The sequence below is a fragment of the Passer domesticus genome, chromosome 2 (genome assembly GCF_036417665.1).
Source record: "Passer domesticus isolate bPasDom1 chromosome 2, bPasDom1.hap1, whole genome shotgun sequence".
NCBI lineage: Eukaryota > Metazoa > Chordata > Aves > Passeriformes > Passeridae > Passer > Passer domesticus.
Genome location: NC_087475.1, coordinates 118,551,845 through 119,705,277, shown reverse-complemented (window position 1 = coordinate 119,705,277; position 1,153,433 = coordinate 118,551,845). Strand labels below are relative to the sequence as shown.

The 1,153,433-nt window shown below is 37.2% G+C and overlaps 3 protein-coding genes and 11 long non-coding RNA genes across 45 annotated transcripts; 6 read left to right on the top strand and 8 right to left on the bottom strand.

Moving 5' to 3' along the window:
- Positions 1-10,326: 10,326 nt before the first annotated feature.
- LOC135295635 (inner centromere protein-like) lies at positions 10,327-19,981 on the top strand. Its single transcript, XM_064411342.1, has 4 exons — positions 10,327-11,044; positions 12,644-12,671; positions 14,506-14,613; positions 18,773-19,981. The coding sequence occupies exons 1-4, from the start codon at positions 10,968-10,970 to the stop codon at positions 18,947-18,949; spliced, it is 390 nt and encodes a 129-aa protein (XP_064267412.1). The 5' UTR covers positions 10,327-10,967; the 3' UTR covers positions 18,950-19,981.
- Positions 19,982-37,845: 17,864 nt separating this feature from the next.
- On the bottom strand, positions 37,846-44,506 carry LOC135294969 (uncharacterized). Its single transcript, XR_010357002.1, has 2 exons — positions 38,881-44,506; positions 37,846-38,134 (listed from the first exon to the last, which is right to left on the bottom strand). It is a non-coding gene; the product is annotated as an uncharacterized LOC135294969 (long non-coding RNA).
- A 79,825-nt stretch (positions 44,507-124,331) lies between these two features.
- LOC135295634 (uncharacterized) lies at positions 124,332-128,211 on the bottom strand. The gene is made up of 3 exons (XR_010357768.1): positions 127,914-128,211; positions 127,000-127,045; positions 124,332-124,632 (listed from the first exon to the last, which is right to left on the bottom strand). It is a non-coding gene; the product is annotated as an uncharacterized LOC135295634 (long non-coding RNA).
- A 124,268-nt stretch (positions 128,212-252,479) lies between these two features.
- On the bottom strand, positions 252,480-259,107 carry LOC135295633 (uncharacterized). Its single transcript, XR_010357767.1, has 3 exons — positions 259,007-259,107; positions 255,600-255,717; positions 252,480-252,898 (listed from the first exon to the last, which is right to left on the bottom strand). It is a non-coding gene; the product is annotated as an uncharacterized LOC135295633 (long non-coding RNA).
- A 10,782-nt stretch (positions 259,108-269,889) lies between these two features.
- LOC135295632 (uncharacterized) lies at positions 269,890-272,719 on the bottom strand. Its single transcript, XR_010357766.1, has 3 exons — positions 272,559-272,719; positions 271,474-271,883; positions 269,890-270,836 (listed from the first exon to the last, which is right to left on the bottom strand). It is a non-coding gene; the product is annotated as an uncharacterized LOC135295632 (long non-coding RNA).
- A 1,562-nt stretch (positions 272,720-274,281) lies between these two features.
- Positions 274,282-325,447, bottom strand: LOC135294968 (uncharacterized). 20 transcript variants are annotated; one of them, XR_010357000.1, is made up of 13 exons: positions 325,386-325,433; positions 322,322-322,618; positions 322,179-322,223; positions 307,208-307,285; positions 303,711-303,949; positions 302,198-302,360; positions 300,905-301,030; positions 299,622-299,726; positions 289,099-289,122; positions 285,536-285,734; positions 284,240-284,334; positions 283,619-283,797; positions 274,282-276,413 (listed from the first exon to the last, which is right to left on the bottom strand). It is a non-coding gene; the product is annotated as an uncharacterized LOC135294968 (long non-coding RNA). The 20 variants fall into 20 exon arrangements; XR_010356983.1 differs by lacking the exon at positions 284,240-284,334 and adding an exon at positions 284,141-284,205; XR_010356985.1 differs by lacking the exon at positions 284,240-284,334 and having other exon boundaries at positions 274,282-276,082; positions 276,177-276,413.
- A 6,667-nt stretch (positions 325,448-332,114) lies between these two features.
- On the top strand, positions 332,115-1,006,576 carry ROBO1 (roundabout guidance receptor 1). 9 transcript variants are annotated; one of them, XM_064410935.1, is made up of 31 exons: positions 332,115-332,576; positions 421,193-421,333; positions 654,016-654,120; positions 756,555-756,881; positions 894,691-894,848; positions 921,269-921,389; positions 924,573-924,711; positions 925,954-926,081; positions 944,050-944,174; positions 946,020-946,191; positions 948,613-948,818; positions 950,202-950,283; positions 950,438-950,606; positions 950,703-950,869; positions 953,911-954,032; positions 956,204-956,435; positions 957,684-957,805; positions 961,341-961,512; positions 968,595-968,792; positions 972,178-972,204; positions 974,871-974,913; positions 978,494-978,648; positions 982,007-982,342; positions 984,640-984,747; positions 987,394-987,538; positions 987,825-988,076; positions 991,850-992,259; positions 994,050-994,202; positions 1,002,532-1,002,840; positions 1,004,070-1,004,269; positions 1,004,881-1,006,576. In XM_064410935.1, exons 2-31 carry the CDS (start codon positions 421,246-421,248, stop codon positions 1,004,893-1,004,895), a joined length of 4,986 nt encoding a protein of 1,661 aa, XP_064267005.1. In that variant the 5' UTR covers positions 332,115-332,576; positions 421,193-421,245; the 3' UTR covers positions 1,004,896-1,006,576. The 9 variants fall into 9 exon arrangements, with proteins under 9 accessions (XP_064267005.1, XP_064267007.1, XP_064267009.1 ...); XM_064410937.1 differs by lacking the exon at positions 332,115-332,576 and adding an exon at positions 377,514-377,668 and having other exon boundaries at positions 654,037-654,120; XM_064410936.1 differs by lacking the exons at positions 332,115-332,576; positions 421,193-421,333 and adding an exon at positions 523,929-524,052 and having other exon boundaries at positions 654,037-654,120.
- On the bottom strand, positions 477,534-481,302 carry LOC135294967 (uncharacterized). Its single transcript, XR_010356981.1, has 3 exons — positions 481,111-481,302; positions 480,866-480,989; positions 477,534-477,651 (listed from the first exon to the last, which is right to left on the bottom strand). It is a non-coding gene; the product is annotated as an uncharacterized LOC135294967 (long non-coding RNA).
- On the bottom strand, positions 716,279-717,037 carry LOC135295631 (uncharacterized). The gene is made up of 3 exons (XR_010357765.1): positions 716,724-717,037; positions 716,504-716,553; positions 716,279-716,375 (listed from the first exon to the last, which is right to left on the bottom strand). It is a non-coding gene; the product is annotated as an uncharacterized LOC135295631 (long non-coding RNA).
- Positions 1,006,577-1,032,418: 25,842 nt separating the features above from the next.
- On the top strand, positions 1,032,419-1,056,531 carry LOC135295630 (uncharacterized). The gene is made up of 5 exons (XR_010357764.1): positions 1,032,419-1,032,575; positions 1,047,768-1,047,842; positions 1,047,949-1,048,036; positions 1,048,396-1,048,525; positions 1,054,630-1,056,531. It is a non-coding gene; the product is annotated as an uncharacterized LOC135295630 (long non-coding RNA).
- Positions 1,056,532-1,068,140: 11,609 nt separating this feature from the next.
- On the top strand, positions 1,068,141-1,116,085 carry LOC135294965 (uncharacterized). Of its 3 annotated transcripts, XR_010356979.1 has the most exons (10): positions 1,068,141-1,068,277; positions 1,088,865-1,089,825; positions 1,093,221-1,093,296; positions 1,094,744-1,094,782; positions 1,096,048-1,096,125; positions 1,097,045-1,097,086; positions 1,108,978-1,109,198; positions 1,109,310-1,109,467; positions 1,114,319-1,114,481; positions 1,115,997-1,116,085. It is a non-coding gene; the product is annotated as an uncharacterized LOC135294965 (long non-coding RNA). The 3 variants fall into 3 exon arrangements; XR_010356980.1 differs by lacking the exon at positions 1,096,048-1,096,125; XR_010356978.1 differs by lacking the exons at positions 1,093,221-1,093,296; positions 1,094,744-1,094,782; positions 1,096,048-1,096,125; ... (3 more) ...; positions 1,114,319-1,114,481; positions 1,115,997-1,116,085 and having other exon boundaries at positions 1,088,865-1,090,759.
- LOC135294964 (uncharacterized) lies at positions 1,098,457-1,104,786 on the top strand. Of its 2 annotated transcripts, none has more exons than XR_010356977.1 (2): positions 1,098,457-1,099,238; positions 1,101,732-1,104,786. XR_010356977.1 is itself a non-coding variant. In XM_064410934.1 (2 exons), the coding sequence occupies exons 1-2, from the start codon at positions 1,099,251-1,099,253 to the stop codon at positions 1,101,807-1,101,809; spliced, it is 2,289 nt and encodes a 762-aa protein (XP_064267004.1). In that variant the 5' UTR covers positions 1,098,457-1,099,250; the 3' UTR covers positions 1,101,810-1,104,786. The 2 variants fall into 2 exon arrangements, 1 of the variants encoding a protein (XP_064267004.1); XM_064410934.1 differs by having other exon boundaries at positions 1,098,457-1,101,461.
- A 12,770-nt stretch (positions 1,116,086-1,128,855) lies between the features above and the next one.
- On the bottom strand, positions 1,128,856-1,129,529 carry LOC135295629 (uncharacterized). Its single transcript, XR_010357763.1, has 2 exons — positions 1,129,389-1,129,529; positions 1,128,856-1,129,315 (listed from the first exon to the last, which is right to left on the bottom strand). It is a non-coding gene; the product is annotated as an uncharacterized LOC135295629 (long non-coding RNA).
- Positions 1,129,530-1,129,540: 11 nt separating this feature from the next.
- On the top strand, positions 1,129,541-1,149,447 carry LOC135295628 (uncharacterized). 2 transcript variants are annotated; one of them, XR_010357762.1, is made up of 7 exons: positions 1,129,541-1,129,694; positions 1,136,691-1,136,774; positions 1,138,037-1,138,168; positions 1,144,347-1,144,389; positions 1,145,750-1,145,889; positions 1,148,287-1,148,329; positions 1,149,260-1,149,447. It is a non-coding gene; the product is annotated as an uncharacterized LOC135295628 (long non-coding RNA). The 2 variants fall into 2 exon arrangements; XR_010357761.1 differs by lacking the exon at positions 1,145,750-1,145,889.
- The last annotated feature ends 3,986 nt before the right edge of the window (positions 1,149,448-1,153,433 follow it).

Sequence of the window (1,153,433 nt, the reverse complement as noted above, 5' to 3'; positions counted from 1 at the left end):
ATGCTTTAAGCTTCTGGAGCAGGAAATATCACACCTGAGAAAACATTTTCAGCCAGCCCAACAAGTGTTACAGCCATTTTTGAATGGTTGCCTGTTCTGATACTGGCAGGAAATTAGATTGAAGTCCCGGGAATGGCAAATCCTGAAGTAAACAGCAATTTTGGGGTGATTTAAGACCTCACAAAAAGGTGAACACTAAGAAAAGTAGGCAGCTGTGCTCCAGACTAGAATACATAAAGCTTTGTAGCTCTTAGTGTGAATACCTAAGCAGCTTTGGCTATTATGCAGGGGGATCTCAGTAGTAATTTTCTGAGGCACCAAAGGTACCAATGTGTTGCACAAAAACAACACCTCCTGTCTCTTGAGGATCCATACCAGGGGCATCTGCTTGGCCATTTGTTAAGTGTGCCACAGTGCCTGTGCCTCCAGGCAGTAGATTCGCAGCTGCTTTGTTATATTAGGAAATTTAAATTAGTTTTGTTGAGGCACGAGGATGGTTTTATTTAGTTTGGCCTTTATGTCGTGCATTTTGAATTCAATATCCTTGCCTCTTTGTATGGAGAAACAAATTACAGGTGTTTGCAGTCTGCAGAAAAAAATGGGGATTCTGAGGTAAGGTGGTTAAAGGTAGAAGCTCTGTCTTGAATAGACTATGCTTTCTAATCATAAATATATTAAAATACAAATGGAATGAAGTATGAAGGACAACAAGAACACTGAATTTAGTTGAAAAGAAAACATATCTCAGGATATATATGAACTTAGAAAAGATTTTAAGTGCTATTTCAAAAGAAATGTATAAAAAATGCTCAAAAATTTAAAAAGTCTGTTTATGTATTTGCTATTTCTTTCATTTGCCTCTAGTTATGCAAAAGGTCCAGTTTGTTCTTCTTTGAGACAAATAAAAAATAACTGTCTCAAAAAGAGTTGCATATATTCATGACTTAAGAAGTTCCTCCTTTTTAATTTTTTTCCCTGTAGACTGTGAATATATTCTGAAAGCCAGAACCCTCAGTGCCTCTGACATGCTGTTCCTGGTCAATGGTCCTTATTTCTAGTCAAACAAAGGATGGGAGAACTCCACCCAGTAAAAAGGAAGTAATACAATCTCTCATTTCAATAATACAGTTTTGCATTTCTTAGGGGCCCAATCTCCTCTGTTAATCTCTTCCATTAAAAAAAAAAAATTAAATCTCCATTTAATATGCAGCTGGGCTAAAACTTAAATCTTCACTTCTGGACTGAGATCATCCTGCTGATTCTCACCCTCCTGCATAATTCTCAAGAGTGGAATTAGACCTGAAGACGCTTTCAGATCTTTAAGAAACTCAGTGCCTCAGACAAGCAGCCGTGGTGCACATCACATAGTAGGTGTACCCTACTGCATTCACAACAGCAGCAAAACTTTTGTGCCTATTTCTTAAGTCTTCATAACTTGCTGATCATGGGACCTGAGTATATATTCCTTGACACATCCATCATCATCATGTCTGAGCACCAGGTACAAATCAGCTTTGTTATCAGAGAAAAGCTGTTACAGAAGTGGCAGCTGTGGCCTGCAGCCACCTCTGCCTTTTGGATGTGGGAGTTCGCTTAAATTTCCTCTTAAAGACTACTGGATAAAGCTGGCCATTGCTATGCACATCTTTCCTCCCAAGGAGTTATACAGCATCAGGGCTGCAGTGAGATTTGACAGCTTTTAGTTTTAAACATAGGTGTGCAAATATATAGATTGCAGGACAGGACAGCAGTGGCTTTTGAGGCAGCTGCAGGGCATGTTAATGTCATTAAAAATGCTTTTATGCTATTGGGAATGCAGACTGAGAAGGTTTTGAACAGGATGCCAACTAATTTCTTAGGCTGCAGAGAAACCTCAGGACACACAGAAAAACTCCAGACTGTATGTTCAGCTATTTGCTGTGTGTGGATGCAATGCTCCATAACACAAAGGGCAGATAAATTATGAAAGTGTTTGTTTGGAACAATTTATTTTTTTTTTTATGAAAGCAGCACACAAACTGAAAGGGAAAAATAAACCCCCTTATTTTTACATATGCACTATAACTTCCAAGTGTAACTGAGAAACACTAACAGCACTTTGGAAACAATTTGAGTGGGACTGGAAGTGAACCCGTGATACTCGGCAGAGTGACAGCAGAGGGCACCAGTGGCCTGCACTGGAGGAAAATGGCCTTTTCTTCCCCTTGTAAATTGCCCAATAAATCCTTGTTTGCTCTCACCAGCTTAATGCAACAAAGCCAAGCAATATGTCAATTTTAACAGATTTTAGGGCTGACTCTTTGGGGTATTCCAGATATGTGCTTGTGACAGAAAGGCAGCTTCCACCATCTGATGGCAGAGAGAAACAAGAAAAAACAGTCCAAACTGTTGTTTATCAAAATCTATTGCTCACACATTTGCTGAAGGTAATCTATTCATAAAAGCTTGTTACTTGGGAATTTTTAGCCTTTCACCTCCCAAGAAAAGTATTTATTCCTAATAGAAAATATTCTGTTCCCCATATATCAGTAATTTAAAATTTTAGAGACACAGTAATTTGTGATTTATGTGACAAATTATTATCATCTAAACTAGTAGAAACAGAAGACAAAATATTAGGCTGTGGAAATCTATGCATAAGTTCCTGAACTTATAATTTATAAGTTTATATCCATAAACTGAAGTTGACATGTTTACCAACAGTAAAATCCACACAGATTATTCATTGCATTCATTTTGTATTAATATGCTTGTTTGAACAAACAGCACCTACCACAGGTATTTTAGTTTGCTGTTGAGACCTCATGCACCTGAGACTTTCAACTTCTGTAAGGTACAAGGGGTGAGTGGGATGGGGGGATGGAAGCCATGTAAGCATGTGAATATTTTTAATTTTACTATGTAAATATTATATTGTATCCTTTCATGATATTAAATGCTACTTATAGGTGTATGCATATTTATTTTAAATACTTTAAAAATATTGTATTATGTTATCTGGATGATGGTGACCTCAATATCTCTAATGGGGTGAGAGTAGGGGCAAAATCTTTGCAAATAACTCTGATGCAGGTTAGTATTTAGACATGTTCAGAGAATAACGAAATCATCAGCTTCTGCCAGAGCAGGGATTGAGAGAGGAATAAGTAAACCTTGAATGGCTATTCATTGGCTTAATATTATTACATTTATTATTTATTATTACATTTTCATATTTGTTTATTGGAAATAGCCATGTGAAGGTAATTATTTGATGACCAGTCTTCATTTCCTGGCACTCTCAAGCACCCTGTCTCCAAGGATTTTGAAGCTGGCGTGCTCTAAATTTGTAATAAAATACCCCTTTAATTGGTAAGCACAGAAAATATTACTTTTATAAATATTTGATGAACAGAGATGTTTTATCTATTCATTAGACTCCAGAGTAATATATGTTCATTAGCAGAAGATGAATAACAGCATTTAATATTCTTTGTTTACAACTGAAGGTCACATGGAAGAATATATTAATATATATGTTGTGACCTTCACATTTTGTCTGTTTTAACAAGAATGGGCTTGTTTGCCTTTATGGTCAGATCTGTGTTTGATTTTCAGCTTTAATTAGCACAATTAAATTCACTCTCTGTGACAGGCAAAATGCACTATGATTGGCAAGACTGGTTTGGTGACTTACAGTTCTTGTTCAAAAAAGAGAAAAAAACTATAATTATTAAGAAGATAAATTTTTTTCCACATGCTAGAGAATAGTATTATAAAACACTATTGCATAAAAGAGTTACTATTGTCAGAAGTAATCAGAAATAGGTATCAGAAATAACATCAAAATTAGTTTTCTTTTCTTATAGGTACCTTAATAGGAAATAACAGTCATATAAAGATAAGAGCACAGTTTAGGTCTCTTACTCTTTGTATCTCAGGAGTCATGGACACACTCCAAGCTCACAAAGCTGTTAGATAGCACAACTCTGTTTAAAATTGTATGACTGGTAAGTGTATTACACTTACAGCTTTCAGGCATGATTTCACAGAACAGACAGCAGGGAGGAACAAAGAAAGACTAGGCTAAGAAGAAATGGCGCTTAGAGCTCATCAAAAGCTGAGTTTGTCAGATTGGCTTTTGAAGGGAACTGTGATTTCCAGAAAATCATAATTTTCTTGAGAAAATTATTTTGCGGTTTATCTTGGGAACTGGAGTTAAGTCACACTATAGCCTAGAAAAGATCCAAGGAATCCCTGGTTCATTTAAAAAACCCTCTCTATTTTTCTTACTGATTTTAAAACTAAAAGAAAGTGAAAATATCAGATTCCTCCAGCATGCACACTTAAATGTTTGATCAACAGCAACTGGAGAAAAGTCTTTCCAATAAGATATTTAACTTTGTGGAATGTAAAGTTGGGGCCTACCTGCTGCATGTGATATATTTTGGTAATGATATAAAGATCTTGTCAATGTGATATTCTGCCTTTTTTAATTTATTTTTTAATTTATTTTTTTTACTACTTAGGCTGTGTTGTTAATTTCCCTGTTTCCGTAAAGGATGGTCTAAAGAGAATTCCTGTGTCATAAAGAGGTCAGACTACATAATGGATTTAAAAGGAAGTTTCTCCCTCCCAAAAACCCCAGAGTTACTTTAGCATGAGAGGCCATGGCCTCAAGTTATACCACAGGAGGTTTAGATTGGATATTAGGAAAAAATTCTTCCCTGAAAGGGTGCCCAAGGAAGTGGTGGAATCCCCATCCCTGGAGGCGTTTGAAAGATGTGTAGATGTGCTGCTTAGGGACAGGGTTTAGTGCTAGGCTTGGCAGTGCTGGCTTTGCAGCTGGACTCGATGACCCTAAAGTCTTTTCCAACCTGAATAATTCTTTGATTATCTGGTTGTCACATATCATCTGTAAGCTTCTCCCTCCCCACTCCCAATCTCTGGTGTCATATCACCATCCTTCTTATTCAAAAGCAGAGCAGGAGAAACTCATCAAATCTTCATCCTGATGATAAACTACTTGATTTTACCCCCTCATTTTCATGTACTCTAAATTCAAACAGTGAATGTAGAATTCTTTGCACTAATCCTCATGTTACAACAATAAGGTGTTGCCCCCAGAGAAAATAACAGCAATAAAGCCTGGGATCATTCTGCCATCAGTATTTCTGCAGTGAGACTTGAACTGTGCCTTGCCTTTGTGGGTTTGATTTACATTTCATTAAGTCTACTTTCTTCTGTGAAAAAGCACTTTCTTCTTATTTGCATAAACATATACATTGCATAAATAGCATTGACTATGAAGGAGTCATCCTGATGGAGGCAAGCAAGAATTATGCATATTCGAAGCAAGAAATTAATAGATAAGGTGTATTGTATCTCTTGAAGGGGAAGTTTGCAAAAAATATTTGCTGAAAACCTTGAGTTTGTAGATTTGTGCTGCCTAGGAAGGTCACAATGAAAAATGGCAACCAAGATGCTGAGGGAGAACTGTCATTACATCAAGAAAAATTTTTTGGGAATAGTGCAGATCCACTAATTAATCTGTTCTTCCCTATTCTGAGGAAGCTGTATTTCCTCACCTGTGGAGAGGAACCAGTGTGCTTTGTTCCAGTGCTGTGCTCTGCTCCCCTTGGATTTCATGTCTGTCCCAGAAGCACCAGAGCTTGTTGATATCTCTGCCCCCACCTCCACAAGAAACATCAAAAGCACTGAAAGCAAACCACCTCTCTCCTTCCCTTCCAGCATCATGAAGTTGTCTGGTGGGTGTTATCCAATCATGTTTTTGTTTTGATTAAGAAAAGTCTTTCGACAGAATTACAGAGCTGTGTAAATCTTGCCTTGTGGTGGCACAGCCAATATGAGACGCTTTTATTGGAGAAGCTTCAGGGGAGCAGGGCTTGACTGAGGTGAGGATGGAGATGATGGTGAATTTTCTCTTTCTTTTATAAGATGACTCAGCTTTCTTTTTATTCTCAGGGCACATGCCTTCATTAGCACATGTGTGAAAGCCAGTAATTTCTAGAGCACTTACAACAAATTAGGGATTAAATTCTTTGCATAGGAAAATCCCCCTCCATTATTAGAAGATGAGGATGTATTCCCCAGTGGGCAGATATTCAGAATATTTTCAATAACAGCTGTGCCCCTGGAGCATGGCCATCTGTCCCAGGTGTGGGAAAGTTCAGTAGAGGGAACAAGACCGCAGAATCTTGGAATGGTTTGGGTTAGGATAAAGTCCATCTCCCTCCAACTTCTCTGCTATTTTGAAATCTGCATCAAGTTCTATTCAAAATTAATTCATATTGCTTAAAGTAGTTAATGGACTTCATTAAATTGCTTCATGGTATATTTAAGAGAAACCTTAACTAACATAAATTAACAAAAATAAATTCTTCTATTAAAAACCAGAGGTCAACTTCCATTGCCTTTTTTTCATTCTTCTCACCATTCCTCTACTCAGAACTGATTTTTTTTTAACCAAAAATAAGAACAGATATGTACTTTTAGACTACAGACAGCAATATATGTTGTGATGATAGAGGAGAAGAGAATGGCTGTTGGACTGCCTGATTTTGTTAGATAGTCGGTGGATTTCTTAAAAGGAAGAGAACTTTCCCAGTTATCTGTGGGGAAAATTGGTAAGTCTAATGAGCAATATACAATAGCTAATTTTTGGACTTGGGAGAGTTTACAAGAAGTATTAAAGCAAGTTTCTGGGAGAAATAGAAGAGCTAAATCAGCAAAGTTGACAAATTGACACCATTTAGTTCACTTTTATTATCTTAAAAAATTATCCTTCAAGCACAAAGCCTTCTACAGATGACTCTATTAATTAAAACATTATACCCTAGAATTATTATTTATTATTGGAAAAGAAATTTCTTTTATGATTTTGGTTTCAAGAAGGACTAAGCATTTGTTGGTGTGCGAATGTACTAGTTTTTGCATTAGACACATTTGTCAGATTCAGCCAGACAAAGCCTATGAAAGAATTTAATTAAAAAATCCTTTACAACAATCAAGACTTATGAGTCATCCTTTAGAAGATACCTGACATTCAGAGGAAACTGATACCATCCTAAAATGGCTAAGATTTTCAGTTTGCTGTAGATGAAGGAGACAGAAAATCATGAGTTTGACAACATAAACTTTTGTATTTTTGTCACTGTTTTAAACAGATCTCTGAAATGACAATCTGTTACTACACTGACAACTTTTTAACATTCAGTAAAGAGAGAAGATGTTAGATTTTTTTTAAGGATCTCTAAGGAAGGATGTACTATTACTACTGGCAGCAGTTTTAAATACATAGTCAAAACACAAAAAGAATGAAAGCTTAAATAAATATCAAGTTGAAAAGGTAATTTTCAAAAGAAACAACAAAACAGCAACAACAACAGGAAAAAGCCCTCTGGAGATTAGTTTGCATTTGGAGCAAAATAATTCTGTTGTATGAAGGCATTTAGTTCAAAACATTATTTGTTATTTTAAAAGACTTGTCTAAATGTCCTTCTCTTGTATTCATTTTTATTCCCATTTAGATTTGTCTTGAGTTTAAACTTTCAATAGAATCCATTTATGCTCAGTGTATTTAAGACACAGAGTATATAGCAATGATTTAAAAAACCCAACCAAAACAACAATTCTTGACATCCTTAGGCCACAGGAAAAATATCAACTGAGACAGAGAACCAAGAGGGGTTTAAAAAAATAAAAGGGAGATATTTACAGTGATATACAACAGGAACTTCATCTTACAGACTTTTCATCAGAAGCAGTGTCACTGTGTGCAAAACCTCCATCACCACTCCAGAGCATTCAGGGGATTTTTTTTTTATTATTTTTTTTTCTTTTCCTCATTACTAACATGTAGGACAGTAAAGTCTCCATAACTATGACATAGATCAGGCTTAAATTGCTCACTGAATAAATGCTTCATTTTTTACAATAGTGATTAATACCAGATTTGGGATATTGCCTCAGTTTTAAGACACTGTCACTCCATTGGAAAGAATATATAAAGGGGCAAATCCTGTTCTCAACTATTGCCAAATTTTCCCAAAATTGTGCATTTCCATCATGTGGAAAGGATACATGAAAGAGCACATGTTTTCTGCTGAGGAAATTTTGGCTGAGCTTCATGGAGGCACAGGAGGTGTGTCTTGTTTGGGCACAGCAGAGCCAGTTTTTCAAAGGCTGATCCTTATACAAAGGAACTGAGCATTTTAGTTTAAATTTCTGCCATAAAGGCAGAAAAAAAATCAGAGCATCTGGTTTTTGTGTACTAGACCTGGCAGGTGTCTGTTCTACTGTGGGCCATGGTCTGAATGGGACTGGGACAAGGAAAAATTATGGTGGAGGAGCTGTGTAGTGGCTTTAGTAACACTCTGGCAAACCAAGGGATAAATGTACACCCTCAGTAAGGGCCAAGAAAGTACAATAAATGACAAGATTTTAGGATGTAAATGAATAAGTAGCAAATTAGGACATGCTTAGTAAACTATATAAATCAGTGCTGTTCTGCATTTTGACCTTGCTGCATAGCTCAGATTTCCTCATTCAGGGGGCAAAAGGGAATGTCAGAGATAGGGAACAGCTTCTCCAGGAGGACTGACTACTTTGACTAGGATGGTGTTGTCGGGAAAAAAGAAAATTACATATAATGTGATAAAAGTCCATAGAAATCCTATGAAGGCAGCTATTTGACATCTTTGTTTATAAAACCATGAGACGGATGGTGAAGGCATCTTTCTTGTCTAGCATGAGGATAGAGATAGTTTTTTGTCCATATTATCAGGAATAACAAATAATATGGAAGAAATTTTCTGCAATAATACCAGAAATACTCTCATGACATAGCTCTGTACATGTCTAGTCAGAAAAATAGTATAGAACATAAGCTTCCAGTGTGCAAGGAAATAAAAAGGACCACAAACCTAGGATTGCAAAATACTGCTATATTAAAACATTTTAGGAGTTAATATTCTTGAAAATGTATAAAATTAAACAAGTTTTGAAGGGTTATCAGTCAATAATGAAAATGAACAACAGACTGAAAAAAAATTTAATCAAATTTTCATTTCATAAACTTTTTAATTTAAAAGTATATGACAAGATTCATTAACAATTCTCTCTGAGAAAAGAGAAATGCTTAAAACAACTAAAGGGTGTAAAATTATCCTTGTGTGAAATTTCAGATTAATTTTAAAAGTGTCTGAAGTCTTTTAAGATGCATAAGAATATTCAATAATTATATGTAAGGCAATTTATCAAAGTCATTTGCTTTGCTGGAATGCAGGTTTTAATATGCAAATGTGAAGTAAAATCACTACTACAGCTGCATATAAATACTATAGCTTGCTTCCCTCAAGTTAATTTCTATGTTGCCAATAGAGAAATAAGGGTGCTTTTTATTTAATACAGTTCATTTCATTACGGATATTATTCAGCTATACATTCTGAAATGACAGTTTGATTTGGTTACACTTGAATATTTTAAAACTGTTTTGAGCTATAAAGCTCTAGTAGGCACCAGAACAATGTTTTAGCTTCATGTTAATATTCAATATTATGCTCACAAATTGAATTAGTTGAGGAGCTGCTACTCCTATAGTGAAAACACTTGGTATGAAATGTACAGCTTAGTGCAGATTTTATGGTCTCAAACAGAAGCGCTGTGGCTTTCTTTAGCAGTTGTTCTATATACAATATGTTCTTTAAGATGGCATGTCAAAGGCATTTCTGCTGGAACAGCTTTAGTAGAAGAAACTGCTGTATCTCTTTTGAAAGTATGAAAACCATTAGTATTGGAGAAAATGTATTAAGAGAGCCTGAAATTCAGTGTTGAAGTGGAACTTCTCACTTCTGAGGAAATGTTCAGTTTGTGTCAGATGAACTTAGATCCAGCTTTCAAAATAGTGAATAATAATTCAACAAGCTGCTGATGAATAAGACTGCTGTAAACCACAAATAGAGGCTGAGCTTTTATTAATTCTAGAGAGCAGCCTGTTTCTGCTGAAATTCCTCTACAAGTTTAATTCAGTGCAGGTTGTGCTTCCAGAAACCCTTCACAGCGATGGTGTCTTGCAGTGACTGGAGTGTGCTTGTTTTAATATTTACAGGAAAGTGAAAAAAACCCCAAAACAACAACAACAAAAAAAACCAAACAAAAAAACCCACAAAAAAACCCAAAAAACCCCCCAAAAACCAAACCAAAACAAACAAAAAAACCCAAACCAAACAAACAAACAAAAAACCCCCAAACAACAACAACAACAACAAACAAAACAAAACAAAAAAACCCCACAAACCTCTGGTGCAATTAATCAATGAGAAAAAAATCCATAAGAACTATGTCAGGCATGCTTATTAAGTTAAAGGCAGAAAATGGTAAAATTTCGTTTGTTGTTCATTTTTTAATTTGTTTTTCATGGTTTTTTCAGGAATAAAACTGAGGAAGACATGAAAAAGGTATTTGTGATAGTAAGTCTATATTTGCTTGGAGACAAGTTGTTAAAGTGATATAATTAATCCACTTCCTAGTCATTGCTTAAGTAGTTTAGAAATCAAATTTTAAGGGAAGAGAGATGACTCTGTTTCGTGGCTCTTAATGCATTTCTCACAGCAAATGAGGATGTGGAAGGGGACAGGGTGTAACCCACTTCTGAAGCAAGGTTTTAGATGAAAGAGCTGCCTCCTTTCTCCATCACTCCTTTCAGCAGTTTTCTGAGGTTTCCAGGCACTCCTAAAAGACTCAAGTCCTTCTAAAGGGCTTTGCAGAATTAATCCTCACAAACCCCTGTCACCTTTATCAATATTCTTTTTTTCACCTTTGCACGTTCTAGTTGGAGACCTCCCCAGACTCCCTATGGGACCCCTAATTCAGAACTTCAGTGTAGTCCTACATGTATAATCAATCTCTCTTCATTCTCTTTCCATGAGCCTCAATCCCTGTCCTCTGTGGCCTGCTTTCTGCAGGGATGACAATGGAAAGCAGCTTTTCTGCCCTTCTCCTCCAAAAGAGTTCCACAAAGACTACAAAATCAAGTCATTCAAGGTAAGAGGTTTTGTGGGGGGCTGATTTTGAGCTGTGAACCTACAGCTGTTAAGTTTTTACTCAGCACCTTCAGTCTCAGTCTCTCACAGCTCATGAATTCCTAATTTTTCTGGAAGAAGAGGTGCACAGGTTGTGCGCAGGGGACTCTGGTTTCAAACCATTGCTTCTTTCTGGTCCTCTATGGCCAGGCCAGGGCAGTGATTCTCAAATCCATCTGCTCTTGTCTATGGCTGTCTTCAAGAAGATAAGCAGTTGTACTACGAATAGGGACAGAAAGATGATGATGATTTTTGAGGACCCAATAATTTTTGAGCAGTCCTGAGAATCCAGAGAGGTCCCACCTGAGTGGAAGCTGTTTAAAGTCATCCTGAAGAAAGAGGACCCCAAAAACTACAGGTCTGTCAGTCTCACTTAATCTTATCTCCCTAAATCAAGATTTAAGCATTTAACAGAACAACAAGAAGAAATAAAGCCCGCCAAGCAAGTAAAAATAATAAAGAAGCTTTAAAGGATAGAGGATAACTTTCAGGAACATTTAGCTACTACCAACTGTTACTGCAAAGAGCAATTCTAAATTTTTATTTCTATTTATTTATTTCTGGGCTAGTTTTAACTTGCATGCATCAAGACACTTCTGCTGACATAAGAAGGAGGATAAAAAGGTCATGAGAGAAAATAGCAGCAACTAAAAGATGTCAGGAACTGTTTCTCTTGGGTTTCAGTCCTCTTGTATCATGTAAAGGAAATTAGCCTTCATAGAGTGCACCTAGTCAGAAAAAATACCTCTCAGAAATGTGTGCTTTATATAAATTCCAAATGGTCTGGTTTCCCCGGTGGCTGTTTTAATATTTATCTTTAAGAAAATGTTTTTAAAATACTTCTATTTCACTAAACTGATGTAAGTACTGAATCAATTACAGAGCTGCTGACCTCTTCATGTCTTATTTTAGGTATCCTTTATATTAAAAGTTTTTAATCTGTAAACTTGTTTATATAGTAATAAATGTTTCCTATTAATTTTCTTTTCCCTTGTTTGTGGAATAGGAAGAACATGTAATTTGTGGAGAACTTAGGCCATTTCAAGACCTCAACATTTCCACAGATGTTCATTGATTGAAAACTCTTACTAAATATTTATTGTGATAATTGCTTAAAAATACAATTCCATTGTGTGCAGTTCAGTGTCAGTTCTTTTTGTTTGTTTATTTGGGTTTGGGGTTTTTTTTTTAATGTTTATTTTTTCTGTTGCAATTCATGTGTAAGTTGTGGAAGCTGAAGATATAATCAGATTAACATCTACATTACCTCTACAGTTTTCTGTCGTATATCCATACAAATTAGCAAACAAAACTTAATCCTCCAGTTGTGATGGGAATTAGTGAACAAGAGTTATTTCTATCCATGGTAAACAAATCTCTACTGATAAGTGAGATCTAAAAAAGTAGTCATTAAATGGAGGTGTGACATGGAGCATTATTGCAGTTTCTAATGGATATGTGTAGCATGGGCAACATTTGCAGAGCAAATGATGTTTTGAGCTGTGCAAATACATTAAAGGTTAATCAAAATCAACTGTCTCCTATGCTTAATTCCCTTCAGCAAGAAGAACTCAAAATCTGTAAAAGAGGTAAGAATATATGTTTTCTGTATACTTGCACACAAGCTCAAACTGTGTATATATAAGAGCGAAATGTAAGATAAACTCTATAATCAGTTAATTAATTTTAACTGGATTAATATTGAAGACTTTGATTCCTCATAGCTCTTTCAGTATAGAATTGAGCATATAATTTCATAAATTAAGAATTCACTGGCATTATTTATTCTATCATATAACCTAAACAGTTAATTTCAACTGTAATGAAGTGAAGCTATATCTAATTTTGGATTTTGAGTATGTGTTATTCTTGCAACACATGAATCATTTCTCAATTAATTTTTAATATAACAGATATTATGTGATATACTATTATGCGATTATGGTTTCTTAGTAATAATTTTCATCTCAAAAGGTAATTTGCCATTTTAGATTTTCTTTATTGGGGTATGCTTGACAGTTTGAATTGTCTACAAATGACATGAAAAGTTATAAAACTGATTAAAATCACCGGTGTCTTCATCTTTCTGATTTTTAATGCAATTTAATTCTCCTCATTTTTATATGATAATGATTTGTTACAAGTGTAATGAAGCAGAATGTCCATTGCATTCTCTTTAATTAATATTATTTATTTTGTTGAGTTTTGCATGGATAACTTTGCTTTTACAGAAAGAAATATGAAAAGTAAGTCACAGCAATTTTATCTTTCTGTAGAAAATACTGGAAGACCAAAACACTGGAATATAGATTTTATGAAACAGGGTAAACCAAAACAGAAATATAATTACCATGTTCAGGGGTAGAATTCAGAAAATTTTGTATGTCAAGAAAATAGGTTAATTTTTGTTGTCATTTCATTTAATTCCAGAAGTACGTGGAACTGCAGTCTAAATGTTATGGTCTTCCCCTGAGATTCTCTTCCGTAACATATTTTTGTTTACTGCTGATGGCATTACCATTGAAGAAAGTGGGTGTAGCTGACCATTAATGCAAAAAGGAAGATGAGCAGCAATGTGATATTGAAGAAATTTTATTTTCAGGTTTTCTACTATTGCCATTTTAAAGTTCTTCAGTAAATCCCACAGAGATTCCAGTGTAAGATGTTCTGTCCTTTCAACCAGAATAATTTATTCATAGTTGGTATATAAAATACTCCTGCATGTAAAGATCTAAATGTGTGCTTTAATAGTTCTTTTACTTTAATCTGTTGTGGTTCCTTCCAAGAGTTGATCACGTTGTCGCAGCTATTTCTTAATACCCATTCCTTTCCTTGAAACTATTTAAAAAAATATAATCAATCCACAAAAAGCCAAAACAAAACAAACAAAAAAACAAACCAGAAAAAATCCCAAAAAAAAACCTGCAGAAAACATACCATAAAGTTAGTTTAGAGTCAATGAAACATTTTTACGTAAGGTTAGAGTGTCCTTCTACACCCACAATATCCATTAGCAATTGAGACTGAAAGAAAGTCCATGGAATCATCTGATTTTTTTTAATGTTACCTTGTTTTGCTTTTTAGACTGTCGTTCATTAATATATGACAATAAGATCAATTGCAGCTGAAATGCCTTTTGGTTTTTTGCAAAATTTTTTTGACAATTTTTGGTACTGCAAATAAAATTTAGGCTTTATTTTCTTAGGTCAACAGTAATCAATGGTTAATTCAAAATTTAGGATAATCTCAGGGGGTAGGATGTTATGTTGGCAGAAATGGAAGCAAAATGTAGTTTGAGAAAGGGAAAGTCGTGGTATTTGTTTACTTGAAGGTTTTGAAAGTCCCCAAAGCATCATCTCTCCTTTTTCTTTTGTTCAAATGCCCTGAAAGTTTCCACACTCTCAGATTGTGGGTTTTTTTCAGTGGGACTTGGTGCCACCTGAGATCTGCAGGGGGCAAGAAGGTGAGGAGGTTTGGAAGGAACACAGAATATATTCCCTGGTCCAATTTGCCAACAATGCACTACCCCAGGTAAGAGAAAATCTCCAAACCCACACCCAGTAATGAGAAAATCCAGAGTGCTCATAAAATGGTTTGCTGCAAATTCAAGTTCCACTGACAGGATTCACAAAATAAAGTGATTCAAGGTAGCTGGACAAAACACACGCAACCAGCAAGAAATATTTGATTTCCCTAGTGCACCTTTGAAAGATAAGATAAATTTATAATATTATACTGAATATTTCCCAAGCAGACCTTAGGTTTCTGTTTGTTTATTTGTTTTTATGCTTTTGATATGCCTGTTTTTTACCATTTTTCTTCTCTACGTTGGCTTATGGAAGACTTCAGGGCTCTGCTGTGCTAAAGCAAAGTCCAGAAGCAGAAAAAGCCCTGTGCTGCACAGGGGTGAATAATCCCTGTCCCAGAGTGCTCCCAGAGGAAGACTGGAGTGTGCAGTAGGATGAAAAGGAGCAGGACTTACTTTGGTGTGGTGGGGCTAAATTGAGATAGTGATAAACCTGAGAAAGTGCAGCAGAATTCTTGCTTTTCAATGTTTTTATGCTGAACTCTATGTAAGTAATTGGCATGACAATATCTAATCATACCAACAGCACTTCAAGCTCTTTGTCTGAAAATCAGACCCTGAGATGTGCTGCTGGATGAATTCAGTGCATGGAAATGTCTTTTTTCTTTCCTTACAAGCAGATAGTTCTCTGATAAAAATACAATAAGGTGTTTAAAACAGACTAAAGATTGCTTGCTGAATGCAATAAAGTTTTCTTGGAACTCCTGTGAATAAACTAATTTGCTTGAGTGTTCAAGCAAAACAACTATAAGGAGAAAACAACCACTGAATGACTATTTTATTGACATGAAAATCTGTGAAAATTCTTATTGGAACATCACTTTATTGTTTTTATTTTTTTTTTTTTGGTTGCCTGAAGGTTTATCTAAGCAGTTTCTCTTTAAAAGTGATTTCTGGTGTACTCACTATTTAAAAATACTTGGTTGCTTTGCTGTTTTTCATTTGTATAAACTTAATTTGGCTTTTTTCTCTCAAAATCCAGTTTAGATTTTTTTTTTGTTTTTATTTTTAATATGACAACAGATTCAATGTCTCTTATACTCTAGTCCAGGTTTCAAATTATTTCAATTAAATATAAAGGTGGAAAATATAATTTTCTTGTTATCATGCAGTTAATATCTTCCTGCCTGATAAATTAAAATCTTGTTTTCCCTAAAACAAAAAATGTCTCTGCTGTCTGCAGTACATATGACTTGTCACCAAAAGCATGACCAGAGCACATGCACTTTGTGCCTCCATCAGGGCAATGCTCCAAGAACCCTTTTTTTTCTTTTTTGTTAGTGAGCACTATGAAAATACTGCTAATTATTGCTGACCCAGTCTGTGACACCGTGAATTCAGTCATACAATTTGAAGAATAAACCAAGCAAACAAGCTAATCCCTTTCTATATCATTATACATCCCTCACCCTCCTCCTCAGGACACTGGGGAAGAGGATTAAAGCCATGACACATTTGGAAGCAATTGAAATGACCTATGAACCTTGTAGTTAATCTCTGATGTCTGAGGATAATGGAAAACCTCTCATAATTGGGATTTTTTAGCTAATTTCATTTGTGCTAGCACACTATACACAATATTTTCTGTTCTTTGACTCAGAAGAAAAAGGTTGATGAGGAAAAAGAGGCAAGAGAAGACAGTATTGTAAAACCAAAGGGTCAAATAATTGTGACTTTGGTTGCCCTGGCAAGCAGTGGGTGTCATCAATAGTAAATGCTGCTGATCATTAATTTTCTTTGTCAGAAGAATATATATTGGATTTTTCATTGGTCTTTCCACAGCTATTGTGTAAACAATACAAAGCACTCTTGTTTTTTTACCCCCTGGTTTTAAAAGAGAGCTGCTAATTAGATAATTTGTGTCATTAGGGCAAGTCTGGGGATTTTTCTTTCCTTAAGGAAAAAAAGCCACAGCTCTTTTGCAATCTCTGCATCCTTGGAGGCTCTTCAGGTTATTCCTTATCAATTTAGCTTTTCAAATGCTTAGAGCAGGGTTTGGATTTTTTTAAAAAATTACCATTCAATTCTAATCTTCTGTCATCATGTTGTTGCAAAATGACCTGTCATAGCATTGAGTAGGAAGTCCTGAATGAAAATATAAAGCTTACTTTCTTCTTCTTTGAAAGGTATTTTGAGCCCCTGTGAACCCCGGCTGATGTCTGGTAGCACTCTTTCTGTTCAGAAATTCTTAATTTCACTAGAGGCACTTAAAAGAAACTCCAAACTCTTATTTTACTGCACACTTAAATACACACAATTTTACTTTTCTCATTTGGACTAATTTGTCCCTAAGATGAGGGATTAACCTCTTCCTGCTTCCTCTTTACTTCAGCGATTTTCTGCACCCTCTTCAACAATTTTCTACTTGTCTGAAAACCTCACAACTTTAGTAGGAACAGGAAATCTTAATCAAATGCCTAAACAAGACTGCTTAGCACAATGTCTAGCAAATTCCTATCAATATTTTGCTTCTTTTGTCATGAAATAAGAATAAAGTATAGCAAAGCCTTGATGGAACCTTCTGAAGCTACCAGTGCTGTGATCACCATTTATTAAAATATTTATTAAAAAAAAACAAAAAAACCAAAAAAACAAAAAAAAAACCAAACAAAAAAAACCAAAACAACGACAAAAAAAAAAAACCAAAAAAAAACCAACCTATAAATTAAAAGACAAAAGACATTGATTATATTTAAAGTAGAGTTTTTTCATCAGAAATATTCTCCCCTGCTGTTTCATTCCTCTGCAGCTCTTTGTGTATTATCCAGCATTACTCTTGGTTCAAAACCAGGGCTTATTGACTTTATGGTAACAAATTAAATGACTGGCCTTCTGTGTTATACAGCTACAAAAAGGAAAATCAATTCTCCCTCACACTTCATAATACACCTTCTCACTCCTTAGCTGATTTTAGTGTGGATATGTCTTTTAGCCCTTTGAAATATGTTCTTGGACAGTTGGGTTTGTTCTTCCCTAAGAATATCTATTTATATGTTATAGTGATTGTTTCAGATCCCATGATGGTGTATCTCTTAGGCAAATATATTAAGAGAGCATTAAAGCACTGTCTCATCTCAAGGCTGTTATTGAACAAAAGGTTCTAATAGTCAAACCTCCCCAGTTACAGGAAAAAAAACCCCATAAAACAGTTCTTCTATTTAAGAAATTATTTTAAAAAAAAGCATTAGACAAAGGGGCATCCACATTCTCTTGTTTTGGATTTTTTTTACAACTTCATGACTCACTTATATTGGTTTTTTTTGATTGATTTGCTATTTATTGGTAGCTGAAGTATAGTTTCAGGTCTTTTGCATAGGTTTAATCTCATGATGGAAATAATATGTTTGAAATGAATAATCATTGCTCTTTCAAAAACAGCTTTAACCTTTTCAGTTTCGAATAAGTTTTGTTATTATTTTAATTTACAATAAATTTAAGTGGGTTTTTCACGAAGACACTACCAAAATTAATGTATATAATAAGATATTCCTTAGAAGCATAATGATTTAAATATGTTGCATTCAATATATTGGACAAAAATGCATTAAAAAATTCCATTTCTATCCTTTACAAATAAAAGCATCAATTCAAATATGATGAATATAAATATGCATGATATTTGAAAAATTTTACTAAAACAAAAACCTGATAATGAAGGTAGATTTTCTTCCTAAACCAGATGAAGTTGCAGTTCCTTGATCTCACAAATGACTAATAAATAAACAATTGCATTTTAAATTTTCCACATCAGCTACACAATCTGAAAATAATTACCTATTCTCTTCAGGGCTTGGCTAGAATTGGAATACATATTATATTAATCTGTTTTCTTTCATTTTTATTATATTTTCTATAACTCTGGTGTTCAGTAAAATTACTATTCACTTCCTATGGAAAGAATAAAGGTTTATTTGTTTTCCTCTTACTTATTAAAAAATAACCTTTTGTTTTTAATGCAGCAGCCTCATCCATGATGGGAAATGAGCACAGATATTTATAACCCTAAACACTGAACACCAGTCCTAGCACAGAGCTGACAGAAGGGGTTTTCTAAATATTTTTTGATAGTGACATGCCTGAAATTATATTTATACACTTTTCAAGAGAGAAAAAAGAGAAGAGAAGAGAAGAGAAGAGAAGAGAAGAGAAGAGAAGAGAAGAGAAGAGAAGAGAAGAGAAGAGAAGAGAAGAGAAGAGAAGAGAAGAGAAGAGAAGAGAAGAGTATATGTGGAATATTTATTTGTTCTGTTGTCACAACTTTTGTGGTTACTTATTCTGTAGCTTGGGAAAATGAAGAAAAATGTTTTATCATAGGCAGCTTTTACAGCATCTTTTAAACCACCTGGTGATCTGAAGACTCTTTAATCCAAATAAACTATAAGTGTGGATTTTGCAACTGTGGGACATGTTTGTACTATGTATTTGTAGGGAATTAATGTCTCCTTTCTATACAACCTCTGTAGAGAGGTGAAATCTAATTATCTCAGTTGCTTTCAATGGCTCTGTCTCCCTTAACCTCACAAAGCTTCTCTCTACATCTTGTACAAATAATATAAATATCTTTTGTCACATTTGCTGGGGAACAGAAGTACCTATTTCTCAGTAGAAACCAGCCATTTTGTAGCCTCTGTCAGATTTTGTCCAAGCTCTTTACAACATACAGACATACACAAACACAAAATTTTAACATTGAATTCTGTGTTAAGGTGTTTTTTGCTTTTTTATCTGTCTCATTCTTAGCATTAAAGTCCTGGGTAACACAAATATTTGCAGATTTATTGCAAGTGGTAAAGAAGAGTTGTGCACAAGCCCTTTATGTTTTCTCTGGCTTTTTAACTGCCTTTCTTTAGTTTGCTTTCCCTGTGCTCTTTATTAACACTGACAATAAAAGGAGGCAGAATCTTGTAATCAGTTTTTGCAATCCAACACAGTTAAAAAATGGGATTTGTTGCATACCTGTTGTAGGTTGGGACTTCAAAAAAGCAAACAATTCTAAGTTCTTCTTCACTGCACTTTAACAGGGTGAGATTTTCTTTAATTAGTCAGAAGTCAACATGGATGGAAAAATATTGTTTGATGTATACAGACTTAATAGATGAAGTGTGCTCAGTGTGTCACTAAATGGTTTTTATCTGAGTCCAAGAATTTTTCACCTTTATTGCTTAAACCTTATCAGCTCCAGAGGTGAGCACTGAGGAAATGTGATACAGTGAATGAACCAGGGTGAGATACAGGCAAACTTGCAATTTTTATAATTTTGTTGGCTGCTAAAACTTGGAAGGTGGACCTTGAGTTTTCCTCCCTCAGATAATATCCAGGGAGCATCTCAGCAATTACATTTTGTGCTTTGTTTTAGTTTTTGTGGGATTTGGTTTGGGTTTTTTGGGCGGGGCGGGGTTGGTGTTTTATTTTTAATATTAAACCCTTTACAGAATTAGAAAAACCTCTAAACATTCAATATCAGAAAAAAATTAATTTGTATGGATGTAGAGTTAATTGAATATTCTTACCATGCTTTGCTTTAATAAGTATTTTTCTGGTAATACATCAAGGAATATATAATGCACTTTACAGCTCAGCATGGATTTCCAACGTAATGACTTTCCTCTGGTTACGAGACTGTCTACTTCAAAATGATTTGTTTAGAAATACAGTAATTCCTTGGGTTTAGCTCATTTTTGAATTACTATAGGGGTCCAAAGCACTATGAGATGCTTAAATTAAATATGTAAGATGGGACTGAATGCTCCTCATGCTGTTTCCAGGTTATTCAGAGGAATTTACCATGTAAGTCTTTTTATTGAGGCTGTTTTCAGAACAGAAATGTAACAACTGCTTTTCCTGGAACAACAATCTTCATATTGAGTTGGATAATCTTCTGCAGAAACTCATGTGGGATGAGACAGGAGCAGAAGTCTGCAGAGCACATCTGACTCCTGAACAAACACAAACCATAAAAGTGCTGGAGGCTCAAGTTCAACGCCAATGAAATGGTGCCCACTTGAAAAAAAAAATACAGCACTCCTTGTTCAATCAGTTTCTAAGACATAAAGCTTCAATGGATGAAGTGTCAAATGTATCTTCAAAATGAGTACAGGCACGGAAAGGAGGGTTTGTGTACCAGCTCTGTGTTCCACATCTGTATCTGAGCATCCATTGGGTGCCCCCAGGAGATCTGTCTGTTCTTCTTGCAGCTTGGCAGACTGGCCAACGTTCTGCAGCTGTCCCTGGATGATCTCAAAAGAGACTGGGGTTCCCTAGAGTGTGTGTGTTTAAGGGGAAAGCAATTCAACTTCCAGCTATCAAATTTTGAAGTTCAAATATGAGATTGTATCAGTACGACTAAACTTTGCTTTCTGTACCTTTATCTTTTGAAAAGAAAAAAAAACGCAAAACTTTGAATGTTGTGCTTCCTGGCAGAGAAAGCAGGAGAACTACCTTTGGTATAGAAAGAACAGGATAAACAGTTCCATTAAGCCCAGTTTTAGTGCTAATTCAGATGTGAAACATGCAGCTAAGTCTGACTTGATTACTGAAACATCCACTAATAAAGCAATGTCTTTAGCTCAAACTCAACCAGGTAGGAAGTATTTGCAGACCCCAACCAGTTCTTCAGCTGGGAGCCACTCTTGCTACGTGCAGAACTCCCCGGGTAGGGGATCTGAAGAGCACAGTGTGTTTTATGGGATTATCTATCTGCAGGAGATGGCATCGTTAAACACTTGGAGCTTTCTTGCTGAAAGTACTAAGTGCATGCAGGGACCAAGATGTATCAACTCCTTCCACGAGATTTTAGTCAGAACAGTTGTGTGTAATTAATACCCAGTGCCTGATACATTTAAGAGCTCTGCTTTCAGAAGTACATACCTAAGAGAAATTTGAGAATTTGTGGTTAAGGTTTTCTTCAGTTTGTCTTTAGCCTCCTTTTTTAGCATCCTTAAAATAGTTATCAGCTTTTATTTTCACATAGCAGTAGCTATTCATTTTTTGGTTGCTAGTTTTCTTACTATATATTTAAAAAGTGAGATGATTAAAAACAGTTGTTCCTTTCCTGTGGATAGCAGCAGGAGCAATCCTCCATCATCATTACATGTGGATTCCCTTTTTATGTGCTTAAAGCTTTCTCTGGCACTACTGTCATGCATTTCATAGACTGATCCAGCCTTCCACGTTTGCCAAAAATGAGGCAATTAAAATGTTCTTGTGAACCAGTGGCATAATCTTTCAGAGTCTGGAGCATTTGTGGCCTAGAAACCAGGGAGATAAGTTATTAATGAAATGAATCATTACATAATAGTCTCCCATGAATTTTAAATGAAGTTTTCCAAAGTTCTCATGGGTAATAGGATGTGAAGTGACTTGTATTGACATATAAAGAAAAATGCAAGGTGCTTTAGCAGAGAATTAGCTTAATAAGTGAATTAATTTTCTAAATACACCTCTTCAGAGTTAGTTTGCAATAACATTCTAGTCTAATTTCTGTTCTCACAATTGATGCTGCTCTACAGAGCTGACACTCCTACCCTCATGACACTCTTATCGTCACACTGCAGCCTGAGTAGTGGTGCTGCAATTCACCAAAGTACATTTTCCCTCAGCTTCGAAGTGGGGATCAAGCATTGCTCATCTTAGTTCAATTACAGCAATTACTGAAACAAGTGGGCTGACTGCTGAGGCTTCTGATCTTGCCTTCACATATGAAAAGTCTTGCATTCTGAAACAAAAATAAAAAGAGTCATGGATCTCCTGAGGTTCCATCCTCAGGAGAAAAATAAGCAGGATTTACCTCTTGTGTAAAAATCACCTTCACCCCTCTTGTCTGGCAGGTAGCATTACTTTTTGTTGGTGAAATTCATGTTTCATATGATGCAGCAATTTCAGAATGCTACCAATAATAAACTTCAACACTTGAGGCAAGTTTATTAGTAACAAGCCAAAATTTATTTGATAGTGTTACAGAACTGTACTACAGAGATGCTTTAGAGGAAGCAAGACTAAATGTGTCCTTTATTCTGAAAGCCTAGGTATATTTTTTTGATAGCATAAACTTATTTCCATTCCACTGAATTTTGACATCATATTGCACAGAATTTCCCAGGAACATTTTCCCTACTCTTTTCTAAGAGTGTGCATGTAGCATAGTACTGTATAATGAACAAAATTTTCTGAAAGAAAATGTCCACGCTTTGATTTTCTTTTCTGTTCAATTCAATTTCTTCTCATAGGACTCAATCTTTTGAGGCAAAGTATTGTTCTCCATGGCTGATAAAGCAGTGCATATTAAATGAATAAGACTATAAGGTCTTTATCTGGAAAACTGAGTTGTTCTAACCTGTAGAATCTCCTTTATGTTTCAGTTTCCTAACTCAGCTTTAGTTTCTACAGTGTCATTCATAATGGAGATGAATGATTGACTTTAAAAGGCTAAGTTAATGATTTGTTGATGGAAAAATTTATTTTGGGGATTTATGGAATATCATTGGGCTTTACATTTAAGCTGCACCTTAGGAGAATAAATGTAGTTTGTGATCACAGGTAATTAAAGAAGCCAGCAGAACACCAGAAACTGCCTTTTGCCCTCTCAGCTCTGAGAATCAAAATTTCCAACTCAAGGCAATGTACGAAAAATGGTTTTGCTGATGAATTTGAACAGAACTAGAGCAGAGTCCTGCAGCCAGTTAGGTTAATAAGAAAAAATGTTATTACCTTTTTCCCCAAGGATGCCATTAATTTAACACTGGCAAGCTATCATTAGAGCTGTGTGCAATGACTAATTCTCCCTCAGGAGCTGCTCACATACGAGGCAAGGGGTTTCCCCTAAGTGTTCACAAGCCTGCCTGAATCATGGGTTAGACTTTCACTGCAAGTGCTAGGAAAAAGCTGCATGTGGATTGCTGCTTTTGCTTTCAGTGTTGCCACCTTTGAAACACTTCAGAATTAAACCTTCAAGACTGACTTGAAAGAAAGAATCAAGCACCTTTACATTTCCAAAAATGCTTACTCTTTCTTACTCCTCTTACTTACTTGCACTTGTCTACCTCTTAGAAAACCCTTTCCACTTTCCACTTTATTTATTTTTCTTAGCCCAAAGACTAAAATTTTGTTTTTCAGCTGTATTACACTGCTGCTTTTCCACATATTGTCTATGAAATACATGCATACATGCAAAACTGATTTTTTAAATATTCATCACAATAAAACCCCAAGTGCTGCATTTAGTAGACTAATGCCACTGGAGAAATCCAGAAAAGATTCAAGATATTTATTTTCAGAGGAAGGTCAAAAGAATCCAACGCTAACTGCCATACCCCAAATTTCTTTAAAAGAAATTTTAAAAAAAAGAAAAACAAAGAAAAAACGCCTAAGTTGCATAATTCAGCTTGCATATCAGCAGCAAATAGTTGGAGGAGAAGAAAGAAAAAATGAGCCTGTGGTTGCCTGAAAAAATGTATGATTTATTGTTTACCCATTGTAAACAATCTGGTTTGTTGATGTTAAACTGGTAATTATACAGCAATGTATTGGCAAAGTGGTTGAGGGAGAAAAAGATATTTGAAAGAACTATTTACTTTTCGGCTGGGAGTTGCTTTTTGGTGTGGGGCTTGTTGCTGGTTTGGGGTTTTGTTTGTTTGGGGGAGTTTGGTTTTCTGTTAGTATTTCGCTCTGTTGGGATGGTTTCGCAATGCTGTTCTGTCTTCTTCTGCATGCAGGTAGTGTCAAGGATGTGCCATAATAATCTGGGGGGCAAGGTGTCAGATGTTAGTAGGAATGACTTTACCTTCCCTTGCTACTTTTCTATATCTCTTAGCAGTAAAAACAGCCACTATGCTTCCAGTCTCCAAATCATCTGACATTATTTTTTAGACTCTGATTGACAAAAAGTACATAATTTTTGTACATCAGTACAAAAAAGTACATAAGTACAGTATTTGAAGTCTTTCAGTAGCCCTGATGCTGCGTTCCCTACTCATAATTCTGTGCTGTGCTCTAGTCCTATTAATGCCTTTTAGATTTTCAGTGTGTGTAGAGGACACTGTTAATCATATATTAAGAATAGTCTAGATTACATCCAACTCTTCTTGAAAGAACAAGAGTAACAAATTCAGTGAGAAACTACCAACACCAGAACAATTGAGGAAATAAAGCAAAACACAGTTAGAGGAAGTGGAGAATTGCCAGTAGTTTTTGTACAGCCAGAACACACCTCTGATCATCAGAAAAAGTTTAGGCAATCTTTAACTCCTCACCATGCTGGAGACAACAATAATTACTGAAAAGGCTAGCAAAAGAGGAATTATTATTGATTTAACTGACACTAGTTGATTTTTAATGCAACATTCCAAAATTACCATTAATGACAGTATTCATCAACTTAAAAAAACCCCCAAAAATCCACTTTTAAAATATTCCTTTGAGTTTAGGTTACATTGAAAACTTGTTTTACAAACCTTTTTAGAACTTCTAACTTTTGATAGCATTTGATATTTATATTGCATTTCAGTTCTTCTGTCCCTACAGGTTTCTTGCTTCTATGAAGATGTAACTTCAAAAATTTGCATTTTTAAAGCTATTTTTTGTAATTAAAAAAAAAAAACAAAAAACAACGGTAACTACAGGAACAGGATAGTAGAATAATTACATTATTAATATAAAAAGATTTTTTCTTCAGTCCTACTAAGTTCATAAAATTATAAAGTCACTTCCTACTGTTAAATAGAGTGAGAAAGAAATCAGGTGTATATAAATGAATAATTGTAAGTGCATCTTTAATCTGCTGAATTATGTCTTCAAAGGGCAGCTTATCAAACAGTGATCTTTAATGTTTGGAGGGGAAATAAAAAAAATATCTCTCATTAATCTCTTCCTTTCTCTCTTTACTTTTACACAAAATCCATTGCCACTTGCTTATAGAGTAGGTCAGGGACTACCATAAAAATTTTCATACCCAATATACAATTTACTAATAAACTTTATTATTTTCTTTTGTGGAACCTCCTACTTCTTCCATTCATTTCAACAACAAGCATTTATGAATCTTGGATTCTTCACTCCCCCTTAAGGGTGGGATGTCACAAGCAGAAATATTTTTGTCTTTATATGAGAATACACATTACAGCAAATATGCCATTGTAAGAGCTGTGATCATAATGAAATAATATTTTTCAAAAATCTAATACATAAAAACAAAATTCTGTCCCCATCTAAGTATAACTGAGGTACATAAAAACAATTGCAAAACTAAGCCAGGACTACTCAATCATGGCATTGAGTAATTAAAATTGCGCAGATTCTGAGTTTCAGGTTTCCAGCACCAAGGGACAGACAGTCATTTCTCCTGAAAAATTTATCCTACATCGAGTGGCAGTGCTGGACCATTTAATGTGGATATGGTACTCCTGAGAAAGTGGAAAAATGGAGTTTAACAAAGTTCCAGAAATTCTGGATATGAAAGTAAAAATCGTGTAAAATCTTGTGAAAAGCTTCTGGCAAATCTGTTGAAATACATAACATGTTTTATCTCTGTAAGTAGGAATTAGGAGCCAAGACTTGAAAAGCAATAATAGGAAGCATCATAAATCCAATCAAGAAAGGAGATAACACCATAACAAGCTGCTGAGGGAGCCAAAGAAGAGCTTTACTTGAACACTGTGCTAACATTTAGTCATTAATACATGAATGAAATCCCCACCTGTAGAGCTCCTCATGTCACACAAACTCCTTTCCCATAGAGAATGCACAGCAAAATACTTGAGGATTTTCATAATCAGTATAATGAAATGGAAACAAAGGAAGCTGTACCCATTGCTTAGAGCTTTAGCTTGTTGCATGTGTGGGAAATGTTGATCCTTCCTGCTGGAAGTGTACAAAAGCAAGCAGCTGGCGCACTGAGGCTGTGCTAGATGTGTGGATTTGCCATCTAGCACCCAGCTCAATACAGACTTGAAATAAATATCTCGAATCTGAGGGTAGATTGGCTTCTTGAACACCAGGCAAAACAGCCCATTCTTGGGACAACAAATCCAGGTTGTGCTCTTGCCAGGGTAACAGAGATGGATTTCTTTCTACTGTCAGAGAAGAAAGCACGGGCATCATTTAAACTAATATATGTCAAGGGGGACCCTTCCTCACCCCCGCCCCTCCAAGCAAATTTCTCAAAGGAAACAAGTTCCAATTGCAAGTCACTTTGAATAATTTCACATTATTCAAGTCTTTTGTATATTGTTATTCAAGTCAACCCTTCTGTTGCTTGCATATCTTTCTGTACAGTGACAGCTGCTTCTTGCAATTATGTGATTTTTTTTTTCCCTGAAAATAATCCAGGATGAAACAGCAAACCTTTTAATTAAAGCCCTGTTTAGCATAGTGAAAGAGAAATGGCACATGTGAGAGCTGATTACCTGGGGGACTAAGAGCTCCAAAAGCAGTACAAAATATGCCTGAAAAGAGACTGGAGATCACTTGCTCTTTCCTCTGGAAAGTGCAGAAAGATGAGAGAAATGGGAGTTCCCCATTTGAGAGATTTGGGATTTGAAGAGCTTGTGCACAGCCGAATTCTGGAGGGGGCTGATCTGCTCTCTCTCAGCTCTGTACATTCTGGGCAGCTGGTGCTGCTGCTTGTGTGCAGCCCTGTTCAAAAGAGGGAGGGGAGATGCTGGAGTTGTGCTGCTTCAACCTCTTCTCCCTCCTCCCACCTCCAGGCAGCGAAAAGGGGAAATCTGCCTCCTGCCTGCCCCCAGGGCAATTCCCACAGGTGGTTCCAGGCCCCAGAAGTTCCAAAGGATCACACTGATGACTGGTGTCCTCACAGACCATGCTACTGCATTTCATCAGGACAATACCCATTTCCTTCCACCTATCTGGAAGCAAAAATGTTTTCATATTTATTTTCATGAATTGGAAATAGATTTTTATGGAAGGTTGACTTTGGGATGGTTTCAGCTAGTATGCATATGATCAAAGCTGAGTGTAGGATTGTGTGGTGGATCATAAATACAAGTGAAAAAGGCAAAGAACACAGAAGTAATAGATCAGATTTTTTTAATCATCTGCTTTTTCCTGTGACAACATTGCTTTCTGTTGTGTCATGTTGCTTGCTACCTCATTTATTAGGAGATTTCAACTAGCATGAAGGATTTTGGTATGCTGAGCTGTTGTTAATAAAGGATCCTATAATCTATCTCTGTGTGTATTTAAAATACCTCTATAATTACATTTGATGAGAGAGATTGCTAAACATCTTTGTTCTGTAGAACTTTGGTAATTTGTCTTGAAAATACAAATTGACTCCCAGGGTACAGTATTGAAATGTAAGCACTCTAGGGAGCAAACTGAAATACTTAAGCTTCTTTGTTTAAAGCAATTCTTCAGAAAGCAAAAAAAGATTTTCCTAGTCAAGTCACAGATCAGTAATGGCATCTTTCTGTATTTTTAGAATCATGTACCTCTTGCCTGCAGTAGTTAATGTGGTTCATTATCTTGCTACCTTCTGAACCTCTCTAACTTTGCATACTAAGATAATACTGGAATTCTAGTAAAGGAGGGGTTTTTTGGTTTTTTTTTTGTTTTTTGTTTTTTGTTTTTTTTGTTTTTTTGTTTTGTTTTGTTTTTTGGTTTTTTTTCCTGAGGGAGGATGATGATGTGGGTAACTGTGCGTTAAAAAGTTTATCATAAGAAAACTAACTGCCTGTGAAATATTACTGAGAGCATACTAACCAAACTGGGTTTTTTATAGATAATACCTTGTGAAAACCTTGGTTCTAATGTGATCTGTAATTCCCCTATAGCCTGCCAATTTCCAGTCACAGGCAATGAAAGTGAACTGCTTGGTTCAGAGACAAACACTGCAAACCCAAAAATATTTTGTCTTCATTTTAACCTTAATCCATTTAAATGGAATCTGCACTGTAATAGTAGCATTAAATCACACAAACAGGAATAGTGTTAACAACAGGACATTATCTTTTATTGAGGGCAAGCAGCAGGGTTGCTGCTAATGAGGACATGACCAATTTATCAGCTAAAGGTCAATCTAAAAGGATTCCTGCCCTCTGCCTGTCCCCCGCCCCAATGTTTTTTTCACTCTGTGCTCTTCTGTTTGGATCCTCAATCATTTTTATCAATCATACTGTGCTAGGACAGGAGACACCTTAATGCAAAATCTGCATAATATTTACAAGAAGCACATATTTGCTTAACTGGGAAATCCTGTTTTCCTCCTCCTATTTTAATATCCTGCCAATTTACTTAAAGTTTCTGGTAAATCTTAATACAAAATAAACCTTTGATGGTATGAATTCCTTGGTGACTGGTAGGTTTTACTGGAATAAAACTTGGAAAAAGATTCACTTTCCTTTATTTATTAGGTAGCTATCAAAGACAAGAGATTCTTAATTCAATATTGAAAATTATTGAATTTGAATATGAAGGTGCATATCTTCAAAAGGCTTCTTGATTGCAAAAATATGAAATAGGATATAATCATTCCTTACAGTGGCATTTTAAAGCCTGGATCTATTATATCACAACCTATCCCACAGTAAAATCAAATTTAGTTTTTATCATAGGAATATAATTACTTTTCCCCTTCCCAAATTGTGCCATATATTGGCTATGACATGGTACCCAGAAAGACATTTTCTCTTTCTTTAGTGAAGCTGTCAAACTCACATGGTTCCTTTCCACAGGATCTGTCTGCTGTGGTGTGGTCTCATCCCACTTGCCAAGGGATGAGACCTTGAGAATCAACTGAAAGAAACAGCGTGTTTTCCTGTGCCTCACTGGGAAGATGCTAGTCTGTTTGAAGCTGTGTATCAGCTACTTAGCTATAATTTCATTATCTCTACATATGAGGCATGTTATTGGTGATATTTGTACTTTTCCTAATTTTGTGGTTTGTTTTAATCCATCAAAAGCTCAAGTCTTCATCTTAATTCTTGTATCACATTTTTTTTTTTTCCTTTGTCATTTCACCTTACATGGATTAGTACCTTAGGGACAACTTAAAAATAATTTTGACAAGAATTTGCCCAAGCTAAATCTCCCCTTGTGTAGCTTGAGCCTGTTTCCTCTCATCCTATTGCTGATTACCTGGGAGAAGAGACCAATTCTATCTGGCTACAATCTCCTTTCAGGTAGAGAACAGTAGTCTTCCCTCCCTCCCTCCCTCCTTGTCCTGAGGCAATGCTTTTACTGCTCCTGTTTGAAAACAGTGTTTGATCTAAATGGACCTTTTTTAATGAAAAATGGAATTTTAGCATTTACACACAGAAAATCCCAAATGCTGGCAATCTACTATTTAGGACTGTTAATTCAAAGTAAGGCCACACTTTCATGCAGACTTGCACTGTTCTAGTGTTAAAATCCCTGTGCCTCAATACCAGCACACCCACTATGCCAGATTGGGTACAAGATATGAGTTCCCAGCTTCAAAGGAAACAAGAAAACAATAGCGATCATCATGACAAACACTAGTCTCAGCATGTGTTGTTAAATTATTAGGTTTTTAAACTAATTTACTTAGTGGATACCACTAAACAGGTTAAAAATGAATGATATATTGATTTTGTTAATCTTGTGAGGAATCAATTTAACCTAGGCTGATGCTTTAGGTTTAAAACAATTTAAGAGTGTCTACATGGGAGTTTCACACCACTTTAACTAAATCAATCTTAAACCAATCCAATTTGGCTTGGTATAATGTTTTGGACAGGAAACACTGAATAAAATGCTTAAATGTAGGAATAAAGTGCTTTTAATCCCAAATTAATGATCAGACTCTGCCTTTGGTTATTTGTCACACTCCATTACAATTAGTAGGATTGTGCTCCATGTGGGAAAACAATCTTTAGCCAAAGCTTTGCCTATTTGAAAAGCACAGCTCTCTTTGAGGTGTTACTTCATCCAGATGACAGGTGATGGGTCAAGGCTTTAATTTTTTTTTCATGCAGATAGTTCTTCAATCTAATGCTCCCAGACTTCTAGGTGGATGTGAGTAAATTCCACATGATGGCAAGGAAGGGGAGGAAGAGGAAAATAAAATATAATGATGTTGAAATGTTTAAATTCTGATTGGGGCTGATTTCTTGGCTCTCCCTTTAATAACTTATTAGATAATCCATTTGGTTTCTCAAAAGTACTACAGTGATCCTGAATGTCCTTTATTTCTATGATCTATCCTGAAGAATGCATCCATGCACAGACAGCTGCTATACAGCCTCTGCTTCAGTGCAGCTCGTGTGCTGTGTCATCAGCTGGATGCAGCTCTGAGGTAACAACCCAGCACTGTGTGCTCTGCCATTCAGTGAGCACCCTCCTCTTGGGATGAATTCACTGAAGCTTCTTCTCATTTTCTCTAGAAGAGACCTGAGGTCTAAGCCATCCTGGCTTACAGCAGAGCCCTTCAAATTCTGTTATTCTCTTCTAGCCACAAGAGTAGAAGGGGAATCTTTCTTGCTTGCTCCTGCATAAGGGAAGGGCACTTCACAGTAGTCTGGTGTCTAATCTGAAAAGATGCGTACGTAGAACCCTATAATAATAGAATAGTTTGTGTTGGAAAGGACATTAAAAGTCATCTAGCCCCAATATCCTAGCTATGGGCAGGGACACCTTCCTCTAGACCAGGCTGTCCAGAGCCCCATCCAACCCAGCCTTGAACACTGCCAGGGATGGGGTAACCACAGCTTCTTCCCCATTCCAGTGCCTCGCCACCCTCATGGTAATAATTTTTTCCTAATATCTAATCTAATCTGCTCTTTGTCAATTTGAATCCACTCCCCCTTGCCCTGTCACTCCAGGCCCTTGTAAATAATCTCCCTCTGTCTTTCTTGTAGGCTCCCTTCAGGTACTGGAAGGCCACACGTGTGTGTGATGGATGAAGGCAGCTTCCAAAGAGTGAAGTAAAAAGCATCCTTTAGGATTTTTGGCACTAGGGAAATGTGTAATGTGGTACTCACTGCTGAATTTGTCCTCAGACATACTCCTGCCAATGAACAGAAGCATAGTTGGATACATACTTGCTCAAAAGCAGGACTCCCACATCTTAAACATGTTGGTGGTATTGTAGAAACTGCACGTAGGGGATTCATAGTTTTTTTTCTTGTTCTTCCTTTAGTGCAAGACCAGGAGCACAACTGCTGCTTGATAAATCTTAACGATAATAAAGATCAATAGACATTACTATATTTATTGCTGTTTATGAACAAAAAATATGAAATGCTATCTCAGCTGCTGTAAAAAGTGTTGATGAGACCCATTTAATTCATAGATATTGCTGATATTTTAATTCAGCGGTAGCACTGGGATGAGAGAAACATATATCTCTCTGAATTTACATCTGCAGCAAAATGAGAGCTACTGGAAATATGGTTTGAGAGCAAGTTTGCTGCTAGTTTACAATAGCAGAATCCTACCTTCACTAGATTAATAATGGGAAATATCTCCGTTTAAAAATTCAGTCCTGTAGTTTATGGTTTGTCACAAATGCCAGAAAAATAATATTGCAGATAAAACTCTATGCCACTGTCCCTATAGGCACAATGTTACAGAATACATATGAGTGTAGGAAGCCTGGTTTTAACTTAACAGTTTTAGAAAATTTACTGTGGCAGGTCTAGTTGGGCATATTTCTCCTCTGAACCACCCAAAAATTGAAAAGGGCAAAAATCCTCAGTACTAGGGTGAGAAGGATGTGTTTCTTTTTTACTCTTTTTCAGTTCCCTCACAAAAACGTATTTTCTTTGTTAAGAAATAACTGAAATTATTTGATATCACATCATTACATCAGCCATTACATATTTTTTCTGGTATGTTTCTATATCTTGAAACTAAGTGTCATGCATTTTCTCAAACTGAAGAAAATAACAACTTAAATCTTATCTTTCAAAAATGAAGGCCCAGTGAGAAGGGAGAGAAATTTGCTGAAGTATTAGCAAGTATTCCAAACTTTTCAAGTTGCTTTGGTGGCACCAAAATGTTAACACATCCGGGCAAATTGCCACTGTCAAAAACACACATGCTGCTCTCTTAAAATCAATTTAAAGTACATATTTTATGGGCCAGACTGTCAAACTGATTCTCTACTGGCTTTTATCCACATTCTGAAATATACTTTTTTCCAGATCTCCACTCTTGCTGCAGATGGTCAAGCCTCAAAAGAGGCTTGGTTTGGCCAACAAGTGGCTTTACAATTTGTTTCTCCTTGCCTGAAGAGGCATGAAATTCAGCTCTGAAATGAATTTCTACTGATCACCATGTAAACCTATTTCATTTATTTGATTGGTTTCTTGAGTTGTTTTTTTTTTTTGTTACCTCACACCATGAGCTGATGCATCTGGGATATGCCATGGGGGAAGTTTCTGTAGCTATTGATGCTGTTAAAACTGAGTTTAAAATTACTTCTGCAAATTTGAGGTGCCCTAAGCAAGGCCAGGAAGTTCAGCTGAGAATCAGACTCCTGGTTTGAGGCAGTTTGAGGCAGTCCCTCCTGGTTTGAGGGAGTCTGCTTTCACTTTACCAGCTATGCTGGTTCTTTCATGAATGATAGAAGGCATTTTAAACCCCTTTTCTTGCAGCCAGACAAGCTAAGTTCACAGAAGACGATTTCCAGTACTTAAACTCCCTAGTGTAAGATTTTTACAACCATGCCTAGCTTCCTTAGGGACCTTATGCATGTCACATTCAGCAGCAGTAAGAACAGCTTTTTTGGTTTATTGCATTTGATCTCCCACTACTTTATAGTTCTGTTTGTCGTGCTAAAAGCTATAGATTACAGTTTGTCAGATTTACACCCTTTTTCATTATTTAGTCAGGTGTATGTTCTGTTCTCATCAAGTATCAGTAGCTGTTTTGAAACATTTGTGGCTGTGCTATAAAAGTCAAAGCTGCAATATTCCATGCTGCTGATGGAATGATTTCATGTCCTGTTTTCACACAGTTTCTTTAGTCCTAAGTCTAATTAGGTGGCAACTGAAATCAGATGCTGGAAAAACATTCCAGTATGGTTTAACATAAATAGATTTTATCTCTTCTTCTCCCCCTAAACAAAAACCTGAAGTGTTGTTTTTTGGTTTTTTTTTCTACTTAGAAAAGAGTAATTTTAGACCTTTTCTGAGGAACAGAAATTCCTGATGTCTTTCTTTTCCTTCCCTCCCACTGGACTCTAAAGCACAAGAGAGACAAAAAGGACTATGGCCTCTCCACACCTGCCCTGAAAGTGAAAGTATCTTCCATCTCCTGCCTGAGAAGTTTTAAACGCATCTCTTCTCCCACCCCTGCCTGAGGCTGCTCCCTTAGCCACTGACATCCCAGCTACTCTCAGCCAGCCAACATAAATTTCTCCAGCTGACACTGGTTTGCTCTGTAGCACAAGTGCCCACAGAAAACATAAACTGGAATCCCCTGCAACTTGTAATTTTAACTTCTCAAGTGAATATCCTACTCATTGGAATAAGTGACGGAGTAATTTATGCAGCACAAAGCAGCTCTGGCTGGGGACTGTGCAGGGTATCAATTTCAGCCTCCTGTTGAAAAGCAAAGCCCTTTCATTGGGAATAAAAGCCTTCATCCCCTTACATTCATGCTATCATTCCACTGTCTTTGGGGAAAAAAATACCCATTTTAGGCAAAGTTCATCTCTCTGCAGCTCTACATCCTGCACGTAATCCATTAGAAAAACGCAATTAAAAAATATAGCAGACTGGATGAAAGGATTGTCTCTGCCCTCCTTTCCAATACAAGACTGCAGGGCAAAGGGGTTTTCCTGGAAACTGAATATATACGAGTTTAATCTACTGAGGGAAAAGAAGGAATGTAATTGATATTTTCCATATTTTTCTACTGAATTCAGTGTGCTAATGCATTGTCTGATCCGTTCCAAACACATCAGGGCTGTAGCTCATGTGCAAGTCAGCTGTGTGGTACATGTGCAATTTGCTCATAGTTTCCCAGATAGATTAGAGCCACTGCACAAGAGCAAAAGCCTAGGGAACAGATCTGCACTTGCACAGCCATATGATCTTTACATGCCTGTTGAGTATTGGACTGAGATTTCTGGAGCTAACTCCATCAGGATTACAGCCTGTATATATAAACCCAGAGGAAAAGTCTGGAACTCAAATAAAACTCCCAAAGGGAAAATAAATCAGCAAGCAAAAAAACCCAGCAAAACAACAACAACAAAAAGCCCCAAACCCCAAAACTAAGGAAGAAAATCAGATCTGCTGACCATGTTGTTTAAGGAAATTTGCACCTCGTAGACAGGCTTCTTTGAGTCCAATAGCTACATCCTGACCCTCTGCATTTCCTAAATTACTTGTCTCAGGTCTGTGTCTCCAGCTAATGAGTGTGGCATGAAAGGAGATGACAGAAGGGAGACAAAACTGAAAATAACCTCTATGTATCATTGAAATAGGGTTGCTGTTCCATTTGAGCAAAAGTTTGAAAGTATTATTTTGGATAGAGTTTAGCAATGAAGGGGAAAAAGACCTCTTTCTTTAGTGAACTAAAATTCTATGGTATTGTAAGAATTCTCATTCATGCCTAACAAGACTAAATGAAGGGAATCAGAAAAGAACTGGAGAACCAGAGCAGTAGGAATATTTAAAATAATTTAATTTATTTCCAGCATATGCAGCCTTTCATGTTTCAAACATATCACACATTTTAGGGTATTTTATTCTTCCATTAGAGAGCAACTGAACTGATATGTTCTGTTCTGTTCATTTCTGGAACTGTAGTTATTTGGAACTAATACATTTCAACTGTATGACAACCTCTAAATGAGATGAAAAATAAATCAAATTTTGAAGGGTTGCCTTGGACACCTACAGAGGCTGGATGATTAAGTGAAACTGGGTGAATAACAGGTAGGGAAAAATACACTTTAAAAGTTTTTATCTTTTTTTATGTTATGGAAAGTTCCCTATCTGACCATGCAGGAGCCACTCTGGCAGTCACACCCACACCACCTGAGCTGGGTGACACACAAAAGGGCCCTTGAACAAAGGAAGGAACCTCTGGGATTTTATACCCTCACAATCTAAGTGTGCAAAAGTTTGGGAGTAGTTGGTTTCAGCTGTGCCTCTCAGTGTCCCTCTGTCCCCCTACCCTGGACCTTTTCCTATACAAAGGGTTGGCAGTTCACAGCCTCTTTTCTCAGGCTCCCACCCAGAGCCTGACCTGCAGCTTTCCCAGCCACCTGCACCAAATATGTTCCTTACAGTTCTCCCTTTATTTTAACTGAGCACACCTGCTAGCAGTTGTATTATTACAAATAACTATTACAGAATGAAGGATAACAGGATGGTCATGGGGTGGAAATTATTATCAATGTAAAATCAAAAAAGATTCTCAAATCAATAACTATGAACTGATTGATTATTCACTACTTATCAAGCATTCAACTCCATCCAACACACTGGGATATAAGCTCCTGGTAGGTGCCTCCTAAAGTGCCTCTCTGTCCCCAAAAACCGATACACTTAACCAATTATATTCACTCTAAAATGAGCACCTCTGTTTGACTCACTTGACTCTGGAACCACGTATCTAGGTATAAATTCCTTTAGCAAGGCCTTTACTACTGCTCCTGTGTCAGCCCTCCTTGTCAGAAAGGCTTCAGTCAGTCTGACAGCTGCTCTGCTATCACCAGTAAATGTCTGTACCCAGCCATAGATGGCACGTCTGCAGAGTTTGTGAGCAGCTGCTGAAAACAAAAATAGGTTCATGGCCATCCTCCTAACTCTGAGACCAGTCTGATATTTGGGAACTTCTAGCATGTCAGGTAACAGTTAATGATTACTTTTTTGGTGGCATAAACTGTTAAATACCCTTGGCAGAATTGGCTTTCCCCCAGTTGTTAATATTCCATCACTATTTTGAGTTGCCTCCCACTCTTCCCATTGTCTCTCTACCTCTGCTGAGCAGTCCTTCTCACACAGGCTCTTGGGATCTGCCCAAGTTGATCTTTCACTCTGGCCAACCCTCAGGGCCACAGCAGCCCTCTCTCTAATTTGTCAAGGTCTCTCTGACTCATTCCCTGCTCCCCAGATGTGCTGCACACATCAGATACTCATTCTGCTCCTTGTGCACTCAGACTTGCTGAGTGCTCGTGCCTCTGCTACCTGTCCTTGACTCACCACAGAATTAAATCAGACCAGACCAGTTCAGACCAGTTCTGACTGGTTCAAAGCAGTTCTAGCCAGCAGATCAGCTCAAGCTGGGAGTCTCTTGAGGGAGACCCAGGACAAAGAAATCCCTGGCAAATTATATCCTTACAACTTCTGCACCTGCCCCCCACACGCTCTTCATATGTCTTGCATGTGCCTCTTGGCACAGTGGTAATTTTTGGCCTCAGGTCTTCTAACACCTTACTGGGGTCTTTATCTGTATCCATGCAGGGTGGCCATTAATTGTAATTGATTAATTATCTCATCAAGTTGAAGCTTCTGCTGACAACTGTATCCTCCTTATATTCTGCTTTGTGGCTGTGGTGCACTTGCCTGCTGGCAGAGCACGGGAAACTAAAGGAGCCCTAGACTTAGGATGAATGTTACCTAGCAACAACAAAAACATCAGTGTGTTGTCAGTATTCTTCTCATACTAAAGACAAAACACAGCTGCTAGAAAAACTACTAAGAAAATTATTCTATCTAAAAATGTATCTAGGTCTAAGTTCTCAGCTTGCAGCCTGAGGTTTCAGCAAGCATAGCTATTATATTCTGTATCACACAGTATTATAATGATGTAACTTGTTCAACTTAAAACTGATTTATTCTAAACAACTGATTTCTCTCAGCAATGTAATGAGACAGTCCTCAAGATCCAAATTCTCATGTAATTTCTTAGTTCTCTCTGCATTAAAATGTGTACCTCCATATTCTGTTATCCCTCTAATTTTTTTGTAACATATCAGGGTATAACTTCTTAAAAAAACTATAGCACAATAGGATTTCTGCTCCAAAATGTAGCCTGGTTTATTTCACTTACTTTTATTCCTGCAAGAACAGCAGGAGAGGTGAAGGGAGAAAAAGATCAGATGGGGTAAAAAAAGAAGAATTGTGCTAAAATTAACCTTTTTCACTCAAATTCCACTCTCCCTGGGACACACCAGCTGAATATTATGTCTGGAGGTAAGTATGCTTGGGAGCATAAAAATATTCCTGCAAAGAATACATTTAATGTTTCAGAGACCACAAGGAGCTTTACTTAAATCACTTGTCAGAGACATACATCTGCAGATTTGACTGTTGAATTTTCCCCTTAGAATTTTGGTATTTATTTATGACACTTGCTAGGTGGGTGCTGACTCTTACAGTTTAATATTTCCCTCCAATGATGTGTTGCTTCTATAATTAGAGCTCTTCTTTTGATGACTCCAAGCTTAATCTTCTTTTGTATCTTGTGTTTGTTTTCATTAGGTTTCCATGGAAATCTTGGGTTTGTAATTGATTTCTTTTAAGTTCAGCAGCTCTGTAAGTGGATGTGAAGCATTCTAGTTAGGATAGCTTTCACTGCTCTATACAATGCTACCCTCTAGTTCTTTTACAGTACAATAGCACCTTCCTTTAAATCTTTGTGTAGGTATAACAGACTAAAAACATCTAATACATCTGTAACAACCTTTTTTTGCGTGTATATTCTGGCTGTTGGCTCAGGGGAGGAAAAAAAAATATCACCCTACTTTGGTACACATACTTTTGGAAGAAATAGGGCTTTCCAAGAGGGCTTGTCATCAAAATTAGAATAAGAGTTGTTGAAAATATTTGTTGTTCTTGCTGTGGGTAGATGACATTTGCTGCTTATCTTTCACTGCTGTAAGCTGTGTGGGGTAAAACAGTTAAACACTGTTCAAATTCAGCCCCGGTTTTTGGGGTGCTGAGCTGACCTGGCTATGTTGCTTCCAGCCTGATAAGCCTTCAGCTCTCAGATCTAAATCAGGAATAGCAACAGGAACTAAAATAAGACAGACAAAGCCACTTTTTTATCCAGTTACAAAGTGTTTAACTTGAAAATACAGTACACTGTTGACCTAATAAACTACCTATATGGGAGTGAGTTGTTAAGACAGTGATTTCACCTGACTAATATCCAGGCATTTTAGCATATCACATTGTTTCTCCTTTTGTTCTTCAGATATTGAAAGCAATGACTGGAATCACCCTATATACCCTTTGGCCAAGATTCCCTAAAAACAAGGTTGTCACTGATTCTTTTACCTGTTTGTCTCCCTGCTCTGGACGTACCAACACAGTGCAGATGCTGTGTGACATGTAAGTGCATAACCCCCTTTGTCAGAAAGTGCTTGTTCCTTTGTAGATCAGAAAACTGAATGAGTGGAGAGAATGTCAGATAAAATATCTGGGCTTTTTCAAGTTTCAAGAATAACACACTGGGGTTAATATGGGATTTCTGCAGTTTCTTACCTTCATTCCACAGTCCAGGACCCTCTCTGTTGTCATACAAAGCATTTAAAATGCATGGTCACCCTTTACCACAAGCATTGAAGACATCTCTTGTTCAAATTATTTCATAACAACAACAGTGAAACACAGTCTGACTACCTTTCACATGACAGAAGTTACCTGGAATATTAATTACTTGCAGAAATGTAGTAAAGTGGAATGAGATGGAAATTTGTTATTTAATTTTTGAGAACATCTGCATAACATCAATAATTGAGATTTCAAATTTTTTAAGCTTGGGAAAAGTCTAATTCTGTGATCTGAAATGCCATTGTTTAATAGTTGAGTCAGTTTTAAATAGCAATGCTTACTACTTTTTTCTTCTATATGTATTTCCATGTTAATCACAACATTCCCCAAAAACAAAGTAATTTGGGGTATTTTTCATTATAAAAACACAAAATAATTTAACTGTGTTATGAAATGTATTAATAACAATGTCACTGAAATAATTAATAATAGCATACAGGTAATCCTCTAAAGATGCAAAATTTGGTTCAAATGTTTACCTGAAGCCTATGTAATCTATGTAAATCTCCTGGGACATACAGCATTTTATAGGAATCTGTTCAGGTGGATTCTATATATCCCGCTGCCCAGAAAAACAAAAAGAACATTTTCTTAATGGTATTTCAGTGTTCAGGCTCCAGTGGCATCAGGAGCTTTAAGCTACAGAACAGTGCAAAACTAGTATGAATGAAATGAATAAAGGGTGAGCATTTAAAACAAAACAAAACAAAACAAAACAAAACAACAAAACAAAAAAAAAAAGAAAGAAAAAAAGAGCTTTAAATTCAGGTGAGAGTTTGGTGTGCATTGGTCTTCTGGTCTTCTCAGTTCTAAGGGAGAATTAATCTAGTACTTGGGAATGAATTTTTAGAATGAATGGACTGTCTCAGATGTCCATTTTGATAATTTATCAAAAATGACAAAGTCTGTTTTTTTCTTCTCATTTTTTAGTCCTAATGTTCAGAAATCTGGCCTTATTGAAGATAAAGCATGTAAAAAATATGAATGCTGTGGATCCATCTATCCTTGGTTGTCATTTCAGCATGGGAGGATTGTATTGGAAAGCATCAATCAGTTCATGAAAAGAAAGATCTCAAATTATAAATGGCAAAAAAAAAGAATAATAATATTTGGAATTTGTTTTCTTTTTTTTTTTTTTCTTTTTTTAAACATAGAATGGACATCTGTAAACTAAAAACCTTGTTTATCTGCTGTCTTTATATGCCTCTTGTCTTTTGACAGACAGCAGTGCAGGATATATGAACAAGTGCTAATGATGGCAGGGCCACCTTCAGGAGCTGCAATGTGTCTTGGGTTTGACTCTCCAACATTTCCAGGATGATTGAAGTTCACAAATGTCTAAGTAAAACTTTCAAGAGGTCAGTCTGAGACGTGTGTTGGTGTGATTTCAGATTTATCTGACAAGTCATTGTTTTGAATGCCTGCTGCCTTGTTTTTCACAAAGTCAATACAAAACAGCACCTCCTGAAACAGGAAAAAGAGAAACTGGACTACCAAGCAAAACTTGTGTTTTTCAGCTACTGATACCTGACTTGGTGAGTGAAGGCAGATCTTAATGTCGTTTTACAGGAAAGTAATTTTTGTCTAGTATACCAAAGGATTAAGTGATATGTTTGCAAAGCTGACAAATTTTAAAATCAATTTTTAAAATATGCCAACCCAATGAAGAGTAGAGGAGTGAGGAAGATGATGGAGCATGGTCTCTGGACAGCATGGGCAGCATAATAGCTCCTCCTCCCTGGAAGAGGAGGCTCTCTCACTTCATTTTATATCTTGCTCTCAATTCCATTTTACGTCTTTCTTTAAACTTTTAGTAGCAGTCTTGTCCCATTTTTTCCTCTGATGCACCCTTCACCCTTACTATAGACTGATCTATTAATTCTGCATTAGTGAATTGAAACAGTCTAATTTTCAAACAATTTTTTGCAATCTTATGTGGTACAAATCAGCTTGGGAAAAACTCTGGCAAGGGATGTGGATGAGCAGTAGCCAGAGCAAGAACAAAAGAGGGGAGGAGCCAGTAGCAGCAGTGAGCCATCAAATGGCTCCCCATTGCCTTGTGTCCTTTACTATTAGGCCAGGTAAATGCCACATTTTTAGAGAACTCTTTTTGAAATTATTTGTAAGATTCAGACATCAGTGGCTTTTGCAGCAAAAGCAGCTCAAGAACCTCTGTGACCTCCAAAAAGATGCACATTTCTCCTTCTCAGTAATTCTCCTCATCAGTAATCCAGCTCCACAGCTCAGCTTACAGGGGGCTCCAGAGGTGGAAATGTGTTGCAAACTGCTCATGTCTGAGTCTGGAAATGCCTACAGCTGGTCCCACAAAAAGTGATCTTACTGATACACCTCATCTTGCTGAAAAGATTATTAAATTTTTTTTTGATTTTGATTTACCATCTCTGAAATATTTTGGAGCACTTTCTATTGAGAAATGCCGAGTCCAGCAGCCAGCAGGGTGACACCTCAGGGAATGTGTGAGGACAGAAAGTCAAAATGCTGTGTGGCAACAAGGGGAAAAGTTGAGAAACATCCCTGTGGGCCTCAAGAGAAGGAGGGGGAGCAGAGGAGGAGGTGATCCAGGTCCCAGAGCAGGGGTTATCTGGCAGCCCCTCCAGAGACCATGGCTGAGCAGGTGTCCCCACTGCATCCATGCTGGAGCAGGGTGTGAAGAGGAAGGAGCGGCAGAGAGGAGCTGCCATGGACTGAGCACAGCCCCCATTCCCCATGCTCCCAACAGCAGTCACATGAGACAGGCTGAGGAATCAGCAATGAAGGAGTGAAGGTGAGGCTGGGAGAAAGCGGTGGAGGAGTTTTAATTTTGTCTTTGTTTCTCACCATCCAAATCTGTTTTAACCACCAATAAAGTAAATAATTTTTCCTCAAGCTAAGTCTGCCTTGTTTGTGACAGTGATGTCCCTGCCTTCACCTTGACCCATGAGCTTGTCAGCATTATTTTCCTTTGCCTTGTCCTGTTGAGGACTGGGGTGAGAAAGTGACTGGGTGGGTATCGGGCAGCTGGCCAAGGTCAACCCACCACCACCAGGGAAATAATTTAAGTCTAATTACATGAAAGGATAGTGCTTAGCTATAGGAAAGAGCTAGAACAACTTGCAGGTGTGAGGAAGAGCACCAAGCACCACCATCACAAGCTCTAAAGGCAGCTTGCAGAGCCCAGAGAGAACAGCAATATGAAATAGTGCTGCTCTCACAAACCCTCTGAATTTGGATTGTAAATAGATGTCTTTGGTGTTCAGACACTGAGCTTTCTCCTACAGCCCTAAAAGGGACAAACATTGTCCTGACTGGCCTGGGATGCTTTTCCTTGTCTGAGTGCCCTGCTTTAGGAAACAACCACGTATAACAATACTTCCAACATTTGTTGGGCACTTGTTTTTTATGTTCTTCCTCATGAGTGCTTTTCACAGCTCTGCTTTCTCGTACACCTAATGGACTCTTACAGTGTCTGTTGACCCCGTAACCCTAACAACTTCTGAAAATCATTAGATTTGAAAGGAAAATACATAAAGTAGAAAATAATGGAGCTCTTTCTTACTGGATTGCTTGTGTTTCTAAAAGATGCTGAATGTCCCTTGGAACTAAAGAGCACTGCATCCTCACCTGTAGTATCACACAGATTAACACACGTAGAAAATTACATCTCACTGCAGCAATTCTTCTGTTAAAATACAATTTGTATAGTCAATAGCATTTTCTTCAGTATCTGTTAAAGATTTTGGGTTTTTTAAAAGCTAATGGTTCTACATTAAAATTTATGAGAATTGAGGTAGTATATCTTACTACCTCAATTCTTTTCTACAACTGAAGTAGTGTTTTCAGAGACAAACAGTCTAGTTTGACTCACAACTGTGCCTTTAACAGTAGGTGTTTGCAGGGCAGTCCACTTTTTAAAAAAGCTTTTTCTCTTGGCTTAAATTTTTATTTGGACCAAAAAAATCATGGCTATAATAAAGTACTAATTGATGGTTCAGAGCCTCAGGACAAAATCTAAGTAGTAGATAATTTGCTAGGTAGGCATGTAAGAACAGAAGACCAAGACTAACATCTATGCAAGGAGTTAAATTACTTCACAGAATATTAAACCTCTACAAGCAAAGTAGACAGAAAGAACACCCTGGCTGTGCAGACTGGTCATAAGTGATGATTCCTGCACTCGTGGAGCTTTGGTGAAATCAACAGTTTGGGAGCTGGTGGCAGTGGATTTTATTTCAGTCACATCCCGAGAAATGATTGAGAAATTGTCTGAGACTAGTTATTGTACTAAAATATGTTGATGTTGTGCTCTTTGGCAGAAGAGAAACTAATTAGAGAGTTACAAAGCACCAGGAGCATCATCTTTCCCAGTCCCATGGCAGAATTTTAATACTCGTGCCAGTGGCAAAACCCTGATTTCCTACAGACAGATGGAGCTGGGAGTTGCTGAAACCCTTTAAGACCTCCAAAGAAAGAGCAATACAGCCTCTCTCTGGTCTTCTCTTGTTCTCTTTGCTTTCGACTGTTTACTTTGCTAATTTGCCTGAAGCTGTTTGTTCTGGTTGGTTTGTATTTGCTTTAGAGGATGCTGCTTATCACAGATTGTATCTTGTGTTTGCTTTTTAAACTCAAACACCGTGCTACTTTCATAGTTAAAAGCTGTCTGCAGTACCAAAAGCTCAGGCAATCCACCTTGATTTAAAAAAAAAAAAAAAAAAAAATCCTTTGATTATGCTTGAAATGGAATGCAACAATTTGCAGAGTTTAACGTTGACAGGTGAGCTCTAATGATGCTGGATGTTTGTCTGTGGTCTCTCTAGGCAGCATTAACATAGAGGTAAGGTGATGTACAGCAAAGGGAACACGGTATTTCCACTGTTTCAGAAGCTGAGCTGAGGGGGCAAATCCTGCTCATCACCCAGGGATGGAGCTGCTCCTTGCTCCTGCTTTTAGGAGCACACACAAAAAAAATAAAAAATAAAAAATAAAAAAAAAAAAAAACAAAACAAAACAAAAAAAAAACCTCCCAGAGCTTTTAGGCACACAAAATCATTTTATGTGAACTTGAGGCCCTTTTGACTTCTTTAAATTTCCTAAGAGAGCAGAAGAGGCAGGCAGTGAGCCTTCCTTCAGTGATACACGGACAAAACTCCAGGAAGCAAATCGCTCCTTTCGACGGCTTTGCTGGCACAGACACCTATCACACATAAAAAGCAGGGGAAAAAACAAACAAACAAACAAACAACTGCGGCATCTCTAAAAGCAGAAACATCCCTCAGACGGGCATTTTAAATGAAATAATTCTCCCGAAGGACAACAATTCCCGGCGGGGCGGGCCTGAGGGGCTCAGCGGGCCCGCCAGGTGGCGCTGTGCGCTCGCGCCGGCGGCGCCGCGGGAGAGGAAGGAAAACCCGGGATGGATCCGGGCGGGAATCACGGAATGGATCCCAAAGGGAATCCCGGGATGGATCCGGGCGGGAATACCGGGATGGATCCAGGCGGGAATCCCGGGGTGGATCCCAGTGGGAAACCCGATTTAGATCCGGGCGGGAAACCCGCGATAGATCTGGGCGGGAATCCCGGAATAGATCCGGGCAGGGATCCTGGCGCGGGTCCACGTGGGAACGGGTGGGAATGTCGGGACGGATTCACCCTCTGGAGCCTTTCTTGGATGCTGTTTGTAACTCCCACCTTGCTAGGAAAGTGTGTGGAATTCCTCCTTTAGTTTCCATTGGAGCTGTCCCGTGCTTCCTTCTCTTACCCTGGGAAGTAAGCCTTTACCTGGCAGATCACTTATTGCTTTTTCTTACAAATACAGTGTATATCTATACATATACACATATATACACGTATATAAATATGTGTATATATTATGTATATGTGTATGTATATACTCATATGTATATATATGTGTGTGTGTGTACATATATATATATATACACACACACATATGCACACGCACAGTTTATGTATCTGTTCTTTGATTTATCTCCTTCTGCAGATGTGCCTGTACAAATCAAAGAAATATTTCTATATGTAATTATAAGCACACTCACACATAACTAATTGGTTTTTTTACCGTGAAATAAATGGCGAATGACAGGTGAAACAGCTTTTGGCATCTGAAGAACATGTGTAAACTTCCTTATTTCTGTATTTCAGTTCAGTGTTGGAGTAAACCTGACTTAGCACAGACCAGCTGCCCACAATAAAAGGCCTTCTCATCTGGAATGGGTTGTGGAAGGTGTCTCATACAGCCAAAACTGGTAGATAGACTTGAAGCACAGTGGTTGGTTATACAGTTTTATTCTGTTCAAACTTTCATCTCCCAGTAACCTTGTCCAGCTAAGCAGTACCAGAAATGTGTTTCTTGCATAAGGAATAATATTATTGCTTTTTTACCTAATTTAATACCGCCCAAATGAATTGGGCGGATGTCATAGCAAGTAATGAAGATGGGAAAATGGATTGGCCCACAAATCAAGTGAAAAGAAAAGGTAATGAAAGATTAATTTAACCTGAGATATTGTATGAGTGTGGTTGTGAGGATAGAAAGCACAGTTCAGAAACACAGCTAGAAAACTGGTGTTCAAAAGGGACTCTGTTCATACTTAAGACAAAGTTTAATCTCTTAACAAGACACTTGAAAATATTTCTAAGAAATAGATAATCAAATATAAAAACTAAAAACATGTTGTGTTTTCAGTGAGAAACAGAATGGGCATTATTCATCATTGAAAATAAAATTAGGCTTTCTACAGAGGGTAGATGATGCACAGGACAGATTTTGTTATGTTTGCTTTTAAATATTGAGATAAAGTTTATTGTGTGTGAGAAACAGTAAAGTTTCTGAAAATACAAATTTTGTTCCTTATCTCCCTCATCCCTTGGCTCCTAAAATCAATGGAATGTGAAAAAAGAAGAAAGAAAGTAGTGCACTTTTTCTCATTCTTCTTTTCTTACCTCTACCTCTGTTACATGCTCAGTCAGAATTTCTTACAGAAATCCCACCCAGAATGAAGCTGTGAAAGTAAATTTATATCATGGAATTTTGATCATAAAAAGTGATGGTCTATATTATATAATTTTAATCAAGGAACTTTTAAACTTCAAATTCCATGCTATCACATCCCTTTTGTAAGGCAGTAAGGAGACTTTGAGTTCAGAGAAGTTTCAATGAGTGAGCTACTACTACTACTACTCCTCCTTGTACTATACTACTACTACATGGAAACCAGTTACTGACTGAAATAATATCCAGAAATCATTTGAGAGGCAATTGCAAAGTTCTGTAGGATACTTGTGGTATTCTTATCATGTTCTGGTATTGAAAAATGCTGGGGAAAAATCAACATCGAGTGCATGAAATATGAATTAGTGGTTATTGAATAGTCAGTCATGTCAGCTTTGTGCTGTGGTTTGATCAGCATAAAGCAAGGAAATCTTGCAGAATATCATGGAGATCTGATAAGGACTATAATTTTAGATTTACATCCTTATTTTTAAAATAAAACTGGATAACATCCCAATATGTTCTTATATATGTATTTTATAGAACATAGGTTGGTGTTTCAACCCTTTCAGTGTCTGTCTTTTAGCCATGATGTATTTTTGTATAGAATTATATTTGGCAAATCAGTTTTACACAGAACAAAATCTGATTGTATGATGAGGAAGCTGTCCTGAGTTCAATCCTGTAAGTGGTTTCAACAGGCTTGCCTAATTTCAGCTCCATCTCAATTTATCTTTTTCATTTTTCTCAGCAAACATCTTTCAACCTTTAGTTTCAAGAGGCACCTTTGAATGACAAGGCAAGAAGTCTGACAAAAAGTGGGAAAAAATGGTGAATATATATTTTTTAACAAGAGCAGAAAACTATTCTGGAAAAAATGGTGTTCAAAGACTGGTTATATTATACCTTTGTATTACTTTTGGAGAATTCATACTATTATATAAAATGCCTTGCTGAAAAAAAAATCTTAGCTATTTTCAATCTTCATTCCTTTAAATGGGAAAAAAAATAAAGTGAGAAAATTGCACGTCTCTGTTAAGCAGAAGGAAGGGTTATCCCAGAACTTTGCATTTATCATCTGATCATGTGAACACCTTGTTTAGTGCAGGAATAAACAGAGTCACGTTAAATTTGCTGTGAGCTTGAGCCTCTGACAGTGCTCATTTTATCAACAAAGACAAATGAAGGAGCAGAAATTGTAGCACGGCCTCTACTATTCCATCATTGTCAACCTTAAATACAATCATTCACTGCTGATAGATTTTTCTTCTTCCTTCTCCCACTAATACTAAGCTGTCAGAATCCCTCTTGATATGGTCCAGAGTCCCAGTAACAGTGATTACAAATGAAGGAATTAAATTAAATTTTTTAATCTCTCTCAATAAATATCATATTTTCAGTGAAGGAGCTCTGAAGTATCCTCTTTCTTGTTGCACATCCCATTTCATTAGAAAGAGGTGCAAGTAAATAGTAGAGTGGTTTGACATTAAGTTTGTTTGGAAACCAGTGATTAGTGGTATCATACACGCATGCTCTTGAAAGACTGAATACTGAAAAGAGAGGAAACTTATTTATCAGTGGAGGTTGATTTTTTGCAGAGAGATCCACAAAATTGCCCTGTAGAAAGGTAGACACACATAGATAGTGCCAATAATTCATTTTACTGGTCATAACTGCTTTAACATATTGGTCTAATGACCCCAAGGAGCTACCTAAGGTGCAGAAGAGCTCCTTACCATAAAGGGTCATAATCTGACCTGACACTCTAATGCTTAAATGTTATTATTTTTAATTTTTTTCCTATGAAATAACTATTTGGATTATATTTTTAATTAATTATTTGCTAAAGGGAAAAGTTTATTGAAAAATCTTGTGGATAAAATGTTCACAGCTTGCCAGATCAAAATATGTCAGTTCAAAATTTCATGATCCAAAAAGGTGTTAAATATTAGTATTTAGTTGCATAGGGTGAGATCACATTCAAAATGAGACAAATTAAATTAGAGAAGGCAAATTTCAAAAATATTTGTTTACCCTTACAAAACAGGATATGAGTACCCATCAGACTGCTCATGTCTTGTATGAAATAAGGAAGGCAGAATCCAAGGATAATACGTATTTAAACAAAAAAGAACTTAGAAAAATAATATGTAATTAAACAAAAAAGAATGTAAAATATGAAAAGCATGATAAAATGAGTTTGAAAGATTGCAGCCTTTGCAAATGTAAAGGAAGGATGAAATGATCATCCACTGGCAAAGACTGCATAAGATACTATGTTTCACAAATTCTGACTAAACAGTACAAGAAGCATGATGGTGTACAATCTAATTATCCATATTAAAAATATTTAGAATAATTTTTTTCTTTGGAAGCTGAAGAGCATGGTAGTAAAAGTACCCACAAATTACATTTTCTTCATAGTCTGTTTAACTAAGTTAAAAAATGACCTGTAGCTCTTTTTGGTCTTAATTTTTATAAAGCTTTATATTCATAAAGCTTAAACTCTTGTTTCATGGCAAACTCTAGAAATATGGCCAAGCATAGACTGGAGCACAAGAGTCCTGCCAACTTTGCTGAACCTGTTTCAAGGAAGACAACAACTGAAGTTACTGAAACTTTGCTGTAAGCACTTGCAGAGGTGAAGCACATTAGTGGTGCTATTCACCTGCCAGCCTGGAAGGCTCATGAGGCTGCACACCTCATAAATCCTTTTAAAGCCCCGTTTTGGGAGTTTAAGTGGGACTTAAGTAATGTGTAGGCCAAGAGCAGGGGTGTGAATTTTGCTTTAATGACTTACATGTCATTAGAGTTAGACTGGTATGAGTAGAGTAGAGAATAGCTCAGAAGACCCTGTGCCACTGAAGCTCTGTGTTATTTAACCATGTTATTTTGCTGAGCACCTATATTAAAATAAATTGATTTCCTCTCCACAGGATGTAACAGCTATATAAAAATATCTAAAGGGTACTTATAACATCAGAAGACTCTTCAGATTTTGGATTTCATTATTAACTCAGAGCATAAATTGACTTTGAGTGTGAATAAAATTTCCATTTTCAATAGCCTTTATGGATTTTCATAATTTAAAAATTAGTGCTCTTACATACTTCTTGCATGTTAGTGCAACCTTTTGTTAAACTTCCAGACCAGCAGCAGCCTCACCTCAGAAAGCTGGATCCTCAGCTTCTGAAATTCCTTAATAACAGAATTTATTGTGCATTTTACTAATTGACATCAGCCTAGGATTTCCAAGGTGCAATAACAGGGATTAAAAAAAGCATATATACTTTCATTATATACCTTTTTTTTAAGTCTATAGAAGAGAAGATTGAGAGGGGATCTCACCAATGCATATGAATGTCTCTCAATGGTGGCTGTCAAGAGTATGGTGCCAGACTCTTTTCAGTCATGTCCAAAAACAGGATGAGAGGCAATGGCATGAAATAAAACACAAGAAGTTCCACCACAACAAGAGGAAGAAATTTTACATAAAGGGTGCCAGAGGGAACAAACTGGGGCTCTGGAAGAGGCAGCCCAGGGAGGTCATGGATTCTCCCTCTCTGCAGACATTTAAACCCACCTGGACACATTCCTCTGTCACCTCCTCAGGGTGACCCTACCTTGGCAGAGGGGTTGGACCAGATGACCTCCAAAGACTCCTCTCAACCATATAAACTCCATGATCCATGCAAAGCAATTTTGTTAAAGAAGCAGGAGTAGAAACAGGAGGTACCTTAGGTCACAGAAACAATGAAGTGGAACAGGTGAATTTACTAGACCCCAAGCCCGAGCATGATATTCCTTTAATTGTGGCTGAGAATTTTGTCTAATGCTATGCTGGTCATTACTACAATGGGAAAGTATTCTCTTAATCTTTCTGTGGCAAGCCTTGGGGAATAAGGGATGAAAGCCTGAGTGTCAAACTGAATAAGGAATCAAAGATATCGCTTCTTCTGAAAAAAATAGTGAAGTGTTTCAAGATGCAAGTTTATCAGGTTTTGTTGAAATGTAAAGGGACAGAACTGTCTTTTCTCATCTGGGATAGGCTGCTTAAAGACATGGGTTGTTTTTATTCCCCATTTTTATTAATCCAGGGACTTCTCTAAAAAGATATTTAATTCTGTTGAATCATTATTCAGATGGACCTACCAGTAGGGTACATGAAACAGTTTAGCTAATTGAAATATTCTGAAAATAAGGATGGATTGTTTTATATGCTAACTCTACTTCACAGCTATCTCTGTGGACTTAGATAAGCATTAAAAGAAAAGGAGAGACAGTTTTGATCCATGTCATGTGAAAAGGGAGATTTCTCCAAACCTTCTGTGTTTGATCAGTCTGTCAGCACCCCAGGTAAGCCAAGTTCCTGGTGCCCAGCCAGCCTGTCATCATCTCCTTTTGGGGACCCTTCAGTGAGCAGCCCCCTGAATAGGAGAGCAGTTCGACTGACTTGTTCAGAGACACACACAGAATATAAGAGACTCCCCCTCCCTGGGTCTCCATGCCTTTATTTGAGTTTGTTCTCTCTGCCAACAACTGCTAACTCCCTTGAAGGACTCACACTGGAGTAGAAGTGCTCATGGAATGCTCATTATTAATAACACTGTCACAGTCTGAGGTCTGAGGATTGCTGGTGACAGTATCTGACTGCAAAAACGTATTCAAAGCAATACACAGCTTTGAATAGCTCTAATCCCTAACAAAAGCTCACTCCAGGTAATCATTCAGTGCTCCTAGAGGATGGCTTTTACCCAGCAGGCAACCCAACGAGGGAGAAGATGAATTCAGCTTGATCCCAGAAATTATGTTGGAGTCTAGTCTGACTTCCACCCATTCCTAAGTTACTTTTATACTGTTTCTTTATGATCACATGCAGTTTGAGTGACTCTAGTCTCACATAATGGTCAGTGAGGTATGGTTGTACGATGAAGGTAACCTTGGGATGAAGAAGTGCAGTGTTACATCCCAGGAGAGGGATTTTGCCAATTTCTGGTCTTCTTTTATCTCCTTTGGGTCACAGCTGCTCTGTGGCTTATCAGCTGAAAGGTAGCATGGAGTTTGCTCCTCTGCAAGGATTCCAACAGAGCCTGGCCACGGTGTCTCCACTCTGCTCCAACCCCTCTGCTTCATCCCCCCCTCAGCATGTGTTGTGTGGGGGAAGTTGGGCATGCTGGCCACTTTACATCCAGGGAGTAGCAGCCAGATTTCCCACTACAATTTCTCTACTGTTATAACTGTGTCTATAACTTTCCATTTTTGATTAGTTTTACCCCCAGTCTTTATTTTTTTTTCCACAATCCATTTAAGGTATTTGTTTATGATAAAGACAAAAGCGAATGCATGTGAGGAGTGAGAACTTTTCTGAATGAGTAGGTTTCAAAATAATTGTGTGAAACTATTGCCTTTCGATCATTAAAGTTCACTAGATATAACTAGAGATAACTAACACTGATAATTTGTTTTGCATGTTTGTACAGCAGAAAGCAGGAAGAGATCAGTGTTTGGAGTGATCCATTCACTCATGGTGATACGCCCAGTTAGAAAGGTTGTTGGGACGTAAATTCACGGAGTGTAACTGGAGGAGGAAAGTAGTTGTCAGAATTACAAGATACTCATCCTTCTGTCTGTTGTCAAAGGGGAAAAATGAGTTGCTGAGCATGTAACAAAATTTGTTATGAGAGGGAAGAAAAGAGAAGTTAGAGGTATTACAGCACTTGAGAATAGCCAGGCTGTTTTCCTTCATCGGGAAAAATACACCCTATCACAGCTTTATGCACATTACTCATCATTTACAACATCACAATAAATGTGTCCAACAGAGCCTGATTTCAAAATATTACACATCAACTGAAAAAATTGCAAAATAAATCGGTTTTCTTTAAATGACTGTGGTGTTTAACAGAGTTTTCCTCTCCACAAATGTGATTTATAAGATTTTTTTTCATATACATTAGTCTTGTTACCTGTAAAATTGATGTGTGTCCTATGATGCTATAAATGGATAAAGAAAGGGAGTTTTGTAGCACAGATATTGTGAGGAGAAAACATGACAAAGAGATGAAGTGTCAGAAAAATCCAATTTTGATTTAGAGAGATCGGTCTGACTTTATATTGCAGATGGGGAACTAGAAGGTGTTCTGGGAATGTGAGATGTTTCTGAACTACGAATTTACATCTATGTTTTATAAGCCATAAATTTATAAGGATTTTGACATGCCAATGTTCAATAAGTAAGATAGATTTTCTTTGGATTGTTGGGTGGAGGGTGGAAAATTTTATCAAAACCATAACTTTGCACAGTAAAAATGGGAATGATGTTGTATTGTGTCAGGAATAAACAAAATCCACTTGGCTGTGAGCTTTCATAAATATTCTGGTCTTATTCCTGCCCATCCATATCACATTGCCATTGGTTCTGCTGAGGTGATTTTTTGTTTTCTTTCCCCCAGAGCTGCGAGGCTGCAATGTTCATGCCTATTGATCATCTTGCTGGAGCATTCCAGAGACATTTTCCACAACAAGAGCATTCCAGATAAATTTTCTGTATGTAGTTCTGCTGGATGCTAAGCATCCTTGCCACCCGTAAACACCTACAAAAGAAAACTACATTTTGCCTTTTAAGAAAAGGTACCTTAAAGCTTCTATGTTTCCACCCCTGCTTAGCCTTTGAAATGTAGGAGACTGTTGATTTTGAGTGACATGGTTGTTGGAATGTTTGGAATTGATTGGTTGTTTGGGCGGGTTTTGTTTGTTTGTTTGTTAGTTTTTCTTTTTTTGAGGGAAAGCAGAGTTTTAAAAAATAATATGTTGTCTTAAACTCTTGTCTCCAATGTACTTAACTTTTTAAAATCTCTTTTTTTGTAGTATATTCTGGGTAGAGACATGAAGCCAGTATTTCCTAAGTTATTTCTCTGATTTCTTGAAATAAACAACAAATAAGTGAAAAAAAAAATTCCCATCCATATTTCACTGCTGTCCCTGAGTTTTTAGTTGAGCATTTCACAGGTTCAAGGATGCAAGCAGAAACCTTGCTGAAATCTCTTTTCCTTATTTCTGAAGCCCTCCTCCCCTGGAGCGCATGAATGCAGCTGCTGTAACTTAGATCAGGAAAATTATCCCACAAAAAAGATTTTCATCCAAGTCATCTATTATTTTCCCTCATGTCCCATCAAAATTTCATTCTGGATGAGAAGATGAACACATTTTCTTCAATACTGAGTGCAAGAAAACTGTTTGTCATCGTTTGAATGTGACAGAGGTTTTGTTGAGTAGGGCTTCACACAAAAGACAAAGCATAAAGCAGAAAAGAACTATACTCACAGTTGTACATAAAGAGAGGCCAGTTAATGACAGTATTGCACTTTTCTTTGTTTTCTTTTTGTTTTCTTTTTGTATCAAGTCCTGCAAATCTAATTAATTACAAATGCTATAGTGTTAAAGCTTGTGTGCCACTGGTTCCTTATGGCTTTCGAGGAGTTTACCAGTGCGAGAGGGTTGAACAGCAAATAGGTTTTCTTATCAACAGAAAATAAATATATTTTATATATATTTATTTTGTTATATATTTTCATTGTGTCTTTTTTTCTGAAAGAAACTACTTGAATTAAAAACAACAGTTAAATGAAACCTATGGAACGTTAACACATTCTGTTGCTGCCTAAGAAAATAATACATAAAACATAATTGATTGCTGCTAAAAAGTCTGTTTCCTATGAAAAAATGCTGGAAAATAATTTATTTGACTTTTCCCCTACACAGAACTCAGGTGGGCTCACAATTTTTCTTGCATTCAAATACTGGAGTAGTTCTCTAAATGGCATAAATCCTCCTAGGTCCCTGGCTGTCAACAGATCTACAACTGTTGATAGCAGCTGATCTAAACAGTGCATTGTGGAAGTCAGGGGAATTCACACCTCCTCACTCACTCTCAGTCACTAATAGTTGATTAATCTAGTTATAATTTTCTCAGATTATTTGTTTGGGTTTTTTTTTTAAATACCCAACAGAAACATTGAAAGAGTTTAAAGAAGAAAAAGTGTGATGGAAATATAATGGAATCTAATGGAAAAGGGCACTTTTCTCTCCATTGAGATAGATATTTAGTTTGTAGGAATATGTCTATCTTCTTGGAGAGGATCTTCAGGGATTATTTTCATTAGGTAGTGCTGAGGTTATTTTCACCTCTCAGTCATAAGCAGCAAGGAGAAAAGGAAGAGTAGAGGTGGAAGAGAGGGGAAAAGAGACTTGAGAGACAAGGCATGAGAGAAGGGTCATGAAACAGACCTGAGGGATTAGTCAGGGAAGGAGATTTAATGGTGAAGCCAGAAGAGAGGCATCACTAAAGGAGGCAGAAACAGAATTGTGAGATATACTAAAGTGTTATAAAGTGGAATGGAAGTAAGAAGAAGGGGCTGTAGAAGGTATGGATGTACCAAAATCAGAAGGATTTCTGGATAGATGGTAGTAGCTTAAGGGGATCTTAAAAGAAAATATTTTTCAAAGAACAGAAAGTTAAAGAATATTGCCTTTATTTGCACATTTATGTATTGGGAGTTATTTGCAATAACATTTTCAGATGCTGTTTTCCTTTCCATCTGCCTTCTTTCAGTTCCACTGAGAAACATTTGAATTTCATGTCCTTGACATTCTGGTTCCTGTGTTTACAGAAGATGGAAAGTAACATTGTTTGGACTGCTATTATTTCTTGAACATTACGACAAAGAAAAGTTAACTTCACTGTGAAACTTTTCAAAGTGACACAGGTTAGCACATTCCTTTCTAATATTTGTTATTCCTAATGATTCCTATTATATGGGGCTATTTGTGCCTGCTTTATTTATTGTACTAGGAATTATTTCAGCTTTAAAGAGACCAGCACTCTATTCAGCTGACTCTGGCTTTTACCTAATGATCCAATAAGTTGGTGAGTGTTTGATGGGGACATATTGTGCTTCAGGTCTCAGTGGGAAGTTGCCAAGACTTTTATTGAGTGGTAATATTTTCCTGTTTCTGGTTTTGGATTTCTCTGAGGATCAGCAGTTAACACAGCCTTTTCTCTTACAATCAGATTAAAGTGCCAGTGATTTGTTTTTCCTTCATTCAATTTTTTTAATTAGGTAATTCCTTAAAAGGTTATCTTAATATAGTAAATGCACTACTTCTATGAACGAGGCAAGCCAAATGATGCATGGGTTTTTGCTGTTAGGGCTCTGTACAAAAGACTTTTAGGAAATTCCCATCCTGGCAGAAATAATGATAAACTGCAAGTTACAGATTTTTCCTCATAAGTGCTAAGCTTGCTTGTAAGCAGTGCCAAAAATCACAGATATAGAAAGAAAATCACTAATCTTTTGAGCTCAGAGGCTGATCTCTAGCAGCCTTGCTCCTGTTTTGGTGAGCAGTTTTATGTTGGTTTACATTAAGGATCTAGCCTAGGAGGCTGTGCAAGTAACCACTTCACATTTAGCTTTCATTGTTTTCATTCAATCTATGAACCACAGTCATAAACAGCAAGAAAATTTTGGTTGGTATATTTTTATACTCTAGTAATGGATTTTGAATTATTTGGATGGGTGGTTGTGGCTCAGTGGGGTTTGTTTAAAAAAAAGTTAGTGAAAGCTTGAAAACATTTTTAGGCTCAGCTTAACTTGCAATTTGTTATTGGTTTGTTTGTTTGCAGATCCTCTTCAATCTCAAAATATTCTCTCCCTAACAATTTAAAGATATAACTGCAGATTGGAAAAATAAACACTCAGCCTTCAACAAACAGCCCTTAATAAGCATCATGGATTATGTCCTAATTCACAGAATCGTGGAAGCAGCAGTTTATATACAGTTTATCTTCTGTAAAACTGAATTACTACAGAACTTTAATTATATTGTAACATTAAGTTATCTTTTTAAAAAAGCTTCATGAAAGATTAATTATTTAAATGCATTTTTATATGGGTGTCTATAGTATCAAAAACTATCTAACAGAGAAACTGTAAAACAGACAATATTTTAAATTTTGTCTTGTAATGTGCCTTTAAAAACTAGGCTAGGAATTCATACACTAATCCCTGTAGTCTTTGTTAGCCCAGTCATCCAGTAGACCTGAGCAGCAGATTCATGGAGAGCTAAAACACAGAGAATGAAAAGTTCAAATACAATAAACTACTAATTGATCAAATAGAAAAAAAAAAAAAAAGATAAAATTTGTGATGGTAAACCCTTTAGTGCATACTGAAGATTTCCTAATTTTTGACTATAACAGATCTAATTTTGAGACTATTATCTGCATTAAGTTGTTCTTGTTTACCTCCATGACAGCAGTGAGCAGTGGAACAAGAGAGGAGACTGGAATATTTTCCCAGAGTAGCAAGGATCAAAGCCAGAATTACTCTAGTTTCCTCTACATCTGCCCCTGGATTTCAAGGCTACACTGCTCTTGAGAGATGTTTCATTCTCATATTTCATTCTGGTGTACTTTGACACATGTAGACATATGCATGGAAACCTTGACACTGGGTGAAAATTTCAGCCTTCTACTGGGTGGAATTTTAAGGGATATTTCAAAGCTTGGTCTCTTGTCTTGGATTTTTTTTCGGTAGGATTTGATTTGCCTTTTTTATTCAAACCATTCCGTATTCGTAATGCTCTGAGTAACTTGCATACAGGCACATAGACATAATGTGATTGTCTACTCAGCAAAATTTTCATTGGTGAGAAAGAGTGGTGAAAACTAAATACATGAAAAAAATGTTATTTTTTTAATCTGTATGCTAGTACAGAAATACTTTGTACTGTTTTGTTTAATAATGAATTTACTATATCAGTCTTAAATTAATTTCTTCCCTAAGTACTTTCAGATCTGAAGACAAGGAAAAGTGTTGTCAGTCTTGACAAAGTGAAAACATGTGAAGTAAAAACCTCACTTGCCCATCGTCCATCCAGTGTGACCAATTAAAGCATTTTATCCATCTACTTAGCATACCAAATTCAATCAAGCTATTTAATTAGTTGATGTTGCTATTAATTACATAGCAAGCACTGATAGGGTGTTAAATGCTGTATAAAAATGGAAAGGAAAGACAGGATTCCTTCCTTAAGAGAATCTAAGAGTCACAGAGACTTCACAAGCACATACAGGCAGCTCCAGAGGAAGGTTCACTTGAACAACAGCCAGAGAATTCCATTTATTTTATTTATGTGATGCGTGTTGTGGTGACACAGAATTGATGCTTGATCCTGTTGGAGCCTGGATATGCAACCGTACAAGTGTGGATGAGACAGGCTGTAGAGCTGATATGCAAAGGTGTCTGAAGGGAAGAGGGAAGCAGAGAAGAATTTTGACTCTCAGACAGAATCCATTAGAAAGTCACAGCTTCTTAGACTATTTCTTGTTTTTATGTGACAATGTTTGCGTGAAGTAGCCAGGAGGGTCTCCTTTCTGTAGGAGAGAACAGAAATATTTGAAACTTGTAACTGATTTTACTTGAGTGTATTACAGTACAAGTGCAATTGTTTCCTGGGAATGTCAGAGAGCCACTTCATGGATGCTTTCAGTTGTGGGTGTCAGAAATTAGAGTTTAACCTAATGATATTTCTTTAACTGGCCTTCCCTTAGATTCTCTGTAAACACTGATGTGTGTATATTTGCAGAGATTTTTCAGCCACGTGTGTACCCAAACTCAAATAAAACCCCCAAAAGCAAAGAAACCCTAAAAAAATTTAAAGAAAAATAAACAAAAAGAAACCAAGAAGAAAAGTTGCCAAGAAATAAAAGGTTTGAGTTTGTGAGAATGTTGGATTCAAAATAAGCAGTCTTGACTTTGCTACAAGGCAAATTTGTCTGCAATATTTTTTTAATTTTTGCATTTACTGCAGAGACAGCAGATCAGTAATTAAAAGAAGCTACAGGATATAGAAATTAACAACAGGAAGCAACAGTCTTAAATCCTGATGAAGAACCAAGGGCCAGAAATATCTCTTGGTTTTAACTGGTTTGTTTAAATCAGTGAGCAGATAGATCCAAGTGAAGAAAACCATTTGTGTTAATTTAGTTCTGAGCTGTACTGATGGTTTGTCTTTATAGCAGCAAGATGTATCAGACCAGCTGGGAGGTCAGAGTGAGGTTTAATGCATGGTGGAGAGTACCACAGGATTTATGACTGTTACCAGGTAAACAACTGTGAACAGCATAGGTGAATAACATAACTTTTTAATTATAATTATATCTGGGATTCTTATTTCTAAGCAAAAAGTTGAAATCTGGAAAAAAGAGCTTTCAAAAGATTAAATAAGGTGACTACACCACAGAGAAAATGGAAAGTTCCTCAAAAATCCTACAAATCATCTGAGTCTTTCTAGTTCATCAAGGGAAATTGATGAGATAGTGCCACAGGGAGAGAAGTTGGAGATGGAGATAAGCTCTTTTTATCATCAGTTTCATTTCTGAGGAGTGAAGTTTAGAAAGAAAATCTCTCTTCTGTGATGAAAAGGCAAGATCTGTGTTCTCAAAGATGCTAAGTTTTTCCCTTCCACAGGGTGTAATACATGAAAGCCACCAGCCTCAATTTAGAAGCTCAGTAACCTGCATGTGGGATCACTGACTTCTGTTCACACAGGAGGGGCAGAGGGGTCAGTGGCATTTTTCTTGAATAAGCTGTTGAGCATCTGATACTAAACATAAGTGTTTGGTGATGGGTCAGCCCTCCTCTTGGACTAACAAAGGGCAGGGGTACACCAAATAAAAAAATCTCTTGATAATTTAGGTAAGGTGAGATGCACAGGACCATTAAAAATTAATTAGAAATCTTCCATTTAGGAAGCTTGAGTCAGCCAGCTCAGGTCTGTTGCCAGTCCTGTGGGACTGAGCATGCTGAGCAGGACCACATTCTGAGCAGTTATCTCTGAGCCATGGCACAGCCAGTGAGTGACACAACCAAAGCACCTATGAATGACTGAGGTGTAGGTAAAATATGAGAATAAAGCTGAAAACATACTTTATCGATTTCCTCATAACCTCTGGCTTTCATGGTCAACACTGTGGTGCTTGGTTAATAGTTGGACTTGAGGATCTCAGAGGTCTCTTCCAACCTTAATGATTCTACTTTCCCTGGCTTCCACTTCCTGTATTCTCCTCCAGTCTCTAGCATTTTTCCTTTTATCATGATTCACTATTACCCCAGGTATCTAAAATGAGGTTACACAAAGCAAACACCTTCACTCTCCAATAAGCTATCGTCTATCCTACTTTGCTTTCTGATCCAGAACGGTCATTTAGAGAACGAAATGTTGTTTAATTCCGTTCTAGGAACTTGAGGAGAGATGTATTAAATTTCCTCATGAACAGGACCTGGTCCCTAGACCATCCCCTTTGCCAGTGGTTACAAACCCTTCCAAATTGTAATTGAAGGCTGGGTTATGTGGAAAATACAATAAGGAACTATAAATATAAAAAGAAAGTCTAATAATGTTTGAGCATGAGGAGAGTGAAGCAAAGCTATATATGGTACATATATATACCATATCTATATGAGATATGGTTATGAGATATGGTATCACATAACTTTGACTCATTTTGACCCCTTCATGGTAATATGCATTTTTTATGGTGCTATTCATATTAGCTTAAGTGAATAAGTGTGTTTACCTTCTTAATAAATGATATTTTTTGTGCTTTTTAATGAATTTTTAGATATATTTCTCTATGTCTGGAAAATATTTAGAAAAAAGTAAATTGTAGCAATCTCATTTCTTTACTGTATGTTTTTACTGCCATATATCACAGCAGAGTTTTGTCACAAAAGAATATTTTGTAAACAAAAATTTAAAATAATTACATGTAAATCATAAAATATATTTTGAAAAATTCTGTAGCTTGATTTTGTTTCTGGTTTAAGATATGTCACTGTCTTCTTTTTGTAACACTGAAAATTCTTCTCTGTGGAGAAAAGGAAGAAGGAGGAGCACCAAATCAAACAATTGAATCTTTTTACTTTGCACAGCGTGTTGTACTTCATTCAGAAGGATCCACTTGAAATTCAAAATAGCACTTCACACTTAATCACCTCCCACACTGCACAGGGTGTGCTAAACATTTGTGCTTATGTAAGGAGCAGTTATAGAGATGGGAATTAAGTATCTGGTGTTTATAAATACAAGCTAATGCCCACGTGAGTCACACAAGAATACAAATAAAAAGCTTCTGGCATTCTTTAAGGTTATGTTCTGCCCAAAGGGACACCAAATTTCTACAATACATGAGTGCTTCTGAAGACTGATCTTGGCTCCATATTTCACAGAAATTATGCTGACTGGCAAGATATGAAAATATGGACATATCGAACTGTGTGCAGCGAGACTGATGTGTTTAAGACCGTCTTAATATACACTAGGGAGAGGGAAATTAGTCTGAGAACACAATGAAGACAGAGTTGTTGCTTAATTTTACCAATTTAGTCATGATATGGGATCAAATAGGATCAAACAACTCAAAGGGTCAAAGTCCACCTTCAAAGGGAAGTCCTAATTGGTAATATGAATTCCCTGGATGAAATTAATTTGGACTTGGTTTGTGAAGTGTTTCCCCAGTATATAAAAGTGCTCTGATACAATTATTTGGCATAGTTAAAAAAAAAAAAAACAAAACAAACCTCTTAGATTCAAAACAATTATCCTTATCTTTTTGTACATAATATTGGATTCTATAAAAAGAAACATATTAATACATCTCTTTCCCAGTGGAAGATCAATTTAAGCCAAATACTTAGCAGCATTTAATCCAATCTGGATTAGAGCTCCAAGTGATGAAATAACAGGTAATTCTGTCTCTTCAAATATCTGGACAATGAGCAAAATGTCTAACAGGACTTCATAATTTCTTGTTCTTCGTAGAAGGTATCCCTTTTACACTGTGCCTTATTGAAAGGCAAATATTATCTTGGTCTTCTTACAGAAATCATGTCTGCAGTCTTTGGGATTATTGGTAACTCATTGCAGATAAGAGTATTAGGGACTACTAGACTCTGTACATTTTTAATAGAAAATATAAATGTTAATTCCTTATAAAAATGTAATTCATAACATTTATAATTAATTTCTATGTCAATTAATTTTGTTATTTGGAAAAATTTCATAGTAGCAGTTATAATTTTCAGTCTGGATTGTAATCATGCTAAGCATAGAGTAAAAAGACATTTAGCTGGGTTTTCATCTGTACATCTCTTTCTTCCTCTGTGTGCATGTTGCAGGTCCTGGGTGGATTCAAGGTGATAAGCCCTTGAGAGAACCATAATGTGATTATCTTGCAGAGAGGTGGTAGAATAAATGAGATTATCCATAACAGGCTTAGCTGCTGATGAGTTCAAGCTGTGCTGATACACAAAGTCCTGACACAATTGTGAGGTAATAACAGAAAAAAATACACGTTTGCAAAGAAGAGAGTGCTGCTTGAGCTGCGAAATCTTCCATCGTTAATGCAAACTCACCTACAACCTTTCACATGGAAGCTTCATTGCATTTTCCATGTTTCTTTCATAGACTATTCCAGGGCAAGATTGAAGTCTCTTTATGCGTATAAAAATTGGTATTCATTAAAGTGAAATTATTTCTAAATTTACTTTTGTTTTGTTTGTTTGATGTGAAGAGCGGCACAACATTTCTTTGAGTTTGGAGTTATTTGTGATCTGTATTTGCAAAATGAATTATTTTGATAAATTATGTTTATATGATCATGTAGGTCATAAAAATAGATCAGGCTGTTCTCCTAAATTATGAAGACACTAACTAAATCTCATGCACTCATGTTACATGAGGGATAGAGGACATGATTTTGAATTCATTTGCATTTTTAAGGTAATATCTGTTTCTGGCTCTTTCTTGCATCATCTGTCTTTGAATCCAACAGTTCAGACACCTATTGCTCTTCTTTTCTCTTAATTACCCCAGCTGGACAGAAATGAATGGAAAAAATTGTTGCTGTGAACACTAATGTAATCTGCAGTACTTAAACTTTTGGATATAAAGGAACATATGTAATTGTTCTCTCACACATACTATTATTTAATAGCAAGAACATTTATTATGGTTAGTTTTCTAATAAGACTGTTGTGAAAAAAACTCCAACATATACAGAAATTAAAAGGTTTTTAAGTAAAAATTGTACCATTTGAACATAAAAAAAAAAAAAAATGAATCTAAGCCAATGTTTTCAAGCAGTTATAACAGACCCATCATGCAACACCTTGATTTTCAGAAGCACAGTTTGTAGATTTATTAAGAACATTGGTTATTTTGTCATGTCATAGGTGCAGGAACTCCAAGGCAGGAGGCACTTTTGGCTAAAGAATATAGTTTAAGGTAGCCAGTTTAGAGACAAAATGCTTCAGGCCATGATAAAATTTATATTTTCTAAATGATATCTAGGGTGAGAGATATCTTCGGAGATGGCAATGCCTTTGGCTATTCAATGCCTTGTGCCAAGGGAAAAAAGTATTTTGATTAAAAGAAATAGTGGCTTTAAGGCTCAATTAGGAGCAGAAAACCACCACCAGATAGATGTATATTATTAATATGAAACAGGTAAAATGCATACATTTTCTAACTTTGCAGTTGAATTGTCTGAAATAAATTCCTGGCAAGAAAGTAAAACATGCAGGCAAGAAAAAAAAAATCACATTAAATAAATGGATCAATTATTCTGTAGAATTTATTTCTTAAAAAAAGAGAAACTATAAAGAAGTCAACATCTATCTGGACAGAAGGAGGAGAACCTAATGATACCTCATTACAGGTTTTATCTCCTAGAGTTTCTTTCTGTTAAGAAACAGCAGAAGAAATTTCTAAACGTTACAGGTATTTCATCACAGGTTGTTGGATATTGCAGAGCTGTTAGACAGCATCTAGAACTTTGTCACTAATGATGTATAATTTAAATAGGAATCATTTTGATTTCAGGCATCTGGAAGCCAGAACTCTTAAACAGCCTCAACAACAGGATGGAACAATCATTTTATTGCAGAAATAAAAAGAAGAGGTTTCTTTGTAGGTTAGTTTTGGTGTTTTTTTTTTTTTCTGTAGTGTATGCTTTTATAAGGAAGTTTCTAATCTGCATTTATTAAAAAGTGCTCATCCTACAGAGATGAACCTTTTTTTACAGCTAAGGAGTTAAGTTTGCAATGTTATGTTTCTTTCTAAACCAAAGCTAGATTTCTTGGTCTTGGTTTCTTTTGGTTTGTTTTTTTTTTTCCTCAGTAAATAACAGCATACGAATTCCTCTAGCAGTCAACAGACACATAGGAATCTGGTTTTATTGCTTTTTTATAACATTTAAAATTCTCTCTTCTGTCCACATGAGAAATTGACTCTTTTTGAAAATGGTCATTAATAATTAATAACTTTAATAAAAACTTCTTATAGAAGGAAGGAAAGTGTAGAGGAATATTCCTTTTTTTTTCTATATTGCTGTGTGAATAGGGAAGATAGATGATTCTCTTTGTTTCTAAAGTGGTAAGCAAAAGCCCTTAAACAGCTCACAGCAGAAGCAGAACTTAATATATTTGCATGTGTGTACATTATTTGTGGTTGTTTTTAAAAAAGGTGTGCTGGAAGCTGTATGAAGCTGTGATATCCTTGCAGTTAATTTTAGTGCGAGTGAGGTCAGAGCCAGACTCCTTGTTCACAGGAACAGGAAAATTGCTGTGAGTAGACCACTACAGAGGCTGTGGCCATGTCTGTTCATTAGTGTCTGCAGAGAAATATGTGGCCATGTAGACAATCAGCATCCATGGTGGGGTTACATTGCTGCCACCTGGTACACTAATGAGATGGAAGGCAATTAAAAATAATTACCACTGCAAACTCATTAAAATTCCGTAGGTTTGTTCAACTCTGGCCCCTCATAATTGCTGCAGAACATTTTAGTGTGTCTCAAAAATTACTGTGAAACTCAATGATATTTTAAATCAGGGATTGAGAAGGAGTATGAATCTCAAAGGTTAATTCCAGGGAAGATATTTAATAGTTACAAACCACCATGGTATAGTATTGAGAAAGTTATCATTTCAATATTGTAGGATTATCAGGAGTCTCACCATCAAACCAGAACTGAAAGTCTTTCTGTGTAGTGTTCTGCGGTTTAAATTTGTGGATTTTCATGTACATTTGTTTGGATTGAGAGACTTGAGTAGTAAAATTGTCAGGAAGTTTTTAAGTTTTCAAGGCAACATCACAGAAGACACACTGAAAATGTTAAAAACGTAAGAAAAAGCATGGAAGTTGCCACCAAATGGTTTCTGTAGTTACTCACTAGTGATGTCATAAGAGAACTTGCTGACTTTGAGGCATCTGTAGGTCTCTGATTCCAGTGACAATGGGAAAAGGATGTTCCTTCCAGTGAGGAACTTGCTTTAAGCAGTAAGTGAAGACACAAGGCAGGAACTCTTCAAGATCAGTGCACCTCCTTTGGGGGATTGGTTTGAGGACCTTGTGCCAATAATGCACTGGAAAAATCATGAGGCTGTTGCTGATGGAATATAAACATATTATGCAGTTCCACTTCTGGCATTCATACTCAGTGCCATAGCTTCTGTTAAAATAAAGAGATCTCCAAGCTTAGAGGAATTAAGTTGGGTGTCATGAACCAGGTCTCATAAAAATGGATATTAATTATTTGTTTTGATTTTTTTCTGTATTTTTATTCTAAATAGTTTATCTAGACAGGAAATAAAGAGTACATTACACTTTGTACAATATATGTATACCATAGTCTGCATATAGTCTGAGACAGATGTGAGAATTTAACTTAAAGGTACAAATTTATAATGTTTTCAGAGATGAAATTTTGAAAATTAGTCATTTATGAAGATTTTTAAAAAGGAACAACCAATTCCTCCCCACAGTTAGTAATGAAATGAGCTTTAATAATTACAACATTTTGGTGCTGCACAGTATCTGGAATTTTGTGATGACTTCTGGAAGTCATCTCTCTCCTCGGATACCTCTTTCCAGAGAGCTGTCAAGTGTCTGGTATGATAAGAACCATTTGAGCAAGCAAGGAAAAGAAGCAAGATCAGAGAGGTTAGAGGGGCTGGAATGGGAGTTCTGCCAACACAGAAGAAGGAGGAGGTCTGGGGTTTTGGATTTTACTGAAATCTAGCTGCACACTTCTTGCATCCCCTCACACAAGATGTTGAACTTCTGGCCTTTGGTTTTCTAAAGATAAAATGCAAATTAAGTAACTACCCAGCTGGAATGTGACATAAACTGAGAAAGCTGCAGCTACAGTTCACATAATTCACCCTCTACTCTGGTAGAGTTCACTACTCCAAAGTTTCTGGCGGTGCAATCAATTGTGATTGGGATGATATGGGGTTCTGTAAGAAATGTCATATTTTTAACAGAAATTCAATCTAGAATTGACATATTTTCACTTCACATTATTTGAGAAATACTGCACCACTGCATGAAGAAATGCCATATCTTAAACCAGAAGTGTTATAGGCTAATATTCAATAGTACAATTTTTCAGATTATGATTCCTCATTGTCTTAGTCATAATTTTCTTTCATATCTCTTTTTTCTTATGAAAGAAGTAAAGGTAAAACATATACTAGGGGATTGATGATTTTTTGTAAAGGCTCTAATGTAATTTTCTGCCTATTTCAGACTCAACTATTAGTGATGGCACTATTATTTTTGCTTTTCTCTCATAAATGTGTTAGTTTCTCTATTAGCAGAGACAAGCCACCATACTGCAAAAGTGTGCTGTCATTTGTCATTACAGAGGACAATAGTTACATACTGTAACAACTGTGTGTTTTGTCATAGTTTTATAGGCATCAGGTATATAATCATATGCTATATTGTGGCAGCCAGGAAGGCAGTGCAACACATCAGCAGGAGAACTGAAATGGCCTTCAGCAATATGTGCAAATTCAAACAGTGAAATACTGCTTTCTGTGGGCCTTTTGTATTTATATTCAAAATGTTGCAGCACAATAACAATAGTTGAACACAGTCAGCGGTCTAATGAATTAGATTTTTCCTTGGCTCTGCTGAAAACACATTTAGCAGTTTCAGCAATGGCAAGCCCATCTCATTAAATTAAGTGCCTCAGCCACCAGTGCCAGCAACACTTCATAAGGCTTATGTACCTAAGTTTTTGGGATATTGCTAGTCTGGCACATGTCCCAAAGAGATGATCATCTGCTTTTTAGAGAACCACTATCAGATACAATAAATATTTGAGGATCACCAAAGGTAGACAGGAGATTTGTTCATTGAAGTGAGGGAGGATGAAAAATGTGAAGTGTTTTCTAGATTTGTCCCTATAATATTTTAAAAATTTTATCCAAGAGAATTTTTCATTTAATATAGGGCCACATTTCATTGTTTTTGTTCATCTTAAGATATAATCACATTGGCTTAAGCTGTATTTATCTTGCAGCAAAATACTTTTCTCTGTTGCTCTAAAGGAATGAATTCATCTTTATATTGTCTCCAGTATAAATATATTTGGAAATACAGACCCAAACCCATTTCACAAGTATTCCCATGGTTTTCAATCAGATGAACTGTTAAGACAGGGCATCACTGGACTGCAGAGTGCTGGATGAGGGTGCTCAGGGTCTGGTTGGGGCTGCTGGGCAGTGTCTGAGAAGTGGACAGAGCTGACCTGAGCTGGACACAGAGGAGGACAGGGTGCAGGTACCAGAGTAAGAGTTCCCTTGCCATTCCTGGAAAAGACCATGGTGGAGTTCTGTCAGGTTGCAAGTGCAAGATGTGGCCAGGGGTGTGCATTCCATTGCCATCTGTGAGAGGTGGGGCAGTTTTCTCCTGTTAATTGGGCCAGCTGCTAAAACCAGGTGGGGCAGTTTTCCTTTATCTCTTCCACAGCCCATCCTCCCTCTGGGAAATATCTTCTGTTAATGGGCCATTGAATGTCACTGCATGATTGATAAAATTACAGCATCCCATTGGGAGATGCTCCACCCAGGGGGAGGAGCCAACCATTCCTACCTGGATATAATCTGAGATTTGGAACATCATAGGCAGCCTTTTCCCACTGGATTCCCAGAGGAAGACCAGGCCCATCTATATGACCATTGGACCTTCAGAGGAAAACTCCACACTTCTACAGAACCACATCTGTCACTCCAGCAGGACTGCAGCCACCATTTAATGGGACTGCTGCCAACACCCTGACCAACAGGGTGTCACATTGTATGTTTTGTATTACTGCACTTTTATTTTATTTTGTTTTTTAAATAAAGAACTGTTATTCCTGCTGTCATATCTTTGCCTGAGAACCCCTTAATTTAAAAGTTATAACAATTCAGAGGAAGAGGGTTTACATTTTCCATTTCAAGGGAGGCTTCTGCCTTCCTTAGCAAACACTTATCATTTCAAACCAAAACAAGTTGGCATTTCCCTTCGGTCCATTGAGAACAACAGAGGAGCATATATCCATACAGCAGCCTTTGGAGGATCCCACACCAGAGCAGGGGGATCTGAAGGAAGTGCAGGTGCAATGAAGGAGGCTTCAGGCTGAGGGGGACCCCACGGAGAGGAGCACACACAGGAGCAAGTTGTCTGGCAGGAAAATTGGAGACCCATGCTGGAGCAGTGTGTTCATTAAGGACTGGGGCCCAAGGAAAAGGATCTATACCAGAGCAGTTTGTGAAGAACTGTAGCTTGTGAAAAGGACTCAGGTTGGAGAAGTTTGGAGGAAAAAACAGACAAAATCAAGCTTGAATATCATCCTTTTCAGTATCCTGCTTTTGCCAGTGCCTTATACTAAATTGTACCAGAAGAAATAAATATGAAACACATATTTTTCTTCTCCTACTTTCCAGTCACCACATCATCATGATTAACTAGAAGTTAGACTGTCCTCAAACTTAACTTCGAATCATATAACTAAACTTGCATCATGAATCCTTTAAAGACTATTTTTAAAGATTTAGGCAAACAAGTAGGAATTTCTAAAATACAACCTGAAGCAGGTGAAAATATCCTCCTGGTTTCCAACATAAAATTTGAAATGGGCAGGTTTACTTATTTTTTCCCTGCTCTGTGGACTTGTAATTAAATTGTAGCAAGACATTTCCCTCCATTCCCAACCCCCAGCCCTGCTGTTGTATTATGTTCCCAACCAGTCCTCACTCATGTGACAAATAGCTTATTTACTCACATCAGGAGGTGAGATATCTCAGCCATCATTTCTCCTTGCTCGAGGATAATCTTTGTATCCAGGAAAGTACTGCAAACATTCATTTATGGATGTTGCAGTTTGAGGGGACTGTCTACATCCTGCTGAAGCTGTCACACACTGAATGATAAATAGCTGCAGAAAAAGACAGAAAAATGACTGTTTCCCTGCAGCCTGGCAGTTATCTTCTCATTCTTGGATAGGATCATCTTTTTCCATAGAACATTTTGCTCTTTCATAGCAAATATTCAGGGTTTGTTAATGAAAACAGGACTAGTCTGTGTTTATACAGACTAGGAAATTGAAAGGCAGAGAGATTAGAAGTATGCTATAGGTACAAGTCCTAGATGCAGATGGTTGAACTGTTTTTGTCCACTCCCTGAGCTGGTTGAAGTTGAAATACCTTTGATCCAAACATAATTTACAGTGTGTGGTGGTGCTCAGCAGTAATTTGCCTACCAGCTTTGCAGAAGGTGAAAGGCATTTCTCATGTTCTTAGCCTCTGTCTCCCTAACTATATCAGCTTTTTGTTCATAATATTTAAAACCTCCTTTAATTTCTGGTATACTTACACAACATCCTCTGCATACAATGTAAATATAGAACAGACCAACACCTAAGGGTTGCAGGTGCCTCCTGTGATAGTTGACCATTATCAGTTAATTTGAAAATTTGATCCACACTTAAGCATAATAGAGGAAGTTTCACTGTGAGTACAGTACAGAAAGGAGATGAAAAACATGAGAAGAAAAACTGTTTAACCAAAGGGATTTTTGCTGAATTCTCTTTTATTGTCATGGGATCACAGAATTACAGAATAGTTTGGGAAGGAACATTAAATATCCTCTAGTTCCAAGTCCCTCTGCCGTGGACAAGGACACCTTTCTCTCTCCCAGGTTGCTCAGGGCCCCAAACAATTCCAGGGATGTGGCATCCACAGCATCTCTGGGCAACATGTGCCAGTGCCTCCCCACTCTCAAACTAAGAATTTCTTCCTCATAACTAATCTGTTCTTTCAGATTAAAGCCATTATCCCTTTTCCTGTGACCACCTGCCCTTGGAGTTATTCCCTCTCCAGCTCTCTTGTAGGTCTGTTTTAGGTGCTGGAAGATTCCAGGTGTCTCCAGAACCTTGTTCTCTCCAGGCTTCACAATCCCAACTCTCTCAGCCTGTCCTCACAGCAGAGGTGCTCCAGCTCTCTGAGCCATCTTGATGGCCTCCTACAAACAAAATTACATTGTCCCACATTGTAGAATTTTTCTATAGAATTGTCTGTCTGATCTTTTCATTAAGAATGAGTTTACATGATGGCAAGAAAGGCAACAACTGCCCTATTTTTATACTTCAGGGGGCTACAGCTTCAAGAGCATGTTTAAAAGGAGTTGCTGTGTAGTGCTGAGCGCACTTTTGCTCCAAGTAAAATCATTGGCACGTTTCTATCAATTTCCAGGAAGGAAAATTTGCTATTTTATACAATTCCATTAATTGCACTTATACATCTAATTTTACTTAAGTGTCAAAAGTGATGTCTGTGGTTTTGTTTTTGTTTTTCTTATGTTTGCTTGGCCATGTAAGAACTATTCTGGCTCCAGTTAAAAAACTAACAATACCCACCACAAACAACTCTTCTCCAAAACTCTTTTTCTTCCCATCTAATATATTTGTCCTAATATTTCACACTAAGATAATAATGACTTCATAGACTACCTGGATACTTGAGTTCTGCAATATCAGAGTTACAGATTTCCATCCTGATTGTTCCCTGATTTCACACGAGTCATACTGACAAAAGAATTGCTTTCATAAATACAGCATCTGATCTACAGCAACTGTCCACTGTGAATTCTTTTAGCCCATGGCAAATGTAAAATAAATTGAGTTTGCCTAGCCTTCTTTCATGCTAACTTAAATTACACTGCATTTGCCACAGGCTAAGAGCATTCAAATAGATATTTATTGTGGATTTGCCAGCACGTGGTAACTTCTTACCCCACAGCAATGTGGCTGCTTGAGGTCTCAGGCAGAGAAGTTTTAATGTTGCAAGTTCTCCCATTAGGCAATAAAATTAATAGACACATAACATTTCAGCATTATTTTGTGGAAAGTGGATACAGAAACTAAGCTGGCCTGAGATCAAACACAAGACCATTTAATTAATGAATAAAGGTAGACAGACAAGAGTAGGTCTTGATTTAGAAATCTTTTAAAAGATGAAGTTGCCTTATTTAGATTGTCAAAATCAATTTTGAATGATTGTCCAAAACTCCCAATGACATGCTTTTAGAAAATTGTCTTATATTGCCCTTACAGAGAGTACAAGTTCCATGACTGTTTTCTGACTTCACAAAAGTAATCTGACACCTTACAGCTTATCTTTATGCATTATTCTCCTACAGTAATAACTTCTCTGAAACTCTTAGATATTGCTTGACCTTGATGCCTTTGAGAAGACAACAATCTTAATTTTATAATTTAAAAATCCAGTAGTATAATTGGAAACTCTTAACAGCAGTTTACGAATCATAGGAATACTTTTTTTAGAAAAGATTTGCAATCAGGAGATTTTATGTAGACTTGTGAAAATCCACCATACCTTTTATGTGAGATGATAAGGTAGGATAGGATAGGATAGGATATTTTGGCTGGACAAGACCTCAAGTGATGATCTAATCTAATCCAATCTAATCTATTTGACCAATTCAGGGATGAACAAAGCAAATATTTTTCCCCTTTGCACGTTAATGACATTACTTTTGTTTTATATCTTTCTTGAGTGTGCAGTTTAATTAGCTTTAAGCATGACCAAATGTCTGGAGATCTGTATCAAAATTCTTGTTTATTTAACCACCTTTAAAAACAGCTTTCCAAAATTTGAAGTGTTCTAAAGCAAGACAATAAATCTTTACCAATACTGCTATTGTAACATGCTACCCTTTGGCTAATCTCTGAAATTGGGAAAGTGAGAGTAGATAAGGAAAAAAAAATCTCAGAGTCTCCCCTAAATGCCTGGTAAATTGTGTGGTGAAGTTCAATCCAGTTAATATGTTTTTTGCTGCAAGTGCTCACATTAGTTTTTTCCAAGTTATGACAGACCAAAGATTTATGTTCACCTACAGAGAAGTGGAGGCTTTTACACAGTGTTTCCTGGGCTATTCCTGGTTTTAATCAGCAGCATGTCTGATGATGAAACAAGCAGTCTACTTGCACAGGTCTTTTCTTAAGAGTGAAATAGTGAGACTTAAATCCTAATCAGTGTGCCTTGAAGATTTCTTCTTTTAATACTGAAAATTAAGTGGTGTTTTTACCATACATAATTTTAAATTCATTTTTTGATAAATCTTAAAGCAGACAGAATTTTTCTATCTTTTTTCATAATGCTTACATTTGGCATTTAGCACAGCTTATCTGCAATACACAAGACTCATTTCACAGCTATTTTTACTGGGGAAAACTCATTAAAAAGTAAATTTTTGAATGTTGGGTTTGAGAGTGATCACTGTTTTTAACTCTGACAGAAGTCAGCAGTGACTTGGAGTCAATCATCTAATTTGCCCATGAGGCTTGTTATCACACAGAGGTGGAGTTTTTTTCTCATGAAATACAAGACTGAAGCTCTCATTTTTTGCCAATACAAGTGACCTAATTAGGTTTGAGGTTATAACTCCTGTATCTTAAGTTGACTGGTATAAAATAGCTCAAAAACCACCAAAATATTCTTAATCTATAGGTGCTTACTTCAATTTCTTACTAATTACACAAAGTTCTATACAACTCTTGGTCACTTTTAAGGGACATTCCCCAGCTGCAAGACTAAAGTCTTCACAATTTAAAACATGTATATAAGACAGTTATGATCAACCATTAGATGGTTCATAAGCAACACATATAGTCTTTTCAGGCTTTACAATTTTGTTGTATTCAGAGTTTATCTTGGATTTTGCTTCAATAAGAAAATTTCTTCATTTACATATGGCATAGACCAGCACATGTCAAATAACAGGAGCTGATCCGGTGTTCATGCTAAGAAATGTGTGTCCTTTCCTGCAAAATCTTGTCCACTTCTGCCACCAGCCAGTCAGCCAGGAGCTCTCCTTGCAGCTGAATCAGATCCTTATTTCATTGGCCAACCAGCAAAACCCTTTTATTTTTTTTTTAATTCCAGCTGACCAGCCAGGGGCTCAAATCCCCACACAGTCCCGTCCTAGAAATCTAAACCCTGAGGAGGCCACACACTTCTTGCTGGATTGACTGCAAATTGCTCAGGTTGTGAAAAACTCCTTTGTAAACCCAAAATATCATACTGTTAAACATGTAAAGTTTGTATTTTAAAGAGAACAGTGACACAAGTGGGAAATCGAGGAGTTTCAGGCATTAAAACCTGCGGTGGCTCCTGTGTTTGGGGATGTGGTGTGCTTATACCTGCTGCCCTTACAGCCCCTTAACCGAATGACAGATACCTATCAGCTTTCCTTTACAATTAAAAGCCACTTGGCTAGTACAGCAGACATGCAAAACTCAGACATTTAAACATTCTGGAAACTGAGGAGGTAGTCAGGGAATTTTCAGTATTTACTTAGTTTTCACCTTTGAAGCTGGAAGAAAGTCTAATCTCACAATCAATTTTGGAAACTCCTTTTCTGTGACTTCCTGTTTACAAATTCTAGTAGCAACTCTCAAATCTACCTAAGCTTTCTTGTACAGTTTTCAGACACTTTTTTCTCATCAGATCTCAGTTTTTCCATCAACTATAAATTTAGGTGTCTCCAGAAATGTCATTTACTCTAATCAGATCTGTATACTTCTGAGCTGTGGTGTCTTGATTTAGTTGTCTGCCAGAGACTCTTTCACCCTCTCACCAGCAAGATGGGGAGAAAATATAATGGAAAATCTCAAGGATTAAAGTAAGGACAGGGAGATCACTTAGCAATTACCATCACAGGCAAAACAGGTTCCACTTGGGAAAATTAAATCATTGCCAAATTATAAGAGTGCAATAGTGAGAAATAAAAATAAAACTAAAAACACTTTCTCCCCAGCCTTCCTTCTCAGTCTCAAATTCACTTATGACTCTTCTTCCTTCTCTCCCCAAGAGGCACAGAGTTGTGAGGAATGGGGCTGGAGCTCAGTTAATGATGCTTTGTCTCTGCCACTCCTTCCTACTGCCCCAGTCTGGGGTCCTTCCCATGGCAGACAGTCCTCCCATGTACCTGAATAGGAAATATAGCTAAAATGCAATTTCCAAGTAGAAGCCCATCTGTTCTGAGGAGCAAAAGTGGTATGGAGTAGTACTTGGATAGCCTGATGCTACCCTAGAAATAAAAACTGGAAATTTTTGAGTAAATTGACAAACTACCAAATATTTTCTTTTAATGCTGCTGCAGTGAAGACTCAACTCTATTTAAAAAAGAGGCAAAGATTACACTAAGTTTATGTGACTGAGAAAAGTATGGGTGTATAGTGGCAGGTAGTAGGGAAGTCCATCACTGCCTTTGTAAATATGTCCTGAAGAAATTGCTAAAATGGCAAAATCTCTGCTTTGCACAGATGAGAGAGAAAAGACAGATGGATCTGAAATGATCAATGGAACACAAAAAATAAAGCCAGTCCTCAGAATTAATTCTCTATGTGAGTCAGAGGTGAAACCAGGATTTCTAGCTCATATGATATGGGATATACTTCTGCCAAGTGTTGCTATACCACTTACTTAAAATCAGTTGGTTTTGGGTTTTGTTATTTTTTTAGTGGGGGGTAACCAGACACAGTTTCATCCTTTTTCTTGTTCCTTCATGTTCCTCATTTTCATCGTATTATTTTCATACATTTTCCCTTCTGGAATCACAGACCTAAAAGCAACTTCCAGTTACATATGTATGTTTTCATATATTCCTTAAGTTCTCTCAGCAGTGAACATTAAATTTTTCACTTCTTCTGTGGAGATATTCTGTGCAGAGCACATTGTCACAGCTCTGCTGGTCACATAACTTTTTCCAGTCACCTATATTGAAATGAAAGTGGACTTTTGGATTTCTGTGCTAATATTATCCAGTCTGCACCTGGACAGTAGATGGAGAGGGAAGGAGAAGGACTTTCCTTAGTAAAGATTCACTGTAGAAGCTTCTCACATTGCTGTGTCTATTCAGATGGACCTGTTAAGGTCTTGCTTCCTTTTTTCCTTCCAAACTTCGCTCTGAACTTTGTCCCCCCAAATAAGACAGGCATATCTGTATTTTATACTGCAATTCAAGAGACAAGTTAATTTTCTCATTATTGTTAACCATTGTAATGTTGGAAGGGTTTTTTTTCTGACAGAAGAGCCAAGGTCAATTTTTAATTGTGTTAAGCAGGCAATGTACAAATAAAGATTGCAAAAATTATCACTTGAATAACAGATAAGGCAACTGCAAAACCAGGAAATACAGCTAAATATCTGTAGGGAAAATATTTAATATTTTCTACAAAGATAAAATATATATTTCTTCTAATTGAGTAGTGCCAGTTTGGCCTCTGTCACTGTTTAGGCCATATCCAATGTGGTAGATAGAAGAGCACCCAGTATTTTAATGGAAAAGAAAAAGCTAAATCTCACCACATCACCTGTCCAAACATTTGGGGATTCGAGTACTGGGACACATAGGGAAGTATATTTAATGACCTCAGTGCAGCCTTGGAACACAAATTAAGACTTCAGAACAAAATAAAATATAAATCTTGACATTCTTTCTTTCAGAAGTCTACCTTAATTAGAGGTTAATTTTGTTCCTCTTTTTTCTATGCAGATTTTCACATGAATCCAGCTTAATTTTTAATTCATGCTATAACAAGAGTTACAAAAAAATAGGTCTGAGTAGCTGATAATTACAAATTAGTTAATCATCATTCCTAACAATGGATAGAATTAGTTGCAATAAGCTACCTAGAGTATTAAGGTATTAGTGGATAGATATGTATGCTGAACTGTACACATTAAAATGATGTATTGTATAGTATTGCTAAGAAAAACTCTTCCTGAAAAAGGCTGTATGTCATGTTTCTATAAATCAGACCTAACTATTATCCTGATGCTAGTCTAATGTAGTGATAACATTTAAATAAATGTTGTTGACATATCTTTGATCATATGAAAAGTTATGTGTTTCCAGTCTGAGAAATATTATGATGGAAGTGTCAGAAGAACAATACCCTTGTTTGCTTTCAAAGATAAGGTAAGATTTGCGTTCAATTCACAATCCTCCAATATATGGTAAAAAATAAAAAGAAAAGATAAAAAGAAAAGAAAAAAAGAAAAGAGAAAAAGAAAAGATAAGAAAAGAGAAAAAGAAAAGAGAAAAAGAAAATAAAAGAGAAAAGAAATTGTGGAGTGTTAATATAAGTATATATATGAATGAGAGAAAAAGTTATAAAATCAGTGGTGTATATGTGGAAGCTAAGTACTAATACTGACCTTGAAAGCCATTTTTTATATGTAAATACATTATGAATTTTATGTGTATATATATATCTATATACAGATTTTTTTTTCAGATATTCAACTGTTGCTTCATGAAAAAGCCTGTACTTACATGCATGTGTGGTGGGTTTAAGAAAGTAAAAGTCCAAACCACATCTGTCCCACAATGCACTGTATTGGTTACAGTTTTCAGTCACTGTACTACTTGTGTTCCTCATGGCTCGTGCACATAGTCAGTGAGCTCAATATTCTGCAGAAATCTGCACTTAAGAGAGAAATTAATTTCCATTATTTATTTAATTATTTTGGTTTTTAGGTTTGAAGGGTAAGTGAAATAGCATCTGACAGCAGACGTGCCCAAAATCTTCACCAAAAAGGAAAAGTTCTGTAATGCCTGAGAAAGATTGAAATGCTGAGTGTCTTTATCACCCCAGAAAAGTGATAAGGTAGCAAGACTGTGTCACTTGAAAATAGCTTGTCCTCAGGACCCCTCCACTTAATATTTCATTTAGTTGCTGGTACTTGACCAAGCCATTATTTTAATTTAAATAGCTCATTTAGAAAAATTATTTATTTTTTTTTTTTTTTCAGAGCCAAAATTTCACTAATGGTATCAAGAAAATTAAAATGTATTTCCTGGCAATTGCATTTCTCTTCTCACTGTCTCTTTTGGCTTAGTTGTCTAAATCATCCTGGCTCATATTTTTTTTTCTGTTTTGTGCAAGATTAGAGAGCTTGATAGCTAATTAATTGCTACAGATTCCAGTAGCCTGACAAAATATTTATTTTAAATCTATTTTCACATAGGTGGTTCTGTATACATAACCATATATATACATGCAAGTATGGATACCTGTAAACATGTAGGTGCATGTGGTGTGTTTTTTATTTTTTTTTCTTTGTTTGATTGGTTGATTGGTTTGGAGGTTTTGTTTTGGTCTCTACAGATGTTTGAGTTACTCCCTAACCACAGCCAGTCAAAAAATAATGAAATGTTATGTTAAATTTCAGTAGGTTCCTCATACAAGTCACACTTGAAGTGACTGATAAAATGAAAAGCAGATTCATCTTACTCTGCATACTAAGCACAACACAATGAATATCATGCTAATCAGGTTACTGTAGCTTTCCTCAAGATCATAGATTTTTTGCTTCCAGACCTTGATATTCTTTTGAACCTCTGGACAAAATATACTGGAGGAAAGTCAAGATGTAGGTCAGTGCTCCAGAGTATGCTGAGAGCATTGCTAGCATGCTAGTCCTTGTTATGAATTTATACCCTCATGATGGACCATATTTATTGAAGATTTGAGGGGCTTTTTTTCTCTTTCAATCAATTTTCTTCCTTTTTTCTTCTGGTCTTGGGAATGCTGATTCCCTTTGTCAGAGAATACATAGTGGAAGTTTTGTAAGGACATTTCTGTTCAATTTATCAACCTGTCATGATGGTGAACTTTCTGTTTCTCTTCCTGGCCACAAAAACAGCCTAACCCATTTTGGCATACTGAGTAGCACCAGTTGCTTTTGATAATCAAAGATGACTGAAGTCTCCCATTCACCTGATTTCAGTCAGTCTTCCCAAAGTCTTAAACAAGCATTAGTCCAGACCCTCATGGGTATCAAGGAGGAATGCAGGGATGTGGAGAGGTAATGTTCTGGCATTGCTCAGGCAGGGAAAATCCAGAGATAGGATTTTGGGCAGGCAGCAGGGACAGAGCTGTCATGATCACATTCTCCTAGTCATGGCTGCAGAACCTGTTCAAGCAGAGTGAGCAGCTGCTGCCACAGCAGGATCCACAGGCAGAACACTGAAACATTCCAGATGATGCCAGTGATTACAGATGCGTCTCCAGCAACTTGGGAGTCCCACCCCATTTAAGATCATGTCTTAGCAAACTTCAGGATGTAGAACACACTCTTAGGAATTTTTCTACTTCCAAACCAGCAATTGCTGCCCTTAAACATCCATGCTTTTCAGACCGAAGTCCTTCCAGAGGCTTCTCTATTTTCCTCTGAGACACAGGAGTTTTTCAGATAGGGCGTGTTCATGCATTTCTGTGGAGGAAGGAAATTGACTTTGTTTAGGAGGATATAATGACATCAGACACTGATAGAAGAACACCCTGAGAATCATGCGTGATCACTGCAAGTGATCACAGTCTGGAACAGATATGAAAATTGGAGAGAAAACCAATATTCTTCCAAAGATTGTGGAATTTAGGTGTATATATATCTACTTTTATAAAAAAAAAAAAAAATGAGTGAAATATTTGGGCACTGGAACAGGCTCCCTAGAGAAGTAATAACAGCACCAAGCCTGACAGAATTCAAGATGAATTTGGACAATACTCCCAGGTCCTGTGCAGGGCCAGAAGCTGAATTCAGTGATCCTTGTGGGTCCCTTCCAACTCAGCATATTCTGTGATCCTGTGACTGCCTATAATGGATCAGGAGCAAATTCATCCCTTTGATATACTACAAAAGTGTAAGTTGATTTTAAATGGATAAACTTAGGAATTAAACCAGACTGTTTAATTCAAGGCAGCTTTGTGTAGTAATGACAATAACAACAACAACAATAACAACAACAACAACAACAATAATAATAATAATAATGACAACAAAATAATCATAAGAATAATATACTGTGAGTCTTTGCTCCTAATGTTCATAGTCAGATGTGGGACCAAAATTTGGAAATGATCAAGTAATTCAGGAAATGGAAATTCTGTGTAGAAATGTGACGCCATTGTGTATAATGTTACCCTCTGGATCCATGGTTGCAAACAAGGAACCCATCTGCAAACAATTTGTACACCCCTGGTTAGGCAAAATTAAGAGATGATTTGTTTTGGCTGCAGTGTAATCTTTCCTTGCAGAAATCATATGCTTTAAACATAATCTGATAATGGGTTACTTCTAAAAATCAAAATAGATAAAATAATATGTATGTGGACAGTGGGAAGATAAGCATTCAAACTAATCTATTTTTCATGGTCGTGTTTATTCAATGTAGTTGAAGAGAGAAACTCTTCTGTTTCTGCAGAGGCAGCAAGAACCAGATTTCATTCAGTTCTTGGTATATTTGAAATGAAATATTTCTAGAATCTCTGCTAATTTCTTAACAGTCTGCTCAGCAGAAATTATTTTTGCTGATGCTATATGCCATTTTGATGGTTTATGGAGTCACTAAATTTAGTCTAAAATTAATTCCCACAATTTTTAATTCATTTTTTTCAGAACAAAAATTACTAGTCCTACCAACCTGATCTATACCTTCTCTCCTTTTCTAAATATAAAATGAGACAAAATCCCTCACAGATACTTTGATTTTATGTGTCATATTGCTCAACATGAATATAAAATATGATTGAAAACTATTTGAAATTGAAAAGTCAGCACTTACTAGAGCCAACACAGGCATCTATTGTACTGGTACACCTATAGAACATATTCATCACAACTTAGAATATCTATAAGAGTGTAATCACTGGAGTATTTGTATCTCTGACCAGGTTTACTTCAGTGGACACCTGTTTTACAGCAGGTGAGGCTGCCTGTGTAGACAAGCTGTGTAATCATAAAGTGCATTCAGGATTTGGACTTACATGGTGAACAAAATCATTATCTGCCAAGGTTTCTGTAGCCATCCATCACTGTCGCAGACTATTTCTTCTTGCCATGCTAAGCTTCAACTCCCTGCAACTGTGAACTGAAAATCCTACTTGGGAAAGACCAGAAATTTCCCACTGAATTGTGCAGAGTCCAGTTTACTTCGTTAGGAAAATACAACAGATGTTATTTCTTCACTATTAATTGCATATTGAAAAGCTTTTTATCCAGCACACACGTACCATCTAGCAAATGTCTAACTCATTCTATAATATTGGAATATTTTAGAAGTCACATGGAGATTGCTTGCATAGAGCTCAATTAATGTAGATCTTAGTGGAAAACTTTGCCAATTACTTTTACGCTTACTGACTTCAGTACATGTTTTGTAATTCAATATTCAAAGTTATTTTTTGAGACAATGCTGTATTTAGAAAGAAGTGAGTCATTGGTATGGTGTTCGTTGGAAAGCAGGATGAATTAATTTGATTAAGATGTAGCAATTTAATTAGAAAATTACTCCAAGAACAGAAATAGAACTGTTTTAAAATCCCCTTCTCATTCATAGTCCATTGGGACTGATAACACATTCTAACAAAAGGCATAGAATGCTCTAGAAAGTGTCGCTAGGTCTGCCTGTTGTTCATATATCACCTGTGTCAGTGAATGACTACTGGCTGGTTTTGCATGTCTCAATATATTTTCTCACTGAATTAGTGAAGACACATCAGTGTATTTACAAAATATGTCAGGTTTAATGTAGTTCAGTGCTCCTGACAGATCTGAATTCTTTTCTATGCCACTATGCTGTTGCCAATATGAAATAATATGAGAGTATTTAATCTTTGGGCATTCAGATCCAAGTACAATTAATTAATAAGTATAAATTAATGCAGCTATTACCTTAGCCCATAATCTTTTGGCAATGCAGACCAGTGCCAGGGCTCTGTATGTGCAGTGCTGTCACATTTCAGGATTCCAGTGTTTTCAGTCTTAGAGACAATGCATTGCCTGCACAGTCCCTATTGGTGTCTTTTGTTCAGTTGCAAGACCTTTTTTAGCAATAGGGAGGAGGCTGTAGCTTGAATATTCCCTGTGCAGGACTCTCCATGGAATACTGACTGTAGGAGGGGAAATTTACTTTGCTAAACTACATTAGTCTTCTGAACACAGCCTTTCTGCCCTCTGTCCTTCATCAGATCACGACATGTAACCCAAGCTGAATAAAGTGAATGCAAAATATCATTTTTTTCTTTCTGAAGTGATGAATGCTTACCGAGGCACTACTCTCTGTTTTCATCAGGGTTGTAAGAGTAACTGCCCCCCTAAGAGCCATGAGCTGAAATGTCTCAATCCCTTTAAGACTGTCTTTCCATTTAAGAGCACCTGAGAGTCCCGGTCAAAGTATATTAGCAACTTGATTAAATTCCTCTCCGTTCCTCTCAGACAATGCCCTTAACTGCTCCTGTTGGTTTACTGTATTAAAGGCTCATCAGAGTTATGGCTCCTGACTCAGTATTAATCACCCCTGGAGGGCTCTCGCGGGGTTCGCTCCGACGCCAGCGCGCTTCTGCTGACGCGGTTTATGCGGAAGGTCAGGGTTACCTTTACTGCCTCGCCACTCGTAGGACAGCAGCCCTACCCCAAGATTCTTGAAGTGCCAAAGATGTGACAGGACTGATTTGGTCATGAGAACTGTCTCATTTGAAGATATCTACATGTTTTTAAAGCACCTACATCTTCAAAGATCTGTTACACTGTTAAAAGAGTGAAATCATTATTCACTTGATACATTTTATATTTTTATTTCATTAATATTTAAATTGATCATCATATCCACTGATACATTGCTAGAGAAAAAAGTGGGTATGCTTACCTGTTTGATATTCACACCAGTGAAAAATTGGTTATCATCCAGATTAGATATGCATAAACTCTATTTACTTACATTTAGGCTGGATGAACCTTTAGCTGCAGCAATACAAAATGAATGTGAGAGCAGACCCATTAGTTATAATCATAAATTAAATAGGTGCACATAAATAAATATACATGATATACTATCCCTGATGAGAGAGTAGATGTACTTCTACATTTTATGAAAGATGTATTTCTTTTTGATAAGCATTATTTTCAATTCCTGATTTGGGCTGCAAATATATCTATGCTATTCAAAATATTTTTTCCATACAAGTCTTCAGAAAAGATGTATGGTAAGCAAGTTTATAGTTGCTGTATTTCTTGGAAAATGGTTTGGTCTTTCTTGCACTTTAAGTTTTTAAGAACCAAGTGTTTTCCCCCTATCTTTTCCAAACTTTCCTTTGTTGCTTATCTTTTTGCTGTCATATAATTGTATTTAATGATTAATCATTTGATATAAGCCAAAGTGATTTTTTTAATGAGCAGTAGCATTATTGCACATTGTTTTATGCTTTAGAATGGTCGGTCATTTTTTATTTATTATTTGCTTTCATAATAAAAGGTTCAGAAGAGATGTTTATCAGGACAATTAGTGACCCTGGGGTTCTTTTTGGCTAGGAAAGCAAGCCAAACCAGGATTATAGCAACCCAGCATGGCTTCAATCGACTGTAGGCTCAAAGAACATGCTCCTTTGCCAGGAACCTCTGGCTTTTGAAAAGCTGGTAGAAAGTTTGGGATTTCTGTAACAAAACACAGAAATTAATAACAAACCCAGGAGTAACTTCAATAGTTTTTTTGAAGTGGAAACAGTTTCATTTTCCTTAGGGATGAAGAGAAGGACTTGCCAGTAAAGCTGGTCTAAACAAATTATTCAGTAGATACACATTGCTGCAGCTCAGAAAAAAATTGATTCCACATCCTTGTCCATTATTCTGTTTCATAACATTAACAAAGGCACAAAACACTTGGTAAATAGAGGTAAACATAGTTCTGCAAACACCAGGAGTTTAGGTTTTAATCTCAATTTACTAAATATGTTGTCATCTTTACAGTACAATCATGAAGAAAGGAAAGAGACTTTTTAAACATTTCCTTTCTAGAAAGAATTTACTCCTATTCTGTAAGGGCAATAATTCCATAAGAAAAGCAGTCATGAAAGGAAGCTCTTTTTTTTTTTTTATTCTCTTGGGAGATTCAGCTAGCAGTTTAAATATATGTCTAATTTCAAAGTTATGATTAGTTTCATAGAGGGTTTATTCATATGGTTTAGCTCTGTAGGTACTGAACAAATTTGCTGAATCAAGGTCAATATCCTGTGCATACAAGAACATCCATACTGATTTTTTCTCTGGTACAGACATTATTACCTGCACATTAGAGGTAAGACATCTTTTGAATTACTCCACAGTGCATTAGGTCACCACTGAATTTTCATACTTTCATGTGTTTTCAAAAAGATTTTCAGACAATTTTCAAGTGCAGAATAGGCTTCTTGGTAAAAAAAAAAAAAAAAAAAAAAAAAAAACGACTTAATAAATAATCTTTGCATACAAATGAGTGATTCTGCAGTGCAAAGTTGTGTGGCAAGTAGCAGTAAAAGCTCCATCAAGTCCTCAGCACAAGGGAAAACTGTTCTTTCCTCTGTGGCTGTGTAGGTTTGTCCTTGCTGGAAGCTGCATCCTTCTCCTATGTACTGTACAGTTATTTGGTAACTGTTAGAAAGCTGGCTGGAATTACGTCTTCCATGTGCAGCTGGAAAGCTACAATTTTGGCTTTCTACCCCAGAAGGATGTTAGGACACATTGGGCATGGGAGGGGGGACAAACAACATGAGGAAGACCAAGGTAAGTATAATTAAACACATCATTGCTTGAAAGTGGAGACTCCAACTCCTGATTGTGCAGGGGTAAGATCTCAAAGCCCTGAGTGAAATATGTAATCATATAGTTTGTATATTAGCAGTAGCTTGTGAGTATGGATCTGAATTTTGTTTGTTGTGTTTGTACTCTATAAGCATGTTCACATATTAGCTGTTAGCTGTTTGCAGAAATCAGGTGCATCTTGCAGTTGGATGAATGTTTAAGTCTGTTAGTTTTTTTCTCTAACTAATAAAAGTGTTAAGAAGAATTATTTAGTACCAGAGGTATTTTCCCTGCTGGGTTTTTTTGCTTATTTCTTTGCTTACCGTCTTTTCCATATACAACATTATTATTTGGGGTTTTTATTTCCCCACAGACTCACAGAATGAAAGTCAGTAAGCTGCCTCCTTGCTGAAAATCTGTATATCCTTAATTTGCATAACAGTGAAGAGGGTTTGTGGCATTTCAGTAGGAAAAGACCTTATAAAATATTAACATTTGGAGAGATTTGAAGAATTACAAATCAACCTCTAATTAAGTCTCATAAGAAATGCTACATTCTGTGATGAGCATAACTTCAAATTTCTTAATGGCACATTCCAAGCATAATTGTTGTCTTTCACTGTTTTTATCCTGTTACCCTTTTTCTGGTATTCATTTCCCCTCCGATCATTCAAGCTGACTGGCCAAAGTCTCAGTTCAGCACAGCACTGGATTATCTCTACAGCCAGTTGCACTTCAACTCAAGGTAACTGCCCCAGGTTTAGGACTCTACATAAATATGCCACAATTTCCTAATCCTGATGGAATGAATGGCTCAATAACCCTTAACATGACATAACCCTGATCTAACCAGGTTTAGAGTTTCAAGTACTGACCTGGACCATCAAAAGCCCATGGGAAAGTGGAATTTATGATAGACTTTGATAATAAAACCACGCATCCAGAAAAAGTAATGCAAAAAAACCCCCAGAAAAGCAAAACCCCTAGTAAAATATAAAATATGGGGAGATTCTCCAAGACAGTGGAATAGTGAAGTAATGATCTTTTTTAAGGTAATAGTACCCATTTTAATAATTGAGGGATTGTTTCCTGTATCATCTTAGCAGTACTTACCCGTGTCTCGAACATATATTGGAACCTAACTTATATAATAAGAATGGATCTAGTCCAATATTAATAATAATAATACAGGATTCATACACAATAGAACAATAAGTGGAACAGGTAGTGATATTTAATAGCAATATAACATGGAATAAACCAATTCCAGGCTTTCTCTTGACACTGGCACTCAGTTCAGATTTTTGAATCTCTGGAGAGGAAAGAATTATTTTTCCTAGGCTATACTAGTGATTGTTGGAGGAAATGACTGATGATAGCACTGTGTGGAATCATGCATAAATTGAGTAACTGTGGTACAAGCTGCCACACAGAGTACCAGTCTGTGGTTGTGAGCTCTCATGCTGTCTTGCAGCCATTTAATGGTGTAATACACACCATTTGAGTGAAGAGAACAGTGTGTTATTTGATGCACATGCTCTGACACAGGGCCTTTTTCTACTTAAGGCAATATTAGAGGGCTGTTCCTGTGGCAAAGGGCATCGTGAATGGAGATATATCCAGCTCCAAAATTGTCCACTGGAAAAAATAACCTACCTCTGAGCATGCTCAGAGCTCAAAGCTTTTTCTTTCATTAGGTCCTTGGCAGTTTGGTGATGTTGAGTTAAAGAGTTGAAGCTTTTCCATGGGGACACTTCAGGGATCCCAGGAGAAGAGTAAACAGACAAGCCTTTAGTGTCTTTTCTCCAAGAGTCCAGGATGAGAATCTACAACTAAAAGTCCCATACTGAGCACACCCAAGGGGTCCTGGACACCCTTGGTGGCACCCTCAGGTTAGTAGATAATCCATAGCACCCAAACAGCCCTTGTTTAAGGAAAAAACCTCTGTCTGACTCAAATTTCTTGATATGTCTTTTTAAAAAAAATCATAACATTTCTTCTGCAGATCCAGTGCTGGAAGTGACAGATGTCACAATGGAAGGACTGCTGATCTGAGATTGCAGTGTAGGCCATTTAAAGCAATAGGCTGGATTCTACAGTACTTCTATATTTCTTTGTGAACCCTTCTGTGCTTTTTCTGGCATGCACTGAATCCTATGGCTGGACTTAGCAGATCAAGAAGATTTATAGACAATCCAGAATAAGACTGCAAAGTTTCACCACATATTTGCACAACTTTCTGCTAAATTGTATTTTGTCTCGGGAACTGGGCAGTAGGTTACTCTTTTGTTTGTTTTCTCTGCAAAGCTCTGGTTCCAGCAGGTGATTGGCCTCCAATTCCAGGAGGTTTCCAAGGGAATATTTTCTATTTGTGTTTACATATATTGAACCTGTGCTTTCAAAATCGTTTTTTCACTGGAGTATTTCCTGCTACAGGTTGAATTTCTTCCTTTGTAATGACATACTTTGACAACAGAGCCCAAAGGGACATGTACAGCTAAAAAGTAATTTTCAGAGAGAGAATAGAAAGCAAACAGTAACTCGCTAAAGCAAATCTTGTTTTATATATTGCTTGAACTACTGCTGAAATCAAAGGGGGAAGAAGCATGTTTTAGGTCTTTCCTCTTCATATTAAATTACTTGAAGGTCTGTCTATGTGACCAGCCCAGAATCTTGCTAGCAAATGAGCAAATCATGTTCTATTTAGTATCTTTCTGAAGATAAATTCTTTTCTTCTTTCCTTCTCCTTGAAATGGAGCATTTGAAAGAGCAGTACTAAACACAGAAAACACTGGCATGTGATTATGAATCATTTAGTAAGTTGTGTGCGCTGTACTTGTCTTACCTTCTCTCATACACCATAAATCAGATGCAGCAAAAATAAGCCAGAAAAATAAAGGCATGCAATATGCAAACATGGTACTGAGGGGATGAACCTAAAGCAGCTGAGCATCTAGTGAGTGCGGAAATCCAAGTATGATTTATATGCAGAACAAGTATCAAGAAGAAATAGTTGTACCAATCAAAAAAAAATTTTTTCAACACCATTTACTTCTTCAGAGGTAGGAATATTTGCTGCTCTATAGGACCTGAGTGATGAACCTAATTATGCATGGGCACACTATTCTTTGTGAACTCGTAGATCAGGTAGTATCACATACACTTAATTGCTGCCAAATTAAACCCCACTCTCCTACAGAGATCCACACAGTCTATACATGGTACTTTTCGTAGTATTTTTTGAGTTGGCAGGGGAAAAAGAAATCTGTTAGACCAGATAACTGACTAGAAGCTTATAACTGATGCATAAATCAAGAAGTTTTGGTAGTGTGGCCTATATTGTTCTGAATAGTCTGATGAACTGTAACTTGAAAACAAGCTTGAGGGGGAAAAAAGCCTGAAAAAAAGAAACGTGGTTTTATAAAGGGGATTTTTTTCCTAAAGGAAATGGTTGTACTTAAGACAAACATCAAGATAACAATGGAATTTCTATATCGAGAAACTATGGAAACAAATTTAACAGTTTTGCAATAAGAAACAAGTAGTCATATTTTTCTGTCTGTATCTTGAATACACACATAATACCAAATGCTTTAGCAGCCTTTGCTTATAGAACCTAGGACAGAGCTGCTGAAGAAATAATTGCTTAATTTAGTTAGAAAAAATAGCCGACAAATATTGTTTCTATGGATCTGGAGACTACAGTTCAAAAAATAGCTTAACTATAGAGAATTGAATCTGTGGAACTGTCAGGTCATTTTATATTGACCTTTTTCGCTTTCCAAAGTCATCATTGAAGGCTTCTTTTTGTTTTACATAGCATAAATGTTAATTGCTGGAGTTTTTTCATAAGCATATGTTTTTGTTTTTTTCATTATACATAGAAGAAGGCCCATTGTGTCCCATGTATCCTTGCTATCTGGGTGTGTCACACCTGAAAAATTCTCACATTATCATGGCTGTGTGCTCCAGTATAGGCACAAAATTTGCCTTTTCTCATGAGCTGAAAGCTGATCAAAGCATAAAACTTTCCAAGACAGGGAAATGGAACTGGGAACTCTGAGCAGTGGGTGATGTATCCATTTACTCAAGACACAAACACCAGTATTTCACTTGAAAGCATTTAGCAGGAACAGTCAAAACACAAGTGACCCAAGCTAATATTTATCTTTCCAGGTATCAATGGGCTCTTAAGGCATTATTCCTGGCTACAGTCTTAAAACACTCCAAGTGGTCCTCAGATTTCTTCTTTGGCTACAGCATGACCTCTTCAATCTTACTGGGCTCTTTTGTTACCCTGGCCGTAAGTTTGGTTTTCTACTCAGATCTCTGTTCAACACTACGTGTTCTTAATTGTCCATAAAGTTAAATAAACTCCATGTCCTTCATTTCCACATTAATTTAGCGTATTGCTTTTGGATTTTCTTTCAGTTATTCTAAGCTTGACGTATCCTCATAATTACCACTGCTCTGTCAAGGGATAGTAGCAATAAAATATCCACTTGTCTGTAGACGGATGAAGTCCTCAGGATTCTATTTTCAGAGACAGAAGACATGAAAGTGAAAACACCGAGGCACAGACAACCCCTGCCCTGAAGAGTGGCACAAACCCCCAGTGCCGCGCGAAGCAATGGGGGTCTCTGTGGTGACAGCTTCCACCCTGCACACCTGGGAGATATTGGCATGAAGAGACATACCAGAACTGTGCAGGGCAAGCAGCCAGCACAAACAGAGCGCATCTGACATGTCCTGGTGGTGGATTGACTCTACAAATAATCTTGTGTGGAGCTCAAGGGGCTCCGTCACACACAGAGCAGCTCCGCACTGCCCAAGGCGCGCACGGCGGGGCGGGAGCGCTCTGGCACGACATCTCTGTGCACACACTGGGCACTTAAACTCTGCCATCTGTGCAGCACAGAAGGGCTTTCAGCTGCCTGACAGGCTTTCTGAACATCTGGAAATTTTGGACTAAAGGGCTGAAGTGTTATGTTAATAACTAAGAACTACAGGACCCTTAGTCATTGCCCAGATCTGCAAAATTCTGTGCCTCCACACAGGCTCAAAATGCTCTGTTTATAAATTATTCCTGAAGTGTGAGTTTGATTGGTTTAGTTTTATTGTTTGTTTGTTTGTTTTTGTTTTTTGGGTTTTTTTGCTTGTAAATGAATAGAATTAGGAGGGGTTTTTGACAGCTTAAAAGCATTTCAGAAGTCACGTCGCTTCAAAATCTGTGTTTGTTTTATAATTTATGAGGCATTACATCTCCTTATTTCCTGATAAGATTCATGAAGAGACCAAATTCTCTGAATAAATACTTCAGTTGTAGCTGAAATATTCTCTTTTTTTTTTTTTTCCAGGGGTAACCTGACTTTAGAAATTCCTTAGAAAATTCCCTAGAAAATAAGTATCTGTATTCCTCAGCAGAAACTTTTCAAGGCTATTTGGGTTTTTTTCACTTACCATCCTCAAAATCTACAGATTTGTGCCAGTTTTTTTTTTATGTTTTCTTGTGTTCCTATCTAAATACTTTAAAAAACACATCCAGTGATTTTAAATCTTATTTTGCATGATGTTGAGCGAGCCCCTATTTAGTAATGATAGGCTTAAATATCTCAGGTCTGTAATGTGCCCTTTGACAAAGTTTTCTGTCTGCATCTTAGGCAACATGGAAAATTTGTGCAATAGAGAAAGAAGTTCAGGATAGAGGGATGAATGCCTGTAAATGCCAGGTAGTAGTGGGATAGCCTAACCTTGGATGACAGAGCATCAGCCCACATTTTTTGACTTGTATGAATTGTTTATAATAAGAATTTACTTGAGTATGGGTATGAGTCAACAACTCAACAACTCTGGTCAAGTTGGCCATGAAATCTTGAATAAAAAGTGATCTGCAGCTTCTAGGTATTCAATTTATGTGCTTATTCCAGTTTTTAAAAATGTAATTTTTTTTAATTTGCATTATGAAAGTTGTTTATTTGTTATTTCCAAATCTGTTTTCTTGGATGATTCTATACTCAGGAATATAGAGAATAGGATTGCAAGCACCTTTTTGAGCAGCATTTTCCAGAATTTAATAGATCAGTTACAGATCTTAACTTTTCTTCTCCTTCTTTTCTATTGAAAGTTACTCTGAATTTTGGTATTTTTAAAGGATTATAAATATAGAATTTCATTGGAAGTGTGTTTATTTCTGTTATCAGCTCCAACTAGATACTTGAATTAAGCCAAACAGTGCTAGATGAAGATCTGACAGTTTCTTTACATTATGCATTTCAGATTTTTTTTCTCTAGTTACTTAAAAACTGATATTTGATTAATATCTTACCTGAGAGTGGGGTCAGAAACTGCAATGCTAAACCTAAAGGACAAGGTCCTTTCCATTGGATTCAGCAATAGTCCATCCTGCATATGGGAAGATGTGACTAAAATCTGCCTATGTCTGTTATCCACTTATTGGCTAAACAGTAATGAAGGAAATTAGTAAAGAAACAACATTATTTTTTCTCTTTTTCATTTACATGGAATTATGCATAAGCTGTCGCTCTGAGGAAAGTAGAATAACAGAAATTGGTCCATGTGGAGTAGCTGCTCTTTGAGGTTTGTTTCAGATTCTCAGTCCAAAAAACATCCCTAAATTCAGTTAAAATCTGGCAGAACACACTGATTTGCCAGAAGTGCTGTGCAGTCTCTGCTCGCTGGTTTCATATCCAGGGATGAGCCACAAAAGTTGCCTGAATTTTCATGTGGAAAAATTGGCTTGAACTTCTCTCCTGAGATCTTGCTGGCAGCCAAGTGGATGCAGCTCCCCTCCCTCCAGCCAGCTGGCCCACCTGGCAGTAAAGTGCTAAGATGTTCCCAGGGATTTTCTGGAAATGCTTGTTAGAAATTTACCCTGTAAGTGAGGAGGGGATGATGGTGACATTTTTTTTTTTAATAGCACATATTGGATGGTCTCTTCAGGAGAGAATGTTTCCCAAGGTCAGAAATACAATTTGGCATATATATTCAAAAATATAAGAAACTCCAAGACTTGACAGTGATAAGGAGGTTTTTATAGCACTGCACACATGGAGCCTTTTAAAGAAAAAAGCACCATCACCAGAAATAGTTGTAAGGTCAAAACTTATTACTGATGAGCTGGAGGCAAGAAGGATGAATGTCTAACATTTCTCTAGACTTGAATATGACACTAAATATGTTTGATTATGAAGCAGTGGAATAAGACTTAAATTTCTGCCTGAAAAATAGGATTCAGCAAAGTCAATTATTCTGTGGGGAAAAACAGGCTAATCACAGATTGTAAATTACATAATTATCTCTCAGATAATTGGTCTGTTAACAGAGAAACAAAACAAAAGAAAACAAAAAAATAGCCACTTAAAAGATTTCTCTCTATAAACAGATACATTTAAACTCAATTGAGACAGATAAAGAATCTCTGAAGCCCTGAAATGTATTTAATCAATTTTCTGTCTCCTGCTGGCTGTTCTAAAGAGAGAGGACTGAAAGGTAGATCAGGCCTTTCAAAGACTAGAATAAAATCTTTTTTATCCATATATTTCAACATTCTCAGGCACATAGCTGTATCATTAGAATAATTTGATTAATTTGCTTAAGATAAAAGTCTTCTTGATTGTTGTAGGAAAGAAAGAAAGAAAGAAAGAAAGAAAGAAAGAAAGAAAGAAAGAAAGAAAGAAAGAAAGAAAGAAAGAAAGAAAGAAAGAAAGAAAGAAAGAAAGAAAGAAAGAAAGAAAGAAAGAAAGAAAGAAAGAAAGAAAGAAAGAAAGAAAGAAAGAAAGAAAGAAAGAAAGAAAGAAAGAAAGAAAGAAAGAAAGAAAGAAAGATCCTGATATACTAATGAGATTTGCATTTATATGCTAGGCACTAATTTTTTTACCAGGCTCATTTAATTCTTTGCATCTAACTATTCCTTTTACCTTTTTTTTTTAATGCAGGCAGTATTTTGGATTGCGAAACCTTGGAAGGTAAATTATTGGTAGTATTCTTCCAGTACCAGCAACACAGCTTTCCTTTTAATTGTTTGCCTTGTTTTGTTTATAAAAGTTCGTATCAGGAAGAAATCCTCAGTACCGGAAGAAACCTACCACAGAATACTTCAGATATTTAAAATGGAAATTAAGTAATGTATACTTCAAACTATATCAAAATGCAATGCATACACATAAATACAGTAGAAGAAAAAAGCTATTTGGTTCAAATATTTAAATATTTATGCAAAATCTGAGATCTGGCCTTTTGTTTTCCTTCTAAGTGTATATAAACTAGTCATATAATAGCCTAACCTCTCTCTGAAATTTTGCATATCTGGAACAGCTTTTTATCATTACAAAGTTCTCTCTAAAATAACAGGAAGCAGAGTAGTAAAAAATTATTACCAGTATGACGGTAAGGTCTTTCAGTGGAGATCCTAAACTCTGTTCAAAATAATAAAATAATATTACATCTAAAAAAACATGCTGTATGATATTTCGTGCACATATTGACAGAAAAGAGGAGGTTTTTGTTTGTTTGGGGTTTTTTTGTTTTTTATTGTTGTTTTGTTCTTGTTGTTGTTGTTTTGTTTTGTTTGGGCTTTTTAGGGTTTTATTGCAATTTCTGGTCTCTATTGTTTCCATTTCTTAAGGTATGAGAAAGCGAACAGCACTCTTAGTGTGTATAAATAAAATTTGGTAATGTCTTCAGCCTGAATTTCTCTGTTCCACCTGAACTGATAGATCTATAGACCTAAAGTCATGGAGGTGAAATTACTTTCGTAATGAGGAAGTGATGATGAATATTTTAGATATAGTAACACAGCACATAGTAATGCTACATTTTCCTTAAAATGCTTTGCTTTTCTAGCAAAACACTTCGCCAAATTTGTTGGCATCCCAATGTTTTTAATGTTAAAAACATTTTAGTGTCTGGTGGACCAGGAGAAAATTTATATTGTATTAGAGAAAGTGTAATTAGGTTGTTAAACTCCAATGAATAAAAATAAGTCAAAAAGACATTAAAAAAATTATTACTGAAAAAATTAAATGGATTCACATGTCTTTAAAAATATTAGTTAACTTCATCATGAAGACTTTCTTGAAGTTTTTATTCACCCATTCTTTGGACTCCTCTCAGATTAATGTGAAGGATTTCTACTAAATGATTTTGAGCTTTACGCTGAAGCAAAGGATATTGTGAACATTTTCCATGCAACAAACAGGATCTATGGTATGGCCTAAAATGGGAAACTATAAAGATTAAATGAGTACTTTAATCTATAAGATTATGTTAGCATTCACAAGTAATGTTTGCATATGATAGAAAAAATGAGATAATTAGAACTATCCATTTAGCAAATATAGTCCCATGGAGCTAAAATGAATAAGGCAGTGAAATTCCCATCCCTGTTTATTGCCTTGATGTTTGCCTATATGTGCATGAAAACACACATGGAAATATTCTTTCTAAACATTTGTGATTAAAATACGTATTGATATAAATTATTTTTAGTATTGGTTTGGTGTTTTTTTCAAATGCTAGCTTTGTAGGTGTAGAAATTATTCAGAATACTTCTACTCATAAAAGTCATCAAGTTGATTTGGCTCCAGAGCACTTGGATGGATTTGATAAGCAATTGTGTATGACAGTTATACTGAAAAGATTTTAAAAATGGAACAAGAATACATTGACTTAGAAAAAAGCAGCTCATAACCCAATTAAAATAAATAGCATTTTGAAATAATAAAGTACTGATATTAAAAAAAAAGAATGTGGGAAAAGACAGGGACCACAATTCACAATTTTGTCTTGGAAAATGATGTGTTAAACACTGTCAGAGCTAACCTTGCCAGGTATAAATCCAGCTAACTCCACAGGCAGTAATGGAACTGTTCCAGTCTGTCACAGCTAAAGAGCTATCTCTAAATCTTTTTAAGCAAATTTTCCTCTTTAAAACTTGTGCTGTCTAAGCACTTTTAAATATGGCTATCTGAATAAAGAAATTTCTCAAACACAATAGGTTTTAATCAGGACAGCTCAAATTAATTGCTCAGATAAATTAAAGACTTTGCTTTATTGCAGATGGTTTTCTGACTCAGAACTATTTCTACATTATGTGAAAAATTCTGTGCACAGTGCTTGGGTGACATTTTGGGTTTTGTTTGCCATCAGCAGCCAGTTCTCCAGAACATTGCAGTATAACACTCCCCCTTGTTATACACAGGAGCCCAAAATATAAATCTTGTGCTTTTCATCTAGAACTGGACTCTGACGAATTAATTCCAGGGCATCTTGCTCCAGCAGGTTAGGGTGAATATCCATCAGTCTGCTCCACTAGAGATTACCATGCTGGTGGCAGAACTGGTAGGAGAGACCTTCTGCCCACAGCTCACTTGCTCCTGTGAGTGGTCTGTGAACCTCCTATAATTTATTGAAATCCAATATAACTAAGTTACAATAAATTATGATGCACACAGTGCATAACTGCAAACTACATGCAGGCTTCCACGGGAAAAAAAATGGGGCTAGGAGGGTGAAGGAACTTTTAAATCCAGTGTTTGAAGGGACTTAACACAAATGGAAGGAGAGACTGTTTTGTGAATGAATTGAGAGCATAAACAGCAGAGGAAAGGAGGATTTATGAAAATACATAAAATTTAGAGTGAAAGTCTATGGAGCCTGTGGAATAGTCATAAAAAAGGAGAAAGTATAAAAGTTACTGCATCAGATGTTTTAAAATTTGATTTTAGAAGATAATAGGGAAGGAAGAAGAGGCAAAGTGCTGAAAGGAGCAGTCTGATTCCTTAATCCTGGGGCTGGCTGAGTTTCATATATGCATCGTAACAGCAGTCACCTAGGCTGATCTAAATTACATTGGTTGCAACAGCTCCCCAAAGACAAGAGTTATGCTCCCTGTGTTGCAAGGCTGACAAGAGGAGGAACAAAAGGTTTTGAAATGAATGTTAAGTTCACCTAATTTAATTCAAATAGATTGGCCATTTGAGAAATGTTCCACTCTCTCAAGGAGACTGGAAGTACTGGAACAAATTTCTGCTTTAATGCTTCTGCCCTCAGTAGAGTTGTATCAAGTTTAAATTTAGGCTGCACCAGAGAGAGGGAGAGGCAGAGTTCTTGTATTTTTCTCTGTGGAGCATCAGTGCTGAGTTTATTCAGGCTTTTGCTGGAAAAGGTTATTTCCTATTCCTATTCATGTGAAAATATTTTATAATATCTTTTTTTTAATATTTTCCAATCTGTTTTTTCTGAAGAATTACCTCAGGACGTTTTATCAGAGTGTGGAAAAGTTTACAGTAATCCAAAGCAAAAAAATAAACAGCTCAATTTGCATGCCTGTTACTTCTCAGAGAGCCACCCCTGCTCTGCAGCAGCTTTGTAGCATGTGCAGTGTCGGTGTATCTTTCCAAAGGTTCAGAAGAAATAGAGGCAAGTTGCCATGTTTCACTGCTAGAATAACTTGTAGAAGACATAAAATATAAATGTGATTGCTGTGGGAAGAAAGAGAATACAATTTGGCACATATAAATTTTCAAAAGACACACTACAAGTAGCAGGGCAGGGAGGGGATTCTGCCCCTCTGCCCCGCTCTGCTGAGACCCCACCTGCAGGGCTGCATCCAGCTCTGGGCTCCCAGCACAGCAAGGACAGGGACCTGCTGGAGCCAGACCACAGGAGGCACCAAGGTGATTGAGGTGATGGAGCATGTCTCCTACAAAAAAGCAGGCTGAGAAAAATGAGATTGTTCATCCTGGAAAAGAGAAGGCTTTAGGATGACCTATTTGCAGGGTCCCAGTACCTGAAGGGGGCTCACAAGAGAGATGGAGAGACTATTTATGAGAGCCTGGAGTGACAGGACAAGGGGGAATGGCTTCAGACTGTGAGTAGGTTTGTATCAGACATTAGGAAAAAATTCTTTACTGTGAAGATGCCAAGGCATCCCAGAGAAGCTGTGGATGCCCCACCCCTGGAAGTGTTCAAGGCCAGGTTGAATGGGGCTTGGAGCCACCTGGGATAGTGGAAGGTGTTCCTGGCCATGACAGAGGGGTTGGAACTGGATGGAACTGGCTTCATGGTCACTTCCAATCCAGGCCATTCTATGGTTAGAATGAAAAGTTAAGCCAAATATATCAAATGGTCTTTACTAGACTGAAAACTATTTTTACCAAAACTAGAGCACCTTTTCTTTTGGAGGACAGCTTCTTGAATACCTGTGGGATCAGTGAGTTCATGCAAAGTTACCAGAAGTTTTTAAATTGTTTTTATCAAGGATGGAGAAATGAGAAGATAAGAGAAAGCTGATAAGACACTCAAAAAAGAGGGTAAATTGAATAATAAAGTATTTTCTGGTGAAACTGTAGAACTGGGAAAAAAACAAAACCAGTTTTAAATCATGTTTTATTGTTTGCAAATTTCATGTGGTGCTTGAATAAAAATTATGTAAAATTCTCCACTTAATCTTGGTTAGTAGTAGCAGCCAAAGCAGAGGCAGAATATTTTAATCAGATAAGAGGCCTGGTGTGATTCTTCTTGCTGGAGGTTTAATAAAATATATTAAGACCATATTAAATGCAGATAAGTGGAGAATACCTTTCCATATCCCTTGGAACTCAAAACCAGTTGCTAAGTAACCAAAGATCATATCCAAAATCTATTTTAAACATTAATCTGTTTTGAAGTAATACTAACAATTGCGTTTGTCCAAAAAGTGTGATTTTCTTCATTCATTAAGTTTAAATTCTGATATATTAAGTAGCAAAAATTGACATTAAATCATGCCATATGTAGAGTGACCTTGTTTATTTAAATCAGTAAAATTTGTGGCTCAAAGTTCTAATCAACAACCTCGTAAACACATTTTTTTATCTAGCAAATATGAATTAAAAATTAGATTATCAATCAGGGATGAATCACACTTTTTCAGAGGTCAACTCTGTATCATTCATAATATCAACACCAACAAAGGGAAAAAGAATGAGGTGTGTAAATAGATAGAAAAAGTATAGGTACAATGCATTTAGATATATTAGATATTTTGGATCTTTTTCAAAAGATAATATTTAATTTGACAGGTGTAATAGAAATGGTAAATTATCTTAAGCAGGAATATATAAGAACTCTTAGGAATTCCAAAAGACTGGAAAATTGTGACTGTAGGCTACTATATTTTAGAGAAAGAAAGCAAGATAATCAGAACTAGATTTTCCTCATGTTCAATTTTTAGGAAAACATTGGAAAAAATATTCAAGTACACCAATCACATAGATGGTACATAGGACATGAATATGTACCAATACAGATTTATCAAGAACAAATGATGTTAAATCAAGGTATTTTCTATCTGTAGGAAAGAAGCGCATGCTCTGTACCCTACGTACCTTGATTTCAGAAAGGTTTTTGATTCTGTTGCAGATTGTATACTTTTAGCAAGATAAGAAAATAATCCCAAGATAAAATTATTAAAATAAGGAGCTGGAAAAGAATATTCAAGGGTACTTAATATTGTGCATTTTAAAACTGGAATAATACATCTATAATACCTGAAAATTTTGTTCTGAGTTTTGTACTATATTTTATTGAGCCAACCGATAGAAGAAAGTAGGAATATTCACTTTAGGGATGCCACCCATTCTGGGAAGCTGGCAGGCCATTAGAAGATGGGCTCAAATGTCATTCTGACAGTCTGGAGAAAGCAGTCAAAAAGAAAACCAGAACAACAACCAGCAAAACATCGCTCAATTTAAAAAAGTTTCCCCTTGTATTGGCACATAATGAATTGTGAATGGGCACCACCTCAAAATTCCTGGCTGTGCACAAAAGACCTGTAAAGGAAAGTGTTGGAAACTCAGTGGGACAATGTCATGTTGTTTTCAGAAAGACTGCACACTACTGAGATGTGAAATGTGAGTTTGTCAGTAAAACATGGAGCATAACTTTTCCACCACACCTAGTATAAAATGTATGCCCAGCTCTGGAATACACCGGAATAAAAGTTTGGACCTGCCAGTCAGTGAAAGAATAGAAAATCTGATCACTGATCGAGAGAACATGTCTTAAAATTAAATACTGGAACTTTGGAGTTTTCTGAGAGAAAAATGAGACCTGAGGGAGGTCTTTATCTCCTTTATATAAATGTTAGTTAGAGAGAAGGAAAAAGTTGTTCTGTAGATCTCTGTACATATTATTATTGCATGTATGAATTGGTAATAGTCCCAGTGCTGTTAGTCCTATTTCTGAAATTTGTCAGAAAGTGGCATTTGTCCTTACAAAGGTCCTAAAAGATGACTATATTGGAAAGCTAGTACTCATCATACAAAATAAAGTACTTATCTGTTCTTAAAATCTTTAAAATTATTAAATTAGAGTCTTCTTTTTAGCACCTGCAGTAATGAGGGAAATGTAAAAAGAAATTTAGAATAACAGATTCCATCAAATAGTCATAAGGTGCAATTGAATTAGTTTCATTGAACTACACAAATTAACACAACCTAAAAAAAAAAAGTTAATTTAGAATTTTTCTGCTGGAATAGTCTTATATTAATGAGTACAAGTGCATGCTTGTTAATCTATTGCATTCCAAGAGATTCATGCTATCAGAACTTGGACAGCAGCTTAGTAAAGTGCCTGCTCACAAAATCTAATCATGTGCAAGACCTCCAAACTGAGCCGCTAGATTAGTAATGAAAATGAAAATGGCGCTGAGCAGGAAAAGTGAAGATGTTAATCCTATGAGGAAAAAATGGAAATAAACAATAAAAATCCAGAAGAAAGGCAGAGCAGATGACTGTGGGTGAGGAAGACTAGAAGAAAGTCACAGGGGAAGAAGGAACCACTGAAGTTTCTCTGTTAAGGAAAGAAACTTGCTCTGCTGAAACCAGCAGTTCTGTAACTCTTTGGAACCTCAGAAAATTGGAGAGCTGTGAATTTGGCCCAATTTTCCCCAAACTGAGGAATTACACTGGTCAAGAAAAACCCACTTCCTTTCTAGAAACACAATTCCTGTTCATGCAAACAGAGCAGCTGGTCTTTGCAGAGCTGGAAGAATGTGGCTTGAGAATCCACTGAACGACAAAATTAACTTTTGTGGGATTATGTGGGACATCTACCCCTGCAAAAGATAATAGTACACACACACATGGTTAGACAGGCAGAGATGCCATTTCTCAAAGACTAAATTATGTAGATTGATACACAAGTGAGAATTTCCAGGATGAGTACACAGTAATTCCAGCACAGAAAGCATGGAAACCTGCTGAAATAGATACTACCTCAGTTAATTAAAATGCTCTGACCCTAATTTGCAATTCTGAAAACCTTCATTCTGAACATTTAAAAAATCTTTTGTCTATTCTAATTTAAAGATCTCTTGGTGAATGATATTTAAAAAGCATTTGTATTTAGAAAGAAAACATAGATATTATTTTAAGCATGCTTATATCTTCCAAAAAAAAAAGAGAGAGAGTACATACTTAATGTTCTCATAAACTTAAATATTTTACTATATCTTTAGAGTACAATTTGAAAATGAAAAATATATGGTAAGAATAACTAGAAGATAATTGGTATTAGAGACATAAACAAAAACCTTGCCAAAAATGTTGAAACCTGATTTTGATTACTTCCTTCATAGGAGCATAGATCAGGATCTACTTCACTCAAGTCAGTGAGATTAGATTCAAGTGTAAAATCAGGAAAAATTATATTTGATTATGCCTCAAGTTATTAACTATTCTGCAAAATTAGAGCAAATAGGATGGGAAGAGTCGTTCACACCTGCTGATAGAAGAATTCCGCTATCTCAGTGCCTTCTTGAAAACCATTGACAGTAATTATAATCTTGCCAAGAGCTTTCGTGCACCTGGAATGATGTTTTCAGGAAGGAGATGCCAGCAAGATTAAGAATATGCACAAAAGTCAGAGTACTCCTACTGTGAGGGGAACATGGCTCTCACACATTTTTCCGGACTCTCTCCCTTGCATTTGCATTCTAATGCATGTATTTCATCAATGTGCAATTGTAAACATACCCTTCAGAAAAATGACCTATTGATGGGTTCCCCAAAAAGCCTCTACTGCCTATAATGTGTAATTTAATTTCAATTTCTACCTGAAATTAATTATAAACACTGTGAGACATCATAGAAAATTGCATTTTCTGTTTTGCTTTTTTTTATTAGTGGCAATAAATTCCTGATTATTATTTTTGAATTATGTTTATGGTTTTGCTGATATGAAACTTCAACTGATAACAGGAGTGAGGCAGCAATAAGCAATGTGAAATATACATGAATGCACTTATTCATGGTTTATGATTAACCATAAAAAACACCAGGATTTTGAACAGCTTATCTTTCTCTAACATCCTTTATAGTGTCTCCAAGTCTTGGTATTTTATATTTTAGTTAAAATATATGCTGCTCTTACCATGAATAGAAATTAAAACTACAATTTATTTACAAGACACTTTTATAGCCATATATATGTGTACTGCTGGTCATAACCCTGTATGAAGCTGAATGAAAAAGATTTGACTGTAAAATATGTTACCCCTGATATCATATGTTTTGCTACAGTACTGCTTAGCATGCATAAAAAACCCAGTCACTTCCAATGCCCATGATATTTCTAATATATAGAGGAATATATTTATCATTTGTATAACTTCTTTCTTACTGCATCTTTTTCAAGCTCTATGTTAAGAACTTGGCTTTCAGAATATCAAATATAATATTTTGTCAGGGTGGAGGGTTTTGGGGTTTTTTGGTTTTTTTTTTTGTTTGTTTGTTTTGTTGTTGTTGTTTTTTGTTTTGGGGTTTTTTTGGGTTTTTTTTTGGTTGGTTGGTTAGTATTTTTAAGTGGCTTTTGTTGCAGCTCCACCTACTCTCAGGACTTTCTTTTCCACTTTCAGACTTTTCCACTTTCACTAGGCTGAAAGAAAAATCTAAGGCCAGACTTTTCTCTCATATTGGGTAGCTTGACTTGGCTTCCAGTATCTGATATACTTCAACACTAGAGAAGATTCAAACTCCTAAGCTTTGAAGTTCAGTAATACTTGAAAGAAAGCCCTAAGGCAAATACCAGACTCAAAGAAGTTAAATCTGTTCTGGATAGGTGAAGCTATACCCCATAGCTACCAAGGGAGATTTAATTAATGAAAACATGTTAGCTCCCTATTCTGCACCAGAATATCTTCTCATTATCTTTATTAAGAAATTTAATGTATTAACAGTTCAAATTAAATCCTTTATTCAAGACATAACTTCTGTTTAATATAACAGTTTGGGTATTTTTTTGAATTTAAAAAAAGAGAGTTATTCAATGCAGAAAGAAAAGAGTTGCAGCTGGATGCCTAAAAAGCCCCTCAGATGCTGGGAGAAGTGATATAAATCAGAAAAAGAAGGAAAACCATACCTGTCAAAGTGCTCTGTCCTTTACAAAGCATATTGTTACTCAGTTGAGCCTCTTCAAGTCAATGATCCATGAAGTCTAATGTAGTTTCCAATTTTTTGTAGATATTGCTGAATTTCTGGTTGTCCATGACAGAACACCACTCTTGGGAGAAAATAAATAAATAAATAACATATTAAATTTATCCACATGGATAATGTTGGAATAGAGTCAGTCATCCAAAAAGAAACTTCATCTGAAATACATCCATTAGGCAATTCTACCTCTTAGTGTTAGAGTAGCTCTGGTTTTGCACACAAATCTACAGAGAAAACGATCGAAATGTGAAAACAGATTTAATTTTTTCTTGTTCTCCAACTTTTTTGCTGCCTATAATTTATTCTTCTCCGGATTCTTTTTTCTTCTGCCTTTCTGTCCTCAGTTTATCAGTCAGCTTTAAAATCCATTTAGTTTTTCTTGTTTGTTCTCTTCCCTCAGAAAAGTTTATTAGTCTTTTCTGTGTCATGTTAGTAGATTCTTCCTAGAACTGCATAATCAAATATATTTTATCCTAGTGTACCAAGGACTGAAGTTTCTGGAATATGATGAACAGTCACCAAGAATATTAATGTAATTATAATGGCATCATTTACTTGGTTTGTTGAAGATATTTTCACATGTAGAAATATAAATTCCAAATATTCTGCCTGCCCCATTCCTTTCTGCACACACTTTCAGCTCCTATCAAGAACAACTTCAGCACTGGACATTTCTTTGGGGTTTAATGACCCTTTCCAGGGTTCTGGATCATTGGCTCCCAGGAGGTTTTTAATTCTCAGAAAAAGCCCTGTTCCTCTGCTTTTATTGCTTAAATATATTGTTTCTGTAAATATAATGTAAATACTGAAGAGCAAAGCAAGTTACCAGCTGAGCAGAAACAGATATGCCTCAAATTGACTTTATTTTATGTTTGATGGCTGGGTATTAGCAATCACATCCACTGCTTAGCCTTAATTTATTAAAATTTCAGGGTAAAAGACTGCATTTTACTTTTCCTTTATAAAGGACCTAAAGATGAATTATCTTGAGTGCATCAGTTGTACTTTTGCATCATAAATTGAATAAAACCCATGAAAATTCACATTTTTAACAAATGCAGTTTTGAAGTAAGGTGTGATTCTGGCCTTTGTTGCAATATTAAAAGGCATTAATCCTTTTGATAAATTGAATCATGACAATGGAGTCAAAAATTTGGGTTTTTCACATATAAAAAGGATTTCCAGAAAAGTACAAAATATATTTTTTTCAATCTCTGCTAAAAACAAAGAAAGATTGTACTCAGCAACAACAAATATTTCTGACCCAAAGATTCTTGACTTTTTCAGTTTATTACAGTCTTACTGATTTTGCCAGTATTCTTTCCTCACTAATATTTTTCATTCTTTTAAAAAAGTAAATCTGATTCCTCTCAGAGAAGTTTCCTAATTAAAAGTAATCTTTAGTACAAACACAAAAAGATTTTCTTTAGCTACCCTTTCTCTTTGTGCAGAGGAGAATAAATGCGATGATGCACATCCTCCATCTACCTCATATGTCTAGTGACAGAAACATTAATTCCAAGCACATTTCTATTTCAGCCACTTATTTACACCCTGTTAGTGCATGAAGAGCAATATTCCTGTGGAGTTATGGTGACATCAAGTGGCTGGCTACATGATCCCGGCAAATATATGGATATATGCTCCAGAGATTGGAGAAGAAACCAATACAGGGAACTACCATTAAGTAGTTTTACCTTTCTGAAATATGAGTGAACTTCCAGTCAGTTCCATGTGATGGATTGAAATCTTAATTTCAGGTGTATCATCTGGGTGTGTACCATTAAATGCCATTGATGAAAATTAAACCTTTGTATTTCATCCTTGAGATAGAGTTCAAAGGCAAGAGACTGACAGTGTGATGAAAAGTGGTGCTCAACACCACATCATCCAAACTGTTCTCTTTTCTCTTTTACCTTGTGTTAAAACATTTCTCTGTGACTCAGTCAGTGGCTGTACCCTTGTTGGAAAAATAGAGCAGCTCAGAATGATCTTCTGATAGGATTTTTGTGATTGAGTTAACAAGTTAATATCCACTGCTTTAATTGCATCTTCTGGTTTAATGAACAGAACCTCATAAAGGTAACAAATTAAGTTCAGTTGTACTACAGGTCTCTTTAAAATTCTCTCTTGTCAAAATTTCCATTTTCAACCCTTTCCGTGCCATGACTGGTTCATGAGTAATGAGTATGAAGACATACATTTTAAGAGTCTTCTCTTAAGAGTGAGTGCATTTTCTTCACCAGCTTGTTTTTAAACTCACTTTCCTAATGGGATGACTCCTCCATCTTCTTTCCTAAATCTCTTCCTTCTATTTGCTATCCTCAGCTTCTCAAAACTCACCATCCTTTTCCCATGTCACATCAGAGCTTATTCCCTGCTTCAAGGCTTGTGTCCACTTGTTTGGATGGCCTCCAACAAAGATCAGCTGGGCAATATGAAATCAACAAAAGATTACTGTTGACCAAAGAGTAACTACAGAATTCCAAATAATCACAGCATTGCCAAAATTGTGGCTGAGAAGCACAGAGAAAATAGTGAATGGAATCTGTTTGAATTTAAATATACAGATACAAAAATTACAATTAAAGTCACTATTTAATACAGGTGCAGTTTATTGCAGTGGCTGCAAAATACTGACCTAAGTTGTAGAAAATATGTAATCTCCTTCCTTCGGTTAGATGAAAGCCTTTGACATCTTACTTGACGAGGTCACATTTTCCCATGTATTATAATGACTTAATGACTTCACATTTGTGAGTGAAATAGATTTACCTGAAAGGAATATATATATATATATATATATATATATATATATATATATACACACATATGTGCACACCTATATACTTCTTTGTTGTTGTTGTTGTTGTTGTTGTTGATCTTCTTCTTGTGTGATCTTCAGAAAGTAAATTATTAGCTCCAGTACATCAAACCTTATTTGCAAGATTAAGATGAAAATTTAATTTTAGTAACTAGAGAAAAATTCTGACTTGAAGTTCATATTCTTTAGTGGGGGCTCTCATAAAAATATTACGTATGAGAAGCTATTTGGGAGAAAAATCACATGGCTTCATTGCTCTGGAAGAAACACAAAATAAAATGCATTAATCAGTCTGCTCACAGGACTATTTAAAGGAGAAATCCCATTAAGTGCTTAAATTGATTTACTCTTCCCTCCCCCAAAATAATAAAATAAAATTCCTCAAGTGTCTATTAAATCAGACAATAAATAAGGATAGGTAGGTAAAATCCTTGGGGAAAGGAAGGACCTTAAGGCCATCTGATTCATATTTCATACCTCTTCTATTTCTCCATTTTTTTTCATCCTTGTTGAAATTCATACATATACAATGTCATAAGCTAGTGTTGGTTTGGATTCAATTTATTTCACAAAAGCAAAAAAAAAAATATAGAGAAAAAATTATGTGGACTGATGCCAAAATAGTCCAGTGAAATAATTTTTATTTTCATTTATATTCACTGCCATGTCTCTCCACTGAAGTTAATGCATTTTCCCTGAAAGGTAATTCATTTCAATTTAAATCAATACAGTATCTTTGAGCTAATGCCTTCCAGAGATGCCATATTTGAACAAACAGTGGTATATTTGTGTAAAATGCAAATTTTATTAGTGATTGCACCAAAAAAAGGTGCTCAGAAAAATATTTTTTGCTTCTGAACAATATAGTCTGTGAACAAAAATAATCCATATTTTGGTTGCAATTCTGTTTTGATATTCAGGATTATTATAGGCTTTGATATAGAGGAGGGAAGGGAAAAGCTATTTATATATCAAAATACGATTGGGTATAGTTCTTGCCTAAGAAATGAATCAGTACTTTTGTGAAAGGAATGCCTACTTTTTGAGGTGTTTATATATTCTTTTTTTAATCCACATCGTTCAACATAGCAGGGAAGACTATTTCAGGGTGGTACCAGGAACATAAAAATCCACCTTGTTTTAAAAACCCACCTTGCATTTCTTAACTTGCAGAACATAACCTCCCAAATATCACTTAACTGAGGGGATGCACATCTGAGAAGAGAGTGGTTTTTTTTCAGCACAAGCCAGTAATATGTGGAGTCAAAAAAGAGGCAGATGAGCCCTGATTTATAAAATATTTGACTGTCATTCTCAAGTTCCTCTTGCAAACAATCTGCAAAACTTTTCTTTCAAGCAGTGTTTTTAAGTTTGAAAATTACCATCCCCTCTGAGGGATCAAAGGGATTATAAAAGGCTGGAAAATGTCACATCTGTTGCCAGTTGTTCTGTTCTTTCAAAGGAGCTGAGGAAAGCAGTGACTGTGTTTGCTGCCTGAAAATGCCTTCACGGGTAACAGCCTTGGATTGCTGGAAGTAGTTTGGCCTCTTTATGGCAGGAGGTAGAGGTGGTTGGCTTTTCTGGATGGTTTGGGGTTCTTTTGCTTCCCAGTTTTGGAGGTCATCAAGTTGGGTAGTTGGAACCAGTTTAGTCAAGTTTAACATGGCTTGAGTTGAATGGAACTGGTTTTATCTGGTTTGATCCTGTTAAAATTGGTTGGAAGCAGTTGAAACCAGTTTAGTCTGGTTTAAATTGGTTCAAACCAGGTTGAGCTGGTTTAAAGCAGTTAGAATTGGTTTGACCTGGTTGGAACCAGTGTACTCTAATTTAAAATATTTATGACAGTTTGGATCTGGTTTGAACTGGTTTTATCTTGTTTAAACTGTTTGGAACCTGTTTGATCTGGTTGGAAGCAGATTAGTCCAGTATCATCTGGTTTAAAGTGATTTAAAACAGTTTGAACTGTTTATCTGCTTTGATCCAATTTGAACAGTCAGGAACCAGTTAGAACCAGTTGAATCCAGTTTAAGCCAATTAGGACTGAACTGGCTTGATCCAGTTGAAACAGGTTGGATTTGGTTAAGATTGATGGAAACTGGTTTATACAACTGGAATGAGTTTAGTTCCATTTAAACTGGTTTGATCTGGTTGGAACCAGTTTCAAATGGTTTGAACTGGTTTTAATTGGTTTTCCATGAGGCTAAAAGAACCAGGACAGACACATGACCTGCCTAAGGGAGATTTCTACCACCTTTTTGGTGCTGATTGTCATACAACATTCTTATGCCAGTCATGTTTGAAATGATGGAATGACCCAACTTCATTTTCCTCAGATGTTTTGAAAGATCACACAGACCAACCTTTAAGAAGCTGGTCAGCTCCTCACACAGGGCAGTCACCCAAATTCTCAGGTATGTCCTTCCTCCACCTTTCTTTTCATCCTGTTATCTCCTTTAACCCACACTAGAGCTGTCATCCTTTCTTGAGAAAAACTGCAGGGATGCCAATGGAGATACATTAAACATTTTACTGTAATTAATTTTTCCCAGTACTCTATTTTTCCAATTGCTCTGTATTTCTGTGTCCAGTTCATTGTATGAATGGGTATTGATCTTTAAATATAATACCTCTAAATCTTTCTGTATGCTTTTGTCAGCTTCCTTATTTATTAATTTTACTCTTTTTTTTAGAAGCCAGGAGCACTTAACACAGTTCTTCCTTGAGATATCATTAAAATATGCTAACTAAGTTAAATGTGTAAGAAAGAATGCAGACATTTCTAAAGGTTATGATCTATGACAACACTTCTTAGCTTTAAAGTTACTCTAATTGAATTAATTGTAGCACTGAAGAAACTGAAGAACAAAGAGAGCTCTGATTCTGAATGTATTAAAGGGAAATATCTGACCTTTTCAATATGTTATATTTTGATTGGCAGTCCTTTCTGTTGGAGCTCTCTTAATAATAACTTTTTAATTATTTTCTCCATGAAAAGTAAGATAGGTGTGTCAAAAAGCTGAAGTACAGCTGAGATAATTGGAAATATCCAAGATTAGAAGTGTGCAAGTATATGTGTACACTACCTAACATAATTCAGAGGATGTCAGCAATGGAGGGGTTCATTTTGTGGGCAAAGCTTCTGACAAACAGAAAAAAGCTAAAGCAAGATCAACTTAATTTTTTATATCAGAATCATAGAGTGGTTTGGTTTGGAAGGGGCCTTAAATAAAGAACATCTCACCCCAAGCCCCTGCTATGGGCAGAGACACCTTTCACTAGCCCAGGTTGCCCAAAGCCCAATCCAACCTGGCCTTGAACACTTCTAAGGGATGGGGCAGCCACAACCTCCTTGGGCAACCTGGTCTAGTACCTCACTAGTCACAGTAAATAATTTTCTCCTATTATCCAATCTAAACCTACACCACAGCCTAAGAGAGTTAGTCCTTTCTCTATTATAATTTACATAAGACCTCAAGAATAGCTCTGACAGCATGCTACAGCTGCTAAGGAAAAAAAAACCCAAGTGGCAAACTGTCTTTTGAGCCCTTACATTGCTTTCCTTATTTAGCTTTTACTGAAAAACTTTACTGCTGAAAATTTTTCAATTTCAATCTATCAAAATCAAAACTAATCAAAAGCAGCCACTGTGAGAGTTCCTGATCTTTACTGATTTATTCAAACAACCACATTTCACTTTACCTGCAAATTTTCCCTAAATCCTCAGAGGTTAGGATAGGTGTGTTTATACACAGGCAATATCTCTTTGCATAGTGCTGTAATTCTATGCAACTAAACTAAAGCAAAAATTATTTTCCTTGTACAGATTAAAACATGCTTGAGGCAAAAATCTGGGTTTATTTAGAGTACGTAAGTACCACATTTCTGGCCTACTGCTGCATCTCTAACATCCCTGTAAATTGTTTATAACAAATACTCTGATTTTCAGCTCTGATATCTGATCTGTACTTACCCCATGAAAAGTTAAATGGTCAGTAAGTTTTGAACTAGCTTAGCTTAATTTACTGATACTTCATTTCACATTGTCAAAACATTCACAAAAAGCCTCAAAACATGTCTTTGACCATATAGGAAGAACAAATACATTGTAAATAATTTCCTCAGTTTAAATTGCTGCTTTCTGGACTTTGGTTTTCTAAGTAGAAAAAACACTTCAAATTCAGCACATCACCAGATTACTTTAACCTCTTTGAAAATGCATTTCAGGAGCCTTGATAGATCTCTTGCTCAGCAATTGGCCTTGGGAAAGTATACACTTCATGGTAAGCCAAGTGCCACGTTCTGTAATCTGTCAGAAAAGGAACAGCAAGTGTAATGGGAGGTTGAAACAAATCATTTAGCATTGTGACATTATTTGTGAATTTGGCTTTATGAGAGAGATTTTTGTCATGCATATGGTTGATATTAATGTGAGGTTATGAATGTGGCTGGCTGTATCCCCAGTTTCTGAGTAGTTATGAAGTATAACTTAACTTGGGTCTCTCTCTGCAACCTTTTACAAGTGGGACTGATAACACCTCCTGCATAAGATGCTCCACCGGAGTGAAGCTGAACTGTTCTGATGCCTTCCCAATTGTCTACAAAGCAATTTGGGAGGAACCTATCTTCACTTTTATTAACCCCAGAGGTCTCCCCCTTTCTTTGATTTTCCAGTCTATATCTTTCTTCATCTGTCCAGCTAAATTGACAAAGCACAGAGTCCTGTTCCATGTAGCAAGAGTCTTTGTAGGAATCTCTTTAAAAGCTTTAGCACTTAAGAAAAATCAATAGCGCTTATGATGTCTTGCAGGTCTCCCCTCTCCTGCACGCTAAATTCTCATCAGCCTGTTATTAACTGTTGGAAGAAGACAGTAAACATTGCATTTTAAAAGCACTCATGTGGCATTTCACTTGAATAACGTTGCCCATCCTTCCTTAATGAATTTAGTGGAACTGTGTTGTTGGTATATTTAGAAAGAGAAATAAGAGCTGTGCAAAATGCATTGCAGGTATGGAGCCAAGTATATCTATTATATACAAGTCCTCCATGTTCATTGAAATAAAATGAGCTCATAGAAATACTGATATTTTAAATACCACTTTAGAGTATAAATGGCCATAAAGATAATCAATTATACATTTGTCCAAATATATTCAGAGGAAAAAAAAGAGAAAAAAATTTTAAAATGCCCTGGAAGGTCAACCTGTGATTTATCACAGGATAGAAATGTAAACATAAAGAAACCCAGTGAAAAACTAAAGCAAAAATTTTATTAATGTACTATATTAAGAAAGGTATTTAGGAAGCAAAACTGGTGAAGGCAAAAACACATATGTTACGAATATTTACTTCCCAAGTTTTATCCTTATGGTTTCTAGACCTTTGGAGTTACTGTGTCATGGAAAGGATCTGGAAGAATTGGATTTGGACCATAACAGGAATTAAAAAACAGTTCCTCATAACAGGAATTAAAAACAAAGGGTTCTACATCAGGATAGTGAGTAGGTTTACCTGCTATTCACAGTTTGTAGTCTCTGCTTGTTTGCCCTGTACGTCCTTTGCATTTCTATATGGATTATAAGCATTTTTTAAAGACAGAGAAAGTATGATCTTTTCCCTTTTTTCCCCCTTATTATTGTCTCCCAGTGGTTATAACAACAATACAGACTGCAAGGATCCTAACTGCAATACCCCAATTAATTGAAGCTTAATAGCTTCAAATGTTCATCACTGCAGAGACTGGCCTAATTACCAGGGTACTGGCCACTTCAGTAGTGCTCATGCACCTGTGAAAGGAGTAGAGAGGGGGAGATTTCCCATGCTGCATGTCAGTCTTTTTCCTTAAATAAAATGAATTCAAGATTCTTTTATTCTGGAATGAGAGTGCAGACATAAGTGTGATTCTGTAGTGATGGTGACATTTCATGGAAAGGGACAGGTTTTGATCATGCAACATTTCTTCATGTTTTTAATCATCCATAATGATTAAACAGTCCTTGGAGATAAGCCTGTAAGCTGAGACCACATTTTCCAGACTTAGCCTTGCACATCATTCTGGAGACAATCACTTAATTAATCTTGATCTTCTTGATAGATTTGCTTTTTAATTTAGTGAGATGGGAGTTGTCCTTCCCATGGTGCTCAGCTCATGTTTTGCCAGTATGAATGGGGGAAGGTTTAAATTCCTTGGGCATGAATACAAGGCTCCTGCAAGGGGATTTCTCTGTCCTCACCTGGTAGTGGAAAGTCCAGTCTGCCTCTATTGAGTTTTAAATAAAAACTTTTTTATGAGGCCCTATTCTAGCAAAAACATCAGTCAGAGTAACATGCATATCCTCAGAGGAGACAAGGAAGGGAACAGCCCAATTTTCTGATCCATACTGGTCTTTCACTTGCAGCCCCAGGCCCTGGATGATGTATACAGCCAAAGTACATTGGGAGTCCTGTCTCTTCGATACCTACAGCACCATTGCACTTTATCATTTCACCTGCTGTCATGCTGCTGCAAGAGATATTCTGTACTTTAAATCTGGTAAGGACATGAAAAAAAAAAAAAAAAAGGAGTCCTTTAAAACAGATTACAAATATTTACATTGGCATAAGTGAGAAATTTGAAGAAATGGCCCTCTATATGACAGAGAAAAAACATATTGAGCAGGCTTCACAACTGAAGAAGCTGTAAAATGGAATGACATCTTTCAGTTTATTTATAGCTCGAATCTAGCATGTTTACTATCAGATCGGGTGAGTTCTTCTGAATCTGCTTGCTATGGTGCAACATGTCTTTTCTCTGGCTCATATTACTTTTATTATCAACATCAGCAATCTTTTACCCTTTCCTAAGCAGAAAAATTAGTAGCATTTCACATTTACTCTAGAAAACCAGAGTTTTTTGGCATTGACTATACTAAAGAATGTAATGTGAAGCAAGTTCAAGAGAATTCTGGGCTTGTAAGTACAAAGGGTTTTGATCTTTCTGTTTCTGGTCACCTTAGCTGCTCTACAAAGAAGACTTCAGTTTGACCTCAGTAACCTGAGGTTCTGTCTCTAGTTCCATCCTATGTCATCTCATTCTTTCCTATGTAATGTGTAAACTAAATCACCTCACATCAGTTTTCATATATTCCATATTACCTTCCCAAGTAAGTGTGCCCACACTGCTCCTTTTCATTGCTCCAAGTCACACAACCCTCTGACATTTCTGACCATCTCAGTTTCCATTTCAGATCATTTTACAACAGTACCTTAAAAGAAATCCAAAACATTGACTTGTTCTTCTTTATAGAAGTAATTTAAATTATAGGTACTCTAGACAAATCTGTCCTGTGACAAAATATAAACATTAACAATTCTGAACCTGTAAATTAAATATAACCACTCAGCTTGTAGGACAGAACTGGGGATAAGGAAAGCCTTGGCCTTAATTACTGGTATTCAACAGCCACAAAGTCACCAAAAGGTTATTCTTGTGACTTAGAAGAAAATTAAAAAACCCAATTTTATTTAATATACAAAGCAGCACTCTGGGGGGAGAATTCTAAACTAAAAAAAAAAAAAAAAGAAAAAGAAAAAGTGGATTGTAATATCTTAAACCATAGTTCACTGTGACCAATTAAAAAAATGTTTTATTTGCAGTTGTATATTATACTTCAGGAACTTCAACTTATCTCCCAGAGCCGGACACTGCATTTCCTTTACAAATACTCAGGTTAAACATTCACCTTTACTCATCCACGAATCTTCTAATCAGATCAAGAGCTGAAGAAAAAAAAAAAACAAAAAAAACCACTCAAAACCAACCAAAACCAAAAGAGGAAAAGCTCCAAAAAACCACGCAGTGGACAGAGAAATCAAATCCATTGGGAAAAACTTGTTTGTCATCATCTGCCACTGTTCTGCCCTCTCGGATGGGTAATCATTTTGCACAGTTTCTCCAGCTATCTTTTGCCCTGTGGGAGAGATGACAGTGCTTTTCATCCGGTCTCCAAACTAGGAAAAACCGTGGTCAAATATTCACAACTGCCAACTTCAAAGCAATTTTTCCATGGCAACCATACCTCAAAAGCCTGGAGTTGCAGAACTTGCCAATTAGCAACTCCAAAGGGGGCCATTAGCTCCTTCAAAAACATAACGGACACTGTTTTTAATCACCATTTGTTTCCAGCCTTACAGCAAGCACCTCATGAACACGAACCATGCAAGTGCAAGGCTGCTAGTTAAAAAGGAGTTGATGTTGCATGAAAAGAACACACATCAAGCTGCATTTTTTAATAAATAAAGAACAATTATCCTCAGTAAATCGTTGCTTCTAATTTATTGTTGTTTAATTAAAGCAAATGGTATTTTCTCATTATTGCCAGTGGTAAACCATGCATTACAGCCATGGAATTTGCAGTCATTTTGCAGTAGGAGTCCTTAGTTATTACTGCTGCTTGGGAGTGAACAAGTACTATAAAGCAAGGAACATCTGCATAAATATGAACCTGTAGAATAGCCTGCCTAGCTGTCTAAGACTTCTATCATAAATAGAGGACATACTGGAGAAAATAAAAATATTACATAAGAAAAGTACAGAAATAAGAATTTGCCTTGTTAGCTTGTAAAGTCTTTCTGACTCCACTGAAGTCTCTGGGAAGTTGTGTCATTATCTGTCATGAAGCCTGGATCTGTATTGATTTAAGATTATCCTATACGTAAAAAGGAAAACAGACCTTTTAAATAAAAAAAATTAAAAAAAAAAAAAAACCAAACCCAAAACTCTCCCATATTTTCACTAACTCTTTTGAAGTAATTATTTTTTTATTCTCATAAATGATGTGCCATGTCCTTTAGAGGTCACGTATTTCAGCAAGAAAAGTAAGGGAAACATGAACTTCACCCGTTCATTTCGAAAGGATGTCATTTGTGAAACCAAATTATACCCTTTACTACCATTAACACTCTATCACAGCTAACTAATTTATCACTTACCATTCTGTCATAAAACCCCAGTTATCCAGCTCATCTTGTGTTGCTGGAGGTGTTCATGTCACTTTGGCATCTGGTGCATTTGAGAGGGATAGCTGTGCAAATTTTGAACATGTAACCAACTTAGGGACCTCTCCACACAGCAGAAAGACATTTTCTTTGACGCAAAATTGGGATCATTTTGGAAGAAATGAGGCACACAGGATGTTACATGAAACCTGCCTGAACGTCTCTCTCATAACACGACGTAGTCAGGGCATTGCAGGCTGTGATGTTGTGCAGTGCCTGTGCTGGTACTGCCACATGAGCCTCTAAAAAGCAGCCCAGACTCCTTGACAAGAGCAGGAGACATGGCAGGGCCAGCTGAGCAAGCCCCTGAATGAGAACAGGAGTCTTGACAGGTCAGGACAGAAACAAGAGCAAAGTAAGATCATGTTCAATTTAAAGATGATTTTCACACACACGTATTGTTGTCTGTCCAGTAAAAGCCTAATAAATTCATAGCTGGTTTGTCAGAAATGGTGCCAATTGAAGTTTCTAGTAGTCCTACTTGAATAATTCCAGTCTCTTAAAAAGAGTTTCAGTGGTTCTGAAATACTGAAGACCAAGCCCAAATAAATAATGCTCCTTTTATTATCGCCTCTAAGTAAGGCAGGGATTTCCATTGTGGTCTCCTTGAAGATGTTATTCTGTTTGCATGTGCTTGTTTAGAGTCCATATTAAAATGAGCTACATGCTTGTTGCTGACACACTAGGAAAGAAAGCTAATGAAATTTCATGGCACTTCAGTTGGAGAGACAATACAAATTGCCTTGTGCATTCCCAATTAGCATATTTCTTATGGGCAAAGCCTCATGATGTGCCCCATCTCCAAAGCTGACATCTGGCGCTGGAGTCAACAGCTATGAGTAGGGAAATGGTGGAATCATAGCAACACACTAGCTGGACATTAAAGTCTAGGAAAAAAAACAACCAAAAAAACCAAAAAAACCCACAGAAAAAAACAACAAAAAAAACCCAACCCCCCCCCCCAAAAAAAAAAACTCACCAAAAAAAACCAAAAAACCCCGAATGTTTTCCTCCACTCAAGGTATAGAAAATATTTTACTGCTAAATGAATGCTTTTCACAGTGCCCTAGCTTAACTGCACTTTGTGTTAGTATGTTAATGGGGCCTTGTCCATATAAAAGTAGGATGACGACTAACTTGAGAGAAAGGTAGAAATTGCCACACAAAGGCTTCCTCTAAAATGAAGTTCTTAAGTTATGTGAGCTACTGCCTCTGAGAGAAGATTAAATAAATGCTTAATAAAGAGAAGAAATAGATCAATAAGCTCTTTTTTGAAAGACCATGTTGAAAAAGATAGAACAATGAAATTTTTAAACAGAAAAAAAATACTATGTCATCTCTTTTTTTGACACACATAAGATGTTTTTAAAAGCAGCAGTAGGGAAAAAACCCGATCAATTCCTTGCAAAACCGACAATAAGAAATTCATAAAAGATAGGATATTTACGTGGTTTTGGTGTTTTTTTTTTTTTTTTTTTTTGTTCCTTTCTTAGCACGATGTGAAAATCCATTGCAAAGTTATTTTTACAAAGGTGTGCTGTTGACCTAACCAGTGATGGTTATGGATGCCTTCACAGCCCAGGTCTGTGTTGCTTTTATATGTGTTTAATATATGATGTTGCTTGCTTTTCTTCTGCTGTGGGAGTCCTTCATATCCCAAGAGAGCACTGCGAATATGAGTCCTGACTAACTGTGCACCAGCTACCTCATAGATCAACAATATATTGGTAGAGAAGAAGAAATCTCTATTTCCCACAACACCATCCTCTGCTGAGGTTTCTGCTCCAGAGACAACCCTATCTTCCCTCACTAGGATACAGCAAAAAACAAAAAGAGATACAAGTGTATTTTGTTAGTTGTAATTTTGCCATGTACCCCATTCTCTCCCCAAAAAATTAGATCAAACTATTAACAATGGCATGGCTTGATGTGAGCTTTCTTCAGCTGTTCCTAGGAAAACAACTCCTGCCTTGAAATTCTGTCAATTCTTCCACTCTGTGGCTGAACCTTGGTTAATGTGCCCTAACAGATTCAAGGTGCTTTCCCATTAAACATTTAAAGATTTTCTGGAACAGGACTAACAGTTAAGTGTGTTAAGTATCTCAAAGGAATGACCTAGCTCCAATCTGATGCATGTCCTTGTGTTTCCTTTCACAATGTCTGTTCAAGACTTTTGCACACACTGAAAGAGTTTCCCCCAGTGAAACAGAGATCACGCCCTGCTTGGTGGGTAGGACATGCATCTGTAACCTGGTCCCAGCTGAACCACTTATATTTTACTCACATAGCCTTGGTAAAGATAATTACAATCCACTGGAGACCTCTCACAGGGTCTTTCTATCACCACACCCACTGCTCTATATTCAGAGAATATTCATTTGATACCTGTGATATGGTATTACACAGCACCACTGCTTAACATCTATCACCACTAGTTCTTTGAAAAAGAAACTGAACAGAAACAAAATTAGCATGGTCTTATTCTGTATTTTAGTCAAGACAAATGCATCCCAGGGCTCATGTTATAGCCCTCTAGCCCCAATACATATGCAACAATCACCCAGCTCTACAGTATTCCAGGTATCCCTTTGCCTGATCCTAACAAATGAGTACATATGTGTCATATTTAGCAGTGTGCTGTCTTCTTTTCTACTTGTGCTCTTACATCTTTTTTCTTTTAACATGTGCTTCATTTATAGCATAACTTTATAGCAGATAGAACACGAGCCAAATATTTCTAAACTATTCACATCACAAGGAATTCACACTGAATTCCTTTACTATGAATCAATATCAGATTAAATCCCAGGCCATTCTGAGCTCCCTCATATCCTTTTATATCTCTTCAGACACAGTGCCAACAATTCTATTACCCTTCTTGCAAGAGCTGTATGAATTCACTATCACAGTCAGTATCCCTTGCACCAAAAATTTGAATTTCCACATTACAATGTCATTAATACTCTCTCAGAAATACCCTTGCTAGTGACATTTTTACCCACCAGAATTAAGACAAAAACACTTCCTGTAGGTGTATCCTTGATGTGGGGTCTCTCAGAACAGCTTTTTATTGGTTGTTTTTTCTGTTTTTTTTTCCCTTGCTTCTTTTTCCACTTGCCATTGTGCTCATTTACTGAGTCACATTACAAAGCTAATGCAGTTAAGTCCCTCCATAGTGCTCTTCTATGAGACCTCCAAAGCTGAGGCTTAGCTTTCCTGGAGCACTGTCACTGGAGCTTAGAGCATGAATGTTCCAGGTTCTTGGAGTGGGGAAAGATGATCTATCTTCAGGTTGTTTTGGGCTCACAGGCTCCACCTAACTCACAATGCACAACTTTTCTCCCTTGGCAGCCTGTTTGTGCCTTAAAAGGAGCTTTTAGTCTGAGGATCATAGCTTTAAGATATCCATTTTTCTTTTAGCACTTCAAACTCAAACTCCTGTGTATCATCTACAAGGATTTAGTTGGGTTCTTTCTTGCTTTCTGAATGCTCTAAAATTTCTGCTGAAAGCTTTCTCTCTATAGTCCTTCTCCTGCTTTGCCTCTAACTTCAAGTCTTCAATAGCCATTCCATGCCTTGATTCCTTTCATGAGATAAATGGAGATTTCTAGCTTGTAAATCATCTGTCACTCAATTCCTTCTACCTTAAAATCACGTCTTCACAAAGCCCTTCTTCCACTCTCTGTGCTAGTATTGTCTCTTCAAATTCACTTGATGCTGATGTCTCTTCTTAAAATTGAGTTTCTATACATTTTTCCCTTTTTTTTTGATAATTACTTTTTTGTCTTCTCAATGCCACACAGTTTTGTCTTGCCAATACTCATAATCACTGCATACACATGCATAATCCTGTATGGACTGACAGTTTGCTAACCTCCCCTTTTTGGACTGTTACTTTTGAAAAAGACAGGTATTTAAAATATTTCTTTGAGTAATTTCCTCTTTTAGCATAGCTATTATGCACACAGTTACATCTGTATGGAACTGCAAAGGTCTGTACCAAATGTTTTTTAAGTGAGTAGTGTTTTTATCTCACTTATCTATCTTATCTGTACTACACATATCTCACTTCTTCCATGTGATATGGATAAAAATGTGAAAAATGCATGTGGTGTCAGTAATAATAAACTCAGCTCCACAGGGTAAATTGTATCATACATCCTTCACACCTGGATGATACAATAGTAGAATGCAGCCTCAACTATTCATAACGTTGATATTGAAGAATAAGCTGTATTTTCCTAGTTCTCTATTTTTTTAAACACAATTTCTATTTTTTATAATATCACTGTCATTTGAACATGTATTTTTCAAAGACCAGCAGGTGATTCTAAGCTAAAAGTATTTCTCCTTCACCATTTGTCACACATTATCCCAGCACTTGTAATTTCACACACCTTAATCGCACACCTTAAAGCAAAAATTCCATCTTCACTGTGTCAGAGCTCATTATCAACTGCTTTCTGATGGCCTTATACAGTGCTACAGTCAATACTTGCTCTTGAATCCGTGTCAATTGAACAAGATCAGAAAATCCTACATTGAAATTATTGTGTGCAGCTGTGAAAAAAAAATACTTGTTTCCAAGTAAATGTTCTAGCACAGATTTCTAAGGTGTCTGCTGTGACTTCTATTTATTAATGACATTTTTTATTGTCACTATCTGCTGTTGAGAAATATTTAAATAGAAATATAAGAAGAAATATACAAATACAATATATAAATACACTGCTGATACACTATCTAATTCCTGAGAGTGGATTTTAAATATCTCAATGACAGCAGCACTACAATGAGAGTCACAGAATCACAGAATATTGTGAGTTGGAAGGGATCCACAGGGATCACCAAGTCCAAGTCTTAAGAAAATGGCCCACACAGGGATTGAACCCCACAGTCTTGACCTTTTCAGCACCAAGCTCTGACCATCTGAATTAAAGTGGCACTTCAGCTCCCTAAATTAAAACTGGAAGAAATAGAAATGAAATTGGGATTACCTGAAACATATTCATGTCACCACATTGTATAGAAAAGCCAAAGGTATACAACTGCAAGAAAATCTGCACATCAATAAAGTGTTATATGATATTTCCACAGGATTATTGCAACATTTTGTTCCCGGGTTGTTTTTTGTTGTTTTTATTTTTATATAGCTATCAGTATCATATCCCAAGCAGCTAAGCATTTCTGGAGTGGAGTTTCCACTGATTTTCTTTATAAAAATGTCACAAAGGATTTGCAGTAAATGAAAATTTCATCATATACCCTTCACCATCTGTGATAGCAATAGCAGCCCTGCATCATTACTATGGATTACAAGTACAGACAAAGAGAAATAAAACAAGTTTGGAGGAAATACAGGCTAAACTATAGTTTTAGATTTATTTTGAGAATGGTACTAAAACTCCAAATGGCCATGCTGATTGTATCACATTGCTTCTCATGGCTTTTCTCCCTCCCCTGGCGAGGATTTCACGGGTGCAAAGCAGAATTACTTTAGTTGCATTCACTCCAGTATGACTGGATGCATTCAGAAGGAAGGATTGAGTCTATTTTGTAGAATTTCTCTGGAATTCTATAGAACCATATAATAATTTAGGTTGCAGGAATCATGTGACCACCTTCTGGTCAAGCCTTCCCTGATGGTTAGAAAGGTAAGGACATGCACACCTTCCAGGCTGTGGGACTGGAATGGAATGGGAGCAGTGAAATGTTCCAGTGTTCAACAGCTGTCCATTGGAGCTGAACTGTGGAAATTTTTACACTGTTAGAAAAGGTCTGCTGGAGATGTGGAGAACAGAAATGCTTTTAGCCAGCATCTTTTGGGGAAGAAAAAAAAATAAACAGGAACATTGCACTATTCATTCAAACGACACCTGGCACATGCTATTGTTCTGCTGGCTTGATTTGCCACTACAGGCTGAAAGATTCATCAGTCATCTTGCAGAGATATCACATCAGGTTTAACTCTGATTGTGACAGCTTAATTTTAGTTTGCAAAGACGATGACATCCTTTTTTGCCTGATTATTTTTTCAGACTGATTTAGAATCAGTTTCTTTCACTACTTGGAGAAAGGAAAAGTACAATGACTGGATTTTAATTTTTTTTTTCTTCCAGGTTTAAATTTATTCTTTGTTTAAGAATGTAAAAGATATAGATATATACATATATAGATCGATATAGCCCCATATTCTTTGACTTTAACAAAACTCTTAGCTACTCAATGAACCTCAAATCCTTACCTACTTTTCTTTTTTCACAATTATAGGTGTTCCTGACCACTTTTTGCAGTGGATTTGTTGACTCTGAACAGGACAGGCTGTGTAGATCTTTTCAATTCATCAGATGCCCAAACCCTAAAAATTCATGTGTATTAATGTCTAGGGGGCAAATGTGGAGTGAGAAGATGAGGGTGTTGGACTACTGATGACCCAAAACCTTCCAGGATTCTTTTTATGACGTGGAAACAGGATTTGTCTATGTTCACCTGCCTCTTCTGATGTGTGACTTTCCATACCCTCAGGGACTTGTTGTAAGCATGAGATAGTAATAGTTTTCTTGGGAGGAAAAAAAAAAAAAAAAAAGGAAAAAAAAATCCAAATTTAAAGAAATAGATTAATTCTGTCTTCTTAAACCCCTAAAGACTAGGTCTAATCTGCTGTGATTTTGTTTGGTTGGTTTTCTGAACCTTAATGTAATAATTTAGACTAATTTCAAAAGGAAGAAACAGCTAAAAGAAGGGATATTGTGGAAGACATAGCATCAGAAAGAAAGGGAAAAAAGTCAACCCCCAGAGTTAGTAGCTAGCAAAATCCTTTCTATTTGAAAAATTATGAACTATAAATTGTATCATATTTGTTAGGAACCAGCTCAATTCATTCACTATTTTTCTTTTCTTACATTGTTCGCCCTCTCACTGCTGTGCTGCAGAATCAGCTGTCCCTGATTTTCCCACCTCCATGTTATGCCCTTCTAGTGAAACTGCACTAGGCTGAAACACATTTTTTCCTTCACTTGCTATTCCTCCTGGAAATCCCTGCACCTGCAGGCAGGGGTATTCGCAGGTACAAGGCAGTTCTTTCCCTGACACATGCTGAACCTGAAGGATGTGTAATGAAAAGCGTTAATATTCTGCTTATGACAGAGAGTCCCTGGGAATGACCTTCAGAAGGCGCAAACATGTAACTCCCTGGTATTACACAGCTCCCCCGGGACTTGCTGAGCAGGGAAATTGCAACAGAGCTCACAAAGCTGCTCAACTTCAAACTGCAGCCTTGCAGGATCCTAAATCTGAAGAGATGCTGCTTCCTTCCCAGGAAAACAAATGGTTGCTGTGCAAACCTCATGGGATGTGGCTGAAATGTCACTCTGCACCCAAGTGTTGCTGTGGTACTCACTGCTTTCTTTCTGCCCCCTGCAAAATTCTGGATTGCCTAAAAATGCTGAGGATCACTGCAACTCCAGCTCTCCATGCTGTGAGATCTGCATTTTTTTTAGGGCTGGCAGGCCCCTTTCATGGACCAAACCTTGACCTGAGGTCTCATACTTTGCTGAGGATCTGGCTGTGTCCTGTAAACTGTATTGTGCTAATGCAAATACAAATCTCTGGGAAGTTCACTCCATGTTATATGACCTATAAATTGTTACAGTAGAGATTCTTATCTGCCTTAAAACCATTAAGTCTTTACCTTGTAAACTACACTTAACATTTCCCAGAGATTCCCTGGACTGGTTAGGTCAGGAATGAATTTGATGTGTAACATTCTACTTATGTGACACAATTTTTTAAATTAAAATAGTTGCTTTAGACAGAGATATTTATTCACTTTGTGTGCTTAAAATTATTTTTAGGATGGAATACAAATGCTTTAATCCATTTGCTTTTGGAATGCAAACTTACTGAACATAATTCATTTATTAATGAAGCTACAATTGTACAGTAAGTGTTCTACTGAATTGAAACAGATGGAACCAACAGATTTAATATAATTGGCAATATAAGAGTTTCTGATTTAAAATGAGCTAACACATAAAGGCAAATCCTTAATTTAAGTTTCCAACATTCCACCTTCTGTCTTATGTAATAAACTCTTTTGGAGGCCAGTGTGATTTTGGGTCAGAAGTACAAAGTCCACATACAACCATGGCTTTTGCACTTTGTAAACTTGAACAAGTAGCTTCACACACATTTTCAGTCCTCTGTGGGACTAGTGCTGTGCTCCATGCAATAACAGACAGCTTCAGGAGAGAACAGGACAGACAAAAAACTAATTATAACTTTGAAGACTGAAATTTGCTTTGGAAATGTTCAGCCACAGAATAAACTATCATCTATATCTCTATATAACTATAATAGAGCATGCAATAGTTCCAAGAGAGAGACAGCATGCAGTACAGTACAAAAGCAATTTTTCATTTAGATGTATGCACTTAAAAGACCCAGAATAAAAAAAGTGAGAGCCAAAATCTGAGTGGAGGAAAATTGTTCCAGGAAGCCCCAGGGTTCAAAATATGACTGTGGAAGACAGCCAGTGAAACCTCATTTCAAATATGTGCAGATACAGGAAGGAGGTTGGCCAAGGTCTCACTGAAAAATAGAAGAAAGAGGAAGAAAAAATCAGAGAAAGAGCATTTTCAAATGCAGATTTGGGAGTTTCAGCACTGCCTACATTTTGAAGAACAAAGGAGTCACAAGGAGATTCACAAAAAAGGCCATGATGTCCTCAGGGAAATTTCAGTGAAGGAAAACCATAGCACCTGGTAATGAAGCTTATTCTGCATATTAAATGAGGTCATGAAAAAGCAATTTTTTTCAGTGATCAAAGCCTCTCTGGAGAACTCATGAAAAAGCATCAAAATGACAGAGCAGAGACTAACTGTCCAGACTAACTATAATGTTAATAAAAATACTTCAGCATTCCACAGCAGAGGTCAAATGAACTGTAGATGAAAATTAAAGAAAAGTCCTAGGACAACAGGTAACCAGCAACTGATTCCTCTTTGTAGAAATGAATAATGACATTAAAAAGTTTCCAGCTAACTTCAGCCTTAAAAAGAGATGATCATAGGAGTAAAAAAAAAAAAAAAAAAACAACAAACTAGTGGTGTTCACTGACACAGTGATTCAGAATTTATGTAGTTTGGAAAATGCAATTTAAAAAGTCCAGCAAGTCAGAATCTTCAATCCAGATTATGAGACAAAATATATGTCCTGTGACTGGTACTTTTTGCAGATAGGCCAACTCTCTTAATTGGATATGAGTATGTAAAGGTATATTTCTTTTTACACATATTTGTATAAGTGCATGTATACATATATATGATATTTATAGGAAGAATTTCTTGAAAATAAAGTAAAAAATACTATTGAACTGATTACATAATGGCAAGTACATGCTGTCTCAAGGAGACCTGTTACTTTTAAGCTTTGAAGTGTAGTGTACATAACCAATGTTGCAGGACAGTGGAGGCATACCAGATGTAATTAAAAAAAAAAAAAAAAAAATTTTGCATTACAGTGGGAAACCAGAAGGTAATTCTAAGAATGGAAGCATGGCCATAGAGCATAATTGAATTTTTTTATCACAGTGGAAGATTTTAAAGAAGTTACTGTGACAAGGTCCTAAGCATGTATATTTAAAGTTTTCAAATATAATTAAAATTTGATAAATATTCAGTACATCCTTCAGAAAGAAGAGGTAGTTACTGTTTTAGTGAATTGATGGGTTATTGTTCAGGAAGTCTGAGATCATCCTGTCTATCTCCATTTCTGTGCCAATTAAAGTGATTGGCCACTGCAATGAGGTTAGACACACCTATGATTCTGAGGATAACAGGGAAATTTTGGAATGCTAATCACAGACTAGGAAGTTCTATTTATCACCTTTTGCCTTAGTTTAAATAAATAAATAATATTTTTTTAACTTATCTTCATAAGGCTTTTACTGAATAATGAAAAAAAATAATGTGACTAATGAGACCATATCTCATTAGCTGTAAGTTCACCACTCAGAGAAAAACCCTAAAATAATTGTTGCAGCATAAAATACATAAGATGTAAGAGAGGTATTTCTGCATCCTTCCCTCTTTCTCTGGAATTATGCATAATTTCTTTTTTATTTGTGAAAAAATTGAAATGGAGAATCTACACTATCTTTCAGAGAACATTTCAGCAGTGAGCCAGAGGAATTCAGCTTTCTCAGGAATTTAACACAGCCCTTCTCTACAAGTGTTCTGAACATCCTATTATAGCATTATTTCTATTGCTCTGTCAGATGAGAAAATTGAAAGACTCCTTTGAAACCAAGACCAGAGACAAGAGAAGATAAAAAGGGAACAAAGCCATAAGGACAAGTCAGGACAGGATCCTGACTACACAGTGAGATTTGGAGCAGATTTGGCTGCCTCCCTTTAAGAGCATCTTCCTGACAGAGGTCTCCTCCCAGATGAGAGAGTGGCCCTGCAGCTGGAGTCACTCCAGGTAGCACATGAGGTGCAGAGAAAAGCAAATATCCAAATCCCTCCAACATTAACCAAATCTCACTGCCTTCAGGTCATAAAAGTGATATTCAAGATTGTCAAGATATTCTAGGTATTCACGATGAACCATTGATACTGTGCTCCATGTGAGCTTATCATTATTAACAAGATAATGTTAATAATGATAATGCAGGTTAGATGTGTGCCCAACGCCAGCCAGTCATGGCACTATCCTGGGAAAAAAGGATTTTAATAGTACTGGGCATAAATTCTGACTGACACAGGGGGCAGTTTTGCCTGTAACAAACAACCTTCCTGCATCCCACAGAGACAGCCACACTGGAAGGGCTCTTTTTTGGAGAGTGTTTTATACTCTCATACTGAGAAGAGAACACCAGCAGGTTTCAAATAAGCCTAGCAACATGCAGCATTTGAGCTCCTTATTAGAACTCCTACAGAAGAAACACCCTTTTGGATCCCCAGCGATGTTTTATTTATGAATTGTTTGTGCTCATATGGATTGAGAGCTGGAAAAAGTTTCAGTGATGAAAACTACATTAGTAGCAGTGGATGCTATTTTTAATTAGGAAAACATTACATCCAAAACACTGCAGAACTATTTTTTGCTTACTTCTTGCTATTTTTTAGGTTTGGGGGTTTATCAGTCTCAGACCACAGTATGACAGAAAATCTAAAAAGCTTCCCTCTCTCCATATTTCACTTAAATGAACATCTAATTGGAGAAATAGATGATGACAAGTTTGAACAAGTCATGATCAGCTCTGAACACGGTATCATGACTATTTGAATTATGTTTAGTTTGATGATTCTTTCTTCCTGCTAATTTTGTCTTTGGCAAAATAACAATAATGTTAACAATCTAGTGCTCATTAACAGACACAACCTGTGAGCTCTGAATAAATTATTAATTATGAAGTTTTGCCACGACACTATATCTTGAAGTTCTAGTTTTACACTACATCATATTATAAATGTATTAAGTTCTTGGAGCCAGAGTTTTCTATCTGGTTTATTTTGTTCTTTCTACAGAGCATAAGTGTAATTACTGGAATAGTTTAATAGAATTGCATCCTAAATGTATAATATTAGGCTTCATTCACACTATTTTAGCTCCTGGGATCCTCTTAATTAATTGAATAAAAACAAGTAGAGATATTATTCCATAGTAAATACCCAACAGAACAGTTTCCTAATAGTGGAGAAATCACACATTCTTTCTTAATACAATAGTTCCATTATTCCAAAGGACATCAGTTTAGATCTCTGACACACCATTTCCACATTTTCACCATATGTGATTATCCTGTTAGTTTATTGCATACGAAAGATAACAAAAAGCACTTATTATGTTTCCCACACACAAAGAGATCATAATTGACAAAAAACAGATAATTCATAGGTTCAAAGTCCTACCAAAGCTGTGAGAGAATAAGTTAAAAAAGGCAAATTAAATAAACTGTGCAGCTGTTGCTGTTGGACCAAGAATTCCTTTTTCTCACATGAGTGGCTTTGTCACAGACTCTGGAGACATGTAGCTCTCTCTGACTCTCTGGGATATTTTCTACTTCATCTGACCTATTTAAATCATAAGGATACATCCCCCTCAATAAACAAAATAATAATTTTTTTTTTCCTGTAAAAATGTTTTATAAAACATGGAAAAACACCAAAAGGAAAGATGAAGAATGGGATTTTACAATCCTTAATAGCCTGACCATTAAAGTACTTTGATGAGAACAATGCATTCAAGATTCATCAAGAAGGGGAAGATACTGAACCACAGTATTCCAGATCCAAGATGAGCAAATTAAACAGACTTCAGAATTCCCTTCGCCTGCATTGTATGCCAAAGTTGAAAATAACATCAAAATACTTAGTTTCAAAACCAAAAAATAAAAATTCTGAATTTAAACTACAGGAAAAATCTCACCATTTTAAATTTTAATTAAATTCAACTGGATGCTAATATCAACAGATTTTTTCTTTTACACTGTTTGGACATCTCTCCCCATTAGATGCACAGATCTGAGTACAATCCTACAGTGTCACCCTGTGATATCCTCCATAAAGAATGAATATAACACAGCAAGAGAAATATTTTTACCTTTACTGTGTGAGCTCTAGAATTATATTTAACTGTAAAGAATGTTAACTGAAAATTAACTGTAAAATCTTAATTTTAAAGTAATACTTCTTTTATGTTTGTAAATGTGCCATTCTGAAGATACATTGGCTTGCAATTCGGGGTGAAACAGCCACTTACACCTCTTCTTGTGTTGAATATTCAATTTCTTTATTGCAGCAGCATATTATTACAGGGGTTTTCCTATTATGGCAAGTCAACATGTGTATAATTATGGGCATGAGCTTGAAGATATGTTTTTGTTAGCTCTGTTTATAATTTTTGTGTCAAGATAACTTACCTTGACAGTCATGCTACTGAAAGGAGGGCACAAATAAACATTATGATCACAGTCTATATTGTAAAAGTTACTTTTACAATTAATACTTCTACAATACTTTTGTATTGTAAGTATTTGTACAACTTATACAATACTTTTACTTTTGCAATACTTTCACATTGTAAAAGTTACATTTTCACCCGTACTAGCTTCTGCCTTAGCAAGAAAAATGTCCTTCTCCTTGTCCAGGTGATGACACCTGGTGTCTTATTAAACAACTCACAAAGAGTGAAAATTAACTCTTTAAGCCGTAATAACAAGTATATGAATATGGTTGTTGTGTCCAGTTCAGTCAGAACAGACTGGACCCTTTTATAAAAACATAACTTGTATGTTTATTCTTCAGCCTTAGCTAGTGCATTTATGTATTTCTTTCATAGTTATCAATAAATGCAAGAAGTCAGGACAGTCTTTGGTTTGTATCAAACCATGAAGTGAATCTATAGCAGAAGAAAAATCAGCAGGTGTGATATCAAGGCAGGAGTCAGACTAAGACCTGACATTCACATCTCCAGGAGCAGTGGCAGTGAGTCTGTAACACCCTTTCAGACACAAAATGTGTTGTGCAGCTATATTCTGTCACTTCACTTCAGCTTTCAGGATATTATCCTATCAGGTTTATCACTCTTCTTGCAAACATGTTATCTGCAAGTCAGCGTGGCTTTTTCAACAGCCTGTCTGTGGCAGGAAACAAAATTATTTGCCAGTCCACTGTCATTGAGGATGCAAATAAAAGGACATGCAAACTGTGTCTATTCCCTCATGACAAAAGGTCTTTGAAGCAGACAGGCAGTACAACGAATATTACTAAAGAGTATGAATCAACAGGTTGTTGTAGAGACTGCTTGGCATCCAAAGCTGAGTGACAGTGTCCTCTTAATAAGCAAATATTGACCATGGACTTGACATGACTCTGGCCCTGCAGACAGTGTTTATTTTGTTGTTTCTTCTTAATAATTGTGATTAACAGTTCTAATGCCTGAACAGAAACTGAAATTTTGCTGGATCTTGCTTACTTTTAGATCAGAACTCCCTGCACTGATTCTAATTTGTTTTATTTTATTTTTCTTTTTTCATAATTTTTATATAATCAGCAATGTTAAGACCACTGAAGAAAGAATCTTTAAAAAATCACATCATTAAGACTATTCAGGTATTCACGAAGTACTGAAATATGGATAATGACTTGAGCATGTCAGTAAAATGATCATCTGTCCCAATTAATATTGATATATTACAGTTGTGAAGGCTTTTAATGATCACATTACTAGGAAATTATTGCTGCTCATATAATTTGTCCTTATAATCATGTATTTATCATAGATACAAAAGACAAGTTCCCCAAGAGGACAATTAAAGCCCATATTCTGCTGATTCTTAATTGGTAGAGAAGACAGTCTTTACACTTATGTGGGAACAACTGTCTTTTTGTCAACACAAGTGTCTCTTTTTAATTACAGCCTATATATGCTACACATACCGTATGTTTTATGGGCCTGGAATGTAACAGCACTTCTGAAAAATATCTGCATGGGGTGGAATAGATAACCAGTTAGGCAAGAATCAGCCTGAATAACTTTCTGAAATTGTCTTTAGAGAGGGAAAAGTGATGAACTAAAAATATTAATAGCTTTTTTTCTCAGCCTAATTTGGTGACCAGTTCTGTATGAGGCTATTCAATCACAGGTTAGTTCTGTAGATCATAGCTGCAGTGACTGCATCCCAAAATAATGCCACAGGTATTTGAATAGTGTGTTCAGTAGATTTCAGAGCACTGAGTTTTATAGGCTTAAAGATTAAATGAAGGCACTGCTGTTAATCACTAAATCTCACTCTGCAAAATTAGTTCCCTTGTTTCATATAATTGCCTGACTGTCTACATAAATAGATTGGAACTGAGTGTTGTATATTCCATCTAGTTATGTCTGTAAACTAATCATATACATGGCCACTTGGTATACTTTTTATTATGATTAAAAATTCTGGAGTCCTGGTGTTACAGTTTGTTGACCATGTAATTTAGAGAGTTATCCGAGGGATCCATTTCCCCTGCAATTACAAAATGTGTCAGACTTGAAGCCCACTAAACATGAAACTCACTGTGTGTGTTCCTGCACTCCTAGGGCAGGCCTAGCCATTAATCTCAGAAGGTATTTTATTTATCAGAACTACAGTGTCACCCACAGCCATAAACCAAGAACTTTGAATTGTGAAGCCATTGTTGCAGCAGCCCTTTTCTCTTGGCTGACTGGTGTAAGAATATTTACTGGTTAAATTCTGCTCAGACAGGCCCAGTGACATTGATGGTTGCTCTAATTATTAAATTAACATGAAGAGAATGCAGTTCTCAATTAAATTTTCTAACTCTGAAACTCCCCTTGAACACACACTCACCGTGGCACACTGGGATTCTTCTTAGAGAGGAGGCAGCAAATTCTTTCATTGTGAACCTGCAAAGTGGATTAAGGCTGCTGTTTGCAGAGAGATACACACACATAGGAGGGAGATGCAGAGAGAAATTTGGCAGGGCTCAGCAAGGGATGCTCCTCTTTGGCACAGTGGGTCAGCCCCACAGCTCTGCAGCTTGGAAAGCCAGGACAAGTCACACCCCTCCCAGCTCTGCCTGGGATTATTGGCAGGTGCCTGTAGTCAGCAGTTGCCAGAAATTGGCCCCACATGAAGCAGCAGAGGCAAGAAGTCTCAAGTTCTGCTTTATTAGCTATGTATGACAAGCCAAATGATGGTCTTTGTGTCTGCCTGTCCCTACCCCTGATATTAGTGTCCAGGCAGTGCTGGATAATGAGACTGTACATACCTCGCTCCTCGAGGTCTCTCGTGAAATCACCAACTCTCCCTTTACTCTCATAAAGATCATTTGGAAGATTGACTGGATCTTTTTTGCCTTGGGTTCTGTGCTTTTATTATACAATGCACAACTTTCTTTTTTTTAATTTTATTTTTAATATAGTTCTTTATTATAAAAAATACTTTTTTATTATTATGTTTTTCCTTGGGGATGTTTTTTGTGTTTACGTCTAATTGTGTGTTTAGATTCCCTCAGGGAACTTGAGAGGGCTCTCTAATACAACATGTGTCCAGCTTTATAAACTAAGATTACAGGTCTGTTCTCTATTTCACTTCCTCTTAGAATAAGTTACCTATATGCAATTTTATACACATATCTAGAATAATTGCCAACTATCATCTTTTCTCTCCCTCAAAAATTGTCAGGATTTTTTTTGAGATTTTTTGTTTGATTTTTTTCTTCTTTTTTTTTTCATAAAGATAAAATATATACGTCCTGACAGAAACTGCAGACATTCTTTTCAGGAGAAGCAAAATAGCCAATTGCCCAGTAAACCCCAATGAAATCACTTAAAGCTCAGCAGAAACCTAGCCCAATTATCATTCCAAGGCAAGTTATAATTTCAAGGTAAAATGCTTACAGGATGCCTGAACTGGAGAATGGATTTTACCTTCCGAATGGAAGTATGAAAATATTCCTGCATATTTTAAAGTACATTTTGTTGACTAAAATCAGTAAGTGGACTGATATATTTTCCCCCTTTTTCTCAAAACTAACCAACCAACCAAACAGGAATCAATTGAAACTAAACAACTCCGCTGCTAAAATCCAAGCCAAATCTGTACTGAAAATCTATACCTTTTGACTAAAAATTAAACTTTTAGTCCCCAGAAAATTTTCAATAAAATAAATAAGACAAAAAAATAGATTTATGAAATGGAGGGGAAACATGGCATCCCATTTCTCTGCAGAGTACGACAATCAGAATGTTTCACTAGAAGGATTCTAATTTTGAGGATCTGAAACCAAGAACATTGTTCCCAGACTTATCAAAACCACGTTCTTACCCTCTAGTCACAGCACCCAGATCATCTGCTCCCAACCTTTCCTGCTGACATAATCATCCCATATAAATACTTAAACTCCCAGCTGAGGATCTCGGTTGCAAGGTTAAGGAGTCATGCTAACCCATTTGCTCATGGGCTCAATTAACACTAGGGGTATTGTATGTTATGACCCATCTCCAGTAGGAAATGTTGCAGCTGTTTGAATTGTAAATACTCTGAAGTCAGCTTCTTATGATGGTTTTCTGGGGGCAAGAGATCTTGGGTCAAATCCTTGTTCTGAAGTAAGTTTTGCTTGTCTCCCTTTGCATGTTTTTTTCCAGAGATTTTGCTTCTGCTGCACAGTCTGGGATGGAGTTTTCCTGTTGCTTTTTGTTGCAAGCACTGAGTTAGAAGGGAAGCTTGAGGATAACTTGTGTCAAAGGCTGGTGCACTTTCTGTACAGCAAGAGTCTGATATTCTCTCCTGGAAAGGCAAAATCAGAAGAGTAGTAGAGAAAAAGAAATAATATCCTTTCCCACCCTACCTGATCGTATCTCATTCTTGTGGGAGCTGTAAATTCAGATGACTTTAGGCAGTTGGTGCTCCAGCTGTAAATTTCACTTTTTTTTTTTTTTAATGTGTCAGGAGATGCAGGGCTCTCACAGTCAACATTCACTCAGTACCTGTCTCCTCTATGTGCCTCACCACTGTATTCTGCACAGTTTTTTTTTCCAAGAGGTGAAAGATGGACTACATAGCCGAGAGGTTGTAAAGACTTTCTGAATTCACCTCTGATGTAGCAAAGAAACCTGAATTCATCACAGAGAGAAGTGGAGGCAGTGTAAAGATGGGTGTGAGGACACAATCCTCTCCTTGCTACCCATAAGATGCCATGGAAGAGGAGCCATGTGTGAAGAGGCTGTGTCAGCTTCAAGTCACCTCAGAAGAGTATTTCAAATGCACTTAAGTGAGCTGATGTTTGGGGCAGAACCATCAGAAAGGAGCAAAGAAGTATTCACTGGTAACAGTGTCTGTACATGGGAGTTGTAACATTAATTGCAATTTTCATGTCCTTCTTCCTTTAGGAACGCCTGGAATAAATTTGGCTTATTAGCAACATTTAATGAAAACTGTGTTTCTTCCCTTTTTCTTTCTTTTTTTTTTCTTTTATTCCCCTTGCCCTTCTCTTCTCTTGCCATGTGTTGCATCTGTGTTCTCAGCAATCTATGAAAAGAATACAGTCATCTCTTGTTTTTTCCCTGTGGCACAGCAATGCAGGGATCTGAGTTCTACTGATCTCAGCACTAAAGACATCACTATGCTTCTTGAGTCAGGTGGCTCTCTAGCTGGATTTCACATCAGAGACAAATTGAGAGAAAAAACAGTAGTGAAAAATGTTTTCTCATCTGTGTGTCTGGAGACATAGCTTGACATCGCTTTAACAACTGCAGAGTTGACTTGAGCTGCAAAATTTGAATTCATAGCCTCTGTTTTCCTATGGTCCAGGATACACTTCATTAAAAGTTTCTCCCTTAAAAGTATTTCCTTTGTCTTAGAACCTTTCTGTTCCCCTGAAGTGTCTCTAGTTACTAAGTAGCTTTTAACTGCCTTAGAAACGCAAATGAGTTAAATTATGTAAGTATTTAATTTCTTTTTTTAATGAAAGAAATGAGAAAATATCTCCTAGAGCTGTCCTGACAGGTTGCATGCCAGTCTCAGCCAGATGTGATTTAAGGCAGACAAGTTATAAACCCTGAAAAATGGGGTCTGTAATGGAAACAACTGACCCTGAACCTCAATGTCATGTGCACAATGCTATAATAGCTGCTACTTGGCACTCACTTTCATCTCTCACTTCAGTCAACAGATAAAAAAAAAATGCTGCTCATTTATTAGCTTTTAGGTTAGACTGCCCATGCATGGGCATTCAATTTCTCCTCTTCCTCTGGCTGCTGCAAAATCTGCCTCTGAGACTCAGATCAGAAAGATGTTAAGCTTGACTTTGCTTCTTCTAGAGTCAAGGTGGCTGCATGCAAGACACTCAATCTGCATATAAAGTTTTGTGGGCTTGGGAGTCTTCCAAAGATTTGGTCAATATTAAGCAAGTTGTTTCCCAGACCTTATTCAACATTTCTTAAATAAGAAGGCACTCTGTCAAGATATATTGTGGCAATATTACTCAATACCCCAGTGGAGTAAGGACCAAAATGCTTCAGTGGGAAACAACAACCTTCCAGAAGGATTTTCCTAGCTGGAATAACCTGGGGGAAAATCCCTATGATTATCTGTTTGTCCTGCTTTTCCGGCTCTTGAATAAAGAGCCAACCTAATAAGAGACAACTGTTTTTCTATTACATCAGGATATTGAAACAGATGTGGAAAAATATCTTACAACAAAACAACTTTTTCCTTTGATTTGGCAAAACAAGTATTTGGAAGTTTTGAGATTTTATCATATGGAAATAATTTTAAGGTAGTCTAAATTATAACAAAGAAGACATTAATTGGTTCAGAGGAACAAAGAAATTCAACCAGACAACAAATTAGGCAAGAAATATTTTTATTTGAAAGCTGGCTTTAAGACAGTAGTTTTTCTGCCAGAGAAATAAAATCTTTGGGACTGAGTGTCCAAAAAAAAAAAAAAAAAAAAAAACCAACCCAAGAAAACAAACCCCTAAAACATTTTCACTTTCAATGGGACAAATTAGAGCTGGGCTAGAAATGTTGCCAATTTGAGCAATGCCAAGCATCATGTGTAATGCCAATACACTATTAGGATTTTACAGAATTTCTGCTTTTTGAGAAGCCAGCAGGTTTCAGACTTCTGGGGAAGTCACATCAGGTCACACCTATTCCCTGGTGCAGTTTTATTGGCTTCATCTGGTTCAGGCCATCAACAGGATCCTATGGGAGCATTTGATGATGATCTGAGGAACCAAACTGCAAATATTCTGATAAACCACATATTTTGATCTTATACTTTTGTTTAAGAAAGGTTACTTGGCACAGGAATCCACAAGTATTGATATGAAAGATACCAAAGTATTAAAAGAGTAATCTGTAGTGCTGTGCATTTAGAGAATGTCTGTTTTTAATCAGAGAGGCAATGTTAATTTCCAAATAATATGTCATAGTAGTCCTTCTCGATAGGGGGTTAACCTTTTCCCAACTGATATTAGAAAAACTCTGTCATCTCCATACATTTAAATAAATATTCTGAAAATGTATTGGCCTCTGTAGTTGTTAAGTGTATGTGATCTTCTCATATCTGGAGTCTATATCTGACCCAAATGATACTGAATAAAGAAAAAAAGAAAAAAGCCTATGTCTCAGCATCAACAGCCTAACTTTAAACATTTATCTCTGGTGCACCTTTGAATAATTAAATGTTCCTTTCTGTAAAGCAGAGGAAAATAGCAGTTATGTTTAAATGCTGCTTATGTTGTTTAGCAGGCAGTCTTTTCTAATGTCAAGTTAATGAGAATGCCAATCAAGGAGGAATACTGCATGTTAAGACATGCAAATGAGACATTAGCGTGCTGAAATTGCTGTCATCTTTACATCCTGTGATGCTGTGCCAGTCTGTGAGGACTTTCTCAGGAAATGGCCAGATTTCAATGGAGAAGATAAACTTAAGTAGTTACTAATTCACAATGTTTGTTGCTTCCATGACAGCTGAAGAAAAAAAAACAAAACCAGAACATGCTCAAGCATAACTTTATTTTGTCTAATCTGCACCAAAAGCACAGTTCATGACATCTTGAACTGACTGTGATTGTAACCAAGTAATAATTAAATTAGAAAAAACTACCCAGTGATATCTGCAAGCTATGAATTACAGAAATAGCTCTGGTGGAGCCCTGGACTTGACGGACATGGGGCAAACAGTTTTAACTCAAAAATTCTTTCTCCAGGCTCTGCACCGAGGCATTCATAGTACTGTCATTTAATAATTAACTGCCAAAGGAAAGTTTGCCTCGGTGGACAGTGATTGGGATGCCTCCTCTGCATCCTGCTGCACTGAAACTGTGGGGTTTTTTTATGTCAAGACTTATTCCGGTCAGATTTTTTAGGGGAATGGAAGCTCCTGACAGGAAGGGATGGGAAGTGTTTGACTTCTGAAGACCTCTGTGTCTTTATGCTTTATAGAAAAATACCTTTTGCTCCAAAGAGGCTGATGTACATCAGTTGGAAAGCTGCCTTTTCCCAAAAAGTCAACACTTGTTGAGGGTCTGGTTTACATCTCCACAGCACCAGTATCCACAATAGATCTGTGAAATCCTACACAGCTATTTTCTACTTGACCTGACCTAATACCTTTCTTGGGAAAATATTTTACATTCCAGAAAATTCAAATTTACTTAGTTGGTGTGGGGATTTTGTCTGGGTGTTTGTTATATTCTGGATTGAAAACTCAGAAGTTACTGTCTTTTTAATTTGCATTTTCACCTTGAAAATCAGTTTCTGTCTCTGCTCTATTTACAATTGTTTAAGGAGAATGATTTATTTTAATGCCACCTGAGTTCAGAATTATTCATGCTCTAATTATCAAAATGTATCCTGATGGCTGTCTTATTACTTTAGAGTTTCATTATTATAAAAATTATTATTTTAGTATGGTCTCAAATGTAAGATGCCTAAGGCATATGCCATGTACACATTGTATGCATTTAATTTTTTGACATAAATTTTAATTTAACAGCATTATACCATTCCCTGCCTTGCCCACACACTGTTCTCCTACACTTCCTTTTTAACATAATAGAAATTTTAGGAGCAATTTCATTTTCCTACAATATTGATAAAGAAAGAACACTAAATCCCTCAGTGAATTCCTTTCTTTACCTGTGGAAAATAATTTTTAAGAAGCCACATTATATATTTTATGACTCTGTTTGCATTTCTGATCTCATAAATGTGGAAAAGGAGGTTTCTTCTGTGCTTTTAAAAACATTTGAGTCAGTAACATAAAACATGGCAAGAATGAGAATCATTGCAGAGCCTCTTCTGTAGAGAGAGGGAGAATGTCCTTGGAATTTACTTTCTCTTAGCACAGTAAAAATTTAGTTTATTTACAATAATGGTGAATATATTTTGGTAACTTGTAATATTTTTTTCAGTATAACCTGAGTTAATGTAAGTTCTTCCCCCTTCATCATATTGACCTTATCATAACATTTTAGTAGGATGTCATTTGGGTTTTTGTGGTTTGCTTTTTAGAGGTTTTTTGTTTTGTTTTGTTTGTTTGTTTGTTTGTTTTTTAATATTGAAAACAAGCAAAGCTTTGCTCATGCTGCAATTCTTCAAAAACCAATAAGGAATGTGCCAAATAAATGCACAATGGAGAGAGAGGCTGAAAATCTCAGCCTCCCTCCTTGTGCTGCAGCACTGAGAAGTTTTCCATTCCAGAAAATTCAAGGTTGCCCTTGGCTTTGCTGCTCTGTCCTGTGCTCTTGCCCACATGGGGACTCTCCCCAGGCCATGGCAGCCCTTTGTCCCTAGATCCATCCAGCCCCTCACCCCCAGCCCCCACAGAAGTTCAGCTGAGGTGTATTTCCCCAGCACTGGGAATCTCACGGATTGCCTGCTCTGAAACACTAAAAGCCAGTTATTCCCACTGGCTGCAGCAAAAGTTCCTCCTCTGCTTTAAAACAAAGCGAGGCCCTGCTGAATTAAAGAAAACCAAAGTTCAGCATCCCTCCATTGAGGTGAACTGTAAGAGGTGGCACAACTCCAGCACATATTAACAGCGAAATTGCAGACCCATGGAGATAGAAAACCCCACCTTTGTTGGACATTTTGGTTTCCACAGAAATGTCTCCCACTTTATTGCCTGGATTCCCTCAGACTGTATGGGTGATGCCTTGCTGTAGATCATTGTCCTTGTGCCTGTAGAAGTACCTGTTAAAGCACCAGTGAGTGAGACAGTGCTTTTGTATTAACCTCATTATGTGTCAAATTAATACACTCAGATCTTAAAACTCATTCTCTAACTTGTCTTCTATCCCACTATGCTTCCTGAGCAGTCCAAACCCTGTTTCAAATCCTCTCAGCATCTCACTGCCAGTAGACTTCCTCCTGATGCTAAAACTGCTCATTTCCATAAATCAGTGGTGGCATAGAAAGCCACAGAGGTCATCACAGAGATTATTTGCAGCATATTTCCTGGCATAAAATATCTATTTTATGTTATCTCTTTGGATGTTTTTCTAACATAGTACTTATTTATTATCTTTGGGGTTTGGTTGTCTTTGGTCTTGTTTGGAATGTTTTTTGGTGTTGTTTCTTGGTTTTAACTGATGTTTCTGAGGTGATTTGAAGGATGATTCTGCTTATGCTGTTTGTACCTGTAATAGGAAACAGATTTTTAATAGAAAAATATTCTGTGTTCTGAGCTTTGTTAGAGATGCATGAAGCTTATGGGACCCTGTGTCAGTCTCTGTCAGAGTTAAAATTTTGACTCAGCCACACCAAAACTCCAGGGACAGATCCCAGGGAAGGACTTTAGGAGCAGGTACTAATTTTGGCATTGCAGATTTGTTTGTTTAGGCTGCACTACAGACAGAAGAGAAAAATGAAGCTCTGAAGAGAGAAATTCAACATTAAGAATACAAAAAAAAAAACTCAGGAAATTTTCTGTAAAATAAAATTAACTTCATGAGGAAGGGTCTGCATCTGCAGAGGTAAGTTCAGAGACAAGATATATGGGAAGAAAAAAACTGAGGTGAACAGAATCCCCTGAGCCTGACAGTTTTTAAGAGGCATTTGGACAATGTCCTTAATAACATGCTTTAAGGTTTTGTCAGCTTTGAAGTGTCAAGCAGTTGGACTGGATGATCATCAGATGACAATTGTAGGTCACTTTCAGCTGAAATAGTCTTCTTTTATGTTCTGTGCTGCTCTACAGCAGACGGGAGAAAAGGAGAAAAGACAGTTCTTTTGATCCTGATGGAAATATTGTAGGCACAATTTTCTTTCTATTGCTTCATTTAACCAAGAAAAACTCATCCTTCCTGCTTGGGAGGAGCTGGGGACATGGCAGAACCCAGTGTCCCAGGGAAGGTTGTGTCAGCTCTTTACCAGTGCCTGCTGAGCTGAGGTAAACTGGGGGTTGCCAGCAGCAGAGCTCTCCACCATCCTGAATGCTGAAACAAAACCTGTGTCTGAATGTTCACAGGCTTTCCAAAATAGCTGGAATGATCTGAAATTGCCATTAACAAGGGTGGGGATAGTCATTTATGCAATACAGGAAGAAAATCACTAAAGCATTAATCCATTAATTTTTGTACTCTGGGAACCAGAGAATGAACATTGGTCATAAGTTACTTAGCAGCTATTTCCATCCACTAATCATTTATGTATATCTATATACAGACTGGATTTTTGTAGAAATTTCTGCAGCCTTTTCAATTTTATTCAAGAGTTTAATATTGTTCTTGTCTCATTCAGAAATTGCTTCTTTGATAATTTGATTAATTAATGTTCTGTTGATTTCAATCACTCCTTGCCTAATGGTTCAGTTTTCAAAATAGTTCCAGCTATTTTCAGTGATCTTTGAACTAATCTGACGTAGGATAAAAATTTTAAAAAGTGAAGAATTTCACTGATAAAAAAAAACTAAAAATGATGGTTTTAAAAGATGAAGAAATGATAACAGACTTTTTTCCTTTGATTTCCATCACTGTGGGAAAGAAAAAAAAAAAAAGAATGTTTTGAGCCCATAGGAATTTAAATATTAAGGTGATGGTGGCCTGCTATGGGAAATGAAAAGCATGCCTAGGGTGTTGTTCTTAATTCCACAGTCTACAGTGGATACACACAGTTTGTGATGCATTAGTAAAGTAAATATATATTCTTTAACTTATACATGATTCTTCAGCAAATGAAAGATAATTTCTATAATAAAAGATGAGCACTTGAATCTGATTCAAGCAACCACAAGCACAGCAGAGGGAAGGAGGAGAAGCTTGATTCCACTGACAGTTTTTGGAAGCTTTCTGTCTTTGGAGCACATGGGAAGACAGAAAACCTTTGCAGCATCCCCAGAACAGATGGATAGTCTCTGATTAAACTTCAACTATATGAGTGTTAGTTTTCAGGGATTTCAGGGAGTCCCTTTTTAAGTGTTTCTAGTTTTGTCTTTGGGTGGGGTGTTGGCCTTTGTTTTGTTTCACAGAAGAAATAATTAACTTTTTTTTCATAACATTTTGGAGTTCTACTTCTACCCACATGAATCCACATGAATCAAATATTTTCTTTGCATTTTCTGCATGCAGAAGAAGAAACTACACATGACTGGAGAAGTACAGGACCATCTCATAATTTCCATTTGTGTTTTTTTTTTAATGTGCATAAATGCAGTTTTGAGATAGTCCTTTTGAAAAACACAAATTGAGAGTGAGATTTTGGCAATTATGCTTTCCCAAAACTTCCTTCTCAGTTATCTTCTTCATTCTTTCTTCTACCTATAATCTGGCGGGGTTTACCAATAAAAAGTAAATATAGAAAATAAATATAGAATTTAAAGGCAAACAACCATCTTTGGAGCAGCTTTTTTAGTACAAGACCCTCCACCCTGTGCAGCAATATTGACAAATACCAAGAACTTTCACACAAAATGGTCAGATAGATTATGTTTATTTTCTTTATGTCCCTTCATCTAATTTCAGCAGTCTGCGTGCCTTCTCAATGGCAGCTATGTCCAAGTATCTGTAAAAACAGCACCAGGATGAAGAAAGGGAAAATAAAATTCAGAACTGAGAAAATACTAGGTTTCAGTTTTCCAGCACAAACTCACATTAAGTCATTTTGTGAGCTTTAAGAGGCAATTTTTAGTCATTATTCCCTGGTTTTCCCCACGCCTCCACACAAGACAAACCTGTGCTGAGGACTGGAGGTTCTGCATGGTTGTCTAGTTCCTTGCTGACAGCAGAAGAATGAGTGCAGTTCCTACCCAGTCAGGAGACTTCACCCTCACAGCTGAAAAATTTCAAATACACTTTTCAATTTCTTATCCCATAAATACCAGGTCATGACTGTCCCAGTCATCCTTTCCTATCCTTCTCTTGCCTTCTTTTCACAAACCCTACAGCTTTTTGCATTCTCACTTCCAGTTAACTGCTATTTTCTTCCTTTCTGTGAACTATCTACCTCCTCTCTCTTTTGTTCTTTTTAATAATCACTCTCCATCATCCTGCAGTCACTTTCCTGCTTGCCACAAGGAAAGGACCACTCAGAGGACAGAAAATAAAAATGGGAACCTAAACTAGAGCCTTCCATAACTCCAAATGCCCTTGACTGGGCCAGAAAATTACAGTTTGGACAATGAATCTCTGTATGAGACAGTGGAGAATATTTGTTCTTCTATCTCACCATTCAGCATTTTTTGTGGTACTGATAACATGGAAAGGAATGCTTGGGCAATATTTCTAAAGGCAAGGAAAAATGTGAGTGCTGAAATCCTGCTGCACCACACCTGCTGATCCATCCTGCATTTAATTTTCTTTCTATTCATGCTCTCCCTGCCAGCAGGGAAAGCTAAATAATGTCAATGTCTTCTCAGTCATCCTTATCACAAATGATCATTCTGTGTGGCCTATGTTAATCATTCTCACCCGTCTCCCTCTCTCACTATTAGATTAATAGTTGCCAATTATGCATACTCTCCCCTGCACAGCTATTGTTTACACATTCCCTAATTCTCTTCATTAGACCAGTGAGTGGGCATAATTATGGTTATAAGTTATCCATCCATTTTCTCAAGGACAGTGAGAAATGCACTACAGCCAGAGCTTGGTTTCATGATAGCATCTAGGACTAATAAAAAAGAAACTTAGGCTTCACAGAGCCTCATCACATCCAGTGGGAGCATTCATCTCATGCTTGTGGTGTGTGTTCAATATGCAAATTCACTGCAGTTGTAGAATTGTAGACACACAGAAAGAGAAGAGGTGCCTGCTGCTGCCTTCATCCTCACCACTTGCCTTTTTAATGAGGAAAAAATGTGAATGATAATAACTTCGCTTTTGAGGATGTAATAGCTAAGGCAGATAATGAGTGGTGCTCAATATTTCTCCCAGCATTTTTGAGGAAATCTAGAGGCCAAAGGTGACAGAAAGGACACAAAAGGGGCACATTGTTTATTTACTGAGATGAGCAAACTGAAAACTCAATTGGAGTTTAGCTAAAATCCTAGTGAATTTTAAGAAGTGCTTATTTTAAAAAAAATTAAATAATGACTTCTGTTTTCTTGCTGGTCCTTTAAATAAATCACTGTGGTGGCCTGCTCCTAAAATTTGACTTTTAAAGGTGTCTAACATATTTTGCTTTTTTCTCTTGACTTAAGAAAATAGTAATTTTATTATTCCTAAAAATATACAAATGGAGCTTGTCAAAGACAGGGAATAAGCAATGCTCTTCTTTCTAAAAGAGAAGCTTTCATAAGGGATCTTTTCCAATAAATAAAAGCCAAAAATTTTGTTCAGTATCTCATTTATTAAAAAGACAGTAGCAACAAACATTTGGTTTATATTTCTAATTAGCAGATTTCCTCAAATAAAAATAATGAGGCATATTGAACAATTAGTTAGAAGTGCAAATCTCTCCATAATTAAAATCCAAAATTTATTTACAAATAAGATGGCTTGCCCAGTTCAGAAAAAAAAAGGGTAAATACTTTGTAATTAATTATGTTTCATCTGAAGCTCTCATTTGACCAGCATATACAATCATATTCCATTTGGTAAATGAAACAACATGTAATAATCATTTTCCAAAATGGGCAGAAAATTAACTTTTCATGGTACTAAATTAGTAGCTTTTAAAAGTCATATTCTATATTTCAGAAGAATACTGATCTATTAACCCTACAATCTATCCAGTTTCTATTCCTTAAAGAGTTTCAAGAGTCTGCTTCCATTTCCAATCCAAATAACAGCAGTGGCCCATATGCTTCCCCAGTGAGCCAACTCCACCATGGAGCATTTGTGTGGTTTGACTCCTGCGAGGCTCTGCAGAACAGACACTAATCCTGGAGTTTTGAGTTACTGGCAATTTTAGCAGCAACTTGTGCATGAAGCAGAAGAATGATGGTGCAGTGGACAAAACACATGGAAAATGTTGTTGGGAAACCACTATTCTAGAGAAATTATTTAGACAGAACGTAACTAGTCTTCCAGACAGGGTCATATAGAGAGTGGCCAGCTGTGTGCTTGAGACCTGAAATATGCATACCTGACCAATTATTTCTTGAATTTCTGCTGTTCTAGGCTATCTTAGCCTCTTTCATTGGTAATTCACACACATTTTTTTACTCCTGTGCCTCATTACCCTCCATATACAGACTTACAGTCTGTATTTCTGTGCCACTTTGTCTCTCCGTGTGAGGGTTTCCATGTTTATCTTCCCTGACCGCAAATGCTTCATTTGGCACTTCTCAGCAAGTGCAAAACCCTGAATGATTTACTGAAGCTGGACTACCTGGAGGAAGAGAAAGAAATTCAAATCAAATGACAAAAGAATTAATTGGTTAGGATACCTCCTGTGCCACCTATAGCAATTAAAATCTCTTCTGTACAAAGTGGTTCATTACTTCTCCTGTGATCTGTGGTCTAGACTTTCATTTAGACAAGGTACACAAGGGTGGATCCCCACCAAATCTCAGCCTGCAGATCACTTCTATTCATGGAAGCAAAGACAGCTGAAGGACAAAGTAAAATGCAGAACACTAAACAAGTAATCAATCTGAAGCAGCAGACCACTCTTGTTTTCATTGAAATGAAAGCAGAATACACAAACAAATTCACACTTATAGACTGGCCTAATGCCAAACATATTTGACAGGTTTGACATAAGACTGCTGCATTCTGTGATCAAATAGTTTGGATTGAATCTGAGATATGTGCAAAAACATGTGCTGGAGACAAAGGATTCAAAAGTCATGGAGGCAAAATAGCTCATAAATTACTTTCTAATTCAAGAAGCAATAAGTACTGACCAATTAAAGATGCTGCCTGGGGTAGAATTGTGAATTAATATATCTGATAATATTTTGATAAATATGCTCTTACCCTTTTCAGTTTATTTGGGTTAGAAGAAACTCAAATAATTTGAAGCTGAATAAAGATGGCATTCAAAAAAGGAATGCTGTCTTGACAATAAATCCAGTCCTTCTGTTATGAAATGACAAACTGTATTGTAATTGTCTCAAAACTATCTTGTGGCCTTTTAGCATTTACCTCTGAAATTATGTATTCCATCCAAGCAAATCCAGTGGAAATCCATATCAAGATATTACTGCTACAGGCTCCCATTCAAATGTTATTTGGGGCAACGAGATCCACAGGGTTAATTAAGAAAGCATTATATAGTCCTCTACTAAGGGATGGCCTAATGACTCCAGGCCGTAGGGGACAGAACCAGTTACACAAATATAGGACCTGAGAGGATGGTTTAATGGGGGCAGCAATAAAGTGAGAGCAGAAAAATTTTACTACCCACTGTTGGTCAATAGTTTTTTTAACACAACATCTGTGACAGCCTGGATGGTTTTATCCTCAGCAGTCACCCTGAGTTCAGAATCTGATTGAATAAAAGTCCCAGAAATATTTTTACTCGAAAGCAAATAAGTCACTGTGAACTTCTGTGCATGAAAAAATTTCCTCTCTTCTGTAAAAATTGTTGAATCAAACAATTCAGTTCAAATTATTCTCCACAGAGGGAATGGGGTTAATGAAATTGTGGTGATTTAATAACCTATATGATTTATTAATGTAACCCTGGAGTGGAAGCAGGTTTTAAGAACATTCTTAGCACTTGAGCAGTAGATGTTGAACTCTAATAAAACCACCTAAGAACTAATCTTAAAAAAAAAATGTGAAAAGCATGGGTACTCAAAAATGGAAGACTTAACTTTGATGCAAAATGAACAGGCAGTGATTTCACAAAAAACCATCCTGACAATATGAAAATAGAAAATACTAAGCCCAGGAAGCATTGAAAATATGTTTTCATCTGAAAAAATTACAAACTGTGGCTTTTTACTCCCATAAGAACCGAAATTTATCAGGATTATATTTCTTACATTCAAGAAGTTAGGGGTGTTCTAATGCTTCTCCTTACCTACTCCCTTCTCCATCCCCTTATTTTTTTTTTATGTACTACCACTAAAAAATAAAACTGTTTGGGAGGCTGATTTATTATTTATATTAGCTATACTTTATCGTCTTCCAGGCAGAATTCAGATGTCTGCAATATTGTCAATGTCAAATGAGTGGGATTTCCCTTTCCAGTATGCCCCTATTAAAGTTGTGACCCTTGTGATCTCTCTGCAGCTCAGCTTTTGGGATTAGCTTGTGAAGAATGGAAAGGTTAAAACAAGCCTTTGCCTTTTACATTTCACATCTGCAAAGTTCAGTGAAAAGCAAACAGAACTTGCCAGGAAAAAAGGTTCAGATTCTACCAGCAGTCCTGGTAAATTCCCAAGATGTGGTAAAGGATGTAAACCTTTTCACATCACTAGAAATAACAATGAAGCACTCATCTTGCTTTTAAAATAATGGAGTAAAGGATTTGACAGTCCTAGAAGGGTCTAGATGACATCTAAATTTGCCATGATCTTCTATACTGATAACACTTGCTGGCTGCCACAGTGACATTGTCATGGGAACCTCTTACAGAAGTAACTGGAGTAAAAATATCTGAACCTAAGTCAAAATATCTGAATCAAGAACCTGATCTTACACCTACTGAAATTAGAAAGAATATTGTAGTTTATTTTTGGGAGCTGAGTATTACTTTTGGTAGTCTAAAGATAGTTAAATGAGGTAGACATTCTTTATACCTATCTCCTAACAAGTGAAGCAAAAAATGAAAAATGAAGTTGGAAAGATCAAAATAAGCCAATTTCTTTCAGTTAATTCCAATACAATATTATGCTTCCCAGGATAGAAGGTTATCTAATTTATGTGAGAAAATTCCCCAATTCATTTATTTTTTGGCTTCCATGATTCTCCTGTAATACATGTAGGGAAATCTTAAAAATTCCTACACTTTCACTGCCAATATAATGGGAATCTTTTCTGTGTGTTAAATACATGGAAAGTGGATTAAACTATTTGTGTCATCTGTATAGCCACCATGGCCACTGCAGCCAACCCATGGAGCATATTACTGAAACATGTGATCAAGTCTGTATCACTGGATTTTATTTTTGCTCCATAAATTCTTCTAGTAAGGTGAAATTCAACAGAAATTTCAAAATCCCAAAGCCCAGACATGAAGTGAAGCTCACAAATAGTACACATCCCCTTGAAATCAGTGAAAGACCCTTTCAGAGGGATCAAGTGGTCCCAAATAACAGACTCATTTAAGGAATTCCTTAGCCAGAGATGTCCTCAGTTGGCTGGGAGCAGCACAGTTTCATTAATGCAGTGCTCTACCCCAGATAATTACATCTATTTTCCCTGGCCACCTAATTCTGCCTGCTCAGGCAAAGATTCAAGTAATCCTGTCCTGCTGCCTTCCAGCCTCTGGGCTGGCTTATTCACAGGTCACTTCAGTAGCCCCGGCTTGCATGAAAACCTTCTTGGAGCAGCAGCTCAAAAATTCTTCCACTGGCTCATTCACAACAATTCAGCATCAAGGTAACAGCAGTAAAATCCAAATGTACCAATTTCCTTAGACAAGACTTGCAAACTCTGTAGCTGAAAAGTAGGAGGATTTGATGTATATATGTTTGGCCTTCCATGTTCTACTCCAAGTGCTAGCAAAGAAATCTCTTGGATGTTTTATAAAGAAAACTGCAATTCAAGGGCACCACGGTGGTGGGAACAATTAATTCCTGGCCCTGGCTGTATTTCTTGTCCTTACAACATTTTGGTGGGTGCAGCTGTTGAAGTTCTTGCACCAGAGGCACATTCTGCCTTCTGTACTCAGGATTTGTGTTCATGGCACAGCTGTTGGCAGCCTGGAAGGATGGCACACCCAGGGTTTGCACACAGATGATCCAGCCAATATGTAAGGAAGAAAGACAGACAGATATATTGCACCAAGGAGAAATAACATAAACATTCAGTAGCTGTGAGTTTGCCATACCCCTTCTAGTTGAAGAGAAACCATCTATAATTTTATATGTTTGTACAGCTCCTAGAAAAATTTGATGCTGTGCCATTTGGCCTCTAGATGGTACCAGAATATAGAGGTTTAATAATACATATTTTTTTGTCTCTAGAGTCAAAGCTTTATTTTGCAATCTCTTAAAGTCCAAAATTCTACAAGTCTGTGCCTCTTTTTTTTTTTCAGTGATCACCATCCCTCATTAATTCCTATTTTTCTACCAGTGTATTTCTTGCTTCAATTAAATTTGTTGGCTTGCTTTTTACATGTGAACATATTTTGGTTGCATAAAACCAGCTCCTGATAGCCACATTTATGTGTAAAAGAACTCAATTATCACAGTCAAAATTAATTGAATGTTAACATCTTAATATTCTTAAACTAATCTGCATTCTTCATTTTATAGACTTTCTCACTGTAAGAAACTCCCTAAAGCTCACACAGTAGAAACTAAACAAAGCCCCAAATTAGATGTCATGGGATTCTGGGATAAATGTTTTCATGGTATCCTTATTCTTGTTTCATTTAACTCTTAAAAGATCCTCAGATTTTTATGTTATCATCTCTGTCACACAGAGGCCATCTTAAAATCCTCAGTATCTAGTCCAACTCACACCACTTCTGGTTTTGTTTCCTTTGCTTTTATCTGGCTCAGTATGAAGCCTTTGTTTCCACCAGTAGCTTTCGGCAGCACTTTTGGATCAGGCACATTGCACTTTTCATATGTTGATAGAAACTGCCTTAAAGTGCATCTCTGAGGCCAGAATTTGCTTTCAGAGTCCACCAGCCCATGTCAATGTTTAAAGAGAGTGAGACTAAATAAAAGGGAAGCAGTCAGTTTGAAGTGTTAACTTTGTTTCAATCAGATAATCGTCAAATAAATAGATGTTGTTTCAACTGCAATAGTGACTGAGTGCCGTACAGGATTATTTTGTTTTAACAGGACATCATACAGGTTAGGTGTTTTAATACATTTCATTTCCTCAAGTGGGTAGTTTGATAATATTTTTCCTCAGGGACATAAAGAAACTTGATCATCCTGGTAAATCTGAGCTGACATACTAAGTTATCTACTTTGAGCAAAGTAGGAAATTCACTGGAACTAAAATGAAGTTAAAGGCAAAAATATTAAATCTCCTGAGATTTAAAGGCTGTATATTTGAACAGAAAAAAAAAAAGGGTTTTGGTGTTAAAATGTTTTTCCTCTGTTGTTCAGCTGTGAACCAGAAGGAATGCTGCTGTCTTTAGAGCAATCATTCCATGTTTATACCCTTGTAAATATGTAGAGCACCTAGGCTTTTTGTCGAGCTCTAATGACAGGTATGGATCTCCATCTCCCTCAGTGTTTCCCTGCCTTGAACAGGGCAGCCTGATAAGACTCTCATATTGAACAGGCACATCATGGCTCGTGCAAGTCTCCACTACAGCACCCATTCACTACATAAAAATCAGCACCTTTTGTTTTTCCTTTCTTTCTCTTTGGAGTGGAAAATTTCTCTCACTGTCAGTCAGAACTCTTTCAAAATTCTGCATTTCAACATATCTCTGCTCATCCTTTAGAAAATCTGGATTGAAAAGTTGACAAATTTTCTTTAATTTGAAAAGTAGTTTTCCCTTAACAAAAAAGCTCTAGGATGTTACATTAATTTGAAGAGAATTATTGTTTGCACAGAAATACTTAGATTTTTATATCAACCGCCTATTTTGAAGTCCAGTAGTGCTTTAAAATAACAGTAATTTGAGCTAAAATAGTTCTGTGTATATTATCCTGGAAAAAAAAAAAAAGGCAAAAACTGCTCAGCTGGTTCTTAATTACGGGATGGTAAAAAGGCTGCTGGATGAAAGCTAAAGATGGCAGAGATCCTAGTTATCCTAGAGATGCTGTCTTGTTGTCATAAAACTAAATCCTGATGGGGAAAAAAACCAAGAGAGCCTTTATATGGGATGCCACAGCCCAGTTAGAGCTGTGACCATGGTAGGTGTTGAGCAAGGAAGGATCTGGGCAGAGCTGGCCCTGTGCACACAAAGTCCAGGCACACCCAGCTGGCTGGGACACTTGGGAGCAGTGACCTGCAAGGTGGGCAGTGACCCAGCCCCTGGCACTGTGGGTGTGTGCCAGCACTCTGTGCAACACTCACACCAGTTTGCCTGCCCAAACTGAAGGAAGTGTGGCTATCCTGCCACAGAGACACTCAGGCAAACTGCAAACATTCAACAGTCTGTGAGAAAAGTTTACAAAAGAGTCTGAACCTGCAATCTCATTGAGAAGAGCTCATTTGTTAATTGTTGATTTTACAGCAGATTTACTCTCTCTCTCTCTCTCTCTCTGAGGCTCTAAGAATATAAAATCAAATTAGTGAAGGAATTCAGGTGCCTCAAATTGCCAGTGCATAGATAGGTGTAGATTTTTTACATCTAAATATTTGAAAAATTATAGTCATAGCACATTGCTGTTATTACATCCCACAACAAGTAGAATGATTTAAGGTATTATTAGCTTTGTTCTACTGTGCAAGCAGTTTCATATTGATACTTTCATTAAATTTACCACCAGGACCAAAAAAAATATTTTACTAATAACCTTTTTTTTTACCCGTTCCTTTTACCTGTACCTTTTTCCCTGTGCAATGAAGCAGCTACCTTCTCACCTTTTCAGGTGAAGCACAAAGAGCAAGCTTGCTTAAGATTGCAACACCTAAAACTGAGAAGACATTGAAAAAAAGCTTTCAAAGAGACAAAGGAGCAGTAGAACACTTCTGTTAGGTAGGCACAAGGAAGCATATCTGACAAATGTGGGGAGTGTACAGCACGTGCTTTATCAGTGTCACTCTTTAGCACATGCTGGTGGCTGCAGAAAGGATCTGTAAGAAGTATTTTGCCATGAAAAGGCAGCAATGCACAAGCAAAAGCAGATGTAGACATCACTTTGTTGCTATTGTACTATCCTTTTTTTTTTTCCATTGTAATTTAAAGTGCTGTCTTTGGTTTCACATGTAAGATATTGATTGCACAAGAATACTGCACTGCTTTTGTCACTTAATAGTCATCCAAACACAGCCACTGCAGGTTCATTTCAGCGTTACATTTATAGACTGAGTAAACTATACAATCCCTGCCACTACTAAAAAGCCCAGGGCATTTCCTCCCTCCCCTCTCTGATGGGTAGTGTATTATGGATTTCTGAGAAAGGAACAAACAGCCCAGGCAGGAATATAATTGGGCCAAGGAAATACTCCGAGGGTGCAGAAGAGCGATCGCTCAGCAGATACGTGCGATGGCTAGGATGATTGATTCCGTGTCTAAAATCAGGAACAGGAGACACCAGAAAGGAAAACCTTTGGGTACTGTCACACCACAAAGAAAAAAGATATGTTTTGGATTGATTGTGGATGGTTATCAAAGGTAAGAGGGAGCTATGGTTTGGAAAGTGACAGAGCAGGGAGAGCGATCGGAAACCCGCATAGGTATAATAGGTTTAGTTACAGGAAAGACAGAAAAATTCTTTTAATGGTTTCCCCTTTTTATGCTTGATTGTATATATGAAGTTCTTGTGCCACATTTACCATTCAGAGGAATAGTCAATATTGACCTACAACAAATTTTAAAAAATCAGATCTCAGTCATGCATATGATTGTATTACTTCATTCAGAACATAATTTATGTCTCTGTAAAATCAGGATTTCCTAATTAGAAAACTAAGATGTGAAATTAAACATGGGGGGAAAGGGCTGAAAGTGCACATTTGTATTTATAGACAACTCCAGTGTTGAAAGGTAGATGGCTTTGGCTTTTTATTAGGTTACTTAAGACATTGTCAATTTATCTGAAGGTTCACTGGTCTCTTCAGGGGAAAAAAGCTCCAAAAAATAAATAACAGAAAGTTGAATCACATCTCACAATTTATTTTTCATCTATATAAGTTCATTTGATTTTCTCACTCTCTTGAAACCATGCTGTATTCTTTTCTTCTCTGATCAAACAGCTTCCAAACATAATGAATAACACCTCTCAGCTGCAAGCAACACTTCATCAGCAGATCAATATGGACACACAATAGAAGAGAAAAGATTTACTTTAGAAGTTTCTAAAGGATTAGTCATAAAATACATATATTAAACTCCATGAAAAATACAATGGCGCTGTCAATATATCTAGCATTATTTTCACAGCTGTTTTTTGCCTTTGGACTGGTAGTAAAGACTTTCATTTATCAATTTGCATTTAATATGGCAGTTCTGATCGCCTGGGTCCCAGTCATAACAAGGCAATTGACACAAACTGTCTGCTAAGGGCCAATACTCTCTTCCCACTCAGAATCCCTGTGAAGAATGCCTGAAGTGCAGCCAGTCCCCAGGAGTCAATTTTTCTGAGAAATCTGTGTGTTTTAACTTAATGCTAGAAATAAACCTCTCCTAACTCCTCATTTATACCAATGCAGTTGTTCATATTAATGTATTTTTTTTTTTGTATGCTGCCTTTTAAGAACCTCAAGTTAAATGGTGAAACAGAAATACCTCACCCGTATGGAAGATTTTTTTCCTCTCTGTTGGACAGTAAATCATGGAAAAAGTCACACAATATATACTTTTGTACCTTTTGTTGTTTTTCATATACTGTTCTGACAGACATAACTTCATAGACTTCAGCTGCTTTAAAATGCACATTCACTCTTGAAATAAATCAAAGGAAATTAAACTACAAAGCTGATATTGAAAGGTCTGTCAGCATGTTATAGATGACTGTATGTATTAAGACTATTTAAAATACACTGACAGTTCCAGTGATAACATTCCTGGATGGGAAGACACCCAGATGCCACTTTAAGAAAATTAGAATGTTTCCATCAAGTTCTGCTTCTGTTCACCTTTTGAAAGTTCATGCTTAACAGCTTTATTTATGCAAAATATGGTAGGTATTAATTGATCTTAAATAAATAAAACTCCCTGTTTCATTAAGAGCTCCTCAGGTTACTTACATGAAGTGAGTGAGAATTGTGCATATAAGAAAGACTTGAGGAGCTCAGGCTCTTAAATATAAGTTAAAGTCCTGAAAAACATCTTAACCAATCCTTCCTGGTACTGATCACAGAGCAGGATTATAGCATCTTCACTTCCCAAATGAAAATCTACTTCAGAGGCCTAGTCAGGATGAACAGTTCACTTGTCACAATAACCTGTACAACCACCAAAAAAAAGGAAAAAAAAAAAGAAAAATGAGTGATGGGAAAGATGTGGCAATTAATAAAAATACATTTTTATTAGGCAAAAAAGACAACAATATTTGTGTCCAAAACAAAAGGAAAATAATTGCATCCTCATTAGTAAAAACTCAAAAATATACTAGAAAGCATAGAATTTTACTCTTCTATCACTCTCTGTGTGGTTGGCATGACAGTAGATGGAAAGGGGAGGAAGAAGGGCGCTAATATACATATTTCTTTTTGTATTCCACAATGGTAAATCCCTGAATTTTGGTTTTGGAGACCTCATTGAAAAGTGGAGTCTCCCTGACCCCTTCACTCTGGGTGAAAACACCTCTCCTCTGATGCAGAATGGCAACCAACTGTGTACATGGGAAGTAGTGAGAATAAGTCCTACAATATCATTTTAACTGGTTTTTGTAAAAGAGCATGGAAGTGGAGAGCATATTTTTTCACAGAACCCCTTTTATTGCTAAAAATTGATCTAAGGCATCACAGATATTAACACAGCCTTTAGTAAGCACCAGTATTAGGACTGTGTTCAAGGTAGTAGCAGGCAAATCTCTGTGGGTCTAAGAATTATGGTGCTGAAATACATGTATCGGGCACAATTTTTTATTGGCTCAAAGGGAATCCAATTTCCAGGTTCATTACCCAAAACAACACAGAAATTTGAAACAAGAAAACATTTTAGTGCTTGAACTATAGATCAAACTATAATTCATAGTCCACATTCCCTCATGGATTGTGAGGATAAGAAGGGGAAGGAAAAAAGCAATTTTTCTGCCCACTTGATCGATGTTCTATTTGACCTCTGAAATGCCCTCTTGCCATAACCTTTTAAATACCATCTGCTCTTTTTGTGAAGAGTGTGATGGGAAGGAGTCACTTCCAGACAGCAATTGATTATAAAAGCATTAATCAAGCACATGGATTATCTGTAGCATGACATTGTGTGCTGTAGTTAAGCAATTTCACCTTAAATGTGATTGGAAAGGTTAATCCTGTTTCTCAAGACTAATTTAGACTTTGTATCAAACAATTCAGTACATGGTGAAAACAGCTGCAGCAAACAGGAACTGAGGAATTGTCTGCTTCCATTAGGAAGTCTGGTAAACTTTGGCTCTGAGAACAGACAAACAGTGGGTCTATAGGCATGTCCCTCAATTTTTCCAAATTGAGTGAATGGTGACAGCCTTCCCTCTCAAGTCACTGGAATCTGTGTCCCTCTTTCTGCAAGTCAAGAGAAATTTCTTTTTCACTATTTAATATTCTCAGATAACATCATCCATTGAGTCAATGTCTACCACTAAAGGATTGCAAAGTCCTTTTCTGTCGTGCATTTCCCCTCAGGATGTTTAACACAGAATTCTCCCTGGGCCTGGGTGAGCAGGCAGTGTCCAGAGGTGGTGGCATGCAACAACTGGAATCCAAACCCAGGGCAGCCCTGCTTTGATTGCTCTTTCTCATTAACACTCCCCTCCACGTTTTAGGGTAATGTGAGAGAAGCTTGCTCATGTAGGTATGGCACTTGCTGATAGAGAATGCTGCAATAAATACATGTCAAGTGTATTGTAAGGTTAAGGTAATTTATTTTTATCTAGGGCTCCAAACAGGCTGATTATGCTATGAAAAATTAGGATATTCTGTTCCTTTCTCCATATCTGTTGTCACCATCTTCAGATAGTGCAATTTGCAATTAATAAAGGGATCTGTCATTGCTATTACAGTTAAAGCAATCACTAGGGAGCTTGGCAATGGTCACTTCAGAAAGCTTGGGGAGAGGAGGTTGAATGTGACAAAGGGCTTCAGCCACATCACACAGATTCAGGACAGGTAGATAAGGAAAAAACATGGAAGCTCAGACTTCCATTTAATTCTGAATTCATATTCTGCCTGGTTTATTCCCTTTCAGGAGTGCTTAACCATTTTCTCATATCCATCTGTGGAAAACCACCTTGGTTCCCCCAAAGTCATTGGGTTTTTCAGCCATCAGTGGCTTTCAGCCTCTTCTGACCAATGGACAATATTGAAAAATAAATGTACTGAGGGGAGTACTTTGTTTTACTCTTCACATCTGCCTCCTGTTTAATTGTTTAATTTCCTGTTTCTGCAGACAACATCAAGGCACCATGCAGCCTGTAAATTATGAGCATGTACCACAGATGAAAGTCCTCACCTCAGAGACATAAATACCACAGATCAGAAGCAATAAAATCCAAAGAATAAATGCCAACACAGCACCAAGAGTGTCAATAACCTTTCTAAACGGAAGCCCTGCATCCCCATTACATTATCCTGTATATAAACAAAAGCAATATAAAACTTCTTGTTGAGCAAGACTAAATGTTATAATGCTGCTCCCAAAGAGAAATGTGGAGCGTGGTGCCATTTACTGTTTCTTTTGATTGATTTTTTTCTAAATTGAAAGCACTCTGGTACAATAAAAACTAGAAGCTTTGTGCTCGAACACATAAAGTAGATCAGTTACTAGCACTTAGGGTTTCTCAGATGTGACAAGAAATCACAGTCCCAAAATACCTATTGCTGGAATTTCTCTGTTTCTGGTCTCTTTTACAACTTAAAAATAATCTATGTGCATGTTCAGCCAGCACAAATAAAGTATAATTTGACGATCTCATCAGTGTCACTGCAATCCTCCTCTGGCAGACAAACCCCCTGGAAGGGGTAGTGGTGGGACTGGCAGATATTTTACATCTGTGCATGTCCTTGAAGTTGCCCTGTAAGATGCAGTCTTCTTGTCCTTATCCTGGCACCATCGTGGAGGCAGTGCCTGCTCTTCTTCTGCAGAGCTTCCTTTGCAGCCCCGTGTTGTGCTTGGACGTAAGAGAATGTGAGAAAAGACAAGGGCTGCTGGACACCCAAGCTGGAAACAGAAAGGTTACCTGTACTTATTTGTTCCTTTCTTTGTTATGCATTTTGTGCTCTACTTAGTAAAAAAAGCTCAATAGATCCAAAACCAGGGAACATCTCTGAAGATTTGAATTATGGTTTGTTGTGGTACAAATCACTACATAGCATTCAGGGTACAATAGTAGGACAACTTGGCTCTCCCATTGAAGTGGAAGATCCTGAAGTAATAAAGCCAAGAAGGTGACAAGGGAAGTTCAATGCCTTTGTGCCCTGACTAGGCCTGTCTGCTGACTGAAACATGCCCTGAATTCATCTGACTGACGTTTGGGCTATAAATCAAGGGGCCTAAGACAGAGTGTCATCACAGGAGTGCAAAGCTGTCTAACCTTGCATGCTCCATGAGGTGTGGTACACTGTTCCAGCACCCATTCATTGCACTAGAAAATCCATCTCAATACACCTCCCAATGTTTTTTAATCCTTGAACTGTCTTGTATCAAGTACAGTTTCTCAGTTTGACCTTTCTAATTGCTTATAAAGCAGCCTAATGATGATGATTAATGACCATGGGTGGAATAATTGTTTTTAAGGATATCAAAATGGAAGCATTAACTGCAAATCCAGATACTGTCTTCCCCATAATTCCATGTCTTTAAATGTAATTAATCAAGACTTTAAATAGAAATCATACATTTATTATCACAACCATTATCTTTTAATTTAAATATTTAAAATAATGGATTCAATTGAAATATAAAACATCATATGAACCCCTGCCTGTGATCACTGTCTGCTCACAGGTACTGGCAGAGGACAGCAGACAGTCTATAAGTACATCTGTTAGCAAGTGCTAACAGGGATCTGGCAACTATAAGGGAAAGTGTGTGTGAGGATTTTCTTCCTTTTTCTCCTTTTTTCAGACCACTTTCTTATGTCTGTCAGAACTGACACAAGGAATATCAGAAAACAATGCTTTATAATATTTTCCCCCTCTTTCAATACACTGTTCCTGCAGAAAATATTTTCTTCAAATCCTCAGCACGAGCTAATTATATTGGAAAGATTTGTAATTAGATCTCAGACAATAGCAGGGAAAGAGAGCCAGCAGATCTGCAGAAATACCTCTACAAAGGAACATAATCAGAAACTTAAACTAAGGAGCAATGAACAGCTGCATGAGATAACTACAGACTCATTCAAACAGTTTTCTACTGCTCATTTAACATCTATTACTGAAAATTGAAATGTGCAGGTCTCCGTCGCCAAAATTACCATTCTTCACTATTTATGTTGATGACATGAGGAGCTTAAAAATGTTCTCTTACTGGCTCAGTCTACTCTGTGGAGACTGCATATGAGGGGACACAGCTAAAAATCAGAGAATAGCTGACAAAGAGCTCTAAGAAAATTATTGCCTCATATTTCTAGGGGTGGGTAACTTTGATCCTTTAAAGTTTGAGTATTAATCTATAGAGAGGTAAAATGAGAGAATGGGAGAATGATGCCAGATTGTGATAATATGAGGGGGGAAAAAAGAGCCAACAAATGTTGGTATCCCTTGCAAACATAGGGATACCAAACATAACTTTAGATCTTATGCCAAAAATAATGCATTTAAATAAGTGCCTGTCAAGGCACCAATGTTTATTCAGCCATTTGAGATTAATGACTCTCAGAGGCTTGCCATAAAATATAAAGCTGGTAATATGAAAGAATACATAAAGTAGAGGAAAATGATCCTGCAATAATGTTTTAGATTTACCTAACATGAGGGAGAATTTACTAAGAGGGAAAAATATTAAACCAAGACCAATAAGCCCACTTCTTCCTTCACTGTAGTGTAAGTGTTAATTTTAGGGTATCTGCCACTTTAATGGACAGGAATCTGGGGAGAATCTTGTGTCTGTGCCAAGTCTGTCGTGTGGCCAAATCGACACTCAGTGAATAACAGGGGTGACTCTTTGGGCTGAATTAATTTGGGTCAATATTTAAAACTATTTTATAACCTTGCTGTAAATCTTTTGACTGCTGATACAGTGACAACCTGCAATAATTCTCTTTCTTTGTACCATGAGAATTTCTAGTCCCCGCACTTGGTTAGGACATTTTTGCATCATTTTTTGGCTACCTGTGGTAAGGTCTTGACTGAAACATTGCCTGGAAAAACATATTAGTAGTTGAGCCTAAAAACAAGCCTTTTTGCTCATATAACATGTAGTTGTTACCCAAAAGCCTAATAAGCTTTTTGCTTTCCATTTAAAATGTACAAATACAAGTTAATACTGTGGTACATTGAAATGCTGGTTAGCCTCACCTCTGCTGTCCAACACAATCTCATCCAAGACTCCTCCCCTGGATGTGAAGAAACGTATATATACAGTTATCAAAGGTGTAGCTGTAATTTCTGGGGTTAATTTGCATTCTAACATAGCAATTTCAGCTGACATGACGTGGCAGGATTGGGATGCCACCAAGCTACACTGCTCAGTGAAGCATGTGTCAGCTGGAACACCCACTATTTAGGAGGTGAGTGACAGCAAGCTTGGGAGGGGAGGGGGTATTTCACAGGCAATCACAACAGGCCAAACCTCTCCTCCAGCTTTTCAGCAGGGTTGCCATCATACTGGTACTAATATTTTAGTAGAGAAGGTGCTTTTTTTTTTTTTTAATTTGTATCTCAACTAAAAAGTAATACAGAGGGAGATTTTGGGGCTTTTCTTTTTCTTTTTCCTTTTCTCTCTCTTTTTTTTTTTTTTTTTTTTACCTAACCAAAAGAGCTTTGAGATTGATACAATGTAGGAGAAATGAAATGGAGAGCATGCCAGATAAAAATGCCCGAGGCCAAATCAAACAAATGTCTGCACTTGGCGCATAGATATTACAGCAATAGAAATATTATAGATTTTTTTCCAGCTCCAGGGACAGCTTATACATTTGCATTAAATCTTTGGATATGATACATAACAGCACACAGAGCAGAGAGGTGCAGCTTTTCTGCTTGCAGGAGAGGATCCTGCTGGTTTTTTTTTCCCAAGTCCCTGTGATATTTGCAGCCTCTCCCATGCAGAGATCCCCAAGATGGCACCAAGGGGAACAAGGTTTTTCTCTGAGGGGTGTTGGGAACACCCCAGCTTAGGATGCAGCCCCTGCTCACTGCCAGATGTGAGCTGACTCACGGGGACGAGATAAACAATCAAACTAAACAGGATTTGCTCTCCTTTCTCCCCACGTCCTAACCCCAGCCACTGAACCTCTGTACAGCAGCTGGGCAGCATAACCATCATCATATTTAAAGGAAAAGGATTGGGTTTGTGGGGAATTTTATTGTGTTGGGGCAGGCTAGCCATGCTTCAGGAGAATTAAAAATGCAACATGCAGGTTGTGCATCCCCAGACAATTTTATACTGCAAGGTATGTCTTTAATGGTGCACACTTAGAGAAAGGCAGCTGCCCAAATATATTTTGTGAGCTAAAGTGGATTAGCATTTAAGTAAGATCTTCTGACTGGCATTTTTAAAAGCACCTAGAATCAAAAAGTTTCTGCATACTGAGAGACTGTATCCCTTGAGAACAGAGTAGACTTGAGGGTTTGGAAGTTTTAAGCTAAAAATTTCCCATTCCTTTCTATAGGCACTTATCAGGCTTAATTGCAATTCTGAGCACATTTTTCTTTCACTTACAAATCTATTCCAGTAAATTGCATTCATAGCACCTTATTAAGATTGGTTTAAAAAGCCCCACACACCAAAATGAAAATGAATTTCAAACAAGCTCCCACCCCAAGTGTTTTGCTGAAAAAAAAAAAATGGAGGGGAATGAAAGATTGAGGTCATCAGCCAGAATAAAAATCAGTTGTTAGTGTAGAAAATTATATGCTCTTGTGGCTTAATGAAATAAAAAGTAACATATCTGAATATCTGAAAAAGACGACTCTGAGCTTTTCTTAAGCTGCCTATTAGTCAGACTTTCCTTGCTAACAGTACCTTCTTTTTACAGGGACTAAAATGTTATTTAAACAATTATATGCTATTAAGTAAAAGATGAATTACAGAGAAAATTGCACCATTAGTAAAATTTAAGTTCTTAACTTCATGTAATAAAAGATGGTAACCTTTTTGTAATGGCATTTCAATTTACCATTTATTATAAAAGTCTAATTTAGAATGTAAAATGAATTCTGGTTCCAGACTTATTACTCTGGCTGTTACAGTTCTATGAAAGATACAATTCATAACACAGCTCCAGAAAAAAAATAATGAAGAATATTTCAAAACAATGTAAGATCTTGGCTTAAGCATTGAAGTATATTAGAGATGATATGTTGTTTTAAAAGGCAAGGAAATATATATGTTTAAAAATTAAAAAAAAAAAATCAAACCCAGATCAATTCAGATATTTAAAATATATCATCTAGCAGTCTTGTTTTAGTAGAATCCTGGAATGGTTTGGCTCCCTTGGACTTGTTCTAATGGGTGCATGCTTTATGTTGGGCACCCCAGAGCTGGGTGCAGCATTCCAGCTGGGGTCTCACAAGAGCAGAGTAGAAGGGTGGGATCACATTCCTTGACCCGCTGCCCACAGAGCTTTGATAAAGATGTTAAACAGCTGAGGGCTCAATACTGACCCCTGAGAAATACCACTCATCACTGGCCCCTTATAAGCCTTTCAATACATCCTAATGTTTCAGTTAATTGCTATAGTAACTGCTAACAATTTGCTTCCCTCATTCCTTCTATGAAATGCTGTTTCTAGTTAATTAGGTATTGTAAGTAATTTATTTTTTATCTTAAAGCAGAGAAAATAAACTTTAGATTAAATTTTGGAGAAAACTTAGCAAGTAATTGTTTTTATTTTGAAATTATTGTTATTACAAACAGCCTAAAAATTAACTATAGCAATGAGCACACCAGATCTGTATTGCACACAGTTCTCCATCCCTGGCTCACATTTTATACTTCCTGCTGTCATTAAGACAGTGTAAAGAGGGAAGAAAAGTCTTTAAACTGACCTAAAATAACTACTTTTTTATAGTTCTATCAGAACACATTATTTCTGAATCCAGTGTGTTACTGGGTTTCAGTAGATTTTCAGAAATGGAAATATATTTCGTAAATGGTCTTTATTTTCACTGTTGCTATCCTGTCTTGATAGTGCCCTTCCTGCGTGACTTATAATTGTCATGTCAATAGCACTGAATTAACAAGAAGACACCCTTCATTTTAAAAATAGCTGAAACTTCCAAGTAAAAAGCCTGAAAATCTTTCTTGGTCAGAGAGAAGGGACAATGCCTGAAACACCTCATTCCAGCAGTCATTTCTCTGTGAAGCTGTCACCACTAAAAAGCTAACATGAGCACACAGAGGTACCTGAGACACCCCAGCATGTTACAGGAGTTCTGGTACTAGAGCAGGTAATGACCTTTGGTATTTCAAAGCAATTTGATGGAGGGAGAGCACACACCTACATGCTGTACCAGCTTAAAAGGCTGAATTCTAAATGCTGACAGGTATTCCTTAGTGAGATCTCACAAAACAAGGCATGGTATTTTAAAATCCAGCCAAAGAGCATTTTAGAATGAAAGACAGAAATGCAGTTTCTGTCTGCTGGGGAACCCTCTGTTTCTCACATTCTGCTTTGCTTCAGGGTTCATATGAGCTCAAATTGTAACAGAAATGAAATGTTACTTATGTCTTTGTAATATTTTAAGCTGACTGGAATTGAGCTCTCACTCTATCCTGCCCATTATTGAAGAGAGGTTAGCATCTGTCTTCTCTTTCCACTTAAGTGTTTATAACACCTAACAAACCTGCAAACAGTAGTGTATTACTGAAACATTATTGTGTTACCCCAAATTATTTGGTGGGGTTTTTTTTGGGTTTTTTTGAGTTTTGTTTTTGGTTTTGGTTTTGTTTTTTTTTTTTTTTTTGGTTGGTTGGTTTGGGAGCTGTAGGTTTTTTTGGGGTTGGGGCTGTTTTTGAGTTTTGTGGATGGTTTCTTCATTTATTAAACACCTTGGACCAGTACCTCAGGAATTACAATGTGTTCTGGACAGGAGAATTCCATCCATTGGTTGGACAGGTTATATGACTGTAGCAAACAGCTGTACAGGATCTCCTTTAACAGTCTCTGAAATTTAAGGGGAAGGTCTTCAGCTTTGCACAATGAAAAGCAATGATCTCTGCAATTAGAGGTTATAAAATCACTGGCTATATTTTATAGAATAATTTTCCTTTCCATGAACAGAATGAAATTTCTGATAATGGTGTGTCTATGATTTTTTTTTATAAGATACATATTCATCAGGTATCACCCTGATATTACTACAATTTTTTACAAGGGCAAATAAATGGTGCTAGCACCATTATTCTTTTCTGGACAGTCCTCACGAGTGCTATATTCTTGTGCAAACAGTGATTAGAAGCAACAAAACTAACTTAGTCCTCAGAGTAACAGAAGACATATAAGAATGTAAAATAGAATATGTCTGATCAATTGTTGAGACTCGGCTTTTTTTTTGGAGTGTTTTTAAATATTTTTAAGTCTGTATTTAATGTGGGTAGGGATACTCTGGAATCTTATACACAGAGAACCTGATAGACTTGCTCATCAGTCCTTCTCACCCTTATAGTAAAGCAAAAATCTCTCTTACACAGATGTTGGTAGAACAGTCACACTCTAAAGGAAAACATTATTAATGAAAACCTGACTGAAAAATATTGCTAGCTTAAACCATGGCCTATTTATCATTTTTCAGTGTGTGATAAACTCTTGTGTTTTCAAACCTTTACTTCGTTACTCTCTTAAAACTGCTGATAAATTAACAAGCATTTGACTGCAAAGAGAGAAAGGATATTCACCCTCAAAGGATATTGTAATAATTTTGTGGATTTAATATGCTTAATATTAATAGAACTGGCAACATTAGGCAGAGATAAAAGCATGTTTATTTAGTTAGTTATACGTGAACAAAGAGATTAAAAAATATTGACATGTTTTGTAATAGCTGTGTATCTTTACAAAAGAAAGCAAAACCCAGTTGTACCAATATTCTGTCATACTGGAAGATAATCTGATTTCTAGCAGTTTAAGGAATACAGATTAAGTAAAGTTATAGACTGGCTGGAGTATTTTTAGCTATTTGTGTTCTCAGGACAGGTTACAAAATGATAGGTTTGGAAAAGATGCCAGTTTCTTCACTGACTGCTGGTACCACTCTAGATTAGGAGTACAAAGTACTGTGCAGTCACACTCCAGTGACCAGATGCTCTGTTGATACCAGACATTTCAGACCACCTGTTTTCACATCCCTACACACACCTTATTCTGCCATTCAAAATAGGCTTGTGCTGCAGTTTGGCACTGGAAATCACTATTGCTCTGGCACTGAGCCAGACCACAGCACAACGCACACTTATCTTTCAGTAAAATCCAAGCAAAACCATGAAAAGTACCTAAAACTACACTTCCATTTTTATAAGAAAATGTTTGGAGACAAACAGAGAGAAAAAGGAGGAATATGGTAGGAAATGAGTGAAATAGTTAAATCTCTGCATAATAAATTTGTGTTAAGATTTTAAATTTTCCAGTTCCTAAACATCTCAGCCACTCTGTCTCAAAATTATCCAGATGACCCACAGAACACATGCTCATCACAATGCCATGAGCATGCTACAAACTGGGACAATCCCAAGGGAGATACCAGCAATCTCACTCTTTCATTATACAATTCCTAGAGACAAGAAAATAGATTACCACCGCCCCCTTCATCTTTAATACCAGAACATATTAAGGAAAATCTTTGTAATATTCTAACTGTAGGAGTGTGCCCCCTAATGACAGAGTGGCAAAACTAGCCTTTGTCCCCCAAAAAAGGAAAGAAGCCCAGAAGTTTCTCTCAACAATTAGGTGAAAAGCCACCTCATAGGACCTCAGGGACTTCACCAAAAACTAGAAGACATCTAATTGGATAACAGCCAAAAAGTCCTGCCTGGCCCGTCAGGTAGAAAAGAAGAGAACAAAAGAGCTAAAAGGCTTTTGTGAGGTGTTTTACCAGGAGCAGACCTCTGCACCTGGCTCCAGTTTGTCTGTTTTTTTGCCTTTTATCAAACCTTTTTTGTTTCTAACACTGCAGCAGAAGTCATCCTGCTTATTTTATGCTCCCAAAGTAATAGTTGAGCTGTCCTTGGGTGTATTGTATTTCTTTTGAGGGTTTAGGAGACCTGGACCAAGAAAAAAAAAACATAATATCTAACTTCCTGCAATAAGGTCAAAGTTTCTACTTCTGTCTTTGAAATTTCAGATAATTGGATGGATGGATGGATGGATGGATGGATGGATGGATGGATGGATGGATGGATAGTACAGAAGGCAGGGCTCTTATGTCTAGGACTTCTGCATCTCAGCAGAGGAGAAATTCCATCAACCGAGCAGTTCAGTTGCAACAGGGACATGGAGCACCTAGAAATCCTGGAGAAACTGAGAAATTATTTTCTGTTTCTAAGTTATCCAACTCCATACTGCTTCTAAGAAAATATAGGGTCTTAACACAGTCTTAACACTTCCTTTGGGAAGAACAGTGGGGTTAGGTTAAGACACTGGCATGGCCTAATTGGTCTGGCTTTAAATTCTCTTATGAAGCTGTAGTATAAAAGTCAGAGCTGTGTAGAATGGTTGCACTTGCTGAAAATTCACGAGCTACTATAGGCAGACAATTTTTAGCAGACACATCTACACCCAGAAGAGGATATATAACCTTTTACAAAACCTTGTTTCTCCTGGCATCTTCTGCTCTCATTATTTTGTGACAGTAAGGTCACTGCACAGTGCAGTGTCCTCATGTTCCTGGCAGTTTCCCTCCCTGGAGCTGGTGCTGGGGACATGGTCCAGCTGGACAACAAGAACGGTCTCCTTGCCTCGCCTGAAGCTGAGTGACCTGGCTCTGGCTGGCAGGGGACACCAGCACTTTCCCAGAAGGAATGTCCCGAGACAAGCAAGTCAGTGGAAGTGTGTGCCTGGACAAACCCTCAGAAGCAGTGGGCACTGGGAGGGAATGACTGGGAGGGAAGGACACTGGGTGTCCTGTAAGTTGATGGGCACCTTTCATGTCCTGAATATTCAATATTTGCCTTGTGAAAACCCTTTCTCAGTTCATCTGAGAGATCAACTCCTGAGAATTTCTGGCTTTAACACAAAGCATCTTCCTTAGCCTCAGAATACTGAAACCACTGATTGCCCCAAGTACAGAACCATTTTATTTTTCCTTTTATTTACTTTACTCTATTTTTTTTAACCCTGCATATTTCTGTTTATCCAGTAGATCAGTAAATGGAAGAAACACTGAAAGAAAAAAGAGAACACATTAATATAGGAAACTGCTGCAATAATTTTTTCCCCCTGATTCCTTTTTATTTAAGTATTTGGTTTACCAACTCTAAACTGTAATGGGGCTGTAATCCCCATTCCCATCTCCCTGTGCTGCTGGATAGGAGGAGGTAGCACAGGGAATGAATGGGAGGGGAGTCAGGGGATAAGTGATTTTAAGGTCTTATTTTTTTCCTGCTCTAATTTTTCTAGCAATAAATTCAATTAATATCTCTAATTTGAGTCTGGTTTGCCCATGACAGTATTTGGTGAATGATCTTTCTCTGTCCTTATCTCAACCCATGAACATTTTGTGATAATTTCTCTCCCATGTCCAGCTGTGGAGGGAAGTGATGGAGAGGCTTTGGTGGATGCCTGGCATCCAGCCAGGGTCAATCCACCACAATTTGCATTGAACAGGTTTAACTGCAGCATTTAATATGCCCTTTGTGGAGTCTGGGAGCTTTCTGCTTCTTCTCTTCACAGAAATAAGTGTTACCTTCTCTGAGGCATCATGGGTATTTTCCTCAAAAATAATTAATCATTAAAGAATATGGGAAAAGAAAAGAAAATTACAAAAATAATGTAATTTTATTCAGCAAAGCAAAAACCTGTGCTTACTTTTGGGAACAGTTTGCAAAATACATTATGAAGAATATATTACACAGCTAACTTAAGACAGCTACTAAGGTTATTATAGAACTTCTCATATATCCTCACTTCTCCAGCAGGAACTGGCAGTCCCCTGAGGGAATGTCACTTGGAACACAAGGCTTCAAAGCTTCCTCTGTGACTTCATGTGAATCCTCTTACTGTGGCTCATACACAGGAATACTGAACATACTCCTAAGATACATTGACTCCTTGGTTTTGGTTTTGGGATTTTTTTGTTCTTTTTGATTTTGTTTTTGTTTGGTTTTTTTATTTTTTTTCCTAAAGGAATCAATTACCATTTTAACAAAGACTTTGCTTTACTCTAGTCAATATTCTAGCACCTTATTAAAAGCACCACTTTATATGAAAATTTAAGATTTTTTTAATGGATAAAATGTTATATATACTGCTCAGGAACAAAATAATAATATATTTTTGGGATCATTTTTTCTCTCTTGGTTTTGTGAGTGAGAAGAAATCTGTATCCCCCTGCTCATCAGTTTATCATCAGGATCCAGTATATCAAATTGTGCTCAGAGACAATCACTCCTTGAGATTTGCAAGTTCAGTCTTTCATTGTTTAGAGCTGCCTTAAGTGAATGTGCTCAAATTGTAATGCATTCACAGCTTTATGCTGAAGAAATGTCTATTAAATCGCTTAAACATCCAATATTTTTTTTACTTGGTATTTTAGGTGACTCATGGCACTGTTTTCACATCTAAGCCTCAGCAAGCCTCGAAGGTTTGCTTGCAAATCACTCTCCTACCAGGCCACATCGTAAAACTGAAACAAAAGAAAAAGAAAAAGAAAAAGAAAAAAAAAGACAGTCAAGCTTAGAGCTTCAAGGGACTGCTTTCATTTCCCTCTTCCCTTTCCAGCTGGGGGGGTGGACTCAAGGCTTCTTGCAGGGGTGAAGCCAACCAGCAGGTGAGTGCTGCCAGCGCTGCTCTGTGAATCTGTTTCCCTTTGAATAAAACAATTGCTGTTTGCTGGGGGAAGACAGGCTCTGATCTGGTAGCTCTCAGCAGGCAGAAGTGAGAGATTAAGGGATCCCAGCCCCTGCTCTCATCCATCTCTATTCAGCATGCTGAAGAGACAGATTCACTTTCTGAATGTAAATTCAGGGCTGTATTCTGAAGCGAGCCCCTCCCAGGCATTCACATCATGATCAGTGGCCATGCCATTCAGCTTTAGGGGCCACAGTTCCTAATCTTCATGGTTTTCCTTAATTTCTGCCATTCAAATCTTTATTCCAAACAAAAGGGAGGGAGAAGACACTTGCCCTTTTTCAAATGTTTTCCTCATCTTGCCAAAAATTGTGGGGAAAAGACTACTTTTATAATCTTTTCATACTTTTCAATATTTTATTTTTACTGCTATTGCTAATATACTTTTAATTTGATGATGGTTTTTATAAACTTTAGTCTTGTGAAAAAATGTTGCTTTAAAAGATTTTTTTTTTACTTTTTTTTTTTTTCTTACAAACAAAGCTTTTTTAGGATTTTAGAGGTAAATATGCAGCTTTTCTAAGAACTGAGTGTTCCTGCATCCTGGCCAATGCCATTCACATTAATCAAAGCTGCATTCAATAATGAGAAAAATAGAGATGCTAAAATTGGTGCCACACTCCCAAGGTGAGGCAATCACGACATCAAACAGGGAACTGAGAGTCAGGCTTTTGAAGACTGCATGTTGCTAATACTTAAACAATTACAGTTGCAATCACAAGTAAATAATGTTATTCAATTTCATCTTAACGCTTGTTTTGCAATTTCTCATGTTGTAATTCCCATGAAGCAGTCACAGACCATAAAACTAATAGGTGGGGAAGAAAATGTTGTGGATTTTCTAATAGGACTGGCTATCAAACTAATTATGAGTCGTTAGACAAGCTCTCTCAAGGCTTGTGCACAACATGCTTAACTGTAATCAGGGGGTAATAAAGTTCAGAAGCATTTCTATCAAAGAAGATGGCCTTCAAAATAGAGATGTGGGAGATTCTATTGAATACTTTAAATTAGATATAGATTAGTCACAAATCACTGGGAGGGCTTAACAAGAAATCAAAATCAACACCTTGAGTATGGAAGCTGTTTGTCAATAGGCAGCTCACTAATGTGTGACATGATCAACATTTCAATATATTCCACCCCACTCAGCCAACAATACTTTGGATGAGCTGAGGCAATGTGATGACTCTCTTATGCAGCACTCAAACATCACTAAGTACTCCAGCAAATATTATGGTACTAAAATTATTTTTTTAATCACTTCTGTCACTCTGGACTACTACCAGTTAAAATATTTGCTGTAGGACTGTTTACATTTTCTCCTGTCAGAGAAAAACCAATCACAAATGTTGTCTAATCTAAGGTTTATTTTAATCACCATGAGATTTCCAATTCTCTTGAGAGAACCTTGGATGAAACTACTCCTGCAGCTAAATATGTATTGTCATTTAGATGGTATTGTCATTCAAAATAAATTTTCCCCTCAGTTTACTTTAGTCAACTTTCCTATATTCCTTTTGCTTTCCAGCTGGGTGATAAAGTTATTCAGACCTTCTAAAGATGGAATAATTACCTCCATTCCCTTAAGCTTGCAAGACAAGGTTCATTTGTGTTAGAGACTTTCTCTGATGAGCTGAATTTATATGACATCTTAGAACTTTTTTTGTATTGTTTTATTTTTTTTTCCTTGGGCTAGAGAAAAAAAATAGAGTAACATCACATGCTATGAAATCTGAATCTCCAGTGCCAGATTTTTATGTCTTCAGTATATCCTGCCTTAAAAAGAAGCAAGCAATAAGGCTGTGTTTCAGCAAAGCATTTGAACAAATATTTTGCACAAAATAGCCAAAAGGAACCATTTAATATTGATGGAGTTAAGGTGAGTTTATTGACAAAGGCTTTGCCTTATGTCACCCTCAGTCCTCCAACTTCTCCTTCTGTGTAACATATTTTCCAAATGGTTTTCCAGCAGCTCTACCTGAAGCCAGATTCACAGAAAGAGCAAGAGTGTTCAGCAGCAGGGCTGAACACTGGGAAGGTCACTGCTGCATCAATCACATTTGATTACATAACGTCCCACACAGGTTTCTCAGGCCTGATGTCCACTTTTTCCTTGAACACTCACCTAAACTCTTGTGTACTGCACCCTCTACAGGATAAATTACACAACATGTCAGACGGAAAGGGGGAAAAAGGAAATCTTGTACGGATATTAGAGATTATTTTCTGCCATTGAAAATCTAATTGCCAATTTAGGCCGTTAATTTTCAATGATGTATTTCTTAAAGAATAAAGTAGGTTCATTCCATTAGAATGGAAAATGTCAGATTGAAATATTGCTGAATGAATGGATTTGTGCTTTATTCTGTGCAAAAGCAGGAGTCAGGCTGGCAGGATGCTGAAGCAAAAATGAGAGCTCTTCCTCTGTATGTAATCAGTGTGCTGTCAATACATCACTAATCCAAACTGCAAAATGCTAATTAAACTTTTTCCTCGCATGGCATACAAGTGACAAGTGTATTTTAAAAAGACTCACTGTCTTTTTGCTCTTATTCTGACAGTTTTTGAGTGCTTCATGACTGACGGATTTCTGTAAGTATAAAGTTGTGTATCAAAGGGGAATAGTAAGTAAAAGTAGAATTTCAAAGTTAATAAAATGTTCTTAACAGTCATTAGTTTAGCAAACAGAGTAACACAACCCCGGACATGATTTTTTAGACCTTTCTTATGCTAAGTATTTATTATCAATAAAAGCAGCCTTAATTTAGAGACGTACACAATTTAAAAGTATTTCAAAATGTGACATAGACCTATACTAAGTCTACTGAAGGACTTCTTTGATTATTAGCACTGTCTTATACTTCAGAGCAGTCTTTCCCCCTCTGTCCGTTTTATTTTTCACTGTTATTACTAAGAACAGGGTAAATAGGAACCAATTGTTTTTCTCCTACTCACCATGAAGAATTTCACCCTGAGTTTAGGTTCTGGCTAACTTTGTTTGTGCAAGGAATGAAAAACTCTGTTATGACTTGCCCATTCCAAGATGACAATCAAGCTATCAGAAACATAATTCAAAAGTTGCATCTTTTTGGCAAAAATACTTTTCTTTTAAGTGGGATGATTAGATGACTATCTCAGCTTGCAGTGTTCTTCAAATCTGTTATATTACTGGTACAGGTACAGTAATTTTCCCTCATTGAGCATGACATTTTGAGGAATAGTTATTTATGAGCACTTCAGCTACATGAGTAACAGAACTGCTGCAGAAATGTAGTTTCTATTAAATGAGTGGGAGCACTTTCCTAAACTAATATTTTTGTAAAGTTTTGCTTTCATTCCCTTATCTTACAGTCTCTAAGGGAAAGTTTAGACTTCATCTCATGAGTCAATTAGAGCAGAATGCTCAGGGCTATATTCCTTTGCATAAGATCTTCTCCATAAATGAAGTAGGTGTCAAATATTCAACTTTATCTTTACGATTCATATTACCTCCTCAGTGACTGAAATATATAAGTAGCAGAGCAACAAAGAGGAAAATAACTTTTATGAAAGGCATCCTTCTGTAGAGTAATGGATAAATGGAGTGGGACTTTTTTTTTTTTTTCCTAAGACAGTTCCAATAATGTTGGATGATTTATAGCAGGGATGAATTTGGTTCACTGTCTTCCATGCACTGATGAATTCTTTCAATGAGAGTTCCTCTTAGCAACTGTAGCCAGTCTCATGGCAGTGAATTGAATCTATGATAAACTTACTGTAGAATATAGTTGAAATGAAGCATTATACCTTTCCATACTAGTCTGTTATTATGGAGGTGCTTATCTGAAATCATCATGATGAGGCAGAGAGTTTAGAAAAAACCAATCTCATTTTTGGATGAGGAGAAGAAATCAATGAGGTAGTGCTTTTCATTTCTATTTCTATTAAGAGGCATCTGACCTTACTTGCCAAGTCTTTAAAGGGAGAGGCTTAAAAAGGAAAATATTCACTATACAATACGGAAACACATTATGGAATAATAGTATCAGTTTTTCATAATTAAAAAATGGCAATGTGTTTAATTCTGAGAACGTACCTGCAACTTATTTATCAATCCTTTCTTGCGGAAAAAAAAATCCCCCAATGACATCTTTTGAAGACTACCATTGATCACTGAAATTTGCATAGAAAAAAAGCTATAGCAATCACATCCTAATCACATCCCGTCTTTGTCCTTGTATCCCATTCAGCTTTGGATTTTTTTGTTTTTGTTTTATTTTCGTTTTAAGAGCTCTGTTCTTCATCTTTTGTCAATCTTAATATGCTTCCTTAGGAGTTGGGATTTTCCCTGTCAATGCTATAGTCTGTCACAGTGTCTTGAGAAAGTGTCACTGTGCTGAACAGCTTTGTAACCAAGTAAAGAGTGGGAGAGCCGGGAAATAAAGTGTGTCTGTAGTAATTAATATTGGATTCATAAGAGAGCTCAAATATTTAGATATTTGAAGACATTAATAATGAACAAACTTAGGTACATGTGTGTCTGTGTGTAACAACATACAATATGAAAAGAATGCAAACATTCAAAAGGTTATTTGACCTTTCAGAAGAATCATTCAGTGGAAGGGATGAAAACTAGGGGGGTAATATTCCCACAACTATTATCTACTTTTTCAGCTTACCACATCAATTATTTAATCTCCATAAAATCCCGATCAAGAGAGGGAAAAAAACCCCAAACCATCACAACATCCTCTGCTGGAGAGTTCAGAGGAGGTTTTGACTCTACTGAGTATAGAAAGCCTGAGGAAAACTGGACAGCTATTTCACTTACCTGGTGACACAAGTATTCCTTCTGAAAGGGAAAAAAATTTTAAATAGGCTTATAATATAAATGGGCATAAGTATTCATGCATGCCAACTATTCTGAAAAAAAACCCCAACAATTGTCAAAAAGTAAAGTCAGTTACAATTCTAGTGGCTTTATCTCCACAATAACAATTATTGGGCACAGGTTCATGCTTAAATCATATAAATATGTTTGTGTGTGTATAACTAAGTATGCGATTTGTTGAGGCAGGAAGATTTATGTTTCTGGAAAACAATATTGTAACTTCTTTCAGTTGTTCCAGGCACTCAGTTTTCATGACCCTGTCACACAATTTCAGGTGTAAAATTCATGCCTCCTGTGATATTTAGATTATAAATATGGGCTGTGAAGGTCCAGGATGCCCTCACACATTCTTTTCAGCAAAGCAGGATGGGAGCACCCTGAGCAGCTCTCAGATATTAATATTACCCAAAAGGTGCATAGATCATTTGTGTATAATGTAGGATGGCTGAATAATGGAGAATGCCACCACTTTAAAGAGCAGTATTATTATTCCAGAATTTTCTCATGTGTGAAGCTTTGCCAGGGTCATGTGTGTCAATTCTCCTTTTAGCAGCTCAAGTAGGTGAGCATTTGCCTGCTTTCTCATTTTTTTTCAATATATACTTAACATTTTGAACTATAAGAAAATGAAAATCTCTTTCATATTGCATAACATCTTCTTAAACTTGGTCCTGTTAAAAACCAAGTTTTTTGCAGAACAATCACTATTACTCACACTTTATTGACTTTTGCCATACCCGTCACAACAAAACGGAAAGGACGTCCATATATTCCCAGATACTCTGTCATATGGCAGATGTAAGGGAAATTATAAGACAACTATGATTGTTTTTCTTCCTTTCCTTTCTCCCCATACTGAAGACTGGTCATTGATGTTTCACATTAATGCAACACTTTACTGTTTTATAAAAAAGGGATTCAAACAAATAGTTATCAAATTACACTCACTGCCGCGTAATCTGCAGTTGATTCGTCTGGATTGTGGCTCCTACAAGAACCAGATAAGGTCTAAGAAAGTCAAGGCTAAGCTAAAGCAAACTAGTCCTGCTGAGGCTCAGCAGGCTCTGCTAGAAGAATTTGGTGAACGCTCAATCTCTTTCTGCAGTGGTGTCCTTTACGATCCATATCTTGCAAAATCCCTTTTCCATGAGCTCAGATGTTCTGTTCAGACAACTTTTCAGTTTCATCAAGCCAACACACATTAATTTCCCATCCAGCTTCCCATTTGGCAAACTGCTTTTGGTCATTTTTATGCCAATATTAGTATTCCACAGCTATTAAATGTTTTGATTAATAAAGAAAAAGGAAAGATGCCCACCAACAACCCTACCAGCACCACCACTGAATGAAAAGTCCAATATTGTGCCATACATACATTTTCAATAGTGAATGACATTGCAACACTAACATAACATCATATAGATGAAAATGAGCAGCCCTAATGTGGTGCTTACAAAGGCTGCTGTAGGGACTCCCAAAAGCTTTAAACAGCCCATGACTATGAGGCATTATTGGGAACCCTCAAAGGGAAATAATATATCTCTTCCTCTCTACCCATGACTAAAAAATGCTAAATGGCCAATAAGAAACACAGCTGCTTGTGTAAATTCACAAGGGTGGCTTTACCTGTTGTGTAAAAATGGCAGCACAAAATGAGGTTATCTGAACTATGTGCATTTCACACAGGTTTGCTCAGCAGCAGATCTGTTCTCAGGATGTGAAGTGTCAGGCACCTGTACTGTGGGTTATTTCTCAATGTCTGAACAGAATTTCAGAGATATCACTATCATATCTGGATTTAGTGCTCAGGTTGTTCTAGTATGACTTTCAAATATCAGTTTTAACCATTAAACCAGTTTTACCTCCTTCTACAGATAAGTAGAGTAAAGAAAAAAAAGATAAGTTTCATATGGAAAAAAAATGACTGAAAGTCTTTAAAACAAATAATTTTCCATGCTTTCAGCCTTTGAAGCAAAGCAGACTGTAAGCTTATTTTGTAAAAAATACTCCAAAATCCTTTCCCTGTTATCAGCTACAATAATTTAGAATACATTTGGTTTGGGGTTTTTTTTTCTTATGTGGAAATTTGTACTTACAAATAAAAAGAAATATTTACTTTACGCCTAGAAGCCTGATGATAGTGTATCTGAAGCCAGAAGGAATTTTTGTTGTTGTTTTTGGGGTTTTTTTTTGGTTTTTGGGTTTTGTTTGTTTGTTTCTTTGAGAAAAAGATAATAGGATAAAGCCAGAAGAAAAGTGAGGGAATACAATTTGCTTTTGTGCTACATAAGCAAACTTACTCACTGGGTCTTGTACCCTTTTAAAACCATGGAAAAGGTGGTTCAGTTAATAATGTAATGAGCCCCCCAAAAAAATCACAGCTAATTCAAATTCTGATAGAATGGACTCATAACTGTAGAAAAATCTGGTTTGTGTATCCAAGAAAAATAATATTCATAATTTAAAAAGCTGGTGATATTTCTAAATTTCACTTATCATGCAATATGAGTATTCATTTACTTTCAGTCTATATTAGAAGAAGAGTTTTAAGGAGCCTAGATTTTCTAAAGTGAAGATCAAAGATAATATTAAAAATAATTTTTATTGATATATTAAATTAAGATAACGGATACAAAAATCTCAGTACCTTTGACATAATTTCATAAAATAATTAAAAGAGTCTTTCATCAGCGCTAAAAAAAAAAAAGACAAATCAACAGACAAATGGAATTTAAATGACTCTTCACTTTCACATACCAGCCTTTCTACTCTTTCACAAAAGATTAGGTTAAAAGAAAGAAATGGCAGTAAGAGTCTATTGATTTGAATTATTTTGGGGCAGGGGAGAAAAAGAGATTCCATCCACGAAATTCCCATTCAGTGAAAAGCCAGTAATCTCTTGTCTTCTTTAATGATGAGCTCCAGCTTCAGCTTTTGAGACCAAAGCATTAATGAAGAAGGAATGAGGCCATCTCTGAGACAAATAAGATTCAAATCATTTAGGCCCAAAATGTTAAAGAATTAAATGTCACAAGGAAACGAACATACAACCAGAGAAAATTTTGCCACTCTGCTACTATAAACTCTGAAAATACACTGGCAAGGTGTAGTAGTTATTCAAAATACATTTTGTTTCCAGAGGTGATCTTAGATCCACAGAAGAGGGAGGATGATTTCGGGTATTCGCAGTATTGCCTGAAACATAAGTGTCAGAAATCAAAACTCACACTCTAACTGTTGGAGCTTTTCTACCAAAATAAAAATTAAAAAATCAAAATTGCAGCATCTTCTATCTCTATAAACCAAGCTAGTCAGTAGAGCTGCACAATTTGCAAAATATGGTCTGTCCCAGCAGTTTCAAACATATGGATAAAAAGGAAAATTAAGACTAACTACATTGACAAAATTGATGTAGTTTGTAGACTGAAATGTTTGAGATTTTCTCCTGTCCCCTCCACGTCCCCATTTCTGCAGAGCTGTTCTCTAATCTTATACTGTTATTGATCATATTACAGGCTTTGTCCCCCTAGACAGTTTTAAAATATACACATCTTGATGGCTGAGATGCTAAATTTGGAAATTGGTACAGGAGACTCTTAGCCCCTCTCCAATTATATCTTGTGAAGCAGGTTCTCTGGAGATTTTCAATAAAATGTTCTTTCATTATCACTCAAATTACATCTTCACGTTTATTGACAATAATCCTGAAGAGGCTGAGTTCCTGCTGTAAATCAGCTTTCACCATCAGGAGCCAGGATTTCAGGAAAACAGGCATTAAAAATGGACTGCAGAAAGTGTAGGATCCTATTACTGCAGAATGCTATGGGGTAAATGACTGTTCTATTGCACAGTATCACAGTTATAATATTGGGGAAAAAAGAGCCTCAATTACAACGAAACAGCATCCACGAGCTGAAATTATAAGTTTGTGGATTTAATGATGGGTTATTAGCTAAGCATTGATTTAGAAATTCATTTAGGGAATAAAGAAAACAAGCAGATTAAAAAACCAACCTGACTGTGAGACAGATTTCAGCAGGTATTTCTGGTGTTTGCTGTGATGGATGAGTATTCCTGAATTTGCATTGCTTCAGTGATAATATCCTGTTAAATCTGGGCTCTTGGGGAAAGAGCTACATAGAGGCACATTCATTTAAGTGTTTTTGTACAATGATTTTCATTTCCTACTTCCAAACTCAAAGCACTTTTAGGATGTGGTAGACAAGCTTCTACAGTCTGCACAGCTTCACCCAAACTCAGAGTAATTTGAATTTATGAAGTTAAAAATTTACAACTCAGCCGAAATTTAGGGGATTTTTAGTTATCACTTAGCATTTAAATGAAAACATTTAGGATAAGTAAGTGGCAATCTAGAAAATACTTATTTTTTAAAAAATGAAGAAAAAATTACTACAGAAAGCAAAACATTTAGCTATGTAGGAAATAAATTTATTTCATATTCTGAAATCAAATGTGGCTAATTTTTGCATAAGAAATCTGAAAAATCCAAAGATTTTATCTGACTCAAAGTGGAAGACATACATATATTTTTTAACTCAACCTAAGATTTCTTTTTGCTTTAAATTTTTGATCCTAAACCATCTCATTAGAATCCCACTCACATGGTTCTCAATGTAGTGTCATGATTTTAAACAAGCTAATTCCATATTGCTGCAATAATTCAAGTTGGAGAAGAACTGGTCTTGAATTCAACATATAGTTATTCGTTACTCATTGTTATATAAAATAACCCTGTTATTTATCTTGTCTAAGGAAAGATTTTTTATTAAAGTGAGAATTGCAAAGATACATTCAGGTTTGGTCATGCCCAGTGCCAGGTATTTCCTACTACAAAATATGGATGCTGCAAAGTTTCTCCTCCTGCTCCCAGGGCAGACCCCACATTACCTTTCAGTTTTATTGTTGCTATTGATCAGACCCTCTCAGCAATGCTTGGTGCCCAGCAAAATCACCCAGTCCAAATTCAACCCAACTCTCTGCCTCCTCTAGCTCCATCCTTTCTATTTTGCTCTAATTAGTTATGGCTACTTTAAATTCCAACTTAAACAACAGCTCCCAGGGTTGTGTCGCTTTTCAAGATGGGCAGCACCAAAAAAACAGCTTGTATATGGAAGAAGGAGGCAGGGAGCACCTGGCCCCAGCTGCAGCCCCTTTGAAAAGGTGCAGCCTCCACAGCCCTGCTGCTGCTCTTCCATCTGGCCTTTCCATGTGGTGAGGAACTTCTGCTGAAGAAGAAGAGGTAAGAGAGAAGACACAGATAATATTAAGCACCACCCAAGGAATAACTGGAAATGTCCAAGAATGTATTTCTTACAAAAACGGTGCAATATAAAACATGACTAGCTTATCATTTATGAAACTTATGACATGTATCAACCTTACAATTTATGTTAAGTCTCTTTGTGATTTCAGCAGATTGGGTGCATGAATAAAGAAGGAATTATTGTATAGGAAACTGTTGTAACCTCCAATATGCTGGTGCATGGCAGCTGGTGGCCAGTTGTTTTCTCAGTGGTCCCTTGGGGAGTTTTCATCTCTACTAAGCTGACAAAAAGCTGTTTTTCTCTAAATTCACCTGGTCATCTTGTTGTTTTCATTATAACTGACATGCCTTCCTCTCAACTGTATATAAAGAATAATGAGGAATCTTCTCTAATTTTACTAGGAATCTTACAGTGATTTTTTTAATGTTATTAATTTTCACAAATTCAGATTTTGCAATCAGCAAAAGCCTTGTATTTTGGTTTGAGTTCTTTTCCTTTTGTAAAAATGAGCTGGATACATGCTAGAAGATCAGGAGTCAGAAAGAAAATTAAGAAGCAACAAAATCCATTTAATTAATAATTTAAATAATTATCAATAAATTTAATAATTTGAGCTTTCAGGGCAGTCCCACTTGGCTATACTGCTCAAGTCCTGAATTCCAGATTCCTGAGACTGGAAAAAGAAGATTAGAAAGCTGCAGCCTCTTTTATCCTCAGGCCCAGTAATAAGCAGACAATAGCTAGGAGCAGGCTGCCTGTCCTTTATGTTAGTTCACAAAGCACAGATGTATCCTGGACTTTTTATAATTTCTTGAGGTTTACCTGCATTCAACTGGCTGGAATATTTTTTTAAATATGCACAAGTATATTAAAGATCCCTCTCCCTTTTCTCTTAGCTAGATTTTCTCTAACCATATTTTATGCTAATTTCAGCCTGATTTACAGTGAGTTTCCCTCTCTTTTATTCTTACCACTCACAGCAGCACATGAATCCCTAAGTTTAACAGAGAAATAGAGGAAAGGAGGGAGAATTTATGTTAATAGGGAGGTAGGTGTTCACTTACTGTTATGAAAATTTGTCTTATCACCACTGTTTGGCCAGACCCTCAAATTCCAGCCCTCCATTCTGCTAGGAAAGAAACTGTAGAGGGTGTACCTCTCTGAACCCACCTGTACTGGTGGTGATGGTGTTTATCACAACAGAATCCAGAAAATCCGTGGCCTAAACAGGGAAACAGCATCATTTACATCTCTCTGAACACATGAAGATGAACTAGCAGGAGGAGAAAGAATATTGGGTGAGCTCTCTCATCTCATGAACATATGGACTGAAAAGATGGAAATGTCCTTAGGTAACATCTGGCCACTTTTTCAAAGTCCAACAAGAGCTGTGAGGTTCCAAAGCCAGGGAGAACATCTGGCCCCAGAAGGCAGAGCACTCATAAATAACTTTATGTTCCATAAAATAAGTCAATGAATAGGCTACAGGAAATCACACCCATCAGCAGGAAGATGAGGTGAAAGGCTGTTGGGAGGAATTTGGGGACAAAGAATCTAGGAGAGGAATCAATCCTCAGGTTTGGAAAAGGAGCTGTCAGTTCCTTCACACTGCTGCTCATCACTTAAACATTTTGAATATTGACTGATTCTATTATTTCATCTCCCTTCCTCTAAATATGGGTGTGACCCAGGCCATCAGGTTTCCAAGAGCAGTTATTCATCTGTCTGAGAAAACCAGGTTTTGGGAAGTTTCTGGTGCATATATTGAAGCATAACTTTGTCTTTCTTGGCTTTTCTTAAAGGAGAATATAGGAATATCTCAGCAGGTTATGATGTCTGTGATCAAGAGACCACAAACTCAAAAAGTAGCTATAAATTGTTTGTTTGGATTGGCCTAAACAATCTGTTTTTTCTACAATCTGCTCTGCACAGAATAATTCTCAGCTGTGCCTGAAGCCAAAAAACATCAGTCCTTAGCATACAGCCTTTACATCTCCATTCACATTCAAAAGTCATTTCTAGCATAAAAATCCACTCACACTGACTAAAACCCAAGATGCATGCAAGTAAAAAATTGATAATCAATTTATTTATCTTTAAAAGACTTCACTGAGGAAAAGAAAATGAGATGAAGAAGGTTAACATTGGAGCAGCAAGATAATAAGCTTCTGACACCTTTTGTTGTTGACATAATGGGATAATGTGGTGATTACATTAGTTCAAACACATGATACCTGAGTTGGGCTGGCATAATCTGACCCCTCAGGCTGAGCTACACAAATGTTGCTGACCCTTCTTCCCACACATATCTGTGTCCCTAGATATGTGCTAAAAAATCTCTATGAGAAACAGAGTTGTGCTGGGACACAATTTCTTAATCAGATGTCATCCACACAGAAGCAGGCTGGGAAAGACATGCAATTGATAAAATAACTAGATTTTCAACACTTTAACCACTAGAGGTTTGAAGCTAGATGTTAAAAGCACTCTGAGCTGATGAATTTATCACGGCTTGCTGGTTAATTTCTTAATTAACTGGCTATTAAAATCCTTTTTCCTAAACTTGGGGAGGTGGGGGGGGAGGGCGGGGGGGAAGAAACAAAAAAACCCTCAGAACAGACTGCTCCATGTGCAAGAAGCAAATAAGGGTCCTGAGGTAAGACAGAATGCACTCTCATAATCATAAACTTTTATTCAACGTGATTCACAAAGTATGAAAAGAATACATAAAAAATAGGTAAAGCACTGGACTGTGGGTCCAATATTATTTCATTGGACTGCGCTAAATGCACCAGTTGAAACATGCCTTTTTATAGTTCTTTAAAGTATTTCAATCTATGTTAGAGAACTCCATTAATAAAACACCTACATGAACTTAATTGGAGAACACTGAAATACTCAGGGTTATAGTGTATGGTTCCTAGAAACTCTAATTTTAAAAGGATTTGCATAAATTGAGCTGAACGGAGAGGTTATTGCACTAATGTGACTGTGACTAAGCAAAGTACCCTTACTTTGTGTTGAGATTTAAATGTGATTTTAATTTCATGCCTGATTTCAAAAAAATATTACATGCTTTCATATATATATATATATATATATATATATATATATATATATATATGGAATTATGCTATTGTTCAGCTCCTTTTTCTCTTATCTACTTGTTTTGTAACCTTGTGAATTAGAAGAGACAAACATTTATTTAGATTAACTCTGGATGGGCTAGATTGGCTATGTGAGGCCAGAAATAACACTCAGATTTGCTAAGCCAATCAGAAAGCAACTGATCAATAATGATATATTGATCAATTTTCCTTCTCTTGCAACAACATCAGATTGAATGATTACATCAACCCTTTAGTATATCAGAAACAAAGTAGTAGTAAAAGGGAATCATTGCAGAATCAATTTTTTCCTACTTTGAGGCCAGTCTCAGAAAATGCTGCACTTTCCCGAAGGAAAATTCAAGATTAACATTCCAGGCTGTTTCATACAAAGTTAAAGTTTTAACAGCATTAAAGTAAAGCTTCCTAAAGGTCTCCCTTAAAATAAAATTTTCATGCAGTCTCCACAAAAAGAACAGAATTAAATTCTATCACCTTTCAAAAGTAGTCATATACAAGACCATTCTATAGTTGAGAAGGCTGAATATTGCTATGATTTTTTCTCCTTTCTCACTTTTTGTCGCAGGTTTTTCTAAACTGAGATTACATTTTCCTGCTATTCAGAGACCTAAGAATAGTTTAGAATTTGAAACAAAACCCCACAAACTTCTTAATGAATTTTTATTTTTCATAGGGGCTCCTAAGCCACACTACCTAAAATCCATTGATGAATGTTAGGATTTACTACCTGCTCTTCAGTTTGGATATATATTAGGAAATTAGTGACTAGAATTATCAGACACAATTGTTTGCTCCATTGTTCCCACATTTTTATACAGACCTTTATTTCCTCTTTTTGTTCTTTTTCTTTTTACTCCTCATGTGTGTATCAGTTGGAAGCAACCACATTTTCCTGTCAAGCTCTCAGGCTGAAAAGAAGGGAGTGACTCTCTCCACTGATAGATATCAGCACAGTCATTAAGAGGTCAGCAGGCAAATGAATGATTAATCATGCTTTGTTTGATTCAGACTATAATTTTCTAATCATATTCTTCAATTTGAGGATATTCCTAGTCTGTAGTTTTATGCATCTACCTAATGCAACATAATTTTAATGGCAAAGCTACTCTGTTATAAAAAAAAAATTATAAAAATAAAAAATTATAAATGTTAAATATGGAGAACAAAGTCTTCAGTGGTTTCTGGAGAATAATCTTTTTTCCTTTCTTGTCTTTATTTGTTGTGCCTTTATAGAATGAAAAGCTCAGTTCAATTTTGCTTAAAAATCAGAGAAGGCTACTAAATCTGAAGATCAGACTACAGCAATTAAAATTAGTCATGGAGATAGTAACAGACCTACAAAAAGAGAATAAGTGGTTGTTAGGGATTTAACTAGGATTAAGCAGAATACAATCACAAAATTTCCCTAATTTTCACAACATATTAAGTATGTTATTATTTCGTGATGGCTGATACTTAAGATGCTTTATATTTTCTAGCAAAATGGGTTATTTTTTACTTCTTTGTAAAACACAATAAAATGTATGGTAAGAATCTCTCCTTGCCTTTCAGAAGTGTTCCCCAGGAAAGAGCAAGAAACATATTTCAAGCCAACAATATTTTTGCAGAGAAAGCAGAACAAAAATCTAGAAAACCATGCAGTACACGCAGTGCTCATGTGCCATAGTGTGCTTTTGTGTCTTGTTCCCAGCCTGTGATGCTGCAGCCAGCAACATTTGTGGATTTGCCTTTGACAAAAAAAAACAAACCCGTGTTATGCTTATTCTCCAATTTAATGTTCTTCACTTTTGCCCCAGTTTTAGAATTTGTTCTGAGCTGGCTGGCCCCACTGCAGTCTGAATGAATGCAGCAATCCAGACATGTGCAGAGCACTGCAGAGCTGGAGCCAAACAGGGCATGGCACAACTCAGTGTAAAATAAAATGTGGAAGTCGATGTCTCTATGCATCAGAGCAATTGCTCTCCACATGTAAGGGCTAGAATTCAGCTATACCTGCTGAATACTAATAGATTTAGTTTTTTTTCCCCTCATGCACCTCTGCTCTCCTAAACATAACAGTTTATTCTTTGGGGACGTTATACTTGTTTAATTTCCTTGGCAGAATATAAAGAACACAATGTACTATTGAGCAAAAAATACAGATTGTCCTTGTGAATCATATACATTCCAATTAAAAATTAATTTTGCTAATTTTCTTCTTAAAAAACCCCAGCATGAGTCTGTGTTCTGCCAAAAGATTTGTAGAGAGAAGTGTTTCTATCTAATACTGATTTCCACTGGTGCCCCTGAACACACCTCTCTCTTCTTTTTCATTTAATTCTCTGCCTTTCCCTATGACAAAAAGCAACACCTTACTCTTTATAGCTATGGTTATGTTTCTCTTTCTTTTATAATGTACATTATCCCTAACAATTTGCAATGTTTTGTGACCTCTGTCAGGTGGTGGGAAAGGTGAATAAAACATCTGAGTCACTGTTGGGTTTGGTTGTGCAGCAGGCCCCAAATTCTTCCCTCAACCCCGGTGCATATGAAGCTGTAATAAATTAAAATGTTTTTATTCTCAACAAGGTGACTTTAATGCCAACATACTCTTTCCCAAGTTGTAATGGAGGAATAATCTAGTACATTTTTAGTTCTTAAAGCATCTTCCTCCTACTTAAACATGGAGATTAGCTAACACTGCCTTCTGGTACTTTCTTTCTGAGATGAGCAAACAAAAGTCACTGCTGTTGTCACTTCATCCCATGCTCCCATGATTCCCCCAGGCTGTCAGAAGAGGACAGTAGCAATCTGGATTTATATTATAGAGCTCTTAGGAGAGAGATGCTAAAAAACCCCCACCAAACCAAAACAGAATTGCATAGAACTGTTTGTTGTGCCAGCTGTTATTAGGAAAAAAAAAATCAATCCACTTCACAATGTAAGATCCTAATAATAAGGAATTAAGAAAAATCTTTTTATGAGGATTCTGTTCACAGATTTTTTGTCATTTCAAAAATCTATGATCTACACATGCAGTATTTGTTTTTCTCCCGTATTTGTTCAAATTGAAAATTGAAATCGGGTCAAAAACTTGCCTGGAAAGTTCCTTGGATTATAATTCCCTGCTCAGCTACAGATTATGAGAATTTTAGTATGTCCTGTGACAGACCTGCACTTTGTTATTTCTCCCCAAGAATCCAAGTTACTTTTAGATTCCTCCCAGAGTCTGGACAGCCTTCTGCACTCATAAAATACCCAGAAGTAGGCAGGGCTTTTTGTGGAGTCTGGGTACTGAGGAACAGCAGGAAATTTGCCAGCAGCAGGTGAAAGAAACATAAGATATCTACAAGCAAAAGTTACCCACAGATTTAATGTCAGCTGAGAAATGAGTACAGCAGATGCACTGAGGTGTCTCTCCTTCAAAATTCAGTATTCTCACCCACAATTTCAGCATCCACAACTGGATGGTCTGGCTGTCTTGGAAAAGAATTCTTCTTAAATTACAGCCTGAAAATGAGCAGATTACACTCTTTTGTCTGCATGTCCTACCTATGTATTAAAATAAAAAAAAAATAAATTAATAAATAAATTATTTTCAAACACACATTGTTCCTTTAATTCCTGATGCACCCCATCAATTTTCATATCTAAGAGTCTGGCTTTGAGTTTTTAGAATCTACCAGTTTCAAGTAGATATAAATGTTAAACACTTGTGGAAAATCCCCTATCAAAAATATAGGGGTTCTCATGTATTTAATTAAGTATGGCTTTACAATCTAGGAAATACTACTGGAAAAGAAAATTAAGTAAATTTAATCTTCTTCTAGCTATAATTTTTTCTTCATCTCATGGCAATGGATGTGAACCATCATAATTTTTATTAATGATCTGTTTAAGATTGTCAGGGTCTATGAGTAGTCACAGGTATCAAAAGTTCACAGAGTTTCAGATTTTTCCGTGTTGTATTTTATAGCTGCATTTGTTAGTGTATAAGCTCATTAAAATTCTCTGCACATCTCATGAACTGCATGTAGACAGTGTAAAAAAGAATAAATAAATCTATGAGAATTGAATAAGACCTAGGAAATGGAAGCACTGTTATTCTGTAGTGATAGAAAATTTATAAGTACTTCATATACAAATGTTTCCTATATTACTTAAAAAAAAAACAACAACAACAAAACTCAAAAAGCCATAAAGATTGGTGCTCATATTTGCTGGTAAGTCAATCTTTCTTTCAGACATCAAGAGATGACCTCTTAAGACCCAAAGATTTATCAAGTCAGCAGTTTATTCCCTTAGGCCACCATCTTCAGCCTCTTCCTCTTCCAGTCACGTCTATTGAAGGACTTTGCAAAGCCCCATGAGGAAATGGACTAATCTACTGCTTTCTAAAGGACAGGAATGATGCCTATCCTGACTGCACTTTATGGGATGAGAAAGCTAATAAAGGGAAGGAGACTACATCTATTCGTGAAAGATTCAGTGTGATGTTTGTGTTATAACAGACAGAGTTGGAGTGCTCCAGCTGTCAATCAGAAAAGGAGCATTGTTGCCCAGCTTCAGCAGACACTACTCAGGAATTTTACAGAAAATTCATTCATCATTTTACTTTATGGGCATAAAACATCTATACATTGATGTAAAAAATATAGGCAAAATTATCTTTCTCCTCTTTTTTCTCTGTTGTATCAGTTGATATATTAACAGATATACACACATGAAAATTTAAAGTTGTGAAAAAAATAATAGGAAACACCCAATATCTTTTTAATAAAATAACTCATTCCTTTGCACTGTAGAACTGTGCATCAGCCTTTTTTTTTTTTTTTGCTGTCTGCTTTGAAAGATTCACATATTCAATACATATTGTTATTTGAAAATGTTTTCTCTGCAAAAAGGAAATGGCAACACAAGCACTGCAATACCTTTGTCAATGTATATACAAAATAATTTCTTGCCTGCTCAGATAACCTGGTTCAGGAATTACATGAAAGGAGAAAAGAGTTTCTGTCTTTTTTAGCTAATCACTAATTTCCAATAAGTAAATCACACCAAAGTTTTTACTTATTTAATAAAGTATGAAGGTCTGTGTTGCTCTTTTCAGGCAGTTGAATAGGTAGGTCTGTTGGTGGTGTCCCCTAAGTTCGTGCAGATAGCTCTCAAATAAGTTTTTAATTCCTTTATCTTTCCTTCTGCCATTTTTAAATAAAATACAAATAAAAATTAACTTCAATCACCTTTCTTCATATTCTTCCACTCTGGGATTTTTCTTTTTTAGTCATGGCAGAGAGCATCTAATTTTCAGGTTCAGAAATGCCCCATTATCTACTCTGCTGGCTGCTACTGTGCTGAAAAAGTGTTACCATGGGAAAGGGTAGAGATCAACCTGCAGGGCTCTGATAAGCACTCCTTTCTGTTTATTTTTGAAAATTCTATGTACTCTGTTAGTTTAGGAATCTGAAATGTGAAAATTCATAAATGAAACCAACTGGAATTTAAGAGAAGAAAAAGAAAGGGTAGTAATATTTGCCTCACCCTGTTCAGATTAATAAGTAGAGGATCTTGAAATAAATAATAGTAATATTACAAAAAAAAACAAACCAAAAACTACCTAATAGTCTGTTGACAACTCTAAAAAGAATATATGACTAAGATAGCTTAAATTAAAGATTTTTGAGATGTGTTTTAGGAAAAGTGGAGAAATATCAGATTTCTCACTGCCAAGGGTGGACATCTTGAGTGCAGCAATTGAAATAAAGTGTCAGTGATAGGCAAAAAACCTTAACTGTGGCAGAGAAATCCTTTTCTAAGGGTACAGAAATACTTTAGCAACTGAGTTGTATTTCATGAATCATAAGGGGATAAACTAACAAAGGTGCTGTGTGAATATCCACACTTTCTTTCAGTTTTGGGATTTTAGGCCCTTTAAAGTCACAGTTGCTTGGTAAACTGTGTGGCAGGAAGCAATCATTCTTGAAGCTTTCCATGAATCCAGAGTATTTTGAAAGTCCCAGTAGAACCCAGTAGACACTCCATGGACTGCACAGCAGGCTCTTGCATCCCCCAGAAGTGCTGAGGAAATCCAAAGGCTTTAAAAGCAGTGGCAGCACCTTAAACACAACTGAGTGAAGTCACCCTGTCTCTCTAACAGCCTTGCTGTAAAATGCTCAAGTTCCTGTTTCTCTGAAATTACAGAGAGCCCTGGAAAACATGTTCACAGCTTTGTCAATTAAAGACAAGCAGCTTAAATTAGAATGGTCAAAATGAAGTCTTACCAGACTGCTAAAAGCAGCATAGTGGCTTGATGAGAAGTAAAAATATCTGAGCATTGTGACAAGCATTCCTACAGGCTGCATTCCAATTTCCCTACTGAAGTACTAGACATAGCAGAAGATGCTTATAAAAATACAATATGCATATTAAAACCATAACAACCATCTGTAAGTCATTTTAATTAATTTTCTGGGTACATGGAGAATCTGGAAATCTGACAGAAGTGCTTGGGTCAGTCAAGTTAAAATTCAAGATTCTCTCACAGACACCTGAAATAGAATTACTTGATAATAGGAACACAAGGTTTATTGCAATGTTGCTTTGCATGCTGAGGAGTTTTTCTAAGAAAATTACTGTATATGAAGTTCATTAAGCATGAATTCTGGTCTTTGCAGTCTCAAACACTGGAACAAAATGTATATTTTAGTTTAAACATCTGACCAAAACAGCTGTTACCTGTTATATTTTGGACCTTGAAATCTGCCTCTTTTCCAACAGATTCCCATTATGTGTTTTACAGTCTACAAGTAACTTAAAACTTCATAGCAGATGCTACTTAGTATTGAACTGCATGACTTCCCATTGTCCAAGACAGCAAATCTTTTTTAAAATTCATCACAGAACACAAGGATGCTTCCATAATCCAGCCTTTAGCACAACTAAACCTTCTAATGAGACAGTCATGCCTTACAAATGACTTACAAAAATCCTCTTCTATGTTTTGTTCCATGAGAGCAACAGTCAATAAAAGAGCTGTCTTTGCAATCCTCCCACTAAATAACTCTCCCAAGCCCATTTCTGCATATCCACTATTGACTATAATGAAATTGGCTGGATTAACATTTTGAATGCATTTTTGTCTTCATCACCTTTGAAAGAACTGTGTTTTACTCTGGTTTGCTGTAATGTGTGTTCTCAGTACAAGGTAGAGTGAGAAGATGGCATTATCATTAACAAAATTCTGCCTCCATATGCTGATTTTGTAAAGGAAACTAAAAATTTATATTCAGGTAATGAAATCCCTGTGTCTCATTAGGAAACCAAGAAAAATATTTGAAGTCTTACACTGGTCCAGAAAGATTAAATAAACATTCCTACAGTCACTTTCTGGGCTTTCAAAGGACTGACAACCACTAGATGAGAGGTAAATGGAAGCAGCCTCCTAAACCACATCAGCTGTTTCTTCCCATGTTCTGGTGTATTTATGTTAAAATTACTGTTTTTCAGACTAATTTCTATTCTGAATCTCCCTACAATACCTACAAATATGAAGTTTATTTTGTTTTGGTTTGGTTTTTTATGGTGACAGAGAAACATTTGAGAACATTAAAAAACAGCTGCAATACCCCGTAAATGTACCAGAAACACACAAAAAATCCACTGGAAACCAGATCCCAAGTCATGCAGGGAAGGATTTGTTCTCACCAATCAGTGTTCTCTGAGAAGTCCCGCCAAGTCCCACCAGTGTCTGTCTCACCCCAAAGTCACACCAAAGTCTCACTCTCTCCATTGACTTCATCATGTCTTGAGAACAGAAATTTTAAATCCAGCTGAGGAGCTGTGCATTGACTTCAGGAATTCTTTTCCAGAAGGCTAAAGGAAAATAATACAGGAAAGAGACCTACAATTCTGGTCCTTCATTTGCATTACACTTCCCCCTAAGTATTTGACTTAAGGACTGAGTCTGGAAGGGATTTTTTTTTAGTAAAATATATGTATTACCCACTTATGAAAGAAAAGATGACAAAAGATGGGAAAAAAAAAAGCCTGACAATCAGCCTGAATGCTAGAAATTGCTTTCAACTGCTTTTCTCTTTGTAAAGTGTTCATATAATTTAGAATGAAAATTAGTTCTGACTCTTTTAATGTGAATATGTAGACATTCAAAGGCCTATAAGCCTGATGAATTCTCAGAATTTCAGACTTTAAATGCTTGTTGCCACTTTCTTAACAGATTTCTCCAGTGCTTTTCAGCTAAAACAGGCCCAGATAATATATCTGTCTGTCACTAAGCCAAGGAAAGCTGGTTTAGCACCAGAATTTGAAATGGAAGCCACTGTGCTTCCTTCATCCATCTAAATTGTGTCTGACCAGGCAACACTTCCTCTTCTACTCTGTCCCAGTATAAAATTAAATAAATAGCTTATCCTGCCAACTTAGGCAGAAGATAAAAGCACTGAAAAACAGCAATATAGTGGCAATATGAAAGTGTTCCTGTTTCTGATGCAAGACTGGTAACTGCTGACCTTTTCTAATGCTAAGCTGAACTGACTATCTTAAACCACTGGCACTTTGCACAGTAGAGGTCAAGAGGATGACTTTTTTTTAATTTTTTTTTTTGGTTGGTTGGTTGGTTTGATTTGTTTTTTGTGGGCTTTTTAATTTTTGTTTTTGTTTTTTGTTTTAATTTTTGCTTTGATTTGTTGGTTTCTTCATTGGTTCTTTTATTTTTACCCCTGTAAATGCAGCAGGTCTTTCCAAATGCCAACCACTTCATCAGTCTGGTTTGCTTCCACATCTCCCCTACACTTCCATTTTCATCTTGCTAATTCATCCTTTGCAGTTACTTTCAGGCTTGAGCCTGTTCCTGTGTTTATTGTGGATTACTGATCCTCTCTACCATGGTCTACCTTTCCAATGAAAATATAAGGCTTGTTGTCGTTTTTTTTTTTGCAACCTTATAAGCAGAAACTCTCTTTTTTGCGACATTTAAGTTCACACTGGAAGCAGGATCCTCAGCTTTGGCTCGTTTCTGACTGCAGTCTTACGGAAGTGTTTTCAGAAAGGTTCTGGAATTCCATACTTGTTGCAAGTCACCTTAACATTTCATAGTTGGCAGTCAAAGGTTTGGGGTTTATTCAAACAGTGTTTGCATTCCCTACAGGTATGGACCAGCCTACCAAAATTTTTCTGTCTTTCAACTGCAGCTTGTCTGACAAATGGCTCAACATATCAGCACCAGGGTAAAGAAATGCTAATTTCTATCAATGCCATTTCCATTTGCTTTTGTGAGGGTTTTCTTATGGGAGGTATCCTTCCATCACCTCACCCCATCTCCTCCTAAGTACTGTACATTCCACAGAGTTTGTCTTCTACTCTGCAGACCTTTTCTCTGTGATCTCCACTATTTTCATTCATAAACCCTCTGCTCCTCTAAACAGCAAGTTATCATTTATTGTGGGTGGCTGGTTTCTATAACACTCCACCTAGGAAATGGAGTGGCCTCTCTGTCTCGGTTGAGGGCAAGGATTCATGATGAACTCTTCAGCTTTGGCTGGAACACAGCTGCACAGAAGCACCTCTTGTATTATTGGAAACACCCAAGAGATGGTTTAGGAAGTAATTTCTCCCTATTATTTGCTGTCTTTCAAGTGAAATGAATGTCTCTTCCTAAAAGTGTGGATTGACAACATAAGTGAATACACCTATGGTATTCACAAGGCACACTCAGGGCCTTGACAAGTGCATTTTGAAAGAGATAAGGAGTTAAATGACATTACTGCAAAACACTGTCTTACACAAAGGACAAAAATACTTATATTATAAAAATACTACAAATTTTTAGCAGGTTATAAGTTATTTAGGATAAAAACCCCATTGTCTTTTCATATGATTTGCATTCTTTGTGACTTCACCTTTGCAAGCATTCAGGTCCCCAGTCGCAAATAAAATCAAGAGACCATTTCAAGCTTTGAAAAAGACATGATTTGAAATGTTAAGTACTTATCACTAATTTTAGATGGTTTAATTTTTAATGAATATGTGTACATTTTCTGCGCAAATAAAGAAGGGCATGATAACTTTTAAAGTAAAACATATCTTTTCATCCGAAGTATTCTGATAATGCCAATTAATTTATCAAATGCTAGTACAATAACAATTCCTGAAATACCTTTGTTCTAAGAGTACAGAGGGTGCTGTCATATTTCCCTGCTACCTGAAATTAGGTTGTTTTGCTTTGGGAAGGCAGCTTTTCAGCATCTAGATCTACATTATATTTGAGCTGAAATTGTTCTGAATGCTTTTATAAGGAAAGTTTTACTCTCACATCAGAGTGTGGGAGTTTCAGGTTCCAATAGCCTATCATGGGATCTCAGCCCTCTGACTAAAATAGCTTTCCATGAAAGCTTTCCCTTTAAATTGTAAACAGGAGAAAATTCCTTGTATATCCAACCTTTCATTTTTATTCAGGTGGCTGATTGGCTTTTTCTTCTTAAAACTAACAACTTTTACAATCTGATAGAGACAGTCAGAAATGCAAGGTCTTTAGGCATTTCTGACCATTTGCATTGGTTAACTGACAAAACATTAAGCTTTTCTTCAGGGTTCCAAAATGCCAATAAAGATGTCCTATACCAGAAGGAGTACTGCTGAAATGGGTTACAGCTGGCATTCTGGTCAGAGACAGTTTTCCTTGGGGGCCTTTTCATTGCTTTAACACTAATCTGTGACAAAAAGGCCTTGTCAGATTCTTATTGCATTTAAGAAGCTTTTGGTAAGATTTGTATTGATTTAGAATAAGGCAACTGACAACATTGCAATAAATTTTTACTACTTAGTACTGATCAATATTGATTTTTTCAACCTTTCTCAAGAAAATTGCTTTCTATTGCTTCAGATATGGCCAAGCTGTTCCTAACTTAATTATATCTCATGCAACAGGTCATGCACTTTTTCTACTTCTAGTTTCTGTCATGAAACAATTTTTAACAGTCCAGCCACATTTTAGTTTCTATTACTAAAAAAAATTAAAACCTGCTGCCCTAACAAGACTATGCCAGTAGCAGTATCTCATTAACAAAGGTAACTAAAGTAAATGGCCTTTGCTGTATCAAAAAGGGAACATTTCTACCACTACACCTTAAAATTCCAAGATCTTCAAAACAAACTGAAGACATTTTGATCTCATCTGCCCATGTTCCAGATGCCTCACACAACTCTCAGATTTAAGCCATCCATTGTGAAAATTATCTAAATGGATATTTTTTTCTTCCTGAATTCTACTTTAAATCCGGTTATGCTCTTTGGGGACAAAAGGGAGTGTAAAAAATATGCAACCGAATTAGAAACCACTAGCAGAAGCGTTTGTAAGAAGTTCACCCAGCACAGCAAAATAAATATGATTTCTTCTCCTCATGTGTGAAGAAAACAGGAAAAGATAATTTTAAACTAACTCAGGGCTTTGATATGCTCAACAGGAATTGCCAATATTGACTCATGAGAGAATGTTAGGCGGACGAATATTTGCAGGAAAGCATAGGAAAACCCATTCACATGCAGCATTTCAGCAAAACTCATATTTGTTGATTAATGGAAAACGTATTTTCATTTGTCCTTCTTCAGTCACCTGTTCTTATGTCTGACTAGACTGATTTTGGCGAGTAAATTGAGCTTCTTGCCTTGTCTCAGCATCAGAGAATACCTGATCAGAGAACTCATTCAGTACTGGAGTTAATAAAAACATGCAGCAAATATTATTTAGTATGTTTTGTGGCTTAAAGGCATATACGTATTAATTCCTATTTAGAAAAAGCCATGAATATTATTCCTTTAGAAAACAGTATTTTTATTGAAAACATTGTTAACATTGTTAAAATATCTCCCTTGCATGGGAAATAACTGTCCCACGTACCAATTCTAATTACTAAAATTACAGTGGCTGTGGTTGTGTCACTGGGTTTTTATCCTACTGTTTTCTGAAAAATCCAGTTGAATCTATTTTAACTAATAATTTTAACTTAGATTGAAATTGTACCCTCCAGACCTATTTTCTCATCAGAGAGATTTGGATGTTTGCTTTGGCATGAATGTAACCTATCCACTTGTGAAATAAAAGTGTTATTTATATTACTTTTGTTAGATTTAAATAATCACAGTGGCACTTGGGGCAAGTGTAACTCTAGCTACAACTCAATAACCTTTAAAGTGTCTGTCACTTGAGGAGTAGAGCATGGCAGAGTTACCAGGCTGTCATGAGGACCTCTTCTCTTGTTAACCTAGTAAAATCTATGAAAATTATTTGTGACATCAAACAAAAATTAGTGCTTGAGATATGGTTTGTACATGCACTCTATTATAGCTCTATTTCAGAGCTACAGAAGTCAAATAATTGAATTCGTAAAAGAAGTTTAATTTCAGTGGTAAATGAGATTGAAATTAAAATTAACTTTTGAGCAGTTCTTGGTGGAAAAGAGTAGCCTTTACTAAAAATCAGAAAAGACACCCATGTTATTTTCATTTCTCTAGGTGAATAAACTTAATCCTTGGCAAAAAATTTTAGGATATCTTTCTTCAACTACAAATGCTTTAATACATCTTGTAGGGGTACATGTAACAGCATGCATATTACAGGTCACATAGTTTTGGTAAAAATCAGTATCTAACTAAAACCAAATTCATGTGATTATACCAAGTGAAATGTGCCTCCTGGAGTGAAAGCATTAATGAGAAAAGAGTGAGGATTAAATTCATTATGTTGCTACTGTGTTAGCCATGAATTAAATATGAAAGTTAGAAATAAAGAGAAACAGAAAGAGAAAAAAAAAAGAGATGGGAAATAGAAGATGGTAAATGAGAGCAGCTGTTTTAATCTCCCCCAATCTCTCTGTATTACTGAATGAAACAGGCAGGCAAGCCAAGTTCATCACAGTGAGATGCTGTCCCTGATATTCAGCCCTTTTGCTATTAAAGAAAAAACCTGACTGGTGTTGCTGTAATCAGGAAAGATGAGGAAGCTGGAACTGCCTCAGCCAACAGGGATTTTTCCAAATTATTCTGATTGTTATAAATAACAACCTGGTGGCTTCTGATGGCATTTACCAACTCTAAAGAAGCATGGATAAGGGAAAGCAGAAAGACAATTCAAAAACCATAATCACAAGGATACAAGTTATCAAGCACAACCATTTCTCCCTGCAAAAACAACCTCTGGTTGAATGTCTATTTATAGTATTTCTCTTCTACAAAAAATACATAATAATTTAATTTTAAATAATATTTAAAACTCAGTGAAAATGAAAACTTAGTGACTCGAAAATAGCTTTTTCTTCAATGTTTTGGTTCACTTACAGGCTTCTTGGAACTAAGAAAAAGTGTTCTTTCTCTTAGAATTTTATACCAAGAAAGGTATCTTGAGTTAGCTTGTGTTGTAGAGCAACGTCTCTCTTGTTTTAGAAAAGCAACCTTGTACAACATAGATACAATTTTAAAATATTTTCAAATATTTTTTCATGGTGGTCTATAAAGGTTAAAAACCACCAAGAAAAGGTTCTGGGGCTCTTCCAACTTTCATAAGAGAGTTTGTTTTTTTTTTCAATAGAAGTCTGTCAACAATGGATATGACATGTGATTGGGAGGTTAAGCAGGATAAACAACACTTGGAACACTATCATCAGAAACTGGATTTATCAAGTCTTTATAATATCATAAATCTGTGCCAAACCAAATGAGATACCATCCTAAAGATATAAATGTAAGCCTATATTTCTTCATATAAGTTGTTAAATAACTCTCGAAGACTCTAATCATAATGAAAAGAAAATATATTAACAGTCTGCCATTTTACCCACAGGCAAATCATAATGATACCCCCACTAATTAAACCAAGACTTCATTAAAGTGTTTCTCATTATCATTTGCAATATTTTATGATAATTATCTGCCTTTTATATAACAAATTAAATTAATGTTTTTAATAACACCTTTAACCTTAGCTTAGGTAATTTTGAATGACAATGTAAGGAGTACACTTTAATGCATATTTTAATTGCCCATGACATTAATTATTTTCTAATGAAATAATTTGGGTATCTTATTCTCATTATTTGTTCCTTTTACATTACAATTAAACACTTGATATGCTTCATAAGCAACGTTAACACAGGCTTAAATTAGTTCAGCTGCATTAGTGTATCGATAAAATACCAGCACTGAAGGATCTTTCAGTCACACTTGGTATTTCTCTTTCCACTTATGCTCTTTTGATTAAATCAGATAATGCTGGTGGAGTAAAACAAAGGTTCGGCCCCATTTTACCATCACAATATAAACCACGTTATCATCATCACAGATCAATAATGACATTGAAAACCACAAGACTTGAGCAAAAGAAAATGACCTGGAGGTGCCAAGCAATGGAACAAGACACAATGGGCAGAAACTGATGCACAGGAAGTTCCACCTGAACATGAGGAAGAACTTCTTTACTCTGGACACCACACTGCACTGGAACAGATTTCCCAGAGAGGATGTGGAATCTCCTTTGGAGATATTCAAAATCTGTCTGGATTATCCTGAATAATATGCTCTGGGATGGTCCTGCTTGAGGAGGGGGAGCTGAACCAGCTGTTCCACGGTGATGTCTTCCAACCTGACCCACTCTGTTATTTTGAGGTCCTTTACTGTACAAATACCTCTTGGCATCTCTTTGGGTCACCTACAGCTGAGTCATTACATTCCAAACCTCAAAAGCTCTTGTGCCAAACTGAGGTTTGATGAGCTCACCGGTCACAAACTGGCATTAATTCGCTGATAGTGTAAAGTTCCTTTATTTCATCTAATCAAATATTTATTTGCTAATAGACAATGAGAAATAATGCATTTTGTGTAATCATATTTACATCTTAACTTTTTAAAAGATAGTTTGGGAATGTAAGTGAAAGAGAAAGTAAAGGAAATAATTTTCTTCCTGACAGGTAACAAAAATGCTGTCACTTTGGCAGAAGTAGAACAAGGCTCAAAGAAAGGCAGCTGGAAGCTGATACACATAGATGGGGAACCACATGGAGCAAGGAAACTTTATTAGAATTTGAATCTAATAACAATAATAACAATAATTCTATTTATCAAAGGTGCATTTCATTCTTTGTTGCATGAGCCCAGTTGAGATCCTTGGAACTGCAAAACTGATACACTAATACACATATTTTCCATAACAAATCAAAACAATCCTCATTTGAACTGGCTTAACAAAAAAAAAAAACAAACAAACAAACAAACAAAAAAAAAACCCTGATGATTTTATAAATTAATTTAGGTTGAGTGTCAGATATCTGACTCACTAATTTTAGAAGTGGGAAAATCAGTACATTTCCATAGGCATAAATGCATTCTAAATTTCAAAGGAGTTGGGTAACTGGGATAACATAAATTCTCATGAGACCCAGCTATTTCACTTTTTTTAATTTACTCTAAAAGGCTTTCCCTTGCTGGGGCAACACTTTTATTGAATAGTTGTTTCACTAATATAGAAGCAGTGTAGATGAATTTTGCTTTGACTTTGCCTCTTTAATATGGGTAGGTGACAAATGGCTTCTGCTTGGCAGCATCCATAATGTGCCTGCTGCAGCAAGTGTCACCAAGATATTTCCTATTTTCTTAGCATTTTCAAATCCCAAAATATTTGCTTCAGAATGTTCTCAAAGCTGATTTATTACATACATAATGCATAATTTCACATAAAAAGAAATTTCAGAAGAGAAGAAGGTGTGCTTGCAACTTTCTGTGGATATTGCTCAGGTGATCAAAGGACTGTACTTTCTGGAGGTATAATAGTTTCTCAATCACTGTAAAATGCATTTTGCAGCATTTCCAGAGTCTTACACCATGGCCAAACATTTGACTGATGCTGGTATCTAAATGTGTCTAGACATAAGATATAAGTATCTGGACAGACTTGACCATAACATATACTGATCTTCAATTCACATAAAACTGTCAGTTTTATGGAAAAACTCCATCCTCTTGTTCATAACAGAGAACAGAGACAGAAATAGGAGAGGTCTTACAGAGAGCATAGATAATATATGTGTGATGACTGCACAGAAAAGCAAAATGCTTTCCCTTTCCCCCTTCATGGAGTTAGACAGAATGGCACATTGACAAAGCATTTCCTGAGTGAGGGATTGCTTCACCACGATCTAGACTGAAATGGGATCTTATTTTAGAAACATTTACTGGGGTTGTGGATACCTTTCATTTCAGGGGTGTCCTGCCACCTGGAAATGGATGCAGCGGAGGTGGAAAAAACACTTATCAGTGCTGAAGTAAGATTTTTGCCTGCAGTTCCACACTGGACAGGTTGGGAAATCACTTGGGCAGGATACTATACAATTTGCTAACACAAAAAGGATGGGATTTATCTCACACATCTTCCAGCAACTTTGTAGGACAACTCCACCGGAGCTGAGGAACAGAATCCCTTTCAATGAAAATGGAGAAGACTGGTTTCAGACATGGATCTTTTGGTCTACTTAAGATATTTATTCTAGTGTCAAAGATCACAAGTCTTCTGTGGTCCCACCATGTCCGTTCACCTCCGATTTTATCTTCCTCTGTGTATCATTAAAAATGTCAGACTTGAGACTTTTTCTATTCTATCTCCTTTGGCATAAAACATGGGATAAACTGCTCCCAAAAATACAAACAGCAAGTAAAACTATCAGTATCATTTTCTTCTCTCACTTTTTGTAAAATGAAACCTGAAGCAAGATTTTTGAAAGAGATGTATAAATTCATTCAATGCCATTTAAACTCTTAATATGTAAAAATAACTCACCTGAAATCTTAATAATATTTTAAAATTCTGAGAATCTTGGTGTTTCTTGAAAGAGAAAAATGTTAAAATCAGAATTATGTTTCCTTTAGATTGGAGTTAACTTTGATCAGGTATTGTTATAAATATATATGATATTTAGTATTTAGCATGATTTGTGAGTGTGATTTATGATTCTAAGCATTGCTGTATTATACAAAATTGATTTTCAGAAAAAATACACAAGCTTCTGTTTTAAATTGACATTTTCAATATCTAAACTAAGAAACCAGGAGAAAATATGACACATTATGACCTTTCAGCAAGATGCCATATATTATAGACTGATGAGGACATCCACAACTTCAAGTATTTTGTCCCAAAGAGAAAAAGAAGTGAGTATATGTATTTTCATCTTTATATGTGTGTATATAGATATATACATATACAGATGTTGTCATAAATTTCAGCATCATAATATTTTATTAAAATTAGCAATAAATTCCATTTGCTTCATGGAGAGAAAATGAGAATATTGACATTTTTGAAGTATGATTGAAAGCATAAACTCCTGATGCTGCTCTATAAGGATGAATAAATAAATGTAATTGGTATATGTACATCAAATGCAAAAGAACTTTACATCAAAGGTAAATGAACTTTCAAAAAATACAGAAAACTAAAACCATTATATATATTTGGATACGTATAAATATGAAAAATAAAAGAATAAAACAAAAATAAAATAGAGAGTAAAACAAAGAAAAAAAGAATAAAACAAAGCGTCTTGCCTGAAAACTACTTTAATATTACATGGACAGTTAAACCTTTTATCCTGAAAAAATTTTTTACTGCTTGTGTTCAGATATCAGCATTTGTCAAATGATGTGTCATAGATAGCTGTACCTCAAGTTGAATAAGGCACAGATTATGTACTTTTTGCGGTTTTCAGGGTGCCTTTGATGCAAGATTGTTGGATATTAACATCAAAGTAGTGTATTTACATGCAAGGTGATCTGCTTGTAAGTATAAACTGCCTTGTAAACTATTCAGTGAAACCATTAAATATTTGCAAAGACTGTGAATCAATGTGCCTAAATCCTGACTCTTAAACTTCAGGAATTGCCCACCATTACAGACAGAACATTGGGCCTGAAGGACTTTTGATAAAATCTAGAATTATTCATCTGTTTTTAGGCACAGCCACCTCATTATTATTTACCATGCGCTCCAAGGAGTGGAACTTATGGACCATCTAATGGAGTAAGCCTTCCCCAAGCCAAAATGATAAAGAAAGCTGAATTTTGGTTACATTTTATTCAGCTTCCTGTCACCTTCCTAACATCTTTTAAAAAATTAGTTGGACTGCTTATGAAAAATTATGAAGAAAAATAAAAAGAAGCTGAAGTAAAAGCTTTTTAATGCTGCCTGATGATACACCTCCACCAAAATTACAAGCATCATGGTGCTAAAAGGGCAGGGACAGTAGGAGACCCTGATTACTGGGATCTGAGAATCCATGTATTTTCCACAATTCAAATCTAATATCAATGTCTCCAGCACTCTAGCAGCAGGTTTCATTGTGAGCTGATATATGACAGTCAGTTATGGAATGTGCCAAATTCAAACATATTGTAACACCTTGCAACATTTGCTGATAGGCAGCAACTGGTGCTCTTTCAAGTGCGTTGAGCAATTTATTTTAAAATAATTTCCATATACTCTGTCAGCTAAATGGGAAAAATACCTTTTTGGATAAACTGGGTGGACTCAGTTAAATCTGGGGCATAATTTAAATCCTGGTTTTATGGTAGTGTTTGTAATAAACTGTTGATAAACATGATCATTTGAGGAAACTTCCTGTATAAAACAACTTTCAAAATTACATTTTATCTGAAATTCTTGAATTCTTGAAATTCTTGTGCTCCAACAAAAGTTATCACTGGGAGAATTGAGGAGTACTTTTTGGAATGCAAGTTCCATCTTGTAGATGACAAAACCAAGACAAAACTAATATAAAGACTGAGATCTTCTGTGAAAATATTTACTACTCTGAAAATATACTTTTAACTTTCTTGTCTTTCTATTGTTGTCATGATGACACATTTTTTTGATATTCATGAATACTAAATAAAAACAGAAACCTGGAATAATTCAAACTATTTAAAGGGTTTGCAAAAGGATTATAAGACTATGAACAGAAAGTTGTGCTGCTTATAAGTGTTAATGTCAATATTATACACATCATGTAATTATCTAAGGTATATTATTTGTATTATATCATTAGATTGTTTACTTATTTATTTTGTTGTTTTCTATGAATTGCACATTCATTGAAATACTCACAAAACTCAACTCAGAAGTTATGAGAATCTTCACATAAAATTATTGGGTGCACTGACATATAATTCTTGGTTTTCTTGCTGTTTTTAATCTTACATCTACAGCAAACTCTACTGTCTTTTCAGGCAATTGATCACCTCTAATCCATTGTGACATCTAATAAAAAAAGCCTAATGAAGATATTCCAGCTGGTAGATGTGGTTGTATCCACCGTGTGGAAAAAAGGTAAATTCAGTACAAGACTCCAGTGGTGGAAAGAGAAAAATACTGACACAGAAAATAATCAAAGAAGGAAAAGCTTATCTGTGAATATTAAATATTATTAGCAAGTATCATGAGAAGAGATATTAGCCATTTTCTGCGTAATACAATCTTTATCTACATACCAAGTGCATTTTATGCTGCCCTGTGAGTCTCACCTTCTGAAAAGTGAGTGGCAAAATTCCCCTTTAAGGGTTTGAAGTACGGTGCTTAGAAGCATCCCACAAGCTGTAAATTGTACTGCTTCTTGCATTCTGTTCCACAAAAATCTGCTCCACCTTGGCTCCTTTCCCCTTGGATTGTTAGTTCAAAGAACATGAACCAGGTTTACTTTTCTTGCATATATGAGATTTCCCAGGGAAATTATGAAACTTCATTACAAAAGGGGGCTGTATGGAATGCTAATAAAACATCTGCAGGGGTGCAGCATCTGAGGCTGAAGACCTCAAAGTTCTATTTGTATTTCCCCTTTTGTAGGAGTCAAGACATCCACAATCTTGCTTATCACTCATGCAGAAATTTAGGAATAAAGATATGTATATAACCTCGCCCACAGTTCACCCAGAAAGAAAAAAATTGTTTTCCTGCATCGTTCTCAGAGGAAGAATGATTGCACTTTTGAACCACATCAGGATAAAAAGATTTAATCTAATTAACATTTTCCTTTAATCCTAAATCTCCTTTCTCTTGGAGATTTCATCAAGAGCTATTTTTACTTAGAACAGATTCATTACTTGTACTCTAGTAATATTTTCTTTTCAAATTTGTATGCTTGAACCATTAACAAAAAGCACAGAGCAATTATTTTCCTGTGTCTCAAACACTGGGATGTCATTTGAGAGGTCTCAATATACCCATAGATTCCCATTTTCCTGCTCCAGGTTTTGCTGCAAAATATGTAAAACTGGTATTGGCTATAAGTGTCCCAAGCTCAAATTGCATTGATTTGTGACTCCTCCATTTAAAAAAAAAAAAAAAAAAAAAAAAAAGGAAAAAAAAAAGAAAATAAAAAACACAAACAAACAAACAAAGAGTAACCAAACCAAAACCCCAAAAAGTCATACACAGATCTTTATGTACCATTAACACCATGAATGAATCCTTTCCAAAAATTCTAAAAGTGGATAGTCCTTCATTCCTTTATACTTCTGTAGCAGGTTCTCTTATAATATAACAACATTTTAGAATATTTGCATAGTTTATCGGGTGTCCTTAGAGGGTCTGTTCTCCAGTGTCCAGATCTCCCTCTAGTCTAAATTGGTTCTCCAGTCTTATTTTTTTAATTGACCACTCTTTTTTAAGCTTTGAAACACTCCCAATAACTCTATTAGATTATCTGTATATAAATAGGATCCATAAAACTCTGGTTGCTTAGTCTGGGGACCTTTCTAACAACTTTTAAAATTCTGTGTGGGTATTACTGGGAGTTTTCATTATTATATTTCTTTCTTAAGAAAAATATATTTCCTGTCAGAAAAAAATATTTTACACCAAATATATAAATAAATTCCCTCATATTTAAATGTGAAAGCATTATCATTAATTTAAAATTTGGATTTAAATGGTGGGGGCTCTTACTTTGAGCAGAGAAGGCTCACAGTGTGATCCATAATATCTGATGGGGGAAGTAAAGAAGAGGCACTCAGGCTCTTGCCAGCAGTGCCCAGTAAGAGGAAAACTGGCAATGGGCATTATCTGGAGCCTGAGAAACATGACTTAAACATTTGAAAATAATTTTCTGCTCTGAGGGTAGTTGAACACTGGAACAGAGAGGTTTTTGGGTGTCCATCTCTAGAGATATTCAAAACCCAAATGGACGCAACCCTGAAAAATCTGCTCTGGCTGACACCTGAGAAGATGCTGGGACCAGAGCAACTTCAGAGATCCCTTCTAAACTCAGTTATTCTGTGGCTCTGTAATTATTGCAAAATAAGAGAGTGAGGGTGAAAAAAAAGGTTTTGCACCTTTAATATTACTGAAGAAAACAAAAGCAGTCACAGCTAGGGTGGGTGACAACTAAGCCTCTCATGAGCTAATATACGTGCTTGAAAACACTGCATTTTGGTCTCAAAATTGTTTACCCTGCAATAATTTCCACAAAATACTTTAATTTACTTTTAAACTGAGACTCTGCAGCAGGTGCATGTATTCAATTTAGATATAATGAAAATATATTCCACTTCATCTCAAAAAAATAAAGAATATTCTCTGATGCTGTTTTTCAGACTTCACCACACTGAATCCTTTCTACTGAGATAATCTGGTCAGGCTGAGAGATAAGGATGGAACATTAATATATTCCATTTCTTTTCTGTGCATCATTTGCAAATGTTGATTTATTAAAATGTCCCTGTAAAACATGAACAGTTATTTGAGGAGGTTTTATTAGAAGTTACAAATTTCAAAAATTCCTCTCTGTGTCCAATATTATTCTGTATTCTAATCACAATAAGAAAAAATTCAAGCTGAATAGGGAAAAGCAGCTGCAGCATCACCTTTGGTAGTTTTACACTTTAAAAATTCCTTAGGCATGCTGCATTTTTCATGAAGCCAATACTTTCATTAATAACAGTAATCTTCTATTACTATTTGAAGAGACCCAATTTAAAGCACTTGTTATTTCTGACAGCAAGACTTTTCAAGCAGCATCTCTACCTGCTGAAAATGACTAGCCATGCCACATATAAGAAGGAATTGTCATTAGAAGTGTCCTTTGGAAAAATAAAAAAAAAAAATTAAAAAATCAAGCAAGCCTGCCTTTCATTCTCAATAAGTTAAATATAGCAATTAACTTGCTATCTGGCAGATCAGCAATCATCATCATCTTTTCCAAATAGGTAAACTCACCACCATGCATTTCAAGCCTCAAGATTAATGTATTCCAAGAATGCACTGAAGAATAAAGGTGCTTTGTGGCTGTCTGATTTTAGGCATCCTCCCATCATCCTAAAGTGTAATCCCCTGGAGTGATTATGTGTGAATAATTTGGAAAAGTGCACAATGCCTGACTATTACAGGCATAATGTAATCCAATATTTGTTCAGTGGCATGGCCATGGCAGACAGACTGTAATGATTTTGATGAGGGCATGGCAGAGAGTTCACATGTATATGGACCAATTTTTCACCCCAGAGACTTGTCTTTTCTTCATAAAACAAGGAGTGCCCAGTAGTGGCTAATAAACTTCTTTCCTAGCATGCATTAAAAAAAGCTGCAAAAATAAAACAACAGCAAAACATAATCTAATTTAAAAATTATGAACTGTGAAAGGGAAGCTCAGAAAACCCTACTAATAAGAAACCATATAATGTCTGAATTTCAATGTCTCTAGCACTAAGAAGTTTAAATGTTATTGACTTTTAGAAAGAGGGTTCAAGTGCTCAAGAGTCTTTTGAAAATGATGTGTGACCTCCTGTGTCACATAGGTGACACATTATGTATTTATTATTGCTCATTCCTGCACCATGATGTTGTATTATCACTGTGCCACTAAAAATAGCTCAATTTTTATCCTTTCTCTCCTAGATCCCTCTTTCTTGGAACACGATCTTTTTCCATATAAAATACATTTCCATCAAAAACACCATTGAGAATTTAATCTCTACAGATGCTGGAAACATTAAATGTGAGTTGTTTATGGATCTTTGGGAAATTAACATAAAATGGGGACAGCAAAATCAAAAAGTAAATTTATGCTTGTAAGGTTACAATCCAGAATTTTTCCAGCTCAATTTAATGTCTACATCAAATTTTCTTCATGTTATTTTTAAAATAAGTCTTTTGCAATGACTTCATTTTAAAATAAAGCCTTATGTCAAAATACTTCACAGATGTTTAGTTGTTTTGTTTTGCTTTTCCTGTTGCTTCACTGTGCTCACTCCTCATGACATTCTCATCATTTAGTTTAGCTGGAATGATCAATTTTTCTTATAAATCTAAATAAAATGAGCTAAATTGAAATTCTGTAATCAAGGTTAAAGCTGAGGAAAGAGGAAGAAAAGTAAATCTCTTAAAATAAGTGTCTATAGTCCTGGTTTACCAGACACACAAAAGTTACCCCCATAATGGTATAAAGGTTTTTCTGTTAAGGCCAGGGAGTCAGATCTCATCACGTGGAAGAACTCTAATGAAAGCAAGTGAAATATAGAAGTGTAAGCCAGATTTCACATCCATGGCCTTCATGTGCTAAAGGAAATTTAGATCTGAACGTTGTTTCTAAGTAGCACTTGCAATTTTAGTCGAGGCTGGCTATTGTTCATGTTGGAGGATTCTGAGGTTTAGGATCATTTGCTTTCCAGAGTCAGCTTCCATACTCCAAGGTACAGTAATATTCAAAGAAAATGAATATTGACAAGATTTTACCAGGATGGCTGGTATTTGCTTTACATAATTATTTTGGAATTTTGTTTATTTATGAAGCTCCATTATGACAATGTGCTTAAATTTAGGTTTTCTCTATTGCAGAATACTTTCTGCATTCATCTTAATAAAACTTTAGAAATGTTAATAGAGGCTAATACATTTACAGATGTTCCCAAGTTGCCATTTACATGCTAACAATGACATATTGATTGTGCTGGTTTAGTTCTATGTATAGAGTACAGATTCATCACAGTAAAATACTTAACACTATATCAAAGACATAATTTGACTTAATATACATCCTGTTAGCATGACTTTAATGACGTAGATTGCAGCCTGCATTGAGGTGCATTTTCTACTGCTTTATTTGCCTGCTCTGAATTAGGAAAAGTCTATTTCTAATGATATTAAATTTGTTATTTATCAAGCTACTACATCTGTTATGGCATATTCTGTATTTTTCAACCAGTGGAAAAAAGAGTAATATCACACACACAGAAAAAAGAAAGTTTGTTGTTTAGGGAAATACACTGTCATATTTCAAGTAATTATTTCGAAATAAGTAAATGTTTCCTTCATAATTTTGTATTTTATTTATGGATTTTTTATATTTATTCAATTTCTGTAAAAGATGAGTGATTAAAAAAAGTGAACAAGATGTTATTTTTGAAAAATAAAAATTTATTATTATGAAATGCATCTCTAAGTTTTGCAATTCCACTTCACCTATTTTCAAATATATTACTTGTAATATTTAAATTCTATCTGTATGATTTTTACTATTTTTTCTTTTTGCTTTATTTATCTAAGCAAACAGATGATAGCATATGCTCTTTTCTCCTGCACATCAATTTAGTTTTTCTTTCTCTTCCTTTGATGGCCTTAAGCCATATTCTATTAAAAAAATAATTTTTGAGCTGTCATCAGCTCATTTTCCTTCTCTTCTTTTAAGAGATTTTAATCAATACACACAATTCCTTGTGCAACAATGGCATATGCAGTTATAAAGGGAATCTCATGCTGGATTATCTTTTTTTTTTTTTTCTTTAGAATCTGACCAGGGAAGAATAATTCCAGCCAAACAATGTTGGCTGCTGAATGCTTTATTAACCTTGTGCACTATCACTGTGCTCGGAGAGTCACCAGGTTCAATCCACCACACAGCTGAGCCTTGTGCAGCACAGAGACAGACAGAATCAGCCCGTTCCCCTGCTTTGGCCCTACTTCCAAACCCCACACCAGCTCCCAGAAGCTGCCAGCAGCCCAAAGGGGCAGACCCCCAGGTGAGGGGGGGTCCACATCTTCCATCCACAGCTCCTCTCCAGCAGAGAGGATGAAGGAGGGCTCCAAAGGCAGCTGCACCACGAAGGCAGCTGCAGGTCAAACTGGCAATTTCCCCTGGCTTTGACATGCCAAGAGACCAGGCTTTCCCCAAAGAACACTTAGAAGAGGACAGAGCTCCAGAGATTTGCCCCAGCCCATTATTTCTCAGTGGTGCTGAATCCAAAGCTCAGATCCCAGTCTGACCTCCTGACTGTGGAGATTAGTGAGCTGCAGGTTAATGCCAGAGTGCTGGTTGGATTTGTAGGAGCTCTTTTAACATCCTACTGTCTTCAAAAGGAAGCCGTGACCCTGAAAACCAGATACGTTAAAATGTCAGTACTTTAAGAAGAAAGTAGACATGAGGTATAAAAATTCCTTGGAAAATACTTCCAAACCTTCTGATGAAGTTCACCCTGGAGCAGCTGTAAATGGACTGGATAAGATTTATAAAGACAGGAGCTGTGTACCCCAGTCCTTTTGGATACAGTTCCTGAGAGTGCTTCACAATAATTACTCCTTTTTCAAAGGTATGACTAATATCTTACTAATAAGTTTTGAGCATGGATTTATGAAATTATAGGTTGATCCTTCCCCTGAGAAATGTTTGCCTAAGAAAGTGTTTTTAAAGACCATGTGGCAACACTTCAATCATTTCCTTATGAAAAGCACCTTGAGTTCAGAAAGCTAATAACCCCATTGTTTGGCTTACTTTTTAAAGCCCCTGTTATAGTCTAAATACAAAACTTGGATTCAAGCCAATTTACACCTTCTGGGCTTTGAATTACAAAACATCAAACTCTAGCTTCTCTCAGAGGTCAGTTTATAATTCTGATTTTTCAAGCAATGAAAAAGAACACAGTACACTTCAGAAAGATGAAATTTAAAGAAAAAGTAAAGGAAAAAAGGAGACAAAAAAGCAACCAAACAGAACGCAGGAAAAAAAAACCACAACAAACAAGCAACACAACCCTTTGATTGATATCAAGCAGAAACAGCATTTTAATATTCTGCCATACAACATAACATTTGAAGAACCAGCAGCCTATTTTGAATTTTAATTTTGTCTTCTTCTTTTCTTTAAAGCTGCTTTATCTGTATGTCATAGTAGCAGATAGAGAACTCTTAAGAGTGTCATCCCATCACTCTCAGGGAAGCAAAACCCTGGAAAAAATTTCAGAAAGTTTTGTTGTCTTGGATGTAGGAAACACAAATCCATCAGCTATAATGTGACTTGAGTAGCACGCAGTAGGATAACACTTTGTGTGCTTGTGGTTAAATCTGTGAATGACTGAAATGCATTTCTGTGTCTGCTTGTGTGTATATATGAACAATCTGTCTCACAAACATAAGAAATGGAAGGGGAAAGCTATACTTGACAAGAGCAACTCTTTTTTTTCCCCCCAGAGGCTTTCAGCAATATCTCAAATCTGTTTAGATAAAGTAATTAATTAATGACATTTTAAAACTTCAAAGTAAAATTGAGAATTAAATTGGTTTCAAGAGGAGTGTAGTAATTATCATTACAACCACAAGGAGTGCTAAAATGTGCACTTACTATTCTGTGCACCTACACAACTTCTTTCTTTGTACAACACATTTTATTAAATCCTTGATTCAACCTTCTGATCTTTAGCATTATAAATCTTGCAACAAGCTACAGGAGAAACTCAGACAGAATTTAATTAGCCAAGATGTTTAAGCAAAAAAACACAGTAGAATAGCTCAAAATCTGTAGCAGCTTCAAACTGAAAGGGTAGAGCTCAGCAAAGACTGATTCTCAGTTTTCACTGATTTTGACAGAAAGCTAGCTGAAGTCTTGTTTATTTTATTCAATGATAGCATAATAACATTTCTTTTGTTTTTTTTAAAAAAAGGGCATCTGAAATGAACAAAATACAAAGTTGTAATGAAAGAGAATTAAGGATAGATCAGTGTGAAGAGGATCCAGGACAATTTATATTGTGTGTATAGAGTAAATGAGCTGTAAACACACACACCCTCACAAAGTACTCCAGTCCAGTGAATGAACTTGGTGATTTCTCTGTGTCCAGCCCCTTCAGTTCTATGTTCTCATTCTTCCAGCATGGGTCTCACCTCTCACAGTCCTACAAACTGTCCTGCACTGGACAAGGATCTGTCCCATCTTGGAATTGTCAGCACTGGAGTCCCACGATGTCACCTGCAGTACAGACATCCTGCCCTCCCCAGACATCCCAGTGCCAGACTGGGCCCAGCAAGGAGGAAGAGCTTGGCTCACCTAACAGACTAACAGACATAAAACAGACTTTGATACCTGTCTTGAACCCCACAACACAGGTTTTATTTTTTGGGAAGATGAGGCATGTAGGAAGCGGTGAGCATCATATTTACCATCCTTCCCCCATCAGTAAGAAAACAGATTTTATGGTTTGCTGCCTTATCAAATTACTCGTTTTCCCTTTTTTTTTTTTTTTTTTAGAAGGGGGATAAAAAAATGAAAGAAAAAAAATAGAGATCATGACAATAGAAACAGAGGCAGATATAAAACCAGAATCTTTGACACACACATACTAGACCCCATGGAGCTCTGTAATAGCAATTTTCTCATTTCTGATTGTTCCCCTTTCCCTTGGTACTCAATCTGAAAGTCCAATTTGCCAGAATAATGTATCTGGCGTGAGAGACAATTTCTACGACTGAAGTAACTGTTCCTTAGCAACCAGAAATGCTCTAGGAACAGGTTTCATTTTCCCCCATACCCACTGAGATGCAGAATAATTGTTGAGATAATTATATCACATTTGTGAGGATTTACATTTCTTTTATACAATTATTTATAGCACTAATCACTGAAATGAAAGAGTTAATTGACCACAGCCAGGACCCACACTTAATGTATAGATAGCCCCTAGAAATCTGAATGAATTACAGTCAGCCAGGTTACAGATTTCAATCCAAATAAACAGATTGCTATTTCTCATTTGTATCACTGTAATAGTGAGAGATATCTCTGACTTCTGCCTCTCCCCTGCTTGCCTGAGGTCACAGTGCTGTTGCACCAGCCACTCCAGAAGGACATCACTCCACCTGGAAACGTGGCTGTCCAAATACAGAAACCATACAAAACACAAGAAAAGGAGAGTGATCCTTCCCAGATTTACAGAGGGGGAAACCAAGCAAAGAGAGCTGAAATAGCACAGGTTGGACAAAGGTTTAACAGGTAGTTCTAGCTCTGAAGGATACTGAAGGCATCCCTTGCTCTATCCTCAGTCTCTTGCTATAGCCAGGGTCATGCAGGTGAGGCTGCGTCTCCAGGACACTCTAAGGTTGTTTTAGCCAGGCTGGAATCTCCTCCTTTGATCCTGTGGAAGGTATGTTTCCTCCCCCATCCCTTGCAACCCAGTGGCTGCCTGGCAAGCTGGTTTGGAGGCCTGATCTGTTAGGAAATTACAGCCAAAGAGAGCAAATTCACTGCCAGACTGGCAAGGGGATCTAATGCCCTGCATAACTAATGCTGGCACAGAGGTGAGCCTGGAGTGCCTCATGGAAGGGAAGGAGAATACAGGCAGTTCCACCCCTTTACATAACATCACAATTTCATCCTTTGGGCAGGTTATTAAGTAGTAACTTTGTAAAGGAGATCTTGCATTCCAAGTTCTGCAATGCCAAATATGGAAAATCTCCTGAGCAAAGCCACAAAATTTCCAAGGTGCATCAACAGCCATTAGCAATAGCCACAGAGAAGCTGCTATTAACAGATGAGAAACAAAAATGCTTTTCCTATGATTGAAACACTGAAGAGATGTTTTCCATTACTCTCCACAGTAGTGGAGAGTTGCTAAAATCCAAGAAATGCAGGCACAGAAAGCTGTTTTATTGTCAATAGAGTGGGATGCCCCTAGTCTGATAGGAATTGCTCCTGATGCCAATGTTTGCCTTCTTTTTTTAGCCAGTGCAAATCTCCAGGCTTAAACCAACATAAAGAATCCTCACCCTCATTCTGCAGGATATTTGCTTTTTCAGGTGGATGTGACAGCCTGTCATTCCACTGTCTGTGGAAGAGGAAAACCTCTGATAGTGTCATTCCATCAGTGCTATTTACTTAAAATTAGCTGACTTTCACGTGTTGACCATTTTTGCCACCTCCTGCCTTCCCAAAACCTCTGTTATGATTGGATCCCAAAACACTGCATTACTGCATTACAGTTTCCCACTAGTCTGTGTGCCAAAATGGCCCTAGGCTCTGGTCTCCCAGGTAGCTGTAATATCCTTTTGTAAACCTTCCATGAATGATTATGGTAAATCTTGCTTGCAGCGATTTCTGTTCCCTCTAGCATTTTTTCCACCCACCTGTCTGTGCTTTTTTTTCTTTTCTTTTCTTTCTGATTTTCAATTCCCTATTTTACCCTCTACCCTACAGCCTAACAGGCTGTCATAATACACTTTTTTTTCCCTGCTGTCTCTTTCTTTATGTCAGAAAAACAGCGTGATTTTCAAACCTCTCAAGATAAGTAATTTTTGTACTAAAAAATACCAATACTAATCATCTACAAAAATCAAAATTGCAAAGGTAAAATGATTTTAGAAACACCTTAGGTGTTGCTATTTATCTGAATTGCACTTACAAAATATAACTATTGTTCTTCCTTTCTTTGAACTGCTACAACAAAGCCAGTGCCTCAAATGTTGAATTATAAGTTAATACTAGCTATAAAGACATCACACTTTATAAGGCTAATAGTGTTAACTCATAATTGCTTACTTTAAATTGACAAAAATCTAAATTATTTCACTTAGCATAAATAGATCCAAACCTAATACATTTTTGCCAGCTGAAAGCTGTCATGCAACTTCAGTTTTAAAAGCAAATATCCAAGAGCTTGGGAGATGATCAGGGAGAGATAGTGACTTGAGTAACTCCTAATGAAGTGTAGGATATTTCTGACCTCACTCAGGTTTGTCATAGCAGCAGACACATCTCCATGTAACAGCCAGAGGTACTGTTCTCACTCCTAAGAGAAGTGCTGCTAAAATTGGTCCCAGATCCTGAAATAGCTCAAACTTTTAATGTTCAGGTTCAGTAAAGAAATAAAGGATACTGGCTGCTTACTCCGTCACTAGCTGAATATTGTCCTCTGTATTCTCAAACAATTTTATGTGTCATGCATGTACTGGAATTATTTTAATTATATGTGAAAGCCATAATTTCTATAACAAAATCCAGCAACTTTTTAACACCAAGTCTAGTGTCACTCCAAAACATTTTCCGTTGCAAAAGTGAAAATTATCATCCACTCTAAATTATATGGATATTTTTTGGGTGGGTAGTGATTGGATTTTAGCTGGGAGTCCCAGGTTAAACTTTGTCTTCTAAAACCACACACAGGAAAACAAGAATGACTCTCAAAGCAAGAATTTAAGTAGTAAATAAATAAGACAGTTATTAGTTACATACCTTAAAAATCCAAAATAATACTGGCAGTGGATTTTTGACTTTTGAAATCAGGACTTAATCTGATTTACCCTCCATTTCAAAGCTTAGTTCTATAATACATGTATGAATCTGTAACATGAGTAGCTGAAATTGTTGCTTCTTAGGCTTCTGAGGCCTATTTTAGTTAGTCAAATTGACTGCTGACTTCTCTTAATTTCCTCTGGTGACATGTACTGCATGCTGTTATTATAAGCAAGGGGACCATCATTGAAAACCTCATCTAAGCAAAACCCCACTTTAAACCAACCATATTTTTTTCTTTCTAAAATAATTTTTTCCCTATGGAACTAGTTCTGCCAACTTGCCAAAATTGAATTGCTGAAGATTTTCCGTGGTCTTTTAAAATGTGAGTGATATGGTAAGCAGTTAACTAAATTCAGTTCACTGGAAACTTCACCTATGTATAGACTTCAGAACTGACTTTTGCTTTCCTCCATTGGGCAAATGTCCATTTGCCTTTCAAGAAAAAGCAATTTGAATATCTGTATCTGGATTATCTGGATTATCTGATATCTGGATTTACCAGTATAAAACTGTATATTTCCCTTTCCTGGGCTTTCTACAGAAGCAAGTAGACAATTATTTTAACTACTGTTTCATCAGAGAATAAGATTTGTAAAACCTGTTCTTGAACATTTTGTCCCTGTGCAGCATGTGGATACATTTACTATTCTATCCACTGGATTAGGAACACACTGCTGAAATATCATCAGGTAAAACTTTTTCTACCAAGTTTTTACTCCAGAGGCTTGAACACATGAATGGAAAGTAGTCTTCACCTCCTGATTATTATTAGGAAGGTGATTTGCTTGGGTTGATTTTTTTCCCTGTCCCTAGAAAGAATAGATTTTGCATGATTTCTCTTGAGCTGCACTTTTTTTTTTTTTTTTTTTTTTTTTTTTTTTTTTTTTTTTTTTTTTTTTTTTTTTAGGTTTGCAGCCACAATCCATTCTTGTTCTTTAATAGTGTTGCATGTGGGTCTTTGGGGTTTTTTTGGTTATCCTTTGGGAGTTTTTTCTCTCCCACAAGAAGAAGTCTTTCTCCGGGCTTCTGAAGCTCTCTTCCTGCCTCTGCATCCCTATATCAACAAAATTGCTCCATGAAAAAACTTATTTGCCTGCTTCAGTTATTATTGCCAGACCACAATTTTTTTTTTTTCACATGAACCTAAGTATTATTAAAATATGAGACACTAATAGTTTCAGGGTAGAATGAAACATGCCATTCATCACTGCTAACTCACAAGCATTAACCAGCCAGCATAAAGCTACTGACTTTAACAGAAGTGAGACATAAAATGCTAATTTTCTTCTTCTTTCTAATTCTTAGTGTTTTTTAAGGTGTATAAGACCCAGTCTTATGAACACACAAGTCTAACCTCCCTGTGAAAAAAACAAAACAAAAAATATCTTACGAGCTTACAAATAAAAAGTCAAATGTCTGCAAAATTAGTACATGAAAGTTCTCATGGTTCACTGGAAATGAGAGGTCATAACAACAAAAATTTAAACACAAGTGCTTGCTTGCTTTCCATTCTGCTGTAAGCTTCATGGTTTCTAAGGTTAGTGGAACTTACCTTAATGAGATGATGTGTGGTCTTATTGCTGTATTCAAACAAAATATTTTGAGAAATCAGCATGAAACAGAAATTACAATAATTTTAAAGCTGCAGTAAAATTGTCTTTACATACATACAGTTTATTTTTATAATAATAATAAAAATACTCTTGATCTTTAAAGGAGTTTTTTTTTACTTCATGACTTTATGTAAATTCTCATTTCCTTCTCTTAGTGGTTCATGGTGGTGGTAGAGGGCTCCTTACAGAGACCCAAGCTGGTAAGGCTTAAACTAATATAATCCTCTGTGTAGTTTATCTCCTTGAGCAACACCAAAAAAAAAAAAAAGCAGCGAAGTATCAACAAGTATGAAAAAAAGGAGTAGAGTAGACATCTGTCATAAAATTACTCCTAGTATCAAGAAAAGACATTTTTCTGAAAAGGTATAATTCTGAACAGGTACCTCATCTTCCAGAACTATAGGAACAGAAATATGAGGCTATGAAAGGGGTCCTTTCATGGAAAGACCTCATTACTCCAAAGTAGCTGAAAATTTCCAGTCTCCAGAGGTGAAACACTACTTGTGAGTATCAGTGATATGGAAAATACCATGAATCCATGTTTCAAGTCTTTTTTTCCTGGTAAGATATATTGAATTTTTCTACCTAATAGGTAGATGGTAGCAGGACATGCCCTGAAGGAACAGTGCCCAGTGAGAAGCCCATGCAGGAGCGGGTTTATCCTGCAGGATTGTCGTCCATGGGAAGTCCACTCCACATGGGAGCAGGAGAAAACTATGAGGAAGGAGGAGCAATGGAGACATATTATCCATCCCCCTGTGACAGTCATGAGGCAGGGGAGGAGAAAGAGAAACTGAGGAGCAAGGAGTGAAGTTGACCCTGAGAAAAAAGGGAAGTGAGAGAAGGTGCAGAAGGTGCTGGTTTAATCTTCCTTTGTTTCACACTATCTAATTGTCTTTTCACTGACAATAAATTGAAGTAATTTTTTCCTAAGTCAGTTTTGCCATGACAATTGGTAAGTGGCCTTCTTGTCTTTACCTTCACCTGAGCTTTTTCTTATTTTCTTCCCCTGCCTGTTCAGGAAGAATGAGTCCAGCTGGAAGAGCAGCTGGCATCCAGACTTGATCAATCTAACATAGCTCCATTACTGTTTAGGTACTTGTTTTGTAGGCCAACTTTGATTCCATTTTCTAAAGTGGGCTATTTTTGTAAGCTTTCTGTCTTTCCCTAAGTTAAATCATTGCCCTGGCTGTGTGTGAGTCAGAGCTTCATGCAACTGAAGCTCCTCATTTCCTCCTCATTTTTGCACTGCATGCTGTTACCATCAGCAAAGTCTGGGACTTTTTGTGCTCCTTAAAAAGCATGCAGAAGATTGATGTCTAAATGAGAAGAGCAGTTCAACAGAATTATTGAATCATAAGCTAGGTTTAATAAAATGACAATTTCATTTAGTTGTAGTATTGGTTTCAAATGTTTCACTTATAAAGGCAGAAGAAAAGCCATCAATTTATGTGATGGAGACTTAATTTAGCACATCTTCTATAAAGCTGCAGTTTATAAAGTTAGCTACATAAATCATTAGTGCTGGAAATCTGCTGAAATATCACATTGAAAATTGTCAGTACCTTAAAAGGTCTGCATCAAATACCAAATTGGATGGGATATAAATTTTTCTTCCATGCAGTCAAACTTAAGCCTGAAAACATCAACTATATATTCTACAGGTGCAAGCTGTTCCCAACAGTGTGCATTAAGGAAATAATTAAGGAAATGTCTCATAAGACTGGGATGCCAAAGCCAGGGGAGTGCAGTTTATGCAATAAAAACTCAGATAACTCAGCAGAGACAAAAAGTAAAATCTCTGAGAATACTTTCTAAGTTACAAAACCTGGCTACTCAGACTATTCCTAAACATTGGCACTTCATAGCTATATGATTTAATGTCTACATCGATTGGTCTAAGTGCATTCTCTTCTGCCAAAGATAAGCCACTTCTCTTTCATACACAGCTTTGATTTTCCTCTGTTGCCACTCTGCCAACAACTATCCATTTACTATAAACATTGAGGCACTCACCAGTATGCTGTGGCAATTTTTACTTTTCACTCAATAATTTCCAGTGACATAAATATTCAGTTGGGGTTTCTTTCATTCAACCCAGCGTTTGTAATGAGGTTTCTGTTATTCTTTCAGCCACTAATTAATAGGGGAGAAAAAAGAAAACCCTCACCTCTTATCTATGATAGAATATTTTTTAAGACATAAAAGACATAATTTAAGTTTAATTTTGCCTAATTCAATTATACTGCCTACTGATATGCTATCCTAATGCTGCTTGACTCCTTCTAAGAACTGAGACAGCTGTGTGATTCATGGTTTCCCTTTACAGAAGCTGTGTTGACTCAAGCAATATTACTCACCCTTATTGGCCTCCTCTCAAAGTCTGAGCCCACACTGTGAATGCTCTGGCTGCTTTCTAACAAGCCCCTCCACGGAGTCTCCCTCTCAGCCTGGCTGCTTTCTTTCAGCCCAGCAGTTTCAGTGCTCACTCTGGAAAGGGTGCTCCTCACTGGAGTTCTGGTGAGGCTGCTGCAATCAGAGTGCCCCAGGGAACAGCCCTCAGAGGTTTGTCTTCCCATCTTCTTCAAGAGAGGCCTTCCAAGCTCACTGATGCAGCAGCATTCATTCTGCACGTTCCCTTCTCCTCTAGAACTCACCACACAAGAATTCAAGAATTCATAACAGCACTTGAAGCAATGACAGCAATAAAGTTTTATATAAAAAATTAAAGTAAGAAGTTTCAGAGAGACCATGAGTGAGTGTGAGTGACGCGATGTCTCATGTTCCAGTTCTGTAAGACCTTCAAGCAGCCTTAGAACTCTGAGTACAAATCTCACTTGGCATTCAGGAAATACTGATTCTTTCTAAAATTCTTTCTAAAATGTCTCAAACCATGTTGGACGTCATTGGATTTCTCCAGTTTATAAAGACCTGCCTGCTACATGAAAGAAAATGTTCATGCAAATGAAAAATTTAAATAACAAGAAGAAAAACAGGTGTCCTTTTGAAAAAATTCAAAATAACACAGGAAAATTAGTGTTTTAGAACAATTCAAGGAAAGCTTTTGAATTATTATAAAAATCAGTTCTTAAAATTGAGATCAGTTTGGTTTTGTTTTTTTTTTTTTTTTAATCTACAGGGTTCTCTAGTGTTCTGTCCTTGTTTTCTTTATAAACTAATTTTTATTACTTTAATATGTTTATTTAATAAATGCCTCCTAGGAGTTGTGCTTCTTTTTATTCTGAGGTACTCTGGTTGTCTTTTATTCATAAACATGCGTAAGGATATGTGCAATTAGCAGAACTATTAGCACTGAATCTATTTTATGCCTCTGTGAATAATGAGTAGAAAATAACATTGATTTTGTTTCATAAGCACGTTTGCATATAATTATCTCTATATTCCTCTTAGAATGCTCATCAATAAATATTGCATATTTCACAATTATACCATTATACGCTTCTGAAAACTGTAGTTTTTGAACTTATGTCAGAACAGAAGATATTAATTGATTCACACCACACCCTGGAAGCAATTTGGAAGTGATGCTCATCAGATTTCAAATGCACTTTAGTTTCCAAATGTCATTAATGGTAAGAAAGAGCTCATGCATGAAAAATGCTCACAGAAAACTCCACATGAAACATGAAGCTATAATTATATGTGCTGCATTCTGCAACAAGCTCTTGTCTATCCATACAGCACATATTGCACTGATATTTTCCAATTATTCTTGTAATTTTTTTACTACTTGCACAGGGATTTTGCATCAGCCTAGCTGTATCTAAATGATGATACATCAAATCTGTTCTTAGTTCCTAAGCAAACTATTTTCTGATTTCAGTTCAAGGCTAGTACTTTTGCAAGAAGCAGCATAGAGACCTAAATGTTGTACTTTTCTTGATGACCATTACAAGTTTGCTGTGGTTCCTAAAGATCAGTTGGAGAATGTGGTATAATAAAGAATAAAATTCCTATGCCTGTTTTGTTTTTGGTTTTTTTTTTTTTGTTTTTTTTTTCATCTTTCTGATCAACACTTTGCTGTATTCCAGTTCACCTAAGTTCCTGTAGCAAAAATGGCTACAAGTGAGCTGGACTACGAGAGTCTGAGAAGGACCCCCAGACATCCTTCAGTCATCCTCAGCCTTAAGAGAAATATATAGACTTGTCAGCTACTACTTTGGTTTAGGCAAGGCAATTAATTCCTGGTAGAAATAATTAAAAAATAGGTTAGAAAATAATTAAAGCTTTAGGGTTTGTTTGTTTGAATGCAATTCTGAGGAGGAAAGGATTTCTTCTTTTACCTGTGCATTAATTCTTAAGCACAGTAACTCATACAAGCCAGGGTTTCACATTCCTGAATGTTCCCCAGACCTAGAGCATTCAGCAGAGTTCATTAACAGATATGCAACTTCAGTATCAGTTAGTGGATAGGAGTTATTTCTGTCTCCCTTATTAGCAGTAGTGTTGTTATTCCTCTTCATTTTGTTCCATCTTTATGCAGTTATTCACAGATACTAAGGTTGTAAGGTGGCATATAACAAGTTGCAATTAAATAATTCCTAATTTGCTGCTTTTTTGCCACTGGAGTGGATTGCCCTTTATTCTTTATATTCCAAATGATGTACTATGCAGTAGATTTCTGGCTGGATCCAAAACTGTAATGGGATTTGACTTTTTTTTGAGGGTTTTTCTGCTTGACAACTGCATTCAGGTTGGAAAAATGAGGCAACTTAAATAAATGAGATAATGACAGTCCTTTCCCTCACCATAGCCAAAACTCCAACTATGCTGATTAAATTAAGTCCATGGTTAAAAATAGACCACTCTCACTGTATTAAAAGAGATGGCAGCCAGTCAACACATTTCTGGAGTCAACTGCACAGAATTTAGATTCAGCCTGCTGTGGAACTGGAAAATCCCAACACCATTATCTCAAGGTCTAAGATATCAAGCATTTCCAATACTAGTATTTCCTGATGATTGCTTGTAGGGAACAGCAACATTCTGAAATTGACCTTTTTCAAAAATGTGAAGGACAAAATATCTGCTTAATAAATCCCAAAGGTGGAAACCATCATTTTACGAAGACCATACAGGATAAGATAAAGGCCTGAGGTTATAACAAAGGCACCTTAATAGCTGTAGATGTGAATCACACAGTCCACTTGCTATGGTCATAAAGACATAATTGAAAGATGTATCACTCCCATCATCCTCCTTCAAATCATAAAATGTTGTGAATTTATAATTGTTTTAAATGAGGTAGTTTAAGCAAGTGTAAAAAAAAAAAAAAAGCCTAACAATCATTTAGCTGAAGAGATATTTGGTTTTGTTGTGCACTACAGGCCTGATGGTGACTGTGTAGGAATCTGAATAGCTTGTTGCATTTGAGGTTTGTGAAATAGCCACTACTTCAGCAGTAAGCTTTTAAATCACGTGGTTGTACTTTTCCTCAATAAATGCAAGACTGAGTTTAATATTTCTCTTCACTTGCTGTGAATAAGATTTAGTAAAGAGCCTGTTGAAAACTTGTTTTTATACTACTTAACACTGACATAATAACACATCTGCAGTTTATGATTTATAGGAGTTATCAGGTGCTGGGTCAAACTGACCTAAGAAAGACAAAATAGTGCTACTTTCCATGATGAAACAACAGCAGAAATAACCTTCTGTGCTACAGGGTAGTTTAAACCCTATTTGTTGGCACTGGAGGAATTAGTCAGTCATGAATGAGTAACTCTGCTGCTTCTGATGGGATTTTTATTATATCGTTGACCATAGCATAGTGTTATTAGTATCAAATAAAAGAAACATTTAGGTGATAAGAGAGGGCCTGATGCATCCCCAGGAACATTCTGCAACGTCTGCTCTTGTCCTCTGAGCTCCCAAGTCAGTGTCTGGAAGAACAGCTGCCATCAGCATCCATTTCCCTCCTGTCATCTCTTTAAGGCAGTGGTTTTATTTTTTCCTTTTAATATCTTTGCAAATATAACAATAATTCTGCTAGTGAGGATGCTAAAGAGTGAGGTATGATTGATAAATCTCACCTTTTGTGCTGTCATCAGCACATTCCCTTGTATTTTATCAATATATTCAGAGAATAAAAACCTGCAAGGAGACTTTTGAATAGTAAATTAAATCTAAAGAAGGATCACTGTGGAAAAAAAAAGACTGTACCTGAAAAATGAGTTCTTAGATATGAGGAGGACAGGCAAGGTAGTGAGAAAGTCAGGAGACAAACAACCTCATTCTGCTTCTGCCTCATCTGATAACTAAATTCCCAGCCAAACTGCAATGCTTGGAAACTTCAGGAAAAGCAGTGACAGTTTAATGTGTAGCAGGTCAGATGCAAAAGAGGAGTACAAATCAGACAATACCCAAAAGGAGGAGAGAAAAAAGGCAGGGACAAAAACCCAACCAGCTTGTGTTTCAAACTCTTAGAGAAATTTCCAGGCCAGTGTTTAAGATATTCTCTGTTAAATGTTGCTTAGTCCCCTGATATTTTATTTTCTTTTAGCACAAGGAGGAAGAGAGGATGGGGGAAGGAGAGGTAATCAGGATATCTGCTTGAACAAGTTATCTGTTGCTTCTTTCACTCCTATTTCTACTGCTTTCATGTACATTACTTGTTGACTATATTGCATAAACAGTAAATTCTGTAGAAGTATCTTGCTGCATCCTTGATCTGTTTTTTTTTTTAATTATTTTAGTTGCTTTTTTCTTTTGTACACGGAAAATTTCAGAAGCTAACATGGGATCTATCAAAACAAGGGGATTAAGATTTGCTAATACAAGCACAGGGAACTGAGTATTCCACTTCAGGTCTCCTCAGCAGGTAAAAGCTGTTATTTATGGTGGGATTTTTTAATTCTCTTGGTTTTGTTGGAGCTACAATAATTTATGCCCTCCATTAAGCACAATCTTTATCCACAGGTTACTCCTACAAGCTTTGGAAGAATTACTCTAGAAATACATGACTTTACAGTATGAGAAAAATTAGCAAGACTAGGTCATAGTTAAGGAATTGATTGTTTATGAATTGCATTCAGCTGAACTTAATACTGCACACATGTATTTTTCAGCTGCCAATATGAATATCCCCACTAATTAAAAATTAGACAAGTAAGGATGTAAAATGTTTAAAATTTTGGATTGCTTCCTTTCTACCTTCACAGGGTTAAGAAAACATTGTACACTGGAATGACCTTCTGACTTCTGAATAAATACACTTAAGAGTCTTTCTAAATACGGGGAGATATTTTTTGACCTAGTGTTGTACCATTTATAATTACCTCCATTAAGAAAAGAATAATTAGAGCAGGAAAAAGCACAAAAACTGGGAGCCAGAATTTAAATACTAAATAATGAATGCCAACTCTTAATTTATAGTTAACGAACTAAACTGTCCCAATCCACATATTAATATTTCATATAAATTTTGAAGAAATTAAGGAAACATTGAGCATGCATGAAATGAACAGCTAGATAGTAATATCAAAGCTGAGTATTTAATGCATAAATAAATCAATCTAAAATATTGTGTATGAAGCACAGGGATGTTGGGGCTTTTTATATATATTTTGGACATATAATGTGTTTAGCTACTGCTTAGGGACTAATTTAATTTTTAAAATGGAAAGAGCTTTTCCAAGGTGCCAACAAAGCAGCAGAACAATTAATACTTCCAGCCTCTCAGTTTTACACATAAGTAATGGAAGCAGGGAGGGTGTTTTGTTGAGGCACATGGCTAAGTTTGAAATGTCATTTTCCAGCTTTTCTGTCTGCATACTGCACCCTAACATTTCCAAATACTTTCAAAACAGAGGTTTGTAGCTGGATGTTAGTGCAGGCAAGGGATATAAAGGACAGCTTTGTATCCCTTGGATATAAAGGGATTTCTGAAGAAGTGGATTTCAAGGTGAATAACAACAAGAAAAATTTCTGAGTGGGGATACAAGAAAGGACATAAAACCAGCACAAGATCTGGTTATGTGCAAATAGCATGTGCTGAGAACCCACTGGATGAAAAATGAGCCCACAGTGGTCAATTCCCACAGCAGATCTTCCTGCCAAGGAGGCTGTAAGAGAGGAGAATGCTGCAATTTCTGCTTCTGCTCTGGAGCTGAGGGTGTGGGGTGTGCAAGGCAAGGGAGGCACTGCAGAAGGAGTCACAAGCCATTACCTGTCCTGACAGCTGTCCTGGTGGCCTCTGCATGCAGCTATAATCAAGAATCCAGATGGTGTGAATATCCAAAGCAAAAGATACATTTTCAAAACTCCTGCACTGATCATGCACATCTTTGAGTATCGACCTAGAATTTGGAGCAAATGAAAGGATTAGCTGATTTTTCCACCCTTAATAAATGAAGCCAAAGAGAAAAACAGCTTTGTTTATCCATCTGTCTCCTTAATGGCTTCTGCATTTAATAGGTTGGATTTTCACTTTTGTTTCTGCTAATTATCTAAATCTTTCCAAATTGTTTGTTACCCTCCCCAAAAACATGAGCAACCTTTGCCCTACTGAAACAAACTAATGCACTTTGAAGCTGAGAAATATTATTGACCTGCTAGTTTATATGGAGGATGCAATTTGGAGTTTTTCAATGAAATACCATTGAAGTTATGTTACACTCCTCTATTCTGTTTTTACTGCATGTCACTAAGTATTCTGAAATGTAAAGTCTGAATTTAGTGACTTTAAAAAAAGCATAAATTACAACAATATGCCAAATATCAGTTGGGCTGCCAAATCATCCACACAAAGGATTAATGGCTGATATTAGAAAAGGAAATCACTTTTGATTCTGTTGGGGCATATGGAAGCCTAAAATCATGAGCTTGGATTTTTACGTGCCTTGTAAAGAAAACATTGAACACAGTATAATCAGACAGTAGCCACAGTTACATTATTAAACCAGAAATACCTGACATGTAAGCAGCAATAATACCAAAACAGAAGGAAGAGTAGTCATTACCACATGGAAAACACTGGTGAGAGGTGTTCACCTGTTCACTACCCCTGACAGCAGATCTATCCTTCCTCTCTTCTCCCGCACAGAAGATAGATGCAAGACAAACCAAAAGCCCAGTGAGCTTTTAGATGTTTCTTAAACCCCACTCTGAAGTTTCACTGGATAATTTGTGTATCTCTTTGTCAAAGTGGTCTACCCTAGAGCTGGCTGCAGTCTCAGATTTCCTGATGCTGCTTATGCCTGGACAATATCACAGCTTGTAGGACACCTTCCCTCATCTTCTCTAGCATGATTATAAGCTTAGGCAGGCAGAAATCCCCTTAAATTCTTACTAAAAATCACCAAACCCTCAATACTTATTGAGTAGTGTATAGAGAGCTTAGGAAAGACAAAATCTAGTGGAAAAAAAAATGGCCCACAGGCTTTCAATGAGGAATGGTCAAAGGCCCTAAAAAACATCTGAAAAATGAAAGGCAAGACTTATTATAATTTCATTTCCACTTTTTTCTAGAATAACTTTCTTACTTCAATATCTTAAGAAAATCATGTAAGCACTGTAAACAGAAGATAACCCAAAAGGCTGTGATCCATGCTGTCCATCAGAAATATTCCCTAGTAGGAGGGAAAAAATACCCAGTCCATAGAACAATTACTGTAATTTATCATTTGGCATAATGTCTGACTTACTTATTTGTTTTTTTTTTTTTAATATTTGTTTAGCTTCTGAAAATCTGATGAAGCCTGACAAAAATGCAAATTTTGCTTTGCCATTTTTATATAGACTAGGGTCTCCAGCCATACTAAAAATATATTGGATACATCCACCTTCTGTTTGGGAAAAAAATTTAAGCACATCCTAAAGTTGTACCGTTCATTTGAACTCCAGCTTCATTTTCCTTCACTTCATTTTAATTACTTTCACTTAACTTTTTACCATTCACAAGACTAATAGATTATAATACGTAGATCTGCATATTATAATCTCATTATTACATTTCTCATATTCCATTATATTTCACCTTCCCTGGCTGAGCCTCCAGGACTGGACTGAGCTGGATGCCACCCCAGCTGGGGCAATTGTCTCCACCCAGAGTTCTCAGCATTGCAAAGAAACACTTGGATCCAAACAGAAACCCTGTCAGACAAGCCTAAATATCATCCATTTAAAACTCTGTCTCCTGGCTGAACTGGAGTTTTTAATTCCAGTGGAAGAACTCCATGTGTGCTGCAGATCCCCTCCTCCTGTAATCATTCAACCTTCTCTTTTTCAGCTCTTTTCAATCCTGTCTTTACTTGTGAGGAGCAGAAGTCATTTGGCTCTCTCAAGAGGCTCTTCTACCAAATTTAAGGTTTGCATCAAAAGGGTTTCTTGCCCAAAAAAATTTAACAATTGTTATTGCCACCCCACCCAGTCACAAATACATTCCAGTTGATCAGCCTTATAACAGTTTTTGATACATGTCATTTAAATACTGAGCTGAAAAAGTAGGTCCAATAGTAACTGTTCAGAGGAAAGATTTTTCCAAAGAAAGGTGGGAGGGAAGAACATATCCCACAAAATATTTTATGCTATTAATTCAAAATTCTGAATGTCCCATTTCAAAGAATGGTTATGGCTGCAGAGGTTATAAGTTGTGAGATACTTGTGATAATGACATTATAAAGTTAAATTGTCCTGTATATTTTTGTGTGCTCAGAATGAGAATTCTAGTAAATTTATTCAGGCTTAAAAAACCCCAAACCAACTCTATTTCGTGCTGTTAAAAGGATGCCAATCACATGAAAGAGAATTTAGAGGACTTTTCCTTATTATGGCTCAAACCATCATAAATAAAAGAATTCTGTAACAAATATGAATGTCATTATGCGTGAGCTTTTTCATCTTTATTTGTTCCCAAGCCTAAAGTAAGACAATGATTGATGGATATGTGGAAAAAATATTCCCACTACTAGTCTTGCCCTTTAGCAATCTCTCTGTACTCTTGTGTTATTTCAAATAATCACAGGCTCTGGCGAGATACTAATGAAGATGTTTACGGCTGCCTTAAACCAAATGCAATATTTTAATTTAAATCTGATACTGATCCTCAGTGCGAAGGATGCATTGACAATAATTTATAGTTAATGCATCTCTCCAGCCTCACCTGATCCACAGAACCAGTTATTTTGGACCAGGGAAACTTCTAATGTCTCATGTCATTCTTTTATTTTTTATTTTGCCCTAAGCAGAGACTATGATGAGCTTGGAAAAACACAAAAGAGGAAGCAGACCTTTTTTTTTTTCAAGAATAATGGTCTAGCGTGAATTATGGCTTTTCAGACACTTCACGTTTCTCTTTACTCACTTCATCTAGAAACAATGCTATACACAGGGAACCTTAATAATAGCAGCAAGGTTAGTTGTATCAATGAGATAACTTGCCCTCATAAAAGGTAACATCAGGTTTTGATTACCCTGTAAGATCCATTGTCAGGATTTACTGCAAAAGAAAATGTCTGCTGATGGATTTTTTTAAAATTATCTGAATTGATGTTAAAAACTCAAATCTTGTATTTCTCATTCACCCTTGTGTCAAACTGATAGGTAACATAAGTTAAATTGTTAGTAAAAATAAAATTATTCCTTTTCAGATGAGAAAAATTTAAATGTACATTGTTACTAACTTTGAAATTACCTGTCTGGTACTTATAAAATGCAGCCAAAAAGTAAAAAGGGCTACATGTAAGTGCTGATGACTTAAAGCCTATTTTTTTCTCATAATATACTGCATGGTAAAGGTCTTTCATATATTTTAAGTTTTGCTGTCTGCAGCACAGGAAGCAGTTAATGACCCCTCTGTGTTACAAACCATCCTGGATTATAAAATCTTCAAAGAGAAAAGAAAATAAACTAGACAAACAACAAGGGAAAAAATCAATCAATCAATATTAGAAGGTCAACATTAATTTACATTTCTTGGAATGGCATCAAGCAATTGGAGGGGCAGAGATTGCAGGTAAGAAATATGTAAAGTTTAAAGGGCAAAAGACCAAAGGATGCAATATGTAACAAAGAAACAAATAAGTAGTAAAATATTCTGAAGTGATATACTTGGTTCTTCAAGCATTCTGCTTTTGTAATCTGTTCTAAACTCTGTGGGCTTTTTCTCACTTACCAATTTATAAGGAAAGGACACACTGAAAAAAATACAAACAAAACAAATAAAATTATCCTGAAGGGCAAAATACACAAAGAGATGGAAAGAGGCCAAGCAGATCTGCAATACTGAGTGCTTTACACATTTCACCTTGGCTGAGTTCACGGTTTCCAAGTGAATTGATCCAAAGTTTTCTTCCTTAATACTATTACAAGAAAAATGTAAAACACACACAGTAAATAAAACTGCTGGTCTAAAATGACTGGGACAGTTGCAAACAAAGGGTGCTATGCTGTATCTATTACACTCCTGGTTTAGATTCTCTTACTAAATATAATACCTTATCTCTTTACAAGAGGTAGAGCTTACATTCTCAAGGACGCTGTGTTGGGAATCTGAAGGCTCTTCTTTCTTTTCTGCTATTCTGCTGCCAGGCAATTACTTGTAGGAGGAGAAATGGAGAATGAGATTCTGCTTGAGTCATACCAAGATTCACACTGGCAAGAAGCAATTTCACAGTCCTGAATTATGAACTGATCACATGGCCTTGACGCTGCCTGAGTGAAGGGGCAGCTCCCATTAACAGGTGACAAAATGTCATCTTTGTCTCCGAGGGGCCAGATGTGAATGTTCCTGTGCAGCAACCAGCCAAGTGATCAGAGCTGAGTGGGCCTGACTCTGCCCAGGGCTGCAGATGCTGACAGACACTGCAGATGTGCTGCTCACTCAAAAATGCATTCTCTGCACCTGTGAGAAGGCTTGGACACCTTCTCCCAGCAGACAAGGCTCCCAGTGTCACTGTCCCAGCACACCAAGGTGTAGGGCCAGTGTTAACCTCAACAAAATTAATAACTTCAGGTCTAGCCCTGGTACAAAGCATGTTTGCACAGGTTTTCTAAATCATATTTGAAAATGATATTTTGACAGAGAAAAGTACTCAGTGAAAAATATGAGATATATTAAAAATAAAGGGCCTAATTCCTCAGTTCATCACTCTAGGATTAAATTAATGAATTTCCATGGAGTTATATCCAGTGAAAAACTCTTCAGATTTGAACCATCATAAACCTAGAGTAATGGAATTTTTGCCCATTGTGTGTGGAGAGTGTGTAGTAGGACATTTGCAGTGGTGAAAGGCAAGATTTGGGTGGGTGCAGAAGAGGGAAGGAGGCTCTTCTTTCTTGCTTTTTCCACCATCCATTTTTGTACACTACAAAATCATTGATTTTCATCTTAACACATATATATATATTACGAGCACTGTGTGAAATTAATTTGTTGAACAAGTGTCTGATACTAATACAATTTTTGTTAGTCTTTGGTTTAAGTTACCTACTTGAATGAATATTTTTTCCCAAAATGAAGGAAAGCAGAAACAGAGAGTATATTAATATCTACACATTATTATCACTGAAATTTTAGACTCTATGACTCAACTGTTTTAAGAAGAAAAGGTTAAAGTAAGACAGTTGATGGTTTCTTTTGAGGACAAAAAATCCTGTTGGCTTGCAAATCAGTTGTTAATATTTGGCTTTGTGGCTGAATATCACCTTTTTTTTAATTACAACATTTTCACTTACTGTACCAGAGCACTTTGCTCTGCATCTACAATGTGGAAAGAAACATCATGTATTTGCCATCTTCAGTTTACTAAATATGTAAAGCACATTTAGTACTTTATTCTTAGCACTAAATTCAATATTTATGAAATTAAGTCATAACACACAATCCCACCACCAAGTCAGAAACAGCAGGAGACAGAGAGGAGAGGTTGCACCAAAACCCCGGTAGTAACTTCTCTGAGCAGTGGCATTAATGTCCAGATGTACTCATGAGTAGCTTTGCAGACACATTGCTTTTGCTTTTCATTATAGCCACACGCCAAATAAAATTAAACTACTCCTGGAGTTGGTCAGACCAGGAAATGAAAAATGTTTCCATTAGATGCAAGAGGAGGAAGGATTGAGATAAAAGGTTTCATCCATTTTTGGCAGATGAAAGCATGTCAGTGAAAGTACAACTTTTATGTTGCCCTCATATACGGAGACTTCTAAAGGCTGAACCTGGAGCTGTTAGTGCATGTTGCTGACAAAAAATATGAATATAGTGAGGTTAAGGGTAAAGGAAACCCTCAGAAATGCTAGAAGTGCACTCAGGGAATTTCTCAAAAGGATGTAGTTCTTACTGTAAATCTGCAGGAGTCTTTCTCCTGTCTCTTTTCCATCCCTATGCAGCCAGAGAGGAGCAGTTTAGGAGCAGTGAATGCCAGCTTGTCACTGCTGGTTCTCCTGGGAGCAGCCCCTAAAGATGCTGAGAAATGTTTTGGCTCCTAATTCCTCTACAGTTAGCCATATAATATTTGACATTTTCTTCCAGAGGCACCATGCTATAAAAGTGTAATCCCACACAGGGCTACTAAGGAGAAAAAGACTCTGGAAAGGGAAAGAGTCTCCTGGCCTCAGCACACTTATGTAACAGTGATGTTTCTCTAAGTGGCAGGGACAGATTTTCATTCATCCTGCTGTAATCAAAAGTTGATGCAAATTCAAAGAACTCATGCAGGTTTTGTCACTTGGGTCACCAATTGCAAAAGCCTAAAAAAATATTTTTTAAGGATGGTTTATGTACTGGAGGTATGAAACTTTGAAGTACCAGGTTTCTGTGACACCATATAGAAAAGGAGAATGATAGATATGAGACAGACATAGAAACTTATATAAAAACATTAATTATGGAGGTTTAATAGATTTTAATACTGTCCAGTTTAAATTTTCCAATAGAGTCAAATTACTTCTAGTGATGTTTTGGTACTGGTCTACACTCAATTTTACCAGGACTTGTGAAAAAAAGAAAAGCAGCCTGAAGAAAACCTAATTAAATACAAAGTTAATAAAGGGAAGGCATTCTAACCAGAAAATCATGATAGAGAAACAAGATATTTATTGTGATTTAACCAGGAAATTAGTATTGCAAGAAACCATATCTTCCTATCAAGTTACAAGTGCTCTGAACTTTTCAGGCTTGCACCACTGGCAGAATGGAAATCAACACATTGTAGAAGCAAACCACAAAAAAAAAACCATCTTAAAAGACATTTTAATAAAAGGCTTAGTGACTTGACAAAGAAAATTGTAACATGGTTTCATCTGTGTAGATAACAGAATACCACCAGCTAGAGTCCAGATCTTCTTGTGGTTGTGGACATGTGTGGATGTTGCTAAACAAGCAAAATGTTGGAGGTTTAAAAAATATTAAAAACAATGGGGAATCATCACATTGAGCCTTCTATTTAGTAATGAGAAGCATAAGTACTTGTTTCATATTAGTAGATATAGTCAGGTCTAAGCATGAGAATTGAAATTTTTAAAGTTACCAGTGAAACCAGGGATGTGGGAGATGTTGAAAAACCTTAATACCACAGATAAACAGAATCCCCGGCATTTCTCTTTGCTAAAATTATAGGCAGCTATAAAAAAAAAAAAAAAAAAAAATCCAGAGCATGGATTAATTGTGCCTGTTGAAAAGGTAATTCATAATGTTTTCTTATTGAGACACAAGAGCTTAGCGGAAATGTTGGAATGCTGTAAGCAAAATAAAATAATAAGGGTCAGTAAATAATGGAAAAACCCAACAAGTTATAATCACTTTAAAGCAACTGAGGTACTGACTTTGCCTAGGAATACACAGATCATGTTAGTTTGTATATTCAAAGGAGAACCAGCAGCACACCTGTGACATTCACAGAACATTTTGTGGACTGCTTTGAAAGCTGCCCCTCAACAGGGCTTATGGGTGACAAAAACAATCTGAGATAAATGAAGAGTTCTGTTGACTTTGAGGAGCCTTTATCAGAGGTTTTCACAAATCATGTTGTATGAAAAATGAGGAGGAAAAGAGCAAACTGAAGCAAGAATGAGTATGTGTAGCTGTCATCAGGGAGCATAAGGCTGGAAAAGGCACCAGTGGGTGATCCCTAATGGAAATATTCCTGCTTCACAAAACAGCTCTGAAAGTCTCTAACAGACAGGGCTTTTAGGCAAAAATTACATAGTGAATAAACACATACAACATAATAAAATTACAAAATAGTAAAATCATCATAAATTGAGAAAATCAGAGCTTCAGAGCAGCATTTTCTGTAGCATTTTCACTTTGCTTCTGTAGCACAGTGTAGTTCAGACAATGAGTTGATGGATACAGAGAATAAACAATCAGTCAGGTGGATGCATACAGATAACACACAGAGTGTAAAATATGACAAAGTAGAAAGCTCTCATTACTCTAGAAGACACTAGCAAGGGGATAAATATCAAGCCTGTTTTCATTCCAATAAAAGCACCTAAGCTGTATTTTGACTGAAGCTGGGTGATACAGCCTTGCTGTCTATAGCTTGAAGTAGCATTATCAGTCTCATATGAATGAGGTACATAAACTTTTCCCATTAGAGAAATATTAAAGGTAAATATTTCATTTATTGTAGTTTACAGGAGCAGGATTTACTTGTAACATAAAAATCTCTTACCAACAGGTGCAGACATACCTATTTCATGCTGTTTCTCTGCTCTGGCACCATCTCACATGACAATAAGCAAGCCTCAGCTCTGTTCTCCTTCCCTGACCAATTCTTTTCAAATATCATGTGAATAAACATATAAATGTGTCATTTTGTCTGGATTTTCTGTGGGATGTAAAATCTGTTTGATCAACATTAAGAAAATCTAACAGAAGTATGACTGAAGTTAACAACAATTACATTGTGTATTTTTGCATTAGAATAAAAATATGAAGCACAGTCAAAGGCATTGCCTTTCAGACATGAATGATTTTCCTGCTTCACTTGTACAGAAAGAGATGTAAAACTTTCTTTTACTGCTTACTGTTTGTACTAAATTACTGCTAATTTTTTATTACTATCTATTACTAAACAAGTACCAAAAGAAGCACAGTAGAAAAGAATTTTTCTAAGTTGCAAAGAACTCTGTGTTCCCACAGAATAATACAGATTACTGGTGCCACAGCCTTCAGAGAAACCCTTCCTAAATCCTATTCAGCTTCAGCAGGAGTGTGTCTTTCTGGCCATCCATAAAGAATGCATGAAGCAAAACTGCATCTGTCTCAGTATAAATAAATGTTTATTTTTTTGCCAATTTTATACTTCTACTACATAAAGTTAAGGAAAAAAAAAAAAGAATCAGAAAGGGGAGTTATGTACTGCAATAAGAATTTTTAGATATTTCTCTAGGGTGAAAAAAGAATAACCCAAGAATGAGTTTTCCTATTTGCCCATGTGTCAGCAAAACGAGAACCTTTGAATGTCACAAGCAAACATTTTAAGCGGGTGTGTTACATAATTTTAAAGTAATTTCTGATATTGCTATATGTGACATGTTTCCATTCAGCCTAAGAATTATATCCTGAGCTGGAAGGGACCCAGCAGGATCACCAAAATGTTTTGATGTGTTTATATCTGTGGCAAATAGTAAAGTTTTTTTATAGGAGATGTGGGTGCAAATTCAAACTTTTATCATTAGCTTTCCTAAGCAATCCCTGGTAAAGCACTTCAAGGCTCTCTTTTCACTCTGTAATATTAATCTGCGAAACATTTTCCTTAGTGCGAGTAAAAATTTGTTTGAAAAACTAAACAAAGTAAAACAAAACATGCAAAAAGAATAACTCTATTAAGAATTAACCTAAATCTCCTTCTTTTACAAACAATCAATCAAAACAAAAATAAAGAGAAAAATAAGCAGCAGCATTTCATTAGACCTTATCTTAGATATTTGCTTTATTTTCCCAGGGAAAGGAAACAATAATGGGAGAAAGCAGAAATATTCAAACAGGACATTCAAAGATGAGGGAAACAAAAGTTTATATGAAAACTGGCCTGGAAAAGAAAGTAAAATAAAATAAATTTTAAAATAAAATAAATTTTAAAATAAAAATACATGTTGTGTTAAAATATAAAAAATAAATAAGAAACGTTACTAGAAGTACTCATAAAAGTATATGGTGCCAAGATAAACACAAAGAGGTTACTCACCTTTTCTGCTGACATCCACAGAAGGAAAGTAAATTGAGTTAAACCAAAGGGAAAAATTTAAAATATAGAAATTGCCTTGTTGTACAACACATAATTAGCTTTCATTCCTTACACTTTGTTCCATCTTTTTCCGCAAAAATGATAAAGAAATAAATTCAAACCTCAGCACAGAAAGGGTCTGAAGTATTACTATCTCTTTTATGAATCAACATGTCTCATTTAGTAGAGAAAAAAAAGATTTACATGACTGAAGGGAGTCCCCACAGGAAAGAATCATCATTGTCCTTTGAGAGTTCTGCCATTAACCTTGAAAACCAGTGATGTTGCTCTCTGCCCGTGAAAATATGGACCTGAACTGGTGTGAATTTGCTGAAAAATGTCTCCATCCTAAATGCAGACTTGTGAAAAAGAATCATCCCTCCCAAACCCAATGGAAACATTGCCATGTTTGTTTAGAGTTGAACAGAAGTTTAAATATGGATTTTCTTAATGGCCACAAAGGTTCACTCTGGAGCTACATGGGTTTCAGAAGCAAGATGAGTCAGTAGAGTTACTTAATTTTTTTAATGGCCAAAGCCAGGACTGTCTGGAAGCACAACATTGAAATGAGAGTTATTTTAACAGCAGTATTAGTGAAGCTAAAAGTCAAACTGATGAGCTAACAATGATTTTCTTTTTTAAGTTAAGCTGCCTAGATGCTTAAAATAATATTTTTGGTTACAATAAAACCATAACCTAATGACAATACATGGAGGAGGCAAGGTGCTTCTAATTTAAATCTACAGAAAAGTTTAAAAGCATGAAACCCCTGCATGGATGTGTGTGCCTTGGGTTCTGGTTCTGTGTACATTTTGATGGAGTTGTCCTGTACAGTGCAGTCTAGTACTTACTTTTGATGCCTTCAAAATACTGAAATTTTTTTTTAATACTTGGTAATTTTAAAATCCTCTGCAGCAGTGAGGGGAAAAAAGAATATATTTTACCACTGTGAGGAGAAAATTACTTTTCTATAGTAATTGAAAAGAGAATTTTAGGTACTGAGAAGAGGGGGGAAAAAACCCTTTTTGTTTCATATTTTTCCTATCCATTTTAAAACAACTTATGAAGATGGTAAAGCTTTTATTTTTTTAATTCTTTTAAGATTTTATACCTGAAAATACAATTATTCCCTGAGACAATGGCATGGATCTAACTTAGTGGCTGTCTTTTGTCTACTAAACCATGTTGAATTTTTATCTATAAAACCAATTTATACTGTAATTATGAGCTGAGTTAAAGCTTGTGGCTATAAATGGGTTTCTTCACCATACATGGGACAAGCAAATACAGAAAATTACTTGCTGGGCAGAGCACAGAATTTTAAAAATACATGCAGTACTATATGTACTAGTAGTGCTGTACTTCAAATTCCTGACCTGCTACTGGTGTCAGACAGGAATCAGAACAATCCTATTTTCAGTGGCACAGTAAACTACAATCTCAAAACTCAATAGGCACATTCTCTCCAAATTCTTCTTCCTAATTTCATTGTCCCTCCTTCATTTTGTCTTCATCTGACCTATCCTTGGATCCAAAATACAACCTCCACCCCCTTTTTCCAGCTGTGATATTATATTTTATTGTTCTCTCCTTCCTTTGGGGCTCTTTCTTTTCTAATTATCACACTAAGTAGATCTGGCTTTCTTGCTCACAGCTTGATCACTTTTTTCATGTGTGATACCATCTGCCTAATAGGCTTTCTTATCTGGCTTGGGGGGAAGGGGGGGGCTGCCATTGTAGATTCTGCTGTGTATCCCCAGAGATTTCAATCCATGTTTTCTTATCATTAAAAAAGAAAAAAAAAATTGAAAAAAGAGGGGAAAAAAACCAAGAATCTTCTCATTTTATAGCTGATTTCAACAAGTTTTTTAGCCACATGTAACAGAATATGCTTTTTCTGCAGCATTTTCATGCAAAGCTCATGGCTAGTTATAATATTTGCTATTCCAATGTTTACATCCAAGTAAAGACAGTGATCATGTGCATGCCCTGAAAGAAGCATATTTCCTTCATTCTGTCTACTGGCAGAGTAAAATCTCACCTAGCACAGATCAGAATGGACCAGATTGATTTTACAGATATGAATAATGTAATCCTGATTACCAGAGCAGACCTGATCATTTTAGAATGATTGTTTCTGTTAGACAAATTAGTAATAGAAATACTCCAAGAAATTAAATACTCAGCTCCCAGTGGAGAGTGTGGGTGCCTGGGGCTGAATTGAGATGAGCTTGAACAATTCCATATCCCTTCTGGAAGAAGGATCCTGCTCTTTGTGTGCAAAAAATGCCCATGGCGTGAGTGCCAGAATATCACCATCTAATTTATTTACTGTGTGATTCATTGATTAATCATTTCTTTGCATTCCATGACACAGAATACTACACAGAAACACCTCCCCCCACTGTAGGACTGGGTTTGTGGATCAAGAGATCTGTGTGTAAACTAGAGAGACAACAATAACAGAACAAATTTGTTCTGCAAATTTTAGTATCACAAGGGATCATCTCAGTGTTTGACTTTGTTGAAGGAAGTTACAATTGATATTTGGAAGTAGAGCACAATATAATTCAGTCTGTGACAGAAAACAGGAAAATAATGAAACAGCATCCTCATTTGCTGAGGCTCACATTAAAAACTGACACTGGGAAAATATTGTCACACTTTTTTTCATGCTTTATGGAATCATGGCCATGTCAGATTTCATGGCAAAGCCCCTCTTAATTTCTAGAGGATTGAAAAATTATTTGCATTAAAACCATTATTTGACATGTTGAAATCTTTGCATAAATGGCATCATGCTTATATTAAATCTGTATTAAGAGCATGACTGACCACCTAGCTTCAAACTGAGTCCTCACTTTTTCCACTTGAGTGTTCTATTTATTGTTACACTCTAAACCCTACTAGACAAAACACCAGATTTACACGTAACTTGATGAAATGTCAGTGACTTCACTGAGTTTACCTCATCAAGGTAAAATTCAAGGCCTGAATTTTTGGGATGTATCAAAACACATCTTCAAGGCAATAGCACTTAGAATAATGACAATTTATCACATTAATGGACAAGCAGCAAAGGATTTATGGAAGCCTTCCCAGCAGGTCTGATAGATGGGATAAGGCACCCAGAATTGTTCAAATATCAGCTGTGTGGCATCTGCCTCACAGGCTCTTGCTTTGATTAGGGTCATATCACAGGTTAAGAGTAATTCCTTACCTTTGACTATGTGTAGAGTCATAACTTCCTTTTTCAAGTGGTGCTTCCACATTGGAAGAAATCCACTTACCACACTTAACCCTGAATCTAAGCTATTTTAACCCAAATCAGCCTGAGCACGCACCTGATGACAGACAGGGTGATCTGCAGAGCACAGAGCTGGTGCAGGGACCACACCAGGGGTTGGTGAAGCTACTCCTTCCCCTGGAGTGGGAATGCAGCTGTGTTCCAGCCACCTGAGTGCACTGCCCTTTCAGCTCAGCTGAAATATGCTTCATTGCACTGCACAATTATTCTGCCACCTGCAAAATGCCAGTCCAGCTAATACACAGGGAACCTGGATACAGCCACAAATACATTAATTGCACTGGCAAACCTTTTTCACAGATCAATACTGCTCCTCTAAACTAACCTGCAATGCAACAGAAGCCAGTAAATCTCAGTTATTCATTAATTCTATCATCAGAGGTCCCATACATAGCTCCATTTTCATTACTGTTGCTTTATTTGATATCTCTGTGGGTATTGAATAGGCTCTCATGAGTATTCTGCCACACTCGACTGAATTGTTTGACTTTTCACCCATGTTTCTTAAGAGACTGCAGTCTGACACAATTCAATACCTATTACCTGTGGGGTAGCCTGAGTACCTGTGAAAGACATCCCTTCCTTTAGCTTTGACTCAGAGGAGTGTGATAATTTTGGAACAGCAGTGAGTAGGACATCTGGTAGGATATAGAGCAGATGTTCAAAGACTGGAAACCCAGATTTATAAAAATTTATGGTTAGCTCCGCACCATTCTTGAATTTATCTAACATCAAACAAAAAATATTCTACTCTGTGAAAAAAAAGAAAAAAAGGCAGCACTTTTCTGTCTCATCAGGAAAAGCAGTCAGGGATAAGCATAAGAATGGAAAGCTTAAGAGAGAAAAAAAGAAAACAAGCACCTTAAAAATAATATTTTCTTTAAAATATAGACAATGGAGAAAAGAAATGCAAGAGCCAGATTATCAGCATCTATAGTGTGGCTAAAAAAGCAGGAAGTTGCAACAAGAGCAGTTGCATTGAGTTCTAAAATCTTGAAGCAATATCAGCAGAAAAGCTAAAATTAGTGTCCTCAGAGCCTAAATTTCAGAATATTTTTCTTAGATCCTATTCTAATCCAGAGAAAGGGGGTCAAATTTATGATTCATACTTAAAGAGGTGAAGTATTTGATAAAGCATTATTAACCCCACATTATCCATTAAAACGTTTCTAATTGTCTTGATGATGATGAATTGGAAAGAAAAAATAAACAAAGACATTATAACATTATGATATCTCTTTAGAACATATTCAAAAGTGAAAACATGCTTGATGTTTAACATTTTGATTTGGTAGAAAAAATCAAGTGCTTTCTTATTTCATTTTTTGTGATTTTAATGAACTATCCAGTCTAAGCATCCCAGAATCAAGTCTCAAACAGCACTAGCAACAAGAAAGAATTATTGACTGCAGAGTCAAACAGAGCACACAGCTATGAGGTGCACACTCAAGAATTTTTCAGGCAGAATTATAAGAATCATCATATCTCTGCCAGGAACAGGTTGCAGGTTTTAAAATCTGTCTTAGAGTCTGGAACACATATTCTAATTTTCGTTCTGGCATTACTTGTGAGCAGGGTTATGGTTGGACTCCATGATTTTAGAGGTCTTTTCCAACCCTCATAATTCTCAGAGAAGGTCACATTCCCCCTTCCAGGGAAGGTATTTCTTTACAAGGTAGAGAGGCTTTAGAAAAGATTTCTCCAGTAAGCACAGAAGTGGTCTCACCCAAGAAGTTTACTGAGGAAAGAATTATTATTATTTAAAGTAGAGAAAATGAATATAAAATGTGTTTATTCTGTTCTTTGACCATATTAAAGCAGATTGTTAAAAAGAAAGAATAAATGGCTATAAAATGCTGTTTAAATTCCATTCAATTTATGGACTAAATGGAAGAGTTACTGCTGTTTAGTTTCTTCAAGAATTCTGTATATTACAGGTGTTTTGATCTGCTAAAGGGACCCACCTGCCAGAATCTCCATCACACACAAAGGGTAGAGATGCAGTGTTACCATAGAAATGGGACAGCAGCACAGAAAAAGACATATAATCATGTGTGTATCCTGAATGGAGGCACACTAACTATGCATGGGAAAGCAGCATGCTGGGATCACTTCCTGAAATGATGATGGGATTGCCTGGAAAATTGCTGTTCATGGTATCTGCAGGGTTCACAGTGACTGACTCCAAGGCAGAGTGCAAACAGGAAACAAAAGAAAACCTTCACTAAGACTCCCTGCAGAGGATGCAATGGATAAGGTGGGGAAAAGCAGTCTGTGGAAAAGAAGGGAATAACAAGAATGGAAGCAAAAAAAAAGGAGGCTAATTTAAAAAATGAGAAACTGAAGAAATTGTGAGTGAAATAGAAGCAAGAACTGAAGGGAGACTGGAGGATGAGAAACTTAATGACAGAAAATGGGAAAAAAAACCCCAGACTCAAATGGGATGAGAAGCAGTGCAGAAAAGTGAAGAGGAAGAAGAAAAGCAGAGATGAGGACAATAAGAAAATCCCTAGGAGAAAATGATTGCAAATGAAGTAGTGAGAAGGAAAACAGTGGAGGAAATGCCCAGATTTCAGCTGACACTGAAGCTACATATCCCATAATTTGAAATATAAACCACAGTTATATTTTATGTTTTAAATATTAATAACAAAGCAATATCATATCATTTTTTTCCAAGTCCACTAATATTAATAACACAGTAACAGGAGCTTGCAAAATTGAACCACATTTTTCATTTCTGGAAAATGATCATCCATTTTTTATGCAGTATTTGCCCATGTCTCTCACTTTTATTTCATTTGCTCATGGATGTATCATCACCAAGAAAAAAAAAAACTTGAGCAAAATTTAGGCCTGAGATTAAAACATTGAATCCATGTTCAGATAGAAGACACTTGGCCAGCTTTTCAGACATTTAAAGGATCCTAATAGGAAGTGATAGCAGGAACAGCATTTTTAAAATTTTACTTGTTTATTTAAATGTTCAAATAAAGCACATGGACTATTTGGGGTATTTGTGTCTTTTTTTCCAGAATTCAGGTCTAAACCTTATGTGGCTCTAGTGAGGACAAAAGAAACTGATCATTTTTACATGCATAAACAAATATATTACCTTAGCTTTTGTAATTGAAGCTTAACATCTTTTCAACTTTTATCTTAGATAATGGCATCTATTCTTACACTTTGGGAAATGATATAGCAATGAGAACATGTTTTAGATTTTCCTTTAGAAGTTTCCTATAGTTTACTGGGGGGAAAGGAAGGGTTACAATTATTTTACTTTTTAACTTGCAAGACTCAGCTCTTTTGTCTGACTAGAGATTTTATCAGTTCTCTTCAGAACGTTTGTACCTTTCTAAGGTGTTTGACTATCAAATAAAAGGTCATAAGAAGAATTATTTTTAAGGATCCAAACAATCTGAAATTGCTGATAGCATAAATTTATAAACACAGTATAAGACCAAAATCAGTAATCAATTTACTTGATTTTACTCAATCCAGCTCATTTACTTAGAAAACTAAAAAAAAAAAAAAAGAGCTATAGCTGCCCAAAATAAAAAAGGCACACTCTCTTCCATTATTTCTGCAAAAAGATGTTTCTGCTCCCAGCAAAGATTTATTCTTGTTTTGACACAACACTGTGTGAAAATTAAGGCCAGAATACCCAACAATGAAAAATTCAGGATTAAAGTATGGGTACCTGAAGGCCTGACAAATGATAAATTAGGAAGGGAACCAATCTGTTAACTTTTCCCACGTTCCACTCAGGGACAAGTCTCTGAAGCACTCACAGTGCTGTCAAAGTTTCATTAAGACACAGAATCCTTTCCAGGGCTCTCCAGGTGCCAGTTTGATGGATGTGCACCATGAGATCTGTTCCTGGCCACTGCAGAGGGCTGCAGTTCCTACTGTACAGCTGTCAGGTGTTTGTTAACTTGAGCACTTAAACAACAGAGACCACGTAAATACAGACCAAGAATGCAAAGTGAACAAAGGTATAAACCTGTGCAAGAAAAACAACACCTGGAGAAGTCCGTAAGTATGGAGAACTAAGATTGCTGCGTGGAAAAATTAAAAATCTGCCTCAACTACACATATAAGACTTCCAAAATCAGAGTTTCAGCAATGACTTTTTGCAATTTTCACACAGTTTTCATAAACTGAAGTTTTTTGCAGTCCAGATTCAATACACAAAAGCATGAATGTATTATTGTGCCATTTTTATCTTGTTATAGTCTCAACAAAAAAAAAAAAAAAAGGCCTAAGCAACAAGTAATTTCCCATGGATATGAAAATAAATTGCCAGAAGAAAAATCAGCCTAAAAATATATAAATCTTTTTGTAATGTTAATTATCTTACTAGTAACATAACCTCTGTCAAATTCCCAAAGAGAATATGGTGATAATGAAGGTCTGGCCTTCTGCTTCTATAAGCAAATATGCAATAGCAATACTCCTTTTCTCCCATACCTATCACTTTAATGTTTATAATTGAAAATATATTTGCCCATTTAAAGAATGTGGCTACATAATTAAAGGTTGAATGAGAAGTCTTATAGAAAGACAGTGCATCAGTAATATATTTATCATTGCAATTCCCTGTGAATAAAATTAATTGAAAAGCATAAATTAATTTGTAACCACTGTAATCACCAGCATCCCAATGAAATCACAAATATTCTGGGCAGAATTAACAAGTTTGGAAGACATAGCAGCTATATTAGTATCCTTGTTATTCAATTAACTTATCTGCAGAAAGTAATTCTGTGACTATCTAAAAAGGCAAAAGGCTTTAGTGGTCTGAATTTTTACTATTAATATGAGAATAGGATTTGCTCTAAGTTTACATTTGAACAACAGGTTGTTTTGAAGAATAACAATTCTATTTAAAATAAACACCCAGTACATATCTTGAAAATCTGCTTACAGAACCTGCTTGTGTTCCATGCAAAGAACATACATTTGTGTCACATTAACTATGTTTAATGCATTGATCTGTTTACATTAAAGTGATTAAAGTCTACACACTTAATCATAAACATGCATTTCAGCTTTTGGGAAGGCAAACACAGACACTTTTGCGGAAAGATGAAGCACTGATTTCCAAAGTATTTACCTGAAATACTCTGATACATGAAAATGGGAAACAGGCTGAAATTTACCTTCTCCTGGTTTAAGAAAGTACATCAAAAGTTTTCTTCTGCAGTCCTGTGGCAGAACTAATATTGCAACCAGCTAAATTCCCAGCACCTACATGTTCCTGTTTCATTGCTCTGAGAATTTGAAAGCTGCTTTTAATTTTCTTCATAAATTCATATATGCTGAGGTTATCCCCATTTGTCTTTTGACAAGTGTTATCTGTTAGCTGAGAGGACTTTTCCCCTGCTCCATGCTTGTCTCTTCTACATTTAAACATTGTTTTTATTTTGCTGGGCCTTTTCTTTGTCCCTATAAGCAAGGCTTCCATTTCCTCCATCACTCTGTTACATTCTCACTTAATCTTCCAGAACAGAAGCAATAAGAATTGCACATGATGTTGCAAGTGATATCTCTTTTGTCTCCTGCACAAAAGAGCAGAAAAGCTCTATTTAGGCTGGAAATAACTCACTCAATGCAACTTCCATAACATTAATACTGTCAGGGGAAACAACCTCTCCTTGCTGCCAGGGGCTTCAATCCAGAGACTGAAATTTCTGATGAAGGTCTCTAAAGGCTGGGCAAAATAATATCTACACCCTCAGAAGGTTTTGGGGACAAACTCCCCAATCCTGTGCTGTTTTCTTCCTACTCTGCTTTTTTTTTTTTTCTCTTCTGAAACTGTAGAAAAAAAACATTAATCTCATTCTTTTAGGTAGTTGGTATTTTTTTTCTACCACTCTGTACTCTGCTGCTGATGGAAGCTTCCCTGAACTTGGAAAATGTCTGTGTGCTACGTCGATGCCTTGTTCATGTCATTTATCTCATATCATGCTAATTCCTATGATTGCATATGGTTTCCTATGCATTGTGCTCCCCAGAGATCTAAATTAAAGTTAGTTCTCCAAAAGTTTGCCTTGTTTTCTTATTTCTTATTTATTTCTATACTCCGATGCCACTCCACATCTTCCTACTTTAACAGGAAACCAACAAATCTGATGGAACATTAGAATGCATTTTATTTTCTCCTAATCTGGAGTAGTTTTTAGCAAAATCTCTGCATGTTGAAAGCTTTCTGTTTTAATATCAGAAAAGCTGATGTTACCTGCAAGAACTCTGTTCTTAAAGAACTACATTGAAGAACTGCTGTTCCTTCAAATGTCCCCACTGAATACAGACACCTCAGAATTCTGAACTGAACACATTGCTCCATGAAATTCATATGAGCTAATATAAAATATTATGAGCTAAGGATCCAGATTTTCCTCAGTTTATGTACAGCCATTATGAATTTTCATTCAAAAGATTTTAGATTTGCTATTTCTTCACAGTGCAATCAGATAAGGGAAACTTTTATGTTTGGCACACTGAATTTATTTTAAAATGTTTATTTATATCTTGAGATTCAGAAAGGGTTATACTATTAACTGCCTATGGATTCAGATTTGTCTCACATTAACTAATTAAAAGTAAAACCTAAAGCTTACAGAACTCTTCAGAATCCACTATAATGATTCACTAGAAAATATTCATTGGGAGAAATCATATTTCCTCCCAAGGAATCAGTATGCAACACTTGTACTTGAGCTTCTGTAAGACAAAAATATGTTTCATGGTGTGGTGGTGGCAGCAGGAAAATTTCATTAATCAGAGCAAGAGAGGTACTTTATAACCAGTGGCTTCCAGATCTCCTTTCTCCACAAGTTTGCTGTGCAGTGCTTGGAAAATATGCTGGAACTGATAGATTTCTTCCTGCTCGATTCCTCCAGCCTCACTTGCTGCCTGCTTGCTGGAATAATTTGAAATGAGAAAAAGGGCAGGGCAATTCCAGAATAGAGAAAACTATTAATTTCCTGAGCAAATAGTCTAAACTTCATGAAATCTGAAAAATACCACTTTACATGTGTGAACTCTGTGTGTGTATAAACACAGCCACCACATTTTCTTAGCCATGGTCTCATTTTAAAGGGAAATGAGGTATATGGTTATAGCTGTGAATATCACAGCAAGAAGGCTTGGGGTCACTTTTGGCTCAGAGAGAGGGTAAACTGTACAATTTTTTAAGAAACATTTGTATTTTAAATTCTCTGTTTATGGGAACTGCAGGGTTAGGCCATATTTGTAAACTCAAGCCTTTGGTCATGAATGGTGACCCTGGCCAAGGATTGACACTCCCCAGCATCCTGTATCCAGCTGTGAGCTGCAGATGTTACTGAAGGTGCCACCCAACTGTGGTGCCCAAGGCCTGCAGATAAACTGGAATCTGTCTGGAATAAACCTCTAAGCTGTTTAATCCTCAACTTCAGATACCTTTAAGATCAGGTATGGCAGCACTCAGCCAGCAGATGTGGGAAGCTTTCAGTGCCTAGCACTGGGGTTTAGGTGTTGGGAGATATCTTACCTTTAACAGGTTTTCACACACAAAAATGATCTATGCTTCATGAAACAGCCCCTTTTCATGAAAGAAAGAAAGCTTCAGGGCACAACATGTTCTGCTTCTTTGAGAGCTTACAAAGAGTGGTTTTCTGCAGGTGATCATTTTTGGCTGAGTTGTGGCCACTACATGAGCAGTATAAATATTTTCCTAGCCAGGCTTTTTACTGTATGAAGAAATCTCTCTTTTTGCCTTCTTTATATTTTACTCTAAATACATATTTAAATATGCATTAACCATTCCCCAGCATTATGATTTTTAGAGAGCATCATTAGATAGTAAAAAAAAAGTGCCATACACCCCATCATACTTTAGAGAAGACTTACATTTCCTTTATAATTTACCCTGAGAGAAGAATGGATAACAGCAGTGGTATGAAAATTATGGCTGCCTATTTTTCCTAATGATTAGTCACCACAGAAATTGCTTATAGACTGAATCATATCTGGCCTTTTCCTCCTCTATTCCCATTCCAGTGTAAGTGGAAGCATAATGGTTCTGATATGCAAAACATCTGTGGCATTCATCCATGCCTCTCCTACTGTTTATTTTCAAGCTTTTTATATATTTACTGTAAAATAATAAGATTAAATATCTTAAAACCTGCTTTGAAGGATTATTCTCACAGCAGTCTGAATAAATGATCTGAATCACACACAGCATTTCACAATCCACTAAGTGATGAAAAACAATAAAGCCGATAAGAAAGCCAGGCATCCTAGGAACATTTTGTTCAATTACAGTCCATCATGGTGGAATTTTGCACACTAATGTTACTCAGTTTTAAAGGAGAGATATTTTTATATAGGCAGTAAGGTTCAGTTAATTTATGCCAGCAGGTGTTTCTGCCTTCCTACACAGGGACAAAAGTTTGAATTTAAGCTGTGTATGTCAAATATAACACACTGCAGACTGAGTGGTGCTGCAGGGCATTAGAAGATCTAAATTGTGATAAAATGGGATCCATTTCACTGATTATAAAGAAGAAATGTAACTTTCTGAAACAAAAATTAGAAGAAAAAAGAGAGAGAAGAAATCACACTGAGGATTACTTCATTTCTGAAATGAACACTGGAATCTTGGAAAAGACAAGCAGTTCTATCCAAAGGAAAGTCCATGATGGATTTGAGTTTCACAGCCACCACTTCTTCACGTTCTACAATACTATATATGGAAACCAAACAGAAAGAAAAGAAAAAGAATTCAATAAAAATACTGTACCGCTGCAAACATCCAAGGAAAATCATATAGAAAACCATGGTAAGTTGTTCTTACCATGAAATGTTGTCATTGCTTCTTTCTTCAAGATAAGAACAATTGTATCTTGGAGGGCCCTTTAAAAAGACAATAGTTAATAACACTGGATTTGAAAAAGAATGGAAACATGATGTTCCCTGCCTTTCCCTGTAGGTGACCCCTTCACCAAGCATCTGCAAACTACAGGCAATTTGCTTAAAATATACTGCAAGTGATAAGGAGTAAATGTAATTGATACATTAGATTAATTTTAGAACATTATTCTGCAAACCAAGAAAGTCAGGAAATTAGTGGCAGAAAACTGAATGTTTTGGGTTTTGTTTTATTAGGCTTTGCCTCAGTTTTTATCTGAGACCAAAAACTCCTTTGAAAATATATATATATATATTCACACATTCAATTACAGATTTAGCCCTGGACAATAGTGTATTTAAAATTTACTGGAAAATTATGTGTGTTTTGGAAATGGAAATAGAAGGCTAAACAGACTTATTCTGTGTTTACATTGTTGCAGCTAATGACTAATGTATACATTGAGGACACAAAAAGATTAAGGGCAAAGGGGAATTTCACATATAATACATAAATAAAAAAAATCATATAGCTAAATATGCATATAAAGAGAAATTTCTGATTCTAAGGATTAGAGCTTCTCTTTCATGTCTGTAAATTCTTCACTCTAATAAAGTTTGCTCACAAACTATTAAGTGTTTGAAGGGTAAACACATAGGAGTGTTCCTTTTCCTTTTAGATACTTCTATATGCAGATTATATAGACATTGGTATATAAATAGGGATAGATATTGCTGTGGTACACAATGGCCTGTTCAAAAAAAGTCTGGTTTAAGAGTTATCTCTAGAATACTTTCTTAATATTCCTGACCCTACTGTTTGAGGTGTGCAAAATAATTTTTACTGTGGCCAGGGAAAGTGTCAGCCACTCTGCACTGGAAGGTTGGTCCAAGCCTCACTTTGTAAGGGGCTTCTGTAACCCATAAAAACAGGCTCCTGATGTTTTTCCTGCATTATTACTTGTAAAAGTCTGGCAAGTGTCAGAGTAAGGTGGTAGATGTTAGCGCTCAAAAGTCTGATAATTCTATTAAGCTGTTCATAAATATGTTAGTAATTATAAATAAAATTAAATTAAATAAAATAGCTTAAACCAAAATACCAATAATAATAATGGTAGTCATACCCATTTAAAAAACATGGTCTGAAATAGATTTCTTTAAACAATTTTTGAGGCTAGAAGACAAAATCTTGTCAAAAATTTATATCATAGAAAAGCATAATTTAAGAATTTGCAAGTAAATTCTTGTTTACAGAAAAAAAAATCATGACTTCTTGCAATTACCTAATGAATATAATTTTAAAAAATGTTCTAAAAACATGAAATTATAAAGCATAAATGTTCAACAGATTAAAGAAGCAACCATTAATAGAATGCTGGTATAGGAACCCCAGGAAGCTACAGTAGGTGTCTGAAGCAGTTGATGATTTTCCAAAGAACAAAGAGAATGTGAGGGGCTGTTAATAAGTCTTTCAAGAGAGCTGGACTTGAGCCACATAGTGCTTGGTCTGCAAATACTATGTTTAAAAATCAATCCTTTGCTTCACAGGAAGCCAATGTACTTTTGTCAAAATTAGAGCAACATGAACATCTGTCCTGGAGCCTGTTAACCATCTCACTGCTCACACACTTCTGATATTCCCTTTCCCCCCATGATCAGAGGAGAGCAGAATTGTAAACATCCACAGAAACCCAAGGGTTAATGCATTTGCAGCAGTGTGAGGGTATCAACACACTTTAGGATTAGTGAGAAAATTCAGGCAGTCAGCAGTGCAAGACAGAACTTGAGGATACAGGATCTCAAAGCAGAAACCGAAGCCCAAAGTTACAAGCATTGAAAACTGTTGAGGATAAATAAGACAAGAGCAACACAGGATGCCATTTCACATCTTCAAGGTTACCTTTCAAAATAATTCAAATATGCTTTTAGGAAACACCAACTAAAAGGTGTTGATGATACAAGTTAACTTGCAATCTCTGCTTTCAGTTAAATTTTGGTTTTTTTCTAGACAAAGGTTTTGAGAGAAAATGCTTTGGTTTTGGTTTGTTTTTGTTGTTTTGTTTTGTTTTTCTAGTCACAGAAATATTAATATTGTAGGGTTGGAATAGGAAACATATCAGGAGGATTTTTTCCTTTCAATATATTTCTATACAGAGCCATCATTATCCAATGAATTAAGCACCCTCTGCTACAACCACTGTTGAATGGATAACCTTTCTCTCTTTCTGGAGTAGCTCTTGTGTGGATGCAGGTGGCTCAATCAAGTCCACCTCTGCCTTCTGATTTTTTTTTCCCTGGAGACCACCTGCCCAGATACTTGCATTTGACTGTAATTCTCTCCAACAGCACTGCTACTTACTTCCCTGGGGCAGGATTTTGCCTTAGCTATTTACAGAACCATTTTGATGCCACCTAAAAAAATCTCATTATCGTGTCACTTAAGAGAGAGAGAGATGCAAGTGAAATATTCCTACAGCAACGCTGAAACACTTGGGACTGGAATAGACTGGAAAGCTGCTCCCTGCCTGAACCTGACCCTGTTAACAGGTCTCCAAATCCTTCAGCAAGCTGCAGATTAAATACCTCAGCCTCAGTGGAGCAGACCCATCATGAATATTGTGTAACGCTGGGCATCCAAGCAGAAGAAATGAGATTTTTCAACTCGAAAATGCATCAAATTCTTATGCAGCACCGTCTGGCACAAACTAAAGCTTGCAACAGGCACTGCCACATGTGCCAAAGGCATGCTTGATTAGCATTGCCCAAGCCTTTGTAAACCACAACCACTCACATGCCTGGAATTTCACCTGTTCACAGGAAACTGTCAGTGCAGTGTTATGTGGCAGGTTTCATCTTGGATTAAAGAAAGGATTAAAAGCTCTTAGGAGAAAGCAGACACACTGTAAGAATAAGATCCCTATATGAGGGAAAAAAACCCACCAAACAAAACCATAAAGCAAACAAAGAAAGCTCAAAACAAAACAGGAAAAGAATCCCCAAGAAATAATAATTATAGCTACTGGCTTACACAACTGCCCCTTGAAGCTAAGAATAGCCAGATGAAAAAAAATTTATGGAGGTGCAAGCTCAAGAATAATCTAATTATCATTTTCAATTCCATTTCCTGTTTGCTGCTCTTAAGCAGTTGGGTTCTTTTTCCTTTTCAAGAACATGAAGAGAACATGAAACTGAATGTGGATTTTGGTAGTTTGCACCATATTTTTTTCTTACTGGAGGGATGGAATTGCAATTAAAGCACTGAAAACCATCAAATCCCATTTCCTTCCATACACACCTGGTAAATAAACATTTACAGGACACTGATTACAGGTCTTTCTCACGTAGAAGGCAGTTTCTGCTCTCTTTCCTATACACCAAATCTTTTTGAGTAACAAAGAAAGGCCATGAAACAAGGAAGGTGAAAATATAGATCCCTTGACTGCTTTAACATAATTGTGTTTTCTTATGGTAAGACACAGTGTTTTCATTTCTTCCCTGGGTGGTGGCTCATTAATCATTTTAGAGTACTCTTCCCAAGCTAAAATTCTTCCTTATAGCACACCTTGTGGAAGAGTCTCAGAACTCTAAATCTTGGTGCATTAGGGGTCAATAATAAATGATATTAATTTTTCTCTACACAGAACTAAAGGGCACTTTAATAAGTAAAGAAGGCAATAAACAAGACTGAAAGGAATGTGATTATGACAACTTGTCATAGAATATTAAATAATGTAGCATTGATATAATTAAGGATCAGAGATAGGGATGCATTAAAATAACTTATGCTAATTATTTCATTTGAGAGTTAAGAAATATTGCATATGTAGCTAGACCTATATTTGTGTCCTTATTTACATATTTATAGCATTTTAACTATAGTAGGACAACGGCTATTTCCATTTTGCTTCTTACAGAGCCTCCCTGCAGTGCTAATCAAATCTTGACATCTGACTCTAACACTGAGAGTTTTAAGATAATTAAGCACTTTAACCTAATGAACTTGCATTTTAATCCACTGTATTTGTTTAGAGAAAGCCCAGGAGACTAGTAATGAGATATGGGGTTTTACACACATTTATAGTGAACACTCAGATTAAGCTGAGCTCAGGAGCAAGACAGATCTGAAGCTTCATCTTCAGTTGCAGCACAGCAAAGTGATGGCAGAGCTCATCACACGAGATTAGATTTGTCTTGCTCTAATGAAATGCAGTAGCTGTTTCAATACAATGGCTGCATGTAGCTCCCCAAACTAAAAACTCCACTGTGATTGACTTTAACTGGTGCTTGCAGCAGGCCAAATGCAGAATGGAAATGGAATTTTATGGCTATGGCTGTGGCTGCGCCAGAACAAGGGCAAAACCTTTCCAGTTGAAAGGGGTAAAGGGAGCTTACAACTGCCAGGGATGTGTCTGTGGCCGTCAGTCCCAAGGCTGTTTTAGCAGCACTGCATTCCTCTACACAAAACAATCATGCCAAGAGCCAGAGGCAGGCCTCTGGCATGCTCAAATCCGTGTTACTGGGCAGTTACCAGGTAAGGAGCTCCACAGGGAAATGCATTATCTGCCTATTCACAGCAACCTCACCAAGGGAAGGGGCTACAAGCTGGCTATGTTTCCTCAGCTTCATGCAGATTTACCTCTGCAAAAGGCAAAACAGTTACAGGAAAGAGTTGCCTTGCCATCCATGCCTAGCTTCTCTCTTTTTCTTCCCCTGCATCCCACAAAAACAAAACAAAACAAAACAAAACAAAAAAAAAAAAAAAAAACAAAAAGAAAAAAAAAAAGAAGTATATATTCTTTTTCACAATTGAAATAATCCAAGACTGTTGAACAGGAAGGCAAGAAACTACCTGCTTTCTAACAATTTCTGTCCTGCATTTAATTCAGAGAGTTGAGCTAAACCTTAATCTTACACCTCATAGAAGCATCTCCTAGCCAAGAGCATTTATTTATTCCTGCATGGACATTCTGGAGATGTTCTGTTTGGAGCTTTTCTTTAATTGTTTTTAAACACTAAAATGCTTTTCATCATCATGACTCTGTAGCCCCTTAACTCAGCAATGCCTCAGAGACTGAGGTTGTTGCCCTTGCAGCTCGTGAGGGACAGAAAAAACTTCTACACTGCTGAACACCCAACAGCCTGACAGATGGATCACTTCCCTGGTGGGTGAGTTTTGTGCTCCTCCCTGTACTCCTCCTTTCAGCTTTGTGGCTGCAAATATACCCCTGATAATATGGAAACAAAGACACCAAGTTACCATACATAGCACAGCTCTTAAACATTTAAAAATGTCAAACTGTTCCCGTCTCCTTAAGCATCACAGCAGTACTTGTGCTACTTCCCGTGGTTTTCTGGTTTCTTTTTTTCAGTGGTTACATTTTCAACATTTTCACCACACTCAAGAACAGTGAAAGACTTTGGAATTATTGCATTTGCCATCTAAGACCACCAGGCAATTTCCTGGTTTTCTTTGATAGATTAAAAAAAAGAGAAAAAAAACCCCAAAATACTAAGAAATGTTGTAGAGCCTTTAAAGAAGAAAATTATTCAAATGTGAACTGTCAATATAGAATGCCAGGTTTTCCCTCCAGAAGCACAACACATAGTCAAAGGTAGATGCAGTGGGAAGTAGAGGAGACCTTACCACCAGGCAACCATGCAATAGTCACCCCAAATCATCAGAGAGAGAGCTCTGCTTGCTTTCAAATTCAATAGGCTGGTGACACAACCTGATCTTCATTTCCCACAATGTGTTTTCCTATGAGAATTTTGGAGAAAAAAATTATCTGCACTAGATATTATTTCAATGAAATAATAATCAAAAGAATCCACTTCATTTTGCATGATAGTACAGAGCAAAACCTGTAATGAACCTTTATCCTTGTGCTATTATCAAGTTAAAGTTCTGAGATGAGACTCATAATATCTTTTGCTCTTCATTTTTCAATGTTCTTTATTTTTCTAAAAGGTACACTACATCCCTTCCATATTATATTTGTGGTCAATACTTTATATGATAACAGGTTGATTTTTTATCTGTGTGTCTTCCCCAGCCAAGTCTGGGCACAAGTCTGCTATCAAACATTCCTTATTTAGGTTTTGAAAATAACAAGCAGAAATATCTACAAAATTATTCAAGAAAATTAACCAAAACAGAGGTAAACCAGAAAATTAATTCTTTTTACATATAACTTAAAAAGCCAGTGTTAACTGTGTTTTTAAAGTTTTTAATATGATCAGTGAGGTTTTGGTAGAAGAATTGTATCCTGCTGAGATCAGTCCATAGAATTAAAGCCTTCTGATATGAGCACTTATGTGGATTATCTACTTATACTCCATCTCAAACAGGTTATCTGCTAGAAATATAATCAAAGAGCCCTCCACCCTGAGTTTCTTTCAGATTTAGCTAAGCTGATTATATCCCCCCACTTTTAAGTCCTGTTTTTTCTCATGTAATCCTGGCATTCTGGTCTCTCCCTGGGTTGCCACCCACCATCACCATTGTCACCATTTTGCAAGGCTACCCCAAGTCTGCAACCTGATGTGCATGTGAAAAACTGATGTCAAGAAGCACACACCAACACCTGTAAAGCCTGAATGCATTTTAGAAACAAATGAAATTGCAATTGCTCCATCCTATAATCATCCTGTGTTTGCAATAAAAAACATCATGGAAAAATATGCTGTTTCTTCCTGATGTTTTTTAATACAAACACAAGATGATTTCAAGCTAAACATGAAAAATTACATCCAATTTAACTTATGAAAACAAATTTATTTTCTAGAGGAAGTGGTTGTGTTGTCAGCATCTGGTATTTATGTGTATATATGTATGTACACACATACTTTTTTCTTATTTAGGATTTTTAAAATTGCAAAAAATTGAAATGCATTTCCTTATGTCCTCTCTAGTCAAAATATACAAATAAACATTGTTTTTTATAAAATGTTGTAACCCTCTTTTTTGCAACAGACCACTTTGCTAATGAAACATTGAATTTTACCTTTAACATTAAATTTTACATTAAACATTGAATTAAGACAGGGGTATACATTATCAGAATAATTTATTACATACTGTGGAGAAGGTAACATTTAAAATGCAGATGAAGATATTTAATGAACTTCTTATAGATTAATGATGTGGCAAACAGTTGTTTGTTTCTATTTGATGGTGATCCCATGAAACCATTAGAGGTCCAGTTCCACCTATTAGTCACAATTCAGTGGCTACAGAGCTCCAGAAAAGCCAAATGCAACACATCCTTGTGACATTCTGCACTAAAGAACTGATGAAATATTAATCACTCAGGCTCCACATGCAAAATGCAACAAAAAAAGAAAGTCAGAATAAGAAAAAATAGCACAGCAGGGGTGTTGTATATTAACATCAACAAGCCACTTTGAAAGGCTAAAGCAAAAAGCAGCAACCCCAGCCCCACGTTTGTAATTTTAAAACTCTTGTCATAGCTAAGTAATAGCATGGCCACAGCAGGATACACCAAAATTAAAGGTAAAAGCTCTCCTAAGGGGTGAAGAGAAGACGTAATAGTGCCAAAACAGTCATTGGAAAGGGTATTTAGCTTTTTTTTTTTTTTTTCATTTTAAGAGAGAGAGAGCAAAGCAAAAGAACCAGATTCATTACAAAGATTCATTTGGCACAATTATCTTCTCCTTTGTGATTTCGGAAAGCCTTTGACTGTCATCTACTATTGCAGAAATTTTCTGTGTTCAGACATCTGGTCACTCATACAAATATCACCTCTTACCAGAGCAGCTCTGTGAGTGACACTGGTCTTCCCAGATCAGGTCTCTTTTGCATGAAATATTTCAGGAATCTACAATGCCAAAAAAAGAAAAAGAAAAACAGTGATTGTAAAAATGTTTGTGTACAAGAGAAATTTTGCAAGTCTTCAAGTTTCCTGGTGATTCAAAAAGCATTCTCTTGTAGCAAACAAAAATGCAGAATAATATAATTCATATCTTGGATCTCTTCCCATGATGTGCTTCTAATACAAAATACTTCAATATCAGGGTACCACCAATCTCACTTGGATTTTACTGATAATGTAATACAGTAATTAAACTATCTTGAATTTTCTGGAGCCTTGAATGTCAGGAAAAACATTAATTTTTTTTCCAAATACCAGCCTACTGACACATCAGTAGCAAGACTACAGTAAGTAAAGATTGCCCCATTGAGGCAATTATCTTATTTCTTGGGATGACTACAATTTACTCCACAGGCCTGTTTCTCATATTGTCTGAATTACATATTTGGATTCAATGCATTAAATTGTTCTCAAATTGTACTTATAAGATTTCAGCCATTCAATATCATCAGGCTTTCCAGTAACCAATATTACCCATTAATAAATGAATCTATTCTCCTAACAAAAAGCTATGGTAGATTTTTCTGTATGTGATCATCAACCAGTGAATTAAATGAGCCAGTGTAGTTATTTTCCAGCTTCAGAGTTATATATGAGAATAATTTTACATTCCTCCCTCACTTAAACATTGTGTACAAAACACTACTGAGAATTTCAAAACCACATATTGTTATACTGTGGTCATCAGTTCTCATCTTCATCTTTACATAAAGAACTAATAAAGAGAAAAAATTTCAGTCTAGGATTATTGCTGGTGCTCATTGCTGCTTGAAAGGTCTTACTGTAAAATTCAAGCTACAGTAGTCAAGCTCAGAAAAGCAACACAGACACCATTTCACACAAAACACAGATTCTTCATTGAACTTGTAGATTCCAAAAATTGTTACCAGGCTGCAAATCAAACCTACTGACTGCTAATGAAATTTAAAATTTTAATTATATATTATAATTAATGTGATGGAGTGAAAAAGCAAACATGGGTGGCACCTTTCTCTTCATAAATTCTCCATTGAGTTAATCAAAATCCAGAAGGAAAAAATGTAAGTAGAAAGAAATAAGAGTTAAATCAAAGTTGATATTTTTTCCCATTGTGTGACTTCATATTGTCTGCTAGAGTGTTCTACAGAAAGGGTGAGAGAAAAGGGGTCCCAGAGCTGGACGAGTGATATTTGAGCATCTTGGAAACTCCAGTAAAATCACACACAACAGTGAAATCCCCCCTCTCCTCTGATGCCAGGCTCAATCTGTTTTGTAATAGCTGATTATGAAGCCTTGCTGCATCTCTACTAGACTGATTTTTAAGCCAAATACATGAATGAAATGGGAGCTTTCAAAGGAGGAAAAGGATATTAATTAGGGATCAGCAAAAATTAATTACAATTCCCTTTTTCTCTAAACTGAAACTCTTCTAAAAATGGCACACCAAAGGCCCCTGCCATCTGACCTCCAGCCTGTAATACTAAAAAGGAGAATTTGAAGGCTTCTTGTGGCCAGTAGTTGCAATGTTCTGCACTTCCTAATGAAAGAACCCAGACTTTTTATTTTATTCCTGACGGCAGAGGGCCTCAGGACTTGCAAGGGCTCATCCAGATGTGCCTGGGTGCTGCGGCATTTGTTGAAGCCCATTATGCCCTGTCTGGCTGAAATTTTGGGGCCAGAGGGGAATTCCAGGGTGGTCACTGCAGCGGAAGAAAAGGGTGGGGATTAGCAAATTTGTGCATTAAAATTTAAACTTTGTTATCAAAGAGGTTTTTCTGCATTAATTAGATAATTTGGCTGCAGGCTTTAGCATGATTACAACTGGACTGAAAGAAACTGTTTGTACTTTTTAAATCAATCTGTTAGGATTTTAATTACACTTACAATGAATTCTTATCTCCTCAAAGAAAGTGTTCTCTTTTGCCAAAGCAAGGTTCCCAGTTTAACATCCTTTCCCACCTTTCAGCTTTATATGGTAGGGCTGCTTACCATTCTTTATTACAGTGCTGCTCTGCAGTCCTTTTCCCTTTTGCAAATCTCAGTTTTCTTGCTTAGAAAACTGGAAAAATTGTTTTCAATTGGCTCAGACAAAATAATCATACTGGTACTGCTTCTGAAAATAGCAGTGGCTGGAGGTAAGTTATAAAAATAATTCTAAAAAGAAGCATTATTACATGCCTGCATGACATAACATTTTTCAAGTTCTTTTATTTTGATTTTACATTTTTAAAAGGAAAATGTGGGCCCATACTGCAAATCCCATGTCATAAGGAAAAGCATAAAGATGTAAGAGAAATTTACTGAGAGATACACTGCAATGACACCTATCTTATACACAAAGAAAAAATACTAAATGCACTAATGCTGAAAACTAAAGCCTGCAGGAAAGAACTTTTTCAATTTATTTGTAATGCTTAAAAAAAATTTAAATATTTTTTTAAAAACTTCACAAATAAAAGAAGCTAGTCACAGTGGGGGATCATAAATAATATTTTTGAAGTCAACAAGAGTTTGTTTTCACCTGATTTTTCCATGAACTAAGAATGAAATATTTTCTCAGTTTCAGTTACCCTCTACAACTGGACACTTCAGTAGATGAAGTACATTTTATTGTGTAAACTGAACAAAGGGATATTCCATAGCACATGGCATCATGCTCAGCATACAAAAATGAATGTCTGAACTACTGTCTGCCCACGGGAACTGGTGAATGAATTCTTGGTTTTGCTTTGCTTTTGCATAGCCTTTGTTTTCCCTAATAAACTGTTTCTAACAGCCCATGGGTTTCTGCACTTTTACCCCCTTGATTTTTTCCCCTAAACCAATGTGGAGTGTGTAGCTGGGTGGTGCTTTGTCGTTTGGGGTTAAACCACAAGCAGAGGGTGTAATGGCAAAGACACTTATTGGCCACATCAAGGTTGCATGAGTAGAAAACAGCTTAATTTGTCTCTTGGATCTCCTGTCTATACAACAAAGACAGTGCCAGCTTGTTCTTTTCTTCCTTTTTTTTTTTTTTTTTTTTGGTAATTTACATTTTCTCCAAAATCAAAGCAGATTCTCCTTCTCATGTCACAGTACAAAAAGGCTGATCATCTTGAGACAATATACGTGTGAGACAGAATATGTGGTTCACAAAGTGTTGTTTTAATAATTCATTCTTAGGTCGTCAAAGGGAAGACAAGCTTTAGAAGTTCCTTTTGTTGTCACTATAAAACAGGTAACACTATGCAGAAGAACAGCAACCACTGGGTGGCCTCTCCTGAGTACTGAAGCCAGGTCTTTTTCTTGTTTATATCAGGGATTTAACTGCAGTCCACCAAGTCAAGAATTGTAACAGGCTGCCCAGGGAGGTGGTGGAGTCATTATCCCTGGAAGTGTTGGAGAAATGACTCAGTGTAGCATTTGATGCTATGTTTATCTTTTAAGTTGGTGCTCAGCCAAAGGCTGGACTTGGTCGTCTTGGAGGTTTTTTTCCAACCATAATGATTCTTTGATTCTAACCAGAACCTGATGAACAGCAGCATGTCCACAAACAGCCACCAGTGCTGGTGTCCTCCCAGTGTCAAATCACAGGTGGGAGTGCGCAGCCACAGCCACAACTTCTGGAAGGTTCTGTGCCACCAAATGCCCAATGAGAGCCAACATATCTCTCCCTCTCTTTCCAATTAATGCATCAGGACAGCCTGGGACTCCTCAGGACCTCTTGGCCCAACAGCAACTCTATAAAAGAAGAGGCAAAAGGGCAGACACCCTCCACAGGGGTGCTGGGCCAGCTGGTGCTGCTGGCACTGGAGGCTGGAGCCACACCAGAGAGCTTCTGGTCAGAAGAATTAATGAGAGATTATGGCCCACAGTCGTCCTCACAACTGCTGCTGACGTGCCACAAATGCCATAAAAGCTGCTGCTCTTGGGGCAGCAAAGGAGGAATGTGCTAAAACAAAAGAGACTTTTGATGTTGGTTCCCTGGGTAGACAGACCATTGTTGGCTGTATTTGGGACATAGCTAGCAGAAGGCAAAAGGAGAAAGAAAAAAGCAGAAACAGCTGCAGCTTTTATTGTGGGAGCTCAGTCCTGCTGCATGTGATAAATAAGGAATTTTAAAAGACTAATAAGGAGAAAGGCTAGTGACAAAATAGAACAGTCAACTGGCACAGCTTTCTCTTTAGAGCCATGGGTCTATCTTGATAATAAAAAGAAACTGTAAAATAAAGTAAGCATTTTAGTCTAGAACATGCGAGATCACATTCTAAAACATTTATAGAGAAATGTTTAATTTTTAAACATATAGGTCCTAGGTTACTAAAAAAAAGGCAACATTCAAAATGAGCAGATAAAGTATAAAAATGGCTATTTCAGTTAATAGCTCTCTAGAAAATACTGTATAGTGGTGACTAAGAAGTAGTTTTCCACACCAGTACTTTAACAGCTCATCAGAGAGCTTTATTATCAGTTATTAAAAAAAAAGAAAAATTAATTTTTTTAATGTAATGATACATTCGCGTAAACTTAGCAGTCAAATTTTTATTCCCTATAAAAGTCGTGCCTTTTCTCATGAATATCTTGTATTCCTGGGACCACATAAAAGGAAATCAGAAATAAAAATGCTACAGACACAAGGAAATTAATCTAAGCGGCAATGTATGTGAAGAGGTAAAACAACAGTAAACCAGTAAAAAACTCAACCTAAAACCGTGACATCCAGTTCCACTGGTGCATGCAAAAAAGTAGGGGAAAACAGCACACAAAAAAAAATAATTTAGGATGAGGGCTAAAGCACACTGTGTTCTACAGAAAGACTTCCTTTGGCTTAAGAAGTCATTAGTTCATGTCCTAATAGTGAATATACTGGGGATCTTATCCTGCATGTATCATTCCAAACTACTTCACTAAACTGAAGTTGAGTAAAATCACAAGGCATTATCAAAAACCAAACACTAATTTAGGCTAGACAAAACTTTCTTGAAATTCAGTAACACTTTAGCCATTAAAAACATATATGCTGTAACGTATTTAATAGTAAAGAGAATAATTAAGCTGGCTGACCTCTCATAGGAAACAGCTTGTTTCCAGTATCTGCAAGTACACTTTATTCCAAGGGTTTATTTTTGCCAGTTGTATGAGGAAAAATTCAAACTTGGACCAACTAAAGTCATTTAAGTAATTTTCTTTTACTCTTTTTACATATCTGTTCCTGATTTTCTAAGAAACCTATGCACACAGTTGGAAGAAATTTCTTGCCTGTTTAAGGAATTGCAAGCTACCAAAAACACAGCTTTACATTTTGCAGAGTATACAGATTGCACCTGAAATTGTCTGTTATTTTAAAATCCCATATTAATGGAGAAAAAGCTGGCCATATACATCTGATTTATTTGCAAGTCACCGAGACTTGATGAATTTTCCCCTGAATAGGAGGAGCAAAAACTGGCACAAACATTTAGCAGGAAGCAAAATCTCCAACCAAGACACACGGTCCAAGATCTGTTGTTCCTCAAAAAATGCTACCTTGTCCAGTCCAGCTTCAGCAACTAAAGTAGAAAAGTCCCATTCAGTTGCAACAAAATATTGAACTGAAAAGAAAAAAATCTAATTTCAATTTTTATTGTTTGTAAATTTATTTTTTAGACATCTAAAATATTCCTGCTCTAATTTCACTATTAAAATTCAGATCTGAAGGCTTCTCATCAGTCACACCAAACAAGCTCCTGAAGATCCTGCAGCTGGGAATAAATACTTTGAAAGTCAATGTGTTGCATTCAGGTTTCCAAGGATATTGTGATACAAGACTTCAGATCCAAGGTAGATATAAAACTTCAAAGAGTGAGATTAGATTTATGCCCAGCACCTAGGGACTTCCTCTTTAGGTAAAAATCAATTGCTCTTAATCAAATATCTTTATGTACTGCATAATTTAAATAAAGACATAAATAAGTACATCTATTTTTTTGGTAATGAAAAGCACTCTAAAATTAAGCTCTTCTTCCCATTAAAATATGGAAATGAACAGGGAAATTAACACCATACAGGATGGAATTATGTCAGCATTGTGGAAGTACCTTCCCCTACTAATACCAATTCACAAGACAACAATTTGCTTCTGTAAATTCAACATCAACATCCACGGGGACTGCAGCATGTACTGCAAGGCCAGACCCCTCTCTTGGTACAGTTTTCTATGTTTTGTAATGAGAATTGTGTTGACTGGAACCCTTAAATTCTATGTTGCAGAGCACGGCTCTCTCATTATAAGCTGTCATAACACCTAAGAAACTATCGTTTTCTTGATCCAGAATACTTATTATGGCCTTAAAATTGTGGCAGGTTGCAAATTTACTTAGTTTTAATAAATAAGTAGTTTTAGTGCAAATAGTTTTAGTGCCTTTTTTATTATGCAAATGGATTTTGTAAAAATACATAGACCTCTATGTTCTATAGGTAGATAAAACAAATTAATCATAAGAATTCTAAAGTAGCAATAATAAGATATATAAAAATAAGTAATCCAAGTTATGGACCATGGCTTTGGGAAAAATATTGTGGGTTTTTTTTGTGGCAGCTCAGTCCCATGCAGATGTTCACTCACTTCCCCATAGAGGGATGGGGGAGGGAATTGGGTGTGTAGAAGTCTAAAAAGTCATGGATTGATTCAAAGACAGGTTAATAGGCAAAGCAAAAAAAAAGCTCTGCACAGTAAAAAATAAAACATCCCTGTGTTATCAACACTGCTTCCAGCACAAATTTAAAAACACAGCCACTGTGAAGGAAAGTAACTCATTTCTAGCAAAATCGCCATAACTTAAGGAAAAGGAAAAGATAAATCATTCTGGTATATAATATGTACCTTCTTAATTGTAATGAAATTTATTTTCCCCTGTAACAAGAACAGAAACAAGAAGTTGTTACAGGAAAACAGACAAGAAAATTAAATTGAAAAGTTATATTAAACATAATTAATGTTGTGACATAAACTGACAAAAGCCAGGAAATTGAAACCTAAGGCTGACACTCTATCTATAATGCTCTCTGTTTTTCCATTACATGACTTAAAACCAGAGTTATAGTCTTAACTTTGAATTTCCTGTCTGTTGTCAGTTTGTGTCACAACCTTCATGTTCCTTAAACATTTTGTGAATTTAATTGTATATTACCCTTTAATTGAAATGAGAATCAACAGTAAAATCAGAACCTTTTGAAAATAGTTTAGAAAAAAACTTGCATGAGTTTTAAGTTGTCCATCTCTTGCATTTGAACTTTACCATATTTTCTTCAAATGAAAGTTAGCAACAAATCTTAATTTCCCATTAAATTGTCAAAATAAACATTTTCTGTTTTCAAACACAGATATTTCATTTATAAACTACACATGGTCAAACTAAATCTCTAGGAAAAAAGCAGCAAAATCTATTTTTGTTGGTGAAATTGTTTGCTTTACCATAATTGTTATTTATTGTATCTGTAGATCTGCCTCACATTATAATTTTATTTTTTGACGCAGGACAAATAGGTGACAGTAAATGTCTCTGGGGAGTTTGACATACGACAGTAAAGACAGTAAATGCTCTGCTTGGGCCTCAGTTTCTTTGTATAAATAAGATCACAACTTTCAGGCACAAATTATTACTGTTGCAACAATTCAAAGCTGCAGAGGAAGAAGAAATGTTTCTAAACAACATCAGCAGTTTCAAGTTCTACAAAAATTCAAGAATGTGTTTAAAATATATTATATTTCCTTCTTTCAGAGAACTAGAAAAAGCAAAACCAAGTTAATTTCTAACATATATCTTAACACCCTATTTTGTTCCAAAGGCTTATGGTTTTCCCATCTCTTTGTAGTTACTAGGTTAGCACACAGAAATGATAATTTAAAAGATAAAGAACATAACTTTGTTGAGCTACACTACAGACTGCATTTACAACTCTTTGGTACAGGTATATATATTTTCTAATAAAATCTCGTAAAGATTTTAAGCGTACTGAGGCAACCTAATCTTTATTTACTGTCAAAATATTTACTTTCTATTTCAAAAGTAGTATAAAGTAAGAAAGTAATGATATTGCCTGTGTAAGAGAACGAAATCAGCTGAAGGGATGTTATTAGTTTTAATTCAGCAAGTGAATAGATAGGAAATAACATATTAGAAATCTCTTTCTGCAAGCCAGTGACATCGCATGTGAGGAAGCAGGATTATTTCATATATGATTAAAGGGACACATTTATTCAGTGAATTCATTGGAATTACACCAAGAATCTTCCTTTGGGAATAATTTTACCTGGTGGTGCAGATCATTCTCTGGTATAAATCCCTCAGGCTACTTTGGCTTGATTTATGACTCCTAGGAATGAGGCCCATTGTTCTAAAAGAGCAAAAATTTTGTTCCACAGGAAGAACTGCCAAGAAAAGCAAAGGAACCTTAATTGTAACATTTGATAAATTAATATTTTCTCTAAATTTATTTAGATAGTCAATCCTCTTTAAATAAACATTTTTTGAATGCCTAAAGAATTTTATACATATTTTAAACAGTGTCCTGCTGCATACGATACGATGCTATAAATTAACATATTTCCTGAGGAAAAAAATATCTCTTTGACCTTAAGGCAAATTCATTCATATCAAATCTCTGCACATCCACAGGACTCCTCCACACAAGGTGTGTCTAATGAGCAGGCAAGCTTAACAAGATGGTCCAGGGTTCACCTACCCCGAGCACACCTAGAGCCAAAGATGAGTCTCTCTGTAAATCACCTCATTACCCAAATGAGCATAAATGCCATTTGGCCTGGGCCTGGCTCCTGGCTGCTGAATTCCAGAACAATTTACACTCTCAGAAGAGGATCACGAGCAGAGTAAATGCAGAAATAAATTAAGAAAACAACGAGGTGCACTTGGCTTGTTTGTGCTCGCAGTGTAAACTCCGCACCGTGACATACCCGTGGCCGTGGGGGAAGGATGATACTGGCCAGTGCAAACTGAACCTGCCTCTCTCTCCAGGGCTGCCTGGAGCATCAGTGGAAAAACAGAAACATCAGCAGCTCTCTTCATGCACAGAAATCATCAAAACAAATTAGCTGGCTTACTAAAGGTGGCAGCTCATCTCTTGTCTTAAAGGCAGGTCAAGGTGCCAGGCTCAGATGCAGATGATACAAATCCCACCTTACGTAACTAAAAATATACTTTTTTTTCCTCTCCAAATGCAAGTAATTTAAAATCAAACATGCAGAATGTTTGACTGTTTATCTCTTCCTGGTTTCATCTTTCTAAGTCATATTCTTTGATACATATTATAGAAAACTCCAACTCTTTATCTGTTTTAAGTACTATCCTTGTGGAAACTGATATGGGCACAGATTAAGCAAATGGCTCATTTCAAATAGCAGCTGCAGTGTATGAGAACAGGCTTTCTCCAGCCTGAAACAGAGTTACCTTTGATTTTGCATTAAGGCCATAACTGATTTATATGTAAAACCTATGCCTTTTCTCCCTACAGGCTGCTGGTTGGTTGGATAACCTGCTCTTTCACCATTTTTGCAAATCTTGCATGTGCAGTAAAGATTTTTTGGCAATAGTTTAGAGGCTTCCTCCCCCACAACTTCTTATGAACTCCATCTGGCCAGAATGAAGGAATCTAAGTTGAACAGTACATCAAATCCCCAAGTGATATACTCCTAAATCCATTGTTTCTCATAATGTTTCAAAGAATTATGTTTGAGTAAGGAAATTGAGGGCTTAGTAATATATAGATAATTAACACAGCAGATGTTGTATAAGTGTAGGTTGCAACAGCATTTCTCTCTGAAAAGAAAATAAGTATATTAAGCAAGAATAGAAATATTTTAGTGGCACTATTTTAGGTATTTTTAAAATAGTTTAGTCGTTTAAATAGCTGATTTCATGTCTGAAAGGAAAATATCCAACAGTCTTCACAGTCTGCTCTTTGGATTTTTGGTTTTTTGGTTGGTTTTTTTTTCCTGTCTTATTTCGTTTAAGTTCAAAATGAATCCATATTTTCCGTGATTTATTGGGTAACATTGTAAGAAAGGCAAGACAGTAACCTCGGGCAAACCATATGTAATGAACAGGTTCCAGAGACATTTTATTGCTTTCTACCAGTGGTAGGTTAGCACTGGCAGGCTTCCTTCTGAATAGGTTACAACTGCTATCAGATACATCTGTTCAGCATTTTACTGAGAAGAGGATGTAATGCCAAAACAATGCTGAACTTGGATTGCCCATTTCCTGAGATTACTGCTCTCAAAAAGTTCACATAAAGTCTTTGTCTCTGTAATTTTAACATCTGACAAACAAAACCCGAAACAATGTTTTAATTTCATGCATTATTCGTAAACTTCTGCAGAAAATATAACTATAATTAGTATAATCGCTATCATCTGCCAGCAGAGAAAAGAGGTTCCAGAAATCATTTATGCTGGTTAATTTGCAGGATTTTTGTTGTTGTTATTTTATTTTAATGAGGAAAGCCTACTTAACTATGTTCTAACCTTGCCAGTTAGATCTGTCTTGTCAATTTTGTATCCTCTTGTAATGGAAAATTCACTTAGATTTTATATCATAAAGTTTAGCTATTTTCAATCACGGAATTTTATTTTGCTACTGACAGTCTTAATAGAGACTTTCTACTCTATTTCCAAAATGCAGGCCTGTGCAGCCTTATCATATACACCACAACAGTTTCCAGGGGATGACACAACAACAAAAAATATTCACAATACAGAAAATCATAACATTAAAAAATCAATCTCACTACATTTGTCTTCTTTCATGTTAATGTTGTCCAATACCTATAGATGACCACAATAAGAAGAGACTACTCTGAGATGTAATGGAGGTGAAGCCTGTAGTTTAATAGCATGATAAATGTCAGCTCTGGAACACATTCTCCCACTGCTTTTTTTCTTGTTTCCTTTCTGCAGATTCAGTGGTGCAACAGAAAAGTTTTGGGTCCTGTATTCATGGCTCAAATAATTAATGTAATAATTTCTAGCGCCCATATTAATTTTTCCAAAATTAGCTTTACAAATCACAGTAAATATTTGGGTTTGTACTGTGTGGGTCTCACTGCTGTAGTACAAATTTTACCTGACCATCTAGAATGGAAATGTGTACTCAGGAATACATGCTCAGCCTTGTCCCTGGCCATGGAGGGGACATGGAGCTGTGGAGCTTTGTATCTACCAGAGCTTTGCCACAGACAATGCCTTGCACATGGGAAACCCCCCACATGAAATCCCTTCCTTCTCTAGTGCCAGCTGCACTTCTCAGCTTGGGGTCACCTGCAAACCTGCTGGGGGTGCACTGGATATAGCCGGATCACTGATAAGCACATCAAGAACCCTGAGGGACCCCACTCCTCACCAGCCTCAGCCTGGACACAGACACACTGACCACAGCCCCAGCTGCATCCATCCAACCCATGTGCAAAAAATAAAAAAAATCTCAGAAAATGAGACTGGACACAGCTGAAGAATGATCAGAGCAATAATCTTATTTTCATATTTCTGCCTCAATCCTATGACCAAACAGAAGTGAACTGGTGACTGAAGTAGATGAAAAATCACTTGTAGGTAAAGCTGAGTCATTTTTCAAGGCACAATACATTTGTTTCAGCAGTGTTTTCAATATTAAATTTACCACTGGAGAACAAGCAACTCTACTCACTTTTATAAAGACCAGACTTTTATATTCCGGTCTCCATCAGAGATTGAACGTGGCATTTACACTTTTTATCTCTTGTTATTCCTCAGCACCAGGTTTTCCTGGAAGGGTGGGAAATAAAAACATGGCCAAAAATATCAAATTTAGATATTATTAGATATGTTTCTTATTCACATCACTTATAGTAGTTAGAACTATGAGGTCTGATGAAGACAGCTCTTATTGGAATTTCAGAAACACAAGGAGGACTATAATTATTGTTCTTGCATGCGCAACATCTTTTATTCTGATGAAAATTTCCAGCTCACTCTGCTTTAAAGGAAATTTTTGTGATCCAAAGATTCAACAGTTCCATAATAACTCCAATTAAACATCAACTCTTCTAAAAATCTTCTCCTAGCCCAGATGTATGTGTGATGATGTGTATCTGGTGGAACAGCTGACAGAGGTTCTATTATGCTTGGAAATGAAGCCTGGAGTTTACAACCCCTCAAACTCTCAAAAGCCAGGGACAAGCTATTTTACTTTTATCCTGAAGTGCCAAAAGGAACTGAACAACCTTCTTTACCAATTTCACCTATATAATGTAAACAGGAAGCCAAGTCAGTTTTATCTGAAATCTACACTAAATATATAACTTGCCACTTTGCTCTTCTTACTATATAAAATTTCTCAAGATTATACCCAGAACTAATGCATAAAAACCCACTTTTCAATACATTTTTCTTTGTTCTTTTCAGAGATAACATTTTTGTGCCTAAATAATTTCCATAGGCCTGTAGAGAAGTGAAACAAAAAAATGACACATGATGCACTTGGTGTGCCATTCGAATATTAACAGTCAACTAAGCAAAGGACAGGGATCAGAAAGTTACTAAGATTGTAGTGAAAGAAGCATCCAATTCCTTTCTTTGTGGAGATAAACATACCGGAAACCAGTATGTATTGTCCTAGTTTTATGAAGTAGCTGGGATGATGATTTAAATTTTTGTCCATCTCTGTTATGTGTTTAATAAAAGGCATTTTGCTTCACAAATAGAATTCTTAAAACTGATTTAGTTGTCACAGCATTCTGCAGAACCACCGCAGTTGATCCATGTGAGAAAAAGGCTTAGAACACATTTTTTTGAGCAGATTTCTAATGAATTATCATGTGGTGACTGATATCTGAGCAAACTCAGAGTTACTTGAATTTCTTTACCACTGTGACTATACTTAACCTCCGATTCCACTATCCAGTGGAGTCAAAGGTGAAACTATATTTTTTTCTACCAGGTATATAAATATCACTCTCTGAATCAGAGAAGTCAATACCTGTTTAATAACAGCCCCTGAAAAGTTCAAGTTCAGTCTGCTTCTACTGCAACTGAAGAAACACCCAGGAAGGAGATGGTTTTTTGCTTTCCTGTAAGAAAGTGTCCACAAATTCTCCAACACTATAATTACTGATAAAATCACACAAAACAACTAACACCTTCAGCTTCTTTCTGTATCAGTGAAACTCAAATATTGAGGGAAGCACATTAAAAAGACATTTAATTCATAAAGTAATCACTTGTGTTTGAGCGTATACTTCCAATATTATTCTGAATGCTTGATTTCTGCATGTCTTGACCTCAGATTTTCATTAAGTCAGGACCTGCAAATATTTCACAGCCAGTTTTGCATTACTCCACACAGCTCCTAATCGGTGGCACTTACCTGTATTCTAGTCCAGAGCAACTCTCACTCGTAAAAAACCATGGATGAAAAAAAACTGGATGAAAACCAGACCATGCTCCACTCTGAGCTACACAATTGTTCATAAGTGAAGGGACAGTAACACAGCCCTGCAGCCATACATTAGATGGGAGCAGCAAAACAGAAAGGGTACCCTGAACCACTCAATGCTGCAAGTAGTGACCAAAGCCTAAAAGAAACTAACCCCACAAGGCTCAAAATGCAACAAGAAATGGTTTCAGAATGGATGAAATTACATTAGTAACTCATGTACATAGATTCATACTGAAAAATACATAGGTGTTCTTGCTGCAAATTCTGGAAAATGTATTTGTTTGTTTGTTTGTTTTGTGGGAAATTTAGAAGAGGTTTTACCTTTTGCATCACAAGCTGAAATGCTTTCCACAGCAGCAAAAGACTATTTGGTAATAACACACTCTAAATTTTGGGTTTAAATGCCAGATCTGTTCAAAGTTCAATCTCGTGTGCTGAGGAAGGAAGTAATAAATTCTATATATGACCAGGCATGGACCTAGTATCCTATAGGGTAGTCTGATTTATTATATATATTTTTGATTTTTTGTCTTTTCATAAACAGTGATTATCTTAATGTTAAGCAGAACACTTTGTGAGTGAAACATACCAACTGACAGGAGACTGCTCTAATCTCAGCCACTGGACAAGCTGTTAATAGATGCTCAAATCTCAGTGTAGCTACATTTACTTTCCCTGCTAAGTATAAACCTGTTTGGTATTCACTGCAGCTGGTGTTACTAGAATGATGCTAATGATAGTTTATCTGCTTCCCACTCTTGCATAGCTCAATTCATATATTTAAATCAATAATGCCAAAAAGAAAACTGTACAATATATCCCTGGTCAAAAGTTAACCTTCAGTTCTGGCACCCACCTGAACATGGAAAAATATGAAACTGCAGATGAAACTGCTGTCATAAACTCTCATGTAAATGCCTTCATTATTTTCTCAGTCATTGACTTTTATTCCACAACAAAAATGTTTTCTGTTTGTGTAAATAATGGCTTGGTTTTGTTGCTTTTCTTTCTCCTCCTCTTTAATAGCAAACCTGGCTTGTTGCCTTATAGAGTATATTACTTACAGTGATTCAATTTTCGTTATTAATTTCAACAACTCTAAACATTCTCACGAACTCCAGGACCACTAAGTATTTTTTTGAAAATTGCTTTCTGTTTCCTCTAACTGTTTTCCTACTTTCAGTCTTCTCTCTCTTAAGAAACCAGAAGTTTCTCTCCCACCTCAATGCCCTGTCACAGGCAGGAATCTTCCCACAACAAAATCCCTCTCCAGCATCTCAACCACCTCTACGCCATCAAATGATGAATTAATAAAAAATTGTTTGGTATTAAATTGGATTTTCATGTTAATTTTAGTGAGATACAGAATTCTTCCAATAATGTAGTAATGTCATTATTACTGGACAAAGACACAGAAGGAATGACCTAATCTTCTAGGTTTCTGATTCTTTGCAGTGCCAGGTCCAGGACATCACAGAGCTGAACCATTCAAGTGCTCAGAAGGGCTTGATGAGGTCTGGGCTTCATAAGCAGAAACTTCCTCTGTACTCAGCACAGAACCCAAAATCTTCCACAAAACACCACCGCTTTGCCACACAGCTTGAATCATGAGGCCAATATCCAAACAAATAAAACAATGGGGAATGAGATAGGTTAATGTTCTCAATTTAAATTGTTAGCACAGAGAAATCATTGTCAGTCCTCTTGTTGATGAAATTCTGACCCACCTGTTAGTCTCACCCCTCCTGTGCAAGCATCCATAGACAGAGATGAGTGAATCATTAGCACTGCACCACTGATAGGACCTGGAGCTTAAATATCATTATTTAATTCATGAGAAAAATGCTAAAAATCTGTTATTAAAGCACTAAGATATTTCTCTACAATATAAACCCAACAAGTGTGACACACCCTGTCATGTAGTTAGTCTTATGCCTGCAAGGTTCCTAAAATTAAAAAAAAATAACAAATTAAAAAAGTTTATGCCATTTTCAAATTGTCATTTTATGTAACCCTCCTGCATTCTATTTCAATTTCAATGTTGATTACATCCCCAACACACAAGAAAGCTACAGAGCTACAACACACAATTTATTTACAAAAGACAAGTATATGGAAATATGTATTTATAGTCTAGCAGTTTAGCAAATTTTTGCTCATTCAACTTGCTGAAATTAATAATATTATGCAATGCAGTGAAAAAAAAAAAACACCTATTAATTCACCACCATGATTGATTACTGAGAAAAAAAAGGCAAAGAAATAAATAATAGCATTCATACCAGTAAATGTTCATGATAATTTTGCAAGGCTGTATTTGCAGTAATATTAGAACAATTTGTAGTAAATCAATTCCCTACTCTTCCTATTAAACTAAAGTTACTGAAGTCAAATATTTTCTTGACTTATATGTAATCCTTGGATGACAAGGATTTAATGATTTTTTATGTATATACACTACCATGTATCTTCACTATTTATCCACAGTGTGTGTTCCACTATTGCAAAATAAATTTGATTTGCCTCCAACTGTAAAATCTGTGTTAAAAAAGGCAATTACATGTGGATAATCAGCCTTAAAGAGAAAAGGAAATGACAATCTGTTTTTTGGTTATGTATCTCTACTCAAGTAATCTTGAACAAGATAGTTTTTCTAATACTAATTCCTAACTGTTCTTCCCTTCTTTCTCTCAAATATCCATCTCTCTTCTCAAATATTGTATAGAGGCACATGTTTAATTCAAAATTATTTGGTTTCATCTAACAACTGAGAAGGATTAATTTCCACTTTAAATTTCATCTTCTCTAAGTTCTGGTATTAGTTTTTAGGAAAAAAAACCACTTTTATTTAAAATATCCTATCTTATATAGCCCTAATTAAATAATTGAAGTTGAATATGAAAAAGCTCATGGTAAGCATCAATATAAAAATAAAATACAAAAAATACAAATTTATACAAGGATGTAGAGTATCAAATAGTTTATCATGAAAATGTATCCTTTGAATGACATTTGCAGTCTGGGATTCCAGCCAAAAGGAAAAGGCTTTTAGGTTATGTTGTTTCAAGATCATAAGATCAAAAGTTTTTTATAATTTATCAAGTAACAGCCAACAGATTTACAGTATGGTTTTTCTTGTCCTTTCAACCTTCAAGAAAATATTAAGCCAAAAGACAACAGGAATAGTCTGGAAAAAATGTATAATGTAATAAATATATTAGAGATATCAAACTACTTCACAATATTGATTTTACTGAATTATTTTGTAGATTATTAGAAAATAGATTGCTCAAGCACACGGTGGTGCTTGTTAATTTATTATATTTCTATCCAGAGAGGAACATTTAGGAGTGCTAAAGCAGCTAAGTATATGGGGATAATAATTTTACATTGTACAACATTTTTTCTTCTTGAAAATGGCAACATAAAAAAGAAAAAAAGTGCAGCTGCATAAAACTCAGGTCTACTTTTGTGGCTTGATTGGACTTCACGTATGTATCCTGTTTATTTTCATACATTAGTTCACGTGGTTATGTGCAATGCAAATAAAACACAAATGGAATGTAAGACCTCTTATTGTCATATGCTTCCAAGATAACTCAGAAATCCATGCTAGCACAGGACAGGTGAATGAGGATTTCATTATTTTTGGGGGGTCTGTTTTTCACACATTTTTTTCCTTAGTAGACTGAGGAATGCTCTGTTAAAGGTTTATATTCCTCCACACAAAATTTATATAGATGCACCTGTGCTAAGTTCAACCTTCTCTCTTGAAGGTTAGATTTTCTTGACAGTGAAGAAATCATCAGCCAGCAAGATCCAACTTCTTTTTAGACATAATAGCAAAGTCAAGAGAAGTCTTGGTCTTACAACAAAAAACATTAGTACAGTACCATTTTTAATAATTACAAGAGCTTCCAAAACAATAAATGGGCTAGAAAGAACAAAAACCGCAAGCAACTTTTTTGCATCAGCACATGTGCTACAGTAGTTCAAAATATCTTCTTTTGCTAGTTAACATCATTTTTACTCCCTAACAGCTACAGATGAATTTGTCAGTCAAGAAATATCCTTTGTGCCTGATGACAAGGCTCAAGGCTAAAGCTGAGAATCAGCAATTGGAAGTGATACAAGGGCTGGAGCTTGAACAAAAGGGAACCTGCTGAGGCCACTTTGCCATTTCTGGTGAGCACAGGTGATCATGTGCACTGCACAAAGCAAGAATATACCATTTCCATACAGGATTGGAGTGTTTCAAATGGACAGCTCAGGAACAAGTGGTGTGATCTGACCCCGACTGTCCTTGGGGATGTGCAAATTTTGCACCCATGGTGAAGCAGCATGAAACACAGATTTTCTTATGTGTTAAGGTTTTAAGCTCTCAGGTTTGAAGTGTAAATTATGGTCCACAGGAGTGATCAAGGAGATGCTGAGTCTTTCACAGACTACTCTGTTCCTACTTTCTCTCTTTCCTGCCCAAACACCTTTTGGATCTCGGAAGCAGGATGATGGCAACTTCTGTATTTAGAATGAGCATCAAGCACTAATGAGCCATAATAATACATATTTTGCTTGGATTTATTTTTTATGCATGCCTACATATTTTAAAATAAGACGCTGATCTGAAAAATAAGTTCACAGTGAAGATAACTACAATAGGTTTTTAAGCATTAATCCTATACAGGTAGGTTTGGAAAAGATTTCTGCCTGCAGGACTGTCTTTACCTTGACAGCAGGCTCTAATTCTTCATGTGCCATTGTCATTTATGTTAATAAAATCCCTACCAGTACTTTTCTGCATTAAATATATGTGTGCAGAAGAAAACACCCGCATAGCTGGAATTTTAATTTAGAGAGACAGATTAGCCCATTTATGCCAGATGACTCTGTCAAACCAGCCTAGTAAAAGCACAGAATTTACTTACCCTAAGTCCAGGTTGTCAGAAAATATATCTCAGGTATTAAGCTACATTCATTTAAGTCCTAGTTCAGTCATTTTAAAATGGCATGGCTATTTAATCGTACCTCAGGCTGGCAAAACCAAGGTTTGCAAAATTCAGCTCTGTGTTAAAAGATGTGATAGAGCTATCAGAACTTTGGCCACTGTTCTTACAATTCTGTTGGAGCAAGAGCAGGCTTTGCAAAAAAAAAAAAAAAAAATCAATGAGGTTTTGGCAGTACATTTATGGAACGGGCATCTGAGAGTGAAAGGAAATGAGCTGCAGTGCTGGAGAGCAGCTGAGGAGTACTAAAACACTTGGATTTTGCTCAAAGCTTCTCTTCATTCTTTTATATGTGCATGGGAGACCCCATGTCATGCTGGAACATAGAGAACAAATATCTGGTCTTGAAACATATCTCCTGCTACATAATAAGAAAAAAAAGTGGGTGGATATATATATATATATATATATATATATATATATATATATATATATATATATATATATATATATGTACCAGCTGGTCTGTTTAGCCAAGGAGGAGAAACTTGAAGGAAAAAAAGTTCACTAAAAAGAACTACATCCTTTCTTCTCGTGTTATCTGACACTTCTATACTTTACTCAAAAAAAAAAAAAAAAAGAAAGAAAGAAAAATAAAAAAACAAACAGAATTACTGAAGTCCTTTTAGACCTTGTTAGGACTTTTTAAATGTCATTCTAAAGGGTAAAAGGCAAACAGGGCTATTGACTGGTGAATGCAGTGCCCTGTGTCTTTGTTGCATCATTTTTAGTCTTTTAGTCACAGTTCCTCTGTTATCTGTATTTAATATAAACTCAGAATAAGTGATAGATACACTCACCAGACTTTAAAAAAGCCACAGCCTGAATCAGAGAATCATTCTGTGCTCACTCTTTTCATGTACAAGTGGATGAATCAAACCTAGTAGTAAGAGAGACAGCAAAGGAACTATCTATTCTACCTGTAAATGAAGAAAATACCTACTCATACTAAAATAAAGTAAAAAAACAATTGCCATTTTAAAGAATAGTTAAATAAAGCTAAAAATAAAAGCTTTTTCTTCTACAGGTAATTATTTTCTACACTTATTTTCTAATATTGGAAGGTGTATTTTGAGAATGTATAAGAATTTAAAAAAGAAAAAAGTAGGACAAGTAAGAGTTGTTTGGAATTTCCTTTCCATCTAAAAGACATTAACACACACACAAACAAACAAAAAAAAAGACCACCATGTGATGTTTGGTGTGCAAAGCCTATGAAAATATTGAGAAGCCTAGTAGGGTTTCTAACTTTCTTTTTTATTAAGGTAATGTTCTACTTCTTGCTCATATGTTTTGCACCTTTTTTTCCCTCCAAGATTCAATTTATCCAAAATACTAACAGTACCTTTGTGTGTCTGAACTTTTCAAAAGGGACCAGAGATAGATTATGCTTTCTCTGACATATCTGTGATATGTTTATGTCTAGATCTAAAATCCCATCAAATAGGTTTTAATAGTCAGGTATGTAAAATTCTAACAGAAATATAGATAGACATAGATATAGATTATAGATATAGATTTAGATTATATAGTTATAGATTATATAAATGATATATAGATATAGGTATATATATAGATGATATAGATATGAAGCAGCTGTGCAGTGTTTGAGGTTAGTTGGAGACCTAATTTTATTAGAAATTTCTCCTATTAGAGCAAATTTTATAGAGAATAAGCAACAAGGAAGGATCTTTTGCCAGGTTAGAACCTGACTCCATTTGCCAGGTACTTAACTTTGTGAACAAAGTGTTCCATGAAGGGGCTTTGAAACATCTGATCTAGCCAAAGAACATTGGCTAGAGAGCAAGGAAACACGTGCCATGGATTACAGAGGAAGCTCTTGTAGACTTTAAGTCTGGAAATATAGGTTTAACCTTAGAAAATGAAGATCTGTACAAAAAAATACATGAAAGCTACTTTTACTTGTACAGATTCTGGACTTAACTCTGCTTAGCTGGCAGCTTAAGTTATTACATCCTCCGTATCAAAACAGCCGCTAATTTTCTCCACTTCTCCCCTTCCTGATGAACAAGGTAGATTTCTTTCCCAAAAACAAACCCCAGCACTGTGGAGGATGGTATGGATTGACTGCCAATTCAGCTAGGCTTTCCTCAGTTAGGTAAACTGAGCTAAATCCTTAACATCCTACCCTAATTTTTGAACCTATTGGATGACCTGTGATTTCTTGTGCCAGTCAGTATTACACTTCACTGGCTTCAACACCTAGGCAACAGTTTTCCTATCTATGTTTTTTTTATTTGGTTGGTTTTGTTTTGTACAGCTGCTAAAGCCTTACCTAAAATCTTTTATCTAGGGTTATAAAGAATGAAAGGACAAGTTTTAAAATACACTTAAATGAGATCAGAGAAGATACTTACTTTGAAACATGAATATATAAACTCATAACCATTTACTGAGACTCTTACCGTATTTTTAATCTCTAGAGTCTAATAAAATTAAACCTTACATTTCTGTTGGCAGAAGATCCAGCAGTAAAAAAAACACTGTACATTGAAGTGCCCTTCCTCCTTTTTACAGATTATAAAGGGGGAAGGGAGGGAACCCTAGTTCTTTAAAGGGAATTACAGAGTTTAAAAACCTAACTCAAACAAACCAGATCTCCAGAGCAGCAACTTCCTCTAGCTGTTTGTCAAAAGCCTGAACAGCTATACAAGGTCAAAATAGTGTGGTAGGAAGGGATGTACTTTTTTGTGTATATAGGATTGGATGTTTAAGTTCAAGGTCCAGACTTTTTCATTACATCTGCACTACCTCTGGCAAAGGAAACAATGTGGTCTTTTTCACAGTTTATATGACCATGTAGATACATTTCAATAAACTAGTGTTTACAAGCAGGCAGTGAAATACTAGGAAAACAATGTTAATAATTGTCCAGATATCAGATTCTGTATTAAATCCTTAGTTATTACAGCTTGCTGTGGAAACACAGCAGTTAAACTGTTGAGTATTAAACAGTTCGTGGCATGCTATAAATTTCAGATGCTTTTATATTATATAGTACTGTGCAAATCATTATCTGAAAGTCAGCTTTATTTGTGCAATGTGTGCATAATGTAGAAGAAAAACAGTTCAAGCATGTGTGTCTTCCAATTTCATAAGGATTTTAAGGGATTATTTAACTTGAATGAAAAGCAGCTTCTAATGAAATTTGAGCTATAGCATGAAGCAAGGATCACAAGCGATAGCTGAGCTGGCTAAGCACTTAGTAAAACTCTTTCTCAGGTTTATGATCAATTTAAATATTTTTTTTAATATTCCATTTGGGAGGGCACAGTACTAAATTGCCTTATGAAGTACATGGAGCAATGCTATTGCATAAATCAGTTAACCTGGTTCTGTGTTAAGGGATTTGAATCCACTCAGTTCCCAACCACTGATGATTTCAATTCACAAATACTCCAGTCAGCCATGTGGCCTTGTTTCCTTTGGCTTTAGGGAAGGAGCACCTTCCTTCAAGACATAAGAGAGTGGATCCATAAAAATCTAGTTTCTATGGGAAGCACAGGGAGGACTAAGCACTGTGCTGATATGGCTTGATGTTACCTTCAAAAAGGTAAGCTCAAAAAAAAAAAAAAAGCAATTCAAGAATTGTTCTGCCTGTTGCAGAGGTGGACAGTGTAAAAGGGTACTTTTCTCTGACAAGTATAGAGCATTCCTTCTTTTCCTGTGACGAAATCTGACATCCTTCAAGTGCTGGAGCAGGAAAAAAAAAAGGAATATTAACGACAAAAATAAAGAAAATTATAAGAAAAAATAAAGGGGAAAAAAAAAGAGCAGGGAGGTAAAAAGGGAGGAAAAAATGAGAAAACGCCAAAATGACAGGGGAAAAAGAAAAAACAAAAAACAAAATCCACCAGGATTTTTTTCTCCTTGAGGTAACAAAATATCATGAACCACAGATAGGGGAAATTAAAATGTTGCACCAAGATAAGTCAGAAACCAAATTGGCAGCTCCACACTAATATATTTAATCTTTTCTGTGACAAGACAGCAACTAAAAGTGCTGACTGAAGTAATCAGACAATAACTAATTTGTTCACTTAATTTAAACATATTTAGTAAAACAGAGATTTAACATTTGCCATGGCTTAAAGGAAATAGACTAACAAAGCTGGTGTTTTAACAGCCATAGAGATCTAAGGGGACAAAAAGATATCTCTACAACTCAGGGTGGCACCAATGAGAGATAAACTGTGTTTGGAGACTCCAGCAATTGAAAAGTGATTTCTGGAAGGATGTTCTCCCTTCCCCTCCATGCCCCCAGCCCAGCTGGGGAAGTTGTACCTTGCAAGGCTTACACCATTAAAGGAGCACTGACAAACGATGTGCTTGCTGATGACAAAGATCCTGAATATTGCCTCAGTTACCAGATATGGCCAAAAGATCATCCTACATAAAATATAGGTTGGCACAGTTTGGATGTAGGCTGGTTTATGTATTTTGAAATAGCATCCAGGGGTCTTCACAAGAAAGACTAGTACAACACTCAATAAAGACTTCAGCCTGACTGTTAGATGTGAAACAGACCACAGAAATATTTTTTATCCTGTACAAAGTTTCTGATATGTTGGGATTAACAGATAGTTCTAGCAAATTGTGCTGTAGAAATTAGCATCCTCCTACTCTGCCTCAGATAAGCAGAATTACAAGAGAGTCAGGAGAAACTCCAAACCACAGATTATTTCAGGTAAAACATTTTTTTTCTCCCGCAAACATTGCTGGGAGGTAGAAAGCTCTTGGGAGAGAATGAAAACCTGGAGTTAAAAACATAAACTGCAATAGCAAGGTTTGACAGCGCTTGTAAAAACCAGTAAATAAACACATAGGTTCAAGAGACATTTCTGAATAAGGCAGAAGTCTTAAAAGTGCTGAATATAAGTGAATATAAAGCATTAATTTAACAAAGGGCTGGTTCCCGTGAGTGGAGAAGAATGCAGCACCTTCGGATGACTTCCCATCTAGCAGCACTTGAGAGGCACCACAAGGGCTGACCCCTGCTTGAACTCCCCCGACCAGGTTGTCAAAGAGCAAAGGCACTGAGAAGGCAAAGGATTTTAAACAGGTTTGGAAAGCAAATCCTTCTCTGGACAACAAAAACTGCTAAGAAATTCCTTGAAAATTCGACCTCAGAAAAAGCTCACTGATCACTCCTACGGTTTATAAAAAAACCCCAACAAATTCCTGAATTCCACAGCAGGGTGTGGACAGATCCAAGTTAAATCACAAATGTAGATATTTTGGTTGTTCAGATGACCCATGGAAAATGTATTGTGTTCCCACCATCAAACAACAGCTTGAGACACCTGTCTGGTCACCATTTTCTCCACAAGCCATGAACTCCAGAAGCAGCAGGAGGATTTTAAACTGATCCAGGAATTTAACATGGCAAATAACTATAGGAATTACAAGTGGAATTGCTCTGTCAGGATCAGTGACAACCTAGACCTTATCTCCACTGAGGTATGATCAAAATAGAAACGAAGATAAGGGTAGCCCCATAGCCAGAAATGCAATGCAATAAATACTGATTAGATAGTACTTCTGTTTATGAAGGACCACCTTAATAATGTTACCCATCCTATTAATATATTAACCCAGCCTATTTGAGGCTTGCTTATTATGTTATTCAATTTCATCAAGAAAAAAAAAAAAAGAACAGCTTACACTACTCACAGCAAAATTCTTCTTCAGCACCCTTTACCTTCTTTTGTCATCTTAGTAAGACATTTTCTCAAACACATCTGCTTTAGCCTGAAGATTAGGGCAGGCAATGTTCCTCATGCTGAAATTATCATCATTTTGCATTTTTTGGGAAATACACAAAGTATCACATATTTCTATTGTGCACTTGGAACATAAGTCTTTGAAAAGCATCTACAAAGTGTAAAATGATTCCTGTGTTCTCACGCAGGTTCATCACTCCAGCAATGGTGGATAACACAGCAAGTGGTTAAGAAGTCCAGTTTTATTAAGATTCAGCATTCTAGTCTGACTTGTTTCATGCTCTCATCAGGCAATCTAAACCTCAAAAGCTTTGTAGTAAATTCCATGGTTGCAGATCTTCCATGGTGGCTTCTGGGCTTCTTTGGGAAGAAATACCCCACAAAACAAAAAACCAGAACCTATAGCAGTCGTACTAAGATTTTGCATTCAGCAATAAATTTTGCCAAATCCCAAGCAGTATTGTCCCTATAGACCAATAAGAGATCCTCCTCTCATCTCCCCTAGAGTCTCTATTTAGCAGTCCTTTATTTTTGACTGGTGTTATATAGGTAAAAAAGGTTTGAAAGCAGTAACTCCCTTGCAACTTATTTTATTTCTTACTAAATCATACCTGCTATAGTAGATCACACTTATTTATGACACCAAGGAAGATGTATCTAAACTGAATATTAGATACAACCTATTCTTATGTCATATAATTAAAATATGGCTCCATTCTCAGAGCAATTCCTCTACAGAGTAGAGAAATCTGTCCAAGAGAGATAATTTGCCTTTGTTTTAGAGTAGGTCAGTCTGATTCCCACAATTCTCTGTATCCAGCAGAGAATCTCAAAACCTTGTTTGTTTGGGAAGTGCCTGGTTGAATGCCCATGAAATTCAGTGAAGATTTTGCCACTGACACTTTTAGGCATGGTTTATGCATTCATTTGGCATCATTTATAGTGGGTTTTTTTATACCTATGTTGTTATAGCCATAAATACTTATAAACACATTCGGAAACACACAGACGTTTATAAGGACTATATAGACATACCTTATTAAGAGGCAGCTCTGTGATACAGTTTGTCCTTTGCAGGCAAATTCCTGATTGCCACTAGGCATTTGGTGGGGATGGATCTGTGGAAGTTGCATTTCCTTTCTGCAGGAGGCAAGGCAGCACCAGACAGAATGACCTGCTGGTTGACTAATTCTCCTGGATCTACAAAACCCATTTCACAGAAGAAAAAGACAGCTTTAAATGAGGAAGAAAACTCTTTTAGCTCTTCTTCAGGGACAGTATGCCTTTTTGGAAAAAGAGGCAGCACCCACAACAGGGCTATAAAAATCTCCACAGTTAACACATAGAGGGCAGGTTGCAGTCATTTCTCAGTCCCATCATTTATTTTTTTTTTTCCATCTAATGAGTTTCATGTGAAACACAACAGCAATTAAAAGACAAGGACACAGATATCCTCCTTTTCTTTTTGAATTTCCCTCTTCCTGGGACAGAACAAAGTCCTGCACTTCACCTGGGGTCATTTCATGGTAAGCAAACAAAAGGAAATTAAGTCCTTTGACAGTGAAGAGAGCACTGAACCTGTCTTCTCCTATATAAAAGACAGATGAACATAAGGCAATTTTTAAATGACTTTTTTTTTTGTGAAGAACCCAGTCCTAGGGCCAGATATTTATTATGCCTTGAGCAGGTCTGTTGGGTAGGTCCTGTTGATAGCCTTCAGAATAGATAAATTTGCTTTCTGAATAATCCCAACACCCAGATCCCTCACCTGATCAGGCTGAGCAAAAAGACCGATGGCACTGAGGAACCTCCTCAGTGTTATGAGGAAAGGAAGAGAAAAAGTTTGGTACAGGTTGGCAACAGAGCACACAAAGTCCTGGTACACATTTTTCATTAATTTTAACAGTCATTAATCTACAGATAAAAGAGTGAGTAACTTTTAATTAATAGCAGTTCACTGCAGATATTGACTCTTAGCACTATGTTGATGGCTATGCAGCTTTTATAAAATAAAGACTAAATTCTATCCTATGGATGTTGTGAGCTTAGGCTTGGACCTCAGCCACAGTACTGAAGTCCCACCTGTATATTTTTCCAGGAAATTAAAAGAAATAAACAGAAACTCAGCCATAAATCAAACCTCACCCTTGGCAGTGGATGTATGGGATAAGTTTACAGTTCAAATGCTTAAAATTTAAGAAACCCCTCATCTCATTTCTCTAAAAATTTTATCAGTTGTTAACTGCTCAGTAAATCTCTGGGTCATATTTTTTTTTAATTGCTTGGAACTGAAGACACTGCTGATGTAGATGTCCCTGGCTCACCCTATATAAAAACAATACCAAGGGTTCTGGCAGGTCTTTTGTAGCAACTTACAGTGGGCATTACAATATAAAAGTGAGCAACTGACTAAACACAGAAACCACTTGCTGACAGATGATAGGAATAATTTTTCAAGCAAATCTTTGAACAGTGAGTCTTGGAATATAAACTGTCAAGCCTGATTTCATTGACTGACAGTTTTTAGTATTTAAGGAGGTAAAGAGCTGTGAAAATTCTTCACTTCATAAGCATTTTTAAAGTGGTTTCTGACATATAAACTTTTGGCAGCAATTTTCAAGGGGGTCATCTGAAATGACTGATATAGTAGTTAGTGTGGTGCAGGCATAGCACATTTAACAGTCACTGAGCTTCGAATATGACACAGTGTGATACTAATTGCAGCACTGCCAGCAAGGCATAAAGGAGTTGCTCAGAGTGCTTGACATATACTTTATGACTTTGGAAAAAGAAAGAGGCTTCAACTGGTAAAATCAGGACATGGTACAATACCTCCACTTCATTTTACACATGAGAAAGTGCCATTTACTAGCCTGACCAAGACCATTCAAAAAGTAAAATAAGATAAATCCCAACTTATTTTAGCTTTTCCAGATCCCACGTCACATTTATTCTATTCTCAAATGTCACAAAATTATTACAGCATATTGTAGTTTAGGTTTTCTGACACATTATGAAATATGGAAGCTGGAAGAGTAAGACTTGGATTCTGGGACCAACTCCCATGCCAAAAACTCAGTGGTGTGAAGAATTGCTTCTGTTGTATGTTGTTTTATTATAGCAATGTACATGATTTATACTAGGAGAGACCTTGGCTCTATGGTTTTAATTCAGTTCCACTGACAGATTTTCACTTGAACTGCTCAATAGACATGAACTTAGGGAGCTGGTTTTGTGAAGCATTTTGCAGCTACAGAAAGGCTAATTGGATTGCACCATGAAATTCTTTCTGGAGATATTCTTTGTAAAGAAGAAGACCTTCCAATCAGCATTTCTGTACTTTTTAAACATTGTATTGCATTTTATGAAAAAGAATTTTTAAAAAGAAATCAAATACTTGCCCAGAGCACTCGTTCAGGTTTGGTTTTTTCCTGTCTCACTACTAAGAAATTTAGTATTTAAGCCTTTGAGTTCTGTTCTGATTTTATATTTTCTTCAGCTTTTAGAGAAAGCAATACTTCACATCCTAGATTAATAAGTCCTTTTGAGGCCTGATGTCAGTTTAGAGTCAAACTGGCAGACTTGGAGGAAAACATGGCGGTAGACAAAGTAAAGACTTTGTATCTCTCAGGGTTTTTTCTAATGTTTTTTCTTAACTATTCATGCTTATGTTTTTCTTAACTATTCATGCTTATTCATTTGTTTGAGGCTTAATAAAAATGTGAACATTCATCTTTTTTGTTTATCCTTTGATTGTTTTTTAAGTTACCTTTTCTTTCTGTGCTAAAATTACTCTTCAGTTGGCACAGTCATTTAATGTATATAAAACATATAATTATCTTTCAAGCAGAAGCAGTAATCCTCAAACCTGTGAAGCAGCAGCTCCAGCCTTTGTTCTTTCTTTCAGGTGGACACGTCTATTTGCTCTGCTGGAAATCTCAGGGGTGGTGCCTGGTGCTGGCTGTTTTGTGTGACCTGCATGTTGGTGGCACGTGTACAGCCCTGTAGTGCAGCTCCCAGGGTCAGGGAGTGAGGCTCTTCTCACATTGATAAAGTGGCTGCACATCACAGCAGAATTTGAGTGCTGATATCACCTCAGTTTGCTATTAGGGGATTAAAGCCTTGGCCAGAGATAAGCCAAACAGAGCAAAAAAGCAAGGCTGAGCAGGAACTGCATCAAATGGCAAAGAGCAGTGGGACAGGCAACAAAATTAGTTTAAAATACCTGCTGCAAGTGTTAATTTATAGAGAATCTTAAAGGTCTTTTGAAGGATTCTTAATTTTCTGCTTGAAATGCATATTTAGCAGTGTCCTAATCATCCATGATGGCATTTTTTTCCTAGAATTACCACATCTCTGATGTGGTGAAGTGTTAGCAGATCACATTCTTACTTCTGTTCTTCCAGTTAGTCCTCCCAAGAACAAGTGCCTTTGACATTTAACTTAGCCTGGGGACACTTCTTCATTCCCAGGCTTGGAGACATAGTTCTGCTGCATCCCAGTGCTCTGCCAGGCAGAGAGCCAGTTTGGCACCAGTCCCTTTACATGCACACCAATTACTACAAAATAAAATAAAGACAGGAGCCAATAAAACATGCACAGACTGAATGGAAGACCAGACAAGAGTGAAGAATCAGGACCCCAAAAACATACCCCTGGGAGCTCTTGCATCCAAGTCCAAACAGCCTTGGTGATCAAAATCCTTAAGTCCTCTGTGGCTGACAAGGGATGTCAGCAGCCACATGATCAAGCAGGTTCTGTGTCTAAACCAAGAGTCTCCCCCAAGGTGTGGGGGGTGCTGAGCTCTGAGGCCACAGCAGTTCTGCAGTGCCCAGAGAGATACTTCAGCCCTTGCAGTCCAGGCACAAATGAGCTTTGAGACAATTTCACCTGTCAGAAAAAGCAATAATATTAAAATGTGCCTTACAAAGCACAGAAATTTCTGTTCTGTTCTTTAATACATTTCAATTCTTGACCAAGGTCTTGGCATATATAAATCTGATTACACTGGAATACTGCATAATAAACCAATGTTTAATGAGGTTTCTGATTAAAAACTGAATCTATTCCTGCAACAAGGAGCACCCAACCATATGCCAGGGCACTGTGTGAACAAAATGCAAAGAAATGGCTCCTCCCTCAAGTGAAATCCCAAAGGAAGATGTGGACAGAGGAGTAAAAGCTGAGCTTTAGGGAATTATAAGTCAAACAGTGTTTCATACTATTTTTCCACATACATTTTAATAGTTATTTTCCAGTCTGTAGAAGATGCTAAAAAACCACATTTCTGTTCATTTTTATGTAGAGAAGGATTTATTTTACACTCCAGGGTGATCCATTAGGTTAAGCTGTATTTTAATGATCTGATTTACTCAGAGTATTTGAAACACCACGAAGACTTGCCATCCATCCTATTAAGCCCAGTATCCAACATTAGTAGCAGAAGCACATGGATAAGCAAATCAAATGAAAGCTGTGAAGAAAGTTGCACAGAAGCTGCATAAATGAGATCTGTGTATCTGCAAGGCTCGTGGGAAGGATAAATTATTTCAAGATTGATTTAATGCAAAGACACAAGCTGAACAAGCTGACTGATTTTTCTCATTTATCAGTTCTCTAGAACTGGTACAATGTTGACTCATTAATTTTCCTGAAGTGATAGACACATGGAGAAAAGTGAAAAAAATCAGCTAAGATGAATAAAAACCCTGCCATTAATTCAACACAGAGGAAGGGTAGACGGATGATGTTACTCTTGCTAGCAGTAACCAAAGTTAACAGCCTAGTCATAATGTTTGAACTGAAATAATAAGAATGTTTTAGTCATTTGGGTTTATTTTCCTTTTTCAAAAAAGACATAAATTTTATGGAAACCGAGGGAGAGAAAATTAACGGTAGTAGTTCTGGAGCTGGAAACAGTAAAAAAATTATGCCATGGGATACATTGAATAAATATGTCTATCAGCCAGATTGTCTTACAGATCTAAGTGAGGTTTGCAGTGTAGAGAGCTTGTAGGATTCTTCAGAAGGCAGACTGGGGAGCTGCCATTATAGATTCATAATAGAAAGATCACAATGGAGTGGCACACAATCAAAGCTTGGGACTTAACTCAGAAATTAAGCCTGAGCCTACATGGATCACAGTGTATCTGTGCCTTGATCTTCACACAGCTCACCAAAAAGCCTCACGTGTCATATACTGAAGAACAATTCGGTGATAAAACCATTAACATTTTCAGTTATTTTCCAATCCATCTTTTGTTTCATAACACAGAGCTGGAAGAAATAAATATCAGCTTCTTTTAGATTCTGGGAGAAGCAACAGAACTTGATGGCAACAGCAGAATCTAACACAAGTACAACTGAAAAGAAACATGTTTCCAGGGCAGATTGACTTAGTCATGATCAATAATTATTTCAGACACAAATGCTACACAGAAATATCTTTAGCTTTTTTTAGTACTCAGTATCAAAAATAATTTTATCATTAGCATCCACTTCAAACATCCAGAAACTTATCCTTAAAACTCAATGCATGCATTCCATACTTATTTTTTAACGCTTTTACAATACTATTACTGGTTATTGCTTCTTCATGAGATTTTCTGTGTTCTCTCTCTTCTGACCTTATTTTTTTTTTTTTTTGAGATATGGTCTTTCCTGACCTTAATTTATCTCAATATGAGAAAGCATCAGTAAACAAATACCAAGTAATTTAATCTGTGAAAATATCTCTTTTACATCTATATTTGTACTTGTTTCTACTGATAGTCATATCATATTACAGAAATTTACTCAACTGTGTTTACCCAACTGAGGGCAAGCTATTGGTACAGAGGTAGTGTTGATTTACACAGATTGTAAATTGATATTTTAGGAATAGTAGGAATTTTAGGAAAATATCTGAATACACAGATTTGAAAGTTTCAACTACTCTTTTTCTTACTGCAGCATAATCTCTTGCAATTGTATGCCTAAGGAAAAAAGCAAATTCTATTTTAAAATCACAATATCTACCATTTTTAATAAATTGAATGGTTTAAAATATTTTCCGTAAAAATAAACTGTTTTCAGTAGCTGGAGACACCACAATTAATGCAAAATTGTCCTTGAAAATTGAGATTAACAAATCCAAGATACCAAAGTGAACCAAAATATCTCTTCCAAAACTGGAGGCCAGAACTCCTGACCGGTCTAGGATTCCTCGCATATGACCAAAGTTCTGAAAATTCTTGGTTGCAAGCCCCACCATCAAGCTTTCCATGGGCAGAAGATGAGCATCTGAAACCAGCCCCAAAGTGTGTTTTACTCTTTTAATTTTGGGTTGATGGGATATGCAGTCTTTGTAGCAAGAGCTCTCTCAAAGATCTTAATATGAAGCTATGGCCTGAAAACCACTAGGTTCCAAAATAGATGAAATAATAAAGAAAAAATCAACATTTTTTCTCTCCCATGCCCTTAGGAATAACATGGTGACTTTTCCTTTTCAACACAAGTGCTTAACAAGCCACTATTTATCTTAATTGACCAGCTAAACCTGATCCAGCCAAACTGTTCAGGACACAGAAAAGAAAAAAACTGTATAAAAAGGTCTCTGGTAATGGAGATTTCTTTCAACTATTTACTATAACCAAAAAATTTATTTAAAGTACTGAATACTAAGAGTAGCTCTTCAACTAGGTAATGTATCAATAAAGCAAAACCCATTTCATTTGTATCTTCAAGGTAATGACAAAAAGTACAGCTTTAGGCTCAGCGCAATTGATAAACAATGAGGTAAAGATGACATCATAAATTTATTTTTTTGCTTTGTTTTGAGGGGAGAGAGGGCAGTCAGCTTGTTCCCTATCTGATTCTGTTTCTTGTTTACCTGGCAACAGATCAGTGTAAGGGCTGATGGGACCAACTCTCTCTGCTACTGCCTAAGCTGCCAAAGAAGGAAGCAATGTCAAATCGCATCAATAGGTCAGTAACAATTTCTTTACAGAAAACCAGGTTTCCAATCCCACAAAATTACCCCAGGAGAATTCACTGACCAGATGTCACGTCAAGAGTTGCCACAAATGCTGTGCAACAGTCCTTAATCCAAAGTATTTAATCAATTTCAAAATCAGTATTGATTTATTAGATTTCTCTTTTCATAATATAGAAATATTTCATAAAAACATTTACACTGCCTGGGTAACTAATTTAATGCTATATTAGGAGCTGTATCTCTAGTGACCTGAAGTGTTGTTTTGTTTGGTTGGGGTTTTTTTTCTGAGTGTTTTATTTATTTTTGCATTGTGAATTCAGGCAAGTAGATACAGACACAGACACACAATAATTATGTAGCTTTTCATCGTGCTATTGATCTCTGCTCAAAACTCCTATTGATATGCAGGATCAGGTACATCTTTGCCAGATGGGATTTTTCCAGACTAACCCCTCCAAATTTCACAGTGCTCTATGATGGCAATACTTACCACCTTAATTGAAAAGGTAACAGTGAAAAATCATTGCAAATTCAGATTTGTTGATCAAATCCTCAACAAGACAGTCCAGGAAAGAAAGCTGCAAGGTTCCTATGTGCCATTATACACAATACCCTCTCCCCATCCTAGTACAATTAGAAGGACTACAGAGCAATGTCTACCCACATGACATTGGCCTGACTCACCAAAACAAAGGAATATTATATTTTCATGCCCATTTACTTTGTCTGCCTGTCAGCCTGTCAAACAGCAACCATCTGTGACTATAAGGAAAACCAATCCCCTGATCAAAGCACTGAAATACAGTGAGCAGAGGAGTAGTAACATCAAAATGATGGCCATGAAGGTCCCCATAATCTAACACGAACCACCTGTGAATTTTCTGGATTGAAATGAGAGTGGGAATTTGTTCAGCAGGTGTCTTTAGGCTGAGAGACCAACACAGCTGACAAAAAAATAATTGCTCCCTGTAAGTTCACATTACTGCAGTCTTGTATTTAAACAGGGGTGTGTTTTTCAGCACATAGGTACTGAAATTAGCCTTTTTCTAGGTAGTTGCAAACTCCTATCTTGTCCTCAACATTTTCTGCTAAATCTCACATATGCCAGGAAATCAGAGATTTTCACCTTCCCATAGGTTTCTGCTGTGTCCAGAATGCAATTTGTGCTGAAACAAAAGACATTGGTTCCCATACCAACGTACCAAATTACCATTCCTGGTGTATTGATATTTTTCACTAGTAACACCAAGTGAGGTATTCTGTAAATCTGTTTACATTTCCTTCTGTAGCCTTCCTCTCTGCCTTTCAAAATTGATGTCCTTTCCAGATTCCTTCTTAGAGTCCTTTGCTTCCTGTCACCCATGATTGGTAATGAAAAACCCAATAACTTCTTTCAGTGGATTATGATAAATTTAAGTATGACCAGCATACCAGTTATAACAGAGGAAAATGTACATGCCAATGATATTCTTCAGTCCAGCAGAGAGAGGAAGAGGCACTCTAGGGTAGAGTTCCCTGGCATCCCATCCCTTTTGACTGCAATGCAGTTGTTTACATTGTCTGCACAGTACCAGACACAAAAACTGTGCAGACTCTGAACTCCTCCCTGTGCCCTGATCTACCTCAAGGGAACAGCCAGGCCACAGAAAAACCAAACAAAAGATTAGAGTCCCAAGACCAGGATCACCTTTTCCCTAGGTTGGATGAATGACTTGACTTCTGAGGCTCAGTCTCCAGCATCTTGAGTGAACCAATTCCTCCTTCCCATCACTTCCTAAGGTCCCAGCAAGAAAACAGCTTCTCATCTGCCAAGGGACTATAGGACACCATTGCATTATGCCACGTGATTTCTGTGTCCATCTAATAAATAATAATTGAGATAAAAATACCATCTCTTTAATCATCATTCCTCAGCAGAAGATCTGATGCTTCCTCTTCTTAACTATAATCATACAACTTTGGCAGACCTAAAAATATTTGGGATCTGTGCAATGGGGGAACACAAATAAAGGAGTTACTCACGTTGGAGGTGACCTGGCTATATCAAAATCATGGAGTCCAATAAAGACTCAGAACCATGAATTTGGAAATAGCACATCATACAGCACCACAGAATTTGCTACAGATCTCCCAGACAGACTGAAACAGTCCTGCACATTTAGTTTTGAGGATCTCTGCTTGGCATCTCCGCTTGGACACAAAATCCCTCTCTCCAGAGTAAAACAAATATTCAGTCACAGTGCCTTGGTAATTGCAAAACACTGTTTCAAATCCTATTATTTAGCCTTTTCCTCAGCCATAACCAACTGTTCTCAAGTTCACAGGACTAAGCACAACCTCATTGACACCAGCACAATGAGACCCATTCACAACCACTAATGGTTGCTGGTTCAACAAACAGGAATTGGCTGAATAGATACCATTATGTCACTTTATATCTTATTTACTTGCATGTGTAAGCCCAACAATAACAGTTTTTTGGTAAGGTACAAGCCAACTAGTGCTTTTTTCCCAGAAAAAATAAACCAAACAAAGCAAACTTCTGCACACGTTTGTGGATAACACTGTCACCCTGAAAAAGATAACAAGTGGAGAATAAACATACCCAGGGATTTTTTTTTTTTCTGAGCCAAATAACCTGGAAAATAAACATTGGCATCCTTTTTCTTGAATTCTCTAAACTGCAAAGTTAGATTCTCCTCATATCACCCTACCTGATCCCTAATTTTCAGCTGCACAGTCAGAAATATTTTCCTGGTTTTTTTTCCTTTGAAACTGAGAAACTGTGTTGTAGAAATCCCTGGGATAACAATTTTTCAGAGGTGGAATTGTCTTCCATATTTTAAAAAGTGTTCATTCTGAAGCCAGGATTAAGGTCTCAGGCAGGACAGGATTCAAAGGATTCAGTGGTTGTTTATCACTCTGAGGATGGTTTTGTGCTGCTGATCAGATTTTAGTTGCCATTAGCACTGCAGATTTTTCCAGCTGGAACTCACAACTGGAAAAGCAGAAACGTCAATGGAGAAATCAAACTTCTTACATACAATTGCTAGATTTCAAAGAAAATTTTTGAAATTTGTTAAAAAGAAAATTGAAAGTTTTAAAAGAAATTTACTTGGTTACACCCACATGGAATTATGGATAATGTAGTTACAGTGAACATGTATATATTATTAACAACACATCTTTAAAAATCTTAAAAATCTGCAGTAAGGTTTGGTTTTTCTTTTTTAATTATCATATAAATTCTCAAAGTGAAAAATACATTCAGGGATACAAGTGAGATACTATTTCACCCTTGTCTAAAAGCCATTTCCTTTCATCTTTCTGAACACCTCTTTAACCAGCACGGATCATATCTGCACTCAGCAGTGACACGGAAACAGAGGCTAAAAGCTCTGGAATAAGAAAGAGCCTGGGTTAGTGAATGGCATGGGAACTCACGTGGCTGGAGAGTGCTTGAAAAACTCAAACTCCTCCGTGAAAATTGAGAGCTGTGCTATGAACAGCCCAGGTCACTGCCAGCCCTGGCTCAGCACCAAGGTGCAAACCTCACACAGCAGGGCCAACAACACCCCAAAGGCCCTGGAACACTCAGAGGTCAGCTGGGCAGCAAAACCATTAAGGACTTCCACCCTAGGAGCTCACTAAAGGATTTTAGAAGCAGGATTGTGCTTCTTTTCCTCACACCTGTGTTTTAGTGGAACACCACTGCTAATGGAAAGGCAATTGAAGGCTAAAATAATCAGGGGATCACCCTAACATTCCTGAGAGAATATCAGTTTCTGGTTCCTCTCCTTTGAGCAAATAGAGGCAGAGGGAGGGGGTTGCTTGTCCAGGGTTTCTTTCCTGTTCATCACAGCCCTCTGGACATGTACAGCTATGGCAGAAGAATAGACCAGCACATAAAAACTGCAGACTGAAAAAGGACCAAGCTGACATTCCTGATGAGCTGTCCTGGATGTTCCTCAGCTGAAAGCTGCAATTACAGCCCTGCAGTCTAAATTCCAGTATATAACAAGATAATCTTTGTCAATTACTACTAATTAAATTTCTTTATTCTTTTTTTTTTCTCCTCACCTTTTTCACTCCACTTTAAAAGCACACTCAGCATATTTACCTTTTTTGAGTTTCTAGATGGTTGTGAAGCACAGGCCTGTGTCCCACTGCAGCCTCTGCAGCCTTAAAATCCTCATATGTTCTGATTCTTAAAAATTATTATTCTTCTGTTGCCACTTTCCTTTTATCCAGCACATACAGGTGCAGTATTGCTCATCCTCATCTACTTCTGCAGAACCTCTGAAAACCATTAATGAAATAGTAAGGGGGACAAAAAAGGCAAAAATCATAAATGATTAAAAATGTAGGAAATTTACTTTTTAATCAAACAGTATTTACTCAGTGGAAAACTACACTATGCAAGACACTAACAGCTGTGTAAAAAAAAAAATCTTAATATTTAATGTGTGTCCTCACCCCATTCTAAATTCCAAATTACAAAGCTGAAGACTTCTGCTACTGGTAATTAATTCTTTGCCTGTTATTAACTCAAACACTGATGCCCCATTCACTAGGTTACATAGGTGCAACTTCCATGGCAGTTTGTCTGCATAACTAAATAAATTATATGTTTTGACATTACTGTGTATTTGGCCTTGATATCCACCGCTGAATCAAAGGCAGGAAAGGGCCCCGATCTCTCCCTGTCTGGAGAATACAAACAGATTGAGAGGTGCATCACCTGCACATGTTACTGCAGCAGCCTTCCCTTTGTTGTCAAACTCGACTCAGATTCATTTCAAAATATCCAAGTCCAAACCTAATTTCTGGCAGGACCTGCAGGATCAAATATGTCTCCTTGGCATTCATTTGCTGCCAGAAAGCCTCAAAAGGACAATGAATGACAGCCAAACTGATTATCAGTTTCAGTGAGTGAAGGTCAGTAAGTGTAACATCTGCCTGGCTGGTACATATTCATGTGCAGCGCTCTGCTCATCCAGAGGTCACAGAAACTCACAGAATGAACAAGATCCCACTGGAGCCCTCTGCTTCCACAGGCATACAGGCACATCATTTTTTACTCATTTAATGGATTTTTTTGAAGGAAATTACTGACTGAAGGAGCTACATAGGTCAAAATAACGCTGGTTTTTATTTTTCTTTTCAGTTTTTTTTTCTTTCCTTTATTTGAAAATGCAAAGATAAAGAGGAGGAGGATGGCAAGCGTGGTACAGGAATATTTATTCTATCTATTATAACCCATTCTGATTCACTGAGACAAGAAGAATTACTATATTTTTTCAAGTACTTTTCCTATGGGGTAAAAAAAGAAAGGCTATCTTAATTTTTTGGACTAGTACGAGCCATAAATGAATGCATCTCTGTCACAGATTAGTGATGAATATATCTGTCCATTGTTTATAAAAAACTAAACTTAAAAATGACAGTTGCAAGTCATAAAATTTAATAATTAACTTCTACGAAAAAAAAATCTCAAATGCAGTTGGAACTGCACTGGTTCCTCTGCCATGATCTACGAGATCATCTAGTCCCACCAAGAAGGACTTAAAAAAATCATATTCCAATAGCATATTGGAACTGTACTACTTGTCTGTATCCATACCTAAATTTTACAACTTGAAAAGATAGTTTTGAATTCAGAGAGACCAAACACAAATGAACTTCAAAATACATTTAACAAAAGTGAGACACTTGGCTCTGGAAAACTGGAAATGTGATATTGTAGACATGGAGTAATTTATAACAAAAAGAAACTCTAACAGAATTCAGTATTTCTTCTGCTGACACCCATTGTGGTTATGCTGTGATTATTTTGGTTTCAAAAATAGTTTTCTTGGATTGGGACAATATTCCTGAACATTCCTACTGTATTGTTATCCAGAAGTATTATTACTATGTATTAATATCATATTAATATAATTTATGTTCCTATAAATTAATATCCTGAAGGGATATTCCTTAATAATAACCCTTTTATTAAAGATGCAGATTCAGTGCATCAGTACATTCAACATACCTCAAGCAAATTTGTTTTCATGATCCAAAAGCCCAGACGAGGATTCCCAGACATAAATCAGGCAGTGGAGCCCCAGTGCCTGAGTAAGAACTGCTCCGTCCAAAGCATGTTTTCCATCACAGCCCTGGGAAGTGGCTGCACAGTTCCACAACCTCCTCAACACCAACAAGCAGCCCTTCAACACCTTGAGAGACAGACCCTGTTATAAAAAGGGAAAATTTCAGAGTTCTTATTAAAGCTGTTTTTTTCTAATAGCCTCTTTCTTATCACCACATGTTCTCATTGGTTTCATGCTTTCCCAGTATACATCAAAATTAGGGAAAATTCTGTACATCAACACAGGACATGAAATGCTTTAGGCTCTTGATAAAGACTCTGAAAGAGGTAAGGCAGCATCATATGTTAATCAAACCCGCATCTTTAGCAGCTAGAAATTTCTCATACTCAATTTTGACATAGTGAAACAACAGCAGGGGAACGCCTAGGTGCAATTAGAGTATTACAAAAACAGGCTGGGAAAGATATCAGCAAAAGAGGACAGGAGTAGTTGTGTAGAATAATTCCAGTAGTTAGGCTACAGAAATGAGTTTCATAGGCATGGGAGTCACTTAACTCAAGCTGTGCCTGAGGCAACAACAAAAAAAAGTTAAAATCCCTTTCTCAGCCCAATTTTCTCTTCTTGCAAGAAGCCGATATATTTTATTTTTGTGTTATATTAGCTAAACACAACAGAACCAAGAGACATCAAGGTGAGACAGGGAGATAAGGTTGCAGCTCCATTTGCTGTAGACAAAGCACAAAAACACAGCAAGAAATATTCTATCCATGAAGTCAGAGTGCAAAAAAAATCTTTTTTTTTAATTTGCTTAAGGTAATTTCACATATACACCATACAGCTTCCAAGTGCTCTGACTGAGAATGAAATGAGGAACTTTATTCTTTAAACAGCTGTAGCTGTTTAAAGACCCACAAGGTCCTTAATGCAATATGCAAAATTTCATGAAAATTTTAATTCCAAGAGAAGATATTTTCGTTTCCATTTACAGTAAATTACATGAATGGCCTGCTTCTTGAATCTTCATCCTTCAAATAAATTAATGAGCAACTTTAATTAATTAGTAAATACCAAATATTTGTTATTAATGATCATTTCCTTGTCCTTGTCCTGGATTATATCAACAGTTTATTAGAGCAGGAAATAATGAAAGTCGTGATTCATAGTTGTGTTTATTACAGTAAATTCTAATTAGTCTATAGATAGTGTGTTCCACTGTTGTAACTGCTTACATAAACATAGCATAGGAGAAAGATGTATAACATAAATAAATTGAGGAATGCAATTGCAGGAGTCACCACGGCTCCACAATATTTCAGGAGTGCTCTATTTAGCAAGGATTACCCAGCTGGAAGAACAACAAAAGAAGAAACTGTGACTGTATCAGGGGAAGGGAGAGGTGGAAGGAGAGAAAAATGTTCTCAAGTAGAGTGAGGAGCAGTTGGGTGAAGGACAGGAAGGAGAAACAGCTGCAAGGAGCAGGAGAATTTCACACAACAGAAGCACCCTACACCTGGTGATTGCTAATGGTGTATCCCTACAGCTCATTAACTACTCTTCCATCTGAGGAATTCTGCTTGTTCCTATGCCAGATATTGTGGGGCTTGGGGGCTGGAAGAGACTTTACATAAAAAGTCCACATGAGATTTAAGCATGGCACATTTTGTTATTCATTTCTGAGGCAGGAAAATTGGCATGATTTCCCTCTACCCACATCATTGTGTGCAAAAGAACATCCTAGGTTGGGAGCTGAACTGCGAGAGCCCAAAAAAACGCTTCAGCTTAATCAGAGGCACAGAGAGCATAGCTAGGCAGAGAGGTGGCTGAACATTTTTTACTGAAAATTTATTGCACAGAAAATGGTTTATCTGCCAATTTTACAGTGAAAAATATGGATTCCTACAAGCCTCTAAAAAGATAATAATTTTATATCAGTGATAATCCATTGGAAAAAAGGTGTTTTATCTCTTTTCATATAAATCTCCATTTTTCAATATTGCTTAAAAAGTGTAACTTCTGAGTAACACGAGTAAAGGCATGGAAGATGTGTTATTGAGCAACGGTCCATTGAAAAATGAAAAATTAGACGAGTTCACCACTCTGTTAAATAAAGAAGCCCTCTCCTTGTGCCTGAGAGAAATTGAGGAGTCGCAGTCATTTGCCAGCTTTCAAAAAACAGTTCTCTACCGTGATTTGAAATTAGATTATTAAGCATTTCTTTCCAGAACCATAACTTCAGAGACCAGACTCTATATACTCCAGCTTTAAGTTTTTGTGAAAGAGCTGCTTTTATTTTAACACAGGCAAACTAAAAATATTTGTCTGGTCACACATTTCTAGAGCTGGAAACTTAATTTCAAGATATATATACTTACTTTTATGCTCCAGCCATTGCTTTCTATCACTGAAATGCTTTGGGAATGTAGCTGTAGGCAGCCAGGGAGGAAATTTTTTTTGTCTCTCCCAAGACTTTTGGGTCAGATATTCCTGTCCATGCTTGCCAAGCAAAACTCCAAATCTTGTTTGGGCACAGTTTTTATTCTAAAAGTCAAGACTTTTGCTCTCGTGATTAACTTTAATTATTTCCCAGGAGCTGGGGAGATTATTGGCAGCAGGTTCTTACCTGTTAACTCATGACCAGCATAGGAAGGAGGCCATAGATCAGATAAAGTTATGCTGTGTGTATTTAGGAAATGGGTTTGGATTTCAGTAAGTAACATTTGCAGTCATATGAGCTCTTGCTCTTCAACTAATGTGTGGCAAAAAACACACTTTAAATTTCAGCTGGAAAATATATAAGGAAAAATGACTTTAAGCTAAGCATTCTGTTAAATCAAGAAGTATTTAGTTGAGTCATTTATATGCAGTACATTAGGTCAAACAATTTATTTTTTATGGTTAATTACAACTTTTGAAGGAAATTGTAAGGCCTTCATATTGTGTGTCTGCTAATAATTACCAGTAATGTGATTAAATTCATGTTTAATGCTTATCTAAATTAGCTCATTAGCTTTATGGATGTTTGAAAACCTCCAAAGACTGAAAAATATTCAGTTTTCATTATGGTGCTGATACTGATCTCACTGACTGTGGCTACCATATTCATTACTCTCTGTATACATAGTTCTGTATGGAATATCACTTGTTTCAAACCAATTATTATGCAAATCCCAAGACCTTGCTTGACACTCCCTGGTGACAATGAAACGTTGTTTGGCTTAAATAATAATTTGGGAGCCATTTATACTATGAATGAGTATTACAAATTTTGTATACCAAGGAACTATATTTTCTTTCATCAGAGAATATCAGGAAATAGCAAATATCAATCTGAAGAATAATTTTAGTTTGCCTGCAAATAAATTCTGGTGCTTCAATGCCTTTTTCTGGAGTATGCATTGATAGATGAAAATAAGAGATTGCTATAAGAAAGTCTTGTTTATGCTTCCTATTTTTCTTATATCGAGAAACTTCTTACAATGGACTGATTCCAATAGCATTAACTTACCCTAAGTTTGTTGCATTCCACCCCCTGAAAAGAGTATAAAAAAACAATAAGAGAAATATTTTTGGAATCAAAAGTTATAACAAAATAATTCCTAAAGCAACTTACATCTTGTAAAATCCTAGAAAGTACACAGTTACAAAGCAATATTATAAAACTGTTTTTATGAGGATGTGCAATTCAATACATATATAACTAAAATTATTAGTGCCATGAAAAAATTTTTGGTTTTTTTTAACGTAACAGTATGGGCTTTATTCTGCCTGACTTTTTGAAGGTAATCTGAATTTTTTTCTCAATTAACATGTGGTGAAATTAAATCTGCACATGAAACTTAATCTTTAGACTACAAACTCATTAAAGTTTCTTTAAAGCAGCTATTTAAAGCATAGATTTAGGATCATATATTATTTTTTAACAAAACATTTTTTTAAAAAAAAATTAGTACCATGCATGTAACAACTCATTTTTTTAGAATATACTGAGTACTGTCTTGCCAAAAAAAAAAAAAAAGGCAACTTCATGGCATTCATTAAAACTACAAATTAAGATATAATTAAGTAGATTCCTTCTGGCAAAGCACTGAGACAAATTGATAGAGGAAAGCTTTTTCCTCTAACTTCTCCAGAGTCAGGAGAACATTAGCTGCATTAATAGTGCTACATTAAAATATCTAGCTGTGTAAAACTGTCATCATTCAGAACTGCTGACACATGAGTTTGTTATTAGATAAGACTCTAAACTTTCATTTGCTCAATCCCTCCTCCAGCCAATTTTACTCGTCCAATGAAAAAAAGGAGAAATTAGCTCTGAAACCCTCAATGAAGGAGAATGAACTGCTAAATCTTTTCCCCTTTATTATCACAGTTTTCCACATTTCAATATTTTCTCTTCAGAATAGATGCTGTAGGCTGCATTTGTTTAACAGCCTGAATAATTTCAGAGCCAAAATACCAACCCAAAAAATCCTGTATAGAGGTAGAACAGACTCTGTCTAACAACCATCAAACTTCCAGCCACTATAATTGAAATGTGATCCACATAACCATGGGAAAACAAAAATAAATTCATCAAAATTACTCCTCTGGCTGGTGAAGGCAATTTGTCTTCGACATCTGTAAATTTCAAATCCAGAACCACATTCCTCTTTCCCAAGTGAACATTAAACCAAAGGCTTCCTGTTGTTGCTGTGAAGGTCAGTAGCACTTGTACTTCAGGATACCTCACATTTGGCAACCAGGAGTAGCCTCTTCATCTTCTTTAAAACACTTCAATTTAGAAACAGTGATTATTTCAAGAATTAGTGAAATTCACATCAGTATTTTCTTATTCCTCCCTGCAATGTGGAATTTTATAAAATCTAAAAACTGTGATCTTGTGGTGCTTCCCTGGCAAGGATAATTTCTATCTCTAGTAAAATATTCTCAAGCAGTAGAGCATTCATGGCACCCAAAATTCTCCCCAAGGACAAGAGTGCATCTATTTTATTTCCAGGTTCAATTTTCACTGCAAGTGGCTTGTTTTTTTCTATTTGTACAATGTTATCATTTATAAATTAGAGATGGTGTATATATGTTATCCTTCAAATAAATTATTCCAAGTCATTCCATTTGTATGGTTATACAGCCAGGAAAACACATAAATAAAAATAATGTATTCTGCACAGAATGTAAAGTATATTGCTCTCACTCAAGCCTACATTTGTATTTGGATGAAATCACAGAATGTTTTGGGTTGGGACTTTAAAGGTCACCTCATGCAACATCCTACATGCAGCAGGAACATTTCCTCAGAGCCATGTCCAGCCTGACCTTGAATTTTTCCAGGAAAATTGAATTTTTCCAGCAATCTACCACCTCCTTAAGCAACCTCTGCCAGTTTCCTCACCCTCATTATAAAAAATTTCATCCTTACAGCTAGTCTAAATCAACCATCTATTAGCCTGAAAACATTACAATTTGTTCTGTTACAACAGGCCCTGCTCAAACACCCATTCCCATCTTATAAATCCCCTTTAAATATTTAAAGGCCACAGTGTTTTGGAGGCTGAAGAATAATTTCAGCTACAACACACCTAATTTTTCATTAATCTACTATGTTTAGCTTCTTCTTGGCTGAAGCACATATATCATGGTGTGGGGGAAAATTCCTTGGTCTAAGTGAGGGAAGGAGTAATATATTTCCTAATATACTACATACACTGGGAAATCTACTTGGATGAGCCTAGCACATAAAGATACTCAAGACAAGTTGGGAAATGCCAGGAAAGTGCATAGAGACACAAGTTCAATATTTTAATATAGAAAACTAAAGTCTTTCAACTCATTTCACCAATCTGACATGAAAAAAATTGTGTATCTGTTTATTTTAAATGCTCTACCCCAAGGACAATATTAATGAAACATTAATAGTTGTAATACATCTTTAGATTTTTCTGAGAAATGTGAATCTTATTTTTTTGCTCTCTCTAAAAACAATACACCTTTTGAAAAATTAGTTTTCGGCTAGATTACAATTTCACTATGCAAAAAGCTCAAGGACTTTTGCCTTTAAAGATAAATATTACTTCCTGAGAGATCTTAATAGCATTTTCTGAAAATTACTCATTGTATACACTGGTAATATAAGGTTGGATTGTCTGACTTATTTCCTTATTTATAAAATTCTGTATTTCTATTGCCAAAACAGGATTGTAAGGGGATGTGTTCTCAAGGCTGACTCCTCCAGTTAGTTTTCAATTCCATCAGCATTCATTATAGGCCCATTTGTACTGAACTGCCAGAGAACACATCAAAGAGCATTTCCTGCTGTTACCAGCAAGAATATTTATCTTATCACCAAACTGAAGCCTCGAGTTTACCTATTGAGGGGAATATCCTGCTCTCATCTCTAAAGCTTAGTCACTTCCTATACACCTTCACTGCAAAATGAGACCACAGGATCACATTTCAGTAATGAATGTGCAGTAATTCATGGAAATAATTGTTTTCTAACCCTGGACAGTAGGTACCTATATTTTAATAGCAGAGAAAGGTTTAAGTTCTTTTTAATTATGTCTGAAAGTAACAATTTAAATTTACAGTATTTTTAAAAAAATCTGTCAGAACACCTATATATTAATGATCAAGTAGCTCTCCTTTTTTTTTTTCCTCCCCCAGGAGATAATTACATGCTCTATGCTAATCAGCAGATTTGGGGAGGTAACATGAGCTTTTTATCCAAATCACAGGCAAGTAAATGCTAAGAAAAGGATTGAATTGGGAGAATATATAGAACATATAAATACATAAAACCCCATTAATTTTGGATCATTATACATTTTTCTAAATATCACATGAAAACAAGGAAAAATATTTATACCTTTAAATAAAAAAGGTTCCAGTACAAATGAAAAAATCATTAAGTGAAAATATTTGATGTGTTAATTGATTTCACTTCTGCAAATATGATTGTGAGAGAAAACAAGAGAACTCAGAAATGTCACACTCTATCTGAATAGCTGGTGGCTATTTGGCTCTGAGCTGGTGTGCATTAACAGGACCCAAAGATGTGCAACTATTCATTGGAAATTCAAAAAGCCTGCATAACACTATCATCCTCTAAGAAATACAATCTGTTGTAATAAAATATCATTCACTAATGTCTTTGATAGTTGAAGAGTGCTGATTAATAAGCCCACTGTCTAGAAAAACAAAATCCTCTTTGATAGTTAATAATTTACAGAAATTATAAGAGTACATATACAAGTGAGTGCATAATTTAGCCCTTCTTTAGCAGTAATAGGAATCAGTGCTTTCATTTATTCATCATCAAAGTAGAGCAGGTACCAGCAGTTCTGATACCTCAGTACAATTCATTCCTGTATTTACATGAATAACATCTGCACAGCAAGCATATCAATAATAGATGTGCCAAGCAAAACAGAAACCAGTCTGCTATGGCAACTTCAGAAGTAGTCATTTCATCTGCTTTGACTCTTAGGATCTCACTCTTTTGTCACTGTGTGCACAGGTTTTCTTTTTGATTTTCAAAATAAGTTATGGGATCTTCAGCTGGGAAAGAGCACCTGCTAGATTGCGTTGTACACTCAAGATTGTTCACAATCTATGCATGGATAAAAGACTGCAGGCAGGCTCTGTCTAGCTCTAGATCTGAAGTACAGACACAAGGATTCTCTTTTCCATCTGTATGACAGAAAGCACCACAATCCTACCGTGCACTTTATGTGTCATCCTGCCACAGAGAGACAACCTGCTGGGATGAATTGGAAATGCACAGGAAAGCTGCCTCAGCCTCCTAGCACTGCTGAGCTGTCCTCCTAATGCCAGCAAATATGGAGCTACTGCTCCACATTTAGCAAAATGGGGGGGAAAAAAAAAGAAAAAATATGCCCTTTGGATGCTGACAAACCTGATATGAAACAGAATGGTAGAAACAAGCCTTACATTTACACCAGTTGCTTCAAACTTGTCAAGCTGTTACTTTCTTCACAAGCAATATCACTGTACCTAGCAGAAACACTATAAATGGGATAAAAAGGTAACAAGAGTATGCTTACTGGGGATTTTCTTAAATTATCTGCATCTCCAAGACATTTGAGAAATAAATATCCTAATGTAAGGGAGAATAACAGACTCATTTGGAAAAGCTGAATTTTGCAAAATGTCCCACAGCCCTTTGGGTGATAAAAAGACAAAATTTGTTGTAAACAAAAAGGGAATTTGGGTAGGAGCTATCAGAAGAAAAACAGGATTGGTAGCTGGTCTGAAAAATGGAAGCTAACTCAGGAAAGATCCATGGATCTGGTAAGTACAGAAAATTTGGTAAATACATAGATGGGGGGAGTAGTAATTGAGAAAATATAAGATTAGGTTTGTATCTGAAGTTTGAAACAATAGTTGCACAAGGCCATAGGGCAGGAAAGAAAAGGAAGTAAAAATAAGTACTATCAAGAAAGGGGGTTTTGCAAAAATCTTGATTAAGGACTGAGATGAAGAACCTGAAAGAGATGTGTACAAACCGAAGAGCACAAAAAAGGCAACTCCTGATGTGCTGCTTGTCAACCTGGAGCTGTAAAAGCAAAGATACAGAAAAGGGAAGAGGAGTATAAAAGTTATGAACGCATCAATTTTCTATGCAATACATTTTGGCTTTATTATCGGATTTGAGATGTGCAGCCACCAGAACATCCACTTAAAATGCTTCAAAGTGATGCTTACTGTAGCATTTGCCTAAAGCTATCAGCAAATATTTATGAAATGCACCAGCTGAGTAAGTCCAGTAACATTTTGTACACAAACAGGGTAAGCTGCTCCTGTTATTAGTTCCCCTGTTAGGTCTGGTAACAAACATCCATATAATGGCTTTAGCATGTTCCAGTCATGCAAGTGGCCTACGAAATGTCACTTCTTGGTTTTCATTTGCATTTTTTAATAGACTATGAAACTGAACCCTCTCCATAAAATGTAGTAGCTTTTGTTTTTTATTTTCTCCTTTAAAAAAAAAAAATAAAAGGAAAAGTGTTGTGGTTTGACCCCAGCCAGCAACCCAGCACCACCCAGCTGTTTGCTCACTGCATCCATTTTGGGATGGGGGAAAGTCTTGGAAGAATAAAAATGAGAATACCCACAGGCTGGATTAAGACAGCTTAACTAGTCAAAAAAAAAAAAAAAGCCAGGCATGCAAGGATAGTGAAACAAGGATTTCATTCACCACTTGCCATAGGCAGGCAGGTGTTCAGCCATCCATAGGAAAGCAGGGCTCCATCACACAAAACTGTGATTTGGGAGTACAAACAACATCACTGCCAACATCCTTCCCTTCCTCCTTCTGTGCCCTGCTTTACATATATGATGTCAGAGGGTGTGGATTACGCCTTTGGAAAATACCACCTCCTTTCTACTCACAAGAACAATTCTAGCTATGCAGTTCACTTTAAGCATTGCATTCCAGTGGGACAGGCCTCATGTAGGAATTTATTCATGTTCATATTCTCAGGATCAGGTGCTAAACATGCCGGTGCTTCTGAATAAATTCTCTCTGTAATACCAGAAGAGTTAAAGGTGGCAAACAGAGCTGCTGCATGAGCAGTCCAGCAAAGTCTCCCTGTAGTTTGGAGAGGGTGACAGTGTAGATGACAACAGCATTGTCCCCATCAGTCACTCACTGCCAAGCTGCCTTTATACATCTAACTGGCTAGAAACCACTTTCCTTACTTTCTGTACAGGCAAAAGTCCAGAAATCAGAACCTGACAATTTTACTGTTGGATCTTTTCCCCACTATTTGTCCTTCAGACAAGAAGGAAGGACTTGTCTTCATCAAAGAATAAAAACTTGCCCCCTTGCTCTCTCTCAGCTTATTTTGTTTTTCAGCTAAGAAAGTTCCACTTGAATATATTTCCCTCATCTTTCCTCACTATTGATTGCAATCAAACTGTTCCAACCCTAATAATTTCACCAGAACACTTTCTTCAGGAATTACTTAAAATATCAATTGTCTATTTTTTCATTGTTATAGTATAGTTTGGGGTTTTTTTTACTAGATATATTATTCCAAGTAGTTATGATCAGTAATAGGCAGAGCACTTGGTGTTATGTAGAATCCTTAAAAAACACACAAAATCTATCAGAATCTATCAGATTTAGTTGCAAAGATTTATAATCTGAAGAATAACAAAGTCTAATTTAAGCAAAGCAAAAACCAATAGTATAAAGAAAGCACAACTGCAGTAACTCATCATAAAGGGTGATCTTCCGTATGGCTATCAGCAGATAGATTCAGATGTAATAAATAATTAAAGTAACAGAATGAATTTTTTTCCCAATAATGTTTAAGAGTTACATTTTGGCTGTTCATTCATTTTTTAAATTTTAAAGCCAGGATTTGAAAATTATTTACAATACATTTAACATTAAAATATTCGATCATAAGTAACCTAAAACCTTGTTTCTCATAGTTACATAATAGCAATATCAAACACTTTGATATTATTGACACATGGTATGTCCATATAAAAACAACTTTTCCTATTCTCCTCTGCTGACTCTTTCATGTCTTCCTCATATTTCACCTCCCTTTAACCCAGATTTAAATATTCTTCCATTCTTATTGTATATCAGGGTCCCTCCCAGGGGTAGAAACTTATGCTTAGATTTCTCACGGATTTCAGCTATTACAAAAAAATTTAAAAAAAAGCCAACAAAAAACCAACCAAACCCAAACCAGTATAAAACCTCAATTGCCTATTTTTTGGTCAATTTAAATCTACTTTCAGCTTTCCAGCTTTTGCTGCAAATGGCATACATCAAAACAAAGATTGCACTTAATGTAAGAATGGTCACAGTTATTACTCACAACATTATAAGGCGGAGAGAATTGAAGAGCCACAGCCTAAAAACTACTTTTAATCCAGTCTTATGGTTTAAAAAGAAAAACAACTGAGAAGTTCAAGGTGTTTACAGAGAAAATGTACATCAGAGGAATTGTACACTGAGTGAAATCAAGCACTGCAGTCTTAAGCCCAGTTCCTGAACAGAAGATTAAGGTCAAAGTCAGCTCAGGAATGAGGTCAAATTTTTATATTCTCCTGCCTTTACAGGCCAGAGGAGACCTGGGCCTTCCACTCACATGCTGGGCTGGATATACCTCTGCTTCAGGGCACTAGACACAAGCTTACTACTGTACCTTTCTCCCTAACTCTGCAGACAATAAATCATGTCAGAATTCTCCTTTCTAAGCTATTGCTTTTTAAAGTATTTCCCATAGGTTTCCATCCAGCCAGCTCCATGGAAAAGGTTTTGAAATTTTTAAGCTCACCTTTACATGTGCTTACTATTAATGTTTTTTTTCTGGTATAGGTTTCAAGGAATTGAGATTCAGGCAAATGGTAGTTGAGAATTATTTATATCCTAGGGCACATTAAAAAAACCCCAAACTGTTCTCCTATGCTAATCAATCTGTCTGCAAATCCTGTCTTCAGCATGAAATTTTTGGAGGCAAAAAAAGAAGTGTTTCTTATCTAACAAAAGTATTTTGCACAGAGGAGGACTCCAATTCCTTTATCTCCTATAAAACACACTTTTAATACTCAGTAGCACAGTCATTTAGATCAGCAAAAAATTGTTTGCATATGTAGTTCCCTTTATGTCATCAAAGTCCTGTGCTGCATATTTTAATAATATGACAAGAAGTGGGAAATATTTCACCACAAATGTAATCAAAAAGATTCACTATATTACCCTACCATGCACACTTGTGAATGAAAGTATTCAAAACTGGTCATTTGAAAAAGAAAGGCCAATAGGTTTGAGGAGGAAATTGTTAAGTACAAGACAATATCACAGGTCTGTAGAAACACCTCTGCCCCTGAAAATAGAGGAGACAAGGAAAAGAAAATAATTAAATCTCTTTTAACAATAACTCCGGTTATCTATTCCAGTTTCTTCTGGGTATTCTCTATTTCAAACCAGAGTTTCTTTCTATTCAAGAGGTGTTGAAGCATGACAACTTCTAACGTTTCCCTATTATTTCATTTTGGTATAAGAAGACAGAATGGATACTTAAAGTCTCTGATCAATCTATTTGAAAAGATGCACACATCATCGAGCTGTTAGTAAAGAAAATAGCTCTTGCTGATCAGTGAAATTTGACTTTTTTTCCATTTACTTTTATAGATTTTTTAAAAATAGATTACTAATTAAATAACTCTAATAAATTAATTTTCTATTTCTGTATATTTATTTCTTTAACAATTATTAATAAGATTTCTGAGGCTACTTTTTTCCAGACATCATGGAAGTTGATTTCATGTCTTTGCATCTTGAGTGTACATCTTCAAGAAAGATACTTGACCAGAATAAAAAGAAATCTACATTTAAAAGAATTTTTTTACACTACATCTGAGAAAATGAAATCAGAACCAGCCTTATTTCTAACCAATGACTGACTTTTCTGCTGAATAGACTTCTGATTTCTCTGCTTCATTAAAAGCAGAATATTCACTGGGGTAGAGAACGATTTCTGTGAACAATCTCATTTAATTCTTTACACAAGTTCTATGTTGTCTTCAAGACAAGATAAACTTTGGTCCATGATCTTCATAAGTATTCAAATTAATGAATCAAAGACTTGACTTTATTTATCATTCACCTGGGAAGAAGAAAACCAGTGCAGGTCAAGAAATTACATTTTAAAAAAATGTTGGTAGTGACCAGAACTAGTAAATAACACTGCATTGGTAAGAAGAGGCATCTGAAAATTTCAACAAGTATGAGCATAAATCAAATAGAGATCCAGAAGGACTACCATAGTGCATTGTTGGTCAAGAAAGACTGTGTAAAATTCTGAGGTTTAGTATACATAAGTTGTTTTCAAACCATTTTAATGATAGCTGCAGGTATATTCAAAGGAGAGGTTTCATTACAAGGATTTTCTGTAAAAGTCAGTGTATACTTGTCAAAAGTGCGGGTCAGTGTACTTAAAACTAAGAAACCTGTAAGTGGCCCAAAATATTTGCTGTACTGTGAGCAAAATGTGTGTGCATAAGGAGTGACACTGGCACAGCAAGGAGGTACAGCAGAGAAGATGACACACCAATCACCATTGTGTTATGACCTAAATATATTATCTTTAAAACAACACATTCATAAATATGAGCAGAGTAATTTAAAAGCAGTTATCCAAACATTTCTTTTTTAAAAGGTCTCGCAATAGCAAAGGTTTCATTCTCTATTATAACTCTCAGTCTACTTCATTATCCCAAGACAGAGAGGCCATATAATTAAATTAACTGTGACTTTGCAACTAATTTTCAGATTTTAAAAAACCATATGGTACCTTTCATGGGACATTTATTCTGCTCATTCATTAAAAACTTTGACCCCACAAGTATTTCCCTCAGTTCAATTAAAAATCTATTAGAATATTAGTTCATGCATCAATGTCGTGTAATCATCACTACTCAACACAAGACAAATATAATGAGTGAGAACTGAATAAACCTTAGCATTAATTTCAATAATACAGTGTGAAGTCTTTGAAGTGAATGCTTTCTTTTATCCATATTTCAAACATTTATCATTATTTTCATCTTTCTCAGAAAGAACCTGTTCCATACCCTCACCAGTGAGCATCAAAAATTTACAAGCCTGTAGGAAAGCACAGGTAAATATTTAGAGCTAGACATTATGCAGGACTAGAGAGGAAACTTGGAATGCCTCTATGTGTGTTTACACCACCAGTTTGATTTGGTCCCTGTTTTTCTCTTATCTGCCACTTTTAAACTGTTCAGGGGCTCACTACACCAAGTTTGATACTTTGCCTCCTCTGTATTCCATCTCCCATGTCATTGCTCCACGGTCACCACTCAAGAACCCATATTCAGTTTCATAATATCTCTTATAATTTGATTATCTTATAATTAAATTTTTCTTTTATCTTTATCTCTTATAATAAGAGTTTAAGAATCCAAAAAGAGTCAATCCAAAAAATGGGAATTTTTGCCAGTTAGGTGTATATTATGCCTTACAGTGCCAGACCTCTGCAAACACAGGCCAAAGAAGGATGAGGACAGAAAGGATCTTTGTCAGTAGCCTCCAGACCAGGACAAACAAAGGCTGCACTTCCAACAAACCTGCAAGGGACAGAAAAAAGAAGAAGGCTTGTAGGAGATGCACTGTGGGAGAGGAGGAAACCTTGACCTTTTCTTCGCTATCATAATTTGAATTATCTCTTCTCTTTTGTTGTGGCACATTGATAACAATCTTCGCTGCTAATTTATAATTAGTTTCTTAATAACCTTACTTCCTCTCCTCTTTCTCCTCACTCATCATTACTATTTTGAAACCTCTTTATTCATGCACAGAGGAGTTTAAGATTATTACCTCCCTGATTCCCATCAGAAGAAATCACATTGCCCTGCTGAATTCAAGTTTCAGATTCAATATTCCCTTTTTTGCCACTTTTATTTTCACTTCAGTGGCCCAAACAGTCTAACAACCTTAGCTTCTCTTTTTACATGTACGACATCTCCAAACTCATCTACAGAGCCATGGATAAAATTTTATAGAACAATCATTTAAAACTCACATCTTTAATGTGTCTCAGACTTAATAACCTGCAAGTAAAAAAATTTTTGTAAAATATTAATGTCTGCAAACTACTTCCCAAATTTACATTTAGACAGTGAATGTTACTTAAAGTACCACACCATGCCTGATATCTATACTTCCAATCTAGATAGCATTTGGAGAACATAAATTATGATACCATACAGAAAGGGATTTTAACACTGAGCACTTAGCAAAAAACTGTTCAAAGTGTTTCAGAAATATTTAACAGTGACCAGCCTCAGAAATTTCCAGAACTAACACTGCATTGATTTTATGATTATTTCTATGGAGTTAACATGAAATTTAAAACATTTTTTTAAGAGTACAGTTGTGCTACAGCTAGTTTGCATGAGACAGTTCTGCCATTTTCTGTTCAGCTTTCTGTAATAAATTTCAGTGGATTTATCTGAAAAAAGATGCTTCCACTGATTTAAAAGGTTAAAAGAAACATGTTTCAAAGACAAGGTTCAGTACTCTGCAGTATTTGTTAACTCCCCATAATTATTGAAAAATGTCTCTTTTTAAGAGTTCTCTAGTACAAGAAAGCACAGTCCAATTTTTTAATAGAAAATACAGCAAGCTTCTTCATAGAAACTGTTGTCTAATTTTCTGTTATTTTCAACTGTATAGTTTTATGAGTGCATAAGAAAGATAATGTCCTGCCAAGAAACAAAAAAAATCAAGCAAATAGAGCAAGTACCTGTACATAACTCTATATGAAGCAAAATGGATGGCAACAGTTTTCTAGAGTTTTTCTAGAGATGTTCTTCTTAAGGCTTTTTTTATTCCTGCTGTATATAAACATTAATGATAATGAGACACCAGACTGTAAAGAAAAATATTAATAAGTTAGATTGATAAAAATATTATCAGGGGAAATATCATCTAATACATGGAAAACTTCCACTCAAATTTTCATCTCATAGTGCATCGCAAAAACAAAACAAACCCATAATTTGCCAAAATAATACGCATAATTCATTGCATAATTTTACATTTAATACAAAATATAACATGCATATGAAGTGCAACTGCACTTTTGTGCATTATGAAGAATTTCTATTTAGTACAGCAATGCTATTTAGGCTTTTTTAATTGAAATACTTGGAACAAATGCCAAAAACATGTAAAATTACCCAATGTCAGTCTGTATTAACTCTCACTTCCCTTCAAAAATTGTAAAATTGTAGTTCCTACCAATAGCCAAACTCCTGTTTTTTAACCATAAGGGAAAAAAAATCTGGTTTGAATAGTTTTTTAAAATGCTTTATACTTCTTGCTCTAACTAATGCTAGTGGCACTGTTCAGCATCCTGAAAATATCATGAGTTCTGTAAATTGAATATATATTATGCCCCCAAGAACTGTCAAGAGATAGGTAATACATTCTAAAAATACCATTAATATAAAGAGAATATTAGAGTTGATAAACATTTCAGTAGCAGCTTCATCACAAAATGTACTGTGAATTGAATATAAAGGTAATACAAAATTGGTGTAAAATATTGCATTTTTATCTTCCAATCTAGTTGAGGAATACTTGTTTGGCCCCAGTATTACATATTATTATATATTAAAGAAAAAGGTTGTATGTCCTTACAGCTGCCTTACAAAGGGTCACAGGGTAGATGATTCTGAAACATTAGAAACAAAAGGAATATTAAAATGTAAAGAAGAAAATTGGAAGGCAGGGAGGACAAAACCACATTTAGTTCTGGCAAGTATCTGCAGCCAGCAAGGAGGCACTGCCAGCTGGCCATCAGCTGTGGATGGAAATATGTTCTAGCAACTGTTCTGGGTGGTTTCATCCCAAAACAGTGTCTTCTCTCTTCTGAAAAGGTGCCTGTCTTGGAAAGAACCGTATGCATCCATCCACAAAACTCTAATCATTTAGGGAAGCTTATATTTTAGGGAACTGGATTAAATGAAAAAAGAGTCAGAAATTCAGGAATTAAAGGCAGCCAGTAAAAATCGTGTGCTTGGAGCAAACTTACCAGCTCTCAGTTGAAAGGTTTGCATGACAATTCCAATGTTTCCCACAGATTTTTACCAGAATAGTATTCAACATGACCAGACAGTTTCTATACCTAAGAAGAGGCATGATTCCATAGATGATGTGAACAAGGTCAACTACACTGTTTTCAATGGGATTTCCAGCTAGGAGTGTTTTCAAGAAAATAGAAGCTTACTTATTATCATCAAATATGGTACATTCTTGAAAAAACAGCATGAGAACAAGAGTTTGTAGCTACAGAAGAACATTCAATCAAAAGATATATCTACATCAATAATTTGATAGATAGCACTCTATAATTATTTATTGACTTTACCTTAAAATTGCATATAATTTATTTATTTAGGTGCTCTATACATCTCTTAACAGTAGTATTCAGGAGCAGATTTTCAAAAGCATAGAAATGCCTATAAGCATCTAACTTTCTAGAGTCCCTTGAAATTGTATTTTTAAATCCTCTAGCAATTTTGATAGCTATTGTCCACTGCAGGATTTAGGTACCACAAAAAGCATCTGACCTGTTGATAAGGCATCTTCAAACAGCCAGTAGTCAAAATTATTCAACAATGCATATTAATTTTTTTTTAACCCATGGTCTTTTAACATACAGAAAAACCAAAATTGAAGATTTCCAAGTCAATCAATTATTTCCACTTCTCAATTGTTCTCAGACCTATTCATAGGCAACCTCCCTACTATTGTTCTTCATTTCTTTAAGAAACTCTGGAATACACCAGGCTGAAGACATCAAGTTCTACTCTTTTGTGCTATTTGAAGTCATTGTGCTGCTATTGCAAGTAAGATAAAATTGTCCTTTTTGCAAGGGCCTGGGCTTGATTTTCAAGGGGACTCAACTGGTTTATCTTCAGAGAAAACAGCTATTTTTAAAGAGAATTTTCACTTTGAGTACTGAGCACTTGAGGAATTTGGGCAATTTGCAAAAGTGGAACACCTTCAAACCCACAGCTCATTAAAAGAAAAAATCTGGTACAAAAGAAAAGGCTCACCACCCCAGTTAAGGAAACCAGTTCTTTATGATTATGACCTGACCAAGTGTTCCCTGGGTCACCTCTCTGCAATCACAGCCTCTGAGGAAGTTCTATTTCTGTCTCTTGCTCAAACCTCTCTGCTTGTCATGTAGTTTCAGAAGCACCTTTGATATGAGCCACAGGACAATCTTAAACAATTGTTGTTTCTTTTCCATGGCACCTGTTTAAGACTGCCCCAGCTTATTAAATTGAAAGGGGAAGACATGAAGGGGAGGGAATATTGCCTGCTTCTATGTCCAGTTATGGAATTTCTAGAAAAGCAGAGCAAGAGTTCAGTAAGATTTCTCTCTGCACACAATAGTGGGCTTGCTGTCCACTATAAAAATGAGATAGTTCTAAGTAGATCATTGATTTGTAAATATTTTTCTTTTTTTCTTGTATTTGAACATTCTTATCATTTGCCCCAAATTTTGATTACCCAAATGCTCTATTTTGCAGCCATACCTGTAAAGCACAAGGGGGAAAAAAGATTGCTATATTTTTCTTCAATTTTTCAAATCAAGTGTTCTCCAGAGGTTACACAAAATGGAGGCATAAAGTCTTGGATTTTAAAGGTTTGTAATGTGTGGCTCTTCCCTGCCACAGGAAACCTCAAATATTGTCTACTTAGTAACATCCAGTTTTTAGAAAAGGTGAAGAGCAGAATATGATGAAAATAGATAATAAAGTTTGATCTGCTGCTGCTGCAAAAAAGAAAGATTTTGATACTTGTAAGATGGCACTGTCTTCTTATAATGAGAGACTGAAGCATTTTGAAGGTTGAGCTTCCACCACAGAAGATTCCAAACCTTTAGAAAGTGATAGATGCTTAGAGACAAAGCTAGCTAAAATGGCTTTCTTCTGAATTTATACTTTTAATAACAGTGTACATGCTTGAGAAATCCACAGGACACACTTCACTGGTAGAAATGCCTCTGCAGGACTAATTCTTTCTGTGTGACCTGTAGTTCTGACACACCTTTGCACTACAATAATCTCTTCTTATTTCATTTTTCCCCACCACACTCCTCAGCTGCTGACTCAGGAAGGCACCACTACTTCTGTTACATGCTGGAGATGTTTTCAAGTCTCATCTCTGTCCCTTCACATGGATGAGAATAAGAAAAAAAAGTATTTAAAATGAATACAATCATTTTTTACTTTAAGTCCAGGATGCTGGCCCTGGATGTATTTATGTTTTAAGCCCCAGTTTGGACATATCCTTCCCTCCCCCCTCCCATGAGATATGTATTAGTTTGCTATATGCATCATTTGTGAACAGGAAAGAAAATACCAATTCTGCCAATGTGATACTATCCAAAGCATGCAAGTTATTTATTTTTTTATATAGCATTCATCCAACTTATCTCCACTTCCCAGCCAGCCCAGGACACTATCAGCAACCTTCATAAGTCTCTTGTCTTAAAACAAAACTGCCTTTTTCCCCTGGTTTGTCTGGGTATTTTTTATATTTCTCCCTTGGACCATTTCCCAGGCTCATGCATTCTCTCTGCATTGCTCCAGTTAATTACTTATATTTGATGGCCACCTCTGCGAGCCCTATTACTTATTGCCACTTGTGAACTGCTGTAATGTGGGGTGTTTGTCACTTCCACCAAGGTCACAGCCAGCCCTGTTATCATGTGGGTGCCCTCCCTATCTGGCAATATTGATGGTGGTGGGGTGTGAAGCGTTTTCATCTCAGGCTGACCCCGTACGAGCGAGCACTGCATGTTCACCTTAGGTAACTTCTGCTGAGTAAGCCTTTAGCTCTCAGCAGCCACTGCTGCAAATGTTAACTGTAAGTCATTGTGGGGAGCTGGGAAGCAACATAAAAATTCAGTTGCTGCAGCTTTTGTGGCTTGAAAGGTGACATTGGTCATTTTTCCCCACAAGCTTTTGCTGCTTACTGCTGATCTTTTCCATCCATTGGTCCTTGCAAGTGGGAGTAAAAATAATATCTCATTTTTTAAAGACAAATCTGACACTACTTCAATTTAGAAGGGCATTTCTAACTTTCATATTCTAGACAATAACCTCTTTAAACTTTCAGGATCCTGTTTACCGGAGTTCCAATCTGGTTTATCAATAATATTTACAGCTATATTAACAGTTTATAGTAAACAGTTCAGGAGATTTGGCTCCAGATGGACTTACATACTTGCACTTGCTTCCATCCTATCCTGCTGCTGTATTTTAGCAATCCCTTATTTACCCTTTGGGGTTTTTTTCTACATCCATCTGTATTGCACCCTATCATCCTTCCCAAAACTGGCATACTCCAGCTGTCCGTAAACCTTTTTGCTTTCATCAAACACCGTGTCTATCTCAAGAAGGATGATGAATGTATAAGACTACATATTTTTATTGATCCTTGATATTAGCAAGACAGCAGGCTGAATAAGATCATTAATAATTTCTCTGAAGAAAAAAATGAGAGGAGTCAACTCTCATTCAAGCTGCAGACACCTTTCAGCTCAAAGGCATTCTAGCCAAGCAAACGCCTTGTCCTGAGTGCAACACCTCTGTCAGTGCTGTTACCAGTGACTGACGTGACTGGTGGCAGTGGGCCAGTCCCCAGGCTTCCTCTAGCCTCAGTCTCCCCATTTGAAAATGGAAAAAAATCCCAAGCCCTAAATTCCTGCTTTGAAATTTTTCCATATCTGCTTCGGGTAAAAAAAAAAAACCCATAAAGAAACAAACAAACAAAAAACCAAAAACCAAAACAAGCAAAATAAACCAAAAACAAAACAAAAAAACCCCACCAAACCAAAACCAAAAAAAACCAAACCAAAACAAAAAAAACTCAACAAAAAACCCCCAAAACAACAAAAAACTCAACAAAACAAAAAACCCAAAATCAAAACAAAAAAAATAAAAATAAAAAAAGCAAAATCAAAACACCAAAATATAAAGAAAAAAATAAAAAGACAAAAAACCCAAAAAAACCCCAAATAAACAAAAATTAAAAAAAAACAAAGAAAACCCAAAACAAAAAAGCCAAAATTAAAAACAAAATAAAAAATCCAAAAAAACAACAAAACAAAAACCATCAAAACAGAAAGAAAACAAACAAAAAAGACCAAAAAAAAAAGAAAACAAAAAAACCCAAAACTAAACCCACAAACCAAAAAAAGAAAACAAAAACCAAACAAACCAAAAAAGAAAACCCCACCTAACCAAATCATCTCCACAAGCAGTTTCCATTCAATGTTGTAGTAGATGACTTGTGATCCCAGACAACTTCCTTTTTCTCTAAGGTGTGAGAGCCTTTAATCAGGAAAATACTTGAAGTTATTTCAGGAACCATTAGCGCGCTAGTAAAAAATAAGGAATCCACACTCTTAAGAAAAAGATTTCAAGCTATACAGATGGAAAAATTTGCCTCTATCTTTAAACCAAAAAAAGGAAAAATGCCAAAAAAATAAAGACAAATAAAAATGAGGTTTCTGCAATCTTATGCACAGGTCAGGGCCTTTTGAGCTGTACTCCAGAAGAGATTATGGCACATGATGTACAAAGTGAACTCAAATCAAAGGTACACATTTTATGTACAAAGCAATATTGAGAATTTCACCACTATAAACAACCTAAAATGACATTCAATGTGTCTACGGCCATTCAAAAAACATTAAACAGCTCTTCAGAAGTTCCACTAGAAATACATTATTAAAAGCCAGTTTAAAATGTAGCTGGTACAATGCTTTTCCCAAAATTCAATCATTGTCTAATTTAATACTCCACTTAGTTTGAATAGAAGCTCAAAAGCAAAGCTACCTGTATTAAAAGTATCATTTGCTCATTATTCAGATCACTACAGACAGATATTATTGGATCATTTAATCTGCAGTAGTAAAAGCTATCCATTTATTTAAGAAATAAGGGAGAACAAAAAGACTATAAAAGATCACATACTAGTGAGAAAAAGTAAGTCCAGGAATTAACAACAGTAATAAACTCACCATTTAGGCTTAGAGTGATGGCAGGTAGAGAGGATTTGGGATCAAACTCTGAAGGACACTGACTTGGACAGTGTGTATCTATTTAGATAAAAAGATTAGCCACTGAAATATAAATGAACTTTATGATTAGCAAATAGATAGAGGATATTGGCAGATACAGAATATAGGCACATCTGTGCCATAGATAAAACGGTCTTGGAAACCGTGGCCACTTTATTAAGTCAAACCTCAGTTTTAAATAACTTAGAAAATGTATTTAATTATCTACTATGTTATTTCCTGCATATATAATCAAGTAGACAAAAGGAAAAGTTTGGACTAATTCAGGATGATTTAGAGCAGCCCTGTCTACCCAAAATTCCAGCTCTGGCAGCACAGTGAGATGTGCTGAAGAAACACTGTTGAACATCAACTACAATATCATGTGTGCAAACATAAGTTGTAATTCACATCTACAAGGAAGAACACTAACCACAAAATAACCAGGTTATAATTCTAGAAATTAGCTAATTTGTGTTTCTCAATAACTACTTCTAATTCAATGTTACTTTTTTTGTTACAGACATTAGGCAGAGGAGAAATACAATGATGAAACTCAGTCAAAAAACCAGAAAATACTGTATCTTTCTACAAGGCAGAGGAAAAAAATATTGTTTGCATATTTGCCTATATCAAGACAACAACACAATAAAATCTGATAATATGCTCAAATTTCAACCCTTAATTGATCCTAGTCTTATTCACAAAAGCATTTAGGTTTATCATCTCAAACACCTCAAATGATCATAAGTATATGTTGGTAAATCTCGAATGCCACATGACCTTCTCATCATCTGTGATTAAAAAATGCACATTCCAGTCCACATTACTTACTATATCAGTCTATCAATATGGACATATTATGAGTGACAAGGGTAACCACACCACCAAAACCGTACAGAAATTGTTTTATGTTATGATTTCAATATCTATTTGTTAATACGAGAGGTTTTTTCCTTTGGCTTAGTTGTCTCAGGCACTCTATTTCTTCAAGTGAGGTAAAAATGAAGGCATTCCCCCATAACGGCAAACAGTGAGTTTGAATGAATTCTAACACATTCTTGAGGTTATGCTGCACTTGCCCTCTTTGTAATTTGTTTTCCTTTCTGGTCAATTCTCTATGCATTCTAGCTGTATCTTCAACCAGAGACAAGTTGCTTAGATAAATAGAATTATTATTTGATGAACTTTTTTATGTTTGCTGCTTTACTTAATGAGACACAAGGTTATTAATTTAGTCCTTGTTATTTTCCTCTTTCAAGGTGACATAAGCAGAATATAATTGACCAGATCTGGAACCAGTATAAATTAACTCCATTGAATAAAAACTAGTTTACATCAACTACATCAAGGCTCTTAACATGAAAGAAATTTATCTACATCAAGATGACACATTTAATTTGCCACACCATAGTAGTATGCGTACTATTACATAAATTTAAGATTATTGCTCACTCAAATCAAAGAAAAATTCCATAAACAGTGTTTTGAAGCATTAGAGTTCATCCTGTTCCTGATAAAGCAGTAACTCCTGTTGGTTAATTGGATGTATAGACTGCTTCCCAAAGGCATGCATGAGTCATTGTCTGGAACTTGTCCTTCTCAAGAAAATCATTAACACTTGCAGAGAAAATCATCTCTATCAGTGTTTCCTTCCTCAAATTAAAGATAGGCAGCTTGGCAAATGCTTAGAGTTGCTGTCAAAAGGTTTGACAGGCTAAATAGAGCTACAAACTGAGTGCCAAAACAAAAATGGATTGGAAGATTACAGCAACCTCACAATAACAATAGTGGGACCAGACCAGTCATATATCCTAGAGATACATACAAATAATTTTAAACAGGTAATTAGAGGTAAAGCTATAAACAATATAAGTCCTTAAGAAAAATAATACTTCTAACTCTTAATCTATTATTCCAGGAAAAAGGAACGTATCTTCCAGTTTTGAAAGCAATCATAAAGCAGAAGGATCTGTAGTACTCCCCAAAGGGATTCTGTTGCAGGCTGGTGGGAAGGTTTGAAGGCAAATAAAACACCACACAAGCAGCAAAGGTTATTGTAAGTGGCCTAAAATACATGAAAAACAAGACAATTCTCTCTCCTGGTGGATACCTGTTCTTAACTGCTTGCTCTGCACATTAATGTCCTTGCGATCAAAGGAACACAAACCCTTGTCAAACTCTTGTATTCCCACCTGTTTAGCAGCCACAGTAAATCCATTTCCTTTAATTTGTTCTTGTTTTTACTGCTATTCTTTTCTCCACTGCCAATAACAGAGTGGGACTTGCTCTTTCTGATGCAAAATACTATCAGCAGCAATATTTGTAGCTATCTCCAGGAAAATTAGTGTTGATGTCCATCTTGGTCTTCTTCAAGTGGTTGCTATTCCTCCAGATGTCCTAATGTGTGCTTGCATTTACAATACAAAACTTGGTAATTTTTCATAGGGAAAAGAATTACCAAAATGCATAATTATAGCCCTTGTGGTCCTTATTCTCCTACTCTGTTCTCTGGACTTCAGTTGTAGTGATCATGGCCTCATAGCAACAAAGAGCCTGACCTTACTGCAGAGAAAACAACCTACAACCTTCTATTTTCATGATTAAGACATTTATCTTATTGAAAAAGGAGGACTCTAATTGCAAGTCCACTCTAAAGACTGGTTTATGCCCTTCAGCTAATATGTAATCACACAGAAAGCATACTACCAACTTCACCTCCATCTCTGCTGCTGCCTGAGAGGCAAATTCCCACTCAAGACTTATAGAAAAAGAGCCATTATCATGAAAAGAAAATAGACTTTCAAGTAAAAAAGCTCTTCAGATTTAAAACTGAGAAAATTTCAAAGATGCAAACAAATTGCAAAAGATTAATTAAGTTTAGCTCTATATATTAGTCAGTCCATCTGAAGGATGTTTTCTGACTAAAGAGCAGAAAATGCTGTAGAAGAGAAAAGTGTTATCTTTCAGACAGGAAAAATCCATGCTGTCCATAACCATCAAATAGCAATTAAACTGGCAAACAAAAGAAAGGAGATAGAAATCAGGAACTGGAAAGAATACATCAATGAGGCTGACAAGCAGCTCTGAGCTTATTCACTACAACAAACTTTTACAAAGTTTTATATCTCTATCCCTCCTGTGTACCAGTGGTCTATACTCAAGCTGTCATTCCAAAGACATTAAAAAATCCCTCAGGAGACTGAGGAATCTTGAGCCTGTGTTAGGATTCTTGTCCCCTCCAGATTACAAGATCCAGCAGAAAATAATCGAGTTCTCCCAGACTAATTTCTACCTTAAACAATCTTTCCAGCCAGATGAAAAAGAATCCAACACAAGTATTGTGAACAAGAATTATTACTTGTTGATACTATTACTGTCAAAGTAGCAGTTGTTCTAATCAGTCATCATTAATTAATTCTTAAGAATAGAGATAAAAAATAGTAATTAATATGAGACACCCCTTTAAACACCAGCATATCTTCTGAGAAGGACCAATGTGATACCACTCAGCTACCTAAAAAGATTTTTAACTTGACTAGAGCAGTATTATTGGAAAACACCTCCTACTGACAATTTTTATTCACAAAAATACAGCATTTGAAAATTTGTAACCTTAAAAGATATTTCCCAGAAGCTCCTACCTTTCAAGCAGCCCTTTTTATCATTACACTCCCTGAATACATTATATGCATCAAACATGACCTGCTTACACTAAGGGGAAAAAAGCACAAATCTAGACTCTCATGGAAGAGGCAACTCACAGTGGAAAAATCATCTCATACCCAGTCCACACCCTTTCCAAAATGCAGGCTACACCACCCAAAGCACCAATAGTGCTCCTCAGTTTGTGCGGATCAACAGCCCCACAGTGACCTTGCAAAGACAGTGGATGAAAGGCACAGGTATCCAGGGCAGGGCATTTATCCTGAGTCAGCTCTGACTCCCTTCTCCTTCCCTCCAGGGAGGCTCCCCTAAAGCCTGGGAAAGATGATCTAATTCAGATAAAAACTAGAAACTGGAATCCATAGCACTAGAGGATACTCACAGTTAGGAACTCCATAGAAGCACTGCCTTTATGGAACACTGCAGTTCCCTATTAACCAACAGCTTCCCACAAATGGTAGGGAGAGAGAAAGAAAAATTCACTATCTCCCTAAGTCAGGAAAATAGGCAAAGACCTACACCTCCTTGTAGATCCCAGTTATCTATTTTCCCATGGTCTAAGTAACACAGCTAATTAAGTTAGAATAATTGTTTTCAACCAGTATTTGGTTTTAATGATTGCTGTTTCTCTCTCAGACAGGAAGATCACATATCCCTACAAGCTGCAGATTTCCTTCCAGACTATGCTGGTTGGTCTAAGATGCTACTTCCAGCCAAAATCTTGTAGAGCATAACAGCTACTGTAGTACTGCTGCTGCAACCAAATGCAACATAAATTTCAGAAACCTAATTGACCTGAGGGTGTTAAACTTCCAAACACACAGCAGTAAAAGCGGCATCCGTGAAGGTAATTTTAAACCAAAAGGGAAAAGAAAGTAAATATAAACTGTGAGTCAGCTACTATGCTAGTGTGCTAACAGAGTTGGAAGAATCAGATGGAAATGGATAACATGGGAAAAGAGAGCAATTTTTTAAGTAGAAAAGAACATCAGCTAAAAGTAAAAAGCCTTATTAGAAGTTAGGGGAGAAAAAAGATAGGAAGAAATATGAGTGAATTGAAACAAAAAGAGAGGACACAAACAATAGCCCATGTTACAAAAATTTATTTCACTGTACTCCTACATTTTGTTGCACCTCTGGTACAAATTTAAAATGAAAGCTATCAGCTTAACTAAGGAAAATTATTTATTAATTAGGCCAGAGAGATTAAAATCCTGGGGTTTAGCAAAAGAAAATTCTGTCTGGTTTCTGAAATTATGCAGGTTCCCTCAAAAAAAAAACCTCACCAGCAATGCTACGTTTGCCAAGATTAATTTCTCTGTTGCTGTCTTTGCCCCTTTTCTAACCATTACATGCACCAGTAATCTTCTCCGTACCAGTTCTGCAGTATTACAAGAAAAATTCTCAGGACAGTCAATTTCTAAGCAGGACAGATTCAGCCTAAATGAAGACAGTTATACACTCCCCTCACTCAGACCACTACACCCATTAAGATCTCATTAGTCAGCCAATTGCCTCATCCTACTTAAGATATTAAAGAAATGAGTGGGTCATAAAATCCTCATCACCATGCATTTGGATCAGTATATCTTTGCAGTAGTGTAGTTCACACCCTCAGATGAATAACAGCTCAAACTTCACTGTGCCTGTTGAGGAGAGCTCCATTATATCAAGGTCATTTTGGTTCAAAATTATAATTTTGGAGTCCATCAAATAGGGCTCTATCATATTTCTGGACCTTTGAGGTAACTGTCTGTATCCATGGAAACAAAAACATGCAAGGACAAGGGCAGAATGTCTCCAAAGCCCAGCAATCTACATTTCTGCATAAATAATCATAGAGCAGGTTCAGGACAAATCCCTCTGTGTTACTGACAGTGAGAAGTCTTAAATAACTCACCTAAGCCCCACAAAACTCAAAACTGACAAATTTAGTAAGTCTTTTTTACATCTCCTTTCCTTCTTCCCTTGTTTGTTACTTATTTCAGGAAAATTCTAAGCCAAAATTTGGAGTCTTGAGCAGAAATCACTATATCTTGCACCTTGGGTGCTTATCTGTTTTTTATAAAGGTATACATACCTAAAAACTTGCACACTAATAGAGCAATGACATGCTAAAAGGCGCTGAGGTTTATATATTGCAAAGAGAATCACTGATGAAAATTAATTCTCTGCCTGTATTTTAGGCAGAGCAGAAATTCACACACTTTACCAGCCTGACCTTCACATTAATCTACTCCAGATGCTCCAGAGGAAGGAAAAGGGAGTCTTAATACACACAGTGGATTAGTAGCACAGCAAAAAGGCAAAGTAAGGCAGGATGAAAAAAATAAAGAGTGAGATGAATCACATGGAGAAAAAAAAATTAAAAACAAAAATGGAGAGGCAGCTTTTAAAAGCAAAGATATATATACTGAAATCCCTACCTTTTTCAAAACTAAAAGGTTCCCTCTGGGAGCTTCTTTCTACCTTTCTACAAGTACTACAGAAAACCACTTTAGCATAAAAATAGACACTGCAACCAAAACAATGAAATGTTTAGATTGCTTTTCATACAGACTAAAACTAAATTATTATTAATGTTCTAAAATAATGAAAGGCATTCAATTTTTAGGTAAAAAAACCTGTACTGATTAAAATGGAAAGAGAAAGCCATAGGTGCCCAAGACAAACCTTCTATAGCTACCCTAGTAGAAGCATTCTAGCCATCAAAACCTGAGCAATGTGGGGAGTCTTTTTAGTCAACAAGGATATTAAGCAAATATCAGATCTTTCAGATCCCTTGTAAGAGTGAGTTATTTTTAGGTTTTTTGTTGATTTTTTTTTTTACATGCAACGGGGTCAATATCACAATAACCCTTCAGGATAAAAATATTTAAAGAACTACTCTTTGAAAGTGTCACTAACATCTGATAGCTCAGCAGCAAAGGGCATTAACACCTTCCAAAAGTGCCAGCAGCTGCTTCAGAGCATACTGATCACCTGCTGTTCTTCAGGGCAAAAGGTTCCAGAACAGAAATAAACCCCGTTATCCCACAGAATGTGGAGAAACAGTCACCTTCCAGGAAGATCATGAGCATCACAAATTTTTCCAAGTTTTAGCCTTTAAAAAAAAAAAGACAACCTACCTAACAATATAATCCCATAATCCTAACTTCAGAAATAGATAGTTCCAATTTTAACTTTAAGGCATGCTGTGTTTTTCTACTGGGTAGAGTTAATTTTTTCTCTGGTAGCTGGCAGAGAGCTGAGCCGTGGATTCAGTGTGAAAATCATGTTGATCACACACCAATGGTTTGGTTGGTGCTGAGCAGTGTTTGCCCAAAGTCAAGAACTATTCTGTGTCTCAGGCTCTGCCTGTGTGGAGGGACACAAAGATTTGGGAAGGAGCATGACCAGGACAGCTGAGCTGAACTGGCCAAAGGGATATTCCATACCAGGGAACATCATGTCCAGCACACAAACTGGGGAAAACTGGCTGTGAGGGGCCAATCACTGCCCAAGGACAGGCTGGGCATCTGTCACTGGGTGGTGAGCAGCTGTATTGTGCACCACTTGTCTTTATTACACTTTATCTCTCTCCTTCCCTCCTTTTTATTACTATTATTATCATGAGTATTTTTATTGAACTGTTCTCATTGTCTCTACCCACAAATGCTCCTTTTTTGGGGGGTTGTTTGGTTTAATTGAATAGGAATCAAAATCCTAAATTTACCAATAATAATTTAAAAAGTTCAGAGCAGTACAAATTTAACAAAGCCCAATGGCTTTCAGCAAACAGATTTTTCTGTTAAGAGTCTGTTACAGACCTAAATTGTTTACAAAGCCTCAGCAAATAAGTTGGAGCTTATAGTTATTTTTTTTTCTGATCAATATCAATTCAAATCTCATCCTTCCAAGAATAAAAATGCCAAGCTTGGTTCTCTGTTTATTTCATGAGATAACCAATTTTCTGTTTTAATCTGCAAAGCAATCATGTTTGTTTTTTCCAGATTTTGGAATCCAACAAAGAACAGAGAGAAAAAGTGTGTGTGCAAGAGAGAGGGAGAATAAGCCCTGAATTTAAACTGTGAATCCACAAAAACACAGCAAGACAAGCCTGACCTGTTTAAAGATATGATTTACAATTTAATACCATTACAAAATTAATTTTTAAAGTAATTTCACCAACCAGATAAATAAAGCTCACTATATTAAACATTCCCCTAAAAATTATTTTCCACAGCTAGTAAAAATATGATGAAACAAAAGAAGGACTGCAGCACTTGTAGGCTATACCTCAGAGAATACCAGACCATCCTAACTAATATCCTTTTCCTAGTGTACCTGTAAATGGGAGAGTTTATAGAAATATTTGAATTAACATTGTAATGGGAATCATATCTCTGAATTTTAAGATATATCTGATAGTGCTGTGATCTAGTAAATAAATGTCGAGGTCTCATAAACACAAGTTTATTTCTGTCTCTGCCTTTGATGAACTCAAAAAAGTCATTGAATCACTCTTTCATTCAGATTCCCAGTGGAGTAAAACAACACCATTTCTATAAGTTTTTCTGAAACTTCTGGTAAAAGATAGCAAAAATTTTCTAATTAACACTGCACACACAGGAATCACAAGAGACTGCATAAAATGAATTGAACAAGTATAAATTACCATATTTTCACCTTCTTTACACTTAAGAAATAGCTTATCCTTTCCAACTCAACATAGGGGGTGATTTTTATTCCTGAGCTTCTTAAAGCAGTCAGGCCACATCCAGAAGGCAGCTCAGATTTCCAGAAATGCCCCAAATGGCTGACGTGTCCAAAGCAAGAAGAGGTCATGAAAGCTTTCTCAAAGCCTGGGCTCACCACACCCATACCCTACACTCCCTGAAGGTCCCTCAAGCATTACCAGCCTCCATGTCCCCAGGGCTTGTGGTGCCAAGCTTGCCTTGAGCTCAGAGTGAGGGACAAGAATGCACCCAATGCTCGCGTCAGAGCACGCTCTTAACTGTGCTGCTCATTTAGTATCGTGGAATGGCTTGAGTTGGAAGAAGCCTTCAGATCATCTAATTCCAACCCCTTGCCATGGGCAGGGACAACTCTCACTAGACCAGGTTGCTCAGAGCCCCAACAAACCTGTCCTGACCATGAGCACATCAAACAATGGGACATCCACCAAGTGCTCAGGGAAATCTGTTGTAGTGTCTGACTGTGTTTACAGAAAATGAAGGAACCTTCTTTGACTTCTAAACCATCACGCAGTTTTTTTCACCTTATCCATGACCTTTTTGCATTTCTCTGCCTTGGAGCGACAAGGAGAAAAGATCTGGACTTCACACCTTTCTTCTTCCTACCCTCACCTTCACCTCTCAACTTCTGGCAGCATCTGATTAAAAAGGGACAGAGAAACCTGACACCAGCCACAGCACACTTGTCTGGGAGGGTGCTGGACATTCACACCCCTGCCATGACAATGATGTTTGCTGCTCTGTATTTTGCATCTTCCTCCCAAACACTTTACAGTGCCACAGAAATGTGAAAGAAGAGTTGCCACAGGGGTGGAAGGATGGAGGGACTGCAGGAGCAACACAGATTCACATCAACAACTAAGCCCATGTAACAGGCAGGTAGAAAGCTTTCTTAAAAGCACAGTCTCCTCCAGGAGATAGTAGCCATTAGCCAAATCTCACAGGGTGAAAAAATGCAAATTCTTAAGATCAAATATTCTGGTTTTGCAGGTGTTTTATGGACAGCTTTGTCACACAGTGCTATAGTTTATTTTGTTTCAGTCTTATGGGCCACGTTAAAATAATTTATACCTATTAGTTAGAAAAATCTAAAGATGTTACTGCAGCTGACACCGAGAAAACAAAGATGCTTTTGGTGGCCCAGTAAATACTCCATTAAAATTTATAAGTCCTAACTTCTAAAGCAGCCTAAATACTCTTACACTGAAATATTCTTTCTTCTTTTCAGCCCAAATACATTTGTATTTATTTTGCCTTACAATAAATGTTAAATTAGTGTGAAAATATACAATAACTATTAGATCCAAAGTACAAGAAAATAATAATCAATATTACGCTACAAAAAATGTCTTGAACTCTTAATATTAAATATATTTTATATCAACTTATTTTTACTCAAGTTTCTAACATTTTTCTTGCAAAAAAGCAATTGCAAATGACCAAAATCCAATTTTCTTTTGTGTATTTGGAACATTTATATATGAAGACTATTACAATACAATAACCCAGTGAAAACAATTCAAATCAATAGTTGCAATCAGTGTCTTACTGATTTGTCTGTTGTCCAAAGGAGAAAACTATTAACTTCGGGACATTTTGGCTCCTACTAAGCCCACAGGTAACAAACATATAGAACAATGTTTCCTGAAATATTTTTAACATCTTTCACCAAGAATGGTAGATTTCACAAAATTGCAGAGATATATGTCTGAATATCAAAAACTAATGCTACCAATTTTTTCTCAATTCAACTTCTATGCAACATAAAAAAACTTTGCAAGAGTTGATAAAAGATTTTTCTCTAGGGAAAACAAAAACAAACAAAAAAACCCCCACAAAAACAAAAACCTAAAAAAACCCAAAAAAACAACCAAGCAAAATCCTCACAAAATGGCATGTTTTCCATGTTTAAATGTCACCTTTAAAAAAAAAATTACATAGCCTCCAAGATAGTGATTTATTGATCATTTTTAGATCTAAATTTTAAGTAGAATGGAGTACGAAACATTGAAAATATTTGCATGTAGGTCAAAAGGTTATGGAAAAATTCCCTCTAATAAATTTCTTAAACAATCAAATGGTCTTTATAATAATTACCTAATAGGTCATGAACATTCAAATCTCTGGCTCACAAAAGAGCTGCAAAGAATGATTTCTGAAGGGAGATTATGGAAGTAACACAATTCAAAGGCTCTCCTGACTGAGATGGTCTCCTGGTCAAAAAATAAACTTGGCTGAGGAAGAAAATTGGTCCACTATCCCTGAATTTGAACACTAAGAGATGGAGTTCTAGGTATTTTTATAATTTCTCCACAAATCTAAGAGACAAACCAAAGGCCCAATTTTTTATAAGGAGAGTGCCAACATCGAATTTTAAACCTATATTTTCCAGGAACTAGTAGCCTTTATTAGAATTGGTCATAAAGTTATCACAAAATTAAAGTACAGAGCCCATTTCAGACTTAGAAAACACCACAGTCTTAACTAATGCTCTCTGCTGAAAAATTTCTTTTTTGTGATAAGAAAAAAGTAGGGGTAGCCAAGGGGAGAGCAGTCCAAATCTGAACCACATTCTTTTTTTCATATATAGGTTAACATATTATATCTGATGAGGCCAGGAGCAGGCTGCAGATTCCCCATCCTTGGACACACTCAAGGTTAGGGGGGATGGGCTTCTGAGCAACCTGATCCAATTGAAGTCCCTGCTCATCACAGGGGCAGTTAGACTAAATGGCCTTTAAATGTCCCTTCCAACACAAACAATTCCATAGTTCTGTATTCCATTCTCCTGACAGTAGGATTGCAAATGTAAAATTTAACTGAGAGGAAGGGATTTTTAAAAGGGAATTGATAACACTTCCCTTTTCTTAACTCTAGAAGCTCTACAACTGCTAAAACTGCATTTCAGTCATTCTTCAACATTGTTCTGGCTAAACAGCATATATTGATATTGCAGGTCATATAAAAGCAAACACAGATTTTCTTAACCTAGAGATCCCAATAACAACCAACACCTTCTGTACACATCTACCTTCATTTACTTTCTCAAAAGAAATATCCTAGGTGATTTGTTCTCCTCTCTCCAATGAATTCAATGGATGTACCCAGTAACAGTGTTAAACAGATGAGGAGTCCTTGTTAAGCCTGTTACACACTTCTCAAAAAAATTTGGAGGCTCAACATGTGATACACTTAAAATAAAAGCAGCAAGAACCACTTGTGGTTTGTTCCAGCTGACCAAGCACAAGATCACACTTGGTGATTCACTAGGATGTCAGCTCCTATGAACACACTGAGACCCAAACATCTGCTGCCACAACACCTGGAATTTGTTCTACTTCACAAACAGAAAACCGATGCAGCACAGTCAACATTGTGGCAGTTTTCAAAAGAATTCACTGTGAAATAAAGACAAACTCCATACATTTGACAGAAATGACTAGTTCTTTCCAAGCATGTGATTAACAAATAGTGAAAATATACCCACACAAATGTTGACAGTTGCCATGAAATGCTGCACTCCAAAGTGTTGCAAAACATGGTTTTCTTTGATTATGATATCTCAAGAGTTACTCATTCTATCTTATTAATTGCTTATTTTGGTCTCCCCTCTCTCCAAGTTTTCATAGGCACATCATGATAAGTGAAAAATATTTCATACTAGTAGAATGGACGCAGTCTTCAATTGTTCTTATTTTTCTTTGTTATTTCTTTGAAACACATGTTGTTTTTCTCAACAATTTAACCTCTAAGATTGAAAAAAATACCTTCTCTAATAAATCTAGTAGGGTGTTTAAGTATAATTTAAATATTTGTCTCAAACTCAACAGTATGCTATTCATTCTTTTAAATAAGCTTATGTTGGCAATAAAAATCAAGAAAGAAACGTAGATGGTGGTGCAATGCCTGAGGGAATATTGAGTTCAGTTGTGAAACAATAAAATTTCTTTCCCTTGTGAGTCTGAGATTAAAGGCTTTTGGTTTTGGTACAATAGCCATGAGTAACACATACAAGTGACTTTTTTTACTGCGTGAGATTCTCCTCATGCACATCTCTTATTTCTTCAAGATAATTCAGATAATCAGCAAGGCAAAGACAACAGATCACATTGTTCTTTGTGTTAAACAGATAATCAATACTCCAAGGCAATAAAATTAAATGTTTGAGCTTTATTAAACTTGGGAGACTGCTGGTGAGTAGCTGGAAAATAAAACAACATTAAAAGTCAATTAGCATAACCATTATAGCAAAATATTTGCTTTTTGTTCCACTACAATACTGAATTATAAAATAAAATAAGTGAGCCTGTAAGCTCATTGTTACAGTCATGTGAGGATTATATATCTATTTAACACCAACAAGAATAAAAATTTGTAATGCAAATGCAGACTGAGGCAATCTACATGAAAATCCAATAGAAGTTTGGTCATAACAATGAACTGAATAAAACAAAGCCTAGCTCATTATGTTGCTTTGTTTCAGTTATTCTTTCAGGTTCTAGAAATTTGTAGGTGATTAGAGGCTGATATGTGCCATGCACTCCTGAGCCATGCAAGTTATTAAGAAATGCAATACTCCATTAATGTATATTAATTGAAACTACTTAGTGTTCAGAAATAAACTGTGTGATTAAGCATTTTAATGGATTTAAGCAAAACATTTAACACTACAAGCTTGAGTCTAGAAGCCTGCAGATCTCAGATAACTCCCAGATACATTGTTAAGTTTCTTTTTATAGTTGTTTACTGAAAAATGTTTAATTGCTAAAGTGAGCAAATCCTACTAGGTTCAAGGTGGAAATTCTGCTTAAATTGAATCAACTGATGGAAAATTTTATTTAAAAAAACAAAGCAACCAAAAAAAGGCGTCACTGTGTATATTTCAAGTATACCAAAGTACAAATTAAAGCTTTAATAATTTTCAGTCTTTGCAAGTTTATTTCTGGTGTCTGTAAACTCAACAACTGAAGCCTGAGAATGACAAAGATTAATCTGTTCTAGGCAAGATTAGATGGGGAGCCCTTGTACCAAATATGCTTCTGTATCTTACATGTAAATCTAGCTTTTCAAAATGTCTGCCTCTCCAAGGGATACTTTCATCCACATCCAGCTATTGTGCAATGCTAAATAAATAATAATACATACCATCCACATCAAAAAATACCTATGGAGGCCTCCAAGGAGCTCCCATGAAATGGTGTGATTAAGGATGTTGTACCCCAGGTAGGATTCAGCTGATTTGACAGCAGCCCTGTTGCAGAACTTTCAGCATGGAAAACAAATCACAGAATGGGTCAGATTGAAAGGGACCACAATGGGTTGTCTGGGCCAACCTCCCTGCTCAAGCAGAGTCAAGATGCTATTTTCTCTTTCCAGATGCTATTGCTGACACGTGGGGCAAGATGTTAACCTCCCCACTCAAAACTGAAGCCATTTTTTTCCCCTAGAGCCATTAAAATTTCATTTCAAAGAATGAAATGAAGTTTTAGGTTTCAATTAGTAGAAAGAAAATGTACATTCCAAGAACCTGAGAACCAACAAAATATTTTTAGTGTTGTTTCAGCAAGCAATGGGAGTATCAGCATTGATAACAGCACTTTCCAGTTATACATCAAAACAGAACAGCTGTTCCTGTAAAATTCATTGTAAAACAGTGAAAACCTGACTTTCCATAAAGCTTTTTCCTCTTCTGCCAAAATTCCTATTCAAATGGAGATTTCAGGTTCTATTGTAGACTTTTGTTTAACAGTTACTTCAAGGATTTCCCAGCTGCTTTATTCATCAATCATTTCATCACCCCCAGAAACGTTGACTCTACCTAATCTGTCTATCTGAAGCTTTTAAAATAGGCAGATATGGTCTTCATTAAAACACATTTACCTCGCTGCTGAAAGCCCCAGTAAAATTCAAATTAGAAAAGTTTTGAAAAAGAAGTTTTGCTAAATTAAAATGTAAGAATTTTACTAGTCTTCTTTTACAATAGAGGATATGCCAATCATTATGTCTAATTTTTTTTTTCATTTCAATTATTTTAGTTTAGCTGCCAAAATTCTTGTATTCAGGTTGAACTTCAGGCATAAGTGCTATAATATCAAGGGTAGTATTAATTATACATATGTGCTTTATTTTAGTTGACCTAACTTCACTGGATTTGTGCAGGTGAAGGAGGAAAGTGAAATAATATCTTTTCCAAGACTACTCACTGAGAAGATTGCAAAAATAACTTTTACATATTTATACAGGCAGAAGCTTCAAATTCAGCAAGTGTGTAGGAACTATATTTACATTACTTACAAAATCAATAGAAACTTGATTGATCAAAATATTTCTATTAACTTTTTTTTTTTTTCTGAGGAGGCTCTGCTATTTAAAGTCTTCAGTCATGGTTCTCCTACACACAACACAGATCCTGAATATAACTTATACATAATGCACTGCAGTGCTGTGATTATTCCCCATTTACTAACTTGGAGATTTGTCTCAAAACACAGAAAATTGTTATTTTTCCCCCTCAAATATAAAATACTCACTGCAGAAGCCATCATTAGGATTAGTGTTTTCATCATTTGTTGCATCTCTGGGTTTAGAAAGGAAACTTATTTGTGTCTCAATTACCATGGGTTTCACATCATACTACATTTCCTTTCTTGGTCTGGACATCATCATTCCTTACCTCCTCAGAGTCTGGGATTCAGCTTGTCAGTGCTCCTCACTGTTCAGTTTTCCTGCTGAAGCCCAGAGAGATCATGTTTGTCTCTCAGCAGTCATCATTCATCTCCTCAGCCTGTGATCTCTCTCTCTCTCTCTCTCTGCTGAAGTGTGACCTCGGTGAGCAGGCAGTCCAAGAGTCTCCCTGCCCACCAGAGATCTCTGTCTCCAGACTGATTTTGGACTCCACATGTTTCTTCTTCTTTTTTTTTTTATTAACCACCAGCTATCATGCACTATTTGGGATGCCTCCATTCCTTTCCTAAAAATCAAGAGCTACTTTTAGTCACTTTTAAAACCACATTGAAAATCACCTCACATGCAAGCTGGAGTTTCAGCTCTTAATTTCCCAAGAACTCCTTCACCTTCCCAAGCTGTCAAGTCTCATCATCAGTACAAATTGCCAGTAGGAAAAGCAGGGGTTTTTTTGTTGTGGTTTTTTTTTTGTTTGTTTGTTTTTTTGTTTGTTTGCTTTTTAATCGGGGTTTTTTTTGGCTGTGTAAGGGCTTAAGGAGTTCTCTTGTAAAGCTCACTGAAGGAAGAGCTGGGTATTTGTCTGACTCATGAACAGATGGACACATCATCACTAGTGAAAGGTCTGCATGGGTAACATGCATTTTACAAAAACAGAGAATGGGAGATACTTCCACAGCTACAAAATCTGCTTGGTTCTCACTTTCAGACAAGTTTACATAACAGAGTTTTCCAGAAGCCTTCTAGATGGTGTATCTCTTTGCCTCTGGATCTCTGTACTACTCCACATGATTATTTTTAAATATAAAAAAGACTGAAAATGACAGTAAATGAAAGACAATGGAAAATGGATAATTGATTTTTTTTTTCTACTCAGATTGAGTTGTGTCTCATTCTCATGCTTTTTGTCTTCCATTCCCACCAGAAACAAAAACATGAGGTTCAAACTGAGTGAAAAGAAAGCAAGGAAATTTGCATTCATTTTCTAGAGAGTACTATGAAAAGAAGGAAGAAGACATCAGAATAAGGGACTAAATAGTGGTATCTTGTGGAAAAAGGCATTTTTTCCTTTAAAATATCACTTGTTCATGGTCTGCCCAACCTCAAAATTAGCCAAACAACCCTAATCATGAAGAAAAATTCAATCACCATTCTTCTACCAAAAATTAACTGTTAACAATAGCTTCAAATTTAGGAAAACTGGGAAAATATATTCGCAGGACTCAATGAGCCAATCTTTTAATATATCTGGAAAAAGGGGGGCTTAACAAGCAGTACTTAATTAGAGAAAGAGGAGAAAATAGCAGCAGGAGAATAAACACCATAGTGTAAACATGCACCTACATATTTTTTAAAGTCATCTTCAATCATATTTGCATGCAGAATTTAGGGGATTTTTTTCTGCTTGTATATCACTGAAATAAACAACTTGGCTCCATGTTACTACCCTTCAAAATCTAGTGAAAACACAAGAAATCTTTCTTTAAACCTCTCCCTAAAATTAGACAAAACTTGGAGAACACACAGCCTCCATATAAACGTGGACTTCTCCACGTAGATCAAATGGAGTCTGGGTTGTCTCTCCAGAAGCATTCATTATTATCTAATTCATTATTATCTAATGCAGCACCCAATAACAATACCGAGCGCTTCAGCAACCATTCAGCACCAAGCACAGTCCAAACACTCATACATGCTTGAGACAATGTCAAACCACTAGAGAAACAGATGTGGAGAGGAGAACATAACCTCATCTAATCCAATCAGCTGACATAGATTTAGAGACTGTTTGGTGATTCCTGATGCTTTTTTGATGACCTTCACTGAGGGGAACAAAAAAAAAAAAAAAAAAAAAAATCAGTATTCTTAAGACGGCTTTAATAAAAAGCTGATTTGTAGAAAACATAGCCAAAAATATAATTCCAGACTTTCAAGAAACAGCACGTGACCCTGTAACCACAGCACAGCAAATATATTCCAGTGAGAGGGAAAAAACCAAAACCACAAAAGAAAAAAATAAAAAAGAAAACTAAAAATGCCTTTCAGTGGTGCAATGTAAGATTTTTTGGGATGAAATTTAAGGTCATGGCATAGGAATGGTTCGGGTGATGACCAGACCATACCAATTTGCTTTAAAAGTGTTTCAATGAGACCTTCCGAGAGAAAAGTTTCGTTCCCCTGTCACACAGCACTTCAGAAAAACTCCAAATCACAATGTCTTACAAAACAAAAAATTAGTTATTGGCTTTTATATTTCCCCATTGTCTTATTGCAAACTGAATTGAGTATTTCCTTAAAAACCATTATTTTCTCCAAGGTAAAATCAGAGATGAAAATTGAGGGAACATTACAAAATAAATCAGGAGGCCCTTCTCCAAACCATCACTTACAATAGAAATAAAAACGTAAAAATTAAATTTAAAAACATTAATTTTTGTAAGAGATTGCATTTTAGAAGAAAAAAATATCAAGAGCAAAGGAAAAAAATCATTAGAATCAGATAAGATATAATTTTCAAGTAGTTACCATACAAAAAACTCTGTACAAACATGGATTGCTCCCTATCAAACATTTATGAAATGATTTTTGCAGAATAACCACAAATATGTCAAATTAAGGAACCTTTTTCAGGTATTTAGATTTTTTAAATGCCTATTTCACCATCTAACAAGCCTAGTTCCTGGAAACCCTTCCAGATATGGTATTGCTCATTTTCATCCCTTAAAACATATCCAAAACCCAGCTGAACATCTTGGTTTTTTCCTTGTCCTTTTTGTTTCTAGTTTTTATCCTTGCCTCCCACTGTTTACACAATATTTTCATGTCTCAGAAATACCTTCAAAAATGAAATCCATGTGCTTGTTTACTCAAACTCTTAACATAAATTAGATTGAACTAGCTTAGCTAAGTTAACTTTATCTCAACCGGAACAACCCTTCTTGCACAAACCAGCAAATTATTCCCTCCACAAAGTTTACAGATTCAGCAAACACTTAGATACAAAAATAACATAAGCTTTTTAAAAGGCTCATAAACAGCCTACATCATCCACATACATGCCTGCACATGTTCTCAGCCACAGCACTCCTTCCACAAGCACTCTCCAACTCAACCCCTTCCCTCCCATGGGTCTCTCTTAAGGCTTCCCAAACAAAAAGGAAACACCTGCACACATCATCAGTGACTTAATCAGCATTTTCTCATCAGTGATTCATCTCAGGAGGCTGGTTAAGATAGGAAGACCTCCTTACTATATTCTAGCTCTCGATTTATTCTTCCTATGTGTCATGTGGTGCAGCTAAAAATAAATTTCAGGTTTTGAAAAAAAATATAGTGTCAATTAAAGGTAGTTATGACAACCTCTCATTCACACCTGTCTTCCTATTGACTAGGATAATTTCCTCCTACCTGTTAAAGCTAAAAAAAAAAAAAAAAAAAAAATTCTACTAAAATCTTTCTCCTCTCTGACTCTGATGTATACAGACCCTGGAAATTTATTTTCCCTTCCAAACATTTTTTTTTTTTCTGTACATAAAGGACATACAAGCAGTGATGAGAAACCAAGAACAAAATGGTGCAGAAGCATTACAGCTGTACTAGGGAGATAGTGAAGTGGTGCTTCTGAATTTAAGGATTCAGTTAATTTTATTGGCTTTTCTAGAGTTTGTGTGTTTGACAGGAAATTAGTGTTTCCCAAAAAATATCCACCTTTTTGTTAGTTGAATAATCTACTCCCTCCCCAAAATATTGCCTTAACAAAACATTATTGCTCAACAGTTAAACACATGCTTTGGTGAATTGAAAGAACTGCCTTCTAAATTTATGATAGTTTTAATGAAAATCTTCCTGTTCTTTCTCTGCTTCTCAGCAACAAGGATCTGAAACCTGACAGGACTTTATTTTATACACAGCAGTAAACTTGCTGACATAATTATTTTGTATTCCAGCCCCTTGATACATCCACACACAAAAAAAAAAAACAAACAAAAAACAAAACCAAAACCCAACAAAACAAAAAAACCCCAAAGCACTTCACTAACTTTTTAAGTGCTGTATTGAGCTCTGACAAAACTCTCCTGCCACATACACTTGGAGGCCTTTCAATAGGATCAAGAGTGGCTGGGGTGAGTCATCCTTTACAAATCATTGATTCACAGGGTGCACAGTGCAAACAGCACAACCTGCTTACTCTCTGTCAGCAAAATCCAAGTGTAAAATAACAGAGAGAGGCTATCTGGAGGTGCCACCCTTTTCACATCTCTTACTGCTTCAGCAAGAGCCCAGGTTTTGTTGAAGGACCACATTTGTTTATTAGCAGTGGCAGCAGGAGATTTGTGCACTCCTGTAAAGCATGGAGTGATTAGAATCCAGGTATCCACTGCTCCATGTCCAGCAGCCATACACGCTTCTCAGGGGACACTAATCTTGAGATTCAGATGTCTACAATAGCTCAAAATCTTATGTACACCTGAAGCTTTGTGCTGTTATAGTGGATATTCTATACCGTTGTTTCAGTTTATTCTGAAACCAGCATTATCTATATCACATAGAGAGGAGTTGCACTGCTGGAGTTTTCTGTTTCAACTTATTTTGGTATACTTTAAATCAGGGAAAGATTGTTGAGGTTTCCTCCAGTGCTGGAAGATGATGGCTGAGGAAGCACTTTTCCAAGTTCATGTTTCAAACCAAAATGTAAGTTTTCATGTTGCTGAAGCCATTGATGGATGTGAATGAGACAAACTGCCAGCTGCATCAGTGAGTTTAGTTATTGTGCCTTTCTATGTTTACTCTTTTAAAATCAAATGTGATATAATCTAGAACTGGCATTTTCCATTGATCTAATCTTTTTTAGACATGCTTTTTAAATTTTTGGTAGAAGCTCCATCAACACTATTTTCAGAATGACCCTTTGGATTTCTTTATCAGAATGAAAAAAAATATAGAAAATTAAAGACACCAGTGTCTAAATCAATTTTCTTCAGTCTTTATTTTCTGATTCATTTGACAATTGCAACAGTTTCTCCCTGACACTTCACTTTCCTCTGATAAACACTTTTGAAGTCTTTTTCCCTCTCCTACAGGTTTTGGAATGCCCTAACTAATTTAGCTTCTTCCTGATACTATCTTTTCCCTGCAGCCCTCACTAAGTGTATATACGTAGCTTTCCTATTTTTCACATTTACTTCAAGCTCACTTTAACCTTCAGACTTTATGCACCACTACAGCTCACTGCTTTGTCTTTGTTTTCATATCTTTATTTGGTTTCTCGTTTTTAAGTTCTGAAACAAACATTAAGCATGCAGCATATAAAATGGCTTCCCAATGGTTAGGTGTCCAATTTCACAGCACAACAGGTAACAATACAGAACTACAGCAGAAAACATCCAAACTGTTAATTCCTCCTCCACATTAAAATAAAATTAAAAAAAAAAAAGTAGGAACAGAAAGTCCCCACTCTTCCAAAATATAGGAGACACATGGAGCTGTGATCTGCAACAATTCCTTGCTGTTGATAACAGATGTCAATGAGACTGAAAGTGTTTTGGGCTTTGTAATAAAAGGATTGTATGAGCAACTACATATGTGACCCCGTAAGGGGATGAGGCGCTGAATGTTCCTCTTCAATGATATCCTTCATGAACTGCAACAAAGACAACTGCCAGCTTGAGTTCATGAAATCAGTCCTTTGCCCTTTCCTACTGTCTTTCCTATGTGCCTATTGGAAGAAGATTTGGGTTTTTTCTTATTCTCTACTCCTAGCTATAAACCAATGTTTCTGTTCAACACAGTATAATTTTTGTATATATGTAGGTTTCTGCATGTAGTGATGTGGCAAGGAGGAATAATTTTAAGCTGAGAGTAGGCTTTGATTTGCTATTAGGGAGAAAGTCTTCCCTGTGAGGGTCAGGCACTGACACATGTTTGTCCAGAGAAACTGGGGATGTCCCATCCTTACAAGTGTTCAGGGCCAGGCTGGATGGGCCTTTAAGCAGCCTGGGGTAGTGGAAAATGTCTCTGCCCATGGCAGAGGGTTGAAAAGAAATAATTTCTATCACTTCTTCCAACCCAAAAAATTCTCTGATTCTCTGTTGCTATTCAATTCCTTTTTGAAATCTCATTTTAGTCATTCTAAATTTTCTTTTATCTGTTCTCTTTCCTTCCTTCTTGCATTTTCATCACTTGATGTACTTGATGTTGGGTAATACAGGGTACTTGAAGAAAGTTCAGCCCATAATTCTAGGATAATGTCAACGTCAAAGTCCAATTTCCCACTCAAATTGTTGTTCTTCAGAGACCATGATAATGTTTTCCTTGCAAAATTTCTCTACACTGAAATTCTGCCTTCATCAGACTGGCCATTATGAATAGGAAAGTTAAAACTGTTTTAGTCAGAAATGATGAGATGGCTGGCGTGTCTCAGACTTTTCTCCAAATAAACTAGCAAATACAGATAATCAAGAATAAAAATTAACTGCGAGAATAGAAGTGAAAGGCTTTTATGTGGATGACACATATATTTGGGGCAAAAGCAGGGCACAAGGGATCTGGTGAGGTCTCTTATGGCTGTAGGGACAGCACAAATTCTGCTCTTTCATTAGTACACTCCAGCAACACTTAGGTATTTTCAATATATACACTGCTCACTTGAAGTGTGTCTATATGCCTTATATGTTTTCTGATTATTCTTACCCTGGAAAGGCAAAACAAGTTTGCCAAATATGTGTAATCTTTTTGCTTAGGAAAAAGCATTAAAATGTTAAAAAGAAACCCCAGACCAACCTCTTTATGACTGAATCTAGGAACTAATTGCCCATTAACTTGCACCTGAAAACCTCTTCTCGTATATTACTCAACTTCTGACACAATCTGTGTTGCTGTTAATTAATAGATATACTTTTTTTCCCCCATGCTAAATAATCATTATGAAATGTTATTTAAACTATATTATATGAATGCTTCTACCAAGAAATCAAGTGTTATATCTGAGCAGGACTTTGGGTCAAGAGGACAAATCTGGCCACTGCCACTGACTTTGGATCAGGTTATCACAACCTGCTCATTCTGTACAAGCTATTTACCTTTATACCCTGGGTTTATTTCATACAAACATAGGTGTTACCACTTACCTTCCTGTACAGGAATGCATGCTTTGCTGATTGCTGGATATAAAAACGTAATGCTGATATACGACAGCCACAGTTTGCTTTACTGCCTCCCCATGTCCACATAAACTCCAGTCATTTTCCAAGGGCAATCTGGGAACCAACATGTGTCATCACATATGATGACCTTGGAAGCTATTCCAAAGCAAAATTCTCCCAAATCACCTTTGGCTGGTATGTATGCAAAACAAGAAGATTCTTAGAGATTTAGGAAATACTAAAATGAAGCAGTTATCTAAATGTGTATTGGATATTTACCCACTGTGTGCATTATGATGATTATGTATCATTGATGTTTACTCTTAAACTACAAAGGAATAACTAAACACATTATATACAGCCTTGCTTATGTAATGTAATGCACTGTACATATATTAGGCATAAATTAATGCAAACAAGGAAACATATAAGCACACAGGTATTATTAATATGTTTCAAAGGTCTTTGGTTAGCATAATGTTTTATTTATTTGCTTGTCTTCCATCAAGCTATTAGCTGGAGTGATAATTGATCAAGCAATTGCATTTTAATTGTGGTAATAGAGCAGCTTTGTGATTTATTCCTCTTTGTTTTGTTTCACTACAAAGTAATCATCTTCGCTCAGATGTTTAACCACCCACCCAATTTATCTATTGAAACAGTTTCACAGCCATATTCCATTAATCTCTGTAGGCTCTACAATGGCCATAGTAATTTCTCGCCTTCACAGGGCAATTTCTTAATTGTGATAGTGTTGGTTGTTGCCTCCTTCATCTGCACTTATACTAATCCACTCTTTTTTTTCAAATTTGCCAATGACTTCACATTACTTTGTTAGATACAACAGCACAGAGCCTGTTATCTTTTAAACCGATGTTAGTCAGAAATCTCCTTAAGGTGATGATGGCAAGTGTAACAGAAGTAATAAACTATGAGAGACATAACCTGAACTCTCAGGTAAACATAATTTGTTCCCAGTAGAGCTAAAGAGAAACAAAAGCAAAGCAGTGAAACAATATTTGGTCAAAACTGCAAACAACTACAATATCTTCCTTTACAACTCATATTTACTAGTGCAATAGGCAACTGTTCTCACAGTAACCTAACTGAAACTTAATTTCTTTATATTTAACAAGAAAAATATATATATGTGTAGCTACAGCAATAACTGAAGATATGTATTCATAGAATTTGTTTATTAATTGTTCTAGTATACTTCCTCTGACAACAGAAATGCTAGTTTGTAGCATTTATCTAAAAGATGAAATATCCAAAACAAAGGAGCAACAGAATTCAAAGAACAGAGAGTTAGAGCTTGTTGCAACAAGATGCATGTACTTAAAGATGCAAGGTGTGAGGTAGATCTGAACTGCAGCACTGAAGAGCTGATTTTGATCCTATACTCGTCAACATTTCTCTCACCAGAGCATACTGATGCACAAAATGCTGATTTCCTCCTGCCCTCTCTGTTGATCTGCTCCAAGGTCTACAGTGTATACTTCTTTTAAAGAATGATCCTGAGAGTCCAAGAGTAGTTTAAACACTTGATTTTCTTCCATGTTTTATCTTGTCTCTTTCTACGTGTATACCTGGTGAAATAATGGGGTAATGGCAAATAACATTTTGCTCTATGTATGACTTGTCAATAATATTTGTAATATCTGTATTAACTAGGCTGTAATGACTTTGTCATATGAGAAACACCTTACTCATTGGACGTTTTGTCCCCTTGTCTCTGATTTCCATTCTTCTGTGTAGGACAAGTGGCATGTTTAGACTTTCAACAGCATCATGCTTTGCAATATATTGCAGCCTTTATTCCCAGATAATCTTCATACGCTATTTAAAAGACTTCATTACATGCATAGTTTTAAGCCTATTAATGGTTATTATCTAAATGCATGCTTATTATATAAAGTATATTCTCAACAGGCAGTAACAGAAGTTTAGCTACGTGTGATACTCTTTCAGACATAAAAGTGCTTATGTTGCTTTCATTTCTCATTATGTTGACCTATGTTGTCATTATCTCACATTTGCCCTCCATGTAGCAGTTGATACATAAATGCTGCATCTGTTTTTTGGTCTTTTCATTGCCTAGATTTTCAAATGGGATATTTTCCTTAGTCCAATGATTCCTTGCATCCAAAAAATGGACCACAATTTAAATGTCATTAATTGAATGTCTTTGTAGTCTCTCATGGAGAAAACCTACTGTGATAACTGGGGTTTTTTTTGGGTTTTGGTTTGTTTTTTTTTTTTATTAGGAATAAGTTGCTTAATTTTAAAGAATGTTTGTTTGCTCTCTTTTCACAGAGGAGTGGATGTGCCCTTGGAAAGCCATAACTTGAGAAAGAAAAAGCATAGGTACGAGGAATTCAATGAATAATTGATTACTGAAGTAACTACATAATTATTAGAGAACGTGACAGAGAATTGTGCCAGCCTAGGAGAAGGGAAAGAAAAAAAAAAAAAAGACAAATAAAGCCCTGTTTTTAAAAATCAGACACATTTCTCATACCACACCGCACAATAGCCCTGCAAGAAGCAGTTAGGGAAGGCGAGATGGCATGACATCCTTGCAGAGCGTGCCTTCCTCCCGCTCCAACATTGCGACACGTATCACAATGGGCGAGGTAACGAATCAATTAAGCGGGACTCGCCCCCGCCGCCGTCCCCCAGCCCGTGCCCGCCCCGGAGCCGCCGCCGCTCGGCTTTGTCGCTGCCCGGCGCCGGGGCTGTAGGACCCGGGGGGCGCCGCCGCCGCCAATCGCTGCCGGGCTCTCTCTGTGTGCGATGCCTCCCGCTCCGCGCCCTGACAGGAACGCGGGGAACGGGGCCGAAAGAATCCCTTTCCGGAGACGGATTTGATTTTTCCAGGGTCCTGATACTGGGAAGAATCCGGTTTCATCCCCCTTTTATTCAAAAGTCTGCTGAACAGCTTGTCGACTTCAGCGCGCTTCCTCTCTCTCTCTCTCTCTCACCCTCGCTCTCCCTCTCCATATAAATACACGGAGCTCTGTCCTCGCCCTATGCAAGGAAAGTTGGGAAGGACTGCCTGGATGATGGAACCGCTAATTTTCTGAGATCCGCCTGATCCCGCAGGTGAGTCCCCCAACTCCCCAAGCAGCGCCCGGTGCCGGGCTCTGGACGGTGCCGCAGGGACGGGATGGCCGCTCCCCGCTGCCGGGCACCGGCACCGAGCGAGGGAGGCAAGAGTTTCCCGGAGGCGCCGGGAGAGGTCACCGCGGGAGAGGGGATGCGAAAGTCGCGAGTGCGCAGGGTTAGCGGTCCAACAAGTTTCTGCGCGGGTACCGCGGAGTGCGCGTTGTCGGGAAAAGTTGCCGGGGGCTCTGCGGGTTGCATCCCCCGCTCCTCTCGGCGCCCACGGGCTCGGGTGTGATTAACAAAGAAGTTTGGCCGCCGCGGGGCCGGCATCCCTCGCCGTGCCCGCCGCCCCCGGGTGATGTCGGGGTGCCTCCGGAGGTCCCGCCGCGGAGCGGGGCGGGGGATCCGCACCGCAACTTCTGGCGGGGCGCTCCTCGCAGCCGGGGCGAGGGGAGCCGGCTTTGTTTTCGCCGCACTGGCAGTAACCTTTTCCCTTCTGGCGGGGATGCCGCCGCCGAGGAGCAGCGCTGCGGGGGAAGCGCCTTCCTCTAGCCCCGACGATTCCCCGCGGGGCGGAGAGCGGAATTGCGCGGGAGGGGGGAAATGTGCATGTGCATTCGTTCATGTGTATATACATATAAGTGGGTGCATAAGCGTTGTTAGAAATGGAAAGCGCAGCGCCGGAGGGGGATGTGACAGCCAGCCGTGGGCGGGGGAGCCTCTGTCCGTAGGCAGGAGCGCTGCGGCGCTCGGAGGGGATGCGCATCCCGCGGCTGTGCGGCCGCCTCCCCGCACAATGGAGGGCCCCCGGCGCGGCGGGGCGGGGAGAGGAGGAGAAGGAGAAGAAGGAGGAGGAGGAGGAGGGAGGTCGTCTCCTGCTCCGCTGCAGCAGCTGCTCCTGCTGCTGCAGTGCCGCAGATCCGCGTCGCCCCCGCCCCGCGGGGCATCGCCCCGGCGGAGGATGCTCGGCGCGGTGCCCGGCCCGGCCAGCGGAGGGTGCCGCGCCCTCGCCGCCCCTGCAGGGAACCGGACCCCTCCCGAGGCTCTTGGCCGGCTGCCCTCGGTCCCTGCGCGGTTCTGCCACGCGGGGGATGGACCAAGAACCGCTGCTTCGATGCAGGGTTGGCAGCAGGAGTACTGCTGCACCTGAGTGTGAAAGTACTAAGGGAAAAAAAAAAAAAAGACATACAGAGAGAGAAGTGCAAAACACACACGCGAAATTCAGGATGCAATTAACTTTACCTATAACATGAATAGAATCCAATTTTTTTTCAGTTGTTGTTTCTTTCCTTCATGTTCATTGGGATGTATGTTAATTAATGACTGATGACTCAAAAATGGATTTAAATGGAGTTAAGATGTTTTTTATCTCAATTTCAACTAGCATTTCAACTAACATTTTAGTTATAGAAAATAATTATTTTTAAGTTGCTGGTTACAACTGGTTAAGGTGCTGAGTACATTGAAGATCTTTAGAGGCTTTTTTTTTTCTTTTGAGGAAAAAACATTTCATGTCATGCCCGTGTTTCACAGATATGTGAGTAGAAGGCACAGTTCTCTAATAGTAGAGCATTGTGTATAAATACATGTTAAGGTTCAACTGATGGGCAGGAAGTGACATTTGGGAAGGTTTCTTATTAAGCTGAAGTTCATTCTCTTCACTTAAGGAAAAAGCAGCCTTTGTTATATGGAGTTTGTAGACAAAACAGGTAAAGACTGTTCTGTTGTATTATGGATAGTAAGGCTAATCTCCAAACATCACATCTAACTTTTAGTACAGGCTGCTTTTCTTAATTCATTTTATATTTGTGTGCATGTGTGTCTTCTACCTACATCTTGCACTGCTGTTCATTCCAGGGGCATTACACTGGCATGAAGAGGCTATAGGAGTGTGGAAACAGAGACAGCTTTTGGTGATTAGGGGCAAGGAAAGAAGGCAGAAAGCTAGTAAAATTATTCTAATGCTTCTCAAAGTAATTTATTGCTTTTCAGTCTTTTTCAGCAAAAGCAGCCAAACTTCTGCAAATTGTATAGCAATTTTGTCTCAACCCTCTACAACAGCAGATTTCTGCAAGCATTTTTGGTACCATGGCTGACACTTGCCTAGAAGCTGCACTGTTTTCCATAAGAATCCTCATAAAAACAAAGGATGCCATTGTGGAAACTTGAAACAGCTTAGCTTGGTGATTGTTGATTTAGTCAGTGAAACAAAATTTCAACCTTTTCCTCTTGCTTTCCTTGGTAATATTGAATCTTCAGTATTGAGTATTGACTAGTTGAATATTGGAGAAATGAGGGAGTCTCAACCAGTTTCACAATGAGACATCTGCAAGATGGCAAAGACACCCCAATAGGTTTCTAAAAATAAGGAGGGTTATTTGAGTTCTGTTGCTTTTCTTTATTTCTTATATTTGGGACATTTTCCTTTTCACCCACTTTGTGAACTTTTTGTATCATCTCTGATACAATTGAGTTTGGACCACAATAAGCAACATAATCCACATGGACCCCATACATAAAAAGTATTTCCTTCAAGTAACTTTTCAAGGCATATATGCATAACCAAACTCCAATCTAAGCAAGAGAGGCAAATATGTTATTCATAGGAGGCTCAGATTTTTATTGTTTTTCTAGGAAACCATAGGAAATTTCAATGTATGCAGATAAGCAGATGCAATATGCTTTACCCATGTGTAAAGTATTAAGTAGAACTGAGACTTGACAAGTCTTGTCTTCTGTCTGGGATTCCCTGACATGTTTGCTATGGCGTGATTCAGCAAACTTGTATGAGTCAACACATAAGTGTTTAAACAATGGAGAAAAAAATAAAAATAATGATGTGAGAAAGGAAGGGATTGATATTTTCTAGATCTTTTATTTGAGAGCAACTCTATGGCTTGTGGTGCTTCTGTGGTGGAATAAGCTGTCAAGCAAATGAGTCCTTAGGTGAAAAACATGACAATTATTGTGATTTTTGTTTGCCCAAATTTTGCACGTGCCGTTTTAAGTGTGTTCTGTGTGCTCAGAAATATGTAGCAATCTCATGTTGCTTTGCTTTAGAGCCAGATTTGGAGTCTTAGGTAGCAGGTGACAGAGGTTTTGTGTGTAATGTGTGAATCCATCCAAGGCTACAAACCTGTGCTTGTGAAAAAAAGAGATGGAGATTTAGATAGTGGACTTAAACTTTATTTTTTCCATCTTATGAATATCTTATGTATGTCTTTTCCAGATGCACTTTTCTGTGTCTTAAAATGCAAACTATATTTTTTTAACATATATAATTGTATGCCCTTGTACTAATGTGTTTCTTATAACAGCCTTGTTGCTTCTTTAACTACATCTTTGTTAACATACAAGATCAGGAACTTTGCATATTTTTATTTCTCCTGTTGAGGAAAATAATGGAATAATTGCATTTCACTGCTAAAGTTTCTGGGCAACACTTTTTGTCAACAGTTTATTTTGAGTTGTATTAGTCAAGCCCTGTGAAAATAGTTCAGGCCTCGTTTCCAGGTTCAGGAGGAACATATGGCCTAATGTTTCTTACACCTCTTTCCATGACTCATAACATAACTCAAGCAATATGAGTGGATTTGCACACATATTCACCTGTATTATAGAGAAAAGAGTATCTTCAAGGAAAATTTAGACTATTTCAAATTTCTACATTCGCCAAAATGATCCATCACATAATAGAAATACAAAGAGAATTATTGTCTGTCCTCCCCAGAAATTACATTATAGACTTAAAAAAAAGCTGAAGAAAGGACTGGGAAAATAAATAACTGTAAAGCCCTTGATAGAACTGTAAAACAAGGATCTATACTTGAGCATGTAGGTTAAACAGCACATTAGATTTCACAAGACTCAAGTAATCCTCACCTAGCGTGCAGGGAGATACAATGAAATGTTTCTTCCAATCTACAAGAGACTTAATAGATATTCTATGTTTCACCTGTAATACTCTATCTGTCTAAACTGCTCAGTCCATAAATCTTTCATTCCCTATCCTTCTAATCATCAGCCCCATCAGTTCTCTCTCACCATTGCCAATTTATAGTCTGTCCAAACACATCAATCCTTTGCTTCAATTAACTCTGTCCTACAAACTTCTCCATTCATTAATCTGTCCTTGCCCATAGTGAGATGCAAGTATGGACCATCCTCCTTCCTTCCCTGGCCATCTCTGTGTCAATTCCATAAGGGCATTTTTGTTTGCTTCCAATCCTATATCATCCATCTTTTCTTAGCCACTTTCAGATCTGTTCTCCAGGCCTGCCAAGTCATGTTCTTGTAGAGTAAATTTTTTTCCCTAGGTGTCCTCTAGCTTTTTCCTTTGTCAATAGTGAACACATTGACTGTATTTGTCCTCTTTCCACACCCAGCTCATTTCTTGCTCCTCAGTAAGAGGAGTAAGTTGGTTTGATCCTTTTACCAGCAATATGAATGTGGCATGAGAAAATGTGTTGGCAGTAAACAGCAGTGTGGATTGGTGACCTACTGGTTGTCCCCAGCTGAGGGGAAATACTGCTAGTTTTGGTCTGACTTTGTAATACAACTGGTTTCAAACAAATACTCTGTGGTTGTAAGGTTTAAAATTAATCTAAGCAGAGTAGGAGACAGAGCCCAGAAAGTCTTGTCCTCAGACAAGGGCTTAAGTTTCTGAGCCGCAGACTTTTTGTATGTGCTGCTTGGGCCCCAAGTGTCATCTTTTCCTCCTTGCAGCCCGGGACAATAGAGATGGAAGATGCTCCTTTGGCATCTTCCTGTAATCTTCCTTGAACCATAACACTGAATAGTTTGTTAGGGATGAGGAGTTATCAGAGACCTAAAACAGAGTCACGAGACCTGGCAAGAGCAGGAGCTGGTTTCTCTTACTTCCACATGAAGCAATTCCTTCCCAATATATCATTCCTTCTCTTTCTCCTCAGTCTTTTGAGGTGAAGTAGCTGCCATGGTTTGTATTGCAGTTAACACTGCCTGGATCTTCACCTGGCTCAGAGCACAGGTATGGCATTGAGTTAAAAAGTCCTTTCATCCTGGTACTGTATTGCTGTGAGGTTCATTCAAGTTCCTGCCTGAGATATTTCTGCATAATCTCCATCCCTCTGGAGAAATTTTCAGGCTGAGGAAAGGAAAAACTTAAGTACCAATTGGAATGTGGCTTTTTCTATATTGATTTCTTCAGTTTAAGGGAAATCATTATGCACATACTCTGGATTTCCCTTTCAGAGCCTCTGTGTGATAGAAGAAATGGGAAGGCATAAAAATAAACTTAAGTGTGCAACTTTGTTATTCCCCATAACAATTAAGTCTGTTCTGCTCCTAAAACTGACATAAGAAAGAAATTGAGTCATCTGTTAAAACAGGATTCACTTGCCAACAATGGTGACTTCTCACACTAAGTTTGCTATAATGGTGACTCCATGTTAAAAAGGAGCCATATCTGACTATATCACCTAATATATCACTCCTTGATGCTTACAATATTTTATGTGTCTGTTTGACCTCACACACAATTGTCAATTAAACACTTGGTTTGTTTTATTTAATTTTTGTTTTGTGTTTCTAGCTCTTTTCTTTCTAAAGGTAACTGTAGAAAGGTAAGGGAAGAAATTTTGTCATTGTAAGACACTTGCTGTGGGCAAATGTGTTGTGTTGCTTAAATCACTTTTTAGTGTCCTGCAGTACATTCCAAAAAAAACCCCAAGGCTTAAGGAACTTTTTCAAGTCTTCATTAACACTTCAAAACTCAAAATAAACTAGTGATGGAAAGAACCAAAAAGCCCTCTAAAGGTAAAGTGATCCTCCAAACCAATATAGGTGTAAGAACAACTTACCTAACTACTGGAGGAGATTCACTGCATATAGTGCTGCCCAGGGCAAATATGGAAATCTAAATAAATTGCAGCAGTGTTTGTAACTTGCTTTTGTTCCAAGAATGTAAATACTTAAGGATTTTACTAAGAACAGCTGGACAAAAGAGTTGTAAACTCATTTTGATTCCTTATGAAACTCTCCAGTTTACTAAACTTCTAACTGCAATTCCTACCACACCCAACTTCAGATGTGAAAGTCAAATGCTTTCCTTGACTCTCTTTTATCGCCAGTGGTAGTTGTGACTCAGATAAATTACTCTGCAAGTTTATGCCTCAAATCCACCCTAGCTGTGTAAAGAATTTTATTCGTGATAAATGAATTTAAGGATATGTCTTGACTCTTGAAGCCATGCTTGAATTTTTATAGCTGACAACTGAAACAAAAAATCTTTTCTGTGTTAAAAAATCAAACAGGAAAATTAAGCAAATTGTTTGCAGGCAGACAGGACTGCAGACAATTCTAACTGAAACATTCGAATGTAATAAAGCCAGCTTCAGTCCCCAGATAAGCCCCTGATGCAGCTAAGTATTTTTGGCTAATAACCCTTCCAAATGTTTTTCAAAAGAGGAAAAAAAGCTGTTCTTGAGAACATTGCACCCATAAGGTCTAAGGAAATTCAAAAAGTGTCACTGTTTCCCATATCAGGGTATGGTTATCAGGTTTAACTGCCTATGGCTTAAAAATGAAGCACTGAAGAAACTGTTACAAATAATTTTCAGATTGGGTGTGCTGCCCATGGATGAAAGCAAGGCACTCTTTTGAACTATCTCCATTCTGTTATGCAAAGATAGGAACACTTCCTCTGGGTGAAATAAGAGAGGAATGAGAGAATGGAAAGTATGGCAGAAGGAATTACGAGGTCCAAATATTCTTCATCTTGCATGGAGATTTGACACTGTGAGTTAAATTTATCTCTGTTTGCTGAAGTGTATTCTGGAGTAACCCAGACCCTGTGTGTTATTAGTGAACCTCATATCAGAAAACAGCCATAGTAAGGAGGCTACCACCAAATAAATAATATATATCTAAATAATGGAAATGACTTGATGGCAAACAAAACCAAGAAGCAGTTTTCTTCTCTTCTAATGGGAAAAGAGTACATTTTCTGTAATTTTACAGCCAAGGTGAAATGAAGATTATTATATCATTTGTGTTCAACACGTCATCCAAACAAGAATTTTAATCTTCTAATTCCTCAGTAATGTGCAGGATAAGAGGTATCTCTCTATCTTGAAGCATTATCTCAGTTGCAAAAGATCAAAACCATTCTTTAATCAAATGCACAGAGTTCTGTCCATAACTGTTCAACTTGAGAAGTACAAAGCTTTCAGTCTTGAAATGTACATGTAATGTATAAGATACAAAGTTAGCTCTTGGACATATTTTGAGATAGTGAGGTTTTTTCATCTTAAAAGTTCTGCTAACAAATATTAAAACGTAGAAAGGACAAATGGCTAAGAGAAGGATGGCCATTTTCATGTCTTGCCACACTCAAACTTGATTGCAGAGGGGTGTTGTGTTTCTATCACTAGTTTGTGTAATTTAACACAAGTGGTTTTTCTTTTATTTACATGTAAATTGCAATTGCAAATTTCTTTTTCTTTCTTTTTTAAAATTTTTGTTTCTCACACTATAAACATAATATGAGCAACCTTCCTGACTGTGACTTTTTTTTCTTTAAGAAAGAAGTCTCTCAAAATCTCTGCTAGGGGGAATTGGAAGTAGGTGATCTGAATGATTTCATTATCCTCTGTCAATATCATTCCTTTAATGTCATGTATGAGAGAGCCAGTGTGCAAATATGCAATATCCCATTCACACTAGCAATGTAGCTCACAACTATATTGTTTATTTAAATATTGCAGCCTGTTTTTCAGGAAAGGTTATCCTAAGTCTGTTAGAATAGATTTCTACTGTCATTAGGGTAAATCTCTAGTTTATTATCTGAGGTCACAGATATTTATATGTAAGGAAAAAAAAATGCCTATAGACTCAAAGTGGCTTTCTGAATTTTTTTTTGTTTTGTTTTGTTTTGTTTGTTTTTTTTTTTTGCTGATGGTTACCCTCCTTGCTTATTTTAGGACATTTCTTAATGGGTATGTGTTTGTTTCACTTGATAAATAACTTTAAGTGCAAGTACAATAATTCTCTTGTACCTTTCCCCATTGAGTAGTGCCAATGGAACAATTTCACTTTATGCAACCCCCAGCAATAGGCAGCACTTTAAAAGATGAAATCAGGTGAAACTGATCTTGATTTATGCCAAGGCACGCGGAATACTGCGAAGAAGAATACATCCACTTTATTGTGATACTTTTTGTAAGGCTGCAGAGCTCATAATCTGCTGTTGCTAAAGTGCCCTCTGTGCCCAGCATCACCCAGCTCTGACTAATGAGACACAAGATCTGTTCTAATCAGAGAGATCAAAAGAGGCAGTGGCCGTAACCTCGCATTGATCCAGAGAGAGCCCAGCCATAGGTGGAAGATGTTATTCAGAATGTTTCTTTCTGACAACAGGCAGCAAATGTGAATCCTACAGCTTTTCTGCTCATCTGCTTATCATCACTGATTGAGACAGTCAGAAGGGAAATCTATATACTTTGGGAATAGAAAAAGAATGCAAATTTCTCCTCACTGACCTCTATATGACTCTGCAATGCATTTCTAATCTCAGACTACACACATCTTCTTATCCTGCTGTCAGGAGTAACCTATAATAAGACAAGCACTAGGTATTTCTTGCAGTTTAGTACAAGACAGTTCTGCCCTTTTCTGCTGAGATGATCATGGGTGATTCTAAATATCTTTCTGGTTTTATTCTGACTATAATATAACATGTTGCTTGGGAGAATGGTTCAAACCCTCACACATCTCTGGGAAGGCAGGAAAATTTCAGCTGACCTCAGTTACTCAGATTTTCATTGATTCTTGGCTAAGCTACAGTAATGAGAAACATGAGAGACTAAATATTTAGAAAACACTAGGCAATATAAAATCATGCAGCACATTTCCTGCTGGGGCTGCCAGAAGCATGTTGACCCTACTCTTTGCATCCCATCAAGTTCAAGGCTTCTGTCTTAATATCCAGGGAGTTTAATATCCAGTGTTTTTGGTCCAGCATAAACAGAATTTTTCAAGCTCGGTAGATAATGCCTCTTTCTGGCCTGATGGAATGTAAAATGCAGTGAAACCTCTGCAAGAGACAAGATCTTCTAGGGGTGTGTGCTAAAGCACTATGAAACCTATTCCCCAGGGACTTATGAACTCATTTAAGTGCACCTTCCTCTCTGAATACAGCACTCCTCTAGGCTGAATTCATGTCTAGATTGATTGCACAACACAGAGGAGGGTTGGCTGGTTGGTTGGTTAGTTGGTTGGTTAGTTGGTTGGTTGGTTGGTTGGTTGGTTGGTTGGTTGGTTGGTTGGTTGGTTGAAAACTGTCTCAGTCATCAGTGAGAGAGTCAAACCCGACAGCTGCTGGTCAAACCCACCCAGAAGACAGAAACCTGCTTAGTATTGAGAATACTGCATGGATGGCATCACAAAGTGCCCTGAAGGAGAAACTGAGCATCACTCTGAGCACTGTTTCAGAGCAGGAGGAGGAGAGGAATGCATGGCAGGCTCAAGCTCTCCCATGAATGTCCTCCTGTTCTGGTACAGCTATTCTCCAGCAGGTAAGATGGATAGGTTGGACTACAGCCATGTCTCCTTGTAGCCTTGCTTGTCTGCATAAGATACAGCTGTCCCTGTGTCTCCTTGGCCTGCACTGAAGAGTTAGGGGACTTGTCCCAGCCAAAGTCACTAAAAATAGTTTCTGTAGTGAGTGACTTTAATCTTTTCATGATGGTGATTTGCCATATTGTTATATGCAGGTGAACAGATAGAAGCTCTGACATGGGAGCTTCACATTTTTTGGGCTTTCTTTGGGAAAAAATTGAACTGTTGAAATCTCTAGGTCTGTTCTATCTCAACTATATTTCAGGAGAAAACAACCAGAATTACAAATATTAATATCTTCATACTTGAGAAGTATGAGTAATCTATAAGTTCTTAAAAATACCAGTTTTCAGATGAAGATAATACCTTGCTACCAAATCTTAGCAACAAGAAACAGTATGACAGAATACATGAAAATAAACACCTACATGAAGCCCTTTACAGGAAAGGATAGAAACTATAAATTGCTTCTCTGCTCCAGGTAGCTTTATCTCTATGTCAAAGAAAAGCATGGTCTAGAAACTTATATATATTATAAAAGAAATTATTTATGGCTAAAACCACATCCTTTTTTCAAGATAAACAGGGACAAAACAAGAAATCCAAATGTACTTCAAGTGAGATTCTTCCTCTTTTTTTTTTTTCTTTTATTTTTCTTGCTATTCCAGTGGTGCCTTTTCAACACTTTCTGACAACAGACCATCCTTCACACAGCAGTAAATCTGTTATTCTAGGTGGCACTGGAATATTAGTTGGAAATTCAGTTCCTGAGGCTGCTCCTCCCTCTAGTGGAACAGATACTCTTCTCATCAGTAATTGTGGGGAAAAAGAGTGGAAATACATAACCTTGACAGCGTATTTTTCTTCTTCTTTATGACTTCTTAAACTGGCTCAGAAAACTGAATAGATAAGAACTGCTTCCATAGGAAGCTAAGAGAAATGAAATGCTGCTCCACCTGGAGCACCTGCTGGCTAGACCCATTGCTGGAGTGCAGGAGGAAGGTGCCTGTTTTGCCCTGCTTTGTTGTTTTTTCTTGGTGCTTGGGAGTACCAGGGGATGTGACAGGTAATTATGTGTCTGTCACAGAGATGTGACACCCCTCTCCAAGAATCTGCTTCAACTGCAGTAGTTTTTTAATTGGTTGGTACTAATAATTTAAAGTAGAATGACTGTAGTTCAGAAGTAAAACACCCACATCAATCCTTTTCAGTGTGCTTCCAAATTAAGAAAAAAAAATTAAAGTCAACCAACCAACCAAAACCAAAAACCCAACAAAAACAATGAAACAAACAAAAGAAAAACAAACAAACAAAAAAACCCACAAAAAAACCCCCCAAACACTACAAGCTGTGTAATTGCTTGTATAATGTTCTGTGATTAAAAAAAATAAAAGGGACAGTAAATGCAATATCAAATATTACACAACCCACCTTTCTATTAATGCTATTTTTGTTCAAATGTAGCATTTTTGTTTCTTTAAAAATAAGCTACTGTTGAAGAATAGAGGGGATTCCCTATGAGAATAGAGATTACACACCTGATTTGGGTTCACACAGGGAAAGTAACATGGATTTAAAGAAACAAAATAAAGCTGGGTGTTCAGCTGCAGTATTACCTTCCCCCAATTTTCAATGGTTTCCATGAAAATTATTTGAATAATAGAGAAACCATTTGAAGAGGTAGATGTGAGTATCTATTGCTTGCCTGGCTCTGCAGTGGCTGGCAAACCCTCCTTTGTGATACCGAAGCCTATTCCAACCCTCTTCATTACTCATATCCATCTACAACTTTTCTTAGATGTTTAGGAAACTAAAGGTTATCACAGCATTAAAGACTTGAAAATGTCTGTGTATGTTAAGTATTCAATGATATGCTGTGTTTAATTAATACCATATGGTTTTGAAATGTCTTAGTGTTTTTTTCAGCTGATTACATTTCCAGTTATAATTTCCTGTTACTTTACATTGTAGTAGCACAATAAATAAACATCAGCATCAGGGTTTCAACCTGTAACTAAAGAACCTAATTCTGTTTTCCCTGGGTCAGTAGGAACATACTGACTCAAAATAGGTCATAAAGAAACACCAAGGCTCTAGATCATCAAAAATAGTACAAATGGGAACAAAATGTTTGAATTTTCCTGAACTGTGTCTATGTCTTAATAGTCTGTTGAGAGTTTTTGAAATAAAGAATGTTAAGGAATGAGTGCAGTAAGAACACAAGGATAATAAATAGGAAAGGTACTACACATTATGTTGCCAATGTTTCCTTAAGTATATTTTCCTTAAAGTGGTATATGATTTATGGAGGCTGCCTGTGTGAATTGTACCTCCCACCAGTAGCTTCTGCACTGAGAAAAAGAACAGCTTATTGCAGCTGTCAGCTAATGAAATGACTCCTGCAGTTCAAGTAGTTGCAGCTTTGGGCTGAAAACTGTGGTTCTGACATTTTTGGCAGTGTGTACTGATGTCCTGTGGCAGAGGGCTTTTGTTTTGCCACGATGTACAACTACTGCAGTGAGAAAACACCATGAAGACTGGAGTATCAGAAACCACTTTATCATTAATCTGCTGTTGTATTTTTTTGCTGAGGAGCAGAAAGTCTGCCAAATTTTGTGCAGAACATAATCTTTGAGGTCAATGTAGTTTCAGTCTGTATGATTACTTTCTTAAGCAGTAAAGATTAAAAAAAAAATATATAGTAAGGGGCTGAGATTGCCATTACAGAGGGTAATCACATATCCATGTTGGAGCTTTGGCTGTCTGGGCACAGGAGGAAATATCTTCCATGGGATATTTGTATTTTGTTTGTAAGGCCTTTAGGTCAAGAGATGCATCATCCTAAAGGCATGCTGCACCTAGATTTTTTTTTTTTTTTTTAATTAGGAAGTCCTAATATCATGCAAATGAATGGATAAAGCAGCTGGAAATAGTCTGATTCATTACTGTACAGTTTATGGCTGTGCATGTAACTCAAAAAGATGTGACGGCAATTCCAGCACTTATACCTTATTTCTTTGAGTGTAAATGCACCCACAGACCTCTTATTACAGTCTAACTGGAGGGCTGGTGAATAATCTCAGCATGGTTGAGCAGCAAATGTTGGAGGATAATTGGATCTGCAGGCTAAGATAGTATGAGCCTGGAAGGTCTGGTAGGGAAGATTGATAGGCAGTTATTTTATATCATGTTTGAAATCCACTTTTTGTTTGTAATTTTATGTGCAAGATAAGTTGCCTTTAAAAGTTTAAAATTATAAGTTTTGATTCAAACGAAAGATTGAGGTTAATGTTCCCTAAATAATGTCTCTGTAGTCATAAGCTGGTGAGCAGAGCATGCTGAAGAGTTCATTCAATAAAGCTTATAAGCCTTTAATTAAATTGAGAAGCCATTTATACAATGCTTTAAAAGTGGATTTTTGAATGCAAATTTGAGACACTGGGTTGAGGATAATCAAGCATTATATGTCCTTACAGTGTACTGTACTTGCTTATAGGATACTTTTCCATCTCAAGTGCAAATTCAGTGAATTATTGTATGTTAAAAGACAAAGAAAAAAGTACAGCTGAAGCACTCTGGATTAACTCTGGCCTTTTTCTTCTCTTTACAAGGCTGCTAGTGGTTTGTTGGGATTTTTTAGCAAGCCTAACTTGGACAAGTGCTGCTGCAGTAAACCTTCTAAATATTATTGTTATTATTATTATTATCCCTTTGTCCTTTGTTTGTCCATTTTGTGTCCTTTTGATAAGAATTCTGTTCTTTCATTGTTGTTTATCTTAGAACACTTAACAGATCAGGGTAGGATACATTCTCCTTGCTTCTTTGCAAACTTATTCTATTTAAAACATGTTTGATAAGGCCATAGACTTTAAGACAAAACTTGTCTGAAAGGAGGGGACTCCGACACACTGATTGTCAGGCTGGGTTTCACAGTGGTGTTGGCCAACATAGTTGGGTTCTAGTACCTGAAATTGGGATGATTTTACATTGTCCTCTTCTCACATGCTTCAAACAGGTAAAGACAAAACATGAGCAATAACAATGAGAGTCACCTCATGTTCAGAGCTAATCTTGGAACCTGCTGACTCTGCAGATCAACTTGCTTGAGAGGCTGAGGTCTCAAAGATATCTAAGTGCCTACAAGCAGCAGAGAAGAGAGAGACCCAAATTAAGGTCCACATGACCTCAGTATTTATCTCTTCTGTGAGTGTCACTGAGTAACTGAGCAGTGTGTACTTCTTGGCTGGCTAAAGAGGAGCAGGCTGCTCCAGACCAGTCCCAGATCCTTTCCTGTTTTGTCCCTCTGCATAACTTAGGCATGTGCTGGTGGGAAATTGGGGAATGTGGAGCTGACCTGCTGATGTGTACGATTTGACACTGTGGCTGGAAGGAAGGTGGATGAATTGTAACCCGCACTGTTGTGATAGAGCTGGAGAAGGGATTGAGGATCTGAATTTTTAGGAAGGGACCCTTCACAGCACAGGCTGTTCATTGCAGGCATCTACAGGGACAGCCTATGGCAATTCTTCACAAGCTGAATTGCACAACATGCAAAGGAGAAAGAAGAGGGAGGAAAACAGAGAGAAAATAGGGTGTAGTTGCCATCAGTAGTAGTTCCTGAAAATGTCATCCCCTGGATGTACTGACAGGAAACAAATCCATAAATTGGCTGTTGCTCTGTCCCTCACAATTGAAATTATTAAATCTCTCAATTCAAATAGAAGAAATTATATTACATAATTTTAGGTCTGGATTTGACCATCTATATGGGACTGTATAAAATGCAAAGTATTTAATCTTTACCACAGCTAGAAAGGAGAATTAGTATATCTTTAGCTTTTATAATACATTGTTAGTATCTTAAATGAGTAGTGTAAATTACATAAAGGTGATTTTTTTACTTCAATAAACCTATTTAATAGCTGTCTCTGAATCCTACACTGTAGCTTCAAGTAAACAGCTAAAACATTAAGCAGCCTAACATAGAATACTCTATTTCTTTTCCTGCTATAAAACACTTTTCTGTTACCAGTGTTTAAAAAGAATTGATGAAGTTTGAGATGGAAGTATCTACTTCCGCTTCTATAATTATGGTCTGTATATTTCAGTTCTAACTTCTTATGACAGGAGATTCCAGTATTCTTACTTTCAAGCTTCAAAATGAAAAGCTGCTTCAAACTATAGAAATTGTTAATAGTGAATAAGATTTAGAGAATATGAGAGGGAAAATGAGCTTCAGCCTAACTTTGAATTCCTGAAGCAGCAACCTGGGATTCAGTACTTGGTTTCAGTCTCACACATTACACACTAATTGGCAGACAGGACTTTCTCCTTTCTGGGAATTGCATTAACCTTTGGCTGGAGAACTGTTGAAAAATGTATAATCTATAACTGCACAGTGTTGTACAGCACTGTGGTGGAAAAGGGCCTGAGTTTGATACTGTTTCTCAGTGTTTCACAAATCTCTGCCACATTAGTGGTCGAGAGGTAATTTTAAAGGCCTGCAGTAAACTTAGTTGAGTTCACAGAAAATTGGTTTTCCAGTTGGATGTTAATTACTATTTTGCTTTCAGGCTTGTCTAGCAGGAACACCACCCTTGCTGTCTACACTTCTAGTACTCACTGATATTCCCAGTCTCTGATAAAAGTAACATCTGCAGGGTTATGGTATCTTCAGTCTAACAAAAAGGCAGAAGTTGTGGCTGGTTTTTTCCTATTATTTTGGGGCTTTTTGTTGTTTTGGTTTTTTTTTCCTCCAAGAATAAGGAGTAATTAGACTGCACTAAAAAATAATCCTGTAGAACTGATGTTTTAGAACCAAATTAAGCAAGAATTTGGAGAAAAATTCATACATCTGGAACTTGCAGCTGGATGGTTCAGCTCACTACAAGGTAAACATGTCAGTGTGGGGAAAATCTGCCAGCAGTGGGCAACCCCTTAATAAGCATCCTGCCTACTAATCAGCATGGGTTTTCTTTCTTTTTTTCTTTTCTTTTTTTTTCTGTATAGCATCTTTCATGTCTTTCCTGCAGCCCTCCAAAACCATGGCAAACAATGTTTACTGAATCAGCTTGCCATCATCAAACCTGATCCAAATCCATGGATTCAGTGAACACAAGGACAACAGTTGCCGATCCATTCTTTGTCTGGAGGTTGAATTGAGCACTATTATGTGGAGTTAATGCCTTTGAGCATGATCAAAAGGAAAGCAATGCTGTTACAGATTTGGAAGAGGCTAAATTTTTAGGTTTAGTTCATTTATGGACAAGTTTTGAGAAAGCTCAGTGCCACTAAAGACATAATGAGAGTGTCTGGCACCACATTTGCCACAAAATAAATTCCCATTCCTTGTGCAGAACAGTTATGAATAACAGTGTGCTGATTTCCATTGATCTCTCTGGAAACAGATGATCAGTAAGGATGAGCAGCTTTTGTGAAAAGAGAATGATAAATGCAACATAAGAAGAAACAGTCCTATTTATTTTGGTTTTTAGGCAGTGTGGTCTTGAGAACTGACTGCTGGATCTCATAGAAATATTATAGAAAATAAAACAACAGCAAAAAGGAAAAAAAGGAAAAGCACAGCAGTCTACATTAAAATAACCTACATTAAAAATTAAATAACAAGTTATATCAGTGAACACTGGACATATAGAATGAATATATTAGAGGAAATTTAACACAGAAAAATCAGAAGCACAGCTCTTTCTGTTCTTCTTATGCAATTACTTTGAATATATTTATCTTTGGAAATTAACAATTTTAAAAGTTACTGTGCCATAAATGGAAAAATCAAATTGAATTCAAGTTTATAACTATTAAAATATGCAATGGCTTTCATTGTGACATGATTATTAACACTGTTTGTAATAGCAATAACATGTAATTTCTAACTTCTCAGTTGGAAGAAGTCACTCCCATTGTATGCAAGTTAAAAGTTGCTAATCAGAATACTGGAGTTTGCACAAGGACTGTTGAAAGACATCATAGTTATTATAATTAGTGCTGAAAGAATAGAAAATAAATAAGTAATCTCATTATCTGTATTGACAGAAATGAAAAATCTAAGACCAAATTATTCCTGTTTTCCAAGTTTAAAATGAGTAAGTGTGGCAATCGATTACTTCTTTTGCATTGCCTCTGTTGTACCACCGGCCTTATTGATTGGTTTCAATTAATGTATGCCAACAAGTAAATTAACATAGCACCTGAGGCATAATTCTCTGGTGGTTTGTGTACACTGACTTCTTAGCATTCTTGCTGTTTTAATTCCTACTGAGCATATTGCTGGGAGCTGCAATATTTTTCAGTCTGGACACGGACATTACCCATGGCTCTAATGACAGGTCATTTACAGCAAACCCATGTTTCACTGCAGAGATGTCTCTTTAAGTGACATCTTATCAATGGCAATTCAATTAGTCAACCCTAAGACTTTGAGACACATCTCACACTGTGTCACACAACACCGGCTGTTTTGCATTTTAAATGTTAGCTTTTGTCATTGCTCTGCTTCTTTGGTATACATAAAAAAAAATTTAAAAAGCATTTTCAGTACAATTCCTCATTCAGATCTTCATGGAAAACATATTCTGTGTTAACTGAAACCGCCTTCATTCCCAAAAATGCTGTCAGCTGAAGACACTTGTGGGCTTGTACTGTGGACAGGAGCCTTTCAAAGCTGGCGCTCACCCTATCACCATATCCCACGTCATTGGCTGCTGTAAACATCAAATGTGAGCATCTGAAATATCAGAGCATTCAGTTTTATAAAATATTCAGCTACTGTAATATAAATGGGATGCATACATAAATACTATTGTGGAGTACACTGCCTGTACATACAGACAGAAACATAAGCTATTTTAAAGTAGCACAGTAGCAGAGAATTTATGGCCAGGTCCTGATGTTTCTGGGATACTTACTTGATGAAGACATCCTAATAAGATTTGGTCCTGCTCTGCATCAGTCAGCTGAGGTCCTTAGGGATAAACAGAGCTGCTTTTCATGGGAGGTGCTGATGTGCTGAGGAAGGTGCCTTCTGGAGTGCCTACTGTAGCCCAGTGCAGTTGCACTGTTCTTTTTTCAGTGTACAGTCCTGTGTGTTCTGACCATATACTGTTCAGGATACACAAGTATAAAGAAGAGGAGATGAATTCCCAAGCTGTGCAATGCAAAACACTGAGCAGCATAGCACGCTTAAAAAGAGAACATTTTTCAGTTAGTAAGTGCTCTAGATGCTTATTGGAAATTGTTGGGAAATAAGAATACAGCCAAGTTTAAATAAAATGCAAATATTTATTGGTTGTAACTGAGTAAAGAGTCTTCTAAACCAACACAGAAATCTTGAACACCAGGCACTTTATATCCCAAATTCTGTCTTCTAACTCTGTTGTAGTGTGAGTGTGACTAAATACACAAGCCCTTCTTACCTTAGCCTTACAAATAAAAAGTTATGTTTGTCAGTCTTTTCAGTAGTACTTGAATGTTTTGTGGGTCTACACCTTTTTATTTTTAAATGAGTATTTTTATATGTTCATATGTATCTGCAAGTTTATTGCTGTAGAATCAGACTCAATGCTATTTTTACCATTGTTGCCTAGAAATAAAAAACACTTGTTATTTACCAAGAGAAAGTTATTGCCAATGCAACTCAACTGATGTGCTTGGCAAGACTGTAAGCTAAATGTACACAGATAGTTTTGTTGATAAGCTGAGTGATATTACAGAACACCAACTTGTTCAGCATGCAACATTTGTATTACAAGTATGTACAACACCAAATTCCGTATTCAAACTTTCATGTTTATGAAAAATTTTAACTGGTTTCAAACTACTGGATCACTATTCTGAGATCAAATTTTAATGGAGGAAAAAATAGTGATCAGGCTCATTAAAAGATTTTAAAATTTAATGAGACTGAAGTTTAAAAAAAAAAAAATCTGTGCAAACTAATCCAGACAGAGCTATGCCACATTTAGCAAAGAAAAATAACTCATAAGGAAAACAGATAAATGATATCCACTAATTTATGCTAGAAACGATTTTTGTTTGGGTTTTGGTTGGGTTTTGGTTTTTGGGTTTTGGGGTTTTTTTTTGTTTGTTTTTTTGTTGTTTTTTTGTTTATTTGTTTTATTTTGTTTTGCTTTTAAGCTGGCAATACCTATCTATTTGTATGCATATGTGTGTGGGCTGAGATATGCATATGTATTTTCAGGGCACATCTTTGTTAGTGTGTTAGTTTGAATCAAGAGCATGCTTTTGAAGTGCATATTTTTCTTTCTTTCTTATTGAGCTTTTGTTCATGTCATGGGGAGCTTTTGCAGTGCCTCAACTTGATTCCTTTCAGATGAAACTAGGGTTCAGATTTGGAAGATTTAGAACACTCCAGGAGTGTAACTAATGCACTCCAGCTGCAAATGGGCATTCAGTCCAGAGAGCCAGACCAGAGTTAATCTGAAATAAAAAGCCTTGAAAGGTGTACATTATGGACACATGTTGTCAGCATCAACTGTTTCTCTCTACAGGGTTGCCACTATTCATCTATAAACCATCTGCTAACCTAGAAATGGCCTTTGAATTTTTGTATGTTCTTTATTTTATTTTAGTTTCGTTTATTTCGGTTTTTTGTCTTATTTATGATTCTCTGTGAAGGAGTAGACATTGCTCTTACACAACCATAGCAGGCACTGCTACAGTGCAGCAGAAAAGAAATATTAACGTATATTCAGTGAGATGGCCAGTTACAACAGCTTCATTACTGTATAATATTAGATTGTTGCAAAACCTGCATGATCTGTACCCCTCAACAGAAGCTCACTTCTGTGGTAGGACCCATCTCTTGCTGCTGCCATGGTCTTTTAAAACCTTATTCCAACACTTGAATGGGTTATTATTCAAGCTGCTGTTCAATTCTACCAAGCTAGATGGATGTTGTTGATGTATGTATGAAATAGTAACCCTAAAATTCACCCATATGGAACTCAATCCCTTGCTCCACAGATTAAATTCCAATATGAATTATATTTTCTATTATTACAGTGAGAAATGTTACAGATTTATAAAGTTACTTATAAATGTGAGTTGCTATCTGTAGTAACTGCTTTGCAGAGCCTTTCTGAGGTGGGGAAGGGTTTTTAAATTTGCACATGCACAAGTTTTAAATCCCAGCTGTACTTCTTCCATATCTCTCTAAAGAACTTGGTTTTGTTACCACGCTGCTCAACAATGCTTCACTTTTATGCATTTGATTAAAACTGAATCACCGGGGAATATTAGCCCACATGACAAAATCATCACGTAATTTGGCAGAAGCATGGAACATTTGACAGACCTTGCCTAGGGAGAGCCCCAGGACAGAGCTAGCAGAGGGAATAAATTCACCTTTGACCAGAAGCAAAAGCAATGCCTTTTGGATTGAGAATTAAAGTCTTGCCATAAAGCATTCCATCTGCTCCAACACCAAGCCTTCAAATGCCTGCCACAGGAGCATTGAAATTTGAGCTTTTAAGAAATGTTTAATAAATTATACTGTTGCTTATATGGTTAAAATGAAATTATTCAGCCTCTCTCATATTCTGAAAAAACCTGATTGCATACTTAACTTGATCTGTGTAAAGGGTAACTTAGCAGTAGGAAAGTTATTTCCCTGCAGTAGGAAAAATTATTTCTCATTACTTTTTCTGATTTTCTAATTAAAGTTGTAGGAGTGCATATTTGTCTAGTCTTAGATGTCCAGTTCAGGATAAGGTAACAGTTTAAAATGGAAATTATACTATTTTCCAAAAATAAGATTTTCTAAAAGACACTGCTATTACCCAACTTTATTTTGTCAAGGTTAATAAATATATCGAACTTCAGTGACTTATATTCGCCATTTTCTCTCATTTGTAATTGGTATTTTTGGGTAGTAGCATAGTAAAATGTTATGACTTTCTATGTGGAATTTGGTTTGGTTTATTTTTCTGAGCCAATGTATAGATATACTTGTTTAAGGATTGATTTTCCCTTGGTTTTCTTTTCCTGTTCCTGCTAATAGGGTAAATGAAAACCAGACCAGAAGGATGAAATGTGGTTAAAAAGGAATATGGGGTAAACCAGCTATGTATTGGCAGGCAGAATCAGCAGCCAGAGGCAGCCTAATGAGAACAAACTACTCTGATACAATAGGAGAAAAGAAATTATTCCTGATGTATTTTTTTAAATCTCCCATTCTCTTGTCCAAATCATGGATCTTTGGATGACATTAAACCAGTTTTCTTCATTATGACTTTCTAGGTTTTGCTTACAAACCAGTTTGTGACTTTGAATGGTTTAAATGGAGCCATGAAAACTTTTGGCTGTGGTCTATTAAGACCACTTAGAAAAGAAAACTTTGGCATGCCAGAATCATAAAGCTGAATATCTAGAGGTTTCTACTGAATGAATTAACCTCAGAACAATCCCCATTTAATCTCTATCTAGTCATGACCTAAGTGGATACATCTCAGGAGAAAGGTGGTTTAAGGAACCAAGACTCAGAACTAGAGTATGTAGATTAAGGACACGTGTGTTGTATTTAATGTTTAATTTAATCAAGATGTTCAGTGGTGGTAACATGAGATAAAAAAACGCTAGGTTTCGTCAGAGACGTTTCTGGAAGTGAGAGAGGATGTATGTCATTGTGTGTTCCAATAATGTATCACTAAGTTGGTTGTTGAGAGCTTATTGAGAGAAATAAGTTTTCCTTGAAAAATGTAAATGAAATCTGATCATGATTTGTGAAAATATTTTATCCATCCATCCATCCATCCATCCATCCATCCATCCATCCATCCATCCATCCATCTGCCTCAGAGGCTCATTTTGCTAGAACTGTAGAACCACTGCAAGAAAACCCAACCACAAAACAAACAAACAAATGAACAAACCCAGTTAAGGTAGAAAAGTTAATTTGGCTAATTTATTTTTAAAGTCCACTTGAGGCCATGCATATTACAGGAACGTTTCCATAGCAGAACATTTTCTAAATGTTCAGCATTTCTGTCTTGCATCATAAACATATAAGTATGTTTGTTTGTCTTTCTGACATTCACAAAGATAACAGACCTGTTCTTCTGGAAAGGAATCTAAACACTGAAGTTAACCCAATACATCTTCTCACTGAATTTGTGAAATAAACCAGAAAGCATTTTCATTTTAGACAGTAACTTCAATCAGAAAAGCAGTTCAATGTTGGATAATACTCACTTTGGAAAAAAAAAACAAAACAACAAACTGCATCGAAAGGTATTTTAAAATGGCTTATTTGTACTAGAACATGAAGATTCATGTTTGTATTCCTGAAAAAGAGAATTTTTCATCTAGATAGAAAAACTTCCTAGTAAGTATGTAACTAAGATGAAGTTGGGGAAAAATGCCTTAAAAAATTCCTTCAACTTTGATTTTGCAGGTTTTTAACTAAATATATATATTTTTACCTTACCTATAGGATCTAGCCTTCTTTATTTTGTTTTGAAAAATAATAATACATCAAAATATTTTCCTTTTTGTGCCCTCTCTTTTCCTTATTTTTCATATTCAACTAAATTGATAATTTATTTAATAGAGGAGGTCATTTGGGACCATGTAGTATTCAGATTCTTCTGCTATCTTATATGTTTCATACCACATTCTTTCTGTTTAAGATGTTTTTCTCTGAACCACAGTGTCTAGGCAAAAGGCTTGCTTAATGGAACAAATGTTCCCCCCCAGGTAGGACATTTAATATATCAAAGATAGAAGAGACTAAATAATTTTTCTCCTAAATCGAATTCTGGTTAAGATTTAAAACACAATGAATAATAAAGTATCAACAGGGCCTGAGTAAGAACATAAACATTGTCAAAGATAATTTGATAGAAACACACTGACAGTTTCACAAGTGTCTTAAAGAGGGAACCAGGGAGAAAGAGGTGGCAATAAGGGAATAGAAAATAAATATTTAAATTTACATCTTTTTATATGTAGAACTTGTATACAGCAGTGTCTTGGTTTGACCAAACAATTATGCAAAATAATGTTTCTTGAGAAGAATTATTTTGATCTTTAGTGACTATAATACACAGAAAAATAGCAAAACATTATTTTTGTCATTTTTAAAATTTCTAAAGATGATTTAAGTGCTTTAAGAGGAGTTACCTATGTAGGAAGAAAAAGAAGTCCTAATTTTGAGTCTAGACAAATATCAATTAGTTTTGACCAAGACAACAAATGTTAGGAAATTTTTTTAAGTAGACATAAAATTTGTCTATGAAATTAATTTCATTTACATTCAGAATGTATTTGACCTGGACAATAAGTAGCAAGCATGTGATACTGCTCTTTAAGATCATGAATGAACTATGAATAAAGTAAGAGACATAATTTTATAGCTAAATTAGATGTTCTATAAATTTAAAAAAACAAGAGGGCATCTGATAATGGTCTCCAATTCTGGTCTATATGTTTGGTAGATAAAACTAATTTTTCTTTATCAGGCTTGTGTAGCTGAAAACTGTTGCTTGTTAAATGAGGACAAAAGAGGGTCCTAGAACCATAGATTTTGACTCTTTTTTATCCTGGTCATGTACAGTCAGTGTCCAGTTCTTTTCAGACAAAAAACTCTGTGGGAAAAATTTTCAAGATTAAAAAAATATTTTAATATTCAGAAATTGAAGCTATTTTGCATTAACAATATGAAGTTTCATCCACCTTGTATAATGTAGGTTACAATCCCTCACAGGTTTTATAAGCAATATACTTGTTGATGTCATCTTTTGCTGCTCATATTAGATCATATTTCCTATCCAAGAAGTAAAATCACATGATTCCTACGACAGAGCATAAGTTGTACTTGTGTCATGGGAATCATCCTCTCTACATAACCTCAAATTATATGAAAAATAATTCTATGTCCAGAGTCCCATCCTGTGCCCCACAAACATTCTAAATGTAGGGAAAAACTTTATGTCTACAATATTTGAAATATTGTTAGAACCTAGCTAGAAAGTACACATGAAATATGCTGGATTTCAACTTCTCTGTATAGATTGGGTTGATCTTGCCTTTATTCAGATGCTGACATGTCCGGTTATTTTTTTTAAAGAAAACTTGGAGTGTTTTAAACTTGAAAGGTTATGCAAAAAGCTTCAGTGTGATATTTCATTTATCTTTCTCAATGCCAAGAAACAAAAAGCCCATACAACTCTCCTACCCCCCACCAAAATCTGGTACTAGTATGGATAATAGTATCCCTTAAATCACTTGTCCCCATCTCTAAATCCTTATTGAAGTCAGTTGAAAGGCTTTGTTGTGTTAGTGGGGCATTTGTGTTTTAGTGACCCCTCTCCCAAGATTAAAGGTTGCCATCATTATGGGGCTCTGATTAAGGAATAAACCTGCTGTGTCTTAGTTCAGCTGGTCAAAAATCCATTACTGAATATTTATGTGAAAAATTATTTTATGTCCTTATTGTCATTCATAAAAAATAAAGTAATGAGGAAAAGAGAGCAGCAGAGATGTCTTTTTTGGCTATGAAATTCTGAAATAGATTTCTGTGAAGTGCCCTGATATTTTCTCTCCAGTACAGAATATTTACAGTGCTAATATAAATGTCTGAGGCGCGAATAGTCCCTCCTCGGTGTGTAGAATCTAAACCAGCAGAACTCTTGGAGACAAGCCAAAGATTTGAACAGCCTATAGAAGTATTTTTTGTGAGCCATATAGCATTTGGATCTGGAGAGTGTAAATAAAGATACAATGAAACCAGTCTGAATGGCAATTTACCACATATTCAGCCATAGTCATTGGAGCCAGCTAGTGCTGAAATTTATTTCCCTAAGAGTTTATTTATGTCAAGTATATAGTGTTACTGTAGTTTTGGAGCAGGCTCTCTCAAAGGCATGAAGATAGTGTGTGCTTCTCAGATGTTTCCAGCAGGTTGGGCTCTTGATTTCCCATTCTGATGGGATGGCCCTGCCTTCAGGCATTGATTAATTAGGAATTGAGTGATGAAGATGAAAAATATAATTCTAATTAAGCTTTGCTGCTGGAAATTTTCAACATGTATATTCAAAGTGAATGTGTTGGCTGAATTCTGCACTGAGGGAATGGTGGTTCTTCACAACGGGATCCAACACCTTCACCTTATTTTGCTATGGCTTTATTGGATAACACAAAAATGGCATAACTGCTCTCAAAAGTTTGAGCAATCTGTTGGTCTCCCTATAATACTAATGAAACATCCCTACTGTGAAGCTGATGTAGACTTCATTTTTGTTCTATCGCTTATTTTAGGGTGGAGTACTCAAAGACTGCACAGTATTAAACACTGCATGTTTGACACACAGTATATTTCATAGAATCCTAGAGATCTGCTGCTCTTTTAAACAAGTTGAGTTAAATATTTTGCTTTTCTTTCCATCCAAACATTTGAACTGTGGAATGCAGTAAACTCCTACAGCTGCACAGCCACAAATTTCAGCAAAGCATGAGTGTCAGGCTTGGAGAGAAAGTGAGGAAGGTGTGTTTTTCTATCTGCAAAGTGACTGTCCATAATTTCAGTTTTCTTAGTTTTATCTGGCACTCCCTATGACAGAAGGGCTATCTCCAAGTTGAGACACTTCATAAAATCCACTGCAGCAAGAGATACAGTGTCAATACAAGATGTATGAATTTGTGGATGAAATTATATTTCAGATAATGTCCTTTCTGCTTTGTTCATGAATTTCCTTTATCCCTTACTGCCAGTGATCTGAATGTTGAAGAGTTGCCATTATGACTATTCCACTTGTCTCCATGATAAATGGAGGTTTCTGGCTCATGTTAGCTGAAAAAAAAAAAACCCACTTTGAATTTAAAATAAATCCCTGACTTTGTTAGGCTCATTGCGTTGTGGATTTAGGCTTTGACTCAGAAGTAGTTAACAAGTAAAAAATTTAAAGCACGTACTGTGACCATGAGGTCATCAAGGCTACCGGTATGTTGACTCTTGGCCTTAACATGAAAATGGGCAGTTTCATCAACATAGGCCTTCTGCTGTTTATTTTAGTGAGATCACTCCTTAATTTCAGTGAAATAAGATGGTAATTTTATGAGTCAGACTCAGTCTTGCTAGAGTGATTTAGAAATTCATGTCTACCGACCTTTATCATTCAGACATCATGGGTTTGAAGTATGATACTTCTTTTCCTTGATTTCATAAATAATTTAGATTAACAAAATCCAGATGGTTTAGAGCTCCCAGTAGCTACAAGCTCAAGAATTTTTTGACTTTTGAAAGGAAGACTTTATACTTTTTCAGTTCTTTCAGCTCTTTATTCAGAGCTTAACAGTTCAGGGGTTTTATTGTTTAGTTTCTTCTTTAAGAAGTCTATTTTCTTTAAAACATCTGTTAGAGGCATATTTGGAAGTAATGAGTATGTGCTTAATGACTGTCTGATAGAATACACAACATGATTGTGCAGTTTTCAATCCTTCAAGAAGAACTTCCTTTGCAAGATTTTCTGAAGAAACCTAATCTTCTGGACACCAATTTCAGTATTTTAAAGTATTTTAAGGGTATATGTTATCCCTTGAAAGACAAAGAACATGTTTGAACCATAAGGTGGTATTATTATGAGTTGATTTCTGTAAGACACATAGCAAATACTCTAGCATTGCTCCCAAATTCAGACACTTACCTTTAATTTTTTTTTGCTGAAAAATTCTCTTTCATGAAAGAAAATTAATATTCTGGTTGATTCCTGCACAATATTATATAGAAAAAATGTGTCAGGTGTCTTGTGATTTACTCGTCTCCACTTAGTTGGGGGATGTTGGGGGATGCATAATAGATAAAGAACTGCTAGATACATTTTTATCAAAATCTGTGTCAATACTTTTCCACAAGCTGCATTGCTTTTTCTCAATGTTCTTAGTAAAAAAAAGTGTGACTTTACCCTGGATAAATATTATGCTTTGTTCAATTTTTTATTAAGTTTATTTTAGGACTCAATGCTACTGATTTTGTATTTTGATTGGAATAGCATTTGCCTAAACCTCAAACAATTTGACAGCTCATCTATGCTAAGTTATCATAAGTTTGCTGGAAGTGCCAGGAGCCTAAAACAGAATAGATTAGCAGAAGTTGATCATCTGGGTTTTAAATCAGAGCTGAAAACTGGGGGTTTTTGGCATGGTTTTTAACTACTTAGACTTTTTCACTAGTTCTATCTAATGTGCAAAACGAATGTTTCTCTAATATAACTTCAAGCTCAATATGTGATGCTATTAAAATATTATTTCTATAAATAGCAAGAGTGTTATGGCAGAAAATCTGTTATGAATGTAGGTGTGGACATCTCTGGAATGCTGTGAACTGAATTTTCTCTCTGTGGCTTTATTTCTTTTATTTCTTGGGCCTCTTTTCAGGCAGGAGTCAGGATGGAGCAGCACTGCTTGCCATAGTGACTGATGAATGATTGCATAGCTCTAATGGGACAAATAGAAAAAAGAAATGAAAGGGTAGAGAGACATCCCCACATGCCTAGTTAGAGCAGTACCCCGTACACTAATGTGATATTTTATGGTTATTTATCCCCTGGCACTATTTAACACCACCAATTTTGAAGATAAATGTAGTAAAAGCATTTTTATCCTGCTGCTATGAAAATGTGCTTTTAATAGATTTAGGTTTTCTTGGGTCATAAGAAAGAAATAGAAAGATTTTGCAGCTTTCTAAAGGACTGTATTATATGTGGAGTTTAAAATGTCATAAAGCAGCTTGAAACACTATAGGGAGTCTGTGCAGTAATTGGAAAAATGTTTCATACTAATGTTTGGATTGCATTAGTGTGAGCTGTTGGCATACATTTTGTGACAATAAACATGTCTTTGCTTAATTGTAATTATAGCTTACAAAAAGATTTAAAGAAAGAAAGTGAGAAAGGTACTTTGGTGAGTATGGATAATGACATTTGAATGCACTTAAGGCACAATGCAGCACTCCCAAAGACCAGCTCTGGCTTGCATGCACTGTAGATAGACCAGCTTTACACATTTACTTAATAATATTTGAAAAGTGGGGGACCTTGTTAGGACTTCTCTGTTCCATCCCTTTTCTTCACAAACCAACAACTGCCAGGGTTGTCTGTCTGTATCGCTTCCTCTGATTAAATTCCTGTTAACAACGCATGAGCAGATTCTAATCATTATTCAGTATTATACAGGGACCTGTTACCAAATTTTCACTGGTGCTGTTGTTTACAAGTCACTCCTGCCACAGCAGGTTCAGTCAGCAGAGAAAAAGATGGAAGAGCCAGAATCATCCACCTTTGAAAAGTCACTTGAGGGAAGAAAAAAATAAAAATCTAAGTATAGGATCTGCATCAGCATTTCCTATCTGCACAGCAGCGCATTGTGAATGCAAAGCTGGGCTTTTGTGTGCAGGTTTGTACCTTGTGGAATTCCCCCAAACATCTTCATATATTTGTAGTTTTCTATACAGAACCACTGAAAAATCTAAGGTTAAATTCTGGATCATAAACAACTGGGAAATATAAAATTTATATTCCTGTCTTCACAACAAGGTAGGTCTGTATGACTAGGAAAGATGGTTTAAAGAGAAAAATAACAAGGTGAAAAATGTTTACATGTAATAGGGGGCATTTTAAATAGTTTTTTTGCTTGGTTTGACTTTCTACAGAAATTTTAACATGTAACTTCTGTTTTTGCCACTGTCTTTAATGACATTACAAACTATGTTGACCAGAATAACTGACCTATAGCCAAAATCCTTGTGATTATAGCATCTATTTTGTGTGCCAGCTTCCACAGATAATGTGGATCATGGTAACAATATGATTGACTGGGCTTCAACATGAGCTACTTACCCAGAGCTCTCATGAGTTTATCCTTGATTTCTAGTGTGCCAAACAGCTACACCTTCCTATGGACACTTCTGTTGTTAATGCTTCAAGACAAATCAAGCTGGATGGATAAGTAGCACATGTTTACCCTATATTTTGATTGCTATATTTTAAATTTTGCCCCGGACCTGAAGTTTCCCATCTTACCCCTTCCTTTTCCTTTTTCATTTGTGTAAAAGATTGTTCATAAATACTGTGTTCAGTTTCTGCAAAAACAAGAGTCTCTCATTGGACATGGTCTGCTTGAACACATTCTCTGTAGTGGAACCTACATTATACAAAGGGTTGTCAACATGGATTCATTAGGACATGAAAAGTAGTGGTTTCATCCTATGTATATAACTTTTATATCTACTGTTTATATATCTGAATGCAGCATCAGCCATATCGCCTTTCAGGAGTTTAAATAACTGCTGGCATTCTTGATAAAAGAATAACATTTTCTAGATAAGAATCTAGAAATGTGTAAATATGTTTTTAATCTGAGGTATACCACAAATGCCATAGCACAAGTAATGGCAAGTGATTTAGTGGGCAACATTAAATTATTACCAAACAGAATGTTGTCATCAAGTACCTTATCAGTGTGAGTAACAGGTAAGTCAACCAAGCACAGAGCACAGGCAGTTCACCACAAATATGGTATATCTGCATGGATATGGTGCAGAGCTTTATAGATAAGCCAAAATAACTCTCTCAAGCAGCTTTAGAAGAGTTGATTTTCTCTGAAGCATTAAAATTGTTAGAATAAGACATGAAACTCTAGTGAAGACTTTTTGCACTGTTTCCTTTCAAGCAATTCTGAGTAAATGGTTTTCATAAATTAAAGCTAAAACTATGACTGTAGGAATTTAACCAGTTAATCACATGCTATGATAGATGAGAGGATTGACCACACTCCACTAGGTGAAAAACTAAAAGCTTCTACATTCCTAATAACAATTTATGGTGGTTATGTTAAGCGCTTTAAAATGTTCTGGTTTTAATTCATTTTTTATGTTCATGGGATAAATACAGTGGTTTTTTTAAAGATCTGGCCCTCAGTGAAATGTAATCTGTCTGACTGAGTGTTTATAGATCTGTGATTTACCTGTCCTCTGTCAAAGCTCTGGAGGTGGTAATGGAGAAGCATCTTTGCCAATGATTTAAGGTATTTTTCAGGGAAAAGCAGCAAAATTGGAGAAAGGAATTGTGTTCCTCTCCATGAACAGTTTTTCAGCTTCTTCTTTGGTGATCATGACACTGCACTTTCCTTTACTGTAGAATGCTAAGACTTTTGTTTAAAGAGGCACATTTTTGTAGTATGAAGTACTTCTAGTCCCAGCCTCAAGTGGAATACCACACACCATGTGAAATCATTTCTACAGCTGTGTTTTCCAGAAAATACCCTATGGGGGGCCAGGGAGAGGTAGGGAATGGTGGAATACAACATGAATCCTCATCTGAGGCAGGAAGAGTCCTGCAGGACAGATCAATGAAAGATATGGCTCCAGATGGGAATTATATCAAGCAGAGGGCTGCTGTGGATACCAGGAGCCAATCTCCCTTGTTGGGACACACAAGGAGACAGCAATTCTAGTAAGAAGGTGAGAAGTTCTGGCATAACTTCTTCTTGTCCCACTTGCTGCACCAGAAAACTTTTTTGATGTAGCCCCAAGGTGGTATTGGTACCCCTGCACTAGCAGGAATTTCTTACTCTCCTTCCAGAAGATCTTCCACAGTGTGCTGTCTGACCCCATGTGAAAGAAGCAGCACCCTGCAGGTGTGGTGCACACCTGAAACTCACCTTTAGTAACTTTAGAGAATTCAGGACTCTAGGAAGTAAAGATGAGAGCAAGTATGGTAAAGTGTGGTGCTATAAACCCCATCAAAAACCATTACAACTTGTGTTATGCTACAGCCCTGCATGTATCTTGTGCCTGTCTTGAAGCACGTTTTGACCAAAGTAAATGTTTTGGAATAACCATTGTGGATTTTACACCATAAAAGGTGTCACCAATGCTGCCTTGAGACCTCTTGAGAGAGTTGTTTATGGCTGGAAGGAATAATTTACTACCCAGTTAATCTTAATTTTTTTCCTCACTGTATGTTAGTACTGCCCAAGATATGTGTGTTTTACTTTTTGTGTCTAATAATTTATGGATTATATTAGACTGAATTTTCTGATAATAAGTTGAAGTCAGATAATTCCACTTTGTGACTGTTCTCCCTCCAACTTCTTTCATGAAGGTGCGGTCAGAAGCTGAACTGTATTTATGTATCCCTTATAGGCCAAGGCATGTTGGCTCTACAGCAAATAATCACTATCTGGCTGACTTTATTGAGCATCCATGTCAATTCATGCTACAAAATATGCTTTTCATGTACTACAAAGTCTTTTTAAGGCATCTGAGACCGGAGTGTGGTCTCAGTACAACAGCAGTACTTGAGATAAACCCTTAAGAGATCATCCTCCTGACATCAGGAAATAAACCACTTGATATGTTCTGTCTGAAAGTTTCTTGAATCAGTGGAAGTGTGTTCCCAGAAGGGAGAAGAGAATCAAGTAGTAAGATCCTGCTAAAATATCAAAACTACTGCCCTCCCAATGAAATTCTTTGTAACAGTCACATTTACTTGGAAATGTATCACTTTATTTACCATCATAATAACCTCAAAACCCCCAACTCCCCACTCCAGTAAAATAAAGGGAAATGTTTTGCAACTTCCAAGCCTACTTTGATTACCTAGCTCCAGAAAACATTGCCTTGCTAAATTAATTACGTCCAGGATTCATAGCTTGCATGTTTTTGTTAATATTCATTAGAAAGGAGACACCATTGGGGTGTACAGATAGTGCCTAAATACAAAGAGGAGTTGCACTCCTTTCATAACCCAGGATATCAGTTTGGTGTCATCTGTTCATGTACCCTACTTCTGTCACAAGAATGTGACAGAAATGTAAATGGGTAAATGACTTTATTATCTGTATTAAAGGATGAATGAAAGTCTTCCATAGAAATATGGAGGAAGAACACTGTGCTGATGTTTTCCAGTGCCTCCAGCAAACAGACTGGATGGGTTTAGCTACACACATTTTCCTTACCCCTGCTTATGTGAGGGTGAGCAGACTGCACTTGAATATTTAGACCTTGCCTTTCCTGAAAACTTCATTCATAGTGATTATATGTTCTGCTTCACTGGCAGCTTGTGGTAGGGCAATTCATTAAGACTAATTGAATTCTGAGGGAAGGGAAAAATAACCTTTGGATGTGAGCATGAATTATTGAGAGATACTGTAATGTACATGCTTATAGTTCTCAGAGTCTATAACAAAGAACCTACCAATTTATAAAATAACAAAGGTAATTTCACATTTGAAATACTGGAGTTAAAAAGCAGTGTGGAATTAAAAATAGTGCCTTTTGCTTCCTCATTAGCAATGATGATTGTTTAATCGATACCAGTCAGGAGAAGTGACACAAAAACCTGCATCGCTGCTGAAGCAGACAGGATATTGACATTTAAACAAATGCCTTAAACATATTGTGCTTACACTTCTGGTTTTAATATTAAAAGCTAGTGGGAGAGCTTGTATTTTCTTATCATTCATATTAATCTTGCATGCACAGCAAACTTCATGCTGTTTTTTTGGTTTTTTCTTTGTTATTTTCCACAAGAAAGAGAATCACAAACCTATCAAATCATCCTTTTCTTTCAAGGGTTTGATTGAAACCTCTCTAAGATTTGGAACTTTTGAGATATTTCCATTGATCTCAGCTGCTATGAACATGGATAATAGCCAGAATAAAACAAAACAAACAACCTCTCAGGATTTCTTCATTTTAATAATTCATGTCTGATAATTTTCACTAGCATTGTTGGTGAACCATGTGTCTGAGCTGATTTTTGGGGTATTGGAAGAGTTAAACTCAGTAGGGCTAATGAGATCTGAGAATTATATAATGTATAGTTATGAAGTATTTTGAGAGTAGTGAGCTTACAATGTAATTTGGAAATTAGCAATGTTGTATTTTATGGTTCTCTGTGATCTATTGAAACATGGAGAATGCATTTTTGCACTGAGGTTAACATGTTAGTTCTTTGTCCTTTCTTATTTCATAAGAATTTTGATTCTGTTACTAATTTTTATGCTATATTAAGATTCTGGAATGTTCAAATGGCCTTCATGTTCTAACTACTTCATCTCCCCTAAAGGCATTTGAAGAGGTATCATACATTCATTACAGGGAGATTTTTGGTCTTGATGCTCTGGAACCATGTGATTCATTGAGCATTTTGTCTAGTTTTTGAAATGCTGGGGATATTTTGGTCTTTGCTTTTAACATCAACTGCATTAAATCTGACTTTGACCAACTTGACAGAACCACTTAGAACTGAAAGTGCACTTCTTGTTAATTTATGTGAGTAAACAGAATGGAAATACTTTTGGATCCCTATTTATAAAATTGCCATGTTCAACAGACTCCAGATTTTAGTTGAGCACTAAAAAAATAGCTAAACAAGAGGAAAACAAAATTAAACACTGCTAGAATTAGTTTTGCCTACCTCATTTAGCCTTTTAAATGTTTCTGTGTTACCACACAGTTTTTAGTTCTCCTGTGAGGGTGAATTCCATCATCCCTTCCTGGGAGATGAGCTGAAGGAGGAGGTCTGACTGTTCTGAGTCAGTGTGCCCAGTTAATCTGTTGTAAAGTTTTCAGAGAGGTATCAGCCCTCAGGCTGTAATTCACTTATCCTTTTAGGAAATGGCGTATGAACAGGGTCAACAATAACAAGCTGAAATCTAGCAAAGAGGAGTCTTAACACACAACTAGCTATAAAAGTATCTAACATATTGGTAAGGCAAAATGGTCTTAGCCACAGGGTAGTTTACTTAATTTCTTGCCAATTAACACAAGCTTCTAATGACTAATTTGGGAATTGGTGATGAAAAACAAAGATAAACGACCAAACCCTGAAGCAAACCCAAGCATTAAGTCCCTCCCTCCCTGGGCCATCCAAAGCTGGAACCAGACCCCTTCATTCCCCAGCCCTTCCTGTCCTGCTGGGGCTCAAGCCCACAATCCCTCCCGGCCCAACACCTCATCCAAGCAAGCCAGGAGAAAGAATGGCTTTGGTGCCTCTGGAAACTCTGCTGTCAAGGACTCAAATCCCCCAGCCAAATCCACAGAGTGGCCAAGCCTATCAAGGCACACAGGGCAAAGCAGTCACCATGCACAGTTAATCACAGAAATCTCTGTGGTTGGCACCTAATAAATATTCATGAACAAGTGCTTCTGCCATCATTACATATTTTAAAATAAAGATCTCTGTGTGAAATTGAAACCTAATGTTTCATCTAACTTGTTTGCAGTGCAGGAAAATAAAAGATTTTTACCTATTAAAATGATGGATTACATCTCCTTAAAGGATGATTATAATTAGTTGAATAAACATCTAGAAAGTAATGATCTGTAAAGACACTACTATCCCACTTTCACATGCAGTAATGAATGCAATAGAAATCATTGGTGTGCTGTTTTACCAACCAAAATTACGGTTGTACACGACATCCTTGCTGATACACAATGCAATGAACCTCTTATGGTTTGAAGATGCTTCTTTGTTAAGTTTGTGACAAATTAGTCTAAACCGTTATGAATTAAAAATTAGTTCTTTTTCAGCTCTTTAAACACTTTTAAGAAGTTGTCTGCGGTTCAGTATGAGTACTATGAATATGTTTTTCTGACAGCATCAAAGTAATAGAATCTGCTCTTGTGAGACCCCAGATGGAGTGCTCTGCCCAGCTCAACCCAGCTCTGTTGAAGCAAGTCCAGAGGAGGGTCACAAATGTGCTCAGAGGGCTGGAGCACCTTCCCTATGAAGACAGGATGAGGGAGCTGGGACTCTTCAGCCTGGAGATTAAAAGGTTTGAGGGAGAACTTACAGAAGCCTTTCGGTATCTGAAAGGAGCCTACAAGAGACCTGGAGAGTGAATGCTCCTTTTACAAGGGCATGTAGTGATAGGACAGAGGGCAATCTATTCAAACTGAAAGAGAGTACATTTAGATTAAATATTAGAAAGAAATTCCTTACTGTGAGTTTGGTGAGACACCAGAATGGGTTGTTCTCACTCTCACAGGAGAGAACCTGTGGCTGCCTCATCCCTGCAGCCAGTTTGGTGGGGCCTTGAGTAACCTGGTCTCATCGAAGGGGCCCCTGCTCATGGCAAGGGGTATTAAGGAACATTTGGTGTTGAGGAACACATTCAGTGCAGGGAGCTCAGGATGCAGCTGTAAATGGAGCTGCAGGTTCACCTCTGGGTGGGAGCCTGAGACTGGGAAGTTTCCTTAACTGGGGGCTGGAACTGGATCACCTTCAATGTCCCTTCCAATCCAAACCATTTTATCATGCTACGAAATTCTCTCATTGCAGTGTAATTGAGAAGAAGTGTTTATCTTTAATAGAAATAATTGAAATTTGTTTATAAACACACTGTTCCTGGCTTTAAGGGTAACAGTGAAAGAGAATGATTTAGACATTTTCTCTAGGCCTGTGGGATTTGATTTTTGTGGTGTAACTGCTGGTGCAATAATCAGTAGTGTATCCCTCCATATGGTACATGGATTAGCTGTATACCATGATGACTGTGACACTGTATTAAATATGAATGTAAAAATTATTTACACGTTACTGTGAATAGGTGTATTTGTTATAAGATCTGATTTTTAGGGAAGTAAGACAAGTTTTATACTTCTATTTCTTCCTCTATTTCTTACCTTGTGGAGGACTTTTGCTTCTGTATTTGATAGATGGTTTGTTCAGTAGAGTTTTTCAGACATTAGAAATGATACTGTTCAGAATTTACTATCCCTGTATTTCAAAAGAGTTTATAAGTTCACACATGACATATGATATGTTTTTATGCCTCAGGGAGGAATACATAAAACAGTATTGTATAAGAAATGAAAAAATGAGAAGGGAATGAAGAGCAGACAAATATGTTTCAAGAAAATATCTGATTCTGGTGTGAATATAGCTATTCCTTCTGTTGCAAATCAGCAAACTAAAAGGTATGAAAAGATAATTTTCACCAATTGACCTAAACTAGATATAAACACCAGTTTAGCTGAATGACTGAGATGTCAAGTTTTGAACGGTTACAGCTTGTTGATTTACCAATGCAAGGTAAATCAAAATGACCTTCATCTGAATGAAATTAAGAATATCGACTAGAGGCTTGTATCATTTAACAATGTGGTTGCAGATAAGATTATTAAATTTAGGTAGATTTAGACCATTTCTGGTTTGGATCTGTGCAGGACTGGCAGCATATTATAAGGGAAAAAATGTTAATTGTTAATTTGGAGTTTACTTTTAAACCATCCAAAAGCCACTTGATTGGATTAGTGTTCATGTGGTTCAGGAGTGAGCATCCAAACTGTAGCTGGAGGAGACACAAATGTCAGTGTCAATGCAAGCTAAAGGGCTCCCACCTACCTGTCCACCCTGTCTCAAACACAGACATTTTTCACGCTGCTGGGTTACAGACTATGAGGAGAATGAAACTTCTAAAAGAAGTGTCTTTTCTAAGTGTTTTTTGTTTGTTTGTTTGTTTATTAAGAGATATTATTTTTAGAACTTTACAGGTAATCAATATCACTAAGTAATCCCAACTCTGGTCATTCTTAAAACCTAATGTTTTTTATTGTGTACTTATCTCTGCCTCTCTCCTGTAACCCAGTTCTTATCTCCTCTGGGCCAAGAGGCCACCCAGCTCTGGGATCAATTAGGGTCTTCCCTGAAATACAGCCATGTACCTCCTGCATAGCACAGCGAGGTCCTGTGGGAAAGGACTGTACTCCAAAGGGGGAGTTTTCTAGCCCCTGGTTAACCCACTTCCCCTTCAGCATCCAAGTGGACCCTGCCATTGCATTGAGGCTTCCTTTTGAATTATCTGTTTAAATTTTAAACTGCTTTCTGGAGTGTTCCCCCTGGGTGTTGTAGAGAAAACTTTAATCTCATGTCTGTGCTGAGAGGCATGAAGGAGGTCCCGTGGTAGTTCTTTCTGACAGGGAAATGGATGCTGCCTCACAAAACAAGTTTGAATTTTACTCCCAAAGTCTCCAGGCAGTTCTTTCACAGCTTAGCTCACAGGCACAGACAGCACTTTGAGAAAAACCAACTTAAAGCAAGCAAATAGAAAATATGGAAAAAGTGAAGTAGGCATTCAATTTTGTTGCTAGCAACTATTCATAATGTTAAATTTTAAATCTGCCTAATATTTTCAGACACTATATTGTATTTCCAGATTGGAATACATTCACAAATTAATTTAAAACCTTCTCAGAGAAAATTTACTGGGATGCCCAGGCTATTGTGACTTTCAATCAATAACCCCTCCTTTAATAACATAGTATCCTGTTGACAAGAAAAATAGTGGAAATGTCTTTCTGTAAATCAGTCAAAGGGGATAAGCCCAGAGAAGGAGTAGAAACTAAATTCTCCAGATCGATAGCTACTGTTGTGTATCTGTCACCTCCACTGTGTGGCAGGAAGTGTGGTTGAAACTGAAATAGTTATTGATGCATTTTCAAATTTCAAATGTTCAGTTACTTGAAGATACTTAATGAGACTTTTTAAGGCACCTGATTACTTGTCCTGGCTCTAATGATCTTTGGAAGTCAAAATCGATCTTGCAAGTATTTTTTTTCCAGCACATATTGCATGTGTATATCCACAGCCTGATTTTTCCAAAGGAACTGAAGTGACTTGCACAGGGCAGCGCAGGAAAGCCATGGGTGCTGTGGTTTCTAGAGCTGCAAACAGCTGCCATGAGCACCAGTTAACCCTTCCTTTCTTCAGAGGAAAGAGCCCTGGTGCTGTGGAGCAGCTGAGTGCAGGCAGCAATTGTGCTGACTCAGAAACACAGCAGTGAGGGTGAAAGAATCAGAATCTTTTGTCATTGAAGTTCCTCTGGTTTAGCTACCTAGGCTGGATTCTTTCTGAGCCATATCTGTGATCTGTGCTGCCCTTGCATGTCAGTGTACACCCCTCTTACAGCTTTTGAATGCTAAAATATTTAAACTATTTAAAAGCCAAAGCAGGGTGAAGAGGTAGGAAATAAAATTGGAAGGTGTGGAAAACTAACTGTATGTCTTTTCTGGAGAGTAAGAACTGTTTCTCATCTAAAATAATCAGATAAAATTCACTGTCTTCCATCGATTTACGTGATTAACAGGAACTGATGTCTCTTTGATGTTTATTGTCTCTCCCCACTCAAAGAGAGTGTTGGCAGAGGATGTTAGCTGAGAAAGGTGGGAGAACAGTGTTAGAGTGTAGTGGTTACAGAAAGGTGACCTGCAAATCAATTTGAAGATACACGCTCAGTGCCCCCGGTAATAGCCAAGCTTTCAGCACATTATTACCAGCCTCACCTGGATCACTGCCCTCTGCTCATGGGCTGATGGCACATCAGCTCTGCTGGACCATGAAGCAAGCTAATGGTTAAGTGTCTTCCACTGAACTGCAAAGTTTGGTAAAGCATTCACTTTTAAATGCATTAAAATTACTAAGAAGCTTTTTGGAGAGAACTGTACTCCACAGGAAATAAAAATTAAATAAAATCAGATTTTTTTTTCTTTTTTTTTTTTCCCCCATGTTGATGAATCTAATTTTGTGCTCTCTCATTTATATGGCCTGCTTGACAAGGTGAAGGTTAATAGGAATCTTAATATAGTCATACAAGTGACAGTCAGGAAGTTCCCTTCTTTGGGACTTGTGTGGTATTGGGTTACCTTAGAAAGTAAGGCTTTTCAGCCTGTCCAGAATCAAATTAAACTATCCAAAATGAGCCTGAGAATCTGCTGGGACAGGTACATATGAAAATGCATTTCCAAGGAAGTGGAATTATGTGGAAGGAAGCAATCAGATGAACTCAGGAACACGATTTTGAAATAAAGAGGGAGGTAATAGACTGTTAACTCTGGAGGTGAGAAAACTGAGAGTCATCCCATCAGTCTTTGCATACGCAGACAGACACAAATAAATTCTCCATGACAATATGGAAGGCTCCTCTATATGTCTGGCAAGTCTTTGCAATGACAGAGATGGTAAAACTCTGAAATAGATTAGTTGGGAAAACTGTGAATTATCTATGGTACAAAAGCCTCAAGAATAGCTTGTGAACACGGCTGTTGGGAATGCCATGATGTATATTAGGGAGAAATTACCTAGGAAGAAATGTCTTTAGGAAAAAATTACTTACTGTGAGGGTGGTGAGGCCCTGGCACAGGTTGCCCAGAGAAGCTGTGGCTGCCCCATCCCTGGAAGTGTTCAAGGTTATGTTGGATCAGGCTTTGAGTAACCTGGTCTAGTGGAAAGTGTCCCTTCCCATGGCAGGGGTTTGGAATGAAATGTTCTTTCAGGTACCTTCCAACACAAACCATTCTGTGATTCTACAATTCTGTAATTGCTGCAGCCTTTGATCAGAGGGCTACACTGAATCATTTCTGTTTTTTCTTGTGTGTGACTGTGAAGACTAAAGGAAGGTCAGAGTGAAGTGAGTGTGAAAAAGATTTGGGAAGAAGTGCACCAGAGACTAATGATAGCATTTTATATGAAAATGCCATAATTAGTAGAGGTATCACAGAGAACAAACACAGGATAAGTTCACAAATGTATCTATAGTGACTGCAAAATCTCTGTACCTAACCCTAAAACCAGTATCCTCAAAGTGTAGTTAAATTTGCTCACATGCAAACATTATTGACTCTAGATGACAAATTACATAATATGTTAAATCATAGAAACAAGAGTTCTGAGATGCGACTCAAATTATTTTTTTTTTAAATATGCAGAGTCTTCATATTTCTTTTTGCTGTTGCGAGATGAAAATATATTGTCCTATATGTCTCTGGAAGAGCATATCTACATGTTTTTTGTTGTTGTTTTGTTGGGGTTTTTTTAAAGACAAAGTTCCAAATTTTACTTACAATTTTGCTCTAACTTTTCCATCATTAAAAATAGTGGTCTTCTGGTTACTTTAGTTAGCTGTCAGAGAAATTAAATTCAATACTGAAGCATGATCAAGTGTGAGCTTAAACTTCTTCCTCTTTCTCCATTTCAATCTCAAATTCACATTCCACAAACTGCAATCATGTGCAATACAGGATCCTTTTGATTATAAGATAGCAGTACTTGGAAATCTAAAACAAATGATTACTTAAAATTCCAGCTTCCTGTCTCAGGGATAGATTCATTCAATCATTGCAACTGAAAATAGCTGATATACCAAAACATTAAATTTAGGTAACCCATGAGCTGCCTATGGATTGGTACCTGTATAAAAAAGCAAATGGAGAAATTCTGCTTAAGATTTCTGAGACAGCCTAGTACAGGAATCCATATGGCCTTATTACTAATCCTTATCATATATCTGCTTATGCATTAATAGAAAAAGTGAACTGTATTGGAATTTGCTGTGCCTCAAGCAAAGATTACTCCCACCTTCTTTGAAGGTGAATTGTCTGTCTCTCTAATCCATCAGAATAGGATGTGCTCTGCATCTGAATTATGAACAAAAGCACTGGAAAAATTGAATTCTTTCTTTATTTTAATCTTAATGCTGGTAGGAACTATAATTTCATACTGTGCTGGGCATTTGCATCTATACACAAATAATAGCCACACTTTTTAAAAATATACACTAGTCCCATAAACACTGCTGAGGTGGGCATAGGCAATAGGATCAGCAATTTATGGAGAAGCAATGAATTATTCAGTGTTGAAAAATGCTATTATTAATTTGGGATTTTCAATTTGGTTGAAAAGTTATATTGAAACCCCTCTGAATGGATACTGAGGTAAAGAAATGTACATTATGTGTCCTTAAATAGCAATTTGTTACATTTGCATGTGCAGGATATGATTCTTTTGTACAATTTCTGAGTTCCATACATAAAATATGAAACTATTACAAAAATATAGTAGCCAGTTTTACAGAGTTGAATTGCCTTATAATTTTGAAATACAACAAAATGACCCAGGGCATGCTATAAAAATCTTAATTTAGGAAAATGTCTATGCGAAAGTGATTTGATAGCAAATGGCAATTATTTTCTTCCTTATTGCTATAGCCAAATTGTTAGGAGATGGATTTTGTTTTCATTCTTAATACAAAGTGTTTAAAAAAAAAATCTCTTGTCAGCTGAAACCTTGTCTGCAGCTTCCCAGCCTAAAGCAAGATTTTTACAGTCAAGTTTTAAATCCCTTGATGTATCTGTGTTTGTAATGGAAATGCTAACATAACCTTAGCCGTTACAGGGCAAACAATATTGCGATAATAAATAATGAACAAAGTGGTTTAATAATTTGAAGCAAATCATGTCATGGGTCTGGCAAGATTTTATGACTAAATTATATGGGCAGGAACCTATCAACAGACATGCTGCATAAATACCATAAATAGATGGACTGAGGATGTGTGTTCATGAAGCTGAGACCACAGTTTTCATGATCTGGGGGATAAAATTATGCAAGAGACTGTAAGAAATTGTCTTTGGAATTTTTGCGCAAATCAAAAACCTGAACAAATGATCAGTGTGTCAGTTTTTAATCAACAGCTATTATCTCTAGTGCTAATGAGATGTACTGTGCCTGTAAATCTGTTGGACTTCTGAATATGGATGTAATGGTTAATGATCCATTATGTTGCTTGTTGGTAAAACTGGTAAAACTTCTTTCCTCCCAACTGCAAAATATCAATTTCTATTTTCTTCTTTTTGTTTTCAGTACCCTGCATAACCTGACTGAATGTTCTCATCTTTGTAGCTTAAGGAACAACAGGATTTTCCCTGGCAGAGTTTGGATCTGGTTCAGCTAGGCTAGCCTTTTCTTTTTGACAGGTACTCATACTCACTGTGTGCTTCTAAAATGATGCAACACCTCCCAAAGCAGGAAAGGGCTGATTAACTTACTCCTGCCTGAGCTGCTTTCTGGAGTTACAGCTTGGAGCACATCACTTTTCCTTCAAACAGCGAAGTGCTTGATCCTCAGTTAACTCTTTTCTTTGGAAGTGTGGGGCAGTGACCACAGGCACGCTTGGAGTTACTTGGGTTTTGGAGGGTCTTGTGGCTCTGAGTTAAAGAGCAGCAAGGATGTGGGAAACAGCTCCTGCTTGATGCACAGGTGATAGAGCATGTTCCATCCAGAGGAGGGAAGGGGATCAAAAGAACCATGAACCCATTGCAACAGACCCATCTTGGTCAGGAAGGGCCTCTACTTGGGCACTTTTCCCTGAGGAATTGTTAAATGGACAGAAAAAAAAAAGATGCTTTATGTGGTAGTCCAGTACTAGGGACACTTTATGTAAATAAAACTCTGTGTGTCATACAAGAGTGGATGTGCAGCAGAGATGCAAGTGAGGATGAGATTTTGGAAGGATTACACTCCTTTTAGGTTCCTCCAGACCAGCAAATACTGAGCATAATCAGTATTTTAAAAGGAAGAGGTTTAAGCAGTCAAAATCTGTGTTTATTTTAGTAAGGGATTTCATTCTAAGGGCTTGTGTCGCAGCTGGCATTCAGAAATGCCCTGGTAGTGCACAGCAGTTCTTTCCAATTTCCTGCCATGGTTTTGTTCTACTTATACAGGCACAAGCAAGTCATTACCATTGTTAATGCATTCATTTTGTAGCTCTCTGACACCTCTGCAGGTCACACCAATGGCAAAAAAATTGTCAGGCTGCTGTGCAGTCGGAACTGAGGATGCCAGGAGAATGATCCACCTCTATAAAGCTAGGTGTGGGCTTAGGGCTTAGACTACCTGAAGTCCATTTGTGAAACACCTTTCATCTAGGAGTCTCGCATCCAGAGAGATAATTAAATGTCTCCCTAAATCTATGGATTTGCCTGCTGCTTCAATAACATCTGTCTCCAACAACAGCCCTTCAGGTAACAAGGCTCCATTTCAGTTCAGACACTGACACAGGAAATGCTAGCTGGTCATCTTCTCAGAACTTGTAATTTTCTGGCCAAATCAGTTTTTTAGAGATTCTAGTTTACTCATTTGTGACAAAAAGTGGCTGAATTGCCTTATTTCATAATAGGAATCATATTAATATTATTATTGTTGTCCCTATGTCTTATTAAAAATGAATACTACTACAATTTCTGTTAATAATAATCCATCTCCATGCTTTACATGTTCTTTGAGAGATCACCATTTGTCTGTTTTCCAGGCAGCCAAATTAGAGCACTCTGACTTTATACCATTTAATATTTCCCTCTTAACTCATCTACTTATGGAAAAGCATGGCAGATGTTCTTTAAACTCTAGGGAAGGCTCCGTGAGCCTCTACCAGGAAATTTGTGCTTGCACCCTGTCACTTGGAAGGAAAGGAGCCTTTTTGCTGTCCTAAAGACAGCACACACAAGGTTAAGAGTTCTTGATGTGAGGAAATATAGGGAAATAAGGAATATAAGGAAGTAAGACTGTCACAGAATTTCAGGTCTTGATTTTGGGGGAGGGTGGGTATATACAATGGAATGCTAAAATTTATGTGTATTCAAACTTGTTACTCAGGCAATGCAAAGGCTCTGAAAAAATTTATCCTCTTCAAAATTCTGTACTTTACACTGCATATTAATACTGTGGATTCAACTAAAATTTTCTGTCATTATAGTTTAATGAGCTTTAATGATTTGGGATCCTGTTAAATTTGAGCACAGTTTCTCTCCTGTCTCAGGTCTGGGAAGTTTAAATCTGTTAAGCCATGTCTGTCATACATTACAAGGAATGCAAGGGAAGGCTACTTGCAAGACAATTTCAATAACAGGCCTTTGGTTTTACAATTCACTGACAAATTTGAAGACATGCACTGCTTAAGCCACACTGAAGGACTGCATTGTGCTTTTAATCCTTTGCTATTAACTGGTTGCTGTTTCTGGTAGCCATCATCTGTTTGTATTCCAGTGTTGGAAAGATCCTTATTTACCTATTGTGAAGTTTTCATGTGGTTTGGAGTGTGATTAATTTTGTTCTGTGCTGGAATATTACCTGAGGTTCTGTGTATTGGTTAGAGATAACTTGTTCTGTGCTTCTCAGTGATGAATTCAGCAAAAGTGATTTTTACCAGGGTCTTTTGCAGGAACTGGAAATGAGATTGCAATTTCTCCATCCCTAAACCTTCCAGAAGCTCGACTCCCCCATTTTCAGTAAATGAGACTGTATAGAGACACAATATAGAGAAAGTTGCTGCAGTTAATATTTTTCAGAGAGAGAAGGAGAGTGATGAGGTTGTTCTAGGAGAGAAAGGAAATGGAAAACAAATGCGGAGTTCTTAAATTGTCTTTTTTTTTTTTCTCCAAATACAAAATTCATTCTTCAAGGCTCCTCCAAGTAAAGATTTGAATAGAAAAAGTACCCCAGTCCAAGGGGGCACGTAAAGATACTAGGTATATCAAACATTTGATGATAAGGATTCTGAAAAGCCTTCTTATGTCTCATTTTAATGCAGGACAGATGTTTACACACCCCTGTAAAGTTCAGTTTCTTGTAAAGCAGGCACCAGCAATACTCCTACATGAATTAATGAAAATTAATGCTGAATATTTTGTGAAATGTACTCTGAAGAGATTGTATATATTATTTTTATTTAGTTGGGATTAAAAAAAAATAAAAAAAATCAGTCCCTGAAAATACTACAACAACAATGACAAGACAGGAAAAAAAAGTTCTGTTGTAGTGGCAGAAATCTGCCCGATAGCTGAATTTCACACTTTGAAATGCTATAATTTTGACAGAAGAACAAAGGTATTGGAAATGAAGTGTATTTTCCAGACAGTTTTAAGTAAAGCTTGAGTAGCAAGTAGCAGAAGGTTGTTTGAGTGATACACCTTGCAGAAACAAGCCATAAGAACTATATTAATGCCGAGATGTTCAACTCTTCTACTGTAACATTGTGTCTGTGCAACATATTTCCATTTAAAGTGGCAGGATGAGTTTATGGGCTGCATAAAACCCAGTATTATCTCTTTTGCAAACTTTCAGAACAGCTTATCTGTGCTCATTGGCAGCATTTGCAAACATCTAGAGATGATAGATATGGGTGGGGGGAGGCAGGGCTAGGTAAGAGGTTGAAGGGGAGGAAAGGTGAGTGAGGAAGAGCTGCTTGAATTTGGAAAGGTGGTTGTTTCTGAAAGCCTGGTGTAAAGTGGTCCATGTGCCTCTTCTGTGCTCCATCTGCCTGTCTCCCAAGTCTGCCACCACAGAGCTCCAGAAACTTTGTTGAATGCACTGTCCAGCATCACAGACCCTAACTCTAACAACACACACCTGCTCATGGTTTGACCTCTCTGAGCCACTGCCCTCTCAGATCCTCCCACCAGCTGCTTCCAATAGCTGTAATTTGGATCCACACCTGTGAGGTCTGACTTGTTTGATATCAGCTGGTCTTCCACTGCTGCCTCTCTTTATCCAGCCTTTGCAGCCCTTCCCTTCTCACCTCTTGCAGTTCACAGGAGCCGCTGGGGCTTGTGTTGTGCTTTTTTTCTATCCTCTTTTGTCTCTGGAGGAGGGGAAGGCTGGAGTAGCAGAGGTTGGAAGGTAAGTAGTGAAACAAAGGAGGAGGGAATTGAGAAGGAAATTTGAGTCTGTCAGTGAAAAATAGCAACAATAATAGCAATGCCTTATTGCATTTTATTTATTCTTTGAACACTATTGACTGAAGAATAAATGCAAATTTCCAGATTTTGTTTATCTTAGTAGCACGTTTGTTTCAGAAATTATTTAGGAGGTAGCTGAAATGAGTATTGCTTAATTGCAACATGTTTGCCATGGGGAAGGGTGAAAACAGAGTTACAACCAGACAAGCTTTTCTTATAGTGTACTTTTGTGTTGTGTGGGTTTTTTTTAGGGTAAGCATTGCAGTCTTTCTTTTTACCTTGTCAATCACACATAATTAGTACTTTCTGTGCAGAGAGAGTTTTCACTGTCATGCAGATTGATTGGGAAAAGGCACGTTCTCTAAGGCCTCAGTTGTTCTGATGAATTAAATAGTCTTGCTATTCAAGTTAGCAAGAGCAGACTGTGACACATATTACATATGTATACTTTCTGCAGTGTTTGCAAGGCTACTTTGACTTTCATGGGATTTGGATCTGACTCGTAATGCCTGCTATCATAAACACAAGTGATCCCTTATAATAAAACATTTGGCAGTATTTACCATCAGTAATGCCTCTTTGCAGGATCTATGCTATTTTCTGCCTTCTGCAGGCTATCACTCTAAATTTGTATTTAATTGGCACCTACGCCCTCCTGGAACTGGCATCCCACCTTGTCTGTGGGCTAAGTGCCATGCTGACAGATGGACATCAGTGCTGGTATGCTCCAGCCAGTTTTCACATTGCCTGTGCGTCTGAGTGGCTACGTTTTCCTTAGCAGATAGCAAATTTGAAAATCCTGAAAGGACTTTCAGGCTGAGGGAGGAAGGATGCACCAGTGCTTTCCAGCTCCATGGTGGGAGACTAGGAAAATATATTGCAGTAGTATGAAGCAGATATTATCTATGGTTAGGCAGGGCTGCTGTTCAGAGGGAGGATTATCTTCATCTCCACCCTCAATTAGCTCTCCACAGGGCTCGCTCTGACTTTTCAGTGACATTATTTCCATGGCTAAGCCAAGTTTCTTGTGGAATACCTCTGCTGAATACAGAAATCCGATCTGTCCTGTGTCCCGTATAGGAGCTTGTCTATTACTTCTGCTCAATAGAGGCTTTATAAAGACAGTTTTGCAAAAGAGCATCATTCAAATGCCTATTTAACTCCTCAGTGGAGAAGGTAAGATGTTCCAGAAAAGAAAAAGAAAAGAAATCAGTAATTATTCTGTTTTATTATTCTTCAGCATTTAATACACATTTCAATACTTCCTGTTCAGTGTTTCTTTTCCTTTCTTCAGGCAATTAGCTGCCAAGACATAAACATAATAAAAGCTAAACTGTACAAGAGAGGGGTTTTCAGCCTTTTGCTAATGCAAGCACAGACTTTAAATCTCAACCTGAATGCTCTTTACAGATTGACAAGGGGCGCGTTATTCCAAGTCATTCGGTATTATGTGTGAAGAGTGCCCCAGCTGTGTCACTGCTGAGGTTAAAAGGTGTTAGTGCTTGCTTCTTTTAAATGAGCATAGTAAATGAAAGTGAACAATTAAGTAAGAAATTTGGCTTGCTATCTCTGCATGCTGCGTTTTATTGTGGTGTTGCCAGCTTCTCTGAATGAAAATACAAGAGCAAATTAAACAGCTTTATGAACTCGCAGGAGGAGCAGTTGTTCTAGTGGCTTTCATACAAATATCTAATTAATTCTTGAAGTAACCCAAATTGTTCTTTTGTGATCTGTGAATGGGAATTTGTGAGGAACCTGTGCAGATGAAACTAAGTGAAAGGAGAGCTGGGATTTAATGATTAGCTGGCAGTTTGCACTTGCTGGGTCCAGAAAATTTTAGTTATCTTTCTCATTAATATTGCATTACGAAGTTAATGAAACATTTGGGTGAATATGTTATAAGTAATAAGGCATTAATGTTATTTTTCGATCAGTCACTTATGCTAATGGACATCTGTCATTTTTTAACCAGTGTTGATTTGAATTATTTGGGCAAATGTTAAAATAAAGGTATGATGCACTTAAACCCCAAAATGTAACAAAAAACCTACATTTGGCTAGTAGTAATGGACTTGAAATATTTTATTAAAGGAAAGACAGTGTTACTTTAGAAGAAGTGTTGGCAACTCTATAACTCTTGTTTGCTTCTTTCCAGTGTTTTAGCCTCAGTTTAAATTTTTTTGTTTCATGTCAATCCTGCATGAAATAAAAAAATCCTTTAAATAATTACATAAAATATTCATTATCAATAGCCATAACATCTTCAGAGCATGTCTTCAAGTTATTGAATTATCAGAAATTATTAAAAAACTACTTACTGTAGTATTCCTATTCACTGCACCACTGCAGTGTCTGATTCCCCTGGAGACAACTGAATTAATGTGGTGTCAAGCAACAGCACCTTCATAGGTAATATTAATCCAAATTCTCCTTTTTTTGTAAGCATATTAGGTATGGATAGTTGTAAGCATTTATGCCACAGAAGTGCTGTGTTGCATATTTAAAAGTCTAAGTTAACTCATTTTAGATAGCAGGTCTCTCTCTCTACATCCTTTGGAACACGGCACTCCATGAATTATACGTGTACACTTTCTTTAGCAGGTCTTTTTATAGTGGACAGTGAAGTCAGACAATAGGCAAAATGTAAACAGCAGAAAAAAAGCTCGGCCAGGGTGCATCAAAGCATCTTGTAATGTGCTAGCAGCCATAGGTGTGAAATAACTCCTGTGCATCTCCAGTAGGGACACTGAAAGGAGCTGTGGTTGGAGAAGGGAGAGCTTGCTTTCTTCACCCCCTGTTAAATATGTAATATCATGTGATTGCCCCCCTACTGTGTTTTCATTTTAACTTGGGAATTTTTTTGAGTAAGAACACAGCCACTCTTTGCATTTGAGCCAGGTTTTACTGATTTAGCATAACTGTATGTTTGAATTTGTTTACTTAGTAGTACTTATTCTTTTTCAAAGTCTGCCTGTGCTTGTATTTGCAAAAACTTTGAAGATTGAATTAAGCTCATAGATTTAAAATAGCCTGATTTAATATACTGTTTTCATAGTGGAGATACAATTTAACTCCATGTTGTGTGTCTTTTTGTTTGCTGAGAAATGTGGAACAGGTTTACATTTCCATAGATCTGCAAAGCCTTATCCATCTGGCCCATAAAATTGAAGTGATTTCTTATCAGCACAAATCTCCCCTCTTTCCCTTTTCTCCTCTCTCCCTCCTCTTTCTGAGGTTTAAAACAAGCCACTCGACTCTTCAATTCTTTTCATTAGCTGTAGCAAAGACATACTTTGCACTTTCAAAAAAACCCTAACAAAACAACAACAAAAATACCACAACAAAACCCAGTCTGGAATAATGATATAAAACAGTATTCAGCCATGATGAACATAAACAAAAAAAGGCATGGTAGGAAAAAAAGGTATTGAAATATTTGGGAGATAAAAACTTTTTGTTCCCACTGCATGTGTTGCTCTGGAAAAGGTCCTGATCTGAAGGAAACACCTGAATATTGCCAGAATGCAGTAAAACCCCGAATGAATAAGCTGATGTCCTGTGTGGTGGTCTATAGTAGGATTTTTTAATTTTTTTTTATTGATATGGACAGTGTTGATTGCAGCTCTAGCAGATGGGCAATGTCTTGATTTGATCAGAAGCTGTTTTCTGCTCTACTAGATTGTCACTGCTCAGCTGAATTCACACCTCATGTGACCCTGGATCCAACATGTTAAGTAAAGGTAACCTGTAACCACATCTGTAATGGTAGCTCTAAAATTGATTGTTCTCAAACCCTAATTTATAGTAAGTACTTTCACAAGGTCATATGAAGATCATGATTTCCCATATATATATTTATGATGCATGCATACTTACATCCCAGGGGAGCATTTTATTTAGTGAGAGACTTTCAAACTTAGTTAAAAGGAATATGAGGGCTTAAACTGGAAGGTTCCACAAAGTAAATTTTTTTTCATACAAGAGCAGAATTTTCTTTTTAATCAAGAAACAACTGGTGAGTTTTTATGGCCACTTGCCTGTTGATAGTGTTCCTCTGAAAATAATTTGGAGGTGAAAGAACAAATCTGTGTTTCCTCTCTTGTGTAAGCCTGTGATTAAAAGTGTATATGGATAAGCTTATTTTATAGATTGACTCCAAGACCTGAAGATGTTGACAGGGGCAGGGACACTTGATGGATCATAATGTCATCCAATTTACTACATTTAAATGTGTGGAAATTTTTCCAAGTTACAGAAGAGAGTGTCTGAAATACGAAATAGTGGAGAGCACTACTTGGCCTTAAATATGCTTATAAGGCATAAACTGTGGTGTAGGGGTGTGCATTCACAACTCATAGTGCAGTGAATATAGCTGGCATGTCTAAGTTTCAAAAGAGAGTGTGATCCACTCTCATATAGATAAATTAATAGATATATGTCTATTTTATAGATACATAAAATGTCTAATATATATATATTTAATACAGGTAATAACTCTTTGCAAGATCATTCTTCTAGCAAGACATTTGAGTTTCTGTGAGGCTGGAGCAGAGCTGTGTGCTTTGAAACAGTCAATATTAGTTCAGTCAACCCTTGCCAAGCGCGGCCATATGTGGCATACCTAATTCTGCGTAACCCCTTCAGCTTTCTGTCACAGTTATTGCTAATGTACTATATTATTTTCCTGGACCCGTGACTTGCCTCTCCCTCCCACAGGGCTATAAGTGACAGCTCGGTAAAGACACTTAATGCCTTCCCGAGCTGCGTGTCAGCTGTAATGCACTGTTTTGCACCTTTGTTCAGTAATGGTGGTGGTGCTCCATAGCAACGTCGGCTTCCCAGCTGTGCAAAGGTCTGCCATGGGGAGGCCAACTGGGAACTATTAGAGCCTGTGGAAAATCTCCAGGAAGGATGCGAGGTGCAGAGCACACAAAGCGCACAGGGTGGGAGAAGCTCTGCTGCTGCCTGTGCCTGAGCCCCCTAATCACAGCTAAGCCCTCATGAATATGCTTGAGTGTTGCCAACAGCGTGCCTTTTGACAAAATACTCTTTCCTATTGATTGGAGACCAAGGACAAATATTAATTTATAATGTAATCAAAGGGACAGCCACGAGTCGCTACTGTGCATGACAACTGCGAGATTTGAGGGAAAGATTTTATTATGTAAATGAGAGTGTTAATCTGCATACAAAGGGATTTTTGGAATGAATTTAGACCAACTGCTTCTGAAAATCCCTCAGAGGAGGAGAATCCTACCCCCTTTCACTGCCTTTGAAATCTGCCCAGTGTCCCACAGAAATATGCTACTCCTTCAAAGAACAAAAGATAAAATTCAGTGAAAATCTCAAACTGGAGTTCTACCTGATCACCCTAATCAGTGAAATTACAAGATATATTGGCGTTCTAATTAAAGAAACTAACTAATAATAATTAAGATGGAATCAGGCTTGTTGTTCATTATTTACTCTTTGTGAAGCTGAATAAGATTCATTAACAAATCCATGCTTACCATTCCTGAAAATCTTTAAGTTGCATCTGAAATGTAATAAAATGTTTCATAGTAATTTGAGACCTCAAATAAGTAACTCACTTTAAGTGTTAACACTGAGAATAGCTTTTTTAGTTTTTGGGGTTTTTTTGAGGGTTTTTTTTTGTTTTGTTTTTTGTTGTTGTTGTTTTTTTCTTTACCAGAACTGTTAGCCCTGATTACATGGAAAATTTCTATGAGCATTGGTATGTGGTATTTTATGATTGCAAAACTGGACAATTTGTGGGATTGTGCTATTCATGCAATTCCCTCCTCTGCCTCCCCCATCAAGATTTGATTTTGCATTACCAGCCCTGATGTCTGAAATCACAAAAACCATGACAGTGGAAACCCTGACATAGAAATGCCATCCACTCCAGAGTAGTCTGTAGCTAGCTTGTGGTGATTATTGGACTCTGCAGATGAAGACTTGAGAATGCCTTCTTAAGTTTAAATTTACATTTGTGGTTTAATTTATTTTATTTCCCGTGGTTTTGTTTATTTTTTTAAAATCCATTTATTTATGCTAACTTTGCTGTTTAATACAGAGAAGCTTAGGTTTTTTCTTCTCTAATTTTATGTTCATCTTAGGTTGCAGCTCATGAGAAATACTGAGAGGAAATAGAGACTGAAGGCGAAATTGCTTTTTTGTTTTTAATCTCAGTAATAATTCATCTATCTGGAAGAATATATATTGTGATAACAAACTCATGGGATTTTTGTCCTGCCCAAGAACTTTTTGTGGTTTTTGGATGCAGTTATTTGCCATGGGAAAGCCAAAAGTAACATAATCAATATCAATCCTTTCCTGCTTCCTTGTCTGCTACTGTGGAGACAGAACAGTGCAGGGACACCTGCTTTAATGTCCCCATTGGTCCTGATGTGAGGTGGCCTCAGTGGGAAATGCTTCAGCCCTCCCTTTGCACTGGAAGCAGCAGGAGGGAGATTGACAAAAACTGTCCATGGTCCTGACCCACCGTCCTTGAGACTCACCTGCTAAGGGAGCACACTCAAATTTGACTTAAAAGCTGTTGAACAAAGTGTTTGAAAAGACACAAATGTAGAAGTTTCCTGCTTCTCACACAGCATTACAAACTGCCAGGAATGGCATTGTGATACCTGTGGGCCCACTGAGCAGCCTGTGCTGGTGTACCCTCCAGCATCCACACTGAACTCAGCAACTGAAGGGCTTTTTGTCTATAAGGAGCGCCAAACTAACCCGATATTGATTTGATTCATGGAATCTGATATATCTGTTTAAACAGCATGTTTATGAAATGAAAAGTAATTGCTTCTATAGTATGTGGACCATGTTGGGAGAGGTTGCCATGGCCAAAATTGATTAAAACATCAATTGAATAAGGGAAAAACAATCTATACAAAATATAATTAAAGATATAGATTTGACCTCCTCAGCCAGGAGCTGCTACAAGTTGGGTAGTCACCAGAGAAGCAGTTCTTTGTACCTGAACTGCTGTTTTCCTTCCATTTCCCCATTGACTGATCTGCTCAGTACTAAGCCAGAGAAAAATAGTTTGAAGCATTCTGACTGGCTTATTATTTTTACATATATTTATTTATCTATTTATTTATTTCACCTGTTTCTTCCTTCCTCTTTTGCAGTTCTATAGCTCTTGGTTGACTGTGTGGGCCAATGTTATTTCAAGTATTGCCATTAGTTTGCATAGGCATAAAAATGATCCTCCTGAGTTTATCATTTCAGTATCTAGTGGCTTTCTCCACTGCTGTTTATTGCCTAGAGTATTTAAAATTTTCACCTGAGTCAAGGGAGTATGCTCAGTAGGGATAGTTGTACAGCACAAGGTTAAATGCTTTGCTGAACTGGTAGTCCATTGCCTATATTCACTTTTACAATTCTTCCTAGGTTATGAGTGGAAGAACTAACAGCTTTTATTATGTAACCCAATTTCAGAATTCCAGAACAACATTAAATATGCAGGATAATATTTCCTGTTCATGCAAAATCTTCTGAACCAGAGTTTATCCTCACTTGCATTCGGATATTCTTCATGTTCTCCCTTGACTCTGCATTGTAGTGGAAAAGTTCTTTAGTTCAATGTTTGGCCTGAAGTGGTTAGTGACCTTCTGCACCAGTAGTTTTGTTTTGCAAGGGCTGACATGAATTTTACTTATCTTGACATGTGCAGATTAAGGTGTTCTTTGCTTCATCACCCATGAGAAGTAGCATCCTGAGAGAAGGATATTGTGTCAGCAGTTTTAGGGACATTGGAGGTCTGAGTATCTACATAAATTTTGCTACAATTTTGTTGGGTGTTTTAGAATGCCAGGGTAAGGAAGTAACATGTGAGAGAAAGAAAAAGAAAACCCTTTTTTTGTGAAAAAGTTTACTTTAGCCACTTTGCAGGTTTCTTTTTTGGTCTAGATATGGTTACTATAAAGAATATCTGATAGTCTATTATTTCTTCGTACAGAAACGTATGATAAAGAGAAAATACTCTTCATCAGATTTGAAAAAAAAAAAAAACCCAAAAAACACACTAAAGCAATCCAGAATATTGATATTTGAGAGTTGTGAGCTTGAACAAAGGCAGAATTTGAAAGTAAACCTAGTTTTATACACATGTACATATAGAGTGGTTATGTTTTCATTTGAGATGGGAGTTAGGGGAATTTTTTAATACTGCTGTTAAATTTTATCTTGTTTGCCTAAGCTGCTACATAGCAGGGGTTTGTTTTTGTTTTTTTTTTACATTGCGGATAGGATTTTGATATGACCTTATCACTCAGCATAAGGCAATACAGATGGAGAGTGAAGTCACAGATGAGTGACAATGAGGAACCGACTGGGAATGAGCAAAGCCTTCGATATGCAGAGAATGGAGGAGAAAACCATCTGCTTTAGCAGTTTTCTGATGGACTCCCTTGCAGGCTACGTGTCAGATGTCTTCTGGAAGTGTTGAGAAGAACAGCTTTATTTCCTTCTAGTTTAAGATTGTACTGAAATGCTAACCAGGTGCCCACAGTGGGAAGGAGTCTGCCATCCCAAGTCAGTTATCTTCAGGATAGGCTTACACTGTTACACTCCAGCAGCTTGACCAAAATGTCAGTGGGGAGCAATGTCTATTTCCAGAGAGTTGTTTCCTCTTAAAACTTGTATTTAAGGTAAGTCACATACCTGAAGGTGCCTGTATTTCTGTATTGGTGCTAGACACTCAAATTGAGGTTAGTTAAAAGCCACTCTTGCCTGTGCTCAAAGAAAGGTCAGAGATGGAGTTTCAGGATATGCTGTTTTACTTGAAAATTGTATGTGTGGAGTTACTTTTCCAAGATGAGGGTACTGATAAGCGTTTGGGTTGTTTTTCTAGTTGTGTTGCTGTTTCTTTTCAAGACAAACTACAGCTGTGAAATGAATTAATGTATTTAGGAAACGGACTCTGCTTCAACAAAAGTAGTTGTGCAATAAACATGACATTTTATTGAAATTAAATGTTTACTGAGGATATATATAGATTGAACTTGCATGCGAAATTTACAATATCTCAGCAATCTGAGGAGTTGAGGCTGGAGCTCACAGATTGGGACTGGCATGTGGAAGGTGAAAGAACTTGTACTTTATTTTTCTATATTCAGAGACTGTTTTCTGAGTGCTCTTGAGGGTAAGAGGATAAACTTCATCAGAAAGCAGGGTCAATTTATTTGTAACAGATGTTGGAAGCCCAAGAGCTATAGCCAAGTGAGATTGGTTTTATGCCCTCATCAGCTTGGTTTACCAGCCAGGATTCTTGACATGAAAGTGCATTCTCAATGATCAATTAGCTACTTTGTATTATTTGTTAATTTGCTCCCAAATGCTAGATCCAAACTGCTTCCTTTGCAGCTGCCACAATCTCCTACTTCCCTCTACCACATTCTGTGATATATTCAAAGTATTTTGCAGCTTTGAGTGCACCAAAATATAGATGCACTGCCAAATTAATGGCATGGAGTATAATATCCAGTGGCACAATGCAAGGATTAAGTACAGGCTCTTTTACTGCAGTTTGTTAGTTAGTAAGAAGAGTTCCATCATTTCAAGCATGTCCTCAGCATTAGCCTTCCAGATGTGGCACTGTACTGCTGCAAAGCCATGGGCTGCACAGTCATTTCAAGCTTATCTGTTTATTGTAGAACAATTGGGTACTGGCTGTACCCCATAGTAGAAGGCTGCTTTTCTTACTATGATTCTGTTCTTTAGTTCACGCTTTATTTTCTTACACGCCCTTCTTTCCCTTGTTACTCTCTACTTTTTACATCCCCGAGATGTTTCTGCGCGTGATGGTTGTCCCATTATTCACCCCAAACAAAAGGCAGTATCTCCAATGCTCCTGGGAAATAAAAGTAAAATCTAAATGCAGGTAATTTCCTGTTTCTCTTTTGCTTTTCCAAGGGAGTACAAATTCTCTACCAGCCTCACTGAGTGAGTTGGAATGCTGAAGGCAAGGGCCAGGCCTCCCTCCATTCTCTTCCCACCTGTGCTGAGGATGGTCCTCAGCTGAGAAGTGACTTTGTCGTGAACCTCACCCTCTGTGCTTTGATGTGTGGGCAGGTCAGGCCTCTATCACAGGGTACAAGATTGCTGAAGCAGCCTATTACAGGTGGTTTCATTGCAATAAAAATCAATTTATTTTTACTGCTTTAGACCATCTTCAATTTATCCTTAATCTCTAGCTTTCTTTCTGCATGCTCCACTTTAATTTTCAGATTGTTTTATTTATTGAAATAAGACAAGGTAGTCTGAATGGTTCCAAGGAGAATGATGAAATTCTGAAAAAGAACTGTAAAGCATGATAAAGAAGGAAAAAAAAAAAGGAAGAGCTGAACTTACTCCTTATTATTTCTAATGTCATCCTTCTGACTCTTGAATACAGCAGCTAATAGATTTAGTTCACATTGGTTCATACAATACATAGAAAACTGTCAATGGGCATGAAAAAAATAGAAGATTGATGGGAAATGTCACCTTAAATTCAATAGGTCAGATTCTCAGCTGGTGTAAAATGAAGCTTTGTGGATTTCCACCTGTTTAAGGTCAGGCTTAATGTATTCACAAATGGCTTTCTTATATTGCCATTTTAGACAGCATGTAACTTTCTACTTGTTTTTTTTTTTCTATTTCTTTCTAAATTCATCCTCAATTGATGCACATCTAAAAAGCTATTAAAGATCAGCAGTGGAACAGTGTAAAAATTCAGCTCTGACATTAAATGAATTCTTGGACTTTAAATGAATTCTTCACATCAAGTTATTGATAATTTTTGAAAAGCCAAAAAACTTATTATTTTCAGAGCTGTGATTTTACCTCAACTTCATTCATTGAGAGAAATTTTGCACGGAATCTTTGTCTTGTAGTTCTATCTAGGTGACCTCAGGTGTGCCACATGATCCATAAGTTTTTTGGAAACTGCTCCCCCCACGTTAATTTAAAACAAATTTATGGGTCAAGCTGTTAATACTGTAGATATTTAATTTTTTCCCCCCATGGGACTTTATAATTGGAAATTTGTGGTTTTTTGATATTCAAATGCGCTTGAAACACAAAATATAAAAAGCAGGTAATTTGCCACATTTCATTTAAAAAAATAAGATTAGAAGTTATTTTTTGCTTGTAGACTGCAGGGCTGCATCTGTCTCCAAGTGATTACATGTGGAAATGAGAGTGCCCCTTATTTTGCTGAATAAACTAAAGGCTATTGTTTAAATGATCTCTAATGACCTTCTAAATCTTTACTTTAGTAGCCTTCTGCTATGAATAACGACTCTGACCTTCCTGACTTTTCTCAGGGTATGAGGTGCTATCCAATATGCCCAGGACCAGCAGGAGTCTGTCCTTAAAGGAGTCCCACTGAGAGGTTTGATTTGCCCTCACACCCCTTCTCTTCCTTCTGCACTTTAAAGTGGTAACAAGCTCTCTCCTGGAGCATTGACAGTGTAGGATATTCCCCAGCTGGAATACTGGAAATCCTTTCGCAGCACAGTATACCAAATTTCTTGACATTTTAAAATGGTCTATCATATGTGATGCACTTCCATTAAAAATAATTGTTTAAAATTAGTTTGGATGCTTTACCACATGCAGGTTGCTATTAAATTTTCAGAAATTAGTTTTGTGAGTTACATCCAGTAATATAGCACTTGATACTGTGCTCTTATTTGTTAGGGTACATTATTATTAAGTTTCATGGCCTCTGAAGTGAAAAACCTCTTGTATTTAATTATTTTTGAAATGGAATGATAAAGTTTTAATATTAATTTTATGTGGGAAATCTTAGCCGTTGCTCATTGGTGCATGCAGCAAGAGTCTCCACAAGGGCCCCCTCAGAGAAGCATTCTTTAGAAAGCATTTAAATGGGTGCTAAATTGTTGGGATTTTCTTGGGTTTTTTGTTTTGCTTTATACAGGTGATGCTATTTGAATTCCCATTAGTGAATTCTTTGTGTATCAGGTGTTCAGACTCAGACTTCCATTGAAAAGCCAACAGCTTTGTGTAATCTGTCTGTAGCAGGGCAGCTACAGGCATATCCTAGGCAAAGAGGTTTTTCAATAATGTCAGATGAGTCCCTGGAGCCCTGCTCTCTGTCATACTATTTGCTGCAAATGCTGACAAAAATGAAGTGAAGCATTTATTTATATTCATATACCTATTATTATGGTAATAGAATGGCTATTGTAGTATAAATAAGAGAATTTAAATATATGGGGTTTAACTTTAAGGCCCTTTTCTATGATTACATCACAAATTTTATTTCCCAAAATGGAAATGGGAACTCAGATGGAGTCAAGAAATAATGTGTTAGTTTCTGCACAAGTAAGAAAGTTAACAGTTGGAGAGATGAGAATAGTTAGACCTTAGGTGAGGTGTTGTACTTAACAGCTTCCTGCATCTATGTAAGTGAAATATATCCAGTAATATCCAACGGGCTCTGTGCCTTCAAAGGATACCTTAGACTGCCAACGTGTTGTGAAGCAGAAAGAGAACACAAGTTTTCTTCATTCCCCAGAGAAAAGTGAGTATCCATTGTGAGCTCCATTTATTGAAGTGCATTATTGCACTCATAAAATGCTTTTTGGTTATGGTTCAGATGGAGGAGAGAGTAATTTAACCCCTAGCTTGCAGAAATATCAAGACATTTAGAATCCCTGTTAAAAGTAAACATTGAAACAAAGTGTCACCTTCACTTGTAAGAGTGTCCAGATTTAATTTTAATTGCCTAGTCGGCTGAAAAAGATGCCTGGTTTATATGCCTCAGGTCAGACCCTTTGCTGAATGACACCAGTATTTATTTATATATGTAATTGTTATATACTCATTGGGAACTTCATTTTATATTTCTTTGCAAAATCTGATTATAAAAAATAACAGAGACCACTAACCAGTTATTTCACTTGTTTTTGTAAAAAAAATTGACAAAAGTGTGGTTGAGAATTTCTATCCTATTCCTGTGGTGTTGTTCTACTGCTAAATCCTATACAGTCTTGCATATCCATAGAATTAACTCTGCCAAGTCTTTTAAATATGGGTAAGTGCTGTGAATATAAGTGGCATTTTAAATATGGGTAAGTTCCTTCCCTTCTTGCCATTCCACTTTCCTACTTGTCCATTGTACCAAGAAGGATGAATGAAAACATAGTTGTGATTTGCGGCTACTAAATTTGTTATTCTTTCTTAATGATAGAGGATCAAGAAGAACAAAAATAAACTGTTTTGCTGTCATCCACTCTTGGTTACTTTGAGGATTAAGTGGTTGCTGCCTATCTCTCTTTTATGTTTCTCCTAGTTTTCTGCATCTCTAGTGAATAAATATATAGTCACTTTGACAGTTTTGTGTCTTTTGATAGTGGGGTTGTGGGGTTTTTTCTCTCCAGTATATCTTTCTGTGATTTTTATAGTTCTACAACATCCATTGCCTCAGGGTATGTTCAGTAAAATCCTGCAGGAGTTTTTTGAGTCTTTAAGAGGAATCAGCTTGTTAATAATGTTACAGGACTTGGAAAGCGAGAACGTGTGATATTTCTAGGACAGGTTGTTCATCTACTGTGGCATTTTGGCAGGTATATTGATATATATCTTCTTTGAACTCAGAGCTTTTCCATCAGGATGAACTCTGCTTTTCTTGTTCAGTCTCAGTGCTGACAAATGTGGTGTAGGCAGTGCCAATGTGTGGATATGTACATCCATAAAAACATAGCATTATGCTTTACATCCTAGCCTTCATTTTGGATTTTAGTCTTAAAATTATTTACAACTTGTATCTCACCTATATTATATAATGTACATATTCTTTAATGTCTTTTACCCTCTTCATTTTAAGTTTCCAGCCAGCAATTGTTCTGTCCCTGATCACAGGTGACTGAAAGAGATGCACCAGTTGGAGTCATCCTACTGGATAATCAGGAAAATACATCTGACTTGGGAAGGAAAAAGGGGGGGGAAAAGGAAGAACTATTCAGTGGAAAGCAAAAGACTCAGGGGCCTTGTTAATGAGAGAATGAACGGTCATAAGAGAGAATATTTCACTCCTAGGTCACCAGTTCAAATGCAGACTAGCTTAATAGTGTAAGTTGTTACCATCTGACAGCTGTTCCATAATCCATGAGAAATGGGAAAATTGTCACAATCCAGTTTCTCTGGCTTCTAGCTATCCAAATGTTGACATCCTTCAGACAATCACAATTTGCACAGGGATATTAATAATTTGTTTTATACTTGCAGACAATGAAGGGGAGTATTAAAGTACCAAATGTAAGGAACACTTGAATTTTTCTGTTCTTTACATATTGCTCTGTGGACAAAGTTGAAGGATATTTGAAAGCCACTGTGAGACAGGGAGAGGTATCACCTCCCCCTTCTATTTGCAGTGTTGACTTACTTGGTAATTGATTAAGGATAGAAAAGAGACAACATCGACCTTTCTATAACTAAGCTTTACTGGATGCTTTTAATGACTAAATATGGAGTAAAAAAATTCCACAGTAGTTTTGTAAAGCAGAATAAAAATTTTAAAAAATGATAGGCAAACAGCCTTAATATTTCCTTTGAAATCATAACCTTGAGATGATAATGTCAGTTCCAAGATGTAACTTCCAAAACTTAGTTTACATTGTGTGTACAAATTAATGTTAAGAACAACATGCTTAAAGAGGTGTAATATTTATATAAATACTGCGATTTTTAGCAGCAAATAACTGATTTTCTTACTTTGCAACGTTTCAAATAGTAAGTTAAATGTGTGTCTATATTATAAGTACTATCAACTGACCATAAAAGGAAAATTGCATGGGAATTTGTAGGCAGAAAATTTCAGTACTTATTTGAAGGCAGTAAAATTCTTGGACTTGATTCTGGAAGGTTAAAAAAACACTTTACTAAAACACCAGGAAGGTAAGTCTGGGCTGGAAGTCAAAAAGCATTAGATTGAGATATAATCTTTTATTTTTCTATAAAAAAAAAAAAATCTGCAAGAATACTGAAGTCAAATATTGCACAAAGGGGGAAAGCAAACCAAGGAAATACACATATGTCATTAATGTTACAGTTCTGGTTTGTTTTCTGGTGTTTGGTTTGAAAATATAAGATTAAAATTTCTTTGTGAAAGATTATTTTTTAAACTACAAAGTTAAAAACACAGTCGTCTTTCCATGTCATTTTTGTTACCTGTCTTGGAGGATTTGGGAACTTGAGTGTCCATTTCATTCCTCAAACCGTAGCAATATTAAATGGGTTAAAATTTGCTTTAAGCCTTCACATTTGTTTTAAGTCGTTTATCAGTTTCCTTGCACTGCCAATCATCTGTACATCTTAATTACTTCAGCAGGCCTTGTGAGTGTTCAATGTTTTGAGAGGTTCAGACTGGTGCTCTAGAAGGAGTAGATCCATGTAGGTTCGTTTTGCTCTTTGGTGCATCTTGTAAAGGCTCCTCAGATTAACACAAGCCCAACCCAGCTGCTAGGAATAGGAAAATATAATTTTGAAGATGTTTTGGCTGTCACAAAACATAAATGATGCATAGATATATGTTTGGGAGAGAAAATGACATCTCCTGTCTCAAATGGTAGAGCATATATTAGCATCTGCTCTTTATGTGTAATTAGAAGCCAGATGTGGTGGAAGCCTGAGCATTTAACAGGAGTTAACAACAGACATTAAAAACTTACTTTGTCAAAATAGAAAATGCTGCCAATACATTATCAGGGTTTGGAAATTAGTGATCATAAACTAGATTTGATTTAGCCACTCTGCCTTTCGTTAATCACATTTAATTGTTTATATAAATGTCAACAGTTGCAGTCTCTTGGCATTTTCTTGAACTACTGTAATGAAGTGTTTATTTTGAAGTAGCATGTTTTTCTGCATATAATGAGAATCTTAGGCTGGTTTCTTTTGCTCTTCAAACAGCTTTTTATGTGGCTTTAATATTTTTGCCATTAAGAAAATTTTATTTTTTTAGGGACAGAAGCTTGGAAGGATCTGCCTGTTAATGTCTTTGGAACAAAACCTAAAGAATTACTTCCATAAAAATGATTGTAGCTTTCAAACTGAATATACACTCTTGAGTGTCACTGTAGGCATGTAACAATTATTATTTTTTTACAATTTGTGACCCAAGGTTTAGTTGCAAACAGGATCCAAAGTGAAAATAGCTTATGATCAATAAATAGAATTGTTCCCTATCCATAGACATTTCTACCTAAAGATGAGAGACAAAACAAAGAGAACTCAACACTAAGTCTGCTTATTTAAAGTGACCCTCTCATTCACTGTTGATTACATTTTCAAGATGCAAGCTTAGTTCTTTACAATGTGATCAGTCTGATATACAGACAGATGGAATTGCTGATTTGTTGTTTACTGCAACCTGAAAGCTGAACAATTGACTACATGCAGTATAATTTACCCTTTTGGTTTGTGGCTATTTTCATCAAAAGTGCAAATTTTCTTTGTAGTTCAAACTTGTCAAAAAGGAAAATAACAAAAAGAGTTAATTTCAACTCTTCATGTGCAAAGTGAAGTATAGTTGCAGGTATATCAGTTATCTTTCATAACTACCAGTTAGGGGAGGAGGATGTGTTTCAGATGTATGTTTTCCCAATTTGCCTTGCAGAGGTAGAAATGTTTTGACGGGAGCCTAATGGTTCATGTACTGAGGATTTAAATTATTTCTTCTCTTTATTACTTGTAAGCATGAGTAATTTCATTTTTATGTTTGTCTAAAAACATTAGTAAGAGATTTCACTAAGTAAAGCTGGTTAAAAAAAAAGTAACTTTCCCTAGAATTATTCATGCTTTACTTTTTTTGAGATTTTTTTTTTTTTTTGTGTTAAAAGAGAACTACAAACTGAGGACAAGTCTCTTCCTCATTCTTTCTGAAATTACATAGCCCAATGGCATGGCTGTAACCATAAACAAGATGTAGGTTTTGTGGGAAGATATAGAGTTCTTTACATTTAATTAATTAAGCAAGGCTTAAAATATGAAGTTATATTTCGCCACATTTTTTTATATAGACAGTAATAAAATGAGCCCTGCAATATGGGAAGAGGAAAAAATATTACTGCAGGCTTAATGGAAGTCAGTGATTTGTAGGTCAAATACAGCAATGGTGTTCCGAAGTTTTTTTGAAGATGAATAACAGCTTTAAAAAAATATGGAATCAATGCTATGCAGCAATATTATTTTTGAATTTTTTTTATTAAACTCAATATCTGACTCCACTGAATATCTAAGATTTTGTCGTAGAAAAACTTGATTTACTGTACTGCTAGACATAGATTTTGATTTGTCTTGTTGCAGTTTCCTTGCAGAATTAAGAATTATGGGAAAAGTGAATTGGTGTCTGTCACTACTATAATAATATTCCTTTGAAACATTATTAGGCTTCACTTTTTTTTTTTTAACAAGCATGTGATTTAGTCCTTTTGTAGGGAAATCAAGCATGTTCTTCCAGGTTTTTGTTTGTCCTGTCACATCCCAGTCCTGACAGCTCCACTTCTGAATGCAGCCTCATCCCTCCAAAATTGATGTTGCCTGGCAGGTGTCTGGTCCAGCCTTCCCTACCTGCCCGTTTGACAGTGGTGGTTTGCCCAGAGTTCAGATGTGTTAATTCACTGGCTGGGCTGGGCAGGGGGTGTTTGGTGACGAGAGACCCTGCTGCATTTCCATGTGGTGGAAATGGGCACGTAAAGACACACAGCCATGATTGCTCTCACTGAAGGGCACCCAGGAGCAGGTTCTCTCTGAGACCCCTTCTCTCAAACTTGGTTGCAGTTTATAAGCAGATTCAACACTTGCCATGATCTTGGATTCAGAATATATGGCATATGATTGCATAAATTTGTTTTGAAGGATGCCAGGAGGGGAAAAAGGAGTCAGGTTTATTTATTTTCGTTTAGGCAGCTATTATCAGGAAAAAAAATGTTCCTATTATATATAGATTGTATTCACCTATTCAGGTATGTTTTCACTGCCATTTCCATGCCAGTTCATTGCTTGGTTTAATCAGAAGTGAAAACTACATTCAGATGTATCTGTTTCCATGGGATTTGAGAGAAATTCTGGCTACAAGTGAACCTCCATATACACCTATGGAAAACAAGCTTCAAATCTAGGATGGGGGTTCTTTGGGTAAATGTTGTGTGATATTTTAGAAATATGGAATAGTTTTTTTAAATTTTGCATATGAAGGTATCAGCATACAGATACAAGAAGGCAAGTTTGAGAAGAATGTTTGCTTAGTACTTTGCAAAATCAAGCAACAGAGGCAGAGTGGGATGGATTGGAAATTCAGTATTGAGTTATGCCCACTACATAAAATGGACTCTGCACATTTTAAAATTCTCTCTTTAAGAAACTGGTTGAGACCAAGCATGTCTGTGTGGCAGTGTGGCACATGGTGTTGGACACCATGAGTGGTGTGGTGGCGTGATGGAGCTTGCCACTGCTTCAGCCTGGTGGAATCTAGAACGGGAGCTCACAAACACAACATTGTGAAATCAGGGAAAGAGCCTGTGGCTTATAAAGGCATAGATGGTAAGAACTAACAGCTTTCATGCAAAGAGGAAACTATAGTGGTACTTCTGATTATCAAGCCTGTCTGGATAGCCAGAGTCCCTTTCATCAACACAGAAAAGCCTAGGTGTTGTGGAGGTAACACATGGCACACAGAATTTAAAAAAAAATACTGTGAAAATTGTGAATAATGAAGGTAGATTTGACCAGTACTTGTATCTATTATGTTGCATTCCAAACCAAATGGGCAAAGACAGAGATTGCAGTACATGGTTAACACTACTGGAAATTGAAAAGAGTTTTGTACCTTGAATAGCTGAAGGAAAGAATTGTTGAGGAGCAGAAATTGCAAGCTGAAATAAGCTGAAAACAGGGAATAAATTATAGTTTTTCACCTGCTTCAATCAAAGCATACAATGAATCTTGCATTTCCTGATTGAAATTCAAGCTCTCCTTTTTTAATAGTTTGAGGCTGAATTTAATGGAAGCATTGGATAGTGTAGATTGGATAGTGCTTCTCTCAATCTCTTTTGCTGCATTCAACTTTTCCTTTGTAATTTATGTATTTACAGATAAAACAAAGATGTGAGTTTATAGCTTGCTATTGATTAAGCTCCTTTTCCAGCTGATTTAATTAGGTCCTTTGCTCCTTGAAAACCTGATCTGAAGCTTAGATACGGATACATTGCTTCAGGCATTCAGGCTGAGGTGATGGAAGGAAGCAATGATCCCATTGTGAGGGGCTCGGCATGAGGAGCAGTGGGGGGAGCTGGTAGCAATCAATCAGCACTGCTTTCCTTAGGAGAAAACTCTCCAGTGCCCAAGTTACTACTGGGAACAGAGATATGCAAATGAAAGCATGGAGAACTGCATAAATGCAGACTCCTAAAGAGGGAGAATCAACAAATTTGTATTTGTATGTGTTTGTGTCCAGTCCATACAGGTTTAGGACTGTGGTGTGGTTTGGGTATTTTATAACTTTTTTTAAAATTTTACTTCTGTGGTGATGTTCTGGTTGCTTTCTTGTTAACATGACTAAAAAGAGAAATAACAGCAGGCTGAAAGACCTGCCTTTTACCAAAGTATGATACATTAGCTTTATGTACATTTATTCTAAGTGGATGCAAAGACATTCCTAGGTGTGTGTGACCTATTGCCCATCTAGAAAGAGTGCAGTACTGTAAAGCAACATCTACTGATATTGCAGTAAAAAATATTTGTGAGAGTAGATATTTTTAGAAACATGGGAAATGACGAGACCTCAGTTGTTGTCTGCTACATTCTAGCATCTCAGACCCTTTGTTGGGGCTGTGTATCTTCTCTATTTAAAATATCTATTTTTCAACTCATTAGTATCCTCATTGTTTCAGGAACAAACATGAAACAGTCTTTTTTCTCAGGGGCTCTTTTCCCATGACCTAAGTAGCAATTATTCCACATATACAGGATATAATCCTAGTTCTAGAATAGTAATTACTGTGTATTTAAACCCAATCAAAATAGGAAGACCAAAATAAGATTACTACATTTCTTAAAATAATTTTAGCAAGCTCCTTAAGTCAATAGGTTGAATACTTTCAACTTAACTGTAAGTTATTTCAGATTCCGTCTCTTCTAATTAAAATCTTGAATTTTATATGATTAGATTATAAATCAACCAGGCTCAGGTAACAATTCCACTTGCAGTACCAAAACTTTGGCTTAGGAAAGCTCAGGTAAAGCGTTATGAAATTATGTAAATGGCTTTACATCAGAATTATATGCATTAATGCTATGGTGTAGAATGTCTGTTGAGGAAGATAATCTTTATTTCAGACACACTAGAGTATGTGCATATTATCTTTTGTTCCTCAGACAGTAGAACTTGAAAACTAAAAGCTGCCAAGTATCTCCTTTTTGGTCAGGTGACAAGCAGAGAATAGGGATTAATGAGCTGCAACCATGAGAAAAAGGGAGATTGTTTTCCCATGTCTTTGTAGTTGGACCATATGCACTTAAGATGATGTTCAAACTTCAGTACATGGCAGCCAGTTCAACCACCTGCTCAAGCCAGGACTAACTTTAAAGTTCTTGACACTTTGTTCTATTTCATGGGTATTAAAATAAAGGTCTTGGCTTAATCCTGAGGCAAGTTTTTAAAATTAAGTTGGCAGGTGAGAGGGTTTTGCTTACTTCTCTGCCCAGCACAGTACTAGCAAGGCTCTAATTGTTTTGCCAGCAATAAACTGAGCAAAGTCAGGAAGGAAGGGGGACAGAGAATCAGTCCACCTGTCTCAATTCTTCAAGGAAAACATGGGAGGGATGTGTCCAAGAGTGGTAGGTGAGCCAGGCCTTTTTGGTGGGCAGAAAGGTCCAGATCTCTATAACTATTTTTTTTTTTTTTTTTAGTTTCTGTCCTGTACTAAGCACAGTGGTGCAAAAGCCAACATGAAGCCCAGCACAGGGAAGTGGATGGTGGTGCCAGGGGGTCTCATCAAGTAGGGACAGCCATGCCAGCCCCAAAGTGTGACATGGTTAGGGTTGCAGCTTGGGATTGCTTGAACTTTTCACCCTTAACTATCTCAGCTCCTAACTATCTGGAAATCATACCCCTATGTGCATGAAACTCTGCAAAAATAAATAACAAATATGGGGACTATGACATGCAAGATGTGCTTTGGAAGCTTCCCTACAAATGTATAATAGGTGGCATTACAAAAAAAAATAAATTCCAGTTACTTATGTTTCTATTTTTTTTCCACTGAAATATGGAAAGTTAACACATAAATAGGGAAATAAGAGGGACTTTTACCAATACTAGCATCTGCAAAATGCTGTTTTGCTTACTCTGTGACTGGTTGTAGAATCTTATACTATCTCTCAAGACATTTCAGTAACTTGATTTTCTATTGCCACCCTTACCACCAGGCAATCACCCAGTCTCAGTAAGGATTAACCATTTCACTAGCTGAGTATATGAACATGGTGAGGAGAAAAAAAATTGATTCCTGATGGAATTTGCAAGTAATTTAATGTTGTCAGTGCCAACCATACTTGAAAAACAGGCCTACATTTTCTAGGAATCTTTAAAAAACTTTTTTCCTAGAGTCAGTTGCTGTAGCCTCTCCTCACCTTGGGACTTGAATTTTTCCCAGTGCCATATGGGAAGCTTTTAAAAACTTCTAAGATAATGTTGCATGTAGGTTCTTATTGTGTTTTTTAAAACTCAACGCCTAGATTCCTTTTGAATTTAGACTGTGCAGAACAAGAATGTCTTTTAGAGGTTGATTCAGTATTTGACATGTCTTTTGGAAAACAAATAGGACTTGTGAGATGGGCCAGTGTATCAATCACGTTGCATTACTGTACTGTAGTTTGCACTACTGTTACTGTAGTTTGTGTTACACATCTGTCCAGGTGTGATAAATGGATTCAGTACGTTCCTAACTACTCCTCCTGCTTTTATGGTTCAGGTGGTATCCCTCCCTCTGGTTCTGGGCACCTGTGTCCTGGATCATCCTCACTCCATGGTGCCACATCACTCCCTGACCCCTGTGTGATATGGCACGAGCATCCCTGGACAAAATCCAGTGGCTGTTGAGCAGTTAGAGATGTGCATTATGCAAATGTGCTAAAGATGCCAATGCCTGAATATGTGCTGTAGGACCAATCCAGAGATTACATGGAACTCTGTGTGGTGTAACTGCAACCAGGGAGTGGTTGCACAGAGCAGTGTGGATGTGAGCCACCCGGAGCCAAATGGCACAGGAAAACAGGGATTAAAGCAGCTCAGTATCCACAGCCCACAAAAAATGTGGGAAGACTGCTGCTCTAGCAAATATTCCTGTAATACCAATCCAGGTACCACCAAAACTCAAGAGTGGCTTTCCTGTTAGAAGGTGCTCCTTAAAGCCAGTGTTCTGTAGTATGACTTTGGGATATTGAAGTGGGTGTTTTTCCACTTCAACAAGATTGGCACTTTCCCAGCCCAAACCCCCAGGCAACAGTGGTTTTTTTTAGATACAGAGATTCTTTATATGTCTCCAGGGGTTGAAGTCAGGTTGTTTCCTCCCTCATCCTCTTTTAAATATGCAAGCAACAAATTGGTCATTTTTCTCTCCTTGTGAGTTTCTTGCATTTTCATAAATTTGTTAGCACAGGAATCTCTTTGCAGGCAAGAGGATAAATGCTTTTAATTATATTGTTTTTACTTGTCCAGATATACAGTGTAAAACATTCCTTTTCCCTTGCTTTAACCCATTATTTCTCTTCCATAACATGTTTAGAATGTAGAGACATGCTTGCAAGTTTCCATTTTAATGAAAAATGAGAGCTACAAGATGACTAAGTTTAACAAAAACGTACGTCCAAGGCTGTCTTGGTTTGAAAAGACAGGTGTCTGTTAAGGAGCCTCCCTTGAAATGGAAAATGTAAATTCCCTCCCTCTGAATTCCTATAATTTTGAAATTAAGGGGATCTCAGGCAATGATATGGGAACAGGATTAACAGTTCTTTAATAGGAAAATTAAAAATACAAATGCATTAGTAAAAAACCCCAACCCCCCCCCCAAAAAAAAAAAAAAGAACCAAAACCCCCTAAAACACCACTGACAGATTCAGAATACAACCTGACAACCTGTTGGTCAAGATGCTGGCAGCAGTCCCATTAAATGGTGGCTGCAGTCCTCCTGGAGTGACAGGTGTGGTTCTGGTGGAACACAGAGCAGTGATCCTGTGGAAGGGTGTAGTTTTTCTCTGGAAATCCAGTGGTGGTGTAGATGGGCCTGCTCTTCCTCTGGGAATCCAGTGGAGAAGAAAGCTGCTCCTCTGGGAATCCATTGGGAAAAGGCTGCTGTTCCAAAATCTCAGATTATATCGAGGTGGGAATATTTGGCTCCTCCCTCTGGGCAGACCATCTCCCAGTGGGATGCTGTAGTTTTTATCAGTTGTGCAGTGATACTCCATGTCCCATTAACAGAAGATATTTCCCAGAGGGAGGATGGGTTGTGGAAGAGATAAGCTGCCCTACCTGGTTTTAACAGGTAGCCCAATTAACAGGAGATAACTGCCCCACCTCTAACACATGCAATAGAATGCACACTCCCAGCCACATCTTGCAACATAAGACAATGGTTTTTGCAGAAAAGCCCCTAATTTTACTCCAAGAGACTTGCAGCTAAAGTTTGGGACCAGTGGAAATAAGCTGGTGGTGTTGCTGGCACTATTTGTAGTGTTTTTTGTTGTGATACACACCAAGGTAACAAAGTCATGTCCGGGGCTGAGTATCCACTAGCATTTGTGGGAACTACATTCACCAAAACATAAAGGGAGGAATGTGAAGGAAGCCTCCAAGCTTCTGGACAGATAAAGGTGTTCCTCATACCAGACTTCATACATTTGTATGAAGTCTGGTATGAGGAGCACCTTTATGAGGGAGTTGTTAATAGTGATACTCCCACGTGGGAAAATGTCTTGCGCTCATGGTTACTCTTTCTGCCATGAGACAAAAGAAAAACACATTCTTGGTCATGTTAATTCTTGATCTCTTGCTTACAAATGCTCTTTTATGAGAAACTGAGACATGCCTCTTAGACTGGGGGTCATTTCTGTTTCTCTAACTGTCTGGGTGTCTTGATTACAACTTTTAGCAGAATCAGGGCCTTGACAGTCATGGCCAAGACATACTCAGCAGAGCACCTGGCAAAGCAGTTCTGGTTGTATATCATCATGACCTTAATCCTCATGTCTCTCCTCAGCTCAAATGGCATTTCAGCTAGCAACAATTAAATAGTAGGAGAGGAGTACGTGCTGTTATACACAAGATAATATCAGGTGATTAATGCTTGTGCTGGCCATTTTATTCCATCATTGAAATGTGCTGAATTAACACTTCTGCCAGGAATTTCTTAGTGCTTCATCCCTAAATGTATCTAATGTGAATTGTTTTTGGCTTCAGTGTTAGGCCTTTGTCTATAAAGGATTCTTAATAATACATATAGTAAAGGGCAATTCATATTTCTTTGCTAACCACAGTTTTGGATTCAGTGGTTTGTTTTTCTTTAAAAGAGAGCTGTAGGTAATGCATGATTTAATAAAATTGAGCATTCCCACCTGAGCACTGATCATGGTAGAATAATACAAATGATTGATGTTCTCTTACTTTATGGTAAGCCAAAAAACCTGATCATGGTATCATAAAAAAGGAATAGCATTTTATAGCAGCAGTCAAAGTTGAATGAAAACTAATGAATTAAAGGGAGAAGTTTTAGTACCTCTTTGAAGGAAAAAAACTCCAAGTATTTTATGGGATGAATTTATATAGGCTTTAAGGTAGAATTCTTTTTATAAAATAGATATGACAGTTTTTGCTGTCACATCTAGTGCTTTTCAAAAGCATTCTAATAGCAACAGCCATAAAATGGTAGGGTTTACTAAATAAAAAGCTCTGAGTTTTTGATTAGAATAATTAAATATTCCTTTATTTTATAGCTGTGAAATGAATGTATAAATAGAAGAGCATATGTATTTTCTGTTGTGGATAGAAAAGAACTCTACATTTTTTCTTAGTAATTTAGTTATGTATAAAGGTTACCCATGAAGGCTGCTAAACGCCTTCTCCTGAAGGTTTTCTTTGGTTGTGCAGTGTTAATTTGCATATGTATACCTTAAAAATTAATTCAGAAGGTAGAAGTTTGTAATTAAGAATATCTGACAAGTTAGAGTTGTGATTTGGTCATGGTCTAAATCTGTGGCCATACAGTCATTTAGTTTGGCACAAATGCCAGCAGAAGCTATTCTCTCCTTCCACAGTCATGGCTGCCTACTCTGATTATGCCCTTCATGCTCCCCGATGCATTTGTGGAGCTAAATCATAAACTGAGTGGAAGCCTTATCCCATAAAAAGGAATTGGCTGGGTGTGTGCTGGAATTATAGCATCGCCAGAACTGAGCAAACGGCTTGGGGATGTTCTTTCTTTACAGAGATACTGACTTAGACATCTTGAAAGCAAAACCTAGCAATGATGCTAGTTTGGGACAAAGGGAACAGGACAGGCCACCAAACAGGAGAAACTACTGCTGGAATTTTGATGTCATGGGTAATTTGTATTTATTTGGATTCAAAGGACAAAATTTTTAACAGAACCTCTAAACCACACTGTTCCTAGGGAGCCAATCCTCTCGCCCTTGCAGAATGGAAGCGGATGGGCGCTGGCTGAGGGCCATGGCCCACTGATCTCCAGTCCTGTCACCACCTGCCACTTCTGCATAACACAGGGCCTGGTGTACTTCACAGCCCAGAAACATCCCTCTGTGACATTCAGCTCATGGACTCAGATCTGGTTCTTGGAACATCAACAGGTTCTGGTTCACTTTGCTCTTTGAGTCAGCTGTGAACCACTCCTGTTAATCTGCTGCCTCAGGGGACACTGCAGTACCCTCGTGCATTTTCTCTGGCTAACAACATAAAAATGCTTCTCTCTACTTTAACGCTTTTTTTTTTTTTTAATTTGCTCTCCAAAATTTAGAATTCTAATAAGAAATTCAACAAAATTTTACTGTCATATGAGAGAGGGCAGTCCCAGGCAGAAACAACCAGGAAAGAATGAAATACTGTTCATTTATACTTCTGCATGGCTGTCTTCAAAATTTTAGTGTTGAGTGTTTGATACTTTTTCTATATAGTCTCTGCGAATGAATTACTAGAAGTTATGGGTTCAATATATGTAGAGATAGAAGATTTATTGTTCCCAGTGAAGACTCTGTCTCATGGTACAGGAATTACATGGATTAGAATGCCAAGTAAGCTGAGTGACAATATGCCATCTAATATATGTTGTTTAAATACATATATATTCTTTGTATGAATAGTTCCTTGCTTTGTTACTATTGCAGCTTTAAGCATCTTAACAAGATGACATTAGTGAACTGCTACTTAGAGTTAGATGTCCCATTAAGGAGGAAGTATACAGAAGATGCTTTATGCCAAAGGCATGACATCAAATGGAATTTTAGATATTTATAGGATGAGATGGCAAAGCTGTATTTAAAATAGATGGTAACAGAAGTATAATTTAAAATGCCCAACAAGAAGATGAGGCAAAAAAGGACAACATTAAGAAATTATAACAAAATAAATGGATGTATGAAATGTAAGAAGATGGCAGAAGGCTTAGAAGAGTGGATGAGAGTGTAAAATTGTCCAATTTCCAAGATAGTTAGGGGCTTATGTGCCATTGTCAGGATGAGAAGCTTTTGTAGGTGTTCATGTGTCTAATAATAATCTGCATCTTAAGGTGCATGAATGGTTACCAAAATATCCCATATTCATTTAGAATCCTAAATGGATTCAAGGATCTTTGGGATTTAGACTGTTTTATGCTTGTGGAATTTTTACCCATTGTGATGAAACCTAAACAGAGATAAAACTAAAACCTGCATTTAGAATGACTGAAAAGGAATGGTTGATAAGATGTAATGGAGCTTGAGAATAAATGAATCAAAATGAGAACCAGGAGCTTCAGTGAGCATTTAGCCGTGCAGACAAAAAGGAAGAAAATGATCTTTAATGTGTAGGAGAAGCTGCAGAAAGATTTATTTATGATCTGGATTAGGAAGGCTAGGGAAAGGTGAAACAAAAATGACATTTTTACTATGGGCTTGAGTGACGGGGGATGCTGGTGATGAAGTGCTTTGGTGGGAAGACAAAGAGGTCAATTTTGGCCATGTTAAACTGATGGCATGCCAGCTAGGTGAGGTATCAGTGAGACAGCTGTGGTAGGAGATTAGGTACAGGGAAGGTCAGGAGTGGGCAGGTTAATCTTGGATTTGTCAATGCAACTGCTTGTGTATTCTGTTTAGTAAATACATTCATCAAGCCTGCATCAGAATCACAAAAATCCCCCTAAGAAACCCTCAAAAGCCATTGACAGAAACAAGATATTTTTAATAAAGTGTGCATTAACTGCAAGTTTCATGACTAGAGGTTGGACCTGCTGCCAGAAGTTGTTCTTCTATCTTCTATGGCTTACAACATGGGGTTTGATTCATGTCTGAAGGGAGACAGTTATCCACTAAAATAAATTGCCAGAATGTTTGCCTAACAGACCAGATTGACCTTCATATGTGGAATTTAGTGGTTTAGGCTCACAGACTGACAGGTTGCTTTAAATGGAAGTACAAATAGAATGACATTCCTGCACGGGTTTTCTTCTTCCTTCCTTCTGATGTTGTGTTCTGAGTCTTCTGCATCACACTGAGCACACTGTTGTTTTTTCCATTTCCCTGTTCAGAGAAGATGTATGTTTTTCTATATGATATTTTCTATTTTATGGAAAACTAAAACAGATGCTTTGCCAAGTACACAGTAAATAAACTGTTTAAAGAATATGATGATGTAGTTGGCTTAATTTATATGTAAATGTGAGCAATGCTGTTTTAGATTACAGCAGCAAATTGCTAAATAGTAGTCTCATAAATATTGGCTTTTGAAGATTGGAGTCTGAATATTTAAAAATGAAAAGTTTTTTGCAGAGAAATTTGATTTTCTGAATGACCTTCGGGAAACAGGTTGTGTTTGAGTTTTTTCTTTCTTACCAAGGAGTGTTGATTTTCAAACGACTTTTCAGGAGCTGTAGTTTTTCTTATTTTTCACTGTAATCAAACCTGCTGTCATTTCTATCATACCCTATATTTTTATTTATCTTAGCTTGCTTGCAGTAGCAGAGCAGCATCTATTGCTTTGAAGAATGTCAACAACTTGTCAGTCATGAATTATTTTGTGTTTGATTATGTTTTCTCTGTGAGAGTATCTTTTAAGGTGATATTTCTGGAGGAGAAGCAGAGTTGTTTGTAGGCATCAATGAGGGAAAAATTTTCCCCAATGTACAGATGAAAGTGTTTTCCTCCAAAACACACATTAGGGTGTCCCACTGTGTATCTTTGGTCCACTGGCAAGCATAAAAATATACTTTAGCATGCTCCTTCTCCCTGGCTTCAGTTTAACTTTATTCCATCAAACAATCTTGACAAGACTTTAAATACCAGGAGAGGTAGTGTTCATTTTGTGAAAATGAGGTTTTGATTTGTCATCTGCTGGTTATTTGAGTACTCTGAATAAGATGAGTTTTGTGGAGCTGGGAGACATTTGAGGAACTGAGGAACAGTTTTTCATGGCAACATTGCCTCAGCTGGGAGGGGAAAATTGAAGTTGTTATTGAGGGGAAGGAACTGTTTATAAACTAAAGTTATAAACTCTTGTGCAAAGATTCAGATATTTGTAGATTTCCTGCTTAGGAGCAGATCATCCCATGGAAATTATGTCAGTAAAAGCTCAGTCAGCAAAGTTTGACCAAAAGTTGAGATTCTGCTACCTGTGAAAAAGACAAATAAAAGTATGGACACGGGGTGACATAAAAAGTAAGAAGAGTGCCAGGGAATAATTAAATTATTCTTTCAGGTACAAAAATCTTGAATTGCTTTGTGGTTGAAAGAAGCTTTACTGGTATGAATTTATGAATGTGCTCATGTATTGTTAGAGGTTTCAATTTTAGTGCTTGCTGTGCAAGATGCAGTTTTATTCTATAAGCACATACAAGGGTGCTATTGCATACCAATTTCTCTGGGAAAATATTATTAACTTCACTTTTTTCTAGTGATAAATTTAAGGAAGGCTTTGTACTCTATAGAATGTGATTTTTGTGGCATTCACCACATTTGCTTTTTGTCAGCCAATACATACTGGAGATCACCAAGGTAGGCTGAAAACTAAGTATCCATTTGTCAGGAGATGAATGGAATTGAATGGTTGTGATACAGGTTGGTGCAGATGAGAGAGCAAGGATTTAAAATAAATTTATTTCCCTTTCACTAACAGGAAAATAAGTGGAGAAGGGTAGCTCTGAATCAGTTTAATGCTTGCTAAGGATGTGACTTTGAGGTATGTTATGAACCTCTTCATCAAGTCCGATTAGTTCATTGACTTATGATAACTCATGTGTTCAAAATGTGAGCAAATTTACACTGCAGCCATGTGAACATTTAATCCACTGCCTTCTCACTGGTGGCAGCATTAGCAAAGCACCCATCTAACTGCACTAACCTGAAGGGAGAAGGAGGGAATGGGTGAGTGTTGGAAAGCCAAGCCAGTGGGAATACTAGAACAAAATTCTTATTTTAAATAGGGCTATATGAGGTAAAAATACCTTGAGTCATTCTTTACAGTGATTTTCTTTTGCTGAGTTAAGTTAATGTTGCCTTTTTTTGAGTCCTAGAAAAATATTGCCTTGCAAAAGTGCCAGTAGCACAAATGAGCACATCTATAATTTTCTTTAATGTCAAATTAACATTCTTTGTTTCAGTTTCCAGTTCAGAGATAAAGTATATGATGTTGTTCCTATGTTCCACTGGTATCTTATTTCTAATAGCGCAGGCCTTGTTAGAAAATGAATGCCACTTTATTTCAGGTATTTTCAAAGACAGCCACTTCAATGAAAGAAAACACAGAACTTTCTGAAGTCAAAGACAGTGAAGCTCTTCTTGAATCTTAGCCTTTTTTAAATTACAGTCTCACAATACCTACTCCTTTAGTAGTCCCAGATCACAAAAACCATTTAAATAAAATATGTGCAAATGTAGTTGATTATTAAGCCATGGACTCACGATTCCTGAGGATTCCATTATTCTTTCTATCCCTAATGAGTTATTCATCCATTAAAGGTTAGTGTCATCACTATGGTTTACTGCTAGGAAATCAGTTGTCCACCTCTGTACGTTTCCAATTGTCTATTTCTGTCAAGCTTGGGAAAACTTGAGCCTGAACTCATTTATCCTCTGAAGGTTTAGGAGCTGATATAGTTTAGTTGCTTGGTCTATGTTTTCAAATTCCTGCTGATGTGACTGAATTCAGTGATTCAAGATGTTGTTGTATTTGCCTGCCCACATGAGACCTATTATACAGCAGTTCCTCCATCAGCAAAGGTCACTCCAGTTATGTCAGGCACATCCATAATTTTTAAAATATGTTTATAGCTGGTGTCCTGTGTACTTACAGGGAGCGTGATACATGTGTGAGCATCTGATGGTGCATCTGACAGATGCAAAATGCCTCAGAACCCAAGCTAGGAACTACAGAACAATCAAAATAATAGCCAGTTGATCTGAAGTTTTTGCATATTATATATATTCTGATAAAATCCCTTTTGTTTCACTGTTTTCTCTCAGAAAAGTGAATTGTATTGATAGGAGAAAATATAAATCAAGTTTTGATTTACTTTGCTAGTTGTGTAGCTGAAACTCTAGAATTTGGTATGGAGACACATATGGTTGTTTGACCTGTTGTGTAAAGGTTGTTTCAATTTTTGCACAGTATTTATACATTTGAGTAGCCTTTTTAAGACAAGTCTTCTCTCTCTTCCATATCTGTTGTGCTTTCAGGATATTTTTAGCTTTATCCTTTTAATTTACTTGTTTGCAGTTATACTTAGAAGTATAAAACTTTAAAAGCACCCTGTTGTTTATTGCATTGCATATACCTATGGACACTAACAGCTTTTGTCCTTCTAATAGACAGAATTAATGATCTGGGAGCATCCTTACAAGGGAAATTGTTCAGGGTCAGAATGCTCTATCTATTTGAATTTTCTTCTACTGTTAACTCTGTAACAGATAACTTCAGCTCTTAAATTATGAACCAGAAGTGATGAGTCAATAGACCCTGAGAGGACTAAAAATATGCTGTAAAGGACTTTTTTAAAAGGAAAAAACTAAAGAGGAAGAGGGGTGGGGTGGAAAGGAGGGCAACATTCTTTTTAGGAGTGATATTCATTTTCAAGTTACTGTTTAGACTTTTCTGGTCTTCATCAATTTTAGTGCAGTTTTAAGATATATTTTCTCTGTGATTCCATAGACACTAAAAATGGGTTTTTAGGTCTTGCCTTAGATTTTCTCTTTCCTCCTACTTCTAAGGACAGATAGCCCATTCCTGGGAAGAGCTTGCTGGTCATACCTCAACCTTTCGTAGGTTTTTGACAGCACATATACTAAACAAATGTGTTTCATTAAGCATCCTAGAGGGATTATTAGGGTTTACACAATAGCATTTTCTTGTATGTAGTGTGTGGTCCCACTGCCTCTTTGGCTCTTCTTGTAGGAGTTTGAAACAAAAACAGCAAGATCGCAATGATCTGAAGGATTCCTGCATCTGCTAAACTTTCTCTTTGAAATAATCCCACATCTCTGTTTTCATTCCCTCACATGTACTTTAGGCCCACCACTGCACTGCTCTGCATCTCTCTGCCCTGGAGATAGTGTGGAAATTTGCTCATTAGCCAGACAGAACAGGTAAGGGTTACATCCTCCCTGCATTCCTTCTGGGTCTGGGAGTGGTGACATTTAGGATTTTTACTTTTGACCCAAAGATTTACAGTCCCAGGAGCTGTAGAAATGCAATTACTTTAAATATTTTTGTTTCTCTGCACCCCTGGTTTAAAAGCCATTGGGAACAAAACCAGTGAGATGGCTTTAAGTATAAGGCATAACAAAAAAGCTACCGATTTCAGTCCAGAAACAATAGGAGGCATTAGTACGCCTCACTTGCAGGGAGAAGCTCTTTTGTCTGCTAGATATGAACAGGATGGGGCTTTCAGAGCCACAGCCCTGCAATGACAGCTCGGCTGCTGGCTGCCCTGAGCTGCCACTGAATGCCACAGCCTCTTCCAAGGAGGCAGAGGAAGGAGTTGCTATTAACAACCATAACGACCTTATCAGATCAGTCTCAGTTTCAAAGGGATCCTGCCACTCTTCCAGGAGCTCAATGAAATCTGGCATCTTCTTCCTTTCCCCCAAGGAGTTAGCATTTCACAGAAGTATCTTTCAACCTTGTCTGCTCCTTGGTTAAAGTCCTTGTATTGTTTCACCTTTCCTTGTGACTCCAGAAGGATGAGTGTGATATGGGGAGAGCTGAATTTTCTTTGAATCCTGATGTAGATTTCTGTCTCTGAGAAGGCTTGTTGGTGAGGCAGGTTGTGGAAATCCTTTCTAATTGCATTTGTTCTTACTAAGGACAAAAGCCAAGCTATTTTTCTTTCCTTCAAAGTTGAATCTCAAGTGGAAAATAATTCCAGAAAGCCTTTTGCTGCAGAAGCTGCAGCCTAGAGTCCCAATATGCTTATTGTTTCATAGCTTTGCAGCAGAAAGCAGCCCCTGTTTTGTCTAAAATTCCCTTTTTAAAAAATTTATTTCACAAAGTTTTTTCTTTTCTTTGAGAGGGTATTTAATGTCCCTGCCTGTCATGATAGATAGAAACCTAAGTTTGGAAACTAAATGAACACAAAGATTTCACCATATAATGAAGAGAATGGGTGTTTCTTTGCGCTGTGCGATTTCCACTCAGGTCTCTTTCCTCAAATGTAGTTGTGGGGGACAATTCATCCAGGACTTTTACTTACATAATTTAAACAGTTTCAGAACAGTGGTTATGCCAAAGCTGTGACCTGAGGTCACGTCTTAATTTTCAGGCAGGCAAAACCCCAGGACCTTTTGCTTCGTGCCTGGCTGCTGGAACTTAAATGCTAACAGAGTGTCAGCTCTTTCCAGACAGCTTTACTTCATGTTTATGTGCAAGGTGAATAATGGCATGTGCAGAAATGCTCAAACTTGCTAGCTGAGAATCAGAAAGGAGCAGGTTTGAAAACTCTCACGTTGTTTGTTGTGAGATTGCTACTCTGAGGTAGCAGAGGAAAGGCAAACCAGCTTAGCTTAAATCTTTGCTGTAGAATTGTAGGGTTGTTTAGATTGTAAAAGGCCTCTAAGACTTGAGTCCAACTTAACTCAGCACTGCTGAGGTCACCATTAAACTATGTCTCAAAGTGCCTCATCAACACTTTTAAGAGGATAGTGACTCCACTTTCCTGGGCAGCCTTATCCCTCACATTAGCCACTGACTCACATCTCTGGTATGTACATGCAAGACCTTCTTCTTGTGTCCTCCTTCTTAAATTCTGAGAGTGAAATTTACAGAATTGCATAGATCCATCCTTGTTTCCTGGCATTTGCAGAATCCAAATCGATTTGCTCCTGTCTGGGAGCAAAGTTAGGTGAGAAATAGGTAATTCTGACATGACCCCCCCCCAGATCTGTGGCATTTTTGCACAAAGCCTGAGGAATATGTAACTTGTTTGACTTCATGTTGTGGAAGCATTATCAGTAATGTTCTCCTTCCCATCTGTGATTCGGAACTTGACAGCATTACTTTGATATCTCATGTTTTCCAATCCATTAACATTTAGGATATGTAATAAGGGCCAATACTTCTACAAGCACAAGGAATTCAGGAGGATTACAGGACTGGCTTTTACAATGTAGATTTTCAGAAGATTCACTAAAATCTGAGATGCTGCATGAAATACCTGTGGGGTTTTTTAATTGGTGGAGATAACTTAGAAGTAACGAAACTTAGTATTTTCAGAAAGCATTGCTGTATTACCAGTTTTTTCAAGAAGAATGAGAGAGTTCTTAAACATTGGTGAAAAATTATAAATTCTTGCTTGGCAGCTAGGACTGCCAAACAGGCAGGACTATATTGTTTAATATCAGAATGCTTTTCCAGTTTGCAACAAAACTGCAATATAAATTTAGTGTAAAGCAATTTTTCTCTTGCACAGCAGTATCAAGAAAAGACAAGGTTAGTCTGAGTACTGTACAAATGCTTTAGTGTTTTTAAGGACTCTAATTGTCAGTGTGGATTTTGGAATGTAATTGTTCTGTAGTACGCAATTCTGTGTTATTTGAAAATATTTTACCTCTCTGGTTAAATATTGGTTCTATTTATTATTTCAACATTTTATAAGTATTTTTTTTTCCTCTGGGGACATTCTGTACATTTTATCAGCTGAATAAATGAAGTAATTCACAAACCAAATGCCTCTTGCTCTTGATGGCTTTAGGAGACCTTGTCATTCCCTGTAGCCTTTTCTCAGGCCCAGCTGTGTGGCTCTGAAATCACTTGGCTGGTAATTAGGTATTTATCAGATTGTTTCTGAAAAGGGATGAGACAGCTATCTGACACAATTATCTTTGAAAATTGAATCCCTCTTTTCTGGTGCTGCTGAGGATGTTGAAAGATACTGTGAATGCTTAAAGCTTAATGCCTTTGAAAAACCCTTGCTTTTTTACATCAGGTATAACAGAGGAGTCAAAATGCAGTAAAAATGACTGGTTTGTTTTTGTTGGGTTTTTTTAACCTTTCAGACACTGGATTTTCTTTCTATCAAATGTTTCTTTTCCAGTGTGACTCTACTTGGAAGCATTTTTGACAGCAACACTGCTTAATAGTGTTTCAAAGCTGTCAGTATTTCTAAATCAGGAAACTACTAATTACATCAAGGCATTAATAATTTTTTTCTTGTTAAAAAGTGATGAGTTTATAAATGTAGAGAACACAGTTCCCAAACACTCCCTTGAAAGTCTTGATAGCAGAGACATGAGTATTTTGTTTAATTTGTCAAAGGACAAAAAGGAGATAGTGTATCAGTAATGCCAGGTATGACAGTTTTAGCTTTGTTTAAATCGATCCTTGGTTGTGCACAAAATTTTTAAACATTTTGCCAGGTTTTGAAATTTTTGTGGGGGAAAACACAGGCCTCATTACACTGTTACTGAAATTTTCATAGATTTACATTATTTTCAAAAGATAAATAGCTTCCTTGAAGGAAGTTTGAACTTCTTGAAAGAAATGTTAAGTTTGAACTGGAGGTAGTTAATTCTTGCACCACTTATGTGCAAAAGAAATTTGTAGAATGGAAAGGTGGAATTATCTGATCTAATAGAAGTAAAGCACCACTTTCTTCCTGACATTCAGTAGGAGACTTCCCATGCTTGAGAAGTGATGATAAAATTATTTTGGATTATACATATCATACATACTTTCTTCTGAGTAGGTGTAGACAAGTATGTGATGTTTGGCAGTCTTGCAATTTGGGCTCAAAATCATGTTAAAATTTTATTTGCTGGTTGTCAAATCACAGAAAAGGAGAAATCTCGCTATAGCAAGGCAAAGATTTTTAAATGTAGCAACATTATAGATAATTTATTAATTTATCATTTTTAGTTTTATGACTATCTGCAATTTCTTTGCAGATACTTTGCTTCAGTTAGTGATCCAGCTACTAACCAAGATTTGTCAGTTTTTATTTTCCCCTCCTTGCTTTATATTTTGAATATGGTACCACATCCAAATCCGAGTCTGAATTCCATTCATTTTCTCATAGGGTTTTCTGTAATGCTGTTAGTTACTACAGGATTTGTTTCCCATTTCCTTGCTTGACTTCATTAATAGACAGTACCTAATTGTGCAAAAAGGGGGTAAATTTTGAGAAATATGAAACTGCATTAAAAACCACCCCAAACAGCTGCTTCAAAAGTCTTGTGTTATAGAGTTGCATGGAGCAAGTCAGCTGAAGTTGATGTTGATGGTAGTTCTGTTCCAGAATTTAATTATTTATTTAATTATTTATTTAATTATAGAGCAATTCTGTGTTCACTGAGCATGAATTATGTGAGGCCACCTGGTTATTATTGGAGAGAACAACCCAAAGTGTCTCCTTCCTCTAGCTTTGTATCAGATTAAAGATTTCTAAAGCCACATCACCTCTTCTTGTCACTCAGGCACTTGTATGTCCACACACAGACTACCCTGCACTGTTGGCTTAGACTAAGCTAAACTCTTAGCTAAGAATTTGACATCTCTCCCTGTCCCTCTCTCGAATAGCTTATTGAGAGTGATGACACACATACTCTTGACTTCTCCCCTCTCTTCCCCCTGCTTTTAGCTATATCAGCAGTTTCCACAAAAAAAAAAAAAAAGGCTAATTAGCAGAATGAAATCACATTCTGGATTTGAGGAAAGTTTTGTTCAGTGAATTAATTGGTGACTGTTACCAATTACCTTTTGGCCTCTGATTGCTCCCCTGAGAGTGAATGAAGATAAAATAGAGAACAAAATCTGCAATACCGAAGGTCTGTGCAAAATGATAGTCTGCAAGTTAGAATTGATTTTTGCATTCCAGGGGAATAATCAACCTGAACACAACTATCACAGTGATGACAGGCCATAGCTTACAACATTGCAGAGCATGTATAAATGTTCATCTATCTGTTTATTCTCTTTCCCCGTGGGATCATAAGGTTATTCCCCTAAAAATGTCATCACAAGCCTCCTCAACTTTCTATTTATTGACCATGAATTGAGCGCTGTTCAGAGAATAAATGATTTTTGTATTCTTTTTTTTTTTTTTAAGCCCTAAAGATCATCCCCAGTCTGCTATCTTCATTCAGTTTGTCCCTGCTCCAGGACCTTTTGATGCTGACAGCTTTTCTAGTCATGCTGCACTACAGCTGCTAAGCATTTTGTGACCAATTTTCACTGAGAAAGCCTTTCTTCATTCAGGGCTGGACACTTCATAATATTCTATTGCCTAAAACAGAATATGGATTGCTGATTTTGATGCAACGTTCCTAAGTCTGGAAGCAGGATAATCAAAGATGAGTTATGGAGAGGATAATTTAGTTGTTTGGGAATGTCTTACCATGTTTTGCATCTAAGGATGGAGTAACCACATTTATCCAGGCTGCCTATTCCGCTGTGCATTCATCTTTGCAGTAGAGAAGTTTTCCTCTTATATCCAAGTGGAATTTCTGTGCTTCATCTTGTGCTTTTAGCCCTGTCAATGGCCAGCACTGCCAAGAGCTTGGTTCTTTCTTTTTCTTCCCATCACAGCAAGGATTTACTCACGTGGATCAGATTCCCCGGATCTTCTGCTCACTGAGTAGTCCCAGCCTCTTCCCAAATGACAGATTTTCTTACCTTTTAAACATTTTTGTGTCCCTCAGCTGAATTTGGTCTTCTGTCAGTCTTTACTGGGGAGCCCACTGCTGGGCAAATCACCCCAGGTGTGGCATCACCTCTGCTTGGGAGAGGGAGAAGAAAAGAACCCTTCCTCCTATCTGCTGTCAGAACTTTCCCAGACTAATCCAGGATATCTTTGGCCTTCTTTTCTGCAAGAACACATTGCTACTCAACTTTTTGTCCAGAAGGAGTACTGAGTCCTTCTTGGAAGAGCTGCTTTTCAGCCAGCTCCCCTCTAGGGTATGCTGGTGCCTTAGATTATTCCTCACCCAATGCAGGATTTGGGATTGCTCTTTGAATTGAATGAGATTTTTCCAACCTGTAGAGGTCCCTCTGGATGGTGGTACAACCATGCTCCACTCTTCCCAGTTTTATGTCACCTTCAAACTTGCTGAGGGTGTACTCAGTCTTAGTGTCCAGGTAACTGGTAAGGAGATTAAACAGTGCTGGATGCAGTATTAAACAGTAGCAGCCCTTGGGATGTACTGCAAGGGACTGGATGTACAGCTGGGCTTTGTGATTCTGATAACAATCCTTTAAACCTGATAGTTCTGGCAGTTTTTAGTCCACCTCACTCTCTGCTGATCTAGCTTGTACATCATCAGCTTCTTTACCAGGATTTTATGGAATAAAACATCAAAGGCCTTCTTATAGTCGAGATAAACAATACCCACTGGTCTCCCCTTAGCTACCAAGTCAATCATCACAGCTTGATGATTGCTTTCAGGTTGGTTAAATACTTTTTTTCTTGTTTATAAAACCGTGCTGACTACTACTCACCTTCTTGTCCTTCCATGCATATGGAGATGATCTTCAGAATTCCTCACCTGCTTAGGGTTTGAGATGAGGCTGCTGGGGCCTGTTCTTCCCCGAGTCCTTAATCCTGAAGATAGGAGCAATCCTTGGTTTCTTCCAGTTCTCAGGAGTCTCTCCTGTACATCTGTCAGGCCTAAGGAACTGGTGGCAGAAAAATTGTGGGTTTTTTGTCATATGTCTGATGCCTCAGACTTAAGTTAAGTACAAGGGGATGAGCATGGACACAGCTTCTTTTTAATTTTAATTATAGTAGGTGAACTATTCCTATGGTATTGCTTAGGCAGTAAAAATACCATACAGAAATCAAGTCACAATCTAGGTAAGACTGCTTTACATATAAGTTTGTCACCTGACAGCTTGGAAATGTAAATTGAGCACATTCCATACATTGCTTTTATTAATAATAATAAATATTTTATTCTTGGGTTTCTCACTGCATTAAAAAATCAAGGAAAACCACAGATTCAAGTAAGTAAAGTGCAAATCTTGCATCATAACTGTTAAAACAAATTGTTAGCAGTTGGTTCTAAAAATGCAAATGTCTGGGGCTACTAAAGATTAAATAAGATGAGCTTCATGAATGTCTGTTGAAACTGTCACTGAAAGGGTGACATCTATAGATGTGTTATACTGCAACTACGCTGGTTTAAATAGATTTATATTTTTCAGTTGCTTGGTAGAGTAGAATTACTTTATAGCAAAAAAGGAGCTAACCAGACTTTTCTCCCTAGCTCATCAACTCTGTCATTTTTGCTCCTAAATGGACACAGTTGAGGGAGTATAGGGCAGAGCTTCCTTCTGGAACTTTAAAAAAAAATCAGTTTAACATAGACAGGATGTTTAAAATAGTAAAGGGAAGTTCTTAATTTCAGTAATCTGTAACTGTACTGATGTTAAGGCACAGGAGGAGTAAGTTCAGAAGTAGTGTCAGTCTAAACAGAGATGACCAAATAACTGGAATAACTGGGTGTCTGAAAAATAGGCATGGAGTTTGAAAGTAAGGGAAGGACCATCCACTACCAGCAGGCCTAAAAATGCATGACAAGCTTAAAAAAATTCTGCTTCCAAAAATATTTAATCTTGCTTCAAAAGGAATATTTTCTATTGTTTTTTTTTCCCTTTCGGTGAAATTTTGCTAGTTCACTCCTAAATGGCTGGGTACAAGGCAAATGAAAAATCTGCCTCATTCTGTAGATAAACAGTCTTCTTTATTGTAGTATTTATCAAAGTGCATACATTTTATAAAGGGAAGTTGTTTTTACAAGTTAGAATCTTAATTACCTGACTTTTGTGTTCACTTAACAGCCTGTCAAAATCTAGTCTTAGGAAGCTGGTTACCTAAGAGAAGCATCAATAGTTATCAAATTTTTGGGGAAAAAAAAAAAACAAACAAAACCCCTAAAGACATGAAAATAAAACCAGCATTGGTTTGATCTTGTCTGTGTCTTTGCTTCTACACTGGCTGTAGTGATAAATAGCACTAGACTTTGGAAGTGGAAGAAAAAAATTGATTGGACCTTTTCCCTGCATTTACCACGCTAATTCTTTCCCCTCTGGGCTTGTGCAGTTTAATTTGCCATTGATTCTTTAATGATTATAATGTCATAGAGGAGCCAGTGTTTATCTTCATTGTGCACTCTGGACAAGGCATTGGATCTGAATCGTTTCTTGCACTTTCTGGTGAAGATCTGTGGCCATTTGATACAGAGTGAGGTGAGGTCTCAGACCAGCTGAAGTGTCTGTGGTGAGTGCATCCTTCTCCTGTCACTGGCAACATCTGATTAGTGCAGTCACTATTCTGCAGCATTAGTTTTGTAGGTCAGACACTGAAAAACCTAATTGCAGAGAATTGCATCTGAGTCTCTTTGGCTGCAGTACATGTCTGGGTGTTTTTTCTGTTGTTGTGCAGTGCAAGAATTGTGGCACTTTGGCAGTAGATGATGAAAAGAAAGATCTTGTTTCTCTTTTGCTGGGCTCAGCTTCTATCTGAAAACCATTCTGATGACAACCCTTTCTACTTTATCTCTCCTGTGACCAGGGTTACTCTTTCAGAAGCTGTTCACCCCAAATAAAGAGAATTAGCCTCCTATTCAGTATTGTTTTCAAGGAATACCTACAGGATTTGTTTTTAAACTGTAGACTAAAAAATGTTGTTTTCCTTTTAAAATTATTTGGCTTCATGAAAGCTGTTTTCACTGAAACTTTCTGCAAGAATAATATTTTTAATGATGTTGAGGTAATTTCCAGCTTTAGGATGAAATATTTCATTTCAAACATAAGTCTACAAGCAGAATAAGAGGGTGGAAAAGCTTTTAACTGAACAGCCAAACATTCATGGTCAGAGCTCCCTGTGGAGCTCTGTCACATACAGAGATTAAAAAAGTCAGAGTCTACTAGTGAAGTAAATGCAAGGGAGAGGTATGAAAATACAAAATGTTGGATTTGTGGATGGCACAGAAAAGGTGCATGCCATCAGGTATGATCCTGGCATTCGTCTCTTCCCTGCAACTTTACTGTTGGGGTCACTTGACCTTGGGTAAAGATCAAAATTTATTTTTTATTAAAATAGAGTTGGATGCTGAGAAAAAAGACAAAAATAAAACCCTCCCACTCCCATCTTTCTTGTTTTTCAAGGCTCAACTCCATCTCTTCATCCTCAACTCTTATAGCTCTGCTACCCCACCTTTCCCTGGAGTGGTACAGGGGGATTTGGTCAGTCCATAAGAGCTTCTCTATGCTTCTCCTTCTTCCTCCTCATATTTTCCCTCTGCTCCAGAGTAGTTAATTCCTGAGGGCTGTAATCATTAGGATAAGCCTGCCCCTGCATGGAGTGCAGCTTTCTCTAGGGAACATTCACATGGGGTCCTCTGTGGGCTACAGTTCTAGCTGCTCTTCAGTGTAGTCCTCTCCGTGGGAGGAAGGGGAATCTCTTCAGGCACCTGGAGCACCTCTTCTCTCTCCTCCTCCACCTCAGTGTTCCTTTACCTTACATTATAATGACAAATTAAATCTTGAAATGAAAGTGCTATTTTTCTGGTTTTGTTTGAAGGAAAAAAATGAAAAGGCTGCCTCCTCATCGTGGTGTTAGAAGCAACATTCAGTCTTGTGTTCGTGGCAGAAAGTGAAGGTGAAGAAACAACATAAGTCTGAAAGTAGTAAATAGAGTAGGTGTACATAGTAAACATATATTACAGTACAGAGAAAGAGATGGATATTCTAAGGGCCTGAGCCTGCAGATTTCAGTCTTGGAGTCATACCATGAACAGCATTTAGGGCAGCATGTAACACCTTGGCCATTAATTGCAGTTAACTCTGCCATTAAGAGCTGTCAAGCTGTTTGCAACAGAAGAGCAGCCATATGAGTGATAGAGGAAATTAAAAGAATGATAATGAAAGGAACCGGAGTTTTTGTGTGCAGTGTGGTTGAAATGAGAGAAAAAACAAGTAAAATATTTTGTAGGACACAGGTCATTGTAATAGGAAACGGATTATTATTATTTCTAGTTACTAAGGGGTTGCAGAGGTGCAACACAAAAAGAAAATTTAAAATGCAACATTTGTAGGAGATGGAATCCGTTCATATGAAACTTATTTATGCGTTTTTGAACATCCAAAAGTGTCAGGTGGCATTGAGTGTTCCCAGTAGTCATCTAACTCTTCAATCTGTAGTCATTAAATCTGTATTAGGTTTACAGATTAACCTCCTCTGTCCCAACAGCATGAACAAGTGACTGGTGTACTGTAGTTTTCTTCACTATTGCAATTATTTCTGCTGGCACTTAATGTAGGATTCATCATTTAAACTGGTCATCTCTGTATATACATTAACTAGAAGGAGAGTGGAATAAGAAGTGTAGTTGTAAAGTTATGAAGGTCTAACATAATTATTTATTGCTGGAGTAGATTTTGATGTGTCAACATAGATCAGATTTACAGTTGCTTGGTAGTCTCTATTGTTGGTTAGGGTCAGGCAATTTGGCACATCTCATAACTTGACAGACACTTAAAACAGTGTGTCTTTTCACCATCAAGATCTTGACATGAACCCCAGACACTATGGAATGTTATGTTCACATGCATTTGTATTTGTATTCAGAGAAGGGCCCTTTAAAAAAAACCAAAACACCCAAAGAACCTCCCCCAAAATGAAACCATCAGCTTTCAGATTGCATGTATTTAATTATTTATAAAGCATCTTACTGCTTTTAGAAATCTGAAATGATCTGAGAAACACCATATGTATTTTAGAAAGTTTTAGAGGAAAGGCATTTGGAAGAGGCTGAAAACTAGGCCTGAGGCCCAGGGAGGCCATTGGTTTGGGGATATTCCAAACCCACCCGGGTGCACTCCTGTGTAACCTGCTCCGTGTAACCCTCCCTTGGCAGGGGATTGGACTGGATGAACTTCAGGGGTCCCTTCCAACCCATACAATTCAATGACTTCTGGACAAGTCTATACTAAGCACTAACATATGTGAAGAGTAAACAAATGAGTAGGATGAGCAGAGGTGACGTTTAAGCATAGGTAGAGCTGTGAATGCTTTTTAATATACAGATGTTGTAGTCAGAATGATGTGTCTAAAAGTCATGTTTTGTTTAAAAATGTTTTGATTTTTTTTTATTCAAAATATTGTCTTCCTTCAGAAGATTCTATTTTCCTGTCAATCAGATGAGTTTTCTGCCCTTAAGAACATAGAAACTCACCAGAAAATTGTCTTAACCGTTCAAGTTATTACTGGGTAAAATTATCCCTAATCCTCCTTCAGCAAAACATAATCTCATATGACTAAAGTGAAGTTTTAACCCTCCTTTCATAGTAAGTTGAATAGCCTTGACAGTGTTTTCAACTTTTGCAAGGGTTTGAGTATTTCCAGCGCTGAGATGGATTAAACATGTGCTTAATTATCCTGCTGAAGTGAGCAATTTCTTTAATAACTTAACCAAACAACATGAAGCACTTAAAAATACATATGTGCACTATGGGGATCCTCATGTCTCCCTTTAAAACATCTGGTTTGGTGTTGTCTGCTCTGCAAGGATAGCTAATATTGTGGTTGTAGTTTTCAACTGCCTAACTGTTAGATAATTTAACATTGTTTTAATAGCTAAAGCTGTATTGAAACCAGCATCCTTCATAGAATTACTCTGGACAAAAACATTTGGAAGTACCTCAGTTTGTCATTAACTCTTCTGTTCTCATTTCCATGGTGTATTTCAGGTGACATTTTCGTTAGCGCTGCCGAGCTGGTGTAATGCAAGGAGGGACACATCATGAAATGGAAACATTATCCTTTTCTGGCTGTAGTAGCTGTATTCAGCCTTTCCAGATGCCATCAGTTACTGGGCCAGCTCATTCCAGGTAGGTACCTTTTATATTTAAACATAAATGTTCATGGTTTGTTTGCTGTCCATGTGAGTGTGTGCATGAATATACCTGCATTTCCCTCTGGGTGTTACAATGTGTGTATGTATGGAGTTAAGGAAGTTGTGAGCGTACCTGCATGTGTAACACGCAGAATTTGGCAATTTAATTGTATTGTCTGTGCTGCAATGTTTGGGGTTTTTGACTGCAAAGGAAAATATAGAAAATCAGTGGCATGAAAATATGAGAAGGTTAAGGTGGCTATTAAAGCATTCCTTTGATTAGCACAGTTGGTGGGGGGAAGATAGAGAGTGCAGAAACAGACTTTAATATCAAAGAGAATTGGAAATCTATAGAGAACCTTTCTGAAGAAAGAGCAAAATAGCAGCTGGAGGATGCTGAAATGCAATGTTTCAGTGAGGCCCAGAAATCAGGGATTGTCCTGGTGCTTGCATATGGTAATTCTTACCAGTGCAGGGAGGAGTAGTGTGTATAGAAATGGCAAGATACTGTACAAATTTATAATGAAGGTGGTGATAAAATAGGGAACCTGTGTCACTTCAGCAAATAGTGATTTTTTTTTTTTGTTCTAGTAACAGAAAGGAAACAAAATGTTGTATTGGGTTTTTATTTAAGAGTAAATATGTAAAAGCAGCTTCCAGGTAGTTCTGAATAATTGTCAGTATTTGTAAAGAAAACTTTAAACAAACTTTGATCAGTTCCGCTAATGATGTACAACCTTTCAGGAAAACACAATAACTGTATAGAAAAAGGTGACATGCTGGTTTTTACTAGTTGCTTTTTCTGCTTTCGATCTGAATAATAATTTAGAAGACTTTACTTGTTTAATTTCTAATTTGAATACATCGTGATACAGAATTTTGTGGCTATACAATTCTCTTCTCCATATCTTTGAGCAACTAGCTGAAATAGACTTCTGAATGAAAGGAGAAAGGAAAAAGATTTCTTCAAAGATTTGTTTGTTCACCTGTATTGCATGGTAGTTCACAGAAAATAAGGAAATAAATTATTGGGGTTTTTTTCCTGGTTTTGTTGGTTTCAAATGCAGAAAGTCTCTAGAATAAAGGAAGATGTAAGTTAAAATTATAATTTTAAAAGTTTGACCTTGGACTTCAAATATAATCTCAAAGCAATTTACCTGTCACAAAGACATCTACTGCTCATTTTAAAAGGAATGCCTGCAGATCCAAATGTATTTGCTTGATAGCTACTTCCATCCACTTGCATTGGTTTCAATTTAGTCATAGTTTCGTAGTCTTTACTAAAAAGACTGTTTTCATTGTATTACTTTTTCCATCAAATTAGCTTCAGAATAAAATCACAGGTGGCATTTTGATTTTTGCCCCTGCTTTGTAATTTTCATCACAGACCTCTGACTTGAACCAAGAGATTACTGTACTTGGTCAGACATCAGCATGCTGAGCCTTGCTGGCAGGGTGCCAGGAGTGTGATTATCAGAAAAGATCAAATAAAGGATTTTTTTTCCTTTAAGCAGTTCATCCCATTCATTTTGCTCTTTTCATGTCTATTCCTTACAAAGGCATGTCTTTTAATTTTTTTTCAATGTACAGAAAGAGAGAGCTGTGAAAAATCTCAAACTTTTTTCCTCTATTTAATGAAAGAAAATTAAATAATGGTCCTTTAGAATTCTGCTGCAGCCATAAAAAAATTTTAAAAAAATCAATAGAGGAATAGGCAATAGCTTTTCCTGAGGACTGCTAAAGGCACTGTGCAGCTGAAATTTCTGTTATCATAGTACTACTAAATAGTAATGTTTTATTACAATTAAAACTGTGCTCTTAAAATAACAAATTACATGGAATTATTTTTAGATCATGAAATGCTGTGGTTTCAAAACACAAAATTCTGTCTTAGCTAAAAATTGAAAATATTCCGGCCTTACTGATGACATAATTTATCATATGAAATTAAAGTTATCAGAAATGTGTTAGAGCTTACCCTCACATGTGGAATACTCAGCTTCAGTAAAATGTGATGAATTTTAATAGTGGCCTTATAACTTTGAAGCATTTATTGTAGTTTTTGTTGAATCTTTTAATATATTCTTGTTGAGTCTCACTCTTTTGCATGTGGGGTCCGCAGGGAAGCACTGTCTCCCCCCTTTATTAAAATCATGGCTGAGCCTTTCATCTGATGTCATTACATCTTACCTCTAATTCACATATAAAATACACTCACAATTCCACTATGGCTGTCTCCTGAGGCATAAAGTATCTCTGCCTTGGCACATCTTTATTTAATCAGGGATTGAACATTATCTAGGAAAGATGTGATTTTTTTTTTCCTTGCCAGTTGCTCTGCATATTTTAAAGCTGGAAAACTTGATAGCTGATTTTAAAGTGCACTGATCTAAGAAAACATGGCATTAACTAATACCATATTAATTTAGATGCGTATGTTGAGCTCTGTGTTTTCAGTTAAGTCTTTAAAGTGTTTTAAAGTTACGAGTTACTAGATTGTCAAAAAAGCCAAAAATGAAAAAACCAAAACTATATGTGACATACATCAGAAGATGTTAATAATTTGAACTTTTTTTTTTAATATCAATAACTGCAAAATTACAAATTTTTTGATTGCTAATAGAGACAACAGGAGCATTCCTGAATTTGGGTGGGTTTGGAACCTGTTTCTTTAACAGTGACTGTTGTGTAAAGTCTCCATCTGAACTGCAGCAGATGCCACTTGTGTTGTTTGTTGTCAATCCTTGAGCTTCACAGAGATACCTGCAGATAGAAAGCCTTGTAAAAACATGACAAATTTGTCAGCAATGCTGAAAAGAAACAAAGAAAATTTGAATGCTTCTGATATATTATAAAAGATTTTTGCAGCAGAATTCTCTGTAGGTCTTACAGAGAGGAAGATAAGGAAAACACCTCTTTTGAACCCAGATTTTTGAGAATTTTTGACAGGAACTTTTGGACCTCTATGGTTTACAATTACTTTTCATTGTTCTCCAGAAAACAGGTTTTCTTTAAGAAATGCATATATATAACACAGCATAAGATGTATAAAACATACATAATGAAATATAAATTTGAGAAATTATTCATGGGCGTAAGTGTCAAAAACCATAAAATAAACAATTCTCTTTGGCAGTCACAGAAGCTTACTGAGGAGGATCAGTTCAGGATTTGACTTTTCCTGGGGTAGAAAGTAATATTTTAAATTTCCTTTTTCCTAATACTTCTTGGCTTATTACTGAAACACTGCAGGAAATAAATTCATCCTCCTACCTTGTTTGCATGTTTTCAACAGGAGACAATTGTTCATAATGAAACTCCCATAAATTCAGATTGATTACTATAGCATCTTAGTGGCAGTGAAAAAGAGGCAATTGTTTTGGAATTTGAATACTCTTTCATTAGAGCTTTTGTCAGGTCAATCATAATTCAGTAACATCAGTAACTAAATTGTTTGGTGTCTATTTTTTCTTTTTTTAATCGCTCTTAACTTTTTAGTACTCAAAATTTTGTCATCTGGCTAGAAAAAACAAGATTTGTATTTTTGACCTGGAACATTACTGAACTTGTTCTCAGAATATGATACTTAGGATTTATATGTCTAACAAGAAATTCCACATTCTTCTAATTTCTCTGCAACCTGTGAAGGTGTATTGAATGAAAGTTTCACAGCACTGGAAGTTCTTAATTTGCTACTTCATTAAGAAAACCAGGGTCTTGTGCATTCAAGCATTTTTCTGTACTTTTTAAGTGCCTGAATGGATTTTCAGTCAAATATTCAAAATAAATCTGTCAGTGACTGAACAGGGCATTGAATAGATCAGATGAAGAATTTAGCTAGTTTTGTGCTTTTGCAGGTCTTTTTCTGAGAATAATGTTGAAAAAGGCAATGTTCCACCAAACTCAACCAACCTATGGTTTAACTATTAGCTGTCTTTTGGCATTAGCCGAGAGTCGAAGAGAATTGAATGCTGAAATTTCAGGTAAGCCCCTGGTCATGAAGATATAAAGGAAGAGTGAAGATTCATTGAGCTAAGAAAATTAAGTGATCTTGGCACTTCTTGAAGAGTGGTGGATATGGATTTAAATTCCTTCAGCTGGGAGGTACTTCAGGATATTTTTCACCTTTTCTGAGCAAGTGATCCAGCAGCAAAGATCATAGTAAAAAACAATGGCAGGGCTTTGTGGTTTCTTGTTATAAATTTGTAATATATGAAAGTAATGGGATGTTGGTAACTCTTGTGAGATGAGCCAATATGCCTTCCATAACTTGAAGTTTAGATCACAGGGAAAATATGGAATGGACAGAAGTAAAAAAAAAAAAAAAAAAAAAACACAAAAAACAAAACAAAAAAAAAAACAAACAAAAAAACCGAATACATACCTGCTAATGTGCAACTTTATCTGAGCTATAAATCACTGACTAATCTTAACTCTGGAGAAAGAAGGATGCAATTCAAGAGAGTCAGATTTTTAAAAATAAGTCCTCAAATTCCATGCAATTTCTATTTCTGTCCATGAATCTGAACCCAAACCAAGATAATATTTATCTATATTTTTATTTAATACATACATATAGATATGACTTGAAATGAATGGCTCAGATGTAGGAACACTCATGGGATCAGGGATCAGGATTAGGTTGGAAGGCACGTTGAAATCATTTAGTCTGCCCTGGATGCACTCTTTCCCTTCCAAGTGCACTCATGAACAACAATAGGAGGGAGTCCATCACCCCTTGCCCTGCTGGCTGTGCTCTCACTAAAGCATCCCACTATGTTGGTAGCCTTCCCTAGGTCAAGGGCACAGCGCCAGCTCAGATCCAGCTCACCCACCAGGCTCCCAGATTCATCTTGTCATGCTCTTAACTTTCCATCACATAAGTTCTGCTGTAGAGAGTGTTATCATGGAGGGTCTGTTCTGTTGACAGACTGGAGTGGGAAGAAATACTGTGTTTTGGTGCACATTTTCTGGTAATGTTGTTTTCACAGGCTTTATTAGATGTCACTCTTGGCCATAAATTACATTTTTGTGATCCTAATTTAATATAACAGTGACAAATGCATCTGTAAGTGATGTGTAGCAAGAGGTGATGATTTAATGTATTGCTTCCACTTGTAAGTGCCACCAAGTTTGTAGGTTGAGGAAGTCAAGGTCACATTAAGGGAGAATAGAAAGACAGTTTAGGCCTTGCTGGGGTCAAGGAATGTGTAGAAAGATGTGCTTCTGTCATGCACATCCATTTAACTTGAAACAGACAGAATATTGTTATCAGTTCAGAACTGGAAAGGTAAACCAAAACCCAAATTAAACACCCCTCACCTTTTGGCTAGACCCTCCAAAAGAAGGGTTTTATTTAGGATGAGTAAACAAAAAGAGAGTTAAGAAATTAAGAAAAACTGAAATCTCTGCTCTGGTAAAGACCATGTTTGTGTTCACATCTGTTTCTTGCTTCTCTCTTACCCAAGCAAAGTGCATAGGCCATCCTGAAACCTCTGGCAGAAAGAAAGGACTAGCACCTGAGAGAATCTCATTTCACTACTGCATTTTTTTGTATGCATGTGCATATACTGTTGTAAATATGCATAATGACATACAATTATCAGTTAGTAACTCTTAAGACTGGAAAGTCATCTTGCCTCATAGAACATTCAGCTTTCTTTGAAATGCAGGGCAATATGTCATCCTCCCTTGCAGATTTTTAAAATTTCCTAGTATTCATGCTTGATTCCATTATGTTGTGATACATTGTATTTGTTATCAAGGAAATATTATGGTGTTTCCATGGTATGACATTACCATGCATAATTTCTATTATGGCTATACAAATGAGATTACTTAATAACACAAGAGATAATAATTCCTTGTTATCAGGAAATGAAAAGTGTGTAGTATATCTTGTATAATATTTTCAGTTTATATACCTATATAACAGTCATGTAATTTCTTTAGTCATCCATCCCTTCTGATAGAAGTAAAAGGAAATAGCTATTTTTTAATTAATTTGGAGTATTGTGACCAAATTTTAAATGCTTTCTGACTTGGTTATATGCTAGCTAATTTTTACAGTTTTGTTATTTATCTTTTGCAAAGTGTTCAGATTTGTGTACTCAGATTTTGCATTTTTGGACTTTTTTTTATGTGACCTAAGGTTTTCCCTATTGGGTGGTAGGTGTAGTTTTGTCTTTATTTTAATGGTTTTGGGCTTTTTGTGATTTTTTTTTTTTTCTGACTCCTCTCCCTGCTGGAGAGGATGACAAAGGTTTCTAATTCCTATTAGGAGAAATGTTGTGCCTGCAAAGAGGACATATATTAAAAAGGGGAAAAAAAAATCCCAGCATGTGCCTTGCCTTCCAGAGATTGTCACTGTGTACACTGAGGTCTTAATAAATAAAAAGATTGCCAGCTGTACTTCAATTCACAGCTTCTTTATTAGCTTTTAAAAAGAAATAAATAAAGCATGACGCTTTATTTAATTGTCTGAATAGATGGAGACAAACCAAGAGGCACAGTCAGGTGCAAGACACTTAATGAAGAAACCCCTATTTTTAATCTAGCTGTAGAAGAGACAACTCTTGTGCTTTGATGATGTGGCCTTTGTGATGAACCTGGCTGGAAAACCACATGTGCTGCACCATCTTCCTAATTAAGTCATCAAAATGCACTGGAGCAACCAGAGTGACTTGCGTGGAGCAGGAGAAGTAATTTTAGTTCCTCTATTGCTTGGTTAATAGAAAGTGGCACTGTTCTAGATTATGACTGATAGAGGTGAGATGCTACAGCTGCTGTCATTGTGTCTGTAGGTAGGTGCCTTTATAAGCTGTTTCTGTGTGTGTAGGAAGGAGTTTGCTTTGTCTTTCTTTTCTCTAATTTTCAAGGATGTAATTTCAGAGGCATTTCATCATTTTCTTTTGAGAAGCTGATGCCTGTCATTTTCCTTAAAATATATTGATATTCTACTTGTTTTGGATGCACTGACAGAGCATTCTCCAAAACTGATCTCAAAATCAGGATTTGGGAAGGCTACCTGCTAAAATAAATTTTAAGATAAACAAGAAGAAAAAAAATTCAATCACAACCATGGGGATATAAAAAAAATTGAGTAAATATAATGAGGAGGTAATCAGTTTCTGTATGGATTTGGTTGGCTGCAGCTGAAGATTTTATAAATGTGTAGACCAAAATATTAAGTTTTTATTGGTAAAAATTTTGGTAAATACTCATTCTGTGTATCATGAATAGTTTTACTTGAAGCTCTTAGCCTCTTGGAGACAAAAATATGCCAGCTGTGCAAATGGTATAATCAGTTTTTGCATGCCTTTGTAATGCATATTCATATGCATCATAAACTTAGGTTGCAAAGCTTTCCTAGTTTACTTAGCTCTGTGACACTCCCAATTTGATAACAAGGTTGCTATACAGGCATTTCACACTAGAATCTAAAAATGATACATTTGCTTAAGTTCTTCTGTAAAGATTATCTTTTATATGGTTAATGGAGAAACTAACATAAATGATCTGTCTGTATTTGGAGATAATATAAATAGAATTTTCCAAGTAAGTTGTTCTGCCCATCTTAAAATTAACAAGAATGTTTCTTTACATAATTTTTCAATTATCCTGAGAATAATTTTCAGTTAGAAAAGTAGAGCACAAAATGACACAGTCTCTCTTGACTCTAATATTTATTTAGATGATCAATCTGTTAATGCTTCAAAGCAATTTCATGTCTTTAACATCAATTATAAAACTAATTTCAGTCATATCAGTGAAAGAATGAAACAATTTACAAGGGTGTTTTCACTTATGACTACTCAAGGGGTTACAGTAGACATATCTGCACTTGCTAATTTATTTTCAGTGCAGTGAAATGGAGTGTCTAGAGATGCTTTATTAGATATTTTAATAAGTGTCGAACATATTTGCAGAATTCCTGCCCTGACAAAGGGTGATTTATATGCACCTGTATCTGCATATGCAGAAAAATATCCTTTTGTCAGTCTGCCACCTTATTTTTGCATAAATGAAACAGGAAATTACTCCCTTTTGACTAATCTGAATTTTAAATCAAAGTGATATTGGTGAAAGAAACAAGTCTTATTTTAAGCTTATTTCTCAACTTAACTGTTCAGTTAGATTGACAATAAATTTATTCCAAGTGTTTATAGTGTGATGGTATTATCAGTACAGCACTGTGCAACTAACTATTGCTGCATCTTTATTCCAACCATTTTTAATGCATTTTATGCTTTTCTCCAAAAGGAAAGTATAGGTTTAATAATAGCCACATATTATTTTTGACCCAGGAGAAAACTTGTATATAGCCCATATTCAGAGGAGGCGATACTTTATATTTGATAAATTTAGCACTGTAAAGCTGTAGGTGCCAGGTGTTTCAGTGACTTCCTATTTTTAATACAAATTAAACATTTTTGTACATTATTGTATATCAATGGTTAAAATAACACGGCAAATATTCTATGTATTAGAATATTATTATTATTATTGTATGTGTTCTGTCTAATAGGTACTACTAAACTACTAAAGTAAGTCCCCTTTCCTCTGCTGCATGAAAACAAAGAAACACCTATCCTTTAGAAATGTGTTTTGCTCAAGGCATTGTTGCAGGCTACCACAAAGATAAAAGAATCCCTAAAAGTGCTGGGAAGTACATCTGGTTAGCCATTTGCTGTTAAGTTCCCATATTTAGATATTGCTTTAATTGCATTTTGGGTGTGTTTTTTGTGTTTGGTTTTTTGTGTGTGTGGTTTTTTGTTTTTGTTTTTTTAATTTGTTTTGTTTGTTTTTTTAATTTTTATTTTTCTCCCCAGTATTACCCTAAAGGTAAAATGTAATTATTTTATTTAGAACTTAGTTTTTAAATCAGATCATAAACAACTGAAGTTTTAACCTTCCTTCATTTTGATGCACAAGCGACCACCAAGGTCACACTTTAAATATATGAAAATATGAAATGAAAAGGTAGTTTATAGTAAGCAACAAAAGGATGCTTGTGGGGGTTTTTACCTTCCTTTGTCTGTCTTTGCAAAATGGATCAGCTATGCCCTTCAGGATTACATTCACATGCAGTCCTCACAGTAAGATTAAACAATTTCCAGTTCTCTACTTCCATCTGGCACTTCAAAACAGAGATGACAATATAAATGTTCTGTTCATGCTTAATAGTGCTTCAGAAAATATGCTTTGTTATATTCACTAAGGCTCATTAAAGGTCATGGCGCAGACCTAGCACAGAGCTGATCACTTGTGCTTTTTGAAAATACTTAATATGTGAGTGTGTTGTCTTTGAGTGTATGTTGCTAAAAATGTCTGGTACAGGTTAACTTTTGAAATTTGATGCACACTCAGACCTCTTTGCTTGTTTGACCTGTAACGCATAAAGAAGCATAATGTTTTTGAAGGATGTGATGCCCATGACCACTTCTGTTCATGTGTTTCCATCATCTCTTTTTGCCCCTTCTCTTAAGTACACCTTTGCTCATGATTGGGAACTGATCCCCTGGATTTTATCTGCCTCTGAAATCAGGAAATCTGGGCATTGTGCTGATTCAGAATTGGAGTTAATTAAACATCTTAGAATTCTAGCCTTCAATTTTTAGATTTGTTTACAGTTTACAGTCTGAAATAGCCACAATGTTCTTTCCTGCAGATGTCAGGTTTACTTCAGCCACCTTGCACAAGGAAGGTAATATCTGTTTTTAAATTTCTGCTCTTTGGTGGCCTGTTTCTGAAATATCACTCATGGAGGACTTCTGGTTTTAAGCTGAAGCTGTTGCAGTAGTAAAAGCTTCTTAGACAATAACTTTGTTTTAGGACTTGGGATGAAGACAGTAATTTGGATTGGCCTCATAAGTTAATCATTGCAATCTGACATACTGATCACAACTGCTGTGTAAATTTACTTAAAATTTTTCAAAATATACAGACAACTCTGCATTTGAACTAAAATGCATGTAGCTTGCAGCGAGGAAGGACAATGATTACTTCTTACATGGTTTATTTTCTATCCCTTTAAAGCATTTTTTAAAATGAAATTTCTCTGTCCTTGAAAGTGCTGCTACATGGAGAGGTCAAAATGTTAACTTAGGTTCAGCTCTTTCCAACATTCAGACAGCTTTCCCAAATTGAGCTCCCTGCTGTCATGGCTATATTACTTCTGGGACCTGAGTGAGCTTATTTAAAGCTAGCTTGGCACCTTGACTATACATTACAATCTCTGTTCTTTCAGTGTCTGCTGTCTTTATTTCATAGTGCTGCTTTTCTTGCAGGGCTCTAGTGTTTTGTCCTATTGTAGACATTTTAGAAGTTATAATATAGCCTGTAAATGAAATTGGCTTCTCATTCCTGACTCTTTTCCTCCCCATAAATATTCTATTATTAAGGGATTTTGTCTCCCATGGCTTTTGAAAGACTGTGCAGAGGGGTTTTTAAATGGTTTCAGTTGTGTGTGCTTTAGCAGGAAAGTCTGCATCCTCTAGTATTTCAAAGAAACTTAGTACAGTGAGAAAAAGGATGGTCTGAGGTCAGCAGTAGCTTAGGAAGGTATTCAGTCAGTGTCAAGTCTGACTTTGAGCTCTAGTTCGAAATATTTAACCTTTCTGTTACTGCAGAAATTCCAATCAATTTGTGTTACAGTCACCTTGTGAGAAATAACTGAAATCCCTTGATAAGCACTTGCAAAGTAGTCTTTTGGGCTAATTCAGAAAGACTGACACAACTAGAAATAAACTAAGTAGTCTACCCTCTTTAGAAAAACCATAAACAATTAAAAGAATGCATGAGGTATATGGCTACAGTAATAATATATTTGAAATTCATAAAAGCACATTTTTCCCATGTTTTATTCCATCCGAAGGAAGATCAAGAATAAAACTGCTCCATTCTGGCCAGTTGTGTAAAATCCTTTTTCTGACAGTTGATGACATAAACATTCAAGTAAGTAACTAAGCATAAGCAATATTTTACTACATAACAGAGAAAATTCCCCTAAAGGGGGACAGTCAAATGACAGTCACTATTAAAACTTATATGTGAATTGACTTCTGCCAAAGTGAGTAATTAAGTGATCCGAGTTATCTTCAGTTGAAGTCTTTGTCTTGCCTCCTATTTCCCAGTTTCATTTCCCAGCTGTAAAAGTCTGGTTTGCTGCATTTTCACTGCAGAATTCTTTATTCCTACTTTTTTTATATTTCCTTATGTTTGCTTTCTCACATTTATCTACAAAAATACTTATTTTTCTTTTTTTAGATTGTTTATGTCACTAAACATGCAGGAGTAGTATGATATTTTTATCAAATGCAAATATCTTTTAATTTATCTTTTTCCTGTTCAATTCCAACCATAAAGTACTCATCACTTGGAAAGTTTATTTCAGTCTTCATTAGGGATAAAGTAATGGACTCTACCATATTGATAGCTCCACTTATTAGGAGCTATGATTTGATTAGTTTAATTATTTAGATTGCAATTTTCTATGTTTCCAGGTAAACTAAGTTTATGTTTATTTAATGGAGGAGAAGTGGCTCAGAGTTGTTGGGTTTTGTGTGGCTTTTAGTTAGTTAATTAGTTAGTTTGTTTGTTTCCAAAAGAAGGTCAGATAATAAATACTTAAACCTTAATAAATCCTTAAATCTTTGGAACAAGAACTTAAAACTGGCTGTCAGGCTTGCTTGGTGTCTTCTTGTCAGTTTTTAAGAAATTTACTTCAAATGTACTCCAGTTGTATATGTCCATGAGTTCTCATGTTCAACAGCTGATGTTATATTTGATATATTGGTGGAATTTGAAAAAAAAAGGCTTTGTGTTCTTAGATTAGAAAGAGAAAATCTTGTAAATCCTATGACCATTGCTGTTTAAGAATAGGAGTTGGACTCTACCAAAGTGATCAGGAAGATTACCCAATCTTTTTTGATCTTAAGGTCATGTCAATTAAATTTCCCAGAGGGACGTGCTGAGTGGAAGAGCCAACCTGTTGAAATCCATGTGGAAAAGTCATAGGATGGCTGTATTAAAGGATTAGGAAAATAGAATATGCTGCGGCAGTTGAAAACATCTGTGCTCAAAGCCTGTTTACTTCATGTCATTATCCCGTTTAGTATGACATGAGTTAGCATTTCATGCTGTCAGCTCCGTGTCCATACTATCAAAACTCCTGTTGCAGACATGTTTCTGTGCACTTTGGTATTTTGGTGTGATTTAGCTTACCTGATAGTAATGTATATCTGCGGGCTAATAAATTTTGCTGCTCTTCTCTCATTTTCTTTAATTCTCCTTCACTAGTCTTTTCTGTTCACCAGGTTTTTTTTTGGATGTAACAGGAAAAGATAATTTGAAGGGGTGAGACAAGGGAATTGGGCTATGTAGAGAAGGTTGCAGACAGAGTGCAGCAGAAATGAGTCACCACTGAAAGAATTTCAGAGGCAATTTCATAAAGAGCTGGGAATGTCATGTGGAGAGAATGTAAGAGGAGTGAAGGCTGTGCTTTGTTGGATTTATGGCTTATGGAACAATATATTTTTCTACAATATCCCACCTATATTTGAGTGCACAGTGCTCCTGAACTGCAGTCAGGATAATATAAAAAAGAACTGTGGATTTCACCATGCCTGTCTTGTGTCTGTGCAGCCACAGGGAACTGGAGCCCATCCATGCATCTGCCACAGGTTTCCCAAGTGCTGCTGCACAAAAGACCTCAAACAAATTGCCAGCTCACAGACATCAATAGTCCATATCTCATTCCATGGTTTATCTAATTTGACTCCATGAACACATTTTCCAGCAGGTCTGAGCATTTGTACATCATATGTAATTAGAATTACATATAATCACATTTTGTAACCACAAAATAAGCTTGTTAAAGTTGAATATATTTAAATGCTCTTTAAAAATGAGACCTTCCGTGTCTCAGTTTATCTGTGCAGTATTGGTGGAAACTCTTGGTATTAAGGGCAGTAGTTGCCTATACTTTCCGTTTCTGTGTAAGGGAAGAAGTAATATTTTACATGGGGAAAATGATCAAGTTTACATACTTTGAGAGTACAGTGTACTGTGGCAATGTTAAAATAATACAATAGAAAATCCTCATATGTTGTTTTATTTTTTTGCATATTTATTAATATATTTTACAAATTTTAGGAAGAAAAAGACAATAGGGGTTTACCGATAGTTAAGCTTCAGTACTGCTGCATGCAGAACTCTGAATGCAAGTGCTCAAAAACAGTGACCTAACAGCACTGTAACTTTTATCTACAAACTTAACAAAGACAAATATTTGCCAAAAAAAAACCTAAATAAAAAATTAACATTTTGGAGCAACATCTTAACCAAGAAATCTCACTGTGTTTTGTAGCACAGTGTAAGGTTGCAATAAATTGTTTGGACCCCTCAAATATGCAGATTTTCCATCTCTGTGCTGACACTTGATGATTCTCATCCATCTAACCAGACATGTATATACAATGATGTAGATGCTTGCATCTCAACTGATCCCTGAGGCTCCACGTAATTTATACCCAGTTAAGTGAGGCAATTCAGGGTAAAGTTGAGGCATTCTAGGTGCACTGTTGGGGGTTGCCCTCTCTAGTTGTCTGTTTTCTCCCTCAGCTAAGCTAAAGACTATGGGTTTACCTTTGGTCAGATAAATCCCATCCTTGGAGTCTGTTTATTCTCTTCTGACAACTGGGCTGCCTCTAGACTAAACAGATATGCTGTTGTGTATTTTGCACCTATTTGTCCTATAATTATCCAAATGAAGGCTCAAGGCAAAGTGTTATCTGGCTGTGCTGTAGTCTGCATGCTCCTGTTTTCTCTCCAGGAAAAACAAAATGTAGGAAAAAAGGGTCCTTGTTGCTAGCCTGAAGCTGGGGGTCAGTCTGAGGATGTACCACTAAACCCACTTATTTTGTGGTAGCATGGAAGTCTTTAGATTTTAAATGTGAGACCTGCTTCATTTGTCAAGCTGATAAGAGAGCTACAAATGATATAATATAAGAAAAGTACTTTTTCTAACTTTTTCTGGCAGCAGCTCTAAATTGTGCTGAAGGCTTGTAGCACTAGAGCAGAGAGTGGAAATATTAGGGATTCATTAGCATTTCCCAAGGTAAGCAGAGATGTGGGAACACATGATATATTTCCATGGCATCTTTTGAGCATGATGCTCCAAGAAATGAGGAAATTTGAAAGCTTTGTGAAGTTTTCAGCACCTTTGCATCTTCTTGGAAGGGACTCTGGAGTGAGTCTGTTGAAAAGCTTGAATCATGACTCACAAGCTTCAGCAGCTGGGTCAGAGCATCTCAGAACAGGAAAGAAAGAGTTATGCCTGGAGCTTTAACTCTGGGCATGGTGCCTGAAAGTTAACCAGACTCAGGAGATAAAAGCTCAACTGTGTAAACCTCAAGGAAATAAATTAGGAAGTAGTTATGAGGGCCTGAATTCATTCCAGTTTATGTTAAGTGGGGGCATCTGAGTTAGGGCACCCCTGCAGCCAAGGTGGAAGTGGGCTGAATTATTGCTTGACTACCTGTGTCTGATCATTGGCTATAGAAGGAAGCAGTAATGATATTGGTGAGTGTCTGATTTTGGTGGAAATTCATTGAATCCTTTGTTTTCTTATATAAATACTCATAAGACTTCTTGGGAAATAATGCAGCCACACTCCCCAGGCTAAAACCTGTATTCTCATTTTCTATTGAGCCAGGAAATCTGTATGCTACATAAGGAATAATACCAACATTGTGAAGGAGCCTTCACTTCTCTTGCTCTAATATGGGATTCAGCAATTCTTTTCACTCTCCTCAGCTCCCTGAGCTTCTCCAGGTGTCAGGCTCTGAGGACAATTCTGAATTCCCTTATCCTATTTTCGTCCCAGAATATGTGTGTGTAATGAAAGAGTGTTAGGTTAAATTGAAACCTATTTCTTCTTGGGACTACTTTTCTTCCCTCTTCTAGGAATTAAAAAAAAAAAATTGCTTAAGAATGTAGTTTATGAGAACATAGGAACGATCAGAGAAAGTAATTTATTTACCAGGCTTTGCCTTAAATAAAATGGGTTCACAGTCTTATAGAAGAGAACAGATTGAAGTTTGCTGCTAGATATCATGACCAACCTATAGCCTGTGCACTGGAAAATATATTCTGCCATATGAATACATTTTACATTAGAGAAGAAAAGAATAAAAACAAATTAATATTTTGCCTAGAATTAGTTTGCTGGCTTTTCCTAAATGTTGTATTTCTCTTTATAATTGCTCTTTAAATAAATTAAAAAAGAAAAAAAAAAAAAGAAAAAAGAAAAGAAGAAAAAAAAAACCAAAAAACCCACAAAACCATATATGGCAATGTAGTTTTGTAGAAGGCCAGTAAAATAATGTTGAGGTTGAAATAATCTATTTTGAAAGTTGCTTGGCCTTTTCTGCTACAAAATACCATGACAATAAAATTGTGAGGTCTTTGGCCTGATACAGGGGGCCAAGAACACTGCAGAACTAAGAACCAAGCTTTCCTGTTAGAGTATTTCATTTGCCAAGTTAATAATTTGGTTGGATTTTTTTCAGCATAGTAGTTAGAAAAGATAATCAGAATATTTAATTTTCAAATGTCATTTTGAATTTTGTTTTATGCTGCAGTTTTTTTTAATCACACTGGTGCTTAAAGATCTGTAAAAGAGTGTACATGAAAATAAGTTTGGGCATGCCTGGTCATATCAAGACTTTCTCTAGGGAATTACTTCAAAAAAGGCATGGAAAAATGGGTTTTATAATAATTAGAACTAACATAACTAATTTAAACCTGTTTAATTGAGCTAATTCAGATTTCAATTGAGAAAGAATGTATAGGAAGTACTTCATTTTGTGCTGCTTGTAATTCAAATGTCAATCTATTCATGTCATAAGCATGAAAGTAAACCTTCACATTCCAACTTTATAGGCACATCCCAATTCCCTAATTTACAGCACATGCAGATAGTATTTGCATAGTTTTACATATAGGTACTTTATTCCCAAAACAATGTTTTATTTCTTGATGTCATGCTTTTTTAATCTCTACTACACTCCAAAATACACCTGAAAATGTTTTGATCTTCTCAAAATGTCTCATGATTTCTTCCATGAATTATCAAAGGCCTGTGATATTTATCAACCCCAGAGTGGCTCACTGAAGTGAAATGGAATGTGGAAATTTCATGTTTTCCGTATTTGCCTTTATAAACATTTGGTGTTCTTTGGAGTCTAAAAATATTCAGCGGCTTAACCCTGAAATTATTGTTGGACCAACAGAGATCGCAATCCTTTACAATTAAGTGCTACTCATAAATTGTACTTATCTTCTGATTAATGACTCAGCATGTTCATGTTAGTGTTTTACTGCTCCTGTATTTTTACACGCTTTGTGAATTAGAGATGTAGTTATCATCCAATGTTGCAAGCATAGTAAAAATATACAAATTATTATTGCTGTGCTTTTGATACTGTTTATTACCCAGACTTCTGCATGAAAGATTTTATTTCTCTATTATTAAAAGCCTCTTTAATTTGCACGTACAGAAGTCATTGCCCCAGCATGGTTCAGAGGTAATTTCCATGTTAGGGCTATAATTCAGTGTAGCTGTTTGCTGTAGCAGTGAACATCCTTACTTTAGGATAAGAAATGTCAAATTGCTTACTGATTTCTGAAAATTATATTGCACAAGTGAACCATCAAATTTTAAACCCTCATGTGAATAATGGAGAAGTGATCCCAGTTTACGTACTGATAATGAAAAGGAGATGGATGGTTTCCACGATAGACAACCTGCCATTTTTTTTATCACCCAAGTGCTATTTTTCTCTAATGGTTTTGGGTATTGTTTTTGGGGTATTGAAGACAGGTTTTGCTGAACTATTATTAATAGCTTTTCAAGACTGAAACTTTTACAGCCGCATAAAATCAGTTGAGTAACATCTAATTTTTATTATGACCTGAGTACTTTTTGAGAGAGAAGAGATTTTGCTCTTGCTGAGTCCAAGTCTTTGACATAGCATGCATTGAAAGGAAGAGCAGATTCCTTTGACTGTGGAGCCCTACTCTCTGAACTCAGAGGGCAATAAGCAGAGGAAATGCATGCATTTGGAGATTACTTGTTAAGGGTGAGGGAAATTGTTAGATAAATAGCTGAGAGGCTTTTACTAAACACATCAGTGAAATTAAAGAAATGCAGTAACAGAGGGAAGAGAGAATAAAAGGTGTAAGTCCTACAAGTTGTAACCTTACAGCAATATTTAAGTCACATGCTCTCAATAGCTGTTGAAATTTAGAGTGAGCAGCCTGAGAACTGGAGAACTAATGTGAGAATTAGAGCTGTAGCCCAAAGGCAAGAGTAAAGGAGACAGGAGCCCCAGGAATAATACATTTCCTTCTAAGGGAAAAGTGAACTAAAAAGAGTATTTGACTAAAGGATTCAGCTCCGTGTGGTGACAAGTCTGGTGACATGAATTAACCTCCTGTGTGCCACTCAGGGAGATTTTTTAGCACTCACAGTGCAATTCAAATGTGTCAGACTGCACTAAGTCTTTCTCAGAAGTCACTATAGTCACTCTATCTTTTTAATACTTCTACATCAAAAGACATCAAGTAGCTCAGGCAACTGCTGTGTTTTCAGGTAAGTGTGCAAGAAATGGGCTTCTAAATGGAGTCCTCAAAAATTTATCAGTTTATCTGAATTTATATGAATTCAGAATAATAAATTGTATACTGTCTCAATTACTGCAGCAATAAGGAATATAGAAGGTTTTAAAAAATATTTTTAAAACCTGGGAGTTATTGTTTACTTCTGAAAATATACAGCTGTAGCATGAGGCCAGCTAAAGGAGAAACAAGATGATGAATGCATATTAGTGTATTTTATCACTGCAAAAGAAGACCTATGAGTTTTGTGCCAGGGTCTGGCATAGAGAAACTTATCCCATAATCAAGGGATTATTACTTAGAACAAATAGATAAACAGATTGGTTGCAAGAAAGTCAGATACAATTTCAAAGTACTTATTTTTTATGTTGTGATTTTTCTTCACATGCAGTGATGCTACCTTTATGATTTTTTTTTTTTTGTTCATACATTTTTGTTCTTTGAGAAGCTGTTTGACTACGCTAAATAGTATTTTGAAAAGATAATGTAAGATATAGGAATAGAAAAACCTCATGTTGATTATAGTAAAAATTGTCCTTTTTTTAACCTCATAGAAATCACTTTCAACAGAGAGCACAGAGAAAAGTATACATCACTTCTTACTACAGGTCTCAGAATTAATACAAAATTAAGAGCACTGTTCAGAGATGCAGATTCACTCCTCTGGTACTCTGAGCCACTCAGAGCTCTGAAAGAATCACAGTGATAAATGTCTTGTAGTGTTTTCCACACCTAGAGATTGAATTATGTTTGATTTAAAATAATTTCATGCTGAGTTTATCTTCTGAAAATCAGCATTGTGGAAAGTAACTGTTGAAAAGTCATAAACAAACTAATGTGTTTTAATCTATCCTACATGTCAAAAAAATGTTCTCTTAGCCTTCCCCTAGCTTTATTTTTTAATGAGAAAAGACTTGTGGATTAGAAAATTAGTAAAATAAAAATCCTGCATGAGTTCAGCTCTTTGATTACACAGTAATGAATGCTGAAATCCACCATCTGAAATGTGAGATTCTTTTTTCCCCAGCCAAGTTTCCATAAGCTTATACCAAGACTGACTTCCAGCGTAGCTCAGATTTTACAGCATAACTTCTCAAGAGGTTATGTTTGAGAGGTTTCCTCAGCCTTTTGTATAAACCACAACTTTTTAAGATGAAATTCCTGATGGGCTCTGAAACCAGGAGGAAACTTCAGTAAAGAGCTCATTCTAAAAGATTGTGTACTACGGGATGAAGGTTTTTTGTTTTTATAGGACACAGGAGTGAAACTAAATCAGTTCAGACTAGGGAGTTGTCAGATTGCAACTGTTTTAATGGAGAAAGTGCTTTCTCTTCTTTGAACTGCAGTGAGGCATAAGGAAGGGTGTGGAAACAAAGAAAGGTTTTTATCTGAGAGGGAACACAATGTAGTGGAAAGGTATAAAAACAAACTTTCAGAGAAGCTAACAGTCAAGTGCCAGGTACTAACAAAGTAATCTTGATTACTCAAGCCAAAAGCAGGAGAGACTTGGATATGGAAAAGTGAGATGTGAAAAATGTGAGAACAGACCATCAATTTCTTTTATATACCGATTTTTGAAATTGTCAGTATTATGCATTCTATGTAGTTTTAAAAAATCTATTTGCTTGTCAATCTGCCAATTCAGAATGTGCTTCATCATGATTCCTGTTAATTAATACTACCCTGACACACATTTTTCACAGTCAAACAACTGATTCCAGTCTGCAGACTAAGCTACCTAATTACAGTCAAAGGAGGAGGAGATTTAGCATAGTTTAAAATGTTCCATCATACAGCTTAAAATTCTTATCCTTGTGTTCTTTCAGTCCACCAGATCAGTGTGAAGTCACTATATGAAAGGAAATCTCCTGCTGAAACACATTAATCTATTATTCATGTTATCTTAATATTTAAATTTCCTCCCCCACCCTAGAAGATATCAAAACACAGTCAAGTGACAAGACATTCCTAGACAATCCTTCTGTTCAACTTAAATCCTAGATACTTTAATACATGCGCAGCATAAATCAGAACATGGTACCCAGTACCGCCAGGTTTTTGAGGAAATTCTGGTTGCATCAGGCATCATTAAAGCAGAGAGTGATTGATATGTGTGTTTGTATACACACACACATGTGCCAGCACTTCTGGGCACCCGGGAGCTGGGTTGGTTTTGGTAAGGAACCAATATAAGGCTCCAGGTGGGACCCTGATGACATCACCAGCTTGTAGACAGAGTGGACAGTCACAGGAATGTGGAATAGCTCAGGTTGGAACAGCCTTGGGAGGTCACTGTTCAAAACAGGGTCAGCCACCAGGTCAGACAAGCCTTCCTGTGACTTCTTGGGAATGTCCAGACTCAGTTTGCACAACTTGGCTGAAAAACCCTCTCCAAAGTTTGACTGTCTTCATGGGAGAAAGCTTTTTCTTGTATTCAGTCCAAACCTCTTTCTTTTCAGTTTTGTGTCTGTTATCTTCATTTTCACATCCTACAGAGTGCTTCACGCCTTTTTAATGGGTTCTGACATTTTTAGTGCACCAGCATGATAATGTAGGTTTGCCACTAATATCAGAAAAAATGTTCTGTAGCTTTTACAGTAACAACTTTAAGAAGAAGAATCAACTGAATGCCTTTACTTATAATCTTCAAAATATTTTTTAACAGAACCTTCTAACATAGCTTATCAACATATACATAGTGGTCACACAGTCTTTCCAGTGTGGGACTGTCATATAGAAGAAAGATAATGATACTTTGTTAGCAATTAACCCATACATTTAATGAAAGACATGTACAATATGCTTGGATGCCGGTCATATTGGGAAGTACTGAACTGTGTCAATTCTTGTTATTTTTTCATTAAAATTAAGAGAATGCAGAATTACTACTCGGCTACTATGACCCACTTTCTAATATTCATGCTGTGAAATTAATTGGGTGAAATACTACCTCCTTCCGTTTACCTACTGTGGCCTATCTCATGTACAGGGTGGGATAAGGTTGATGGGATAGACTCTTTCATCTGTTCCTTTTAATTCTAGACTTAAAAGGAGATTTCAAGTGAAAGATTAATTGTACTCACTCACAGAATTGAGGCTGTGTCTGTGATTAGAAAAGGAAATTTCTTTTCTGCCGTGTCAGGTGTTTGTATGGCATATTGCAAATTTAATTGTAATAACTTAAAAAGTTAATATTTAAATAATTATTTGAGGTTCTATGTAGCTACGTTTAATGCATATTGTATTGCTACTGGTTGTACTTCCTGTGAGATTTTATGTGCAGAGAAGAGATTGGAAGTCCATACGAATATCTGTGTTTAATATCTGCATTATCTGTACTCAGTGTATGTAGTGATCCAGACTCCAGCTTTATGCCTGTATATTTGGAGAGAATTGAATGAGTGCTAGCAAAATCTATTTAAAAGATTAACAAGAAAAGGTCTGAAAAGCTGAAATGGTTTTAGATATTCTTTTGGGGATGCATTCACGTGTACAAAATTACTGGTGTGGATAAATCACTCGGGAAAATTCATAAAATTGCTGGGATGCATAATTTGTGTTTTTCTCTACAAATGTGAGATGTGATATAAGATGTCATACTAGATTATTTTAAATGAGCTGTCAAATGCAAGTTAGCTCAGTGCTTTCTGGTTTTAATGAATTTTGAACACCAAGCAAAGGAGATTCTAATAGTGGAATAAGGAAAACATTATAGAAAGTCTTTCACAAATGACATTCAAAGCCTCTTCATATGCATACAAAAATGCCTATGATAACTAAAAATCTCAAGTGCTCAATGTAGGGAAAAAAGTAATGGATTCCATACATTTTAGAACTATCTATTATGTTTCTTAAAAATACATTAAAAATGTATTTTCACTTTCAGATGGAAGTGGAGTTTTCAATAATTTTGTTGGTTTTAAGTTTTCTTTGGGTTTTTTGTTTGTTTGTTGGGGGTGTTTGGGGCAGGGTGGCAGGGGTTATTTTTTTCATGTAGTGGATTTTTTTTTTTAGTCACTGAAAAAGGAAGGTATGTGCCATCTGGGCCATGGCTTATTTATATCAGTGTAGGGTATGTAATGTGTTAGTGTGAGAGTTAAGATATGTGGGCAGTAGGGTAGATTGTACAAATCTAGACCTTTGCTGTTCTCAGGTGTAACAAAGGCAATAACATTGCAGGGAAAATGTACTCATTCTTCTGATTCTTCTTGCAAGAGAGTTGAGCAGGATGTACAGGCAAAACAAGAAAAGCATGAAGATGGGACTAGCAGTACAGAACTTTACATCTTCATGTGAAGCATTTTAATACCTGCACTACTAGCTAATTAAAAGGACCACTTTACAACAAAGCAAACCTTCCTTACTACCCCTGCACTTACTTGAAAGTAGAAATTGGCTGTGAAGCTCCAAGTACTTTCATTTTGATGTTTGAATCAGCCTTAGCAGGGAAATAGGAAAAAAGATCCATTTTTATCCTAGTACTTACTGTAAATAGATATAATTTGAAAGTGTCATGGCTATCCAAATAAAAGCCAAAGAGAGGGAAATCTATTTTGTGGTAGATTGATATTGTCAGTGTGTTATAATGAAAGGGTCACTCATAGTACATATAAGTTTTTACATACTCTTGGAAACTTCTGCAGAATGATTCAAACTGTTTCTAGTAGCCAGAAATTGAAGCTGGAGTTGCTCACATTCTAAAGGGATACAGATTAAATATGCTTCAGAATGAGTGTTACTCTTCTAAAGAAATTGGCAAAGCATTAAAAGAGGAAAAATAAGTGGCACAACACATGGGTCTTCACTGAGGAATTACCCCTGTTCCTTAACATGGTGTTGTATTGCAGTTTGCAGCAGGCATTTTATGCTCATTACCAGTGACAGGGATATTTCATTTGTATGTATCTGATGGTTATAAAATATTTTGGGGATATGTATGGGGGGTTTTATTTTGTCTGACCCCATAATAGCAATCAAAAAAAATATACACAATAAGGGTTAAGTTTCTTACATATCCCTGATTGAGCAGCACCAGTTCTCCTATCTAGAAGTTACCTATTTTAGCTGCTGTTAGTTTTGTTGTAGAGGGCATCTGGACAACAGTGTAGATTATTATAGAATGATGTTGAAGAGATTTTAGCAAAATAATGAAAACAGGTATAAGAAAAAGAGCTGAAAAAAAAAGAATTTAAGTGGAATTTTAATCTGCAGGCTGAGTCAAGTCAGTCAGGAATGAGAAGACAAAAATAAAAGGTTTCTTTTTAGAGAGGGGGAGGTCACCAACAGAGTCACACCTGTCTGTGTTTCTCAACATTTTCATTAGTACAGAAAAAGTGTTGGGAGGGGGGTGTGTGAACAGACAGAATTTACAGATGACATAAAGTTTTTCAAGGTAATAGGAACAACGGCTGACTATGAAGGGGGAAGAAAGCTATTACCATGCAAAGTAACTGCAGTAAAACAGCAGATGAAATACAATCTAGATAAATATGAAGTGATGCACATGGGAAATAAACTATTCCAACTTTACATATGTAATGATAGATTCCTAGCTGACTATTATCACATGGAAATGAGCAAATGAGATTTTGGAGTTATGATTGATAGTTCTGTGAAAATGTCAGTTCAGAGCTCAGTAGCAGTCAAGAAAAAGGAAAATCAAATGTTACATGTTATTAGGAAAGGAATCTGGCATAAGGCAAATAACATTGATATGCAGATATAAAAATCTCTCGTGTGCTAAAATTTTGAATGCTCTCTGAAGTTGGTTCTAGTCCTATCATCCCTGAAGTGTGTAGTGGAGCTGGAAAATGGAGAAAAACAGTGAGTGTGACTGAATAGAAAGACTGATTTAGCAGTTTAGGACTACTCAGCCCTCGAGAGAGACAGTAAAAGGTAGAAAGGATGGAGATTTAGAAAATATGCTTGTAACAGAGGAACTGAGTTTGGAGAAGTTGCCCACTAGATATTCTTCAAGAACAGGAAACATTCAGTAATATTTACTGAAAGGAGAAAAATTTGTGGAAAAAATAACAATAAAACCTCCACAAACAAGTCATCTTGTTCCTCTTTTATGTAACATTTAGTCAGCTTGGAGGACTCATTTCCACGAGACACCATGTCAAAAACTGCCTGGAAGAATTAAGAGAAGCAAAAGTGCTCTTCCATACCAAACACCACTTTTAGCAGTGGAAGTTCATGACCTGATAATTGTTGAACATATGCAAAAGTCATTAAGAGAGGAGCATTATTCCTTTGCCCAGAAATATGCTTTGATGGGTATTGATCACTGTCTGCTGTTGGAGGCAGGAACTAAGACCTTGGTGAGCTGTTCTTATACAAAATGCGGTTTTAGGCAAAACCTGTATGAAACCACCTCCCTCTTTATTTATGTTACAGCTATTTCTTCTACTGTTTGTACAGCTAAAGGGAAAGTTCTTGGCTTAGACTTTAAAAAGTGTCAGTTTTACGATAATTATTTTTACTTTTCTGATGCCAGGAACTACTATGTAAAAAATTTGTCAGAGGCAGTGTATTAAAGTGATATTTAAAACTGCAGTTATGCAGATTGCTGAGCCTGGTTACCTGCCTTTGCTTGTTACCTGAATTTTTCCCCCTCTGAAAAATTTCATGTGAAAAAAAAATTAGAACAATTATCAGAAGTTCTTATGGTAACCAAGGTACCAAAATAATTTTGTTGCTCTTTTGAAGCGTAGCATTCTTGAATATTTCAGATTGTTCAGACTTGCTCATGAAGTTTTACCTCTTCAGGGCTCATTCCCCAGATCTCTTTTCTCTTCCTTGTGTTCATGCAACCTCTTGCTATACTAGCCCTATTTTGCATTTATATTAACACATGCACTTTCATTTGATCCCATTCAACTGAAGTCAATGGATATTTCAGTTTTTATTTCAGCTAAAGCAGAAAAGAGCCACAAGCAACAGACACAACAATACCTGCTTTTCAGCTTGGGTATCAACTATTTCCTTCACCTGCTACATAGGCTGTGATTGCTAATGTGGGACCTGCAGCTCTGTGGTCTGCAACTTAATAGTTTGAAGGCCTTTTCTGGGCTAGGACAGACTGCTAAGACCACAATTATAAAGCCAGTACATTTTTTTCAGTATATATTTCTCCCTGCCCAAAATTTAAAAACAACAACAAAAAAAGGAAAATATATTAGTTAACTAAGTGTTTATTCTCTTCTGATTTCAACTGTAATTAATGTTTAAGCAAGACTTATTGGTCAATAAAAAAAATGAAAATGAAAAATTTTGTTCTTCTTTCATGTAACATTTAGTCAACTTGAGGGACATTTTTTCACAATATATGTCAGAACTTAACAGGAAAAATTAATTGACTAAAACAACCCCTTTCATACTAAATGTTACTTTTAGCACGAAAAGTCCATGACCTGGTAATTGTTGTATATAGAGGAAACACATTAGGGAAGGAGCACTCTATCTTTTTTCAATAATTCACTCTTTAACTGGGACGCAACATGCTTTTAGTGTGCCTTAGTGTATTTACAGTGTATTTGATAAGTGAATGTATGTGTAAGAGAGTAGTGTCTTCTTTATGGGAAAACAATGGTGAGGTTGGAAGAAGATTAACCAAAAATTTTTCCAGGAAGTTGCAGGTTTCAGAAATAAGTTTTGTTTTCAGAAATATATTTTGTTTTCTTCATTCTGTGTGTGCTAAGGTGAGCAGGAAAATATGAGCAATAAAATGAACTGATATATTTATAACTCCTGTATAGAGTTTCTGACACCTGAAAGACACATAGAAAGGATTCTTTTCCCTATCCAAGGTATTCATTCTGGTCATGCAGGGCTAAACAATTTCTACTAAGGTCCATAGCATGGCCCAGAAGCAGCATGAGCCCACTCGCTGCAGCTGGTCAAGATGTACGTACAGAGCCCTACAAAATCTCATGCAGCATATGGTTTCGTGTAGCCATTTCCTTCTTACAATGAAGATAATAATGTACATCCTTTAATATTACTCTTTTATTGAAAGATATTTGTGCATTGAGTCCTCTCTGTGTGAACTAAAATCAGTTGATGGCGGTTCTGCAGATAGCTCCTGCCCCAGTGAGGTTCTTAAGCCAGGCTTAAGGGCTTGCAGGAAAAGTTCTCATACAGGTTGGAGGAGTACTCTGAAATAGGAAATATTCTGTCATGAAACAAATCCATGTTGACTTGATCCTGGCTGAGTGTGTTGAACTGATCTTCATGGGCTTCTTGATTAGAGGCTGCTCCAGGTGTTTTTAGAAGTGTGGTTCCAGACTCCAGAGGAACTTCAAAACTGATTACATAAACAGCTTCATTTCTTCCCCTCTTGGAAGACAAGAAAACAAATCTCATTCACCTCAGTTCTGGTTAGTATGTGTTCCTAAGTTTTTTGTTGCTTTTTTTTTTTTAATTGGACCTTTGACTGACTTTCGTATCAGAAAGGTAGAACTGTACAATGCTTCCTGATATTGGTGTGGTTGTGAAGATAAATACATAAAACAAAATACAAAAACAGAGGAAGGTACTTTAGGCACAGTGCTTATCCTGGGCTGTGGATGCTCTACATTACCCTGAAGGGGGTTTTTGGGGAAAGCCTTGATAACCTCTTCTCCAAGACAAAGGAGGAAAAATAAGCAAGTTGACATTGTCTTTATATGTCAAAATGAGAAAAATGAGTCAATGAACAAGTCACATTTCTGTAAATCCCGTTGTAAAGGTACCATTTGCCCTCTGACTTGCTGAGACAGTTTGAATTTATTAAGAAGTGTTTCCCTGATAGATTTCTGTATGTTGCATTTCTACTTTTCAAAAATGCAACCTAGAACTCAAGTTTAAGATTTTCCTTTTTCTACAGCACAGTAGGAAAATTTTCTTGGAGCAGCAAGGTAGGCAAGATAAAACTTGAGGTTTGTATTCAAAAGATATATTTTCCTTCAAATCATTAAATATCAATGCCTCCCAGATACATTTCTCACATCTGTCATAAAATCAATGGGCAAGGAACACAAATCAATTTTAGACTGAGAAAAATAAGTTGTCAGGACTTCAATAATTAGTTTATCATTATCTGCAATGTACTTTAGAAAGAGGAATAGTGTTTGTGACCCACAAATTTATGTCTTTTCAAAAAGGGATATCGTGTCATTCAGCATGACAGACATAATTCAGAAGCAGGTTCTCCACTGGTTTTTCATGAAAGGCATTTTTAAAACATGAGCACATTTTAGGACTTTGTGTGGCTTGTACTTTAATTCTTTTTTTCACTTTTTTTGTTTTTCTTAGGTTTTGCATTGTAGAAAAAGACAAAATATCATATTACTTTATTGCACTTCTATCAGATATTAATATAATCTAATAATCACCTGGCAAAGTCTTAAGTTACTGGAACTTGTTGAGTGTTTACACTTTTTGTAATATTAAGCATCTTTTTAAATAGAAATGTAAGGGCTTTATTTACTTAACGTAAAATTACAGACACTTTCTAAAACTCTTAGCTTATTATTAGCATACACTATTAGCTACACAATAGTTTCAAAAATAATATTCAGGGCTGATAAGAGGACTCTAGCATGAGAAATCATTTACAGCATTATATATCAATGGGAGGATATGCTGAGTTTCAGAAAGTCAAAGCTCAGTTTAAGGTTTCACAAACTAGATATCCTGAAAGGGTCATGACTGAATATTAACATTGCCCAGGGAACAGTCCCTGGAGTCCTCCACCCCTTGGAGACTGAAACAGTTTGGTAGCACAGACAGGGCTTGCACCATGAGGAAGCACCTCAGTGGAGTGTTTAATTCACTGTCGTAGACACACAAAAATCATAAGTCCTTGCAAGACTTTATAAACACTTTAATAGCTATCTGTTTCTTAAAAGAAAATATCTGAATCTCAAATACCTGAAGTTCATTAAGAAATCAGATAGCACCTTTCAAAGATCAGTGTTGATTTCAGCAATGGAATATCTTAAACTAAAGTGTTGAAGTGATATTACTAAAGAGAAGCTGGAAAGAGACCAGAGGATAATTGGGGTGTTTCTCTGCCCTTTTGTAGCCAGGATTCCCTTTCTGCAGAAGATTTGTTTCTGCAGCTCTACACTCAACAGAAATAGTTTTTCTTAAAGTAGTTGAAACAAGAATAAGAAATCTGATCTTTCCTTTTGAATGGACTGAAACCAGAAAATATCCATATCTAAATTTACTTTATTAAGTCATTATTTAAAATTTTTCAGTAGTGGAGCTATTAATTAAAGAGCACTAAAAAGATTTATTTAGAAACAAGTTTTAATACTGTGTTGTATAGAAGGAATGTTTTCCCTATTAGTGGGAACTAGTACTGAACACTCCCTTGATGGATAGATAATGTCTCCCAGAGGAAGTGTCAGTAAATGTTCAGGGGTTGAACACTCAGTGTAGGGTATTCTTTCCTTGGTCTTTATGTAGCTGCTTGTGCAGCTAAATTAAGTTCATTTAATACTCCCATGTTATTTCCTGTTATTCTGCAAAGTTAGATAGTAATACTCCTGAAAGATAGGTATATGTGAAAATAAACATAGAAATAACCCAAAAAGTCTGATATTAAAGTATTATCTATTATTTCTGCATACCTAGAAAAGATCTTAAACATGTAACATGAAAAATACACTGTATTAAGCTCAGCAAAATTCCCAGTGGAAGACCAGTTTATATGAATGTAGTGACTAAATTAACTATTTATTGATAGTTCCTTATTGTGACATTTTAGCTTATTTTTTTTAGGGAAGAGAAATGGATCTGTGATTCAGACAAACTCTGACTGATAACTCTGACATAAGGGCAATACAGGGATCTACAAGGATCAAAAGTTAGCCACATGCTGTAACTTCCAAGTCTATTACAAGTATTTATCTTTGGCCTGCAAAGAGTAAAAAGGAATTGATTTCACACTTACCAATTCACTGCTTATTTTTCAGCTCAACAGAAAGCTTTTTAATGAGTGAAAGGAAATCAATTGATAGCAGTTGCTTCTCCAGTCTGTTTAGAGATTATCTAGCCATGGAAGTTAATTCAAGAAAATATTAGCTAGACCTTACAAATTAGGGTGGTTTGACTTCATGAATTAGTCTGACATAATAAATTAATTTCAAAATAACTATATATGATCAATCATAGACTAAATTAAGCATGTTCCAAGTTCAAGTTCAAAGCCTGAAAGATATGCTATTAAAGCAAACCAACAAACCTGTAGACTTCAGGAGCTGCATCAGGATGCTAGAGAAGAAAAGAAATTAATGCTTTGGGACTTGACCAAGCTCTGAAAGAAATAATACGTGGTTATGATCATATAATTTTTAGAGTAAGGAACTGTACATTCTGTGGTGGCTTCCCAACACCGCAGGATTTATGTGTCATTTTGTACAAGTATTGTAACTTTTCTGTGCATAAATTTTTCCATCTATGTAATGGAGGTAAAACAGTCCCATTCATGTGAACTGCTCATAGACCTTTGAAATTTTTGTATTTTAAGACTATTCACACTGAGACTAAATATGCTGGGTTTATTTTCAATAGCATATTTTTCAGAAGTTCAGGACTTCACTTTCAGAAAGTTTTTGTGCAAAATTATTTTTTGTTTTAAACAATTAGTAAGATTTTCAGCACTCTTCAATATTGGTATGATTTTCATTCTCATTACCATTTGTACTATAATCATGACTCAAATTACTGTTAGTCATCACACATTGTTGCTTTTCTATCTGGGTGTAAAGTCTAGATTCTCTCTTTATACAAGTCTCTCTAGATGCACATTTGCATTTTTATGGATATATTTTATATGTACTGTATGCCTATATATGTCAATATATTTATGCAAAGAAGGGGTTGTCTTGTTAGACACAGGCACGAATATTCATCTGTTTTAAACTCTATTCTGTGTTATTTAAGGTGCTGAAGTGGCTCATTGAAAGAAGTGTTCAGGAATATAGTAAAGGAAAGAAAAAGATACTGGTTTAATCCAATGATAGATAATAATATGAATTGATGAAGCAATGTGCAAGCAGATTGTGCAGTACCTGAGTCTGAATCGTTGAGCTTGAAATCTGATCAAAGATGGGATTTATTGAAAGCTAATGTTTTAGAAGTGGAAATTCTTCTTTGACAAGGCAAGATGAGACTGCAATAACCTTGACTTAGACATGGAATCTGAATGATTAGAGCCAGTGCAAATTTCAGATCCATTTTCTGACAATAAATAAATGGAGATGTCGAGTCTCGTTTCAATCACCTTCAGTAATGACCTTGACTGCATGCAAATGTGGAATTTGCTCAATGGGGACTCTGTGGCAACTCTGTGATTCAACTGTGAAATTAGAGTAGCTTTTACTTAAACTGGAATTTCACACCTGCTGAACTAGCAGTCTCTGACTTGCAACAGGAAGGAATGAAACCCTTAAAAAGCCTTGCTTCCATGTGTTTATTTGACATCATATTTTTTCCTCAATTATAACTAGATAGGCTAAGAAATTTAAAATCCAGCTGTGGGAACTTGGGACAAAGTGGTTTGTGGATTTTATTTGAAAGTTATGCTTGCTCTTTAAAAAAAAAAAGTTATTGTTGAAAAAGATGTTGCAGTCCTTGTAAATGCTCTAGGAGTAAGAACTTGTTGAAAAACTTGTTGAAAGTGCTCTGGTTCTTAAAAAGGAAAATTCTTCAACAGAGTGTATCTTATGCATTACATTATAGAATTGTTAGAATTCCTAAAAATAATAGATGCGTACTTGATTTCATGGCAAGTTCACCTATTTATTTCTTGACTTTTTTTAGAGAGAATATTCTTCTAGAGTTGAAAGAAATATGCATTAGCTGAAGAGTGACACCCTAACCCAGATGCTTTCTAAAATAATCAATTTAACATTGTCATTGTAGACAAACAGTGTTTTCACAGCCAGTAATCTCAAATAGCATTGCATATTATAATGTGGGGTTTTTTGGGGGTAGGATTGGCAGCTGCTGATTATATACATCCCCTGGAATTCTATCACAACAGGTTTGTTTTCTGTCTTGCCACCAATTAAAGAGAGAACTGTTACATCCAAGTTCCACTGAACACATTGTCTGGGTGCTACCCTTGAAGTTTTTTTGCAAGTTGCTGAAGTTAATATGCATATAAATTGTGAATTATCAAAAATTTAGTTGAAAAATGGAATAATTTTAATAGGATGAATGTTCTTTTTAAAAAATGGTTGACTACTTCAGTTGTGTCCAATGAATTAACCTAAGTAATGTGTACAATCCTCTTTCATATGGATAATGAGTAACATTTGGTATATTTTCTTTGCACTCATTTTATTGTTCCAAAACTTTTAATTAACTGTAATGCTTCTATATGTTTTCAAGTTATGGGTGTGTAAAACCTGTATATGATACTATACAAAGGAAAAGAATCTCCATTACATCCTGAAATGAACCCCTGTATATAACTGAGTGAAAATATTGTATTAAGTTTGCATGGTGAGGTTTTGGTGGTAGGTGGGCTCCAGGGGTGGCTTCTGTAGGACACTGCCTACAGTGTGTCTGATTGTGTCTGATGGAGCCAATGACAGGAGACTCCAAGATGGACCTGCCAGTGGCCAGGGCCAAACCCATCAGTGACAGTCTAGTGCCTCTGGAGTAATGTATTTGAGAAGGGGAGGACAAAACTGTGCAATATAAACTGAGAGGGGACAGAGGATATGAGAGAGGAGCAGCCCCAAGGTCAGTGAAGAGGGAGGGGAAGAAACAGGAGCTGAGATTTCCCTGCAGCCCATGAAGACCATTGTGGGGTGGCTGTGCCCCTGAAACCCATGGAGGTCCACAGAGGAGCAGGGGGATGCCCAAAGGAGGCTCTGATCCCAAGGGAGACCAACCTGCACTGGATCTGGTTCCTGGGTAGGACCTATGGATCCATAGAGAGAGGATCCCATGCTGGAGCAAATTTGCTGGCAGGACTTGTGACCTCCTAAGGAACCTGTGCTGGAGCTGTCTGTTCCTGAAGGACTGCACCCCATGGTAGGGCCCATGCTGGAGCAGAAGGAATGTCTCCTGCTGGAAGGACTGCCCTGTGCAGGGGGAAACTGTGAGGTGTCCTACCCTGCAGAGGAACCTGTGCCAGAGGTAATGTGTGATGAACCCCATTTCCCATGCAACACTGGGGAGGAGGAAGTAGAGATCAGGAATAAATAAAGACCAGGAAGAAGAGAGGAATAGAAGGAAGATGTTTTAATAATGTTTTTATTTATTTTTACAGTAAGCTAATTTGATTTGGAATCAATTCAGTTGAGTTCCTCAAGTCATGTCTGTTTTGTCCATAATGGTAACTGGTGAGCGATCTCTCCTTGCCCTGACCTTGACCCACAAACCTTTGGTTAAATTTTCTCTCCCCTGTCCAATGAGTAGGGGAGTGATAGAGCCACTTTGATGGGCGCCCGATGTCCAGCCAGACACATCACAAATGTCTGTGTTCTGGTGTTCTTGTGACAAAATTTGTGTTTTAGACAACACTTTTTGTCTAATCTGCTGGTTAGGACATCTTTCCAAATGTTATGCTTCCGCCCTGCTCCTTTTAAAAATGATTGAATTGGGGACGTCCAGTCCATCATTAGTACTTCAAACATTTATCACTCCCAGAGATAAGATCTCAAATATTGAACCTGTTCAAAGAGAGAAGAAACTGAAATATTTCTTGGGACTTTCCTGTTCTTGATATTGTATTTTTGTAAGAAAAGACAAGCAACACTACACTTTGACTCATCAGCACTTCATCAACAACATCAGCTTTCTCCTTAGAGAATCAAGTCCTGAGATACCAAGTCACTGGATGAAGTCAACCTTTAGTTGTTTGCTTTTACAACTGCCAAAGGGGAAACATAATTCAAGTGAAATTTCAATGTAAAATAATATTGCATTGTCAAGTACTGTTAAAACCCATAAAAATATATCTTAATACAGTCACAATTTCTCAGATTTTATCAGTTTTTATGGCCACAAAAAGCAATTCTAAGAAAATATGCCTGATTTTCTTCAGCTAGTCCTTCCTTAGCTCATTCTCTGATAGAGGTACCTCTTATCTAGAAAACATTCTCTGTTTTTTCTTCTTTGTCTTCAACATTCCAGGGCAATATCACAGCTAATCTTTGTGGTTTTTGATTGTACTTTGTTTTGTATTGAGTTGACTGTGATTAAATGTTTGTTTACAGGTTCACTTTATATTGTGTACCTGTTCTTACAGTAAATCAATATATAATTAATAGAGTTTATTTTTAAACTACCTTGTTCTGTTTGTTTATTTTTCTTATTTAAGCCATGTCTAAAAATGTGTCAGGATTTCAGGATCTCTTCACCACTGGTGATTCACTGGTAGTGAAGAGATCATTAAATTTCACATGCAGATAGGCCTACTCCCAAGGGCAGTATTTGTTCCCTAAGCTGTAACCTCAGTGTAAAACATAATTACTAATAAGATTTACTCCCTCATTTTCAGCAGAGCTCTCTGCTGATATCCAGAGCCAATGATAGTGGTCTTATCACTCTCCCAAAAGACTTTACCTTTTGTTTCGATTTCTTTTATCCTAAAAAGCTGAAGAAAATACTAAATGATGGCAGTGGCTATGCTTAAATTCCATTCAGCCATCCTAGATTTTTTTTTCAGTAGTTAAATGTGCTTCTAAGAGGCATAAACTATAAGGAAAAAAAAAAACTTGTAAAATTCATCTCTTTCTGCAATTAGAGATCAGAGACCTCTTATCTTCCTAGAAAATTTTCCAGAACATGCTGCATGTAACAGGGCTAGAAACATGATCATTTGTGTTTCACTAAAATGTTTTAGAGTACACTTTGTTTGAACAAGGATAGCATTTTAATTAATAGTCAAATATGTAACTATTGCCAGGCAAGTATGTTGTGTTTTGGTACAGTTGCACAGAGTCCATAGGTCTCAGTTTAAAAAGTGTCCAAGGCAGATGCTTGTCTTTAGACTGATGAGGTCTGTTAACTTTGATAAAACTAAACTTAAGCTCTAAGTGGTTCGCTGGATTGGGGCCATAGACAATAATTGAGTTGGATTTTTGTCTTTAATCTTTCACCCATTTATTAAAAATTTTGATGAATTTTGTTCTTTTACACAGAATTATCTTTGTTTAATGCTACTGGTTTCCTAATGTAATTATCATCCAGACTTCATTAATCATGTTTAAAGTACTTTCAGATATTCATGCATAATTTAAGCTTGTTAATTTAACTTGGTTATTGGAGTTTATTTAATGTCCTTAAGTACCACAGGATACACATTGTATGTGTGTCCTGGTTAATAGACTGGTCAGGTTCTCAAATGTTAAGCACATTTTTATTTGTATGAGGCTTAACTATAATGACCAGAGAGTCACTTTTGGCAGTGTTTTCCATTGCAACTGCAGTACACACACTTCCTTCATAAGACAGGTCTACTGAAACCTGAAGTTCAGAAAGTTTCCAAATTAAACATAGACGCTGTTCCCTTTTTACTGGGAACATTAGTTTGCATCAGATCTATTTCAGTAGTGATATTAGTGAGAAACCAAGGAAAAGCAGATCAAATAGAAGCTTGCATTTGAAAACAGAATACATGAAAGGGTAGAGAATATATTTTTTATATGGTTGTTTTTACAAGCAAAAAGATTTGTTATTGAATTCTGGCCTCATTTTTCCGTGTTTGTTTTATAATCTTTCTATTGTTCCTTTCAGTTGGAATGTCAAAGTTTTCAGGCAAGGATCATATGAGGTATATTTGAGCTTATATAGTATCTATCACAATGATTCCAGTTAAGAACTACAATAACTGCCCTTGAACAAATAATTATAATCACATAAGGAAATGAATACAATTTGCTAGTCTTAGGAGACAAGAGCATCCTGACAATTACTGCTGCTTCAAACAGATCATAATAGGCATTGATCCTCTCCCAATAAGCTAATAAATTATTAATGGCTTTAATTATTAATTATTACAAATTATTAATAATTCTTAATTTATGGTACATGTAAAATCACTAACAACAGAAAATTTATTAACAAGTTTGTGATAATATACTTTGAATATACCTTGACAAATATTTTCTTTATTTCATACTTTTTGAGTTGAAGATTTTCAGTATTCTAGAATATTGAAACAATTCAATTGTCAGATTTTACTTCTGTTGGCTTTGATCATACAATGTAGTTCAGTTGTTTTCTGTGAAACATATTCCTTATAAATTTTCATTGGCTCTTTAATTCCTCTGCCAGTGTACTTGGCCGTGGTCCATATCCTTGCTGGTTCACACTACTACAGATTAATGTGATAACTCTACTTAATGACGAGTGATTAAAAACATCATTTTAGGAACTGAAAATACGCTTCTAAATTGTCCTTTCAATGCCCTTTAAACATTCATTTGTTAGATTCTGCATATTTCATGTGCTTCAGTGAGAGAGAGAGAAATGAGGAAAAAAGCGGGCAGATTTCCCTCTTACACGTTTCTTCACACCCAAAAATATGTGAGGAGGCAAACTCATTGGTCCAGTGCTCCATGGGCAGAGGAACTTAAGGGTATTGTGAAATTTAATTATACAGCTTGTTCATAGCCTACTTGTAGCTATGAATACTCCCTGTTTCGTTGCTAATCTTGAAAAAAACCTCTTTATTTTCATTACTTCTTTTCCTAAGACAGTTGAATGGGAAAACAGTGCAGCATTATGGTAGGCAAATACTTCTATTCAGATGAGAGTATATTAATTTAATAACATTTTTGATAATATATTTTCAAGCATTTTAATTATAAAGGGTAGGATTTGACCCATGTTATGTCTTTACATTTGGACATAAAATGCCAAAGTAGAAGAGACACTTTATTGTTGCTTATAGCTCTCTTGAGTTATGACTGTGTCTGGGTGAATGGTTCATCCCATCAAATCTGAACCCAACTAATAAAAGCAAGATTGTTTTTGTTCAGCAAATGCTTGTGCCTTGGTATGTATTAGATTCAGGCTTAACTCTGCTGAACTGTTCACCTCCTCTTCATCATTAATCAATTTAGTGACAGCATAAATGGATGAGCAACTTTTTTATGACACTTGTATCATGCCTTTAATAGCAGAGATGAAATGTTTCAGTGGGATGCTTTCTGGAAAATGTGCTGTTCTGTATCTTCTATCTTCATCATATTTTATGCATTTAAGGGTATATGGTCAAACCCAAATAACAGGATATTTAACTGTCTGTCCCCATAAGTCAACATTAAAGATATTCCATGTTCAGTTTGCTTATGGAAGAAAGCTGTTGTTGGCTACATAGGCAGAAACTACCAGCAAGTTTAATATAGTGTATAAAACCTTAGAGCTTCTTTTTGTGTCAGTTCCTACTGGTTTAGGATGAGGATATAAATGGTTGGTCTGGTTCACAGTTAAAATGCTTTATTTATTGCTGGGTATACAGTTATTATTATAGGAACTTAAGTTTGATCCAGTTGGTTAAATATATATATAACCTTGTAGAGCTAAAACATAACACATCTTTTCAAAAAAGCTTATTCGTTCTGCTTGCTTTATGCTAGAAGTGTTCTTTTCTTTATTTGTACAGATGTGTGCACCTGACTCTGGGAAAGGGACAGAGAAAATGGTGGCAAGCAGGGTGTTAATCTTGGGAAAAAGCCTAAGAACATTTTCAAAGACCAATAGAGGTGCTGTCCCCAAAAAGAAAAGAGGCAGGAGCATTAGATATCACCATGACTTTGTTAAGTTTGTATTAAGATTAATATGGCTTCTGTAACTGTTAAGATAAAACCAAGGAAGAGGAAATAGGGAAAAATATGGTACTTTAAGAGGAAAGGAGTAATTAATCATTATTTTAAATAAAGATTATGTGAATTGGATAATATCTTGAATGTTAAAATAGGATCTCAGTTTCCAACAGAGCATACACAGCATTCACAATAGTGGTATCTGGGAAACACTGCAGCCTGGAAGTGTCTCCAAATAAAACATTAATTATATTTAAAAATAAGGTCATAGCACTATCTCTTCTGCATTTTAAATAGAGGAAAAACCCTTTTTCACTTAGGTCCTTTTCTTCCAGCCAGGCCAAGTCAAGTAGACTCAAGTAAACATTGTGTGCCTATTGCAAAACAAAATTATAGTGTATAGTATATATAGTTTATATATAAACTGTACAGCATATAGTGAGATGAGTGTAACAGTTAAAACTGAAACCTCTTAGGTCCTTGTCAAATAGTTCATTCAAATAGTGTTCTGTTCATTACATAGAAAACACATAGCAATACAACAGAAACACTTTGCTTGCATTTGTTCAGGCCCATCTATACAATTATTTTTTGACATAGCTACCCATGAGTGACAATCCCAACTGCACACTCATAAAATCTGTGTGCCAGACCATGTCAGCAGCTACTCTTTCTGAAATGCTCATATAAACCAGTAGCTATTCTAAAAGACAGAAATGTGGCAAATTTGAAGGGTGATTAAAAGTACTGGTAGAACAAAATATTAATGATTTTATGGATACAGGCTGAATTCACTGCTTAACTTTGAAGACAGAAATTAATTTTATAATGGTCTCTCCCAGTTTTCTCATTCCAAAAGCATCTGGACTGATTTAGAAATACCACTGAATTATATTCAGATGACTCCAACAAGGTAAAAGAGAGACATTATCCTGATTTATAAATGAGGAACTGAGATGCTGAGAGGATTAGATCAGAAGTGTCTTCTTTGTGTCTTCCACTTGGAGCTAATTTTTGTACCTGCTGAACAATTAAGAGCTCTGATCTCCTTGTGTTCACTTGCAGCTGTGAATGCAGGTGTTACACGGGTGTGTAAAACTCAGTGTGAGCAATGGAGAAGAGTATGTGCATCCTTTTGTGCAGATATACAATGCCTTTGGCCTACCCATTGCTAAATGGTGCTGTCAGAGCAGCAAAGATGCTGCAGGGTTCTGAAGGTTGTCAGTGATCTCACTGAAGGTACTGACATAATCTGCAAAATCTGAAATATTAGGAAATTATTTTCATATTTATAAAAATACAATATTCATGTGTGTAGAGAGTTATAAAAATATTATAAAATTAATAGCATGTCAAAGGGGAAAAAATATTTTTCATTCTTATGTTCTGAAGGAAACAGCATCTGGTGCTGACAAAGAACCGAAAGACTGAATACCTGAGTTCAGTTCTGAGAGAACAGGTTGTCTTTTTTCTATGACATATATGGTTTTCATGGTTTGCCTATGAAGTGATCACTCCTATGGTGATAATATTATTATTATTAAAATTTACTTTAATAGGATTTTGGTTAGAAAAAGGTGTGTTTTATTACTTTCTCCTCCATTTTTAAGTTCATACTCACAAAAGAAAGGCAAAATGAAACACATTGAGCATGGTGTTGCCAAGGCAACAAGTACTTGAGTCTCCAAGGTGAGGTGTGACTGAAATGCCTATGATGCCATTGCATAGGGACATGTGGTCTCCTACACTTAGAAATAAAATCAACTCCATTTAAAATTAAATTGAATTAAAAGCTCTACTCTTAATACCTGTGAGTATTAAGACAGTTTAGTCTCCAGCCAGCCAACCATGGAAAGAGGAATAGATTTCAGATACACTAGCAAATATTATACTCATCTGTGGACAAATGTTTAAACTAAGTTTTAAAGTATTTTGAGAAAGATAGCACCTCTTGTGTTTTGTTTTGGCTTGGGAAAAACTATTTATGGACAAATATTGATAACAACTAGGAAAAGGAACTTTTCTCTGAATTGAGAATTCAGGAAATATGTGTGGACTTTTTGTTCAGTAATAATTAGAAACATAGAATCATTTAGGTTGTAAAAGATCTTTAAGGCAATTGAGTCCAACCATAGGCTATGAAAATATCAGAGATCCCAGGTGAATGTTGTCTTTTCTGATTTCTCTCTGTAAGTGCTGCATGTTCACATTCAGTATTAATTCTTCCATTATGTTACCAGGTACTGAGGTCGGGCTAGCTGGCCTATAATTACCAGGATCCTCCTTCCCACCCTTGTTGTGAATGGGCATCACATTGCCCAGCTTCCAGTCCTCTGGAACCTCACCAGTGAGCCAGGGCTGTTGGGAAATGATGGAGAGTGGCTTCCCAAGCTCATCTGCCGGGTCCCTCATCACCCTGGGGTGGCATGGATTTATGAATATCCCAGCAGCTCAGCAGTTCTCTGACTGCCTCCTCCTGGAAAACAGGGGGACCATTCTGATACCATCTACCAACTTAAGAGAGCAGTTGTCCTGAGGACAAGCTGCTTCTCCACTGAAGACTGAGGCAAAGAAGGCATAAAGTCTTCTCCTCCTCATCTGCAGGTACTGAGTTCCCTCCCATATCCAGTAGAGAACAAAGTCTGGCCTTACCCTTCCTTTTACTATTAATATATTTGTAAAAAAATTTTTATTGTCCTTTACAAAACTGCCGAATTAAGTTCTAACGAAGCTTTAGCCTCTCTAATTGTTTTCCTACATGTCCTAACAACTTCCTTAAATGCTTTCTGAGACTTGACCCTCCTTGCAAATATGATACATCCGGTTTTTATTCCTAAATTCCTCCAAAACCTAGTTGCCTATCCAGGCTGGATGTCTGTCTCATCTTTTGGCACACAGTCTGTTCCTGCTCCCTCAGGATCTCTATTTGGAAGCATGCCCACCTTTCCTGGACTCCTTTGTTTTTAAGGGCTGCTTCCCAAGAAACTCTCCAAATAAGTATCATAAACAGGCCAAAGTCTGCCCTCCAGAAGTCCAATGTAAAAGTCTTATTGATGTCCCTCCTTGTTTCACCAAATAGCAAGAACTCTATAATTTCATGATCACTATGCCCCAGGAAGAAGTGAACTTGAAAGAGAAAACAGAACAGATAGAAATTATATTCTCTTATTTACACAAAGAACTCCTAGACTAATAACCACATATTAACTCATAGCTTCTTTGCAACATTATTAGTAGAATTCAGTTTCACATGGCTGGATGTGCTAAGAGAGGAAGAGCCTTCATAGTGGCAGACATCCTTTTAGACAACCATGTTGATATTATGCTTTGGATTTTCAACAAAACCAGTATTGAAAAAATAGTTTCAGGTATTAAAAAAAAGTGTGCATGTGTCTAATGTACTTTTATATGTACATTGGTAGACATAAGGGTATCTAGTTTCTCCACATTCATCCAATTCCAGCGTCATCTGTTCTAGAAGAGGTTGTGTTTGCTTGGGGTACTTTGTAAAAAACCCAAATATTCTATCTCAAGTCTTTTTTTTCCCTAGGAAATATTTTTGCTCTTAGTGCTTTATGGTGGAGAATACTCAGTGTGTTTGGAGTGGGTAAAATATTTTTTGTTGGACCTTATATATGGGCTGCTTGTTTTGTAGAAGAAACTCTTTCTTTCATCCATAATACCTTCTAGTAACTATGTAGATATTTGGTATAAACAATAATAGTTACTCAAAAATTTGAAGTTCAAACCTATCAACATTGTGATAATATGTAATAATTTGAGTGTAAGTCTTTCTAGGAATAAATGCCTCTTTTATAATAACTAGACCAGGTAGAATTTTCTGTTACGAACTGAACAGTTATTTTCAAGTGAGAATCACTTTGGGCACTCTTTGGCAAACTCTGTACAATCCTTTGGATTTGTAAACTGATCTCAGTGGTTTGACCTTAATCCACTCTTGGAAACTGTGGAGAACAAAGGGAGATTAAGCACCCTACTTTAATGGCACTCCTTCCTGCCTCTGATTTGTTCCTAGCTAGCACATAGGGAATTTGGGTACTATGCCCCAAATCAGATTTGATTGTAATAGTCAAGGAGATGCTTCTGATTTTCTTGAGGTAAAACTGCTTAAAGAAGTTTTCTCCAATAATTTCTTTACCAGGCTTCATCCTACACCATAAAACTGTTTGAAATTTAGCTCACTATTGTACTTATCTGTTAGCATTAAAGAACAGGATACATTTTTATCTTTTTTAGCAATCATCTCTGGACATTATTACATGAGAAGGGGAAAACTTGATTTTTGCTTTACCAGATATGATAGTCCTGGCAATTTGTTGTATAAATGCATAAACCTCAGCAGTAATACCCTTAAATAGATCTTTCACTAACAATTAAGAACCAAAAATCATTCCTCACCAAATAAATAAAAATAAAACATGCACAGGTGGCAGTAAAGCTTTTTTCCACACTGAAGTAATTGACAATTTGTGGGAATTTTTTTTCCTGTGTGAAGCCTTCAAGACAGGCAATTCCTTGGCGTATTGCAGGAGCATGCTGTACAGATGTAGGGGAAAGCTAGGTGTCACTCAGTAAGGGATCCTGTTGGTGTGATTGACACATAAAGCAAGTTTTTTTGCCATTCCAATGTGTGCTTTCTCATGGAGAGATATCTCTGAGACCCACCATTGGAGTAAACCCTTTCTGTTGTCATTTGGTGGGATTTTTATTTTAATGAAAGCAATCGGTCTTGTGTGCAAATACCAGACTTTGCTGTTTGATATGCACAGAAATCCAATCAGATGCTTAATTAGATCTTAACATGAGTTCCAAACAGCTGGCTAATTCCCTTGTTTCTGATTAAAGAGATTACAAAAATAAAATTTAACATTGCATTTACATACAGCCCTAAAAGGAAACACTTACCCATAAGTTTTAGTAATTTAGGAAATTCATGTCTGCTCAATGCTAGGGATCAAAGATTTTAGCACAATGAATTGCAGGGTGATGAGTGATTAAAAAAAAAAAAAGAAGAAGAACTGGAAAATGTAATTTGTCAAACGTTCTGCTTGTTGATTATGGAAGGATTTAACTTGAAGGTGTGAGTCCTGAGATATATGCAGGAAGTATTTAGTTTCATTCTTCTTTGTGAAAACAGGGAAATTAAGTTTGTTCACTAAAGCATCACTTCCCATGAGCTCTGAAGATTATTTTTCAAACAGACCTGTTCCGAGCACATGCACTAATTTGTTTAAAGTTGATTTATTAACTGTCAGAAAATAAGGTAGAATTTCATTTGTTTTCTGTCTAGTTTAAACTTTAAGTGGTTTCTTTTTTAATAATTTTAAATTCCATTTTTGATCAGAAGTATAGTTATTCTTACGTCAGAGAGAGTGTTTGACATTTACCTATGTCTTTAGCAGTAATAATATAAAACTTCTCTGCCACAATAATAAATAAACTCCTTTTAGGTGGAATTGTTGTATCAGTGTATGCGCCAGTGGTGAAGCCAGTTTAGGCAACTGCTATAAGATAGTAGAAAGTAGATTCCTAATGTTGTCATTTAGGACTAATTGAGGTTCATTTAAACACATTAGAAAAATGTATTCAAAAGAACACCAAGAATTTGTATGGAAACCTTTCTGTGACGTGTAAGTAAGAAATGTGTTGATTATGTAGAAATGGAAATCATGGAAGCAAGAGAAAGTGGTAAGCAGCTAAATGACTTGCTGACACATGGGTGTGAAGAAATATCTCCCTTTTCTGGCAATAATAACTGAGAATTTGGAGAGCCTCTGGGACTATTTACACTTCAAAAGAAATTAAATAGGACAAAATCAAATCTGCTAAAAAAAAAAGTGGAGTATAAAATGAACAAAAATATGTGAGTTTTTCTTATTCATAGGAATGATGAGTGACAGATATTGCACCCACATTGTAAAGATGTCTGAATTTGAACCAAGGGGCTGCAGGCCTGCAAACCATGTATGTCAGCCTCGACTCAGTGCGAGGGAACACCTGGGAAACAGCTACATGACAATCCTCAGCAGAAAAAGTTGTGTGAAAAAGAGCAACTCTCCCTTCTTGATCTGTTGAGTCTTTACAAACACATTAATAAATGAGAATATTAAGAAGATCATAACTGACATTTTGTTTAGACTCCACCAAGACTTTGAAGAGATCTCTCACAACACAACCAAAATATTGAATAGTCATGGGATGCAAGCTGTAAGTGTTGTGTTGGATCATAACAAAAACTTAGATGCAGGAGATGAAAATTGAGAACAAGTGACCAGATTTTGCTGTCGACCCCCTTCACCCCCAATAAACAAGCACACTAAATAAACAGAGAGACTTATTTTAGAGCTTCTGAATTATCCCATACAATGTATGAGATCAAGCTAAAGGGCCAACTTTGGATTTTTATGACCAGCACCTTAGAGAAGAACAACTCGCAAAATGTTATTTCCCTCACATGCAGATCAGACAATCTCAGGTGGATGATTGTACTGAATAATGGTGTTTAATAGTCCTTAAAGGCTTTTACTTACACTAAGTGATCACACACACTGGATAGCATTAATGTCAAGAGTCCACTTCTCTCTAACCACCTTTTTTATTTTATTTTCCCACATGAAGGGTTTGATATTCAATATCATATTTACTTATTTAGCATTTCCTGGTGTGGCTTGGGATTTTGATTTAGCACAGTGCTGCAGTAGTATTAGTAATCAAATATAAGTAGACTTCACAATTGAAATGCACAGCTAATATAGATCCCAGGAAAATGGCTGGGAGTTCCCAGCAGCTAGGAAGGAGAACAAGGGTTCAAACTATCACAAGCCCTTTGCTCTCTTCTAGGTTCTGCTAGCTGTTCACTTCTGTGTTCTGTGTTGGGCTCCTTTGTCAACCTCCACCTCATCAGCTGATGTAGCCTAAAAGCTGCCTCCCAGACCCTTCTGTGTTGAGGGCAGCTCAGCTTTCATTGCATCAGGAGTGGGCAATCCCTTCCCACATCCTATCAAGAGTGCCACCAATGTAAAGCCCATGTTCATCTCCTCAGAACTGTCTTCCATTGCACGGAATTGCAGTCACAATTTTTGGTTTTGGTGTTCCCAACATTTTGTGGAAAGGAGGGCTGTAATTTAAGCAATGAAATGAGTTTATGAAAAAGAGTTTAATTTTGCTGGTTATTAGGAAATAAAAGTTGAAAGGCATTAAAAGGAAAATATGCAAGAAATTATTTCAAAATAAATCAACAGCATCAAATGGTCAAGTCTCAGAATCAAAACCACATGAAAAATCTTAGGCTACCTTATCCCTCCTCATGCAAACTCTGCTGCCTGTCTCTCATCAATTTTGTTGCTCTTTCCTGTAAGATTTCTATTTGTGCTGTACACTGCCTTTGATCTGTAGTCCCAAGATGTGGACTCACAGTGGTTTTCTACTGTAGCACAATAATGCTAAGCACTGGATCCAGATGGAGCCCAAGCCACCTGCAGTATTTTGTTCCATTGCCAGTGAGAACAGAGGGAGGAAAAACCAAGAGGGATCTTCAGCACAATGTTCTGTGCAAAATCCTCCCTGGCTGATCCATACAGTGCTGTAAAAGCAGCAAACTGTCATTGTGCACATCTCATGATACCTTGTTCTGCTTTCTGATTCTTATGTGCATCACTTCATAGCCCAGCCAAGACCACAGAGTTTAATTTCCATTTTACTGTACACAATCTTTGCCCTGGCAGCTCAGATTGCTTTTAGTACCTGAGAAAGAAATAATGAAGGAGAGCAGAAAGTGAAGGCTTTATGGCCTTTATCTGTAAACAAGCAAACAAACGAGGTGGTACAGAAGCTGACATAACCTGTGTGCAAGTAATTAGAGAAACTTGTGCCAGCTAATCATAAATTTATGTGTTTGCATATTATCATTTATTTTCTTCTTTATAGTGTAAAGAAATCATGGGTAGTGAATGTTTCCCTGGACAAAACTAGTTAAATACCTTGTCAGTGATCAATGTGAAGAGAGTTTAAGCTATTTAAAGATTTATGCTACTGGGTGGAGGCTTAGTATTATCAGTGAGACCAGGCTGACTGTGAGCTCTCAGTTTGGGCTCTGAGCCACCAAATGCTTCTTGAACTCCGCTGCTGGCCACCAGGCATGTTCTTATTTCAGGATAGCACGGACTCTCTACTAGAGTAAGAGTAGGAGGGAGATATACATCCCTCTAAAGACAGCTGTGGGGTGTAGTGTCTGAAAATGCTGAGAAAGTCAACAGGTCTGTTGCACTCTGCTAATCATTTGCATTATATGAAAACATATGATTTCATAAAATCCTAGTTTTTATTTTTGCATACTAGGTATACAGCTGCATGCCTGCTACAGGAGTCTGTTGATTCCTGGCTGAGCCCCAAATTTGCCTTGACTCACTCTGCTTGATTCATTCTCCTGTGACTGATAAATTTTTTCTCATGTCTTTTACCTCTTTGATTTACTCTTGCCCATTTTCTCCACACACATGATATCTTGACTACTTTTTTGATGGAACAGCTTGTGCAAGATCAGAAAACGAACATTTATAATGTATTTAGAAGGTTCACTCTTGAGCTTTGTTTCATTTTAGAATCTCTTGCAAAATTATGAGTGAGATGTATCATCTTTATAAAATAAGTGCAGCATTTTGGGCTAACTGTAAAAATTCAACAGAAGCATATTAGCTTAATGGAAGTGCAGTGCTTCAAAAATTCAATAATAATAATAATAATAATAATCTTGATTTAGTCTATTCCATAATAAAATGTTCAAAGCAGATTGTGAAGCTTATTATTGGAGTAGAGGTCAACAATTAGTGAGGTAATTAGATGTAGCAGTTGGACATTCCAATAGATCAAGAGTATTAGTTATTCAAACTCTGAAAAAGAGCTTTTCTCATCTGTATTTTCTGGCTGCTACAATGCAGGAAGTAGGAATGAAAAATTATTTTTGCCCCATACTTGTGGTACATTTCTTCAGTCTTAATTTAAAATTCTATTTTACTGGTGCTGACCTGTACCAAGAGTGTTAACTGTTGCAGGACTGCAAGGTCACTATTGAGAATTTGTCTTCATGGCTTGTTGTTTTCTTTCCTAGAATATTAGTTCTAAAGTGAATGTTTAATACCCAAAAAAACAGTGCTCCAGGACCTATATACACTATAGAAGAAAGATTTCCAAGTGTCTTTAAATCTGCATTTTTTGTCTTTCATTGCTGATTTAGAAAATGGAGCATTGTTGGTTTGTTCTGCAGTCTTATTCCATTGGTAGGAACACATATTAAGGTTACTGTGTACACAAACTACTGTAGTGAACATTAATTGTTAGTAAAATGCAACAGCTAATAGTAAGTATGTAATTGTCAATTCTGTGAAAAATTATATTTGGGGGAAAAAAACCTCCACTAATCACTGAGAGCCCTTAATGGTTAATTAGCAAAGTCTTCAACTATCTTGATTATGATGAAACATTTCTCTGAATATTTTTTTAATTTTAACGCTGGACCTAAATGTGCTATTTAAAGTACCAGATAAAAATATTAGAATTGGTTTTTTAATTTATTTTTTGGTGAGGAAGTGCATCAGACCAGGTCAGGCCATGATGCTGTAGGGTCATTCTGGTTGCTGTAGCATTTCCATTGTGAGTCCATTTTTTGCACAATTCTTAAAAGTCAAAAAAGGACAGGTCTTAATAGTTATTCTATGGGAAATAGGGCAACATTGAGCATGTATAGGGTTGTTATTTTCTCATGTTCCATTAAAACTACATAGTTACATAGTTTATATAGAAAATAGATTAAGTATATAAAGACAGGACAATTTCTTTTCTTCACTTCAAAGAAGTTAATTGCTTATATGTCTGCTCTATTAGAATCATTCTCTTTTAAAATACTTTATTTTCAGTCTTGGAGACTTGGTTTCTGTAAATAAATCAGCTTTCCAAATTTTAGTGTTTCAGTGGGTTAGCATTGTAGTGTCTGCATGGTACTAAAAATTTTGTTATTTTAAAGGAGAAAACATCATAATTTCCTGAAGTATTTGACAATGGATTAATTGAACTCATGTTTCTTTCTAATTGTGGAAATACTTGAAAATCATCCCAAAACCAAGTCTAAATAAAGAAATTAAACAAAAGCATTAAAGCATTTCTATAATATCTTTTGATTTTTAAATTTTAAATGAAATTACATTATTTTGGATCTGAACTTGCAGAGGCATAATCCCAGAATGATTGAAGCTGGAAGATACCATGGTGAATCAGCTGATCCCATCTCCCTGCTCAGGCAGGGCCATCCCAGAGCACATAGCACAGGGCTGCATCCAGAGGATTCCTGGAAATCTCCACTGAGGGAGACTCTATACCCTCTCTGGACAACCTGTTCCTGCGCTCAGTCACTGCACAGCAAATAAGCTCTTCCTCATGTTCAGGTTGTTGAATGGGTGAATAAGAGAGAAGGAGATTATATTTGTCAATAATGCTCATTGTGATTATATGAGCAGAGATTGTATCTTCATTTTTTTCTGGGGAAATTGTAGTGGCTTTAGAGAGCAATGTTGTTGGTTTCTTTGTGATCCTCAACCACTTAAGAGATTTGAAATGGGACCTGAATATAGTAAAAAGTGAAAATGGGCAAACTTTCAAAACTGTTCCATGTAACTCCGATAGCTTAGTTTAAAATAATTACATTGACTGTATTTTCATTTTAGAATTGCAGCAGTGTACCACAGATGCTTCATCAAGGCAGTGACACAGCCCATTATTTGATGGGCCTACATATTTACTTAGTTTTTAAGACAGCATAAAATTGAAAGGATGAAAACATATGGCACATAATTATACTTAATTGTGGAATTTAGCTTGAAATGCAAACTGCTGCATTCATAATCTGTTTCCTCTGAAGACCATTGTTTAGGCCCCAGTCAGATAAGGGTTATGTGTGGAAGATAGGGAGGCAAATCTCATGCAGCATATCATCACATCAGAGAGCTGATAAGTAGCCAAGAAGGCTGGAATGCTGCCAGCCAGCCTATATTTCATTTCTGTATCATTTTTACTGCTGGCTGTACTGATGCATGGTACTATATTTTCATCCTGTTGCTTATACTTAAATGAGTTCATTGGGATGGAGAGAGAAATCACAGTATTCTGCTTTGGAGAGTGTATATTATTATTACTATGAAGCATAAATTTGAAAATGGTTTAATGTAGAAAGGACTATTCCCTCCTCCTGCCCACAAAAGACTCAGAGCAAGCTCACCAAAAAGCCTGGGGAGAGCTGTGAAGTGTTAAGTCAGAATGAAGTCCTCACTCTGCAGTTTTAGCAATTTTTGCTACAGCCTTCACTGTTTACCCAGTCCAACCTATTCTGCCTTCTAGTGATGACCTTTCTGTCTAGAGGGTCATGTAAACTCTCTTAGGCGATGTCTATGCTGATCCTCTGTGTGTGTGTGTGAATTTTAATGACATTTTGCATTAAGGCTAGAATAAATACCAACAGGGTGTTTTGCCAAGGGCTTGGTCAGCACTCTTCAAAACTGACAGAATTAAATTAGAAAGAGCAAGGGAAATGCCTTGATGTGCAAGAAAGAGAAATATGAAAGATTCAGAAGAGCTGAGAAGTGTTTGTAGTATCACTTGGAGTAGAAGTTCTAGAGAGTACAAATCAGGACTGGAAAAAAATCCACCGTTTTGTACAAAACAGTTGTTTTTGAAACTTTCTGCCTAGAAAAGATGTAAGGGAGATAAGCATTATTTGTATCAGCATAAAACTAGTAACATATTTGCAAATGGTGAACATTATGAAACATTTATCAAACTTACACTTTCATTTGGTAATATTTCAAAAATAACCAACCCTTTATATTGAGACTAAAACATAAGATAACTGCATTTAACACTCTCTGGAAAGTACTAAATATCTTAGAAATTAAAGCAGTGCATTCACTTTAGCAATGTCTTGAAACATGATACATACCAAGAAGTGGAACAGAGTGGTTTCAGGTAGCAAAAAAGGCTGGGGAAAGTAACATTGCAGGCTTTAGCACACATTGCTCTTGACTAATGAATCACTTCCCTGGATTGGGTTTCTAGTTTAAAAGGTGAAGAAAATAAACACGTCCAAGTCTGCCCTGTTAGCTGATGTTTGTGAAGTAGCTGGTGAATGAGAGGATGTAAATGTTAAGTGCCATTACCACAACAAGCAATCTTCTTGTGATATTTGAATTGTAAGAGAATCTAAACCTTCAGAGTTTTTGTGTTAATAAAATCTCAGTTAAGAATACAACATCTTACTACTGAAATAATTAGGGTATCTTTAGGACTTAAGGGTCAGTAGAATTATTGACTCATTGACCCTATAGACAGAGATGAAGTATTTTCTACTCCTTTTCTTGCTAAAGACAGATGTAAAACTCATTATCACAAAGTATGATTTATCACCATTTTCATCTCCAAAAAATGAATCTAGCCCCAAATCCAATCTGGTAAGCTTTGTTCCATAGATTTTTAGGATGATATTCTCTTTTATTTTCATGTTTTTATAAATGCACTATACCACTCAGACCTTTATAAAGGTCTACAAAGATACCAGAAAGTTTCAAAAGTTGTAACTCAGCAGCTTGTCTGGTGCAATACAGTAAACTAGCAGTGCCTTTCTGCTGTTTTGTTTGGGGTTTTTTGGGGTTATTTTGGTTGGTTTTTTGTCATTGTTGTTGGGTTTTTTTGGGTTTGTTTGTTGGTTTTTTGTTTTTTTTTTCTTTTTGCTTGCTAAACATGTGCAGGAAGAATGCAAGAAAGATTGCAAATTATCTCATTTAATCATGAGAAAAATATCTTTTCCATCATGTTCAGAATTCTCTCTGGTTTTACTTTCCTGCTGGGGCATTCAGTGTCACAAGCAGTTGATGTAGTCATCAGACTGAAATGGCTTTTTCTTGTCTTGTGGTCTTCTCTTTAAATATTCCAGAAGTCTGACTTGAATAGTTATTATTTCCAGGTTGTTGGAAGCATGGTTATACTGCTTCCTAGTGGGGAATGAAAGAATATCTTGTTCTCATTTGATGAAACTTTTTTTATCATTATGCTTATGTAGTTTTTTGTTTTGTTTTATTTTTAAAATTCTTTGGTACAACACTCAGAGTATTTAGAGCTCCACCCTTTTCTATTGTGTGGTTTTATATCAGTGAAGATTGACTTCAGTGAATTTGTCCTAGCTGACAGCAGTATGTGTAAGAGAATGTAAAAGCAGAATGCCTCGCTGTTTTACAAGGGGTCTTTACTGCAGGCTACAGCATGCTGTTTACAATCCAAGACAATAAATCACCCAGGCTAGTGGCTGTAATCTCCTCTGGAGATGGACAAGCAAAATATTCTTTTCCCTTACCTCTGCTGTGACTTATCTCTGTTGGATAGCACCACACATTTTTAAGAACATGTTTTCTAGGGAGGTAGAGAAAATATAAGTAACCCAGAATACATGGAGAGCCATTAAAAACAGTTTGACGGAGAGAAATATCTGTCGATGAGAGAGATGATTGCTTTTTGGTGCATTTGTTGGGAAAGAAGTGCTGCTGTGCACTGACCTCTCCAGGAGAACAAAGCTGTGAGTGCCTCCAGAGCATTGGTGGTGTTTGTGTGGTGCTGCAGATGTTGGGCTGAGACTCAGGAGATCTGAAGATAACTCTGCCTTCTGCCATCAATTTCCTGCAAACTGTTGGGAATGTACCACCCAGCACCACAGTTCAGCACTGGCAAAAGGGCAGTGTTATTTTTCCATCTGTCTCTGCTTTTGACTGCCATTATTTATGGTCAACCTGTGCTTGAATAGTCCCACTGATTTTTAGTGAAATTGTGGAAGCAATGAGGTGCTACTGAGTGTGTGGGTGGTGGGGCTGTACTTCAGAGCAGAACAGACTCATGCAGTCTGTTTAAAAAAACACATGGAGCTGGAGGTCCCAATGTCCAGGTCTGGGAACAGGGCTCAATAGTTCAGCAGTAAAAATTCTTCCTCATGTCCTTGCAAGGAACATACTTTGTTTCTCCCTTCACATGATGTTTTTCACCTAGAATCCCAACTCTGCTCTGAATCAAAGTGAGAAAAATGTTAGCAGAGTCCACATTTTCATGTTTAGGTTATTTTTAAAAATTTTTAAAAGTAGTTCCAATTCTCTAAAACTGGTTTCCACTTTCAGCTGATCTTCTTCCAAGACTCAATGGCTCATGAACCTACCTACCATTATAATGTCTCAGTTTAGATGGTAAAAAATAGAATTGATGCTATCTCAGAATAGCTATGAGCCCTTGTAATACGGGCTGAATTTGTGATTACATGTCATCCACAATCATATTTTTATCAGAGATGCTTATTTATTGATTCATTGTAGTGAGACAGATGATAAAATACTATTCCAATAAACAAAAATAGAATCTGTTCTTAGTACATGAAGATTTTCCCTATATATGCTGCTGTTAACAAGGGTTATGTATATGACTCCCCTGCACATTAAAATTAAAACATATCCCTTTGTGTTTAGACAGCAATATACACAGAAGTAGTGTTACCTAACATTTAGAATTTCATTACTGAGAATTTATTCAACCCAGGGTGCATCTAATTTCACCCATTTGGTTGCTAGGGTTCAAAATAACTGAGTGCATGGGCATTTGTGGGAATTTGTCCCTCAAAGGGGTTGCAGAAGGAGCCATATTCTGGTACTCCAGGTGTGCCAGCACTCCATGTGAGCTGCTCTTGTCACATTCCCACCTGAGCAACACATCCCTGCCTGCAAAGATTTGGCTTTTCCCCATTCTGTTCTGGTGCTTTGTGCCTGCCCCAGCCCCAGCCCTGTTTGTGAGTTTAAGCCATTGTTTATCCAGAGCTCACAGGAGAAAAATGACCATTTGGATCCCCTTGTCAGACTCTAATGTACAAGATTTTCCAGGGGTGGTTGGTTTTTATTGTGTTGATTTGTAGGGACTGTTCTAGAAGTTTAAGTGGGCCTGAGTTTTTTTACAAAACTGAAGGCTGTAGGCAACTTTTGTAACTACTAGTGACAAGGTGTTTCTGTTGAAAATAAAGCAGCAAAGCTCCTGTAAATGACTAGCAGGATCATTTCTTTCTTTTAAGTCAGAAACAGCTATCAGCTTTCAATGGTAAATTGCAGCTGAAGTTATTATTTCCATGTTCAATAAGGCAATATAAAAATAACCTGAACTAACTCATACACTAACTGATTCTGCTGTGCTTAATCAGCTTAAATATTATTTTACTGTCCAAGAGGTCTTACTTAGTTTAGTAAAACTAAAAGCTGTTTCTTTTTATGTTCACTATTAGTGAGGATGGCATGTTTTTCCCCATGATTAGAGTGATGCTTTCAGCAGTAATTCTGTTTACTCAGGAACTTGCCCTAATCTGAATGAAAATACACAAAAATGCAGGAAAGCCAAGAAAAAAGCTACTGATTTTGCTTTACTGTGTGGGTAACCAGGGAGAGTATAATGCATTAATTTTACTCATGAAGTATTTTCTCTAAAATCAACAAGTATAAAAATATGTTTCTTTAACTAAATTCTATAGTAATCATTGAAATAATTGAGGTAGGTTAACATTTCACTGATCAAAATACACTGAAGTTTAACAAGGGGGTAGAAAAGGCTATCACAAGTCCCATCTCTTGTGATGCCTGAAACCTAAAATTGCCAAGAGCAAATGCATGTGCAATATATGCACAAGGAAAGCCTATCTCCCAAAAACACTCCAGGAGATTTTCCAGCCCAAGGCAGTGTCTTTAGTAGTTTTTAGTGGGAGTAAGTGTTGTCCACTAATTTGTTATGTTTGATATGTAAACGTTTAGCATCATCTCTGTTTTGTGTCACACAGTGCAATGGCTTCTTTGGCTTTTGAGAAGAAGGAAGTCCTCCAGAGAATGTAAATCTGTCACCTGCTGCCACTACATTTGCTGTTCTGTGGCTCCTCTGCTATATCTAGAGAAGAGTTTTCCTATGCTTGAATAAATTCTTCATTGGTATTACTACTTTTAATCCAGTAAACAGGCTAGAAAGCTGAAATTTCTGACAATGAAAGAGGACATTGTGCCCATTGTGAAGGCTCTTGAATTTAGAAGATATATGTGTGTATATGTGTGTATATATATATATATATATATATATATATATATATATATAAACTGGGATCATGAATGTACTCCCAGAAGTTTGCACTCATGATGCATGGTCAGGGTCATATTTCAGTTCATCTATATAATGCTCACACTCAAACAGAAAATCTAGTAGCCTTTTTATTTTTCAAATATATGTGTGTATATATATATGTTTGTGTGTGGTTTTGTATATATATATATGTGTGTGTGTGTGTGTGTGTATATACACAAATTCATGTATTCTTTTTTTATTATAATGCCAACTAAGTAATCACGATACAGTAAAAAGCCTGGCAACTGCTTCAAAGAGGCTGGAGTCTGAGGTGAAGAATGAATAGGTTTTTTTCTCATGGGGTGAAAAAGAGCCCAAGGTCTGAAACAGATGGGAGCAATGTGAGCTGCTGTGAAATTACCTTCACTGCAGGGTTTGTGCAGTGATCTTGGATGGTAAAGAAAGGGTTGAAAGACAGCAGTGAGATGGATTTCTGAGTTTATATGTAAAGATCTTTGTACATGAGATGAGACACAGGAATGCAGAAAAATGGTACCAAAATGGAGCCATCCAAAACCTACTTGATTATGAAGCTTTTGAGTCTCCTCTCCCTTGTAGTACTTCTATGCTAGCTTGACTGATTTCAGTTGATAAACAGATAATTAATTCCAGAGGGGGGAAAAAAAACAAATAAAGCTCCATTATGTATTTTTAATTTGACATTTTGACATTTGTCAGTAGAAATGGAAAAACACCTCTTGTTTTGATTTTAAAGTATATGAAGGGGAAACTTGCAGTCTTATTAATCTGAGCAATACCAAACTCCAGTCATAAAGGCTTGCATAGGCCAGGTGTGAAGAAAAATGAAAGGAAATTCCTATTAGCTTTCCATGGCATCCTTTTTGCTGAAATACCTTTGTGCAGTGCCAAGGGATCTGTGAGGACAAGAAAAACAACTGTGAATTGTTTGAGGTACTGTAATCTGATTTTCTTTTTGTTCTTTTCTCATCATATTGGAGATTGCTCCCATTTCTAGATGTTTGGGCTGCAGAGAGGGAGCTGGGGAAGGAGGAATGGTGGGAACAACAGGCCCCTGGGAAATGAGGTGTTGCTGCTCCAGTTCCATGGGCATAGCTGCCCACCGGGCAGGAGAGTTGGCAGGCCAGACATATTCTTACTTCACTCCATTTGGCCTGAAATTCCTGCTTAATTCCAATTAAGTGTGTCCTTTTAAAAATGAGGCAAAACTGGAACAAAAGAGCCAGCAAGTGGCATACATAGAGGGAGTTTTTCTCCTCCCTTACTACCCCTATCTCCTCCTTCTCCCTCCTCTTACCTATCTTCAATCTGTGGTTTACACGCTTGTCCAGTGATTGTTAGGAGATGATACAATTTCATCCTCCCAAAGCAGCAATCCTCAGCCTATCATTCAGCATGAAGCCTGAAATACTATATATGTGATACTACAAGCCTGAAATAATGCAGCATGAATTACATATTTGATTACAAATGGCTGCTGCCCAAGCCATTCCCCATGCACATCCCTTCTGTGGCAGTGCCAGAGGCAGCTCCGAGTGAGACAGGCAAGCTCTGAGCAGCTGCTCTGCCTTCCCTGGAGCAGCAGCTCGGCAGCCCTCCATGACCATTTGTTGCCTTAGTTTGGGACATTTCTGTGTACATTCCTGTGTACATTCCCCCCTTGTGAGGAGCTGCCAGAGCAGAGCTCTTCCAAAATAAAGAAGACTGAAGTTTCTGAAGTATAACTCTAGGAGTGGAGAGAAAAGTAGTGTGGAAGGCTGGCAATAGGGGATAATGTGTGTACACATGGCTTGTTTTGTAAAGCTGCCCAACACATGTTGGGCTTTAATGGGTGCATTGTTGCTTATCTGCAAAACCTTTGGCTGCCACAGCTGACTCCTGCATACAAGAATAAAAGCCAGAGTTGCAGTGCAGCCTCAGTGAAATTTGCTGTCTAATCTGCAACCTACTGCCCGTGCTGTCAGCAAAAAATCACATGTGATGCTGCTTAAGTTCAGCTGGATGTAAATTCTCAGAGAGCCAAGTCTTTTTTCCACTTTACCCACTTACCCAAAATGTGAGGTGCTCCACTGAAGTGATGCAGTGGGATTTCTCATAGACACAGTGAGGTACAGGAGCCTGTGAGCCTGATTGTGAACAAAATGGTATCTTAGTTTTCAGTGGCAACACAACCGAATTGCACCTTGTTTTTATTAATTTGTTTAGGTGCATTTGTTTGTCACATTCTTTTAAGCATGAAGATTCTTTAGTTTATGTGTTAATCTCTTAATTCCATAGAATCATAGAATAGATTGTGATGGAAGGGGCCTTAAAGATCATCATGCTTCAAATGCCTTCCATGGGCAGGATCACCTTCCATTAGACTACATTGTTCAAAGCCCCATCCAACCTGGCTTTGAACACTTTCAGGCATGAGGCATCCACAGCTTCTCTGGGCAACCTGTTCCAGTGCTTTGCCACCCTCACAGTCAAGAGTTTCCTCCTCATACCATCTAAATATAGTCTCACTTTGAAACCAATCCCCCTTGTCCTATCACTACATGCTCTTGTCAAAAATCTCTCTCCATCTTTCTTGTCATCCCTCTTCAGGATTTACATGGAAAGCCATGTAAATTTAATTTCTGTTAAAATCTTAATTAATTTCATATTGTTTATGAATAACAATTTCAAACTTTAGAAGAGAGATTGCAGAACAGATGGCTTTAATCTATCTGTTATTTTCTTTGTTTGAGTGTTTTATGTCCTTGTATTGTTTCTGTGTGCCCTACTGTTAGATTTCTTGACAAGCCTGAAAATGTAAACTTGTACTTCAGCCTAAATTCCACATTGAGTTCTTGGTCATTTTTGGCTTAGGCATGTAGCTAAAGATTTTAAGAGGATTTGGCTTCAGGACCTGACCTTGCAGCTCTGTGGTGCTGCAGAAATCCCAGGACAATGAATGCTCCTGGCCACAGGCAAGTGGGCACAGGAGGGAAGTGCCAGGAGGCTGCCCAAGTGACACCCCTGGCTTTTCTTTTTCAGGGAATGTAAACAGTGTGTGTATTCAAATGTTATTATTTATGGAGATGATTTTTATGTAACCACAGACAACTTTCACACGATGTTTCAACTGGTACCTCTGGAAATGCAGGCGAGCTGGAAGACAAGCCTTTTCAGATGCTCAGCTCCAGCCTTGCTCTGCCATCTAGTGTTTAACATAGCCAGTTTCACTTCAACAAAGTGATGTTGAAGTATATTTTAGGGAAAAGGAAAGCACTTTAAAAGAAGGTGAAAAAACAGCATTTCTTAGTGTGAAAAAATGTAGCACAGATGGGGAAAGGCTCAAAACAAATGGCATTGTTTGCATTCTAAATAGAATTGCTCCTGTAGAGGGTAAACTAACTGGTCATCATCTAGGCTAGCATTTTTCACTGGCAGAATTGTAAAGGTTTGTATCTAGTCTCACAAATTTGGATTCTCCTTTTTTTTCCAATAAGAGAAATTTAATCTTAAGAGTGAATCCATCTGTTTCTTGCCATGTATCTGTTATGGTTTGATATGGATGATGGATGCTCCAGGTGTCCCCCATCTTCCTTGTCCAGTTTTATCTCTGATCAGTCTCTGGGCACTGTCCTCTAAAAGCAGAGGAAAGCTGAAAGGTGATAAAGAAAACATAATTATTACTAGAGATCTGTTGATAGCTCTGACAAACATATGGATTAGAATATCCTGTTGGCCTGGTGAGCAGCACAGTACAGTACAAATCTCCATGAGAAGGATGGATCAGGAAATTTTGCATCATATGTCTTCTGTGATACCAAGCTTTCACATTTCCTTCACATGGTCTTTGTGGTAACTTGAAGAATTAGGGACAGAAAAAAAAAATTAATGTCCTTCCCTTTCAAAAGGTGAAAAAATTCTCAAAATCTTTAAAATGTCAGTAACTCCACTTGATTTTTCTCTCCTATTTTAAAGAGAGACAAGAAAATTATTTTTGTCTACTTCTCTTTGTATTTTTTTACATTTTGAATTGTTTGTTCATGTTTCACACTCCTTCTTTGTCCAAGCATACCTCAAGTATTCCATCTTCCTTCTCCTTTGGTACATGGAGTGTTTATTCTCCAAAAACTTCAGCTACAGACCCGAAAGCATTTATGGCACACAAAAACTCTGAAGAAGTTCACCTCTGAATTGTAATCCACAGGCTTTAAGTGGTTTGGGTTTTTTCCTGCTTTCTGGAAGATATAATCCTGTCTTCTGCTATTTATATGTTGTATAAGTTTGAAGTAAAAAAAAAAAAGGTTGCTTTGTTTTGTTTTCTCTCAGATGTGGCTGGTAAAATTTACAGCTCATTTTATGTTTGTAGAACAGGGTGTTTGCTCCTATTTGCACTGTCAAATGTGACATTTATTTCTGTTATAAAGACTTCCATGTTCAACCTTTTCCTTTTTATTTTCTGGTCTGAAGCAATTTATGACCAAAAGAAAAAAATCTACTACATAAAAATCAGGGAGATAATGCTCATGTTTGGTGTGTTTGCAAGTTATCTAAGAAAATTGCATTTTGCTGCTGCAGAAGGTCCTTATCCTACAAGCCAGGTCTTTGTGAATGTATTCTTGCAACCACTCAATGGATTTTTTCATGGTTCTGATGTCAAAAAATAGCCCATTCAGTCTGAATTTTGTAACACTCAGCATCCAGTCTTGTCTTTATGCCTTTTACAATAACTTCTCAGCATCCAGTCATATTCCTGTTCTACACAGATAAACAGTATTATTTGTTTTTTAAGTCAAAATCACACTCCTATTTGGAATGTCATGTATGAATATATTGCTTATGCAGTAGTAAAACCTCTGATGGATAAGTTTGTTCAACTGTGTGTATTGAAATGGCACAACATAGCTTTGATATTTTTCTAGTTGACCACAGACAATTTTTACATTTAATGTGGAAATTTGCATCTCAAAAAGAGCTGCTTTGTTTGCCATGCAGTTATCTCAAATCCTTTTTGGCCACCAGTATGCACACCCTATTTCTTTGCCATTTTGAATCAAAATTCTCAATATATGTATCTTGATAACTGTCCACATTCATAAAAAAAAAAAAAAGTAAAAAAGAAAAATGATTGTATATTTCCAACTAATGGAGAAATGCAAAAAGACCAGAAAAAGCTACATTTCCATTTCTATCTTATAAAAGGCTTAAAGATGTTTTGATGTCTATTTTAATAATGCTAAAAATAACAGACTTTCATGCTCTTGTCCAGAGCAGGGGAACATTTTCTCTGTGGGAGAGGGCAAGAGCCCTTCAGTGAGAGTACACTCCTCACCATTCCTTGGCACAAAGAAAACACACATGTTTGAGCAAATATACAGCCTGTAGTCTGCAGAAAACCTTAAGCAAACATGATGTAACTCTAAATGGGTACAAGATAAAAGAAGGGAGGGAATATTCCACCTTCAGTTCAGGAAAACAGAGTAATTTATCATGAAGCAGCAAACAAAAAAAAAGGAGCTATGCCAACAAGCAAAGCTTGTCTGGCTCAGATTTCTTGCTACATCCTCATCCAACACCTGTCTTCAAGTGGCTGCAGATGAGGAAGCATGTTGACTTTATTTTGCATATTTTCTCTGTCCTCATTGTCACTTTAGTGCGTCAAATTATGCTGATAATCCAGTAGGGAGAGAAAAACAAAATCACAAGCCAGAGGTATTCAGTCTTATGGGGCATGGGAGTGAACATGAAAGGGATGAGGGGGAGAGCAGATAAAACTCCAGCAGTGGGTGTGATGGGAAGGAAAATGAGAAGGGAAAAAAAAAAAAAGAAAGTAAGACATTATTTTTTTTTCTTTCTTGTATAGATATTGCTCTTTAAGAAGGTAAAACACAAAGCACCAGGAAAAACTGCTAAAAATTCCATATCAGTTTCTAGCATGATCTAGTCAGTAGTAATTAAAGAGCCTTATTTTCCCCATTATGTTAGTTTTTTTTCATTAAAAAAGTAAATTTGAAGTGCAAATAATTTAGTGTATTGCAATCCTTGCAATGAGTTCATCATCACATTTCAAATGTATTCCACAATTTTAGCTTCACAAGCTCTCTGGCTAATTCAAAACACTCAAACATATTTAATTCCATGTTACAATTACAAAGCTGTAAATAGTAAATAAACATAGCTCTGAGTACTTTGTTTGGCTATTGATAAAAATGTATTTTTAAAATCACTTTGCCAGCATTGGATTCTATCTTGTATTTTTATACATGGGCAAGAAAATTCAATGAATCTATTTTATTTCCAGAATGAAACGCTTTCTATTTGACCCTCCAGTTTGTCAACAATGCACCTACTCAGTTTTAATCTCCATTATTCTGCAGCCAAAGTTTTTTCATTATCACAATATCAGTATTACTGGCACCTTTTTCAATTGTCTGAAACATTTGCAATGTTAATTAAAAAAAAACATTTTGACAAAATGCACAGCTTACAGACAACATTTTCATTTAAAGAGGTTTGCTTTCTTTAAAAGCATTAAATTGCCTAAATAATAAAAATCTTTGCAACTTGTTTTCCTAGAAATGTTTTTGCCTTCATCAATACGTGCATGAAATCAAAATATGCTCCTCTTGATAGAAACAAGGATGTTCTCCTGTTGTTAACAGCATTTTCTGAAATACTAGCTCAGCAGATACATGGATCAGTCAGTAAAGATAAAAAATATATTTTGCACTACACTAAATATCTTAGTTAGCTTGCTGATATTGCTTTTGATATTATTTGTTCTTTGAAACTCTCCCTCTGTCCACAGATCAGTCATCAGAAATTAGATTCTTTTGATGTTCAACCCTAACACTGCTGCTGGACATTACCTATTCTGTGTGAAGGTCAGGTGAATGCTGACTCAGAGTGTCTACTTGGACAGGCAGAACACAGGATGCTTCTTTTTCTCCTGCTTGGGAGATCTCTGTGCTGCTCTCACCTGGCTTTTGCTGCCTGGAGGCCAGGTTTTCTTGTTAGTGAATTAAGGTGTAATGTATTTCAAAGGTTTTCTTTAAGTTTTTAGGCTGTGTTCAATCAGATAAAAATAAGGTTCTGTAAAGCTATGTCTGCTCACAATGTTTTTATGGTGTGTCCTTGCATGTGGCCTTGGTTCCAGTTGCCTTGGAGATTCCAGCTGGGAGCCAGCTCCACAGAGTCCCCCGAAAGCTGGTTCTCAGTGCCCAGAAGGTGTACAGGCAGCTCTGCTACCTTGTGTAACCACCTGTTTATGACTTATTTGGATTTTCTGTCTTCGAACTGAAACTAGTTCTTCATTAAAGTTAGTGGTCCTATTTTTAGGAAGAAAGAAAAGAACTAATCCATCATGTCATGTTTCTGCTGACCCACACAATCTGTTAATGGCAGAGAGAGAAATTAGAAATTTCACAAAAGACAGTTTTGGAACAGTACATATTCCTTGGGAATCAGCATTCCATTGACTTTTAGTAACTGCATGTTGCTCAGTAGCTACTGAGGGAAGACCTCACTGTCATGTACAGTTTCCTCAAGAGGGGTAGCAGAGGGCAGGTACTGATCTCTTCTCTGTTAATCAGTGATGTGACCCAAGGAAGCAGCAGGAAGCCATACCAGGGAAAGTTTATGTTGGATATTAGGAAAAGATGCTTCTCCCAGAGGATGGTTGGGCACTGAGGTAGGCTTCCCAAGGGCAGTGGTCACTGCACAAAACCTCACAGATTTCAAGAAGGGCTTGGGCAACACTCTCAGGCACACACTGGGATTCTTGGATCAGGATTTGTGGGTTCTTGTGTGTCCCTTACAACTCAGGATATTCCATACTTCTGTGGATGTGTAACTTAGGATAATTGAGATGTTTTGGCTACATCCTGGCAATGGCTGGTGCAGTTTTAGGAAAAAAAAGCAGAAACTTGAAGGGTTGTCCCAACTCCTACCAGCTGCTGTGCCACCCCAGTGGGCTGCCTGCCAGCCAAATCTAGGCAGGCACAGGCAGCAATCTGGCATCCTCTGAGCACAGATGCAGCATTCCTTTGTTCCAAAGGAAATGGGAGGTGGAGTGTGAACAGGAGTTACTTTTGTGCTACTCATAAACAAGTAATACACATAAAAATAAATAATAATAATATGTAAAAGTGTGTTAGCATCTAGGTCAGTTGTTCTCATTTGCTTGTTGATGTGGCAGAAACACTCCTGGAGGTCATAGACAAAGAGATTTTTATAAACCAATGTGAGGGAAAAGTACAGAGATCAAAATGAGATCCAGAGAAATCCCCAGGCAAACCAAGGGAAAATGTTTTTATCTGGTTTTTATGATGCTGCTTCTAAAATACTATGCTGGAACAGACAAATTTATTTTAAATGTTTCTTTGAGCTGTATCTTTCTTCTGAGATGGCAAATTTCCTCTTAAACTAAGCCCACAAAATTCTGGACTAAACCCAGTGGTAGTTTTGCCCTGACTTAGTGCTTATTTAGTGTACCAGCAAGTAGATTGTTTGGCTGACCCTTCCCATTTCACTCTTGTACAGATGGCACTGATGGGAAGCTCCCTTCTCTTACCCAGGCTGCTGATTGTCATCAACCCTAATGGGCTGGAGCCCTGTGGTGGGTGGAGAGAATGGCAATTTGCAGGCAGCTGGAAAGAGGGGTAGTACTTGATTTGCTTCCTTTTTTCATAGTCAATTTTTGTGCTTAGCTGACTGTTTTTAGATTGTGCACACTCCAGTATCTCTAGATGGTAACAGCATTTCACATCTGACGGCGTTGTCTTGTGTAACTCACTCCTTCCACAAGTTTGCCAGAAATAGGTGCCTCATCTAAGTGATTAAAGCAACTCTTAAAGAACAATATTGATTCCTGAATAATTTAGGGATTTGGCTCACCCTTTAAAATCCATCAGTCATGAAACCAAGGATAGAAGTCTTGAAATAGAGGCACGAGGCTAGATACATTTATTTTGAAAATGATGATGGAGAATCTAAAGCAGGAACTGGGGAGGATGCCAAATGCAATTGGGAAAAATGCTGTGGGGAAAAGAGAAGGATATTAAAAGGCAGGGAGTGAGGCAAAGCAAAAGCCATAAATTTTTCATCATGAGGGATCATTTTAGCAGAGCTGACTCAGGGCTTCTCAACAATGTAGGCAAAAATAAATTTTCCTTTCCCAGCTGCTGTGGAGTAGAGCTTTGACAGAACTCTGGCTGAAAAGCAGAGAAAATGCTTAGCTTTATGCTGGTCATGCTAATAGCCAGCAAAAGGTATAAGGGTGCCCCCTCATCCTGTGGGTGAAAATGAGAGATGCAGTCTCCCAGCAGAGCCTGCTTCCACCACTGGCCCTAACAATCCCCTTTGACTATCCCCTGGACTGGTTTCCAGGCCTGTGGCATAGGCTAACAACTCAGCAGTCCCACATCTGTTCTTTCCAGGGAAGGGAGGGCTGGCCTGGGCAAGTTTTCTCATCCCTTTTAATGCTGTCTTGATATGAGCGAATAAAGTAGCCATATTTTATGCAAATAATTTTGTCAATTTAAAATTTACTTTCCAAGGCATGCATAAATAACTGTCAAGTAGTGGTGAATTCTGCTGTATTTTGCCCAGGATGTCTTCTGCATAATATTGTTCATATGCAATTAATTGATTAATCTGATGTGATTCCCCGAAACTGTGATCATGGCTCCTGTTACAAACTGTGTTCAGTGGGTGTGAAAGAGTTAATGGGACAACAGTGAAGAGCAGAAAATACAGAAACTGCAGATATCTGTGAGAAATGACAGATAATCTATAAATCCCATGATTTAAGAGATGTAACTTTTTGATACTGGGCTTTAGGTTCATTTTAATCCTTGGCTGTTGCTGGAGGTGTTAATTCAGAACCTACTGATTTTAATGACTTTGTGGAGGTTTTGGGCCAAAGGCTGATGATATTTCTCATCCTTGTTGTATTCCTGATCAGATTTGCTTGAAAATCACTGTTCTCCTGTTCAGTTTTGGAAGAGAAAGAGGATGAAATGCTTTAGTATGTCACAGTTACTCCTTCTTCATATAGGCCTTGTATTAAAATAATTAAAATCACATTCAATATAACAAAATGCATTAAATGTTGCTTTGCCAAGATGAGCTTTGTTGTTAACAGACTAACAGATAAAACAAGATCTGCAAGGTTTACATTGATTTTGGCTGTAAAGTTGCTATACGTGCACATTCACCATGAAGTGATTTCAGCAGAAGACTGAAGCACCACATAAATCTTATACTAGCTGAAAAGCAAAAAAGAATGCAGTAAGGATAATCTTGTGGCCTCTTGCCCCTTCCTACCTCCCCTGAAGTGTGTGAAATGAAGATATTTTGTTTGAGTTCCGAATATCAAAAATAAAAATTTATCCAAGACAGAAGAATATACCTTTTGAACCTTAATACTTGAGGTCAAATTTTGGGATATATTGTATATTGAGAAGCAAGATTTAAAAATATCTTGGGGGAATAGTCCTGCTTTTAATTAATTCTTTTTAAAGTGTTATAGCTCTTGAAGATAAAATGTTTGAAAGCATATTGATTTCTAGAGTGGAGAAGAAAAAAGAAAAGCTATTTTAGAAGCTTTTTGAGACCTCCAGCCTATGGAAGGTCTACTGAACAAGCAGCTTTTTTCACCCACCTTTGTAAAGAAGTATGGTTGCTAATCTAAATTTATCAGGATATGAAACATTGATCGTGACCCATGAGATGTTTTGTTCAACTGAAAGTACTGTGTATACACAGAATTACTTTTATTTGTTCCTCTAAGGGACTGTTAGCAGAGTTTTCTGATAGTCCTTGGGCTAAGTAACGTATTAGTAAAAGAGTCTTGCAAGCAAAAACTTGTGTTTCTGCTGTGAGGAAACAAAGGGAAGCCAGGGATGCGCAGTCTTAGGACCCTCTACCTACAATGATGGCAGTCTTGGATATTGCCTACATTTTTTCCTTAGAGCATTTCACACCAAACACATCCACCCTTGATTTTCTGAAGCTGCAATTCTCTAATGCTCCTCTGCAGAAGTAACCCAAAGACAGGGCAGCTCCACGGTGGAGTTCTAATTGCACTAAAATTATGAAAGCTTGGACAGAACAAGCAATCAGGCTGCTGAAGACTCAAACTGCTGACAAGGATTTGCTTGTATCTGGGTTACCTAAATGTCAAAAACCATTTTGCAAATTTCACTTTGTTTCCTGTGTATATGCAGCTGTGTACCTGCTGCATGTGGACTCTACTTTTCACTTTTTTTCACATTTCTCTGGAGTTTTTTTAATTAATAAAACCTTTTTTGTACTGATAGTTGTTTTTTTTTGTTAGTGAATAATTTGTCAGAATCAACAGAAATATCAAATACCTTGTCAGTGCCTTCATGACTCTGATAAATGGTACTTTTCTAAAATGATTTACCAGCTAGATAAGATGAAGGTGTAATTGGCCAGGTGAGGAGCCAGAAGATACTACGTTTTGCTATTTGAAATGAGAGCAGTTGCCACCCTGACTATTGCTAGAGCTACTGCTGCTGTATTTATGTCTGCTTTTGAGCAAGAATATAAGAGCAGTCACCCTAATATATTGTTTCCATTTATCATCAGTTTGGGTGTTATGTAAGTGCCGCTAAAGTTCCATGATCCATACCTTTCTGGTGTGGAGATGAGCTCTGCTGCAAGATGTTCCTTCATGAATAAAGTCCCAGGAGCTCGTGGGAAGGGCAGGGGCTGTGTCAGTGCTGCCGCTCTCTGTGAGCACATGAGCCTAATGCTTTGTGACTCGTGTGGGTGGTTTGGGGTTTCAAGTCTGGGCCTTATTGACCTCAAACTGCTAAAACCTCAATTTACCTAAGTCATCTAGCTGTGGTGTTGCTTCACATCTCAATCAAGTCGAAGTAAATTGATGCTGTTGGCAGAAGCAATGGTTGTGCTCTCCCCAGTGCTCTCTGCCAGGCGTCCCTTGCGCCTGCCTCGAGCCAGCACGGGTGTGTGTGGAGCTGGATGGCCAGTCAGCTCCAGGAATTGATCAGACCAGCACTGACAAATGAACACTAAAGAACAGTAAGCTGCTTGTCAGATCAGCATATTTCATATTGGCATAAGTCTTATGAAACAGTTTTGTGTCTATATTCATATTATTGAGATTATATTTTGTTATGAGTTTGACAATAGATGAGCCATAATGCATTAAAAATTGCAGAAGATATTTTCCTTTAACATGATTCTTTGAAGCAAGAGGAACTCAAGTAATTTACATCCAATAAGCTTGTATGAATATATGTTAGAAGGCGTATAATATCTATTTCTAAACACAAGCCTGCACATCATCATACTGTAAAAGCACAGAACCAGACTTAAAGGATGTTTATGATAAAATTCTGAGGTAAAATTCCAAGAAATACAAGACTCTTTTTAAAAAACTAGTCTTGAAGAAATATGGAATAATCATTTGAGGATGTTAACCAGTGTCTTAGGGTCTTATCAGTCAACATAGCTTCAGTTTATAGGATGATCATTAATCATTTTTTTCCTAGAGCAGGCAGAAGTTACAGCCAAAAGCTTCACATGGGAGAAAAGAGGGAGTTGCTAGAAAAAAAGCTTGAAGACTTCCATTCATCCAAATATTTATCAATGACACTGTGGCCCCAAGTAGTTTACAGTTTCCGTAAATGAACCCCCATATACTGAAATAATTGAAACATCCTGTAAATTTACTTTTTTTTTTTTTTTTTAAGCCTTCTGCCTCTTGGATTGATTTCATCCAAGCAAATCAGATAAAATGTTTAGTTTGTGCCAGCACTAGGCAAAGGGTCATGGGACAGGGTGAGCTGAAATGTGTTAGCTAATCACAACCTCCCTTCAGCCCCTTTTTTCTAAACTAAATAAAATGCCAGTGGGTGAAGAATAAAGCAATCACACCAAATCCATCAGATCCTGCAGACATATCAGTGACACTTGGCTGTCAGCAGTATCAGAGACCACTGATAACATTAACATGGACACCTGACCTTTGTCCACAGCTGATGGAAATCTTTGATCAAGTTTGTACTAGACTGTCTCATCTCTGAAATCAAACTGCAATGGCAAAAAAATGCTCCAAAACTCCAAACAAACAACAAAGACAACCACTTAGGAGTATCTGAAGTTTCCCTAAATACAATGCTATGTAAGCGTGTCAAATATAACTTATCTTGTGTTAGCAGACATTCAAAAGGAATCAAAATATTTGTATTTAGGAGAGTATCCCATGGAAAATCCAGGTGCCATTCAATGTTTACAGTACAAGTATCCTGATAGTGTGTTAAACTGCCTTTGAAATTCTTCATTCATCTCTTTAGCTTCATAAAAATCTGTTTTCTAGTTCCCTAATGTTTTTTTAAGTTTTGAATTCAGGATTATTGATTTTCTTCTTAGTTGATAAGGAATGTATTTGTATCTTAAATATCTATTGAGGAAATATTAGTAAATGTATTGTTCTTTGAAAATATTTTAATTAACCTGCATGTAAAGAATATGAGTGTTTTGATAACGAGATGTGAAGCATCCAAGGTATTCTATTTATGTCACATGCAATATAGGTGCAAGCATTCATAGGTGAGGTGAGCCTGGGTTTTTCAATAAAAAACAGCTAAAAAAAAATCTAAAAAACATTTGGAAGGGCTAGAAAAACTTTAATTTAGACCAGGATCTAAAATTATGCATTATATTTATTTTCTTATTTTCCAAATGAGCAGATGAAACATATGTTATGACCATGCAATTTGTGGTGGATAAGCCTGATTTAGTAGATTTAATTACCTAGGTTTGCTTGTCAAGTGCAGCCATTTACAGAATGTACTCAGTGTTTAACATGATAAACTACTCACATCGTGCATTTAATAAATCATTACATTCCAGGTATTAAAATATCACTGCAAATTCCTAAATTCAAAGGAAATTGTACTTTATCACAGCTTCCACAAGAGGGCAATATGTACCAGGCATTGAACTACAAAGGTATTTTTAAAATCCTTTCATTAGACAACAGACTTGTATGAAGCTCATTGATATTGTATTTAGCATTTCCCAGTATGAATTTGTGTTGTTATCTAAACCTTACACATTGATAGGTGTTCATGGAAAAAAAAATCCAATTTTATATGGTGCTGAACACGGACGTTGCTATGTGTGCTTATAATTAATTACACTTAAGGCTTAATCTGCATTTCATTTATCACTTGGGCTGTCTTAACATGAGCATTCTCGTATTGGGGATGCCTTCATGGCTGAGGGAAGTGTGTGGTGTCAGAAGGTCACACATTAGCAGAGTATATGCTAATGTCACGTTGGAGCAGATTATGACAATGTTGGAGGATTCTTGGAGGGAAAAAACACCCAACAACACCATCTTACACAGCTAAAGAATGGAATCTCTGCAGACAATTTTAAAAATCCCCAAATTGTAAAGGTGAAAGTGCAATTTTTGTTTGATTAGTCCATTTTCTCCCTGTGTCAAGAGACTTAATTTCTTACACACACTAGATAGGATTTTTCTCTGCAAGTCACCACAGTAAAATCAATTACATCCTTAATAGAATCAGGGTGGTCCAACCTGATCCAAAACAATTAAATCAGTCCTGAAAGACACTGACATCTGATCAATAGTGTTGGCACAGAACTCAGCATTTCATGGGTTTCTTCAGACTCTCAAGGCTCACATCAGAAGCGTGAGCAATTTTTTTTTCTCTTTCAATGAATGAGCAAGTCAAACTTTTTAATTTTTACCATGAACATTTTTACACAGTTTAACTTTTAGAGAAATGAATGCATTGATATTTCACTGTCAAAACTGGCAGCACTGTTAGACAGTACCGTCACAAAAAATGACCAATGCAGTAGGATGCTCAAACTCTGGAATATAATTTCTTTAAAGTAAGTGAAATACTTCATTTTTTACAGAGTTGTCTCTTCAGCCTTGACTGTGTCATGAACATTTTCTTGTAAGTTGGAATGTCTTACCCCTTATATCACTACTTAGAAACAGGGATAGTCATGATTGTCTCACAGGGCACTCAAACAGGCTTCTTCCTTTTGCATTTAGTGGTCTGATTGAAAGGGGCAAAAATTTGCTGAAAGAGTTAATGCTACCTATCCAAAAGCTCTAAGAACAGCAGACAAAGAATTCTGCTTTTTATGTTTTATTTCACTTTGAGTAATGCTTAATAGAACAAAAATAATAAAATATACATCACTCAATATAGGAACTCACTGCTTTAGGTCAACCATGTGATAAAAGAGTGCCTGGAGAGTGAATAAACTCAGAGTACAGGAGATGCAGTGCATGCCCAAGTAAGCCCACAGATATTTAAAATACAGTCACAGCCGTTATTTGTGTATGAATTGATGAGCTCTGTGCTGTCACAACAGTTTGACTACTGAAACCCAAGCCAGATAAAGACTGGCAGGTTTATCTCTCAGCTACACAGCCCTGACTACAATGTAGACATGACTAACTCCAGCATACCCCGTTCTCTATATTTATCATTGTCACCTAGGAGCCTTGATTTTTTTTTTTCTTTTTTTATTGAATTGTTATTTTTCCTTTGCTTTCTCTTGTAGTAGTGTGGATCAGAGAAATTAGGGTTGTCCAAACAGCCAATACCTGCTTTTGCAGCCTCCTGGTCCACTCAGCATCTGCCTGGGTTTTGAAACTGCATGTCAAGCAAAATGGAGTGTTCTTCTACCCTTAGGTTCTTCCAGATGTACCTGACCTGAATAAAAGACTCTTCTGATTGCATGTTTTTTCCCATCTGGGCAAGGTCTTGTCTCAATTGCACATCCCAAAACTTTTATTAAAAAAAAAAATCATTATATAATGTAATTTTACTAAGAATCAGAATATGGTCACCAGAGTTCAAAATAGTCCTCTGAATCCAGCTCCCTTTCCTCAGTATCATAGCCATTTTTAGCCTTTGTGCAATAATTGTCCTTGGTGCAGAGATAGATTAAGTGAAATGAGCTTCGTTTGTGTTTTCTCACTAAGATGTTCTTTCAGATTCAAAAGTTGTCTTCTGCTTGTAGTGAAACCAAGCTTTATTTCCAAGCTCTTACCACTGATACCTTGATCAGCTCTAAAAGAATTCCTAACAGCAGATTTGAAGCTGGATGATATGGAAGAACTTTATTTGTTTTGTTCCTACTTAGGAAGTTTTTGAAGTCACTACTAGAAAATTTTGAAGCACTGATAAATTGTTCCTTTTAGTCCCTCTGAGATGAAGTTTAATCTCATTTTTCCGCCAACAGTTCCTTATATTCCAGGTGCCATCTTGAATAAGCATGGACTGAAATTAAAAACCCTCTCCCTTTGTGTGACCTTGCAAAAGCTACACACCCAGAAAGCTGCTGGTCTTCCTGGGTAAAGAATGTCTGCTGAGACCACTGATGGCACTGTTTATTCCTCATTGACAGGCTGTCACGATAGGTAGTTCATGGAGAAATATCTTGTGATAAGTGCCTGGATGTATTTCACAACGTGCTGTAGTATTTATTTCATTCTGGGGAGGGGAGGAAGAGCAGAGCTCTGCTCCTGTGTCCTGCAGTATGCATGCAGCTCTCAGTGCCTCACTCTAACCCTTTCAAGGTTATGAATAGTGTGCAATATATATTGCTGCACTAGGAAAAAGATATGATCCTTTTATTTTTCTTATCTGAGAAACCTCTCCTGATGGGAGGTCAAGGGTGTCCCAAGAGTAATGCAATCTCCTCTGGAAATTTCAAAGAAGGCGATGATTATCTGCAATTGACTGAGGACATCTGTGCTGGCACGCTGACACCCTACCTAATTGATTATCCCAGATTTGCACAGCCACAGTCAAGCCCAGGGCCCCAGCTGAACAGATGCCATGGCTAACACCCCCTCACACTGCACCAAAAAGTTCCACAAGTGGTTTTTCTGCTAGACCAGAGACTGTGTGTAGATACTGATTGTGTTTTGTAAGTTTTTTCTTTCTGTAGTTGGGAAAATCCTTATACAACTTCAGCCAGCAACCTGAAAACATAACTAATGGGTTATTAGCAATACCTGTAGCAAAACTGTCCTTACCCCTGGCTTTGGGGTAGCAATATTAAGATGTGACTTTGTCTGTAACTCAGAAGATGTTGCAGGCTCTGAGAAGTTCCCTTATCTCTTCCCCAAGGGGTTTTCTTTCTTCAGTTCTCTGAAAGGAACAAAGAATTCAGTAAAACTTAATACTGCATGATGAGATCTGTATTTTTTCAGTGGCATGGTCTCTTTGACCTTGATCACTTAGGAGTAATTCTCCCTTCTTGTCTCTGCAGTTGACCACATGCTCTGATTTTATATAAACAGTTTAAGCAAAGCCTCATAGCCTCTGTCCATTCCCTCTATTGCTGATAGACATTTATCACCACTTCTGCCAGCAGTGAAAATGCCATCAGTCCTTAATCTAACATATGGGATACTTTTCAATGTATTTGCCATAGAAATATATTCAGCAGATGAAAATTAAGTGTGAGAGTGTATTACAGTACATTTCTTAAAGTTTGCCCTTACTTAAGTGGGAAGTCCATCACAATAAATTTTCACCTTAATTTCAGTAGCAGGTTGAGATTTTATGGAAAGGAATAGTACTTAATCATTTGTAAGTTTATGATTCTTGCAGATACAGATAAAGTAGTTATGAACTTTACAGAAAATGTCTGCTACAAGGAAATGAAAAACATGAAGTGAAAAACTGCAACTGTTTATTTCCCCCAAATTATGTAACTTGCTTTGAATTTTGGTGATTGAAAAAAGGACTGAATTACTTTGAGCTTGACTTAATACCAGTTTTTCCTGACTGTAACACTTCATGATACTTTCTGTGAAAACAATTGGGTGGACATCCACAGCCCAGCAGTTCTTGCTTTGTACTTCACTGCAGGCTACACTGAGTTTCACAGATGATCTTTGTTTAATGGTTTCTGACTTTCTGTCCTGATTATCAGAACTACAATGTTTTTCAGGTGGTGCAAAGCCTACTGTCTGGATGAATTCTCTAATTAAAGTGGAGTTTTATGGATTTATTCTGTACTTCCTATCAGGCTGCTGCAGTGCAGTTATGTTTGTTCCTTGATTACAGCTACTGAGGAACCCTCTGTACTTATTTCCACCTGCAGACTGACTGTGCCATTATTTGCCAAAATCTCTCCATTTTAGTAATGGTAAGAACTGAAATGAATAGAAGCTTCAGGGTTTTTTAATTCTGTGGATGTAAAATGTACTGTAAAATGTGACAAGAGCTCTGCTCTCTTTGGAAATAACCTTAGGTGGATTTGCTTTAAAATTAGAAATTAGTGAAAAAAAAAAAAAAAACGTCCATAATAGCAAAAGGAGCCTCTTACAACTAGTTTGAGATTTCACTGTAATGGAAATATCTGTTCCATCTAATTTTTCTGCTTTGGAACAAATTAATTTATAATTTAGCAGACATGATCTTGGGTTTGCTCATTGCTAATATCTCAAGTTAATCCCTCTTGCAACATATATTGCAGAGCACTTCCTGTGCTGAGCAATGCTTGGTTAATGGCTTAGTTCCACCCATTTATTTCGGTTTGGACTTTCTCATCGATTAGGAAGTTTTTTTTATTTTCAGTAATTACGTTTGACATTGGAGTGTGCTGATATAAAGGAGCTTGGAGGAGCAAGAATGATAGTTGCCTTCAAAAGGTGGCCACCCGGGAGCTTATGACCTTCCCCAGCTGCATTGCAAGAGAATGAGAAGGAAACTCCCGCTTGTAAAACAGAAAATAAAAAAGTTAGAGCATGACACTGTGCTAAACTACTTTGAAAAATGCAGAAAATAACCTCCTGAGTGTTTTACTGTGCAGCTTCTGCTCCAAAATGTCATCCTACCAGTTACCTACATAACTAAAATGTTGAAGTATTTTTTGCCCAGAAAACAAATTATTTTTCTGTGCTTATAGAATTAGTTAGTCACAGAGTTTCAGAATACAATAACTTTAGTTCTGCTTTGAGCTTTTTAATGTAGTCCTCTTCTACTTGAAAGTTCTACGTGTTGACCTTTATGCTGTAGAAACACACAGTTTGTTAGCAGCTAATGTCCCTTATCCAAAAATACCTTGGTGTTATCTCTCTGGTGTTCTCATGATTTTTTTCTGGAAGAGAAAAATAGATACAAGGAATAATTTCATTTTCTTTCCAATCTTAATGCATTGAAATGCTTATAGGATTGGCTGAGGATAGGAAAGTTCCTTGTAAAGATGTGGGATTTTTTCCATTAGGCTATCCACACCTGAATTCCAGGTGAGTTCAAGGAGAATAAAAATGCTTCCTTTCTCACAGGTCTGTCATAAGCATGTTGCAAAAGTGATGTGGTACTTAGAAACTTCAGTGAGGGGAGTCTTGAAAAGTCAGGAAAGCAGGTAGGTCAGATTCTAAGAATTTTTACTGAAAGTGAAAGGAATGTTCCCAAGAATGCCTTCCATCTGCTCTTACCCAGCAGTGATGGAGATGCAGCTTCCCATGCCTGGGTACACAGTGGAGCCCAGGGTGGAGAGTGGCTGCCAGAGTATTCTCATAAATAGGCATTGTCCCCCAGCACAGAAAGGAAAGCTGTGGGTACACAAGCAAAATAGTCTCTGAGAGGACGAAAAAAATTATTTTACTTGGCCAAGGCATGTGGAGGAGAGAAAAGAGACAAAAGGGACTAAGCAGGCTGTTTCACCAACAATGTTTTAGCTGCCTAGTGCAGGGGTTAGGAGAGAGTTGTCACTATTCAGCCTCACAAATGAATTCAGTTCAGTGTAAATGGGACAGAATGGTGTATATAATATAATATAATGTATAAATATAATAAGATCTACCAGTAACATTTTTTTTCATTGTTATCACAAAAAAAGGGAATAAAAATTGTAACATTCATATCAACTGTTAAAAGCATGAATTGTTTCCTGGGCTTGCTGCCACTTCTGGGAAGGGTGGAATAGATGAGTGTTTCTGGTTTGACCCACTCTTAAGAAACTGTGGTTCCCTTAGCTGTCAAAATGTAAAAACTGAGCTACCCTGCAAATGTTAGCCTTCAACTACAGCATGGATGAAAGGCACTTTAATTGTAGCCACAATATGTCAGCTGACCTTTGCACTTTCAGAGAAGCTGCCTTTGCTCACCTACTGGGCAGGGAAGAGGAAGAACCACCAGAAAGGGGGGATGCGTTGTAAAGTGGGAGTGTGCTGGTCATTCACATTAAAAGGTTTTTCATCTGAAGGCAAAGCTGGAGGGTGTTTCACAGAATCACAGAGTGGTTTAATTTGGAAGGACCTTAAAGAATTGTCCTGTTTGAACCCACCTGCCATGTGCAGGGACAGCTCCCCTAGACCAGGTTGCTCAGAGCCCCATCCAACCTGGCCTTGAACAGGGATGGGGCATCCCCAGCTTCTCTGAGCAACCTGTGCCAGGGCCTCACCACTCTCATGGGGAATAATTTCTTCTTAATACCTAATCTAACCATACTCTCTTTCAGTTTGAAGCTGGTCCCCCTTGTCCTGTCACTCCAGGCCATTGTATATTGTATCTCTCCATCTTTCTTGTAGCTCCTCTCACATACTGGAAGGCCACAAGTAAGTCATCCAAAACCTTCTCTTTTCCAGGCTGAACACTCCCAGCTCTCTCAGCCTTTCCTCATATAAAAGGTGTTCCAGCCCTGTATTCACCGGTGGCCTCCTCTGTACTCACTCAAACAGGTCCATGTCCTTCCCATGCTGGGGACTCCAGGGCTATCAATTACACTGATACCAGTATTTATCAGGAATAGGTGTTTACTTTGAAATCATTAAGTACAGTTCATCCATGTACAAAAATGTGCATTCATATTCAACTGAATTTCCTTTGGATAAAGTACTGGGATCTAATGAAATTGATAGTCTGGATAAAATTAATTACTTTAATAAAATTTTAAAAATAATATTCACAGAATAACATATTTAAAGCCATTTGTTCAGCTATATGGACTAAAATGATTTTTAAAATATACTGTTTTAATTAATGATTGCACACTAATAATGTCTTGAGCTTTTCTCAAACCACTGGTCAGTGAAAAAGCCACTTCAGCAATATTGAACAAGGATTATCCCAGGGTGTACTGTAAATTGCATTAAGATATCAGAAAGAGTTCACCCAAGCAGCAAAGGTTGCTGCATCCTTGACTGTAATCAGTAGAAAGGAAGAAGAAGCTAAGATTATATTTGAATTTAGTCAGTCTGCGGCAGGAAAAATCCTGTTAGTCATGCATTGATTTGGAATATTCAAGTGCAGCCTGTGTTGGTTTGGTGGAGAAGTAATCCTGATTTAAACGTTAAGCTTCTGAGGGCTAGCTTAATTTAAAGAAGATAAACCTTGGGATTGTATAAGGTATTTACTACAAAGAACATGCACTATATTTGAGATACTGCTTAGCAGTTTAAAGAGCCCCAGGAATTTGAAGTTCTGAAGGCCATGGAAATGCTGGAGTTCAGTAACACTTTTTTACATATTCTGCTTGTATATATGCAAAAATGAAGAATGGCTGTTCCACTGGACTGGTTATTAGTCAGGCTGGTCTCTCTCCAGCACATCCATCTCTGTCTCATACTGGGGTGTCGATGTGTTTGTGGGTCCCAGTATGAGGGAAGAGATGAATCTGACTCCATATTTCTTAGAAGGCTGATTTATTATATTATGATATTACATTATATTAAAGACTGCAGTACTAAAATATACTAAACTATATAGAGAAAGGAATACATCAAAAGGTTAGAAAAGGAATGAATAATTAACACCCATGATAGACCAGAGTCCCGACACAGCTGGACTTGGATTGGTCATTAAGTAAAAACAATTCACATGGAAACATTCAAAGATGCACGTGCAACATTCCAAAGCATCAGTTAATTATTGTTTACATTTCTTTTCTGAGGCTTCTCAGCTTCTCAGGAGAAAAAAATCCTGGAGAAGGGATTTTTCATAAAATATCACAGTGACACTGGAGAATCCAGAACAGGACCCAGCACTGCTGATGTGGCCTTGCCAGTGGTTTTCCACCTCTGGGCAAAGATAGGATCACTTTGCTCTATCTGCTGCCAGCACTCCTTCTAATGCAGCCCAGGATGCCATTGGGCTTCTTTTCAGCAAAGGCACGTCGTTGGCTTGCGTTCCGCTTGTCTACCAAGACACTCAGCTCCACTCTGCAAAGCTGAAAAAAGTACATTTGTAGAAATGTCAAACAGATCATTAGCTTTTTTTATATATTATTGGAGATCCATGGGATTCATGGTTAGTAAATAGGTCAGTATATCATGATGAAATCTGTGATTGGCTTGAAACCCACTGTGTCCTTTAATGGGAAGTGAAAATCTTACTTCTCGATTTGATTCACTTAGGTTTCAGTAAAATCATATAGCAATAATAATAAAAAATATTCAAAGTCCTTTAATTTAGAAAAAAAATCTACTTGTTTTGATTTGCATGAGATCATTCCATCTGATATTTTCCTGGTATCATTACCAGCAGAATGGAATAAAAAAGTATTCTAATTTTTTATATAGAAGGAGAATATACAGTGGACCAAAAGAAACTGCTGAAAAATTAAAGGAATATTTAGGAAGCAAGGAACTTTTGAATGGCCACAAAAAAAGACTAAATTCTGTAACCAAAACTGAATTTTTTGGTTTTATGTCAATCAAGAACTTTTCTATTTTTAGTTTGGTAGGATTATTATGTTTCTCTCTTACATCAGAGCAAATGGTTGAGCACAGTGATACTGACCTTTGTATTCCTACTGAATTTGAAATGCACACTCCATTTTCAAAGGAAAAAGAGATGAAAATGAGGAATTACTTATCTTTACAAATAAGAAGGATCATCCTTTAGCTGAAGGAGTGCTTCAAATTCCATATTACACGTTTTCTTACAGATTAAGGATGGAGACAACTGAATATTTTTTTAATCCATTTTTGTGTTATACAAGTTGTCTTTGTAATAGAGTAAAACATACTCAATACATACAAAAACCAGATATAATATCTAGATGCTGAGATAACATCAATGTACTCTTTTTTAATAGAAAAAAATGGACAGAAAGGAGTTAAGGACTTTTTATTTCTGCTTATATGGTTTCATATTTCATACTCTAGTCCAGCAGACTTAATGAAATTCAGAATGCTGACTACATATCCTAGAGAAACCCTACTGGGATATTAAAAGGAACAATAGCAAACACAAACATAAAGTCTCCTTCAGATTCAAAGTACAACATACCCATCACTTTCCATTTGCTTCTGTTCTCAAGGAACACAGGGAAAATATGACACAATAATGTAAGATATTAATTATTAGCAAGCTATCTAATTTTAGCACACACTAAAAATGCATTTATACAATTTATACACAACAGTTTGCATCATTCTACCTTGTCCAGTTCAGTTGTGGAAAAAAAAAATTAATGAAAATGGTTTAGTATATTTTAAATCCATTGTTCATTCAAAGTGTGGGAAGTTCTTGCATAGAGTCAATATTTTTTGAAGGTAGGAAACTTGAGCAGAGAAACAAAACCATCTATTTTCGTCCAGGGAACATGCAGACCATTCTTTGACACTTAAGACACCAGAATGCATTTATTATGAGATTAGTAGCATCCCAAACATAAAGACAGTTTTCTCTCTCTGTGGAGATCTGTTAAGACTCATTCCTTAATGCAGAAAATAATTAAATAAATATTGAAATAATTATTCAAGCTAGTGCCTGAGTATTGTAGCCCAAATTTGAAGACAGTGCCTTGAACATAGCATGGTCGCCAAAATGAAAATTAGATGTAGTACTTAGAAATATATTTAAAGACTACAAAGTCACAAGGTTCCCACTAGAAAAGTTTGATAGAAATATTGTAAACCTTTCTGTGTTACCAAAAATGAGAGAGAGGAGGTAAAATTCTTTAATTTTTTGTACTTTCCATTCAGCACTCCCTTTAGTCACCTCACTCCCCACCTTGTTTTCTTTGTTCTTATCCTCTGATCTGCTGTTATTTATTAGCTCCTTTTTTTTTAAATGCCCTAAATCACCATCCTTTCTTTTTCTTTTCATGTTACTGCTGGGTCTCTGCTTTGATTTATAGATTACGTGCTGAATTTTGGAGTCAACTTTCTGTTTCGAACTCCCAGATGGAAATTGTAGCAGTTACTTTATGTAAAAGCTTGAAGACTTTTACCTGAGATTTCCTTTCTCCTCCCTGGCCAGAGAGGCAGCTAAAGCAGCTGATGACTCTGCATCAGGGTCATGCTGGAGACATTACAGAGCAGAGGGAAAATCACTGGTGTGGTGCCAGGGACCACTCAGGTTTCCAAAGTCTCTATTTGAAATTCTTCCTCAAGTAGTCTTAGATCATTATTGACCATCCCATAAAGCTCTTGATTTGGCATCGCACAAAAAGTGGGAATATCTGAAACGCTGCTGTGTAGATGTTTATGTAAGAGAAAACATTGCTTCCCCTTTTTCCTCCAAAATTCAAGGGCTGGGAAAAATTTTGTCGGTGCTATTTCTTTCCTGTTGGTCCTTTATTTTTAAAGACGTGCTATTTATATTCTATTAAAATGTTGGTGAAAGAACCTAGAATAAGAAATAGAAAATAGCTTCATTATTTCAGATAAAGCTTTAGAAGTAAACATGCATTTGTATCATTATTTTGTATGCCAAGGCTCATTAGCTATTGCTAATTTGGCTTGAGGCATTGAATGAAGCTGAGCTGTTGCTCCAGAAAGAAGAAATTAACTAATATTCATTGTATGAATTAAATAGTCCAGAAAACTTCCTCACTGCCATTTTGTGTAAAAAGAAAATAAATCCATCCTTTAAGGATATTTTGGGAAAGGAGAACCAGTACTTACAGAAATATATGTTTGACATGTTTATGGAGAAAATAAAACAAGATGAAAATGGTATTCAGATACAAAGTTTCCAAGCTAAGCCTTTATTGTTATTAAATTATTTCAATATTTATGTGTGTTAACTGCACATTGGTCTTCCAAGAAAGAAATTTAACACAAAGCACACTACATGAGAAGAAGAGTTCTAGTTATTATGAAGACCTTGCTAAGGTCCTGCGTTCTTGGTACAGTAACTAAAACATACTTTCAGAGGGCAAGCAGGACAAATGTGTTAGAAAATATTCTCTTTTACTTGTACGTTTTATTAACCAGATTAATTTGTAGTCTTTTTGGTTGTGACATAGTAATTGCTAAATAGTTTTTACCATTCTTTTCTCATCTTTCTCAAACTGAAGGCAATATATCTGCAATGCTTGAGATAACTGGGCTTGAACCATTTCATCTCATCCTCCCCATAAAAGCAAAGCTCAGGTGGAGCTGGTCCTTACCCTGTAAATGTATTTTCTTGCCAGGAAAGCTAGAAGTGAACCAACATATGAAGGGTGAAAATAACCTTGTGGTTTGGGTTGCAGGAGAGATTGGAATCTCAAGGTAACATGATGTTACAGATCCAGCTCTGCCTCACTTTCTTTTCTCTCCAAAAAGTGGAGGAAGAAAACTGGACTCTCAAAACAGGGAAGTGCATAACACCTTAAAGGCAAAGGTTCATTCTGGAAACCTAATGAGAGGGGCATCAATTGTAATACATAACAACTTTTCACAAGTAGCTTTTTCATGCACACACTGCTTTCAACGAACACACTGGTGATTGGTTTCTCCAAGACAGCTAAGTGCTATTTTTGTTTTCTGATTTGCCATTTCTGGTCAAGATAATGCATCATGTTGTTAAAGAACACAATTAAAGTATTCTAGAAAAAATTGATAATAATGGGACAAACCTCTGAATATTAAATAAATAATTACTTATATATTTATAATCTACTACAGCTCTTGTTCATCAGCATAGGTCCTGATGTTATTACATTACTGTCATGCCTTTCCAGCATAAAAACAGTTAATTCTCCAGAGCAGTAAATGTGTTGCCTCATATTTCTAAGCTCCTTTGGCAATTCCAGTACTTATTTAAGGAGGACTGATTTTTATCTATGGCTTGGATTGCTTCCTTAAGAAGCACATTCTCTCTCTCTAAGCCAAAAATTGTATGATTGGATAGTGGTGCTTCTGCTGTCCCAGCATTCTCTGGGTCCTAAATCAGAGCATGACATGAGTGTGACTGGCAAAGCTACTGATACTGCAGTTATGAAAGTACATTTTTCAGGAATGTACACTGGCCTGCAATGTGTATTGTCATACTTCTCTATATTAGCATTGATTTTAAGTTACAGTTATTTCTCTTATTGCAACTTTCAAAGGGAAATCATGTACCCGCTGCTAATATGTTATCTGTCTCTGGGATGCTTGGGCAGCTGAACCTAATATTAGTATTTCACTGACCTTATAAATTTTACCTTTCAGTTTATTTGTGTTTTGGAATGGATTCCACCCCCCCGCCCCTATATTTAAGCTCTAAATCTTGTTTGATGTGTTAGAGGACAAATAAACCTCCAATGAAACTGATGGGACTGTTCCTTTCAATTACAAAGACAAAGGAATCAATGAGACTCATTTCACAGGTTGAATAAGGTTGGTATTATTTAACATTACCATGAGGAACAATAATTGATGATAAATTATCACCAAAATCCTATTGGATTATGCATTCTTTTACTCATAGTGGTGTGAAGGATTAATTAAATTGTCTAGGAAGCTGAAAAAACATGATCTTTTCTCAACTCTACCTCAATTCTCAAACCATAAAATAAGCATGTAAAGCATGCTTTTGCTTCTACTTATTTGAGCAAAGAAAAATCAAATAATGCATTTTCTGTTTTTCTGTACCTGCTTTCAGGAGGACCAACAGCAATATTTAATTGTTCAGTTCAGAAATACAAAGGAAAGGAAACATGCAATTAAGAGACAAGTAATAAGATAAATTTCAGATCCTGAAAAACAAAATCTACCTCTTTGTAAGGCAATGAAAAATCAGTTCAGTTATGTATCTTAATTTTAACTATGCACAAAGATATATGAAATTAGTTCACATTTCTCCTCTGGCATTGCAAGTGCTAGTGCTGTTTTCTGAATTTAACACTGTCAGATCTTTGGTAAGAAAGAATTAATAAATGTCCATTCACATTAGTCCTGGGAAAAAAATTCCATGAATGGTGGATCCCAGTAGTACCTTTCAGCAGTGTTAATTTCTTAAGGATTCATTTAATGCTCTTCCATTTTATTCCTACTTTTAGACCCCTTATGTTCTCCACAGCTCCTCCTGGTACTCCTTGCCTTATCGAGTGATCCCACTTTACAAAGGAGTAAAGAGAGCTCAGTGCCCAGCCTGGCCTCTGGGAAATGCTCATTTATATCCTGGTGATCCAGGACTGCTGTGCCAAGAGAAGTCTGGAGTGATGCTCAGGTGAGCATTGCTGGATCTTTAGCCAGAGGCAAAAGATATTACTCCAATATCCTGCTCAGTTCCTGGGGGGAGATTTCCTGCTTCTTTCTGTGAGCTGGCTGTTCTATTTCCCTGGATATTTTCTTTGACTGGACAAACTTCAGAGGCTGTAGAGAATCAGCCTCATTGCTGACTTCCTGTGTCAGGAGGACCTCCCATATTCACCATGCAACCTTTACAGTTATTTTGTGATGTCCTGGCTCTTTTACACCAGGAATGGGATAACACTCCACAGATAAAATCTCTCCTACAATACAGCACAGGGCAGTTTCTTGTTGAATCTGAGTCAGGCTGACCAGCATAAAGGAAATGGTCTGACCAATATAGGCGAATTTAATTGGATAAATTATTAGAAAAACTTTTCTTCTATGAAGTTCATCCCAGTGCAATTACCCAAACTCTTAAACCAAAAACTACACACCTTTTCGCCTGGGCAAATATTTTCAAGGAGGTCTGTTATGCTGAGGGGCGTTATTTATTTTCTCTTCCCACTAGAACAAAAAATAGAAAGCTAAATGTGCAACCACATGTTTCCAAGGGGTAAAATTCTGCCTTTGACTGACATTGTGATGTATTTATAATGTTGGGAAGTGTATTTTAAGGTTTTCTGCCACCTGCTTTAAAGACTGCAGTTCCTTTTTTTCTTTTAATATTCCTTGTGTAGTGGTGACAGTACAGCAAACTGTCAGTCACAATGAGCTCATGCACATCCTCCTGTCAGGATGAGTGTGGAGCACTGTGGAGATCTAATGGAGCAAGGGAATGGAAATCAGAAGGCAAAGTCATCCCCATGTGACTTTGAAAAGTCACTTAGCCCTTTTAAGCAGGAGTTGTCACAAGTGGACTTGTAAGTGGACTTGTTCCCCTTTTTCTTGTCAGAAACAGAAAAAGCTGTGTGCATGTTAATCAACACTTCTACCTCTTCCATTTCTGTTTTGAGCTGAATTTCTCATCAGCTCTTAACCCATTCTAACAACACTGGAGTTTTAAACCCTTATTTAATTCTTATTTTAGAGAAGCATTTTCAACTCTCTTATATAGAGTAAGCTTTCAGAGGAATGTTTAAAATCTTCATGGGAATGCATTTTAAAGTCATTATCAGGATACCAGAAAACAAACTAGCACACAAAATCTGAACTGTATTTTTTAAAAAAAAATTCAGCAGGTCTTGTTATTTATAGATTTTTTTTTTCTTTGTGGAATAATTTTAATCAGTTACATTCCTTTTGAATAACAAGCAAATGCATAATAGGAAATTTGTAGAATTATTTCATAAGAAGCATAGAAAGAGCTTGGTTTCTGCATACCGTAAAATAATTTTGAAACTCAGAAGTCTCTGAAAAGAAAAATAAAATTCCATTATCTCACTTAAACAAGAATAAGATTAAGAAAGGTTAATTGCACTGTTCTGACTCCAAGCCATCTATCTTCACATTGACAGAACTTTTTCTTTACTAGTGGGAACAATGATAAGACAGAGCAGTGATGATATAAATTGAATAGTCACTTTTTATGAAGATGTGTGCACTTCCAAAAAATAATGCATTGGGATTCCCAAGTTGTGATAATGTAGGAAGTTGTGATGAAGAAAAATGGTGAGAAAGGATTTGAGAAATGTTCAAGTATATTTCATTGACGTGAAATGCAGAACCAATTGTATTTAATAACCACCTTTCAAAATTATTTCTATTTAGTGGGATATTTTGGCAGGTGTGTTTTCCTTTTCATCTTTGAATTTTTACCTTAATTTTTTTGACAAATTATTCTCATAAAGATTGCAACAGAAAAGGCAAAGCACCTAGGTCATTGAATCTACAGTTAGCTCTGTAAATTTACTGGAAGAATAAAAAAGATTGATGTAAAATATTACACAGTACCCACTTCAAGAAAATTATTGTTAAATCTAGGATTAATACTTCAGCACATTTATTTTGCTGAAGGTATAACACTTTAAAGCAAAAGTATTTTCTGATCATATATTGGCAGGTACAGCAAGGGGAGAAATCATGCCTTTAGCATCTCAAAATTTAGTACTTGTGAGAGACATTTATCCTCTAATAATACAACCAAATGTGATTTAAAAAAAGTGAATTTTCTACAGGGAAATGTTCTTCATTTTTAAAGAAATCTTCTGTGATATGCTTTAGCTTCAGTCATTCTGTGCTTGTAGAGTCAGTTCAGTGTTGTGGTGTAGGTCATGGGGAAAATGCCTATCCCAAATTCTGGATTACCAACATAATTTGGAATCCACAATTACAAGTGCAAACCAAACAGCATAGAAGAAAACCATAACCATGCTGAAGCTAAATGATGGCTCTGCTCTTTCTGAGTGCCACCTGCCTCTTCTCCCACATCCTTGGAAGGTACAGAGGTAAGGGCATGGCCAGGGGGCTGTCACATCCATTTTTAATCTGCACTTCTACCAAATGAATGCAAACCAGCAGAGTCCTTCTACTCATGCTAAAATAGTTTCAGGTATTTACCACACAAAGGCATGTTCAAATTTATGCATATTCTTAAATTATTTGAGACTTTTCTAATTAAAATCAACATGTTGAATCCTAATAGTTTATTTTTTGGTCCTGCCCAAAGCACTGATGTAACACCCCCACACAGGAATCCATGATCACTAGAAGGTCCCAGAAAGCTGCGGTGGTTTAAGTTTACCTTGATTTCAATGTGGCACCTTGCCTAACATGGGATTTATGGCAATGTTATACCCAGGTATCAAAGCCATGAGTATTTGTGTGGCTAATTTTATGTTGCAAAGAAGTTGTGTAGTTTGTCAAAGACAAACCATTAGTAGAGCTGTATTCAAAAGGAAAACATGATTCTACTCTGTTTTCTTGTTGAAGCAGCATCAAAAATCCATGCTGCTTTTGGCAAACCAATTAAATTTACACTGAGTGCCTCTGAAAATCCTATTTCAGATGCTCTAGCCACAGTTTGGCAGTTTTGTTCAAAAACACTGTTGTCTGCACCTGGTGTTCAGGCGTGTTTGCAGGAGTGTTTTGTTAGACACTGTAACTTAGTTTTGTTCACGTGGGTTATTTATGTGTGTGATGCTGCATCTTTTTGTCTTTCTAATCTTCCTGCTGTCAGAGGAAAGGAAGGACTCCAGGTTTTCACTGCCATGTCCTTATAAATTCTTTGGGAAAGTAGCATTATGGTGTAACACTGAGGGCTTTGTCAGCCTCCAAGATCCCTTTAAGTTGCCATCCTGTGGATATGGGAGATTGGATCTTCTAATAGGAGCAGCCAAGGCAGGCTGTAAAACTTACCCTTTCCAATTATTTTCTTCATTAACCACAAACACTTTTGTCTCCACCACAATTTTCACACCCCAGCTCCATTTCTGTTTTTCTGAAGTATTACTTTTCTAAACTCATTTACTTTTATACTATTCGTTCAATCCACCCCCTGTATTGCCTTGCAAGCCCAGTAAGAACCAAGCTCACCCAGAAAAAATGAATAGCATCTGTTGCGAGGTATTACCTGTCACTAGAGGGGAAAAACACCAAACTGCCAATAATTCCTTATGCCACAATTTTGTTGGCTTACTACACAGAGAAACACTTTTAGGAAACACTAGCTATGGGCAGATATTTGGATGATAAACTAGGGAATGAAAGTAAGCTAACTAGAACAAAAAGACACTGTAGATTTGTATTAATAAATGACAAGCATGAAGCTATAAATAGACAGAAGTTTTATTCTTATCTGAAATCTTCCTAGAGCCTCTCTAGATATTTTTCCCAACAAGAATGTTGTTTCAAAAAGTGGAAATGTAATGTTTTTGTGCAAACATATGTTGCACAGAAGATTTGTGCAAAAACTGTAGATTTTTTTTGGCACTTTTTTTTTTATAGTAATCTTTTACATGCTTAACCAGGGTACAGAAAAAATACCAGGCAAAACCAGTAAATACTTGAAGATACAGCTGAAATTTGGACACTAAATGCCTAAAACTATCTTATGAATGCAAGGAATTCATAAAGCAAAAAGAGGAGATGAAATGCAAATGTTAAATGAAGGTGCATCTCTACCAGTCTCTCAAATGATCCCAACAATGGTAACAAAATCCTAGCTGAAGGTCAGGTAAAACCTGTTTACTGCTGCTTGTTCTTTTTCTCATTTACTAGGCATTTCTGAATATGGGTTATGAATTCTGACCACAAATTTCAACACTCTTTTCTATTTTTCCTCCATCTCCCTGTGACACATTTTTTTTATCAGTACTGGAACATATTCTAGTGAGCTTGAAGTACCCGACAGCTAGCAGGCAGGTTGAATAAATTGTTGCTTTGTGCCTGGGGGTCTACATTTCCCTGACTCTTTCTCTTTTTTTTCCCCAGTCCTCATTTCCCTGTCCTGTCAGCTGTTGCAGAATTCCATTTTTAATACATCATGTGCAATGTGCTCAAGACTCTGCATGGGCAGGGTCGTCTTTGTAACCAGGTTTTACCCTTCTAGTAGCACAAATCACAAGAGCAACAGTAATATTTTAATATTCTTAGCAAGGTATTGTACATGTACAAAATTTGGAGGTCATGTGCTACCTGATACTGCATTCTTTTAATCTCACGTTCACTTCAGTGTATATGACTTTAGCTAACCAGGCAATTGTGCCTTGGCTTTGTTCCGGAGTGTCCCTTTGATCACAACATGCTTTAAGGAGTCCATTTGCCAACAAATAGGAGTTGCCCCTCTGATCTTAAAGAAGAATATTGTCCCTTCTCACTGCTGTAATGACTTATTTTTCCTACATGCCCAGAAGGATGGAGCTTAAAAACTGTATTCTTGGCAGATTATACTGACAGGCAGTAGCTATCTGTTTCATATGTCAGAGTTTTGCTGGCTTAAAACTGCATTTTTTTTTTTCTCTCTGAGTGAGTACAATATTGAGTTTGGGTTTCTATTTGCTGTGGCATTATACATTCACAACTTCAAAACATATGGACATGGACATTAAACAATTTTCAGTCTATTCTTATTTATCACACCAGGACCTTTCAGAATTTGTCTGGTGTGGCATGTACCTGTAACTGAGTAACTCTGGCAAAATCATTGGCTCTTAACTACTGGGAGTGATTAGAGTGAGAGGGAAGGTGTCCATGGCACTCAAATATTTTCAAGGTCAAAGGCTTTTTGTGCAGCGTGGCTAAGTGCAGAGACTCAGAACCTTTTGGTCATAAACTTTTATCTGTACTCATTTGCTCTGGCAGCCCAAAGACTGTGCAAGTGGTTTATGAATGTTTAAGTGGGGGTGTCTGGTGCTGATCTCCTCCCAGGCTCGATGTGCCCAGCCTGGGGGAAGGAGAACACATTCAAAGACATGAAGGGAGTGTCATTCCTGATCCTCCAGTGTGTATGACCACGGGGATGGGACGATGAGCAGAGCTCAGAACTTGGCTGGTGGAAGCGACTGACTGAAGCTGAGGGACAGAAGTGAGCTGTGGAGTTTTCCCCTGTGTTGACTTAGAAACAAAAGGCATGACAATCATATGGCAGTCATATACCTTATGACAATCCAAGCAGTTAGTTGCTGCTCTCAGCTTTCTGTCCTCATGCAGCCTCTATGACCTGTGTGCTTTCCACACTGAAACACTGGGCTCTAGATGTGACATCTGTGAGCTGATGCATCTTCAGTCTAGGTGTCAGCCAGAAGAGATGGATGAGGCTGGTGGGAAACAAACAGATAAGCTTCCCTGTAGTAAAATATCTGCACTCATAAATACAATTCTTGGGCCTTTTCTTGTCCAAGGCTGATGAATGATTCCAAAAAGTCACTTCTGCTATCTGTGGACAGATATGAACCAGTTTACTATGTGTTGCAATATAATTTCTGAAGACCACAAAGATTAATTTCAGGGCTACATGCATTTCATAATGAACTAACTCTTAGAGAATACAGTTTTGACATCCCTGACTTCTGTGATGTATCAATTCAAAACCTCATTTGTCTTGCCTGAATTTATTGTAAGTTGTAATTTTAGAGAGATCATCTCTCTTTTATCAATTGCGACTTATCAGTTTAATGTTATCTTTACCAATTTATCTTCTGTATTCTGTAAGTTATGTTGAAAACAAATCTCCTCCGGCAAGGTAATTACATTTATAGGTTATTTTCAAGACTCTTATTTAATTTTCTGTACATTAAATTGTTGTACAGAGGGCACTTTTTGAGGTCTGAGATTTTTTTTCAGCACTGACAGTAACAATTCACCCGAAGTTTCCACTTTTAATCCACTGAGGACTGTCTGTGGCATAAGTATGTGGCTTATCCTTCATCTTGTTTCTGGAGAGATATTTTTAATTATTTACAGAATATACACAAAAAATTGTTAAATTTGTTCTATTTATGTATCTGCAAGTTTTGCTGTAAGAATTAGTCCACTTAAGTCTTGCATCTAAGTATCTTCATGGATAAGGATTAAATTTTAAAACTCTTAATGAAAAAGAACATAAACATGAAAGTCACTATTTAATATAATTAAAATAATAATGTGTTTTATTAGTACATTGTTCATTGCAAACCTCACTAAATAAGAATTAGGAATTGCTATAGGAGCAAGGAAGACTGTAACACAGCTTCGTGTATTAAATTAGTTGGAGGAGGACGATATCAGTAACAAGAACCATGGATGAGGTTTCTGTTGAAAGAATTAATTTAGAAAAAATAGCAAATCAGATTGAAATTTAAGTAAATAATACTGCATTGAAAATTTTCTCGGTAAACATGGACATCAGACGCATTATTGTAAATTACTTCAATTATAAGTTGTCTGCAATTGTAGGTGGAACATGTAAAATATTTCAGTAGGATAGGCTAGAGAAACATGCCTTATATTTATATTCAGAAGACTGCATCTTCTTTCCTTAGCATGCACACTAATAAGAAAAAGACATTATAGGACTGTCCAACTTCAAGAGAAAACTACTTCAGCACTTTTAATAATCCTTTTTATAATTTTGCAGCTGTTTAGGATTCCTATAGAGTGCAGAAAATGAATAAACTCTAGCACGAATTTTATTATGAAACATTAGGTTATAAATTTCATCCCACAAGCTTTACCTGCTTGAGACTCTTTTTTAAATCTTTCTAAAATGGGTAGAAATTATATTAACTGCTCAAAGTCATTTAAGAAATTTGAGCAATTACATTAACCTCTAAAAGAAAGCTGCAAGAATCTAAAACTTTAAAAAATTCTCATTTTTGTACATAACTGACGTTTTCCAAAGCAGGTTTATTGTCTTTTTCCTTGAGGAAAGACACAACATATTTTTGGATTTTTTATTAATGCTTCAGCATGAGTTGGGATCTTAACTACTTGTATATTTTCTAGAATTTATAATTTCTTAGCAAAGCGGTGCCTTTCTTCTTCCCCAGTCATCTTATTTAAAGGTCTTTTTGAGACACTGTCACTTTCTCTTGTCTAAGTTTTGACTAAATTCTGTATGAGACAACAGAAAACTTCCACTGACGTCCACGAGGCTAAATAATCTCTAAGGGTGAAGTATTCTTTAAGGATATTTTTGAGACTGTCAGCTACATCATTAGTTCACACATGTGGAGCTTCTCAGCTTAGCACCATCTTTAATGCAGAGCCTCTGCTTTCAACATGTTTGTGTAACACTTTTTAAGCAAGAGAAGATTAGTTGAAGCCAAAGAGAATTTCATTTGACAAAAACGTATCTTGAACCTGTCTCCATAATATAATTTTGTAGTATATTATTTTGGATAATTAGCTTGGAAGTCCAAATTTTAGTACTGTATAACTTTCAATTTTCATATATTTAGAGATAATGAGGGAGAGTGAGGAAAAAAAAATTGGTATAGTATCCATTTTTAAGATGCTTGGATTGGTTTTGGCATTGCATGATGTAGAAAAAACTTACAATATTACATGTGAGAATTTTGTGATATTTAAGTCCTACTGCCTCATTCTAAAAAAATTCACTAGAACTTTATTTTGTGCTTGAGAGCCACAAGATATCTTCCAATCCCAGCTGCAGATCTCTGATATCTGGTTTTGGTTTTGTGTTTACAGGGCTGGGAGCAGCCCCACAGCTAATGGGAGACTTGTAGCTCTGTTCCTGTTCTCCAGGAGGGGGATGGCACAAACTGCACTCTGTGGCTGGAGCAAAAATGAACAGTCCAATGTGACATTATTCAGCATATATGGCATTCTAATAAAATTAAAACTGGAGCCTAAACTACTATTAGTTACTGCTAGCTGCAGCAACATACCTTGCTCGATACCTACTGAGAATTAGAGCCTAATTCTAATGAGAATAATAATATGTTCAAGCTTTGCAGTTTTATCATTCTTAACTGGTAATTATTGTATTCCATAGTAAAGTTAATATTGGAAAATCAGGAATAAAAATTTATTCAATGTATTGGATTCACTTTAAAAAAAACCAAAAAAACAAACCAGATGAACAAGCAAACTGTGCACATTTCTCAGAACAAAATGTACAGTGAGGTCATAGTCTGAGTGATGAAAAGCTTTATTAGACTTCCACTGAAACTTTTGGAATGACATTTTGTGCAACACACAGTAGAGGTATTTTAAAGGCTGTAAGAAATTAAATACAGTCTTGCTCCTGTCTAGCGAGGAGAGTACAAGTATGCATATACCTTTGCACATACCTGTGTATTCTGCTTTATCTGCCAAAAGCCAGGACAGAGCAGTTATGGTATGGTTTGAGTGAATAATATTGCTATAAAAACATCTTGGTAAACAAAGCTACAACCATTAGATAGATTCTTGTAAATTATTTCCATTTTATATTTGGTTTAATTATAGATTGTTATAGCCATGCAGACTGTTTCAGAAATAAGTTTCTGTATAAAATGTCTAGCAGAATTTTATTTAAAAGAATTCCTATAAGGAGTACTAAATAATAAATTTTTGCATGTGGATTTCAGGCAAACTAATTGCACTAAAGTAAGAAGGTTTTGAGCAGATAATTCAGGTGTTTCAATTGTAAAGAGACAAGAATATTGTTGCCACTTTAATGTTTTTAACTTCTGTAGCTAAAGAGGGTTGCTCAGGTAGGAGTGGTGAGCACACTGCAACTGATCACTATATTTTAGGCTTCTTTGCTCTCAAACCTCACATTTTCTTTTTTTTTTTTGGGTTTTTTGCTTCAGTTTTGGGTTTTGATTGGTTTTTTGTTTGTTTTGTGTGTTGTTGTTGGGGGTTTTGTTTGTTGGTTTTTGTTTTGTTTGTTTGAGTGTTGATTTTTGTTTGTTTGTTTGTTGTGGGGGTTTTTTTGTCAAAGACCCTTTGGAGTAGTTTATCACCTTCACAGCTTGAGAAAAGTTCTTGACAGAAATCTGACCAAAAATTAGTCTTCTTTTTCTGCTGTTTTTTTTTTCCTTTTTGATTTTTATTTTGATTTAGAGCATCACAACTTTCTTCATTCTTCATTAATCTTTGTTACTCTTTATTTTCAAATTCTGCCTTATAATTTTCCTGTCTACTCTTCTCATCTGTGTGCTTGAGAGAATAGCCCGTTCCATGATCTCTTTTTATGAGGAGTTGGAGAAATTCTCAAGATTCAAAAAAGAATAAAAGAAAATAAGGATGTTCTGCTGCCAGAAACAGAAGTTTTGCATGGAGTACTATTTCAAGGATATAAACTGGGAGGATGGTTTTGAAGGAACCTTGTGCTGGCACTGAAACACAGAATAAAAGATTTGGCTCCTGAAACTATTCAGATGTACTATAGAAAATGTTAAAGCTGTTAACTCTCCCTTTCAAGAAGACTGAAATTTCTGAAATTACTGGAAAATGTTGGCTTTTTCCAAGTTCATGTGTTCCTATTTGACAAGCCATACCACTTGGCTATGTATAAATTAGACTTGTAATGAGTTGTGGTTTGCCAATGAAAATGAAATATGTGCTACAATTGTAAAATGCTGATGCAGAACTTCACAAGTTAATACAAGGCCAAATATCTAATTCCTCTGTGTAGGGTGGTTCAAGTTCAAAAGCACATGCTTCTATCCTAGCACAAATTTTATCCAGAAGCCTTAATATTTCTGCAAATACTAATCAAGCTATTCTTCTGTGTTGCAGAACTAAAAAATATTCCTGTACACCAAAGGAGTATTTATAGGTCTGCTGAATCCTTACCTTTGGAATTTGAAGTACCAGAGCCAAGTCAGTATTTGATAGCGAAAGATTTAGAAAGTATGCCCTAAGCTGTTCACATTTCTGTACTGCAGTCTGAAAAAATGTTAATTTTGAGTAATAATCTTCATTATGTCAACAGCAACCTCTCATAGCCTTCATTTAAACTGGATGCATACTTTGGAGCCAAATATTCTTAGATTTGCTTAATCACTTAAAGTGAAATGAAAAGTGTTGTTTCTTCCTGTTAAAATTCTGTTGTTTAAAATTAATCTGGCTTTATTGTTGCCATTTCTAATTATTAGTATTGTTTTAAACAACAGTTGATACAGTGACGTCTGCAATCTAAATTAAACAAAACATAAAAATGGTTTTAAATCAGTTTTCAAAACCCATTTTTTTCCAAACTTTCTTTGAGGTTAACTTTTAAAAGCCAATATGATGAGTTGGGGTTATTCACACAGTTAAGCTCAGATATCTCGCAGTAGCTGCAAATTTATTAGATTGTTTCATTGCTTGGTTACCTACTTTGGTTATAACTCCTGTTGAGCTCCAGAAATACTGAGTTCCCTCTTCCTACTTTAGCTTGGTGTTTTGTTTGTTTGGAGTCTTCTTTTGTGCCATTTTCTGTGACATAGCAAGCTTCTGTTGCTAATTTCTGCTCTACATTGCCTTGTATTGCATAATGAGCACAGTGAGCATGGTACCATATAAAAAGTTGCATAAAATCTCAGAATCCTGAATTAAAATATTTCTAATTGTAAACAAATCAAGCAGCATTTTGGGTTACAAATATCAGGTTACTCTGGGGATTTCTCTGTGTACACTGCTCAGTTTTGCTATGTGCTGTAGATTCAGTAAATGGACCTCACAGAGTGAAACTGCCAACATATGTTGTAAGCAGAGAATTATGTCATGTAGTGTTAGGGCTGATAGGCTAAATTACTGATAACTAGGAATGGATCCACAGGTGGCCTTGCAATTTCTGCCACAGAGTGGAGCAGCTAGTTAGAGGAGAAGCTATCACGTTACAAAACAATATGTTAGGTATTTATTTCTTTTTGTGCTCCATCTATTTTGCAATAAAATATTAGCAAAAAATAAAATCCTAGTATATATTGCATATATTTACATATATGGAAGTACTACATTCCAAGAAAAAGACATGAACTGCTCCAAAGAGAGGAAAAGAACAAATTGTTAAACAATCCCTGCAAAAATAGAGTGAAGAGGAATTGACTGAAGAGAATTTGTTAATTCAATTGAGGACAAATCTTTCTGTAAAAAATCCTCCAAATGTGTAATGTGATAAACCCATGAACTTCATGTTAAATGAATAAATAATTGAGACAAACTGAAATGGCATATATAAAATTCTGGCATGTGACTTGCCCTAGCTGTTCAGTTAAGTGTGTGCTGTGTGAAGAAATGAAGAGAATGGGGAGAAGGAGAAAATGAGGAAAAGATGAGGGAATAAAAACAATGATGAGCAAAGGGAAAAGCTCTGTGCTGTTCTTACAGGGTTTTCTCCTCCTTCTTTCCTTCTTTCCAGATGTCATAGTGATGTGGGATTGAAATCTGCCCTGAGGTTTGTGAACCAAATGCTTTTAATTTCTGTGGAGTTTGTTTACATTAGAGTTGACTGTGGCTTCTCTTTGACTGATTTTTTCTTTTAAAACTCAAATTCATGAAGTCCCACTGCATAGCAAAAGCTAATGATAGGTCTTGGAACACGCTGGGGGAAAAAATCCACTTTTAGAGGCTGTTGTTCTCTCCAAAACCAATGGGAATGTTGAAGGTGCCCTAGTGCAGCAAGGCTGAGTTTCATTTATGCAATGAATATTGAGTGTGTATAAAATCTGAAAAAAAACCCAACTTTTGAGTCAGCCCTCTGGGCTTGTGTTAGGGATTTTGAGCCAAACTGCAGCAACCCACAGTGGACAGAAAGAAACAAAGAGTGAGAGTCAGCCAGGAATGCTCTCACCTACTCCAAGGGCCCCACAAAAAATCATATTCAGGCAGTTAGTTCCCAGTATGAGCTTCCAACCCCTGCCAATGTGTCAGGCTGGAGCCTGTGCAGGTGCACACCCTTCCCAAGGACTGCCACTCACACTTTGCACTCACTCACCTCCTTCATGGCACTTTTGGTCTTTATTTTTGCTAATGTCAAGCCTTCACTTTGAAAAGACAGGAGTACCTACTTTGGGAGGCATGGGCAGGCTGTCACACTTCAGACTTTAGAGGCTTATTTTTTTTTACAGATTTCAGACTCCTTATTCACTGCTGTAAAAATGCACTACATGCAAGCCCAGTAGATTTCAGAGGCTAATTTTTACTCTTTGTGAAAATTGAAGGCTATTTTATATCATATCACAGCCAAATATACTTTGATTGTATGCTAATCTTTATTAGCAGTATAGTTTTTATACTTCAAAATTAGTCTGTTATCTGAAAAGCTATCAATACTTCTGTGACTTAATACTTTTCAAATCTGAATATTTTTTATTTTAAGTGAGTTTCAGTTGCTATTTTTTTATGGAGGTTTTTACAGGCTCTTTAAAGTTTGAAACTATTGTCTTAGCTGACATATTTGAGAAAGTCATGTTAGCAGCTTTCATATTTAAAATAGCTCTGAATGCACCTAGAGTAGCTGTCAACAGAGCAGAGATCTGTGAAATGGATGAGACAACTGGTCCCCATGTAAGAAGTGAATGTGTTAACTTAGATAACATGGAAAACACAAAAATTGGGACAAAGAAAAAAGGAAGAGAAGAAGAATAGACTGGAATTAATAATTAGAGAAAAAAAATCTGTGGGAAGCATCATCTGAAGTCACTGAAACCATTTTAAAGCATTCCAGCTGTAATCATTTGAATAAACAGGGATTTATACTGATAATTTTGAAAGGTGATAATCATCGTTCCAATCTAATGAGAAAGTAAGAAAATCACTCTGTCATCTGCCCTTAACAAAGTTGATGTTCTTTTAATTTTGTTTTGACTATTATTACTTATTTTTGTGTTATACATGTGTATCCATCTTATATGTAAAATTTTTTGCTATATATCTCTTCCTCTCAGAAATTTATCTTTTCTATATCATAATTTGCTATGTTTAACCCTGTTACTAGAAAGGAGAATTTGATCATTACAGTCACAGTTTTTGTACAGTTTTTTTATTCCCATACTAAATTTCTAGCAGTAACTGAATAGTACATTTGCATTTTATGGGTATTCCAATTTTTTCAAAGGAAAATTATTCAGCATCAGATGTCTCCAAATTTTGATTTTTTAATCTTTAAAATTATCTCTTGGCTGTTTGCAGTCATTCCTTGGTTATTTCACATGTTCATTTTCAATTATTTTCCATAAAAGTGCTTCTCTTTATGATAGACAAAAAAATATCAGCAATCCAAATAATAAGCAAGCCTTACAGTGCCTTACCAAAAAAAAATCAATATTGGAAAAAATTACTAAGAACTATAAGGACAGTATTGATTTTATTACTGAGGTTATTAATTTCAAGTAGCTCATATACTTAGGAATGTTTATTTTCAAGTGTCTAAGTTATTATAAAATTCTTCTAAACAGCAATACATTATGATTGCGATTTTTTAGTTTAGAAAGTGTGGAACTCATTAAAAGCACATACTTTTGTTTTTCAGATGATTTCTGTTAACATATCTGTGTACAGTAGGACAATGTGAAATATAAAGTAAAATTCTGCCCTGAATCAGCAAAGAATGTAATTTTTAGTTTGAAATACAAACAAAAGTCAGGAACAGTGACCTGTGTTCCTACCATTGCTGTGTCTCAACCCACAGAAAAACGTGATAAATGTGTTTGTGTTTTATTTCACTTGAATGTAGAGTTTGCACGAGGTTTCAGACAGTAATTTTAGCCCCGTGCTCATTCTGACATATCAGCTAATGATGACACTTTTATTTCTGTACATCTATTAAAGATACGACATTTTTAATTCCATCAGCTCAGAGCTTAAATTAGAGTTTGAGGTAAATGTTTTCATTTAGCTTATTGATTCTGTTCCAATTTAGGAGATTACCCCATAGCTCTAATTCACACAAAGAATCTCACTGGGGAGATTTTCAAAGGCACAAATAGAAGTCAAACCACTAACTTCCATTGACTGCTGAACATTGTATTACTGCCTTCTCTCTGGATACAGAGAAAGCCAGTTCCCATTGTTCTCTTAATAGGACAGAGCATCCATCTTTCTCAAGTAGGCTTTGAAAATGTTGATCAAAGCAGAGGAGGCCAGATGCTCACAGTTTGCTATAGACCCAGTACAGTCAATGAATTATTTGCACCATTTGGGACACAAGCCATGTTATTGCTAAAATTATTATAAGTTACTCTGTCTCCTAATAACAAGATTCAACACTAGAGAATTAAGTTTTCCCTTATGAAATGGAAAACTGAAAAAGTTAAAAAAAACCAAACCCAACGGATTCATTAACACCAATGCAACTGCCTGGTAAAAATGCCCTTCCACTGAACTTTTTTCTTATTAGGCTGTGAGACATTGACCTTGATTCTTGTTCTGAAGATCAGTATGGAAACACTGCAGAGGAATTGTCCTCATATGCCTGGATGAAGATATTGTAAATCCTTCACTGCATTGCAATTTTGGGTTGGCAGGAGCAGAAAAAGTGTAGCCAGACTCTTATACCTGCTTTTAGATATTTTGTCATAGTTCCTCTTCTCTGCCCATCTGCCAAGATAGTTTCCCACATTTCTGGTGCCACCCACCCCAGGAAAAATTAGCTGATTTTGTATTCCAACAACATGCCCCGCTCAGCAAGCATGTGAAGAAAGCAATTTCTTTTCTGAACAGAGTGAATACCAGGAATATCTCTATCTTCCAGGATAAATTTCATGGAGTTTTAGGTACTTGGCAGGATGGCTTCAACTTCTAGCTTTTTAAGCACAAGGACAGTTTACAAAATTCATGTTTATCTCATGTTATCTACTCAAAATCACCTGCTGAGATAATGCCACACTTGCCTGGGTTTCTCATCATAAGTTACTCACTCATGTTGGCACAGTTCTCAAGTCAACTACCTTTTCCTTTACACCTCTCCCAGGCAATACCTCACTTCTGAGCAGGGCTTAGTTAACTGGAGACAGAGAGGAAGGAGATCAGGAATGGAGCTGATCTCCTGAATGAAGCTGGAAAAATGATATACTGGAAAGAAAAGGGAGTAGTACACAGAGATGGAGCATCGAGAAGTCAGAGATCAGTGGAAAGGAAAATAAAGCAAAAAGGAAACACATTTTTAAAGTAAAAATAGGAAGAAAAAATGCAACAAGCTGTGTATTTGATCTTGGAATCATAAAATGTCCAGGTCTTCTCTGAATGGTTTCTTGAAACCCACTAAGATCATATTTTAAAGGTGTGAGAAAAAGTAAATATAGAAATGCAAATCAGTCCTGACAGATTAGCCTAACAATCAGTTTTTTTGAAAAGCAGAAGGCCGACGACAATTTAGCAGTTTATTTTGAGAGCTGAGTAGGATGGCATATTTTTACATTAAACAATATTCACTTTAGTTTTCTTATGTTTATTTTTGTCTGAACATATCCTTGTAATTCTCCACCACTCAGTAAACAGTCCTACATTTGCCTGAATTAATAGGATAAATATTGCCAGTTTGTTAGAACAGATAATGATAAATGACTCGAATACATTAAATGTGTTTGGGACATATTTAATCCATAAGCTTGATGTTAAAAGCGCCAACATTATCTTATAAAATTTTACTATCAACATGATCTGGGAAGCATTCTTGTGGTAGTCTCATACAGCTTCTCATTTATGCTGACATAAAACACTGGCTGTGTTGAAATATCAGCTCACATAGAGCGGCGAAGAACTGTTAGTTGTGCAGTCATACATAAAAATGTTAAATAATCATTAGAAAAAGGCACGCTCTGGCTGCTGGTGTGGGATCGCAGCAGTGAGAGACAGAGAGTCTTTAAAAGCCTGAAGTGCTGTGGTTGAGGGTCCTGAAAGCACTTGAGATGCACTCAGAGGTTTTGCTGATTTAGTGCCAGAGCTAAGAAGGCATATTGAGAGATGTGATGCTTTCACAAAGTCTTCCTTCAGGAGTGGTGTGTTGGGATCCTGAGTCTGCTGGTACTTTTTGCTTTTAAAGAAGAATTAGTTCTCTATTGTGCAGAAGCCATTTAAGGCTGTAGCAGGAGGTGGTGGAAGAGGGAGCTCAACTTGCTAGCCTGTGGTAGCATCAGCATCACTCAGGTACCCTGGTCAGCTGGCGTTGGAGTGCCCTGCTCTTCTGCTCCTTAGCCTTTTGGCCATTTTACTTTGTTTTTTTTTTTTTTTCCCCCAATAGTGACTTTAAATGCATCATCTCTCCTGGTATGAAGGACAAGGTGCCACCTCCAGCTCAAACAGCAGCCTTTAAGAGATGTTGTCTCACTAGGCTTTAGCCAGTTACAATGTCTGACATGTCTAGGTTGCTTAGGAAGGATGGCTCCTTTGCCTGAGTGCAAGTTTGGAGGTGTCTCATAGGAACTCACTTTGCTTTTTAACAGCAAGAATAAAATATATTCTTTATTACATGCTCCTAGATCAGGGTTTGGTTTTTTAATTGTATTTCCTGATGGACTTTAAGCATCTTTTACAAACAAAGAGAAAAGAAATATGTTATGAAATAAGAGAAAAAATAGTCTTAATTCTTGCTTTTCTCATAGCAAAAGAAAGCTAAAAATGCTTTTCTCATAGCATGACTAGCTAGGCCTGTAATGGGGAATTTCTTGTAAAATTCATAGTAGTTCCTAACTTAAATTTGCAGGCTTTGTCTAATGCCTACTCTTCTGCAGCCACATGGAAAAAATAAATTCAGGAAAATTGTAGTCTCTGACATAAATCAAAATCAAAATCTGTGTTGCCTTGAGGGCATGAGAATAAATGGCAAATTGATGAGGTACATGGGTGAGACAAACATACTTTTTGCCTCAAAAACCAGATCATCCCTTTTCCAATTTCATCAAGAGTAATTTTATTTCTTGTTAACAGTATATAATTAACGAGTATGCATGTAAATCTGGTTGATCCAAACCAAGATCAGTTTACTTAAATGTTGCTTTAGTCAAGACTAAATAATATGTATCAGAACTGCTTGCTAATTTTTAAATCCTGTTCTGTTTTTTGTGTTTGTGGTTTTTATTAGCAGAAGCATGTAGACATAGATGCTGTACATTTACTTAAAGAGTTGTGTGTATCTTTGCATGAAGAACGCATTTGTTTTCCTCTACCACCAAAAATGTAAAATGTGCTAGCAAAATGGGTAATTCTATGTTGAGAATGTAAAGGCTTTAACATGAGGAAATTAAGAAACAAATATATGCCCTCAGAGAAGTGATGACTTTTAAGACTTAGTCATGCTGGACCATGAAGTTTTTAGGGGAGAGGTAATGTTAATTTATATGATTATACAGTGCTGAGTGCACTGTTGGTGTTCTATAAGTAAAGAGAAAAAAAATAACAAGTATGTTAGAATGGTGAATTTGGCAGGTTTTTTTCAAATTTATGCATTTGAATGATTAAAAATCTCCAGTCAGTCTCAGGATCTTTGTTCAGTTGATGAATTAATTAGATCTGTATTACAATCCAAACAAAAAAAACCCCAGACAAGCTGATTTGGAAACTTGAGTGTTTCCCCAAGACTGCGGGGGTACAATGGTGTGTGGATCTGTTCCACACACACACTGCTGAATTACGTGTGTGTGCCCTTCACTTCACAGCACTACAATGTTTTCATGGCAAACATTGCTACATCTGAGTTGATCTCCCTGGAGCTTTTAGAGTTATAAGGCTTGTAAAATAAAACTTGGGTAATGTTTAGCTTTAATGAGTTCTGTAACTGTTGTCCTGTCATGCCCCACAGTCTCTGTACAGCTGCCTCTCAGAGGCTCCTTGAGAGCCACCAGGTTCAGTTTTTCTTTTAAAAAGGGAGACTGTTGCAGAAGGGCATCAAAGGCAGTGTAAGAACTGTATGTGGCAGCTATTTAAGTAGAGCTCATACTGCAGAAGTAGAGACCTGCTTTCTTTTGCAAATTTGATAAAGATGCCTTAAAATCAAGGACTCGAAAGGGCAGCATGTCAAGGGAGGTTGAGCCAGTCCTTGTGTGACTTTGAGGAGGGGATGACTCAGGAACATGTGGCATGGTGCCCAGCCAGGCTCTTCCTTGTCAGTCTGTCCTTCTTTGCACTAAATCAGCACCTGACTTCTGTGGTAAAAAAGCTTTCCCCGGTCAAAAATTTCCAACACAATCAGTGGCAGGATCTTCAGAAGAAACAGAGACGTCCCCATGTAAGGGAGTGGCTTTGGCTTTGAGGAGTGGAGAAGGACCTCTGTGCACAAGAGAAACTGACTTTTCAAAGGACAGCTGCTCTTCCAGTGGGAGAGGCTGTAGCTTTCATCCTCTATTTGTGAATAAATGCAAAGGAAATTTATTCCAAACCCTCCTTGGAAGCCCTTGCCAAGATGCTGCAGAGAGCTCTGTTACTAGTTAAAAGAAGGTGATGTCTGTAATGAAGGGAGAGAAAAATTTAGGAAAAAAGTTCTGCCTATTGTAGATAAAAAGCTCTGTGGAAGCTACTTGATCCAAGGAAAGATCTGCGCAGTAAATTGCAAGTGACTTTTATCTATGGTGCACTAAACCAGAAATTAAAAGTTTGGGACATAATGAAAGCTGAGGAGAAAAGAAATTAAATATGTTTGAAGATTTGAGAAAATGAGGTGTATTAAAGCTAGATAGGACTAATGTAACACAGACCGTAAATTCATTATATGATCTTATCTTCAAATCCTTTTGACTGAACTGTAATACATAAGTCAGGAAGGCATCCAGTCTTAATGTAATATCTTCAAGTGGTCCACTGCATCTCTGAAAAATTTGTCCACATGGCTAATTCCAGAATTAATTATATTGCTTTTGAGTAAGCTTTCAAATAGCTGAGGAACTCACATGAGCAGGAATTTTACAGCAGAAACTGAAACTAGTTAAAGTGAGCTATAAAATACTGAATCACATAGGAGCAGGCCACCTTTTATTTGGCTTCACACCTCTCAATGCTTAATTGGTTTGGTTTTGCTTGCTATTACTCCAGTGGGGAAGACATTGCTTTGATGGCAGTAATTGCCCACTGCCCTGCCAACCAGCAACACTGTGCATGGGGCACTCTGTTAGAACAAAGTGAGGTAAAAGCTCTTTTGGTGATGAATTTTCAATGCCTAATTTCATTTCTTTGTGAATGTCACTTGTGAGACATTGCTTTGGGCAATGTCTTTCACACTTGGGCTTTCTCTTCACACTCCTCAGGATGTGGGATATCTTTTTTGAAGGCAATAGCTCCTTTTGCTGTGATGGGATAAATGGGTGCAACCTGTGCAAAAGTGTCCATGCAGTGGTTTGTGTCTATAAAAGCAGCCTTCCATTAATCTTATAAGATAAAAAGCTGTTCTGAAACTTTCCATTAATTCTGTGTAGGATTCCCTGTTAGACAAAACAACTGTGGGGCTTGAGAGCTCAGCCAACATCTGCTAAAATATCAATTTGATGTACCAGTTTACTTTTGCACAGCTCAAGGCTCAATGAAGTTTGGATCTGGGACCAGATAAAGGATAACAAGTATTAACTACAAGGCAGGGAATTCTTCTATGAGGCAGCTTGAATTTTTAGCTCAGATTAATTTGTTTCACTCTGGAATTTCATGCTTTGCTTTGGCTTTTATTTTTTTTCTTTGAAAAAGCTTTATCTTCTGTCCTTCAAACAGTTCACTGTCAACTGTGAGATTGCAAAACCTTTCAGTGCTCAAAACTTCAGCTGTCCTTTGAACAGTCAATATTTCTGCATTCACAGTAAATACACCATCCTATATTACTGCTCATGTGCACCTAAAGGGCTGCCTTATATTAATTGAGGGGTTTTTTTCCTTTGCTGTATTTTGGTGCAGTGAACAATGTGGTACATTCAGGTGTCTTACATAACCAGCAACACGATGAGTCATCTTTCGACTATTGACTGAACTGGCATGAGCTCAGATGATGAAAAATGTGAAGTTAGAAAGTGCTTTAAAAAAAGACAATATGAACACTCCAACCATTTCTTTTCACACTATATGTTACCATAGGAGTTATTTTTGCTGTTGGACAAGGGCCCAAGAGCAAGCGTAGGAGTGATCCCCATTGTTCTTCAGCTCATAGATGTGACTCCTGTCAAATAAAATGATCACAAAAACCCCAAAGCTTTTCATAAGGAAAACCCACTGAGACAAGGGCATGATGACTCTCTCCCTGCCCAAATGCACTACAGGGTTTATATGTGGAATCCCTCCTGGTCACCTCTCCAGAGGGAATAGCCACAAGGAGCTGCTGGGGTCAGAGCAAAACTGAAGGCAGCTTTTAATGTGTAAGAAGCAGGAGATTTGAGAGATCACAAGTTCTTTATATCCTATTCCAAAAATACTTTGCTTTTTGTACTGAACAAAGTTCACCCAAATTGAAATAAGAGCACATCTCTCTTCCTAATTTCTCTAACTGGTCCAAAGAAAAAGAACATGCCTTTTAAAGGGTTTGTGGATAACTACTTTAATGGCTGTTGAAACTTTCTTGTGATCATCTGTGGTCTGCCAGCTCTAGGTGAGAAAATTCTTCAGGCCCTCTTTTTGGAATGTTCCTGTCACTGACATGAGAAGGTTTAGAAATTAGTGTCTTCAGCCGGTCACTTCCTAAGTGGTTCTTGTGCACTATTTCAATTACACTAATAATTTTGAGCTCAAATTTCATAAAGAGCAGTGGTTGTAGACATTATAAATTAATAGATGCATCATTAAGATGGAAACAAATTACTTTGTCTCTCCTTTCTTGGTAATTGAAATTGTATCTAGAAATTTACTCTAGTACTCTATTCAAAAAAAAGGCCCTCAATTCTGTAGCTCAGTTTCATCCATATATAACAGGCAGCATGCAATGCATGAGGCAGAAGATCAGCTTGGAGAATGCTATTTCATTGCTGTTCTATGAAGAAAGTAAGTTTTACTGTCGTACAGGTAACAATTTTAAGTAGTCCCAAGGCTGATGCTTATGGTGCTAAAGGACTAGAAATTTTTGCATTTACTTTTACTGGATATAAATTTCCACTTTGTGCAGACTAAAGCCCTCTGTCATGATGAACGAAAAGAGCTCTGGTCTTATTATATATTTTCAGCTCTCAGGACGAAGCTTTTCTGGGTCTCCATAACTCATGTGGAATGATTTCATAATTGTGGTGAAAGGGGTAGGCAGGGGTAGCTGTGTTCAAGGTCTTCCTTGAGACTGTTTTGCTGACCGCGGGAATGTTTGTGATCCAGCTCCCTGGTACTAAAGGATCTGGGGTTAACTTTCTTCCAGCAGTGCTGCTGCAAGCACTGGAATCTCCCTTGCACTGGGTGCTGGGTGCCCTGAGGCTGCTGGGCTGCAGGGAGAAGGTTTGTTAGGTAACACAGATTCTATACACAATTTCTCAGAGCTTCTCTCACCACCAATGCGCTGCTCCATTTATGCAGCATCTGCTGACAGAAGCCTGTGTGGGAGGTGGTATTGTTTGTGTTATTTTCCCTAGAAATAGAAGATACTTGTGCTGAATAAGAGGCAGAGTTACTGCACAGCTTAAAAAAAAAAAAAGAAAAAGTTTCTTTTTTAAGCATTCATTTTTTCATCTTGGATATGTTATTTTTTACCCTTGCCCCCCTCTGTGGGTAAGTGGGGGAAAGCTTGAAAAACTGTGTTTTTCTGCCCATTGATAAACGTAATGAGATTTGAGTGTCAACATTAAAATGTTCCGTGTCATCAGCTCTGTGAAACTGCAGTGAAATATGGAAGCGAGGGAGAAAAAACTCCGTTTTCAGCCTGGCTGTGTCCCCTGCTAGGGTGCTGTAGGGAATGTTGATAAACACTGGGAAGGGCTGAGAGGTGGCAGAGGCAGGTGAGGAGCCGGTGGCTTCTGAGGGACCACAGAAAGCTGCCACTGCATCTTCTCCTGCATCTGAGTGCCAGAGGCTCCTGGTTAGGGGAAGCCTTTACAACTCTTCTGTTTTTGCTTTCCCTGGATCAAGGAAATAAGCGATGCAATGGAAATTTTTAATAAACATTTCTAGCAGGAATGATATTTTACATCTCACTCTGCCTCTGCTGAGTAAGTGCTGTTAGCTCCAATTGTTCATTACTAAGGAAAGTCTTCTCCAATTCATCTCTAGCAGTACTCCAGGTAGAGGTGATTTATTTTTTTTTGTTACCTGGCATGGCTGTGCTGTCACTGCTGCTGCTGCTTGGGCTAATAGACATAACTGCTGCCGCGGACGTCGTGCCTAGAATAAAAGCGGGGTCAAGGTGGAGAGGTGAAAAGAATCGTGAGTAACCCGGGCTTTTCCTTCTCTTCTTCTTCTCAGCTCTCTGTTTGAAGAAATGTGTTAGGCCTCATTTCACTGTGTAATTCTTCCTCACTGTGAGGTTATTCTCTAATAGCAGCCTTAAGGCCATGTAATTTTAGTATTTAAATATGCATGTGGAAGGCACGGGCCACACCTTCCGTGAGCTCCGCACATCTGCAGTACAGTCCTGGGTCTCCCTGCACGCTCTCTAAACAGCCTGTGCTTATTAACTCCTCTCTTTCCAGGGACTTGGGAGAAGTCCAGGCTGCACCTTTTCTCTTTATAATCTTAGCATTTTGCATGCTATTTCAGTTGTTAGCTTTGATAAAGGCAGCAAATCTCACAGGTCTGCAGTTTGTGTGAAAGAACCTTGTAACCCCAGTGATTATAATATTTAATGGGTATAAGTGCATATCTGTACTTTAAAATCTGCATATTTAGGTAAGGGGATGTAAGGTAGAATTGCAGCTTGTGAAGGGTTTAGCAGTGCTGCACTTAAAAAGAGAAAAGAGCATTTACTATTAGGAAAGGAAAGTAGATGAGTCATCATAATATTTGTGAGTGAGACTTCCTACTGCATACACAACTGCTTGACTGAAATAACCAGATGATTATTTCCATTTAAAGGGCAACTCAGTTCTCGCTGACATTATTCCTTTTTCCTGTCCAGCTATTTATAAACAAGAATGCCCATGATGGGCAGCATAATATTAGCATTATGCCTGTAAATATTTGCTGAGGTTCTGTTTTGTTGTTTTGGGGTTTTTTTCCCCTTCTTCTTTTTTAGAAACACTTAGATTACTAAAAGAAAGAAGGAAAATAGAATGAAGGTTTTTTTTGTTGAATTCAGCTAAAAGTGATGTGATTGCTTGAACAACATATGTGATGGAAGTCCCTAAAAAAACCAGAACTTGGAGGGCTGGCTGTTGGTATCCTTGGAATAGGTGTTATTTTGTCAGTCCTCTTATCTGGAAGCTCATCTGCAGTTTGAGCAATATTATTTTTTTTCCTAAGGCATGAACAAAATATCAGCAAATCTGCTGCTTCTCCCAGTCCCCATATCAGTAGCATTAAGGAAAGAGGTGGTGGACTCAGTGGAAGTGAGAACTGCCTTGCCCACTCACAGGTACTTTACATCTAAAGCCTACACTGCCCAAACTAGCAGGGCATGAATGTTTGCATAAGGGATACACAAAAATAGCAACCCACAGCTTATAAATATTTGAACATATGAACTTGTTATGATTAAAAGGGCCCTTTATTTTACTCATTGTGGAAACTGAGGCACAACTGAAATATGTAGAATGAAATTTTTCCAGAGTATGTTTCTTTCTCAGTAAAAAGGTCTTCTAGAATGAATATTTGTATATCTGTTATGAAAAAAGCTAGATGCAAGAGTAAAAATACTGTACATTCAGTTTTGATTAATTGACTTGAAGTGTTTGAAAATTTCTGATTTTGAGTATTCAGTCTGATTTTTTCCTATGAAGAATTTCAATAGATGGTAATATAAAGATGGTAATATAAACATTAATGTCTCACAAAAGCATGAATAAAGTTAATCAGCTTGGGATGTCATTTAGCCACAACAAGTAAATTATGCAAATATTCAGAAGTGTAAGACCACCACCTGTTTGAAAATTGTTTCATAACTACAATAGTACATTTCATGTCATCTGTATTAGCTATTAGACCTTATTGATTCAAATTACTTGCTTTCTTCTCTCAGGGTGCTCTCAAGCCAGCACATTAGCACACTGCTATATTTGTTTAAAGGAAAAATGGGCTGTAAATCAGTTTTTATAGCACCTTAATATTGTGTTACCTGATTGCTTAGAGAGATCAGTTGTGGAATGTATTAAAAGTTATGTATCTGAATCAGCTCTCCTTGAAATTAAGAGATGTTTAGACTAGCTTTAGTGTTTCTTTTATTTAAATTTTAGCAGCAGTCTCACTAAGAACAAGAAAATTTTACAGGAATGCTATTCCTTGTATACTATTTGGCTTTGCTATCCATGATGACAAAATTTCTCTAGTAGTGAGGATGCAGATTATCATGCAGAGCTGGATACTCTGAGTAGTAGAGAGCTAATTTCTGAGAGAAAAAATGTTGTGTACTCATAGCTGATAGAATATTTGTTGATTGCTGTTAATGCTGTACATTTGCCTGTCAGTTGACATCGCACTTGAATATGTTCTCTTGCTGGTTCATTTTTGCACATCATAGTTAATATTCTAATGAAAAAATAATTCTGAAAATGCTTGTGATTTTGTGATGAATGTTTCTGTTTAACTGGGTTGCACTCAAATTCTATAACTAAAACCAAAAAATATGACATTACATGAAAGGGGACATGACTGGTTTCTGCATCTTTTAACTAAAATTTTCACTAAAGCATTCAGATGCAGCAGTTTAGCAATGTTTTAAAAGTGATTTATATTTACAATATAAAGAGATTTCAAAATATCTTTGCTCCAAGGGTCTTTTAGAAGACAGAACAACCTTTCTATAGGTTCTCTGTGATGCTTCTCCAAAAAGGATCATGGTATATTAAGGGGTATAAGAAGTTGTCCAGAAGAGCTGTCATGATCCAATTTTAGTAATTCTTTTCAAGGTCCAGCAAGGACAACAACAAAACTTTAATTTCTGTGGCTGGCATTTGCTTTACCTGAGCTTACACCTCATCAGATGAAGTTTTCTTCTTTACTTTTCCATAGGGAATCTTAGAACTGAGAAATCTGTAGACTGGTTCTGCTCCATTGCAGCTTGAATGAAGTCAGCAGAATGGAGATAAATGTTATTTTCTTACAAATAGAACTGCAACAAAAAACAGTATGGAAGGAAAATAAGGGGACTTATCACTATATGAATCTGTCGTTCTGGGGTAGGGGGGGCACAGGGAAAGAAGAGCACTTATCTTGGAGATAATATTAAACTATTTAAATATGTAAAAATAGCACTGGTTAATTGCTTATGCAATGATGTCTTCTTCTGGCACGTTGTTACTTCTATGTATTCACTTCATGTTTAAGAAAGCAAACAATTACTGTTTGAAAGTGTGTACTTTATGATTTACATGCCTATGGTCGTTGAAATTATACAAAGAAATCTCATGGTTTGATACCAAAATGGAAATGTATTAAGACTGTCTTACTATCTCTGAGAAAACTGTATTATAGAGTGATATCCTGGTTATTATTAACTGCTATATACAGCATGTAATGTTTACACTGAAGACTTTACAAGCATATTTTCTGACACTTATACCTTTAAATATTTTTTTTGTACTATGTGTAATTTTCTTTTTTAGAAAAACTTAATAAGAATTGCTTTATCTGTGAATAAATTTCTTTTCATTTTAAAGGAATTAAACCAATAATTTTTTGGTCATGTTTTGGATGTAAAGGTCAGAATTTAAAGTTTTCCCATCGTGAATAGCTGCAGCAGATAAGTGTCTTTCATATTTCTGGTAGAAATATAAACATACGAGCTAACAGAATTATGACATTTTAAGATTTCACAAGGCATTAGAACTATTCTTTCTGTTGTTCAATTCATTTTGCATTTCAGGTAAAATGCTTAGGATCAGCATAACTGGTTTATTTACTGTTGTTGGAACGAGAAATATCAAATATCATGGTCTTTGTTTAACCATTATTATTATTAGGAATACCACTAATATAGAAATAGTAAAAAAAAAAGATACTTGATTCTTTGTGTGTTTATATCTATATATATATCTATGTATCTATATCTGTATACACACAGATATGTATACATGGGTATGTAGGTATGTGTGGGCACATACAAAGCTACTTTACTCTGTTAAAAGCTTCAACATCTTTTTGTTGTGGTGCTAAAATCTTGTCAGTAACATGTCAGTAATTTCTCAGGCAGTTCCAGTCTTGTATTTTCTAGGTAGAGGGAATATGTTGAAATTGTTAACTTTTTTTGCTAAATATTACTGATATTCATTCATTGGTTAATAGGTTGTGAATTTCTTATGATATTTAGTACTCATAATTTTTATCTGTGCTCTATGGATAAGGAAACAGAGCCTGAATTTTATTATAAGGCAACATCTAGCTGTGTGTTTCCAAGTTTCCTCAGACTGATCACAATTTAGACAAGTTGAATTTTACATTGGGGTTAAGTCTTGCAAGTAGTTCCATGGTTTATGTTTGACTATCAAATAAATATATCTTTCAAGTAGTTTTAGTAAGAAGGAAAAGAAATCTGATATGTTGCTTTACCTGTATGGGTCCCCAAAGGGAAAAAAAAAATACATTTAACAGTAATGTTCCTGCCTCAAATAAAAACATGCTTGAAAAGAAAAGGATCAAACCAGGACTGAAAGAGATTAGGAGGTCTCAGGTGACACTGCCCAGGGACATCAGTGCCTGTGTGCCCATGTTTCCACATGGCAGTGACCACTAGGATTTCCAGCCAAACAACTGCTGGAAGAACATCACAAACAGGAGATTAATTTCTCTGCGCAGATGAACTATCTTGATTTGATGAAAAAAAATTGTCAGGTATACAGTTAAAAATTAGTGTTCTTTTAAAAAACTAGCAAGTTCCTTATCTTAAGGGAGTAAAATATTTGTCCTTCTTGAAGGGCTACAGATTGGTCTTTGATGTTCAAATTTTGTCTTTTATTATAGTATTTAACCCTGATATGCACCAAATAATTTATCTGCAAGTTTGCATATTAATATTATCATCTGGCACTAGAGGCTTCTTTGAAAGCTTTAAATAGAACAGCAAATCAAAACCATTTAGTGATCTTTGGCAGTCAAAATGTAACCAGAAAGGTTTAACAAAGACTTTCCTAACCTTGAGGTATTTTTCAAAGTATTTCCATCCCCCACTTTCAGGTAGTTGTATTTCTCACATGAAATCTTACTTCACACAACAGAAGAAAGTGTTTTGTCACAGACATTTTAATGTCAAGTAACCCAGTATCTAGAAATAACTATGAACAGAAAAGACAGTTGCCCTTAGATGCTGGAGCCTTTTTTTCTCCTGAAGTAGATGTGGCTGATAAGAAACTTAGAGGGATGGTGAAAAGAGACATTAAGAAAATAAGGAGAAATATTTTAATGGGAGAAAAAGAAGAGAGAATTGGAAGTAAACAAAAAGGGGACAGTTAAATAGCTGAAGGCTAAAGGAAAGTAAAGAAAAGGGAAAAGACAGATAAGAAGGAGAAAAGAACATAATCTGGAAGAGCATAAAACAAACTATTTCTGCAGTTAACATTTAACTAATTTGCAGTTCCTCATGCAAACTACTTAGTCTGTGGTATTAACTTGAGTGTCCCACTTCCATGATACTGTCTGTAGCATCTGGAAAATAATCTTTTATGTTAAGAATAAATTTATTAGAACTTCAATTTGTCTAAGTTTTTAAGGATAAAATGAACTATTTTATTTTAAAATTGTTTCAGTGAGATTTTATAGTCAAAATCAAAGTGGATGACATTGATTCATAAAAGCATAAAGATTTGGAGTAATTAAAATTTGGAACATTTGGTGCCCCAAAACTTTTGACCTTCAATAAATTTGAATGGAATTGAATTTAATTTCAGTGTAGCATATGATAGATAGGCAGTGAAGCTGCTCTGAGATTATATTTCTGTAACACACTCCACAAATTTAAAAGGACCCTTAAATGATTTTGAAGTACTTACTGTACTTGAAGAGAAGAAAACATAATTTCTTCTATTTAGTATATTTTTGTGAAAAAAAAATTTACTAACATTTAGAAACTTTATTTTTCTTTTCTTTTTTCTGAATAACAGAAAAAAAAGGTGTTCCTTTTATGACTTAGTGATGTTGAGAGATAATTGTCCATTTCCCTTTGTGGACCTTCCTGTGCCATTTTTTAAAGCCAGCCTATATATATTCTCCTTTAAATATATTCAATGACAATTTATTTTAAATCACTCTGTAGCTGACTCATAAAACTTTATATGTATTTCAAACAATTACAAGAGTAACTTTATCCTTTTTTATTCTTAATACTTTATTTAAGCTATGATCTAAGGACAATGGAAGAGTTAACGCAATCCTCTACATGAGCTACTAAAATCCTCAGGACTGCATTCCCTTTTTTATTCTTATCTTAGATAGCCAGGCTCACCAATAATTCATCTCTCTCTTCCTTTTTGCTTGGAGATATATGGAATTATGAGGCACAAGCATTCAAAGATGAACATGAGGACCACCCAGTACCTAGATAAGCAGATTAGGGTGCTCTAATTCTTGGCTTTCCTGCCAAAACCACCATTATTAACTCCAAACATCTAAATCCATGATTAAGAAGTCTCAAGAAATAGAAAAGAGCACTTCCTTCTCATTTATCTTAGGGTAATCTTAAAGCCTTGTACATACATTTAGCTCCTCCATTTTCAGGCTCTTTCCCAACTCAAGCAAGATTGAAACAGTCACTGCTCACCTCCAGAGCTGAGAGCAGTAACTGGGACACTTTTTGTGTCCCACTGCTGATGAAAGCCCAGGACATGGCCTGTGATGGGAGTCACAGGTGCCCTGCCTACGAGCAGGTGTGAAAAGTTTGGGAATGACAGCACTCTATGTGTTTCCTTTTTCTCTTCAAGTGATGCTTCCCTTTTGATTGCCTTTCCTCTCTTCCTGTGAATCTGGAATCCCACTGTCAGCATACTTTCCCACATCAAGCAAATGGCATGATGCTGGACTGCTGTCATTATAAATGTGTCCCTGCTGAAAGAGATGAAAGAAAAAAAAATTCTTATGGCAATATGAAAATACTCATACAAATATTTATTTTTATGTGAGTGATTAATGAAGATACCACAATCAAGTCTAGATAAGCTGTATGCATTTTTTTAGAAGTAGAACTCAGTGTCAACCAAGAGTTGCACAAAGGAAAAATAGTGAAACAAAAAGATAAGCATGCAACTTGACTCACATAGAGCATTTCCAGGGTAATATGTACTTCATGTTTCCTCAGCAGTCTTTGGATATTTGTGTTAGACTACAAAATCATCAAATAAGACTCTTCCAAAAGTGGAAGTAGTTGATAATGCTGCATTTCTTGTTTTCACTGTTCCAAAACTGCAGGAGAGCAAGCTCAGGGACTAGATCCATGCTACCTAAAGAAACTTTATACAGGTATGAATGAATATGGATTTTGCAACACATATGCAGTGTTCAGAAATGTATTTTCTGTATTTATATGCATTATATTTATAAAAATCACTATGGCTTCTTAGATAATAAAGGGTGCATGAGATCATTTATTTATCATCAGTAGTTTTACTTGGTGCCGTGATACAGCATCATTTGTCATTTCTGTGATGCAAACTGACTAAGGCAAAATGCTTTTTATCTTTTGTAACATGGTTTTTGTTCTGCAGAGTCTTTGGTGAGTCAGTCTTTTTTTACTCAAGACTGCGTACGATTGAAATTACAAACAAAACTGCATACTTGGGTGGAGATAGGCAGTGAGCAATCACAACATACTAGAAGTCTATATTTGAGCAATAAGTGTGAGAAATGCATGAATCACAAAAATTAAATCCTGGGTATGCTGTCTAGTAAATCTTAATATGAAACATTGCCTGTGAGGACTTGAGCTGAAAACTGTACTGTTACAATTACATTTATTTGCTATTCTTTTACATGGGTACAGAATCAATCAGTTTGCTACTCTCAATTATATTGGCTTTCATCAAGGTTTTAATATGTTTCAACCTGCCCAATGGGCTGGATTGTCAAACTGGGAAATTACCCCTGTGGAATGTTCCTGTGATACATTGCAGTCCAGAAAACTGACTTGCTTTTCTTCCCTCCATCTTTATTAGCCTTTTCTCCTTAACAGACTTTGCTGAAGGGACCTTGTGGAGGTCTCTTTCTTTTTCTTCCCTTCATCCCTACTCTTCCAGAACAAATCTTGACTCTCCTACAGTGCACAGAGAAATCCCTTCAGGTTTTGGGGCTTCTTGGGGTACATTTGGCTGGCCCTGGTGAGGAGACACGTGGGGATTCTTTAGGGTCAGTGAAAAGGAAATGTCTCCCATCTGCCCACCCTTCTTTTTCTGTGCGAGTTAGAGCTGAGGAGGCTTTGAGAATGTACCCAAATCCTTAGTTATGGAACCCTTTTATTCTCAGAGAGATTTCAGCAACAGAAACACAACACACTATAGAAAAAGCAGGGTGTTTAATGAGAAACAGATGGGGCCTTGTGTATTGTTAATGGAGAAAGACTACTGTTTTGTGTAAAGAGAAAGCAACACATAACATTAGGAATTAAAACAGAGTAGGTTACAGGGCATTGTAACAAGATGTTAATTTTATGCTTGGTGTTTAAGATACTACTTAAAATGTATTTTTAACTTACTCTGTCTAATATACAGTCTCTGTGTAAGTCTTCCTTAAAAAAAAAAAGCCAAAAAAACCAAACCAAAAACAAAGAATCTAATAAATATATATCCCAATCCTTTTTGCTGTTTCTAGTTCTTTCAGTAAAATTTTACAAATATAATATTTTTCTTTCTTAATACCAGTTGTGCCTTTCCAACAGTATCCAAAGACAATATTTTTCTCACAATCAATTTCTGGTTTCTTTAACATATATTGGTGTGATTTGTTAATGTTCAGGTACCAATAAAATTTTTTTTGTTTGTTTTCCTTTTGTGTGTGTGTGTGTGTGTGTTCAGCAATATAAGAATTTAACTACTTGTTTCATTGAAAATAAACCCTCACTGACTTAGCTTTTCTTTTTTTCTTGAGATCACTGGGAATATAACAGTTTTACATGCCAGCTTCTGATGGGTTTATTTGATTTAAAAATCACATGGCCCTGAATAGCAGTGTTTGTTTTTTTAGCAGAGCCTGCTTAGTTTCATATCACACTATGACATTAATGTCTTCTTTTTAATGACTGTAAACATTTTAGTTTGCATTTTATATGCAGCACCTTTAAGCTTTAATTGGACATCTGATAGTCTGTGTACATAAGCACCTCCCAGATAATGTGGAACTTGTAGACTGAGAAGCAATGATGCTATTGTGCTGGGGGATGCAGACTTGAGCCTGTTTTGTCAGATTGTCTCCCTGGGGTGTCTGCTGTATTTCAGAAAACCTTTTCATATGAACTGTTAGAGAAATATGAAAGTGATGTGGCAGGTGCCGAAGAAAATATTTGACATGCATTTTATTCCACTCAGATTAGAAAGTTCCCACCTCTCCCTTTTTAATCTTAAATATTAAAATCTCAAACAGTGAGTCAGGTAAGGTTAATTTGTGAATTTGGTGTATATTCAATATATCATCATATTTTGTAAAGTATTGTCCATTATTCTGTTGCTGTGGATGCCTTGGTCTAGACCATATTTACTTTGGAAAGAATTATCCTGTATCTAGAGAACAGAAAATACAATTGATTTGTTTCCTGACACATTCTTTGAGAACTTCTCCCTCTTTCCCTCTGCAGCTGCAGCACCTTCTGCTCTGTGAAAATGTGTTCCATCAGAATGAGCCAATTTTCCTTTTCTATCTTAGTGTCACTTAACTATAGGAATCATCAGTGGTCAACTAATAGTACTTCCTCAGAAGGCAATTTGAAGAGTTAGTTTGTCCTGGAACCCAGCCTCCTTTTGTGATAGCATTTTGTTTCTGAAGTAGCTCCAGCCCAAGAAATACAATATAGCAACCTCATAGGAACTGTAGTGTCTAAAGACATTAATTGATCCATTTTCTTCATATCCCTGCCAGGTGCTGTAAATAGTTCTCTCTTTGTTGTTTTTACTACACAGACAAATTCAATGATAGACAAAACGTGTGTAAGAATTTGCAAAAGCCACACAGAAAATTAGTAGCCTTACAGATTCTTGTCATGAGATTCTTGCTCATGAGAACATGGTGTTGCTAAAAAAAAAAGATAAATTGATATGTCAGTATAGAGTGCAAAGTCTATATATGGGTATCCCTTGTACGTGTTCTTGGCTCTCCATGTATTTTATGATGATTACTGACAGTGTTGCCATATGTTATGAGCAGCTAGGGAAATAGGGGCAATCCATAAATATCTGGGCATATGTGGGCTTTTGAGGACATTGCAGAGGAGGTAGAAAGCAAATGTAACTCTGGATTAACACAAGCATTTCTTTATTGATAAAACTTCTTCAGCACAGGTTCTGGTGATAGTTCTACATGATTGTGTTTATATATACAGCAGCATGTTGTCTCCTAATGTGCAAGAATGCTTTCCAGTACCTAGTTCTCACAACGATAGCCACTTACAAGGAACAAATAAGAAAATAAAAATTTAAGTTTTGTTTTCAGGACTTAAGCAGCTTCACAAAACCTACAGCAGCTTTTTCAGCTGGAGGAAAATGTGTTTTCTCTGGGTTGCAGAACAATCAAATGATTTAACATTTTGTTTGGAGTCCAAGAGACCAGATGTATAAGTCAATTAAGGTAGTAACTAAATAAGGGTGGTGTTTCTGTAATGGCTGGATTTAGCCTCTCTCTCCAAAGCCTCTCAGCAGAGAGTTTCTGCTGCAGGAGCCAGTAAGGGGAGCCTAGGGAAATTAAGCTCATTAGAGTAAAGTTTGCCTTTGGACCACTCAACGTGCAACAACATTTATTTGCATCATATCTCTGCTATGGGCCTGGGGTCCTCAATGAAACATAAAATGTCCTAAGAGCCAAGAATGTACCCAGGAATACATAAATCCAAAGCAGCCAGGAAAAGGTTTCTCAGACACGGGGAAAGCATGCAATAAAGTATGTTTCTTAGGGAACAACTGAATGCTTACAGTCAGATCAATCTCATTGACATGTGACCTAGAAAAATGCAGTTACACAATAGTGTACTGAAACCACCTCAGAAAATCAGAGTCTCTGTGCTCCAATAAAAAGTCCTGGTTTGCATTTAAGTGATATTACTCACTAAGCAAGAATAAGGTATTACCAAACAATAAATCAGGCTTAAGATTACACACAGCAATCTCCATCACTTATATAGAGAAGTAAATATTTTAAAAAGTAGATTCTGATGGTAAGTAGTCTGCCAAGTAGGACCTGTTCAATGGCTGAGTAATGAATTACCAACAGGAATGAATTCTTTTGTGACAGAGCTGGAAAACAAATTTATAGTACATGTAAAGCATGCACAGCAGCACATATGTCTCTCACATACACCAGAAGCATTTACTCAGTACTTGGATAATTGTTACTTTCTCCAGAGAAAAAGTGTAAGCTATAAACTCAGTATGACAAAATGAGGCTCTGGAATAAAAAGCAGCAGAAAGCAGCTTCTCATTAGCTGGTTAGAGGAGATCTGAATATGTAGGTTTCCAAACATGTATGGAAACAGTTAAGATTAAACCTCTCTATTTTAGCAAGAGTTAGATAAATATCAATAAAGCAATAATACATCTGCGTGAAATTTTGAGAAGTGATATCAGATGTGATATGCGCATCTGTTTTTCTCAGCAGCTTTCACAGCAGCTTGATTTTTTTAAATTGTTTTCAACTGAGATGCAGCAGAGAAGTGTTAGAGTTGCTCTAAGCTGTAGCTTGTTAAAACTCCTTTGGTTCTATTTAGCAAAAAAAACCTCCTTAAACTTTCCAGTTTAGCCAGTCTGAGCCCAGCTTTGCCTGATGTGACCCTTAATTCTACCATTTACTTCAAGTGAAATGTTATAGGTAGTCACTTGAGAGTTTTGATCTTGAAGACGAGTAGAGCCCAAAAGCCCAAATCTCTTCTATGTATGCACGCAGCACCAGCTTGGAAGTGTGTTCCTGATTATTTGTACAGCTCCTGGAAAATATGTTGTAATCTTACAGGTATGGTATTTAAAATCCAAATGTCAGTGCCTTGCAGCTTACTTACACCTGTTTCAGAAGGTTAGCATTTGGAGAAAAACCTATAAATTGCTAAAGAACACACCAAAGCTGCCAACTACATTGAATGTGATTTCACATTCATACAGCTCCTATTCTGCTCTGTGAATATTCATAAAGATATGTTCAAGCTCTTTGCTTGTGTGTTACTACCATGCTTCAGCACAGCAGTTACAGACTCAGCCTGCAGTCCTGAAGAGGGGGAGTATTCATAAAATAAGTTTTAATTAGATTTCTTTTAAAATGTACTTATTCAGGGACTTGGTTGGGTTTTATTTGCCTCTGATGATTTTGAGAGAAAGTAGTTGCAGCTCAAGTGGTAAAATAATCCCAGATTTCTATCACTGCTTAGTAGATATGAAGCCAAAGAATCCCCAAGAAGGAGCTGCTTTTTTGCAGGTTCCAGCACTGAACTCTTTGCTGATTCAAAGCAGGTTACAGTGCAGAGCTGCTGGCTAAGTTTCGGGACGCTGGGTCAATGTACTGCTCTCTGATAGCATGGCCACAACTGGCAGGTGTTTTCTGGCTTGTGTGAACCTGTCTCCTTGGGTTTGATCAGATCACTGAACAGCCATGGGAGTTGCTGATCAGAACAGAGGCTGCATGCATCTCAATTGATGGTTTTCAACTTGCTCTTTGAAGTCTTGCAGTTACAATACTAAAACCACTGACAAAATGCTATGAAACATTCCTTTACATTAATGTCATGGAGTAGAGGATTTAATAGATTTTAATCACAAATATAATGTCCTGTTTGTCTACCAAACAGTTGCATTCTGCAGAAAGCATTGGTTAGACTTCATCAGGAAACTATTTTCGTACATCGGCTGTTTCCTCCACTATGTTGTTTTTTTACCGTGCACGTCATTATCTTTTCCACAACAGAATCTTCTGGAAAGGAGCAAGAACTTCAGGGAGGGAAAGGGAGACTGAGCTTTTGTCATTTTAAATTTCTCACAGATAGCTCAGGGTAGCAAAACAATGAATGTTTCATTATTACCACAATGGATTAAAACATCTGCAATAAATAATGCTGATGGCTATTTGTGATGGCATGAAGTATTGTTTTTGTTCTCTTTTATAAAATTACAGCTCATTAACTGTCATAAAGCAAAGATACCATAAATAAAACAACTAGTAGTGTTTTATTTCCCAGAAATGTGAAAGCCTGCTGTTTGAGAACTTTGAAAAGTTTGTTTTCACAGCTGGAACAGTCAAGTATTGGAATATATTGAGGTCTGGCAGTTTTGAGGCAAGAGAAGTTGTGAAAATTCAGACAATATTGTTTGTCCTCTTCTCAAAGTTAATGTTGTTCTTGTCTTCCATATAATCAAGAGGTGGGTTTTATTTAGGCCACAGGACACCTGTACTGACCAGCAAGTCTGTGTCTGTGTGTGTATACATGTATATATATTTCAATACAGAAGTAAGTATAGAAGGGCTGTTACTTCCAAAAAAGTAATCAGAAAATGTAGTCTAACTTTCACTGGGCTACAAACCACAGAGTAGTTGCCCAGATATCCCCACACTGAACCCCATAACTCGTATTTGTAGTGGTGTTCTAGGAAAAGGGCTAATCTTAAGTGGTAGTTGTTTACAATAATCCAATTGGTCCTTCATCAGAGATCACCTCATCTCACCTGAGATCACAGCAGGTTTATGTGCTCTCAGTTTTCAAGCTGTGAGAATAGACTTGCAGAGGCTCACTTAGCTCACAGGTGTGCAACGATATAACTTTCAGATTTGTTTCCAATTTATTTGCCACAGGCAGGCTTCTACAGGAAAACAAGTCTGTTTGAAAAGTGAAATGATTGGAAACATACCTCATTGTCTCAAGTTCTGAATGACAGTTCAAATTTCCAGACCCAGATTTTCTCCTGTTCAGCCTGGAATTTGTGACAGATATAATCATGTGGTAGTCACAAGGAATTTTTTGTCACTGGCCAGGACATGAGCCACGTTCATGTTGGAGCTGTGGACTGCACACATGCTGTGTCTTGTTGTGGGACACTTCAGCCACAGCTGTGCTCTGCACAATAGAAAATCCTCCTCTGGATTTAACATTTCTCCGCATTAGGGCTAAATTTGTTTTTTTGCTATAGCAGTCTGTACTTTGAAACACTCTTTACTCCTGAGGCAATTTAGGATTAGATTAAAAAAACTTGTCTGGTAGTCTGAGCCAAAGTGCTCGGTTGCCTACACAGTGCAATCCTCCAGTCCAAGGTTCAGAAGAAATTAGGTGAAAATCAGAGCCTGTGTTGGGTTTTTAATCTGGGGGTTTTGAAGGATAGGGGCAGATGGGAGAGGGGAGGACATTTTTTTAAGTTTCTTTATTTATTCATTTTATGCATGAAAGTATATGCTTCTGCTACCAGAAGCAGTTGCACTGTGGAATTCCCTTCCAAAGGAGAATTTGGAGGCTGTAAACTAGCAAGAGTCCAAACAAGTTCTGAAGACAATATCTTTAGGACTGTAAAGAAGGAGGGAAAGAAACAAAGCCCTGAGAATATTTAATTAAAAAATGGCCCTGAGTAAGTACCTCTAAAGCTGATCACCATGTATGGGATACTGATTATTCAAGGGAAGTATCAGTTCTGTATTGAAGTGCAGGAAGTTTTTTGACACTGTCTGAAAGAGGGTTCTTGAATCTTTGATCTGATTTACTGGTGAATCCTCATTATAATATTTACTGGTCTTTTTTTGAGACCATGCCAATATAGTAGGGTTTTGTAAATTAATTTGGAATTAGATCCGTGCTAAGGTGCTCAGATGGGATTGGGAAGCTATAGGTATTGTTTTTTCTTGATGAATAATAAGCCCAAAGTGCCCTAAAGAATGAGGATGCCCATTTGATAGATTCAGGCTGTCTGTACTTGCTTCTGCTAATTATAGCGGTAATCTCCAGAAATTACACTTTAGGATATGCTGCAAGAATATTGACCCCCTTTTCTCTTCCTCTGGGGCACTACTTTGGTTTTTAGAAGTGTGGGAAAACTCCTTTTGTGCTCTTTTGAAAGTGAGGTAAAATTCCAGATTCTGCCATCCAAGGCAGAACTGAGCACAGTGTATTGATGACATTAAGTTTGGCAGGGTTTTCTTCTGAATTTTTAAAAAATAAATTAGTAATATGGCCTATATTTTATGGTTTTGTGTTTAAAGTGTATTTCTGGATGAGAAATTCAATGCAGCTTTCAGAAAGAAAATATTATAGTGTGCTTTGAAGTAGGTGATTTGACTAAATATTTCACCTTTAAATTTTAGGAAGTAAAGGCTGGAATAACAGGTCTATATTTTCAGCAACAGATATGTTTCAAAAAAATGCAGTCTATTATATGAAGAGATAAGTGTGGGGAATCACAAAGTAGGGTGTAATTTTTGGAGGTTTTGTGCAGGATTTTAATCCTCCTTATTCCTTTGTAATAGTTGACTTTTTTCAGACTTGGGCACAAATTCCAACTGTGCTGACCACATCCACCAGCTGTAGAGACACACAAAGAGACAGTAAAAGCACAATATATGGAAAAAAGAATCCGACTGTTGGAAATATAAACTGCTCCAAGTGAATGTTTATGCGTCAGTGCTGTGCAGCACAGCTTTAGACAGCTCTAGTGGCCAGAGCCATGGAAGGAGCCTAATCCCACTGGAACTGGTTTGAGCAGGGACTCCTCAGCTACTTCTATATCCCCAGTGATTCAGCTGTTCAGCACCAGCCAAGACATTTCTGCACTCAGATCAATAAGATATGGTGCAGTGCAGATGTTCTTTGCTGTACAAGACTTGGCAAGACTGTGCAGAGTAGATTTTAGTGGTCTGAAATGTCTGAACAAAAAGATCATCTCTTGCTTCATCAGTACCACAGACTCATTAAGAGTTTCCGATTTTACAGATTATAAATCTGTATCCAGTTTCTTCCATGCTTCAGCAATGGAGTCATGATCATTACAATTGCTGATTATCACTGATGCATATTGCATGAAACTATTCACCAATTTTTAAACCTAAAGAGTCCTTTGCTTCTCATTCCAGAAGGGCTGTGAAATATGGGGAAAAAAAATTCCTCCAAGTAATTTATCCTTAAATATCTTGTCACTGCAGTGCAGAACACGTGAGTCTAAGGAGAATTTTTGTGTGTCTGGTGTGATACACAACAATCCTAGTGGACCATAACTTAATTTACACCCTGGAATGTGCTAGACAACCTTCCCAAATCTGGGAGATTCTGGCACTGAGCCTTCTACCTGTGCCTTGTCTCAACTCTTCTGGAGGGTGGGGGTTTTTTTGTTTGTTTTTTTTTTTTTTTGTTTGTTTTTTTTTTTTTTTTAATCTTCTTTTATCCTAACAGCTAGAAAGGGAGTAATTTCCAAGGGAACACTTGTTCCTACCAAGCAGTCTAAGTGACATCTGTGAGCATGACATGCAGACACAGCAGTTCCTGTTCCCTGCAGAATCTGAGTGCTCACATCTAATTGCAGATGAGGTTGACTGAGGACATCCAAAAGAGAGAATTTTGCATCATAAGGCTGTTGGATTTTTCTTTTACTTATGTGGCATCTCTCAAAAAACATTCTGTGTGACACTTGGAAGCAACCCACAGGGAAATCATGCAGGATGCAAGAATGTGTTCTCATATATAAAAATGCACACGCATATATAATGAAAGTACAGTTCAGCATAGTAAGGATAAGATTCTTAAAGACACAGGGCTGAGAAGATATAAATGACCATTCCTGAGGCTCTAGTCCACCCTTCAATAATCCTGGTGTAACCTAGATCTGAGGCTAAAAGACTAACTGTGCATCTTGGGGTTTCTTGGGTGGGGAGTGTTAAGTGCCTAGTGATGATCAAGTATCTGGAGTGATTTGCAAATCAGCTCTTTATGATGTGTACAGGACGGTAATGCTTCTGATTGCTATCTACTCAAAAATGCAGGGTGAAGAATGAAGCAATCTAAAATTCCAGGAGGAAAGAATTTTCTCACTGGCCTACAGATGGCAGACCAATATAACAGATGAGTGATACGCTTGAAGCCTATTTCTATGAATATTAGGAATAGAGTATTTATGCAGATTTTCATGGAGAAAGAAGTTTTAACTGGGTCACTATAAAATGCAACTACTTTTGCACTACTTCAGAATACATTGTCTTTTGCTTTGTGCTGTAAACTGTGTTCAATATTCAGTCCAAAAGCTCTTAACTAGAATTGTTTTAAGTGTTATTGGAGTTACCTAAAGGTTTTGATAGTTGACTCCAATTTCTCAAAAATTAGTGTGTACAGGAGGACGCTTAAGTTTGCTTGTATGTAGTTCATGTCTTCAAATTACTCCACTTTCTTAAGAATGTTGCAATTGTTTTTGCTGATGCCTTGTACATTTTTGCATAAATCTAGATTAGCTTTTTTTCCTGTAGAAGACACCAACAGATAAAACTCACAGTTGACTTTTTTTGATCAATTAATATAAAACAAAAGTTGCTTCAGAAGCTTTCGGTCTGGAAGAGAGGAAGACTCATAGACACAGTAAAGCTTTTGTTTCTCTTCCTCTTGAGCACTGAGCTTTAGTGGATGATTTGATACTCTTCTGCATCTTTAGCTCGTAAAAGCACTAATTCCAGAAGGGGAAACAAAATAGCAGCAAGCCCTTTCCTTCACTTGTAGAAAAAGAAGTTATTGGGAGGATAAAAAATAAGAAAATGTGGCTTTTACCAATCATCTTTTTCAATAAATACCTGACAGAAAAGACATCTTAAACACTAAACTTTTCAGTGTTTTGTATTTGTTATATAAAACATTATTAAAAAGGAGTTGGAAAAAAAAAAAAAAAGCTGTTGCAGGTCATACCCTTTCCATATTGTTTGTAAAATGGCTAATGGTTAGAAAATCAAACCTGCTGTACTTCACTCTTTTCGTCTTCTTTTTTTATGACTGTAGATTGAAATAGGCATATTTAAAATATTGTGAAGTATGGAAGTGATTACAACCTGCCGCTTAAGGCACGACTCAGGAAATTGAAGAACAGGGGCTTAAAAGTAGTCCCCAAACAATGGGCTTGACAGACCTTTCTCACAAAACCCTTAGACAACTTTTTTTAAAACTAGAAAATACTCAGTTTCAACCGAGGGACTGGAAAATATGTTGCTATATTCTTGAACTGTTTTCTATTATGGAAATCAAACAAGCTTTCATGATGGATTACTCTTCAGGCGAGGAGAAAGGAATGCTTGTGGAGGCCGCACGCAGGTCTGTGGTCTGTGCTCTGCCCTGCTGCTGTAGCTAAGCCGGTCTGAACTGTCTTCTAATCCACAAGTGTTATTCTGGCTGTTAAAATACCCAGTGAAGCAAAAACTCCTAAATCTAATTCATTTGTGCAATGTATATTTAATATACGAAGTGGCAAGAGAATTGTGTATGGTCTTTCTGGGCTGCCCTTGTGTTGTGAAACCATAACAGAGTGGAATCATGGTCTGCCCTGGCATTCTCTGTGTTATCTGTCGTGTATATGTTGAGTGGGAAAAGAATAAATTCCCCAGTATATTAACTTCAAATGTGATAGGAAAGTGGTTGTATATCTGCCAGAAAGATGAAATATGGAAGTGGCTGCCAAGTTTGCAGCTTAACTTTGCCATCTAAAAGCCTTGCTATCTCTGTCAAAAATAGATGTTTTTTGAGGAAAACCGTTTTGAAGATCTGCCTGTATTGGAAATCCACATAAGAATGCTGAGGGGGTATATGAGAACAATGATGCTGCATCCCTAATATCACGGTGACATGTGCCTGGCTGCTGGCTAGGTTGCTTTTTGTTGGTTCCTTTTCTTTTTTTTTTTTTTTATCCTTTTAAAAACTGGAAATTATATGCAATTGGAAGAAAAGGGGGGGAGATAATCTTTCTTTGAAAATGGCTTCTGTCATGACACTAAGCTTTGCTGTCCTCTGAGGTTTCTCAAACACCAAAGCAGCAAATGAGACTAAGTAATTAAATGCGAAAACTGATGAAATAAGTTCTGTGAGTCTCTGCTGGCTCATGGGAAGGGGCTTCTGAATCAATGCTAAGGTGATGAACTGGCATCATTCAAAGTGAACAGCATACTGAAACACTTTGTTTTAATGAGTCTGCATCTGTGACTCCCAGCCTCAGAACTGAGAATTCAGGTGGCTAAAATGGGGCTTGTATTTTCTGAGTGTGAGAGGAGACAGAGGTTCTGACCCATTTTCTTTCTTCTTCAGACTGCAGAAGCTCTGCTTTGTGTGCCGTATGCCAGCATAGAGTATCCTCATAGCAACAACTGTATAGGCAGAGTTGCTTTGAAAGGTAATACTTACAATGTGCTTGCTGTATAATATGACCTAGCAGTTACGAAACAGGAGGTTAGTAAAGATTATAGGAACAGCTGTCTGCTTTGTGCCACTCCCACACATTCCCCGAGCCTAACTTGGAGGACCTGACAAAGCGAGGCATATTGCAGCCAAGATCTTTTCTTTGTAAGGATCCGTGTATACATAAAGAAGTCAAAATAGATTCGGCAGTAGTGAATCATACTTCTTTATAGTTTACTCTGACTAGATTACCATTACTCCAATATCCTTGGTTTGCAAGCAAAAATATGTGCTGCTGCCTTTTTCAAGCTACTCTGGGGAGACATTTCCTCAGGCATCTATCCAGAGAGAGAGAGAAATTGAACCAGCATCAGTTCTGTTATTTCTCTCCAGAAAATTCATTTATTTAGAGTGCAGGGAAAGTGTAAAGCAGTTTCTTTTTCTTGTGCCTTTGATTTTATTTCTGTTTTATAAGTGTAAGCATGAGTTCTGAGCCTGCACTTTACTACATGCATATGGACAGCTGCACCTGCATGAAGCCACGCTGGCTTCAGTGAGGCACCATGTGGGCACAGCAATCTGCCCACCCGTACGTTGTAAATCTCAGAATGAGGAATTTCACGTGTTTATGTGGTGTTCCTGAAGGAGTAAGGTATTGGAAAGTGTCTGTAGGGTGTCAGCAGGTGCCATATGCGTTGTCCCACACAATCTTACCAACGCACAGCATTCCTGACCTGTAACCACCCCACCTTGTGCATGTGGTGTGCAAGCTGATGGCCATCCACGAGTGTGCTGCTTGCATTGAGATGAGGTCCAAGCAGGACTTGCTGTGCTTACTCCAGTTTGTTATGCTGCTAAAAGGCAAATGAATAGAAGGCAATTTCCAAATCTCATTCTGTTTAAAATGAAATACATTACTATCTCTCGGTATTCTCTTACTTGTGGTTTTTGTTATTCTTACTGAAGTTCAGATTTTGCCTGGATGTGTGGTTTGGGGGAGAAATTGTTGCTTACAGCAGGATAACAACTAAAGATACTGAGTCCTAAAGGCAAAGAATCACTACTAGTACACCTTGCAAGAGAACCCAAAGAGCTGCATCCACCTGTTCTTTTCAGGCTGTGCAGACTCATCTGTGTTTTGGACATTTTGTCTGAGTGTCACAAGTCTGGCTTGCTTGTGTACCACCATCAAAGGAGGCTCTACCCAAACAGCAGCTGTTTCTGCCTTCAGTCAGGCCCCACACATGCAGAAGAGTAGTCCTGCCTTCTGCCCCACCTCACTCCTCCCAAGTATTGAACCTGCATGAAAAAGTTTGCAATGTTCCTTATTTTGTACAGCTTACCATCATTCTCCCTCCAGGCTATTATTCTCTCTTGACTGCAAGTCAGCTAGTTCTACCTCAAAATAATTGTTCTTTTTTTTTCTTGTTATCATTTGTTTATTTTTTATTATAGAGGTATTAAAACAATGATATTATAGAGGAATTAAAACAATGAACCTGAAGTTCACTATGTTTTTAAGTTTGTCTCAGACTTGTCTCAGATTTGTTTCATTATTTAATCAGGATTGAAAACTGCTCTCTGTTAATAATCAAGGGTATCAAAGAGGGCTGTATCAAGTTTCTCTGTTTTGAGAAGACTGCAAATCATTTTCAGGACATGGGTAATTAAATACATAGTCTTTTGTGTCTCTTTCAACTGAAATTTCAGCAGAGTCTGTTTATCTGAAGATGTGAAGGAGATAAAAGTATCAGTAGTCTATATTACATAGATTTTGGGTTTGCAGAGGAAGACCTCTTGTTATGAAAGAGTTAACAACTGTGCAGAAGCCTGTGTTAGAATTTTTTTGTCAAGCAGCCCTGAGATAACTCAAAAAAACTGGAATGTCCTTGGTGAGACAGAATGAAAACAGCGAGGGTTCAACAACAGCGTGGTGTCCGTGCAGAATGTGCCTGGCCTTGGCTCTGCTGGGAGCTGGCTGTGCTCCCCAGCCAGGTCCAGCAGGAGGATGGACACACTGCCCACTTCCCTCAGCAGCTGTCCTGCTGTTTCATGGAGCAGCCAGCTGCAAGCTGTGCTCTGTATTTTGGTCTTCAATAGTCACTTACTGTTATAACCTTAGGCATTAAATTCTACTGCATTCTCCTCACAGAGAAATTGAAAAACTCTGACAAGTCTCTGGTACTGTAATTTTGAAGAACAGGATGTGCATGACTATAGTTGAGCAATTCCTTTGATGCTTCCCAATTATCCTGTAATATGCCTGTGATTTAATTTCCATTAAATGTCACTAGCAGATTAATCTCTCTTAAAATGCTGAACAGGCAAACAAATTACTGCCTTATTATCAAGTAATTTTAGCGTGGGTTGAGCAGAACCTAAATCAAGTTGATCTTGTTCTAAATCAAGGATACAACCTGATAGGCAGGTTTAAATGTGAGGGGCCGAGAACTTAAATATTTGTCTTCTTTTTGCAAATGTGCATTGTTCCTTGTCTGGATAAATAACAATCCTCTGTATCTGATTGGAGAATAGAAGATCACACATTGTGTGAAGGATTAACATAATGTATGCAGCAGGCATTTCTTTTTTTAAACAGGCGCTTTTGGAGTCCTGTTTGACTTTTAGTTTTTCTCCAAAGCTGATTTGGATAAGCTCAATTACACCCAGATTGGATGGCTACAGATTTTTTACCATGTGAACCTGAATGTCTAAATCACTCCAAAATGTCCTTTTATTATTTTTTTCTCATAGGTTATATATTTTTCCATAGATTTATATGCAGTGATGTTTGGGTGGAATATAGGAGAACATATTTAAAATTGTCTTGGTGTGTATTTTCCAAAGTGTGAGAGTACACTCCAGCAAAAACACTTGTGACATCTTGAAGAAGCACTACTTTTGTGTAACAAGTGCCATAAAAAGGGTTTTTTCATAGGCATCTGTACAACAAGGTAGAATGTGCACAGTAATTTTCTTGTTTCTGTTTGTCTCTTGCTGGTTTTCATTGAGAGTTCTCTTATAGCTCTCAATTCAATTCTACTTAAACTTTATATATTTTAAGAAAATAGAAGCAATTATCATCTTTGCCTAACTAAAATTACTTCATATTTTTTCCAACTCTACTTCTATGGTTTAAAATGTTGCATTATAGCCAAACAATATTATAAATTCTGTAATATTCAACTTTTTACTTGGTGTTATTCTTTTCAAGGACATTGTGCTTATCAAAGGGATGTTACTTAGTGATAAGCACAATATCAGATTGTAACATTTCCTTTGTTTAAAATCAGTGCTCTGGGAAAGAGTAGAAACTGTGATATGAAAAACTGCTGAACTCCATACCCCAGAAGGAACCAAGACCTCTTTTATCATAGGGTCAGATCACATTCAGCAGTGGCAGACTTTGATACTTAAACCACTGGAGTCTTGTTCACAGTCACCTTGCTGCACTTCAGTTAATAACATTTATACCCTAATTTCTGTACCAGATGGTGGTAGTCTATATACACATAGTGGAAAATAGGGAAAAATGCAGTCTTTTTCTGCCATCAGTCCTCACAGAAATAACTCCAAGAACAGAGAGTGACTGGGATTTGAGAACCTGTCTTGGAAATCCCTATCAGTCCATGGTGATGGCTGATGTACAAGGAAAAAAAAAAGTTTTAAGAAATGGCTCTGATGATGATCTTCCATGTGGTGCTGGTGATGGAGATTCTTGGAGGACAGTAAATCATATCATGTGGGATTGAATGTTACATTACTGCCTTTCCATTCAAATATTGTATCATAAAGAAGATTTTTTTTTTTTATATCACAAAACAGCTTTAATGTGCCTGAATTCTTGTTCCTAGCAGGAAAAAATATTTGCAGGACTACTGCATTACATACAGGACACTGCTGCAATTTCATATTATCGTGGCAACTACGACCAGAGACCCAAGGTGCTGACTCCTCCTCATACATCACCCTTGGCTTTAATCCCTAACTGCAGCCTTGCTCTTGTTTTTGGAGTAGAGTTAGGAGTTTGGTATGTTCTTTGTGCCTCACGTGGTGCAGGTCCTGCAGCTCACAACAGGAGGCCAGACTGCTCCAGGTCCAGGAGGTCATTCCACTCGAGGAAGTGCTGGTGCTTAATGGCCTCTAAGGGCAGGATTCATCTCTTTCAAAGCAGCTGGAGAGAAGCTCTCCTGGCCACAATTAGGGTTGTTTCTCTCCTGATTACAGAGGGAACCCAGGAGCACCATCTTCACAAGCTTTTACAAAGAGCTCTGATTCATGTCCACCAAAGGAGAAAAAAACACTTTTTTTTTCAGCCTGAATCTCAAGTGAATTAGGCTTTTCTCATCATCTACAATGAGCGAAACAGTTTTTACTGTAGCTTGCCAGAGTTCTTCAGAGTTGTTTTTAACTGATTGTCTCCTGCACTTATAGTTGAGAGGTGTTTGACACAAGCCTCTGGATTTAATGATATTTACTGAACAACTCCATGCCTAATGCCTGGGTTTCTGCTTTATAGGAGATCTTGTTTGTGCCCATTATGACAGTTCATTTTCTCTGTGGAAAATAAAGGGACTCTTAACAACTGTAGAAAACAATAGGTTCTGCAATGCGTTTTATTGATGGCTGCATACTACAACTTAGTCTAGATGAGGAGAGAGTCTAAAATGAAAATTATTTTTGTGCTTTGTACTAGAAGCACACTCATGGTATTTGAAGTATCTTGGCTAAGCCTACCAATTTTAAATAAAGCAGCCTATTTCTGTCATGTGTGCAGTTAGTTGCTCAAATAATCCATTTGCCTTTACAGGGGAAATTTTTAATTTGAAGTTATTTGCAAGCAATAGGTAATTGAGGTTATTTGCAAGCAATAAGGGCTCCTTTGTGAAGCTGTGCAAAAAGGGAATTTTTTGTATTAATTGTGTACGTTTTGCTGCAAATTGTTTCCTCGTTTATTTACTTATTTTCATGGAAATCTCTTAAAGGAACTAGGCAGGAAGCTAAAACAGTATTGGACTGTACTTAATGCAGCCAAGTTTTCAAGCTTAAAAAGCAGGCTTACAGCCAAAAAGACAGCTTCTGAAAGCCTCCTTTAGAGATGATGAGATATCAGTTCATTAAAATGTCTTGCTTTGCAGGGAAAGATCAGGAAAGTTTCTTTGCTGCAGGCTGATACCAAGTGACATAGAATATAGCTGCAGGAAGTGGTTTATAATTTGGCTTAAAAAAGGACAGGTAGCACAGAACACAGCTCAAGACTTGATGTGAAAGTATGTTTTAGATTATGCATCATGCAAATAAATTTTTATTTCATTCAGCCTGTGCATGCTGCTGGTCAGAAGACAAATCCTATTAACCTGTGGGGGAATGTTCTTCATGTTAGAAATGACTTATGAGTGGAAAATAGACTTTGGGACATGACTGAGGCCAAAGTTTGGAAAAGACTCCTGGGACATTCCAAAAAAATGTGTTCCCTTTGAGAAACCAAACAGCACATTGTTTTGGGTGTCTGGCCATTCTGAGCACCAGGTTAACATATTAGTTGGCTGTAGTGTAGTTGTATCTTAAGGATATTTCCAGGAGGAAATATCTTTAAGATACAACTCTCCAGCTGCGTATTCAAGCAATTATCTGTGGCTTCAGAGGTGGTTGTGGCCTCTGAACTTCCCCAGGAGCAGAGGAGCTGCCAAGCTGAGGTGTCTTGCACAGCCTAGAGCTGCACACTACTGGGAGGGCTCATATTCCACTAACCTATACCTGGTTTTTGGGGGGGTTTTTCCCTTCCTGTAGTCCTGGTACACATTTGCTTGTGCAGTTTCTGATGTGTAGAAAAGTAGCAAAAATTAGTAATCATAGCAAGCACCTTTGCCTTGCCTTTCTTGTGTTTCTTCTGTTCTACTTTTCATGCTCTCCTCATTTTATGGACGACAGTAATGAAACACCTAGAGACTGAATATTCTTACTGCTTGCCAAATGTAGAAATTCTTCATCCTTACCTCTGCTAGTCTGTTGCTGGTCACCTTTTTCTGTCTGTGATGAAGGACATTTTAAACCTGAGAAAATTATACTGCTTAAGGAACATTTGTATTGGTTTTATTTTTCTGTATAGGAAATTGGAACTTGATAAAATATGTATAACATAATTTTTTACATCTGTAGAAATGTTACTCCACAATAAAGGCTGTGCTAAAACCTAGTCAATATGTACCTGACTGGATGTAGAGACATACAAAAAAATTCTTCTAGAAGCCAAGTTTTTTATTGCTTGGTTCTTATCAGATATAGCTTTTGGAGGTGAAACTATATTTTTTACTGAAAAAAATCTTCATTATACAACTTCCCTTCTGATTTTTTATTTTTTAAGGAACAACTTATAAATTTTAAAAACTCAAAAATTTACTCTGATTTTAACAAATAAGTCCCCTAAATATCAAAGAATTTTAATAGCATTAGAAGTACTACAGTAAGCGTATCCAAAATAATTTGTTTGTAAAGAATGTGAGTAATGTTGTACAAAAAAAGGGGTTATAAGAACATTTTTTTTTTTTTTCTTCTTTAGTGAGTAAAAGTTCCAGAAGGTGCACTGAGGAAAATTTATTTTTAAATAACTTCACTCTTGGGGCTTAAAGGCAGCCCTAAATAATTGTGCACTGTTGTTTAGGTTATACTATCACTGGCTTTGGAAATAGTTCCCAGTGTGCGCATTTGTGGTTTGGTTTTCCCATGATACAAATGTTAGGTTCTCATGAAAACAATCAAATGAAATTATCTAATTCCTGATTTTATTTTTTTTAACACTACTTGATGGTTGAAGACTTATTATAGTCATTACTTACGTATTTAGTTTACATTAAATCCACCTCCATATGGGGTCAGGACATTAGGAAAAAGAAAATTTTTGAGTCTTGGATGTTAACATTGTTTGAGTTAATTTTTTTTTTTATTTTTTTGGAAATACTTCAGCAGATAAAGATGGAATTTCTTGAATCCAATAGCGGAAGAAGAGTAGTGAATAGAATACAATTTTCTTTAATTCATTTGTCTATTGGGAAGTAACCTCTGTGAATAAAAATTACAGCTGCCCATAAAGTAATCCCATGCATATAAGCATCTGTAAGATTTCTGATGTCTGTTTCTGGTTAACACACAGGCCTGCTACATAACTTCTTCCAGGTTTGTTATTGATTGAGAGCTCTTTCTTTCTTGAAGGGAAATTCACTCATATAAAGTATTTCTAATATTTTGGAATTTAATGACCAAATGTTGGTCCCAGTGCTAGTAAGTGGCGTTTAGACTAGAAGAAATGGTATTTGTCTTACAAGGCAGAAGATTGAAGAAGGCACCAAGAAATCAGTAATATTAAGAATCGTTTATGATAATTAAAGTACTTCAAGCCATTATTTATGGATGCTTTAAATATATTGTATGGTCTATGTGCTAGAAGTAATTTCTCCATGCTCTTCTCCCCAGGCAAGCATGCTGAAACTCTCAGATTCTGTGTTTACCTCAAACTTTAGACAGTTGTCCAGGAATTGAGGGGCTTAGCACAAATTTTGTGACTAACATCTGAATAATCAACAGTAAGTTAATATTACATGCTTCTCAGCATTGAAAATTAACTTGAGTGTAAACACCTTTAAGAAAATCTGCTTTCAATGAAGCCTTTTAGATAAATATTACTGCTAATGAGATCCATGAAGTTAGAGACTCAAATGAAGCTGTGTGGCAGTTGTAACCTTTACAAAACTGCTCAGGCCAAGCCTAGGATCCAGCTTAACTTGTTCTCTGCTTACACCAAGAAGTGAGTGTCGGAGAGGTAAAATCCTAAAAGCCAGTGTGCTGAATAGCTTTACATTTCAAATGCACGTATTTGTTCCTGATATATGGTGGTATTTCCCTTCTCTGTGTGTCAGGGAGGCAGAAGAGTCCCAACCCTGCCTGTTCTGCAGTGAAAGACAGGGACATTTCTGGGAGCTGTTTCTCAAATGGGGTTCAGCCTGTACCAAAGTACTGGCCAAAACAGGTCTGTGCTGCTCAAGAGGAAGGCACAGACCTCCAGGTACCTTCACCTCTGAGAAGGTCAGGTGTTTGTTGTTGATGCCATTTACTTTTCCTTTAAAGATTAAGTCTAAATTTTCATGATGCTGTATTTTTTTGTAGTGGGAGCAGGAATGGGCTGGGCCCTGGAAACAATCTGTACCAGCAAAACCTGAAGGCCTCTGAGCAGAAATAGAAAAAGGTCAAACAGAAAGGAGGAAAAAAAAATAGATTTGCTGTAGTACAAGATCAAGACATCTTAGCTTTGCTGTTTGTTATGTTTACTGGCTCACCAAACTTGTTTTAATTTACATGTCTGGATTCTGGGGCCTGATGGGCATCCAGACTTGCTGCCTGCTCTGGAATACCTGCACTCCAATGCTTCTCTCCAGGTGCCAGGCAGACAAGATCAGCTGCCTTCTCCTACCAGTATCCCAGGCCCCTCTGTCTCCCTCTGGGGTTTTTCATTCAGCCTAAACTGCTGTTGCTCTTACCTAATGAAGCCGTTTTTAATAATGAAAACCTTACATTTTGTTTCACTTGGGTGAAACGATTGCTTTGTCCAATATTGGTATTCCCCACTGTCCCCTCCAGAGAAAATTTTTACTTTGTCATGGACAATAGAGCTATGAAAAGTTTCTGTTTTAAAATATCTTGATTACAATAAATATACAAGAAGTGGTTATTCATACTGCATAAAATAGAAATCCAAAAGTCTCTGGGCATGTATTGTTGATAGCATTACTGTGAGTGGAATGTATAAGTGCATTTTATTATCCTCTTTCAATTCTTAAAACCACATATTAATCTGTGTCAGAAGTTCCCAAATTCATGTACAGTATTAGCAACTGAACTCTCAGCAGTTAATCTGAGGGCAAATAAGAACAAAAATATATAGCACCACTTTCTTTTTTGTTTACTGAAATTAATGCAATAACTAAACACCAGCTTTCCCACATGAAATAGTTTTAATTTTGAAGTATCTTATTTTCTTATGATTATAAAGAAGTCAGGAGCACCGAAAGTAAAACATCTTGTTTTCAACATCTCTTTGTGAGTTTAGTATTCATACAGCCACATGTTAAGTTCTTGTTTTCTTTATCTTGAGAGGCCCCATTCAGAAAGAAATGTGTTGGTACTCTGTGTTCAGGGCAAATTGACCCCTTTTCTGGAAAATGGCAGGGTTGAGATACCTCTGATGTGATTTTGTTTCACTTTTTCTAGCAGAAATCAGTGAGGTACCTCAAAGATCAAGGGGATGTACTTAAGTGTGCCTGTTGGAACGCACAAGCTCTAACACGATATTTTCACGTCAATGACAGATCATTCTTAGCTGAGAGGTCAGCAGTGAGCCTTGTCAGGGTGAGTGCAGGCCTGCTGGTGCACATCCCGTGGTGAGAACACCAGTCTTTGTACTTGGAGCAGGCTGGGAGTTTGTGTGTGCTCAGGTATTATTGCTCAGCTAACAAACAATAGCTCGCAAAGCCATGGTAGCTCTTTGTTGTGATCACCTGTTTGTACCTAAGTGTAGCAATTGCTCTTCACACACGTACCTAAAATTCTCATCCAGGTTCTTACATGCTTCTCAGCTAGCATAGCAATTTTATTTCATCTTTTTCTTGCACCTTTTATTTCTTCTTTTTTTTTTCCCCACCAAGCTTTGAAAAATGATGTGTTTCTCTGTTCAAGTGTGCCACACTGACTGTAGTAAAGATTTGGATACCCAATGGCAATATAAGCAGAAATAAAAAGGAAAGGTTGGTGTGGTGGCTTTGAAAATCATATTGCAGCTAAGTATGAGGGCCGGTAGATACAATATGCCAACTAGCCTATCCTTAACCTCTCCATAGTTCCATACTATCCTTCCATATTCAGATGACTGATAAAAATTATTTTATAATGTGCTGTGGGTTTTTGTTTGGCTTCCTTGTCATCCCTGATTCCCCAATCTTTTTCAGGCTCTGGCTGAGAAGGTGCTTGTTAGTCACTAGGTTATGCTCCAACAGGAGCATCAAAATCAAGTGCCTTGAGGTCTGTAAGGGAGGAAGCTGCTGTCAAGCCCAAATGACATTATTTCTGGTTTTTCTATTGTAGCAGTTGTACTCCCCATTCCCGGATTTACTTTTCAGAAATATCTGGGTTTCCTCATGGAAATGTCTGTGTACGAAGATTAAAGTAAACTTGATAATAACTGAAAAACGTCAGCCAGATGAGTGTTAGTAACCTACTAAAGCATTATATTGCTTCTAGTATTTGAATTGAAAAAATCTCTAAAAAGGGACTGTAAATTTTGATATGAGAGTAATTTTTGGAAAACATTGTATACCTGAAAGCTTAAGGGGTAGCTAAATTTTAGGAAGGAATAGCTAATTTTTAAGAAATTATAAAGTTTTCATTGTTTTCTGGTAGAACAGCCATAATGGCATAAAAATTGATGAAATACTTGCAGCAGCCTGAGTGAGAAACTATAACTAACTTCTCATTTTGCTGTCTCTATTCCCTATTTTGAAGGATTATGTTGTGTAGGGTATGTAGTCTGGAAGCATTCAATTCTTTTTGATGTTCTCCAGAGTTAGTGAGTCATGCGGAAGTCGAAGGGCTGAGCAAAAGTGCATGATAGTAGAACTTCACCAATATTTGTCACCTCTCTCGAGGTGCCCTACAGTACACTAAATGTGGTGTAGATATACTTTTTCTAGTGTAGTACAACCATAGAGCAAAGTTGCTACCTTCTTGTATATCCTTCAACTCATATGTGGATGCTCTTTGTCCAGGCATTTTTATACAGGACCAATAATAAAATAAATTGGAGAGTCTCACCATGAGGGACATTCAACCCAGCAGCCCATTTCTGCAAATGCTATTACATGGAATTAAACATCCAGATGTTGTCTCATGCATTTAGCTCAAATGCAAAGCATTCCTGTAGTAATATTATTCCAGGAGAAACCATAAAAAAAAATAAAACCCAACAAGAGATAGTAAAAACCTGTTTGGTTTTAATTGCCATGATAGCCCCTTTCCTTCCTATTTTTAATACAAACTTATTTGCTTTTGTGTTCTTTCTCAGCAAGAACATATCATGTCAGGTTATGTTCTTGCTGAGAAAACCTGACTAGTTCAGTAGAATTCTACTTGAGAGATTTCAAATAATGGGGAGTAAATTTGGAAGTCAATTTAAGTGTCTTCCAGTTTGAAAAATACATTACCCATATTTTTGCCTTCAGTTGCATGACATTTGCTTTTGAACATACGGATTTTAAAATGTTAAATGCAAAACGTACTTTAGACAGTGCTGCAAGATCTCCAAGGGTAATGCATGATAATTGTGAAATCATTATTTGTTCAATGATCACCTCTGTCTCTTCAATACTGAAGCTTCCATCTTTGGTTTTGAGGAGGTGGTGGCCCACATGTAAAGAACTGAGCAGTATGGGGGAGTTGTATGCCTGCATTAAGTTCTTATAGATGCAGAACAGTGTTGTGTTGAACTATACTCGAAAATGTTTGGAATTAGAACTACATCTGTAACAAAACTGGGTTTGGTTTGCAGTTACTGTGTCAAATAGGCCCATTTCTCATGTGTACTGTGCTGTACTGGGGCTTTGGGGGAAGATGGTTTTGAAATATGTCTTTGTTTTTTGATTGGGTTTTTTTTTAAGGCTTCTGAGGTTTTTGGATTTGCACAGGAAGGAAGAAAAAAACCCAACAGGTTAATAATGTAGGGTACTGTCTCCTAAAAGGTCCCTAATTTAATAATTACAGTTTTATAATTATCCCTTCCTCTCATCATACCCCTCCAAAAGGAGGAAGAGTAACAAATCCATCCCTCCTTTTTGGAGTCGATTAAGTTCTGGTGATTTCACAGTCTTGCAAGCTTAGGAGCTTGATATTTGACATGATTAACAAAATGCCTGTCTTAACACCTGCTGTGGCATGGAAGCAAACAGTCCCATGATTGTCTGCAGCTCTTCACCAACAGAAAATATTTGGATTTCTTTTTATAATGTGGTATTACAAATGGTTACCTAGGCCCAGTGTATTTTCATTATGTAAGGTGCTGTACAAATAAGGCAATAAATTACAAGAAGAAAACTCATAATGAGAAAACAAATTGAGCTTTTATGTGATTTCTGGAAAGATTTACATAGACTTAAACTACCTTTTCCATGAAGTCAATTGTGCATGAAGTTCTCACAGAAGTCATACCTGTCCGCAAGCATGTTTGAAGCAAAGTCTTATTGCCACATAGCACAAAATGCTCATGGAGTTGTAGGGGTGGGATCTGTTTGTTCAGCTTGGGAAGGCATGGTTAAGAATTTACTGTATTGTCCAGCTAATTTCTACTTCCTGAGCTGAATTAGTTAGTTATAAGTATGAATAGTTAGGCAATTAATTGTTGGCTAAATAATAAAGGAGAGCTTGAGTAATAAGATATTCCAAAAAATGCAGTTTTAAGAAAAGAAGGAAAAAGAAAACCACAAAAAGACAAAAGCTTGTAATATTCTCATGCTTATTGATGAAGGTCAGACTTATTCAAAACAAATACTTCCAGTCTGATATAGTACTGTCATGTTGATACAAGTTATAATTTGGGTGGTGAACATAAATAAGCCATTATATAAGGATTAAATGCTGCAGAACTACTGAGCACAAAGATATATTACGTTGCATTGTCAGTAAATCTTTTACACACGTTTCTCTTCCCAAATGTTAAGAAAGAGTAAAACATAATATATTGTATGGAAAATAAAATTGTTTTTTTAATGTTAATTTCCCTATGTATTTAATCTCCCATTATATCTGGATTTACATTTTTATTGGTTTGGACGTCATTATTTTTGTATGCTGTGGCATTAGTTTTTTAAATTGCAACTTTGTGCTTTCAAGCATAGCCATTTTCATTTGAAAGGGATATACTGAAATTGTGCTAAAGAGACCTGACTGTTGTTATACAATGCTTTTCAAAGCTTTTTCCCAGGATTTAAGGGCCAGCCTTCTCATTTGACCTGGAGGAAAACAAGTGCCTCTCTTATCTCAGCGTAGATCTCAAAGTCGGAAATATTATATGGGAAAAGCAGTATCCTTGTTTTGTTTTCTTTAAAAATCACTGTGATTTACTTTGGACTAAAGTCACTTAAACTTTAGGCTTGCTAGGAAGAGTTTGTTGCACATTTTGAGTGAGCATCTGGCACACATGCAACTGTGCCATATGCAATCCCAGTGTCTTTAGAAGGTGAAAGGCCAGTGTAGTGGCAATTTTGCCCTCTTTGCACCAGATGTTAAAGCTCTGCAGTGTCCCTGAGTGACCATTAGATCACAGACAGCTGGGATTGGAGGTTTATGTTTAATTTATTATCACGCTATTAATCTATCTGACTGTCAGAACTCTCTCTTCCTCATCAGTTCCAGAAGTCCTTATATTTTAGGGACGATTTAATTTCCCTTATGATGGATCAGTTTTATTTTTGCTCCAGATTTACATAGATGAAACCTGGCATCCATTTTGGGGGGTTAACATTGAGAGCAGCAATATATAAATCTAAGAACTCATTAACATTTAAAACACATCTGAATTTATTTTATGCATCATGCTATGGATTAAAACACATTTCCATGATCACCCTTGTGTTAAAAAAAAACAAAACAACAAAACAAACCAACAACAACTAAACAAAAACACTACGCAAATAACAGAAAACCCACAAAGAAAGCAAATTGAAACCATGATATGCCACCCCTCTTCTACATTGTAGGTATTTATTTTCATTTACTAGTGTATTTAGATGTAGCCAGTATGGTTTTGTGCTCTTGGCTGGAGATGGCTTCTTTACTTTTGCATTTGTGTTTTTATGTGGGTAGAGAAGAAAGGGAGAGGGAATGCTGGGGGAATGAAAGAGATGATGACAACAGTAATAAGGAAAAGAGGCTTGGCATTTCCTAATGGTAATTCTTGGAATATTTTAAGCTAACTGTGGAGGGATATTGACAGTACTGTTCTAATTTATTTTATCATCAAGATGTTTTCTTGCTTCAGTAGTTCATAGGCAATTTTAATAGCTTAACTCTGTGGTTTTGACTTATCCTAAAGGGAATAAAAAGAAAAAAAAATCTGTATATTTGATCCCCACATTTCTCCCCCCACATCCCTGCCTACTGCCGTGCCAAATATTTGTATCACTGGGGACAAAAAGAACACTTTTTATAATTATTAATTTTCTCCATCAAGTGAAATTTTATCCAAATGGGGCATTGATTACACTTTCAAAAAGGATGGTAGAGTCTGCAGGATTAAATTCTTTGCTGCTGTTCTAACTTCTGACATCCACCCTCCTTCCCTGGTCAGTGCCAAACCTGCAGACAATGTATTTTAGGAATAGGTGATGGAATGGCTTGATGTTTGTCCCATATTCTCAATAACTCTCACTTGCCCATCCAGATATAAGACATTCACACTTCCAAATTCACTTTCTTTACTTTGGATTTAGCATGTCCAGTGTGCTGCCTTCAAAGATAGTTCTGAAAGTTTTTATTGAAAAACCCTGTGCTCTTACCTCTCGCAGACTTGTTGTTTTTTATCAACTTGTGATCAGCAGCACAGAGTCCTGTTGGGGTTAACAGTGTTCCCTGGGGGCATTCCTGGGTCCAGTCCTCTTCAACTTATTCCTGAGTGACCTAGATGAAGGGACAGAGAGCCCCCAAACCTGCACCAGGTTTCCTGATGCTGCAAAAGTGGGGAGAGTGGCTGATCCACCAGAAGGCCATGCTGCAATTGAGGAAGACCTGGATAGGCTGGACTACTGGTAGAGAGGAACCTCATGGAATTTAGCAAATGCAGGGTGCTGAACATTGGAAAGAATAACCCAAGGCACCAGAACAGGCTGGGGGATAACCTGCTATAGAACAGCCCTAAGGAGAAGGTCCTGGTGGACACCAAGCTCTCCATAAGCCAGCAGGGTGTCCTTGTGGTCCAGAAGTCCAATAATATCATGAGATGTGTTAGAGAGAGCAGTGCCAGCAGGTCAGGAAGGTGATTCTGCCCCTCTACTCAACCCTGATGAGGCTCCTGGAGTGCTGTGTCCAGTTCTGGGCTCCTCAGTATGAGAAATTAATGGACGGAGTCCAGTGGAAAGTGGTTAGGGAATGGGAGCATCTCGTATGAGGAGAGACTGAGGAAGCTGGAGCTGTTTAGCCTGAATCTCATCAATGTGTGCCAGTTTCTGAAAGGTGGATGTCAAGAGGAAAGGATGAGACAAGGGGCAACTGGCATGAACTGAAACACAGGGAGTGCCCTCTGAATATAAAGATTTTTTTTTTTGGTGGTGGTTTGTTTGGGGTGGTTTTCTTTGGTTGGTTTATTTGTGGGTGACAAAGCACTAAGACAGGCTGCCCAGAGATGTTGTAGATCATCTTGAGAGGTCCCTTCCACCCCCCACTATTCTGTGATCGTGAACTACTGTTAGAGCATTAAGTGCTTGAGCATGGCACTGTCAGCTGAAAAGAAGAATGCATGGAAAACAGCACTACTGAAGTTTCAATAGAAGCAAAAAGAACGTAGATAAATAAATTAACAATACAGTGTGAGCTATGGGTTGAGTATAAACTTGTATTGTATTTTGTTAATTAATATAAATTCAAGAATATAATTCCCAGTGATTTATAATGATTGTTTTTATTTACAGTCTATTAAACAAAACACATGGATCTTTCCATGGAAATATTTTTTTCTATGATTAATGCCAAAAAGTATTGCATAAAACATGGGAAAAGTCTTTCTATTTTTATGATACTTCCTGTACTGATGCCACAGTATCTTGATACACTGAGTTATTTAACTTTTAATGTTTACAGCAGTGTTTTGCAAAACTGTTGATCTCGTTATTCAAAATAGATTTCTGTTAATTTATAGTAAGTCCCATGCATGGAGTCTGGTAAATATTCTGTTTCTGCAAAGATTATGACACTCTTAATAAAGAGCAGGCAGAAATCTGCACAGATGTACAATAATTCATATTTATTCACTGGCGTAAACATGCAAAGGTTACCATGGTAGTCTGTGTATTTAATATCTAATAAATATTATGTTTGTGTAACTACTTGTTAAATAATTTGTAGATATTTTAATGGTGACCCCTTTAATGCAAAAAAGAAGAAAAATTTCCCTAAATTAGCACTTGAAAGTCACATGGGTCAGTAGCAAAACTGTAATTACTGTTTAGCATGTCTACAAACCCCTGTAGTTCACATGCTTTATTTTAATTCTTTTTTATACAGATACTACAGCAGTAGTGAATATTTCTCTTCCTTACCTCCTGCTCAATGTTTTCATATTCAAAACAAGATGGACATCTGGGAGCTATAGTGATGGAAGTTTTGTATTTGAGGTTTTTGTACTTCCTGCAGAACCTATTGTGATGTATAGAGGACAAAAAAACCCCACCAACAGAAAGAGTAAATTTATGAAGAAAACAGAATGAAGGAAATTCAGGCTTTTAAATTCAGCAACGTGTGGCCTTGATAATGAAGCATGTACTATAATTTGTGGGGTTTAAAAAAACAATTGGTTGTACCTTGGTCAAATCTCTTATGCTGACTTAGTTATTGATTAGATCTGGCTTCTGAAAAATGTCTTCCTGCAACTTTTATTCATTCTTAAACTTTAGTTAGAACAGTAAGTTTTTTGGTATCGTGCTTTCACAAGTGGAGTTATTCAGATGCTCCTAACTGTTACAAACCTTGGGAATTCATACTAAATTAGCTATATCTGGATAAATGCTAATTACCCTTGTAGTGATACAGAATGCATTTAATCAATCCCATAGTACATAGGACATATCTCTTCATTTCCTAAGAACAGGAGATGTGCAGAGAGTGAAGTTTGGAAAGTACAGCTCTTGTCTGAAAATACTGCTTGTCTGTAGCACAGACAAGGCTTCTGTGAGGGGCCAGAGCTGTCTCTTTGTTTAAATAAAAGTCTGTATTTTTGACAATAGTGGAAGCTCTTGAAAATGCCTGTCCTAGCCAATGCATTTGTAGGCGTATTGTAGACAGTGACAGCTTTTGAAGTCTGTATTTATAACGCTGAGGACTTTTCAGCTTTCCACTGCAATTACAGCCAGTACATGAGAGCCACTGTGGGAGTTAAGAAGGAGGGATTTGCAGTCAGAGTGGTTGGATATGGAAAAAAATTTAACAGCAGAAGATTGTAGCAGGATTTTTTTGTAAACTAAGTTTTTGACATTTGTTAGTTTTTCATTAGTGCACATGGTTATGAAAGTTAATTATGGAAATAGGGCTTTTGGTATAGAGTCCTAACTAATTCTGAGGAAATGCCTGTTACAACTATCAATACTACTACCTCAATAAGAGGAAAAATCATACTGATCTTTCACTATCACCCCAATAATGTGATACAGAAGAAAAATCAACCACTACAATTTAGAAGGGTATTAAAAAGGATGTAATTTCTCTTGTTTGTATCAATTATGTGTTGTAAAAACTCAATGTTAGATTGAGTCATTATAGAAAACAGAGTTTTATAAATTCTAAGATTTAAGATATTCTCAAAACACTGCAGTAGAGAAATAATCCCAGAATTGTAGTGCTGTAATTTTTATTGCTTTTGATGTTAAAAAAGGGCAAAAAAAAAGAAAAAAAACCAAAACCACATGCCAACAGCTCCCCAAACAATAACAAAACACCAAATGCAACACCACTTATTTGTGCACTTTTCTGTCAGTCATGGATGGTGTATGTCATCTTTTATTGCAATTTTTCTTCAATTTAAGCATATCTGTGATTACCTTTTACAAAAAATCCTTCTTTTTTTCCCCAGTATGACTTGCTGCTACAGATTTTAAGCCTTTTCAGGCAGTAATTGCCCTATGTGATTAGGTATGAAATAATCCATAAAGCAAAGACTTCTCTTCTACCCCTTTTTCCTTACTTTCCATAATTTGCTTAATTCGGAGGCAAAAGTGTCCTGCTGTCCCAGGAGAGTTGGGAAGAGCCAAGCACACCCATGCAGGGTGATGGAAAAGGCTCAGCAACACCGGCAGCTGCCAAACAGATGAGCAGTTTTTAACAGAGCTGAGATTCACAATGAAATCTGGGCCCAGAACTAATCAGATCTAATTAAGACAGACACGTTATGGTCCAGTACTGTTGACAAGGTCAGGGTTCCTGAAGCTCTAAATGAGGCATGTTATAATTATGGTCTAATTGAAAAGCTGGGAGCGATACAGAACCTGTGCACTGCTGGGCCTGAAAGAAAAGTTGCATTTCAGGTCCTGTTGTGTACCTTATTAGATTGTTAATGCTCAATTAGACAGCTCTGCATTTAAAGGAGAAAAATAAAAGCATGTGACCATTGCACATGGCTCAAAGAAAACCTGTATGAATTTTCAATATCTTGGTGGATTCCATTCATGGAGATTTCCTAAATATATACAAATATTTGCAGTTTGTTTGTTTGATGTTGGCTTTACTTGTCAGAGTTTATCTTGATATACAGTAAGGGAAAAGGGCTCCCAGATTATTATCATGAGACAAAAATACTGTAGGTATTTCCAAAGTGCAGTATGTGCATGCATCAATCTGCAGTATGATATATGAAATGTGGTGGCCATATTTTCTAGCTTTCATCTATCACTATCAAGCAATCAAAGTGCAGTGGAGTGGCTTTTTCATTCTAGAGACTGTGGTACCTTCATTTCTAAGTATGACTTGACATATGGTCTTATAAATTATCATAAATTACCATGGATTGTGTCATGCCCAGTTTGCACAGTTCTGATCTCCCTTTTTTTCTGGTGCAGAATTTATGGATCTGAATTCATTAATTTCTTTTTACAATACCATCTCTGCAATGAGATTCTTTGTTGTAAAACAGGAGTTCTCACTCTACCAGGAGAAGTCATTCATATACGCACAAAGTATATTGAAATTGCTACCATTGTGGAGGGTTCTGCTTTGAATCCAGTGTGCTCTTGCATGTAGCATGTACATGTATGCATGAACAAGAGAGGTCCTGAGCCTAAAACTGCACTGCTTACTGTGTGTTACCAACGAAGATCACTAACTTTTTCCCAGTCTATAGGGAATTCTGATATCGCAACATAGTTTTCATCTAGATTTTTCCATACATTTTTCAAAAACATTCCCGAAGAGTTCCCTTATTCTGCTCTTTACCCAAATAAAATTTGAAAAGCCTGTGTAAGCTCTGTGAAGCCTTTCCACTGTGCAGAGCAATGTGACCATAAACTCTGTGTGGCATTGGGTCAACCTTGGCCAGCAGTCAAATGCCCACCATTTCTCCCCAGCATGAGCAGAACAGGGAGAGCACAGGAGAAAGACAGCAAGGTGTCTTACCAGGTACTGTCACAGGCAAAATAGCCTTGGCTTGGGAAAATAAATTAAATGTATAATGATAAAGAAAAATGAGGTTGGGAAACAAAGACAAAAGCTTTCCTCTGCATGCTGCCTCTTCTTCCCAGGTTCGGCACCAGTCCTTGGCTCCCAGATCCTCTCCATTCAGCCCTGAGCAGCCTGCAGAGAGTTTTACAGAGGGTACAGTCAGCACAGAGATTTCCCTGAAACTTCTTCCTTTTCACAGATTTCCCCTCTACACATGTGGGCTTTCTACAGCCTGAAGTGAATCCTCTGCTTGGGCACCATATGGAACATCTCCTTCTTTGCTGACTTTGGCGTGTGTTGCCTCTGCTGTTTGTCATATTTTTTCTCTCACCCTTGGCTCTGAGCTGTGTTCTGCCTTTCCTTACCCAGGCTTTCCCTGTGGGAAAAGCTGAGCTGTGGGCTCAGCTGTGCCCTGTGCTGGGTTGTCTGGAACCATCCTTGTCCGTCATAGGGCGATCCCAGCCCCTCCTCACAGAGACCACTTGGCAGCCTGTCCTGTGTCCACCCCTGGGCATCTGCACCCGTTGCATGCTTCAAAAAAAGAAGCACAAAATGCTGCAACTTGCTTTTGTAGCAGCAGCCAAATAAATGCAGAGTTGTACAAACTTCACGTCAATTAATAGCTGGTTTGCGAAACCATCGCTGGCTGGATGTTTTTTCTCTGATGGATGGAAAGACAGGTTTCCTTGTGTATACCCTCCTTGTCTCCTGGCTTGTGCCTCCCTCAGGCAATCAGCAGAGTCAACTCAATGGCCAGCTAAGAGGCAGAACAGGAAAAACCTTCGCTGCCTTAATGAAAGCACTGGATGATTCTGACTTTTAAGCATTTCAAGCTAGCAGGGTAACTCTTTGATCTGCTGCCAGAAGGCTCTCACTCCCCTATCTTCCTAGGGCTGCACAACAGGCTTGCCCCCTCACTCGGGGGATTAGACAGCCTGAGAGATGGCAAATAATTATGTTGAACCTCTCTTGTACTGATTTAGCAATAGCTGCAACTGCCTGGGAAATGAAAATTCAAACGAAAATGAAAAAAAACCAACAACCCACCTCTGAATTTCACACAACTGAATTGATCCCACACATCTTTCTGGAGGTTTTGGTTTAAATTTCAAAATATTGAGTGGCTGAGTTTTGAGTGTTTGGCCAGACAAACTACGGCTATTTATAGTTCTGGCTGTCCGACAGCAGCGCAGCCATCCCCACCCATCCGTACAGCGGGAGCCGGAGCGCGCAGGAAGCGGGAGGCAGTTGTGTTAGGAATGGCAGCTGTTTGGGGTTAGTCACCAAGCCCTTTGCTCTGATTTGCAGCCTTGCATGGTCTGTGCATGTCTCTGTCAGCTCCACAGCAGATCCAGGAGGCTGACAGGGGTAAGCCAAGTTAGCCAGCAGCAGGTAGCTGCGTGTGGCTGGTTCCATATCCCTGTCCAAGTGGGAGTTGTGTCCACACCTGCAGGACTTGTGCCCACTTCCATCTACATAACACTCTGTCAGGTCTTTGTGCCAGTTCTGTGGGTGCTCTGTCCTTCTTTTCTTATTCTTTTTTATACAATCACAGTCAAGGGACTCCAAGCTGAGACTTTTTGAAGAAAGCCTTACTAGTTTGTTCAACAGGTTTGAAAAGATTCCTGATCCCAGTTATTATCCCTTTGTGCTGATGATTCAAGATGTGCTGTAAATAACATTGTTTTGAGTAAAAGGTGCAGGCCTATTGCTTGGTTGTTGCTAAACAATGTTCAGTAACTTCTGTTCTTAGAAAGTAACTCCAAGAATTTGTTCTTTACCACTCTTGTCCCAAAATTATAAATACGATACAGTGATCAAATGTGTTTTGGAGAATTAACTATTCCAAGAATCTATGGAGAAGGGAACATATAATGATTGGACTCAGTGCTGTATAATAACTGATGGGAAAGAATGGCTTTAATTGAGAACACTTATTTCTGGAAAAAATCATGAGGATAATTCACAGGAAGCTATTTGTAAAGTCAACATTCCTTTTAAAAGCACAGTGAAAAATACACAGGCAGATGTTTCCATGTTCTATTTAAACAATCTCTTAGAAATTTGTGTAACAGCCTATTTTGTGAAGTACTATAAAGAACATCTAATTTTTTAATAACACATATTTATTCAGATAATATTCCACTTCAGAATTACAGAAATGAAGCTCTAAGGTCCTTTGCACCTCTGCACCTTCCAAACTGTTCTAATTTTTTTGTGCAGAACAATATCAAAGGTGTGTATTTAATGATTTTAAACTTTTTTTTTACAGAACTTGGCATTCTAAAATTATTACCCTGTCTATGAATTGCTCTAATTTACTAATCCTTTTCTAAAGACAGGAGAGGTTAGAAAGAGGTTATACGAAGATAGAAAATGGTAAGAAGATACTCTTTGATTCCACAGCTGAAAAGATTTCAAGGGATTTTGTGAGTCCCATATGTTTTCTTAAAATTAGTTCTAATTAATTTGGAGCTGCAGCCACTGAAACCTTGATCTCTGTGCAAAGGCATTTGCAGCTTTTGAGGTCTTCCTGTTGTTTTTGTTAGGCTGTGTGAGTCAAGTCTCACTTGGAAAGAAAAACTGTTTGTGTGTGTGTATTTTTTATTTCTTTTTTCTTTTCAGTGGGAAATTTGCGTTGGTAACATATTTCTTTGTGACTGTGCCTGCACAGATTAGGGCTGCTGTGACACTGACCCTTCCTATTGACTCTGCGGTCTGGTCTATTTATCACCTACAATAATTCCTAATTATTTAGAATGTATCATATGTCAAGTGCTGATAAACTTCAACATTACAGTCTTTTCCACATGAGTTATCATCAATATTTCATGTGGGATGGCAGGACATGGCATATTCTCTTCTGTTTTCTTTCCAATGGACTTTGTTTTTCCTCAGCAAATTAAAGTGGGGAAAAAAATACTTAATATGTGTGAAGGACTTCAGCTGATCAGGCAGACTTCTGAGTGTTAGTTCTTTGCTGTTATTTTTGTTTTGTGGGGTTTAGGCTTTTGCTTGCTCTTTGTTGTCATCATTGTTGGTTTTGTTTGTTTGTTTGTTTTTTTTAACTAGGACTCTCTTCAAGGATGGACTCTATTCCTATTTTTTTCCTGGGCATGTCCTCCATGTTGAAGACCCCAAGCCAAAGAGAATAACTCTGAAAACAAGACAGTGTGCAAAATATTGAATGTTTGCTCTGTGACAGCAAGATGAATGTCACAGAGCAAACATTGCACACAGTTTGAAAGGGAAAGGCTCTGAGGAACAGCTGAGTAGCACTGTGTGCAAAAACTACATATCAGGTTAAGGATATACTTTATTTATAATTTCTCTCACAAGACAGTAGCTGGAATGTCATTAGATGTACAAGCAAGAAGTTGTTTAGTGGTCTTAATCTGTAGAAAAACTGTTGGGTTTAGCCAAAACTCAAGACTGAGAACCAAAGAGAAGAATGGCTGAATCCTACATGTTCCATCTTGAAGTTTTTTCGCCAGGGCTTTTGAAAATTATATTATTGGTCTTTCAGCCCAGGGTCCTTTTCCCTCTCACTGTATTTCTGGACTACTTACAGCTGCATCCAAGTAGCTCTATTTATGGGGGTATGGTAGAAACAAAAGATTATTCTGCTGGGAGCAAGAGGATTATAATTGCGTCATAAATATCAGGAATTACAGCAGCCATAGTAAGATAATGGATCAAGACAAAGCAGGAATATTGATGTGTTAGTTGCAGACGCGTATCTTTCAATTTGATTTTTGCTCCAGGAGCACTTTTAAGATGTGAAAAATACAGGAAAATTATGATTAAACTTAGTTCCTTGGAAGTCCTATCAGCCCTCAAGTAAAGATTAGTGTAGATTTATAAAAAGGAAATGCTAAAAAAACCCCCCCCCAAAAAAAAAGGATGGCTTTCTTGAAGTAAAAGTGAGATACTGAATGTTGGTTCCATTATTGGATGATAGAGTAGCTTCCCATGAGCTTGGGGAAGATGCATCTCATGGAAGCAGTTCTCCAAGCAGAGGGGAGAGAAAGGAGCTTTGTGGGACATACAGCTCCACCACCATGGCTGCCTGTTTCATCTTAGCAAATAAAACGTCCATTGTATAAGAGGGTCTTGTGTAAAAGCTATTATGTTATTTCAAGGGTCTTATCTAAGCTGAAGAAAATAAATTATTTGAAAAGAAATTGAAAAAAACCAAGCCTTCTCAGTACTAAACTTAACAACTTAAAACAAAATACAGTAAATCTTGTCTCAAGTTTTATAAGGAAATAAATAAGAATTAAGAAAAAAACAGTCAAAATCTTAGTAATTTACATTCCTTGTCACAATGGAGAATTATTCAGTTTGAAGGAGAAAATGCTCAATGTTCAACTACATTGAGTAGCAATCTCTGAAAGCAATCACAATGCAAGTGCACATACCTGTCAATTTATAATTAAAAAATTATTGAGTAGTCTAATCGGTAATACTTGGATAACTTTTTTTGACATTGCTTCCATCAGTATTTTGATTTTAGACTTTACACTCAATAGTTAATTTAAAAGAAAGAAACATAGACTATTAACTTTCTTTTCTGGACCATTATAGGAAATATGTCCTCTAGAATGTAAATGGATAAAAAGAGAGGGGAGCACTTTGTACTGTTGTTGTGTGGTGTTACTCAGATAAGGGTGTTACCACACCTGTTGTACAAGGACGAATATTTAAGATTTTTTTTTAATTTGGTCTGAATATTTGGAAGGGGAGGGAGTGTTTTTTGTTTGGTGGAATATCTAAGGGGTTTTTTTTCCTATTTTCTACTTCTCTGGTTGATTTTTGTAAATATACCTTCAGCTATCATATTGCAACACAGGCATCTATAACCAGTTTCTAAAGTGAATGCCTCAGGATGACATTATCTGCTAGGTATAAGGATGACTTTCTCTGGTTGTTTTCATTTTGCTAATCCCTTCTTCTATTTAGCTGCTCCAGTAGTTCAAGTAAATCTAGAAAAACGACATGCTACTGGTCTGCTGCATCTTGCCCCAGTGTATCTGGCAACAGGATTTGTCTGCATGAGTACTCATGTAATGGCACGGGTGCATTGACCGTGAAATAGATGGGGTTGAATATTGATACTTCTGAGGTTTAAGCCAACTTTAGACATAAAATTTTAATATCTTATTGTTCCCTCATGTGTCTGCCCTGAGAAACAACAGGAATAAGAACTGACAGAATTCTGGAGTGTGATTGTTTCTCTTGTGCCTCATCCAAATGTTGATGAAGTGATGGTGTGAATTTCCATCAAGTTTGCTTTTTGAGCATTGTTCCAGGAGGAAACAAAGCACTAGCACAGAAGGAAACAAATCTGGTCTTCACTCCTCAGATTTTTAGCTATTGCATTTTCGATGACCAAATGGACTCCAGCTTCCTTGATGAAATGCATAAGCACTAATTAGGGTATAACACCTAGTTTCTGTTCTTCTGGGCTAGCTACTAGAGGGAGATTTGTTATGCTACTTACAAAAAAAAAAAAAAGATAACTATTAGCCTAATAGGCAATATATGTATAAAATATCTATATTTCTTTGTTGCTGACTGGAATGTTTCATCAGTGAGAGGATGCCACATGTAACAGCCAAGCACAAAATACATTCCCTCAAAATCAGTGCTGACACAAAGGCTCAAAATGAAGCTTCTGGAGGGATTTAGCTCATAATTCTGTGATTCTGAGTTCCTGAGGAATTTTTCTATGGATAAAAGTAAGGAAGCCATCTGTGCCTGGGAACAGCATCACGATGACTGTGAGGTACTTCAGCATTTATGTAGTTCTTCAATGGGTGCACCCAGCAAAAAGGAATAAGAACTTATACTGATATTCTAAGAAATATTCCCGTAAGAGTTTTCAAAATGCAGAAGGCAAAGCCCCCTTTTACGTGGTTTTTAGAGATTAAAAATCTGACGTCATGAAGTATGAAATGTCATTTCAGGGAAACCATAAAAAGCAGTGTGAGGGTAGTGAAACACAGGTGAATTGAATGTTTGTGTGGGTTATATGTGTCTGTTGTGCTGCCCACATTCTCCTCTTTCTTTTGCTGGAAATTTTGGAGACGAAAGCATGTAAATATTAAAGTAAGGTTACAAATTGTTATTATATCTTTCAAAATAATACTGTACCTCAATTGTTTTCCCCATGGTTTGCATCCTGAAATAACCAAGTAGTCGTGTTACATCTTGCCATTCCTACATTTTTGAGAAAAATTGAGGCACTAAGACTTTAAATGATAGTAGATTGTCCTTCCTTTCGGTTTAGCTTTCTTTCCAGCATGTGTTCTGTTCCTTATTCTTCTCAGTCAGTGCAGTTATTAAAAAGAAATTAAAGCCAAATTTAAAAATCCAAACTTCAGTTGTTATTAATAGCCTCTATTGGTAACTGTTTCCCTCTGTTTATGCTTTGTTTTAGTCCAATTCCCAGTTCAAATAAGTCCTATTTCACATTAATTTACCTCCAAACCCTGAAGACTAGTAAAGTTTTTAATCTCCTTTAGCACGTTGAGGGATACAATTGGATTGGCAATCACTAATGAAACATCTGTATGAAGTGCTGCATCTTGTTCCCTTGCCCTTGCTTCAGTCCTTTGATATTTGTATGTTTCCCCACTCCTTTGGCAAAGCCATCTTTTCCGCCTTTCCTTTTCAGAGTTGTTTGCTGTTATGCCTTTGCAGATTAGTCAACTAGGTTTTCAAATTGTATTGTGCCAGACCACACCAAAATTTAAATTCAGGTCACTGTGTGCCTGCAACAAAGTCTCATACAAAGAGCTACAGAATGAGGAGTTAGTCAGTCAGTCTTACATATATATATTTTGTGGGGGGAGGAGAGCTTTTTTAAGCATTATAGTATATCAGCACATTTTATGAAGGTACCATCCTGTTTTTTGGCTTCAGTGTTCATACCAATATTAGCACTTACACCCCACAATAAAACTGTCATCTGTCACTTTCAAATTTTAGTCATCTAAACTAACAACTTTTCATGGAGGTCCTTAAGTAAACAATCTGCAATTTTCATAAATGTATCATTCTAGGTTTCTTCTGTTTATCTTAGGCCTTTTCAAACATGAAGGTGACAAATGAAATTTTGACAAAAGCAAACCTGGGGGATGGGAAGAAGGTTTTGCCTGTCATGGAAAACTCAAAAGGAGACAAAAAGTAGTAAGAGTCTGTTAGTAGTCTGTTTTTTAAATTGGCTCTACCTGTAGCTGCAAACACGTTGACTGTTCTTCTTTCCTCCCCTGACTCTCCTTTTCCAAGCTAGCCAAGAAAAGGACTTTGTTCTGAAGGAAAGTTCCTCAAATTAAGAGTAATTTCTTGTTAAGTAATCCTGCCTGTGCTCTGCTACCTCATGTAACTCAAGCAGCAGGATCTCCAGAGTCAATTAAATGTTATCTGTGCTCTTAAGGGAAAACTTAAGGACTTTTTGCTGGAGATTTTCTTGCTAGTGCTTCAGAAGTAACAAATCCTGAATGATAAAGGTCACCAGACGTAAGACATTACGTTGCTACATGTGCATGTCTGAGCAGTATCTCAGCTATGATCCAGTCTGGTCTCAGAGACAACTGATTGCTTTGCTTAAACTGCTTTTTCTGAGTACACTAAATATTTGGAGGGATTATTCTTCTCATCTACAGAAAAACTATCAAATCCTTAAGGAGTCATTTCCAGCCACCATGGGTTTGGTCTTATGAATACCAGCTTTGATCTGTGGACAATATAATGTTGTGTGGCATATCCCATGAGAACCCAGTATGTTAAAAAAGCAGATTGCAAATGTTTGACCTGTCAGGCTGAACAATCAGAACTAGATAAACTGCAATGGCTTCTAGTTTTTGGAGAATATGCACTCCTTGACAATTGGGTCACTTGACCATATTTCCTATACCTTGCCTTTTTCTACATAAACTTAATTTCTACTCACCTCTCTCATGCCCAACAACATAAAAATATTTCTTCTAAAACCAAAACTAGGCCAATAACTATTGCAAACTCATTCTTCAAATAATGGCAAGATAGGGACAGATAACCTTTGAATAGCTGTATATTCAAGGCTCCATTTTTTAATGATAACCATTAGGTTCCTTATGTTTCAGTGTAGCAAGGTGGTAAATAGATCAGTGTGTACTGAAATAGATTATGTCTTATTTTTTTCACTGCTGAGAGAACTGGTACTTTATTTACAAGTGGTGTTCATTTTTCATGTCATTGTTCCCACGGGAATTAACATAAATCAGACGAGCTCAAATGTTCTAATTTCAGTGTGGGACCAGCAGCTGTTTCCCAGAAGTTCAGATATGCAGGACTCTGTAAGTCACCAGTCAGACAGGCAAAGTCAGCTATATCCAGTTTCATGCCATGATATATCCATGCTACTTATGCCTGTTGGAGATTATGATAACAAAAGGATTGTGTAGGGCTTCTGAGAAATTATGAGTTTAAGTAAACAGTTATGTAATTGTCCCCCTTGCACTCTGTAAATCACAGTGACATAAAAATGCAATCTGTGAGTGCCCAGGTCTTTGGAGGAACGCGGTAGTGAGCTGACATAAACATGAGGAACAGCAAGAGTTAAACCCATTTTTCTTTCAGTATTAAACATGTATATAGAAGCAGAAAAAGGAGTGCAATGAGTGGTTTTCAGTCTATGCTATCTAAAAAATTAAATTTTTAGAGCAGCTGGGAAGAGGTAAACAGCTACTGCTTCATTTTTCTAGTCTGTGACTCAACTGCTTTTATGCCAAAGTCCACAGAAAGGTGAAATCTTGCAACAGGGATGTCTTGGGAAGGATGCATGGATTCTTTGGTCCTTCTGGGGACAGATTTCTTGGGCAGTCTTTTCTTTGCATTAGCTCTGATTTACTGGTCAGCATATGGAAAGAAACCAAAGGCGAGGGAAGCAAACTTTATTATTTATTTTACTGATCAAAGGTATTAGGTGATTCATTGGATTGTTTATCGTGGTTTTTGTGTGGGCGTGTTCTCTGTTGGGCAAAATTGTGCAGAACTGTTAGTTAAAAAAAGACACTTCCTTATTGAATTGAGCCTCTCGAGACTTCATGCCCAGACCTGGGGATGAAGTCTTGATTCTTATTAATTCCATAAGATTTTGTCTCCAAGCCAAGCTAATGTAGGATTTCTCTCCACCTTTGTGTTACACATATGAGAATGGAGTAGGAATATGTGAAAGAGTTATAATCATCTCTCTCTTCCAGTTTCACCATCACTTGAGGCAGATGGAATCAGATCCTCGGTTCACTTGTTGTAAAGCATTTCAGTACAGTACTTGTCAGAAGTCTACAGCCCTTATCTGCTAGAGTATGAGCATCATTTGGTCACAAATTTTGATTTAAAAATATCCTTAATGAACAAAGTTGTCAAAAATTAATTTTGCACAAAGTATCTAACACAACATGGCTGTTGCTTTCTGGTTTGGTTTGGGGGTTTTTTGTTTGGTTGGTTTTGTTTTTCTATTTTTTTGTTGTTTTATTGAAAACTTTACATCAGTGACTTCTCTGCTTCTGGATACAGAATGTTTTATTTGTCAGTGAAAGACACAGCCAGCTTGAAAGTGGCCATCAAATGGCACCATTCCAAGGGCCAGCATTATGGTCCTGATTTACTGATGTGTGCGTCTGCTGTTGTTGGTTTGTTTTGGGACTATTTTTTAAAAGACATATCTTGAATTATGCAGTATCTACAAAGGATGTATTTAGATATCTGAAGACCTGGTCCTTGATGACATCCAAGTCATCCAAGCTTTTTTTTTTTTAATTCTTTTCCCCTGTAACCATATGCATTACTTAAAGGGAGAAAAATAATTTCCAGACTTATTACTTCAATACTAATTGGAATTTACTGGAGATTTACTACTTAGGCCTGAAGGTTCCATTTGGCTCTTTTATTAATGTGACTGATCTTTCCTTTACATAAAGAAAGCATTATCCTACCTTATTTTATTCAATATTTTTCCACAGTGTAGCTACAGAGGATCTATCTCCTTGAAGTGTATGTTTGTGTAATCATCTCTTTTTTTCTTTAGCTCCTCTCTTATTTCACTTTTTTCCTATTCCAAAAAGAAAATTAAGCAGGATGGGATTTGATTAATGTAGGAATAAGGAGGTTAGGCAGACTGCACTTCTGTTGACTTTTGACTTTGGCCTAATAGAGATATATTGGGGTATTTTAAAATGGCAAGCTGAGTCTAAAGATTAATTTCCTTGAACTGTTGCTTAAATCTCTTCTGATCACAGAGAACCAGTATAAAACATCTAGTAAACAATTTTGAATTATGCATTCATGGAAAGTAGAAATGTACGTAGTTAGTTTCACATACAGAAAAAAAATATGCTTTAAAGCATGTTCTGGGATAGAGAGGGATAATTGTTATATTGCAAAAAAAAAAAATAGAAGTGTTATGCTCAAAATGGGAAAAATGTTTATAGTTCAGAATCAGATCATATTGCCAATCAATTTAAATAAACAGAGCCATAGATTTATGTAAACTATATTATTTACTTATATATCTTTTTCTTAAATACTTTTAAATGGTAGCTAATGATATGTTCAGATAGGTGCACTACCATTATGAAAGCACAAAGATAACTTTGTAATAGCAAAAAGGGGAGTCTCTCCTCAGTAAATAGTGCTGTGAGCTTCTCCAGCTCTGTCAGGTAAACCAGAATTGCACTACTGGAAAAAAATAATAAACAATTGAAACATCATCAAATATAGGATGTGGTTAGGTAGTCTGAAACCTGCCCAGACTGTTTGAGACTAGTGATGGCATAATTCACTGTTCTGCCTCAGATTCTATATCTGTGAGGATTCTGGATCAACAGTAAGGATAGAATGTGTACTCTTATTTCCCATTAATTTGTTTTCATTGTCAGAGGGGGGGGGGGGGCACTGGGAAGAGTCAGCAATGTTTTCTGGTTATCCTTTTAAAATTAATAAATAACTAGAACTTTTCCCTAATTTGATGGGTATATTGTTTAATTCTGATTTGCATTTGCACACCTTGTTCTCAGTGGTCCATAGGAATGGGCTTCTTGTAATCACATAACAGGCTGTTCTCACTGCATTAATCTGATCTATGATATTAAACATGCCAAACATCAGTGCCCCTTTTCGGGACATGCTCATGAGTGGGGCAGCAATAATCACTTTAATATTTATGGCATGTTCAACAGATATGTTTCTGCTTGACAGAGAAAAGAGTAAGTTCCAGAAAATAAAAATAAATTATAGGAACTGCTGATGTGCACTAAAAGTGCAAATGTTAATATACTTGCAACACCAGCTTGGGCAGAAGGTTGAAGGTCAGGCTCGGGGGCAGCTGTGAACTTCTAAGCAAGCCAGTTCAATAAAGAAAACCACAGTGCTGGGGGGCAGGGGTGATTTATTGCCAGACCAGTGGATTCTGCATCTGTTCTCTTTGGTTTCATATGGATCCAAAACTGGAATTTTGGATTGCTTATCAGCACATGACTTTGACTACTGAGAAGCAATTCCCACTCAAGCTCGTTCCTTTCTGTCTTATGTAAGTACCTGATTTATCTCTTTATAAAGCACAGACACAGTGAGCACTGTGGGACTGTGATTTAATCAGGTCAAATAGTGTGTGTTTGTAGCACAAATGCTGGTTTCTGTGCTAAATTGCTGATAACATCTTGAGGAATGATTCCTGGTGCAGCTATAGCTGACACTGGACTGAGGGAAGGAATATAATGCCACTGGGCAGCTTCCTGCATGTGGCATCCACCTGCCTCACCAGCTACTCAGGAAAAAAGGGAGACCTGCTTCTCCATTCTCTGACTAGAAATGGTCTGTAAATAGTATGCAACTGAGTGCCTTTTATGTCATTTTGGGCTCCTGCCATATTTAGAAGATTCCTCCATGCTTGTTATAAATGTAGGCACCTTTTAATTAAAAACTTACCCATAATAACAATAATTTCTAAACAATTCTGAGTAAAAAATAGACTATTTTGTGAACTGCTGTTGTAGAATTTTCTGTATGTTTTGAAAAGTAATTTGCACGGTGCACTACAGATAATCAGAATTCATTAATTCCTATATATATATGCCTATTAGCAAAATTAGAACTGTTGTTTAACAAGAACTTACTTATTTCTCTTGTAACCACTTAAAATAAAACGTAAGCTATTTTTTTGCTTGGAATTCTTTTTTTAATGTGCATGTCAGTGGCACTGCTCAACTGTAACTTTACGTGATAGAAGCAAAAGTTGCTACATCTAAACACATCTGATACTTCAAAATATGCTTTGAATTAACTTGCCTTTTTTTCTGGGGGTTTTTGCTTCCTTTTCTTTTCAAAGGCACAGTGTTGCTTGAAGATTGCTAAAATTTCTTGGGAATGTGCTCTAAGGATTTTTTTTTTATTTTTTCTTTTTTTAAGGCATTCCCAGAAGATTGTTTTAAAGATATTTCCCTCCAGGGTTAGCAGGTGTGAGGATGAAATATCCATGGCTTTCTGCAATATCAGGTTTAGAATTTCTTAAGGGACTGAGACTGCAACCAAGATGGTAACAGTTTGCTAAACCCTTTAAAGCCTGGAAGTTAACAGGGAAAGCCGAGTGTCTGTACGACTTGAAGCCCATTTGGCCTTCAACTTCTCTTTTCTAATTTTAAGGTTTGGAAAAGCTTGGATGGTGGCATGTTGGGCAGACATCATGTTTGGGAAGGACTGCCTGTGAAGCAGTCTGAGGTTTTCTCATCCGCCCCCGTTCCTTCACTGAGCTCTCTTTCTGTGAGGCCAATCGAGGTCTGTCCCTTTTTTTCACTGCAGTGGCATCTCACCACTTGGTCACAAGGACAGCACCAGCCCCCAGGACTCATCTTCTGCCTTATGGGGAGTTGCAATGTGGCTGAATTTCATCTTTTAGGGCGTTATCAGCAGTTCTTGTGTAAGAGACTGTTGCTACAAAAGCTACAGAAGGCAGCTGAAAATAATGTTGTTGATTTCTGTGCCCCGTGCAAGTGAAGTAAAAAAACATGAGAACACATGTTTGACCTAATGCTTCTCTGTAATTTAAACCTCTTTCATCTTCTAACTCTTCTCACTTATTATCAGAAAAATGACTATAACTTCCAAAGGTACACACAATGTGGATTTGGATAAATAGCAACGACATGGTGTGTTTGTGTACTATAATGAACTCTTACAGTGATAGGATTACCCAGCTTGAGCACAGTCATGTTATGGAAAGGTTACTAAGCTAAAGGAAAACTCTTCAAATTATACATCATCTTTAGACCGAATATATCAAATGGTTATCAGAAGTTTGGGGTTCTTTTCTCCCATACAGAACCAAGATCCCGCTTATATTTTGAGAAAGACTGGTTTTCTTGAACACTTAAAAATGCACTGTTTTAAATTCTGCCTGGTTTTCAAACCAAACAGAGAGCCAGCTAATGATTGAATTAATCATTCCAGTATACAAACTGCTTCTTTATTCACTTCTGGTATCTCAGAGATGACAGTGTGGCCAGCTGCCACTACATGTGGGGATAGTTTCTGTGATTTGGACACCTGTCAGCAAGAAACTGAAAACCACATGGAACACAAAACAGCTGCCATGTGTAATGATTTAATATTAACATACAATAAGGAGCTGGGGCATGTTTCTCATTTTGTATTGCACTACAAATAAATGATACAGTCAAACCACTTGTGATATACTCCAGCATTTGATATCCACTGCCAAATGTTTAAAAAATAAAACTAAGGCTACTTTATGGACTCCTTGTTATATTATATTTTAAACCTCTTTTACTGTTTGGCATTCTACAGAAGGTAGATCTTCTCTAGCCCTGCATTCTCCAAACCAACTGCCTGTTTTCCAGGACATGCTGCAATGGATGCCCATGTGTGTCAGGTTGGAATGATGCCAATAATGCCTTTTCCATCAGCATTAAGGGACTCAGAGCTGTTCTGTGTGTGCATCCATAAACCAGATTGTTACTACACAGCATTTCAGATCTCCTTGGTTGTAGACAATCTTGCTTCAAATGTCCTTAGAGTAATTAAAAACAGTATTTCATGTTGGATACTAAATCTTTACTACCCAATATCATGCATTTTTGATAGTCTTGGGGTTGTATCCTAGAAGCCATATGCAAATGTTTTATCTACAGGTTTATAAATTTTTATGCACAGAATTTACACATGTTATTAGGCAAGTTGAAAATAGTGCAGTTGCTCAGAAATGCAATGTAACAGGGTAACCATCAAAATATAACTTTCAATTAAAATTAAGCAGTAATATCATCTCACAGGATCCTTTTCTGGAGGTAGTAGAGCATTTCATGTGCTCTGTTTCTAAAATTTCTTACACAGAGGGCAGGGCTTTGCAAAATTCTAGGGAAGAAATTGTACTAGGTGTTCACAGTGATACCACTCTTGCTTCCCTCACTTGTCTAGTAAATTTTTGACCATGTCCTTGAGGGTTAAGTCAAGAGTGGAGCATGCCAAGCTAATTCATATCTCATTTTAAAGCTAGCTTCAACAGTTTGGCTTTGGGAACATTCCAAAATACATCCATCTGCACAGGTTGCTACAGATGATTTAGTGGTTAGGGAGGGTCATGCTTTATTTTGCTTTCTGTTTAATTTGATTTCTGGTTTTATAATTTATAGCAAAGAAATCCAAGAGGTTTGTTTAAAGTCCTTTTATTTTCTTTTGTGCAAATATTGACTAAAATAATTTTAATGATAAATCGAGTGTGTATACTTGACAGAATAAGCTGAGGGTTTCTAATCCCATAAAAAAGGGAAGGCCTAAAACTGGAGTTGAAAGAAAGTTGCTTTCCTTTCTCCCTGTGTCATATAAACCTGGAAGTACACCACTTCTGACCTCACAGGAATGTAAAGGCTAGATGGTATCTTTCATGGCGCCGCTTTATGGAATTTTGGTAGATAATGTATATTCTAATAGTCCATAAATATTTTTGTTAATTTTCTTTGGAGCAGGAGAGATGTTCCCATAATGTGCATCCAACTACATGTTTTACTGCTTTGCTTTGTCAAGCACATTTTGTGGAAAAGCTCCTGACTGGCTATGGATTGTTAGTTCTCCTGTTGTTCACTCTCTGGAAACCAAGTATAGGAATTATTCATCAGTGAATATAGTTATTTTTAATAAAGGGCTTCAGTTCAAAATCTGGTGCTGCAAAACTAACTTTTGAAAGCCCTCGGGATGTTTATTTCTCTCCTTTTGGCTGGGTTATGTGTTTTGCTAAAATAATGTGGGCCATTTAAGTGGTTCTCTTGATAAAGCATCCAGACTCATTCATAAAGAAAGGTTCTATTTATCTGGTTTTAGGATTTTTGCTTGCATTCTCAGGCATGGCTCCTTAGGGAAGGAAAAGTGTTGACTCCTCAGTGATGTCATTTTTCACATTGAAGGGTTACACATTTTGAAGAGGATAATAAATGTGCCCAAAGTGACAGAGCTGACATGTAGAAATCTGGAAGTGTTTTTGAATAAGCTATTCACAAGGTACAGCTAGGTTTTCATTTGAATCTGTAATACATTAGTTTTAGACTGAGTCAGTTGCAATTCATTTTTATACAGATTATACCTTCCTAAGCTTAATTACTATTCTTTGCCTAATACGTCCCTGAAGAGCAGCTATTTTGCTGCAATTACTGAAAATGAAAAGGAGAATAAAATTTAGTGACAGTAAACTAGGCTCCTCAACTGTACATATTCATTTTAGGGATCTGGTTTTTGTTGGTTTTCATTTTTCTCTGCTCAATGAAAGACAGGTCCCATATTAATATGAATTTAACAATCAAGCATTTAAGAGCCATAGGACTAAATTCTTTCCTGTTAATATTTTAGCAACATAATTACTAGATGGATGATGTTGAATTAAAGTAATTTATTTTCTTGTTACAGTGGGTTTAAGATACTTTTCAAATACCAAACATTAAATAAATGGTTTTTATGTAGCTGCAGCCATTGTTTGTATCTCCTAAGGTGTCTTTTTTTTTATTTAAAACAATTTGGAGTGTAATTATTAGGTGAAATTCCTAATGGTACATTCATCAAAGTAATATCTTCAATTAGTGGGAAATATCTGTGTGGAATGTACATCTGGAATTTATATAGTAAATAAGATTGTGGCTATTCTGCATGACTACTGATTTTAACCCAAATATTTATGTTATACCACCCAAACTCCCAAGGCAAAACCAAAGTGGCAAGATTTGAGCTCCTGACCACAGGTAATGGGAAAGCTGACAAACTTTCAGCAAAAATGGTCTTAACCTTAAAGGTGGGTCAGTCAGACCTGAGGTACCAGTAGAACACAGATGGTCCTTTAGGAATTTCAAATGGTTGTATCAGGGAAGTGGTGCTCCAGTCAGGCTCTAGCCTTGTTCTTTTCCCACCCCTGACTCACAGTAAGCAGAGTTTCTGAATGAGCCACATTTCTTCTCCAGTATGGTGGGTGGGGGAGAGGTGTGTGGGGGGAAAAAAAATCTGATAAAACACAGCAGTGCAAATTGTCCTATTCATTTCCAGTTCTGCAGCTTTTTTCTCCTGACACCAAACTTGAAAACAGCTGGGTCTGCATTTTTATTTCTTGGTGTCAAATAATGGTTTTGGGTAGTGCCTATCTATAGTAGCCCTGCAAGGAAACAGGATCTGTGGATGTTTCAATATTTGTCTAGCAGAATTTCTGATTAGTAGATTTTTTTTTTGCCTTCCTTGATGTTTTCATTAACCTGGGATTGTGTCCTCAAAGGTACTTAAGGGTGGTGTTTAGTACTGCTAGAATATCCTCTTGTGAACATTGTAATAGGAAAATTCTCAGATAGGAGAAATTATTTGCTACAATTTATTGTACAAAACAGTTTTCAAAGAAAGAGATTATTTTATTCAAAAATCTTCCCTTCTGGAACATTAGATGCCAAAGTCTAATTTCCTGAGATATTATTAACTAAACTGCATTAGTCTGGGTGATCTGTGAAATTATAGAAATAGCTGATAAAATATGCCTAGTCAGGCAAGTCAGGCTATTTTTTCTTGTGAGATTTTATTATTAGCCTAGAAACACTGGATAATTTATTTAAAGAAAAATCAGGAATATCATGCCAGGAAGCTTAGATTGGTAGGCACCAGGGACACACTGCTCTTTTAGCGATCAGTGATCTTGAACAGTTGAAGCCAAAAAGTCAACATGGTGAGCCCAAGTGAGGGAACACTCACTTTCCTTTTCCAGAGACAAGGATTGTCTTCTGGCCTCTGAAGGAGGAGGACACAAGTCCCATTTCCCCAGTCTGGCTTTGCGAGGGATGTGGAAACAGCTGAGTGCATATCTTGGGTGAAAGGGAGTGAGGAAAACTTCCTTAACCAAACCAGTAAGACACACTCTCACCCTCAGGGTTTTCAGCTTGGTGCAGGTTCAGAGGGTACAGAGAAAAAAAATCACAAATGTCCAAAGATCATATTGTGTGTTCATCCCAAAGCTGATCAGAGACATTCAAGGTAATTTCACCATCTCGCTTTTCAATAATACCACCCAGTATGAAATTAAATAGAGCGTACTTTTTTCTTTTTTTTTTCTTTTTTTTCCTTTTTTTCTTTTTTTTTTTTTTTTAATTTTTTAAGGTTAAGGTTTTCTATTTCCTCATTCATGAATGTTAATCTAGGTTTTTCATGTCCATTTTTTAAGAAATGTATATTGTGTATGCTGACAGTCCAAAGTTAAAATTGCAGGTGAGGAGGCACAGGTGATTTCAGAATCAGTAGAAAGGAGTTACTGCAGAGTGCTGGATAAGAATTGGTCATTCACTGATGGCTCTTCCTCATGGCTGCCCTGTTGTGTGCTGCCTTACAGATCCATTCACTTGGGAAAATCATCTCCCTTAGTTGCACTCTGATAATGCTTTCAAAATATATTTATTATCAAAATATTTTGTGCTTTGTTACTTTCCATCCTATCTCCCTTTCAATTTATGCCTGCCAGAGACAACCCTGTAGCATTACATTTTTAAGGTGTTCAAGAGCTTGGCCTTCAGTAAGGTGATACAATTTAAATGCCACTTATTTCTATATTTTCAAAAACATATGCTCAAGACAAAGTTCTGGTGTAAATTGGAGAATTCAAATCATCATGTCTTGGTGTCTATGAAGAGTAGGACTGGAACTCTTCATTCTGTGGATTGCAGCCTGTAATAGTAGCTATTCTATTTTGAAGTATCTTGATTGAATACTTAAACTGTAAAAAAAAAAAACAGTTTGAAACTATCTACATTTGTGTGAAAGCACTTATAATTTCTTTAACTTCTGCTGTTTTTTCATAATACTTGAATGTTGTACCAAAACCAGTTTTCATATATTGGAAGTCAATCATAATTTACTGAAATAGACTGCCTCCAACTATGACAGATGAATTAATGTGACATAAGCGCTTTATAAAAGAAAATAAGAAAAGATGAAAACAATTGTATAGTTAATAGGAATAAAAATCAATATATAATAAAGGAAGAGGTGTATGGAGTATAAAAAGCACAACATCAGCACAAATCAAGAAATACTTTGAGAACTTATGGATAGCTTTAAGATGTTGCATCAGAAATTCTGTGACAGATAAGTAGCTCATCTTGTGGCCATACTACTCTTACAAGGTTTTAAAGAGACATGTTTGAAAAGGAATATGTATATCTATGATGGTTTATTAATAAACTCTAATGGTACATAATGAGTGGGTAGCAGTACCTTCTCATATCAGAGAATTTGAGCCTAATTTTTAATTTAGAAGAAGTGACATTAGGTGAACAGTGAGTGAGGTTGGTGTTTTGTGTCATCACAGGTGAGGCTTCCGACTTGCATGAGCTGATGATACTTAGACACATGACAGAAACATTTCCAGCTGCATTTTCCATGGAGGCTGGGCAGGTATGAGGTGTAGTGACTTGTCTGGCATGAGCTCAAAGCAGTTGAATCCAAAGGGATGCAGTGCCTTAGCCCTTAGCTCAGGGCAGCGTGGCCAGCAGGCACCAGGGGTGCAGGCTGAGGCAGGAAACAGCAGAATTGCTGCAGCTTTGGTCAAACCTCCTGGTTGAATTTTGACTTTGAGTAAGTGCACTTGATGAAAACACTTGGGCTTTTTCAGGCACTGGAATTACGAGTGCTGTGTGGACAGATCATTTCAGTGCACAAACTGGAGCTGGTCTGATGTTTTTGCAGGAAAGGAGCTTGAGATGAAGCTAAATATGGGAGTTGGTTTAACTGAAAAGCTTCTCCTTCCTACATATAAATCTGTGTTTTAAGTAACAGACTAAAACCCTGTGAAATTAGGCACAAAGCCAGGATGGAGCACTGTGAGGGCAGTGAATGGTTCTGCCCCTTTATGTCCTAAGTTTTTGAAGATTTCTCAGCTGTTTTCAACTGTATAGCTAAGATTTGGGTTTTCTTCTGCAATTTTTAGGACTTTCAATCCCAATTGACCCATAAAAAAGAAACTCAGGTTATTTTCAGCTTTCCTTACCAAAGTAGCCATCACACCAAAATCATACCAATTTAGAAAAACATATCTAATAAACAATAAATAGTAAATTAGAGAGGAAAATCCTGAAAAAAACATCTCTAGATCCTGAAAGTAACAGATGACCCTATTGTGCAGACAGACAGTGTCCTAGATGAAGAGATCTAGGGTTCCTGGAGATGGAAAAATGCAATATGGTATCCCCAACAAATTAAACCTTCCGTAAGTGGAAGCATGTTTTATTTGAAAAATAAGATATTCTTTCTACCTGAGAGTACAATCTCTCAACTCTGTCATGGAAGTTTCCATTTGACTAATATTGAATGTGGTTTTGTTATGATTAATAAAAACCTCTAAAGAAGTAGCCCCTATCTGAAAGTATAGGGAAAATCTAAAGGGAGCCTACTCTGTCCAATTGCAGAAACAAAAGCCCTTTTACACAAACCAACTTCCAAACCTGAAATGTGGAAAAAAAAAAAATCTTCATTTTTGCATAATGTATTTGCTTTTATAATCACATTTAATTTTCTTATTACTTGTTTATTAGCTCCTATTTCACAACTAAACTTTAAAAATGCACTTGAAATTACCTGAATAATATTAGTTGTCACACTTCAGATGAAATACAGTCAAGTTTACATTGAAATCTCAAATGTGCTGATACAAATAGAGTGGGTGTAAGAATTGATAAGCAAGTGAGACTTGAGAACTCACTCCATTTGGAACTGTGTCTGAAATTAATTTCAGAAACACCGCATGCTTCATTCTTTCTATCTCCTCTTTGAGACACGTGACTTCCACTTGCAGCTTGAGTTATGGCAGGGACACAATATTTGAAAGATTTCTAGATGCTGTCATTCTAATGCCGTGTTGAATTTGGAATTGCCCTGTTCTGTGTTGGTTTGGAAGAATGGATATATCCATTTCAACCCGCATGAAAAGATGTTCTTTATAAAGAGATCTCTTCCACACACTGTTTTTGAAATGCAAGGGGAGGTATCTGAATTTTAAGAAGCTTTCAGCACTGTTTCCACAGGGCTTTTGGGATATGATTAGTCCCACTTGCTGTGCTTATCAGACCTGTGTGCAGCTGAGGGGAAACCACGCATTTGTGCTGATGGGGGTCAGAGGGAAGCCACGAAGGCAAAGTCCAGTTCCGCTCCCAACCCTTGTCCAGTCCCTGAAGAGCCAAGGAGGAAGCCACAGCTGTGGGTCAGGGTTTTAATGTGGTTTATGGCACGGCAAAGCAGCATTTATATAAATGAGAGGTACGTAAACTGTAGAGTATGAAAGCAATGTACAGTGCACAGCAAGCCTGTGACCCTCCCACAGCACAGCTTCACGTGTTCTCTGTGCAGTCCATCACCCAACACTCAGGTAGAATTCTATATGGCACTCTCACAGTGTCTTTTTCATTATTTTCTCAGCTCACATTTTCTATTGTGAGCCCTCATAATGAACAGCAGTGAGTTGAAACAGAAAAATACAGTTCACAGGTGATTTCTCTCTTCTGCCTGGAGCTGGATGATTTGCATTGCTTTTACCTTTTGGAGGACTTGCATTATTTGCTTTATAGTAGAAACAAGTTCCATTTTTGCATTTACTGATTAATAGCCATAAAGGCAATGGAATGTGCATCAGGTGTCTGCACGAAGGTGTGGGGATTTTTTTTAATGTCTGTACTGAAGAGTCAATTAACAGTTAAGCATTTCAGTACTTGAGAAGCCTAGCAGTTTCAGGAGAAAGCATATAACTAAAAATGAAGGAGTCAACTTGAGAAAGATAGTGAAGGGAATCATGATTAGAAGTCCATTAAAAATGCCTTCTATATAAAATACTGTATTTAAGTTATATTGTGTAGTAATTTTATGGGCATAATATAAAACCTTCCTCCACCTTCCTCCTCCTGATGGATTTCCTGTAATTAAGGCAGGTAGAGGCCTTTTTTTCCAATGGTAACAGCTTTGCAACTGCTAACATTTTTTCTTCATTAAAAGTATTTCAATAGCAATTTCAGCAATCCTTTGATTAGCAAGAATAGCATTAATTTTTACTGGATTATTGAAATACAAAAGGAGATTGATATTTCACCAATTGAAAAATAATACACAAGAAGTAGAACCTGTAACATCAGGAGATAAGAGTCTGCTCTCTCCTGGAATTCTGAATATCATTAAGAAATGCTGAGAATGGAATTTCCAAAGTGCATTTGAAGTAATGCAATATTTATGATGATAAAGAATGTACCACATAATCCCTTGAGGCTCGTTGGCTGCATAATTAACATAGGTATAAATTAGATTTCAGTAAAATTGGATGACAATTTCATTTTTTTACTGAAAATACAAAAATTCCACCAAAAGACAAGTATGAGAAAACTGAGAATGCCTCTTTACTAGTTAAGTAAAAATGACACACCATGATGTGTCAAGGAGGCAAAAATGGCAGTGGACTAAAGCTGCTCTTGTGTGGCTGATGGCTAAAAGCAGGAGATTGCTGACTGTGTGATAAAAAGCAATTGCTGCAGTCATTGATGAAATGGTTTGAATATTGCACTGATTGATTGTTTGCCTCTGTGAACGTGTGGCATCCCATTAAAAAGCTTAATCATCAAAGTCAAAAGTCACTAACTTATATGGAATCTAACTGAAAATGTGGACTTGCCAGCTAAAGTTAATTGTGCAGTAAGATTTGTGTATAGCCTTACACGTGGGCTTAAAAATTCCTTTCAGGAGTGAAATTAGAAGAACCAAGCCATCAATATGTCAAGTCATTATACATTGCCTTCTCATCTGTATGACCTGCTATCCTGACACCACCATGCCATTAAAACATATTCATTTGTTCATGCTGGCCAGAAGTGACTCTGATAGAGCAGGCATTCGTTCTTAGAGCCAAAACCAGGATACTTTTGACATTAAATACAATTATCCACTACTGGGCTATTTGAGCCTTTGGTCTTCTCTCCCAATATTGCTGACAGTCATCGTCATTTCCCAAAAGAGAGACCCTGTCAAAGTTGAAATCAATAGGAGTTTTGGCACTGCCTTAAGAACAGTCACGAGCTCCCTTCCAATGCCTCATGCCTAAGTGGAGGTAGGGAATGAAATCTTGAAAATAAATGTTTAGCCAAAAAATTCAAGAATGGTTTCAGCTATAGGGTCCAAGTCTATGAAGCAGTTTCTCAGTAAGAAGCTGTTTTGGGACATGTGTCTATGGATTGCCCATACGAAATAAACTCCTTGCAACATAACAGGTATTAAATGAGGTGGTACTTGGTGGCTAATAGAGCAAAAACTCTAATTTTCCATAGTGTTTAAATCAACAATAGCTCTCTAAGAAGTTTGAAGTTGTTTTTACCTCGTGGATCCTGAGATAGATGTTTTTATAAACTTTAATGCTGCCTGGTAATTGCTGTGTGTGAAATGAATAAAAATGCCAGATTATATTTTCATTTCTAACTATAATAAGGAATTATTGACTCCCATGTCCTTGGCAGAGTGTAAAGATTTATTAGCATCAGAAATTAATATTGATCAAAACCAGGATTGTGGGTCAATGAATATTAAATGAAGGCATTTTCATCTTCCCAAGGTTAAACTACGATTTCATTTTGTGAATTCTGTCATCAAGATTTTGCTTCTGGTTTTAGCTATGCTGAAAATGTAATTGCAGATGCAGGACTCTGGATGTGCTTTCATTTTCAACATCATAGTTCAAGCAGTTTTAAGACAGATGGAAATGATTATCAAAATCATGCAAGCTGGTAAAAAAAAAAAAAGGGAGGGAGGGGAGCACTGAATCCTTACTGTACATAAAAGGTTTGCCTACACTGCTGTGTCATTTCCTAGCCCTGAGTGATAGGGTAGCAGATGTCCTGGTGGTGGATTATCTAATCACCATCCATAAAAACAGATTGGGTTTGTGTACCATGGCTCTACAGACCCTACTGAGTCATGGAAGTCTTTTGCTGGGCTGGGAGGTTGCTAAGTTGACATTGCCTCCACAGGTCATGGTTTCTCCTCTTTGTTCTTTAGGCTGCCTCTGCTCATCTTTTTTGTAATTCTCTGGCTCTAGACTATTTTCCTACAAATGATAACCAAGACTGCTATCATTGATTATTGGCCCTGACAGAAATCCTTTACTTTGGTGTCGATGAACAAATCATCCTTATGAAGGCAAATTTTTAAAAATCTGTTTTAAAGAAGCGTGAAAGAAATGGTTTGAAATATTTACTGGTACAAAACACTTTCACTGGTATATCTTGACATTTTGAAATATTTTAGTTAGGGTACTTCAACAAATACTTTCAAGACTTACCTCTTGCAACCTTATGCTAGAAATTAGAAAGGTCACTGACTCCACACAGCCTTTTTACAGTCTCTTTTTATGCATGCCCTGAACTTAGGAGTGGGAGGAGTCAGCTTTCACTGACTGAAAGCTGGCACTCCTCTCTTATTTATCCTGGTGGTCTGGAAGTTACTGAAGAAAAATGAGGACAATAAGCAATATATTTATTCTGCTCCAATGCAGGCTAAGGTTGTCTGAACTTGAATTTGTGTATTCCCACAAATGGATTTTTTTTTTTTAATAGCCAAGGGTAGTACCTTGTCCTGTGTGCCAGCTAGAAAAGAGGAAAGGTTTCTATAGCTGAACCATCCTTCTGTTCATGGACTGGTTTTTGCATGAACGTAATGACATGCTGGCACATGTATCAGGCTAAGGTGAAGCACAGTTTTGCCCCAGTAACATGCTGAATTAAGAGATGTATTTTGCTTAAAGTCACTAATTCGATGAGAATTCTCTACTTTAATGTCATGTCTAAAAATTAAAGTGTCAAAACTGAATGCAAACACACGAGTTTGAGATGACTGATCTGCCTTTAATGCTGAAGTTTGTTGTGTCACGAAAGTCCCTGATTTGTATTCATTTCTTGTTCCCTTTCTTCATTCTGCATTTGTGTAAAAGCTTGAAAAGAACCTTATTCTTGCTGACTTTCTTATCTTAATTTCTCTTTGATCTTTTTTTAGTTCACTTTTCCATTTTAACCTTTCTGTAGCTGTACATGTTGTTCAAAGCTGTTATTCTCTCCAAAAATCCCTTCCCTTTCCTCAAGATAATTTCTGTCCTTGAATAAAACTTTCGAAGTAGCTCAAGTCCCATATTCAGAAGATATAATTACTTAGAAGCCTTTAACTTGGAGAATCATTGAACTAAATATTAAGCTAATCCCATCAAGTGATTTACATTCCAAACTCATTTTTGTATTCTTTAAAATTTTGCCTTCTTTTAATATTTCTAGTTCTTTCCTCTCTCTCTTACCCCTTTTTTGCTACACAATCTTCTGCTATTTTCATGTCTTTTTTAATTTCTCTCTCATATTAATTCCCAGGGTTTCTTGTATTGGTATCCTCTGTTTCATGGGTTTGGGTTTTTTTTCTTTTTTACCCACTGGCATATTCAGCCTTCCTTACCTTTCATCTGGTCTTTTCTTTTAAGTCTGTGCAAAAGCAATGGTGGTACCTTAACAAAGGAAGGGGAGAAAACAACACTGTAGCAGCCAAATCTAGTGTTTTATTCAGCTTCCACACATGCTGTTCACAAGACACCCTCTTCATATCCATCTTCCAGCTCATTTTCTTGATATGCATGCTCCACAAAAGTCTCTTAAGGGAGAATTTGTGAACCTCAGCAAGGTAAGTTGACAGCCTCAGAAGAGAAAAATTTAATACCTTCATTAAGCATGGCTACAAGGCAAAGATATTCTTTTATTTCTAGTGAATTCCCCTAGCACCTTCTTTCCTAAGTTATTCTTTCTACAAAGCAGTATGAAATTGAGTCTTTTTTGCATTCATGGTTGCCTTCTATGCTATAAATTACAGCCTGAGATTTTTAACCTTTTTTGTTCCTTCTACAGATTCTGTTTTTAACAGCTTTTACAGTAGAAAAAGTTATAAAGAATCATGCAATGAATTCTGACACTTCCTAAAACTGCAAAATCCATGATATGGGTATTTTCTGTGGAAAGAAAATTTTGTATCTATCTAAACCAAAGCACCAAAAGAAAGTAGTATAAATAAAAATTTGGTTCGGAGGTAATTCACCCAAAATTTACAAGTGTTTTTAACTCCCAAAATAAAAGAGAATGAAGCCTATGTATATTTTTTTCCTGCATAAGACTATACAGTATATTATATTCATATGTTAGTATGAGATTGCTTTCAATTTAAAAAGAGGTCACACCTTTTAACATTTTACAGATTTATTGGTTCCAAATTGCCATTACCAATAGGAACACATATTTCTTAAATTAGGCCAAGACAGCTGATAGTTTTGTTGGAAAAGTGGTAAAATTGACCTGATTAAGTTATGAATTGTGAAATATATGTGGGTTGAAGGTCTGCATCTGAGGAGCATGCTGGGGAGGCTTTGAAGATAAAGGTTTATGTGTATCCTCGCAAAGATGTGCTCTGATGGAGAAATGTCTCCAGGTGAAGGTTGGGCAGCCAGCTGTGAGCCTCTGATCATTTGTTATAGCAGCTGGTTGGTTGGATAAAGCAGGAATGAAGCTTCTTTGGAATAGCTGTAAATGCAAGTATTTTTAAGCTTGTTTCCTTATACAGAATTATAGAATAGTCTGAGTTGGGAGGGGCATTTTAAAGGTAATTTACACCAAAGCCTTTGGTACACATATGCCCTTCTGTAGGCCATCTCATGCTTGTTATTTTGAGTATAATTAATAAATTCCTTAATTTCTTCTACTATAACATATCTTAGATGTCAAGGCTGACAAGATAGAGGTATGTAGGACAAGTCTTAAAATTAGGGACTTGGATTCCAGGTTCCAAAACAAATTATTGTTTTCTGGCATTAGCAGCAAAAGGTACAAGTCAATATTGGAAGCAGGCATCCTGATCATGTGGTTTTGAGAGAGTTTGAAGCTGGTAAAGGCAAAACACTGGAGTAGAAAAAGACTTTTTCCAATTCCTTGACTTGCTGCACTTCAGCACAAAACTGCAGAAGTAGAGACAGCTTATAGATCCTCTTTCCAAGGATGTGGCTACTCAATTGGTCTGCATTAGTCCTGAGTTAGTCATTGAGAAGTTTGTTGCTATCACTTCAGATATAATTGATTACTGAATGGATAATATGCATTTCCATAGTTTCATTTCTAAAACAGGGTACTTAGGATTTTGATAAGCCTCTAAATATACCTATTTATGTGCATAAATTTAAAAGTTGTCTTAGCAATACCTAGTGTAGTTTCAGCTGCTAGAAATCCTTTGCCACTATTTTAATTTCCCCTCAGAATTAAAGATGCTTACGTTTTACATAAAAAGGAAATTACAGAAAAGACTGAAAAAATACAATTTTTTCCTAGATTTTCGAAATATTATTACACTCTATGTAGGTCAATTTTTTTTCTATTTATTCATATGTTGCCATAGGATAAAATTATACTATTATCACTGCTATTTCTATCATGTCATAATATCACAAAATGTTCTCTTTTTTGTTTCTATTTTAGTACATTTCTGAAATAATTGTGGACAGCTGCTACTGAGTAAAATATTCCCTTTTTTTCTCCCTAGTGTCTCTTGCTCTGAAAACAAATTAGCAGAACTCTATGTGGATATGTATATACATTTAAAATGTAAACATGCCCTGCATGATCAAAAATAAATGTAAGATAATACATTTTTAGCAGTAAAAAAATGATAAAATGCATACAAAATGGTGAGAACCTTCATTTCCTAAAGCAAAATCTTAAAATTAATATATGTTTATCCATGGGAATTTTTTTTCAACAGAGCTCTTTTCCTAAAAGTCTTGCTTTAAATAAAATTCCTTCCTTCCTTCCTTCCTTCCTTCCTTCCTTCCTTCCTTCCTTCCTTCCTTCCTTCCTTCCTTCCTTCCTTCCTTCCTTCCTTCCTTCCTTCCTTCCTTCCTTCCTTCCTTCCTTCCTTCCTTCCTTCCTTCCTTCCTTCCTTCCTTCCTTCCTTCCTTCCTTCCTTCCTTCCTTCCTTCCTTCCTTCCTTCCTTCCTTCCTTCCTTCCTTCCTTCCTTCCTTCCTTCCTTCCTTCCTTCCTTCCTTCCCTCCCTCCCTCCCTCCCTCCCTCCCTCCCTCCCTCCCTCCTCAGTAGTTGCTCAGCACATAAAAATACCACTAAATCAAAGATCCCAGATGGAAATTAGAGACCCATCTCCTAAAGGAAAAAAAACCAAAGACATAATGGAACTGCATCAATATACTACCACAGCATTAATGCCTTATTTTGTAACAGGTATTGTGGTTATTTTGAACCAAAGACCACCGAACATGGTTTATCTGGGACACAGTTTTATTTCATGCTCTACTTTAAGTTCAGATGTTACAGCAACTGCTCCATGAACTGCTGAGTTCCTGTACAAGCCCCAGTGCAGGCTCTGAGTGTGCAGCTGTTCAGTCAGTACAGAGCACTACAATTACAGTCAGTTTTACTCCTGTGTTTAGTTACTAGAGAAAAGTCACCACATGTTGCCCTCCCCTGCTTCACTGGAGAGCATATGTGCTTTGAAGCAGTGGTTCTTTTAACATCACAGTTTTCTCATTTCTTCTCTGCTGTGCTAGAGGGTGTTGGATATTTACCATTTTTCTACCTTCCAGACTCTTAGGCTAATCATAGATCACATCCTAGACTGCTTATAAATACCATATTTCTCTATCTGCAAACCATTTTTTTTTAGAAATTAAAGGAATAAATGTTTCTAGACATTTTCAGTATTCAGCTTTAAGTTTTTGAGAAAATTAAGCTGACAGAAATTTTCTTTGTCCTATTCTGGTTCTTTTTCAGAACATGGAATATCATCGGTAATCAGCAATTCATTTAAATTGTATGACTGATTTGAGGGAAAAGTTATAGGGATTTTTTGTTGTTTTTCTTGTTTGGTTGTTTGCTTTTTTTATTAAGGGAAGGAACTGAAAACTAAATTCAGAAACCTTAGACTCCAGGGTATAGAATCACACCGACACTCTACTAGGTTATTAGGAATGAAAAGCTTTCATTCTGCAGTTATGTCTGGCATAACAACCTGAATAGTGAAAGCATAAACAATTTCAAGGTGGGCCTCAGGAAAAGAATCATCTGCAGCATCAGAGACCATTAGCAATGGTTGTGATTGTCTCAACAAAGTAATAGGAAAAGGGAAAACTTTATTTCCAAGTCTCCTGAGTGAATTTTCAGTTTGGGCAGTGATTTTCTTGGTGTGTTTGCATGGTAAGTTCTCTTTCAACTGCTCTTAGCTTCCCATTTTTTCTCTTGTTCCTTGTTGTGTGAGATACAATGAGCTGAAAAGCTCAGAGGTTTTACCTGTGCTGTTTTTCATTGTGGTGGTGTCTGACATGTGACTCCTTTTATTCATCTCTCTTAAAGATCAGAGTGGTCTTCATCCTTGGCCTTACTTCTTACTCAAAATCTTTCTGGAAAGTTTTTAAGGAAAAAACTTTTTACCTACATTTTTTGTCTATGTGACAAATTGCCAGTGAAACTACTTCCTCTGTACTTAGAAGTTTAAACTATGGTTGAAAAGCAAAATATTCTGCAGAAGTGCACCTTCTAGCATGATGAAACACACTCTAGACACATATTTGTAGCATGAAATTGTTGTTACAGATCACAGAATCAGAGGTTATTGAGATTATGTGATTATACCAGTAAGAGAACAAACTCATGTGCACCACGTTGTTATAGCTCAGTTGGATACTTCAGCTGACTCTGCTGACTCCTGCATGTGATGCCTCCAGAGAGAGCTCAGCAGATTTAAAAAGTGGGGCTTTTTATGGTGCAGACTTCATTTAATGATGGAAATATAATTCAATTTAATTTCCTGAGAAGACATTTGAAGCCTTGGTATCTTAATAAAGGAATTTGCAAAAGACAGTTCAGTTTAAAAACAGAATTTTATAGTCTTCTGCTTCTGGTGACTTAATAAAATTTCAGACTATTTTTATTTCTCAAAAAAAGAAAGGTTGCTGAAAGGGAAAAGGAGTTTGGCTTTCCTGTTGTTTTGGTTTGGGGTTTTGTATTTATTATTCCAAAGACAGTTATATGCATTATTTGTGTCTGGTTCTTAAGCAGCTTAAGATCAAAATTGCACCATAACTGTTTATGATTGGAAGAAAAATCGAGGGTTTCATACTGTAGCTCTCACTGAGGTAAAAGGATTCGATCATGTAAAGATTTCCAGCATAACAGCACATTCCCAAATTCAATGTGTACTCTTCAATCTACATACATAGTGTTAAGTGGAGCTTATTTCTTCAGAGAACACCACTTTTCAGTTAAAATTCAATCTTTGTGCTCCATTAGTGTTTTTCCATGCATGTGGTGTACAAATTGTGCTCTTTTTTATCGATTTTGTGCTTTTACATTTCGCTGGACGAGCACGTCTCAAGGCTTATGGAAGATCCAGGGAGGCTTGTGAGCACCATAGTAAAAAGGACTGAAAGCTTTTCTTTCCTTCCTTATGGAATTCAGTGTTGAAACCAAGGCATTTAAGTACAGTTGTTGAAAACCTTCTGTTGTGAGCAGATCTTGGAAAGAAAACAATACCATGGCGAGTCACTTGTTCTTTTATTGCTTCTCCCTGTGCAACCTGCTTTTAGCTGTTTATTTTATGCTGATTAAACAGACTCCTTTCATTAACTTCATTTCCTTAGATATTGTTTCTTCTGCAAACAACACAAGTGCCAAAAATAGTCATCTTTTGAGCTTTGTTCAACCTGAAATTTTGCTAAGCTGTTCCCATGTGCTCTGTAAATAATAACTATGATGGGCTTCTATTAGTCTAATCATTCTAGCACAGAAGGAGGATATTTAAACAAGTCAAAAGCATGTTTGATAATACCTGCTAGAGAACCATAAGCAGCTGGTTAGTCTAAGAAAGAAAAGCAAAAGATACCAATATACATTTTAAAAGCATCATTTTTAGACCCTTTTGTTTTTCTACTTCTCCATTGCTTTACCTTCCAGGCTTTTCTAAGTATGAGCCTGGATTCGTGTGCCAGGAGAGAGTGGCTGCCACACAGAGCTGGAGTTGGGATGTATAAGGAAATAGAGGAGGCAGACATGGATATCTAAAACACATATATGTCACTACTGGGTCAGAGCCCACTGCCCCTCTAATCACTAATATCAAAATTAATGGTAAATTAATAAGTTATGATCTATTAAATCTTGTTTAGTAATATGTTGCCTTGTGTTTTCCCACTGCTGTGGCTGGGGAGTATAATTTAGGAAGGAAAATAGTGTTATTCAGTATCAGAATTCCTTTCAGTCCTGGCAAACACTGAGCAAGCTGACCTTGATCAAGTTGATTGTTTAAAGACATGCTGGTTCAGTGGTTCTCCCTTCCTGCTTGTTACAAGCATTGCCAAGCTAGAAATTAAAGAAAACAATACAGTCTCTTATTGCACTGTTATTTTTCTCATTTAACTACCTAATTTGTATCACTGGCAGAAAAAAAAAAAGGCAAAACCAACCCAAAAACCACATTCAGAGCTCTCTTACACTATATATTCTCACTTCTGAATACCTGACTTCACATCCTTTGTAGTCAATCAAAGCATGGAAAGTTTTATTCCACACTAACTCTTAAACAGTGTTTGGATATAAAATTAGTGCAAACTTCTTGCAATGTTTCTGCTGTTCTTATTGTAATTTGATCTCACACTTCATTAGTAAATATACCTATTCTAAATAATCCCAGGTGTTCTGATACAGATACTAAATTTTTTTGTCTTCTGGATTAAAGGGTTCTATACTGTTCCACTGACAGTTTATCTGATTTATTTCAAAGTTAATGCAACTAGTTTTAGGTTTTACAGGTCTCTAGAAAAATAATGTATTCCTGATTAAATCCAAGTGAAACTGTCCCTTATGGTAGTACTTTTCATGTAAGAGAATTTTTGTACATGTGTTAGTTGAGCAAACCGAAAATTAGTGTCTGTGCATCAATGTATTCTTGAATTCATTGAAATACATCCAGTAGAAACTCAAACTTGTCCAAGAAGCATGGAACCATCATTTATTTATTTGTTGTCCTGGCTGCATACTACGGTAAACAAGAGTTGCTCAAGTGTTTTGTATTTCCAGTAGTTTTGAGCAAGAAAAAAATACTGTGTTCTTAAAAACTCATGAAAGAATCTTTCCAAGTAGCAGGTGTGTGAGAGAAGCTGGCTGAAATAAATAGGTAGACTGCAGAGCTTTACTTTGTATTCAGCCATCCATTCAATCACAAATATATAGTTTAGGAGAAATAAGAATTTGAAAAATTAGTAGAAGGCTTAGTTGACTTAAATATTCTGTCATTGTCAGTGACAGATTTACTTTAGCTTTTACAGAAACAACCTCTAGGATAATCTGGAGTTATTTAAAACTAATAATGCATTTTATTATCGAGCCATCTGGGGGAGAATAAATATTATTATTATTAAGTCATTAATGAAAATAAGTAAAGCAGTTCATAAAAACTCAACTGCATATGTTTTTTTACAGCCCCTTTCTTTTTATATTTTCAATAAAGGCTTTAGTGATAGAAGTCCTGGCTGAGAGTAAATTAAATTTTAGAAATACCTCTTATTTTCATATAACAAAGTTGGTATATAATTCGTAATCATTGAATCACCAGTACTAAGAAGTGAACTACAAGGCTTCTGCCCTCCTATTTTACTTTCTTTCCACTCTCTCTTGACATCCTCATCACAGCTTTTCTCTGCCTGCCTCTGGCTTGTTGGAGAAGCTCAGGGGTGGTGGCTGTGGATCAAAGCTTGTCATTGCTGAAGTGTCATTCACAGTGGTTATCTAGGACTGGCATTATCAAAAGTCATAAAAATCTACAAGTAAGGTGGGCTGCCAGCAAGAGTAGGAATAATATGAGGGCAATCCTGTGGAGACCAGGATGGTTTGGGAATGAAGCAGAGACTGGTGCCACCCAGGTGTGGGGGAGAGGCAGAGCTCAGCAGAGGGAGGGAGTTTATGGGTCCCTTGCTTGTATTTTTTCGGTCCATTTGTTCACTCTATTGATTTGCTGAGGAAGCAGGGTAAATAATTTTGTTCTTCATCTGCAAGGTAAGGAATGACAGAATTTCTGTGATGAGTGAATGTACCTCAGATATAAAACACTGAAAGAGGCAAGCAGTATTATTTTTTCAGGTGTAAAATGGAAAGACAAGAATTCTGGATCAGAACTGAGGAAGGTTAACCACAAAGACCAAAATTAGGAGGGGCCTTGCTCGTTCACCTCACATTCACTTGAGCATCCCTGTGTTACTCAAAAGCTCTTCCTTAGTTCTGTAGAAAATATCAACCTATTGAAAGAGTAGGCATGATAATTTGAATGAAATTCATTAAGAAAATTATTTATATTCTACACCAAGGTGAGCATGCCTTGCTGACACTTTGAACAAACCTGGATGGGAGATGTAGTTTGTTTCAAACTTTGGAACTTTAACACAACCTTAGAGAACATTGAAAAATTGAAAGGAAAACTTTAGTTCTGTGATTTTGTCCTTTACTGTAAAGTCTGAAAATCTGTAATTTCCTGAGTCTAAAGCAAAATGTAGTATTTCCATTTGAATTACCATATTTTTCTAGCACCATACAAAAGTACATAAACAGACATAGTCTTACTCTAAAAAGCTCTGAACAGACTGTTGAAGGTTTCCCTCCCATTTTACTTGTCTGATTTATAGCTGGAGTTGGCAGCAATGTCTGTAGCTAAAGTTTCTTAACACTTTCTGTTACCACGTCTGTTTTCAATTGCTTATAATTTTGCCAGCTTCAGCTGCTTCCCAGTGTTTTAAGACCTTTTGGCTTGGCCAGTGGTTTTGAGCTTTTATGATACTGGTGAGTTACTTCAGAAGTTTTATGGACCTCATCCTGAGCTGATCTAAATTTGTGTAACTTGAACACTGGGTTTAGCTATACTTTCCTGGATATAATGCTGCAGAAAGAAGCCCAGCTGGTTTTATTTATTTTTTAGAGAGTTGTGATGTGAATGAGAATGAGACAGACAGTAAGGAAAATGGGGAGGAAGTTGGGCTGGAAACTCTACAGTCATGACATGTAGTAACTTCTTTCTATTATTCTGCCTTTTCATGTTGCACAAGCATGTGGATTCCATTTGACTGCAGCCAGCTCTGCCCTTCATCAAGCTCAAATTTCTTGCTATTGCAAAAGCAAGCCTGAGGGGGTTATCCTACAGGAGGAAAACTTCAATAAGTAACCTAGTGCATTTTTCACTGAATCCCTACGCGGAAAAGGTGGTAGGAAAAGTTGCCTCATTTATTTAAGTAGTCCTGTATTTGTGCTCCCAAAAATTGAGCTCTCTTGTGTGCTGCAGGAGAGGCTCCTCGGGGATTACTGGATTCCTGCAGTTTATGTGCCATATCCCCATGTCTGTAGCAGGAGGTTCCCCTTCAGCGTGGGTGCCAGAGAATGGCAGCATTTAGTGATAAACACTACAGAGGGAACAAGTCTGACCCAGCAGAGTGGGCTGTCCACTTCTGGGGGCTGCAACAAGACTGCACACATGAAGGGGATCACATGTTTAGTGCATTAATGGTTAATGTGGATTTTTTTCTTAATTTTATAAATAGAGAATGTCAATTTAATCTGGAGAATTTTGAGTCCTGCTGTGACATTTTAGCTTAACAAAGTGTGCTTAATCCATTTATCTTTCTTGTGATTTCAGCTTTTGGACTTTCTCCTCTTTTCTTGACATGTCTTTATCATTTAATGATCTTAAAACAGTAGTCTGTTATTCTAAGTCTGTGCTTGCTCTACTTCAGGCATATATGGGTTAAAGCAGAAAAAGTCTCTCTGTAGTATACTGTATTTATTTAATTTCCAGTACTTCACTGAAGGTGTCAGTATTTTCAAGGAGACTCCAGCATTGCTGAAATTGTCAGTCTTATGTAGTCTGTGCTATAGTTAAAATACACATGCAACAAGTTGAAGAGGATACTTAATTAAATCCTTCATCCAGGTTCAGTTTATTTCTCTGAGCTCTCAGTGTAGAGGACACATGCAGTTATTCATGTGGTAATAAAACCAAATTGTTGCATTTTTTTTCTTTTTCAAAGGGCTGTGGTTAGGGGCTTGTGCAGACACTGAACCAGCAGCTTTTTCCTGTCAGAAAAATCTGGCTCAGTTCAACCACATTAGAAACATTATGTTCCCTAGGATTAAGTAACTTACTAAGAAAATTTATCCAAAGGAAGAAAAAAGACATGCTCAAAAACATTATTGGGGGCCTGAGTCCATCATCAAGTGTGGCTCTCATGAAGCCAGCAGCTGTCCTGGCCTGACCAAGGACGGACAGCATGGGAGCAGAGAAGTTTCCAGCACTGCTGTTGCCTGGCAAACAAGTTTGAAAGTAGCTTTCTGGCAGAATTTCTGCCCATGAAACTACTTTGTGAAAGGTATTGATGGCTAGTGAGTTTGTTTAGAGCAACAAATCAATATTTTGATATTATCAGTGCGCTCAGCTGTTCCCACTCTGCTCCCCAAGAGAGCCAGTGTCGGAGTGATCTTTATAAGAGGTTTAACTTTGTAGAGGGAAAATCATCAAATTACCTAGGAGAGTAGCAGAGTTGCCTCTCAAGAGGCTCAGTTTTTATTAATATATATAAAAAAATATCATGTCTAGATCTAAGACCTCCTGGATGTGCTTGATTTTACCTGGATTCTTGAACAGACCGTGTCTTCAGCTTGGTCTTTCAAATCTTGTAGTAATTTTTTCAAGCACACTATTTTTCTTGCTCTCCACCATTAAGGATTATCTTTCTTTTCCTCGTCCTCTGATAAATTCCAGGTGTAATCGTTAATTGGATGCATCTTTTAGTAATATTATCGTTGCCGCTTGCTATAGGTGGATGCAGAACTTCAGACTGTTGGGTTCAGACAGGCTGAGCTAGTAGAATGCAAGATTAATCATCACTTCATTTCTAGGGGTGCTTTCAGATTAAATTTCAAAATTTTGAATTGTTTAACTGAGTTTTCTTCTTCTGCAAGTTAGAGCACAGTTACCTTCTCTTGCCACATAGCTTTTCTGTCCATGACCCGTTTCCTCTGACTCCAAAGGACTCCAGCACACCTGGAAACCCCCTTTTGGGAGAGCAGTCTGTAAGACTCACTCTTCTGTCTGAGACTCCTGAGGAGTCTGGACTCCAGCTGAGCAACCTGATCTGGCTGAAGATGTCCCTGATCACTGCAGGGGGTTGGAACTGGATGCCTTTTAAAGCTCTCTTTCAACCCAAATGATTCTATGAGCCTGTGACTGCGCCCAGCAATGTTCTCTAGAGAGCCTCGCTTTACCGATATATTCCATTTGCTGGTTAGCAGCTTTTGAAATTAGGTGAATTAGGATGTAACAGGAAAATAAGGGTATAGCTGATGAAGCTGGTGCTTGGTTAACCCCTTGGTAAACCAAAGCAGTTCAGAGGGAAGCAGAAAAGTAATAACCAGTTGAGAGAACTAGTGATGTGCCATATCAGCTTGCTGGGAAGTCAGATCAGTACCATAGTCAGTGTGAGAGAGGCACAAGCACATGTCTGGGAGTAAAAGAGGGATAACCAGAAGACAGTGAAGGAGTAGGTGAACTGTCACTTACAGTAGCCTTTTAGGTCAGCTGAGCTATCTTCCCTGCCACAGCTCTGAGTTTTATGGTCTTTCAATGCTAACACACACATGCAATAGAGTGTGTAGACCCACAGTCTGGCCCATCTTGTTCTTGGGAAAAGTCTCCCGGAAGAAATAAAATTTGAAACTAGAAAGCAAAATTATTCTCTTAACAGACCATGAAGTGATGACAGGCTGCTTTTAAAACAAACAAAAGTCCAAACCACCCAAAACTCACACTTGATTTTGTATGTTTTTGGATTTAAACTCCCCCAACATGTGTAGATGTCATACAAAATATTACACATTGAGAATGTTTCAGGTCATCAGTCTGCTACTTTCAGGATAAAAAATATGTCTTAAAAGACATTATGATCTGTCTGGAAGGCTGGTGAAAATGTATCCTTCTCGTAGCTGTTAATCTCCACATCTGCCCCTCCAGAATGCTTTCATGTGATCTGCCCCTGTTGTTTTTTAAGCTTATGTGACTGATGCTAGATAAAGATTATATAGATCAAATGGGAAAGAAGTATGATTATTTTACATACAATATAAAATCCAAAAAGCATGCTTTCATCTACCCACTCTCAAAAAAAAAAAAGGGGGGGGAGAAGAAAGGTGTCAGACCTTACTCAGAGGATAATTATCTTCTTAAGAGTTATAGAAGAAACATTGAACTCATCAATATGAGAATATCCCCCCAAGTTATAATGTGGAAAAAGTAGAGGGTTGAAACTAAGAACAAAGGCTTGTCAGACTAAAATGGATACAGCTGTGTGTATAATTTTAATGCTGTTCATAAGGAATTACACTAAGACTTCTACAGAACGAATCCTGTGATCACCAAAGCGGACATTTCTGGAATTTAGAAATACAGCAATAGCAGTGGTGGGGTAGGGGGTTTTCTCAGCAAATTTGAACACCTCACCCTTGTTTAAGTATGTCACGCTACTGCTACTTGCGTTTTGAGCACTGAACACACCCAGCAGGCCAAGGTTTTCTGTGAGCCCCATGTCTGAGATTGCAGCAGCTGTTGGGATGTTAGAAGGTGCACAGACACTACAAGCAGCCCTGCCCTAAAGCCTCAGAGAAGTGTGGTAGCCATTATTTGATGCAGTCAAAACTTTTATAAGAAAAACTTCTTCATCTCCCACTGGTTTTTTTTCTGTGTTTTGATAATATTAAGTGATTTCCTGAGCTACTTCTTATGGCAAGAATACTTAGTAATTCAAGACATGCAAAGCAGAGGAGGGATTCTGCTTGAGAAAATCACTTGCAAATTCCTGTTAATTTTGCACGCAATTAACATGGTGTTGGCCTTTCTCAGTGCTAGTCAATATGATTGATGGATTTCTTTCAGGGCAGTCGATTTAGTTTGTTGAGGACTTTTAAAAAGTGACTGATAGCTCTGTAAGTCAGAGAAAGAGTAGTTTAAAGGACTGCCAGAAGTAGTAGTGAATATAAAATAGCATTCTTTTGAGATTGAAGTTGTACTAAAAAGTTTCATGAAAGCAGTAAATCGTTGCACCTTTATGAGAAAGAATGTATAGCCGGAAAGTTTTCAATCTTATTTAAAAATGCAGTAGGTTAGGTGGATTGTTTGTTTGTTTGTTTGTTTGATACCTGTTAGGATAAAAATAACTTTGGGGTTTTTTTGGGGTTTTTTTATTCCTGATCAGTTAACATGTTGTAGCAGTATATAAATAAATTTAAGATGTTACTACTGGAAATAGAGTGGTGTATTTATCTCTCAGATATATTTATATAAAAGTGGCATATTTACCTCTCAGAAAACAAAAGAAATATAAATATAATAGAAATATAGAAAAACAAATAAAATAGAAATATAATTATTGATAATTTCTTTAAAAGCATGTACTTTTTATCAGATAGAAGGTTATTTTTTAGGATGAAACTAATAGGAACCCCTAAAATTCTGTGTCTGTAGGATGTTGATTTCCAGCACTTGCACAGCTTCCTGAAGGGGCCTTGGTGGTGTGAATTCTACTGGCAGTCATAGAGCAGTCAGGGCAGGAAAGCACCTTTGGAGATGATACCTGCTCCATCCTCCTGCTGAGAACAGGGTCAGCCAGAGCATGTTGGTCAGGGCCATATCCCATCAGGTTTTGGTTATGCCAGGGGATGAAGAGGGCTTCTTCAGGATTTCATAATTACTTACTTAAAATAAACTCCGCTCTTGCTACTGGTTGTTGTAAATACTGTTGTGAATTTAGCTCTCCCCAGGCATTGCAGATTGAATTCAGGTGAAAAACTTAACCAGCTCTGTCTGGGAACTACACACAGTTTCACAAGATATGTGTTCTTTTGTACATTTTCAGAATTTTACCTGATATTTTTGTGGGGATGTGATGTCATAAGCGGCTGGGATCTATTTAAAGGCAGAATGAACCGCTACTGGAAATAATCCAACTCATCTTTCCACTTTGGTCTGCAAACTTGCTTCTTTCCCAGTTCCACACTTAGTTCTCACATATTTTCCACCATATACAAAATCCTGTCCAACTGAAAAGGAGCCCAGCGTCTGGGCATCTGCACCAGGTACAAAGTGACCACGGTTCCACTAAAAATCTAAAAGCATAAAAGACTGAAAAAAAAATTATTTTTACTTTTTGCCAAATTTTGGGATGGTGAAAGTCCGGTAGTCCACGTCCCTTTCTGTGAAAACACAATGAACATCACATAGTCAACAGATATGTTTGTGCTCTTTAGGATATTTCCTTATCTTAACTAATTAAAATGCAACAATCGTTTTCCTTTCTAAAAGCAGTGTTAGGGCACTGGGGTTTATATCAGAGGACATCTAGCATGCATGCAGCAAATAAAAATGTTTTCCTTCATTACCTTAATAGGAAAAAAAGAGACATCTCTTCTGCTTTGTTCAAAATTTGCCACATGATTCCCTGTGGATTTTCATGGCTTATGTTTTGTGGCTCTTGGGATGGGGACAGTGGCAGACTTTGTGGACATTCTGGAGCAGGAATCTTAGTCACTGAATGTAGGACAGGTAAAAAACTTATAGGAATAGTCATAAGGTATTTCATATGGACAGAGTATTTCCAAGTAATAAGTGTCATCTTTTATCTTATCTGCACCTAATTGATATAAATGTAGAAATCTGATATTAAACAGAATATTACGTTGGCATTTGTAGCTGCTAAAAATAAGTCCAAGCACTGGAAGATGAAGCTATTGGATAGCTAGGAAGTAAAAAAATGTTATTACTTCCTTTTCCACAAATTGGGCAGAATACATGGCTCATTTGTCAGAGCTCCTGCTTGCCCTTCTTTGTGTGATGTTGCGTTGCTAAAGCAGTTGATCAATGACCTGTACAAATCAATGGGCTGCCTTTCCAATATTTGACAGGGGAGTATGGATGGGTTGCATGCCATTAGTGGGTTTCTCTGTGCTACTAATGAATATTCTTGACCACAAGGCACCAAAGATCAGAGAGCAGGAGGTAGCCTAGGGCTGCTTTTCTGTCTTACACTTTCTATGTGTCTGTCTTGTGACTCCTTTAGGCTTGTAAGCTGAAAGGAGTGGCAGTGCAGGCTGCTAATTTCTGATCTCCTCTGACATCAGTAGGTCTTGTGGTTAAGGATATGTGAATAAAGAGAGGTGGAGGGGAAAAAATTGTACATCAGATAAAAAGGCTTTGTTTTTGGAGGTGTTCCTTCTTTTAACTCTTTCAAATGTACTTGTGTAGAAAACTGCTTTATTATGCAGGAACCTTCCTGTCTCTTGTTGCCTAATGTTGTTTATGTGTTCCTGGTATAGCTCACTGGGATCTTGATGTCTCTGAGTTTCCATGATAATTTAGCAGTGGAAGGGCTGTTCCTCAGATCATCAATCAACTAGTTTCAAAGCATCAGAATGTGTTAAGGGCTTCACTTTAAGAAATAATGTACATTTATAAATCAGTCTGAATTGGGTGAGAGTTTTGGCTTCAGGGACAAGGCTTGTTGGGGATTCTTTAATTCTTTATTAGACTAGGTGACACAGTTGGAAACTACAGATTCCTTGGCTCTCAGGCACCAAGGTCAGAAACAGAAAACTTTAAGCTAATCATAGAAGAGAAGAGTTGCTTCAAGCTTAACTTAATTATATTAGGGAATTAAAGAGAAAACTCTTGTTGGTGCTTTTTAGAGCAGAGGTGAATTTGAGCGAGTGGAGACTTGATAAGGTCACAGAAAATCTTTAATGCTTTGTAAATTATAAGTACCGAGAAGGGTGAAACACTATTAATAGCAAATCTCTTGCTGTCAGGAAGAATAGTTCTGAGACCAAAAGAGGTACCAAAGGCTGGCTTCTACAGTCTCTAAAGACATATGCACTCCCCTCCATCCCTGCAGCTTAGCTCCCTGCCCAGTTTCCGCTATATTTTTATTAAATTCAGTGCTATTTGCTCTATCTTCATGTATTCCTTAGTAAATTCTTAAGCCACCTTGAAAATTTGTTGTGCCTTCACTAGCTCTTAAAAGCAACAGGTTTTGCAACAAATTGATACTGTTTGATAAAAGAGAAATTATTTAAACGAAAAGGTTGGTGTTACAAAAAAGTCTTATTGCTAGAGGCTTCTTGGGAATGCTCTGTTTCTTCTACAGTTCTGTAAATACACATATATCCACAAAGAAAAGAGAAACCTCTTTCATCACTTACCATGCAAATTATACAAAGATATGCTTATTAAAAAAAAAAAGAACAAAACCAAAAAATACCAAAAAAGCGTAGCCTCTTCTAAATGACTAAATGAAAAAAAAAAAAGTACAGATGGGTCTCTGCTTTGTTTTTTAGGAGATGTAGGGAAGTGAACATCAAGCAGCCATAATTTTGTATTTGCTGAGTTTGGTCATGTAAAGACATTAGTTAGATTAGTTGTTTAAATACTGTTTCATTCATTTTATATTTATAATGAGCTTCATATAGGTGGTATCAGCTAGCAATTTTATATGTTTATTGATTGGGAATGGTGAGAAAGAACTGCAATAAAACAGTATAGTCCAAAAAGAATTAAAGAAATGCTGGAAATTAAAAAGATGTTGGTGACTCTAATCACTTTTTAAAATTAATTTGAGTGGAAAACTACATGCAATGAATAAAAAATCTGACAGTGTTAATGTGTGTACTATAGGGCTGCTTAGAGCTTTTGACATAGCTATAGAGATTCCAAGGCAGAATTTAGATTACTAAAAAATTTATCAGCACAGAACCATTTTCCTAGCTCTTCCAAGCTTTGTTAGTAAAGTGGATTTTAAGATGATTTTGCTTAAGTCATAATATCTTAGAATATTTGGGTTGGAAGGGATCTTCAAAGGCCATAAAACTCAGCATCTCCCTTCAAAGAGGAAGGCTATCTTTAAGTAAACCAGGTTGCTCTAGCTCCTACCCAAACTGACCTTGAATACTTCCAGGGGTGGGATAATTATCTGTTCCGGTGTTTCACCACTCTTCTTGTGAAAAGTTAATTGCTCATGTCTAGTCTGAACTGACCCTGTTTTAAGTTAAAACCATGTGACTCATTCTGACACTACAGGCTCTACTGAAAAGTCTGTAACTGTTTTTTTCGGGGGAGAAGGGCCACTTTTGCAAATGAAAAGCTCAACCTGACTTGACAATGTTCATTTGCAGCCCAAAGGGGAGCCATAACTTCCATGTCCTGGGTTCATCCAAAGCCCCGTGGGCAGCAGGGCAGGGAGGGGATTCTGCCCCTCTGCCCCGCTCTGCTGAGACCCCACCTGCAGGGCTGCATCCAGCTCTGGGCTCCCAGCACAGCAAGGACAGGGACCTGCTGGAGCCAGGCCACAGGAGGCCACCAAATTGGTCACTGGGTGGGAGCACCTCTCCCATGGAGACAGACTGAAAGGGCAGGGGCTCTACAGCCTGGAGAAGAAAAGGATCTGGGGAGATTTTATTGCAGCCTTCCAGTAAAGGGGGCTTAGAAGAAAGCTGGAGAAGGACTTTTCACAAGGACACACAGTGACTGGACAAGGAAATGGCTGTTAGATGGAGGGCCACTGTAAGGTCTCCTTGTAGCCTTCTGTTCTCCAGGGTGAGGAGCCCAAATGGTCTCAGCCTTTCTTCACAGGAGAGGTGCTTCATCCCTGTGATTATTTATGCAGCCCCCTCTGGACCTACCTCAACAGGTCTGTGTCTGTCCTGTTCTGAGAACTCAGGCTGGACACTACTCCAGGCAGAATCTCACCTGGGCAGGACAAAAACATAAAGTTCTCTAAAATTGTCCAGTAGGCTAACAAAACATCTATCTATTTTGTAAAAATAAAAATCATAGGAGCTCAGTAAAGGAGGTATTCTGTTTGTAAATTTACTGCATGGAGGAACAAGAAATTGGACAAGAAATTGTCATTTTCCATAAGATTTTTTCTTACATTCCTTGGCCATCATTTTATAAGCTGCTATCTAAAATTATCAAAGTGCTTCCTTGTGTATACTGTAAGTTAAAGAATAGGTTGTCAAATGCATTGTGTGCCACTAACCCAAAGAAACCATATTTCTGCTTCTAAGCATATACCAGTTAACGAAATGATTAGAAATGTGTGCATATCTGTAGAAAAAAAACCACACACACACACACAAAAAAAAACACATAAAAAACAAAAACACACCAAAAAAAAAAAAACCAAAAAAACCAAAAAAAAAAAGAGAGAGAGAAAATTCCTTCAATTTATTTATGTAGGGAGAAAAAGGCTTGTTTCTTGTTCTGACTTGCAGGCTCTAGATTGTACAGATGTCAGCCTAGATTATATTTGCTGGAGTCTGAAAGTGACAGAAACTTTATAGAACAGAATTATTTGTCTAATCAAGAGTTTTAAAATCTTTTCTCGGTTTATATTTCTACCCTTATTTTCAAGAAGACAAAATAAAAGGAACGTCCGTAAGAATAAGAAGTACTTCTTAATTATTATAGTTGCTTCATTTTTGCAGCAATATTAAGTTTCTTAAATATTTATCTCACATCAACAGAGTTGATGAGAGTGGACTGAGGGCAATGTGAAATGCAGTCCTAATTCATCACCAGGCAATTTAATGTGTGATTTCTTTGATTGTCTCCATAAAAACTGTGAGCAGTATATTATCTCATAAAAAAACCCAAAAAACAGTGTGTCTCCAAAAAGGTGAGCAATTAATTAAACTATATGCTTGTTCATCTTGCAGGTCAGGCAGTTAATTTGTGCCAAGATTTGCTTTGAAATCATGCATGCCTCAACTTGGACCTTTTGCCTCCCTGGAGAATTCCTCAGGTCTTACTGTGCATCACGCTTCCTGTGGATGCTGGGCTAATGCTGGCTAATCCTGTTAGCTTGTACAATAGATACAGTGAGGTCTGGAAATTTGGATCTGCATTTGGAAATTGGGATCTGCATTCAGTAGTTCTATGCACCAGCAAATTGAAATCTTAGTGGCTCCTTGAAAAAGAGAGTAAAACATGGTTAATGTCATGTGCTTCGATAATTCATACGCCACAGGGCAGAAGGATAACTGCAGCTAGGATTAAAGTTTTTTAAGGTACTTGTAACATGCTTTAGGTGCAGAGTGAAACCGTGCTTAAATGTGTTCTGTGCTTTTCAGCTTCTCACGTTCCTGTATGCATAGGAGTCTATTTCTTTAATGAAATTTTCCTTTCTGATTTGATGTTTTCATACATCAGAACAGTGTAATTGCTAAGGGTTGGTTTGAATTTTTATTTGTTTGAGAAGGTGGGAAAAGATCCCTTCATTTTAAGAATGCTGAAACTTAAACTTTCAGAAAATTGCCCAGACAGTGCAAAAGCAATCCAAAAGTTAATAGTATCTCAGAATGCTTCAAATGAAAAAATATAAATATTCTGTTGCAAATGTATTAAATTCCTTATTACTTGTGCTCTAGTATATTGCACTGCAAGCATGTATGTTATTAATGACTGTAAGTGGGTTTTTTTCTGAAGAACTTTGAGGGGTTTTATATATATATATATGTGTGTGTGTGTGTGTGTGTTTACTGTGATAATTGCATGGAACAAGGATTTACAGCTTTGTAAATACTTGTAAGTGAAGTCAGGGTTTCCTCTGCTGCGACCAAGCCAATTGGTAAATGTGAACTGTTGAGTGCCCAAAACAATGGCAAAGGGACTTGTTAACAACAAAACAACTCTGTATTAGGTGGAGAACACACAGGGAAAAGTACATTCTTGGCTCCATGCAGCTGTTGCAAAGATTTTTCCTCTTTCCCTTCAAAACAAGAAAAAGTAGTTTTTCAGGTTTTTTATAGCATTTCTTCTGGAAAATGAGATCTTTCCTTCTTTATAGGATCAACATCACTCCAGTGTAAAAATGCTGATCACACACAAAAATCCAGCAGGATCAGGAGATCTGCTTTATTGACTAAAAATAATATAGTAAAATATATTAATATAACTTATAGGAGAATAGAAGATTTTTTTCCCCTTTAAACCTGCTGTGACAGAAAAGAAAATATTGGTGATTTTAAACAAAATTAACTTCATTTAAATTGAATCAACATTGTTCTTTTATCTGGAAGGAAGAAGGACTAGGTCACACTGTTAAAGCAGTGTCTTTATATAGTGGGAAGGCTTAAAAGTAACAGATATAGATGCAGAAATGTGTGTCCCATAAGAATTACATAGGTTTCATTTTACCATGTCTGTAAAAGTGAAAACTATTTCCTGTCTCTTTGTAATGCTTTTCAACTCCTGCATTCAACAAGGACAGAAAGAGGGTTGGATTTCCAAGGATGTTCTTTAGAAAGTCATTTATTCCTGCTATCATGTCTCACCAATTATTAGCACAATACCACAAATATCTCCAAGGCTTTGTAAGCCCTTTGGTGCAGGATGTGTAACAACCATTTAATAACCATCTCTATACAAATCCTTCACATTATAAAGGCATACAAAATTGGAAGGAAAGGAAAGGGAAGCAACTTCAGAGGAAGCTAAAATATTCCATTTGAAAATCATTGGTGTTTACTAAAAATGGTGTTTGTTGAAGGTCTTTCAGGGTAACATTTTAATGGCAAAGTTTGTTTAATCCAAAGCTAGCCTGGTTCCCAGTGAGAACTTTTGTTATTCTTTTTTTTCTTCAAGAACAAAAGTGAAATTTACAGATTTATTTTTTTTCACAACCAAATCAGTTTGTATAAGACTACACAGCCCTAACAGGGATTCCCATTTCATATAAGAGGAAGTTAATGATGACCAGTGAGTATTTGCTTGAGGTGACTCTCAGAAAAGGCCCCATACCAAACTTTTCTTAGATTTGATATTCACTGACAGATCAGTCTCTAGGGCCTCTCCAGCACTGACCCACTCTTCACAGCTTCCATAAAGGGAAGTGAAGTCAGTCAAAAGTTCATTGTCTTTGTACAGTTTCTGATCTTTAGCAATTCACTTCTCAGTTTTTTTGTGCTACCTGTCTCGTTAGTCTGGAGACTGTTTGCAGGTACCTTGAAACACATTAATATTTCTGAGATCACCTGAGGTATGTGGTGATTATGTATTCCTCAGGAAAGACTGATGTATCTTTCATGACAAAACAGAGCAGTGTCCTTGCCCCGATAATGCTTGTTCTTTTTACCCGATATTTTCAGTAGGGCTGATTGCTGGAAAAATAAGAAGGTGAATTATTCATTAAAAACTGATCTGCTCATTCAGATCTCAAGGTTTTACAGACTATCCTGCTACAGCATATCCTGGGAATACAAACTTCCCTCTCTTGGCTCACTCATTTATTGTTGATTCAATTAATTCCAGTTTCCTGTCTGCAAGCTGCATCCCTTTCTGACCCATATGCTTCTAGCCATTGGGTAAGAATAACTGGAAGTCTGAGCCATCAGAATAAGATGTTCTTGCTAGCTTCAGTGGTCACTAATATTGCAGTGGGGATTTTTGTTGTCTAAAATAGTGTATCCTATGTGTAATCAAGGAATCTGAGAGGAATTCTAGTCTTCAACTGAAGAAATTACTTCAAAGTGTTTTTAAAGTTGTGTGGAATAAACTGCTGCCTAGAATGAAAATAATTATATGCTTAAAGAGTTAGCTTTACAGGGTTGCTTTCCTAGATTAGGACCTTTATTTAGTCTACATTTTTAAATTCTTGCTTATTTCTCTTGTGAATACACTGCTGTCTTAGTTGTTATGAATAGAGCTCTTTGTTTTCTGTATCTGGAATTTAGTCCAAATAATGACCTCCAATGAAGTACTTCTGCAAGGTCACAAATACCTCTCGGTGCCAAGCTAAAGTAAACACCCTAAATAATGAAATTTTATTTTTTATGAACCTAATATATCACTGACAAATACTGAAAGCTCTCCAGTAAAGGAATGGTAACTCACCACCTCAGTTTCATTGACCTGCAGGCTGCTTTTTCTTCTGAAGGGTTTGTTTAACTGCAAAGGACAGAAGTCTTGAGTACTCACATAGAGCACATATGGCTAATTTAAAGCCAGCAAGTTTGGGTCAGGAGAAGATGGTTAAAATAGGCTGAGTCTGTACCAGTGAGCCCTTGCTCCTGATCCAGAGGAGATAGTCCTAAAGCAGTCACACATGAACCAGACAGCCTGCTTTTTCCTTTAAGGAAAAAAGATAACCCAAAATTCTGAAGAGAGTGTTATCTGATCCCACCATTAGGGAAGTCGGCAGCTGTTGGTATTTCTTCTCCAGCAGCACGTGTCACTGTGGCAAATGGAAAATATTTTCATCCTCTAGGATTACAGAGCTGCTGAAAAGCCATAAACAAAACATAACTAGAACTGTGCATGTAAGTGACAGTTAATATGACCTCTCAGAAGGTAAGGGTAGAGAGGAAAAAAAAAAATACAGGAGAAAATTCATACTTTCATTTGCAACAATAAACTTCAGAGAGAGTTTCAGGGAAATAAAACCCACAAACCTGAGCATTTTTTTAATAAAGAGATGCATGTATGTACTTATATATTTATTTAAAAGTAAAGCCCCAGTGAGTAAAGTGGGGATCCATTTGAAGTCGTCCATTTCAGAGAAGTCACACTGATGGTAATGTGCTTTAACAGTTTCTGTTCCCAGGGTATCTGACAGACTTTCAAGCCTTATCGATAATGAAGGAGAATGTGTCAATATGCCCACTTTAAGACCTGATTCAAAAGCAAAGTGACTTTTTTCAAGGTCAGAGAGGAAGTCTGTATATTAATTCTGAATTTCATCAGTCTAAGACTCCAGTCCTGGCAGTTTTGCTCTTTTCTTTTGAGGACAAGAATTTTACTCTTTTTTTTTTCCTCTGCTCTTGCTCATCCTATCTACAAATTTTCTTCAACTGCAGTGTGTTTGAACAGATAAAACCAGAGATATTTATTAAAAAGTGAAGGAGAAGCAGGATTTTAGAAACTCTCTTTAGTCTCGGCATGTGCAGCTACTCAGCTCCAGTGGGGTGCTGCCTGCCAGCTCTTCCCAGGGCAGAAGGAGTACCAAATTTCCCAGTTGTGCTACCATATATGAAAGTACATGTGTTTCTTACAAGTACAAATGATCCAAACCCGCAAAGGGCATGATTTTATGTCTTTTACAGCAGTGATAAGGCTGTTCACTGTAAGTAGTCTCAATATAGAAAGATCTTTATAGAAGTTGTTACTTGTTGGCTAAATATGGTCTGCTAATTTACCTCTGTTGCTTTTTCAAGTATTCAGACCAGTGCCTAGAAATAATTCCAGACATCTAGGCACTGAAACAAGAACAATATTTCAGGGTTTAAAATTTAATTCTGAAGATATAAACGATGTAATATTTAATGAAAAAAAAGTGACATTGTTACTACTTTAAAAATAATCTGATGAATGTGATTTGGTAACCAGATGGGACTAAGTGTACACCTCCTTGTTGAGAGTACACAATAAATATAACAAAAGTAAAAAAGGAATTTAAATAGTCTTTTTCCATTTGGGTTACAGGGAGGACACAGCCAACACAGCCACATTTCACAACATGGACATCAAACACACATAAGATATTTCTAGCAACAAATCAATCTATTGCCTTAGATCACACTCTCAAAATGTACTGTTGAATTAATACCTATGATTTAGTTAAGTGTGTTTTGGTAGAAAAAGTTGTGAAATTTATTTTCACCTTCCATCTTTTTTAGTTGCACTACTTAGAAAGCAGTGTCATATGACTACAAAATACCTGGACATACTTCACTCTTAGAAGAGATCTTTACTCTTTTGTTTGGGATCAACTCCTGGGAACATACTGCAAGTTGAACAGTGATTTTACTGTGTTAATTCTAGAAGAGTGTAAATGTGCAGAAACTGGACAAAAAGGCACATTTGTGTCTTAAAGTCTGAATGACTCTAAGGGAGGTGAGGGAACAGTTTTGTATTTACAGTTGGCCCGCCTTTAAGACTCTGTTTATTGGGTTTGGCTATCACGTAATGTGGAATTTCACCTTCGTTTGACTAGAGACAAAACAGGTAATGTTCTTTGTTTGCATGCTGGCATTAAAGTGCCATTGGCACATTGGCCTAAAGAGTGACAAGACCTGGCACTCTCAGGCCCAGCAACGTTTCCAGGTCCTGTGATACATTTGGGACTGGTTGTAAGTGCTAGATTTCACAATCCCAGAAGAAATTCCACAGCAGATGAGGATTGCCATTGCAGATGTGAACTACACCTTATCCTGCTCTTTTCTCCTCCATAATTCCCCTACTTTGATGTAGATTTACTATATCTGCTGACTGTAGTTCTTAACCAGAAAATTCCCACTTAACGTTCCCAGACGTTCTCTGATATTTGTTACCTATCCAGAATGAAGCAAATCTAAATATAACTTATGCAATTTACCTGTTTCGAGTGTGTTTTGCTCTTCTACTTTGGAGCACAACTTCGGCACTTTACGAGAGGAGCTGTAGGGATGCAGCTCAGCACGGAGGCAGCTGAAGTACAGGTCCAAAGTGGCCTCACACGGTCTGATGGAAACAACTGGTGGTATCTCAAGGCAGTTTGATGATGTCATTTCCCAGGGGGAAAATGCCAAACTTTAGAGTGGTTGATCCGTCTAGAATAGCTAAGGATAAACCTTCCTGTCTGTTGTGGCTGCTATATGTTCTTATGGCTTCAAAGGCCATGAGACGACCAGGGAGGTTGGATATGGGCTACTACAGAGTGTGTGGATAAAAAAATATCAACAAAATCTTTCTAATTTCCTTTTGTCTTGTATTCTAGTGTCTTGCAGTTTGAATGTTTCTATGGCACCATCTAAGGTGGATGACAATGGAATGACGTGTTATTATTTTGAAATGCAGCAACATTCGTGATTTTCACAACGAAATGCTGCTTGAATGGTCAAGCAGCCATGAATTTCTCACTTAGAAGTTAAAATGGAGCTAACATCCACTTTACAAAAGGAACAAATGGCTTGTAGGAGCAGGTGGCTGTTCACAGGAATTACTCCAGCAGGTCTGAGTTTATAAAGGAAGAATATCTTGTGCTCCATTTTAGTTATGCCTATACAGTTTCACTACAGATGGCAGTAGGAGTTTCCCCAGCAGGGCCTTCTAAAGACTTCACTGATTGACCATAAAACAATTGTTTTATGTCTTCCCCAAGGCACAAAAATCAGAACTGTGCCTAAGGAATTCTGGAATTCCTTTATAGTTGCAGTAACACCAAGGCTGCACAATAACATGTCTAAAATACTGTTTTCCTGTAACTCAAGCTTAATTGGAAAATATCGTTTAGCAAGATAGAGTGCGTGTATATGTATGTCTAAACACACACACATAGTGTTTAGGTGTCAAAACTACTAAAATACAATATTTAAACTTATTTTTGTTGTAGTCATTATGACTTATTATGACAATTATTCATGTAGCTCAGTTTGGAAGGCTATTGTTTTCCTTTCCTAGATAGAAGAAAAAATAGGGGAGCAAAAATATTTTCAATGATTGTAATTGGTAAAGAAAGAAGAGATTTAAAAAAAAGCCAGCACTTGGAGTTTCTAATTAAAATGTTTCTTTATTAACAAATTGTTGAAACACACACTTTTGCTTGGATTTCTAATACTAAAGCTACTTCTTATGCATAGTTTTTATTGGAAAATAAGGAGAAACTGAATGAGGAAGCAATTTAAAATTCACTCCATAATGAGAAATAAATGCCAGTAAATTTGGTTCGGTTTTTTTTTTTTAATTGTTGTTGTTTTGGTTTTGTTTTTTGGGGTTTATTTTATTCCTTTTTGATTTTGGCTTGGGTTTGGGTGGTTTTCAGTTTTTTTAGTACATGGTAGAACTTTTTCAGATTTTACTATGTGGTGGAACTGCTCCTGTAAGATTTCTCTGATCACCCAGTAAGATGGCTCTTGGTAGAATTTGTGTAAGGGGGATTGTGGCTGTTTCATGGAAATACACACACATATAATTCTTCAGATAATTAATCACATCTCTTCTGTGTCGTATCTGGCACACATACAAAACCATGACAGATCTGGCCAGATTTTGGCTCTCCCTTTGGGAAAATACAACTACTGTATGTCAAATCTTGCCAAATTAATGCATGTAAAATCCCTACTCTTGCTACAGTGGTAATAAGTTATACTCAAATACTTTTTCCCCTACCATTTTAATTTTGATATTTAGTTAATAAACTAATTACTTTAAGTTGGACAGTGTCTGCAGTTATTGTTGGGAAAGGGTTAATTTGCACATGACAATGCTCTAGACCTGTATTTCTAATGACTAAAAGTACATTTTTAGGTGCAACTGTAGCACAGTTGTGATTATCTGAACTCAAATGTTTAGCATTTTCTTGTATGAGCATGGAGGACAAGACTGTATAGGTTCCAAGTGATGAAATTATATCACTTAATTTCTTTAGTCTGTGGAGTTAGAAGTCGCCATCAAGATCTGAACATTAAATTAGTGGAAGGGAAAAAAAATAAACTAATTACTTAGTTTAAAATTCAATTTTATCTTACTTATGTGACATGCAAGGAAAGTAATGCTTTGTAGTTCTGTGACATTTTGATTGTTGGTAAACTACAGCCCATCATCCATAATAGCTCCAGCTTTGAAAGACAAATCCCTGTACATGGGGAGGGATACATTGCCCTGCATCCCTCTGATACTTTCCAGAAATGAAAACTGTAGCCAACATTAAAGGGATTCTGTGGTAAAATTCTTGTAAATTTGACGCCCATGATAAAAAACAGCCCTGCAGCACCCACAGTTAACAGCTAAATTTCAGGCACCAGTGGCATGAGGTTGTTCCATGCCCATGAAATTACCCATGACATGTATTTCCCTCTCCTTGTGCTCAGGAAAGTGGCTGCTCCCTGTCAGTACCTCAGAAAAATGCAATTGATGGAAGGTGGATGCAATGGTTAGGAATAAAACATGATATAAAATTACTGTAGCATCCAGAAAATTGATATGCCTATTGCAAAGTCTAAAAGAGAAGCCAATTTAATAACCATTAGAGAAGAGAGATGGGTTTAAACTAAAGCATGTGAAGGACATTTTATTCCAAGTTCTTCTTGGAATCCTTATTCTAAAATAACATGTGTAGGCAGTATGTAATTTCCTTCCTGTATCTACCACCTCATTAATACAGGTTGGCAGGAGGAAAAGAAAAATGAAGAAGAATGTGCAAGGCTTGCTACATGTATAATGTAAATGGGCCATATAAATATAAAATATTATAAATATTAAAATATATAAATATTAACTATAGCCATGTAAAATGGGCTTTTGCATTCTCTAAAAACAGGGGAGGTTTGGGTGTTTCCTGGGTTATCTCTAATGGGCAGTGAAAACAGTGCTTCCATAAATATGAGGCATTAGATTGTGACACACATCTAAGCTGCTACAAAACCTAGCAAGTGATCTGTGACAGCCTGGACTTTGTGTAAACACCAATTCTGGTTTCAAAACATTAGTGAAGTGCAAACCAAAGGGCTTTGTCCCTGTTTTAGGGGCAAAGTACACAGAGCATGTGCATGTCCTTGACTTTCATGTACAAATGCAGAGTTTGATTAGTGGGTGTAACAACAGATGGTTATTGGTGGGGGAAGATTTAATAATCCTGGGCTCACACCTAATATTTCCACGCTAACAGATGTGCAGCACAGTGACGCTGCTTTGGGCCTCGTCCCCACGAGGTGTGGGAAGAACCTCTCTCTGGGGACCGGGACTTGTCAAGCCTACACCACGGGGAGCTCATTTGCACAGGCTCCATGACTTGCAGCTGGAGGCCTGGGGGCTTTGGTCCGTGTCAGGACATCTGCAGCAGGTTTGCTTTTTATCTGAGACAAACCTGCTTGGTTCACAGTTAGGGTTGGGGATCTCCGGGGATGCAAGGTTCACAAGGCCAGGAAGGCCATGAAGATCTGTCTTTTGCCTTGCCATTGTCATTGCTGTGGACTTGTTGAGCTCCACCATGGTTATTCCTGTCTCACCTGTACCCCCATGGATGAAACAAATGAATTCTCCTGAATTCAGGGCAGAAACTGAATTTGGTGTTTACCTGTTTCTTTGGAACAGACCCCAAATTATATCCAGTATTAGTAAAAACAGGCACTGTCAGAAGTGAATAAAAAACGATGGTCCATTCCAGGCAAAGTAGTGGTAACATGTCTCAAGAAGGTTACAGAAATATTACAGTGCTCTATAGAAAATGGAGTGCACCTCTTATAGCTTTCCATTAATTATTTTTATTTCACAGTCACAGCTGACTTTCCCACTTGATTTGTAAAGTGTATGCCAATAGAATGCAGCTTTTTCGTTTGTAATTAATCTTCCTTTGCAGCTTGTGTGGACATATGGACACTGTCCACATTATGGACATATTCGTAATAGCCCCTATTTGAGCAAAGGTTTTTTGAAATTATCTTGCATCATCCATTTGTAGAAAGTATGTTCTGTATTTTTAGCACATTAGAGTGACTGTAGGCTCTTCTAAGTTAATTTCAGGAGTTTAGAGAGAAGGAAAAGTGTTACACTTTCTATTTCTTTTAGGTCTTTTATGACCTAAACTGTTTTTCATCATGGAACCTCTTGCTAAAAGAGTTTTCTGAAAAGAAAACAGTGTTTACAAAGTAAACATTTTTTCTGGCTGCAAGATTGTTTGCTGTCCAGGAAGCAAACACATTCTACTTCATTACATGTATTTTGAGTGTTTGAAAGGAAAATAAGTTTATACATTTTAAAAGTACAGCTCACAGACTTTCCGGCTGGAACCCACTTGGGAGTCATAACATATTTCCAGGACCTCCCCTAGTGAGACTCCTCAGATATCAGAGTAGTAGTGACTCATCGACCGCAGGAGAGGCAATTGAATTAAAACTTAAATATTTATGTGTCTGACTCACTCAAATTGCAAAACAAATACAGCCCGATTGCTGGGTGAGATATCTGTGTTTCTCAATAAAAGCTGAAGCTGGTATTTCAAGAGCTGCAGTGGCCTGAATTTGGCTGTTGGCCTTAGCTTTCACACATTTTTTTTAAAGTGGTTTCCACAGCTTTAGAACCATAGAAGGCTATTATAGATTAGTTATTAAATATGTCTGGAGTGCTTGATATTAGTGACAGAAAGGGAGCTCATACAAGATGGCTCAGCCTGTTCTCTTGCTCTCCTGGTTATTGCTTTTGGATGGATTGAGGGAACCAGGTGAGGTGTCTCTAAATGTTACCACAGCTCACTCCCATCACTTCCCAGGCACATGAATCACTGAGATGCAGTGCATCAAAAAACTGCAATCAAAGGAAAGGATGCTGCAGCTACTGCTGCTATGCTGTGTTTTTTTCCAAGCCCAGAGATGGACAGCAGCAGACACCAGGTCAAATGTCTTCCTCTCCCCAGTGTAGCACCACAACCTTTGCCAAAATCTTGAGTTGATCCTCTGAATTTGCCTCTGAAACTGGTCCTGCTAAGCACATACAGCACTGATGTTGCTCCCCACATTGCACCAGCCCTTCCCCTGCTGTCGGGTGCCAGGTCTGGGACCCTTTCACTCCTCAGGTCAGTCTGTTTGGAGAAGGCTGCAATATGTAACTAATTACCTTACAGCTAAGAAAAGCCTTAGCAGATTCTGCTTATTGAAAACTGAGCATGTGCTTGCTAAAGTCATAATTTGAACCTAACCATTTCATTACACATCTTCTGGTCCAAAGTCCTGATTTTCCAGCTTGCCTTTGAGCGAGAAGTTCGGGCATTTTTCCATCATCGACAAGATATGAAGTATTTCATGAGACCACAAATAAAGCTGTTGTTCTGCAAACACTAGTACAGCAGGTGTTTGCTTTTCATCAGACAGTTTTCTAAACAACACAAAAGTGTGATCTGAAAATATAACTAAATGTACTATTCAATATATTTAAGGAACGTCTGATGTGCTACTGCCAATAATTCTGTTCTTCATTGCCCATAGAAAAAGCATAGGTTTTGTCTCAGTTGTCCTTCATTTCCACCCGCCCCCCCAGTGTTCTTATTTAGCCTTTGTTCAGAAATACCTTTTGCCACTCCTGTTGCCAGATCTTAAACAAATTTGTAGATTTGTCTTGAAAGATAACATTAATACATTAAAATTTGAATTCTACATGAGAGGAGAATGTTCCAGATGGAACTTATAATAGTGTCTCATGCTCTTCTGATGCTGGATCACTCTGCTGTGCCATGTATTGTTTATCCTTTTTCTTCTGGTTTCAGTAGGGATGATTCCACATCTTAGATAAAATCAAATTAAACTGGAGTTTTGGCAAATCTTGCGACTTTTGAGCTACTTCAGCTTCACAAATGTTTTGATTTAATTATGACTGTTCAGTCCCATTCCTTATTGTAGTGGCAACTGCACCTTGGAATGGCACAGTTCTTATCAAAAATTAATATTTCAATATGAGTTTGTGATTACAGGTGTGTAATTTTTTTTCATACTTAACCAGAAATATTATAGTATGGTATTAGGTTGGTTTTTTTTGTTTTGTGGGGGTTTTTTTTGGGTTTTTTTTTTTTTTGTTGTTGTTGTTGTTGGTTGTTTGTTTTGTTTTTTTTCCAGCACACAAACTTATTTGGTTAACTTTGAAAAGGTTATTTTCAGTACATTTATTACTTTTTTGTTGTAAATTCTGTTGTGTTTGTTGCAGGGAGGAGCTAAGTCTTTGGCAATAGCAAAAGATAGGAAGAGTTTGTGCAGTGTTTAAAAAAAAAGAGAAATAAATACACTGCTGCCATCTCTGAAGGTCATAAAAATATTATGAATTTCAGGGAGTTTGATCAGTTTACATCAGGGTTTACAATAAGTGACTGCCTGTAATACCAGGGGGCTGTACTTGATGACCTAAAATTTTTCTCCATTTTCCTTTATTAAAATCCAATTGGAAGAGAGAAAACAAAAGCCTGATCACTGATGTACTGCATTCCATGCACAGAGCATTGGCTGCTGCTCAGGCACTAAATGCTGAGCTCCTGGAGCAAACAGAATTGCATGAGAGGGACTGAATGACTTGGCTGAGCATCAGATGCTGCCCAAGCTCAGAAAAGCACAAGCAAGTGCTTCATAGATTTCCACTTGTGATTTGCACATTGTAAACTGTACATAACAGGTAGTGCTGGGAAGACCTGAGCTCTAATCCATGTAAAAAGGTGAAAAAAATGCCAATTTTTCCTCTGGGGTTTCTGACATCAATAACATAAAGGAGTATTCTGTCCAGTTGGGTAAAATTCACAGGCAAATCAACAGTGTGCTTTAGTTAAAGTATCAGAAGCTGCTTATAATGCTAACTAAAAAAAAAAAAAATCACTTAAAGGCAGCCTTCCCTGGGCTGTTATATTGGTGTTGTTTCAGTTCTATTTCTATAATTTCAGCTTGTTAAGAATAAATAACAAATATTATGGCAATCAGTTGTTCATGGAGCTGCCTCATTACCACTTTTTAACAGCTCTCTACAGTCTGGTAACTATTTCACTATTTAAGCTAATAATACTGATAAATTTAACTATTTTCATTCATAACATCTACCCACATTTTTTCTTACCCATCCCCTCACAGGAAAATATTACCAGGCAGCTGGCAATGTTTTTTATTTCCATGGTATTTCTATATTATATTTGTATCAGCTTCACATATATCTCAAGAAAGCTACATTTTAAAATAAAGTAAGCACAAATGATGTTGGGAGGTTTATGCTGTTTTCTTTAATAGCCAAGAAATTAAATTAAAATAGTATATTCTTAGTATGTTTTTCAGAAACATATTTGTGGCTTGAGTGCTTTCAAAGTGCTTTAGTGCAGCTTCTAGAGATCACCTAAAAGCTTTAATTATATTATTTTACAGTCATTTTAATCACATCATTATTATTCTTTAGCTGAACTGTAATCCTAATGTATGTGCTGTGAATTACTGCATTCAGAATTAATCTGAAAAGATTTTTGGATAAGTAAGAATATGTGTAATGCACCACATTTCAAAAGTAGTATAATTTATACAGAGTCTGTGAGAAGAAAGGTAAACTTTAAGACTTGTATTTTCTGGGATTACCTATGACTGCAACAACTTTAATCCTTTTGCCTGATTTGGCAGTTTGAAAAGATATGAACTCACCTTTACTGAATTTAGGCAGACAAATTGAGCCAAATCTTTTGAAATGCCCTGCTGATTTATGCTGGTGAAAAACAAACTCCCCTGGTTTCACCTCAGTGGACCCTTATCACAATCAACTAGTTTTGGTATAAGTGTAGGGGAATTCTTATTTTCTGTAAAACTGTTTAAAGAAGTTATAATACAAAGTAGAATACTGTGTTCTACTGTGTTTTGCCACACATATCCATTATGCATAATCCACTCTTGGCAAAACTTGTGCTTGTAAAGCCTCACTTAGCATGATGTGTCATTCTTTAATTAATCTTATTTTTTTCAGTTGACTTTTAACACATCTTGTGCGAAACCTTTATCTAAGATTTCAAATTATACAAGTGTCTTCACAGAGATAATTTTTTCCATCAGAATTACAGCCACGATGGACAAAAAGTTACTTGTTTTGTCAATAGATTGTTATTCTCCTAAGGAAAAGAAGTCCCAAAAATGTGGGTGAATACAGGAAAAGGAAAAGCAGATAGTTACAGCACAGATAAAATTGGGAGCTCATGTGAAAAAAAATTACAAATCAGTTACTGCTGATAACAGAGAGAGAAATAACTTTCTAGGGATCACCACAGACTGATCAGAGGTGATCTTATACAAAAGTGTGTGAAACAAAGGGCCAAGGAAATATGCCATGGCAAAGAGAGCAATGTGAATTATCTATTTTTTTTAATTTCTTTTCTGTCCATGGAGTTTTCTCTTTTAAATATTGAAGATTTTATTTGAATAAAACAAATTTTCTTCATCCTCTGGTCCACTCTGGGTACTTGGCATAAGAGAAGGTTGATAAAACATATTCACCCTAAAGGTCTGTCTCATCTCACTTCATGAGTGTAAGAAAAGCTCAAGTGATGGAATACCACAGCTTTAATTTTATTGCTTTTTCATCTTTCCAAAATGAAGTTGTTTGAGTTTCTGTAAGCCACCCTGGCCTGTCTACTCAGCAGGGGTATTAAAGTAGTTGTCCAATATTATTTATTTCATGTGAGTTTGTATTTATTTGTTTATCTTAATGTTGTGATTTGATTCAGGTTACTAGGTATTTGTGGGGAATTATACCAGTGCTTAATTAATTTAGGATGCCACAGTTGATAACAAAGCATTGAACAATATTCTGGAGAAGCACTATTTTTATCTTTGGTTGCTATATTTTTCTTCTTTTGGTTGATACAGAAGTTAGCATTGTTTCAATGGCGCCAATGAGCATCTGAGAGGCATGAGATTCTCTTCCTTAACAAAAACTCTGAATTTTACAATTATTTTTGTGTTTCTTCATCTCCCTAATTCATGTAACAGGTTAATGCCTGGGTGCTCAGGTGAAAGGATTGAAGAGTTTTTGAACTCAAAGGAGCTTATTTAGCATGCAAGGATCCAGTGAATCACCAGCCTTACCCCAGGCATAGCAGAGGCTGATCCAGCAATTCCTGGCACTGAACAGCTCCTAAAGCCAGACATCTGCCATAAGACTATTCACAAGAAAGGATGTCACGGCTGCTGTGCCTATTTTAACTTTTTTTTGTCTTTTAAATAAGGCCTGATCCATGGGAATGTGGGGTTCCAAAATCCAGCTGGAATTAGCGGGGTTCCAAATTCATAGATGTTTGCAACCAGCACCCAGTCTCTGAACAAGCCCAGGGGAAAACCACTGGCAAAGCTTTTCATCAGAGGTGTAATCAGCCACATCAGTGAGCAAGCCAGGCAGCAGGAAAATGGGCAAGCGAAGTGTTTTAGAGGAATGTTGTAGTTAACCTGCACAGGCTGCCTTTGTAGGAGTGCCAGAATGCAGTAATCACCCATCCCTCCTCAAACACCCTTCACAGATATCTCACTACAGAGTTAAGACACAGAAGGTCCTGCAGAAGAAAAAATATGTTTTGGGTGTATCCATCTCATCCTCATTCTTTTGCAGTATTTAATATTGGGTACAAACCTTTCAAGATTTGCCCCTAGTGAATGCAAGGAGGGTTGCAGGTGCCTGACTGGTGAGGGATGGATGTTTTGTGCTGCCTCTGGCTGTGCTGAGGTCCCTGTGCCTCAGCTCAGTTTGCTCTGCAAAGCCAGGCTCTCCAGCAGGGCAAAGCTGAACACGATACCTGCACACCTATAAATATCATTGGTATAAATAATGGATCCTGGGGCAGTTAATAGTCCCTCCAGAAACAGGAACCTCTGCTATTGTGATCCTAATCGTGGTGTAACTCTCACCTGTGAACGGGCTATTGTGTGTGACATCTGTGAAAATCTGCTTCCTCCTTGGGCACACTGCCCTCGCAGGGAAGTGCACTAAATCTTCTCAGCAGGGAAAATGGCCTTAACTGATAGAGACAACATAGGCTGGAGTCCATAAAGATTTACTGTCCTCGGTGCAACTAAGCATTGAAGTCTTTGTCTTGTGAATTAGCTCTCACATGTGTGCTGTTCCACTGATTCCCGAAGTCTACGCCCAGATCCTATAAAAGTTCAAAAGTAGGAAATGTGTGTGTGTAACATGCAGGGAATGCAACAGTTTACAGAAATGAATGTTAAATGTCAGCTGTGCTCCGAATGCTGTGTAATATAAGAATAACACATCTTGAGAATGTACTTAGGTTCAGTACAGTACAGCAGAATAACACCCAGTCCCAAAGTGCAGCAACTCCTGCTGCTTGCAGAGGAGCCACCAGGGAGTTAGGGCAGTCAGTCAGCCAGTTCCTGATCCATCAGTCGTAGCCAGAGATATCACTGGTGGTCCTCCAGAGCAATTTTTCTCAAAATTGAGAAGAAATCCTCAGTGCCTTATATTTACGCTGTGGGCACAAAAGTTTTGCTGATTACTCTGCAGCTAAAGTGCTGCAGATTTATTGCTTTTTTACTTAACCCATCTGAATTCATAACCAAGATGTTTGGTGTAGTTAGTGAAGATGGTCATTCCCTATTTTGTTTTGTTTTGTTTTGTTCTTCCTTTAGTGACTCCCACTTTGTTTTGCAGCAGCAGAGTCCTAAAAAATGGAAAGATTTGAGAATCACTGAATTTGAGAAAAAAGTCCTTGCAGGAATTAGTAAATAGATTGTACTATGTGGTAGGGAATTACCTCAGCTGGAATGTGCCATATTAATGTTTTATTTTGGAGATCAATATTTTATAAACTTGCTTCTTACTGTCAAGATTCACTTAGTTCATGACGTATAAACCTAGTCTCGTAAACGAAGCATTCATCTAAATATTACAGAAAATGAGCTTGTAAAGGGTTTTAAACTGTCTCACAGGGTGCTGTAACATTTTCCCCTACGAGCTGTTCCTATATATAATACCTAATCTTGCTATCAAAGCAGTCCTGTAACAGAAAGAGTAATCCAAGTGTAATTACCTCCTGATTAATCATCTCATTTGCATGTTTGCCACTCCAGTGCCTGTGGCAATATGGTGCTAAACACAGATGGGTTCCTGGGTTCTCCTCACATTTAGGTTTTGGTGCAGCTGCACGTGAAACCAGTGGTGGGAATAGCAACACAGATGCAGCCAGCCCAGAGAAACCTGAGCAGGGCAGTTTCACCTTTATTATGTGGAGCTGGGATTCCTTAGGGGTTATCTCCTTCCCCACACATATTTAGAATTTTGGTACTAATCTTGCCCTTCTGCATCACATCCTAAATATATTTAACATGTGGCAGTGATTTCCACTCCAAGTGTATTGTTTGGGACTCCTATCAGCAACAGTTGCTGAAATGTTCAGTGTCTCTCTCATGTGCAGTATAAGTTTCTTTAGAACTTATTTTCTTTTTAGGCTTTTCTCTTAAATAAAAAAGTTAAATCATTCTTCCAGCCACAAATGGATTATAAGAAGTTTTCTTGCATCTCTAATTCTGTCAAACACATTAGGCATATTTTAGCTCTCTGAACAGCCAGCAAAGACACAAACCTGGGCTTGATAGAACCAGTTTTCAGATTTACTATGGCTGGTCCTGTATTTCATCAGTCTCTAGCCACATTATAAAAAGATGCCAAGAAATAATGTTGTGCTTCGTGATTTATCACTTGCTTACACACAGATAAACATTTGTATCCTTTTCCACTCTCTCCCTCTCTTCTGTTCCTCCCAAGATTCATTTGGTTTGTAATTTGGTGGTTTGGTTCCAGTGCTTGTCTCTCAGAAGCAGCTATATTCATCCAGAAAGCTGTAAAAGCAGGTGTTTAATATTATTGTCCGCTGATGGAGAATAGTAGCCAGCGTTGGTACAGATATCTGCAATTTTTGGTGGTTTGAAAAGAGGTTTTGCTAAGGATATGCACACTGAATTCATAGGATATTACAAATTAGGTTGTCCTTTCCCACAAAACAAAGCATTTGTGGAAGGGGCATGTAGTTAGATTTGTGTTTTGAGATTTTTCCTAATATTCTAAGTATTTTGCATTATCATTTTAAATGCATTGCAAATGCTCCTTAGCTCCTTCAAAGCATTTCTCCTATGCTACAACCAAGATAAAGCTACTAAGCTTCTCTTTGTAGTACAAAAAGTTGTTTAGGTATAACTGCAGTTCTGCCCCAATGGAAAAAGCTCAGTGATAAAAATAGAGCCGAGGTTCATTTTTGTGTCTTTGAACTAACAGGAAATATAACTTGTGGAAGAGGTAGAAAATTTACATAGGAACAGCTAGATCTACTGAAAAAGAGTAACTTAAAAGGATTTTCACTGAGTAAATACCTGAGATTCTTTTAAAAATGCACATCACTAAAGCTGTTGCCTTGAAGTTAGTGGAAAACTGTGTTATATTAGTCATGTGATTGAGGTTTTGAAATAAACAGCATTTCATAAAAATTTGAGAGAAATTAAAATTGAAAATATGGGATTAAGAGGACCATGATGGGTGCAATATGAATAAAAGCATTGATAATATCACTCATTTTTCTAAATTGTTTTTTTATTTGGCACCTATCAATTTTATTCTTTTTCCTTTTGGAGCCACTTAAATCTGTTCCAAAAATATGTCCTTTAAATTCTGATGCCTTCAATAATTTAAGGGGTTTTTTGCTGTGTTTCCAGATGGCATTAGCAGAATCCTTTGCATTATCTGCAGTGTAGGTGGTAAATAGCTGGCTTTCCTATTCTCTAAAAAACTCTGGCCAGCATGGGAAATTAAATTTAGAGAGCAACTTGATTTACAGCACCAGTGAATTTGCTTCCGTGACATATTCCCCAAGGCTCTGGCCCCACTCACACCAAAAAAGTTTTACTTTGGGGTTCCTGGGAGTGAAACTAACTTGAAACTTGTAATTCATGGAAATATACCAGAAATTAACTTCTAGACTGAAAAATTTTAACTTAAAATTAGAAAATTGTTGCTAATTTTAAAAAAATTAAATTGCTCTTAAAAAAAAGTTATCTATCTTCCTTTGTGTTCTTCCCTCTGTTTTTCTCAACTTTCAAAAAAACCCCAAACCAACAAATTTAAAGCTTTTAATTTTAAATTTTAAAAACACTATTAGTATAAACTAGAGTAGTATTAAAATAAAAAAAAATTCCAACTCTAATAGTGTTATCTTTGCATTATTTTTATATTGTCTTCATTATAACAGTCATCTAGCACCAATATTGCCTTTCTGAAATTATCATTTCAACTAATTGCTTTGCAAGGAAGAGCCTTGGTGAATATCATTCATTGAAGTGAACATTCATGTGAAGTTAATGCTTTTCCCTGGGCAGCAAAAGCAATCTCTGCAGAGTTCTGGAAAATGATGCCTGGTGATAGTGATTTTGTATGTGTGTTCATGCCACATTAGCAGCAGCTGAAGGTAAATGGATTTTGGAACCTACAGCATAAAGGATGTGCAAACCCTACTTCCAAATCCATATTTTCATATGATGAAAATATGTTAGGGAGTCCAGTTTCACCATTTTCCTGCAAGTGACAGCTGTTACTCATCAGGAATTGTACAGTACCAGGGACTTGGGCTATTTACCTGATTCAGGAACAGCCACTGCCTTGCATTGACTTTCTGTCACTATTTAATTGACAGAATTTGAACCAGTAACCTACAGGTGATAGGCAATATATTCCTTAATTCTTGCCACTATTCTGTTCATAATTCAAGATTCAGAATAAATGACATTTCAGCATATTTATAGTCCACAGTTCAATATAAAAATATTTTCTCTTCTGAATTTTACTCTGCTCTTTGAGGGTATTTCCCAAATTTCTCTCTCTAAAGATTATTTAGTATATATTTTAGATCACATCTACAGTTTTTCATACATAAAGGTTCAAGGTGATTTGAGTGACTTTTTTCAATTCTATGTCTGGAAATATTTTAAAAATAAGCAAGAATTTAAAAACCTCTGTGTCTATGCTCTACTGTGTTGACAGGTTAACATCCAAGCATTCAATGCTATAGTATAATTTTTGGAAGACTTCCAGAGCCTCGTTAGCCTCAGGTGGTAAAATTGCCATGCTCCTTCTAGGCCAGCACAAGAAGGAGAGTTTTTAAGGAAGGCATATTTCAGGTTCTTTGAGCCATTTGAAAGATCAAGAATTGGTTTTTCAGCACTTTTATTCTGAACACCAAAGCAAAGCTTGGAGATTTTTAGCCCATACAAACATATGTTTATATGTAAAGAAAACTAAAGAAAATCCTGAGTGATTCTAGAAATTACAGACATTTTATAAACTACAATAATTCTTCAGTAATAATATACCAGCCTCTAAAGATCCTTAATGTTTTGTTAAGCTGATGAAACATTAATATCTAGCACTGCACTGTGTTTGTGACTGTTTTGGTTATTTCTTTTTTAACTTTGCAGTTTCTAAAAAACATGTACATACACCTTTATTTTAGTTCTAGAAATGCAAAATACAGAACGACTATCTGAATTAAGTTACTTTAATAATGTAGTTTCAACAAGACACAGTTCTTGTAGCCTTACTAATTTTAAATATTTTGAAGATATTTTTCCTGAGAATAATAAACAATGGAACTGTAGCTGTTCTTTCTTGTGCCTATTCCTCAAGATTATAGATTTTATTAAGGTATTTTAAGTGATTTTACTAGTTTAGACAAAAAACTAAAACAGGAAAATGTGTAAAGAAACAGACTATGTGAAACCTTGAATCATTAACTGAGTAATCAGTCACTCAAACCTTAAAATTTAGAATTTGTCTCTCTTGTTCTTATCTGAAGAATAAATAATAGGGAGCAGGTACGCAAGGGCATCTTGCACATGGGTATTTTTGTTGAAAGGCTGCAAATATTGAGTAAGATGTGTTATAAGAGCTGGTTTACACACCTATGAATAAAAAGATTTTTCCTTGGCCCTAAAGTGAGTGCAACAACAAATTTTCTGAGGGAGCACAGAGATTGTTTTATTAAATAACATGTTATCAATATACAGTTCATTCTAGCCACAAGTACGCAAGGAATGGTCCACCAAAAAAAACCAAAAAAACAAGTAAAGCAGGGACACATCTTAGTTGCTGGCATTTTATACACAAGGTATAGAACTTCTAGTAATTTTCAATTCAGTCAACAGTGCTCTCTGAATAAGGAAATAGCACAATTTTGTCTCTAGAAGCCACCCAGTAATTTATTCTACTGCAGAGAAAACTCTTATGCCAGAGGAAGACTTAAAAATCAGGGCTTGGACATTTCAGTGGTTTGCCTGACACAAGCTGCTGTTAGAGTTTCAGGCCACTGAATTCCCTACTGGACACAGGGTGGTGAGAAAAAAGGAGAAAATGGAGTCTCTGATAACAGATTGATATAAGAAGAATCAGACATAACATATTAGGACAGTTGAAAATGTGGCTTTTTACGTTACTATTTCCTCTGGTAACAGCTGCCTGTGTTTCTGGAATAGCTCCATAGAAAAACAAGAAAATTCTTATAATGATGTAAGAGAAAAGATAATCTTTCTTGTGATGTACATTAGTAATTAGTGGTGTGTCCCCCTTTTTGAATTATGAGAGTGGTGTGAATCTGTGATTCTTATGCCTTTACTACTTGAATTTCTACTACATCAGATGAGTACATTGCCAGTTTATACAAGGAGTGTGATACATTTCTATGTGCAAAATTGGTAACAGACCAAACATCTCACACATGTGCATCTTCACCAAAATTGCTTGCATATCCCAGTTTTGGAAATTCCTCGTGATGAGAGGGTCTCCACAACTTGTCTTTCTTTCTTCTGACACCACACAAAGTAACACAAGCTTAATTTTGAGCATGTGAAGTGAGTGCTTTCTGATTATTCAGAATGCAGAGTCAGGTTTCTGCCAGGCTGATGAGTCTGCATAGTGGGGAATTTCAGCTGATGGCTATCTCAGAGTTGGTTGAACCACATAAGAGAGAGGGACAGACATGGCACACATAGATGGAAGGCTTTTTTTTTTGTAGGAAACCATGATCTGGTGGTTTAATATAATATCTGTTGATTCCACAATAAATCAATGTGGTAGTAATTTCTCTGTCTTAGCTGTTACATGAGATTAGACTTTGTAAGCTTCGTGTGGTTTGCACAAATGAGATGAGTAATACCACATTAAAATTTTGAATTGGTCTTGATGGATGTAAATGCTGAACTAGAATTTGCTGGTAGTTTCTTCTTACTTATATATAAATATGTTCTTTTGTAATTTTAGTGGTTCTTTAATAAAAATGTGCTCCAGCAAGCATCTACGCTGATACCCAAGCATCAAAAGATCCTTCTCCTCTTCTTTTGTGTCACACATCTCACTTTTAACCAGCTACACTTGAAATTGTTTCTGGTCTCCCTTTTCAGAGTTCTGTTCTGGTGGCCCCAGGATCCTTTTGAACTAGATGCATAAAATTATATTTAAACAGGGAGATCTCCCTACTTTTGCCTGGTTGTCTGTCGTATGCTTACCTATGCTTTTAATCCATAATTATTTTTACAAGTATTTACACCATGTCCAGAATAGTTGATCTATTATAACCTGAATTCTACAGTGAATGAAATGCAATTCTGGTTAATTTGCTTTGTTGGGTTTTTTAATACATTTAGAGCTTCTTTTCTAGAAATGAACCTCTACATGCAGGGCAGGGTTTTTCAGGATAATTTTTTTCAAAGGCATGCCTTCTGTAAAGAGAACTGAAAATGTATAGACATAATCATAGAAGTAAAAGTTAGATAAAGGCAAACAAAACTGAAGTAACTGATGGGTGAAAAGTCAGTCACATTGTACGTGGGAGGATTAATCCTCCCTCAGTGTCTCAGCGTTCTCATTTTCATTATGCTTCACACATATAGTTTCACACGTTTGACTTAAAAGTCTAGGTGAGTGTAAGGAAGTCCTTCATGTTCTATATTTTTCCTAAATTGGGCTAGGAAACAAAATCGAGCAAGACATTTTTCTGTACCCTATAATAAAGTTTTCACAGCTGTGCTGTGATTGCTCACAGACTAAGTCTTCCCTACAGAAAAGGTCCAAATCCCTTCTGAGATTAGTGGAAGTCCTTGGGTCCAGCTCAGAGTAATACAATAACATGTAATCTTTATCACAAAATGTAGCTGATATTTCATCCTTCAAGATAACTTCTCTGCATCGGTATCAGGGCAAACAGGAGATCAGCATAGAGTCCAGTGGGTCAAACACCTCCCCAGTGCCTTCTTTTTGGCTTTTACATTTGAATAAGAGGAAAAAAAAATACTGTATTAGTTTGTAGAGGAGCATTTACAACAAATTCTAAAATCAAATCCCTAAACTGTGATACAGTGATTTTTTTTTCTTCAAATTTTTCAAGACAAAATATTTTTATGCTGTCACTCTTTTTTTTTCTCGACTGCCTTTGAAACACCCCTTAGGTTAAAAAAAAAAAAAAAAAAAGCCAAACCATCTGATGTACTTTGCCTTCTTTGTTGAAGTTCCACTGAGTCATTCTGAGATAAATGGAATTTTCTTCCTCAATCCAAAGCTTAATTATGGTAATTAGGCTGTGCAATTTGTAAAGTTTGGCACTCAATTCAGCTCCTAATATGCATAAGCCTCTTTCTGTTACAAATTGAGTAGGTTTAATCAGTTTTAAAAAGACAGTGTCTCACTATGTCTGCATGGCACACTCTTAGATTTTCAGATTGGTTGTTATTCCAAACTCTGCTACATCATTAGCAGTTTTGATATTTTTAATATTCATGAAGCTTTCATTTTAGCATTAATCCCCAGCATCTGTGATTATGATGGGTACTTTTGGGAGCTGTCTATTGTGTGTCTATTGAGAATGAAAAGCCCAGCAGTTCCTGGCAGTAAATTAACCCTCACAATGCCAGTTGGTGCTGAACTCCTTTTGAAATGTTGCCTTCTGCTATGTTTCTTTCTATTGAGATTTCACACTAAGGTCTGATTCCCTCAGCAGACACAAGCTTCGTTTCATCCTGACAGCCATCTGTGACACTAAGAATTTTTCCTTTTTTCATTTAAAGAATGTATCTTTCACTGTGTGCCTTTTCCCCCCTCACATTCAATATGGTAATCAGGTGGGAGATAAATGGAGTCCAGAATGAAGATTTCTATCTTAAGTGGGAAGGCAAAGGCATTAAAGAATTTTATTTTTCATGGATGCAAGGAAAAGAGAAGAATGGTTTCTTAGAATTTTTGTTGCTAATACTCATGGTAAAATTTTCTTTAGGAAGGAATTTTTTGCATAAAATATGATTCTACAAAGACCTTTGACTGTGCAAATGAAATATAGTGAATGGAGATGAGGCTTTGAGTACTCTTTCCCTCTGTGATGCTAACTTGTGCCATACAGCAAATTAAGCCTCTCTGCTTTGCTTCTTTTCTGTTTTAGAGCTGTAAGCATTTGGGGGCAGAAACCCTCTAGCATTATTTACAGTGCAGTATCATGACACCAATTTCAGCTCTTATCTCTAGCTGACAAGTATTTGAAAGATGAGGACAGGCTCTTCCAGTCGTAGTTTTATTTCAGGTGCTTCAGACCACTATGGAGGTGGCATTGAAATTAGGATGGGATAGATAGCATAAAATATGTGCATTTCCTTTTCCTGCTGTGCAAAGCACAAAGATGTCAGCATCAGCAGGGCATAAAAGTCCAATAGAATAAAATAACTATTTAAAGGATGTTTTTACGCTCTGCCATGACTGTAGTAAGAGCTCTTCACAGCTTGTCACACTTTGTGCCAGACGTGGGACTCCATTCGTATCCTGAAGAAGTTCTGAGCAGTTTGGGGCAGCTTTGGGTTGCTCTGTAGGATCTGTCAAATTCTCTCTTAACATAAATTACCTAAAGATTGAAGCCTCTCTTGGCAAATGTCACCTGCTCTTAATTGCCTTAGCAGGCTCCCCTCCTGGGCTCTGCTACCTGATCACACAAGTGCAGGGTTGTCAGAATTTGCTTTGTCATCCATTGTCCCAAACCCTCTTTGTTTCAGGCTGCTTAGGGGCTCTGCCTGCCTGGTAGGAATGAAATGAAATTTCTCTCTTAAAAATGCATATAAGTAGGTGGCTTTTAGTGCATTGTAAAGAAAGGTGAAGCATTCTTTTTTCTTTTTTTCATCAAGCTTTTTCTCCAAGACTGCTTTACTATTAACTGAAGAACAGAATTCACTGTCTCTCTTCACATAGATTTGGAGAAATAAAGGTGTGGGTAAATTGTTACCCTGAAAGACAATTGGGCTGACATTGGGAGCCATGGTTTGGCCTTGCTGCTAAAGCCACTGTACTTGTCTGCAAAGGCACTAGCTAACATCCACTTCCAGCAACATGGGGAGCACAGGAAGAGCTCCATCAGCAGCAAATGCAGTGAGAAAGCTCAGAATGTGCTGGAAAATTAATCACAAGTCAGACAGGAGCTGCAAAAAAAGAACAAGACAGCAGTGTCCTGATGATGACAAGCATTTCTGATGTCCTTATGAGATAGTCCTGGGTGCCTGGAGCACTAATGGGGACCAAGGTTGGGCACACACTGGTCTGATTAGTGCTGGACTGTGTGGAACTGCTTCAAAGCTGGTGTTGGCATCCTGAAAGCTTAAAATATATACTATGCAGACTTTCCCATACTTTCTCAGTGTTTCTAGGAATACTGAAAGCAGGAGCGTGCATAGGCAGGTGTGCAGTAGATTCTATATCCATAGTGATATTCTTGTGTCACAGATCTTTAGATTCCACCTTCTGTCTCCTTGCATCAAAGGAATGCAGAAGGCTGACCTTCCTTTGGCACTTCTATTATTATATTCCTCCCAGCTGTACAGAGATCTCTGCTAGATGTTAGTGTTCAAAGCTTGGCATATTTTCTACGTTGTGGTACTGTTAATAACACCCTGAGAACAGTCTACAGGTAGATGCTAGTGCAAAAAAACTTTAAAACATTTTTCTTTTCTTTACCTTGCTTTGTTGTGAGTACAGTTTCTCTGCTGCTTTTTGGGAAATATTGGATGTTCTGCTCATGTTTGTGCGCATCCCCAGCCTCCCTGCATCTGGCAATAGTAGGGAAGTGTATAGAATTTTCATTTAATGTCTGGACAACATTTTGAAACTGGTCACTTAAAAGTAAGAATACTCTGCTAGTCAATGACTCTTTACAAATTAAGTGGCACCTTTTTCACTCACTTGGCAGAATACCCTGTTATGAAGTGTATTTTCTCAGTGTAGACTCAGCTTCTCAATCTGTAGATCAGGTTCTGTAGTTATCTGATCCTGAGCACAGAAATGACAAATAACATCAAGTAGTAAGGATGGAATTTAACAGAGGTTCAGTTTTTATTAAGAAAGGAACACGAGCTTTGCAGGCTAATAAATGAGAGAAAGGTGACGGTTGGAATTTGATTTAAGGAAGCAGGACTTTAAAACGTAATTCCTTCTGTGTAATTTAATAGCCATTGAGGAAGTACTGGAATCTACAGTATGTGGTCTGTTAATCTAATTAATCTACCCTAAAGGTTAAGTCACACACACCACAAGTATAAGTGGATTTTGATCAAGTTTTACTGGGCCTATAAAATAGCGAATATATGAGGATGTCCAGATTTACTTGTGTTTGCATTGGAAATAGCTCAACTTTGTAAAGTCGCGTGCTGATATGTGTGCACACACTGAGGAGCATTTTTATTTAACATTCTCTTTCCAAACATAACATGCTGTGGATTTAAGAATTGATTTTTATGATGCTGAATGTCATTGAAAAAGTACAGCAAAAAGAGAGTGAACCACTGTTCTTTGCCAGCAGAGGTGGGTGTTAAAAGAAGTATTGAATGTTAATGCCCGTTATTTTTAAAGATGTAAAAGAGGACCCCATTTAGTCCTGCATCACTTTTGGTGCTGCACAGGTTGCTGTCCTTGGTTTGCATGCACTCTGTCATCCTGAGAAGCACTGAAAGCAAAGACCTGTTCTTCTTCTCTTCTTAATTTTTCTTCAGTTGCCACCAGATTTCTGGGACAATGAGCCTTCATGAGAAAGGTTAATTTTGCCTGGTCTTTCTCCCAGAGTTTCAGATGAGAGTAGCTCATCATATCTTGCAGTAAGCTAAATCCTGGTCTGACCTAAGAGAAAATCAGTTAGGATTTAACAGTACCAGCTGCAGGTGAACCTGAATCTATGCAAATCTCTAGAGCAGTTAGGGTGACAGAGACTTTCTCAATCGTTTAGTTTAAATCTGAATTCTCTGTTCTGTCAGACCCCAAATTCTGCTTCTCTCTCCATAGCTTTCAATAGGTTTTGTGTCTTCCAGCAAAAATATACAGCAGAAATATATGTGTCAACGCAATTCTTTTTGAAGGTTCTCATTCATTTACCAGTACACCTGCTACTGTCACAGTTATCAGGGTGACAACCCCCAAAGAAACCTACACGTGAAAGAGAAATTCAGCAGGAAGAGCAGACTGCTGCACATTTTTGGGGATCTCCAGGAGTTTCTGTTGCCTTCTCCTTCCCCCAAAGGTTTTTCTCTTCTGCATTTAGCAGTAAATGCTGCTGGTGAGGCAGTGCTCAGGTTTATCACGGGAGTCAGTTGTGAGTGTGGGCACATTGGCAGATTCTTTCCACTAATTTCTCCTACACATTATAGTAGTTGTTCTCATTCCAAAATGCAAATTAATTGCTTACCATAGGAGAAAATTATGTAATGAGGCTCTAGAGAACATAAATATTTAACCATGTTTTCAAGTACATTCAAATATGTGTGTATGGAGAGGGGAGGAGTTAGTGGAGGCAATATATTCAAATAAACATGTTCAATATTCTATTGTATAACATATCAACCCTGCAAATTCTTACTAATTAGTATTTTGAGCTCTCATGGTGTTACTAAACCATTGGCACCAGATGAATAAAATGTTTAGAAAACTTTTTAATGATCTTATTGGTGCATTCACCCATATCAATGACCAAAATTTATCACGCTGTAGCAAATCAACAGATTTCTTTCTTCTGCTAAATGTTTTTGGCAATGCAGACGGAGAACACAGCAGTCGGGGCCCTGCTCAAAGGCACAGATAACTGAATGGGTTACTTCCTACATTAAAACCAGCTTGTTGACTTGGCAAAGAGCCCTGGTCAAGTAATACAACCAGTGCTGCTGCCATTTGTTAATTCTGCATAATTAAACACCAATTATACATAGTATTGTTTTCTAGCAGGCTCCTCAGCTGGCTTTTCTTTATTATGATTCTGTGCCAGTTTCCTTCCTTATTACTAAAAAGGTCTTTTATTTGTTATTATAATTAGGAGGTTTAAAAGATATCAAATTTTTCTAAAGAGAGAATAGGAAATTATTATGGAAGTTGGCATATCATTTTACATGAGAGACATTGCATATAATAGGTATTTTGATTTTTTGCATAATCTGAAGAATCTGCACTGCACTATTATAGGACTCCCCAGAACAAGTCTATTAGTGAGTATGTAATAACAAATGAATGTATTTAAAAACCATTTCCAAAGTCTGTCTTTTTGGAGGCACCAGGAAATGCAAACACAGAACTGACATTAATTTCTCAGCACTTTCCTCCTTGTCTAGCAAGGCTAAGACCTATTGAAATAAACAAAGCATCTGCTTAACTGCTGTTGTAAGGCATAAAACTCAATATCCTGTTGAAGTTGCAACATTTTATGCATCTTGTCATATCACTAGATGCAAATGAAGACTATATCAAAGGATGTTGGTGATTGTCCTGGTGATTTTAAATGGTAGTGTTGTCAGGGATGCAGCCCTATTAGGAATGATGATGGAGAAATTCCAAGAAAGGTTTTGCTTGTGTTGCTAGGAATAGTGGAATAAGAGGAGAAGAAAGTTGGAGACTGATTTTATACTTTTCTCTTCTGATTTTATACTTTTCTGGTTTCTCTTTCCCTCAGTACGAGGAAGGTATCGGTTACGTAGACTTAATTATTTCTAAATACTTAAGTTCTAAGCTCACAAAAATATTCTAGAAAAAGGTTGTTTGGGGCTTTTTCTCCTTTCTTTATGGTTATTTATATAACAATATTACCAAAGTGTAATATGTACAGCCAAAATAGGTATGGCATATCCCTAGGGATACTATGTGTATAATACAATCCATAAATTTTCTTCTTAAAAAAAAAAAAAAAAACAAGAAAAAAAAAGAGGGGAAATTTTCATGCTTGATAATCATTACAATTTAAAAGCTCAGGAAGGATGTTAACTCTGTCTATGACTCTTAATCCATGGATTATTCAGCTGTCACACACACATACTGAATCTCTATGCAACATCCTCATGAACTCTATTGAGAAATGTTTCTGTGAGTCAGCAGCTGGAGCTCATTTCTCAGCCAAGTTTTTTTCTTCTCTCTTATCTCCTTGTGACTCTCCTCTCTTTATCTATTATTTCCTTCCTTTGAGTTCACATAATTATTGGCCCCCAAATGAAAACGCAGAGTTTTGAGCTTGGTAGTTTTTACTTCTTCAATGACTGGATCACAGGCAAACTCAGCTATAAAGAGGAGAAGATGTAGTTGCCTGCTTAACCTGCAGAGCCATGAGGTCAATGGGACTTCCCACTGCACGTTATAAAAAGGACAAAAGACTTTGTAAGATGAGGCTTTTGGTTCACGTTACAATTTTGTCAATGGAGCCATTTTAAGTTGCAATTGTCAATAAAATCTTCTCTGGACTCTCTTTCAGAATAGGTCAGCTGTTTTGAATCATGGTCTGTTGTGTGTGAAACATATATTTCAAATTCCATAAGCTTGGTAAAACAATACTGTTTTGTCTTACTTGCTTTGAGAATTGTGGTATTTTGGCATATTCTTTGGACCTTTTATTGTCATAGCTATTATTCTTTCTGTCTTAGACATATACTTTCATTTTCATTCTGGTTTAAATAGAAGGGGAAAAATGTGTGATTCTAGGATGGTTTCCAAATTAGTATCTAGATACAGCATTGCTACATCAAGAATATCTTCATTTTAAAGCTGCATCTCACACAGTAGAATTTAACTTGTGAACCATTTTCACCATAGAAAGCTTCCATTTAGTCTTTCATCCTGATAGAAATCTTTTAGACAACACCCATGAAAATCTTGAAAGAAAGAAACAGAGGGGGAATTACAATGAAAAAGATGTATGCCTTTTTTGTTGTTTGTTTCTCAATGGAAATTTTTTTAAAACAGCTCTAGGCTCAGGATGTTATTTATTATTGCTATTACAATAATGCCCCAAATATGGCAGGTGTTGAATTGTTTCCCTGACATGCAGTCAAACCTGTCCCAAGTTTTGAAATGTTAGCTCGTATTCAAAAGAGCTGGGATTGCAACACAATGCAACAAAAGCTTCTGAAACACATAGATAATTTCTCTAGAAGTTTGTGTTGTTGATTTCTAGAGCTTTGTTTAAAGAACACTCCCCAGTCACGGCACTAAGATTTTGCTTGAAGCAAAGTACACACATAAATCCTGTTTTGGATGAGGATAAGTGGGGAGTACGTGCATAAAAATGGGTCACAGCAGTATAATGGCTGCAGCTTGACTTATCTCCCCTAAATGCCAATTTTTATTTATATTCACATGTATTTATTTATAATATATTTATTTATGCACATTCTGAGCGTGTTTTGATATACCAGTGATTAAGTGTAGAATGATGTGATAAGGTGCATTTGCAGTGCACCTGGGACTGCTCCCCTGCAGCCATGCTCCTGAGGCAAATCTGGTGTCACCACTAATAGGCAAAGGTTGAAGGTCACCTGGCTAACAAACCATGAAGGTTAGAAACAGGAGCATCAAGCCATGAGAAAGGATGGACCCTCAGCTCTGCCTGAGGACAGCATTAGCCTCAAGACATGGACAGTCCCACAGCACTTGGCCTTAAGAGGAAGTTGTTTTTATGCCTGTAAAAGCCGTTTCATAATTTAGCTGGAGTTTGTCAAGCTACATTTCTTTTTCTCTGCTTCTGGACTAAAAAACAATGTGATTCTCCTCCTCTCAGATTTGAAAGAGAAAGAGCTGGGAAAAAAGTCAATACAATATAAATAACTTGGGGAAAAAAAAATTGGAAGATAATTTTGCCACACAACAATGACACATGGACCCTCCATATGGCAGTTGTTGATGCCAAGATTTTTTTTGTCTGGAGTTCTTTGTCTTTAGAATAACCTGGGTGAGGTGCAGCTAGCTCAGCTACATGAAGTAAAAATACTTAGACCATATTATTTATTCTTTCCAAATTAAACTTTTTGCTATATCTAAAATGTCACTAACTTCTTAAACTACAAAAAAGCAAATTGTAGCTTCTTTACCTAGACATGATCCCATAAATAAGTTTGGTGAGTGACAAGAGCTGCTTCTATGCAATAGAGAATTAAAAAAAACCTCATTTCATAATTAGCAGAACCTGAGCCAACAGTCTTAGAAGCTGCTTATAAGGTTTCTGCAAATGTGGGATTTGTATGAAGTGAGACACTGAGAAGAATGAAAATCTATCTTGTTTGTATAATGTCAGAATCATGGTTCTGTTGTCAAACATCAAGTTTAAATGATTCTGAGAGCTTCTATAGTACCACAGAAATACCAGAAACCATTTTGACACTAGTTTATAGTAATGACAAAACCTAATCTGTTAAGATTTTGTGTTCATATTTGGTAGGCAAAGTTCTATTTTGTAGCTTAGTTGTCTCATATTAAGAAAGCTGAATTTGTAAGGCTAAGTTTTTGCTAATCACTTAAGAGAATTGCAGAAAACCTATTTTGAATGTTTAACATCTTAATATTTCTATTTTTGCTAAAGAAAATTCCTGTTGTTGTTTCTAAAATATGAATGGTGTTATGTGAGATAAATCATTATTTTACAAAATAGTGAATGTCTATACAGGCTCATAAAAACACAGGGTTTCAGGTGTAGTGGCAAATTTAAGCTCACAAAAACTCTTCCTTTTTTAGGGTACAGCAGTTGATATTTCTCAAGCTGCAATTACAATACCAATACAATGTCTTTGAAGTAAAAGAGTAGTAAGACAAGAATTGTGCTTACACGATTCTTTACCTTCTCAAGTATTGAAAGTTTCAGCAGGTAAAAAATGTTTAAGATAAATGTATGCTTCATAACTTGACAGTTATGAAGCAGCTTTTCAGCTTTTTACTAAACCATTGTATATATTTAATTTATAGTAATAGCAAAGACGTGAAGACACATTTCAATTTGCTGTGGATGTGCAAATTGTATTATTCATTAGTCTTTTATTCCCATTTGATAGAAGGGATACTGAGAGGCTCAGAAATAGATCGAGAGAGGTCTCTGGCATCTTAGTACCTGTCTGAATTTGAGGTCTTTTGATCTGATCATGGTAACTCAGCAAGAAAGTGACAGATTAAGATATCTGATTTCAAAAGTAAGCAGCTGAGATGGTTTCCAGTCTAGCAGTCTTTCTTTCAAAATGTCTGTCACTCCTTAAGATTTCCTCTGCTTTAAGCTGTCGTGATTCTAGGAGCCAGAGCATTTTCTAAAGTAAATTTTTCCTTTGTTTTCTTCCCAAGCAATCAGTCACAAACTGTTTCCTGTAAATTAAAAGAACTTTTGTAAGCCTAATCTTATTTTCTGCAGCACATACAGAGCTTTGCTGGGGAATCAGTTTTCTTTCACATGCATACTTAAAAATGGCAATAGGGTTTACATTTTGCTTTGCTAGAGAAAAGACTAGGAGGAAGAGAGAAAAATAGAAGACAGCAATCAAAGCCTGCATTTTATATTCTATCTCATGTAAATCATAAAAAAACCTAGATTTAAAAAAAATTAATATAACATTTAAACGTGTTTTGGAAAAGCAGACATTAAAACTTGCGTCTTATTCAGAATATTACAGTTTAACACATTAAATACAGTTAGTGGAAGGGAAAATTTATTGCATGCTTATTGATCTTTTAATAAGTATTACAAATGCTCCTTTTTATGCTAATCAGCTAGTTGTTTATTGGCCTGGAAGTGCTTATGAAGCCAGGAGATGGCTCCATATAGGCTTTAATAATATCTTTGGCTTGCTTGATGCTTTGGGCTAGCTAGGTTAAACTTTGAAACTAGTCAGCCTTGTACAGACAGCAGAGTGAAAGCTCTGAAAGATCACCAGGGTTTTAGGACATTTGCTGGTGTCCTTTTTCTCCCTGTATTAGCTCCAACACCACAAGCTTCTAAACACCGGTCTGGAAGCCTTGGTTGTGGAAATCTGGGGAGCAACTTTCTTCAGAAAACTTGTCTCTAGGCACAATGGCACCTCAGATGTCCAGCTAAAATGAGATTATAATATTACCTTCTCCATCTTGTAGACTTCTGAGGAAACTGTATTAGCTCACCATTTGAGATCATTCAGCAGTGGTGTCTGTGAACTAAATGGTTTTAAAGAAGTTTGATTCCTGATCATAGAGTGTCCATACACTTCAAACATTTTGTACTTCTCTTTCTTGCTATCTATTCTCTGCACTGGGACAACACTCTGAAAGGGTCATGAAATTAATGACTCAGAGGTGCCTTGGGAAGCTGTAGTAAGATCAGTCATGCAGCTTTACTTCTACAATTTCCTAAGTTTCAAGTCTGTGGTTTTGTGACAGTAAGAGTATACAGGATTTTTTTTGTTTTGTTTTTTTTTTACTTGCAGAGGTTTTTGGTTGGGAGTTGTAGAGGGTGGTGTATCATAACTGCATGTTAGCTGTTGCTGTTCACTAAAATAACTGGTCACAAGGGTCATTGAAAGAGCCTGTGTCTTGCTCTCATTCAATGACACTCAGGCAGCAGTCTGTACTGTTTCCAATTCTTATTCATTATCACTTATTTCTGTTGTCTGTAGATGCCTGCAAAACATAAAGACAGAGGAATCAGACTTACAAGGGCTGGCTTTCATCCCCCTGAAGGGATTCCTGAGAATATTAGAGGGATGAAAGCAAAACTCTGTGTTTTCATCCCTTCAGACTTTCTGCTTTTCTCCCCTTTCCACGCTATAATTTCATCTCCTCCCCTCCCAGCAGCAGCAGCTGGAGCTCAGCTCCAAAGGCCCCTGGAAGATCTCCCCAGAGGCACCTCCCTGACCCCGCTGGGGCTCCAGCCTCAGCTGCAGCAGTCAGGGGCTCTTCCCAAGCCCAGCCTTTCCCTGTGCCCGAGCGCTGCGTGAGACACCAGCCGGATCTCACCAAGTGTCCTTGCAACAGGAGATCTGGCTCTTTTTTTCCTCAGAGATCTGTTTTCACTTTTTCCAGTAATAAAAATACAAAAGAAGTCAATTGTTTTCTTAAAAGAAGCCACAGACTGCACCAAATGTGTGCTCTCTCTGCTCCCTTCCTCTTTTCTCCAAAGATATTAATGAGATGGTAAGATAAACTTCACCTCCCATCTTGCAGCTCCCCTTGACCTTGAAGCAGCTGAGGGAAGCCTCTGTGAACACAGTTTTTATACAAATGCAATCCTAAACTTTGTCTGATTTTCTGCTAACAAAACTTTTAACACTGCATATCCTGAAGCATTAAAAAAAAAAGCCTAGAGTCTTCAGGCTTGATTGGGGAAAATGCTTGCTGTTGAGAAAGAGGGTTTTTTAAAATAAAGAAAATATCAAAAATATCCTTGCAAAGATTTAACTTTCTAAATCCACATTGAATAAAATAACAACTGATAAAATTAGTCTAGGAGTGAAGGATTTATGATTAGTTGAACTGTTATGTTGAAAAATGAAAACCAGTTTCACAAGAATAGTCACATTTTGTGAGGAGGAGGCAAAAGGAAAAAAAAATTGTGCTGCCTCTAGAATTTTTTAAAAACACATTCTGTTAATAGTAATGTCAAGTATTCGATTTTTTGAGCTGTGTTTTGCTTGTGTCCTAGTTCAGTCTGCTCCATACCTTTTCTTCCAGGAAAAAAAAGAAAAATTAAAATTGAAGTCATTTGAACAAAGTGCAGTGCATCCTTTCTGACCTTGGAAGAAGATTATTTCCCTTTCTTTCACCGATCATCCTTCTTCAAAACAGACAAACATTAGGGTGGGAGTCATCTGCTCTGCTCTTTACTTTTCAGTGGGAAGAAAAAAAGAAATGCCTTTTAAGTTGCCTGTGAAATCAGATGTGCATAGAGTGGAGTATTTCCCCCTCTTCTAATCTTCAGATACTGGCAGGCCAAACAAACCATGGTCTCAGATATTTAAAACCTCTGAGTTTTGTGTGAAAGTTATGCTCAAGATGTATCAGATCCTCAGCTAATACAATTCTGTTTGAGTCTTTTCTAATTCCTCACAGTACAGCACTTCCAAGGATCACCTAGTATTTATTAATGTGATTTTTCCTGGTGTGATTATATCCATACATCCTATAATTTAAGAACAGGAAATCCATTGTATAATAATCATTTCTAAACTGCAATTTCAAACATTTATCATTTAAATATTTTTCTCTAAAATTAATATCTCATGGTTGCTTTCACCTTGGTTGGATGATGTATATAAGAATGAACATGGAAGAGAATCAATATAGCTATTAACTGACTTGCCCACAGGATATGATAAATGAGGGGCCAGTTTAAATTCGCCTAAATTTTCCTTGATAGTATACCATCAGAAAAATCTTCATCTGCCTATAGCATTTTTCATCAAGTGCATTTTCTTGCTACTTATGAATGGCCTTTATTTTTAATTGTGAGAATCTAAATAGTAGAATCAGTTATTCGTTCACATGTAAGAAACAAGAAATTTCTATTAATGTCACAAATTCAGATTATTAAATATATATCGATAAAATAAGATGAATGGGATGAGGAAGGGCTTGGGAGTGTTTTATTTTAGTGTGATTTTTTACAGAATAGGGATTCTGCCATCATAGAGGCAGCATCTGTTGGATCTCCTGATGTAGTCTTTTTTGCATTCACTTGCTAATCTTCATTAATATATTAAATAAAGACAGAAGGAGTCTCAAAGCTATACCTGAACCAGTGGATGTGAAGTGCAGTTGCATTTTGTCTGCATATTAGACAATATTTTGTTATAAACCAACTTTTCTCTTTTGGTTGTCTTGAGAAAGACACCTCTGGTGGGATGTTTCAAGGAAAGTGGGAATGGTTTTTTCCAGGACTTTGATTGGAGTGACTGGGGGAGCAGGACCCTGAGACACTCAGCCTGAATCTAGTCAAACATAATTATCTTCAAGTTTCAAGCTGAGGAGAAAACCTTAAATAGGAGCTTACCTGGGGAGCCTTCTTAGGCATGAGTGCTAATCAGTGTAGAACTAGTTAACATTTCAGTCAATGTTTATGGTAGATTTTGTTTATTTATTGCAGCTTTTTTATCCAGTTTTTCCTCTATCATTGAACATAAATTTCTTTATATCTGTCACTTTTGTAAGACTAAATGTATTTTCAAAATCATAGCCATTTAGAAAAAAAATAAACCATAAGGAAAACATCTTAGATTGAGTTTAATTATATTATTTCTAATAACAAATGTTTCTGTTTTTATTTCTCAATGTTTTGTAGCTAAGGTAAAAGTTCTAAAACATTTATCAGTTATAGAAGATTTTCCTGAAGGGCATTTGAAATAGTCTTCACTTCAGGTGTAAAGTTTTTCTCACTGAGTTCTTTCACACTTTGGTTTTGCTCAGTTTGAGCATTTACGTGCATTTACAGCTTATTTATCTCTACTGTTAAGCTTTCAATATTATATCATATCTCCCTGGTCACTCTACAGTTGTAGAACATCAACACAATTTTGGTAGATTTTAATAAACTGTACATTTTCAGTAACAGGAATGATGGGGTAAACTCAGTAACTTTCTTTTGGTTTAAGGTTTAATTTTTTTCAGTATTTTCCAAGACTTGTTTTACTGTTTGAAATATAAAATAATAGCATTCTTTGTTGTTTTACTTTCTAACTAGTGTTCAATGTCAGATCGGTCTCTAGCTGGATGTGTTATTTGATCCAATGTGTTACTCTCTTTTTTTCATATCCAGCGCCTTCTGAAATTACAGTGCTTTTCCAGGAATCTTCTGTAGTCTGGCCTCCTAAAAGGAAATATGATTAATCGCTTTCAATACACTAAAAATGCTTTCCTTTCTCTAAGGGTCTTGTGCATTTGTATTATTCTCCTGTCTCCTTCTCCCATAATTTTCATACCTATATTCCCACCAAAACAAATAAACTTGAAGCCAGTAAAAAAATACTAAATTTCTTTTCATATTGTTCTATGGTACAAGTTTAGTATAGTAGTTGGAGTACACTTATGTATAGACTTTTTTTTTATGTATATCTTGAATATACCTAAAAATCCTTAGTGTCATGATATGCTGCAATTGCAAACTAGCAAACCCTCAGATAGAGATGTTTAAATTCGGTAGCAGTAGGAATGGTGTATCAATGAGCTCTGAGCCACCTCACAACTCGTTTGTGAATGATAGGTTATTTGTACAGGTCTGGGTCAATGGCTCAGTGGTTATCAGTGCCTAGACCTTCTGAAATTCTGTTGTATAAGATATTTAAACTCTGCTCCTCCTATTTAGGTTTAAATGCTCTTTGTAGAGAACTAAAGCTTTCCACTGCAGACCTAACTCGATTCTGAGGTTCCCCACTGACCAGCCAGTGAAAATGTTGCTGAAGGACATTTTCTTGGTCTAGTGTCCCATCTGCAGCTCTCTGAGCCCTTCTGCAGCACCCAGCAAGGGCTGGGCACAGCTGGCCCACTGTCCCCTGTGTCACAGCTGGGCCACCCCTGGGCTGAGGTGTCAGCCAGGACCAGAGAGGAACCCCACGGGCACCAGGGCACGCAGGAGCCTGGCAGGGGCTGCTGACAGCCACCTCAGGGCTCAGCTCCTGAGCTCATTTCATCCCCCCATGGCAGCACACAGCGCTCAGATCGCAGCCAGGGCATCATCTTCCCTGCTGGAATTCAGTGCTGGGTAGCAGTCATCCCAGCCCGTAGGGATGAAGCATCTACTTCTGATTTTATCCAGTTTGACATGTTTAAATTTGATGAGGATCTATCTGTGCTAGAGGCGCTTGAGGGCCCCAGCAATATGGAACCAATCATGCTAGAAATACACGAGATGTATAATGTTGCTTCAGAAGTATTTTTTATTTCCTGCCCAAAGCAGCTGCACCAACACATTAAATGAAGGTAGGACAAACAAACAGGGCTTGATAAAGAAATTTTTCTTTTTTTTAAGCTGTCACTCTTGCAGTGTTGTACTTTAGGTCAGCGATATTAAAGCTGTGACCCAGTCAGCAATGATATACTTGGGAAACTTTCTTTGACACAATGAATTCTTAGTCATCTGTGCTTCCATTTTCAGTTCACTACTGGTGATAAATGAGCCTTTTATTATGAGAAGCCTAATTTCCTGGTCTCTAGCTCCATGAAGGTTTCGGTTTTGCATAGCTCATACAAAACACAAACCACAAAATACAAATATTTCCTTCCATTTGCTATTTAGTTGTTTTTCTCTATCAATGCATAAACTGAAGCTTCTGATAAGGTTGTGTTTTTCTCTCTATTTATCTCAAAGATCTGGTAGGCTTTTGAACATAGATGTGGAATTTGGTTAATCTTTAACATCTTGATAATCTCATTCATCAAAATTTTGATATGGCTGCTTTTGTTATTTACACTGGTATTGTTCTCACCATATTTGTGTAGTTTAAAACTTATTCTTCAGCGTTCATACTTGATTGCTTTGGGCTTTGTGCTTGCTTCCAGTTACAGCTCTAATTCTGGGATTCCTGTGAATCTATTGAAGGTCCTTTTTTGTTTCAAAATTACTGCCTCTAGCTAATAATTCCTATGCTCAGTATACATTGTATTACAAATTTAAAATATTTAGAGAAATCTGTATATCCTTGTAAGCCCAAGTACCCCTTGCTGTGTTGCATGATTTCTTATCTGGTACTAATTTTGCAGAGTTGAATTCTGACAAGATAGAAGAGTTATTGATTTTTCTCCTCCTTAGCTATTTCATTTCATCATTGTTCTATTTTGCCTGGAGTTTAAGTTCATAAACCTGGAGTAATTTTTGACCTTGTGCTTTCTTTTGAGGCTGACATTAATCACACTGAGAAATGAGATTCCCAGCTGGAAGATGCTAAAGAACCATTAGGAACTATTACATTAACTGACCACTATTTTATCTTTCCTGGTTCAGCCTGAGAATTATTAAGTTGATTGGGACATATCTGTATGTTTCATTATAAGCTAGATAGTAATTGCTAATTCTTTATTTGTGGCTCTTTCTCCCACTTCCCTGAAGTATTCACAGCTGTGCTAACAGAACCCTTCATCCAGTCAATGGGAGCATTTTGCTGCTTTAACAAGAAAGGGCTTCAAGCCTAATATCAAATTTTCCAGGCAAATGCTTACATGCTCCATCATTTGTTTTCTTAAGGATATGGTTTTGAGCAGTGAGTAGTCAGCTCAGGTAAACAAAGCAAGCAGGAACACCTGTTGTACAGCTTCTCTCCAAGGCACAAAGTCAAAAACCTACTTTGTAAAATGCATTTCATTATGCTGCAAAAAACAGAAATTTCTCAGAAGAACTTTACAGAGAGAATGCCTGTGATCAAATAACAAAAGGAAAAAAAAAACTTCCCTGAAGTCCTTACCTCTATTTAGCATGAATAAAAGAAAACCATTTTTTTTAATCTTTGGATTAAAAAAAAAAAAAAGTATTGCTGCATATGAGTTTCATTTAATACATTTGGAAGGTGAATAGGAAGGGGAATTCTGGACAGCTTGACTGATTACCATGTTGTATGGATATGTTTGTGTGGTTTGACGATGCTTGTAGCTTGCTGTAAATTTATCCTTGTAGAGAAGTACTGACTAACAGTCCATGTTTTTCTACTCCACGCCTTTTTACAAGTCACTGTGAATATCTGTTTATCATGCAAGTCACCTTTTCACTTCACTTCAAAATCATCCCTGTACATTACCTACCAAAGACTTTCCTGGTAGGATGCAGTGATTATAATTGTCAAGTACAACAGGGTTGAATCTTCACTTTTTTAATCCTTTAATCACCCCATAGGCTATAGCATAGTTTCGCTTTGTACAGAAGACAACTTAAATAGAATGTGATTGGCTTTAAGTAAGGAAGGACAGGGACCTTTACATCCTGTCCTGTCTGCTGGCTTCTTTGTCATAGCCAGAGAGCTGGGATGTGGGAGACAAAAAAGAAAGAAAAGCACAGAAGAGCAACAGCCTATATAAAACATATATTCTCTAAGAAATTCATAGGCTGAAGGCATCAGTAATCACAATGTGGCTGAAGTCACTGTTGAAAGATAGAAAAAGTGCTGGAAACAGCAAAACAGTTCAAAATGTAGCCCTTTATAAAGGAGCTAAACCAAACCAGAATAGCCAGGAGTGTCTTCTGAAGGCAAATAACCTGTGATTCTTGTGATACCAGGGAGAGTTTCTTGCTCAAATGCCTGTGTTAATAGGCCGAGTTAATGTGCCAGTGTCTTGCCTTGCTGGACAGTGTATTAGTGCAAGAATGTCTGTTCTTTCTTTAAGCAAGCATTGACATACATTGATTTAACAATATTCTTCATGCTGAGCTCTGCAGATAGACTGGCAAAATGTAAATGACACAGCTGTGTTGCAGATATATCTTTGACAACTCAGAAGATGACTTTGCATATTCAGAAAAGCAAGGGAATGAGAAAGGACTTTCTCAGCTGTTGGATTGTGTACATCCACTTCAATATTCATTTTTATGGTAGTTTTAATTTCAAATCATGTCACTGCAAGGCTGCTGGTATGCTGAATTAGTTCCTGCGTTTTTGTTTGTCTGTAATTGTCATTAATGAGGGAAATTCATCACCTTTCCAAAGTTTACCACTCAGCTGAAAAATATAAGGGGTAATTTAGCATGGTGGAATTATTGCTGTTTTCCAGCTCTACAGCAAAGAGCAAGGGAACCCAGATCTCTGCTGCTATTTTGGGGGCAGCTTCTTGTAGAGCAGCTGCATAATTCAGCCTCAAAACATTTTTGCAGGGCTTCAGCCATGGAAGAGGAGCTGCAGGGGTTAATGCCTGGAGGACTGGGTGTGGACTCAGTTTAATTCAATAGCTAAGGGATTACTGCAAGAAGTCCAGTGGAGTTGGAGGATTGCATGGGAAGCTTGCATAACCAGTTCTTCAGCTGTACATGGTATTAGTTGCTATTATTTAAATGTCTTGATAGTAGTTCCCACAGCAGTCAGAACTTTCTTGACAAACATGTAAGTTTACTTGGAAGAAAACAAAATAAGGGGTCTTCTAAGGGAGAGAACATTTCCTGAAGCAATTTAAAACTCATTGTTTGCAGTGAAGAGAAAATACTGGTATGAACAAATCTATGTCAAGTAGGTCTTATGCATATGTCATATTGAACATAGTCAAGATGACTGGTGAGCAGCTACTAAAAGGTCATTTATTTCTGCATTTTCTGGAGAAACATTCTTTGTTACCTTGGAGTAGAAAATTCTGTTGTAAATCTTGTTCTCCCTCCCTAGAAAAATGGCTTCTTGTCCTAATTAATCATAGTCCCTTGCACAGGCTACTGATGGGTCTCTTATCTACCCCTGCAACAAAAGCAGCTGGGGCCACCACCTGTTAACTCACTTCCAGCACCATTTAATTAGCCTGAGTGGCTGCTAACTTCAGGTTTGTCTGGCAGGGAAAGAAATGGGAGCAGATGCAAAACAGGAGAGTGCTACAAGGGATAGCTCAAGAAGGGCAAGGAAAAACCAGAAAAAGTCAATGAGCAAGGGCAGGTAGACAGAGAACAGGCAGGTTTGGTAGCATCAAAGTCTTGCAGTGCAAGCTTGTTGTGCTCACTGCCAAATTCCAAGTTTGGAGAAATTCAAGTGTTCAGTCAGAAATGTTTCTATGTGATTGGATTCATACAGTGATGACCCCACATAAGACTTCTGCTTATGGTTCGGCTACTCAGTAAAATATATTTGCTGGATCTGCATTGAAGTAGCTCAACACCTTTGTTTATTACCTACTGCATAAATAAATAAATAAATTGCAAAGATACAACAAGGTTTTTTCATGCTTATGCATAATAAAGCCCTCACTCATTTACTTTGTGGTTCTTACTTAAAGGCTGTTATTGAATGAGTTGTGAAAATAAAGGGAAGGAAAGGTTTTTAAACAGCATCCTTACTAAGGTTTTGTCAGGATTTCAGTCATGAACTGTTCTTTGAAGATAAGCAAAAAAGAGATACTCAAACCATTAAATAAATGTTTTATTCTTCCTTGTTTTAGAAAAAATAATTTCTAAGGGGTTTCTTTTACACTACAAAGTGTTCTTTGCTCATCAAAAGAATATATTTTGAGTGTAATGAATAACATTTCTCTACCCGTGTGTAAGTGTACATTCTTTTTTTAGACTACTTATTCAATTGCTAGAACACATTTGTACAAGCTATTAATAAAAAAACATCTTGCAGATTTATCTACCATTTACTTGAGCCAAGTCACATTAAGGACATGGAGAGCAAATTATGGGAGAGCAAATTCTTGCATTTTCCCTTTAGCTTGAATCTTTCTTAACTTCTGAAATAAGGCAGCTGAGCAGTGTAAATTTTTAATGAACTACCTATTTCTTGTGGAGACTCTTAGCTGATGAAAGTGGTCATAACTTGCTAAATTATCCTACTTAAACAAGTTAACTGGATGAATGTTCCAGTCTTTAGAAAGATGCTGTATTAAGTCTTATGAAAAAGAATACTTTGTTGGAGCTATTATGAAATATTGCTAAGGATATTAATGAGATTAACAGGTTTCTGATACAGACCTGTGAGTATTCACCAAGCTGTGATAGTCTAAAGATAACATAATTATTCCCAATTCTGCACATAGCCTGAAGTTATTCCTTTTGTTCCAGATCTGAAGAATATGTCTACATCCTTGAAATCTTGTCTGTATTTTTCTAAATAAGCATATTCTATTAGACTGTACAAAATTTGCTTTTTGTGGATTTAATGATTTGACTTTTATCAATGGTTCTCCTTTAGGCACTAGCCTTAGTTATATTCTGAGAGCATAAACTGTTTTGTCATTGTGTACAACCAAGTGAAGAAATAAGAATAAATTTTTCTTTAAGACATAGTGTATTTCTATTGCAACTCCAGAGAAAGCCTAGAATAAATCAAAACACTGGAAAAAAACTTGGCTACTAATTTACTAATTTAGTTCCTCGTCTTAAGCTGTGGTTTGATGCAGTCCCAGTTGGGCTTTTTTTCTGATGTCTCTTCCTGAATTCGTCTAGATCACTAGAAATTAATCAATGGGAATTGATCCAATTTGTAGAACACAATTCTAATATTGATAGTAGTTTATATTCATTTGCTTCATCCTAATCTTTTATTAATGCTCATTTGCAAAATGCTGTTCATGCTGTTTCCTTCCAGTTTTATACCCCCAAGCGATTGATGATAATGAAATTTAGAGAAACATAACAAGAAATAATGAAGTTATAAATTTTGGAATTAAATATGGGTAACAGTTACTATTTTTTGTAGTCAGACATTTTTCAGTAGGTGACTTTAATTTCAGATAAGCAAAGACCAGTGTAGAAAGTCAGACACATGAAATTCTTACAGAAGTAAGAAGTTGTGTCTGTTTACATCTTTTCAATTTTTCTTTATGTCCACCAGGAGGCTGGGCCAGGGCATCAATACTGAATTATCTGGGGATTTTTAAGGATGCATCATCAATAAAATGTGTCATCCAGATATATCTCCAGATTCAAAAGAAGCAATAACTGATGGCATCACTTTCTCTTACCAGTGGGGAAAAAATCACTGGTGGCTTTTCTATGAAGAGCATAGCCATGGTTAAAAACACGTTTAATATAATTTTTGAAGTTAGAATTGTAAAATGCACTGGAATATAAATAGCTCTGAAAATAAGTGTGTCTGTCTAGTTTGAGGTGTTCTAGGAGCCAAATGAATGAATCGCCAATAGAATTAATAGAATAGTAAATATTTATTATTTAGATTTTCTAAAAATTTTGAAGAGCTATAGATTCATGAATTAAAGTATCAATGGTGTGGCCATCCAATAAAATGAAATAACTTAGAGATTTCAGTAGAAATTTAACTGGAAAAGGCTCCTCGCATTGATATAAATCTCCAGCTGCCATTAGCACCGAAAATTGTTCTGAACCTGAATGATTATGCAAAATCCTCTTTATGCTTGGAAGGAGTTATGTGTGCTTGGGCTGACTAAACCTGAAAACATTCCACCAAAAAGCTGAAGTATTCAGTGCTGGTAAATTTAACATTCTCCTCTCAAGTGCAAGTAGATGTTTGTTGTTTTTTTTGATTATTTTTTTTAATGTCTTGCCCAAATTAATGAATGGTGGCTCTAGAAATTTCTGTGGAAAGAGAGAATGAGATTTTTTTCATCATGATGAGGGTGTTCACCCTCTCAAATGAAGAGCATCTCAAGTGCTCCTGTGAAAGCAAAGCATAGTGGCAATTGCTAAGGGGTGGCTTGATCCTTATTTTTTGTTACTCAAAGCTTCATTTTTCAACTCGCTCTTCCCAAATAAATTCATTTGGAACTATATTAAAAAGTAAAAAAAAAAAAAAAAAAAAAAAAAAAAGGAGGGGAACTAATTTTGACTTTTTCCTGAAGTTTTGCATACTTACAGATAAAAGTATTTTTTCTGTTGTTTTTGTTTGTTTGTTATTTTGTTGGGCTTTTTTGTTTGTTTTTTTTGCGGGGAGGGGTGTGCTGTGTAGGTTTTTTGGGCTTCTTTGGTTGTGTTTGTTGTTTTGATTTTTTTTTTTTTTTTGTTTTACATAATGAATCAACCAATTACAACCTAGGCATCTTTTTAAAGTTTAAGCTTTATTTCAGTGAAAATGGGCTCTTTTATTGAGTAGCTAAGAGAAAATAGAAACCTTGGTTTAAGTAGTTCTTGTCTGATACAGAAATTCAACCAAAATGTCCAGCCACATTGGAGAGTCTTTTTTTAGGGACATCTCTCTCTGTCACTCCTGTGAAACTTCTTAAGGACTGATTATGACATTTCTTTGAGGGATTAGGCACCAGGTTCAGCCTCTGCTTTGACTCAGACTGAACTGTAAATTCTTCATATGTCAGGTGAATTGTTCTTGGGCTTATAGTTCATTTGCTTCACATTTTCTGGCATTGCAACAAGTTTCAAAAAGTGTAATGATGTAAAATTGTTTATTATGTTTAAGAGAGCCAAGCTGAAAATTGCCTGATCCTACAGCATGGTAGTCATAAGAAATACATCATGTCTTAACATTCAAGACTTTTACTTGCCATTCAACAGAGTGCCTTCACAGCAGTCCTACAGTGAAATGTGTTATTTAAGTCAACACTACTTACCTCTGTTAAGTTATTACAGAGACTCCCAAGCAAAGCTTCTGATGCAGCTGGAACTAAATTCAGCCCAGCACAGAGGGCAACAGCCCAAACTGTAGCACTTATTGTTCAATGAAATGGGTAGAATTTATCATTAGATAGTCATTTCCAGCCAGAGATTATAATTTAACATTAGTTGAATATAATTTTCAATATCAGGTGGAAAAGTAGCATTTCTCAAAGAATGAGAGAGTGAACAAGGTCTGTATAATTTTAGATTATAAAAGTAAATAACAAGTGCATTATCACAAACAGATATAGTGTAAGTATCAGCAGTGTCAAAAAGAAACTAATTCCCTCCCTCATTTACTTTTACTGAGTGATTGGAGCCAAGATTTGCAAAGCCCAAATAGCTGCAAGTAGTTGTAGCCTGGTTTTTACAGCTGCTGCTCTCCCAGCCTGTTGGCTTTCTTGAATTCGCAGCATTTCTCTATTGGAGACTGATCCTGTTAAAACTCCTAAGTGAGCTTTTCTAGGGGCCAACATTAGCATTGCCATTAGCATTGGTTGGTTGTGAGGTGCTGTTTGGAATTCCATATCTGAGGGGCTATCTTGGGTAAAAAGTCTGATTCATTGTGAAATTCTATTTTGCACATGAGACCAAACATTACAGTGACACACACAGGACACTTCCAGTAGCTCTCAGCGCATCTTCTTCCCCCTCAATCATTTTGAGCAGTGTGTGGTTAAATCTCCTAGAAGGCAATCAGTCTCTCAGAATGATGATCAGCAGGTTCATTGGTTAAATTTGGTCTGGGCTCCCTGTAGTTGGTTATAAACCGTTGCACTAAAAAAGGTAGGCACAGCCTCTGCCACTTAAATTAATAAGAAGTCCCGTCCTTCTGTCCTTTACTGCAGTAATTTAAAACTTTGACCCAATCAACCCCTGAATGCAAATGAGTGAGCAATCTGGAGAAAGAGAGTGTTGATCCAGTCAATCTGCAGCCATTTTCAGAGCAGATTTTAAAGATGTACGTGACATTGGCCATTAGTGAGCCAGCAAAGATGAATGGGCCAATAAACGAACATATTTCACTTCTTTCATCTGCCAAGATGAAACATCATCTTGGTGTTCGGCTGCTTTTTTGTTGTTTGGTCTTTTATTTTCTTAATTTGCACGACAGTATTTTGAAAGGCATGCTATCAATCCTTTAATTGACTTTTCTAAAGAAATATTTTTTTCCAATAAGTCTCCTTGAGTGGGTTGGTCTTGAGGATTTTGGTTTTCTTAATATTTTTTCTTTCTAACTCATTCAAAAGATTTTGATTTTAGAGACATTGTCTCTAAGATTGTTCAGAAAACAAGTAGAGAAATGAATGTTTGGCATTGCATTTTAAAAATCAGAAAGACTGAACTAGTAAAATCCAGCATCCAGGGAAAAAAAAACCACCACTTTTTTTTCTTTTGTCTAGTTTTGTTTCATTTACAGTTGCTTTGGGTGTTTTATCAAAGTTCAGAGTAATTTTTAGCAGAGTGGATTTTGTTGAAAATTAACAGTTATTTTCAGTCTTTATAGAGGTCCAAAATATGTCTGAGAAAGCAAAACATGTCTTTGCAATAATTAATAAATTATCTGACACCTGTCAACAGAGAAAAAAGGCGAAAAGCAGCCTATTGTTGTGGTAGTGTTATTTTTGCAAGGACGTTTTCTTCTTGAAATTTTCATCCGAGCAAAATACTAATGTTGCTTTTTAGGTGTTATCTGTTGGACAGTGCACTATCAAAAGTAAACTTAAATAGGATTTAAGTTTAATAAGCAGTTTTACATTGAGAGCAAAAAGGTGCGGTGCTATTGTCGACAAATTCCTTTGAGTTGTGCCGTTTTGTTTTCAGAGCAACTGGAATTTAATTCTTTTTTGTTTGTTTGTTTGTTTGTTTGGAATTATTTAGTTCATCATTACAAGTTCATCATATATAGTTCATCATTACAAGTTATATTTGTGGTGCTTTGTGGTTCTTTGATCTGCAATTCATCCCGGGGTCTTAAAACATGTGTTCATTATGTGTTTAGCTGACCAGCTGCCTTCCTTTTTTTTTTTTCCTTTTTCCAATGTGAAAACTGAGTGATTCCTTGCAGGGATCTTGTAGCGGGAAGCGCATCCAAAAGGATGCTGAGCCGCTCCTTTTGGCGCAGGGCTGAGCCCTTTCCCTGCCCCATCTCCCGGTGCTCGCCGAGCCCCAGCCGCCCCCCGCCCCCTCCCCACAAAGAGGTGAAGTCCCCCGGGTCTGTAATTGCCAGGAGATGAAGCGGTGATGGGGAGCGATCGCAGTCAATAGCTTTGATTAACAATAAGGTGGGAAATTAGCGATGCTAGCATTCAGCTCCCCTGCCTCGCCGTCCCCATATGCTCCCCGCAGCCTGCGCTGGCTGGTTAGCAGGGTGGCCACCGTGCCTGGCGGGCTGCAGAGCGACACTGGCAGAGGGGACACCAAGGGACACCAGGGGACAAGAGGGGACAGCTTTTTGGGGAGCCTGGACAATGCTCACGGCTGTGTCTCCGCCACGCAGGAGGGGGAAGGACGAGGTGTGCCGGGTGCTGGCACTGTGGCTCTTGCTGTCGTGTGTGGATTTAATTGTGTCTGGACGTGTTGTGATCAAAATGGCAACTACTGTTACTCCTGTGACCCCATCAGCAGCTCTGCTGTTGTTTCCGACAGACTCCGAAGACCCAGAGAGGGGGAACGACAGCGGGACGCCACTCCCCACCTCTGATCACGGCGACAATTCGCTGGGCTACACAGGTAGAGTGCACCTTTCCAAAATATTCCTGACTGCCTCCTTCTGACACTTTCCACCCCATCTGCCATTGCCACCTGTATAAGTTCCTTAAATCGTCTTCGCTAGCTGGCTCTCTTTCTCCATCACCTTCAGAAGTTCAACATTGTTAGCACTGTTGGGAAATGTTATTGTGTCTTTTAACTAACCAAGATGACTGTCCTTGTGTGTGTGTTAGTACATGTCAATTATTTAAATGTTTAAATTTGCTCTGTTGAGACAATGCGCCCATTATTTTCCTTTGAACTGTATATATTAGTGCATGAGGCAGTGTATCATCTCAAAGAAATTTTTCCAAAGACCAAGGGGATTTTTCCATTTGTTTATTTGGGGATTCTTTTTGCTTTGTTTCTGTTATAAACAAAAGTAAAATACATTGCAGCAGGGAAGAAAACCCAAATGTGATTGGAGAAGAGTGTATTTCATTGACTTCTGCTTTGCATAAACTACAGAAATGTGTCTCTAGGCCAAATAAGAAAAGCCACAGAATAAGCAGCACCATACAGCAGTGATCTCTGAGGAACCCAATCCTGCAACTCCTCTGCAGCCTGAAATGTTACCCAGCTCCAGGAGTCACTGCCCACAGCCCAGTCTCAGCTGCAGTCACCATGAACCACTGGTGGCCCAGTGTGACTCAGATATTCCTAACTAAGACAGTCTTGCAGGGTACAAGAAGAGGATAGGCAGGTATATAAGAGACAGCAATTTCTTGTCTATTCATAAAACTTCAGGCCCTGTTATGTGCCACTTACAGTGATTGCAGCTTTCATCACCTGCCCCTCACAATCATCTCTGCATGCGGTTTAAAACCTTGACACATAATTTTATTTCAGTTTGAATTTTTTTTTTTTCTAAAAGGCTAAAAAAAAGTAAAGCAATACATATTTCACCTCAGTCATGATAGATGCCTTTTTAGGAAAACATCACATGAATCCTGCTGCACATGGATTATTTAGACTTTTCTGCATTCTGAATATTCTTATTAAATACATCAAATTCCTGAATATTCCGATTTTGTTCTGAATTCTTCCCTTTGCATGCTGCAAGCCTGTGACATGTTCATTTTTGATGCATATGAGATCATCATATTGACAAAATATAGCTTTAAAAATGGGGTTTTTTCCTTACTGTAAGACTTTTGCTTTCAGAAAACAGGGATGGGAATCATGATCCCTGGTTCTTGTGTTTAAGCAGCCACTAATTTACTTGGAACAGTGAGTCAGACTCTCTTAATAATAAACTGGTTTAGTTTTACCTGGAAATGAGCAGTCAGTTCCCCTCCAGCCTCCCCACCCATCCCAGGTCTGGGCTGGTGCTCTACAGGCAGATTCCTGCACCTGACAGCCTCACACCTGCCCACAAGGCATGTGAGGGACCCTGTATGCACCCCAAAAGCCCCCTTAGGCAGTAGAGTAGCAGAGGTGAGAATTTAGAAGGAGACCCCATGATTTTTTCCACCGGAGAGGGGCTGGAGGCTTGAGGCAGGTCCTCCCACAACAAGTGATGGCAGGCAGAGGGTGCAAGGGCTGCAGGCAGTCCTGCTCCAGTATTCAAGGCAAATAAAGCAGTGTTCAAGACAATACCTCCACTCTGAGCCTGGGAGCTTGGGACAATGTCCCAAACAGAGCACAGACCCTTCTGCATCTGGTACCCCCCAGGATCCTTGCCCTGCTCCAAGGTGCACACGAGCAGCTGGGCACTGCATCCCAGTATCCCAGGAAAGGCTCTGCAGGGCATTGAAGCTGTTTAACCTGCCTCTGAGGGACTAATGGGGTCACTTCAGAGCACTGACAAAGTCAGCTCTGCTCCAGTAGCTCCCCACAGGCTCCATTTCTTAACTCTAGGCCATATTTTAATAGGTGTTTTCCAAGTGGGCACAAAAGTCAGGATCGAGTTAGAGGCAAACACAAGCTGAACAAAATTAGCACCAAGAAGATGACTGGTCTTGTTTAATTGGATATTTTGAGCCTCTATTTGAATGAGCACCAAGCAAAGGAAAGACCAAGTTTTTCATGTTTAAAGATTTAATAATCCAGTATTTTTTCTCAACTGTGTAATAGTAATCAGTAGCACTGTGTGTATACCTTGGTTTATACAGAAAAGCCCTGAGGTATTTATTAAAATTAGTCCAACAGGTTTCTCTAGTAATCAGTAAGAGTTTAAAAAATAATATGCATTGAAATGCAATCTTATAGGTAAAGTTGCCCTTTCCCCCCCCCCCCCCCTCCTAATTGTAAGCTTATTCATATGGGCCTAATATGAAATTCATGGATTTTGCAGAAGTATTCTTAGATCATTTTTGTTCTCTCTTACATTTAGAATTCTATTCTCCAAAAGGAAAACCATTCCAGAAACTTGTTTTATACTGAAAGTTCTCTGACTTTCTTGAAATCACTTGGATTAAGTCCAGGATACCTGAACCCAGGGGTGAAATAAAGAGCAGTTTATTTTTCAGTCATGTATCTATCTTCAGGTGGTGACTGAATGGACAAAACCCATGCAAGTAAATAACTGCTGTCCTACCATGGAATTGTACTTTTTGCTCATGCTGAGGGCACTGACACATCTGCACGGCACATCTTCCTCCTATTCCATATAAGTTCAGCTGCAAGTTATAGAAGCAAAGAATTTGCATGTATGGGAACTTTCAGGATTAAAGATTATACATTTTTTCCTACATATTTTGCTTTCCCGAAATGTTTTTCATGGTGAATATATGCAGCTGTTTCATACTGTTTTTAAGTGAATGTACACAACTCTTAGGGAGGGTTTGACTGTGTTCTCCTAAAGCTCCCTTCATCACTATTATTTATTCTCATAAATCTGGAGATTTTTTCCTATCCACTTAGGTTTTGCTGTCTCCATTATGGATGTGAGCACAGTAAACACATCAATTTCAGGGGGCAAGAGGAGATAATAACCCAAAATGTTTCAGACAAATTTGAAATTGTTAACACATTTCAATATTATTACAACAAGGAAATTATGAACTTCTATTTGATTTCTCATGATTCTCAGTATGTTATAGGACTGAACTCTAGAATTTTTTTGGTCATTATGGATAAAGCGACATCCACTAGACAGTGCACTTTTTGTAGATCATCAGGGGTTTATAATCAAAGCAATTATTAATAGTTATTAACAGTAGACACAACTGCAGAATCTTTATATGTATCTATATTAAAGATAATAACTTTCAAAAAACATCTATAATGTGGTAGGGGCTGAATAAACTGCAGAATCAAGAGAAGAAGTTCAACCACTGAGGATTTTTCCATATGCATGACACTAGTATTAGACCAAAGGAGTTCATGAGAAGGGTTTTTTTCTTGCATATTTAATACCAGAGAAACACTAAAGAATAAAAAATACCTCTAAAAGCTGATGTGACCCCATAGTCAGCATAGGTGCTACATGTAGTTAGATTGATTCAGCAAAGAATTTGGGGTTAAAAAATTTAAGAACTTTCAACTGTAACTTCAGTGTAAAGAAAAGAGGCTGGAAGATTACCTTGTCTGCATCTTCACAAAAGATCAGTTCTACCATGTCAAGGCCAGATTGGAAAATAATTGCGTAGTTAAAATCTAAATAGCTATTCAAACCATATGCATAAAGAATATGCCAAATCACAGTGAGATTCAATAGGATAAAAGAATATGAATTAGTTACTTTGTGTTGTATTTAATTTGTCCTAAGGAAGACACCCAAAGTAGGTTTCTGAAATGCTGCATGAGCATGCTTGTTTCTCTTTCTCAAGACTTTAAGGGAACTTCAGATGACTAGCAATATGTAGATACTTAAAAATGATTGCAAGAAATTTCACATCCCCATCAGCTTGGGCCTAAGTTCAGGAAGGAAACCAGGCAATAGGAGTGAGACAATAGAATGAAATTTTATTTGATCACTAAATGAAGACAGGGGAATGGAAGATGTAAGTAGGAATTCAATTCTTTGTCAGGTTTAGGCTGTGGAGATGTCAGACCAAGCTATTGTTTAGGCAGTAATTTTACAGGGGAAAGAAACCCTGAAGTTACCCATCATTGTTCTTTTTATTTTTTTTCCAATAATTCCTGGAGAAAATAATGGGGACAAACAGAAGAGAAAAGGAAGCAAGGAAAAAGACCTAGCAGAGTTCCCACTGTATATCATCAGAGCAAGAATATGGAAAATCATCTGAATAAGATACTGGAGGAACTCAGGGGATGGAGAATTTAGAAAAACAGGTCATAGAAGGAAATGCCTTTAAAAGCATCAGGATTTCTAAGAGAAGGGCTTGTATTTAGTCACTAAATGGAGCAGATGATGTGTTGAGTGATGTCCCATAGTACTGGAGAAGCTTTGAGAGCCACAACTCTGCAGCAGGGAGTAGGGAAACCTGAAGAGCATAGGATAAAACCATCTTGACTAAAGCTACTAAACATATGTCTCTGTTTAATATTTACTGTTGGAGCAGATTTTCAAGAAAAGACTGAAGTAATTAATATTTCCACATCAGATATCACATGTGGCGTGCCAGCCTGAATAGTAAAGAAAATGTTTCCTCTTGGCTCACAGGCTTCTTTTTTCCTCTCCCAAAACAGTGCAAAGGCAGTAGGTGTCAAGTATGAACCTCAGTTATTTTCCACATAATCAATGGCTGCAGAGTAATCTCTGAGATTGCATTGTGCTGTGCTATTGAAGTGTGTGCATGCAGGATATCCCAGGAAGTAGCACATTTCCTGTTAAATCAACTGTGACATAAATATTGGGGATCATTTAACAGATCACAGAGTATCACTTGTGTTACAGAGACCAGAAGGGTGGCTTGTTAAATTAACACTATACAGCCAAACATTTGCAGGCAAGGATCACCACTCCTCATTAAGAAGAGTCATAACATTTTGAAGGGATATTTCCAAATACTTTTTTATTCCTAGTTTTCTCAGACAACTCTTCCAATATGCAAAGAAATCCTGTGGTTCCCAACTGAGACCTGAAGTTAGTCTTCAGTTTTTTTCCCCCTGATTTTAATCCTGAAAATATTGTGGTAGTGTCCTTTTGTATAACAAAAGACTCCTTTTTTCTCACATTGCCTTCTTTCTTTACTACTATGTTGTTATGTCATCAGGAGAATTGTCTTAGTGGATCACTGCTTGTCCCATGTGAAATAGGACAGGTTGGCCTTGGAGAGCATTTTAAGGGGAAATCTGTCTTAATTTCATGGCCATGTCTGAGACATTTCTTCCTCTAGTCCAGTTATTTTGCATAGGTTATGCTATATATTACAGGGTGCTTGTTTTCAAAAGTGGTAGTTCAGAAAACATGTTCAAATAAATCTTTATTTGATATCAAAGGTGGAAATCTACACTAATACCTTGTGAGGAATGGGAGCATGTTTCACTTTTTTTAAGATTAGTAGACGTAGTAAATGTACATACAGATTTTGTGGCTGAGAGAAAGAGGGGAGAGGAGAAAAATATGTGATATGCAACAGGATGAGAAATAAAAATCTTGGAAAGAAATATTTGCTATTTGGTGTTCCTTCTAAATTATCATCTTTTGTGTAAGTTGGAAAGAAAGACCAATATTGGGGGAAAAAGAACACACAGCAAAAGCAGTTTGGCTAATGGGCTGCAAAAAGTGATGGTTGAAGGTGTAGGCTGCAGCGTGGATATTTTTGATTTGGAGGAGGCTGTAATTTCAGACAGGAAACAGGTAGCTAGTGATGCCTGAACAAAGCAAAAATCTTATTTCCATGCAAGAATTCCAAGTGAGCTATTGGCACGTCTCATATTGCACTGTTTTCATCAGGGCAACCACCTGTAGAGAAAAACAAACACTTGTTTGCACTGCAGAACCAACAGACATCCGACAGGGCTGAATGAACCACTGCATCACATAGCAGCAAAATTAAAATTTTTTGTAGTTACAGAGTCCTTATTGCTATTGGTAATACACAGTAGATTTCAGCTGGGCATTTACATCTCAGGGTATGTACAAAGCTTCTTCCCAGTCTTTCTCTTTTTAAAAACTTGCTAACTGAGCAAGTGTGCTCTTGAGTCAATGGGAGAATGAGCACAAAGCCCCCACCAATTTTCCAATTTTGCAAAGTTACTTCTTACAGTACATCTGCACTCTAAATCCGGGAACAGATGGGTACTGTTATGCCTATTAAAAAAAAAAAAAAAAAAAAAAAGAGGAAAAGAAGTCCCCTGCTCTTGTCTATCAGCAAAGCTTTCTGTTCCCCATGTCAATCTAAGCTGTCAGAAAAGTCCTTTCAGTTTTACCCTCATCTTTGCAGGCAGTCTTCTGACACAGATACTGAGGATTTGCTTTTAATATGTATTAAAATATAGACGTAAATGTAACACCAATCAACAGGATTGCCTGTCAATGAGAGCAGGCAACACTGATATTAAAGCAATAATAATTTAATCAAAACCCATATTAGCAATATTGGAGCACAAGTACTCCCACATATAAATCTTGCACTGCCAATTTTTATGAAAAAGTTAATAGAAAATCTCCTCCTCCAAATATTGTGTTATACTTCAGGCAGAGTTTTTATTAAAACAGAAATTATGGCAATGTCCCATGTTTCTCAATCAGTGAGAGCCAGAATATTGTGTGAAGAGTTTGTCTAATACTGACTTTAGCAGCAGTAAATGCTTCTTTATAGTGGTGCTAGGAATTTTTCCAAACAACCATATCTCAGGAGGATGAATTTGAGCTTGAGAAGGTGGCGGAAAGAGATATTAAAATAGTTAGGGAATAGAAATTTTATTTTGATAGAGGCCTTAATGAAAGGGAGATGCATTTGTTGCCAGCTTTGTGATTTTAGAGAACAAATGGGAAAAAAAAGCACTTTTTTAACTTGGAGAAATACAGTTATTGATAAATAGCCTATCTTCAAAAAATCTGGGCTGTTATAATAGAGGATTCTAAGTTTTTATTCGTGTTACCCCTTGACAAAAGATGAAGCAGTTAAAAAATGGGTTTTAGTTAATTTAGGGTAGAAATTTAGAATGTGGTACAGGAACAGATTCTAGAGCACCTCTCAGTCATGAGTTTGAAATCTCCTTTCCATATATTTAGATTCGTGACAGGCTATGAGAGACTGTGTGCACTTGATTTGATTCCCCAGGATGAGCATTTTAATCTTGAGTTCATGTGTTCCTAATTAATTATAAGACAAGTAAAATCAAAATAAAATGCATTCACAGCATATTATAGTTTCTCTTTTCCATTTGGGCTGTCACAGACAAGAACCCCTGGAGTTGATGAGAGGATTTCTGCTGAGGGCCTCCTAGTAAGAGCAAAGACAGAGCAAATTACCTTCAGACACTGCTGTCAGTTCAGTGAATTAAGTATGCAAAGCAATTTGTGAAGATGTTCTGAAGTGCAAATTTCTGCCACTAGGTCAAAAGAGTATGAATTATCACAGGATGAGCAAGGTAAGAGGACATCATTCCCCATCATCTTCATCAGGGTGTTAGACAAGTTAGTCTTTGATTTTAGCCAGGCAAATTGTTTTATTTAAAGAAGCAGGAAGTTAGTAATGCAAATGATTACACTACATGCGTAGCAGTGAAAAGCCCTGCATAGATGAGAACATTAATTTATTGTGTCTACAATAATGCACTTTCAGGAATAGTACAAGAAAAGAAGAGCACTGAAATGTATTATATTTTGTTATTTAGATATTACCATTGCTAGTTATTTATCATACTATTTACTATATAAAATCATGGATGTGCAAGATAATTTAGGTTGGAAGAATGACTGGAGGTCTCAAGTCCAACTTGCTAAGCAAGCAAGGTCAAGTAAGAGGTCAGACCAGTCTGGTCAGGGCTCCACCCAGTTAGGTCTTGAAAACTTCCAAGGACAGAGCTGGCACAGCCTCTTTGGGCAGCCTGCTCCACTGGCTGCCCATCCTCATAGGGAAGACAATTTCTCCAGTTCAGCCTGAACCTCTCTTGCTTTGCCACATGCCTGTTGTTCCTCTCCCTGCCAGAGACCACTGTGAGGAGCATGTCTCCCTGTGCTCAGTGACCCCTGTCAGCAGGCAGGGAGGCTGTACTGTGGCTCTTCAGTCCCCCTGTGATTGCCTTTTCCCCAGGCTGAACAAGCCCTGCTTCCTCAGCCCCCCAGGCAAGTGCTCCAGCCTGAGCATCCTGCTGGGCCCTCTGTTGAGCTCAGGTAATAACTTCACTGGGAGGCCAGTAAAAGCTGAACTTGCTGCTGGCTCAGAGCCCCAGTGCCCACTCAGCAGAGCTGCTTCCCAGCCTGTATGGGTGCAAGGGGTTATTCCTGCCTTCCTGTCCGCAGCAGGACTTTCCTTCTGTCCTTGTAATTATGCTCGTGTTGGGCCACTCCTCCAGCCTGGCTCCCTGCAGGTGGCAGCCCTGCTGTTGGACATGTGGATTGGATCTCCCAGCTTGGTTTTGCCTGTCAGCATGAGGAAAGTGCCTTCCCTGCCCTCCTCCAGGTGGCTGACAAGGATCTTGAGCAGGCCAGGTCCCAGGACAGGCACGGAGGTCCCTCTTTTGTTTCAGTTCTCTGGGTAGGCTGCAGCCCATCAACCAACAACTTTAGAGGTGGTGTATCATCAAGGTTTTGCTCATCTGGTGGTTCACCCATCCAGACCATAACATCCCTGCTTGGATACAAGAATTTTGGGGCAGATAGTGTTGAACCCAATACACGGGAATCTAAAAACAAAAATAGGCTATCGATTTGGGATTTCCCATCAAAACTGATGGGAAACTGATGTCTGTTTGCACTGTTTTTAGTTGCAGTTCTTGTCCCAGAGTTAATACATCAACATCTATCAGGAGACCCACAGTTATTTTTGTCAGATCCCTATGGAAATGCTGCCAGCCATTTCTTTTCAGTGCTTTGTGTGTGTATGTGATTCTTGTGTGTTGCTTATCCATAAGCCGTAACAAGTTGAACCATCACCTACTAGTGTTAAAACATTGTAGGGAGCTTTTTAGAAGGAACTGTATTGATTTTCAGTGACCCTTGTATAAGGAGGGAGATGTTTTTCTGTTGTACAATTTACTGGAGAATATATTATTTATAGGGCTTTTGTCTAATACTTCCTAAAAGGCAGTGAAAAATCTACTACCAAAACTCACTGCTGCTGCCTTTATTGCAGAAAATACCAAATTATTTTTCACTCCTAAATATAAGCAGAACCCTGTTGTTTTTTAACTGTGAGTACTTTGAAATAATCTCTTCCAAACCACTAGCCTTTTTATTAGATTCTCTGTTTCTGTTTAGACTCTTCTTCTCATCAGATAGTTCTTGTGAGGTAATAAGAACCAGTGGCTTCATCTTTCTTCCCTTTTCTTTAATTTTATTTCCTTAATTCCATGGTTTGTTTCCGAATAACCACCAGGAAAAGATAGAATAGAGTAACCAGCCCACTCATACATTCATAACTTAACCACTCAAAAAATACTGAAGAACCATTTTTCTGTATTTATTTTTGTCTAACCTTTTGCAGAACAAATTTCTCTGTCTTGTTTCTGGAGTAGTACAAAACCAAATATAAAAATTTTCTTTTTCTATTAGGAGTAAGTACTGCCCATGGGAGACCTAATCACTTTTCAGTAGATTTAAAGTTTTGATAGCAAAGTATAATTTCTTCCATTTCAGCAAGGTAGTTTACTTGTGCTCTTATACGTAAAGAGGCCTTTCATAATTTCATATGTAGATTATTTTTTTATTAAAAACAAGTGGATATTATTGCAGTCTTTCTATCAATGGCAATTATAAGCTTTTACAGGAAGCTCAAGATAAAAAGAATGTAAAAGGAACTTATTGATCAAGTGATTACAAAGTTTGTGTTCTGAATTTTTTCCAAAGCCTCAAAAGGCAAATTTAGCATAAAAGTCTGGTGGAAAGGAAGATGCCTGTTTCACTTGGGAAAACTACTGTGCAGTGTGCAAGTATTGCAGAAAGTTTATAGACCATTTTTAATGGAGAGTAAGTACATCACAGGAGGCTGAAAATGGCTTTAGGGTTACTTTTCCTTCTCAATTCCAGCTGTTTAATTACAACATCCATACCATTATCAGATGGATGAAATAGGGAACTTATCTGTGAAATATACTGTAGAAATCTGTGGGAATAGTGTGAACACTGTTGTGCAATATGCACTCAAATGATTTTCAGTTCTGGAGCACACAGCATCACCCATAAGTTGACTGGATTTTTATGTCAAATTTAGATGCACTTCTATTTAGAAGTACTTCTATTTCTGTCCTTTTTAAGAATTAATAAAATTATATCCAGAACATGATAAAAAACCCAGATATGCAACAAGTAATTAAATAAACCCTCTATAAAAAACAAAAGAAAATTTAAAAGAGAGCAGATATAGACACACTCAGCATTTGATACACACACATGTATTTGGAGGACTTTTCAAGAACTGATGATTTGGAGGAAAAAAAATAAAATTCTCAGTAATCACAATGTTAGATTTTTCACTTTTTCATGTGAGCATGCCTGACCTTTGGCAGAGGTTTCCCAGAGAGGCTGTGGAATCTCCATCCTTGGAGATAATCAAAATCCACCTGGGCACCCAACTATAGGTGGCACTGCTTGAGGAAAGGAATTGGGCAAGATCAACTCTGCAGGTCCCTACCAAGCTCAAGAAGTCTGTGATCCTATAATGTAAAAACTTACACCAAAAAAAAAATGCTTTGTAGATCTTAACCTACCTGAAGGTAACGATTTTCCTGTCCAAAAATGTTCCTTGAAAAACTAAAACTTATGTGAGAAACAGCAAGATTGTTTGTCTGCCCAAAATGTCCAGAATCCAGAAGCATTTTCTTTCCAGAAAAAGATGGAAAACATCACTAAGATTAGGAACTCTTTGTTCTTTATTCCAGAAGCACAAGCTAGAATAGAACCCTATTATTGAGAGGGATGTGCTTTTGCCATGTTAGTGGGTTATAATATGCATCTTCATGTGGTTTATAAACTAATTAATTGCTATATAAATTCAATATGTCAGTTATAGGCTTATCCACCTGTATACACACAAGTATCTCAGGATAGCTTGCCTCTCTGTTTCTGTGCTTACACAGAATATCATGTAATCTATCTACATGCTGAATATTGATCCAAACCAAGGCAGCTACAAATATCAAGAGAGCAGGGTCTCAGAGGAGAACAGAATGGTTTATAATTGAATAGAATAGATTATATAATTGAATAGAATAAATTATTTATTTCTATTTTAAACCCACGTGGCTGTAAATATAATACCTAGACAGAAAATGCCTGTTGAGATCCCCTTCTTATCTGGGTCTTTAAAAGTTCTCTGAAGAGTGAATGGATCTAGTTTTCAAATCTGAATAATTAATTCTTTTGTAATACCCATATGGCATCTACATGAATTTTATACTTTTTTTTTTTGTTGGGAAATGCCCTTGTATTAAGGTTAAGGTCTTTTTGTAGCTGCAGATGCTCTTTAAATCTGCTGTCCAGAAGCTGAACTGAGATAAAGAGAAAGCGTCACGACACAGTTATTTTGGCAGCCTGATCAAAGCGGGACGGCTGTATTTAGGCAGACAAGTGTATCAAAGGGATGCAGTTTGAAAAGGCTGAGTTAGCATTCCCAAAACTGTGTCCCTGTGATATGCTCTGCAGTGCTGCTGGCACAGCACACAGAGTTAGGAAGTGTTGTGCATCCGTCAGGACACAGCTTGAACTGAACATAGTGAGAAATTCACTACAATCTCTTGCTGCTTATATTAATTTCCCTCTAGCCATGACACATCTGTTCATGGTAAGACTGATCCAATGCCCATCCAACTACAGTTGAATTATTTCAGCAAGCAGTGGATTCTGTAAATACTATCCATGGGAAGTTCTAAAAAAAATAAAAAAATACTTAAAACTGAGTTAAGAGAATGATGTCCAACTAAAACAACACAGGGCCCTAAGTCCTCCAGGATCTTCTCAAATGTAATTTCCTTCTTTTTTTTACCATGATAGTGGAAAGTCCTGTCCTGTGAGGTGTGGAGTATTTATTAATTAGAGTTTTTCATTTGCTTATTTATTGCTCTTTTCCAGTATGGATAAAGAACATTCAGAGCTGTATTGCAGCAGTCAAATAATCAGGACAAGAACTTGGATTATACCCAGCCACTTGTAAAATAACCTGTAGTTTATAATAAAGTGAAATATTCCATATAAGTGGAATCTTATATTTATTTTCATCTGACACTGAAATCTGTGAGTGAAGCACTGCAAATACCCACTGGCCACTTGCCTTTACTGCTGTAATGAAGCAGCAGTGGAGAAGAGCTTGAGTGATTAGCTGGTGTTTTCCTTGCTCCTTATAAATTTAGTCAGCATTTCCCTCTGAGCCAGTGAGTTTGGATTCTTAGTGCCACTACAAGGATAGAAGGAAATTGAAAGTCTGGGGGTGAAATTGTTGAGGACTGGAACAGTTTGGATGTTTACTGTACTTTTTTTTGTATTACATAGAAGTGCAATTAGAGAAGTTATTAAGACTCATGGCATGTCAAATATGGTTTGCAGTCATCTGATTTCCAGGTTTTCTTTATATGTGTTTTCAGAACACACTGGTCTATAACAAACAGAAGTTGTGGATGCCCCATCCCTGGAAGTGTTCAAGGCCAAGCTGGATGGGGTTTTTGAGCAATCTGGTCTAGTGGAAGGTGTCCCTGCCCATGGCAGGGGATTGGAATTTTATGATGATGATCTTTAAGATGCCTTCAAATCCAAACCCTTCAATGACTGTTTGTTTTTATGAATCAAACTGATACACTAGCCATAACTTGACTTGAATTTTCTGTAACATTCAGTGACATTGCTCAAAACAAAGGCCAGAGGGACTTCTTTTTTATTTAGCTAGAGATGACTACTTCCTTCCAACATACATAAAACCGACCAAAATTCAAATACCTGCATAATATTTGAATATCTTTTGCTCCCAACAGAGCTAAATAACAATTGCACTTGAAAAAAATCCTGTAATCAATTACTATTGTCATGTCCTTTCTTTTCACCATTATTAAGAATGTCTAACTCTGTTTTGTCTACATAATATTTTGTATTTATAAATGCCAGGTTTTTTGAAGCAAGAGAGTTAAATTGAAAATTAATCTTATAAGGTATGTTAAAAGCTCCCAGGGTTGCACCCCATGATTGTTGATTCCATTTGGAGAGACACCAAGGGTGTGAGTTTCCGTATGAATGGTTTCTTGTCTTTTCAAGCTCTAAATAGCTTAAGGCTTACTAATTATACTGGTGCTGGGACTACCTTAACAACAGCAAGCATCAGAACATATTCTAGATGGTCAGCACAGAAAAACTAGGTCAGGGACCTCCCGGGATTTCATCAAAAGGTTAGCAAACCTAGCAGCACACCTTGAGCACCAATCACTGAGGCTAATGAGACCTCATTTAAATAGTTTTTCAGGGAATTAAAAAAGACCACCTTCTTTTGGGAAATGCAATCTTACTCTGATTCATCTAGTAGTAAATCTTCTCTATTTTTTTTTTTTTTAAATATACTCCCTTATCCATGCACCCATATTACGTTAATAAGCATATGTAAAACATGCTGCCACTAGCATAATAAACTCTACTTTCCTGAGACAGAAATGGAAAAAAAAATTCTCTAGAGCAGATGCATTTTCTTTAAAATGGAGCCTATTAATCTATCGTATTAGCTACTAAATTAAAACAATAACACACTTTATTTTCCTTTCCAAGTCAATGAATTCCTTGATTAAGAGCATTCAGAAAATAATCTGAGTGAAGAATAAGTGTGTTAGCTATGATGTTAAAATTATAACAATTTATACATTTCATTATCAAGGTTTTAAGTGAAAGGGTAAAATACTGTTTATGAACATACAAGTATATATATATATATAAGAAAAACATTAACTCTATTAATGTAGTATAATGTAGTAAATTAAATATGAAGATTTTATTTGTGTTCATTTTAAATGCAATAAATGGACCTACTACATAAATATTCTTTAAAATAGTTCCACTGAAGCTGGTCCTTCAGTGTTTCAGCATTGAAAGGTGTTTTAGCAAAAACCTAAGGATGCAAAAAATTGTGCCAGAATGCCTTCAGTGCTTATATAATATAAAATTATTTCCTAGATATGTTCTTTGTAAATTAAATTACCTATGAGCAACACAAGTACCTCCTCTGGCAGAGAAACTAAATAGTTAAATACATAATATTCAAATAAGAAGCCAAGAATAGTGCCACAGAATAAAAGCAGTAAGCAGTAGCTTTGTGTCATTCTGAAATTGTTTTTATTTTCAATGTGCCCTTTCATGTACAGGCAAGAATCATAAGAGATTTGAAACAATTAAATTTCCTTTAAAGAATGATTGTCTAAAGACAGCCTGGGAATATAATACTAAAATAGTAGAAATTAACTGTACTGCTACACTCTAACTACATTTCACAGCTTTATGTTCCCCAAAGGTGCCTGGTGTGTGTTGCATTCTGTCCATCTGTGATTGATAGATACAAGTTCCTCATGGCTACCAAATCAAGCATAATACCTTTTTGTTACACTTTGTATGGCTCTCAGTGTGTTAGGATGGAAAATTCTAATTCACTAAAGAGATTTTACTGTAATGCTTGATATATATCAAAAATCTCTTTCAAAAAACCCATTCAGGATATTCAGAATTTTATGTGTTAGCTCCATATCATTAATTTTCTTAAATGATCTCCCCAGAGGTTTTCATTGTGTTCAAGTGAGGGGAGTATTGAAGGGTTGGTATTATTAGCTGCCACTTATAAAGTAAGAATACAAGAATTTCTCAATAAAAGTCCTGGAGGTTTCTTTTTTTATCAAGCACTTGAAAAAAATAGACTGCTGAACACAAGGATATATTTATATTTTTTTTACATCTTTGGGAAATCATTATGATTTCTATGAAATGCCAGTAGATGAAGCATTGTTTTAGCAAAAGTTATTACGTGGCATCCAAATCTCATTAAAGACCCCCTTTGGCATGGGTAAATTTAGTTAGATTGGGCTTGTTGATCTTTGCCAAGTGCTGTCTTGAATTATTCCATACTAAAATGCTGCATGTGTTACTGAATGCCATGGTCCTATTTATACTGATTATTCTAACCTATAGAGTTACAAATGAATTCACAATTGTTTATGGAGATGTGGTTCAGTTCCAAGTGGCCAGAAATTCAGGGGGTATTGCTTTTGATTACCAGTCTTTACTCAGTACCCCCACAGGAAGGGTTAAGCCTCACAAGGATTTGTATGGATCCATGCCTAAAATTCCATCTAACTATGGATCTGACCTCTGCAAACTCCGCACCTCTTCCTCAAATATATCCTATAGCAAAACTAGCAGAAATAGATCTAGCTGGAATTAAATCAATAGGAATTTTACCAAGATAGGTGTGCAAATATAACAGTAATTAGTTATCTGACTGAAGTGGTGAACATCTCATTCACTCTGCAGCTACCAGTTCTCCACTCCTTTAGCAGCCTCTGAAGGTAGGGAGGAACGAATGCCCAGCTAGTAAACTGCAACATTTTTGTCTTAGAATAAATAAGGTTTCTCCTCTTAAAATACGGGCATTGGTGAGGAAAAAGAATAAAATTAAGGAAGGCAAATTAGAAAGACTTAGATAAATAACCTCTGTGCAAGGTGTATAAGATTTTAGAGTAGTTAATTTTCACACATCTACTTTATTACATAGCAGGTACACATATTATAGGTCCAGAGCACTAATCAAATGAAGCTGTGGACTAAACCATGTAGAATTTCACAGATGGCTGCATTACAGAAATACATTTCCATTAATGAACTGTAAACATAAACAGAAATCAATGATGAAACGAATATTGTTCCTTTGTATGTCAGAATGAATGGATTTTTATTTGGTTTGAGCATTGAAAGTGTTACAGTGGATGGAGAAATGCCTGGCTATTTATATTAAAAATATTAAATGTGAGTTTCATAGATAATCTCATAAAATGATAACACAAATGCATGAAGTAACCTTTGTTTACAATTCAGAGGATAGAACATTTCCTGATGTAGCTGCTGTATATCAGACAGAATCAATAGAAACCAAGAATAAGCTTCTCAAGTGAAACAAACATCAGAAAACATCTGTCCTTACTGACTTCAACAAGCTACTGGCAATCTAATGATGTTATATGTTTTATACAGTATCACAGATAGCAAGGTTTACAGAAAGGAGTTTTACATTCTGTCTCTGGAATATTCCCTCTTGGGTTCTGGTTAAATAAGAATGATCTCCACAAGCAATGAATTACAAGGGTTCATAAGAAGGTTGTGTTTCACAATTTAATTTGATTTCCATTTCTTCTTGACTTTATGATCTGTATAATTCCAACTGAATAGGAAAGAGCCTCTTATATTCCTCCTTCTGAAGGAAAACCTCATTTTAAATGATGGTTGCAATTGTTGCACATTGGAGTAAATAGAATCTAAATGAAAGGAAAATATTTACTGAAGGTACATTACATTTTGTTATATGACAGAGAGTTTGTTTGGAAAGCGCAGTTAAGTAATGAAAATGGAATAAGTGCTTGAAATCATTATATACTGTACATCCCAAGACCTCACTAAGACTGCTCTTCAGCCTTTTCTAGTAAATCTCTATTGAAAAGCAAAGAAAGACCATCAGGGGCTGATTCTGTATGGAACATAAACCATAATAATCAGACATTTTTAAGTCAATAAAATGTTTATGATTGCATACTAAGTAGCAAAGAAAAAAATGAATGTTGAGTTGCTTCAAAGGTAGAATAATACATAAAAATAATAAAAATATTTTAGATTTAAGGCCAAAAGCAATCTTTATTTGTCTGCATTTTTACATGAACAAAACTTCTGTGATTGCAGTCCTGCTTTTCACATTTGAATGTCAACTAAATTTGACAGAGGAGGGAGATTCTGGTTTTCTCTCCAGAAGGCAGGTCCCATTCTCTTTGGATTACTTTAAAAAAGAACAGATCTGTACATGCAGGCTGCCTTCAAGCACAGAATGATTCTTGGCCAGCCAGAATCTCCAAAGTGGTAAAAGGGAGGCACAGAAAGGAGCTGAGTGTTTTGATGTGCAAAGAACACTGTGGGAGAACTGGTGAGGGTGCCTTACACCACGCACAATGTAGAAAGCACAACAAGAGTCAGAACCAAATTGTGGCAACAATTAATGCTGTGAGAAGAAGGAAAATTCTTAGAAAACCAGAACTCATTGATCTGGTTGTTCAGGAAGCCATTTGTTCTCATGCCATGTGCTGTCGTGTATTATTCATGGTCAATAGCACTGGGCAATTACTGCATAATTTGAAAGAAAGCTGAAGTTATCATCATATTAAGGAAAATAATTTATCCATTCTCAGATTTAGGGACTTTTTAAAATTTTTTCCAGGAGCATTATTACTCTCTGCTGTGAAGCAGGTAAATAGACCAAACATCAGGAATAATGCTTTCAGTAGAGTGTTGTTTTTTAATGGATAGTAAGAATGCTTAACCAAAATATATCCAGTGTCTAGAAGTGCTTTGCCACAATGCAGGAGCAGGTACTCAGAAAGCTCTTTCCCTTTAAAGCTCCAGAGAGCCAATTGTCCACATGTGATTTTCATTCAAGCACAGGGTCTGTCACACAGTTTCCTCCCCTTCTTGACATATTTACAAACCTTGGCAGGCCTACCAAAAAAGTTTTGGCTTGTACCACTGGATTCTTCTAGCTGAAGGAAGAAAGGTGGTGATGGGATTGTCATTGTTACCCTTCTTGCCTCTCGAGGTCTCTGCCAAGTCCAGGAATACCACAAATCTCTCTACGAGCAGGTTTATAAAATGCACTGACTCGAGAACCGAGTTAATGGCAGTGTGGGAAATCAAGGTGAAGCAGACACTTCACTTGTCGTAAGCAGGCATCACTGCCCTGACATATTGCACACAACACGCACGCTGTACCCACAACAGAAGCCATCTGTTGGGATGGCTTTGTGCCTGCACTCAGCCCACAAGAACTTTGTTCCTCCAGCATGGGTGCCAACAACAATAGATTTGCTCAGGGAACCAATGCAACCCTGTGAGTAACCTCTCATCACGTAGGAAGCCCTTCCCTCTGCTGGCGTTGAAGCATTGGTACCACATGCTTCTCTTCAGTTGTTAACAGCCTCTAATTAGCAGTAGTCATATTCTGAACCTCATTTGTCAGATTGTATCTTGGCTAAGCATTCAGCACACTCAGAAATAGAACTGTTGGAAATGTTGTAAAATTGTCTTTTTAAGAGCATCATATTGCACTTGGCTGAAAGTAAGCTTTTGGGTCTTACTGTGATATAAATTGAACATGATATTCTGTTCCTGAGAGAACAAATCTTTGAATATGAAGTCCAAAACCTGTGAAAAATAAATTAGTAATTAAAAAAAAAGGTCAGTTTCAATTTTTTTGTGTTGCTTTTGTCTGAAAGGGAGCAAGAACCAATAAAAGAAATAAGTCTGACAGCAGGACCCTAGACTTCAAAGCTTCAGTGCCAGATAAAAGTCCAATGGAAAAAAAAAAAAATCTGTTGCACAGTGATGAAGCTTCATCCCTTACACGAAGACAGAAAATCCTATTATTGAGCACCCTTCTTCAAGTGGATGTGGAGAACTGCCAATTAACTACCTCTGCTAAGTGACAGACAACCTCCTCGATTGCCTTGAGAGCACGTCTGTCCTGATGAGTAGCAGCAATGCCGGATTTCTGTGGTAGATTTGCTCTTAGAGCCTCTTTGAAGGTCCCAGCACCCCGTTTGGAGCCCCGTTTGCATTTCAGCGCCTCGCCTCGCGCTTCATACATCAGGGATGAGGGCTGGATGAGCAAGGTCAAAAAAGAGGCAGACAGTCTGCAACTTTACTTAAGCAAAGAGCTTGTTTTACACAAAGTACATGCAGGAAATTTTCTGTCTTAAAGTGCACAGCTCAGTCGTGCTTCCTGTTCTGCAGTGTTCATTGGTTTTTTTCCGTTTCTTTTTCAATGGTCATGCTTGCATCCTACTCTCTTCTCTACTATGGTAAATCTCATATTCTGAGGGGCTAAAATACTTAAAATTCACCCCAAACTCTCAGTTCTAGGTATATATTTCTGGGTTTGATTTATTTAACAGTATAGTAGCGATGGCTTCTAAACTGTATTGTACAGGATTTTAAAAAATAACTTTAATCACCAAAATGTTACAGAGAAAAAAATTTTGCTTGTCATTACTTATTATTACTCATTTAGATTAAAAAATCTAGTCTAACAGCCCAAAAATATTTAAAAAAATCATATAAAATATCTAACTTGAAGAATGCATTTGAACAATTGAAGATATTCTAGGCAGTTTCTATAGGTTTTCCTTGCTAGTATAACATTAGAAACAGTAGTGAAATGAGATTTTTGCTGGTCATCAAACTTGTTCCCAAATGCAGCAGCAGGAAGAAATTTGGTATCAATTCCTAAGAAGTTCTACACATTTTTCACAGAAAGTGATATTAGTGTCTATCTGTCTATCTGATTTTTCTACTTTGCACAAGAGAACAAAGGGAATGGAGCAAAAAGTAACAGATGCCATAGAGACTGTGAGGAAGACTGTGGTAGGATGAAGATCTTGAACCTGTTCCTCTCCTGTGCTGACATATGGCATCTCTGTTCCAAGCTGGGATAACCAGCAAGCTTTGGGGACAAACGATTTTTACAGTTTATCATGAAACAGACAACCATGAGGAAAACATTTCACCAAAATCACTTTATAGCAATGTGGTGTTCCATTATGGGATGGAGTAACTGTGCAAGTTTGACTCCTGTAGGATAAAGGAACTGAAATTCTGGCTTTAACACAAAATGCATTAATTAATGTTATCCCTAGTGAGTGGGGGAAATAGAGCTTATATAGATATTTAGCAAACATGGGAAGATGTGTATATAAAAACCTCTTTTTCCATGCACATAAATCAATTCCAGCAAAGGGGCTAATCATTCCTTGCTGACTTAATTTCTCTTCTGTTCAATATTGTAGATAATATGAATCAAATAGTAGCTTCCTAGTTCATGTCTGGCACAATCCGGAGGCACTTTCATTCATACATTTAAATATGCTGTGTATTCATCACACCCTTTTATAGGAAAACAGATATAGACTTGCAAAGTGGAACTAGAATCCTAGAGTATTTGAGAAGCTTTTGGATGTGCATTGTAGGCATTAGAGCTCAAGTGAAACACTCCAGTCACAAAAAAGGTAAGAGCTGCATAATAAATGCATTTATTTGAAAAGGAATGAAATTGGATTCCTATTTAACAGTAGACTCTCCCAAGAGCTCTGAACAGTACTCCATTACTCATTTGCAAAAGCAATGAAAACATTAATTGACCTCTTGATTAGTATTTAAATAATAAATACCACAGTGGATTAATGCACTGGCCTTTTACCTCAAAGACATAGTTTAAAACTGACTTGACAAAAAAATCAATTTAATTACATGATACTAAAATTGCAAGTGCCAATAGGTGAGAGTTTCCATGAACACAAGGCCACACATCACATAATCATGCCAAATTGGAATTTATTCAGTGCTTTTTTTTTTTTTTTATGAATGCATGCAGGGTGTGTGTTGAAAGAAAGCAGCCTGCCACCTGCCAGAGAAATACCCCACAGAGCAGCTCCCATTCTTATGAACTAAAATATTTTGTTTAAATGCTAGAAACCTGAAAACTGATACAGTTCCATTATCACATTCAGCTAATTAAAACAGATACATTATGGAAAAAATGTCAGATGTTTTCTGTAAAACTTATATTTTGTGGAATTGCTTCACATGTATCTGTGGAAAATGAACTCAGATTTTTAGTTTTTGGAACATCTTTCCATAAAAACTTGATGTTAGCCAAGTCAATGGAGTCTGGAGGTTCTTGTTTATATTAAATTATTTAATGCAAGGCTTTCTTTATGACTTTGACAGCTGGGAAATATCATAAACTGCTCTTAGTAGGCTTCTACCCTGAGGAGTGGAAATCTCATGAGGTCACTTATTCCTTTGAGTTTTCTTTTATCTTAGTCTGAAAACCCTGAAAACAGCTGGCCAAGACAAATCAGGAGAAGCGTCTGTGTCCCCATTTGGGTGGGTCCCAAAAGAAAAATCCTTAGGGCAGATTCTGACATTTAACATTTCCCATGGGTACATCTAGATACACGCTATGTTCTAGGGAAATTATATCTGAAATCCCTCCCATAGTGTGATGTGATACAATTTTTGGCTTAGAACAGTTAACAAAAAGCAGTTTCCCCACAATCATTCATTTATTGTGTGCGGTAAATAGTACTGGTTGTTCTGATATGAGTGTGAGTTTGCTGTAGAATGTAGTAGATAACACTAAATTGTGGAAATGCAGTAGTTGGAACTTTTTTTAACTTAGATTTATCCAAAACCAGATTATTTTCTAAAAAGATGTGCTCTTCATTTATGCATATCTATTTTAGCTGAGTACAGTTAGGCTCTTATCATGTCAGACTGAAATTTTCTTGCAACACTATTTTAAACAAGATTGTGTTTTCAGATTTTTTCATAAAAGCTATCTGTCTCTGGAAAAAGTCTTTGTCTTCTTTTACACGAAAACATAGAAATTTTATTAAAACGTTTATTATGACTGCATTCAAGCCATTTTTTCAATTGGTTTTCTACTATACTTAGTTTTTACTAGATATGAAAATGAAAGTGAAATAGATCTAAGTGTGCAGGCATGTAACTGTAGTAGGAAAAAAGAGATTACTGCAGTTTGATCAATCTTTGCTAAGTGATTGCTTTTCTTTATCAGCTCTGTGTGATGAATATTCAACTTTTGGCTCTTATGAAAAGCCCAATTGATAAATATGAGATTTTCACATATTATAACAATGTGGTTCAGGCAACCAGAAATTATTGTGGCAAAGAGACCCCATGGTAATTCTGTTTGAAATAGTTTTGTCTTCCTCCATTGCTCTTCATTCTTAGTTATCTCAATGGTTTGCAACTCTATAGAGAAAGAATCATAACTGTTCGTTTCGTAGAACACCTAAGAGAGCTTTTTATGGCCAGAATTTTATAAAGTTTTCTTTACACTTTGGAAGTCTTGTCAACAATTTTGGTTGGCTGTGGACTCCTGAGAAACTAAGTATTTTTTTGTTCCCTTTCATATGATAAAGGTATGTCATAAATCTATGGAAGAACATTGTTTTGTTGCAGTTTTGTTTTGATTTGTTCATTTTAAATTTCATTTTATTGAAAAGTAAGCAAGAGAAGGTCTACTTTGAAAAGATGGACCTTGTTAAATTCTGTAACTTACCTTTTTTATGCTTCATCAGAAATCCTTCCTGGTGCTCTGTATGCCATAGCAGTTTGTTCACTGACATATTCTTCCTTCAATTTGACCCAGAAGGCACAATCTAGCCATGAAAGCTCCATCTGCTTTACAAGATGCACTTAATGCTACTCATGAAAATTACTTTGATACAATGTGTAAATTGGTGTTGAAATGCCATATTTTAATTTTATTCAATTGACACTTAGCATTAACCCTTTAGTCAAGAGGCAGATGCCCTGAAATTTGAGTGGGTGATGGCAATTCAACACTAACAAGTCCAAAAATCATAGGCACATTGTAATTGCAAGTCATGTAGGTACATAGCTGTGAGTGTATGAATAATAATTTACTTACAGGTGTGCTGAAGTTCTGAAGATGTGACTAGTCAGAAAATTTGAAAGCTGAAGGAGTAGTTCACCATAACACCGATTGCGTGTACAATTTCAACCACACAAACAAAATCAATCCATCTATACACTTTAGTATATTGCTCATTTGGAAAGAGTCCTCTGGGCTTGACTGAAAATGCACTGTTAAATTATCTGTTGATGTTAGTCATGGTTGTCTCAAAACCACAATCTTTCAGAATACTACAAAATTACAACATCAACACCTGCCTAGGTGTTGTTTAGGTTAAGCTTCCTAGATCTCATACCAACAAAAACTACCACTTAAATAATCCTACTCATATTTCTGACAAACGTTGTAAGCCCTTTTATGTGCTTTAGAACCTGTGAGAGAGAGCATTTACAATGCAAGTGTTCATTTTTGAGAGAATCAGTGAAGCAGAGCTCATCACCTGTAGAAATGCAATCTCCTTTGGAAGTGGTAATCAACACAACACTTTTAAAGCAGTATAATGTGTTTTGGCAGCACATAAATGAATAGCAATTGGAAACAATGCTGCTTTCTTTGATCTCTTGCCAAATGATTCAGTGTTGTGGCTTATAAGTCATGCAGGTGTTCTTTTTTTCTTGTTGTTGTTGTGGGAACAAGAGACCCATCATATTATTAGTGGTCTTGAGTTTTCACAGCTTTATATGAAATGTTGTGTGTAGTTAAGAGATTAAAACAGGACTATACCATTATTAAAGGAAAATAAAATATTCGGGTCAATTGGTTTATAGGATAAAAATTGACTTACTGGAAAAAAAAAATGATGTGTTTCTAGAGCTGGGTTCATAATTGAAAGAGAAGAATCATAAACAGCTTTTGTGGCTCAGCTAATTCCTGTTGGCAATTTATATATTATCAAATCCATGTATATGGGAAAATCTGTTAGGAATGACCAGTCTTTAAAGAGCTAAGAAAAATAATATTATGCTGAATTAATTTTGTCTTAATAAAAATCAGAGTTCATAGGAGGATAAAATGCATAAAATTCCTAGTAGTCCAGCCTTCATAGCACCTCTGTGGCTAGAACAGCTTTCTTTATTAGCAACACCTAACATTCCAAATTTTCTTTGGATGGTCTGCAGGTAAAATGATAGCAGCTTGTGTGTGCATGGTGAGTTTACTTCATCATTATTCAATGTCTACCTTTTTTGACAAATCTGTGAACAGTCTTATGTTGTACGGTAAGAACACACACACACACGCACACACACAAAAAACAAAGAAAAAACCAAATTACATAGAAAGAATTATTTTGCTGCTAATCCTTCTCTGGAAATAGAAATGCTTACTATCTGTCCCACTGAAATCAACAGGACTTTTCCATTAGTTTCAGCGAGTCTAGGATCTCACTCTTCATTCTAAACAGCACATGTGTATTCAAATTACAGAATGATCCACCCCTTACATTTGATTATTATAATTTTATATCAAACAATATAATTATACATCCACAAAATGCCTACCACCATATCTGGCATATATCACTCTCCCACTTGCAGCTTTAGAAGGTAGATGAGTGAGACAACTGTCTCCAGCCTGAAAAGATTATTTCAGAATGTGAAACAGATAGAAATCCCACTAAACTGTTATTTTGTGTCCCTTCACCCTGCCTGTGATACAATTTATGTAGTTTGGGATTTTAGATGCAAATCCATATGATGAAAGAAGTTCTATACTCTTCTGTTATCAGAAGATATTGAAAAAAAATGAATGCAGGAGGGCGTCAGTCTGTTCTGTGTTTCTTACTGGAAGACTAATCAGCCAAGTTTATTTGGCTTGTTAGAGTAAGACCAAGGAGAAATTTGGTCAGAGTGTGTTACCATCCTCACCAAAGGGCTTTTGATGTGGAATTGGCAGCATGGAGCAGAACAGTGAATGGTGGTTAAAAACAGATATTTGATTGAGAAAGAAGCAACACATTTTAACCTAATGACCAAATAAGCACTGTGTTCCTCATAACTTCACATTTCAAATGCTTAAAATAAATGTGAAGTGCAGATCATTCTGTGATGCAGGTTGTTTAGATCAGGTTTCAGAAGAAGAAGAAAAAAAAGGCTGTTTTATTTTTATGGGGCTTTATTTATGTTGTCCTCTTCTCCCAGGCAAAGAGTGACAGGGCAAGCAAACAACAGCCTCAGGCTGCTGAGGTTCAGTTGGACATCAGGAGGAATTTCTCCATGGAAAGGATTGTTAAGCACTGGAAAAGGCTGCCCAGGGTGATGCTGGAGTCACCATACCTGGAAGTGTTCCAGAAATTACTGGACATGGCACTTAGTGCCGTGGTCTAGCTTACAAGGTAGTTATGGCTCAGAGGTTGGACTGGACAGTATCGGAGGTCTTTTCCAACAGAAATGATTCTGTGATTCTGTTACATAACTTAGAGGGCTTCATAGACTTTGGGATTAAATAGCAGTCAGACTTTGGGATTAAATAGCTGTGCTCTTGTTGACTTTTAGTGACCTAGACCATGCCAGGATGTTCATGGCTGGTGCTTCCTGCAGTATGCCATGCAGAAGTACTGCAGAAGAGACAGGGACACTCACTGTGCACCTGCTCTTTAATTTTTACATCAGTCTCACAGTCTGCTGGTGCTGACAGCTGAACCTACCTGAACTGGTTGGCCTTGCTCATACATCTTCAGCTCACACCTCTGGTCTTCCCTGTCTTTTCCGTGGTTCACCTTGCTGGAGAGTATGGAGCTGCTGGCTCAGCTGCTTCTGCAAATGCTCCCAAATGAATCAGAGAAGGAGACCTCAAGTCACTGCTTAGCTCACATCATTCATTTTCACTGGTCAGGTTAGGGGGTAACTGGACAGGAGCCTGACTTCCAGCTGGGAAGTGTTAGGCACTGACTCATGGATAAATTTTCTCCAGCTGACACAGCTTTAGCTGAAAGATTTGTGTTGTAAGCACCTACTGTAAGCTGGATGAAAATCACTCCGTAAATTAAACTGAATTAATAGTATCTCTCCTAAAGCAAATTAGTGCAACTTTTACTCCTCCTCCTATATCTTGCAATGACCTCTTGCAAACATATTATGCACCATGAAGTTTGTAAGCTACAGTACCACAAATAATATACATACAGTGCTGCAAATACTACGACACCTCTGTGAATGTATAGTAATGCCTCTACCCATATTTATGAATAAATATACTCAGGAATCAGCCAAGTGGAGAGCATGCATTTCTCATGCTTCTGAAACCAGAAGTTCCCAAGGGATAGGAAAAAAAAATCTATCACCACAGTCAGGTAGCACAAAACCTGCACCTTTGTCAGCTTTGCTTTGGTTATTTTAATATCAACTTTCCTTACATACATGGTGGAATGAAACTGATTAATCATCTATCTTAATGTGAATGTAAATAGAAGCAAAAATGAATTTGCATTATATGTCTCATATAATGCATAAATATATATAAAAGTGTGTGTGTATATATAAATACATTTGTCATTTTCCTGCTAATTTTTCCAATCTACCTCTGTCACCTTTTAGATGGGTAAATTATTTTATTCCTCTCCTTGGCTCCTCTCTTTTCAAAGCTTGCCATTTTCTATCCTGGGAAAGAGAATTTCACGTGATAGAAGAAATTGTCTTTAAGGTATTGTTTAGCTTAAAATTATAGGCAGAATAGTATTTCCGAATTTTAAGGAAATTCTGAGAAGTTTCTTATTCTGAACTCATAAAATTTGCAACTAAAAACGCACAACAGGTTTCAAAATAGATTTATTTTTAAAGAAGAGCTTTTAGAAAACACAAGTTTATACTCCCAGAAATCAAGATTTAGGATTGAGCATCAACTCTCCCAGATCTAAGTGGCATAAACATTAGCAAAATCTACTGCTAGCCGCGTGTATGTTACTGCTTGAGTGAGACAAGGAAAGACAGCCAGGCAGAGATCTCAGCTTTTGCAAAAAACATCTGTTTACCACTGAGTGAACCCAATTGATCTCACATAGCTTTGTTTAACAAAACTTTAGCCATCTGCCTTCCAGGGTGCATTGTCCCTGGTGTGCTTCAATACAAACTGTGAATTTCCTCTTGCTGACTCAGTGGCTGTGCTCTTCTGAAGAATTCACAGTGAAGTGCATCCATTGCCTGCCACGCAGCTGTAGCTGCTGGGAGGCACAGCAGGAGTGGGGACACTTCTGAGTGTGGCATCATTAGTGCCCTGGTGCTGTTTGTGAAGCTGGTGTTTGCTGCTAGGAAAGGCTGGAGTCACTGCCTGCCCCAGGAGCAAGTTGGAGTCTTGTACCTATGATATTACAAGGGCAGCCACTGGGTTCCCAAGTAATTTTGAGTGGGACACCAATATCTCCACAGACATGTTGCCATTAGTTACGTGACTGACTGTACTTTGAGACGACGTTCCTGCCAAAGGAGGAATTTTACACCCTCACATTTTACCCCCTCTTTTAAATTTCTCTCATTATTGTATTATTTACTAAAAAAAGAATAGTGCTTCTACTAAGCATATTGGAAGGAGGGGAAAAATTATTTGGAGATCTTAAGAAAGGTGTTGTCCAAAGTTCAGAGAAGTGAGTCCTTCATCTTTACTGGAACTCACAGAAATGTGGGGAACAAAACAGTTTACTGATGATACTGAGAGGTGCCGTGGACTCTCTTGAGGGATAAAAAGCCTTGCAGAGGGGTCCACATAGATTGGAGCAAGAGGAAATGATTAATGGGATGAAATTTAACAAGCCCAAAGCTGGATTCATAATCCATGGTGGGGTAACATCAGATGAAAAATATAAATTGGGAGAGGGGTGGCTGGAAAGCAGCTCTGCAGAAAGATCTGACACTGCTGGTCAAAAAAACACATCCTGGAGTGCATCAAACACAGTGTAACCAACCCTTCAAGACAGGTGATTATCCCACTGTGTTCACTACTGCAGCCTCACCTGAGTGTTGTGTGCAGTTCTAAGCTCACAATTTAAGCAGGATGTGAAAGTGCTGGAATGTGTTGAGAGTATGGCAAGAAAGTTGTGAAACGGCTGGAAGGAATGTCCTGTGAGGAGATGCTGAGGACTTTGGTTTGTCAGGTTGAGATAAAAGGAGGCTGAGGAGAGACCTTGTTGCTCTCTACAGGTTTCTGAGGAGGGAGAGTGGGGAGGGAGGTGCTGATTTCTTCTCCCTGGGATGTAGAGATAAGATGTGTGGGAGTGCATTGAAGCTGTAGGAAGTTCAGGCTGGACTTTAGGAAGTATTGGAGAGGTTGGACACTAGAAAGGTGGCCAATGCTCCTGGCCTGTCAGTGTTAAAGAGGCATTTGGGCAGTGCCCTTAATGACACGACTTAAGTTTTGCTCAACTGCTCTAGGCAGCTGGCCTAGAGGATTGGCAGAGGTCCTTTCCAAATGAAATATTCTGTTTTATTCCTACAGGAAGTCACATAATTGTAGATAGATCTACTGGATTGCTTTGTTACTTCTATTTGTGTGATAATGCATGTATTTCAAGTAAAACAGACATTAGCATTAAGACATAAGAAATTAAAAATCAAAAGCTTGATGTCATTTCAGTTCTGGTAGAACAATTGAAGTTGGACGAAATAAATATTAAATGAGCATGACGACATAAAAATTGCTTATTTTAGGATGGAATGTAAAAATACACAAACTTTAGATAACAGATATAGAAAAACAGTTTCTTAAAAATATTAGACCATGTTTCCCAATATGGGCTAACTGCCCATATTTCCTTCTGTAGCATTGAATTAACTTAATTGTCTACTATGAAGTAACATTAGTTTTTGTTCCCTGTTACTTATTACTCCCAGAGACCAGCTCCTGGACTAGATAGGCTATGTTTGATAAAAATAAAAGAGGCTTTTACATTTTTATAGCATCACCAATTATTTCCTGTTTGTGGGCAAAGGGCCTAGCTTGAATATGACCAGGAAAGAATTCTTCATTTTTCCAGTTACTTTATCTTAAAATTACAGCTGTTCTGGGTGCAAGCCAGGCCACATTCAGGCTATTGCCTAAAATAGTCAGAAGTAACAGCCAACAGTCATTACAGTGAGGTCTGTGCCACCACTTATAAGAGTGGAGTTTACTCTTGCATGGATGTTAGAAAAACTTGTGAATACACACAGAGTCCAGGGAAATATTCTGCTCCCAAGGGGCAGTGCATCAAAAATATGATTATACATGAATGGTGACAAGGAATGGAAATTGTAAATTCCAGGACATGGTTATACAGCATTCTGTAGTTTCCTACACCATGTCTGTGTTGTGTTGGTTTCCCTTAATCAACAGTACAATATGTAGTTATTAAGCAAAATTTCAAATTCTTATTGCTGTTTATATATTTTAAATGCTAAAAGGATTGAAGTGATTTCTTCTCCTCCAGAGAATTATCTTTTTGTTTTCACAAGGAAGACAATCTAAAATACATAAATATAGAGTATTTTACATGTTTATTTCCTGAAATCTCCAATTACAGTATATGCAATAAAAGTTAGGGAGGTCAGACAAAAACAAAACATCAGTGCAATCCAGTAGCTGTATTTCCTGAGTATTGATATTTATTTTTCAATTACAAGACACATATACACTAAAATTTCAACACAAAAAGCTAAATATGTGATCTTCACTGTAGATATTTTAGTTTCATTGTTTAGTTTCATAGAGAAGACAATTTTGAAATAACTGAAATCCATAAATTCTAGCATAAATATGAAAACACCTTGAAAAGTACATATAGGTAGATTCTAGTTACTGAAGAATGAAGAAAGAGCAACATACCTAAAACTGCCAGTTTAGGGAAAAATAGGCTCATGCTGCTATCATTCTTTTTGGATAGAGAATGTTTTTTTCTGCTATCTACTGATCTCCCTCTAGTGGAATCCTATAACTCTGCATGAGATGAAACTTGAATTTTATCTCCACAGTTTTTCACGCAGCAGATCTGTAACACATGATGCATGTGCTACAAACATCTGTTTTCAGTAATCAAGACAAATTCTGTCAGTTCCTCTAGGGAAAAGCAGGGTATGAATTAAACACGGGGACAGGAATTACAAAGTCTTGAAGCAGGCCCATTTGAGAACAGCTAAGAATGTAACTTGTTTGCTTGCTAAACCTGTTCCTTATGGATTGACATTTTATTTTTTTAATGAATTGTATTAATATATGGGCTAGTTTGCTGTGGTTATAACAGTGCAGAAGGCAAAGGGAAAAACAGAGAAACAGGTGTTTACAGAGAGTTCTTTATCCCTCATCCTTACTGGGCCAGCAGTCTCTCAAGGGGACAGGAAGTACAGCATGGCCTCACCTCCCCTAATCTCCACGCCAGCCTGCACTCTGTGTTTGGAATGCAGAAGGAGTACATTGCACCCCATAAATCAATGTCATGCCAGATATGCTCTTTCATTTACACCCCTGTTTTGTGCCTTCAGAGAAGGGCACTTCCCTGCAGCAGGATGTCCCCCAGCTCCTGCTGCCCAGCTCAGCTGCCCCAGGCTTTCCTTGGGTGCCAGGGAATGATGTGGTAAGCTGCTCTAGAAGCATCCACCGGTGATTCCTACATGTAAATAACAAAATTGCTTCTGCACATATCACTTGTGGCAGTCTGAGACCCAGAGAAGAAAATCTGCATTACAGATACTGTAGATAAATACATAAAAGCTGTTAATAAATACATATGTGCACTCATTCATTCATGTATACCCTCAAATGTGAAGTGCCAATCATTCTAAAGAAGACAAAATGGTTACAAGATAACTGAAGGTTATTCTTCTGATATCAACAGTATTAATCATATATTTCACAGTGAAGTCACCATTAAAACATAACTTTGATTAATGATAGTGTCAGTGTATTTAATCAAGTGCAAGCAACACAGCACTGTGAGTATTTCTCCCCTTGACCTCATCCAGCTGAGGAGGAATGTGAGTGAAATCTGGGCCATTCCACTGGTGCAGACTTGGCATGAAAAGAGACTCCAGGGTCCATCTTTGCCCAAATGACTTCTCAAAACTCAAGACAGAGGAAAAAATAGGGACAAGTCTTAAGTTTGAACCCACATAAAACATTGCAGTGATTAATTATAAGCGAGGAAATCATATCACTGGACCTCAAATAAAAGCAGTGTCTTCTTGTTCTAAACTTTGCACTTCCATATACTGAGAAACCATTCCAAAGACTTGTCAGTTATTACAGACAAAGGTTAGGATGTACTTCAGGGTGCAAAACAAGTTACCAATCAATCTGGACTTCCCCCTGTACTCAGCATTGGTGAGGATGCACCTCAAAACTTGTGCTCAGTTTATGGCTCCTCACTGCAAGAAACACATGGAGGTGCTGGAGCATCCAGAGAAGGGCAACAGATCTGGGGAAGGGCCTGGAGCACAAGTCTGGTGAGGAGCAGCTGAGGGAGCTGGGGATGGTTAACTGGTGCAAAAGAGGCTCAGGACCTGATTACTTTCTTCAACTTCCTGACAGGAGGGTGCAGCCAGGTGGGGATCAGGGTCTTCTCTCAGATAGCAGGTGACAGGAAAAGAGGAAATGGCCTCAAGTTGCACCAGGGGAGGTTAAAATTGGTAATCAGGAAAACTTTCTTCGCTGAAAGATGATCATGCATTAGAACAAGGTGCCCAGGGAAATGGTAGAATTTCCACCCCTGGAAGTGTTCAAAAGAAACATCTGGATGTGGCAGCTGAGGTCATGGTTTAGTGGTGAACCTGGTAGTTCTGGGCTAACAGTTGGACTCGAGGATCCTAGAGGCCTTTTCCAACTTGAACAAATTTAGGATTCTGATAGACAGTCCTCTGGTGCAGTCCTGTGTTAGATCTGTATGGTTGAACTATAGCTCTGCCTTTAGCAGGGGTTTGAACTCTCTTTCACAGTTTCCTTTTTTATCAATGTAATGGAGCCCTACACTTTTTGTAGGGTGTGTTGCTATGGGCTGCATGAACCTCCATGAACCTACACTCGCAGTAGAACAAAACCAAACGGAATGGCTTTGCAAGCCATTGAAGTCTTGAAAAAGACCGAAGTCCAAGGAGCAAATTTCACAAGGGGGTAGAAGAAAAGGGAGAAGAAGGATCAGAAAGAAATGATGGGAAGAAGGCAAAGAGATGGAGGACAATCAACTGCAGCACTTACTGCATGTAAAGGAAATGGAGATGAAAATCATGTACAGATCCATCTGAAAGAAGGGGGAGAGGTCTTTACTTAAAGAGCTGGCAAGCCTTTGCAGTTGCTCCAAATACACCTTTGTTTTCACTATGCTCTATTTGATCAAGCTGCTTTATTGACTTCTGTGTGTTCCCAGTAGTTTGAGGTGATTTTGGCAATTGCAATCAGAAAGGTTCTAGAGTTGCAAGTGTGATGTTATGTCAGCGAGCAGGAAGGAACTGGAAGGATTTTACTTGTCTGTGGCAAAGATAACTAAAACATCTCCTAGGGCACTTTGCCAGTATATTTCAACTGCACCTTTAAACTGGGCAGCTTGCACTGTTCTCTGTGCCAAATAAAAATTCTCTTGGTTTCTTTTTAGACAGCTTTTGAATCACGGTGAAACCCAAAGAAAAGTCTCTAATAAGTGCTATTTTTTTCCACTCACCACTAACACAAAAATGTTGAACAGATTGAAGGCAGGGGGGATGGGAAAGGAAGAGGGATGAGTGAGGAGGAGTTCCATTGTGCTGAGACCAATTATAGAGGTCTCAGCCCAAAAAAAGACTCTTTCAGAAAGTCCCAAACAAATGAAAACAGGAGACTGTGATAAATCGTAGCACAGCTTTAACAGCCATGCATCTCTTGTTCCCCTAAAAGCTATAGTAATAGGCAAACTGTAAGGGTTCATATCCCTCCAAGGACTGTAAATTCAATCAGTATTTAAATACTTTGCATCTTCACTGTTTGATTATTTCACTAGTAATGGATTAGAGTGGCTTTTCATTACAAAAAAAACCAAAAAAACAAAACAACAACAACAAAAAAAAAACAACAACAAAAAACCCCCCAAACCTGCAAAATTATACCACTTTTAAAAAAATTCTCATCTTTCTGATACCCTAAAATAGTATTGAGAAGACATGCTTAAAGCTAGGTGCTGGAACAAAAACATAGCATCAGCTAAGAACAGGGCTTGTTCTTTTGAAAATGAATTCATCCACCTCCTTCAGTTTTGAAATCTTAACATCCTCCTACCACATTCTGGTTGTTCCCTTGTATTCTGCTGTATATTCACGCATCTTTACACTTCCTGAGCATTACGCCTCTTTTGCCCCCTTGAACATGTTTATTCAATATGGGTTATATGTGGCTTATCCCTCCCGAGTGTGTTTTCAGAAACCACTACATGGAAAACACTGTAGAACCTCCACTTTTTTTTCAAGCACAAGAGGAAAAATAAACAGCTGATAATCATTAGGAAGTGGGAACTGAAGGCATATATGACATAAGTGTGTAAGCTAGCTTTCATTAAAAAATGTTTAAATGGCTAACTGGAGAGGATAAATCTGTCCTGAAAACTATTTGGTGATACCTATCAGGGATGATCACAACATACAAGATACAATGTGGTGTTTTCTTGACTATATCTCAAGGCAGTTTGGAAGACAGATTATGTCACCACTCAGTTTCTGGTTGCCATTATTCATGCTCCTATTGAATTCCATCTATTTCTGTTCTCATCATTGTTCAAAAATACTGGATTGTGCCACCACAGTTGGGAATCAGTAAGGAAGAGCATGCCAGTTCTAAAAAAGGAAAGCTTTTCGCTCTCACAAAAAGGCTTTGTTAATTAGTGCTACACAAGGAGGGAAATGACAAAACTCCATACTTTTCCATTTAAATGTTTGTAAAAGTGATTTTGTTTAAATTTCACTGAGTGTAGCAGGAAATGTTAAAGCTGAAAGAGACCAGAGAGAACATACTAATGTCCTTTGGAGTGGTAGTGAAAGAGGGGAAGGGCCTGAGGATTTTATTTTCTTTATTTATACTCTTTCCATAGAAATCTGTAAACTTTTGAAGCTTGTAAAAGTATTGATTTGACAGCCCCAAAGACAGCTCTTCTTTTCACGAAGAGCCAGCACAACATAAGCAGTCAGAGTAACAAGCCCCTGTTCACTGCTGAGCTGGGGACAAAAGGAACAATTACAGAGCCAGCCCAACACCTACACAAGGTGCCTCTTTGCACATACATTTGGTTCACTATTTTAGAGCACCCTTCCACCAGGATACATCTCATCTAACTTTTGGCATTTAATTGAGGCACGTTGAGGCAATTGAGGCAACCTATTTACTCAGTTCTCTGCAGGCAATAGCTAAAAAGAGTTTCTTCTCAAGCATAAGTGAAATTTCAAATGGATTCTTCACTGGCAATAGAATAAAACTACAAGATGATTACACTCCTAAATTGGATTCTTCAGTTACATGCCCAAAATTAGGTGGATTAATCTAGATCTTAGCATATCCATACAAGGACTTGGTGTTGAGTAGCAAGTACACTTTTAATTCACATGCTAGCTCACAGTGCGTTCATTGCCTCATATAGACAAGATATAAATCACAAATAACAATGCTGTTTATTAGGATGAATTAGTAAGATTCTGCTGCAGATAATTTCTGGAAACTGTATTACTCCACTATCAAATAACTTTCTGTACACAAAAATAATGGGTACAAGGCCTTAGCTTTTCTCTATGGAAACAGGGCTGCCTAAAAATTGAGTTTGAATTTGACTAGTCCTAAGAATGCTATTTATTTATTAGTGGAAATAATAATACTTATTTTGGCAACCAACATTGATCTAATAAAACACAGATGTGTGAATGTAGCTATACTTGCGTTCCTGCAGGTATCTGCAATTTATAGTCACCTAGGGGCTCCCTGTATCCACAGAGGGTCACAGGCATTGGCTCCATGGAAAGCAAAGCCACAGAACCTTTTCTGTTTGGACTTCAGCTTCAGAGAGGGAAACGTGGATGTAGCTTTCATATAATTAATTTCCCTTTCTCTGCCTCTTCACTTTTTTGCTTGTTTCATGAGAATCCAGCCTCAATCTCTTGTGGCCAACTAACATTTCTTTTTAGGTCAGAAATTAAACCGCTAATATAAAGATTAATTTTCACTGTTGATGTCTGCGAAAAAGATTTTTCCTTTAGCCTTTGCTATCCAAAGCAGTTTCTCCTCCACAAGGTAATCAAACATGATGACATATATCAATCCACCAACTTTATGTCTGCTCCAGCCACATTCATCCTCCTTTCACCAAATATTCACTTCTGTTCCACTACCTCAGGGCCTGTGACTACAAGTGACAGAAAACCTGCCTGTAGATATGTCATGACACTGATGATTTCTACACCTATCACATCTTCTCGTATTCATTTTCTCCAGACAAATATATACTAATCGAGCAGCATAATGGCACTTCAAAGACACTTAACTGCATTTATACTTCTTTGTGACTTTTTATCCCTTGTGGAAGCCAAACAATAGGTGTTTCCCTCCTGTTCTTCAGGTTCCTCCAACAGTTTTTGCATGGATTAGATAACCTACACTTACCTGCAAAGTTGAATAATAAATGCCATGTTTTTCATTAGTAGTTTATATCATGTTTGCATGTTTCCTCTTGCCTTCAAAAACCAACACACTCTGGTTTGCTTTGTTCTGTTTTGTTTTGTTTGAGGTTGTGACTAATTAAATGCTGGCATCACTTACATCATTGCTATCCTAGCTATGTATTTTGGAGTCATCCTTGAAACAGTAACATTCCATAGGAGCATGTTTGGTTCAAAATACCATTAGGAAAAAGTAAATGAGAGCAACTGGCTTGTGCTTGACTTGAGACAACAATTTCCAGGGAAAAGCTAATCTGTCAGGCTAGCTACATAAAGACATCTTTGAATAATCGACCCTGTAGAACTTGGTTTAGTTCCCTAGAAATTCTTGAGCAAAACAGTTTATCTGAGTTGCTACAGCAGGACTGGTTTGCTGGTTTTGTATGACCCTCTGGTTCTCAGTAAATGTTTGCTGCCAATCAAAACTCCGTCGCCTGTAAAATCTCTTGCATAGTTTATCTTTTTGCAAAATACCTAAATCTGTCTCCCATGATTCTAATATAAACTTGAAGGAAAATTTGACAGCTTTCTATTAATGGCATTTTTTCTTCTGAAACCACATTATTTAATTGACCTCATTGACCATCTTGCGCCTTTATGTGTGAAGTGTGCAACGATTTACTAAAATATGTTGTGGATTTGGCTCGTGACATACAGGTGTAAAGCCAGTGTCTCAGCATGAGTTCTCACCTTGCTGAGAGTCTCAGGAGGCATCAGGATATGTTAAAGCAGGTTTGCTTCACAGCTGAGCTTTCTACATAAAAAGTTAGTGGTGTGTAAATGATTCTAGATAAAAGCTTTCTAGAGAAAGCCCCAAAGTAATAAAAGTAAAGTTAATTTAATGCTTCCAGATTAACTCTCGCATGCATTTCTCATGGAGTCAATCTGATCAGCCTGGTTTTGATTTGGTTATATGAACAAGAATCTGTGATTTCTCATGAGACCATAAAGTGTATTCATTCACAAAGACACAGGCACCAAGCTAGTGAGTTTTGAAACATGCAGCTGCATTTTGGGCTTGCATATGCAAGAATTCTTTGCTTAAGGTCCATTTATTATTTGATATGAAGTGCTAATATACATACAAAGAACAACTGTACTTCTTTGTCTTATGCTACTGCTGCAAAAAGCTACTTTCTGCAGCTTTTGAACTGTGTCCTTTGCCCTGGGTAGCTCATTAACACTTCAACCTTAGTTGCACTGTATCTATTTAATTTTTAATGCAAAAATTCAGAGTGAAGTAGAAAGGAAAAGGAAAGTGAAGGAGGATGAAAAGGAAACAAAAGGATATTCAGAGACCAATATGGATATATGCACATGCAGGTTTCACATGGTATCTGGATACCTGGAGGGAGGAGAGAGCAGTCAAACACAAATGTTCACGCAGACTATTGTGGGTGAATTGACAAGTGCAGCCAACAGATTGATGCAGAGAGAAACCTTCACAGAGCCTAAAGTAAAAATGATTTATACTTTTTATGTCCACGTACAGGTAATGTACTATGCAGCTAATAAAGCAAACATATTTGTTTGGACAGTGGAAAGCCCTCGGGTTGATGTTTAGATATAGGACACCTTCAATTGCCTTGGGTCATTCATTCTTCTAAAAGGTGTCTCCAATATTGTTCTATAGTTTTAGGGTCTTTGAGCTTGCACTGTGCATCCATTTTAATATATAGTATCATTTTTACAGTATCTTTCTCAGTCATAGCACTGTTTCATTTGTAGTAGATAATAAACAGCCAAAGGCCCAAATTACATAAAATGAATCATTACTATTTTTTAAAAATAGAGATACTTGAAAATGTCTGAAGCAAAGATTATTCGTTTATTCTATTCTGACTTCAGGAATTTTAGTGACTTCAGGAGTTTATCCTGGAATGTTTAAATATATCAGTGTTTTTGATTTGCATTTGCTACTCATCCTTCAACAAATCAATAATTTGAATTTTTTTCTTTTTTCTATCATTTAGTAAATATGCACTGTGTATCTACACCTTAGAGTAAGAAGGGGGAAAAAGCTCTGAAAGCCCCACAGTTCATTAAAGATGCATCAGGCTTTATTATCATTCAAAAAAGAGGGAAAGAAAAAGAAAAATGGGTGAAGAGGCCATCCTCTGCAGCATGATGGAAGCTAGGCTCATATAAAACAAGCCAAAGAATTAGTTCCTTCACCAAGGAATGACATGAAACTCTAGCCATGGTAGCTGTAAAAACAGCTAAAGGTCTTCTTTGTGCTCATTAACACCACTGTGCTGGTATTCTGTGTTGGCAGCTTTTGGTTCTGCAGAGGCAGTCCTAAAGAAAGTTGTTACCAGCCTATATTCTACAGTTCACAGGCTCTCAAAAAGGACACATTAAAACAGCCAGAATCCCCAGGGCAAGTGGGGAGATTAAGTAGCCCTCTTCCTCGACAGAAGCCCCCGCAGACAAAGCCTGGCATTGTGCATTCAGCACACTATCTCTTTCCAGGACTGAACTTTGCCATTGTCCCGCCGGATCCCGGCTCACAAAGTGTTTGGGGGACTTTGCGAAACGCTTCACTGGCACCACCATTGACAGGCATCTGAGTGTGGGAACTGCTCTGAGGCACGGGATGCCCCCAAAATCATCGGCCTATTCTCTTGGTCCCTAAGCCAGTGGCAGTGTTTTAGTCTGTGTGTGTGTGGGGGGGGAGTGTTACTCTGCAGTTTTCTTGGAGTCTCATCTTTCACAAGAATACAAAATCAGGCAGGCAAAGCAAACATGGACTATTTGTTTCCCAAAGGATCAGGCCTTTTCAGAAGCTTTAGCTGTTGCACTGTTCTACAGAATCTACCATTGCAAAGACAACAAGGTGCCTTTGGAATACTTGTAGAATTTTGGGGGGATGCTAAAAACAAACTTTCGGGTTGAGGGGAAAAAAAATTTGCTGTTTAGTTATAACAGTCATGAGAAGGAACCTTTATATACCCTGTTTATTTTTATTTTATTTTGTCTTGAAAATGTTCAGATTTATTTTTAATTAATTTGAATAAGGATTAATAAGAGATTTCATCTGGTGCTATAGCTCATTCCTTTGGATTTGAGGATTTGATTGAAGACTTGAAAAGGACTGGTACAAGAAAAGCTTTACAAACTTCCTACAAAGACCAAATTTGGAAAGAATACTTCAGCTGAATCTTATATTTCATTTTCAGCTTCTTTTATATTAAAAACAGACTTAACAAATTTTTTTCTTTGTTTTTTGCCAGACACCACAAATGTTAGCATGAACGCCTGGAAAATGAAAGAGGCTCATTCTGAGTAAAAGTGTGTTTAGAAGCAAAGTTTTGGCGAGGGGCATGAGTTTTCCCCTTCCCACAACTGCTTTCCTGCAGCAGCTGAGGCTACAGAAACATGAGCCAAGGTAGTGAAATGCAGAACGTGCAGGGCATGGTTCCTGGGAGGAGAGGTGAGCAGTAGGAATTCTGATGGAGGCAGAGGGAGTGGACATCAGCCTGAGGTTTTCTGAGGGAGATAAAAATCTAAAGCACAAAAGACATGGTGGTAGAAGACCAGGGACAATGTGGAAGGTTTGGCAGGAAACTGGAACTCAAGGTGGGAGATGTCTTTCTGTTCCCCACACTTGCCTGACACATTCAAATCTGTGCGCTGGTAGTATTGGGTCTGCATGGACTGTGTTTAGACTGTGGTTGATGGAGAAAGACTGTGTGTTGACACAGGGACATAGATTTTTAGTGTGAAGAACACTGTGATCACTGTCTTGCCAAATGAGAGTCATATTTATGACTGACAATGTAGGGGGGAGAAAGGAAACTGCGATAGGATTTTATATACTTGACAACTGTGAAGACGAATTACGAGATGCCATATTTGTCTTTGATAATGGATTCCCTGAAATGAAAGAAAAGCAGAAATTCTGTATACATGGACTTGGATATATTTTTTTTTTCATTCAACATAATCAAACATTAAAGTACACTGCAGAAGACTGAAATTAGTATAAATATCAGTAAGTTGGATAAGAAAACCAAAGGGTGATGCTGAAGGGTGAACTATAGAAATATTGAAGCTGAAGTAAAGTAGCACCATAGTTATCTTTCAAAAACTTGTCTTTGCTCTAACCTAGATTACTTTTTTTCCTAACCATCATTGTATAAGAATATGATGTATGCCAAGATTTAGAGATATCATAAATAGAGAAGGATATCAGAAGAAAATTTAGAGAAATTTGTATTGACCACAAGGACTACCAAAACTGTAGTGAAACTGAGTACATGAAGAACAAGGTCATAAACTAGAGGGCTTATATTATCTACCACAAATTTGAGAATTCAGGATTGTGAAATTATAGAGGAAAAACACCTGAGTGTACATATCAATCACAAAATGACAACTGGTAAACAGTGATGCAGAAACAAAGTTGAGGAAGAAGGTTTGTTCCCAAAAGCATACATCAGAGAAAGAGAAGGTAATGATCAAACATAAAGATGACGTTGGCACAATGCTAAGAAGGCATAAAATGGCTAAAAATAGACTTATAAATTAGGAAAATGCATCTGTGCATCAGAGGAGTAAAATCCTGGCACAGCCTTCCTGCAGGAATAGCTGGTGCACAATCAAATTCTTTGGCAAGAAAGTTAATGTGTGAAATGGGAATTAGTATTTAGTAAAACAATTTTTCCTTTGAAATGGTGATTTATCAAAATCAAAACATACCAGATGAGTGAAAAAAATCTAAAGAGGGTAAAAAGAGAAAATAAAAATGCAGTGATTTAATAGGAGAAAGATTGCAGATATTTAAGTTTTCCTTTTTTTAATGCTTCTCATGAAACCGATTGTGTATTTTAGCAGTAAAGAGAAAATTTAAAGAACATCCTCTTTAGCCACCAAATACTTCAGGCTTTGTGCCGTTTTGTTTTTTTTTTTTTCCTGAAGAGTAAGAAAAAGAGTTGTAAGATCCATTTGAAGCCATGAGGACAATTTCCCCACACCTCTACTAATCCTGCTCCAAGCAGCAGGTTTGTGGATGGCCATTCTGCCAGAAGCAGGCAGAGCAGGGGGACTAATATTTGGCCTCAGTCCAGCTTGCCACAGATTCCCAAATGAATAGACGCTGTGGAATTTGGGAAAAAGTAGTGCATGGCTATTAAGAGGCAGCAATGCACTGGAGAGCAGTAGTTGGCTGCCTGCTTTGGGGGAGAGCTGGCTCAAAGCAGCCATTTTAAGGCAGGTGGTGTTACTGTGGCCACAAGGAAAGCCCCCAAATGAATGCTTGCTGTAGCATATCCTGAATCAAAGACTCTCTTATAAGGCTCCCCAGGGATCTAGCCATTATGTCCATGGTCTTAGCAAATTTTGAGTCTGTAACTCCTGTGTAAACTCATAAATATAGTGCAATAATAGAAATTCTGTAAATTATCAATAAGTTGTTCTTCAGAATTATTATTTATTAGTATAACATAGTGGTACAAAAAATAAGCTCGTCCTCTTCCGTAGATACTCTGTCTTCTTTCGTACATGTTCCTATGAGGGTATATTTATTTATAGGCTCATAAATAGAAGCTTAAACTGATATTAATTAGAAAATATGTCACCTCTGATCTTGAAACTAATTGGTTTGTATGGACTTTGTTAAATTTGCATAATTTCCACAGCATGATATCTTTATTGTTCTTTCATTTTAAAGGGAAAATGTCTTTATATCAACACCGAATGAAGAGTTTTAAAAAATAAGCCTTCCAGTGATTATAGGTTAGGTGTAGCGTTTCATCCTGTAGTAAATGGATATATTTCTGTCACGTATGTTGAGACCTGGAATTCAGTCAGAGGCAGAAAATGTTATTCATAGGCATGGAACCTTGTTAAATAAGCATTACCTTTGCTTTACCCCTTCCGCTCTGGGGATGTACAGCAAAATGTAGATTCTAGTGAGTCCTTACTTCCTCATGGCAATTACCAGGGAAAACCTGACTGGAGAGCCTGTTTTACCCCACACTAACTCCCTGGCTGGGTTTCCCCACACCAGATGAGAGGAAATCTTAGCTCCCTCCTTTACAGCTGCCTAAATCTTTCATACGCAGCATCTAAGAAAATAACCAACCAAGCTCTAAAAAAATAAGCCATTGGTTGCATTTGCACTATTTCTCAGTAGCCTGCAGCTGGTGCCACATTAGTTTTTTAAAGTAATCAGTAATCTCAGACCTCCTGGTTTTGGCAAGCAGTAGGACTTAGAAGTCCTGCTTAACAGCAGCACTTTTCATTTAAAGTAGCATTAGAAAAGCTAGGACTCTAAAACCTGAGGTTTAGGAAGAAAAAAAATACATAGCCCCAAATTCTCTGCTGCTTTTTATCATTTGAAAGTGTATGGATGTGTTCTGGCACACACAAAAGGGTGTGTATTTTCTTTCTAGGACTGGCCACAAAATGGTGGTACAAATACGTAATTCTGTTCCACATGGATGCTTGAAGGAAGTTATGCAACAGCACGCCCATTTCCTCTCTAAGGAAATGGAGTGACACAAGTGACATTGCTTGTCAGCCCTCTGAAACTTTGGGGTTAGTTCTGCTCTTAATACCAGCAGCTATGAAGTCTACACATGAGAAATAAGAGGCCGAGAGCTGTTGAACAGCTCTCCTGTGTCTTGTTAGCTCAAATGTGAAATATTGCTCTCATTCACTGAATATAAGCCATATGACCTGTTCTCACACAGTCCTAGTATGAACATGCACTGGTTTACCTGAAGGAATAAAACATATATTAGCATATAGTTTTGTGAGTGGACTATTAGGCTTGTATGCAAATTGCAATTTCACTTTATGTATGTAGATGCTGATGTAAAATTTGATTGGAGTTTACCTTCTTAAACTGTTATCTCTCAGGGCTAATCCCAGACCATAAACCATCCTTTTTTACCATTTGACCAAATGTATTAAACCACCAGGAAAAGTTGTTTTTTACTTATGCAACCCACTCACTTTACTGAGATAGGAAAAAAAAACAGATTAAGAAACTGCAGAAAATAAATTAATTAAACAAGAAATGTTGGATTATGAATAGAAAGTGTAAATGATCACTGTACCAAAAGAAGCAAAAATGGCAAAATTCCTCCTTTAGTTTCAATTCCCGTTAGGTGGAGGAAAAAATGCAAATTTGGACTATAAACAATGCAAAGAAAGTACTCATCCACACACCTTTGCCCCAAGGATAAGTATTAGACAGGGCTTAGTTAAAAAAGACAATATGCCATGAATTTGGAATTAAATTACAGTGACACTACCTAAAATCAGCACATTTAAAGTGAAAAGGTTATGCAGGAATACAACCAAGAAGAAATTGGATGGAGACATACAAGTACAGATGCTTTGAACGTCTGCTGTTGACTAACAGGTGAACAGTATTGATCAGAATGCAGGGCTCTATGGCAAGTTTAGTTTTTAGAAATCTTCTGCAATTTGGTATAAAGATAGTTCAGCTTGCTAAATCTCATGTAATCTGACCAGCATGGTGAAATTCAACAAAGCAGCAGCAAATCTCAACATAAAGAAGGTGAGAATGAAAAGATTGAATACTTATTTTATTCATGCATTGCCTCATGTTTCAAGCTGATGAGAAGTTAGACTTGGTACAAACCTCCTAGAAAGAGGACAATTAAATAAAAATTTATTGACTTTTGTTTTGCCATGGCAAAACAGAAATCATGTGACATAATAATTAATAATCCCAAAGAAGTATCTCATAAGATAACACACAATAGCTGAAAAGTAGCTCTGTGACAGATTTGTCACTGTGCTAGAACATATGCATGATGCTGTGATAAACACTGGAAAAGGCACTTGTTAAAACAGCCCTTATCCCTAAGGAATTTACAGCCTGGGAGACAGAGAGAGATAAGATAAAATGCACCTGGTAACCAAGAAGTGATGCTATTTACATTTTTCTTTTCTGTTTGCTTTCTTTCCCCAATGTTTCACCCTCTGTTTTATAATGAGGTGCTGGACTGGTTGATGTGACACTTGTGAGTCTCTACGAAGAATTTGATTGAAGAACACTGGTGGCTGGCACTGGGCTTGGGAAATCATATTTCACAAAATAGGCAGCCAAGAGGAAAGTAGAAAGACAGTGATGATTGGCGACAATTCTTAAGTCTCAGTTCCTGTCAAACACTGAACATTTTGACTCCTGTCAAAGAAAATAAGGAGGGGAGTATTATTAAGAAAGAAATAGGAACTCCTGTATGCTCAGAATATGAAGGTTTTTTTTCTATTCAGATATTTAATGCATAAGCCATTCTTCCTCTCAACAGTGCAGCCTTTTGATGAACAGTAACTGTCATAACACTGGAATAAGAACTCAAGTGGTGCTGCTGCTAAAGATTTTCATTTGCCTTGATAGCATCCAGACTAGATATGAGGCCATGTTTAAGTTCCCAAATGTCATTAGGTTCCTCAGGGTTAATGCTATGCTGCTAGACATACTGAAGCCATTCTAATCCTTTCCACTTTCTCATTAGAGCATGGCTGTCACTTTTTCTCAGCTTCTGCATCTGCCTGCTCCCTGGTTTCCTTCAATATATTCTAACTGAACTCTCCTCAGTATTAGTTCTCCAATTTCCCCTCCCTCACTTTTCCCCTTATCTCCTTCTTGTAGCATAATATCATCACATGAAATTTATGGTCAAGTTTTCTGAATCCTTTTTCCCTCTCATACTCCCTTCTCCTAGTGAGCACTTTGTATGGCCCTACCTTGTGACATCAACCAAGTCACACTGTATCTTTTCTATTGTGTTCTTTGCTATTTGCAAACACTTTTTTTAGTCTCAATTTGATTCTCTTGCCATTCTGAGAATAATTTAGTTGGTGATACTTAAAACAGCAGGTTTAGAGCTCAGTGGAAGCACCTCACATGAACCTCTGTGTTTTCAGTCTGAAAATTTTTTCACTTGAATAAATTTGAATCCTAGTGTCCTCCCCCAGTTTAAAACTGTGTTTCCCAATGAGAAATGAAAATCATATCTTTGGTTCTTTTGCTTCTGCTGCTAACAGCCTACTCCCACAACAAGTTTGAATATATAGCACAGGTCACAACCTTGCAATAAATACTCAAAAACTGTAATATGGGAATATAAAGTGATTGTCAAATGGGTGAGACTGTGGTACCCACCTCAAAAATATTTACTGCATAGTTCAAGTGTACTCTGCACAGTCCAATAACAATCTAATAACATTCTTTTAGGGTTGGTTACTGCAGCACAGTAGGTGGCAATGATTATGAATCAATTCAATTCAATGAATGTTATCCAGATGCACTATAGCTGTTACAGTATGATATTTATGATAGTTTTGAAAAGGTATAATGTCTATTGCCAGTCTGAAAACTCTTAAACATGCCCTCAAACATGATTAGCAGTAATTTATTTGAACAGAACATGAACAGATAAGCACCTCATTGACACAGTTATACTGAAAGCAAAAAATTAATTTGATTAATATAAAGCACCTGTACAGTTTAAATAATTTTAAAGATGGCATCTGTTTTCTTATGAGATTAAATCTATGTAATATCAGTATTTTATCTCTAGCTGATGTGTCTAATAATCTCAAAACTAATAAAAAGAATTATACAAAGGAATGGATCTGAAAGAAGAAACACATGTTTTCACAACATTCAGCTCTTTTTATCTAAAGACCTTTGCAGGAATCTATCTGTGGCTTTGAAGGCAAGATGTAAGGATTAAACACTTGTCTGGGTGTTAAAACTCAAGAGAGATTTGAAAACAGATTAAAGCAAGAATCAACTCCTTACCATCATCATTGTCATCACACTTCATATGTACTGTACAGAACATGGCAGAACACAGGAAACTCTAGTGGTTTCACAGCCAAAAGACACAACTAGCTTTCTCTCTCTCTCTCTCTCTCTCTCTTCCTTCCTTCCTTCCATCCTTCCTTCCTAGTCCTTTGCTGTGGCTTGAGCAATTTCCTCTTGTTCCTCTTGCAAAATTTCTGGCAAGGCAAAGAAATTGTTTGTCTTTTGCATAAAAGTAGGAGAATTGTTACAGCTTTACAGGAAACTGCAGTGTAATTAGTTCACCCCTTGCTTATAGGTACTCCAGTTTCTAATTAATTGTGTGCAAACAACTGTTGTAGAATATTCTGGGGAAATGATCCAATCAGATGATCCATGATTCAACCAAACAACTCAAGTTCAGAACACAGTTAAAAAAAGTTTCACTGCTTCTTCAAGAGTTAGCAGTCTTTACTGGATTTAGAAAAATAAACCTTTTGAAAAACATATGGGTAAAACAAATTATCCTGGAATTTTGTGATGGAGGTGATCACTGATATTTATGTTCATGGAAAGGAAATCTGGGTTAACCAGAACAGACCCTGAGGTCCAAGGAGCTGTACTGTGTGTGATGATGCAAACACATCAATAAACTCTGATTGGGACCCAGACCTGTACTTCCACCCATCAGATAAGGTTTTAAGTTGGAAAATTATATGCAATACTGTCAATGCAGGCTTTTGTGCTTAATTTATTTTCTTCCACTAGATTCTGTATTGTTGTGGGTTTGGTCTCCATATGGGCCATTCACTGAAGAGTTAGATTTGATGATCTTTGTGGGTCTCTTCCAACCCAGAACATTGAGTGTTCTAATTCAGTGTTTACACCTGCCTGTTGCCAGTGCAAGGATTAGCAAAAAGAACCACCACAACTGGAGGGAATCAGCTCAGGGAGAAAAGATTTTATTTTCTATGGATTCTGGTAATTCTTGGTAATGATGATTGTATTTGAAAAAAATATGGCAAGTACTATTTTTTTTCTACTTTAGGAAGCAAAAATTGATTCTACTTTTGAGAATATAGCCATTTATAGGGAGTTTTCCCTTTTATAGTAGAGGTATTGTAAATCTAACACCATTGAAATTTTTGGTAATGCTCAAATTAGGACATATGGTATAGTTTCAGTTCAGACAAACATATTCCTACTGAATTTATTTTATTCATTTCCCCTTGCCAGGAAGTGCCACATAGAACATGGCAATTTTACTGCAAATTAACAATTTGAAATAAATTATATCTCTCATTCTCGTTCTTCCATTCATCTTCTCCCATTCATCTTCTCTCATGGAATAAGATGAAAAACTTGTGTGGCTTATGCCTCTTGCCTTGATTCAATTTACACATTCACAGCCTACTGGAAACACTCCCTTGTGGGGTCGTGTGGCTGTAAGCTGGAGAATATATTCATTTTTACAAATAGTGTTCATTATCAACAATGCTCAACAGTGTAAAACTGGGATAATGCCATAGAAATATAAATCTCTGTTAATATCTTCCAAGAAAATAATTATTGGTGTCTCAGTCTCAAAAATGCTGGAGCAGAAAGATCATACAATCTGACCATCACCAACTGTTATCTCGTGTTACTTTATACTTCAAATAGTTCAACTTGACACCCTGTTTGGTTTACCCTTTGCTAAGATGGAGGTTTTACCCTGAAATGACCTCTTTGGCTTCGTGGTGTATTGTTTTAGTAAACAGATGGATCATTTGACTCAAGGAAAAAACCCTAAAATATTCATTTAGGTCCGCAAATCATTTCTGTGAATGCGAACAGTAAATTCTAAGCGCCTGAGGCTTCAGACCTTTCAGGAGTTGGAATTTTGCATGAAATTGGGTTGCTAGTGTCTTGCCTTTATTTTATGAGATTTATTCTTTGTGCTCCATGAAGCTTCATACTAGAAAACTGTTAATTACTCATTTTATTGAAATATTTGAGGAGTTGTATTTGTTTCACTCTATTGACAGCTTTGCTGAGCAATGTGTGATTGTATTTAGTAGAACTCTGTGTTGCATATTTCATTAAAAGATTTGCTTTTCAGTCTTACTTGTAATCAACTGAAGACATTACTTCAGTGAAAGATATAAAAATTCCCCTAACTTTCATAATTAGGAACATCAATATAATCAGCTTGTGTTGTAGTCTGTGAACCACAAACTGAAGGGATGATAAAGGAGTAATTAATCCCCATTTTGTGGGTATGGGCTATCATGTTTTAGATCTATGTTCATTTTTGTCAATAGAATAGAAAAGAATCACTTGCAAGTTGTGGTGTGGTTATACTTACAGAGATAAATAAAACCTTTTAAATCCATTGTAATATATAATTTTTAAAAATACTGAAGTTCACCTCATAAATTATATATTGTCTAGCATAATTTGATTTGTGACATCTATGATCAAAAAAAAGAGGATCACTTAATTAATTGTGATAAAAGGCATTTAAATTTCACCCATTTAACCCCTCTGCTGGGATCCATAAGACACACTGGTATTTGCTTAAGGCTTCCAGAAAAGCACCTTATCTTAATTTGCAGCAATCAAGAAATGAAAATTCCACTTATTCCCTTGACTCTTTTGTGCCCAAAAAGATATTTATATTTATCTGGTTTTTTTTTTGTTGTTGTTGTTGTTATTTTTTTTTTTCCCTGTGGGTACAAATACATTGCTCCTGGTTTTCCAGGATATGACAGAAGTAAGACTTCAACATTACCCCACAACTCATGACTTGAGGCCTCATGAGGTAGCACTGTTGTGTTGGTTTTTGGACAGGGCAGTGTTTCAGATGGTAAGGATGAGCAGACAGAGCATAAGGACTTTGGATCTTATGGCTTTTCTGGATCCAGTTTATGGCTGTGGAATCTCAGACTTATGGGGCTGTCACCTGCTTAGAAATAGAGGGGTCAAGGCCTTTCTGTCCTCCCCTCTGCCTGTTGCTGTTAGTGTGTTTTTGTTTCTGAGAAACTGGGAATATTGCTGTGCCATGGGAATTGCTGCCATCCCTGGAACAGCAAAGTTCACACCAAGACAGATTTCTTTTATTGTTATTCAGAACTATACCTATGCTCTGTGTAGTGTCATGTGACAAATATGGGAGAATTTATATTGTTAAAATTCTGCACCAATCTATGTTTGTGCAGCAAGATTCTAGAAATAAGTCCTCTCCTCTCTGTAATAGGGGTTTTTCACAGTGGACCTCAGTCTCTCTGGCATTTAAGTGAGAATTCAGTGTCAAATAAATAGCTTCTGCTGAATCCAGTGAGTAGTAAAAGAATAGGCTGTTTCTTCAGCATGCCTTGTTTTAACCACTGCACACGATACAAATTTATTAAGTAGGAAATGATTACATATAACTGGAACGAGGGTTACCTGTAATACAGTATTTTACAGAGAAAAGTAGTGTTAAGAGAAAATGCATGTTACTTTTCTAGACTACATTTGACAATATCTTTCAGAGTAGCAATAAAGCAAATTTTTCACAGGCTAGCTAGGCATCACATTATTTCATTGATAGGAAATCTGATCGCTGATGTAACTGTTTCCTGTAGTTAGTAAGTTAAGTTTCAAGCATAAGCCCAAACAGATGAAGTAAAAGTCACTACAATCTTTATGATAATGAATAAGATTTCAAAGAGAACTACATTATGCTATTTAAAACTTGAGTCTACTCTTTTCTCCACTATGGCTTAAATAATGTAGTTAATCAAAGACATGGCAAATAATTAAAAAAGTTGGGGAAGAAAACAGATGGACTCCAGCTTTTCCCACCTATCTGGAAAGTGGCAGGCATGCCTCCCACACCTGCTGTCGGGCAGTAGGGTTATCACCTCAAGCTACTGCCAGCTTAGGACATGGCAGATCCAAGAACCTGAAATCCTCTAAGGATTAGGCTGAATCTACACAATAGTCTTGAGTGGAAATGTTTGCCTTTAACATGTTTATTACCATGTTGCATGTATTCATCATTTGTGTCCAATGCCATTGTGTCCCACAAAAGCAGAGCATCATTTCAGATGCCAGTTTTTGCCATCTGAAATGATGTGACACAACACTAAGATTTTGCCTAATAACATAAACATTTTGGGCCATTCAAGGCCATGTTTCTGTGGCATCAAAATTCTCTGGGTTCTGACTGTGAAGCATACAGCATGCTCAAACATGGAGGAGACAGGCTGATTTTGAACAAAAGCAGCAGCTCTCCAGAGAAATGCTTGTCCGAACTGTAATCAAGAAAATCCTTCATGTCTCCTGTTTATTGCTGATTCGCCCTGCATATCTGATGGGCAGATTTATGGCTTCAAGCAAAAATCTCTTTCAAGAGATTCTTAATAAAGGGTTAAGGGTGGGATTTTCAAAAAATACCACAGGGAATTCTTTCAGTGGCAGTTGAACATCCCCCTCTACAAAGCAGTTTTGAAAATCTCATTCATGTTTCCATTATTCCAAATTTGGCCCAGGTTTATAATTTTTACTCTGTGTTCAGAGGGAAAAGGAACACAAAATCAAGAATACCCTAACCTTGTTTTTAGCATTATGCTATCTAATTAAGGCAATTTTAACCAAGCATACTTCAAAGGATATGGAACTTTAAAAAACATTACTTGTTTAATCTTGCTGCATATAAGATGTTGGTGTGATTGGTATTTATTCACAGAAGGTACTAATTAACTCCTTGGGAATGGGTAGCTTCTCACTAAGCCTTCTGTCAGACAGCAGTAAGTCGAGCAGGGAAAAACTTAAGCTGATTTTTCACTATTTCCTTTTTTCCACATATTCATGACATAAAAGTACTGAAGGAAGATCCTCTGGTACAGCTGTACTTAACTGTTTGTTTTCCCTTTTTAAAATTTTTTAAAATTTTATTTTTAGACATTTAAAATATCAACCAAAGTTACAATATAAGTCCTCGTACATATATTCAGTTCCTTACTTCAAGAGTGGATTCAGTCTATGGATATTGCCATGTATTGGATTGGTACAATACAAGCCAAGGGCTTTGAAATTCTGAAATCTAACACTACCACTACAAGATTTTCAGTCTTGACTTCCTGATGCAGGATCAAGTTCTTGCAGTTAAATAAATTTCATTTGGCGATCTTTAATAGTTTGTTCCTCTAGCTATGGAATTTTTCACAGAATTTTGAGAAATTAGCAAATATTCTTTCTGGAGAAACCTTGAGGGTCTTGGCAACTTTGTAAAAAGTTTATGTCAAATTTTGTAAGATCAAGTTGGCTGGTTTTATTTAAAAAATGTCTTATTACAGTCTATAATCAGCCTGGGGTACTGGTAGAAGTTTATGATGGTTTGAGCCCAAGGTCTTCATGCCATTTTTTTACCTTTTTAGGTGAACTACAAAGGAAATTTAGAGTGCTTTTACCAGCTCAGTACCAGCAGAGGGCATTATAACATAGTTCACTTGAAACTGTATATTTTGGAATCAATCCAAATAAGAACAAAGTATATTGGAGGTAGATAAGTACTTTACTGAAAGACATGTATTTATCATCACATTGAATTGATTGTGAGGATTTCCCCATTCTAATTAGAAAAGTCAGGGGTTTAAACCTTGTTTTCTTCAATAAATCAAAATGCAAATCTTGCAACACAAGTAATATTGCATACCAAAATGTGTCTCAAAAACTAGGTGTGTATATTTTCTTAAAAGTTGAAAAGAAAATATAAAATTTGACAATTAAATATAAAGTTGTTCATAATGAGAACCAACTGAATATGCTTGAATAAAATCTCTCCAACTTGTATTCAGGCGAGTAGCTTATTCTACCACTTAAAAAGAGTTCTCTCTGGGTTAGTAGAAACCTTCCACGGCAATATGCAAAATTTTAATATTAAAAACTCTCCGAGTGCCAAGGAAATCTTCCCCTGGCCTAAGGTTATTACCTCCATGTGAGACTATCTACTTTGAACACACAAAAACAGACGGTTTCTCAGCTCCATCATCATGAAGCAACACTTCAAAATGTCAGTTGAAATAAAACCTGAAATAATTTAATAAATAAATAATGCAAAATGATTTGGAATAATTTTCTTCATCTTTGTGCGTAGGTGTAAATTTCAAATTATGGTTTTGACACATAATGTTTGTGTCTCACTGCTGCTCTTACTCACCAAAGAACTACAGCTACAGGGATCATATGTGGAAGGTGTAGATCCCAGATAACATCCTCTCCTATCGTGGTCTGTAGGCACTTTGCCTGAGACTTTCTTCAGTCTTAATATTTATTTAGTCTGATATTGCTATCTGAACTGCCATGCTGGTCCTGTGCCTGTACAGCAGTAAGATTTAAAAAGCAATTTTTCTGTTCTTGTTGTGTTCTTTGAAGTGGGTTTTGTGAGCCCATGAAGCTCTGACTGTGCACTCCAGCTAAACAGTAGGTTGTTTGTCCAGCAGTGCAGCTGAGGGTAAAAGCTAAATTGTGTTTACCGAGTAACAACTAGGATAGTACAAAACTTGTTCATTTATATAAAAGAAAAGGGTGAATTTTCAACTTTTTATTTGAAAGCAGATTGCTGCATTTTTAAGGTGCTCAGTGTGTAATTTACTCTCACATTTTCTCTGTTAAGAGGTGACAGAAGAGGAAAGTGGAAGTTGTATACCTGCGTGATCCTTGCCTAAGGTCGTGCTTTGTACTTGGGAAAACGCCATTACAGTGCAGCAGGGCTGATCCCCTGCCCTGCCAGCACTTCACAACCTTCCACTAACCCACGATTTTTGAAATGGCCTCGTATGCCAGGGCAGCTTTTTGAGAGGAGCAGCTGCAGGCTTGAAATGCAATGAGAGAATCTCCGGGAAGAAGAGGAGGACCCCGCTGACGGCATGTCTGCAGCGCCAGGAGCAGATCCTGGAGCGCCTGCTGCCACGGAGCCCAGTTATTACAGTAATGAGCCTGAGCTAATAAGGCCTGTTGAGACACAACCTGTGTTAGCTCAGCCTTGGCACCAGCAGAGAATATTTACTCAGCTTCTGCACTGGAGCTGGCTCGTGTCAGGCCGTCTCGGAGAGTGGGAGGAATAGTTGTGTTACTGGATGCTCCTAACTATGTAGACATTCCCTGACAGATTTGTCCTTTGGGAGGTTTTAAAGAGAACACATGCAAGACCAGTTTTCTTTTTAATGAAATATTTAGCTGGGGCCCAAGGCCTTCCCTCTAGTTTGTTTTCCCTTTTCCCCCCCCATTCTGAAGGCAGTCTGACCTTCTGTACAAAAGGAGATGTATGAGGTATGGGAGCCTGGTACTGCTGCTGGAAGGAACTGTTTCAAAATGAAATAGCCTGCTGTATGAATGGGTATACAAGGCTCATTGACAGTATTCCCTCCCTCAGCAGTAATCCTTACTTGCCCTGCAGGTTTAGTACTTTGTCAGTGTCTCCTACTCCACAATGTACATCACCTGGGCACTTCACAACAGAATTCATTAGGATATAGACCAACAGTGTTGACAAGACAAAATACATTAAAAAAGAAAATCCCCAAATAATTCTATGTCCCAAAGAGTGGAGAAATGCTTCTAAGGGCCAGAAAACATTTAATATCTAGCAGGATAAGATGCTTCTGATCAACAGAACTCTGTTCTCTGTTTTGAGGGTGAGGAATTTAACTAACCATTTTTTCCTTTTCTTCATTTCTTACCTCAAAAAGTAGAGGTAGTTTGTAGTCAAACAATTGAAATACCTTTATACATTTTCTTTTTCTAATTAAATTAAGTAATATACACTTTCACAGTTCTCTTGAAGTGTGATTCTGAGAGCTTTTAATATGGATAAGGATTGCTGGAGTCTTCATACCTTTTCACCAGGGTATTTTTCAAGGAATTTTAGATTGACTGTGTGTGTTTTCTATATGCAGAAAAGGCTAAGGATGTGCTAGCCCTCCCACACAGAGGAAGGCAGATCTACTTGTTCATTAAAACAGACATATTACGGCAGGACACCAGCAGCAAGGCCAGCAAAGCATAGTGCTAATGCAAGATTTTTGCTGCTTCTTCCAGTAGCATACTGTGTCTGCTGATGGGTAGGATGTACTTCTGACACAAAAAATAAGCATACCACCATGGGGCAAAGACTTTCTCCTCTTCCCATGCTGGTCACACAGCGCACACTGAAGAATTTCAGGGGGTGTAATTTAAATGCATGCTCTAGGCATGAAAATAGGATGTCTTTATCATCTGTAGTTCCATCCTTGCTTTCTTCCCTTCCTCCACTCAAGGGCAGAATGCAATATTAAAACTATAGTAAGCATTTTTTTAATTAAAAGAGGTTAAATATATGGGATCAGATAGGCTTTCATCATGCAATTATAAATTGTATGCTGGTTATTTTAAATTTCAACATGCAATTGCAATGGTACTGGGTGAGCTGGCTGGGTATCTGCTTTGCATTTGACTGAGTTAATTCACTGCAGGTATTCAGTTCTTAAGTGGCGTCTGCTTTAAATATGTGCAGTAATTCAATCAAAGAAATAAGATGGATAGTTTATGTAATCCTTTTCATCTCCAGATTGCTAAGGTTAACCTTAACTATTCATGAATTATAAATGCATACAGCAATCTCAAATTAATACATGCGAACCCCCCTTTTTTGATGGCCTGCTGAAAACCATGGAATAGTTCCTTCTTTAAAAATATAATTGATGAAACGTACAGGCACTTTCTTCCACTTATTATTTGTAATCTCAAACAAAAGTTTTGTGCGACTCATTTAAAATGGTTGTCTCTGGTAATATTAAACCTTTCTGATCCAGGAACATAGGTAATTTTCTCTTCAAAATTTTGGATGCATCATTCTTACAGCCCTTTTCAGTGCCAACAGATTCTGTGGCATGAATGGGAACCCAAAGGCAGATATTACAGAACAATAACGCTCTGTTGAAGCTCTCACAATTCCCGGAGTAATTAAATAAAGAAAAAAAGAAGCCTTTCTCTTTCATTTTGTTAGTTCATTCAATGCCATTTGGGTGATTTGGCTTGTGTGTGAGCTCTCTTCCAGGCAGCCAGAACAATCCACTAGGTGACACCCTCATACTCCTCGTATTGAGGCAAGGAGATAGTGAGTACTGAATGGCTCATTTGTTAAACATTTAAAGCAAATACTGAGATTTCAGGGACAGGTCTCTCTTTGTTTGGCAATATCAGAGATAACACTGGTTTTGTAATAAATACTGTGTTGTTTGTATATAAATTACATATTAAGCAGATTAGCATTTTGTCACTAAAAGAACAAAACCACAAAGCAGGAGTTCTAGGCAATATCTCCTATAATTATAATAATTTTTTAAAAGCGTTTGAGCTAGTCTGCTGAGTAGACTGAATAGCAAATATGCCTTTAGCATTTTCTACTGGGGCAACAGAAGGAATATAGCTTCAGTGATTTTTTTTTTTTTTCAGTGGGGATGTGCTATAGCATCTTTGAACAGAAATGAAAAGACCCATTCACCCCTAATACAAAGGAATATTAAAGGATAAAATTCAATGGGATTTTGCATGTTTATGCCACTGGTGATTTTTTCTTTAAGTTCTTCATGTTGATAATGATGCTTTTATAAATCCTTTGAAGAAAGCGTCTTTTATCATGGTGTTTTTATACACCTAGCATAATGAGGAATGTGCTTCCTTAGGGTCTCTATCTGTGAATTCATCATAGCAAATAAAATATTTTAAAATATTATATTTTATTGCTATTATTCCTTGCCCTGCAATGACTCGAGTACTATTTTAAATGTTGTATGTAGTGAAAGACACTGGAAGTCTGAATTCACTAGTAGTGTAATTAAGAGTAACATCAAAGAAAATAAGGATTGCATCATAAAATTAATGTAAATAAAAGCAAAATCATGGTAAGGTCGAGCAATCAAACACAAGAAAACAATGTCTTTGAACAGCATGTTTAAACAGTAACCAGACAGGTCAAGAAAGAGACAGAAATTTACTTATATGGGCATGGAAATCATAACATTTCTTGTTTGTTCATAATAATTATCCCAATTAATTATATGGCAACTGTAGGTTTTCAAGCTTTTGCTATTCATGCACTTTTTATATTCAGCTCTCCTTTACAGTGTTCCTTCTTCTAACATTTCAGTGCTTGTTTAGATCTAATGTAGAAAAAAATCCAATTTTTTTTTCCCTAATGAAAATATCACTGAAATAATGTACTGTTCTGCTATCAGGTATGTTTATTGACTGCAGCTATGAATCCTGTCATGGTTAAGGCCCATAATATACTTAGAGAAAAACACACAAAGAGAGATGTATATACAATTCCTCATATTTTTCCACTTAATTTCAGCTTACACTTAGAAGGCAGTTCACTAAATAATGCAACCCATCACTTCCAAAAAAGTCTGGAAGAAAGAGTTTTTGAAACTTGGCTGTATCTATATAATCCTTATGATGTCAATGGGAGCTTAGCTGCAGCCTGTGGAATAAAGGCACTGATTCAGCAATCCTGGCTGCCAGCCTCGGGACGATAAACGCGGTGAGCCTCGGCAGACGCGAGCGCGTGTGACCGTGTAATGCACGCACAGAGGCATTCCTGGCAGCCAGCTCTGCAGATAACCCCAAGGCTACACGGTGCTTTGGAGATCAGGAAGGGGGAGAGTCACTTGAAGTTCAAAGAGGTTTGTGGAGAGACAATGTGTTTGCCCCCACAACACATCCCAGATGTCATGTGCGTGTCTCTGCCCCTGGAGAGAAGTGCCTGGGATCTTCAGTGCTTACAGAAGTTCAAGTTCTTCTGAGTAATCTCTCAAAGCACATCATCCCTTGTATCAGAGGCAGAACTGATTTCAGTCACTTTGAGGGAAGAGTGCCATCTGCTGAATCACAACTATCAGTTCTGGAGAACCTTTTTTGTTGGAGGTTTCATGCGAGTCCTGTGCCTCAAACTCAGGCAGCATGTGTAATTTTCAAAGTAGTTCTGTTCTCCCAGAAATTACATGTTTGTGTAAGTCTTAAAATATTACAGAATAAACACAGCAAGTGCATCTGCTTTATAATACTCATCGATGTACTGTTCCCCACATCTGAAGAGGTTAAAGCCATGCTTCTTTTCCTAGAAATATTTTCTGACAGACACACATATACGTGTGCGTCTCACATGGATGTCTGTATGCCTCAGTATCAAGGACAATAAGGGTGCTTTAATAGCACACATTTTGTAAGAACATCTGCAGAATTAAAGATGATGTCAATTACTTACAAGACATTCTGATGAAATTCTGTAGGCTTACAATTTGAAGAGATTCACTCAGCCGTGCAGCTGTTATATATTATTACAATCTAAATGAATTTTAAGAAAGATAATTAGAGCAGTATACATTCACTCCTAGCAATTTTTCTGAAGTAAGAAAGCACTGACAGCTAAACATTATGTTATGAAGTATCTGAGACAGTACAAATTGAACAAGCCTTTGAAGCTCTACTGTACTTTCGCTATAGGTACCTAAAGTAGAATGACTCCCTTCTTCTCAAAGGATAAAAAATTCTTTATAGTGATTGAAACAATCTTAGAGGCTCATTAAAGATGGGGCAACCGTGGCACAAAAGCTTTAAACTGTTTTACGTAGGCTCATCTCATGATCACATGGTAAGGTCATTCAAGCTTCGGAGCTTTAATCCACTGCTGTATGGAGAATTTCTCTGCGTGTGAATTTCAAATTAGCAGCCAGCATACAGCAAGACTTTGACATGGCATAACATTTTACAGGCATTTTTTTTTTTAAATTACCTAAGCAAAAGTGTGAGTGAATCTAGAAACCTGCTATTGCACTAATGAACAGCAGACTGATTCATCTTGGGTTGAGAAAACTCTCTGGGAATTAGGAAAGTGCTTTATTTACCTTCTGAACACACTGTATGTATATCTTGTCAGTTACAATGCAAATGGACTAATTTACATTGCTAGATAATACATATGCCATAGAAATGCATTAAAATTTACATTTTATAATTAAAGACTAGAGGAAATATATCCCATAGAAATAGAGGAATACCTAAGAATGACACTTTACAAGTAAATAAACACATGTACACACATAAAGTATATGTGTGAAAGTACATTCATAGAATAAGTGAACCCATTTATTCCCTTTAGAGTGGCCTACTGGTAGATGTGTAGATTTGCTTTTTAAAGAGATGCAATCACTTAAAATATGTACAAAATTTGGTACAACGTGAGTCTGCCAATATTGATACTACAAAAGGAATAAAAAAAAATGGTCTTCAAAATGTTATTGGTGGTGATAGTGTGTGTTTCCTTCCAGAAGAGTATTTAGTCTAGGCTTAAAAAAAAAAAAAAAAGAAAAAAAAAAAAAGAAATCTGACTATATAGTAACTGGGGCAGGTTTACTAAATATAGTATAGAATTCCAGTCATGAAAAATAGATAGAAGAGGGATTACAAAATACCTGCTAGTTAGGGTCTTACTTATATTTGACCCTCTCTGAGAACAGAGGTGAAATAAATGTACTCTTGAGGCCTATTTCCAGCCCTGCATGTGAGTCCTGTTTATTTAATCAATTATAAAAGAACAACACCAAACCTAATTTATTGAAATCTCAAACTTCTCACTAGGATTCAAGGATTATCTCAGGGCTCTTCACTGTTTTTGCGGTGTGGTATTAACTCCGGAGGTGCTAATGCATTTTTCTTTCATGAAGTGCAGGATGATGCATGAGGTCACAACAGGAAGAGAAATGGTTGGCTAGGTACAGCTTAAAAAAATCTGCTCATATTCAGAAGTGTTCACTGCTACTGATTCCACAGTTATGATTGCTTTCTAAGTGTGTTTGAAGTAGGACACTAATTCTTTTTTTCTCTGTGAAAATTAATTGGTGTAAAACACTGGATTGTTTTTCTGAGTTTTGGATGCTCATCAGTTCTCATCAGTTTTAGAAGAAAATCTTGCCAATTTGGTTGCTGCTGATACAGATACACCATATACATATAACCAGGAGCTTCCTTTCCCAATGTAAACCACTTTTGCTTTACAGTGTTGAAAACCTGTCTTTATGGATCTCATCCTCATAAAAGTGGACTGAAACTGACTCAGTGCAATGCTTAGGACCTTTCTGTTGTTGGACTTTTGGTCAGTTTGCCCTGAGGGATGCAACATGGGGCAAATTCAGTGACAGTGCTTGTGGTTTGACTGATGGTGGATGCCAGCACCCAAACCTGTTTGGCTGATAGCAGTGTGGGGTCTGTAAAAATCCTCTGACAGGAAGTACATCAAGAGTCTTTCTATATAGTTTTATTATCCCACCGCAGACTCGCTTGCAATGGTGTTAATATATTCAATACGCTGCTTGGAAATGAAATTTCTTCTTCTGCCTCATTCAATCCTCATAACTTAATGAATCAAATCTAGGAATAGCTGGAACTTTCCTGTGAGGTGGTAGTGCTACTTCTTCCAAGTCCACCTTCCCTTTCTTCCCCGCAGTATTCCCTTTCTTTCCCTACCACTACACCTCATGGTGTGGCATGGCCATGCAGAGCTGCTCCTGTAGTGTTTGCCCGTGCACTCAACAGCAGGAGCGACGATTTGAGGATGCTCCTCTTAGTGATTTGGTCCACGCCTGGAGCACGGCCAGGCCACAGGCGTTGGGAACCACCCGGCGAAGCGCATCCTCGGGAATGCCGGTGGAGACCCGCGCGGGGTTTTGTGTGTTTGCTTGTTTTCGGCGAGGAGGGGAATCTAAACTTTTTCTGCGCCCATCCCCTCCTCCTGCTCCCGGCTGTGCCCGCCCGGGGCACGGTGGGCTCCGGGAGCCGCCCCGCGCGTTACCTTGGCGGGGGAAGGGGCGGGAGGCGGCGCCGGCTCCGCGCGGGGCGGGGCGGGGCGGGGCGCGCCGGGCCGGGCCGGGCAGCGCCGCTCGGGGCGTGCGGGGGCCGCGTAGGTGCGGCTCCTTTAAGGTGTCCCGAGGCGGCACCAGACCTGCCGCGGCGGCGGCGGCCGGGAGGGGGAAGGGGAAACCCGCGGCGGAGGCGAGCGGCTCGACGTGACAGCAGAAAGTTCAGGCGCGGCGGGCTCGGCCCCGCCTGACTCGTGCACCCCTGCCCCGGCGGCGGGGCAAGGCGAGGAGCCGCTCCTCCTCCTGCTGCCTCTCCTCCTCCCGCAGCCGCCGCACCGAGGGCGGGCGGTTGGGGTGGGTGGCTCGGGGGCGTTGGCCCGGGGAAGTTTTGCTCGCCCTCTCTCTCTCTCTGCCTTTTCTTTCTTCTTTCCTTCCATCGCCCCTCTTGTGCCCTCCTCCGGGGCGGGGGAGAGTGTGGGATTCCCGCGTGCAGGGGCGGGGGCGGCGGCGATGCTGGGCTGGGCTCGGGGCAGCCGCCGGGGCTCCCCTGCCCGCCGCCCCGCCTGACCGCGGCCGGGCTCCGCCGCGGCCCCCGACGCGCCCTCCTCCTTCCCCCGCCATGGGAGCGGGCGCTGCCGCCGCTCCGCCGCCGCGCTCTGCCCGCCGCTCGCCGGGCGCGCAGTGACTCGGCGGGGACACTTCGCGGAGCTCCCTGCCCGCCCCTCTCCTTCACGGAGGGCGGCGGTGGTCGGTCCGTGCCCGTCCCGCCTGCGCTCCGTTACCGGCTCGTCCCGGGCGCCCAGAGCGGGGTCTGGGGCCGGGGCAGCAACTTGTGCTCGGGAGGCGGCGGACCTCCGCTGCGGGAACTCGAGGATCTTTTGTTTTCTCCTATCGCTTTGGATAGTCCTGGGAAGTGTCAAGGCGCTGCTGAGGAAAGCCTGGGCCGGGAGAGGGGAGGCCGGCCGGAGTTGGCGAGCGGCTGGAGCCCCGCGGACCTGACAGCGCCGTGCCCGCAGGGAGCTCGCCCCGGAGTCCGGCGGGATTAGGGAACCTCGATTGCGTTAAGCTTCTGTGGAATTACAACTGGGGGCTCTTCGTTTCTACCCCCGCTCTTCTGGCATGAGACTGCTTGCAGGCGCCACCCGAGGACAATGATCGCGGAGTTTGCTCACTTTTACCTCTTTGGATTCATATGTGTCACCTCAGGTAACCACCTCTCGCAGGCGGGTCAGATACGCGGCCGCGGCAGCGCTCCCGCAGCCGCTCTCCTCCTTCCTCCCCCTCGCTCCCCCACTTTGGCCCCTCCGCGCCTCCCGGCCCCCTCCTTTGCTCGGAAACCAAGCTCGGCTTCCACCCGGCGGGCGCCCGGCCCGCGTTTGCCCCGGGAGCTGCCGCCGGCCGTGGGGGCTGCCCGGGGCCGGGCGCGGTGAGGTGCGCGGCGCCGGGTCCTGCCCTGGTCCCAGGGCTCCCACCGCCGGCGGCTGCCCAGGGTCGATTGGTATAACCACGGCTGGTGTTCAGCTCTGGCGGCTGCTGGGACCCCGAGGTCCCGCGGGAGGCGGCTGTGCTGCCGCTCGGTGCCCGGGGTACCGCGCACCCTCGGTCCCTGGCGCATCCCCCGCTCCCAGCCCCGGGCCGGGTTAACCCCGCGCAGCCGCCGCCGGGGGGACCGCGGCGGTGAGGGAGGGTAGGGAAGGCTTGTGGGGATGGGCTTTGCTTCACCTTGGCGAATAAAGTTTACGCACGTGTGTGAAGTGGAGCGCCGGCGTGCTAAGGGGGGAGTGGGGGAGATGGCCGGGGAGATAGGGGGGATTAATGCTCATTAGGCACAGTTTGCGCGGGGCTTATGCGTGTTGGGGCATCTTACCGTGCCCGATAGGTTACAGATCTAAGAGGGACTAGGAGGGCATTGCGGAGGGCGGGTTTGGCTCGGAGCGCGCATGTGGCCGCGCTGGGCCTGGGGGCTTGGGGGCTTTTCGGGTTTGCCTCTGCACAAGGGACCCGTCTCCCTCAGCAGGACGGGTTTGCCTCCCCGCAGTATTGCATCTCGTTCTTGGGAACGCCTTTTGTCACACGCTAAGTGAACGCTGTAAATGCTTGTGCCATAGTGAAGGTTGGTTTGGGCGCTAACTTTTCTAGCTTAACCGATTCTCATGAGTTTATAGAGGACCCCTTTGAGTCATTAAAGTTATGGTAGCATGAGACATCTGGTCTGTGAATGAATGAATGAAGTTTTTGAAAGGCTTCAGTTCACTGCCTGAAGCTTTAAGTCTTAATTATGTCACTAAATGTAGTAACTTATGTCTGTTTCTAGATTATATCATAAATTTAACTACTGTATTTTTGCTCTTAGGTATTGCTTTGCTCCTTGTGGCTTTGGATATGGCAAACTTTGCATCCCTGAGTAGCTCTTGCCCTGTTCACTTTTGACCATGTCAGTCATGCCATCTTTAATTTGATTTTTCTCTGTATTGCCTCCTTCAGCAAGAAACAAATGGAATGGGGAAGAGCCTTCACACCTATTTGCTCTTTCTGAATCTTTCATGGCAATTTTCCCCGCTATGAAGAAAAGTTGACTTCATAGATGGTGTACTCTGTAACTTGATCATGTATTGGGATGTTTTAAACTCCCAACTTTAGAAACAGTTTTGTTTGATTTATCTTTTAATCTTCTCATCTATTAATCATATAAATGCTCAATAAAGCTCCTTGCAATGTTTTTTTTTTTCCTTTTTCTTCCCCCCCCCCAGGATGGGGATGCTCTCTGTCTAATAATGTTGATTCCACTGGAGTTGGAGAGGGGAAAAAAAAGGGAAAATTGCCATGATTTTTTATGAAGTCTTTTAATTTTGTCATGTAAACAAACTCAGTAACAAAGATAAGAGACAAGCACCAGATAATAACGCTGTTTCAGCTCCTTCACCAGGAGGAATTTCTTTTCCCCCTCAACTAGAGTGTGGTCAAATACTTAGTCTTGTGTCTGGAACAATGGAGATGCCAGAAACCTTTGGCAGGATGAAGTTTGAGGGCAGATGGCTGCAGTGCAGAAGGAAGGACAGGAGTCATCTACAGCAGTCTCCACACTGAAATCCTTTGAGTTCTGCTGACAGCTGATCTTGCAAGTTGATTGATCCTTTCCTCCCTCTTCCACTGAAGGTTCTCACTTCCCTCACTTACACCCACTACTGAATCAATGGTTTGTGTGGCCACACTCTAAATGGGATGTTAGTAACTTCTGCTGAGAGGTGGGGAATAATTGGGGGATGGGAAAGAGAAAAAAAAATAATAATAAAAAAGTAAGTGGGTTAATGTTTGTTAAAACAGTAATTGGTAAACCACTTAAAATTTAAAACCCCTAATTTTTACCTTGGTGTTGTCTCTGTGGGATCCTGTGAAGTACCTTCTTTCATGTAAGCCTGTGGTTAATAAATGGTGAATACATTTAAATTTGAATAGTGTTGAAAATTGGAATATAGCAGCTTTCCTCCCTTATTCTCCCAGTGTAATTTCAATGCTTCTTTGCATACAGAATACGAATTGCTTTAAGGGATACTTCTCTGGTATCCTTGTTTTCTTGAGTAGTTACCTGCTTTCTGCCCTTTTTCCTTCATTCTGAGGCAGATTTTGCTTCAGATTCCATGGATTTTTCATCTCTCCGCTCCCCAGGAACCAGCAGCATTAAATGAGCATGTTTGGAAAAGAAAAGCTTTCACTTATCTGAAGGGCAACATGCAGAACATTTTTGCTGGGAACGAGTGTCAAGGTTCTGCTTTTCCACATGGGTGTTCACTGCTCTAGCAAGTTTCAAGGCTAAATATGTTACTGTGTGATTTTTCTGTTTCCCTCCGTGGAAATCTTTATATTTTGACGAGTTATTTCATTGCATTGCTGATTCCCATCTGCTCCACACCCACCCTTTCCCCCTTTCCTGTCCATGTTATCCCTTACTAATTACTGCACTTGAAATGGGATTGGTGCCTTTGCTCCAGAGGTTTTTCCATGCTGTGTGGAACAGGCAGCACTGACACAGTGAGGCAGGCGTGTTTTTCAGTGATAGTTCTAGCCAGTGGAGGGCAAAATTGTCTCTTGTATTCATTCCTTCATGGGAGAGTTACCTTCTGATGGTTAATAGTTTAAGGGTGCCCATGGAGAGTCCCCAAAGTCCTTTCCAGCTGGCTAAGCTACCTGTTGGAGTAAATAAATCAGATACTTCCTTGATACATTTTGTTTGTTTGTCTCAGAAGCTCTTAACAGCTCCATCATGAAGTGCTAGAGCATTTCTGGAAATGGTTCTACTAATTTTATGTATTCTCTGTCTAATAGTAATAAATCAGGAGAGATTTAATAAAAAAATACACAGTAATTCAAAGGATTATGAAAGTATTAAGTGCCTAATCTGTAAAAGCAAATAAGTCACCCAAGAAAACTTTAAAAATGTGCATTTTTCACCTATCCCCAATGCATTGTGTGCTGCTCTAAGTAATTTTACTGGAATAATATTTAAGAAAGATTGAGCCAGCAGCTTAGACCTGAAGAAGCTGCCCCACTTGTATTGTGTTTGAAGACTTCAAGCTAGCAAAGGAATAACCACATGATGTAAAATTGATAATTCCTTGCTTGTGATGAAATATTCTCAGAGTGTCCCGGTATTTGATACAAAGCCACTTCTCCTTATGAGTACTTATAGTATCTGTGGAGAGCAGTAGTCTTATTTTTTTTTCAGTTTGCATAAGTGTGATTTTTGTTACCTTTCAGCTGGAAAGAGTCACTTCTTTTTTTTCCTATTGCCTGTCAATTATTTAATTTAAACCAGAAGAACACTTGAGCTGATTTTTGCTCACTGCAGTCAGTGTTGGTTGTCAGATGTTTTTTTGTTCAAGTTACAGAATAACTTCATTAGTAGGGATCATCTGTAAAGTTTAGGATACTGAATTTTACGGGAATCATGTGTACTGTCCATAAGATTTTATTGGAAAACATGAATTTATGTGAAGAATACTTCCGAGGGTACATGATAAAGGTTTTGATTGCATTTACAAAAATAGAAGGGCCATTAAAAATATTATCAGAAACTAGTGACACTTAGGTATCAGTGTTACCATGTTAATACTATACATCAAATACTTTTGCCAAACAATGCTTGAACATAAAATGCTTTGGAAATGATGGTCAAAGACCAATTTGGTTTTCATTGGAAGGTGGAAAGAGAAAATATTTAGAAATTCAAGAGAGAAAAATCTATATTTCTACTTAAAGTATCTGGGAACCTGTTCCCTCACTTTCAAATCATGTTGGTTTTGGTTGGCACATACTTTTCCTAAATAACTGGAAGAGTTTTATTTCACAATCCTAAGCAACTGTAATATTATGTCTCATTATGGGATAGCTTTCCCTAATGAATATAATAATAATTTTCTGGGTCTAGCAGGTCTGGTCACTTGCTGCAGTTCTCAGTGTGGCATTTCTGTTGCTGTTAAAGGCACTGTGTGGATAACGGTCACTTGGCTTGGTGTCCTGGTAGCTGCCTTGGATTCTTCTTCAAAAATTTGCCTTTCATAGTGAAGATTCTCATTGTCAATGTTTAAGTTGTCGTTGTGAATTTGTTGTGGGTTTTGTGTATTTGAATAGTTTGGAATGAGTCATTTGGTTGTTGATAGTTGTTAATGTTTTGAGGTTATTTTGTGACCTTGCTCTTTCCAAGCAAACAAAACGGCACTTAAGAATTTCATATGCTGAGATCCTGACACATTTTATTGGTGTGCTCTGTTATATAATCTCATTTGCTGGTGATAACCTTTCTTAGCTTTTCACCTGAGTGCCTCTTTATAAAATTGTAAGGTAAATAGTGAGGTAACTGAAGTAGCAACCAAGGTGTATTTTAAGTCCAATAAATTGTGTAAACAGAAGAACTAAGAGTATGTTTCTGTTAGTGGTGAGCAGCTTGACCAAAAGACGGGAGTAGAGCAACAAAAAAAAATATTCTTAAGTATCTTGAAAGCTAGAGATTCTTTTAAGGGGAGATAATTTGCTAGTTTATATCTTCTTTAGGAGAAAGATGTGCATGTATTCTATAAACATACATGTATATTTCAGTCATACAGTGCTGTCTCTTGGCTTACTGTGTCAGCCTTAGCATCAGCACTAAACTGCTGTGGGTAGAGGGACATTTTATGTGGAGAAAGAAAATATTTTATGAGCACAAATAATTTGTATTGCTGACGTAGATGCAGCCAGCTGTGTTGGACTCTCACAGCTGAGACTTGGTACTAATGAAAATCTCAACAGGGAAAAAAGTGAAACACCTGGGAAGCTAATAATGACTTCAGTTTTCAGTCAGGTGTGCACAGTTGTGTTATTGTGTTGTTGGTCTTGAGTTCTGATTTTTAAAGAGCTAAATCTTTTGGTGTCCTGATTATTAATGTAAGCCAGTACTGTGAATTACCTTAACTGAAGGTGATGATACAGATTTATTGTAATAAGAATTTCAATATATTAATTTAATTCTGGGATGTCAGGATTTCTTTGTTGGTTCACTGGTTTTTTAGGGGAAAAAAATGGTGTATTTACCGAGATTTATCCACAAAAATGATAAAATATGGTTCTGGAACATCATGAGTGCAGGCCTTTTGGACCAGGAACGTATATAATATACTTGGTGTTAAAACAACAGCACAGAGGGAGAGATGTTTGTTTATGTGGGATTGTCCATTTCAGGTGTAAGTAGTAGGGGAAATGTCCCACACCAAAATAAAACAATGAACAAGGACTTAGGGAAAATATGTTCTATTTCTTTTCCTGTGTTTTGAAAACAAGGTGAGGATACTTTTTTGTTTGGAGAGAATGTGAAGGAGTATATGGACAACCATATATGGAGTAAATGGAGTAAAATACTGTCAAATACTGAGAACTATTCTCAGACTCGTTGGCGTTTTCCATGTCTCTCTTGTTCTGAAGCTTAGAAAAATTTATAAGACTCATGTGTGTCTGTGTATGACTGATTAAAACAGAATTGATAAATTGACAGTAATGAGATTTGTGGGTGGCGCCAGGCCAGTCTTTTTAATTAGAGCCTGCTTGCCATCTGAGCAGCTGCCGCCAAGGGGAAGGTGCAGAGTGCTCTGCTCACACCCGTGAGCAGCCAAGTCATTTCAGCTTTGCTGAGGACAGAATGGTTTATGGGATGATTTAACCTTAAGGTGGCCTTACCAAAAGGAGGCAAGTCATGCTGAGGAGGGGAATGGAAAACCTTTTGCCTTGTATTTTAGTCGGTATGTTGTGTTTTCTGGAAGCAGAAACTTGGAAAATTAGAAGGGAGGATCTACTGTTAATAGGCAGAAAATGTAGTTGTGGATTTAAATAAAAGATACATTTGTTTTATGAGTTTATAAAGCAATTGTGTCTTAGTGGAAGCTGCATTTCAGGTCCTCAAGTTTACTCATAGTTTCTTTTGGCACCATTACCTAAAGACCTACACAGAACTTGAGTACTTTTCCATCTAGGTTTTGGTGAACAGATGTGCTGTTGGAGGAGTGGGGGTCCTCATGGTGCAACTTGGCCTTCAGATGTAAATGTTCAGTACATGGATTTTGGTAAAAGCAGTAGCATAATGTCATCTCCTACCTCATTTTTAACACATTTTTAGTTTATCTTAAGGGATTTTTAGATGCATATAAACTATATGGCTGGTGCATAAAACCTTTTTTTGACAAAGGCATCTTAGGTATTTATCTTCTCATTCAGAAGGCTGACATGTATAAACTGCTTGTATTAGCATCTGTACTTTCATAATAGTAAATGTGTTGCTGAAGATTTCTTCCTTAGCATTCAAAGAAATTCCATAAAAAAATACTGGCTTTCATATCTAAACAACAGGAGAGAACCTCTAGGGGTTTGCTTACTGGTGGTAGAGGTAAATTCCACAAGGTACTCCTATTTAAGTCTTTTTTTCTGCCACGAGACTTTACTCCTCTGGAGAGGCATAGGGCTTTTTGTACTATGTAAATTGTTTATATTTATTTACTTGTAAGTAAATAACTGGAAATTAAATAATTAGAGCACTTAATTTTAGTACAACTTACTAAAATTCAGCTTAGACCAAAATGGGTAGTTGAATATATTATTATTATTATTATTATTGAAGTGGTATGAATATTCTTAATCAGAAAACAAGCATATTTTCTGGACTGCTGCTGTCTTGAAATACATACTGTTTCTTTGAAGAAATGAATAGTCAGATATGCAAAATTATTCAAGCTGCCCTTTTCTGTTGGGAAGTATTTGCTCAATATCGTATTACATTACCTTAAGTCTAATACTAATATTGTGAATGATTAAAATAATATGAACACCCCTGACTGTAGATTAAAGATCTGTAAATCTGACAAGCCTGTGCTGAGCTCTGGATTTAAAATCTTAAACTTGATATTTTATTTTCTTCATCTTGTATAGTGAATTAGCAGTGGAATAAGCTCAGTTTTGGGACAGCCTATGTCTTCAGACATGCAGTGCAGGGTGGGGCAAGCATTAGGGTTTAACCTGTGCAGGCTGGAGTCTTCCATGACAGCTGTCTGAGAGAACTGTATAGTCTGTGTGCTCTTGATGTTGTTCAATTCTGTACTCTTTGTCTTCTGTTCCCTTGACTGTCTTGAACATAAATCAGAATTGTGATTTCTTTAGAACTGTTAAACTGTTTCATGCTAGCATTGCATTAAAACTTGCTTGGCTGGCATTTTTGTGCCTTCTGAAATTTGCATGTCCTCAGGCAATGTATTTATTTTAGATTGTTGGTTAGTTATATTGCCTCTTATCTAATTGCTTAAATGCCTTTATATTGAAGATTAGATGCATAGATTCATGGCTATAAAGTACAGAAGTATTTCAAGTGTAGAAGACTTAGTTTTGCTATTTGCTTCTACAGTAGCATAATAGACATTAACAGTTTTTATCTTAGAAATTAGGTTTTAATACATGGCCAAGGATTTAGTGTAGACCTAAAGATGTGCCTTGGCTCCTTTCTGGAAAAAGGTGGAGGGAGAAGGAAATGGTGATTGATGACCAGATGGACATGCTTGTAAGAGTGGCTGGATTTTTTAGTAGACACTAGACCTCAGATTTTTGGAATCTGGGGCTTTGTGATATGTTGAAGTTGGGAACCTACAATCTAAATTTGGAGCCACTTAAAATTAGTAGTGCCTGTTGAAAATCTTGATTCTAGTGTTTAAATTAAATTGCCTTAAGTGTTTGACTTTATCTTCAGCTGCAAATGTTTGTGGATCATTGTGGGTTCTTAGCCAGTCTGAAAATTGAGATTGTGGTGAACATTGACTTAAGAGCCAATTAACTGAAAAAAAGCTGTATAACTTTAAATTTGCATAGGCCTCACTAGCTATGTGAAGGGTGAGAAGCCAGTCAAAAATGTATTTGAGTATGTATTCTTCTAGGAACTTCTCAGCTTGCCACTTTTGTAGTGCACTTTACTAACACTGGTCAAAAGCAGGCTTTAAGCCAGGCATCTCCTGTTGGCCAAACAGGCCCAAGCATGTAAGCCCAAGGTGAGGATAGCAGCCCCTAAATCCACAGCTGGGTCTGTATTTTTGTTGAAAGTGTAATACAAGGTCCTAAAATACCATTTTTGGATCAAGAGCTCAGCAGTGTCACCAGGCTTTTTCTTTTATCAAAACCTCTTGGCACCTGGTATGAAGCTTGGCACCTGGTGTAGCTTTGTGCTAGGAGATCTCTCAGATGCCAGGTAGGTTCAGAACTGGGATTTGCAAATTCTGAATGCTTCTCCCCTCACCTCCCACTCACAAAACAATTCTGTCAGTGCAGCTTTCTGGTTTTGGAGTATGTCTAAGGCCCTAGGTACTGCAGCTGACAGATACTTCATAATTAAAGTGTTTAATGGTAGGAGGTGATAAAGGGAGAAAAAAAAAAAGTAGTGTGAAGAAACAAGGTAAATAAGGATAGTAACAAGCTCTTTTACTTTTTTCTTCTCAAAGCAGGAGTTGGCACAGGAGAGGTTGGAGTTTGGGACTATGGTGCTGTAGCAGCAGAATGCAGGAGAGATGAATAAACCTGTTTATAATGAACAGATTGAGCACAAAGGTCTGATGTATCTGTGGAATGAAACTTGCACTGTGCTAGTCGTAAAAAATGATTGGCAGGAGGCCCCATGCGTGGAGTAAAATGCTGTCTTCGCCACTGTGGAAAATTATGGTTTCAACTGTGAAAGGAGGTGAAGCTTGGAAGGAATTAGCATATCTCTAGCACCGAGTGGCATCTGGAACTGAATGGCTGGGTTAAATCATTCAGTGGTGATTAATGAGGCTCATTGCTCAGGTTATACAGCCTTTAAAAATTAAAAGGAGAAATTTAAAAGTAGATGCAAAGCGGAAAGAAGGAACCATTGCTTTATTTACCTGTTTAATACAGAGGGCAGAATGAAGTCTTCTCTACCTTTTGATACAAGGTGAGATCTGTTAAGTGCTGTTGTTAAGCTTAGAAACTAAGAGATGAACTTCTGAGTAATTGTTTTGAGGAGCATTTTGTGACTTTTCAAACATGTATGTAGCAATGCAGACCTTGAGATGGGAAGGAGTGTGCAGGATGGGATTTTGCTGCTAGTGAGTACTTTGCTTTTTAGAAAACTTTGGAAAATAGTGATTTCTGTTTTCTCTCCCACTCATGAATGTTAATCTGTGTTACCTGTAGGGAAAGCAAATATTGAAACACACAAAGTGAAACAAGCTTAGAGACCTAGCAATTTAACTTTCCTTGAGCGTTTTTCTGGCAGTTGCTGAGCTGAATGGTGATGTAGCTTGGTGTCATATCAGGAATAAATGTTCAGAATGTTCAAAGGCTCCTACTCTGTAGGAGGATTACAGTACTGATATGAACACACTTCTGTTTACTTTCAAGTTTTTAGTGGAGCAAGTTCAGAAACCAGTGAAGTGTATGTTCGAGTGTTAGATTTTTTTTTCTTCAGAATTGTGAAAAAAAATCCCAAACCCAAATAGAGGCATCATTAATGGAGCTATTGCTTAAAATGATTGACCTTTCCACAGCAGGTTCATATAGGTAGAAAATAAAAGGGAGCTACACTAAGGTGGTATCCCTCTGGAGCTAAAATAGGATTCCACTTTAATTTCTACCCGCTGGGGGATGAAGTTCCCTAAAATGCACTGCTGAAAAACCTCTGCTCACAACAGTTTTGGATTTTGCCTTGCTGGTTTTTTCACTTCTTTACTGGCTATCTGGCTTTTATTTGGGGAGGGGGATGATGGTGTATTTAGCAGAAAATAAGGAAGAAACAATATTTTTTTAAGAAAAGGTTTGCATCATTCTCATTCATACTCTAATGTGGTTCCCATGACCATAATGTGGAAGGAGATTTTGTAATCCTCATTCACCCTCCAGTACTTCATACTAGATGGGGATTTTTTTTTTTGTTTTCCCCCTGCATTTGCTGGAACAGCCAAGGTAGGGCAGTTGACCTGGTGCTTTAATGTTTTGACCAGGAGGAGTGAATGTTATTTTCACAGGCAACTTTTGTGGTGGGTTTGTTTGGGGTTTTTGTTTGTTTGTTTGGGTTTTTGTTTGTTTTCTGGTGTTTTCTTAGGGTTTGTTTGTGTTTTTCTAATTCTCTTACTATAAGGTTTATTGATAGAGTATGAGTGGCTTTTTATTTTTGAATAATAACTAGGATTTTTTTGTGCAGCAAAATGACTGTTCAGATGTCTATGAAGTCAATTATTATTCCAAAAAGATTGACATAAAGTCTGCATTGAGATTGTGTCTTCAGAATTGATAGTTCTGTCTTTGACAGAAATTTACATTTTATTTTACATCAGTTCCCAGAAAGACAATTAAAAGTTTGTTTTTCTGTTACCTTATTAAAGGAGGAAAGGCAGCAACCTCTCAGCTAGACATGCACAGTGACCTACAGTCTAGTAATAATTAGAATTAAACAGAGTTAGTAATTTCACTTGGTCATTTCGTCACAATTCCTGTAGGCATGCAGGTGATCATTTTGAATCTCATAAAATGAAATTTTATTTTACTCACCTTACTAAGGTCAAGTAAAAAGCCACATCAAGTTAATGAGTCCCTTTCTTTGCAATGAACTGAACGTGGCATTTGTTTTTGTTCTGGCAGTCATGAAATCACAGGGTGTTGGCGACAATTCCATTATTGGCTCTGTGCAGGGTTGCTGAGGGCTTTTACTCCACCCAGTGCATTATGTGTGCAGACTTTATCGTACTCGTTAAAACTTGTTTCAAATTGAGGATTCCTTTTTTTTTCTAAAGCAGTAATAAAGGAAAATAAAAATAGCTCCCTCTCCTTTATTAGCATAAATGAAAAAGTAGCAGCAACTCGTTCCTTTTGTGACCTGAGGAAATGAAACAAAATTCGGATGAGTTCTCAGCCTCTTAAAGTCAAAGGAGATTTAACTGTTGCTGTCAGTTTTTGTCTTTGCAGAAACTCAAGTTGTGTGTCACTTGCTCTATGTGATATTACATAGAAACCTTAATAGTGGAAAAAAGGAGATGATTACTAATTGTTTGTGCTTAGCTTAAAAAATGAAAAGCATTTAACAGCTTATAAAATTGTGTGATTTAGGTTCCCTTTTTTCACTGATTAAGATTGAATTTCTTGTGTATTGTTGGTGCTGTTGGTGGTTTTTATGTGGTAGCCAATCTTTCCCCTGCTCTCAGAACAGCCAAACTGGTTTTGTTTTAGCTTCTTATTTTTGTCTGCTTTGATTTTTTTTTAATTTTTTTATTTTTATTTTTGTGTCTGATAGCTTTTTCTAAACATCTCTGCTTTGGAATTTTCCTGTGCTGTACAATATACTTTTTTGTTTGTTTTTGGTTGCATTTAGGGAAGTATAATACAAAAAATACTAGTTTGTTTTCTGTAGCTCTGATTTTTTTAGATAGCAAAAATACTCCGCTGTCAGTTTTGAAAACTAATACAATCTGATTCCTTCTAGACAGTATTTGAAGGGAGCCGTAATATAGTCTAGATTTAAAATGACAGTAAGCTCATCAGGTTTTAGAATATTTTATTTTCAAATCGCTACTAAATTTCTTTTTTTTTTTCCAATTTCCCTATGAAGTTTTAAATTACACAAAAAATAAAACCAGACTTTCCCTGTGACTTGTCCTTTTTTCTAGAAGTGCCAGGTGTCTGATCAATGGCATGTGCTGGGGAGCAAGAATTTCATCTGAGGAGACTTGAAATGCTCTTATTTACAACTTCCATGAGCTGGAAGTTGTATGTTTCTTTTTGTATTGCTTTTCAACTGGTCACTGCTGGGTAGAGTTTTGTTATTTCACTCCTGATTTAAGACACAGATATGTACATAGCTTTCTTCAGGCTTTTAAGGGCTCAAGTTTAAATGGTAGATCATTATTCTGCGCATCAAAAGTGAAGGGTGATTAACTCTGTCTGGGTACATGCAGTGTAATTTTAGAGGCTACAAATGTTGTTACAAATCAGGTTAAGGTTTAAAGGTGAAAGTTTGGCTGAATGAGTTTTACAGCTTTAATTTAATGTATGCAAACAAAGAAACTCTTGTTTTCTACCCATTTGTGTCTAATGAGCAAGTAGCTTGTGGTACAGAAAAGAAAATGGGATTATTGTGCAGTTTGCCATAAAGTTGAAAGTATGTACTTTTGACTTAAATTTAGAAGTTCCATTAAATAGACTGAATCTAATAACTTTTTTTAGGCTCTTCATCATCTAAATGTAAAGTGAAAGGAAAATGGCTTTAAAGTAAGTGATAATGATAAACTAAATGATAATGGCTTTAAACTATTATAGCTTAACTTTTATCATGAATGTATTTTTGTAGATTTCCTCAAAATGTCATTAAATAATTAGAAGAACCTGTTGAAGTATCACATAAAATGCTTGTACTGTGTTTAAACTTTACTTCTAGTTTTAAAATAGTATTGGTAACTTGGATTTTCACTCATTTCTCTGACTTAGCTGTATTTCTGAAACAGTAAGTTCAGCATGTGGGAAAAGAATGATAATTTTTTAAATGACAGGGAAGTTGTATACAAAGACAGGATTTTTTTTTAAAGGTATCAGCCTGATTTATGATGTTAAAATTATAAATAATGACACAGGTAGGGTCTGTCTGTGTTCTCTGTCCTTGTATCTCCCTCCCTCACCCTTAAAGATTCCTTAAATAGCCTAGCTCTTTAGAACTTCTGTGATGGATTCTATGTACATTGGCTAAAAGTTAAATAGCATGGATTTTTATAGGACTACATAGTAGCACAAGAAGCTGTTCAGCTGTATCTGTAGTGATCTAATCTGATAGCCATTCTGTGTGCAAAAGCTAGGGTGTATAAATGTAATGAAACAAAAGGGAAGTGATTAGTGGGAATAAAAATAAACATCTTTTAGTCTCGGTAAATGATACCTTTAAAGCACAGCAGCCTTGTCGAATATAATTAAAGTTGTAAGAACTGCGGTAAGGTGAGTGGGCTCTATTCTCTGAGGTCATGGTGGAAATACAGAGGTCAGGGTATTGCACTTAGTCTTATGTAAACAATGTCATGCCTTGGTAAGTATAAGAATTGATTTAACTAGGTTAAGGTAATTTTAAAAAAATCCCAAACAAAGTAACAAAACCCCTGAAACAATAAAAAAGCACCAGAAAAAACAAACAACCTAGGAGAAAACAAATTCAGCACAAAGGTATATTTATATGATATCAAGATTTGAGTGCAGCTTCTATATCTTCTTCTAACCAGTTGATGGGAAAAGGTGAAAAGTATGAAGAATAGGCTTCTATTGGGGATGCCTATTGCTGCTGATTCTGTGGTGTTTGGCTTTGTGCAGTCACATCTCTCTAGCTTTCCCTGAGCCTATTCCTTAAAATCTGCAGGTGGGCAGTTTGGTTTTGTCTCTGTTTCAAATTGAGACTTCTTCACATAATTTTGTATTTCTGGTTACGTCCATTGAATACTATTTTCTTTTGCTGGGTAGTTCATGTGCTTATGTTGCTTGCAGTCATGATTCATAGAACCCTAGAACTGTTTGAGTTGGAAGTGACCTCCTGAAGGTCACTTGTCCAACTCCTCCTGCAGTGAGCAGGGATATCTTCATCTTAATCAGGTTGCTCAGAGCTCTGACCTGACCTCGAATGTTGCTGTATATCTCCCCAGCTATATTATATCTTTATTTAGTTTCAGTGGTGGTAGGGTTTGATTTGCTTCATTAGTGGTTTGGATTATGTATTCAGACTTACATTTATGCATGGTAGAGAAGAAATTCAAGGATGTAGGGGTATCCAGACAGTTCTCCCTTCTGAATGACAGGAATTTTGTTTCTTTTGCCCCGTCTCATCTTTGACTCCTTGTGTTGAGCCTGCTTTCATTACAGTACATCACCAGTCAGAGCGAACCGGCAGCTCCAGACAGAACATGTCTCTGACTGGTTAAAGAAGGAGGGCTGGCAAAACCCATAAGACTTAAATTGGAAATGGAGTTCTGGAACTTAGTCTGGCAAGCACAGGCACCACTCCCTCCCAGAAGTTTCCAGGGCAGTTGCTCAGTCTTTCGGAGGCTTTGTGCAGCCATCCCCCAGCTGTGAGCTGGCTGGGGCTGCCCAGTTTGAAATGTCTGGTTGTATGAGCTGTCACTGAAGAGGGCTGCAGGCTCTTGCAGAAGAGGAAGATGGGTGTTCAATATAGTGATTAAGTATGAGGAAGAAACACCCTGCAGTTCCTGGCTCCAACTGGCTCTAGGCAGCTCTTCCTTGGGTGTGAAATGCAGCTTTAATGTAGGTCAGCTTTAACTGTTGTAAATGAGTGTAGTTCTGGTGAAGTCAATGAGCCGCTGTTAATTTACTGCGCTTGAGAATCTGCTCGAGTAGATGAGCAACTAGAAAACTCAAAGGGAAGTGCTTATCCAGCAAGAGAACTTCAAAACCAGAGAGGTGTTTTGTATTTGTTTTCTTCTCCCTCTCTTCTGAGGAAGAAGTTAACATTCCTACATCCCAATGGTGTTTAGTGAAAGTAGAATTTTATTCACCGAGAGAGAGCTTGTAAACTGTTGCTGTTTTGGAAATAAAAGGATAATAGGTGTTTGAGCTTCTCACTGCAGATCCTCTCTTTGCTAGTAAAATGAGTGGGTATCACTTCCCAGCACAAAACTGTCAGTCAGCATTCAGCATGACTGACATAATTAGCAGCTTCTAGCTGGAGGAGGTTGAAGATTGCTTTTGGTGGAAACTGCTAACACTTGGCTTTGCCCTGCTCACAGAACTGAGGCATCGTGGATCCCAGGGGCTTTAGTATGTCTAGTGAAAATTACATAAGCACTGTGTTTTACCCCAAAAGCTTACTTGGCTGTGTTGTAGTTGGTGTTTACCTGATTCTGTGAAATAGTAGAAGAACAGGATATAGGCTGGTTACACTTTTGATGAGGCTCATGAGACTGTATGATCTCTGCATTCAAAACTACTTCATCAAAGGCAGGCTTGGGTCAGCCTGGTCCTTACAGATGCAAATGTATGTCACAGGAAATTGCAAGACTGGTAACACTTACAATCTTCTATTGTTCAAAAAATAATAACCTTACGGATCAAATGATCTGGCAAGCTAGATGACAAATCTGGTGACTGCAAAAGCTGTGTCAGAGCAACTAAGCTATTGAAGTTTCCTAATCTAATGTCATCAAGTAATTCTGTTTGTAATCTTTGAGAGGGATCAGATGCTTTTAGTAACTAGCCTGTGCACTCCTTAAAAATGAAAAGCTTAATTCCATAGTGTACTACATACACACTTATTGGAAGAGTGTGCATTAAATGAGGAAAGAAAATGCCAACTGACTCAGTTTTATTGTTGTCCTAAAGAATTCAGTTCTAGCCAGGGACTCTCAGACTAGACTCTTCCAGTTGATGAGTTTATTTGGTTACCTGGTTTTTATGTTGCTAAAAGCGTCTGCAGGCCTGGAAAGTTTTATTTTGTTCAGTTTGAATTGCAGCTCTTCACTGTTCAGTGCTTTGGTTCCTCCTGTAAGGAGATACATTAAAGTTTCTTATATGAGGTGCTTTGCATAGCAATTTCTCTGTGTTTACACTAGGTGCAACTATGCAAAATGTTTACTCTTTAATGTGTATTTCCTATTTTTGTGATCAAATAGCTCTAGGAATACGGCTGCATTTTACTTTTTAAACATTCAGAAACACATGATCAGGAGCTTTGCTACTTTCCCTGTCCACAGGCACTTCAAATTAAATGTTTAACCTGAATGTTTTTGGGTAGTGCAAAACAGTATCAAGTATGATCTCATTGTATGTTGTGAGAGTTTTGTTCGTGTAGTGCGTTTTTTTTGGTTTTTTTTTTGTTTTGTGTTTTTTTTTTTTTTTTTTTGTTTGTTTTGTGAATGACTGTCCCAGGTTGCCCCCTGACTGACTGTGTAAGACTAGTTGCCATTTGTATCTAGGACTCCTAAGAGAATCTCTGAATCATCAGACATTTAATCTTCTGGCTGTATGAATTCAGGGTTGTAAAGAAAGCCAAATGCAAACAGAAGGCTCCTCAATATTTCTTTTTTCCCAGCTCTGTAATGTGCTTTGTATGTATAAGGAAGCAGGATTCTATGTGGTTTTGTGTTTAGGGTAACCCAAGCATGGCCTTAAATTCTCAAGGGCTGCAATCAGGGCTAAGTCAGGTCTCTGTCTCATTAGTCTGTAATGAGGGCACATCCTCCAGCACAGGTACCTGTTTTGTTTGGTGTCTTTTTCACAGCATGGGCATTCTCTTGCCTTGTGAACATCAGCTGGACAGCAGCAGCAGTGGTGGTCCAAAGGCCTGCCCTGAGCTGTGTGCCTGCAGATTAGGAAGTGATTTTCTAGCTCCAGATCAGTGGGGATCTGAAGGCACTTGGATGTGAGCAGATTGTGAAGCAGTTTAACACAGCAAGTGTGACAGAAGGGTGATGGAGGGTTAGAGACAGAGAGGACCTCAGCCGCATGTGATCTCCACTAATGCATCAGAAACAAGCCTTGTATGCAGGACTTCCTGTGCAGTTCCTTCCTGGTCTGAGGTTCCTCAGCATGGATAGTGTTGTGGGAGATGACAACAGAAAATTTCTTGGTTTGGCTTGTTGGTTATGTGATTGCTCTGACATTTAGTGCTTCACTTAGTTTTGGTTCTTTTTTTCTTTTAAGCAGTCTATTCCAGACGTCTTGCCCTGCCCTATTTATTTTAATTACAGCTTGAGTTAACTTTTCTTTGAACATGTTAAGGTATGTCTCTGAAATAAATATGTATTTTGTTTTGAAAGTCAGATATTATATAATTTATCTGGTATGTTTTGGAATGTGCATAGTTCCCTGGCAACTGTTAAGCAAAATTATGCCTTTATGTATATTGTAGTGTAGGAAATTATTATTTTAGTCTTAAGTTACATACCAAGTTAATTATTTTTTTAAATATGAAGTAATACCCTTGGGGAGAAAGTGGGATCAAAAACCATTTCTGTTTAACAAGTTGGGTTAAATATTGTCATTGTTAATACTGCAATTTTGCTAATATTTGTAGCTAGTGAAATGATTGTCAGTCTTGAGGGCTAATACCCAGTTTCAGGGCAGGTGTCAAACCAAACTGTCTTCCTCCTAAACTTTGTTTTCTATGTCACTACACACCAAGTAAGAGAATCAGAGCCCTGTTTGTTTCTGGGGTAAATTAAACTAAAGGAAGCAGTGTTCAAGACCAGGATGCATGGGGCTCTGGGCAACCTGGTCTAGTGGAAGGTGTCCCTGCCCGTGGCAGGGTGTTGGTACAGGATGATCTTGAAGGTCCCTTCCAACCCAGGCCATTCTAGCAATGTTTCCATAGTTTGGTTGTGAAAAGTGTCAAAAGCTGTGTGCTAGTGTGCCCACACACCTGAAAGATTGCATATGAAGTTTCTTAGTTTTCACAGATTCAGTTTTAGAGACTGTCTGGCTTGTAAGCATGTAGACTTTAAACCCTTGAAACTTAAAAACATTCTACTCATATATGAAAAGAAATTTGGGAAAAAAGGTGAAGACTGAATTGAAGTTTATTTCTGAATTGGAACCTGATATAGGGCATCAGAATTTTCAAATAGATTCTTTTGGAAACTGTGCATTTAAACAGCTGTTTATGATATGTATTCACCTCTTCTTGCTGGTATGGCATGTGTGGGATATCAACAGAGCTGTAATTTAGGGAGTGTGTGTTTTAATTAGCTGGAATTTGGAAAGATTGATGATTCAGGATTTTTCTTCACTTTTGATTTTCACTGACTGAATAAAGATGCTTTTATGGGCTCTTTAGGTTTGACCTGATGTAAATAGCCACCCGTTTAACCTAAAGTTCAAGCTAGTTTTGTGTTATTTTTTGTAGTTATGTTGTGGTTTGGTGATTGTTGTTTTGGGGGGTTTTCTTTGTGGTTATTGTGTGTATTTGTTTGTTTTAATGGGCTTAAGAAATCGCCAATTAGAATGCCATGAAAGCCAGGGAAGAAGATCACAGCACCCAGCCATCAGAAGCAATAGCAATTTGGGAAGTACTCAGCACTTGAACTAATTAGTTCCTCTGTATTAGCCCTCTGATACATTGGCCACCTTTAATTATGTGTATTCATTAAAAAGTAGGTGCTTCTCTAGCTGTATTTGTTTTTTAAGGAAATATTTCTATCATGAAGGAACTTGATAGAGCGTCTGAAGAACAAGATTTATTAAAATAGCTACATACTGACTTTTGAAATAATTTTACCTTTTTGGGTGTAGCCCTGGAACAAGACTCCATTCAATAGCATGAATGCAAAATTAGAGTGTAGCCAGTATTATCTTGCCATCATGAGGAAGTGGTTTCAGGCTCACAGTTGAAGGAATGTTGTGTTAGGGATAAATATTTTATATATCCTTTAACAATGAAGAACTAGTTTTGTTTGTTTTTCTGTGTATGTGTGTGCTTTTAAATATTTAAAAAGAAAAACAAAAAAAAATCCCACCCCAAAACAAAAAAACCCTACAGAATTCTTTATCTATCCTCACTGCATTTATCTTCTGTTAGGGATAATTGAGAAGTATTGGATATTCACTTAATCTTCCCTGCTGATGTGTATTACAGGAAACATGACAGTGGATTGTTAAATGTTACAAGTGCTCTTCCTGTGATAAGGTTTGGTTACTTTCAGATACAGTTGGAAATAAGGATTAGATTTATTTGTCCATTAGAGGAGTTCTGACATCATGTTAGCTTTACAATAGTTAGAATTGCTACCAACGAGAGAAATTCTAGCTTTTATGTAGTAATATTTTTTACTACCTTATTTTGGAACTGTGTGGGAAGTGTCACATCTGCTTGGAATGTGTTGGTATTAATCATGTAACTTTTAGTGTAATATTTGAAATAGAAGTCTACAAAATTACACATTTTCTCAACATGATTAAAAAGAACATTTTTCAATTTCAAGAACATTAAGAAGATAAGAATTCTTTAAGTTATATATAGTAATATATTTCCTCTCACTGTATTAATATCCTCGCTAGAGTGATAAAATCTTAACTATTTTGATTATATTTTCTATCTTACTTTTTCACTTTGAACAGTCTTAAGGAGTAAACCTTGTAAGCAAAAATTATATTAGTTTCTAAAGATAAGCTATTTCCTTCCTTGCCTTCTATGAAATGAAAACAATTTGTCATGGGAATAGACTTCAAAGTTTGGTTAGAAATTCTGATAAATAAAACCATGCACAAATCATTAAGTACTTGTTAGAACAATCAAGTCAGAGGCTCCATATGGCAATTTATTTTGATGCACTCATGTTTCAGTGTGTGTCAGAACTGAGAGAGAGCTGGTTTGAGGAATTGCTAACATGACTAATCTAGTATGAGTTTTCAGGTCCAACATATTCAGGGTAGGTAGCTGAAGCTTTATAGTACTTTTGAACAGGTACATAAATAGGGAGTTATTGGTCTATTGCCTGTTTCACATCCTTCATGAGTTTTAGCTTTCTCTCTCTTATATAGATTTTTTTTTGATTTGTGAGTGCAGATGCTCATGACTGTGTCTTGTTCAGCTATCTTCACTTTTTTTTTCTCCAAAGGCTTTTGCAGGAAAGGAAATAAATTTTGGTAGTTTATTTTGATATATCCTATACATACAAATATATGGTTCATAATAAATGGCAGAATTTACTATATTAGAATGAATGTTTCTTAAAGATAATAGGCAATTAAGTTTCTTACTTCTTTGGTGCACTAGTGGTCAAGCTATGGAGCTGGATTATTTATTGGATCCTTTAATCCCAAATGCAAATCCATTGTCCTGAGGTACAAGTTCCTTTAATTTTGTTCCAAAATCTTTGTCTTGCTTCAAATTCTTTCTTTGAGATAGGTGTGAGGTTGTATTTGTTTTTCCAGATCATAAAGTGACAATATTTTATGTTCATGACACCCAGTTATTTAGTCTGAAATAGATTCATCCTTGCATTGCATACAGATAAAAGTCTGTTGTGATTATTTTTTTTTTTTTACTCTAGCACATTCATCCTTCTCATGAATAGCCAATAGTTTTGACAATTTTCAGCAACTCCTTTTAGACAAGCCTTTAATCCTCTTCTGCTGCCTGTCTCCTTCGTTACAAACACACGTTTAGGCATGCTGGAGTTGGGGGGGGGAATGTTTTCTCTGAGAAAATATTCAGCCTTAAAGAAAAAGTGAAGAATGTTATTAAAATAATGACACTTAGGTTTATTTAGGGAAAAAAAAAGTGTAGCTTGAATATGTATATTTAAACAGCTTGTTACAATTTGGGGAATTTCAGACAGGAGAATGTTGTTTATAAAGTGAATTTTCTGTTCCATTTGAATAGAAAGTGCCATTTAAAAATATATATAATGACAAGTGCTTTGTTGTCCCTCCCATCCACATTGCTAAGCATTTTTTGTTTGATTCCTTTTACATCTGTTTGAGACACTAATTGGAGGATTGCTATGGTAATGCTGCAGTTTCCTTAGGAAATGCCACTCTTCCCCTTGCATCCACATCCTCTTCTCTTATTGCTGTACCTGGCTTGATTCTGCCTTGTGAATAAAAGGCAACAGTGCTCCTATTTCTTCTCTTTCCCTAAAGGAAGTACATGTCCACCAGCATAAAACCGAGTGAATCAAAATTTAGCATTACACTGGTTATAGAGCTGTATTGCTCTTGCCTTTTGTATAAACAGCAGGAAATGCCAGGAGCTGCCTTTTGTCTGTGTGTCTGTCTGTCAGGTTGTGGTTCAGTAGAAACCAAATTATTTTTAGGTGAACATAGTTGGATTCAAAACATACACACAAAACCTGGAATTAAGTTTTATGAGATGATTGATAAAAGTAGCAGTGTAGTATTTTACAAATTGCTTATAGCAATACTCTTAAAGTATAGAAAGTGGTTTTTACCTTATAACTGCAAACAAATCCTTGTACATGACCCTATATACCCACTTTAATTACTTTTAATGGAAGACACTGTAAAGGTAATGATGGTTCCCCATCATCAGACTGATCTTGTAAGAACAGCTTCATGTGGGGCTTGCAGTTCAGGATCCAGCTTCAAGGAAAGACCAAAGATGAACTTCAATGACAGAGAGTGGCAGAAAGGAATTTTGGAGACTTGTGTCATTGGTATTTTACACGTTGTGTAAAATCCGTATGTATGGATGGTTTAGTCAGACTTAGATCATAGAAGCAGACTAAGGTCTTGCTGCCTTCCTTAGCCCTGGGTGTGCCTCTGTACTCACCTCCAGGAGCTGTGGCCTGTCTTCAAGTGGGTCCTGTGGATTTTTCCAGAGGAGCTTCCTCTTCTAGCACAGAACCAAAAAGGGGGAAGATGTTCTTGAAGATATATTTGCCATGCTAGTGCAGGCAGAGTTATAACCAATGAATCTTCTGTAATTAAAGCAGCAACTGCATGACTCAGATTTTGTGCTAGGCAGGTGGAATGCTTTGTTGTGGGTAATTAAATTATAATTCTTCGGCTCTTAGTTCTTGATCATTTTCCAAGGAGTTTTCTGACCATATGCATCACCTGTGATAAGACCAACCTTGTCTTTGTTTGACTTATACATTCCTTTCTGTGTGCCTGACAACCAAGATTGTTGGAACTGTGTTAAACATCTGCCTCTGCTTAAAAAAACCCCAAAGAACAGGGTTCAGCTCCTGCTTCTCTCAGTTCAGTTTCTCATTGGAGGGATAAATAGGACAGCGGGATGGACTGTGACTTTATGAATGTTCTAAATATTTCTGAGAATTAAAAATGCATTTTTGAGTTCCTTGCCACCAAAAGGACTGTTTAACATTATTGCTACAGCTTATTTTAATCAGCGAACCAACAGAGAGGAAGAGTAATCATAAGAATATGTATTTTTAAAGTATATTTAATTTCTTGTAAAATATACTTCTTGGACTTAGATGAATGCCAATTAATAGCTAATGCATAATACAAAGTTGACTTTGTTTTATATCTCTATTGCATTTAGCTACTTTGTCAAATTTAGCTATTTTTAATCTACCATGTTCTATGAAAAGAAATTGTTTTTTCAATAGTAATATTGTAGTTCTAATTTTTTATTTTATTTTTTTTCCTTTGTTAGACTTCCTCTCAGCAGAAATTAACTAAATTGGTAGGGTTTGTGATGGATTTTATATTCACATGTTTTTACTTAAGAATGTTTTATTTATATCTGTTGGGATTACACACTTCTGAAATGTCAATTCAGAAAATTAAACCAGGTAGATTTAAAGTGAAAGCATTTAAGAATTAAGATTACTTAAAATGTGAGGAAGTACGACCATGAGCCAGCAGTGTGGCCAAGGAGGCCAGTGGCACCTGGCCTGGATCAGCAGTGGTGTGGCAGCAGGACCAGGGCAGGGATTGTCCCCTGTGCCGGGCACTGGTGAGGACACACCCCAAATGGTGGCTTTGGTTTTGGGCTCCTCACTGTGGGAAGGACACTGAGGGGCTGGAGTGTGTCCAGAGAAGGGCAACGGAGCTGGGGAAGGGTCTGGAGCACAAGGCTGGGAGTGTTTTTCTCCCCTGAAGAAAAGGAGGCTCGGGGGGACTTTATGGCTCTCTACAACTCCCTGAAAGGAGGGTGCATCCAGGTGGGGGTGGATTGCTTCTCCCAGGTCAAAATTGATAGGACAAGATGAAATTACCTCAAACTGGGCCAGGGAAGGTTTAGATGCGTATTAGGAAAAAATTCTTCATAGTAAGGGCAGAACAGGCTCTCTGGGGAGGTGGCTGAGTCACCATCCCTGGAGGTATTTAAAAGATGCGTAGATGTGGCACTTAGGGACATAGTTTAGTGGGGGACTTGGCAGTACTAGTTGGACTCAATGTTCTTAAAGGTCTTTTTCAACTTAAATGATTGTGATCACTTTAGGAGCTTAACATCCTACAGTACCAAAGGGAGAAGCATTGGCCACCATGATTTCCAGTTTTAAGTGTCACATTGCTGAGGAAAGAGCCTGTCTGTTGTCAGTTCCTACACAAAAGCAAAGGTGCAGAAGGACTTAGGAAAGCCCTCAGGTCTGGGCTTTTCACCTGGGAAGCTGATCTGTGCCACATGGGGATTTGCTTTGAGTCCACATTTACCACAGTCTGTAACTTCAGTAGAAGCTGCAAACTGGAATGAATGGTAGCGGCTTTTGTGCGGTATGTGGGAAGCAGTGCCTTGTACTGGAAAATTGAATCAACTTCTTAATGTACTTCTCTTTTGTTTATGTGGAGTTTTTAAGTGGCTTTTTGTGAGCCCCATCACCATACTGCTGCTGCCAGAGTGACTAATAGACAGATCTATTGACACCATCTGTCTGAGGAATCCACGGCCTCCCTTTCCAGCTCTAATAGAAAAGCATTCTTTATAGGAGGAACTATTTCTGTTCCTCTTTTCCCTTCTGTTCCCCTTCCCCTCCCAACGATCCTCAATGGTGATTCACACTGGAATTTCCCTCAACTTCCCTTTCCTTTTGTACATCCAGTGAATTTCTCTGTTGATTCTCCAGTTTTGTATGATATGTTGGCAAGTTATATCACAGTATAGAAGCTGTAGGGCAATCTGGACAGAAATAAAACATGAACAGCTAATTTTGCAGATCATTATTTTGAATTGTTTTGTTCTTTTGGAAACTATTTGATGTATGTAGATAAAGTTTTTACTACTGGACTGATGGTGCATTAACCAGATTTAATAGTTTGTCTTCTGCAATAGTTCAGTGGCAGGAAGACTTATTTATGCCAATGGTAGCTGGAATATCCATTTCTTCAAAAATTATTCTGGTTGAATATAAGGATGTAGGAGAGGAAGAGAGCACACATAAGTTAAGATGTAACCAATACTGCTCAGTCTGGCAATTTGTGGCTGGCAGAAACAGCTTGATGCTTTAAGCAAATTATGTTAATGGCAATTATTTAGAGGGACATTGGTATATATTTTTATTAAAATGTATACTTATGTGACGATGTGCTGATGCATGGTGGTGCTTTTGCTTGTGACTCACTGAGGCGTTTACCAATATCTATGAAATGAAAGTAATACAAGGTCAGTCTCCAGAGCAATAATGATCACTTCTGTTTGCTTGAACTTGGGAGTCCAAGCAAAAATTGCACTTTGTAAATGAGGATCTAGCCAAGACGGGACAATAAAGACCTAATAGTTAGATTGTGAATTTATCTGAGGAGATCTATTACATTAAAAAAAAAATTGTGTGTGGGGGCGGTTAAGACAGAAAAAAAGCAAGCTAAATAAAGGTCCAACTTGTGCAAAGTGTGAGCAGTGGCAGTGAGGTGATGATGCCATTGTGAGTTCCAGAGTTGATGGGAAGAGGAGACAGCTTCTCTCAGGTAATGACTTGGGGTTTAGTTGTTCATTATGAGCAAGTTTCTTGTGTTTGGCTGTTGTGTGATTCTTTTGTAATGTTTAACTTGGGTTAATATTAGATAAGCTGAGTCTTTAAGTTAGGAAGTCTGTAATACTGATGTTGTAGGTACTTTTTTGATTAAAATGAGCCACCTGACCCATGTAATTTAATGGTAATGAGAAATCTAAGTTCATCTGCTGACAAGTTCTGCAAGACTGTACTTTTTCATTAACAAAAATACAATGATGACAAGAATTGATTAGTACTGTGCACAACTCTACAAGTATGTTTTAGCCCTATGAATGTCATTTTCAGTAATCTACTTGAAAATAGCTGTTTGTTTCCATTGAGTTTCTTCAGGAATCACAGAGAAACAAGCAAACTATACATTCTTTCCAGGATTCCTGTACTGATCTTCCTCATGACAATGTTATCCCTAGATTCTTGTTCTCCTGTCCCAGAGAATGGGTTGACCTGCTGTTTCTGTAGGAGTTTGTGGGATTTCTTCATCCTGCTAGACTTGGAAAGCAATTGTACTCAGCTAAATTTATGCATTTATGGCACTAAAATTAGCCATTGGGCATGATGATGGGAGCAATATAAAGGCATAATAGATGTCTTTGTAGTTCCATCTTACATGTTTTCCCCTTGATTGTTTAAGCAGACATTTTCTTTTGGACGTTTTTGCGAAAAAACAATGAATTGGTCAGATCTTTCTCTGCAGTTGGTTCTGCTGACCTGAGAAGGCCCTATAACAAATATTTTGGGAGTGCTTTTGAGGAGGACAAGAAAAATAGTGGGTTTTTAAAGTATAAATATTTGGTATAATGAATAAAATCTTTTTTGCAGATACCTTGCAAATCTGTCATCTGAATGCAGCAATTTGTTGACCTTCAAAATAAAATGGAACAAGTATAAAGAACATATTAGCGGGTTTTTTTAAGGATCCCTGTTGGGAATATTCTTTTTTAGCTGTGTGAAGAAATCTTTCCTCCTGAGAACAGTACCTAGTTATAATGCCATCTATTATATTTTGATTGAAAGAGCAACTAAAAACATATTTACTTGGAGGAAATGGGCCAGCCAGCTTTACTGTTACAGGGTTATGTTTTATTTTTGTAATGTTTACCTTTTATGATTTGTGGAAATCCCTTAAGTTGTATGGATTCAGTAGCAGTTTCTGGTGGACATGTAGGGGCTGTTTGCAGAATTTCTTAAGGCAGTTTGTTTTTTTACTGTTCAGTGAAGGAGGGACACTAGTTACTTCAAATTTTGAACAGTTCTTATATTTACTTGCTGAAATTTACCTTTTCCTTCTCCCGATCACAGGAAACAGTTCTTAGGTGTAGATTTCTTTTTCCAGGACTGAAACTTCAGTTCCTCTGTCTTATTGTCCGTAGTAGGGCACTGTCTCATCCATGTTGAAAACAATGCATTATTTGCCACTACAATTTTGTCTACTCCTACATGTTTGTGGCTTTTTTTTTTTTTTTTTTTTTTTTACCAGGAGTTATTAATAGCATTATTAGCAGAGTTCTGTGTCAGTGGAGAGCCAGCATGCTGGGGGGTGAGTGACAGATATTTATAAGGGAGGGAATCTTCTTAATGGGTGGGGGAGGAAGGAGATTCTACATTAGCAAAGGAGAGCAGGTAAATCGTTGCAGAGACAGAACTATGATGGGCAATGTTAATAAGCACGCAAAGCTTTAGACATTTGCATTCCCAGCAGTGTTTTGTGGAGATGGGCCTCTTAAGCATTACTTGTCTTTTTACTTCCCGTCCCCTGCTAATTTGTTCTTGTCATTGTGAGAGCTTTTAACATAAAAGTAATGATTTTTAGTAATTCACTGTGGGCTTTATGACAGCATTAACAGGAAAATGGTGCTTTTTTTCCTACTGAAGTATACCAAGAAAGGCTTTTTTCTAGGTAAGGGATGATCTCTACTACTTGGTGCTACATGTTTATATGAGTGTTCCTTTTGCTTTTAAGCATTGAAGACATTTATTTTAAATAGAATGGAAGATCTTTTTTGGGCTATGTTGCTTTGCTTTACAATAGTGATTATGTTTGTGTTTTGTTATAAAGTTGGATTTATGGGTGCATATTAATCCTACTGATTGTGTCACCAACAAAAACTTGAAACAGCACAGGTCGCAGTACTGACCCCTGAGGAACATTACTGTCACTACTTTCAACTTGGACATTAAAACATCAACTGCGACTCTGAGTGTGACCATCCAGACAATTCCTTATCCAGCAAGTGGTCCATCTGTCAAATCCATGGCTCTCCAGCTCAGAGACAAGGATGTCATGTGGCATAGTGTCAAATGCTTTGTTCAAGTTAGGAAGATGACATCTCTTGCCCGTCACTGCTGTAACCCCACTGTAGAAAGTTGCCAAATATGTCAGGAATGATTTTTCTTTAGTGAAGCCATGTTGGTTGCCACCAATCACATTCTTATTCTCCCTGTGCCTTAGCATAGTTCCCAGAAGAATCTGCTCCTTTGTCTTGCCAGAAAATTGCATGAGACTGACTGGTCTGAGTTTCCCTGGGTCTCTCCTATTTCCCTTTTTAAAAATGAGCATTATGTTTCCCCTTTTCCAGTCAGTGGGAACTTCAGTAGACTGCTATATTCTCAAATATGAATCGTGGCTCAGCTGCTTCATCCACAAGTTCCCTCAGGACCCGTGGATATGTGCACCTCTTTGTTTCTTTGACATTCTCAAACCTGGTCTCCTTCTACTGTGGGGGGGGGGGAATTTCATTCTCCCAATCCCTGCTTTCACCTTCTGCAACTTGGGCAGTGTTGCTGGAAAACTTGCTGGTGAAGACTCGGGCAAGACATTGTTGAGTTCTTGAGCCTTCTCCATTTCCTGAGTAACCAGGTGTCCCATATTCTTCCTGAGGGGACTCAACATTTCCCCTCCATTTCTAGGCTTTCTTTTATTGCTGATATCCCTAACAAGTTTTTTTGTTACTGTTGATCTCCTGGCCCAGATTTGCTTCTGCCAGTTCTTTAACTTTCCTAATGATCTCCCTGCCTGTTGAGACAATTACTCTGTGTTCCTCCCAGGCTACTTTCCCCGCTTCCACCCTCACTGAGCTACCTCTTTGTGTTTGTCTAGGAGCTCCTTGTTAATCCATGGAGACCTCCTGGCAATCCTCCCTGACTTTCTCTTTGTAGGGGTGTATTGTTCTTGAGCCTGGAGGAGGCAATCCTTGAGTGTCTTCCAGCTCTCTCTCTTCCCACCAAGGCTCTATCCCCTGGCACTCTAACGAGGAGATTCTCAGAGAGACCCTCTTTTGTCCTGAAGTCCAGGGTAGTGAGTGCACTTCTCACCCTCCTTGCTGCCCCAAGGATCTCAAACTCCACAATTTCATGGTCACTGCAGGCCAGGCTGCCCTTGATCTTCACGTTCCCCCCATGCCACTTATGTTTCTAAGGGTCTTGAGGACATTCCATCCACTAACACATTCTGTAACTGTTCCAGACCTGCTAGATTGGGTTTGGAAGACAAGTCACGACTGCTTTCTTCTAGAATTGGTGTTTTAATTGCCTTATATAAAATTGATCAATACCCTTGGAAGAGAAACTTTTCCATTTGCTGGACTTCTGTAATTGTTGATACAAATAGCCCTCTCATCACCTTTCTCAGATCCTTCTTGGGAATAAATATTCTTGTCTAGTTGTGAAGGAAGGGCTTAAACACCCCTAAGACACCTGAAGTCTGTGGACTGCTTATTCCAGATGGAAGGAAGTGACTAATTTACCATTACTGAAGTGGCAAGGCATGAATAAATGAGAGATTTGGTTTTGGCTTGGTTAGGCAGTTTCACACCAAGCAGGCTAATTCTGCATAATTTTCTGCTTAGAATGCTAAAAAAATATTTTATAATGAGTCATTTTGTCTTTCCTCTGTACTGTGTAGGCGTTATCTGTACCTAATAGAAAATTTCAATTTCTATTTATTCGTATATAGATACTTTGAAAAAAATATTGTCAAGGCCATGTACCTGGTGTTTGCATAAAGTGGTTTCTCTAAGGGGTATTATCATGAGGGAACGTGGAGTGGCTTTTCACCATATCGCTCTTGAGCTGAAAGAAGAACATGGGGTTGAGTGGCACACAGTCTTTTGTGAGAGCTTTGAGCTATCCTTGAAGCCCAGTGATAAAATATAGGATTTAAGCTGATGTATTTTAGGGACCTTTTGCTTCCCTTCTTCTAAGTCTTAAGCACTGGTTTCTTCTTAATTTGTGTTTTGTTGGGTCATTGTTTTCAAAGTTGATGAATTAGTTGCTCCCTTGATGAAAATGTTCCTTGGTGGTGATAGTGTGCTGTGTTGACAGATTGATGCAGTTGATGGAAATAAAGATTTCCAAATCCTTCCCCAGTGTTTCCTGCTTGATAGTCTTGATAGTGAGTGGTTTACCACAGTCCTTGTGAAGAATCAAATACTGTCTAATCTGTCCTGTGTATCTTGGCTACATACAGTTCACTTCTGTTTGTAAAGTCCTGTAGCTATTCCAGTGTGGTGTTCCTAATGCAGATATACCAGTTTATAAATACTTGCAGCAACCACAAAATTACAGAACAAATTAAGAGTAGAATTCCTGTGTAACATGTAGAGGACTGACAATTTGCAGTATGTCTCTCTCTAAAAGATCCATTAATTTTTAATTGACCTTTTTTTTAGTACTGCTTAGCTTTTGTTTTTAATCAAAGCACTAGGGGAGAATTTCCCATTTATTTAAAATAAGAATTTTTAAAAAGGGCAGATTAATTGTCATTAAAAATTCATTTAAACTGATAGATGTGCCATAATGCCTACTAATTAGTCATATAATGGTATATTAGAAAAAAAAAAAAGATTGATATTAGGGCTTTACCTGTAGAAGAGGAACAACTGATGCCCGTTAATCAATTTAAACCCCTAACCATGTGTTTAATTCTCAGTCTTTGCAGAGGGTACTGGTGAGCAGCTGTGAGCCTCAAGGCCTAGTGGTTCTGTCTAATTAGTCCCACTGAAGGCTTTCAGCCTTTCAGGAAGCCTTAATTTAGGGTTTTGTTTCAAATAGCTCTTTACAAAAAGTGGAAAAGTCTGTATACTGGTTGCCTTTTAGCATAGGAAACTATGTTGTAATTATAATCATGATACAAAAAAAAAGTAGTTTAGCCTTGAAAACCCTACTTAAAAAAAAAAAAAAAGAGGATGCTTAAATCCTTGGGTAGTGCTTTGCAAGGATAAAACCAAAGAAATCCTCAAGTTCCTTGTACCCACCTGCCCACCTGTGTTGGACAGTGCTGTAGCAGTGATGGGTGGAGCTGCTTGAGCAGTGTGAGCGAGTTTGTACTGATATTTATGTTACATGTTGGCAGTAAAGGTCCCAGACAGCTTCCACCTCTTAGGAGGCACTGACCAAATCCTTCATGGAGTAGCTACCGGAGAAAAGAGTTTCTCCCATAGGAGTTCTCCAGTTTATTACAAATTTGGTGAACAGGTAGCTTTTTAACATTAATCCTAAGCAGAGATACTTGTAAATAAGATAAAATTTGTTTCTTTATATGAATATAAGTAACTTTTTTTAAATCAGAATTTCTACATCCTTGTGAAATACAGTTTAATTTGTTAGAAGGGAAACTCCAGTATATAATCATACCTTAGAGTCTTGCAGACTGGGGAATAAGGCTGACTGGCTTTCCTGAGCTGACGGAGAATACTTAGTTGAATTCTTTTAATCTAATGTTTTTTTTAGGTGGCTGCTGCTGTTTTTCCACTTGCCTCTCTGTGTGGGGATATCTTAACTAGTGAAACAAGCTTGGTGCAGAGAAGTAATCTCTTCTACCAGAGCTATTGATAAAGTTGAAAAAAAAAAGGGCACTCTTTTTTTTATCTGGGCACTCAGATTCCTCTGGGGTTTATTCATTTCTGGCAATAACCTATTTTTCTTTTCTGCTTGAACCCTCACCCCTGTCATGGTGATTGTTGCTTGAAGTAATAATAAAAATAATAATTCTTTTCCCTTGTTCTCAAACACCTATTCTCCTTTACAGTTTTGAAGGCTTTGTCAGCATTTGCATTTATATGTGCAAACCACACAAACCTCTGCCTGCTTGCTTGTGTTGATATTATGCATTAAAATCTTCTCAAATCACACAGCTCCATTCTTCTCATTTTCACTTACTGTTTTTTTCGTTCTTTCACAGCTCTATGGAGCTCTTGAGGTTTTTGCCTTTTCCCATGCTTGAATATTCCTCTTTGCTTTTGACTCAGCCTTGTGGTTGTATAGCACTATTTTTCTCTTACCTCTCCCTTCTCCTTCCTTTTTCCATTTATGACCACTGAATATTGATCTGTGTTTCTCAGTACTGATTCTTTCACCAGAACCCCTTATAATAGTTACTCAAAAGCTAGTCATTAAGCTAGCTTTTAAGAAATAATTATAAAATAAAGTCATAGAAAATAGACACCTGCTATTTTTGTTTTAATGAAATAATTAAATTTTTAATTTTTTCTTACTTTTAAAACTGTTCATTTCTTTAAATCTTATCATCAACAACCATAAGCTACTGCTATTTTTCAACTTCTTTTTACATTCCATTATGAGCTTCAGTATGCATTCAACAGCATTTTTATCTGTAGAGTTCTCACACTTAGCATGCTATGTAAGGCATAAACATTGTCTTCATTAATGTTCTGGATATGTCAAAATTTGCTTTTAAGGTTGAAAATTGACTGAGGTGGGCTGCATTCCTTTAGGGATTTGTTACTAATCCTTTAAAAGGCCATTTCAAATATTTTGTTTTCTTTAAAGTATAAATTACTTCAGACAACTATCCCTGAAATTGTGGTTCGGTACTTTGTCTTGAAAAAGTATAACTTGCTGAAAACTGGTGTTATTTAAATATCTTACTTGAGTGTGCCTATCGTATAGAACATCTCAAAAGCTTTGTTTTACATGTTTAAATACACTTCAGGCTGCTGAACACCCAGGTTATTAGCCACAAGTTTTCTGAAGAATCCACTACGAATATTCAGGAAAATAATCTGATAGTATTTCCTTGTACCATTTCTTTTACCAGAAACAACTTGATAAGTATGTGTTTTTTTCCTGTCATTTGATATAGAGGCCTGGTTTTAGCTACTGAATGAATTCTTCTCTGTGGTGTATTCAGATGGTTGTACCATTTTCACAGAACCAGAACTAAAATCCATCTGGAGAGGTATAGGGGTGACAGAGATGTTGGTTGACATTTTTGATAATTTTTCACTAGGTTTTCAGCAGTCATGCTGTGGGGTAGGACTTCAGAGCTCAAGATGATAATGCTTCTTCATGAGAAGAAAACTCAGTGCATGGATCTTCTGGACCCATACTTTTGTACATTTAAGGAAGTCCTGGAATGTGGCTTTCTCTGTGGGATGCTATTCACCTGCAGTTGGATTCAATTGAGCATTGCAAAATTATGCTTTGTGCAAAGCTGTAAGTAGGAACCATGGCAAAAGAATTGACCATGTGGAAGATGGCAGATTTCTCAGTTTGATTTTTGGAAGCAAAGAAGCCTTAGAAGGAACAAAAACCAAACCCAGTGGACTCCCCTTGTACTTGGCATTGGTGAGGTCACAGCCTTGAGTGCTGTGTTCAGATTTGGGCCCCTCAATACAAGAAAGAAATTGGTGTGCTGGGATTTATGCTGTACTCACAGAGCTGGGCAAGGGTCTGGAGCACAAGTCTGAGGAGGAGCAGCTGAGGTGTTTAGCCTGGAGAAAAGGAGCAAGGGGAGACCTTGTGGTTCTCTAGAGCTCCCTGACAGGAGGTTTCAGCCAGATGGAGGCTGGTCTTTTCTCCCGAGTCACAAGTGACAGGACAAGGGGACACAGTCTCAAGCTGCACCCATGTGGGTTCAGGCTGGACATCAGGGGGAATTTCTTCACTGAAAGGTCTGTTAAACATTGGAATGGGCTGCCCAGGGAGGTGATGGAGTGCCCATCTCTAGATGCGTTTAAGGAAAGAGTGGGTGTGGAACTCAGTACCATGGTCTTGTTGACAAGGTAGAGAACATTCATAAGGTGGACTTGATGATCTCAGAGGTCTTTTCCAAACCAAAGATTCTCTGGTTCTGTTATTTTCTGGCCTCTTGGGTGACAAGAAATTCAAATACAGTCAAAGGAAAAACTTTGCAGTGTTTCTCAGCAAAAGATTATTTTTATGGCATTGATGGATAGAAATTCACTTTAGGTAAAATTTTGCAGTTTTGACAAATCTTTATATTGGGGAAAAGTAAGAAGGAAAAAATATCATCAGTCATTCTGCAGTGAATGTCATGTTGATTGCCATGCAGAGTAGGTTGGGAGGAGATATTTATTAGTTTTCCCTAAAAGCATGGTATCTTTCATGCTTTTTGTGTTCATTGCTTAGCTTTATATTTAAATAAAAGTATGTATTGAAAAAAGAGTAGGGATAGACAAGTTTTCAGTAAGAGGTTATTTGATTTAAATTTTTTAAACGGTGATAAAATAGTTTAATGTTTTACTGATCTGTACATTTTATGTAAATGTACAAAACTAATTCAGGGGTTTTTTTTAAATTTGGATTTAAACTTTCATCTTTCCATAGGCAACAAACCATGCCAGTCTTGTTACTTGAGTAGCAACTTGTAATTCAGAATATCTGGGTTTTTTGTAATTGTCCAAACTTAATGTCATACAAGAAGTCAAATATATTAAATGGAATGAAAGAAAGCTGTTTTAGTTCAAAATTTTAGCCCATTAAAATATTAATAAGAACAAGGGAACAAAACTGCTTCATAATAATACTTTTTAAACTTGTTATTAATTTCTAAATTAATTAACCACTAAATATTTAAATTGAGACTTATTTCTGAGATGGCATACATCTCCTGTAAACACCTAACATTTGGATTCATGAGGGTAGTTTTGATGTTTCATTCCCCCTTGCATGTGAAACAGATTTACAATCTTAAAAAGTATGATTTTGGACAGGTGTTTTGAATAATCATATTTCTCTTTAAATCCAGTTTGTGAACAAGAAAAAAAAAAGGCAGTATCAGTTGTATGAGATGTACCAAAATGGGCCCAAGCACAGCCTAGGAGTGCTATTGAGTGGGGTGTTATAATCCTTGTGTTGCCTCAGAGTTGAGGAATGTTCCCTGACACAGCTGAGAAAACTCCTGCTCCTACTGAGAGTTGCTGCTTCTCTGGCTTCCCAATAGCCCTGCAGAAATGAGGATCCTTTTCCCCTTTTCTCAGCATCTCAGACATCTGAACATGCAGTTGATCAATATCAGATTCAATCTCACACTGAAATCTGGAAGTGGAAATTAGTTTAGAAGCATAGTAGGAGGTGACTTGTAAAAGTCTGGAAGAATGTGGGGGCAACCCATTTGAAATATTTTAAAGAGAAAACATAGATTGTTTTTGTGATTTTAAAAAATAATAATCTCAAAATGATGGATATATTTAGATCTATTTTTGTGAATGCGTATGATCATCCAAAGGGATATTTTTTAGATTTTTAGTAATAAATCTTTACAGATTAAGCTTTAGAATAAAATAGCATAATGTGCTGTAATCATGCCACAATATGTGAAATCTTTGACACTGATGAGAGACAAACAAACCTACAGGTGATGTAAAAACTTCCTGCATCAGTATGTCTGAATCTGATTTATCAACACATAGATGAAGAAAATACATAAAATATGTAACTATATTAGTGTTATTATAGGTTATATAATATATCTACATAATTTGGATTCCTAGGCATTGTCACTCAACTGGAAGTCCATTTGATCCCTTCAGCTAAGAGTTCTCCTTTGGTTTTGGTCCACTCTCATTGTTTTTCTCCAAGTTCTGTTTTCCTGTCCCAGGTGGCAAAGCAGTGGTTCACAGCCAATGGGATACTCTTCCAGTCTGGGATGAAACATGATCGAGGACAAGGATGGAAGGTGGAGGGGAGCCTGACTGCCTCGTCTTTGTTTCCTAATCCTCCCTCCTTCCTTGCTCAATAGAAAACCAAGCCCTGGAAGTGGCAGTTCTGATGTGACTCACAGCAGCCTCAGTCCCCACTCTCCATTTATTCTGTCTTTTCTTCTCAAGCTGCTGACAGCCGATCAGAGCTGTCAGGCTGCCTTTGTAGGGAATTTTGTAGGGAATGCCATCTGCTGGGAAAGGAGGAGGACAGGGCAGGAGTGATTGCTCTGAGCTGCCCCAGATCTTTCCACTGTGTCCCCACTCCTGTGTTTAACCAGTGGTTATTTTCAGTATCTTTCCAGCTCTGTTGTCCACAGACTTACCCATAATTTTCATCAAATCCTGTTACCTTATTATAGTTAAAGTATTTGTTTCCCTAGTGGCCTTCCAGTTTCTCTTTACTTCAGCTCTACTTAACATTGGCATCCTTTCCATAATGCTTTGCAAGACAAGCCTGCCTTCAGATACAGCTCAGCCATTCTCAGTCTTGTCCTAGTGCACTTCTCAATCCCAGTGTAGAAAATACCCCCCAGTATTACTCCAGCACTTTCAAAGACAAAAAAGAAATAATGAAATGGACTTTATTACCTTTGTGCTTGTTTTTGTTTTTGAATATAGTGGAGTTGCTCACTGGGTCATAGTTCATTTTGCATTATTAATGAAAGTATTTCTGTAATTTCATTAATGTTTCCCTTAAGGGAAAATACTATTCCCAGCTTACCAGTTTGGTGTGGGATGTTGTTGTTTTATTGAAGGAGTTTTAGTTTCTAAAGTGAGTGCCATAGATACTGACATCTCAGACTGTTACAGTATCCACCAGAGGCAGATGAGATAAATATCTTACCAGGAAGCACAACCGAGGGAAAGAAAAAATAAAACTGACTAGTTTCTTACCCTGAGAATATTAGATATTGCCTGGGGTTTTATGTAAATGTCAACCTCTTACATGGTGCAATATAAATATTAGTGTTTTAAATTTATATTCTAGCTAATTTAATGAATAACCAGGTCAGGACTTATTTATGCTAACTGCTGCACAAAGCAGTAGCATGTGTTCATGTAACAAAGATTGAGTATAAAGCTGAGTCTCTTGAAAATAAGTGGTTTCTTCAAGAGCAATTTGGAAGAGTTGAGTTTAATTCTGGTTTAAAGCATGACTCTTACTGTTGCCACTTTAGACTTCTTTGTTAAAAGTGATTATTTCAGAGAGCAAGTCTCTCTCAGCATCTCCTGGGAAATATGTCTTTAGGAACTAAGATGGAGACTTGGTGTTAATTTCTGAGCAATGCAGTATTTGCCAGATTTTTTCCCCCATTCCTGCCAGAGTATTTAAATAACTATAAGATAATGTGCAGCTTTCCAGAAGATTTTTTTGCTTAGAACTCATGGCTTTTTCTGACCTAATTGCATCTGTCCAGAAGTACTGCTGAATAAAGAACAGAAGCGAACCATTTGCACCCATGATATATAAACTTTTAAAAAATTATTTATCTCATTTATTTAGCTTATTGCTACAATACTTCAGCTAACTCCTGTTCAGTTGACCAGGTCATGAATATTGTGTAAATTGAATGTCTGTAGCTTCCAGTGTTTGGGTTACATCTCTCAGTGTAAGAGCCAGGCACGAGATCAGTCTGGATTTGAGGCATTTTTAGTACAGCTCCCATTTAATCTCTTATTTCAAAGAGACAGACAGACGTGGCTTAAAACTCCAGGCGCTCTGTCATTACCCTAGTTTTTTTTTCCCCATAAGTGTACAGTAAATTACTGGTTTCTGACATCTCCTGATAGTGTGGTAGCTATGACAGAAATGCAATTGTAATTCATGGTGTCTTAACCTTGAAGTGTTTTTTGTTGCTGTCTTTTGAGTGGGAAAAATGTTTTGTGGATGTCTACAGATTCATTTTAAAAGGCATGGCCCACATTTTGTAATCAGATTTTGTTTTAAAGCAAATTATTTTGCCTACCCAAAAAATATCCTTTAGTAGGAGAAATAATTTAAAGAAAAATATGTTAATGATTTCATATATCAATGAAATTTCAATAGTGATTAGAGGAGGGAAACAAAAGGATTCCTTTACATGGTGATGTAAGCTGAAATAAGAACAACTTCTTTTTCAGGGAACATCGCTGTGGTTTAGTGGTGGGAGTGATCAGGTAGTGTTCAGGTCTTTTCTTTTTATTTACATCTTGCTCACCTGTTTCCACTGTGCTCTCAGAAATAGAAATAGAGTATTTCTCTTCATTGGGAAGACATAGGATAACTGCAGGTTCTGCTGATCCAAAGTGAGAGCCCTGCTTGTCACATTTTATGGTATCTGTTGAAAAGAACTGGACCTATTCCCAGATCAGTGTTTGGAACCATTTGCCATGTCTTGAAATGCATTTCAATAAGCCTGCAGTCCCGGGTGGGCATTAATCAGCTGATGTGACAGTGCTGGTACATTCCAACTATGCCTTTTCCTCCTTAGTGTACAAATACTCCCTCACTTGCAGGGGAACATTTTTGTTCATAAAGGTGGCATCCTTTTAAAGGAGCTATGACTATGCAAAGTAATGACAGAATTTAGGTGAAAAGTGTAACTTTGTTTTTCTAGAATATATGTTTAATGTTCAGGTGTTAGAAATTAACAGCTTTTGTAAATAAAACTCTGTGTCAAAGGCCCACTTCCTCAGTCCACAGTGGTACCAGTGCTATTCTCAAATAAGTGTTTCAGAAATATCAGTTAAAGGCAGTTTTTACTCTTCTGCTTTATATCAAAGTAGAATTAGACAATGACATTTCTGTTCTGATATAACTATTTTGGGAAAATACAAATAGGCACAACATTACTATTTTTATTAATTACTTCATGTCTTTGGTTATGGAAGGATGACTATGAACATGGAAATGTCAAAATAATTGCTTTTCAATATACAGTTCTTGGAGGCTACAAAGCTTAGGAAATCGGGTGTTTTATTGAAGCTGCACAAGGGTAGCATACAAAAAGGAGGAATATTAAAAGAATAGAGAAGTTGAGAGAAAGAAAATGAATGGGAAAAAATCTCAGTGGATCTTCCTAGTTCTGTTGTTTTTCCTTGAAAATTATTTGTTGTCTGTGCAACAAAGGAAAACTCAATAGGTTAGGTTAGCTGCAGGTATAGGGGCAGAAAAGTCACTTTCAGAAAAATACTTTGATTTATCCTTTAGTTATTTTTGCCCTGTAGCATGATGTGATATTGTTTTGCAGTGTGTGCTCAGAGCCTGCCAGCCTCTGGAGTGTATATGGTTTGGGTCTTCCATCTTCAAAAAGGAAAAAACTAGAATTTAAAACAAGGAAAAGATGAGCAAATCTTATGGGGGAAAACCAGATGAAATTAGTTTTATGACTTCTAAGAGCAGCAACAACACAGAATCCAAGAGGCTGGTAAAAAAGGAAGAGGTTGTAATTTGCATGTCAAAGGCATAAAAGTCCAAGAAGTTTGTGGAGAGATCTGAATTATAGTGCACTTTGAGCACAGGAAGCACAAGGTATTTTCTATTTGGGGGTATGTTTAACCTGAGGATTAGGGAAAGATTTCTAACCACTAGGGTGAGAGACTTATGGAACATCTTTCCAGTTGACTTACATAAAACCACAGACATACTCCCCTCCACTTTTTGAAAAGTTTCTCAAAGAAGTTAAATTATTACTGGAAACACTCGGGAATTGAGGGAGCTCTTATAATCTGATTAAGTATCATTGTTTGCAAGGATCTCCTAACACTGCTTTTTAACTTGCAGTTTTGTTTGTTAGCATTTTACTAATAACATTGATAGCAATTAGGCCAGTTACTCAGATCTTACATAGGGTTTAAATAATGGAAAAAAAAAAGGGGGGCAAAGTTCTTGTGCTCTGAAAATCAACATTAAATGCAGTATTTGTGGAGTGGAAAAGAAACAGAGCCAAGAATATACTGGCCCTTAGGAATTTGGCTAAGGATACAGTCTGTCACACAGTATTTTATAATACTTATGATAAATTACTATTTAGATATGTAGATCTTGGGAGATGAAGTTTTCCATATCCATCTGAGCTCAGGTGTAGATGGACTGATGCAGTTTGTTCCAATAGCACAAACTTTTTTGTTTTTCTCCAAAGGAGAGAACGTGTTCGTACACACGGGGATACACTGTGTCTGAACCCCTGATGTCAGCAGCTTTCATATTTAAACGCGCTCCCTGCTGTTTATCAATACGTTTTGTTTTAATATGCTACCAACAGGATGTTTTAAGGTGGGAATAAAGGCAAATCTTAGCTTCTACAAGTTTGTCATCTATCTAATGCAAGTTTTCTTTGAACCTTCACATCTGTTTATGTCATTGTTTGAATTCTTGTAAAAATTGTTGTGGCGCAGCGCAATGGTTTCCAGAAACTGGAAACATGATTTCATATAATTGTTCTTTTAAGCAGCAGCATGAAATAATTAGTATGGGGTACTTTAATTGGTGGTATCCAATTGACTTTTTATGAAAGACTTGAATCGTAATAAAAGCAGAGAACACAAGTCGGTTAGTTCCTATAACCCAGTGCTGTCATCTTTGGGGAAAAGAAACAGCAGCTCTGTTGTATATTTAATGGCAGATCCAGTATGTATTAGGTGCTCAGCTTTTGGAGTTTTTTCTTTTCTTTTTTTTCTTTTTATCAAGCATCTTCTGGGAAGGATTTTTGACAGGAAAATTATAGGATTGATGCCCACTCTAAGATTTATGTTGATAATTGAAGCTGCTCCTTCTCAATAAAACGTAAATGCAGCTTAAATAACTAGCTAAAAGAAAAGGAAGATTAAAAAAAAAAAGTGTAGATATGTAGAAAGATTATAACTTGGTTGTCAAGGCCATTATACCCCTCAGGCAGTTGTCACTAAATCTGCGCTTACTACTCACTATGTGCCAGTCAACTAATCATGCAACTTCTGTCCCTTTCTGATCTAAGCAGTGTTATGAAATTTGCTAGAGAAATGATACTTTATGAAATGTTAAGATATATATAAAAAAAAAAAATAGACATTTCTGTTATTTATCTTCTCCTATATTATTCAGCAAATATAAAAATATATGTGAGCATTCGTGGATGATCCTGAAGGATTTTTTTTTCCTTGCTTAGTGTTTTGAGTCTCAGTTTTCAAGAAAGTTTAGAAGTCAGTCTTTATGCTTTCATTCTGTACAGTGCTTGAAGTACATGTACAGCCAGTTAAATGTCAGTGTGGAAAACTTGCATACAATTTATCTGAAAATGGTATTTCATTTATTTGTGGTCTGGGCCAGGCTGACAGAAACAATAGGAGGCTTGTACTGTATTGTGTGCTGGCTAGCTAGAATTGCCTGTGAAAATACAAACACGGTACATACTAGCATATGTCAAAACTTTGGTTTTTAAAAGACTTCTTAACTGCCTTTTAAGCATCTTACATTGATATTGGCTTTTCATTTTTCCAGAACATCTTAGAGCAATTGATTTTAGCTCTGTAATCCTTTGTTTCAATGCCTTTCCTTGGGAATTACTTAGGAAGTGAGTAAAAAAAATAAAATAAGGTTTTTAATCCCTCTCTAGGCATTTTTACCTTGGAAAGAGGGATTTGAAATTGGCCAACACGTGTGAGGGCAGAAGTATTCAATGAGGGGCTTTTAACAAAAGCTGTGTGAAAGTTTGGGATGAGTAGACACAGATGCAGCTTTGTAGTGACTGAGATGTGTTTTCAGGGAACACAGAAGTCTATTAGAGGCTTTTTTAGCTGCTGCAAAAAATCAGTGCTGGTTGGCATAATTTTCTTATGCTCTTAGCTGTCCTTTCACTGTGTTTGGCCTGTGCCAAACCTCTTGGAGGTGCTGCTTAAAATTTGTCTTTGGTGCGATGTGCAGGCTTGGGCTGCTTGGACCAGCAGAAGGGTTTGGAAACTCCCTGGCTTCTGTTTTTTTCTACCCAAACCTTATCTGAAGAGGAGGTTTATTGCTGTTTGAAGTGTTTGTAATCAATTTAATGATCAGTAATGTTCATGTAAAACTACCCTGTTTGCTACATACAGAATGCAAATGTATTTCAATGTAGTCTGGCCATACTGACATATTTTTGTGTGTGGTAGTGCTAGCTGATTAGTCGATCATTTAATGATCTTAAGGTGAAGAAAATGTGAAATAAATAAAATGAAAATTGTACATTTTAGGATACTTTTATTTTCTATACATCTATATAAATATATCTGTATGACATATTTAGCATATATTTAAAACAGTAATCCCTGGACCTCTCCTCTTCTTGTCTCCTTTCCCTGTTTCCACATCAGTTTATGGTCTATTAACCTGCAGTGAATAGATCTTGTGTTTCTGGTGCTTCGCAGCTGTTCAAACCCTATGTTATTAATGTTAATAAAGAATCTTGGCATCTGAGATTTTCATAATCAGGAATTAGTGACCCAAGAGACTAATTTTTATCCATGGCAAAATTGTGCTTCAAGAAAGAGAGAAATAAGGAAAACAATACATTGAATTTAACATTTAAAACCCTGAAAGTTTTGATAGGTGTTTATTCCCAGTTTGGAATTCTTGAGTACCTGGTAGCTTATCATATTTGTCTGGTATTGTTGTGTGTGTATATATATATGCAGACCATTTCTGGGGTTGTTTGTTTTTTGGGATTTTGGGGCTTTTTGTTAGTTTTTAAATTTGTTTTGTGTTTTCTTTTTGTTTGTTTGGGAGTTGTTTGCTTTGTTTTTTCCTTTATGCAAGTTATCTGCTTGAATCTTTAAACAGTCTGAAATTCAATGCTTTTCTAGAAGAGCATCTTGTTTAGAAGTACCTTGTCTAGGAGAATACCTTATTTGCTTGTAACTTTTATTTTATGCTGGATACTCTTAATTCACAGTTTTTTCTAGATTGGAGGCATCTAGAATTTTATAAAGTAAAATTTTTTCCTGATGCACAAGGTGTAAGAAGCACTCAGGCCCTCCATGCATTTATACTTCTATGGCACTACTTAACATGGAACTTAAGAGATGATAGGACAAGTGAAATAAAATAACTCTGTGAGCAGTGGAAATGTTAGAGTTACTCTGTAGGCATTGCATGAATTAATGGCCTTTCCAGAAGGTTGGATGAGGTTGGCTATGGCTTTGGGTTATGGATTAGAAGTACCAGTTCTGCTGGTTGAGGTGGTCTGATCTCTGTGGAGTGTCTGTAGGACTAGTTTTCGTAGTTCTGGGTCTGCATATGCATGTATGAGTAAATTTATGTACATGAATAGTTCCATGTAAAGACTGATGTGATTTAGGAATCTGGCTGTTCTCTAATATTCGGTCCCCTCTTGAGAAAATGCTTTTGAACACACTCACTTGGGAGAACCTTGCACACAGTGAAGTGCACTAAGGTTTTCTTTTGTGTACTTGAGGATGTTAATAGCTGCTCTTGTCAAATGCTGTGCTGTGAGGTGATGGTTAAGTAGCTGTTTTGCAAAACACCGTGACTGTACCTGGCAGTGATTTCATAAGAAAACTTCTTTTACCTTGCAGGTTCCCGTCTTCGACAGGAGGATTTCCCACCTCGGATCGTGGAACACCCCTCCGACTTGATTGTTTCCAAAGGAGAGCCAGCCACCTTGAACTGCAAAGCAGAGGGAAGGCCGACCCCCACCATCGAGTGGTACAAGGGTGGGGAAAGGGTGGAAACGGACAAGGATGACCCGCGCTCCCACCGGATGCTGCTGCCCAGCGGATCTTTATTTTTCCTGCGCATCGTGCATGGGCGCAAGAGCCGGCCGGACGAAGGGGTCTATGTGTGTGTGGCAAGGAATTACCTCGGGGAGGCTGTAAGTCATAATGCATCGCTGGAGGTGGCAAGTAAGTGCATTTCCCTCCTCCCCCCTTTGGTAACAGCCGCTTGCTTTGATGTTATTTGAAGATAAAAATAAGTGTGAGCTGCCTCTGAGGCAGTGACTTGAAAGCAATGAAGGAATTACACGGTTAATTATTATTTATACAGAGTTAGGAAAATAGAAGGGGAGTCAGAAGATGCATCATATCACTGGAGAAATTCAGATGATTTTGTGCGTTCTTGCTACTTTTATGAGCCCGTGAAATTATGATTGCTTTATGTCTGTAAGATTTTGTGTACTTAGTTTCAATTTATACATGTTTTTTGCTCTCCAGATAACCATACAATTTACAGTGTGTAATGGGTGGCAGGATAGCCAGGATTTGATCTAATGGGGTAGTTGTTGTTGCACAAATAAGCACTAGAAAGAGGAATGCCAGATTTAGAAACACAAAATTGATTTTTTTTTCTCTAAAAGAACTGGTTCACAAAGTTATCTCTCTAGTTTTAAGTAGTGGCCAACGGAAGGAGCAGTCAAGTATGTTCACATCACTTTGTAATGCTTATCTCTTCCTGTATATCCTTTAAACTCTACTTGTTGTAGAGGAAGAGAGAGTACATTAAAGTGGTTGAAGCATTCATATGGAGGGCCAAACATAGGTCAAAAAATCAGTTTTGGGGGTACTATAGTATGAGAGGAAGCCTTGCAATTCAAAGTTAGATATCTGTTTTGAAGTGGCTTTTATAGGCTTCCTTTGTAATGTGTAGCAATTCACCTGGTATCCTGTTGAAGAGCAGCACAGAACTGGGTGAGTCACTCTGAAAACACAGTTCTCTGTTGACTGAATGATTCATGTTGTTAAGAGCTCTGAAGAGGCTCCTATCTCTTAGATAGGTTAAGTGCCACCATTGGTGTATAGTTTTAGAAGATTTTCATAATTCTCACAGCAGGCCAAGGAAACAGACTATGAATTTGTGCATTTGCTTGAGCCCTCTGTCTAGTCCTTCACATTCAAGACAATCCCAAGGACTTTTGTATCTACACCAGAAAGATCTCAAGCTTCACATACGATGTAGATATACATGATTAAGATCATGCTGTTTCCTTGTTAACCACTTTAGTGATAAAAGTAATCAGTGTCTGGGTAGCTGGAAGTATGCTTATCCAGTAAATGTGTAACCCATTTGAATCATACTCATTACTCCCAAATGCTGTATCTAGTAACTTGTAAGTGTAATTTTGAGTGGGCATTAATGGTTGAGATCTTGATTTTTATCTAATTGCTGTTTCATTTATAGCACTTCATGTTGTTTCTTAGAAAGGGTTTTAATCTTCTATGCTTATTTCATGATCTTTTGGTTTGTGATGTACCTTGAAGCAATGTGTGAAATGCATGCAGTGCTTCTGTGTCTTCCACAACATCTCATAAGAACCCAGAAACATGAGGTGGACTTCAGTGGATTTAGATTGATGCACTGTGCATGCATCAATTTCACTGGTACATAGGTATTAAATGTGTATGTCACCCCTGGCTCAGCTAATTTTCATGTGATTATAGTAGAGAGAGACTTAGCAACAAGGTCTGAATGCAAAATATTGATATTGCCACAAATTATTTTTAAGAGCTTCAGCCAACCCTTGAGACAAAAAAAAAATTCTTTAAAATGTGTAAATGTACACCATTTAACAATAATGTAGCATTGAATTGTTAATCCTCCTCAAAGTGGAATTTATGGAAAAGTAACCACCAGTATGGAAAAGTAACCACCAATGCTGTAAAGAAAAGGAAAAAACTCACCATCTATATTTGGAAATAAGATTTGTAGGTATAATGATATACAGTTTCAGTTGCATACCAGGACATCGTAGACAAAGAATTTTAACAGTAAAGGTTATTATTTTAGTAGAAAGGTAGTGATGTGACAGTGTAATAGCACCAAAACACTTTAAATAGCAAAGAAGAGGTGAGGAACAAGGAAGGAGTTGAAGGCTGGTGGAATAAATTTGCATTAAATTAAAAAGCTCTGCGTTATAGGTGTAACGTTATCATCATTATAAACTGGAGCTATGCTCACAGCGGTTTGCTGCAAATCAGAAAACTGCTCTGCTTAGTTCTCAGCACACCTGTGCTGAGCATTTACATTTGTATGCCTGTAGTCATACAGGCAACAAACAGTTGCTTGTTTAGAAATCCTTATGTTCTAGTTTATTTTTGTATGTGTGTGGAGTCAAATTGCCTTTGTTTGGCTTCTGCTTTCCACAAAGTACAGATGACTAAGATGCTTTGATGCTACAATTTTAACCAAAAACCTTTTGTGAAGCAGGAAACAGCATCATGTTTTGCAGTTTACCTGCAAACTCCTGACTGGCAGAGGCAGCTCATGTTTGCAGCAGTTTGTTTTACAATGTGAAAGGAAATTTATCCTAAAAAAAGTTTTAGAAAACTTTTATTTAAAAGTTTTTTATCCTAAGAAAGCTTTTCTTCCATCATCTCATGTAGTAACACATTGTTAGACAAAGTTCCTTTGTTTTCCAAAGGATGTTGTACACTTCACTTTAGATTCAGGTTAATACTAAAGTAAGTTGTCATGTCTATTATGCCTTCATGCAATTATTTTTCAACTTTTTAAGCAGTTCCCATGCTCATCTTTTGAGATTAATCCACGAAGAGATTTTGTTGCCTATGTAGTCAGGTGACATCTTCCTTAAGCACACCGTGCTTAGATTCCACAGTTGCAAAGAAGGGAGTGTAGAGGATTTCAAAGCTACAGATTTCAGAAGATTGCTCTGTGTTAAAAGCTGTTTTATCTTTTTTTTAAATACCTGTGTATTTAAGAACTTTCAAAGCAGCTTTAGATTTCATTACCACAGGGGACTAGAGGCTTAAATGAGAATTGAAGATGGTTTTCCCTCTGCTTTGTCACTTTCTAATCATCAGCCTCTCTTTGGTGACTTGACTGACATTTGCATGTAATTTAATCCAGAGTATGCTGCATTTTCTTCCACTGATATATATCTAAGTAATGATAGTGTTAGTTCTAAATTATATATATATATATATAATATATATCTAAATATATAAATATATATCTAAATATGTAAATATATATATATATAAAATATATATCTAAATAAATACCATTGAACATGACCTAAATAACATTTATTCTCAGCAAATTGAATTAAATAAGTTTCTTATTCAATCTATGGCTCTTGTGACCCTTCCAGAATGTTTGAAGATGTCGTGTATCATAGCATTAAGGATTTGCTGTATCTTTTCCATAATCCTATTTTATTTTATATAAAAATATTTATGCAACTCTATTTACTTGTTTCTTTGGTTATTTCTTTGAAATCATGCCCCATCCCCTAAAAATCCTTAAAAACAAGGTGATCCTCTGGTTGGTGAAAAGTGGTATCCTAAATCTACCAAACATGTTCTTTAGACAGCCACTTAATATTTCAAGAATTAAAATCTATCAGACACTTTGGAGATGAGTAAAACTACTCTGTTACACAGCTCTGCGTAAAGAAGCTTTGTAATTTAGTACTACTTGACATTTTCTTTGTAATTTAGATCTGTGATAAATGGGAAGGAGATAAATTTGCATAAAATCTGAATCACAAGTCAGTCAAATAAGCAATGTAACTCCTGCTTAACTGAGGATTTAATTTTTTTAGATTGACTGGCTTCATCTGTATTTGAAATCCCATTTCTACAACTTTTTGAAATGGAGACTGGCTGTATGTGTTCAGAGGTGATTTGCAGAAGCATGCAGTTTCTGCAGTGCAGCCCAGAAGGGCTGAGCGATGGGATAATCAGGCTGGGGGCATCCTCCAGACAGAGGCTGCTCCAAGTCTTGTTTCCCTCCCTCTTCCTGACTTCCTGAACTCAGCCTTTTGATCACTGGAGACCTACTTAAATTAGCTCCATGTTTTGTTTTGGAGGAATGTAACTGGTTTTGGATTACTTCCTACCAGTGACACGTTCTCTGGTGGTGAAAGGTCCTAAAGAACGGGGAAAGGGCATGTCCTTGTCAAAATGAAGCTGGGTAATTCTCTCTATAAATGTCAGCTTTTACAGGTGGCAGAAAAAAGTGGAATCATACTTCATCCTCAGAGTAAAGGCTGAAGACTGTTTTGGCTATCACATAAACAGTTGGAAAACAAAGTCGTTTTTCAGAGTAGAGAAATAGAAGCAGTTTCAAAAAAGTGCATTAGCAGACTGGAAAGTGGCTGCAAGCTGCTGCACATGTTTGAATCTCTCAGGATTGTCTGGTGAATGGTTCCACCTGATTAAGACCAAATTCAGTTATTGGTGTGTGATAGTTTGATTCAAGTGTTTAATATTTTTTTAATGTTATTCCTTTTTGAGGAAAACTGTATCTCTGGATCTGGTGGATGTCTGTTAAGTAACAAAGAAGCCTACTCATCTTGAGAGTGGCAACAATAGCTGCAAGGGTATATTCATCTTCCTTTCTCCACTCGAAAGATTTTTTTAGGCCGTTAAGAAAAAGTAAATGCAAATGAACTTGGTTATGTTTGCTAGTCAGGGACTCTGCAAATCTGTTTTTCAAATCACATTTCTCAGTGACAAACTCACTTCTCTTTTGACACAAGTTCTTTCCTCTCACACCTTGCCTGTCAGAGTGGGTTTTTAGAGAAGGGGGTATATTTATGACCAAGGTATTTGGCATGATTCTTTCATGTGTAGCTTATCACCATAACGTAATTTTCAGTGCATACTTGGTGATGGCTCTGGTTCTAAAAAGGCTTTGTTACAGTTTTAAGATTATAGAGTCTGAAGATCAGTGATGACTTCCCTGTAGTTCATTTTATTGTTGTGCAGAATATGAGCTGCTCAATTAGCTGCAAAATCCTCTCACTTTGCCTTAATTTTAGGCAATATACAGCTTTCCTGAATTTTGGATGGGATTTTTACCTGCAAGTTATCCAATATTCTCAATATTTAAACAACTAAATTTGTATAAATGGATCTTATGTGTAGTCATTGGCATGTTAAGACAATGGGACAAATAACTCCTTTCCATGACAACAAATAAAACATTTTGGATACATGTCAGAACTTCCATCATTTGAGGCACCCGTGTGCATGGCAAGCATGTTCTTTTTTGTTGCTTACAATTTTATTTGGCAAAGCCTCACAAAAATCAGGCATTCGTTTCAAGTGTGTGGTTGGTTTTAAGGTATCACAAAAGGTCTGTCTTCTTTGAGTCTTTTGCCTGCACTCACAAAATAAGTGATAAAATAATAGAATGCTGTAGAGAATAGAATGTGCATGCTGTAGAGGGGTTTACAAGGTTAATGTATGCAGTAAGGAATAAACTTACGTACAGATTTAAGAAAAACAAAATTAAAGCAGCGAGGCTTGACTGGAAAAGCTATAACTTAAATATGCTTCTACCTGTAAGTTTGTAAGAACTTCATTCTGTTATGTCTAAGTCTATTATTAAAGGAAATGTCCATGTTCATTATCTAAAATGTAACTTGTATTTGAAAATTTGTAAGGTTAGTTCTTAAAAGTCTTAAAAATCATGCTATTCCTATGTTAGGGTTTTGGTTGTGCTGTGGGGTTGTTTGGAAGCCTCTTCTGTAGTACACTTGAAGTGCTAAGATTCACTAGATTTTGGAAGCAGACTAAGAGGACTTGGACTGCAGATGTGTGTCAATATATTTGAGCATTATAGCTAATTCTGTATCAAAACAGTTCACAGGTGAGTGTAACTGTCAATGGATAGCAATGACACTTAAAAAATGAAAATTTTTCATGGATGCTATTACATGAGACTTTCAACCACTGTGAAAACAGAGCACATAAATAAAAGATTCCTATTCCTATCTTCTCCTGCCAAGATCAGGGCAAAATAATGCATGCTTTACCTGAAAACTGTTTTTACATGTCTGTATTTTCCCAGAAACTATGCAGAACAGAGGAAGTCAGGAGTACAGTTCTTGATGGACTGTGATACTGTTGAATAAACATTATATTTTTAAGCTGATGAGTAATTTAGGATGTTACAGTGGCCATGCTGGGATGGATGATTAAGCAAAATTAGACGTTTTATAGTCTTGCCAGAAATTGCTGTGCAGCTCAGTGAGTTCATAAATCAAACAATGTGGTGCCAGTCTTTTTGTGGAATGGCAGCTTTGATGGGTAAAAGATTATCTGAAACCTTGAACCAAAAGTGGGGAATCTGGCTCTTCAAATGAGGTGAAAGCTTTGCTTTGCACATTTTGTCATCAAGTTGTTAGTTTCAAAGAAAAAAAAAATAGAATTTAAATTTTTCAGGTTGAAGGGTCCTACTATATCAAGCATGAGCCTGGGACAAGTATTTAAGTGTTTTTCCTGAACCCAGCTAACACAGTGAATTGATACCAAAGCTCTCCTTAGTTTTGCTCTTCAGAAACCTGTGGGAGACAATTTGGACTCTTAACATCAAGTGTAAATGCAAATAAAGGCTGATAGCCTAATTGCATGAAGAACGAAAAGGACATTTGAATACCACAGTTTGTTTTCAGTGTCTGATGCTTGTTTTTCCTCCCTTCCATGGCATTAAGTGATGTGTTGTTCAATAGTTCTCCAGCCTGTGTGTGCCTCTGGGCTGGGAAAGATTGAGCAGAGTTCAGAGGGAACTCCTTAATGCAAGTTATCAAATTAACTGGGACCATTGGCTGTCTCCTCTTTTTTCCTGGTTGTGAGCTTCCTCTGGTCCAAGGGAGTCTTTATATGGTGTTTTCATCTAAGTACATTTTCTCCCAGTTTTGGCTTTAGACTCTTGATCTTTCTTCCCCCACCTCTCCTCCTCCTCCCTCCCCTCCTCCTTCTCCTCCCTCCCCCAAAGACATCTTGGTAGAAGTAGATGAAGTGAAGATAATTTCTATTTTTATAAGTGGTTCCATTTCCTAGCTGATGATACAGGACATGCGCCTGTAGGCAGAAGTATAAAGTCAGACAAGTCAATGCTGACTAGTACATTTGTTGTTCTGATGCTTTTTTCCCCAGTATGACACTTTAAAAAAGAGATTTTCTGAAGTTCTTGAAGACTTGCTTCTGATTTAATATTTGGAAATAAATTTGCATTGTGCCAATGCATTTTGTATATGCATTGAGATAATTTGGGAAATACTCCGTATTAATGAAAGATTAATTTGAGTTATCATTCCCCAGAAAACAAAAATATCAGCTGTGCTTAAAATTTTGAAGAAATTAATTTTTATTTTTCCTTTTTACTGTCATAAGGTTAAAACCTGTCTTTGAGATCATACTGCTGACAAAGATAGATTTGCATCTTTGTGTCTGTGAGCTGTTTTGATGAGAGCTGTCTGACTTGACTTGCATCCTGTATGTAAATTGATTTCAGCTGATCGCTTTGAATTTGAAAGAAATTTAATTTGAAAACTGCCCCGTTCCACTCCCTGAGGTGGTAGATGCTTCTCTACGTCATCTGTTAAGCAGTGCATAGTCAGCATATGTCTGTTCCTCTCCTATTTAAACTGTGTTCTCCAGAGAAACAAAAATTCCCTTTAGACCAGGCACACATCTGCTGACTCTCTCCTACTAGCAAAGCAACTGAAAAGATATCTTTCCTGTGATTAAAAGAAATATGTCTGGAGGCGCTTAGTTTTTGTTCAATTAATCAAAGATTAAACACATGTGGACTCTCTAAACTGGGCTTCTTTGTGCTTCTATGCTATCAAAATTGACTGGGGAGAGGAGCTGGGTGTTAGAGCTGGCTAGACTGAAATTTAATTTTTTTACCTATATACATGCAATATGATTCAGTTCCAAAAGGTCACAATATAGTGGAGGGAAAAAAACACACAAAAATCTTGTTTGTTGATTTTGAATTAATTTATAAGTTTAAAATCTTTGAGCTTAAAGAAATAAAAGGGGGAATTGTCAAATATTTTTTGTAAGACTTGTTTTTAAAAGAAAAAAAAAAGAGTCTTAGGGTTATGTGATTGGGCTACTTTATACATAGTTGCCACTTTGGTAACCATTTCCAGATGCAAAGGCAGTTTTGGTTGCTTTTGTTCCTCAATTCCCGTTAGTAAATGCTTTTCTAGCAGAAACTGTTAGTGTTAAAAGTCTGGTTTTCAGCTCACTGACTTATCCTTACTCAACAATAATACTTCTGATAGTTTGTTTCATAAAAAAACCTGCAGGCTTTTCTCTGGTGTTTAAAAGAAATTAACGATTTTTTTTTTTTTACCTGAAAGTATACAGAATGCATAGACAAAAAATCCTGCAAGAGTAAGATGGCAATAATTAAGCAGATTCCTTGAATACCATGCTGTTCTTAAATTTTTCATCAGACACTAGCAAGTCTCTCTTGTAGACATCTTTATCTGAGGAGAATTTGTTTGGCTCCAGTTTTATTAGTGGAATTAGTTCTTTGGTGTAGTGTGTGATGTGGTTTTAAAAACAGAAAAGGCTCCACTGATAAAGCAACTTTACTGAGATTTTTTTTAAGTGGTGTCTTCTAGACTGGTCTTTGTTATACCTATGATTTTGGTTTCTCTAATAGATCAGGTTTTCCTCAAAATTTATGAAAACATAGCTATGTTTCACTTTATGAATAAACATAAAATCCAGTGTAAAGGTCTGTCCTTTCATAAGTAGACACCAAGCAGCATTTTTGGCAAGATACTTTTTGTGATAGCAAAGTTTATACTTAAAATGTATTAGACTTATAGTAATAATTACTGAAAAAGTGGTCACTGAAATATTCAAAACTGCCATCATGGAATTAGCTAGTAAAATATAATAAAAATCTCAATATGTATAATAAAAGGTGTAATGGTAAGCATTGCAAATTATTTCATTTTAACATGGTAACTGAAGTAATTAGGTTTTTATACCCAAAAATAGTCACAATATTTTCCCAAAGTAGAAAACAAAATCATAAAGCTTCGGTCAGTTTAGTAAATTTTGTCTTTATATAGAAGAAAGAGAATCAAGGGATACTTCTATTCCAGCACCTTAGCATTGTTTTCTTTTTGCAAGAATACCATGAAAAGTCCTCTCTCTATTATAAGAAGGTGTTTCAAAAGAAGTTCTTAAAGGCATTTTATAATATTTAAATATGCCCATATTTGGGAATGAGGGTGGTCTTACTGTTGCCATTTTCTAGACACAAAAACTGAGGGAGGAAGAATTTAAATCTTGATCTCAGACGGTCACAAAACATCTGCCAGCTCTGGAGAGATTGGAAACTCTCTTGCAGTTCTGTTTGTTCCTCACAAGACTGCTCTTCATTGCTCTGTTTTAAGGACTAATTGAAATGTTTCATAGCAATTTTTAGCACTAACTACAAATAACTTTGGAAACCCTTTGAAATGTTCCAAAAATTACCCCTTTTGGGTGGTGCTGGGATAAAAAATGAGTTCTCTAACTTGTAATTTTCCATTTTCTTGGATTTCTTCCTCTAGAGCCTGTATTGCTGATTCCCTATGGCTATGAGCCTCCTTATTTTTTTGTTTTCTCCCTGCCAGCTGCTCATGGCTCAGATGAATACATCAAGTCTTTAACCCTCTGCTTCCCAGATAGCAAAAGCCAAAAAATGAGATATGTAGGTGCTGTGGAAGATGCTGGAAACAGGGACACTTGTTTTTCTCTTTCCATTTACTGTGTTCCTGCTGGGCTTAGGACTGCTCTGCAGAAGCAGGTGAGAGTCATTGATTTTAATTTCACTGATGCTTAGGGATGGTGTCAAAATTCAAATTCAGACCCTTTTCTTTGTTACATGGACTTAATGAGGTGCTCAGTGCCATGGTTTAGCTGATAAGGTAATGTTAGATCACAGGCTGGACTTCATGATCTCAGAGGTCTTTTCCAACCTAGTTTATTCTGTGGTTCTGTGATAGAGGATGTGAAGATTTGTGTGCAGGCCAGGAACTTCCAGAATATCTGCTCTGGCAGTGTGACTTCCCATTGGAGAGATTGTAGTCCCCATGCAGGACTGGGTGTTGCCTTTCCCCCAGTTTGTTGTAGGGTTTCTTGGGGCACTAGTTTACTCACGATCCTCCCTGATTATGCAGTAGGTCTGGCAAAACTGTCTCTGAAAAGCTCATCACAAAAAAGGTGTGTGAGTCGAGAGCCTGGTGTGGTTGTGGTCCCTCCTCTGCCTTAGCCTAGTTTGGGGCAGATGCTCTGAAGGATCCAGCTTGCTCCAGCTCTGCCCCACATAAGCTGCTCTCTGGACAGGCAGCTTGGGGAGGTGGGGAAGTGCTGGAACTGTTACACTTCCATTCTAGCCCCTCAGCCATCACCCACGCTCTTTTGTTCCTCCCACACCCTACTTCTCCTCAGTCCCTTTCTCTCTTTCCCGCTCTCCTGTGGGCTAAGCAAATTGTTTAGCACAGTACATGATGTGCAGTCTTTGCTCTAGGCCATCGTGGGATCCAAGAAAAACCATCTTGCAGAGCTGGATTCAGCCTTCAGGCTGTCAATTAGTTATCCCTGTTGTAGAGGGAGAATTGCAACTCATGCATATTTCTGCTCTATGTCATGGAATAGATGTAGAGCTTCAAAGTTAGGAGGGTAGAAAATGGGAGCAGTAATTAGCAGTTACAGTCCCTGGTTTTGCTCCTTCAGTGTGCTGTCATCATTTAAATATTTTGTTACTGGAAAGAAGAAAGTAAGCTTAATTTTCTCCTGACTTCAATTATGACAAAAAAGAAACCTGATTTAAACCAGTCTTCCTAGGGGATTAGATGAGCGTGAGTAGAGCTTGTCCATAGAAGAGCAGTGTAAACTAATGGTAAAAAATTGACTTACTCTTCTTCAAATGATCTAACTGCTCTGTGGAAAGAGTCAAGCAGTGACCCTTTCCCCTAAACACACATACACAGGCCCACTGGGATGGTAGATAGAGGTGTAAAGATAGTTCAAAATGCATTTACCCAATAATCATCAGTCACAATTTGCAGGATTTGCACATATGACAAGTAAGATAAACAAGATAAAAAACCTAGATAAAACCAGTAGTGGTAAAGCTAAGTCCACTCTGCATAATTGAATTGAATGGCCTGGCAAGTATATGCTTGCATTGAAATGCCACATCATGTGTCTGAACATGAAAGGTATGTGTTCAGATGTTTTGCATTATGGGACCATAGCCTGTTAAGGGAGTGATGCTTACAGGATCTGGAATCACATTAGATAGTCTAAGAAGATTTTTAATTGAGCTGTGAAATACAAGTACAGAGATAAGGTACAGGTGACTCATCAGTGAGACAATTACTGGAATGCTGAATCCACTTGTGCACAAAAAAGGACATTGGAAAGTTGGAACAGGCTCAGAGAAGTTGCACAGATTATTCCATATTTCAAAAGCTTGGGATACATGAGACTTCTGCTCAACCTAGTGTAGTTTTATTAATGCAAATGTTTAGAGTTAACCTGAGGCTACAAGTCAGAAATACTAGCAAGGACTGTAATTCCATGATTGTAGATGCAGGGATTCTGTCTCCATTAAACTCTATATATGTGTACTACCCTGACCGCAGTTACAGCTTGAAAAAGGTGTTAGCAATTCTGTGCCTGTGCAGTAAATCAGTAGGTAAAACCCTGCTTATTTTGCTGTACTTAAGCTTTCATACTGCTCTGGGAAGTTAAATCAGCACCAGAGTTTATTTCAGTACTGTTATTTGTTTTTGAATTAAGATTACAGTAAGGGAAATCACAGGAGGAGAAAGTGTGCAGTTTGCCGTTCAGACTATTCAGGCTTCCTAGGAAACATTAGTGTCTTGAAGAAATGCTGTTATTCTTTAGTGAATTCAAGCAAATCAGAAGAGAACTTGAGAAGCATTGTTGGAAAAGTGGTAGCTTTTAATAAGCTTTTCTTTCATTGGAAATGTTATTTCCTTTGGTCATATCATACTGAAATGAGGAAATTTTGAAGTTTTGAGGTTTGTGTTTTTTTAGTTTTTTAAAAGTTTCCTTGAGGTATTCATATATTGAAATGAACTGATAGACAAGACTGCATGAATCTCTGTGTGGTATCTTTAGTGTTAAAGAGGAGAGCAGAAAGTTTGAATTGGTCTGTGGTCTACATCCAAAGGCATTAACTATTCACCAGACTTTAGTTACTGTCTCTGTCTGTAATTCATCTTGATGGCATCTTGTAAAAGCCATAGACCACCAAAAGAGCAGGAAACAGTTGAAAGGAGCTGGTTATGCACTAGTCTTGCTCAGCAGATTTTGTTTAAAATTGTCTTGATATGTGCACAGCACGAGGCAGGTAAAGTTTTTTCTATTCCTCAGCCTGTGGGCACTCAGCTTCATCATATCAAGCTGGGATCTTGCAAGAAAATGAAGAGTCTTGCCCAGTGGCAGAAGGTGCCAGTCCCTCAGGGCTTCATACCTCCTCACTTTTCTCCCCTCTTCCCCTTTTTCTGGGGGTCCTTTAAAACTGTAGCTGTTTCTGACAACGCTGTTAGTTATTCCTGCAGTTTTAGTCTTTAATTTGCCACCTTATGTCTTCTCTTCTGGATCTCAGGGTTTTGGTGTTCTTGGGAGTGTAGGGTTGGGGCAGCTGCATGGGCTTAACTTGGGAACAAAGGCTCCTGAAGCTGCCCAGAGGGTTTAGGGCAGGAAGGAAAAGCCACTAACAGGGCAGGAAATAGGAACATTACCTAGAAGAAACCAAGGAAACTCTTTTTGATGGATCGGTCTAAGCTAGGTGAAATTTTGTGCGTGTGTTACTTCCAAGGTTTTATATTTTTTAAAACTGTGTTGACAGCCACTCTGGAATTTGGTGACTGAAAGTTGAGCAGGTTATTGTTCCTGATGATGTGTGGTGTTGGCTCTAAATCCAGCACTGGGTTGTGGCTGAGACCTAAAGCACAGGAGGGTACGTTAAGGGCAATGATCACTTGATTCTTGATTTTTAATTATTTGGGCTTCTGTCTTTCTATGTAAATGATTTGGAGAGATAATAATTACTTCCCTTGGTGGGTATTAGTTTGGCTAAGATGATTTGTTGAGATATATGGCTTAGTGTGCCTAATGCCTGATGATTATTTGCATCTAATTGTTCCCACTATAGATGTATTGGAGATTCTTCTGGTTGATGAGTTGAAACTGAATCTGAAATATATGTGGATAGTGGGAATGAAAAATCATAGGTAGGCTCTCCTATAAGCCTAGCAGAGTATCACACTTAGGAACTCATGGCATTGCTTTTTTAATGACAAGGGAAACAACTGCATGGAACGTTAAGATATGTCAGTGTTCATATAGATCCAATTGCTTGAAGTAATAAAATTTTAAGTTTTTATGTAACATACTTTTGGTCTCCTAATTAAATTAAATGTATACTAGCATGATGATTTAAATCTTTTAATTAAGCATATGTGTGTGCATTATATAAGTTTTGTGCATATCTTAGTTTAAATAAAAACTATGCAGAAATTTAGTCAGGCATCTTGTTCAAAATTCTGTTAATTTAATACACAGGGAAATTCTACCTTAAAAAAATACAAAATCATTTTCAATTACTGCATGCAATAAAGGTCTTTTATAGGCCTGTGCTTTTTTTTTTTTGTACCTTAGATTTACTGTATCATCTATAAAAGAAGTAATATGGCCACTATAAAAAGTTATGGCGGGCTTTGCAGCTTTATTTTTAAGGCACTGATTGGGAAATGGAAATGGTACAGATTTTACCTTCTTGAGGAACTTCAAGATGTGTGTGGAAATAAGAGAGCCTCTACAAGACTTGGGAAGGAATAGTGCTACACTAGGGCTCATTAGAGGGAGAAAAGCACTCTTTATGAAAGAGGATTTTATTCCAAATATGTTGGAGAGTACTGTCTGAAAGGCCTCTCCCTTTTTATGGATTGAAATAAAGTTAATGCTGGCAGATGCTGTGCTTTGTTGCAGTGGGGAGAAGCAGCTTTATGGTGATGGGAAGGTAATTGTTTCTTTGTGACAGCCATGGAATATAAGGTAGGATGGTTTCTTTGGTAATGTAGTAAAATTTTTTCTAAATATTATTTAGCATGCAGTTTCAGTGGTGGTTGTTAGGATGGTTAAGTTACACAAATGCTTTTGGAGCATGCTTTGTCATTTTGTTTAGAAAAATAATAGTCATGATAATTTGGAGCTAATTCATAATAAAAGGTTCCTGGGTAGAGAATTACTGTTTCTCTTGCAGCTTTGTTCAGGGAAAAGGATTAGTGGTGGTGTGAAATAAGACTTGTTAGCCAATAAAAGTCTCTGTGGGACATACTGTGTATGTCCTGGGGAAAGTTGGCTTTATGGTGTGACTGTGGGCACCTAAACTTGTTCATTAGTGCAGCAGAGGCCAAATCCCTGCAGTTCTGCATCGAGTACTTGTAATGCACAGGAAGATTTTTTGGGGGGACTGTAATGTGTATTCTGCTTTAGCTGCCATTTCAGCATAGATGTTATGATAAATTTAAGGAGGCAAGGAATCTTGCTGTTCAAAATAGCTGTATTCTAGTTCAAGATGGTTAGCAAAAGGCTGTACATGAGGACAAAACTGATTTGTGTTTAGTCATTAGGTGATGCAAACATGCTCTTCTCTGTTAGTAAGTGGAGAGAAAGTTAATTTTAAATCCAATAACTTCTCATTTATTTAATCGTTTTCTGGTAAGCAGGATACAGAAATAGCCTGGGGTTTTTTCCTCTTTAGTTAAAAATGGGAAACTCTAATGTGAACAGATTTTAATTTATTTTAATGATGGGGAGAATATTTGGCTTTTATTCATGGAATCCTGTACTTAGCTTTTACCTCAGCCTTGGGCACACTTCCAGTAAAGGAGCTGTTAATCTCTATTATTACCACTATTTTTCATTTGTCTTTTGAAGACCTAGTTATCTTGAGAAACTTGAATGTCCTTAAGGTTCACTTTTATTTGCTATTTTTCTTTCTTTACATATTTTTGTTCTCCCAGCTGGGGTTTATCTCTCCATAAAGTGATCTTCTACATTAATTTAGTCTGTATAAATAAACTGGTATAAAGTCTACAAAGTATATCTTGGTTTGATATGGAATATTTGCAAAAGAAAAAATAAATTACTTGAGGAGGAAGGCTGTGTGTACAGCAAAGTTCAATCAAACTGCTGCACATTCATAGCCTATGCCATGAGGATAGGACTAATTACAGAGGCAGTGTTGTATCAGATCCCTGGGCTGTTTGTTACTCCAGGTGGGCTGTAACCATCTCTATTAGTGGCATGTTGGCAGTTTCCTGAAGCAGCAGGTAACACCTACTGGAAGGACAGTGCTCAGTTACTCACCTTGCTTACTGGACTCTGGCGAGCTCAGTGTAATTTTTGGTCACATCAGTCAGCATTTAACAAGCCAAGTAATGGAGATATTTTCCATTTTAGATAGTTAGTACAAACATCCTAGATGCTTTGCAGTCTGTGTTTTCAGAGTGGTCAGCACTGGTCTGCTCTTTGATTTGTGCACCATTAGTACAAATTTCAGTTTAGTTTGTTTTATATTTGAAACAAGCAGGTGCTCTCACTGAGGTGTTTACTGAGGTTGGCTGTGCACTGTGTCTTTCTACAGACAGCTAGAAAAGATAATTGATTTGAATTGGTGTGATGTGGCCTTACATGTTTATAGCCTTTGAACATAGTTGAATAATCTATTTTCTAGTGTGCATGAAGGTCTTTTGCAGCAAGGTTTGTTTATTAAGAATAGTAGTTAAAAATAAACCTAGAAGCACTTCTAATAATGTGTTCAAAGATGTGTCTTTAGTGGCCTCAGAATCACCATGCTTGGAAAGTTTCTCTGGAGAATGCATCATCCGGGCCCCCCTCCTCAAAATGTGTCAGCTTTTAATCATATGGAAAGAATTCAAAATAATGTCAGTCCCAAACTATGCTTGAGTTTATAAGGGAAAGTAATAGATTTCAGCTTGTCATAAACCTGATGCAGTAAAGCGACTCTCTTAGCTGTTCCTCATAACTGCACCACTTCTCTTCTTATGGGGGAAATCAAGAGATGCACCAATGAAATCAATATTGGTCCAGCAGGTCTTTTTAGAGTTGGACTCTTTCATAATTTTCTTAGTGGATTTTTGATTTTGTGCACACAGTTGTGCGTGAGAAAATGAAAGTTCTGGTAAATGCAGTGTGAGATTGCCTTACATTTTCTGCTAATTACATGAGATTCTTTAAAAATATAATAATTTTTGGTTAAAAATGTATTATGATTATTTCAAGGAAATGAAGTAGACAAAAGTATAAACCAATTACAAATATATTTTTGTTCATTCCATGTTACACTGAGCAACAGGAGAAAACACTTAATTTCCTGTATTTTTTTTTAAATATGGTATATAAGCTTTCCCAGAGTTTCAGAAGTCACATATTACAAGGAAAAAAATCACCACCCCTATTCTGGTTATAATATCTTTGGTGGGCTTATTTCTGTTTATATCATTGTGTTCATATTATGATATGAGACAGTTTGTGAGAAAATTCTTCAGTATGAACAAATAAATGGAATAATTTTATTCTGATTATTTTTTTTTTCTTCCTAGAAAAGAAAACACTCACCACCACCTCTTCTCCCCCCATTCAGGTTATAGGTACAGATACTGAGCATGTCAAGGAGGCATTAAGAAAATTTGCTTGGTTTTCACCCTTTTCTGTTCTGACCATAGAATGAACTCCAGCATTCCCAGGATCAAATAGAGCTTCCACCCTAGTCTAGGAGTGAACATGTTGAAAGAGAGGGTAGGGAGAGTTGTACAAGCTGCAGGGAGTGCCAGGGTTGTACTTTTAAGGTGCTGCTGTAGACACTTTCCCAGGCGGAGGTAGCAAGTTCCAGCCTTTGAATATTAAACTCGGACTTTGTCCTGTGATTTCTTCCCACCAGTTTGCAGCCAGTTGTGCTTCCCACCTGAGCTGGCAGTCGGAAGTGAGTCCCAGACACGGTCCAGAGCTGTTTTACTGCTCGGGTCTCCAGGATTTTTCAGTTTAGATGCAGACTAAACCACCCTTCCCTTCTGTTGCCAGTCCTGTGGGGCTATGCCACAACTCGCTCCGTGTGTGGCAAGATCAGCAATTCTTTGTGCATTCTGTGTACATGGACTTTGTCATGAATGAAAGGAAGATAGAGGAGATGTTAATGGGAATGATTTTGTCTCCCTCTAAAATAAATAACCTGACTATAGTTTGGAAAGGTTTATTTTATTATCTGTTTTATGTGAGAGAGCTCAGCCTGGATGTCGGTGTACTTTGTTAAGCCTGCAAAGAAAACTTCCCAGTAAAGACACTGGCTGTAGCTGCTCTGGCTTTCTCTATCTCAATCACTGCACCTAAACTCAGACCTGGTGCAATATATCTAATAGCTGCAAGATATAATAGGTAATTAAATATTTGAGAATTCATATAGCCTCAAAAAAGAACAGCGGCAGAATTGGACTATTCCTTTTCAGAGGTTTATTCTTTCTTTGTAAGTCTTCACAAAGAATTAAAAAAAAAAAGACTTTCTTACATGTAGAAATGCACAGCCAGCACAGGCTATTTTGAGTGCATGAGCAATTCCAGTACTGTGGATTTCACTTCTCTGGATTGCAGCTGCTGAAGTATTAGGCTGCATTATTCCCATCCTGCAATTGCTCTTGTCACTGTGTGGCTCAGAAAGGGGGGGTGGAGGATAACCTCATCCCTTTCCTCTGTATGTGCAGCCCCACAGAGGTGGGGAACTGGCTGATGTGACATGAACTGCTTTTCTGTCAAATTGGGTCAGATGTGCTCTTACAGCTACTGCTTAGCCCAGTTAAGAGGTTTTGGTCCCAGCTCTTTGGCTCTATCCTTCCCTACCATTATTACATCCCTGCTTGGAGGGAGCCTGACTGCACCATCAAGGCAACCCAACCTGTTTTGAGAAAATCTGAGTTGAATTATGCTATGTAAACTGTGCAGAATTGTTTTGACACAACACAGTTAGGAAAAGTCTATGTGCTAGCTGATACTTAGCCTACATCTAGGCTAAGGTTTTTATCAGGTATTTTTCAGGGAGGAGAGCTCCTGGTAAGGGAGGGTGAATAAGCAGATGAAAGTGGGAATCTCATCTTGCTGTCAAGAGTGGCATAGAATCATAGGATATTCTGAGGTGAACGGGACCCACAAGGATCCATGAAGTCCAGCTCCTGGCCCTGCACAGGACACCCCAAGAATCACACCATGTACTCCATTTAATTTATACTTGTGTTGCAGTCACTTTTAGAAAGAAAAAAAAAACCAAAACATATGCCTGAGACAACCAGAACACATTTATATTCTGTTACTTCCCTTAGATTAATCTCTTTCCAATTTATAAATTGGCCTCCTTTATATCTTTCTTGGTTTTCAATTCCAGGCTAGTAAACATTTTACTGTTATGCTTTCTCCAAGTCAGAAGAACCATTTAATATCCAGCATTTCTTCATGGCTGGAACTAGGTCATTGCCCCCGCAGTCTTCTTTCTGAGGAGACTGGATGAAATTCTGAATTCTGGCAGGGTGACTTTTTGTGGGGACTTGATGGGTTTTTGAGGGTTTATTTTTGCAGTACTTCTTCACATTTTGCACTTCTTCAGCATTCTTCCATAAATAAGGATACTAGATCGGCATGCAGTTTTCTTCCTTAATTACCAGTGTAATATAGAGACTGGATTCCAGGCATTTCTCACAGAAAAATACTGATAAAAGCAGGGAGGATTGTGGCATATTGCTGCCAGACTACAAGTATGTATTTGGTAAAGGTATGAAAAAATAATATTCCTTCAGATTCTGCCATCTTTTCGGTGACTTCTTTCTGTACAGTATTTATGCCTATGGGTGAATTTTCTTGTTTGACATTAGCCTAATGATCAGCTACACTTTTAGAATTCCACCTGATGTTCCTTATTTTCACCTGTTATATTAACCTTAAGTAATAACATTGCATAGGGACCGATGTTTCTTGGCTGGATTACACAGCTGTGTTTGGTTACTTGAAACAAAAATCTCATCAAGCTGAAGCAATCACATTTTCACTGCATGAAAGATTTATTCTTTAAAGTTCCTAAACTAAAAAGAATTTGTCAATTCATAAAACCGTGTGGAAAGAGTTTCTTTAGGCCAACTGTAGAAAAGTGTACTTAATGTAGTAGCTACCTGAAGAAATCTCTGTTTACAATATTTACAGTTTAGTATAATGTTATTGCATCCCACTGCAGGGGTTTAGGTCAAATTAACAGGACTATTCCATAGGGAATAAAGACTTATGCATGAAACCTGTGAAACAATATAAATATTCTAATGGTCAATTTAGTTTTTCTGGAGATAGAATATAAATGAATGATGAGTCTGAAGTTCAGATATGAATAATCTTTTAGTAGATTTACAAGTTTTATTTTAAAATTTAAAGGTTATATACCTCCCTTATGAGACAGGGGAACAAATTTAACAAGGTAAATTCATTTATATTTAAAGACACGCATCTTCAGAGCATTTGAGTCATCATTAAAGGCAACATAGTTGCTCTGTTGATCAGCACAGGAAAAGCCTTTCCTTGCTTCAGCTGAGAGTAAAATAAATTTTTACCAGCTTTAGTGAAGTGGGAGCTAATTAAATGAGTAGATATCTTTAGACAATTTGCCGATAAATTTTGCATCTCTTACATCATGTTTAAAAATTAAAAGTTTCCTTGGTTTAATTTTATGAAAGTGATGTGTCTTTTAGCCTGCAAATTTGTAATAAGAAATCATATGTCGCTGCTGAAAAGAATTTTTTTTGTAGGCTTTTGGATTTTTGGTTGGGAATTTTTTTTTTTTTTGCCTGTGTGTTTGCTCAGGAACTTAGTGCCAAGTAAAGTGCTGACATAGAAAGAGTTAAAATATTTATTATAAATTAACATAACATGTGCTGAAATTTTAGTTTGAAAAATTGAGAGCTTTGAAATGCTGCAAAGACTAGTGGTGAACTTTTGATGTGTTTTGGTCTTTTAGCAAAAAACATGGAGATGGATATGGTGTTAAGTTTCTTTTCAACTATCACGAATTTCACGCCTGATGGAACAGAGTGAGTTGAAGGAGTGAGTGACCAGAGGAAATCTATGAGCCTTTGCTTTCAGTGTGAATCTTTCATGTCTTTGAGTCTTAATTTTTTTTTAAAACTGAAAGGAGCATAAGTGAATACTTGATTCTGGGTCAAAACCACAGTGCATTGTCTCAGAGCCCTGCAATAACTAGCAGCCTAGACCATGATGCAAGAGCTTTATCCAAAATAATTATTTCAACATTTTTTACAAAAATCTATTCAAACAAACATCTGAACAGCTGCTAGGGTGAAATATTCACAGGGATTGAGCAAGACTAGAGAGCTCTGCAAATCTCTGAAGCTTCAGGGGCACTCAGAACACAAGGTCCTTCATCCCACTGCTTGTTGATGTCTTCCTGCCTCCTAGGCAGACACCCTTGCTATTCCCTGCAAGTGATGCAGCTTTTAGCCACTGACATCTGGCTGATGGACAGCAGCCAGCTGTATTCCATGCCAGCAATTCTGAAGTGTGTTTTTTCTTGGATTTTTAAAAATTTTATTTGTTTGTTTGGTGGGTTTTTTGGTGTGGTTTTTGTTTGTTTGGTTTTTTTTTGTGTGGCTTCAACACACAGAATGGCTGAAAGAATAAAAAGAAGAGCCGTAATACTCTACTAAAGTTTGCTGCTCCTATGGGATCTGAGAATTTGGGTTGAGTCTGGTTTCTTTTTGGCAGAACTGTGATTGTGAAGGTGGCCGCAGTACACTGTAGATGATTATTTTTGTTCTTTTTCTTATTTTTTTATAAACTCCGATTATGTCATAAAGGTGTTACTTAGAGCCACATTTCAAACAAAAACACCCAGTTAACTTGCAAGAATCAAGTGTCCAAACCAACAGACAGTTGTTTAGGAGATTGTAGTTATTAGCTTTTTTTAAAAAAAAAGTGCTGTTTATGTGTTTCTCTCAAAAATGCCTTTGTAAAACTTAGTAGGACACGTGTTTTTTTTTTACCTAATTGTATAGATTGTGGAAAGATTGTTTCTTTTTGGTCTTTTTTTTCTTGTTTTGAAATCTGCAGCAGTATTTATGATTTTGTAACACCACTATTTCGTATATTGCTTAAAAGGTAAGCAAGGCTTCTCACAGTATGTAAAACAAAGCTCTTTTGCCAGGATGTGGCTTAAAACAGTTCTTCTAGAAAGTACTTTTAAAATCTTAATATTTTTAAAGATTATTTTCCTCTCTTTGTGTGTCTCTGTGTGTGCACAAACATGTGCATATGTGTTTGCTTTCTGCTGTTTGCCTGAAGTGGTGACGCCAACACAGCATACTGTACATTAAGGCTTTGGGGAGCTAAAGTGTGAAGTTCAGCCTCTAGCTAAACATCACCACTGAGCTAATCTACAATTTAGACTGATCCATAACGAATATTTACAAGGAGGGAGAGTGCAGCTCAAAATTAAACAGCATATGGGTACAGTTATCCCTGTTAAAATGGCCAGCGTGGCTGGTATTGTGTGTGGAAGATAACGGGGACAGGTGGTAATCTGTCTTCTCTGAGCAGAGACAGCTGGTATTTTCCTTGGGCGTCAGTGCTGCCTTTCTGTATGCTCTCACCTACCAGCTGATATCCTGCTTGTTACAACAATACCAAGTGTGTATTAACCCTTTGATCTACTTCTGTTTGATTTCCAAAGGCGGGGAGTGTCAGACTACCTGTGGATAAGCTTGGTGATTTAATATTTCTGATAATAGAGCTGTGTTCCTCTTGGCTTTCTGACCTCTTTACATGCATTGCTGTGATATTTATCAGCAGATGGCAGATAAAAATCTTCAGTTTATATAGGTTTTTTGTTGTAAATGTCTGATTAAGTTCCATATTGAAGGAATGGGTGAGAATCAACCCTCTTTCATTTAGTACAGGAGAATTTGAAAGGTCATATAGAAAGGAGAGAAAATTGTTTTGTAACTTCAGTTGTATTTGCTTCTAGCCGTATTGCTTAACATTAAGCTATGAGTAACTTCTCCTTTCTGAGCACACTAATTTGGTTCCCAGCATGAGTATGATGCTTTTTTTTCCCTTTCTAAGGAGAGCTTTATTATTCGCAGCTGTTATTTCTCTTAAATATTTAGCAACTGTCTAGGCTCTGTGGTAACCAGGTATTGATGCTCCATGAAAAGCAGCAGGCACAGCTTCCATGGAACTCTGACTCTGTTTCTGGGCCTTGGCCAGTGGGAGCCACATTTGCCTGTGTCTGTGTTCAGTTAATTGATAAAATGAGCCAGCCTCTGCTTATTTCATCACACCCAATGTTGTGGTTGGAGCTCCAGATGAGCTCGGGTAACCCTGAGCTGCTGTAAGGGACAGGGCTGGATGGGAAAGGAGTGGCAGGAAGCTCTAGGAATTGCCATCACAGACATGGTCTTTAAAGCCACGTCTGTGAGACCAGCTGACACCAGTCCTGGTGGAAAGAAGGGAAAAAGGAACACCTGCTAAAGGATGGATGAGACAGGGTGATGTGAGGGGAATGCAGAGTCTGAGGGAGGCCAGTGTTCAGACACCTTATTTTTTATCCCCAGCTAAAAAATTATCTTTATCTGAATGGACCACTAGTGGTGGTGCTTGTTATTTAAAAAAAACCCAAACCATGCTTATGATTGGACATTGTTTTTTTAAAAATTGGTTTTGGCTGATAAAAAAAATTAATGTAATAAACTTGCAGGAAAAAACCCACCCCAGACATGAAGCAACAGCAGAAAAGTTCTGTCCAGAAGAGGAGCATGAGCTTTGTGCAGTTGTACTCTAGAACAGTGCTGTTGAGGCTTGAATTTCCAGTGAAGATGAGACAGACAAAACCAGAAATTTTGCAGAAATTACAGTGTATTAACTTTGGAACTGGAAACCTTCATATCAGTCAAGAGTGTGGCCTCCACTTGGAAGTATTCCTGAGCTGTCACATGTAGTGCCTTGCAGAAGAGTTGGAAAAGGTGTTTTGATGGTATTTCTAGAGTGAAATGATTACCTAGAGAGTCAGTGTTAGAGGAGATGGCATGAAATTGCTTTGCAAAGTTCAAATTTTGCAATTGGTTAATTGTCATTTGGTAAAACTTTTTTTTTCCTTGTAAACAAAGGATAGAAGAAACGTCAGATAAAAGAACTGTTGCAACTAACCTTCAACCACTGTAGATATTATTTTCTCCTAAACAATTTAAGTTAGAAAATATCAACATTATCAAGTTTCGGTATGGATTTCTGATTTTTCAAGTTAACTTTTTTAAGATACTACCAAAGACAGATTTTTATTTATATATATTTTTATTACAAATAATCTTGGAATAAAAATATATATCTATATATCTAGCTATATCTATAGATATAAATCTTATTTGATTTAATAACTAGAAATACTGGGGTTTGTGGATGGCTTTTTAAATTTCAGTTCATGTCATGAAAGAGTGATTTTTTGCTTTTCAAAATTAGAGTTTTGCTCAATGCTCAAATTAGAGTTCCAGCGCAGAGTATTATCTAGGGTCGATTTATAGTATTGCTTTTAGATTACTAGTTTGAAACATTAGGTTTGTAGCATGTACATGCCTAGGCAGCACATGGCCACCCAGACAGGTATGACCAGAACTTTGAGGAACTTCTGTTCTAATGGATTTCACTTGACTTTAATTGGTTCCAGCTTGTTAATCATATATGTCCTTGGAGAATGCCTTTTTTTTTTCGCTGTCTGATTGCTGCTCACAGATCCACATTTAACAGGTATTTCCTAAGCAGAAAAATGTCTACTCTTTTGTCCATGTGCTTTTCACCCATACAGTGATGCTCAGCTACAGTGATGGAAATTCTCCAATTTCATTTCTGAAAGTTACATGAGAAACATCTCATTTCATGTCTAGACTCCCAGGATAAACTGATTGATTTTCATGTCCAGTATTTCGTGAGCCACTGCACTTAGATACTGTTCAGTGCTGCTTGAAAGCTGTGTTTTTGCCTTAAAAGGGAGAGTATAATGAAAGCAGCGGTTCATAGATTTAGTCTTTTATGCTTTGTTAGGTGCAAAAAGTCAAGCTTGGAATTTATCTAATGAAGCACAGCAAACTAGTAAAAATAATAATAGTAATAAAAAAATACAATTTTAAGACCTCCAGATCAGTCAGCTCAGGTGTGAGGAGCTAAAATGCATTAAAAATAGAAAATTTCTGAAGTTGGCTTAATGCATTGCTTTATTTTTTACCTCTGATTTGAAATGTGTCTGGTTTTGTTGCTGCCTTGTTTTCATTTCTCATTTAAACTAGCAGCCTTCCAAAGAAGCCTGAGCTTTGTGCTGTTGTAGCTTTCTTTTCATTATGTAAAAATTCACTGCACCTCAGAACTCTAGTGGCAGGAGAAGTTATAATTGGAAGAACATACTGAAATCTGCAGCATGACATTCTGGACAGCTTCACTGAAAGGGAGCAAACTAAATGTGAATATTATTTTGAAGTGGTCATGAGTGAACTGGTCTTTTTTAAATCTTATTTATTTGTTTATTTAAAATGAATAAACAAAAATAAACATCTCTGACCCTTTCTTGTGACAGTACAGATGATTGGGGAAATGGTCCCTGAGGATGTCATGACATATGGCAAGAGCTTTGACCACTGAGTTACTGAATGTAAATAAAGGACACATTCAAGTGTTGATGTATTTGAAAAGAATTGCTCCCTTTTTCTTGCAAAAGATTAATTTTTAGCATCTCAAAGTAGACAGTTATGGTTTATGAACACAGTGATAAAACACATCTTGAAAATGATGAAATTTCATGTTCTCCCTGCATAGCTGCTTCTGCTGTGAAAGTTTTAGTGAACACGTAGATTCATGAAAAGGCTTTGGTGTTTAAAGGAAATTATACCAAGGAAATTATACCGAGTACAGGAGTGCATTTATCAAAACCCTTTGGTGTGAATCTACTTCTGAGCTGCATTTTCCTCTTCTGCAGTAAAATGGGAACTAAGGCATATGAGAGGAAAGGTCAGTGTGGAATTAATTCAGGCTCTTGTGTGTAAATCAGGTCTTTAATTGTATGAGTGAAATGACTGTATGGTAATACTTTTCTTCTGAATGATTTAGCTGTTATTCTGTCTGGGCATGTAAGAGATTAATATTCCAAAATAAATAACATTTGTGATTTCCCTGCAGTAAACAAAACTATCGACTATTCCAACTAAGTTTTATACAGGGACTGATCATCTACAATACCTGGCAAATCATCAAGGCTTTTGTGAGGTGTCTGCATCAAAGAAATGAAGCCATAGTCAGTGACAAGCTTTATGCTCCTCCTATCCATAACGAGTTCCTTAATGTATTCCATTTTAATTGTTACCTTGGAGTCAATCGTGATCTCACACTACAGCTACTGACAGGAATCATCAGTTATGTGTGTGGTGTTTGGCAAAATTGCAAATTCACAATACATCTCTCTTCAATGGCAGCAATGTTTAGCAGCTCATTAGCTTTTGGGCTATACCTTCTGGTAAGTAGATACTGGGAAAGACAGACAGCCTGGTTGATTTGCAGGCATCTATTAGCCAAGATGAGCACTTCAGTAAATGAAAGGAAACACAAAAGAAGAAAATAGCATTTGGAGCAGACTTCCATTAGCTGGAAGATAATTAAAATGGGATTAAAGAAAAGGGAATTTTATTTTTTTCTTTTCTCTTAGTAATCTTGCTCAAGATTACTTTAATGGATTTGATTCTGACTTTAAAAATGGTCTATTTCATCAATTTATTTTTGAGCAAAACTAAACAAACAGCTAGAAACTGTGCTGCATGCTTCTGTCTGAATGGTGGAGTACTTCAAGGGAGAGATAATATCAGAAACCGGTCCCGTGTGTAATATACTGGAAGTACTGTGTAATATGTTGCCCCTGGTTACAGTTTTGGAGGTTTTGTTCAGTTTTGATGACTTAATATTACTTTGAAGAAAGTGGATTGGAATACAGTTGTATAGCACTGGAAAGCCACTGTGGATATTTTCCAGTATTGGAGAGCTGAATGAGTGAGAATAGGCTTCAATAATTCAGACAAATGGTAGTGTCAGTAGGAGTTATTACTGAGAGACAGCTGGAAGGTGGAGATCAGGCTGGAATGTTATCACTAAAAAAGTGGAGAGCTGTTCTGTTTCGGAAGAGGTTAGGTCTGGAGTCTCAGGAGGATCTTTATCCTTGTCTGAATATACCTAATGGAGAGGAATGAATAAGCGGAAGCCAAACACTTCCCAGTAGTGCCCAGTGACAAGGAGAAGAGACAATAGGCACAAACAAAATGACACAAAATTCTATCTGACCAGAAGACCTCACTGAAAGGGGGAAACAGGAGAGGTCATGAAGTCTCTGTGGTGATACTGCAGACCTGACAGGATGTAGTTGACCTGAGCACCCTGCGCTAGCTGACCAAGCTTCAGCAGGAATGTTGCACTGGAAGATTTGAGAGGTCTCTTCCACCTTCTACAACTATCACCATTGTGGAGATGTTTTCAGAATATAATGAGGTGTAGAAACAAAGCAAACCCACAAAACTTACTTTGAAAAAGAAAAGAGCAAGTGTCCTCTCTGGTATTTTTGTTGGCATACCCACTTATTTGGTTAAAAGTTCCGAAATATGAGGGCTCTGTTATGGGATTTTTGAGTAGTTCTGTGTCAGGTACATACATTTTACCTTTCTGAGTTCATTCAAGATGTGCTTTTTGCAAAAAAAACCCCACTTTCTGATTTTTGTAGTACACCTCTTTATTCTTGTTCATTATTTTTCCCTCTGCTTGTTAAATGTACTTTGTTACAGTTACTGCAGTGAATAGTTCTTCCTCAACGATTCTGTTGTGCTTGTGACAAACTCAACAGTTCCCTCATAACATTTTTTTAGAAGAGTAGCATTTACTTTCAGGATTCTGAGCCTAATGTCAACTGTGCCTGAGTAGAGTTTGTTTAACCAATTGCTAGCTTGTTGCAATGCATTATCTGTATTAGAGAGGGGCAATTGACTATTCATAGATTTAGTGGAGAATACTAAGGGGGCATTCTCCCTTCTAACATTTGTGGTTTTCACATCATTCCTGTAGCTGGATATGCATGGGGCATTTCTAATAGAGAGTAATAAGTCTTCAAATACTGCATTTATTTATAGGAAAATTAAATATTCTTTTGTTTTATTCCATTTGTCGATTTTGGTAAAAAGTTGCACTTTAGTCATTGTGCCTGATTTATTGCTTCAAGGCCTGTGTGAAATGAATTCAAGTAAATATTCCCTAATTTCTGGTGCCTAGGTGTTAAAGTTGTGCATTAAGTCCTGCAGTAATTTGCATTAATTTTCAACCTGTCATCAGTGAAACACCAAATATTTAAGTAGTAATTTCACAAAGTGTTGAAGTTCATTCTTCTGTCACTTGGAAATCAAGAAGATTTAAGTATGTGAAACTTCTAATAAGTAGGTATCCAAGTCTTCTGCTGAGCAGGATCAAATTGCTAAATGAGATCATGAAAACCAGCACTGAACTATTTTGCTGAGAAATTCCTCCTGTACAATTATGGTTTAGTTGGATTTCATTTTTAATTACACAGAAAAACAGTTCTTGTTCTTTGCTAGCATTGTTCTGCCTCCATTATGGATAAACAGAACATAAGATACCTAAGATTTCATTCGGAGTCTCATCTCTTCATAATTATTTAAAATCAATTTTCAGTGATTTTATTAATGTAGTGTCCTTGGTGATAGTCATCAGCAAGTCTGACATGCTTTTAAAAATTTGTCATACCTATTGGTGATATCATCAATGACAGTGTGTGAAATGCAATAAAGTCTTGGAACTCTTGATTTACAAATGTTATTTAGAAATTTTCTTAATGACTGCCACAGCGTGTCAAACCTTTTTTTTTTTTTCCCCTCCCAAAGGGCTACCTCTAGCTAGCAAATTAAATATTTTCATTGTCTTTTTTAGTTGACATAAAGCTGATATTAGGCAAGAACTGAACTAAAAAGTAAACCATAATAAAACCTCACATCAGTTTAGGTTTCAGACATTGTTAAGGTCACTGTTTACCTTCTTATTTTTTGCAGCATTTCTCTCTCTTTTAAATGAATTCTTAAAATTTGTGTTTATAAACTAGAAATATCTTCCCATCTTTTGTCTTCTGAGATGTTTTCCCGTCTTTGTCTCTTGAATATTTGGAGCTGTCATTTTCCATACAGAAGTGAAATAGTACAGGGTGACCTTGTGAAAAATCAGTTTTATATAATGAGAACTTTGGGACACTGTGAAAAAAATATTAGTAGACGTACGTCCCTTTAAAATAGGGGCTTGTTTCAGTAGAAACACAATGATAATTATGTAGATATTTTAGAAAAAAAGGTACAGAAAAATCTCAGTAAAAATATTTTGCTTCAGACTGGGTGGAGGTTTAAGGTTATCCAACGAGTACTACAGCCAACAGGGGATAAGGAAAAGGAAACCAATTATTTGTACTAGTTTTATAAATCTCCCTTTATTGCCTAACCTTTTCAAACAAGAAATGGATTTATCCTCTGTGGAGACAGTAGTATAAATAATGTCATTTTCTGGCTAGAAATGGCTCTGAAATCCTTTGATCTGATATAGGGTTGCTTAATACTAAGTACATCCTGTTCTAGTATGTGCACTCTCACTAGATTTAAAAAAAAAAATAAAAATCCAGCTCTAAAAATTTGTGTCAATAAATATGCTATATTTAGACCAATTTAATATTTATAGCATGGTACAATTAGTAGGTGTGTTTAATTTTTAATGATTCTTTTTTAATGTTTTGAAGGTTTTCTGGAAACTTGATTTACTTTTTCTTCCTGTGCTTGGTAAATCTGTAAGTGAAAAATGAATTAATATGATAAGTGTTTAGTCTGTAAAGGTTGGCCTAGTGACTAGAAAAAAAGTAAATATTTTCTGTGTTCTGTTTTTTAAATGTTCATAAGCAATCAAATAGCATATTCATTTTCCCTTGGACATGGCCATTAACAACTGAATTTCTTTCTTTATTTCTTATTAAACCAGTATGGGGGGAGGATGATGCAGACAAGGGAAAAACTGACATAATAAGAGAAAGGAAACAAGCATGAAAACGGCCATCACAGAAGGGAAATTGGGCTATCACAAAAGTTATTACAGGAGACACTTGATGTGGTCTAATTTACCAAAGGAATGGGTGAAGAAATGATGGCTCGTGTGTCTCCTACTTATAAAAGGCAGGAGCCAATAACATTTAACAGGTTTAAAGCGTTTCTGTGCAAGAATGTTTTCCTGCACCTCAACAAGAATTTTGTTTTGTGCTGAATTTTAATTAGTTTCTAGAGGCCGTTCCATCATTTTGAAAACAACTTTTCAAATTTGAGTCCTTTAACAAAAGATTTTTTTTTTCTTTACTGTGGTCTTAAAATTTCTTCTTTTTCAAGGTATTGTGTTTAACACGGGGCAGGGCTTCCCTTCGGTACTGATAATGAATGCCACTGCAAGGCTGTGCTGTAATGAAGTGGAGCTGGTTGATCAGCTCTCCATGACGTGCAGAAATGACTGTCACTTCTCATGGCCATCAAGTCCTGACGCAGCTCTGGCTCCCTCCTGTCAGAGGGAACTTCTGAGATTCCATGCTGACTTGATGCCTCTGGGTCCTGGGGATCGTGCTGCGATGTCTACACCACAATATCTACAATATTAGGTTTTCATCGCAGCATTAAACAAAAACAAAGATTTATGACAGTACCTTAAATACTGATTTATATGGAAGCAGTTTCCACTCCAATGATATAACAATAGTTGGAGGGGAGAATATTGTGGAAGAAAGAAAAAATGTAAGACAACAAAGCAAACATTTATGAAGGTCCCTATTTTTATTTATTTCTGTCTTCTTTTTAGTTTTATTACATAGAAAATACAAGCATTTGTTCTGACATTACAGGTAATAGATTTCTACTGTTGCTTTAATTTATTAATATAAAATTTTTCCTAGACTTTTGTAGATTAAAAATATCCTTTGCAATTGTGAAAACTGAATGATAAGGAAATAGTTTTCTCTTTATTACATTAGGTGAATGGAATTATCCTTTGGTCAGTCAATCCTAGCTTTTTGGTTTGGCTGGCCTTGCAAGTCACATTTTCAAACACAGGCACCATCGGTATACAGTTTTTTTTGTTAGTTTTTGTTAGATTTTGTGCGTGTGTTTTAATTTTTTTTTTTTTTTAAAGCTAGCTGATAAGAGGAGGAAACATTGTCTGGCTTCTGAGATTTAAAAAAAGAGCATGATTATATTATATGTGAAGTCAGGAGACATCATGAGAAATATATTATGTCACTTTGAATAATTATTTTGTGTGTATTTGGAATGATACTTTATCAAAGGCTTGTTAGTACAATTGCTTTGAATGTAAAGTGATTTTTTTTTTTTTTGGGTAGCCCTTTAACAGAAAATTAAAGAAAAAAGGATGCCACATATCAATGTTTTCCTATTCAAATACATTTGAAACACACTCAAAACCAAAAAACTCTTTTTTTTTTTCTATTTTTAAAAGCTGCACCCTAGCTGGATTTCTGGCACATTTAGGATTTGGACTCATGGGGAGTTTATAAGTGTTTTACAGTCATGTATATGCACTTGCTAAGCTTTGTTTACTTTTCAAAGTAGGTTTTGAAGCTGACTTAACTGAATAAGTTTAGTATCCCAGCTGAATATTTGTACTGGTTTCAAACTGCCTGTGTCAGCTTGGCTTATTTCTGTGTATTTACAGACACGTGTTAAAATATACAAGTCAGTGGTAGAGCCATTAAAACGTGTCAACATGTGAAGTTGAACTGATTTATTAAAACAGTCCAACTCTGTATGTGGACCAGACTGCTGTTTCTTTAAGGATATTCTTTGCACAATTCCCCCCTGTACCACCTGTCTGCCTCCCCACTCTCCAGATCTTTGCTGGTAGTACTAGAACTGAGAAAGCAATAATGAGTTCAAATATATACTTTTCAAGGTATTTTTCTCCTAATGTTCAGACAGGAAAAAAAAAGTCATCCATTTATTAACCAGCAAATAAATTAGTTGGGGGTTTTTTCTGGATACATACCCGAGTTCATTCTATGCATTTTGGAGAGCTGGCTGCCTTGCCAAAACAACCTTTCTTGTACTAAAATTAAATATCTATCTGTTTTATGAAGGCTTTTGCGGTAATACTGATATAATTTCAAGAGCTAGAGCAGTGCAGAACTGGACTTCTGGCATTCTTGTGGTTAACATTGAAATTGCCTTGTCTTCTGGTTTCTGTGTCTTCCTGAAGCTCTGATCACACTTCTGGCAATGAAAGTCTAGAAATAATAGCCTTACACTTTTCACATTCCCATAGGCCTCTCTGCTTGCTTCCAACATGGACTGTTTTTCTTGTGAGCAGGAATTCTGGCAGGATATGAGGCGAGGCCAGTAGCTGCTCTTGTTCTGTTTTTGAAAGATTATTTTTTATTACTTAATTTATTTCTGTGTTTCTTACAGATAGAAATGTTATGGTAGTCTTGATTTACAGGCAGGGTTAGCAGTCTTCCGGTAACTCTTACTCCTCAGAGTAGTATCAGTAAAATCATCTGAATTGTTTTGTGACCGAAGCATGTGCCTGTGGTGAGAGCTTTTGTAATGCTCCTCCCAGGACAGCCCAGGTAATAAAGACTGAGTTGCAGCTTTTACGAATTACTGACATTGATTCAAGAACTAATAATGGTTCTGAAGCTGGGAGGCTACAATCACAGTTCTTTCAAGTTTTGGAATAATAAAGAGACTCCCAGTAAGGGTGATGGCCAATAATGAACCATCCAGATTTCTCAAGGACCAGCAGTCCCACTGATAATTTTAAGTTTTTAATTAAACTGTCGTTAAAGAGACCATGAGCTGGGAACTGCCTCACTGCCCTATTTCTCACTGGGGTCCATGCAGTTGGCATGGTCTGCTTGGTCTAAAACTGAACCAGAGCACTCCTGTTCAAGTATCTCTGCAACATTGATGTGCTTTTAGCTGTAGGACTTCTTTTTCTAGAAAATCAGTAAACAGTGTGTGCATGCAAAGCTTCAGCCTAAAGTTTCCTGTCCTGCACCCAATTCAGCAGGGAGCTATAGAACCAGCTATAGACTAACTTAACTAGATTAAGTGAGGGAAACATCTTTTTATTTGAAGAACTTAGATTGAATCATCATGATTTCCTATGGTTGGAGCTTTGATTTCCAAGTATTACAAGAGATTTACTAAATTTTATCCTCTGTTTTCATACTTCATCCTGTAATCTGGTTTTGAAAAGGACACTTGTTTTAAAATTGCTCCATAGTTAGCTAAACAATGGATTCTTGGCTCTTTGTAATCCTTTTCCTTCTTGCCTTTTCTTTTCAGCCTCAGACTGCTGTCACTGGAGTAACTAATACACATTCTTCATGGCTGATTTCAAAGTCTGTGTACTTTATACACGATAGGCCTGAGACTTGCTCTGGTTTTCTTCCCCTTTTCTTTGTGTTTCCATCATTGAAAAACTAGATTATTTAAATAAACACCATAGTGAGTAACTCCATCCAGATTTGCATCAACTGCAAATTGACCCAAATAATCCTCTCTGCCTTTTGTCTCATAATGATTCCAATTTGTACATTCATTTGTAGTAGAGAATCTTACACTTATGTCCTTTCCATTCTCTCTCTGAACCAAGTAAGTACTATGGTAGGAAATGAATCCTCATCTAGAATACTTCATAATTTTACTAATGGCTGCCTGAAACCTGTAATCCTCCTGGAATCACCAATCTTCTTTTCTTCATGCAAGTTTTTCTTGTGAATATGTTGAACATTTTCCAGGCTCATTCCAGTTTTCCCCCTATAGTTCATGGTTAAAGTGAATGTGTTTTTTTAACCTCAGTGCAAAATATATTCTACCCACATGCCTGATTTTGTTCATACATTTCTTCAGACTTTATGCTTCTCTGCTTCTGTTCTTCAATGCTTTTACTTTCTGTGATTCCATATAATTTGCAAATATAATGATTACAGTCCTCCTTTCTTCCAGGCTTTTGTAAGACCTAAATTTGCTGTTCCTCAGGGAGATAATTTTTTCTAGTTTCTGAAACTCATGTTTATTATTTTTTTAATTGCTATATGTTTTATGCTTCCCCTGACAAGTAGGTTAAGATATTTAAAAGAATATATATGTAGGTGTATATATTAAGATTTACTGATAAATTGTGATGTAATTTTTGTAGCCAAATCCTTGACGTACTTTTTCACTTTCTCATATTTAATTTGGGTAATTTTAGAAAAATGCCATAAAATTTAAATTGCTTTGGCCTTAAATTCTGAACTACGTCCCTTCTTTGGGGAATATTTTAAACCTTCAGGTCAGTTGAAGTACAATATTTTGATATTACCAGCCATTGCACTGAAACATAGTGCTTAGGTTAATGTTGTAATTGTAGGACCCTCAGTCAACAGAGTTGCAGTACAAGTAAAAAATCAGTGTATTATGCTTTATGTACATTTCTGTGTACTTACAACGTGTTTTCCATTAAAACTTAGCATAGAGGAGGTTTCAGGTTTTGGTTTTGGGTTTTTTTTCTTTTTTGTAAAATATCTTTAAAGATAATTTTGAATGAAAATTCATTAATTAATTCTTTAGGCTCTGAAATGTTTTGCTGTTGCTTTAAGAAAAGTTTTTAGATTTTTTAAAAACCATATTTATTTAAAATATATGATGAAGTATTCCCATAAAGCTTTGCGAAAATAAATATATTGTGAGGACTAAATACAAAAACTCAGAGTACTTTAATTGGATGAAAATGTTGGATTAAATGATGTGGAATTTGGGAAGAAGGGTACTTCTTAAAATTTTAAATTTATTTTAAGGACACTCAGTAGACGCTGGGGCAGATTGAGTTAGTGTAAGATTTGATGTTGTACAGCCAAATGCTGTATCTGGTTTTGCAGTGTTGTTCCAGCAAAGGTACTGAAGATTCTGTGTGTGTTGTATTCAAAGCAGAGTTATCAGAAGGGGTTGTATCCTTTAAAGCAAAATACAAGCCGGTGTGAAGACTCCCTCCTTGAATAGACATCCCACACCTGAATTTCCTAATAATAGCAAAGTGTAAGTGTCCACAGGCTATGGTTATATTTCTTTTGAGTTTTCAGACAGATCACAAAAACATTTACATTTGCATACATTGCACAGATGGTACTTTGTAGCATGCCTATTTTGGGCTGGTGTCAGAGCTTTTTTGGCACACTTTTAAACTTCTGACCTTTGGCTGCTGTCATGGTCTTTGTATTTTGAGTTGTAGCGATTTCCTTCTTCTTCCTGAAACAGCTTTTCATTGTTTCTTCTTTGAGCAATGGATGTATGTTAAGAATTTGGCCATGTCATTTATGTTCTTTTTGTTTGCATGATAATAATTTATATCTTATGCAAGAGCACCCAAAATGGGAGGTGTGCTGTAGCAGCGTTTTTGCTTTAAAAAAATCTGTATATCTCAACACAAAATTTAAGTACAAAATTTAAGTATAGAAATGTGTAATTGTTATTTCTAGCATTCATGAAGAAAAATAAGAAATTAGAATTTCAGAGTCTTTGAGGTCCGAGTGCTTTTTGTCCCTCTTCTTGAGTAATTTTTAAGAGGACTGTATTTGTTGAGAAGATATTACATGGTCATATGTGCTCTGGGATATAAGTGTATGACCAGAGCAAGGGTTTCAGAGACAACTGAAATAATTTTAGTTAAAGTTTTAAATAGAAATTCCCTCACCAATGAAAGATGCTTTTGAAACTTCTCTCTCAGAGTTAAATGAAAAGAGCTTATAGAATACATCTAGAGTCATAGAAACATGGAAAACTGGTTTTATTTTCCTCTGTGTAAGGACCCACTGCTCTAAAACATCCCCAGCCTTCAGAGGGAGGTGTGGATATCTTAATTTATAGCCTCGGCTGCAGGCACTTCTAAATGACACTTATGTGCACATAATGGCAGCATTCATGACTGCATGAGCTTTAATTTTCCGGATTCTCAGCAATTATACAATTCTGCTAATCCAGTTGCTCCGTGGGGCGGTGGCCCGCGCTGCCCTCGCGGGGCTGTCGCACGGAGGTGCCACGTCCCCCTTCTCCTGTCTCTTGGTGGCAGCTTCCAAAGGGCTGGCTTGTTTCATGTTGGGCCTTGTGGTAAATCACCAGTAAATAACCAGATCTGGACTTTTGTATTTAAAGCAGCCCTGAGCGTTGATTAGTGCGGCTTTTCGGAGGCACAACAATGCTCAGGGCATGGAGACACGTGAAGAGCTCTTCCAGTGCAAGAGACAGCTTTGTCCTGCTGCTCCCCATGCTTCCCTTTGAGCCGTTCCCTCTCTGGGCTGGCCTGGAGCTGGGCTAATTGATTAGCAGAACTTCAGGCAGGCTGTTCAGCCTCAGCCTGCAGGGCTGACAAGAGCCTTTGGGAAGTCCGGCTCTCTGCTCTGGAGAGGTGGCACATGTTCCAGCCGTGGTCCTCACAGACACCAGGCCTCCTACAGCCAGGACTCCCAAGCAGCATTTACTATATCATCTGAGAACATCTCATAGGTCTAAATTGATGAACAGCTTCAGCTGGTGGGTGGCTAAATGACTAAGACTAAGTTTAGAGCAAGTCGGTTCGTTTTGCTTAGTTTTTTAATTATTATTTTTGCCAACTTTTGTTTTAGGTTTGGAAAAGCACATAGGGATAAGGAATGACATTATGTGAATTTGGTTGTTGTTGTGGCTTGTGACAAGTTCCTGTTCCAAACTTAGGGTTATTTGTATGTATCTTTTGCTTTGAAAGCAGCCCCTGTGACCAGCCTTGGAGAGTTGGGCCTTTCCTGCCCTTTGCAGGCACCTCAGTTCATTAGCCTCAATTAATCTTCCCAGCAATCCTGCACAATTCAGCCAATTAGTGGAGCAAAGCCAACACAGAACAGAAGAGTATTGTTAGTCTTTTTAAAACTTGCCCATGCTTTCCACTGCCTTATTTGTTATTGTCTTCATATAGAATTTAAGCTTATGTAAAAGTAGCTATAGTATGACAGCTCCTTCCTGAACATAAAATGATTGCTACAAAGTAGGGACTACATAGTAAAACTGGAGTCAGGAAAGGGAAGGTCAAGAATGTAATATAAAAACTTCTTACCTTACCAGCAAGCAGTTTCAATCCATCTTATGCTTGGCTACTGTCAAAAAATGGTTTCAAAACAAAAGAATAAATAAGGGGAAATTTTTTTAAGGAAAAATCTCTCATATGCACAGAAATGGTGTCAGTCTAATGTGATTTTTCTATGGTCAGTAATGGGCATGCTGGTTTGTATTTAGGCTGTACTTATAATGTATTTGATGCAAAATTTGTGCAGTACTCAAATCGTGTTAATTTTTGCATTTCTATCATGTTTATAAGGAAGCATTACTGCTGGAGTTGGTAACTATGATGGTAAATATGGTGCATTTTCTTTCTGTTTAGTCACTTGTGAATCATCTATTATTGTCTTGAGTATACATAATTATTTTTTTTAAATCTCTACCTTCAGAAGAATTAGCAATATGAAGGTGTTTTCATTAGAACCCAAAGTTTCACTTGATTCCAGAGTTCTCATTGTTTCAGGGATGTGCTTTTACTATTTGATTTGCTCTTCTTCCAAGTTCTTCTAGTGTTAATTCTGAATTTAGAAAAATGCAGCAGCTTCCTGTGTGTGCTCATCTTGTCCCCAGATCCAGAGTTCTTCAAGCATCTCTTGTTTGAATAATGAGTAAAAGAAGGAAAATTATTTGTATTTCTTTGCAAAAGTTTATCAGAGATATGCATGCTTTTGCCACAAGCAAGACATGGTAAAAATAGTGGGTTTGATATAATTTGTAACTCTAAATTCTGATTCCTTTTGCCATCTCTACTCTTCATTTGTCTGCTTTATTGGTACCTTTTGGAAACCTACATGTTTTGTCTTAGTTCCTGCATGTGGATAGCATTTTGGGGTTTTTGCTTGTGATAGCCTTACTGTCTTTCAATCTTCTTCAAAGTAGAGAAAAAATTAAGGTCAGACCTACCAATATTTGATTGATGTTCCCATTATAAAATTCATCTTTTGTATTTATCTAGCAAAATGTTAATGTTCTAATTATGTTTTAATGCGAATTTGACATGATGGAATGCTGTAATTAGGAAGTTTTGAAATAACCTAGTGGTTCTGTCTGAACTTGTTTCTAGTTTCAAAGTCCAAGTTCTGCTTTGTGCTGTGAAATACACAGGTAGTGGTTGTTGCAAGAGATGTCAATATGCTGAATAGATTTTGCTTTGGGAGGTTGGGAGTCCAACTTAAGTCCCCTGGATTTTGGTGTTTAGTGCTCTGTGTCATTTAGAATCAATGTTCCCAAGAGTGTGGGTCCTCATTCAGAAAACTGTTTTGAGGGTAAAACAGTCAAGAAAGGTTCACTTAACAAAATGGTCTTTTTTTGAATGTGATAAGCTCATGGCACTTCCTAAAGAAGTACTCTGAGTAAAAACATATGTCAGTGTTGGAAGAGACAATAGCAGTTTCTGAAAAAGAGCCATTGTAATGTTTCTTTTCTGAAGAGGAGAACAAAGGGGATGACTTGGAATATCCCAATCTTCCTCCTGTTGAAAGCTTCTGAACTCCTGTTACTCCATCCTCCCATGTGTCCTTGTGCACCCAGCTAATATTGTCTCCTTGGTGTATGAGAACTGTATGGGATGGGATATTCAGCGTTCTCTGGTGGAACTCTGCTGGCATAAACCAGAGAACACAGAATGAGACTCAGTTTATTTTGATGTTGACAGACACTCGTTGCAGTAGTAGTGAAAGGGTTGGGGTAAGGCCCCAGCATCAGCTGTTTGTGGCTTTTTGGGGCTTCTACTTTAAATGAGGTCTGGTTGAGATGTTTGGCCTGAATGACCTTAGCTCCTCTCCAGGACCTTGTCTTCTGTCTTGGCTTCACCTGAAGGGAATCCAGTTCACACCCTGCAGGACTTTCACACACTACAAATAAATACTGTAGAGAGGGGGATGCTTGGGAGTAATTTCAACAGCAGACTGTCTAAATTGAAAAACTAATGTATGCGCACATTTTGAGGCATAGCAGGGGTAACAAATGCTTCATTATGTAGCTGAGAGGTCCTTTTACTGTAAAAGGGGACCTAGCCAAGAAAATCCATTCTTTGCAAAAATGAATTAAAACAAAGGAGTTTGAATTTCATCTAGTCCTAGATTATTGTTTGGTTGTTTAATGCACCCTCTTTCCTAATAAATCCCTTATCTAATATGATATAAGGAGCAAAATATATTACTAGGGACACTTGTAGGAAGATTTTCGTATCTCTGTCTCTTTCATGATATTCGTCTGCTTTCACTGTGATCTTGTAACAAGAAAAATAGATAGGGCCTTGATAAAATTCATTTATCCAAGGCTGCAATGATTTTTTTCCTGTGTAGACTGTAATGATGCTTTCAGGGACTTTCCCTTTTACATGGATATTTTGCTAAGGGGTTTGTGTTGGAGCACAAGCTTGGCTTGGCATTCTGTGAATAAAATGGCCAGTTGCACTCTGGTCAAAAATGACTGCTGATAAAGGAATCCCAAGGCCATGTCTGAAACTGGATTTTCTGGAAATTAGTACATTATTGTACCTCCCTGAGCTTCACATAATTAGTTCCCTACGTTTTCATGTGTTCATCAATTTACATTCATTGAAGGATTTAGAAAATTGGATAAGGTACAAAGTTAAAGCTTAAACTGATACTTAACAGTAAAAGCGTTTTAAAAAAAAAAATCTTGTAGACACAGTGGCAGTTACTGGCTGATGCCAAAAAAAGGATAATTTTGCTCCATTGCTGATTTCTGCACCCGGCCATAAGCTTCATGCCTCTCCTAATTAACTTCATGCTGGTGAGCAGATTGAGAATGGCTCTAGTCAGCGCTAAAAATGCCTGGAAACATGCTGGTTTACAGCCTTATGCAAAGTTGCTGAATTTTTTTTAAAATCACTGCCAAAAGCCACAAGACATAGATGCATATGTTTCATGCTAATCACAAAATAATAAGGTAATTGATATTCAACAATTTAAAACAACAAACAGAGCGCATACTCTGAATCTGGCTGACTGGTTTTAATTAATGCTATTGCCCACAGTTTGAGTGGAACCACAAAGGAAGTGGTGGGAACTTGGATTTTAAAGAGAATTCTCTTGCAAAATGTTGATAAAGCTTTCAAATAACTCTTTATGTGTCCAGGAAGGCAGCTGATGAACTGCCCTCCTTTCTTTTTTGCTTGCACTAGATTTGAAAAGAAAAAGCAATGGTTTTAAAATGAAGGTTAAACACTGAGAAAGTGTGGGAAGGATTTTCTTTTTTTCCTGTAAATTAGCTAGTGTCTTCTGAGGAACTCACTTCAAGATTTATCCAGTGTATGAAAATTAATTACACCTGTTCTAAGGGCATATCTGTGAAGCACATTGGTTTTGAGACTGCTACTCATCTACATCACAAAGAAGCTGAGGATAGAAACAGTAGTGTTGCTGATGGAAAGGCAGTAAGAAAATGAATAGGATGTACTAGAAGGGAACAGGGGAAAAGATCCTGACATGAATGGTGACAATTATTATTCCAAATTAGCTCTAGAGCTGAGGGGATTTTACAGAGGTGTTGTAGCTGCAGTAATTCTATCAACTCTAGTAGTTATAATTTTAGGCTACTATGAGATGAAGAATTTTTGGTAGTCCTGACCCCTTGTCTGGCAGTTACTGGCAGTTAAACCAGCCAGTAATAAGTGTATATATTTGAATGACATATCTTCAATAAAAAATCACATTCCTATCAAGTATTCAATTGACAGAAATTAGATTTTTTTTTTTAATGGGAGATGTCATGTCATCAATTTTTCTTAAGTTTTCCTTTCCTTTCCTTTGTTTGCTCTGTCTCTTATGGAAGACCTCCAGAAATATTTTAGATGATTCTGCTGTGTGAAGCATTTATTAGACCATTGCACCTCATAGCTGAGCTAGTTGTATTTGGGTTTTTGTTTTGTTTGGTTTTTGTGCGTTTTTTCTGTAAATTTGCTTTTATAGGAAGGGGGAGAACAGCTGTAGAACTGATGAAGGTCTTATTTTCTTCATTATCTGCTCATCCTCTGCTGTACAAGAGATTGCCTCATAAACCCTAAAATTTTTATATATGAAATGGCTGTTGCAAAGCAATGTGATGAATGATTTATTAAGTGGCTACTTCCTGGTAAATTGATGAGATTCTTTTTCACTGGAATAGCAATCATAGTAACATTTTTCAAAAAGCTGTGTTTGAGGAGGAGCTTGTGCAATTTCTGTCTTGGAAATGCTTTGGAAAAGAAGACTTTTTTCATTTGGCCAGATTAAGCAGTTTAAGGAGCAAAAGCCTTAAGGGTTTAATATGGACATAGAAAGCAAAAGCACATTTTCTAAGCTTTTCTTGTGTTTTGACAATCAGCATGTGAAAATCAAGAAAAATTCCATGGCTGCTTTTTAGTTATCATTTCTAATTAGAATGTAATGTTTAAAGATTGCATGTTTTCTGAGATGGCTGTCAGAAAATTATTTTAGTGTCTATTCTCTCATTCCCATTAAATGGAGAATGATTTATCATTTTGCTTAATTGAGGCATTGTTCTGGAGAAACTGTGAAAAAAATTACCAGCTTAGTGAATTGGAAAATCTCAGCCTGTTTTTTTTTTTTTTTCCTTCTGGCATGATGAGATGGTGCAATATACTGGTACAAACTATTTCCTAAAGGAAATAAATAACTGAAGAATAGGTCTGTCAATGGCTACTAAATACGTAAGTCCAGATGCAAACACTTTCAAACCACAGTTTCTGTCTGCCAGAAGTCTAACTCTGTGTATTAGGAAAACAATAATTCTATTAAATCTGCTAGTCAGCCATCTGCAACTCACCACTGATGGGGATACAGCATTGGGGGAAAGCAGTATTTGAGCCTAGTCCTGCACAGAAAGAAATATTTTATGTTCTAATATTTTTTTGTTAGAGGTATTATTCTGTAGAGGTTAATGGAGAAACAAAACAGGAAATTATTGTATGTGGCATTTTTAAATATTCAAGAGAGTTCAAAAAGGGGCATGAAGAGCCTGGAGTCAAAGTGAAGTGGCTTTAGAAGGCCTTTGAGGTTTCTGACCCTCCATTGCCTTGGGCTCTGTTTCATTCCTGAGAACTCCTGCTGGGTCCTCTGCTGTGCCAGCTTTCCCAAGGCTGCAGAATCTCAGGAGTTTCCATACAGCACTCTCAGCTATTGAACTAAATACAGTAGCATTTTTTAAAGGAGGTTCAGAGCTGGTATTTCAGAAACATGATTGTAAAGAGATGGGGTACAGTATTTAAACTCAGGAGTTGGTGACTTCTAGAGGGGATCTACAGGGAGAAGTGATGAAATTCTCCCATGTTTCTGTTACCGTTCATAAATTTAATTTCCTGTGGCTTGATAACGTAAGCCTAACTCTTCTTCCTTATACTAATTGGCGTTTGGGAGAAGAGAAGATAAGACAGCATTGTCTCATTGCTTTGTCCTCCATTCACTGTCACTGCTTCTGCCACAAAGCTTGAGTACCAGCACTTGATATTCCCATTAAACGCTACTGAGGTCCTCTGTGACAAAGTCATGACTGTGGTTTCTAACAAATAGTGGATTCTAACAAACAGTGTTGGTGGAGGAAGTAGAATCTGCCACATTTGTTCCAGCTGTAAATAGTTTGTTTATCTAGCTTAAAAACTTTTTTATGCTGTATTTCTGAGAAAATAATTATACAGTCGTAAATATCAGGAAGCTCAGGCTGGCAGAGATTGTAATGAGCAGTTCCTTGAGAATGAGTGTAAGTCTGAGTGTGTTAGTTGAAAAGTGGGCTTGGCAGAATCAGGAAAAAAAAAAAAAAATTAGGTTCCAGCTTACTTGTAGAATATTTCTTTCTCTTGAAACTTAAAGAATTTAAAGGTAATGACTTCCAACAGGCTTCTGAATAATCTGCTGGTTTGAGTTAGTGGATATTTCAAGAACAGTTAAGATGGGGTTTTCTAAATATAAAAAATAATACTCACGGAAAAGTCTTCATTTATGAAGAAACATAACTATTTTGTATCTTCATCACTGAAAAATATTATTTAAATGACTGAAAATATTTTCCCTTCAGTTATCTTGCAGATGAAACTTAGAGTTCCATTTCCTCTCACATGTCAGCTCTTCAGACTCTGTGTCACTCAGAGTTCCCTTCAGAAATTCTTACTCCATGGGAATAATTTTCTATAAATGGCCATGGAAAAGCCACAACTGCAGGTCGAGGCTGGAACCAGAAAACATAAGTACTATTCAGGAAGCTGAAAACTTCCTGAAACCCAGAATACTCTACAAGTTCTATATTGCACTCTTAGATATTGTTCAAACACATATTTTGTGTAGCTTGGTTGTAGAAAATCTATGTGTACATAAATAAAATAAAAGTTGAGTTAGAAATTTCCATTTTTCTTTCCTTTTCTGCTACACCAGGACAAGACAAACTTTTTTATTTCCTAGCCTACAGTTTAGCATTTGAGTGCTCCCACTGACAGTAGTGCCATTATCAGTATATGTGAATATATGCTGGTGAAGTTCCTTCTCACAGGCAATACCTGCAGTTTTAAATATCAGATTGCAGCTTTCTTAATACATGAGTTATTTCTGAGCATTTGCAGTCATGTAGAGTTTGTTGTAAGTTCTTCATGTTTCTTTCCTGTGTTGCTGATTCTGGCTGTCCGATGAAAATTGTGTTTTAACTAATTAAATTGTATTTATATTAAAAATATTCAACTTATTGCTGTGCTAGCTTTTTTATGTACTGTTAGAATTTTGCCGTGGTGTAGATATGTAAGGTATTTCAGCATGTGCAATCTGGTAGGCAGAAAACAGGAAAGCAGTATGTAAAGTGCAATTTTTAGCTGTTTTTTGACTCACCAAGCAGGTAAAGAGGGAAAAAGAAAGAGTTTAGTAACACCATGGGTCTGGCTTTCAAAACAGACAGAAAAACTCCACTTTCCCAATGTAGAGCAAGACATTTCTTCTAGGAAAGGTATTGAAAATGGAAGCAAAGTTGGTCTGCCTTTGTTAATTTAGGTTTGATTTTATGATCACAAAAATCTAAACCAAAATCAACCATGCAAAAGTTGAATTCATGAGAATGGCAGGCATCTTGCAAAGAATTTCAGCTGAAAAAAAATGTTGTCTTCTTTCTAGTTTAGAGCTTTATGAAAGAGGTTCCGTGGCTTGCCTTTTGTTTGATTTTATTACCCTGACTGGCTACCTCTGTGTCCTTGACTTAAATGTATATATGCACTGTTAGTAACAGTTTTCTCTGTGTAAACATTGGAAGAGCAAACAGCAGTATCTTGTAAAGGGTAAGTGCATTTTCTGAGGTGAATACCCTGTAGGTAATGTGGACTTGAAAGAGCATTCCAGCCGAGCTCTGGCTTTTCCAAGGCTGTCTCCAGCACTCACTTAGCCTTAGCCTTGCTCAGAGCTGCGCCATCAGTATTTTGTTGAAACTGTTGGAGAAGCAAATAAACCTTGTCTTTGCTGGGATTAATTTAATGCAGCCTGAGGCAGCAGAGCAGCTCTGGGAAGCCTTCATAAGCTGAGTAAGCAGCACCCTCACATCTGCTGGCAGCGTGAGCTCAGTGCGGAATGCGGTGTCTGGGGAGGCATCAGCCCGTCCGGAATGGGAGCGGGAATATCGGTCACTAGCAAGTGAGGGCTCTGGATGTGTGCACTTGGAGTCAGCTGCTCACATGGTGGAGTACAGACGTTGCATTTGTTGTCTTCTATTTCTCCTGTCCTTGTGGAACTCAGCTGGAAAACCAAAGGTCCTTATGCTGGGAGAAGCTGGTCCGTTCTGGCTTGGCTGATTACTGAATATATATGTGATTAAAGAATTGGTGTTTTTTTCATTTTAGTGAATTTAATGAAACGCTAATCAAAGCAAAGCTTTCCAGGAAAGTTAGTAGAGCCCTGATATTTAAGGGCTACTTTAAAATCTAGCTTAAGGAATTAAATAAGTTATGTTTGGGGATTTGCTTTCTTCTGGATGGCCAGCTGGATCTTGGAAATCACTTTAAGACAGTGATTGTAGTCAGTCTTTGCTTTTCCATAGCAGTGCTAGACTAAACAAGTGAGAACATTGAAAATCAAAATTAGGGTCAATGACATAATCATGTTAAATTCCTCGACACTTACTGACTTAAGTAATTTCCTTCTCCAACTCAATTATTGCACAACACTGATAATTTTTACTATTAGGCTGTGCTTTTAAAAGGTATCTGTGCTTTATTTGAGCAGTGGTAGAGACCTGATCCAATCATGGCAATGCTACTGCAAGGTCCTGGAGACCTGGTATTCTTTCCCTGCTTGGTTATCCTGCACAATGTTGCTGCATCACTTTAATTTTTCACAGGCATTCTCCTAGGTCTAAGATCAGCCCAGCAATGGGCATGACATCTAACATTTCCACAGTCTAGAAAAATACACTACTTCTCAAAGATATTCTGATTTAGCTTCAGACTGGAAAATGTTTTCAGAACACAAATTTTAGTTGGTGATACATGAGATACACATGTGCATTCAGTCAAAAAGCAGACTTAGTTGCATAATTATGATTCATGACCAGCCTCACATCTTGATTTTTCTTTAGTAGAAGTGAACTATCAGCAGCCACTACAGAAATGGTAAAAAGAATAAACAAGAAAATAAAAGTATTAAATGTATTAAACAAATAGAATCCATCTGTTTGTGAGCACTTGGTGAGCCAAAGGGGAAAAAAAATGTTTTGAATAGATATTTCTGAGGGAGTTCATTGCTTAGGTCTACAAATTTCTGTCAAATTGTTGAATATGATATAAGCTGTTGAAACTTGTCAGAATTCATGTTCAAAATAAAAGGATCTGGTTTTCCTTTAAGGGCTTTGGTTGCGTGTTGTTACTAGCATTCATAAATTGTCCTGTGATTAAGAAAAATGACGTGGGAAACAAACAGTTTTAAATGGATGGGGAAGTATGTTAGGGACCATTGTAATAGAACATTGCTTTGTACATTTATCACTTCTATTTCTAAAATTGTGTGGTTCCAAATGGACCTTTGGTTTTGTGTGTAGTCAGACTTTTTATATATTCAGTACAGCCTTTACTTATGTTTATACCTCATTTATTCTGTTTAAGAACTACTTATGTGCTTTTATCATTTAGTTTTCTATTGTTGCTGCCAAATCCTGAAAAATTGGTCCCAGTGGTATGCTGCAGCCATTAAATACCAGTTGGTTGCAGAATATCATTTGAACTTATTAAAATGTGATTCATCTAGTGCCAAGTTTATTCACAGGCCTTGTGCTGGGCCAGGCATTATACATCAAGGGAAAAAAATGCGAACTCCCGTGGGTAGAGCTGCACAACTTAATTCTGGGAGGGTACTTAACTCCTGTCTGCACTGGAGCCAGAAGGGTGCTGCTGTCCCTTTCCTCCTCTTCTCTTACATTTTTGCCTCAGTGGCCGAGTGAGCAGGCACTGAGCATGTAAGCAAGGAGAACTTCTGTGGTCCTAATCCCCTAATTAGACTATCTTGCACAGATGGTATTTAGATTTCTTTTTCTGCATGAAGAAAGCATGTGGTAACAATATTCATGAATTTTTTATAAGATCAAACATGCTATGTAGATTTTGCTTGCATATTTCTTAATCTTGCGTTTAGGCCAGACCACTGGATGGAAACAAATGTGAAATTGAACCTAAGTACACAGTGGAGTTCTTACCAAATAATTTTGCAGCATGCAATAAATCAGTAAGTGCATAGCACCACTGTAGTGGTATTTGTGACAATGCAACAAGTTCTTTCATTATTTCAGTCATTGATCCCAAGGAGGAAAATTCAGTAAAGCTTGCATTGTTGCATTAATCCCAATACCCTTTATGCAAGAGTATGTATCTAAAGAAGCTATGTTTTACTTTTGTTTTGAATAATAAGTGCTGAAAAAAACAGACTGAATTTTCAGCTTTAAAATATATAGTAGGTTAATTTCCTATAGACTGATTTAAGCATTTTGGACAAAAGGAATGCGTGATGTAGATGTGAGAGGGAGATCCATTATTGTAACGCACTTGTATTGGGAAGTCATAGAGTCATTGGCAGAGATTTTTTTTTTTGTAATCTTATCGCATAAATTACCTCAATATTTGTTATACATAATATAAGAAAAACGGCATAGTTGTCTTAAAAATTACTCCAGTGGTGGCAGTGCTTTGCATTTTCTTTTGCATCACCCACAGAACCAAGAGATAACAAAGAAGTGAGCCATTATAAAAGCGGAGACTTGCTGTGTTTATATCTTCTATCAAACTTGCCAATTATAGTGACAGTTCCTTGTTCTGCCTGGCATTTATAGGGTGCAATTGGAATGAAATTGCAGCCTTTAAATTGTCCAAGATGGACTTTCAGTAAATGAAATCGGATTTTTCCACATTGTTTTGATAAAATACTGATTTACCATGTTTTGTTACTGTTACTGAACGTGCTTGAAGTGTCAGAGAGATTCTCATAAAACTTCAAAGGAACAAATAAAAGGGGGAAAAAAAAGACATACCAGGAACATTCAGAGGGCAGAAGCAGAAGATAAGGGAAGAGGTAAAGTAAATCCAAGAAATAACAGTTATAACAAAATGTCCTGAATCCAATGCTAGCGGAATTTGAGAAAATTATTTTGAGTTGTGGTATTTTTTAACAGTAGAGGGTGGAGTTTCAGGATGAACAGAGAAGTAATGATGCATGTGGAGAAAAAGAGTAACATTAACAGATTTCCTGCTCCAGGTAAGAAAAATGAGTATTATTATACATAACAGTGAGGCAGAGAGAGCAGTCATAGTATAGTGGTCAGGGAAAAAGGAATGTGGACACCAGTATATATTTTCTTTTATTTCCCCTGTAAAATTTAGATAATAAAAAATAGCAAAAAGTTGAAGGCTATAAAGTGATCTCATGAGAATGTATAATACAGTGATCTAAACTTTTTAAACTCTCTGTAGACCTGCAATTAAAATATGTTAAAAAAATAAGTAAATTGTTCTTCAAGTGATCAGATTAACAGAGTGTTTGTAGTTACCATTAAAACCTTTACAATCATAAGAATATATTTTAGAATGATAGAAGTATTTAGGTTGGAAAAGACCCTTCAAGAGTTCAGTCATTAACCCAGTATTTCAAAGTCCACCACTAAACCATGCCCCTAAGTGTCACATCTACTTGTCTTTTAGGTGTGAAATGTAGCCAAACTTGTGGCACAGGAACAAACATGGCACTATGCCACAATTGTAGAATCACTCACTGAGGGGTAAAATGCTTGCTTTATGTAATGAGCACATTGAATGAAGGTGATTTAAGACATTTAAATGTAGTCACAGTGGGCGAGAGGAGGGTCACGTGCTGCTGATTTAGAAGATTGTTGACAAGAGCTTCACTATTAAGGTGTCTGATTTTGAATCCAAGTAAAGAACTAACAGGGCTGGATATAAGCAATAAAGGAACCTTGAAACTGGTGAACTTTCCAGGCAATTGTTCAGTGATCCCAGTGTTATTGAAATGTTTGTACAGTAGCCTGGGAAAAGAAGGAGACCTGGTGCAGGCTTGCTACTGCAGACAGAGCTTCAGTCGATGGACAAAGGGATAGGAAAAAGCCAGAAATCAGATCTAACAGTTCAGCTAGCCCATCTATTTCTATTTTGGCAGAAGAGAGACAGCAAAATCTGATACTTCCAGAGGGAGATAATAGTGCAAACGAGACAATAAATCCTTCTGAAAGTCACAGTTACCTCAGTTCTCTTGAAAGGTGAATTAAATAAATCAGACATGTAAGAATAACCACTTTGTTGAGTGGTTTATCTTTTGTAAAGGAAGGAGAGCATTTAGATGGAAGGAAATGAGAAAAGGGAAGATATTTTTAATTAAGTCTGATGGTTTAATGCAAGGGTTTTATGAGTAATTTAATGTGTAAAGAATTTTTGAAGAAAGATGAAGTGAGAAGGAGACTGGCTAAATAATTTAGCTCTGTGTCCTTTCTCCCCAAGTACTGAAGGATATTACAGGAAAATTGAAAGTCTGAAGTATAATTAGATGGCTAACTTATAAAAATCATCTACAGAGAAAGGAAACTTCATTGGATGTTGCTGTGTAAATTAGGAAGAGGAGAAAAGTGTTTCCAGCCCTATGCAAAAGCAAGGAAAGCTACAGAGAAACTGGTTTTGAAAAGCAGAATTTGAAAAGTGTACAGCATCAGCAGTAGTTCTTGGTAGAAAAGCTTTAAAGTCTGCTTTAAATGTGAGAAGGAATAATTATCCTGCACATAATTTCTGAAATTCTCTCAGTATTCTAGACATCGAATATATTTGATTTGCCACATCAGAAGTTTGGACATAGTTCTACAAGTGGAAAGGCCAAGTTTGAAACCACTAAGTAGGTTGGACTTTTATGGAAAGGACATTTTGCAATTGTATCTTGACAAGAGATGATGTTACATACAAATCCTCCTCTGCTCTACAGCAGCGATAGCATGAAAAATGTGACTTTTATGTTCTCAAGAGTGAAGCAAACCCTAAAAGACCAGTCTGTTTTTAAATTAGTCTTTGGTTTATAGTCATGAGATATTATTATGAATTTCAGTTTTTTTAAGCTGCTGACCAGGATCTTCCTTACAGAAGGAGAATCCAAGGTGCCTGCTTTACTGGTAGGGCTTAAGATTGTTTTCATCAGCAGTTCTGTTACTTAGTGACAGGCAAGTTTCTCTACTGAACATGTAAACTTAATATAGTTTTTTATTCATGATAATGACTTTTTGGCCTCCTACTACAAATATGTTTTTACTCTTTTGTTAGTGTCTGGGGAAAAATGCTGCATTTAGGTCTGAGGGAAAGAGACTAACCCAGCGTTGAAGATGTCCGAGTTGCCATAAGCCTTGTCTTTGAGGTTTTGTTTCAATACTGAGTATGGTTGTATGGCACAATCGAATAGTACAGAAGCAGGAGGGAAAGTGGGTGTATAAGGTCATACACTTTCAGTTTTGGAAATTGTAAGGGATTTAAAAAAAAAGAAAAAAGTCAAAACAGGTGAATATTTGATCATACTTTAACTCTCCCTCTTACTGACAGTGTATTTTAAGGAAAAGACATGATAGTATGTCATTTTCCCCCTAAACATAGCTTCAAAACATTTTCAGCTTTGGTTTTATATGAGAACATGAATCTACAGATTAGGACTTCATCCAGCAGATAGGGTGAAAACAGATTAAATTCAGTATTGGCTGGAGCTTGTAGCCCTGTGCTAGAATGATGAACAGAAATTTATGTATTTAAGGGGAATGACAGAATTGTCAAATACAATCAATGATCTTATGGAACAAAAGTGACTGAAAGTTAGGTCTGTGAGGGTATCAGAAGATGACAGATCATCTGTTGAAAATCATCTTGAAATGTTATTGTTATGTAGATAAGGACGTGTTTGTGCCATTGTAGAAAGGTTGGGTGAGACCTCATCTGAAATACTGTGTACAACTTTTATCTCACATGTTCCAGAGACATGAATTGTGAATGGAAGTAGTATTAATGAGAGCTACAAGAATGGCTGGAAAAATAATGAATTGGGTTGTAAGAAGATACTGTAAGAGCAGCTTTGCTTGGCCTAGTGAAACTGAGAGCTAAAAAATCTATATTGTATGATTGATGTAGAAGAGGAAAGTATTTCCTTACAGTTTAAAAAATACAGATTTTACCTAAAAACAAATAAATGGAAAATGATCCTAAATAAAACCTGACTGGAACTTCAGAAAGGAGATTTAATTATGAGAGATGTAAGCATTTTAAAGCAGATTTTTGCATGGAGTGTTGAGAGCAAAAGTGTTCCTTTCTAAAACAGATCTCAATAATTATTTTAGATAAGCATGCTTTGCTTTGAAACTGTGGTCTAGCCTCATTAATTCAGAACATCTGTACTAACTGGTAGTTGTTATGAAGTACATTACTATAAGGATACATCCTTGAATAAAATTTAACAAGGGACATATCTGAAAATAACAGACCTTTTAAAACTCACCTTATTTACCTTGCATTTAGTTACAACATCCACAATGTAAAGCAAAGCCTTGTATCCTTCAAGATACTTAGTGATTTTCATGGGTAAGTGAGCACCATGTATTGGAAAGACTAATGATTGTCCCATGTATATTTCTTTCTCCCTGTGTGGTCTGAACATGCATAATTACAGGTAATGGAAGGCACCAGTGATGTACCAAGCATCCCTTTTATCTTCTGTCTGAATGTAAAAGCTATGGTTAAAAGTTGCAACTAAAATTCCATTGTAAGCCTGATATTTTCTTCTTATTTTTCTTCTGCTGCCTTGAACAAGTTTGGTATTTTTTTCCCGTTGTCTTTAATAGCATACTTTAAAATTTTGGAGTAGTGTTCTGTGAGACCCCACACACACAAGTCATTTTATAATTATTTTTTGTTAATGGAGATATTTCATCTTTAAAGAAGATGACACTGTCTTTGGCACTGCCATATTCCTTACACTCCTCTTTTCTTGAGTAGCTCTCAGATGTTTATGATGCATATTGTCAAGTAAATAAATCCAACAGTTTTTTCAAGATAACAGGTAAGACATTTGTTTCTGCCTCTCACATATTTATCTTCTCTGTATGTCTAGTCAAACTTTAGTGTTATCCTTTAAAAAAACCCCAGAGATTTCAGAGGCCCAGTATTTCTTTTGTTTCATGCTAATGGAAGTCTGGATAATTGTTTGAGTAACCTGGTCACCTCAGTCAGAAAGTTTAGTCACCTCTGTCAAATAAAGTGCAAGATAAATTCTTCCTGCATTGATGGAACTGGTAGTAAGATTGCCTTATGTATGAAGCCATCCTGCAGATTCCAGGTGCTTTTAATTTTCTGTGTTTGTAAAAAGAAAATGATCCATCAGTCAAAGTATTTATTTATTCTGTCTTACCCAACTCTAAGTTTATCGTGCATGGTTATATTTGATTCTATTGCAGATGCACATGACTCTTAGTTAATAGATTAAGTAAGTTATTAATGTGAGTTAGTAGGCTCTCTGGCAAGGGAGGGTTTACTAAAATGGATACAATCCAACAAACATTTTCTGGATGTTAAAACCTCAAAGAAAATGCCATATGCAGATAAAATTTGAATTAACTATTCCTATTTATCTCTGAACATTATAATTAGTATAGTATGGTTGCTGGTTTCTTTTTAGTCACCATTTTTTAAAGTTTAGTTTAAAACTCTCTTTTGAGAGTTGTTATGATTGTATCCTGATTGCTTTGCTACATGCAGCATTTTCTAGCTCAGGGGGTCTTACTCTAGAGGAAGTAATTCTGAATCTTCTGCAGCTTTCAGTTCATGCACAAGAACTGAAATGGAAAAAGTGGGCAAGTGTTCCTGTCCTATTTCATCCAAAACAGGGGGAGGCACGCTGCTAAATTCACAATTGCTCTCAGCTGTTCATGTCAGCAAATGTAGTTCAGTTGTGATGATATCTTTACTTTTTCTAGGAGGAGCAGTTGACCGTTTTTTAGGATAAAGAGGTAAAAATGAGGAAATTTTAGATAGGGGTAGGCTTGGTACTTGGGTTTGGTTTTGTTTTGTTTAGCAGTTTTTGATGAAAAACCCATATGCATCAGGGTTTTTTGTGGTTTTGTTTTGTGGTTTTGGTTTTGTTTTTGAACTCACAAATTCAGCTAAAGTTTTGTGTTTAGTATAGGAAAGCTGTTACTCTCTCTGCATGTCAGGATAGTCTAGTATGACAGAGTGGTGATGATAAATTGCTTCACTTAGTGCTGAGACTGTCCCTTTGTGTTTGTATTTACACTTTTCACCTCACAAGTGCCATTCACTTATATTTTATATTTACTGTTGGCCTTTGCTTGATTAATTATATGTCAAAATTGATACCTCAGAAGCAGAAATAAGTGGTAGGGAATGTACCTGACCAGAAAACTTTCTTCAGAAGTCTGTCCTTTTATTACTAATCCTGTTCCATTGAGTATTTTTCAAGGTGTAATAGGCATTTTTAAATGCAGTTGTTTAACTAAAATTAAACTATTAAATCCATTTTCTTATCTCTGATTCTATGACTCCTTTGTCTGGGCCTAGAGATGAAGTGCTTTCTGTGGCATTACCTGAGTTTCTGCTGCCTGTAGTCCTAGTGCTTTATCTCTTGAGGCTGTACAGTCCTGTATGAAACCAGCCAGCCAGTGTCAATAACTGGTCATTTCTAAAGAGGAACAACTTATATTGGTGATTATTTAATGATTGCTCACAGTGTTTGGTGGTGTGTCTGGCTGAAAGCCAGTCACTAGAACATCTTTGACCTGTAGAGATGAAAACCTAAAAAAGCCAAACCTTGCAGGGAGATACAGAGAAGCTGAACTTAAGTAAGTTTTCAAAAATCTGCTTTTTTCTCTCCTAAAATGAGTAGTCTATGCCTAGGAATTCACCTTGCTGAATGCCATGAATTTTTTTTTGTTTTAATAAGGCATTCAATGAATAGAAGAAAGTTGGTTTGATGAGCTGAAGTCTTGTGAGCTCATTTCTTGAGAGCAACATAGAAAGAAACACGCGGCGGTGAAGAGGACAGCTCATGGATGATCCCAGCTGGAACTGAACTGTTACTGAAACTGTGTGAAGGAACATAATAAAACATCATCTCAGAGCTGAAGACTTTGGTTGTAGCACAGTGATGTGTTTATTAAGCTGAAAAAGAAGCTTACTTGGGTTTTGTCTTGCACTTGTGAATAAAGCAAAGCCAGAGCTGAAGGTAGTGCTGTAAGCTGACATTGTCAGCTGCCTTACAAAGCAGAACAGGGTTTAAGGACAGAAAAAAAAGAGATGCTGTATTTTGATCGTGTTAACTGGAGCATTTGGAAACTCTTCTGCAAAGAGGAAACCTAATTAGAGAGGAAACTTAACTGCAGGATACTTCCCATCTGATTGATAAATAATGTTTAGGCTTGCACATAAACAAATCTGTTTTTCAGTTGGCAGTTTGCTGTAATTGCACAGCTTAATAGAGGAGAGGCATTCTCAGAATAGTCCCATTGTCTGCCAGCGCAGCATGGACTCGGCTGAGATGACAGGGAAAAGCTCAGTTCTGTGCACCACAGCAAGACTCGGTCAGATGTTTCCATTCCTTGTCTCCTGGAACCAATTTTTTGCAGACTGGGCTTCTAGCACTTTAGTAGCGGCTTCCAAAGGACCGGTATCTAATGCGGTGGCTAGGAGGGTGGTCTGGTTTAGGGGCTGCCTGGTGCAATATCTGACTTCCTGACTGGTATCTTTTTAGAGGGAGGGAGAATTGTTTTGTTGAATAGCTCATTGCCAGGAGGATTATGCCATGAGAGTTTAGAAAAGAAATCTTCATGAGAACCAGGCCTTTTGTTATGGCTACTAATACTAATATGGATGGTAAAATCAGTGGGATATGTTTGTGAGCAGCAATTATAATAGAAAACATCTGGGAATGTTGAATGCATCCCTAAGCATTGAGGTGTATGCTTGTTGATACATAAAACATGAAATACATACAGGCATGTGTGGTTATTTTCTTTGTAGCTCAGTCAGTAACTATAAAAGGGGACAAAAACAAAGCCAAAAGTTTCCTTCTCCTTTCTGTAAGGTGAAAATGCTGCAGACACTGAATTTTTTGCTTAGTTCCCTCCTTCAGTCTTTCCTTACTTCCCCCCTGCTTTCCCTTCTTCCCTCCCACTTTCTGTTCTCTCCTTAAAGGATGGGAATAATATAGGTGTTCAGCCTAAGGAAGATAAAAGTTTTAAGGTAGAAAAAAATAAAGAAGCTTTTATAGATATGTGTGTATGTATAAATATATATATATATGTATACATTAAAAAATCTTATTTTCACTACTGCATGTCACATCTTTTGTATAAAGTGGATTATAAAAATTTTCCTATGTTCTTTTCGGAATATATGATTGCTTATTTAGAGAAGGAAGAACTTGCACAATAAGATAATTAAAATTACAGATAGAACTTAACATCATACTAATTGCTTACATAATTTAATGCATGCAGGTTACATTTGCAATTTTGCTCTTGTATCTTTCAAGTTACAACTAATTTTAGGCTTTTCACAATTTCAATATGCATAGCACTTTCATACATAGTAAGGTTCCATTGTTCATTGTCATTAGACCTATTTGTGTTTTGAAGGCTTCCTAAATTTAAATGGTACAGCCTGTGTTCCTTTTTTATTAAACTAAATTTCTTTTTTTATATGCTTCTTTTATGAACTTCTCAGAGTTTTGAGTCTGAGTACATCACAGTACGTGGGTAGATCTGTTCTCTCAGAAAAGGACTTGTCTTTTCAAATCTGTGCTGTAGATTTGGGGATGGTTTGTCCCACATGTGTTGGTTTTGGCCTACAAGTTTAATGAATTTTAGATAGATAACTTTATGGATATCAAGGATTATTCCCAGCATCACGGGGGCAATCCTTTGTGGACAGTAGAGTAGTACAGTTGTCACTGAGGAGAAAAAACCCAATAAATTATAAAACTGTTATTAGTGTATGCAAGGTAAATAATCTAGAGCTTGCATGTCAGATTCTGGTTTTATTTTGTAGCTCCACTACTTAGGTTGGTTGATTGGATTGTATTTATCCCTGTAACTGAAGCATTTTTGGTAATTAATTTTCTGAAGGAGTAATCATGGCTTTTCACAAATGCTTTACACAAAAGTGAACTTTAATGTGGAATGTTGGAGTATTTAAAGACTTAGAGCCTCCTGCTGTACATCGATAGATGTCATGTGTGACTTCAAAAATGCCTTAGTGGACATTTAGATGAGTGGATAATTACCTAAATTAGCCAAAAATACTTCTAAAAGTGTGTTGCCAGCTAATCAGCATTCAAGCCTGTAGAAATACTCAGGTTTTTGTCTCTCTCTTCCTAAGGCTCTCAGCCAGCACATGACTGGCAGTCATCTTGGACCAACTAGGTATGCTGTTTCTTGTTATTGAAGTTTAGAAACTTGCCTAGCAAGGAATTGGGTGAAGCTTGGAAGATGCTGTGACAGGAAATAATCCAATGAGAACCAGAGGATGTCTCCCTTTCCCGGCTAATGCTTTGCATTCCAGTAGTGGATTCCAGCTTCTAAGAACACATGTATAGTTTGGTCTAGCTCTGTGTCTCCCATCCTCCTCTCAACTTAATGATTTTTTTTTTTTTTTTTTTTTTTTTTTTTGCCAAACCCCCTACAAAAACATTGTCAAACCCCCAAATCCAATATTTATGTGAAATAATGCAGGGAAGATGCAGCTCAGTGTGCTCATTTTCCAGGACGTTCAGTATTTTCTGTCTGCTCACTGGGCGTGAGATGGAATTTTCAACTAGCAATTTGAGACAGACTTTCATCTTGCAGAAGCCATTTTCTGGCAATTCTGAGTGTGTGCAGTATTTGGTAGGGCAGGCTGGAGACATTGTATCTTGATGTGATAGCTTGTCACTCTGTTGGTTAGTGAGGCACCTTCTTTGAGCCTGGAGAATAAAGGATGAGGCTGATAAAGACCTTTTGTGTGTGTATGTATGTGCCTGTGCACCTGTGCATATATTTTCAAACTGAGAATAACCACTCTTTACCTTTGCTAAATTTACAGCCTTTATGCCTTTTCTTCTTTTTGGGATTGTTGGCCTCATCCAAGAGGGAAATATCTTTGGCTTTGACAAGAAAGAAGTTACCTCAAGATTTTACTATGTTTTTAGTGCTTAGGTTTGTTATAAAAATATACAGCTTACCACAAAGTGTTACTATCTGTGTTAAGGCTCTGTATCTGAAGAACCTCAGGGTTATGTTTTGAATTTTGATAATTATATTATAATAATAAAGTTGATGATTTGGTGTAAACCCTGCAGGCCCTGATGTGCACTAGTTGCAATTCCAACACGTGTGGAATTGCAACTGCAATTTCTCTTCTGCCTAACTTGTCATCACCTGCTGCAGTGAAGAGGAAAATCTCAACAGTATCGATTCACATCTGAAGGGTTTCACTTATGCTGAATGCCACATGAAGGCATTTCGTGTTTATTTTACAGAGGGAGTAGAAAATGATACAATGTTTTGTTTTTTTTTTTAATTGTAGTATGATTTTTTTTAAGAAGGTTTGGACAAGATGATCCTTCCAAAACATCCCAACAAGGTGTTCTGTTCAGTGCTTCTTTGAAAATTGAAAAAACTAAGGAAGACAAAGCATGTGATAGTTTGGATCATTTTTCCTGACTCTTATTCTGAAATATATATGGTTTTTATTTCTTACTAAATGATTAAAGTATAATTCTACTGTGCTGAAAAATTGAAATAACTAAGAGAACACTGAACCTCTCCAGATCTTTGCCATGGGCCTTTCTTGAAAGATATCTCTAAAATGTTGAATTACATGTTTCACATCTAATAGTAATAATAATTTGGTTTTATTAAAGATAAATCTTGTTTAGTGCCTCAGATTACTTTTTTTGTTTTTCCTAAGGGGTTTGGGTTTCTGTGGCATTTAAATTATTTAAAACCTATTCCAAAAGGGTTCTGCATGGAGTCTAATAGAGGTAGTATTGGTACAATTCTGTCTTTCTTAGTTATTTCAGAGAGATAGTTCATGCTAATTTGTATATCAATGAATTGATACCAATGAACTTTCTACTACAGAGAAAGATCCAAGTTTGTTACCTAAAGGTTAACAAAGTACATCTGAATCTGATCAAAATACATCTGAATGTACTTCTGGAAGAAACTGGTATTAGCACATAAGCATTGAGAATGCATATTTTTTATTTCTGCATTGTGAGGGATAATCAAACACAGCATAAAAGAAATATGGTTACTGTCTAGTTATAGTATTAGACATTTAATGCTTTTCAGGAAAAAGTCATTGCTTTACGTAACAGTGCCAGCAAGCTTTGTGCTGATTCTTATTTCAATATCAGTCTTCATGCTAAGGTACCAAAAAGATTATTGAAGGTCTTTGCTGAGTAGAGGTGTTATAAATGATAAGTATTCTTTTTTTTTTCTGACAGCTTTTAAGTAAAATGGAAATAAAACCAGTTTGGATATGGAATGAGATTTAATACATGGAAAGCCATTATTTGTGCTCTGGAATTCTGTCATACTGCCTTCTAGGACTTGTTATAAGATGTCTGGCCAAGGTCACACAACCATTTGTTTGTGGTGCTTGTACTCACCAGACTGTCTTTTGCAATCTAGCAATACTTCAGAAAGCATCTACTGCTTAGACAAAAAAGCCAAATATTTCAAGTCTGTTGCTTTATTCTAAGCTTTGCTTCTTTCATCTAGAGGAAAAGCCATTTTTCCCCAGAATTTGGAAAGGACATACTTTCAAGTCCAAACGAATATTTTCTGAATTAAAATATTTGGAGAAGCTTCAGTTTAGTCTCCTGCCAGCTGCAAGAGAGCCCTGCAGGCTCATCTTGAATTAGCCAGAAAAAACACAGCTTCCTTTTAGCCAGAAATTTACAGATTTGGCCTTAGTGGAGGATGCTATTCATAGCAGAACAACCAGAGTGCCTGGACTTAGTAGCTCTTTTACTTTTCCTGAGGCAAGTCTACTCCATCAGCCTTCCTTTAGGTCAGGATGAGAATTATTGCATTTGCACCATTATTAGTGAATACACGATTTCTCTTCTTCTCAGCAGTGAGAAGCAAATACCAGGAGTATTTCACATTTTGTTTTATCAAAGCTTTAGAGGAGGGATACTTTCATATCCATAAATGGAGGCTGTACTTATCTGCCCCCTGATTTCAATAAAAGTTCCCTTTGTGCCTTAGAAAATTTTCCCATGCAAGCAGCCATGCTTAGTTGGGAAATCTTTCTTTTAATTAAATGTCAGCAATGAAAGATAAGTTTAGATTTTGAGCATAGACAATGTGAAGTGTTGAGTTAGCTGTGGAAATCCCAGTCATTTTTATGGGCTACTTTTCAAATTATTAGTTTTATTACAATAACTGTAAATATTATTTAATTACTTTGAAGGTGTGACTGTTGTTCCTGTATAGATTGCAAACAACTTTCTTATTTGTGCTTCCTGCTGTTTTCTGACTCTGTATAAATTTCAGAAATGCAGGAGATGCTTCCATCATAGAAAGTAGAAAGTACTACTGCGTCTAGAGCAAGTTGGGACAGCATTAATCATTTGAAAATAGCTACAAATCTGTGTTTGAAAAAGGAGATTCTTCAGCTGGGGATCAAAACTAGAGTTCCCCTTCTGGCTTCTAAGAAATGCTTATTCTATGCATTAGGAAGAGAGAATATGGCTACTGTTGCCTGTTCCTTTTCTTGGGACCATATTTCTACACTTAGGGGGAAGGAGATTCAGGGGAGCCTGCAACCTGTTCAATGCAAGTCACAGTGTGAGATGGGAGAGGCAGATCAAGTGTTGAAGGATTTTTGTCTTCTGTAGCAGCTTTGCTTTTGGACAGATGTTTTGAGTGAATGTGGGCAGTTAGGTTTCAGCAGGACGACACAATAAGGATAAGTCAGGCTGTGAATTTTTCTTAATCCTCCCAGTGTGTGTAGAAGGGAAACAAAGCCCAAAATTCAAGCTTATTTCTGTCCATTTTAAGCTGCATTATTGAATTTTGAATGGACAAAACTAATTCAGTAAGAGGTTGTTCAAAAGGTAATACACTTTCCATATTAAAATGAGAAACCAGCAATGCATCTTTTAGAGAGGATTGATTACTTATTGATAACTCAGTTTACTGTTCAAATTAGCACTTGCTTGTTCTGTTGTTGCACTTCATAAGGTACTGTGGTTTGTTTTCCCTCTGGCAAACTGCAGAAGTACAAGCCATTTTTGGCTTGAGAAACCAATGAAACAATCATCAAATCTGAGTTCATGAGAAGGTAAGCTACTTACTGGCACACATTGCAAATTATGTTTGCCTCCTCAATCCCAGTTTTGAATGCTGCGGATTTATTTAATATTCACGTTTGGAAGGATTTTACTTAGCGTAGTATTTTTTGCACTCAAGTAGTAGATTAACTGGAAAATGAGTCATTAAACATTCTTAGCATTTAATTTCTGCTAGGTAGAGACAAGCTTGAAATAACATGGTAGTTCCCATGACAGTAAAAGTGAACCAAAGGAAGGATGATCTGCTGGGCTGTGTTTAGCATGGTGAATGACAGTCTTATCCTTCAGTACATTTAAGTAGCTTCCAATGAACTTTTGTCCTGATCTTTTCTGTGTTCTTCCTTATGAAGCCCTTTTTATACCATGAGTCATAAGATAAAGGAAACCAGCAGAACTGATTAAGTATTAACAAAACTTGCAATGATTAGGACCTGTTAAATTGATTACTTCAGCTTTGGCAATTGAAGACAACTGAAGAAAATAATCTCATTTGCAGTCATTAGTTTTTTGTGATGGATAATCTTTTGTCATTAATTTCCATTCAACTTTTTTTTATTGCACTTCTTTATCTCTTTTTACATTTTGATAAAGTAGAGTTGGTAAATTTATAATAAAATGTCTTAAACTTTGAAAAATGATATCACATTTGGAGCTGTCTTAAGAATTGTGTATTTTCTTGCCTATATGATAAATCCACAGGCACAGAAGTTTAGTGGAAAAAAGTTTAGTGTTTCCACTTCATACTTCGTGTCAATATAAACTTCTAAATGCAATATATCAAAGATACCTTTCAGGTATAAAGAAAAATTGCTTATGAAATAACTGTGTAATTCTACAGACCAAAAATTTCCATGTATTTTTCATAGTGATTTATTATTTAAGTATTACTGCCATGCCTGGTCTCATTCCTTCCATTCACTTGATATTGCTGAATGATAAGAACTTAGGAAACGAAATTACTATAATTTTGTGCAGGGAATAGATTGCATATAATCCACAGGAGCTGGTACTTTCTGACTCTAACACTATTTGGCTGAATATTATGAAATATTCATTGTTGGAGAATTCGAGAGTCAGCATCTGATTAGAAGGACTCCAGCCTGAAAATATATTAAAAGCCGTTGAGTGTTTGATTTGTTAGCACTTAACAGGTCAAAGACATTCAGGGGTCACTGCACTTCCACAGATAAAGACATCAGACTAACCAGGGGGCTTGCATAAATTATTATTTCTACAGTAGCCCTGCTGGAGGATTAATAGGTTGGCTTTATGGGGTTTGTTTAACAGCGTTTAGGGCAGTCAGCTGACTGAACTTCTTCCACTGATCATTTAGGGGGTTGTTTGGTGGTGGGTTTGTTTCTTTTTTTTGGTACAAGTGTTCTCCCAAGTTACAGTGAATGAAAGGGATGTTTTGTTCTGTAAATCCTATTATGAACCTTGCCCTTTCTGCTTTCTCCATTTGGAAACATTTTATGACATTTAATGGGCTTGAGCACTGGATGGAAGGAGTTTTAGACTTCTCGTGCACTTGCTACTGGGTTTGCAACAGCGATGCACACAAAAATGATTCTGATAAAGAAGGAGAGACTCTTTGCCACAACTCTTGACCAGATTTCCTCACAGCCTATGGAGTGCATATGGCTTTAGTGTTTCCTGTCTGGAAGTAGTGGCAAAAATTTAAGTGTTTGTTTTATCCTAGTTGCACTCCATCACTCAGTTACATCTGCAAATCTATGACCCAGGAGTTAAACCCTGCATATATTCAGTGGTATTAGAAAAAGCAAGCTGTGCATGTTTCTTTTTTTTATTTGTGCACTTTTTTCTTTTATGTCTTTCTGTCCGTCTTTCCCAGAAGCAAATACCCTCTGTTCAGAGCAGCAGAAATGGCCTATTTGTATAAAATGCCAAATTTAAGAGAGAGACAAGCTATTAATAGGCTGGAACTGTTTACTGATATTTATGGGCTCTCAGATGCCATTTGTTACAGCAGAGCAATCACAGCTGAAAGATACGTGCAGGATGTACAGGGTGTAGCATGATGTTATGCCAGTTCAGCTTCTGCACGTCTGGCAGAAAAAGTGCAGTGGTCTGTTGCCAAAATGTTAACAAGGGCCTATGTGTGTATCATTTCCACTGAAATATTTTCTGAATCATCAGTGATCCATGTGGCAGGCGCTGATTTCAGAATGCTTTGTTCATGCAAAATCCACTAAATCACAGTCTGAATTCCAAAGTCATACACTCCATCATGCCTCACTGCTCTTTCATCATCTCAGCAAATATAAATATTACAGCTTTTCTTTTTAACCAGTTCCTGGATGAAAGAGGAGTCCTCCAGGTAGTCATGGAGTAAGTCTCCAAATATCTGTTGCACATCCATGATGGTGTGTGATTTGGCTTCTGACATTTTGTGTGAAGTTTCTGATCTGTAAATTAATTGAACCTTTCTGTTGTGGGATAAGTGGTGTTCACACATTTTGAACCTTAGAGCTTTGTAGGTCTTGCTTGGAAAGTGAGGCCCACTTGCTGGTGGACCAGGGTGCTTTTTTAGCAATTCCATTGTACTTTTGTGCAATATAAAGGCACCTTCAGGTTCAGATATTTTCATAATTATAAAATATTATTGTGCAACATTATAATATTAAGGAATATGTTTTTCAGAAAGTAATTACCAGTAATTAAAGACACAGCCTATTACTCTGTAGGCATGTAGTGCTTTGCACACACAGTTATTACATATTACAGGAATGTGTGCCCTGATGTGTCCTGCAGTGGAGATGTTGCAGAAGACTGGCTGGAGGATCAGAGGGTTTTGACCACTTTGCAGTGTTTTATTTCTTTTCAACCCCAAAAGAATGGTATCCCAGTTGGTGAAAGTTTTGCCTCATTAGCCTTGGCGAAATTCCACAAATGAATTGTAAGACTGAGGCAGCCTTCTAGAAAACATTATCACGAGTGTGAAGTAAAATATTCACAGTCCCATTCCTCTTAGGATGTTGTGTCTCCCATCTCTCCTGCTCTCCCTCATATATGAAGAAAAGTAAGTTGTCAGCTGTCATTTGTTTCCTGAAGTATTTTTTGCCCAGTTTATTTTTTGCAAGTATGCTCCCCATACTCTGCTGCTCTGCAATGACAACGTTATTAACTCAGAGATGATGAACTGCAGGGCGGCTCTTTGGCACTTGTTGCTTCTTCTGAGCTCTAATGCGTTTTGTAGTTGCGGTGTCCTTTGATGCTTCATGAGTCCTATCCTTTCTGAACTGACAGATACGGTGAATAAATTGCTACGTTTTAATTAGAGATAAGAGCAGTGCTCAAGTCCTTTTGGACAATAGCCATGACACACTTTAATGAAAGTGCTACAACTTTCACTTAGCTGTCTCCTCAAATCAGTACAAGCACTTGCTCTTCTACACATGAAAAATGTAAGCCTTACAGCTCAATTGCTATTACTCCAAGCTACAAAGTCTAGAAAATGAAAATTTATTACTCTCATGTAGGAGAGTGCTCAAATGTCTGAGTTATTTTCGACTATGTTTGGTTTGATTTGGATTGGTTTTGAAATTTTGCAGATTAATCACATGAGTGTTCTTTTTAGGAGGGAAGAGACATTACTTGTAATTCATCCGTGATTGTCTCACAGCCAAAGAAATAATTAGTATTCAGTCTTCTATCAAGAACAGATAGCACTTCTGCACTCCTCTGCTCCTGTTCTGTCCCCTGTCTCCTGGGAGGATACAGGTGATATTGTAGTCTCATGGTGTCTTTCCAAGTCTGTTACCTCATTGCTAAATAGACGTACTGCCATTTTCTGTGCATCTTGTTAGTGTATAAAAGTAGAGTAGTAGTATAAAAGCCCTTAAATACCATAGGCTAATGCTACACGTGGCTTTTAATGAAATTAAAATTTCTGTGGTGGTTTATTTCAGAAATATGAAGCAAAGAGATTGTTTAGCAAGATACCTTTGCTAAGCAATGCAGTTTCTATCTTCATATCTGGTTGAGTTGTACAGGTAATTATGAGAGATAGTCAGACTTGTTTTATGAGTCATGTAATGTTTCTCTTGACTTTCAGTGTTTGCTTTAAGTGGTTATTCCAGTATGGTTATGTTCACCTGTCTGCACCACAGTACTGAATTTCAGCTGAGGTATAAAATAGGTCAGAAGAAACAGCATGTCCAAATTCCCTCTTTTTTCTGCTTTTTCTTTTTACCTACAAGCAAAACAGTGCTCAAAACTTGAAAAGAGTTTGGTTGCATTTTAACTATTATATTTGTAAATAGCCGTGATGGTTCTAGATGATGCTGATTTTTTGTTAATTTAAATGAAACGTTCATTTTGATAGCACAATATCACTGATGCCTTATGAATGTTGGGATAGACTGTACATAAGTCCTAATTTAAATTAGTTTATAGTATATAAAATACATGATATCTATAACTTTAGATCAGTTGGTGCACAATGAATTCCTGTGTTTGCCTTGATAAGGGCAATGTTGTCACTTAACAGGTGGCACAATGAGATCAGGAGTCCTTGGCTGTCACTAGAGAGTACCTGGATGGAAAAATCATGCCTTTAGATAACAAATGAGCTTTGTTTCTCAGGAGGTGGCTGTGAGCTTCTTTATTCCCAGGAAGGAAGGGATGGCTGCCATTGCCCTCTGGGCCAGTTGCTGCTGGCATTGCTCGCTCTGTCCTCTAACCAGCAACTCACCTTTTTAGGCTGAGAAATGGCAACACATTCTTTAACTGGTTTTCTTGTTTATACTTAGAAGATGTGCTCCATCCTGTACGTTTTAGAGCCTGTGTTAAACCATTAGTCATCACTCCTGTACATAGCTGACATGGTGTCCATGGTCTTGCCGTATGAAACCACAAAGAGGGGTAATAGACCTTTTAAATGTTTTAAACCAAGAAAACATTACAAATAGTTCACTGATTTTGCTTTGGTTTGCTTTAAAAAAATGGGTACAACTCCATTATAATTTAATTATATTTTTAAGTTTTAAGTACATGCTACAACCTTTAAGTACAGATCATTACTTTTTTCTAAGGCAATTAAAAAGCAGCACTGGAACAAGTTTCTCATGCATAAATCTTTACAGGACTGAAGTCTAAAAATATATACAAATGATGGCAGTGATAAATGCTTTTGAAATTGCAGACAGGTTATGAAATAACTGCAGGTCTGCATGATTAAAATTCATTGCTGATTGAAATTAATGATAGTTTTATTATCTCTAGTGAAAGCACATGGTTTATTTATTTAGACGATGATAAACTTTTGGATGTAAATGAGTAAATAGAAAATTTCATTTCCAGACATTCATAGAATGGCTGCAGTCATTGTCAGAAAATTGTTGAAAGGAGGTCAGATAAAATTACTTATAAGACTTTAAATATTTGCATTTTGCAAGGTTGAAGTCAGGGACCTGAGCCATAGTATTGCTATTCATTTTGGTGACTTTTGGATCACTTGTAGATTTATTCTTCTCTCAGAATTTGCTTCCCTTGAAAATATATATAGATTGTTCTGTTGTTAATGTGCTAAAAATATTTGCTGTATCATTTACAGTCTTAATGATACTTTACAATATTCTTCACACAATAAAAATTGATATAACAGCTAAAAAAAAAAAAGGGGAACATTCAGGGTAATAATCAATGTCATTTAATTGGAAATGACTGAATCAGACAAATATATTTTGAGAGGAAAAGAGTGTTTTGATAAATTATATTTTCAACCTTCCATAAAACATACTAAACCGCTTACCTTAAATATAAATGTGGTATAGATCTAAATAAGAACCTGAAATGGCTTCAAGGGTGGCTGCAAATTGGTAGAAAGCATTAAAAGGTTGGACTGCCTACCAGAAGTGTCTTCTTTGCCAGCTTCTTGCACCAGATTAAAATCCATTACTGATTTGCAGAAAGGCCATTTGAACCATAGCAATAGCCTTTAGGATCATGTTATATATAATGCAGAACATTTGTGAGTGAGTTGTAATATTTATAAGATATTCTTAGTTATGAAAGTAGTAGACCTGTTTAATATTATAGGTTTTTGGGAAGAACTTACTTGGGAAAAAAGATTAGTCACAGATGTTAACTAATAAGATTCTCATGCATTTAGTTCTTTATATGGCTTTCATTTACAGATGACTTTTAGAAATGTGTGGTATTTAAGGATTCTCTGCTGCCTGGAAGTGAGACTAGGGCACTTGGAATATCTCACTATTTTAGACTTTTTAGAGAAGGGAAAAAGTAAATTAAGATTACTTAATGAAGAAGTTTTTCTGACTGTCATTATACCTTTCTCCTAGCATTCTACAATGTCTCCTAGCATTGACACTTTTTATTCTTCTGTCTTTCATGCACCTATTTGGAATGAGGTTGTAAAGTCTGTGACAGATTGGCTTCTCCCATTCACTTGCTTTTGGAACCTGTTTAGAGTTAGCAGATTTTGTGTGAACACAAGGAAGAATCTGATAAAGTTGGTACCTTTCGCACCTTTAGCATTCACTTTAGCCCTTCATTAGTTTGTTAAACTTCACTCCATATCAGTTCATTACAGAAACTGTATTTTAATGTGTTACTCTAGAAGAGAAACATTGGGATCATCCACTTGGAGAACTGTCTGCTTGGTCTGACTAAAAAGTGTCATTTAATGGGAAGAGCTTCGAAACATGGGAGACAAAAGTCTGCAGGCCGTAACCTCATGCAAAGCCCAGTATCCTTGTGATACCAATAGCTAGGTTTGGCATCTAGCACTGATCAGATCCTTCTTCATTCCATCTTGGATTTGGGTTTAGACAGTATTTCTTTTTTGACACTGAGGGTGAGATGAGAAGGAGATTTCACATTCTTTCCCATGGCAAAGCCTCCTGAGAACAAAAGAAGGAAGACAAAATTCTGTCTCTGCTATTCATCTCCATCTCCCAGTGCATGACTTTTTCCCCCCATTTTCAAGTTTTTAGTCTTGGTTGCCCAGAATAACACCAGATTTGAGGTCATATTTCTCCACGAATAATGGGATTTCCTGACTTTCTTGATGTTTGATTTATTTTCAGGCATTTGACTCAGCAGTGGTGTGGCATTGGTTTAATTAGGGACAGTTTTGCTGCTGCCCACAAAATGCTGTAAAAGCAATAGCAAAGTTTGAAGATGTGTTTTAACTTCATAGAAAAAATGCTGGCAAACTATTTGCTGTAGCTGGTGGTAATGTGAAGCTTTAATTATTATCATGCTTCTATTTACCAAAAAGGAAAGTAATACAAATATTTTAAAACAATTACTTAAATTGTGCTGGTGATATCTGAGAGCTGAATCAAAATTTAACCAGTTTTTTTTCCTTAACTCATATAAATATTTCTGAAAAAGCTCTGTCAAGTTGCTGGTAGCCCATGTTTTTATCAGCTCTCTACTTTTTTATTATTGTGGGGACTCATAATTCCTGGGCATCAAATTTTGAGTTCATGTCTACAATTGCTTGGGAAAAGCAAGCTAAATGCTGCTGTGCTGTCTGAAAAATTCAGTTCTCAGGATTAGCTCCTTTTTGTGGGATGGGTCCAAAAGCATGAGATTTTTTTCAATAATGACCCTTATTTTAGAATTGTAATGGCTTTAGAAGCCAATTTTCATTGGTGTACTAGAATGCTTGCTCAGTAAGACTATAAGATGTAGGAGAGATGAATTTGAGTCTCCTATGAATCCCAAAGGTTTATTGAAAGTAAGTCTTAACAGTTCTTGAGCAAGTGCCCCAAGTGCAAAGGCCTTATTTAAGAGAACTAGTGGTATGTTTTAAGTAGGAAAATATAAAACCATTAAAAAAAGCTCTGTGTTCTAGCTTACAAATTCTCCAGTAGATCTGTGTTTTTGTTCTTAATATAAATGGTATGGGCTTAGTTAATATAATGGTATGTTCTTCATATAAATGGAGCTTAGTCTTTTTCCTAATAGTGCATATTGCATGTAATATGCAATTCTGACCTAAATTCCAGTAAATGTCTAATTAATAGGATCATTTTCCTAAAATTACCTGATACTAATTGCTGAATTTTGTGAGATAATTGGGTAAATTAGGTGGCATAATTTTATACTAGTTCTTTCCATTATTTCAGCTAAGTTTCACAGCAGTTTTACCAAATTTTCTGAAGTTACATTTTTTTCTAGCATGTTTGACACTCCAGCAAATCGATTTCACTGTCATATACAATAACCTTATTGTTCTCAGTTATTTTAAGAGTAGGAAAATAAGCTACTCTATTTTGGAAACTTAAACTGTTGTTTAAAAAAAGGGATCTAATAATAATATATTACATTAATATAAATGGAAGCAAGTAAGGATTGAGAAAATAAAAGAGTATTTCTTACTATCTTATTTTATTTGCCATTTCTTACATTGAAGTCATTGGGATTTGGTTTTGGTTCAAAATTCTAAGTACCCTTGCTGTAGCTGAGGTAGTGAACTGTTGGATGTATCCCAAATGTGAGCTCTGAAGCAGGCAGTGTAATTGTCTTGAAGCATTCCTAACTGAAAATATCACATTTAATGTTCAGTAGCCAAATGGAATTACCTGCTGCTGCCACCCTTGATTTACAAGGAATATAAAATCCATGTAACAGTTATTTTTGATAAGGCAGAATGGTAATTTTTTCAAACCTGTTCAGCTGCTGTACATTTAATGAATAGTATTTTAATGTCAGATGTTCAGAGGAATTATTAAGGTTATGATATGTGAATATTCTGGCCTTCTGAATTCAAATACTTTTTCTGATATTTATTCCTCAGATGAGATTTGAAGCTGTGCCTGGATGTACAGGGCAATGTATGAGATAGAAAAATGCTTTGGGTTTTTGTTTTGGTGTTGTTTTATTTTGTGGTTTTTTGTTTTTTTTTTTTTTTATTTTCATAAATATCTGTCACCATAATATTGTTCTGTGATGGGGTCACTAGCTGGCCAGGAATGCAAGTGATGAGAACTGAGTGTGGCCCCTACTAAAATTCAGGTAGAGCAGAAGTCTTCTGGAAGACTTAAGAGCTGTTGGGTGTGACCTGCACTTTGCATGATTGTCTTTTGCCAGGTTTTTGTTTCTGAAGTCCAGTCTGACCCCAGGGGAGTTATGACATGAGCAGTGTGAACTGCACATGGATCCTCTGGGAAATCAAAATTCCTCATCCTTCCACAGGTTTTTCCCTGTTGGAGCCAGATGCTCTCTGCTCTGTAGGACCTGCTCAGCCCTTCTGTGACACTCCCCTGTTTTTGGCTGGTGCTGCATGACCTCTGCTTAGTTATTGACATGGCTTATTAGAGATAACAGCTTAAATAAACAATATTTTACTTCTCTACAGAGTGCTGGATGGGATAAATCCCCTTCTGTGGGTGCTTTGTCTTTCACAGTAAAATACCAGCAGTGTTGCCATACTGATACAGGAAGATTCTGAAGTAAGAGAGTCCAAAATATGTGGTCCAGTGGGGAGCTTAGAAAGAAATATACTTTTGAAGGTTAGATAGAAATTCTAGGCCCACAATAGCCAATTTTTGACTTAATTACATCCAGAATACTACTGTAAATGAATTAATATTTACTTCCTATGTTCACTTTACTTAGGAAGGTTGGGGATTTTTTTGTTCCTGACTAACTCTTAAAATTGAGGTTGTTTATGAAATCTCTGAAATCTCTTTTCCACATATAGGCTGATTAAAACCAGCAGTACAGAAATTAATCACTTCCCACAATGCTGAAATAAAAGCTTCAAGAATTTGCACCTGAATTTGCAAGCATATAATAATTATCACTAACTTCTTTGTAAACTTAATTTCTTGAGCATCTGCAATGAAATGTACAAAATCATTTTGTAGACACAAAGATTCTGCTTAAAAAAAAAAAGAGTATGTGATTTAGTAACAGAAAAAGGGGAAAAATGCTAATTTCTGTTTATTTTAAAGCTTGCTTTATGGAGGGAAAAAACCATGATCGGATTCATTTCAGACAAGACTGATTACAGGATATTCAAACAAAACAGCTTAAGATTTATGTGTATGGTACATAATTAAACATATCAGGTTTGTTTGTGTTAGAGCAGTACTTTATGCCATACCTGTTGCTTGGTAGTTCTGAAATGAGGTTTACTGTGGAGAGGGACTTTTCATTTGTTTACTGTGCTAATTAATCATCGTGAAGCAAGAGTGATGATTTTGTACAATTCCATTATCCGTACTGTAACATGAACCAACACTGATCACATTACAGTTAACAAACAAATTGCGAGTAAATAGTTTTGGAGTCTTGACTGGCTAAACGTGTGCTTTCCTGCATACTGACTTGCAGCCCTTAGTTCCTATTGGTTTCCAGCTGCCTGTGCGGTTTAGCTAACTCAATAGAACCATAACTGCTTTTATACATATGGTCATTTGCTTTCAGCTTTTCTGCTACTGGAAAAGCAAATTTATGCATAAAGTCTTGAAGGATACCTCTTATCATAGCCACTGAGTAGTTTATGAAAAAAGAAAAGAAAAAATAAAGCACTTAAAATTAAATAGGGGTAATTTAAGATACAATAAAATGTTGGTTTGGCCAATGGCAGAGGAATCTTCAGCTTCCTAAGTATCCCATGATATATGAGATGACTGAAGAAAGAAAATACAGTTTTCTGAAAGATCTGATGTAATATCATATCATCCTTCAATACAGCTGTTGAATTTCAGACCTCAAGATGTTCTAGAATTTTGGTTAGATAGTATTCTTCCAGAATAACTTCCATATGAAAACAATTTTTAATCTCCTTTAAAAGAATATTTTTTGTTTAAAAAAGGATGCCGCCTTTGAAATACATTTTCCTTCATAAAATTGTCTGCAATACAGTATGAAATAATTCTAACAGTCTTATGTTTTTGAAGACAGTGTTTGTTTCATTAAAGGTGCTTTGTTCCTGACTGTTGTGGGTTAAGCCAGCAGGCACCCGGCCACTTGTTCATTCCCCTCAGAGGGATGGGGGAGTGATTTGGAAGGGTAAAAGTGAGAAAACTTGTGGGTTGAGATAAAGGCAGCTCAATAAGTAAAGCAGAAAGTGTGTGGGCAAGCGAAGCAAAGCAAGGAATTAATTCCCCACTTCCCGTGGTTGGGCAGGTGTTCAGCCATCCCCAGGAGAGCGGGGCTCCATCACGCATCACAAGGACTTGGGAAGACAAACAGCATCGCCCCCAGTGTCCCTGTGTACCTCCTCCTTCCCTGGCTTTCTGTGCTGAGCACAATGCCAGATGGTCTGGGATATCCCTGGGGTCAGGTGGGGTCACCTGTCCCCTCCCAAGACCTTGTGCACGCCCAGCCCACTCAGGGGTGGAGCAGGGGAAGAGCAGAAAGTGCCTTGGCATTGTGTCAGTGCAGCTCAGCTGGAATGTCCCCGTGTTATCAACACTCTTTTGGTCACAAATCCAAAACATCGCCCCAAACTGGCTGCAGTGAGGAAAATGAACTCTTTCCCAGCCAAAACCACTGACCAAGAACACAACACTACAGAAAGCAAATTCCCAAAGATGTTCTGTTTGTATTTAAACTCCTAAATTGAATTAGTATCATCATCATTCTCATTATTGCTTTTAAGTTCAGTGGTTTGCATTACCCTCAGTTGAGAACTGAAACCTTTTTGTAAACCAAGAAACCTGAAAATTTGAATTTGAGTTTCTGACTTCCTACTTTCCTCTGTGCTTTAACAAAGTTGTTTTCTGTTCCAGAATCTGGATAAATTGAATTTAAATTTAACAACAACCATAACCACAATGCTGTTTTTTTTTTTAAAACAGGTGGTTGATTGTAGGTGAATTCTGAAATCGGCAGTGTTTTTGAAATTATACATAGGAAAATAGGGTACTTGTTTTTTCCAAAATTTGTGTATTTTCTCTCCCTCATCTTCCAGCTTTCTCATGAAGTTCTCAGAGGGGATTGTGCAAATATCACAGAATCACTGTTGATCTTTAAGATCCCTAGTCCTTTCCATTTAGGTTATTGCTGCAGGTTTTCTTTAAAAATGAACTTCATACCACATTTTCCTATTATATCTGCCTTGGTCCACATCCAATGGCATCAATTTTTTTTCTTCCCATAGTATTCCATAAAAAACCTGTATGATTATTTCACATACATGCTGGTGCTCTATTTCGAGTAAATTCATTTGTGGGGCTAACATAAACAGATGACTGTCATTAAAAAAACAAAACAAAAAAATCTAGTGCTGACTCACACTAATTGGAGTTTCATGCAGAGGTGGTAATTCTGTATGTAAAAGAACCAAGCTTCCCTAAAATCAGCCCACTTCAATTTCCAGAGCTGAAAGCTTAGGGTTTGATTAATTATTTTGGCGTTTTTTTCATTCTATTTCAGGACTGGTTTTATTAATGCATTCTTCAAACTGAGACATAAAACTTTATCGCTTTCTCGATCGCTCTAATAAGTGTTGAGATCTGAGGGGACCAGCTGGAGCAGCTGTGTTCCCCCTTGGATCTGGAAGCTAAAAAACTTTCATCTCTGTTGCTGTCTCAGCTGCTGGTCTCAGGCTGTGGCCTTCCCATAACTCAAAGCAATTTCAAAGCAGTGTAAGTAACCTCATTGGAATGCTTTTGGAAAACCGCAGGAAGATTGGTTTGTGGGGGTTTTTTCATATTATTATTTTTTCAATAGTGTTGTCTGTTTGAAACAAACGCTTCCATTTTAAGGTAATCTGTGCACAATGTCTGTTGTGAACTGGCAGACCCATCCTACAGCCAGGTTAGGAATTTTGGTGTTCTTATTTAAATGGGGGAGAAAGGGCAGTGATTCCAGCAGGGCAGATGGCATGTAAAGACTGAGCTTAAGAGGTTTGTTTAAATCTTTTTGATAGTTGCATATAAGGGTATGACCTCTGAGTCGGGTTGCGCGAAGAATTGTATTTCAGACACAGTTTTGCTATAAAGAGAAGAAACCCTTCCTTAAGGACATACAAACATTTGGAAGTTGCATTGACAGGATGGGCAGAAAAGCATTAAACAAAAGTAAAGCAGTGGGAGGAGAGTTTTTGAGACCTCATGGTAAGACCATGTGCTTTACTTGCTTCTTCATGTTTCTGACCTCTGAGGGAACCTCAGACTTTTTAACCTTTCTTAGCTGACTCCAGTGAACTGTAAAATAGTAGAAGTACCAGACTTTCCAGGAAGGCACAAATTCCTGCTGCTGACCTTCATCAAAACACAGAGAAGCATCAGTCTTTTCTTCTGAATTCTAAATCTGTGATTGCCAAGCTGATGAAATACAGGAGAAAGCCTCTCCCTCCCCTGCAGTGTGGTGATAAAGTGGCTTAAACTCTTGCTAATAAGGAATCTGTCAATGGGTTAGTAGCTGAGTGGTAACTAAGCAGGATGCTAAGCCACTAGCAAAAAATTCTTGAAACTTAGCAAACTTTGTCTGATAATTTCTTTTGATCTATAACGTGCTGCCTTTCTGAATACGTTTGTAAAATAAACACTGGAAACCCCAGAAACAGCATTTGTACTGATAGAGGAACCAGTGATGACTCTCTGAAGGTTAAATAATTCAATGTTTTAGGATTTAATTTTATCTAATTATTTGCAGCATTTTATCTCAATATAAGAAGGACTGTTTGAAAAGATCTGTGTGAACTACCTCTGTCTTTTCAGTGTAGAAAATGAACATGTTTCTGTCTGACAAAGGACAGTTAGAGCCACTCTGGATTCATTGGGCCCTTCTATTTTCAAAATAAATTGTCTTCTAGCCTAGCCCTGAACTTTCCCCTGCTTGGCACAGAGCACTGCTTTGTGCTGTGATGATCAGGGAAGCAGTGCTGTAGAAAACATCAGCTGGGTACCAGGAGGTTTGCAGGGTGCAGACCCCACATCCTCCATGCAGGTTCAGCCAGGATTGCTCCAGTCACTGCTTCTTCTCCTGTCACTGCAGCAGCATCCCGCTGCTGGTGGCTTCTTTCACATGCATAAAATGTCTCTGAGCACACAGCAAAAGCATGCTTGAGTGACAGACTGTCACTGCTGACTTTCACTTTCTGGCTATTGACCCAATTAGTAGTCTCATGGTGAATTTCAAATTAAGTGGTATTTTACAGCAATAGCACAGCTCTAGTAATCGCTCTCTTAGGCCAGCAGGGAAAGGCATCATGCTCTTAATTTCTGGTGTCAGGGGAACTTTTGGAGTTTATGGATGATGATTTCTGTCTCTCTTCCATTTATGACTGGTAACAGAATGATTTATCACTGATCATATCATATTTCCATTCAGCAAAGGACCAATAAAGGAAAAGTATGTTTTGGGAACGTAGAAAAATGTATGGGTTGAAGCACAGGGTTTCATTACTATTCTTTGAACCTTCTAAATGATTTGACCTTTATCCATAAAGCGATCGCTGTGGTCAACAAAGGCTAGTATTGATTTACAGCACAGCTAACCTGTCAATTTTAAGCTCAGCCTTTGACCTTTTGTTTTGTTGCTGGAAAAATTATGGCACATGCTTGAGTCCTACTGTTTAATAGGGTTTTTTTCGATATGCAAAAGGCCAAAATACTTATTCTAAATAAATCAGCTCCTTTAATAATCTAAGTGTCAGGAGAAAGCAAATTTTCCATAATTAAGTTCAGAAAACCTGACTGCCAAAAGTGTTTCTCAGAATTGAACAATGAGTTTTTTCAGGAGACAGTAAATGTGCGTGTTTCACAATGGGTAGCTGCCTTCTGTTACCACATGCATTTTTCTTCCTTCTTGCTTGTCTTTCATCTCACATCTGTACCAAGTGGGGGAAAAAAATAAAGGTAGCCAAGATCCTGATTGTTGCATTTTTTGTGTTTTAAGCTTCCCCCTTTTTAATCTTGCTCACAAACAGAACACCACTGAGAGGATCTGTTTCCTTCCTGTTTCTTCTTCACAGTTAAAGTAATATTTGCTCTCTTCTCTAGAGCAAGGTAGACCACTTCACAGCAGCTTTAACCTCCAGCACATGAAAGATGCTTTTTTTTTTCCTTTTTTTTTGCCAGGATGTCAGCCCAGGGAGATAGTGTTTACATTGTGCAGTAATATGGCTTATATAAGTTAAATGTGCTGACTGACCGTTTAATTGTGCAGATGGCTTCTTTGCTTTGCTTTGTCTCTATTTGGTTTGTTTAAAATTGTTTGTAAAAGGCTGTTAATGGAACTAATGGGAATGAATTATAATCCTTGCCCTGCTCTCTCCCCTCTCCTCCCCCTGACATAAGAAAAAAACGAAGGAGCAGTTTTGTACATTGAATACCAGTTGATTATTTCTAGAAAGTAGGTTACAGTATTATAATTGGGGTTGTATGGAAATGTAGCATTATGCATGTAATAATGATCAGCATCTCAAAGCTTAATATCTTTTAGTTTACAATTTTATTCTAACATTCCACATTTAGGAGTGAAAAATACTTTCACTATAATGTGGACAAAATTTCCATCATTGCTATACATCATGTAGAGCAAAATTTAACTTTTATGTTTTGAAGGGAAGAATGTAATTGGATTTTAGAGAAGATAAAACTTTAACTTGCAGAGTTCTGACCCAGATTGTAGTTTCTCCTTCTGAAACAATAGATAACAGAACTATCCCATATTCCTGCCAGACACCACCCAGAGTGTGCATGTGCCTTGACTGAAGTAAAAGGATTGACGGTAAGGAAAAACTCACCAAGTTTGTTTTGTTCCACTGGTGGTTTTTTTTTACATAACTTACACGAAGAAACCAGTGTTCTCTTGTTTCCTTTGAGCTGTATGGAAAATCACCTGTGTTATAAAGCACAGGTGACTCTCCTAGTACCTTCAGCAATACTCTATTTATTGCAAATGACTCTTTTATTAATGCAGTGTTCTGAAACCTGGACATGCGTTTACACCCACCTCAGATTGCCCATCCATAGATTCATAAATGAATTAATCCTTGCAGCTTCATTTTTACCTAGGACTCAGTCTAGGTCTGTAAAATAGGGGATTAGATATGCTTGCAGGAACACACAGCTGTATCAAAGAGTTTGTCAATACTAACCTTCTTTTAATGATCATTCATTTTGAATTCCAAATTCAAATTGATGCTTGGATCTTAGTTTCCATGACTACAATTGCAGGTCTCTGAGATTGGTAAATTTGATGCCTACTTGTGACAGCAATTCATGTACTGGCAATATGTAGATAGGTGTAAATTAATATCAGTTTGGAACGTCCTTTTTTGCAAAGACTGGAACAGACTATTGTGACAACCCAGTATATAACTAGCAGGCACAGTGCTGGAGGACAGTGTGAGGATATGTAGCTCTGTGCAGTATTAATATACTGAAGGAGTCATGTCTAGCCTTGGCTGATTTGGTTAGGCAGGCGAGCTCCCTCATCCTGCTCACCCCAGGGAAAACAGATGCCAATGCAGAGGAAGAGCTTTAATAATAGCAGTAGATTTGCCATCTGTCACCTTGCTGGACAAATAATCAAGGATTAAAGATTTAACGCCTGAGAGGGATTTTTTTTTTTTTTTAAATTTCTGTTCTGGATTTTGTATGTAAATCCCTATGAACACTATATTGGAGTTTATTGTACTTACATTTTGCTGTGTAACATTCTAACATTCAACAGAGACTAACATTCAACAGTGTTCTGAAATCTCACCTTTAGTAAGCAGCTTTGGAACATGTGTGGTTAACAAGGAGTGCATCATGGTAGAGATCTTGTTTGAGTCTTTTGCAACTAGATTTGGCCCCTTTTAATTATTTCCCTGGAAGGAAAAGAATAAGGAAATCGAGTGCTCGTTATTATGGGTTGCTGCAGACCACGGGATCTGAAAGCACTGAAATCAAGGAGCCTGTTACTCCTAGGATTTAATTGCAAAGGTACACCTACAAATAAAAACCAAACACCTCTTCCTGCTCTAGTTTTGTATGACCTCCTTGTGTGATAAATTCTAGAGGTTTCAACTTGCTGAACGGTTAAACAATACAATTTGGATGTGGGTATAAAAGATGGTTCTCGATTTTGGGAGGGGCACTTGCTGTGCTATCATTTATTAGCACTGCAAGGAATAGTTGCTGTAGTTTAGTCATTTCAATTGCTAAATAGAGAAGGAAAATAGGAAGAAATTTCACATGGTGTGTGCTGTACATGAGACCATACAGAGTACAGGTAATGTCAGGTAGTAGTAGATGGGTAAAGAGAAAACAGCCAGGGAGAATACAAGCTAATAATAAAAGAAGTAAATGGTACGTGACAATGTCAGCCCATCAGCAGCCCAGCAATTTTTGAGTTCTGTGTAATAAAAGCACTTTGTGACTTTGAGCATATTGTGGAAAGCATTACTTTTACAGGGGTGCTATTTAGAAATCACAGAGTTAAGTTGACTGTGGGGAAAAATAGAGTAGAGGAGCTGTTGATTAAGCAGAGGACAGATGGAGGGGTAAGATGTTAAGGGGCCTCAAAAGCTATCATAGAGAATAACACTTGAACTGTTGTCATAATAAAACTGCAAAAATGACACATGCACCCTTCAATTTGGGTGACTAAATTCAAAAGGGGATAAAGAGGGAGTCTGACTCCAATTGTGAAACAGGTTGTAGAACAGGTTTCAGTCTCAAAGACTGATGAGGTTGAAATTGTCATTTCCTATCTTCAGTCTCATTGTTTTTCTGTGCCAGAGCCCTGATGATATCCATTGACATATAATGATGATGATGATATGCCATATGACAACGTTTAACTAAATTAGTGTGAAAACCTCAGGATCAATTTTCCTATCATGTTCCATGTCTTTACAACATGAAAATCTCCAAGTCATCTCTATAACTTTCTCACTTATTTTGGAGACATTGAGCATGGAGAACATGTCAGAGAGGTGTAAGGAAGTTGCACGTGTATAGAGCAGGAATGGTGTCCTTCTAACTGCAAGAAAACACATTGGTTAGCAATGCTTACAGTTTTGGCATTATGCTTTTCCCGAGAGAGACAGGCCTAGGGAATCCTTGCATTTGCCCCAGGGGCCCTGGGGAGAGCAGAGTTCCTTGTGTAGCCTCCAGCCTTCTCACAGGCCTGACCCTTCAGTCAATGCCTGTTCTCACCCAGCCAGGAGCTTAGACTGTTCCCTGATACACACATCATAGAATGCATTTTATTTTCTTTGTTTATTCATTTTCCACTTTGGCTCTGGAATGTAAAAATATCTTCAGAGAGAGGCATTGAGTGCTAAATGTGTGCTAAACCCACACTTTCTTCAAATCTAGGTGGTACCCTGTAATCTAATACATGAACTGAAAATGATTGTCACATGTAGAGTAAGGGTTTGCAAATAAGGTGGGAAGGAACTGCAGAAAGGGTTTTGCTTTTCCAAACAGTGTGAAATACAAACTGTGCCAAATAGATTCCTGATCGTGTTACCTAATCAGTCCTTTAACATTTCAGTTCTTCAACATTTCAGTTCTTCAGCAGTTCAGTCTCTCCCATTCTTTGTGCAACAAAACTTTCTGATAGATGAAAGTGTTTTGGCATAGTTGAAGCTATTGGATTTTCTATTACACTATTGAAGTGAAAATTAACAGTACACATGCAATGTTCACTTCGTCTTCTGCACTGTGAAATTTATTCCCTGAAAAGTTGATACCCTCACAGAAGACATGATCCCTCTTGCTCTTGTGACAAACTGATCCTTTCCTTTCTCTTTATTATTTGCAAACAGATTTGTCTTCTTAAAATTGATGGTAGATGAAGAGAACCAATATTTTCAGTTGAGCAGTTTCATCATGAGATTAATACATTATAATTACAGTCTCAATTTGACTTAGATGAAGAGAATACAAAAACTAGCTATTGTACCTGTTGTTGCCCTCCCTTGATTTTATCAAATAGCTTGGAGAATATTTAGTTCACAGGTGTGTAGCTGATTGTAAATTTGTCAGCATATTTCTATTTCTGTTAGAAAAACCCAGGATTCTATTTGTTAATGATATATATAGGTGTATGTCTTTAAAAACTGGGATTACAGGCCTCAGCTGAGATGTTTGTTGAGAGGACAAGTGGAGTCCTCTAGATCTAGTAGCCTCATTTTGCCTAGATTTTTTTTTTTTTTAATTACTGAGCTTTAAATTTACTGTGTGCAGAAGAATTAAGGAGTGGGATTTTCAAAAGACTCAGCAGTGGCCTCATCTGTACTCAGTGAAGTTAGTGATAAAATACTCAAAGCTGGATTTTATAGGATTAAGCTGATTTACACCATCTGTGAATCTGGCCCCTATTAACTTCAGTGGTAGCAGATTTAACCAACATTGAGAGCTTTTGAAAACCCCATCCTAATTTGGTAGTAAATACTCTGACTGTATAAACAGTAGATGTCAAAGAGAAGTTAAAAACAAGGCATCAATTTAGGTTCCCCCTGTTCTTTGTAATTATACCTTCTTTTCTATCTGAGTTCTGACATGTCATGTATCTGATGATGCGTAGATTTTTTTAAATTGTCTTGATATTCTTTAATATTCCTAAATAATGTAGTCTTACTATATCCAGTCACTAACATTCTCAAATCAAGCAGGTTTACAAGCAGGTTTTGTGTGTGTAGTCAAGTATATAAAGGATAGATATTTGGGGGTTGTGGTGTATGATGGTACAGCAAAATTTCTTTCTGACAAAACAAGTCTAATGTTTGGACGTTTTATTTTTATTACAGGTAGGTAGGATCACTAAACCACATAAAGCAATCTTGCTGTCTTTGTCTATACATATATTTTTATATATCTGTTAGACATAGCTCAGGTATTTTTAGCTATTGTCTGTGTCTATTTGTCTTTATTGCTTTACTTCAGCTGAATAAGAGAATACATGTTACAGCAGGACTGAAATGAAAAAGTTGTATGAAAGCAATTTTGTCTTTTGGAATCATCCTAATTGGTTATCTGAGAACTAGGATAACAAGCTAAATGCTTAATTTCTTTGTAGAAATATTTGCTAAATTGATTAGTCAAGTACTGTAGTTGCTGCCTATTTCAGCCTTTGTACTCAAATGTTTTGGGTTTGGGGTGGTGTAAAGTACATATTTTGGGTCACTTCTTAACTTTTATATATTCTCTATTACAGCAGGGAGGGGTTTCCCGCATGTTCAGACCACTGTCACTACTAAATATTTCTCTTTGAGACAGACCAGAAGCAAAAAGGGCATTTCAGCTTGATATTGCCATATTCCCATACCCAGGTTTAGAATTTATCTTGAGATATTTAGCATTGAGCAGGTAAAGGTGTTGCCAGCAGGATCATGAAAAGTGCCATGGTCATTGTCCTGCTATTTGGATCCAGGTTGTTTGCTCCATAAAAAAGAAAGTGTCTTGCTACAGGCAGCCTTCAGAAGGCACACGGCATAAACAAAGCCTCCATCAACACTTCAATTCTCAAAGTGGTAATTGAGGTTTTAGCAACAAGACTCTGCTTGACTGTAACCAGAGTCAAATAACTAAAACTGGTTTCAGCTCTTTGAACACTTACTCATTAAGGGACTTGCTAAATGAACCCTGTGTTTGCTCAAGTGAGTAGCATAGATCTTTTTGCACCTTGAGCAAATTCACTTCATTTGGCTACTTACTGTAGCTCTGCATTAATCCTGATTTTTTTTCCTGCAAAGGCTTATCAGACATGGTAAAATTGAGAGTTCTTGAAACATGCTTTTTTTTGGTTGCTATATCACTAAGACATGAAGTAATTTTACTGCTTTAATCTAACTTCATTGTATTTTCTAATAATAGAAATTTCCAAGTCATGGCTGTGGTAGAGCTAGTGCATGCTTAAAAGTAATTTGAAAGTTAACTAAAATGTAGTGCAAGATTCTGATATGATTTTCCTGTGTAGATAAAAAATAGAAAAAGGCAATCAGTGATACTCCAGACATATTTTTAAACTGATAGTTTTTCATGGGCTGTAAAGCAGTGGTTTAGTTCAACAATTGAATGAAACGGTATCTGTGATCTTAAGAGGATATTAGTATTAAAAGTATTGAACTTGACTGAATTAGTTTTTTTTCTCCTATTCTTATTTTCTACTATTAATATAAATTGCTTAATTACAGTTAAAATGAAATCTAGGTTAAGAAAAAAGAAACCCTTGAATAGCATCTGGATTAGGGGGCACAGTGCAGCAATGGTTGTATTGAATGGCCTTAAAATAATCGGTATTCTCATGGAGAGGATAGAATTATCCTTGTAGGCACAGTGCTGCAGCCATGAGACTCTTGCTTTCAAGACATAAAGTGGGATCTCTCATATTTTATGCTGTGAATTTGACAGGCTCATTTGATTCACAGATAGTTTATGGGTATCTCCTACATCATCTTTTGGAAGGACAGAGCCTGACATGCTAAAAACCAAGGAATACTTTTACTCAAATCTTTTGTGTAATTATTTCTTAATTATTTTCTGAAAAAAAATGTAGCCATCTGTATGAGTCTTGTTGCTTTACATTTTGAATATAAGCAAGGTTTTAGTCCACAGGCTTTTGTGGGGCTTTGAAACGGATCTGAAGTTGAACTTCATTGCAGAAAATGCCCTTTTGGGGTCCAGTAAATGATGCTGAGCATGTCAAACTAGTAAGACAAAACATTCTTGTTTGGAAAACAACCCCAACAAACATGGCGATTGGCCATCCTAAATTATTGCTTTTAATTAAGAGAAGTGGAAAACTGGGCTAGGTAGGTGTCAACTGTTGTATGTATAATTGCATTGAAAGGGACTAATGGTTTCCTCATTGTCCAATCCTTCTCTCATTTCATGTGCTCACTGAAACTTGGTACAGCACAATAACATAAAGTAGTTAATCCATTAAACCCAAAATGTTCTTACTATTCTGTTGCGTTGATTTTTTCGAAATGTCAATAATACCTTATGTTTATTTAATTTTGCCTTGCATTTGCTGTAGACTCTTTTACTCTGAATGGAGCTATGCTTCTTACAGGAACAGAGAAAGGGGTTGGGAACAGAGGTGAGTCAGAGGTGTTTTGTGCCTCTCCTGGTTGCTGTAGGGAAGCATCATGGAAAACTTTTGAACATTGGAGTTGCACACTGGAGTGCTCTGTTCTGGTATCCAGAGTTCTGCTGTTAAAACCCCAAATCTACAGCCGGTCACAGGCAAAAATGCTGTTTAAAGAGGAAAAACAAATTCTGATGGTTGTTTACTGATTCTTTCCCACCGTGTGGATAGGTGGACCTGTGACACCACTTAAGTACTGTGTGTTGTGGTGCCCAGATGAGTATGTACTAGGTGATTTCTGAGCCAGCCACTGCCTGGAAGCTCTAATTGCTCTCTTCTTGCTGGAAACACTGATTTAGACTTTTCTGGCTCTCGTTGCTCATTTTCACGGAACTTGTAGGAGCATAATTATCTTGGAGACCATGGCTTGATGTTAAATTTGGTTTGAAAGTGACTGTATTCCACAAAGTTATTAGAAGGAGACAGGTAAGCAGACAGATAGGCAATCTATCCATATAAACCTTGCTGCTTTAGGAACGCTGCTTCTGTTTGAAAGCATCACTCACACAACACCAAGCCTTTGAAATCTCATTATGTCCTGCAGCTATAATAGGTAGGAACTGTGTAGGAACTTGTTCTTACAGACAGCATCGTGTAGGGTGGGAATATCCCCTGCAGCAATGGCAATATTTTAAGTCTTCATTATGGAAAGTTCTCCCTATATATATTTTTGGAGTGCCTTTACTATTGAAATCTCTCAGAGTTTTGCATTAAGCAAAATCACAGAGTGTGTTTCTCATAGCCCCTTACTGAAGGGATGATGTAGCAGTATCATATTTGACTTAGTTATTCTTATGAATTCCTTTTTATCATATATTAGCAATAAATAGGAAAATGCCCAGTGGAAACACAGCTGGATGCAAAGGGGCCTTGTAGGAACAGCTGTATACTTGGATGAAATTCACTTCTTCAGGTAACTTTGACTCTAACCATTGGCAACAATATTGTTCATTTAGAAATGTTTGTCTAGACCTGTGTTTTTCCATCATCATATTACTGATATTTTAGGGTATTTATTCACTCTCACACCCATACATGCACATGCAAATCTGAATTGAAAAGATTTATTATCTGCCATAATGACTTCTAATATGAAGAAAGTCTTTGGAATTCTCATCCCTGTCAGGTCTGCTGCATTACATATCTCTCTGCATAAAACTTGTTAAACCTTTCAATATAGTGATTTTTCAAACTGTTGTGAAACATCTGAAATTAGCATTTAACATCTGTTAACTTGCTGATATATCTTCAGGTTCATCCAGAATAAATTTAAAAATGAGTAAAAATAAAAAAAAATCAGTCTCCTGTCTCCAGATAATGTCATGACAGACAAAACTGATTTTTCTTGGAGTCACTGCAGAGCATTATGGGATGCAGTTCATGGAAGTTGACTGACTCTATCTGTGACTTGTTTATGAAAAATATATGGCTATAGATAATTTATTTTTTTGGCTTTTGATTCAAAGTAAATATGGAAACCACTTAAAGAAAATATCACAGAAGCTACATTTTCTGCATTACACAATTCCAAGGTGTAATTCATTCTATGGCAGCCTTTTTGGATCATTCTTCTAATCTGTACCTCCAAAAAGACTTAGCCTCAAGATGTCATTCTGACAGAAAGTTTGAACTTGAAGAATCAAAATTAAGCAAATCAAAAGCAGAGGTTTAGATAGCTGAGAAAAAAGAAATATATCCAGAATATATATATGTATATATTCTATATATAGAATATATATAGCCAGCATAAGTCTGGCTATACAATAATTTTGGTCTTCACATTTAGTACCCTACTTGGATGAATCATACTTTGTAATAGGAAGCAGGAGGTGTAAGATAACTTGTCTTCTGCCCTTCCCATCAGGTCTACTCCCAAGTCTCACAACTGATAACTGTGTCCAAGTAAAACTTCCCAGCAGTGTTTAACAAACTTAAATGTCCCTGATATATTATGGAGTTGCAGGAATGGAATTTTTGCGTAAACAAGGGCTTATCATGTCTCCCTTTCAAGTCTTACCCATTTTTAGAGCAGCATTGCTTCTTTTCCTCTAAAGACACATCTAGACTTTTAAGTTATCTTTTCTGCTCTCTTTTTAACTCTATATTTAACTGAAATATTTTCTGAAGTATGATGGCAAAGCTCAATTTCCAGCTAGAAACCTGCCAGACTAATTGACTAAAGGGTTTAAGGAGTTTCAGCAGACAACCAGAGTTTTTGAAATTATGACAAAGTTGGATGAAACATGAATATATTTACTAAATTCTTTAGTTGTGAGAACAGTATCGAGAGATTAAAAGGACTATTGCTTTTACAAAGCTGGTGGAATTTTCCTGGTTTTGTAGATTTACTTTTTGCTATTCTTTTATGAAATATTGCTCTTAAAATATGTTTTTTTGGTTAGTAGGTTCCTAAATACATAGGAGCATATCTAAATAATATGAATAATATCATAGCCGGTAAACATTGCCACCTGCTCAAGTCAGAATTTTGGGCAAATTTATGATTATTTGGCCATTTACTTCTGGGTTCATGAACATCTATGTAGGAAAATGTCTCCAAAAGGAAAGATTGGTAAACTTCTCCCATTTTCTTCTTCATTTCCTCCATTGTCTGCTTCTGTTGTTGTTCTGTCAGTGATCTGGATTCTGCGGGGCTGTCCCACAGCTCTTCTGCATGTCATGTTCTCTGAAAAGGACACCTGCTGATATCCAAGCCCATTTGAGGCAGTGGGGCAGTAAAGAGAAGTTTTGTTCTTAAATCTCGTGAAACACAAATGACTTCTTGTTATGCCCAGGCAGATTCAGGTTTTAAGACCAAAAAAATAGTTGGAGTGAGATGGAATTTTTGGGGAGCTGGCTTTGCTCAGCAGAACTTGTCAGTAAGTAACTTCTGATATGAGTGGAAACTAACTAAGCACATCTCATTGTCTCCTGTTGTTTTCTTTTTTTCTTTCCAAAAAGTAGTCAAACCAAATACCCTTTGTTTTTTTTAATTAATCAGTTCTTTCTATTGCACCTGAATTCCTAATAAATACATAAGCTTTCACAGCAGGAAATGTTCTTAATGCAATTTTAAGATATATCTATCACTGCACTGTTCCAAAATGTTTAATTTGATTGCCTGGGTAAATGGAAATACTGGAGATTAATACAGCATTAAAAATACAGTGAAATGTGCATTTCTCAGTTGGTTAAATACAGGCAACTTGGAATTCTTAAGTTGGTACAATTAATCAGTTAGACATACTGCCTCTGTAATACTCTGCTCATATAATTTCCCAGTAGGATTTTTATGTAAAAAATTATTGCTTTATAATTTAACACTAAGTGCTCCCTGTAGAAAAATTAGAGTGCTGTCTTGTAATGTAAACAATATAGATTACTGGTGTATAGGGTTAGTTCAGTCTTTTTTGTTTTTCTGCCATATTCATAAAACTGAATGTAAAGTACGTGACACAGAATCACTTCTTTTAAAGTCAATGGGCAAAATTTTCCAAAGAGGAATGATGTTTTCTCAGGGAACTTTTACTTCTGTTCACTAGAACCTGTCCACACAAAGTCATTGCTGAAGATCTAATGAAATGTTTTTCTTTGAGTTCTTCACAAAGGCAAAATGCTAGAAATGCTTTCCAAACTACCAAATTAAAGAATGTAGTTTTTAGTGGGACATATTTCCATTATCCAATTGTAGTTAAGAAAAAGTGTAAACTAGCCTTTCATAAAGAAATAAAACACAACCTGTTAAACTGTTTTGTATTTAGCTACAGCAACAAAAACCATAACCCAAACTTTTGACATTCTCTTTATTACTGATTTTATTGTATTCTTTTCCATTAATCTGTTTGTCCACCCACTTTAGTAAATAGTCTACCTAGACACACTGTAAATAGAACTGCAAAGCGGATGAATGACCTCATTTTTAATCCTCATTACAGTATAATTTCTTTTATTGGAGATGATTTTTGACCTTGATTTTTATTTTGTAACCACATATTTAAAACCTTCTGGCCTGGAAAATATTTAGAATACATTTTGCTTTATTAATTTATCATAATGACAAGAAGAAGATGTGTGTACCTTGAACTGTTCGGGTCAGTATAAAACTATGTTCCTGGAAATGAAGTACTGTAATTAGAATTCCTTGGAGGCAATGTTTTCTTTTTAACTTGATGTTACAAGAGAAGGACTTCAAAGACTTGGTGACTTCAGCTGATAGTGGAGCAACTCCCTAAGGCGATCTCAGTTAGACAGCTCAGGGATGGCCATTCAGTGGTAGATAAGGGAGTCTGTGAAGTTAATGAGTAATTCTGCCATTTTAAAATGCATTGCATTTTTATTTATTGGTGAAAATTACAGTTTTGACATCTTAGTTAGAAGTTGAGTAGGAATAGGGAAATGGTGCTGGTAACGTTAGAATGATCAGAGGTGATAATATAGCACTGGCAAGTAAGCATTTTAAAATAAAATGCTTTTCCTTCCAGAGGCTCACAGAGGAGAGACAAACTTGTAAGATCATCCCATCACCAGTGCAGTAACTTCCCAAAGGAGAGTAATTAAATTGATGTTTAAATTACTCAAACATCAGTGCATCTTTCACATCAGTGGAGCAGATTTCCACAGGCTGGTTGCACATGGTGTGAGAGTTCTGCCCTCAGGGGCGGGATGCTCTGCACAGCTCGTGGCTCCTGGCAGGCCGGGTCCCATGGGCCCGTGTGCTTGTGAGGGGCTGTTGGTGCTGGGGACAGTTTGGTAGGGCCAGCCAGGGCTGGGGACAGTGTTGGCACAGCAGTTTCACTGCTGGCATGTCCACACAGGCTGGGCCAGGGCTGAGGACTTGCACACAGAGTCAGCCCTAAACCTTCTTCATTCTCTTTACGGTGCTCGTGTCTGGACAGCAGATTCCCTTTCTCTGTGCCCCACCAGTGGATATTTCAGAGATTGATAAAGTAATAATCAGAGGTCAGAGATGGAAAGCAGCAGGAAAAATAAACAAACAAATGCTGGATGGATAGGGTGAAAAGGAAGGCTTTTGCAGGGGCTCAGACAGAGATGAGCTTCAGGGGCTGGCGAGCAGCATGGGAAGTTAACCTGGGAGAACAGGTTATCCTGAGATGTTTGTTTCTGGAGTGCTGCTGATGACATGGGGAAGGTCTCCTGCCTTTCCCTGTGAGACTGGCATTGCTTATCCTGGCTCCACATCCTTCTGACAGCTGAATAGGGATGAGCTGCCTGCAGCTGCCAGCCTGGTGCCAGCCCACAGTGAGGGGACAGGAGTGGAGGTGAGGGCAGGGTGCTATAACCCTTGGGGAGAGCTGAGTCAGCCCAGCCGGGATCCCCTCCGGCCTCGTGGCCTCTGGGGGCTCCCTGAGGCACAGCCAGCATTTAATAATGGATGGTAATTCTGAGCTTCAGCCGAAAGTTCAAAGCTCAGCATGTCTATGGATGTAAATAAGGCCACAGGACTTGTGCAGTCCAAGCAAACTCTCTCCTTTCTGCCCTTGACACCCAGAGAGTTTTCCTGGTAGTTCCATTTCTTGTTGTCTTAGCAAAGGAAAATGTTGGGGTGTGTGTGTATTTCTGCATAATGGTTCCTCTTAAGTCTTAAATATGTTTTTATTTTTGCCCTCCAGTTCTCATCAGTTTGTTGAGATGCTTATGAGCTATTACGTAGAATGTTCTCTCTGTACCACACTCAGCAATATATAGAAAGATTATAAGCTTGGTATCTTGCATGCATTTATTAGAAATCCAGTTTAATTCTGTTTTCTGTTAATGGAAAAGAAAATGCATACCTACACACAAGTATTGAAAGTGGTAATCCCATGGACTTTAAAATAGCAATAATGCGCGAAGTTGTTCCACAGGATGGTAGAGTAGTTAGCTGAGATGGTGTCTGAATGACACAATGACAAATCAGATAAGTAACATATATTCCTATTTTTAAAATGCTGTGAATTAGTTTTTTCTTGTGAACTGACATGATTCCTAAAGTATAGGTGCTACTACAATCAGAATAGTGTTGTCATTAAAGAAATGTAAAATGCCCTGTTCATTTAGGAGAGACTGCAGTTTGTGTGCCTGTTTCCTTTCTCTCCTTCTGACCCCTGAGAACATGCATTGACTTCAAAATTCACAGAAATCAAATTAAGTGCTGCTTAGTATGCCTTTCATCTCAGTGCAAATGTAGACCAGAAATGGACCTACTGAATAATACAGGCTTTAGAATGTCACTCAGTAATTTTAACATCCAACCTGCAATTTGTGGTTGAGCTAGGGCATATCTTAACGACAGACATCCAGTCTTAATTAAAAGATTTAAAATGAGAGAGAATCTACTACATTCCTTGACTGTGGAGTGTTCTCCGTTTTCTAGACTGAATATGTCCAATTTCAACTTTGAGCAATTGGACTTCATCTTTCTGTTCACCACATTATACCTTTTTTTTTTTAACTAGAAATATTCCTATTTTCTGGTACTCAACTAGGAAATAGTGGTTTAGGTTTGATATACTGCAAACATAATGATGATTGTATTAAAAAAATCAGTAATGGCAGTACTCAACTGCATCTCTGTATTTCTTTAAATTGTTAATATCTTGTGATGCAAATTCAGTGTGTTTGCTTTCATTTCCCATACATCATAAATATATGAAAAAAATCCAAATAAATTTATTCACAGGAAAAAAAATAAATACAAACATACAGATTAAGATTCATTTCAGAATTTTAAATTATAAGGTTCATCTAGGAACAAAAAAGATTTTAGATTCTAGGCCTTGTTGTGCACTATTTCTTAATCTTATTTCTCCCTGAACTTGTATATTGTTTTACAAATCTGTTGTGACAATATTTCCCACTGAGTTTCAGGTAAAGGGCAGGCGATAAAAATGTAGGTAATGCAGCTTAGTTCAATAGAAGGAATTGGATTTAATATATAACAACTTTGACATGTAGCATGACAGGAGTCCTCCAAGATGCACTGCCCGTGAAAAATTCCGTTAGCCAATCACTTCAGTACCTGAAAATTATAGTTTATCAAATATGATGCTCCTTCCACCTGTCTTAGAAATCATAATAAGATTTTTAAACTAGTCTGTCTTTCATTTTAACATCTGATGAAAGACTGCAAGAATTTTCATGTCTGTGGCAGTTATTTTAGAAAGGAAAAAAAGCATCCATTCTTTTAATTAAGATAAACTCACAATAAAATCTCGTTAATGGCATTGCTCTGAGAAATGCGTCCACAGCTGTCTTGGCAACAAGAGATGGAGATGGAGAAATATAAATCCTGACACAAATTTCTAAAAGTAATCTTTTATTACCTTTGAAGAAAACAGTGAATTTTAAATTTGCTTCCTATGTTCATAGGAAAAGTGTCATATTTTTAAAATACACAATTAAAACCCCCTAGAAAATATTTTAAAATCTCCATTGTCATTGCTGTGGCTGTAGCATAATCTCTAAGGATTGCCATTTTAATGCTAATTCCAGAAGCAAATGGAGCCAGCTGACATGTGCAGTATCAAGAGAAGAAGGTCAGTGCAGCAGCTCGAGACTCAGGAAACAGCAGGAGACTGCATTACCACTCATTACATATATTACAGCAGGCCTTGGGGATTTCTGTATGGCCAGGACATTGTTATGCTCAATCCCATACAAATGCAGCAAGAGCAGTCCACGGCTTGCCTGATGTCAGAACAGGAACAAGGAAAATGTTTACAGCAATTGTCCTTTTCTGGTTTAATTTTTTTTTTCTTAATTCTTGCATGTTGAACTAAACCAGACTGACATATATTCAGTCTTTTGCTGTCCCCTGTGCCGCTGGCTGTGACTCAGCTATTTTAATTTGATGAGTGTCATTAGAGGAAGCAAGGGACACTCAGTGGTTTATGAATTCCCCCTGATGGTACACATATCTCCATGTACTCCTCTAAGTGTACAGGCAGCAAAGAGCTTCTCAAACTCTTTGGGATCCATCTGGCTGCATGCTCAGACAAATGAAATTACTTTAAGTGGAAATTATTTTATATTGCATTGATTTCCCCCCCCACCCCCGCTACCTCCACCCCCCAGTTGTCATTAGCCACAATTGTTGTTTTCACCTGGGGATTCTTCATAAGTCAGATCTGTCTGCTGTGCACACAGGGTCTGGCTTTCATAATGTTTAAGACTGGAAAGGATCAATAAACCATTTAGTCTCATTGGGACCTTGCATGTCACATCTGTTAAATTTCACCCAGTGAAATTTCACCCATATCTGCATGCTAGGACTGGCAAATTATATATAAGTAATATTATTTTTTACAGCAGCTGAAGACAGCAGAGAGTAGAATCTGAGGTCTGTGCCAGGTGATTAGTTTGCTAGGATGATCTCAGCAGGTGTGCCATCATGCATGCTGAAAGGGGAGATGATTTGTTTCTTCCCTTCCTTCCTGTCAGTCAGACCTGTGGTATGCATCCCATCTGATTATACCTGGGGGGATCACTATGACTCCCCATGGACAACCAGTGCACACAGGCAGCTATCAAGGAACAGTAATTCTTCAGTACTTGGTGACCAATATGTACAATTATAAAGGAATTAAGGTTTTTCCTTTAATTCCTTCTTTCCACCTTGCAGAAATTAAAAAGAATAATAAAATGTGAAAAGTTCTATCGATTAGACCAGAATGTGTATGATCACTTTTACGTAGGCTTGGGGAATCAAATAGGATTTCCTTGAAGTCCTAAATTGGGCCTGGAAAAATAGATTCTCTCTTAATACTTTAATGTGAGGACTGCCTCTCTGACTTGAGTGTAGGGAGCCAAAACTGATGGGTTGCATTCTACCACTGTGTAAAGGTGTAGCCAGGTCTTCACTTGTATTTGCAATTTCTTATTGTGTACAGCCAGTGATTGCTTTATTGCTGCACCTTTTCTTTTTCGTCCCCTTCTTTTTTGGTCACAGTTTTACATCAGAAACACATGTTATGGCAGTGTCTCCAAGCACTGCTGCACGGCGTGTTTGTCTTGATGTGGTTCTGGAAGCAGTGCAGCTATTTATTGGCTTAGAAGCTGGTCAAAGCCTGTGCTGCTGCTGAAGGGAACGGGCTGTTCTTGCCTCAGCCACAGCCAGACATTCTCTTTTCTCCCGCTGCCTTGGCTCTTGCCCTCTCATGGTGAACCAAGTCTGCCCAAATCGGCCACAATAAAAATAAAACCGCCCGTGTCTCCATCGGAATGGCCGGGCTGATCCAAGTGCCCACGAGGAGCTCTGCAGCTGCCTCCCAGCCAGGAGTGGAGAAATTTGTAACCCTTTTACAGTGATGGTGTAACGTTGGATTAGTCTCACTTGCTGGTGACCAGATTGTCTCTCCCAGCAGTCCTGTGCCAAGGTTGGTCTGGCTCTGGCACAAAGCCACGCTGCTGTGGCTGGGCTTCTTCCCCGTCCATCAGGAGTTTATTTGGGGGCTTGCAGTCTGTATTGTTTTAGTTGTGCTCTGTGAAGACCTTCCAAGCTTTAGTTTTTATTCTCTTATTACAAGAGTTATATTTTAATCTCAGAGGCGTTATTTTTTATTTGTCAGTATAAAATAAATTTTGGTGAGTTGCAGTTGTTTAACCTAGTAGGTTATTCTGTAGCAGTAGCCAAGTTTCTTTAAGTCTTTAATTGTTTAGGTACTTACTAAACTCTCTGTCATCTGCATGCTTCCAATAGAGATTTTATGTTTAGATCATTATTTCCAACAAAAAACAACAAAAAACCCCCTCAACAATGAACCCAACAAATCAAACACACAACCCAAATCAGTTGGAAATAGGAATGTACTAAGAACAGGTCGCTAGGGATCTTAACGCACTTCTTTTTATTCTTTGTGAGCCAAAAAGTCGTAAAAAAAGAAAACATAATGCAAGTATTTAATAAAATCAAGTTCAACTATTAAGCTGGAAGTGAAATTCTAAGATATCAACACAACAGAGACCACTAACACCATCACCAAAATATAACAGATTGGTTGCTAGTCCTGCTGGTTGATATTGGTATTTGTAGGCCCTAAGTACTTATTCTTAGAACAATAAATATACTTGTTTATAGTTTCCAAGATTTGAGTATTGTGGATTTTACTGGTGAATAGTATTTTCTTGGCTTTTCTTTTTCCTGCCTTTTTTTTTTGGGGGGGGGGGTTTGTTTTTGGTTTTTTAAGTATATGTCTTCCAATATCTTAAATTACTTTTATTAAATTACTTTTAGCTATACAGGTAGACTGAAAAGTTAGAAATTAATCTTGAAAATTTAAAATTCTTTATTCAGTAGCATGTCTAAAATAAGTTACAAAGAATCACTACATTTTGTCTCGGTAGCTCCGTCTTTTTCCTAAGGACCATGATTTACTTCTTAAAAAATCAAATTTTCTATTGCATGTATTGCCTTTCACTTTTTCTAATTATCAGTGTATATGAAAATTAAAACTCAGCATCTATAAAAATGAATAAATTATTGAGAAAAAAAATGTTATTTTCACTCTTGCTGTAAACAGAGCAATGATGACAAGTGTACTAGCAAATGCTTCTAATCAGAGGTGATTTAAAATTGAGTGAAGTTTCACTCCAAACCACAGAAGAGCATAAGCTTGATTTTGAGCTGTATAGCATCAAGCAGGGTTAAAGCTGTCTCATTGTTTTGGTCATAAAATCTGTAAGAAACAGGTCTACTGATAAAACCACTATCATGGAGAAATAGTTGCTTCCATTCAGGTGATGCAGTTACTAGAAAATTAAATTTAGCTCCAGCAAATTATTTAATATATTCCATCTGACTGCCTTTATCAGTGTAAATAGAAAATATGTTCCAGTTTTGTCTATTTCCTGCAAAATAATCGTATTGGCTTAAAGCCAAGTCAGAACACTCAGAGTAGGTCTTTGACATGGGTCCAGTTCTATGGAGTGGATCTGGGGTTCTTGGTACCAGAAACATGAGTAAGAGATGGTGGGAGGGAGTTTTGGGTTGCTAGCAGCAAACTCTAAGTAAAAGCAAGGAAGCAGAATGGGGTCATTTGTGTAGGCACAGCCTAACACTTAAAAAATGAATCAGCGATCGGTGTATCTGGTAAAAGTGGGTTTGCACAGCTGAGGTGAGGCATTTGGAGGCTTATTGTAGTATAAATCTTAGCCCCTGTTCTTAGCTTGAACAAACAGAGGGAGCTGCACTGATTTCAGTTAAGCTGTGCACATGTGAATAAGGTGAGGTTGTTGCTTTCTGGATCAAGGTACACAGGAACTCTGTCTCTGTCCATACCTTTTAGGCAATGTACGGTTTTGAGACTCTTAGTCATGCACAGATCTCAATGCACAGGGTGTACTGTACATTCATAGGATACCAGGGAGCCAGAGAGACAAAACAGGTTCTGTTAAACAAGTCTGCCTTGAAAGTTGTGGCTGAATGTGCTGAAAACTCTGGGTCAAATTTTAGTTGGGTTTGTATGATCAACAGAACATGGAATTTTACCCTGTGAAAAAAATTTCTTCAGTCTTATTCCAAATAGAGTGCTTAATGTCACTTTTACATCTAGTTTAGCTCCAGGTTAGGACAGTAAAAAACTTACAGTAAAAGGGATTAAAATAGCACAGTGGGTACTCTCCAGACTTGATTTTCTGTGAGTGCTGACCAACTCTTTTGTGGTCTCCAAAGCAGAAGAGTTGTAAGGCTCATCTGCTGTTTGATTGTCCTGATTTCCCTATTCATTAAAAATCCGTGTGACTGTGGACAGGTTGGATCACATGTGCTTCAGATGTCTTTGTAGAAAACATACAAAACTGTTTTCTTAGCCACAGTATTATTTTGAAACCTCCAAGTATGTGACAAAGAAGATCAGAGCAATGGACTTGTCCTATCACACACAATGAGTTTTGCACCCCCTGGATGTATGTTGTGAAAATCCTTCTTGACTCTAACTACAGTACTCAGACATCAGTTTTCTGGGAAGCTCAAAGAACTGAATAGCACTCCTAGTATAGTATTTCTCTTCTTCTCTGTTCCCAGTTGTTCACTGTGAGATGAATAATTCCTTCCTATTTGTTCACCTGGAAATGAATTTAATTGCAGAGTCCTATTAAGATTTACCAGGAACTTTGGCACTTTAATTTCTAACAAGGGATTGGAAATGTGAGAATCTGTTTAAACATTGCACCAAAAGGTGCTTGGTCTTTTCAAATATCCCTTTACTGTTTAAATAGGAAATAGGGAATCATGGTACATTCCATTACTTCCTATATGATTCTGCACAAATTCTATACCTTTTAATAGTTGTCTTCAAGGTTATTGATTTTTTTTTTTTATTCTCATCCTTAGGATCAGATCTAAGTGCAATAACCTGGTTACAATATGTCACTTACTTTTGCCTTTAATTCTTTGACTCATGAGAGTCATGTTTCTAATATAGCACTGACCTCAGGAGTCCTTTTTAGTCCAAGACAGCTTCCAGAGTTCCATATTTATTATCTCTTCCTTCATTTTAAATATATGAAAAGATCTTTGGCGTTGGAGAACATGGGAAAGTGGAACCATTCATTTTTGCTGTTCCAAAAATGCAACTATATAAACAGATTAACTGGGCCAATAATTATCACTGCATGAAAAGGAGCTATGGTTATGGATTAGGATCGTATACCTGATTTTACAGCTCAGTGATAAAGCAACCAGTTGCCATCATAGGGCAAGAATTTTAAACCACTGAAAATCAAGTCTGTTTGTACACCAGTGACTGAGAGGTGTAATTTGTGTACGCCGTTAAGAAACTGGTATACAGTGCTCCATGGTGAGTTATCCTGTTTTCAGCTGTTTTCTTGTTTTGCCTGATGATCCCTTGGGACAGGATGAATATGGTGAATGTTTCTGTTTCTTAATGTGCTGCAGTTTTAAATAATACTGCTTATATCCCGTGAAGTAATAATCTGATGTGGACAGATTTCCAGGCTACCTGGTTTGCTAAAACCCAGAAGAGATTAGCTGATTTCCAACCAGTATGTAGTCCTAGACATTTAAGACGCAAAACTGTGGTTTTGTTTGCTAGTGGCTCTGTGAGGGGTTACACACTTTGAATACTGAAGAGCCATATTTATAATGATTTTCCTAATCTTCTGCTGGTACTGACACTGTTGAAGCAAATCTGTTCCTGCCACCTGTGTCCATAGAAAGGCGTGGTATTGCAGGAGGAAGGATGTCTGAGCTGAATCCCCAGTTAAAAAAAAAAAAAAAAAAAATCAAAACCCACAAGTATTTTCCATAGGTAAACCTTTATTTTTTCCTGTATTATTTCTGTGGTTGCTGTTACTGTAAATTACCCTTAGTTTTGAAAGTCTGATTTATAGGGATTAATCAAAGCATAACACTTGAGGCCAGTTTACATGCAGAGAATCATACACAAATATACATAGCATTTCTAAATCCCTGTGTATCTTTCAGCATAACCCCTGTGTTTATAAACACATTTGAATCAGCACTGCTGTTCATTATGTAACCAATTTTGAGCTTAATGTATCTGCATTAATACCAAACATCTGGTTCTTCTGGAGCAGAATTCCAGAATGTACACAATCCAATGGAACAGTGTCCCTGTTATATGTTGAATTATCCTGAGGTCTGCTACTTATGCTATTTTCAGTTTGTAGTGTAGGCTTTTTTATGTCTCTTACATACTGGTTGCTACTATGTTCTATTCATACGTGGAGTTTCTGGAGGCCTATGGTATTTCTTTGGAGTATTGCATTCCTTGGGATCAAGAGGCATGGCTGATCAAGGGAGGTTGTCCTTCCCAGTCAAGGGTGCTCTTAGATGAGTTAGACAGACAGTAAAAGCTGCCTATTCAGCCTATACCAAAATCTGTCACAGGCTGGGGACTTGCCTTTCTGCAGTATGTGAAAGGCAGCTATTTCTTCTCATAAAATGGTTTTCTGTTCTTTACTTTCAGAGGGATTTGCTGTGTACTGTGGCTCCTGTGGTCACACTGAGGTTACAGTTTGCAGTATTATGCCCACAGGACGATCCGTTCGAAAGCCGCAGCTTGTGAAATAAGAAAATCCACATACTTTTTTTTGTCCTCAGTGCATGAGTAAATTGTGTCCCCTTATTTGTACAGTCTGTCAAATCTTCTATTAGTGAGCTCATTAGGATAGAAAGTATCAGGATTATGTCAGTTTTGTGATCGTAATTTGAAAGCAGCTTCTTTGGACCTTCGTCTATTCAACTGTCACAAGTCTGACATAAACTTGTGGTCATAGGTGGTTTGAACAAACTAACCAATGGATCTTTGATTTGGAAGGGAAAGAGGCAAACACTCTACTACCCCTAATTAGTTAAACATTACTATTTTTTGCTTTTCCAAGTAATATGGTTTAGCTTTGCATTATAGTTACTATAATTGTAGTGGACCATATTCAAGTACAAAGTCTTCTGAGTCTTTTAGGAGTGCTTGACTACTTGATTATTACAACTTCTAAAAGATGCTCTTTAATAAAAAATCTATTACCTTTTTTTCTTTCTATGTCTGTGTTTTTCAGACATCTTGTCAAGGCTTGCTGTTTGTTGTGAGAGTAGACCCTTAATGTGGAATCACAGACATAACATCTGACCTGGAAAAAAAGTAGTTCTAACAAAGGGTTGAATCTTCGGTATTGAAGACATTGAAGTGAAAAGTAGCCTGATTAAAGACAGCAGTATTGAGTTTTTGCCATTAGACTAGAAAGGCTGAATTGTTACTAAAAGCCATGAAGAGAGGGACTCTGGAATTTGTGGTGAAAGGAAATTGAAAAGAAACAGAACATTTGGATTCATGTTTCATGAAATAATGTGTGTGACAGAATAGGAAGGCAGTCTGAGGGAAAATTGACATAATTTTTTCCTACAACTGGGAGAGGCCAGATAAATATGTCAATGTTAACAAGTGAACTATTGTATACTTAGAAAAAAAGATTCAGAACAATTTGTAAATATTAATTTCCATTGGCGTTAGAAGAATGTTTCATAATGTACAAAAATGCACTTTTTCTTTATAGCATCTTTATGAGTCCATACTAGTTACAAATCTTTATTTGGTTTTCTTTAGTTTTATAATAACAATTCTTCATTCAGCTTATCTTAATTATGAAGCTATAAAATTAAATATTTCCCAATGTATTTTGTTTCAGCCACATGAGAAACAGAGAATTATGTATGGTATTAGGTTTTTCAGATAGGAAAGAAAATTATGGAAAGAAAAAAGATGTTATTAGAATCGAGAGTGTAAACTAAAAAGACAGGAAATAAAACCAATAAGGACAGAATTGGAATTTTTAAAAAATTTTATAACAAAATAACAAAGTGAATTATTTAATCTTGATATACATGTTGTAATGAAGACTATTAGTTTCAAAAGTAAGAAGGGAAAAATCAAGCTTGGAAGTAAATAAAATAGTTGAAATATAAAATCATTGTGAGTAAATGGATATATTGAAAAAAAACCTATATTGAAAAAAAAAGTTAATTCTTTTTTAAAAGAAAGCAAAAAATTGGAAAGCGGTCACCCCACAGATGTCTGAAACTTATTTACAGAAAGTAGTCAGATCCCACAACCAAGTGTTCACAGTAGTAGAATCAGGATTTTGAGTTCTTCATTTCAGTAGAACAAATTCAAATTTGTCATCATTTCAGCCACTCTGTTATTGCCCCGTGGTAACATCAATGTTTTGTAATTATTTTGGTGATAATTATCTGTACTGCTTCTGTTCCTTTGTTCAATAAATTGTTTTCAATCATTTAAGAGAGAAATTAAGCACTTTCTTAGTATACTTCAGTTCATGGCTTTTGTTAACAGTGGGTTTCAGAGAATTTCTCAGGTGTGATGCTGACTTTAGGAACATTCACATCAGAAGATCTCACGTGGTGAAGTTACACATGCTTTAGACGTCTAGAAATCAGATCTGTATAAAAGGAAGAGTTGAAAATGTATTTTTTGGTACACTTGACTTATTTGCATAGGGGCTCTTTAAGTCAAACCTTCTTCACAGGTGAAGGTTGAGTCTTTTTGACTGTCGTTAAGACCATAGGACATTATTATCTCTTTTCAGGTATTTATTTTCATCTCAGGCTAAGGAAATGCCTGTATTCAGATAAAAATAAGAAGTACTGAGGCAGAGAAAATTGAAGTAACAGCAGGGATGTATTGCAAAAGTTTGGTATTATCATTTATTATGATAAATGATCATAATATCATGCTTATCACTTGACCACTGCAAATCCCAGTGGTCAAGTGATAAGCAACCTCTCTCTGAGGGCATGATGGAGTCAATGCTGCTGTTCTTCATGGAGGAATTTGTAGATACCAAAAAAACCTTTCCAGTACATCCTTGTCATCACGTACAGAGGCAACATGCCTTTTCTTAAAAAGGGAGCAGAAAGGCTTATATACTTTTTAAATGAACTTTGGGAGCCCTTTATAGAACATTAACAAATGTCTGATGGCTGCTGTGTTCATACAAACAAGATTTCTTGTTTCTTGTTCTTATGCTTTAGTCCATAAACTGTTGATATTTCCAACCTCCAGCCAAATTAATGCTCAAGGGGATACATGTTTCTGCAATCTCCAAAGAGCTGGATATCACCAGCTGCATCCAAGAATTTCCTTTTTAGTCTGCTAAATTTACTGGGAATGCTTCTTGAACAACCTTAAAGACGGCTGTTTTGGGTTGCTTTGGTTATTTTCATGCCAACACCTATTAATTTGATTACCTGCGATTTAAAACCATCTGAAAATACATAGTTAACAACTTAAGTGTTGGCAATTCAGACTTTTGTGTCTCAGATTGAAGATATGGTCACAGGTAGGATTCACAATTTTAAGTCATTGAATGGTAGTAGAATTATACATATATTGTGAATGGCCCTTAAAGAACTTGAAATGATAAAGTGAAAAGCATCTGAAAACCTTGGGAATTTTGTCTGTTCCTTTCTTTTCTTGCTTTTTATTCTAAGCCTTAAGAGAATGGAGTGCAAACTTACTAAAGAAGAACAGCAGAAACCATTTCTCAGATTGTTTTTAAATGTATCACTGTTATTGATTCAGCTTGCTAGACTGTACAACTCATCTGATCAATTCTGGGCTACCTTTTCACATAAAATATTCTCTGAGTTCAGTTTCAAGCTGACAGATTCTGCTTTTTTGTTACTGAGATGACTACCAAGAATTTTGATGACAGAAAAAAGCATTGTTGAACTAAAGGTTCTGTTCAGGTGTTCTCATGTGACAGTCTCTCTCGTGCTGAGCCAAGGATCTGCACAGTGGAGTGGTAAGAATATGCAGGAAAGGAAAGCCTCATTGCTTCTCAGGGAATTTCATATCCTCCAGTCCACTTAGATATTACTGGTAAATGCTCTTTCATTAAAGGCACGATACCTAAATTACGTTGACTATAGGTTAAAGTGAACCTTTTCAATACATTTTCAGGGGGTTGGATATTAAGTCTACATTTACAGAGTTTTCATTTCTGTGTGGTTTTCTTTTCTTTAGGCTTTGGTTTTTGTTTTTTTGTTTTTTTTTTTTTTTTTTTCCCTTTGGTTATAAATGGAATGTTGTTTTGAAAATCTAAATTCTGAACATATTTAATAATGTATCAGAAATACAGCTATAAAGGAGCTGAAAAAAGTATAATCCCAGCCCAAAGTATGTAGCAGTTAAAGAATGCATACACATTCTTTAAATGCATACACATAAATGCACATTTATCAAAATTTTTCTTTCACTCCATACTTCAACCATAGCATCCATACTTCTATTGAAAGTACAAGTGAAGATTTGTTCTGGAGGGAGTTCATTCCGGTGCTATTTTGTAGTGGCTGCTTGCAACCACAAAGTGTATTAGCATTTTAATTTGGGTGATAGTTGCTTATTCTGTATCTGTCACAGATGCTAACAATTCAGACCTTCTGTGAATCATGACAAAACAAAATATTTATATTTATAGTTTTACAGGAAATTTTAAACAAATAGGAAGTATCTTCTACAAATTTAGTTGTCAGCACTTTGTAAAATTTCAACAAGTTAAGCAGGTTTGTTTATTGTTGTTTTTATTATTTCTATTTTATTATTTTTATTTCATTCCAGTGTGCTTAGTCTATTTATTTATCAGACCTAATAAATCTTAACTTTCACTCATAATAAAATATTTACCTTTTTGTTTCTATGATAATATCTTAGTTATCTCTCACATCATTTTTCTTCTTTCTTGAAGTTTGAAATGTTTCTTCTCTGCTAACCTTTAGATTGCCCCCATCATTTAGCTTTGGATAGTCTGCATTCCTTTGCTTTCCCCTCACAAAAGTGTGGTTCCCATGCAGAATTAAACACATTACAGGTAGTTGGAAGAGTAGAGAACATAACAGCAGATACTCCTCACCTATGGAAATTGTCAGATTAATTTATTTAAGACAAAGGTAACATTTATTCTGAGGGCAGTAAAGGTGAACTGTGTAACACAAAACACAATTTTTGTAAGTGAAGGTTTACTCAGTGCCTAATGCCCTGATCTATCCAAGACAAAGAAATCAAATCAGAAACACACTACATTATATTGTATTATATTATATTTTATGGACATTCAAAGTCGATTTATTTTGCTTTTCTGAGTGTCAGAAGAGACAGCTTCGTTGATGTGCAGTAACTTTCTGTGTTTCTGTATTTTACCACCTGATTTTAAAAGGATACTATATATTAAATCTATGATTTTAGGAATGAGAGGGAAACAGAATAAGGCATATACGACTTCTTAAAAAAGAGAACAAAAGGTGAAGGAAGTAATTGGACATTGCTGTGGGTACAGCTGATTCTTTCTGGGAAGAGATTTTGTGAGGGAAGCCTCAACGGCTCTGAGTAAAACCAGTGTTGATTTGGCAGAAGTGGATGGTAGTTGATTGGGAGTGGACAGACTGAAAAAATTGTCCCAAGCCAGTTTATAGCCTCAGCTACATCTGTTGCTGCTTTTTTACTGGAAATTTTCACATGAAAACCTGGTTTGCAAGCTGGAGTTTGGAATAACTTTTCTTTACATTGGACTCTGACTTTCCTGCGAAAAGCAATTAAAACCATATGTATCACTTTTTTGGATGCAGAGTTCCCTTTGTCCTACATAGACCTGGGAGCATTACGGGTAACATAAGAGCTGAATTATGAAAGTAGTTACAAAACAAAGTAACTTTTCCAATGCATTTTACAAAATAATTTTTTCACCAGATACATTTGCTTGTGTAGAATTTTTTCCTTGCCTTTTTTTTTTCTTAATTTCTTTAAGCAATTTTGAAGTCTTGGTATCAAGCTTTTCCTTTGGCATTCCTGGGAGCGTTCATTGCTCTTAATTTGTTTTAATGTTTTTTAAATGCCAATCCCAAATTACACATTGTGTTATTTAACGCCAACTGAGAGATCAGGCAAATGCAAACTGATTTGTGTGGCTACAAAAACTGCACAAGTGGAAGCCAATCATATCAATCACTTCAGCCAATTATTCTTGTACAACACGTGGTTATCCCATTTTATTCACTAATATGCAGTAAAGCAAGCTGGCAGCTAAGAGTTGTTACATGATGAAAGTCTCTTTGCTTACCACTCTGATATCACTGCTGTGAAGGACAAGTCTTATAACATATTTTAACAATCTTTTCAAGAATACAACTCAAAGTTACTGAGACAAGAAAAAAAAAATGCTGGCACAATTAGGGTTGGGTTGAGAAGTAGCAGTTCCCAGCCAACTGAAATGTTTTAGATTAACTTTTGGATTCAGCAATATATTTTGAAAGGAAAACTGTTGACAAGGCTGCAAGTATTTCGAAGGGCTGAGCTGTGACAGGCTTGATCAGGAATGGAAGTTCTGTTTGTTTCCGAGATTTCTGTTGGCTTTGAAACTCACACGTCTCAGTACCTCCAAAACCAAAACCAGCTCATATAGTACTGGCTGTAGCCAGATGAAGTGTCAGGGACTTACTTAGCAATATATGGGTTTCATTTCATTCCAGTGGAGATGTAAAGCAAGGCCTTTGCTAAACAGAATTGCAGAGGAGTTCAGTCAGGATGCAGATGCAAATGCCTTTGGTTGCAGACTTCACTAGAAGTGAAACACTGCCTGCAGTCATGGGGATTAATTCCTTTGTCATTTGGGCTCCCTCTTCTCTCCTGCTGCAGGATTTGTCATTTTATAAATCATTCTGTGCTGCTAAGATCTCCTTTTTGGCTCATTTGAAATGCAGTGTTAGGAAGGAGTACCCTCCTCCAAAAGGTCAAGCTTGTTGTTTATTGTCAGTGAAAAGATTTTTCTGTTTTCTCCTCCTTTAACTTCTAATACCATCCTTCTTTTCCGTGCCACCAACCAGCTTTGTTTCTCTCTGAAATGAGCAGCAAGAGTACTATTAAAATTTATGTGCCTTAACCTTTTCTCTGTGAAAATGGCCAGAAAAGCTAATATTTTGAGGTCTTCTCTGCGTTCTCCATCATGGTTTAAAATAGTGTGTTTTAGTGTGCAAAAGTATGTGTAGGAGAGGGAGTGGAATCACAAGATCAGAACTTAAAAATAGCATCTCTGGAAAAGTTGATATTGAAAGTTGCTTGAAATTGTTTTAGCCATATTTTTTATTCAGGGCTGCAAATACCTCTGAGGGAATAAAAATAAAAAAAGATTCTCTTTTTGACATATTTTCTTGATGCTTTTGTGAATGTGGAATATATTTGGTCTACATTATCCATCATTTCTCCATTATGAAATCTCAGTTAATTAAGTCTTATCTGCAGCCTTTGAATAGAATGCAGCCTTCTTTTTTTTAGTAGCAGGGCAGGTTACTCCTTATCACTCTTAGACCTTGCAGATGTTTCCCTTGTAGCCATGTATAAAATGGCTGATATGGCATGAATCTCCGTGTGACAAATAACCTTCAAGTGCCAGAATCCTATGTTGGATTCCACTTCAACTCCTAATCTCATTCACATCTTCTTGTGATAGGACAATTCAGGGCAAGAGAAAAGACTGATTAATTAAAAAAAAAAGTTTTATTCAGGAAAAGGTATTTTAATAAGGAAGGCATGAAAGCAGGATTGATGGCATATGAACTTTGCATTGTAATGCACAAAAAAAGGAAAAAAAAACTGCGTAAGGAACTGTAAAGGAAGACTTGTTTCCATCTTCATGGTGGTACTGATATCTTCAATATTTGAAAGCATAAAACAGCACATTGAACTGATAACATGTGCCAGAGACACCTGTGCTCCACATTAAGATAAATGGGCTGCTTGCATTTTTGAAGTTAGGTGCATGATGGTCCTTGTTATCTCAGGGCTTCAGCAGTGGCTTTGTGACTATTGCTGAATTCCAAAGTGAATGCATCTTTGATGGCACAGGAAAATGATAGGATATGTGGGTTTTGTTCTAAATTAAATGGAAGAGCTGCCTTTAAGAGATCTTTCTTTAAGTTCTTTATGAGGTTGTTCTGTAATAGCAGCAGGCAAAAGTATTTTATATAAATATTTCTGGATTTATAAGTCAGGTATTTCATCTGTGCAACACAAATTTTCTGCCTCCTATAAGATTATTTTTCCTCTAGTTTTTGTATCCTATTAACAGCATTGGTTTCATAGAAGAATTCCTGTATTCCTTAAATTCATTAAAGTTGAACAAATGCAAATAAAAAAATGGAACAAGGTTTGAACTATTGGGCCCATTAGGATACAAAGTTAGATATATTCCATGGCCACAATGACTTTTGGGGTTAAAAAAATAGAGTATTCATGTGCAAGTGAGTTGTTTTTTCAGTAGATGAAATCTATAGCAACCTCCCATCTTTCAAGTATGCTGTGCCATATTTTTCTTATCAAGCTGCTAACATCTTCTCAGCTGTTGGCTTTGCCACCTAAGTAGGCACCTATATCTGAAAACTTGCTGGAAGGATAAAGAAAATCTATCTGTGTTGGAACACTACTTGTGAGAGAAGGAGCAAGCCTTGGAGGAATCCTGAACTCCAGACAAAAGGCAGCAGAGCTGCTGCTGACCTCTACAACTAATTTTAAAGCTTGGCCTTGTGTGAGATGGTAAGCAGAGTATTGCTCGTTAAAGTAAGAGGAAGATGAAGGCAGCTGCTGTGCTGAGACTTGTGCTGCACCACAGATTGACTCATTGCTGGAAAGGAACTGAGGGAAAAACAGTGCCAGAATCAGCCCAGCAACCACGCACAAGGCAGGAGTTGTGAGAATGCTTAGGAGTGTAAAAGTTTGGGAACTTGATCCAAGAAGCAGAGTGAAGAAATTGAGAGGACTGCAGAAGGTAGGCTAGCCCAGAGATGTCTGAGCTGTCCTTGCAAAAAGACATCAGGACTCACAACTTCTGGGAAGGCTTCCAGGAGGGAAAAACCTTTGCTAGAACCAAAGAGGGCTTTTAAATTACTTTTAAAAATATTTTTTTACTATTTTTTAATTTTTTCCTTCTAGTGAACTAAACAGCCAAGCACTGGCAAGCTGTTCCAGAGTGTACCAATCCTGAGGCAGATGGAAAAAAAAATTTAAAAAAATCTGTATCCATATAAAATCAGCTGTATTTGCTTTACCTTAAGGATTTACTTAAGGAAACAGAACTTTTCCTTCATTTAAGGTTTTGGTTTACTTTTGCTTTTGTAAACTAGGAAAAATGTGGAGTCATTACTTCTTCTTTAGATAGGGGCTGGAATAGCATTTTGATGACAAAGAAAACATTTGCGTGAGTTTTTCTGCAGGGAAATGCACACTATGACAATTTTTAATACTTTCTGTATGCATGAGTATACCAAACAAAACCAACCAAGACAACTGGGGGCAGTTTTTTTCCCCTTCTTTCAAATAAACTGAAGGAAGTATTGCTAAACTTTTCAGTGGGATGAATAACTGTCTTGCAAGGTCAGAGTGGTGCTGCTGGCATTGTGATCTGGCTTTGTGTTCTCCAGTACATGCAGCTGTGTGTCAATTTGTGAGCTTCAGTGGATGTGACATTTCATTGCTCTGACAGCAGCCACAAGCTGAAAACCACACCCTGCTTCCAAGAATCCAGAACACATCTGGGAGGACAAAAATCTCCAGATAATATTAACATGGCTCAAGGTGTGATGGGGATATCTTTCTAGGAAATAATGTGTTTGATAACTGTCAGATCATGTTAGTCTTTCTCTTATCTTACAATATTGTAGACACAAAGTATATGCTCCTAGCAAAGTAAAAAAATAGGCATGTGCTTACAAAATTAGAATTTGAATTGAAAAAAAAAGGCAAGAAGATGTCATTAGAACACCATTCTAATCCAGAACACTAAAGAAGATTGGGTACTAGTAATCTTTCTCAACAGGGAGCACTGATAACATCTCTCAAGTATGCACACTGCAGACCAACTTCTCAGATCAATCTCCTTCCATGATTAGTGGCTTCGAAGAATATTCCCAATACACCAGATAAACACTGGCAGCAAACAAGCTTCCAAAATTAATCTGAGTGCTCTACTTGTGTCTGCTAATTTGGTGGCCTCATTAATTATGAGTTGTGTTTTGCTGAAAATGTAATTAAAATGTTTGTAGGTCATCCTAGATGGAGTTAATTCTGATGTTTACATTTTATATCTTCATTTTCTGACTTGAACCTGCCTTTCTCTCCCCTCCTTAAGTAAAGAGAAGAGCAAGTGCTCACCTTGGAGGTGGCATGCATTTTACCAGACAAAGCTCTTACTGCATTGTCATCTCTACTGAAGTACTTTAAATCTCACATGTTGTTAAGAAAGGTTTACTGTTCAAATTCTTAATAATATTCCAGTTGAGCCCCCAGCATTTTTGAAGGATCAAATATGGCAGAATGGGAAAAAGGAGTAAAACTGAGAATGGTGTTTCAAGCAGGGATGCATGCAGGTACTTACAGAGTTGCACCCAGTTTAAGAGGCCTTGTCTCAGCAACTGGTTTATTAATTCAAATCTGGAAAAATACTCTCTGTTCTACCAAAGAGAAATGGGACCAGTAAAGCTACATGGCACTTCTTTCTTTTTAGAATAGCAAACAGTGTTTGGAAACTTCAGAGTAAGCTGAATGTATTTCAGTTTAGATAACTGATCCCAGTTAACTATGGCTGGTAATCACCAAGGTGGTACTGAATTTAGGCAACTTTTTTTCTGATATTGAGAAGTTGTGGTACTGTAGGGTATCTGTGCTTCACTGTAAGCCCTAATAATGGTCTTGGAGATGTGATTGGCAGTGTACTCAATAGTGGGTGCATTTCTCTCTTCATCTCTTTTAACTTTTACCCAGATCTACATTGCAGAGGTAATTTGAATTTTATTTGAGTCTCACTTCATACAAAAAGGAGATTTGGGAAAGCAGCCCATAACTGAGGTAGCTGTTAAAATTCTAACTGTTTATTTTTTAAAAATTGTTATTATTTCTAGATCCCATTGGGAGAGGGGGGTAGGCATTTTATTCATCAAGAGATCAGCCACAGAGCTAAAAGTAACAGTCCAAACCCTCTCATCCCCTATGAAACTGGTCTGTACACTGCAAAACTGAGCCCTTAGTAGTAAAGTATTACAAAATGTGGTTGCAATTTTTTCATCTTTTACTGCATTTTTCATAGAGCAAGATAACCCTTTTACTCCTGGAAGTGTTATAAATCCAGCAAGTGATACTGTTAGTTATTAGCTGAAATACTCAAACTATGGAAGTTCAGTGCAGGAAGCTTTCCTTGAGGAACACTTGAAAAGGAAATGTAGCTCCTGTGATGTAGTGGGACCCAATATTGTCAAACCATGTATAAACTAATATTTGGCACAGATTCTTGAGTATGAGATGTCTTGAGGGGGTTGGTTAATTAGAGCCTTGCTTTGCTTTCTTCTTGAGCTTTCTGAAGCAGATGAGAGAACTGAGGAGTATAAAAGGTGAGTGTGCTGTGGACTTCTCTGGATTAAATGTCTCTTGCCTAGTGAAAGAGGAGACAATAGGGCTGGATTCTGTTGCCCCTCAGGATCCCTCAGAGTTTTCTGTTTCTGTGTTACCAGGATGACACATGCCCCAGTATAATTTCCAGATGGCTTTTGAAGTTGGATGTAGCAAAGTATTTGCTAAATGGCTCTCAGAAGAGAGCCCAAACTGTGCTCCATTGTCAGAAACAGTGAAAAGCTCAACTCTCTACTTAAAACCATAGGCCTCTTTTGTGGGGATACTTGTTTCCAAATGTCTCTGGGTTCTAATTCATTTTGTTACAAAGATTTTCTTACGTATTTTGTCAGTGATAGATTTTGGAGTAGCTCAGATAGATTCGCTGCATGAAATATATATGAAAACATCATTTACACAAGTGCAGTCAGAGAATGAGGAATATGAGCACACCCAGAGAAATTAGATCAATATACTCCGAGAAAGAAATCCTGACTGTAGATCTGAAAGTCAAAGATAAAGCTTCTGTTGACTTCAGTTGGGAAGAATTAGACCCAGAGAAAATAAGAAACATGCCTTACATGAACTGATGTCAAGATGTATGTCCTCTGCCCCACAGAAAGAGGATATTTAAAATATTTATGTAAATATTTCAAAGGCTTGCCAGTTGAGCTTTGTTAAAGGAACCTGCACGTGTGCTGACCTTATGTTTGTTTGTTTCACAGAAAACTCATGCAGCTGCTTTTCATAACTGTGTTCACATCTGCTAAATGTTGCTAAATCGTTGCGAGCCTGGTTTCCGAAGGAAATGAGTTTTATGTGATTACACTGTGTGTGCCTGGGTGTGCATGCACACGTGCATCCACATGAATGCGAGTGCTTCCCACAACGACAGGGTCTTTAACTCAATGGCCAATTTTAACCAAATTTGAAGACAGGGCCTAGTTTCTGAGACAATCTGTTCCTACAAATTCCCTGAAGTGCAGGCACCTAGGAAAGACAGCTGGAGAATGAGAGACTTTGGAGGAAGTAACATGCATGAGTTCAGCCCTTGTGAGGCACCAGGGAATAGAGGTGTTGGAAATGACCTAACTAATGGAAAGCTACCTTGTTAGGTGCTGGAGTAACTGGTTATGAGAGAGAAATCTGCAAGGAATCTGGCTTCATTAATTTCACTGCTCACAAAATTGTGTTTTCTGATAAATTCTCATTTTATTAAAAAAAAAAAACAAAACCAGCAAACAAGCACACAAAACATGGTCATTTTTTAATAGTTATAATAGTCTCTGTTTTAGGAGAGGAAATTTTAGATTTAAGAGAGGAAGAAAGCATGAAAGGTTAGTGCTAGTTTTTATTGGCAAAAGCTGTGGACGGTATTGGGTGTGAAAGCTGTAAATTACTTCTGCAGTTGGTCCTAAGGAAAAGAGAATAAAACCATTAAGTTCCATCTTTTATGTTACATGAATTTGCAATGTATGACAAAACTTGGATGGAAAAAAAATCTGGTTTCAGAAAACTCCCTTGAATTATTTCTTAGTTGCATTGGTAGTGTTTCTCATCTTTTGCCTCCTATGGAACAGATCCACTTGTGTGATACTAGAAAATAAAGGAAAATTGTAAGTAATAGATTGTAGAAATCTTTAAAAGTTGCCTAATCTACCTGTGATGGATGTATTAAAAGAGATGTAAATTAGACTCTGTGCATATCTATACGTATGTGTGTGTACATGAGTATAGTGAGAGTATGGATAGCAGAGTAGGAGAAGGATCTTCCTTATTGGAAAGGGAAGTTGTAGCTCACTAAACACTAAGAAAGCTTTTCTTTCCAGCCCTGACAGGCTGTGAAATATTATAATTTAAACCTGTCACTATTCTGGGACTGAATCTTGCTTGTCCTGTACCTCAGGGAAGTGTAATTTGGGAAGGTGTGCATGGGGGTGTTTTAGGGATAGAGAGGTAAGTGGGAAATCCACAGTGAAGAAGAAGAAAGGAAACATTTCCTGGCGAAGGCGGAAAGTTTTGTGGAGTTTTTTTTATATTATTTTTAAAAAGTTATTGGAGTTGTTCAAATGTTCAAAAGGCAGGAATGTTAGACATAGCCGAAGGGAAAACGCATTAGTGGGAACACAAGTATGGAACGTGTGAGTGGTCAACAGGACATGATGAATTAAACTTAATGTACAGTTACAGACTTAATTAGAAGATTTTTAGATTTATTACATAAATTTGCAGTGTAATTGCCTTCAAAGTAATAAAAAATAAAAGCAGAGGTGATGCCTTATTGAGGCTAACCTTTTCTAGGATATTACTGGTTTTACCAAGCAAAAACACTAATTTTTTTGTGATCAAATTTCAAGAAGTGACCCCACCCTAAAAAGAGTGTGGTTTTCTCTATATAATGCATACAGTGCTGAGAGAAAGAGAGACGGTTTCTATGTGAGCACACAGAAGCTTCTCGGGGGGTATTTCGCACATGTTCTGTAATGTAGAAATATCCTTTTTTTTGTAGAAAAAGCCAAAGGAAAAGTCACTTTAAAACATGCCGTAGCTTAGCTGGAATGCTTCATGATGGAAGCTCAAAATAACTGCAAAGTATCATTTGAATGAAATTCAAGTAATGGGAAAGAGAGTATTAGCAGCTCTGCATCTCTCATTTATCTGAACATCAGCAAATGGACACTTCATTTGATATCTTGACATCTCTTTGTTTTTGTATATTTGGCTGGTATATATCAAGGAAGACACAATACAGTTTCTTTGAACTCTGCTGCCGAACATCTGTAAAAGTTTATTTGCCACATGGTAGTAATTTTGAGCTGTGTGTATGGCAAAGATGTGTATATGTCTCTGCACAGAAGTTAAACTGGTGAATCTGCCACATTTGTCCAAAACATTTCATTTATCCAACATATTTTTGAATTATATATCAAGTTAAAAATGTAATATTTAAAAGGTTTCTTTGTGTTTAAGTGTACCTTTGAACAGAGTGCTCAACAAAGACTCTACATTAGCTCTAGGATTTTGGATGAAGAAAAATATATATATATATAATTTACATATATATGTATTTCCCTCACCACAGATACTGAGAATCAATTTACTTTTATAAGTGTGATCTGCAACCAAACAATTTCTTGTATAAGTGAGAATGCTTGGATTGCTAGCACAGAATGAAGGACTGTGTAAATCCCAATTTTCCTCTGCCATTGAACTTTGTGATTTTTTTTTTTAAGTACAGCCTAATCATAATCTTTTTTCTCCCAGGATCATATGTTAGATGCTTTTAATGAAAATACGCAGATACTTTTCTAAAATCTATTTCCTATTCTGTCACAGGAATAAAAGCTTTTCCTCGTGGCAGATGTGTGCTTTGGCACTTAGTCACTGCTTCAGGGGACATTACAGAGAATCCACGGGCTCTGAGAAGATTCCAGGGACTCTTTGTATGGCAGTCTGTAAATTCAGGACCTTACTCCCCTGATAGTTATTTTTGTGTATTTATTTTAAAACACAGATAATAAAAAATTTGTATTTCTGCAGTACTTGAGGTTACCATCCTGTAGTCACTGCTTGGAGACTGCCTCTTTTTTTACTCACCTGAGAAGACACTGGAGATAACTTGAGAGTGGAAAAGGAGGCTTGTGAGAGCAGCTGATGAGAGAGGACATGGAAGGGCCCATGGACAAGGTGAAACAAGGACCACTGGCAGAGAGCAGGGATAAAATGCAGAGGTTTCATTCAGTGTTTGCCAAAAATCAGAGTCAAAGAATGGGTTGGGTTGGAAGGAACTTTATAGATAAGTATTTGACTTAGGTTGAATCTTCAGTTCTGAATTTTATGCCATAAAGATATTTTGACTTGTTGATGAAATCATTAGCAGATCAATTTACTGTCTTGTTTAAAACACTCTTTAAAGCACTAAAATGCTTCAGGCCTGCAGAAAGGTCCTTGTATTCAACAGCAGATGCATTAATGAATGAATGCAGAATGTATTTTGTTACTTTCCTGGACTGTTTACAGAAATAGTTATATTTTGCTGTAATCTGATGTGCATATTCATATTTCATGTTAGGAAATCTGTAATGACTTTGCTGAAAACTTAGATTACTTGAGACTGTGCCTTTTCAGTTCCATAGCAGGATCATCAGATAATGCTGTGCTTAAACTAATTTTTAAACGCAACCCTTTTATACTTCATCCCTGTGAAGTGCAGCTCCTTGATGTGAACATTCTGAGAGTCCAGCATTTGCATTAGGAAATACTTCATATCTGCTAGTGGGAATAATTAAAATGGATTCCTGTGGTGTGAATAGATGCCCTGGCTTTTATTGTGCCCCATTTTCCATGTGTAATTCAGCAGCTTTGTAGTAAGAGAACAAAGGTTAGATGTATGCAAGTTTATCTGATACTAGGTTTCAATTAGAGGAAAACCCAATTCCTTCTACTTTTTCCAGGTTCTCTGAAGCTTGTATGCCAAGGGCATGCTAATTACCTCCTCCAACACTTCACCAGTGTTGAGGGGCTTTTTATTTTTACCCAAAATATTTTGATCTGGGAAACAGTTAACAAAAAGCACAGTTAAAAAGAACCAGGACCATTTCATAACGTAGTTTAAAAAAATCATGGCAGGTGATACTTGCTTATTTTTATGAGTATTCAAGCAAATACATGGCTCAGCTGAAAATCTTCAGGGAGCAAAGGAACTGTGTGCTTTGTACAGAGAGGCTTAGCAGATACACTTTTACTTTAAGGGAGACGCTGTTTTCATTATTGTTATTATCATCACAATATTAGGCTGCCAATGTTTTTGATGTCTCTAAAACAGCCTTTGAGGAGTTCCAGCTTCCTGTGTGGTGATATGGTCAGTAGAATAATGTGGTCCCAGCAGTGTTGTAGTCCAAATCATCTGCCTCTAATACCTGTCACTGCCAAATAGAGGGTATGGGTTTGAGGGGTTATGGGGTTTTTTTTACTATCGTTTTGCTGGGTTTGTTTTTTTGTTTGTTTGTTTGGTTTGGTTGTTTTTTGGGGTTTTTTTTGGGTTTTTTAAAATTTTTTATTTTGTTTTTTTAGCCAAATGTCATTGGATCTTGCAACCTACACAACTGAAATATAAGACTGAACTTTTAAATATTGTTTTGGAAGAGTTTGTCTTGTTTTCATTCTGATTTCACACCGAAAAAGTTTTACAGAAGGCCTGATTTATGTGCCTCTAGCAGCACTTCTCTACAACACATTACATGAATTGTTTTTAAAGGCAGCTAAACTATGGAGAAAATTATGGGGTGAGAGTGGCTGTAAAATTTACCAAAACCAAATAAAGCAGTGCAAATATAAGCACACATGAAACTGTAAATCGAGTTACAACTTCAGAGCATTGTCCCTCTGCCTTGCTGTTCTTTGTGAGCTTCATGAACTTTAACTGAATGAAAGCAGCAAGACTTTCAACTGCACAGTACTTTGTGTTTATTTGGTTCAGACTCTTTATCCCACTTTCATTTCATTAGAGTGACAGTGCTGGTGATATAAAATCCTTACAGCATTGCTTTTTGGTAGAAGGAATTAGATATTATAACACCTTGAACCTTTTTGGTGATATTTAGTTTGTTTTTATTGAGAATGCTCATGGATACAGAGTTTTTATTTAGGCTTTCTAGACAGAGGTTTTGAGAGAAATTGCTGCTTCTGTTCTCTTTGGAGATCGAGGCAAAGAGATGTGACTTGAGCTTTTCAGGGTGTCAGGAGAAGCTGAGACAAACCAGCTGGATCCTCAGACCACCAATCCAGCACCCCTTGGAGCAGAGCCCCTTGCCACCCCAGAGCTGCTGCACTGGAAACCAGTTTGATGTGGAGCACTCCAGGCCCTGAGGGATCTGCACACTAATCCTTTGTGTGACAACACACGAATCTCAGCCTTGCTAACATGGGGGTGATGAGTGTGTTATAAGTGTTTGGATAGATAAAAAACAGAACGAGCTGTTAAAATGGCTTCATTTTTTAACTAGTAAAAAAATTCTCAGCAGGGCAAGATATTGCCAGTGCTAAGAACAGCTCTGAAAGGATGTCAAGATAGTGCTACTATCAACATGAGCGTTTGTGGTGATCCTTCAGAAAAAAAATAAGCTGAGAAACCATTTTTCTTCGCTCTGTCCCAGGGGACTTACTGACTAGTGATGACTTGTCTGGCTCAGCTATGTGTATTCTAATTCACTTTCTTAGCCAAGATCAGTCAACACTCATTAGAAGTAAACTTCAGCACTTAGTTCAGATTCAGTAAATAGCTTTATTAGTTTAGGTGAAATACTCTTAAGTCTTCAGCCCTACCCAGATGACACAGTGATCTGGGTGTAACAAGGAGAGAAACTATTCATAAATCCTTCAGTAATTTTAGTGTCACTGAAATGGAGTTGAGTTTAATAAATTACTGCTTTGGCTCTCTTTCTGTGGAGGTTCTGCTGTTACAAACCCAAGACTCACTCATTTTATCTAGGTGTAAGCTTAATTTTAGTTCAGAAAATTATTTGATCACTCAATTATAACTGCTTGATGTAAAACTAAATGTAGAGCAGAGTTGGAGTTTTTAAAAATCCAATCTTTTAAATAAGAATATGTACTAGAATAAGTGAAATACCTAATTCATACAATATAGGAATCATCTGTTAGTAGTGGTAAAGCACTTTAGCATGACAGTTTATTGGTTTTGTTAGAAACACATTGCACTCACTACACATAAGAATGCATTTGTCCTTGGGCTACAAGTTTGTTTAAAGAAGCAGTTTTTAACCACTTCAAAATCATAACAGACTAACCTGTTCCACCAAAGAAAACAAAACCAACAGTTGTAAAAGAACAATTGTCTTTTTTGCGGAGGTGGTTTTATACAATGCTTTTAAATTTGGTATGATCTCTGAGTGTACCCAAATATAAAATCATAGATAATTATTTAATGCAGTAAACAAGGAATTGCATTTAATTTTCAATTTTGAATTTGCTTTATTTGCATAAGTTGGGTGATTAGCATTACTTTACCAGTTCTTTTCTTCTCCATACCTTTCTTTAAGTAAAAATTCTGCATTTCAATGTCTTGCAACCAGTCAATTTGCAGCAGTGCTACAGAATTACAGCCACAACCACAGGAGCAGCCATGATTTACCTGAAAAATGCTCTCAGGTAAATTATATAGGAGATGGCCTGTGAATGAGGCTTTTAAATATTTTCATAAAATCAACAGCAAACCACCAGAAAATAAAAGGAAAAAAAAAAAACAAAACAAACAAACAAAAAAAGCCCACCAAACAAAAAAACCCAAAAAACCCAACCAACCAAACAAACAAAAAAACAAAACAAAAACAAACAAACAAAAAAACCCAAAAAACCCTCACAATATGCTTGCAAGCAGGAAGCAGCTTTGCTTAGAATCAGATGCTTGTGTTGGTCCTTGAGTAGTTGTTACAACCCCAAGGCCTCATCTGAAATCAGAAGGATGCACAGCCACTGTCAGGATCTTGAGAGGTGCCAGGACTTTCAGATTTTTTAGGACTGCTGACAAATCAGTAGTGAGGATGTGCGTGTTTGTATATCTATATATAAATATGTGATTTTTAAGCATGTCAAACTATTGATTCTTCTTTTGAGGATTTTGTCTATGAGAAAGGGATGGGAGGCAATAAAAATACTTCTTCAGCTCTTAGTTGGAATTGAATAGTAAGTGCAGGTTCTAAGACAATTTAAAATCTTTGCCTTGTTGCTGAAAATTATTAACATTTGGCAATTTGAAGACATAGAAACCTATGGAAGAGTATACTGCTTGTGTGTAGTACATCTCTGTGAATATTTTGAACTGCAGTCCTCTTTCTTCCTGTCATCTCTTTTAGTTGTTACTGAACTTTAACAATCTGACTTAAATTCAAGTTAACACTGTTACTTAAAACTCCAAATTCCAGCGGTAATTACAGTACACCCAATGTCAACAGGGCTTCAAGGAGCTTGTTAAAGAATGTAAATTTAATTTGAGCACACATTAAATGGTTGCCTACACCCAGGTATGGCAGCAGCCTCATTATTCAGTAATAGTCAGTGATATCAACTCCTCATATATTTTGCCCCAGGAATTTGACAGACATTTTCTTGGTAGGATTTGATAGTATGAGAGCAAATGTAAAGATGAGGTTCCAATTATGGTATTTTTTATTTAAATCTGCATCTTTTATTAACCTCATGCTCCCATTGGAAGAGGTGAATGGAAATTATCAGGTCCGTATCAGAGTAAATGCTTTTCATTTTATAAACAGGCCATATAAAAATCTCAGTTGTACAATTTCAGTATGATTTAAGTCTATTTGATGGTTGGTTTGCAGGCTTCTATGTCAGAAGTTAATGTGGGCATGAAAATACAGTGGAAGTGTCTTGTTAATATTTTGTCAGGTTAACATATTGCTAATGTGTTCAAGGAAGATGTGTCTGTCTGTGGCAAACATAAGACACTAAGAACAGAAAGCTAGGAATAAGTTAAATTTCTTACCATATGTGAGGAGACTTGTAGCAGTATGAAGAGGATGGAAGGATTTTCATTAACATAAACCCATTTTAGTTTCTGAAGGGCTCAGTGATCTAAATCCTCTCAGTATTTATCTGCATTTCAGTATTTACGTCAAGATCTAGGTCACACTCTACATCTAATTGAGGTTTTCATACAGCCTTCATGTTTCTGATGTTTTGTGACCTTTGGCTGTGTGGGAAGCCATGTGGTTTTTTTCAGCCAGGAACCTGGGACTAGAGAAAGTAAAGTCAGGTTTGCACAGTACAGTCAATCAGTGTGGTTCTGTTCCCAGATTTGTAAATGCTGCTGAGTGGTTTTGTCCCTTCAGGTGCTGGGTTATGTCATGTCACAGATTTCAGACCTGGACAATAATCCCTTTCTAACACTGCTGATTTTTTGCAGTCTTTTAGACAAAACCGTGAAACATCAGTAAATTAACCTGAGTCCTAGTATTCTCATTTTTGTAGAGATAATTATATACTTCTTGATTGAACCTCACTTTTCTTGGAAGAAAATTTTAGTCAATCTTTGTGTCATGGAGCATCGTAAATTCTGGCGTGTGCACATCCAGCTGTTTCTGTGAACACGGCATCAAAAATGTGATAGTTTTATTGTAAGCTACAAGTACTACTTAGTAAATTAAATGCTGACATGTTTGGTAAGGGAAAGAATTTTGACAGTATCACTGTAAAACAAGATGATTTTCAACACCAGATACTTAAAGCAGCTTGAAGCCTAAATCTGCTGCAAACTAAATTACTCTGGTAGGATGCCTGACTTTTTGTGGAGAACACAACTCACAAGTAAGTATAGGATGGAGCTGCCAATTTTATTGCTTACATAAACCAAATGCTTAGTGTTTGAGACTGTTCAGAAAGACAACTTTAAAAGTTTCTCCATGAATCACAAGGAGAAATAAACTTAATTGCTGACCTCTTGGGTGTGAGAGGTAACTTGTGTGTACTACCACCATATATATTGTGGGTGTCAGTGCTAATACTCTTTTCTCCTCAGTGTTGTATGGGAGGCAGTTTAAGTATTATTATTATTATGACAGCCCTGAAATTTAAACATATATTTGTTGAAGTTGCTCAGTGATTCAAGCCAGGGCAAGGCAAAGAGAAATATGTTGTTCAGTGCTTAGCTTACCCAGACACAAATGGCTAAAATCCTGCACCACAAACTGGGGTTTGGATTGGCAAAGAGGGAAAGATAATCCAAATTACTTTCTTTCATTATGAGGCAGTGAATAAGTTGCTCTCTACATTGTTCTTCTCTCTTCCTTTCTCTTGCAGGAAATATTTGAAAAGAGGATGATCTTTTCAAATAGATCCTGTAATCACCAACTAAGTCTGTGAGTGTTAGGCTTTTACATAGAAATGGAGTGGGTTTTCTGACTCTTTGTCACTTGCCTTTTTGAGAGTTGCTCAGCATCTCAGGAACCCGCCCTGTGTGACAGATCTTTGACAGACTGGTTTAGTGACAAATGTAGCCCAAAAGATGCTGTATTTTTGTCTCAGTTGCCCATATAGCTGAGCTGCAAAACAAGGGTGAGTCCAGCCTGTAATTTTGGCTGTGTGCTCTGTAGAGGAAACAAATGGGAACTGACCCTCCTCCTGACAGATAACACTAGGAAGTGCTCAAAATTAGTGTATTTACACTTTCCATCTGTAACTTTCAGTAATTATTTGTTTGTTAATGTTAAAACATGAAAACAAATGTTTTCAATTACATTATTCTACTGAGGATAAATAAAACACATTCTTGAGTTTGATAGGAAGAACAGCTCCATCCCTGTTCCTGGTTAGAGATTATACAGGATATGCATACATAACAGTGCATATAATATTGCAAAATAATGCTGCTTACATGAAAGAATTCTGTGGAGTTCTGGCTTCAGACAGGTGTTCTTCTAAGCTCTCCACCACCATTGCCTGGATCCATGTCTCCTTTTTTTGAGACATAGACTCCCACCTTTGCTGGGTGCCCCTGTACTGTAGAACAATCTCCATCACTCTGTATTGCCATAATTGAAGACTGGTGCTGATATAAGCCAGTGCAATGTAATTTCTAGGCCTTGTTTGTTTGCTTGCTTTGTGTTTGAGAATAAGCAGAGCAATTCTGGAAATAACCTAAATGTTAAAAATCCTCAATTCTGATAGCAGTGTTGCTTAATGATGGGTGTTAGGTACAATTTAAAATAATTAATGGTAAGAAAAAAAAAAAGCCCACAATTTGGTACAATCTCACTGAACAAGCATCTAATGGAGAACAGCTCCCTGAGGCATACAGAGCAGGAAGTACCTGTGGGGAGAGAAGAGCAAGACAGGAGGAAGGCAAGGGGTGCTGAGATCTGGGAAACAGATTTCATGAGCTGTCCCTTGTGTGAGCGTGGCTCTGCAGCAGGCTCTGGTGAACAGAGAGGACATCACTCACTGTGACCTCCCTTCATCCCCCTAAAGTGCAATTGCTGCTTTCAGCCACGGGGATCAGTAAATGTAGCAGTAATAATGGGTGCAAGCAGATCTTTTTTTTTTTAATTCTGTCAGTGTTAAGATTGCTTGTCTTTTGTCCATGTTCACAAGTGAAAAAGCCTGGCTCCACTGTAACTACCCTGCTTTGAAATCCCCTTCATGAGCTTTAACTTAAGAAGCATCCCAGTGTGCGTTCTTACAGGTTGCAAACACTGAACATTTGTTTTCCACATGTTGATGCTTTCTTAATACTTTCTCTTCCTTAAAACCTAATCTTTTCCTGTAGCATCAACAGAAGAATGCAATCTTCCGTTAGAAAAATCTGTTCAAAATTCCTGTTATATTTGTTTATGTGTGTGCAAATGTGTATAAACCAGTGGACTTTAAACAGAATTCATTATGAAACAGGAATTCCTTGTTTTCTTTCATTTTGTTTGGTCAACTGAAAAAGAACATCTGTACCATCATCCTCACTGCAATTTTCCACCCTGGCAATTACCCACATGAGGAAAGATCATGGGCTGTTTTAGAGAGCAGGATATAATTGTGCAAGGTTTCTGTTGATCTGGGTAATTTAGTGGAAAAACTCTGATTAGACTAATCTTGCCAAAAGGTAGTAAGGGACACATTAGATGGTTTACCTGTAATTTAGATTTCTTTTAAGCTAGGAACAAATTGATGTTTTTGTGTACATAAAAAGACATCAGAAAAAATGTATTATTCATAGGTACTGCTTCCTAATGGTAGTTAAAACTTTTTAAATGCATAATGCATTTGCACTAAGGAAAATATGCCCAATATTTCTTAAATGTCAAATATATTTAAATATTTTAAATTAGTTGAATTTGTGCTTCATATAGCAATATATTTAAAAAATGCATTCAGCATTGTGAGTTGTTTTGAAAATGCATTATCCAGTTAGCAACTAAATAAAATATTTATCTGACATGCTGACATAAAGATGCAAAATCATTGTAGTATAGTTCTTTTTATGGAGGTCTTAAAGTGAGGTCAAATTTCCATTCATTTCTAGCCACTGTACAAGGTTACTAGAAGGTCAACTCTTCTGAATAAATAGAGCAATAGTTACAGTAGAAGACAATGGAAGCTGCTGAGTTGAATCTTTAAGTGCTTATTCTTTGTGCATCTGCAAAGAATTACAGCAATTGTTAGATTGTATTATTTTGCACATTGCAAGCTGGAGTAAAGAATCTAATCCAAGTATTATTACAATCATTGTGAGGATTATTGCTTAGTAGGGCCTGATCCATCCTGTTAGGTGCTCTGCCTTTTGTTTTCCAAGAGCTTTGTGAAAATATGTCTGAATCATTAGTAACGAATCTTGTTTGTGAATCTGGAGATGCTTCTGCCATCAAAAGCTCAGAATCCACTCTCACAAGTCTTGCAGTTTGCTGTGATGTATGTGACATTCAGCTGTTATCAGCTGATTGGGGAATGGACCCATCCTGACTTTGGTGAAAGTGCAGGGATCTGAAATCTCTGAAAAGGGTTGGAAACTTCACCAGGTGCAGAAATCAAGCACAGCTTCAATCAGGAGCAGCAACTGCACAGCCAAAGAAACACAAAAGAACACTGCACACAGGCCTCTTCTGCTTCTTTGCTGGTGCATTCCTGCAGGGCATTAAAACAAATCTGTTTGGGGGCTGTTCATTTGTCCCTTGGAATTTGCTCTTCCCCACAAATCCTCTTTTCAAGTACACAAAGCAAAAATGCTTCTCCCAAAAGGTGAGGGTAGGGACCAGGAAAGGCTTGACGGGGACACCATTGTTTGTTTGCTCACCCTCAAGTTGCCCTGTCCATCTGTCTTTCTTTCCATCAGCCTTCCTCTGTGCTGAATGCTGGCTGTGCTCAGAAATTATCTTACTTAGTAGTTTTATTTTGATTGAGGAGTTTTCTTTATTTTGGACCATGTGAGTCTTTCCCCAGTACATTATAAAGTCAGTCATGTTGTACTACAGAACCTCTTACTACCTTAAGATTTTAGTATTTTATTGTTCCTTCTGTGGTCTCTGTTGCAATAAAGGACTATGAGTGACAAGGCAGTCAAGAGTAGTGCACCAACCCTACTTATTTAAATTCATATTTGAAAATTCTGCTGACATTACCCAATTCATAATTTAATTTAGGAAGCATGTCTGTTCTTGAGCCTGGCTTTGTGTTGGGTGTTTTTATTTTTATTTTCTTTCTTCTCCAGAACCACTCTCTGTGGTTATTAAAATGCTTTGGGACCTGATTTTCCCAGGTGCTCCTCAGCCACAGTTCACTGATTAATAGGTCTGAAAATGAGGCTTCTTGTGTGCATTCTGTTGAGCACTGACCTCCTATAAAAGACACAATGATGTCTTCCCCAGCCAGGCTTGCAGAACTGCCCAGTAAGTGGATTTTGCTGAATTAGTGAACTGTTCAAAATCCAGTATGATTTCTATAATCTAACAATGCATTGAGGTCTTGCTGAGTCATTTTATTTCTGCTATTGTAGAGAACAGCAGTAAACCTTTTGTTTTCCCACTTGCAAGGAAAGCTTTTATTTTATGGTTTCTGATTGTGGCACCAGTGTTCCCATTGCAGTCTTTCTAATGACATTTAGGTCTTTTCCCTGACTGCCATAATTTAATTTATTGCTAGTATGTATACATGCATGAATAGTTCAGATTTCATTTCCTAGATAGTAATTTGCACTTCTGGCATTTAATTTCATTTGCTGTTGGGCTGTATGTTTTATAGTTTCTAACTGGCTTTTCCCTCAACAAAATGCTGCCAGCATGAAATAATTGGTATGGGAAAAGACTGCACACATGGATTATGTATAAAGGGACTTAATTGATTAGCTCTGCAAAAGATCCAAGCATTGCTTGGTGTGCATTTGCCCCATCTTAGTCAATGATACCAGATTTTTAAGGATGGCTCAGACCATCACAAAAATGCCTTCTCTTTTCTCATGGTTGGATGGTCAGTTTTCCTGGGTACAAACCCACTAGACTGCACTTTGTAATTCTTGAAATGTGGCACAAAATCTCAAAGTTTTCAGAATTTTGCCGTTGGATGGTGTTTGGGGTTTTTTTAATACCAAAGGTGTTTTTTCTGTCCTTCTTTGCCTTATTACAAGACAGTAAAATGCCAAATTAAATTAGAACTGCTATAGGGTTACATAACAATATTGCTTTAGTTTTTCAAGATACTCTTTTTTTATTTGTGTTTGATTGTATGGTAATCAAAATTCACTTTCCATTCTATGAAAAATGTAGATGACAATATAAGATAGTGGTAGTTTTTCAGTACTAGAGTAGAGGAAATTAAAAAGTGTCTTGTGTGACTCATAAAAATTATCAGGTCACTTCTAAAATAATTACTTCATAAAATTACCCAAAGGAGAAGTTCTGCTGAACGTTTCTGCAGAAGCTTTTTAAATCAAAGAAATATTTCTTCAGTTTAGATTTGTCAAATGATTCACACAGTACTATATTTTTTTCCCCCTTTGTGCTTTGGCCCAACACTTGAGAAGAGAATTATGAATGTAAATGAATACAAATCAATAGGAACACTGTTTTATTATTTCACTGGGAATTTCTGTACAATTTGAGAGCAACTTGCTACAAGTTGAGCAGATGATTAAAGTTAACCTTGATCTTTAGCCAGCTAGGTTGGCTTACATTCTATCAGCAAGGGAATTAAATTTACTCGGACACATTTTAATTGGCATTTATGCAACATGTACTCACAGATGCTGAATTCATTGAGAAATACTGAGTGCCATCTGTTTAACTCTATTTCCTCTCTATTAAAGTATAATAAAATAAGGCCAGGTCCTTCTGGCTTGCTAATATATTTATCTTTCAGAATACAATATTTTAATTAACACATCAATAATGTGTTATTCTGTGCTAGATATTAATTTCTGTGTATAATTAAAAGTAACCTTATTTTCTGTGCTCTTTTTCATAGTAGTTTCCTCTGAAACTTCTATATCTGACATCAAATGTCTTTAAAAATAGTGGATGATTGTTTCAGTGTTTGCTGAGTGTAGGTGCTGCTAACAGACTCACATGGCAAAATAATTGAAGTAACCAAGTAACATCCAGCTCAGTTCTGAATAATTTGGCCGCCTTTTAAAACAATTGTTATTGACTGATCATGTTTCCTAAAGTAAACATGTATAAATTATAGATGCATTTTATTTAGTGATAAACACTGCATTCACACATTAGTGCTCCACATGTGTTTGGGAACATGAGAAACAAAAGGTGTGTTGGTGGAGTGTGTGGACAGTGTGGGAATACATATATACGTGTGTGTGTAAAAAGTATTCATGTACTATTTTCCAACCTCATATGGTAAATATAACAACAAAAATAAATACCTTATGATTTTTTTCATAAATGGACAAAGCTGTTTTCAATCCCTGGTACCTCATGTGGGGCTGGATCCTCTTATTGCATTCTAGGCTGTGGTGAATTTGGGTTCAACTGCTTCATTTTGACTCAGATGGTCCCTGGTGCAAAATCACAGGTAACACAAAGCAGTGCTGAATGTCAGTCGTGTAACTGCACCCCTCCACTCTAAAGTAAGGAAATAATAAAAAAGGCAGCTCCCATTCTGTAAAAAATATGATTGTTAGTGTTAATAAGGTTTTTCAGGGTTTTTTTTTTTCTGTTGTGTTTTGCTTTTGGTGAGCTTTTGGCTTGGTGTGGGTTTTTACCTGAAGATTATTCATTCACTTTTACCAAATTCAAGAGCTTTTCCCTGCTTTTAGCATTTAGAGAGAGAACTGACTGATCTCTCCCTGACTGAAGAAAACTTCTAAGCATATCTAAACTTATGATTGCTCCAGAAACACTGTGACCTGCTTAAGCACTTTTCTGATTTAGGTTTCAATATTTCTGTATTGTTTTGGATTAATGGAACTCATGGAACATGCAAATTTTCATGATGAGCCATAGAACATTCTTGTTCTTTTAATTTATAAATTATAGTTGTCTCTAAATTAATCAACTTTCCTTTGCATTCTTACGGTAGAAGCTGTTTAATGCAGTAATAGTTTTCCAAACTGTTTAGATCATACTTCTTCTTCTGCACATGCCACTCTTTTTAAGCACTGCTGTTTCCTGCATGAGAAATGGTTTTTGTTTTGGTTGTTTTTTGGGTTTTTTTTAATGATGAAATGTTCATATTAGTTTCTCTGTTGGATATTCATGTTTTTCAATTTTGCCTTGAATCAGCTTTTGAATTAATTTAGATCTGTGTTATAGGAAAATGTAAAACTCGCAGAGGGTAAGGAGATTAGGACATGGAGTACAGCAAGTTAATAAGATGAAAGAACTATGGGAACATTTAACCATGAGATCACATACCCTCTCTCTTTCTCTTTTGTTTTTTTTTTCACTATATCTTCTCTCCACCTAAGGCTTTCTTTGCAGGGTAAGCTGGCTGATATTTGAATGTAATTTTTCAGATTATACAGATAATTTGTGAAATTCTCCTGTTGCACTTGTGCAAGATACTTGCCTTTCATAGTGTGTTTGTGATGCTGCCTGTATGTAAAACCTGTTACAACAGTGCCTTAGCTTTCATCATTTCTCTATGGTGGGTTATATTGAAATAATAGTAATTCCCTTGCATACTATGCAATTAGCCTTGCTAGATGATATTGGATCCACAGATTCAGTTTCAAAGGAAAGGTTAAGACACCATAAGTATCTTTTTTCCTTTGAAGTAATGCTGTGGAGACTTCATCTGGGGATGAAAGGGTGCTGACTTCTAGGCCAGTTGGGACTTAAAGGAAGAATGCTCATCTCAAATATGGGCAAATGAGATTGTTTCCATCTCTCTGCAAACAGTGCCCTATAAAACAATGGTTCTTCAAAGAGATGAAGAGTTAATCAGATAGATGTTGATGGATACAAAAGGTTCACTGTCCAATCAGAGTGTAGGAAAATAAAAAAAACCCCAACAATCCCTTCTGGAAAAAAAAATCATATAAAATATACATGCATGTAATAGGATTTTCTTGATATTTATTTCTTGTTACCAGCAGTGCAAAGCTAAGACTATTCCCACTTGAGAAGTATCCTTTTAATTATCCATCTGTTTTTCCCTTACCTTTCATTATTCTGTCTGAATTGGTGGTTCTGTGTGCTTCAAATGTTATGTAGATTAATTTCAGTTCTGGAAGTCTTAAATTATTTATACTGTTTGGGAATAATGTGCATTTCCATTGTTTACAGCTCTGGTGTTTCTGATTATGTAGCATCAGTCTTGTTTTGCTGAGAGTGTCCTCTGTTGATTAACTCTCTAGGTAGTTTGGTAATGGCCCATATCCAAATGATGTATATACAAATCCCAATTGTTTCCATGAACCTTGGCAGAGTTTAGTGAGGTTTTTGTTTCTGGGGTTTTTTAGATGAATATGTAGAGAGCTACCCCTTTCCTCTTTAAATTGTTTTCCTCTCAGAGATCAGATAATGTTGTCTGTCATACAGTTTGACATGTTAGAATAGCAAAGGCTACCCAGGCATGATGTGTACAGATATAGTGATAAGAAAAGTTTGACACAACAATAGGAATAAATCCTAGTGATACTTCTTTTTTCTGATAGCCAATGTAACTTTTATAAACTCTTTATAACTCTCTTTATTTCCCCTGTTTACTGTTGCACTCTTAAGTGTTCCCATTTTAGACCAGGTCCATCAATTCAGTGGATTTGTGTTATATAATACTATTTCTGTGGTTTTAGTAAGGACACAACAGATGTTCTTCTTCCCCCCCCAAAAAAACCAAATATACAAATAGGTTTTTACAGGTAGCAGTGGTGCACAGACATTGTGGATTTCATACTACATAATACTCTAAGTATTTCAGTTCTGAGACAAGTGTAGAGCCAACAAGAAATATAGAAAAGACCAAGTTCTTATATGCACCTTACAGTTTGTATAAACACTAGGAGTGTCTACTATTTAAAAGCATTTTCTGCCTGAACTAACTGTATTGTCTCAGTCTGAAAGTTCAGGAAAGCTTTTGAGTAGAGACTTGTTGTGGTATTCTACTGAAAGGTGCCAATAAATTGCATTCAAGCCCACAAACAGCAGCAAATCACTTTTTTCAGCAAAGACAGTATCTCTTTTTGCTTTAGATTCTCATATATAAATGAACATGATGACTTTGAAGGCTCTTGTTCGCTGCTTTGTTTTCTTGTTTCCTGACAAGATAAGGCTTACATTGCCTGTTTAGTCCTCTTGCTCCTGGTTTTATAATCACTACCCAAAGCCAAAGCAATAAATACACTGTAATGTGAACTTAAAACTTACCTGACATTTCTGAGATTATTATGGTGGATATTATTTAGGAATTTTTATGATATCAAGTATTGTTAGTTCTACTGTATGTTTGCTCTGTGTGCAGAAAGGAGTTTCAAAGTAGCGCAACACAAAAGAAGTGTATTTATAGAGAAAAACATTTTCCCTGAAAATAAATGTCTGCACTGTGCATGTTTCAGGAAGACTCCAGTTGGGTCTGTTGGAACCTGGTGTTCATCTTCTGGTGTAGTTTTATCCATCACCCACTGGAGTTTTAATTTACTGGAAAGTTCTGTCACAACAAAAATATGTTGTCACATTGTATATCAGAAAAACAAGTGTAAGGATTTTGGCAATCCAGTTAATTTTTGGGGGTTACTTTCCTGCCGACTCTTCTCCCACTTAAATAATTTGTTTCTTAGTGAGCTTTTAGAGTATAACAGGAGTTTTATCTTGAGAGTTCAGTGGCTTCTAAGTATCCTGTTTGCCAAAATTAATAGCAATGAATTTACTTTTTTAAAACCACCCTGAAAACGTATGGCATTCATATTTTGGCATCTACTGATAATCCAGACCAAGTCTCATCATGCTTTCAAGCTTACTTTTTGTGCCTAAACACAGAAAAGGACCAGACCACTGAACTGGCTTGAAAATTGATTCAGAGTTCATGGAGAAATGAAAGGATCCTGGTCTTGCACAATACCACATTTGCTTTTTCTCTCTAAAACAATTCTGAATGAAAATTTAGGAAGTTAACCTGGAGGGGTTGGTCAGCACAGGTGGGAATTGAATTAACAGAGCTGGTAGGTTGTTGTGGAAGGTATAATACACTCCACAGTTCAGGTTTGTAAGGGCAAGGGAAATTTAGTGTAGGTACTTCTACAAAGGGTACCTATGGAATCAAGAAAAAGTGTGGTCTCTTGAGTTTTGTCCAGACTTGAGTTTCATCATTTGTAGGTAGAAACACCAAAAGCAAGGGGAAAGATAACTGTGAAATTACTAAAATTTCATGTTGCTGCTGTAGTTTCCTGTGAAGTTTTTCAGGAGTTGCATTGTACTGCAGTTTCTCCCAGGCTAAGAAAGAAAGGGAAATGCAATATTTCCCCCATAAGTAATCACCACCTTGACACTTTTTGCCTTTCACAGCTGTTTCCATTGTGTTGCTTTCCTTTGGATGCATTTATAAGTTCCCATTTCATACAGTCTAAGCTCACTTGCAGTGATCCACTCTCCTTTTGCATTGGTGGAGAGTGCTGATGTGTTGTCCTGCATGCCACAGCCAGCCCACTGTGCCTCAGAACATCCCAGAGTTGGACACTGGTGGATGTCAGCACCTCTTTTGTAGCTGTTATTAAAGATGCTATCTTCAGCTGCAACACTGAAGTTATGCAACTTAATGTTCCCTGTGTATTAAAGTATTAATGAAAACACAGGGTAGAAAACAATGAATGGGACCCGATATAAAAGGAAGCATTTAATCAAAATTAAAATCTTCAGTAATGAAATCTGCCTGGCTCTATGCACATTGGTGTTCACGCTGAGCATCACCCTCTGTTTCCTTTTGTTAATTCTGAATCAGACTTCTGGCTGCTGCCTTGCCACATGGGGGGATCCACAACTCTGTGCACTCCTTCCTGCCAGCAGTACAACAGACTCTGCTAACAGGCAATGTTTCTCTGATTTTTTCCTCAGTAGCACTTACTGCACATTAAATACTAACATATTGATCAACTGGCACTTTGCCTTCGAATATCTCATAGGGACTGAAGCCAGCATGAGAGTCCAAATGCAGAAGTACTTTTCTGTACAATTTTACTGTCTTTTGCCATTTACGATAGCGTATAAATCTCCAAGAGCTGCAATTCAGAGTTCCAGCTTGGTGAATTTGGTGTGTCTGTTTGCTTTCAAAACCATTTTTCATTGTTTTAGCTATTAACTTTGCTACTTTTTGTAATGCTCTTCGTAGAATTTTATTATATTTGAAGTCTTCAGATGGTTCCCTAAATTATAAAATGTCACTGTAAATCATAAAGACGTCTGTCTTGAGATTTTTCAAATTCTGAACAATAAAATAATCGAGTGTGTGATATTTTGCTGTGCCTTTGTGTAGTGGGAAAGCAGAATGATTCATTTCTTAGAATATGCCTGAAATAGAACAAATGTTTGCCTGTATCATTTGGGATCTAACTGAAAGCAGTTAATTGAATTAGATGAGGACTATATTTCTCTATGACCTCTGCGTAAGGCTGTCTGCCATTTTCCCCTGAGGTGATTCCCTGCATTGTTTTCTAAAACCAGTGAAAGTAATTTGGAAAGTATATGGTATTCGGCATAAATGTAATTTTGAAATGGTTTATCCATTTCTACCATGGCAATCTCTTGTCAATTTACATCTTGAGTGTTTTAGGATGTGAAAAACAGGATAGCATTACCACAAGGGTGATACAGTCACACATTGGGGAATGGAGGGTATAATTGATGAAACATCTACCATCTAACTGAGGTATGTCCTGCTGTATAGCAGTCTGGAGAGCTGAACAAAGACAGTGGAGCTCTGTGGTCTGTAGATTCTGCCAAGACAATAAAATCCTATACAACAAGAGAACAATAGAACAGAATAAAAGTGTGTGTAATAGTTCAGCAACATTTCTCAGCTGTGTGGCCTTGCTGTAGTCTGTGGTGCCAGCAAATGCAGTTCTTAGCTCTGCTGTTATTTAGAATGAGCCACTCAGCCATATGAAGTGCCTGCATCTTGCCCCCTCTGACTGATGTTTCAGGCTTGACCTCATGTGTAATGGGGGAATATAATTTTCCGGAATATTAAAGAAGTGACTTAGCTGCTTGAGTGTGATAATGATACTGTATATTCTCTGATATTAAAATGTCATTTTTTTCAACCACTTTAAGAGCATAATGGGGATTTTTTTCATGGAAATAGAGTCCTTTCAAAAAATGTTGATGGTAGTGGTACAGTTATAACACCCTAGAATTTGCATGCTAAGCAGAAGGACGGGGCTAAAATTGTTGTGTGTAGGCAGCACCTTTAGCAGAACACTAACATAGGGCATATGCAGATTTAGAACTACTGCAGAAAAATTCTTATCAAGGGCATGGAAATCTTTATTTCTTTGCACATTTCCCCTCTTAAGAGTTTTTGACTCATTCAGAGCAAAAGGATGATTATAAGCAAACATTAAAAGCATGGTCAGCATTTAAATCTTTCATGTTCTACAGGAAAAGTGATGCCAGCTTCATTGGCAAGGCTCGGGAGCAGCTTCTTCTCCTCTTTTAAGAGCACCAGTTACAACAAATGAGGTTCCTTCAGATTTGGCCTGCTGAGGGAGCTTCTATCTTAGGAACTAGGGGAGGAGTCTAGTTTTTCACAACACAAGCCAGCATAGCTTGGTATTTTAAAGAAACACCTTTTAAATCAATTGCAATATAGCTTCATTTGCCATCCTAGCTTTAACCTTTTATTGAAAATGGGCAAAATGTTTGCTTCTGTCCTTGCTACCTGAATTCCTTTATTCTGAATTAGATGACAGAGACATTTCTGTATTGGTTCTTGTATTCTTCCTTGAAAAAGAACTCTCTTCTCCTTGTGAAAGAAGTTTGATGAGTAGCTAAGGAAAACACTAAGCTAAGGAGTTCTGGTGAAGTGTCTTCTCATCTTTTCTTTCTCCTTGTTTGGTCCTTATATCTCTTCTTTGATTTCAGTTATCTCTCTATGATGTAATTTGGATGGCCAAGACATGCAGCCTTTTAATCTGGTTCTTTTTCTCCACTATAACTTGATCTGAAGGAAGGCCAGCACAGCCAGAAGCTCCTTGCAAATTAAACACCAGAATCTTTGTTTGGAGCGTAGAGAGAAAAATCTTTCCATACAGAATGCACAGACATCCCTGGCTACAAAGATGCACACCCTTTTTTGCCTTATGAAAACTAGTTTGTAATGTCTGAAGGACACTTCTTGGCTGAGCTGTGTGTAAAATCCCTTGGTTTGTATCCATAAATTTGGAAATATGCTGTATTAGTCATGCTGAAAATACTGTCTGTAATCCAGCACGATTCAAATAACCCCCAAACAAAATGTAGAATGTACTACTACTACTGCTGCTACTATTACCAGAAAATACCTGAAAATATTTAATATTTACGACAAGTAAATGGAAATAATCTCTGCAGTCCATAGAAATAAATTTATTCTTCCAGGAGGTAAATTCTTAGTTACAGTTAGTAGATGCCTTGTCCTGGAGCATAATATGTGGAAGACATTGAGAGGGATTGCTCTTCCTACACAGTCAGTCAAATTAATAATTAGGTCCCTTCTCCTTATCTATTTTCAATTTTCAATCAACCTAAGGGATACTCTCAGAGCTGCGTGCCTGAGGCATCACAGATCCTTCAGGATTTAATTAGGTTTCCCAGTGCTGCAGCATGCTCTCTGAGGCCTGTCAGTTACCCTTTCTCACAGGAGTTAAAATTACTCTTTATATGACTTATCAGATTTGGTCATTTAATTGATTCTCAATTCATCATCTAATCCATTTGCAATTTCCTTTCCACATATGGAGATACTTTTATAGGCTGACAGCTGTGTTCCCCAGTAAGATTCCAGGCAGTACTTAAACCCCAAATCTTAAATGAGTGAAATAAATTCAGACACTCTGAGTAGTTTCCATAATTTTTTGCAATGGTTTTCAGTAACTTTCAGCCAATGGTTTTTACAGAAGTCTGTTTTATTTTTTTGGATCCTGCTTCTTAAGCATGCATTTCTTTCTATTAACAATTGGGAGTTTCTTAATGACAGTAATGAATGACAATAAATATATTTATTTTAAAGTCTTTCTATGCAGCCATAAGTTTATTGCCAAATGCCTAAATATTTAATTGCTTTTGCAATGTAACATATTGCTTGATTCAAGCATATGACATGTATTTGCTATCAGCACCTTTTAAATATGTGATCCAGTTGGTGCAGCAGTCCTTGATTTCCTCCTACTGCAATGGATTAGAAGCAGGGTGGTCTTTTATTTGCTGACATGTATTGCTGAATGTCACTTTTCCAGAGATGGTAATTATTAACCTTCAATAGATACAAAGATCCTAATTTGATGATGCTGTATTGAATCAGCAAATGGTTTAGTCTGGAAAAGACCTTTAAGCTCATTGAATCCAGCTGTTAACTCGGCACTGACAAGTTCACCACTGAACCATGTCCCAGGTGCCACATGTGCACGTCTTTTAGATCTCTTCAGTCATGGTGACTCCACCACTGCCCTGAGCAGCACCTTCCAATGTCTGAATACCATTTCAGCGAAGAATCTTTTTTCCTAATATCCAACCTAAACCTCCCCTGGTGCAACTTGAGGCCATTTCCTCTTGTCCTGTCCTGTCTTGCTACCTGGGAGCAGAACCCAACTCCCACCTGGTTGAAACCTCTTGTCAGGGAGCTGTAGAGAGTGATCAGTTCTCCCCTGAGCCTCCTTTTCTCCAGGCTAAACACCCCCAGCTCCCTCAGCTGCTGCTCATCAGACTTGTGCTCTGGACCCTTCCCCAGCTCCTTTGCCCTTCTCTGGAGACAATCCTTCACCTCAAGCTCTTTGGAGTGAGTAGCCCAAGACTGGATATAGGATTCAAGGTGTAGCCTCATTATTGCTGTGTACAGGGGGACAGTCACTCCCTTGGTCCTGCTGGTCACTCTTTTCCTTATTCAGGCCACGTGTCCCTGGTCTTCTTGGCCACCTGAGCACAGCCTGGCTCATGTTCAGCTGCTGTCAGCCAGCACCCCCAGGTCCTTTTTGGATGGGCAGAGAAAAATCAAAGCCATTATTTTTTTAGAGAGAATCTGTTTTAAAACAACTTAAAGGTTACAGTAATGGAGACAGTACATTTTGTTAATGTTTTAGAAGTGTGGTCTAATTTCACTGCTGCTGTTTTCTACATCTGTCACTTATATTTAACTCTGTTGTCTTGGTTCTGTTTGTCAGTGCCATGTTTCTTTTTGCTTTGACTGTCGGTGCTCTCTGCTGATGTCATCAGCCAGGTGGTACTAATAATGTTGTACTAAATTACATAGGCCGGTAACATGAGCTTAATGCTGCTTTCTGACACCTTTAATCTGTTAATGTTCTTACAGCAGAATGTGGTACAAGATTCAGTAAAATCTTTAGCAGATCTGCGTGCTTGATGAGAGGCAATTTCCCATTGCTGGAAATTCTGCATTATTCTGCTAGGTAACAGGAATGAAACTTTTCTGAACTAAAGCATTTTGGACATACCATTCACTTTTTAATTAATTCTTTGAGTAATTTTTTTTTCATTCATTCAAGTTAAATGCTATTTTTCAGTACTCTTAACTCTTCTAAATTTAAATTACTGTTAAAATTTTTATCTGCCTCTTATGATACCTACCAAACTCTAAAAAGTGGTGTCATTTCAAATTTAAAAATAAATCATTGGTCATATGAGAACAAGCATAATATTAAAAGGCAGTTCTTACATTTTTTCAATATCTAAAAGGAATTTGAAATCCTTTGAAATCCATTTTGAAATCTTTTCTTATATTCATTAACCCTTCAGTTTCTTCCATGGAGGAAGTATTTATGAACCAGCTGTTTAAATTAGTTGATCTCAGTGGTAATAAAGTAAAAAAAAAAAAAACCACACACTTGTTTTACTGAGGGGTTTTAATGTTTGTTTCCTTTCACTAAAGGAGATATTGAAATAGAAATGTGTATAATATTGTGATCTCAATTACACAGACTCAGGTAAAGGTCTGAATTAACTCATACAAATACATGTGTCTGCTAAGCCAAAAGCCTTTTGATTTTAAAGTGCTTTTGTTTCTTCAGACTTTTGGGTGATAAAGTTTGCTAACAGGCAGAGTTTAAAGCAGAGCAGGACAGCACTGTATGAAAAGATGATGTTGAATGTGTGGTCATAAATGTATAGTCAAGGATTAAAAAATAGATCTCTTTTGAGATGGTGTCAGGTGGTGGTCCTTGCTTTAGAATCAGCCTCTCTGCAGTGAGCAGCCTCCTCTGTCTGGAACCTGTTTGCTGTGAATTCTCAGACTGCGCAGTCAGAGGGGCTGTGCTTGGAGCAGTGGCCACGTGTCCAGTGCTCATGTAGTTTTTGATGTTCAGAGAAGGCTGGGAGTGTATTAGAGATGTGGATACTGAACTGATTGGCATCTGCTTGCCTGCAGTAGGCTTTCAGTCTGACTGAGCAGGGGTAGCAAGAGGTCAGAGTGCTGCAAGGTAGGAAACATAAGAGAACTGGAAATGATGGAAGTGAGGAGCCCTAGGCATGCTGGCTGTGACTTCCAGCCTCTTGGAGCCTTGTGGAAGTGTAGACATCTTTTGAAGCATTCCATATGGCACTGCTGGACTCGATCACTGCATAGAATTATTGCCTGCATTTCATGAGTGGTCATGTTAGATGATCACAACAGTAATTTCTGACTATTTATAGCTCCACTCCTTCTGTTCCGTTTTAATGACTATTTATTTTAGTTAACACCAATGTTGACCTGGTTTTAACACCTTCAGCAAGGAAAAGAAAGCATTTTTTCAAGGAATAAGTTTTTCGTTTAACTTTTTATGGCTGCATGGAGACTTTTAGGGAGGTCTCTTCAGAAATAATACTTCTCATTTGTAAATGATCAAGTTTTTTGGTCAAACCAGGTAACAGTTTAATGAGGTCTGAAGTATAATATAGGTAACACATGGGTTTACTTAAATTTGATAATGCATACCTTTGTTTGTTTCTTTTTTGCTTAATTAGGTGTTCTGACACTTTCCTGTTAGTGGCATGCATGTCTTAAAAAATTATATCCTGACATCTGTATAAATTTTATGCCAGCAAAGTCTTTAAACAAGGTACCATAATTGTGGCTGATGCTTAAGTTAGTTGTAATTAAAATTAAGCACCTGGTTTGAAGCACTGTTCCAACTGACAACCGTCTTATATTTGAATGCCAAAAATGTCTGGTGTGTCTCAGTAAATTTGAATTACAAGTTCAGTAGGTAGTGGGGAAAAGGGATCATTGCTGATCCTAAATTACAGGAAGAGTTCTGCTTTTGAATAACAATTCAATCCTGACTAAGTAATAATTAGTTTCTCTTTGATTACAGCTTCATGGGATTAGACGATTTATGTAACCTCCTGAATCCTATTTTTGTTTTCCTTATCTTACAGGCTTTCAAAGCAATCTCTCGTTTTTGTTGTTTTGTTCATCATACTTTATTAGTCAAATGAAATATTAGGTGGAAACTTAGTTTGTAAATACTGCTCTTTTGTTGGGGAGGAAAAGGGAAACACAGAAATACTTTTTATATATTTAAAGGAATGAAAATAGTAGAATTGGTGGATATTAAAAAATATTTAAAATCTATTACAACTTTTAACAAAATTAGCCAAAAGGCAGGGCAGTGGACCACTAAGGTTTGTATTTAGCTTGTTTGATGCCAGGAGGGTTTTGTTTGCTGTTAGAAACTTAATCATTAGCTGAGGTCTAGTTGTTCTTCAAAGAAATGTGATGATCATTGCTTCTGTTTATTTCACTTTCTTTTTCCACCATTTTTGAGGTACATTCAAAGAAAGATTCAAACTATCTTCATGCTGAAAGAGTGGAGCTTGTTGGGATGTCTTCTGTTGAATAATTGTGCCATACTTTGGCTCACCAGTCTCTTTCTGAGAAGCAGACTTGTAAAATAGTGTGTTTTGTGTGGGGTGGTGCAAGAGAGTTAATGGGAAGCAAGTCTGAGTGATGCCTTTTTATAAGAATTAAAATGGATTAAAATTGCCTTGGTCTGATTCAGAAACTTGCAGCACAAGCATCATTATTTCCCTCTTCCTCTGTTCACTGGGTGACTGTGGCTGGAAGATCTTGGTTGATTAGGGAACCTAGATATATTTTAGTGCATTGCTTTGAGCTGATCTGGCGTGAAGTGTCTGGACTGGAACAGACCTGTAATCAAAATTTTCTGGAAATTTTCTGATTTCCAGATCTTAAATGATACCACCTGTTAAGGCATGATATCCACAATGTCTGATGGTAATTAGTGTGTTCCCTACAAATTCATTCTTTTCAAGTATTGACTGGAACTTTCTGGTTGGTTTGTTTCTATCTTGCATTTTATATATCCCTTTAAAATCACAGTTATTTAAAGATAAAATGCAACAGTAATCTTTCTGAATGATCTACAGTTTATATAGGCAAAAAAATCCTGCCTGTCTTCCTCCTATTTCACCCTGTAGTGTCTCCCTACTCTTTTTCATAGTAGGCAAAAAGAACTTAAGAAAAAAGTACTGGCTGCTGCATTTGCAAAGCACTGTTTTGGTGCCATCTCTGCTTATCAATAAAAATTTATATTGCTTATCAATAAAATTTTATCCTGAAGTGGTTGCCATTTCCGTTCTTCCCTGAGAAAGACTCTCTGGGGAAAGCAAAACTCTTCAGTGTATTGAAGAATACACAATATGAAGTAGTTGTGTAAGCAGTTGACTTTTAAGTGGAACTACGAAAGTTGCTTTTGAACTTGAATAGTTGAGCACATTCACAGAGCAACATCACGGACTTGTCCCAGCTATGCTGTGATAATGGTAGCAATCATCCTTCATTAGATTTCAGAAAATATCAGGTGAAATCCTCAAAAACCTTAACCAAGGTCTGGCAGAAATGGAGAGGAGAATTTTAATACTATGAAGATTCTTTTTTAAAAGGAAAAAAGAAATAAAATGTCTTTTTAATACATTTTTTTCCCATTCCAGCTGCATACATGTAGAAAGAGGTGAAGTTTCACCGTTAGGTGACAAAAAGCATTTGCTGTAGTGGATTGCAAAGTATACTTATAACTTAAAAAGGAAATGTTTTCTCAACTTACAGTAAACCTTGACTCATGAAGAACAGGAAAGAAAAAGTTCAGGTTTTTTTCAGTAAGGGATGAAAATTTTAGATTTATAACTTCATGCAAGATTGCCAGGGCCTGAGGCAAACAAAACAGAGCATGTATCTACTTTACAGCTGCAAAAATAATTACGGTGGCTATCTGTGGAGTAATCTCTAATGGATTATATTTTGTTGGCATTTCATTATGTGATGTTAGAGACAAAATAATTCATAGTAAATTAGGAAAAAAATACTTGTTTTGAAGTATCTGTGGCCTGGACCTTTGATGTCGTCCTAGGCATTCTATTTAGAACTGGTTAATTTGTGAAAGGTCTTGGTTTGCAGGCAAGGCACTATGCTTGTCAAGCTATTATAAGACTAAGGAGTGTAGAAATTACAGAAGTAATTTGGTTTTATTATGTAAGTACTGGACTTCTTTGTTGCTTCAAAGGTGCTAAAGCCATCTGAGGTGCTATCTGATAGTCCTTTCTCTGAGATTTATGAGGTCTTTCAGACTTGAAAAGCATTTATGCTTTATTAAGATCACTTGATTTAATTTTTTTAAACTTCAGGCTGCTTCTTTTTATATGTCTCTTAAATTTATCCAAGTGATACAATCTTCAGCAGTAATAAGCTTCTTACTCATGGTCAAAACACCCCTCTTTTGTGTTGCAATAGAACTGTGGCACAGCAAATAAACTCTTCTGCACTTTCATGTGCTGTTGGCACTGGGAACTGTATCTATGAGAGGGAGGGTTAGTAACTTAGGGCAATTTACGTGTCTTCTTCTTTAATGTTCTTTAATTTGAAGAAGTGGGAAGAAAACCAAAAAAAAGTAATAATGCAATCAGTGGCTCCAAGCCAGATTAAGTCTCTGAAGTGTTAAATAGAAAAAATTCTTGGACTTCAATAGGAGCAGTGTCCAGATATCCATTTGCACTACAAGATTTATAGTGATCCATGTGTCTGGATGGCTTGAGGGTATCTTGGGAACACAAGAAATTGTCTTTGGCTGTTAACACCTAATTCAGTATAAGCGGAACAAGGATATGTAACGTTTTCAGTGTATGTGAGTAGTGTTTTAGCATTCCATAACTAAAAATGAATTTGAAGTGCAATTTTGGTGCACTTCAATATATAAGGGAATGCAGTAAGGAAGATGTAAGAGAATGTGGGGTGAACTTAATAAAGTTTTGTTGAAAGCAGAAGGTAGTTTAAAGGATTGGTCTTTCGACTTACCTTTCTGAATAACAGAAAATTACGTCATTCCCCTTTTTAAAAACATAATGTTATAGCTGAAAATATTTTCAATTTTTCCCAAGTTCACAGAAGGAAAATTCATGAGTCTTGGCTTTGAGGAAGAGAAATACTTTGATCTTGGGTGCAGCATGTTATCTGAGGCTTTTGTACAGTAAGAAATAGGTACATTTTTTTGTTGTGTTGGTTTTTCTGTTGTTTTTTGTTGGTTAGTTTGGTTTTTTTTTTACTAAACTCTGTACACTAGGTCTGTTGAAGAGACCTAATCTGTCCAAGAGAACATGGTCGTTCAAAAGCATCTTATTGTTGTAGACTTGATGAGCTCCAGGGGCTCCTTCTAATCTAAATTATTCTATAATATCTTCTTTAAGTCCTATAATTCTGTTCTATTAGTTTGTATTGTTAATGCGATAGAGACATTTTATCCTTGACTATACTCTTTCAGAGCATCAGTATGTCCTGTTTCCAGGGCATCCAGAAATTTCAGTAATTGAACTGAAATATTAGAAATGTGAGTGCTTCAGTGTGGAAGGGGATTAGTAAATTCAAATATTTGATGAGATCTGTACTATATTTAAGTCTTTTTGACACACAGATATTCTTTGTTATTTCTGGAATTTATGTCCTTTATCTAGAATAGTGGCAACATTTTCTTTATTTATTGTTTTTGATTCCTGCCTACACTTCTGTATCAGTGTGGAACTTTCCCAGTTGCGTATTATGTTATAATAAAGGCAGGTATGAGGAAGGTGTATATACCACTGTCCCAAAGCAGGTGACCCATTTGCCCTCAGACCACTTTAGAAGGTCTTACCACCATGAAAGACCTTACAGAGAGGGATGGCTTTGTGGTAGCACTGTACCTGCCAGTCTGTAAGAACAACAACATTCCTTAACAGCTGACAATAGATGTCGGCTCCCCTTGAAGCAGAATTAACAACCAAACCCCTGTTCACTATGAATGTCCATGTATCTGGGGTCTGTGGCTTGGAGGAGATATATATATATATTTTGCTGCAGCTTCTTGGCATTATTTACTGTTGACACAAGATTGTTGCAGGTAGCAAGAGTGACATACAGCTCTCTTAAAATCCTGAGAGCCCTTTGGGTGCAGTGTGTTTTTCCATTACCTTATCCTTTGTTCTATGTGGATGGAAGAACAGCAGTGGAGGGGCTAGAATGTTATATCTGTTATCATTTGAATTATTTTTTTTTAGATTAAACCTAATGCCACTTACTTGGCAAGGCTTAGAAATGCTATTATTCTGTTAAACCATGTCCCTGTGTGGTGGTTGAGCACAGGGTGATGTCTGTACTTTCCCAGAAAGAAAAATAATCACGCAGCTATTGATAAAATACATAGTGGATGACTGGAGGAAACTAGAGTTTCCTGGGCCCGGGCTTGTCCAAATGATGAGAAAGAACAAATTCTAGTAATGAAGCTACAATAAAAATGTTTCTTTGTGGGCAAAGGTGGTAATCGACAAAAGATGCAAAATTTACTTCTAAATAAAGGATGTGGTCATGGTTTAGACTAAGTGACAACTACAAGAGATCAGGAAAGGTTTTTAATATTTTTTTCTTTAAAAAAGCACAAGTCAAATTGCAAAGATGAGTTTGGCTTAGGGTGGGCAAATGTTTTGTGATTTGTAATGTCACCAAAGAACTGGGAGGTTTATTTAGTTCATTGATTTTTGCCCTAAATTCAGGTATGGCTACAATTTGTATGGCTAGTGGCCAACCTTTAACCATCAACTTGTGAGTTACTGACAGGTTGACCTTGTGTCTCAGGAAAAAAGGGACAGAAAGCAACCCCTGCAGTGCTTCCCCCCAAGTCGCATTCTACTTGGGCAGAAGATACCATGCCATCTTCAACTGAGACAGGAATCATGGAATGCTTGGAGTTGGAAAGAGCCTTAAAGATCATCTCATTCTAACCCCCTGCCATGGGCAGGGACACCTTCCATAGACCAGGTTGCTCAGAGCCCCATCCAGCCTTGGCTTGACCTTCCCAGGGATGGGGCAGCCACAGCCTCTCCATCCAGTCTGTGCCAGGGCCTTGCCACCCGCACAGTAAAGAGTTTCTTCCTAATATCTAATCTAACCCTGCCCTCTTTCAGTCCAAAGCCATTACCTCTAGTGCTCTCACAACATACTCTTGTAAAATGTCTCCCTCCAGCTCTGTTGGTTAACTGATCTGTTTGTTAATGTAAAATACAGTGACAACAGGCACCATTAAAGGCCAATACAAAACACTTTGCTGCACTATTAGTTTATTATTGAGTAATTTTTTGCTTCATTGCTTTTATTCTTTCAGTTCTCCGGGATGACTTCAGACAAAATCCCTCAGATGTCATGGTAGCTGTGGGGGAACCTGCAGTGATGGAGTGCCAGCCCCCAAGAGGTCACCCAGAACCAACTATATCATGGAAGAAAGATGGGACTCCTCTAGATGACAAAGATGAGAGAATTACAGTAAGTAAAACAAGTTTTTCCAAACAACACAAGAATCAACTGATCCAAATTAATTTCTTGTCTCTTGAGCCTGTGGGCATCTCTGGCTGTGCTGTCCTTTCTAGGATGTGTCCTCTCCTTGCCTCACAGGCAAGGGCTATTTTGCGTTTAGCTTGGAATGTAACCTCTCATCTCCTAGTACTGCATTGCAGGGTATGCATTTGTTTGTTAGAGAGGCCTATGCAAAACCTATGTTCTTCTCTTCTTCAGAAGAATAGAAGCTTGTGGAAATGAAATTCATTATACTCACCACTGTCCTATGATTTTCATACTTTTTATCCACCTACAAAGTTTTGCAACCTGTAATATCTGCCTTTGGTTGTCAAGAGAAACTACAAGTAGTCTCAGTGAGATCTTTTGTGATTCTGTTGAAAATAACAAACGCAGGAAAGTTGTGTGTTGTATTAGAAAGGATAAAAAGGGTTTGAGGATACAGACACATTTCTTTAGAGAGATAATGGCTTATCCCACCATCTTAAATAAATCTGTTTTTCATTAGAGATGTTGTCATACTCATTTGTATCTGTAGTTTGCTGAATACAGTTCATGACTATTCCAGAGTATGGCTAAAGCAGCTTCTCAAATCATAAAAAATCATCCTTTTGAAACAGTAAGCTGGTGAGCCTAAACATCTTGCAGAAAAGACAGTAAAAATGGGGTTCAAAAATCATTTGCTGTCGATGTGGTGACAGGAGAAACATCTTTCAACATGAAAGAAATTGTATCATCTGAAAGCACATACTGTCCTGTTGGTACTGGTGTAAAGCAGGATTAGAGACACATACCATTTACATGTCTCAATCACATACCAAATGAGGGAAAGTACTCTTAGACCCCAGCAACCTAAGTATAAAATTACCATTTTGGTTTGAGATTCAAATTGCCTGTTATTCCAGTTATTTTTTACCAGCAACACAAAGCCCAGGCATTCTGCAGTTGTGGTGTATGCATACATTTAAATTTTTAAGTACCCTACCCAACCTATACTGATTGCTGGCTATTAACTCTATTCCTCCAATCATACTTGCTAAGAACTTGCAATTTCCTTTTCAAATCTCCTTCCAACCGTGACAAGTCAATTGACCTGAGATAAAGAGAAGATTCCAGTGCCACCTATGTTCTTTTTTCTTCCAGGAAGCGCTTTCTAAACTTGCATTTTTTATTGCTATAGTTTATTCTTGTGGAGGATTTTCAGGTGTTGCCTGTTAAGTACATTTCTTTTGTTATACATAAAAACTGTTCCAGCTGCCAGAACAAAGAAATACCCAGAACAAGGGTAGCTATCACTGACTGGCAGTGTCACCTGGAGTCGTTAAAGCTTTTCTTAGAATGAAATAAAGCCCCTTAGTTTGGTTTTATTTTCTGGGGTTTTGTATCAAATGCTCACCCACACAGTATTCTTTCACCATGTCATCTGGCAGAGTTGTTTGTTATCAGTGTCGCCTCCCAGAAACAAATGAAAGTGACTTTTCAGGTAGGTGTGGATTCACACTTGTTTCAGGTACCCAAATGGGGGTTTGTCTCCAGAGGTGTAAATTAACAGAGCTGCCACAGCCCAGCTTAGCCGTGTCATATGTGCCTGGCATTGTCCTCAGCAGCACTATTGATATCATGGGGGCTTCCTCACACAGGCCACAGAGCCTGAAGCAACATTGTAATGCAGCTTTGCATCCTCTTACAGCTGTAGCAGGATCTTGCCAAGTGGATAAATATGCATTCAGATGTACCTCTTTACAGCTTTGCTGTAACCATGTGTATGATCTTGCTAGTGGCTGGGAGGGGAGTGGGGATTGGGACCTGGAATGGACAACTTATTATAGGGCAGATGGGAATGAAATGCTAATTGTGAAACCTGACTTCAAATAATTCCATTTCTGTTCATTTATCTCCTTAAAGGCATTTCTATTTCAGTTTGGCAACAGGAATGAAAAAAAAACCTAGAAGAGTACAAAAGTTGAAATAAGGATGAAATTATGGGGTTTAAGTAATAGGTTTCTTTTTTTTTTTTTCTTACTAATTGTCTATTTTTAAAATTAGCGCCTACCTTCATGTGGTGGCAAAATTTTGGTTAACTCAGTGGCAGTAAATTTCCATAATACAGATGTGACTTTCCTCTTTTTAAGCCATGAAATTAGCAGATCAGGAAATGTCAAACTATATGTCTTGGTGTTCAATGCATGTGTAATATCAGTGGGCATTTAATTAATGAAAAAGCTTCAGTGGCTCCACTTCTAAAGCATTTCCATTTGTTTTCATTCTTATAGGTTTGTTGATCTTTGACTCATTACAATTTTAAGAGTTCTGTAAGTGTCAAAGGCTCATAGTAATAATGCTTTCCTTTCTGGCAAGAGATTTAAAATAAACATTACAACTGTGCTTTTTCTGAATAAGGCATGATGCTTGACATCTTTTTTGATTCATATCTATACGTTCTTCAAGAAGATGGAATCTCCATGAAGCAACCTTATTTTTAATATATGGAAGCATTTTTTCTCCTCTGCAATGACAGTGTCATCTATTACTCAGAAAAACTGGACTTTTCAGAATGAGTACTAAGAATGCCAGAGAAATAGAGCTGGAAGCTCCATTCCTGACTGAGAGTTTGAAGCAGAAGATGTAGATAAATAGCAGATAAATAAGATCCAAGTTAAGGCATGACTTCCTCAGGAATGCAATAAAAAGAAAATATTATTTTGTCCTGGGTAGAGTTAAGGAAATCAATGTGTTTATGTAGGTGAGATAATAAAAAATCAGTCTTTTCATATTTTTGGTGCATTTGTAGGGCAAATAAATGTGCTATGAAGAGAAAAAACTGCATATGTCTTTTACGTTATAAACTAGGGAATGGAACAAATAGGAAATGAAAGTTAAGGATGAGGGCAGAGCTATCTCTGAAGGGGTTTATAGAAGCAGACATTTTATTTGAGCACAGCTCTCCCAGTAGTGCCCAGTTTTAGAGACTTGGTGTAGGCTCTTCAGTGCACAAATATCTGCTGGGTGAACCTGATGAAGAATCGTCACCAAAATATTTTTTTTTTTCTCTCTACTCTTGAGTTTGTTGTCTATAAACAGTTTTCTCAGTGCATTGGGCTCAGCATGATTTTCCTCATATGTGTTCTGTACACCATGGTATGAAAGCAAGTGCTTGATGTGACTAATCCCTCTCCAAATATTACAAATGAAGCTGGAACAGTCTTGCCTGAGAAACAGACGCTTACCTTTAGCTTAATTTATTGAATTGGAAAACAGTTATCATGGGGACAGAGAAGAACTAGTATGATTCCATGCTCATCTAGTTAACTTTTCTCTTGGGATTACTGTGGAATCAGGAATCCCTCCTTTGATCTATATATATGTATAGATATGTGTGTATGTATATAGTTGAAAAGGGGTGCCTCAGCTCAGTCCGGTGAATAGCTCTAATTTCTCACTGCAAACAGTGTAAAGCTCAAATGTATTTTTTCCAGTTTCTTACGTGATCCATCTGCACTAGGAGAGGCTGTGGGACACTCCTCTGAGGAGAAGGAAGGTGCAAGGTGTTGTCCATGAGAGAGAGAAGGGAGTGCACCAGGGTGTGGATGTTCCTGGTTCTGTTTCCAGCCGTTCTTGGTGTTTACATATTTGGCACTGGTGAAGTTCATAGACTTGCCCATTGCTTGGAGCAAGGATCGAGGCCTGGGCTCCAGGCTTCCAGGTATCCTCCCCAGGAACAGCCCTGATCCCAGCCCAATTAGTCTAGCCATCTTTTTTGCATGGCAGCACAGCGTCATTAGGACATAGCCACGTGTGTCACCTTGGTGCCAAAAGCTGTGAGTTTGCATTCCCTCGGGCTGAGGAGGAAGTGCAATCAGTGGAGTTTCTGCTGACTGCTGTAATCACTGGGTTTGGTCTTTCCAAATGTATTTTGTCTGGATGCAGTTGGCAGAGTGTCATTAGCAATGGCTTGCTCAGGCACTCACAGTAATCACAGTGAATGTTGGTTGCTTGTAAGCCTGTGAATTCAGTGTGCCTCCATTCACTCTCTTCTCACTCTGTACCATTTCTGCTGTAACCACCAGAAATGTCCCACTACTTTTCAAACAGTGTTCCCACTGCCTTCCTAACACACACCACACAAAATTTTCACCTAATTCCCCAGCCATTTCCTCCATCTCACAATGTGTGCTTGCATCCACCCAGCCTGTCTGGCTCTATCACCTGATTAGTGATATCTGCTTGTGTGGAGGTAACAATTTGGAAGCTCAGATAAGCAAACCCTCCTGCAGCATGCAGTGAAGTCAAGGCATTCTTCCCTGGGCTTTGCTGTTGCAGGAAATGGCTGGTGAGCTGTGATTTGTGATGGCTGCGGCAGTGTCTGCCTGTGTCAGGTTTGCTCAGAGCCTCCCTCGAGGAGCTGCGTTGCTGCTCCGTCTTCTTTGTAAATCCCAAATGCAGCTGTCTCTCTATAAGATGCTGACATCAGTAATCTAACCAAGATGGTGGGGCCTTTGAGCATATCTTTAGGCAAAAACTGGCAACAATTACAAACTCTCAGGAGCGCAGAGCATTCAAAGAGGATTTTGTGGCTCTTCCATCTAGACAGGGCAACCTCCATGTGCTTTTGGATCTATCAGTTTGTTTTATGTTTTAGCAGCAGTGCCTGCATAATTGACTAACCTCAGTGAAATCAGGATGCAGTCAGAGTGCCTGTAATTATCAGTGCTTTCCCAGTGGGAGGAGGTGTACATATCTTGCATAAACTCCAGACCAAACTGATGCTTGAGCCAGGTTTGGAGGTCAGGATTTCACAGCTGAGTCTGTTCCTGCCCCATGACCACTAGTAGCCCCTGCTTCAGAAAGCCTCCCAATTGTTCACATGAAGTCATAGTATAGGTGGTAGAAGAAAAAAGCTATGCATACTGAACATGAAATTTTAATAGGTAAAATCTTTTACATATACATGAAAAAGGATGCTGGTACCTAAGAAAGAAATCCTTTGTAATTGAACACAAAAAGCAAAGCCTTTGCATTGAAACTTCCATGCAGCACTGTGATTGCAATTTCCCTCTCTTTCGTATTAACTCTTATCTCTCATTTATCCTGAATCATCCTCATTTGATTTTTAAAAGAAAAAGCTTGAAAAGCCATTTATCTTTCCTTGTTCAAGTTTCTTAGCTTTAAAGATCAAAGTTACAAGATGAATAATGCATACAGGTTTTCATTCCTTTTTTGTGTGGCTGTCTTGTGACATCAACAGTTTTGAATGACTTACACTCTTATTTTAGATGAGTTGCAACCCAAATTTTCAGTTCTCATCTCCTTTCCTGGCCCTTAAATAGTACATCACAAGTGCGCAGCATTTATTGGATCTTACACAATGCTATTTTTGCATGAGTGTGTGATGAAAATGTTTTTCAAAATGTGAAAACAAAGCCTTCTGATCTTCTGTTGTGACAGGAAAACCTCCTTAACGGTACCATCCACAGGTAGATGCTTCATGTGCTTGCCCCAGTTTTTTTGTTAATGAATTGTCAAAGAGAGCTGCTTTCATTCTTCTTGGTGGGACCAGTCATAGCCTCATTGTGCTTTGGAAAGTTAAAACTACATAGGTGGATCCCAACGTGACCTTGATCATAAGAAAAAAGGAAGTGGAAGAAATTGCTATGACTGTCAGTTAAAAAGGAAAAGAGAAAGTGTTGTTATTATTGGAGGGAACAGTGGAAAGAGCAGAAATTAATTCCCTTTTTAGGAAAGGGACTTCCTTTCTGAAGTTAAATTGCAGGGAAAAATTGCAATGCGGACGTGAATCAAGAGAAATTTAAAAAAAAAAGCTGATTGAATTTGTTGGGGCATTTTGTGTGTAGTAACAGTCTTAACCCATTACTACAGCAATGCTCCTGACAAAAACCATACTATTGCGGTGCCACTCCAAATTAATTCAAGATGTTTATCCTTATTTTTTTCTTCTCCATTTCTTTTTTTTTTTTTTCTGTCCTCCTCTCTTTTTCATTGATTTATTGATCATTAATCTCTTAACACCTTCGTTTCCCCAAGTTACGTATTTTAGATACACAGCAAAAGAATGCACACTCCTGTAGAAGCTGTAATTCTAATGGCAATATTGCATCTGCTGCGGAGAGCTGCATGGGAGATCGTGGCCTGGGTGCACAGCACACCAAGCAGTGGGGGTGAGGGGAAGGCAGGGAGCAAGGACTTACAGTTCAGGGTTTTATTTCATTTTAATTGTTTTTCTTTTTTGGGGCAGATTAAAGGCCAAGAAGCAATTTCCTATAGGCCCCAAGAGGGTTAGAAAGAGAAGTGTATTTTTTGTTCTGATTCCCAATATGTGCTGCCTCCCAGCAATTTCCTCTCTTCCAAGTCCTTTTTCTTACTCCCTGGGAGCTTTGGCTTCCCACTTTACCTCTCTTTTTACTTCATCTCCTGATCCCTACAATGGTGGCTTCCTCAAGGATCAAGAGTAGTTTTTGTTAATGATTTATATTTCTTCTGCTCTTAATATTATTTCCACAGGTGATGCAGCTGGAGCTGCTGTGAATTAACTTGGCACCCCAAGAGGGAAAAAAAGAGTAAAAAATTACGAAAAACAATTTGTAACCACACAGCTGTCCCAGAGGGTAGTGAGAATTCCTCTAAATCCTGCTGTTTCTTCTCCTTGTTTTTTTCCAAAATGTGACACTCTTGTTCTGTGTTCACACTTAAGGCTCTGTTTTAGGGTCCCTGCTGCTCCTGCTGAAATCTTTTTGCTCTCCAGATTCCACAAATCTTTGAAAATGTTTCTTCTGATCACCTCTCCCTTCTTTTCTGTGCCAAGTGCTTGTGCTGTCTCCTGTCTTATCATGAGGACACCTTTCCCATTTTTGCTCTCAATTCTGTCTGCATGCCTGCCTCTTCCCTTGCCATGTCTAAACCACTCAGGTTTCCACATCTGCACAACCACTCTCTGTTAAGACAAAGGGTTCTCAGGGTATCTTCTGCTATGCTGCTACTTCCCATGTAAGTCTTTATCACTTACCCAAAAGAGCTTACCCAAGCTCTTTTCAGTTGTCCATTGGTCTTTGTTTATCATTTGTCACACTGTTTTGTGTGTTGTTTGTCGGGGGTTTGGCTGAGCTGTAAAAAATGTTACCTGCCGCAGGGGACCACGCTCACCTTGGAAGGTTGCAGAAAATCTGATTAATAGCCTGGACTAACGTGAAGTGGAGAAACATCACATGGACTTTTATTTCTGTATCTATTTTCCTCTTTCTCTTCTTCCATCCTACTTGGAGTCTGACCATCCTCACTTCATTTTTCAGATTCAGCCCTTTGAAACAAAACTTCTCATCTCTAGCACATCCACGAGCAGTTCCCTGTCCCGACCACAGCTGCCAAGAGTGAGAGCTCAAATTCTACACCTTGGTGTGGGTTGGTAATCCTAACCTATTTACACCAGTCTCCCCTCGCAGCTCGCATTTCGGGTCTGCCATTGGGAGGAACGTGGCTGTGCAGATGTTGTCAGGCAGATGTGAGCTGTGGGCTGGCTGTGGATGCCATCTGGCAGTGGTTAATGTGGCGCCGAGCCCAGGCTAACGAGCCCTGCTGCGGGACAGGCTCGAGCGCGCCGGCACCACACGGGGCTGACACGGCCACACTCCTATGGCACTGCTGGCAGAAGGGGCTTGACGTGTCCATCCATGTGCCAAACCAAGGTAAATGGCCTGAAAATGCCCCTGTGGATGTTCCCTTCTTCTCTGCGGCTGTTGCAGAATTACAGAATGAGAAGAGGAGATGAGACGAGAAGACCATCGAGTCCAACCCATGCCCTAACACCTCAACCATGGCACTGAGTGCTACATCCAGTCTATTTTTAAACACATCCAGGCATGGTGACTCCACCACCTCCCCAAGCAGACAATTCCAGTACTTCATCACTCTTCTGTAAAAAACCTTTTCCTAACATCCAATCTAAATTTCCCTTGGCACAGCTTGAGACTGTGTCCTCTGGTTCTGTCAGCTGCTGCCTGGTGAAAGAGACCAACCCCACCTGACTACAACCACCTTTCAGGGAGTTATAGAGAGTGATAAGGTCACCCCTGAGTCTCCTTTTCTCCAGGCTAAACAACCCCAGTTCCCTCAGTTGTTCCTCATAAGCTTGTGTTCCAGCTCCTTCACCAGCCTTGTTGCCCTCCTCTGGATGCATCAGCTGTCCCAAGTACTTATTTGAGGTGCTTTTTCTTACATTTGCTGTAATAAAATGGTGAAGAAGAAGCCCACCAGTCTCAAGTGTTCGGGTCACGCTCAATGCCCAATATTGTTCTGGTTGGTTATTTAAATGGCTCATTATTAGCCCTGAATCTTCTGTGCTTGATAGGGTAAACCACGCATAGGTTGACTCTTGATGTGGTAGATTTTCCCAGTAGACATCTCTGAAGGGTAATGTTAGTCTCTGGAATGAGGGAAAAGGGAAGGAGCGTCATGATGCAGGGCAAAATGTGACCCAGTGTCAAACATCTGTGGGCTGAGGAGAACACCAGAGTCTGTTGGCTTGTGCTGCCTATCACAGCAGCTAGATTTTGCATTTGGGACCAAACTGACCTCCCATGTTCCCAAGAGCATGCTTGGGTAGTAGTGTCATCCACTGTGTGAGGTTTTCAGATTTATAGGTGGTGTTCACACTAACCAAAAGCACTGGAATTAAAACTCATCATAATTCAGTGTTAGATTAAAAGGCTCCCTGTGGTCATTCATCTGCTGGCATTTTAAACCAAGTTATTGCTGATCGTATTTAACCCTAGAGTTGTAAGACTATCTCTTCCTTCTGTTTTTTCTCACAACTCTCAAAAATGTTCTTTTGCACCAGTGATGTCCTTTGCTCCAGCTATTTTTGTCTTCTCACCACTTAAAAAGATCAGCATTAGATATGCATAACTATGGTTTCTCAGTATTGTTTCACCCAGCAGTAGTGAGAAGTACTTCTTTAATGTGAAATAAGGGTGTATTTTTCTACAGTCAGCTTTATTTTAAACTGATTTCTACTTTCCATTGTGAAAGTGAAGCAATAAAGAATGGAGCTCTTTTGCAGATACCTCTGTGGACTTAGAGGAATTTGAAAACTTCTCATTGAATGAAAATTCTCTACGGATTTCTTTTGTCCCTAGTCATGAACTGATGACCTAGATAGTAAAAGAAAATAAATGCCTGCAGCAAATAGAGTATGTGTTAGATCTTTGAGTTTTGGGACATTTACAGGCCTAGATATTAGACTATCAGGATTTTCTTGTTAAAATGGCTTATTGAGAGTTTTGAACCTCTGGGACCATGTGAAATTATAGAAATGGTGTCTGGGAAGCTTCTCCCTAAAAAATAATAAAAAGCCAGGTGGTTGTTATCTCAGACTAGGTTACTTGAGCTATCCAGGGTGTGTAGGACTTTATGATTTGGATGGTTAGGAGCAAAGGTGATTTATTATGCTGAGAAAGTAAATTCTTTGTTTTGTTTGGCTGACAGTCTCATTGTTGGGGTTTTTTTGGATGAATAAGAGAGATGAAAAAAGGATGTGGGAGGGAAATTATTTCTTCATTCATTTTATTCTGCTAATGAAAAAGAAACATTTTTGTTTGGTTAGTTTTTCTAAGCAGTCAGGAAAGGAGGTTTTGCTTATATTACAGACAATAAAGATGAAGACTGGGCTTAGAAAGCTAATTCTTCCCTTCTCCTCCCTTCATCAGCTGCAGGGAAGTCTTGAATGTAGAGTATGGGCATCCTGACGAAGTCGAAAACCCATTTCTGGAAACACTGTTTTCCCCAGCCCCTTAATAAGTGCTGTGCCTACCCTCATTCCTCCTCAGGAGCAAAAACAATGAGTGGCAAAGTAATATTAAAAAAAAAAAAATAGGCTTTTATGAGTTTGACACACTGAACATTAGGACTCACAGTGGAAATTGGGCAACCTGTGTACAGGCAGAAAAAGTGTTCAGGGTAGATTCCATTGGTCATGGGACTTAGGATCCCTACAGATCAAATGTGTAAAACAGCACTACAAATTTTCTGCCTTTCAAGGTTCTTTCATGCAGCCCCGTCACCTGTCAGCTTTTTTTTTTTTTTAACTGTATTTAGGTTTATTTTATGCTCTTATACAGGGGTATTTCCATTTGTAAAGCATGTTTTAATAAACAGATACCCTGCAGAAATCAATGTATTATTTGTGGCAAGTTGTACAGTGAAGTGAAGGAACCCAGCTCCTCACTGTGTTTGCTCTTTTCCAAACACTGAATCCCTCTCCGTTTTGGGGGATGGGAGAGAGGAAAAAAAAAAAAGGTACATTTTTGTTCCTGAAAGTCTCTAGTGGACCTTATAAATTTGATTGTACTTGGCATTTTTGATATTCCTACTTGCTTGCACACCACAGCAGCCACATGTTGTCACTTAAAATCTAAATATCGGATAACTGCTAACTGAGACTTTATTGTGTATCATGCTTATTTTAAGAATTACTTCTGTAAAGTCAAAATGACACTAACTCTAAAGGCATGTGTAATAAAACCTCAACAATCTGTGTGCTGAGTTTGCACATATTATGTTCTCATAATCAAAAGAAAAATGTAGAATAAAAATAGTAGAGAAGAACAGTGCTCGTTTTTGGAGCCTTGAACAGCTGTAAGTGATTAGAGCTTCTTGTTTGGTTTGCTTTGATTTTTTGGTCTACTTTTTGAAAGTTCTGTCAACTTCACTTTTGCTTATTTCACTTTGTTTGGATAGTTTTGCCTTACTGAGTTTCCTGTGATGCTTCTGGTTATATGAAATGTCTAGTCCAAATCACAGCACTTCAAAAATAATAATTTTTCAGTTCTTAGGTTTCCTCAACCCAACAGAGTACTTCTCTCTCTCCAGGTAATAATATACTCACAATTGCTTACTGCCAAGTTCAGATATTCACCACGTGCAGCAGTGAGGGATTCACACACACATTGCAGGGTGTTATTCCAGACTCCTGTGTAGTATTTTATGCAGGGCCAAGTCTGCCTGCAAGAGGTTGTCCTCCTTAAAAGGGAAAAGAAAAAAACCAAAAACTTGCTTTCTTTCTTTATCTAGGTGTAGGATAATTCTTACTAATACTCAGGCTGCACTGAGCAATTAATTGATTTTTTTTTTCCTTCTCAAAAATCATTATCTAACAAGAATCTCTTTGGCACATGGTCACATGAAGATTGTTCCTTTGTTTAACATGGAAGTGTGGGTGGTTAGTTATACTTGGATCCATCTATACTCATCTTGTTTTTTCTAACTCAGCAGCTTTGCTTTTCCCTCTGTCTGCTGCTGTTGTCAGTTGTCTGCTTGCCTCTGCTCAGCCTCCTGGTTCTGGCTGCACAGGGGAGAATAAATTACACAGAGAGAAGAGGGGTAAAAGTGAGTAAATTTGAGAGTAAATAAATCCCACATATTTGGCATGGAAAATAATGCTACTGAAAAAGTAAAGCATGAGAAAGTGAAAAGCTATCCTCATGTATACCTCAAAATATTTCTACTGTTGCATGGAATATACTGAATTTTGAAACTAGCCATAGAGATATTTAGGCTTAAGTAATTTGTCCTCCCTCAGAAAATACAAAATTTGGTTTCCTGAACAAAAGGATGATGAATCAAGATCTCTTAATTGTAAGTTTGTGGGAGTTTTGCATCATTGTTTTCCTAAGTGTCTATGCCTTTCACTTTTTGAAAGTGAAAGATGTTGGCATGATGATGGCTCAGAGTAACCTCCAGCGCACCTCACATTTCAAAGTCTGCACATCTTGCTCTCCCCATTCATATGAAATCATTTGTCTCTTAGGACTTCTTTGAGCTGTGGTGTTCAGTTTGAGCATTTCTCTTGGAGTAAGACCTAATGAAAATCAAGAAGGAAAAAAAAAAAACTTTTTCAGGGTGAAGTGTTACTGCAGAAGCTGCAGGTACCTGACTGGAGCAATTTCATGGTGCATTACAGGTATTCCAGAAATGAGTGTTTGTACTCTCTGGCAGACCTGCACACTGAACAGAATCAGAGATGATCTGTTTTTGCCATGAGACTATACAGTCATTGCAATGTGATTTCTAAAAGTGTGCTGCAAAACATTTTCCTACAGAGAAAATTACTGTGCAGTAAATGAAAAATCGCCTTGAGGTAGAGAGTCTGCAAGCTAAGCAGAGCAGATTGCTGCTGCAATCTTCCTGTGTGATTTTGGGCAAGCCTTGAAGTTGTTCACTTCTTCTTATTCAGCATTTCATGAGTTGTGGACCTGAATTCATTCATACATGTAAAGCAGCCTGACACTTGCAACAAAGCTGTGTTGTGCCACTTGGCAAAGTGCAAAGTGTTATTGCATCCTAAATCATAAATAGGCTCTTTTTTGTAGACAAAACAGTAGAATAATATCCTCACTTTCATATTCAGGCCATGCTCCACTCCAGGTGTTTGTGATTGTATAATACTTGCACAATCTAGCCTCAGCTACAATAACTTCGAGATTTTCTGTGATTATAAAGAAAACATCTCTATAATTTAACTATATTCTGAAGCACTAGAGTGGTTTTGAGATTATTGTCCCTTGTATTCAAGGATCTCAGGGGTTTGTAATAATTTAGGAATGTCTACAGAGCAGGTACTTTGCATGATTATAACTCCTGGGAAATCTGCATGGTTAGCATGTTTCTCTAAAATAGGCTTTGCACACATCCTGAATTCTCAGGGCAGAATTCTGGCATTACTGAAATCAGTGTGATTTTTACCATTGTCTTTCCTGAGACTAATACTTTCCAGGGAAGTATAAAGTATAATTTATAGCAAGAGAAGAGGCCTCTTTTTGAAGTGCTGAATGAGTTGACATTCTTCACTTTTTTTGTTGCTAATGTTGTTACTACTTCACTTCTTTTTAATGGGTTGTTTGTCATTAAGGTACTTAAGGTATTCCAGCTTTTTGGACATACTGCATATTGATTCTCAATTTTTGTTCTAATGAGATTATTTGCTAAGATTCTACTGTTTTGCCTGTATCCTTTGCATTGTCATTTTTAAATATTAGAATTACATGACTGGTGGTGACAACTGTTACTCTGCTTTTGTTACTGATAATCCAAGGCTTTGGGGTTGTAAGAGGTCTTCTGTTGTATCTGTTATTCTTGAAGTTGATAGAGGTAGGTAAATGTAATGGTTTTTTTCAGCAGGAGGAGAAACCTTAATTTTAGCAATATGAACTTTTAAAGTAGGACATGGGGAAATAACTTCTAAAATACACAAAATTCAGAGTAGTTGGAGCAACCAGAATAAATTAAATTGCAAGCCTGCTGTGATAATTATTTCCAATTCAAAAAGAGATGCGATCTTTAAAAATGTTATCTTTTACTATCTCACGTTGTAGAAAACTCTGTTCTCCCTACTTTAACCATCTCATAGCATTTTTCTAATGCTATGAATAGCAAGTTCAAGAAAAAGGCAGTTCTTCAAGAAAAAGGCAGTTCTTCATCTTTGTAGCATGTACATTTCTCAGACTGCAGTGTCAGTTTTACTGTTCTGCCCTGAAAATGAGTCTCAAATTCACCTTGAAGGATCCCCCCCAGGGATGCCTGCTGAACCTTTGACCCTTCTCTTCTGACTGTCACCAAGGTTAACACATCATTACAGCTTGTGATGTTAGGGATACCTGTGCTTTTGGAGCCCTTCTCAACCTACACTGTTGCACACAATTTAAACTGAACTCTCAGTTCCTAATTTCTTTTTCATAGGAATACGTCTTGTTGATTTTTGAGAGTGAATTGTGTTTCTTCCTAAGTTGTGTTAAAATAGACAGGAAATTTTAAAACTTCCAGCTTTTTCTCTGCTTTTCCTTAATTATTAAAGCAGCGACCCTATGACTACAAACAAAAATTAAAAGCTGAAGAAGCACTTTCTATTTAAATTTGAAAATGCACACGTTCATACCTGCTGCACAGTGCAAAAAAGTGTGTGGTGACAAACAAAATGTCAGCATAAAGTATTGTTTCTGTGGGATAAGTTCTAGTTACTGACAGGTTAAGGACCTTTATTATTTGGAATTCTCTTACCAAAGTATTATGTTGGATAATAAGCTGATTATAATTAAAATGGGATTTGTTTTGTTAATCCAGAAAATGGTATGTACAAATACTTGTCGATGGCACTGATAACCAGCCAAGAGAACTCTTTTATAAGAGAAGCCTGTTTACACAGATTATCCAAGTTTTATTACAATATTGTTTTAATATATTGTACATTAGGAGTTGGACTCACTATCTTGAAGATCTTTTCTGACTTTAACAATTCTATGATTCTAAGTGTACTCTTAGCAGAGCTCATTTTTTCCCCCAAGATTGTCCTCTGATAAAACACATAGGCCATTTGATTGGCCACACCTACTTCTGGATGCCGTTAATGGCCATCAGTTTGGTGTTCATGAAATAATGAAACCAAGAGATGGTTCAGTCTCAAAAAATCAATTAATTCTCTCTCTGAACATTGTTGCAAAGGACTTCCACAAATTCTCATTGGAGAATTGATACTACCAGTGTTGTCAAGTTTTTATAAGGTAAAGATGATGTATTTATTCAGGGGCTGTGGAGATGTGAAGGGATTTTTTGTTTCTCCTTGAGGAGGAGATTACTTTTAACCCTGAGCAGCCCATAGTACACTAGTTTTTGCCTTTGTATTCTTCGCTTCTTACCTGCTACAAAATGCTTTAAAGTAAGTCTCCAAACATTACACCTAGGTACCAATTTGCTGCATTAAAATGATATACAAAATTATCTCTGTCCACTTTACATTCAGCTGAAAGAGTTGGGATGATACCAGGGCAGGGTTGTATCCTTTTTTGTACTCTCCATTAATGCTTTGAACAGGTTCTTTTAGGTAGCATGCCTTAAATCACTCATTTCAGTTAGATGTATGTAATTTTCTTTCTCTTGGACTTCCCTGTAAAATAGGAATTTTAATAGTAATAACAATTGTGCTAACTCTAGTTAGGTGTTACCCAATGTTTTGTTTTTCTTTTTTTTCTTTGGGAGTGTTTGAAGAGTAGTTGACAGTTCCACGAAAGAGGGTTCTGCAAAGGCAAAGTATTGTTCATTTAACCACATGATTGTACAGAAAAAGAAACACTGGAAGCCACTCTGATATCTCTGTGCCTACCTGACTAATTTGACATATAAAATTCCTTTCCATTGGAATCCTGTATGTATACCTTCTTTCTTCCAAGTCCACATTTAATGAACTTCTGTTCTTTTGCTCCTCACAGAAGTGTGCATCTCATTAAATCCCTTTTCCTGCTTTGGTTTTTGCCTCCTCTCATGTCTCAGGAACAGAGTTGCTAGTTGGGCTACAAGTATGTCAGGGCCAGTCCTCTGCCTCAAAGTGAATTTCTCTTAAGCATTTGTTGAAAAGTTCATAAAGTAATCATAAACTAAAGGATCATAAAGTAATACCTTTGTGGTAACTTTTTGCTATGAAATTTTGCTAGTAATACCTTTGTGGAAACTTCTTGCTAATTTGCAAGATCAGCCAAGATCCAAATCTAATTCATTATTAAAGTCAACTCTAAATACAGCAAATATTTTAATATTTTATTATTTTAATATTTTATTATTTTAATATTCCATGCATAGAATGGCCTGCATATCAAATTGTTCCTGGCATGTTTGCAAGTGCCAGTAATAATATCTGTAATACAGCATTTGTTCTTTAGGCCTGCCGTATATTGAACAAAATTTTGAATCTAGTAGGTTTGTCTTGGATTCCTGTTTTCAGAAACTTAAGAATATTTAAGTATTCTTCTAAAATATAGTAAAAATATTCATGTTATATTCTACCAAACATTTCTTGCCAAACCTTAGGTCTGGAAAAATGTGCAATATTTCATTGCAATCCACTGAAAGTGAATGTCAATGACAAAACTATTTATGATTTTATGGTACTTTAGTCAAATGTGCAATAACATATGGAACTGTTGGAAAGGAGAAGACAGTCTTCAGAACATGTTTCTTCACTCTTTATCAAACGTTCTCTGAAATGATTGCTTATGTGGTCATGATTGACTTCCACTTTCAGAAGAAATTTGCTTTCTTTTGTCTTCCAAAGTCAATGGCTGTCTTAGAAAAAGTCTGGTTGAAACACATGAAGGATAGTAACTAATAGTACAATGCAAGATACAAAGCACACTTGATGATTTCTTAGATTCACTGAGTATTTATTTTTATATTTATAATGCTTGAGAATTCTTAGATCTTTCCTCCTTAATTCTGAATGTTTATTCAGCGTTTGAAAACCATGTGCGTCTTCCATTGAAAATTATTTCGCAAGAGTAACAAATATCAATTATTTAACTTTTCTGGATATAAATAAGTGCAAACAGTGTATCTGTGTCCTCTATGATAAACAAGGATGATCTTCATTGTCCACAAACTCTTCTATAAGCTTATACCTTAGTGCAGACATCTGGGTACTCATGTGACATACTGTAATTTGTTTATGTGTTGCAGTAGGGGTTGACCTGTTAATGTTTGTGTTAGAAAAGCAGACAAGAAGACTTGGGAAGCTTTTGACAAGGTCTCTTCTTTGCATGGATGCTATCAATACAGTTCTTAAAATACTTTCTTCCTTGTCTGTTCACATGGGTCAACTTTCCCTGGCACTCTTTTTGTGTGTTTTTGCACCATTGTCTTTGCAACACAAAGAATGCCACTCTAAAATATTTTCCCTCTAAATATTTTTGCATATTTGGGGCACTGATTGGAGTCAGAGAGTGCCTCAGGAATGGTGAGTTTAGACCTTCTGTGGAGGGCAGCTCCCATTTATAAATTGTCCCCATGGGCCATGGTGGCACTGGGTGCATTGCATGCCAGGGGCTACAGGCAGCTCCTTTTGATGATCAGCATTCAGGACCAGGTCTGGAAAGTGGAATTGCAAATTCAGCTACCTGGACATGTCTGTATGTCCATCTGACAGGCAGAAATGCTGACTACCACACACACACATCTTCTCCAGCAGCCATGGACTCCTAAATTTTGCCATCTGCTTTTGAAAAATTGAGCCAGAATGTGAAACAGATGTGTGTTAAATACAAATTTATAACTTTTGTTTGTTTGTTTGTCATGCTAAGTAGCTGGCAAAGAAACAGTAATGTCTTTAAAAGTGAACTGTTTACTTCAGACTCAGTATTTGTATTTGTATGTATTGGAAGCATAGTGTAGGCTTTTTCTGTGTTTTTGGGAGGTATGTATAGTTTTTAACTTCTTGTCACTGTCGTGAAAAGGTAATTTGTACCAAGCAAACTGAAATCTGATCAAGTCACACTTCTATTTTTCTGTAAAGATTACTTCTTACTCATTATGTTCTTTTTACACTGCTCATACAGAAGCCATCAAAGCTTCTGGTTTATGACAGGATAGTACTAATTCTAAAGGAGGCATGCACACAGACACAAGATGAAACTGGAAAATAAAGTGCAGAGTAATTTCAATTTCTCTGCCATTTTTACAAGCCTTTTCCAATAACAGCAAACAGGAGACTGATTTCCATACAGAACCTGGCCAGCTAGTTTGCTTTGTAAATACAAATGTGAAAGGCTGAACAACTAGTATTTTCAGTGTCTAGAACAGTTTCTGGACACTGCCACATTTCTCTCTCAGCCTTTTCCATTGCTGCAGTTTACAATAACCTTTTAACAGCAAGAAGAATTGTGCCAGAAGTTTAAACCCACTGTGGCATCTGGGAAGAATAGCAAGGAGCTGCTGCTCAGGAAGCAATTATCCCAGCAGGGCTCCAGAGCCTGCCTGAATAGCTGGGGCAGCCACCAGCAGGCAGGGCCAGGGGAGAGGCACCTCTTTTTGGGCTTCGGTCTCTTCCTTCTCTCTGGCTTTTCACTCCCTTTATGCGCTGAGCAATAAGCTGCTCCAGAGGCAAAGTCTGATGAGTGGGAAGAGCCCAAGCAGAGGGCAGCGTGTGCTCAGTGTCCAGCCTGGCAGCAGCCCAGGAGCAGCTTTCTCAGTTAAAGGATGGCACAAGTCAGCATCAGTGCATGTAGAGCATGGGAACAGCGTATGCTTTGTTCTGCTTGGTTGCAACCTGGGCTGGCTTATTTCAGGAGTAAAAGAAGCTCCAAGTAGCTCCTGGCTTCGCTGTGTGTTGCTGAAGATCAGCCCGTGTTGTAAAGTCTGTGGCAACAGAGAACGTTTGTGAACGGACCAAGATCTGAAGGTCATTCCCTGCCTGTGGAGTCTCTCTGGAGGATCTAAAGTTGAGCGCAAAAATGATTCTGGGCTGCTCTGTGAGCTGGGGAAATTGGGGGATTTGCTCTTTGCCTCTCTGTGCATACCTTCTCCTCCTTATTCTTTGTGGGTTTAATTTTAACATCTCCCAAGCAGGGGGCTTTCTGTAGCTGTAATGTCTAGCCCAGTGGTTTTTCAGCAGTCCTTCAGAAATAATGAAAGTTACACTCAAGATTTGCTTGTGGTTGCCTATGACTGCAAGTTTTTGCCTCAGTCCTGTAACACAAGGCTTGTGTGCAAACCACAAAAAATACAGGGAAATCTGTGATTTATGATTTGCATGTGCTGCAGTCACGAGAGCTGTAGTGAACAGTGATGGAAGAGTGAAATGTGGCAGATTAATATATGACTTCTATGTTTAACTGTTCATGGAAAATCAGCATTGCAGTGCATATGCTCCTCTTTTTGACAAATGATGGGAGAAGTTTAATGTTTTCACAACTTTTTGTGTCCAGCATTTACTATAAAAGAGTTCTACTAGACTTAGGCTCACTCAGAGATAAATGCAATAGGAACTTAACATGGGTTTATATCCTTCTTTTGAAGTGTGGTCTCATTTCCATGGCTTGTTGTCTTGGTCAAAAGACAGAGAATCAGTAGGTTTTTACTTATGTTACAAAACATTTTATATTTTTTTTCAAGGTTAGTTTTGCAAATTACTTGTTTATTTGTAGTGTTTAGTTGGCAGGGCCAAAACTTATTTGGGAGTTAACTTGATTATAAAGTTTTACAGAAGATGTTTTGAATGAGAAGTCCAATCTGTCTCAAAATTTAAAACTGTCGAAATACAATTTGGAATGTAATGAAATTAAAGAATCCACTGCATTTTAGTCACCTGTGACTAATTTTATTTGCTTAGTTTGGTTCTCAGTTCGTGGTCTCTGCCATAAAGAGCTCAGGTTTAGCCCCAGAGGAACTAAGAAAATCCTTCTTCCCCTGGGAAGCTGCTGTGCCAGCTCCAGGGAGGAAAGCTTTCACAGGCAATTTAGTGCAGGAAGTGCAGCGGTCACGGGAAGGATCTGGGAGCCTGAGATTTGCATCCCTTGAGTGAGGAGCCAGCAGTGGGCAGCCAGGCTCAGAGGGGATGTGCCTTCTCTTCCAGACAAGTGGGAGTCTGAGCCAAAACTGCTGCATCTCAGAAGGTCACAGAGTGACTGAAGCTGCAGCTGAAAATAATGACCTGCTGCACAGACCAGCCAGGAGAAAAATGTGAATAATTCTTTTCTGTTCCCTCCTCTCAAATTGTGAGGATTTTGTTGTTGATTCACGATTGTACTTGTAAGTCTAGGAGGTCCTTGGTTTTACATGTTGAAGGCCTTTCATTTTCTTGTGGGAACTCATGGTAGAAGACCTGTGAACTTCCACTTCCAATATCTTGATAACTTGAGTCCTGTCAGAACAGTTCCATTTAGAAGACACTACATAAGAATCTTGAAAACCCCTGAATTTTAGCATGATGGCTGTGAGAAATCTGCACTTTGAGAAATGTCTTTTATCAGATTGCAAGTCTTGGTGAAGTTTTACCTACCCATTCTTCTAAATCTGAAATTGAACATTAGGACTCTGCTGTTGAAGACTTGTGCTCTGCAGAGCTGCTCTTTTCTTAGGGCAAGTAGGAAACTTTCTATTGATGAAATACACCCCACAATATACAGTTATCTTAAATCTGTGTTGTCATCCTGCCAACATCATCTCCAGACTTAGAAAAGTATGCAAATATTGTCAATACCTGCAATGACAGTCAGGATCTGAAATTCTCTTGGAATCAGCAGCAGGGTCTGGGCCCCTTTGGGAATTCATGGTTGTACTCTCCTCCCTCCACCCCTGGTGCTGTCTGCAGGGTTTAGGTGTGATCTGCCACATGCAGTCAGGTCTGGTGATGTAGGTGGGCCTTTGTCTTCATCCTTGGTACTCTAACACAGCCCCTCAGAGTGACCTTGGTCTTTCTTTTACAGTGGGAAACAGGATACTAAATTCCTCTGGAGATTTGGGTTATGTAATTTCTTTTATGGTTGCCAGGTAGGATTTTTTATATGTTTTTAAATTTGTGGTTTGTTAGTATTGTTTTTCTTTATTACATTTGTGATTCTGTAGGTAAGGTAATTAAAAACTGATAGATTTTGTGTGGAAAATTAACCCTGGCTGGTCTGAGATTTTATCCTTGGAGGTGTGTAAATAACACAGTAGTGTATAAGAAAATTCATGTGTAACTGATACTTCAAATCCTCTGACTTGCTTAAGGGAAGACAAATGAAGACATACCAGACATCGAGTTCAGTTCAAGTTCACTTTTACTTCTGATTTCAATCACTGATTGTAGTGAAAGCTACATGTGCACCAGTGCATCCAGGGGAGATTTATGCATGGGGTTAAATCTAGAGTTTTACAGAAATTTCACAGTTGTCATTGTAAACTCATCATTCCCATGCAGGGCCTTCTTTGGATATTGCAGAAAGATTGATAGTTCTAGATACAATTTTAGTAATCCATAAAATGTGCCTAAATGTCCATTAGTTGAGTTTTGTGTGTTTTCTGTACTTAATGACTAACAACATGAAAAACAGTTTATGAAGCATTTGCTTATTTTTTATATTTTTTGGTGATCTTTGTAGAACAGATTTAAGAACATGAAGATAGTAGTAACATGCTTTTGTTGTAAGATTTTAGTCTTGGTTTATAATAAGAAAGGAAGTATTGCATAGAAAATGTTTTGTACTGTAGCTGTGAAAGTGTTTCAGAGAAGTATTTCACTGGTTCAAATATTGCAATATAAACATAGCTGCTTGTTCAGAAATTAGTTCTGACTAATGTGAGCCAATACGGATTTTTGTGAAGTAAATCTTCCTCTGAATTAGATCTTCCTTTGTGATTAACAAAAGCCAAATGTTTATAGAAGGTTAATTTGGAATTGTTGCAGTTTCAAACTTCTGAAAATCACATATGCTGAGGCATTGATTTTTCTTTTCTGATTGTGATTTATGGAGTTCTGTATATATCTTGGCTGTTTCTACAGTGTTGTTGGGTGAAGCATCAAACACATAAAGTAATTCTAGTATTTGGTGTCTTGTGATAATGCCAATGGCTGAATAACTGTCAGCTGCCTTTTAATTCAACAAGCAATTCAGAACACAGGTAACCCTTAATGCTTTGTAGATATCCACCTTCTTGTAGTTACAGCCATTAATAATGAGGCCAGAAAAGTGGGAAAAGGAGTCTTATGAATGGGCTTGAATCCAATTCTGCCTCTGATGTATCAGATTGGCAGGGGTGCCAGAAGCAGCAGCTTGAATCTATTGTCATTTTATCTACCTTAAATACCTTCTTTTTACGTAAAGCCACCTTCCTATGCATTTTGCACCTTCCTTTAGGCTGCCTTCAGGCCTGTCTGTATTGCAAAGCTGTTTTGTTGGTCTGTAGGGTAGCGGGGAACAATTGATTTGCACTTTGTCATGACAGATTTACAGCACAGGAAGACCACTTGAAAGACTGTTTCAGACTAGTTTCAAATAGAATTTTTTGTGTGTTTGATCTGGAGGAGGCAGCGTGTACCTTCCTGGGGTCCCACAGAATAGAACGGAAAGCAGGACAGACTCGTCTGTCTGAGCTTTGAAGTTAAACAAGAACAAACTTTAGTCATTGTTGAAGACCTGCTCCAAACACATTTTGATGTCTAGTGTCTAGTATTTAAGCATGCTACAATACATAGGGAGGAATATATGGGATTCACAAGATACAAATTTTTAGATAAAAATTAAGCTAGATAGTCATTTGTACTCCTTTTTGTTCAACTTTGTTCAAACTGCAAAGCTGCCTTCTGTTGCTGACATTCCATGCCCAACAGCCTCTCCTGCAGTGGTGAGTTGTGATATGGATATTTTGGGATGCTAGACCAGACAGAGGGAAATGAACAAACTCCATGTTTCTTAACTAAAATATAAAAGCTCAATTTTGCTTGGATATACCATTGGTGGCACTATTAATTACAATTGCCTGGACTCACTGTGTGCTTTTGCTGTTGTATTGTTATTCATAATTAGATGGTACACTTTTAAAGCAAAGGCAGTGTCTGGCAGGTTAATATTATATGTCCACCACTTTCAATTTAAAAAATGAAAGAAAATGAGTTGTCATGTGTACTGTACTCTAGGAGACTAAAATATATGAAATTTGTGATATCACATATGCAAAAAACCTGGCTATACAAAAATAAGTCAGTATTTCATTCTGCAGTCTAAATTCCCTTTTCCTATTAATTTGTTTGCTTTCAAATTATTTTGCAACAGAGCAGATTTAATTTATTAAATGGAAATAAACTAGAAACTGAAAGAAAGTTTAAAAAAAAGTCACTCACATTTATATTTGGACTCCCCAAACATTTCTCTTATGGCTTCATTCTGTCTCATATTTCATACCACATTTCTGTGAAAAGTAAATGAATCACCCACATATATAAAAATATTTCATAACACAGACAGATGGGTATGGATTTATACATGCAGAAATTTACACGCATATACACAACGCACATAGGTATATAAAATATGGTTTCAGAATAAGAATATATGTGTGTACAGCTATACTGAATTCTTGGTGGTATGTTGTAGAACCCTTGGGTAAGTTTTTATGGATTTGATTTATTGGCTGACTGAGTTGATTCATTATTTGTATATGATTTTTTGCTGCTGGGTGGCCATAATTTACAATTCTGGACCTAGTTAACTCTGTGGGTGCCTAGAGTTTTCTGTATGAACATCTCCAACTATTGTTTAAAGAAATAAATGAAGTGGACTTGCTTGAATGAGCAATTTACTGATGAGGAGCAAAATATGGTCAGGCAGGCAGGTCATAGAAAATAGCTTTCAAAAAGTCTTTGTAAGTCACCATACCATCATATATTTTCTTAGCATATATACAATAATTCATACATCTTACAGGCAGCTGAAGATCATCTGTGAAATACTGATAACAATCTTTTTCTTTTATTAGAATTCAGTGTTATTCTTGTATTGTCCTACTTGCAAATCTCTGATAGATTTGCTGGTAGGCACAGAACAAAATACTGAAGAGACATGAAAAGTCAAAAAGTGCCTTGGCTTCATGTTGGTATAAATGAAACATGACAATTACTTCCAGAATTAGACTTTTAGCTTTGGCAGTTAGCAAAGCTGTTCTTTTCCCACAACCATATCTATTAGAGTAGTGGAATAAAACTGTTTTCAGTATCTTGTTTACTAGGAAGAAAGGACTTCTCTTGGTATTCAACATGGTCACAACTCTTCAGGCAGTTTGGGATGTAATGGTATACTCTCTGCCTGTCACTTTTGCAAATTATATCATTTGCTGCTATAAAGTCCAGCTGGTGTACTTTGGGACAAGGGCAAAAATATGAAAAGAGCCAGAGCACTCAAATTAAAATGCCTTCATTAACAGTTAAGTATATGCAGACTATGAATAGTTGTAATTTGCAAGGTTTCATGTACTGTCTCCAAAGGTGATTTGACTGTTTACAGCTCTAAATACTGGATATGAACTTAGTAAGACAAATTCAGTAGTGATTCTTTATGTGTTGCTACCAAATTCCACATGCATGTCTTCCATTGTGTACTTTTTTAAGCCATTGGTCTATGGTCCATGGGTATTTCTGGGATTGCCTGTTGAGAAGAAATACTGCACAGAGACAACATAAATTGTTCATAGCTGCAGTTTTCATTTGCAACATACTAAACTGAAGGGATTGTCCAATCTTATTGAGATGGTGGGTACGTAACTTTTTTTAATGCAATGAAGAATTTTGGTAGCTGCCCACCAGGGGAAGTTCACTTCCTTCTAGCCATCTGTGACTGCTCCAGTTACAGACACGTGTAATTCCACATTCAGTGGTGGGACATTTTATTGTAGCTGTGTAATTTATCATAATTCCATGTGGAATAAACGTCATTGTAGCTAAAGTTCTAAATCCTTCTCATGTTTTAAGGAAACCAACCAACCTAACAAAAGAAACCCCTTTGCATGTGCGTTCAGAATTCCATGTTGTAAGCACAGCCTTCTTCAGCATGCATGTCACATCTTAGGAAATGTGCCTCAACATCCATGAGGGAAGTTTCCTCTGTGTCGCCTTCTTTGTCTAAATCTCAAATAACTTGCAAGAAAAGCAGTTTTCAATGACTTTTTAATTTTTCATATGTTTCTGCTTTAATGCTTCTCTCCAACTATACTTTGAAGAGACTCTTGTAGCGACTCCGACAAGAAATTCCTAAGATAGTTCTTGCTTAAGGTTACAATTTGTGCAAGATATGCAGTTGTGTCATATTGTGGTGGATTTGAATGGGATTTTCTTAAGTGATAAAATAACAGAGGAGCACAAATGCTACTGAATGTCACTAGGATTTAGACTTTGAAGACATACACAAAAAATCACTGATCAGTTTACATGGGTTTGAAATCATCAAATGAGTTGGCAAATTCTTGTGACATATAAATACATTTCTTTGTTCTATCCAGTGTCGTCAGTATTTATATACATAAAAGGTATATATTTCTGCATATGTATCTGGATATACAAATATCCCAAAATGCAAGTGAAAGTCATTAAAAAATCAGGGTGGGGGGGCTGGTAATCCTTTGCATACATTATTTGGAAAATCAGTTGCTTCCTGTGATTTAGGGACATGTAAAACAGGAATAAATACAGATAGTCTTCTAGTTATACTTTACATCCTCTTCCCCTGCTCACCAGTTCAGGCAGTCAGCAATCTAAAACTGCATATTGATTCTTGAAAAATGTGTGTTTGCAGGTCACCTTTATTTTTTCATTCCTCATGCCTAAAATCTCCACTGAAATTTCAGCATTACCAGCTTTCTGAATGATAAAGGACATTTCTCTTGTGCTCTCAAGCAATGAGTGCCAAAGGCAACAGAATGAAATTTGTATGCAGCACTGTCTACGCTCCACGTGCGTGTCCATTTATCTCAATAACTGACTGTCATCTTTCTGCCTGTACATCCTACAATGACAATCAGAGCCCAACGCTGCTCAAGATGTCAAATTTCCAGGGACAGATTGCTAGCTGCAGGCAACTGGAGCTAAATACCTCATATTGAGAACACTCTCCTCCTTGTCACTGACCACATTAGAGCCTTTCATGTAGCTTCATATGTGGCTTTTATTTATTGTCTACTTCCACCCATGGCTTGAACTGCAGTGGTTTTCAAAAGTGATAGGGCTTGTAAGCATATGTGCACTTCAGAATGTATTTTCTGTAATTAAGGAACTTTCTTTGTATATCAAAGTAAACATGGTACATATGCAGCTGCCTACAGAAATTTTGCTCCATTTTGGTGAACTTTGCAACTTGTTCAACCATTTGGTCAATAGAATGAGGGAATAAATCCTTTTCATGAAAGAGCAGGTATTTTCATATGCATTTAATGTAAATTTTTATATAATATAATAAGATTTGAAATCACAAAGGTAAGTGTGTTTTCTGATTTGGCTGTTATCGGAATTCTGTTATCTCCCAAAAGCTGAATTCAAAATCAAGAGCAGAATGTTATTAATTTCCCAGTAAGAATATAATTGTTTCCACTCATCTGCTTATTAGCATTTAAACTTACTTTATTTAAGGTGAAGAACTAAAGAATAAAGAATTTCCTTCACTTCCTTAAGAAATGAAAACCAAAACAAACACAAAATTCATAAATAGTAATGAGCACGACCAGCAGCAGGATAGCGTGCACATATTTCTTGTCAAGAAAAAGTAATTGCAGGACTTGATGTGAAAATGAGATTTATGTCTCGTGCTAATTTTTACTCTCCACCTGATGGTATCAGTACATGGGAAGGAATTGTAGTCCTTCTGGCTAACAAGCATTGAACAGGCTGGTAAGCAGCCAGCATTACATTACACAGAAAGAAGAAAAAACTAACAAGTCTCCAAATCTCAGGGATTTTAAAATACTGATGTAAAACTATGTGATATGGAAAACCAGAGATGGCTTCTTCTGTTTTATTATCTATAACAAAATATTTTCTAAGCTATTGTTATTAAATCAATAATTCATACTGAAGTATTTTTGTTATCCTTGATTTGTCCTAGATCAGAGGAGGAAAGCTCATGATCACATACACCAGAAAGAACGATGCTGGCAAATACGTTTGCGTTGGAACAAATATGGTTGGAGAACGTGAAAGTGAAGTTGCAGAGCTCACTGTTTTAGGTAAGAATTCCTTTTAGACTCCATTGATTAAAATGTCCATCTTTTGTTTTTCGTAGTAAGTCTTTCTCTAAAGATTATTCTGATCCATTTCCTTTTCAGTGCTGAAAATGTTTTTCTCATGGTTGTGGTCTTAGTAAATAGAAGGAAGGTAATGGCTCTGCAGCCCACCTTGGACAATTTTTTCCTATTATAAAATGCTTTTGTATTTAATGCTCAAACTGAAAATAATTCCAGTGTCCTTGACTGGATCAGTATTGTGAAATAACAGGAAAACAAAAATTAACAAATTTAAGAAGCAGAGGCTTAATTTTTCTTTCTTACTGGAGAGAATCAGAATTACTCTAAATTTCTATTTGGAATAATTATGCTTTCATTTATAGGAAAGTGTGCTGAGTGTTGTGAAACTACAACAGGTCTGCTTGTTCAAGTGATCCTATTGATAGTCCCTCTGAGCATCAAAAAAATATGTTTTCATTTAAGACAGCTGATCTTAGCTGAAAATCACATGTTTTGTTGCAACATCAGGAGGGAAGCTGCAAGTCCACCTGCAGTCCTAGTATTCCTTCAGCATAGGAGAATTTAGGTGCTTTTCCTTCAAAATATGTCCCATTTTACTTTAAATTAGAGGAGGCTTGAGATAGCTTGATTGTTTCTGAAAAAAAAAAATAGCTGTTGCATCTTGACAGGATGAGACCATCCAAGCCCTGGTTCACAGCATACTGGTTTCCATCACAATGCTGCTGCAGTAGTAGTTTGTTGGTGGTTTTATTTTTATTAAATTAATGTTTAAGAGCTGTCTTGTCTGTCTTTGGCACTTTTATCTGTCTCCCCTACATTGTTGAGCGAGGACTCAGGCAACTTGAAGACCTGTTCAGAGTTTCATGTGAAGCAAGATTTTCCCAAATAAAACAAGGTTTTATGCCATCTTAAAATGGTTCAAACTGGATATCTGGGAAGAAAGTGGTATGTAACCCTTTAGAAGCTGAGGAACCTGTACTGGTTTATTTTGGTTTTGTATAAACACTTTTGAAGCACTAGGGGAGGAAGTTTATTGTCAAATAGAGTTTCAGAACTTTCGAGCAAAATCTAAACTTGAAAGTAAATTGTAATTACATGAGTAAAGTCCTGGCACCAGGCTCCTATTTAACTGTACCGTGTAATAGTTCATCACTAGTCTGCTGCCAACCAGGGAATCATGGGCTGAACTGTTTGATAATTTAGGCTGAAAAATTACTTCTTTGGCTAAAAACCTGTAAGAGGGGTGCATTGCAGGCAGAGCTCTGTCTGGCTTTTTCTTCATCTCTTGTTCCTTTCAGACATATTTCAGATTTTCAGCCTGGGGAAACTAGTGAGGTTTTGTTTTCAAATGGGTCAGGAAAGCTTTGAATTTCTTACCAGCCACTGTCTAGAAATCTTTAAAACACCTTATTCTTTCAACTCAGACTTGGATATGTGTGAAAAAGCACGAGTAATATGCTGACATTATATATTACATTTTTTCTACATTAATCTGCTATTTATGAGGTTTGGTTATTTAGAAGTTGAACTTTTGCTTCTAGGTCTCTGCTTTAGATCAGAGGAAGGATTGCGTGCCAGAAACTGTAATATTAGAAAGTTTCAAAGTGATCCTTGCTAAGCTTTCCTTGTATGTACCAAATAATCATGTGACAAAGATAGATTCTTAAATCAGTGCTGATTTCCCCTATCCGTTTCTGCTTTTGAGTAAGAGTGTTATAAATGGGCAGACAAAAACTCATGGAAGTCCATTACTCTTCCTTTAGGAAACTGATCTGGAGAACAATGGGCCTCTTGTGGGCAGCAGTCTTGGTCTTACCAGATCAGTCCTTTTTCTCTTGCATAGTTAAGTTAAATATTCTTCCCCAAACTATTCCTACTTTGATATTTAATCTGGATGTTGTTTTCCTACATTCAGGTTTGGTTTTTTCAGCACCTACAAGAAAGGGGCCAGGGAAGCAGGTTGTCTATATTTGTGTCTTTTTAATTCACAGCTAGATTTATGTCTGTAGATCTCTGTTTTATTTCGCACTTCTTGTATATGAACTCAGGCTAGAAGTGACAGCTCAAAGATCAACTTGCTATTTCATTTAACAGTATTTCCTACCATTGCCAGCAAAGTTAAATTTTCTACAACACAAGTGTCCAGCTGGTCTGGACATCCTCGAGAATAAAGGAAGGGTTTTTTTTATTAAGGTTTTGTTCAGTTCACATTTCCTTTTCAAACCATGAAGTTTTTGTAATATTGAATCTCTATGGCTGCAAAGCCAGAGTAATATTTAGAACTGCTTTTCTCAAACATAAATGTGAAACATGAAGAGCATGGGATTGTCTCTTTATCCTTCTGTCTGGTTGTTTTGTACTCCTGTGAGAAATTTGTGGTGTATTTTTGGCTATTCACACTTCCTGATGGTGCCAATGGCCTCAGACTGTTGCAGTTCCAGGGGGATGATATTTATATCTTTAGTACATACAAGTCAAAACATGCAACTGCCTTCTCAACTCCCTCAGAGCTTTCACAGGTTTATAGACAAAAAGTTCATCTGCCTTAGGCAAAGGAACCTGCCAAACACTCTCCTGTTAAACCTTCCCAGGTTTTTTATGGACATGCTGTTGTCATCTGGTGCTGCTCTTCTAGATGGGTCATTCCTGGAATAATCCAGAAATTGTTTAAAACCACTTTTATCCTTGGGAATGTGCAAATCTCACTGCAGTGCGGCCTGGCGTGGAATTATGAAAGTAGGAATAGCCCAGCAACCTACAGCTTTGAATCCTGTTACAGGTAGAAAAGTGTATCAGTACCTTTCCTGAAATTCGCAGGGTTTACCAAAACAATACAGCCTGTACTGAGGTCAACTTTCTGTTCCAGAAAGTCTGAGCATAAGTGTGCAGCAATTAATCTGACTCTGGTGAGCCAGGACTTGGGCAATTTAATTCAGGGATAGCAGCAGAACAAAAACTACAGAGAGGACATTTTGGGGTTTTTTTTGCCTTGTTTTACTTCATGTGTGCTGGTGAAAGAAAAATTGCCTTTCAAATGCAGCATTGGAAATTATTGCATGGAATGCTTGCTGCTGCTGACACCTGCAAGCAACCTCACTGTGATTCTGTGCAATCTGGACACAGAACTGCTGGATTAACCCTTGTTTTCCTTTCCCTTCCCCTTAGAGAGACCATCTTTTGTGAAGAGGCCGAGCAATTTGGCAGTGACTGTGGATGACAGTGCGGAGTTTAAGTGTGAGGCAAGAGGTGACCCTGTGCCTACAGTGAGATGGAGGAAAGATGATGGAGAGCTGCCAAAAGCAAGGTGCAGTACTTGCAGTTAACATTTCTATAACATCTAGTTTGGTGTATGATGGGGCCATTCAGTGATTGACAGCTAGCATTTCTTTGTCTTGAATACAAAAGGCCTGGCTTGATCCATTAAACATTTCTAATTAGCACTGAGCTCTAGCTGATTTTACAATTTATGTTGAAACTTAAGGATGGCCTGTTTTCAAGCTTTGGCTGTGATAACACAGGACAAATATAGCATAAAACAACCAAGTGCAGCCAGTAGTATCAGATGCAGATTAATTCTTCACCTGAAGAGTCTTCCGTGATTTCTAAAAGTTTTGGAGAATGTTTAACAAATAGTAAAAGAGATTACAACATCAAGAAGTATATATTGGAATTGCAATTGATGTAAAATGTAGTCTGGCAATGTAGAAAGCTGCCTTGGTTATACGTGTTTTTGTTGCTAGGTTTCCAACGAACTTCTTTTTTGTCATTGCTGTAATTCAGGTCAAAAAGTAAAACACACTATTAAAAATAAACACATCCTGTGATGGATCAATATAGAGATAGATTAAATACTTATTTACTTACTTTGAAATCCTAATTATCAGTTTAAAAAACTTTAAAAGAGTGGACTGAAAGAAGAAACACTTTTACAGGGTTAGATTTGTAAGTTGACCAATTACTTTTTAAATACAGCTTTTTGGTAATGTAGCTTTAATAAGAACTATCATTTTTAGGAGAAAAATCTACTTACCATAAATAGAAATACATTGAGTGCATTATACATAAAAGAGAGAAAGGTGATGAAAGGAAAGAAATTTGTAAAAGGCCACATTATCCTTTAGGAAAAAAAAGAAAAAAAAAAAAAGAACGAACTGTGATTTATCTTGACTTTCAAACAATTGTGGTCTTTTTTGAGAACAATATTTTCTTTTCAACCATATTAAAAATCTGTCATTCGGATGGAAAATAATAAATATTGTTATAATTACTTGTTAAAATAATGCTAACAATTAAAAAGGTTTGCATTAGACCTTTGCAATTGTGTGCAAATAATATCAGAATAAGGTTTTCTAATTCTTGGATATATTTTGGTTTTAAAGCTTTATTTCGCATTATCATTTATAAGTATCTATACTTTTTTTCCCCTTATGGGAAATACAGAAATAAGAATATTTTTAGGCCACATCCCCCATGTTTTTACGCTTTACAGAAACTGTACAAAGTTCTGTTATTCTTACTCAGTGTTAACTACTATGTATATTTAAAGATACGAAATCCGTGATGACCATACCTTGAAAATCAGGAAAGTTATGGCAGGAGACATGGGATCATACACTTGTGTTGCAGAAAATATGGTTGGAAAAGCTGAGGCATCAGCAACTTTAACAGTTCAAGGTAAGAATGTTTCTTTGCAAAGAATAAAGTTGTACTAGAATAAGTTGATTTTTCTTTGTACGACAACTCTAGAGATAAAAAAATGTGAAAATACAATTTTTTCTTGAGTTATGTTCTGAGGAAATGGGAACACTTCACATCTAAGATTTTTTAAGTAGTCTTTACAATGCTGGGATGGGGAACTGAGTATGTTTTGAATTTCAGTTCTTCAAGTTCAGAATCAAGTCATTTGCTGTCTTTGTATCTGAAACACAGAAAGAAGAAAGTCAGTGTTACGAAGCTGCACTGTTTTAATTCAAAAAGAAAGAGTTGCAAGTTCAAGTATCTGCCAAGTTTTTTCAATTAAATATAGTAGAGAAGCAGTGAATGATAAATCTGTTTGTGTATCTTTTAATACACTAACTCAGACCACTGGAATTCCTGTTGCTTTTTCATTAGAGAAGTGTATCGTAGCACTACTGTTTCTTTGTAAGATAAAAATTCAGTGGAACTCAGTGAACTAATATGTATAAAAATCCTTCACTGCCTTTATATACACAATCCAGATGTTCACTGTTCAGATAATCCCTCTCTTCCTTTCCTGGCTAGCAGACAGGCAATGATGTCATCCTGATGCTTTTTTCTGGGCCTGATGGTCCTTCTGTCCTTTTCTCTGTTCAGTGGGAATTAGTCATTATGGAGTTCTGGGGAAGTATAGGCTTAAAAGTATTTTATTTGGTAACAGGCCTCTATTTTGACACATTTACTGTAACAGGAAAGGTCTTGCCCTGAACCTGCTCTCCTTTTTTCCACCAGAAACATTTGGTGTCCCTCTGTTAGGAAAGTATTGAATTCTTTCATTGAAAATCTCATAAAACCAAGAATTTTGAGATGTTCTGTTTTGTTCATCACCATGATGTTTATACATCAAAACTCATACCTTATGTTTGTAAAATAACCAGCTCTCGTGCTCAGTGTTGGAGAATAAAGGATAAACTTGTGAGCAGTAAGCACAGTTTATTCAAAGGAAAAAGACTGAATTATTTCCTAAACAGTGATTTGTTCTGAAGATCACATCTTAAATCAACTGTTAATCCTGTAAAATGTTACTATTAAGAAAATTTCCTTTAATGACTGGTTGAGCAGTTACATTTCTGGAAATTAACCCTTGGTAGCCCTAATCTTTCATAGTCCTATTCAAAATAATATACAAAAACATACTTGAAATCCCATTTAGCTTAATGATGCTAATAGATATAAAATTACTTTAGTATGTAGATGTTAGAAATTGAATGAGATCTTTTTGATAATAAACTGGTATTTTTAAAGAACAAGATCATAGCCTAAGTCCTGATTCTTCAAGATCCTAATTTTTAAGTGTTTGCATTACACAGTAGATATTTGCACTGTGGCAGCTTTGCTCTGAGGATGCTGTTATGGGATAATTTGTTTCCCAGTGTGAATGGATTACCTCCTGAGCCATTTGTCTGCACTAATGTCTTCATAGGAGGGATTGATGTGAGAAACTGTAATGTGCAGGGACAATTTGTAGTTGGTAATGAAATAAATTATGATCAAAATCCATTTATTAGTGTATCCTAGAGACCAAGTTTTATGGGAGGGAAAATAATACTCCTCTAGCAAATGGATTTTCCATTCAGATTTTTTTCACATTTTTCCTCCTTTTTCTGCCTTCTCCCTTTTCCTTCCTCTCCTCTTGCCCTTGTAAAGACATGTTTGTTTTTTTTCCTAAAGGGTCAGCTTTTTGACTATGCTATATCTAGAAAAGTAGACTGGTCTTGTTTCAGTGCTAAAATAAGATTGCTCTAACTGTTTGTGGACACACAGCTCTTTGAATTTTTTGGTTGGTTCATTGCTTTTTATGATTTTATGGGGTTTTTTTCAAAGAATGCAACTGGCAACTCTTTTCTGCATGTTTGGTTATCATCACATGATCTGTTGACTGTAGAGTTTAGTAAATGTGTGTTCTGCCATGCCAAATTGAGTTATTTTTGTTGCCTATTTGTAAACATAAGGCTGCACTGCCAATCACAGCTTCAGACATGCCACTGTGGAGGCATGTTAAATTCAGCAAAGGGCAAGGAGGGGGCTTGGCGTGGGTTTGAGTGGGTTCGGGTTATTTGTGGAGCTTTGGTTTGGGTTTTTTCCTCTTCAGTATCTCAGCAACAGGCTGTGGTATTTCTGTGCCAGACTCCATGCCAGAGGAGGAATATGAGAGCTGTCAGTGGTGACCTAAGACGCGTGTCCATGTCAGGAAAGGGACAGTCCCTTCTGTCAAGTGTCTGCACAGTGGGGCTGCGGCAAGGAGTGAAACGTGGCAGGGCTGCAAGAAGTGTTCTTCAGGGCCTGGGGGCTGGCAGCACTAAGAAAAGGATTTATCTTTTTCTCAGCTCATCATTTCCACTCACACCGTGGCTGACCCCAGCGTGCTGTCTCCTGTGGAGGGTTATCTGGGGCTCTGAAAGGTGGAGCGTGTGGCACCAGGGCAATTGAGATACGCAGCTGTCAGGGAGGTGTGGATGGCAGGTGGTGAACAGCTATCCTGGCTCTCACAGGGAGCTGCCCTGGATCCCACAGGACCCTTTCCTCCTGCTCAGCTCTGCCTCGTGCCTGATGCGTGCCCTGCAGGGCTCCCTGTTTTGGGAATGCTCTCGGGAATGCTGCACAGCCACAGTGCTGCCTCTGAGCTGGGAGCCAGCCCAGGCCTTGTCCCTGGACTGGGAACTGTCAGCTCAGATAGTTCAACTCTCCTTCTGTGTAATAAACTGTTAACTGTAGAAAATACAAGAGAGGGGAGGGAATATCAGTTCTATTTTTATGTTCTTCCTGCTCATGGCACTGGTGTCACAGATGCTGGTTATTGGAATCACTCTTTTCCTCTGTACAGGCTCCTAACTTTGGGGACCATAAGTGTTTCCTACATGCATACTGTGACTTCAGCCGTATTCATAAACCAAATTTGGAGTTCTGTATTGACGTAGTGAAGTTTGAACTCTTCCTTTAGTGTTTTACTCCTGCAGCTTAGAAGCATTTCCATCCCTAAAACTGTCAAGTTATCTTATTGTCTCCTTCGAAAATTAAATAGTTAAGGAAATGTAATCCTGATGTTGTTTCCATATACCTAAAATTGGAGAGTTCTACCCTCTGTTTTCATTTTGCAGCAATGTGTACTGCATCTGTAAGGCATCCAGAGACATAGCTAAATACATGTGGAAGCATTTCATTCAGGAGATGATTAATTATTAAATAAATACCTCAGTCAATACATAATGCCAGGAAGCAGCCCAGAGTACAATAATTATATTTTGCCAACACATTGTATTTCATCAAGTAGCTGAAAACTTCAGAAAAGGAAAAAAATGGCCAAAAAAATGGCATCACTGGAACAGTGGACTTCTGTCTTGCTCTAGCGCTAAGCAAGCTGGATATATTTATTGTATTTATATTATATTGTATTTTATATATGCAAGATGCATTTTATGTTTTGTGTAGGTTTCTGTTATGTGACTTGCTTAGGTTTATACCTCAAAGCAGGACTTTGGGAAATATGTTATATATTTCATTATTATATATATAATGGAAAACAATGTTCCTAAGATGCACAAAATTACCAAAAATGCATACTTCAGAACTTCAGTACTAAAATAAAATTAGTTTTACCGATAATGCCAATGGAAGCAGGGCATCTTCAAGAATCTGCAAATCCCACATTTAACCATGAAAATGCTCTCAAGCAAATCTAAGAATCAAAGGTTTTACATGTGCTCACTGCCTTTCATTTGCTTTGCTCCCATTTGCAGTATTTAATTTGGCTTTTTTGACATCTAATTTTGTAATTAGTTTATAATTTCTGGTGAAATGAGCTGTTCTCTGTGAAACACACAAGTGTAAGTTAGGGCTCCAGTGGCAGCCCTGATCTGCAGCTGGCCAGGAACCATCACAGCAGTGGCAGTGTAGGTGAGGCTCAGCAGGAGTTGGGAGCAGCAGCTCAAGTGGCTCAGTTGGCTTCAGGACTTCACGAGAGTGACACCAACACTGGCTGTCGGTGGCTGTGGTCAGTCAGCAGCAGATTGGTAGTGAACAAAAATATTTTGAGTTCTTCTTAGCTCTCCCTGCTCAAGCAGGGGCTCTGGAGGAGTGTGCAATACTTAGTACAGGGCCCTGCCTAACCCACAGCTAAACCTGATGCACCAGTGACTGAACTGTAGAATGTAAATTTTGCCATTCAAAGGCACTAAGCACATTCAGTGTTATCTGTTTGGCAGGAAAAAAGAAGAATTCCTATGGAAATTGTACTGGCCAGTTCATATTTTACAGTGGCAATCTCTGATACCAAGCCTTTTTAGATTATGATGTCTTTAATTCTAGGGTTAACAGAGCTTGTCTGCAAGGTAGATAGAGAGTGAAACTTTTGATAAGTGACTCCTGGCTGTGATTTTGCTGTACCAGTCAACTGACAAGGAATTTTAATCTAAAAAGGTGGCACATGGTTCAGGTCTGGAATTTCCTCCTCCTTCCAGCTCCTCTTTGTGCAAGGTAGCTCCAAGGCACACAGTAAATGACATCTATTTGATAAGGCTTCTGGGAAGAGCTGCAAATACCACCCAGAATATAAAGGAATAGGATTTGCTCTTTCATCTGTCTGATACCATATAAATATTTCCACTGTGTCAGGCTGCCAGTACACATTATAAATTGGCTGTAAATGTAACTGCATTAAGCATTAAAACAACAAAGACAAAATTCAGAATTTTATGGGATTACAGAAATGCTGTTGAGGTGTACAGCAATTATTATGCATTGTAGTGAATCCTTCAGAGTCTCAGGACTGAATTTAACCACTGGAATTTTAAAACTAGGATTGGATTTAGGTCTGAACTTGTCTTCATGTTCTCTCTTTAAATCAGTATTTCTTCCTTTGAAATAATTGTTTTGATGCAATATTCTGCCTTCAGTCCCTTGAAAAAGGAAGGAAGAATAATGATTGTCCAATGAACTTCAGTATTTTTTTAATTAGTAAACTTTTGGCAGGATGAATGAAGGAGACCATCTCCTGTGATGCCAATAGCTTAAAGAGCCCATTTCCCCCTTAATGACTGCAGTAAACTCTGATAGCACGTCAGATTTCTATCAAGGATCTGAGGAGTTTGACTGCCACCAATTTCTGGTTTAAGAATAGAAATCTTAAAAGTTAATCAGCAGGAAATGAGAAAAATGTCTGAAGAGGAGATTAGAGCCCTGAAGGTTCTTGTCTTACTGATGCAACTGATGAACACTAAGGTTCCTGAAACATTTTTAAAGTATGGATAAAAGAAGGAATCTGTAAGTATTTTAATAAATAACTGCTTCCATGGTTTTGAAGTGCTAAATGGATGTTGGCTTGGTTTGGTTTGGTTTTTTTGATAGATTCTCACAACAGTGACAACAATATTTTACAGGAAAATAACACAAAAACTTTTGAGATTCCTTCCTCCAGTTTGGTACTTTGAAACAAGGATTTGAGACAGATGTTTTAAGCATGTAGAACAGGCATCCAAATAATTTGGAGAAATGTTACTACAGAAATAAGTTGAAGCTAGAGGCTTTTTTTCTGCTAATAGGGGTTTATTTAAGATATAATTCTCAAAAATTATGCAGTTTAATCACTCGGCGCAGACAATCGAAGCAAGTAGGTTTGTGTAGCATACTTCAGCATTCAATTAAAAAAAAGTAGCAAAGAAAATCTGAAGGTTCTTTTCTAGTGCCTGAAATTTCCTAAATCCCATGGCTGTGGAAAAAGCAATTGTTTTTGTATCAGGTTTCACTGCTGCAGACTTACTGTGACTGCTGTTCTAAAGACAACAGTTTGATAATTCTTTCTTTGGAGTAGACAAAGTAGAATTTTACTACAAGTTGTATAATTTGAAGATTTTTGGGTTTATGAATAAAATTAGAGTGCAAGGAAAAGTAATTTTAATTGGTTGTTCAGCAAACAGTACTTCTGCTATACATTCATTCTGAAATAAACATCAGCTTTATTAAATTATGCTAAACATCTGTAAAAAGGTAATACACACGTTATTTTTTGTCTAGTTTATAGCCTGTGAGTAATACAGTGATGCAGTACAGTCCCCTACTTCTGTTAGTTTACTTGCATCAGTAATTTCTGAATTGGTCTCAAGGAATTTAAAAATGCTGAATAACAGTGTATTCAAACATTATGTTTTGAGTACCACTTTTTACTATGAGTTGTGTTTTGTTTGAACACTAAAATGTTTTGTTGCTAGGTGCTGAATAACACTCAAAAATAGTAATAAATAATTTTTCTGTCTTTATATGTGGACTCGATTGCCTTGTAGGCTCAGTATCAGAATCTTCCAATATAAGGAAAAAGATTCCTTGTTCAGGCTGAACTGTTATATATAAATTATCATTTTCTGCAGGAGGTATTTGCGTGCTCCTCTTGTCCTATGACCACACACTAATTCCCAAAGTTTGTGATTACTTTTTTTCTACCCTTCTAAGTATGAAATAGGATGACAGGACAGAGAAGCAAAACAAAGTCCTCGTCTGGATGGATGAGGTTGCTTGTTTTGTTCTCATAAATGCTCCCTGCTCTCTAAACACAGGACTGGCAGGGATTCTGTTCTCTTTTTGTCTCTCTCTGGCACCTCCTCACATGGGACAGCTGCTTTCTCTTTTGACACAGTTAAGGTCACACATTGGGTCTCAGTAAGAGCAGGGAGTCACCTGACAGTTCTGGTTTTGTCCAGTCGTCCACCAGCAAGGTCTGATGGCCCTTTCAGACTACCAGCAACTTTTGATAGCATTTCCATCTTTTGACAGAGAACTGTGTGAAAACCAGGCTAAGCGTCCCTGAATTTGTTAGTTTTATTTTATTTTTGCAGATCATCCTTATTTCCTAAAGCATCTTGTTCCCATTTCTGCTTCCATGACAGTAAAAATTCTTGGTATGTGGTGGATAGTCTGGCTTGCATAGAATTCTTACACATTGTATTTTTTGCTGCATATAATTAAATTTTGTTAATATGTCACAGTTAGATTCCTGTTAACATTACTGAAACATAAGTTGGGGTGTTGGTGTATACTTGGTTGTCTCTATGTGGGGGGTATGGCATCCCCATGAGAAGAAATCCAGGTTTCTTTCAAAATAATACATTTCACTTGAGAGTATTCTTCACTGAGTACTGCATGCCCAAACCAACATTTTTTTAATGATCACAAGTTAGTCCTCTGCAGAGATTTTATTGTCCTTCCATTTTTAGTGTGTGTTGGTATCCGTTGATCATGGGCCTTGGCCACTTTTCACAAATAGCTTTAACTTGTTATAAGAAGGTTGCTATGGATTTCAAGTTCTCCTTTCCAAGAAGTACTCTATGCTATCATAAACAGCTGGGGAAAAAAATAAAAAAATTCCCCTCAGTTTCCTTTTCAGTTCTACTATCTTCAACTGTAAGTCAAAAAATGCAGTAGGAAGCTCCTAAAAATTCTTCAAATAGTGTCTATCTATCATAATCTTTTTGTACTTCTGCACAGTTTATTTAAAATTCATCCTTTTTCACTCTTTTAAAAGGCTTTAGTATAAATATTTGTAGCCATGACTACTTAGATTGCAGCAGTGCCTAAAATTACCTCAGTTCATTTAAAACACGGGGGAAGACAACTTCTCTTCTCTGAAAAGAGAAACCTGGGAAACAGGACTTCACAGTGTACCACATCACTCTAGTTTTTAAATAGATGGGATTAGACTCATCATAAGAGGTCTCTCTAAATTATGTTTGGTTTATAGTGTGGTTTAGGAGGATCCAGAGCAAGGAAGGGGGAAGGTAGACTAGGAGAGGAAGTTCTGGAAAAACTTAAATCCCCCTCTCTCCCTCTCTGTCTTCTGCCCTCCTTATTTCAGATTTCTCTTTGTCACCTCAAGGCAATAACTACAGGATTTATACACATTGCCATTCAAAGGCACTGTGCACATTCAGTGTTTGACAGGAAAAAAGAGGAATTCCTATGGAAATTGTACTGACCGGTTCATATTTTACAGTGGCAATCTCTGAGACCTTAAACTGTGTAGTACATATATTAATCTGAGAAGTGCCACCTTTAAAGTTGCATTGCAAAGCCTTTTTCCACATTTTTGTTTTTTTATTGTAGAAATCTTCATTGAATCCTGCAGGAGGACAGATTATGATCTATCTCAATTTTTTCCTAGTATCAGTTGCAAAGCAAAAAGTCTCATATGAGTACACTGTTGTCTACCCACCGATTTTTGCAGTGGGTTCCTCAGACATATAGACAGACATGGACACTTGTGTAGCCCTTTTCATCTTGATTTTTTAAAGGGAAAATTCATTACCTTCTTAAAATCAGACTTCAAGATTATATAGTTGCATGACTGATACACAGCTGAAACAGAGCCAGATTTTACTGTCCAGCCTCTTGAATCAGATTTGAGGAAGGAAACACCTCGCAGTTTAAACTAAATCTCAGAATGGCCAGAAATCCATAAAGAGTTAATGCCATTTGATTGCTCTTGAAATGAGAATAATTGCTTGTTGCTCCCACTGCAAAGCTGTGGGAGAAGCCACTTTCCTTCTTGCTGCCGTATGGAGAAACATTGATTTTGAATCCATGGTGCTTGAAGGTCATGTCTAGAATTGTTTCTGGAGTTGGTGATGTTGAGGTACCAGGCTGTGTTATGACACCCATGTTTAGGGGTGTTCCAAAGCCTTACCCTGGCCTGTGTCTCTCCCTGGAATGTACAGCAGCTCCAGAAGCACTTAGATTTCCAAGGCTGTGTCTGTCCTGTCAGCACCCAGGAGCAACACGTGCCTTTTTTCCTCTCAGACCACTTCCCCCGGAGCACGCCAGCTCTCCTGAGTGCACAGAGGCGCTGGCCCTTTTCCTTTCTTTGGGTTTCAAGTCCAAGGCACAGGTTAAATCCAGCCTGCCAGGCATGTGCCGTGTGCTGGGAATGAGAGCATATGTCCTGCCCTGCACAGTCAGAGGCAGTGTCAGGATGATGTGACCACCAAGTTTCCAGACTGCACCTGTCTTGAGGCTTCTGGAGGAAGTGCCCAGTGACAATTGCAGGTGGCAGTCCCTCAGTATCCTGAGAGTGGCACTTTTTGTGCAGGGCATAAACTCCAGCCAGCCTGTTTCTCTGTTACTGCCCAGCACGTGTCGTCGTTTAACTGCAGCTGACGACACAGCCCCTCAATGCCTCTCCACCAAGTGGGATGGGGAGAAGAATCTGAAAAAAAAATAAAAGTCAGGCAAACAAACAAACAAAACCCAGAAATCTGTGGATTGAGACAAGAACACTTTAATAATTGAAACAGAGTAAAATATGCTAATAATACTAATGGCAACAGAACCAGTAATTGTAATGAAGAGAGAGAAAAAAAATCCAAGAGACACAAGTGATGCACTGTACAATTGCTCACCTGCTGAAGGACAACCAACTTCCCCTGAAGAGTGATCAGCAGCTCCCAACCAGTTATCACCCAGTTTAAATACTGGGCAGTATGTTCCATAGCAATTCAGGTCAGCTGTCCCAACCATGATCCCTCCCAGCTTCTTGTATCCCTCCTCACTTGGCAGAGCATGACAAGTCCTTGACTTGGGATAAGCACTGCTCAGCAACAACCAAAACATCAGTGTGTTATCAACATTATTCTCATACTGAATCCAAAACTCAGCACTACATCCACTGCTAAGAAGAAAAATTAACTTTACCCCAGCTGAAACCAGGGCAACCTGACTTTCAGTCAGTTTTCAGTGTTCAGGCAGAAGAGGGAATGTGAATCAATTGTAAACAAAAATAAATACAAATTTTAAAAAACTACAAAACACTTTGCAAGTATGTTGAGGAAAGCAGCACCTAATTGATACTGAAATTTTCCCCGTGTTCACTTTTCTGTCTGCGAAACTGAAGCATTTTTATGGGTTTCACTAATTCTAAAGGTGGTCTTAATATCAGAACTGTTTTTCCAACTAGTAAGTCACTTGTTTCTGTCTTAATTTCATTCTTCACGTTACAATTATAGAAAATAATTAATCTCTTTTTTGTTTCAAATCAAATTTTTATCTTCTCAGGTTTGGTAAATTTGAAGTTACTGTAGTCTCTTGTTCCTTTAAACTTAAGAAGTGCTTATCTGACAAATCAGCAGCAATCTAAAACAGAATTTTTCCACTCATCATAAATGCAATAAGCCATGATTGCTCCCTTGCTGGGGGTTTGCAGTTACAAGTCATCACTTCTGATTTGAGACATCAAAAATCTCATGTAAACATTTTACCTCAGCCCTGTGGCTGTGGCATGCTTGGCGCCAGACTGCGAGACCTTTCCTCAGACATTTGTGCTGCACTGTGTCAAACTTGGTGCTCCGGGACCACGCACTGTGAAAGCATTCACAGTGAGTAAGGGTGGCCCAGGCTGGTCCCACATCAATGTGAACTTTAGCAGAAAATCCGGGAAAAATTGTGAATTGTGTGTATATGTATTTATACCTCAAGAAGTGACAGCTGAAAATAGAGAGTCCAGGGAGGATGAAAAGTGATATACCCCAGTTCTTTTGTACTGTACCTGGTGTTATTTTCCTGTATTTTTCACAGGCTGAAGCCAGGAGGCAGCTGAATGGCAGCATTTATATTTTTTTCAGGACAAGAGATTCAGGCTTTTGTTTATTTCTCTGTAGAAAGTGATACTTCCCACAAATGACTGCAGAGAGATGTGCATATCAAGGATATTGAGAGTTTCAGATTGCTTTGATAAGAACAAATAGCCTACAAATCACCAGATAGGAAATGGGACATGGCACATTGTCTTAAACTATCTCTGTTAATAATAGTTTTTACAAAACACCAACATAAATATCTGATAATCATGTTGCAGGGAGGTATTCAATGGTCCTCATTCAGATATTTGAACATAAAAAATGTTTCATTAGATTTCAGAGTTTAGCAGGATAAGAAATTAGACACATTTTTAATAGAAGATGTTGGCAGCTTTTTGCAGAGTTTTTGTTTGGAATTATTCAGGATTTCTTGTTAGTTTGTTTTTTAAAGTGTGAAAAGCCAGAGTTTGACCAGTTCTCTAAACATAATCAGACTCTAACATTTCCTCTTCATGTGACTGTAGTACCCAAATTTTCTGTACCCACACATTTCAGATAGAGGTCATGAACTGTGGGTTTCTCACCCGTTTATTTCACATGAAGATGACAAACAGCTGAATTTCAGCTCCCTGACAGATAACACAGCAATCTCTGTGCTATCTCTGTTGTTAGCTCTGCACTATCTCCCCTCTCACTGTCTAGTCTGGACCTGGCGAATCCCAGTGGAAATTCCAACTTCTCACTCCACTGTCTACTCCATCACATCTGCTCATACTCCTGTCCCGTCTGCTACCACTTCATTTCTACAGGCACATGTCATGTCTGAAATATTTCACTTGAACTGGGATTAACATATCACAAAATTACTTGAAAGGAATCTGAATTTCATTGTGACTGCCATTTTCTAGATTAGTCATAATGGCCAGCTATTTATACAGAAGCTAAAGTTTGGATATGAGCTTGATTGTTGTGTATAATTATTGGCTTGAAAATTGGGATTGTTTAATTTCTCTCGTCTAGAGTTATACTTTCTTGCTTCTTTTATAATAATCTCTATAAGTGTCCAAAAGTCCTTGAAGCCATGAAGATTTTTTTAAAATAATCAGAAATTAAACATCCTGAGCTTCAATCAAAAGTGTTCAACTTGTGGCAGTTAAATAACAGGATGTCTTCCAAGCACCTGGAAGATATTTGTAAATAGTATAGTGAGAACCATAATTAATGAGTATTAAACATGCTGAACAAAATACTCTTTAGTAGTTAAGTACCACCTTGGATCTCAAGATCTCAAAAGCATCTTATTAGTATACATAAATTAAAATGTCTATAATTTTACTCCTTTTGAGATAGATAATTGCTACCAAGCTATCAAGAGTGGTGTACTTGAAGCTTCTGACTTGCATAATGGCAGACTAAGAAATGGATGCAAAGCTGTAAAATTTTATTCTAAATATGAGGAAACCAGTGGGTTCTAGTGAAACACTAGATCAACATTTGCCTTCACCTCTGTGAGGAGAGCTGCAAAATGAGACACAAAATGTGTCTTTTTGAGATGCAGGCATTGCACACAGCATGTAGAGGTCTCAAATGAGACCCCAGGGTGGGACAGACCCAGGCTCATCCCAGCAGAGCATGGAGGGAGCACAAAAGACCAATGGATTTAAGCTGAACCTAGGCAGATTGAGGCTGGACATGAGAAGGCATTTCTCCACTGGCTGGGCAGCCGAGCAGCAGAGCGGGCTGCCAGAGTCTGCCATTGTTGTTCCTTGCAATTTTTCAGGCCCTGAGTGGATCAAGCCCTGACTGACCCTGTAGCTGACCCGCTTGAGCGTGAGGTTGGAATGGGGACCTCTGAGGTTGCTTCCAACCTGATTATCATGTGAACCTACAAAACTACATCTGTCAAATGTAATAGTTGCTCCATTAACATCTGGCAACTGTACTAGGCTGTAGTTTAAGTCCTAAAACTGCAAATTCCTACTCCTGTGAGTGGATTTAATGATACCAATAGTCCCAGAGAGGTTGATAGGATTGCTGGAAAGAATAAGGCATTAAAAGATCACGTCACTAGACTGGAAACTGCTTTTCTTTTGGTTTTTGTTCAGCGACTGGACACGTCTTCCCTGAAAAGCCTTGCATGTCAAGGAAATTACATGAAAGGCAAAAATATTATTCCTTTGGTAGTTGTGGTTTTACATGCTAACTTCCTGTCTTTACAAACAGGTTATTCCACCTAATTGCCATGTGAAAAGCCATGATTAACACAGGGAAAATTAATTCATAATTGAAAGTGGTGTCAAATAAAATGTGCTGTACTAGAGGAAAAACTATTTGCTTCTCAGTTTTAGTAACCTTAGATATCAATAGGCTGCAAATCAAACTAAGAATGTGATCTTTGTTGTAGATGTTGCTATTATTGTTGTTCTTTTAAACCACATGATATCCCTCTGACAGAATTGTTCAAATTTTTTCTATGAAACTTCACCCTTTGCCCTTTCCACAGATTCGCAACCAATATGATGCCCTGTTTCTACAGGGATTTATTTTCATGTATCAGTGTCCCCTCTGTTTTCACAGGTGGGCAAAAAATATATTTGCTTGACAGGGTTATTTTTGACCTACAGTAAGAAATGTTGAATAAAAAGAAAGGAGGAAATTCAGCACTTAGAAGTTAATTTAATTTGTAGAACTATAATTGAGCACCCTGTTAGGTATTTTCCAGTGAGTTTACAGTAGAGGACTTGAGCAGCTCTGCATTGCTACTGAGAAGGCTGAACTTTCCTCTTCTTGGCACTACTCAACAAATGAAAAAACAATAATTTAGAATTGGTTTCTCTGTGCAATAATTGCATTCCATTAAGTCTCTTATCAGGCTGTTTCATGTACAATGAGTGATGTTTTATGGAGAATCATTTCTAATTCCAGAGCACTTCCAGTTTGCAAGTTTCATAAAGAGCTTTTCAGTTAAAAAGCAATGGTTACTGGGAAATATAGGCTTGCACACAAACAAGAGTAGCTGGGAGCTGAATCATGAGGAAGAGCAGATTTCTCTCAGGAATTTATGTGTAGCATTTCTTGGCCGCTCCTGTTATGAATTGTAGATTTACAGATAATCTAAGCAGAGTAATGCACACTGATTTTCTTTTTGAGAAATACCTTTTAAAGAAGGCTAATGCACATCCAGAATAATTCTTTAAAACTCAGAATCTTTGTAAAATGGTACTTTAAACTTCTTCTGTTTGAGATTATTTCCTGGAAAAAAAAAAGTCTCTTATAAAACTCAAATCTGGTTGATCTGAGTTTGGCATATGCAGTTGCAGGTTCTTGTCTTCAACATGTTCCAAATTCAGATATTCTATCTGATTCTCCTTCTGCTTCGTTTTGATAATACACCTGGAGTCCTCTGTATTTATTAGAGCAGGAGGCCAGGATTCCTCATGCCTAATGAATGTTGGCAAAGTGGATATTATTGGTTTCCTGCATGCGTTTATCAGAGGATGGTGAATTGAGGGTGCTTAGCTACTCGATATGAAAGTGTGCTCATGCTGAGCTCGAGCTGGTTTACCATCAGCATAAAGTGATAAGACCAAAGTGTAGCATGTGTTTAAAAAATACCTTTTTATATCTTTTTGAACCTTTACTGTAATTATCACCAACTAGCCTTTTATTTTATTAACTTTTTCTTTTTTTGTTCAGTATCTGTGTATATTTTCAAAATGCATTACTTCTGGGTTTTTTGGGTTTTTTTCCAATCTGTTCTTTCCATAACTGATATGAGGTTGGAATACTTTCTAACATGCCTTTCTTCTATAAGCAAAGTTACTTTGCCAGGATCTGAGCCATTCCAAAGTTTATGAAAATTTTGAACAATGGTTGAAGGATAATTTAATCTTTGATAATTTACCACTGATCATTTCTGTTGAAAAATCTAATGTTTTGCAATAACTATTTTGTTTTGAATATTTTAATGAAATTCTGGTTTGGGGGACAAAGAAAAGTTAAGAATCTTTTCAAACTAGTTTTAATTGTGATATACTTTGCATTTACAGTTTATTAGTGAGCCTTATGATCTTGACTCAGCAATCTTATACTAAAGAGATTTGTGTGTGGTCTAAATCTCTTAGCATATTATTCATTTCTTAAAAACTTTCTTCTTTAACAGCTATTAGCTTCAGAAAAATATATTCCATTTGTAAATGCTTGATGCTTTAGAAAGGCTGTAAATATTACTGTTCCATTTCAGCAATGTTGCAGATTGATATTTACTGGAGATTTTAAGTTAGTTTTGCTATGTAAAAATCTTGATGCAGATGCATATTAATAATGTGGGGGAAAAAAAAAAAATTACTGAAGGTACACATCAGTTCATTAGAAAGGCTTGGAGTAGAACCCAGACTGCCTGGCCAGCATTTCAGTCTGTTACCCATTTTCCTCTACCACCTACTTTTCAATATATGATAGAGATTGCTGTTTAAAAATCAAAATATAAAAATGTTATTCAACATTATAAACCTATTTTTCATATATCAGAATGTGTGTTTTCTTTCTAACGTTCTTACCAAGGATCCATTTTTAATTTTTTTTTTTTAATTTTGCTTTATTCTTTGCTTTGTTTCATATCTGTTCAATTTTATTTATTCCATGTTTTCTTTTTGTTTTGTTTTTGTTTTTAGTTGTGTCTGGTAAGTTGAAATTTTATTGGCCATCTTCTAGTCATCGTTTCACTGTGACGGGAACTTCTCCTCCCCTTCCCATCCATCCCCTTCCATGTCCTCCAACCACTCAGCTCCCATCTTTTACTTGTTATTGGCAAGACACATCGAACAGAATAAATTCTGCATGAAGTATGGGTAACTTAATGGCAAAGAGAAAGGTAATGGGTTGCAAATTTTCTGTCTGTTTTTATATGATGTGGCAAATAAAATCCTAATGTCTCCTTTCTTCAGTGACTGCATGGGTTGAACTTCAAAGTGTGCTAAAAAATTGTATTTGGTTAAAAAGTTTCTAGGATAGAAGCTGTTATTTTCTTATGGGAATTTATTATTTTGGCATCTTTATGTCATCATTACATACCACATGTATGTGACCCAAGGTGTGAAATCAAACTAAAAGATACTAAAAAAAAGGTAGTGAAAAAGCTTTCAGTACAGTTAACACAGAATGGAATTTAATAATAGTTTTACTTAACCCTGTTTAATTCTTCTAACATTGAAGCTAATAAGATTTTTATTATTTACCTTAATTGCAATAGATTTAGAATACATATATGGGCAATATGCATATATTTTTTGAGTAGTATCTGTACAAAATATGTATTTGGAATAATACTTAGAGAAATATGTACCTGTTTATGTTTTATAAATTCTACCATGGCTGCCTATAAGAGTAAATTCCCCTTCCTTTTTGTGTAAGTAGTCCCTGAATGGTCATCTTGAGGTACTATAATCACAACCATCCAGCTATTTGTCCAGTGGTCAGAACCATTTTATTTTCTTTATAGTTGTACCTGTCCTTGAATTCCACAAAATCTGAAACCTCATAAATCCTCTGCACTAGGGCAGGGTTTAGAGACCCCCAGTTCCACATTGCGTGGCATTGTGTCAGTGGCTAGTACAGAACCTGCCAAGCCCTACATTTAATTGTATGCTTAATTTATTCTCGTTACTAGAAACTAGTAGCATACCAAAGGTCCTTCACCCTCATCTCCATTTCCCCCCTCCCTGTGCCTCACAACCCCATGGCAAACCCCCAGCCAGTTCTCCCTCCCTCCCTCCCAAAAGAAATGTGCTGTCATGTCAAACTCTTCCCACATCTTCTTCCAAGGTACTGGTTGAACGCTTCAGAGCTAAATGTTTTGAAGTCAGCTAATTACAGTAGGTCAATCTTACCTTTGCTTTGCATAGTTTCTTATCTAAGGAAATGCTAGGAAAGGTAGCATTTGCATCCAAATATAGACAATAACGTTATGCTTCACAAATTCCTCTCAAAGCAGGAGCGGCATAGGAAGAATATATTTTGATATGAGCTTACCAGAGAGTAGACACAAGGCAGAGGGAACAGATAATGAAAGAATTGCCCACAGGAACACTGAAAGCAATTTTTTTTTTCAAAGAAGGACTTAAGTGTTACTGAATTTATTCTAGATAAAGCCACTGCCACTTGGATGTTTGCAAAACACATCTTTGAGTTACGTATTTTGCACTGTTTTAAAAAGAAAATCTTGTGAAAACATCAGTGTTCACAAGGGAAAAAAAGGAAATGAATATCAAAATAATTTGATTTCCTAAAGTCAGATACAAAACATCCTCTTTATTCTCAATCCAAAGAAGAGGGAGAGCATAATTAGTTTTAGGCAGATGATCAGAAAAAATAGAAATTAATAAATAAATAGGCTTTAATTTAATGCACATTTTTCAAGAAGCAAGAGTTAGTAGTGTATAGAACATGCTAGATTTTGTTCTGTGCTAGCATCATAGTTAGCAATGCTATCTATGCTGATTTTTTTTTTAATGTGACTGACATGATTTTTTGACATTCTACTTACTACTGGATGAAGGGGTTGTTGAAGTCAGTATAAAACAAACAATGCTGGCAGTATTTATGATGTTAGACTGAGCAGATGTTTCAAATTTGCCTTCATTTGCATATATATTTTGTTTGAACATGCTCTTGTGTATGTAAATGAGAAAGACATTCAGCTCTGCTGTTCCTTTAAATTCATTCCTTTTCAGTGTGTTTGAACTGGAGATTTTAAGTGGTCATAATTTGAATAGTATTTCTTGGGCTTTTGACTTCAAGATTTTTAAGATCATGACTTCACAATGTCTCTTGTATAAGCACTTAAGTGCTTTTTCTCTCCTAAGCTTTCCTAAAACAGAGATGATGAGTTTTGTGTGTATAAGCCTGAATTCATAGTTACTCAGCAGTGTGTCTTGAAGCCCTTAACAAAGTGTGACCTCTGGGCCAGTTGTCCCTCAAAGTTTTCTCCATTCTGGCTTGACGCCCTACTCCTCCTTTAAAAACCAAATTGTAGCAGATTTGTTTGTATTGGTGACTGTTGCTCTGCAAGTTGTCTCATCAAGCTGGTGGGACTCATTTCCTTGTACACTGGGTAAGCACTAAAAGCAGATGTTGCACAGTCAGAGTTTTAATTGGGAGGTCCAGACAGAAAAGATGATCTGAGCGATGCTGAAGTTGTGGCTGTTAGAGACTGATGTGTCTTTGTGCTGCCTCTCCTCATTAAAGAAACTTTAACTGTTCTGGTTTATACCATTAAAACTCAGGAGGCAAATTGTTCTTTCAAATCAGCTGATGGCAGTGTGATTAATTTAGTTTTGGTGTTTTCCTTTCAGAGCCTCCACAGTTTGTTGTAAAGCCTCGAGACCAGGTGGCTGCGCTGGGGAGAACGGTGACTTTCCAGTGTGAAGCAACTGGGAACCCTCAGCCAGCCATCTTCTGGCGGAGAGAAGGGAGTCAGGTGAAACAGCCCTTCTGTCCTCCTTCCTGGCAGTTTCTTCAAGAAATGGTTTCACATGAGGGAAAAGTATTTTAATTGTTGTTTTAAAGATGTGGAAAACAAGTTTAGAGCTTGGAGATGCTGGTTACCTATTCTTTGTTTCTAAGGCATGTGCACGCTAGGTGATGTCAGTCTTACTAGAAAAGATGTATGTTTTGCTGTCTCCTGTTTTCTCCATGAATATAAAAATAAATACGTGAATCTACTAGAAACATTCCATGTTTCACTACTCTGATAATCTATTTCACCTGACAGGGAGAACTTTTAAGAATTGGAGACATGACTTACGCTGAAATTTGGTCGAACTCCCAAATTTTCAGAAAGTTTGGCTCTGGTTTTATGGTGCAGCTGTTAGTTTGCCATCTGTTTTTGAGTTTCTGGCAAACTAAACTATTTGCTGCATTGATCTGCATGACTGCATGGGTAGGACTCTGGTTCTGGGCTGAGGAGAACTACTTTCCAACTCCATCAGTTGACTGACAGACATACCTGAATAGGTCACTTTTTCTCCCAAGTTCCTCATTTGAATGGGAGGGAAAATTATTTTCATCTTCTTTGTAAAGGATCTTGAAAGCTAGTGGGTGAAACACAATATAGCAAAGCAAGAGAATTGCAGTTTTCTTTCAGTCATCTTTTGAAGGAGGTATGTGACACAAAGTATTCTTTATTGGAAGGAAAGAAGGAATATGGGATGCTGGTTTTCCTGTGAATGAAGGAATGAATGGTGCAAGAGTATATGACAGGGTTCTTTGTGTTACAAAACAATAGGGCAGAGAAATTGAGAACACTTGGAGATGGGCTTCTTTATTCCATTTGCAACATTTTTGTCTGAATACCTACGTACAACTAGACTGGTGACCAGTGGTATATATTCAGCCATATACATTCAGCAGTATATTATGCTTTTATTTTATTTATTTTCTTTCTTTTATTTTATTTATTTAGCCACATGTTGTCTAGTACCTCTTTTTTTTCCACTCATTTTTTACTCTGGTGACCACTTGTGATGGTTGAGAAAAATTAAAGAGGAGGTCGAGAAGGGGGTTTGCTAGTACTGGAGAATATTGTCCCCCATTCTTTTGGACAATTTTTGGAAGTGGAAAATGTTGTTAGCCAAGAAAAAGAGATAAACATTCCCTCCGTGATATTAAAGTATTCTTATTCACAATTTGTTCAGCCAGAGGTAGAAATTCAACCCCCAGCTGATTTTTGGTAAACACCATGTACTTCATACCCAAACTATCTAAATAGGTATAGAATTTAATTCAGTAATATACGACTTTTCATAAAACACACTCTATTCAGAGAGACCTACAGAGCATCTCTTTTTTTAAAAAACTGCTCCATTTGTAGGAAGGCAAATGTTAAAATACAGATAAGTAAACCACCATCTGCATTTAAATGAAAGCAAACTAATGCCCTGGAGCAAGTTCTAAAAAAGAACATTGAAGCAAATTACTGAGGTTCACCACAGTTGTTTGCACCATTGTGGTATCTTTACATTTCACATGTTCACTAGACTCTGTTACACTTGGTGCAAAGTCCAGTATCAATCTTAGAGAGTGTTAGAGCAGTCTCGAAAGTCTTACACAATTCTGTGTGTACATCTGCACCTATTTTACCATTAAAAAGTCCTACAGAAGCTATGCACATTGTGGTATAGACATGCTTAATAAATGAAGAGCATAATGTTTTCTGGACAATATGAAGAGATTAATTTGTTTAGCTATATTAAAGTTATGCGTAGTGATATTTGAATTTATTTAACCTATTTTTTCCCCACTTTCTTTCCTTTACATCTTTTAGAATCTGCTTTTCTCATACCAGCCCCCTCAGTCATCCAGCCGATTTTCAGTTTCCCAGACAGGAGACCTCACCATCACCAACGTCCAAAGATCTGATGTGGGCTACTACATCTGCCAGACTTTAAATGTTGCAGGAAGTATCATAACAAAAGCCTACTTGGAAGTTACAGATGGTAATCATAGATTCATTTTATCATTTCCAAGTTTTTTATTTTTATTTGAAGACAGCAGTGCAGTGATGTGACACTACTTTGAAATCTGTTTTGCATAAATGTGGGTTGCATGTTTCTTTGAACATAAAAATCCTGGTTTGGCCATCTCTGTCAGGGGCTTACAATTCTGGATTATGTGTAACTCTATATTTCCATTTTGTACTTGGTAATTATATTCAGTATATGGATTTTTGTCAGATCTGTTAATTTCTATCTGACTCTTTTCTAGCTTCTCCCACTTGATTTAATTTGCTTTCAGATTCTTGCTGCTTGGTTCTTTATCCCTTTTATTTTGTAGCCATTTGCTTAGACCTTCATTTACCTGTTTTTTCCCTGTTTCTTAATACTTTGTTTTAGCTAGGAAGAAAAAAATATAAACCTGTATGGAGATCAGCAGAATAACAGAAATTATACATCCCTTTTTAGGAGTAGTTAGGAAGAAATACAAGATGAGAAAGCTACAGGGAGCATGACTGCAAGAAGTAATGTGAGGCCAGTTTGCCAATTATCAGAAATACTTCTTATTTTTAACAGCAGAAATACACCGGGAAAATGCTAATCTTAGCATTTACAGAGGAAGAGAACGAGAGAGGATTTGATCAGAGGGAAGCTGTTGTCTGAGAAGTTTCCATAAAATGGCCTTTTGCCCTACAGAAAACATAGAAATAATAAAGTACTAGAAACATGCAGTGAACCTGTAGTATAAAATTGCTGCTTTATCTCCCCCTCCCCCTGGATTGACATAGGAGGAATAGGGCTACATCCCTTCTGGCTCCTCACAATTGTAAGCCACATTTCCCAATCCTCTTTTTTCCATTTTGTTCACTGGGAAGAAGGCCATGGCAGGGTGAGAAGTAAATTTACAACAGTTTTCTGCTAGTGACCTATGCCGTCTGAACTTGGAAATAATTTTAAATGCATTTTCTTTACTATATTCTCTGGATTGATCTGATGAGTAGATGCTTTTTTAAAATTTCTTGGGACAGTTTTTGGTACTTCTATAAAAGTGGGGGCAGAATATGCTGAGTATTTGTAAAGGTATTAGAATATATTTATGAATGGTTTTCCTAAAGGTAGGAGGATTTGCCATCAGCTTCAGTGGACTTAAATCAGCCATGAATTTGTGTCATTAGGTTTCTCCTATAAAGCACAGATCAGTCAACTCCTTACCTTTGCCAACTGCAAAGTTCATTACAAACTTGTCAAAGTCAAATGCAAATTATATGTAGGCTTATTTTGTCTGTCTATGCAGAGAAGGATTTTAATGGCCTTAAAGTGTGTAGCAACAGGTTGGGACAAGAACTAAAGGATAAATAGTACAGTTGAAAACAGGGTGTCATTTGAACATGCAAATGAAATTATGGGAGTTGGCATTTAGCCAAAAAAACCCCAGTGCTAACATCCTGTCTGTTGTTATGAAAAGTAATTTAGAAATATCTAATGTTCACAGATTATCAGAACTTCAGGTTTATATTTCAGATACCAAACTAGTTTTTAAGTTACACGAGCTCCATGCCACTGCTGAACAGATTTATGACATTTAAAACTATGGCTAAAGCAGATCTCCAAAATACAACAAGATCACTTTTACCTCTTTTCTGAATAATGGAATACTACCGTTCTTTTTTTTCAGTGAATACTGAGACTGGTTTATTTTTTTCTGTGCAGTATAATTAAATAACCCATCAATAGCACTTAATTTCCATTGTGTGAAAGATGCACTAAAATTGACATAGACAATGGGATTGTGGGACTTTCTTTGTGGCTCTGAAGTCCTCATAAAGGTCAGAAACTACTGGAAAAATATTTCATAGAAGAAATCTTTCCAAAATGGTTCTGTCAATTTGTATTAGCTTACCCTACTGCTGGGCATCTCACAATTATGACACAGCACCAAGATGAGTTGGTGGCACATAAAAAGTGGTTATTTAAGCAGTAGGTATTTGTGAGGTTACCCCCGATTGCCTGCCTCCTTTTTCTCTGTCTTTAAATGCTGGAAGTATGAGCTGTGTTACACAGGCCTGGCAGTGGTGAAAGATGGAGAAGGTGAAATCTGTGCCTTGCCAAAGAATCTGGGAAGTCCTTTCTTTTTCCATTATCACTTCATAAAGACATTGGACTTGGAGAATGCCTGGAGGATAGCAGTGTGTAATATGCAATCCTTTCTCTGTTCTGAAAATATTGTGTTGTGTATCATTTTAAACATCCCTAGCTGTGCATCATTATAATGCACCCTGCCCTGAATAATGCATGCCTCCAACTTTAATTACTTGTTTAATTATTTTTAGTTTGTTTCAAAGCCTCAAGCAACTGCTGTTGCTTAGATGATTAGAAAATTGCTTCCAGTTGCAGAAATGCCTTTCCTGATGTTTCTCCTGGCAGTGATTGCAGACCGGCCGCCCCCTGTCATTCGGCAGGGTCCTGTGAATCAGACTGTAGCTGTGGATGGTACTTTAGTACTGAACTGTGTGGCCACAGGCACTTTAATGCCCACTATCCTCTGGAAAAAGGATGGGATCCTCATTTCCACCCAAGACTCTCGCATCAAGCAGCTGGAGACAGGAGCACTGCAGATCAGATATGCCAAGGTAGCCTGAACTGGCAAATGGTTTTTCTTGTTTTGTTTCGTTTTGTGCTTCCACCTCCAGGCATTTCTGATGCAGTAAACCCTATGTTTAGAATTAATGAAAGGTTACATAAATGTACTAAAATATTTGATACTTCGTATTTTCAGATAGTACATTCTTTATGCTTAATACTTGCCTAGGGCACATTATTTTCATAACAAAAAAATACTCTAAAGAGGTATTAATTAAGGGAATTATTTGGTACTTAAAACATAAAGGGGAATGTATTTTAGTAAGACAAATCATTACATTATTTGGGCTTTAGCACTAATAGATTGAAATTATGTAGTTAATTCAAATGTTTATAAAGAAAACCTTTGTTTAGCATGTGCAGTAATAGAACCATGTACACAGCCTTTTCATAAGAGCTTTTAGTGTTTAAACATGCTCACTCATCAGTGTAACATAGCTTAAAATTGTTAACCTGTCAAATACCCAACTTCCTCAGGGACTTATAGTACCTGGCCAGTATTGCTGCTGGTCATGCATTGCACACTTTAAAATGTTCTAAAATGGAAGTTGTAGCATACTAGATATTCTCTGCTATCTTTTCTGTGGTTTGAAATGAAGTAATTTTTTTTTTTTTTTTTAGATTAGGCTGAATACATCACTTTACCATATTCCCTAGAGTTGCCCTACTGCCAATTACAAGTTAGACTGGCTTAGAGCTTGTATCTCTGATTTTTGATCACTTCCGTTCAGTTCAACTGCTGAGGCTGGGACCTGAGGAGGATAGCATTTGTTTTTGGGGAAAAAAAAAGAAACACTTTTGAAATGTGATTAAGTCACATATGGACAAATAATCCAACACAGAGAACTGGATGAGGATAGCATATGGAGATTCTTTTTTGGGTCTGCTGTAGAGTGAAATTTATACTAACACAGGGAGCCCCATATGTACCCTGTGCAATATTTAAGCTTTGCTTTAAGGATGACATGTTCTCCAGTGCTCCAGTCCTGACAAGTCCCCCGGCATTATTTATGTAGAAAGTTGACAGTTGCATGGGGTCTTGTCATCCAAGTTCCTTCTCAATTTAGTTGTTAGGACCTCTGCAGAGTAAGGAATAAATGCTACAGGAAATGGCCTTCAGTTTGCTCATTACAGAATAGTTAACATTAAATTAGAATCTGCACTACTTCTGAGTCTTTTGTGACTGCTCAGAAATAAACACCCATTTTTGTTTTTGTCAAAATTGTAACTTCTAATAGAAGGAGTTACTGCTGCAAAGTTTTTGCAGGCTAATACGTTTATCCATATTCATGGGGGAACGTGGAGAGCTGTAATTGCTTTTCTAGCCCACTGAGTGCCTGATTGTTTCAAATATTTATTCTTCTCCCATTCAGCTGGGCGACACCGGCCGCTACACCTGCATTGCCTCAACCCCGAGTGGTGAAGCGACGTGGAGCGCTTTCATAGAGGTCCAAGGTAACTCCATTAGGAGAAAATACATTAAGGAAAACCAGAAATTGAAATGTAGATGTTATTTGACTCTGTCATAAATTGCCAGTGCAGATGTGAGCAGCATTTATCTTACAGCTGCTTCCTGTCCATACTCAGTGTTTCCCTCTCCTTTCATCAGAGTTTGGAGTCCCAGTGCAGCCACCAAGACCCACTGACCCAAACTTGATTCCTAGTGCTCCATCAAAGCCTGAGGTTACAGATGTCAGCAGAAATACAGTAACATTGTCATGGCAACCTAATTTGAATTCAGGTGCAACACCAACCTCTTACATAATTGAGGCCTTCAGGTATGTGAGTCTCGTGTGATCTTGCTGTCTCTGTTTACATGTAATGTGTTGCTAAAGAGCCGCGTGCTAACCTGCTGTTGTGTGTTTTATCCTTAGCCATGCATCAGGGAGCAGCTGGCAAACTGTAGCTGAAAATGTGAAAACTGAGAGTTTTGCAGTTAAAGGGCTAAAACCTAATGCAATTTATCTCTTCCTTGTGAGAGCAGCTAATGCATATGGGCTGAGCGACCCAAGCCAAATATCTGATCCAGTGAAAACTCAAGGTAGGTTTTTGATACCAAAATTTTGTATATCCACAGCCGCTGCCACAAGTTGACTAAGCAATACCAGATGCATGAGTTCTGGTAGCTTTGGACTGTCTACCTATCTTGGCTTTAATATATACTGCAGTAAAATATGGTGCTTAAACTTGCATTTCTCTGTAACAAAGACTTTGACAGCATGTTGCATTGCCCAAGGGAACCCTAGTATCCCTTATCCAAAGGTAGTTACAACCTGCAGAATAGCTCTTGTTAGCAACCAAAGTAATCCCTGTGTTTTTGAGTTCCCATACAAATGCTCAAATTCCATGGAAATGTTATTACTGTGTCCAGTGAATCAAATAAGGCTTAAGGCTGAGACAGGGAGAGAAACAGCATGTAATGTAAGTTGCAATCTTCTGCTGCAATAGGAAAGAGAAAAGTTGAAAATTTTAAGGAATTTGGCATCATGAACCAGTTAAAGAGGTTTTGGCAGTGTGTTACAAGTGTTTCCAGAGTACAACTTTTGGAAGTAACACAGGGTAGAAAGCAGTGCTTACAGATAGCCAAGTGGAAGAAAAGTCTGGGTAGAAGTGAATGAAGGAGTCACCCACTGACTTCAGCTATGACTGAGGTCCAGCTATGGATTGAGTCCAGCTATGTAAAATTAAAACTATCTTTGTATTCACTGTTGCCAGTAAATGACACTTAGGATGATGTACAGGGAATAATGCATTGCAGCTCTGAAGCCTGCATTTTTCCAGTGGAAAAGGTTTGATTCTTAAGAAGGGGAAATATGGACACACTCTTTTTCAAAGAAAAAGTGCTAGAGATTGTATTTTTTTTGTTTGTTTTTTTTTTCTGATCTTCCTACTTACTGGAGAAATTGACCCACTGGCTTATTAAGAGTGTCTGTGTTGTATGTTTGTTTCTTTGTTTGTGTAATTAAGTACATGTTAGTTTTTGAAAGGAAGTTCTCTAAAGGAAACAAAGTGTTTTTCTTTGGTGACTTCTCATGTTTTCTGTAGCTGGTCTGAAAGCAAGTCTTTCTCATCTCCCCTGGGGAGTGACCAGTTTCACATTGCTGTCTTTTGGTATTATGCATTTTTCCTGATGGCTGACAATTTCAGTGGATATGTATGGACAGCAGAGTCACAGCCCCATGGAAAATCAGGATTGCACAGGTTCCCAAGTCTGTTACCAGGGAGAGATTTAATAACCTTTTAGTGATTCCTGATTTCTGGGAATAGAGCTGCACAAGCCTGTTTTTCATGTAGCATAGTTTCATTCTGGAGATGAGAAGTATTGCGTCTGTCCCAAACCAACTGATTACTGACCTGATTCTGAGAAACAGCAAATGTTCTGTTCACTCAGCTGAATGGTTTATAATGACATGGAAAAGCTCCACTGTTCTCTGGGTACCTAGTAGAGCTGAAAACCCAAGAGCCGCACAATATCTCAGTGAAAATAACAACTTAACACAAAATTTTCTCCAATTTTAAGAAATGTGTCAAAAGTGTTGAGTGTCAACTTTAGATCAGTTCTGCTCTTCTTCCAGTATAATTTCATTTTTGTTTAAATTGTGGTCTAACTAAGAAAGTTCAGAACTTTCCAGTTGGCTTTTGTCATGAGGGTGGTATAGTCTGGTCCTAACTGCTTGTTCATTCCACAGACCAAGATAAAGGTAGGTTACTGCCTTCAGTGCCTGCATCCCTTCAGCACTGCATTCCTAATACCTTCATCTTCACACTTTACAGACAGTAACAACCTCATTCCTGGGTGTTTTCACTGACAGTCCCTGTCTTGGAAGCTTGGAGCTGGAACAAGAGAGCACGTATCATTTTATAGCACAGATGTGCAAATGGCTGAGCCTGTGAATAGTTTGATCCATATTGTGGATGACTCATCTCCTCTGACTAGCAAACCTAGAACTAATTATTCCACTGGCTTTCCTGTTACATTCTGAGCAGGGTGATATTTAGGCAATACTCCCAAACAGAAGCTTTTATCTTTAATGCTTTCAAACTTTGGGAGGAGGGAAATACTGTGATAATGGACTGTTTGCAGAACATACTACATGGAGATATAGCAGTGACTCAGTGGAGGATTTTTTTGGTTTTTGTTCTTTTGTTATTACCGATGTTGCTTGCAAAGAATTCAGATTTGTCACTCACTGACTACACATTAACCTCAGTAGTAATCACTGCAAGTACTTTTCATGAATTTCCAGTCACAGAATTTTAGCCGTAGTCAGCATGGTATTTGTTTAAAATGAGGTGATCAAGGAGTGAGATTTGAACCTGGAACAGAAACTGTTACTCTGCTTTCTGTAGTGCATGTTTTAGACACCCTCTTAGTGATTACCCTGTAAATTTTACACGTCTGACAGTCATTCCATTTCAGTTAAATGTGCTTTCCAAGGGCTCAATATGCAAAAAATATGTGTTTTCGTCATACTGTTGTGTGTTTTGAGAGGAATTGGTCCCTTCATGCATATGAATATCCAGCTATAGGATAGACCAAATATCAGACAATCCAGACAGCTCTCAACTGGGCTCTGCCTCCTGTTTACAGAAGCCTCTTGCCATTAGAGAAGCTGCAGCCCTATGACTAATTTATCTTTTCTCTGGTTGTTAACATTATTTTGTAGTAACACCAAGTAAGTTTGTCATGAATTTATCTAAAGATACAGCTTCTGCTTTTGCTATTCTTTATAGGTTTCCTGGTCTCTTGGAATTGGCAGCGGGCAATAGAATGTTTTCCCAGCAGGAAAGAATAAAGAGTTGCTACTGTAGCTATTTACCTATCCTTGAGTGTGGTGTGTCTTTTTGTGCAGCATTACCCTCACGTTTCTGTCAAAGGAAATGCATTGTCTTGAGTTGGTACTATCTAAACACTGGTGATTTGCTCAAGAAAATGCTTCATGTAGTTTTTTCTTAGGAAGTACTTAGGTTCAGCTTCAATAGTGATAGCATCATATACTTTCTGACGCACTTATTGTATTTACATGTACTTATTTCAACAATCATGTGTACTTGTGAGAATGGAATCTTAAATTATTACAGATGTTCCACCAACAAGTCAAGGTGTGGATCACAAGCAGGTCCAGAGAGAGCTGGGTGACGTGGTGCTACACCTACACAACCCTACCATCCTTTCTTCCTCCTCAATCGAAGTTCATTGGACTGTGAGTACAAACCTGTACCCTGCTGGTGGTTATATGTGCTGCTGAGATGTCCTGCTTCCACTGCAGTGGGGTCACACTTTAAGAAGCTGAGTATTTTGTATGCTTGCAAATGTTTTTCCCTGGGAAAAATTTTTGTGCTCTGCTTTTCCATTCAATTTTAGCTATTGTCTCCATCTTTGTCTCCATAGAGAGCGCTGTTTACAATAGCTAAGGGTTTCAGAGACCTCCTCTGGAAGCTAAAGGACCTCCTAAGTCAAATCATTTGAAGCCTTTCCACTGCTTTCAGTAGGACATGTATCAGTTCCTTAATTGGATAACATGGGCAATTCCCTGTCTGTCAGTCACCTGTAGAGAGAAAAACTGCATAATTCTTTTTGAAAGTGTTACCTCCCTGCTACAGACACACTGACAAACATACCTAAATCAGGGAGCCATCATCTGAACCTCTCCTTCCTGTGGTACCCTAAGTACACCTGGTGCAGGGAGAAGAGGTAAAAAAGGCAGTGTGATATTGATGTTGCTCTGGCAGCAGGAAAGCAGAAGGTTGGCCACGTGGAGGACATAGCAGAGGAACTGAGAGAGTGAGGAATGTAACTCAATGATCAGTTTGAAAATGGAATGCAGAATTAAGAAAAAGTTGGGGATATAATTATATCATGTACAAAAATAAAACCATAAGGAGTGAGCTTTGAGGTCTTTGTGGGACTTCCATCTGAATATTCCAATATATTGTCAGGGGTAGTGTGGGACAGCACAGGCTGTAGCTCCTGCCATGCCAAAGCAGAATATTTTGAACAGGAACAAAAGGCATTTTGACTTTGTAGAAGAGCCATAGCCCAGAGGAGTCCTGATCTACACTGAGGGCTCCTCGATGCTGCAATAATGTCTGCTGCGCTGCACAGTAATTACACTCTCACCTGCAGTACAGCCACCTGCAGCAGGCAATCTCCTGTTTTAAACTAATGCATTAAAACATCTTCCAGGTTTCTAGCAAATTTTGTTTGACCTTTACTTGCAGAACAACCTTTTCCAGACAGGCAGCTTTTGTCAGTCTCTTGGGTGGCCTGTGGCTTCTCTGCAATTTCAAAAATAAGCATTACCTCAGTTTCAGCTAACACATGCATTCTTTATGTGATTATTAAAAATGAAATGTGTTGCTCTTTCGATTAAAATTGCAAGCACACAGTTTTATTATAGCATTGTATGAGATTTTTGAAAACAGGAAAATCTGATGCACTTAAAAAATTTTATTGTGGTTGTTACTGGACTTCCTTATTCATCAGAAATTGAAACCAGCAGTTAAAAAGATAGTGAATGTTCCACAAAAGATCAGTTGTATAAGGTAGCTTTCTCTTTCAGGTATAGCCAAACATATTGGATCTGCCCTTGATTACACTCAGATCTCTTTCTCCATACATTTAGTATAAAATTGCCTTAGTTTGAAAAGCACTCAGGACCATTGAGCATCAGCTTGATTTGCTTTTCCAAGTCTTATCCATGTTACCATAACTGAGTTTTATATTCCTTCTTGGAACCTGGCCCTTTCCTTCTAGCAAAGGGCCTCCCACTGAGTGGGTGGACATGGAGGAACTCTTTGGAGAGATCTGCCCCTGACAGAGCCCAGCCACAGCCACAGTGCCAGAGGGCCACCCTCTCAATTTGCTTTCCCCAAAAAGGAGCAGACAGGACGCAGTGCTCATTTCACAGGTTTTGGGAAGTTTCCACACCTCAGGAGAGTTGACAGGCTCTCTCTTTGATCTCCATATTCATCACCCTGAGCTATGGCACTGTAGATCTCCCTTTCCCCATATGTCCAGCCCTGCTCTCCAGATTCAGTTTTGCAGCAGTTTTGACCTGTGCCAAGCTCTTTTGCTCCATGGATGACTGTTCATTTCATGGAGCTGAGGCATATTATACAACTTCATTATCCCCCATTAATGCCTGCCTAAATCCAGGGAAACCAGCACAGTTCTACCAGCATCAAAGAGATTAATGCACTTGTGAGTCAGGCCTGTAATTTGCTGTAATGCAAGGAGCTTTTATCTGCTTTGGCAGTGATGTTTACTTTGAATAACATGAGGGATAGTCCAGGGGCCGTGCACGGTGTCATGGGCATCACCCCTGGTTCCTGCCTGTTTATGGATGTGTTCTGTGTTCTGCTGTCTTGCCAGGTGGACCAGCAATCCCAGTATATTCAAGGATATAAAATTCTGTACCGACCTACACCAGCATCTTATGGAGAATCAGAGTGGCTGATCTTTGAAGTGAGGACTCCTACCAAAAACAGTGTTATCATTCCAGAGCTGAAGAAAGGTGTAAACTATGAAATCAAGGCCCGCCCTTTCTTTAATGAGTTTCAGGGAGCAGACAGTGAAGTGAAATTTGCAAAGACCCTGGAAGAAGGCAAGTAGGAGCTAGACTGTCTTCATCTTTCCTTTTTGAAGTAGCAGCCTGGCCAGCTTTCCTCTGATATGTTCATTATTTGATCTTGTTTGAAGTGCATGCTGTTTGAGAGCAGCAATCTGTGGCAGAGGAGACTGATCATTATGTGAATTGTTTGGTGACACAGAAGTAAATATTCTGAGCCAGGCATGAGAGACAGAGAGAGAGGGATGTGCAAAAATCCCCTCCAACACACAATGAGAAATGCGCTTTTTTATCTTCCCTGCAGTGTGTGCACTCCTCCCTGCTGAGTTCATGGGCTGGTCACAAGTGACTTCTGTCAGATTCAAGCACTTGCTAATCACTATCTTGAGTAGATAGCAGACACCACAGAAATCATCAAAGCAGTGTAGCAGGGGGAATGAAAACCATGGTTTTTAGAAGGCTTTTATATGTGGATCAATCAGTGAGACAAAATGGAAAGATGAATGTGGGCAACAGATAGAGTGGACTAAATTATGTATTTCCATCTCATACATGTGCTAAAAAGACAGGGTTCATAAAGCTCTTCTCTTTGTTGCTGCACAGGCATGATAAGTATGCAAGGTGGCCAGTGCCTCTGAATAGGGATTTTGGTGCTTCTGCTAGGTGTGCAGCCTTCCCCTTTCTCTCTTCCTCCCCCATTAGAAATGTTGTATAGCTCCAGTTTATTGCTGCACGTGGTTCAAAAGGTGTGCATAGCTGTGTTCATACTCAGTGTCAGCTAAGCATCCACTTTTTAGAAGGATTATTTCAAATTCAAAACATTAATTATTATTATAAATATGTTAATACTAACACATTTTATCCAGATTTTAGTAAGTTTTGTATTACTCATTATTTTTTACACGCTGGAGGAACTGAGATTTAGACTGGGGACTATATAGAGTTTATTTTTCAAAACTGTTGATCCTGGGTGAGCTGATTTGAGACCAGTGAGGAATTCAGTGCCCAGAACTGTGACATGCAGGCAATGGATATCTGAGAGTACAATCTGGAGTGTTACTTTTCCTGGCCTGCACAGCAAAACTACAGCAGAACTCAGAGCCTGGTTGTTGGGTCATACATTTTCCTTCTGTATCTCTTCATTGTGCGGGCACAAACTGCCTCAGGTAAGGGTGGGGTAGAAAACATTGCATTTGTAGAGCCCAGAAACCATCTTCCACTTGAACAAACTCACTTGTGGGTGTGACAGACATAACCATTCCATTCTTCTTTCTGAACAAACAGCTCCTAGCGCTCCACCTCAGAGTGTTTCAGTAACTAAGAACGATGGGAACGGGACAGCAATCGTGGTCACCTGGCAGCCACCCCCTGAGGACAACCAGAACGGGATGGTTCAGGAATATAAGGTACTGCTGGCACTGCTGGGTTCTCTGGCAGAGGGAGCGTGGCCGAGTAGTGAGGGAAGGAAGGGCTGTTCGTGGATGCTTGGCTCCATCTTCTGGTTACTCAGAGAAAATGGGAGAGAAAGTCACTGCTTTGAATCTAACTCCTTATTTAGTGATTCTGCCTAGGTGGTGTCAGGCAATTAAAAAAACCTCCATAAATCAAAGCAAAGGGTCAACACTCTTAATTAAAACAGCTCCTGCCTTGCCTCCATTATGACTTGGGAAGTGCACACACAAGGAGAGAGGGAATCATACCTGTTTGAGAACTACTTTGTGACTCTAAGACACTGGCCAAGGTAGTAAATATAAACAGGCTTAATGAGATGAAAAGCTCAGGGATAATAATTAACAGTGTTAAGATCTGAGTAAATTATGCGTAACTGGGTAGTTAAAACAAATGGAAAACTTTCAAGGAAAGAATGTGCTTCTATGATAATGAATCTATTAGTGCATAGAAATTTTTTTCTTTTCTTCCAAACACAGTTCTCATTATGTTATTTAATTTTTAACAAATTGAAAGTACATTAAAAATATTTATTGTTTGTTATTTATTTATGAACACAGACTGTATTTGCAGTTCAAATTTTTTGGTGATAATTTACATAGCAAAGTAAATGAAGTTTATTTTTCCTAAACAAGCTAGAGGTGTTTTAAATGTAGATATTAAGTAAGCTTTGTAGCCATGGAAGGGCAGGAGCTTTGATTTTAGCCCCCTGCAAATGCACATTATTGAGAAAATCTTTCAAATTATAATATCTTTGCAATTTTTCAGGTTTAAACACAGTGCTATAAACCTATATTCCTAGCCATCAAAACTCATTCTGATTTTTTTTTTCTTCTCAGTCAAAATGGGAAAGGGAAGAGATTTATAAGCTTCATGGTCAATTTAGAATAATAAAACCCTTTTCAGAGCCTGGTCAACTGATAAAATAAAATCTGTTTGTGGCCTAGTTTTGGATATATAATGCAATGTAATTGGAAAAAATACTTGTGAAGTTATTTTATTCTCAAGACAGACCTTGAGAATTATTTACAACAATAAACTGCATCAGAGGAATGTTAAGGTTGCAATGACACAATGATAAAAGTCAGGAAATTCACATTTCTAAGTGGCTATAATCTATACCCCAAATCCCAGGATTTTGAGGAGACAGGTTACCAGGTGCTGGAGCAGGCACACTGTAGTGCTTATCTAGCAGTAGATGGCACAGTGGCACGTTTTGCATCTGTATTTGTTGCACTGAAGCCATTGTTTTCCTTTGTGCTTTTTACCATGGACAGAAAACTGACATAAAAAAAAAAATCTGTGAAAATATATATGCCATTCCTACTGAAGTTGCTATATATAATTACTGCTTTTGTCAAAAAAACCACTGAAATGCAGAACTGATGATTTTAGATTAAGAACTAATAACAAGAAAAAATTCAAATAGAAGACTTGTGAAATTTTCTCTTTTTCTTTTCTTTTCCCCTTTTGTATTCCTAGCCTCTCTTTTCTCTCAGAAAATAATAAAAAAAATATGCATATGTGGGGCAGTTCATTATTTTCTCAGCAACTCAGATCAAAGGCAAGAGTGTACCTACTTTAATTAAAGGATAAAATAAATAATAGAAGGATACTATCTTAATTGAAGAATTGTCAGTAGCATACACAAACCCCCAGAAATTCAAATTTACAGCCTAAGTAATTTTCTCCTTCCCTAACACAAAGTTATAAATTCTCTCGTTCTACTAATTCTCTCTTCCCTTACGTGTCTGTTATAATGTGAATTCATTCTTCTTTTATAGCATTCTAAAAGTTCATTTTCACTTGCCTATTTATGTATACAGTCAAATGTAGGATGGCAAGTACTGAACAACTTGATGTTGACCTGACATTCTTGTTTCATGCACTTCTCCATGTACTTAAGCACCTAAGAACAAAAGCTTTTTTTTTCTGAATTAGTACTTCATGATCACAAGTACATAATAAATGGATTTCGTTGTTTGCACATGCATCATTTTACAAGGTAGCAGTAATAATTTCTGTGAAACTGACTTAAGTCCAAATGTACATTTGAGTCTTTTGTTCCTCACTTGAGTTCTTATTTATATAAGAGCATTTTTGTGCCCATCCTTTAGGATTTAAGAGCAGTATTAGTAATAATTTTACCCCTAGCACTGATTGAAATAGTCTCTATATAGTATCAGAATACAAAAAGTAGATTCTCTTCATGTGCTCTGACCTGCTCTGCAGCAGCGCTTACACATATCCTGTGCTGGGATTCGATTTCAAAGGAACTTAAAATGCATTTCACATCCTCACAGTGTCCCACTAGCCTTGTTGCAGTCCATGGCATCCAGAGGAGGAAAAAGGGTCTTTATCATGCCCTGAAGGTGAGATAAAATTTCCAGTGTCCAGGCAGAAAGGGCTCTACAGAAGGGGCTGTAGCAATTGTTCTACATGTGAAAGTCTATCCCCCTCACCTGGCAATCTCCACAGCAGCAGAATTGCACGAGGGATTTAAAGCAGCTATCTGGGTACTAAATCTTTTAGGAGCTCCATATGTTGAAAGTAAAATCTTCCCTCCCGTGTACAATCAGCCCAGGTTCTGATATGCTGCTGTTCTCAGCCAAGTTTGCTTCTTTACAGATAAAGTATTGAATTTAACTAATTTAACTTCCCGAATAAATGTTCTTTGTAGAGCAATACATTTGTGGAAAAGGCACAGAAAGGAAATAGGTACAGCTTCATGACTTTTTTTTAGCAGATGTAGATTAGCTGCTACTTCACCTTGAATAGCAGTTGGGAGTTCAGCCGTCCTCCTAAAAGCATTTGCCACATCAGTGGTTCAAGCCTAAAGAGATAAAGATAGCTCATCATATTGTTTCTCCCAGCCATTTAATTTCATTGATGTAATATATAAAGTTGTGATTTGAAGTCACTAGAACTGTATCTTGGTCTCATCCAAAAAATGAGATCTGATATCGCTCTGTTGTCTCAATTACAAGATAGCATATCACTCAATATTTGCCCCTTGCTGCCATCTTAAAAAAATAAAAGAAAAGAAAAACCTAAATCTTTTTTGATTCCAGCATAATATCAATTCTCTTAAGATGTCATATGATGAAAGACTTGCTTGTGCACTTGTTATGTGACACTTAATTCCTGAAGAAGAGAATTGCAAATTCATTTAATTGAAATTGTTTATGTGAACAGTTCTTGGCTGTGGGGCTTCCCTCATTTCTTCTGTGCTTGTAGTGTCATTAGCACTTGTTGAACCCTAAATGAATTGTGATAAACTCATCAAATAATGGTAGTAGTTGGAGCAGCTCATTGGAACAAGAAGTGTCTTTTCAGTATTCATAGAGGGCCTAGGACAGCAATCCACGACAGCAGATGTTAGAACAGTGCCCAAGTGTAGATTTCTTCATCCAGAAGGAAAGAATGTGTCAACTTCCCTTCTTCTTCCCCTTCAGAGCTGAATTTTGAACGCTTACTTGTGCTTCCCTGCAGGTTTGGTGCCTTGGCAATGAAAGCCGATACCACATAAACAAGACAGTGGATGGCACCACCTTTTCCGTGGTCATCCCCTCCCTGGTGCCCGGTATCCGATACAGCGTGGAAGTGGCTGCGAGCACTGGGGCAGGACCTGGAGTGAAAAGCGACCCCCAGTTTATCCAGTTAGGTAAGCTTCCTGGTAATCCTGCCTCTTGGGTTGGGTTGGGTTGGGTTGGGTGATTTCTGTTTGTTTGCTTTCGTCTTTTATGGCACCAGAAATACTTTCAAGACGAGTGAAATAGATAGTGTTACTTGATCTCAGGAATAGCAGCATTTGGCATTTCTGGTTTTAAACTTGCCTTAGAACTGCATTCTAAAGGTGGGATTAAAACAACACAGGGCTGTTTTTAAATCTCCCAGTTCAGCAGTGCTTTTTAGCTGTTGACTTTTCAAAGTGAATTTTCACCCTTAAAAACTTTTAGGGAAGTATGAATCATTAGGTGTTGGTCCACTTTAGGGATGTAATTTGTCTTGACCAGATTTTATCATTATTGAAGCAGAAAACACAAGCATCCTAAAATTAGGGACAATAAATATCAACTATGTGTGAAAGCTAGTAAATAACCTGAGTACAGGAAAAAAGATGTACACAAATGATTTACTGAAATTTGACCTTCTAATCTCATTTACACCAAACATCACTGTCAAAAATGTCAACCAGGGACATTGCTCCTGTATGTTTCTGGGGAAAATGCGTCTTTGCTATTGGTTAGCTGAAGATTATTTAAAGTAGCTTTAAGTATAGTCATATGCTGCTTTATAGTATGCCTGGAGCAAAATACCTTATCATTACAGTGTATAATTATGAAAGCAAGCTCAGCATGTTGCTTTGGACTTCATGTCCTGTCTGTCTCTCTATCATTAGTAGATCTACCTTCTTATTTCACTTGCTGTATTTAAAAATCTATAATTAAGAGCATGTGAAAACAAGACAGAGAAACTAATATGAAAAATTACTTGTACATTTCCTTAGGTATTAAAAGGAAGGCCATCTTCAGCTTACTTAAATTAGACAGGTATATGATTCCCAATTACATTGGTGGAGATTTTACAATAAAACAGCACACAGCTTGCATGATATTCCATTAATATGGAATTATTACAGGAAAACCCTGTAGTTAGTTGTTGGATTGTTCCTCCCTATAGCCAGGCAAAATCAAGCTTCTTCTATATGGCTTAGGTTTTGAAAATTCTGCATTAGAGATTTATGAGGATAACCTCAAATCTTCAAAGCCAAAGGCTTCATAAACAGGTTTTTTTTCCCCCGTTTGTCTGATGATAAGCAAATTCTAAATAAAGGTGAATTTTATAATGGGACTTAAGGACTTTGAGGTTTGTTAAGTAGAAAAAGAAGCAAACGAGACTGTCAGGGTCAGGTTTTTGCCTACTTCTGGGTTCCTGGCCTTTATTGTCACTATGCTAGAATCAAGAAGTGATCCCACACCTTGGAAGGTGTTCAGATGTGCAAGTCTGGTAGAATACACGTTTCCCCATGGCTGGAGTTTGTTTTCACTGCTTGCCACTAATGAAGTGGCATGGACAAATCTAGGTGCACTTTAGTAAATCCCATATTTTGGTTGTTACATCGCAGAGATGTGGAGACAGGAGTCTTGTGGAGATCCATGCCACAAGAAACAGAACGATGAAATATGTAGATGGTGCCACAACCCTTTCAGCAACTGCAGGAGGCTGCTGAAAATTAGTGCTTAAATTTAAGTGTTAGCACTCTTTGGTAGCACAGAGCAACCTAAATCATCCAGGTAGAAGAATGGCTGCAGATTTTTCAATTCTGCCCTGTGATGCAAGTTCTCCTCCAGCCCCCTCAAGGAATTGGATTCCTAGTTCTTAGAAGTGCTCCCAGCGTGGGGGTGGAACAGAGTTTTTTGGGTAGCTTTCTGAAGAGAGAAAATTAATTTGTTGATGTCATAAATTGGCACTTCTCACCAGCAATAAATTACATTGTTACAGAGAGAGGGAAGGGAGGCCAGGGAGGGGGAGGAAAGAGGACGAAGATGCTCCTTGTAGAAGGCTTGAAACAGTCCTGACACGCTGTATGCATGTCCTCTAAAAACTGTGTGACAGCTTTGAGTTACTATATTTCTGACCCTGCTCCCAACTATTCCTTCAGGAAATCTTTTCCTGATACCTGAATTAATGCAATCCTTCATTTTAAAAAATATATAAATAGGAATTCCATGTGTGAAAACAGCATATACTGTGTGATTCTGAGGTTCACTTTTTAAATAAGAACTTCTCATTAAAATCCAACATCTATCTCCTTATAATGTGCTTTTCACACAAAAACGTGAGACTGGGCTGTGGCTGGATCTCCTCTTTGAGCCTGTGTGCCGTGTGGGATGCTCCCAGGTTTGTGACTCTGGGACATGCCTGGGCAGAGCCTCAGCCGGGTGTGTGACAGGAGGAAGCTTCACCTTTCCGGGGCAGACTTCCAGGAGGAGAGGGGAGGACAGGAGATGTTGGATTCCCCGGGAGCTGAGGCGTGCAGTCGCAGTCCCATGCATCAGCTGAGCTGTGATAAATGACCTTGTGCACGCACTTAACCTGTTACAAAGACAGGTACAAATTGTAATCTCGAAGCTCTTTCATTTTCCACGTCTCTGCTGACATGAAGCAGCTCACTGAGCTGTGGTACCCCAGACTTCCCGTGCCACCAGGGACAAGCCAACAAAATAAAATAACTTGCTTGTTATTCATAAGATCATGAGATCCAATGAAAAATTACGTATCTCCTTAAAACACCCTGCATGAAGCTTCTGAATTTGCGTCTTGGCTTTTGAATGACCTTTTAATGCTTTCTGTAGAACTCCAAGGTCTTAAAAAAATGTTTGTTTATTATTTTTTTAAAGAAAATATATTTTACATAAAGAAAGACTGCAAAAGTTTTGGTGTCAAGGAAAAAAAAATCATGAGACCTAGCCACAGCTCACTATATTATGCCTATAACAATGTGCTCTGCAGAAACAAAATCACAGAATTTCAATAGAACCTTTTATTTCCATGTCACAACATGTAACTTAAAGACATTGTTTACAAAAAAGCTCTGTACAGAAAGATGAGAATTAGCAATATTTTGCTGATCTGTAGCCTAGCTTTTGTAGAATGATGGGATACTGCCTGTGGTAGCTTGGCAGTATTACCTATGCTTGTTGACAGATAAGTAGTAACACTGGAACATGTTGTGATGTATTTGTTTCTGGTACCAGCTCTGAGAAGGCCCACAACTGCAGTTAATGTTACTCTTAAACACATAATTTGTGCGAATATATGGTATGCAGTTATTTAGTAAGAGATGGCTGCACAATTACTGTAAATATTGAGTGTATTATTTAACCAGAGGATGTCTCAAGTGTACAAAACACAAGAAAGTCTCATTGAATCTTTATTATTCTAACTACTTCATTTAGGAGATGTGATTTGTGAACTAGCTAGAATGCCTTCAGGTTGTTATTCTGTCAGCCCTTAAGGTACTTTGAGTGTGATAGTTGTGAGGGGTTTTTTTTTGATATTTTTGTTTGTGGTCTGCAAACAACTTAAGAAAGTAATCTTTATTCATACCCCTCACAGTTCAGATCAGTTTGGTGCTGTTACCTCAAGTTGTATGCTAAAAGATTGAAGTGCACAATTGATATTTTATCAGTTTGGGAAACGTATATCCAGAAAGGAGACAAAATAGCATATTCTAACCTTGGTAATATTTCACCAAATAATTTTCATATTACATCATGCACATATATTTGAGATAACACTCAAATATGTTACAGGTTTCAGGTGTTTTGCAAGTTTTTAATTTCAGAATTGACAATGTCAACACCATTTAGATATTCCTACTCAGTGTTTGTACGTTTTTACTACTGAATGAGACATACATATGGAAGAGTACCATACCATAGGTTATACTTGTACAAGGTAAAGTTAAGTTACTTGCACACCTCTGAGCCTGGAATTTCCTGTCCTTTTGGAATCTTTGGCATTCCAGTCATAAATGGATATTAATATTTTATTTATCATTTAGCAACTTAAATGTTAGCTTTCACATTATTATTATTTATATTAATATTTAACATTAGAGGATTAGAGGTTCCAGTTCTCTATGTAAACTCTAATTAGTTTCCATTGAAGTTTGAAACTTGGAGTTTCAAGACATTCAAATCAAGTAGCTTGTGAGCAATAGCCACAGCAACATTATCTGTGATTAAAAAGCAAGTTCTTATCTTGGGGTAAAAGAAGGGATGAGTCACTGTGATAATATGCTGGTTTCAGGGAGCTGTGGGATCAGCCTGCTCCAACAACTCTGAGGCATTTCCAAGTACATTAAATGCTGCGGCTGCTGCTCTGGCAGTAGGATGCACTTTGCCATAGAATGTTTATGTTCCCTTATTGTTCTGGCACATCTCCCTGAAGAATGCAAGCAGGAACAGGAATGTTTGTATGAACCATTTATATATCAGTCAAAGTTCCAGAAATTTCCTGGGATGAAAAAAAAGTAGTTTTCTTTTTTTTTTTTTAGTTCAAGCGTTATTTCTAAGACTGATCATTCAGGATCTCACTGGGCTATTAGGGAGAGAGAAGATGTCCTTCTCAAAGAAAAGCTTCTAACATAAAGTTCCTGGAAGTGTTTAGTGATGAGGAAGTCACCAAATTTCATTCTTTTTATATTTAGCTTGCTTTCTATTTTTGAATTACAACAGGAGTAGGATGTAGTCAAATATGACCTCTTGAAAGCCTTTCCATCTCCTCTTATGCTGTTTATTTGACTATATGTGAACATAGATACATTTTTGTCCTTTCCCATATGCACAGGTATATACCAGCTTACGTAATGGCTCTAACAGTCCCCCCATATTCAATGTGCCAGAGGCCTAATTTCTTAAAAGAAAGTTCATTATTATGCTGTTCTTACGCTTGCAACTAAAATAATAGCATGAAATTAATGTCAATTAAAAATAGGATAATTTTTAGTCAAAGATTCTTCAGGATTTTATAATATTCAGACACATGTTGACTGAGCAATGCAAACTGTGTATGAAAGTATACAGGTGCTGTGTTTCTGTATGACTGAATTGTTGATGTGTTTAGAAAACATTCTTATTTAGTTTCTGAGTTTGTGATTTTTTTTTCCTCCTGGATTTATTGTTTTAAAATATCTATTTTAAGCATGAGACAAAAAATATTTATCACTCCTATTTAATCAGGACCAGAGGCTTTCCATAAATGTTTTATTCTATTCCATTAAGTTGTATAAGGGTTTGTAGCAGTTTAAAAACACAGAAATTACTCATTTTGAAAAGGAGACTGACGATGCGAGTTTTCATATCTTAATATGGCCTCAGCTGCAGAGAGACAAAAGACGAGATGACAGCTTTAATTCATTGGTCACAGTGTACTTTATACATTTAAGCCCATCTGGCCACTTGTGTGGAACTTCACTTGGCTGTCTCCATAAAATCTGAGGCAACCCATCTTAACCTTGCACAAATAGGCGTGAAATCCATAAACCCAGCAGACACAAAGAGTGTATTAGTACGAAAAGAATGAGTCTGCCTGGTGAACTTTCAGGCTAGGCAGTGCACTTAGGATCATAGAAGATAAAGAGAGCTGAAATATGAAATAAAATTTCCAATAAGGTAGCAGTCAAGGGCGGGGGTGATTTCTCAGCAAAATAGATATTTGACTTCAAGGTGTCAAAAACTGGAATCTGGAATTGTTCACTGGGAGAAGCTGGGACCAATTTAACCTTTTCCATTCAAAAAGGTATCCTTTTCCAGAGGAAATATTTTGTTGTGATTCCATCCCTTGTTTGTATTTCAGTTTCTTATATTTTATGTAGGCTTATTTTGGCATAATGCAAGTTGTCATCATAAAAAAAAATTCTATTATATTCACTGCTTACTTCATAAAGAAAAGATACTGGTTTTAAGCAAATAGGTTTTCATTTCTTATATAGCTCATATTAATACAATTGATAACAGCACCTTTCTCCTTAAAACACTAATCTCTCATTCTGAATTTGATGTCCCTACCAATAGTATGAAGCACCTATCTCTTGGATTTATACAGGAGTAAAAGTGGGTATTTCAAAGACCAAGCTGTGGAATGTGTAAAGCAATATCCGCTCTGAGTAAAGGCTTTGAATTCTTGCCCATGCCCTGTGCAGTAATGAAATTTCCAGTGAGCACTCACTGTGGTGGTAAAGCATCAGGAAGGCAGTATTTTGGCTTTGAGTTGCTTCACTTCAGTCAGAAAGTTTGGTCACTAACTGGGTCTTCTTACTGCAGTTCCCAGAAGGTTCCTGCAAAAGTTCAGTACAGAAAGAGCAGAAAAGACATTCTTAAAGGTGCTGTCTCTATAAAAAAAATAAATTAATTGTCTGTAGAAAAATACATGTTCTTCATTTTTATGTGGGGTATTTAAGGCTAAAGTGGTTTTGAAAAGCACTGCTTGTTCATACTAATTACTCTTTGACTGGTTCTAGCAATTCATAAATCAATTTTTAGTTATCCTTTAGCTTTTTCATCCATATTTAAGGGGGCAAGATTGGTTATTTTGTCGTTTTACTTTTCTACGTACTTTTAAATATTCAGTCTTATTTTTAATTGAAGTCAAAGTGAGAGGCTGAGAGAGTGCAAGCAGTACATTAGACTGTCTAATACAAGATTTAGGTAATCTGTCAAGAACTGCTAGATTAAAATATCTTCCTCAATACCAACCTCATGTGAATGCAGTTTAAATTTGTAACTAATTGTCAGTTCTGAGAGTGGACGTTTGGGGAGCTGACTTGTACCCATTCACATTGCTACTCATGTTTCATACTGGAGCCTTTTCTCACTTGGTGTGTTTTTTGCTGATTTTCTGAATAATTTTCTGGAGCTGATGTTGCTTTTTTTAAAATGAAAGAAAAATAAAAACTAGCAGTCCAGGTTTGCAATTTAGGAGCCTTTCTATTTGTATACCTGGTAGTTTGATTTTACCAGCTTTTATAAGCAAACAAAAGTCAGTGATACTGGAGGTACCTGTCTTGTACAGAAAGCAAACCACTTTCGTCTAGACCTGTAGAAGTGAGATTTTGAAGAGCAGTCTTAAGGATTTTACCTTGAGAAACTGGACTGAAATTATGTCAGCTCTTTTCATGCTGCCTTTTACAGCTGTTCATTCAAATTAATTGGCTGTTACTGGTGTCTTCTGTTTCAGATTCTCATGGAAACCCCGTGTCTTCAGACGATCAAGTCAGTTTAGCCCAGCAGATTTCTGATGTAGTAAAGCAGCCTGCCTTTATTGCTGGAATTGGTGCAGCCTGTTGGATTATCCTCATGGTCTTCAGCATCTGGTTGTATCGCCACAGGAAGAAGAGGAATGGACTCACGAGTACTTATGCTGGTATCAGAAAAGGTGCCCTATTGCCTATTTCAGTCTGAAACAGGATAGCAAACAGGCTGCTGAATGCCTGTTTGCTGCCTGTTTATTTTGTCATCAGTCTCTTGTTCTTCTCAGGCTCAAATAAGGAATTATCAGCTTGCTTCAGTACTTTCATGAAGTGTGGGTCAGGAGCCAGTGCAGAGAACAGCAATATTTACATAATGTGCTAAGTCTGGCTTTAGAGCATAAGTCTTGAGCTGAATACCAGGAGTAGCTTTCCGTAAAGATACTCCTACAAATGAGAAAGTTAAAGATGGGTTTAAGACCAGGAGTTTCCAATATGCCCTTGCTTTCTGGCACTGTATCATTTGAAGAGGAGCCATCTGCAGTGGATGGCAGCTCCTTGTCCTCTCATCCAGTGCTTTGCCTGCTGCTGGGAGTGCTAACAGTGGTGTACATTGCAGTAACACTTTGGGTGTGGGTACTTGAATTTCTCCTGTTCTGGGGGAAGTGTGGCTGTTTGCAAAAGCACAACAGTCAGTCTGCTTTCCAAGACTCTTTTCATAAATGCTGCTGTGAGACCCTTGGCTGGGACTGAGTTCTGGGGCTATCCCATCCTGCATCTGTGTTTAGTTAGAATGGCAGCAGTGGGGCTAACTTAAAGCACTTCTCATTCTCATGTTATTTCATGTTATTGGTACTTCTTATATATCACATTGTCAGTGGTAAAGCAGTGGTTTGCAGTATACTCTCTGACAAACAAAACTAAAATCTCTACCTGGGAGATCTTCTGGAATAAAAACTTGAGTCCTCCAGATCAAATAATTTCCAGGTTAAGCCTGGACATTAAAGCTGAATCCAATTAGCTACAGTTAATTACATCAAAGCAGTACCTCATAGGTAATTGTAGAGAACCATAAATTTTTGAATGAATCAGAAAATGGGAGATCCTGCTTTTGAAGAACTAGAGGGATTATATTTGCAATCAGAAGAGAGGCCAAGGTTTAAAAGGTGGATGCATCATTGTGTATGAAAAGTGTCATGCTATTACATTCTTTAGTCCCCAAGAATGAATGTGTTATGGGCGGGACAGGCAAATCAAACACACATTATTTTAAACAGCAGCAATATGTTGCTGTGTAAAAGAAGCAGTGCTAAAAATAGCAAATGAGTGAGTGGAAACATGGAAGTACATCTGGAGCATTGCAGAGCTGAGATGTCCTCCGTGCTATTGGAGTACCAGTGCCCACTGTGGGCTCCAGGCACAGTGGTTGGAGTTGCAGCCAAGGGAATTGGGAAGGAATTGCACTCTTGATTGTGTTCTGCTGGGATTTAGGGCAAGGACAGCCCCCCACATAGTGCTGCACTGGCCTGTGCTGTTTTGTTTTACTAATAGCATGCTGCCACACTGCCTTTCTACAGCTCTATCACACTAACATCACTGTGCTTTCACCAGTACCTATGATTAAGCAAAAGGCATACAATTTGTTCTTAAAAATGCTTACTTCAGTGACATCAGCTATTGTTCAAAACAGCTGTGTTTTTCAATATCTGTAAAAATATCTTTTGTGTAATTTGGGGGGAGTTTAAATGAAAGTGTACAGAAAAGTAGGGTATGTATCTCTGCTATCAAGTATTCTTCAAAGACAAAACCTATCTTTAGTGAAATATGAATTGCAAAGTAGTTTGCCACTCTGCAGTTCATCAAGTCATCACTGCAAGCCCAAACTTTCTTCAGTCTTGCATTTATTTATTTTTATATTTAGCTTCAGGCCTGTCATCTGTTAAAATACTTCACTACTCCCACACATACATACTGTACTAGCAGTCTTACACACTCGGAAGAGTTTATTAATAGAAGCTCTAAGAAATTAAGTCATTCTTTCATGTGGTAGCAATAAGATTTCTTTCAGTTGAACCTTCTCAGTTCCTTAAGAAACAAAACTGGGTTTAGTACTTAGCTCACAGAAGAGAAATGAGACAGTAGTTTAAGATTATTTTTCATGTCCATGTGATTGCAAATTACTTTGAGGTTCTTGATTCTCTTTGGAAACAAGCTCAGGTTTAAATGCCCATTCTATTTTAATAAAAGCTTGTTACTATGGTTCCCTATTTTGAATGTAACTAAATTAAATTTAACTATGTGAAAAGGCCTACCTCAAAGAAAATACTATGGTATTCCCAAGAAAAAAAGCTTTGCTACAAATGGAGCCTAAAATGTCCAAATGCTCCATTTTTCTTTTCATTTTCTAAGTATCAGATCCCTGGAAATAAATTGGCTTGGGAAAAACGGGGTAAACCTACAGCATATTCTAAATTACAACAAGAAGATACACAGAGTTCTTAAAAAAATAAGATTAAGAAGTTGTTCTCTTAGCCAGAACCTTTGTTTCTGTTCTGGCTTTGCTGATCACCTTCTGTGATCTCCAGACTGTTTTTAGTGAATATTTGATTGTTTCTGTTACCTTTTGCTGTCGTTAGATCAGAAAGGGCAATGTTAGCCTTGTTCTGCCATCAGTGAGAGGAAAACGATACTGTCTTGTCAACAGGAGGGGGAGCATGTGCTAATAGGAAGAGCAGATGCTGCTGCTCTGTATTTGGATTAGAGACCCTATTGATCCAAAGAGGATTTATAGTAGCTGTGAGAGAGAAGATTGTCAAGTAGTGTCATTGTTCTGTTGTTAACCTTTCCCTCTTAAAGCCAAAGGTTGGAAGGTAGAAAGGTGTTACATCTAGGGAGGCTTTTCTTTTTTGGTGATTATTTAAAAAAGAAAGATAATTACTCTGTGTAACAGTCTCATCTCTGAAAACAAAAATTAATTGCTGCAGTAGATTTTAGTGTCTTCATTGCAGTGAGAGTTGGTGCCATTCTTGATTCAGAGGCAGTAAAACAGCAGTTCTCTTTGTTCCTTTTTATGATTATTATTTCCTTACTGAATACTTAAGCGTGCCTATTAGTTCACTGTAATGAGCATTTACTTAGTGAACTGCAGATAAGATTCAATAGGACCTTGATAAGGCTTTGTTAAAGGAATTTGTCATTCTGCATTCTAGAATGATTAACAGTGTGGGGTTTTGTTTGTGCTAGGATTTTCAGAAAAAAAAAAACTTAAAATACCAAACTGAGAAGGATTTGAAAGGCTAAACCACAGTCTCATCCCCTCAGGAGCACAATAGAATACCAAGCTTTTTGCTTTTTTTGCCTTTTTTTTTTTTTTCCAGAATAGTACCTGCAGAGACAGTCTTCTTTCTGAATTGCAATTTCAGTTTTATTTTTATATCAATGTGATTGAAATAGTGGGTTAGTTATATATATTTGTTTTATGTTCAGCTGTCTGCTAGATTTATACTAATGTGGTATGTTTCCCTTTCTCTCTTCAGCTTAATAACCAGTTTGTATTTTGTTTTGATTTTTCAGTCCCGTCTTTTACCTTCACACCAACAGGTATATATTTGCACTTTTCCCCCCTTCTTTGTTACTTAAGCATGTTTGTGGTACTATTTCTCTTTCTCTGACATAACCAACCAGCCCAGCTGTTCTGAAGGGGTTTTTTTTAAGCAATGTCATTAATGACAGGTATCATTATTTGTTTTCTGAGTCGTGTGCATTTGCTTTGTGGCTGACAATATTTTCTATTTGTGTGTACCATTTCAAAGCACACCATTCCATGCCAGCATGCCATTTTGTAGCATGATCCTGTCAGTTTGTACAACCTGGGCTCTCTTCCTGCATATTCCAAGGGAATAATGTGGCCTCCCACATCTAGAGGTGCAAAAGGTGCTTCTGGTAGAGGACGAATGACTTAACACAGCCCAGATGCTGACTTGAAAGAGATTCAGTGAGATTATAGCTGGTGAAATGTTTGTTCCTTTTCTTTCCTCTGAATCTGCATTAATCCAGTGGCCTCAGAGTTGTCTGCTTTGGAAGATACAGAAAATCAAAGTGTTACAGGAGTTAGATTTCTTTGCTTGCTGCCTTAAAGGGTATTTTGCTATGAAATTTTAAAATAATCATCCTGTTTAGCTTAAAAAGAAGTGCATTTCAAATTCAGTATGAGTTTAAAATCACTTTCTGTTTAGTTTTGTTTAGAAATGTGCAAAATATGACATAATCTGAACCATAGCCCACCAAAGCCCATGAGAGCCTTTCCATCCTGTGGAGCTGACCTTCAGTGGGTCCTACAGCCTGGCAGCTGAGCAGCTCATCCTCTGCAGCAGATGAAACCAAATGCATTCTGTACCCATCAGTGTTCTGCTTTTCTTTTAGCTACAGTGAACAGACAGGTTGTTTCTTCCTCCTTTGTTCAAATCCTCCGTTTTCACAAGAGATCTGTGGGACCTGCAGCACTTGTGTATCCAGGCAGGTTAAAACCCACCCACCCCAGCCCTGCACAGGCAGCTTCCCAGGGAATGCTAGCTCCTAATCAGCACTGTGCTAAGGTGGGCTCTGTGCAGCAGCTGAGTTACACCCTTCAGGCTGGACCACAGAGGAAGCCAGCCCCGTGTGCCTGCACTCATCCCCACGGATGGGCTCTGCTGGGTCAGCCTCCCCCACGTGCTGTTAGTCAAACTGGAGGGTGCCTGCTCTCACAAGTCAGCCTCTTATGTTCAGTGCAGTTGTTTCCTGTTCAGCATGAGCCAGAGTGGCCCTCAATGTTTCTGTAGGCCTTTGAGTGCCTCAGTGGAGAATAATTCAAGCTCTTTATTATTTTGCTGTTACTTTAATTGGCTAAACAGAGGGCTTCTGTTGTAATCTAGGTTGTAGCACGCCACTGAAATTCTGCAGAGGTTGGAAGCTAACATCTCTCCAATGGATTCTTAACATTAAAAGAAAATATCAGGGTTTCTTAAGATGTGTCAGAGCTGGAAAATAAATAGCCTTGAGATTTTTAAAGAAGAAATTGGGAAAAACCTAAAGCATGCAAAACACTTAAAAGAAAAAAATCCTTGTTTTTCAATCCAGAATCTCAGTCATGCTTTGACTTCAAATTGAACCTGGCTCCCCTCTTTAGCATTACCTACAGTAAAAGACTTACCTGTAGGAATGCATCCTACATTTTAATCCTGTTACTGTAATCACTGCCAGCATTTATCTCTCTCTTGCAGACTCACAGTTTGGAGTTCTTCTAAAGAGCAGAATTTGGCTGCTTGTTTTCAGCACATTCCTCGCTGGAAAGTGTAGAATCCATCAGCATATGCAAGGAGGCAGTCTCCTTAACCCTTTGCCAAACTCAATGTAAACCTGCAAAATTTATAGCACTGTTTCTTCTTGGATGTTTGCATCCTAAAAACTAACTCCTCAAACATCTTGCTTCCTGTGCAGGATATGCAATCCACACCAACAAACAAATGAATGTGGACATCCACTTTGTTCAAGGAGAATACTTTTGAAATGCTAGAAAAACTGTTCCTTCTAATTTAGAAAATGTTCTTTCTGCCAGACTGTTTTTTAACCAAGATTTATATATTTGAATTTTTAGATTATTTAGTATGATTTATAAATCCAGATGTAAAATGTTATAAAATGTTCAGCTTCTGTGGACTCCCAGAGTGTGCTTGTTCCCTGAATGTATTGCAGTAACATTCAGAAAGAGCATTTGTTTTTGCAGTAGCTTCAGCTGTAATGAGCCATTATTTACATTGGAAGTAAGGTCTGTTATAGAATCATGATACCTCTTTAATCTTGCCAAAATAATAAGGTAGAGCAAAGCTTTAACATCCAGCCATTCATGAAATAAATATATGATCTAAATTCTTCCACAGAGTAACTCCACTGAAGTCAGCAGAGTTATGTTAAGAATAAGTTCAACCTGATGTATGGCTTCCTGCTTTCTTAAGCAATACGTGTGTGTGTGTGTGTGTGTTCAGAACAGAACTGAAATATAAAACCCTGCTGGGGCTAGGACTAGCAGTTATCAAGCAACATAAGTATAATGTCTAAACTTGGATTTGAAGCAGTAGCTTGCAGAATGAGACTCAGAATTAATGTATAAACAATGCACAATTATTGTCTTAGCCAAAATGAAACGAAGGCAAAGTAAATACTGTTATTGAAGGAGTCTTGTATGATTTTTAAATTTTTTTCCTTCTTTTTATCTTTAACTATTTCAGTAACATATCAGAGAGGAGGAGAGGCCGTAAGCAGTGGAGGCAGGTAATTATGTGCTTTATTCTTATACGTATAAATTGTGTGCAAATAAATTTAAGGATTCTGGGAGTTCAATTGCCCTTGTAATTGATGGCAGAATAATCACTTGCACAAATAAGTTTTACTTCATTATATTAGTGTATACATTTTGGCCATATATTTTCTGTCTAGAAGAAGAATATATGGTTTGAATTTTTAGGTTGACTTCCAAAACATGATTTGAAATATTTTCAGCTTTGTTAACTGTAAAAACTGCATCTCAAAAAATGAGCAGCAGAGGGAGTGCTTTAACTTCAAAATAAAGACCTGGCTTACCACCTGATTAAGGGAGTAAAAGTAATTAAGTCGTGGCCTTTATGAAGATCAAGAAATATTGCTGCTTCACAAATACTACAAAGAAAGAAAACATTTATTGGCAAAAACCGTTGAAGACATAAATGACTTATAAGGGTAACATTTTAGGGAAAAAATGTTTCTGTGAATGCAAAACAGTTAAAGCATTGCTTAAAATAGATGGGGCACTGGAGGAGAGGGAAGTAGGTTGTAAATTTACAACCACCCACTCTGAGAACCAGGTCCATTCCAGATTGAGGATTGAACTAAGGCATGTTCACTGGGCTTATGTTATTACTTAATGAATGGCCATGGAGAAAACATTAATTTACATTTCCTCTCTCGTGGTTAAGTTTTCTTCGGGAAGAAAAATAATGGTTTTAGCAAAAAGGCAGGTCAGAGTAGTAGTGTTTTAGCAGCACACCATTTTTTTTCTAGGTCACATTCAAAGACTTGGCATGATGCTGAAATGGTACTAAAATCTCAGAGTCCAGCTGGGCAACAAAGTCCTGTAACAATTCCTGTTCACAAGTGGCATCTCATGATTCTAATTTGCAAAACCATGCAAAAATTTGGTAATTGTGAAGATTAGGCATAGAATAAAGCATTCCCAGTCTACCTGAGTGCTGTGCAGAGGTGATGCTATTCAGCTCCTGCTGCAGCTGGACCTGGCATATGAAGAGGAATTGCAGATATCTCTGCCCAGCACTGTGTGCTGCTGTGCTCTCATGGCCATAGGAGCATGGAGGAAAGCCTCTAGAACGGTTACCATGTGATTTTTGAATGGAAAAATCTGTAAATCACTGGGTTGCTGCCCTTACAATAAGAGAGTGAGAAAATAGGAGAGAAGAGGGATGAACCCTCTCTTTCCCTGAGAGTTGTTCAAAAAGATACTTAGCTGACATCCTTTGTGTTCTTTGTGCCACTATGCTTTCTCACTCTTCCCTTAGCAGAGGCTAGATGAAGCACTCTCACATAGAGAACAGAAATGAACCCACTAGTGTCTACATAGTGCACAGTAATTTTGGTACTTCTAGAGCATCAACTTCAATTTTACTGTCCTAGTGTTCAGCAGCAGCGCTAGAATCTAACAATGTATTTGATTCAAGGTGCAAACATCTGTGCTGGCTTTGTTCATTTGCATATATAGCATTGACAGCCTGTGTGATGCACCTTATTTTGTAGAATATGAAACATAGTTCTGCAATGTAAAACAAAAAATAATATTTTTTGTATATGAAACCATCTTCTGATATCCAAACCAAAGGTTACTTTATATATGCAGTGTTTTGGAAAGGTTCAGCATTTTTGCCAAGTGCAGTTATGTGAGCATGTTAAAGCATTTTTCAGATTTCAAAATGTCACAGTGATCTATTTCAATATAATCCCCACTTGTGTGATGTTGAAAAAATACCCATTTCTGTGGCAATCCCTTTTCTAGACAGGATTTGAGTAATGGTAATTGTGCTGGGTTGATTCCAGCCAGCACCCAAACAGCCACTTGGATCTGTCCACCCCTGCCTCAGACCCCATCCAGTAATTCAGAGAGTCAAGAAATTTCCTGCTGAGGTTAAAGATTTTTGGAAATTATGATCTCAAAGCATCACCAGGTTATGGATCTGTAATGCAAGCATCTCTTGCCTAAATGTCTCCAATTAGTAGAATTCTCATATGCTTATATACATCACACCACATTTCCTACATGACAGCAGGTGTGAATGCAAAGTAAATTTTAGAAACAAAGGATCTTTAATTCCCTGTGCAACAAACCAGTACACAGATCTTTAAAGTGCTGAAACATTCTGGGATGCTTTGTCTTCTCTGAATGCCTTGAGGTGTAGGTTCATTGTAAGAGCAGAGTGTAGGGAAAAAAAACAGGGAATTTTAAACCAACTGGCCTGCTCACAGGCCTACACAGCTGTATATTTATTTCAGATTTTTTTAAAAAATACTTCTTTACTGAATGCATATTGGCTGGTTTGTAAGCCTGACAGCAAGTCAAGCCTCATCACCTCCTATGTTAAATTGTCAGATGACATATGCAGTACAGAAATATATACACATATATGTATAGATCTTTTAAATGTCATTCTAAGTCTATGACTTAAGCCTGCAGCACTGACAGACTCTATCCCCCACAAATAACTGCATGCAGCTTGTATTTTCAACTTGCAGTTTAAGAGGATTAGCATATTTTATTTTTGAAGATCATCACATCTAATATAATGGAAAATAGTTTCTGCACTATTTCAAATGGAAAGTTGCTTTTTAAATCCCAAGAGAAGGGGACTGTGTTCATATGTGTGTATGTGACAGTAGCTGAAATTACCTATTTTTTAAAAACACCTTAGTTATCAAAGGTAATTTTAAATGGTGTGGGACTGTAATATGCCCCACTGCATTGCTAGCATGAAAACTCAAGAGCCACCAAGGATTCTACAGAAAATTCATCAGAGAGACTTTCACACTCACTAGAAAAATTCAGTAATTTGAAAAACTAGGAATGCTCTTTCTTTCTGCTGATGACAAGATTACAGTTTATTCCAAATGCAGCCAGCGTGCAGCATTCATATCTGGATATTTTTCAGGTGGTCAGTATTCCCAGGTACCTCAAACTCTCTTAGGAACTGAGTGGCTTTCTCCTGAACAAGTGTGTGTCACCCCTCAGCATGTTTAGTGAGATCCAAATGCTCCCAAGCCACAGAGATTTCTGTTATCTGCTGTTCCCTTTGATGTACCACAGTAGTACTATCTGATGGTGAGGAGAACTTGTCCATAAATAACCAAAAACTTGGGAATACTCACATTTAAATTTGGTTCTTACTTATGCATATCCATCCTACTTCCATGTGTGAATTTTTTATTTATTTGACTTGCCAATTTCCTCTTTTTTACCTTGCTTTCTTTAAGAAAGAGTGAAGGGGCAGGAAAATAAAAGTGCAACCTCCTAAGAGAAAAAATAAAAAATTAAAAAATGAAAACCAAAGTGACAGGTAGATGTTGCACACCAACATATAGTATAGTCCAGAAAAATGAACTGATGCTGCTCTTGACTGCTCACTCCTGAGTGATTTAGCAAGGAACAGGTTAGACAGGAGACTTGAAAATGCTAAATAATTGAATCAAACTGAGTTTTTCAGTACTCAAGCCTTTTGGTACTATTTTGTAACATCTCACTGTTTGGGAAGAGTGTCATTGCAATGTGAAAATGCTTTTGTTTAATTTTTGAAATGACCAAGCTTTGTTTTTAAAGGCCTGGACTCCTAAACATCAGTGAACCAGCCACTCAGCCGTGGTTAGCAGATACCTGGCCTAACACAGGGAACAATCACAATGACTGCTCCATCAACTGCTGCACCTCTGGCAATGGCAACAGTGATAGCAACCTCACAACGTACAGTCGACCAGGTTAGATATGTTTCTACCTTGCTAAGGAATCTTCTTTACAGAGTACGTGCTTCTAATATCTGAGAGAGTGTACAGGTTTGTTTGGGTTTTCATTTTCAATGCTTTTAGGCTTAATATAATGTCTCCTCTATGTCATGATTGTGCTTTTGGTCCCTTTTTGGATCCTTTTTTGGTGCTATTTGGATAGTTGTAGCATGATTAAGGAGCCCCTTCAAAGTTCAATACTGCCAAAACTCACACTGAACTAATACATTTTAGCTTCTGAATAGAGCAGATAGGGTCATTTTTGGGTTGTTCTGTACATCCTTCTTGCTTGGATGGCGAAGGAGAAAGACCAAAATGACGCTAATGTGGTTTTCCTTCTGCTTTGGATGTGATGGGAAGCAAGAAATAAAACATTGCCATAGTGCTTGCAACAAAGTCAGTCTGTTTTGACACACTCAGAACTTTGCTTTGAGTGCCATTCTGAGCAAAATTGAATAGCTGGTGTTCTGTTCAGGATGTGAGAATAAAGAATTTAACTTCACACATTTAAGGAAATTACAAATGTTAGGTTAAGTGGTAGTTCCTGGGAGCTTGAGCAGGACTCAGAGAGCTCTGGAATAAAACCTCGTGAGTTCTATGGAACACATTTGAGGAAATACCTCTCAGAGTGCTAACTGTTGCACATTTTGTTTTAAACAGACCTTAGGTTCCTTTTGGTTTAACCTTGTGTTAATGCTGCAAAATGGAATAAGTCTTTTCCACTACAAGTATCTCTACTGGTTTTTGCTGGTTTTTGCTAGTAGCATGTCCCAGCAAACCAGAGGGGGAGTGTGTGAACTCGAGTAAGTGCCAAGCAGCATTACCTCCTGTAATTAATGTGAAACCAGCTCAAATGGCTGGTAATTCATGAGTAGTGGTAATGGCAATTCATCTCCTGCAGTAATGCTGTCTGACAGTGACCAGTGCCAGCTGCTTCAGAGCAAGGTGTGAGATTTTGGCAGTAGATGCTTTTCTTTCACTCTGGCTGAAGATATCATGTCCACCAGTACCTTTATAAAAAGGTTTGTGATTCAGGGATAGTTCACTGTGGCAAGGACAGACATAGCAATTCTGGTAAATAACGAATTCAGAAAAGGAAGAGAAGGCACATTTTTTATGGTTGCAACCTATTATGACATCTCTTATTGAACTGCAGTGAATTCACCCTCATTTTAGTTTCATATTAAGCTTGGTTCTCTTGCAAAGTGTTTCCTTCCTTTCAAGTAGAACTTCGGAGCTTGCGGGTCAGACAGTGTGCTCAGTGTGGTCTCTACTTTCCTGGATATTCTGCCAAATGTTCTTAATTCTGTCATCGTGGGCTGGTTAATGCTCTGAAGCAGCAGCAATGGATATCCCTGCAGTAGCTGTGAATATGCAAAGTAGCTGCATTTTTAATTGCTTTTAAGTATAGCACTGTCTTCCAAGTCTACAGAATGGGAACCAATTGTTCCAAAAGTAGGTGCCATAGAAAATCTAACTAGATGAATCTTCTGTTATATAGGTAAACCAGTTTTAAGAACTTGTTATGAGGAATTCTAATGTGTCTATGTAAAAAATGTACCTACTGCATATACTGTATTGATTATATTGCCTCACACACAAATCAGATGTAGCTGCAATGAAAAGAAGTGAAAACAAATGTTCTAAATGACTCTGCAAAGATATTGTAGCAAAGCCTGAGGTATCAGGAGTGAAGAATATACTGTATATATTATTGCCCAGTATAATACAGTAGACTTGGAAAGGAGGAAAGACAAGTATGCAGTAGGTGAGAGAAATGAAAACATTTAAACTCTAGAAATCAAGAAGTTGAAGACTGTGAAGCAATAAATAACAGAGGCAGTAAAAAACACCTCACATAAGAAGGAAAAATATATCAAACAGTAAAGCCTTCAAAAAAACCCACAGGCTGGGGGGCATGAAATGTGCAGTGATAAGTTCTATGTGGCATGTTCTGATACTGTTCCTTAGTCACTGAAAATGTGGATTGGTGGTTTTCTTACACAAGCATTATTTTATTCCCCTTTCTCTGGTAATATAGCTCTAAAAATATGTATGTGTTAGGGAATGTTTTTGAAATTGAAAATCCTCTATGTTTGCTAGTTATTTCATTCAGAGTAATGGTAACATTTTGAATTCTGTATGTAGTTTGACTTGCCATCCTCTCCAGTAAATTCATTGTGGACACAGGTAATGGACTTTGGGTTTTGAATCAAATTCATTAGCATAAATACCTCTTCTTTTAAAAGAGGAAAAATATATTCCTGGTGAGTGTTATGTAATTACTGATGCATTAATCAACTGGAAAATGAGAAATTTTGCTTAAGGATCATTGAATGCTAGTTCCGCTAAGCCTTCTAACTGCTGACCCACAGACTACTTTACTTCGTTCAGTATTCTCCCAGTGGACTCGATGTGGAAAGGAAAAAAATATGTGGGCTTCGTGTCACACAGTGGGAAGAGAACATGGCAAGGCAGGGACACTGTTTCATGCAGTGGCCAGAGCATCAGCACATGTCAATTTACTGTCTGCAATAAGTGGTGGTCTCAGGATGCAGTAAATGTCAGAAGAATGAATTCATGCTGTTTATATTAAATATCTTTAGCATACAGGACAATGTATTACTTGTTATTTCGTATTTTGCATTATCCAAAGCAACTGAAAATCAGCAAAAATTCCAGATTGCTTTTCTGCCTTTTTTGTTTCAAACTAAAATATAAGATTGTACAAGCAAACAATGATCAAATAAAGACTTGCTACTGGGTACGGAGTTACCTTTCACATTGTACTGTTTTTCTTTAATTCTCTTATATGTAATAATTTCTAAGTCTGTTTTATGACAACCTGTTGTATGTCTATTTCTTACCACAAATACAAGAGTGTCTAGATACTGTTGAGGTGACATGAGTTAAAGGTCTTATTTAGTTACTCCTGCTGTTAAGTTTTGGTTGAATTTCCCTTTCAATGCAAGTGATTTTAATCATAATTACTAATTGAATTTATATACTGCCATGAGAATAATGTCTAAAAGCATGATTGTTTATATGGCCACTATGGAAAAGCCCAGCAAGGTAAGTCATTGTAGACACAATTCAGCAGGTCTGAGTTTACAGTGAATCAGAGCAGTGAACCCTGCTTTTGGAGCAGTAGTGTATAAGGTAAATAATGTTCTGTAAATTATATAGTTAATGGCAGTATCTCTGCCTCAGTGTGTCTGCTACGTGGGTTCAAGCCATGTAGTTGTGCAGTGAGGAAATGTTAGAGGGGGTTTCATGGAAAGTCTGGTGTGGGCGAACACAATGACCTTTTCTCTTTTCTCTCCTCTGTGGTTAGCCGATTGTATAGCAAATTACAACAATCAGCTGGACAACAAGCAGACAAACCTGATGTTGCCTGAGTCAACTGTTTATGGGGACGTGGACCTCAGCAACAAAATCAATGAGATGAAAACCTTCAATAGTCCCAATCTAAAGGACGGAAGATTTGTCAGCCAGCCTGGGCAGCCCACTCCTTATGCCACCACTCAGCTCATCCAGTCCAGTATCAGCAATAATGTTAACAATGGCAGCGGGGACACGAATGAGAAACACTGGAAACCCTCTGTTCAGCAAAAGCAAGAGGTTCCACCCATACAGTACAACATTATGGAGCAAAACAAATTAAACAAAGGTGAAGAGCTTTTAGCTTGTTTCTCCTCTTTAGGCATCAGAGGAGTTTTGACCTTCTGGTTCTGGGAGTCTAAAGCTTTCAGGTTCAGCAATTACAGGCTTCTGCAGTGCTTTTAGACTTCTGCCTCTTTAGATTCAGAAATACACCGTTTGCAGTGTCAGAAAGTTAATTAGCACCACGATAACCTTTCTGATATTGAATTTATTGTGAAAAATAACAAGCTGTGTCTTTAGAAAAGAGTTAAATAAAATGCATTTCCTGTGGATATGAGATTAATTTAAATTTAATAGTAGTTAAGGGATTGGTTAGGAAAGAGGCCAGATATTTTATTCATAAGCCAGATGCATGGTAGTCACATTATACTCTACCTTAAATTTTAAATAGGTCAACCTACTCTTCCCAGTCGTGGATGGAGACTCATTAAATCTACATGCTCATGTAAACGAATGAAATTTTGCATATCAAACTCTGTAAAATTGTATTGTGTTGTACACTGGGGGCACAAATGGAGTGATCCAATTCATTTTAGACTTGTTCCTAGCAAGCCTTCAATTCTCATATTGAGAGGCAATGCTACCGCACACAGTTTTGGAAACTAAATTCCTGTGTTACCCTGACTGAAGTCTGTGGATCCAGAAGCTAAAAATAAATTGATTTCAGTGCTAACGGGAAATATCAGAATGTGCTTTTGTGGCCTTGAAGGCATGTTTCTTTAATATACTGTGTGGGAGCTGGAAGAAATAGGTATGTGATTTCTTCTTTCTTTCTAGTCCTCCAGGCTACCATGCAACCTCTTTTAATAACCTGATTTGCAAAACAGTATCCCTAGGAGTTGGACCCATTCTAACTTGGAACTTTTTGCAAGGCTGTAACTCAAGTGATCGCATAGTGATAAGTGATCCAGTAAAAAAGAGACATTTCATTACAGGAATGTTGATTTCTCTACTGGACCCATCTACTCACAGAGGAGTTCAAAGGGCAATATAAAATGTCACACCTTCCCTTGACATAAACATGCCAAAAGAAAATTCAAGGGTTTTGGCTCCTTGCTAGAGGGTGAAAGCTTTATTTTTTGTAATTGTTCTCTTTCATGAATTGTGTATTACGTACCTCTTTGGGAATTAAAACATGTTTGGTTTTTATGTGGTGGAAGATACTGCATCTTTCAAATTGTGTATATTACAGCTGCATATTCTCTAGCATACTGCAGTGTGGAAAGGCCCCCTTAAAGCATTGTCTGCTGACAGTCATATATACATATTTCAGAGTGCTGATTTACTGTTTATCCTCTGTGTAAACATATGCGGTATGTAGGGCTTCAGCGTGGTCTGTGGAATGCAGCTAGGCTGAGAAACTATTACAGAATACACTCTGGTGTGAAATTTATCATTTTGCTCTTTTTCCCATGCTTACATTATCACAAACATTTCTGTAGCAGATGGGAACTGAATTCTTAGTTTTGTTTATTTTTGTTTTGATTTGCTATTTTATGAGTCGATATTCTGATCTTGGTTTTCTCATTTCCTAAGTCAAAGCCATCTTGCTGCTGATTATACCTATAGCTTTTGTGATGGGAAGTAACTGTTTTGATGAGTTACATGCTGTGCTTCATTGTCACTACTTTATGTCCAGTGGTTCTGTTTATGACGCAGTTTTATTTGCTGTGTGAAGAGTAACCTACCTCCTTTCTGTTCTCTGTAAATTGTAATTGCTTTTTAGCACAAGGGTATTGTTCTGCCAGATGAATATTTTTGCTTCTGATGAAGTTTTACAGATCTGGTTGCCAGATCTAGATTTAAAAGTAATAAGTGCATACCAAGTGGTTTGGAACTGGAGAGCAAAGCTATGGCAACAGCTATTAGCAAAAAAGGCCCTGCCTGTAGAACCTGCATGATCCAGTGTAAATAAAAATATTCTTGCAGCCAGCAGACCTGAAACAAAGATTTCTCTGTTGTAAGCCAAATTCAGTTGGAGCTGCATTGTTGCTTCAGCAGATCATTCAGCTCTTGTCATACAGAGCTGACTCTTATGGGGGTGTGTCCCCTTTGAAGTACCAAAAGTATTTACTGAAGTCCATTGGTTGCCCTGCATGCCTCTAAATTCCCATGACTTCCCCTAAGCCTACAATAAGAGGCAAGATAAAAATAAAACATGATTGCAGGATGATTTTTCCTTCACAAAATGAATTTGTTTCTAGTTCACTACTTAAAGGACATCTTACTTTGTGTCATAAAGCAAGTATATAAAAGTAGATGTGTTCCTGAAGGGCAGCATTAACCATACCATTAAACTTGCAGATTACCGAGTAAATGACAACATTGCTCCAACTATTCCCTACAACCAGTCATATGACCAGAATACAGGTGGATCCTACAACAGCTCAGACAGAGGCAGTAGCACATCTGGTGAGTACCTGCAGTGTTTTCCAAGCCTTAGGCTTTGTGGTGTCTGGATGCTGTAGCTGTGGTTAGCAATATTTACTGAGCTTAGAGAAGGATTGATGGGGAGGAATCCACAGACAGTAGATTTTGAACAGCACAAAAACTGTCCCAATAGGTGCCTGTATTTCTGTTACACCGTTAGGATTGCTTAGTGTCATCTAAATGTCAGTTAAGTAACTGATTTTCTGAAATTGTGAATCATGAACTCAAATAGCGGTTGGATTTCCTAAAGCTGATGACGTACAGGGTAACGTTGTGTTTTCCAGATGGGCAAATCATAGCAATCTCTTTCCAACTGTCACCAAAAAGAAAAAAAAAACCAAACTGATTTTAATTTATAAGTTACCTTCCTTGTACTGTAGTGACTTTTTTTCTAATCTCTTGGGTCTACTTACCCAATTCATGAGCCAGCTCAAGATACACAGCAGTTGAGTAATACCCAACAGAACTCTGCTTTAAGTTTTTCATTTTGTAAATTAAACCCATGTATTTCATTGAGTAAAAAAGCATTCAGGCATACATAAAATTTTTATAGGTTTCAGTCACTGTATGTCAAAATTATTTTTGTACATCATTTAGATATAGATGGTAGATAATTAAATTTTGTTTCTCATTGGCATCTCCTGTACAAACGATCTAAAAGTCCTTTATAGAAATCTTGAAACAAAACAGCTTTTTGTGTACTCTGTACTTTGGGACCACAAAATATGTTTCAATTCAAAAGTTATGTTTTATCATTGTAGTAATAACCTTTTATCTTCCATATTTGATTTCTGGTAGAGGTATATGAGCTAAACCAGAAACTACACATAGGCTTGGTTTGGGGTTTTACTGTAAGTGTGGTAGTTAGGCTGTGTTTATTTACATCATACCAGTTTCAGGGTGAGTTATAGCCACAGTCACAAGTGCCTTGAGCTTTACATCTACTAATCAAGATTCAGACTTTTCCCATCCTGTTGCGCTGTTTTCTTTGATAGTACAGTTGCCTTAATCCCAACCTGTGCTTTGTCCTGACCGATTGTGACCGAGGCACAGCAGAGACATAGATATGTTGATGAGCCCTGCTGTGCCTCTGGATGATCTGAATTCTCAGTGGCTGGGAGGAGATAAGTACAGCTCCCAATTCTCCCAGCTGCTCAGCGGTGTTGTTCTGGGAGACAGCCTTTTGCCCATTCCCAGGTCTAAAAGATCAGGATGTGGTGCTGAACCTGTGCTTAATGATGTTAAGACTTGAAATTCAGCATGAAACATCTCAGGGGTATGAACCATGCAAATTAAAAATGGTGGTGCTCTCCATCCTGATACCTATTAGGGTTATTCATAACTCTAACAATTTATAGTCCTATGCCAAGGACTCCAACAGGAATGAAGAAAGGTGACCAAAGTAATAAATTAATTGTGTTGAACCATGTATATATCATGATGCTTAGGACACAGAATGCAGGTCGCCTTGGTATAGTTAGTGTCTTGTTTGACATACTAAGATACCACAAAAACAATTTAACATAGCTAAAACATGTGTATCTGGCAGTTAATGTGGGACGATAATAACCAGAACTACTGTCAGTAAGAGTGGAAAATCTGAGGCAGCACAACTGAAAAAAACAACCTTTCTAAATCCCACTGCAGTATATTTAATCATGTATATAATGCTTTACTGTGATAATATAGAATCATGCCTCAGTTTAAGAGAGAAATGTGAAAGATTCTAAAACATACTCAAAATCACAGTGACTTTACCTACATAAAAGGAGTTTATCTATAATAAAGATGTAATAAAGCAAAGAAGGATTAAAATGTATATATACCAAGGAACAATGGTTGAGTCAGTTCTCATCTTAGCCATGTCCAAACTTAAAATTTGCAACCACCTGAATAATTGGTCTTATTCACAGTTGTTTGAACTGTTAAAGCTGCATTGCTTTATTATGAGCTATAATTTTCCAGTAATAGCAGTTGAAAACATTTGTGAAATACTTCATCGATCTTTATTTTTTTTCCTGTTATTTTAGTTCTTCCAGCAATTATTTTCAACTGCACCTGCCACTTAGACTAAAAGTAGTAATTTCATTGTGCCTAAAATGTTTCAGTGGACAAGTACAAATTACCTATATTCAGTGACTTAATGCAACAGTAGAACTTTAATAGATCATATCTGTATCATATTGTATTTTAGGTTCTAGCAATTAAATAGGATAAAGGCACTTCAGAAAATATGTCTACAGCTCATTTGTTTTAGATTATAATCTTTAATGTAATTAACAGAAGTAGGAAGCTCACTCTTAATGACATTGCTCGTAAAATTCATTTATGGTTTTATCACATATTGACTGTTTATTTAAAAAAATTGAAGTTTTGTATCCCATGTGTCTTTTCCATGCTATGGTTAAATTCAACCATTGAAAATGTAGATCAATTTTACGAAGAGGCTACAAGTACAAAACTAGCGTAAAAAGGAGGAATGCCAATTTGGTCCAAACTGAGCAAAACAGTAAATTCTCAAAGAATGCAAGAGCATCTGGGAAGGGACTGAAGTTGTTTTGGTTTTCATAGCTAGTGCAGAGGAGAGACTGCAAAGAATTACAAATATGTGCTGCTTTTTGTTCCCAGGGAGTCAAGGGCACAAGAAGGGTGCTCGGACCCCAAAGGCTCCCAAGCAAGCTGGCATGAACTGGGCAGATCTTCTCCCACCCCCTCCAGCACATCCACCTCCCCACAGCAACAGCGAAGATTACAGTCTTTCGGTGGATGAAGGGTAAGATTGTGCACCTCCCACTTTAATCACTAGTTAATTGAAGTGTGATTTGCTGGCAGTGAGACCTTCCTCCAGCACTGTTCTGGTGCTGCTCGTGGAGCTGTAGCATGGCAGTTTGGAGAGCACTTAGTGACAGTGGTGTGCACCCACTCAGCACATCCTTACTGAGCTGTTCTCAAGAGCACAGAGAACAATGGTTTGTTTCTGGACTATTAATACATGTATCAGATATGCTAATTACACAGTACAAATTTAAGTCCTTATTTTCTTAAAAAATTAATTTTAGCTATGACCAAGAAATTCCTTGTCCTGTGCCACCTGCAAGGATGTATCTGCAGCAGGATGAGCTAGAGGAAGAGGAAGAAGATGAGCGAGGTCCTACTCCACCTGTCCGAGGAGCAGCTTCCTCTCCAGCCGCTGTCTCCTATAGCCATCAGTCAACTGCCACCCTCACCCCCTCTCCCCAGGAAGAACTCCAGCCCATGTTACAGGACTGTCAGGAGGATCTGGGACACACACAACACCAACCTGACCGGAGGTGTGTGAATGCAAATGTAGCAAGAGAGATGTGACAAGAGTCATCCGAGCCCCACTGAAAATTCCTGTTGAATTTAGTGAGGCCAACGATTTCCCCATTGTTCTGTTGCTATTTAACTTCTAATCCAAGATGCTAGAACTATTTTAGCCTAACAAATAAGTAATTAAGTTGCTTTATTATTGTACCATGGAAAGAAATGCAGTATATCACTTTAGGGTATGTACGATGCTGACATAAGTTAAATTCACAGTCATCAGGTTATTAAAGTGGTATCGTTAGCACAGCTTACCATATAATTACAGTTCCATTGTTTCCAATAGATTTACTGCATTATTACCATAAAATAGCATGCATTATTTCACAGTAACTGTGCAATTAACTTGTCACCAATATGTATGAATATATATAAATATATAATTTATATAACCTATAGATTTTTCTCCTCTCATAAATCCTAATACAGGAAATTACTGCTTGCAAAATTTTCTTAACATTTCCATCTAACCTTATTTAAAGGGATGACCAACATTAATAAAGACAGATATTTGCTACGGGGAAATTTTGTTTCTTCTCTGAGTTGCTTTTACAACTGTTTTGCATATAAACTCTCACAGCTTCTCTCCCATAAAACAGTGAATTCTGAATGAGCCCTTTTATGTATGATGCTTACATCTCTTGGCTTTTGTTAAGAAGGCAGAGCTTTTCCATCCCAGATGATGGGCTTTTTATTATCTTTTTCCTCCAGTGGTTTGCACATATTGTTTATTACCACAAATATATAACTTACTGGTAGCGTTCTATGTAGAATTTCTATTTTTAGCAAAATGCAAACCTCTTACAATGAAATTTATATGATTTTTCTAAGTAGACTGTAGAGCTTTGATTTTTCAGATATTTATAGACGTATTTTCCAGAATGTTTTTTAAAAGTTAGGTCATCTTTATGGTTCCCATTTTGTAAGTAAGCAGTAGTTAAACATATTTTTTTTAAGGGATCTATATCCACTTTTACTTTAGCTCCCCCCTACTTGATTTGCCTTGGTTTGTTTCCTTTACTCGTTATGGTAACACTTGTACTGTGTATCTTTGCCTCCTTTCCTCTTCTTTCCTTTCCTCTTCCTTATCTTCCTGGTCTTTAAAATCACTCTTTTCGTTATTGGATGGCTAATTTCCTGTAATTTCCATTGGCCCTGGTATGCTAGTCCACAGAAGTGGTCATTTTAATCACTTAAATTTTCTGAATTATTTGAGAGGTAAGACTAGGTGGACACAAATGAAAAGGGGAAAAGTTACGTCACCAATAGTCATAAGTGACTTTCCAGAATCTCTGTGATTTTCTGGACATTGTGACATGTGTCCTGACATACAGAAAGGAGTAGACACAGAAGCAGATGTACACAAACGTGCATAACCAGCCAGCAACTGCCTGGAAATTAGAAAGTTTGCTCAACGCAAAGACTCCTGGCTGGTCACCATCAATGCCATCAAAACTTAGTGGCGGAGGGAGCTGGAAGGATGCTCCAATTTAAGCTCCCAGGGCATACCACTTTTTTTGTGGACTGAAAAAATAAAATGTATATTTATTTTGTCCCTCCTACAATGGCTAAATCTAGCTTTGCTGAAAATCTTAGAATTTGTTAGTGACTAATTTTGTCTTTTCCATCTTACTTTTTCAAACATTTTTTCCTTCTCTTTTTGCCACATCCATCTCATCAGTTTAAAAATAGTCATATAATTCTATTTGTTTGATTTGTAAGGCTTGGCTGGCTACCTGTTCCATCTGCTGGTGTTGAAACAACCCAGGGCTGCTGTTGAGGAATTGGGTGTCCGTGCTCAGCAGCTGTAACCCGTGCTGGAAGGGTGGGGTCCTGTTTTGAATGTGGTGTGGCAATACTTTCAAACTAAGAATACATTCCAAGTGGTGCCCTTCCACATTGATTTGGGTGTTTTGTAAACGGTGTATAGTGAAATGGTAAATGGTGTGTAGTGAAAATAATGCCTGAAATGCTGTTTGTCATACTTTTTATTAGCTTTAGTCATAGTCGTGCTGGGTATTATTTCATTTGCTAGTCAGAACTGGGCATCAAGGATAGGATTCTGGTGGTGGGAGTGTACTGTAATATTTCTCTGTCTGGTGAGCTTGCTGGAAGTATAGCAACCTGAAATACAAACCTGTGGTCTGGAAGAGTCAAAAAGCAGAGAAAAAAAACTTAAGATTTAGTGGGATAGCAGGTGGTATCATGTTGAACCCAGAGCTGAGATAGGAGACAATGTCACTGTGAAAGCGAGGACCTGCATCAGATAAAGGGAAAGAAGTATTGTCAATTCTGTATGCCCGTGAACCAGCTGCTCTCAATTAGCCTATCCCTAAAGGTTGGCAGCTAAACTACATTTTCAAGAACCCTAACATATTTTGTAACCAGTTGCCTGTCTTCTAATACCAAAACCTAGAGAATAGACAAATATATCACAAGGACATTTGTCACAAGAGCTTTAAATTAAGGCCATAAGACTTTATTGGGCAAGGTCTCTAGTCAAAGCAGGTACAGATTACAGCTTCTGGGATTTCGGGGTGCTGTTATAAAATAATTATTGGGTATTTATCCCTATTTTTTATTCTATTCAGTACTTAATACAGCAAGTGAGAAACAGTAATGATGTAGTTCAGGGAGGATCCAATTGGCTCTTGCTATAGAGTATTAGATCTTTCCTTGCTAACATTTCTTTCCAAAATTAACATATATTCCCATTTATTAAAATTTAAAAATAAAAACAGAAAAACAACCAAAATTGCATGTCACCCATACAAAAGAGTTGATTTAACCATGACAGTCACCATTTCTCAATGAGATAATAAGAGGGCAAAGATTACAAAGGAAAATTACTTTTAAATTTTTTTCAAAGCAGACTGCAGTAGAAATTCCTGGTGAGCACAGCCAGCAGAGAATGGGAGAGCCATTACTGCAGAAAGTGTGTTTTCCTGACAGACAAATGGCACTTAAAGAGCATGTCTGTGGCCCCATGAAGAACTGTTGGCAATGTTGCTACCTGGAACTTCTGAGTGAAGTATTAAGTAATCTTGAACATTGATCTGATATCTTATACTTTGCCTCCTTAAGCTGGAGATACCATTACTGGCAAATTAAGATCAAAATTAGTTAACCTATACATCTGTATGCATGGTGGTACCCCTAAGGCCTAGAACTAATAGTATGGTAGAAAATTCTTTTATTTCATCACCTAGATCAATTTAAAAAATAATGAAATTGCAGACTCTCTTTTCATATCTTTCTGAATCACCAGGGTGGGTGGAGGGAAGATAATGTTAATGGAGCAATCTATTTGGATAGATGCATCTGTTGGCATTGATAGTTTCAAGCTATATGTTTACAGTTATTTCTTTTGCTTATACTCTCAAGGTTGCACAAATAATTTTTTTAATAGCCAGATGATCTGTAACCAACTCTTTGCTTAGCTCTACATGTGTTATTTAGGGAAAATGAACAGCTTTATCATTAAAGGCTGTGATAAAGGAACCATATTAAAAAATCAAACTTCTTTGTGATAGATTTCAAGCTATATAGCTGTCAGTTCTGATTTACAGCAAAAGTATGAATTTAAAAACAAACCTGAGCATTTCAGATATAAATTAGGTTGATTTAAAAAGGCCGACCAAGCTTGTTGGGAAATAAAAAAACTATTTTCATTAATCTGGTGTTTCCTCTGACTTCATTATGCGATTTCAATTCTTCTCACCGTTGTGTTTCTATGCAGACGTCAACCTGTGAGTCCCCCACCCCCTCCAAGGCCCATCTCCCCACCACATACCTATGGATACATCTCAGGGCCCTTGGTCTCTGACATGGATACCGACGCTCCGGAAGAGGAGGAGGACGAGGCAGACATAGAGGTTGCCAAGATGCAGAACAGGAGGCTCCTTTTGCGTGGCCTGGAGCAGACCCCTGCCTCCAGTGTTGGGGATTTGGAGAGCTCCGTGACAGGGTCCATGATCAATGGCTGGGGCTCGGCCTCTGAAGAAGACAACATCTCCAGCGGGCGCTCCAGTGTCAGCTCCTCCGACGGATCGTTCTTCACGGATGCTGATTTTGCACAGGCCGTCGCAGCAGCCGCCGAGTACGCCGGGCTCAAAGTGGCCAGGAGGCAAATGCACGAGGCAGCAGGAGGTGAGTTGTCCCCTGCTCCATGGGAGAGCCAAAAAAGGGCCCACTGTGAAATGAACCTCTCCACAGGTGCTTTCTGAACTCCCGTTCTTGGGTGGTTTAGAAGTCAGGAAGAGGCAGGAGAGGAGTTTTGGTGAAACAGCTCAAATAAATTGCTGCTCTATAGTGTTTTTCATAAGTAGTTCCTACTTCTTTGGTCTCACTGATCACCAGCCCTGCTGGTGGATTTGTACTCAGAACTGAATGGGGTGGGGGGAAGAAATGGATTCTAGAAATCTATTTTTTCCCAGTATGAACAGCTCCCAGTGTTTTCAATTATTCTGAAGAGTGTTTCAGTCACAAGAGAAGATTTAATCCCTCTCTCTTGAAATGTCCAAATAAATAGTAAACCTTTAGATTCATATTTTTCCTGGATTTGGATTGGTTTTTTTTTGTTTTTTTTGTTGTGGGGTTTTTTTGGTTTTTTTTTTTTTTGTTTTTTTTTTTTTTTTTTTTTTTTTGAGGAATTCTTTGAGGAATTCTTTTCAGGCTTTTACTGTTTTATTATTGGGATGAACTGGCTTTGTTTTGGTTTCATATTTTGATAGCTGTTATGAGTTGCATTTTAAATTATAGATTATGCATATGCAGCAGGGTCTTATGCATATGTTTGTGTTTTCACTTTTCCTTTCTCCTGAAACACCACTGAACATATAAAACATGATATTTGAAATATTGCATTTTTTATAACCTACTGAATACTAGTATTAGTGGATATATACAGTACCCTTACTAGGCAAAATGGATATTGTTACACTTCATCTAAAAACTAAGAATACAGGAGGCTGGCATGCAGGTTTCAGGCAGTTCCATGAATGTTTTGACAATCAATCCTATTAAACTGCCAGACCTGCAGAAGAGGTACTCTGTCACAACTGTGTCCACCCTGACTCCACAGATTTTCAGCCTTCCTCCTACTTCAGATATCCTCTCCCAGTTAACAGTCCTTTGTTTCATTTGAACACAGCTGTTCATCATGAAGAGTGAGAGGGGAGGTAATTTAGTAATTCTGGATGAAATCCTGACCGATTGAAGTAGGTGGCAAAACTCCCATTCGTACCCACGGGGCCAGGATTTTATCCATTTTGTACAAATACATTCCTATAAATATGTGTAGAGACTTATATGTTTAGAAAAGGTCTTTTTGCATACATTTGCTAATATTTTTGCAACAGTTAAGTTCATGTTATGCAATGATTTATAGATATTGGTATTACGTGCGCCTAACTGCATGTCCTTAAATGTGACACTTATCTGCAAATAATCTGTAATAAAATGCCAGCCATCCAGACTCAATACATTCCTGAAAATTCACTCAAGGTAGCAGAGGGGACTTCTGTACCTGAGACCTGCTGGTCACTTGCTCTGCTTATGGCAGGGATGACCTCGTGTGGCCCAAGCTAGGGGAGGGGGAACCTGAAAGGGCAATGTTGTGCTCTTTCCAGAAACTGGCTGGGTGGGAATCCTGCTTGTGCTTGCCTGCTGATGGATTTTTGTGCTCCTGGGGCAGGAGCTACCAGCTACCAAGCAGCTGGATAATTTCTGTGCAAGCAAGCCAGCCTGACTAATGATAGGATAGCAAATGCTTCGATTTAGTTACAGCTCATTCTAAAACTGGATGAGCTTTACTATTGTTCCAACAGTGTATTTTTAGATTTTGTACAGCTAGAGCATTCTGATGTGAAAAGAAAAAGTATGAAAGGTTTTATTTTAGGTAAGAAGAATAATTGGTATTGTTCTACAACCATTTGCAGGCCGTAGACATTTTCATGCATCACACTGTCCCAGACCCACCAGCCCTGTATCTACCGACAGCAACATGAGTGCTGTTGTAATACAGAAGGTCCGACCTGCCAAAAAGCAAAAACACCAGCCAGGACATCTGCGCAGAGAAGTCTACACAGATGGTGAGTCCACTGAAACGGGTGAAAGCCTCAGTGAACCTTTCTAAATACGCATTCAGTGCGTGCGCGTGAAATTTTTCCACAGAGATAACGCTGTGTTTCAGAATTCAGTGATTTGTGTTTCCTGTTGCTAAACAAGCTGAACAGTTTAATCATTTTAAATGCCAGAGTTCCTTAATACTGTACATTGATGCTGCCACTCCAGAGCCTTGCACCTGTTTTCTATAGAGTCCTAATCGGCTAATTACCGTCATTAGTTAAGAGCCCAGATAGATTAAATAGTACAGTCATTGAGAATAATGCTTGGTTAGGATTAAAATCTTTGTTCACGTGACTGACTATTAAAACCTTCAGAATGTGTCTTTTCCTGAGAAAAAGCAATTCACCGTTCAAATGGTGGACAGCACAAATGCAGTGAATTGTAATCCTGACTGCAGCATTGTTGCAAGCGGTTACTTTGTGAGTGAAAGCAAAATCTAATCATCTTCTCTCGTGCCTTCACACACAATATCAACTCTTGCTGAAAAGGTAGTGCTTGTATTCTCTTGGGGGTGTAGGATGATAATGCAAACATTGTGATGTTGTCTAGAGAGAGCCTTTAATGAAAATGCCTCAGGTGGTGCAGCTTTTATTAAAGCACTGCCTTCCAGTTGTATAAAACAATCCGTGGGCTTTGTTGGAAATTCATGTAAGATAAATTCCCCAAGACTTAACCCATCTTGTCAAGTTTGCAGAATTTGCTAACAGGAGGGAGATGTGGGGGAAGGGAAGGGGAGGGAAGGAAAGAGGAGAGAAGGGCAGAGCTCCCCACCTCCTGCTTCTCTGCAACAACAATCTGATTAGGACTTTCATTACCAGCCTGAAATTTTTCAAAGAGGGGCATCATTTGCCATTATCATATGAAAGGCTAATATTATAGATCCTTATCCAGGGTTACAAGAAGGGAGTTTTGAACCACTTCTCCCTGTGATTCCTGCCACTTGACGAAAAAATTTAATACAAAGCTCAAAGCACGATGAGCAGAAGTAATTTAGCAATAAGTGGTTGTCCATGCTATTATCTGTACTTTATTCGGAGTATTTTCTCTCAGTAGCATCTATCTGATATTAGGCTGCGTTAAATGCTGGCATGACACAGTGCACCTGGGCCTCTTGGCTTGTGCCCAGGCCCCTTCTGTCAGCGAAACTGAGCTGTTGGAATATTATCTGATTTCAAGAGGTTATTACAGTGCTTTTGTGCATGTTTGCTTCTGTGAAAGGACAACACAAGGTGTAAATCCCAAAACTGTACCAGAAATGTTACGTTTATGAGACTCTTGTAATGGCGTTTCACAGGATTTTTATTGTCATTTCAGCAGCTTTTATTTCTCTTAAAGAGAATGCCCTTAACTGAGTAATTGGCAGAGCATCAAGCCTCAATACAAACACAATAGCTAGGACATCAGAAATAAATAAATAAAGGTGTTTTATGTGGCCATTTGCTTCTAACACAGGGATAAATAAGAGAAGGGCCTGTATTTGATGGCAGGTTTTTTGTGAAAGTAGCTATACAGTAGTTATAAATCATAGAGCCATTGCCATTAGATATTACAATATAGATTTGACAATCATGATCAATATTTGTTTTGTGTTACGTAGCACCTGCTTACTTCAGCATATTTTCTAATTAGGTAAAAATTTCCACTAACCTTTTTATAGTGCAATACAGTGTGGTCATTCAGGGAATAGCAAATTATGGCTTTAATTCCTGCAGATCTAATAAAGTCCAGTTCAAAGGTTGAAGGACTTGTTTGGTTTTGATTTTTTTTATTATTATTATTTTTTTCCCCTCAGTCTATTTGCATAAGTATATTTGGAACCTTATTGTAGATTCCAACCATTCAATTTAATAGCCTCATCTAGTATATTGTGACCCTTCAGAATTAGCTATAAAGTAACATATAGTAATTGTTTTCCTTAGGTAGAGAAAAGTGGTATGGATGCATGAATGAAACATTTAAGCACAATTGACCTTTCTGAGATATACTTGGGTTTTTATTCTGGCTTGATGACTATTATTTATCTTTTTTTATAAAGAAGCGCCTGATACAGAGTCGCTTTTTTTTCATCATATATGTGTTTGTAGTAGTGAGTGAATAAAAAGCAGAAGCATTCAACAAATACTAAAAAGAGAAAAATGTATTCCTTCATTACTTTCTCAGCCTCTAAAATGGAATTTTAAAGAATTGCATATAAAGAATTTTCTACTGTTCCCGAATTACCTGAATTAGTGCTTGCTAGTACTTCTATGAAGTACAAATGTAATGAAGAATTTAAATGATTAGTAACAGGAAGGATATATAAATAAATTAAAGATTTTCATTAATAGTTGAAAATGCCAGGAGTATTATCAGCAGTAAAATATATAAATCTTTTAAAATTCTCTTTTTTATTTTCATCATGCAGACAAATCTGTGAAAGTGGTTGGTCTTTCTGAAGGTGTGTTTGTTACTAATGTAGCAATAAAAGGCCTACTACTGCATATTTTTAAGTAAGAGTGCTCTCTGATCTACTCTGCATTGTCCAAGTGGCAAAAATTTTGTGTTTTCTGTGAGCATTAGTTCAAGTCGGTTGCTACTTTATTTGAGGTGGGATTTCAGCTTGCTTGTTTTATTCCTTGACAGTCATCCAGGCAGTGAAATGTTCTTCATATTTGTTGCTAAAAAATCTTTTCACAGTAGGTGGTAAGGATTAAAATGTATGAATTTTTAATTGCTCTTCATCTAGCCTTTTAGGAGAGTTTACTAAGAATGCATTACAAGAACCAACTAGCAGATGTACCCTCCTTCTCAACCTTGACTGACCTACTTACATATTTAATTTAGAAAACAAAACTTTAAATGAATATGTTTGTCTTTTCTAAAAATATACATGGGAGACTCTCCTCTGAACTGTCTTGAATTGATTTATCAGTTGTTATAAACCCTAGAATTGTAAGCATTTAGATAAAAAGGATAAAAGTACTTTGCCATTGCTCTGATTCAGTAGGTCTTTCAATAGAAATTATGCTTTTCACAGTTCACATGAGGTTTTAAATCCTGATTCTTCTTTAAATCTCTGAGTGAGGAAAAAATACTAAATAGTTTTGCAACTAACTGGCTCAGACTGTAACTGAGTTATTTAGCTGTGTTACCAATGACATGATGTCAGGGCAGCTGAATTTCTCACAAAAGGCAGTTGAACATCTGCCAAATATTCCTTGAATTTTCACTTGGAAGTGTTAAGCCTTTATGCATGCCAACACCATTTGTACTTTTGTCTCCCTCTGCCTGTGCAGTACAAAACAATCTACTCCGTATGAAGCAAATTTTAGTAAGGTACAAAATAAGTAGGAATGCATTTGTTATTCTGCTAAGAATCAGCTTGTTATTGAATTATAATAATTTTCAGATGCTTGTCCTATTCTTATTTCTTACTTCTGAGTCCATTATATTTTTTAAATACAGAATTTTTTACTTGAGGGAGGTTTTGTGGAGTGAAAATTGTTTTGATATTTATGCAAGCATTCATAAAAGCAAAAAAAAAAAGGCAACAGGCCACAGCTTTTATACATCACATTGGGCTTTGCTGTATTAATTTGTTCATTCATTTATTGTGTACAGTGTGAGCCATGTTTCTTGAGAGACAAAGAATGAAAACAGCTTCACATGAATAATAGCTCAGATTATGATGTGTCTGGAAATCTTAAATGCTGTTCTAAGGCTTTTTCAAGTCAGGAACAATCTTGAGTTTTGCCTACCAGCAGGAAATAGACTGAAAATTTATTTTGTATCTTACAGAATGGTAGAATGGCCTAGGTTGGAAGGAACCTCAAAGGTTATGTGGTTCTAACCCTCCTGCCATGGCCAGGGACACCTTAGACCAGGTTTGCTCAGGATGCTCAGAGCCCCATCCAGCCTTGCCTTGAACACTTCCAGGGGTCTTCTTCAGTATTGCATCAAATCTATCTATGACTGCTATTTTCTTCAGAGTATGAGTGAAAAAATCTGCTTCTTGATAGAGTTTAAAAGAGAGAGTTGCCTAATGAAGCCTAATTCCCTCATTGATCACTACTTAAAAATTCATCTTGTGCTTATTTGTGTTTTCTCTACTTTAGTGTTAAAGTAATTTAGCAGATTATTTTTCCTCAACACTGTTTAGGTTATGCTGTGGTTCATGTGTGTGCTGTCATTTAGAAAATTATCATCTCTCCTTTTAAAAGACACCTATGGAAGGTTTTCCTGTAGGCTGAGCTATGAAATGGCATCCATTAATTGTTTGAGTTACATAGGAAGCAGGATAACCGTAATACATAACATGAATGAAACATGTGAGCACAGCTGACCTTTAACAAATACTTCTAAGTTCTTTCTGTTGGTTTGATGTTGCTTTGTGATTTATTTTTATTCCTTACAATGGAAGCTTCCATTTTGCTTTTAATAAGAAGTGTGCCAGTTTGTACTCGAGGAGGCAGATTGAATCTGGATTTTCTCTGTGATCTGAGCTGTTAAAATAAATACCACAGGGGTGTAATAGTGTTGACCTCTGAAAGGGATTTTTTTTTCCCCTCTGTTAAGGATTCTTCTCAGTCAGAAATACTGTGTTATAATGAAGATTTTTATAGTTTCCCTGCAGGTTGCAAAAATGTTCTTGAAAGCGAATATCACTTTTCTTTAGTTATTACTGTACCATGGAGCTGCTGCCAGTTTATGAAACATTTTATATCAGTGTATCTTCCCTTTCCATAGTAAAGATTCAACCCCACTTTGTGCATTGTCCTGTGTAGTTGTATAGGATTCTTGAACAAAGTCGTTTGTTCCAAGCTTTATTTAACAGGCTACAGGAATGTTCCTTCCCTTCAGAATTCATTCAGCCATGGTGCATCTGCTGGACACTGGCCCCGAGGGAGGCTGAAAAGGCTGATGTTGGATATCTACACTCCCTTTACATCAGCAGGTTCAAGAGAAGGGCTATTCAGGGCTTTATTGTAGAGAAAGTGAGTGGAGCATGTGAGACACAAGATACTGCATTGTCCTGGTTTCAGCTGGGGTAGAGTTAATTTCTTCTCAGCAGCTGTTACAGGGCTTGGTTTTGGATCAGAATAAGAATGGTGTTGATGTTTTTTTACTAAGTCATGTTAATCTTAAGACTTTTTTTTTTCCCTCGTCTTATGCTATGCCAAGTGAGGAGGTGCACAGAAGAACCTGGGAGGGAGTGTAGCTGGGACAGGTGACCCAAACTGACCCAAGGGACATTCCACACCATGGAACATCATGTCCAGGATATTAACTGGGATTTTACCCAGAAGGGTTCAGAAAGAGGGTCTGGCATTGATTGGTCAGTGGGTGGTGAACAAACTGGGTGACCAGTGGTGGTGAGCAATTACATTGTGCATCAGTTGTTTTTTGTTATCATCATTATTATCATTGTTATCATCAATATTATTATTGTTTACCATTATTGTAGTATTTTACTTTTCAATTATTAAACTGTTCTTAGCTCAACATACAACTTTTACTGTGATTGTCCTCCCCATTCCACTGGGGTGAGAGAAGAGAGGTGGAAGGTTGAACAAGTGGCTGAGAGAAATTTCATCTCCAGCCAGGCTTAAAACCATGACAGTCCTTTTTGGTGTCCAACACGCACCCCAAAGGGTTGAGATAAGGACAAATCCAACCAGAGTGTGTTAAAAGAAAAGTATCTGTGGCTCCAGAAGTCTGCACTTTTGAGTTTGAGTATCTTCATCCACTTTTGAGTCAGTGTTTACTCTTCTGAGGAAAGACATTCTGTGAGAAGAAAGTTTTCCTCATGAAGGAAATAATTGTTGGAATCTCCACAGGCTAATTTGGAGTTTGTATTATTTTTTAATCCAAGTTCTGTAATTGCTAACAATATTCTGTGAGAGGTGGGGGTCCATCTTCAGCCTTCCTTTGGAAGAATAGTTCTTGTGCTCGATAAGCTTTAGTCTGAATTGACATGGACTTATGCACTGTGCTTTCAAGGAACATATTACACACAACTCTGAGGCAGACTTCACAGGAATTTTCATGATTGCTGATCTGTAAGAGGTTATATGCTTCTTCAGAACAACATTTTCTGCAGCAGGTATTGACTCTTAAGATCACATGGGTGTGTATCTTTGTGATCCAGAAATTCAAATTTGCATCTGCAGGGCTGGACAGCCCAGTGAAAGTAGTTTGATTTGCTTTTTTGGTGGTGGGACCTCACCTACCACCAAAGAGCATTTTTAGACACTTTTAGATGAGGTAGTCTGAGTGCTACTCTGATGGCTGGAATCACAGACTTTCACTGCTGAGTCTGTGTACTGAACAGAGTTTACCTCTGTAAACCATGTTTAACAGTTACAGATAACAAAGGAATGCAGCATAAATGACTCAGTGCTTTCTTGCCAAGTATGTTGTAAGGTTTGGTGCTATGACCACTTCCCTGTGAGCCTGTTCCAGTGCCCAGCCACTCTCGGGGTGAAGAACCTTTTCCTGATATCCAATCTAAACCTCCCCTTCATTTATTTGATTAATCCACTTAGTTTATCCAAGCTTACATTATGCCTTTTTAGGCTTTGAAAATGACAGTCCTTTTTCTTAAAAGATACTTGCAAATAGTGAGTGTTAGGTAGATGCTCAAAATTAAGTCTCAACAGTCAATTGTTTACCTTTAGCTGCTCTCCAAAACTGCTAATATTCAACAAACAAACAACACTGATAAGATGTTTTGTTTGTTTGCTTTGTTTGTTTGTTGTGGGCTTTATTTCCACCAAGACAGTAGAGTTATTGCAGTAGGATATCATTTCTCTGAAGTATGTCCAACATTATGAACCATATTTTTTGACATCTTTTTTCCTCATCACTCCAATCCAGCCAATTGATAAAATTTCTGGTTAAGACCAGTGAAGGATAATTCCAAGATATGTCACAGGTGAATGTGGTGGATGGTTCCCAATAAGCTTACACAGAGCACTGAATTCTACATTGCTCCATCCTTCCACAGGGCTGGATCAAGGCACACATGCTTTGTGTCACTGGAAAACCTTTCGAAAATGTCTGGCATCTGCCATATCTGAGCTTATGTGTATATATTAGATACCTACTGTTTCTTACTCAGGATTACTGCCTTTATTTTTGGCCCAATTTAGGTGAATTTAAGTTGAAACATTCTATTGAAAAGACTCAGAATTAGCTGTGTATATAGTGCTGGGGTTTGAAAAACACAGCTGCTCCCTGATTTTTGTGGAAGTAGAAAGCACACTGTTACAAAATGCTGACATTTCAATTTTTAATAGAAATGGTTTTTTTCCTAGAAATTTCACTTGAGAATATTAACCTCATCTCAATTTTTTTAACCTGTTGTTCTCTTAAATCCATATGAATTGTGCCTATAGCTTTACTGTGAACTGCTTTTGTATTGCCACTTCCTTGCTTGGCTCCTATATCTTTTTCTTCACATTAATATTCCACAGAGCACTGTTGTAGCCTGATGAACATTTTACATATTCTAGTTTTATGTCCTAATGCAAAAATATAGTGAAGTAAATAATGTGTGTTCTTTATAAATAGTACTTTAAAATGTTAAGAATTTTAGAACCCCCTAAGCTGTGCTAATTTAAAAAGACAAATCCGAAGTCTTTGTGTCTTTTCTTCTTTTTTTTTTTCTGAGACCTTATTACTTCATTGACTGTGCTTTTTTTAATATGTCATGACATGTTAAAATGTCACACAGACATCAGGAATATGTGTTATTTGAATCTACTATTTTAAAATACATAGAGTGCAAGTGCAATATTATTGCACAAGAGTGCAATAGTAAATATAGTTTATCCTTGTGTATGTCAGCAATGTATCTCATACATTTTCTTACATCCCAGCTCATTTGCTTTAATGCTCACTACACTGAAGACCTTGAGCAATTGCAGCAGAAGCTGCTGTATTCTTGAATGGACTTAGCAAACAATTATGAATGTCAGGAAGGATATGTTGTTATCATTAACCCTTTGTTGGTATCCATAACTGATATCCAAGTGCCTAAAGTTTATTGCAGTTTTGGTAATGATTGTAAGAAAATATTGTGATTTGAGATGGCAGGGAGAGGTCATCCTTTGTGTTTTTAAAGCTCAAGCTTTTGGAAAAATACCCAGTTTCAACAATAACATAATACTTTTTGGGGTGGAGAGAGGAGGGCAGAGGGAGGGCGGAAAGTAAACAAGAGCAATGTGTTTCTTCAGTTCAGGTGAAATATAATTTCTTACTTTCACTAGTGGGTGATGTCATGGTAATTGCTCTTCTCTCTCAACTCCACAGATCTGCCCCCTCCTCCCGTGCCCCCTCCAGCCATCAAGTCCCCGACGGCGCAGTCCAAGGCGCAGCTGGAGGTGCGGCCGGTGCTGCTGCCCAAGCTCGCCTCCATGGACGCGAGGACGGACAGATCGGCGGACAGGAAGGGAGCGAGCTACAAGGGCAGGGACGGGGTGGAGGGCAGGCAGCACCCCGACCTGCGGACGGGCTCGGGGGAGCGCAGGGAGCCCCTGGAGCCGCCGGGAGACGGCAAACCACGAGCCAGCAAAGCACCAAAACGAGACGGAGCACCAGCAAAAAGTCATCTTCTCCAAGGTCATTCTGCCTGCCCGGGTCTGGCTGAGTGCTGGGTGTTGGTCGCTGGGAACTTTGCAGGCTGGTGGTGTGGAATTAGAGCTGCTGAGTTGCCATCGTTTGTCACAGCTGTAGGGTTAATATGGGTCACGCTGAAGGATCTTGTTGGAGTTAAACAAGCTTACTACAAGCTTACAAAACATTCTTTTTCTATTTTGCTGCCCTTAGACCCATCATGTATTCCCATTTCCAAGCTAATGCTGAGGAAACCAAAAAGAAATATTCCTCAAGAGTTGCAAGGATCAGTATCCCTGCTCCTACCATACACTTGTCATCTACTTATATTTAATGTATCTTATTATAATCTGGTTTATAAGGAGACTGAGTGAAGCAAGACAGTAGATCTGTAAGTCAGAAACTTAACTTTCCAACCAAAGGATCATCACTTGGCCCATTTTGCCATTTTGTAGAGGACAAAAGGGCCAGAATGATGCCTGGTCCTGTTTCAAGAGTAAGAAAGCCCTAGTAGTTGTGGATTAGTTATTACTACTAACCCACACAGCATTATGTGAGCCAGACCTGATCAGAGAAATCTCATATATATGGAAAGTGGTAAATTTACTAATTAATGGAACATGCCAAGAGTTCACCAAGAGCACAGATTGCTTGGTCCTTTCTACCTACCGGTATTTAGGGATAACATCAGGGGTTTGGGTATTAAGTTAGTTAAGTGGGCATGTGAATAAAAGTTTGATTACAGTGGATTGTAGAGAAAAGTTTTTAGAATGCTATCATAGAGGGTGGTGGTGAAATATTAAAGCATGGCTACTGATTGTGTCTCAAATTCAGCCTGACAAATGCAGGGTCCACTATTTACATGGAATGAGTTTCCTGTATCATACTTGTATTCCCATTTCCTCTTACCCTTATATATATTGAATATATACTACAAGGGGTGGGGTTTTTATTCATTTTCCTGTAGAACATAGACCAGGGATCCTAAATTGAAATGAAATGATGCTAATCATGAATTAATTTTTCTGTAGTGAATGTTACCATGTAAAGACTATAAATTTCCTTGAGAAAGCTTCTATAATGCTGCTATGGAAGCAGCATATTTCATGTTCTTGTCAGGCATCACTTTAAACCTCCTGAGAATCATAAAAAGTAAATCAACTGCATGCAGAAATTTTAGGTTCACAGTGTCTCTGGGCTTGTAAACATAACAATGTATGCATTTAATTCTACAGAGGACATCCTGCCATATTCTAGACCAACGTTTCCAACATCAAATAATCCTAGAGATCCCAGCTCCTCCAGCTCCATGTCATCAAGAGGGTCAGGAGGCAGACAGAGGGCAGACCAAGCAAATCTAGCCCGAAGGAATGTTGCAGAAATGCAAGTACTGGGAGCCTATGAACAAGGAGAAGAGGAAGAAGAAGAGATGGAGGTAACTGCATTTGTAGTACTGAAGATGACTACAATAAAGCTGGGTTTTGGTTTTTTTTTAGACATATGCCAAGAAAGAACACTTCTGAACCAGAAATATTTCTGTTCAGGAAAATTTGTGCATTTGTCTGTCCATTAATGTTATCCCTAATCCAAGTAAACAAACTGGGAATGTGTCGAAACATGAAAAACAGGTAATATATATGTATAATGTAATTGTCACCACAGTAAAACTTACGGAACAGGACTTGCAGAAATACAATAGTTTGAAGAGCACTTTACACCACCCAGATTCTTTCAAAACTGAAAATAAAGAACTAGAGCATCTAAGAACACCGTGGCATTGCCTTTCACATCTTTTGATAGTTTATCATTCTGTATTTTATTAGATACCAAGATGCAAACTTTTTTCTTTGCTTTTTCTGCCTAATTATATTGATTCAATTTAAATACTAATTGTAGAAAGGGTAGCCAACACACAGTCGCACTGCTGTGCATAATTTAAAATAGTAATTATCCTTTAAAGGTTGAAAATCTCTAAGAAATATGTAAAACAAATTTTAAATTATAAAGGTTATCATGTAGTAATTCATATCCTCTTTTTTAATACAGGAAACAGAAAGCTGAAGACAACGACATGTACTGTAACAGGCTTTTAAAATCCAATCAGAAAAAAAAAATCACTTAAGATGCCTCAAGTCTGATGATGTTTGACGCCAGAAATAATGTTCAGTGCAATCAGAGTGTACAATTTTTCCTTTTTCCTCATGCCATCAGAATGCTAGTTTTTGTTTTACTCTTTCTTTGTAAACCCTCCTCACTAGGAACGGCCCTTGCCTATTCCGTAACGCGGAGTGCATCACCTTCGCTGCCCGAGGAGGCAGGGAAGCTGCTCTTCGAGGTGCTTGGGCCAGCTGCTGCTCCAGGATTAGACCAGAAGGGAATTCCAGGGCCTGGGATTCCAAGGTTTCTCCCCAGCGAGGCGGTGCTCAGTGCACTGCCGGTTCTCCAGTGAGCCAGTCGGTAACAGCGCGAGGGACGCGGCAGGGATCAAAGAGCCCCCCAAGGTGAACGTGGTGCAGAACATCCTTTGGTTCTGGGGGCTTCACTGAGGTCTGCAGTCACTGCAAATGCTGTCTTGCAGTTGTAACACAGACTGTGGGTCTTGTGTTCTGCCAGTCTTTTGCTAACCTTTTGCAGATGATACAGTTTGACAAATGAAAGTAAAATTAATTTGGGACAAGATGGCTCTTATTGTAAATATGTACTCATTTTAAACCCCTGTGGTACTTTGATTTGTCTTTCCATTTTCATCATTAAATACATTCTTATTAAAAATGTCCTTTGGGACAGGCAGGAGGTAAGCCAATGTGATTGCTATTTGCCTAATCATAGCATGAGCAAGTTTATCTAAAACTTTTTTCCAATTTTCATCTTCAACACTGCTTATGAAAAAAACCCAATGGACATTTTTAATAACAATTAGCTAATATCATCAACTGCTACTGGCCCAAATCTCAGACCTCTACTTGTGTCAATTCACCTTAAAGAAGAAGTGCCACTTAAAGAAGTTTTGTTTGATCTTGGCAATGATTTTTTTTGTAATGCACTGCTTATCTTTTTTTTTTTTTTGGTTTTAAAAGCACAATCACTAAACTTTGTTTGTAAACCATTGTAACTATTAACCTTTTTTTTGTCTTATTGAAAATGTTAAGCATTTGTTTGGGATATTTTTCATCTTTTTGTTAATGCTCTATGTTTGTATTTGGAATATTTGAATGATGACAGATGGTAAAGTAACAAATGTTAATGTGGGCCATAATCAAAACACTTCTCACTTTTCCTGGACTTACAGAAATTACCAATTTTTCTGTGGCCTCTTTCAACATTGGATTATCATTAAAGCTGAAATAGAGGCATTAGTTGCATTGAATTTGCCAAATGATGTCCTCTGTCTGTAGATTTTCTGATCTTTTTTGTAATTATAAAATTTCTTTGTCATTGGTGCTAATGGAAAAATGTGTGTTTGTTTATTGACAACTATCAGGACTAGCCCCAATGGAAAAAAAAAAAAGAAAAAAAAGTGTTTTGGTGTTTACCGAGGACTGAAATTTTTCATTTAGCTAATTTTTAAAGAAAGGTTCCATAGAAAGGGTGTGCAGTACTAAAGGAAAATCCATGTGATTAATGTTTTCATTATGTTCATGTAAGAAACCTCATATTTTAGCCATAATTTTGCATACTGAGGATCCAATAATCAGAAAAGTAATTTTTGTCACATTATTTATTAAAAATGTTCTCAAATACATTATCTTTCCCGTGTAGTTTCTTGTGTTCCCTGAAGCATAATTTTAGGGGCAACTCTGATCTTATTTCTATTGGCAAGAGCCAGGATCTGTTCCACTGAAATCATACAGCTACAGTAGCAGAAGCAAACTGGGAGAGCTGAATGCAGCCTAGGATTTTACATAATTACAGTTGATTGCCTTAAAGATCTGATTTCTGGGCGCGTCATGGACTGTGATAATGAAAACTTCTCCCAGCCTGCCAACTTCCAGAGAGAGCTGATGAAGAAAATCTGTACCAACAAAAGCATTCACCTCAGGGGTTGGCTGCAAAGGAAGTAAGTTCCAAATAAGTGAATTGGTGATTGCTGGGATGTGCACCAATGTGAGTTTCCTTTCCTGCCTGCTGTCCTGTGCTGTGGCCTTTCTGCTGTTGGCAGAGCCCTGCTGTGGATCATGGTGGAGTTGGTGGTGGCCCCTTTTCCACTCTTGTATTTTCATAAACCTGTATCATACTGATCACCCTTTTCTTATCCTCTGCCCTTCATCCCAGTTAAAAATCACTGATTTTGGCTGACACACTTCTCTGCTGTCTTGCCACGGAACACTGCTAGGGCCTTAACAGGCACAACTCTTAGGTACAGGTTTTTTTCATAACTGCAGCTTTGAAGTAAATATGAAGATGAGGATTAAGTTAAATGTGTAGCCTTTCTGTGTTGATTTTTTTGGGATGTCTTCAGTCCTCATGCCTCAGGTCAGTGTGTGTTAGAGCCAGCATTATCCAGGCAGGAGCTCACAGACAGCCCGGGATGTGCCACAGGAGATATCCATGTGGCCTGCACCTTTCCTTTGGAGGAGGCAGGAGAGGTTTCACAGGCACAGCTGAAAGGCTTTCCTGGCACCAGAAACAGCCTTCTGGTTTGTGGTGAAGCCATTCCCACATCAGGCTGTGGGGGACAAGGTGGAGCTCAAAGAAGTGTCCCTGAGTGAGTCAGCCCCTTGACACAAAAACTTAACCCGCTGCCAGAGGTGTTGTGTAGTGTCTCAAAACCGGGATCTAGCTGCAGCTGTGGTGTGCAGAACTCTGTAAGGTGCATCTGCCCAGAAACACTGGTGCTGCATGCCCAAAATAGCAGGTACTCACTTCATTCTCTGATGGGACAGTGACAAACTGGAAGCCACTCACTGGATCCCAGTGATATCTATGCCCATCTGTGTGGCTTCACTGGAAGTCAGGCTCCAGCTGAAGTTCTCACCTCAGCCAGCATTAAGTGGGAAATGTTGCCCTATGAGGCTTTTAAGAAGTTGTTATAATCCTGTTGATGTTTGTTGGTGTTCCCTGTGAGGTTTTTTGGGTTGTTTTGTGGTTGCATTCACTTGTGTCTGGCAGTGTCTTGAAGAGCGTGTCGCAGAGTTGTCAAGGGTTCTCGCACCCACACTTGGTTCTTGGTGCACCCTGGTCTTACCAAAACCAATGTCATTCAGAGAAAATATGTACAAGGTTGATCTTGAAATTATGACTCCTGTTAGTTGATGTAGAGACACACCTGCTTTAGTGTTTGCCATTGAGGAACAGTAAAATGAGGTCATTTGCACAAAGCTGCATTTCCTAAAGAATTATGAAGTGATTGGAAAGCAAACACAACCAAAGTAGTGTTCAGGGGTTTTGGTTATGCTGTATACCTGAAAAAGCAAGTACTCCACAGGAAAATCCATAGCTTTTGTGTGCTGAGTTAACATAATGGATGCAAATATTTTATTCTTCTCTTGTAGTGTTTACTGTGAAATCCTGTATTTCTGTGAGTTCCTGTTAAATTTGATTTTACTTGAAGTAAAATACTTGCTAATATGCTATGAAAGAGGTTTAAAATAATATTTATAAAATTTTATAAAATGCCTTGCATATATTTTAGCTTTTTTATCCAATTAGTTTATTTTCTAATGAGTAATTATTCTGATGTATAAATTAAAAAGTGCTTTTATTTTAGGGTAATGCCCCAGATGTGTATTTGGAAAAATTGTATGGGGGTAGGTTAGCTGCAACTGATCATGAAACCTAAGCAATTAGTTTTGATTCAACTCTTGTAAATACAAAGTTGAAGCAAAACTAATTTTAGGTAGGTAAATACAAAGTATCACCCACCTCACTTCTATTCTAGAACCAGCTATTTGTTAGAACAACAACCTGGTTAATTCATAGCTTTAGTTAGCATGTAAATTTCATACGAGGCTTTGTTTCTAACATTCTCTACTTTCTTTTTCTTTAATCTATTATCTTCCTTCAAAAAACTTAAGGAAGAAAGAGCTTGCATGGGAAAACTGAAGGATCTGCCCAACATAGCATCTGTTGTGCAACATGCTTTTCTGAAAGCTAACATCCCACCTCTGTATTCATAGCTCCTAAAAGATTTTCTGTCTGCAACAGAATCTTCTATTAAAACTTAAAAATGCTGTATCCCCTAAGTGAAGTTTACAAATTAATTAAAGGATCTATGTGCAGGTGGAGAAAATTATTTTATACCTTGTTTCTGCTTATGTTACAGATGAAAATTCTTTGCAAACTAAAATCTTACTGCTTATGTATATTATAATATGTTTAGTGTATACAAAGGAATATTCTGGTATATGAAAATGCAGATTTTCATGTGTATGGAATTTTGTATTTGCTGAGATTAAGGTTGGGAAATGAGAGTCTGTTCTGAACACTCAGATGAAAGGCAAACTTGTTTATGGGTGTTTGAGGTTTGCCTTAAGGTTGCACATGAGTAACTCCCAGTGTTGCCATGGACATCATCCTCACTGAACATATCCTTCAACACTGTCATTTTGTATTGGATTGAGTGAAAATTTGAGAATTTAGGCCACACAATGAATCTTTAAAATTGGCAACAACTGTGGATCTCAGTGTGAGCTGCTTGGCCAGATTTGATTTTCTTCAGGGTTTTTTTTTTTTTTTCCTTGTCTATGATGATTTTCCTGTTGCCTAGAAATATGTTCTTCGTAAAAGCCAGTGCTGTCTGTGGCAGTGAAATATTTGAAGATTAGGATTATTATTTTTTAAACTGCTCCTTTTTTTTAGCAAGCCACTGAATGTTGGGTCACAGAAACATTGAAACATTTTGAGATGACAACATGGAAATGAGGATATTTTTACAGTTGCTGTTCATATTGAGGATGCAAAAAAATTCCATCCTATTCAGAAAAGGAAGAGGAATTGATGAAACTGCAATCCAGTCTCTCTGGAAGCTACAAAACAGGGAGGGAGGCTGGAGAAAATGAATTAAGGGATATAAATAGAAAAAAAAGAAATTGAGGCGCCAAGGAACCCAAGTCTCATTGACACTAATGGCAAAAATAGTGTTGAATTAAACTGTTCTGGAAGTGAATTACCTAGTTATGGAATGGCAGAGAACGACCATCACAGTGCAATGAACAGTGGAAGAAGAGTGAAATCCTTGCTAGATGCTTATTTTGTTTAGAGTCCTTGCTAAATATACACCAAATGGCCTCATTTTAAGCTACTAGAAGAAAAAAATGAGTTTTTAATTCACCATGGTTTTCACCTTGTGGCATGAGATGATGAGGATGGGGCCTACTAGTTCTATTCTCTGCATCTGCCATAAAGTGGAGCCAATTGCTTTTCAGATTTTTCTTGGAGCATGACAATCAAAGCCATGAGGATAAAAGTGGTGCTTATTGATTTTTTTTTTCAAGCCTAAGATATTTTTAGCAAAAGCAGCATCAGGAAATGTAGAATAAAACTACTTAGTATCGACTTCTATTCTGTGGCTTCCCACCAGTCTTAAAGCACTGATGTGGTTCAAAGTCAGCTGCAAGGGATAATAGTAAAGGAGCTCTTATGGGCTTTGGTCCATAGAAGGACAAAAGCAAAATAAATAAATAATTAAAACAAAAACCCTCCACCCCTTCTTTCAGCAATGGTAACTAATAGGATATTTCTGATCTCTATCTTCTAATTCCTGTTTGGATAGCATGAAAATAATGGCCAAGAACCTTTATTTCAGCTATGTTAATTGTCACAGTATCAAAGATTTCATTATATTCCTCATAATGGTGTTTGTACAAGAAATTGCATTCTACTGAGCTGAGTACAGAGCAATGCAGTTCCTCATACCTTGTAAAAGCCTGAAAAAAGTGAAGCTGACCACAAAGTTGTCAGCAGCATGCCAAGTCTTTACCCCACTGCTCACTCACCTTACTAATATGAATTAAAATAGAAATAAAATGTTAGTTCCCATAGCCTTTGTTAATCGTACTACAAAGGTGGCAGCATCTGATGGCTTAGGCAGCTTAACATTTACAAACCATCATAATCCCAAAGTCTGTATTTCTTGGATACTAATACCTGAAATAGTGTCACAGTGCAAGGTGCCAATGGACTCCAGTCTTACAGGAAACAAAATCCATTTAGGCACATGGAAACAATTTATGAGTGCCAAATGGCTGCATAGATAGATTTATCTGTCTGTTCCTGAAGCTAATTTCATTCTTATGTAATTCCTTTAGGAGGGACACGCTCCTAAAGCATGCTTCTGCTAATGTAAGTTGAATTCTTTGGCAGGACTTTCCAAGAACCATCATCAGCTCTACGTGCACAAGGTGTAAAAGCAAAGACTGTACATTTATTCATCAACTTAACTTTTTCTGCCCTTCCATGCTTACATTTTGACATTCTTCACTTGCACTTTACCTTTTCTCCCACAAAATCCAAGTCCCTGGCTGTGACTGTCTGGCTTACTAAAACCCTCTCTGTTTTTTGAGCAACTTTGTGATTTTGGTATTTTGCAAATGCTTCTCTTCAGGGGAAATTTTTAATTTTTCCATTAAAACTCCTCATAATACTAGGAAACCAAAACCACACCTTCACTGGGAACCTAATACTTGAGACCTCACTTTGTCTGGCTAAAATGAAGGCAGGCACTAAATCCAGAGCACACACTCCTGCCTGTGTAGCTCTTCTGAGAATTTACCAAAATCACAAAGGCTAGCAGAGAGCTGATGTTCAGTTTCTGAAGGACTACAGCATTTTCCTCTTTTGCACATGAGTAAATGCCACAAATACAAGCTCAGTCCACTGATGCAGCTCCTGGTACAGTTCTTTCTTCCATCCACATGTACATTTGTAATCTCTGGCTGCCACAGGGCTATGCCCACTGTGCTCCAAGGAGGAGGTTAGGTGGGGCAGCAACATGAAGCTCAATTTAAGGTGACAGGGACTGAAGAAATTTTTTTTACGGAATATTAGCCTTGGACAATGAAAAAAATCAGGTTGTCAAACCCAAAAACATTTGATCTTCCTGCCATGAGCTGATTGAGTGTGCAAGAGCTTGGGAAGGAGTTGGTCAGAAATGTTTCATGTACTAAATCTAGCATTTAAACAAGGGAGGTGAAGAGGGGAGTTAAAACTGGGCTTACATGTGTTTTGTGGTTTGTTTTGGTGGGGTTTTTTTCACTGGAGGAAGAACAAGACTGCTCTGTTCCTACTTTATCATATATGAAAGCTCAGGAGAAACATAAAAACCAAGTAACTGGTGAGATTGCCATTTTTGGCTACCACAGTAACCATCATAAAACCCTCAAATGAGACATTACAGCCACATCCATTTTTTACAGAGCTAACAGATTAAAAAGGCTGTGCTGACAAGATACCAACGAGCATCTCTGAGCCCCATTTTAAAATGTAGGTAAGAAAAGAACCTTGGAGGAATATTCTCACTGAAATAACAAATGAGCTTAACTGTATTTCCTCCAGTAGGAGGGTGCTACAGACACTTAACTTCTGCAGCAGATATGCCTCAGAACAGTCTGAATCCCTGTGGCAATTAGAATTATGATACAGTGGGATTAATTTAATGTCTGTCAAGCACTCTGAATATGAACGTTTCTGTATAAGCCATAAGTAGTGGGAGCACTTCTGTCACTTTTGCTTTGCAATCAGTCAGGCTGTTTTCTCAACAACTTTTGGAGGGCTTTTATTGAGTCAGTTAACCAGTCCACTGAAGTGCAATAGATCTGCACTAGAAAGAAAAAAAAATAGATTTTATGTGGATTCTCGTTTTTATTCCATGCTCACTGCTTGTAGGCTTGCTTTCTTGGATGCATGCACACTGTCACTATGTTTTGACATCATGCCCACACTGGGGAAATGCAGATTCCAAGTGCCAGGAAAACACATATGTACTAATTTCAGTTGCTTTATACTTCTTGCTGATGGCAGACTGTGGAAGATGTTAGTCCAGCTAACAATGGGAAAATTTTGCCTGCTCTCACTGACAAAGTTCTTAACAAAACGTGTGATTCAATTCATCAAATTTTAAAATAAATTAATCTCTATATTACCATCAATTTATAGAAAGGATAAAAGAAGAACTGAGATAAAAAATATAAATGGAACTTTTCTTTAAGTGTATGCTGGTTGCAATACTTCAGCAATCAGAAGAAAATAGTTCTTCCTGGATTTCTGATTATTGTCATCAAACCAATTTTGTGTTGGTGAAAGACGACATGTTAATTTTTTTTTTTCCAGAAATACTGAAACTAATGTTGAAAACTATTTCTATTAGGAATTAGAATTAGTAAGGAATCTCATTCAAAACATTCAGAGAAGCCTTGTGTGACAGATTTGTGAACAACATACAAGAAGTACTCTCAATATTTCTTCAAGAATAAGCATGGGCAGCAAAGTATCCTTATCACTCTCTCTTTTCTAATCAGCTTCTTAGAAAATTCAATTTTCTATGAAGTTTGCATCATAATTCTTGCAGTTCAGTAAGATGTGGCAGGATATTTTCCTCCTCTCTTAGGAGGCAAAATTTCTGCAAGTGGCAGAAATTGAAATTTTAAACAATTTTTTATTATTAGATAATTTTCATTACAGCTACAGCTTTACAGATCCTGGCCTTTCAAAGCAGTAGAATGCTACTTCCAGCCTGTCTGCATTTGTCTGGCCAGTTCAGGTGGTTGGCTGCTCTGGAGAAGGGCTCTGTGTCGTGAGTCCATCTGGGAGCAGTGCTGCAGGAGCATTGCTGCCCTGATGCAAATACTACAATATAATTAGTATTAAAATGTGAGGCCTAATGATATTCTGAGGCTGTCAGTGGAGCCCCTCGAGGATCAATTTTGGGACAGTCTTATTTAATATTTTCATTAAAGTACTTAGCTCAAAAGCAGGAGTCTGATAATGAAATGTGCTGATCACAGGAGTTGTGAGCAGTTGTTGTGGAGGAGCAGTGGGTCACCTTGAGGGCTGGAGCATCAAAAAAGCATGATATTAACCAGTTCACTATGCAAAGTCATGCTCTTAGGGATTAATACAGATGTCCATTATATGCTGGAAATCTATCAGTTGTAAACAACAGTGAGGAAGAAAAAAGCCTGGCTTGTATTTGTTGATCACTGAAAATTCTAGAAGCTCCCATTGAGATGATGCCAATAAAAACAAAGCAAAATAAATGCAAACCTGATACATCCAATGAAATGTATTTCCAATAGAAAGAGAGAAATGCAGATGTCTTTGTCTCAGCATGTATGAGAACACAAATGGGATGCTTTGCCCAAATCTAGTTGTTTGTGGAGCTGATGCTGCAGGGGAATTATAGAAAATTACAAGTATCTGCACTCTATAATCAGATATGTTCCTTGTAAACAGAGGGACTGTAGTAGAGTGACTTTCATCTGTAGCATGGTGCAACTTTTTAGTAGGAGCTGTTATAAACAAATGAAAAAAAACCAGCTCTTTGATGTGTTTATGTGTGAAAAATCCAGGATAATTTCAGTGTAATTGGTCTAAAATTTCAGTGAAAACTCACTCTTCAGTAGCAATCTGTTGATGGCTGGACTCACCAGGAAAGTTGTGAAAGCACAGGATGCAACTTTTCCCCTGACATGTGAAATTCTGCTTCTGAAACTGGCTAAAGTGGTTATCCCATTCGCTTTCAGAGCCAGGCATTAAGGTTAATACTTAAGTCAGGCTTTTCCATCTAAACCTTAATCTAAGGATAGAGAAAATGGAACTGTTATCTAAGAGGTTTTAGAGAAATGGCAGAGTACCAATATCTTAAGATAACCTATGGTGGTCAACTTGGTTTCACTATTCAAACAATAAAATGGATAGATAGAAAATTATGAACTTCATTCCTGAAGTGACTGATCTTTTGGAGATGGATCCAAAGTGGAATGTTTTATCATAAATTGTAAACTAGAGGTATTTTAATCTGTTTGCAAAGATGACAGCTGGGACCATCTGAATGTCTGAGATAGCTCAGACAGCAAATGTAAATGAAAATGAGGATATGAGAAGGGAGAAAAGTGAGTCCTCCAAAAGTAAAGCTGAAAAAACACCACTCAGGAGCATGGTCCAGAAGACAAAAAGGACAACTTTGAGATTATGGAAGTCCCCAGGAATCTGGGAGAATAAAAACCTGTAAGTAACTGCCATACACAAACTGGAGAGCGGAAAACAAGTTCCCTCATGTGTTAGTTTGATGCAGTTAATTGAGGCACCTGGGCTCCACCTGCAATTTTGCACTCTGGTGGGTTTTTATACATGGTGGGGTTTTTTTTTGCATGATGTTATGTATTGCTTTGAGTCCTTTCTGTGAGACTGCTGGAGTGATTCAGTGTCTGAGAGCACATCTTTTTCACCCGAGGTTTTTAGTGTGAAAAGAAATAATTGTCATATATACTTAAATTATTTAGAGGCCCAGGATTTAGCCCCTGAGCACATTTTACTGCATTCAGATATTTTCAGCTCCTTCACACAATGGTTGTGCAATTTTTACTATCTCAGTGTAATTAATCTCCTCCCCAAGTATTCAGTGCAATATCCCTACCTGCATAGCTGAATGTCACATAGAAACAAGAAGAAGACTTAAAACAGTTCATAATATTTTCATTTATGTTAGTAAGTATTATAAGTATCGTACAGTGTCATGATACTTAAATGCCTGTGCAATTGTAATCACAGTAATTTATAAATCAGTTTATCAACTAGTCTGAACTGAATATCCATTTTGTGACCAAAAAAAATGTTTTGTATTTAAGTGTTTTTGAAAATATTATTAACTACCAAAATATCTATATGTATTTTCTTGACTGTCACAATCTCTCACTGGCTTTGGCCAGGGATGTTATGCACCAGAACACAAAAGCTGTAGCAGGATTTTTCAGACAGAGTCTACCTATAAACACATCCAGGTATCCCCCTGGCAGACACTGCTTCTCTTTCTGCACCTCCTGAAATTGGCTTTCGTATCCAGCTTGTAGCATTGAAAGGGAATTACACCCCAAGGGCCCTGGAGCAGATCTTTGGAAAAAAGTACTTCTCCTGGCAAGTCTTGGAGTAATTGCCTCTCAGCAGCCTGAGCACAGTGTCTGGTTTGGCAGTCTGACCTTAAACTCTAACCTCTAGTTTTTTATTATCATTATTGTCATATCTGCTCCTCTGTCATTAAGAGACTTTCCAGTTTCACTTTATTCATCTGGGAGCTTTAAACCCTCTGGCCCATAATTTCCTTTTCTTTTTTTGGCATTTCTTTTTCTCAGTCCTTTCATGAAACTTGTCTGCTGAGTGACATGCCCTCTGTAAAACATAAACCATAATTACTCGAGGATTGCTCATACTTGGCATAAATTCTGTACTTGCAAGTATGTGGCTTATAGCAACACATGTCACATTTAATTAAATTGCAAAGCTACATCTTATGTTGTCCTTCAGGAGAAAGAAATAAGCAAGGGAGAAGGCAAACTTGTCTGAAAGAATTTTTTCATTCCAGCTGCTGTGTTGAGGCAACAACCTCACACAAACTGGGCATTTCCATGTGTGGATGACACGTACCTTTCTCTTTTTTAATTGCCAGGTTCAAATCCATGCTTTACAGGTAGGACAGCCATACCTGACTTTTTTTTTTTTTTCTTGTGGTCTATACCCCATGGGTCAGAGTCTTCTGATATGAAATCTCCACAGCAGTCTGCACCTGAACTGGGACCAGGTTCTGGCTCCCTGTTTGGGAGAGAAAACTTCCCCTTCCTGTTGCGACCAATTTCATCCTAAGGTACATATCCAAAGTAAGTCAAATAACTTATGTTCTGGTTCTGTGTTTTCCTCTTGACTGATGGTCTATGCCAGGGGCCCAGGAGGACCAGCTCAGGTTTATTATCTGCACTCCTGATGACTGAACTTGGATGTGGTTCATTCCATTCTCCTTATCTTTACTTAAAAAAAGTTCCATTGTTAAGATACAAACTTTTTTTTTCTCACTGTGCTTCAGTGTTAAGATACAAACTTTTTTTTATCATTGTGCTTCAAAGCACTCACATTTGAGCATCTCGAGTACTTCCTTCAAAAGAACTTTGATTTTACTTTATTTTTGGAAGCTGCTTATTTTGCCTTCACTCTTCTTGGGAAAATAAGAACTGCAATTCTAAACAAATGCAACAGAAGCATTAGTTTACTGAAAGGTGAAAGTTTTATGGAGCTGTGCTTCTTCTAAGTCAAATTTATTTTGGAAAATGCTGAAATGAGTTATTTTGAATTTCTCATTTGTATCTCTTCTGGTTTGTCAGTACATGTTAACACAGCAGAAATGAAACATTATGGGTTTGAAAGATTTCAACATTCTCTGGGTTATTAGAGGGGTTTTTTTAAAATCCTGTCAGTGGAAAATTTGTGAACCAACCCTCAGTTCTTACAGGGAGCTAAAACAAACTCAAAAATAATTCTGTTTCCTGTCTAGCTGTAGATTTCTTGAGACACTGAAGCTTAAAAATGCTGGCTTAGGAAAGTCTACAATTTCAGCCAAACCCTTCTGGCTTTATACAAATGCAAATACGGGTGAAATCCTGATCTTGGTTGGCGGCCTCTAAGCAGAGTTTTCATTCAAAATCTAGGTCTGCATAGCTCCCAGACTCTAATGATGTGAAGGCTGCTTGGATCCATATCTCTGTCTTTTAGGCTACTCTTCAAATTGAACTGAATCATAATCTGTAATAAGGCATCAAGGACAACAGGATCCAGATGTTTCTAACAGCAAATCTGTAGAAATTCAGTAGGTTTATTCCAGAGAAAAACACTATAGCACATAATTCTTTAGTCTCTTTAGCAAGAGTACAAATTTTAACATAATTTTTATTTCCTTGTGGAAGTGCTTAAGTATGACTTTGTGAAAAGTGACTATGAGCTTGGCAATTATAAGTCACACATTTTTCAATTATGCATAGCACTTAGTGTCATAGACCATAACTTTTAAAATGTTTTTTAAGTGCTCAGAATATGTTTTCACTTAGAGCTGGAAAATGAGATCCTAATGTTACTAAATTTGAATCATGTTCATAAATAGTTTTATCCCAGTTCTTAGTATCACATCAAACTGATTATGTAAGGCTAGTTCATGAAGAGGTCACCAAAGGTACAGAAAAATTAGAGCAGACTCTACTTCCAGGACACTGCAAATACTCTGGTATTTTAACCTCAGATTTCTCCCAAATCTTCACTGTTACCAAACTGTTCATAATATTTTACTCCTCTATTCTAAAAAGGCAGTGGCTGAAATTCTATAAACTCTACAAATCTGGTACATAAACCTATAAAATGCTATCCACAGCAGTTCAGTCCTTGCTATTTTTAAGCAATCCCAACCTTCATTACAAATCAGACTATTCAAGTGTTTTCTTTTTTGGACCTGTTTTCCTGCTTGAGCCCTGCAATTCACATCTCACTAATAAAGCTGAAGGATTAGTGGCTGCTTTTTTTTTTTTTTTTTTTTTTTACAGTTTTAATATAGCTCATTTAAAGAGGCATTTGACACAGAATATGGAAAGAACGATTTCATTGTTCAGCAGAACACGTTTTCACTGCAGCTGCATCTGGCTATGGTAGTTGACCTTTACTTGAATGTAAAAATTAATGCTTTGTCAAAACTAAAACATAGATGATTTCCCTCCAAATTACCAGTAGAGGTCTTTGATAAAGAGTCACAGCCCTTGAACACAAAATTACTTTGGACATCAGGACAATAGGAAAGTAAAATATTTGTCAATAATTTCAGTAGTGCATAGGCATTTCATCTGTTGGCTGTGGTGCATGGATTTTCTAAAAAGTAGAAATTCAGTGATATTTACAGACCTGCTGACATTCATTAGTCACTTTTACAGATGTTTTCTAATTTATTTTTAATACCTTTCCTTACTGCTAAATGCATTGGCATAATATCTGTAGCTGAGAGCTGCATGAGCAATAAAGCAGTCAACTTGAAGAAAATCTTTAGAGAGACATATGTGTATATGACAGCACCTGATAGGTTCTCTTTGGTACCTGGATATTTATTATACCTTTATTTCACAAATATTTGGCTTTTCACATTTTAAGAATTTGATTTTTTTTCTGCATTTGATTGTTTTCTATGTTATTTTCTTATTTATATTGTCCCTGCTGATCATTTTGGTTTTCTAATGTATTGTTTGCATATCTTTTAAGAGGTACAGAGATTATTATCTTTTGTAGCATGCAGTGGGTGTTGCCTTGGTGTTTTCTGCTCCGGGTAGAATACTCACATTTTCTGTTTCTCACTTTACCCCATGATTTTTGTATCATAACTCGGTTCAATAATCAGGTGACAGTCCCTAGTAGTGTGCATCTTATCTTAATCATTTCCTATGTTCAGGCCATAAAAACTAATGGAAAAAAACTGTTTACCAGTGGAATAATTCTGACTGAACAGATCTCAATTTGGATTCCAAGTAGTGCAGAGAAGTACTCTTCTCTCCTTGTGCCTTCATAATAGTAGCTCACACTGCAATCACAGCAAGGATTTGCAGTGAGGATTTATCTTTGACAGGAACAAGCCACAGAACTGGCATTAGGAGAGCAAGATACACTCTGTAGTCCCCAATTCCAGTCACAGCATGGCAAACACTCAGCCTGTGCAAACCAAGTAATATTGATATCAGTATTAAAATAATCCTTTTGAGTCAGATACATAGCTAAATGACAAGTAATCTCTTGCTGACAAGCTTACTCAGAATCATTCAGATTTGTACCTAGTGATGAATAAATCTTATGTATTAATGTCAAGTTATGCAAGCAGGACAAACTTGTAGTTTCTCTACTCCTCTTTGATCTCAGATTTTTTTTGGTCTGTCTCTGTCTACAAATCTCTTGGGGTCAGAGACTCTGCTGCTCAGATATTGTCTATCTGCTTTGGTGTGGGATCACCCTGAGGCTTGAGTTACTGGAGCTAATAGCATTATCATAGAGTTCAGGAAAAATGTTTCCTTCCCAAACGATTTTAAACTATTAGACCTGTTATCCCATGTACTTCCTGACTGGTATGAGTCACCTGGCAGAGACACCACAGCAGTTTTAGAAGACAATCCTCTACTTAGTACTTAGTTTCAGAAGAACTTGAGCTCTTGTGGATTATCAGTGATTATTGGTGGTGATGATTACTGTTATATTTTGACATTTTGGTATTTTTGAATTTTTTTTTTTTTTTTTTTCTTATTTAGTGGTTGTGGAAACAAAATTATTTCATCCCTAGCAAATGCTTGAGGAATGTCTGTGGTGCTTTTACTTTCTAGGCTTATGGCACTTCAGTATTAACATAGGGAGACTTTTATGGCCTATACACTCTTCTGAAGCTAAAATGGAGTCTCATAACATTAATAAAACTTTCAAAATAAATAGATTTGGGCATTTTAAAATACAGAATTATTTCTAGCCATTCTGTGAAGGCCTGATACCCTCCATAATACACAGAAAATAGCACGGATGTAAAAATGAAGTAAAATACATCTTTATAAGTCTGCAGAATTTGAGCCAAGTTCTTCATTTCTGGTTCATCTTCACTGTTACCAAAGTGTTCATAATATTTTACTCTTCTGTTCTAAAAAGGCAGTTCTGAGGTGCACAGGGTAGGCAGGAACGAAGGCAGCAGAGCATGCAGCCCATTGCTTAATTATCATATCAGAAATAGGGGGGTAGATGTATGGGGGAGATTTAGCTGTGTGGGGTCCCATTAATGTCAGCATCGTGTGGCTGAATCCCCTCTGTATTATTTCAAATACTTACCCAACAGTGAGTAATTGAGTCTGATGATATGGTTGTACTGACTTCTGCTTGCTCATTCTTGCTGTCTGGTGGTGCAGTTCTATGGTGCTTTGTACCAAAGTATTATTTTAAGTGATTGAAATAACTATATTATGAGCAGAATAATGGCACTGTCATAATTTTCTTTATGGATGCTGCCTTTCAAGTTTCATAACCCAGCTGGAAAAAATTGCACCAGGCACAGGTTTGGCGTATTGTACAAAATAATGATCAAGTAATAGTTTTATTTGTTCTGCAGAAAAGTTGAACTGAAAGTTTTCCATAAATGGGTAAACATTTGTCTGGTGGGTGGTGATGAAGACAGAGGAGGTTTGTACATCTTGTTACTTTTTGCAACTTATCTGTAACTTAGGCACAAATGTGAGATAAGCCACTACAAGTGAATTTCCAGAACACTGCATGAACTGCAGGGATCTCCACTGAATTTTGTATCCCAGTTCCTTTAACTCCTCCTAGGGAAAGAGCTGATACAGATTTAGCAAAATATTTCTGTGCCCTTGAACATCTTCGCAGCAATATCATAGAATCGTTTTACACTCAGGGTGGCGATTTCTTTTCTGCTGGAAGAGAGACGTGTGAATGTATTCCACACTAAACTAAAAAAAGAGGAGAAGAGATCAACAAGAGAATCAGGATGTGAAAGAGAAAGGATGAAAAAGGGAGAAGGGAAGACAGAGGGGAAAGAGGAAAAGTGTGAGCAAAAGAGCAAGAGCAAAGGAAAGGAATAAACTTCTCTATCCATAAGGTTTAAAGACACCACTGCAATGTACTGGAGGAGGCAAGGTCTAACCCAGTTAGCAGAGACCCTGTCACTTCTGGGTTCTTCATTTGAGAGGCAATTACAGAAAATGTCCCGATGGGTTGGTCTGCCCCGTGCACCTGCCTGGCCTCACTGCCCTCCAGCCCTGCTCCCTCAGGTCCTCTGAAGGGAAGACTGAAGCAATCCCAGAGCTGCAGCAGCAAATTGCAGGGGCAGTTCTCACTGTTTCTTCTTCTCTTGAGCTAAGAGGGAAGCTATGCTTGCTACTTCCAAAGAGTGGGAAAAATGGGTTTCTCCTCCTTTTCCTGAGGGGAAGAGTTTTCTTTTCCTTCTCATGTGCAGACTAATGCAGGGTGTAACTAATTGATAATTGCTGCAGTCTGACATGAGCTGGTGGATGTTTAGCACAGGAACAAGAAAATAGGAAAGGAGGTCTGTTTAAGACTTTGTTTACATTAAAGATCCAATCCTTTATCCTGGCAATTGCATTTTAAGATGTATCTTATGGAACAAATGAGGGTTGGACTGACTGAAAACCGTGAAACAAGGCTTGCAGAAGGACCCAGATTTTTTTACTTTAAAACATCTGTCTGTATGTCTTTAAAAGCAGGCCAGTTTTCCCTGTGTTTTTAAAAGTCACACATTACTAAGTATATTAAATCACTGTAAGTATATGTATGAGCATGTTTTTGTCACGGCTTTTAATTTGTTTACTCTTATTTATCAGAACTTTTCACTATCTTAATGTCATTTCTAGCAGCATATTTACCACTAACTGCCTTGTAGCAGAATTTTTCAGCTTCCATGCTGAGCAGAATCAGTTCTGCTTTCAGGCAAAGCTTTTCCATGCTGATTGACAGGAATGGATGGCAATCGAAGTTCCAGTTGAGAGCTGTAGGAGCCATTAAAATGGTCATGCTGATTGTTATTTTGAATTACTAATAATGCAAAGATTTGTGTTTCATTGCTGCACTGATGGGTGGGCTTTGGGGAGCTATCACAATACTGAAATCCCTTATTGGTACTGCCCTGCATCTAGAGCTGAAAGATGTTTCCTTCCTCTGAGGGGCAGACAAGATAAGGGAGTTGCAAATGTTTATGTGACTCGTTATCCAGAGGAGAAATTAATGTTTTGTAAAGCTAAAAATTTCCCTGTAAGAACTGGAAGCTTAGTGCGAATTTGTGTACCATGGAAAATTTAAGGAGATTTGCCTCTTTGGGTTTTCAAGATTGATGAGCTTAACACTTTGAATCCCAAACAGAGAGTTGGGGCTTTTTGCCTCATATTTGCTGTAAGTAATGAAGATACAGTGCCACAAGGGCATAAGCCTTGACAAACTAGACTAATAGAGCATATGAGATATGCACTGTGATTCTGAAGTGAAAAAGACATGGGACGAGATCTCTGTCTCTTTCTAAGTGTTTTGGATCTGCATCTTGATGCTCTAAATTATGTATTTGGCTGTGCAGTACTTAAAAGTGAGATCATGATGAAGAAGAGTCTATCATGTTTAGATATACCTAATTAAAATAAAAATAAAAAATAAAAAATGGAGAGAAAGCTAATATACCCTGAACTTCTATACTTTAGAAGTTCCTAACCATGACCATCTCTAGTTTTTGTTTAGATCAAGAAACAACATTGTTGGTAGAGGTAGTACTTGAACAAAAGTTGCAGTCAATAATACATTATTGACCTGCAGAAAAAGGGTCAGTTCTGTTGTCCCATCCTTTCTCAGAGGAACCTAAGTAAAACTTACACACACAGTATCATTTGATGCTGAAGAAAACATCTGACCTGTACTTTAGAATCTATCTTTAGGTCAGGAATATTTTACACTTCTTTCTTCATAGAGAAAACAAAGAAAGAAAGAAACAAACAATTGATCTGACAAATAGAAAATCCAACCTTCCTGTGACCACAGACAATCTAAAAATTACAGTCAGATGTTATTGCCCCCATCAGAGAGAGAGCAGAGATACTGTTGGCCTAATGACCCATAACCATACACTTATTTCACAGCTCTGTAGTTTCCAGCACTCTGTTTGGCTGGAAAGATCTCATCTGAATAATGACTGCACAGTCATTTCAGCCAAACCACAGTATTTCTGCATCTCTCCTCACTCTGGTTTTTCCACAGAGGATGCTCCCACTGCTACTGGCTGCTTGCTGATGTGCCCACCCCACCATCGCTCCTCTGTGCTCTACTGCATCCATCATTGTTCCTGTTTGCTTCATTTGCAGATATTTAATTATGGAAGAGTAGTAGTATGCTGGAGCTCTGTAATGGAACGGGAACAGGAGGGCACTTAACTGGTGCCCACAAAAAGAAAAAAAAAAAAAAAAAGAGAAGTGATGTATTGAGTAAAAAGGCACCAGGAAATTGTCAGAGCAGAAATTAGGTTAAAAATCCTGAAACAGACGTTTGTCACCAGGATATGGTGGCTGGGGAATTGTGCTGGTGGTAGAAAGTCAGAGCCACATAAATATTCAATAAGCAATCCAGAGATGAAAGAAAGACTAATGTTTTCAGTAGCTACTTATAAGTTTGGCTCTTAGCAAGTTTTCAGTCCAAAATGCAGCACTGCCCAACAGGCAGAGTAGGATGCTGAGCAGTTGCTCAGATGCAGTTTGGGGAATATAAAAAATCAGGAGTGTTGGAGTTGCCATCCCTTTTACCTACCCTGGAGCTTCCCTTATTGTCTTCATGTCACAAAAGCATGTTGTTCTTCTCCTAAAGAAACAGATTTCCTTTTTAACACAAAGCTTGCAATGATGTCCTTGTTATGAAAGGGAGAAGTTATTTTATGTTCTGTCAGGGAAAAGCCTTTCCTGAGCTCTGACACTGTGACAGCCAGCTGTCTTGGAGCTGGTATTTTAACTTTATTTCTTCCATTAATCGAGCAACAGCTACCCACAGACTTTTCACCTTTGGGTTGCACTTGTTTATAAGCAATTTATTTCCCTGACTTTTTGTCCTCCCTCTGCTTCCTCTCCCCTTTGCACTGCAGTTTGCTCCAGTTGGCTCCTGGGCCAGAGAACATATCTCTGTCAAAAGAGTAAATTGGTAGTCTCAGCTACTACTCTGAGTTCCTCTTAAGAAGATGATGTAGGGTTCCTTGGTCCATGAACTGAAATGAACCTAAAGCAGAAGAATATGTTGCCAGAAGAAAAATAAAGAAGCACACATAAATGAGCAGAATAACAATGAAAGATGAAATAATAGCTGTAAGGCTGGGAACCTAATCAACCTCCAGAGAATGTTGGATTTCTAGTCATCACTACATTGCTAACAACATTCAATGGAGGTTGCTAAGAGAAAGGTTTTTGGGATGCTGTATGAGTATGCTGTATCTGGCATAAGGAAGACCTGCTAGAAGACATTTTGAAAGGAAACTGGAATTATTTGTTTCCCTCTGCCATCCTCACTGTTTTATATATTTCACTTTTTCAAATTTTTTTCCATTATACAATGCTCTTCCTCCTTACTTTCCTTGCCAATCCTGATTATAGTCCAGGGTTTTGTTTTTATAATGAGCCCAGTAAATCCTTTGCACATATAAAATCATACTGAATACAAATTATTCTGAATTAGAGAAGCAGCTACTGAGCTTTACAAATCATTAAGATACCAGACCTGCCAGGTGCCAACTAACCTTTTCTCTTAGTTCTCTTGGAAGATATGATGCTGCTTAACAGCCCACAGAACAAATAATAGCTGAGATTATAGCCCAAAGAGCATGCAAGGAGCTGTTTTCACTCCAGAGCTAAATGTTTTCTAGTCTGTACCCATACTGCCAACACAATAAGCTATGCAAGCATGTATCTGTATATCTACATGTATAAAGAAACAGAAAAACTGCAGCACAACAACAAGTAAGCCTCCAGATCGAAGTGGTATCCTTGTACTGCTGTTGAGCAGCAATATTCTCCTGCCTGTGAAAAGAATGATTCGTGTCTTGGACCCTGTCCCAGCAGCTCAGCACATCCATGGCAAATCCTGGTGCATCCTCTGGGGCATTTGCAGGATCGTGGGCTGTCCCGCTGCGCCAGCCCGGCCAGCGTCGCATGACAAATCACCAAACTCCAGCTGTGAAAATTATGGACTCAGGCAAACTGTCAATCCAGCCCTGAAAGACACCTGCTGGTAGAAGTAACCTTGACAAATATTTGCTCTAAACGTGGTAATGTTTGCAGTCTGCAATAGATGGATTCCCGTGGCAAGGTGCTCACGAAGCCTCTCCCACTGACACAGTACACTGCTCCCTTTAGTGTTTGGAAAACACCCACACTCAGCAGACACTCTGTGAGATGTGATGCTCACATTTCTTTGTGAAAAAGACAATTCCCGAGTTTTGAGCTCAAAGACCCTTCAGTGAGGGGTAGAATGAACACTGTTATTATGGGGAACTGAATGTACCATTTTCATAATTGAAGCTCCACAAGAGTCCATGTGTTGTTTGAAATCCAACTTCAATTAACATAACATAGTTAATTTCCATGCTCTGTGAAGTTCTTGGTACTATTTTTCCTTTCCTACAGCTAAATTCATTTTAAATATATTCCAGATTTACCAGGACTTAATTTTTAATAAATACATTAATTTTTAAGAATGTGGAAGTGCAATTGTTTGCATATGCTTTTCTACTAATAGGAATATAGATGAAGAGACATATTTTAAACAAAGAAATGGAATAGCTACAGCATAACAATGCACAACCTAAAGGAATTCTGTTTTGGAGATTCTAATGCATGGAGTCTCCTTTCAAGATATCAGTGAGAAACACCAGGTTCAATATTTTACATTCAGTTCACTTTCCTAGCCAATTTTTTTAACCAAAAGTTACTTATCTTTATTCAAGAAAATTTAACAAAGCTTTTAATATTTTTAATTTGATGGATTTTGTGTAAGACTAAACTAAAAAAAGGATAATTTAATCTTCCGCTTTATGCTTTCTTGATTTTTCTTTTTAAATCCATTTCTTTTTTATCCATAGCAATAGGAATAACAAGGTGAAAGACAAAGCAATCCAATTTATATGTTTCAATATTATAATGGAAATTTTATACCTATTGAAAGCATTTTCAGAACAGTCTTGATTTTTTATGCTTACTTATGTTCTTGACTCATCCTTCTTCCAGGGTTACTGTCCACATCGATTGCAGTTTTGTCATTTCAGACATGGCTTACAGTGCTTACTGCATGCTCAGGTTTTTTATTTCTAATTTTTTCCTAATTCTAAGAGGTGTTGATATATTATCATGATTCTATCAAATATATGTAAATTTTTCACAGCACCCCGAAGAAATTAATTTTTTTTCTGAACATGAGAATGGTCAGTGAAACTGATATAATTATTGTCAGATTATTACACCTTGTAAGGAAGAATATAACACAGGACTCTCTAGCTACACTGCCCTACTTTCTTGAGGTATGTCAGGGTTGGATGGAGACAGTAGAGAGAGAAGTCAGCTTTGAACAACATAACTTTGGAATCAAATTTCAGCCTTCACTCATAAATTATTTCAGAGCAAAGAAAAAGAGGGCATCAAATTGCATTATCATGTGAAATGATTGCATTAATTTATTATTACTGTATATCATGAAGTATCCCATTGGATAAACTGCTGGTGGGTGGATAACACAGACCAATTGACTTCAGAAGTTTCAAGGGCTCAGACCTGGATGACAAGAAAAAAAATACGGCTTATCACAGATGAAGAGTATGTGGGAATGGATGAAGGCTGATACCATAGCACTGTCTGGAAGCAATGTGAAAATTGCATATTCCATGGAGGGCTCATAGTAGCTCTCATTGCTGAGGAATTCCTGAGTTTTTTGCTATGGCTTCACTGATAAAACCATGTCAAAATATTATGGCTGTGAACAACCTTTTTAACACCCTGGAAGCACTGTTTGTGTAGGAGCCACTCTTACATTTTGTCAGGCCCTTCATAGGTGGAATGGGACAGCTGGGACCATACCTAGTCTGTGTGTAATCTGTAATTATTACCTCAAATCTTTAGTCCATCTGGCAGGCTTTATTTTTTATGCAGTAGATGGGTTTAATTATGAATGCATATGTACAAAAAGGCCAAACAAAGGCTTATAAAATCTTTGTTGACTACACTTTATTTTTACTGAAGGTAATTGTTTGGATAGGTTTTTTCCTGGGTATTTAAAATTATTATGGAAATATCCCTCAGTCTTGCAGTGTTTTATTTTATAATGTGTTGTATAAGCTTTTCATACTCAAAACAGAAGTTGCTGTAATAAAGTAATATCAGATACTAGTCTACTAAAAATGAAACTGTTACCCACACTATTTATCATTTCAGAAAGCATTCTTTGTTAGCATTGGAGCTGTGAGGGAAAAGAGAAGAAAACAAAGAGCTGAACACAGAAATGGAAGGTCTTAACATACTCTTAGTTATTATTCTGCACTGAGCATGTTTATTTTAAGGTTGTTGTTGTCCAGAATTAATTAGTGCAAGATTGTAAAGCAAATTGGTAATGGAAAATAAAGAGGACAGTGCCCAAATTTTGACAAAGGCTTTGGTGTTGTGAGGATTTACCCAGTAATAACGGGAGTCTGGCAGTGCTGTGGGAGCTGGTGCAGGTTTGACATCTGATTCCTGCTTGGTGTGAGGAGTGTTTCTGCAGTTCTGCAGTGATGACAGCTGCAGAGGCAAATGTTGAAAGTAAGCTCGAGTCACTGGGATCTTTAATTCCTCTCTCACAGCCATGCAAATAATTTTCTTGCCTTGATTATTTTAACTCATTGATCTCTGACAAGGAAATAGCAAAGAGAATCCTCTTGGGCTATGCCTGTGGTTGTGTAACAAGGGGTGTAAATGGTGTAAATGCACACCATTTGAATACACACACACACGTCCAGCTTTGGGGTTTATGTCACACTTGACTCTGGGACCAGTGTCAAGCTCTCTCATAAAGCCAGGCATCTCCTCCTGTAATTTTTCCAATAATGGGCCAGTGCTGGTGGCAGCCGGCAGCGAGTAGTAGTCCTGAATAACACAGATGGTGGTACATCTGACAGTGTGTTATTTTGCAATAAAAAAAAGGTTGTCATTTTTATGCTTGCTATTATGAAGCCACCTGTACTCAGTCTGCTCTTGGGCAATAGGAAACCATGGGAAATATGAGTGTGCTGTGCTGAGTCTTGAAAATGCGTGCTCTGTGTATGTGCACAGAGCTATGCACAGAGGCACATGTGGATCAGTGTGTGTAGACAGGCAGGTTCAGAGGCACATGATGAAAAAGCATAGAGGTTATTTCCCATGGAAAGCACAATATTTTCAATTTTGCAATTTGTGGAAGCATTTGATCATATATATTGGTTATTAAAAGAGTTTTGTTTTTAAAACACTGTACTGTTGGGGGTGGGATCCTTATTTCATAATTATGGTTACAAAATAAAAGGAATTGTTCAGTATCCCACAGGATAAGAGAGATGAAAAGCAGCTTGCAGCCATCAGCATGTTTGAATCCATTTTCCAGGCTAAGTACTTCCAGTAGACACAACTAATGTTAGAAAGAGAACTGCTATGCTTGGTATAATCGCTTGTCACTGACAGTGGTCTCCCACCCTCACCTGGGTCTGTCCTCTGTGAGAGGTTCATGAGAACAGCAGGTTGCTTTCTGAGAGATTTTCTGTCAAGGAAGATTTTGACCCTGTGCACTTAGATAATTTTGCATCACGTTTTTCTGTTAAAAAGGACTGGAGTCTGATGATGAGTGTGATGTAATAGTAATAGTCATGATTCCAAAGATGTGCTTTTTTTTTGGTCATAAAATAAGGTAAGGAGGTACTATTACCTAAATTAAGAGGAAAACACAAAATTATGAACAATCCAGTAAGAAAAAAAGAAAACAAGAATCCAGTGATTTGACTCATCTGCTTTTACAGATGGACAACATTGAAAAGGCAAATGCAAGTTAGGCCTGTGAATCCCTCTTCAAGGGAAAAAAAAATCATATAATGGGATTTTTGAACCTCAAACCCAAAGCTTTTCTGGAGGACAACCTAAAATGTTTGCATTTTATACAGGATCTGCAGGATAAGATCTTACCCGTTGTGTCCTTGCTAAGAAGGCCATCTTTGTTTTCAGTCCAGAAAGGTTTTCTGGACTTCTTCATACAGAAATCCTCCACATGTGGGAGGTTAACATCTGGGTCCTCAGTAGGAGGTTCTCTGCTGTCTTTTAAAGGTCTGGATGTGTATCTGCTGTTGCTACTTGAATATTCCTCAGTCTCTGCCCCACAGGACATTCCTGCAGGGGGTGTGCCTCCTTTCTCCTCCCTGCCAGCATTCTTGGAGAAGAAGGAAATTTGTGGAGCTGCAGAGATGCCACATGCACACACAGGTGAGGATCCATCAGTGTACAGTGCACAGAACCCCAGCCTGCCTTTTGGTCAAACACATTCTACCCTCCCATGGAGGTACCAGCAGCAAACAAAGCTGATGCTTCTGCTGCTACAGCTGGGACACAGTAGAGTGATGACCCCAGTTTTGATCTAGTTTAGGTTTGGAGACATTGGTTCATCCTTTTGATACCAGTAAACAGTTTTCCAATCCTAAGCAGGGTAACAAGACTGTGGAACTTATTTTTTCAGACCTTCATGTGTTCCGCTGAAAAGATCATCTCTGACAAAAGGGATATAAAAACGCCTGAAAATCAAATTAAGGTCAGAAACAATAATTTCTGAAGATTATGAGGCTTTCACTGTGCCATGGTTTCATTTTTAACCATTTAGCTTCCTGAGTATAAAATTACAGCTACAGGCTTCTCTTAATTCATGTTTCTGAAAATTCAATAGCAAGAAATCGATTGAGAGAAACAAGTACATGAATTAAGATTCAGCATACAAGCCTTTACTTGTGTATTGAACTCAGGGAGGTGATAGCCACCTGAGGGATTAATAGTTCTGCAGGATAACATAACTGCTTCTTTCACCTTGCACTTCTCAGAAATGGCGTGTTCTTCTCTTCACCCCAGGCCCTTGAAGGCCCCTAAAGGAAATTCCTTTTACACCTTAAGAAATCTACCCTTAATATTTCAGTAAATTGCAAAACCGTCTGAACTGCAGTTGCAATGGTGCAGACACAAAGCAACATGAAGGATAAGCTTTCCACCTTAGAAATAATCCATGAATTATGAACATCTCTGTGGGTAGGAGATCACAGTCAAGTTACTAAAATGTCTAATGACTCTTATGATAATCAGAGTGTTTAGCCTAATCACTGTAGGTTTTATAGAACTATTTTTACCAGCTAAGGCCATTGGCATGATTGTGTGAGATCTTAGTTTGAAAGTCTTGTTAAATGAATCAAAAGTGATGGACACTGACAAGAATTTGCTGTATTTTTTTCATAGTGATTCTGTGTCTCAAAGAAGAGCTTTGAGCAGATATCAGTAAATGATTCCAAAGGTCCCATAAGACCTGTTCAGACAATGTCAAAAGCAATAGGACCCTTCTTTTAGTCTTTCAAATGGGAAACTTTGATTTGGTTCTGAACTTCTTGTCTGGGGCATGGTTTGATAGATTTGAAATCTGTCATAGTATGCGTGGGCATGATCAGATCTCAATAGAAAGCTGATGCTGGTTTGATGTAGAGTCTAGATAACTAGAGACAATTAGAGTTCTCTGCTAAGTTTATTTAATGAGTAAAAGAAATTTTCACTCAGTATTTAGAAACTTGTCACAACTGCATTTAGTAATTCCTTTTCCTTGGACACAGAATCACAGTCTAGAGTTATTTTAAAATATGAGTTTAAATTCTTATTTTCCTGAAGCAAAGATTATTTCCTTTTATTGAAATTATTTGACTTACATTTACACTGGTACACATTGGGACTACAATGGGATATAGTTTTGTGTGTACAAACTCTACTGTTTTCAAAACTTTAAGTTCAGTTTACCTGGGAAGGAACATATATCTGACCTTTTACCTGGCCTAAAATGGTCTGAGTGCCAGTATGTTAACTGTAGTAAGCCAGAGAGCAGAACAGACTAGCCTTCCTCTAGTTTGCCAGGTCTGTGCAATTAATTCCATATTTTGTCTCTAACCATAATCTTACCAAAGCTGGTTGGCTTCAAGGTAACTTGGAGATTCCTGAGAAAGTTCGTACTGCATCTCTATTTTTATATACTATTTCTCTTTGTAATATAAATCCACTAAAAGCTGTCTATCCAAAACAGTGTTTCAGTGATCGTGGTGTCTTCAGAACCTGTGTCTCTTTTCTCACACCAGAGATTCAAACCTGTTGGGTTAACCCAGAAAAAACTGAAGAAAATTCATAATTTTGAAAGTTGTTAATGCTTCATAGCTGTCTGGAAATATAAGTCTGAGACGTGTGGAAAAGAGAAACTCTGTAATATCCTTGATTGAAAAAAAAAATACTAGAGCATGAGCTCATACCACACCAGACACCAGAGAATCCACACAGGAGATGTTCATTTAAGCAGTTCCACTCCCACAGAAAAGCTTGCATTGGAGTTTACGTCATCTTAGACGTGAAAGTCGATAAAACTTAATCCAAGGAAACCAAGCCTCATTAGTTCTACTTTTTTTTTTCCAGAAGAGCAATCTTAGGTCATATTTTCTGGCTACATTATTCTGTTAAAAGAGTGGTTAATAATGTATGAGATGGTAAAATAATAATTGAAGTAACACTAGTACCAAAATTACAATAAATTAAAAATGGTATGATGATTTTTTTCTACATGTGTTTTGGGATAGTTTTGATATAACCCTGTGTTGCAAGGCCATATCTAGCTTATGTTTAAATTTAAAGCTTTAATCCTGTCTGTGTTTAGCTTTAAAACATCACGGGCTAAATCTCCAAATCTTCTTATCTTCAAAATTATGTCAGCAGCTATGACAAAATGACATCTGTTCAGAAGCTGTAACAAGAACATGCGTTACTTGACACTCGGTTCAGTCCCGTGGCAGAGCAGTGTCTGCCTCCCACACACAAACCCAGCGAGTCCTCTGCTGAATGCATGTGGTTCAGCCAGAAACCCTACTGAGAAATGCTAAATAATTACTATCTGCTGCTTCTGGTCCACTGAAAAATGTCAGTGTTTTCTAGGTTTGCATTGGTCCGAAGAAGGTGAGGCCTTTTTCCAGAAACAGGGTGGGGCAACTCTTGGTTTTTTTCCATTTCCAGAACTTGGAGGTTGGAGAACTGCATGGCAAGAGCACCTGCTATCTCTCCTTGCCATTCATTGTGTGCATTTAGTGTGTCAGAAACGCTCTGCTGCTGCAGTTAATGCTGGGCAGAGATTGATTGCAGGCTGTTGTTCCACAAGGCATGGCTGAGGCAAATTAATAGCTCCTTGCTGCTGGAAGGGGGTGGGGGCCTCATTCCCACCTTTCCTATTCCCCCGGTAACCCTGGGCCTGGGTTCCTCTCCTTAACTTGTCTGGGGAATTAACCCCTTGGTTTCCTCAGAACCCCCCAGCCACAAATCTTTCTTGAGGGGGTAAGGGGTGGGCAGCAATCCCCACAAAAACCTGGATGGATCCCTGGGGAAAGGGAGGAGCAAGAGCAGGATGGGCCCTTCCCCTCAGGGGAGCAATTGGATGAGCTAAGCTGTCCCTGGAGCTGCAGCCCCGGCTGCTGATGGCACATCTGGCCAATGGTCCCTCTGAATCAGGGGGTGGGATGCCTTTGCATCCAACACTCCAAACAGCACAATAGCTCCGGTTCAGCTGCAGCCACGGCTTCCTGTAGGTGCAGCTTCCCTGCTTTCTGCAGGCAAACACAGCAACTGGTAGCAGCCAAAAGGAGGCTGGGATTTCACAGGTGGGTTCCCCCCATAAACCAGGAATGCTCTCGCAGCCCCTGAAGTGCCACATGTTGCTCCACAGGCATTTCTGTTTCTCCATGGACTCCTGCAGTGTTGTTTTTCTGCTCTCTCCAAGCCCTGAGGGCAAGCAGTGACTATCTGTTGTGCCTAGCAGAATGGCAGGAGCATCACTGCTGGGCTTCCCAGCTACATCCCACTGCAGAAAGGGATATTTGCTTCTTGCAAGAGCACCAATGAGACTGGAACAGCAATCCATGGGCCTCTGGTGCTGACTCCCAGGTGTCACTGCTGTCCATGACCTTAGAACTACTCACTGTCTTTTTTTGGGAATTAATGAAAGCTTCCTTGCCTCCAAATCACAGTGAGAGTTTTGTCTTGTACATGCAGAAGTCTCTAGTACTTCTCACATAAGTGCAGACAATCTTACTTTATGATTTCTTTCAAACCAGATGTTATCAGCTTGCAACCTGTATTTTGCCAGTCGCAAATTGCAATCCAGCACTGCTAAATATGGAGAAAAGTCTGGCTTTAGAGTGGTTTTCCAAGTTTTGTATTTAGATTTTCAGTAGCTTGTGTCAGAACGTGTAATTTGCTGAAAATTGCATAGTCATACCCACTATTTCAGGGATAGTGGGTAGCAAAAATAACTGTTCAAGTACTGTCTAGTAAGGCTAACTAGAAGAAGTAAGTCTAAGTAGTCTTGGACAAGGGCATACTCTCACAATCGATATAAAAATGTCAACCACTACATTCTATTTTTCTTCTAAAAAAAGAGCTCCACTCATGATTCATTTTTTGCTGTAAAATATCTTTTGTATATTTGAAATGAACATAGAACCTTGTAGCGTTCTTTTCATGGTTTTTGTTTGTTTCAGTCCCAGATAAAGTTCAGAATTTCTTGTCAACATCTTTATTTCCAATGCCTTAGGATTACCTGAATTATCCTTTTCAAGAAAATTCATTTAATATTTCACGGTCTCATCCTTTGTGCTCTCTAGGTCATTCCTGACACTCAAGGTGTCGGGAAAAAGATCTGTTTCAGTGATATACTTTTGGCTATTTATCAATATATATATAATAAGCATGTTTTAATATATTTATTTTATACATTATTTTATTAATCCCTCCACATATTAGTGAACTTGGAGGGTACTGAGACTCTTGATCCTTGTTTTTATTTTCTGTTTCTTGAAGCTTCAAGAAAAAGGAGAACTTTGGCATTGATTCAGCACTTAGTTCTTCACATCCCTTCAATAATTTGTTGTGATGATTTCTATGCCTTTCTGATAATTTCTCCAGTGGCATTATTGCACCTTGCAAATTCTTGTGTACCAAGGACTGGCATGTTCTTAACCCACAAAAGCATGTTTTCTCCTTTGAGATTTTTCTGAGTTTTATCTTTTCTTATTCCTTTTCAGGAATGTCATGCATAATCTGCTTTAATGGTCATGAACTCTGCCCTTGATACATTTAACAAATTCCTGCTGTGTTGAAATAAATGCAGATCTTTCTTTTCACCAAGGGATATTGCCTTGGCATGTTCCTTTAGCAGCAGCATGTTCAATCTTTTACAGACTCCAGCTTTGCACAGCATATGAGATTCTTTTCATCAGATGCCTCATCTTCTAGCATTTTAGATTAATTATTTGATTTCTGAGTTCTTTCTATCAGCTGTTCCCGGTTGATTCACTCAAAAAGACTTCCTGCTTTGTCAAGTTTTCTTTGGATGGAATTGTAGTTCCAGATTCAGTATGGCTTCTCACTTCTTTATTTTTTCCAGTTCTGAAACCTTTTTTCACATACTCAGACATTCAAGTGCTTTTAATCAGAGAAACAACATGGTGGGGAAAAACAAGTCAAAACACAGCCTTCTTTGCTTTATACTGAGTCTCTGTTTTTGGGGTCTTTATTATATGTGATTTTCATACTTTTGCCTGCATTAACTAGAAAATTTTTAAGGACATTCAAGTATGTCAGGAAAGTCATAGCTGCTACCAGAAATAATATCAGTCTTTCCTCAGATAAAAGACAGTGCAACTTGAACAAAATCCTGCTAGCAGCAAGGCTGTACAGACTTTTATGAGTTGAGAAGCTTTTCAGAAAGATAAAGAATAAGACACTGCAGGGATAAAACATAGCAAATTGTTAGAAAATTTATTTTAGTAGCCAGTTGCTCAGGAGTCTATGGAGTGGACACTGTCAATCATTACAGAGTTGAGAGCAGCTGGTAAAAACCTTTTCCAGGAAAATGTTACCACTAAGAGTGAGGCTTTGCTGCCTGCAAAAAAGTGTGTCACCCAATCATCCAAAGTATTATGGCATGATTTTGCAAATTTTATAATTACCCTTCATTGAAAAAGGGAAAAGGTGCATTGAAATTATTTTTGTATGTAAGTACAAAGTTTAATATTATGCTTTAGAGATGCCTGAATATTTTCTTTGTATATAACATACACTCATCTTGCTACCAGTGACTTCCAAAATAAATGTCAATATTTTCCAAATATTGTGATAATCTAGGTATTAATACACAACCAGTTTTATTAACTAAGTTTTAATGTCCTGTAATTGCAGAGATGTTTCTTACTCGTTTGGTATCTTCTAGTATGTACAACACATAGTTTGTCTTTCCTTCTGGATGTGAACTGCAGCACATTGATTCATGCAAAACAGAATCTCAGGAGGAAAAACTCTGCCTAAAATAAGGGTATAAAGGGAGGATTTCACACAAATAGTTGTTTTTATTGAGGGCATTCTGCTTCCTTGAATAGCCTATTAATTCTGAAGGCCATTTGGGTGAGGATTCTTAATCTGAATTATGTTGTTATTCATGGCCTCATTTTGTGTCTTTTCATCATCTTCTTTGTCTGATAGCTATTTTAAAGAGGGTTTTTAAGAACGGGATGGATGGCAACAAAAGAATGTGTTTACTTTATCCATCATTGTGGCCTGATTCCACTATACTTACCCCCACTGAGGCATGCATTAGATTTCAAGTGTCCCATTCTTCCCAGTGAAACTAATTGCAGAGCAAAATAGGCCAAACGTGAATGAGGATTCAAAGAATCCAGTTTGTAGTAATTATTGAAGGAAATAAATACATTTTGTTTTGGTGACTTCTCCTCTAGTGCATAATGGCTGGATGTGAGTCCTGTGTGGAGTCGCTGGGCTCTTGAATAAGAAGGGCTGTAGGCCAGAAAAGATGTGATTTGGCAAAAAAAAAAGCAAAAAAGCTGAGCTTATCAGAGAGGATGAGACCTTATGATACTGGAGTTGAAATTCCTTCATGTGGTAAATACAGCATAATGTATTGACTCTGTTCAGTAACAGGAAACATCTTTAGAATTAAAATATTTGAATAAGTTTTTGAATTTATTTTGCTTTTCATAAGGTATATATGTAGAAAAACTGGGTAAATTGGAAGTTCCCCCTCTAGAAATTCTTGAGGAGCTTAATTTTCTGCCCTGTAAGTTTTTAATCAGAGACAGATAACGTTTGTAGTAGACTAACACTGATAATACAGTTATCAGAGGAGGTGAACCTTCTAGCACACCTTTCAGGTTCAAAGTAGAAACAGGAAATTTCAAATATAAGCTGAGTTTAACTAGCTGATTCTCAGTTAGACCAGGAGACAAAAAACACTTTGGGCTGTTGGAAGTAGAGGGTGGGTATGTCACTATTGGGGAGGGATGATAAGACAGGAACAGAAAAGAATTGTTCATACCCTCCAGAACTTAAAGACATTTGTACAAATGCAAGTAAGCATGAGGCTGGGACAAAAATTAAACCAGTAACTATATGAGCTATGAAATTTTCAGTAGATTTACAAAATCTTCAGTTTCCAAGTTCATGTCTGGAAATGTTTTACACATTCCTCTTGAGATCATGACTGAGAGTTCACTGAGAGAGTGGTTGCTCTATGGAAAATATTCTCATTTGAGTCACTTGGGCTCTCTGTACTTTAATAATCTCCCAGGAGTTCATTTAGAAATCTTGGTGAAGACTTCTGGTGCACAGGGAAATGCAGTTGTCAGACCTTGGGTTCCTGATGTCTCTGTTTGGGAGATATTTATTATGATTATTTTAAAGGTGTGTCAGCAAGTTTGCCAAAATTGATGGTCTGGAATTATTCAGCACGTCAGATTGTGACATCCTCCTCTTATACATAAACATGGTCAGACCCATGAAGAGCTTGCAGTCTAAATGGCTGAGGCAGGCAAATTCTGCTCTAGTATAACTCAGTTTCCTTCTTCCTTCCTGAGTAAAATGCAGCCTGTGCAGTGTGAAACCAGGCACAGAAAGAAGAGCTGGCTCTGAGCAAGGCAGCAGGTCGGTGTGGAATGCTTTCTGTGCAGATGAAAACCAGCCTCTCTGTAATGCAGGAATTACTGCTGCATCTGTGGCACTGCAGGATCCAGAACCATGGGCAGACTGTCTTCAGTGCCAGGGTGTCCCTGAGCAGCCTCCCTGTGCCTCATTCACCCTGTTGCACTCACTCTGCAGCTCCTGCAAGGGAGCTCTTTGTCTGCACAGGACCCACAGCCGCTTTCCTTTCAATGAAATGCCTGAGCAAGGCTCTTCTAAAGGGAAGTAATCAGCACAAGAGAAAGTCGCAGCCACATCTGATGTAAAATGGATTGTCTCCATCTGGTTGGGACTCTCCCTTGGTATTTAGTGCCTGACTTCTATTATCTGTGTCTGATTTAAAGGGTAAACACCCTAGGGCACTGTTTGCACAGTACCACATGCCATGACAGCACTCAATAAATTACGGTAGAAGGTGGTCACACAGGACTCTTCCCAGCTTCCCATCCCTGAATCCCACTATCCACAGACCTCAAGCAGTGCAGGAGAATGGTGCTTTCTGAGTGGCACTGTTGTACACTTGAACAGATTTCTCCTAGAATGAGTGTTTTTCTGCTAAGGCGCATTAAAACATATTCCTTTATAATTTAATGAGGGTTTGTTTTGCTAGTTATTCATGCCTTAATAATTCAAATCTTTTCCAGACATTAAGACACCTAGGATTGTTATAGGCAGTCAGACAAAAAAAAAAAAAGGAAAAAAGAAAAAAAAAAGAAAACAAACCTTAAGCAATTCCTTCATTGAACCCAAATGACTTCAAACCCAAATTACTTCAGTTCCCCTCAAACCCAAATGACTTCAAAATTACTTTTTTTCTCCCTCTCGATGTCTTTTTTCTCCCTCCACTGATCACCCTCCTTTTCTTTCGTTACACCCCCTTTTCTGTGCTGATTCCCCCACAAACCTAAGCTGCTCAGACAGCTTTTCTTCTTCTTGAGTGACACGGAAGTATAGCCACAAATATCCATAATCATCTCCTTCAATATTTGAAAATGCTTAGGCATGACTATAACACAAAAGAAACCCTTAATTGGCTGCGTTATGCTCTTAATTTTAGCTTATTCAAGCTCTCCTGCAGAAGCCTGATTTTTACACTTTCTGCATTTTTGTTACTCTTCCTCAGGCATAAATAAAATAAAAAATACTGTTGGTTTGAAAGGCAGTGTTTACATTTAAAGGACAGAAGGCACAGGGTCAATGAAGACTCTGTCCCATACAGTTATTTTAACCTTTTTTTCCTACTGGCCCCTTAGGTTTTATGGCATCCTGTGTTGTTTTCTTCCATTTCCCAAACAAGCATAAAATAAATACAGCAAGAAAAGCTGATTTTTCTCACCACCCTTCCCCCTTCTAAATAGCAAACAACAAAACCAGTCTCTCTGTGTGGATATGTTAAATGCTTGCAAATTATTAGGCATGATGTCTAATAGGTATGCTTCCTGTCTTAATTGGATAGATTCCTTTAAATCAGAAGTTAAACTCTCAGAATTACTGAAATACTCATTCTCTGGCTTTCAGAGAGACTAGGATTGAATGCCTTTCTCCTTACTCTGCAGTTCCCATTAATGTTAACAGGCATATTTCTTTTTGCTTCCGTTGGAGTCGACTTGGTACACATGTGGGATCCTTTGATAACCTCTTAAAAAGACACCCTTCTGCTTTACATGCACTTTAGAGCTTTAATGAGCTCACGGTGCTTCTTTGTGTCTCTGTGGCCAAAATGTTATCTAATACTTCTTGTAAATAATACAAGATAGCTTTTTACTCTGTAAGTGACCTCTGTAGCATGTGCTAACCATCTATTTGAATATATTTGCCCATGGGGTGTTTTTCTGGAGTCAGGGGAAAGCATTAGGAAAGCAAAGCAGAACCACCATTCCCTTGCTTTTCCATAGCCCTAAAACAACTGTTTCTATTCAACTGCTGGGCCAGACAAAACCTGGGAAAAGGAAAGGTGAAAGAAGGAGGAGCCAGTACCCTTATCTTTGCTTTCCAGTTCATCGATGCAAAGCCATGTAGGAGCAAGTAATTTCTCCTGGGGAGCCTCTGAGCAATTCCTATTGCAATGGAGATTTTTTTATGTCTGCTTCAAAGGCCACTGCAAAGACAAAATGCTGAATTGTAATGTCTCTGCATGTATATTTGGTCCTATCTATTTCTATTTATAGATACAGTTTTTAAACCTTTAAGCCCTTAGCTCACATCATATTCTAACACGTTTTTGGGTAAATTTTCCATAAAAAGCATGAAATCAGAGCTTTGAGTTCCTTTTTCTTGCTGTGTTTTAGATGCACAGGAAGTGTTAAACAACTGTTGAAATACAGCCTTATGTGCAGAGCTTTGTGATCTAAAGGTATTCAAAGGAGTGGGCTGCAAGGCTTTAAAGTCCCAGTGGGCACATGCGCATCACACACTTCAGAAAGGCTTTCCCTGAGAACATTAGGAGTTCTGCCATCTGTGGATCACTTGAGCAGGATGGCTTTAGCTGCAGGTGATGGGGTGGGCTCATCTGCTCACCCTCTGGCCTTGGCCCCCATCCCTGTACCCCCCCAGCAGCACTTGGAGAGCAGCCCCACACCCTCGGCTTTGGTCAGTCAGCTGCCCTGCATGGCAACACAAAACACAAGAGAGACAAAGAAAAGGAATAAAAAGCCTCCCTCCTCTCCCTGAAGGCCTGCAAGCATGTCGCTGTGGTGGGATTCAGGCAGGAGAGGGCATTCATCCTCTTCATCCTCCCTCTACACCCTGACCCTCCTCCCACTCCCAGGACCCTCCTTTGGCTGATGACAGTGGTGTCAAGCTGCAGGATGTGCTGAGTGACTGGATACTCTGCCCTGTGCTGTGGCACTGGTGGCTGTTTCACATTGCCAGCACTGGAACAGATTGCTTGGATAGTTAAATAAACCAGGAGAGTGATGGGCATGACTCAGATCTGGGTTCTGATGGAGCAGACTAGGAAGGGTGATGCCTGCCACACACCCCTTTGAGTGAATTTCATGGAAACAGCTCTAAACACATGCACATGCCTTTGGATTCTCAAAGTTCTCAGGCTTTGTTGGATGCCAGCAGGAAGTGTGAAAATCTAAACTGATCATCTGCATGTGTAATATCAGAAAGCAGAGGAGTAAGCTTCCCTCCAGTCCTCCAAATATAGATTCTGTTCTGTTCCTCCTCACTACAGCTGGCCAGATAATTTGCATCTATCTTTTCAACTTTCTGTGCTTCTGGGAATGTCCTTGAAAGACCTGAACCAGCTGAAAGCTGAGCTTACAAACAAGATCTTGCTTTCTCTCTCTAACCTGCACAAAGCTACTGTGACTATTACTGCATTCAGAACAAAGAAGGTTATTTAAAATGTTCTCACCACTTCTGATACTTACAGCAATCCCAGTAAGAACTATGTTTTAATAGTCATCAAATTTTGATGTTTTGAGGTTTTTTTGATAGATATTGGCATACTTAGGCACTATGTTATGATGAATATTAATTTTGGTTGCATTGCACTTCCCCACCAATGACAAGGAGAGATTAACTAAAACAATATTTTATTTCCTACTTTAATGGTGAGTACATAGCGTTAATTATATTATTAATCCAACTAGAAACTCTTGTACAAAGCTATTTCAAGCCATTAGTTGCCCTGTTGTAATTGATGGATTACTGCATTACCATTTAATTTAGTATTGTTTTCAAGACATTACATTCAGTTTCATTTAAGTTAATTGTGTGGCCAAATAAGGAAAGAACTTGCTTCATGAGCATGAGTGATGCAAGCATGGATTCTTCCTGATTTCAGAGGTATAATGGGATGTGATCCATAGAGCAATTCTGTACAAGGCCCTCCAGTACCTTGCAATTTATGGAAACAAGAAATGAGGGAATGGACCAGAAGATTGCATGGCATTTGGATTCAACATTGTGATAGTCTTCTCTGCAAATGGAAATTAACATCAATTATTCAAATCTGGTTATGCTTTCAACCCTCTTAATTGCAAAGTGTTTTCCATTCAGTGATCAAGACCAATTCCCTAAACATAATAGCAATTATAACTGTTGCTGTTCAGAGGAATCCAGAGGAATCCACTGAATAGCATCCAGAGGAAAATATACTCTCTTTGGTCCAGTTTTCAGCTCGAGATGACTTCTTTATGCTGCTTTTTACACAGAGGGGTTGTGAAAATGGAGCAACTGGGGTATTTTTGCATAGAACATATCCCAGGGCTGTTGAGAAGCATGGACTATAATCTTGTTTACTGACCCAGCATAAAAACAGGGAAAACCTAGTGGGTGGGATTCTCCTGCCAGAATGCAACCCCAACAAAATACAACAAAACTAGACATAAGTATGTAGACCATTTTAGATAGAAACCCTTATGCACCTGAGACATCTTTACAAGGGCAGAGAATGTGGTATAGGGCTGGGGCAGATCCATGGCAGCAGGAGGCAAGGCTGGAGGTACTACTCAAGGGTATCTAAGATAGGACAGTGAATGGTCTGAGTTATCCTGATTTTGCCTGGCAACTGGCACAGCTCTTCTGGGCTATGAAAGGCTAAATGGAAATTCTATTATTCTTGGAGCTGAAAATTGCTTCATGCAATGACTTGTATAAGGCCATAAGGAAGCTTCTTTCTCCTCAGTGTAATTCCCATTTTTTTATTAGAATAAATTCAGGCCACTCTTCTAGCTTTTAAATTTCTTTTTCCTTTTTTTTTTTTTTTTTTTTTTTTTTTTTTTGGTGGTAGAAATGATGATTCTGTTGCATTGTTTGCACAATTAGACCATAGCTATTAGTGCAGGTAAACAACAATGCATAGTGTGTGTCTCAAACCACAGTCAGATCTTTACTGAGTGGACAGTAAACAAGGCTGAATATAAAACCCCAGCCCTCTGGTTAACCACAGAAATAGCTTGGTCCAAATGTGCCATGTCACCTTCCTAGGTGCCTTCCCAGATTATTTTTCTGTAGCATGAGAGTAGAAAGACCAGGTGGCAGCTGGTGATATGTTTGGCACAGAGAAAGTGTCTTGGCTGATACTCAGGGACAATTCCAGGTGTCTTATTCCTTTGTCTTTAGTAGACAGTTACATGAGACATCAAAAATCAATGGCATTCCTGCTGGAAGGGAAGAAAACAATAATTCTTTTAAACCAAAGATTATTTAAACCAGCCTGTATTATTTTCAGAATTCTTTAGGTTTCAAATCTAGGTTTCATTCTCCTTGCTTATGATTATTTCCTACAAGTATCCAATCTAGAGCTCTCATTCTCTAGGTTTTACCACTTGTGGTTTTGAGAAACAGATTATTTTCTTGCTGCCTTTTCCATTTCCTGATATGATTTTTTTTATTCTTCTGACAACAAAAATATACAAACTCATTCACTCATGACTAATTAGATTGCAGCCAGTACTTGTTGGCCTGCATTTGGGCAGTGACTCCTGCTTCAGCTCTCTCTGGCAGAGAAATTTGGTTTATATATCTGTACCAAACATCAGAACAAAGGTTTTTTAACCACCTTCAAATAAATTTTAAATTCCTAGTAGAACAGTGCAGCAGGATGAATACTCAATACCAGGGATGGGCTTCAATCAGAAAAGGTGGGATCCTTATTTTGAAACTCCTTTGTAGTGTCTTGGATAGGAGATTTTACCCTTCTCTACCTTTCTAAAGCAAGCTCTTCTTAAATGTATCAGAGGTTGGAACAAGGATCTGTCTTTCCTCCAAAAACAATCTGTGGAGACTGGTGAAGCTGCCATGGTTGGTGTTACTTTTTCCTTGTGTTCAAAGATGGTTTTTCACTTCCAGCAGATTAGCCCAACCTCTCCTGCAATGTAAGCTTCATATGGAGGGATCAGGGAAGATTTCACTTGTGCCCAGAGGATTTATGTTTAGTTTCTTTACAGAGGCATGATTTTCGAGCTTTGAAAGAACTGGAAATGCCACTTGCCAGAAGGAAGCCTGAATACCATGCTAACACTTGCGCAGAATCCACTCCTTTAATGAAAAACTGCTGTCCGTGTGTGCTGAAAGCTTTGCTTTGTATTAATGTACAGGTGCAAATGATGGGCTGTTCTGTTTATTATAATTTGATCCTAGATGTAATGATAGAGATAATGAGATTATAGTTTATCTCTTCTTATGACTTGCCACAGGGTGTATATATATTTCTGGTGGAGCATATTACTGGTATCTGGACACTGTTCCATGAGAAGCAAGATGCAACAACTGCACTAATCAGACTTTTGTCCCAAAACCCTTTCAGTACAACATGATCTGCTCATTCTAATAGGTGCCTCTTTTACTTATTACTTTATTACTTTAGAAGTTATTACTAAGTAATTTACTAAGTTATTACTTTAGAATGAATGTGTCTTTCAAGGAAAAAAAAAAGATAAGGGAAAAAACCTGAAACACAAAGAGATTAGTCTAGTGGAGTAACACTCAGAAACATTTGCCATGGGCATTGATTGGAGTAGTTGTCATATATTTATGTCATGATATAATGGCACACTGTAGGCTATTCTTATATGCATTCTCATTGCGAGCTCATTTGTCACTTGTCTCTGTAAATTCAACATCTTCCTCATCTGGGGGAGTTTATATATCTGCTTGCAGTTGACTGTAAACAAATTGCAAGTGCTGCTTGGCAGCTGACTGATAGATCCAGCTGGTTAGGTAAGGCTGCTGCAGTCTCAGTGCAAGATGAAAAATTTACACATTTGAGAAATTTCAGGCTGCTGCTGTCTAGTGTAAAATTTTGGATATGACAGCAGATGTCACATTTAAAAAAGGGGAAGAATGAGATTCTGTGGGGGACTGAAGTAGCTCGTTTCATTCTTATGAGGAAGAAGTGTAGACACTTAGCTGCCTTGCTGCTGTAATTGGTTGCTTTATGCTCACCGTGTGAAGTGAGCCCATATGTGGGGACTGTGCTGCTCCTCTTTGCTAAAGCACAGGCTGATTTCTGGTTTCCAGCGTGTCACAGCCCCAAGGCTTCCATCAGAAGTAGCTGGATCAGGCTGCTCAGACCCCTCCCAGCTTCAGCGAGTCTGCAAAGACATCCTGCATACAGCTCACTGCAGCCCTGAGGCCTCAGCCTATCTCTGCTCTGGATGATGGAAAACTTTAATAACACGTACAAAATTAATTTGGACCTTCTCCTAACACCAGTCTTTGAAGTCAGTGGGAAGCACTGAGGGGTTTTGGCATGGCAGTCTTTATTTCTGTGTATTCAGCTACTACACTGGCTGACTTCAGTGGGTGTGAGTCACGGTTGTTTCTGTAAGCACCTCTGCTAATATGCAAAAGCCATATGTATTTGTTTCTCCTCGTTGAGCAGCCTCTCACCTCTCAGTTGTGGTGAAAGGTGCTACACAAAAGGAATAAATTGGTAGTGTAGCTCTTTGTGCCTTGCTAAGATAAGGCACCAGCCATATGGCTCAGTGCTGGGCACGGAGAAAGCAGCTGAGAGTCGTGAGGTTCGCTGAGTTTGTTTGGTTGATTTGTTTTTATTAGGCAATTCTCTTAATTATTTCTTTTTTTTTTTTTTTCTTCTTGTGGCCTCTTAGAGATGAGACCTTGTGGTTCTGCAGGTAATTGTGTTAGCCTTTATTCAGAAGAAACCATATGGTGGGCTATAAGAGCACAGGAGAGGCTCCTGGGGCTGTCAGGGGCAGACACAGCCTGCCTTGTCCTGTCTAATGACATTCACAGGTTTGCTGAATTCTCTTTCCAGTAAGACTCCTTGTGCTGCCTATTGCTTCTATTAGAAATTTGCTTGAAAACTTCACTCTTCTGGAATCCTCCTCATTTTCAGAGTGAGCTTATTCCTGACAGCGCTTTCCTCCTCTTTGTTCATGTGCCAAAGACTACCCTGTCTTTTAGTGTAAATAGCTTTTCTTTTGAATGTATATCCTTCTCTGCCCCTAACAAACACACACACCCACACATTTGCAATATATACATATCTGCTTACATGAACAGTAATTGTGTTCTATAAACAGAACAAAGGAAGATGTTTTAGTCTTCCTATAAACCTAGAAATCCTTCTTTCTGTTCCAGCATGAGGCTGTCTTCCTGGAATGTACATGACTGGAACTATGCAAAGTATCACTACAATATTCTACATAAATTGCTGTCAAAACCTTATACAATAGGCTTAATATTGCATCTCCCTATGGAAATATTTGGTTTACATTGTTATACAATCCTGTTAGCCTTTTTAAAATAAGAAAGGCACCGATGGCTCATGGTCATTTGACATATACATTTAACCAATTTGTCAAGTTTTGTAACTAATATACCCATAGTTTCTCCTCAGTCATTTAGAAACACTGATTTTGCACAGTAAGTTATAAAACAATGCAGATGAACAATAGAAAAATATGTTACCCAGCACACAGCATATAGAGTTGGAGACACTAGTACCTGTCCCCACCAATTTTTTCCCCCAAACACAAAACATGCAGAAAATGTCTCTTTCAGCTGCTTTTTGAAAATGCAAATTGTAATTCAGGTTTAACAGGTTTACAATTTTGAACACTATTGTATAGTTGACAGGAACCAACATAATTTTTACTTCATTAGTTGGGAAAAGAGTTAATAACTGCATTGTATATAAGTTTGAAATATTGTGCAGGTCAGAACACAGGGCATTTTCATCAGTGATCATTCTGTGTCAGCATTTAGTGCAAATATTCAGGAATACTTGTGCTACAGATGAAAAGGTATTAGATTTACTCATAAATGATGTTATTGTTTCAGAATCCACCTATTCTTGATAATATAATCTTATTATGGTGTTCAATTCAATAATGTGTGTAATTGTCATTTTTTGTAAGAATTACTTGCATCTTGAATTTATTTTCCATCTTAACCTTTACCAAATATTATTCATAAACTCGAAGGTGTACAGCTCTTTGGTGCAATAGTCACACCAATCTTTGTATTCATTTTGTCCCCTTTGCTTATATCAAATCTGTTAAAATAGAGTTCCATTACGATTTTGAATTACCATACATATGCTTTGAACAGATCCTTTATAACCTTCTCCATTTGCATATCATTCAGCAATGCATTCTTAGCATGAAAAAAACCTACATAGACAAAAAATCCCTGTAATATCTTCAATCCCTTGTTTTCATTCTCTTCCTGTAAGTTTGAAACCTCTGCAAATCAGCGTTGTTTAATGTGCTGACCATTTCTCTTGGTGAGAAAGTGCATATCTGTGTGCATATATCCAGATAAAGAAGGGCAGCTACCCAAAGGTACAGACTGGCTATGGATAAATTATTTATTATGAGGTACGGATGATCTTATAATTCATGAGTGACAGAGCAAAACAGAATGACGAGCTGGTATGAAAGCTCATCAATAACTTGAAGTAATAAATAATGTATTTGTCTTCTGCCAATTGAATATATTTTTTATGCTCTATTAGTAGTTTTCCATATGTTTAATAATTATTATGGAATGAGATAGGGAATTGCATCACCCAGATCCAAAAAGTGTCTCTATAAAATCTCATTTTATTCTGTGGCACACTTTTGTTTTTTGTTTAAATTATACAGACGCATACTAGGGATATGCAACTAGTCTCAATGAATAATTTATTTGAATTTAACCTCCTTTTCTACTGCTGGAATATTCAAACAATAGGCCACAACTTATTTGGATTCATATGTTATTAAAATTTTATTTGACAGATGTCTTTTTGAGTTTTTATTTTATGTCTTGACAGTGACTACTTGAAAATGCAGCTATGTATTATATGAAATAAATGGGATGCTTTTTATCTGATCCTTGATTAGCTGCAATTGGCCTCATGAATCCCACGGTACTTTGTGCCCTGCCTGCATGAAAATACAAGCAATTCTTTCGTGAGCATTTTATGTACAGGCATAAAAGTCTGTTTCTATCAATTTAGTGTAGAACTTTGAAGCTGCTTCCAGAGAATATATTGGTCAGCTGTGAGAAGCTGCTGCAGACACAGAATGAAATAACTTTCTCTAAAATTTCAAACATATTTTCCTTTCAGGTTTTTTATTTTAGTTCACCATGGAGGCTTCATGTTTTGCATAATTTTCCCTGCTCTGTGTGTTGTGATCTGCCTTTTTCTCATTTTCACAGGCCTGGTCCTGAGATGATGATCTTCCAGTACCTGCTGCTTTCACTCTGAAGTGAAGGTGAAGCTAAAGGTCACAGGTGAACCACAAAAAACAATTAGTTGCTGCAGTACCTCATCTGTTCTTGTTCTTCATGTGCTTTCTATAAAGACAGATCACTAAATTAACATATACAAGTTATATAGTCCACAGATCCCTATTGGACAGAAAGTACTGATGCCCTTCTACCTAATTCCAGACGCTTAACTGAGAATTTTACATGAGTCTCCAGAGGTAAGCCTCACTCTCAAAATGTTTATTTCATTATAACCACCAGTTTTGGTTTCCTTTTTAATCAGTGAAGAGAGAGACAAGAACCACACAGAGACAATTTGGATCGCAAATGCTCTGGGTTACTCTTTGGATCTCCTTGTTTTCTCTCATTGCTTATTGCAGGTGAAGACGAGGAAGCCAAATCCAGGATTTCTCCAACTGAAATTTAGAGGACCCAGTAAATCAGGCATTTCTAGACAATGCTCTTTTTTATCCCAAAGCTCAAGGGGAAATTTCTACATTGCTGATATCTGAATTTAGGTTAAGCGAATAAATGTAGCGAGGTAATCTACATCACAGATTATTTTATTTTAATGCAGAGTATGTGAGTTTGGATAGTAACAATAAGGACCCAATTCTGCCTGGAGAAGCAGAATTAATGTTGACTCACTGGTTCAGCTTTGCTGCTTACCTCATTCCTGTTTATGAGAGTTTTAATTGCACTTGCAGGTAAGATAAATTCCTGGTCTGAAGTCCAGGCCAAATTTCTGACTTGTTTTTAACTCAAAAACTCCTAAAATGACCCCATGCTGACTCCCTGATGCCGGGTGTATCCTCTTGATTCTTGACAGTTCCCAGGCTCTCTTGATATGTCCCTGCTGCACGGGGGCATTTGTTCACAATTAATACAAAGTAATACAAATCATCTCATAAAATTAATTTGGAGGTATGCCCCCTTTGCACAGACTCCCACAAATGGTTTGAGATGACATATTTTTGGGATTGTTGGTAACAAGCAGCCTAATAATGCAGTTTTATTTTGTGACAGAAAGCATTTGTGGAATCTCAGAGGCAGACTCCCAGCTAGTATAATTTGCCATCTCTCCCTTGGATTGCCACTGTTTTATTGCAGCTCAAGAATCTGGCCCATGACTCCTGTTCCACTCTGACTTTTGTGATTCCTGTGTGCCCCATATATCCCTATTTTATTAAACCATACTGAGAAGGAGGGGTAGCTTTCCTTTGTGCCACTCCAGAAATACAAAACAACTTAATTGGCCAGAGCAGGCAGGTTTACAGCTGCTTCATGTTGACAAAAAGGCACAAAGGAGCCAGACAGTACGACTGAAATGAGGTCTGTAGCTCATAGTGGCAAGATGTAAAAAGCTGTGTATGAATTGTAAATACATTTAGATTTGACAATAAGTCTTCTCATGAGCTAGATGCTCATATTCACTGGAATTAAGAAAAAAAAGCATTTCTCTGGGGAAAAGTTCTGTTCTGAATTGACACAGAGGTCTGCCCTCTGCTGTGTGATGCAGACTGATCCCCCTCCATCCCTGAAGGTGTTGGGAAGTCAGAGTCCGTGGTGAAACCCTGGTCAGTGTATTTTCAGTTGTGTCATTTGATGGTCAGTTTCTGCAGCTTGAGGAAGCTGAAAGATTCTGCTCTGAAGAGTTTAGACCACTTAAAGACACTAAGAGCTCCGACCAGAAGCCCTGCTGTCTTTAAGGACCTTTTTCTTGGAGGAAGCCCTTTTAATTAGGCTTTGCTCCAGTTCTCAGACATTACATTTCAGAATACTGAAAATTAATATTCTGACAAACAGAAATGCATATATCACTTCAATATTTTCCTTATTCACTGAACTGCTGAAACCCTAATAATAATAGTAATAGTAATAATAGTAATAGTAATAGTAACAATAAATTTGCAGCAAGAAAACTAGTAGCATTATGGGAAGAACTTTCTGAGCACTCATAATTTATTTTTCATGACACGATTTATTGATATTCCCTCCATCCACTCCCCCCACCTAACCCTCAAAGGAAAAAGGGGTGAAGGAGGGAGAATGAGTAGGAGTTCATAAGCAAATGAACCTCTGTATCTTCAAAAGACTACAGTTGCTGAGGTTATAAATCACATTAGTCCACAAACAACAAGGAGGATGCGTATGTCATCAGCAGCAGTGGGGTTAATAAAAATATGTTCTTCTGTATCTAGCTTATTTTATAGATATATGTGCTTTTTCAAAATTTCTGTAATGAGCATGTTGTCCCTGTCAGGGGTTGGTTTCCTCAGTGAAACCTTCACAGACACTTTCATCCCCAAAGTCTCAAACTTCTTGTCAAAAGCTATAATTACCTCCCAGAGTCAAACCTGCCATTAATCATCTCAGAAAGACCTGTGCTAAGCCTTAGCACTGAGAGTGCAGAAAATGAGGAGGGACCTCCTGCATCTGTGCCACTTCTCTGGACTCTGTTGTCCTGTTCTGGCAAAACTGAGAATTAGCTAAAATAAGCTCTGCTGAAATAACAAGGCTTTCCAACAATAATACTGTAAAATGTGAAGGTAATCCAGATGTCTTTCTTCCCTTTTTACTCCTTCCTTTCTTTCATCAAAGGAAGACAAGTGCTTTGCTTTAATATAGCTATAACAATTAGAGGGGGAAAAATGTGGGAAATGTTTTAATGTTTTTCCCAGTGTCTACATTTTGCAGAAAAGACTGAGTCAAAAGGCTAAAAAGACAATTTTTTTTCCCTGCTGGATTATTTTAAAAAATGAAAAAAATCAAGGTAAAAGCTGTTATAAATGTCAGGTAGCCTGAATAGTAACATAAAAATAAATGCAGTAATTTTAATGAATATAAAAGAAGAACACCCCCTTCCCTGTGTCCTTAACCCCAATGCATGCACTGAATTAAAATCACAATGAAAATGAGAGTTTCAAAGACAGTAATATTTTGGTTTTATAAGTATTCATCCACTCAATGTGGATAATTTGCTAGCATAGATAAAAGAACAATATGGACCACTAATGTAATTTTCAGGGCATCTGCAGACTGAAGGCTCCATAGTCATGTCTACACCAGGATCATGATGTGAACAAAGGCCAGTGATAAAAAATGAAAAGGAGTCTTGATGACTCTCCCTTGCCACCTTTTTCTTCTTTTTAGCACCTAGTAAATATAGTTGATTTAACTAGAATGGATTAAAGGCAAAGTTCAGTATTTTAATTTTTTTTTTCAGTATGGGGTGTTTTGGAGGTGTTTTGTGGTGGTTTGGTTTTTTTTGGTTTTTTTTTTTTTTTTTGTTTTTTTTTGGAAGAAGTGAACTAAGCTCCAGAGAGGATGTTTATACTTGAGGCATTTATCAGGATCTTTTTTCTTTTAGTGTATTTGAAATTACTATCAGCATTCTGGTTGGTAAAATGGTAATGAAAATGTGTGATGGAGGAACAGTGGTAGAGTACGGATGATCAACCTCCAGAATAGGCAAAAAAAGGTTCCCTGTCCCAAGAAGGGGATTCCCAATGCTGAAATTCTCCAAGTGCATTTCTAAGCTGTTCTTGTCCCATTAAACACTTGGGAAAGTCAAAGCTTTAAAATGCGAGGTGATGCCATCATTTTCTAACATCCGAATCTGAATGAAATGGTCTGATGTTTCCTTGAAATTCTAAAGCTTTATTTCCAAATCCATCCCTCTTACTGGTTTGTGAGACACTGGTTAGGAAAATTATGTAAAAAGCTTCATTGTCCAAGTGGTTGAAGAGTTTGTAGCCCGTTGTAAGTAACTCAGAGGAAGGGGATGCATGCAGTGAAGGAAGAAAGGATGTGACTATGTCATGAGCCAAGATGGACACTGTGGAAGTTCTGCCAGAAGAGAGTTAAGGGATTAATGTTTGGATAGCCAGTGAAGAAAGAAACATAAGCCTAATTGGAAAATGATTATTCAGCAAAGGCCAAATGCTAGTGAAGATAATGAGAAGGTTGATTAGTGAGTTGAAAGAAATGAGAAGGATGAACCTGCAGCCTGTTTTGATTCCTGAAATGAGCAGCACCTGGGAAATATGCGACTGGAGATAGTTTAGAAATTCCTATTTGCTGATGGTAGGTGAAGCAAAAGAAGAAAATAGCATTAATTGAGGGAAGAATGATGAGTATGGTCAGGAGTCACAGGGTAATTTCAAACATTTTTATCAGCCTCTGAATTTTAAATCATGTTGTGTTGAATCCTGTAAAAACTCCTGTGATTTTATGCAGGCTTTTTATCCTACCAATACAGATAACTTCCTTCCAATTCCAGCTGTCCTTGCACTCTTCCACTGCCTGAGACAGCTCTCAGTTACTGCCTTACTTCAGTGATTGGAATATTTTTCTCTCTCCATACCCTGACTGCCTCACTGGTGCATTGCACCCTGAGAGATGCACCCCCATTTTTCAATGACTCTGTGATCTAAAATCTAATTAAACTGTCTTCTGATCTCTGTTTCTCTGTCTGTCTGATCTATCAACACCCATTTTCCACTTGAAAGGGTAAACAGATATCCATCTCTACCAACAGCAAGGAAGAATCATAAGTCTGTAACTACAAACCCTGTAATTCAACTAAGGAAGTCAGGGAGACTTTAGCATGGCCATCAAATTAAATTCTGAAGCTGTTATTCAAATTCTTTTCTGTTGTGTGTATGCATCTTGCCAATATTTTTCCTGTGCACTTATATTATGCTTTTATGTTTTGTATACTTTATGTGTATATATATATATATATATATACACACATATACATTTTTAAAGTAAGATACATTTAAAAATTATTTTACAAAGAAATATAATATGAAGAATACAGAACCTGACAAAGGGTTAAGCAAATTAAAGCAGTAGGTAAGTGAACTGGTTAGGCAGAACATTGATTTGTGAAAATAAATATTATGGCTGACATAGAAATCTGTACAGGAATTAGAGCCATGAAATAGTAAGTTGATTCTAGGATGCTACAGAGGGAGTTTACATCTCTAGGGTAGTTAAAATAAAATAACACAGGATCAGCAAATGTTTTTATGCATTGGAGATTTCTATAACAAGGCAGGATGTTTGATACTGGCAGAGTTTTAATTACTCAGATGTTGACTTGGATGCCACTCAATTTAAAAAAAATGAAGAGGAGGAACACATTTTAAGAGACATTTCAGGGTTGTTTTCTTCCACAGCTTATTGAAGCATTCAGATGGTTAGAGGCTATTTTGGACCAAGTCCTAGGATATATACCAATTATGATTAATAGGATTGAAGCAAGGAAACACCCAGACATTACAGAATCATTAGTTCAAATTATTCTTGGGAGCTGGTGGAAGCCAAGTGAACATTCTGGACCAGAAGAAAGTTGACTTTCAGAAAACATGAAATGCCCCAACAGGTTTTGGTTATTATTTTGTTGGTCAAGATTGTATTTTGAAGAGGGAGTCTAGTGGAGACTCTAGGAGGTCTTTTAGAAACAGTTGGTGATGCAATTAAAATCCATCCTGGATCAGTCTAGAGGGAAAAAAGGCAACAGATGCAAGTTTGTTTAAGTGGCAATGTAAAAATAATTATAAACAGAAGGCTTCTTTAAAAATATATACAAAAAGTAGTGAGAGGTGGATTGGGAAATCTCTAAAAATAAGCATAAGTAAGTCAAGAACATAATTAGCAATACTGAACATCAAATTGTAAAGGGTATTTTAACCAGCAACGAGTTCTGCTGTTGTATTTACAGTAAATGGAAAAGAAGATGGGAAAGTGATCCACTTAAAGGAGACTGGAGAACTGAAAATTAAAAAAAAAACAAAACAACAGGTTTTGAAAAGAGACAGGAGATGGCAAGCTGCTTAGAGTCAGGATTACATTTCCTAATTAAAGCAATTATGAACACTTAACGTTGCATTGAATGAATAATTCTCCTTTTCTTATGAATCTTTCCACACTTGCAGACAGCTTTCACAGCCACAGTGGTGCCTGCCATTGGGAAGGCTCCCACCTAACTGGAATAGTCTGCAGGAAGGGGATCTTGGGTTCCTGTAGGAACATGTGAAATATTTTAGGGTATCTGAGGAGGTGAGAACCTGGTCACACTCACAAGGGGAGAACCAATGTGCATGCTGGTGTCATACAGAGCCCAACCTGTATTCCTGGGCTGTGAGCAGGGTTCCTTCCTTCCTTCCTTCCTTCCTGGGCTCCTACCACCGGCTGACTTGTACAGTCCAAGAGAAAAAATTCAGACCTTGTTTTGTAAAACACATGTATCACTTAAAATTGTAATTTTTTTCCTATGAATTTCTCCAGCAATATCAAAAAGCCACCTCTTCTTCTTGAAGTTGACAAAAAGCTTGTGTTCTCAAATGGTTCAGGATTTTAGTCCTCATAATGTAAACCTGATCATAAAGGAGACCTCCTAGAATCTTGAGAAAAGAGAATTACTAGAATGCAAATTACTCACAGTTATGAGAGCTCAAGAAAATGAAGACAGAAACCGATGAAGTCTTTTGGAAATTACTTTCCAAGTTCCTTGATGAGAGCACAGTGCTAGAAACTTGCAAACATAATGTCATTAGTCTGAGATAGGTCTGTAACATCAATTATGGAAAATATTAGCAAAAATGTGTAGGGTCAGTGATGGAGCATGGTGTGGTACTTAATTTCTTTAGAGACAAGTAACATAAATTTATGAGACTTTGATATGGCTTAATTCAATTGTCATTTCCCCCTCTCTTTTTTACTATGTAGTCTTGTCTGCATTGAGTATAGAAAGAATTGGCATAACTTTATTTTTTAATATATACCATTTTCACCTTGACAGTGATTAATTTCACGCAGGAATTATCTTGGTGTAGAAAGCAAAGGTATTTTTACCCTTTTCCTTTGAAGACTGAGCATGTTTTCATTTGATGAGCTGAAGTTTCCAGATGCATGAGGTGTCCCCCTGTGGCCCACGAGGACTAGCACTGGAGACTGCAATTACTGCAGCAGAAAACCCTTGTTGCAGCCAGGCTGGGAAAAAGGGAGAGGGTTCATTGCAATATATAACACTTGACCCAAGAGGACCAGGTGTGGAGATTGTAATGGATCAGCCTTTGAATTTTTGTAACTCATGTTTGAGTTGAACATTGCAGGAATTGCTGTAGTAGGAATCAGCTGCACCAATGGAGAACAAGCCTAAAGCAGTGCAAGTGCAGCAGTGACCCACCCTGGGCTGGTTTTGGTGCCCAGTAACTCCATGTAACACACACCTCTCCTGTGGTGGTGCTGAGTGACCACCAGAACAAAGGGAGCCCAAAGTCAAGGACTAAATGAACCCTATGGATATTTATGGACACTTTGCAGGTGTGGTCCACAGACAAAGGGAATGGCATGTATGATATCAAGGGAAAGGAAGTGGGGAGGTGATTAATGGGATTGTACTGAAAAGTGTGAGACCTGAGTGTGATGTAAGTGGTATGGAATAAGGGGGTGGATAATGTGCTGGTTTGGGCTGGGGTAGATTTGTTTTTCCCCTGCAGCTTGAATTCCACCGAGTAACATCTCTGGATACTGTTAGCATGGACTAACTCTTCTTCCATGTGGCTGATGAGCACTGGCCAGTTACAATGCTGGGTACTCTAGTACAGTTTACTACTGGTAGCAAATCCATAAACAAAAATTTTAAGGAAGGGTTAGCAATAGGATCAAAATATATCACATTACTGGTCCAAACAGGTAAAAACACCATCTAACTTATTGAGTTAGAATACCAAAAATACTGGTTTTAATTGTCAATGTATTTGTTTTCAGAAAACATAAAAGGGTGAATATGGCCTTGATATCCCCTTTTGCCCTCAGTTTCTGAAGCTGCCCTGAGTAGGCTAAAGTGCTTGTGTGTGAGAGGAAATGGATGACAAATAATTACAGCTATAGGAAACTGAAGACAAAAGAGGCAAAAAAAGGACTTTTATTTCTAACAGTCCTTGAATTTCTGACTGTATGTAATGGCACTAGGAGAGATAAGCGAGCTATAGAGGCATCTCCATTGGGATACTGGAATTGAAATGCTATTGTTTGGAATACAAGCTCCTGGACAGGCTTCAGTTTGCTCACCATATTTGGTTTCAGTGACTTTTTCTAGCAAAGAGTGGTGCCCTTCTGAAGGTACAGAGCATGACATCAAGTATAATTCAAAGTGATGGGAAGAAGATGTTCTTTATGGTATATAATAAATAACAGGACTATGCCTGGCTCTATTGTGGATAGTTATATTTATGATCCAGTAGATGTCCCTGACATGTATGTTTGTGGGGTATTTTTTTGGAGGAAGCAATTTTTTACCTAAATGGAAATTACTCTTACTGGATAATACTGAAGGAAAAATAGAAATGAAGTTTCCTTTTTTATTCTTCATTAGATAAAGCATCTTATAGCTGAGCATTTCTTAGCTGGAAAGGAGATTCTTAAAGTTTTAAGCTCCTGAGGAAAGTAATTAAAAATATTGTTTAACATGAAGTGTGTGAGTTGCATTTTGAATTCTGTAGGTTTACCTGAATTTGTATATTTATTTAAGTGCATGTTTGGACTGGGACCAAAGCTCTGTGGGGAAGGATTTGTTGCTTTCTTTTGTTGCTATTACTGCAGTGAAAATATTAAGTAGTAGTAATTATTGTGCTGTTTCACGGTCATTATCAAAATAAAACTTTATGTAGCTTGTTGACTGCTTTGGTTAAAAAGCATCTTTTTAGCACTTTAGATGATATAGATTTGCCTTGTTCTTTCAAGGTTCTCAAGCAATGTTAATAAACCATTTCCTTGAATTTTTTTCTCTTTTGGTCTTAATGAGCATCCTGGAAATAGCAATTAGCAGGGCAACTAAAAGGGCAGAGATCAAGCAGTAAAAATTAGCAATGGTAAATATAAACAAAGGGATTTTAAAATAACTGTTAACCTCAAAAGTCAAGATCTGATAGGATTGGGCTTTCCCACATCCCTGTAAAAGGCATTGCCTCACAAAACACATCTCATGTATACAGCTCTGTATATCAGCATGAAATGTCCAACTAAATTTTGTTATCCAAGGCTTGAAATTGAAAAAAGCAACAAAAAAAAAAACTATTAAAAAAAAAAGGCTCTCTGATTTTTTGTCTGTTTTCTAACACATTAGCAGTGTTTCACATGTCCAGGACTGATTAACCTGATTATGCAGTACCTGCTCTGCAGAACTGACCCAACACAGACAGACTAACCTACCAGAACTTCACTAATCACATCCAGGGCTCATATCCATGCAGTCTGCATCAGTTCTGAGCTGCACTCACAGTGGGACTTCTGCATTTCAGAGCCAGTTCCCACATGTATGATGTCCAGGATCTAATGTGAGCTACCATCTTTCAAAGAAATTGATTAAAAAATGATTAGCCAAAGGGGCTAATCATTTATCATTGAATAGCAACATCTAGAAGTTAACTTACAGTGTTTTCATAGTAAACCCATTACAACCATATCCCACAATTACTCACCAACAGTTCAGTGCTTATTTTGTTTCCCTAGGGAAAGGCTTGGTGTAAAAATCAGCAATGTATTTGACAATAACTAATTACTGTCAATTAATAAAACAATTGGCAATTAAAACTAACATGGTAGCAATTTTGCATGGCTGATCCTTCATAAGCAAGTGTGGTGCAAGAGGGCATTTCATCTTATGTGCTCCCATGGGTGAGAAGGCCAATTACAGCAGCAAATAGTTTTTGGAAAGGGGAAATTTTACTTGATTGGATGAAAATTTGGAGTATGTACTTATCTAAATAAAACACAAAGGAAGCCACTCCAACTAGCCTAAATATGGAAGGGAAGCAAATTTTTGTCAGGATTGTGTACCTGGGAAAAATGTGGAGGTGAGAACCATGGGATAAAATTATGAGCTGCTGACAACCTTAAAAATTGCCCTAATTGAGAATGAGACTGTGAGGCACATCTAACTGTTGCTAGGACCTTGAAAGGACTGACACTCAATCTTCTAATTCCATATTATGGAGAGAACCTGCAGTGTTTGTGACCTTGCAAAATCAGTTTGAGCCTAGCTGACTTTTAAAGCTTTAAATCAAGATCCTGCCAGAACGAGATGATTCTTGTAAGAATGATAACCCACAGATAGGGCAAAATGAAATCTAGTTGGGTCTCAAAATGACTTGGACAAACTCTGGCAATGGAAATGTCAATCACATGGCCTCCTGCCAAGGTTAAATCTCAACTTCCCTGTGATTCAACAGTCTGGACACTTTGGCAATTGTTTCCAGCAGAAATACTGTAGTAAAGTGAGAAATTTCTCTTAACAGCTGGTGTGAGGTGACTTGAAATAGCTTTTTAGCTTTACTTGGGAAGTGTTAGAGAAAGGGGAGAAAGTGGTTGTTTTGGACAGCAACTGCTCTCCAGACATATGGGCCCCAAATGCTTCTCTATTTGCTTATATATTTGAAATGCAGAGCCAAGTAAGAGGGTTGCATCTCCCAGCTAGAGCTGGGGGATTGACAAACACTTTAAAGCGAATCAGAATTCCAGGTAAATTATCTTTTTTCAAATTCTTATCATAAATTCCAAATATCATCTTTTGCTCAGTGACATTTTCTTCCATAATTCCTCATTGCTCATAAATAAGACATGCCAATTTTTAAAATGTGAAAACACAAAAACTTCTGAATTACAAGGAGGGTATATTAACAGATTGCCATTGCTGCTCACCCCAAGCCACTGAACCACAGAATGGGTCAGGTTAGAAGGGACCACAGTGTCACATGGTCATCTGGTCCAATCTTCCTGCTCAAGCAGGTGTCCTAGTGACATCTATCACTTCTAAATGTCAGTCAGTGATATGTTTCCTTCCTTGTGTTCCTGGCCATAGCTGGACAGATATAACTAGAAGCACCTCTCTCTTAAATTAAATGAAATTACAGCACAGAAAAAGTTTTTGGCTGGACTCCAAACTTAATTTTATTGAAACATGGAGTTGTCTTTCATTACACATAAAAGCAGAGAGGAGCATAGGATTCATTTCCAATCCCTGGCACTTAGTTTCAAATAATTTATTTATCTCTATAAAATGTGAAGTGTGGGTAACAGAAGTAAGAAATATGTTTACTGGGAACTTTTAAATTCCTGTTTCAAAGGCGGATTTGTTACTAGATATGTTTCAATACTTAGTGGGAATAAATTTCCCATGGTGAGAAAAATTGTCAACACAGGTGGTCCAGGTTTGTGTTCTCTTCCCTAGCAGATCTTCACAGAACTAGTTACATTTACCTTAATATCCTGTAATTCCTAAGTGCAGAGAGGTTCATTAGTTTCTAACAAGGGTTTTTGCTTTCACCAGCTGGGTTCCTCTCACCACTACAGATCCAGGTTCCCCACCATGCCCCACTCTTTTGTCTCTTCCCTGCCACTTCTACCCCTTCTGTACCACACACCCTTTAATCTTTACAATACTCACACAAATGGAGTGCTTAAATTATTTGAGCCTTTCTTGCGTAAAGACTGGCCAGTGTGAGCCTTTATTGTGCCCTTCCACACCTCAGCCATACATGTCATAGAGGCAACACCTTCCTAAAAATGTGCTTCTCTCCCATTTCCTTCCTCCCCTGTAATTTCTTGCTGCTGCCCTGTAGAGTGTATTTCCCAGGGAATGCTTTTAAACCTTTCACTGTTTCCCTTACACTTCTTTCTAAATCTGTTCTAAGCAGATCAAATCTGATAGATAGCTGATGTTACAGAAAGAACTCTGCTGGAGTTTTCTGAGAGGCAGAATGTAGTACAGATCTGTACAAAAATAGAAAATTCTGTAAGGCAGTTCAGCTGTGTTCAAAATCATTTTGTCTGTAAAGTCTTTCTGAGTATCTGTACAAAGAATTCTGGTGGGACATTTGATCTGGGATAAGAAGTAACAGAGACTATATGGATCAGTGAATTTTTTTCCTTTAAGAATGATTGAGATATTTCCTCAAAACACTGTGTTTTGTTTCTCTGGGTACCTATACATGGTTGTGTTTGATGTTTCCCTGTAATCACAGCAAAAGGTGACTTTTAAATTTGTTTTTTGGGATTTGGAATATGTGCTGTGTTCTGGAATAAAGAACAAATGAAAAAAAAAAAGCCCCAAAACTGAGGCTTTCTGTTTTGAGAATACTTCCACCACTCTTATAGAATCAGAGTGATATCTGCTTTTTCAGGTTAATTCCTTGTTTGACAAGATTCATGCAACCCCTTGTTCTGGTTGGGATATGTTTGAAAAAGCCACTAAATGTGTAAAAAGTGAATGGGAAAAAATGTAAGTAAATAAAAATTTAAAAAACCCCATATTCAAGAATATATTACATATTAGAAAAAGCACACAAAGTCCTCTTTGGGTGAATCATGGAAAAAAAGATGTTCTATCCATTCTAGACAAAAAAAAAAATCAATCCCACTAGGTGGATATCTGCATGATTTTATCTGAGCTAGTAAACTAGTTGTGATCAGGAGGAGTCCTAGGCATGGATTCCAGGTATATAAACATATATATATATATATATATATATATATATATATATATATATATGTCCCCTGTGGTTCCAAAGAACAAAGAAAGCCAGCACAGTTCTTCACCTACCACTAAAACACCAAAACTTCTCTCTTTATGGGGGAGAGCATTTTCTTCATTAAAAAAGAGAATTTAGTAATTTTTCTGTATCTAAAGATAAATTAACTGACCATAATAAGAGGATGCATCTTGCCAAAAGTCTACATAGACATTATACAAGGTTGGAAAGCATCTCAACCAGGTTTTATGATGAAAAAAAAACAGGTTTCAAAGCAGCATTTTCAGTGTTTGCTTCCTTATCTGTTGTCAGACATTCTGTGCAATATGCATGTTAAATTATGCTGGTTGTGTTATTGCTGCTTTAGGTGCTGGTGCTGAGTTAGATCAGCTTGCAACTTTTGAGTTTTTAGTTGTTTTTAATAAGAAGTTCACATGGTTGAAAAGATTTTCTGTCTCGGCTTGGGTCATAAATTGTGTCTCTTTTGAAGAAGAACAAGTACACAAAAAACTTTTACTCTTTCCCTTGCATAGCATTATGAGACAGGGACAAGCTGGCTCTTATTGTACATTATCCCTGCCTCTCCCTTCAGGGAATAAAATATTGCGAGTAGGATAGGAGATGCAAAGAGCAGGCATGATCTCCAAAGCATTGCTTAACTTCATTTGAAATGTAAGTGCTCTACATTTTCATGTGTATTGGGATTTCTAGTTTAAAAATCACACTTTTAAAACTATGGAATTAAAATATTGCTATTAAATTTTGACTGGCAATTTTCTGTGCCCTGTCTGAATTAACTCTGATCTGCTTAGTGAAAATATGATTGCAACAGTTATTGAAATATATCATTTTTCAAACACTAGCTATTTCAGTAAATTAAAAATATTGATCATATGTCAGTTTCCAAAAAAGTGGAACAAAAAATAAATGTGAACATGAATTTAATTTCAAATGCTTTGAAATAATAAAAAAAAAAATTCTGTTTTTTCTTAAGCACCAGTTCTAAATACTCAAAGCAATGAAACACTTATCAACACCCCTGGGAATATTCCCTGTAGCTGAATCAATCTTATTCTCAAGTGCTTTCCTGATATTCAGTGTAAATTATCTTTTTTTAAAATATCATTCCATACCTCCCACATGTCTTTAATGTGCTTTTGAAGTGTTTGTCATGAAGCTTTAGTTGAAACCATTACTAGGGTTTCTTTCTCAATGATAGAAAACACCTTCCATTTAAATCCAGTCTTCCATTAGACTGTACCTAATGTTGGATCTGTTTGCTTTGGATTAGACTTTAAAAGAAAAAGTGTGGATTGAGTAAGTGGAAACAATGAGTGAAATTCTGTACAAAAAAATTATTCCTCATTTTTTGTTCATCAAGATTTGGACAGAAATATTTTGTAGGCTCCTGGGTCAGTGTTCTCAGCTCTAACTCCTGCTCCAGCTGGGGATAATGTAAGGTACTGTGAGCATCTATTACACTAAACTGTTTTATTACAACCCAGGTAAATCTCTGGTTTTATGGAGTCTTAAATCTAAGTAATGTTTAAAGCTTGAAGTGCTTTATATCCAGGATGGAACTAATCCAATATCGCATCTCATAATGACAAAGAATTCTTTATCTTGAAGTGTTGAGAACACCTTAAAAAAACAGTCTCATAGAGTTACAAATTCAGGAAGCTAAGTTACTCTCTGTGCCAATGAAAATGATAAATTATAATGAAAATTAATAAATTAAATGAAAATTATTTTTAAAAAAAGGGTTTTTTTAGAGCGGAAATATGAGGAACAGATGAGGATTATGATTGTTTTCTCTCCAAGAATAAACATTTCTGGAATGATCAAGTTTACAGTGTACTCCTGAAGGAAACAGTTAAATTCTGTAAAAGGTTCAAATAAAAAGAATAAAAAAGGTTAAATGAAATTGATTGTTCTGGGAGACTCTACATGGTCCATTTAGTTTAGCAAGTAGACAGTTAATCTCATCTCCATTTTTTAGTGGGATTTGTTAAAGAAAAAGATCCCATGACTGAAAGCTATAAAAAGAACCAACTGGACATTCAATTTGCCTATGGATGTAATTTTTTTCATTTGGAATACAACATACTGTTTAAGATTTCATAATAATTTACATCCAAAATGTAAGGGATGTAACAATGTTCTCACTCACTATTCAGGTGAAAGTAGAAATTGATACAGTTCTCTGTATTGATTCACAGAGAGATGTGATCCCAGACCTTTAATTAGAAAGCTTTAAAGATGTAATAGTAAACAGAGTTTTTTTGTTTGCCATATTTTAAAATAACAGCAAAGTAGAAAACATAATGGAAAACAGAAAGTCAGTGTTTTTCCCTATCCAGTTTTTTTAATATGACATTTGTCGCAGCACAGGTATTTTTTACCTTTCGACTTTCCACAGGAGTGGGTTGTGGTATTTTTAAAACTTTCTCTCTCCATGCCCCTCTTCCTATTTATTCTCTTATTTTAAACCACAAAAATGTATTCACTACTTATTTGTGCTCAACACTCTCAGCAGAAAAATGTGCCTTTAGCATTTTCAGAATGATTGCAACAAAATTGTTCAAAGGAATGTGAGTAAATAATAGTTCACAGCCATAAGTGAGGCTACATTTAAGATTCAAACACTGGAGTTTATCATTCTGATATCAAAGATATGTAGAAATATTTATATGTATATTTAAAGAGATATGTACTGTGATGCACTTACAGTTTGTTTTCAGATGTACATCAGCTAGTTCAGGAAATCAAAATGTAGTGGTTGCTCAAAAGAGTGAAAAGTCTCCATACCATTCATATTACATATGAAGCAAATGCCATTATGAAAACTTCATTAATATGTAAATTACAACATTTTGATTAGCACTTGCAGACCCCTTTTGTTAAGAAAAGAGATGGAAGGAGCTAACCAGATTGCAATAATTTACATAATAACTCAGTGGTGGCAATGCCACCAAGAAGGGAACCTAAGGAAGGCTATTATGACTTTTTTTTAACAGCTTAGCACAGTATTAAAACAAATTGTACAAAAGAAGGACAATATTTTTCTTTAAACTGACAAACTCTTTCATGGAGTAGTGAAATATATTAAAGATATTCTGGAGCTTGTTTTTAAATAATAGGATATGCATTTGCTAAACAAAGGAATACAAAAATTGTGTGTCATTGTACAGTGGTCTGAAGCAAAATGAAAAGTACCTTTGTAACTTATTTCTCTGCAGTTGTTTTTGTAGTGTGTTAGATCCTAGTTAGCTTTATCTTTTATCCTTTTTGAAAACAATGGAATTTTTTTCATTGACTTCAAAAGCCTCAGGATTTATTTCTGCACTCTTTGTTTTCAACCTGGAATATGTCAGTAGGACCGGTGAATCTCTCAGATTATCAAATCACAGCATCATAACTGTACAGTATGGCATCTGAATTTCTAAATTCATACCATGCATCCAAAGATGCCCTTCTCTGTCAACACCTATGAGTGAGTTTTATAGGTCCACTAGGCTTTGAGTTGCTTAAGCAGTAAAAGGAAGATAATATATTATGGTTTTTCTTATTTCTCCTACTTTAAATATTCAGAGCAATTAAATTAATGAAGCCTCTCTTTAAGTACAATATTGTGCTTTTTTCTGTTGCAGGTCTTTTGAAGGATGTTTCTATATTTGGATACCTTAAAGGGAGTTCAGTAGCAGTTGTGTTTGCCCAGCTCTTTGGGTCACTGTCTGTCAAGAGACAGTGGAGCACTTACAGCTGGCTTACAACAGCATGGCATTTTTTAGTGATAACCCAGAAAATAGTGTGTAACAGAAAAAAAGAGAGAGAAAATCATGGGGATTCTGAGGACTTTCATACACTTGCCAAAGTTCAGAGACCTCGGGGCAAAACAGGAAAAAGATGAGAAAAGAAGAGAGTTGAAAAGCAAAGTTCAACAGCTCTGTTTGGTGCTACTTGAAAGTATATTACAGGCATCATACTAGATTTATCAGAAAAAAATAACTGTGATCTTTCAAAATTAGTGAGCTAGGTGGCACATTCTGTTTGTCACAGTTCCATAGGGACTTTTTTTTTGCCCCAGCTAACTTCTATAGAAAGGGTTTCATTACGATGTAACCAAAGCAAATATTGGTCCAAGAGTTGAGACTAACAATACAGCTTTTTGCATTAAAAGGATATTCAGTTACATTGGGAAAAGAGTTCCTATGAAGCAAGGTGCCCACAGAGAACTTCAGAATAGGAACAGATCAACCTGCAGAGATTTTTTTTTTATTTGGCTTTGTTAAATCTTTAAAACATTTATAGAGATTTTTAATGTTTTAGAATCCATTGTAAAAAGCATGAAACTTTTGTCAAACTTTGTAAAGGTATTATTCGGGTTACAGTTTAAAAAAATTACCCAAAATAACCGGTCATGCTTATAGGAAGGATTGGGCTTTCAGCTGGTGATAATCAGCCTTGCTCCACAGAATTCAGTAACCTTACACTGGCAGTCTGGTGTTGCAGGCATCAGCAGGAAGGATTTTATCATGGAAGCACAAACCTAGTTCCAACTAATGGCAGGGGTTTTTTTAATTGGTGGGATGACACTCCTTTACAACAGATAAATATATTAATATGTATCTATATAAGGCATATAGGATGCATGTGAAACAGTACAAATGAAGAAATTAACTTAAAATTTCCTAAATGTAATTACTAGGTATTATTGATCCTTTAAGACCAGTAAATTTCGACTTGCTTTTTTAATCATTAGTGATTATGACACAAACTCCTAACCAGATTAATCTTTTCAATGGATAACACTATGGCCTTTTGGTTTTTTAAATATGATAACAAGAATGTAGTATTTTGGAGACATTTTTAGCCCCTTTCACAGGTATGAGCTCTCATATAATAAACAAGCCTTAATAATTGGCCTTAGATAACTTTGTTTACAGAAAAATCTGAAGAAAATTCCTCATTGTGCCTCCTTGAAAAGAAGAGTTCCTAAGCAGATGAACAGGGGAGGGCAGGCAGTGTTTGGTGGCACAGCATGCCTGGTACCTTTCCTAGATTGGAGGTGACAAGACTTTTTAAATGTCTGGCCCATCTTGTCTGGTTTGCCTGAACTGTGAATTGTGCAGGCTCAGAAGGGAAAATGTGACATTTCTGTTATCTTTCTGCTTCTTCTTTCAGCACCAGCCAGGTGCCAGTTAAATCTTTGCCACAAAATATTTAAACTCAAGCTTGTATGTTTTATGTCCTGCAACCCAGAGCTGCTGAGGCCATTCCAGTATCAATATGGAACTCCAATATGCAGGAGACCAAACAACATCCCTTTTTCAGCTGCATTTTCATGTTGGCAAAGTGGATGCTTTAGGAGCTATTGTACTATTGAGTATGCAAAGAGGTAAGACTCTAATGAGGTTGTGGGATGAATCAGACTTGCTAATCAGGTCTGCTGTCCACATTGCCAGAGCTGCTGCTTCATGATAGCATAAACAGTTCCCCCAGACATTTTTGTTCAAGGTCCTCTGTCTCCTTTAACTGCTTCATCTTTATTTGCTGAAATCTCTGTTCTGTCACTGTTTTAAAGCATTGTAGCTTCTTCCTGCTCACTGAGAGCAGGAAATGGCAGCACACCTCCCTGTATTCTCATGGAAGTTTCAGAAACATGCTGCTCCAGTGACACTGAGAGCCTGTGTCCTAAAGGGCCAAAACTTTCCCTCACAGAAGAATAACATACTTCATTGTTAATCTGAGCAATCCTCCAGCCTCATGACTGCGATCACATACACAATGACCAGCAAAGTGATACATCACATTCAAGAAGATGAAGTCCATTTTATTGAAGATGTGGCACAAATGTGTCTCTTTATTAATCTTTCAGAGAGACCTGGCTAGTTCTGGAGAATAGCACATGGAATGATCCCAGGTTCATACCTATGACACAGATTTAGATATCTCACTCCTAGGCTACTCTGGCCTGTCATACAATCTGGGTATAGAACTTGCCTGTATAGAACTTGTTCTGGGTATAGAACTTTCATATATCCATGGTAATTCTCAGGATGTACCTTCAAATGGGATGCCTGTGGTTTTTCATATTCCAGTGGCACTGTCTAAAATTCTCAGCAATAAGCTGAGCTGATACATCCTCCCCTGATACACCTTCCTCCTGCCCAGTTCTGGGGTGTTTTGAAGCAGGAGCCTCATAACCCTGCAAAGCATTCCCTGATCCTGAGGTGTTTTAGCTGCTTTAAGGAATTTTAGTAGTTGGTACTTGCAGTGAGCCAGAGATGACAACCTTTTGCATTTGTGCTCTGATAAGGTGGCACTTCATGTTGTGCTTGAGGCAGGATATGCCAAGAGAATTTGTGAGGATGCAGGACCTGTTAGAGGCATAGGACAGCTCTCTGCAACAGGAGAAAAACCTGGTGCAGACCTGTCTATACATCTGAGCAGTGCCTGAGCTGATCCAGCCATGGAGATGTTCCTGGGGTTTATCTGCTCAGAGGAATTTACTTTTTCTCCAGAAGGGATCCTGCAGGCATGCAGAGTGGTTGGTCACAGCGAGATGGTGCTGAAATAAAACAAGGAGCCATCTGAATTGAGAGTGGAAATTCCACTGATGTGTGCGCTAGATGTGATCCGGGGGATTTATTAGAGACATGAAGATGGTACAAACGCAGTAAGAATAAGAGTAAGGTAAATATGCGTAGTCATCCCTTAATCTCTAATTTCATGTAACTCTAAATAATTATTTTCACTAACAAAATTCATTGTAATCTCAGTAATGCAAGTCCTGATTTTCAGACAACTTTATTTTCTATTACTGACCCATTTGTTTCCCTTTCACATCATCACCCCACAGCACTGATACAAAAAACAAGATACAGTGAGAGGGTCTTAAATATTTCTCTCTCAGTGTAGAAAATTAACTTTGGTCCTCTACTTTTATTATGAAACTTGAAAAAGCCTATCTATATTAATTGTATGGTTGTTCCATGTACAAATATAATGCTCATTATGCTATTGCAGTGTTATTTTCAGCATTTCAAACAGCCGTTGTACCTTTCACTGTTTTCAAATATAGAGTGGTGCTCATGTGAAAACAAATTGTGGTGAACAACACTCAAAAAAACGTTAATGCCTGTGAAGCAACTTAAAGAAATAACTGTGGCCTTGGACACACGGGCAATCATTCACACAGACTACAAAGCAATCATTTTGTCCAAGAAGAGAGAAAAATAGGTTGGAGCAACAATTTGTTCCTAAAAAAATTGGAATCACTTAATCAATTTGCAGTAACTATCTGATTTATTTGTGTAATAATATGACTGACACTTTACAGCCTTTTCCAATAAATTTCAAAGCTGTGATTTGCTGCAGCCATAAGCCATTTATTTTATAAAGATGACCTTTAATCTCTCTGTTGATTGATTAATCAGTATATCATAAATAGAGTCATGAAAGGTGAAGAAAGATTTGCTTGATGATGACCAATCTTCTGTTCCTAAAGAGCTCTGCAGGTGTATCCAGCACACAGAGAGCTTCATTAAGGACAGCAGATGAGCACTAAGAAAACAACAGTATTTCTTAATATTAATTCATTAAAAAACCACAATGATAAAAATAATCCTCCACTTGTAAAGAGTTAGCCTGTTGTTTTGTAACACATCCTAAATAAGAGGAAGATAGGTAATTAACCCCTTGGTAGAGGAGAGAATGGACTGTGGCTGTGACTGCAACATCCTCTTAACCTTCCCCACCCTGGGGTGCTGAGTAAGTACTTTATCCCATCTGGCAAACATTGTTTTCAGCTGTTCTGCCTAAGGACTAGAGAGATAGAGACTACCAGGGCTCCTCCCACTTGTCTTTTCTTCCTCTTCTGCTTCCTAGCCATGCTCTGGGAAGGCTGAATAATAGGTAAGCATTGCTTATCCTCCTGACTGTTTAGCTAAGTCTGCAGGATTGTCCCGTCTGGAGATGTGTATTTTCATGACATGGCTTCAGCTGAGGTAATTGGCTGTGCTCTCTGAAAGGGGGTACCTCCCTTTCTCATGTCCATGTCAGGGTCATGCTCCTGCTGTTTCTCTTTAGCATGTTTGGCACTCAGTTGAGTATGCAGTAACTCTTACTAAAAGAGAGGGAAATAATAACTCAAGATTGTAGCTTAAGATTGGGTGAATGTCAGATCCAGTACAAAGGAGGGGTGTGTTGTGGGTGGGTGGTAAAATTCCATTCTGTGGAGGTGAGCATTTAGTTGGCTCTGTTGCAGCTCTGAAACTGAACCTGCAGAGCCTCTAAACTGCTGTTGCTGTGGGTCCTTTCCTCCTTGGTTGCATGCACTTGCTTCTTTTGTGCCTGTGGTCACACAATCAGCTGTGACACGGGTGCCCATGGCTAGCCCTTGTCCTAATGCAGAGGACAAGACAGGAAGGAGCAAAAAACTCCAGAGAGGTGTGTGATTCCTTTTACAGATATAAACTTTAACTTAAAAAAAAAAAAAAAAGTGTTTTGGGTTGTTTTGGTTAAAGCTCAGTTGCTTACTTCCAAACAGTGTATTATAGGTTTGTTCATAAAGCACTGCTAAAATTAAATAAAAGTACCTGCCACTGGTTTGTCACTTGATTTGCAGAGCTGCATATGACTGTACCAGAAGAGATAGATGAGGAACCAGGGCCACAGCATATTAAAATGAGTGATAGCTGAGGACAGGATGGCAATAGATGGGGAGTAGGTCTATGAAGTTATTCCAGGCACTCTCCCATTCCTGGATTGCAATTTTTTTTTATCTTATGAATCATGCAAGTGGCAGATTTGATAATTCTTCCACCCCTTAACACTGTCTGTGCAGGCATAGTCTCTTGGAAACAGCAGAGTAGTAAGTCATCCTAGAAAGGAGGGAGAAGGAGTGCAAGCTGCTGAGCTAGGAAAGGGACAGTTGGAGTAAGGGCTCATTCCCCAGGGAAAGCTGGGCACAGGGGGCTAGTAAAACCCCAAACATGACCTGTCTCATGCTCTCCTCTTTTTCAAAAACCCCAGCAGGCCATTTAGATCTCTGCAATACCAGCAGTAAGTCTGTAGGCTGGCTAACAATTTTTCTTTCCAGTCTTATGTTTCTGATACTCAGCCTTCAAATAGTTTATGGTAATATTGATGGCACAATCTTCCCAGATCCTTTGGACTTTGCAGAGACCTATTTAGTAGTATTTGAGTCTCTGGTGAATGGCTCTCTGCAGCTTTGTGCAAGCATCTCCCAGTGAGCAGTTCTACTTTGTGATTCACTGGGTTCTCTGTTAGAACCTTGATGAAGTGACAGTCTCTTTTTTCTGGTCATGATTTTCACAGACCTTTCAAAGCTGATTATTTCACTACTATATATTGCCCAGGCGAATCACAAATATCTCTCACAGGGTTTTGGATTAAAAGTTTTTGTTAAAAGTCACAGATGTTTTGATTGTTATGAATGGTAATGTTGTTATATTTATTTTACAAAAACATCCTCTACAATAGCTGTGTGCTATTTTGCAATTTACATGTGCTAGAAGACTGAATTTGTTCTGGGAAAAAACTGAATCTCAAGCTTTGAGTTGACAAAGTTCAATATGTGAAATACAGAATACAAGCAGGGCTGGCCTGAAATAGAGAGATTTTTGCAACTCCACCTCCTCTCCAGCAGAGTGTATGTTTCCAACATATAATTTACTCTGGATTTCGCCTCATTAAGCCTTTATTTTTAGTGAAAAGAAATAATATTATTGTCAGTCCCATCAAACAGACACTGCCATAGGCTCAACAATGCCATGGAGCAAAGCATTAAGAGACAAAACTATTGCTTTATTTTGAGTCTTAGGAGGAGGAGGAAAGTCATTGGGATTTTTAAATGCATATATTAAGTTGGCTGGCAGAACATTTTAACAGGAATGCCAAGCCAGCCAAAAGGCCTAGCCTATAACCTCTAATCTTATGGAGCTGAACTCTATTATTTGCCATAAAAATTAGATGTTACCCAGTTCTAACAGATGTCTTCAGCAGACACATTTTTATTATTGCAGAAGTTTAGGTAAATGGAAACTGAGCCTCAGATTTTATTTTGTAGATTATGGGACTACTGTGCTTTGTGGTTGAGGCTAGAATTTTAAACATGAGTTATAAAAGCTTTTAGAAACCATACTAATTGATGTCTCAGCAGTTCTGCTGAATCACAATAAGAACACAGGCTGCCATGGCAAAAAAGAAAAAATTGTTGCAATAACCAGTTACCCAACAAACAGGCTCATTTTTTGCACGATGACTGACACTAGTTAGTGGGTCCATGTTGTGCATCTCCATGGAAGTATTTTAATTAACAGTTCAGAGGAAGCAAGGAAGGGGGTTAGAGGAAAATCTTCCTGAAGATCGGTAATAAAAACCATCTGGAAGATGAATGATGGGATATGAAACATTTTTGTGAATATAGCCCAGCACAGGTGTTCAGATAAAAAACAAGAGGGATTAAGATAACGTCTGTATTTGTGTTTTTGTTCAACCAAATAAAGGTCAGAAACCAGAAGAAACCTTGTTTTGACAAAGCCATTTAAACTAGGATATTGCATTAGAGTGAAACTGCCCTCTTCAGCTTGAGATGTCTAACATAAACCTGAATATATCTATCTCCTGCAGCCCGTGAATACAGTTCCCTGTGCCTCTAGCACTGGATTAGAGACCCTGGCTTCAACAGTGCAGTGATACTCTTTTTTCCAATTTAACAATACTATTCAAAGGCACTAGACAGTAAAATGAACTTAATAATTTCAATAATATTCCTCTCTCCCTGAAGGTACAAGGGGAATAGAGTCTTAGATATATGGATCATGTTTGCTTTATGAACTTTCCAGGAAAGAGTTTGCTGTTTCTTCCAACTTTGCCTTAGGGCATGCTATTTCTATGATGGGAGAGGTAAAGGCATAATTAAAGAAAGGAGGGTCTTTTTGGTGTTCTGCTTTCCAAGTGTGCTCCAGTGTGACAGCAGTGGGAGCAAGATGTCCGGACTTTGTGAGCCCTGAATAGTACTGTGAATGTTGCTGAGAATCAGCTTTTTTCATTCTTTTGGAATTATTTCTGCTACATTCATAAGCAATTTTAAATTGCAAGACAGATTGTAAAATATGATGCTTTATATGGCCACGTACATCTCTCAATAGTGTTTAAAAATAGAATAAAATAATTAAATAATTCCATAAAAAGAAAAAAATATCTTGGTTTTACTTTCAAAATCCTGCTACTAGGGAGGTCAACAATACAAGTTACTGAGGTTATTTGTGAAGTATATGAACATGAATGAGGTGGAGAACATTGCCCTAGGGAAGCAATCCTATCTTTTCCTCTGTAGTAGACCAATCAAGGGTGTAGTCTCTGCATGTGAACCTCTTATGTTACCCTGGTAGTGTAATTAAAATCATCATTTTGCACCTTGACACAATTAATTGTTGTTTTTAATTGCTATGGTAGATTGAACAAAAAAATAATGTATTTTCCATCCTCAATTATCTTCACTAAGCAAGCACTTTATGCAGAAGGATATGCCACTTCTGTACTGCTTTAGAAAACTGTACCTCCTACTTTTAAATTGAAAAGCATTTCTGACTTGGAAGAGGTTGTAAAGGATGTGTTTGTCAGGGACCATATTTCAATGTGCTTAAAATGGCTTTAGGAAACATTTATTCTCTGAACAGTTTATGAGCAATGGCTTTGTAAATACAAGTAGATGCAATCTGCCTTATTTCTGTGTGCCTTGTACGTGGTACCATGCACTCATTGCTGGTGTTTTTAAATAGACTTGACCCATAAATCCATGACCTGAAGAAACTGTGGTAGAAAGAATGTACTTTGAAGGCTTCCATGTTTTGTTTTTTTTCCCTCCAGCTTTATTTGTTATCCTCACATAAGATTTTTTCAGTCATTTTGAAAGAGCCCGTTCATTAAAGGATGAGATTTGATTTATGGGAGCATTGTATTTTTTTTTTTTTTTTTTTTTTTTTTTTTTTTGTAAAGAGGAAAGAGCTTTGCAAAACTTAGGCATGTTTGTCAAGTACATGCATTTTGTGGCAGGGTAGAAAATGTGACAAGGAAAATGCATTGTGTTAACTTTGGGATGCAAGGGGAAACACAGACTGTGTCTTTCCTTTGCCATCTGGAGCCCAACAGAAGGGAATCAGGAGCATTGCTTACTCTTGTGGAGGGCATCAGCTTGTAAAAACTTGCACTCTCTTGACTATAAACTTAATTAAACTGGGAGCTGTCCATTGAAAAGTGTCTGCATAAGGAAGCTGAAATTGGCTCACAGCGAATGAAGGAGACAGGAGACCTGTGTCAAAGCCTTTGGCTATGAGCAATTGACGACTTTGTCTTCTGAAAAAGGGTTCATCAGCTCCAGGATGTCTCCCTGTTGATAGTCAAAGTTCTTGCCTTGGCTTTCCTGAACTTTTTGTCTGAGGGAGCTGATGGGAAGGAGACCTATCAGCTCAGCTCCATCCAGAGGGAGATTCCCCCTTTCTGCTGCTGTTCCTTCCCATCTTATTTCAGTGTGGGTGATGGAAAATGAGCAGAACAGAGAACAAAAAGCAACACAGAGGTTTAGAGGTGCTGCTGAACATTGAGGTAAAGCATTTTGGTGTCCTGAGAGCTGAACTGTGATCAGAGACAGTGGGGAAACTGGGGCAGTAAAAGAGGGCAGATAGGTGACTACAGCAAGGAGCTTGGGGATGGTAGAGGCTTATTGGGGTTGTGGGGGAAGATACAAAAACACTGGATAGGCACTGTGTTCAATGAGGTATTTTAAACCCCTGTTTTATTAATAATTTTAAATTAAATAACAGCAGTCCTTTTTGCCATCAGCTGAAGTATGGTCTTTACATGCAATTATTTCTGCAGTCATATAATTAGTAGTTCAACAGTGCAGATATAAAAGGAGGAAGAGTGAAAGTTGAGCATGCAGCCCTAAATTTGTCATTTTCTGACTTTTCAGTCCTTGACTTAGTAACCTGAATGCTCATCTTTTAAGGTGAGTTTCATGGGGAATATGCTTAAATTTTCTGTTTCATGACCTAGTTCCTTTGTTCTGAAGATTCAGTGCCGAGGTAAACTGTCAGAGCCTTGACAGCTGGCACCACAACAGAAATACTGGCGTTTTTTTTAAGCTTCTCTCATAGATTAACTCCTCAAAGAGCTTGCACACTTGAGTGGCAGAGCCTTCCAGATTCCACTTCATCATAGTCAACACTTTGACTTTTGCTGAGGAGCGATTGCTCAGGATTCATTTGTTCTCTGCTGCGTTTTTAATGCATAAAGCTGATTTTCTAGCCAATTCTTTCTGGAAATGTTTTTTTTCCTGGATAGAAATTGAAAGAATTGTAGCCCTGTCCAGCGTGGCTCCCTGGGTAGGAGCAGTAGTGAAGCAGCTGAAGATTTCAGTAGCTCTGAAGCCTGTTTCTATAGGTTTAACATGAATTGCTTTAAGATGATGGATGAATTGTTTTTCCATACCAGGGCTAGTGGGAAGGAAGGAAAATTTTAGCTGTGCCGTATTTGTATGTATGTTTTTATGAAGTATATAACATATCCTCAACTACTGCATGTTATCCTATGGCAGCTTTTCTACCTGCCTCTCAAACTGAGCAATTTGGGTGTGATTAGGTGCAAAAATGCATGATGAGCAATGTAATCCCAAATACTGAACAATGTAATCCTAAAAATTGAACAATAGGAGTTCCTACCTCAGGAAAGGCTGGGTAAATGTGCATTTCAGTGTTACACACTGGTAGTGATTTGTTTGAACCATGTAAGTTACCTTATTACTGCACTACAGAAATAGCTCTTTGATCTTTTTACTTTTTAATTTCCCATTTGTCCACAAGCTTTTTTCTCACCCTTTCAACCCAGCTAATGCTCTAACAAGGAATGAATACATTACTCTGCTGAAATTTGAACAGAAGGCTAATTCCTAATCAAAATAGGCACTAATTTCTTTCAGTGCAAATTATCATCATTCATTGCAAATTTGCTCTCCTTGAACTATGCCAACATGTTGTACAAATTTCAGCACTTGGAGCCAGCTTCCTATATACATCAAATCAAATAATATACTATTGGCTTTTCATTATTTCTGTTGCATATTTGCATGAAAAAAAAATTAGTGTCATAGACAATGAATAAATAGTGTTATTGCTAATGTTATGATGAAAATAAATATTTAAACTTTTTTTGGCTTTTTATACTAATAACATATTTTTCAACTTTGTTTAAAAAAAAAAAAGGAAATCCACCTGAAAGTACTGAAAATAAATAACATGACACATTGTTTATCTCTTTGTTGCTGGAACAGATCATCCATTAGGAATGCAGAGCCTTCAGGGAAAAGCTGAGGTACCAGTGGAGATCTTTATTCCAAAACCCAGTGGGTATTATTTTACAAGTATTGCAAAGATGGCATTTGATATTATGGAAAAGACACAGTGATCAGCCATGCTGGGAAACTGGGTCTCCCAGCTGGTGTATTTATCTGTTTTAAATAGCTCTTGTGGTCTTCTAGGTGCCATCACATGTATGCCTACACATACACTACGTCTTCAAACACCTCTTCCCAGATACAATAGTATTTTATAGCACCATCTGTCCAAAGGATGGATTTAATAGATTTATAATAATGCCATCAGGCAAATAGCTCTGCAAATTGTGAATATGGTTAAAATATACACAAAAGATATAAACATTAAACACAGCAATTATGGTTTTCTCTTTGAAATGTGTGTGTGTGTCTGGATACAATTCCTTTCCTCTGGTACTGAGTTATAGTGCATATCTCTATGCAAACAGGATTTGGAATATTTTGTTAATAATGGTTTTTGTTCTTTTGTTTGCTGTTTTTTCTTTCAAGATAGAAATCTCTAGTCTAATGTAATGTTCCCTACATGTGAAAAACGTTGATTATAGTGTAAATGAAATAATTGAAAATATAAAATGTGTGAAATCTAATTACCTGCTGCTGAAGTGTCTGCTTCAAATAGTCTAGCACTGGGGCTGTTTTATTCATGGGACTTACTTTTTAGGAGGAAGAAACTGCAAAAATGAGGAACAGTATATTCCAGAAATTAAAACATCTTAGAGTGAGATACCTAAAACTGAACATCTGCCCTGCTTCTTTTACAGTACTTTAAAAGTAGTAAAATATTTTCCTGTAGGAAGTTCGTACAAAGCCTTTGTTTGTTTTTTAGTACTGGCATTGGAAAGCCCCCAAAGGAAGTTACACAGTTACCTGAAAATGTGGGAGATGGTCCTTACTGTAGAAGGAGAAGGTGATGGGATATTTCCTAAATCCTAGGCAAATTACAAAATGCAAGGCTGTATTTCACTTGACAATAAGATGATCTTAAATGCTATAATTAAAAACAAGAGAGTTACTTTCATTAAATAGTGAACCCCCATTGTGCCGATTATCCTCATAATGTTTTGCATAATGCCTGTGAATCTATAATGCTTAAAGATACAAGATGAAACACTCTGTAAAGACAGTGAGGAAAAAAAAAACCACCTACCTCTAAACCATTAATTGAGTTTTTCTTTTTGTTGTGTTATAAGTTTGCTAGGTAACAGATAGGAAACTTTGTTCACCTATACTAAGTGTATTTACATTCTGAGAAGAACAAAAGATTTTCACAAGCAATTTTCTTAGCCACAGAAAAATTTTCCAGGATGGAGGAATCAGATTTGTTGTATTTATTTCTTTCTAGTTTGGTAAGACTATTTTGTTGTTGGGGTAGTTTTTTTGGTGTTGGGTTGTTTGGGTGTTTTTTTCCCAGTGTGGGCCAGCCCTGTAACCTCTCCACTGTCCCAGCCTTGTCCTGTAAACCCAGTACAATGAAGAGGTTAGGAAGGTACCAGCAGAGGTGAGCTGATGTACAGTGGTTTGAGGTGTCACATCTGCTGTGTTGTGCTGTTACTTGCTCAGCCCTAAACAGCCCAGGCAGAGATGACCACAACTAGGACTTCTTCAGAAAACAGCCAGCAAGAAAAGGAGCCTTAAGGTCAGGCAAGAGGAGCAATGTTGTGAAACTGTGCAGAAATAGAATTTAGGTGCTGAAGCCATTTCCAGCAGTGCTGGCTGCACCAAAGGTCTCTGCAGCATCCCCCACTGTGGTACCCAGTGAGCTGCAGAGCTCCCCCCTGTCCCAAAGGAGAGGCAGAGGGGAGGCCCTGGGGCAGGAGAGGGGAAGCTGTGACCTGACTCACAGCTGTCAGGTTTGTGTCCTCCCTGCCAGCACACTGTCTGCTCTCATGTCTGATAAGACGTGCCCCCTTCCCTTGCCTTGGCTTCTGCTGCTCGTAGGCCCAAGGCCAGCTTGTCCTGCAGGAAGTTGTGGGAGAAATCTTCCCATCATCCCTGCCGTTGCCTTGCACTCTCCAGTCATTTCTTATTTTTAGGCATATGTGCTTTTGGCTAATCTGTGCTGCCTGAGGCATGAGCCCTTTGTGTTGCTTTTCACTGTAATCAAAAAGAGCCCCAGCGCAGAAGATGCCAAAAGACATCAGCTTCCCTTGTAGGCAGCGTAAGCTGAGTGTGTTCATTGACTCCAAAGATGCTTAACTCCTAAGATGAAGCCCTGAATACCTATTTATCCAACCCCAGTGCTTGCAGTGCAAAGGGCTGCATTTCATTTTTATTAAGGAATAATACTATATTTTAAAATTAATTTTCTCCAGCAGGAGTGAATTTTGAGGCTGAAAGGAATGCACTCTGTCCTCAAATCAAGATCGCTCTGTTAGTTAGTCCAGATGAGCACCACAGAACTGCAGGCAGCCTAAAGCAGTCTCATTAACAGAATCCATTCCTTAAGAAAACTTAAGGAAGCAATTATAGCAACCTTTTTGTTTTCACTCCTGGATTTTATTATTTGAGGGTTTTCTTAATATCATCTTCCACACATTCTTTGCCTCCTCCTTGCTTTTTGCTAGACATCAGTAGTGCTAACCCAGAGTTGTCAATGTTTTGGGGCATACCAATATTGAAATTCATTTTAGAAGAAAGGAAGACAATTAAATAATTTCCATTTAGTGGCTACATTCTGTGTAAACAGCTCTGAGAACAGGGAGGTGTTTGTATGTGTGCATCTGTATCAGTGTGCATGAGAAAGGTCTTAAATGATAGCAGCTTCTTTCTTGTACAGAATATTTTGCATGTGAGTGTCTTGGTAGATATGTCTGTATGTATTTCTCATTGTGATGTGATAATAAGAGCTTTAGAATAGCAGCCACACAGCTTCTGGGTACTAGAATACAGCACCACGCTGGATTATCTGTGTTGCAAGTACACAATGGCAGTGTTGCAGCATGCCAAAATACCTTCCTCAAGGAACCTCATTTTACTTCTCTGAGTATCTAAATAAATTATGAAAAATATAAAATACAATTCATGAAGTACATAAGAGAAGTGCCTACAAAGCATGGCAGATCTCAAGGAAATGTTGATGTTTTTAGTTCTGTCATCCATCACCATAATGAGTGCCAAAACTCCTTTGAAAATTAGCTGTCTGTGATTAGGCAGGTTTCAGAGTGCAGGTTGTTTCTGTATCTGATTCTGAAATATATTAATATGAATGTTATGCTAATTTGTCTACTTTTGACCTCGAGCTTATCTCAAAGATTCAAGAGGATATTGCCTCATTAAGTATCTCACTCGCAAAGTAAAACTACCTTCACCTTCTCACTTCATTAGATGGAATCGTTACTTTTTTTTCTTTTGGGGAAGAGTGAATAAACAAGAGTCCTTCAAGATGTATTGCTTATTTCTACCTCAAGTATAGCTATCTTGTGCATACATAATAGAGGTATTAAAATTAGTATTCAGCTCTAATTCTCTCCAGTCTAACTGATAGTGTTTTGATGAGTTTTGGAGTTTCTGCTCTGTCTGGGAATTTTAGTGATGAGGTAAGGGAGACAGACAGCAGCTTGGTTTTCATAAGCTGATTTGACCTTGCAGGACACGGAGGCATGAAATGTTTATTGTGAAACTGAATAAATGTTCTTAACAGGCAATGAGTATGCATAAAGGAAAACAAAAACACAGACACCTTTATAAATATCCCAGACTGACCAGGAATTCATATTATTGCATTTCTCTAGGACAAAACCATCCCTCTCAAAATGTATGAGTCACATTTATTTTTAATATTGTAATTTTGATTTCTGCCTTTTCCTGACATTGCAGAAAGGATATTCCCCTCCCGCCACCCCCACCCAGTCAGTGGGACAGTTTAGCTAGATTGTCCTCCCTCCCTAAAATCTTCCCTCCCTCTTACCTGCCCTCACCTACAATTTGGAGAGGGTGCAAAAGTGGAATTTGTATCCATGCAATGATCTAAATTGCATAAAATTAGATTGTGTTGAAACCAGTCATTTGACTTTGAACCCTGCAATTTTTTTTATTTAAAACCTAAATTAAATAATAGAGAAATACTTTACATATCTTTACATATCCTAATTCTTTACATATCCTGTCTGTCTTTAACTCTTCTCTAAGTCTTATATTTTACTGTAAATTTAATTTTTTTTAATGGACAACAAAGCTCTTTCATAAAAAAAAGATGAAAGGTTGTGCAAGGAACCTCTCTAAGTGCTTTTTTGTCTTTTCAGCCCCATTGCAGGTCTGTTCAACTATTGCAGAATCATACTGACTCCTCTCTTTGACTTCTAATATCCTAAGTGATCCCTCAGTCTTTCTCAAGGAAACTCTCCAGCACTGGGGATGCCCCCTAATTTTCATTTACTTCTGGCAACATCTGCAGGAATCCAGGGACTTAAAGTGCAGCCCTGTTCCCTAAACTCTGTAATGATTGCTTATATCATTTGATTTAGCCCAGTGAATGGCCCAAAGAAGATTAAAATGCTTCCTTCTGCTGAGCTGAGATATGCTGCTTTGCTGAAATATGTCCCTGACCTCTTGTGCTGATCTGTCATAGGGAGGCTAATAGCCCCTATAAGTGTTATCCTACCTAGTGGGACTGCAGAGGCTGTACTTCTTCATATGTTCCAAGTGGTTTGGTGTGCCTTTTTTTTTCCTTTCCCCTTCCTTTTAATCTCAGTAAAACACCTTCTCCTGAGGGTAATGCCACATCCCTCTGTTCAAATCCCAGCATCTTTCCCTTCTTACTGAAGTGCAGCTGGCAGGAGTCATTTCTGCAGGAAGGACTCACACACCTGCCTTCAGCCAGGGGATGTCCTCGACTTACAGAAATGTCCTACTGCTACCCAGGGAGAGGTGGGACCTTTCTGCAAGCCAGCTTGTCCTTCTGGGCCAGCTCCAAAGAGCTTCAGGAGCAAAACTCTGCCCAAAGATTTAAAATACACCTGGATATGGCCATATATTTATTTAAAGCAGATTGAATACTTGCTGTTTCCAGTCCCGTACTACTCAAACATCCTGAGGGTGTGTGTCTCATGTCCAGAGTAACACAAATTTCCAGTCAGTACTTTAAAGGTTGTGTTAAGTCCTGTGATTATTTAAGAAAAAATTCAGTCACTGGGTGATCTATGTGAATGCACCGCAGTAAAAGTGTGTTGCCCTGCTTTACAGGGCAAATGTAGTCCTCTGTAAAGCTACTGTAGAGGAAAAACTAATATTTTCTAATTCTGTAAAACTTGGCCTTTATTGTAGGAAGGAACCAAGGTAGTGCAGCAAAGTAAATGGTTGAAGGTCATTGAATGAATGATAAATATCAAGCCATATAGAGAGCAGCATAACCCCCTGATGGAACTGGAGCAGTGCTTATCTATGCACACTGCAATGACGCTGTTTATTTTTGGGATAAAAGCTAAATTACTTGTATATCCTCTTGGCTATCCCTTCCTTCATAGCCTCACATATTTCTCACGGCTTTTATTGCACAGAACAACAATGCTGAGAGATAAGAGTATATAAATCTTATTTGGGCCACTGGACACTATTTGCATACTTTTTTTTCTTAGTTACTATATGTTGAGATAATATAAAGCAGAAATGCAAATGCTTTCACAATTTATTAATTTTTGAAGGAAAACAACCAAGCAACAAACAAAACCAGAACAAAACACCGTAAGTAGCAATATAAAAGCCAAGGCTCAGTCCTGCCTTGGCAGCAGTCAGTTAGTGTTTCAGTCTCAGATATTCCAGTGGAATCTGCCAGTGCAGCCAGGGGTAGTATTTGCTAAGAAGTCAGTCAGATGTCAGCTTCAGCTTCTTAAAATTGCTCTACATGCTGCTGAGAATGATGGCAAAATCCTCTTCTCTGTTTCATTATTTACAGTTCACAAATATTTCTGCTGTTTTAATGATCTGTCTTCTATATAATATTTGTGTCGCTATTTTCTGGAATTCAAATTTTTGAATGGTGCATCAATTACTTAGATGCCAATTTCAGGAGATTGGGAGGGGCAGAGGTAGTGATTAGTGGAGGGAGACTCTAATGTTTCTCTTAACAAAGTAACAATGCCTGATCCTTGTTATCCTCCTATTTCTTATTGCTGCTTCGCAATATGTTCCTGGGAGCAGACGGTATTTACTATAGAAACTTAAATGTCTTTATTGACAAATAGCAGGAGACAGACCCTCAGGAAGAGGCTTCATTAGCATGCAGCTTATACTATTTTTCAAGAATATGTTTGAGCCTTTACACTTTTTTTTTGAACACTGAAATGCTGATAGTAAATGACAGTGGGAATAAGTGCAGCTGGCAGGATAAAACCAATGGTTTAAAAAGCCTCAATCTGTTTTCCTGATCTGTTTTCACCATGTGTGATACAGTCTTAAAAGCTATACATTTTTGAAATGATGGATGCAGTATTTATAGTTGTGATTTTTATATATCCTTTTGCCAAGGAAGGGCAAGGAACTTAATTTTATATCACACAATTTACAAGCAAGGTATCACAAAGTTCTTTTCCAAAGATCTGCTAGTGGGTGAGGACAGAAGCCGTGGGAACGTGACTGTAATAGTAACTGCTTCATTTTAAATCCTCAGCTTCTTTTTTTGCATAGACCTTTTATTGATGCAAAATGTCAGAAGGAAAAGAGAATGCAAAGAGTGCCTGAAGGGTTTTCTTCCACCTGTGTGAGCAGCTACCACCCCTGTGCTCAGTGAGGAGCAGGAATTCCTTCCCCCTTTTTCCCTGGGACTATTGCCACTGGCCACTGACAGCAGAGGAGCTCCCAGAGGAACCCTGCACAGCTCCTCTGTGGCGCACACTGCTTTTCCCTGGTGGAATTTATCCCCTGCCTCTGAGTGCTGATGAGGTTACAGCAGAGGGGCTGGGCTCACAGGCCATGGCCAGCTTTGTACAGCCACTGCACTCACCTATCTAACACAGCATTTATTTTTCCTCTTCACTTCATATTCTTGAGGACCTCCTGGCCTCTGTCTCCCCTGTCAAGGGGAGCTGATGAATAAGGAGAAGTTGGTGTTAGGGCTCTTTCTGGCTGTGTAAAATCACATTGAGAAGTGAAAAAAAACCACCCTGATTTTCATTAGGAACTAATAATTCTCCATTAATGGGAGCTGTGGGCTACTTTCTGGGAGCAGTTACTCGAACGTCTTCCAGACCAGTTCCTCTTCCTCTCACTGACATCCAAATGAAAGCAAAGTCCTGCTTGCAGTCTCTCCTGATGGATTTGTACTAAATGAGAGAAGATATCACCACAGGACATGGAAACAAATCACCTTGTCTCTCTTTATTAGTTCCCAAACTAGTTTACTTCTTTCTGGGGGCTGCTTAGTGCCCTCTCACTCCTTCTTTCCTTATGTTCTCAGAGCTGCTTGCCTTTCTCTCCTGCATGTGTAGTTCTCCTAAATGCATTACAATAATAGCTATTTATGACAATTATAGCTATTTAATTGGCATCAAATCCCTGTGCTAATCCATGAATGAAGCAGTGCAAAGAGATAAAAACAGGTGACATGGATGTAATTTTGGAAAATGGTTACATATTTATTTCTAAAAGACACATATGAGACATGTTTTGTGCCTATCTACACATGGGGGGAAAAGGTTTTTAAAATACACAATCATATATTTGACTTTGTTCAGTGCCTTAGCTTGAAAATATGATCATAAAACAGAAAAACACAAGGCTGCCATTTCAAAAGCAAAATAAAATAGTAAAAAAAAAAGACAGGATCTATTTACTTATTTTATATTTGTAGGTTATGAGATAAAATGTTTTCATATATAGTGTTTACATCACCAGAGGTCTAACATACTACCTGTTAAAATTAATGACAGATTGGCCACTGAGCTTTGGGCTATCTATTAAATCTTTGGGAATCATGCCGTTAATGCTAATATCAAAGCTGACAATCTTGAAAGCAAGTAACATGATCCTTTAGCATAATTTATTAAAATTATGGTAAAATATATAAAGAGACTTGTAAATATGTCTACAGTAAAAAACAAAACAACCACAGCTGCTTGGCAAGCAGCCTTAGTATGGAATTAAATAGATGGTATTAAAATCCATAGCATTTATTTATTTGTCTTTTCCTTTATTTATTTATTTTTAATATATTATCCTGGGAGAAATCAGTGAATTGTGAGAAGGTTTCAGTTCAAATACAGGTTTATAGTTACAAGAGAGGTTATGGTTACAGTGATGGTTTAGTCACTGGTATTTTATCAATCTGATATATTAAAGTTGGGGCACAGTCACTTATTGATGTAATGGTAAGATGTATCAGCTGTATTTATATATTTAGCTTCACATTTACTCTTATTGATATTATGTCAGCATAATGTAATAACAGAAAAAAGTAATTGTGTCTTAATTTTGGGATCTGCAGATGCAGAGGACAGTCATTCTGTTTGATCCTGTACCTGGGCTTTGAAAACTTTTATAATTTTATACGGAATTTAACATTGTGATCATTTGGGAGAAATACAAAACTGTATTGAAATGTCCCTCTTTTTATGTGCAGATAAACAAATTCTCTAGTTTTGGATGCCATTTTTAGCACATAGTTTGTCCACTTCCACATGACACTTGTCTTTTTTTTGATAATGACAAAAATGTTGTGGCCCAAACAGTACTTGTTCAAAACAACAGCAATAATGAATGAGAACTTATGGAAAAACATAACATAAATTTGTGTCTGGTTTCAAACTAATTTTTTCCTACTTCTCAGCTAATCGCTAAATATGTTCCTCTACTTTAATTCAGCCTGCTGATCATCCAGTAATTTGGGTTTTTGCCTTTATAGTCTCTGATTTCAAAAAAAAAACAAAACACGTAATCAAGGCCTTTACTGCAATGTCACTTTTTGGCTGTGTATACATTTGTGTCAAGTAGGCACAAATGGTATTTCTTACACATTTAGGTCCTCACAGGGCAGGCAGGTAGATGACAGAATTTCTCCTGACAGCCCAGAGCAAACTGATACAATACAAATGAGTTCATTTAGAAGTTACCATTCTCTTCTGTTACTGATTTGGGATGTTCCATCTGCTAATAATGTATTTGTTTACAGCAAGTTTTTCCATTCATCTTTAGCCTATTAGTGGGTTTTGAGAATTTTTGGCATGTGGTCAGTTATTCCAGAGGTCTCATGGCAACAGCTGGAACACGGGAAAATCTGTGCAGCTTAGAGATGGCTTCCAGACATTTCGTTTCTGTCTCATATATTGAAGTGGAAAAAATCTTTCTTTGTGGTCAGTCATGAGAATATTTTCGACATCCAGTACTTTGTGAGTATGCAAGGACACAATAATCTGGGTAGTGATGAATACCAAGTGTTTTTCAAAGACTGGCACTCTGCCTCATCAACACATCTGCCAAGATCAGCCTTCTTAATATTAAGAAAAGAACAGTCTACTTATGGAATACAGAGAACTTGGGCTTTCTGATAGCAAATCTTGCCATTCTAAGATGAATGAACACAAATGAACAGGGAGAACTGCAAACACAGAACTCCTGTAGGTACATTACATCTTCGATACTCATGGCATTTGATGTAGTTACATAAATCAGTGCAAATGGAGAAGACCCTTTGTTTTGGGAGTTATACTTTGTCCATAGGACATGAATCTCACATTTTTTCTTTCACTTTTTGACTATGAGGAGTTCTGAACTTCCTACATTCAGTGGTCAGCGCAGCCCAGATGACTCTGCTATCCAAAAGTCTGTCTTTTCAACATAAAAAAAACCATAGTTTATTAATCTCTGTTTAAATTGAATTTACTCATGATCACCATGTTCAAGGTTATTTTCTGCAATCAGATTTCCTTCTCTATCCTTGCCACTTACCAAAACCTCATCTAAAAATAGCACAGAATCACATCTTGCTGACTCAGGAGGTATTTGGTGGTCTGTTTACTACTGCATCCTGAAATAACTGCACTTGATAATTGTACCTAGCATTAATTAGTCAGTCTGTACTACTTGCCCTATTTCTGTTGCTTCCACATTTTAGTTTCTAGTGCATATAAGCTTTGACATTTGTGTTATAATTAAACTATTCAGGATTAAAATTTTTATTTTTTTCTTTAAAAATATGTGTAAAACCAAGGTTTGATGGCTGATGCTTATTAGTAACTATAATTTCTGGGTGATTTTAGCCTTTCTTTCCTTGGACAGCTTTGTAGACTCAGAACTTTCTCTCTGGAAGTCGACACTTGGTGCTGTACAGTTCAGAAATTATAAAAATGAAAAGGGTATCCTCAGAAGTAGTCAAACCCAGCAAAAATCCAATGTTAGCTCTTGCTAACCAATTAAAACCAAATCCTAGAGAGCTTGATTATAGTTCTGTTTCTTTAGTATCTGCTTTTCCATCTTACAATGGTATTTCATTTTTCGGTTTCATTTACACTGGACACAAAGAGCTCAGAGGTTTCCCATTGTCCAACCAGCTTCTGTCCTCCAACTCAGTTATACCCTCATCTTCATTGTTTAATATCTGTTTACCTGTAATTTTTCTTTTGTGTACTAAAGCCAGATGGAGATTTACCTGACTTTTTTTCCTGACCTTCTCCCACTACTACTTTATTTCTCTTTTGTCATTTAAACCTCATTAAATGCTATTTAGATGGCTAATTTCTTTTTTTATTTGTCAGTCAGCATTTGTGGCAAGGTGTGTTTGTTGGCATTTCAGATGGAGTCCTGGACTCCTGGGACACGCATTTTTTTAATGAGCAGCCTGTTTGGTTAGATGGTAAACACATAGAGAAAATCCATCACTTAAATGCCTTTATGGCTTAATCTTATTAAGAATATTTTTTGTTTGCTCCAGTCACATTCACTTTTTATTTCCCATTCCAACTGATTCCAACCAGTTCTAATCAGATCTCACTGGCTCAAACCAGATAAAATGAGTTGAAACTGTTTTTTTCAAACTGGATCGGACAGGATATAACCAGATCCCACCAATTCAAACCTGTTGGATCAACCTGATCCAACAGGTTCGAATTTGATCCAACCAGTTCCAAAGTGGTTAAGACTGAATCCAATCACAATCAAACCAGATTAAACCAATCAAACCAGTTCCAACCAGTTCAATCTGAATTTGGTTCATCTGGTTCAAACTGGATACAATCAGTTTAAAGACTGAAATCCTGATTTTTAGAGCCCAAATTGGGGGGTGGGGGGGAAAAAAGGGTGAAATTGAGGCAACTGGGGCAAATTTTAGTGACTGTAGGGTGTTTGGGTGGCTTTTCATGGGATTTTGGGATATTTGGGGGGCATTTGGGAGGCTGGTTGAAATTTTCGTGCTTTAGGGGAATTATGAGTAGATTTTTTATAATTTTGATGGCATCCTAGGTGAACCTGGGGAGAATTTTTGGGAATTTTCACTTATTTTGAATGAATTTTGTGATATTTTTGGTGGACCTGGCTAAATTTTGCATTACTTTTGTTGATTTTATGTGGATTTTTTGGTATTTTGAGTGGATTTTGAGGGAATTCAGGATTTTGTAGGATTTTGGGAGCGAATTGGGTATTTTTGTGTGAATTTGGGGATATTTAAGATAGTTTTGGGGGAATTTGTGTGATTCTTCAAGTACTTTGTGTATATTTGGGGTGATTTAGGGGCATTTTGATGGGAATTTGATGGGATTTTGAGTGGAATTTGGAGGAATTTCATGGGATTCTTGGGATATCTTTGTGGGAGTTTATGTGAATTCACATAGATGTTGGGACATTTTGGTTGTTTATGGTTTTTTTGTCAATGTGGGGGCATTTTGGTCAAAATTTAGGGTATTTTGGTGGAGTTTCCTTATGTTTAATGGAATATTGGGGAATTTGGGAAATTTTTTTTAGGACATTTTGGTGTGGATTTGCATGGATTTGGTGGCATTTGTGCTGATTCTTGGCTATTTTGATGGGATTTTGGGACCATTCTGATGGAATTTTGGGCTATTTTGGTGGAATTTTCTAGAATTTTGTGAACCCTCACTGATGCATACCTGGCTCATATCATTGCAGCTGCTCTTCTGATTTGTCAGATTTATAACAGAAAATGGATAAAGCCACAATTAGAAAGTGAAGCAAGTTGTGCTTTTCTCAGATTGAACTGGGGCTTTCAGAAGAGTTTCCTCCATTCTGTTGGAACTGAAAAGCAATAAATCCCTGTAGTGGTCTCTGTTCAACACCTTTGAAAACCCCAGGCTCTCACCCAGGCTGAGGTTAGAAACACAAGGAATGCCAAAGGATGGTTTTACTCCCGGGGCTGTCAGCCACAGAGTCCTGGCTTATCCATTCTCCTGCCATAGTTACAGTTCCTGTGTTGTGCCCAGTGAGAGGAAATTTAATAAAATCCAAATCCTTGTCAGCAGTATAGAATGATCACCCTGGTAAACCTACTGACTGAAGAGTTGGCTCTCCAGCCACTGAGCATGTGCTGTTCCCAGTGTTCCACACTGGGAAGACAGAATAGGTTTGGAAATGTGGGAAGAGCAAACCTGCCTTTACAGATCCCATCACAGGGTAGACAGCAAGCCATGCTGGAACGCTGAGCTGACCTTTAGAAACCTGATTGTTTTCCCCATCTCCTGCTTTCCAATCCCAGCTACAGCCAGAGAGGGACATCCATCATCATTTACCATCAATACTGCAGGAGGGGAAGCAGAAGGCACTCCTGGTCCCATCTCCACTTCCATTTGTCATGACAGAAATAATAGGAAAGCAGAGCTGGCCATAACAATCCAGCCTCTTCCTAAAAGTGTGCATCACTGGCAGTGACTTTACAGCTGCTGGATCAAAGGCAAGAGAGCATGGCTGCTGCTTTCCTGAGCTTCCTGAGAAAGTGTCAGCTAAATCTATGGATGGGACATGCCACAGGGCATCCTCACCCTGCAGCACAGAGCCCACCATGGCACCCCTGGAGAGGGCCACCCCCAGGACCCTCGCTGGGGGCTGCTGGAGAATGCAGCAATGAGCGTCTGTTCCCCAGGATAGGGGAGGTTAATTACTGTGATCAGAAATATCCAGAGGGGAAAACGTTACACCAGATATTACCAATTAACCCATGAATCTAAACATGACAATTGCTGCAATTAATACAATCCTGCACTTGCACTAATTACTACTCTGTGGGAGGAGGCTGGGAGGGAGGGAGGGAGGGAGGGAGGGGGGAGTCCTGCTGGAGCAGCAGATTCCAGGCCCAGCTGGGGGTGCTACAGGGGGTCCCACCTAGAGTTGTGCCAACATCCAAGTGTCAGAGTCCATCAGAGGTTTGAAGGGGTCTCTTGTAGCTCAAACCACACCAGGGTGTTCAGGTCTTTCCACAAAACTTGTTAAATCTTCTGCAAACCAAACCTGCTCTCGGTGGCATCGATGTGAACAAACTGTTCTGCAGCACTGCCACCATGCAGGATTGAGACTGGGAGAGGAGCTGATCCCATCCCCAGCCTCGTCCCCCTCAGTTCAGAGGGGTGAACACCCCCCCCATAACCATGCCAAGGGGATTGGGGGAAGATATAAAGAAAAAAATGACTGAGGAATTTAAATCACAAAGATTTGTTGGTAGCTGTAGCTGAGCTTGGTCAAAGCATTATAGTCAGTGTGTCCAGACAGAACATTCAAACAACAAGGCTGAATATTTACTTTGTGCTCAGTGTTAAGGATAAATGAGTTCTCTGCTGTCAGCCTGTTTTGTGTTGTGAAATTAAATCAGTGCCCAATACTCCCAACATGCCTAAATACAGAATGATTTTCAAACACTCTCACACACAGAGATTTTATTCTTTACTTTTCTGCTTCTATTGATTAGGTTTTTAGTCTGGGACAGGAGATTACATACCAGTAATAAGACATACAGCCTAGTAAAAATGGGCTTAATCCATAAACAGACCAGTGTCCCGGAGCTCCTGATTTAAAGGTATGTGTGTGAATATATTCTTACTGTAGGTTAGCAAGGCTCATGTGACTTCATTCTATAATATTCATATGTCTGTAAATATTAATATATTAAGAAATATAACTATGAAAACTCTTTTCTCATCTGATTTCCTTCTGCAACAGGGTGGCCTACTTAGTGGATGATGGAAAGGCTGTGGATGCTGTCTACCTGGACTGTAGTAAAGCCTTTGACATTGTTTCCCACAGATTTTTCCTGTTCACTGACCTATGGACAACTTTGCCATAGCTTTTTGTTTTGGGAGATGACACCATGCTTCTAGTCCTGGGCAATTAAACCCAGAATCTTCTACCAGCTCTCATGGATAAAAAAACCCCAAACAAACCAACCAACAAACAAACAAAAACCCACAAAAAGCACAATAGAGATATAGACTGAATTTCAGATTTTTTCCTCTATAAACCTGTTTGCTTCCTTCACCTTAAATTCTGGAGCATCTTTCCAAAACAAATTTTTGAACCCATATGTTCTGATGAAGACTGTCACACCAGCTCAACTGCCTTATCAGACACCAGATTCTACACTGGAAGTGTGAATGCCCCACTGAAAAGAAAAAAAACTGACAGATTGGGAAGATTCAGAAATAAAACAAGAAGACACAGGAAGGTGAGCTTCTTAAATTTTACTGCTCACAAAACTACTTATTTTTCCTGCTTGCAGATTTAAAGACATATGACTGAGCTGTCACAGTGGCATGGAGGAGACATAATGAACCATGAATTGTGCTGTCTGACTTAGTCTCAGCTCTCCAGTGCTTCCAAGAAACCGAAGCCTCCAAACAAAACAAGTTGCTTTCTTTCTTTTGGTTTTGATTTATTTCAGAAAACGTGACTTCACATTCATTTGTACTGAAAAGAAATAAGGGACAGTGCACTTCTCTGTTTTAAAACTTCAAAATATGCTTATGAAATGGGACTTGCTTACAGTATTATTCAAACACAAGAATATTTTAAGTCGTATTGTACTGGATTTGGAGCTATGTCTTCTGCACCCCTCTTGAAACAGGTTGATTTGGTCCCCAGGTAGAAAATCTCCAGAGGTTTCTTTTGATGATACTTCAGCAAGGTATTTTTCCAGTTTGTGGTTGAGACTTCCAAAACCAGTGATTTTTTTTTCTATATTTAATACACCTCAACTACTGTGTCTTCTAATAATTTATTCAGTTATCCCTTGAGTTCAGCTGAAACCTTAAGCACCCACAGCACTCCTGAAAAAGATGCTGCAACCCTCGCCCACATTGTATGAGCACCATCTCCCTTTTCACTTAGTCCTTTTCACTGTTTTAAATCTGTTACCTCCCAAGTTTCTTTGTTGCCTCCCCATCCTTGCACTACAAGGGGTCAGTCTTTATTAATCCAGTACATGGAGCCACTGTGGTAATGCTCTGTTCCTGCTGACTTTTCAAAAATAATTTCATTCTGTTTGGTTACATGTACCACTGTTCATGCTAATATACTGAATTCTTCTCTCTCTTCACCTCCATTTGTAAGCCCTGCTCTGAGCAAGGTTATATGGCACAGAAAAAATAAGTTGGCTTTGAAATTCTTTTGGTACAGTATTTTGAGTGGCAGTTCATTTTTTCTATATTTTTCCATGTTTTATCATGTGTTGCTATATTTCTGTAGGGACTGTGTCCACAACAGGTTAAATAGGTTGTGTCTCTAATATGTTTTTTGAGGTTTTAAAGTGAATACTGTGATTGTCTCCTTATGGTGCATTTGGGTTCACTTTCCAGAAAGTTTTCATGTATCATTTTATAAGGATTTAATCAAATTTCTTGGTAATTTTGTTCTTTTAGGTAATATGAAGTTTTTTACTGCCTATTTGAAAACATAATGTATTCTGACTTATCTCATACAGATAGTGACAAAGTTTCCATTATTTGTTTTGTTTCAAATGTTATTTCTCCCAACTGTAGAACACTGTAATTTCACTGCTTTGGTGATTATTAGGTTAGTTTGCAGAAAAAAAAAAATCTGTTTTCAATGGATTATAATGTTATCAGTGAAAAAATATTAACAAGATTTAACTGGAATGCATAGAAATCTCAGGGGGATACATGATATACCTTGTATTGATTCTTTTACTTTATCTCTGTTATTTCTAGAAGTATAACTGGCTAACCATTTAAAAATTAAGTACAAATTTGAAATAATTTCACTAAAGGAAAGGACATATACATAGAACTTAGTCCTTAGCTATAAAAGCAAAATTCTGCATTGGTCATCTTGCTAGTCATGCTTTGTCAAAAAATTGTGTTTTCCAGTGGATAGTGTCTTAGGTCCCTGATTTCTTCTTACAAGTGATCATTGCTGTGATGATGCACAAATACATAACCTATTTAATTGCTGAAATCATGGGCCTGAAGTGTTCCAAGGCTCCACAAACATCTCTGCAGGAAGAAGTTTGTCATTAGTGATCACTTTAAAGTGGCAACGTTCGTTACAGTCGGACTTTGTGCAACTTTTGGTCACGAGAATTGTTGGCTTGGCAGAGGAATTCTCTGAGTCTCTTTGGAAGTTGTTTCCTTCTGTTCTTTTTGCAGATCTCCCTCATTTGCAAATATGCAATGTGGGTTCAAGGACTGTTCATTCATTAACCTCTGTTTATAGTTTCAGAAGATAAAGTCATGTGGATTCTTCTGGAGCTGATTACAGATTTCTGCTGATGCTTTTGTTTACAATAAATTTGAGGCTAACTACAGATAAGAGGAATAATTACTGTATTGTAGGATAAAAAAATAACAAAATGAAAAAGAAAACTGCCAACTTTTGAGGGTTTTGTAAAATAAGTTCAATTTCCTGTGGGTTTCCAGGCTGGAGGTTCATCTAAACTGTATATGTTGATATATAATACACAGCTCCCACTATGGGAAATAAGGAGAAAAATATTATTGCTTTTGGTTTTTTAAATTTTTTCTTTTTTTCCCAGTAATAATTTGCAATTTTGGCACTTGCACAATTTAATTCCTTTCTTCTAAGCTTAACATATTATCCCCCTAGTATTTTCAGCTATTCCTGATTTTGTATAAGCACAACATAAATCCATCATAAATCAATGTGTTTATACAGAAAATAAATAATAGCATTTTATCCTACATGAAAGGTAAGGAAAACACAAAGCAACAATAGCTGAAGATGCCTGTTCTTTCAACACATTCTTTGTTGCAACTTATTAAATGCAGTCAAGTATCAAAAGGAAAATAGCGTGAACTTTTTATCAAGAGCTTTAACAAAATCCTCAGAAGGCACGAAACAACAAATGATGAAACTGAAATCCAATAAGTGAGCATTTGACTTACGAATTAGTTATTCCAAGATGAAAGGCTAAACACATTAAGAAAAAATTATGCTGGTCAGGAATATAAAATAGAAGGAGTCGAAGTCTTAGGCATCCAACAGTTGAGAGTGTGAGCCATAAACCTTTATAAGGCTTTATATACACACCATGTGATGGACAAACTCTAGGCCCAGAGCCTGTTCCCTTTTTGCTCTGTGTTCTCTAGTGAGGTTGCTAGGATTTTTGGTGAAATTCACAGTGGTTTCTTAAGTGTCAGAACCCAGGGCATTCCTCTGGCTGCCCTGGGTGGCTCAAGACCCTGGCAGGGGACTCAGAGACTTTGGCACAGAGTCAAAGACACCTGTGCCTTTGATTTCAACCCATGGAGAAGATTACCAACTTTGTATGAAGATGTACAAACCACAAGAATTTAAGTAGAATGATAGTTAATTTGTCACATGGTGAAAAAGTAGAATTTTGGGGTTTTAGAATGGGGGTTCAAGGGGCAAGATGGAGGGATTTGGGCATGTCCTGTCCTTCCTCCTGTTTCTTCTTAGCCTCCATCTTCTGCTGTGATGGTGGCACTTTTGAATTGGTTTAGAGTAGAGACAGACTGTGTAACATAGGTGATAAGTACTGGAAATTTATTGTAAATAAAGTACACCTAGTTCTTAGTGTAAAATGCTGATATCACCCCAAGGGTGGTCAGTGTGCCACGAACCGACCTCCACAGGTCAGAAAAAGAATGTTATAGATAAGAAAAAATAAACAACCTTGAAAAGCAGAACTGACGCATCTCGGCTTCTTCTTCAGTCACAAGGCTGGGAAAAAATACTTCTTAATACCTCTGGAGCCATTTCAGCAGCACAAAACCCGATATTAAGGATTCTCTTTGCCACTGAGATGGCTGTTCCACTCCCAACACATGCACTCATGCACTTTTCCATGGATTCTCCCAGCCTCCCACGCCTGCCCTGCTACTTTTAGGCCAGCATCTTGCCCATTTGCAGAGAAGCATAATGGAGCATGTCAGGAAAGGATGGAAGACAAAGCTTTTGCTATTTTTTAATGCATGTTTCAGCTGCTGCTCTCACTAGTAGCTTGCTGGCACTTTATTTGGTAAGTTTCAGCTCAAAACTGACCTTAGGTAGTTCCAAAAATGTGACTCCTTTCCCTTCCAGGACCAATCAAGAACAAAGATGTGGAAGATGAATACAAGTATAGAAAAAGTGGGGAGAGAGAAAGAGGAAATCAAAGGTTTGTATATGAAATGGAAGATGAGAGGATGTAAGCTCCTGCTTCAGTAAACACTCTGGCTCTGCCCTGGGGTTGAATTGGAGACTGAGGTTTAAAATTTAGGATCTGTTAAAGCATTTTAAAGCAAATGAATGAGCGAGATCAAATTTATAACCCATCCTTTCTACTGGAATAAGTTTATGCATTTTTGATTTCTTGCAGCTGAAGAAGAAAGTCCTAAGGGTAAAAATTTAAGCTTCAGAAATATGCAGGGTTTAATAGTTGCAATAATAGACCTTTTTCCTGAAGGATCTGAAATAGAAGCATTTAACTTACTAGAAAGTAATTGCAACCTTCAATTATGTAACAAACACCCTTTTTATTTAGCTCATGCAGTATTTTTACTTGACTTTTTCAGTATTAATAGCTACACAGTGGAAAGGATTTGTAGGAAATTCAGTTTGTTTTTCAAAACTTGAGGAATAGCAAACAATCTATTATTGGAGCAATTTCTCCTGTGCTGAAAACTTAGGGAAAATATCAAAACTCTTTACTAGAAGAAGAAAGTGTTCCCTTTTTGCAAGATTTTTAGCTTTCCCTCAGAAGAGCAGGCTTCTTCTATACTAAAAATGTTTTTTTTTTCTTTATGAAGGGTGGAAAAGTTTATTATATGTTTGCTGTCTCCTGCTCTTCTGTTTGCAATAAAGCTTCACTAATGAGCAGCAATGTTCTCCAGCCAGACCTGCTAATGAGTCTTTCAATGTGTAGTGGCTGAAAGTCCCTCCTTCAGAAGCACAGCCCATAAAGTGCTACTTGTAGCACGACTATACCCAAAGGGAAAGTAAGCAGGGGTCTGGGTTTTATCTCAGACCTCGAAAGGTAGCAGTGCTTGATTGATGCATGTGGGAAAACTGAGGCTGGAACTAAGGGAATGGCTGGTGTCAAGATTAAAACAGAAGTGTGGCTTTATGAATTGAAGGTATTAGTCCAAGCTGGCCTGAGTTTTGTTGCATAGTATATTGGCATGCAACAAAATGGGAAGGGATTGGGGTTATATATTTAGCCTCTTCACCTGGACTAGTTTTATCTTCGAATACCCTTCTTTTCAGTGCAAAATTATCTACTCCTGATTTTAAAAAGTGTTATCACCTTTTCTTTTTCACCTGACAAAAATATTTGGGCTTAATTTTGATCTAGGGAATTTAAACAGACCTGGCTATTTTTATTTTTGTTTATGGCCCTATAGGCTGTATATGCAGTGAATAAATCAACAGCTCTGCAACTAAACTACAAATGTTAAAGTGTGATTTAGTATGTTATCTTTTAAAAAATGTCATGCTGCTTTATTGGGTGGTTCTGTATGTCCTGTGGTTCTTAAAAAAGGAATTAATCAGATTGTTTCCTGTATTAAATATGTCCTTAACTGGTTGCTATGACAATTGTCTTCCATTTTCTTCCTTCCTTGTAGGTTTATCTCTTTTTGATTCTGTAGAGGGAGCTTGCCAAGGTAACAATTAAGAAGTTTCTCCTTTTTTTTTTTCCCTACTTCAAGGACATTGTGTTTTGAAAAATAAAACAAAAAGTTGTATTCAAAGCTTTACACTTCCTTGCAGTGTGTCTATTCTGATTCTGCCTTTTCAGCTTTAATGAGACATACAGGATTTTAATCTTTACAATGACACATGCAATAATTATTCACATAAGAGAAACTAAATGCTTTTGTTGTCATCAATTAAACCTCTAATGACTGTAAAAGTTATTTTATAGGAATTTACTCTAGAAAATACCATATATACAAGGCCCACAGTGCCTGTGCAGAATAGTTTAAGTGACTATCTTATACAGCTGCCCAGCAGGATTTTCAGTGATGTGATTATGCAGAGAATCTTGCAGAAATCTATTTTTGAAAAGTGCTTGACAAAAAAGAACATTGTTGGTGGAAGGAAGAATAAAGCCTGGCTTTGCTAAGCCAGATTTCCTTGTTTCTTGTTCTCAAATGTTGGAAGTGTGGATACATTAAAATTTGAAGTTTTAATTTGATTTCTCTGAAAGCTCTTGAAACAATTCACCTAAATAATTTTGTAGGCATCTTTTTGAAGCTTTTAAGAGAAGGGTAAAAGCAGTAAGAGGTTTAGTGTGTCCTTTCTTGTGTAAGTAGTGTCAGATTCAAAATTCTGAAGAACGATTAAAAACGGATTTTTAACAATTCCTTCACCCTTTCTGCTTATGTATGTCAGCTGCGCATTTGTATCATTATTTTTGCATTTCACATGGTCTTTTAGACTCAGAATAAGCTAGCTGTTCTTTGTTCTGGAAATCTTCTTTACTGTTTTTCTTTGTGATCATTATCTGACCTTCCTTAGCATCTTCACCTTCATATACAACTTCTTTCTGCAGACAGCTAAGAATTATTCAAAGAAGTAAACAAGTGTCATTAAACATCCAATATAAATGAGTTGGGAAGTATGTCTTGTGCACTAAAATATTCTTTAATTTATCTTAGAAGTTTCAGTTCAGTTCTGTAGAGTCTGGTTAATTTGCTACTTTTTCTTGGATTAATTTTTCTCATTTGCCTGAGAAATGTTTAGGACAAGGACATAAGAATAGTCATACTGTGTAATACTTCAGTTCAATGAGATAACATTTGACATTGGCCATTATATGTGAATTGAAGGGTGTAGTAATTGCATTATGTACAGAATTTCTTCCCAAACTCTGAAAGTTTGTGGCTGAAGGACTACCTGTGTCAGAGGCTATTTCTTCTCATACAAGGTAAGAGAATTTCTTCCTGTCAAGAATGTAACCTGTAGGAGGCATCTGAATTTTCAACATTCCCATCATCCTGTTTCAGTAAGTCCCACATCTTAATGGGGAGAGGATTCTTTGTTTTGCATTTTGCACATCATACCTACTTTCCTAGTTCTTATGTAGGAAGATATAGTACTTTCTTCAGAATTCTATTAATGCCACCCATGATTTTATTGACTGCATGTTCTATTGTTTCTAATTTTTCAAACTCAGCAGTCCTAGGTGATTAAATTCTTTTCACATCCCTTTTTGCTTCTGTCTGAATCTTTGTCTCTTTCATGTTACTCTTTCCAGGCTACAGATGATCAGAACTTGACATAACTTCTAATGATGTGTGTATTACAGATTTATACAGTTATGCCCTCTTTTCTATTTGTTTGGGGTTTTTTTCCCACACACTGGCAAGCATTCAGTTAAGAACTGCTATCCCTTCAAGTTCTCATTCCCAATTAGTAATAGGTGTCTTAGAAATGAGCATTTCATATATCAAGCTAGAATTATTTTTGTGCAAGGCTTTGCATTTAACTCTCTTGAATTTCAACTGCCATTATTGTTAGCTACTGTCTCATTTGGTTCACTCAATCTTAATCTGTATGACCATCCTTAATAATTTGGTATCCTCAACAAATTTTGTCATGGCCTTTTCCCAGATCACTTATGAAGATGTTGGAAAGCAAAAGAACCCTGTGGACTTTTCCTTCGCTATGAAAATTTTCCATTTTCTCTTACCTTTCCTTTCTTTTGAACAATTATTTATCTATGGAGAAGCCTTTTCTCCTATTTAATGATTGTATATTTTCCTTTAGAGCCGATGGTGAGAGCTTTTCTGGGAGCCATGAAGATTAGCATTAACAAGACATTTCATATCCATATGCTTTTCCTTCCTTCAAAAATCCAACAGCCTGTAAGCCTGGACTTTCCTTCAGACGGTGTGTTGATTTTTCTTTTCCTGTTTGTGCAGCAGTCCATCTGTTCCTTGATAATGCATCTACTCCTTTTCCTGGTAAGTTTATCAATTTCAAGTTTCACAGAAGGATCCTCAAATCCTCAGATCCTCAAATCCTTTTGATATTTGGTCCCATCCCAGTAACCCAATGGGGATGGAAAGAAATTATACAATACTATTAGTAGCAAGAGTATTTTATTCTTAAAATTCCACCTAGAGTGCTGCCTAAGTATCATAAGAACCTGAAAATTTGTTCCTGTTCATTTATTGCATTCAGTCTACAACTCATTCTGTCTCCACTTTGATTTGATTCAGAGCTTCTGCTGAGAAAGACTAGAGTGAGATCCAAATACCAAAATTTATAATAAAACCCAAAATGCATTAAAAACCATTTAATCTTTCTGATGTTACCTTATATTTCCCCAGTTGTGGCCTCCAGGTGTTCTTCATATATTTCTGCTTTGATATGTTTTAGGAAAGGATCTATTGTTTTTGTGATGATATGAAGGAACAAATGATCTAGGTGCTCTTAAAGTAGCATAGGTTTAATATAATGTCTCTGTCTCAATTCTTCATTAAAGCAGTTTAACTGACAAAAAGAAATGATAGGGCTTGCAGATATTTACATTAGTGCAAAACAAAAAAAATGAATGCTTCTCCATGGTCATATTCCAGTAGTTAATCTATTTGTGAATGGAGTGTGAGCAATGCTGTGGGTCTCTTTCTCAGATATGTTGGAGAAAGGTACATCACAGATGTACCTTTTTTTGTGTGTGTTCATATTTTTCTTCTCATTGCATTTTTCAGCCCAGACAGTTGTTCTCAGCCATTTGGTAAACCCAAGGGAAATTTAGATTCCCTCCTCTCAGTGGAGAAGAATACATTAAATTTATTTTCAGCACAATTTGGCACACCTCTTGAGTTACATGTCCTACAAGTCCTGAAACAGTGTGTTGCCAATTTTCCTGCATACACATGACCTGCAGAGGCTCTCTGGATTTTACAATTTGCTCAGGTGGTGGGTGGTTTTTCTCCTACCTTCCTGGGTTGGGTGAGTCCCATGAGGGAGCTCCTGTTTGACACCAGAGCAAAATAACACCCATGAACCAATGAGCTGTACACATTTCCATGAACACAGGTCATGCTGGAAACTACAATACTGATTCACAGAATCATGATTTAGGCTAGAAAAGACTTCAAAGATTATCTAGTCCAACCCTGCTCTCTTGAGAGTTCAAGTTAAGGAAGAATAGATTTGATTCTTCTATTGACACTTTAATATATAAGAAAAGAATGTATCTTAGGAATACAGTTTCTTGCCTATATCATACAATTGCTCTATTTTTCTGCTTTGAAGAAAGGCTAGATTTTCTCACAGTTGTTTTCTATAATTGAAAGGCTCAGATTTTAGAGAACTGTTTTGAAGGAGTGTAGGGGGATGCCCCCAATGAGAGAGGGACAAACTAGCCTTTGTCCCCCAAAAAAGGAAGAAAGCCCAGAAGTTTCTCCCAACGATCAGGTGAAAAGCCACCTTATAGGACCCCAGAGACTTCACTAAAACCTTAGGGTCACCTAATTGGATGAGAGCCAAAAGATCCCGCCTGGGCCATCAGGTAGAAAAAGAGAAGACAAAAAAACTGCGAGGCTTTTGTGAAGGTGTTTTACCAGGAGCAGACCTCTGTACCTGGATCGGATTTTCTGTTTATTGTTTTTCCTTTTATTAAACAGTTTGGTTTCCAACACTGCAGCAGAAGCCATCCTGCTCATTATTTGCCTCCAAAGGTAATAGCTGAGCTATCCTTTGTGTGTATTAAGTTTTCTTTTAAAGGCTCATAAAACCCTGGCCCGACGAAACAAAACTTAATACGTGGCGCCCGAACAGAATTTCTCATATTGAGGAAGATGGTCTAGGAATTTTTGATTACCTCAATCAAAATAGGACAATTTTCCTTGGTATTTGCGTTTTTGGGGAAGCAGGCCTGCACCTGAGTTTTTTGTCGCGTTAAAAAAGAAAACTCAGAAGAAGAAATTTGGGGTTTAGAGGGAATCCCAAATCGAAGCCTCATACCGGTGAAGAAGAGGCTATAATTCAGACGGGACGGGAGCAAACGGCACACCCTCAGAGGATACTGTGAATCGGCTAAGCTGAAACTGTTGCACCCAGGACCCGGGAAAAAGTCTATACCAAGAAGGACGACCAGAAGACTCGGTGAGTTTCACCATGGGGAATCGGTTGTCAGTAGCTGAGCAGGAATTTTTTTCGTATTTTAACTATAAGTTGGAAATCCAAGATATTCAGTTTGACAAAAAACAGCTTAAAAAGCTTGTAAAATGGGTCTTAAAAGAATTCCCAAACTCAGACATGTCTCAGAAACTCGATCCAGACTTCTGGGATTCAGTTGGACTGAAATTATATAACACAGAAAAGAACAAGAAGTCCAACTTAAAGCTGCGTCCAATATTCAGGACGGTATTGAAATTTGTAATAATGGAAAATGAAAAGCAAGCAAAGACCAGGGAGAGAGCAGAATGCAGGCAGGACAGAGAAGACAGGAGAAAGCGAAGTTCTGAGGGGACCCAAAAACCTTCCTTTATCCCAGCCGAGAAACCCCGGTGGAGAGGCCGGGAGGCAGCCAGGCCAGCTGCCCCCCCGCCTGCCTCACCGACCCCATCCCGAGACAGGGGGGAGCAGACCAGCCCTGGCCAGGCTTGTCTGCAAAACCCGTCTTCCAAAAACCCTACCAGAGCAAAGTCCTCTATATCTCCTCTCAAAACCTTGCTTTGGCGTTCAAAATCGGTGAATTTTGACAGTAAAACTGGAAAAAGCCGAGCCGATAGAATCCAGTCTGAGAACAATAGAGCACGTGGCAATCGCCATTATAGCCCCGAGCCCAGCTCTGTCCTTCGTGGGCGTGGCTCGCCATCCTCGTCGGACTCCCAGGAGTCCCTGGGTGGCTGCTCCCTGAGCTCCTGTCCATCGGAGCAGGGACGCACCCCTTTTGTAGGCGGTGCCCGGTCGGTGTCCCTGCCCCTGCTCCCCGCCCACAGCCCGGGACAGCACACCCCCTCTCTGCCGAGCGTGGGAACCGGAAGTGATGCGCCGGAACTGACCCTGTCCAAAATGGCGGCGCCCATGTCCGATAACTTACCGGAACAAAAAACAAACTATTCCTATGCTCCACAATGTAATTTCAAACAATCTAAGGAAGAGTTTAACACACAGGGAGTCACAGATACCTGGCAGAGGATAAGAAAGGATGCAGTTCAGGAAGGAGAGTGGGAAATTGCATCGAAATTGAAGGTTTTTCCTGTGAAATACACTGCAGGTCCGGGACCCAGGGAAACATGGCAACAAATTAACTTTGCTGAGTTAAAAGAGATTTGCAAAGCCTCTCGTCTGTATGGTAGAGATTCTGCCTATTTCAGAAGCCTATTACAGGCCACCTTCACAGCAAACATATTCACTCCACATGATCTAAAACAGCTTTGCACATCCCTGCTATCTCCAACAGAATTTTCTCTGTGGGAACTAGCATGGAAACGTTTGTTAAACGACCTTTTAAGAGGTTATGCAGGAACTCCAGCTACTGCAAATTTGACTATAGATCAGCTCTCAGGTGAAGGAGCTCATACAGATCCTCAAATACAAGCCCGAACTCTTAGTAGACAAGTATTGCAGGATGTCAAAGAAGCAGCAAAAACAGCTTTGTTACAGGTCCCTGATGGCAACAAGCCAGAACTAGATTTCACAGAAATAAAACAGGGCATAGATGAGCCTTATATTAAGTTTTTGGACCGTTTAAAAATGGCATTAGAAAAGCAGATTCCAATAGACCGAGCCAGACAAGAGTTATTAAAACGGCTTGCAATTTCTAATGCAAACCCAACCTGTAAAAAGGCATTACGTACATTACCACAGGATCCTGAGCCCACCCTGACACAGCTAGTAGATGCTTGCAACCGCCTGAGCACCCCTGAGCATGCAGCAGCCATGCAGGCAGAAGTATTGGCCAGTGCCATCACAACAGCTCAAGAAAACACCCTAAAGCAGCAGGAAAAAGCAGTAGAAAGGCAAACACAAACCCTAGCAGAAGCTTTAATAGCATTCAAAGGTGCAATTGAGAACCAACAAATTCCAAGGGACTCGTGCCATTCGTGTGGTCAGAGAGGTCATTTTAAAAGGGGATGTCCTAGGACCCGCAGAAGGCCATTGCCAAGAAACAGTGGATGCAGAGGTTTCTGTCACAATACTAACAGCCTTTACCCAGCACAGGGTTTTTCGTGCCATCTGCCGGGAAACGTGCAGTCCAGCACGGAGCAGTGGCGTGCCACGATACAAAAACCACTGCACCAGAGGCCAGAGACCACCACAGGCCACCAAGTTCAGAACTGCAACACATCCTTGCAGGACTTCCGACCACAATGTCCCCAGGTACCAGACTGGAGCTGTCTACAGCCCAGCCAGTGATGCTAACCAATGCTGTTGCTCACACAGTGTCTACAGGACAGCTGGGACCTGAACCACAACCACGTCAGTTCTTAATAGTGGGAGTGAGCAGATCCCATGCAGAAGGGTTTTATGTCATTCCAACTGTGCTGTCTGTCACCTGTTCACAGGAAATTACAGTCTTAGCTTTGTGTCTAGACCCTCCATGTTTTTTACCCAAAGGGTTAACCATAGCGCAAGCTTTCCTCCTACCAGAGTCACAGAACAACACAGCTGTCATCGCTTGGACCAGGCACATCAGCCGCGGGCGGCCTCAGCTCACCTGTGTCCTGAAGCACCTCGGGCAAGCCATCACCCTCACTGGCCTGATAGATACCGGAGCAGACGTCACTCTGATATCGAGATCGAAATGGCCACAGGACTGGACCGTCGTGCCTACGCTGGATCAGCTGGCAGGTATTGGTGGTCACTGTGAGAGCTTTCGAAGCTCGCACGCAGTCACATTTGAGGGGCCTGAAGGTCGTGTTGCCACCACAAGACCATTCATTGTAGGAGCTGATATAGTTCTTTGGGGACGGGACATTTTATCACAATGGCATCTCAGGTTAGAAACTGGATTTTAACAAGATATCTTAGTAGCAGCAAAGGACCAAGCATCAATGCAGGAGACAACAGATCAGGTCATCTCAGCAGTAGAGAAAGCAGGACTCACTGTAGCAAAAGAAAAAATACAGACACTTCCTCCCTGGAAATATTTAGGATACAGGATGACAGAACAAACGGTAACTCCGCAGCCACTCCAGCTAAGGACAAATCCAAAGACCTTGAATGAAGTGCAGCAGCTTGTAGGCACTCTGAACTGGCTTCGTCCACTACTAGGCCTTTCAAATCAGGACTTGGCTCCTCTGGCAGATTTGTTAAGAGGAGACACAGCCTTAAACTCACCGCGAGAATTCAACAAAGAAGCTCAAAATGCTTTAGAGAAAGTGATGAGAGCCATCCAGTCACGTCAGGCTCATCGGTATAATCCTAACCTGTCTTTTTTGTTTGCAGTTTTAGGGGAGAGTCCACAACTTCATGGTTTGATATTCCAGTGGGATCTAGAGAAGAAGGACCATCTGATAATCTTAGAGTGGGTTTTCCTATCGCGTCAATTGGGTAAAACTATAACAACTTGCCCTGAAATTATTTCACAATTGATTATCAAGGCTAGATCTCGAATGCTTTCCCTTGCAGGAAGAGATTTTGCAGAAATCTTTCTGCCTGTCACAACCATCTACTTAGAATGGTTAATTCAAAATTCAGAAGTTATGCAATTTGCTTTGGAAAATTTTGCAGGAAAAATTTCAGTCAATTGTCCCAAACATGAGCTATTAAGTTCATCTTTAAAATTAATTCATAAGCCTTTAAGAAGTAATGTACCCCTTGAGGCAATCACATTTTTTACAGACGGTTCTGGGAAGTCTAAAAAATCTGTGATTGCTTGGCAAAATTCAGAGACAAAAAAAAATGGGAATCAGATATTGAGGAAGTAGATGGTTCTGCACAGATTACAGAGTTGGCAGCAGTTGTACGGGTCTTTTCAAAATTCACATTTCCTTTTAATTTAGTAACAGATTCAATTTACGTTGCAGGTGTGGTGGAAAGAGCAGAAGGATCTCTGCTAAAAGAAGTTGCTAATGATCAGTTATATAGTTTGCTCAAACAGTTAATCTTACTTCTTTCCATTCGACAAGAACCTTACTTTGTAATGCACATTCGCTCACATTCTTCTCTTCCAGGTTTCTTAGCAGAGGGAAATGCCATGGCTGATTTGTTAGCCATGCCAATCCAGCACACACTTCCTAATGTTATTGAACAAGCAAGAATGAGCCATGCTTTCTATCACCAAAATGCACCTGCTTTAGTAAGAATGTTTAACATCTCTCAGAATCAGGCAAAAGCAATTGTTCAGTCATGTCCAGATTGCCAGAAATTAGCTATACCAGCAATAGCAACAGGAGTTAACCCTCGAGGCTTAAATAGCCTGCAGATATGGCAAACGGACATCACTCAATATCAGTCATTTGCAAGGTTCAAACATATACATGTATCAATAGATACCTTCTCAGGAGCAATTTTTGCTTCTGCACATCAAGGAGAAAAAAGTAGAGATGTGATTAAACATTTCTTACAAGCATTTGCATCCCTAGGTATTCCTCAAGAAGTCAAAACTGACAACGGACCAGCCTACATTTCTAATAAATTGCAAGAGTTTTTCAAAACTTGGGGTATCAAACATACCACAGGTATTCCACATTCTTCCACAGGCCAGTCTATTGTAGAAAGAGCACACAGGTCATTGAAAATGATACTAGAAAGACAGAAAGGGGGGACAGAAGTGCTTTCTACAATAGAGAGGCTGAATAAAGCTGTATATGTTTTTAACTTCTTAAACAATTCCTTTATGGAGCAGGTACCACCAATTTTCAGGCATTTCAGCAATACCAGTCAGGCAAAGCTCAAGGAAAGACCACCAGTCTTCATCAAGGATCCAGAGACAGGACAGATTTCAGGACCCCATCCTCTTGTAACATGGGGCCGGGGGTTTGCATGCATTTCTACAAACACAGGTCTTCGATGGATCCCTGCAAAGAATGTCAAGCCACAAGTGCAGCCGATCCGAGAGCAGCAGACGGCACCAGAAGAAGAATGCACAAACAACTGAGCCACGGATAGAAGCAAAGACTGTTTTCTAAGTTTGCATTAGTTAAAATTGTTTACAAGAAAGTTTTGCATTAAAAAAGTTTTGTAGTTATTGTTGTGATAAAAAAGTTGTTAAACCTACCTCTATGTAAAAGTCACACATATAGCCAGAAATTTGAAGCCTACCTGGAAAAACACTTCACCAAAGTTAAGATAGAGAATTGGCAGCAAAAATTATTGGCATTCTAATCTATACTCCTTTCTCCTCTTTCTTTCTAAATGTATAGTAAAGGGTGAGATGAAGGAGTGTAGGGGGATGCCCCCAATGAGAGAGGGACAAACTAGCCTTTGTCCCCCAAAAAAGGAAGAAAGCCCAGAAGTTTCTCCCAACGATCAGGTGAAAAGCCACCTTATAGGACCCCAGAGACTTCACTAAAACCTTAGGGTCACCTAATTGGATGAGAGCCAAAAGATCCCGCCTGGGCCATCAGGTAGAAAAAGAGAAGACAAAAAAACTGCGAGGCTTTTGTGAAGGTGTTTTACCAGGAGCAGACCTCTGTACCTGGATCGGATTTTCTGTTTATTGTTTTTCCTTTTATTAAACAGTTTGGTTTCCAACACTGCAGCAGAAGCCATCCTGCTCATTATTTGCCTCCAAAGGTAATAGCTGAGCTATCCTTTGTGTGTATTAAGTTTTCTTTTAAAGGCTCATAAAACCCTGGCCCGACGAAACAAAACTTAATACTGTTTTGTTTTTCCTTTGCTGTAGTTAAATTACTCAAATTGACACCTTTCAGAATATATTTCTCCTATTTGAGTGTCCTGTGGTAGTTCTTTGTTTCGTGTGTGAACATTAGCCCAGATTTACTGTAGACATTTTAACAAAGAGTAGGCAGCTGTAGCTGTGCCTTTCTAATGTCAAACAATCTCTGTCAGCATGCCTGTTCTTCCTGTATAGATTATTTTAGTTTGTGTTTGGTTTTCTTGGAGCCACAAGGGATATAACACTATCCCACCTGCAATGTCTAAACCCTTACATAGCCGAGTTTCTCAATGTGCCTGTAGAAAACCAAAACATGCAAATCCCATATTGGAAGGCCAGCACAAATAAGGTTGGTTTCCACAGCACAGCTTTGAACAATTCTAAGTATTCCTGTCATGTTGCATTTTACATAACATTGCCATTATACACGGAATTCATTTAGACATCTCAGAGGTGAACATAATGGATGTCATGATGAGGAATTAGAAACCATTAGGAATGCTTGCTGGCCCTAGTGAGATCAGAAATACAAAGAATCAATTAATAGCTCTGCCAGTCAGTCTATCATGCAGATCTCAGTAAGGGAGATAAAGCATTTTTGTCCAGGTAACAATCACATCTCCTCTGGGATGGCCTGATAAAAATTCTGTTTACATGCTTCTTCTTAAATGAACTGTATGTTTCACATACTTGCTTTCTCATTACTTCACTGATTAAATTTTAAAAAACAAACCTACTAAAAAAAAGCAAACCACATGCAACCTTCCCCCTCAAACAAACTCATTTTCCTCTAGAGAAGGTTTCCCCAGTCTGCACATGGCTTCTGGAGAGTTGCTGGGTTTTTTGCTTTTGCTGAATCTCAGGCTTCTCTTGGGACCTGAGGCCAAGTGGGAAGAAGGAGCAGGACTTCTGCTTTTCTATAATTTGCTCTGCTAAATCTGGAGTTCTCATGATTTGTGAATCACAACTCGGTAAATAGGCAGAAATTGTGCTTGCAGGAGAGGTAACAGTTCCTGCCCCTGCTCTGCTTGCAGGCGAGTGGGATCACAAAGCTGGGAGAAACCTTCTGACTTGGCTCTGCAGGAAGTTATCAGGAGCCTGTTTTTCTGGGGAAAATAGGATTCTAGCCCCTGCAGGGAACAGGACATTTAGCTGAGTGCTGAGGTCAGCAGGAGCTGAGAAACAGAAGCAGGTACTTTTCAGAGAGATGAGAGGCTGCAATCACAGCTGACTCCCAGGAGAGGCCCTTCCAAAGCACCTGTGTGATGGCACCTATGACACTATTCCTCAAATGAGTGGGGCACTGCAAAGTAAAAAACTCCAATTCACATCCTAGAAAAGGTAGTACCCACATAATGGCTTCCTAAAAACACCTTGTTCTCTATACTCTGATTCACACGCTGCTTTTCGTTTAAAATGAAAGGCAAGCCATGAAAATGAAGCTAAATGGTGTGAGAGATTTACGTTTCCAAAGCAAATGGTGACTTTTTATATACATAAGAACCTCCTCAAGGTATTCCATAGAGATTTTAACAGGAGTTAGGTCTGTATGTAGATATTGAAGTGGCTGTGCTGTCCTCCCTCTCCTCCTTTAGCCATGCATAAGTATTTTCACAATTGAAAAGCATCTTGAAGTGATATTCAGAAGCTTGACGTCTGTGAGGATCTCTGATTTGTCCTTCCAAATCAGAGTTTCTCAGCAGGACAAGATGGTTCTGCAAATCTTGCCATGGTATTGAAAGCTCTAAGTAATAAAAGCTGAGCTGTGAAGCAGAGACTGTTCAGGGGATGGATATTTTAAATTTTTTTGTTTGGTCTGGTGTGCTGAAATGAATGGAGCTCAGAACGATGCCTTAATAAATCATACCAAGGCATCAGTTCCCCCAGCTGATGGCAGGTAATACCCAATGCTGCTTCAGGGATTAAGTTCCTGATACTGCAGGAACTCTGCCCAGTGATGCCCATATCACTGGTAAGTAATTTTGTGCAATAGGATGTCATTTTGAAATTAAGCAGGAAGGTAAATTTAGCTTTAAGCTGGAAAACATTCATATTGCCTTGAGTGTATAAATTTTTTTTAGAATAAGATTTTTAAAAAGTAGGTCAATATACTTCACAAATATTGGTGTAGTTCCTCTATGGAACCTTTCATAGCAGTCTTTTTTAAGAAACTTTATAAATTTTTTTACATTGGATGGTAATTTTCATCGTTATCACTTAGAAGAATTCATAAGCATTCATGGCAATCAATAGGAAAACTCATTTCAATTCCCACTCTTTGGTAAATGGCCACTTGCTAGTGTAGGAAAAGGGAAATATTTATTTAAATCTTGTTTGTTGGCTTTCAAATAATCACCCTGGTAATATTTGAAGGTGACTTTCAAATCTTTATATAGCAGTGGATTTTGTATGTTCTTTTGGTGGTTAATCTTGAGGATCTGTATGAAAGCATCAATTGCTATTCTTCAGCCTTTTACTGAAAACTTTTTTCCTCCTTTTTACTGTAGGTATGAAAGATTGACCTAAATAACTCCTTCATGGCAGAGTGTAGAATGTGGGACATGCAGTGCCCTTTGCAGCATTTCTTAGGTATTCTGAATTGAATCAAATAAGCCTCAAAGACCAAAACAATCTCTCAGCCCAAATAATAAAACAAAAATGAACTCTAACAACATAATCAAATATCTTGCCAGAACCATTATAATAGGAAACACTTTTGCTCTTAATTACATATTTCACTCTAAAATACTTTCACTTAGAATATTCCAGTGGTGAGTACCCTAGATTCCACCTTAAAACTTTCATTTTATCTTTCTCTATGTAGGTTATAGAGTGAACAGCACTTGGATCAGAAGTCTCATTGTGCATATTAATCTGAAGGGGATATTTTCACTGCTCATACGTGGGTTTTGAGGCAATGATTTAAAAAGAGATGGGATTTTTCCTGTGTCCTCTATGGGCAGTTACTATAATTGCCATGAATTTGGCCAGGTGTAGCTAAATAATATTTCAGTCAAAGAACTAAGAGCAAAGCTTTTTACACAATAATTTCCTGGGTGAGGTTCAACAAAATGAAAACTCATCAGAAATCCTGCTGGGATTCCATCAGCAAGCATTTATTTGCAGTTGCTGGTACACCTGCTTACACAGTAATAATACACCAGTGAGTTAAGTCACTATGCCAATGCAAATTAGCTTTATTTTGAATCAAACACTAGATTTTAAAACGTATAATGAAATAAAAAAAAACCTCTTCTGAAATGCCACTAGATGCATTCAGGAGACTGATGGGACTGAAAAAAAACCCCAAAACCTGCACATTTATTCTGGCCTTTTCTTTTCCTGCTGTTTTGAATGCTGATATATCCCATAAGAGTACCTAGTCTATTTATAGGATGTATCTGGAACATATGTTTTCCTCCTCTGCTGTAACTAGATTTTCTTTAGCCGGAGCCTTGCCATCTGCGACTTTTTTTTTTTCCAAAGTTAGTCCTGTATTTCAGTCTGGGGACATATTGTTCAAAGTGGCCTTCTCTGTTTATCTAATACTATCTCCCCTTACCTTCAGATGGACTGTGATTTTCATAAGAGCAGTATGTCCTGTGTGTGCTTGTGTGTTTGCTGATGCAATGGTTAATCTTAGAAAAGGACCTAGCATCAACAATTAATTTCTCAGCACCATGGGCTGATTTCTGGTGTTTGAACCCTAAGTACTTAAAAAAAAATCAGAATAAAATAGGAGCTAATTAAAACATAATAAAAACTTATTTTGTGTACTGGCATTATCAGGGTATCATGGGAGAATCAGCTGCTCAAATCTCACTGAAATTCATCTTCCTTTGCAGTCCTTTGAAAATCTCAACCTGTGCCAACAAGCACTCAGCAATCACAATGAGGTGGGGGATTTTGAACCTGAATAGAATAGCAAGAATTCAGATGTCAAGCTATGTAACAACAATAGAGATCTAAATTTTATCCTGTATTTCAGTCTTCAGCACATTTCAAATTTATTCAAACATTCTTTTCCCTTAAGTGCTTTTCCTTTGTTTCCAGGAACCAAGCACAGATCCACCCTGGATTCTGCCAGCACAGCTATTTCAGTCAGGAGTGTGAAGGCAAAGCTGTGGTGACAGAAGAGCAAGCAAGACACTTGTTCTGGCACAGAGGCCCCTGGCATCTTGTGTGAGCACACACGGAGGTTAACAAATGCTCAGGAAGCATCAAGCTCTCACAGAGCTCAGTCAGAGTGAGAAAAGCCCTTTTTGCAGAGGGAGGTGAGTGCTGGTGCATTAGCAGGACTCTGTCATGCATCCCCACGAGTCTGTGGGGTAAAATCAGGGAGCTGTATCACCCCTGGATTTTGAAGCCCATGTTTTTTGTTCCAGCTCATTCCAGAATGTCTCTTGAAGGAATTCAGGTTTGTTCCGGTGACAGGCTGGGTCACTCTTCATGAGCACTTCTTCGCTGGATAATAGAGATGAGGCTGTCACGTTTTACCCTCTCTTCTCAAGCTCCCAATTCCATCCTTGCAGACTACACTCAGGTATTTCATTTTTTTCTCATTAAAGTATCGTACATTTTTTTAAAACAAAGGAAAAAAGCACACAAAAATCCCTAAGACAATGAAAAATCCCAAGCTGACCTTGCTTTACCATGGGTTTGAACTAGCTGATTTCAGGATGTCCCATCCGGCCCCAACTATTCTGTGCCATACTCTCTCTACCCGTGTATGAAGGTGTATAATAGAACAATAAAACTGCTGTTCTATCCACTCTGGAATGTTTTCTCTGTTGATGGCAGGACTAGTGTAGGGTTAGGCACAGTTTGGATTTGATGTCAATATAGGCATTGGATGCAGAGTGATACCAGCTCTCTGACTTCAGAAGTGCAGAGACATTCCTCTCCCATTTTCCTTTGTGGTGTTCCTCAAGCTGTGACAGCTTGTCACTATTCATTTCTACTTTGTAAAGGTAAAGCTTTCAGATGCTAAGGATGTTGGTTTTGTACTGCTCTTTTAGTCCTACTAGGAAGCTGCAATTTGCCTCACTGCTGATTACTCATGTCAAAGAATGCCAGATCTGGACCTCAATTTATATTCAAAATCTGCCCACAGAAAAATAATTTGTCCATAGCTAAATAAATAGAAGGGTTTGCAGTGTATGTGCAGACAGATTTTTTTTTTTTTCCTGTGGCACAGGGCAGCCTGTGTCATCAGGAAACAAGTGAACCACAGGACAATTTGTGCTTTGCCTCAGTTTAATTTTATGCTACTGTCAGAGGGTTCCTCATTCCATGGGAAAACCATTTCCACAACCTCATGGCAACGATGCACTGGAGCAGTTTCTTCTTGATGGGGCTTTAAGCTTCCCTTATTTGGCAGACTGTGGTAGAGTTTTCCCTCTGCACACCAAGATACTGAATACCAAGTACTGACCCAGTGTAGCATCATTTGTACTCAGCAGGTTGGATCCCTTGTTAAAGCTGGCAAGCCAAAATAATAATTTTTAAGACATTGAAAATCCCTTGGTTGGGTCAAATTCTTCAAGGAAACAGCATGCTTGGCTTCCATCCCCCTTTCCTCTAAGTGCATTACTCAAGCAACAGGAATATTTTTAGCTTTGGAGATACACAATCATAAACATTTTGACAATAAGAAGCAAACATTGTTTAAAAATGTCTTTGACTGTACTGGTTGTCTCCAGATAATTTTTCCCAGGCTTTTTTGTTTCCCATGGAAGGTATGCCTGCACCATAGAGCATGTATCCATAAAAGGTGAGCTCCTGAGGGTGGTTGTGGCTCCTTTGTGCTGTCTCAGGAGACCTGTTTGGTAAAACCCCTGTATGATTTGTTTCTTTGTTCTTGTCTTTTATTGTACACATTTTCAGTATTCACTAGAACTCTGTTGCTGTAACTGGTAAATAGCTGGTTTAAGTAAAACATTTATATTCAACTCATTAAATAAATTAGTTTGACAGCATAGTAAATTCATCAGCTTTCACTGTATGTGGGGATGTTAGCTATAGAAAAGCATCAGCTATAGAAAAACATCAGCATTCACATACTGCTTCTCCACTAATGAATGGACCTAAGGACAAGACAGTTGGTGAGATTGACAGCTGGACCTAATTTTTTTGGAGGTTGTCACCAGCTGTTGTAAAATAGCCAGCTTGGTGAAAATAAAATAAAATAACTATTTCATGCTCATTGTTCAAATATGAGTGGAACAAAATATGAGTTCATCCCAGCATTGTTTGCAAAGAGTAGGAGTGTCAGAAAAATTACTACCACAGCTGGACAGCCAAAGGCAGAATGGACAAAGGTTGAGTGAGTCCCTCCCAAGTAAGGAGCAAAGAGAAAATCTACTTGGAAATCCTGCATCTCCACTGACTAGAGACATATTTTGCTGGAGAGTATAAACTGAGCTGGATCTATTTACACAAATTTGAAAATGTTAACAAGGAAATTTTACAGGTATGTTTAAGTTAAATTTGGATATATTTACAATAGCTGTGCTTGCCATCAAACAAGTGTGAGGTCCCAATCTTAATGTAAAACACTTGTCTAGAATCAAAGCTTGACAAATCAAACAAAACAGGGGCAAAAAAATGACAAACACAGCAACACCCCCCTGCTGCAACTTCCCCCCAGAAAAACCAGATGGAGCCACCTATGGGTGTGTCTGTTTTTTTTCATGCACTGTATGGTCAGAATTTAAGATGTAGGTTAAAATCAAGGCAGGATAGCTGTCATCTGGATGAACGGGAAAAATCTCTTCTCTCATTGAACCCCTACACTGATTGCAGGGTGGGGACTTGTTGACTGACAGATTGCTTGTTCCAAAAATGGGAATGAAGGATGACAGTTGTAGGTTCACGTGGTGAAGGGCTTCGAGGAGTCAGAGAGCAGCAACCAATGTAAACTCTTGTTTTACAACTACTAGAAAATTAGAAATGAGCTTATCCAGATCTAAAAATCAGACACACTTTGTTATTAGAATCTGTAGGGCTGTGGCCACCTTAAGGAGCCAGACCCAGAATATCTCTAATCCAAAAGAAATATTTTCAAGCTTCTTTTGGCAATAAAATTTGAGGAATAGGATTTAGTTCTAGATTTGAACCAAAAAACTCTGTATATTTTTAAATACTAGGTGGGTTTTTTAATGCTTTCTCTATTTAATGCTCTTTCAAAGAAATTTAATGGTTGTATCTGCTCAGCAAATTGCTGTCTGAAAGAGAATCCAAGGTGTGGATTTTAATGTGTTGATGAACAGAACATATAAAAGTCTGGCATAGCTCCCTGAAAAGGAGTGTGTACAACTACAGTAACATTGAATGTTTTAAATAGCATATAAGCTAGATGAAGCTAAAAGTTTGTTTTTAAAATCTTATAGGCAATGTAATAGTAAAAAACCCACAAAACTCAAACCAACTCAAACTACTATCCAGTTTTACTGCACATGTTCTGCTGAAAAAAGACCTTTGCATATAAAACTTCTGAATGATTTAATGACAATATTGCTCCTGATACGTTTTAGTCTTCTGAAAAAGTTTGCTGTCCTTCACATATGAATATTTAGCATTAGACAACAAATAAACAATTTAAATAATTCCTTTGTTCATGTGTGTGAAAGTGCAACTGTAAAAGTGGCAAATTATCAACAGAATGACACAAAATAGCTGACATTCAAATGTTTTTTTATGAGATGTTGCATTCTCTTCAAAGCAGGAATATTGGAAACATATATTTAGAGTGAATAAATTTAACAATAACATCCAGAGAAAAACAACCCCTAGGTGATCTGATTTTTATAAAATACATAAATAGTTTCTGAGAATTAGTTGTAGAAACAATATGTCTTATTCCTCTGTTTCCCTTATGTAATAACATTGTGGTCCTGAGGGATGACAAGAAAAATAGTTTCATTTACTAGAGCTTGAATTTTAGTGGTTTTAAATCTATAATTTTGTGGCTATTTTCTATTTGCAATTTTTGTCCAAGACAACAAGAAAAAGTCTATCAGCATTGTTGAATCTATACATCTTTCCATGGTTGTTTGTGTTTTGCTATTAATTTTCAATATTTTCTTCCATAAATAATTGATACTGTAACATTTACATATTGAAATCTGTAGTAATATTTTCCTGAGCAAGTGATCAAGTCTATACTTTGAAATAAAAATCTCTGGATATATATGTTGACAGTGGCTGCAGATACAAGTTTCATCACCCCTTACAAACACTATAAAACAACTAATTTAATTCTAATTTTCTTCAAAGATGAAAGATCAGATTCTGAGAAGTAATAATCTGAACATTCACTACAATTTCTGCATATACCTATTGTACACCAAAATCCAAGATTTATATGTTGCAGAACATTTTTAATGTATTGGTGTTGTTTATATTATTTTATAAACCACAGAAGTATTTGGTCTGGAAGAAAGGGAAAGATGGTTTAAATCTATTTGCTCATCATATGATGTTTGATGGTTGTAAGATGTACTTACTGCAGAAACTGCATCTACAAAAGGCAGTGATGCCATGTTTGGGAACTTTGGAATAGCAATAAGAACAGGGGACTGGGATCTTTGTAAACCGGGAATAGAAATATAAACAAAGTGTGCTGCAACATATTTAATTGCAATTTTTAAATTTCCCATTGTATTCTACTGTTTAACAATTCTTTTGTGTTGCACATTACTCAGTTTAAGACTCATGTTTTAAAGAAATTATATATTTTTTAAATTGTGTGTGTGTGTTTGTGTGTGTGTGAAATAACCAGATACTATTTTTATTTTTTCAGTGCTTTAGTAAGCATTCAACATATCCTGTATGGAGAATATTGTATTGTTTATAGCTAAAATGCTATTAGATTTTAGTGAAATATTAGCTACGAGTAAGGAGTAGAGGGAACCTAATTTAATATATATACCCTAGGAATCACTTTTTATGGTTTTATATATAAAGAATCCAAGAGAACCTCAGCATAACCTCCACAAAGAAAACTCTTATTGTTATGTTTCATCATTGAGAAATGTTTATGGGTCCCATAAGACTTAACTCACATGTTTAAATAATTTGTGTAACCTTTTGGCCATGTAATTTATTTGATTTATCTGAAATGATTGTAGACAAGAAATTTCACCAGCTCTGCTTTGTTTGAGAGTCTTTTCATAAAGCAGTGGAAAGAAAATAGTTATCAAATTGTGTTAGGCTTGAAATTATTGTAACCAGCCCCCACAAAAGCTAGGTAAATTATGGGGTTTTCTCCTGATTTCATCCATACTATGTGTTAGGCCTAAATGCTTGGTATAATTTGATATGAAGAGACAGAGTGAGGATTTGCCTGAAAAAAAAAAAAAGAAAAAAAAAAGCAGCACATCTTCTTTTTAAGTGAAGGAAATTTGCAACAGCACCTGCATGAATCCACAAGGGGATCTCAGCAAAACTCCTTTGGGAGCCCCCATGTCACGGACAGGCACAGATGCATCCAGGTGCTCTCTCATTTGTGAGGACTTCACTTTCTCAACATGTTTTTTTGCACAAAGAGTTCCCAGGTAAGACTTTTCCATTTATGTTTACATTAAATGCTCTGGTATTAATATCCAGCCCTGTTACAGTTTGAATAATATCAATAGTACCCTATACATGTACTAATCAAGCATGAGTGTGGTTAGCAAGCTCTTGTATGCAGCCCTGAATACAGTGTGAAAAGTTCCCTTCTCTGTGCTGGCACCTGAAGAGCCTGCCTGGGTGTATTTTGGATATGGCATTGGCTGCAGTACCCACTATAGGTACATTTTTTTTCTCTACAGGTGCATATGTAAAAGCAGGAATGCTGAGAAATCATGCAGGCGTGTAACTGCAGAGCTGGCAAAATCTGACTGTCTCTGTCCTCAACAGCTCCTTGGATTAGTTTTTTACCTACAGGAGAGGACAGAAGGCACTGATTAAAGACTTGCTTAGTACTAATGAAAGGCCTTAAGTCAGAGAGACATCTTCCAAAAAGCAGCCCTAAATTGTTACTACTGTCAAATCATCCGGGGAATTTACACAGTGTATAACTTAGCTTTTCTGTTCAAAGGAGCACACACAACCCAAGGGTGGTCCCACTCACAGTTCCTTCAGGATTTCCTAAAATGTGTAAGAAAAGTGAGGACATTGTTGAAATAAAAGAATTTGGATATGATTAGTTTCAAAACCTGGTACAAAGCAGAAACAATCTCAGTGAAGTCAGAGGAGTTATTTTGATATAAAATAAGTGTGAAGAGGACTGAAGGCAGAACTGTCAAATTAGTTCTCTTTAGTCTCATAGTGATAAAAGCTTATGACTACTCATTATGCTCTGAAGAAAGACATTCTTAGTGAATTTATTAGTGTAAAGCAGGTGCTTCAATTTGTGATCTTTCCTTGGCAAACATTTTTTTGCTAAAATTCCTGGAGGACTCACAAGTGAAAGAATTCACACTGGTAATAACGTACTAATGTACCTGGCAACAATGATAATTTTGTTAAGAGTTTATGAGGATTAACAGGACAAACACTTCAAAAGAAGTCAGCATAGTTCAGCTATGGCAAATAATATTCTTTTGTCTCTTTTAAGATGAATTATTACAAATAGGAGAATATTAGGTGGTGGCACCAAACTTGGATGCCACTTTTGATTTTTTTTTTACCCAAAAGCACATTTTTTGCCTTGAAAACCTATCCAACTGCTTTTGTACAGTTTGCATTTCCTCTCCATCTTTTAGCACAGCCTTTCTTTGGTGGCTCTGCACGTAATAGAGAGTTCCTACTCTGATGGAGGGCACAGGAGCAGTGAAAACTCTCCTACGTACAGGACATTTAAATTCTGCAGTGATGGTGTAGGAGGGAATAACTCATGGGGCCATGAACAGCTGGTAAAAATAGAGCAAATCTTGATATCCTCTGCTTTTGATTGGCCAGGGCAAAATATCATGTAGTACACAGGAGAGGAAGTAAACTTTACTTCAGCTGCACTTAGGGAACAGCAGATTGCTGTTCCTTGGTCTGCTCAGCTTTACCTTCTTATCTGAATTGTGTCTACACAGATCCACACAGATCTGTTGAAAGTGAAGCCTGATAACTCAACTATGAGTTCAAACTTGATTCGTCTTTGGTGCATCTGTTTCGTGGTAAGTGTTTTGATGAGTGGGAATGGGAAATGTTAACACCTTGTAAGATGATTTGCTATGTGAGAAAACTCTCCTTCACAGCAAGATAAATAGCAACCCATCCAACTTTTCAAATGCTAAAGAAGTATCCCAATAGCCTGGAGAGCAGAGAGGGTAGGTTGAACTCCAGTGTGCCTAAAAATAAGGCAGGAGAGCTGACAATTTGTCACAATGCCTATGGATTACCAAAAGTTTCATTCATGGCCAAAAAGCCTTTGAGACTGAAGTGGTTATAGTTATCTCTTAGAAGTACCTGTCAAAGGCACTGAAGTCTATTTATCTTTTACTACATTTTAGGAACATCTTGAATTGTCATATTCCACCTGTTCTCACAACCACAATGTTTTTCACTAATCAAAAACCATCAGATTTGTAGCCTCGAGGCACGATCAAGGTGTCAAAGAGAATTTGATTTTTACCACTTTATATTCCTCTGAAGTGCAGATGACTCTGACTTGGCAGCAATATTCCATACAGAAGCAAATTCTCAGGGCTCTCAGGTACAATAAATGGTCCTCATCAGAGAGTTTGTGCAATACATCTGGACATAACATTGAGGAAGTAAGCCAGAAAGGTTGCACTTTGCAATCACAATGTGTGTTTGATGTGAGAAGACAGGGAGATACAAAGCATATTTAAGATAACAAAGGGCAGTTACATTTGGAAAAAATAGAGCATTTATTAATGTTGTTGTGTTTTGATAATCAAATGTGTCCTTTAAAGTAGTCCAGGTTATGCTCTCGGTCATCTGTCTGTAAATTTTATTTTGAAAATTCAGTAAAGCCACAACCTCAGTGAACTCAATAAGCCACCTGACAAAGAGACAGGAGTTTTTTGGCTTTGACTGTTAGAAGACAGAGAGAATCTCTTCTGACAGTCTATAGCAAATACCTGGGGTCATTGGCTACCTATCATCATAGGCTACGATACAAGACAAAGTCTTTAACTTCTAGGGGTCTTGAAAAAATCAAAGACCAGGTATTGCCTCCAAATTCATTGACTGCAGCTATTTTGAAGTAATTAAACATAAACAAAATTTTCATTTAAGGTTTTTGACAATTTTCATTTTTAAAGCAAATTTTGATGAAAATTACTGTTGCTGAATCTTTTGTGTTTTCCACCTACTTTATACCTCTCACAAAACCTGCAATTTGAAATTTTGAAAATCCCCTGCAGTTCCCTGTCTATCACCAGTATGTTTGCAAAAAATAATTTCTGATAACAATGTATTTGCTATAGTTGATCTTACTACTGCCTATATTCCAATTCATTAATTATTCCTTTTTCTTGACACCTGATTTCTGGAGGTTAAAATTTCATAGGAAGTGTTATTATCAGCAGATTGCATTTGTTCTCTTGTTTGATATTTGTTGGTGCCATTTTCTGCCTCTTTCACAAGAATACCGAAGGTGGTATTTTGCTTCAGTTATTTGTTCGTTTTTGAGCTACCTAAATGTTTAATCTTTACAGAAGAAAAAGAAATGTCTTCAAAGAGCTTAATTGATAGTATAAGTGTATCTCAATAACCCTTATTCCTGTCCCTAGCATTTTGCCTGAATGTGTATTTTTGGCTATGTGCAGCAATTGAATTCCTGCTTTCATCAGGGTTTTCCAGTACGAAGTGTCTAGATGTTAATGATAGAGCACTACAGGAATCTTTCTTCCAGAAGGCATAGCCCTCAAACAGCTTTGAATCATACATTTTAATCTTTCTGGGTTCAGGTGGTCAGCAGGCTATCTATTTCAGCCCCCACGCTTCATTATCTGAACATTAGAGTAGTGCTGGAAAAAGGTAGACCCCCAATGAATCTAATGAAAATATTGTGGTGTTCAAATACATTATACTATTGGTATTAATAAGATAAAAAAATTAGACAGTACAAAGCACGCAATGACATTTTTCAGTTCACAAAAAGAGGCTTTCTTCAGAATATATCTAAAGGAAAATATGACAGCAGGGAAATAGATCTAAAGAAGGTTTTTTTAAGCTTGTGAACCAAAGAATGATGGTGAAGAATGTAGAGTCTGGGTTAAAATACATAGGTGAAATAGCTGCATATTTCACATAAACAGAAGAAAAGTCTGCATCAAGGTTGCCAAATGATATGTTTTTATATGGAGATGGTCTTCTAAATGGAATTCCAGAGTGTTATAGAGGTGCAAAAGAATCAAAGAATAATTGAAATATTTCTATTTATGAAAGTACCTAGCATTTCACTCCTTTAAAAAGGCTGAAGCTCTCTTTACTGGGAGGGATCATATTGCAACAAAGAAAAAAAAAAAGTCAGAGAACTCAAGTCAGGAAATGGAACTACACGCTATGAAAAGAAATGGATTCAGTTTAGCACAGTGTATATAATGCAGAGGAGGGGAAATATGTATGGTTAATATGGTTTAAATAATGAGTTTCTGGATATTTGTATTAGGTAGTGGTACTAGGCCAGGTGGTGTGTAATTTGTTTCTTCTGGTGAAGGCAGAGTGGCTCTGCCCCCAGGTACAGGGAAATGTGTCACTGCTGAAGGTGAGACCTTCCCCATCCATGGGAAAAGGCCAGTTCTTTGGTATGTGTTTTGACTTTGGAAATCCTGCTGTTAAAGGCAAGTCAGGGAACACAAAGGCAAAATCTGCAGCATATTGGCAAGACAAACACTGCTACTGCCCACTGTTACAGTGGGCAATAGCACCAAGTCCTGTGTCACCAGCTTTCTTGAATTCTTCTGTCTGACCACGGGTGATGAAAATGTTTTCTTATGGATTGCTCTAACACAGAAAGGTTTGTGGTTTGGTCACTTAAACATGTATTTCTTCACAGTGCTTCTCTAAGAGTGAAAGCCTCCATGTTGAAGCCACTGAGGCATTTCTGAGAAATGTGTGAGCAATATTAAGAGAAGTTGGTTGTTGTCAACAGGAGTTGTGAGAGCAGCACAATGTTCTGTTTGTGTATCTGTAACAGTAAATCATGCCTGACTTCAAGCATTGAGGAGACTTCACCTGACCAACATTTGTCCTTATACCATATATCTATTAAGAGTTTTTCAAAACCCTTAAGTCACTTACAAGGCAAAAGTATACATGCTAAACTTCAAAGCAGTTTAGGCATATTTATAAATAGTAACTTTTCACATATATGATTTGGTATTAAAATTCTAATGTTTTTATCTGAAAAAGGCACCAGCACTGCAGAAAAGACAGCACTCTCCAATTATACGTGAGGATAATACTTTACTTATTGCAGTCTGTTCTCATATCAATCTCTTGCCTGTCTTTTCTGCTCCATATCCTAGGAGAAAAAGAAAAGACAAACAGCACAGAAAAAGAGAAAGAGCACAGAAGTCACCAGAAAGAACCTTAAACAAACCTCAGCTCCCTAATTTTACTGTTCATATGTAGATACTCTTTTCTTCAATGGTGCAATGAAGAAAATAATGCATGTGATAAAGTAGGGGAATATTTTATGATATGCTGATAGGACTGATTCAGATAAAGAATTGTACCAAACAGTACAATTGCTCATATTTTAATATCCTTAGGGAGAGTTTTACTAAAACAACTTAGTCCACAGAGTTACTGCAAAATCAGATTAGCACAGTGAGGCCCTGCCTCACTGACAGTATGACAATTCCTTTACACTTCAGAGTCTACAGCAAGTACACACACTCCTACATACCAACCACTGACTGGGCTGGAGACTGGACAAAAAATGGTCACTATTGGCATTAGAAATTGAAAATCTTTTTTTTCTCTGGATACTTGTTGAATGGTAACATGGGAATAGCTACTAATCTCACTACTGTGCTGAACTGGGAGTAAAACAGGAATGGCTTTGATCGACATAAGTAATATTTTGCTGTACTTGTTCATCACAATACAGAAATAGAGAGTCAGGAAGATAAATCTGCCCTGTTTGTGGGTCATAGAGAAGAAAGTTCTCATGTAAAAGAGATTTTTGTTATTGCTGTAGCTGGAGAAAAAGGGCTGTTCCCTAACATGGAAGTTGTTAAGAAGCATCCTTGGAAACGGTTAGGAAGGAAACCTATTGTTTTTCTTCTTGCCATCTAGTTCTGGGGAAATAATTATTTTTGTGAGTTTTCTTTTTATAAATGGCTAAACTAAATACATTTCACATAAGAAATAACAAACTGTCATTATATATAATTCTTCTTGGCAGTTAAGCTACAGTGTCACAAACTTTTTTTTAAAAATTGAAATATGTTGTTAAAGCATGGCTTAACAAAGTTCAATGGTGATATTACCATTACTGTATTGCATAATCATTTGAACAAGACAAAAATCAAAATTAGACAAAGACAAAATCATAGTGCACTACAATACAAGGTTACTTATTACACTGGTCACTTACCAAAGTTCTGCTGTTGCTCAGAGTTCTCTGTGCCTCAAGGAGAACCTTGAGAGGTGTCTGAGCTCAAGGGGAGATTGCTGGTGCAGCCAGGCCACTTACCAGGGAGAACTCAAAGAAAGCTTGCTTAGACTGTCATAATTATGGCATAAAGTGCTTGGCTTGAAGTCAGATTACAAGGGCGGAAAAGGTATGCATGAGGCTCCTTGTATCCACAAGTTTCTTTGTTCCTTGATGAATGAGTTTAGGAAAAGCCACCTGCTATTTATGTGCTAATGGTGTGATCCTGTTCCAAGCTCATTTGCACTGATGCTCCCTGTGTCACTCTGCTCCTGAGAGGGTTTTGATTGAAACAACAACAGATTGGAACTGGAGAAGTTCTTGGCCTGGTTAAAGCCCAGCCCTTTGCCTCCTTTGGAGCTTGTACTAAACTGCTCCTGGTTTGGTTAAGGAGTTGAGCGTATCTGCCACAGAAAACAATATATAACTGGTTGAGCCAAAGGACAGAAGTATCAGTAGGATGGGACATAATTTTCCCTCTGAATAGCATATTCAGACCCAAAAGCTATGGCATGAAATACTATAAACACAAAGGAAGCTGGTCAAAAGTCAGAACACTTTGTTGCCTCTTTTCAAACATGGTAACAGAAGGAAGGGATAAAAGAGCTTTAACACTGATATTATACAAAATAAATGCTCTATATGTCAAGTATGAAGTTGTAACAAAAAATGTTTAGATTTTGGTGACTCGGTAAAAAAATCTTTATTTTGATTTATTCCCAGACAGCTTTCAATCTGTCTGTGAACAATGAATCTATAGTATTAATAGGACACTACACAATGTGTTTTCTTCTTTATAACAGTGTAAAAGAATACAGAAGCATTTGGGGGTAAAAAATGAACTTAAGCTTCAAGTGTTTTATCTGGCTCCACTCCAAAACAAATGGAGCACATGGAGGGCAGTTACTCTGGGGTGCTGAGAATATCTGTCAGGCCTAGAGTACTGAATGGTCTTTGTTCACCTCTTAGAAGAAATCATGCAGAGAGATTACATAGGGTATGTAGGATATATTTGTATGTTATGTGTGTAATTTTGCTGCTGGTTGTTCCAGGAGCACATTTAAAAGTGAGAAAAGCAGAAAGTGACATTATCTTATTTTCCACTGAATGTCTCGAAATTAAGTCAGCATTTCCTGGGTACAAATTGGTGGTCATACATTTTTGAAGTTCCCACCCGTTCCAATTCTTTCTGAAGCAGATTGTGAGGCTGTTGCATAAAAAAACACAAAGTAACATCTGTGGCTTCCAGAGTGGAAGGAGAAAAATTTCTATATTAGCCTAATATTCATGTTTAGCGTACCACTGAAGTTAAAATTTCTGTGTTATGGATTCTGAGGCAGAAACAAGTTAGTGGGCTTTAAATGAAGGTTACCTACAAGGAGAATGGGAGGTTGTTCCTTACACCTCTACGCCTCTCATTGCTTTCCAAGATTTCTCTGGTTGACTGCAGAGATCCCAGAATGAGTCCCATTGCTGGTTTTCTGCTGTGGGCTCGAGTCTTAAACCCTGATTTTGTTTTTTTCTTTTTTTTGATTTTGATCTCAGTGTTGTTAGACAAGGGTGATACACTGAAGCCAGTAAAATGGGGTGGTGCTCGTGTAGCAACCCATTTGTCACATTTTGCTGTCCCTGCTGTATGTGCTTTGCTCTCTTTTTTAATGCCTTGTCCATTAGAACAGCCTTAATTATTTTCATGGATCTTATTTGAAATAGTCTTAAAAATCCAAATAGAAGAAAATGTATTCCCTTCTTGATCTGCTTTAATGGGAGTTGTGCCTAGGGATGAGAGGACAATAGATCTTCCTCTGTCTGAGTGAGATTGCTTCTTTGGAGATTCAGAAAGGTGATTTGTCTTTAAAATGATGTTGTTTAAAATTGCTTTGTTTATTTCTTAAATGCACTAAACCAGAGCTTCCAGCTACATAGACATAACCAGAATCTTCGAAAAGTACTCAGGTACCTGGAATTTATTTCTAGTAATCTTGGAATATGGGATTTACAGGCTTATGGTATGTGCAAAAAGAAAATCTTAGAGCTGTAAAGTAAGCCAGGCACAAACAGCTTCTGTCTACTTTCAAGTGTTTATTTCCTGTGTCCTTCTAGCATCTGGCAATGAAATAAATTCTTAAGATTGAAATGTAGCACCAGGGCTTAATTTTTCAGAGTGAATGTAGTTTAAGTGAGTTGCTGTAAATGCATTGGAATGAACATCAAGAAAGCATAAAAATTAAGTACTTACTAGGATGGATCTGCTCCCATGCACTCTCTGCAATAAAGTATCAAGCTTAGAAACCATCTTTTACTGTGGTAATTTAGCTATTCCTAGGAGGACTTGTATTTTGTTGTTTGGGGTTTTTTTAATGTCTGGGGTATTCAGAGGTGTTCAGGCCTCCCTTTTTGTTGTTTATTCTTTGCTCATTTATCACCAGTGCCAGGCAGCACCTTGAATCCTTTGTTTTCTTCTGGGCTACTCACTACAGGAAAAACATTGAAGTGAGGATCAACATGCAGGTCCAGAGGAAGGGAATGGAGCTGGGGAAGGGTCTGGAGCACAAATCCTGTGAGGGAGGGGCAGCTTGAGGGAGCTGGTGGGGCTGAGCCTGGAGAAAAGGAGGCTCAAGGGGAACCTTGTTCTCTACAACCCCCTGAAAGGAGGATGGAATCAGGTGGGGATTGGTCTCTTCTCCCAGTAATAGGACAAGAGTGAATCACCTCAGGTTGTGCCAGGGGAGATTTAGGTCAGATTTTATGGAAAATTGCTTCATAGAAAGGGTTGTCAAGCGTTGGAAGAGTGTGCCCAGGGAAGTGATAGAGTTGCCATCCTTGGAGGTGTCTGAAGGAGGTGTAGATGTGGCACTGGGGGACATGGTTTAGTGTTGGACTTGTCACTGTCACACTTATGGTTGAACTCGATGACCTTAAAGGTCTTTTCCAACCTAAATGATTCTATGATTCTGTAATTAACAAACATTTATTTTTCCAGTGGAGTGCCTGATTAATTCCCTGAATATTTAACTTTGTGTCCTGTCAGAAGAACTCAAAGGAGATTGCAAGATTTGTGAAATATTGATTTAGTTAAAATACTGATTCTTAAACTCTCAGTTGTTATTGCCTCCTGCTCTGAGAAGGAAGTAACTTTTGTTTAGTGATAGAAATGCAATTGGCTCCAGCACTCAATATCATGGGGTACTGAACAGGAGCTGCCCTGAATAAAGATATGGTGTAGATGCATCAAAGAGTAAGCAGACCAAATGTTAGTGTTAAATAGGTAAAATATTTCCTGTGGTGAAAGGACCAGTCCCATGTCAGTAAAACACTGGTACATACCAGCTTTAGTGGCCTTCCTTTTAGGATATTCTCTGTTAAATAAGTGATTTTTTTAATCAAAGAGAATGCAAAAATGAAAATGGGAAACTGTTTAATTGGCCAGCCAACTGCTTCCAAGAAATGTATTCACCATAACAGTTTCGTGTAGTTCCTTCACAATACAGGATTGTTGTACACATTTTTTCTGCCTGAAGTTTAAAGTTCCAATTTCAGTTCTGTTGGCCTCTCCAATTTTCAATCCTTACTTTTTTATGTATTATTGTTATTCTATAACCTGTTGGGTACAGTTAGTTTTATTCTCCAGATACCTTATCTCTAGTCATTCCCCAGCCTAAACACTGTACATAAAACTTTTTTCAGACCACTTCCCCCAAGATGTAAAAATGTTGTTTATAAAAAGACCAGGGGGAGAACATGAGGTCTATCATTGTATAAATAATTTCAGCCATGACATGGGAAATATTTTTAAAAGGAAGACATACCAATAACTGAATAGATTTGAGGGGGGGAAAAGTGTTTCTAATAGCTTTTAAATCCTTAAGCCTGAAGTTGAGAGGGCAGTGTTTCTGGAGCCCCATTTAGTAGCTAAGTCATGAAACGTGCATGAAATCTACTGTTCATTCACCACATAATCACTTTGCTGGGTGGAAAAGTCAGGATGCAGATTTCAGCCTGCCTGAAATGAGAGTCACAGAGCCCTCCCTGTGTGTGTGCGTCTTGCCTCCGTAAACCCGACCACGGCTTGTGCAGGCAGGGCTTTTGTAGCTACAAACTGAGACATCAGATGGAAGCTGACATTTCCCTCTCACACGAGTCTGTGCAAATGCTAAGGCCCATGGCACAGTACTTCCCAAGCAGGTGGTACAAGGATGCCAGTAGGAGCACATCCCAAAGGCATTTCTGCAGTATGGAATGACTCACTCAACCTGCTGGAGGTTTCTAAATGAAAGATGAAGATATTCTGTTTTGGACAGCTGTTGCCACAGATTTCTATTTTGGGGTTTGCTCCATTCCATTTTAATAATTTATCAATATGGTCTGTATCATTTACATAGCTGATGGCTTTGGAAAAAAAAAGAAAAACCCAAACTAAATTCTTCCAGTCAGCATCATTTTTCTACTAAAAAAGAATGCTCAGAGAATGATAAATTACACCTCTTTTTCTTCTACTTCTTAGTCTCCTTTGAGAATAGCAAGTGATTACTATATCACGGAGTTCTAGTTTTAAAGTCACAGTTTCAAAATGCTTCTGCTAACTCACAAGTTTTTCTCCAGCGATGTTATTTCAGGTCTGTAGGTAGTTCTGTTTACTAAGTGGAGTGCAGCCCAGTGAAACATTATGCTGTGCTAAACTAAACTTTTCTTGTCAAAAGCCTATTTTTTCATAACACTTCACTATGAACTGCATTTACAACTGAGTATTTTAAGCCTTTTTTTTTTTTTTAATTTGGTAGTGGTTTATCATCTCTGGTAGAAGAATTACAAATCCAGCCAGCTAAGCCATATTTTTTCCACCTTAATACTGGTACCCTTTTCCTGAAGGATACTTAATAGCTTTAATTATGCCCATTGTTTACTGAGGAAACAGCAGCATGACACTTAAAAAGCCCTTTTGCCTTATAGTTAAAGGACAAAGTTCATGCAGTTGATGAAGGAGCCTCTGCATGCAGGTGTGAAACTTCAGTGCAGCTATTGCTCTGTTTTTACAGCTGTTGATCTTTCACACCTCTCAAGCAGACCATACTGTGCAGGAATTGATATTTAGAAAATAACTGGGCACCGTGCTCAAGTATCACTACCCCCGTAATTCTTCTGCAGTTTTTCAGGATGGTGTTTACGTTTTCTTTCCACTCGTTTTAGATTAGGTACAAAAGGAATGAAATTGGTCTGATTATTTCAGGTGAAAAAGAGCCATGGTGCCTGCTCTATATACAGTTATGATTTTTTGTTTTTGTTTCTTGGATTTTTTTCCCCCTTTTAATTTTGCTTATTATTATTCCAGTTGTGTAATTTTTGTTTCTAAGAAGATGAAATTCAGGTAATGATCTAAGAATATTTTACTTAAACCTTGATGAAGACACTTGAAAATTCCAGAAGAGAAACCTCTTAGAAGTAATTAATTCCAAACCTTTGCATAGCCCTGATGAATATTGTGACAATGCTAAGAATGAGACATTAGCAGCTATGTTGCCTATTTGGTGGAGACTTTTCTCATTAAAATGTCTCATTGCATAATTTTGGGGTGGTGCTGATGCCAGATATAGAATCTTCAGGACACCAAAGGACATTTTCATCTGAAATAGTGATGTCTGATTAGTCAAAAGGGACTAGGAAAAAACCAAGTGTGGAACCAGATAATTTTTAAATATTACATTGCATAGAAGGAAAAGGAAAAGCAGTGAGCAGGTTTCCAAACCAGACTGAATGTGGCACTGAAGGAAGGGGTGGATGGCCCAAAAGCAGCCATAAAGGTCACAGCCTCTGCAATCTCTTGAGGAGAACAGAGCAGCAACTTGCCCAGACCCTGTGAGGTGACTTCCATCATCTGGGTTAAGACCTGAATCTTAGTCCTGGAATTAAAGCTGTTTCTCTGGAAGCTGAGAGTCCTTTCTCATGGCTCTAGTCGTTCAAAAGTCACTGCAGAAATGAGGACAGGGTTTATTTTCTGTAATATATTACAAATAATAAGCTGCAGTTCATAAGAAAGCATAGTAGCATCTCTGGTGTAAATGATTATCAGGCAACTGGGTGCATTCTAAAATTAGACCCTAATGCTGCCAGATCTGATCTCTCTCTCTGGCTTTGGGATGTTATAAACATAATTCATAGATGTTGTAATTTTCACAGAGGGAAATAGGACACAGCTGTACATCATCACCCTGAACTCTCAGAACACTTAAGCATACACATCCCATTAAAAACACATTTTTCAGCATATCACAAGGAAAATATTCCCTGAAACTACCTTTCTCTTATAAAATTGAATCAGATTAATAATGTAAGTAGTTCAATTTTTGTGCTATTCCTTGTCCATTTTATTTTAAAGGAAGAATTAATTTTTCTTAGGGTATCCTTAATGAAAGAAAATTATTATCATAGAAAAGATGGAATTTACCTACTCTTTCCAGAAACAAAAAGTCTGGGTTTGATGCTTTCATTATTATTCATGCCATAATATTTTATGTAGCTTTCTAAACTATGCAATCTTGGATATGGAAGTATCTCTACCCTAGGGGTGATGGGCTGGTAGCTGAGGTTGAAATAAAACTTAAATCTTTTTCTCTTTCTGTAATGCACACTATTCATGCTTCATGAAACTGTGCTATTTGACACTTCTCCAGATAAATGCATCGTCCTGATGATGTGTCATGCTTCATTATGTTAGCAAGTTCTGTTCCTTAAAGTTAATCAAAATGCCAGTGGAATTTTCTCGTGTCTTTTTATGCAAGTTTCTTTGCTGAAGGAAGATCTTTTATATCCCTCTGAAATTGCTTTTAAGAGCAATTCTGTAAGTGCTGAAGACCGTGATAAGGTCAGAGCTGTGGGATGAAGCAAGAAGGTGGCCTGGTTCTCCTGTTGTTTACACAGGTGCTCTGCTAATGTGATCTTGTTGTCCTTGGGGGCCTTGTGTCTGCCCTGGGACAAGGATGGCTTTCAGTTCTGCCACCAAAGGAGAACTCCCCAGCTGATCTCTGCAACTGTGGCCCATGTAGAAGGACTGCATGGATGCAGTTCCAGAGCAGAAGTAGTAACAGAGTAGAAAAAGAGGACAAAGTAGTGCAATTATACATTTTCTGGAAGAGGAATATTATTTTATAGTTTTAGCATCATAAGAATGTATTCAAACATCAAGCTGGTTGTTACTTTGGTGCTTTGGAACATCACAAGTTCCCAGTGAGGAAGTTGGGGTTATATATGTCACTGATGTTTATGCATGTACTTTCCTTATTCCACTTTGTATTTACAATGCATGTTTTCCCTTGAGTTAATGCTGGAAACAAAACCCATCTTTAATCAGATATAAAAAATGTACTGATGCAATTTTTATGTGAGAAAGGTTAGCTTCTGTTCTTCTGAAAGTTAAGAGGTGCTTCATTCTGTGTAAATCAAATCTATCTCATCTCAGAAGTCCCATTGGACTTGTGATCTCTTTCAGTTTTTGACCAAGAAGATTAATGAGGTCACCCTCTACTCTGACATCACTCCTTCCTCTTCCTGCAGGACCAGAGAATCATAGGATGATGGGTTGGCAGGAGCCATAAGGACCATTTAGGTCCAACCCCACTGCCATGGACTAAACCAGGTTGTTCAGGTCCCCATCCAGCCTGGTCTTGAACAATTCAACCTATCTCAAACTCATTTGTTTTTTCCTATAAATCCAATGAGTACAAATTTCCTTTTCATGAAAACACTACTTTATTTCTTTTATCTATCAAATTATTTTTAATATGAAATCTTTTCTCTTTACGTTCTCTGAGCATGTGAATTAAATCCTCAATTCTACTTGGCTAATAAGTCTAGTTCCTCATCACTGAACTTTGTCAAATATCAGAGCTCTGGATGTGGCATTTGTCAGCTACCTGCTGCTCCAGAACAGCAGAGGGAGCACAAAACACTTTGTTTTCTTTTAATTTCTTGGTGATGGTGACATTAACTTAAAAATGACAGTCACAAAGGTTACTAGAACCCATAGGTCTTCATCAAGTTATGTATTTTTTCTAACTGTGATCAGAACTGTTGCAGATGGTATCTCTCATCTTACAGAAAATCACACAGAATTTGAAGGTACTGCTTGTTTTCATCAGGAAATCTGTCTAATCTCTTTATATTGGCTTTGACTTTTATTTTCAGCTGAATTTTAGATATCATATCTTTTCATCACTAACCAAATGGTCCAAATAAGTGGAAAAATAGTTAGAACTATGTGCAATTTTCTCCTGCAACATAGACTACATTGGCTGATGTAATTCAGGAGCAAGTAAGCATCACGATCTTGTCAATTCAGTTTTTATATCTTTTCTGTGTTATGCAGCTATGTGTGTGTTCTGCAGCTCTTGAAATATCTTCTTCCAGCTTCACTGCCTGAGGCCACAAGTGTGCAGAGCAGTTCTGTCTCCCAAAGAATGTCAAACATAATGAAAAAATGAACTTGCAAAAGAGCTGATTTTTGTGTGCCTTCCTGCTTGTTTCTTCTGCCTGCTCTTTTTGCTTTCGTCTGTCCTCCTAGGTTTTATTTTCTGCTTTTGGAACTGTATCCAAAGCTCTCTCAGAATGAACTGCTTTTAAAAAGCTTCCTCATAATGAGGCTTGTCACACAAATGAATGGAACATTGCTGAACGCTCACAATGTGGCACAGGCTGACTCAACCTTTCCATGCTCGCTCTCAGAATTAGCATTCTTGTCCAACAATGGCTTTCATCCCTTCTCTTTCTGCTGCCAAAGACTGTGACCTGGTATATTCAAGAAATCACACTCACAAAAATGAATGGAAAGTATGAGGATTAAAGTGAAGGTTAACCTCACAGAATAGGAGAACTTTAAAGTCAGGCAATCTTCCTCATCCGTTGGACCTAAGCATTATAGGAGAAGCAGGAGAGTGAGTGATCTTGAATTCCGTGCCAAAGGTGAAGGCAGCTTTCCTCACAATGGGCAAAGCCTGTGTGCTTTAAGGGTAACTTCAATGGAACTGCTCCATGGCTGAGGCAAACAGGGTTGGGCCAGAGCTGCACACAGGCTTCTGCTTCACCACGGAGGGCAGAAAGCTCAGCATCAGCTGAGCTGCCCGTGCCCCTTTAGACCTCTGAGCACCCAAATCCTGCAGGAAAAAAGGTGTGAGATACCTGCTTTGAACTGATGGCTGCTGGGAGAGCGAGACTTGAAAGCCTTTCTGTCAACTCACTGGAGACATTAGAAGTAAATAGAATAAAAGAGAGCAGCCTCACTGTTGGAGTTCTGAGAACTGAACAGCTCATGCTGGAGCTCACACCCAAATTACTGGTGCTGAGCAGCCCTAGGTGCTGTGTCTGCCCCAGAGTGCAGTGAGTCTTACAGGTTCTGGAGAGTTTTTGAGGGCAGTCTTCTTCCTGAAGGGGACACAAGTGAAGAAGAAAAAAGAGTGAGAATTTATCTGCAATCCTGAATTTCCATTTTGCATGTAATCTGAACCATGGAAAGAAAGGAAAGAGACAAAGGGAGGAGGGGAATGGAAACGGAAAAGGGAAAGGTTATCATGACTTCAGCTCAGCATTGCTGAAATGTCCAGTAGAATGGAAATTAGAAATTAATTATTTTTTTTTAATAATCACAATAACTTTTCTATTTAAAACTTTAGAAATAATGTGTTACTCCCCATGCTGATCTGGCACACTTACTCTTAGGCTTTCATCCAGCTATCACAAATGCTAGGAAAAGCCTAGTAGCCCCACCTCACCTAGGAGTCTCTGATGTGTTATATGGGATGCATGACATCCTCTGCTGTCAGTGTAAAAGTCTGATGGCTACCCAAGATCTTTTCGTGTCTTGGCCTCTTCTGCTTAATCTTTTGCAAAAGCAAGAGGCAACTGTATATGGCAGGCAACATTACATTTCTTCCATGAAGTTTTAATCCCAGTTTGCACTGGTGACCTTGCACAATCTTTGAAAACCTTCACTGCTTCACTGATTAAGCTGATGGACTGATGTTTTTCTGCTTTCTATGCAAAAAACGCATAACACCTTGCTTGATTAGAGATACAATTGCACAGGATTATTAGCATTATGGAGTAGAAATTATGAAAGTGCAATTTATGATCATCTGGCTCCCAGACTATTGCGCTTTATTAAAACAAGAGAATATTTTGGGGAAGAAAAATAGGATGCAGGAGCAGGGTAGCTGATGATCTCATATTCAATTCCACTTTAAGCAAAAACAAAGCATGGAAAATTTAGCCCAGAATGATTAACATTCTGGGGGTTATAAACTATACCGAAAACCAAATGCTATGGAGGAAATTATTAGACAACCTTAATTAAAAACATCACTACCAGCTCTCCACATAATAAACGCACTTGATCTGAGTGAAAGAAAATGAAGTTAATGGTGAATAAACATTGGAAATAAAAGGAAGATTTTATAACCTAGTGCTGGGGGAGGTCTTCATCCCTCCTCATAGTCCCTGCAGCCCCGTTTCAGCTAGTGGTGGTGGATAATCACGAAACCACTGAATTTGGGAAAGATATACATATCCACCCTGTTATACAGAGGAAAACATAAAGCAGAAATTCCTATTATCCTAAGTTAGATGAGGAATGAGAGAGACAGAAGAGGCAGAAAGGCTGGATTCCCTGCCAGCTGGAGGAGGCAGATGAGAGGCTGGGCAGGGAGGGGAGCTGACCTGGCACCCCTGTTTGGGAGGGAGCCAAGCCTGGCTGCAGCAGTGAGCAGAAGCCCGATGGGGAGCACTGGGCAGGTGTAGCCTTAGACAGGTCCAGCCTGGCTGAAGCAGAGGTCAGGCTGTACAAATTTGATTAACTCCTCCTGAGAAGGGACAATGACAGTTGACAGGAGCACCACAACAGACACAATCTCCTTGGACTTCAAGAAGCCTTTTGCCATGTCATGGCTTCAAAGGCTGGGTTCGAAAACTTGTATTGCTGGGCAGATTTTACTGGTTAAATCAGCATCAGAGTGAAGCAAAGATGTTGAAAGCTCATTTAGATTTCATGCTAATCACCTTGGCAGTGACCCTTTAAAATCAAAAATACTTTTAACATAGACTTTATACTGCTGGCAGCTGTAAGTATTGCCTATACTTATCTAAACAGAGGAGGTTAACTTTAGTCAGCAAGATGAGCTTGATAGCTTTAATTAATTCTTAATAAAAAAAAATAAAACAGATGAAAGCAGCCAGCTCAAGAACTTAGAAGCAAGCCAAGATTTTCATAGTTAGGGCCTGGGTCTTATAAGCACAAGCATCAGAGTAAATTTATTTCCATGTTTGAAAATCAATTATCTTAGAAATTGTAATTAAAACGGTACCTAAAAGTATGACTATTTCCATTGTGGGATGTTTTGTCTGCCTGTTTCAGTAAGAGTTATACCACCAGACTGGCAGACAGGGAAAATCTCAGGCTGCACATAGATTATAAAGGCACAGTTGCATTGTTCTGTTATCTAGGTTTGGGCTGCCCAAGCTCATCCTGTGTCAGGAAAGCATCTTGCAGCTGTTTTCACAGAATCATCAAATCACCAAAACACCACTGGAAAGGGAGCATTGGAGGTCTTTTAGTCAAAATCTCAGCACAAAACAGGACTGTAGCCACTATAGGATCAGGTCATCTCTGTCTTAGTCTAGCTGGGCTGTGAAAAACTAATTTGCAGATTTGACAGGCACCCTGTACAATGTGCTCCCGTGCTGCACAACCCACACAGCTTTGCTGTTATTGATTTGGTTTGGGTTTTTTTTTAAATTATTTACCTACAGTGCTTGATGTCCAGGGATCCCTGAAAATTAATTCAAAGGAGGGAAACCTTTATAAAAAAGAAGACCCATCTTCTTCTATTGTTCTCTATCTCAGAAGTATGTTAAGGCTGGATTGTCAGCACTGAATAGAATTTGCTACCTTTTGTTGATTTCATCAAGCCTATTAATATTGTTGGTGGGCTTTTCTTGTTTGGGTTGGTTTTTTATGTTGTTCCTACTTAATTAGTACAGTGCATTGTCTTGAGGCTATTTGAGGATGAAAAACAAGACTTTAATGATAAAATACAGGAAAAAAAGACAAACTACTCTTGTCAATGTCAGCAAATAAATAGCATTAATCTGTCTTCATTACTGCCATGCATGGTGTAACACAAGAGCCCAGCAGGTGGGAAGAGTAGAATATCTTTTAACTACTCCACGAGTGCTAAGAATGAAGCTGAAACTTACACTGTAATTTTTTCTTTGATCAGCAAAGAATTATGACAGTAATTTTGTATCTAGAAGCGTTCTGACATCTTTCCATTAGGATACTGAGGGAATGCAGGATGTCTGACCTGACCTGTTGTCACCATTTCTCAATGGGAGGTGCCTCACTGCCATTTGTGCCTTTGGAAACTCTGCCCTGTCTGCACTGTGGAGTGGGATGCTCATTCCAGCTGGAGTTACATCTCTTCCCTGCTATATTATTTAAACATATGAAGTTTTAATTAGCATGTAGTTATGTTTTAGAGTGGTTCTGAATATGTCATATCCTTAAAGGCTTTCAGCAAGCGGATGTTTGGTTCCCCCCTCCCCACCTCAAAAATGAGTTATCCAGGCAATCTGTGCCAAGTGTTTTTGAGCATAAAGGTTGAACACACACAAATAGATTATGTGGAAGTGTAAATCAGAACTGTGCAATTCACTTCAGTGATTTACATTATCTGAAGATCCGGACTATTAATTATTGGAAGCCTACCTTTTTAAAAGCAGTTTTTTAGTCACTGTGACATCTAACCATCTGGCTCCAGTTTCCCTCGGTATGTATTTTCAGGCATAAATACTAGGCAGCTTTGTTAAATATGCAGATTACCCAGGCAGCGTGCAGGGGATGGTGATAGACAAAGCTTTGTTTGCACAGCTCATTTCTTTGCAAAGTTTTCGGGTTAAACTTCATATACCAATCAGTAATGGATTTAACTTGCTGGTGTCTTTCCTATGGCTTTTACTACAGTTGAAGATTTTAACTGATGGGATAAGGGAAAGAATATCCTGGTTGTTGTGATCATCTGCCACAGCAGCCAGTCTCATTGTGGAGGCAACAGGAGAAATTGTTTATGGAGTGCTTATGAGCTTGATCCTTTTGACAGTTTATTGCTCTGGTAGATCTCTGCAACATGTAGATGTGGTCTGTTTTGGGAAGAAGAGTGGCTATTAAAGCACTAGCCCAAAAAAGTGCACATCATGGCCTATTTGGAACTCTGTTGTTGGAGAGTGCACGTGTTGGCGCTGCCTCTCCCAGTCTGTGTGTGCTCACAGATCACATCCCTGGCACCACGGGGCAGCTCATTCCCAGAGCAGATGCTTTGGCCCTGAAAGGCTGCCATTTCTCCACCTGATAAGGAGGTTGGATCAGCATCCTCACCCTGCAGGGCTGATATTATCACCGAGTCAAAAGCAGAAGCTCTGAACCCACAGAGATCTCAGTTACCCCTAACAGGCTGCCTGCCAGGGTCAGCAGAGCTCCTCAGACCCAGCCTGGAATTCATAACATGCTCTTTCAAAGAGCTCCTACACAGGGACTGTAATTTTCTTTACTGCCACAGAACTGCCTCGTTTATAAACTAAGATCTAGTGTTTGAACACAGAGTTCTGTTCTCCCGAGGATATGATTTTACCCAGCACAATATTTCCTCAGGCAACAAAGTTATTGACTGCAATACTTTATGTTGCTGCAGAAAGGAAGCCTCTGTAAAATAACTTTTAATTGTCACCCTGCTGTGTCTTTTTTGTATCTTCAGGTATGCATTTAGAAGGGGCTACAGGATACAGAAGAACCTCAAGGAGCTTTGCAATCAGTCCATTACTTTTTTCTTTGCTCCTGCTGAGATTTCTCCATTCATCAGATGGGGAGATAATCTATGGTACTGGAAAGGGATGTGTGCTTCTCCATCTCTACAGTCCCAAGAAAGTCTCCCCTCCCCCAAAGCAGCCTCTTGCCATCTGACATCCCTGTAGCAGAAAAAGCCCTAAAGTTTTTCTGCTATTTCAGCTGCAAGGATGTCACCACTTTTGTTGATATAGCCTGAAGTCAGCTCAACCTGATTAGGAATTGAGGGTTGATTTTTAAATGTTGCTAATGGAAAATAAAAATAAGATATCTGCAAATTTTTTCCTATAACCTCAGTTTTGTAATGTCTGTGATATTTAGTTAGTCTTAACTATCTCATCAAAGCTAATGGCCTATAAATGGCTAATTTTAAGCTCCTTAAGACTGTTCTTAGAAAATGCATTTCCTATTGCCATTGTAATTTTTCTTTCACCCCAGTGTAAAACAATTATTGAGTTTCTGTAGCTTAGATTTTCACATATGTGTTGCTAATTCAGTGAAAGAGACATATCTTTGTGTGAAGAAAAATACCTTAGATCCTGTTAAGACCCTCTTCACCCCAAAACCTGTGATGCTGTTTAAAAATCTCTGGTCTTGATGTGTGAAGCTAAAACTTCCCAACTCAGCATGTGCATCTAACAAAACCCATCATCAGCCAATTGGAAGTCTGATTTTTGAGGACCATTGAACACTGAACATTTCAGGGAGCTGCAATTACAGAAACAATTGTGTTAAATAACTTTGGACTGATGGTGTGTGAACATCAGCCCTCCCAACTTCCTCTTTCTTATTTTGGTTGGAATCTGACAGTACACAGGGTTATGTTAGGAATACTTTAGGGAGTGTTGATATGCTTCAGAAATTCTGTCATTTCTTCATCTATCTGTGATTTATGCATGTGTTTTATGACTCTGTAGGCTGAATAGCCTCATATTTACAGTCCTATTTGATGTTGAGAAGAAAAAGGGCAGGGTATGTTTTAATGGAGGTGAAGCATCTTAAACTCCCCTCACATAATTCCAATTCCACTTCTAGTCATAGCTGTACAAGCTGGGAGGCACAGCATGTTTCACATTTCTGTAGTGCTGGACATATGTCAAGTATAAGAAGCAGCTTACCTAAGACAAATAACAACAGACTGTATTAGAAAATCTGCCTTTGTTTATTTTTATTAACCATGTGAATTGTTTATTTTGAATTTTTGTTTGGTGCAATGGAAAGTGATAGCATTTGTAATAGAGTGAGACCAAAGCTTTCTACTGCTCCTTAGGAGTCCTGTAAAGAATGTGAACCACATTAAATTTTTGTTCTGACACTGGTCAGTTGATGTTTGATGCCAGTGCACGGGTTGTGCTCCCATGCCTTGTGCTGATCACTGTCACAAGTGTGCTCAGGATCACCTCACCCAGTTATGTGGAGTCTCAACACAGGCTGGGATGAGCAGATCAAAAGCAACCACCGAGAATGATTTGGGGGTTCTGGTGGGTGAGAGGCTGGACATGAGCCAGCAAGGTGCATTTGCAGCTCAGAAAGCAAAACATGTCCTGGGCTCATCCAAAGCCCCGTGGGCAGCAGGGCAGGGAGGGGATTCTGCCCCTCTGCCCCTCTCTGCTGAGACCCCACCTGCAGGGCTGCATCCAGCTCTGGGCTCCCAGCACAGCAAGGACAGGGACCTGCTGGAGCCAGGCCAGAGCAGGCACCAAGGTGATCAGAGGGATGGAGCAGCTCTGCTGGGAGGAAAGGCTGAGAGAACTGGGATTGTTCAGCATGAAAAAAAGAGGACTTCAGGTTGACATAATTGCAGCCTTTTCAGTACCTGAAGGGAACCCACAAGAAAGATGCAATGACTATTTACAAGAGCCTGGAGTGACAGGACAAGGGGGATTGGCTTCTGACTGAAAGAAAGCAGGTCTAGATTGGATATCTAGGAAGAATTTTTTTACTGTGAGGGTGGTGGGCACAGGTTGCCCAGAGAAGCTGTGGCTGCCCCATCCCTGAAAGTGTTCAAGTCCAGGTTGGATGGGGTTCTGAGCATCCTGGTCTAGTGGAAAATGTCCCTCTCCATGGCAGGTGGGCTGGAATGAGATGATCTATATAAGGTCCCCTCCAATCTAAAATAATCCATGATTCTGTGGTATTTTATACAGGTCTTGTTCTTGTCTCTGATAGCACTTTGGATCAAATGCTACACACTGACCCTGGCGTAAGTTTTTAACATATGATGACTCTACAAGTGCCTGTACAGGGACTCAGCAGTCTCCCTTAAATTCACAGATGAGCCTATACATGGTACAGCTGAGTGCACCTGACTGAGACCAAAGAGCTGCCAGTGGCTTGGTTGTAATGCCATACATACAGGTAACCCATCCAGTTTTCTACCCAAGTGAAAATATAATGCAAACATTGCCTAAACCCTGCAAGCAGCCAGGTGATCCCTGCTTTAGAACTGCAAAGTTGCTACCTGCAGTGAGCAAGGCTTGAAATATTTGACATGTAATATGAATATTAAATGTAGTTATTAAAAACAGCTATGTAAACTTAAGGTAATACAGTGGCTTTAACAGGCACTTCTCCAATCCTGCCCAAGTACAGGTGGAAATGCAGGCAAAATTGTGCAAACCAAAGCTCCACAAAATAACACATAAATGGTGGTGGATTATGACAAGATAGTTAACAAAGTGGAAAGATGAACACCTGTCTCCTGCATATGGATTGGCAGGTACAACAAAGACCCTTAGAGTACATAAGGTTTTATGGAGAAATTAGTAGAATATTCACTGCGTAAAAAACTCCCCAGTCCTATTTCTAAAACTGGACCTTTTCCTACTGCTATTCTAAAAGGATGAAGGATGAACTGATTGAAGAGGATAAGGTAGTTTCTTGTATGCCTATTTGGCAGTACAGAGAATTTATATGCTGATCACAGAGTGGAAATTATTATGATTTAAAGTTAAGACGTCTAGAAGTGAGAATTGGAAGGCCCACAGGGAAAACAGTGAAGGAATGTGAAAAGAAAGGCTGTCATTCTAACAAGAAATATGTAGCTAATAAATAAATAAATATAAAATAAAATCTATTACATTTGGATGTGTTCTATCATCAATTATTAGACCTAAAACCAACATATACTGTAATGTGATAAAAGAGGCATTCTACAGTGGGGTTTTTTTGTTTGTTTTCCATCTCTGATATTGCAGAAATAAATGCTTATTTAAAAGAGGGAGAGAGAGTTATTTTAAGAAATTGCTCTCAAATTTGTTTTGAATTATATCTAGACATTTGAATAGAAAACAGAAAACAACATCTTTCTCCCTTTTTGACAACGGTAATATGTCTTTCATGTGTGCATACACTCTAAGCGAGCTACTGGTGAATCAGAGACAACATTTAAAATTAAGGGTACCACTTGTGAGGCCTTTGGAAGAAGAGACAGCATAATAGAATGGTAATTTGTTGGGCTGAATTTCTATTCTCGTGCTTGAATGCTGTTGCATCCTTTGAAAAACTCACATGAGAAAGATTTGAAATTAGAGAACCTCTAAGCCCTGTGCAAATAATTTAAATAGTATCTACTACACATAATAACTTTTTCACACTTCTTCTGACCCTTTTGTCTTAAGTTCTCAGGTGCAACATGAGAAAAAGGAAGAGATTTTCTCAGCAGCAGGAACACCAGAAAATTCTCTCTGCCAATACCAGCAAAGTATATTCTGCTTTAGTTCATCTTCAGTTCACACTAGAACAACACCAAGGTGGGTTTGGGTGAAAACTTTCTACCTGTGCTTGCTATAAATAAGGTTTCAAAGGTTTGTTGTTCTTGGAGGGATGGGATCAAGTGGTTAAGTGCACTGGTAACAAAGTCGAAAACTTTTCTAAATATAAGTTGCTGAAGCTAGGAAATTCATCATCCATTTAAACCCTTCCTTTCTTCTCCCCTGTACAGAATTAGATGTGTGGCCAACTCAGCTGCATGTGACTGTGCACAGGATTTCCAGTGCTAGGCTATGGTCAAGCCACATGTAAATTACTGTTTGGCAAAACCACTGGAATAATTCCAGAGTAGGATTACCCCTGATTCTGAGTGAAAATAGATGCCTGCAAAGAACAATGGGGCTTTGAGCAGTACAAACCTCTTTGTTTTCAAGTAGGTCATAGATGGAGTTTTCCTTTTTTTTTTCATGGTAGAAGAGCTCAGCAATATGGACCATCTAGGTGCTAGTTGCTACGGTAACCATAAAATCACATCCTCCAAAACCTTTCTATTTAATTATATACATCACTGACTAGCTAGTGAAGTAAATTTATTTTTTTTTTCTCCAAAACTCTAGATAGAAAAGGAAAAAATGTATGTTCATTGCAGTTTAACCTTTTCTTTGTCACTGATATTTTTGGGAAGAGATTTTTTTCCTTCTTACAGGCATTTTTAGCTGATGTTCCATACAGTTTTATTGACATCATAAATTATTGTATTGGGCTGTAGTGCTACACAGTTAAGGGTTAGAGGTTTGTCATTGTTTCTGTGTATTTATAGCCTAATTCTCCAGACTTCTCCTTGATATACATGATTTGTTTCCAACCTCACAATATTGGGGCTATATTTCACCTGTGGAAATACCTGCACTGGGTTGAAATCCATATCTGCTAGAACACTACATGAAAAATATCCCCTGTGTACAGAAAACTTTACATTTTGGCAATCAAAATAAAGCCAAGTTACTGAAATCAAAACTAAGATTGCCTCAGATGGACTTTCTGAACTGCTTTTGTGCACCATAATGATTGGTCATTAAAAGCCTGTAAACAAGTAATTCAGATGCTCTTTCTGTTCCTAGGGTACGTTCCTTATAAAACAGCGATGACTAAGGCTAACTTTAATACCTAGAGAAAAAAAATTGATGACTATTTTAATTTATTTCATTTCCCTACTTCTGTAGATTTTTTTGCTTATCCCTTTAAATGTTAGCAGAAGATATACATATTTTGCTATCCTGGAAAAAGAAATCATAGTTTTCCTGCTCTTTTTACAATATATGTAATGTGTAAGTTTAAATTTTCTTTTCCCTCTTTCAATATTTTTCTTTAAAATATGTTGGTTAAAAAAAGTAATGAGGAGTGATCTCCACAAAGGTATTACACAGTCGTGTTTAATTCATATAATTCTTTGTTCATTATTCTGATGCTGCATTGCCATACCTTACCAAAAGGAATCTTTTCATATAAATGTGAATAATTTCATAATTTGAAAAAAAAAATTCAGGTCCCACACAAATTTGTCTCGTGAGGTCAAGATGAACCTATTTTGTGGGGTTTTCCAGGCAAGAGGTTCACATGCTAATAACGGTGTTTATTAGCTACACTAGTTTCACCAGTGCAGTCAAAATTGCACATTGCAAGTCATTATTATCATTTTGAGAAGTAAGTGATAGAATTGGAAGGTCTCTTAGGATGATTCAAAAAGGCAAACTCTGAAATCAATATACAGAATCCCTAAAACAGCAGGCACCTTTAGCCAGGTAATGAATAAATACACTGTGTGAGCTTTACAGAGCTGGTTTACACCCAATCTGAATAATATGTTTAAACCTAACTCATAATATTCTTTCTATTGGAAAAAATAATTCCGTATAAGCACAATGAAAAAAATTCAGCTCAGGAAATTTACAGCTACAGTGTTAGCCATAAAACAAGAGAAACTTATCAAAATTACTACCAATGAGTTTATTTTCTGCCAGAAATTAGCCTGTTGCTGTGAGAAACTGTTTTTCTTTCTAATGCTAAAGTTAATTATATTAAAAAATTATAAGTGTTCTGAAATGTATGCTTGTACAATTTGGTAAGCATTTTATGAATATATGAATTTGTGACATACAGATGGATGGTTCTAAGCACTACTCAGTCCAGCATCATGCTTTGAGCTGCAGATGCCAATGGCAGCAGTTGTACATCTATTATGAAATTTGGACAACCTTCAAGTTTGGTTTTCATAATTATCCTACTTCCAAACCAAGGGAGATTCCTGGGTAATTTGGAATGATGACTTCTCTCTATATATAGAGTTTATATCATTTTTATCTCCTAAAATGGCTTAACAACTTGGTGGAGATATGTCTTTTCACCTTTTTGAAACACCTGTCATTAGTCCACATTAGTGATTGTATTTACACTCATGGTTCAAATTGCAGTTAAGGCTGGTACACATAAACAGTCTAGTATCCCAACGTTTCTCTGGAATTACTGTCAACCTTCCATCATTCTTCTGTGTCCTAAGGTTCATACATTGGTTCTGGGCAAGAGAGAAGGATTACAGAGAGAAGAACAGTATCACAATCCCTTTTTTGGGAGGATGCTGATGTAGGGTTTCTCCTTCCTCCCATTTGGGTCTGGCTGGAGAAATTTTATCTGTTTTAAATGATCTTTGCCCTGCTGATTCTTCACTGCTTCATATTTCCACATTACTGTGTGTAGCACATTTAACTTTTATGTTAGAGATGTGGTCATGATACTCTTTGTTATCCTTAAAGCTATCTTTACCCAGTTCCCATGGTTGCATTCCTTTAATTAGGGTTACCTGACCACTGGTGACATGTTTATAGCCCTGTGGTCATTGGTGTCATCCTGTGCAACACCCCTACAATCTGTCTGTATCCTTTTTTCTTTATTTTATTCTAAAGTCATGAACAGCTCATTCTGCACCAAGTACCTGTTCATTATTACCCCATACAGCTGTTCACAAGCTAAAAAAAAGTAGGTAATAGTGACCATATTATCACATATTGTTCCTGCTGAACAAGACAGAGCCTGATGGGTGCTGAGCTGTGTTATTGTCCTAGCACAAAACCTGTTACAAACAACACTGTACAGAGCAGCAAGGCTACAGCCTTCCCTAACCCCAAAGCCCTCACTTCAAGGAGCCATGCAAGCCTGAATGAAGTACCTGCTTGTTGGTTAGCAGGGAAACATCCATAATACAGAGCACAGAGTCAAGTATCCTGTTTACTTACAGTTCTGAAGTGTGGAATACAGTTATAATGAAATAGGATAACAAAAGACATTGCTTCAGCCACACTTACCAAGAATTATCTTAAATACTCCAGTTTCTCATGCTCCTTCGTTAGTTTCTGTTGGCTGTCCCCAGTCTGGCACACTAGAGAGAGCTCTTAGATCTGAATGTTTTCTACTTGAACAGCTAATGTTGGTTAGAGAGGCCATTTGGAACAGTTTCTTCTTTGGCCCACAATCAAAGGACCTGTTTTTTTTTTTCTCTCTTGTTTACCTACTCATCATTTTCCTGTGTGAGAGCAGTGAGACATTATACGGTGCCAAGAGGATTATGTAATCGCTTTCCCCCATCCTTCCTAAGTTTACTTGATTAACATTTTTATTGCATATCTTAATTAGTGAATTCCTAGCTTTAGGCTTCAGGCTGCTTTCCTCTCCTGACAGCCTCTGTTGAATGTGCTGATTTAATTTTAAAACTTCTGTAACATGAGAAATTTTAATGGTTTTAAATATTTGGTTTGTTACAAGTTTGTATATAGAGTGGTATAACACACTGAAAATTATATGAGAATTTGCTTCCGAGAAGGAACAACTTCTTCCTTTACATTCCATTAGATTTCAGGGAACTCATTTATATGAGTTTATACAAGCAAAAAATTACAATAAAAATTGGATAGTCTTAATGTGAAGGGTTTAGAAACAGCTTTTGTCGTTGGGACATAAGCGACATATTCTTGCAAGTATAAAAGGAAACAGAAGGCAAGATTGATCCCTTTCTAGCTCCAGAGATGCAAATGTAGATGCTTCTTTGTGTGGGCCACTTGAGGAATCGATCCAGTAAGCAGTGTCCAAACAATTCAAAATCTGGAGAAAGCAAAGCTGAGGTGAGCATAGTCTCACCTTTGTAACCATCAGTTCACTAATTATCTGTAAAATTATATTACAGTTACTTCAGCTCATTTGTTCTACCCTGGATGATGTTTTCTAATCACCATATTGCAACATATTCTGATTCAAGGCTCCTGCAATCTGTCTTGCTGAATCCTTTGAACATTTTATAAAAAACTTAACTATCTTTGATGCAGCAGAAATTTGAATTCTACTGTGACAACACTGCTATTAATATATTAGTTTTCATTCTTGTATTGTCTCCTTTGTTTCTCCATATTTCTTACTTGGAGGACAGAACAACTTCAAAAGGATTGTATTTGCTGGTTCCTTTTTAAATGTACAGAAAATGCACAGAATTCTTCACACTTGTACTGTTTAGTTAACTTAAAAGTTCTTTTTCATCTGTTTTCCCTTTCTAAATATAGTTGAGGAAGCACCTTTTGCTTCCTACAAAGGTACAGAGCAAAAGTATATGCTGTGATCTGTAGGTGTATGTGAAAGAAGCCCTTTGTGTCTCTTGTTTCTTTCTACACTGCAAATCAGGCAGCCACAAATATATTTATCCCCAAATCACTTTGAGTAACTTCTCATATTGTTAGGCCTTTAAAGGAATTCTGGTACTCTGCATATCTTTGATCCCAGGAATAGCTTCTCCTCTGCAAAGATTTCTGGCTTGTTTTGCATGTAAATTATCCCATGGGATGGAATGAGACCAATGGCTGCACTGACCAAAATATGAGGTGATGAGTGTAATTGGGGCTTTATTTATTATGTGACTTGGCAATATGATATCTGAATCATCTAGACAGGCCCATACAGAAAATGAGCCTTCTGGCTGGATTTTGTGCCTGAATTTAATCATCCATGTATTGATTTCTTTCTCCTCTCCTCTCCTCTCCTCTCCTCTCCTCTCCTCTCCTCTCCTCTCCTCTCCTCTCCTCTCCTCTCCTCTCCTCTCCTCTCCTCTCCTCTCCTCTCCTCTCCTCTCCTCTCCTCTCCTCTCCTCTCCTCTCCTCTCCTCTCCTCTCCTCTCCTCTCCTCTCCTCTCCTCTCCTCTCCTCTCCTCTCCTCTCCTCTCCTCTCCTCTCCTCTCCTCTCCTCTCCTCTCCTCTCCTCTCCTCTCCTCTCCTCTCCTCTCCTCTCCTCTCCTCTCCTCTCCTCTCCTCCCCTCTCCTCTCCTCCCCTCCCCTCCCCTCCCCTCCCCTCCCCTCCCCTCTCCATACAGATGTTTGTAGGTGATTGGAGGGAGGGAGACCTGGGGGCACTTACATGAAACATTACTCAGTCCGTCCGTCCATCCATCCATCCCTCTCTGTGCAAGGAAGCTTGTAACACCAAGACCTCTCTCTAGAGCCCAGTTCCTGTTATGTAGCAGAATGGGCAAGGAATGGGCTTGCAAAGCACTGAAGGTTCCATTTTCCAGTTGAATTTCAGGTTCTATTTGCTAAAAGGTTAGCAGTCTTACTTTCCCCCTTGGGACATGTTTGTGGTGAGCCCAGTTGCCTATCAGGTCATTTGGTGTGTGGGCTAACTGTCCCAGGATGTCAGAATTTGGATTTTGGTCCCTCAGTTCACATTTTTAATTGAACTGTTTCCATTTCTTTGGATTCATCCTTGTTGGCCTGTCTAGATACCTTCAACATGTGGCATGGGAAATATAATTCTGTGTAGAACCAGAGGGAATAATATAATGATTGCAAATAATTGCAAAAGAACCATTTCCATAAGTTGCAATTCACTTGGTCAGCTAATTCCACATCGTGATAGATTCGGGAGAGGAAGCATCTGAAGTCTTTTGTATGTGGATGACTGGGAATCAAATCCACTGCTTTTTAAACTGATTTTGTATCATGAAAAGTGCAAAATTCCTTTGTATATGTATTTTCTTTTTGCATGAGCTCAGAAACACATATTCAATTGATTCAATAGAACTGTTATGTAGAGAAATAATATATTCACAGGATTAATAATATCAAATATTTCTGTGTAAAAAAGCCCTGCAATAAATAATTGAATGAAATCTCTTTTCTCTGCACATAGGTTACGACAACACTGACTTGCAAAAACCTTTTGGCTATTCAGAGTAAGTCTGGCTTTTCAGAGTGCTTAAATACTCAGTGTTCACCTCTATCTACTACTTCTTCTAAAATCCTTGATTTAACAAATGTAATTTGTGAACCTTCTTTGTAATAATAACATTGTACACACTGACACTGATATAATTATACTGGTAAAAGTAGTGATATGGTTACAATTCTATGAAAATAACATGGTTTTCTATTAAATCATGAAATGTGTATTAAAATGTAACAGACCTCTTAGGTTTACTAAATGAGAAAGGAAATTACTGGAAATCTAGCCCATACCAACTTAAACACAAATTTTACTCTAAGTTCTGCACACAGCCACAGCACTTGAGGCTGAGAGAAGCTTTCTAATGCACTGCACAATTTTAGTCCCAACAGAGAGTCTAAAAATAAAACTGTCGAAATAGCTTAGTGCCTCCCACAAAGTGCTGCAGATACTTTAGCAGCAGGGCTCAGAGTAAAGGCATTCAGGCCTGATCCCCAACCCAGTGATGACAATGAGATTTCACATGTTACTTTGTGCTTGAAAGTATGTGGAATTACCAGTACAGCTCATCAGCATTTCTACTGGAGAAGGACAAGGAAGACAGAGAAGGAAGTGAGATAGTGAGGGAGAACTACAATTATTGTCTTTGAAAGAAGAATTCTGAAACTGCCTGTAAAAAATCATTGCTGGATGACTGAGTAAAATTATGAATTTTAAAAGCAGAGAACACTGACTATATTTTATCTTTTCTTATTTTGGAAGGATAAAATATAAAGCAGAAAAGTCCATTTAAGATCATGTGAAATTGAACCAACTATGATATTATCACATCTTTTATTATTAAACTTGTATGGAAAGAGACACCATTCAGCAGTACCCTGAACTCTAAGAAACCTGGATAAGAGGTTTTTAGACACAGATCAGTGAGAACTGGGATTAATTTCTCCTACAACAATATATAGTAGAATTATTTGGCAAAAGACCTCAGGCTGTTTTGAACCTTGAAAGTAAAAAAGGGAATGAAGGAGAAAAAACTTGAATTTGATATCCACATTAATAACATAAATATTTAGTACACAAATTCATGAGGTGTACTGAGACTGAGGTCTGATCAGCTCATGGTAAATTGATGAGAACTGGATCCAAGAAAGTGTGTATCTACCTTAAAGTTAATTCCTTCAGGAAGAAAGGCAGAACACTTCCTCCTTTTTTATTTTAAATTTGTTCTTGCATAAGTGAAAAATTCTTAGATTTAGAGAAAGAAGAGAAAACAACTCTCAGTTTAATAGAGCAAGCAAAGAGCAAGAGGAACTTTCTCTTCACAGCATTCATGAGGATGAAAGGGAACATCCCTTCTCTCTGTCCTTTAGCCCGGCAGGATTATCCATTGGCCAGTATGTGACCACCTGTCCATAGGTATATCTTCAGGGAATCCATTCCACCAGATCTGGAAAAGAAAATAAATAACTGAAAGAAATGTAAAGGTTGATAATTCTTCACCCTTTGAGTGGTAAGCTTGAAAGTAAATTAACTCCTTATTATTTGATAATGGTGGTAGATTCTTAGGTGCTGCAACATCTGATAAAGAGCATCACAGTATGTCTTCAACCCTTAGTGAGATATAGTAGAAAAAGAGTTATGGTAAGAACTTCAGAAATTAGTACTTGTCTGCTCCTACAAACATAATTTTCCTTAGGGTGGACTGGCAAACCTCTCTGGACTGACTGATCTTGCCAGTTAAAAATTGTAGTAATAGTCTGAATGTCTGTATCCCAGGTTTTAAATTTATTATTAACTAAATATTTTCCAAGCATTTTGCTCATATAAGCCAGTACTTTTTCCACTTTCAAACTTTAACTGCAAGAGAACGCTCTCTACATAAATTACATCATCTGGACGCTGTCTTCTAATATTCAGCCTTTGCTGCTGTATTTCCCTGAAAAAGGTTGTCACCTACACTGTAAATCCTTTTTAAGCCAAATCACTAAGTTCACTGAACGCACATAACTCCAATTAACTGCAGCCTGCTGGCTCAAAAGCAATTTGGTCTTTCATTAATTACTCAGGTAAACACAGAAAAAGCTCTTTTAGCTTGCTTGAATTCACAGAACAAACAACCTCCCCCACCCCATCTTTGATGATCCAAGACAATCTTGTCTTCTGATGCTTATCACTTGGTTGTTCAATAAAATGTAATTAAAAACAAAAGCAACATCTCCCTATCATCAACCCTGAGTTGCAGTTAATTGTCAGGCTTTCCAACTTACTCTCACAGTGCACAGCTTATTGCACTTTAGGTCACAAGACTATTTGCTTAATTTCTTTCCTTGTGGATTGACTTTCCTGAATCTCACAATGGGATTTCTGCAGGTGAAATTCAGTTACAGGTGCCAGGAGATTTTTTCTCTTGGTCTTGTACTGAATATATGCAAAATTGAGAAGACTATGCATGTTTTTATTCAAAGGCTTAAAGAAAACCATCTAGAAATCCAGAACTATTTATGATTCTTAGCAAGCCATCTGACCCATTCATTCTGCCTTTCAAGACAAAAAAAGAAAAAACCTAAATTATTATATTTTATCCTTATTTAAGGTTTTCAAATTTCCCATGGAAGAAGGAGAGGGGTGGGGAATTATCAAGTATAAATATGTAAAAATCCAAATAAATCCAATCTACTAACCAGTGGAAGATAACTCAAGTACCCAGTGCAATCATGCCAAGAAGCCAATCTGAAGCTACCAAGGGTTTCAGAAACTAAATTGAGCAATGATATGGGCATGCAAGAAGTAATTATAAAAATTAATGGACTGTTATTCATCTAGAGTTTTTTTTTTAATGTTAATGAACAAATTAGTCTTGTATGTGAGTGCAGCACATCTGCTTGTGCCTACATACAGAGAAACACATCCACATGTCACGCAAGCTGGCTGGCTTGCACTTTGCAGGACATATTTGTACACATTTTATCACCGTTTCTGTAAACAGCAGTTTCTTTCAGTATGTTCCATGCTCTCTGCCTAGGTCTTAATGGAAGTGTTAATTAGAAGAGCAGTAGGGAAACAATTTATGCTTCTAAACATGTCTTGTGTATGGAGTTTGAGTAATGAGGAAAACCAGGCCGGAACATTTGTATGAACAGATACTAATTACGGTTTCTGAGTGTAACATGCTCACTGCTTTTGCCAAGAGCACAGCTCAGAATTATGAAAAAGACAGATGATAAGAGATTTCAAATAATCAAAAAAGGGGCCAAAGTCACAAATTTTTGTAGAAGTAATTTTACACGTTTAGCTGAAAGAAGAAGGGTGGTTTGCTATCATGAAACTTTATTATGCAGTGTCTTTAATTTGCTTCATGTTCAGTATCTACTGAAGTCTCTGTAGACTCACCTTGATGAAATTCTGAGGTATCTGTGCCAGGATTTTACCTCATCACAACTATTGTGCCTCATATGTAGCTTGCACATATCCAAAAGCATCCTTCCACTGCCAAAAATCAGGTTCAGAAGTGCTCAGCAAAAATTCCTGCCTTGTTCTGTGCTCCTGGAAATAACTGAGAATCTATCTGGTTAACAGGGTAGACTTCCACATTATTCACTGTAGAAAACTCACAGTGACATATTTGTAGTGATGGATAATTAACCTTATAAACCAAAACAAGCTTAAACATGAAAGTAAATTTTGTGAACAATGTCAGAATCACAGAAAGGGGAGGAAAAAAAGGAGCAGTATGGAAATATTAGTATTACAAATGGCAAAAACTAAAGGACAGTAGGAAATAAAAGGCACCAACACTGCAAGTGGCTTCTTATTGCTTTCAAAATGGCAGAATAAACACCAAGGCTAATGAAGAGTATAGTTTGATTATTTACCACCTGGTTTAATTTTCTTTTTTTTTTTTTAACAGGAATTCACTGTACTTCATATATCAAACACAGCTGGAGTGGAAAGTAAGAATATAATTTTCTGCTGCTTATGTACATTTTTCACTATAAATTGAAAACTTTCAGCTTGCTTTAACTTTCTGTACAGCCAGACAAAGTGATCATCTGTTCAGTCATCCAGGAATGCAGTGAGTTCCTTCAGAATTATATTTTCTTTTTAGCTGTCTGGTGCCTGTAAACTGCTTTTATGGAGTGGGGTGATATAGGCTTTTCTCTTTCTTCAGAGCTGTAGTCAAATACATGATTATTACAACTAGAAATAGCACAGATTACCTTTAATTTTTGCTATGATTCCTTATTTTTGCAGGGTGTAGTTGGCATAATCAGAAACCTCTAGCTAAAAGTGAAATTAAATTTAAGACATAGATGCAGTGGTTGCCTACTTAAATGCATACATACATATGCATATATAATGAATGAACACTATAGTATTGTTAACAACACTACACATTATTGTTTTCTGCTTGGGTACAGCAGTTATATTTTTCAAATTTGTTCACTGTCCTGTCAACATCGAAGCCAACAGTGAAACCATTGGCCAGATTTGGACCAACTAAAAATTATTCTGAGGTCCCATTAAGGAGTTTGTTATCTTGCTTGCAAGGAGGCTAGATGAATTTAAAACTTAAAATATTGCATATGGAACTTACAGGAGGCCCTTGAAGGGCAAGACACAAATAAAATGAGGCTAGGGTTCCTGGAATACTTGATTGCACTACTTCAAAGGGAAGTCTGGGTCCAGAAAATAAATTGAAACATGGAGGGCAATGAAAGTAGAATTTCGGGGTTAAAGTCTGAAAAAACAGCAATCCTTGCTTGGAGCCACATCTAATGTAATTTCCTACTGAGGGTACAGTTTGCCAGTTTGGGAGAATTCCCATATCCTACTATGCATAAGTGCTCATGGTCTTTAAAGTGTTCCCTTTCCCTTTCCAGCAGTGATGAAAGACAGGCAGCAGATGACAGAAGCAGGTGGACACTGTCAACAGTAGATACTGAAACTGTGTGGTTTGAAGAAAGAGGGAAGATGGATGGATAAAACAGGAAGATAAGAGTGTTAAAGGAAACAAAAGATAAAACCCAAGGACAAACACAGGAAAATAAGTAGATCATGACATGCTGAATGCCAGAGTAAGCAAAAGGAATTTATGTCGTCTCCATTGGTCCGTCTTTCCAGCTTCTGGACCCAGGTTTTAGGGTTTTCATATCTAAATTTTGATATTTTTGTGAATTATGAAAATTCAGAAATTCATCTCACTCCACTGTTGACATTGCTAAGGTAGAAGGCTGCACCAGCACTGGTCACCTGTTTCCCAGCTAGTCAGTGAAGAGAAATGGGAATTTTTAAGGCATGATTCATCTGACCTATTTTAGGCATTTACATCAGCAGGAGACAAATTGTGGTGTGGAAGTGCCTGCTTTTCTGCATGGCCTGCACCTTTCTCACATTACTGCTTCATGCACAAAGCAGCTACCACAGATCAGATTACTTAGCTCTTTGCTACCTTTGCATTTAAACTGTTTGGTGGCTTGTAATAGTTGACTGTGAGTAGCTGAGGGTTTTGGCTCACTGTCAGCATTTCTCAAAGTTGGTTTAGTCCCAAGCTATTTTTTGATCTGCCATTCTCTGGGCAAAATGAAGCACTCATAATAAAGGTATGTTTCAGGTACACCAGACATTCTAAAGAGAACTCTCTGGTTTTAACTTTTATCAACTCTTATAAACATTATTATGGCACCTCTAAAATAGATTAGAAATAAAATCTTTTTTTAATTGAGGAGACATTCTACTGTCTTTTGAAATGTCTTCTTTGTTCTTTGAAACTCTATGGCAAATTCATCTTAATTTTGGCTGGACTTAAAAAGTATTTTTGGCTAGTAAAAGGCCAATAGAGGGGAAAAAAAAATGACCAGCTCCAATGGCCAGATTAATCATGCCTTTTTTTTTTTTTTTTTGCAAGCTTGATCCCTTTTTTGCAAAGCTCTCAGTTGTATGTCTGTGGAATGATTGCTTGCCCTTGCTGTGAGTCATGGCCAAGTGCTGTTTGCCTGTGCAGGAGCTGGCAGCCAGGCTGGCTGCAGAATGCCTGTGTGGAGGAGCCCAGAGCCCTGCTAGGCACGGTGCTAATTGCAGGCTGGCAGAGGGCAGGAGAACAGGGGGGTTCAGTGCTTGCAAAAAGGAGATTTTGTGAGTTCATATGAAGTACCAATGAACCATCCCCTTGTCTCCTGTACTTGCAGTACACTTTGGGTTGTTGCTGGGATGTGTGACACCTGTAGCTGATGCTTAGAAGAAAAGCCCACAAGTCCTCCCCTTAGAAAAGAGCAGATGTTGTATTGGGGCAATTGTAGTGGGCTGGGGAACAGGAGGAAGCTGTGGGAGTGCAGTAGGAATCCCAGACTGTGGTCCAAGCACACAGCAAGGAGGAAACACGCTTGGTGTTAACCCAGGCAGAAAGATCCACCAGTGAAGAGCCATATGACAAGAGTTTAGACAAAGATAAATACATAGATGTGACTTGTCTCCAGTAGCAGATGACTGGTCTGGAAAACTAAGCATCTTTATTAAGAGATACAATATGGGGTATATCTTCCTATTTGTTCTAATCCTAATATTCTTTGGGAAATCACCCCTATTTCTATTCTTTGCAAACAGGACTGAGATGTCATTCTTTTGCCCATATTTTTGCCTCTAACTGTGTCTGCCAGGTAAATACCATAATGACTCATTCTTTGTGTTGAGTCTTGGGCTTCTCCAGTTTTGCTGGCACTCAGATGTTATTAGCATAATGTATTTTTAGTGAACTCTGTCAGCAGAGCACTGTATGGCTAATCAGGCACTCATTGGGGATAAATGGTAGACTTAATATTCTTATCAGGCTACTGGGCTTAGAAGTTACCGACCCTTGTTCCACTTATATCAAAGCCACTTACAATGCTACCAGCTTGTAGCAAATTCATTTTCTGTTCATGTCTGGTTGCCTATGATGGTGCCTAGGAACAGAAAACAGAAAATGGGAAATGGAAAGGAATGAAGGCCCCTGTTGCCTGCGGCCTTAATGCGATTGCAAGATATTGATCACATGGGATACTTCAGCCTAATCCTCACAGTTTCACAGGCTTTGCAAAAAATGTTTCTCATAAGCACATTCTCAATTACATTTCAACCTTTCTGATTCAGAAACACTATTCTTTAAGAGGATCTGTTTAATAACAGTAGTGGCTGCCAATTTAACTAGGGATTTTATTAATTTTCTCTAGTGTTTAATCTTGTCTGCTGTTTTTGTGAAAGCTGGATAGTCTAGGTCAAGAAACTGCCATGGATCAAACCCAGGAGCTGCTTCCCTCTGGTGCTCTGCCTTTTCAGTGACTTCTACCCAAGCACTGAAATTCACCACGTGCTGCCTATTGTGCCCTGCTACATTTTCCCATTTCTGTGAGTTTCCCCAGCCCTGCCATGGTTTCACCATTTCTGTTTTAGCTCTGGCTGGGCCCCTGGGCCCTGCTGCACAGCAGAAAGGAAATCCCACCTGCACTTGCAAAGGTGATGTCACTTTTGGCCAAGTCACCTTTACTGATCTTTGTGTTGGGCAGTAGGTTAGGCATGAGATTTAGTTTTCCTCTGAGAAGAGAAAGCACAGCCAAAGGCAAAGCAAGTAATTATTTTTTATACTAAAAGGAAGAATACTAAAGGAAGGAATTGCACAGGCTGACACATACACAGAGATCACTAAAAAGAAAATTCACTTGGGACAGCCACTAAAAATAGTTTAAAAATGGGAAAAACAAATGCCTCACTTATTCTATAACTTTGGTTTTATTTCTTGGGACAAAAGGAATCATAGTTTTCTACTGTTCTGAGATTTTTAGGCCAGCTAGATGTTGTACAGAATTCTTCTGTGGTAGATCCAGAATGCCTGCTGACTTTCTGGTTGGGAGAAGTGTTTGTGCATCTGTATGTGTGAGTCTCTGTGCATTTTTGGTCATGCACACCTGTGCACGGGTGTGTGCCTTCATCTATGACTCTGCATATCTGCCCAGGTTTGTGCACATATCTCTGTGTGTTTTCCAAAGCTTGGGCTCTGTCCCTGCAGCTGCTAGTGAGGGATAACAGCAGCTCACATGGAGAATGTCTGTTAATGTCTTGCCACCTACCTGCCACAACATGGTTTTGCTGTGTCCCAAAGTCAATCCTTAAGTTTAGCTGAGCTTCAGTGAAATTTAAACCTATATATTTTACAGAGAAAACAGTTCTAGGAGCAAATATTTCAGATGTGTCATGATGAGGATTTTTTTGTGAGACCTTTCTAAAATCACTTAATTGATCACCAGGTAACTTAGGCAGTTAACACATCAGCCTGCTTAAAGGCTAGAGGACAAGACACATTTCTGCTGCAGACTCTGTATGTTTCTGCTTTGTCCTAAGCAAATTTAATATTAAAAAGACTGGCAAATTTTCAGATATTGATTGTGTTGCTGGTGAATGTAAGTTTGACTCTCCTAAAGAGAAGTCATTCCTTTGAAGGATGGGAGAAACACAGCAGTAATTGTCCAGTTAGCTTTTATCCAGCACTATTTGCTGTTGTTAGTTATACAGTAATCAAATAAATGTCCTAGTGCTTGAAAGGTAAGGATACTTTAGGAGAAATCTTAAAGAGTTCTAAGAATTAAAGAGACAAAAATTATATACTTGTAAAGTGTTCTGTCTTAGAAGAATTACTTAATCTGATCTTCGTTTCGGTTTATGTTAGTGAAACAATTTCTATATAGCTTTAAATGTGATTTTGTCTAGGAAGTGAACAAAACTAAAGGAAAGTCAGTTAAAAGGGATATTTTAAGTTAGAAGTGAATACTTAATGAGATTTATCAAAGCCACTGTAAAGGCATTTAATGTCTTTAGATCAATCTTTTTGAGTGATCTCCACCAGACAAATTAGCACAACTGTTCTAAACTATGCTGAGGAAGTCTCCACAGGATAAATAAGTTATAGATTCAGTGACTTTGAAATAAATGTGTGCATGCTACTATCCAAAAAAATAAGTCAGGTAACTTACTCCCCAGATTTTTTTTGTAGGGTAAACATTTGCAAACTGAAAACTTTGAAAATTT

Excerpts from the sequence above, each read along its gene's own strand:
- LOC135295635 (XM_064411342.1), top strand. The coding sequence starts at position 10,968 with ATGACAATGGAAAGCAGCTTTTCTGCCCTTCTCCTCCAAAAGAGTTCC. Across the intron at positions 11,045-12,643 it reads ACAAAATCAAGTCATTCAAG|CAAGAAGAACTCAAAATCTG; the intron begins GTAAGAGGTTTT and ends AATTCCCTTCAG. Across the intron at positions 14,614-18,772 it reads CCAACAATGCACTACCCCAG|AGAGAAAAAAGAGAAGAGAA; the intron begins GTAAGAGAAAAT and ends ACACTTTTCAAG.
- ROBO1 (XM_064410935.1), top strand. The coding sequence starts at position 421,246 with ATGAAATGGAAACATTATCCTTTTCTGGCTGTAGTAGCTGTATTCAGC. Across the intron at positions 926,082-944,049 it reads AGCAACTTTAACAGTTCAAG|AGCCTCCACAGTTTGTTGTA; the intron begins GTAAGAATGTTT and ends TTTTCCTTTCAG. Across the intron at positions 961,513-968,594 it reads CCCCCAGTTTATCCAGTTAG|ATTCTCATGGAAACCCCGTG; the intron begins GTAAGCTTCCTG and ends CTTCTGTTTCAG.
- LOC135294964 (XM_064410934.1), top strand. The coding sequence starts at position 1,099,251 with ATGGGGAATCGGTTGTCAGTAGCTGAGCAGGAATTTTTTTCGTATTTT. Across the intron at positions 1,101,462-1,101,731 it reads TCCGACCACAATGTCCCCAG|AGTCACAGAACAACACAGCT; the intron begins GTACCAGACTGG and ends TCCTCCTACCAG.